Source organism: Oncorhynchus mykiss, chromosome 1 (assembly GCF_057628025.1).
Source record: "Oncorhynchus mykiss isolate SJ-2025 chromosome 1, ASM5762802v1, whole genome shotgun sequence".
NCBI lineage: Eukaryota > Metazoa > Chordata > Actinopteri > Salmoniformes > Salmonidae > Oncorhynchus > Oncorhynchus mykiss.
Window position 1 is genome coordinate 59,939,488 of NC_143022.1, and position 1,032,326 is coordinate 60,971,813.

Below are 1,032,326 nucleotides of genomic sequence, written 5' to 3' on the forward strand. Positions count from 1 at the left end.
GACACACAGACACACAGACACACAGACACACACACACACACACACACACACACACACACACACACAGGAAAGATGGAGTGACAAAGTGCGGTGCTTAAAGACACACAGAACCTGCATTGGCATTTCCATATTCTCAAGGCCGTGCCGAGTTCACCAAGATGCCCCGCTTGACCGTAGCTCGCTCTGAGTGCAGCGACCGTGAAAAAAGTAGGCCCAAAATGAAGCCCGGCCCTAAATTGAATTTGCTTTTGGGTGACAGTGGGAGAACCTTTGGGGTGAGAAGCACAATTTGACCTCAGGAACGTTCCTGAGATCCTCCCGATCTGTGCAAGCCTAACCTTGACTGTGTGGCATTAACCCTTAACCTCTCTGCGCACCGAACCCGTTAGCGGGATTAAATTCGACAACATACGGTGATCGCTACATAAATAGTCATATTAAACATTCATGAAAATACAAGTGTCTCACATGGTTCGAAAGCCTAGAATCTTGCTAATCCAACTGCATTGTCAGATTTAAAAATGATTCATTGTGAAAGAATACGCTGCGATTATCCGAGCACAGACCCCCATATCAAACTATTTATTCAACCAGCACTTGCGTAACAAAATCACAGATTGCATTGAAATAAATAGTTTACCCTTGAAGATCTTGCTCTGGTTGGAATCCCAAGGCTCATTGTTACACAATGAATGGTCTTTTGTTCGGTTAAATCCATTTTTTATAGCCTAACACGAAACATTTTGTGATCACTTATCTCGTTGAATTTCGTGTCATTCAATTTTCCACGTAACATCCAACGTAAAATAGACAGACTTTCCCTGACTTTATCCAGTCATGTTTGGTTTCCTTACAATCAACTGTTTGTTTGTAACACAACCAGTGTTAGTCTTGTATGTCTTCCATTTCCTAATAATTGCTCCCACAGTTGATTTCTTCAAACCAAGCTGCTTACCTATTGCAGATTCAGTCTTCCCAGCCTGGTGCAGGTCTACAATTTTGTTTCTGGTGTCCTTTGACAGCTCTTTGGTCTTGGCCATAGTGGAGTTTGGAGTGTGACTGTTTGAGGTTGTGGACAGGTGTCTTTTATAATGATAAAAGTTCAAACAGGTGCCATTAATACAGGTAACGAGTGGAGGACAGGGGAGCCTCTTAAAGAAGAAGTCACAGGTCTGTGAGAGCCAGAAATCTTGCTTGTTTGTAGGTGACCAAATACTTATTTTCCACCATAATTTGCAAATAAATAAATAAAAAATCCTACAATGTGATTTTCTTCTCATTTTGTCTGTCATAGTTGAAGTGTACCTATGATGGAAATTACAGGCCTCTCTCATATTTTTAGGTGGGAGAACTTGCACAATTGGTGGCTGACTAAATACTTTTTTCCCCCACTGTATATATATATATATCCATACATCTCAACCCAGCCAGCATGCTTCTCCAATAAGTCTACATTAGAGGGAGCATCAAGGAGCTTGCTGGCTACAGCACCACTGCACCAAGCCCTGTCTCTTCTGCTCCTGCCACAAGTGTTCATCTGCTCAAATATATTTGTGCAGGCATGGATGTGCCTATGGGCCAAAAGGGCACAGCATGGAGGCGTTGCTGTGTTATTTGCAAGATGAAGTCTCCCATCACATGCACCACATGCTCAGTGACCCTCTGTTTTACATCAGAAAGAGACTGCTATGGCATCTGGCATCAGCAGCAGAATATTGTCTAGAGTTTTGGCAAAGTTGGTGGGGTTATATGGCAAAGTGGGTGGGGGCTAGGGTCAGTATGTTATATCTGGAGTAGTTTTCCTGTCTTATCCGGTGTCTTGTGTGAATTTAAGTCTGCTCTCTCTTTCTCTCCTTCATTCTCTCGGAGGACCTGAGCCCTTGGACCATGCTTCAGGACTACCTGCCATGATGACTCCTTGCTGTCCCCAGTTCACCTGGCCTTGCAGATGTTCCAGTTTCAACTGTTCTGCCTGCGGCTATGGAACCCTAAACTGTTCATTTTTACTCTTGAGGTGCTGTCCTGTTGCACCCTCTACAACCACTGTGATCTCCACCTGGCACAGCCAGAAGAGGACTGGCCACCCCTCATAGCCTTGTTCCTCTCTAGGTTTCTTCCTAGGTTTTTGCCTTTCTAGGGAGTTTTTCCTAGCCACCGTGCTTCTACACCTGCATTGCTTGCTGTTTGGGGTTTTAGGCTGGGGCTATATAAATAGATTTGATTTCATAGAGGACTGAGGGTCTTCCAAATATTGAAAGTGTGCAAATAGTTATTGTATTGTATTGTTATTTTGTAAATGTATATTTTTTTTCTTCATTTTTTTAAATCAATAATAAAAAATAAAAAAATAAAAAAACATTTTTTTATCTCTTTTTTTTTGGGGGGGGGGGGTTGTGTTAGAATACCATTTTGGTATTTTGTATATAGTTATTTGTTTCAAAATGTATACCTTCACCAATTTGGCCACTTGGGTACATTTGGGCTACTTGTGTGGGACACCTGGGTGACTTCATGATAAATGTAGCACACTCATTTTAGAAGTTATCATTCTGAAACTTTGCACAAGTACTGTTGCCCGCTTATATTGGGAGCATAGGGAGGGATCATCCCCGACCCGTGCCCATCCCCCAGCCCCTTGTCATTTTGGATGTTTTTTAAAAAATCGTTAAAAAACAACAGTCCCACTAGGTTGATTCATGGCTTAACATAGTATAATATATCCTTTTCGCAGTATAAATGCCTTTTGGACATGGTTCACTGACTTTTGGGTTTGTAAACCGACTTCCATTGATCGTACATGGCAAATGGACATAACATCCTGATTTGGCACTTTCAAATCTTTCATATTGCATTTGGACATTTTATATGGCATTTGGCCAAAGAAAAAACATTTCTTTTGACTTTGACTTTTGATTTCCTATGAAATCATATTGCAAATGGACAAAACATATGCCTTATGCAGAAGTTTAAAAAAATATGATAATGAAATATGACTAAAGTATGTTGATACAGTTCTTATACATGTGTAATTGACACCAGAAAGCACTTTTTTAAGGGGGTAATACGTTTTTTTTTTTGTTTTTTTTTGTTGCTATTTGTAACTTTTGACCTTTGACTTCCTATGAAATCATATTGCAAATGGACAAAACATATGCCATATGCACAAGTAAAAAAATATATTAATTTTATGATAATACAATTTGACAAAAGTATATTCATACAGTTCTTACACATGTGTAATTGACCAAAAAAAACAGTCTAGAAAGCACTTTTTTAAGGGGGTGAAAATGTTTCAATTTTTCAAAATTTTACTCTTGGGTCATGACTTGTGTTACATTTGCAATGTGAAAAATCACGGTGGAGCGCACTCGCCATCTGTTGGATTTTTGCAGTGTTACACTTAGCATTTGCCATATGGCATTTGCAATCAACTTTGAATGAAACGACACCGAATTGAGTGGTATTGGACACCGTGTATATGTTTCGTACGGTGTCAATATGTTCCCATTCATTTTTGTACATTTCAGGGGGGTGTTCCCTTACTTTGATAGGAACGCACACATTTCCAAAGTTATTATTAGTAGTGAAGGCAAGTTGGAAAATGTGCCTGGGAGGAAAGAGTTTGTGCTTTGGCTCTTGTCAAAGAGAGAAGTTTGCCCTGCTCAGTAATGCCTCAAATGTAAATAGTCCGCAACAGTGTTACTTCTATGTGAATTAATGAGGAGGCGGAACACACCTCAAAAATAAAACTTGTTCGAAAATAATTTGAACTTGAACAATTATAACTTGTCCTATAGATAATTAGCAGGCAGCGTTTGAGGGCAGTGTGGGTTAACTCTCCTGTTGCATAACAATCATATTTTGGAACAGTGAGTGCAATCTGACATCACGCACATAAAAAAATCTCATGCTGGGGCGACCTTTAGAGATATTTGGAACTCACACGTTAAAATGTTAAAGGTGCCTTGTTTGTAGACTTTCATACTGTTTCTATATTGCAGAAAGGTCTAGGGGTCAAACTATATGCTTCACAGTACCCTAGCCAAAAGGTTTCGACTTGAAGTTTATTAATCCTTCCTTCAAGTAGAAAGGGTCATATTTCAATATGTTTTCACATCAGTGAACGAGAACGGAAATGGTTTGAAAATGTATCTTAATCCAGGGATGGAAGGTGTCGCTGTACTCCTAATTATCCTATTATCCCATCATGCTAGGCTCACTAATGCTCAAGCAGTCCATTGGATTCCATGAAAATATGATGTCTAACGTTGGGGTGAGTAGCTTTAACATTAGCTATCTAGCATGAGGATGAAAAGGGCAATTTAATAAAAAACTAGCAGGATTTAAATCATCTCGATTTGCTGCATGTAATGGTACAACCCAGGAGTCCGTAGCTCAAACACACAATGCCAAAAACTTGCTGGCCTCACAGTGGGACTGTAAAATCAAGAGCTGTCTGTCTGATGTGCTGAAGTCTTAGCGATTTTCTGAAAAGGATCTCTTAGGTCATTTTAGGAGAATAATCTGAGAGACCAGATGTGAGGAATAAATGTAGACATTCCTGGAAGTACCTGTATAATTCGAGGGACCAGGGCCCGTATTCCAAAAGCATCTCAGAGTAGGAGTGCTGATCTAGGATCAGGTCCACCCTGTCCATGTTCATTATGATCTAAAAGCTGACACTGATTCTAGACCAGCTCTCTTTATCTGAGAGGTACAGTGAATGCCCTCCTCAGTGATCCCCACAGTCTATGGCTGTTGTGGAGGAGACCATCGATCATGTTGTAATACTACGTACTGGTTTAATGGCAAAGTCATGTTTTTGCATGAAGTCACCTTAAGAAAACAGAACTTGAGAGAGACGGGCTGACCGAGTGAAAGGAGTCCTTGTGAAAGTCGCAGTTCATTTCATAGCAAACACTTTGCAGTTGAATGTTTTTCTTTTTCGCCGCCCTCGTAAAAACTCACACCTCAGCAATTAATCTGCTAGAGAGTAATGATTGTGGCAGTGTCCAGGGGCGATGTAGTGAATTGGGCTGAGTGGCCCAGTGATCCAACCAAGTGAAGCTGTGAGAAAGGCTCCTGCCACACTTCCAAGACACAGCCATCCTCAGACTGTTTACCCACAGAGGAGTGCCTCTCATGGCGAAGAGAGAAGGAGGAAACCCTGGTTAGGTCTTTGAAGCGACAAGTAACCTAGTGCTTAGAGTGTTGGGCCAGTAACCGAAAGGTTGCTGGATGGAATCCCTGACCTGACAAGGTAAAAATATGTTGTTCCACCCCTGAACAAGGCAGTTAACCCACTGTTCCCTGCTAGGCTGTGTTTCAGACATAAGGAAGTGGATGGCAGCAAATGTTCAACTTTTAAACTAGGACAAAACAGAGATGCTAGTTCTAGGTCCCAAGAACCATCTTGATGGTTGTGCTCTGGACCCTGATCTCTCTTTTGATGAACATATCAAGATTGTTTCAAGGACAGCTTATTGCTATCTACGTAACATTGAAAAAATTTAAACTTTCTGTCCAAAAATGATGCAGAAAAATGAATCCATGCTTTTGTCACCATTAGGACAAAAGCATGCAATGCTCTACTTTCCAGCTACCTGGATAAAGCAATACATAAACTTCAGTTAGTGCTAAAATTGTCTGCTAGAATCTTGACTAGAACCCCAAAAATGTATCATATTACTCCAGTGCTAGCCTCTCTGCACTGGCTTCCTGATAAGGCAAGGGCTGATTTCAAGGTTTTACTCCTAACCTACAAAGCATGACATACCTATCTTTCCGATCTGGTCCTGTACGGTCACAAGACACAGGCCTCCTTATTGTCCCTAGAATTTCTAAGCAAACAGCTGGAGGCAGGGCTTTCTCCTATAAAACGAAATATTTATGGAATGGTCTGCCTATCCACGTGAGAGACGGAGACTCAGTCTCAACCCTTAGGTCTTTATTGAAGACTCATCTCTTCAGTAGGTCCTATGATTGAGTGTAGTCTGGCCCAGAAGTGTGAAGGTTAACGGATATGCACTGGAGCAACGAACCGCCCTTGCTGTCTCTGCCTGGCTGGTTCCCCTCTCTCCACTGGGATTCTCTGCCTCAAACCCTATTACAGGGGCTGAGTCACTGGCTTACTGGTGCTCTTCCATGCCATCCCTAAGAGAGGTGCATCACTTGAATGGGTTGAGTCACTGATGTGATCTTCCTGTCCAGGTTGGTGTCCCCCCTTGGGTTGTGCCGTGGGGGAGATCTTCGTGGGCTATACTCGGCCTTGTCTCAGGATGTTAAGTTGGTGGTTGGAGATATCCCTCTAGTGGTGTGGGGGCTGTGCTTTGGCAAAGTGGGTGGGGTTATATCCTGCCTGTTTGGCCCTAGTTGGACGGGGCCACAGGGTATAGTCGGACAGGGCCACAGTGTCTCCCGACCCCTCCTGTCTCAGCCTCCAGTATTTATGTGGCAATAGTTTGTGTCGGGGGCTAGGGTCAGTCTGTTTTATCTGGAGTATTTCTCCGGTGTACTGTGTGAATTTAAGTATGCTCTCTCTAATTATTTCTTTCTCTTGGAGGACCTGAGCCCTAGGACCATGCTTCAGGACTACCTGGCCTGATGACTCCTTGCTGTCCCCAGTCCACCTGGTCATACTGCTGCTTCAGTTTCAACTGTTCTGTCTGCGGCTATGGAACCCTGACCTGTTCACCGGGTGTGCTACCTGTCCCAGACCTGCTGTTTCCAAGTCTCTAGAGACAGCAGGAGCAGTTGAGATACTCTGAATGATCATCTATGAAAAGCCAACTGACATTTACTCCTGAGGTGCTGACCTGTTGCACCCTCGACAACCACTGTGATTATTATTATTTGACCCTGCTATTCATCTATGAACATTTGAACATCTTGGCCATGTTCTGTTATAATCCCCACCCGGCACAGCCAGAAGAGGACTGGCCACTCCTCATAGCCTGGTTCTTCTCTAGGTTTCTTCCTAGGTTCTGCTTTTCTGGGGATTTTTTTCCTAGCCACCGTGCTTCTGCACCTACATTACTTGCTGTTTAAGGTTTTAGGCTGGGTTTCTGTACAGCACTTTGTGACATCAGCTGATGTAAGAAGGGCTTAATAAATACATTTGAGTGATTGATTGATTGATTGATTGATAGGCTGTCACTGTAAATAAGAATTTGTTCTTAACTGACTTGCTTATTTAAATAAAGGTTAAATAAAAAAATAAAAAAATAAGCCCTTGATGGGTTCTGGCAGTAGTTTACTGCCTGAGGGGCCTGTCAGTGGTCAAAGCCAAAACGCTTAGTCGTGTTGCTTGTTTTTCTCCACCACTCACTCTCTCTCCAACCATTTGGAATTAATAAAAAAATGTCCTGCATTGAGGTCCGCCTGTAAAAAGGTGTTTAGGTGGGTCTTGGCCCTGGGGAATACAAATTATACATGTGTCAACACTTTAACCTTGTATTGTATTGGGGTGGAATTTGAAATGTTGGCAGTGTTGTAGTGGTATAAATGGTGGTTTGGGTTGAGGGTAGTGGTTATTGGTTTGTGGAATAAGAAAAAGGGTAAAGACAGGATTAAGCTACCTCTACTCTAGAGATAAATATTTTCCTTAAATCTACCAAGTTTCAATACTGGGAATATTTCACATTTATGAGCGAGAGTCCGTAAAAATACCGTAAAAATTGGAAGTGACCAGTTAAAGCGTTTAAAACCAAAATATTGTCACTATGCCAGACTTCTCCCCAAATAAGAGGGGCACTGCGTCACCACTATGTAAAGATTTAAGAGCCAATTAAACTGATACAGTACACCAACAATCAATAGTTTTTGGTCAGTTAGAAATGTCCTCGATTTTGATAATGGGCCTCTGTATGCCTCTGTATGCCTATGTAGATATTACATTTAAAAAAATCTGCCATTTACAGCTACAATAGCCATTTACAACATTAACCATTCCTACCATGTATTTCCAATCAATTTGATGACAAAAAAATGTGCTTTTCTTTCAAAAACGAGGACATTTCTTAGTGACCCCAAACTTTTGAACGGTAGTGTTTGGCAAATTGAAATCCAAAATGGATGGTGTTAAGAGATAGATGGGAGGCATTGAATGGAGCTGAAGGGTGGGACTAATAACAAAATAACCAATGTAAGACATACAAGGTTTGTAAAATGTATATAGGCACTGTATTTTGGCTGGTCTAGTCGAAATTCACAATTTTAACATGGCGATCGTCACCTCCACATTATCTTGTCTCATGTAAATATTATTAGGTTGTATTTGAAATTAACCCTTTTAAACGTACGGACAGCAGTCATCGGAGACTCAGGTTGACTTCCGTCAACAGGCTTTTGTACTGGGCGAGAGAAGGGCTTGTTTCATAGTTCTCAACCAATGTCTGTTCACTTGGGCGTGGCCACTGAAGTGTTACTATGAAACAATTCTCTTATTTAGGAGGATAATGTTACATTTAATCTTTTCACAAATAGTTTCATACTTAAACATTTAAATTCCACAACAACTCCATGTGAATCTGATGTGAATGTGTAGACTTTCCATGATACAATTTATGTCGTCTTATCATCAGATATAATGTCCCACACAACAACTGATCTGACATCATATTCTTTAAGTACCAACGAACACTTTCAACCGGTTGAGAAAGGGAATTATTGTTCCATTCCACATCATTTTTGATGTTACCAGACATTCTCTGTGGTAACAAAGAGCTTTCCAAGAGTCCATTCTGTAGAGTGGAGAGAAATGGGGTAAAGGTATTTATGGAGGGGAGGGGAGGGGAGGGGAGGGGAGGGGGGGGTCATAAACAGTGGCTACTTTGAAGAATCTACATTTGTAAATATTGTAAAAACTGTTTTTTGTTTACTACATGATTTCATAAGTGTAAATCATTGTTTTGATGTCTTCACTATTATTCTACAATGTAGAAAATAGTCTAAATAAAGAAAAACCCTGATGAGCAGGTGTGTCCAAACTTTTGACCGGTACTGTACATTTGACATTTTAGTCATTTAGCAGACGCAATTAAGACACATTTAAAGATTTTTCACCTAGTGGCAAAGATTATTCACCTAGTGGTAAAATTGTGTTTTACTTCACCAGCAGAACCTCTATTGCACTATGAACCGCTGCTCATTGAAGCATATGATTGGTCTAGTTATGTAAGGGATCAAGGGGGTTGAATGTACATTTTAAAGAAGCGCACTCAAGATTAGAGTGGAGCTGATAGAGAGACCGTACAGTATTTTAAAAGAGCAGCACGGTTGCACTGTTTTATGTACAATGATGTCAACAAAATTCGGTTGCTGTTACTCCCATCCCTGCTGCAGAATACAGCCTTTTGACAGCATGTATTATAGCTGAATTAATCCACACTTGTTTTAGTCCCCTCGTTTGGTATTGGCATTGAGGCTGTGATGACGAAAAGGAAGCAGACAGACCTACAGTATGTTGTAGCAGGGAAGATTGGTAGGGTGACCTCACATATTGTGAACCCAAAAGTGTAAGTTCGATTCAAGAGGGGGAAAATACAGTTGAAGTTGGAAGTTTACATGCACCTTAGCAAAATACATTTAAACTTATTTTTCACAATTTCTGACATTTAATCCTAGTTAAAATTCCCTGTCTTAGGTTAGTTAGGTTAGTTAGGATCACTTTATTTTAAGAATGTGAAATGTCAGAATAATAGTAAAGAAAATGATTTCTTTCAGATTTTATTTCTATCATCACGTTCCCAGTGGGTCAGAAGTTTACATACAATCAATTAGTATTTGATAGCATTGCCTTTAAATGGTTTTAACTTGGGTCAAAATGTTCAGGTAGCCTTCCACAATAAATTGGGTGAATTCTGGCCAATTCCTCCTGACAGAGCTGGTGTAACTGAGTCAGGTTTGTAGGCTCCTTGCTCCCACATGCTTTTTCAGTTCTGCCCACACATTTTCTGCAGGATTGAGGTCAGGGCTTTGTGATGGCCACCCCAATACCTTGACTTTGTTGTCCTGAAGCCATATTGCCACAACTTTGGAAGTATGCTTGGGGTCATTGTTCATTTGGAAGATCCATTTGCGACAAAGCTTTAACTTCCTGACTGATGTCTTGAGATGTTGCTTCAATATATCCACATAATTTTCCTTCCTCATGCCGCCATCTATTTTGTGAAGTGCATCAGTCCCTCCTGCAGCAAAAAAAACACCACAACATGATGCTGCCACCCCAGTGCTTCATGGTTGGGATGGTGTCTTTGGCTTGCAAGCCTCCCCCTTTTTCCTCCAAACATAACGATGGTCATTATGGCCAAACAGTTATATTTTTGTTTCATCAGACCAGAGGACATTTCTCCAAAAAGTACAATCTTTGTCCCCATGTTCAGTTGAAAACCGTAGTCTGGCTTTTTAAGGTGGTTTTGGAGCATTTGCTTCTTCCTTGCTGGCCTTTCAGATTATGTCGATATAGGACTCGTTTTACTATTGATATAGATACTTTTGTACCTGTTTACTCCAGAATCTTCACAAGGTCCTTTGCTGTTGTTCTTGGATTGATTTGCACTTTTCGCATCAAAGTACATTCATCTCTAGGAGACAGAACGCATCTCTTTCCTGAGCAGGATGACAGCTACATGGTCACATGGTATTGTTTGTACAGATGGACGTGGTACCTTCAGGCATATGGAAATTGCTCCCAAGGATGAACCAGACTTGTGGAGGTCTACAATGTTTTTCTGGGGTCTTGGCTGATTTCTTTAGATTTTCCTATGATGTCAAGCAAAGAGGCACTGCGTTTGAAGGTAGGCCTTGATATACATCCACAGGTACACCTCCAATTGACTCAAATTATGTCAATTTGCCTATCAGAATTTTCTAAAGCCATGACATCATTTTCTGGAATTGTCCAAGCTGTTTAAAGGCACATTCAATTTAGTGTATGTATACTTCTGACCCACTGGAATAAGTGAAATAATCTGTCTGTAAACAATTGTTGGAAAAGGTACTTGCGTCATGCACAAAGTAGATGTCCTAACCGACTTCCCAAAACTATAGTTTGTTAACAAGAAATTTGTGGAGTGGTTGAAAAACGAGATTTAATGACTCGACTCCAACCTAAGTGTATGTAAACTTCCGACTTGAACTGTATAAAGACAAATTATTTGGTTAGGGTGTTGGGGAAGATTTATGTCATCTTGTTTTCAGGAGAGTTTATTTTCAATGTACTTGATTTAGTCATTGGAACAATTCGTATTCTTAACAATGGGCTAAAATATAAGGTCATTTCTGTGCTTGTCAGCAAGAACACTACTTATCACACATTTTATTTTTCCGATTCTTCCCAATTTTGCCTGTGTAATCACATATTTGAAATATTTTATGCCTTCTTGTGTCTTTGAAAATTAATAACATGAGGATATGTATTTTTGCAGCCATTCCTGGACAGTTTTGAATAAGTCATAGAAATAAGCATTGGATATTAAATGCTCCAGGCCTCAAATATTACAATGATAGTTTTTTGCAAAAGCCAGGCAGAAATGGTAGGGGGACTCACATCTCAGAAACACATCATATGTTGTCTATGTGGAGTAAGATGATGGAAAGGATGTTCAAGTAGTAGGCATAACCGACCTAAATAAACAAGTCATCTTCAATCTACTAATCTTCAAGTAGTAGACATTAACGACCTCTTTTCTCGGTATATATCAATGATGTCGCTCTTTCTGCGGGTGATTCTTCGCTCCACCATTCTGTATACATCTGGCCCTTCTTTGTACTCTGTGATAACCTCTTCTTTCAATTTCCACCTGAAGACATACCCAAATCTAACTGCCTGAACCAGAACCAAGGATATGCATATTATTGGTACCATTTGAAAGAAAACACTCTGAAGTTCGTGTAAATGTAAATTGAATGTAGGATAATATAACACAATAGATCTGGTTTAGATAATACAATGAAAAAAAAACAATTTTTGAAATATTTATTGTTGTATCATCATCTTTAAAATGAACAAGATAAAACAAACATTCAGATAGGATGATGGGGACAATTTAGGTGAAAGACATAAGAGGGCAACAGTACTTGTGCAAAGTTTCAGTATGATAACTTCCAAAATGAGTGTGCTACATGACATTTATCATGAAGTCACCCAGGTGTCCCACACAAGTAGCCCAAATGTAACCAAGTGGACAAATTGGTGAAGGTATACATTTTGAAACAAATAACTATATACAAAATACCAAAATGGTATTCTAACACACCCCCCCAAAATGTAGAGAAAAATAAATGGAAAAAAAAATATGAAGAAAAAAAATATATATATTTACAAAATAACATGGGTAACTATTTACACACTTTCAATATTTGGAAGACCCTCAGTCCTCTATCAAATCAAATGTATTTATATAGCCCTTCGTACCACAGCTAATATCTCAAAGTGCTGTACAGAAACCCAGCCTAAAACCCCAAACAGCAATGCAGATGTAGAAGCACGGTGGCTAGGAAAAACTCCCTAGAAAGGCCAAAACCTAGGAAGAAACCTAGAGAGGAACCAGGCTATGAGGGGTGGCCAGTCCTCTTCTGGCTGTGCCGGGTGGAGATTATAACAGAACATGGCCAAGATTTTCAAACGTTCATAGATGACCAGCAGGGTCAGACACTAATAATCACAGTGGTTGTCCACAAACAGTTTGTAGCCCTTCCCTAGCAGTTGAAAATCCAATATCTCCATTACAGAGTCGTAGCTCCCTTACCGGTAGCAAAACTGTTCTTCCCCCTCATAGACAAAAAAAATTGCATGTGTAGGCACACACAGAATCAGCCAACACAAACAGCTTGTAACCCCACTTGGTTGGTTTGTTTCTAATGTACTGTTTGAAGGCAATTCTGGCCTTTGAGGCTACCATCCTTTCATCTATTGACACATTCTGGGCTGGCTGAAAGTAGGTTTTTCAGGCCTCAACAATGAGTAGTAGAGAGGTTTTATTTTGCACAGTCTATCAAACGTTGCTGTGCCTCTCTTCTTGTCATTCGCTTCATCAACCTTTGGGTCACTGATGTGAAGCGCCTGTGAGATAACCAGAAACCTTTTGCAAGACAGTCATGGGGAAAGACAGTTGGTAGAGAGATGATGTTTACCAGTAGTCCCACAGGCTTTTCAGCTTCACCAGCCCCATGTAGATGACCAGTGAAAGGTAGCAGAAAAAGTCTGACATGGATATGGGCTTCCATGCTACCTTTTTGCCTGCTTGCTTCTTCTCCCCATACTTATTTGTTTTAGACACGGGCGAATTGACAACGGATTGGGTGAAAAACAGCCGAAAAAGCTGAAGGGGGCTGTAAGTTGCAGTCATGTTCACCTGAGGTCCTGGCTTCCTTTTCGGGCCTAAATGTTGGTTGAGGTGGCTCCACATCATCTTCTAGGACAGTGTGCCAACTCCCTTCTGTCCCTTCGTTAGCAGGTGGCACACTTTCCCTCCTCCTCTTCTTTGTCAGTGCCTTCACACCTCTAGATGGCCCGGGGGGTGTGGAGCCGGAGACAACAGGTGTCCGGCTGGATGAACCAGCTTCAGTGGGGGATGGACACCTTGGTACTGGGGGCTCCCATTCGGAGTCAGTGTCACTGTGAACGAAAATGTTCAGGTATAATAGTTTCACATATGAGCCCTGTATCAACAGGTATAATAAACCGATATATAGAGTACAGGGAACATAAAGTGCTGTTCCATTTCACTTTGGCCATTGTTGTGGGTCTGCCTCAAATAGGCTAATTCATGTGGGGGTGGGGTGGAGCGGCAGACACACGCATCTCGACCATGCTCCCTCTAATCCATAATATGTAGACTGAGAGGAGGAAGCATGGTCGCTGTGTTGCGATGTGTGGGTTTGCTGTTACATTCTACTCCATTCCATTTTTATATATATACGTATAAACACACACACAAACATAGGCTATGGGTCATTCACATACATACAAACATACCCCCACCCACAACGCATAGCCACTTTACACATTTCATTACATTTTTATATATTGCAAATAAAATGTTTAAAAAAAATCACAAATAATATTTTATATTATTAATTTCAAACAACGGCATAAGCATGAGAAGAACTTACCAGTCCAAAACTATGTCCTCTCCGTTCAAAAAATATGCTTCCATTTTGGAGTCATTGCTATGGTTGCTAGCTGAATCGTCTTCCAAAAGAAGATCTGTTTCACTATCACAATCTATAATTTTGTCTACATTCCTATATATAGTCTTAGATTTAGCTTTCCCTGACTTATTCGCCATGATGTTCGATATATAAACAGCTGAAGATGCGTGTTACCGAAAAAGTGTTGTGCGTCACAAGCTTGGCTCCTTCCAGTATGAATCTTCAATGGCAAATGACCATCTTTACGCAGGAGTTTACTACATGGGTTGGTCTTCCAACACATAAACATTACATATTGTTGTTTACCTCAGCTCATTGGCTATCTACCCAGATAGATTTCAAGACGATCAGTGGTCATTGGGTTAAAATACAGTCAATCAACGAAACAGCGGTCATATCATTGGTGCACAATGATGTCATTACTTGTTGTCTTCAAATCGGTTTCTTTCAGTCAATACGTACCGCGAAATAACCCGTCAAGTTTGGTTGTGTTACAAAACAAACAGTTGATTGCAATGAAACCAAACATGACTGGAAAAGTCACGTTTAGTGTGTGTATTTACTTCGAATGTGTCGTCGAAAATTGAATGAGACGGAATTCACGACACAAGCGGTTCACAAAATGTTTCATGTTAGGCTATAAAAATGGATTTTATCAAACAAAAGACCATTCATTGTGTAACAGTGAGCATTGGGATTGCAAACAGAGGAAGATTGTCAAAGGTAAACTATTTATTTTATTGAAATTTGTGATTTTGTTACCCCTGTGCTGGTTGAAATATTTTTTTTTATGTGGCTCTATCCTCAGATAATCGCATCGTATTCTTTCGCAGTAAATCCTTTTTTAAATCTGACAACGCAGTTGGATTAGCAAGATTATAGGCTTTCGAAACATGTGAGACACTTGTATTTTCATGAATGTTTAATATAACTATTTATGTAGCGAATTTAATCCCGCTAACGGGTTCGGTGCGCAGAGAGGTTAATAAGTGTTCCTTTTGTCTAGGTGTGAAAAGGGCAGTGTGGAGTGCAATTGAGATTGCGTCATCTGTGGATCTGTTGGGGTGGTATGTGAATTGGAGTGGGTTTAGGGTTTCCGGGATGAGGGTGAGTCATGACCAGCCTTTCAAAGCACTTCATGGCTGCCAACGTGAATGCTACGGGGCAGTAGTCATTTAGGAAGGTACATTTGCATTTTTGGGTACAGGGACTGTGGTGATCTGCTTGAAACATGTAGGTATTACAGACTCAGTCAGGGAGAGGTTCAAAATGTCAGTGAAGTCACTTGCCAGTTGGTCCGCGCATGCTCCTGATTACACGCCCTGGTAATCTGTCTGGCCCCATGGCCTTGTGAAGGTTGACCTTTTTGAAGGTAATGCTCACATCGGCTACGGAGAGCGTGATCACGCAGTCATCCGGAACAGCTGGTGCTCTCATTTGTGCTTCAGTGTTGCTTGCCTCAAAGAGAGCAAAAAAGGCATTTAGCTCTGCTGGTAGGCTTCCATCACTGGGAAGCTCATGGCTGGGTTTCCCTTTGTAGTCCTTAATAGTTTGCAAGCCCTGCCACATGCGACGAGCATCAGAGCCGGTGTAGTAGGATTCAATCGTAGTCCTGTACTGACACTTAGCCTGTTTGATGGTTTGTTTGAGGGCATAGCGGGATTTCTTGTAAGCATCCAGATCCAGTCCTCCTTGAAAGCGGCAGCTTCGGTGAGGAAGTTGCCATGGCTTCTGGTTGGGATATGTACGCACGGTTATCATCGATGTACTTATTGATGAAGCCTGTGACTGAGGTGGTAAACTCCTCAATATCATTGGATGAACAGAACATACTCCAGTCTTTGCTAGCAAAACAGTTCTATAGCATCTGACCACTTCTGTATTGAGCAAGTCACTGGTACTTCCTGCTTTAGTTTTTGCGTGTAAGCAGGAATATGGAGGATATAATTATGGTCAGATTTGCTAAATGGAGGGTGAGGGAGAGCTTTGTATGCATCTCTGTGTGTGGAGTAAAGGTAGTCTAGAGTTTTTTTCCTCTGGTTGCACATGTGACATGTTGGTAGAAATTTAACTTTGCCTGTATTAAAGTCCCCGGTCACTAGGAGCGCCGCAACTGAATGAGCATTTTCTTGTTTGCTTTTGGCCTTATACAGCTCGTTGATTATGGTCTTAGTGCCAGCATCGGTTTGTGGTGGTAAATAGATGGCTACAAATAATATCCATGATAACTCTCTTGGTAGAGAGTGTGGTCTACAGCTTATCATGAGGTACTCTACCTCAGACGAGCAATACCTCGAGACTTCTTTAATATTAGACATCGCATACTAGCTGTTACTGACAAATAACCCCTCGTCTTACCAGATGTAGCTGCTCTGTCCTGCCGATGCACTGAAAACACAGCCAGCTCTATATTATCTGTGTCGTCATGCAGCCACGTCTCAGTGAATCATAAGATATTACAGATTTAATGTCCCGTTGGTAGGATAGTCTCGACCGTGTTTTCCAGTGATTGTACGTTGGCCTGATGGTAGTGGCGATTTACTCATTCGCCTCCGAATCCTCACAAGGCACCCCAACCTTCTCCCTCTTTATCTCTTCCTTTTCTTCACGCGAATGATAGGGATTTGGGCTTGGTCTCATTCTCGTCGGACTCATTAATGAAAAAATCTTCATCCAGTTCGAGGTGAATAATTGCTGTTCTGATGTCCAAAGCTCTTCGGTCATAGCAGCAACTTTATGTACGAAATAAATTACAAACAACATGAAAAAACAAATGAAATAGCACAGTTGGTTAGAGCCCATAAAAGAGCAGCCATCCCCTCTGGCCCCATTATATTAAATGTCAGAAGTATGTCTAAGGTTTGGTGTTTGGTATTTTATTAGGATCCCCATTAGTTGTTGCAAAAGCAGTAGCAACTCTTCCTGGGGTCCACAAAAAATGAAACATAATACAGAATTGCATAATACGGAACATCATTAGACAAGAACAGCTCAAGGACAGAATGACATACATTTTTAAAAAGGCACACGTAGCCTACATATCAATGCATACACACAAACAGGTCAAATAGGGGAGAGGCGTTGTGCCGCTTTATCTGTTTTTTGAAACCAGTTTTGTTGTTTATTTGAGCAATATGAGATGGAAAGAAGTTCCATGCAATAAGGGCTCTACTGTATATAATACTGTATGTTTTCTTGAATTGTTCTGGATTTGGGAACTGTGAAAAGACCCCTGGTGGCATGTCTGGTGGGATAAGTGTGTGTGTCAGAGCTGTGTGTAAGTTGACAATGCAAACGATTGGGTATTTTCAAAACATTAATATTTCTTATAAAAAGAAGAAGTGATGCTGTCAGTCTCTCCTCAATTCTTAGCCAAGAGAGACTGTCATGCATAGTATTTATATTAGCCCTCTGATTACAATTAAGAGCAAAGCATGCCGCTCTGTTCTGGGCCAGCTGCAGCTTAACTAGGTATTTCCTTGCCACACAACTGGACAACAATCAAGATAAAACAAAACTAGAGCCTGCAGAACTTTTTGGAGTGTGGTGTCAAAAAAGCAGTTCCTCTCTTTATTACGGCTAGACCTCTCCCCATCTTTGCAAACATTGAATCTATATGTTTTGACCATCACAATTTATAATCTAAGGTAACGCCAAGTAATTTAGTCTCCTCAACTTGTTCAACAGCCACACAATTCATTACCAGATTCAGCTGCGGTTTAGCATATAAGGAATGATTTGAATCAAATACAATGCTCTTAGTTTTAGAGATGTTCAGGACCAGTTTATTACTACCCACCCATTCCAAAACAGACTGCAACTTTTTGTTAAGTGTTTCAGTGACTTCATTAGCTATTGCTGATGCGTATATGGTTGAATCATCAGCATACATGGACACACATGCTTTGTTCAATGCCAGTGGTGGGTCATTGGTAAAAATAGAAAAGAGTAGAGGGCCTAGAGAGCTGCCTTGAGTTCAATTAGATAGATAGCTCTGAATCCACGATATGGCAGAGGTTGAAAAGCTAAAGTTAAAGTTAAGTTTTTTCAACAACAGGTTATGGTCAATAATGTCAAAGGCTGCACTGAAATTTAACATTTCAACAGGTGTTGCTTTGCAACCTACACTAATAACCAGATGTCAATATTCCATGAAGAAACCTTATGTGACTTGCTTCAGCTCTTTGAAAGTATTTTCATGATAGTGGAAGCAGTTTAAAATGTTTTACTTAAGAGAAGCAGTGAAATATAGTACTTAGTTAAAATTACTATACAGTGCATTCGGAAATGATTAAGTCCCCTTCCCTTTTTACACATTTTGTTACGTTGTAGCCTTGTTCTAAAATAATCTACACATAATGAAAGTAAAATACAGGTTTTTAGAAATATCTGAAAATGTATTAAAAATTGAACTCTGAAATACCTTATTTACTTAAGTATTCAGACCCGTTACTGGGAGACTTGAAATTGAGCTCAAATGCATCATGTTTCCATTGATCATCCTTGAGATGATTCTACAACTTGATTTGGGTCCACCCATGGTAAATTCAATTGATTGGACATGATTTGGAAAGGTAAACAGCTGTCTATATAAGGACCCACAGTTGACAGTGCATGTCAGAGCAAATACCAAGTCATGAGGTCGAAGGAATTGTCCGTAGAGGTCCAAGTCAGGATTGTGTCGAGGCACGTATTTCTGCAGCATTGAACACAGTGGCCTCCATCATCCTTCCAGAAGGACAACCATCTCTGCAGTACTCCTCCAATCAGGCCTTTATGGTAGAGTTGCCAAATGGAAACCACTCCTCAGTGAAAAGCACATGACAACCCGCTTGGAGTTTGCCTAAAGGTACCTAAACGACTCTCAGACCTTGAGAAAGATTCGCTGGTCTGATGAAACCAAGATTGAACTCTTTGGCCTGAATGACAAGCATCACGTCTGGAGGAAACTTGGCACCCTCCCTACGGTGAAGCATGGTGGTGGCAGCATCACGCGTGGGGATGTTTTTCAGCAGCAGGGACTGGGAGACTAGTCAGAATCGAAAGAAAGATGAACCGAGCAAAGTACAGAGAATTCCTTGATGAAAATTTGCTCCAGAGTGCTCAGGACCTCAGACTGGAGTGAAAGGACAACCCTAAGCACACAGCCAAGACAATGCAGGAGTGGCTACAGGACAAGTCTCTGAAAGTCCTTGTGTGGCCCAGCCAGAGCCCAGACTTGAACCCAATCAAAAATCTCCGGAGAGACCTGAAAATAGCTGTGCACTGACACTCCCCATCCAACCTGACAAAGCTTGAGAGGATCTGCAGAGAATAATGGAAGAAACTGCAGGTGTGCCAAGCTTGTAGCGTCATACCAAGAAGACTTGAGGCTGTAATTGCTGCCAAATGTGCTCCAACAAAGTACTGAGTTAAGGCTCTGAATACTTATGTAAATTTAATATTTCAGTTGTTTTACATTTAATACTTTTGCAAAAATAAAAAAATAAACAGTTTTTGCTTTATCATTATGGGTTATTGTGTGTAGATTGATGAGGGGAAAAATTCTTTAATACATTTTAGAACAAGGCTGTAACATAACAAAATGTAGGAAAGTCAAAGGGTCCGCATACTTTACGAATGCACTGTGTATACAAAAGTATGTGGACCCTTCAAATGAGTGGTTTCAGCTATTTCAGCCACACTTGTTGTTGAACGGCATATCAAATCGAGCACACAGCCATGCAATTGCATTAGACAAACATTGGCAATAGAATGGCTGTAGAGCTCAATGACTATCAATGCGGCAACGTCATAGGATGCCACCTATCCAACATGTCAGTTCATCAAACTTCTGCCCTGCTAGAGCTGCTCCGGTGAACTGTAAATGTATAAGAGCAACAACAGCTCAGCCGCGAAGTGGTAGGTCACACAAGTTTACAGAGAGCTGAAGCGCGTACCGTGTAAAAATAGTCTGTCCTTGCTTGCAACACTCACTACCGAGTGCCAAACTGCCTCTGGAAGCAAAGTCAGCTCAATATCTGTTTGTCGGGAGTTCCATGAAATGGGTTTCCATGACTGAGTAGCCACACACAAGCCTAAGTCTCCATGCACAATGCCAAGCATAGGCTAGGGTGGTGTAAAGCTAGCCGCCATTGGATTATGGAGCATTAGAAAAGCGTTCTCTGGAGTGACGAATCACGCTTCACCATCTGGCAGTCCGACGGTTGAATCTGGGTTTGGCGGAAGCCAAGAGAACCGTACCTGCCCCAATGTATAGTGCTAACTGTAAAGTTTGGTGTAGGAGGAATAGTGGTCTGGGGCTGTTTTTCATGATTCGGGCTAGGCCCCTTAGATCCAGTGGAGGAAAAACTACAGCATACAATGACATTCTTGAAGATTTTGTGCTTCCAACTTTAAGGCAACAGTTTGGGGAAGACCCTTTCCTGTTTTAGCATGACAATGCCCCAGTGTACAAAGCGAGGTCCATGCAGAAATGGTTTGTTGAGATCAGTGTGGATCACTGGCCTGCACAGAGCCCTGACCTCAACCCCATTGAACACCTTTGGGATGATTTGGAATGCCGAGTGCCAACTGTGAGCAAGGCCTAATCGCCCAACATTAGTTCCCGACCTCAATAACGCTTTTGTGGCTGAATGGAAGCAAGTCCTCGCAGCAATGTTCCAACATCCAGTGGAAAGCATTCAGAGAAGAGTGGAGGCTGTTAAAGCAGCAAATGGGAGACCAACGTCATAATATTAATGCTCTGGATTTTGGAATGAGATGTTCGACGAGCAGGTGTCCACATACTTTCGGTCATGAAGTGTATATATCATATGGACGTTTTGCTGTTGAGATTAAACTCTTCTCCAATCCTTGTACTATCTGATATTCTGTGCACAGCAACATAAAAAAAAACATGTCACCAGCCAATCACATTTAGTCAAATGTAATCAAGATGCAGCCCTGTCCATTGTCCCGCATTTGTGAACAGTGTGGGGACATTACAAGAGATTGGTTCCCCAAAACACAAAATCTGTCCAGTTGTGTAGATAATTATACAATATTTATAGTAGGGTGCCAAAAACATTCCTCTAATGTTGCAATAATATTTACAGAAACATTTTTACCTGTTCTTTAAGATTCCCAAAACATTTAATTAGGTTATGGGAACAGTTTGGAGACAATATGTTTGTATTTGTTTTTATTATGGATCCCCATTAGCTGCTGCCAAGTCTTGCTCTTCATTGTAATCAGAGGACTGATATACAGTACCAGTCAAAAGTTTGGACACACCTACTCATTTTAGAGTTTTTCTTTATTTCTACTATTTTCTACACTGTAGAATAATAGTGAAGACATTAAACTATGAAATAACACATGGAATCATGTAGTAACCAAGAACGTGTTAAACAAATCAAAATATATGTTATATTTGACATTCTTAAAAGTATCCACCCTTTGCCTTGGAGACAGCTTTGCACACTTTTGGCATTATCTCAACCATCTTCATAAGGTGACCTTGAATGCATTTCAGTTAACAGGTGTGCCTTGTTAAAAACTAATTTGTGGAATTTCTAAGAACACCTCAAATAACCAAAGATAAAAGACTGTCCATCAGTACTTTAAGAAATGAAGGTCAGTCAATATGGAACATTTCAAGAACTTTTGAAGTTTCTTCAAGTGCAATCGCAAAAACCATCAAGCGCTATGATGAAACTGTCTCTCATGAGGAATGCCACAGGAAAATAAGATCCAGAGTTTCCTCCGCTGCAGAGCAATGTTCATTAGAGTTAACTGCACCTCAGATTGCAGCCCAAATAAATGCTTCACAGAGTTTAAGTAACAGACACATCTCAACATCCAGGGGAGACTGCGTGAAATCAGGCCATCATGGTCAAATTGCTACAAAGAAACCATGATTAAAGGACACCAATAAGAAGAAAAGACTTGCTTGAGCCAAGAAACACGAGCAATGGACATTAGACCGGTGGACATCTGTCCTTTGGTGTGATGAGTCCAAATTTGAGATTTTTGGTTCCAACCGCCATGTCTTTGTGAGACGCAGAGTAGGTGAAGGGATGATCTCCGCATGTGTCGTTCCCAACATGAAGCTTGGAGGAGGAGGTGTGATGGTGTGGGGGTGCTTTGCTGGTGATTTATTTAGAATTCAAGGCACACTTAACCAGCATGGCTACCACAGCATTCTGCAGCAATACGCCATCCCATCTGGTTTGCGGTTAATGGGACTATGTTTGTTTTTCGACAGGACAATGACCAAACACACCTCCAGGCTGTGAAAGGGCTATTTGACCAAGAACGAGAGTGATGGAGTGCTACATCAGATGACCTGGCCTCCACAACCACCCGACCTCAACCCAATTGAGGTGGTTTGGGATGAGTTGGACCGCAGAGTGAAGGAAAAGCATCCAACAATTGCTAATCATATGTGGGATCTCCTTCAAGACTGTTGGAAAAGCATTCCAGGTGAAGCTGGTTGAGAGAATGCCAAGACTGTGCAAAGCTGTCATCAAGGCAAAGGGTGGCTACATTGACAAATCTCAAATATAAAATGTACTTGTATTTGTTTAACACTTTTTTGGTTACTACATGATTCTATATGTGTTGTTCCATGGTTTTGATGTATTCCCTATTATTCTACAATGTAGAAAAACCATTGAATGAGTAGGTGTATCCAAAATTTGACTGGTACTGTAAATACTATGCATGCTAGGCTCTCTTGGCTAAGAGTTGAGGAGAAACTGACTGCATTGCTTCTTCTTTTATATGACACATTTAAAAAAATCCTTAATAGTTTCCATTGTCAACTTACACACAGCTCTGAAACACAAACTTACCCCACCAGACATGCCACCTGCCGTCTTTTCACAGTCCCCAAATCCAGAAAAAATTCAAGAAAGTTTACATTATTATATAGAGCCATTATTGCATATTTCTCACATGAACAGCAAACATGGTTTCAAAAAACAGATAAAGCAACACCTCACGACACAACGTCTCTCCCCTCTTTGACCTGGATAGTTTATGTGTGTGTCACGGACCAAGGCACAGCGTGATTTAAGTTCCACATATTTTCTTAAAGTGAAACTAAGAAAAACAATAAACATACAATGACCGTGAAGTCGTAGTGCTCAACACACTAACACAAAACAATATCCCACAAAGCAGGTGGGAGATAGGGCTTCCTAAATATGATCCCCAATTAGAGGCAACGATTACCAGCTGCCTCTAATTGGGAACCATACAAAACCACCAACATATAAATACACATACTAGAATACCCCCCTAGTCACACTCTGACCTAGAATCCAATGGCTCTCCATGGTCAGAGCGTGACAGTGTGTATTAATATGTAGGCTACATGTGCCTTTCTTTTTATTTATGTAGTTTTGTCCTTGAGCTGTTCTTGTTTATTAATCTCCTGCATTTTGTCATGTTTTATGTGGACAGCAGGAAGAGTAGCTGCTGCTTTTGCAGCTAATAAAATACCAGAAAAGGCAGCAGCTACTCTTCCTGCAGACCAGCAAAAATTAAGGCAGTAATATACAGTACCGTTCAAAAGTTTGGGGTCACTTAGAGATGTCCTTGTTTTTGAAAGAAAAGCACATTTTTTGTCCATTAAAATAACATCAAATTGATTATGCGCACAGCTGAAAACTGTTGTTCTGATTAAAGAAGGATTAAAACTGGACTTCTTTAGACTATTTGAGTATCTGGAGCATCAGCATTTGTGGGTTCTATTACAGGCTCAAAATAGCCAGAAACAAAGGCCTTTTTTTATGAAACTCGTCAGTCTATTCTGGTTTTGAGAAATTAAGGCTATTCCAAGCGAGAAATTGCCAAGAAACTGAAGATCTCGTACAACGCTGTGTAGTACTCCCTTCACATATCAGCGCAAATTGGCTCTAAACAGAATAGAAAGAGAAGTGCGAGGCTCCGGTGCACAACTGAGCAAGATGAGAAGTACATTAGAGTGTCTAGTTTGAGAAACAGATGCCTCACAAGTCCTCAACTGGCAGCTTCATTAAATACTTCCCTCAAAACACCAGTCTCAAAGTCAACAGTGGAGATGCTGGCCTTCTAGGCAGAGTTCCTCTGTCCATTGTCTGTGTTCTATTGCTCATCTTAATCTTTTCTTTTTATTGGCCAGTCTAAGATATGGCTTTTTCTTTACAACTCTGCCTAGAAGGCCAGCATCCTGGAGTCACCTCTTCACTGTTGACATTGAGACTGGTGTTTGCGGGTACAATTTAATGAAGCTGCCAATTGAGGACTTGTATGTCTAGTATGTGTCTGTTATGAGGCTATTATGGGAATGTTCTGCGTTTGTTGTTATAGGTGTCTTTGATGTTGGGTTGTGAAATGTCACTGGTTTTCCTGAAATCCCAGTTAGAGGTATCCCAGAATCAGGAGGGAATAAGTAGGAAATCCCGAATCCTCCAACCAGGATTTATTGAAAGTTCCTGGAATTTTGCAACCCCACTTGGATGACATCTTCATCAACATAAGCAGAATGTTTGAGTAATGTTTTCCTAGAACCACATAATTGCTGAACATTGGAACATCACCCTGTGACTTTATGAGAGTCTTGCGGGAATGTTTCCTGCTTAGTTGTTATGGGTGTTTTGGATGCTGTCATCCTCAACATTAGCAGAACATCCCTGTAATGTTTTCTCATAAGCAATTTCATTTAATCCAGGCATGATTGCTAATGTATGTTCAGGCAGTGGAATGTCTTCATGGATGCCAACAGAAGCCAGGGAAGTACCCAAAAAATACCAATTAAAAAACATACAATTGTTTATCTTTCATCATTCTGTGTTTCATCATTTTCATTCAAGAGGCTGAATGTATCTCACAGGAGAAAGCATCCGAGTGAGCAAAACAGCGCTCCTCTGTCTCTCTACGTGTAGGCCATTTATCTGATTCTGTCTGATCCAAACGAGTATGACATTGTTGCCGCCTGTAGCATTGAAGGCAAGGGAAACCGGGAAGCATCTGGTCTCCCTTGACAAACAAAGTATTCAAAAATGTACCAATCAGCGTTGAGCAAAACTGAGTGAGCTCAACTGTGAATGGTCCTGGCGCACCAAAAAAAAGTGTCAAGGGAAGCCAGCTTGGATTTGGCGCAACTTCTATCAAATGCCATTGAGAGCATACGTCATTGACAGAAAAAAATTGAATCTTGCATCTCATTGTGTTGTTGTCCTCCAGCGGCTAGCTAAAATTGGCCCGTTCCTAAATTAGCCATGGATGGAGATAGGGATTTGGGCTTGTGGTTTGACTTAATTCTCCATGCTGGTCAATGATTATAACGGCAATTCTGATCCAACCATTAATTCATACATTGTTTGTGCCCCTGGCCTGAGAAGATGTAAGTTCAATATGTTGCTAGATGTAGAAGGCTAAAGTTAACTAGCTAAACGTTTGTCACGTTCTGACCTTCATTTCCTTTGTTTTGTCTTTATTTAGTATGGTCAGGGCGTGAGTTGGGGTAGGCAGTCTATATGTGTTTTTCTATGTTGGGGTTTTGAGTTCAGCCTAGTATGGTTCTCAATCAGAGGCAGGTGTCATTAGTTGTCTCTGATTGAGAATCATACTTAAGTAGCCTGGGTTTCACTTTTTAGTTGTGGGTGTTTGTTTCCGTGTGAGTGTTTGTTGCCACATGGTACTGTTTCGTTTTCGTTCATGTTCACGTTTATTGTTTTGTATTTCACAGTGTTCAGTTTATGTCTTAAAATAAACGGTATGGACACCTACCACGGTGCGCATTGGTCCTCCGATCCTTCTCGCTACTCCTCCTCAGAAGAGGGGGAAGAATGCCGTTACAACTTTGCCCAAGAATGGAAGTTAGGCTAGCGAGCAAGCAATTTAGCCAGGTAGCTGAGTAGTGTTTTATAATTAAAGGGAATCACTTTACTCAAAGCAAACAAAAACACAATAATGGTTATTATTTCTTTATACTACATTAAGAGTTTTTGTTTTAGTGTATCATGGGGCCTAATGTGTGTAATCACCATATTGTGATTTCAAACCAGTATGGCTATAATACATTAGTCTTTTAAGTCATTTTACTGTAGTTCATGATCTATAAAACATCATATCAAGTTTGATAAACGCCTATGAGTTATTATGGATGTTTAAAGTCAATGTCATAACACATTATAAAGCATGTTTTAAAGCGTTATATGTATGGTCATCATAGAAAGTGTTATCGAGAATACAAAACAGAAAAAATATTACGGAGTTCATAGACAGAAGAGGTAAATACGAGGAGAAGTAAGTGGAATACAGAGGAAACCAGGTAGTTGTAGTAATAGTTTTTAGATCATGCAATATTTCCCATTATAAACTGGGTGATTCAAGCCCTGAATGCTAATTGACTGACAGCCATGGTATATCAGACACGACAAAACATATATTTTTTTATTGCTCTAATTACATTGGTAACCAGTTTATAATAGCAATAAGGCACCTCTGGGTTTTGTGGTATATACCACGGCTAAGGGTTGTGTCCAGGCACTCCGGGTTGCGTCGTACTAAGAATAGCCCTTAGCCATGGTATATTGGCCATATATCACACCTCCTCGGGCCTTTTATTTAATCGTACCCTTGTATGACTGATAGACACATGCAATGCAAATATGGGTCTAGCTTAAATGAAGTTCAGCTTATGAAGGCCTCATAAAGCCTTCATAATGCCTTCATAAGCACTACATAAATGTGTTAAAGCATCTAGAAAACCGTAAGTCATGCTTTATAAAGGGTTCATAAATGTGGCATAACTGTGTGACATAACCAATGTCAAATGTGACATAACCCACTATGTTAAATATGATATAAACATGTGCTTTATAAAGGGTGACATGTTGTACTGAAGGATGGCATACTCTTTAAGGTTATGGCATGTTAGTCACATTACACATAGGTTTAAAATCTAATTTTAAGATAAATTGTGGAAATGGGCAGGGTTTAGCCAGAATTATGACTTTTTGACTGTGTTAACTAGTGACGATGACAAAAACTTTACTCAGTAAGGTTACTCCTATAGAATTCTATAGGCACTCCCACTAAGGCCCACTTTGAATGGTTAATATCCCAGGCTTATATATGCTGTGTGTGCAATTGCCTGGGGATGACTTTACACCAAGAACCACTTAAGTTGATGAAAGCCTCCAACCTAAAGAAATGTTAAGTGTCAGCCTTCTGGAACCAAGTTACATGTTCCTCAGTACATTCACCCACTCCCCCACTGAAAGATTAGCCACAAAATGTTGGCACCATTGTAACAGGTTGTAATCACTCCCTTGTCTCCAGCATGAGAACAGAAGAGGAATACCTGGTGCGGTAGTCTCAGGTTGGACTACTCCAAATCATCTTGGTTCTGACACACACACATACAAACGGAAGCTATGCAGGTCCGTCAATCCATTTAAATACCTCTCACCCTATAGTAACCTGTGGATAATGAGAGAACCTTCCTAAATCAGCAAAACGTTAATAACCTATTTATTGACACATGATGTAGTGTCCTGTAATACTTAGTTCGAAGTGAGAAACCTTCAGTCATTCATAACACATCCATAAAGACTCTATATCGCATGACGCCGTACTTCATTTAAAGTCAGACCCCTCATTTTTAACACATACATAAATGCCTTGTATCATATGATGCTGTACTTACTATAAAGTCAGGCATATTTGGTGATTTATAACACACACAAAAAGGCTTAATGATATAAACACAAATGTGTTAATAACACTTAGGGAATTATCACTAACATGAATACATGAAGTTTCAAAAAGTCCAGAAATGCAATTACATTGAACAGCAGATTGTCCCTGAACTGGCAGAGGAAATGGTCTCTCCTCCTGCTGGAGATACTGCATGTTGGTTCCAACCTTAAAAGTAACAACAAAGAAAGTTAGCAGGTCTGTTAGGAAATGCCTTTGTCACACCATCTGGATAAGGGCATTTCTATGCTGCGCCAGAAACTCTAAATGGGAATTCATATTGTTATGTTCCTCTGTAATTTACAAATCTCATGATGTGACTATGAGACGTGGCTGTATGTAGGGGGATTTTTATTTAGCTGAGCCTGCTAGCTAGCAACATTATTTGAAATAATGATTGAGATAGCTACGGTATGTAATCCATCTCATCACTTAACTTCTACAAACTAATTTAAACGACAATAAATAAAGATTAACTTACTTGTTTTTTGCTGTCCAGCGGCAGCACAAGTGTGCCTTTAATTTGCAAACTCATCACATGATCAGCGTCTCGTCAGCAACATTAAAAAAGTACTTTAGGGTCACATAATTTCTGACATTTTTGAGAGAAAAAAAGTCCCCCACGGAATAGTAGAAAAGTGTCAATAACCATTCATGATAAATGACAAATAATTGTCTAAATAAAACAAAGATTCATATGTCTTCATGTTTAAGTGACATTTGCATAAATGTGGATTTGAAAACATGTTACAAGGTCAAATAAATGCCCCCAATGCAAATCACTATATATGGAATACATGTTAGCTTAGAGCAATAATTATTCTAGGTGCCGCAGTAAAAGTATTGTAGGGAATACTCAGTATGAATGTATATTGTATATGATGTTGTTTCATGGGGCTTTGAAGTGTTACTGGCCTTTTATTCCACCCATTCCATTGCCGGCCGAAACACATGACGTGTGCTTACTGCACTACAAAAAAACACTAACCAATTATGGCATGGCATGCTCATCCAAAAATCAAAGTTTTTTTTTTTTTTTACCAGACCTCAAAAGTTAGCCCCTGATGTTAAGCATTGCTGTGAACACAGAACATCAAAATATGGTCGTATTTCTATTAAACTGGGGTAAAGCAGAAAAAAAGGAGGGAAAATCAAAACCTGGAAAAACAAAACCAAGCAAATGGAATTTGGGAAAATTAGGCCATTTTTTTAAACTGATTTTAAAAAGCCCTAACAACTTTTCTACTTTGGGGGAAGTTTAGGTCAGGTCCAACTATTTTTTAAATTTTATTTTTTATTTTTATTGTACCCCTTTTTCTCCCCAATTTCGTGGTATCCAATAGTTTTAGTAGCTACTATCTTGTCTCATCGCTACAACTCCCGTATGGGCTCGGGAGAGACGAAGGTTGAAAGTCATGATTGAAAGTCACGGACCTCCGGGTCGCGGCCGGTTACGACAGAGCCTCGGCGCGAACCCAGAGTCTCTGATGGCACAGCTGGCGCTGCAGTACAGCGCCCTTAACCACTGTGCCACCCGGGAGGCCGGTCAGGTACAACTCTGACTATGCTGGCTTTTTCTGTGGCTTGACCAACAAGGCTTGCAATTTAGAAATTGTATTTGTATTTACAGATGGCATACAAGCTTGTTATAAAGGCACATGGAAGTTCACATGTTTGAGAAGGCAGATCTGTCAAAAAACACATTTTGATAAAAAAAAAAAATTTGAGGTTCAAACGGTTCACCTAGCTTCCTGAAATGGGTCACATTTGACATAGTGGATTATGTCACATCTGACATTGGTGGTTATGTCACACAGTTATGCCACATGAATAAACACTTTATAAAACAAGACATAGTTATAAATGACACTTGTAGTGTTTATGAACGCAATATGGAGGCTTTATTTAACCAGGCAAGTCAGTTAAGAACAAATTGTTATTTACAATGATGGCCTAGGAACAGTGGGTTAACTGCCTTGTTCAGGGGCAGAATAACAGATTTTTACCTTGTCAGATCGGGATTCGACCTAGCAATCTTTTGCTTACTAGGTAACCCAACGCTCTAACCACTATGTTACCTGCCGCCCTTTATGAAGCCTTTATAAGCAGCATGTCATTTAAAGCGGGACCCAAATGGGTCATAAAAGAGTTCTTTATTTCTAATAAACATGTATACATTTTGAACAAAATTAATTGTGTGATGATCCATGTTTAATAATACAAACTGCTGTACAGAGCTCAGTAAGTACATAAAAAAAATGCGGAGGGGCCTAAGTTAATGTTTTAGCCATGTAACAAACTATACATACATCTGTGTTAACATCAACAACAGTAAAACGTAACAATTCAAAGCGGACACAAAATGCAACATCACAAAACTTGTACAACTCCGAAAAGTATACTTTCTTTAGACACAAAAGACACATACACTGTATGTGTTAAATATTTTTTTGTAAAGACATTAAAAAAAACTACATCATTCACAGATTCAGCAGTCTGTTTAAATACCTAATTTCTACAAAGGGAATTTACATTTCTTAAAGTACAAAGTGCAAATACTATGGTTTCCATTGCCGATTGGCAGGAGCTCCAAAAGGGGAGGGGAAATCTCAGTTGTTGGCTTAGCCTTGCTTCTTTGAGGGATTCTGCGAAGAGGGAGAACCAAGCACTATAGCAAACTATTTCTGTGATACATATCTCACACATCTTTCTCCAAAGTTATTATAACCTGCTTTTCAAAGGCAGTGTTAGCACTGCTGGGATCTTATAAAAAGAGATCATACTGCACTGTAACAGAAAACTGTAATTTATACGGTAAATGTATATATGTATCAACAGTAAAATACTGTAGAAGCATTATACTGCATAATACTGTAAATGAAGGTGCAGTATTGGAAAATGTTGTGAGAGGTAAAATAATTGCTGTATTTCCAACCTACAGAATAGATTATTCTGCCATATTTTTGGAGCGCCAACATCTTTTTTTTTTTACCACCAGTTGGTGCATGGTATTGTTGTTTCTGACTCATTATCATATTTTTGTGTGTCTCTATATTAATTTTGTTGCATCCGTTTCTGAGACTGCTGTACCATTTTAACTGATGTGTGGTAGTCAACTATCAATCTAAAATGTATAGGATACAGATTGGAGTGGGAGCAAGTCTTAAACCTTTAAAGGTTGAGCATTTTGGCATGTTCTTTTGGTCTGCTTTTAACTGTAGTCACTGCCAGTTTGAAGCCTTAACTATGGCCTTTAAAAGTGCAAGTGATATAAAATACAAATATTAATAGATGCTGTAATGTGAAAACACTTTACCTAACAGCCAACCTGCTTGCACCAATCCGAGTAAAATACTGTAATATCCACCCCCATCTCCCATCAATTAATTTGATGATTTATACATTTTACATTATTGTACTGTGTGTCGTTGATCTGATATTCACAGTAACCTACTTGCCACTAGCTGCTTGTATGTTACGGTAAAATTTGCAAGAACCCCAAACTGGATGTTCAAATGCAAAAATATGTATAATTTATTAGGGCATCATACTGCCCAAAAAGTGCAAGGTGCAGAAAAATGCATAAATAAAAGGTTACAATTTCAAACCATTATCAGTGTCCTCAGTGTGCATTTCAGTATGCACCTTGCACTTTTAGGACATTATGATGTCCTAATAAATTATTTATATTGTTGCATTTGAACCTCCGGTTTCGATTATTCCAAAATCTCAACGGAGTACAGTCTCTATCTTTTTATTAATATAAAAAAATATTTAAACAATGCACCTGTTGGACTATTTGATATTAAGGACCTAAAAGAGGGCAGACGGGTTCCCATTATTTCACTGCTTGGATCTCAACTCTCCTTATTGTCACTCTGATATTTGCTGACCTTATAAGTGCAGCATATAATACTCACACAAGTAATTGCCAGGGTTTACTTACCAGTTTACTGGAGGATGTACCTTCACCTGGTTTGGTCCCTAGAGTAAAACAGTGTCACAATATAATCAGCCTTACATGATGAGAGCAGTGTAAAACTTTACCAGCAGTTTTCATTTATGAAATCACTTCATAGTCATTTTCGATTAATCGTTTAGCAGCTTATTACAACATTAGTATTCATGAGGTGTACCAATCCCATTTGTGTCAGGCAGCATTCCTGGTTGGGAATTCTCTGGGAATGAGAATTTGGTATCTCACCTTCTTCCTTGGTGACGCCCAGGCATCCCATCAGCTCCTGCAGGGACAGAGCCTTGTCATTGCTGATGTCACAGTACTCCACAAACTTCTTCACACACTTCTTGGGCTTGGACTTCTTGCGCAGGAAACGTTTGAAAGGTTTGATCTCCTTCTTGCCAATGTCGCCGCTGGAGTTTTTATCTAGCTGACTAAAGTACCAGTGGACCACTCTCTCCTCTAGTGTGTGACTTGGGTCTGGCTCCAACATCCTGTGGATCCATGATTGTTCGATTAATCAATCAATCAGGGAATTAATCTGTTAAAAGCCCACTCTGTGATATTTACATCAATTTAATATAATTTAAATTCATTATATTGTATGATATTAAAGAATATCACTCAGCTTCATAGCAAAAGAATATCACTCAGCTTTAAAGTGACTTGGCTGCCATTTTGTTTATTTTTCTAAATAAGGAACTATGAATAAATCAATCAGTGACATTCTAACCTGCCGGCAGACGCTGGATCTGTGACAGCATGCACCATGTCTGTTGACAGCGCGTCGAGAACACTCGTCAAAAATTCAGTTTTCTTTGCCCCGGGACACCCTGGAAAGGAAAACAAAGGTAGCTGAATAAGTGCATATGCACCTATTATGTGTTTTATTTACAAAAGAATTTCAACATCGGCGAGTAATGACACAGAACAATGACTTTCCATTCCATGTCATGCGATTCAATTTCTCAAAGGTGGTTGCCACCATAAAACCCCTTTGGGAAGGGAAGTAAAATAACTGAGACTGTAGTTTGAACATGAGTAGCACATAAAGATGACAGAGGGGGAAATAAAACCCAATGAGACTGTCACACAGTTTTCTTTTTAATCCCTTTCAATAAGTGTCAGAATTCCCCAATCATGGAGAAGGAAAATGTATCTGGAGGCTCCCAGAGCAAACCTATCACAGTTTTCACAACTGTGGGCTACAGACCAGGGGCCCTGGCCCCGTATCCCCCGACGCGACTAACCAACGCCTGGTGCCATTTCATAGGGCAAACTGTAGATATTATTGACTATAAGAATCTAAATATTCCCATCCTTTTGGTCTCTTTCTACAAAATTATCTGATAATATAATCAGGTAGCCTAGTGGTTAGAGCGTTGGACTTGTAACCGAAAGGTCGTTCTGCCCCTGAACAAGGCAGTTAACCCATTGTTCCTAGGCCGTCATTGAAAATAAGAATTTGTTCTTAACTGACTTGCCTAGTTAAAAAAGGTTAAATAAAACATGTGTTTGATGGACTGAGTATTTGAACTTTGAAAAAATAAATAATTTAAGAAATGCACAGCTGGTATGTGCCCTATATGTGTCACTGTGTAAATTGGAGTCTCGTCCACCATTGAAACAAGTTAACAATTACATCCAACAGACACCTCCACCTAACCTTAGCCAATCATCACATGCAGAACAGTCAGGAAAGAACCTCTCCAATATGTACGTACGTACATGAGGGGGCAACTGAAGCAAATTAACCTAATGATAGTAGTTGTGTGTTCGGCCATAATGTTTTAAGAATAAGGGGCCAACGTTGTTCTGGAAGAGCTGAATGCCATGGAGGCCCGAGAGATTCATGGACTCTTCCCCCAGGGGTTTTTAGGTTTTCTCACAGTCACCCCCCTCCATCCCCCTTTCCCCCAACCCAACTTGCCGCCTGCGGGAGGAAAAGGAGAACATTATCCAGGGTTTCTTCTCTTCTTATGACCCAGGCCTACGGGGCCATATTCTCCTGCACAGGAGATAATAGCATGCTTGGCCCATCTCAAACAGGTGGCGTCCAGCGCAGAGGTAAACACCCAGCACCCAGCCTCATTTCCTCCTTTCCCAGGTAAAGACACAAGAGAAAAGCAAAGGTGTATGAGCAGCGTAATAGAAGATTGACGACAGAGCAAAGCAAAGGTTTATCAGCAGCTGAACCGAGTGTTGACGACTCGACTGACTCTAACGTTTTAACCTCTTGAGTGTAGGGGGCAGTATTTTGATGTTTGGATGAAAAACGTACCCATATTAAACTGCCTATTTCTCAGGCCCAGAATCTAGAATATGCATATTATTGTCAGATTAGGATAGAAAACACTCTAAAGTTTCCAAAACTGTCAAAATATTGTCTGTGAGTAAAACAGAACTGATATTGCAGGCGAAAACCTGAGGAAAATCAAACCAGGAAGTGGCTTCTATTTTGAAAGCTATGTTCCATAGCCTGCCTTCGCTCCATTTAAACGGATGTCAACTATATTCCTTTTCCTACGGCTTCCCCATGGTGTGAACATTCTTTAGACATAGTTTCAGGCTTTTATTTTGGAAAATGAGAGTATGGCTGGGTATGGCTGGGTGCCAGCTGCGTTTTGTATGCGCAAAAGCATGGAGCATCCATTTTCTCTCTCTCTCTCTCTGAAGAAGCTACATTCCCGGTTGATATATTATCGATTATATATTGTAAAAACAACCTGAGGATTGATTTGTTTGACATGTTTTACATGTTTCCTCGATCATTACGGATACTATTTGAAATTTTCCTCTGCGATGTCGTGACTGCTCGAGCCTGTTGATTTCTGAACATAACGCGCCAACCAAATGGAGGTATTTTGGATATAAAAATAATCTTTATGGAACAAAAGGATCATTTATTGTGTAACTGGGAGTCTCATGAGTGCAAACATCCAAAGATCATCAAAGGTAAGCAATTTAATTTATTGCTTTTCTGACTTTCGTGAACAATCTACTTGGCTGCTAGCTGTTTGTAATGTTTTGCCTACTGAGAGAGATGTGCTTACATAAACGCTTGGTATGCTTTCGCCGAAAAGCTTTATTGAAATCTGATACGCCAGGTGGATTAACAACAAGCTAAACTGTGTTTTGCTATATTGCACTTGTGATTTCATGAAAATTAAATATTTTTAGTGAGTTAATTTGAATTTGGCACTCTGCAATTCAGCGGTGGTTGACGAAAATGATCCCGGTAACAGGATCAAGAATGAACTGTTTTTAGAGTGACTTGGCTGTTTCTGCTCTGAGACTTGCATTTACATTTGAGTTGGCCCTCAATGACCCAGAACCACTAAAATATCTAGACTCTAGATGCCTCTTCCCAATAGCTAAAGTGCCTTCAGAAAGTATTTAAACCCCTTAACTTCTTTGTGTGTTTCAACCTGAATTTGCCTATTTCTTATTCTATACAGGCTTTGTTCTTGTCACTTGGTCAATTAGGTTAATATTGTGGAGTAACTACAATGTTGTTGATCCATCCCCAGTTTTCTCCTATCACATCCATTAAACTCTGAAATTGTTTTATAGCCACCATTGGCCTCATTGTGAAATCGCTGAGGGGTTTCCTTCCTCTCCGGCAACTGAGTTAGAAAGGACGCCTGTTTCTTTGTAGTGACTGGGTGTGTTGATACACCATACAAAGCGTAATTAATAACTTCACCATGCTCAAAGGGAAAACCTCCCTGGTCTTTGTGGTTGAATCTGTGTTTGAAATTCACAGCTCGGCTGAGAGACCTTAAATATAATTTCATGTGTGGTAGAGAGATGAGGTAGTCATTCAAAAATTATGTTCATGCAACTTATTATGTGACTTGTTAATAAGCAAGTTTGTATTCCTGAATGTACAGATGAAGTCGGAAGTTTACATACACTTAGGTTGGTGTCATTAAAACTTGTTTTTCAACCATTCCACAAATTTCTTGTTAACAAACTAGGCCAATTGACATTTACATACACCTTCGCCAAATACATTTAAACTAAATTTTTCACAATTCCTGACATTTAATCCTAGTAAAAATGCCGTCTTAGGTCAGTTATGATCACCACTTTATTTTAAGAATGGGATATGTCAGAATAATAGTAGAAAGAATGATTTATTTCAACTTTTATTCCTTTCATCACATTCCCAGTGGGTCAGAAGTTTACATACACTCAATTAGTATATGGTAGCATTGACTTTAAATAGTTTAACCTCTACTGACTCCCCATCCCGCATGCGGGAGCGTAATCATCGCCTGACACTAATTAGCATAACGCAACGGACATAAATATCCCTAGAAAATATTCCTATTCTTGAGACACAGCTTAGCCTTTTGTAAATCACCCTGTCATCTCAGATTTTCAAAATATGCTTTACAGCCAAAGCTAGGCAAGCATTTGTGTAAGTTTATCGATAGCCTAGCATAGCATTTTGTCCAGCTAGCAGCAGGTAACTTGTCATGGAAATCAGAAAAGCAATCAAATTAAATTGTTTACCAGCAGTGAATGGGCTATCATTCACTGCTGACTTTGTTGCACTTTGATGCGCTTCGGATGTTTTCACTCACGAGGCTATCTAACGATAGCAAATGTTCCTTTTTTTCAAAAAATATTAGTTTTGTAGGCGAAATAGCTCCGTTTGTTATTCACGTTTGGCTGAGAAATCGCCCGGAAATTGCAGTCACGAAAACGGCAAAAACTATTCCAAATTACCTCCATAATATCGACAGAAACATGGCAAACGTTGTTTATAATCAATCCTCAAGGTGTTTTTCAAATATCTATTCGATGATATATCCATCGGGACAATTCGTTTTTCAGTAGGACCGATTAGAGTAATGGCTACCTCTGTATTCTACGCGAGAATCTCTCTGGGGGCATCAGGTGACCACTTGCGCAATGTACCACTTCCGCCTACGGCTATTCTTCAACATAAATGCGTAAAACTACGTCACAATGCTGTAGACACCTTGGGGAATATGTAGAAAGCATAACCTGGTTGATAGCCCATTCACTGCTCAATAGGAACTCATTGGAACGCAGCGCTTTCAAAACATGGGGCATTTACGGATTGGATTTTTCTCAGGCTTTCGCCTGCAACATCAGTTCTGTTAACCCAAAAATGAAAATACTGAATATTGGCCCATTCCTCCGGACAGAGGGGGTGTAACTGAGTCAGGTTTGTTGGCCTCCATGCTCACACACGCTTTTTCAGTTCTGCCTACACATTTTCTAAAGGATTGAGGTCAGGACTTTGTGTTGGCCACTCCAATACCTTGACTTTGTTGTCCTTAAGCCATTTTGCCACAACTTTGGAAGTATGCCTGGGGTCATTGTCCATTTGGAAGACTCATTTGCAACCAAGCTTTAACGTCCTGACTAATGTCTTGAGATGTTGCTTCAATATATCCACATAATTTCCGTGCCTCATGCCGCCATCTATTTTGTGAAGTGCACCAGTCCCTCCTGCAGCAAAGCACCCCCACAACATGATGCTGCCACCCACGTGCTTCGCGGTTGGGATGGTATTCTTCAGCTTGCAAGCCCCCCCTTTTTCCTCCAAACATAACAATGGTCATTATGGCCAAACAGTTCTATTTTTGTTTCTTCAGAAAACAGGACATTTCTCAAAATCTTTGTCCCCATGTGCAGTTGCAAACCGTAGTCTGGCTTTTTTATGGCGGTTTTGGAGCACTGGCTTCCTTGCTGAGTGGCCTTTCAGATTATGTCGATATAGGTCTCGTTTGACTGTGGATATAGATGTCTTTGTACCTGTTTCCTCCAGCATCTTCCCAAGGTCCGTTGCTGTTGTTCTGGGATTGATTTGCACTTCTCACACCAAAGTATGTTCGTCTCTAGGAATCAGAAAATGCTTCCTTCCTGAGCTGTATGACGGATGCGTGGTCCCATGGTGTTTATACTTGCTTACTATTGTCTGTACAGATGAATGTTGTACCTTCAGGCATTTGGAAATTGTTCCCTATGATGAACCAGACTTGTGAAGGTCAAAACATTAATTTTTTTGAGGTCTTGGCTGACTACTTTTGATTTTCCCATGATGTCAAGCAAAGAGGCACTGAGTTTGAAGGTAGGCCTTGAAATACATCCACAGGTACACCTCCAAATGACTAAAATGGTGTCAATTAGCCTATCAGAAGCTTCTAAAGCCATGATATAATTTTCTGGATTTTTCCAAGCTGTTTAAAGGCACATTCAACTTAGTGTATGTAAACTTCTGACCCACTGGAATTGTGATACAGTGAATAATCTGTATCACAATGTGAAAATAATCTGTCTGTAAACAATTGTTGGAAAAATGACTTGTGTCATGCACAAAGTAGATGTCTAACCGACTTGTCAAAACTATAGTTTGTTAACAAGAGATTTGTGAAGTGGTATAAAAACTAGTTTTATTGACTCCAACCTAAGTGTATGTAAACTTCCGACTTCAACTGTGTGTGGAATTTCAGTAGTCCTCCAGGATTTCAAATGTCCTTCCAGTTGATACAAATGTTAAGCGTTCCGGTAAGGATCCAGATCCAGCTAGACATTCCCTCTTGGCAGCAGACAGTGTGTGTAGGGGAATTCAGGACGCAAATGTTCTTGCTGTCATTCAAATGAAATTGAGTTTGGACATTTTCAAATCAGGCCCAGGCTGAAGCATTAAATGGTTGCAGCCGGAATCGGTTAATGATTATAATTACTTAATTCCAACCATAATTAGACGTCTATCCACGTTTCTCCAGATGTCAAAGGTTAAGGGTTACATTTTTTTTATAAAAAACGAGTGTCCACCACTGTGATCAAACACGCAACCTTCTGATCCAGAGTAATGGAATTCCGCAACCTTCGAACCATCAAACACGCAACCTTCTGATCCAGAGTCATGGGATTATACCCATCCACCATCCCTGTCCACAATGCCCTAGTAAAATCCAAGCTTACTTGATGGTAATAACGCTCACTAGTGGCCGGTTTCAAAATAATTTCCCGACATCCTCAGGGCATGGATAGACGTCCAATTTCGAAGTCACTATTGAGTGATCTGCCTGGTTAATTAATAAACCCACATGGGGCAAAGCCCTGTCAGCACTCAGTGCAGCAGCTACCAGGACCAGCCCCCATGGCATCCCTCAGTCCCTCTTACTGGCCAAACACCCCCATCCCTTCACACCTTTCAGCGCATGTTGTCCCTTTCTCCCTTTTCACCCCATAAACCTTTCAACACCAGAAGTTCAAGTGCAAATATGCTGCCGTGATGTGAAGGTAACATTTATAATTATCCTTCCCAGTTTTATACACTAACCGAGTTTACGGCCATTGAAGCAATAGCTCATAAAAAAACAAGCTGCAGCTTTTTCTTGACGCTCTGTCCTGACACATTTTACAACGAGAGACGAGAGTTATATAGAACAGGGTGCCATGATAGATGCTGTATGCATGTTTGTTTGTGTGACAGTGTGGCTGCAATCTCACACTGTAAATCTTTCCAAACGAGCCTCGCTATACAGTACTACTACTGTTTCTGAAGGATTTCATGTTCTGTGGTTGAGGTCTCTCTCATGGGATTCCCCACCCCATTGTCACCTACTCAAGCAAAGAGCACTTGGTTAACAACACATAACTTCATTAGTTTCTCTCCAGCTTGTAATAACCAATATTTCACAAATGCTCAACAGGCTCTAGCAGTGCCACAAAATTTAGCATTTTAACCAGATTAGTCAGCAACAGATCGGTCAGGTTGAAACAGGCTACATCAATAGCAGAGAGTGTTTTCAGTGTGCGATGATATTAACCCTGCACCTGTCCCTTTACAGGCCTCAAAATAATGTGTCCCAATGCCTCAATTTGGTGTTGTGTAGCAAAATTTGAAATTGTGTTTTTTACAGTGGATTAATGTAGAGACTCAGAGCTAGAAAATGGTGTGTCGTCATAAACTGCAGTTGAGGAACAATGAGAAAGTAATTCTTCTTTGATAGTTGATAAACTTGTAAACCCACTTTTGAGAAAATGGCCTTTGAATGTTTTTTGGACCGTGGGCTGCTCCACAATGGAGCTGTTCTGTTCAGTAAACTCCACTTGCTAACACAGCTCTGGCCTGGCACGGTGTTACATAAACAGCAGTAGAACGGTCGTGAAACAGTGGAAACTCTGTTCATGGCTCCTGCATGGCCTGAATTATTAACATGTTGACCCCCCCATCCCCTCTTGATCTGTTGTATACATTTAACCAAGATATTCTCACTCTCTCTCTGGCAAAAGAAAACACTTTGCGTCAAACAGTACAACTTTTTTATTTTATTAACCTTTAGTAACACAAGTAAATTGTTGAAATTCCCTAAAATAAGCAAAATTTCACACATTTATGGTCACATTTGATGTTTCAAAATGTTTTTTGAACAGATTTCGATAAATTTAAATCCATAGCCACGTGTTATAAACATTTGTCTGTTATTCATTAGGAGTTTAGCAGCAAAGCTGGTGAAACACTATTGTATTTGTTTCCGTTGATCATTAAGGGTTCAGCAGCGAAGCTGGTGAAACCCTACTCTATTTGTTGGCGTTCATTATTACGGGTTCAGCAGCAAAGCTGGTGAAACCCGATTGTTTTTTGGGGGGATTATTAGGAGTTCAGCAGTGAAGCTGGGATAAGAGTTGAGCTGATCTGTATGGCTCAGTTCGCTCTTGGATAGGAAAAATCATTAATATGAGATAATTTGATTATTGGGGCCGTTTTGTTTGAACAAGAGTCTTGAAGATGTGCATCCATAGATGTTATATACCAAATTTGGTATTTGTGGTTGTGGAGAAGAAGCCATTTTAAAGAGGTTAACATCATAAAATATTTTGCAAAATGTGCGTAATATGTGATCTGTTAAATTTTTTGTTGTGATATTGGACACGTGTGGTAAGGAGTACAGAAGTAGCCTCCTCCTAGGGAAACGTGTCCAATTTGTCCTGATGGTGGTGCAATGGGCCCACAGCTTGAACCCTGGCATTGCTGCTTGCAACTATATTTAGGGGTTCCATCTGCGAAGCTGGTGAAACACAATTTTATTTGTTGCCGTTGATTATTATTATTATTATGGGTTCAGCAGCAAAGCTGGTGAAACTCTATTGTATTTGTTCCAGTTCATTATTGTTATTATTTTTATGTCCCGTTTTCTGACATTTTGGTGAAAAATGTCAAAATCCTGTGAGATCAAAAGGCTCAAGACTGTGCAACTTAGCAATATGGTAAAGGCCCAAGGGCCACACTCTCTCCTGCAATACCATGACAATTGGCCATATGGTGGCACGATAACAAGCGATTGAAAATGCAAACTTTGAAAGGTCAGCCCACGTATGACCATGAGATGTAGTCCATATGTCCCTTTCCTCACATGGAACAAATTTGCCTCAAAATCCATAAAGTCCGCCATGATGGATTTTCCACCATTTAGAATTTTGTCAAAAACATTTCAAACGCTATTCCGCTGGCACCGAATTACCGATTGTCACAAAACCTGATAAATAGCATCTATGGACCAAGGTCTGTAAAGGCACTATCCAGGCTTGTATGTCAAACAACATGGCTGCAACTGACCAATAAACACTCAAGTGGGAGTGGTCTGTCACAAATTAATATAAATCAGTCACGGATATTTGTATTGTAACGAAACTTGGTACACGTGTTCCAAATAATGTGAAGCCTCAACTTATGCAATCACATTCATATAGACCGCACGGTGACGCTATAACAGGCACATGTTTATAGCTCTTGATTTGTTTGACTCAGAGTGATGTAATTTGGCACACATGCTCAAGGATATGAGTCTCAATAACCTGTCAAATATGGTTGAGTTTGGCAACGTTGTTGCGCTGTTGGTCAGGAAAAAACATTCATGCAAGCTTATTGGCTCATAGCGGACATATTGTTTCAGCTAGAGTTTTGGAAAATTGTGCAAATACCACATTTGGTTCTGATCAGTCCAGCGGTTCTGAGGAAGAAGATGTTTAAAGTAGTCAACATCATTAAAAATAGTAAAAAATACAGATGTAGGCACACAGACACACACAGTCCCTCATAAACATAAACACACACATACACACACACATTGGAATTTAATTGAAAAAGGGCAGGACTTATTCATTAAATCAACAAGCGCTATAAAGATTTGCAGTATTACACCTCATTGCTGTAGATTGCAAGATGGAAAAGGTATTAGATATACAGTACATGGTCATCGGAAGGCAAGACAGCAGGTTGAAAGTAGGGAGGTTTAAAGAGCTCAGGAAAAAGAAAGTTAGAGAGTTGTTGATCCTTGGGGTTAGATTTAGTGAATGATTTTATAATGGTCAAAATATGGCAAAAAGTATGTACATGAACTAATAACCTACATTCAATTTCTGGTTGTGTATTAATTGTGGCAACTTGTCCTGATTGGATATTTCTGCTACAGAGTGACATAAATGGATGCAGTTAAACTGAGTGAAACAGGGTCATTAACATGAGGCAGGAGGTTTCTAAAGCACAAACAAAAGAAAGTATGCTATTGGATCCATGGGAATTATTTGAGCCACTTGTGCATGTTAGGATGCTTAAAACGTGTTTGGCATTTGCCTATATCCACTCAAATTTTATCACAATGAGAAAAAGTTAGATATTTATATTTGTAAGTGTCTGTTATAGATAATTTAGTGAACATCTTCAACGGCCACATTCAATAAATTAAAGTGTTTTTCTAACAGTGTCACAGTAAAAACAGTGCTGACGCCTGCACAGTATGTTGCCCAGTGAAAGTTTATCAGACAACCGAAAATCTGACATTTGCATGGTGAGCAAAGTGGGTATCAAGGTAAGCATGTGAAAGTTGTGTCAGTTAACGTGTTTGTGTTCAAAGTAAGGATTTCAATCAAATGGGTTTGTTGGTATTTGTAGCAGTATTATCTCTGATGGTATGTAGCTAGCTAGCTACAATGAACAGGAGATGGATATCAAGCTAATGTTAGTTAGTAACAAAATAACAAATGATTGATTGGTGTTTTTGTAAGCAGTTTTATATCATTGAGAGGGTTGTTAGTGGATAGTGTCAGACTTCGATAGTAACGTTATCAACATTTCAATAGCCTGTCTGGCGGAAGCTTTGACAGTGCTACATTTCAGTAGCAATCTAGCCATTAGCCACTCCACATGACTCATGTTGTGTTCAGTTGAAAAAAGACGCTCTTCATAGAATGAATTAGTAATAGAGCTCGCCAGCTTGTTGCCCTAAAACCCGGGAAATGAGTTACCTCTGGTTCATTCAGCCGTTCCTATGGGTAAAATGAATGGGGGGAAAATAGGGTTAACATGTGCTTATGAGATCTTATACGTTTTGTTCTATGAGATAATATAGTCAGACTTTTATGAATTATGAAGCCTTTTTGTGCATTGTTGTTTTTTATTACCTAAAATAAAATAAAAATCCCAACATGATGTTAGCAGATGAAAATTATCACATAGAACAAAACATATCAGATCTCATAAGCCTGTGTTTACCACAGACCTTATTTTCAGCGCTTATCCAAAAACCTTTAAAAACTCCATTAATTTTCCCATAGGCTTTGCTCAAAACACCAATGGCAGATTTAGTGCCTACAAAAAGATGGCAACAAAGACACCATTACTATTGGTCTCCATTAGAATACTAGAATAGACATGAGGCTAAAAAGCTAATGGCAGGTAGCTAACGTGTTAGCCACCTAGCTAAGGCCTATAAGGGGGGAAGCTGGTAAAATGGTAAAACTGATCACAGATGCATTCTATCCACTGAATTCTCACTTTGTACAAATTGTCCCCATGTGGTTTGACTGCCTTCTCCTCAAAGTCAGTCAGTGACAGCGTCATGATTAACTTTTCAGGGCTCTCGATAAATGTATAAACGCTACCTTTTCCAACAATGACAGTGGTGGAAATGTGTTTTGAAAAGTTAGGTTACTTTTATGTTATCATATCATTGACTGTCTGATTTATGATTTACAGTTGAAGTCGGAAGTTTACATACACTTAGGTTGGAGTCATTAAAACTCGTTTTTCAACCACTCCACAGATTTCTTGTTCACAAACTATAGTTTTGGCAAGTTGGTTAGGACATCTATTTTGTACATGACACAGGTAACTTTTCCAACAATTGTTTACAGACAGATTATTTAACTTATAATTAACTGTATCACAATTCCAGTGGGTCAGAAGTTTACATACAATAAGTTGACTGTGCCTTTAAACAACTTGGAAAATTCTAGAAAATGATACCATGGCTTTAGAAGCATCTAATAGGCTAATTGACATCATTTGAGTCATTTGGAGGTGTACCTGTGGATATATTTCAAGGCCTACCTTCAAACTCAGTGCCTTGACATCATGGGAAAATCAGCCAAAATCTCAGAAAAAAAGTGGAGACCTCCACAAGTCTGGTTCATCCTTGGGAGCAATTTCCAAATGCCTGAAGGTACCACGTTCATCTGTACAAACAATAGTACGCAAGTATAAACACCATGGGACCACGCAGCCCTCATACCTCTCAGGAAGGAGGCGCTTTCTGTTTCCTAGAGATAAACGTACTTTGGTGCGAGAAGAGCAAATCAATCCCAGAACAACAGCAAAGGACATTGTGAAAATGCTGGAGGAATCAGATACAAAGATATCTATATCCACAGTAAAACGTGTCCTATATCGATATAAGCTGAAAGGCCGCTCAGCAAGGAAGAAGCCAGTGCTCCAAAACCGCCATAAAAAAGCCAGACTACGGTTTGCAACTGCACATGGGGACAAAGATTTTGAGAAATGTCCTCTTGTCTGATGAAACAAAAATAGAACTGTTTGGCCATAATGACCATCGTTATGTTTGGAGGAAAAAGGGGGAGGCTTGCAAGCCGAAGAACACCATCCCAACCTTGAGGCACAGGGGTGGCAGCATCATGTTGTGGGGGTGATTTGCTGCAGGAGGGACTGGTGTGCTTCACGAAATGGATGGCATCATGAGGCACGAAAATTATGTGGATATATACATCTCAAGACATCAGTAAGGAAGTTAAAGATTTGTTGCAAATGCATCTTCCAAATGGACAATGACCCCAGGCATACTTCCAAAGTTGTAGCAAATGGCTTAAGGACAACAAAGTCAAGGTATTGGAGTGGCCATCACAAAGTCCTGACCTCAATGCTTTAGAAAATCTGTAGGCAGAACTGAAAAAGCTTGTGCAAGCAAGGATCCCACAAACCTGACTCAGTTACACCAGCTCTGTCAGGAGGAATGGGCCAAAATTCACCTAACTTATTGTGGGAAGCTTGTGGAAGGCTACCTGAAAAGTTTGACCCAAGTTAAACAATTTAAAGGAAATTCTACCATATACTAATTGAGTGTATGTAAACTTCTGACCCACTGGGAATGTGATGAAAGAAATAAAAGCTGGAAGAAATCATTCTCTCTACTATTATTCTGACTTTTCCCAATCTTAAAATAAAGTGGTGATCCTAACTGACCTAAAATGGAATTCTTACTTGGATTAAATGTCAGGAATTGTGAAAAATGTAGTTTAAATGTATTTGGCGAAGGTGTATGTAAATGTCAATTGGCCTAGTTTGTTAACAAGAAATTTGTGGAATGGTTGAAAAGCAAGTTTTAATGACACCAACCTAAGTGTATGTAAACTTCCGACTTCATCTGTACATTCAGGAATACAAACGTGCTTATTAACAAGTCACATAATAAGTTGCATGAACACAATTTTTGAATGACTACCTCATCTCTCTACCACACATAAAATTATATTTAAGGTCTCTCAGCCGAGCTGTTTAAATGTATTTGGCAAAGGTGTATGTAAACTTCCAACTTCAACTGTACCTATCTGGTGGAATAGGTCAATTTTCAAATATTTAGATAGATAGACTTGTTGCTTCCACACTATATGAGCTTTTATCGTCTGTACAATTTGATTAATTCCAGTCATGAAAGTTAACAATGGTTTAGAAAGAGGCACTATGTTGCCAGCATGTTATAGCCACAATCATCTACCATCTAGTACTTGTCGGATAAGGATTCATTCTTCAGCAATGAGTAGACCTATTGAAAATTGGACAGTAAAGAATTGAGTAGGGTGGTTCATAGAAGGGAAGCATAACTAGTGACATTCCGGGTAATTGACCTATTCCTACCACACAGGGCTTGACATATTTATTTTGTTGCCAAATCACACAACCCTAACTGACACAATGTAACAATCTACGACATAATTACATGTTCGGTATTGGATAATATACTGTGAAATGTTTAGTGGACATTGGCTAACGTAATTGTCTCTCTTTTGTCTCTTTCATGTGTTCATCTGATTGGATTGGGAGTGTGAATTGCTATTGTGGTTGGTGCTTTTAGGTAAGTCACAATAAACCACACAGGATCTCTACTTTGGACAAATAGAACAAAAAAAGGTTTATGCTGCAGGATGACACACTGTGAAGTGCAGTCATGCACAGCAAAAAACATTGGTAGGACCTTTAAAAATAAGTTTGAAGTTTTTGCCTAATTCTGTTTTTTTGCCTAAACAATGCTTAAACAACATCAGGGGAATTCTTTTGAGACCTGGGAAAAAAAACAGTTCATATAAGGAAATCAGTCAACTGAAATAAATTCATTAGGCCCTAATCTATGCATTTCAAATTACTTAGAATACAGATATGCATCTGTTGGTCACAGATAACTGAAAAAAGGTAGGGCTGTGAATCAGAAAAACAGTCAGTATCTGGTGTGACCACCATTTGCCTCAAGCAACACGTCTCCTTCGCATAAAGTTGATCAGGCTGTTGATTGTGAAATGTTGTCCCAATCCTCTTCAATGGCTGTGCGAGGTTGCTGGATATTGGCGGGAACTGGAACACGCTGTCGTACACGTCGATACAGAGCATCCCAAACATCCTCAATGGGTGACATGTCTGATGAGTATGCAGGCCGTGGAAGAACTGGGACATTTTCAGCTTCCAGGAATCGTGTCCAGATTCTTGCAACATGGGGCCATGCATTATCATCCTGAAACATGAGGTGACGGCGGCGGATGAATGGCACGACAATGGGCATCAGGATCTCGTCACGGTATCTCTGCAATCAAATTGCCATTGATAAAACGCAATTGTGTTCGTTGTCTGTAGCATCCAATTTGACCTGAAGTTGAATCAGTGGGCCCACAGCTGAAGCCCGGAAATGCTAATTGCAGCTTTAATTAGGGGTTCAGCAGTAAAGCTGGTGAAACCCAATTGTATTTGTTCCAGTTCATTATTGTTATCATTATTAGGGGTAAAGGCCCATAGTCCACACTCTTTCATGCAATGGATGACAATTGAACAGAAGGTGGTGCTATAACGGGTGATTGAAATTGCAAACATTGAAAGGTCACGCCCCTCACCCCATATGAACTAGGTCCGCCATGATTGATTTAAATTTAGTTTTAAAAAATTAAAAAGTATTAAGAAATCTCCTCCGGAACCACTGGGCAGATCTGTATGAACCTTGACATATGGCATCTACACTGGGTGTACAAAACATTAAGAAAACCGTTCTAATATCCAAAAGTTACTTTGAATGCTTAGCAGGACAGGAAACTTGTATAATTCATGCACTTAAAGAAAAAATCCCTGCTCATCCCTACTGCATCTGATCTGGCGGACTCATTAAACGCAAATGCTTTGTTTGTAAATTATGTCTGAGTGTTAGAGTGTGCCCCTTGCTATCCGTAAATTTAAAAAACAAGAAGATTGCTCCGTCTGGTTTGCTTAATATAAAGAATTTGAAATTAGAATTTGAACTTTTGATACTTAAGTATATTAAGTATATAAGTATATAAGTATATTTTAGCAATTACATTTACTTTTCATACTTAAGTATATTTAAAACCAAATACTTTATTACTTTTACTCAAGTAGAATTTCACTTGGTGACTTTCACTTTCACTTTTAATTGAGTAATTTTCTATTAAGGTGTCTTTACTTTTACTCAAGTATGACAATTGGGCACTTTTATCACCACTGGTTACAGCCTTATTCTAATGGATTAAATCGTTTTTTTCCCTCATCAATCTACACACAATACCCCATAATGACAAAGCAAAATGTTATTTTTTTGCAAATGTATTATAAATAAAAAACTGAATTTTTACATTTACATAAATATTCAGATCCTTTGCTCAGTACTTTGTTGAAGCACATTTGGCAGCGATTACAGCCTCAAGACTGGACATTGACTCTATGTAAACTGGAAACTATATATCTGGCTGGAGGCTGCATTTATTGTAGCTGGGGATTTTAGCAAAGCAAATTTGAGAACAATGCTACCTAAATTTTATCAGCAAATTGATTGCACGACACGTAGGGCTAATGCATACAAAGTAGAGGTTAACCGATTATGATTTTTCAACGCCGATACCGATACCAATTATTGGAGGACCAAAAAAAGCTGATTAATCGGCCAATTTTTAAAATTGATTTGTAATAATGACAATTACAACAATACTGAATGAACACTTATTTTAACTTAATATAATACATATTATAAAATCAATTTAGCCTCAAATAAATAATTAAACATGTTCAATTTGGTTTATATAATGCAAAAACAAAGTGTTGGAGAAGAAAGTAAAAGTGCAATATGTGCTATGTAAGAAAGCTAACGTTTAAGTTCCTTGCTCAGAACATGAGAACATATGAAAGCTGGTGGTTCCTTTTAACATGAGTCTTCAATATTCCCAGATAAGAAGTTTAGGTTGTAGTTATTATAGGAATTATAGGACTATTTCTCTATATCCGATTTGTATTTCATATACCTTTGACTATTGGATGTTCTTATAGGCACTTTAGTATTGCCAGTGTAACAGTATAGCTCTCCCCTACCTGGGCTCGAACCAGGAACACATCGACAACAGCCACCCTCGAAGCATCGTTACCCATCGCTCCACAGAAGCCGCTGCCCTTGCAGAGCAAGGGGAACAACTACTCCAAGTCTCAGAGCGAGTGACGTTTGAAACGCATATTAGCACACACCCCGCTAACTAGCTAGCCATTTCACATCGGTTACACCAGCCTAATCTCGGGAGTTGATAGGCTTGAAGTCATAAACAGCTCAATGTTTGAAGCACAGCAAAGAACTGCTGGCAAAACGCGCAAAAGTACTGTTTGAATGAATGCTTACGAGCCTGCTGGTGCCTACCATCGATCAGTCAGACTGCTCTATCAAATATCAAATCATAGACTTAATTATAACATAATAACACACAGAAATACGAGCCTTAGGTCATTAATATGGTCAAATCGGGAAACTATCATTTCAAAAACAAAACGTTTATTATTTCAGTGAAGTACGGAACCGTTTGGTATTTCATCTAACGGGTGGCATCCCTAAGTCTAAATATTGCTGTTACATTGCACAACCTTCAATGTTATGTCATAATTACGTACAATTCTGGCAAATTAGTTTGCAATGAGCCAGGCGGCCCAAACTGTCGCATATACCCTGACTCTGCGTGCAATGAACGCAAGAGAAGTGACACAATTTCACCTGGTTAATATTGTCTGTTAACCTTTCTTTTAGCTAAATATGCAGGTGTAAAAATATGTACTTCTGTGTATTGATTTTAAGAAAGGCATTGATGTTTATGGCTAGGTTCACGTTGGAGTAACGACAGTCCTTTTCCGCGAATGTGCACCGCATCGATTATAAGCAATGCAGGACACGCTAGATAAACTAGTAATATCATCAACCATGTGTACTTATAACTAGTGATTAGATTGATTGATTGATTTTATAAGATAAGTTTAATGCTAGCTAGCAACTTACCTTGGCTGCTTACTGCATTTGCGTAACTCCTCGTGGAGTGCAATGAGAGGCAGGTGGTTAGAGCGTTGGACTAGTTAAGGTTGCAAGATTGAATCCCCAAGCTGACAAGGTAAAATCTGCCGTTCTACCCCTGAAAAAGGCAGTTAACCCACAGTTCCTAGGCCGTCATTGAAAATAGGAATGTGTTCTTAACTGACATGCCTCGTTAAATAAAGTTGTAAAAAAAATATATCGGCATCCAAAAATACATATTTCCGATTGCTATGGAAACTTGAAATCGGCCCTAATTAATCGGCCATTCCGTTTAATCGGTCGACCTCTAATACAAAGCCCTCCCCCGTCCTCCCTTCGGCAAATCCGACCACAAAACCATCTTGCTCATCCTGGCTAATAGGCAGACACTCAAACAGGATGTACCAGTGACGAGAACCATTCAACGCTGGTTTGACCAATTGGAAGCCAATCGGGAAGCCACGATCAGCCTCAGAGGACAATATTGACCTACAGTGGGGCAAAAAAGTATTTAGTCAGCCACCAATTGTGCAAGTTCTCCCACTTAAAAAGATGAGAGAGGCCTGTAATTTTTCATCATAGGTACACTTCAACTATGACAGACAAAATGAGGGAAAAAAATGTAGAAAATTACATTGTAGGATTTGTAATAAATGTATTTGCAAATTATGGTGGAAAATAAGTATTTGGTCACCTACAAACAAGCAAGATTTCTGGCTCTCACAGACCTGTAACTTTTCTTTAAGATGCTCCTCTGTCCTCCACTCGTTACCTGTATTAATGGCACCTGTTTGAACTTGTTATCAGTATAAAAGACACCTGTCCACAACCTCAAACAGTCACACTCCAAACTCCACTATGGCCAAGATCAAAGAGCTGTCAAAGGACACCAGAAACAAAATTGTAGACCTGCACCAGGCTGGGAAGACTGAATCTGCAATAGGTAAGCAGCTTGGTTTGAAGAAATCAACTGTGGGAGCAATTATTAGGAAATGGAAGACATACTGACACTGATAATCTCCCTCGATCTGGGGCTCCACGCAAGATCTCACCCCGTGGGGTCAAAATGATCACAAGAACGGTGAGCAAAAATCCCAGAACCACACAGGGGGACCTAGTGAATGACCTGCAGAGAGCTGGGACCAAAGTAACAAAGTCTACCATCAGTAACACACTACGCCGCCAGGGACTCAAATCCTGCAGTGCCAGACGTGTCCCCCTGCTTAAGCTAGTATATGTCCAGGCCCGTCTGAAGTTTGCTAGAGAGCATTTGGATGATCCAGAAGAAGATTGGGAGAATGTCATATGGTCAGATGAAACCAAAATATAACTTTTTGGTAAAAACTCAACTCGTCGTGTTTGGAGGACAAAGAATGCTGAGTTGCATCCAAAGAACACCATACCTACTGTGAAGCATGGGGGTGGAAACATCATGCTTTGGGGCTGTTTTTCTGCAAAGGGACCAGGACGACTGATCCGTGTAAAGGAAAGAATGGGGCCATGTATCATGAGATTTTGAGTGAAAACCTCCTTCCATCAGCAAGGGCATTGAAGATGAAACGTGGCTGGGTCTTTCAGCATGACAATGAGCCCAACACACCACCCGGGCAAGAAGGAGTGGCTTCGTAAGAAGCATTTCAAGTTCCTGGAGTGGCCTAGCCAGTCTCCAGATCTCAACCCCATAGAAAATCTATGGAGAGAGTTGAAAGTCCGTGTTGCCCAGCAACAGCCCTAAAACATCACTGCTCTAAAGGAGAACTGCATGGAGGAATGGGCCAAAATACCAGCAACAGTGTGTGAAAACCTTGTGAAGACTTATAGAAAACGTTTGACCTCTGTCATTGCCAACAAAGGTTATATAACAAAGTTTTGAGATAAACTTTTTTATTTTCCACCATAATTTGCAAATAAATTCATAAAAAAATCCTACAATGTGATTTTCTGGATTTTTTCCTCATTTTGTCTGTCATAGTTGAAGTGTACCTATGATGAAAATTACAGGCCTCTCTGACCATAGTTTGCTTTGTATGTTTCTATGTTTTGTTTGGTTAGGGTGTGATCTGAGTGGGCATTCTATGTTACATGTCTAGTTTGTCTATTTCTATGTTTGGCCTGATATGGTTCTCAATCAGAGGCAGGTGTTAGTCATCTGATTGGGAACCATATTTAGGTAGCCTGTTTGGTGTTGGGTTTTTAGGGTGATTGTTCCTGTCTCTGTGTTTGCACCAGATAGGGCTGGTTTGTTTTTCCACATTTCTTGTTTTGTTAGTCTGTTCATGTGTAGAGTCTTAATTAAAGAACCATGAATAGAAACCACGCTGCAGTTTGGTCATCCTCTCCTTCAAGTCAAGAAAACCGTTACACTCTCTCATATTTTTAAGTGGGAGAACTTGCACAATTGGTGGCTGACTAAATACTTTTTTGCCCCACTGTTTATGCTGACTTGGTGAGTGCGTTTATAAATAATTGCATTGGAGATGTCGTACCCACTGTGACCATTATAACCTACCCTAACCAGAAACCATGAATGGATGGCGCCATTCGCGTAAAACTGAAAGCGCGATCCACCGCATTTAACCATGGAAAGAGGTCTGAAGATATGGTTGAATATAAACAGTGTAGTTATTCGCTCCGCAAGGCAATCAAACAAGTGAAATGCCAATACCGGGACAAGGTAGAGTCGCAATTCAACAGTTTAGACACAAGACGTATGTGGCAGGGTCTACAGGAAATCACGGACTACTAAAACAAAAACAGCTATGTCATGCATACCAATGTCATGCTTCTAGACAAATTCAACACCTTCTTTGCCCGCTTTGAGGATAATACAGTGCCACCGTCGCGGATCGCTAACAAAGATGAAGGTAGGAAACAACATCTCCACTTCACTGACCTCAACACTGGGTGTGTGCTCAGCCCTCTCCTGTACTCCCTGTTCACCCATGACTGAGTGGCCATGCACGCCTCCAATTCAATAATCAAATATGCAGACGATACAACAGTAGTGGGCTTGATTACCAACATCGACGAGACAGCCTACCAGAAGGAGGTGAGGGCCCTCGTAGTGTGGTGTCAGGAAAACAACCTCTCACTCAACGTCAACAAAACAAAGGAGATGATCGTGGACTTCAGGAAACAGCAGAGGGAGCACCTCCCTATCCACACCAAAGGAACAGCAGTGAAGAAGATGGACAGTTTTAAGTTCCTGGCAAACTGACAAACTGACAAACTGACAAACTGAAATGGTCCACCCACACAGATAGTGTAGTGAAGAAGGTGCAACAGTGCCTCTTCCACCTCAGGAGGCTGAAGAAATTTGGCCTGTCACCGAAAACCCTGACAAACTTTTACAGATGCACAATCGAGAGCATCCTGTCGGGCTGTATCACAGCCTGGTATGACAACTACAACGCCCTCAACTGCAAGGCTCTCCAGATCCCACTTCCTGGATGGATTTTCCTCAGGTCTTCGCCTGCCATATCAGTTCTGTTATACTCACAGACAATATTTTAACAGTTTTGGAAACTTTAGAGTGTTTCCACATCTACCAATTATATGCATATCCTAGCTTCTGGGCCTGAGTAACAGGCAGTTTACTTTGGGCACGCTTCTCATCCAGATGTCGAAATACTGCCCCCAAGCCATAAGTTAAGCAAGTTTTTATTCCTGAATTTATTTATGCTTGCATAACAAAGGGGTTGAATACTTATTGACTCAACACTTTTCATTTTTATTTATTTGTAAATATTTCAAAACACATATTTCCATTTTGACATTACAGGGTATTGTGTGTAGACAAGTGACATTTTTTTTGGGGAAATTTTATCCGTTTTAAATTCAGGCTGTAACACAACAAAATGTGGAAAAAGACAAGGGGTGTGAATACTTTCTTAAGGCACTGTATATTTTAAAAATAGAGAAATCATGTTTTTGACTGCACTGGGTCTTTAAAACTGTAACATTTTCTTTAGTCCCCATGACAAAATGTGTAGAATTGCAGAAAATGAACTCTAAACTAAAATCTCCCCACCATTATGAGGGGGGCCAATAAAATGTTTGCCCGTGAGGTGGGGCGCCCACTAACCATATCTTCCTTAGGGCCCCCAAAATGCTAGAGCCGGCTCTGATTCCAAACAAAAGAACATGAAAAAATGTACTAAACTCGTAAATGATGGTTATGAAATAAACCAAAACTTGTTTCTCACAAGTGTAGCATGTTGTGAACTCTGTAAACAAAGTTTCCACTCAAAGAAGGAGAACGGTAAATTACTGTAGGCTAATTATTACATGCGTTAATTAACGAAAACAATCCAAGATGGCGTAGCAGTTAGGCGTCTTTGTCTTCGTCTTGTAGTGTCCCGTGTATATATATTTTTTCCTCGCATATATTTTGTATATGTTTTAAAAATATTTTTGTACCCTCAACTCCAACATACTCTCCTGCAACATGCCTCCCCAATGTGGTATGGATCTGCTGTTTTCTTTACTTTAGAACTGGAACCCCCAACAGAAGCTAGTCAGCTAACTAGCTACTAGCCACTGCTAGTCAGCTAACTAGCTACTAGCCACTGCTAGCGGTCATCAGCTAACCTTTAGCCCGGACAACTCCTGCCAGTCAGCGCAACGCGATTCAACCCAGAGCATACCGGACTCTGTACAGCGCGATTCAACCCATAGCATACCAGCGCAATTCAACCCAGAGCTCTGAACCTTTTCACCTGGATCATCGCAGCTAGCTAGCTGCTACCCGAGTGGCTACTCCTGGCTAATGTCTCTGCCCCGAAGTAAGAGCCAATTAGCCTGGAGCTAGCCTATGCTAGGCCCATCTCCCGGCTAGCTGAAGAGGTTACTCCTTGGGCTACAATAACAATACCTATTTTGCCAATTGGCCTGGACCCCTCTTACTGCCGATACGCAGCCCCGCCGATCCTTCCCGACTGGACTACCGATGTAAACCGCCTGAGGGGGTTTTCAACAAGCTCCTCCATCGCGACGTCCCCTGAATGCCCATCTGCTAGCCTGCTATCTGCTGCCTGCTAGCTGTCTAGAGCATATCGGACTGTCAGCTGAAGAGGTCCATCAGCCAATTTTCTTGGGCTACAATACCTATTTTGCCAATTGGCCTGGACCCTTTTACTACACGGAGCCCTGCTGGTCCATCACAACTGGTCTGACGACGTAACTGCCCGAGGGGGCTACAACTGACTCTTCCATCACGACGTCCCCCTAAGGACCTTCTGATAGCCTGCTAGCCCGGCCCTCTAGCTGTCTGAATTGCCGTGTCTCCAGCCCGCCTAGCTACTCACAAGACTCCATGATCACTCGGCTATGCATGCCTCTCCCTAATGTCAATATGCCTTGTCCATTGTTGTTTTGGTTATTGATTATTGTCTTATTTCACTGTAGAGCCTCCAGCCCTGCTCAATATGCCTTAGCTAACCCTTTTGTTCCACCTCCCACACATGCGGTGACCTCACCTGGTTTAAATGATGTCTCTAGAGACAATACCTCTCTCATCGTCACTCAATGCCTAGGTTTACCTCTACTGTATTCACATCCTACCATACCCTTGTCTGTACATTATGCCTTGAATCTATTCTTCTGTGCCGAGAAACCTGCTCATTTTACTCTCTGTTCCGAGCGCACAAGATGACCAGTTCTTATAGTCTTTAGCCATACCCTTATCCTACTCCTCCTCTGATCCACCTCTACGCAGACAACACCATTCTGTATACTTCTGGCCCTTCTTTGGACACTGTGTTAACAAATCTCCAGACGAGATTCAATGCCAATGACTTGTGGACAACTACAAATACCTAGGTGTCTGGTTAGACTGTAAACTCTCCTTGCAGACTCACATTAAGCATCTCCAATCCAAAATTAAATCTAGAATCAACTTCCTATTTCGCAATAAAGCATCCTTCACTCATGCTGCCAAACATAGCCAAAGTCAAGAATCGGTTTTACGAGGCTATGTCATTTACAAAATAGCCTCCAACACTCTACTCAGCAAATTGGATGCAGTCTATCACAGTGCCATCCGTTTTGTCACCAAAGCCGTTTTGTCAGCTACCCACATGTACGACGTGTATGCTCTCATTGGCTAGCCCTCACTTCATTTTGTTGCCAAACCCACTGGCTCCAGGTCATCTATAAGTTTTTGCTATGTAAAGCCCCGCCTTATCTCAGCTCACTGGTCACTATAGCAGCACCAACCAGCAGGTATATTTCACTGGTCATCCCCAAAGCCAATTCCTCATTTGGCCACCTTTCCTTCCAGTTCTCTATGGCCAATGACTGGAACAAATTGCAAAAATCACTGAAGCTGGAGACTCATATCTCCCTCACTAACTTTAAGCACCAGCTGTCAGAGCTGCTCACAGATCACTGCACCTGTACATAGCCCATCTGTAAATAGCCCATCCATCTACCTCATCCCCATACTGTTTTTTTTCTTCTCCTTTGCACCCCAGTATCTCTACTTGCACATTCACCTTCTGCACATCTATCACTCCAGTGTTTAATTGCTATATTGTAACTATTTTGCCACTATAGCCTATTTATTGCCTTACCCCCTTATCTTACCTCATTTGCACACACTGGATATAGACTTTTCTATTGTGTTATTGACTGTATGTTTGTTTATTCCATGTGTAACTCTGGGTTGGTGTTTGTGTCGCACTGCTATGCTTTATCTTGGCCAGGTCACCGTTGTAAATGAGAATGTGTTCTCAACTAGCCTACCTGATTAAATAAAGTTGAAATAAATAAAATGTAAAAACGTAACTAAATTATGGGGATTAATGGTACATTTACCAGGCCTACTTTTGACACGTAATGGAGAATTTACAAAAATAAACAATCAGAGGGCAAATAATTCACACAATGAAGGTGCAAGAATTAGAGGGAGACAGCTAAGCGCATTCTGGACTGCTGAGTGTATGCATTCTGGAGAGAGATTTGCCATATTTTAGCTACACACCCCTCCCATTCTTGTCTCAACATTTTAAATTATACTCAAGACACTATCTTCACACATATTTTAGATGCTTTTCACTGACAGCCGCAACTCAATACTCAGCTACAGTAGGTCTTTTGCCATGTGTGCTGCCAAATTGCCGATTGCAGGCTTCCCAAATAGGCATAGGCCTACATGATTGTGATTTTAAATATTCCACAGCTAATTTTTTAAATAAGCTAATGATTAAGTCATGCTCTCTGGTGAAATATTTTGAATAATTGTATTTCGACTGAAGTAATTATATAACTTTGGAAAAACATCAATTTACTTTAGGGCAAGCCAGCATCCGAACAGTGTGCTGTGCACCCGCCAACTATCCTTTCTAATTCACAAGTGGCTGAAATCAGAAATCTGTATGTAATGCCGAAATGCTCATATCTCCACCGTTACAATGGGAGTAGTTGTTCCAAAGGTGGGAAGGAAGGCGGCAAGCTTAGGGTTGCATATTAAGCTTGTAGAAACGCATTGGGCGTATTCTGGACACATTTTGGTGTGTGAGCCCTCTCACTTCGCCTCTACCTCTCTGCTGAAACTATCTCACCTGAGAAAGCAGAAAGCATCCGAGTGAGTGAAACAGAGCCCCTCTGTCTATATGTAGCCCATGTATCAGAGGCTGTCTGGTTTTGAGAATATTATATTTATTATTTTTTATTTGTTTCTGCCTGCTGCCTGGAGTGTGAATAAGAATGTAAGCTGTTTTCAAGGCAGACGTCTTTTAACACAGTTGTGAAAGCAGTGTCAATCGGCTTTCCTAAAAGCGCCTTATTAAACCAGATCAGTAGATTATGCCATTTTTCCTGCTTCATTGTAGACCTAAAGCTGCCCAACGCTAAACACACTACTGACCAAGATCCCTTGGTCTGAATCTTACACACTATTAAAATGGCTGTCATCCCATTAGAGGCTGGGTTTACAGATGAATTGAAGGGATAGTTCACCCAAATTCAAAACATTTCATATGTTTTTCCTTACCCTTTAAGCAGTCTTTAGACAAGAAGAGACAGCAATCCATGATTTGGTTTTGTTTACCTGGCTGCTCTCGTCAAATGCTAACTTTGGTTTTTAGACTAAAATGCTGAAGGTGACTGAAACTAAAGGTGACAAAACTAAAGCATAGATTTATCCAAAGACTACTTACAGAGTAAGGTAACCAATATGAAATTGGTGTAATTTCCTGTCAAGTATCAACAATATTTTCCTGTAGCCAACTCAACTTACTTTTGGTAGCAATTTCATATGGGAAACACTGAATATTTTCACCGCAGATACTTTAACTTCAATATAATCTGTACTGAATGGCATTCCTGTACTAAAAAACAACCAAGAGTCCCTCTTGGGATTTCCCCTGCCCACACCTATCTATCCCTGTCGTCCATCCATCTTCCACTAACTAACTATCCATGGTATCCCCCATACTTCCTGTCCTTCATTATCTTTCCCTCTCTCACACATACAGTTTCACTTCCATCCTCAACTGGCGATTCCTGTCACAGGCCTATTTCACATCTCTCCCTGTTAGTCCCTGATTACATATCTCACTAATTAGCATATGTCTCCTCTCTATCACACACAAACACACACACAATGTGAGGGGTTGTGGGAAATATCAAGCCAGCCTGCGTCAAGCATTTCATGGATAAACACTAATGATGTCAACAAAGACACACACAGGCACTGTGTTTCTGCCCCTTGTGTTGGGATCAGCAGACAGGGTAAACTGCTGTGAAACCAACATGGTCTCATTAGAATGTCAAAATAGTCATATCTAACCATTACGTTGTAATATGTCACCTAAACTGACATATTACTTATATTACTTACATGTTACTTATAGTAACCAGGTTTCCATCCAACCATTTCATGCGGATGCAAAAAAACAGCAATTTTGGCTGTGAAATTTCCCAAATGTTGACTAAACAGAATACTCTAGACAAGTTACGATAATTTTTTTGTTGGTTAAATAGAAAGTCATAATTGAGGTTGAAACGCATCATGTCGAATTAAACTTGGAGTCACGAGATGATATATTACGTTCTACCACAACCACAATGTGGAAAAGAATTTAAAGGCAGATGAAATAAGTTATGATGAACTTCATAATTTATTTCATAAGTTTATAACTTATGGTGGTTAAGTGCACAGTGATTAGCTTCATGCAAAATTACATCGGTAGAGTAAAATGGGATGGAAACATATTGAACTTCGTTTTTTTATTCGGTACACAGAAACTTTAAGCGCAAAAGTGCTTTCATGTGCACTACGTCATCACACAACTTTTTATCAGCGGGAAATCTGGTGGGATAATGCACATATAATTTCTTATGGACTTTAGAACATTTGCATGAAAATCTTTCGCCAATTGTATGGAAACCTAGCTAGTGATCATCTTTAAACCTTATAGTGACATTCATTATATTTTATTTAGAGTGACATTTTATTTACAGTGCCTTGCAAAAGTATTCAGACCTCTTGGATTTCTTCACATTTTGTTGTGTTTCAAAGTGAGATTCAAATGGTTTAATTGACATTTTTTGGTCAACAATTTACACAAAATAGGTCAAAGTGGATTTTTTTATTTTTATTACTAAAATGTAGTTGTTGCATAAGTATTCAGCCCCTTTTTGTTTAGGCAAGCCTAAATTAGTTCCAGAATAACATTTGGCTTAACGAATAACGTAATAAGCTGGACTCACTCTGTGTGAAATAATAGGGGATCATGTGATTTTCGAATGACTTACCCTTCCTCTGTTCCCCATAGATACAACATCTGTAAGGTCCCTCAGTCAAGTATTGAATTTCAAGCACAGATTCTAAAGCCTCATAAAGATTGGTAGATCGGTAAAGATAGCAAATCAGACACAGAATATATCTTTAAGCATGGCCAAGTTAATAATTTTGCTGTGGGTTGTTTGGGACCCATTTTCAATGTTTACTAAAATAAAAATTATACAATTCATAATTTTTTCAACCTGAGACTCATTGGCCTTGGCTCATTTTCTGTGAAGAACATGTAAAAGAAAATGTTTTTATTGAATGCACACTGTGCACCCCCCTACACATTTACATGACATATGTCGTGTTCGGGTCCACTGGTCCCGAGGGTAATAAAAGTGTGGAAAAGTGTGTGTGTGTAGGTGAAAACAAGTAAAAATTAAACAAAGGTTTGCTGTGTGCCTTCAGTCTGTCTTCCTCCTCTCTGGGCTTGCTGTTTCAACATAGCACCAAGAACCTGTCTGTCTCCCTGCCTGTCTGCCTGTCTCCAGCTTTTCACGCACTCTTTACCCTTTGTAGTGTGTGAACCTGCACAATGTTATTACAATACATGATTTGTATGACAATACATTACACTTTTTTACTTCGCACAAGCTGGGACTGCAACTCCTTAAGAGGAAGCTGACGATGGCAGGAACAGTACGAAAAAACAAGCCAGAGCTCCCACCTCAGCTGTTGAATACACGGAACAGGCCTATCAATTCCTCTAAGTTTGTGTTCATGGCTGACACGTCCCTAGTGTCCTACATGCCAAAGAAAGACAAAAATGTGGTACTCATGAGTACGCTCCATAGGAATGGGAGAATCTGTAGCTAGGAACATCAAAAGCCAGAAAAGGAGAGGTGGATAATTTAGACAAGCTGGTGACTGTCTACAGCTGTAAAATAACAACCCCACACTGGCCACTTGTGATATTCTTCAACATCTTGGACATCTCGGCATAAAATGCGTTTGTCATCTGGATGGCGTTGAACCCAGATTGGAACAGAGGGAAGCTCCAGAGGAGATAGCTCTTTCATAGTGGAGCTGGAAAAGGTATTGGTAAGACCTCAAATCCAGAGGTAACATATCCCAAGGACCCCAGATTGTGCAGCCATCGTGAGGGGGATTCAGGAGGAGGATGCTGGTGCCACATCCGCCCGACGCACAGAACCAACAACTTCAATACCAGAAGTAAGTGTGAGCGATGTTGTTGCATGTGTGTGTGTGTGTCTGACTCTCCTACCTTGGCCTGCTGTAACTATATATGTGAGTGAGTGAGATGTTAAAAAAAATTCCCGAACTAAGCAACAAGAAGTGTGTGGACCCATGAAGGACAGGGAGACACAGTACACATGCATCAAGTGCAAGAAATACGTTTGCAACACACACACATTAAAACTCTGTGGTGTGTAGACCAGCCTTCATTTGTATTCAATGGGTCTCATTTATCATTTCCATAAAATACCTTATGTAGAATGGGTCCTTCCGATTTGTTCAGTTCAAAGCAATAAACATTAATAGTGATGATAAATCTTGTTTAATTTATATTTGTTCAAGATAAACGTGATTTAATCCACACATGTCTGGATTTTGTTTTAAACTAATAGCACTTTTATTTATACATGTGATCTAGATGAGGTAAATAGCTAATATGAACCATGTATGTTGTCTATATTCCTCGTAATTGATATAAGCCAACATCTAAGTATTAAGTATTTTTATGTAAATTGTTACTGTTGTATTGTTTTAAAAACCCAATCATGTTGTGGGTCCATCAGACGCGCAAACATTGGGTGAATAACAAAAACATGAACTCCACACAAGGGTTAAATCACCCAGACACATCAAAGATACAGTCATCCTTCTGAACTGACCTGCAGGACAGGAATTCAACTGCTTAGGGTGTGTTACCATGAGGCAATTGGTGATTTTAAAACATTCAATGACTGTGATGGGAGAACTGAGGATGGATGAACAATATTGTAGTTACTCCACAATAATGACCTAAATGACAGAGTGAAAAGAAGAATACAAATATACAAAATTAAAATATTCCAAAACATGCATCTTGTATGCAACAAGGTACTAAATGAATACTGAAGAAACAAAAACACAGCAAAGGAATACATTTTTTGGCCTAATGCAAAGCCTTATGTTTGGAACAAATCCAACACAACACATCACTGAGTAATTGCCTCCTTATTTTCAAACATGGTGGTGCCTGCGTCATGGTATGGGTATCCTTGTTATCTGCAAATACTGGGGAGTTTTTCAGGATCAAAATAAATGGTATGAAGCTAAGCACAGGCAAAATCCTAGAGAAAAACCTGCTTCCGTCTGCTTTACACCAGAGACTGGGAGAGGAATTCACCTTTCAGTAGGACAATAAACTACAACACAAAGCCAAATCTACACTGGAGTTGCTTACCAAGAAGACAGTGAATGTTCCTGAGTTGCCAAATTACAGTCTTGACTTAAATCTGCTTGAAAATCTATGGCAAGACTTGACAATTGCTGTCTATCCATGATCCCCAACATATTGACAGAGCTTAAAGAATTTTGAAAATAATATTACATAATCCAGTTGTTCAAAGCTTATAGACACCCAAGAAGACTTTCAGCAGTAATCAATGCCAAATCTGTTTCTAACATCTATTGACTCAGGGAGCTGAATACTTACGCAACAACTATATTTTAGTTATTTAATTTCTATTAATCTTCTTACACTTTCACATAGTCTTTTCGTGTAGATTGTTAAACATTTAAACAATTGTATTTTTTTGTTATCTTATTTTCTAACACAATAAAATATCATATAGAATAAAATATATTAGTTATAGGTCACATAGCATAGAGACAAGTTGGTTAGGATTAAGATTCCACAATGTGTTCCGGAGAGGAAAGAGACCATGTAGACTTCATCTACCCAGACCCACCTTGAAGATGTCTGCTTCTGTAATGGTCCTTTGGTTTGGTGGGATGGGCTCTGGCGTTGCCGTCACACTTTGGTTGCTCATATCTGTGACACAATGTAAAGAACTATTAATGTTGTTCAGTTCACTCTTATGGTTAAATTAACAATGCTATAATTCATCCCCCATCTCCCCATGCAATCAAATGTCAGCAGTTTAAAGTCCCACTTAATCTAGAAATATTACTGTGGCTAAATACTTTCAGAGAGAGAGAGAGAGAGAGAGAGAGAGAGAGAGAGAGAGAGAGAGAGAGAGAGAGAGAGAGAGAGAGAGAGAGAGAGAGAGAGAGAGAGAGAGAGAGAGAGAGAGAGAGAGAGAGAGAGAGAGAGAGAGAGAGAGAGAGAGAGAGAGAGAGAGAGAGAGAGAGAGAGAGAGAGAGAGAGAGAGAGAGAGAGAGAGAGAGAGAGAGAGAGAGAGAGAGAGAGAGAGAGAGAGAGAGAGAGAGAGAGAGAGAGAGAGAGAGAGAGAGAGAGAGAGAGAGAGAGAGAGAGAGAGAGAGAGAGAGAGAGAGAGAGAGAGAGAGAGAGAGAGAGAGAGAGAGAGAGAGAGAGAGAAAGAATATTGTGTGTGAGATAGAGGGAAACAGAGAGCGTGGGACACAGGGATGTCTTTCATGCCCTCCCTTGGAAAACGCTAGAGAGCGAAGCCCCGATTGCCACTGCTGTGCCATGCGTCCTGGCCAAGAACAGACTAATGCGCTGTCTGGCGCCCTGCCTGGGGCCTTGTTAATCCGATACCTAGCTCTGCATCATTCCCCCCCGCTCATTATAACTGTACCCGCACGCATGTCCCTTCTTTGCCAGCCTCGCCGACCCCTGAACCCCACACTCAACCTCACCAACCGCTCAATCACACACACAGCAGTGCCCGTGATGGACCGCTTAGCTACTGGTGACTGGCACTCAGTTTAATGTGTGATTGGACTCTATAGGAAATGTGGATGTGAGGGCATTCTGTATGTACCTGCATGTACGTTGGTATGTAGTTGCATCTGTACACTTGGAAGCTTCAGGACGTACACTATACAAAGCAGGACACAAAGCAGGGTACCCAATAAGACGATATATCGATATCCTACTGTAATACAGGTTGAAAACTTCCATCTCCAGCCCCCAGTCAGGTGTATTGTAGCTGTACTGTCAAAGTGGGCAGTGCCAGTCTCTCACCTGGTGGAGGTGCCAGGAATGGGCCGCCCTGTGTCCACCAGCACACACCAGCAGTACCCAGTGGACGGGTGACACTGGACAGGTTTGTAGAGGCCCCCTTGGGCACAGTCGGGCACGAACACCGCCTCGTTCTTGTGCTGCCGTGCTTCCTCCTGGGCTGACTGCTGCTCCTGGTCACATGACGAGGCTGAGGGGTCAGGGGTAAGAGGATGAGCAGCGAGAACAGATCAGAACATCTCAAGTCAGCGCAGTGAAGATGGTCCACCTTGGTATATAGACACTCAAACACAGTACACCCGGAGAAGATTCATTTAACTTCTTATGGCTTGGGGGCAGTATTTCGACGTCTGGATGAGAAGCGTGCCCATAGTAAACTGCCTGTTACTCAGGCCCAGAAGCTAGTATATGCATATAATTGGTAGATGTGGATAGAAAACACTGTTAAAATAATGTCTGTGAGTATAACAGAACTGATATGGCAGCTGAAAACCTGAGGAAAATCCATCCCAGAAGTGGGATTTTGTTGATGTGGGTATTTTCAATTGAATACCTATAGAGTGTCTAATGGGTTAGGACCCAGATTGCAGTTCCTATGGCTTCCACTAGATGTCAACAGTCTTTAGACATTGTTTCAGACTTGTTTTCCCGGAAAATGAAAAACAGTGGACTGTAGAATCATGCAGTGCTGGTTTGCGCGCGTGACCGAGTGTGCCCCCCTCGTTGTTTTTCCTTTCTATTGAATACGCTATTGTCCGGTTAAAATGTTATCGATTATTTAGACAATTGACAAACTGAGGATTCATTCTAAACATCATTTGACATGTCTCTACGAACTTTACCGGTACTATTAGGATGTATTCGTCTGCATGTTTTGACCGCCTTTGAGTAATTCCTTTACTTGGTTGTAAAATGTTTGTATGCTTTTGTAAGCCTGGCGCTGTCCTCAGATAGTCACATGGTATGCATTCGCCGTAAAGCCTTTTTGAAATCTGACAAAGCGGCAAGAAGTTAATCTTTAAGCCGATGTGTAACACTTGTATTTTTTATGAATGTTTATTATGACTATTTCTGTATTTTGTATTTGGCGCTCTGCAGTTTCACCGGATGTTGTCGAGGTTGGTCGCTAGCGGAACGCCTGTGCCAGAAAGGTTAAACACACCATTGTTGTATTTAAGCCCTGACCCGATATAACTGACGTTTGGACTTGGTTTCTTTTCTTTTGACATACCTTCCCATCCCTATCCATATTCTGCATCAGACCCTAGACCCACACAGAGGATGAACCAGAAGGTAGCAGTTGTAAATAAAGTGTACATGCAGTATTTTGATTTGTATTGTTGTTATTTCTCACATTATTACATACTGCCAAAAATAACTTTTGGATATTAGATCAACGGTCACTCACCAGCATTTCAACCGGAAATCTGACTTTCTGAATTGGAACCTTTATTTGTACCATCCGAGGCATTTCCACTCATCCCAGGGGCTGCTGCAAGACGCCGGCGACGGAGAAGAGGAATAATGGAGTGGGCTTTTATTCCAACTCAGGAGGCGTGTATGCTATCCACCGCTTCCGAGTATATTACTTGCTGATGTTCAGTCTCTGGACAATAAAGTAGACGAGCTCAGGGCGAGGATCTTTTTCCAGAGAGGCATTAGGGACCATAACATACTCAGTTTCGTGGAATCATAGCTCTCAACGGATATACTACCCCCGTCCATACAGCCAGCTGGGTTCTCCATACATCGAGCGGACAGGAAGAAAGACGGAGGTGTATTTCATGATTAACTACTCATGGTGTGATTGTGATAAGATACAGGAACTCAAGTCCTTTTGTTCTCTCGATCTGGAATACCTCACAATCAAATGCCGACCACATTACCTCCTGAGATCATTATTTTTGGTCCTCGTCATGGCTGTGTATATTCCCCCTCAAGCCGACACCACAATGGCTCTCAAGGAACTACATTGGACTTTGTGCCAACTGGAAACTGCATATCTTGAGGTCGCATTTATTGTAGCTGGGAAATTTAATAAAGCATATCTGAAGAACCACTACCAAAGTATTTCCAACACATCGCCTGCCCTACTCGCTCAATAAAAATAATTTACCATTGCTACTCCCCCTTCCAGGGTGGCTACAAGGCCCTCCCCTGCCCTCCCTTCAGCAAATCAGATCACACCTCCATTGCGCCTCCTTTTCTATAGACAGAAACTTAAACAGTAAGTACTCGTGGTAACGTCGGTCTGACCAATCGGAATCTATGTTTCAAGATTGTTTTGATCACCCGGACTGGGATATGTTCCGGGTTGCCACTGAGATTGACATTGACGTATACACTGACTCGGTGGCTGAGATCATCAGGAAGTGCATAGAGGATGTTGTTCCCACTGTTAAGAAAGAACTTACCCAAAACCAAAAGGCGTGTTAACCCTTGCAAAGGCTGCAGGCCCAGACGGCATTCCTAACCGTGTCCTCAGAGCATGCGCAGACCTGCTGGCTGGACTGTTTATGGACATTTTCAATCTCTCCCTATCCCAGTCTGTTGACCTCACTTGCTTCAAGATGTCCACCATTCTTTTAGGGATGGGCATTTTACCTTTTTTGACTGTTCGAGTACTTGCATGCTTTTTTAGAGTACTCGATCTCTCAAATAAAATAAAATAAAAAGCTATCTTCAGAAAATTGCACATTTATCAATATGCCAACAGCGAGCAACAATGCCTAATTTATCATAACCATTACAGAAAACACATACTAATTGCTAAATTGACCCATATATATATATAGTCAGTCAATTTATAAAACAAGTGCCATTTAAGATGTATTTATTGAAAACTGTAAACTGGTTAACATTGTGGAACACAGTCTTCAAAAAGGTAGTAACCTCAGCAGTGTGGCGTTTACTTGTAGAAGCTTTCGCTGTGCAATGGAATAGCCTTGTTTTGTTAATTTTGCAGACAAGACCCCTTATTTCCCGAGCCCTGATCACAGTAAAGACACCTATTTTCTAGTAAAAAAACATGTAATATATCAAAATAAAATAGAACAGAATAGTGCAAAGCCATTCGTGTCTCGTGTCTGGAACAATTACTCTTAGAGTGATAATGTGAAATAGGCTCAATTTGGCAAGGGTTACAAACCAAAATCAAACGAAAGTCTTCCTTTTGATAAGCATATTGAGTTTCTTATGCCTGTTCCTTCTACATTGAACACTGCATGGGGATTAATTATGGCCAAGACATCAGTTTGGGGAGTAGGCCTAGGCTTAATGATTCTGATGAAAATACGCTCTTTGTCTTCATCAAACTAATATCTTTTTCCATATTTTCAGTGTGGAACCTGTCTATGTTTAGTCGGGTAATAGTTTGGGCTAACCAATTCTAAATGCCGCTAGCAGGTCGTAGGATCGTCACTAACATTAGTTAGTTAACACAAACACAAAGTCATAAACCCTGTTTATGCCTGTTTCTACAAGTTTGCTTCTTAAAAATCAGATTTTAAACCTAACCCTGACCTGAACCACACTGTTAGCCTTATGCCTAACCTTAAATTAAGACCAAAAAGCACGTTTTTTTTTCATGTATTTTTATGATATAGCCAATTTTGACTTTGTGAAAATTTTGACTAGTACCAGTACCCTAAACAACTAATGACAAATGTTCCAAATCTACAGTTCATTGTTGGAAACACATATATCCATACTTCAGTCAACCAGTCCATTTAGAATTTGTGATAAAATTGTCATCATTTGGCAAGGAATGTAGCTTGTGTTTCCCATCAGTTGGATACGTTTTTATAGGCTTTTATTTCTGTAGGCGTACAGGGAGCAGTCGGAACACAATTGAGTGAGTAGTGAGACATGGAGGGGAAAGGGAATTAAGTGAGCGGAACTGTGTGATGCTTGGCTTGGTTTATTTTGTTGTTGTGTCCCTGAAATGCACATGTACAAATGGAACACTAGAGTCAAAGCAAATTAACCTTGTCTTCAATACAAAATTTAGACCAAATAGTTTTACAGTATTAGAAAAAAAAATCTCTGGTTACAGATCGAGTTGAGGTCAGTTCGAGTACTCAAGTACTTACTCATGCCCTTCCCTACATTGTTCCTGTACCTAAGAAAGCACAGGCAACTAAACTAAATTACAAATCGACCCGTAGCACACACTTCTGTCATCATGAAGAGCTTTAAGAGGCTCGTTAAGGATATAAGGATCCACGCACACCTCCACCTTACCCAACAACCTAGACCCACTACAATTAGCAAAACACCCCAACAGATCCACGGATGATGCAATAACCATTGTACTGTACACTGCCCTATCCCATCAGGACAAGAGGAATACCTATGTAAGAATTATGTTCATTGACTACAGCTCAGCCTTCAACATCATAGTGTCCTCCAAGCTCATCACTAACCTTGGGGCCCTGGGTCGGAACCCCACCCTATGCTACTGGGTCCTGGACTTCCTGGCAGGTCGACACCGGGTGGAGGCTACAACACCTATGCTGATCCTCAACACGGGGGCCCCACAAGGGTGTGTGCTCAGCCCCCTCCTGTACTGCCTGTTCACCCATGGCTGCTTGGCCACGCACGTCTCCAACGCAATCATAAAGTCTGCAGACGACAACAGTGGTAAGCCTGATTACCAACAAGGATGAGACAGCCTAAAGGGAGGAGGTGAGGGCCCTGTCAGAGTGGTGCCAAGAAAATAACCTCTCCCTGAATATCAACAAAACAAAGGAGTTGAGCCTGGAATTTAGGAGACAGCAGAGGGAGCACACCCCCTCTACATCAACAAGGTCTCAGTGGATAGGGTGAAAAGCTTCAAGTTCCTCGGTGTGCACATCACTGACAACCTGAAATGGTCCATCCACACAGACAGTGCAGTGAAGAAGGCGCAACAGCGCCTCTTCAACCTCAGGAGGCTGAATAAATTTGTCTTGACACCTTAGGCCCTCACAAACTTCTACAAATGCACCATTGAGAGCATCCTGTCAGGCTGTATCACCACCTGGTACTGCAATTGCAGCATCCGGAATCAAAAGGCTCTCCAGACTCTGACATTGCTCATCTAATATGTCTTAATTTGGGCGATTTACGTGTATTGTTTTGTATTGTAAGGTATTACTGCACTCTTGGCGCTAGGAACACAAGCATTTTGCTTCACCTGCAAAATATGTGTATGTGACCAATACAATTTTATGTTATTTTTTTAAAGGAGAGGAAAATAAGCAATGGAGGAGGAGGAGGAGGATGAGTGTTCGGAGACAGTGTGTGCAGACTGCTTTATCAGCCCCCCACTGCACTGTTTACCGGCATTAAAGGGCTAATGACTGAACAGAGTTCCCTGTGCTCAAGTTAAGTAAATATTTACACACACACACACATTTTCCCAGAGAGAAAAATGCTACATCTACTGTATCTAAAGCAACTAGCTTTTATGTCTGCACATTTTTCCTTAAACATTCCCAAACACAGTAGTAGGGACATACTTTGGCTCCACCGAAGAAAGATATCTCTCCAAGAGTCCCACCAGAAATCAATCAGATCACTCCCTGTAGCAGAATTTTCCCTATGCCACACAGCTCTTCAGCAAAGCTTAAAAGCATTAAACTTCTATGCCAACACATTTTTTAAAGAGCTCCTGTGGGCCATTGGGGCTTTCAACACTTATTCTTTCTTTCCTCTACTTCTTCATTGTGGCTTCCCTCTGGGCACGGAATCAACAGTAAGATGATGCATATCCCCTTTGTCTTTGTTTGTTTTCATTTTACAAGAGCTTTAGCCACACAAAAGACCCTAAATACCTCCTTTGCTCTCTTAACTCTCTCTTCCTCTCTCTCTCTTTACTATTTTTCTCTCTGTGTGTCTCTCTTTTGATAATTTTTTAATAGATAGAAATCCAATACCCCACAAGGAGCACATGGGAGTTCATTGGGTAATCAAAACCATCAACACTGCGTTTGCAACGTTTTCATTGGTCGAAAATCAAGACTGAGTGATTCACACACACACACATGCATGCACATGCGCATACACACACACACGTATCATGACATAGACACCAAAAATAACATTGTTTCATACAGCAAGCAGTAATTTTCCCTAAATGAGTAGATGGGAATAAATAAAATGCAATTTTTCACCTTTATTTAACCTGGTAGGCTAGTTGAGAACAAGTTCTCATTTGCAATTGCGACCTGGCCAAGATAAAGCAAAGCAGTGTGACACAGAAAACAACACATAGTTACACATGGAGTAAACAATAAACAAGCCAATAACACAATAAACAAATCAATGACACAGTAGAAAAAAGAAAGTCTATATACAATGCGTGTTAGAGGATAGATTGAGCCAGGGGAATGGAGAGGATACTGCAATGTGCTGACAATTACAGGCACATGGCATAAAGAAAAAAGACAGGGACAGAGCTCTAAACCATCATCAATTGTGAATGCAGCATACTCATCCCATATACTAATATCATATAGATTGGTGTATCCCATTCAATACTCTCATAAAATACTTAATCATAATGAAAGTCTTTCTTCTACTAAGATATTCTCACAAAACTCTATTGCTATTTTTAAAATAAACTAAAGAGCAAGAGCTTCATCAATTCAGTTCACAATGCAATCTAAAAAACAATCATTGGATAGGTAGAAATGCCTCTTGAACTCACATTGTGTTCTGGTCCTGTTGTTCTGCCGGCTGCGGACCTGCTCTGTCCAGAGGGTGGGGTACTGAGAAATTATGTCTGAAAGAAGATTACAGAATTCAATCAAACACACATTATCCATCACGAGTAAAACATTTTTTTTACCTTTATTTAACTAGGCAAGTCAGTTATGAACCAATTCTTATTTTCAATGACAGCAGAACAACAGATTTTTACCTTGTAAGCTCAGGGAATTGATCTTGCAACCTTTCAATTACTAGTCCAACACTCTGACCACTACGCAACCTGCTGCGCCCAGTTCAGAAACTATCTTGACCCTTTTCGAAACCTGAAGAAATGTCCTTTCTTGTATTGTTGAGGTGAAAACAAGGTTACTAATTTATTTATTTTATCAAATCAAATTTGATTGGTTAGCAGATGTTAATGCGAGTGTAGCGAAATGCTTGTGCTTGTAGTTCCGACAGTGCAGTAATATCTAACAAGTAATCTAACAATTCCCCAACAACTACCTAGGCAAGGTGCTGTAGATGGTATAAAATACAGTATATACATGTGATATGAGTAATGTAAGATACGTACAGTATTAAAGTGGAATTATTTAAAGTGCCCAACCAATTCAGATTTGTTATTACTTGAAGGTGAGTAAGGAAGGACGCATTTCTGAACTAATCGAATAGGGCCCAAAAAGGAAGAAGAAGAGCTCACCTTCCTCGTCTGTCGGGGAATTCGGCTCCCCCACTAGGCCAGCTGACTCATCTGTGTTTAGAATGGAAAAGATTTGCAAGGAAACTACAATTGAGAGTGTACGCTAGATTTTTACAACACTAAATCAACCATTACAGATTTGCACATTGCCCGGCCAAGAGAGGTAGAGAGAGAGAGAGAGGCTAGAGGATTGAAAGAGTGAGAGGGGTGATAGAGGAGAAGAGATGCACTCAAGGTGTCAGTGGATGTACAGTACATATAGTGGTCATAGTTGGACATCAAGATTGCAGAGCTTCAATAATACTCATCATCATTAAAAAATGTTAGTGGCTATTCAAAGACACATAATACCCATATCTAACTTCAGACACCCACACCATCCCCTTTGATCAATGGAAAATGTAAGGGAAAGTTACAGATGTATACAGTACATCTCAAGCTAGGATGCAGCCCTACATACTGTACACTTATTGAGGACCTAACCCAAAGTTAATGAGAAGGGATGTGAACGTTGCTAAAGGCTGACACTACTCTGTGGTATACACTTCTCCATCCCTCTGTGGATCTGCATGTGGGGAATGCATGAGTTTGTGTGCGTGCATACGTTCATGTGCGTACGTGCATGTGTGTACCGCCAACTGAAGAACAGGAGAAAGGAGAGGAGAAGGCGTGCAAGGCCCAACCAGAGAAATATGCAACATCCAGGCGCACACATGTTCCAGATGAATCAATTAACAAGAGGGTTAGGGTTGGGCTTGGTGTTCATTTAGGCTCTGTTTGTTTGTTTGATTTTGAGTGGGGTGGAAGGGAGGTGGGAAGGGAGGACTGGGAAAGGGGGCTAGATGGGTTCTGGCTCGTTAGTGTAAAGCGCAGGTGTGGGTAACCTCACAGCAGGTCACAGAGGAGGGCTCAACCACTGTGGGGACTGACTGGGGACACAGGCTTATGGGAACTAGAGAGATTGAAGTATGTTCCATCGTATGTTCATTCATAAAGCTTTTGGGATTGAATTCACTTGAACCCTGTCAGCCTTCAGTTACAAATTAATTCAGAAATGCACAGGAAGTCATAGCACTACACAGGAAATGAGATTCTAAAAAGGAAGTCATATTTATGACTTGGATTTAACATAAACCTCTAATAAACATTATTTTGTAAGGTTTTTATGGCTGTAATTCCTTTTTTCATGTGCATTAGGAAAATCACATGCCTTTTGTTGTTACACAGCATTAGTTACTGTCAGTCTTCAGTGACCAATTTTTTCAGAATGTGTATGAAATATGTATGAATGCAGTCAAAAACTAGATTTGCTGTGTTTTATACTGAACAAAAATATAAACGCAACATGTAAAGTGCTTCATGAGCTGAAATAAAAGATCCTTGTAATTTTCCATATGCCCAAAAGGTGTATTTCTCTCACATTGTGCACAAATGTGTTTACATCCCTGTTAGTGAGCATTTCTCCTTTGCCAAGATAATCCATCCACCTGACAGGTGTGGGATATCAAGAAGCTGATTAAACAGAGTGATCATTACACAGGTGCACCTCGTGCAGGGGACAAGAAAAAGACACTCTAAAATGTGCAATTTTGTCACAAAACACAATGCCACGGATGTCTCAAGTTTGGAGGCAGAGTGCAATTGGCATGCTGACTGCAAGAATGTCCACCAAAGCTGTTGCCAGATGATTTAATATTAATTTCTCTACCATAAGCCACCTCCATTGTCATTTTAGAGAATTTGGCAGTATATCCAACTGGCCTCACAACCACAGACCACGTGTCAGGTGGTCGGTTTGCTGATGTCAATGTTGTGAACAGAGTGCCCCATGGTGGTGGTGGCTTTATGGTATGAGTAGGCATAAGCTACGGACAATGAACACAATTGCATTTTTTCAATTGCAATTTGAATGCACAGAGATAACATGATGAGATCCTGAGGGCCGTTGTCGTGCCATTCATCATATCACCTCATGTTTCAGCATGATAATTCACAACCCCAGGATCTGTACACAATTCCTGGAAGCTGAAAATCTCCCAGGAACAAATCTCTCACCAGACATGTCACCCATTGAGCATGTTTGGGATGCTCTGGATCGACGTGTATGACAGCGTGTTCTAGTTCCCGACAATATCCAGTAACATCGCACAGCCATTGAAGAGGAGTGGGACAACATTCCACAGGCCACAGTCAACAGCCTGATCAACACTGTGCGAAGGAGATGTGTTGTGCTGCATGATACAAATGGTGGTCACACCAGATACTGACTGGTTTTCTAATCCATGCCCCTACCTTTTATTAAAAGGTATATGTGACCAACATAGGGCCTAATTTATTTATTTCAATTGACTGATTTCCTTATTTGAACTGTAACTTAGTAAAATCTTAGAAATTGTTGCATTTTGCATTTATATTTTTGTTCAGTCTAGTTAATAGACCAATAAGAAAAAGAGATCCAAACCTCTCTGCAAATAGCTCGTTTTCCCCTCCCCAACGCCAGACAGTCCTAGCTAAGTTCTTGCTTGAGATATCGCTCTTTGTTAATAAGCTATTTCTGTTTCTTTTTACCTTTTTAATCTAAAACAATCACAGTGAGGTACTTAATTGTTACCCAGATGTTATTTGAGATAAAAAAAAAAAAAACAGCTGCATTGGACCTTTAAATTAAGTCCGCAAGTCCATTGATAAATGTGGACGGTGTTAATTATGGAAGATATCTGGTTCCAACTTTGATGTTTGTTTCTAATAACAGACAGTTGATGAGGCCGTCTAAGGAGGCGTAGATATCGATGGATCTCTTGCCGAATCAAAATATTGACGCAATCAAAGCTATTTTCAGTGTCGGGATACCACAAATCTATGGTTTATTCTGGTTTCAACCATCCTGTTTATCCAACCAAATCAAGCTGAACTATACTCTCTGTGTGCACCCTAAATGGGACCCTATTCCTTATGTAGTGCACTACTTTGACCAAAAGTAGTGCACTACATAGAGAAAATGGTACCATTTAGGATGCACTCTCTTTCTCTGGCCTCTGCATTTGCATTTTCTCTGACTCTAATAACAGCTGACCTACAGTATGGGTAATGACTTGGCTGGGCTCAAACAACATACATGCTCTAGGTTTAAGCTGTTAACTGAAAAGAGGTGCAGACATAAATGTCACACAGCAAAGAATATCACGACACCGCGTTCTGGAATCAATCGGAAACCTCCCCCCAATTAACAACATCCTTCACAGGATTCACAGGATTTCAAATCAGCATGCCCTTAAAATGAAACTCAGTTGTGAGGTAGAGAGAGAGAGAGAATCAGAGGATAAAGGAGGTAAAATGTTAGGGAGGACTGAGAAGATTCTTGTATCTGTTGTTTCTGAGGACACTGCTGCTGAAAGGAAATACAATTATTTGTGTTGGTGAGTTAAGTTGGTGAGTTCTGCCACTCTGAGGGCTCTTCAATATCTCTGTCTGGTTTCTGGTAAAGACAAGCAAAAAGGCAATGGGGTCTGATGCCCTTTTCACAATATTGTGCCGACCCCGAATCAAAGTTTAAAGGCTTGATATTTCTTTCCACATTGTCTTTTTCATTATGGTTCCAGCAACTATGGTGGAGGCGTAACCAGCCCAGCTCAGTACAGTTTGATTTGGCTTGACCTGGTTTGGCTCAGTAGTGTGAAAATCCCTTTAGTCTAGCTGTTGGGAGTAAACTTTATACAAGCCAAACACAGCCTCTCTTCTCTGGCCTAGTTACTGTGTAACAAGCTGTCTTTTATTCCAGCCCTGAGGCTGCTCTCTCGCACTCTTTCAATTGTCAAAATATTGGAAAGGCAAGCTATAACAGGTGACCATCCTGTATGATGTACATATATTACAGATTCAAATACACACAGGTGCATGCACACAAGCACACACATGCACTCACTCACACACTCCCTTAGGTACGGATGAATGCACACCCACTATAGACACACATAAAATATACCAAAAACAACAGTTTGATCATGTTATTGTCAAGGTACTAATGTACTAAGTACTTACCTGCTTTTCCGGGTTCTCTTGTGCTAGCTCTCTCATGTTTTGACCCTGAAAATGGAAAGCAGTTAGCTTTTCTTATTGGACAAGTCCAGGTAGTCACTCTCTGTTTCAGTCCGTTTTCTTCATTTGGTGCCTAATGAACATGACCCAAGAGTCCTAGTACATCAACCAGTGGCTCCTATATCCACCATGCTTTCAATCATTGGCTTCATACTGTGACACCAACATGGACTGCAAACCCACACCCTGAGATCTCTGTAGTTGCCTCACAACTGAAATCACACTGACTTCCAATTGAGCTCCAAAGAGGGAAAATATAGGGACATGTGGCATTGGTTATTTGATTGTTTGGCAGACTCTTTTATCCAGGAACGCTCACATTCCATACAGTTTAACTTTGTTGCTCAACTCCACTACAGGATTTTCTGCTGGGCCTATTTACACCATGTAGCCCATGAATTGAGCAACATCCTCGGACTCCTAGGTTGCGCCCTAAATGGCACATTATTCCCATTATGCTGAATAGCCCTTATGGACCCTGGTCAAAATAACTGTGCTCCATAGGGAATAGAGTGACATTTGGGATGCACACCTAACCCTCAAAGCCCAAGGTCTGCTGGATCCTGACTTTCCCATAGGGAAGGGCATACATGGTGGTCCACACAAATATGTCTCATAATCAAAAGAATGTCAAGTTGTTTCCCTACGTAAGTGGATTGAGCAAGCATTGTCACTCAGCTACATGCTGCTAAAGCTAAATTACAATACACATCATTACTGTAATATTTGGATGTGGTTCTCCACTGTCAGCAACTGATCAATCAACAACAACATTGCGACAACATTGTAACCAAAAAGTGCCCGAAAATTAACACATTAACACATACACAATTGTGCAAGTAAACACGTACACAGACATGCACACACACAGAATATACAGCTACTGTAACAACTAGATGGTTTCTAACAAAAAAAAATATTAAAAAGGACCCAGGTTGGGAGGAGTGTACCTACCTTGGCATCGGGGCTTCTTATTGGCCACGGCTGAGCCACTGATAGGACGGCCATTGGGTGTGACACACCAACAGTAGCCTGTGTAACTATGACACTGCACCTGTAACCAAAACAGCATGGCATAAGAGCTCAGCACAGGATAACATGTCACATAGACAAGATAACGCTGAAGGAAAAACTCCTTCACTAGAGACATTGGAGTATTTTAAAGTATAGTTATTTAAAGGGATACTTTGGGATTTTGGCAATGAGGCCCTTTATCTACTTCCCCAGTCAGTTGAACTTGTGAATAACATTTTTATGTCTCTACTTGCAGTTTGAAGGAAGTTGCTAACTAGTTAGCACAATTGCTAACTAATTTTAGTGCAGTGACTCGAAGTCTATGGTTATCTCATTGCGCCTTGCAGCATTTTCGCCTTGCAGCATAACATAAACCATTCCGTACAAATGTGAGCTACCGCGACATTCAAACGAGGCCGCAAAGAAAACTAATGGGACTGTAGCGACTGTGTTGACTTCAAAATCTGGGGTATGAACTATGTTTCTATTTAAGTGTTGATCGACATGGTAATGACTCTATAGTATTGGAGAAAAGTTGAAAAAACTGACCCTCCGTTACATCGTGCCGTTTCGTACAGCACGCATAAAGCTACTATTTCTGTCTTACAATCTCTCTCCACCAGGTGTAGCACTTCTCTCATCGTTTAAAAAAAAGAAATGGACAGTGACGGGGGCAAGGGGGGATACCTAGTCATATTTTGCGTCAGCACTGCCAGCGATCACGACTCGGTTTACTTCTGAAGATCACTTTAGCAACGTCCTAAAAACCTAATTCAAATTCAACACAAACCTTCAAATAGGTATGTAATCACACATTATATAAACTCTTTATAGTGTTGTATTTACATTTTAGAGGCGATAAGGTGATAAATTAGACAGATTGAGTGAAAAAAAGCAATTTTCCCTCACAACATCTCTCCTTCTCACTATTAGTTTCGCTTCCCCACCCTCCATTTTTAAAAAGACCCGACGGGGCTCATTGCCGTCTTGAATTATGCAGAAACGGGCAGCATTTAGGTCATGTCATTTATTTTGTTGGAAAGGGGAGAAAGTGTGCTTTACAATGGTATTGACATTACAGTTGATCTGGAAGTATTACGTTTTTGGGGCGCTAAAATACGGTCAATTGTACGGACCAAGGCGATGTACAAAAGTGAGTGAATTTACGTTAAATGTATACAAAGAAGATCTCCGCTAAACATAGAATCACATGGCTTACCAATCTCTCTGTGACCACTGATAACTTCATAGGGGTATCCTACGAAGCAATCTAGATCTACTTAGGGTTTTCTAAAGCTGATCAGCTTCAGTTAACTTCACATTCCAGCTCCGGCTTCATCCATACTACAACTGTGGATATTGCTCGTATAGTTACAAGCCTCTAGCAGGCTTGTAACTATGCATGCATGTCGCACATGCACGCCAAACTCTTCATTGAGACAATGATGAAAAATCAATCCATGGGCAAGTTATTTCATTGGTGCTCAACTATTGGTTCAGGCATTTCATTCAGGGTAAGTGGAGTTAACTGTGAGTTAGCCTGCCCCGCAGCAGGTTAGTCCTGAAGGGTTGTAGAAATGTACCTGGCTAAAAGGTGATACATTTTCGTATGACCGTTTATTGATACAAGCAAGCGATGTATAGAAAGAGGATTCAAGTGAAAACTGAGATGACTGCATTAAAATATAAACAGTAGGAAATAATATTGAAATACATTTCATGTTCAATCAATTGAGTTCCAGTGCTTGTAGGCTACTGTCTGTAAATTCATGATGTGTATCTTAACAGGTGCACAATAATGTGCCAAATCGGTGATTGAGTATTTTTATTGGGTATGCGTTAGAATAAGCCGCCTCAATATTTGCACCCGTAGGTGGTAATATCTCTCTAGGAGCTTATCCATCGTCAGTATTGTGAAATAATTATAATGTTAAGGTAAGATTTTAATGGATTTTAACTGACTTTCTTTTGATCCTATCGGTAACGACACATGCTCCATTTAACAGCCGTTCTCTCTGCATGGTGTTTTGGGAAACGCATGTTACATTGTCAGCCATTGTAGGGAAGGTGCATCGTTAAAACACTTGCAAGCCTAAGTTCCATCGCTATCAGGAAACCGGGCCCAGGTTCGTATATTTTGAATTGATTCATTCATTCGTCATTCAAATACTTCCATATTTAAGTGCTTTCTATCAGTATCACCTCGTGTAGTTAATTGTTTCAATTGTGTTTTAAATGAGCAGATTGGGTAGTTTTGCATGGCAGGTCACATTCCAGGTGTACCCAATTAGATAATTGCTCAAACCAGAGTATATTACAGGTATATTCAGTATGTTCTGAAAAGTGGGGTTCTTTTTTTTTTTACCGGCAATCTGGTTTGTTTTAGCTTGCTCAAACACTTTAAAAAAAGTTTTATTCTCAGTTTATTTTGAGGGGATGGCAAGCCTTGTCACGTATGGAGGCAGTGGTTGGATATTTACCCCTAGAGGTTTTGGGGGCTTTTTTGTAGAAGGCTTTAAACTGAGATGTTTTTGCAAGAGCAAGCAATGTCAAGGCCATCGTCTACCAGCACCAAGCCATAATTCAACAGGATGTGGGCGGGTGGCAACTGGTGTGTATCCTCTGGAGGACCAGCATGGAAGACCCGTGAGAACGGGAAGCGGTTCTGCTCCTGCTGAGGAGTACAGCCGTTACATTTTACATTTCAGTCATTCAGCAGACTCTCTTATCCAGAGCGAATTACAGGCGCAATTAGGGTTTAGTGCCTTGCTCAAGGGCATATCGACAGATTTTTCACCTAGTTGGCTTGGAGATTCAAACCAGTGAACTTTTGATTACTGGCCCACCACTCTTAAGGGCTACCTGCTGCCCTTAGTGCCTAGGCTGCAGTGTTCTTGGAGTGCGGTGGAGGCACTCCCGCAGTTGCCGATATACCAAAAGGGGAACTACAAGAGGACTCAGATAAAGTCAGGGGGCTGTCCTCTTGAGGCTAAATGGGGAACTGCAAAGAGATGTGTTTATTGGCTGTGTACTGGATGATTTCAAGGCCTTCAAAACTTAACTGTATTGGCAGCAGACTCCCTAGCTACATAGGCAGCCTGATAATTTGTCCAATTTTCTGATCTGATGGGTCGAAAGACCAATTAATGGCAACATATCAGCATTGGGCTGCCTGTGTACAGATTTAATTTGTGTTACTTTTCATTACAGCAATACTCTTTAAGATGCTCTTAAAACAAAACATTTCAGAAGTGAAGGAAAGGCTCCGGTACTAGAGCCCCTGTACTCTTAAAGTATGCAAGTTATTTAAGAGCAAGTGTGTTTGTTTTGTATTGATTCATTCAAATCCTTCCATATTTAGAACGGCTGAACAATAAAAGAAACGACTAGATAAATTAACTGTGGCATCGGTAGTAGTCATAAACATTGACTAACAACTGTAAGTGGTGGGATAAATTTGGTCACTAAATATTTTCCAAAACAAAGATTTTGTGAAAATTACGTTGCTGATTTCCTGGGATATTTGAGGGTTGGGTTTGGAATTCAATCATGCCCGCTAACTCAGGACAGCTGCCTTGCAGCACAAATGATAGGAGCATGCTGCACACTACCAATTGTAGCAGCAGAATCAACCAACAGCCTGTCAATTTCTTTACAGACAGCAGAACTACCAAATTGAGTAATTAGCGCACATAGCCTGGGGACTTGTTTGATTGACATGAGACAACTTTCAATAAGTATCACCTCATGCAGTTAATTGTTTGGTGAATTGTTTCAACTGTGTGTTAATTGAGATTGGTTAAGATTTGCATGGCAGGTCACACTCCAAGTGTACCTAAATAGTTAATTGCTCAACCCGAAGTGTAAAACAGGTATGTTCTTGAAACATGTGAGGTTGTTTTTAGAATCTTTGAACTGCTAATCCGTTTTGTTTTATATTGCTTTTTTCACAATAACTCAAGTTTTATTCTTAATTAATTTCTTAAGCCTTTAAGTGCACAAGGTGACTGACGGCTTGTCAAAAATACCAAATAATTCAAATCCAATCTACATTATCAGTGTTTCCCAAACCTGTCCTCGAGTGTCCCCAGTGATTCTACATATTTGATAAACTAACACACCTGATTAAGTTCTGGAATTTATAACCTAGCAGGTAAGCATGCTTTACCAGTAAGCAAAAGGTTGCTGGTTCAAATCCCTGAGCCGACTAGGTGGAAAAATATGTTGATGTTCCCTTGAGCAATGCACTAAACCCAAATTGCTCATGTAAGTCACTTTGGAAAAGAGTGTCTGCTAAATGACTAAAAAGTGAATGTTAAAATATATAAAACACTTGAAATGGCTGGGGGTACTCGAGGAGAGGATTGAGAAATGCTGATCTAGCTCCTATAATTGCACTCTATCTTACCTCACTGTATGTTCCGTCTGGGTTGCAGACAGGTACAAACACCTGAGGGAAGAGCTTCTTGGCCTGCTGTTCCGTGTACTTCTTCTCTGCCACACATCTGGATGTATCTGCAGCACAGACATCATAATCATCACACGTCCAATAATCCAACCAATCATATACTAAACTAAATAATAATCCAACTTATCATATAATAAACTAAATAATAATCCAACCAATCATATAATAAACAATATAATATCTCAACCAATCATATGTCTATAAAACACTGTTTATAAAAACAACTAGGCTGGAATTCAATCCAATCCATGCTTGACATAAGGTAAGGTAATTGACTTAAGGTAATTTCCGATTGAGCCCACATTTGCAGCGCTTACCATGAATGTGATACACACGAACATCGGGGAAAATGCCTTTAAAAGCATCATTGTTTGCTGTTCAGTGCACTGCGCTATGAATTGAATTGCAGCCCTACTGTCTGGGCAACAGATACCATAACAATCATTGCATGTCCAGCAAGAGCGGACACACTCAACCTCAACAAGAATCCAACTAGTCATATCTACATTTAGGCTTCAAATACTCTGTTAAAATCCACTAGTTGAAAAACTTGTGAGTTTTATGACATTCACTAAAAAGCCAAGACAATAAATATGGTTAAAAGACAGAGGGAGACGTTGAATCACATATTCATATTATGAAGAGAGGAAAGAGAAAGAAAGACTAAGACAGAGGGGAAATAATTAAATCTGTTTCGGAAGTGGCAGATTCTTGTGTGGCTGGGAATCGAACCAACATTGCCATCTATTAGTAGCAGACAGGCCTCTGCACCAGCCAGTCCAATGGCCAAGTGGTAAAGCCATTACGGGGCTGGACAGATCACTTTCCCTCTTTCTCCTGGAGTACATTCCAGTCTTGGCCTAGCTCAGAAAAGGGCTGATGCACGGGAAAAAAAATTCTGGAAGGTCGGAACGTTGGGATGTCCACCTCTTCCTTTCTCTCTAAACCCCACTCCATCTCTTCACACTCTAAACCCCACAGCATCCTCTCTCTCTCTCTCTCTCTCTCTCTCTTATCTCTCTCTCTCTCTCTCTCTATCTCTCTATCTCTCTCAACCCCATTCTCTAGACCCCACTCCATCTCTCTCATTCTCTTTCCCTCCCTCTCTTTAAACCCCACTCCAAAACAGTTTAGATTCTGGTCACTTCTTTTTTCTCTCCTGGCCTTTAAGGGTTCTTGGATGTAAAAATGGGTCCTATTTTTCTTCTCTTATGGTAATGGCCTCAGATCAGATTGCCCTGTCAGGAGCTATAGTGGATGGTGTGTTGATGCCACAGCTGACTATTACTATGTGTGACACATTACCCATAATGCAAACCTTGCTGGCTGGTTCGAATCAAGTGAAAACAATGACGCATGCTAAAACGTTTAAAAGTTGTCTCCAGTCTGGTGAGGAGGCTCTTTGTCGCTGGCTCTTTGTTGCTCGTCCATTAGAGGGAGGAGAGAAAGCGTGCTGGTTTATTTCAGCCTGAGTGTTTGTGTGTGTGTGTGCGCACCACTGTCACAGGCGTGGAAGAGGGGGCAAGGCAAGACAATGTTCCGGAGGGAGGGAAACAGGGACTTAAAGTTAGCTTCAGTGGAAAAAACCCAAACCTCTCGTCCTTCACTAGGGGGCTCCAACCAAATACCCGACGACTGGAAAAAATGACAGGACAGTTGAATCATCTGAGCTCTGCTTTGTGATAGAAAACAAATGTGGTGCCAGTCTCGCCTTACCCGCCATCCAAAATGCACAAACACAACTCTGTGCTTCCAATGCCGCCTAGTCTCTGCTGACCTCTGGGTTATTTCTGGTCCCGACTGGCCTGGGATTCAGTCTGGAAAAGTCACTTTGTGTGTCTTGCCCCAAGGAATGGATGGGGTTTTAGACTCCCCAGCATCTATGTTATTTTCTCATACAATAGGACTTTCATGGACCCTTGTCCCTTTCAGCCCTCCTAGCTGGAATCCTCCATTCTCTCTCCTGCCTTTCTTTGTTGGCCACATCCAGATGTCCCGCTCAAAGCAGTTGCCGTGGCAACCCAGCACAAGCATAAATGCGAAAAATTGTTACGTATTTTCTTTTTTTGCAGCAGGGCAGATTGGCCATCTGGCAATTCTGACAAATGCCAGATGGGCTGGACAATTATTTTTGGGGGTGGGTTTGTTGGAATTGACACCCCTAAAATATATTTTTTTATATTACATTTTTTTTTTTTAAATTCACATAAGCCTGTGATTTTTTTTTTTTTATTAAAATTTTTGCACAATTTCTTTGTTATACTAATCTATAATGAGCCTTTGGCTGCTTAGTGGGCAACGGCCGGTTCGGTTCTCTGACTGAGCTGAGGTCACGCAAACTCACATTCAAAGTCAAACGCGGCATCAGCAAAGAGATCTGCTCGGACTCTGTCATCAATTAGACAGCCAAGATCACGGATCATAAAACATTTTGAAAAGGTACCTACCTATAAATGCAGAAAGAGCACATTATACATTGTCAACTCACTCAAAACGTCCTGTTTTTTTGGGCGGCTAAAACCATGAATTGGTCAAACAGTAAAGTGCATTATCTTCATAATTTCTGTAATGAAAGTGCCAATTAGACTATAGTTGCTATATTTTACTGTCAAAATAGGACTCCAGAATTTCAAGATTTATTTTGTGTTCAATAGAGATGAATTGCCGCTGTGCTTGTTTCACTGGAGCCTGCTGCTGTGATGAGGGAGCCACTCTCTCGCTCCATGAGCTCGAGTGAAAAATTTGTTCTGGTCGTATAACATTTCAAAATGCAATTGCAGGAAAAACACAGCTTTGGATGCTTTGTCCCTGTCAGAGAGGAGGGTCTCCGCTTTCTGTAGGAATCATTTACATTTCTCAACTCTCAATATTCCACTCAATAGAATCTATTTTACAACCAAGATACATGATATGGCTTTGAGATTTGGAGTGCCGCACGGTCATAGGCATATATAGGTCTCATGGGTAATAGCCTACAGCTGTGTGTTTTTTTTTAGGACATTACATTTACTGGTGGATCATGAATTTTGCAATTCATGTGATATGTTACAAATCCAATCTGTGCAATATGTTATGAATTTGTTGTGCTTAAGATCCCAGAGTGCATATTTAACGTTGTTTGAGCTTTCACTTCCTCAGGTGTTGAACCCCAAATGTTAATATCCTGATATTAGTGTCATAAAGATGTACGTAATTCATCTCTATTGAACACAAAATAAATCTTGAAATTCTGGAGTCCTATTTTGACAGTAAAATATAGCAACTATAGTCTAATTGTCAACCCAAAATTAATGACAATCACCTTATTAGGTTGCACATCAAAATAAATTGAATCATGCATTCCTGCTTGGACGTGTTAGATTGAACAACTTATGTCTTGAATACATTAGTAGTCCATTTATTACACTTCCAAATAAAGCACTATTAATTATTTTATAAGATGATTACTCATGACTTGAGTCCGACAAAATCATGGGGCTGGTGCCACCAACTGTAGAAGATAGTGGCACCAGTAACACCAGGGGAAAATATTAGTCTGGAGCCCTGTAATAGTGATTAAAGATTAAGGTAGGTGTTGATTCAGGGGAACAGATAACAGCGCACTAATTTGCAATATAGCCTAAGTCGTTAGCTTGGCATTTATAACGTATACAGCTTAAGCAGACATTCAAAAAGAGGCACAATGTGACAGGATAGAAGATGCCAAGATAGATAGAGAGCACGACAGCGAGGCAAACAGGTAATAAGTGTGGGCAGGTGTGGATAATATGTCAGGGCCGGCTTTTTGTCCAAGTCCGCCCCTGCCCGCAATCCTCCCCTGTTACTTTCTAGTGAGTGCAGCAGAGGAGTAGGAGGTGCAGAATTGGGGGTGCTAGGATTCTATGGGGTCTTCTGACCACCACTCGCACAATGAGTGGGTCTGTGAGCTTGTTGGGTTCTGATTGCATTACGCTTTTCATCTCAAATCTGCCATCGGTCCCATATATGTCTATGCTAGCATGCATATATAATCTATATAATGAAAATGACCCCATTAACTCTTGTCAAGGCATTTCATTCAGACACCAGGCACATCATTTATTCTGTTCCATCAGACGGAGGATAAAAAAATCTGTTTCTAATCGATGGGGATGCTTCACCCATAGTTTGACACTGTGATTGGATAGAAAGGAAAGGAAATAATGTAAAAAGAAACATAAAGCAAAGGGGGAACAATGTTGCAGGATACACACCCTCCAACACATATACACATCTAATACAAATCATTCAAGAACTTCATCAACGCAATAAACTAGAATGTGTTCATTCTTCTACACGTCGACTGTCTACACTTTTACCTGCCAATTATCCTTTCATCATCCCTCAAGTTAGACTTATTATACCACAAAAAAACATAACACTTTTAAAACATTGATGGGGAGTTGGGAACTTGTCCTGTATAATGCATGACTAGTAGCTACACACAAACCTATAAGACCAAACCAGCGGAATTCACTTTACATTATACTCTCTATAGGCCTGCCTGTGTCAACTCCAGTTGTCATCCCAGTGCTCAAAGAATCAATTATGCTGAAATGAAGTTTCTGCTGTGACCCGGGGCTCATTTGCGAGGCTCCGCGGGGCTGAAGCGTGACTCATGGCCTGACCTTTGCATGGCCCTCGGATGACCTCCAGCTGGGGGTCTCGGCACTTGGCACGGAGGAACTCGCAGCGCGATGAGAAGGTCCTGCCGTCCGACGCGCACAGGGGCTTCCTGGGACCACCAGTACACTCCATGTTACACTCCTTATCCTGCTCCACCCGCAGAAACTGAGAGAGAAAGGAAAGAGAGGGAGGGAGAGGCAAGAGGGAGATATGGACAGAAAGGAAGATGAGAGTAAAGAGAAAAGGAGACAGAAAGACAGAGAGCAAGATAGAGTGGAGAAATGGACAGAAATGAGAGAGAAGTGTTAAACATGTTGAAAATCATTACACTGAATAATATCATTGACCTCTCTGAAAAAAACAGTTTAATCTTCTCAAGCAGCAGGTGTGATTTCAAAGGGATGCACAGTATGTAGCCTAAATACACGGTGTAATTGGGGCCTGTGTATAGGCATATGCCTTGCAGAACCATATTGTGAGACTCTTATGCCAACAAGGTACAGCTGTCCATTCATTGCCTAAACCAAATATCGTAATTGAAAGTTCCTTTTTAGCAGTCTTTTCTAGTCGTTACTGGTGGTAAAAAGAAAACAAGCATAACATCCTCTCATTGATATACAACCACACAGACACCCTGATGAAACCGTCTCTATCACAGGACTGAGGAGAAGCTGTCAGTCACAAGGAGTAGCCATGCCTTGTCTTGTTCCGGGGGTGAGGGGGTTGAGGGGGAGGGGAGCTGTATCAGACTTGAGTGACGCTTCCTGCTTGCCTTTTTTTCGTGCCAACACCTGTGCAGGAATTCACCTGAAATCCCTCCAGATTCCCGATGGATGTTTGACTGAAGCATGAAAAGAGAGCAACAAGGATGCAGCCTCCTGGCTGAACGCATCAGATCACCTGTGTCAATGCCACCATTGTGTCTGCCCACCGCAAACTGAAACCCCCTCGCTGGTCCACACAAAGGAGCAGGCAACAGGCTGTGACTGCTACAATGAATGGAAAGACACTGAATGAGAAAGTGGCTAAATAAAATAGAAGTCTTGAGGGTTTTGTGTGGATTGAACGGTGAAAACACACTGTTTTGTGCCCTCTCCTGTCTCCAGAACACACACAGGTGTTGTTTTCATTTCAATCCAATAGTAAATGCCTGTTTGTGGACTTAACTGTCCTCTCCTGACACTTGAATTCTATTGTATCTGAAGTCATGTAAATATTGGACCAATCAAAATAAACACAAACAGTTTTTTGTTTAAGTTGTCATTGTAGGTACGCACACATGCACATGCAGTATACACACTCCTGAACAGCCGTAACCTCCAACACCCACCCACCCACACACACACACCTACAAGTTACCCACAGCAAATAAATCCATTGTTAGCGATGAAATGACAGGGCAGCGGGCCTAGAAAGATGAAAAAGGAAACATCCTCCATATAGGTGGACGGGATGATCACTAATAAAATAAATTAGCTTTGTCTGACATGTAACAAATGAAGAGAGACTTGACGTGCCGAGGGTTTAGGGTTGTTAGCAGATGGGCCTCTAACAGTGCTCAGAAGAGGAGAGCTGGAGGGGCTGCACTGCACCTGGAAGAGCGCTAGCCTGGATCACGGCATCGCCCATGGCCGGGGGAGACAACCCCCTCTGTCATCTCTGATCATAAATCTCCCAGGGAGGAATCAGAAGAGAGAGGCCAGTTGAAACACATTGAGAAAGAGAGAGGAGCCACGAGGGAAGACTTGGATTAAATAAATACAAATATATTTTTTTACAAGCCCCTGTTTTTCTGTCTGTCTTGCTTTTCTTCCCTCGCTGCCTTTAAACTGATGCGTTGTCATTCTTTAAAAAAACATTGATCTGGAAAGCTAAAGGGAGTAGAGGAAATGAGACGGTGGAATAAAATGTTTGCACGTGCTACAGGGGCCCCACGTCTGTTTTCACAAACACACCCTGTGTCTGAGTCACGACTACAGTCTTTGCAGCCTTTCTTTCTTCCCTCCTCCTTCTCCCCTCTCTTACCCACTTGGGATACTATCTTCTGGATTGGGAGGTAAATGATTGTCAGTGAATCTTTTAAGCCCACTTCCTCTGTCTTGGTTTTCTTTTACTGATCTATGCAAAACATCCATGTGAATGTTCATCCAATTTATGAATATCATCTCGAGAAGAAAAGAGGAGGGCTTGTTGCCCATTTCTGAGTGTGTTGGGGGTCTATCCCTAACCCCCCTTCTCTTCCTCCATGTCTCTCATCTCTCAGTTTCTTGGATCGTCTGCACCACTGCTTCTGACTGACAGTCTCCCACAGTCTTGGGTCAGAGAACTCTCTCACCCCCTCCCTCCTTCCTTCCCCCCCTCCTCCCTCACTGTCTTCCCTTCCCATCGTACAGAAACAACATCTCCCATTAGGGCTTTCCCCTGCAGCTGTGACCTCCATGCACCCGGCCGCTCTCTTTCACAGCTCCCCGTCACATAAAGGGCAGGAGGCAAGAAAGACTGGGCAGAAAATGGTTTTCTTCAAGACCACAGCCGTGGCGGGCCAGGATCAGCTCTGACAATGATCAGTCTGTGTTTCCTCCAGACTTCAACCCAGACCCAGCCCACCACAGCAGGCTAGCAGCCCCAGAGCCCCACCACAGCCCAGAGTGCTACTGCTGCTGCCCACCTAGAGAACCAGACCAGATCATCATTTTCCACCACTGCCAGTGGGCCTGACACTCCCCTGACATATCACTCCAACCTCATGGCAACCATCACACACCATAACAGGGCCTGGGCCACAATGTGATGGATTGTCCACTGCATCCCCACTGGGCACAAATGTCAATTCCATGTCTATTCCACGTTGTTTAACTTTTTTTTTTATTATGTGGGAACAGTGTTGATTCAACCAATGTGTGCCCAGTGGGTCTGCTACAGCTAAGTGCATGTCTCTGCCCTCCGCTCTACTGTGACTTACGACTTCTTCATAGAAGGAGAAGAAGAGAATTCATGCAAGACAGACCACTTGTTGTGGCTTGAGTCCTTTTCATGTACCCTTTTGATGTGCCCATTTCTCTCTCTTTCTAGTCTCTGTGTCCTTTTTATGCTATTTTCTTAATCTCTGTTGGAAGAAGCTTTTTGCATCTGCTAAAATAATGCAATAGGAGGTTTGAAGATAACGAGGGGGGATTGAGAAAGGGAGTGGGTGTGAGAGAGAGGATTTTTCTTTTCTAGACCAACCAGCATACAAATCAAATCCTATTACCTCCCCTGGCTATGCAGCTTTTTGGGATTGAATGGAGTGGTCTGGAGGCGAAGCTCCAGCAGAGAGCACATTGTAGCCCAATGAGGGCCTTCTGGGCTGGGGTGCCCCCTCTTCTACTGCCCCGAGAGGCCCCTCACACCACGGCCCCGTACAGTCAATGGGGGCCCCAGCTGAGAGCCGTCACAAACGTGTTAAATCGCCTTGGCGGGGGTTTCCTGCACCACCACTTGGATGCAAAGGAGATCATTAGTTTCCAGAATGGTGGACAGGGAAGAAATTGACAGCTTTTTAACCAGGCTATTAACTCAATCAAAGGCAAAGGCGTTTAATTGCTGTGAAATATGTAAAAAATAAGAAGGGGAAAAAGAAAAGAGAAATCTGTGAAAGGCCGCTGGTAGTTTTTTATGTGAGGTTTTTTTTAAGTAAAGAAATGTTTGCAGGTGCTAAGTTTCGTGAATGACAAGGGGGCAATAGAGGCCATGTGTTAAGTTAAAGCATGATTTTTCTCTTTATAGGTTTGTGCCAGAGGCAGGCATTGTTCTACAAGTTCTTATCCGAACACAATTCTAGACAGGTCTAACACCTTTCACAGTACAATGACAAAAACATAACCTACCCAGGAATAACATAAGTGGCACATTGTTCAGCTGCCTAATAACATCAAGAGGGCATCGACAAATGTTTTAGGCAGAGAACATAACGTTATGACTATAACTATAGTTCTCTGAAGGAGGGAAACGAGGTACAATATACTATGGGGTGTCATACTCTCGCGACTTTGATTGAAGGATCTACAATCCTGCCTGACTAGGCCAATGATATCCGTGCCTTGCTGGAGGCCCTGCCCTCCACAGGTGATAAGCGTGAGGCTAGGATTCATTCTTTAAATGTTTTATACAGCTCTTCAAGGAGCCCAGGAATGGGCGACGCCGGGCCAAACAGGTGTTGTACCTCGTTTCCCTCCTTCAAGTAACAGTAGTTATAGTCATAACATTACGTTCCCTTTCAGTCATTCAACTCGGTACAACATACTATGGGGAAATATAATCATGCCCCAGGCCGACCCCAATGAATACTATAAATGAAACGTTCCTTGGCAGACCACCCACTCCTGACCCAGCCAGATGCGTCAGTCTGGGTATTGCACACAAGGTGCGCTGCTTATTGACTTTCCCCTGTCAAAGCCTTAAGGACACGGTGGGCTACACTGGGAGCAGTGACATCCAAGCAATAAAACCTCACAAAAATGTGTGGTGATACCCAACTCGCCGCAGCACAAATATCTCCTATAGTCAACCCTTTAAACAATGGGCAGTGTTGCTCTTCAGTAACAAAAAGGGGGCGGTGAGATGGGAAATAGCCCAAAGCTAAGGACCTGGGCCCGGTTGCATAAAACATCTTAAGTATTCCCTTAAGGGTTTACCTTGAGGAATAATTTGACCTTACCTAAGGGAATTGTTTAAGGGTGTTGCATAGAGCCCCTCAAACATTTTCCTTAGGTAAGTGGCATACTTAAGTGTTTTTACAGTAGTTTGAAGGCATGCATGGCAGAAAGAGGGTCTGGTTACCATGGATACGGCCTGATTCACTGACTAAACATCTCAAAGAAATCACATTTATCTTAGTAGACAAATTAATTAGAAGATAATAAAACACGTCTCTTTTTAGTTACTTTTTTCTCAACTATTACTTTCTAGCCAGCTAGCTAGCTAATATTAGCCTACCTCAATACAACTTGGATTTGGCTTGGAAACATAACATTTAAAAAGAAGGGAAATAATTAGTAGGAAAACCTTTTGTCATGATTGTGATGTCGCCAGATTGACTTTAGATGCAGTATAACTTTAGCCAGCTAACTAAGATTGAGGGGACCACTGTATTTTAGCTAGCTAACATTAGTATTGCTAGCTATTTTTGACAAATTTTTCTCGTAACAGAAATGGCAACATTTGTCACGACTGCTACCGAAGGTGGCTCCCCTTCCTGTTCGGGTGGCGTGTGACCGCGTTAAGGCCGTGCGTAATTGGCCGACTCCAACCACGGTGAAGGAAGTGCAGCGATTCTTAGGGTTTGCCAATTACTACCGGAGGTTTATCCGGGGTTTTGGCCAGGTAGCGGCCCCCATTACCTCACTGCTGAAGGCAGAGGCTGACAGAGCCTTCAATAGGTTGAAGGCGCTATTCACAGATGCCACCGTGTTGGTGCACCCAGCCCCCTCTTTAGCATTCATAGTGGAGGTGGACGTGTCGGAGGCTGGGGTGGGTGCCATGCTATCACAGCGCTCGGGTACGCCACCGAAACTCCGCCCCTGCGCTTTCTTTTCGAGGAAGCTCGGTCCGGCGGAGCGTAACTATGTGGGGGACCGGGACTTGTTAGCGGTGGTAAAGACCCTGAGGGTGTGGAGAAACTGGCTTGAGGGGGCTAGGCACCCTTTTCTCATCTGGACCGACCACCAGAATCTGGAGTATATCCGGGCAGCTAGGAGACTGAATCTGCGTCAGGCAAGGTGGGCCATGTTCTTCACCCGATTCAGGTTCACCCTGTCTTATAGACCAGGCTCCCTGAACACGAAGGTCGACGCGCTGTCTCGTCTCCATGACATGGAGGATCGGCCCACCGATCCTACTCCCATCCTTCCAGTGGCTGGTGGCACCAGTGGTATGGGAGGTGGACTCGGACATCAAGCGGGCATTACGGGTGGAACCTGCACCTCCTCAGTGTCCGACTGGTCGCAAGTACGTGCCGCTTGGTGTTCGCGATCAACTGATTCGGTGGGCTCACACCCTACCCTCTTCGGGTCATCCTGGTGTGGCGAGGACAGTGCGGGATCTTAGGGGGAAGTATTGGTGGCCCACCTTGTCTAGGGACGTTAGGTTCTGTGTCTCTTCCTGTTCGGTGTTCGCCCAGAGAGGATACTAGGCACCTTCCTAGAGGGAAGTACAGCCCCTCCCCGTTCCACAACGGCCATGGTCTCACTTGTCAGTGGATTTCCTGACCGATCTTCCCCTGTCTCAGGGGAACACTACGGTCCTGGTTGTTGTGGATCGGTTTTCTAAGTCCTGCCGTCTCCTCCCGTTGCCCGGTCTTCCTACAGCCCTACAGACTGCGGAGGCGCTATTTACCCACGTCTTCCGGCACTATGGTGTGATCGAGGTCCCCAGTTGACGTCTCGGGTATGGAGGGCGTTTATGGAGCGTCTGGGGGTCTCGGTCAGCCTGACCTCCGGTTATCACCCCGAGAGTAATGGGCAGGTGGAGAGAGTGAACCAGGAGGTGGATTGGTTTCTGCGGTCATATTGCCAGGACCGGCCAGGGAGTGGTCTAGGTACATCCCATGGGCGGAGTATGCCCAGAACTCACTCCGTCTTCTATGAACCTATCACCATTTCAGTGTGTGTTGGGCTACCAGCCGGTCCTGGCACCATGGCATCCGAGTCAGACCGAGGCTCCTGTGGTGGAGGAGTGGGTGCAGCGCTCCAAGGAGACCTGGAGAGCCGTCCAGGAATCCCTCAAACAAGCCAGTGGATGGCAGAAGAGGAGTGCTGACTGCCACCGCAGTGAGTACCGGGGGACAGGTTCTGGCTCTCGACCTGAAACCTACCCCTCTGCTTGCCCTGCCAGAAGCTGAGCCGCAGTGTGTGGGGCCCTTCAAAGTCCTGAGGAGGATAAACGAGGTGTGTTATAGATTCATGTGTCTCTCCTCAGGCCGGTGGTAGCTGGTCCCCTGCAGGAAGGTGAGGTGCCGGAGGTCCCTCCGCCCCCTCTGGACATCGAGGGGTCCCCGGCGTACAGGATACGTGCCATTCTGGACTTGAGATGCCGAGTGAGGGGCCTGCACGTCTTGGACCCGTCACTGTTGAGGGATTTCCATCGCCTCCACCCGGATCGCTCTGCGCCTCGCCCTCCGGGTCGCCCTCGGGGCCGACATCGGCGCACTGCGGGAGCCGCGCGTCAGGGGGTACTGTCGCGACTCCTACCGTGTGGCTCCCCTTCCTGTTCGGGTGGTGCTCTGCGGTCGTCGTCACCGGCCTACTAGATGGACTGTTTGAGTCCCCGTGTTTGGGGCATTTGGATTTTGTGCGCACTGTGTTTTGTGGGGTGGCTTATTAGTGCATCAAATAGCAGTCCCCTGAACTCTCTGCTTCCTGTGCCTGACTTCGCACCCACTACACCCAGATCGTTACAACATTGCCATCTCTCTAAAGGAAATTTGACGACAACACAATTTGGCAAAGTTTTTTTCTACTAATTATTTGCTTACTTTAGCAATGCCATCGTATTTCCATGCCACTCTAAGTTAGTGTAATTCAGACAAAACAGTCACATTAGCATCCGAGGTGCAACCTTTGTCTCTAGGGCACAAATAAATATTGAATGCAGCTATGGTGGTACTAGCTAACTCATGTCTGACTATAACAGTATACTAACTAGCAGCAACAAACTCAAACTAGCCCAGGGCCATAGCAAAACATGTCACAGTTGGTTGCATAATGTAACGTGTTTATCTAATACAATCTGGAGCCAGTCAGTCTACATCTGTAAAGCATAGAATTAGCTTCCAAATGAGATTACGTTATTTCTCAAGCTATGTTTATAACTGAGGGATGATGACAATTGTTGACCCTGTTTTCCTGTTAGACAAAGTGCACAGTTGGGTGTCAGATGGATCCCCTGGTCAGGAATACATGCCGGGACCTACCAGAAGGAGCAAAGGTGGGTATCATAGCATGTCCTGTAATGTGATTGCCATTGTTTCCAGAGTCTCCCTTGACTCCTACGAAAAGGACATGCCATCATCAGGCCTCTGACAGTGAGCCGAGTTACTACCCCGATGACACAGGCGACTTCATCAACAATGACAGGTGAGGTGTGTTATATAAAGAGTTGTATTCAAAAATACCCGTCTTGATAAAATCGTTGGCCAGTTACCCAGCCAAGCAGATACAACTGTACAGTAATTTTGGTTCTGAAGTATATTAGCAAAAAGCCTTGACCTTTCTTTATAACAAAATGCAATTTACCACTTGGCTGTCTAATATATCACCATGTCACAGTCCCTCCCAGTCAACAACACCTCATAAGATTGCCTGCTGCAGTTGATCGAGATATGTCCAGTTTGCAACCGAATATTCAGCATAGAAAATACCAACAAGGGAGCCCTCATCAATATCATGCAGACATGCCCTCGCTGTGAGAATTCCTATAAATTGAGCAGTCAATCAATCAATCAAATGTATTTTGTATTTTTTATTTGTTTTTTGTATTTTTTACATCAGCCGATGCCACAAAGTGAAGAAACCTAGAGAGAAACCATGCTTTGAGGGGTGACCAGTCCTCTTCTGGCTGTGCTGGGTGGAGATTATAACAGAACATGGCCAAGATGTTCAAACGTTCATAGATGATCAGCATGGTCAGATAACAATAATCACAGTGGTTGTAGAGGGTGCAACAGGACAGCACCTCAGGAGTAAATGTCAGTCATCCACATGTTGGCAAGTATCCGGCCAGTAACCTTCACCTGTCAGCGGCAACAGATTTTGGCAAGAGTGAAACCTCTCACTTCGCCTCTTACTCTCTGATCCATCTAAGCTGGGGAAAAATGGCGCAATAGTAAAAAAAATTGTAATTGTAGTTAATTACCATGTTTCTGCGCTGAACTAGGTTGAATATTTGCTCAATTTAAACTATGACTCCGTTCAACCCAGCATCCCAAATAGTACTTGATTTGATTTATTTTGTGATTTTTTTTTTTTTTTTTTTTTTGTGAATTTTGATTTCCTCTCTAGATTAACAGTGCACTGGTTAATCGCTCAGCACTACCGACCAGTATCTTTGATGAGTGGCCAGGAGCTGATCTACGCTGCTATGCCCATCAATGGGGCTCTGGCAAAGACCTCACCTCTGGCCTGCTCACCAATGGTCGTCAATGGGGAGAACAGAATTAGGTAGGTTTAGTCTGACAAGGCACTCAACACATCAACTCAACACATTCACAATGAGGTGATTACTAATAATACACTACAGCACAAATGTCCAGTAACAGTAACACTATTTTCATTCCATGTGTCGCTGATGAAATCTGCCTCAACTCTGCCTATTACTGCAGATGGACTGGAGATGCTTTTGCCAGACGGCAGCCTCAGTCGTTTGATGGGAAGACTATAGTTGGGTAGGTTTTATCTGACCTGTTCAATCTTTAACATAGTACTTGTTTGTGTGTCAGATACTCTATTTCCTATCCTAACTGCCATTGCTAATAATACACATACACTATGTGTGTGTATTCACAGAAACATGTATGGAGCCAGCACATGGAGACTTGAAAGATGAGGTGATGAAGTCCAGACTGACAGACAGGCTTGATACTGATGTCTCTGAATGGAGACCTGGCACTCGGCATAACATTTTTACTAGACACAACTTTTACTTGTATTGTCTTTTTTATTATTGAATTGAGTGGTATCAGTCAATATCGGGAGGGAGAAACCCTGTGTATTCTACACCAGGATCAGGGAACTCCTGTTGTATATGGGACACCACACAGGAAGGTATGACCACTCTGACATGTTTGCCAAGGTAGCCCCATTACCACCAGACAGAATGCTGTGAATGGCAATGAAAGATGAAAGGTGGACATTGTTATATTAGTAGAACACTGCTTCTACGGTTTTACGTAAAGGCTTGTTTATTATATATGGACCTGTTACTACATTTAAAAGTGATCAAAACACTTAGATTATCTACATAAATTCAGCAAATGCATTCTTCTCATATTACTCTGTAGGCTACTGATTTATTCCAAGCTATTGAACTCAACCTCAATGAAGTTAGTTTGTTGTGATTAAGTTGAGGGAAAAAGCTGCGGGCTGCTGACAGATGGATGTGTCTTGATGGTGGCAAAGGCACACCCAAGAAGCACCCACATCGAACCACACCCACAAGCCAACTCACATTTGGCTTCTGTCATGGCCACTAGCATTTCTTGAGGAGCAAGCTAAAAAATGAGGCCAAATCAGCGGGTGCAGTTCCCCTTTAAAGTTAAAGGAAACTTTAAGGGAAAAGATAAAGGGAAAATTAACTTAAGATGTTTTATACAACTGGGCTCATAGGCATGGACAACATCACCTTAGAGTCACCCGGGTCAAACTGAGTACAGGAAGTGTGTACAGATAAAGCATGGAGGTCCCCAACACGTTTAGCCGATGCAAAAAGCAATGAGCAAGGAAGTTCTTTAGAAGAGGATCTTCAGATCCACCGACTCCAGAGGCTCAAAGGGGAACACAGTGCCTCCAAAACCAGCGTCAAGTACCATGTGGGCGAAATAGGTTTAGAGACCCGTCTGATACGTCGTGCACCGTCCAGGAACCACACAACCAGGGGGTGGGCCCCCGGTGTGGCTCAATCAATTCCCACATGACACTCTAAGATAGTGGCCATGTACACATTTAAGGTAGAGAATGCCCGCCCCTGCTCAAAAAGCTCCTGTAGGAACATAAGGATGTCCCTCACAGAGCAATCAAAAGTAACCAGCCCTTTATCATGGCACCAGAGCTCAAACGATTGCCTCTTATACGCATACAGCCTTCTCGTGGAGGACGCCTTTGGGGATTGAACGGTAGCAATAACATTCAGAGGTAAACCTCTAGCCATCAAGGGCCAGGCACATAGGAACCGAATCTCCAGCCTTGCATGCCAAACCCATGCGCATGGGACAACAGGTCACTGCGCAACAGGAGTTGCCATGAGTCCCTGCCTAAAGGGCAAACGATCTCCTCGAACCAAGGCTGCCTGGACCAACGGGGAGACACAAGAATCAATGATAATCCCTTCCGGCGCACTCTCTCAAACATGGGCTGAATCAGAACCACTGGCGGAAACGCGTAAAGGAGGGTCCAAAGCCACTGGTGCACCAGAGCCTCCATTCCAAATGGGGCACTCGGGTCCCTCATCAAGAAAAGTAGACTACACTGCACGTTTTCTCGTGATGCGTAAAGATCTACATCGGCCCTGCCAAACCTCTCCCATATCTGGGCAAACACCCAGGGGTGAAGTCTCCACTCCTTGCGGAACAACACATGGTCCCTCAATATTGGCACGAAGGCCTTGGGAACAGTGGACGTGATGACGCCGTAGAAAATTGTAGCCTGTACCCCGATGTTCCTGTTCGCATGATCCACAGAAATATTGCACATGGGCGCTATTGATTGGAGCAGACAGTGAGCCTCCCGTCATACAGCTCTGAAAAAGCTAAATAAATTCCCAGGAATCAAACCAATCGCCTATAAAACCCATTACCTGTACCACTAAGCACCTAATAGGGACTAGTGAGCTACAGGCACGAATCAGCTATTAATCCCAGTAATGAGCCGCCTATGGGGGAGAGTGCCCCCTTGTGGACAGAGAGCGAATCTCCCAATTTATTACTCTCACCCTGGGAGATTGATATACCCTTTGAACCAGGTGAACACCATGGAACGGGGGGGGGAGTATCAGGGGGCTTTAAACACGGACAAGCTTCCAAACTAAGTTGTGTTTCCATGAGACTGTATAGCCTGGACAAAGCCTGGCCCCTTATGGACACAGGGGCTACGGCATTGGTTGACGTAGCACCCTGTTTGGCCGTAACCATACGTGGAGGCACTGATGTCACAGTAATGTTTTTGTCCAGGGGCTCACCAGTCACTCAGACCTGTGCTAAGGTCCCTCGCTCCGAGGATTACCCGAGCCAAGTGCTCGGAGGCTGCTTTCTCATCGGAGGTGCCCGCAAGCCCCACTTCCTCCACTCCCTCCAACTCCAGGAATTGGAAATAGGAATGTGATTGCCTTAATGCTGAGGGAAAGCTAGTAAACTTAATTTGCCAGAAGTTATGCACGCTAACCAACTTTAACCATGATGAGGCTTCTAGTCTAGCTAGCCTCTTTGACCGCAGCACAATCCGTTTAGAATAACCAAGAAACTGAACGCTAGCTACATATACTAAATAAGAGAGCTACCCAAGCAATTCCACCGTTAGGAAGCCGGAATAGATGACAGTAGCTAGCTCGCCTCTGCAAGTTAGCTAACCTGGCTAGCATGCTATGCAGCGCTTGTTAGCTAGCCTGATCTCAAAAATCTACTTAGGACCGAATCACCGAGGTGGGACCTTGAGCCTTCATCGAGACAAAACATACAAGACAACAAACGTATCTTTTAATTAATTTGTGCATGGTCGCAAACCCAAACTAGCTTGTTAGCCTTAGTTGTTTCGGACGCGTTAACCATCTTACTTACTGCTATAGCCAGGCCAAACTATTCAAAGAATAACTAATTGTTTGTGATTAGGAAACTTATGAGAACCATGCCAAATTCAACAAACAAAGTTCTTGATAGTATGCTCTACCACTAAGGGACAGTTAAGTTGACACAATGTAAGACAGTTTCGTGTTACAATTGTTTGTTTAGTAAAGTGAATCGTTCCGTTTCACACCGAGGTGAAGAACAGAATAATTGAAGGAATGAATTCGAGCCTCAAGCTTTATCACCTGTGGAAGGCGGGGCTTCCAGCAAGGTGCATATTTCGAGAGTGTGCGACTCCCCATAGTATTTGACCGAAGTTGACTAACTTAAAGGGAACTACAAACGTCTTCTGATTAATCAATTTCTCCTGAGGCAAAACATTAAAGCCACTCTGTCTCACCAGACCACAACCTAACACCACAACATTCCATGTTATATCTATTGTCTCACAAAGTTCTTTACATGTATTAACCATGTGAAGCATCTATGTAGGCCTTATAAAGGGTTTATGAAGGCTTAATTTAATGAATGAGTTATTGTTTGTGTGACCAAATATAGCCTAAATACAATATCAGTTATGTTTTCTAAGGGTCCTATTATGACGGTTCACCAATAAAGTGTAATTCTGAGACTCAGCCACCAACTTGAGTCCAGTAGATTATATATGCATACCAGGGAATGTTTTGTGTTGCAATAGTTTACTACATGGTAGAAGTTGTCTCATTGTTATAGTCATATCCCGAGCATGACCCTGCACCGTGCTCACACAGCAAATTTGAGTTCAGAATTTTAACAACCACAGTGTTAATTGTAATACTTTCTTAGTGTGTAAATGTAACTGACAGAAAGGTTGTTAAAATAATACTTTTCAAAGTGTTGAAAAACTAACACCCCAAGAGTGTTGGCGTGTATATGGGAGGCAAAGTCAGGTGCAAGAGAGCGGAGTATAATAAAAAGGCTCACTTTAATACCGGTTACCAAATGACAGCACATAACAAATACTAGTGTCAAAACACGGTCTAAAACAAAAGTGCAGCGCTTGACAATAACAATAAACAATCACTCACAAATACAACATGGGGAACAGAGGGTTAAATAATAAACAAGTAATTGTTTGAGTGAATCCAGGTGTGATAAGACAAAGACAGAACAAATGGAAAATGAAAAGTGGATCAGCGGTGGCTAGAAAGCCAGTGACGTCGACCGCCGAACACCGCCCGAACAAGGAGAGAGATCGACTTCGGCGGAAGTCACTTAGGCTACTGTTAGTGGATTGAGCACAGTGCACAACAATGGCTGTGAAAGTGGGATAAAATGCCTAATAATCAAAAACCTAAAACAATGTTAAATAATAAGATATGATCTCTGAAAGCTCATGCAAATAGTTACCAAATGTTTCTGTGGTAAGCAATGAATACCTGTGGAGTTACAGTATCTCATTCTGGGGTGTTGTTTTAACACTGTAGGGTGTAAAGGCCTATTTGTATATTTATTTCCCAGGGTTCCTTTCAAGTAAATTTTAGAGGTACTTGTAGTACACATTACATGTTTGCTAGTGACAGAAACATTATTGTTGCATTTCACAGCTTTCAGTCCTGCAACCTTCAGCAAGTGAGTGCCTAAGTGAATATTTTATCATAAAGATGTAATTATTTATGACAATATATTACTTTTTTTGACAATATCATACAGCCTAGTTTTACCCTAACACAGTGGTCTGAAACACTTGGTTTGCAGGCCACATCGGCAAGTCATATTAGGATATCCAACAATTGGAACTTGTAAGGGATAAATGAGACTACCTAAACCATCTACACTGGAACAACCATCTCAATAATGGATGCAATAAGTCCAACCACTTACAGATCGGATATGTTAAGAGAAATGTGTTATCTTTGGGTAGTATAAGAACAATTAATCAATCAATATGCATGCAGAAACATAGATATTAAAACAAACAATTATAAATAGCAACCTGCAGCAAGGGATACTGGGAAATATGATCATGAGGCCCCTTCCATGGTTTTTTTTCACTCTGACAGAGAAATTACCTCAACACAGTGGAGTAACAAAAACCCCACTTCATTTATTCACTGCAGGTGGCGTCAATTTCAATCCCACTGGTGTTCATTCCATTAGAATCAAAAGTCAGATATAATACTCGCAACACTTTTTACCTCAACGCTGAGATGTTAAAACAAACACACACACACACCAAACACTGCTCCATCCCTCTGCCTCCACAAGGACAGAGTGCACACATATATCAGTGTGTGTGTATGTGTTTGTGCACGGCTAGTCTCTGAGAACAGTTGATGACGGAAGTTTACATGCACCTTAGCCAAGTATATTTAAACTCAGTTTTCACAATTCCTGACATTTAATCCTAGTAATAATTCCCTGTCTTAGGTCAGTTAGGATCAGCACTTTATTTTAAGAATGTGAAATGTCACAATAATAGAAATGATAATTATTTCTTTCAGCTATTATATATTTCATTACATTCCCAGTGGGTCAGATGTTTACATACACTCAATTGGTATTTGGTAGAATTGCCTTTAAATTCTTTAACTTGGGTCAAACGTTTCCGGTAGCCTTCCACAAGCTTCCCACAATAAGTTGGGTGAATTTTGGCCCATCCTCCAGGCAGAGCTGGAGTAACTGATTCAGGTTTGTAGGCCTCCTTGCTCGCACATGTTTTTTCAGTTCTGCCCACAAATCATCTATAGGATTGATGTTAGGGCTTGTGATGACCACTCCAATACCTTGACTTTGTTGTCCTTAAGCCATTTTGCCACAACTTTGGAAGTATGCTTGGGGTCATTGTCCATTTGGAAGATCCATTTGCGACCAAGCTTTTACTTCCTGACTGATGTCTTGAGATGTTGCATCAATATATCCACATCATTTTCCTGCCTCATGATGCCATCTATTTTGTGAAGTGCACCAGTGCCTCCTGCAGCAAAGCACCCCCACAACATGATGCTGCCACCCCCGTGCTTCACAGTTGGGATGGTGTTCTTTGGCTTGCAAGCCTCCCCCTTTTCCTCCAAACAAAACAATGGTCATTATCGCCAAAAAGTTCTATTTTTGTTTCATCAGACCAGAGGACATTTCTCCAAAAAAGTACAATCTTTGTCCCCATGTGCAGTTGTAAACCATAGTCTGGCTTTTTTATGGCGGTTTTGGAGCAGTGGCTTCTTCCTTGCTGAGCGGCCTTTCAGGCTACGTCAATATAGAACTTGTTTTACTGTGAATATAGATACCTTTGTACCTGTTTACTCCAGCATTTTCACAAGGTCCTTTGCTGTTGTTCTGGGATTGATTTGCACTTTTCGCACCAAAGTACGTTCATCTCTAGGAGACAGAACACGGCTCTTTCCTGAGCAGTATGACGGCTGCGTTGTCCCATGGTGTTGTCCCATAGTTGCGTACTATTGTTTGTCCATATGAACATGGTACCTTCATGCTTTTATATTTGGTAGCACTTATGTGTTTTTCCTTTGCCTCCAACCCCTTTCGACGTGTGGAACGAATGTGGGTGGGGCTAGGTCTACATAAGGGTGCTAATTTTTTTTAAATCACAAAAGCTCTGACGAAAGCCGTGAGGCCAATAAGTAAGCTTATTAATATCAGTGATACTATCAAGAGCAGTGTACAGTTTCCTGTTTCCTTCATCTTGTTCAACTGTTGCCATGCACCTGCAAAAAAGATTGCTCAGATGTGCGAATGCCTAATTTTGTATGGTCCATCAATTTTGTGGTCCATCATTTTTTTTAGGTCTTGGCTGATTTCTTTTGATTTTCCTGTGATGTCAAGCAAAGAGGCACTGAGTTTGAAGGTAGGCCTTAAAATACATCCACAGGTACACCTCCAAATGACTCAAATGATGTCACTTAGCCTATCAGAAGCTTCTAAAGCCATGACAATATTTTCTGGAATTTTCCAAGCTGTTTAAAGACACAGTCATCATAGTGTATGTAAACTTCTGACCCACTGGAATTGTGATACAGTGAATTATAAGTGAAATAATCTGCCTATGAACAATTTTGAAAAAAGTACTTGTGTCATGCAGAAAGTAGATGTCCTAACCAACTTGCCAAGCTATAGTTGTTAACATGAAATTTGTGGAGTGGTTGAAAAATGAGTTTTAATGACTCCAACCTAAGTGTATGTAAACTTTTGACTTCAACTGTATATCACAGTGTGTGTGTGAGAATGCAGAGCGAGAGGTTCATCTGCACAATGCAATGCTTCCTCCCACATTCCAAAATGCCATGTGCAGGCAGAGGAGAGAGCTTCTCTGACCCCTCACCTCCAGGTTAACAACCCATGGCCATTTGTTTCCCATTGGATATTAAGGCATCCTCGCACAGCCCATAAATAGTGGCACTAAGGGCGGCGGCTGCCACATCAACCTCTAAATCACAGAGGCAAGACTCTGACACTGCGCATTCCTCTGCAGCCACTTCGGCCTCCAGTCTCTACAACTTTCTATTATTCTTACCTGAGCAGAAGTGAGCAGAGATGAGCACTGTGAGCACACTTGATTACGGTCGTAAAAAAAAACTCCATCCACCCAAAAATGTGCTCTTGCCTCTCTTTTCTTCATAAGCATGCAAGGGCTGATGGGTAATATGGAATGGGCACTGTAGTGTTGTTGGGTTTCCCCTGCTGGGTTATGATGCAATGAACATGTTAACATTACACTCTAAGAGGGGACAGCAATTAGGTTGTTTTTAGAGTTCACCAGAAGCCTTGTGTGCATGGTGCTTCAGACCATTAGTCAGATCTAGAGGGGGATGAACTGAGATTGGCCTGTGCTTCGCCTGTGGTAACAATGACAAGTGCTTTGTGAATGTAAATGCACTGGTAAGGCAGTCAAAGCAGAGAGGCATGGACCCCATCCCCAAAGAGTGCATTGTCATCAGTGCTGTTGGATGTAGTCATGTTTGCATATTTGGCTTCTAGCTTGCTGTCTGGGTGACTAGCACAACAAAACTGGAGAGGATCACTGGGCAGACCAGGCACTGGAGCAATGAGCAGGCTGCTAACAGGCACATCATCATCACAGAGACATGCCAGCAGAGATAATCACTCCACTCCTACCATCTGGAGCTGTCAGACCCTACAAACCCAGGGAGATGGCACCTAGAGATTCTATCAGGTCAGACAGAGTACATGCGCCCAGATGCCACTGCTTGGCAGAAAGAATGCACCCAGAGATTCTGTCAAGCCACTTAGCCAGACGGAATACATGCACACAAAAATTCCTCTTAGGTGTCTTTTTGAGGAGCAAAACGTTTGGTGGAAGGTACAATGCTGCGTACAGACCCCCAAGAACTCGCCGAGATACATTGAGTTTCCTTGTAGGCCTATGTGGCGAGGAAACTGTGAAGCAAGCTGTTTATGTGTCTTTTATTAAAGAATTTGAAACAATGTTGTGTCTGTTTGCTGCTTTTCATTCAATCAGGTAGCTAGCTGTTCCTTAGGCTGTAGCCTAAAATACATTTGTTCATATGGGCAGAATATTATATTTTGTAGCATAGGCTACCAAATGTATGACAATAAACAGTTCATGCAAAAATATTGGATCAGGTAAAAGGCAGGGCTAAGGTCGTTTCAATTTGAAGAAGACTCTTTGTCACATTGTGATTTTAGAGACACAAAGTAACAATAGCATCTATGATTAAAGTATGCAGCCCATCCTACGCAATTGGGCACAGTAGCCTAGACCTTGATGCTTTCTCTGTTAAATCTTCTAGACCCTGCTGTAAATCAATCTGACAATAGCAGATAATCAACATAAATGTAGGGGTATTGGATTGAATCCAACATTGATCGCAAAGGTCTTCATAGGTGCGGCGAACTAGACACATAAGTATTCTGGACATTCTTCCGAACACTGTTATGCCACACTTTGTCTGTTTTTGCACCCCATGCTATATCCCAACATCTGACTGTCATTCAGAAGAAAAAAACAATCTGGATGAGCTGATGATGGTTGACAATATCACTAGGCTTAACTAAACACCTGGATTCCAAATGAGCATCCAACAAGTAGTCCTATTGGCCTATGCATATTGAAGTACAACGCAAGTTGGTGACTCTGTCATTTTGGATTTGTATGCCCATGAAAACTGTAAAATATCAACATGAACATTTGATAAAATGGTGCTGCCATTTTTAGCGAACCATCTCATAGACTGAGCAATACTTTTGTCCCGCTGATGGCTCATAAGGGGTTTCTGTTGTATTCATGATGGATTAGAATTTTAAGCTTCAGAACATTCACACCTAGCCTAATGGTCAATCAGCTCACAATTGTCTGGATACTTTCCTACCTGTACAGTGTAGGTCAGTCACATTTCTGTCTCCTTTTCATATCTCAAAAATGCAACAGGTAGCCTATTGATACAGACTTTACATAGGCTATTGGTGACATCACTATAGCCTAATATTCCTCAAATCGATGTAAAGATTTGGTGTGCTGTTGACAAAAAGCGGTACAGAATCTCTAATAATTAGCCTATCCTAAAAAACGAATCATGATGTGCTGAATATGAATGATTCTGCACAGTGCCTTGCTAAATAAAGCCAATTATCATGTTTGAGTAGGCAATAGGCCTCATTTTCAAGAAAATATCATAGGCCTAGTTTTATTATATTGATAATTAGATTCTATGGAGCATACTGAAAGAAAATGAATTAATACAAGGTTAAAATACATTTTCTTTCAGTTTGTCTGTTCCTATATTGAATATGTGCATGTTTTTTTTCCAACTTATTTGCCCAACCCTGTTTTATTTATTCTATCTAAAAGGCAACGAATGCAGCACATGCGAAATACCACTATAATAAGGCTACAAGACTATGAGGCTGTTTTTAGCCTACATACTTTATATCATCCTTCAAACAGGTTTAAACGAGTTTCCCCGCCAAGCAACCAGCCAGCTATTCCCTAGCCAATGTGTTTACACTCGCAATGAGAACGCACAGGCGCGAAAGACGAAAGACTTCGCTGACAGGGAGTTCCACGAAGGAGCAGCGTTTGCACAAAAAATGCTTCGAAAAATGCAATTGTTACAGACAAAATTCACCCAAAGATTCAATAAGGTTAAACTGAAGTATTCTCTAAATTATTTCAGACCTTTGAAAGTCATAACGTTAAATTAGCTATAAGTGTTAGCAGTAATCTAGCTTTCACAATGGACTCTTATACCCAGATATTTTTCACTAAAACGAATTTTAGAATGATGGACTCATGTGGACAAGTCAATATTTGGTGTACCTCTAACATTCATAAAGCCTGAGAACACTGCTCTGGTAAAAATAATAATAATAATCAAAACCACCACCACACTGTGTTTTAATGTATATACAATATGCAATGTTCAGGTATTTAGCGTAATCAGACAACCAGCTAATCTTCTCTCCTATCAAAAATAACTATTTTTACAATGTAGTTTGTTCCTCCTTTGCTCAACTAAACATGTTATCTGTCTCATCTACATGATCTAACTCAATCTAACGAAACAAGGTAAGTTGATTGATTTCATCAATCCAATGCAAGTCAATAGTACCTAAACTAGAATTTTCCAAATCATGTCCAAGTCATCTACAAGTTACTTCATTGAGTTACACAGTCATTTTTGTCATACTTTAGGATGATGATTTGGATATGATTTGGCACGGAAATTAAGAGGGACCTATCATTTCAGTTTAAAAAGATTACATATAAATAAATATATATATATATTAACAGGCCTAAATAAAGAAATACAAAAATGAAAAAATATGGAAAATATCTAGTTCCAGATAAAACAACACTTAAATCAATAGGCTATGTTCATGGGTTCAAAAATATGCAAGTGGAGAATCCGAACCATATGTTATCCTTCGCGGCTCGTAAACTGGTGAAAAAACAGTATTTTCTTAATTGCCATCACATAAAGCCATTGCTCCAAGCGTGCATTTTGCGCGTAAGAAGGCTATATCCAAAATAAACCAATACACAAATATGACAAATGCTCGACTGCAAAAAGTCAGAGTATTCTGGCAAAAGTATACCTACCGTGAGAGCGGAAAACTTCTGAGCGTGCCCGGCGCAAAGGAGGCAGAGAAGGACCAAGAGCAGGCAGACGCGCATCCTGATGGTGGCTCTCAATGAAAATTACGCACGATCCAAAGTGATCCTCCAGCCTACTGTCTCGGCTTCAGCAAAACCAACTGTGTCCTAAGTATCCAAATACTTTTCTTGAGAAAATGCGCTCAATTCAATTACCAAGGTACTCCTTTCAATTGACTTTGTGAAGAAGTTGTGGGCAGACGTTTATTTTATCACACGTTTTTATCTCTGCCAATTCCGTTACTTCTGCAACCTTCTGATACTATCCTTATTTATCGCAGTGCGAAATGCCCCCTGTGTCCTGACCTTTTTCCCTCCCTCAGTGCTCTCTCTCTCTCTCTCTCACACACACACACTCTGTCTCTCTCTCGACTTTTCTCCACACCCCCTCCCTCTCCTCGTATGTGGACTAGATCCCTTATCGGATGCAGGCAGTTCCTTGACGGTAGGTAGGTAGCCTATACGTTTTGAAGTTATCTTTCTGCTGCTGGTAGCTAAAGGCAAACAAAGTTCTATTTTCTTTCTTTCTCCCTCTTTTTCTTTTTTTCCTCTAAACCACAACAGGGAATCCGTTTCTGTTTTGTCCTCTGCTGTGTTATGAGCCTCGCTCAGTAAAGAGAGGACCAGACTGCGTAAAGGCGTAGTGAGTATGGAGTAGCGACTAGCGCATGCGTATGAAAGGTAATGAAAGAGGACAGAACATATAGTGAGCCGCGTGTACAGTCTTGAACTCCCTCTCGAAAACTCAATCTCTCTCTCTTTCTCTCTCTTTCTCTCTAACGCACACGCAAAAGATAGGGATATGGATAGGTCCACATGTCGAAAGGAATGGAAAACCCCTTTGATGCTCTGTGGTCACCCGCATCATGAGCCCTCTGACACCTAAAATAAAAGATGGTCAGGCTGCCCAGCATGGTCTCAGAGCATTTGTATTATTCTGTATGTAAATCCGAGACACCCATTTAGTACATGTTATGAATTACAATTTGTATTAATGTTACGAATTTGCAAAACGTACAATATGTTACACATTTTCGAAATGTACAATATGTTACAGATTCGCAAAATGTATGATATATTACGAATATTGGCTAATGTTAGCTAGGCTAGGGGTTAGGCTGTGAAGGTTAGGGTTTAGATTAGGAGTTAGGTTAAAGGGTTAGGGTTAGCTATTAATTTGAGTGTCTCGGGTTTACACTATGTTACGTCTAGTCTATGAGACCAAGCTGGGCAGCCTTGTATGAGGAATATTGAACTATCATGCCAGATTCCATGGATGGAAGCTCACTGACAGTTTACCCAAACCGCAAACGGTCCAGTGGGCTGCAAAATTGGGTGTGTAATCTCACTAGCTGGGCTTAGAAGGCCAGTGTCCGAGGGCGTGCAAAAAAATGTCATATGGCAGTCAAATAATGTACTGTCGAGTACCTATAGTGTTGGCATTCGGCAAAAGACACATTTGCAAAGTTTTAACACTCAGTGCACAGTGTGCACCGATCATTTCGAATGGAATATTATGGCCAATAGGCTTGGCCTAACAGGCCTACGTAAGATTTGAGGCAAACTTTTTAAAATTATGCTAAGCAAAAATGTAATTTAATAGCCTAATACAAAAAAAACATAAAACATTGTCCATAAAATCTGAAACTGTGGGTTTTAAGGCCATTAAAGTACAGAGACTCAGGAGTGCTTTTGTGTTGACAGCAATGGAGGCTGGTGGGGGGAGCTATAGGAGGACGGGCCCATTGTAATGGCTGGAATGGAATAAAAGGAACTGTATCAAACACATAAAACATATGGAAACCACATTCCACTCTGTTCCATTTATTCCATTCCAGCCATTACAATGAGCCCGTCCTCCTATTGCTTCTCGCACCAGCCTCCACTTGTGGACAGGCCTGTCATAGAGTACAGGAAAGAGTCATGCAAATTAAAATTCCAGTTGAAACATCTACACCACTCACAATAAATAATAACAAAAAAGAGGTTATGGCCAAAGGGGTAATGTGTCTGCACATTACCCTATGTAACCCTATGTCTGCCCCTATGTCTAACCCTATGTCTGCATAGGTTACTAGTCACCGTGCAACAATGTCAACAATGTTACCCTGTCAGTGCACATTCAAAGCAATCATGCCACCTGGTGGCAAGTTAAGTAATTAAATCCACGGTACAACCTTGATTTTAAAGAGGACTTCCTGACCATTGCAACATGAGTTCAAATGTACATATACATTTTTTAACTAATATCTAATAATACGAATGTATACTATCAATACCTATACAAATGTAATGCACTTGAACTAGTAGCTGGGCAGAGAAGAGACTATGAATATGATGAGTCTCCTCTAGTCCAGTTAGCTACCATTCATTTGCCTCTTAGACAGCTCTGCCAGCGTTAACATGTCAAAATATGTTATGTAGCACTATATGGGATCACTCCAATATGGTATTCTTCCGTGCGGCAGGATACATTCCGAGTAAGGATTTCAAATTAGTCCCCTGTATCGGGTAGTGACCCCCTTAAATTGCTGCCTCCCCACTACTTCCATATTTTTCCTTTTCTCGGCTCATTCCGAGAGGATTTTCTTGGTAAGAGCTCTATATTAGAGTGTATAAGCGTAGAAGTATAGCCACAGCTATTCATTAGCTTGATGCAGCTAGCTAACCTCTCCATCTCGGTGCTCTGCTGTTCCCCCATTCGGTTTGACTTATGCCATCTTTTGGGGGTTTTGTCCTCGTTTTATTACTTTTTATTACTTTTGACAGTGTACAAAACTGGGCGATACTCGGTTTGTCCGACTAGTATTGTGGCGCAGAGGGTTTGTCTTAGTTGTCTGTGTGACTTGTCTATCCACCGGAACCCTCACGGTTTAAGCCTTCAGGAACCCTCATGGTTTAAGCCTTCAGGTTCGGGGACCATGCCTATCCCGCAAGATCGGGAGACTGTGTATGTTTCACTCTGGTGGACTTGCAGTTCTCCCCTGAGAGTAAGCTAGGTGTCGCGAGGCGCACCATTTTTTCATCTCACTCAGAGGGCGCAAGCCATCTTGCCTGGACTCTTGTGTGTTCCATGGTGAATGAGCTACGCAAAGTAGCTATCTAATGAGAGGTGACCATTGCAGGACTAAGTACTGCCAACCTGAACCCCCACATATATAGCAAGAAATAAGCTATAAACGTGTGATGTAGAATGCCCTGTCACTTCACGGTCAGGCAGTTCACACTAAATGTCTGTTCCTTCAGATTGTCTCATACTCTTAAACTGATCATTTAGGTCCATATTGTACAGTACTGCGCAGTGTTTACTATAAAAATTGTATATCACATGGTTGGCTTAATTGTTTTTCCAGAAGGAAAAGCTACAGCCATCTCCTCTCCTTCAAATAGGCTGATACTGTAGGACCCATTCTATACTATCATACAGTATTGCGCAGTGTATATATAGGCACAGTAACACACTGAGTCTACCAAACATGGGGAACACCCTACTAATATTTGTTGGGGCAAGGTGTTGAAAGTGTTCCACAGGGATGCTGGCCTATGTTGACTCCAATGCTTTCTACAGTTGTGTCAAGTTGGCTGGATGTCTTTTGGGTGGTGGACCATTCTTGATGAAACTGTTGAGAGTGAAAAACCCAGCAGAGTTGCAGTTCTTGACACAAACCGGTGCATCTGGCACCTACTACCATACACCGTTCAAAGGCACACATACACAATCCATGTCTCAATTGTCTGAAGGCTTAAAAATCCTTCTTTAACCTGTCTCCTCCCCTTCATCTACGCTGATTGAAGTGGATTTAATAAGTGACATCAATAAGGGATCGTAGCTTTCCTCTAGATTCACCTGGTCAGTCTGTCATTGAAAGAGCACGTTCTTAATATTTTGTATACCCAGTAAATTACACTGTTGGCTTAATTTTCCAGTATTGGGCTGAGTTTATGTTCACCATAGTGAGATTACAATGTTGTTTTTTCTCACAGTTGCTGGGTTGCAATAGTTTTCTCTTAAACTAGTTTACAGTACAGACAGTAACTATCATAGTTTCCCATGGAAACTCACCTCTCAGCTCTATTTCAGTGTGTAGCTGTGTGAACTGTAGATATGTTGCACTACTTTACAGTACAGACATGAACTATCCCTTAATTGGAAACTGACAGCACTATTACACAACATTTCTTTTTGCACAATGTGTAGCTGGGTTTACTATAGTTTTTAGTTATTTACGGTAGGCTACATACCAGTTTTCAGTGACTATCCTAGTTTTCCCTTGTAAACTCACCTTTCCTCTATTACACTACGGTCTTGCACAGTGTGTAGCTGGGGTTACTAGTTTTCTGTTGTATTTACAGTTAATACCGTAACTATCCTAGTTTCCCCTGGAAACTAACATTACAGCTCTATTGTAGTGAGGGTTTCAGTGTGTATCTGTATTTACTATAGTTATGTTGCACTACTTTGCAGTACAGACATTAACTATACTAGTTTCCATTGTAAACTCACATTCCAGCTGCATTTGCACTGCTGTTTTTCAAACAGTGGGTAGCTGGGTTGGTGCTCGATTAACTTTTTTCACATAATAACTAGATTACACTGCTGGTCTCACAGTGTTGCCATATTTTTCTGTTACACTTCTCTTCTTCCCACAGAGAGAAATGACCATTTCCAGAATGCCGTTTCACATTGAGATATGCAAGGTGTCCCTGCCCACAGGCAGAGGACTGTGTCTATGAAAGGTGGCACTCGGCAGTCATCCTGAAGTGCTTGCTGCCAGCATTGGCAGCTTCTCACAGGCCCAAAGGCCAAACTGAAAGAGGCAAGCGGAGTCCCCATGGGTACTAAACACAGTGATAGAAGGCAACAAACTCCAATTCCAATGCCGGCCACCGCTACAGTTCTGGCACCTGACTGGACTCTCACATTGCATGGTGAACACCTACTGCAGTATTTCGGTGAAACTGCCTCACCTGGACGATTGGATAGTCTGCCCCATCCAGGGAACAGGCCAAAACAGACATGACGACCCTCTTTAACCACATTCGAGTTCTGGGCCTCACCCTAAACGAGGTGAAGAGTCACCTGACCTCCTCACAGCATCTGATCTACCTCGGGGTGTCCATAGACTCGGCTCTCATGAGGGCACGTCTCCTCAGATGAGAGAAACAAAATTATATCCTAGCTCAACCGTTTCCTGCTCGGACGAGCCATGTCGGTGTTAGAGTGCCAACAGTTATTCAGCCTACTGATGGTGGCTTCACTGTTCAAATCCCACGGCCGGCACCCAAACCAACACATACACCATCAACTGTTGGTGATGGGTGCATGTTTGAAGACCCTATCGAAATGGCTATCTCGCTCCTTCCTGTTAAAGGGGGTGAGCCTGATCAGAGTCCACCTCAGAGAACTTGTGTGAGCTGATGCCTCTGGGTTGGGGTGCCGTGTTAAGAGGCAGGCGGCCAGCGTCCGCTGGAGCCTCCCATGGAATGGTCAACACATCAATGTGCAGGAGCTCGGGGGTATGCCTAGCTCTCCAACAGTTCCAGTCCTACCTGGTAGGACAGTGCCTGGTCCAATGGTTCGGGAGCTCTTGCTGTGGGCCTAGACCCGCTTATCATCGCTGCGAGCAGCACATATCCCAGAGGTCCTGAACAATGCAGTAGACATGCTTTTGAGAGACGGCCCACTGGAGGGGGACTAGATCTTTGGTCTAACAGCTTTGGGATAGGTTCGGGAGAGCACAGGTGGATCTGTTTACATCTCAGGAGAACACTCATTGCCCCAGATGGTTCTCAATGTTGGACCCTACAGGCCCTCTGGGTCTGGACTCCCTCGCTCACGATTGACCGGCAATGACACTTTACGCGTTCCCACAATTTCCCCTGATCACAGCTACGCTAGACTTGGTCGTCTTGATGGGCCACCAACTATTCAAGATAGCTCCATGCTGGCCGAGACCACCATGGTTCAGCATCCTGTTGCCCATCCTCTCGGGGACCCCATGGGAGCTGCCCCTAAGGCCCAACCTGCTCTTCCAGGCTTGGGGGACACTGTGGTATCCGGACCCGCACCGCCTCCAGCTTCGGGCTTGGCCTCTAGTGGACCAATCTAGACCTTCAGGACAATGTGGTGAACACGTTGTGGAGCGCCATGGCATCTTCCACAAATGCATCATGTCTACCTGGTGTGAGAGTCATACACAGGGGGCTGGTGGCATCTTAATTGGGGAGAATGGGCTGTGGTAATGACTGGAACGGAATCAATGAAATGGTATCAATACATCCATTTGCTTCGTTCCGGCCATTATTATGACCTGTTCTCCCCTCAGCAGCCTCCACTGGAGTCACATATGCAAAGTTTTACATTTTTACAGTTTAGACGCTATCTCAGCATGCCATGACAACAGCCAAGACGGACCCATGGGTGGCTACCCATTGCTCTCAAAATGTATGAAGGGAGTTCAACGTCTGTGTCCAGCAAAGGCTCGCTCGGTGCCTAGTTGGAACCTTGACGTGGTGCTGTCAGCTCTTGCTAAGCCGCTCTTGCTAAGCCACAAGCCCCTCAAGCCCCTAGAGTCGATGTCTTTGAAGCACTTATCCATGAAGCTGGGCATTCCTGTTGGCTATTACCTCCACTACGAGTGTGAGTGAACCTCATGCTTTTTCAGTGAGCACTGAATGTTTTTCACAATGGGTCCAGACAGGAGGAGTGTCACCCTCCATCTTAACCCCTAATTCTTGCTGAAGGTCCTGTCTGACAAACATGTGAATCGGGCCTTACATTTGTCTGTATATGCCCCTCCTGTGGATGGGGGTGAGCTGGTTGTTTTTTCCCAAGTGTTATGTGCCTGATGAGGTTCTTGGACACTTACATTACACAGACACAGGCAATACGACAGTCTGATCAGCTATTCATTTGCTATGGTGAGAGAGTTCTAGGATAAGTCTATTGATTCTCACATCGGCCTCTGCCGTCTGCTGTAGTGAGGCATTCTACTAGAGGAGTCGCTACATCATGGGCCCTGCCAGTTGGGCATCGTCTAGGACCTTTTCTAGGTACTATCAAGTAAATGGGGACCCTGCCGATTGAGGTCGGGACGGCTGTTCTGGGAGTTACCTGGTCGGAACACAGCAACTATGACTGCCCTAAACTCAGTCCTACGGGACTTTACTCCCTGTCTGGCCTAGTTCACTGATTCATCTGGTATTGTGATACCATATTGGAGTGATCCAATATAGTGCTACATAATGAAGGTTATGTATGTAAACACGGTTATGTGAGCTATTGGTTCACTCCAATCGTCTTTGTCAGTGATCCATGGCACCTCGAAAAAGGACACAGGGTGGAAGTAGTGCGGCGGTAGCTATTTATGGGGGGCAGCCGCAGCCTCAGCACTACTGAGGTGCATGGGACTAACCTGAAATCCTTACCGTATGTGTACATTAGTACGTGGTAAATTGCAACGTGCCACTCCGGCCACCAGAAGTGGCTTGCTTGTGGGTGTGCTGGCAGCATATAGCAGCGCGGTTCGATTGTGTGGCAAGAATTCAGCATAGCAAGTTTGTATGAAGGTCTGGTTATTAAATGGGTAAATAGTTCATCCATTCTCCATTTCATTCATTTATTCACATGTAAATAGTATTATTCTCTAAACCGCTCTGGTGACAAACAAACCTTGCTGCTCTGTTTCCAATTGTCCACATGGTTGAGAGAACCTTTCAAGTAAGTAAATTAATTTAACAAAAATGTACAAAAAATTGTGTATTATTAGCTAACTAGCTACAGTGCAGGCTAACTCAAATGAGCTGTCCTTGATGTGATCCTGTTGTTGTTACATGCTACACATGCAGATGTGTGTGCACATGCATCTATTTATCCAATGTTATCATGATTTGTTATAAGAGAAATCATATTGCCTACAGTTACCGTGTAGGGCACTGCAAGGTTGCGTGACCAGGGCCATCTGGGACTGCCTCCTGGGGGAATTCAGGTGTGTGAAGGCTACCTGTGTCCTGCATAACTTCATCAGGATGGACACGAGGACCAGGAGGGGATCTGCAGCTCGCCGCAGGATGCTAGAGGGGAGGTCTGCTGCTCTGCAGGATGTTTCAAGGATCGGGGCCGACAAAGCACGGGAGGCAATCTTTGTGCAGGAGATCTTCACCTACTACTTCTTCGAAGAGGGTGCTGTTCCCTGGCAACACCATAGACTACACTATGCACAACCAAAGACTCTTTTAAGAGCTATCCACATGAAAGTATTCTTCCATTTCCTTGCTATAACTGCAGTTATTCAATTCTTAGTTTCTCTGCCTTTGATTTCTACTTCTCAGGTGAGGTGTTGTTTGTAAAGGTGATGTCTGTACAAAAACAAAACAGACACTTTTAATTAAGAGTCACCCATAATGAAAAAAAAGGAACAATTAGACAACCTATAACGCACACCTACACTTGTGTATCAATCTGATTGATGGATTGTGTTGTGCAGTAAACATTCTCAGGTGTATAACTGTGGCTCCTTCCACCTTCAAAGAACAGGCAAGAGGACCAACCATTGAGAATAGTAAGACACTTCCTTATTTACAGTTGAAGTGAGAAGTTTACTTACACTTAGAACTAGTTTTTCAACCACTCCACACATTTCTTGTTAACAAACTATAGTTTGGCAAGTTGGTTAGGACATCTACTTTGTGCATGACACAAGTACTTTTTCCAACAATTGTTTACAGACAGATTACTTCACTTATAATTCACTGTATCACAATTCCAGTGGGTCAGAAGTTTACATTCACGAAGTTGACTGTGCCTTTAAACAGCTTGGAAAATTCCAGAACATTATGTCATGGCTTTAGAAGCTTCTGATAGGTTAATTTACATCATTTAAGTCATTTGGAGGTGTACCTGTTATGGTGAGTGAATGAGGACCCAAAAGCGAACTAACTTAAACAGAGCTTCTTTAATAACCAAACATAGGTAGGCTCAGATAGACCGGCAGATTCCGACAGGACAGGACAAGGTTACAGCAAACATGACGATAGTCTGGCTCAGGCATGAAACACAACAAACAAGAATCCGACAAGGACAGGAACAGAAACAGAGAGAGATATAGGGACCTAATCAGAGGGAAAAAGGGAACAGGTGGGAAACGGGGTGAATGGGTAGTTAGAGGAGACAAGGAACAGCTGGGGGAAAGCGGGGGAGAAAAGGTAACCTAACAACGACCAGCAGAGGGAGACAGGGTGAAGGGAAAGGACAGAGACAAGACACAACATGACAGTACCCCCCCACTCACCGAGCGCCTCCTGGCGCACTCGAGGAGGAAACCTGGCGGCAACGGAGGAAATCCTCGATCAGCGCACGGTCCAGCACGTCCCGAGAGGGAACCCAACTCCTCTCCTCAGGACCGTACCCCTCCCAATCTACGAGGTACTGGTGACCACGGCCCCGAGGACGCATGTCCAAAATTCTACGGACCCTGTAGATGGGTGCGCCCTCGACAAGGATGGGGGGGGGGGGGGGGAAGACGAGCGGGGGCGCGAAGGACGGGCTTGATGCAGGAGACATGGAAGACCGGGTGGACGCGACGAAGGTATCGCGGAAGAAGAAGTCGAACTGCGACAGGATTAATGACCCGAGAAATACGGAACGGACCAATGAACCGCGGGGTCAACTTGCGAGAAGCCGTCTTAAGGGGAAGGTTCTGAGTGGAGAGCCAAACTCTCTGACCGCGACAATATCTAGGACTCTTAGTTCTACGCTTATTAGCAGCCCTCACAGTCTGCGTCCTATAACGGCAAAGTGCAGACCTGACCCTCTTCCAGGTGCGCTCGCAACGTTGGACAAAAGCCTGAGCGGAGGGGACGCTGGACTCGGCGAACTGAGATGAGAACAGCGGAGGCTGGTACCCGAGGCTACTCTGAAAAGGAGATAGCCCGGTCGCAGACGAAGGAAGCGAGTTGTGGGCGTATTCTGCCCAGGGGAGCTGTTCTGACCAAGACGCAGGGTTACGAAAAGAAAGACTGCGTAAGATGCGACCAATAGTCTGATTGGCCCGTTCTGCTTGACCGTTAGACTGGGGGTGAAAGCCGGAAGAGAGACTGACGGAAGCCCCAATCAAACGGCAAAACTCCCTCCAAAATTGAGACGTGAATTGCGGACCTCTGTCCGAAACGACGTCTGACGGAAGGCCATGAATTCTGAAAACATTCTCGATGATGATTTGTGCCGTCTCTTTAGCAGAAGGAAGCTTAGCAAGGGGAATGAAATGAGCCGCCTTAGAGAACCTATCGACAACCGTAAGAATAACAGTCTTCCCCGCTGACGAAGGCAGTCCGGTGACAAAATCTAAGGCGATGTGAGACCACGGTCGAGAGGGAATAGGAAGCGGCCTGAGACGGCCGGCAGGAGGAGAGTTACCGGACTTAGTCTGCGCGCAGACCGAACAAGCAGCCACGAAACGACGCGTGTCATGCTCCCGGGTGGGCCACCAAAAACGCTGGCGAATGGAAGCAAGCGTACCCCGAACGCCAGGGTGGCCGGCTAACTTGGCAGAGTGAGCCCACTGAAGAACGGCCAGACGAGTAGGAACGGGAACTAAAAGAAGGTTCCTAGGACAAGCGCGCGGCGACGGAGTGTGAGTGAGCGCTTGTTTTACCTGCCTCTCAATTCCCCAGACAGTCAACCCGACAACACGCCCCTCAGGGAGAATCCCCTCGGGGTCAGTGGAGGCTACTGAAGAACTGAAGAGACGAGACAAAGCATCAGGCTTGGTGTTCTTAGAGCCCGGACGATAAGAAATCACGAACTCGAAACGAGCGAAAAACAGCGCCCAACGCGCCTGACGCGCATTAAGTCGTTTGGCAGAACGGATGTACTCAAGGTTCCTATGGTCAGTCCAAACGACAAAAGGAACGGTCGCCCCCTCCAACCACTGTCGCCATTCGCCTAGGGCTAACCGGATGGCGAGCAGTTCGCGGTTACCCACATCATAGTTACGTTCCGACGGCGACAGGCGATGAGAAAAATACGCGCATGGGTGGACCTTGTCGTCAGAGAGGGAGCGCTGAGAAAGGATGGCTCCCACGCCCACCTCTGACGCGTCAACCTCGACAACGAACTGTCTAGAGACGTCAGGTGTAACAAGGATAGGAGCGGATGTAAAACGATTCTTGAGGAGATCAAAAGCTCCCTGGGCGGAAACGGACCACTTAAAGCACGTCTTGACAGAAGTAAGGGCTGTGAGAGGAGCTGCCACCTGACCGAAATTACGGATGAAACGACGATAGAAGTTTGCGAAGCCGAGAAAGCGCTGCAGCTCGACGCGTGACTTAGGGACGGGCCAATCAATGACAGCTTGGACCTTAGCGGGATCCATCTTAATGCCTTCAGCGGAAATAACAGAACCGAGAAATGTGACGGAGGAGGCATGAAAAGTGCACTTCTCAGCCTTCACAAAAAGACAATTCTCTAAAAGGCGCTGGAGGACACGTCGAACGTGCTGAACATGAATCTGGAGTGACGGTGAAAAAATCAGGATATCGTCAAGGTAAACGAAAACACAGATGTTCAGCATGTCTCTCAGGACATCATTGACTAATGCCTGAAAGACAGCTGGAGCGTTAGCGAGGCCGAAAGGAAGAACCCGGTATTCAAAGTGCCCTAACGGAGTGTTAAACGCCGTCTTCCACTCGTCCCCCTCCCTGATGCGCACGAGATGGTAAGCGTTACGAAGGTCCAACTTAGTGAAAAACCTGGCTCCCTGCAGGATCTCGAAGGCTGAAGACATAAGAGGAAGCGGATAACGATTCTTCACTGTTATGTCATTCAGCCCTCGATAATCTATGCAGGGGCGCAGAGACCCGTCCTTCTTCTTGGAGAGGAGGAGGGGACTATGGTACCGGCGTCAAGAGCTACAGACAAATAATCTTCGAGAGCCTTACGTTCGGGAGCCGACAGAGAGTATAGTCTACCCCGGGGGGGGGGTGGTTCCCGGAAGGAGATCAATACTACAATCATACGACCGGTGTGGAGGAAGAGAGGTGGCCCTGGACCGACTGAACACCGTGCGCAGATCGTGATATTCCTCCGGCACCCGTCAAATCACCAGGCTCCTCCTGTGAAGAAGAGACAGAGGAAACAGGAGGGATAGCAGACATTAAACATTTCACATGACAAGAGACGTTCCAGGAGAGGATAGAATTACTAGACCAATTAATGGAAGGATTATGACAAACTAGCCAGGGATGGCCCAAAACAACAGGTGTAAAAGGTGAACGAAAAATTAAAAAAGAAATGGTTTCACTATGATTACCAGAAACAGTGAGGGTTAAAGGTAGCGTCTCACGCTGAATCCTGGGGAGAGGACTACCATCCAGGGCGAACAAGGCCGTGGGCTCCTTTAACTGTCTGAGAGGAATGTCATGTTCCCGAGCCCAGGTCTCGTCCATAAAACAGCCCTCCGCCCCAGAGTCTATTAAGGCACTGCAGGAAGCTGACGAACCGGTCCAGCGTAGATGGACCGACAAGGTAGTGCAGGATCTTGAAGGAGAGACAGGAGTAGTAGCGCTCACCAGTAGCCCTCCGCTTACTGACGAGCTCTGGCCTTTTACTGGACATGAAGTGACAAAATGACCAGCGGAACCGCAATAGAGACAGAGGCGGTTGGTGATTCTCCGTTCCCTCTCCTTAGTCGAGATGCGGATACCTCCCAGCTGCATGGGCTCAGCACCCGAGCCGGCAGAGGAAGATGGTAGTGATGCGGAGAGGGAGGCGACGGAGAGCGCGAGCTCCTTTCCACGAGCTCGGTGACGAAGATCAACCCGTCGCTCAATGCGAATAGCGAGTTCAATCAAGGAATCCACGCTGGAAGGAACCTCCCGGGAGAGAATCTCATCCTTTACCTCTGCGCGAAAACCCTCCAGAAGACGAGCGAGCAAGGCCGGCTCGTTCCAGCCACTGGAGACAGCAAGAGTGCGAAACTCAATAGAGTAGTCTGTTATGGATCGATTGCCTTGACATAGGGAAGACAGGGCCCTGGAAGCCTCCTCCCCAAAAACAGATCGATCAAAAACCCGTATCATCTCCTCCTTAAAGTCTTGATACTGGTTAGTACACTCAGCCCTTGCCTCCCAGATTGCCGTGCCCCACTCACGAGCCCGTCCAATAAGGAGAGATATGACGTAGGCGACACGAGCAGTGCTCCTGGAGTAAGTGTTGGGCTGGAGAGAAAACACAATATCACACTGGGTGAGGAACGAGCGGCATTCAGTGGGCTCCCCAGAGTAACACGGCGGGTTATTGATTCTGGGCTCCGGAGATTCGAAAGCCCTGGAAGTGGCCGGTGGATCGAGGCGGAGATGGTGAACCTGTTCTGTGAGGTTGGAGACTTGGGTGGCCAGGGTCTCAACGGCATGTCGAGCAGCAGACACTTCCTGCTCGTGTCTGCCTAGCATCGCTCCCTGGATCCCGACGGCTGAGTGGAGAGGATCCGAAGTCGCTGGGTCCATTCTTGGTCGGATTCTTCTGTTATGGTGAGTGAATGAGGACCCAAAAGCGAACTAACTTAAACAGAGCTTCTTTAATAACCAAACATAGGTAGGCTCAGATAGACCGGCAGATTCCGACAGGACAGGACAAGGTTACAGCAAACATGACGATAGTCTGGCTCAGGCATGAAACACAACAAACAAGAATCCGACAAGGACAGGAACAGAAACAGAGAGAGATATAGGGACCTAATCAGAGGGAAAAAGGGAACAGGTGGGAAACGGGGTGAATGGGTAGTTAGAGGAGACAAGGAACAGCTGGGGGAAAGCGGGGGAGAAAAGGTAACCTAACAACGACCAGCAGAGGGAGACAGGGTGAAGGGAAAGGACAGAGACAAGACACAACATGACAGTACCTGTGGATGTATTTTAAGGCCTACCTTCAAACCCAGTGTCTTTTTGCTTGACATCATGGGAAAATCAAAAGAAATCAGCCAAGACCTCTAAAAAAAATTGTAGACCTTCACGAGTCTGGTTCATCTTAGGGAGCAATTTCCAAATGCCTGAAGGTACCACGTCCATCTGTACAAACAATAGTACGCAAGTATAAACACCATCGGACCACACAGCCATCATAACGCTCAGGAAGGAGGCACGTTCTGTCTCCTAGAGATGAACGTCCTTTGGTGCGAAAAATGCAAATCAATCCCAGTACAACAGCAAAGGACCTTGTGAAGATGCTGGAGGAAACAGTTACAAATGTATCTATATCCACAGTAAAACGAGTCCTATATCGACATAACCTGAAAGGCTGCTCAGCAAGGAAGAAGCCACTGCTCCAAAACCACCATAAAAAAAGCCAGACTACAGTTTGCAACTGCACATGGGGACAAAGATCTTACTTTTGGAGAAATGTCCTCTGGTCTGATGAAACAAAAATAGAACTGTTCGGCCATAATGCCCATCGTTATGTTTGGAGGAAAAAGGGGGAGGCTTGCAAACCAAAGAACACCATCCCAACCGTGAAGCATGGGAGTGGAAGCATCATGTTGTGGGGGTATTTGATGCAGGAGGGAAAATGATGTGGATATATTGAAGCAACATCTCAAGACATCAGTCAGGATGTAAAGCTTGGTCTCAAATAGGTAGGCAGAACTGAAAAGGCGTGTGTGAGCAAGGAGGCCTACAAACCTGACTCAGTTACACCAGCTCTGTCAGGATGAATGGGACAAAATTCACCCAACTTATTGTGGGAAGCTTGTGGAAGGCTACCCGAAACATTTGACCCAAGTTAAACAATTGTTAAGGGAATTTTTATCAATAATGACTAATTATGTATACATTTCAATCAGGACTGACTAATCAGAATACTTTTATGTTACTGTATATGTATGAATTTTCTTTTTAATCCTAGTACTGAATATAATGTGTGTAAATATAATCAAGAATTAGAACAATGACTGTCTGTTCCTTGGTAGAAATGAATGAACTATATCGCCAGACTGGCTAGAATGCTTATCTACACAGGCGGGCCTTGGCTCTAGACGAGGTGGGAAGGCTTGAGAACTATACAGCCTTTCTACCAGTGTCAAGAAGAGACGGAACATTTAGAAAACTCTGACGTCATTTTCAGTTTATAATCTGTGGTAAAATGTATCATGAACAGTACTCATGAGAATAAACGCAGCTGGTTGATTTCAAAGGCTGGTCTCTGTCCATTTTATACAAATAAGGGTCTTACAAACTCTTATGAATTGACAGAGTGATGAATTTTAATTGGGTATTAAAACTGAGGAATTTAATTCCTGCAACAATTTAAAGGCAATGCTTTCAAATACTAATTGAGTGTATGTAAACTTCTGACCCAATGGGAATGTGATGAAAGACATAAAATCTGAAATAAATAAGTCTCTCTACTATTATTGTGACCTTTCACATTCTTAAAATAAAGTGCTGATCCTAACTGACCTAAGACTAGCAATTTTTAATAGGGTTAAATATCAGGAATTGTGATTTTGAATGTATATGGCAAAGGTGTATGTAAACTTGCGACTTCAACTGTATATATATATATATATATATATAAACTGTATAACACAGGGCTGTACCCAAACAAATAGTGAGGTGTATACTTCTAATAAATACACAGGACGAGACCCGTAATAACAAGTGCACACTAACACGGTAACACGCAATCCAATACAACAGAGCACAGGTACTCACAAGACCAATGGACAAGGAACAATAATCAACAAGGACAATGGGAAACAGAGGGCACATATATAGACATGAGTCACCGGGAATGGGAACCAGGTGTGTGTATTGAGACAAGACAGTCCGGGGTTGGTAGTAATGATCCAGTTCTGTGACGCATAGAAGGCCGGTGACGTAGACCTCTGGAGCCGGGGAACGGAATGAGCAGCAGTACAGGGGGAATCCGTGACAGAGTCTGACATTGTAATTTGTGTTGTTTAATGTTTTAGGTACTCCTGAGAAAACCAGCAAAACAGGCTGTCGTCTTTGTGATATAGTGGATGTCAAGAATCTAGCTAGCTAAAGCATTTACTGCAAATTGAATGTAAGAAAGTTTCATCATTCTCTGCTGATATTTGACATCCATTGCAGCTGAAGTTACATAGCTAGCTAACTATTTTATTGCTTATTGTGTAGTGGAGGATAAAAAATACCTGTATGCCTATGGATGTGTAGCTAGCTATAGTGCCTTACGAAAGTATTCGGCCCCCTTGAACTTTGCGACCTTTTACCACATTTCAGGCTTCAAACATAAAGATATAAAACTGTATTTTTTGTGAAGAATCAACAACAAGTGGGACACAATCATGAAGTGGAACGACATTTATTGGATATTTCAAACTTTTTTAACAAATCAAAAACTGAAAAATTGTCCGTGCAAAATTATTCAACCCCTTTACTTTCAGTGCAGTAAACTCTCTCCAGAAGTTCAGTGAGGATCTCTGAATGATCCAATGTTGACCTAAATGACTAATGATGATAAATACAATCCACCTGTGTGTAATCAAGTCTCCGTATAAATGCACCTGCACTGTGATAGTCTCAGAGGTCCGTTAAAAGCACAGAGAGCATCATGAAGAACAAGGAACACACCAGGCAGGTCCGAGATACTGTTGTGAAGTTTAAAGCCGGATTTGGATACAAAAAGATTTCCCAAGCTTTAAACATCCCAAGGAGCACTGTGCAAGCGATAATATTGAAATGGAAGGAGTATCAGACCACTGCAAATCTACCAAGACCTGGCCGTCCCTCTAAACTTTCAGCTCATACAAGGAGAAGACTGATCAGAGATGCAGCCAAGAGGCCCATGATCACTCTGGATGAATTGCAGAGATCTACAGCTGAGGTGGGATGACTCTGTCCATAGGACAACAATCAGTCGTATATTGCACAAATCTGGCCTTTATGGAAGAGTGGCAAGAAGAAAGCCATTTCTTAAAGATATCCATAAAAAGTGTCGTTTAAAGTTTGCCACAAGCCACCTGGGAGACACACCAAACATGTGGAAGAAGGTGCTCTGGTCAGATGAAACCAAAATTGAACTTTTTGGCAACAATGCAAAACGTTATGTTTGGCATAAAAGCAACACAGCTGAACACACCATCCCCACTGTCAAACATGGTGGTGGCAGCATCATGGTTTGGGCCTGCTTTTCTTCAGCAGGGACAGGGAAGATGGTTAAAATTGATGGGAAGATGGATGGAGCCAAATACAGGACCATTCTGGAAGAAAACCTGATGGAGTCTGCAAAAGACCTGAGACTGGGACGGAGATTTGTCTTCCAACAAGACAATGATCCAAAACATAAAGCAAAATCTACAATGGAATGGTTCAAAAATAAACATATCCAGGTGTTAGAATGGCCAAGTCAAAGTCCAGACCTGAATCCAATCGAGAATCTGTGGAAAGAACTGAAAACTGCTGTTCACAAATGCTCTCCATCCAACCTCACTGAGCTCGAGCTGTTTTGCAAGGAGGAATGGGAAAAGATTTCAGTCTCTCGATGTGCAAAACTGATAGAGACATACCCCAAGCGACTTACAGCTGTAATCGCAGCAAAAGGTGGCGCTACAAAGTATTAACTTAAGGGGGCTGAATAATTTTGCACGCCCAATTTTTCAGTTTTTGATTTGTTAAAAAAGTTTGAAATATCCAATAAATGTCGTTCCACTTCATGATTGTGTCCCACTTGTTGTTGATTCTTCACAAAAAAATATAGTTTTATATCTTTATGTTTGAAGCCTGAAATGTGGCAAAAGGTTGCAAAGTTCAAGGGGGCCGAATAATCGCAAGGCACTGTATGTAGTCGATCTTAAACATTTGGTGTACATATTACTTCAGAACCTAGCTGTGAACCTCAGCAATCATAGCCTGTTGTATAGATTTCAAAACAGTCTGAATGGCATTAATGACACCTATGGAATAAGTAGAATATAATACAACTTTATTGTGCAAAGGATGCAAGTAGTATATACATGTAGTTATTACCATTCACTGATCATGTACTCTATTTTGGCAAATAATGGTGCGGTTCAGGTATGAATGTCAGTGAGACATTATTTTTCAGCCATGTCCAATACCAGGTGTATCAAACTCCAGACTTTGAATGATGCTGTGTCAGCATGTATGTATTGCAATTATACTCCCCACAGTGTTTACCAATCCTGGTCCTGGGACAGCAATGGTTACACATTGTAACTAAGCAATAGACTAGAAACATGGTTTAACTAGCTAACTAGCTGCTGCTACTCTCTTTTTCATATATGCATAGTCACTTTAACTATACATTCATGTACATACTACCTCAATTGGGCCGACCAACCAGTGCTCCCGCACATTGGCTAACCGGGCTATCTGCATTGTGTCCCGCCATCCACCACCCGCCAACCCCTCGTTTACGCTACTGCTACTCTCTGTTCATGAGATATGAATAGTAACTTTAACCATATCTACATGTAGATACTATCTCAATCAGCCTGACTAACCGGTGTCTGTATGTAGCCTCACAACTTATATAGCCTCGCTACTGTATATACTCTGTCTTTTTACTGTTGTTTTATTTCTTCACTTGCCTATTGTTCACCTAATACATTTTTTGCACTATTGGTTAGAGCCTGTAAGCATTTCACTGTAAGGTCTACACTTGTTGTATTCGGCGCACGTGACACATAAACTTTGATTTGATTAATAAAGGCTGATTTGTAATTAATATATACAGAAACTCAATACAAAAAACAGTACACTACTCTTCCTATCTATCACGTAAATACTCTAAAACCAGTTCCTCTCAATATCTAATTTCCTACATCTGCAGTGATCTGAGGACACAGGATAGGTGTATTATTTCATCAAATAAGAGACTTAATTTCAACCAGTAGAGAATGTGAAATGCTTTATTTAAAGAAGTTCATTATCCAAGTGTTATAAATATGTAATACATGCATTACTAATATTACTTATATTATAAATACAAGTTCAATCTGTATTTCAATTCACATCTGGTGTGCATAAAAAAAACTGAGGAAGAAAGAGGTGAAGAGAGAGGTGTGAGAGTGTAAAAGGAGGAGGAGCAGGGGAGACAGCATATGATTAATGAATTACAGTGCTACTAAACTTAATATTATCTCAGTTCATCACCATTACAAAATAATGTCTCTAGTGGTGTCTCCTAAACAGCCTTGGGTCCCCAGTTGGCCAGAAGATTATCTTAAAAGCGGGTGAGGTGGCGATTCATTCAGGAGGTGAAATGCAAAACTGACCTTGGATCACTAACTCTGGGACTACTACATCTCTATCTGTATTTCAATGTAAAGCATCTCTTTAATAATACTTCCTGTAGACCCGAGCAAGTGACCTCTCACCTCTGATCATGCTGAAACTCTCTGGGATATGGGGCGGTATTTTCACATCCGTATGAAAAGCGTGCCCAAAGTAAACTGCCTGCTACTCAGGCCCAGAAGCTAAGATATGCATATCATTAGTAGATTTGGATAGATTTTAAAACTGTTTGAATAATGTCTGTGAGTATAACAGAACTCATATGGCAGGCAAAAACCTGAGAACAATCCAACCAGGAAGTGGGAAATCTGAGGTTTGTAGTTTTTCAAAGCTTGGCCTATCGAATACAGTGTCCATTGGGTCAAATTGCACTTCCTAAGGCTTCCACTAGATGTCAACCGTCTTTAGAAACTTGTTTGAGGCTTCTACTATAAAGGAGGGGGGAATGAGGGATCTTTGAGTCAGTGGTCTGGCAGAGTGTCACAGGCTGGTGACGCACGGTCACGAGAGAGTTAGGTCTCGTTCATGGCTTTTCTATAGACAATGGAATTCTCCGGTTGGAACATTATTGAACATTTATGATAAAAACATCCTAAAGATTGATTCTATACAACGTTTGATATGTTTCTACGAACAGTAATCAAACTTTTTGGAATTTTCGTCCGACCTTTCCGCTTGAAGTTGCTTGCGCGTTTCAAACGCCCTAGCAAAAGGAGGTATACGGACATAAATTATGAACTTTATCGAACCAATTAAACATTTATGGTGGAACTGGGATTCCTGAGAGTGCATTCTGATGAAGATCATCAAAGGTAAGTGAATATTTATAATGCCATTTCTGACTAATGTTGACTGCGCAACATGGCGGATATTTATTTTGGTTGATTTGGGCTCTGAGCTCCCTACTGAGATTATTGCATGCTATGCTTTTTCCGTAAAGTTTTTAAAAAATCTGACACAGCGGTTGCATTAAGGAGAAGTGTACCTAAAGTTCCATGCATAACCCTTGTATTTTCATCAACATTTATAATGAGGATTTCTGTAAATAGATGGGGCTCTCTGCAAAATCACTGCATATTTTGGAACTACTAAACTATTGAACATAACACGCCAATGTAAAATTTGATTTTTGGATATAAATATGCACTTTATTGAACAAAAAGTACATGTATTGTGTAACATGAAGTCCAATGAGTGTCATCTGATGAAGATCATCAAAGGTTAGTGATGCATTTTTATCTCTATTTATGCTTTTTGTGACTCTCTTTGGCTGGAAAAATGTCTGGGTTTTTCTGTGACTTGGTGGTGACCTAACATAATCGTTTGTGGAGCTTTTGCTGTAAAGCATTTTTGAAATCAGACACTGTGGCTGGATTAACGAGAATTATATCTTTAAAATGGTGCCTAATACTTGTATGTTTGAGAAATTTGATTTATGAGATTTCTATTTGGCGCCCTGCAATTTCAACCCCAGTCCCAGACAGGTTAAATTAAGGCCCGGTCCACTTCGCTTCTGCCACACATACCCCTATTTATCTTCCGCCGCACCGGGTTTGACATTCTCCCAGCTACCACTCCGACCTGGGGAAGACTGTACTCTCTGTCGGCTCCGGAGACCAAGGCTATTGAAACCTACATTAAGGACTCCCTAGCTGCAGGGTTCATCCATCCTTCTGCCTCCCACGCCAGCACAGGATCCTTCTTTGAGGAGAAGAAGGACAAAACCTTGCACCCGTGCATCGACTACCGGGGCCTCAACAACATCACAGTAAAGAACCGCTACCACTCATCTCCTCGGCCTTCGAGCCACTCCAGGGGACCAATTGTGTTCTCCAAGCTGGACCTATGGAACACCTACCACCTGGTGCGGATATGGGAAGGGGATGAGTCATCGGTCACTACCAGTATCTGGTCATGCCATTTGGCCTTACCACTACTGTGCTCCAGGCTCCGGTTAATGATGTTCTCTCGCGACATGTTGAACCGGTTTGTTTTCGTCTACCTCGACGACAGTTTGGCGCCTTAGAAAAAAACTTGTCTCCATTGACAGTCCACAGTCCGAAGGTAACCTGCCTAAATGATTACCACCTCATAGTACTCATGTCGGTAGTCATGAAGTGATTTGAAAGGAGGGTCATGAATCACATCAACACCATCATGCCGGAAACCGTAGACCACTCCAATTCGCATTCTGCCCCAACAGATCCACAGATGACGCAATCTCAATCGCACTCCACACTGCCCTTTCCCACCTGGACAAAAGGAACACCTATGTGAGAATGCTGTTCATTGACTACAGCTCAGCGTTCAACACCATAATTCCCACAAAGCTCATCACTAAGCTAAGAACCCTGGGACTAAACACCTCCCTCTGCAAATGGATCCTGGACTTCCTTACAGGCCACCCCCAGGTAATAACGGTAGGCAACAACACATCTGCCATGCTGATCATCAACACTGGGGCCCCTCAGGGGTTCTTAGTCCCCTCCTGTACTCCCTATTCACCCACGACTGCATGTCATTTAATTTTTATTACGTTAATTTATGACAGTATTTTATGGTGCTAGGAAGACGTTGGGTGACTTGGTGAGAGGTATCAGGAGCTTCAAGAGGCTTAATTCTGGCACTTATCACAACCCCCATCATTACTCACCAAATATGGAGTTTCACTGTGCAAATATCACCATTTACAGTGCCTTGCGAAAGTATTCACCCCTTGGCATTTTTCCTTTTTTGTTGCCTTACTACAACCTGGAATAAAAATGTTTTTTTTTTTGGGGGGGGGGGGGGGGGGGGGGGTTGTATCATTTGATTTACACAACATGCCTTTCCACTTTGAAGATGCAAAATATTTTTTATTGTGAAACAAACTGGCACGCCCTGACTGTAGATTGCTTTGTATGTTTCTATTTTTCGTTTGGTCAGGGTGTGATGTGGGTGGGTATTCTATGTTGTATGTCTAGGTGGGCACCGTGTTATGCCGTGAGGCATGCCGCGCAGGCATAGCCCGGTGCGCTACATCGCAGCTCCTCGTATCGGCCGGGCAAGAGTGGGCATTGAGCCAGGAGTAATGAAGCCGGCTCAGCGTATCTGGTCTCCAGTGCGTCTCCTCGGCCCGGGTTATATGGCACCAGCCCTACGCACGGTGTCCCCGGTTCGCCAGCACAGCCCAGTGGGGTCTGTTCCACCCCGCCGCACTTGCCGGGCTACAGGGAGTATCCAGCCAGGACAGGTTGTGCAGGCTCGGTGCTCAAGACATCCAGTGCGCCTCTACGGTCCGGTCCATCCGGTGGCTCTCCACACACCAGGCCTCCTGTGGCAGGTATTCTATGTAGGTATTCTATGTTGTGTTTCTATGTTTAGGCCTGGTATGGTTCCCAATCAGAGGCAGCTGGTTATCGTTGTCTCTGATTGAGAACCATACTTAGGCAGCCTGTTTTCCCACTATGGGTGTGGGTAGTTGTTTTCTGTTTCGTATCTGTACCAGACAGAACTGTTTTGGTTTCGTTTGTTCACGTTGTTGTTTTTGTGTTTTTCAGTGTTCGCCTTAGTCCTCACCTTCTTCTCTCGAATGCCGTTACGCAAACAAGAACTAAGACAAAATCAAATGAAAACAGAGCCACCTTTTTCTGCAATTACAGCTGCAAGTTGCTTGGGGTATGTCTCTATAAGCTTGGCACATCGAGCCACTGGGATTTTTGCCCATTCTTCAAACTGCTTCAGCTCCTTCAAGTTGGATGGGTTCCACTGGTGTACAGAAATATTTAAGTCATACCACAGATTCTCAATTGGATTGAGGTCTGGGCTTTGACTAGGCCATTCCAAGACATTTAAATGTTTCTCCTTAAACCACTCGAGTGTTTAAGTATGCTTAAGGTCATTGTCTTGCTGGAAGGTGAACCTCTGTCCTAGTCTCAAATCTCTGGAAGACTGAAACAGGTTTCCCTCAAGAATATCCCTGTATTTAGCACATCCCTTCATTTCTGACCAGTTTCCCAGTCCCTGCTAATGAAAATCATCCTCACAGCATGATGCTGCCACCACCATGCTTCACTGTGGGGATGGTGTTCTCGGGGTGATGAGAGGTGTTGGGTTTGCACCAGACATAACATTTTCCTTTATGGCCAAAAAGCTCAATTTTAGTCTCATCTGACCAGAATACCTTCTTCCATATGTTTGGAAATGTCTCCCATATGTCTCCCACATGCCTTTTGGCGAACACCAAATTTGTTTGCTTATTTTTTCTTTAAGCATGGATCTTTTTCTGGTCACTCTTCATTAAAGGCCAGCTCTGTGGAGTGTAAGGGTTAAAGTGGTCCTATGGACAGATCCTCCAATCTCTGCTGTGGAGCTTTGCGGCTCCTTCAGGGTTATCTTTAGTCTCTTTGTTGCCTCTCTGATTAATGCCCTCCTTGCCTGGTCCGTGAGTTTTGGTGGGCGGCCCTCTCTTGGCAGGTTTGTTGTGGTGCCATATTCTTTCCATCTTTTAATAATGGTGCCCCGTGGGATGTTCAAAGTTTCTGATATTTTTTTATAACTCAACCCTGATCTGTACTTCTCCAGAACTTTGTCCCTGACCTGTTTGGAGTGCTCTATGGTGCCGCTTGCTTGGTGGTGCCCTTGCATAGTGGTGTTGCAGACTCTGCGGCCTTTCAGAACAGGTGTATATATACTGAGATCATGTGACACTTAAATAAAGTCCCCGTGTGTGCAATCAAACTAATTATGTGACTTCTGGAGGTAATTGGTTGCACCAGATCTTTTTTAGAGACTTCAAAGCAAAGGGGGTGAATACATATGCACGCACCACTTTTCCATTTTTATTTTTATAAATTTTTGAAACAGGTTATTTTTTTCATTTCACTTCACCAATTTAGACTATTTTGTGTCTGTCCATTACATGAAATCCAAATAAAAATCTATTTAAATTACAGGTTGTAATGCAACAAAATAGGAAAAACACCCAGGGGGATGAATACTTTTGCAAGGCACTGTACTTTAGTCACACCAGCTACGTACTTCCAAAAAAGGTCTAAAAATAATCTACAAGTAACTGAAAAATGGCATTGTAATGTCACATAAAAACACTGAACTATTGCATTTGAAAATATTTCTATCAGCCACTTTGTCACGGATCCGGTTCCTATTTCCCCTGATTAGAATGCCCTCTGTTCCCCATTGCCCTTGTTGATTATTGTCCCATGTCCGTTGGTCTTGTGAGTACATGTGCTCTGTTGTATAGGCTTTTGTGCTACATGTTATTGTGCACTTGTTATTACGGGTCTCGTCCCATGTATTATTTAGAGGTTTACACCTTGCTCTTTTGTTTGGGTTACATCCCTGTGTTATATATATATATATATATATATATATATATATACTTGTTTATTTCGTGCTTCGTCCCTGATGTTTTCATGACGTATTTTATTTTGAGTGGAGAAATAAAACCTCAGATTACATATTCCTGCGTCTATCTCCTATCATTATACAGCGTGACACACTATTTAACATAATTCACTTGCCATGTGCAGAGTTCTTTGGGGAGTTGTTAGTGTATTCAATCATCTTAATACTTTAATATGATCAATCGATTCCAGCTCATCTGATGCTCATTTCATTCCGCCACAATCCCAGCATTCTGCTGTCTACTATTGGTCTGTGCTATCAGGGATTCTTGGGATGTGCCCACCCCACTGAAGTTGACATTTTAAATGGTTAAGGTAATGTTTATGGTTAAGGTTTCGGGTGGGGATATCCCAAGGATACAAGATAGTAGGCTGGAGGGAGAAGGAGGGGTCAGTGGATGGAGTAGGCAGGTGGGTGTTTGGAAGGGCAAAGTGGGATCAGTTTCAGGAGCTGAGTGAGCAGGTGATGGCAGTGGATAAAAGCGGGATGGGGATAGTATGAATAACTGGGTGAAAACAGCTTTAGTTGGGGCAGCTACTGAGGCTATACCTAAGAGTTCACAGAGGAGGAGGAAAGCAGTCCCATGGGGGAGTGTGGTGAGGAGTAGGAACATGGCATTTAGAGTATTGAAAAGTACGCATAACTTCCAACATCTGATTCAGTATAAGCAGGCCCAGGCCCTGGTGAAGAGAACTATCCGTCAGGCCAAGAGGTCATGTTGGCAACGGTTCTGTGATACAATTGGAAGGGCGACACCCGTGGGAGATCCTTTATCCAGTATGAGATCCTTTATCCAGTATGTAAGGGAGTTTAGTCCAACGGTAGCTATTCCTGTAAATCCACAATGGCTACTCCCGCCTCCAGTAGTTGATCTAGAAGTGTTGTAGAGACTACAGAAAGATAGGGAGGGTGTTGATCCATTTGATTTGTTTAATATATCTCTGGATAATGTGTATCAGGATTTTGTGGCCATTTACAGATGGTTCAAAAGATCCAATGACAGGACGTACTGGGTCAGCATTTGTAGTGGAGAAATGTGGGGTGGCAGTCAGGAAATGTATTACAGATCATCTATCTGTATATAAGGCTTTACTGTTTGCGTGGCAGTGGGTGGAGGAAGTCAAGCCAGACAGAGTAGGTAGTTATTTGCTCTGATGAATGTGCAGTGTTGATTAGTCTGCAGTCCTTTAGCTCATGTAGCAGACAATACCTGCTTTATGAGGTACTACAAACCCATTGCAGGATTAGACAGATGAGTATACAGATAAGATTTACTTGGGTCCCAGCCATGTGGGAGTGGAGGGCAACGAGGCAGTTAATGTACTGGCTAAACAAGCACTTAGTAGTGGGGATGTTGATGTTGTAGTTTCAATGAGCAAAAAGCCTGATATGGACTATGACGGGCAGAGATGGCAGGAGCAGTGGAATAGAGATACTAAGGGAAGGCATTTATTTTAAGTACAGAGGAAAGTCCTGGCAGGAGGGACAGAAGAGAGGATGCTATTTTTACAAGAATAAAGGTTGACACAGCCAGTTGAACAAAACATGAAATGTGACAGGAAAGCATCCTACAGGAAAGTGTGATTCTTGCCAGGAAACAGACTGTGGAGCATGTATTGCTACAGTGTGGGCAGTATCATAGGGAAGCGAGAGGCTGAGATCTAATATGAGGAAGAAGGGATGCAGGAAATTAATTTAAAGAGTCTATTGAGTAGAACTTCATTAGATATCGTCTCAAATACTTTGTTATCAGATCGGATTTTCTCACTGTCTCTGGCCCACACTCCAGTACAGTAGGTGGCGTTAATGCACCATAACATTGAATGCCAACCGCCGATAAACTCACCGAGCACTGACGCTTCGAAGACACCAACAGTGAATATTTTGGTTCACCAGAATTACATTCGTGTCAAATGAAACGCTGCGTTTGCCTTGCAGCATTGTGTTGCAGAAGCAGTTGCAGTGCATTCGGTGTGGTGCATACGAAGGATTTATCGAACGTATGCGTCAAACTGTATGCGTTGATGGCTTGACAGAAATAGCAGCAGAAGGTGCATTTTTGTTAAATACATATCCAGATGACGCTGCATACTATATGCGACAAACTGTTGGTGTGTTCGAAGCGTGACTGTTTACTATTTGCTCGAGCTACAAATCGATTTCCGGTTCCTTTCCAGCGCGGTTTTGTTAAGCACACATTTCTATATAGCAGCTGTTTTGTATGAGATTGAACATATCATAACATCATGTCATACCCAACCGATGAAACCGAAGAAGTACGTAGCTAGCTAACTGCTTATTTTATTTTCTCATAGTTTATCTTGGGATCATAGTGCGGTCCGACACATTGGAACGTAAACGCTAGATAGGTAACGTTAGCGATACATAGATAGCTAAGTTAGCTAGCTAGGCAGTTGATTTTATAACGTTTTATTCGGATACTCACGTACTTTTTGCCTTTCATGTGCGAAGTAGTGTTTATGAATTAACGTTACATAACTAACGTTAGCTTGCTATTTTAGATTAGACACTGGCTTCACCAATTAGGATTTGTACTGTTGATGACTGATTGCTAGCTAAAGAGGAAGGCCACAATACGTCATTTTGATCATCATTTACATACTTCTCCATCTCTCCACAGTATGACCCTTATTCCTACACAAATGACGATTATCTCCATACTGGTGAGTGTGTAGTGTCATCTAGATATTTGTCACAGTTAATTGTACCAAATTGTAGACACCATAAACATATAATCACGTCAATGATTATATTTCTATGGTAGACATTTCCTGCACACTATCCCACCATTACCACTTCAGTGCAAAACTATTCCTCAAGAATGCCAGTACCTCACCCATCCTCAATCTTCTTGCAGGTGACCCTAAAGCCGACCTGGCCTACGAGCGCCAGTATGAGCAGCAGACCTACCATGTCATCCCCGAGGTGATCAAAAACTTCCTTCAGTACTTCCACAAGACTATCTCGGACCTCATTGACCAGAAGGTGTACGAGCTGCAGGCCAACCGTGTGTCGAGCGAGAGCATCGAGCAGAAGATTTATGAAATCCAAGATGTCTACGAGAACAGGTACTCTCTCACACTCTTTTCTGTAGTTATATCTTAACATGAACCTCAAGTGTTTTAATGTTTTCATCTTACACATTCTCCTCTCTCCCCAGCTGGAACAAACTGACTGACCGCTTCTTCAAGACATCTCCTTGGCCAGAGGCTGAGGCCATCGCTTCCCTTGTCGGAAACGGTGAGTGTGTCAGTGTAGTACGGTGAGTGTGTCGGTGTACGGTGAGTGAATGAATTACTTGATTTGTTGTTTTTGCAACGGTGGGCAGAGAAACATGGACGTGGTAGGAGTTTAAACTGTAAACAGGATATCTAGTGTTTTTTTTTAGCCCTTTGCTTGTAGAGTGGCAACTGTGGTTCACAAACTAGTTTGCCTCCTCTGTTCTTGTTGTTGCTCTTCTCAATTTTTTTATATAATGAAGTGGGAAGAAAGCAGGTATAATCTTGTATTGTTAATAATTCAGATGCTGTGTTCCTGATCCTGTATAAGGAGTTATACTACAGACACATCTACGCCAAAGTCAGCGTGAGTATCTATCCATCCTGCCACAGAAGTATTGTTTAACCCCTATCGGCTTTAAAATGAAAATCTGACATCACCTGTCCTGGATGGATTCAAGCCAATGGAGTCATAATGCACAGATGATAATAATGTCAGTACTTAAATAATGCCATTTTGTATTTTTTTACCATCAGGGAGGACCCACTCTCGACCAAAGATTTGAGTCTTACTACAATTACTGCAACCTCTTCAACTACATTCTAAGTAAGTCTGAGCACTAAATATTTGTTGCCTTAATATATTTTCATATATGTTGCCTTTGGACTTTTTCAATGTCTCATTTAGCAGGTATATACTTTGTTGTATACAGATGCAGATGGACCTGCCCCCCTGGAGCTGCCCAACCAGTGGCTCTGGGACATTATTGATGAGTTCATTTATCAGGTAAATGAACATAGTTTGGTATGCCGCTTGTGCATTTTTGTTTTTCAGCTTCAAAATGTAATTTTCAGACCAAATTTATTCTTCATACTATATGGCATTCATTTGATACCCCTCTGTCTTCAAGGTGCTATGGCACGTGGACTATATTAGAATAAGAAACAAGTTCCCTCTTGTTCCCCTAACCAGTTCCAGTCATTCAGCCAGTATCGCTGCAAGACAGCCAAGAAGTCTGAGGAGGAGATTGAGTTCCTTAGGAACAACCCCAAGATCTGGAACGTTCATAGTGTTCTGAACGTACTCCACTCGCTGGTGGACAAAAGCAACATCAACCGCCAGCTGGAGGTCTATACCAGTGGAGGTAAAGAAAGAAGCTACAGCTGTAGATGCATTGGATCTATATTCATATGTTGCATATCGTTATAACGATATATAATTTGTTGTGAAATATTGTTATAACGATATGTTTTTGTATCAATATATTGTTAAATCGTTACAACAATATCATTAATACAGACAGAGCATTATCTTACACCACAGATTACCTTCAGATTCTTGTCAGTGATCATCACTGAATGGTTGAGGAAGTGCATGGTTAATTTGCGACAGCTCTTAAAAGGTTGCGTGTTGTGTTGCAGGCGATCCAGAGAGTGTGGCTGGGGAGTATGGCCGTCACTCCCTGTATAAGATGCTGGGATACTTCAGCCTGGTGGGGCTGCTGAGGCTGCACTCTCTGTTGGGGGACTACTACCAGGCCATCAAAGTCCTGGAGAATATCGAGCTCAACAAGAAGGTACACTTGCCACTGTAGTAGGACTGTCTGCATTTACAGTACTGCTGAATAGAGGTTGACCGATTCTGATTTTTGAACACCGATTCCAATTAGGACCAAAAAAAGCAGATACTGATTAATCGGACAATTTTTATATATATATTTATGTGTGTGTATATACAGTGGGGCAAAAAAGTATTTAGTCAGCCACCAATTGTATGTGTGTGTGTGTGTGTATGTATATATATATATGTATATATATATGTATATATATATATATATATATATACACACACACACACACACACACACACACACACACAGTGCCTTGCGAAAGTATTCGGCCCCCTTGAACTTTGCGACCTTTTGCCACATTTCAGGCTTCAAACATACAGTTTTATATCTTTATTTTTTTTGTGAAGAATCAACAACAAGTGGGACACAATCATGAAGTGGAACGACATTTATTGGATATTTCAAACTTTTTTAACAAATCAAAAACTGAAAAATTGGGCGTGCAAAATTATTATTATAAAATTATGTGTGTATAATATACACAATTTGTGTACATGAAATTCTTTTAAAAATGCAGTTTAAAAAAATCTACTTCTGTGTATTGATTTTAGGAAAGGCATTGATGTTCATGGTTTGGTCTATTTGTGCAACCATTGTGCTTTTTTCGCGAACGTGCTTTTGTTAAATCATCCCCCATTTTGAGAAGTAGGCTGTGATTCGATGATAAATTAACATGCACCGCATAGTAATATCATCAACCATGTGTAGTTATCTAGTGATTATGTGAAGATTGATAGTTTTTTATAAGATAAGTTTAATACTAGCTAGCAACTTACCATGGCTCCTTGCTGCACTCGTGTAACAGGTGGTCATCCTGCCACGCAGTTTCCTCATGGAATGCTATGTAATCGCAAAATATTATGATTATCGATTGTTATGAAAACTTGATATCGGCCCGATTAATCTGTCGACCTCTGCTGCTTAAGACTTGTATCTATCTCTACATCTATGCCCAAATGCCCACTGATATTTACAGACCTACAAATTAAGCAGTATGCCTTTTAACTGTTGAGACCCCTCTTATCTATATGTGTACTCCATTTAACGCTCAAACCCAGTCACCGTCCTTTATATTTCATCTCTCTTACAGAGTATGTACTCTCGTGTGCCCGAGTGCCAGATCACCACCTACTACTACGTGGGCTTTGCCTACCTGATGATGAGGAGGTACCAGGACGCCATCCGTGTGTTCGCAAACATTCTCCTCTACATCCAGAGGACCAGGAACATGTTCCAGAGGTCCACCTACAAATATGAGATGGTCAGTGGCCAGTGTTTCCCCTATATGCATTTAGTAGCGGCGCCTCTGTTAAATCGTGGCCGTCGAATCCCAAAAAACTATGTAATTATTAAAAATCCCAAAATAAATTGTAATGATAAAACGTTTTCAGTGGGAACTTAAATGACTAATAGCACAGATAAAGTATGTAGTAAAGATAATGGCGTAATATATTTTTAATAAGAAAGTTACCTAAATTTAAACTAGACAGTCAGGGGGAATCTAAAATGTAAGAAATTTCATGGCATGGGCCCCCATTGTTTTTGTTATAGTGAGTTACTCAGATGGCATAAAAAAATAATATGTAATATGCAATATAAGCATAAACAATGGCAAAATGTGTAGAAAATGTGCAGGAAATTATCTTTAAAGCAGTTAAATATTGTCTGTGGTCAAGAGGAAGGGCCACCGCTGCTGGAAAAAATTCTAGGGGAAACAATGTTCCCTCTAAGCTTCGTGTGCAACACCTTCAGGACTGCAGCGCAGAAGAAATGCCAGCCAGCGCAGAGATGTTAACTGCACATTTGTTGATATTTTTTGTTAGTTAGCGAGTTATTAGTCAAGTTGTTTTTTTTGCAATGATTGCTTTCAACAAGAGCTTAAAACCTGTACATCTTTAGCCAGTAAGTCAGGTAAAGAGCTTTCTTTTTGTTTTAAATGGGCAGTGTTTAATTTTGAGACAGTTTTAAATATGTAGCCCCCCCCCCCCCCCTCAAAACAATAAAAAAAAATCTGATTCTCTGTATAATAATAGTGTTTTGTGCATTATATACAATGCAATTTCCAGTCACCTATTAGACCCATGGTGTTAACAGACCATTTTCCATTTTCAAGTTCAAGCCCTACTTTAAAAAAAAATGTCCATGGAATCAAGTTTTTTTTCCTACTAATTTAAATGGTCCAAACAGTAACATTTTGTAATATGTTTTCATTGTAAACTGAAAATGACTAAAACTATATATAAATGATGTAGAAATGGTAATAATGGATATACAGTACCAGTCATGTTGACACATCTACTCATTTAAGGGTTTTTCTTTATTTTTACTATTTTCTACATTGTAGAATAATAGTGAAGACATCATAACTATTAAATAACACATGGAATCATGTAGTAAGCAAAAAAGTGTAAAACATCTATATATTTTATATTTGAGATTCTTCAAATAGTCACCCTTTTCCTTGATAACAACTTTGCACTCTAATGGCATTCTAGATAGTCAGGGGGAATTGAACATTCCAAAAACAATACATTTAGCAGTATAGATTTTATGTTTGAGCAAAATTTTACAGAATTAGCCATTGTAAAATGCATAGAATTGCAGGAAATTTACTAAAATGCAATAATTTCTCTACACTGCCAACATAGGGAGTCTGTAAAATGTTTGCTGAAATTCAGGCACGCCGATGGGCCGTCCGCGCCCCCTGCAATGCCCACCACCTAAGCCCCCTTTTTTTTTTTATCCAGAAAAAACCCTGTAATAGGCCTACATCGAACACCATAGGCTTCTGTAGACTCACAGAAATCAATATATATTTTAATATGAACATTTTATGGGATGCATTTGATCCATTGCTTTTACTGGTACGTCACTCTGATAGGCCTAATGAGCTCAAATAGCCTCAGTAGCTTACTTGGCCACTGTCTAAAACTGCAACCTGAAGTGGATACGGTCTAAACGCATGCAGGAAGTTGCACAGAATGCTCACAAAGTTCAAGTTTCCCCTCACAAGAGTTTACATTTGCTTAGTGCCCCCCTAAATTTGGGGGAACATTGGTCAGTGGGCCTAACCTGCAATAACTATGATAGCTCAATTACTGATTGACATCTCCCGCTTAGAGCTGGGTCATGTTCACAAGGGCACATAATGGAAGTTTTAAAATGATCACGACCCTGGTGATCGGTTGAGTCACTTCTTCCTGCTCCTCCAGATCAACAAGCAGAACGAGCAGATGCACGGGCTGCTGGCCATCGCCCTGACCATGTACCCCATGCGCATCGACGAGAGCATCCACACCCAGCTCAGGGAGAAGTACGGAGACAAGATGCTTCGCATGCAGAAGGGGTGAGCGAGAGAGAAAGACAGTCATAGGCCCAATCCCAAGTCAACACATGGAGATCTGACAGGATTTGATTGGTCTAAGTCAGTGGTTCCTAAACGTTGTGCACTAGTGTGCCTTGAGGAACTCTCAGGTGTGCGGCAAAACTTTTTACAGCCATGGGTGTGCCACGGTTAAAAGAAAAGTTGGGAACCACAGGTCTAAGCAATTTGGTGAATCTTCCACCATGCTTATCAGAGGGCAAGGTAGAGCTATTACAATATTGCTTACTCCTGTAAGGGTCTAGGGTTTGAATTTGGCCATAGTTGGTGTTTGAGACCTGACTGACATGACTGTGCCTCCCCCCAGAGACCTTCAGGTGTTTGAGGAGCTCTTCAGCTTCGCCTGTCCCAAGTTCCTGTCCCCGGTGGTGCCCAACTACGACAACGTGCATCCTAACTACCACAAGGAGCCCTTCCAGCAGCAGCTCAAGGTGTTCGCCGAGGAGGTGCAGCAACAGGCCCAGCTCTCCACCATCCGCAGGTAATGCACTATCTTTGTGAGAGTCGGATGCGCTGCTACACTCATATCTCTGTTAGGGGCCATGATGTTGATTAGGGTTGACTTCAGTTGGGTACACTGTAGAAAATCGAAAATGTGTGTCTTATTGGACAGATAAAATAAGATTAGCTTTAATGTCCTCAAAGGGAATTTGTATTGGAAATTCAAGTTCAGCACCTCCTTGTTTCACGACGTTTCTAAACGTTTCTCCCTACTGAACACGACCCAGCTCTCTAGCATTGCTCTCTAACATGCTTCCTTAGTTCCCTCCCTCTAAACTCTCCCTGCTCCATCTCTCTCCTGTCCAGTTTCCTGAAGCTCTACACCACCATGCCCGTGGCCAAGCTGGCAGGCTTCCTGGACATGACAGAGCAGGAATTCCGCATCCAGCTGCTGGTCTTCAAACACAAGATGAAGAACCTGGTATGGACCAGTGGCATCTCTGCCTTGGACGGAGAGTTTCAATCCGCCTCAGAGGTCGACTTCTACATTGACAAGGTGTGTGCACTGTGTGTGTGAGACAGAGCTTACTCTCGTCATTTTAGAGAATGTTTAATGAAGTAACTATTGAACTAACCTGTATTCCCTGTCTGTTATGTGCCTGCAGGACATGATCCACATCGCAGACACCAAGGTGGCCCGCCGCTATGGAGACTTCTTCATCAGACAGATCCACAAGTTTGAGGAGGTGAGAAATGCTACATTTTCAAATGACTTTAGGGCTGCATTTCCATGTAGCAACAGTCCTTGTTTTCCTGTTACTTTGCAGACATTTGCTTCTGTATTTCATTTTTTTTAAATAAACCTTCCCTATCAGAGAATAGAAAAGTTAATCTCCTTCATGCTATTGGATTTGGTTTAACTTAAGATACGTTTCTGCTTCTGTGTGTTATTCGCCATGCAGTTGAACAGAACGCTGAAGAAGATGGCTATGAGTGGAGCCAGCACCACTGCCACCACAACCACCCGGGCCACATGAGTCGGAACTATGAATTCCAGTGTGTGGCCTACCTGGATCCACCAAGAATGCTTTTTCTATGTAATTTGAAAACAAAAGATGAAGTGGTGTCCTGCTGGTGTTTTGTTCAGGTGCACATGTAGTCATTGTGGTCATTTTTATTAATGAACAGGTTGTACTGTGATTTTAGTACCTTTTACGAATAGTACAGTAGTTGATGATAAATCAGAACCACTAGATGGCAACATTTAGCTTCCAATGTCCAACATATATATTACTCTTTATCGTAAAAGTTACAGAACTTGAGTTTATGTTATTAGGTGAACTACTGAGATTAGATAATGTATAACAAATGTCAACTATAAAATGTCATCCAATATCATGAGCTGTGTATTGAAATTGTCAGCCTTCATGTATTTCCAGATACTAAATTATTCTACCGTTCTGTCGTTCGCGCTACATACTTTGGTCTGAGAGTGCCATCATTGAAGTTGTGTGTGGTGACGAGGGGCCTTGTACAAAACAAACCAATCAGGATCAAAGCAAATGACAAATTTTCAAACTGCCGCTTTACCCACGTGTTCTGGCTCTGGTCCAACCTATTGGTTTCTGGACGAATCGGATGCCCCTGAATGTGTTCGCATTCGGTGAAGGGTCAGGGAGGTATTCAGATCCACACATGTGGAGAAGAAACTAATGTCTGTGGGTGTAGTGTTTGGCCGGAGCAAGGAGTCTGGGTATCCAGGCAACTGTCAACATGATCAGCATAGTGTGTAGTTTTACAGTATAACTAGTTACCAGCTCCTCCTCAGTGCTCCAATAGTGAGCGGAATTGGCTACACACTCCTATCAACCCACTGACCCGGGGACGGAGGCAGTTGCATATTTTTTTTTTTTATCACAGATCATCCACAACAACATTTCTCAACACGTAACTCAGGGCTGGGTGACAATGACAAATGAAAATGTTCAAAATGGGAGTATAAAAATATATCATGCATAACACTCAGGTCGGGAAACGGTTGCTATTCAAAAGGAAACCCAACAAATGTCTCAAGTACAATGTAGTACACATATTTCAAACATCCATTTTGTCTACCCATTTTGGTAAGAGCATTTTTTTCTTCCAAAATATTTTTTCTATGGGTCATTTTTTATTATATATTTTTTAGCTTTTACAATAGAGCAAATCCTGCTCATTTTGACCATGAACTCACTCTGGTGGCAATATCAAAAAAAATTTGTGGGGCAGCATACCCTCTTTTTCATATATATATACTCCCACCCTTACCCCTTCTGGCAATCCAAGGGCTAGATTCAGTCCATAGGGCTGAAGATCCGGGGTATAGCGCGATTGAAATTTAAAAACCGAGTTCTCAGACTGCATTCACGGTAAACACTGCATATATCGGCTCAATCTTGCTATACCGCAGATCTTCAGTGCTATGGATAGAATTTTGCCTGAAAATAAGGCTTCCAGTTCCATACTGAGGCATTGTTCCACTCTTACTCAGTCCCAATTATTATTTTTATTGCCCATGTAACTTGAAGCGAGGAACTGTATTGATGCACTCGCTGTGGCTCTGTCTATCAGTGTACTCTTTGAGTAACAGTGAGTGTTCTCTTTTATTATTGGTTCGTCCAGTCCTAGAGCTGCTCTGCTGGGCCACTAGCCTGGCACGCAAAACAGATGTTACAGTGGTGAGCTCAGCGTTCAGTCTGGTTTAACCAGGCTACTTGGCCACCATAGCAGAGTGGGTTTATTTATTAATGTGTCTTGTGCTAATATCCAGACAAAGCCTCCTCTTCGTCTGTGCTCCTCAATGATGACATCATTAAACAAGTCCTTCTGTAGTCAAATATCATGATGGAGACCTATGTCTGTTGGTGTCCAGTTAGGTCTCCAAATTCAGGATACCCAAGACAACCCATTCATTGGGAGACAGAACAGAAGGGCACTGCAGTCCCCATATCCAGACCTCAAGTCCTTTCAATTCAATGAATGTCCTTATGTATCCCCTCTTCCCTTCCTCACCCAATGAGTGCTAATCTCTTACCTCTTTTACAGTAAATAAAAAAAATACATTTCTATGTCATGTTAACTATTTTTGACAGTCCATTTGTTGGCCGTTCGCTGGTCTGTGGCTTTTTTTTGTGAGAGTGTGTGCAACCTAGGACGTAACTCCAGAAGGACACTACCCCATCTTAGAATGACTGTAGGAGACCAAATGGTGTCCTGCAAGAGATGTCCCAGACAAGCTGGCCATAATACATTCTTTTTCACCATGTTTAATCTTAGTAGTCTTTCAATTTGGTCTGCTATTCTATGTTCCAGGTCTTCACTTGACACGTAATTTTTTATTTTACCTTTATTTAACTAGGCAAGTCAGTTAAGTTCAAATTCTAATTTACAATGCCGGTCTACTCCGGCACAAACCCGGACGACGCTGAGCCAATTGTGCACCGCCCTATGGGACTCCCAATCACGGCTGGTTGTGATACAGCCTGGATTCAAACCAGGATGTCTGTAGTGAAGCCTCTAGCACTGAGATGCAGTGCCTTAGACCACTGCGCCACTCAGGAGCCCCTAAGTCTTTGCATCTGGTCCACAATCAGACATTAAACCAAATTAATATCCATCTTTGAAGGGATCCCTCACACACGCCATCCATGGCTCACGAAGATCTTTACTGACATTTTAAGTTCCCAGACTGCACACACTCCACCTCCTCCAACCCCTGGCCCTCTACCCGCTTTCCCCAATCTCCCCTGGCTGTGTCCTGGTCACAGTGGTCAGTGTCTGACCCTCAGTTTTTGAGGAGAGGATAGGGGAGAAGGCAGGGGGACAGCAGTAGGACACTCCACTCAGTCGTGTCTCTTCTCAGACCAGCGAGGCCTCGGCTAGTCATAACTCTGTGATCTCCAGCGGGCTCTCGGTCAGCATGTCAGTATCCTTGTTACGGTGCAGCGGTGTGGACTTGGCTGACTCGGTACGGGTGTTGCGCTCGGCGTACAACCCGCCATCAATGATGTTCAGTGCCTCTGTGGAGCCTGCCAGGGCCCGCTGGTCGTCCTCGGGCAGGCTGTTGAGGTCAGAGGTTAGGAGTGTACCCGTGCTGCTGTGGACGCCGTCGGGCCCCCTCATCTCAACGGGGAGCTTGTGTCTGAAGCGCAGCGTGCCCCAGCTGTCACCCATGCCCACACGGTCATCCTCGTCATCATCCAGGTCACTCTGGATCAGCTGGGAGAGGAATGAAGGTACAGGCATGGAGGATAGGAATGGATTAGGGGATAGGAGAAAAATGTACAAAAGCAGTTAGCACCAATTGTCTCATCAAAAGTAAATACCATTAACATTCAGATGCAATATTGTGAAAAGGAGTGCAAGAGTCAGAAATTTGCCTGAAAGGAATTCTGAGGAGAAAAACAGCAGGTAGTTAACACTAGCAGTGAGTTGCAACATCCTATCGAGCAGTAAAGTGGGCTGGCAGTGGCCTACAGAAGTCATGCAAACAGAGTGACAAGCAGTGAGATGGGGACGCGCCAGTAGGGGAAACAGTAGTGAGAGCACGCCCTACAGCACGCCCTACAGTGGCGAGGAACAGGACAGCACACAGCAGCAGGATTGGACCTGCTTTTTCTCACATTCCACCTCTGTGACTGACGATTGGTCGCATTAGCTGGTCGACTTGGTGACCAGTTTGGCTGCAAATAGCTTTTTGAGCCTCAGGTAGTTGTCCAAAACCCCATTGAGCAGTGAGCTCAATCACAGTCACAGTCAATCAAAATCACATTTACCCATCCCAATATGTTTTGGATAGCTGCACAGAACCTAAAAAACAATGTTTTAATATTAGTCACCAACAGGAATACAGTGGGGCAAAAAGGTATTTAGTCAGCCACCAATTGTGCAAGTTCTCCCACTTAAAAAGTTGAGAGAGGCCTGTAAAAAATCCAGAAAATCACATTGTAGGATTTTTTATGAATTTATTTGCAAATTATGGTGGAAAATAAGTATTTGGTCAATAACAAAAGTTTATCTCAATACTTTGTTATATACCCTTTGTTGGCAATGACAGAGGTCAAATGTTTTCTGTAAGTCTTCACAAGGTTTTCACACACTGTTGCTGGTATTTTGGCCCATTCCTCCATGCAGATCTCCTCTAGAGCAGTGATGTTTTGGAGCTGTTGCTGGTCAACACGGACTTTCAACTCCCTCCAAAGATTTTCTATGGGGTTGAGATCTGGAGACTGGCTAGGCCACTCCAGGACCTTGAAATGTTTCTTACGAATCCACTCCTTCGTTGCCCGGGCGGTGTGTTTGGGATCATTGTCATGCTGAAAGACCCAGCCAGTTTCATCTTCAATGCCCTTGCTGATGGTAGGCTTTGTTACTTTGGTCATTCACTAGGTCCCCCCGTGTGGTTCTGGGATTTTTGCTCACCGTTCTTGTGATCATTTTGACCCCATGGGTGAGATCTTTCGTGGAGCCCCAGATCGAGGGAGATTATCAGTGGTCTTGTATGTCTTCCATTTCCTAATAATTGCTCCCACAGTTGATTTCTTCAAACCAAGCTGCTTACCTATTGCAGATTCAGACTTCACAGCCTGGTGCAGGTCTACAATTTTGTTTCTGGAGTCTTTTGACAGCTCTTTGGTCTTGGCCATAATGGAGTTTGGAGTGTGACTGTTTGAGGTTGTGGACAGGTGTCTTTTATACTGATAACAAGTTCAAACAGGTGCCATTAATACAGGTAACGAGTGGAGGACAGAGGAGCCTCTTAAAGAAGAAGTTACAGGTCTGTGAGAGCCAGAAATCTTGCTTGTTTGTAGGTGACCAAATACTTATTTTCCACCATAATTTGCAAATAAATAAATTAAAAATCCTACAATGTGATTTTCTGGATTTCTTTCTCTCATTTTGTCTGTCATAGTTGAAGTGTACCTATGATGAAAATTACAGGCCTCTCTCATCTTTTTAAGTGGGAGAACTTGCACAATTGGTGGCTGACTAAATACTTTTTTGCCCCACTGTATGTGGACTCTGCCACCAGATAGGACACATGTGTGTGTGTGTTCCTCACCTTAATGGGCCCCTCCCTCATGATCTGGCCCAGCTTGGCGACATTGTCGTACTCCTGGATGGCTGCCCTCAGGTAGCGGTCATCCTCAGGCTTGGCCTGGGGCTCGCGGCCAAACGTTCCCTGCAGGGTGTAATGCAAACACACACACACTTCAGTTAATGACTAACGCCTGTCTTCGAACATCACTGGGGATAAGAGAGACAAAAAGATCCAGAGCTGACTTTGGTCGGTATTCAATGAAATGCATACTGCACTGTCGAAAATGCGGCAATTTCCATGATGTTTGCGGAGATCGCATTCACGGTAAATGCAGCAGTCGGCTCAAGCATAAATTACCTTTAAAAGTAAAGTGCAGTGCGCTTGTCAACAATGTGCCTTTGATTGAATCCCAGATGGTGGTTTCATCTTCCCTATGGTGTTAGTAGCACAATACTGTAGCACAATCCTGTGTAGTGTGGTGTTCTGTGTGGCGTATAGTGGATATTCACAAGCCCCATGGTTGGACACAGTACTTACAGTGCCTTGCGAAAGTATTCGGCCCCCTTGAACTTTGCGACCTTTTGCCACATTTCAGGCTTCAAACATAAAGATATAAAACTGTATTTTTTTGTGAAGAATCAACAACAAGTGGGACACAATCATGAAGTGGAACGACATTTATTGGATATTTCAAACTTTTAACAAATCAAAAACAGAAAAATTGGGCGTGCAAAATTATTCAGCCCCTTTACTTTCAGTGCAGCAAACTCTCTCCAGAAGTTCAGTGAGGATCTCTGAATGATCCAATGTTGACCTAAATGATGATAAATACAATCCACCTGTGTGTAATCAAATCTCCGTATACAGTGCCTTGCGAAAGTATTCGGCCCCCTTGAACTTTGCGACCTTTTGCCACATTTCAGGCTTCAAACATAAAGATATAAAACTGTATTTTTTTGTGAAGAATCAACAACAAGTGGGACACAATCATGAAGTGGAACGACATTTATTGAATATTTCAAACTTTTTTAACAAATCAAAAACTGAAAAATTGGGCGTGCAAAATTATTCAGCCCCCTTAAAACCTGTTATGGATGATGCGAATTTTCGCAGCTTTTTGTTAAAAATTGCGCAACATTTCAAAGTCCTGCTACTCATGCCAGGAATATAGTATATGCATATGATAAGTATGTGTGGATAGAAAACACTCTGAAGTTTCTAAAACTGGTTAAATCGGGTCTATGGCTATAACAGAACGTGTTTAGGAGTAAAAATCCCTGGTAAAACTGTTTACCAAAAACAAAACAAAAATATTTGTCCGCCATTCAATGAATTGTTTAAGACGAGAGAAAATATATGCGAATCCCCTGTAAACGCCTACAGCTTCCACACGATGTCACCATTGCTATCAATATCTGAATTTCAGCTCATACAAGGAGAAGACTGATCAGAGATGCAGCCAAGAGGCCCATGATCACTCTGGATGAACTGCAGAGATCTACAGCTGAGGTGGGAGACTCTGTCCATAGGACAACAATCAGTCGTATATTGCCCAAATCTGGCCTTTATGGAAGAGTGGCAAGAAGAAAGCCATTTCTTAAAGATATCCATAAAAAGTGTTGTTTAAAGTTTGCCACAAGCCACCTGGGAGACACACCAAAATGTGGAAGAAGGTGCTCTGGTCAGATGAAACCAAAATTGAACTTTTTGGCAACAATGCAATGGCGTAAAAGCAACACAGCTCATCACCTTGAACACACCATCCCCACTGTCAAACATGGTGGTGGCAGCATCATGGTTTGGGCCTGCTTTTCTTCAGCAGGGATATGGAAGATGGTTAAAATTGATGGGAAGATGGATGGAGCCAAATACAGGACCATTCTGGAAGAAAACCTGATGGAGTCTGCAAAAGACCTGAGACTGGGACGGAGATTTGTCTTCCAACAAGACAATGATCCAAAACATAAAGCAAAATCTACAATGGAATGGTTCAAAAATAAACATATCCAGGTGTTAGAATGGCCAAGTCAAAGTCCAGACCTGAATCCAATCGAGAATCTGTGGAAAGAACTGAAAACTGCTGTTCACAAATGCTCTCCATCCAACCTCACTGAGCTCGAGCTGTTTTGCAAGGAGGAATGGGAAAAGATTTCAGTCTCTCGATGTGCAAAACTGATAGAGACATACCCCAAGCGACTTACAGCTGTAATCGCAGCAAAAGGTGGCGCTACAAAGTATTAACTTAAGGGGGCTGAATTATTTTGCACGCCCAATTTTTCAGTTTTTGATTTGTTAAAAAAGTTTGAAATATCCAATAAATGTTGTTCCACTTCATGATTGTGTCCCACTTGTTGTTGATTCTTCACAAAAAAATACAGTTTTATATCTTTATGCTTGAAGCCTGAAATGTGGAAAAAGGTTGCAAAGTTCAAGGGGGCCGAATACTTTCGCAAGGCACTGTATTAACAAAGATAACTCGCTGTACTCATAGAAATTCATAAAGTTGGATAAATTAATATAAACATAAATGGCTGTACTCATAGAAATAGATGAACATATGTAGATAGCTGTACTCACGTGAGTCCGAGCAGGGCTGTTCCACAGGTCAGTGATCTCACTGAGGTTCACTGGCAGGTCTTCTTCATTATCTGCCTGGGCAGCTAGCTCCAGGTTTCGACAGAACGGGTCCAGCCAAACAGGGTTGGCCCTGAGTGTCAACAACACAGGCTTAGCAACACAGTCTTAACCACACACAGCTAACACTTCACCAGTCTAATTAGATAATGTATACACAACTGTCAGACATTTAAGATCAGTACAACATGCATCTGTGAGCTTGCAAAAGGAATAAGCCGCCACAGACATATCAATGAAATAAGGGAAGTGCAACAAAGTAGGTTTTTAAATATTTTAAGGATTTCTAAAATATAATTCACACTGTAATATGGATTGTCTCACCCCTCAAATGAGTATATATTGGTGTTGGGCATATCCAGGATGTCCATTAGACCTTGGTTTCCTGAAAAACAGACAGGTGAACTCTCTCTCTCTCTCTCTCTCTCTCTCTCTCTCTCTCTATTCAAGGGGCTTTATTGGCATGGGAAACATGTGTTAACATTGCCAAAGCAAGTGAGGTAAGGTAATATACAAAAGTGAAATAAACAGTTAACATTACACATACAGAAGTGTATATATACAGTGTTGTAACAATGTACAAATGGTTAAAGTACACAAGGGAAAATAAATGAGCATAAATATTGGTTGTATTTACAATGGCGTTTGTTCTTCACTGGTTGCCCTTTTATTCTGGCAACAGGTCACAAATCTTGCTGCTGTGATGGCACACTGTGGAATTTCACCCAGTAGATATGGGAGTTTATCAAAATTGGGTTTGTTTTCGAATTCTTTGTGGATCTGTGTAATCTGAGGGAAATATGTGTCTGTAATATGGTCATACATTGGGCAGGAGGTTAGGAAGTGCATCTCAGTTTCCACCTCATTTTGTGGGCAGTGTGCACATAGCCTGTCTTCTCTTGAGAGCCATGTCTCCCTACGGCGGCCTTTCTCAATAGCAAGGCTATGCTCACTGAGTCTGTACATAGTCAAAGCTTTCCTTAAGTTTGGGTCAGTCACAGTGGTCAGGTATTCTGTCACTGTGTACTCTCTGTTTAATTAATTATTTCCAATGTGTCAAGTAATTATCTTTTTGTTTTCTCATGATTTGCTTGGGTCTAATTGTGCTGTTGTCCTGGGGCTCTGTGGGGTGTGTTTGTGAACAGAGCCCCAGGACCAGCTTGCTTAGGGGACTCTTCTCCAGGTTCATCTCTCTATAGGTGATGGCTTTGTTATGGAAGGTTTGGGAATCACTTCCTTTTAGGTGGTTGTAGAATTTAATGGCTCTTTTCTGGATAATTAGTGGGTATTGGCCTAATTCTGCTCTGCATGCATTATTTGGTGTTCTACGTTGTACACAGAGGATATTTTTGCACAATTCTGCATGCAGTCTCAATTTCTCACTCACTCACTCACTCACTCACTCACTCACTCACTCACTCACTCACTCACTCACTCACCTGTGGATCCTGCTACAATGGCTTTCAGCTTCCTCTTGTGTCTGTAGCACAGAACAACACACAAACAGGTGAGATGATTAACATGTTTACATAGCCAAGTCAAAGTAGTGTCTCCTATCATAGCCAGTGTGAAGTAACACCATTACAAATTCCATTGAAAGAAAAAGTAATTGACAATTGAGATGAACTGAAAGAACAATCACTACTTTGATACATAAGAGCATATTGTAAAATGGAGTGGTTTAGTATGAGTATGATTATTGGATTGTAGAAGTTAAATTGGATTGGTATAATATGTTTGACAATTACAGATCTTACACTGTGCGATAGTACCAGTTCGTAAAGATGAACAACATGGCTGCCAAGAAGAGCAACACAGCTAGGATAATGATGGCCATCTGTAGCGTTGTGAGGTCATCAGGTGCTCTCCTGCTGATGGCAGGCTGGACGTCCAGGATGTTGTAATTCCTGAACAGGTTCCTCAGCTGGTCCTTGTTCTCATCAATCATCTGAATCACCCTGTCAATCACAAGACCAGGGAAGGAGAGACAATGGGCTTAGCATAGAGAGGAGTAGACTTATACAGCATGATTTTAGTGTAGTAACAATGTAATGACATATAAATATAATTACTAGAAGGGACAAAGCCCCCTCAGACCACTGCAATTTGACCGGAAAATTCATGGCTACACTAAATATGGGGAATGTCCGTTCTATCAATTACATTTCTATAGGTAATAACATGATAATAAATTATACTGCCAGGCAGCAACTGACTTTTCCACGTCCAGGATGCGGTTGGTCTGCTTGTTGACCACATGTATGAGCACGTCTGTCTGGGCAAAATTCACTCTGCCTTTCTTGTCCACGTGGAACTGAGCAGAAACAGAGGAGGAGATGACAAAGGGGGATAGTGGGCACACACATTTCATATGTAATTTCATACACTGGCATGCATGCACACACACATCTGCACAGAGACACACACATCCTCTACATCCCCCAACCCCACCTACCTGCATATCGTCCGTGTTGACTATGGCTCTGGTGATGTTGGATAGCAGGCTGATAAACTCCTCCTGGAACTGTTGAACCCGCTCTGGTATCTCGTTGATGATGATCTTCACCCGCTGGTTGTCCCGCAGGATGTAGATGTCCACCATGGTGATGTCACTGTGGCCCGCCAGGTCCCGTGCCAATACCTCCACCATGAAGTAGCCCGGGTCGTAGGCCGTGAACAGGTCAAAGGTGCGGATGATCCCATCTGTCTCTCCTAAGGTTCAGGGCCAATTCCATTGTGATTCACAGTTATCAATCGGGTTGAGGCCCATTCCTTTTCAATTCAGTCAATTTACAGTCGTAAATTCATTATCTGAATTTATATTAAATTGATCCCAACCGTTGTTATAAAGGACTGGTAAGGAGACTTTGAAGGGAGAAAGATTTATTAACATGGTTAGGGCTAATTTAATTTCTGTCAATATGTTCACCTTAATTGAAATGGAATTGATCCCAACCTTAGTTATCAATGAGTAATAGTAGGGGGCAATTCTATTTCAATTCAATGAATTGCCTACATTTTTAATTGAAATGGAATTGATCCCAACATTGGTTATCAAGGATTAACAAGGGATACTACACAAACACAGATAATAGTAATGCTAGGCAGTAGGCAGTGGCTGACCTATGATGAAGACATTTCCTATGTCCTCAGAGTCATTGGACTGGAGTTTAATGTAGCGAATGGACAGGACATGGTACAACACCAGGCTGTTGTTCCCTATGTCGTTGTCTATGGCCTGTACCCGGATCAGATCTGAGCCCACCTTGGCATCAGCTGCCACACCTAAAAGGAGAGAGAGAGAGGGGAAGGGGGGGACACAAAGAGAGAGGATGAAAGAGAGAGAGAGAGAGAACTGGTTAGTGAGAGCAGCACAATATTATCAATTCACACACATGCACATAGAAACACAAACCCCCACCCCAGTTTTATGTACAGTACCTGCAGTGTACTCCAGCTTGGTGAAGCGCGGTGGCTGGTCGTTGATGTCCTCCAGGCAGATTCTGATCTCCTGCAGGGTGGGGTCTTGGCTGGGGTCAAGGGATCTACCCCGGGCTGACCTCTGATCCCTGGGTGGGACCCAATTCCTGTGGCTGGAGGCCTTGACGATGATGGAATATACTGAGATGTCCTCACGATCCAGATCTTTCTTCACCTTCAGTATGCCCCCTGGGTTCAGGCCAAAGTTCCCCTCAGTATCTCCCCCTAAAGGGCAGGGGTGGCAATCAGTGTTACATCCATTCATAGAAGGGACAGCAACAGGCAGAAGCCCAAAATGTATTTCATTATTCAGTATTAGTAATAATGGACTGATATTTCTATATGGTCCGGTATGGATGAATCAGTGTGTTTGTGTGCGTGTGTGTTGGTGTGCTTCTGTGCCTGTGTGTGTGTGTGTCTGTAGTGTTGTGTTGTCCTCTCCACAGACCTGCTATGAAGTAGTAGACTACAGCGTTTGAGCCTTCGTCTGCGTCCACAGCTCCTTTCACATTACCCACTACTGTCCCTGGAGTAGAGTGCTCTGCCACAGACAGAGTCTGGTACGGTAGGCTGCCTCGCTGAGAGCGAACCAGACATACAGGCATGCATGCACACACACGCACACAGATACATGAGCCAGACGTAAGACAAAATCGTCACACATGTGAAACCAACACATTAGCCCCGTTTATACCTGTGTCATGACGTTGGCCTCTTTGGGTATAGCAAGCCCATCCCCCTCTCCCTGCCTCCCCCTTTCCTCCTTCAACTAGGTTGCTGTGGTCAGAGAGACGTCGTAAATTCCTGAGAATCTCCTCATGGACACACAGTATAGAGAGAGTAGATTTTCATGGAGAACAAAGGAAATCCTTCGACCTCACAGAACTTGAGGTACGAACAAATTTCATGTTCCGGAGAAAGTATAAAAGATTGGTGAAGAATCCAGCGACGAACTGGTCCGTTTGTCACAACTTGGGGAAGCTCATGGGAGACGGTGTGGCCACATGACTTCTTAGTCGACCCCCACTTCCCCTTTTGTCTAACAAGCCGCCATGCCGGTTTAGCCCACTAGGGCACATTTTCCTATCATTTCATGTAACCACATTTACCCTGTTTGTTTATGCATTTCTGTGAATTACTTAGTTAGTAATAAATAAATGATTTAACAGAATTGATGTATGGATGACTCATAGTGAAGATAACCAACAATTTATGACGTTTGGAGTGAGACATAACGCTGTTTATATAGCCTCAGATATGAGGTTTACATCTAATTGTTGTATAAGATGAATGAGTGAGTATGATACGGTTTGTGTAAATGTGTAATATGATTTTGGACTGTTTAATGAAGAAAAATACAATTCCCTTTTGATTTGAACTAAATCAGAGAACCACCCCTGAGCCCAGTTAGGGTCAGGCTTACTGGGACAGCCCCTTTTCTGCCATTCTGAATAAAACCCAACTTTGAGAAATTATCAGCTTACCTCAATTACGAGATGGCTAAAGGTTGCAGACCATGTTTTTCTCCATTCAGAGGACAAAGGTTGTAGACCTTTGAGTGTAAATATTTTAACCATTCCACGTGGTTAAACTCTTAGACTATCGATACCGACAGAATAAGAACAAGTCTTTGATATTAATTACTAGTCTGCAGCTAGGAATTCGGTATCATTGAACGCGAAGAACGACAACCGCCGAAACAACCATTCTATAACGAATGTCACTCTGAACCACAACCGAGAGAGAAAGGGAGAGAGACGGACAATTCTACAAACTAAATGAACTTTTCACCAGCGATCAAGACGACACACTGAGCGTAAATATATATATTGATTACAATTGTTCCCGAATGAGTGAGCGTTCATGTGCAAAGGATTAGCATTTCAATTGTTATAATTATCACTCTGTAGTGACTTCTTAGTCGACCCCCACTTCCCCTTTTGTCTAACAAGCTGCCATGCCGGTTTAGCCCACTAGGGCACATTCTCCTATCATTTCATGTAACCACATTCACCTTGTTTGTTTGTTTGTTTATGCATTTATGTGAATTACTTAGTTAGTAATAAATAAATGATTTAACACAATTGATGTATGGATGACTCATACTGAAGACTGGGTTCGTGCAGATAACCAACAATTTACGACGTTTGGAATTAGACTAACGTGAGGTAAAGAAAATAATTCATTAATTCGAAGACTAATTGATCAGATAAAATATCTGAAAAGTTATTTTAGGAAATTATAACTTTGTAATCTGAATATTTTTCCTTGGTGCCCCGACTTCCTAGTTAATTAGTTACATGATTAATCAGTTGATCGCGTAATAACTAATTAGAGAGAATCTTTGATAAAAACTATCAGTCTTCAGTTAATGATAGTAAAGACACGACACCTGGTTCTAACATGCATCCTTTGTCCTGATCTTGTCCACATTCAGATTGTGCCCACATTTTCAGACAGGTGTAAACAATTAAAAGACGCATTGTGATCTGATTGTGACCAGATCTTCCTGACCACCTCCGGAGGTAGTAGGCACACACAATATCTTACAAGTGTAGATGGATCTGGACAGTGAAACCATTTACAGTGCTTTCAGAAAGTATTCATACCCCCTTGTCTTATTCCAAGGTTGTTGTGTTACAGCCTGAATTCAAAATGGATTAAATAGATAGAAATATCTCATTTACATAATTATTTACAATCCTGAGTCAATACTTTGTAGAAGCACCTTTGTTGCAATTACAGCTTCGGGTCTTTCTGGGTAAGTCTCTAAGAATTTTCCATACAAAGTGTTATGTTTGGGGCAATACAACACATTACGGAGTACCACTCTCCATATTTTCAAGCATAGTGATCATGTTATGGGTATGCTTGTAATCGTTAAGAACAGGGGAGATTTTCAATATAAAAATGTACGGAAAATCCTAGAGGAAAAACTGATTCAGTTTGCTTTCCAACATTTGCCCTTTATTCTTCAGAAAATTCTTCAAGCTCAGTGAAATTAGTTGTTGATCATTGCTAGACAACCATTTTCAGGTCTTGCCATAGTTTTTTCAAGCAGAAGTCAAAACTGTATCTCGGCCACTGAAGAACATTTGCTGGTTTCTTGGTAAGCAACCCCAGTGTAGATTTGGCCTTGTGTTTTAGAATTTTGTGCTGCTGAAAGGTGAATTAAATCTCCCAGTGTCTGGTGGAAAGCAGACTGAACCTGTTTTTCCTCTAGGATTTTACCTGTGCTTGAATTCATTTTTTATCATGAAAAACTCCCCTGTCCTTAACGATTACAATTAATGATTATCCTTAATGATTATCCATAACATGACCACTATGCTTGAAAATATGGAGAATGGTACTCAGTAATGTGTTGTATTGGATTTGCCCAAAACATAACACTTTGTATTCAGGAAAAAAGTTAATTGCTTTGACACATTATTTTTGCACTATTACTTTTTTGTTGCACACAGGATGCATGTTTTGGAATCTGTTTATTCTGTATATTTGGAATATGTTTGTTCTGTATAGGCTTCCTTCTTTTCACTCTGTCAATTAGGTTAGTGTTATGGAGTAACTACAATATTGTTACTCCACAACAACATTGCAGTTTGTTTTCTCATATCACAACCATTAAACGCTGTAACTGTTTTAAAGTCACCATCGGCCTCATGGTGAAATCCCTGAGCGGTTTACTTCCTCTCCAGCAACTCAGTTAGGAAGGACACCTGTATCTTTGTAGTGACTGGGTGTATTGATACACCATCCAAACTGTAATGAATAACTTCGTCATATTCAAAAGGATATTCAATGTCACTTTTTTTTTTACCCATCTACAGTACCAATAGGTGCCTCCCTGGTCTTTGTGGTTGATTGAATTTTTGAAATTCACTGCTCGATTGAGGGACCTTACAGATAATTGTATGTGTGGGGTAAAGAGATGAGGTAGTCATTCAAAAATCACGTTAAACACTATTATTTGCCACAGAGTAAGTCCATGCAACTTATGTAACTTGTTAAGCACATTTTTACTCCTGAAGTTATTTAGGTTTGCCACAACAAAGGGCTTGAATACTTATTGACTCAAGACATTTCAGCTTTTCATTTTTAATTAATTTGTAAAAATGTCAAAAAACGTCATTCCACTTTGACGTTATGGAGTATTGTGTGTAGGCCAGTGAAAACAAATCTCAATTTCATCAATTTTAAATTCAGGCTGTAACACAACAAAATGTGGAAAAAGTAAAGGGGTGTGAATATATTCTGAAGGTACTGTAAATCACCATAATCCCGTAGAATCTGGTCACAATGCAGACACAGTGGACAAATATGAGACACATTTTAATACCATGTGTAGACATATTTATGAAAATGTGGGCAAGATCAGGACAAAGGACCCAGGTGTAAATGAGGTTATATACAAACACAGTACACAAAATACTAAATAAAAAACAAATATGAAGGGAGAGATATCTAGAGATTTGAAAAGGTGGTTTGATCACACAAACATGCTTGGTACAGAAAGAATATTCTGCCGTTTAAAGTATCACTTAGTGGTAAGGTATAAACCCAGAGTTTGATTTATAGCTGAGGAGTCCAGGGCTATGTTTCATTGCAGGAAGATGAATGTGAATTAGGGGAGAGTGGAGGGAACATCTTCCTCGAATGAGACACGGCCAAGCTCTCTAACTCTCCTCCACTCACCGGGGGCTTGAAGAAGACAGGCTCGTTGTCATCGATGTCCAACAGCGCCACCTGTAGGGGCTGGGTTGTCTCATAAGGCACGGGCTGACCTAGGTCATAGGCCACAACAATCAGCTGAGGGACAGGACACCTTCCGTTAGTCAGACATAAACAATACACATACATACACACAAGCATGCATACACACACACGCACACATGTGCATGAGCGTGCGGACGCGAGCACACACACACACACACACACACACACACACACACACACACACACACACACACACACACACACACACACACACACACACACAAGTTGCATATCAGCTTGTTCATTCCTGTCTGGGCTGAATCCTAACCAGAAATCTGCCAGGCCTTTGCAAACTTTGCATTTTTTCCATTGACCTCAAGGTATGATTCAGGTTGTCACCAGCTACAAGTGCATATGTATGGTTAGAATTGGGCCCTAGGTCGTGTGTTGTCAGTCCACTCACGCTGTGCAGGGCCTGCTTCTCTCGGTCCAGTTTGACGGCGGTGGTGATAACTCCTGTAATAGTGTCAATGTGGAAGTTCTCCCAATCTCTGTTCCTAGCGCCTGTCTGGAGGAATGCATAGCGCACCTCTCCATTCACCCCCTCATCCCCATCTGTCGCAAACACCTCATACACCAGCAGGCCTGGGGCCTGCTCCTACAAGGGGGGGCAGAAATCATTGAGATTTGAGATATCCTGTTTGTATGCACTATAACTACAACTGCAGAGATTTTTACAGTAGCGCTGTGTAGTTGAGCAACAGCTTCATACATGCAAAAAATATATATAATCCGTTATTACATTTTTACTATACTACTAGGGACTTCTAACACCATACTGTAGTACCACCAACATGCACAAGCAAACATATACACACACCTCCATGATATGCATGATGGTGCCGTTGGTGGGCCTGACGAACATGGGCCTGTTGTCGTTGACATCTATGATGATGATGTGTAAGGTGGCGGTGCCCCAGAGGGGTGGTTTGCCCTGGTCTGTAGCCACCACCGTCAGGTTAAAGCACTCAAAGGACTGCAGCAGACGGAGAGAACGCACCAGGCCTGTGTCAGCGTCCAGAGAGAAGGCATCTGATATACCATAGAGAGAAAGAGAGAGAGAGATACAGGCTTTTGTTTTCAAATCATGAATCATACCTGATTCAACTAATCAATTGCCAATGAAGACCATAATAAGTTAAACCAGTTGTGTTAAAACTGGGCTGGAACAAAAGCCTCTTACAGTACCTATGATGATGTGTGTGTGTGTTTGTGTGGCTCCTACCTGCCCCTGGGCCCTGCAGGCTGTAGTACAGCAGACCGTTCTCCCCCTCATCCAGGTCATTGGCAGTCAGCGTGATCACAGATGTCCCACTGGGCTCGTTCTCAAACACACTGGTCTCAAAGACCTGATCTGAGAACCGTGGACGGAAGTCATTCACATCCAGAACGGTCACCAAGACCTGAGAGAGACAGACCAGGGACAGGAAAATATGATGTTGCCCTGTGTGGCTCAGTTGGTAAGAGTGTGGTGCTAGCAATACCAAGGTTATGGTTTCAATCCCCATAGGAATCATAATACACATATTACCAATGCAGAGATATACACAAAGCAGACAGTTTATTAGGTACACCCACCTAGTACTGGGTCGGACCCCCTTTGCCTCCAAAACACTCTGAATTCTTTGGGGGAAGGATTATACAAGGTGTGCCGTACAAACGTTGCTCAATTGGTATCAAGGTACTTAACATGTGCCAGGAAAACATTCCCCACACCCTTCCACCGCTGCCACCATCCTGTACCATTGACAACAGGCAGGATGGGTCCATGGTCTCATGTTGCTTACGCGAAAACCTGGCACCGACAATCATACTTCATTCAAAGTCGCTTAGGTCACTTGTTTTGACCATTCTAATGTTCAATCAAACAGTAACTGTTTGCCTGTGCCTGTCTGCCTGCTTTATATAGTAAGCCACGGCCACGTGACTCACTGTCTGTAGGAGTGAACCATTTTTGTGAACGGGGTCCTGTCCCTAATAAACTGGCCACAGAGTATTTTGAACATACATTTTCATTCACATTTTAGTCTTATCCAGAGTGATTACAGTCAGTGTATTCAACTATGTTTACTTGTGTTCTACTACAGTATGAATCCCACCTGAACAGATTTCTCCCGTCGGTTGTTGGGGCTGCCCCCAGGGTTGTCCCTAGCTATGGCCGTCAGGGTGTAGTGGTCTTTAGTCTCTCTGTCCAGTGGAGACAGAATGTAGATGTCACCCTGACAAGAGAGGGAGGAGGAAAAGGAGGAGGAGGAGAAAGAGGAGAAAGATGATTATAAAGTGTAATTATTAGGCAGTTTCGGGGAGAGAGTTTAGGCTTCAGACAACACATCTAATCCACAGCAGGAACTTCCATATTTGGGTTTGTCTTCAGTATTGGAATGCAGCCAGAGCAGGAACTCCTTCAGCTTCTTTGGCATCCAACGTTTAGGTGCATACACCGCCACCTACTGTACTGATGTGCCATTCACAGCCTACCTACATTCAATTATTTGATATGGTAATACAACATTTGGAAAAAGGAAAAGGAACATTGCCCTGCCAACTATTAGCCCTCACTAAAAAAAAAACAACCCCATTCCACTTTTTAACCCTATCTAGTCCTACTCCAGACTAATGGTCTGATAGGACATAACACTACCACTCAACACCTCCATAAGCTGTTTTGCCGTAAATCAATTCCAAGTGCTTCTCTGCAGCTGCCACCAAAACCTCTATTTTGTGTGACTTTTGATCCATTTCTGCAGTACAATTGACAAACATGGCTGTACAGTACCAGTCAAAAGTTTGGACACACCAACTAAATCAAGGGTTTTTCTTTATTTTTTTTATATTTTCTACAGTCGTGGCCAAAAGTTTTGAGAATGACACAAATATTAATAAAGTTTGCTGCTTCAGTGTCTTTAGAAATTTTGTCAGATGTTACTATGGAATACTGAAGTATAATTACAAGCATTTCATAAGTGTCAAAGGCTTTAATTGACAATTGCTGTACATGAAGTTGATGCAAAGAGTCAATATTTGCAGTGTTGACCCTTCTTTTTCAAGACCTCTGCAATCCGCCCTGGCATGCTGTCAATGAACTTCTGGGCCACATTCTGACTGATGGCAGCCCATTCTTGCATAATCAATGCTTGGAGTTTGTCAATTTGTGGGGTTTTGTTTGTCCACCCACCTCTTGAGGATTGACCACAAGTTCTCAATGGGATTAAGGTCTGGGGAGTTTCCTGGCGATGGACCCAACATATCGATGCTTTGCTCCCCGAGCCACTTAGTGCTCCATCATGCTGGAAAAGGCATTGTTCATCACCAAACTGTTCCTGGATGGTTGGGAGAAGTTGCTCTCGGAGGATGTGTTTGTACCATTATTTATTCATGGCTGTGTTCTTAGGCAAAATTGTACTTCTCAGCCACTCCCTTGGCTGAGAAGCAACCCCACACATGAATGGTCTCAGGATGCTTTACTTTTGGCATGACACAAGACTGATGGTAGCGATCACCTTGTCTTCTCCGGACAAGCTTTTTCCGGATGCCCCAAACAATTGGAAAGGGGATTCATCAGAGAAAATTACTTTACCCCAGTCCTCAGCAGTCCAATCCCTGTACCTTTTGCAGAATATCAGTCTGTTCCTGATGTTTTTCCTGGAGAAAAGTGGCTTCTTTGCTGATCTTCCTGACACTAGGCCATCCTCCAAAAGTCTTTGCCTCACTGTGCGTGCAGATGCACTCGCACCTGCCTGCTGCCATTCCCGAGCAAGCTCTGTACTGGTGGTGCCCCAATCCCACAGCTGAATGAACTTTAGGAGACAGTCCTGGCGCTTGCTGGACTTTCTTGGGCGCCCTTCTTCACAACAATTGAACCGCTCTCCTTGAAGTTCTTGGTGACCCAATAAATGGTTGATTTAGGTGCAATCTTACTGGCAGCAATATCCTTGCCTGTGAAGCCCTTTTTGTGCAAAGCAATGATGACGGCACGTGTTTCCTTGCAGGTAACCATGATTGACAGAGAAAGAACAATGATTCCAAGTACCACCCTACTTTTGAAGCTTCCAGTCTGTTATTCAAACTCAATCAGCATGACAGAGTGATCTCCAGCCTTGTCCTCGTGAACACTCACACCTGTGTTAAGGAGAGAATCACTGACATGATGTCAGCTTGTCCTTTTGTGGCAGGGCTGAAATGCAGTGGAAATGTTTTTGGGGATTCAGTTAATTTGCATGGCAAAGAGGGACTTTGTAATTAATTGCAATTCATCTGATCACTCTTCATAACATTCTGGAGTATATGCAAATTGCCATCATACAAACTGAGGCATCATACTTTGTGAAAATGTATATTTGTGTCCTTCTCAAAACATTTGGCCACAACTGTGCATTGTAGAATAATAGTGAAGACATAAAAACTGTGAAATAACACATACGGAATCATGCAATAACCAAAAAAGTGTTAAACAAATCAAATTATATTTTAAATTCTTCAAAGTAGCCAACCTTTGCCTTGATGTCAGCTTTCCACACATTTGGCATTATCTCAACCAGCTTCAGCTGGAATGCTTTTCCAACAGTCTTGAAGGAGTTTCCACATATGCTGAGCACTTGTTGGCTGCTTTTCCTTCACTCTGCGGTTCAACTCATCCCAAACCATCCCGTCCCCTCGAGTTCGTGCCATGGGGAAGATCTTTGTGGGCTACACTCGGCCTTGTCTCAGGATAGTAAGTTGGTGGTTGAAGATATCCCTCTAGCTGTGCTTTGGCAAAGTGGGTGGGGTTATATCCTGCCTGTTTGGCCCTGTCCGTGGGTATCGTTGGACGGGGCCACAGTGTCTTTCGACCCCTCCTGTCTCAGCCTCCAATATTTATGCTGCAATAGTTTGTGTTGGGGGGCTAGGGTCAGTCTGTTATATGTGGAGTATTTCTCTTGTCTTATCCAGTGTCCTGTGTGAATTTAAGTATGCTCTCTCTAATTATCTCTTTCTCTATCTTCACTCTCTCTCTTTATCTCGGAGGACCTGAGTCCTAGGACCATGCCTCAGGACTACCTGGCCTGATGACTCCTTGCTATCCCCAGTCCACCTGGTTGTGCTGCTGCTCCAGTTTTAACTGCTCTGCCTGTGGCTATGGAACCCTGACCTGTTCACCGGAAATGCTACCTTGTCCCAGACCTGCTGTTTTCAACTCTCTAGAGACAGCAGGTGCGGTAGAGATACCCTGAATGACCGGCTATGAAAAGCCAACTGACTCCTGAGGTGCTGACCTGTTGCACCCTCTACAACTACTGTGATTATTATTATTTGACCCTGCTGGTCATCTATGAACATTTGAACATCTTGGCCATGTTCTGTTATAATCTCCACCCGGCACAGCCAGAAGAGGACTGGCCACCCCTCATAGCCTGGCTCCACTCTAGGTTTCTTCCTAGGTTCCGGCTTTTCTAGGGAGTTTTTCTAGCCACCGTGATTCTACATCTGCATTGCTTGCTGTTTGGAGTTTTAGGCTGGGTTTCTGTACAGCACTTTGTGACATCAGCTGATGTAGGTAGGGCTTTATGAATATATTTGACTGAATTTGATTGATTGATGTTGAGATGTGTCTGTTACTTGAATTTGAGCACTTTCTGAGGCTGTTAACTCTAATGAACTTATCCCCTGCAGCAGAGGTAATTCTGGGTTTTTCTTTCCTGTGCTGGTCCTCATGAGAGCCAGTTTCATCATAGCAATTGATTGTTTTTGCGACTGCACTTGAAGAAAATTTCAAAGTTCTTGAAAATATCCGGATTGACTGACCTTCATGTCTTAAAATAATGATGGACTTTCATTTCTCTTTACTTATTTGAGGTGTTCTTGCCATAATATTGAATTGGTATTTTACCAAATAGGGCTATCTTCTGTATACCACCGCTAACTTGTCACAACACAACTGATTGGCTCAAATGTATTAAGAAGGAAATAAATTCCCCTATTTAGCATATTAAAAGGCACACGTGTTAATTGAAATGCATTCCAGATGACTACCTCTGGAAGCTTGACACCTAAAACACTGTAGGATTTTCAGAACAAAAGCCCCCACGGGATAACTGGCACTTCCTACCTTGACCTTATCTGGCAATGACTCAGCATGACAGACAATGTCTTCTCTGTTTCCCCACATTCTCCACCGGATCTATGTCTCACCAAACGGCAGCAGTCACAGACACCAGGAATCTTCCATTTGAACTGCTCCTCCTCAACACTGAATAACACCTCCATTATCACTCCTTTCAACGGCGCCCTGCTCCGGAGAGCAAAGCAAGTCACAATACTTGTCCCTAACCGCATAATCCGGAGCGCCCACTCCCTCTCGGCCGAGGAAACAATAATTCTTCACGAGTCGACTCCGAGTTACCTTCACCAACTCAAAATTCCCCAACCTCTTCTCCACCCAACCTGACACCACACATGGATCAGCCAGAATGCAAAGATCCATTCTGTCTACAAATCTCACTCCCACTGGGCCAGAATCATCCTCGGGGTGAGGCCTGAACTCGGCGGTCCTCACCGCAGGTACTTCATCCTTACTCTCGCCAGGTTTCATCTCTGAACTATTGGAGCACGTATCCCTCTTTTTGCACTTGATGCGAACCTACCACACTGCTTCCCTCTTCACTCAACATATCAGCATTCATCACTGCACCTGCCACCACAGTTAATCCATCCTCACTCTCGTCCCATTCAATTTCCTCCTCAAGCTCTCCAAAAGTTCTGTAAGAACCTCCACTCCCCCTCCTCCCTAGCCTTCTCAGCCACTATCACCCCTCCTCTGTCGCTGCTCCCGCAGTTCCAATCACCTTCTTGGCCACTATCACCCCTCCCTCCTCCTCCCTGCCTTTGTCATTTTGAGGTCAACCAACAACCTTTGTGCGAGTCTTAACACTAATTTGACCGACATCCCCAAACTGGGGAAATAAACCCACAGTTATGAAGGCAATATCAGAGCAAGATCATGCTAAAGATGGCCGTGACAGCACCAGCTCCAAAAGACAACCTGGCTAAAGACTTTGAGGATATTCACCGGCTCCTGGAAAAACTACCATAAGAGAAAAACGGCCATACCTCCCTCTCCCTTCTACGTTTCCCTGCTCTGGACAGTCCAGCACAACCTTGGTCCATTACCAGGGTCTTTCCCTGCGCTGGGTAGTCCGGCACAACCCCAGTTAAGGGGGGGTTCAGCACAACCTTTGTCCAAGACTGAGGACTGGGCATTCCTTATACTATATTCTCATCCCTTCTACTCCCTTCTGCTCTTTTCGCCTCTTCAATGCTAAACACACCACCTGCCACTCAATGTTCTCCACTGTAGTGCATGTCTACAAGCAAAACTTCAAAAAGATTAAGTGATTGACTTTGCACCTTGCCTGGACCAAACCTTTGACCTCCTGAACTTCCACCCTACACTCCACACCTCCGGTTCCCTTCTTGCAATCTGCTACATAGGCACAGATGGAAGCGAATTTCCAGCTTCCACTGCACAGCCATCACATGGCCTTCCTCACATGCAACTCACCATGCCGAGACAGAGCCTCCCGCTTCCACCATATGGACATCACATGGCCTTACCCACACGTGCCTTGCCACACAGAAACAGAACAGATCCTCCAGCTCCACCAGGCAGCCATCACACGACCATCCTCACATATGCGTCGCCCATCCCAGGACGGGTCTGAACCTCCTGCACGCTGTGACTCAACTCAGACCCGACCAGTGGCTACTTGTTGTCAGAACGCCTCTCTTTCCTGTATAATTCAACATGCTAGCAACTACAGCAAATGTTAGATAGCTATTGCATTTTTTAATAGCCTTTATTATGTCCAATACATTACCAAATGTAACTTTAAATTACACTGAACAAAAATGTAACATGTAAAGTGTTGGTCCCATGTTTCATGAGCTGAAATAAAAGATCCCAGAAATTTTCCAAATGCACAAAAAGCGAATTTCTCTCAAATGTTGTGCACACATTTGTTTCCATCCCTGTTAGTGAGCAATTCTCATTTGCCAAAACAATCCATCCACCTGACAGGTGTGACATATCAAGAAGCTGATTAAACAACAAAAGGCCACTAAAATGTGCAGTTTTGTCAAGTTTTGAAGGAGCATGCAATTGGCATGCTGACTGCAGGAATGTCCAACAGAGCTTTTTCCAGATAATTTAATTTTAATGTCTCTACCATAAGCCACCTCCAACGTAATTTTGGAGAATTTGGTAGTACCTCCAACCGGCCTCACAACCGCAGACCCTGTGTAACCACGACAGCCCAGGACCTCAACATCCGGCTTCTTCACCTGTGGGACCAGCCACCCGGACAGCTGATAAAACTGTGGGTTTGCACAACCGAAGGATTTCTGCACAAAATGTCAGAAACCATCTCAGGGAAGCTCATCTGCGTGCTCGTCGTACTCATCAGGGTCTTGGAATTCGGAATCGTACCCGACTTCAGTAGGCAAATGCTCACCTTCGATAGCCACTTGCACACTAGAGAATTGTGTTCTTCACGGATGAATCCTGGTTTCAACTGTACCGGGCAGATGGCAGACAGCGAGTATTTGGGAGAGCGGTTTGGTGGCGGTGGGGTTATGGTATTGGCAGGCATAAACTATGGACAACGAACACAATTACATTTTATCGATGGCAATTTGAATGCACAGAAATACCGTGACGAGATCCCGAGGCCCATTGTCTTGCCATTCATCTGTCGTCATTAAGTCATGTTTCAGCATGATAATGCACGTCCCCATGTTGCAAGGATCTGTACACAATTCCTGGAAACTGAAATTGTCCCAGTTCTTCCATGGCCTGCATACTCACCAGACATGTCACCCATTGAGCATGTTTCAGATGCTCTGGATCGTTGTGTACGACAGCGTGTTCCAGTTCCCGCCAATATCTAGCAACTTCGCACAGCCATTGAGAAGGAGTTAGACATCACGTATCAACAACTTTGAATACCTCTCCTCCTACATCCATTACCACACCCTTCAAATTTCCCCTTACGAGCCTCTGTTCATCACTGACAATGGCCACCCCATCGCCAGACACTAGTTTCAGGCACACCTGAAAACCACCATCTCCCACCCTGGTTACCCTGCTCACCTCTATTTCTTCCACTCCTTCCGGATCAGAGCTGCTACCACGGCAGCACTTAACGGCCGCCCCGCCGCCATCATCAAGCACCTCAGCCGTTGGTCATCCGAAACCTACAACACTTACATCCGCTCAAACCCAACACAGGTCTGATACTCCGAACAAAAGCTTGTCAGGCCCTGGGCCTAATCACAACAGGATTCCACCACTTTCCCCAATGACAAGACTAACCTCCACCGGCTGGCCGATGCACCAACAATCCAACCCCCAGACATTTTCAATCATGAAAGGTTCTCACGCCCACTTTCGAGCTCATTCAACAAGCAGAAGGATAAATTCCCTACTTACCCCTCCAGTTGGCTGGATGGTCCTTTTGGGGGGGTGGGGGGCAGCTCAACTGTGGGCCACTACCGGGGGCCCGCCAGCAGGAGGGACAGCACAACCTTGGTGTACAGCCGGGGGTTGACCCAGCACAACCACATTTCAAGACCGGGGCCTGACCCTGCTGGGAGGCCAGATACCAACCCCGATTCATGACCTGGGGCTGGCCTCCCTGATCAAAATCCACGGAAAAACCCTCATACCAAACTCCACCAACTACTACCCCTTCCGACCCACCGTCACTTGCGCATGTCATTTTCCAAATTTGCCCTAACGAAAAATGCCCCTTAGATATTCATTTAGAATCCTCCAATCCTCTAAATGTAATTATTGGTGGAGAGCCATATAGATTGCAGAATTGTTGGGAAGATATTTTCGATGGCACATGGTTTATGAATTGACACGCAATTTTCCGTTCCTCCTGAAAGCACTAACAGTGCATTCTCTCCGTCGCCCACACACACTTTAAACATGTGGATAATAAAGCATTTAAAGGCTGACATTGGTTGATTTTATTAAATCACTTGAGCTGACATGTTGCGGTTCATCTGATGAAGGTGCAGATGGCCTATTTATATGATGAATATGAAATTATTAAATATTAAAGCATTAGACCTCTCACTAAAGGCGTCAGTCATACAAAAGTTATACTTAAATCCAAACTGGTTTTGCAGCACGCAGATTCCAGATTGCCTTTGCTGATTGCTCATCATCTTCAACCATCAGCGAGTAGATGGCTTGAATAGTCTTGCTGGAAATGGAATACCATGGTAAATGCTGGATTTTTGATAATAATAATAAAATAAAAAGGGCCCATTTTCTCACCCCATGTTCAAGAATAATCTTTTCCCCTTTATTCAGATTACAACAGCTCAGTTTCAGTTACAACTGCTCACTTTCGGTTATGCTACCAAGTGGCTATGGTGGAAAACGCCCTTGTTCAGAAGCAAGCACCAGTTAGCCTTGAGCTAGCCTCGAGCTAGGCCCATCTCCCGGCTAGCAAACAAAGTACACCAACTACAATACCTCTCTTGCCAATTGGTCTGGACCCTTTGTTGACACGAAGCCCCGCCGATCCATCATGACTGGTATGCTGACGTAATTCGGCCTATGTGCTCTCAACCAACCTCTGCGTCGTGGATGTCAGTGAAGACCCTTCTGCTAGCCCGTCCCGCTAGCTTCCTGAACGCTGTGTCTCCAACTCGCCTAGCGTAGTAACGACCACTGAACGGCTCCCTGTTTCATCTATTGCTGCTCATTGGACCCTATGATCACTCGGCTACACAGCTGATGCCTGCTGGACTGCTCATTAACACAGTACTTCATTATGTTTTTCTGTCGGCCCCAGCCTCGAACGCAGGCCCTGTGTGTAGCTAACTGACCCTCTCTGCCCATTCATCGCCATTTACCCATTGTTGTTGGCTTAGCTGTTTACCCGTTGTTGTCTTAGCTCTCCCAATCAACACCTGTGATTGCTTTATGCCTCTCTCTAATGTCAATATGCCATGTATACTGTTGTTTAGGGTAGCTCTCATTGTTTTATTTTACTGCGGAGCCCCTAGTCCCGCTCAACATGCCTCAGATAGCTCCTTTGCCCCACCTCCCACACATTCGAAGACCGCACCTAGCTTAACTGGCGCCTCCAGAGATGCAACCTCTATCATCGTCACTCAATGCCTAGGCTTACCTCCACTGTACTCGCACCCTACCATATCCTTGTCTGTACATTACACCCTGAATCTATCCTACCACGGCCAGAAATCTGCTCCTTTCATTATCTGTTCCCAACGCACTAGACGACCAGATCTTATAGCCTTTAGCCGTACCCTCATCGATCGTGAGAGTTCGTATTGTTAGGTGACCAAAACTGGGATATGCTTAACACCCCGGCCGCCCTACAATCTAAGCTAGATGCCCTCAATCTCACACAAATATTCAAGGAACCTACCAGGTACAACCCCAAATCCGTGAACATGGGCACCCTCATGTACACCTCTGCTGTTTTCAACCAGGATCTCAGCAATCACTGCCTCATTGCCTGCGTCCGTTACGGGTCCGGGGTCAAACGACCACCCCTCATCACTGTCAAACGCTCCCTAAAACACTTCTGCGAGCAGGCCTTTCTAATCAACCTGGCCCAGGTGTCCTGGAAGGATATTAACCTCATCCTGTCAGCAGAGGTTGCCTGGTTGTTCTTTAAAAGTGCTTTCCTAAGCATGCCAATTTAAAAAAATGTAGAACTAAGAACAGATATAGCCCTTGGTTCAGTCCAGACTTGACTGCCCAGACTTGACTGCCCTTGGCCAGCACAAAAACATCATCTAGCATCGAATAGTCCCCGCGATATGCAACTTTTCAGGGAAGTCAAGAACCAATATACGCAGTCAGTTAGGAAAGCAAAGGCTAGCTTTTTCAAACAGAAAAAGGATACTGTAAAGTCCATGGAGAATAAGAGCACCTCATATCAGCTGCACACTGCACTGAGGCTAGGAAATTCTGTCACCACCGATAAATCCATGATAATCGAGAATTTCAATTAGCATTTCTCTACAGCTGGCCATGCTTTCCACCTGGCTACCCCAACCCCGGCCAACAGCTCTGCAACCCCCGCAACAACTGGCCCAAGCCCCGCCCCGCTTCTCCTTCACCCAAATCCAGACAGCTGATGTTCCGATAGAGCTGCAAAATCTGGATCCCTACAAATCAGCCTGGCTAGAAAATCTGGACACTCTCTTCCTAAAATTATCCGCCGCCATTGTTGCAAGCCGTATTACTAGTTCAACCTCTCTTTCGTATCATGTGAGATTCCTAAAGATTGGAAAGCGGCCACATTCATCCCCCTCTTCAAAGGGGAAGACACTCTAGACTCAAATTGTTACAGACCTTTATTCATCCTGCCCTGCCTTTCTAAAGTCTTCGAAAGCCAAGTGAACAAACAGATCACCGACCATCTCGAATCCCACCATACCTTCTCCACCAAGCAATCCGGTTTCTGAGCTGGTCACAGGTGCACCTCAGCCACACTCAAGTTCCTAAACGATATCATAACCGCCATCGATAAAAGACAGTACTATGCAGCGTTCTTCATCAACCTGGCCAAGGCTTTCGACTCTGTCAATCACCGTATTCTTATCGGCAGACTCAACAGCCTTGGTTTCTCTAATGACTGCCTCACCTGGTTCACCAACTACTTCTCAGATAGAGTTCAATGTGTCAAATTGGAGCGCCTGTGGTCCGGACCTCTGGCAGTCTCTATGGGGGTGCCACAGGGTTAAATCTCAGGCTGACTCTTTTCTCTGTATAAATCAATTATGTCACTCTTGCTGCGGGTGATTCTTTGATCCACCTCCACGCAGATGACATCATTCTGTATACATCTGGCACTTCTTTGGACACTGTGTTAACAAACCTCCAAACGAGCTTCAATGCCATACAACACTCGTTCTGTGGCCTCCAACTGCTCTTAAATGCCAGTAAAACTAAATGCATGCTCTTCAACCAATCGCTGCCCGCACCCGCCTGCCCAGCATCACTACTCTGGACGGTACTGACTTAGAATATGTAGACAACTATAAATATCCAGGTATCTGGCTAGACTGTAAACCCTCCTTCCAGACAAATCTAGAATCTGCTTCCTATTTTACAACAAAGCCTCCTTAACTCATGCTGCCAAACAACCTCGTAAAACTGACTATCCTACTGATCCTTGACATCGGCGATGTCATTTACAAAATAGCCTCCAACACTCTACACAGCAAATTGGATGCAGTCTATCACAGTGACATCCGTTTTGTCACCAAAGCCCCATTTACTACCCACCACTGCGACCTGTATGCTCTCGTTGGCTGGTCCTCACTACATATTCGTCGCCAAACCCACTGGCTCCAGGCCATCTACTAGTAAAGTGCCACCTTATCTCAGCTCACTGGTCACCATAGCAACACCCACCCGTAGCACACGCTCCAGCACATATATTTCACTGGTCATCCCCAAAGCCAACACCTACTTTGGCTGCCTTTCCTTCCAGTTCTCTGCTGCCAATGACTGGAATGAATTGCAAAAATCACTGAAGTTGGAGACTTACAGTATATCTCCCTCACTAACTAAGCATCAGCTGTCAGGCAGCTTACCGATCGCTGCAGCTGTACACAGCCCATCTGTAAATAGCCCAAAATCCCCATGTTTGTTTTGGTTTTTCTTCTCTTTTGCACACCAGTATTTCTACTTGCAAATCCTCATCTGCACATCTGTCACTCCAGTGTTAATTGCTAAATTGCAATTACTTCGCCACTATGGCCTTACTTACTTCATTTTCACACACCGTCTACAGATTTTTCTATTGTGTTATTTACTGTCCGTTTGTTATCCCAAGTGTAACTCTGTGTTGTTTGTGTCGCACTGCTTTGCTTTATATTGGCCAGGTCGCAGTTGTAAATGAGAACTTGTTCTCAACTGGCCTACCTGGTTAAATTAAGGGGAAATAATTTGTTTTTTTTTAAATACAATTGAAAACGAAATCATCTCAAAAAAGTTTGTTATTTTTTAAACAAGGTCTTGAAAATGAGATGGTGAACTCCGCAAACAAACAGTCAGAGAATGAGAATGGTAAATGACTGTAATTAATACATTCATTCAATACATTGGAGGGTTAGGACTGGAGCCACCAGAGGACTTGAAAATTAGCCATAGCTGAGAGGATCACCAAAACTAAAGGTATTTTGGTTTCAGTGCATTTTCTTAAAAACATTTTTAAATAGCCTATCAATGTGTAGGCATACTGTGTAATAAAATTGATAATTGTGTACTAAAAACGTGAATGTGTTTTTTCAGAGCATACAACCATGCAATTCAATGGCTCAGATACAAGACGTATATGGCAGAGTCCACAGGAAATCACGGATTACAAAAAGAAAAACAGCCACATTACAGACACCGACGTCTCGCTTCCAGACAAACTAAACACCTTTCTTTGCCCCCCCCCCCTCCCACACACTTCTTCTCCGTAGCCGACGTGAGTAAGATATTTAAACGTGTTAACCCCCAGGCTGCTGGCACAGACGTCATCCCTAGCCGCGTCCTCAGAGCATGTGCAGACCAGCTGGATGGTGTGTTTACGGACATATTCAATCCCTCCCTATCTCAGTCTGCTGTCCCCAAATGCTAAAAGATGGCCACCATTGTTCCTGTACCCAAGAAGGCAAAGATAACTGAACTAAATGACTATCGCCCTGTAGCACTCATTTCTGTCATCATGAAGTGCTTTGAGAGACTAGTCAAAGATCATATCACCTCCACCTTACCTGCCACCCTAGACCCACTTCAGTTTGCATACCGCCCCAACAGGTCCACAGACGATGCAATCGTCATCACACTGCACACAGACCTGTTCCATCTGTACTCATAATTGAGAGCATCCTTTCGGGCTGTATCACCACCTGGTACGGCAACTGCACCGCCCTCAACAGCAAGGCTCTCCAGAGGGTGGTGCGGTCTGCACAACGCATCACCGGGGGCAAACTACCTGCCCTCCAAGACACCTACAGCACCCATTGTCACAGGAAGACCAAAAAGATCATCAAGGACAACAACCACCCGAGCCACTGCCTGTTCACCCCACTACCATCCAGAAGGCGAGGTCAGTACAGGTGCATCAAAGCTGAAAAACAGCTTCTCTCTCAAGGCCATTAGACTGCTAAACAGCAATCACTAACTACATAGAGACTCATATCACTGGCCACTTAAATAAATGGATCACTGGTCACTTTAAACAATGCCACTTTAATAATGTTAACATATCTTTCATTACTCATCTCATACTGTATGTGTGTACTGTATCTTATACCATCTATTGCACCATGCCTATGCCACTCATCCATATGAGAAAATTGCAATATGTACATATTATTATTCCTCCCTTTAGATTTGTGTGTATTAGCTAGTTGTTGGGGAATTGTTAGATTATTTATTAGATATTACTGCACTGTCAGAACTAGAAGCACAAGCATTTCGCTACACTCGCATTAACATCTGCTAACCATGTGTATGTGACCAATAAAATTTTATTTTATTTGCCGACAACCATCTGTGAAGATCAGTGGACAAAGGGCTGGACAACAGGCCACACCAAAAAAAACGCATGGTTCCACAGAATACCAACTGGGATGGATTCCGGTGGCAAATGTGGCTTCTTCATTAACATCTGTATGCTTAATAAAATAATGATAAAATACTGTCGCCATCTTTGATCCAAGAGAACACACATGGTTTATGTTCTGAAAATAAATAACTATATATTGGTCATGTCTCCCGAGTGGTGCAGCGGTCTAAGGCACTGCATCTACGTGCAAGAGGCATCACTACAGTCCCTGGTTAGAATCCAGGCTGTATCACATCCAGCCGTGATTGGGAGTCCCATAGGGCGGTGCACATTTGGATCAGCATCATCTGGGTTTTGCCGGGGTAGGTCGTCATTGTAAATAAGAATTTGTTCTTTAACTGACTTGCCTAGTTAAATAAAGGTTAAATAAAAATATAAAAATATATATAATAAGTCTTACAAAGCCATTCCATAAGTCCACTCAAGTTTCTTCAACTGTCTTCTGACTGTGACTAGAGTGATGTTGATATTGTGCTGTGATGCCAAAATATTCCAGGCTGCATTTACAGATCGCCCATCATCTTCAACCATCAGTGAGTTGATGGTTTGAATAGTCTCGCTGGAAATTGTAATGAAAAGCACTATACAAAGTAAATGTGTTATTTATTATGGTCTGACATGTTGCAATTTTGTAATTCTACCTAAGAATAGTAAAGCCCCCTTTACTGGCTCAAATAGCCGACCAATCAGCCTGTTACCAACCCTTAGTACATTTTTGGAAAAAATAGTGTTTGACCAGATACAATGCTATTTCACAGAAAACTAATTGACAACAAACTTTCAGTATGCTTATAGAGAAGGACATTCAACAAGCACAGCACTTACACAAATGACTGATGATTGGCTTGAGAGACATTGATGATAAAAAGATTGTGGGGACTGTCTTGTTAGACTTAGTGCGGTCTTTGATATTATCGATCATAGTCTACTGCTGGCAAAACGTATGCGTTATGGCTTTACACCCCCTGCTACATTGTGTTACCTGTCTAACAGAACATAGAGGGTGTTCTTTAACGGAAGCCTCTCAAACATAATTCAGGAAGAAACAGGAATTCCCCAGGGCAGCTATCTAGGCCCATTACTTTAAAAAAATATTTACTAATGACATGCCACTGGCTTTGAGGAATGCCAGAGTGTCTATGTATGCGGATGACTCAACACTATACATGTCAGCTACTACAGTGACTGAAATAACTGCAACACTGCAACAAAGAATTGCAGTTAGTTTCAGAGTGGGTGGCAAGGAATAAGTTAGTCTAAATATTCTAAAACTAAAAGCATTGTATTTGGGACAAAGCATTCACTAAACCCTAAACCTCAACTAAATCTTGCAATAAATCATGTGGAAATTGAGCAAGTTGAGGTGACTAAACTGCTTGGAGTTACCCTGGATTGTAAACTGTCATGGTCAAAATATATTGATACAACAGTAACTAAGATGGGGAAAAGTATGTCCATGATAAGGCGCTGCTCTACCTTCTTGACAGCACGGTCAACAAGGCAGGTCCTACAGGCCATAGTTTTGTCGTACCTGGACTATAACAAAGTCTTAAAAATAACTATGAGTAGTGATGTTTAGTGAATTACAAGGATGGTACAAAAATCCTTGGTCAGGTGACACAAAAAAGGATTTAGGAAAATTGCAATTGGTTCAGAACAGGGCTGCATGGCTGGCCCTTGGATGTACACAGAGAGCTAATATTAATAATATGCATGTCAATCTCTCCTGGCTCAAAGTGGAGGAGAGATTGACTTCATTACTGCTTGTATTTACGAGAGGTATTGACATGTTGAATGCACCCATGCATACCCCACAAGACATGCCACAAGAGGTCTCTTCACAGTCCCCAAGTCCAGCGCAGACTATGGAAGGCTCACAGTACTAAATAGAGCCATGACTACATGGAACTCTATTCCACATCAAGTAACTCATGCAAGCAGTAAAATGTGATTTTAAAAACAGATAAAAAAACACCTTATGGAACAGCGGGGACTGTGAAGCAACACGAACACAGGCACAGACACATGCATACACACACACACGATAGCATGCACACTATACACACATGTACACATAGATTTTGTACTGTATATTTGTGGTAGTGGTGGAGTAGGGGCCTCAATGCACACAGTCTGTGAATGTATTGTAATGTTTTTAAAATTGTATAAACTGCCTTAATTTTGGTGGACCACAGGAAGAGTAGGGAACACATATATAACTATAGAAAATGGTTGCAGGTCAGAGGGCCATCTAACAAGTGCAGATCAGAGGGCCATCAAGCGAAACAGACCAATGAACCACGGGTAAACGGCGGGAGTATCTATGACTCTCCGCTTCTCCCTTCCCTTGGCACAAGCTCGGATGACCAGCTCCATCCCCCCTGACCAGCTCCAACTCCCCTTTCCCTGTTTGGCGCGGCCACATGGCGCACCCCCTTTTCCTGTTAGGCACGACTGCATGGCACACCCCCAATATCAAGGTGCATATGGGCCTATTTATATAATGAATATGAATTCAAGGGCAGAAATGATTAAATATTAAAGCATTAGATCTCTCACTAAAGGCGTCATGTCATACAAAAGCTATACTTAAATCCGAACTGGTTGGAGATTAAAAGAGTACATAGCCATAAAAGCTAGAAAATGACCAGCACGGTCAGATAATATGAACAGTGTTTATAGAGGGTGCAACCGGTCAGTACCTTAGGAGTAAATGCCAGTTGGCTTTTCATAGCCGAGCATTCAGAGGTCAAGACAGCAAGTGCATGTACGTGTGCGAGAAAGAGGATCGAAACATACACACTAACATGTGGAATATAGCAATACGAATGTCAGTTTAATATGCAGTGCAGATCACCTTCTATTACCCTTCTCAGAGTTTTAAGAATTGTGTGTGTTCAATTATTTGTGACATTGTGGCATTTAGACCATATTGAAGATGGAAGCAATAGAATTTGAAGCAATATCCTACCCGCGTGTGGTCAACCATTTCAGCACCTTTTCACGCTGCTCTGAGACAAGTATGGGGACTGGTCTTGATAAATCAATGAGCTTTTTATTTTCACCAAATCTCTGTTTGGGTATTGGTTAGACTACAATTAGGGTGTGGAAATGTTGGGATTATTTTGCTCTACTGGTCACATTGTACAGCTCCATATTTTCCCCGAGGGTTTTGTTTTTTGTTTTTCTTGGAATAGTAACATCATAATATTAATAAAATGTATTAAGCTACATTTTTTTAAATCAATCCCATATACTTTGTTCTTCCAAAATAGGTTTTAAATTCTCTAGTACAGCCAATATTAAAGACTGTCAAATGCTTCTCAAAGATGCCCTCTGGTGGTCAAACAAGCACTAACTAGCATTAATGGCAACAATGGCTGACACTTAAAACCTCACTGGGGATATGTGGGACGGTAGCGTCCCACCTCGCCAACAGCGAGGTGCTCCAAATTCAAAACGTAAAAAAATCTCATAATTAAAATTCCTCAAGCATACAAGTATTTTACACCATTTTAAAGATAACATTCTCGTTAATCCAGCCACAGTGTCTGATTTAAAAAATGCTTTACAGCAAAAGCACCACAAACGATTATGTTAGGTCACCACCAACTCACAGAAAAGCATCCATTTTTCCAGCCAAAGAGAGGAGTCACAAAAAGCACAAATAGAGATAAAATTAATCACTAACCTTTGATGATCTTCATCAGATGACACTCATAGGACTTCATGTTACACAATACATGTATGTTTTGTTCGATAAAGTGCATATTTATATTTAAAAAAATCTCATTTTACATTGGCGCGTTACGTTGAATGGTTCTAAAACATGCGGTGATTGTGTAGAGCCACATCTATTTACAGAAATACTCATCATAAATGTTGATGAAAATTCAAGTGTTATACATGAAATTAGATATATACTTCTCCTTAATCCAACCGCTGTGTTAGATTTCAAAAAAGCTTTACGGAAAAAGCAAACCATGCAATAATCTGAGTACAGCTTTCAGACAACAAAGCAGCCAAAAATATATCCTCCATTTTGGGTAGTCAACATTAGTCATAAATAGCATTATAAATATTTATTTACATTTGATGATCTTCATCAGAATGCACTTCCAGGAATCACAGTTCCACAATAAATGTTTGTTTTGTTCGATAATGTCCATCATTTCTGTCCAAATAGCTTCTTTTGTTAGGGCGTTTGGTAAACAAATCAAAAAGCGCGTTCAGGTCCAGCTGAACGTCGGACGAAAAGTTCAAAAAGTTCCGTTACAGCCCGTAGAAACTTGTCAAACTAAATATAGAATCAATCTTTAGGATGTTTTTATCATAAATCTTCAATAATGTTCCAACCGGAGAATTCCTATCTCTGTAGAAAAGCAATGGAAAGAGAGCTAACTCTCTCGTGACCGCGCCTCAGAGCCTGTGGCACTCTGCCAGACACCTGACTCATTCCTCTCTCATTCAGTCCCACTTCACAGTAGAAGCCTGAAACAACGTTCTAAAGACTGTTGACATCTAGCGGAAGCCTTAGGAAGTGCAACATAACCAATATCCCACTGTATCTACAATAGGGGCTGAGTTAAATAACTACAAGCCTCAGATTTCCCACTTCCTGGTTGGATTTTTCTCAGGTTTTCGCATGCCATATGAGTTCTGTTATACTCACAGACATCATTCAAACAGTTTTAGAGACTTCAGAGTGTTTTCATCCAAGCTACTCAATAAGAAGTTAAATAAGGTGCCATAGAATTCTGTGGCAGCCCGCAAGGTGTGCTGCAGTATGACACAACGTGTACAGGAAGAACCACTGTAGGATCAGCCTCCCCTCCCCCAGTCACAACCTTAAAGGGTAGGAAGCAGTTTTGAGTTTTTACTCACCAAAGGAACAACACAGTGTGGTCAAAGACTTAGTGACTTAGTTGTAGTCAAGATCTGGTTACCTGCAACTACAAACATAGTTCTATTTTGTTTTTTAAACATATTTGTTAACCTATTTCTAGATATCTTCTAAACTACCCACAATGCAATATTTCTCTACATCATATGGATAATCTACTCTGCGTTAGCGAGCTCAGGTTAGTTAGCCACTAGCCATGCAGATCGAGTGTTCGCAATGGTGAGCTACAATCCACTAATCACGAGGAGGTGTGATGAAAACAAGCAATCATATTCCTCACACAAGGGGTCCGCATGATCTCTGTGAAGTAGGCTAGAGTTTTTCAACCTTGGCTTAGTACTAGCAAGCTACAGTAGCTGACTGACTGCGCTGTTGTGATCCTCTCCATTTGCCTGGAGCCTTCCTCCAATCGCAGTCTTATTGTTGACTCTTCCCCTCTTCTCCTTTGGCCAATGCATCCTCTGGATTATTGCCTCCGGAATGTATCTACTTTGGATTTAACCTACTATATCCTAGCCACCGTGCTTCTACAACTGCATTGCTTGCTGTTTGGGGTTTTAGGCTGGGTTTCTGTACAGCACTTTGAGATATCAGCTGATGTACGAAGGGCTATATAAATACATTTGATTTGATTTGATTTGATATCGCTATTGGATATCAAGAGCCGAAATAAGAAAAAACATTTTCACTGCCCCAATAATTATGGAGGGCACTGTAACTAACTTTAGCTGGCTGGTTATCTGGCTAAGATAACTGCATATTTGATGGTTAGATGGTGTTATATATTTAAAGTAATAATAATAATCATTATAATTTATTACATTTCTATAGCGCTTTTCAAAGAATCTCAAAGCATTTCAAAATCAAAATACAAACAAGCAATGTACAGTGGGACAAAAAAGTATTTAGTCAGCCAAGTTCTCCCACTTAAAAAGATGAGAGAGGCCTGTAATTTTCATCATAGGTACACTTCAACTATGACAGACAAAATGAGAAAAAAAATCCTGAAAATCACATTGTAGGGTTTTTAATGAATCTATTTGCAAATTATGGTGGAAAATAAGTATTTGGTCAATAACAAAAGTTTATCTCAATACTTTGTTATATACCCTTTGTTGGCAATGACGGAGGACAAACGTTTTCTGTAAGTATTCACAAGGTTTTCACACACTGTTGCTGGTATTTTGGCCCATTCCTCCATGCAGATCTCCTCTAGAGCAGTGATGTTTTGGGGCTGTTGCTGGGCAACACGGACTTTCAACTCCCTCCAAAGATTTTCTATGGAGTTGAGATCTGGAGACTGGCTAGGCCACTCCAGGACCTTGAAATGCTTCTTACGAAGCCACTCCTTCGTTGCACAGGCAGTGTGTTTGGGATCATTGTCATGCTGAAAGACCCAGCCACGATTCATCTTCAATGCCCTTGCTGATGGAAGGAGGTTTTCACTCAAAATCTCACGATACATGGCCCCATTCATTCTTTCCTTTACACAGATCAGTTGTCCTGGTCCCTTTGCAGAAAAACAGCCCCAAAGCATGATGTTTCCAACCCCATGCTTCAAAGTAGGTATGGTGTTCTTTGGATGCAACTCAGCATTCTTTGTCCTCCAAACACGACGCGTTGAGTTTTTACCAAAAAGTTATATTTTGGTTTCATCAGACCATATGACATTCTCCCAATCTTCTTCTGGATCATCCAAATGCTCTCCAGCAAACTTCAGACGGGCCTGGACATGTAAGGGCTTAAGCAGGGGAACATGTCTGGCACCGCAGGATTTGAGTCCCTGGCGGCGTAGTGTGTTACTGATGGTAGGCTTTGTTACTTTGGTCCAGGCTCTCTGCAGGTCATTCACTAGGTCCCCCCGTATGGTTCTGGGATTTTTGCTCACCGTTCTTGTGATCATTTTGACCACACGTAGTGAGATCTTGCGTTGAGCCCCAGATCGAGAGAGATTATCAGTGGTCTTGTATGTCTTCCATTTCCTAATAATTGCTCCCACAGTTGATTTCTTCAAACCAAGCTGCTTACCTATTGCAGATTCAGTCTTCCCAGCCTGGTGTAGGTCTATAATTGTGTTTCTGGTGTCCTTTGACAGCTCTTTGGTCTTGGCCATAGTGGAGTTTGGAGTGTGACTGTTTGAGGTTGTGGACAGGTGTCTTTTATACTGATAACAAGTTCAAACAGGTGCCATTAATGGGTGGAGGACAGAGGAGGACAGAGGAGCCTCTTAAAGAAGAAGTTACAGGTCTGTGAGAGCCAGAATTCTTGCTTGTTTGTAGGTGACCAAATACTTATTTTCCACCATAATTTGCAAATAAATTCATAAAAAATCCTACAATGTGATTTTCTGGATTTTTTCCTCCTCATTTTGTCTGTCATAGTTGAAGTGCACCTATGATGAAAATTACAGGCCTCTCATCTTTTTTAAGTGGGAGAAATTGCACAATTGGTGGCTGACTAAATACTTTTTTTGCCCCACTGTATCATGACAGGCCAGTCAACAGAGGCCAAGTATTTGAAAGCTGCATCCTCCAAAGATGTAAAGGGACAGTTAATGGCTTGAGCTGAGAGAGCTGGTCAGACGATGGTAGATGATGGTGATGGAGTCTACTGATGATCTTCATATGGCAAGTCTAAGAACCAGCCTGACTTATAGCCACTGGACTTCTCCAATTCCACTCTGTGTAGCACCCACTTGGGTGATGTCTAAGCAGCTCTTGGCACCAGAAAGCTCACCACTAGGGCCAGTACGATACCAGTATCGCAAAAATGAAAACAGGAGGCAGACCAAACTATTTGGTCCTTTAAAAACCTGCTGTATGTAAAATATTATGTGCTATAGGTTAGGAAATAAATACATGTGACTCTGGATGACAACATAATGATTTTTGATTTCAATATTAGGGCTGTTTTCCCCAAAAAATTGAAATCAGCTTAATGTTTTGTTTTCTTGCCACAATACTAACGAGTATTGCAATACTGGTATCGTCCCAGCCCTTGTGCAAACGATTAGGTTTAATTTGAAGTTATACATTTTAATTCATTTCTGTTGGAGTTTACATTATAGGGCATAGGCTGGCTTGCCGGGTCCTCCATATAACGTAACACCCGCAAAAACATTTTCCGGCATGACTTCGGCATTCTCGGGATTCTGATCGGTTGTATGTAATAACTCTAAAAATAGAAAAGTGAGGTGTAACTTTGCATTGGGACTTTTGATGTGTATACTAATGCAAAACCATATGTTACATGTGGTTACATTTATACTACCTACTATTAGTGAAAATGAAAAATTGCACAAGATCAGTGTCTAAGGGCAACTACACCAGACTCCAATGAAATGCAGAAGACTGACAGGAGTCAAAGCAGCAGAGATCGAACATTTAGGCAGAAAAACTAACTCTTTGAAAAAAGTTAATCTCCCTTACAAGAATGTAATGTCTGTTTTATGTCATAATAATAATAATGTACATAATTGTGACACTGAAGTGATCAATGCATACTTATAAAACCTCTAGAATAAGGATGTTTCATTTTGCACTAGCTTGTACCCAAGGAGCTCTGAGGTAAAAGGGATAGTTCACTCATATGATGTAAAAGGAAGCATCATCATCACATTTTTTGCTCTGTGCTGAGAGTGCTCCATCTTAAAAAACATGAACATTTTGGGGGATTGTATTAACAGTGGACTAATGAACAACACACCAAAAGAGTAAAGTGATCCTTAAAAAGCCATTATTCCAACCGCAACCTTGGACTCGAGTCTCCTCCTTTACCTCTACAAAGTCACCTTGTATCTGAAAATGTCTTTCTTCTTAGGCTAGTAAGATGTTTCATTCCAGGTCCCATATTCCACTTTTAAGTGAGGCAACATACACTGGGTGTATAAAACATTAGGAACGCCTGCTCTTTCCATGACATAGACTGACCAGGTGAATCCAGGTGAAAGCTATCGTCCCTAATTGATGTCACCTGTTAAGACCACTTCAATAAGTGTGGATGAGGTGGAGGAGATGGATTTAAAGAAGGATTTGCAAGCCTCAAGAAAATTGAGACATGGGATTGTGTATGTGTGCCATTCAGAGGGTGAATGGGCAAGACAAAAGATTTAAGTGTCTTTGAACAGGGTATGGTAGTAGGTGCCAGGCGCACCAGTTTGCGTGTGTCAAGAACTGCCACGCTGCTGGGTTTCAATAGTTTCCCGTGTGCATCAAGAATGGTCCACCACCCAAAGGATATCCAGCCAACTTGACACAACTGTGGGAAACATTGGAGTCAAAATGGGTCAGCATCCCTGTGGAACACTTTCGACACCTTGTAGAGCCCATGCCCCAATGGATTGAAGCTGTTCTAAGGGAAAAGGGGGGTGCAACTCAATATTAGGAAGGTGTTTGTTCCTAATGTTTTGTATATTGAATGTAGATTAATCTGTTATTCTTCTTTGAAAGAGTACAAAATAGAGTGAAAACAAAAGAGAGGAGCGATTGCGTGTGTGTGTGTCTGTGTTTGTGTGCGTGTGTATGTATGTGTGTTTGTGCGTTAGTGCTTGGATTTGGCAGGTGCACACCGGTAGCTAGTACTAGCACATTGAATTTTCTACTGCTCGAGGACCATCAACCCCTACAGAATATTGGCTAAAAAGTTCCAGCTCCTAAATATAAACAGTACCAGCACCCAAAAATGAGTGCCTGCACCAATGTAAAAATAAGTCGACTTCAAGCACTGCAAAGTGTGTGTGTGTGTGTGTTTCTTCACGTGTTAAAACATGTTACAGAACTCACAGTGGAGGGAGTGATGCCAAACTTGCCCTCTCCGTCTACCAGGCCGTACTCGATGACAGAGAAGAGGCCCGAATCTGCGTCTGTGGCACTGACTGTCACTATGACCGTGCCCAAGTCAACATCCTCAAACACTGGCTTCTGCAAAGGGACAGCATGACACAACAACATCAGCATACACACAGACAAGCACAAACTCAGACCATCACAATAGAAATTATATCAATTGAGTACTACTAAAGGTGTCCGCATGCATCCCAACCAAAATAGTTTGTGCATATATAATGACATTTTTGTTCAATTTGGTCTTCTGCAAGTGTTTTTTCGGCTATTCGTGCACACACATTTTTTCTCGAGGCAAGCCGAAGTCGGTAGCCAACGTCTATGCCCCTTTGTTGGTGATTGGTCAACAGTAGGGGTTCTTCAATGAAGTGTCATTCAACAAGAAACAATTTGTTTTCATGCAACATTTTTTACTTGACAAATACTGCACCAAACATCTTAGATGTAAAATTGCGCGACTAAGATCTTCTTGGGAAAAACGTCAACATTTATGACAGATTTCTTGAGTTATCTTTTTTTTCAAGTGAATGTCTTTTAAGGTAGTATGTGAAAACACACGTTCAGTTCGCCTAGCCGAGTTCGGCTAGGTGCCAGCTGAACCGAAGTATGCTGACGCCTTAAGGGTGACGCCCTTTGCAATGCATGTTATGAACAGGTATTTTTGGTACCTGGTAAGAGGGTTGTGTAAAGATGGGCTTGTTATCATTGATGTCTACTATACGTAGGTAGACAGGAAGCTCAGCCACTCTGGGTGGACTGCCGTGGTCCTGAGCTCTCACTGTGAAGTTCAGCCACTGCACCTGCTCAAAGTCCACAGTCCGGTTGGCTACGATCTTACCTGCACAACAACACAATGATTACCAGCACACTTCTCATCATACATATACTAATTATAGGGGAGAATGGGTTGGTTGTCTCACAGGTTGGTTGTCACAGTGGTTATTACTCAAAATCCAGAAGGGGCTGTGTAATAATTTAATTTCAAGATAAAAATGTGTGTCCTCTATAGGAGAGTTCATCCATGTGTTCAATTCAGGACAGGATCTAAAAATATTGAGGTGAGAGGAATATTTGCAGTTTTCAAGGGTGAAATTAAATAATCATATGCTTGTTATTTCTTTAATAAATAGCTATATGATAGGAGTATCCATAAACAATTACTTTATTGAAAAGAGGAAAGGAAGAGCTTTATTTAAATGTGTATTTTTTCCCCATAGATCAAGTCATGTGGTTACTAGCATCTTAATTAGTATTGGGGGGTGTTTAGGGATGGTTGTCACATTCGCCCTGTTTCCACCGGCACTTAAATATAGGGCCAAATTCCAGCTGACTCTATCTATCTAATTCGCAAATTCGAGCCCTGTTAGGGTAAACTTGGGCCAGCGCAGCCCATTTTCACAACTGGTGCCAGTTCGATTAGAATTCGGCTGGTGATGCCATTACTACACTACTTTTCAAAAGTTTGGGGTCACTTAGAAATGTCCTTGTTTTTGAAAGAAAAGCACATTTTTTGTCCATTAAAATAACATCAAATTGATCAGAAATACAGTGTAAACATTGTTAATGTTGTAAATGACTATTGTAGCTGGAAACTGCATATCTGTTTATGGAATATCTACATAGGCATACAGAGGCCCATTATCAGCAACCATCACTCCTGTGATCCAATGGCATGTTGTGTTAGCTAATCCAATTTTATCATTTTAAAAGGCTAATTGATAATACCCGCAAAACACCAGTCTTAACGTCAACAGTGAAGAGGCGACTCCGGGATGTCCCTAGAATTTCTAAGCAAACAGCTGGAGGCAGGGCTTTCTCCCATAGAGCTCAATTTTTATGGAATGGTCTGCCTATCCATGTGAGAGATGCAGACTCGGTCTCGACCTTTAAATCATTACTGAAGACTCATCTATTCAGTAGGTCCTATGATTGAGTGTAGTCTGGCCCAGGGGTGAGAAGGTGAACGGCTAGGCACTGGAGCGACGAACCGCCTTTGATGTCTCTGCTTGGCCAGGTCTCCTCTCTCCACTGGGATTCTCTGCCTCTGACCCTGTTATGGGGGCTGAGTCACTGTGGTGAAGATTTTTGTGGGCTATGCGCAGCCTTATCGCAGGGTAGTATGTTGGTAGACTGTTGACATCCCTCTAGTGGTGTGGGGGCTATGCTTTGGCAAAGTGGGTGGGGTTTTATCCTGCCTGGTTGGCCCTGTCTGGGGGTATTGTCGGACAGGGCCACAGTGTCCCCCGACCCACCCCTGTTACAGTCTCCAGTATCTATGCTGCAATAGTCTATGTGCCGGGGGGGGGGGGGCTAGGGTCAGTCTGTTTTATCTGGTGTCCTGTGTGAATTTATGTATGCTCCCTCTAATTCTCTCTCCCTGCCCTCCCGGAGGACCTGAGCCCTAGGATCTTTCCTTAGGACTACTTGGCCTGATGACTCCTGGCTGTCCCCAGCCCACCTGGTCATGCTGCTGCACCAGTTTCAACTTTTCTGCCTGTGGCTAGGGAATCCTGACCTATTCACCGGACGTGGTACCTTGTCCTGGACCTGCTGTTTTTGACTCTCTACCGCACCGGCTGTCTCGACCTCTGAATGCTCAGCTATCAAAAGCCAAATGACATTTACTCCTGCTGTACTGACCTGTTGCACCTTCTACAACCACTTATTATTATTTGACCTTGCTGGTCATCTATGAACGTTTGAACATCTTGAAGAACAATCTGGCCTTAAATGGCCATGTACTCTTATAATCTCCACGCGGCACAGCCAGAAGAGGACTGGCCACCCCCCAGAGCCTGGTTCCTCTCTAGGTTTCTTCCTAGGTTCCAGCCATTCTAGGGAGTTTTCCCAGCCTGCTCTTTGGGGTATTAGGTTGGGTTTCTGTATAGCACTTTGTGACATCTGCTGATGTAAAAAGGGCTTTATAAATACATTTGAATGATTGAATGATATTCCATGAAAATATTACATTCCAATTAATATTTTTTTTTATGAATTAAACACAACTATTGAAATCCTTTTGCTCCTGAATGTAATTTGAAATACTGCTGGGATTTAAAATCTTGCATTATTCAAATCACATTCACTGCAATTGTACATAATGTATTGTATGGAAAAGGAACAACAAAGAAAGAACAAAGTAAATGAATGTGCAGGTGAGTTACATGTAAAAAGAGGGAATTGACATCAAATCTCCTTATAGTGCGGATGTTAATGTGCAACATAATTCTCCCCCATATTTCATTTAAATAATTAAAATAAGACAACAAAAAAAAAAGTCTAAATAAAATTGATTAAATGTATTTTAACGCACTTGTGTGAAACCCTATCCCATAATATCCCCGGGATGCCAGAGTAAAAAAAACAGCCCTTTTCTAAAATTTGTTTTTATTTCATTCAAATAACAAAAAAAGTGTAAACTGTAGCCATTTATTTCTCTGTGTGATTTGGGTGGGCATTCTATGTTATTTTTTCCATGTTTTTGTATTTCTTTGTTTTGGCCGGGTATGGTTCTCAATCAGGGACAGCTGTCTATCTATCTAAAACCTTAGGTAGGTTTTTCCCACATGGTTTTTGTGGGTAGTTATTTTCTGTTTAGTGTTTTGCACTTGACAGGACTTTGGTTATTTTCTTTGTTTTTTGTTATAGTGTTCAGTTTCAATAAAAAGCATGAACACATACCACACTGCGCTTTGGTCTGATTCCTCTTCTTCAGACGACGAATACCGTTACATATAGTTTATTTGCCTAAGAATGACCTTCATCCACATACAATTTTTTTTTTATTTCTACACATTTATTTTTGTAATGTTAGAGAGAAATACTGTTCAATAAATAAAGGCTTTCCTTTATTTCAAAATAAAGGCTTTACTTTTTCAAAAACATTGTATATTGGTTTATTTGTTGCTGAAAAACGAATGGCAAACACTGTGACAACCAACCCCATACTGTGTGACAACCAACCTCGGACAAAGTGTGTTTAATGGCTTATAACTCCGTGTTGGAATAAGATATGAGGATAACAAATGGTCCCCATTTCAACAGAATACCTTGGTTTTTCTCCTAACAGTGAAAATAAGATATACTGGTGCATTAGAAATACATTAATTTGTAAAAAGTGTGACAACTAACCCCGGTCTACAGTATGTGACCAATAAAATTGGATTAGAATTTGATTTGATGCCCTCAAAGCCGGTGTTTGGTGGATATATTGGCATGGGTGTCGTTAGGCCCGGGCAGGCACACTGTGCCAATATCCTCCAAACACAGGCTTTGAGCGCATTGTCACTTTTATACAATGGGTTACCAACATACTCAAATAATCATTGACATGTTTTCAATTAAAATCTTATTTTGATGAATTTATTCATAGTATTTCATCCTTCCAGATATAGTCCCAACACAAATCTAGGGTTGCTACCCAAGCTGACTGGTCATTCATTCTATCGGTTTGGTTGCCAATCCCAGTCCTTCAGTCTTTTTGTTCTGTATCTATGGAAGAGACACAGTTGTTCATTCTAAGTGTTCCATTGCCATACTGGCTGAATAACAGCAAAATAGCTGCATTTGTATTTATTTAAACTGTTTTATAAAGACATTTATTTGGGATACATCCATAACAATAAGCTAATGAGGTGCAATTTCGCCTGGCACAGGACATTTGCTCACTCGTCAGGACACTGTTGTTCAACAACACAGCTAACACAATCACTTCAAACTGAAGCTGGAAAGACTGCAAACTAGCTGCACTTCATTTGATTTGACCTTTTTTCAATTTATATTTCTTTGTATAGTATCCATAAAAATGATGATTCATGATTTCGACTGGCTGAGAAAAGCTGCCTGTCTGTCTCGTCCTGACTTCATTACTATGGGACAGCTGGTTATCGAATTTAAATATTGAAACAATGTCATAAAGGTTAAAGAGACAGACAGCAAGGTTTATACAAATGTCCACTGTTGAAACCTAAATGTTAGCCTAAAAGAAATGTGAGATAATATCTAGATGCTTTTCAGAGTAGAGATCAAGTTTATAAATTGCCTGGCTGGGCTGATGAGACAGTGGATTGCACAATCAGATGGAACAGAGTAAATAGGCATTTTTAACGTCATAGATTTGTGGACTAAAAACCGTCTGGAATGCAATTTTAACCAATCAGCAATCAGGATTAGACCCACCCATTGTATTGTATAATATGCTACATCTAAAAATGTCATAATTTTTGTCATGGCAAGTTGGTAGAATGTTTGCATTTAGAATGTTTTGTTGATTATTTGTAAATTAGCTTCAATACCCAGTGAATGAAGGAAGGAAACAAATTGAATAGCACGACAAATCTGGGTGCATTTCTGTGAATTTCAAATCTGCCATTGTTTGTTGGTTCAATGTAAAACTGATTTTACATGATACACAGTATCACATATCAGTGTTCCTTTTTCTGTAAAGTGTATTTTGAGAGGATTCTCTATCTATTGCTACATCTAGATCCATGTATTTAGAGAGTTGGGACATTGATGTTTCTGCATTATGATGCATTTACATGACACTACAACATTATATGGTAGCAATATTAGCAGAGCATTAACATTACATGGGGAAAATTTGAACAATCCTATGTAACTGAATGTCTACAATTAGAAGAATATTCTTAATTCTAAAAGTTGGAGTAACTGTCTAAACAATATCCATTAACCCTAAAAGCGCAAACGTAGTTCTAACCATTGAAGTACATGGTTTTAATTCCCGCAAATACGCATATATTTGAACATTCTCACACATTTAAAGTCAAATTTGAGGTTTAAAAATACAGCTTTATGCATGTTTTTCATGTTTTGAACAGTTATTTTGATGAATTTCATCCCTGGCAACTTGTCATGAAAATGTTTCTGTTATTTATTTAATGTGTTTCTGTGATACTGAGAAATTGTCGAATTAGCTAATCTGACATACCAGTAAGACCAAAAATGAAAGATGAGACTCTCAACTTTGTATATGGAGACTGGAAGCTAAATATGTATTCAAATAAATGTGTTTTTTTTTAGTTATAGTGGCTGTCAACCCCAAATCAGGGGTGGCACCATATCTCTATATTTTCAGGGTACATACAATGCCTTGCAAAAGTATTCATCCCCCTTGGCGTTTTTCCTATTTTGTTGCATTACAACCTGTAATTTAAATTGATTTTTATTTGGATTTCATGTAATGGACATACACATAAATTGGGGAGAACAAGTATTTGATACACTGCCAATTTTGCAGGGTTTTCCTACTTACAAAGCATGTAGAGGTCTGTAATTTTTATCATAGGTACACTTCAACTGTGAGAGACGGAATCTAAAACAAAAATCCAGAAACATTGTATGATTTTTAAGTAATTAATTTGCATTTTATTGCATGACAGAAGTATTTCATCACCTACCAACCAGTAAGAATTCCGGCTCTCACAGACCTGTTAGTTTTTCTTTAAGAAGCCCTCCTGTTCTCCACTCATTAAATGTATTAACTGCACCTGTTTGAACTCGTTACCTGTATAAAAGACACCTGTCCACACACTCAATCAAACAGACTCCAACCTCTCCACAATGGCCAAGACCAGAGAGCTGTGTAAGGACATCAGGGATTAAATTGTAGACCTGCACAAGGCTGGGATGGGCTACAGGACAATAGGCAAGCAGCTTGGTGAGAAGGCAACAACTGTTGGCGCAATTATTAGAAAATGGAAGAAGTTCAAGATGACGGTCAATCACCCTCGGTCTGGGGCTCCATGTATGATATCACCTCGTGGGGCATCAATGATGATGAGGAAGGTGAGGGATCAGCCCAGAACTACACGGCAGGACCTGGTCAATGACCTGAAGAGAACTGGAACCACAGTCTCAAAGAAAACCATTAGTAACACACTACGCCGTCATGGATTAAAATCCTGCAGCGCACGCAAGGTCCCCATGCTCAAGCCAGCGCCTGTCCAGGCCCGTCTGAAGTTTGCCAATGACCATCTGGATGATCCAGAGGAGGAATGGGAGAAGGTCATGTGGTCTGATGAGACAAAAATAGAGCTTTTTGGTCTAAACTTTTCTCGTCGTGTTTGGAGGAAGAAGAAGGATGAGTACAACCCCAAGAACACCACCCCAACCGTGAAGCATGGAGGTGGAAACATCATTCTTTGGGGAGGCTTTTCTGCAAAGGGGACAGGACGACTGCACCGTATTGAGGGGAGGATGGATGGGGCCATGTATCGCAAGATCTTGGCCAACAACCTCCTTCACTCAGAAAGAGCATTGAAGATGGGTCGTGGCTGGGTCTTCCAGCATGACAACGACCCGAAAAACACAGCCAGGGAAACTAAGGAGTGGCTCCGTAAGAAGCATCTCAAGGTCCTGGAGTGGCCTAGCCAGTCTCCAGACCTGAACCCAATAGAAAATCTTTGGGGGGAGCTGAAAGTCCGTATTGCCCAGTGACAGCCCCGAAACCTGAAGGATCTGGAGTGTGTGCAAACCTGGTCAAGAACTACAGGAAACGTATGATCTCTGTAATTGCAAACAAAGGTTTCTGTACCAAATATTAGGTTCTGCTTTTCTGATGTATCAAATACTTATGTCATGCAATAAAATGCAAATTAATTAGTTAAAAATCATACAATGTGATTTTCTGGATTTTTGTTTTAGATTCCGTCTCTCACAGTTGAATTTACCTATGATCAAAAATTACAGACCTCTACATGCTTTGTAAGTAGGAAAACCTGCAAAATCGGCAGTGTATCAAATACTTGTTCTCCCCACTGTAATAGTCCAAATTGGTGACGTGAAATGAAAGAAATAACTAAAAATAATAAAAATACAATAAAAATACAAAACGGAAAAGTGGTTAGTGCATATCTATTCACCCTCTTTGCTATGAAGCCCCTAAAAAAGATCTGGTGCAACCAATTACCTTGAGAAGTCACATAATTAGTTAAATATAGTCCACATGTGAGCAATCTAAGTGTCACATGATCTGTCACATGATCTCAGTATATATACATCTGTACATCTGTTCTGAAAGGACCCAGAGTCTGCAACACCACTAACCAAGGGGCACCACCAATCAAGCGGCACCATGAAGACCAAGGAGCTCTCCAAACAGGTCAGGGACAAAGTTGTGATTGTACACAGATCAGGGTTGGGTTATAATAAAATATCAGAAACTTTGAACATCCCATGGAGCACCATTAAATCCATTATAAAAAGAAAGAATATTGAAACCACAACAAACCTGCCAAGAGAGGGCCGACCAGGCAAGGAGGACAATAATCAGAGAGGCAACAAAGAGACCAGGGAAAACCCTGAAAGGGTCTGCAAAGCTTCACAGCGGAAATTGGAGTATCTGTCCATAGGACCACTTTAAGCCGTACACTCCACAGAGCTGGGCTTTATGGATGGGTGGGCAGAAAAAAAGCCATTGCTTAAAGAAAAGAATAAGCAAACATGTTTGGTGTTCACCAAAATGCATGTGGGAGACTCCACAAACATATCGAAGAAGGTACTCTGGTCAGATGAGACTAAAATTTAGCTTTTTGGCCATCAAGGAAAACGGTGCAAACCCAACACCTCTCATCACCACGAGAACACCATGCTGCTGGGATGTTTTTCATCGGCAGGAAATGAAGGAATGATGGATGGCGCTAAATAAATAAATTATTGAGGGAAACCTGTTTCAGTCTTCCAGAGATTTGAGACTGGGACAGAGGTTCACCTTCCAGCAGGACAATGACCTAAAGCATTCTGCTAAAGCAACACTCGAGTGGTTTAAGGGAAAACATTTCAATCTCTTGGAATGGCCTAGTCAAAGCCCAGACCTCAATCCATTTGAGAATCTGTGGTATGACTTAAAGATTGCTGTACACCAGCGGAACCCATTCAACTTGAAGGAGCTGGAGCATTTTGTTCTTGCAAAAATCCCAGTGGCTAGATGTGCCAAGCTTATTGAGACACACCCCAAGAGACTTGCAGCTGTAATTGCTGCAAAAGGTGGCTCTACAAAGTATTGATTTTGGAGGGGTGAATAGTTATGCACGCCCAAGTTCTGTTTTTTTGTTGTTGTTTTTTTTCACAATAAAAGTGGTAGGCATGTTGTGTTAATCAAATGATACAAACTCCCCAAAAATCAATGGGAAAAATGCCAAAGGGGGTGAATACTTTTTTTATTTTATTATTTTATTTTCATTTTCTGTACCAAATTTTGTTGAGTCAACATTTTCAGTTTACAGATTATACTTCACCACTAGCATATAAAAAGCGATGATATTGCATTTCTCCGTAATAACACAGAAATTATAGTAAATTGTTATGTTTTTTTGTCGGTAAAGTAGCTGCTTGACAAAGTCCTACAATTTCTGATGAATCAAAAAAATGGTCAGAATTGACCCCTGTTGACACTTTTAGGGTTAATTTTATCCTTTTCATTTGTCATGGCAATTCTGAATCATACAAATACAAAACTCCACCAAAAGCAAAGTTGGTGGAACGTTTGAATTTAGAATGTTTGGTTGAATGGAGCGACAGTGTTGATATCAACATTTTAAAAAACAACTTTAGTAGCATTTAGAATGTTATAATGTTTGGTTAATAGGTACCAATGCAGATTTGGAACTCAGTTTGGAGGCAACAACCCCAATACTTTAAAAAAAATGGGCTTCTACACACAATTTCACAAGTTCGTCCATACCATGGATGGTACAGGGACATCAGTATCAATATCAACAAATATCATCATCAATGCTAAGAATCAAATAATGTATTTAAAATGATAATGGCTGATTTAATTTTGTTTCATGTGCACTATGGCGGCTAAAAGCGGAATTGCAGTAACACATACCAGAAACACATTTAAAATAATAAAATGAGATACAAAATCAAAAAGTCTTGGCGTTACAGTGCATTCGGAAAGTAATCAGACCTATTGACTTTTTCCACATTTTGTTACGCTAACCTTATTCTAAAATGGATCAAATAAAATAAAATCTAATCTACACACAATACCCCATAATGACAAAACGAAAACAGGTTTTTAGAAATGTATTAAAAATCAAATAATTACATAAGTATTCAGACCCTTTGCTATGAGACTGGAAATTGAGCTCAGATGCATCCTGTTTCCACTGATCATCATTGAGATGTTTCTACAACTTGATTGGAGTCCACATGTTGTAAATTCAATTGATTGGACATGATTTTGAAAGGTACACAGTTTACAGTGCATGTCTGAGCAAAAACCAAGCCATGTCCGTGGAGCTCCGAGACAGGAATTGTCCGTGGAGCTCCGAGACAGGATTGTGTCGAGGCACAGATCTGGGAAAGGTACCAAAACATTTCTGCAGCATTGAAGGTCCCCAAGAAAACAATGACCTCCATCATTCTTAAATGGAAGAAGTTTGGAACAACCAAGACTCTTCCTAAAAGGAAAGGAAAATACCTGTCTATTTGTGGAAAAATCACCCTGATTAACTCCTTAGTTATATCACAGTTTACCTATTTGATTATGGTTTTGCCTACACCTAGTGACCTGCTTTTTAAATTATATGAACAAAAAATATTAAATTTTATTTGGAACGGCAAACCAGATAAAATTAAAAGGGCCTATTTATATAACGAATATGAATTTGGTGGGCAGAAATTATTAAATATTAAAGCATTAGACCTCTCACTAAAGGCATCAGTCATACAAAAGTTATACATAAATCCAAACGGGTTCTCTAGTCAATTGGTACGAATGTCTCATCCTATATTCAGGAAGGGCCTTTTCCCCTTTATTCAGATTACACCAGCTCACTTTCGGTTGTTTGAAAAGGAAAAATTCTCCAAAATATGTTTATTTTTTAAACAAGCCTTAGACAGTTGGTTGCAATTTCAGTTTAATCCACCTGAAAGGACGGAACAAATAGTACAACAAATATTGTGGTTAAATTCAAATATACTAATTGATTAAAAAAAACTGTATTTATCGAATACATTTTTAAAAAAGGTATACATTTAGTGAATGATATCATAAATAGGACTGGTGGAGTTATGTCACACATGCAGCTAACACAGACATATGGAAATATCTGCTCTACCCAAAATTACAACCAATTAATTGCAGCATTACCACAAAAATGGAAGAGGCAAGTAGAAGAGGAAAAAAGTAAGGAACTTGTATGTCGGCCCTGTATTAAAGAACATAAATGGTTAAAGAAAAGTGTGATAAATAAAAACATATACCAATTTAATTTAAGGACCAAAAAACTGACAGCTGTGCCATATAAATTGCAAAATAGTTGGGAAGAGATTTTCGATGTACCCATTCCATGGCACATGGTTTATGAATTGATACGCAAAACAACGACGGATTCAAAACTTCAAATTTTTCAATATAAATTCCTATACAAAATTCTTGCAACTAATAGAATGTTATATATATGGGGGATACAATCCTCCCAGCTCTGCAGATTCTGCTGTGAGGAGGCAGAGTCATTAGATCATTTATTTTGGTATTGTCCATATGTAGCTCATTTTTGGTCACAGGTCCAGGAATGGCTGAAGAATTGCAACATTTGCCTAGAACTAACACTACAGATAGGGTGGGTTGGGTGATTTGATTTGATTTGAAAAGCCATAGTCAATCAATCAATAATATAATAATTATTTTAGCAAAAATGTTTATTTTTAATTACAATCTGTAGAAGCTATGAGAATAGGAAGGTTCAATTATTTTGTGAAGCATCACAGCAAGGTTGAAAAATATACGGCAAGTAGAAATCCAAAATGGATGATGTTGAGAGACAGATGGGAGGGGTTGAGTGGAGCTGAAGGGTGGGACTAATAACAAGATAAACAATGTAGGGCATAAGGGATCTGTAGAATGTATATAGGTTCGGAGCTTTTGTGAAATAGCATAGTTACAAATAGAATTCAAACTGGATGGACATCAGAAATAGAGGAAGGACTAAGAACAAACAAGAGAGAACTATTGTTAAGTAGACTGTGTCTGTAGAGTGTGTATAAGATGTATGGATTGAAGGTAGAAGCAGAAGTGTTTATTAGTTTACTCCAATTGGGGGATAGGCGGAAGGGTTTGCGGGGAATAATAATAAAGGTATATTCTTTAAAAAAGTATGTATGTCTATATAGGTATGTGTATGTATATACAGTATATGCATGCATGTATGGATATATATATATTTACCCAAAAAAATATGGGGGATTGGAAATTATGCAGACAATTACATTGGAAGCAACATTCTTTACGCAATATTAAGCTGATCCACCCTCAAAAAAAAAAAAGACTCCAAAAAGATGCCAAACTGAGCAATCGGGGGATTAGGGCTTGGTCAGGGAGGAAACCAAGAACCCTATGACAGAGCTCCAGAAGTCCTCTGTGGAGATGGGAGAACCTTCCAGAAGGACAACTATCTCTGCAGCACTCCAACAATCAGACCTTAGAAAGGCAGAGTCGGATAGATATAGGTCTGTAGCAGTTTGGGTCAAGAGTGTCCCCCCCCCCTTTGAAGAGGGGGATGACCGCAGCTGCTTTCCAATCTTTGGGAATCTCAAAGAGAGGTTGAACAGGCTAGTAATAGGGGTTGCAACAATTTCGGCAGATCATTTTAGAAAGAAAGGGTCCAGATTGTCTAGCCCGGCTGATTTGTAGGCGTCCAGATTTTGCAGCTCTTTCAGAACATCAGCTGACTGGATTTTGGAGAAGGAGAAATTAGGAAGGCTTGGGTGAGTTGCTGTGGGGGGTGCAGCGATGTTGACCGGGGTAGGTGTAGCCAGGTGGAAAGCATGGCCAGCCGTAGAAAAATGCTTCTTGAAATTCTCAATTATAGTGGATTTATCGGGTTGACAGAGTTTCCTACCCTCAGTGCAGTGGGCAGCTGGGAGGAGGTGTTCTTATTCTCATGGACTTTACAGTGTCACAGAACTTTTTTGAGTTTGTGTAGCAGGAAGCAAATTTCTGCTTGAAAAAGCTAGCCTTGGCTTTTCTAACTGCTTGGTTTCTAGCTTCCCCGAAAAGTTGCATTATCACGGGGGCTGTTCGATGCTAATGCAGAACGCCATAGGATGTTTTTGTGTTGGTTAAGGGCAGTCAGATCTGGAGAGAATCAAGGGCTATATCTGTTCCTGGTTCTAAATTTCTTGAATGGGGCATGCTTATTTAAGATGTTGATGAAGGCATTTAAAAAAAAAAAACAGGTACCCTCTACTGACGGGATGAGGTCAATATCCTTCCAGGATACCAGGGCCAGGTCGATTAGAAAGGCCTGCCTGCTGAAGTGTTTCAGGGAGCGTTTGACAGTGATGAGTGGAGGTTGTTTGACCCATGTTTGACCCATTACGAATGCAGGCAATGAGGCAGTGATTAATGAGATCTTGGTTGAAAACAGCAAAGGTGTATTTAGAAAGCAAATTGGTTAGGATGATATCTATGAGGGTGCCCATGTTTACGGTTTTGGGGTGGTACCTGGTAGGTTCATTGATAATTTGTGTGAGATTGGGGGCATCAAGCTTAGATTGTAGGATGGCTGGGGTGTTAAGCATGTTCCAGTTTAGGTCGCCTAGCAGCACGAGCTCTGAAGATAGATGGGGGGCAATCAGTTCACATATGGTGTCCACAGCACAGCTCGGGGCAGAGGGTTGTCTATAGCAGGCAGCGACGTGAGAGACTTGTTTTTAGAGAGGTGGGTTTTTAAAAGTAGAAGTTCAAATTGTTTGGGTACAGACCTGCAGGCTATCTCTGTCGTAGATTGCAACACCGCCCCCTTTGGCCGTTCTATCTTGTCTGAAAATGTTGTAGTTAGGGATGGAGATTTCAGAGTTTTTGCTGGTCTTCCTAAGCCAGGATTCAGACACGGCTAGGACATCCGGGTTGGCAGAGTGTGCTAAAGCAGTGAATAAACAAACGTAGGGAGGAGGCTTCTAATGTTAACATGCATGAAACCAAGGCTATTGTGGTTACAGATGTCATCAAAAGAGAGCGCCGGAGGAATAGGAGTGGAGCAAGGCACTGCAGGGCCAGGATTCACCTCTACATCACATCATCCTCTTATCTACCAACATAGACAGGGCTCTAACTCCTCGAGCTGCACAATGAGATAGGGTGCAGGCCAGCTTAGTGGAGTCTGCCACTAGCACAGTCAGTGTAGTCAGCTCAGCTATCCCCATTGAGACAGTGTCTGTGCCTCGACCTAGGTTGAGCAAAATTAAACAATCTCACTAGGATAAAGACCTCCCCCATTCCTGCCATTATTGAAAGAGATCGTGATACCTCACATCTCAAAATAGGGCTACTTAATGTTAGATCCCTCACTTCAGTTATAATCAATTAACTAATCACTGATCATAATCGTGATGTGATTGGCCTGACTGAAACATGGCTTAAGCCTGATGAATTTACTGTGTTAAATGAGGCCTCACCTCCTGGTTACACTAGTGACCATATCCCCCGTGCATCCCGCAAAGGCGTAGGTGTTGCTAACATTTACGATTGCAAATTTCAATTTACAAAAAAATATGACGTTTTCGTCTTTTGAGCTTCTAGTTCTGAAATATATGCAGCCTACTCAATTACTTTTTATAGCTACTGTTTACAGGCCTCCTGGGCTATATACAGCGTTCCTCACTAAGTTCCATGAATTCCTATCGGAACTTGTAGTCATAGCAGATAATATTCACATTTTTGGTGATTTTAATATTCATATGGAAAAGTCCACAGATCCACTCCAAAAGGCTTTCGGAGCCATCATCGACTCAGTGTGTTTTGTCCAACATGTCTCTGGACCTACTCACTATCACAGTCATACTCTGGACCTAGTTTTGTCCCATGGAATACATGTTGTGGATCTTAATGTTTTTCCTCATAATCCTGGACTATCGGACCACCATTTTATTATGTTTGCAATTACAACAAATAATCTGTTCAGACCCTATTCCAACTAAACTACTGAAAGAGCTGCTTCCTGTGCTTGGCCCTCCATTGTTGAACATAATAAATGGCTCTCTATCCACCGGATGTGTACCAAACCTACTAAAAGTTGCAGTAATAAAGCCTCTCTTGAAAAAGCCAAATCTTGACCCAGAGAATATAAAAAACTAAATCGGCCTATATCGAATCTTCCACTCCTCTCAAAATTCTTAGAAAAAGCTGTTGAGCAGCAACTCACTGCCTTCCTGAAGACAAACAATGTATACGAAATGCTTCAGTCTGGTTTAAGACCCCATCATAGCACCGAGACTGCACTTGTGGAGGTGGTAAATGACCTTTTAATGGCGGCAGACGAGGCTCTACATCTGTCCTCGTGCTCCTAGACCTTAGCGCTGCTTTTGATACCATCGATCACCACATTCTTTTGGAGAGATTGGAAACCAAAATTGGTCTACATGGACAAGTTCTGGCCTGGTTTAGATCTTATCTGTCGGAAAGATATCAGTTTGTCTCTGTGAATGGTTTGTCCTCTGACAAATCAACTGTAAATTTCGGTGCTCCTCAAGGTTCCGTTTTGGGACCACTATTGTTTTCACTATATATTTTACCTCATGGGGATGTCATTTGAAAACATAATGTTAACTTTCACTGCTATGCGGATGGCACACAGCTGTACATTTCAATGAAACATGGTGAAGCCCCAAAATTGCCCTCGCTCGAAGCCTGTGTTTCAGACATAAGGAAGTGGATGGCTGCAAACTTTCTACTTTTATACTCGGACAAAACAGAGATGCTTGTTCTAGGTCCCAAGAAACAAAGAGATCTTCTGTTGAATCTGACAATTAATCTTGATGGTTGTACAGTCGTCTCAAATAAAACTGTGCAGGACCTCGGCATGACTCTGGACCATGATCTCTCTTTTGATGACCATATCAAGACTGTTTCAAGGACATATTTTTTCCATCTACGTAACATTGCAAAAATAAGAAACTTTCTGTTCAAGAATGATGCAGAAAAATTTATCCATGCTTTTGTTACTTCTAGGTTAGACTACTGCAATGCTCTACTTTCCGGCTACCCGAATGAAGCACTAAATAAACTTCAGTTAGTGCTAAATAAGGCTGCTAGAATCCTGACTAGAACCAAAACATTTGATCTAATTACTCCAGTGCTAGCCTCCCTACACTGGCTTCCTGTTAAGGCAAGGGCTGATTTCAAGGTTTTACTGCTAACCTACAAAGCATTACATGGGCTTGCTCCTACCTATCTTTCCGATTTGGTCCTGCCATACATACCTACACGTACACTACGGTCACAAGACGCAGACCTCCTAATTGTCTCTAGAATTTCTAAGCAAACAGCTGGAGGCAGGGCCCATGTGATAGACGCAGACTCAACCTTTAAGTCTTTACTGAAGACTCATCTCTTCAGTAGGTCATATGATTGAGTGTAGTCTGGCCCAGGACTGTGAAGGTGAACGGAAAGGCTATGGAGCAACGAACCGCCCTTGCTGTCTCTGCCTGGCCGGTTCCCCTCTCTTCACTGGGATTCTCTGCCTCTAACCCTATTACAGGGGCTGTGTCACTAGCTTACTGGTGCTCTTCCATGCTGTGCCTAGGAGGGGTGCGTCACTAGAGTGAATTGAGTCAATGACGTGATCTTCCTGTACCCCTTGGGTTGTGCCGTGGCGGAGATCTTTGTGAGCTATACTCGGCCTTGTCTCAGGATGGTGAGTTGGTGGTTGAAGATATCCCTCTAGTGGTGTGTGGGCTGTACTTTGGTAAAGTGGGTGGGGTTATATCCTGCCTGTTTGGCCCTGTCCGGGTGTATCATCGGATGGGGCCACAGTGTCTCCTGACCCCTCCTGTCTCAGCCTCCAGTATTTATGCTGCAGTAGTTTATTTGTCGGGGGGCTAGTGGTCTGTTATATCTGGAGTACTTCTCCTGTCTTATCCGGTGTCCTGAGTGAATTTAAGTATGCTCTCTCTAATTCTCTCTTTGTTTCTCTATCTCGGAGGACCTGAGCCCTAGGACCATGCCCAGGACTACCTGGCATGATGACTCCTTGCTGTCCCCAGTTCACCTGGCCGTGCTGCTGCTCCAGTTTCAACTATTCTGCCTTCGGCTATGGAACCCTGCTACCTGTCCCAGACCTGCTGTTTTCAACTCTCTAGAGACAGCAGGAGTGGTAGAGATACTCTTAATGATCGGCTATGAAAAGCCAACTGACATTTACTCCAGAGGTGCTGACTTGTTGCACCCTCAACAACTACTGTGATTATTATTATTTATGAACATTTGAACATCTTAGCCATGTTCTGTTATAATCTCTACCCGGCACAGCCAGAAGAGGACTGGCCACCCCTCATAGCCTGGTTCCTCTCTAGGTTTTGGCCTTTCTAGGGAGTTTTTCCTAGCCACCGTGCTTCTACACCTGCATGCTACTCAAGTGCATACAGATTACTTATTTTTTTCCCTGTTCCTAAGGGTGCATGATAATGGCCCATTCCAAACCAAAATAAATTTCACACATATATTATTTAGTATATGTAAAGGCAAGAATAATTTGAGAACTTGTGAGTGATGCCCAGCGTGTGCAGTCTAAGGCAAGAAACAGAGAATGCATTTTTTTCCAGTTTTTCAAATCATAGTCGCACGTAGCCTAGGCCATAGGCATATACAGTGCCTTGCGAAAGTATTCGGCCCCCTTGAACTTTGCGACCATTTGCCACATTTCAGGCTTCAAACATAAAGATATAAAACTGTATTTTTTTGTGAAGAATCAACAACAAGTGGGACACAATCATGAAGTGGAACGACATTTATTGGATATTTCAAACTTTTTTAACAAATCAAAAACTGAAAAATTGGGCGTGCAAAATTATTCAGCCCCCTTAAGTTAATACTTTGTAGCGCCACCTTTTGCTGCGATTACAGCTGTAAGTCGCTTGGGGTATGTCTCTATCAGTTTTGCACATCGAGAGACTGACATTTTTTCCCATTCCTCCTTGCAAAACAGCTCGAGCTCAGTGAGGTTGGATGGAGAGCATTTGTGAACAGCAGTTTTCAGTTCTTTCCACAAATTCTCGATTGGATTCAGGTCTGGACTTTGACTTGGCCATTCTAACACCTGGATATGTTTATTTTTGAACCATTCCATTGTAGATTTTGCTTTATGTTTTGGATCATTGTCTTGTTAAAAGACAAATCTCCATCCCAGTCTCAGGTCTTTTGCAGACTCCATCAGGTTTTCTTCCAGAATGGTCCTGTATTTGGCTCCATCCATCTTCCCATCAATTTTAACCATCTTCCCTGTCCCTGCTGAAGAAAAGCAGGCCCAAACCATGATGCTGCCACCACCATGTTTGACAGTGGGGATGGTGTGTTCAGGGTGATGAGCTGTATTGCTTTTACGCCAAACATAACGTTTTGCATTGTTGCCAAAAAGTTCAATTTTGGTTTCATCTGACCAGAGCACCTTCTTCCACATGTTTGGTGTGTCTCCCAGGTGGCTTGTGGCAAACTTTAAACGACACTTTTTATGGATATCTTTAAGAAATTGCTTTCTTCTTGCCACTCTTCCATAAAGGCCAGATTTGTGCAATATACGACTGATTGTTGTCCTATGGACAGAGTCTCCCACCTCAGCTGTAGATCTCTGCAGTTCATCCAGAGTGATCATGGGCCTCTTGGCTGCATCTCTGATCAGTCTTCTCCTTGTATGAGCTGAAAGTTTAGAGGGACGGCCAGGTCTTGGTAGATTTGCAGTGGTCTGATACTCCTTCCATTTCAATATTATCGCTTGCACAGTGCTCCTTGGGATGTTTAAAGCTTGGGAAATCTTTTTGTATCCAAATCCGGCTTTAAAGTTCTTCACAACAGTATCTCGGACCTGCCTGGTGTGTTCCTTGTTCTTCATGATGCTCTCTGCGCTTTTAACGGACTTCTGAGACAATCACAGTGCAGGTGCATTTATACGGAGACTTGATTACACACAGGCACATACACGCCTAGTTCTTATATAAGCCCCGTAATTGCGCAATCGCGTGTGAAAACAGACTTTTGACTGACCACTATTTAAAAGAGGATCCCAGCTTTCTCGTGCTGCTATTTTTATCCCTCAATTCTTAAAATGAAGCACATTATGAAGCTTTATAACCGGTGTATCATACCTGTCATATTAAAAATGTAACCTCAGGAAGCGCTTCCTCCATTCGCTATTCGAGACCAGGCAAGGGATGACGGTTTTTTTTGTAGGACATTCTAAATTAAAAATGATTCCACACATATATTAGTATACATCATTTAGAATAGTCTGATGGATGAGAATATTATCAAGTGCTTGACAAATTGTGAATGAGAGACTGATGAGGTATGTGCAGCATGATCAAGAAACAGAGCATGCTTTTCATGCAACTTTTTTCAGATCCTCATTAGTCGCATCATTGTCGTGGAATAATCAGAATTTGTTGGTAACATATGTAAGATGTTTTATATTCATCATGTGTTTGTAAGTTACTTCTCATCAGAATGGTATATTTTTGTATAATACTGTGGAGGGTTTGCAGTATCTGTTCTATGTCAAGACTAAGTTGTTTGGGCTAGAGAGAGGGGAGAGGTCAAGCGTGTATCTCTTGGCTCCACAATGTCTCTGTGATCTTGTCAAGATAGGATTGGTTGTATTTAGAGTTGGTTGTATCTAAATGACAATTTGATATATGCCTGTTGATATGGAGGATTGGTTTATGGTTCTGGGGTTTGAGTAAGGAGACAAAGCTGAAGTGTTTGAACTTTTGAACGTGTATGGCCCCCACCTCCAGTTTTATTGCCATTATGGTTGTTATCTGATGAAGCAGGAATGTCCGGGGTATTGGCTGTGGCATACGCATTATAAATAAATGTGTAGAACAAGGCATGCGATTTTTTAAAATAAAGCCCAGAATATTAAACATGAAAATATGTCTCCTAGGCCAATTCTCGGGGTGCTCTGCAGCTCATGTCATGAACCCAATGACAGAAGCTGTCAGGGATGAGGATGTTTTGCATGAGGCTCCAGAATGTTTTAAAGGAGTTTTGGGTACGAGTGAGGGACATACGTCTTACATATTCCAACCTGAGGAATGTACGGTTAAGATATTCACAGACAGCGGCCCCAAACCCCTTTATCGAGCAGAACCCGAGAGTTTTTCTCCAGCACTAAGGATGAGAGAATGGCTTAAAATAAGACTCGCGCTGTGTCAAATTGAACAGGCCCTGAGTGCTTCAAGTCTACCCGGATATGCGTTGGAAGAACTGGTCTGCGGACGAAGTGATCTGATGGCCCTAAGAATCGCTTCAATGGCGTATACCCCTGACTCCAGAGTGACAATTTTAGCATGTGAACAATTTGATAGTGCAAATGCGACGAAAACTGTCAGTTCATATGTATTTTCCAACCATGCAAGGATGTAAACTATTTTACAATAATGTTCAGTTTTAAATGGCGCGATTACCATATTTTCCGAACACTGATGAATAAGCTGGACAGTCTTTTCGAAAATCGTGAACAATTACGGCGATGGCCGAGGTTATCGTAGAGACATACCCAGGACCCACAAGGCCGAAGGCGGATCTTTCCCTGGAGTTAAAACGTCCGGAGCTTCGATAGAGCAGGCAAAGGACTATGCGATGGTGAATTGGAAACGGATAATGGTCAGGGCTAACCGGACCCTTTATCTGTAAGAAATAGTAACATTTTTTGAATTATAACGTGTGTTAAAATGTATGTACTAAATATTCTGAATTAAATCATTGGTTTTGAAAATGTATCTCACCCTTTAACGATAGGGGAAGCTGTCTTTTCTCTCACGCCAAGGTCTGTCGCAATGCAATGTAATGTCTGAAAAAAACATGTATTATTTTATAGTCTTTCCTACAATGGTATGTTATAAACATTACTGGTTATTAAAGTTTGTAATAATGTACAACTGCAGGCCTCCAAGGTTTTTACATAAAACATAAAACACATGTTTAAATATTAGTCAAATTTGTTAATTAATTCTAACATGTCTTAAAGGTTGTACGAAATATTTTGGAATTCAATAAAAGGAATTTAAAAACTGTATCTCACCCTTTAACGATGGGAAAATGTATTTTACATCATCACCCCGCTCTGTCGCGAAGGAAAAAGACACGGAAAATCAGGGTGCGTGTGACGGAGCAGCAGGAGTGTGTGTGCGTTTCAAAAACAAAAGGGGGTGTGTGTGTGTTCAACAGGGGACCCAAGCATTTTATCTGTAGAGAATCGTTTTTGAAACCAATGTTTGCACTATCATGCATACAGCATATCCAGATATCTGCCGACCGCCCGGGGTTAAACATTGATATCTCTAATCAGCGCCCGGTGCCCCCCACCCCTGTTGTAGACAGAATGTCTCGACATTCCCCCCCCCCCTATGTTGTTTGAATTCACCGCCTTTATTCTCTAAACCAAATATACAGGGGGGTTGCATACATGATATCTCCCGAAAAAATACCACACGTCCCTTTAAACTCATTCTGTACTTTCGCTAGTTAGGTACAGAACGTGGAGCATATATTTTAACACTGTTAGCACAGCTTTAGCGCAAACCCACAGGCCCGAATATTTAGCTGCCAGGACAGATTAAAAAATATATTCTGAATAAGTGAATCTCTCCTAATGGATATTTCTGAAGGCTACTGGACATAAGTGATTGGGAAGCGATCAATTTTAGGTGTAAGGCCAAATAATCACATACCCAAGAATGTTGATATATTAAAAAAACGAAAAGTGGGCACTCTGAAGACTTGATACTCTGAACGAATGGATATTTCTGGAGGTGAGTAAGTGAAAAATATATTTTAAGTTTTGTTTGAATATTATCGTGATATTATTGTAATATTAAACACGAGTTATTTGTGTATTTCAGGCCAAATGCCCATATAAGTTAAAGTGTATATATATCGTATAACTGTTAATATTATCTAACGTTTGTTAGGCTCCCCAACATTTACACAGCTTTTAAGAGGTTTAACGGATCTGGAACACAATGAGTTAGATTAGTTGAGTTAGATTCTCAGTCTCAAAACCCCGGCAGCCAATCGCCATCAGCATATTTTCGCGGTAAGTCCATATAATTAATCACATACCCAAGAATATTTATATATTAAAAAAACAAATAGTGTGTACTATTTTAACTATTTTAGCTATTTTTTTGTATTTACAGCCCACATACAGCCAAGAATGATAAAGGCTTCGTTATGGACAACTGACACATCGGGTGACTTGGATGCAATTCTCCCGTTCTGTACGAACGTTTTTTCAAACACACCGCGAACCCCGGGAACCTCTACCCCCTCACTACATATTCCAGACCCAAACAAGCAACGCAAAACTGTGGCCCAAGTGCATTGCTCAGAATCCACCCCTCCAGAAAAGTACTACTGGGCAGGGAACTTGCGGCTTCACGAGCCGGCGTTCCATGGACACGGTATGAGACCATTATACATTTGTTATTAGTTATACGTCTTTTATTAGTTATACTTCTTTTGATAGAATATGTTAAAACAAGGACAAATTATGTTTTTTCAGACTGCCAGGAGACCGGCCCTGCAGAATCGGGAACACTAGATGAAGAAAGTCACACCCCCCCGGTTTCTGCGATTTGTCAGAACAGCCAGCGCCAAAAAAGCCGAGGTATTTTAACTATGTATTGTTAATATATAATATTATACCTGAAATGTATTTGACATTTTATGTATCTAACATATTTTTATATTTAATAACCTATTTTGTATGTATTATTTTCTTTCAGACTCCTCCCCGGCGAAAAACGGCACAGAAGGCCACATACATCTAGAGCTGGGGGATTCCGGCTCATCGAAAATTCCCAATGAAACAACCAAAGCGGAGGATAGCCCTGTTTTTAATGACATTTCAGAGGCTGACGACCAGTTATTCTGTGATGCGGCCAACCTTCTTGACCCCGACAATGCTATGGCATCAACATCAGGATCTGAAATAGAACAAGCAATGTTTTTCACATTATTTTCCAGGGCTTTGAAATCGAGGAACGTTTTGCTATACAAACGACTGGGGATTTTAATTGAGAGACAGTACCGAGACGATATGTTATTCTGGCATAGAACAATTCCACGCATGTTAAACAGCAAACCGATTAAAAAACGCAAATACAGGCGCTAAAATCATATATGTAACACGTATCATTCCAGAAATACCCAAAAACGCACATCCTTAATTATTCAAATGGCAGAACCACAGGAACAAGTTGAGACAGTTGAAAGCCTCTTAGCACAGATACCGCCAGAACACCTAGAAATTATTAAACGTATGAACGAGTCAGGGAAGCCCGATGAAAACCTGTTATCACAGATTCACGAAGCCCTCATAACCTTAATTAATCAGATGAACGAGAGTCAGACATTTTCGGCACCCGCTACACCAACAGCGACATCTCAACCGTTAACGCCCATGTCCGTAGAGTCTGAAACGCCACGATGTTTTTGGGGAATTGGAAAATTGTCTAATAAATCTGGAGGGAGATGGTATTGATAGACGTGTCCGGTTGTGTACCGGAATAAATTCAACAATACAGAGATTCGACAGTTTTTCAATTTCCTATGGGCGAATCAGAATCTTGACTATGCTGTGTTTTACGTAATGATAATTGACACTCTGAATGATCTGTTAGACACGGCAAGAGATTATGGCGAAACACGGGATATTTTACAGTTGGAGATTTGTGGAGATAGCCTGCATAACACAGTATCTCTTATTTTACCCAATGGCGATGCAGATCTTGAACAATTTATCGCGCTGCTAGAACGCCTTGTTCAGTCAAATTTAGCCGTCATAGCAGATCGGACCCTCGAGCTTGTAGTGCAAATAATACGTCAACCCCAGGATGGTGATGGGCAGAGAAGGAAACTTGATAGCCTAATGCAGTCAGAAATCATAAGCAATAAAAGGGCCTACCTCATAAACGTTCACAATCCAGATAATAAGCTATGTTTTGCAATAGGCCTAACGCCTTTGAAAAGCAGAGACGCTCAAGTGGTTCAATCTGCCACACGAGTGTTATATTCAGCCCTTGGCTGAAGATGAACATTCAGAGAAATATGTGTTCTATGATTTTGAGACAAATCAGCAATCGGGGGATCATCTACCTATTTTTGTATCTACCATGACTTTCAAGGGGGAAAAGTGGTCGGCAGAAGGATCCAATTGTGCACTACTCTTTCTAAAACATTTTAGAAAGCCACAGTACAGAAACTTCACGTTTATAGCGCACAATGCTAGAGCCTACGACTCTTACCTTCTTCTGAACCTCTTGATACAGCAAGGCGTGGCACCCAGTGTCATAGCTCAAGGTAGTAAAATCTTGTGTTTTGTAGACCCAGCCTTCAACCCAGCCTTCAAACATTGACAGTTTAAGCTTCTTACCCATGCGATTGGCTCAAGTGCCAGAGGCCTTGGGTTTTGAAAACTCTGTGAAAGGCTGGTTCCCCCACTTCTTCACATCTGAGGAGAATCTACATTATGTCGTATCATATCCCAGCCCAGAAATGTACGGGTGTGATCAAAATGTCTCCCAAAGAGCGTGAGAGATTCATGACGTGGTACGAGACAGTAAGACATGGCACCTTTGATTTCCATAAAGAGATGGAATCATACTGTGACAATGATGTGGTTATACTTCGTGAAGGATGCCTCAGATTCAGAGAAGAGGTAATCAAAGATGCAGGCATTGACCCCTGAAGTTGTACAACTATTGCATCGGCATGCATGAAAACCTATCGTACACACTATCTGCCTACATCCTCTATAGCTATCCCCTCACCTGACAACTACCGACGCCAATTCAAGTCATACTCTAGTGGGTCCATTCAATGGTTGGAGTATATGGCCCAGGATAAAGACATTTTTATTCAACATGCTTTGAATCGGGGGGAGAAGGCGTTTGGCTCTTACCATGTAGATGGCTACACCCAGATTGACGGGGTTGAGACCGTGTACGAGTACAACGGTTGTTTCTTCCATGGTTGTAAATCTTGCTTTGTGCCCCAGGCCATGTGTGTCCTAACCCAAAAGACTTTTGGGGAAATGTACCAAGAGTTTCAAGACAAATTGGATTCTTTACAGGCTACTTACGGGCTAAAAGTGGAGGTTTTGTGGGAGCACGAATGGGCCGCCCTCAAAAAGTCTGATCCTCATGTTCAAGCCTTCCTTTCCAGCTATGACACCCCAGAACCCCTGGAACCCCGACAGGCCTTGTATGGCGGCCGCACCAATGCTTTGACCTTGCGGTATGTAGCGCAACCCGACGAGACAATAGGATATGTAGATTTTACATCCCTTTATCCTCATGTAATGAGTTCCTCATGCTATCCTATGGGGCATCCGGAAATTATTCATCGTGATTTTGACTTACCTCAAAACTATTTTGGTCTGATCAAAGCAACTGTCTACCCTCCTAGGGGTTTGTTTATACCAGTGTTGCCTTAAAGGGGCCCTCAAGGAGAACTTTTCTTTCCCCTTTGTCGCACCTGCAGTGAAAACAAACAACAAACCCCATGTGATCACTCAGATCAAGAAAGAGCCCTGACAGGGGTTTGGGTCACAGTTGAATTCTCTAAGGCTTTAGAGATGGGGTATCGTGTGGCCAAAATATTTGAAGTGTGGAACTTTTCCAAGAAATCAGACACACTTTTTAAAGAGTACATCAAGACCTTCTTGAGATGCAAGTAAATGGCTTCAGGCTATCCTGCATCGGTCACAGATCAAGAGAGCAAAGACAGGTACATTGAAGACTATCACAACAGAGAAGGCATACTTCTTGACCCTGACAGAATAGAGGTCAACAAAACCAAAACGAAATGTGTCGAAATTGTACTTAAATTTGCTTTGGGGCAAATTATCGCAGAGATGTAATATGCTAACAACGTCGATTATTAAAGACCCCGAAGAATTTTTTTTTCGGACCAATACGAAATTTCACATTTTTCATTCTTGAGTCAAGACATTGCCTTGGTGCAATGGCGACGTAACAAGAAGTGGGTTCTACACCCGGGTAATGTAAATGTGTTTCTTGCAGCATTTACCACGGCCTATGGCCGACTTGAACTGTACACGCTCATGGAGCAGCTTCAGAGGCGGGTTCTTTACCACGACACAGACTCTGTGGTCTATCTAAGCAAACAGGGGGATTGGAGCCCCCCACTCAGCAACTATCTGGGTGGCTTAACGAGTGAACTCGAAGAGGGTGACCATATCACAGAATGGTCCTCCTGTGGTCCCAAAAGCTATGCTTTTAGGACTAAAAAGAATCACATGGTGTTGAAAGCCAAAGGCGTGACTCAAAACTATGAAAATGCCCCGCGTGTAAACTTGGAATCAATTACATGCTTGGTCGAGGGGTTCCTAAATGACAGGAATAGTGACTTGGAGATTTTGAGCTCCTACAAAAAGATTGTTAGGGATAAAAAGGGCTTCCATCTGAGGAATGCCCCACTTACTAAAATATTCAGGGTAGTCTATGACAAGAGACTGCTTTTGCCTGACGGGACCACATTGCCCTTTGGCTACTGACTTATGCTACATGCCGCAGTGTGTCAGGCGTGACTCAAAACTATGAAAATGTAAAAAGTATTTTAGAGAATTCTGAACATGTGTTATCTCAAAAGCCTGATAATGTTGTGTGGTGTTAATCTTGTTATCAACCTCTGTATGATGAATTGTTGAAGACAATAAAAATCAAGTTTGTTGAAGGAATACCTGAATCCCTGTCTGATGATGAACTTTTACCTCCTCATAAAAACAATCTGCTGGTTTTGGACGATATGCTATTTGCAGGTAGCGAACATCCCGAAATTGCCCGAGCGTTTACCCAATATACTCATCATAGAAACCTGTCCGTGCTTTACTTGGTGCAGAATGTGTTTCACCAAGGTAAAAATAGCCGCACCATCAGTTTGAACGCCAATTACATGGTTTTGTTCAAAAATCCTAGAGACAAACTACAAATTAACACTCTAGCTCAGCAGATGTACCCGGGAAGGAAATCTTACTTCATGGAAAGCTACGAGGACGCTACCAAAGCGCCATTTTCTTATTTAAATCGTGGATTTAAAAGCAAATACTCCAGAACACCTGAGGCTACGAACAGGTTTGTTCCCGTGGGAGTGGCCGGCTGCGCACATTCCTAAAAAGTAACCGCTATGTCTCTGCGTTTAAAAAGAAACCTGCCCCTCTTGAGAAGCCTAGTTGGGGCTACATCTAATGAACGGAAGGCCATCTTGAGTCACTGTTCTTCAGATCTCATATTATCCCTATGTGAGATTGCTTTGAATCTTCTCAAAGGACGCATTCCACTCCCCCTGACCCAATTGAAAAAATTAAAGAGACAAAAGACCGCGATCAAACTCTTTGCCAATAAAAGGGTCAGTCTTCAAAAGAAAAGACATAGCATAGAACAGTCTGGCGGTTTTATTCTACCTTTACTAAGTATAGCCGTGCCCTTCATCACCAGCCTTATTGCTGCCAGACGTGGGGGTTGAACACAGAGGGTGATGGCCAATAAAATGTATCTGGTGCCACAACAAGAGTTGGATAGACTTAAAAAAGAAGTGCCTGGTCCTGAAAATATCAGACAAACAGCGGAAAATGATTTGGATACGGCCATGAAGGATATTTTGAATCAAAAAGGATTCAATTTTGAATCAAAAAGGAGCCCTATGATAAGGTCCAAAAATACACAAACCTCTTGCAAAGGTATTTGGCCTTGGTGAAACAAGGGGAGAGAGAGACCGGCCATTTACCTATTTCCCTACAGGACCCTTTAAAAGATGACGAGCCTAGCGAGAGCCAAGCCCCTGTAATGCCTGTACCTGTGAGCTTACCGTCTGAAGATCAAATGCCTGTTGAAGATAAAGTTATGCATGACTTGTTAACCCATGTTCCGGCATGTAACAGGAAAAATGTTAGATACATTATGAACAAGATAAAAGACTCAAATGGGGCCGCTACTTGGAACGACAAAAGAGAGTTTATCCTTCAGGGTTCTGTTGTCAAGGGTTCACATATGCTTGATTTGCTTAAAAGTACCACATCGGCCCACAAGGTTGCTGATGACAGAAGACCTCCAGGGTGGCTTCAGTTTCTTAAGGCCCTGGCCATCCTCAACATTCCCCTCTCGGGTGTACCCAACTATAAGCTTCGTCAACAGATTCACTCTTTAAAACAAAAACCTTCAACGAGATACAGCATCCCTAAAGATGCCCCAACAACCCCGCATCCCTATGAAATGAATGATAACCCATTTACCCCCCTGAACGCCTCCGGACCTTTCCCTAATCCCGATCTCTCTGGGTGGTTAGACTTTTGAATGAATTTTGAATGACTATGATTAAATTCAATACATTTTATTTGAAAAATTAAGTCATTTAACATTTTTGGCATTCTTGAAACACAAAACACAAATTCTTGATTACACGGTCTTAAAGGATACAAATTTGAACACTTTTGATATTTTCTAACATATTTTCTAACAAAACAAGCTACAACGTTATCATTACTTCTTAAATCATCCTTATAAAGAGACATGACATTTTCAAAAGAAACTCCCCGGGCTCTTTGGCATAGGTAGAATATACAGTGGCATGTAGTGGAAAGGTTATCTTGCACTTGTTTGATGTTGTAGTATATCTTTGAGCAGTTTTTGGTCAAAAATTCTTTAATAGATTTGGGGAAATGTGAAAAACCGGGGGGAAAGCCATAGGAATAAAAAAAAGTTGAGATTTTTCTTCCTCCTTCCTTGTCTAATGTCACAGCTAGCCAATGTTCACCCGGCATGTGTTTAGGATGGGTATTGACAATAAACATGGCAGGCCGCTCCGTCCATTTCTCCATAGGTAATTCATCACAAGCCAACACTCCACAAAATTGTTTTCCAATCAGTCGGCTCATGAGCCCTTCCAACTCTTGGGTATTCATGTCTTTGCTCAACGATCCTTAATAATAATCTACTAAAACCTGTCTTCGGCTATTCACTTCCAAGATTGAATCAGAGCATGCATAAACAATCATGCTAACGGTACAGGCTAAAGGTGTACGGAAACGCATTTCCAGCCTGAGGTTACCTTGGGACACCACCGAAAGATTTCCTGAGGTGTCATCATCAGGTGATAAATTGAAAGCATACATTGTGTAACCCTCTGCAAAATCATTTCTGTCAATAGGTAAAGAGAGATCTTTTAGATGCCTCCCGGTAGCCAGGAATAGATTGTAAAATTCTCACACAGATATGTTGTTATTAAATTGCGGTTGGAAAGCCTTAGCAGGGACCTGACGTCCGTCCTGACACAGAGCTACATACTCTGCATTGAAGTGTTGAAAATTAAATGGGTTTTTATTTAAGCTGCCCGTATTGGAGGCGTGATCAACCAAACCACGTATCGTGGTAAAGGGCCTAGAAATAGTTTTTCTTGACTGCAGATTCTGCTGCCCACAGGTATGCTAAAGGTTTTCATGGTAATTCTTTGGAGAGGGTAAAGGGCATTTCCTTTCATCAAAGCCTGTGAGTGACCCAGACAAACTGCCGGAGATACAGACACTTTTTTAATAAAAAGCGTGGCCCCCAACACTTTTAAACTAAAGTCCCCGTCCTGTGCAGACATTAGGCAAAACTTATCCTTGGCCCTGGTTAATTTTAGTCTTAAATCAACCGCATTTAAGAGTAAACGATCTTGAAAGAAAATGCCAGAGTGTATAGGGCCTAGCAGATTAAACTCTTGAGATTCGGCACAGTAGCGAGCGCGTGCCTTCAGTCCTTTGTTTGCACCGGTGGATGGGTCTGTCGATTCCATAGAGCCTCCTGCAGTATCCTTGCTAAACAGCCCGGCGCTGAATTGGGTCTTGAGAGTGTCTTCAGAGTAGTTGAGTAAACACTCCATGATGTCCCTGTATGGATATGTGGCACTGCTTTGACTGATTAGACGTTCCCCCAAAGTCACATCCACTTGGGAGAAGATGGTGGCCACTGGGTAATTAATGAGACTCACTTTGGCATCGTTTGCAATATTAGTACCATCTCTTTTGGTCACTTTTAGACGCAAATGCACCAATGTGTTGTTGAGGTCCAGATAGTTGTCACCGTGGCGGCCTGGTATGAAAAACTCTATGGGACCGTTGTCTGTAATGGCAGAGAGTGGGGCTATCTCCACATAACTGGACCTCTCTACTGAATGTTGGGTTAAGGGGGCCGTGAAAAGATCGAGCTCTGTCTTTATAGCTTCAGAGGACATGCGGTGTAAAAGAGCCATGGTGCTTGTTCTTTTAGAAAATACTTCCGAGTATTCTTTTTACCGTTTTTGGTCCAGACCTCCTCACTTTACCCCGTCTTTGACTAACTGAGTTTCTTTTAACCGTTAACCTACATTTTTTTAGGCGCAAGCCTGCGCCTTTTACCTGGAGGTCTCTTTTTTGGTCTTCGAGACAACATCATCAGCCCCGAGCCTTCTTGACGCTCGACATCTGGTGACGCCCTTCTGGTCATAGCATTGGCTACAACCTCACTTACTATATTTTTTGCTGCTGATTTTAAATGCGGCTTGGCTATGCTGAGGCCTCTCTTCATAAACGGTAAAACCATCCTAAAGAGGTTACGAAATATACCTCCTATCCCCGAACCATACATGGTTGGGGAACCATAATAGCCGGGTAACCCATTATCCTTGATCAACATAGTATGAGACATAATGGTTAGGGTCGACATGTCGGTGTTCCATAACCATTTTAATTTATTTTGTATCATGTATATAAAATATATAATACTAATATTATATATGTAGAGAGGTTTTGGTGGGTCTAAAGTGGATTTTTACAATCGTTTTACCATAAGTAAATTCAATGTTTTTGTTCTGATCCGTTTTAAGCTCAACAAGAATGTTTTCAATCTATTTCTTGCTTACAGGTACGTAGTGTGGCTTGTCGTAGGTGACAGTGACTATGTCCCCATCCTTTCCGTCTATATGTACCGTTCTCAGGAGTGGCACACAGCTGTCTCTGACCCTTTGATAGGATATGATGTCGGTATACACAAATATGTTGTAAAATCCTGCATGTATATCTGCGGGGAATGGGAATAATTTATCTTTCACATACGTCCATTTATTGGGACCCATCCCCAACATGTAGGCTAAATTACCGCCGGCCTTTATTCCCCAGGCAGCATCTCCTGAGATTTGTACACATTTATGTATAGGGTTGTACATCAGGAATATTTCCATATTGTTCAGTGACAGGCGTTCATTCAACTCGGAGACGATCCTGTCGACGGTTCTATAGAACCCTTTTTTAACCTTAATAAGTTTTGCAGGTTCCGATAACTTTTTGCAATAAAAATCACGGTCCTTATCTTTGATATTATACCAGCTATGGGGGTATGTAATTTCGCTGAGACCTACAGTACTTCCCAGGCCTCTGATAACTCTATAGGCTTTGGAAAATTGGTTGTATAATTCGAACTCTGATTATTACGATATATATGTGCGGACGCATTACTGTGGAGAGTCAGGTAGAAGCCGCTGTGTTCCATGATGCACTCCGGTGTACACGCGAATGATGAACAAACCATACAGATTTTTAAAGACTTGAAAAGAGTTTTCAGAAGAGACCTCGGAGGGTTTCATCCGTATACTCTTATGATAACTATTGTTATACCCCATTACTAAATCTTGAACTATATCGATATATCTATGCGTGTTGTGAGCTGTAAAATAGAGCCACATCCTCTCCTTCAGAGTTCTGTTAAAGCGTTCAACAACTGAAGCTTTCAAATCCGAGCCTGTAGCAAAATGTACTATATTGTGCTTCTTCATGAGTTTCTGAAAAGTATTATTAAAAAATTATTTTCCGCCATCAGTCTGCACTTTCTTGGGGGCTCCTCCTTCCTTCAAGATAGAGTCAAAGGCCCGGGTCACCTCTGCCCCACTTTTATTTTTTAAGACCCTGACAAAAGCTATTTTAGAGAAAATATCTATAACCGTTAGCATGTAGCTATTTCCATCATTTTTATCTGCAAGGGCCTGCATGTCACATAGATCAGCCTGAAATTGGGACAATGGTTGGGTAGAAAAAACTATATTTCTTGGAAATTGTTTTCTTACGGGTTTATGTAGAGTGTGCGCATCCTGCTCTGATAGCCACTCATTCACTTTAGCATCGCTTAACCGGCTACCTGTTTCTTCGGCTAAAGCTCTCTGTAAACGTTCCTTCCTTAAGACCCAGGGTTAGAGGGATTATAATAAATGTTTTTCAACATCTGCTCTGCCATCCTTCTTGCCTCTCTGAGGTACAATAACGTTAATGAGTCACTTTCAAATAACGACAGCATTTCATTTTAATTTTTGGGATTTTTATTTTCAAGAAAACATTATGTATTACGTATACAGACAATTCAGAATTCGTTGCAGGATACATGTCCCTGTTTTCTCAATGATCAAATCATGCAACACCCTGTATATTTGGTTTAGATTAACAGGCTTGTGTTGCTGATTTTTTAAAACACACACATCCACTATATAAGTAAATATACAACATATATGATACATGTTACAATTAAATGGTGTTTCAAACAAATAAAGTAAAATCTTAGACAAAGTTGTTTCTAGTTCTTCAGAATCATCCCCAAGACGGGATACCAATTGTGTCCATTGTAGACTCTCGCCCGCATGTCGTACATGATTCATGATTTTTTCCATTTTCAGCACACGCTCTACATTAGTCCAGGAATTGTGGGTTGTGTAGAACGATACATTGTTCAATTTATTTTCAATAATTTGATGCATAACATTTGTAAGTTCTTTCAAAAGAAAAAATTTATTTATTCATCGTATACCCATTGCTTTACATCTAAATAACAAAATGTCACTCGGTCTCTTGGGGTTTATTGAGCCAGAAAGTCATCACATCAGCCACCACAGCTTCCCTGTATTTGTTATAGTCCACCAGGGATTTCTTTGAGTTTCTCGTGGATGTAGATCGCCTCCTTCAGTTCATGTAGGAAAGCCTCGGTTACCCCTTAAACTCTGGGGATAGACGGCCACAAGGCCCATTGGCTCCAGGGCTCTGACCAGCGATGGTATAAACCTGCAGGACCAAAGTCTTTTCACCAGCGCCTCAAAATGGTTGAAGAAGTAGTATCTTGGGGGATCGTATAGGCATGGATGCCTGCGCTGGCTGGGGTGATTGATCTCACAACCGATGCATTTTTCTCGTATATATTCTCCAATCACCACGTCTAAAAGCGTGGCTACAGAGGCCTTGATGGTGTCCACAAAAATATTACTGACCACCCCATCAAACACTTCCTCAGGCTGTGTACATGTAGGGGGTGTCGCGTGTCTTGCCAGGGGGGAGTAGAATGTTGGGCTGCGAGGCATACAATCCTTAGGGTCAGGCCCCCATGACGTTTCGGAGTTCTGGTATGCGGTAGGAATATCCATAGGAATATCCATAGGAATATCCGTAAGTGCGGTAGGAATATCCAATATCCAATATCCGTAAGTGAAGAACTGTAGGTTTTAAGGACCCTCCTTTTATTGTTGAACCAGCCCTCGGGGTATCAGGGCGTGGTTAACGCAGCCGCATACTTAGTTTTCTTCGTGGGGTGACCCTTCTGACGATGTACCTTCTTGGGGCTCCTTTGAATCATAATCCTCGGGATTCGTATATATTATGCACTTCTTTAGCCGAACAATGCTCTGTCGCTGTTGGCTCTGTACAAACAGACATTTTCAATTCCACTAAATCCCAACTTTTAAAAGGAATAAGCATGCGCAACCTAAAATCCCTGACCAAGCCTCCATCACAAATGTTTTGGTTGCGGATTTCCTCGGTGCTGATATAGAACTCCACGCAGCCACATGGAAGTCCATTCTTTCTTTATATTTTCACCCTGTGAAATACTCTTCCTGAGGAGTCAGGGGTACCTTCCCAACGGGTCTCGTAGCCTGTGAACAAGCTATACCCCTTGGTGATAAGTCTCAGTTCGGGACACAAAACCTGGCAAAAAAACGTCCAGTCTTCAACCCCATAGTCCACTCCTAATGTCTGGTCGGTATATTCTTCTCCTTCGGCTACCGTATAGAGGTTCACTCTACAGGCCAAGTAATCAAACAGATACCCCCATTGCTGTCCATTAGACATCAGCACTTGATCGTTCAGCGCAGTTGCGGGCGGTATCTGGGTTCTATACACACTTAGAAACCGCTTTTTTGGACCATCGTATATATACTTTGCCCTTTCTCTATGTTTCAGCCGCGGTCCTACTTCCGTTGTTACAGTCATCACAGCTTTGCCACTGATCGCAAAATCCATGTTTAAAAATCTTGTTTACTGTTCTGGGATCGCACGCCTTGTTCTGGACATTTATTTATAATGCGTATGCCCCAGCCAATACCCCGGACATTCCTGCTTCATCAGATAACAACAATAAAACTGGGGGTGGGGGCCATACACGTTCAGGGGTATACGCCATTGAAGCGATTCTTAGGGCCATCAGATCACTTCGTCCGCAGACCAGTTCTTCCAACGCATATCCGGGTAGACTTGAAGCACTCAGGGCCTGTTCAATTTGACACAGCACGAGTCTTATTTTAAGCCATTCTCTCATCCTTAGTGCTGGAGAAAAACTCTCGGGTTCTGCTCGATAAAGGGGTTTGGGGCCGCTGTCTGTGAATATCTTAACCGTACATTCCTCAGGTTGGAATATGTAAGACGTATGTCCCTCACTCGTACCCAAAACTCCTTTAAAACATTCTGGAGCCTCACGCAAAACATCCTCCAGGCTTTTGTCATTGGGTTCATGACATGAGCTGCAGAGCACCCCGAGAATTGGCCTAGGAGACATATTTTTATATTCTGGGCTTTATTTTAAAAATCGCATGCCTTGTTCTGCACATTTATTTATAATGCGTATGCCACAGCCAATACCCCGGACATTCCTGCTTCATCAGATAACAACCATAAGGGCATTAAATCTGGGGGTTGTGGACCATACACGTTCAAAAGTTCAAACACTGACCCCCCCCCAGTTCAACCAGGTCCCTAGACATCAATCAGCATGACTACTTCAAAGGATGCAATATAGATATAAAATAACACACCCTCTAACACGTGACCACAGGAACAGGATGGCCTGGCCGGAGGCCCATATTTGGACATGTACACATCATCATGGACACAGGGTCATAAATCAAAACTTTGACCCGTGCCGTCTACTTTATTCTCTCTTGTAACCTATTTCAGAAGAATAGAATAGCATATTCTGAGTGGTCCTTATGTTAGGCCTTGATCTGGCTATGGCATATGGCTGTGGGCTACACTAGTTAATTTAGCAGGTAAGATTTGCCATTTCCGTGGCATTATTTTAAATTATTTTTTAGTAGAATAAAAAACATGAGCTGCCCCACACCCAGATAAATTAGTATTTACCAATGTGTTGGCATCACTGTGCTTTCTTCACAGGGATGCCGAAACATTGGCAAATACCCAATAAATGACTGGGAGTTTAAATGATTTTATAGTAACAACAATACAATTGAACATAGCTGAATAAAATAGAAAGGATATTTTTCCCAAACGTTTTCCAGAGGGAGTGCGCACATGCGTCTATCGTTTTGAGCGGTTAATAACGTGATCATTTGAAACAGGTCCTACTTTAAGCTTAATTTAGAATTATTTATGCAACTTTAGTTGTGATACACACCTGAAGCTATATGTTTTGATTTGTAATACATTCTAAGGCTGCATGATGCGACTAATGAGGATCTGAAAAAAGTTGCATGAAAAGCATGCTCTGTTTCTTGATCATGCTGCACATACTTCATCAGTCTCTCATTCACAATTTGTCAAGCACTTGATAATATTCTCATCCATCAGACTATTCTAAATGACATATATTAATATATGTGTGGAATCTTTTTAATTTAGAATGTCCTACAAAAAAAAAACGTCATCCCTTGCCTGGTCTCGAATAGCGAATGGAGGAAGCGCTTCCTGAGGTTACATTTTTAATATGACAGGTATGATACACCAGTTATAAAGCTTCATAATGTGCTTCATTTTAAGAATTGAGGGATACAAATAGCAGCACGAGAAAGCTGGGATCCTCTTTTAAATAGTGGTCAGTCAAAAGTCTGTTTTCACACGCGATTGCGCAATTACGGGGCTTTACAGTGCCTTGCGAAAGTATTCGGCCCCCTTGAACTTTGCGACCTTTTGCCACATTTCAGGCTTCAAACATAAAGATATAAAACTGTATTTTTTTGTGAAGAATCAACAACAAGTGGGACACAATCATGAAGTGGAATGACATTTATTGGATATTTCAAACTTTTAACAAATCAAAAACTGAAAAATTGGGCGTGCAAAATTATTCAGCCCCTTTACTTTCAGTGTAGCAAACTCTCTCCAGAAGTTCAGTGAGGATCTCTGAATGATCCAATGTTGACCTAAATGACTAATGATGATAAATACAATCCACCTGTGTGTAATCAAGTCTCCGTATAAATGCACCTGCACTGTGATAGTCTCAGAGGTCCGTTAAAAGCGCAGAGAGCATCATGAAGAACAAGGAACACACCAGGCAGGTCCGAGATACTGTTGTGAAGAAGTTTAAAGCCGAATTTGGATACAAAAAGATTTCCCAAGCTTTAAACATCCCAAGGAGCACTGTGCAAGCGATAATATTGAAATGGAAGGAGTATCAGACCACTGCAAATCTACCAAGACCTGGCCGTCCCTCTAAACTTTCGGAGATTTGTCTTCCAACAAGACAATGATCCAAAACATAAAGCAAAATCTACAATGGAATGGTTCAAAAATAAACATATCCAGGTGTTAGAATGGCCAAGTCAAAGTCCAGACCTGAAACCAATCGAGAATTTGTGGAAAGAACTGAAAACTGCTGTTCACAAATGCTCTCCATCCAACCTCACTGAGCTCGAGGTGTTTTGCAAGGAGGAATGGGAAAAAATGTCAGTCTCTCGATGTGCAAAACTGATAGAGACATACCCCAAGCGACTTACAGCTGTAATCGCAGCAAAAGGTGGCGCTACAAAGTATTAACTTAAGGGGGCTGAATAATTTTGCACGTCCAATTTTTCAGTTTTTGATTTGTTAAAAAAGTTTGAAATATCCAATAAATGTCGTTCCACTTCATGATTGTGTCCCACTTGTTGTTGATTCTTCACAAAAAAATACAGTTTTATATCTTTATGTTTGAAGCCTGAAATGTGGCAAAAGGTCGCAAAGTTCAAGGGGGCCGAATACTTTCGCAAGGCACTGTATATAAGAACTAGGCTCTGTATGCTATGAGCTCTCCAACCCTGTTCCATGGGTCCTACAGTAGGACTACAGGCTACACTTAGAGTTATTTGGCCACTTTAGTTGTGATACAAACCTTATCAAAACATATATGCCTATGTCCTAGGCTACGTGCGACTATGATTTGAAAAACTGGCAAAAAATGCATTCTCTGTTCCTTGCCTTAGACTGCACACGCTGGGCATCACTCACAAGTTCTCAAATTATTCTTGCCTTTACATATACTAAATAATATGTGTGAAATGTATTTTGGTTTGGAATGGGCCATTATCATGCACCCTTCGGAACAGGGAAAAAAATAAGTAATCTGTATGCACTTGAGTAGCATATGGAGGACGCTTCTCCTGCGGTTAATTTTCATGCCTGCCAGGTAGTCTACTCCAGTTGTAAAGCAGAGCAATGTGTTTGATATAATGTTTAAAAATAAATATAGTAGGCCAGGCCTAGCCTATAGAAAGCTTATGGGATCCTCTTTTTAATAGTGGCCATCAAAACACTGTTTTCTCACACAATTGCATAGCACAGCCTCTATAAATGTTGCGCAACATGTCTAGTTACTGTGGCAGTAATATGGTCACGGTGGAGTTTTACAAGAGAGTGAGGACGGAGTTTTAGGAGCAGTGTGGGAACTCTGGCAAACAGGGACTCTTTTCTGAAGAAATTCCGGGGTTGAATTGGCTGCAGAGATGGGCTTCCAGTGAAAATCTGATGTACTGTATATTGTAGAAGTAGTAGTACGATAAGAATAGATAAACTAATATCCAGGCTAGCAAATTGGTAGGTATAATTTGATAAGTGTATGTTATTGTCTATTTTATATCACAAAAAATATCTATATTTGAAAGAAAGAAAGGAAATAATCAGCCTTTTTTGAGTGAGATTTGAGTGTGTTGTTGAGTTCTGAGAATATGAAATATACTTATGTCACTGTGGGAATGTATGACATTTACATTATGCCAGGATATGTTATTGTTATTAAGGTTCTGTCTAGCAACAGAGATGCATTGGCTGTTCAGATGTGTAGGAGGAGCCTCAGGAGGAAGGGTTAAATATCAGTGCTTGTGTGAAATGTCATTGTCCTTGTCTAATGCAGCTGTATTGATCCTCTGGGAATAATTAAACTTTCATAGTGTCCGTTGAGTTTTTTACTCTGAGAATTAGAACCTAACCGTGTGCTACTTATAAGAAGATATTTGAAAATACTTTCCAATACACAGAAAATAATAAATATAATTAAATAATGTATGCATGTATTTGAACCCAGGTCTGGTGTGTGTGTGTTCACATCTGTGTATGCAAGTTTGGTGTGACTTTAGTTTGAATATACAGTAAGCTGTTGAAGACTACACAATGTGTGTGTGACTGTGTGTGTGTGTGTGTTGTACCAGTAGAGGGGTCCTCCAGTCTGAGGTAGTCCCCTCGGGGCAGGTGTAGCAGCTGGTAGATGACCTGTCCATTAGGGCCTTTGTCTGGGTCCACGGCTGACACCGACAGCAGAGTGGTGCCTGGCTGAGCCCCTTCCAGAATCTTCTCTGAGAAGTTGGCCACTCCAAAGGGTCTGAACCGCGGGGCATTGTCATTCACATCCAGCACGTTCACTGTCAGTCTCGCTGTCAATGGTTGAGAGGCAATTGAGAGGGTTAGTATTGTGAAGAGACAGAGAAAAGATTAGAGTCGATGTCCGAACCACCGTAGAAATCTAATTAGCATAATACTAATAAAAAAACATAAAAATCAGTCTGTTTAAGCTAGAGATTTTAGTTTTTTTGCATGGGCTGCATCTCAAGTGGCAGAGCTACAGCGGCTTTTTCCAGACTAGGAGACATCCCAAAAATCGGTCTTGTCACAGAAACGTCTGTGGCGTCCGAACGATTTGACAAACATACTAATATGAACCCTCTATGGAAAGATGACTCTCACAATAGTGTTCACTGTTTTGCTCTATGACTGAAGGTGGTAACGCCGATGTGCCAACTTCTGTCAGTAACTTCCAAATGGTTTGGGCTATACACTAACATGAAAGGTGAGACTCTCATGAACACATACAGTACATGTTGAATGTTTTGTCTACGATTCTAAAAAGCCTCACAAGACTCGTCTGAAAGTAACCCGGTACCAGTTTAAAATAAGTACTGTACATGTGACCCGATTCAGGAAACTAGGCGTATGTCGCAAGTCACTACTTCACAGGAGAGCCTTTTGAACATAAAAAAATATGTTTTATCAAAATGCATTTTTTGGCGTTCTCGAACATGTGAACTTTCATGTGCCTTAATATCAAACTTGTATGTCATCTGTAAATACGAATACAATTGTTAAATTATGAGCGTAGTTGGTTTAGCCACAGAGAAAGCCAGCAACCTTCCCACTAGCCATGGTTGGCTGAGATAATGAGTAGGCTGGACATGCGGAGAGATGAGTTTGGATTGGTCTGCGGTGTTGCATCTATTGTCTATAAAATGAGCTGCTCGTAATGTGTAGATAATCCTTTCAACTGCAGTTTTTTTTAAAGATATAACGTTACTATTGGAGAACTGCAAATATGTTGCTACTGCTCTCAATAACATTGCTGCCCTGAATTTATCAGGCGCTATCGACAAAGGTCAGTGGGAAAAAGTTCTGATGGACTACTTTCTGGACGACAATCGTGCCATGCAATGCTGATTCTCTCTCAATCTGAAAATAACACATTTTGAAATCAGTGGAACACAACGGGCCAAACAAGGTGTCTTATAAAAGGGGTTGCAGTCTGCCGTGAAGCATTCATCCATGTACACAGGTAAGAATCTAGCTACAGATTCAGATATTATACGTTTCTAATTTTGTCAGAAAGTTGTTTTCATTGCAAGCTAAAGCTAGCTGTTAACTAGCCACCTAGAGTTCGATGGCTGGCTTGCTGACTAACATTGAACCTAACATTATTTGGTTAACTTTAGCTTGCTATGACAATCGGTTTGTATTGCTAGTAAAGTTACTCTATAGATTGGGATTATAGCTAACGATAACATGACATGTCTAAACAAAAGACCCCAAGTTAAAGCTTGCTGTTAGCTAGCTAACATTAGCTGAGGTTAGGTGGCTGGCTTGCTAGCTAACATTAACTTATGTGTAGGAAGTGTGTATAACGTTAGTGATGTTTTCTCAGAATGCCATTTTGCATTGCTAGTTGTAGCCTAATGATAGCTAGTAAGCTAGCAATCATTGAACCTATTGGTTAACTTTAGTCAACCAACTATGACAATCCGTTTGTATTGCTAGTTAAAGCTTGCTGTTATCTAGCCAGATGACGTTATATGGCTGGCTAGCTACAGTATCTAACATTACCCGTATCAACTGTGTGCAGTGATGTTATCTCAGAATGCCATTTAGCATCTATTGTATAATAATGCTAAAATATTTGTATCTGGAATTTGTCTTTCAGCATCAATCAGTAGAACATGCCAGACTCTAATCCATCAGTCATACAGTCATCAAAAAGAGAGCTGGCCCAAGCAAGCAAAGGCAGCAGCGCAGTCATCAACTACATGCACTATTTCTTCACCAACTACGGAGTTGGGAAAACACGTGTGGAATTGTGAAAACTGCAGTGAAAACTGAATTGTGAAAACTGCAGTGGCCAAAACAAGAACAAGTTTGTGCTCTGGTATTTTGCCTGGACCTTCACTTCCTGATCACAGGCCAGATCATGATTGCTGGTGCTTCGGCCTCATCATGAAGCGCTTCAGAAAGACCAGAGTGAACACTTTGTCTGAGATTGATGGTGTTGTGAAGGACAGCACTGGGGTTAACATCCCACAGCTGGTTGGACTGAAGGATGATACGGTGCTGGGGGAAAGTTATGGCTTGGCAACAACACCTAACTTCGTAATTCAGGTTCCTGCCACAGATCAAGCAGTACCAGCACTTCAGGTAAAACATTATTTTCATTGTATGAGCTTATTCTTATCTAAACTTGGGAGGTGAATTGATGTTGTGGAGGGTTGTAATGTCTTTAGATTTTTGTTGTTGTTGTTTTTCCCTGTTTTACAACTTCAATGCTCTGGAGCCTGGTGTTGTCACCAAAGAGAGTTTGTCTGGACCAGGTTTCAGCTGCTGTGCAATGCTCTCATCCTTCCTCCCATAGATGGCCTGCCTGTAAAAGCACCACCGGGACTGGACACAGCTAAACAAACTATATTTTTGACAAGATCAGGGAGTTTTGCAACAAAGAGGCTATGGACATCACATGCCCTGCACCAAAGTCAAGGGCAGGACAGAAACAGGCTCTCCGAATATAGATTCCCTTGTTCATGCGTGGTTTGGACGGACCAGTCATCAGCACTATCTGCAGTGCCTCTATTCACATGACTCTCTCCTAACACTACGTTGTTGCTACTATTTTTCTTTTATCCTGCTGCTCAGCCACTTTACTTCTGATTGTATGCATATTACCTGATTTTATGCAAACTACCTTGTCTATCACTGATATCGTTATTGATATTTTTGTTGTACATAATGTATATTTGATTTATATTGACACTGTTTCTGAAATTGCTACTATGCAAGTAAACATTTGGCTGTACCGTTTACACCTTCCGCCCATAACTGTAAGGCTCTCCAGAGGGTAGTGAGGCCTGCGCAACGCATCACTGGGGGCAAACGACCTACCCTCCAGGACACCTACACCACCCGATGTCACAGGAAGGCCAAAAAGATCATAAAGGACAACAAGCACCCGAGCCACTGCCTGTTCACCCCGCTATCATCCAGAATGCAAGGTCAGTACAGGTGCATCAAAGCTGGGACCGAGAGACTGAAAAACAGCTTCTATCTCAAGGCCATCAGACTGTTAAACAGCCATCACTAACATTGCATGGCTGCTGCCAACATACTGACTCAAAGCCACTTCAATAATGGAAAGATTGATGTAATAAATGTATAACTAGCCACTTTAAACAATGCCACTTCATATAATGTTTACATACCCTACATTACTCATCTCATATGTATATACTGTACTCTATACCATCTACTGCATCTTGCCATCTTGATGTAATGTATCACTAGCTACTTTAATCAATGCCACTTTTATATGTTTACATACCCTACATTACTCATCTCATATGTATATACTGTACTCTATACCATCCACTGCATCTTGCCTATGCCGTTCTATACCATCACTCATTCGTGTATATATATTTTTACATTTTTTTATATATATATATTTTTTTATGTACAAATTCTTATTCATTCCTTTACACTTGTGTGTATAAGGTAGTTGTTGTGAAATTGTTAGGTTAGATTACTCGTTGGATATTACTGCATTGTCGGAACTAGAAGCACAAGCATTTTGCTACACTCGCATTAACATCTGCTAACCATGTGTATGTGACAAATCAAATTTGATTTGATTTAGAGACCATGCACTTAGCAAGACTTAGCAAAATATTGATATGTGTGGCCGTAACATGATTTTGTGACATACCACAACAATATCGTGTAACCGTATTAAGTGTCCACCACATAAATATATGGAGCATGCATTTGTTTATGTATAGTACAGTGCCTTGTAAAAGTATTCATCCCCCTTGGTGTTTTTCCTATTTTGTTGCATTACAACCTGTAACTTAAATGTATTTTTATTTGGATGTCATGTAATGGACATACACAACATAGTCCAAGTTTTGGAGAAGTACAGATCGGGGTTGAGTTATAAAAAAATATCCAAAGCTTTGATCATCCCACAGAGCACCATTATTTAAAAAAAGTAAAGAATATGGCACCATAACAAACACGCCAAGAGAGGGCGGGAACCCACCAAAAACTCACAGACCAGGCAAGGAGGGCATTTAAACAGAGAGGCAACGAAAACACTAAAGATAACCCTGAAGGAGTTGAAAAGCTCCACAGCGGAGATTGGAGTATCGGTCCACAGGACCACTTTAAGCCGTACACTCCACAGAGCTGGCATTTATGGAAGAGTGGCCAGAAAAAAGCCATGCCTAAAGAAAACATAAGCAAGCACATTTGGTGTTCATCAAAAGGCATGTTGGAGACTCCCCAAACATATGGAAGAAGGTATTCTGGTCAGATGAGACTAAAATTGAGCTTTTTGACCATAATGGAAAACGCTATGTCTGGCGCAAACCTAACACCTCGCATTACCCCGAGAACACCATCCCCACAGTGAAGCATGGTGGTGGCAGCATCATGCTGTGAGGATGTTTTTCATCGGCAGGGACTGGGAAACTGGTCAGAATTGAAGGAATGATGGATTGAGCTAAATACAGGTAAATTCTTGTGGGAATGACTCAATCCAACTGAGAATCTGTGGTATGACTTAAAGAGTGCTGTACACCAGCGGAACCCATCCAACCTGAAGGAGCTGGAGCAGTTTTGCTTTGAATAATGGGAAAAAAAACCCAGTGGTGCTGAAATGATTTATACTTTTACTCAAGTATGACAATGTAGTACTTTTTCCACCACTGGATGTGGCTGGGGGTTATAGGATTTATTTCCCATGACCCATCAATTTAGACAAGTGTGTCTGGGTAAGTGTCATCTAATATCTATAACATATTTTTATCTGGACACTTTCTGTTTACCTGGAATTGTTCCCCACTGTAGGCTACTACAACTTTTAGTTAATCTTTACTACACTACTCACTGTTTAGCACATGACCTCAAATGTGAATCCTTAAAGAGATGGGTGGGGCTGGCTTAATAGGGTGTGGACAATGCTGAAAGGGTGTAGACAAAGGAGAGCTCTCCAGTAGGTACCAAAACATTCAAAGGCCCTTTTCTCAAAAGTGAGTTTAAAAGTTTAATCAACTTTCAAAGCAGAATTACTTTCCCATTGTTCCTCAAAAATGCAATGTATGATATACCATTTGTTAGCTCTGAGTCTCTACTTATTATCCAACGTAAAAAAAAATCAAATTTCAGATTTTGCTACATAAGACCGATTTGAGCTGGTCAGTCACATATATGGAAATACTTTAGTACCAAAAAAGGGGTTAAACAAGGGTAAAAAAAAAAACAACACTCCTGAGCATGCTTAAATCTCTCAGATATAGGAACGATACTTCAAAACATACTTCTAATCTATCTGTTTTTCATGTATGTTTCTACGGGCTAATAGCATTAAGGCCCAATTTCAATGTTTCATCCATTTGTTTTTTACTTTATACCTAGAGGAGTCCTAAAATTAAAAATCAAATAGCTAAATGATTCTTGGTATGACTATGGCTGAGGCGGTCACAAAATGTTGTCAGCCGGTGATTGTCAAGCAAATAACTTTCGGTCTCACGGTAATTGACCGTTAATTGACGTAAACACATTTAGCATCTCCTGGCTTCCACACATAGCCTACAAGCCACTGATGCAGACCTTTGGAACATATTAACTCAGCAAAAAAATAAACGTCCCTGTCTTTAATAGATCATTCGTAAAAATCCAAATAACTTCACAGATCTTAATTCTAAAGGGTTTAAACACTGTTTCCCATTGTCATGATGTTGGCCTGTTGGGGGAGTTTTATGACCCCCATAAATACCTTTCCCCTTTTCTCTCTCTCTACTTTTTAGAGTTGACTCTTATAAAGCCTTTGTAACATAGAGAGTCTGGTAACATCAAAAGGTGGGAAACGGAACCATATTTCGGTAATCCAACCAGTTGAAAATATGAGTTGGTACTTAATGAATATGATCCCAGATCATTTGTTGTCTGAGACATACAGTTTGTCATCCTGTCCATTAGTAGTAATGTATATTGGAAAGTCTACACATTGTAGTTATCAGATTCACATGGAATTGTTGTGCAATTTAAATGTTTAAATATGAAACTATTTGTGAAAAGATTCAATGTAATTGTAGCTTCTAAAGGAGAGAATTGGTTGTCATAGAGTAAACTCTGCTCACTCAGAGGACCCTCCCAAGTGAACTATGAAACACGCCCTTCTCTTCACCACTATATAAACCCGTTGCCGAAAATTCTACTTTCTGTTCCGAGGACGTGAGGACGACGGTCCTACGTTAAAAGGGCTCAGATAATAACCTAACGAAATTAGCATCGTGTTCAATGTGAAGGTGACGATCGACACGCTGAAAGGATTAATTTTGACTATACCAGCCAGAATATAGCACAAGCTTAAAGTATGGCAACTTGACATGAACTTTGAACTCTTATTCACTCCAGAAGTGATACCTCCTAGCTGTTGAGTTAGCACCAGCCGCTGTAAACGTGGGCAAGGAAAGGACGGATGACGTATCCCGTCTAACACACACAACGATACTACAACGTATCCCGTTTCCCACCAGAGACATTCTTCAGAGGACAGGAGATCCATGCTGGACAACCCGGCCTTCCATCTACGACCAATCTACCGGAGCACAGCTCAGAGTAAATACTTATTGCATTTTCCTTTTTCAAATGGGCGGTTATTTAGAATTCATAAAATACTGTATTTACGATAGCATAGCTGCCTACGGCCCGATAGAGACACAACATATTTTTGTTCCTCAGTCTTCCCGCTCTTTCATTCAAAACCCAACCTCCTTTCTTTGTGTAACCAGTCGTCATATCTGTTCCGCCCGCTAGGGACGTTTTCCTTTATGACATAATTTGTAATCAATGTATGATCCATTCTGTGTAGATGTAAATCTGATAACAACAACAGCACGAGTTTACACCAGGAACGCACAATCCCTCCATCAGTGCTCAGACTGTCCGCAATAGGCTGAGAGAGGCTAGACTGAGGGCTTGTAGGCCTGTTGTAAGGCAGGTCCTCACCAGACATCACTGGCAAGAACGTCGCCTATGGGCACAAACCCACCGTCGCTGGACAAGACAGGACTGGCAAAAAGTGCTCTTCACTGACGAGTTGCGGTTTTGTCTCACCAGGGGTGATGGTCGGATTCGCGTTTATCGTCGAAAGAATAAGCGTTACACCGTACTCTGGAGTGGGATCGATTTGGAGGTGGAGGGTCCGTCATGGTCTGGGGCGTTGTGTCACAGCATCATCGGACTGAGCTTGTTGTCATTGCAGGCAATCTCAACGCTGTGCGTTACAGGGAAGACATATATGACCTCATGTGGTACCCTTCCTGCAGGCTAATCCTGACATGACCCTCCAGCATGACAATGACACCAGCCATACTGCTTGTTCTGTGCGTGATTTCCTGCAAGACAGGAATGTCAGGTCTGGGACCTGTTGGATCGGAGGATGAGGGCTAGGTCCATTCCCCCCAGAAATGTCCGGGAACTTGCAGGTGCCTTGGTGGAAGAGTGGGGTAACATCTTACAGCAAGAACTGGTAAATGTGGTGTAGGCCATGAGGAGGAGATGCACTGCAGTACTTAATGTAGCTGGTGGCCACACCAGAAACTGACTGTTACTTTTGATTTTGACCCCCACTTTGTTCAGGGACACATTATTCTATTGCTGTTGGTCACATGTCTGTGGAACTTTTTCAGTTTATGTCTCAGTTGTTGAATCTTGTTATGTTCATACAAATATTTACGCATGTTAAGGATGCTGAAAATAAACGCAGTTGACAGTGAGAGAATGTATCTTTTTTTGCTGAGTTTATATTTTAAAAAGTCTAATAAATCCATGTAATATAGCCAACACTTTCACAATGAATACATGTTTTATTTTAGACAGGTCTACAGAAACATGATATGAAGAAAATGTAGTCTATTTCAGAAGAACAGAATAGCAAACTGAGTTGTCCTTATGTTAGGTCATGATCTGGCTATGCCAAATGGCTGTGGGTTACACTAGTTCATTTAGCAGAGAAGATGTGCTTAGAATTCCGTGGCATTATTTTATAGTATGAATAATACAATCGAACAACGCTGAAAAAAATATAAGGTATATTTTCTCTAAACGATGAGGGAGTTCGCATATGCGGCTATTCTGTGTTGAGTAGATAACAAATAAATAAGAACTCCTATATGTTTAATTTAGTGTTATTAATGTAACTTTAGTTGTTCGACAAACATTGGGCTACATGTTTTATAATACATTGTAAGTCTGCATGAGCTCTGCTTTGTTTTTTTTGCGCAGGCTGTACACACTTTATCAGTCTCTCAATCACAACTTGACAAGCAATTGATAATGCCTAGAATTTCATGGCGGTATCCCCTTCGTGTGGCCTTAAAGCACACTAAAAAAATGTTTTACGCAAAATCAGAACTATTAGGATATTTCTTCCCATTATTAGCACAGCAATGCGCACAAGGAATTAGGCTAGAAGCTAAAATGTTCCATTAGCGGGAAAACTACATTTGCAACAATTATAAAGGTGAAATGTATCTTCCCCAAACTTGAAACGCAGCCGCTGGTTTTGTATGCCAGTTAGGCTCCACACTCCTTGTAAAGTGGATTAATGAGCTTAATTTTAAGAAGTTATTTGGCCACTTTAGTTGCGATATCAACCTTATCAAAACATATAGGCGTATGGAATCGGCTACATGAGGTGTGCGACTATGATTCATAAAAGGTCACGCAAAAAAGGCATTGTTTCTTGCCTTATGCTGGGCATCATTCACAAGTGATAATATATCATTCACAAGTGAAAAATTGTCACCCATCAGACTATTCTTGATTTAATCTTGTCTTTACATATACTAAATAATATGTGTGAAATTTGTTTTGATTTAGAATGTAACATTATCATGCAGATGTCTCGAAACAGGGGCATAGGAAAAAATACATGTCATATACAGTTGAAGTCGGAAGATCACATACACCTTTGACAAATACATTTAAACTCAGTTTTTCACAATTTCTGATATTTAATCCTAGTAAAACTTCCCTGTCTTATGTCAGTTAGGATCACCACTTTATTTTAAGAATGTGAAATGTCAGAATAATAGCAGAGAGAATAATTTATTTCAGATATTATTTCTTTCATCACATTCCCAGTGGGTCAGAAGTTTACATACACTCAATTAGTATTTGGTAGCATTGCCTTTAAATTGTTTAACTTGGGTCAAATGTTTTGTGTAGCCTTCCACAAGCTTCCCACAATAAGTTGGGTGAATTTTGGCCCATTCCTCCTGACAGAGCTGGTGTAACGCTTTTTCAGTTCTGACCACAAATCTTCTATAGGATTGAGGTCAGGGCTTTGTGATGGCCACTCCAATACCTTGACTTTGTTGTCCTTAAGCCATTTTGCCACAACTTTGGAAGTATACTTGGGGTAATTGTCCATTTGCAAGACCCATTTGCGACCAAGCTTTAACTTCCTGACTGATGTCTTGTGGTGTTGCTTCAATATATCCACATAATTGTTCTCCCTCATGATGTCATCTATTTTGTGAAGTGCACCAGTCCCTCCTGCAGAAAAGCACCCCCACAACATGATGCTGCACTCCCGTGCTTCACGGTTGGGATGGTGTTCTTTGGCTTGCAAGCCTCCCCCTTGTCCCTTCAAACAGTTCTATTTTTGTTTCATCTGTCCAGAGGACATTTCTCCAACAAGTACGATCTTTGTACCCATGCACAGTTGCAAACCGTAGTCTGTCTTTTTTATGGTAGTTTTGGAGCAGTGGCTTCTTCCTTGCTGAGCAGCCTTTCAGGTTATGTCGATATAGAACTCGTTTTACTGTGGATATAGATACTTTTGTACCTGTTTCCTCCAGCATCTTCACAAAGTCTGTTGCTGCTGTTTGTTTTAGATTCCGTCTCTCACAGTTGAATGATAAAAATTACAGACCTCTACATTCTTTGTAAGTTGGAAAACCTGCAAAACCGGCAGTGTATCAAATACTTGTTCTCCCCACTGTAGGTTGGATTGGCTGAAGGAAGCTGAGGGTTGGGAAGTGGAATTGGAGACAAGTGGGAGTGGAGTTGCTGGGCGGGGATAGAATGACAGTCAAAGATAAAAGTCAAAAAATAAAGTCAAAATAAAAAGTATGTTTGAATAACACCGAGGGGCAGTGTTGTACCAGCTAATGCCTGTTTGCCTGAGGATTATGCCGCACAGGTGTTTGTACACATGCATATACACAGACTCTCATTCAAGTGAGAGTCTTGGGGGTGGGGTCTCGGATAGTTGAGGGGCAGCTCTTGGGAAACTGAGGGGGGATCTTAGAGGGCTGGTGGCCTGGCGGTTGGGAGCTTGGTCTGGTGGCTGATGGGTCGCTGGTTCGGTGGCTGATGGGTCGCTGGTTCGGGTCCCCGTTTTTCACCTTGTGGGAGATCTGTCGACGTGCCCTTGAGCAGGGCGTTGACCCTGGTTGCTTCTGCAGATCGCTCTGGATGGGAGTCTGTTAGATGACTGAATGTGATGTAGATGGTGAGCGGCTTCACTGCAAGTAGATTGTATGTTTTATAGACGCATTGTATGATAAACCGAGAGCAAATGGCAGCCAAAGAGCTGAGCCACAGATCTCAGAGATATACTACAGAAAGTAACTTTGATTGTAAACTACATCAAACCACATACACTGTGCACACGCCTGTTTGCAAAGTTATCTGGAGATATGGAATCAGAGCATGATAATGTTCTATTTCACACCGAGGCTTGGTGGTTATCGCGGGTGAATGTTGGAAAGATTTTTCGCATTGAGAGAGGAACTGTTGTCAATCACAATGGATGTATAAAAAAACCAGCATCAAACCCACCCATCTCATCAGTGGTGGTGAGATAAAATACATTATGCCAGACTAATTTGCAATTGACTGTCATATCCCCACATTAAAAGTATGTGTAATACTGTTAGAATGTTTTTCAATTGACTGCCATAGCCCAAAATAAAGATGTTAACATTGGCTGTTAATTATATAATTGTTTTCACATGGTTGGGGTCACGAGACCAAAAAAGTTTGGGAAGCATTGCTTTCAACCTAATTTGAGAGGATTGTAGTGATTGTGGTTTGTGTGTATGCTTGTTTTTAGCATGAGCTGCACTAAATAATTTCCTAACAACTTCTGTTGGTTTAACAAAGTGCTGAATCTTGAGGGACATATAGGGCCACAAAACGGTGATAAAATAACAAACAAAAGTAGGGTGATTTTAGATGACGCCTCACCATTAGGTACGCTGACTGACATGTCGATGACATCACTGGCGTTGTCATGCACCGACACAAGGATCTCAAATGTGGCCACCAGCTCTCTGTTGAGTGGGTTATGCACAAACACAGCACCTGTGGGAACACACGCACATATACACACACACATACAGGTCACATATACACACAATTATGCACATGTACATACACACGCACAGGCAGACACACTCCCACACGCATGCACGCACATACACACACTTACTTGTACTGCATAAACATATTTACACAACATCCACAGAATCTGACAGGCAACTAAGTAAAGTACAATACTAAACATTATCTACTGTGTATGTTGATTACTAACCCGTGTGGAAATCGATGCCGAAAGACTCTTGCAGCCCATCTACAGGGTTATTCCCATCATCCTTGGCCTCCACAGAGATGATGTAATATTCCAGCCGGGGTCGTAGGTCATGATCTTCGGCGGCGAGCGTAGCCACCACCACGCCTGGCGGCGTAGACTCGTTTACATTGATAGTCGTCACGGGTTCAATGAAACGCGGTCGTGAGTCGTTGACATCATCCAGGATGACCGACAGGGTGGCAGTGCCCGACAAAGAGGGCGTGCCACGGTCTGTAGCCAAGATGACCAGGCGGTAGGAGCCTCGCTCCTCACGGTCGAGGATGGCGTTGCCCACCAGAATGGCGCCGGACAGGGAGTCAACTATGAAGCGGTCCTGCGCGCCACTTTCCAGCCGGTAGAGCAGCCAGGCGTTAGAGCCTGAATCAGCGTCACTAGCAGACAGCTGGGTCACCACCACACCTAAAACAGAGAGAGGAAACAGGACACAGGGGTAAGGATAGAACACAAGGGCCAGGTTTCCCAGACATAGATTAAGCCTAGTCCTGCACAAAAAATTATGTTTAATGGAGTAACTCCATTGAAATGTATTTTTTGTCCAGGACTAGGCTTAAAGGGGAAATTTGCCATTCAAAAAATAAAAAAGCTGTCACTCCGCCACTGTCTTGGTAAACAGCTCAGTTTTTCACAATTCCTGACATTTAATCCTGATACAAATTCCCTGTCTTAGGTCAGTTAGGATCACCACTTTATTTTAAGAATGTGAAACATCAGAATAATAGTAGAGAGAATGATTTATTTCAGATTTGATTTCTTTCATCACATTCCCAGTGGGTCAGAAGTTTACATACACTCAATTAACATTTGGTAGCACTGCCTTTAAAACCTGTTATGGATGATGCGAATTTTCGCAGCTTTTTGTTAAAAATCGCGCAACATTTCAAAGTCCTGCTACTCATGCCAGGAATATAGTATATGCATACAGTATATGCATATGCATGCAGTTTCTAAAACTGGTTAAATCGGGTCTGTGGCTATAACAGAACGTGTTTAGGAGTAAAAATCCCTGGTAAAACTGTTTACCAAAAACAAAAAAAATATATTTGTCCGCCATTCAATGAATTGTTTAAGACGAGAGAAAATATATGCGAACCCCCTGCACAGCTTCCACACGATGTCACCATTGCTATCAATATCAGAATCATTTATCCTTGGTTACAACACGAATAGACCCCTCCCTTCTTCTGGCGCACCACAGTATGTTGTGAAACTGAAAAAATGGACGATGTTTTCCAGACTTGCTGCTATCGAATACAGATCGCCCCGTGATCAATTTGATACATCATTAACGTTTATTAATACCTAAAGTTGGTTTAGAAACGTCGTTTGAAGTGATTTGTAAAAGTTTATAGGCGACTTTTGTCATTTTAATAAGTGACGTCTTGTAAATGGACTTTTTGCAGCATCAGACTGGCCTTCAGCAAATGACATTTTGGGTATACAATAACGGATTTAATCGGGAAAAAGACCCAATTGTGATGTTTATGGGACATATAGGAGTGCCAACAAAGAAGCTCGTCCAAGGTAATGAATGTTTTATATTTTATTTCTGCGTTTTGGGTAGCGCCGGCTACCGCAAAATCTGTTGTTTACGTGTCGTGCTGGTATTTTGGGGGGTGCATGCTATCAGATAATAGCTTCTCATGCTTTCGCCAAAAAGCATTTTACAAATCTGACTTGGTGGCTAGATTCACAACGAGTGTAGCTTTAATTCAGTACCTTGCATGTGTGTTTTAATGAAAGTTTGAGATTTAACGAGTACTAAGTCAAGTGCTATAGGTGGCGCTCTGAAATTTCCGCTGAGCGGTCCCTGTAGAGGGACCACCTCCATAAAAGGTTTTAAAGGCACAGTCAACTTAGTGTATGTAAACTTCTCACCCACTGGAATTGTGATACAGTGAATTATAAGTGAAATAATCTGTCTGTAAACAATTGTTGGAAAAATGACTTGTGGCATGCACAAAGTAGATGTCCTAACCGACGTGCCAAAACTATAGTTTGTTAACAATACATTTGTTGAATGGTTGAAAAACAAGATTTAATGACTCCAACCTAAGTGTATGTAAACTTCCGACTTCAACTGTATACACGCATGAATGCATGAATTGAGTCACACAGACATAAGACACAGACACACCCATCCACACCAACACACACTCACCAGTGGGGCTGTTCTCAGGAAGGTGCACAGTTAGGCTGGGGGGGTTGAAGACAGGAGGGTTGTCGTTCTGATCCAAGATTGTCACAGTGAGGGGTACACTGCTGTTGAGCCCCCACACATCCTCCCCCACCAGGAACAGCTCCACCCGAGGCTCCACAAACATCTCGCGGTCCAACAGCGCTGCCTGTCGCACACGCACCACACCTGCAAGGGGGAACAAGGGAGAGGTACAGGCAGTGGCTTCATTGGTGATGACTTCAAAGGTGTTCTAATTCATTGCATGTGTGTATTGTTGTGAGTGAGAGGTTGTGTATGTGTTTGAGTGTGCATGCATTAGAGAAGTGTGATTGAGTGATCAATATGTGTGTGTCTGTGTGTGTGTGTGACCTGTATCAGAGTCCACAGTGAAGAGGTCCTGTCTTGTTCCCAGCAGATGGTACCTGACCACAGCGTTGGGCCCAATGTCTTTGTCCTCAGCCAACACTGGTCCGTTCAACATTGACACAGCACTGCCTAAGAGAGGGAGAGACGGAGAAAGGAAGATGCGCGTGATGGCAGAAGGGGAGATGACAGTTAAATGCAAGAGTTGAAGAGGGAAAAGCAAGAAATATTGATGAAAGAGGGAAAGATTGAGATTGGGGAGAGAGTGGGAAGAGAGAGAAAAATTAGTGATAGAAACAGAGGAAAGCAGAGATAGGTAGTGGGTGCCAAGTTAGGGACAGAGGTAGCAGAGGAATTATACATTATCAATTGAAACAAACAGACACACAGACAGACATAAAAACACACCAGTGAGGTTGTTACCTGTGGGGGAGTTCTCAGTGATCTCAGCCCGGTAGCTGGTCTGTGTGAATATGGGCCTGTTGTCATTCTCATCCAAAACTGTGATCACCAGCAGTTCTGAGTCCTGGAGAGAGGAATGGATGGCGGGGGACGGTGACAGATTGGGTAGGGAGGGATGGGTGGATGGGGAAGGGAAAGAGGGAGGGGCAAAGAAGAAGGTGAGAAATGTTCTCAATAAAAAAGCAAATAGCTGTAATTTCATACTTTATTTGAAGGTTGAGAGTCATTGAATAATGCCATCAATGTAGAGCTGGGCAGTATGGAAAAAATCAATACTTGAAAATACAGAGGATACACAACATTGCATTCTTTCCACGTTTTTGCAACAAGAATGTTTAGCAATACTGCTGGACAACACAGCAAAGAAATTCACTTATTGGCCTAATCTAAAAACTACAGGTTTGGGTCAAATCCAATACAACACAGAGTGAAACCCGCTGTATTTTCAAGTATTGTCAAATCGAATCAAATTGTATTTGTCACATACACATGGTTAGCAGATGTGAATGCGAGTGTAGTGAAATGCTTGTACTTCTAGTTCCGACCATGCAGTAATATCTAACAAGTAATCTAACCTAACAATTTCACAAAAACTACCTTATACACACAAGTGTAAAGGAATGAAAAATAATATGTACATAAAAATATATGAATGAGTGATGGCAGAACGGCAAAGGTAAGATGCAGTAGATGGTATAGAGTACAGTATATACATATGAGAAATGTAGGGTATGTCATGACTGTCCTGACCAGGTCAAGTTACAGGAGACCACAACCCTACAGATTATCTCTCAACCCCAACAGAGGAGGAGAGATCTAGGGGTCTGAAGACGTGGGGGGTTTTATGACCCCTCACGCCCCTGGTAAATCTCAGGCCACAGACAAATTCCTTTGTTCTGTTACTATGGAGAACCAGCCTCAGAACATTAAACATGAAATAAAGGGACTTTGGAACAATGGTTTCCGTCAGCCACAATGGTGGTCATGACGATAGAAAGAATGTGAAAATATATGTCATTTTTGTTTTGTTATTAAAGGTTAATAGATGACGTTATTACAAAAACATTGTAATTGGAAACGTTTTCTTAGTATATGTTTGATGTTTATACATTATACGTTGTATGGAAAATATCCAAATCAAAGAGAATGTTTTGGGGAAGATGAAATGTTAAGTTAAAATTGGATTTGAATAAATTGCCTCATTAACTTGGTACACCGAGAGAATTGCCCTAAAGGCGGTTACGCCCACTTCTGACCCAAGGGTATAAAACCTGTGAGTATAGAATTTACAGGAAGACTACGTGACATTTTTTTACATTTTTAAAAAAATGTTTAAACCAGCTCATGGCAATGACTCCTTATATGGCTGTGGAGGAGCTAGGAGTCAGCTTACCTTTTCCACGTTTTCCCCAAGGTGTCTGCAGCATTGTGACGTATTTGTAGGCATATCATTGGAAGATTGACCATAAGAGACTACATTTACCAGGTGTCCTCCGTCGCAATTATTGCGTAATCTCCAGCTGCAGTATTTTTCCGTTTTCTTCTGATGAGAAGCCAGCTGCCACCACTGATAGATTATCAAATAGATATGTGAAAAACACCTTGAGGATTGATTCTAAACAACGTTTGCCATGTTTCTGTCGATATTATGGAGCTAATTTGGAAAAAAGTTTGGCGTTGTAAGTGACTGCATTTTCGTTTTTTTTTCTTAGCCAAACGTGATAAACAAAACGGAGCTATTTCTCTTACACAAATAATCTTTTTGGAAAAAATGAACATTTGCTATCTAACTGAGAGTCTCGTCATTGAAAACATCTGAAGTTCTTCAAAGGTAAATTATTTTATTTGAATGCTTTTCTTGTTTTTGTGAAAATGTTGCCTGCTGAATGCTAGGCTTAATACTATGCTAGGCTATCAATACTCTTACACAAATGCTTGTGTAGCTTTGGTTAAAGCATATTTTGAAAATCTGAGATGACAGTGTTGTTAACAAAAGGCTAAGCTTGTGTTTCAATATATTTATTTCATTTCATTTGCGAGTTTCATGAATAGGAAACGTTGCGTTATGGTAATGAGCTTGAGGCTATGATTACTCTCCCGGATACGGGATTACTCGACGCTAGAGGTTAAGAAGCAGTGCGGCTTGGTTGGGTTGTGTATCGGAGGACGCATAACTTTCAACCTTCGTCTCTCCCGAGCCCGTACGGGAGTTGTAGCGATGAGACAAGATAGTAGCTACTAAAAACAATTGGATACCACGAAATTGGGGAGAAAAAGGGCTAAAATAAAAAATAAATAAAAAATTTAAAAAAGAATAGCATAGCTGACAAATTCACCCAGATGTATATTTCTCGTGTACTTTCTTTTTCTCTCTCTTTTGAAATCCCCATTGTGGGTAACACGCGCCATTAGTATAACACATAGACAAAACACATTATAGGCTATTGAATAGCTTTTTAGTAAATAAATATTCAACTAAGATTGGTGTGGTACGAACTCATTGGTGAGACCCGGGTCCGTGCAGATTTACGGGCTATACGACGTTCAGAACGAGATATGTAGAGGCAACTGGTTAATTAGCGGCTGTTGTAAAATTGATATTCTGATAATCTTTGAGTTAATTTGGGAAATATAAACTCAATAAAAACTAGTTTTCCCATGGTGCCCCAGGTTAATGAGTTAATAATTGCTTGATTCAGTTAATCACGCAATTAGAAACTTTAATCATTCAATGAACAACAGTCGTCACATTAACTAACATACGACAGGTATGTAAACATTATATAAAGTGGCATTGTTTAAAGTGGCTAGTGATACATTTAATACCACAAGATGGCAAGATGCAGTAGATGGTATAGGGTACAGTATATACATATCAGATGAGTAATGTAGGGTGTGTAAACATATAAAGGGGAATTGTTTAAAGTGGCTAGTGATACATTTATTTCATACATTTTTCCATTATTAAAGTGGCTAGAGTTGAGTCAATATGTTGGCAGCAGCCACTCTTGTTTAACAGTCTGATGGCCTTGAGAAAAAGCTGTTTTTCTGTCTCTCGGTCCCCAATTTGATGCACCTGTACTGACCTCGCATTCTGGATGATAGCAGGGTGAACAGGCTCATGTGGTTGTTGTCCTGGATCTTTTTGGCCTTCCTGTGACATCGGGTGGTGTAGGTGTCCTGGAGGATAGGTAGTTTGCCCCCGGTGATGCGTTGTGCAGACCTCACTACCCTCTGGAGAGCCTTACAGTTGTGGGTGGAGCCGTTGCCGTACCAGGCGGTGATACAGCCCGACAGGATGCTCTCGATTGTGCATCTGTAAAAGTTTGTGAGTGTTTTGCGCCTTCTGTTCTGTTGCTGTTGCGCCTTCTTCACCACGCTGTCTGTGTGGGTGGACCATTTCAGTTTACCTGTGATGTGTACGCCCAGGAATGTAAAACTTTCCACCCTCTCCACTACTTTCCCGTCGATGTGGATAGGGGGCTGCTCCCTCTGCTGTTTCCTGATGTCCACGATCATCTCCTTTGTTTTGTTGACATTGAGTGTGAGGTTATTTTCCTGACACCTCACACCAAGGGCCCTTACCTCCTCCCTGTATGCCGTCTCGCCGTTGTTGGTAATCAAGCCTACCACTGTAGTGTCGTCTGCAAACTTGATGATTGAGTTGGAGGGGTGCATGGCCACGTAGTCATGGGTGAACAGGGAGTACAGGAGAGGGCTGAGAACGCACCCTTGTTGGGCCACAATGTTGAGGATCAGTGGGGTGGAGATGTTGTTACCTACCCTCACCACCTGGGGGCGGCCCGTCAGGAAGTCCAGGATGCAGTTGCACAGGGCCGGGCCGGGACCCAGGGTCTCGAGCTTGATGACGAGTTTGGAGGGTACTATGGCGTTAAATGCTGATCTCTAGTCGATGAACAGCATTCTTACATAGTTATTCCTCTTGTCCAGATGGGTTAGGGCAGTGTGCAGTGTGATTGCGATTGCGTTGTCTGTGGACCTATTGGGGAGGTAAGCAAATTGGAGTGGGTCTAGGGTGTCAGGTAGGGTGGAGGTGATATGGTCCTTGACTAGTCTCTCAAAGCACTTCATGATGATGGAAGTAGTCATTTAGCTCAGTTACCTTAGCTTTTTTGGGAACAGGAACAATGGTGTCCCTCTTGAAGCATGTGGAAACAGCAGACTGGGATAAAGATTGATTGAATATGTCCGTATACACACCAGCCAGCTGGTCTGCGCATGCTCTGAGGACGCAGCTGGGGATGCTGTCTGGGCCTGCAGCCTTGCGAGGGTTAACACATTTAAATGTTTTACTCACATTGGCTGCAGTGATGGAGAGCCCACAGGTTTTGGTAGCAGACCGTGTCAGTGGCACTGTATTGTCCTCAAAGCGAGGAAAGAAGTTGTTTAGTTTGTTTGGGAGCAAGACATCGTGGTTCGCGATGGGGCTGGATTTTCTTTTGTAGTCCGTGATTGACTGTAGACCCTGCCACATACCACTCGTGTCTGAGCCGTTGAGTTGTGACTCTACTTTGTCTCTATACTGACGCTTAGCTTGTTTGATTGCCTTGCAGAAGGAATAGCTACACTGTTTGTATTCGGTCAAGTTTCTGGTCACCATGCCATGATTAAAAGCAGTGGTTCGCGCTTTCAGTTTTGCGCGAATGCCGCCATCAATCCACGGTTTCTGGTTGGGGAATTTTTTAATAGACTCTGTGGGTACAACATCACCAATGCACTTGCAAATAAACTTGCTCACCGAATCAGCGTATTCATCAATGTTGTTTCTTCGACGCTATGCGGAACATATCCCAGCCCACGTGATCGAAGCAATCTTGAAGCGTGGAAACCGATTGGTCGGACCAGCGTTGAACAGACCTGAGCGGGAGCTTCCTGGTTTAGTTTCTATCTATAGGCTGGGAGCAACAAAATGGAGTCGTGGTCAGCTTTTCTGAAAGGAGGGCAGGGGAGGGCCTTATATGCGTCGCAGAAGTTAGAATAACAATGATCCAGGGTTTTGCCAGCTCGGGTCGAGCAATCGATATGCTGTTAAAATTTAGGGAGCCTTGTTTTCAGATTAGCCTTGTTAAAACCCCCATCTACAATAAATGCAGCCTCGTGTGGTTTCTAGTTTACATAGAGTCAAATGAAGTTCGTTCAGAGCTGTTGTGTCTGCTTGGGGGGGAATATACACGATTGTGATTGTGATCGAAGAGAATTATCTTGGTAGATAATGCGGTCGGCACACTCGCACTTCTTCTTACCAGACAGATGCTTGATTCTGTCGACGCGATGCGTGAAGAAACCAGGTGGCTGTGCCGACTCTGATAGCGTGTCTTGAGGGAGCCATGTTTCCGCGAAACAAATAACGTTGCAGTCTCTGATGTCTCTCTGGAAGGCAACCCTTGCTCGGATTTCATCTACCTTGTTGTTAAGAGACTGGACATTGGCGAGTAGTATGCTCGGGAGCGGTGCGCGATGTGCCCGTCTATGGAGCCTGACCAGAAGACCGCTCAGTCTGCCCCTTCTGCGGCATCGTTGTTTTGGGTCGCCGGCTGGGATCCGATCCATTGTCCTGGGTGGTGGGCCAAACAGAGGATCCGCTTCTGAAAAGTCGTATTCCTGGTCGGAATGTTGGTGAGTTGACGTTGCTCTTATATCCAATACTTCCTCCCAACTGTATGTAATAACACCTAAGATTTCCTGGGGTAACAATGTAAGAAATAACACATAAAAAAAAAAAAAATACTGCATAGTTTCCTAGGAACGCAAAGCGAGGCGGGCATCTCTTTTGGCGCCGGAAGATACCAGGTGGTATCATCAAGTCATGGGTATGCTTATCAACAGCAGAGACTAGGGAGTTTGTTAGGATCAAATTAAATAAGAAAAGACCAAAGCATAGGTAAATAATTACAGGAAAACCCTGGGATGTCAATGCCAAATAAGCACCAAAGTGGCTTTTCAATATGTATTGAGCGGTTCCTGAGTGGTCCAGTCTCAGTCCTGACTTAAGTATTCAGACCCCTTCACTTTTTCCAAAATGTTTTACGTTACAGCCTTATTCTGAAATTGATGAGGGAATAAAAAAACATCAATCACCACACAATACCCGATAATAACAAAGAAAAAACAGTTTTTTATTTGCTCTGTTTATCTTTCCCTCAATCCTGATTAGTCTCCCAGTCCCTGAAAATCATCCCAACAGCATGACGCTTGCACCACCATGCTTCACCGTAGGGATGGTATTGGCCAGGTGTTGAGCGGTGCCAGGCCAAAGAGTTCAATCTTGGGTTCATCAAACAAGAGAATCTTGTTTCTTATGGTCTGAGAGTCCTTTAGGTGCCTTTTGGCAAACTCCATGTGGGCTGACATGACTTTTACTGAGGAGTGGCTTCCGTCTAGTCTCTCTACCATAACGCCTGATTGGTGGAGTGCTACAGAGATGGTGGTCCTTCTGGAAGGTTCTCCCATCTCCACAGAGGAACTATGGAGCTCTGTCAGAGTGACCATCGGGTTCTTGGTCACCTTCCTGACACAGGCCCTTCTCTCCCGATTGCTCAGTTTGGCTGGGTGGCCAGCTCTAGGAAGAGTCTTGGTGGTTCCAAACTTCTTCCATTTAAGAATGATGGAGACCACTGTGTTCTTGGGGACCATCAATGCAGTTTTTGGTACCCTTCCCCAGATCTGTGCCTCGACACAATCCTGTCTCGGAGCTCTACGGACAATTCTTTTGACCTCATGGCTTCTTTTTTGCTCTGACATGCACTGTCAGGTGTGGGACTTTATATAGACAGGCGTGTGCCTTTCCAAATCATATCCAATCAATTGAATTTACCACAGGTGGAGTCCAAGTTGTAGAAACATCTCAAGGATGATCAATGGAAGCAGGATGCTCCTGATTTTTTTTATTTTAATACATTTGCAAAAAAAAAAAAAAACTGTTTTTGCTTTATGGGGTATTGTGTGTAGATTGATGAAGGGAGAAAATAATTTATTGATTTTAGAAAAAGTGGATAAAGCGAAGGGGTCTGAATACTTTCCAAATGCACTGTATATTTTGCTTGAAAATCTGAGACAGGGTTCGAATATAGCTGTCCATCAATGACCCTCAACCAAATGTTGTGCACTTGAGCACTTTCTACAAAAACAATGGTATGTTGCCATAAGAGTTGCAATTTGATAGAATCCTATTCAAAATGATTCACAGCTGGCAAAGGTGCTTCCACCAAGTATTAACTATGGGGTTAAAGACATACGCAATCAAGACATTTTACATTTTCACTTTGAAAATGTAGAATAGGTTATGTAGATCTGTAGGGAAAAAATCTAATTGAATCCGTTTTTATATTTAATTATAAAGACTGTGCAAGAGGTGTGTAGACTTTCACTCGGCATTGTAGATAATCAATGATAAGATCAGTGTACGAGTTTTGGTAGCTTACAGCTGAGGAAGCAGAGGCTTGACTTTGCCAGTAAATAGCGTATGGGCTGAGAGGGGATCATGTGTGTGTGTGTGTGGCAGTACCCGGCGAGCGATGCGGGAGTTTTCAGGGTTGTCTTTGACTGTAATGGCCAGTCTGTACTCCGCCACCCTCTCTCTGTCCAGAGGCCTGTTCACCTGCACCACCCCTGTCTGAGAGAGAGAGAGAGAGAGATGATAGAAATGACTCATCAATTACAACAGTATACCCTTCCCTTTTCAATTACTTTCTATCTATTTCTCGGTCTACATTTTTCTACCTCTCCTCTATCTGTTCTACCCCTTTACTCTCCGTAACCCTTCTCTCCATAACCCTTATTTTATCCAAATTGTTCCTTTTTCCCTCTATCCCTTTCCCAACCTTCTCACCCTCTCTCTCTCATTTTCTTCCCTCACACCGTCTGTCCCCCTCCATCCCCTCCTTCCCTCTCCCTCCATCCCCTCCTTCCCTCCCCCTCCAACCCCTCCTTCCCTCCCCCTCCAACCCCTCCTTCCCTCCCCCTCCAACCCCTCCTTCCCTCCCCCTCCAACCCCTCCTTCCCTCCCCCTTCATCCCCTCCTTTCCCTCCCTCTCACAGTGTCGTTGATGTAGAAGGCGCCGTAGCGGTTTCCAGCAGTGATGTTGTAGGTGAGTAGGGCGTTGCGTCCACTGTCTACATCCTGCGCTCTGACCCTGGCCACCGAGGTGTATACGGACGCCCCCTCGCTCACACTGGTGTTATGGGGCAGGTTGAGCAGCACGGGGTCATTGTCATTGATGTCCAGAACATGGACACCCACCACCACCTGGGAGATGAAGGAGACACAAGACAGGGTGGCACTTAGTCTTTCTGAGTGTGTGTGTGTGTGTGTATATATATATATATATATATATATATATATATATATGTGTGTGTGTGTGTGTGTGTGTGTGTGTGTGTGTGTGTGTGTGTGTGTGTGTGTGTGTGTGTGTGTGCGCGCGTACACGTATGGACACATGTGTTGAGTACATTGAAGTGTCTGAGCATGTTAGCAGGAAGCACCACAAAATCAGTGCATGTCTGTGCGAACACACCATGCTGCTGCGTGGTGGTTTGCCCAGGTCTTTTGCCATGACAGTGATGTTGTAGAAGGGTGTGGTCTCTCTGTCCAGCTCCACATCTCTCCTCACACGCAGCTCTCCCTCCACTGGGGATATCACAAACTCATCTGAGAGAGTAAGAGAGAGGAGAGAGAAACAGAAAGGGAGAGAGGAGGGCATGATTAGTTGGTTACTAGCTGTATACACTGCACACACAGACGGTAGTTCACTAGCATGCATGCACACACACACACACAATAACCCATCCCCTCCTCCACAAAGACACACACACATACACCCACCGCAACTATTGTCATTACATTTTCTCAACCAGTAACTGTTATGCAAATAAATAACCCAGTCAGTAACACCAGCAACTATCCAGGGCCTCATTTCCCAGAGCCTTCAGATTGTCATTAGAACCATTTTACAATGTATCTTTAGTAGCTAAGCTGTTTCCCAGAACCTTCGTTAGTAATGTGCCTCTTGAAAACCTTTGCACATTTAAAGCAGCCAAAGTGCATCGTTAGATTCTCAGTAGATATCAGCTAAACATAGAATCAAGATGTTTAGGCTAGGTATCTGTCTGACTGTGACCGCTGATAACTTTAGAACTAAGTTGACAGCAAATTGAAAGTTGCCAAAGTATTTGCAATTGTTACAAACAATTGAAAGATACCGAGATGACTGCATTAAAAGATAAATAGACTACATTGGCCTATATACTTCAATCATATTGAAATCATATTGAGTTCTATTTTGCCACTAGTCTACTGTCAAATCTTTGGCTCAATATGTTTCATGATGTCCTAGCCGTGTCTGAATCCTGGCTTAGGAAGGCCACCAAAAATCCTGAAATTTCCATCCCTAAATATAACATTTTCCGACAAGATAGAACTGCCAAAGGGGGGGAAGTTGCAATCTGCTGCCGAGATAGCCTGCTGAGTTCTGTCATACTATCCAGGTCTGTGCCGAAACAATTTGAGCTTATACTTCTAAAAATTCACCTTTCCAGAAATAAGTCTCTCACCGTTGCTGCTTGTTATAGACCATCTTCTGCAACCAGCTATGCCCTGTACACCATATGTGAATTGATTGCCCCCCATCTATCTTCAGAGCTCGTACTGTTAGGTGACCTAAACTGGGACAAGCTTAACACCCCGGCCGGCCTACAATCTAAGCTAGATGCCCTCAATCTCACACAAATGATCAATGAACCTACCAGGTACAACCCCAAATCCGTAAACACAGGCACCCTCATAGATATCATCCTGACACACCTGCCCTCTGCTGTCTTCAACCAGGATCTCAGCGATCACTGCCTCATTGGTCAAACGACCACCCCTCATCACTGTCAAACACTCCCTAAAACACTTCAGCAAGCAGGCCTTTCTAATCGATCTTGCCCGGGATTCCTGGAAGGATATTGACCTCATTCCGTCAGTAGAGGATGCCTGGTTAATCTTTAAAAGTGCTTTCCTCACCATCTTAAATAAGCATGCCCCATTAAAAAAATGTAGAACCAGGAACAGATATAGCACATGGTTCACTCCAGACTTGACTGTCCTTGACCAGCACAAAAAAATCCTGTGGTGTACTGCATTAGCACCGAATAGCCCCTGCGATATGTAACTTTTCAGGGAAGTTAAGAAAGCAAAGGGTAGCTTTTTCAAACAGAAATTTAAATCCTGTAACTCCCAAAAGTTCTGGGACACTGTAAAGTCCTTGGAGAATAAGAGCACCTCCTCCCAGCTGCCCACTGCGCTGAGGCTAGGAAACACTGTCACCATCGATAAATCAATGATAATTGAGCATCTCAAAAAACATTATTTAGACGGCGGGCCATGCTCTCCACCTGGCTACCCTTACCCTGGTCAACAGCCCTGCACCCCCCGCAGCAAACCAAGCCTCCCCCATTTCCCCTTCACCAAATCCAGATAGCTGATGTTCTGAAAGAGTTGCAAAATCTGGACCCCTACAAATCAGCTGGGCTAGACAATCTGGACCCTCTCTATCTAAAATTATCCGCCGCAATTCTTGCAACCCCTATTACTAGCCTGTTCAACCTCTATTTTGTATCGTCTGAGATCCCCAAAGATTGGAAAGCTGCCGTGGTCATCCCCCTCTTCAAAGGGGGAGACACTCTAGACCCAAATCGTTACAGACCTATATCTATTCTACCCTGCCTTTCTAAGGTCTTCGAAAGCCAAGTTAACAAACAGATCACCGACCATTTCGAATTCCACAGTACCTTCTCCGCTATGCAATCTGGTTTCAGAGCTGGTCACGGGTGCACCTCAGCCACGCTCAAGGTCCTAAACAATATCATAACTGCCATCGATAAAAAAACTCAACAGCTTTGGTTCCTCAAATGACTGCCTCGTGTGGATCACCAACTACTTCTCAGACAGGGTTCAGTGTGTCAAATCGGAGGGCCTGTTGTCTTGACCTCTGGCAGTGTCTATGGGGGTGCCACAGGGTTCAATTCTTGGACCGACTCTTTTCTCTGTATATATCAATGATGTCACTCTTGCTGCTGGTGAGTCTCTGATCCACCTCTACGCAGACGACCCCAATCTGTATACTTCTGGCCCTTCTTTGGACACTGTGTTAACTAACCTCCAGACAAGCTTCATTGCCATACACCTCTCATTCCGTGGCCTCCAACTGCCCTTAAATGCAAGTAAAACTAAACGCATGCTCTTCAACCGATTGCTGCCCGCACCTGACTTAGAATATGTGGACAACTACAAATACCTAGGTGTCTGGTTAGATTGTAAACTCTCCTTCCAGACTCACATTAAGCATCTCCAACCCAAAATTAAAGCCAGAATCGGCTTCCTATTTTGCAACAAAGCATCCTTCACTCATGCTGCCAAACATACCCTCGTAAAACTCACAATCCTACAGATCCTTGACTTCGGCGATGTAATTTACATAATAGCCTCCAACACTTATATTCGTTTTATATTCATCGCCAAACCCACTGGCTCCAGGTCATCTATAAGTCTTTTCTAGGTAAAGCCCGCCTTATCTCAGCTCACTGGTCACCATAGCAGCACACACCCGTAGCACACGCTCCAGCAGGTATATTTCACTGGTCACCCCCAAAGCCAATTCCTCAATTGGTCGCCTTTCCTTCCAGTTCTCTGCTGCCAATGACTGGAACAAATTGCAAAATTTACTGAAGCTGGATACTCATATCTCCATCACTAACTTTAAGCATCAGCTGTCAGAGCAGCTCACAGATCATTGCACCTGTACATAGTCCATCTGTAAATAGCCAATCCAACTACCTCATCCCCATATTGTTCATTATTTTTTCATTTTCATTAACCCTTCTTATTATGGTTGTCTGATAGTTGTAGTCCTTTCATTTGCTTTAGAAAATCATCTTCGTTACTGAAGTCAGCATACATACTTTCTGCGCCGACACTTTCCGGCACCGACAGAGATGGCCGCCTCGCTTCGCGTTCCTAGGAAACTATGCAGTTTTTTGTTTTTTTACGTGTTATTTCTTACATTAGTACCCCAGGTCATCTTAGGTTTCATTACATACAGTCGAGAAGAACTACTGAATATAAGATCAGCGTCAACTCACCATCAGTACGACCAAGAATATGTTTTTCGCGACGCGGACCCTGTGTTCTGCCTTACAAACAGGACAACGGAGTGGATCCTATGCAGCGACCCAAAAAAACGACTCCGAAAGAGAGGGAAACGAGGCGGTCTTCTGGTCAGACTCCGGAGACGGGCACACCGCGCACCACTCCCTAGCATTCTTCTTGCCAATGTCCAGTCTCTTGACAACAAGGTTGATGAAACCCGAGCAAGGGTAGCATTCCAGAGGGACATCAGAGACTGTAATGTCCTTTGCTTCACTGAAACATGGCTCACTGGAGAGACTCTATCCGAAGCGGTGCAGCCAACGGGTTTCTCCACGCATCGCGCTGACAGAAACAAACATCTTTCTGGTAAAAAGAGGGGCGGGGGCGTATGCCTCATGGCCAACGTGACATGGTGTGATGAAAGAAACATACAGGAACTCAAATCCTTCTGTTCACCTGATTTAGAATTCCTCACAATCAAATGTAGACCGCATTATCTACCAAGAGAATTCTCTTCGATTATAATCACAGCCGTATATTTCCCACCCCAAGCAGACACATCGATGGCTCTGAACGAACTTTATTTAACTCTCTGCAAACTGGAAACGATTTATCCGGAGGCTGCATTCATTGTAGCTGGGGATTTTAACAAGGCTAATCTGAAAACAAGACTCCCCAAATTTTATCAGCATATCGATTGCGCAACCAGGGGTGGAAAGACCTTGGATCATTGTTACTCTAACTTCCGCAACGCATATAAGGCCCTGCCCCGCCCCCCTTTCGGAAAAGCTGACCACGACTCCATTTTGTTGATCCCTGCCTACAGACAGAAACTAAAACAAGAGGCTCCCACGCTGAGGTCTGTCCAACGCTGGTCCGACCAAGCTGACTCCACACTCCAAGACTGCTTCCATCACGTGGACTGGGAGATGTTTCGTATTGCGTCAGATAACAACATTGACGAATACGCTGATTCGGTGTGCGAGTTCATTAGAACGTGCGTTGAAGATGTCGTTCCCATAGCAACGATTAAAACATTCCCTAACCAGAAACCGTGGATTGATGGCAGCATTCGTGTGAAACTGAAAGCGCGAACCACTGCTTTTAATCAGGGCAAGGTGTCTGGTAACATGACCGAATACAAACAGTGCAGCTATTCCCTCCGCAAGGCTATCAAACAAGCTAAGCGCCAGTACAGAGACAAAGTAGAATCTCAATTCAACGGCTCGGACACAAGAGGCATGTGGCAGGGTCTACAGTCAATCACGGACTACAGGAAGAAATCCAGCCCAGTCACGGACCAGGATGTCTTGCTCCCAGGCAGACTAAATAACTTTTTTGCCCGCTTTGAGGACAATACAGTGCCACTGACACGGCCTGCAACGAAAACATGCGGTCTCTCCTTCACTGCAGCCGAGGTGAGTAAGACATTTAAACGTGTTAACCCTCGCAAGGCTGCAGGCCCAGACGGCATCCCCAGCCGCGCCCTCAGAGCATGTGCAGACCAGCTGGCCGGTGTGTTTACGGACATATTCAATCAATCCCTATACCAGTCTGCTGTTCCCACATGCTTCAAGAGGGCCACCATTGTTCCTGTTCCCAAGAAAGCTAAGGTAACTGAGCTAAACGACTACCGCCCCGTAGCACTCACATCCGTCATCATGAAGTGCTTTGAGAGACTAGTCAAGGTCCATATCACCTCCACCCTACCTGACACCCTAGACCCACTCCAATTTGCTTACCGCCCAAATAGGTCCACAGACGATGCAATCTCAACCACACTGCACACTGCCCTAACCCATCTGGACAAGAGGAATACCTATGTGAGAATGCTGTTCATCGACTACAGCTCGGCATTCAACACCATAGTACCCTCCAAGCTCGTCATCAAGCTCGAGACCCTGGGTCTCGACCCCGCCCTGTGCAACTGGGTACTGGACTTCCTGACGGGCCGCCCCCAGGTGGTGAGGGTAGGCAACAACATCTCCTCCCCGCTGATCCTCAACACTGGGGCCCCACAATGGTGCGTTCTGAGCCCTCTCCTGTACTCCCTGTTCACCCACGACTGCGTGGCCACGCACGCCTCCAACTCAATCATCAAGTTTGCGGACGACACAACAGTGGTAGGCTTGATTACCAACAACGACGAGACGGCCTACAGGGAGGAGGTGAGGGCCCTCGGAGTGTGGTGTCAGGAAAATAACCTCACACTCAACGTCAACAAAACTAAGGAGATGATTGTGGACTTCAGGAAACAGCAGAGGGAACACCCCCCTATCCACATCGATGGAACAGTAGTGGAGAGGGTAGCAAGTTTTAAGTTCCTCGGCATACACATCACAGACAAACTGAATTGGTCCACTCACACAGACAGCATCGTGAAGAAGGCGCAGCAGCGCCTCTTCAACCTCAGGAGGCTGAAGAAATTCGGCTTGTCACCAAAAGCACTCACAAACTTCTACAGATGCACAATCGAGAGCATCCTGGCGGGCTGTATCACCGCCTGGTATGGCAACTGCACCGCCCTCAACCGTAAGGCTCTCCAGAGGGTAGTGAGGTCTGCACAACGCATCACCGGGGGCAAACTACCTGCCCTCCAGGACACCTACACCACCCGATGTCAAAGGAAGGCCATAAAGATCATCAAGGACATAAACCACCCGAGCCACTGCCTGTTCACCCCGCTATCATCCAGAAGGCGAGGTCAGTACAGGTGCATCAAAGCTGGGACCGAGAGACTGAAAAACAGCTTCTATCTCAAGGCCATCAGACTGTTAAACAGCCACCACTAACACTGAGTGGCTGCTGCCAACACACTGACACTGACTCAACTCCAGCCACTTTAATAATGGGAATTGATAGGAAATGATGTAAATATATCACTAGCCACTTTAAACAATGCTACCTTATATAATGTTACTTAGCCTACATTATTCATCTCATATGCATACGTATATACTGTACTCTATATCATCGACTGTATCCTTATGTAATACATGTATCACTAGCCACTTTAAACTATGCCACTTTGTTTACATACTCATCTCATTTGTACATACTGTACTCGATACCATCTACTGTATCTTGCCTATGCTGCTCTGTACCATCACTCATTCATATATCCTTATGTACATATTCTTTATCCCCTTACACTGTGTACAAGACAGTCGTTTTGGAATTGTTAGTTAGATTACTTGTTATTACTGCATTGTCGGAACTAGAAGCACAAGCATTTCGCTACACTCGCATTAACATCTGCTAACCATGTGTATGTGACAAATAAAATTTGATTTGATTTGATTTGCTGAAGACGACAAGCACTCTTTCACTATGTCTGAGTCGATAAAGGCCATCTTATGCCTAGCCAAGATCCATGCAATCTCAAATGCTGTCTCTGTCAGTTTCTCTGCAGAAGAGGTCGTTCTGTCCATCAGCGGTTGCTGTCCTTTCAGCAAAGCAGTAAGTTGTTGAATACCATTTTTTCGTAGACCCCTGCCAGGTGGAAATTTCTCTTTGTATGTGTAGTATTGAAATGCTGTTCTAAATTACCATTTTTAAAACCTGCGCACGTCTTCTTGCCAATTAAACAAAGTGGGTTTTGTGCCATGAAGTACAAAGAACAATTCTGTTCCATTTTTCTTGAAACATACGATTTATCTTTCAACAGCCGTACCTTTCTCTTTTTGCTAGCTTGTCCCTCATCTGTGTGCGAGGCTCTACTAATAGCTTCCTCATCCTCATTATTTGTAGTGGCAGTTTGCTCATTATTATGTTTTTGCTTGTGCTTGACTACGACAAATCGATACATTTTAAATGTTCCATTCGGCCAAGGATAGTGATGAATATTTACTTTGATGTGGCCCAAAATATGTTCAGTAGAGTGGACTAAACTGCTGCTTCTCTCAGCCCTCCACCTCTCGCCTCCATCGCTAGCCTACTTTCAAGTGAAGCAACTCGACTGCACATGTTGATGCAGCAGCTCAACATCTTATATAATGCCACATACTGGGTGAGTGAAATAGTGCAGTTTGTGTAATTTGAATCCTCAGAAATTATTGGACATTTTGCTGTATTTGGTAGTCTGTACCGCGAGCCGCCAATCAACGCAATCCGTGCAATGACTATGCCTGGCCTAGCCTCTAGAAAGCTGATGGGATCCTCCTATTTTTAAAAGAGGCCATCAAAATGATGTTTTCTTATACAATTGCATAGCATAACCTATTGAAATGTTGTGCAACATGGGCTTATAGGAACTCTTATTTCATTCCATGCATCAACCAGCTATGAGGAGCTGGCTCTCGCTGCGCAACAGGCGAACCTATTCCGCTAAAACTCTGAAAACCAGGGCTCTTATTAAGTGTTTGATTTGATTTTCGATTGTATTGACGTTAGAGTGGTTAGATGGTCATTATAAACCGGGTGGTTCAAGACCTGAATGCTGATTTGATGAAAGCCGTGGTAGATCAGACAGTACACCACGGGTATGGCCAAAAATGACTTTTTACTGTTCTAATTATGTTGATAACCAGTTTATAATACCAATAAGGCACCTCGGGTTTTGTGGTACATGGCCAATATACCAGGCACTCATAAGAACAGCCATTATCCCTGGTATATTGGCCATATACCACACGACCTCGTGCCTTATTGCTTGAATAGAGTGCTGAGTACCAGGCCGTTGGCAAGTTTGATAGGTTACTAATTACCATCAGGGGCATCAGAGCACAGTTTTGGAGAAGTCTACAGTTGTGGCCAAAAGTTTTGAGAATGACACAAATATTAATTTTCACAAAGTTTGCTGCTTCAGTGTCTTTAGATATTTTTGTCAGATGTTACTATGGAATACTGAAGTATAATTACAAGCATTTCATAAGTGTAAGGCTTTTATTGACAATTACATGAAGTTGATGCAAAGTCAACTTTTGCAGTGTTGAACCTTCTGTTTCAAATCCTTTGCAATCCACCCTGGCATGCTGTCAATTAATTTCTGGGCCACATCCTGATGGATGGCAGCCCATTCTTGCATAATCAATGCTTGGAGTTGGTCAGAATTTGTGGGTTTTTGTTTGTCTACCCGCCTCTTGAGGATTGACCACAAGTTCTCAATGGGATTAAGGTCTGGGAAGTTTCCTGGCCATGGACCCAAAATATCGATGTTTTGTTCCCCCAGCCACTTAGTTGTCACTTTTGCCTTATGGCAAGGTGCTCCATCATGCTGGGAAATGCATTGTTCGTCACCAAACTGTTCCTGGATGGTTGGGAGAAGTTGCTCTCGGAGGATGTGTTTGTACCATTATTTATTCATGGCTGTGTTCTTAGGCAAAATTGAGTGAGCCACTCCCTTGGATGAGAAGCAACCCCACACATGAATGGTCTAAGGATGCTTCACTGTAGGCATGACACAGGACTGATGGTAGCGATCACCTTGTCTCCTCCGGACAAGCTTTTTTCCGGATGCCCCAAACATTCAGAAAGGGGATTCATCAGAGAAAATGACTTTACCCCAGTCCTCAGCAGTCCAATCCCTGTACCTTTTTCAGAATATCAGTCTGTTCCTGATGTTTATCCCGGAGAGAAGTGGCTTATTTGCTGCCCTTCTTGACACCAGGCCATCCTCCAAAAGTCTTCGCCTCACTGTGCGTGCAGATGGACTCACACCTGCCTGCTGCCATTCCTGAGCAAGCTCTGCACTGATGGTGCCCCAATCCCGCAGCTGAATCAACTTTAGGGGACGGTCCTGGCGCTTGCTGGACTTTCTTGGGCGCCCGAAGCCGCCTTCACAACAATTGAACCGCTCTCCTTGAAGTTCTTGATGATCCGATAAATGGTTGATTTAGGTGCAATCTTACTGGCAGCAATATCCTTGCCTGTGAAGCCCTTTTTGTGCAAAGCAATGATGATGCACGTGTTTCCTTGCAGGTAACCATGTTTGACAGAGGAAGAACAATGATTCCAATCAGCATGACAGAGTGATCTCCAGCCTTGTCCTCGTCAACACTCACACCTGTGTTAACCTCTTTTGGGTAGGGGGCAGTATTTTGACATTCGGATGAAAAGTGTGCCCAAAGTAAACTGCCTGTTACTCAGGCCCAGAAGCTAGGATATGCATATAATTTAGATTTGGATAGAAAACACTCCAAAGTTTCTAAAACTGTTAAAATAATGTCTGTGAGTATAACAGAACTGATATGGCAGGTGAAACCCAGAGGACAAACTATCCCCCTCCAAAAAAATCAGCTTACCACTATATTCAATGGCTGTCACTTTAATTATAAGGCTAAATCCTCCCAGGTTGCAGTTCCTAGGGCTTCCACTAGATTCAACAGTCTTTAGAAAGAGTTTCAGGCATGTTTTCGGAAAAATGAGCCAGAAAATGTAGTTTTTCTAGGTGGCTCCCATTTTGGCTGTCGTGTTTCCAAGCGCATGGAATTTTTCTGCGGTAAAGACAATAACGATTCTCCGTCTTAAATTGTATTGTTTATTTATGTTTTAGGGTACCTATGTTTGATTATGAACGTTGTTTGACTTGTTTGGAAAAGTTTATTACTAAAGTTTAGGATTAATTTTGATGGAGGAAAACTGGGTGGATTATTGACAGAAGCGTGCCAGCTAAACTGAGTTTTTATGGATATAAAGAAGGACATTATGAAACAAAAGGACCATTTGTGATGTATTTGGGACCTTTTGGAGTGCCAACAGAAGAAGATCATCAAAGATAAGGCATTTATTATATCGCTATTTCTGATTTTCGTGGCTCACCTGCCTGGATGAAATATGTTTTTCATGCTTTTGTAAACAGGGCACTGTCCTCAGATAATCGCATGGTGTGCTTTCGCCATAAAGCCTTTTTGAAATCTGACACAGCAGCTGGATTAACAAGAAGTTAAGCTTTGTTTTGATGTAATACACTGTTTGATGTCAGCTGGTCCTTTTGTGGCAGGGCTGAAATGCAGTGGAAATGTTTTTGGGGGATTCAGTTAATTTGCATGGCAAAGAGGGACTTCGCAATTAATTGCAATTCATCTGATCACTCTTCATAACATTCTGGAGTATTTGCAAATTGCCATCATACAAACTGAGGCAGCAGACTTTGTGAAAATTAATATTTGTGTCATCTCAAAACTTTTGGCTACGACTATAGTTGCCACGACTCAAAGGTCACATGGAATTTGACTGTGGGTCATGACTCATGACTGCTGGTGTGGCGGTAATACGTCACGGTAACAGCCCTAACCCCAACCCACACACATCCTACTCACTCTGGGGGTCTCCGGCAGTGATGCTGTACTCCACTTTGCCGTTGAGTCCAGAGTCTTGGTCAGTGGCTTTGAGGGTCCAGACCCGGGGTCCCGGCTGGCCCTCTGTTATCTTAAAGGGCCCCTCATAGACCTTGGGGAAGGTGGGGGTCACATCGTTCACATCCAGGACATTCACCAACACCTTGAAAAGACCAGTGGAAACAACTTGTTCAGAGATCTGTATGGCCTATATGTATATTTACGTGATTAAAGGAATAGTTCACTTTTTGTAGAAAAAAATGTGGGTCATTAATTTTGATGAACAAAAACCCCTGCAAATATCACAGATTGCAACTTTAATATGATGTGTACAAACTACATTAAAAACAAGGCCTTAATAAACATGGTGTGTGTGTGTGTGTTTCTGTGTTCTGTCATTGTCATCACCGTAGTGCTGGATGTCAGGCGGAGGGCATGGATGGGACACTGGTCTGTTGCTGTGACGACAAGTGCGTAGTGTCCATTGCTGATCTCAAAGTCCAGCTCCTTCACTGCAACAATCTTTCCCTGGACACACACCCATGCACAAAAAGACAACTACTTTAACACTCAACGCTATTCAAAATATTGTACAGTCAGTGTGTTCACAAACTACACACAGTTCCAGACCTTGGATCAAATACTTACTGAAATATTTTAAATACTTACTTAGTTTTAGAAGTGGTGGGGACATAATAATATATATACAGTATATACAGTGCCAGTCAAAAGTTTGGACACACCTACTCATTCAAAGGTTTTTCTATATTTAAAAAAAAACTATTTTCTACATTGTAGAATAATAGTGAAGACATCAAAACTATGAAATTACACATGAAGTAATCTAAAAGTGTTAAACTAATCAAAATAGATTTAAGATTCTTCAAAGTAGCCACCCTTTGCCTTGTTGACAGCTTTGCACTCTTGGCATTCTCTCAACCAGCTTCACTTGGAATGCTTTTACAACAGTCTTGAAGGAGAGCCCACTTATGATGAGCACTTGTTGGCTGCTTTTACTTCACTCTGCGGTCCAACTCATCCCAAACAATCTCAATTCGGTTGAGGTCAGATGATTGTGGAAGCCAGGTAATCTGATGCAGCACTCCATCACTCTCCTTGGTTCAATAGCCCTTACATAGCCTGGAGGTGTGTTTTGGGTCATTGTCCTATTGAAAAACAAATGATAGTCCCAAAAATGCGCAAACCAGATGGGATGGCGTATCGCTGCAGAATGCTGTGGTGGCCATGCTGGTTAAGTGTGCCTTGAATTCTAAATAATTCCCCAACAGTGTTACCAGCAAAGCGACCCCACACCTCCTCATCAATGTTTCACCACACATCCATTCACGTGGCATCAATTCACCTACTCTGGGTCTCACAAAGACACAGCAGTTGGAACTAAACACTCTTCAGACCGACGGACAGATTTCCATCGGTCTAATGTCCATTGCTCGTGTTTCTTGGCCCAAGCAAGTCTCTTCTTATGATTGGTGTCCTTTAGTAGTGGTTTCTTTGCAGCAATTCAACCACGAAGGCTTGATTCACAGTCTCCTCTGAACAGTTGAGATGTGTCTGTTACTTGAACTCTGTGAAGCATTTACTTAGGCTGCAATTTCTGAGGCTGGTAACTCTAATAAACTTATCCTCTGCAGCCGAGGTAACTCTGGGTCTTCCTTTCCTGTGGCAATTCTCAGGAGAGCCAGTTTCACCATAGCGCTTGATGGTTGTTGTGACTGTACTTGAAGAAACTTTGAAAGTTCTTGAAATGTTCCGTATTGACTGACCTTCATGTCTTAAAGTAATGATGGACTGTCATTTCTCTTTGCTTATTTGAGCTGTTCTTGCCATAATATGAACTTGGTCTTTTACCAAAATAGGGCTATCTTCTGTATACAACACAACTGATTAGCTCAGAAGCATTAGCAAAATAAATTCAACAAATTAACTTTAAACTAGGCACATCTGTTAATTGAAATGCATTCCAGGTGACTAACTCATGAAGCTGGTTGAGAGAATGCCAAAAGTGTGCAAAGCTGTCATCAAGGCAAAGGGTGGTTACTTTGAAGAATCTCAAATTTAAAATATATTTTGTTTTGTTTAACACTTTTTGGGTTACTACATGATTCAATAGGTGTAATTTCATAGTTGTGATGTCTTCACTATTATTGTACAACGTAGAAAATAGTAAACATAAAGAAAAACCCTGGAATAAGTAGATGTGTCTAATCTTTTGACTGGTACTGTATATATTTTTTAAAATATATTTTCCTTTATTATTTTCTCCTAACCCTACAATCACTTCCATAATGGAGTAAATTAATCGCCAACAACAACAATTACAATAGTTATCTTTTGTTTGTATTTAGTCACATCTTTCAGCTCCACTTATCCCCTCCCATCTGTCTCTGAACACCATCAAGTTTTGATTTCTATTTGCCATATATTTTAAACTGTGCTGTGATGTTTCACAAAGTTTCTACATATTGTAAATTAAAAATATATATTTTTTGCTAAAAGTATTATTATTTAATTGATCGATTGACTATGACTTTTTAAATCACCCAGCAGTGCAATTTGCAGAGGGGGACATAATTTGGCAGGGGGTCTGGGGGCCCTCCATTTTGGGGGCATCTAAACAAAAGCACATTTCCTGCATTTCTACACAATTTATTATGACCCATGGCCCAACAACAAAAAGTACAGAGCATTCGGAAAGTATTCAGACCCCCCTTTTCCACATTTTGTTACGTAACATTCTAAAATTGATTAAATAAATATTTTTACTCATAAATCTACACACAATAACCCAAAATGACAAATCGTACATGTCTGAGCAAAAAACAAGCCATGAGGTCGAAGGAATTGTCCGTAGAGCTCCGAGAAAGGATTGTGTCCAGGCACTGATCTGGGGAAGGGTACCAGAAAATGTCTGTAGCAATGAAGGTCCCCAACAACACAGTGGCCTCCATCATTCTTAAATGGAAGAAGTCTGGAACCACCCAACCTCTTCCTAGAGCTGGCCACCCGGCCAAACTGAACAATCGGGGGAGAAGGGCCTTGGTCAGGGAGGTGACCAAGAACCCGATGGTCACACTGACAGAGCTCCAGAGTTCCTCTGTGGAGTTGGGAGGACCTTCCAGAAGTACAACCATCTCTACAGCACTCCACCAATCAGGCCTTTATGTTAGAGTGGCTAGACAGAAGCCACTCCTCAGTAAAAGGAACATGACAGCCCGCTTGGCACCTACAGGACACTCGGACCATGAGAAACAAGATTATTTGCTCTGATGAAACCAAGATTGAACTATTCAGCCAGAAACCCAAGCATCACGTCTGGAGGAAACATGGCACCATCCCTATGGCGAAGCATAGTGGTGGCAGCATCATGCTGTGGGAATGTTTTTCAGGGGCAGGGACTGGGAGACTAGTCAAGATCGCGGGAAAGATGAACGGCGCAAAGTACAGAGAGATCCTTGATGAAAACCTGCTCCAGTGCACTCATGACCTCAGACTATGGTGAAGGTTCAACTTCCAACAGGACAATGACCCGAAGCACACTGCCAAGACAATGCAGAAGTGGCTTCAGGACAAGTTTCTGAATGTCCTTGAGTGGCCCAGCCAGACTTGAACCTGATCAAGCATCTCTGGAGAGACCTAAAAATAGCTGTGCAGCGACTCTTCCCATCCAACCTGACAGAGATTGAGAGGATCTACAGAGATTGAGAGGATCTGCAGAGAAGAATGGGAGGAACTCCACAAATACAGGTGTGCCAAGCTTGTAGCGTCATACCCAAGAAGACTCAAGGCTGTATTCGCTGCTAAAGGTGCTTCAACGAAGTACTGAGTAAAGGGTCTGAATACTTATGTAAATCTTTTTTATTTTTAATACATTTTCTAAAATGTCTAAAATCCGTTTTTTGCATTTTCATAATGGGGTATTGTGTGTAGATTGATGAAGAAAAAACGATTTAATGAATTTTAGAATAAGGCTATAACGTAACACAATGTGGAAAAAGTCAAGGGGTCTGAATACTTTCCGAATGTTTAAGTGTTTGATAAGACTTTAACTAGATACAAGATCTTTCAATCATCAATATTGTGTTGGACCTTTAGAAAATAGTCTAACAAATGAACAACTCTTACAAATACAGTACAAAGAGAAACTTTGATTGTCTTTAAGACATGCTCTATATGCAAATTGGAAAATTATTGTAGCTTGGGATTTTGACAAAGCAAATTTGAGGACAAGGCTGCTGAAGATCAACATATCGACTGTACTACTCACGCTGCTAACTATCAACCACTGCTATTCAAACATCCAGAATGCTTACAAGGCCCTCCCCTGCCCTCCTTTCGGCAAATCTGACCACGACTCCATCTTGCTCTACCCTTCCTATAGGCAGACACTCAAACAGGAAGTACCCGTAATAAGAGCTATTCAACGCTGGTCTGACCAATCGGAATCCACACTTGAGGATTGTTTTGATCAAGTGGACTGGGATATGTTTTGAGTAGCTTGCGAAAAAAGGCTAGACGCATACATGGATACAGTGACTGAGTTCATAAGGAAGTGTATAGGAGATGTAGTAGCCACTGTGACTATTAAAACCTACCCTAACCAGAAACCGTGGATAGATTGTATCATTAACACAAAACTGAAAGAGCAAACCAACACATTTAACCATGGCAAGGTGGATAACGCTTTGAGGATAACACAGTGCTACCGACACGGCCCGCTACCAAGGACTGTGGGTACTCCTTCTCCGTGGCCGACGTGAGTAAAACATTCAAATGTGTTAACCCTCGCAAGGCTGCTGGCCCAGACGGCATCCCTAACCGCGCCCTCAGAGCATGCGCAGACCAGCTGACTGGTGTGTTTACGGGCATTTTCAATCTCTCCCTATCTCAGTCTGCTGTCCCCACATGCTTCAAGATGGCCACCATTGTTCCTGTACCCAAGAAGGCAAAGGTAAATTAATTTAATGACTATCGCCTCGTAGCACTCACCTCTGTCATCATGAAGTGCTTTGAGAGACTAGTCAAGGGTCATATAACCTCTACCTTACCTGCCACCCTAGACCCACTTCAAAATGCTTACCGACCCCAATAGATCCACAGACGATGCAATCACCATCACTCTGCACACTGCCCTATCCCATCTGGACAAGAGCAATACCCATGTAAGAATGCTGTTTATTGAATATAGCTTAGCACTCAACATCATAGAACCCTCCAAGCTCATCATTAAGCTCGAGGCCCTGGTCTGAACCTCGCCCTGTGCAACTGGGTCCTGGACTTCCTGACGGGTCGCCCCCAGGTGGTGAAGGTAGGAAACATCACCTCCACTCCACTGATCCTCAACATTGGGGCCCCACAAGGGTGCGTGCTCAGCCCCCTCCTGTACTCCCTGTTCACCCATGACTGCTCGGCCAAGCACACCTCCAACTTAAACATCAAGTTTGCAGATGAATAGTAGGCTTGATTACCAACGATGACGAGACAGCCTACAGGGAGGAGGTGAGGGCTCTGGGAGTGTGGTGCCTGGAAAACAACTTCTCACTCAACGTCAACAAAACAAAGGTGATGATCGGAAATGATCGGAAAAAGCACAGGGTGCACCCCCCTATGTACATCACCGCGACCGCAGTGGAGAAGGTGGAAAGCTTCAAGTTCCTTGGTGTACACATCACTGACAAACTGAAATGTACCACCCACACAGACAGTGTGGTGAAGAAGGGGCAAAGGAGCCTCTTCAACCTCAGGAGGCTAAAGAAATTTGCATGTCACCAAAAAACCCACAAACTTTTACAGATGCACAATTGAAAGCATCCTGTTGGGCTGCATCACCGCCTGGTACGGCAACTGCACCGCCCACAACAGAAAGGCTTGAGGGTGGTGCAATCTGCCCAACGCATTACCAGGGGCAAACTACCCGCCCTCCAGGACACCTGCAGCACCCGGTGTCAAGGGAAGGCCTAAAAGATAATCAAGGACATCAACCACCCGAGCCACTGTCTGTTCACCCCGCTATCATCCATAAGGCGAGGTCAGGACAGGTGCATCAAAGCTTGGACCGAGAGACAGAAAAACAGCTTCTATTTCAAGCCCATCAGACTGTTAAATAGACATCACTAGCACATTAGAGGCTGCTGCATATAGGCATAGAAATCATAGAAATGTATATGCCTATAGGCACTGGCCACTTTAAGGAATGGAACACTAGTCACTTAATAATGTTTACATATCTTGCATTACTCATCTCATATGTACAGTGGGGCAAAAAGTATTTAGTCAGCCACCAATTGTGCAAGTTCACCCACTTAAAAAGATGACCAGTAATTTTCATCATAGCTACACTTCAACTATGACAGACAAAATGAGGGAAAAAAATCCAGAAAATCACATTGTAGGATTTTTTATTAATTAATTTGCAAATTATGGTGGAAAATAAGTATTTGGTCACCTACAAACAAGCAAGAATTCTGGCTCTCACAGACCTGTAACTTCTTCTTTAAGAGGCTCCTCTGTCCTCCACGCTTTACCTGTATTAATGGCACCTGTTTGAACTTGTTATCAGTATAAAAGACACCTGTCCACAACCTCAAACAGTCACACTCCAAACTCCACTATGGCCAAGACCAAAGAGCTGTCAAAGGACAGCAGAAACAAAATTGTAGACCTGCACCAGGCTGGGAAGACTGAATCTGCAATAGGTAAGCAGCTTGGTTTGAAGAAATCAACTGTGGGAGCAATTATTAGGAAATGGAAGACATACAAACCACTGAAAATCTCCCTTGATCTGGGGCTCCACGCAAGATCTCACCCCGTGGGGTCAAAATGATCACAAGAACAGTGAGCAAAAATCCCAGAACCACACGGCGGGATCTAGTGAATGACCTGCAGAGAGCTTGGACCAAAGTAACAAAGCCTACCATCAGTAACACACTACGCTGCCAGGGACTCAAATCCTGCAGTGCCAGACGTGTCCCCCTGCTTAAGCCAGTACATGTCCAGGCCCGTCTGAAGTTTGCTAGAGAGCATTTGGATGATCCAGAAGAAAATTGGGAGAATGTCATATGGTCTGATGAAACCAAAATATAACTTTTTGGTAAAAACTCAACTCGTCGTGTTTGGAGGACAAAGAATGCTGAGTTGCATCCAAAGAACACCATACCTACTGTGAAGCATGGGGGTGGAAACATCATGCTTTGGGGCTGTTTTTCTGCAAAGGGACCAGGACGACTGATCCATGTAAAGGAAAGAATGAATGGTGCCATGTATCGTGAGATTTTGAGTGAAAACCTCCTTCCATCAGCAAGGGCATTGAAGATGAAACGTGGCTGGGTCTTTCAGCATGACAATGATCCCAAACACACCGCCCGGGCAACGAAGGAGTGGCTTCGTAAGAAGCATTTCAAGGTCCTGGAGTGGCCTAGCCAGTCTCCAGATCTCAACCCCATAGAAAATCTTTGGGGGAAGTTGAAAGTCCGTGTTGCCCAGCAACAGCCCTAAAACATCAACATTCCATGGAGGAATGGGCCACAATACCAGCAACAGTGTGTGAAAACCTTGTGAAGACTTACAGAAAACGTTTGACCTCTGTCATTGCCAACAAAGGGTATATAACAAAGTATTGAGATAAACATTTGTTATTGACCAAATACTTATTTTCCACCATAATTTGCAAATAAATTCATAAAAAATCCTACAATGTGATTTTCTGGATTTTTTTCTCTCATTTTGTCTGTTATAGTTGAAGTGTACCTATGATGAAAATTACAGGCCTCTCTCATATTTTTAAGTGGGAGAACTTGCACAATTGGTGGCTGACTAAATACTTTTTTGCCCCACTGTATATACTGTATTCTATACTATATCTTAGTCTGTTACGCTGTAGGAGCATATACCCACGTGCCATCTCCTCATTGGTTTTTAGGACCATATACCCACGTGGGTGATTAAGAGATGAACTGAGGTCCACACTCCGGTCTAGTTGGTGGTGGTAATATACCTTAAAGTTGGTTGCGACCGCCATATAAAGTCCAAAGAAGAAGAAGATGCCTGAAGGAGGAGAGATTACCTAAAACAAACTCAGTTTACCCTTTTATCTGTAGATTAATTGTCAGAGTAGAGGACCTTTTGCATTTCAGGTTAAATAAAAACACAATGTCATTTTAAATTAGCTAGCAACAGCAAGTTAGCTAGTTAAATTGCCATAAATGTTAGTTTATCGACCTGTCCCCAAATTACTATAGTTGGTTCAGAGTTCATTTGATATTTCAACCTGCGTGTCCTGATCGTGACTGGTGCACATGCACAGGCTGTCTGATCAGCATGTTAGGCTACTATGGTGAGCGAGCATTGCACCTTTGCATTTTCAATTAAGTATGGATTACCCATTTATTTGTCTCTGCCTGCAAATCGTCATCCTAAAAGGTAGGCTATATCCTATTGGAAAATGCAAAATGTAGTGTTGCTGTCATCATTCTTGCTGCCTGCAGTTCAGTAGCCATACCTGCGAGATCAGTTGCACGTGTGGTCTCAAATAAATAAAGTAGGCTATAGCCTATGTATACATGGGTTGAGAAGCACAGGACAGTTATCTTTCACAGGAAAAGTACTTCCTAAGTAGGCCTGTGATTAGGCTATAGTTTACTACATTGCCTGTAAATAGGCCTATATATTGATCACCCATATTTCTCCATCTCAAAATCTTCCCACTCCTAAAGGTAGTCTATAAAATAGCTCAAGAGAAAATGCAAGTCAATCCAACACTGCTCTCTTCAAACTACATCTAGCATATTGGCTGATAAAGCCCATTAATAAAATATAAGGGCCATGTGAAATTCTCTGGTAATTTAACCTATTTCTTAAGTTATTTTTGCGCGTTTGATATTGCCTATAGAGTGCAAAATTGCTGGGACCATGGCTGGCAATTGAGCTACATCACATCCGCCTAAAATAACATTGTGAGACTGCAGTTGAGTTTGGGACCAGTTCTTGCAGTATTGGGTGGGAGCGAGTGTGGGATGAAGAAAGCCATCCTGTACAGACCTCTACTGTACACCATGACAGTGAAGCATGTAACGTTAGATGTTTATTACTGTGTCAGTGTGAAAAGTAGGGAATTAGATCAGGGAACTGACAGATCAATAACGTTACATTGACATACTGACTAATACAACTCACATGGCACTGAAGAAACATCAGAATATCACTCTTCAATCATTTGGCCAATGATTTCCTTGTTTGATTCAGGTCTAGTTTGATTGAGGCGAAAATAACAGCTAATGTAAGCCAACTTTTTGCTAGCTCTCTATCTAACGGCACATCAACTGGTGAAAGCCTGCCAAGTTCATTTACTTCTGAAAAGTGACAAAACAAAGGCTACTAAACATGTCCAAACAAACAGCCTAAATCCAGTCGGATAAACACTTCAAACAGCCTAACCGACCGCTCGGAGGCGTCTGCATGGTCCTAAAGCACACCGTTGCCTAGCTTTGTATCACATTCCAATTATAAAACTGGGGTGGACAAAAATGCAATTTCAGAATTTGTGTAAAATATCTGTCCATATTCTTACGGTAATTTGATTGATGCAGAAGGTGATGGCCAGGTTGCCGTGGTCGATGGTGTATCGGAGGGTGCCGTTGAGGCCCTCGTCTGGGTCGATGGCGGTTACTGTGGCAATGGTGGCCCCCAAGGTGTCGGGGCCCTCGCTCAGCACCGTCACATACTCCTCCTCTGGAAACTCTGGCGCGTTGTCATTTTCATCCACTATATGCACGTAGATGGTGGTCGATGACTGGTGGGGAAACAAAAATTGGTGTAGAAAAAGCATGTTGAGGGCACATACATTACTGAGTGAAAAATAAACTCCAGCACACTAGTGATCTTGACACTCCACATGTTTGATAGATCTATATGGTCACAGGAAATATATAGATTTCCCTTTTACACATTTTCCATAACATACAGTGCCTTGCGAAAGTATTCGGCCCCCTTGAACTTTGCGACCTTTTGCCACATTTCAGGCTTCAAAAATAAAGATATAAAACTGTATTTTTTTGTGAAGAATCAACAACAAGTGGGACACAATCATGAAGTGGAACGACATTTATTGGATATTTCAAACTTTTTTAACAAATCAAAAACTGAAAAATTGGGCGTGCAAAATTATTCAGCCCCTTTACTTTCAGTGCAGAAAACTCTCTCCAGAAGTTCAGTGAGGATCTCTGAATGATCCAATGTTGACCTAAATGACTAATGATGATAAATACAAACCACCTGTGTGCAATCAAGTCTCCGTATAAATGCACCTGCACTGTGATAGTCTCAGAGGTCCGTCAAAAGCGCAGAGAGCATCATGAAGAACAAGGAACACACCAGGCAGGTCCGAGATACTGTTGTGAAGAAGTTTAAAGCCGGATTTGGATACAAAAAGATTTCCCAAGCTTTAAACATCCCAAGGAGCACTGTGCAAGCGATAATATTGAAATGGAAGGAGTATCAGACCACTGCAAATCTACCAAGACCTGGCCGTCCCTCTAAACTTTCAGCTCATACAAGGAGAAGACTGATCAGAGATGCAGCCAAGAGGCCCATGATCACTCTGGATGAACTGCAGAGATCTACAGCTGAGGTGGGAGACTCTGTCCATAGGACAACAATCAGTCGTATATTGCACAAATCTGGCCTTTATGGAAGAGTGGCAAGAAGAAAGCAATTTCTTAAAGATATCCATAAAAAGTGTCGTTTAAAGTTTGCCACAAGCCACCTGGGAGACACACCAAACATGTGGAAGAAGGTGCTCTGGTCAGATGAAACCAAAATGTAACTTTTTGGCAACAATGCAAAACGTTATGTTTGGCGTAAAAGCAACAAAGCTGAACACACCATCCCCACTGTCAAACATGGTGGTGGCAGCATCATGGTTTGGGCCTGCTTTTCTTCAGCAGGGACAGGGAAGATGGTTAAAATTGATGGGAAGATGGATGGAGCCAAATACAGGACCATTCTGGAAGAAAACCTGATGGAGTCTGCAAAAGACCTGAGACTGGGACGGAGATTTGTCTTCCAACAAGACAATGATCCAAAACATAAAGCAAAATCTACAATGGAATGGTTCAAAAATAAACATATCCAGGTGTTAGAATGGCCAAGTCAAAGTCCAGACCTGAATCCAATGGAGAATCTGTGGAAAGAACTGAAAACTGCTGTTCACAAATGCTCTCCATCCAACCTCACTGAGCTCGAGCTGTTTTGCAAGGAGGAATGGGGAAAAAATTCAGTCTCTCGATGTGCAAAACTGATAGAGACATACCCCAAGCGACTTACAGCTGTAATCGCAGCAAAAGGTGGCGCTACAAATTATTAACTTAAGGGGGCTGAATAATTTTGCACGCCCAATTTTTCCGTTTTTGATTTGTTAAATAAGTTTGAAATATCCAATAAATGTCGTTCAACTTCATGATTGTGTCCCACTTGTTGTTGATTCTTCACAAAAAAATACAGTTTTATATCTTTATGTTTGAAGCCTGAAATGTGGCAAAAGGTCGCAAAGTTCAAGGGGGCCGAATACTTTCGCAAGGCACTGTATACTGTAAAACAATGTTTTGGTCTGGGTAGATCTTCAACGAGGGCTTTTAAAAAAAATGGTATACCGTTTTCTCCATCAAATCAAATGTTATTTGTCACATACACATGTTTAGCAGATGTTATTGCGGGTGTAGAAAAATGCTTGTGTTTCTAGCTCCAACAGTGCAGTAATATCTAACAATTCACAACAATACACACTACCTAAAAGTAAAAGAATGGAATTAAGGAATATATAAATATTAGGATGGGCAATGTCACAGTGGCATAGACTAAAATACAGTAGAGTAGAATACAGTATATACATATGAGATGTGTAAAGCAAAAATATGTAAACATTAATAAAGTGACTAGTGTTCCATTAGTGGCCAGTGATTTCAAGTCTATGTATATGGGGCAGCAGCTTCTAAGGTGCAGGGTTACTTACGTAACTGAGTGGAAGCCGCATAGTGATGGTTATTTAACAGTCTGATGGCCTTGAGTAATACGCACCTGATAATACGATAGGTCCGAGTTATATATTTTTCTAATGAATGTAGGGCTTACATACACTGAGTTTACAAAACATTAGGGACACCTTCCTAATATTGCACCCCCTTTAGCCCTCAGAACAGCCTCAATTTGTCGGGGAATGGACTGTACAAGGTGTCGAAAGCGTTCCACAGGGATGCTGGCCCATGTTGACTCCAATGCTTCCCACGGTTGGGGCAAGTTGGCTCAATGTCCTTTGGGTGTTGGACCAGTTTTGATTCACACGGAAAACTGTTGAGTGTGAAAATAGTTTGTCTTGCCCATTTATCTTCTGAATGGCACACATACACAATTTACATTTACATGTATTTTTGTCATTTAGCAGACGCTCTTATACAGTGAGTTACAGTAGTGAGTGCCTACATTTTCATACTTTTTCTTGGTACTGTCTCAATTGTCTCGAGAATTTAAAATATTTTTTGAACATGTCTCCTCTCCTTCTAGTTTCAGTTTTGTTGTGAACAAAATGTAGGCCTATGTGTGTGGGGCTGTGGGCGTGCACAGGACTGCAGGCACAGATACAGACACATACATACATACACTTCACACAAACAGGAAATTAAGTAACAAAGAACAGAAGCCAAGGTCAAATACTGAAATTATACTTTGGATTAAATAATATATACAGTGGGGCAAAAAAGTATTTAGTCAGCCACCAATTGTGCAAGTTCTCCCACTTAAAAGATGAGAGAGGCCAGTAATTTTCATCATAGGTACACTTCAACTATGACAGACAAAATGAAAAAAAAATCCAGAAAATCACATTGTAGGATTTTTTATGAATTTATTTGCAAATTATGGTGGAAAATAAGTATTTGGTCACCTACAAACAAGCAAGATTTCTGGCTCTCACAGACCTGTAACTTCTTCTTTAAGAGGCTCCTCTGTCCTCCACTTGTTACCTGTATTAATGACACCTGTTTGAACTTGTTATCAGTATAGAAGACACCTGTCCACAACCTCAAATAGTCACACTCCAAACTCCACTATGGCCAAGACCAAAGAGCTGTCAAAGGACAGCAGAAACAAAATTGTAGACCTGCACCAGGCTGGGAAGACTGAATCTGCAATAGGTAAGCAGCTTGGTTTGAAGAAATCAACTGTGGGAGCAATTATTAGGAAATGGAAGACATACAAGACCACTGATAATCTTCCTCGATCTGGGCCTCCACGCAAGATCTCACCCCGTGGGGTCAAAATGATCACAAGAACCACATGGGGGACCTAGTGAATGACCTGCAGAGAGCTTGGATCAATGTAACAAAGCCTACCATCAGTAACACACTACGCCGCCAGGGACTCAAATCCTGCAGTGCCAGACGTGTCCCCCTGCTTAAGCCAGTACATGTCCAGGCCCGTCTGAAGTTTGCTAGAGAGCATTTGGATGATCCAGAAGAAGATTGGGAGAATGTCATATGGTCTGATGAAACCAAAATATAACTTTTTGGTAAAAACTCAACTCGTCGTGTTTGGAGGAGAATGCTGAGTTGGATCCAAAGAACACCATACCTACTGTGAAGCATGTGGGTGGAAACATCATGCTTTGGGGCTGTTTTTCTGCAAAGGGACCAGGACGACTGATCCGTGTAAAGGAAAGAATGAATGGGGCCATGTATCGTGAGATTTTGAGTGAAAACCTCCTTCCATCAGCAAAGGCATTGAAGATGAAACGTGGCTGGGTCTTTCAGCATGACAATGATCCCAAACACACCGCCCGGGCAACGAAGGAGTGGCTTCGTAAGAAGCATTTCAAGGTCCTGGAGTGGCCAGTCTCTAGATCTCAACCCCATAGAACATCTTTGGAGGGAGTTGAAAGTCCGTGTTGCCCAGCAACAGCCCCAAAACATCACTGCTCTAGAGGAGATCTGCATGGAGGAATGGGCCAAAATACCAGCAACAGTGTGTGAAAACCTTGTGAAGACCTACAGAAAACGTTTGACCTCTGTCATTGCCAACAAAGGGTATATAACAAAGTATTGAGACCAAATACTCATTTTCCACCATAATTTGCAAATAAATTCATTAAAACTACTACAATATGATTTTCTGGATTTTTTTTTCTCATTTTGTCTTTCATAGTTGAAGTGTACCTACAAAGAAAATTACAGGCCTCTCTCATCTTTTTAAGTGGGAGAACTTGCACAATTCGTGGCTGACTAAATACTTTTTTGTCCCACTGTATATCTATATATATATAAAATCAGTCAAACCATCTACTGTAATTACAATTAGGTGTCAAAATACACTTATGCAGTTGGTTTTGGAATGGAGGAACATTCAACAGCTAAAAGAGTGTGGGTAGGGGGAGGAGCGAGACAGAGAGAGAAGGTTGGTGGAGGAGCCAGCGCGCATGTGCGGTTTTAGTTGGAGTGCATTATTTTGCCAACAGTATATCCTCCTGCAAGACATCAAGTCACAAAAATTTGGTAGGACTACTTGTAACTTACTTTTACTAGTGACATTGTAGCATAAAGTGTCACGTGTCAAAGATTGTTATTCCAACGCAGTTAAAATAATTAACGTATCAGCAGAGCAAAAAAAATATGTTTGAAGGAAGATCAATATTAAAAAGTAGGCTACATAGGCGACAGAAGACAATAATGACGTGGGAATTATACAGCAGAGAAACTTTACGGATCCATTTGCTGCTGAGGTTTCTGCTCTATTTTCACCTGGCGACCGTGGTTGGAGGTAAGCAAAGCAATCCAATCTCTCCTGTGAGCTTGTTGCTCACACCCTGGGTGTGTGAGCTTGTTGCTACCCTGTGTCGTTGAAACTAAATAGCATACTCTCTTCTTTTAACTTTTACAAGATTTTGTAAATATTAAATGTTTTCAGGCAAAACTGACAGGGTTGCCAGGTCAAGCTAAAGTTTCTAACCCAATGACCAGTCAAACACTGCAAAAGCATTTTTTTCACAGCAAGAGAAGAATTGCCGTATTTATACAATAAAATGTTTTTCCATAAAGTTATCGAGCCAATTAAGAAGGAATATCATAGTAACTTGCAAAGATATTTGAAGCAAAATTCAGGTTCTCAAAATAATGAATCATATCAAATGTTATTTGATCACATACACATTTTTAGCACGTTATTGCGGGTGTAGCGAAATGCTTTAGTTCCCAGCTCCAACAGTGCTGTAGTGTCTAACAATTAAAAAATGATTGCAAGCTATGACATGACCTAATAAATGAATTTTAATATGTGTCAAGAGAAAATATAATTTGCCTTTATTAAACTTGCCAGATTATTTGTACAAGGGGGTATGGTATATGGCCAATATACCACGGCTAACGGCTGTTCTTATGCATGATGCAATGCGGAGTGCCTGGATACAGCCGTTAGCTGTGTTATATTGTCCATATACCGCAAACCCAGGGGATGCCTGAATGATATTAGAATCTGGTTACCAACGTAATTACAGCAGTAAAATGCAATGTTTGTCATACCTGTGGTATATGGTCGGATATACCACATCTTTCAGCCAATCAGCATTCAGGGCTTGAACCAGGTTTATAATTGTAAATAAATCCCCTTTTTGCATGTTCATAACTATAGATAAATCTGAAAGGAGAGTTTGAGTGCTGAAAGTTGGACAGAAGATCTTGAAATCTCTGAACATAAAAAAACTAATGTTAGGCTTTATTTCTGCTGTTATTATGTGCCAAATGTTCAGACTACAAATGGCCCATTTGCAAGATTGACACATTTCAATAGGCATAGGCTACAGACTAAAATCTGGGATGATTGTAATTCAATTTTGCCATGATTTGCTTAGATAAAGGTAGGTAGCCTATAGACCCTGATAGGCCTACATCTCATGTTAAATAGTCTACATTAGCCTAGACAAGAGGTAAATTGAGCGATTTTTTATATTTTTATTTTATTTTATTTCACCTTTATTGAACCAGGTAGACCAGTTGAGAACAAGTTCTCATTTCCAATTGAATAAACTAAACATGTCCATTAATGATTGCATAATAACACAAGGCTACAACAACAATAAACTAAAGTTATAGGCTATTTATTAAATTGGTTTGCCAGGTAGGCTACACAAGTGGCACAGATGGATTTGCAATGACTCCAGTGATTTTTTATTGTATCAAATGGTAACCTAGAATGGCATATACATTATAGGCTACTTGATAGCTAACAGAGGCAAATGTATCATTCTTCACATTTAGCCTAATGTCCGTTTCATTGAGGACTTTAACCCCATAAAAATAACCACGGGAGGGAGTTCCAAAACATGCATTTCTAATTTCCACTCGGGCAGCAAGCACTTCGCTTGATACCGTATTCTTAAGCAGTCGAAATTATACCAGTAGTGCACTCTAGTGCATTGTTTCCATTATTTATTGATGTGCATCAATTCTAGCGTATTAATATGTTTTATGTAAAATGGGTTAGAAATAGGTGTCTCCAAAATGTCAATAACCTACCTACAACTGGTAAAAAGTTATCAGTGATTTCGTGCTGCTCTCGCCTCTCGCTTACATGACTCAATAGCTGTACTGCTCTATCAACACACACCACAGGCTCTCCCCACAACTCACTCAGCAACAGCCTGCCTCACTGCCTGACAGTCAGCAGCAGGTCACAGTGAAATATATTTTTAAGAGAAATATCATGGCGGCCGCGGTGCAATTTAGAACTAGCCTCAAAACCTGCAACCCGCTACAAATACATTTTCACCCGCGACATCGTTTTCAAAGTACACACATTTTGCCGGAAAACCGCGAACATGGCAACACTCAACAAAATATGGTAGTTCCAATCTGAAATAGGCATACTGTGGCAGAAATGTCATAGGCTATCCATTAGGCCTTGGTCTACTGCTGATGTGTTGCATTACGTGCTATGGGACAAGTGAGATTGCCATTCACTTTCCAATCTCTAATCGAATGTAGGAATTGATAATGTAATTTACCAGTTATAGTTATTTACGTTTCTAGGCTACAATAGGCCTACTCTCAACATTCGCTACCTTTGTGCGTAAATGCGCGATATCCATCTCATGATCCGAGCGTTTGCCGCCATGCAGTCATTTTCCATCTTCTGTGAGATATGAATCATCTGCTGTTTAACTGTGGCGGCAGGTAGCCTTGTGATTAGAACGTTGGGCAAGTAACTGAAAAGTTGATCGATCGAATCCCCGAGCTGAAAAGGTACAAATCTTTCGTTCTGCCCCTGAACAAGGCAGTTAACCCACTGTTCCTAGGCCGTCATTGTAAATACGAGTTTGTTCTTAACTGCCTTGCCTAGTTAGTAAAAAAATGTCCAGTTTTGACCAAAATAAAGTTTTCCTCCAGGTAGTGGCAATGACAAAATGCCATCACCCTAGGCTAATTTAGCCTAAATCAAGATATGCCTATGTCAAAATTGTTGTGGGATGGGATTTTGTTGACAGTGTCTTGTACGTGTGGTGTTGGAAACATTACACAAAGTTTTAGCCTACCAAACGCGTTTGTTTTGAGTTCCACATTGAAGCCTCATGCCCCGTACACGTCATGACGTATATTATTATGTCGTAATAAGATACGTGGGAACTTGGAAAAAACTAAGTCAAATCATGGCGTCAGTGATCTTCAGGTCGTACAGTTGGAGCTCTAGAAAGAGTCCCCAGTTCCCGACTTGGAATTCCATGTTGGATGACCATTCAAAAGATTTTTCCCAATCTGATCCCCTTTTTATTCAGAGTTACCAGTTGTTTTGAAGTCACTGAAGTCAGATATTTCAGAGTTCCCAGTTGTTTTGAACGCATTGCCCTGTTAATGAACGGACAAGTGTAGTGTTTGTAACGCAGTATGGAGGGGAGCCTCTCTTGTCAAACAATCACATTTATTTTGGGAGATTTAAAAATATGGCCTTTTCATTCAAGACAGGAGAACTAGATTATTTTAGGTGATCATAAAACATGTTTGTTTAGTTACTTTATAGCAAAACAAGCTAACTCGCAGAGCAGCTAGCTAGAAGCTAGGCTAGGTTGTTGATACCACTGTAGCTAGCAACCTTCACCTATTCATTCTCTTCAAAAACAATACACTTAAATGGGAGGCTACAGTCATAATACAATTGTATTAGCAGCCAATGTGTATTATTTAATATTACTATTAAAATAGTACTTATTGGAATGGGTAATTGTTACATGTTGCTAGCTATCCCATAAAGCCATTATCCAAAACCACATTTTCATCTTCTGTGGTTTGGTCACTTCCTGTTCTTCAATGGACTCAAGCTGGACTGAAGATGCCCCAAAGTTTGGAACAATTGAAAGCATTTTTTGAATTGAAAGTACTTGTACTGCGCTCTTAACCTGGAAGCCAGCCACACCAATGTATCGGAGGAAACATTGCCCAGCTGGTGATCGGGGTAAGTTGCAGGCACCTGGCCCGCCACAAGGAGTCACTAGAGCGCAATGGGACAAGGGAATCCCGGCTGATCAAACCCTTCCCTAACCCGGATGACGCTTCCTATAAGTTTGTGATATTTTAATAGTATGTTTAAAAAATAATACACATCGGCTGTTAAGACAATTCTACTTTATGACTGTTGCCTCCCGTTTAAAGTTTATTGTCATGGTTGGACCCAAATTTCTTTAGCCAATCGTTTCGTTCTGAACAGAACCACTATTTTTTTCGTTCTGTTCAACACTTCCGACCAGCAAAATAATGTTCTGAACCGCTTCGAACCAAAAAAAAGGGGCCGGTTTATATCATTATTTTCTGTTACTTTTAACCTGTGAATCAAGTTTTTTACATTTAGCTCATTAAATGACTTCACCAATCAGTGTAGAAAGAGCAGGAAAGCTATTTGTTTACATGCGTCATGGACAGAAAAGTGTTGCCTATGGCACAAGATGGGACTGAAATTTTGCAGGTGGGACTGGGGAGAGAGGGTTGAGGAGGAGGTTTGAAGTGCTGGGTAACTTGTTATGACATGCATTATCTGAAAAAGGTCCACAGAATTATACCTAGTCGGAGCGACTTCCATGGAGGAACTTTGAATGTCCTTTTAGCTAGCTAGCTAACAAGCTTGAGCTAGCTAACGTTAGCTAACAAGTTTGTGTGTGCAGAGCGGCACAATAAATAAAAACATGTCTTACCTTTTTGTTGTTAATAAATCCAACGTGACAGAGTGAGGGCTTTTTTGCAAAGTGTAGGTGCTTTGTTGCATTTTTTTTGTGGGAGAAAAAATGCCTGGAACGTAAAATATTGTAATAATAAAATAAAACCATGTTCTCTTCCGGGAACAGTATTGATCATTTTAGTTATGTTTCTGTTCCTTGAAAAATGACATTTTCCGTTTTTTGGTTCTGTTCCCTGAACTGGTTTCAATCGCTTGATTGTAATGACGTTTGTTTTTGATGATAATTATTAGGTGGAGGTCGCTAGCTACAGTATAGATAGATAGCAGTTCTGTAAGATAACTTTCTAGGAAGTCAAGCTATCGAAACAAGTTAAGGAAAAAGTAAGTAAGCTAAATGTTTCTCCTATCTTGAATGAAAAGGTCATATTTTGCATGAATATGATGTATGGCGTAATGAAATGTGTCAAGATGTAAACGGTGCATGAGACAACATCTGGCACTGCTTAAGAGTTTGTTTAACCCCCTGCACCACTCCCCAGTCCATCTGGACAAGGCATGAAAAGCAGCTGCTGCACCCGTTAACTCACTTCAATTGGATAAGGGCTCCGATTTAGACCTCACAGGTTATCACTAGACGATTTGACCTGTGATTGCACAGATATTTGCTAATTTAGATCAACTCAAGTGATAAACCAACCAAAGGGATATTATAAACTGAGAGGATCGAGCCCTGAAGGCTGATTGGCTGAAAGCCGAGTAATATCAGACCGTATGACAAAACATTTATTTTTACTGCTCCAGTTATGCTGGTAACCAGTTTATAATTGCAATAAGGCACCTCGGGTGTTTGTGGTATATTGCCATTATAACACGGCTAAGGGCTATATCCATACACTCTGCATTGCGTTGTGCATATATGAACAGCCCTTGGCCATGGTATATTGGCCATATACCACCCCCCCCCCCCCTATTGCTTAATTATACACTATTTACTAAGACATAAAAGCCTTTGGTAAAGCCAACTGAGGCAAGCTCTCCAGTCTCCACTTTGCATATGTAGCCGCCCCAAAACTGCAGATGTTAAAGCTGTGTGACCCTGCAGATCACACACACACACACACACACACACACACACACACACACACACACAGAGAGAGAGAGAAATAGGAAGCACAGAAAAAAATAAACATTCACACTTCTGCTTTGAGAGTCTGTTTTAACGGATGTTTAAAAGCCTACAGCATTGTGCCTACAGCATTGTCTTGAACTGACTGAGCCAAAGGCTGTAAACTAAGGACACAGAACCCAACCCACTCCCTTGACCACAACCCTCTACTGCAGTGGTTGTCAACTGGTGTGCTGCAGCATATTGGTGTGCCTTGAGGAACTCTCAAGTGTGCCACAAAACCTTTTCTAATCTTTTAGATGTTTTGGAACACTCACTTATAAACCTGAGATGTGTGTGGAATGCACATAGATGTTTGAGTTGGGCGCACCAGTACCGCTCAGATAATACACTGAACAAAAATATAAAAGCATCATGTAAAGTGTTGGTCCCATGTTTCATTAACTGAAATAAAAGATCACACAAATGTTCCAATATACACAAAGAGCTTATTTCTCTCACATTTTGTGCACAAATGTGTTTACATCACTGTTAGTTATCATTTATCCTTTGCCAAGATAATACATCCACCTGGCAGGTGTGGCATATCAATAATTTGATGAAACAGCATGATCATTACACAGATGCACCTTGGCCTGGGGACAATAGAAGGCCACTCTAAAATGTGCCATTTTGTCACAAATTTTGAGGGAGCGTGGAATTGGCATGCTGAATGCAGGAATGTCCACCAGAGATGTTGCAGAGAATTTAATGTTAATTTCTCTTCCATAAGCCGCCTTAACCTCATTTTATAGAATTTGGCAGTACGTCCAACCGGCCTTACAACCGCAGACCACGTGTAGCCACACCAGCCCAGGACTTCCACATCCAGCTTCTTCACCTGCGGGATCGTCTGAGGGGGGAGGTAGGGAAATATGGAGTGTTGAGGAGTATTTCTGGCCTATGTCCTCCCAGGCCAACCCATGGCTGCGCCCCTGCCTAGTCATGTGAAATCCATAGATCAGGGCCTAATGAATGTATTTCAATTGACTGTAACTCAGTAAAATCGTTGCATGTTGCTTTTATATTTTCCTTCAATCTACATGAGTTAAACATGTATTGCAAATGTTTATCAGCACAGCATTATGACAGCATTTTCTAAACTGCAGAGGGGGTTCTTGCTATTATTTTGTAGATGGTTACATCTGTATCGTTGTTTCAAAACTGGTGCGCTCAGACTGTTACATTTGTATAATTTGAGGGGTGCACATCATGAGCAACGTCATCTGTATTGTCTCACTTCACCTGTGATAACTGTCAGCACATTGTGCTTATATAAATATATACAGTGCCTTCGGACAGTATTCAGACCCCTTGACTTTTTCCACATTTTGTTACATTACAGACTTATTCTAAAACTGATTAAATAGTTTTTTTCTCATCAACCTACACACAAACCTCAATGACAAAGCAAAAACAGTTTTTAAGAATAAAAATAAAAAACTGATATCAAATGTACAAGTATTCAGTCCCTTTATTCAGTACTTTGTTGAAGTACCTTTGGTAGTGAAGACAGCCTCGAGTCTTCTTTGGTATGACGCTACAAGCTTGTATTAAAATGGCGCTGGAAGAAATGGCAGCAGTTTTCACGGGTGCCTAACCAATTGTACTATTATGTAGGTTTTTTTTGCGTTATTTGTAACTTATTTTGTACATAATATTTCTGCCACCGTATTTTACGGAAAAAAAGAGCTTCTGGATATCAGGACAACAATAACTCACCTCAGATTAGACAAAGATTTTTTCTTCAACAAGCAGGACGCACAGGATGTACTTCGAACACCCGACAAGGCCAACATCCCCGTCATTGGCAAGAGAAAGGGACGCAGGTACAGAGGACACAGAGCGGGGTGCCTCATAAGGATCCGCAGACGGAGAGTGGGAAAGCTGCCGTTACCGTCAATATTGCTTGCCAATGTGCAATCATTGGACAATAAATTAGACGAGGTACGATCACGAATATCCTACCAACGGGACATCAGAAACTGTAACATCTTATTTTTCCACGGAATCGTGGCTGAATGATGACATGGATATGCAGCTAGCAGGATATACGTTGCATTGGCTAGATAGAACAGCACTCAGGTAAGACGAGGGGGGGTGGGCGGTCTGTGCATATTTGTAAACAACAGCTGGTGCCCAAAATCTAAGGAAGTCTCTAGATTTTGCTCGCCTGAAGTAGAGTATCTTATAATACTGTAGACCACACTATTTGCCAAGAGAGTTTTCATCCATACTTTTTGTGGCTGTTTATTTATCAACACAGACAGATGCTGCCACTAAGACTGCACTCAGTCAGCTGTATAAGGAAATAAGCAAACAGGAAACCGCTCACCTAGTGGCGACGCTCCTAGTGGCTGGGGATTTTAATGCAGGGAAACTTAAATCAGTTTTACCTTTCTATCAACATGTTACATACGCAACCAGGGAGAAAACAATTCTAGATCACCTGTACTCCACACACAGAGACGCATACAAAGCTCTCCCTCGCCCTTCATTGGTAAATCTGACCACAATTGTCTCCTCTTGATTCCTGCTCACAAGCAAAAATTGAAGCAGGAAGCCCCAGTGACTCGGTCTATAAAAAAGTGATCAAATGAAGCAGATGCTAAACTGCACATATATTTTCAGGTCTCTCCAGAGATGTTCGATCGAGTTCATGACTGGGCTCTGTCTGGGTCACTCAAGGACATTCAGAGACTTGTCCCGAAGCCACTCCTGCGTTGTCTTGGCTGTGTGCTTAGGGTCGTTGTCCTGTTGGAAGGTGAACCTTAGCGAGGTGAGATCCTCGCTCTGGAGCAGGTTTTCATCAAGGATCTCTCTGTAATTTGTTCTGTTTATCTTTGCCTCGATCGTCTCCCAGTCCCTGCCGCTGCAAAACATCCCCACAGCATGATGCTGCCTCCACCATGCTTCACCGTAAGGATGGTGCCAGGTTTCCTCCAGGCGTGATGCTTGACATTCAGGCCAAATAGTTAAATCTTGGTTTCATCAGACCAGAGAATCTTGTTTCTCATGGTCTGAGAGTCTTAAGGTGCCTTTTGGCAAATTCCAAGTGGGTTGTCATGTGTATTTTACTGAGGAGTGGCTTCCGTCTGGCCACTCCACCATAAAGGCCTGATTGGTGGAGTGCTGCAGAGATGGTTGTCCTCCTGGAAGGTTCTCCCATCTTCACAGAGGAACTCTACAGCTCTGTCAGAGTGACCATTGGGTTCTTGGTGACCTCCCTGACCAAGACACTTTTCCCCCGATTGCTCAGTTTGGCCGGGACGGCCCACTCCAGGAAGACTCTTGGTGGTTCCAAACTTCTTCCATTTAAGAAGGATGTAGGCCACTGCGTTCTTGGGGGCCATCAATGCTGCATAATTGTTTTGCTACCCTTCCCCAGATCTGTGCCTGGACACAATCCTGTCTCTGAGCTCTACGTACAATTCCTTCAACCTCATGGCTTGATTTTTGCTCTGACATGGACTGTCAACTGTGTGACCTTAAATAGACAGGTGTGAGCCTTTCCAAATCATGTCCAATCAAAATGTAGAAACATCTCAAGGATAAACATTGGAGACAGTGTGCACCTGAGCTCAATTTCAGGTCTCATAGCAAAGGGTCTGTTTTTGTTTTTAATACATTTCTAAAAACCTGCTTTTACTTTGTTATTAGGGGGTCTTGTGTGTAGATTGCTGAGGAAATTGTTTAATTTTATCCATTTTAGAATGAGGCTGTACCCTAACAACATTTGGAAAAAGTCAAAGGGTCTGAGTACTTTTCAAATGCACTCTATATCATAAGGAAGTTGTGATCTTAAATACTTCTCCAGTCGTTGCTGAGATCTAATATTCTGCGCAGCGCAAGACGAGATGTAGGCCAATGTCTTACATGCTGACTAGATCTGGCAAACGCCATCGCGCGCATGTTGATTTTGTCTATTCACACCAGACGCGATCAGGACACACAGGTTGAATTATCAAAATGTTCTCTGAACTAACTATATTAACCTAGAACATTCATGGATATTTAGCTAGCTAGCTCGCTGTTGCTAGCTAATTTGTCCTGGGATATAAACATTAGATGGTTATTTTACATGAAATGCACATCCTTTTTTCTGGATCTTTTGTAGAATTCTGACCCATTTTGAGTCAACCAAATTTGTGTGTTCTCTACTCCGACAATTATTCCACAGATAAAAAGGTAAACCTAGTTAGTTTCTTGTAATCTCTCCTTCAGTCTTCTTCTTCTGTGGACTTTATATGACGGTTGGCAACCAACTTTAAGGTGCATTACCACCACCAACTGGACTGGAGTGTGGACCTCAGTTTATATTTCAATCATCCATGTGAGTATATGGTCCTAAAACCGGTGAGGAGATGGGAGAGGTGGAACATGTGAGCAGTTTGTGTGAAATTATTGAATAACGTGTACGAGTACATTTATTTTGCAACAGTGTGGTCAGGATGTTAGCGCTATCGTCAATCAATCAAATTTCTCAAATCCTTTTGGCCTAAATTCCAGCTAAACTTGAAGAAGACAGTAGGCTTAATAAGGAAGCAATGCTAATGCCACCAGTCGTTCTGGTCTGAAGTATTTTTACTAGACTGACCGCCAAATTCTGTGCTATATGAACACACAAAACATCTTGAATGTCGACATTCTGGGCAGAGGTGCTAAGTACTGCGTCCAGTCTCGGTGGTCTGTTCAAGGCTCTATTGCTTTCATGAAGATAGCTGTTAACCTCCTGTTTCTCAGACAACCATCTGCTTGTTCATTGATCCCATTCTCTCTATCTCCAGAGGCAAATCATGAGATGGTTACTATGATTAGAGACACTTTCCTGGGTCACTTTGACATTAGGGCCTAAATGGGCCAGGCCTGGGTTTATTCCTTACTGAGCACAAATTGACCTATGCGTATGTCTGTTTAGGAAATCTACTTGAGGATGGTTTAATGGGCCTAGAAGCCTACATTTCTGACCCACTGTCCGGGACAGACAAGACCAGACCTGGGTTCCAAATACCAGCTATTCTGGATTTTGCCTGCCTGTTGCAATGGAACCAATAGAAAAGTCCAGACAGTGCAAACCTTGCCCACCTGACACTCCAGGCAGGCTAAAACAAACATCCAAGCATAAAATAGTGTTTAAACCCTCTAACAATATTGAGTCAGAGCAGAGCCACAGTGTCCTTCAGCCTGCCACCACCTAGACCTTGGGACCGCCACTCCTACTCAGTCACTTCTTTAACAGGCCCAAGGACACAACACTGACTAGCTGTGACTATAGCCCTGTTTTATACCTGGTTCTAACATGCCTCCTTTCTTCTGATCTTGTCCACATTCTGATTGTGCCCACAGACAGGTGTAGACCGAGGTTTCTCAAACTCGGTCCTGGGGCCCCCTGGGTGCACAATTAGTTTTTTGCCCTAGCACAACACAGCTGATTCAAATAATCTAAATTTGATGATGAGTTGGTTATTTGAATCAGCTGTGTAGTGCTAAAGCAAAAACCAAAACGTTTACCCGGGAAGGGACCCAGGACCGAGTTTGGGAACCATGGTGTAGACGAAGATGCATTGTGATCTGATTGTGATCAGATCTTCCGGACCACCTCTGGAGGTAGTCAGGCACACGTTGTATCTAGATATCTTACAAGTCTAGACAGATATGGAAAGTGAAATCAATTCAATCATCATTATGCCTCCTTCTAAAATCATTGACAAGCAGGTCGTTTAAACAATTTGGTGCTTTTTTGAGAAGTGTAACTTAGTCCCATAAAAACATTTGATTTCACCTAATTTGAACATTCTGGTAACAAAACATTTTCCCTTATCAAGTGGTTGAATAAAAAAAATATTATATTAAGTGCCAAATAAAATAACAGGGCTAACGAATTCATGTTAAATCAGCCCTAAATCCCCTTGTAACATGGGGAATGGAAGCGGCAATTGAATGCAAGCTTCACAAATTTATTTTAATTGTTAAAACAGGCTTGATGTTTTATGCTAGATCCTCTCACACAAAACACCAAAAAATGGCCAGAAACAGTAGATCCAGCTCACCTGCTTTTACACTGTGATTTGAATATTACATGTTCAGTGTTTCTCTTGAATTGTTGTATATATATATATATATTTTTTTTTAAAGGAATACTTTCACCATAGTTGGTTGACCTTAAAATGAGGGCCTGACGTGAATTAATCACTACACACATGAAAAAACATGATCATCTTATACTTATTGGTCTATTAACTCATTTACACCATGGAAGGCCAAAAATCCCTCCCACCAAAACAGGCTGAAATTTCATAAAGCCTTTTCAAACAGCTCTTACACTAAATGGGAATTCTCATAATTCAAACTCAGTGTGGAAATACAATGAGTATACAAAGCATTAGGAACAAATTCCAAATATTGAGTTGCACCCCTTTTGTCCACAGAACAGCCTCAATTCGTCGGGGCATGAACTCTACAAGGTGTCGAAAGCGTTCCACAGGGATGCTGGCCCATGTTGATTCCAGTGCTTGCCACAGTTGTGTCAAGTTGGCTGGATGTCTTTTGGGTGGTGGACCATTCATGATACATGGGAAATTGTTGAGTGTGAAACCTAGCAGCATTGCAGTTCTTGACACACTCAAACTGGTGCCCCATGGTACCTACTACCATACACTGTTCAAAGACACTTACATATTTTGTCTTGCCCATATTCACCTTCTGAATGGAACACATACACAATCCATGTCTCCTCCTCTTCATCGACACTGATTTTTGAAGTGTGTGTATATCTTGTTTCTCATGGTCTGGTCGTAAGATGTCTTCACTATTATTCTACAATGTATAAAATAGTAAAAACAAAAAAATGGAATGAATACGTGTGTCCAAACTTTTGACAGGTACTGTACATTGGAACTGTGTCCAACTGAAATATGCAAAAGCTCAACAGACACTCTCACAATTGGCATGCCTCTCTCTCTCTCTCTCTCTCTCTCTCTCTCTCTCAACTATCTTTCCTCTTTCTCTCCCACATGCACATGTGTCTCTCTCATCTAACAACTATTAACTATCTGGAGAAAATTTGTATAGACAGCAGACTAGAACAATCTCTGTCTGTACTTTCTAACCAGCAAAAGAATACCCAGAATAGAGGAAATGAAACAAGCTGACCTATAATATGCAAAAGCAGAATGTATCATAACAAGCCTCAGTGCGCAGTTTAAGGGGTTGTTTTTGTACTTGTAACTATAGTACTTTGTACAGTGCATTCGGAAGGTATTCAGATCCCTTGACTTTTCCACATTTTGTTAGGTTACAGCCTTATTCTAAAATGGATTAAATAGTTTTTTCCGCTCATAAATCTACACATGCTTCAAGAGGGCCACCATTGTTCCTGTTCCCAAGAAAGCTAAGGTAACTGAGCTAAACGACTACCGCCCCGTAGCACTCACTTCCGTCATCATGAAGTGCTTTGAGAGACTAGTCAAGGACCATATCACCTCCACCCTACCAGACACCCTAGACTCCAATTTGCTCCAATTTGCTTACCGCCCAAATAGGTCCACAGACGATGCAATCTCAACCACACTGCACACTGCCCTAAACCCATCTGGACAAGAGGAATACCTATGTGAGAATGCTGTTCATCGACTACAGCTCAGCATTTAACACCATTAGTACCCTCCAAACTCGTCATTAAGCTCGAGACCCTGGGTCTCGACCCCGCCCTGTGCAACTGGGTACTGGACTTCCTGACGGGCCGCCCCCAGGTGGTGAGGGTAGGTAACAACATCTCCACCCCGCTGATCCTCAACACTGGGGCCCCACAAGGGTAGCGTTCTGACCCCTCTCCTGTACTCCCTGTTCACCCACGACTGCGTGGCCACGCACGCCTCCAACTCAATCATCAAGTTTGCGGATGACACAACAGTGGTAGGCTTGATTACCAACAATGACGAGACGGCCTACAGGGTGGAGTTGAGGGCCTCGAAGTGTGGTGTCAGGAAAACTAAGGAGATGATTGTGGACTTCAGGAAACAGCAGAGGGAACACCCCCCTATCCACATCGATGGAACAGTAGTGGAGAGGGTAGTAAGTTTTAAGTTCCTCGGCGTACACATCACAGACACACTGAAATGGTCCACCCACACAGACAGCATCGTAAAGAAGGCACAGCAGCGCCTCTTCAACCTCAGGAGGCTGAAGAAATTTGGCTTGTCACCAAAAGCACTCACAAACTTCTACAGATGCACAATCGAGAGCATCCTGTCGGGCTGTATCACCGCCTGGTACGGCAACTGCTCCGCCCACAACCGTAAGGCTCTCCAGAGGGTAGTGAGGTCTGCACAATGCATCACCGGGGGCAAACTACCTGCCCTCCAGGACACCTACACCACCCGATGTCACAGGAAGGCCATAAAGATCATCAAGGACAACAACCACATGAGCCACTGCCTGTTCACCCCGCTATCATCCAGAAGGCGAGGTCAGTACAGGTGCATCAAAGCTGGGACCGAGAGATTGAAAAACAGCTTCTATCTCAAGGCCATCAGACTGTTAAACAGCCACCACTAACATTGAGTGGCTGCTGCCAACACACTGACTCAACTCCAGCCCTTTAATAATGGGAATTGATGTAAAATATATCACTAGCCACTTTAAACTATGCCACTTTGTTTACATACTCATCTCATATGTATATACTGTACTCGATACCATCTACTGCATCTTGCCTATGCCGTTCTGTACCATCACTCATTCATATATCTTTATGTACATATTCTTTATCCCTTTACACTTGTGTGTATAAGGTAGTAGTTTTGGAATTGTTAGTTAGATTACTCGTTGGTTATTACTGCATTGTCGGAACTAGAAGCACAAGCATTTCGCTACACTCGCATTAACATCTGCTAACCATGTGTATGTGACAAATACAATTTGATTTGATTTGATTTAAACACAATACCCATAATGACAAAGCAAAAATGTATTTAAAAAAAATACTGAAATATCACATTTACATAAGTATTCAGACGCTTTACTCAGTACTTTGTTGAAGGACCTTTGGTAGCGATTACAGCCTAGAGTTTTCTTGGGTATGATGCTACAAGCTTGGCACACCTGTATTTGGGGAGTTTCTCAGATTTTTCACTGCAGATCATCTCAAGCTCTGTCAGGTTGGATGGGGAGTGTTGCTACCGAGCTATTTTCAGGTCATTCCAGCAATGTTCGATCAGGTTCAAGTCCGGGCTCTGGCTGGGCCACTCAAGGACATTCAGAGACTTGTCCTGTATCACTCCTACGTTGTCTTAGTTATGTGCGTCGTTGTCCTGTTTGAAGGTGAACCTTTGCCCCAGTCTGAGGTCCTTAGTGCTCTGGAGCAGGTTTTCATCAAGGATCTCTCTGTACTTTGCTCCGTTCATCTTTGCCTCGATCCTGACTAGTCTCCCAGTACCTGCCGCTGCAAAACATCCACACAGCATGATGCTGCCACCACCATGCTTCACCATAGGGATGGTGCCAGGTTTCCTGCAGGCGTGACACTTGGCATTCAGGCCAAATAGTTCAATATTGGTTTCATTAGACCAGAGAATCTTGTTTCTCATGGTCTGATAGTCTTTAGGCGCCTTTTGTCAAACTCCAAGCGGGCTGTCATGTGCCTTTTACTGAGGAGTGGCTTCTGTCTGGCCACTACCATAAAGACCTGATTGATGTGCTGCAGAGATGGTTCCTGGAAGGTTCTCCCTCTTCCATCTTCACAGAGGAACTCTAGAGCTCTGTCAGAGTGACCATCAGTTTTTTAGTCACCTTCCTGACCAAGGCCCTTCTTCCCTGATTGCAAAGTTTGGCCAGGCAGCCAGCTTTAGGAAGAGTCTTGGTGGTTCCAAACTTCTTCTTTTTAAGAATGCCACTGTTTTCTTGGGGACCTTCAATGCTGCAGAAATGTTTGGGTACCCTTCCCCAGATCTGTGCCTTGACACAATTCTGTCTCGGAGCTCTACGGACAATTCCTTCGATCTCATGGCTTGGTTTTTGCTCTGACATGCATTGTCAACTGTGAGACCTTATATAGACAGGTCTGTGCCTTTCCAAACCATGTCCAATCAATTGAATTTACCACAGATAGACTCCAATCAAGTTGTAGAAATATCTAAAGGATGACCAATGGAAACAGGATGCACCTGAGCTGAATTTTTGAGTCTCACAGCAAGGGGTCTGAATACTTATGTAAATAAGGTATTTCAGTTTGAATTATATATTTTTTGGTGCAAAAATCTGTTTTAGCTTTGTGGGGTATTGTGTGTAAATTGCTGAGGAAATAAAGCTGTAATGTAACAAAATGTGGAAAAAGTCAAGGATACTTTCTGAAGGCACTGTTTCTTCCTGAAACAACTTCTATGATGATGTGACTACCCTTACCAAATGGGACGAAACAGGGAGGGACGTACCTGAAATAGTCCAATGTAAAACATTTAGTTGCTAAATGTTTTTATCTTTCACTAATGAATACACCCCGGTTCTTTGCTTAGCCAACTAGTGCCTAATTTGTCAGTTGAGAAGTGCTCCCACCAATAAGTGTCCACTCTGTCTCCTCTGCAGCCAATGGAGACGTGGCCCATCCTCACACCCGCCTGACTGTCAATGCCCCCCACCTTTCCTACATGTGCGAGGTGGGTGCCAATGTCACCCTGCTCTGTGCCCAGAAAGGTGCCAAGCTGCACCCCTCGGACCACCTGCATCAAAGCTGGCTTTTCACCCCCCACTCAGCTGAGCATTGCCATGACAAGGTGCACCCCCGCGAACACAATCACCGGGGCAACCATTCCAGTGCGGCGCTTCCTTGGGGGGTAAAGTACGGGGCAAGCGAAGAGTCTTTCTGGGTGCAACTACAGCTTGTGAACAATTCTGACCAAGGGCGTTACTGCTGCCTCTCCCTGGATATTAACAATGGCAAGGTGGTGCAGAGGACGCATAGCCACATCTTTCTCACTATCACACCTCGTAAGGCCATGTGTGTGTGTGTGTCACTGTGTGTGTGTGTGTGTGTGTGTGTGTGTGTGTGTGTGTGTGTGCGTGCGTGCGTGCGTGCGTGCGTGCGTGCGTGCGTGCGTGCGTGTGAGAGAGAGAGAGAGAAAGAGTGAGAGCGAAAATGTGTGTTTTGAGTTTTTGTGTGTGTTTGAATTCACGTCTGTCAATTGTTTAATATTTGTGTGTGTGTGTGCACGGTGCAACTACGAGTCAATTCTTATCATGACATTTAAAATGCTAAACTGTCTTGTATGTCTCCTCATCTCTCTGTAGGGAAAAGAGATGAGGCGAAATGCACTCTATTGGACATCAAGCCAGCAGAAGGTATACTTTATTCACATGGACAATTGTACCTGCCTCCAGCACAGGGATGGGCAACTCCAGTCCTTGGGCGCCGGAGTGGTGTCACACTTTTTCCCCATCCCTAGCAAGCAAAGCTGATTAAACTAATTGCATTCTAAACCTAAGGTCATGATTAGTTGATTATTGGAGTCACCTGCCTATACAAAAAAATGCTATATAGTGTGTAAATAAGTAATTAAGTAACTTGTGCAGGACGGAATGGCTCAAAAGGCAGGAGCCCATCTACTGTTTCTGTAGCGTGAGGCAGCTTGATGGACAAGTACACCCACTGGACAGGACGCTAGTGTATTGTATGGCCTTGCCCCCAATCCATTTCCTTAACGCTGAGTGCCAAGCAGAGATGCATCAGATCCTATTTTTATAGTATTTGGTATGACTCGGCCAGGGATTGGACTCACGACCTTCCATTCTCAGCGCAGACACTCTAACCACAAGGCCAATGAGTTGGTATAAATACTATAGTTGTCACTGTAATGTTTCTGCTGACTTTACTGTAGTATTCACTGTAGTGTTTTTGCGGACTAAAGATGGGTGTTTGGTATAAAGGGGCCAATCAGCATCCTCTCAGAAACAATGGGTGGGTTTAGGACAAAATCCGACATGTGCGTTGAATTAGGCTGTCCTCTGGTTGGTTGAAAGAGATCCAACCACAGATCAGTTAGTTTTAAATAATGCCCCTCATTACAGGCTCAAACTGTTTCAATGAGGAAGAAGTTTAGACTGACATAGAATGGAAATAGAATGGTGGACACGGCGATCAGGCTGGTTCCATCAGGCTAAGTAAAATGCTCTTTGAGGTTAATTTTGCCCCTGGTCTATTTACAGTATCCTCAGGGTCAGTGACTGCAGGCCTGGCCACAGCTGCTTGCATCATGGCTATTCTCTCTTTGCCCATCATCATGGTGTTAGTGTACAAGCAAAGACAATCCGCCCAGTCCAGCCAACGTGAGTAACAAAGACATACGCGTGCAACACACACAAACACACACACACACACACACACACACACACACACACACACACAGTTTAAACTCATTTCCTCTACACTAGCAAGTATGACATTAGGGAATAAACATGCATAGATTTAGCACACTGCTTTGTTGTCTGATAATGGGCCATTTCCCTTTCCCCCTCCCAGGTGCACACGAGCTGGTGAGAATGGACAGGTGAGTTGAGTTTTGCACAGCCCAGACGACAGCTATGGCTTCCCTCTGACATTAGGCTAAAACTAACCACATACATACTTCCATAACGCTGTTGATAACACAGATACAAAGTGGTAATCACACTGTTATGTACAGTATGTATGTATTCATGTATAGTCAACTCTTGATATAAGTATGCAATGTCTTGAGAACTTGTAAATGTGCACTCACCGACTCATACAACTGGAGGAATGTAAAAATAATGTACTTGAATTGGGACTGATGAAGTGCACTGCACAGAGGGAGTTTACACTTAATATAATACTGTATGTATCGGATAGCAGTTGTGTACTATACAATACTGTATATGTTTTCTGTATACATCTATCTGGTAGTTTCTTCCCTCTCCCCTGTGTGTGTCTCTCCTCAGTGAAGCTGCGGGCCATGAGAACCCAGTATTTCTGGGGGTCTCACCCCCAGGCCAGGCTAAGACCAGGACTGTGTCTCAAATCATGACCAGGCAGTCCTCAGAGACAGGCCGACACCTGCTACTGTCCGACCCTGGCACCCCCCTATCTCCTCCCGCACACGGAGTTGTCTTCTTCCCAGAACAGGGTAAGACACGTACACACAGGATATAACACACATACACGCACGAATGCATGGATGCTCATGCACACACACATGCAGACACGCGCTTTGGTACTATTTTCACAAGCAACACGTGTAACGCAGCCAGTCTTGCGTTCAAAAACATTTGTTGTACAGTGCATTCATTTTGTTTGTAGACTTCTTTCAACACAACCTTTGATCCAAAATACAATATTACTGTGAAATATAATGAGTCAATTGGTTTAATCAACAAAACACAACATCATGTTAGCTTCTCAATTGTGTTATTTTAACAATAAATTAATCCAATAATGAAAAAATTAAGATACATGCTTCAACATTTACGTTTGAATGTAGTATGCTACAGTTCTGTAAATTACAATGTTTACCCTGTATTCACATTAGGCAATACACTTGCTTTACCCACAAATTTGACTGAACATCTTTTCGATAATTTCTATCCCATGTGTCATCATTGAAGACATCTTTCAAATGAAAGAATGAAATAAACTATGTTTAGCAGGCACTACTAGTTTGCATCAAGCCTGTCTTGAGCATTTGGCCATATGTTCTCATCGAAATCGCAGGATATATCCACATTGTTCATGCACCTGGCGAAACACCTTTTGGCATGGCGAATCCAAGCATGACATACAGTACCAGTCAAAAGTTTGGACACACCTACTCATTCAAGGATTTTTATTTATTTGTACTATTTTCTACATTTGAGAATAATAGTGAAGACATCAAAACTATGAAATAACACATTTGTAATCATGTAGTAACCAAAAAAGTGTTAAACAAATGAAATTATATTTTAGATTCTTCAAAGTAGCCACCCTTTGCCTTGATAACAGCTTTGCACACTCCTGGCATTCTCTCAACCAGCTCACCTGGAATGCTTTTCCATAGGTATTGAAGGAATTCCCACATGTGCTGAGCAGTTGTGGGCTGCTTTTCCTTCACTCTGCGGTCCAACTCGGGGCTCCCGAGTGCTAAAGGTGTCACTACAGACCCTGGTTTGTTTCCAGGCTGTATCACAACTGGCCGTGATTGGGAGTCCCAATTGGCCCAGTGTCATCCGGGTTATGGTTTGGCCGTCATTGTAAATAAGAATTTGTTCTTAACTGACTTGCCTAGTTAAATAAGGGTTAAATAAATTAACCATCTCAATTGGGTTGAGGTTGGGTGATTGTGGAGCCCAGGTCATCTGGAGGCGTGTTGGGTCATTGTCCGATGGAAAAACAAATGATAGTCCCACTAAGCGCAAACCAGATGGGATGGCGTATCGCTGCAGAATGCTGTGGTAGCCATGCTGGTTAAGCGTGCCTTGAATTCTAAATAAATCACAGACAGTGTCAACAGCAAAGCACCATCACACCTCCTCCTCCATACTTCATGGTGGGCACCACACATACGGAGATCATCCGTTCACCTACTCTGCATCTCACAAAGACAGCAGTTTGAACCAAAAATCAAATTTGGACTCATCAGACCAAAGGACAGATTTCCACTGGTCTAATGTCCATTGCTCGTGTTTTTTGGCCCAACAAGTCTCTTATTATTATTGTGGTATTGACTGACCTTCATGTCTTAAAGTAATGATGGACTGTCATTTCTCTTCGCTTATTTGAGTTGTTCTTGACATAATATAAACTTGGTATTTTACCAAATAGGGCTATCTTCTGTATATCACCCCTACCTTGTCACAACACAACTGATTGGCTCAAAGGCATTCCACAAATTAACAAGGCACACCTGTTAATTGAAATGCATTCCAGGTGACCTCATGAAGCTGGTTGAATCTCATGAAGCTGGTTGAGAGAATTCCAAGAGTGTGCAAAGCTGTCAACAAGGCAAAGGGTGGCTACTTTGAAGAATCTCAAATATAACATATATTTTGATTTGTTTAACACTTTTTGGGTTACTACATGATTCCATATGTGTTATTTCATAGTCTTGATAGTCTTCACTATTATTCAACAATGTAGAAAACAGTACAAATATAGAATGGAATCAATAGGTGTGTCCAAACTTTTGACTGGTACTGTAGGTCTGTATTGAAATCATTGCATGCTTTATCCATGGCCCGAAGGAGGGTGGTACGCTCATGTGGATGGCAATCATACATTTTCTTCCTGTATTGTAATTGTGTATTGTACTTATGTATTGTAGTGGTCATGTACGTGGCTCAGTTCACATGAACGTGTCACTAGCAACACTGGAGTTTTGGGTTTGATTCCCACTGGGGTCACACACTAGTGTGGACTGTTGTCACTTTGGATAAAATTGTCTGTTACTTAAATGGAAAATATATGACCATATTACAGTACCGTTTACTGTATAGGGAATGTTTTGGAGTTTCTGGATTATTTGCGTGTTTGCATTGATATTGTATTACTGCACTCTAGGAGCTAGAAACACAAGCATTTTGCTGCACCTGCTGTAACATAAGCTAATCTATGTACGCAACCAATACACTTTGATTTGTTATATACCGTGCATCTCTGATCTTGTCAATATATTTAAGCCTTGAGAAAATTGAGACATGGATTGTGTATGTGTGCCATTCAGAGGGCAAATTGGTAAGACAAAATATTTTTATGCCTTTGAACAGGATATGGTAGTAGGTGCCAGGTGCACCGATTTGTGTCAAGAACTGCAACACCGCTGATTTTTTCACACTCAACAGTTTCCTGTGTGTATCAACAATGGTCCACCACCCAAAGGACATCCAGCCAACTTGACACAACGGTGTAAAGCATTGGCGTCAACATCAACCAGCATCCCTGTGGATGATATCTAAAGTAATGTGAGCATTGCCTTGTGAAAGACACTTACTTTAGATGAAGATGTATTGCAATGTGAAACAAGTATTTCTAGATGGAACACTTATTAACTTTGGTGAAAAAGTGACTGTATGATTTTGAGTTTTGAAACAAGAGTTTACCACAAACTTGTGAAAATTGCACCAAAAGCGAGAAAAAAAATGTAAATACACAAATGGCCACCTTCCACACGCATGCAAGTACATACACATAGCTGTTGACACAGAGAAGCAGACAGCCAAGTATTGATATTGCACAAGAGTTGACTGCTGTCATTTTAATTTCCACACAAACGCAACCAAAGTCTGACGTAATATAAGCTTACCATTGCTTTACACGCCTGTCACAGCACAGAGCATGAAACATCCAGCTTATGAAGGCTAAAACACACACACACACACACACACACACACAGCTGGCTTTAGTGTGACGTGACTAAGGAAACTGGTATGCACAAAAAGTCGAATCCAGTTTCACTCCCCATTCCCACTCCCCACTGGATAGAGCATGGCTGCACCACAACATTTACCTCCTCTGACTCTCTTAATGTCCAGACCTGGGTTAAAATACTATTCAAAATCTTTCAAATATTTTAAGTATTTGCTATAGCCTACTTGGAGTCCCAGATGAGCAGCATTCACAGTTTTGCAACTATTCTTCTGGTTCAATTGAGCCAGGCAAGTTCAATCATGCCCTTTATTCCTGGGGAACCTGTTCAGACGTTCACAGCATTCCGAGGTGGATTGCCCGGTTTCCTGGTAGCCAAGTCTTGGTGGAACAGAGAGGAGAGAGGGCCCGTCTTAGATAGAAAGGCTTGTTCAGCAGCTGATTCTCTAACGCATACATACACAGGCTCACTTCATGTTTTCTGCTTAAAAATAATAGCCCATGCTGACCTTCAACTCAGTGGAATTTTAGCATCAATAGTTTCCGCTTTCTTTTTCAGAGTTTCACAACACTGGTCTAGAACCTCTTTCTGGTTCTGCTTTTGACTGACACATCTTCTTCGTCCTATTCTATGAAATCCAGACTGTCTGTAGAATTGCTTGTGTCTTGTACAGAATGTGCAGTATTCTTTATCTATTTTGGGGGGACTGTGTTGGCAAAGTATTGAAACATTTATGTACAAAGATTTAGTTTCCTCATCAGTCACAAATGTTCCCTAAGCAAACCAATATTACAACAGACCAACTTACAGTATCTGATGCAGTAACTAACTTCCCTCTCTTGGTGTGTGTACAGTGAGCTCCAAAAGTATTGGGACAGTGACTAATTTTTGTTGTTATTTTGGCTCTGTACTCTAGCACTTTGAATTTGAAATTATACAATGACTAAGGTTAAAGTGCAGACTGTCAGCTTTAATGTGAGGGTATTTTCATCCATATAACTGTTTAGAAATTACAGCACTTTTTGTACATAGTCCCCCAATTTTAGGGGACCAAAAAGTATTGGGACAAATTCACTTATGTACTGTATATTAAAGTAGTCAAACGTTTAGTATTTGATGCCATAGTCCTAGCACGCAATGATTACATCAAGCCAGGCCTAGTCGCCCAACATCAGTGCCCGACCTCACTAAGGCTCTTGTAGATGAATGGAAGCAAATCCCCATGACAATGTTCCAACCATCTAGTGGAAGGCCTTCCCAGGAGAGTGTAGGCTTTATAGCAGCAAAGGGGGGACCAACTCCATATTAATGCCCATGATTTTGGAAATAGATGTTTGACGAGCAGGTGTCCACATACTTTTGGTCATGTAGTGTATCATACTACACCCAAAAATGCTAACCTTCCATGTTATTGTAATGGTGAGAGGTTAGCATGTCTTGGGGGTATGATATTTGTACACCTGTAACTTACTCACTCATCATTATCCATTCATGCAGGACTATACGTAAGCATGGTAGCATCCACATTAATGTAGACATGTTTATAAATATTATATTCTTATTTAGAATACAAGTGACTCCAAAATGACATCATTATTATTTACCATTAATTTCTATTGGGCACGAAATCTGAAACTCAACCAAAACAAACACCAAATGCACCCAACAAGTTTGTAGAGTCACAAGCTAGATGAATTCATTGCGTGCTAGGAATACTGAATGTTTGACTACTTACACAAGTCAATTTGTCCCAATACTTTTGGTCCCCTAAAATGGTGGGACTGTGTACAAAAAGTGTTGTACTTTCTAAATGGTTCACCCACTATGGGTGAAAATGTCCTCAAATTAAAGTGGTCAGTCTGTACTTTAACCTCATAGTCAATGTATCATTTCAAATCCAAAGTGCTGGAGTAGAGAGCCAAAAGAACCAAACATTTGTCACTGTCCCAATACTTTTGGAGCTCACTGCATGCGCGTGTGTTTTCTAGATCCCATCCTAGAGTCTCCTGATTTCCTGCATGTGTAGAGAGAAGCAGTCAATGGCTCCCTAACCCAGAAACACCTTGTGGTTAGTTATTCATCGTCACTCTGCCATGTCACCCTGAAGCCTGTCTCACAACCTTCTCTGCTGGGGGAGCTCTCTCTCTCTGTGTACCGCATCCTGGATGGATGGGAGAGGGAAGGAGGGGACAGTTTCTTCTAAAATAAATGTTCCACCTGCAACAACAACTGGAGGAGGCCAAAGAGGGGGGGGGGGGATTTGTTCTCGACACTTGTGTTGCAGTGGGGGCCCGCTAAGTATGTGACGCACCGTCTGACCACTGACGACAGCTCAAGGACCAGCAGGTGCTCCTGATCTGATGTCCCAGGACTGTACTGAGGAGGATGGGGGGAGTGTGGGTGCAGGGTGGGCGGTAGAGGATACAAAGCAACTCCTGTGGACTCTTGATGATATGCTCCTCACCATTTCCCTCACCATTTTCCCCCATATAGGGCCCGTTCCCCGGACACAGATTAAGCATCAATCTAGACAGAAAACAGTGTAAACTTTGGTTTAGACATTTGTTTTCCACTAATATTTGATAAACCTATTTTTCAGTGGCAATTGACGAGACTGACTAGACAGACCTAGAAAAAACGAACTGAACGAAAGTGATTTTTCAATACAGTTGACTAAAATGAGACACGACAACATCTACCTATCTCTGTAGTGGACAGGACAATCGTAGACTCTTTAGTGGACAGGACAATCGTTTTTGAACGTTTTTGAACAAATCTAGCACTTTTCAGTGATAAGCACAATTAATATTAGCAGGACAGATGTAGTTATTTTCAGCAGTGGGAAGGATGCACCACACCCGGCACACACAACCTCCATCAGCTGGTGAGCTGGGGGGGAGCAAGCGATGAGTGTGGACAGGCTTCGCTCCAGCTCCGTCTTCGATTAGACACATTGCGCAGGCAACTCTTCTTAATTTCCCGACATTGCGCAGGCAACTCTTCTTAATTTCCCGTAGCTAACCAGTCACCACTAGCATTCTAGTCAGCTACCCTTTGCCTGGTTAAGAAACACAAGCTGCTTTACAAAATGTAAAACAATAGCAGCATTGAGTTGAACAGTGCAACTACAGTCTAGCGATGTTCTTCTCTTCCTTGAGTAGAGAAAAGTAAGCTGTTTTTTGAATTTGTAGTCTTCGCGCAACCCTCCCACCTTCCCCACTGCCTTTCATAGGCAGGTTCTGTAGCCAAGTCTCCCTCTTTTCCTCAGACAAAACGCTTGATGCTAGCCCTTACTGTTCAAAAGATATGACCCAGCTCTATGTTGTTTCTTTTTATTGTGCATTGGCGGGTTGCATTTTATATTCATAAAGAATATTGTGGGCCGTGCTAAAAGTAGGCTACTTGCGGACCAGACCGTTAACCATTTGTTTAGACTACACCTTGTTCAGTCATGTTACCTCAATAGCTAGCTATAGCTAACAAACTGGGGCTCGTTCAGCAGTATGAAACTTTTTGGAATGTTCAGATAGAAATATGCTATGTAGAACAAACATGCCTCTGACATTTTTCTACTGAACGTGGCTCTGGTATTACCAGTAGCCCACTGTATATGCAAACATTCGGTGGCACAGAAAGAAAAGAAGAAAGGGATTGCAAAAAATTGATTGACTAAATTCTTCTTGCCACTACACCTATATCTGACTCGGTAAATAGAGTTAATGTGCACCCAGTGACTCGAGCACTGGGACTTTGTGTGTGTGTGTGTGTGTGTGTGTGTGTGTGTGTGTGTGTGTGTGTGTGTGTGTGTGTGATATCTATGCAATATGAATTATGTGAATAAAATGAAAGAGCATTTAGTTGACTAAAATGGCCCATTGTTTTCTTCATTTTGACAATAACTAGATTAAATCATTATTAAAAAAATGTTTTACTAAGACGTAATATTTTTGTCAAAATTACTAAGACTAGACTAAATCTAAAAAAGAGGGACACAATTAAATGGAGATTCTCCATTGAAAGTGCTTCTTAGTCCAACACCATTAGCTTTATCTGTGTCCTGGAAACTGGCCCATAGTGTTCTACTTCTTTCTATGATGATTCCCTCTTCCTATGGCTCTGATATGCATATTCAGCACATTTGCTTGTGCCAAAGTGATCAGGGTAGTAAGAGGTACCCATGTGCTGACAGTAGTCTTTTAAGGCCATTTCCAACCAGCCTTAAACAATTGTTTCTAAAAATGTGTTTCACTGAGCTGTTGTAACGAGACCAAAGCCCCACTTTTATTTATCTAAACGTCCCATTCTTGTGTTGTTCCTCTTTCCCCTTTTATATATTTCACTACCTAAAATACTGTGTTTCTGTAACCCCCCTCCATCCCTTCCCTTTCCTCGCTCTTATTCCTTCCCACACCCTTCTCTGCACGTAACAATGTCCAAATATTCAACCAGTACTAGAAACTGTCAAATAAATATTAGAGATATATTGCTATGCTGGATGGTCTGTTTTTGAAGAGAAGTGTCAATTTTGGCTAGTGGATGGATCTAGTAACCCAAACTCAACGAGCCAAATGCCTTCACTGCCAAGATGACCAACGTGTTTATTCCATGGTGTTCTTGTGTTTACTGTTTTGTGATATCCTTTGGCATATTTTGTGCTTATACTTGATTATTTGTTATCTTTATGTTTATCTATCTGTAAGTATACATAATCGAATACTACTGTAGATATTAGATAAGGGGTGTTCAGTGAATTGTAAAAAAAACCACCCTGAAATTAGTAGTGTGTGTGTGTGTGTGTGTGTGTGTGTGTGTGTGTGTGTGTGTGTGTGTGCGTGTGTGTGTGTGTGTGTGTGCGTGTGTGTGTAATAGCCAAACAGCAGCAGCTTTGGCAACACCATATGAAATAAAGCCTTTCCCAAAAATAATGAAATAAAATGCTGATGTAATTTTTTTCTATAATAAATCGGCGCTCTTAAACCTTTCTGTTTGTGTTTTCAGTCATTTATCACTGAGCATAATATACACTCACTGGCTGGCAGGTTTCCCAATGCTACAAGAACATGTTGTTCTAGTAGGCCAAGGAGGGACCTATTATTTATGGGTGATTTTACAGAATAGGTGTGTCGTGTCTGAACTACCATTAAATGTGAAGACTTATTTATATCAAATCAGTTCTCTAGGTCTAATTATTATGTGATTAAACTAATCATGTAAACATTAATTAACTAGGAAGTCGGGGCACCACGGAAAATGTTGAGATTACAAAGTTATACTTTTCCGAATATAACTCTTCAGATATTTTAATATCTGATCAATTGGTCTTCTATTATTGAATTATTAATTGCCTCATCAGTTCTCATTACTGGAAGTTGTAAACCATTGGATATTTGCACGAATCCTGGCCAAAATCATGAATCAGCGATATACAAATTGGCTTAATTATTCATTTACTAACAACTAAATAATCACACAGAATTACATAGCAAACAAACAGTAGATATTGGTTACTAATGATGATAGAAAAGTCCCTAGTGGGCTAAGCCGATATGACGGCTTGGTAGACAAAGGAAAGGGGTGGGGACTGAGAAAGAGCAGGAAAGACAGAATGGATCCACTATACACAGTGGATAATTATAATCATTGTATTGATAATCCTTTGCAATTATTCTCGAATGAGTGGCCATTCATGTGCAATGTATATATTTACGCCCATATTTCGTTGTTGTCTTCTCTGTTGGAATCCACTCGATCGTCATGTAGAGTTCATCAGAGTTTTTGGTTAACTTTCCCAGAAGTTACAATGACATTCGTGGTTGTACTTGGTTTGAATGGATAACTCAGAGTGCCATTCGGAAATGTTCTCATAGAATAGATGCTTCGGCGGTTGTCGGTATTCTCGTTCTAGACTTGCGTAATATCTAGCTGCAGACTATTCGTTTGAGATTTGCTCCTATTCTGTAGTGATCAATAGTCTCAGAGTTGAACCATTTCCAGCTGTGTAGCCAAAACTACAGCTGTATGGCCTCCGATGGCCTATAGAATTGTAGCCATTCCAAAGTGGGTACTCTGTCCCGGCATTCTCTGACTTCTTAACCATTCGAGATGTCCGGTTTACCGTGGGTCTCTTTGGTATGAAATTTACATTTTGTCACGGGTGGTTTTATACTCTGGAGTAGAAAAGGGCAGTTCCATGGCGCCGAAGTCATGTCTATGCTCACGTGGGCGTGGCCATTGATATGGTAACTTTATATGAAAACCCATACTCCCATTTAGAAGGTTAATATCACATTACGTCTTTTCACAAATAGTTACATGTTTAATCACATACGTTTCCAATATTTAGATGTAAACCTGACAGCACTTGAAGAGATACATTTATGTGTGTTTCCTGTCCTTCATGAGAGCACCAAATGAAAAACTCATCATAACGGTCCCTTAAGTGTCCACGGACCATTCCCACATTCTCAAAAGTAGAAATATTGTTTAGTTCTCCCATTTGGGGGATTATAAGTTTTGAACTAAGATAAGCGCTTTGTTCTGGTTGACTCTCTCAATACTGCATGGCAGTTTCTACCAGGTATTTATGACCTGTTGTAAAGTCATACAACTGTGGAGAGAGAGGCAGGGAGGGCTATGATCCTCCCCCCAGGGCATATCATGACAGGTGTAAATTGCTGTCCCACCCCCCAAAAAACAATTTTTAAAAACAGCTAAGTGTCACGTCCTGACCACAGAGAGCCTTTATTGTCTATGGTGGAGTAGGTCAGGGCGTGACTGGGGGTTAGTCTAGTTTATTATTTCTATGTGGGGTTCTAGTTTTGTTTTTCTATGTTGGTGATTTTGTATGATTCCCAATTAGATTGGTAATCGTTGTCTCTAATTGGGGATCATATTTAGGTAGACTGTTTGCCACCTGTGGTTTGTGGGATATTGTTCATGTGTTGTTGCATGTTAGCACTCCATGGTCGTCACGGTTCGTTTAGTCTTTATTGTTTTGTTGTGTGGTTCACTTATTTCTAATAAAAGATGTGGAACCAAGATCACGCTGCACGTTGGTCAGAGTATGCTTCCAACGATCGTGACATTAAGTCTCCAAACTTGGGACATTTTATTAACATCATATGTTCTAATTCAATCCAAGCCAATAACAAACACATTGTTAAATTAATATATTATAAAGCCATTGTTTATACAGCTATTTCTATTGAGGTGGCTGTCCCAAACCCTGCTTCCTAAACTTAATGTTTGAAAATAAAGAAATTCAGGATTTATGTTTAACACTATTACTTCAATGGAACATCTTGATTTGTTCTATTATTACATTGAACAATAGTGATCTAATTATTTGTTTAGTCTATTTTTAAACATCTTTCTCTGAAAAATGCTGTCCGCCCCCCCATGCTTTAAAATAATGAATGTGCCTTTAGCCAACAAATACCACAAGGTGATGGAATTGCATCCCCCTCCACTATGGCCACATGGTGAGTAGTCTGTCTGCAAACATTTAGGAGGAAATGTTTTATTGTATTAATGTGTTTTTTAAGAGGTTTTCTTGCCAAACATTAGGAACACCTTCCTAATATTAAGTTGCCCTTAGAACAGACTCAAATCGTCGTACATGGACTCTACAAGGTGTAGAAAGCATTCCACACTGATGCTGGCCAATTTTGACGCCAATGCTTCCCACAGATATCAAGTTGGCTGGATGTCCTTTGGGTGGTGGACCACTCTTGATACACACGGGAAACTGTTGAGCGTGAAAAATCCCAGCAGCGTTGCAGTTCTTGACACAAACCGGTGCGCCTGGCACCTACTACCCCGTTCAAAGGCACTTAAATATTTTGTTTTGCCCGTTCACCCTCTGAATGGCACTCACACAATACATGTCTCAATTGTCTTAAAGCTTGGAAATTATTTAACATGTCTTCTCCCTTCATGTACACTAACTGGAGTGGATTTAACAAGTGACATCAATAAGGGATCATAGCTTACATCCAGATTCACTTGATCAGTCTATCGTGGAAAGAGCAGGTGTGCTTAATGTTTTGTATACTCAATATATTTTGTATCAAGACTGCCCAAATGTGCCTAATTGGTTAATTAATACATTTTCAAGTTCATAACTGTGCACTCTCCTCAAACAATTGCATAATATTATTTCACTGTAATAGCAACTGTAAGTTGGACAATGCAGTTAGATTAACAAGAATTGAAGCTTTCTTCCAATACCAGATGTCTATGTCCTGGGAAATGTTCTTATTACTTACAACCTCATGCTAATCACATTAGCCTACGTTAGCTCAACCATCCCAATGGGAACCCACCGATCCTGTTGAAGTTAAGTCGTTTTTGGGGGTAACTGTACTTTAATATTCATATTTTTGACACTTTCTACTTTTACTCCACTACTTTCCTAAAGAAAAGAATATACTACTTTTTACTCCATACATTTTCCCTGACACCCAAATGTACTCGTTACATTTAGAATTCTTAGGAGGAGAGGAAAATGGTCCAATTCACACACTTATCAAGACATCTCTGGTCATCCCTAATGATGATCTGGTGGACTCACTAAACACATATGCTTCATTTGTAAATTATGTCTTAGTGTTGGAGTGTGCCTCTAGCTATCCTTAATTTAAAAAACAAAACAATGTCTGATTTGCTTAATATAAGGAATTTGACATTATTTATACTTTTACTTTTGATACTTAGGTATACTTAAAACCAAATCATTTTAGACATTTACTCAAGTAGTATTTACTGGGTGACTTTAACTTGAGACATTTTCTATTAAGGTATCATTACTTTTAATCAAGTATGACAATTGGGTACTTTTTCCACCAAGTGTGTCAATCATAGACTCTGTGAGACAGAGGCCACACATAGGCGACCACAAAGACCGATCACATGACATATAAGTCCCACAGTTGCACAAAAATAGAGGATGCACGTTCGCATGCATGCACACACTCAGACAAATCACATTGTGGTGAGGAATATGTGAAGAGCTCTTGCAAGGTTTCTAAACAGGAAGTAACAAGTCTCTTCTTCCTCTTTCAGTAAAATGGCACCACAGCCGTGGATTTCCTGTTATTGCACATCGTCGTGCACTTCCTGTGTATCACAGTGTACTTCTTGTCCTTATACCTCTGATCAGCCAACGCAGAACACATGGGATTAAACCATCAACCTGCTACTCATCATGGGGACACTTTAAATAATCAAAAAATTGATATAGCATACATGATGTCTTAATATGCACTATATACAGGTACATCCTTCACAAATCATCTATAAACTTATGCCATACTATATAAAGGCTTTATATTTATAGCTCCTTAAGTAAGGAGCATTGCCATGTGAACATTGTCTTCAAATGCGTTAGAAAGTCTTTCTCCATGTTCTGAGGCCTGAATAAATGATTTGCTAATATTAGTTTGATGTATTATTTCAAATATTTCCTTATTCAAAATGTTTTCCTTATTTTATACAGTTTCATCATATTCGTTCACTGAAACCACTTCAAAGGTAATGACTCATTCAAAATACCAGGAATAAGCCAGGCTTATCCTAGCCCATCTATATGGTGAAATGCTTGCAGTACTGAGGAACACCAACAGAGTGCAACATGTTTTCAACTGTTTCAACTGTGATTAACCTGACATGACTCTTCTCAACCTATAGCCAAGTCACAAGTTACACAGCTACTGTCCAGGAAAGTGTTTAACAAGGCACAATGTTGTGTAACGTTAAGATAAAATAAGCATGCCTATCTGACATGTAGACGGCTCTATTCATTATGTTTTGCAACATTTGCCTACTAAACGTGACCCTGGTAACACAGTGACCAAAACCCTGTCCAATTCAAATCATCCCTGTTCCCTTAGCTCTGTGTGTCAGCCCCCACCCCCTCCCACCCTTGACCTCTAACCCTCTCTGACTCACCGATAGTGGAGGTGTACCGTCGTCCTCCACCATCACGGTCAGCCGGTACTCCTGCTGGCGCTCACGGTCGGGTGGGCATGGTCGGGTTGTCATCTCACCTGTCATGCGGTCCATACGGAAGGTGAGGTCCTGGTTACCCGAGGTGATGTAGTAGAAGAGCATGGCGTTTGTCCCGATGTCATGGTCTGTGGCCACCACGCGCAGGACGGACGTACCACCCCCCACATTCTAACACACACACACAGATAGATGGACAATAACTTTTTCAGCATCATGTGCATAATACACTATCTTTTCTGTGTACTGTATATATTTCATAGCTTTTTGTTTTTGTTTTTAAAGCAGAGTGCAATTCCACCCGCCATTCATATTTTTGGGGGACTTGTATCCAGGCAGTACAGAATGAAATGGGGAGACAGGGTAGGGAGACAGAAAGCTTGAAAGGCTTTGGGTCAGTGTTGGGGAGTAGTTCCAATACATGTAATTCAACTAGTAATTTAACTTCATTTTGCAGTAGTTTGGTGGTAGTTTCACTAGAGTCAGACCGAAATGGAGTTGATTACTTTTTTAAAACACAGGCAAACATCCCTTTCAGATGTAATTTTTTTGGAAGCATCTATGACACAGAGGACACTTTAAAAGTTGAATTGATAGATGCGTGCGTGTGTGTTTGGGTGTGTGTATTATTCAGTATGTAATTGACTGATGTGTGTGTTTGTGTGCACGTGCATATGATTGTATAGGCTGACTGATGTGTGTGCGTGTCTCACTTCACTGATGCTGACGTTGTAGCCCCCCTGGCTCTCGATGATGGGTGTGTTGTCGTTGACGTCCAGGATGTTGACAATGAGAGAGAGGTCGCTGTAGTGGGGAGGCACACCGCTGTCCATGGCACGCACCTGTCATAACACACACATAAACTACATGATCAAAAGTATGTGGACACCTGCTCGTCAAACATCTCATTCCAAAATTATGGGCATTAATATGGAGTTGGTCCCCCATTTGCTGCTATAACAGCCTCCACTCTTCTGGGAAAGCTTTCCACTAGATGATGGAACAATGCTGGGGGGACTTGCTTCCATTCAGCCACAAGAGCATTAGTAAGGTCGAGAACTGATGTTGGGCAATTAGGCCTGGCTTGCAGCCCGAACCATGAAAAATAGCCCCAGACCATTACTCCTCCTCCTCCAAACTTTACAGTTGGCACTATGCATTGGGGTAGGTAGCATTATCCTGGTATCTGCCAAACACAGATTAGTCCGTCAGACTATATGGTGAAGCGTGATTCATCACTCCAGAGAACGTGTTTCCACTGCTCCAAAGTCCAACGGCGGCAAGCTTCACACAGCTCCAGCCGACGCTTGGCATTACGTATAGTGATGTTAGGCTTGTGTGCGGCTGCTCAGCCATGGAAACCCATTTCAAGAAGCTCCCAACAAATAGTTAATGTGCTGACGTTGCTTCCAGAGGCAGTTTGGAACTCAGTAGTGAGTGTTGCAAATGTGGACAGATGATTTCCGTTTCCATTTCACATTAAAGAGATGGAGAAAACACCTGTTTCCAGATTACATCTTCAAAATAAGGGCAACCGTGGCATGCCATCTGTGACAGGGAGACGCGTCCATCATGCATGATGATGTATATGTGTAAGATAGTCTAGCTAGCTACATTTTCAGATATTAAATGTTTCAAATTTTGACAGAAAGTGGTTTCATTTCATGCTAAAGTATACTGTTAGCTAGCTAGCTAATGTTAGGTGGCTGGCTCCTTAGCTAACGTTATGTGTATGACATTATTCGTATCCCAGAACTGTTTGCTTTGCTAATTAGAGCCTAATGTTAGCGAGCTAACGTTGAACCTGGTTGGTTAGCAACCAGCAGATTCGTACAGGGTAGTAATGACATGATTTGGCACAATGTTCATTGTTGTTTAACTAGCTGGCTGGCTCGTTAGCTAACGTTACATGTGTGATCTTACATGTTGTTCACCTAGCTACGTTTAATTTGTTACCGAGCTAGCTAGCTACATTTCTTAAGCTAAAGTGTACAACAACCGTTGAATATGGCCGGTGTCAGTAAACGCTTGCAAAAAAGCAAATTGTTGCCAGCAGCGCTGGTTAGGCTGTTTTCATGTTATCCAGAGGTAAACAAATCATCGGCCAGAGCGTCAAGTGTGCGCTCTGAATGCTCCGAGACCAATACGAGATGGGTGGGGCTAAAGCTTAAGAGGGTGTGAAGACGCTGAGTGGATGTAGACAAAGAAGAACTCTTCACTAGATGCCAAAATATTCAAAGGCCATTTTCTCAAAAGTGAGTTTACAAGTTTATCAACTTTCAAAGCAAAATTACTTTCCCCTGATCCTCAAAAATGCAATATATGATATATCATTTTGTTGCCTTGAGTCTGTAGTTTTATCCAATGTAAAAAACACAATTTCAAATTTTGCCACATAAGACCAAATCCAGGAGGTGAGTCACATATAGTGTGCGTGTACACACGTTCAATTACTCACACACATACGTGCTTAAGTAGGTGGGCATACATATGGGTCTACAGTACACTGCGGTATTCTTCTCCGGAGGAGAAGCCTGATATCTTATGAGTTCCAACCCAACTTTGCTACATAGTGACTTTTATCATATTTATCTTAACTTTTTTTGTACAGAAAGTTCACACCACTAAGCACTTCTGGACATCAGATTCGACAGTTACTAACCTCGATTTTGACTTCAAATACAACTTCAACTCTGACTCAGCTCTTCCACTGTTCATACTGGACCCTATTCCTTTTTTCCATGGGCTACCAAAACACTGAAGGCATAGACGCAGGAGATAAGGTGGAGTCCTGGTGAAATTGAGCCGAACAGCACTCTGTTCTATTGGCAAATGTCCAGTCACTCAACAATAAAATGGATGAGCTTCGTTCGAGAGTCTCCTATCCTAGAGCGTTGGACTAGTAACCGGAAGGTTGCAAGTTCAAACCCCCGAGCTGACAAGGTACAAATCTGTTGTTCTGCCCCTGAACAGGCAGTTAACCCACTGTTCCTAGGCCGTCATCGAAAATAAGAATTTGTTCTTAACTGACTTGCCTGGTTAAATAAAGGTAAAAATCAGAGACACTTGAAAAGCTGAAATATTATATTTCTTACTGAAACGTGGCTATGCACGCAGTACTTGGTGGATTCTCCATGCAGCGGCAGGATCGGATCGCAGCTTCTGGAAAGTCGAAAGGAGGTGGAGAGTGTTTTTTCATAAATAACAACTGGTGTGCTGCTTCAAGGGTAGCCTAGTGGTTAGAGTGTTGGACTAGTAACTGAAAGGTTGCAAGTTCAAATCCCCGAGCTGTCGTTCTGCCCCTGAACCCACTGTTCCTAGGCCGTCATTGAAAATAATATTTTTTTCTTAACTGACTTGCCTATTTAAAAAAATATTATAATAATAAAAAATAAATAATAAATAAAAAAGTGTAAAGGAAATCTCTAGCTTTTGTCACCTGATGTACTGTAGAATACCTCATTGTAAGCTGCAGACCCTTTTATCTACCAAGAGAGTTCTCATCTGTAATTATCACTGCTGTCTAGTGATAGAGGCAGCATTTCTGGTGGGTGATGACTTTAACGGGTTAGACTTAAAACCATCCTACCTCACTTCTACCAACACGTCTCCTGTGCCACTAGGGGAGCTAAAAGTCTAGACCACATTTATTCTACCCACAGAAATGCATATTAGGCCCTACCTCGTCCTCCCTTCGGCAAATCTGACCATGATTCCATTTTCATGCATCCTGTTCACATAGAAAAGCAGCTCAAACAGGAATTACCAATGATGTGCTCACTACAGAAGCAGATGCGAGGCTACAAGACTGTTTTGCTAGTACAGACTGGAATATGATCCGGGATTCATCCGATAGCATTGACGAGTATACAGTCATGGGCTTCATCAATAAGCACATGATGATGTTGTCCCCACAGTGACTAAGAACGTATCCAAACCAAAAACCATGGATTACAGGCAATATCCATGCTGGGCTAAAGGCTAGAGCTACCGCTTACAATGAACGGGCCAGGGACATGGACACATACAAGAAATCCCAATATGACCACTGACGAGACATCAAACATTCAAAAGGACAATATAGGAAGAAGGTGCAATCCTATTACAGCGCCTCCGACATTCATTGTTTGTGGCAAGGCTTGCAGACGGTAACGGATTACAAAGGGAAACCCAGCCATGAGTTGCCCAGCGATGCAGAAATCTCAAACTAGCTAAATGCCTTTTATGTTTGCTTCAAGGAATATAAGACGGTGCTTTGCGTGAAAGCCCCTGTTTTTCCAGATAACTGTGTGATGTCGCTCTTCGTGGCCTATATGAGCAAAACGTTTAACTTAAGGATTGGTGGGTCCCCTGAGGGACGGTTGAGCTAACGTAGGCTAATGCGATTAGCGTGAGGTTGTAAGTAACAAGAACATTTCCCAGGACATAGACATATCTGATATTGGCAGAAAGCTTACATTCTTGTTAATCTAACTGCACTGTCCAATTTACAGTAGCTATTACAGTGAAATAATATTATGCAATTGTTTGAGGAGAGTGCACAGTTATGAACTTGAAAATGTATTAATTAACCAATTAGGCACATTTGGGCAGTCTTGATACAAAATGTTGAACAGAAAGGCAATGGTTCATGGGATCAGTCTAACACATTGCATATGTGGCCAAATCTAAATTGCACCTGGGCTGGTATAATATATTATGGCCATTGCTCTTGCATTTCAAAGATGATGATACAAAAAATTAAAAACTGTTGTTTTTTTCTTTGTATTATCTTTTACCAGATCTAATGTGTTATATTCTCCTACTTTCCTTTCACAATTCCATAAACTTCAAAGTGTTTCCTTTCAAATGGTACCAGGAAAATGCATATTCTTGCTTCAGGGCCTGAGCTACAGGCAGTTCGATTTGGGTATGTCATTTCAAAAATTGAAAAAAAAGGGGCCAATCCTTTTAACAGGTTAAAAATCACAAGGCAAATGCTATACCAGGACGCGTTCTCAAAGCATGCGCAGACCAGCTGGCAAGTGGCTTCAAAGACATTTAAATCTCTCCTTGTCCCAGTCTGTAATCCTGACATGTTTCAAACTAATCACCATTGTCCCTGTTCCCAAGAGCTCAAAAGGTAACCAGCCTAAATACTATTGCCCTGAAGCACTCACATCTGTAATTATGAAGTGTTTTGAAAGGCTAGTCATGACACATCATCCCAGACACCCTAGACACGTTCCAATTCGCATACTACCCCAACAAATCCACAGATGATGCAATCTCAATTGCACTTCACACTGCCCTGTCCCACCTTGACAAGAGGGGAAATAACTAATCTGAGAAGGCTGTTCATAGACTACAGCTCAGAGTTCAACAACATAGTCCCCTCCAAGCTCATCACCAAGCTAGGTACCCTGGGACTGAACCCCTCCCTCTGCAACTGGATCCTGGACTTCCTGACGGGCCAGCCCCCGACGCATGACTCCAACACTATTATCAAGAATTCTGACATCACGACGGTGGTAGGCCTCATCACCAATGACGATGAGTCAGCCTATAGGGAGGAGGTCAGAGACTTAGCAGTGTGCCAGGACAACAATCTCTACCTCAATGTCATTAAGACAAAGAGCATGCCCCTATGCACATCGACAGGGCTGTTGTGGAGCGGGTAGAGAGGTTCAAGTTCCTTGGCGTCCACATCACTAAGGACTTAACATGGTCCACACCCGCACAGTCATCTAGAGGGCACGACAGCACCTCTTCTCCCTCAGGAGGATGAAAAGATTTGGTATGGGCCCTCAGATCCTCAAAATGTTCTACAGCTGCACCATCGAGAGCATCTTGACTGGCTGCATCACCGCTTGGTATGGCAAATGCACTGCCCTTGACCGCAAAGCTCTACAGAGGGACCGCCATCCAGGATCTCCATTTCAGGCAGTGTCAGAGGTAGTCTCTAAAAATTGCCATAGACTCCAGCCACCCAAGCCATTGACTGGTCACTCTGCTACCGTCTGGCAATCGGAGCATCGGCTCTCGGACCAACAGGCTCCTAGACAGCTTCTACCCAAAAGCCGTAAGACTGCTAAATAGCAAACCATGTATTTGATACCATTCCACCCATTCCGCTCCAGCCATTACCACAAGCCCGTTCTCCCCAATTAAGGTGCCACCAACCTCCCGTGATGTACATACAGTATCTGCCGCAAATATCGCATACCTACACATTGAACTGGTACTGGTACTCCCTGTCTGTAGCGCCATTCTTGTGTATTTTATTTTATTATTCTTGTTACTATATCATTTGCATTATTCCTTTTTATACTCTGCATTGTTGGGAAGTGTCCGTAAGCAAGCATTTCACGGTAAGGTTCTATTTGGCACATGTGACAAATAAAATGTTATTTGATGTGTACGCACATGAGGACACACCCATCGGCAAAACATACATTTTAAAATAACAATACTTAATTCCATAATGCTATACAGTGCATTCGAAAACTATAGACTTTTTCCACATTTTGTGACATTACAGCCTCATTCTAAAATTGAGTAAATACTTTTTTCCCCCTCATCAATCTGCACACAATACCCCAAAATAACAAAGCAAAAACGTGTTTTTAGACATTTTATCAAATTTATAAAAACTAAAATATATCTGTTCAATTCAATTTACATAAGTTTTCAGACCCTTTACTCAGTACTTTGAAGCACCATTGGCGGTGATTACAGCCTCAAGTCTACTTGGGGATGACGCTGGAAGCTTGGCACACCTGTATTTGGGGAGTTTCTCCTATTCTTCTCTGAAGATCCTGTCAAGCTCTGTCAGGTTGGATGGGAAGCATCGCTTCACACCTATTTTCAAGTCTATCCAGAGATCGGTTTCAGATCGGTTTCAGAGAATCGGTTTCAGATCAAGACTCTGGCTCGAGGACATTGAGAGACTTGTCCCGAAGCCACTCCTGTGTTGTCTTGGCTGTGTGCTTAGGATTGTTGTCCGGTTGGAAGGTGAACCTTTGCCCCAGTCTGACGTCCTGAGTGCTCTGGAGCAGGTTTTCATTAAGGATCTCTCTGTCCTTTGCTCCGTAAATTTTTCCCTCGATCCTGACTAGTCTCCCAGTCCCTGCCGCTGAAAAACATCCCCACAGCATGATGCTGCCATCACCATGCTTCACCGTGGGGATGGTGCCACGTTTCCTCCAGACGTGAAGCTTGGCATTCAGGCCAAAGCGTTAAATCTTGGTTTCATCAGACCAGAGTATCTTGTATCTCATAGTCTTATAGGTACCTTTTGGCAAACTCCAAGCGGGCTGTCATGTGCCTTTTACTGAGGAGTGGCTTCCGTCTGGCCACTCTACCCTAAAGGCCTGATTGGTGGAGTGCTGCAGAGATGGTTGTCCTTCTGGAAGGTCCTCCCAACTCCACAGAGGAACTCTGGAGTTCTGTCAGAGTGACTGTCACCTCCCTTACCAAGGTCTTTCTCTCCCGATTGCTCAGTCTGGCCGGGCGGCCAGCTCGGACCTTAAATAGACAGGTGTGTGCCTTTCCAAATCATTTCCAATCAATTTAATTTACCACAGGGGGTTCCAATTAAGTTGTAGAAACATCCAAAGGATGATCAATAGAAACATGATGCACCTGAGCTCAATTTTGAGTCTCATAGCAAAGGGTCTAAATACTTTTCTTTCTGTTTCTGTTTTAGTTATTTCATACATTTGCAAACATTTCAAAATAGCTGTTTTCGCTTCGCCATTATGGTGTATTGTGTGTAGATTGATGGGAGACTTAAAAAATGTGGAAAAAGTCAAGGGGTCTGAATACTTTCCCTATGCACTGTGTATACACTGTCAGAAATTATGGTAAGAAATTATGAAAGGGATTTCTGTTTTTTCACTATCATGGCATGAGGTTGTTCAATGACAGTCAGATGTTTTTTTTAAATATATCACTTAATGGTTTAATTTCAGAGAGACAGATAATCATGTTTTTTTGCAAAATGCTATATATCCGCCTCACTCTGAGAGAAATAATTATATTAAAAGAATGTAGTACAGTAATATGTTATCTGTATGTAAAACATTTAGACTTGACATTTTCGTCTTTTATTAGATGCTCTTATCAAGTAAGTGCATTCATCTTTGGATAGCTAGGTGAGACAACCACATATCACTGTCAAATATACAGTATACACACATTACATCCAGCCTAACAATGGATATATAGCATTTTGCAAAAAAACAAATTTTCTTACACACCTAAAATCTATGAATAAAAACAATCTGAGAACATTCATATTTTACTCACACGAAGCAATAATGTCTGATGAAAAAACACAAATGTGAAGAATTGGTGGATAAAGCGTTTTGGAAATAAACTCTTCATATGTTTGTGCTGTAAAATACTATTTAATTTCCATCCTATGTAGCTTGAGTGCAAATAATTTTCTTATCGTTGAGAAGCCTGAACATGTGCCAGTGTAACATTGAGGCCAGGGAAGCGTTTGGTAGGCACAAAATGGAAGAAAACAGACTAACATGAAGGGATGAAAAAACTTGTCAATAATCAACTGACTGGCTTTCTTGATGTCTACAGTATTCTCTCTGGTATGTAATCTGGTTTCCGCTCAGGTTATGGATGTCTCACTGCAACCTCAATGATGTCACCATTGCCCTTGATTCTAAGCAATGTTGTGCTGCTATTTTTATTGACTTGGCCAAGGCTTTTGATATGGTAGACCATTCCATTCTTATGGGCCGGCTAAGGAGTATTGGTGTCTCTGAGGGGTCTTTGGCCTGGTTTGCTAACTACCTCTCTCAAAGAGTGCAGTATATAAAGTCTGAAAATCTGCAGTCTCAACCACTGCCTGTCACCAAGGGAGTACCCCAAGGCTCAATCCTAAACCCAACTCTCTTCTCAATTTACATCAACAACATAGCTCAGGCAGTAGGAAGGTCTCTAATCCATTTAAATGCAGATGATCTACTACAAAGCTTTCTTAGTGACCAACAAGCTTTCTCTACCCCGAACCTTGTTCTGAACACAGATGACCATCCTACCCATGCTAGATTGTGGGGACATAATTTAAAGATCGGCAGGTAAGAGCGTTCACAAGCGGCTAGATGTTCTTTAGATTTGTCACCAATGCGCCGTATAGGACACATCACTGCACTCTATACTCCTCTGTAAACTGGTCATCTCTGTATACCCGTCGCAAGACCCACTGGTTGATGCTTATTTATTAAACTCTCTTAGGCCTCACTCAACCCCTATCTGAGATATCTACTGCAGCCCTCATCCTCCACATACAACACCAGTTCTGCCAGTTACATTTTGTTAAATGTCCCCAAAGCACACACATCCCTGGGTCGCTCCTCTTTTCAGTTCGTTGCAGCTAGCGACTGGAACGAGCTGCAACAAACATACAAACTGGACAGTTTATATCAATCTCTTCATCCAAAGACTCAATCATGGACACTCTTACTGACAGTTGGGGCTGCATTGAGTGATGTATTGCTGTCTCTACCTTCTTGGCCTTTGTGCAGCGCCCAATAATATTTGTGCCATGTTTTGTGCTGCTACCATGTTGTGATGCAACCATGTTGTTGTCATGTTGTGTTTGAACCATGCTGTGTTGTCATGTGTTGCTGCCTTGCTATGTGGTTGTCTTTAGGTCTCTCTTTATGTAGTGTTGTGTTGTCTCTATTGTTGTGATGTGTGTTTTGTCCAAAATCTACAGTTGAAGTCGGAAGTTTACGCACACCTTAGCCAAATACATTTAAACTCAGTTTTTCACAATTCCTGACATTTAATCCTAGTAAAAATTCCCTGTCTTAGGTCAGTTAGAATCACCACTTTATTGTAAGAATGTGAAATATAAGAATAATAGTAGAGAGAATTATTTATTTCAGCTTTTATTTCTTTCATCACATTCCCATTGGGTCAGAAGTTTACATACACTCAATTAGTATTTGGTAGCATTGCCTTTAAAATGTTTAACTTGGGTCAAACATTTCGAGTAGACTTCCACAAGCTTCCCACAATAAGTTGGGTGAATTTTGTCCCATTCCTCCTGACAGAGCTGGTGTAACTGACCTCCTTGAACGCACATGCGTTTTCAGTTCTTCCCACAAATCTTCAATGGGATTGAGGTCAAGGTTTTGATTGCCACAAACAGTTCCATTTTTGTTTCATCAGACCAGAGGACATTTCTCTGAAAAGTATGATCTTTGGCCCCATGTGCAGTTGCAAACCGTAGTCTGGCTTTTTTATGGCGGTTTTGGAGCAGTGGCTTATTCCTTGCTGAGCGGCCTTTCAGGTTATGTCGATATAGGTTATGTTGATATAGATACTTTTGTACCTTTCCTCTAGCATCTTCACAAGGTTGTTCTGGGATTGATTTGAACTTTTTGCACATTCATCTCTAGGAGACAGAACACGTCTCCTTCCTGAGCGGTATGACGGCTGCGTGATCCCATTGTGTTTATACTTGCGTCCTATTGTTTGTATAGATGAACGTGGTACCTTCAGGCGTTTGGAAATTGCTCCCAAGGATGAACCAGACTTGTGGAGGTCTACAAATGTTTTTCTGAGGTCTTGGCAGATTTTTTTTGTGATTTTCCCATGATTTGAAGTTAGGCCTTGAAATACATCCACAGGTAAACCTCCAATTGACTCAAATTATGTCAATTAGCCTATCAGAAGCTTCTAAAGCCATGCAATCATTTTCTGGAATTTTCTAAGCTGTTTAAAGGCACAGTCAACTTAGTGTATGTAAACTTCTGACCCACTGGAATTGTGATACAGTGAATTATGAGTGAAATAATCTGTTTGTAAACAATTGTTGGACAAATGACTTGTGTCATGCACAAAGTAGATGTCCTAACCGACTTGCCAAAATTATAGTTTGTTAACAAGAAATTTGTTGAGTGGTTGAAAAACAAGTTTTGACTCCAACCTAAGTGTATGTAAACTTCCGACTTCAACTGTATATATATATTTTTTATCCCCTTACCCACAGGAGGCCTTTTGCCTTTTGGTAGGCTGTCATTGTAAATTAGAATTAGTTCTGACTGACTTGCCTAGTTAAATAAAGGTTAAAATCAAATAAATAAATAAATAAAAATGGATATGACCCAGGTGTCTAACCTTGAGCAGGTAGCGGTCAACAGACTCTCGGTCCAGAGGGGAGTTGACGTAGATCTCTCCATTGGTGTGGTTCACTGTCCGGATCTCAAACACATCCTGCATGTTCCCTGCCACCAGACTGAAGTTCACCTGAGAGACAAAGAGCAGAAAATAGTTCAACAAGGCTTGCTTGAGCTCCCCCCCCCCCCATTTCCTAGGTCTTTTCTTTAAATATTCTGTGGAGGAGGGTTAACACACTGTTAGTTTAGCAGTACCCGCTGTTTTTTTTCTTAGTTAGGGAGGGAGAGGACAGAGTTTTTTTTACCGGGGTTTGAACGGTGCACGATGGCTTCACAGCCTAGCGCGGTCATGCTATGGAATGGGGTTCAGATGAGGATGGGTCTAGTCATGTCATGGATGGTGGTGTAGATGAGGCTGGGCCTTGTCAGGTTATGCTAATGGATGAGGAGAGTGTAGTGGGGAGAGGCAAGAGACTATGGGCGGTGGAAGAGGGTGTCAAGCATGAGAGGAAAAAGGGGGAGAATAAAGGAGGTGGGAGGGGAGAGGTTGGTCTGGTCAAAGGCCCTAAGGAACCTTCATCTGGTGAATGAAGTCGATTGGGGGCTCTGGTGGAAAGGGTCAAGTGTGCTGAGCCATAGAACAAATATTAGTGCACCGGGTTTGGCCGTAGAAATTTGCTCCTCAAAGGAGGTGTGTATGAGTAGACTGCTTGTAGTAAAAACAGCAATTAACAACGGTGGTTTTGTCCTTATAAATGTGTATGTGACTAACACAGGGAGAGAGATGGCGCATCTGTTTTGGTGTCTTAGACAGGAACTCTCACAGGTAGCGCCTGAGGAGAAGCTGGTGGTCGGCGGGGACTGGAACTGTATGATGGATTTTACGAAATCTAGAAATGGAGAGGAGCCTCATTCAGGCTCAGAGGGAGTGTTAAGGGACATAATTAAGCAGTTTGACCTAGTGGATGTTTGGAGAACTTGACATCCCAACACAAGACAGTATACATGGGTGAAGGTCTTTGGGGCTAGGGTAAGTGCAGCGCAACTCGATCAGTTGTACATCAGATCAATAGGCTGTTGGGCACTACCATTGGGGGAACTCGAGTGTAGTATCAGTGAAGTGGAGGTAGAGCTGGTTTGGGCAAGGCTAATTTTGCTGAATTACGTAGGGGCCTGGGCAGTTTTTTCCAGGTTAAAGCAAAGGGAGCACTTGTAAGAGCTAGGTTCTCCATGCTCAGGGACATTGCCCTTCTTCTATGTTTGGAAAGACAGAGTGGTGAAGCCAACGGTATGCATTGTCTGCGGCTGTCGGATGGGCGGGTGACCTCTGTGGTGGGGGAGATGCGGGAGCGGACTGTGGAGTTTTATACCCAGTTGTATATTGCAGAACTGTGAGATCCAATATGTGCTCAGGTTTTGTTTGCATAACTCCCTAAGCTCTCTCTGGCACAGAGGGATGAAATTGACATTCCCCTATTGTCCCATGTACTCGCAGAGGCCGCAACCCAGATGTCCCCCAGCCGTGCACCGGGGTCGATGGAATCCCAGTGGACTTCTTTTGCGTGTTGCGTGAGTGTGTTGGGGTAGGAGAGTTGCCGATGAGCTGCCGACCTGCGGCTGCGGGGGGAGGAGCGGTGGGAAAACCCTGGAAGTCCTGGCACAACAAACAGGACTAACATATCTTAGGCTGCTGGAGAGATTTCTGGGGGAGGTCAAGGAGGCACTGACTGTACCGGTAAGGGGGGTGTTTGATAGGCCAAATGGGGAGGGTCCACCAATGTTTCCACCACAGCAGGTGACGGCAGAGACTGGGGACTGGCAAGGGGGTATGGAGGACTCGCTGCACTTTAACACTCTGAGCCTGGGGAAGTTTGGGGGGGTGGGAGGTAAAGTCATCTACAACCTCTGCATTAAGGTGAGGAACATTTGGAGCCTGTCAGGAGTGAAGGTGGTGGTAGGGAGTATGGTAGGGGGTATGGTTGGTTTTAGATGGAGGAGGCTCTACAAACACCCAGTAAGAAAGAGGTCAGGGGACCTCCAGTGGAGGATTCTACATGGAGCCCTGGTCGATCCGGGAGTCAGACAGGGGAGTCCTTTCTGTGTCATGAGTGAAACTGTGTATTATGTGTTTTCTGTGTGCGCCAGGTTAATGCCATTAATGTCTCTTTTGGAATGTCTGTGTGAGAGGTTGGGGGTGGAGTTTACTGTTGGTATGTTTATAATGGGGTACAGGTATTCGAATAAGGAAAAGGCCAATATGTGTTGTTGAATTTTCTGTTTGCTCAGGCAAAGTTGCCTATTTGGCTAAGGAGGAACAGGATCACAGGTGGGATAACATACCCTTTACTATGATTTAATGGGATCTCTGTGCGCCTTACAGTGGAATTTGAGTTCTATAAAATTATCAAAAGTATGGCGATGTTTAAGGAGATACGGTGTGTCGGGGAGGCCGTCTACATAACTGGGGAAGATGGGTTAGATATACAGTTGTAGAAGTGGTGAGGTTTTGGTTATCATGATGAGTGATGTTGTTTTGTATCATGGGGTAGAGGGCAAGGTGAGTATGCAGAACAAAAAGTCAAAAGTCTCTCTCTCTCTCTAACCAGTGCATTATTCCCAGCATCTTTGTCGCGCCCCAGCACCACAGCCACTCTCTTCCCGATGGGCGTGTTCTCTGGAATCTCCACCGACGAATCAGATGTGATATCAAACTCGGGACTGTTGTCATTCTCATCCAGTATGGTGATTGACACCTGCCACATGCATAGACACAACCAATGAGAGACTGCCATTGACAAGGAGGATGGAATGCTACATACCTTTTGATTTTAATACGATTAGCACGGTATGCTATTTAAAAATTATTAAAGTACATTTGTGACACATGCGTACACACACGCACAAACTTAATTAAGCTTTTCATTAAAACTTTAAGGCAGTTCTCCAGACTGAAGACGGAAAGCAACACATACCTTCTGCAATTTCCCCATGAGATAGCAGTAACGAGGTGAAAACAAAGATTGTCATTAACTGACATTTTCTACAACAGAATAGATTAAACAAATTGTTACATGGTTCATTATTGAAAACAGGTGAGACCTGACAACGGGCAGAGATGGGCAAAGATACTTTCTTGTTAAAATGACAAAATACTCTAAAGACCAATGTATTAAAATGCAATTCAAAATACTTCTGAAAAGTGTTGTATCTAATCACAATATAATTATTTTAGGTATTTTGATATTTAATACAATATACATTTGCAAGTGCATGCCTTCACCACAACAACATTCTCAGTTAAGGTAACAATGTGATAGACTGTGATGTGGTAACAGACAGATATGTGGTTGTTTATCTACTTTAGTTGAATGCAACGACTGTAAGTCACTTTGGATAAGAGTGTCTGCTAAATTACCAAAATCTAAATGTTTATGTAAAAATGATTATTGGCCTTGTTTTGGGGGCAGAGCTCTTTAGAATAATGCCCAGCATGCTTTGTAAGTGTTAATATTTATATTAACATTCTGGTCATTTACCAGACACTCTTATCACACCATAGTGCCATCAGACTTGCAGTGTGAAAAGGGGCCACACAATTATTCATTTATTGTGTTCCTTTTTTTTGTTCTTACTTGTTTATTTAAATATTAGTAAATATTAGTAAATAGTAAATTAGTAAATTTCTTAAATCTATTTTCTTAAAAATGCATTGTAAGCATTTCACAGTGAACAACAGTGTTGTTTTTGGCACATGACAAATAGAATTGGATTTGATTTGAAAATTGTGAACCGCTTAAGAAAATGGAATGGAAAAGTACAGTATTTTAATATAATTTTTGTAAAAATGTAAAAATACTTAAAAGTAATTAAAATACCTATTTCAAATACATATAACAGATATACTGCCCATCTCTGACAACAGGGAATAAAAATTTACAAGCAAATAATGTCAAAACAAGAAGAAAGAAGAAAATAAAGAAAAAAATGAAAGATTGAAAGAAATAAGTGACTGCCGTACCACAGTGGAGTCTTTTTTTGGTCCCCCATCGTCAGCCACTACAGTCAGGGTGTAGATATCCCCCTTCTCTCTGTCCAGCAGCCCTGTGACTGTGATACGACCCTGCGGATGGACAGATAGATGGAGAGAGAAGGAAAAAGAGAGGGATAGAAGAAGTAAAACACATGAACAAACAACCTGATTTATCCTAGTTTGAAATATACAGTATAATCCTATTTTGAGCAGAGTACAGTATCCAGCAGGGATAGGGATCAATTCAATTTCAATTCAGTCAAATCAGGAACAATTATTTTCAATGGAAAATTGTAATCGGATTTGTAGTTATTTCCTGAATTTAAATGGACTAAGAGTGAAAAATGCTAATTATGGTGTTACACCCTATCCTGTCCACCGACTCACCGTGATACTGTCAATCTTGAAAAGGGTGAGGGCGGCTGGCGATGTGTCCGGGTCGAAGCGATACGACAGCTGGTTGAGGTTGTCCGCCGACTGCGCCTGTACCTGCACCACCTCCGTTCCAGTGGCGATGTTCTCTAGGAGTGACACCTCGTAGCCCGCCGAGAAGAACGCCACTGCCTCGTCCAGCTCATTAAGTAAGGTCACGTAGACCGTGCAGAAGCCACGGTGGAACGGCGGTGCCTGGTTAGTAGCCGACACGTTCATCAGGTAGCTGGTCTTGGTCTCGTAGTCTAGGTAGTCTACAGTGGTCACCAGGCCCGTGCTCACGTCCACATCGAACTTATGGTCGGACCCGGAGACGAGGGCATAGGCCACCGCCCCGCCATCACCTGGATGGAGTGGTGGGAAGACAGGGAGGAGGTGAGGGAGTTGCAGGGCAAGGTGTAAAGGGAAGGAGGTTTGGAGAAGGGATGCAAAACAAGTGAGAGAAGTGAACAAACAAAATGTTTTTTTTCTTTAAGGGCCAATGCAGATGTTTTTATCTCAATATGAAATCATTTCTGGGTAACAATTAAGTACATTACTGTGATTGTTTTTAATTAAAATGCTCAAAAAGTAACAAAAATGGCTTCTTAGCAAGAGCAATTTCTCAAGCAAGACTTTTGCTAGGGGTGTCTGGGAGTGGTCCGAGTGGAGAGGGCAAAACTGAAAACTAGCTGTTATCTTTCTTATTGGTTTATTAACTACTACTGATGTCACCAGGCAGGCCAAAACTCCATCTCACCCAGGCTAAAATTTCAGGAGGTCTTTTCAAACAACTCTTACACTAAAACTGAGTACATAGCCATGCATTGTTGCTACACACACCTATCTAAAATGTCCAACCACAATATAACCAAAAATCTATATTCTGCTCTAACAAAGAGACATTTCCAACTTTCCATGACATGTGGGCAGGATATGGCATAATTACGTCCTCAGAGGTGATGAAGACCAAAGTTGTAGTGTTTGGTGACTGTCAACATCACAGCAACAGTTCTCCCACACAGTGTTTGTGCAACACATTACAGGACGGGAAGTGAATAGAGGAAGCACACAAAGAATAGCAGAAGTAGAGGGTTAAAGGCCACTCAGATTAATGACGCTCAGCTAAATGCCAGTTTCAGACAGAACAATACAACTCAGCATAAAAGCTGTATGAGAGTCATATAACACCAATAACTATGGAGGCGGGGAGAGCCTTCTAACACCCCACTTCATTGGCTTACTGAGGGACACCCCTGTACCCCTGTACACTACCCATAATGCTCTGTACAGCATATTCCGTTTTATTTTAGTAAAGGTGTTCTGAAGCTGACACAATGGTGTCCTGTCTCTTTATCAATCAATACTAGTATGTACAGTGCCTTGCGAAAGTATTCGGCCCCCTTGAACTTTGCGACCTTTTGCCACATTTCAGGCTTCAAACATAAAGATATAAAACTGTATTTTTTTGTGAAGAATCAACAACAAGTGGGGCACAATCATGAAGTGGAACGACATTTATTGGATATTTCAAACTTTTTTAACAAATCAAAAACTGAAAAATTGGGCGTGCAAAATTATTCAGCCCCTTTACTTTCAGTGCAGCAAACTCTCTCCAGAAGTTCAGTGAGGATCTCTGAATGATCCAATGTTGACCTAAAGACTAATGATGATAAATACAATCCACCTGTGTGTAATCAAGTCTCCGTAATAAATGCACCTGCACTGTGATAGTCTCAGAGGTCCGTTAAAAGCGCAGAGAGCATCATGAAGAACAAGGAACACACCAGGCAGGTCCGAGATACTGTTGTGAAGAAGTTTAAAGCCGGATTTGGATACAAAAAGATTTCCCAAGCTTTAAACATCCCAAGGAGCACTGTGCAAGCGATAATATTGAAATGGAAGGAGTATCAGACCACTGCAAATCTACCAAGACCTGGCCGTCCCTCTAAACTTTCAGCTCATACAAGGAGAAGACTGATCAGAAATGCAGCCAAGAGGCCCATGATCACTCTGGATGAACTGCAGAGATCTACAGCTGAGGTGGGAGACTCTGTCCATAGGACAACAATCAGTCGTATATTGCACAAATCTGGCCTTTATGGAAGAGTGGCAAGAAGAAAGCCATTTCTTAAAGATATCCATAAAAAGTGTTGTTTAAAGTTTGCCACAAGCCACCTGGGAGACACACCAAACATGTGGAAGAAGGTGCTCTGGTCAGATGAAACCAAAATTGAACTTTTTGGCAACAATGCAAAACGTTATGTTTGGCGAAAAAGCAACACAGCTCATCACACTGAACACACCATCCCCACTGTCAAACATGGTGGTGGCAGCATCATGGTTTGGGCCTGCTTTTCTTCAGCAGGGACAGGGAAGATGGTTAAAATTGATGGGAAGATGGATGGAGCCAAATACAGGACCATTCTGGAAGAAAACCTGATGGAGTCTGCAGAAGACCTGAGACTGGGACAGAGATTTGTCTTCCAACAAGACAATGATCCAAAACATAAAGCAAAATCTACAATGGAATGGTTCAAAAATAAACATATCCAGGTGTTAGAATGGCCAAGTCAAAGTCCAGACCTGAATCCAATCGAGAATCTGTGGAAAGAACTGAAAACTGCTGTTCACAAATGCTCTCCATCCAACCTCACTGAGCTCGAGCTGTTTTGCAAGGAGGAATGGGAAAAAATGTCAGTCTCTTGATGTGCAAAACTGATAGAGACATACCCCAAGCGACTTACAGCTGTAATCACAGCAAAAGGTGGCGCTACAAAGTATTAACTTAAGGGGGCTGAATAATTTTGCACGCCCAATTTTTCAGTTTTTGATTTGTTAAAAAAGTTTGAAATATCCAATAAATGTCGTTACACTTCATGATTGTGTCCCACTTGTTGTTGATTCTTCACAAAAAAATACAGTTTTATATCTTTATGTTTGAAGCCTGAAATGTGGCAAAAGGTTGCAAAGTTCAAGGGGGCCGAATACTTTCGCAAGGCACTGTATATGTATGTACATTACACTGTATTTATTATCAATAATACCAGCTTGTACAGAGGGCTATGGGTACTGTAGTACATTATGTTACACCGCAACACCCACCGGTGTCGGGGTCTGTGGCTCGGACTACGATGACAGAGGTGCCAATGCCAGCGGTCTCCCTTAGGCCCAGGCGGTTGTACTGCTGTTGGGTGAACACTGGTGGCTCGTCGTTGGCGTCTTCCACATACACTATCACCTGTAGGGGGAAGACAGAGGGACTGAGAGTCAATGAAGTATAACTGGACAACTACTCACAAGTTTAAAGGTGCCCTTTGTGTTATACCCCAACAGCTCTCTCCCTTTTGCGCCATACTCTACTCCAGCCCTATACTCTAATATGTTCTGTCCCACACCCTCATCTCCCAATACACAACCCTCTCTCTCCTTTGTTATTTTCTGAATCCTGCCACATATCCTCTCCCTTTTCCTCCCTCATGTATGACCCCAACAGTCTCCTCTTCTATGTTCTGCCATATCGCCTTTTCCCCCCTCCTTCCCCATCCCCTCTTCCTCCCCTATCTCCTGCCTCACCCGTACAAAGCTTCTCATCCTGCCCTGGTCCCTATTTGTGGGCCTCCACCTCTAGCCCTGTCCCCTCTCCTCCCCATCCCTTTTCAATTCTCACCCGTATGGAGCTCCTCACCTCCAGCCCTGTCCCCTCCCTTCCTCTGTCCTCTACCCAGTCTCCCACTACCCTCCCCTGTATCCTCCTTCCATCCTCACTCGTACGGAGCTCCTCACCTGCCCTGTCCCCTCCCTTCCCCTCCTCTGTCCTCTACCCAGTCTCCCACTACCCTCCCCTGTATCCTCCTTCCATCCTCACTCGTACGGAGCTCCTCACCTGCCCTGTCCCCTCTCTTCCCCTCCTCTGTCCTCTACCCAGTCTCCCACTACCCTCCCCTGTATCCTCCTTCCATCCTCACTCGTACTGAGCTGCTCACCTGCCCTGTCCCCTCCCTTCCCCTCCTCTGTCCTCTACCCAGTCTCCCACTACCCTCCCCTGTATCCTCCTTCCATCCTCACTCGTACGGAGCTCATTATCCTACCCTGGTCACTGTTGTAGGCCTCCACCTCCAGCCCTGTCCTGTCTCCCGACCCTGTCTGTCACGTCCTGACCTTAGTTCCTTTTTTATGTCTCTGTTTTAGTTTGGTCAGGGCATGAGTTGGGGTGGGCATTCAATGTTTTTGTTCTATGTTTTGTATTTCTGCTTTTGGCCTGGTATGGTTCCCAATCAGAGGCAGCTGTCAATCGTTGTCTCTGAATGAGAACCATACTTAGGCAGCCTGGTTTCGCCCTTGAGTGGTGGGTAGTTGTTTTCTGTTTAGTGTATGTCACCTTACGTTATGTTATGCTGCCTTTTGTTTCGTTTCTTCGTTTTGTGTGTTCAGTCTAATAAATTAACATGGACACTTACCTTGCATATTGGTCCGATCCTTCCTACTCCTCCTCAGACGACGAAGAGATTCGTTACACTGTCTCCCCTCCTACTCTGTCCCTCTCTACCCTCCTACTCTACTTACCCGTACGGAGCTCCTCATCCTGCCTTGGTCTCTGTTGTAGGCCTCTACCTCTAGCACGTGGGAGCTGCTGCTCTCTCTGTCCAGAGCCCTCTGGCCCCGCGTCACGAGCCCCGAGAGCTCATTGATGCTAAACAGACTTTTACTGTTTCCTACACATGCAGACAGAGAGAGAGAGATAGGGAGACACACACATAGAGAGAGGGGGGGGGGGGGGGGGGGGGGGTGGCGGAGAAAGAGGCAGAGAGAGGGGGATGGGGTGGGGGGGAGAAAGGGGTGGAGAGGGGAAGGGGAGACAGACAGAGAGGGAGTGGTGTGAGAGAGAGAGAAATGGGAAGAGAGATGTTAGCTGCGGATTAAGAGTGATCGCGTGCAGGATGGTCATGAGGGTATTGGTATAGATTCAAATATTAATACTAGAATATTACCAACAGTAATTTGATACTGCATTTTGTAAATGTATCATTGAGCTTTCAAATGGCTAATACAGTATTAGCGTGCAGGGTTGTTGTTAACAGTCTTTTGTGTGTACTTGTTTTTGTGCGAGCAAGTGTGAAAAGTATCTCCACCTGGCGACTGGGAAGTTGTACTCACCAGAGAGGATCTTGTACAAAACCCTGCCGTTCTCGCCCTGGTCTGCATCTGTGGCCTGCACCTGCACACACAAACACAGAATAAAACTTAACACATATTTATAGCACAGCCATATGCAGCCATTATACTCATTTACAACCACAGCGACTTGAAACCACATGAATAGGCCTACATAGCTACATAAACATTTACACACTCGCACACAAACACATGCATGCCCACAGACACACACGCCGACATTCAAATGTACCTACAGTGGAGGGAAAAAAAAATCTGATCCCCTGCTGATTTTGTACGTTTGCCCACTGACAAAGACCTGATCAGTCTATAATTTTAATGGTAGATTTATTTGAACAGTGAGACACAGAATAACAACAAAAAAATCCAGAAAAACGCATGTCAAAAATGTTATAAATTTATTTCCATTGTAATGAGGGAAATAAGTATTTGACCCCCTCTCAACCAGAAAGATTTCTGGCTCCCAGGTGTATTTCATACAGGTAAAGAGCTGAGATTAGGAGCACACTCTTAAAGGGAGTGCTCCTAATCTCAGTTTGTTACCTGTATAAAAGACATCTGTCCACAGAAGCAATCAATCAATCAGATTCCAAACTCTCCACCATGGCCAAGACCAAAGAGCTCTCCAAGGATGTCAGGGACAAGATTGTAGAGAAGAGAGGGGCCCTGCTTCAGTCTCATTAGCTTTATAAAGAGACGTGGAGAGGAGAAGAGAAAGAGGAGGAGAGGGGTAACCAGGAGAAAAGAGAGTGGGGGGTCAGAATGTTGAGTGATAAATAGGATATTACACAGTGGAACGCAACACTTTGGCTATAAAAGTCGTGCAGAACATCCCAGTCCGTGTTAGCTAAGCTTAGATGTTGTGATTGTAAGTATTTGCAGTGTTAGTGCTCGTACACTGTGTTGGAAATTGAACCCATTGTTTTAGGCTCTCCCAGCTCTCTGTCCCCTCTTTCTTCCCTGTGCGTTCCCTAACACTCTCTCAAAGAAGCAGAGTAAGGGAGAAAAGTTGATACTGGAAGTGACTGAAGAAGTTAGAGAATATTCTAGTGTGTGTGTATATAAAATGTGTAAATGTGTTTATGAAGTATATGTTTGTTTGCTGAAGTGGTTACATGTGTTAGTTTGTTTATATGTGTTATGCCCAAATGTGTGTGTGTGTGTGTGTGTGTGTGTGTGTGTGTGTAAGTGCATACATCTAAGTATGGTGTCATAGTCAATGTGAGAGAGAGAGTGGATGTTGGACAGTGGAAGATGTCTGAACTCTCTGGAGTTTGTGGTTTGTTTGTGCGTGTTTGTCCTTTGTGGTGCTCACATCAGTTAGCCTACAGATGAAGAGAATAGAGAAATGTATAGGGAATTGGATAGTAATGGGTGGATGAAACACATGGAGAGACCACACAAAGAGAGAAAAACGGCATAAAACTGTGATACTATTTACTGATTGTTAACTAATCTTGAGGAAATTAACTGAACTGGATTATTTACGTATTGATTTGAGACCCACAGAGAGAGGATTTGTTGCAGTGTAGGGAGAATGGTGATCTCTTTCTCTCTGAGTATGAGTATTAAATTTGCTTTAGACTCTAACAGTACAAGAAGCAGAAAATAGCCACACTGGAGAGATAGAGGTAGAATAGTGTGAAAACTTGGTAGAGTAGTGTGTGTTACAGGTGGCAAGTGTGTGTCGGTATGTCTATACTGTAAGAGGGCTTCGATTCAATATATTGTGTCTGAGTGTGTGTGTGTGTGTGTGTGTGTTTGTGTGTATATGTGTGAGTGAGAAGGTAAAGACTAACGAGACGATGGATGCTCCAGTGACCTTTCCACACAGCTTCACTGTCATTTTGTCTTAAGAATAATTTAACGTCCCAATGTGTTTCTCCTTAAACTGATAAGGCAAGCTTTGTCCTCATCAAATTAAAGACTATGACACTTACAAATGCTATTGTGCAAGGGAGGGGGGCAGAAGGAATGAGGGGGGTATAGCGGGTGGGGGGGGTTGGGTATAATTGGGGGGGGGGGGGGTGCATTTTAAGAAACCCAATTTGTATTACATTGCAGAAACCCTGTCAAGCAGCGACTGTTGTGTAGTCATTAAAGTAATAGCTACCCAATCGGTGTGTGTGTGTGTGTGTGTGTGTGTGTGTGTGTGTGTGTGTGTGTGTGTGTGTGTGTGTGTGTGTGTGTGTGTGTGGTAAATGCACATTTGATTAGCTTGTAATAGCCAAACAGCTGAAGCTTTGGAAACACTGTGTGTGTGTTGCAACTCCTTCAGAGTATGATGGTAATAACCCCTACTAAAAAGGCCTAAATCAACTTGGTTTGGCTTGGCCAATAAGGCAAGACATTTCATATCAAGATACCTGCTGTGTGCCCGAGCACACACACACAGATGTCCACACACTTCTCAGCTAACCTCATTCTCATGCCTTTCCCTTCCAGAACTTGGCGAACACAACAAGAAACACCAACAGTGATCCAGCGGTCAACATCTACTTCACCTACTTCACAGAGCCACCACTACATTTCAACCTCTACAGCCTCCCCATCTCCCTCTTCCCCTCTCCTGTACTGCTGTGTAGCACTCAAATCTGTAATCATGAAGTGCTTTGAAAGGCTGGTTAACGGTACATATCAACTCCATCATCCCATACCCACTTCAATTTGCGCACCACCCCAACAGATACATAGATGACACAATCTCAATTGCACTCCACACTGCCCTCACCCACCTAAATAAGAGGAATACCTATGTGAGAATGCTTTTCATTGACTACAGATCAGCATTCAACGCCATAGTGCCCTCCAAGCTCGTCATCAAGCTTGGGACTGAACACCTCCCTCTGCACCTGGATCCTGGACTTCCTGACAGGCTGGCCCCAGGTGGTGAGGGTAGAAAACACCATCAAGTTGCTGATGATGCAATGGTTGTAGGCCTTGTCACTGGCAATGATGAGAAAGCCTACAGGGAGGAGGCCAGTAACCTGGCAGTGTGGTGCCAGATCAACAACCTTTCCCTCAATGTCAGGAAGACCAAGGAGCTGATCGCAGACTACAGGAAAAGGGGGGCGAGCATGCTGTAGTGGAGCGGGTCGAGACCTTCAAGTTCCTCAGTGTCTGAATTACTAAGGATTTCAAATGGTCCACACACACGCACACAGTCATGAAAAAAGCGCGGCAGTGCCTGTAGCTAGAACTTGTCAAATTCTGCCCTGGCTATGTAATGAAAGAAAAAAACCTATGCTATGCTGGGTATAACACTACATGACCAAAGTATCCAACACCATCCAACCATATCATCCAACATCTCATTCCAAAATCATGGGCATTCATTTGGAGTTGGTCCCTCTGCTACAGCAGCCTCCACTCTTCTAGATTTTGGAACATTGCTGCAGGGACTGGCTTCCATTCAGCCACAAGAGCAATAGTGAGGTCAGGCACTGATGTTGGGTGATTAGGCCTGGCTCACAGTTGGCATTCCAATTCATCCCAAAGGTGTTCGATAGGGTTGAGGTCAGGGCTTTGTGCAGGCCAGTCAGGTTCTTCCACACCGATCTCGACAAACCATTTCTGTATGGACCTCACTTTGTGCACAGGGGCATTGTCATGCTGAAACAGGTAAGCACCTTCCCCAAACTGTTGCCACAAATTTGGAAGCACAGAATCATCTAGAATTTCATTTTATGCTGTAGTGTTTAGATTTACCTTCACTGGAACTAAGGAGCCTAGCCCAAACCATGAAAAAAAGCCCCAGACAATTGTTCCTCCGCCACCAAACTTTACAGTTGGCACTATGCATTGGGGCAGGTAGCATTCTTCTGGCATCCACCAAACCTAGATTAGTCTGTCAGACTGCCACATCGGTCCTGTTCTGTGAGTTTGTGTGGATTACCACTTTGCAGCTGAGCCTTTGTTGCTCCTAGACGTTTCCACTTCACAATAACAGCACTTACAGTTGACCAGGGCAGCTCTAGCAGGGCAGACAATTTACGAACTGACTTGTTGGAAAGGTGGCATCCTATGACGGTGGCACGTTGAAAGTCACTGAGCTTTTCAGTAAGTCCATTGTACAAAATATAAATAGTATAGTACAGATACAAGCTAAGTCATACTTTAAAGTATTTGTACTTAAATACTTTACACCACTGTGTGTGTGTGTGTGTGTGTGTGTGTGTGGTGTGTGTGTGTGTGTGTGTGTGTGTGTGTGTGTGTGTATATATAGAAAGTCACCACTCCTTTCAAAATGTTCAACTTTTGTTGCCTTTCAGCCTGAAATGAAAACACATAAAATCAGATTTCTTCCCGGCTTTATTTACACACAGTATCCCACAATATCGAAGTGGGAAAAAAATCTAAAGAACTCTGAACATTCATTACAATTAAAACAGTAAAATACCCTATTTGGACAAGTGAACACCCCTTAAGAACCTTTTTCTTAAATTACAGTCATTACACTCTTTGAACATGTTTCTACTAACCTTGCACACCTAGACTGTGCAATATTTGCCCATTCTTCCTTGCAGAAGTGTTCAAGCTCAGTCAAATTGCATGGTGACTGCTCAAGGACTGGGCTCTGACTAGACCACTCAAGAACGTTCACCTTCTTGTACTTCAGCCACTGTACGGTTGCTTTGGCGGTGTGCTTTGGGTCATTGTCATGTTGAAACATGAACCATCTTCCCATTTTCAACTTCATGGCAGAGGGCTGCTGGTTCTCCTCAAAAATGTGTTGGTATTTTGCACTGTCAATTTTCCCTTCTATCCTGACAAGTGCTCCTGTCCCTGCTGAAGAGAAACACCCCCACAACAGGATGCTGCCACCGCCATGCTTTTTTACTGTAGGCATGGTGTTCTTTGGGTGGAAAGATGTATCGTTTTACGTTCAGACCAAAAAGTTCAATTTTGGTCTCATCTAACCACAGCACATTTTGCCACATGGCCTCGAAATCTACAAGGTACTTTTTAGCAAAGCTCAAACAAGACCAAATGTGGCTTTTTTTGAGGAGTGTTTTTTTTTCTTGCCACCCTCCCATAGAGTCCAGATTTGTGGAGCGCTTGTGATATTGTGGTCACATGCACTAGTCTTTACCATAAAGGCCTGAAGCTTCTTCAAAGTCACCATTGGCTTCTTGGTAGCCTCTCTGATCAGTCTCCTCCTTGCCCGGTCATCTAGTTTGGAGGGACGGCCTGATCTATGCAGGGTCTGGGTGGTGCCATACGCCTTCCACTTCTTAATAATGGTCTTAACTGTGCTCTGAGTGATAGACAAAGCCTTTGAAATAGTTTTATATCCCATCCCCTGACCTGTGCATTTCCACAACTTTTGATCCACCCGTAGTGGATTCTTTGCTTTGAATTGCACTACTAAGCATTGGAGTCCTCCATGAATAGCTGCTTTTATTCTGAACTAATCAAAGTCACTACAATTGATTACAGATGAAAGCCAATTAGTTTGATTTGTGATCTGGAAGGTGGTTAGATTTTCCTCAGCAAGTTTGCAATTGCAATTCTAAGGGGGGGTTTCACTTATCCAAATAGGGTATTTTACTGTGTTACTTTACTGTGTTACTTGTTTGTGTGTGTGCGTGCGTGTACAGATGTAGGATATTAATTTGAGCCAGTTTGCTACAGCAGGAGAATAGGAAATGGGAATTATTATGCAGATTATGATTCATGGACATTTTTGTATAGGTTTATACATTTACATTATTTTACATGACAAATTACAGAAGCCTTTTTAATCTTCAAATCAAATTGCATTGCAGGAAAGTTCTGATGCAACAGGGTGACTAAATTAAGAACATGCATCTATCTGTGTGTGTGTGTGTGTGTGTGTGTGTGTGTGTGTGTGTGTGTGTGTGTGTGTGTGTGTGTGTGTGTGTGTTTCAGCCTGCCTGGGTACCTGCAGGATGCTGGTTCCTATGGGGACATTCTCTAGTATGCTGGTCTCGTAGCTGTTCTGGAGGAAGATGGGTCTGTTGTCGTTCACATCCAGTACTTTTACAAACACTGTGGCTGTGCCTGTCCTCCTGCTGCCTGATGGACCATTGTCTGAGGGAGACACACATTCACACATTACAACACTGTGTGTATGTGTCTGTCAGTTTCTGAGAAACTGGGCCATTGGACTTATTTTTATGTTTTTTTATGACACAACTACATTTTTATTACATTTCAATAATTTCACAACTTACAATGCATTCATTGGTTGCATTTCAACAAAAGTAAGTCAAGATCTTTGCAAATAAAACCAACTGTATAATCTAATCATTAAAATCATACATTAGAAACCAATCCCTTCAATCCCTCCTGAGGTAATGACATGTGTACTCTCTTCTTCTCTCAATCCCTCTTCTTCTCTCCCCCTCTTCTTCTCCCCCCTCTCTCTCTTCCCCTCTCCACACCTAAATTAGTATATAAAACATTAAGAACACCTGCTCTTTCTATGACATAGACTGACCATGTGTATGCTATGGTCCCTTATTGATTTCACGTGTGAAATACACTTCTATCAGCGTAGATGAAGTGGATGAGATAGGTTAAAGAAGGATTTTCAAGCCTTGAGGGTGAATGGGCAAGACAAAATATTTAAGTGCCTTTGAACGGGGTATGGTAGTAGGTACCAGGCGCACCGGTTTGTGTCAAGAACTGCAACAGCTCAACAGTTTCCTGTGTGTATCAATAATGGCCCACCACCCAAATGACATCCAGCCAACTTGACACAACTGTGGGAAGCATTGGAGTCAATTTTAGGAAGGTGTTTCTAATGTTTCGTATACTCAGTGTATACACACAGTGAAGTGTCTGAACAATCGCATCAGCACACACAGAGACACCCCAGAACAACTCAGATGTACTTAAAAGTTTCAAGAAAAACAACAACAGGAAACCTCAAACCTTGGCTGCATCCCACAAATGGCAGCCTATTCCTTACAAAGTTCACACCATTGAACCAGAGCCCTATGGGCCCTGGTGAAAAGTAGTGCAGCACATAGGGAATAGTGTTGCATTTGGGATGCAGACCTTATTGTTCTCTCTTTGGTAAGATGATGAAAAGAAACTGAGACAACACTTTACATCACTGAAGACTTGCACGCATCCCTTCTCACTTCTCAATCTCAAAGATGTATAAAAGAATTGTAGCTTTGAACCAATTTATTTGAAGTTTGAAATCGTACGGAACATGTACACTGAAACAAGCCCAAAATTGAACAAATACAATTGGTCTAAATACACAGAGTAAAAAGAAAGATGAAGAAGAATAGTATAGGGCTAGGACTGAAAAATACTTTTATAGGGCTAGGACTCACCGATAGCCTCTATGACCAGTGTGTATGCAGCCTGTGTCTCTCTGTCCAGGGCAACCACAGTCCGGACCACACCATTTCTGAAGCCAACACTGAATTTACCATCCTGGTTACCACCTGCAGAACACAACACACAGATGGTGGAAAATTACATGTAAATCTCGGCTATTCACTTATACACATGAACTTATACTTATACACATGAATGAAAGCACGTCTGCATGCACACACACACTACACTCTTAGAAGAAAAGGTGCTAAGTAAAACCATGCAGGGTTCTTCGGTTTGTCCCAATAGGGGAACCCTTTTTTGTGCTGGGTAGAATCCTTTTTAGAGGTTTCTATCTAGAACCCTCTACAAACGGTTCTTCAAAGAACCCACTGTATATAGTTCTACCTTGAACCCTCTATGAAGGGTTCTATCAATAACCATTTTATAATCTAAAGGTTCTTCCTAGAACCCTCTATGAACAGTTCCACCAGCCTTAGTAGCCTTTAAAATTGTATGACTTATACATTACATATATGAGACCTTTCTTTGAGGGCCTAGTTATATGTTAACACAGGTGTGTTAGGAATCTCCTGGCTTACAGGCCACATCAGGCCTGCAAGTAACATTAAACTGGCTTGCAAAGTGATGTGTGGGAAATATTATATATGGTTATTGGTAAAACCCTTCTTGCCTTCCAAAGAATTATTCTTTCCTTCCAAAGAACCATCAATTAACCCTTTCTTCCAAAAACCCATTCTCAGAATGTAAAAGGTTATAAGATAGAACCCTTTGACTTACAAAGAACCCGTGTCTTCCAAAAAGGGTTCTTCTGATTAAAACAGCTCTTAGTAGAACCATATCCCTCCGCAAAGAACCCCTTGGGAACCCTTTTTTTCTAAGAGAGGTGTATTATGTGAGTTTCCTACTCCTTGTTTATGTGTGTACACTACATACACAAGGAGTAGGAAATTCACATAATACACCTCTACGTCTTGCCCAACCACTCTAGAAACACACACGTGTTGCCTAACCATTCACTCACACACTACACACACACACACACACTCGCAGATGCACACATTTGTGGCTGCCATTGCTTAAGTTTGACCTCTGACCTGTGATGAAGTAGCTGAGTTCAGCGTTGAGGCCGGAGTCGTTGTCGAAGCAGTTGAGGTGAGCCACCACATCGTCCCTGGGGACGCTCTCCTGCAGGGACACATTGTACACTTTGGGGAAGAACGTGGGGGTCTCGTCGTTGACATCTAGGACTGAGGGACATAGAGAGACAAGACAGCCAGACAGACAGAAAGACAAACAGACAGACAGACTGAGTTATCATGTTTTCATATTCATGAATCATGCTCAGTAGGCGTACAAGACAAGCAACACATTTAGTAGATTCTCATTAGTCTCTCAGTGCTTCTAAAAGATCTGCTTCAGACCAGAAGGTTATACTCTGAAAATCTCTGCAATATTTGAATCTATCTTTACATGGTGTAAAGTTTCATAGCTTCTGAAAGTAGGTTTAGTGTTCTAGGATCAGGTCCCCACTATCTTAATTATTATGTCCTGAAAGGCAAAACTGATCCTAGACGAGCAGTTCTACTCTGAGATGCTTTATGAATATGGGCCCTGACTATTGCATACCTGTGATGGTGAGGGTGCTGGTGGAGGTGCGCGGGTTCTGCCCTTGGTCGTATCCCACAATCCTCAGGTGGTACAGGCCAATCTGCTCACGGTCCAGCGTTGCTGTGGAGTACAGCACGCCCGTGGTGCTGTTGAGATAGAAGTCAAGGCGTGGCATGCCCACCTGCAGCGCCATGGTAACCATACCATTCTCCTCCTCATCAGGGTCATCCACCTGGATCTGAGGGAGGAGAGGAGAGAGGGATTGAGGGAAAGGAATGGAGAGGGAGAGAAAGAGACAGGATGAAGGGAGAGGACAGGGAGGGAGAGGAGAGGAGGAGAGAAAGAGGAGAGGAAGGGAGAGAGGAGAGGAAAGGGGAGTTGTTAGGGTGAGAGGGGAGAAGAATAAGAGGTGTGTGGATAGGAAACAGAGGGGAGATAGAGGGAGTGAGAGATGGAAGTGGTGTGGTGAGCAGAAGTGAGAGAATGACATGACAGACAGATACAGAAACAAAGGAAATCTTAATTTAGCCTTCACACACACACACACGCTGTCATGATATCTGATTAATCTGCCACACATGCATGCATTGATGACATATCATGGAATGATAAATCTGATGATATCTTGTAATGGCGGGCTAACCTTGAACACAGAGGATCCACTAGGCAGGCCTTCTGGCACCTCGGCCACAAAGGGCAGGTTAAGGAAGGTGGGGTCGTTGTCATTCAGGTCCAGCAGGTTGACGTACACCGTGGTGCTGAATGAGGAACGCAGCGGAGGTCTGCCAACTGAAAGAGACGCCAGAGGAACAAACACAGCATTTACAAGAGCACAAAACACCAATAACAGTTTCACCATCAATATTAAAGTAGCAAGAACATTTTGTTGAAACAGTGTTATTGCTGAGACTCACATATAAACTGCCACTGTAATTTAGATACTGATGCTATAGGCTGACAGATTTACACACTCTTCAGCCTCAGACAGACACACATACACACAAATACATGAATAGACAGACTGACGTCTCAGTCACAGCTAGCCAGCCAAACAGACAGACAAATAGACACGTAGATCGACCGACCGACTGACCAAACGATTGACCAAAAAACAGAGTTCTGGCCTAGGTTGGGACTCACTGTCAACAGCAGACACGATGATGGTCCTCATGAGCAGTGTGTCTTTGGGGTTGGAGCTCTCTCTGTCCAGCACAACCCCGCTGGTCCTGATCTTCCCTGTGCTGCTATTGATGGTGTAGAAGGGGTTCTCTGGGCTGATGCTGTACACCACTGTCCCATTGTCCCCATCGTCTGGGTCTATCGCTAGCACCTGGGGGGATTTATGAGGGGGGTGAGGGGAAGGGGAAGTGGGGAGAGGAGGGAGTGGAGAAGAGGTGGGGGTTGGGGGTGAGGAGAGGAAGGAAGGAGGAGGCAGGGCGAGGAGGGGGTAATGAGTGAGAAGAGATAGGAAGAGAGAAGAGAGCATAAGAAATAAGGAGTTAGGGGAGAGAGGAGGAATGAGTCTTAGGGGGCTTTCACACCAAAATGGTTTGGTACGGTTTTTCTGAACTCTAGTGCGTTTTCCCCCTTATTTCGGTTAGTTTGGACTGATGTGAACAATATATCCGCACTCAGGAGCACACTAAACAAGGCACCGTGGTTTGCCCAAAAACGATGGTCTCACTGTGGTGCGTTACGCTGCCGGAGAGAACCCAGTACAGACGAAACACAGAGTTGAAAATTATTATTGATTGTTTGACTGCAAGCGTGTGATGAAATGCACGCAGCATCATAACTTGAGATCTCTGAAACATTCTGTGAGTAGCAGCACATTGATGAGTGCATTCGATGCAGATTAGGAAAAGGCAGAGGTGTATGTTTCATGATTAACTCATGGTGTGATTGTGGTAACGTACAAGAACTCAGGCCCTTTTGTTCACCCAACTTAGAATAACTCAATCACATACCTCCCGAGAGAATTCTCTTTGGTCATTGTCACAGCAGTGTATATCCCCCCCTCAAGCATTAGAAAACCATTTTGCAATTATCTTAGTAAAGCTGAAAACTGTTGTGCTGATTGAAGAAGCAATAAAACTGGCCTTCTTTAGACTAGTTGAGTATCTGGAGCATCAGCATTTGTGGGTTCGATTACAGGCTCAAAATGTCCAGAAACAAAGGACTTTATTCTGATACTCGTCAGTCTATTCTTGTTCTGAGAAATGAGGGCTATTCCATGCAAGAAATTGCCAAGAAACTGAAGATCTCGTACAACGCTGTGTAGTAGTCCCTTCACAGATCAGCGCAAACTGGCACTAAACAGAATAGAAAGAGGATTGGGAGGCCCCAGGTGCACAACTGAGAAACAGACACCTCACAAGTCCTCAACTGTCAGCTTCATTAAATAGTACCCGCAAAACACCAGTCTAAACTTCAACAGTGAAGAGGCGACTCCCGGGATGCTGGCCTTCTGGTAAAGAGACTACTTGCTGGCTCTAAAGTCAGCACACTGCTGTGACACACCACAGCCCACCCCACTGAAAGTGTGTGAAGATAACACACCCAGACAAACCTGTAAACTAGGGAAGTTTGAGGAACTGTTTCCAGGCCGAGATGGCCTAGTTATGTTATGTTCAGTTCATACTGCCTCAGGGACTTTGTTGAGAATACCTATTCCAGTTAATACACAGCTTAGAGATTTAGATGAACACAGTTGTTCATCGGGGGAGGATGTTGTAACATTAATAATGGGTTACAGAGTTAATGTTTACAGCTAATTCACTAAGCTGTATCTAAATATTTTTTTTAGAGTACCAGTCAAGTTTGGACACACCTACCTACACATTCAAGGATTTTTGTAATTTTTAATATTTTCTACATTGTCGAATAATAGTGAAGACATCAAAACTATGAAATAACACATATGGAATCATGTGTTAACCAAAAAATTGTTTAACAAATCTAAATCTATTTTAGATTTTAGATTCTTCAAAGCAGCCACCCTTTGCCTTGATGATAACTTTGTCATCAAAGTCTGTCATTCTCTGGATTTATGGTGCTGTCAAGACAACTGGGAACTATGGAAAAAAAATTGCTCCGACTGGGAAAATACTTTTTAACGTCATCCAACTCTGAATTCCAAGTTGGGAACTCTGGTGTCTTTCTAGAGCTCCTACCTGAAGATTACTGACATTATGATTCACCTTGTTTTTCAGAGTTCATAGTTTTCTTGAAAGCACCATAAATCCAGAGAATGCCACATTTTGATGACAAAGTTTGATGACAAAATTTGCCCACAAGAAGAACCGCAGTGCCACTTTCCTGTTCAAGTGAGCACAGCACTTGCTCACTGTTCAAGTGAGCACAGCACAACAAGACTCCAAAAATGCGTTGTATGTTGCTGCATAAATGATGTAATATGCTAGGGAAATATGTATACTGTAGCTAAAAAAGTAATACAAAGTGTGTGTTGTGTAGAAAGCTGTTAGTAGCCTATGTCATTTGGTCCCTTTCCCCCTCATAGAGTAACTTAGCCTACTGTTCTGAATTGGTAATGCACATGTAGCCTATAACCTGTTTTAGAGAAATGTAATCATCGAATATTGTAAGTGCTTCATTGTCTGCTTATATACCCCCTTTATTTATCCTACGGTTCTGACTTGGTGTACAGGGAGAATACTGTGAGAATGGCCCATGTTCTGAATTCTGTCACTGTACATTTCAAAAGTTCTGAACAAATAGCTATATTGACTACGTCCGTCCTTACTCACTCATTAATGTCTTAATCAAAATTACGGATTGCCTCTTATCCGCTCGTCTTTTTATTTTATTTTTATGTCACCTTTATTTAACCAAGTAGGCCAGTTCTCATTCACAACTGCGACTTGGCCAAGATAAAGCAAAGCAGTGTGACACAAACAACACAGACTTACACATGGATTAAACAAACATACAGTCAATAACACAACAGAAAGTATATATACAGTGTGTGCAAATGAGGTGAGATAAAAGAGGTAAAGGCAATAAATAGGCCATAGTGGCGAAATAATTACAACTTAGCAATTAAACACTGGAGTGATAGATGTGCATAAGATGAATGTGCAAGTAGAGATACTGGGATACAAAGGAGAGAAGAAAAACAGTATGGGGATGAGGTAGGTGGATGGGCTGTTTACAGATGGGCTATGTACAGGTGCAGTGATCTGTGAGCTGCTCTGACAGCTGGTGCTTAAAGTTAGAGAGGGAGTCTCCAGCTTCATTGATTTTGCAATTCGTTCCAGTCATTGGCAGCAGAGAACTGGAAGGAAAGGCGGCCAAATGAGGAATTGGCTTTGGGGGTGACCAGTGAAATATACCTGCTGGAAAGCCTGCTACGGGTGGGTGCTGCTATGGTGACCAGTGAGCTGAGGTAAGGTGGGGCTTTATCTAGCAAAGACTTATAGATGACCTGGAGCCAGTGGGTTTGGTGACGAATAAGAAGCGAGGGCCAGCCAACGAGAACATACAGGTCGCAGTGGTCGTTAGTACATGGGGCTTTGGTGACAAAACAGACTGCACTGTGATAGACTGCATCCAATTTGCTGAGTAGAGCCAAAGTCAAGGATCGGTAGGATAGTCAGTTTTACGAGGGTATGTTTGGCAGAATGAGTGAAGGATGCTTTGTTGCGAAAAAAGGAATCCGATTCTAGATTACATTTTGGATTGGAGATGCTTAATGTGAGTCTGGAAGGAGAGTTTACAGTCTCACCAGACAACTAGGTATTTGTAATTGTCCACATAGTCGAAGTCAGAAAAGTCCAGAGTAGTGACGGTGGACGGGTGGGCAGGTGCGGGCAGCGATCGGTTGAAAAGCATGCATTTAGTTTTACTTGCATTTAAGAGCAGTTGGAGGCCACGGAAGGAGAGGTGTTTGGCATTGAAGCTCGTCTGGAGTTAGTTAAGTGTCCAAAGAAGGGACAGAAGTACACAGAATGGTGTCGTCTGCATAGAGGTGGATCAGAAAATCACCAGCAGCTAGAGCGACATCATTGATGTATACAGAGAAAAGAGTCGGCCCAATAATTGAACCCTGTGGCACCTGTATAGAGACTGCCAGAGGTCCGGACAACAGGCGCTCCGATTTGATACACTTTACTCTGTCTGAGAAGTAGTTGGTGAACCAGGCAAGGAAACCAGATTGCATAGCGGAAATGGTACGGTGGGATTCGAAATGTTCGATGATCTGTTTGTTAACTTGGCTTTCAAAGACCATAGGTTAGGATAGATATAGGTCTGTAACAATTTGTGTCTAGAGTGTCTCCCCCCTTTGAAGTGGGGGATGACAGCGGCAGTTTTCCAATCTTTGGGGATCTCAGATGATACGAAAGAGAGGTTAAACAGGCTAGTAATAGGGGTTGCAACAATTGTGGCGGATCATTTTAGAAAGAGAGGGTCCAGATTGTCTAGCCCGGCTGATTTGTAGGTGTCCAGATTGTGCAGCTCTTTCAGAACATTGGCTGACTGGATTGCTAAGGGGGGTGCGGGGCTGTTGACCAGGGTAGGGGTAGCCAGGTGGAAAGCATGGCCAGCCGTAGAATAATGCGTATTGAAATTCTCAATTATCGTGGATTTATCGGTGGTGATAGTGTTTCCGGAGTGAACCAAGGGCTATATCTGTTCCTGGTTCTACATTGCTTTTTAATGGGGTATGCTTATTTAAGATGGTGAGTAAAGCACTTTTAAAGAATAACCAGGCATCCTCTGCTGACGAAATGAGGTCAATATCCAATATCCGATACCCGGGCCAGGTCGATTAGAAAGGCCTGCTCGCTGAAGTGTTTTAGGGAGCATTTGACATTGATGAGGGGTGGTCGTTTGACCACAGACCCGTTACGGATGCAGGCAATGAGGCAGTGATTGCTGAGATCCTGGTTGAAGACAGGAGAGGTGTATTTGGAGGGCAGGTTGGTTAGGCTGATATCTATGAGGGTGCCCGTGTTTATGGATTTGGGGTTGTAGCTGGTAGGTTCATTGATAATTTGTGTGAGATTAAGGGCATCTAGTTTAGATTGTAGGATGGCCGCGGTGTTAAGCATGTCCCAGTTTAGGTGACCTAACAGTGCGAGCTCTGACAATAGATGGTGTCACATATGGTGTCCAGGGCACAGCTGGTGAAAGAAGGTGGTCTATAGCAAGCGGCAACGGTGAGAGACTTGTTTCTGGAAAGGTGGATTTTTAGAAGTATAAGCTCAAATTGTTTGGGCACAGACCTGGATAGTATGACATAACTATGCAGCCTATCTCTGCAGTAGATTGCAACTCGGCCCCCTTTGGCAGTTCTATCTTGTCGGAAAATGGTATAGTTAGGGATGGAGATTTCTGGGTTTTTGTTAGCCTTCCTAAGCCAGGATTCATGGCTACGACATCTGGGTTGGCAGAGTGTGCTAAAGCAGTGTATAAAACAAACTTAGGGAGGAGGCTTCTACTATTAACATGCATGAAACCAAGGCTTTTACAGTTACAGATGTCAACAAATGAGAGCACCTGGATTAACCTCTACATCCTCAGAGGAACAGAGGAGGAGTAGGATAAGGGTATGACTAAAGGCAATAAGAACTGGTCGTCTAGTGCGTTCGGAACAGAGAGTAAAATGAGTAGGTTTCTGGGCATGGAAGAATAGATTCAAGGCATAATGTACAGACAAGGGTAGGGTGTGAATACAGTGGAGGTAAACCTAAGCATTGAGTGACGATGAGAGAGGTATTGCCTCTAGAGACACCATTTAAACCAGGTGAGGTCACCGCATGTGTGGGTGGAACAAAAGGGTTAGCTAAGGCATATTGTACAGGGCTGGAGGCTCTACAGTGAAATAAGACAATAATCACTAACCAAAACAGCAATGGACAAGTCATATTGACATTAGGGAGAGGCATGCGTAGCCGTGTGATCATGGGGTCTAGTGAGTAGCTAGGCGAGCTGGAGACACAGCGATTCAGACAGCTAGCGGGATGGGGTTGCAGGCTAGCAGAAGGGCCTTGGAGGGACGTCACGACGGAAGAGTCAGTTGTAGCCCCCTCGCAGATCTGTTGTGACAGATAGCTAGTTAGCTGGCTAGCTTCTGTTGGGGTTCCGGTTCTAAAGTAAAGAAAATAGCAGATCCATACCACATTGGGCGGGTTGCAGGACAGCATGTTGGAGTTGAGGTTTAAAAAATACATGCAACGAAAATGCGAAGAAAAATGATACATTCACGGGACAAGACAAGACGAAGACAAAGACACCTGACTGCTACGCCATCTTGGATTTAAACTTTTTAAAAAGGCAGTAAATTAGGCTGAATAATCTGTTTCGCTGCCAGAGAAGGCTCCGCTGATAGCCAGGTGTAGCAGTGGTAAGGGTTCACTCCATGGTGCTGAGAAGAAAGCTCTGCTGTAGGGACGCTTCATGTAGGCCTAACAGTTTGTGGGCACCGTTTGTCACCGTTATAGTGTAATTAATGTATTATTTAGTGTTGTGTAGTGGCTTTGCTGGCATGCATAATGTATTATATATACTTTTTTGCTTCACAAAGATTTACATGCTAATATCGCCAATGCGTACATATTATTTTGAATTCATGTCTCAATGAAAATTCAACTTCACCTTCAGATTAATTCCTTATTGGCCCTAGGCCATTCTGCTTGCGTGATTAGTTTTCCTTGAAACAGCACCACCATTCATTCATCCAAACAAAACCATATTATTATTATACACTGCAGATTTGCTCAGCTTACATTTACAGTGAGGCAGTGCTGTATCATGAATACAGTCCCAGGTGATTTGTACAGAAACATGATGATATTCTTATGAAGGCTCAGTGATAATTCAGATGGATCTATTAGCAGGCATAGTCCACCTGTGACGGCCAATAAAGTACGGCTTGGAACACCGCACGTCCAAACAGCCTTTAGAAAACCAATTACCTTTAAAAAAAAAGGTTTAAACAACGGCTCATAGAAAGGCAGAGACTGTGAGGGAACACACAAACACACGCACACTTGTATTTTCTGTATCATTTTTTAGTTGTATTGTTTGTATATCATTTTATTTTGGTGACTGTCCTTATCTATCAGCGTATCAGACCCTGGGAAGAGTAGCTGCTGCTTCTGTTGAAGTTAATGGGGATCAAAATAAACAGGTAAATGGGTTGACTTGTCCTCCGCTATCATGTCGGGTCGAACAATGCCATTTACCTGTGACTCACATGAGGTTGGTGGAACCTTAATTAGGGAGGACGGGCTCATGGTATTGGCTGGAGTGGGATAGTTGCAATGGTATCAAATACAGCAAACGCATGGTTTACATGTGTTTGCTTTTAAATTCGCTCCGTTTCAGCCATTATTATGAGCCGTCCTCGACTCAGCAGCTTCCACTGCTGTTACTATTCACAAAATCCATCATGGGGGAAGTTAGGTACTGTGGTAAATGTATTCCTTTTATGGAAATGTATGCATGTTTAAATCATGATATAGTTCATAAACAAGTTACGTAAATGTAAGACCTTTTTAAAGTTGTTCTAGTGAAGATTTGTTCAACTCTTACCCTACGAGGTCTGAAGCCTGCTGTCTTTCTGTTAATTGCACCCTGGAAATTAATACACAAATAAAATGTTTTAAGTGAATTATTAGCTTTTGTCTAAAGAAGAAAAAAAGTTAAATAGACCTGTTAAATAGAAGGCTTTTCAGCATAAGCAGCTAATAATTTTAGATATCAGTATGACAAATAATGTTGTTTTTGAATTAGGTAAGTAACCTCAGTAGAGATTAGATTACCTACTGTGTGTGTGTGTGTGGTTTAGAAAACCATCTGACTGTAGATGTGCTGAATGTAAATGAGTGTCTTGGGTGGCCGGCTGGATGGAGTGTGTGTGTGTGTGTGTGTGTTTGTTTATGTTGTAGGCTCTAACCTTTGCCCAGGGTACTGCAAACAAATTCACCGGCTCACTGGGCTCTGCAGGTGTCGCCCCATTGCCATGGTAACACACAGCGGGCAGGGGCACACATCAACCCAATTATGGGACTGTATGGCACAGGAGAGGTGGCCTTATTGACCTTTGATCAGAGGGGGGGAGAAGAGAGATGGGGAGCACCGTCTCCATCGATGAATGTCTAAATCACTGTTTCTCTCGCTCTCTGCGTGTGTAACTGTATTCACTGCATCAGTCGATGCTCCTCAAGTGCATCCAAAATGCAATGGAAAAGTGGCAAATTTAAAGTACATATGGAGGAAGTGAAGAGAGGGAGAAATACAAAAAATCTGTGTTCCAACACCACTTGTTCTCTCCTCTCTTCATCTCTCTTCCTCTCTTGTTTCTCAATGATGGCTGAAGTGCTCAAATCAAAGATACACATGGAGGGAGAGAGGGAGATCATGAGAGAAACACATTTCAGTGTGTCCACCACCAGTAGATCTCATCACTCTATTTCTTCCCAGTTCCACCATGGATGGAGAGAAGAGAGAGAAAAGCAGAAAGACAAAAACATTTTGGTGCCAACCCCCACTCTTTTTCTTTCAATTCTCTACTTCTCTCCATTCCTCTCGTTTCTTCCTCTTCAGCCCAGCAGCAGAGTAATTTGCAATGCGTTTGACTGCAGTCTACATTTTAATTAGCGATTGGACCCCCTTAATTGCACTAACCGGTGCCTTGTTAATTAATGGACAATTAAGAGTTCATTAGTAACATGTTGCCAAAGACACCAATGAGGAAGGAAGGGATAATAATATCAAAATGTTCACTTAATATGACTTAAACTGTGACTTGGAGTAGTTGGCCAAAAATAAAAGTTTGGTCTGGTGGCCTGGGGTGGTCTAGCTGATTGCTTTCAACCACTCCCCCGGAACTTATTATTCTAAACTTTTTCGGCTGGTGCTAAGGGGGTGCAATTGTCAAACGTATGTTAGTTTGCAATTTTGCCATTTTTTCTTTTATTTATTTTTATTTCACCTTTATTTAACCAGGTAGGCCAGTTGAGAACAAGTTCTCATTTACAACTGCGACCTGTCCAAGATAAAGCATAGCAGTGTGAACAGACAACAACAAACACATGGAATAAACAATAAACAAGTCAATAACACAGTAGAAAAAATTTTAAAAAAGAGTCTATAAACATTGTGTTCAAAAGGCATGAGGGAGGTAGGCGAATAATTACAATTTAGCAGATTAACACTGGAGTGATAAATGATCAGATGGTCATGTGCAGGTAGAGATACTGGTGAGCAAAAGAGCAGAAAAGTAAATAAATAAAAACAGTATGGGGATGAGGTAGGTAAAATGGGTGGGCTATTTACCGATGGACTATGTATAGCTGCAGCGATTGGTTAGCTGCCATGTAAACTAGAGCTGTGGCATTTTCATCCACTTGCGTCAGGTTTGGCAATTTTCCTATCTAACATCAGCTTGCTTGCGCTGAGGTGGGAAGGGTGGAAATATTTTAGGTGTGTCCTTATAAACAAGTGCAAAAATGTCAATTTCATGCCATGCAAATGCTAAGATTTAAGACAAACGAAAAGCAGGTCTTAACGGTAATGCGGTTGGTAATGGTATGGATTTTGAGAGTGGAAGCGCAGCCTATCCAGCTGAGACGCACAGTGCCCATATTTTATTTATTTTTTCTTTATTTAACCTTTTTAACTAGGCAAGTAAGTTAACCTTTTAAGGTATTCACTTTTGGATAAATAGCGTGCCCAATTTCAACTTCCTGCTACTCATGCCAGGAATATATGATATGCATATTATTAGTAGATGTGAATAGAAAACACTGAAGTTTCTAAAGCTGAACTTACATAGCAGGCAAAACCCAGAGGACTAACTGTTCAGAATTATATATATTTTTTTTTGCCAAGGGATATTTGATAGGAACCATTTTTCAGTTCCTACCAATTCCACCGGATGTCACCAGTCTTTGGAATTTGGTTGAGGTTATTCATTTGTGCAACGAAGAAGAAGCACATCCTGGAACAACGTTACACTATTGAGAGTTGCGCAAGACGTAAAAAGGAGCATGGTTTGTTTACTTGCTATATTGAATACAGATTGCCCCGTCTACAATTTGATAGATTATTAACGTTTAAAAATACCTAAAGTTGTATTACAAACGTAGTTTGAAATATTTTGGCAAAGTTTATAGGCAACTTTTGAAATGTTTTGTAGTGACGTTGTGTTTTTGTAAGCTGTTTTTTTTCTGGATCAAACACGCCAAATAAATGTTTATGTGACATATTGGAGTGTCAACAAAAGAAGCTCGTCAAAGGTAATGCATGTTTTATATTTTATTTCTGCGTTTTGTGTAGCGCCTGCAGGTTTGAAATATGCTACCCTCTTTATTGACATTGTGCTATCATTAGATAATAGCTTCTTAATGCTTTCGCCGAAAAGCTTTTAAAATCTGACATGTTGGCTGGATAACGAGTGTAGCTTTAATTGAGTATCTTACATGTGTGATTTAATGAATGTTTGATTTTATATCATTATTTGAATTTGCCGCGCTGCATTTTCCCAGTTTTTTATCCAAGTGGGACGCACTTACAATGACTGCCTTGTTCCGGGGCAGAAAGACAGATTTCTACCTTACCATATGCTCATGGATTAACTTCTTATGACTGCAGGGGCATGGTGGCTTGGATGAAAGGTGCCCAGAGGTGCCCAGAGTAAACAGCCTGCTCCCCAGTCCCAGTTGCTAATATATGCATATTATTATTAGTATTGGATAGAAAACACTCTGACGTTTCTAAAACTGTTTGAATGATGTCTGTGAGTATAACATAACTCATATGGCAGGCAAAAACCTGAGAAGAAATCCAAACAGGAAGTGGGAAATCTGAGGTTGGTCGATTTTCAACCCATTGAATACACAGTGGGATATTGGTTATGTTGCACTTCCTAAGGCTTCCACTAGATGTCAACCGTCTTTAGACACTTGTTTGTGGATTCTACTGTGAAGTGGGGGCTCATAAAGGCTGTTTGAGCCAGGTGTCTGGCAGAGTGCCACATGCTCTGAGGCGCGGTCACGAGGAAGTTAGCTCTTGTTCCATTGCTTTTCTACAGACATAGGAATTCTCCGGTTAGAACATTATTGACGTTTTATGTTAAAACATCCTAAAGATTGATTCCATACATCGTTTGACATGTTTCTAAAGACAGTAACGGAACTTTTTGACATTTCGTCTCCAACTAGGGAACGCGCTTCATGACTTTGGATTTGTTTACCAAACATGCTAACAAAAGTAGCTCTTTGGAAATAAATGATGGACATTATCGAACTAAATCAACCATTTAATGTGGAACTGGCATTCCTGGGAGTGCATTCTGATGAAGATCATCAAAGGTAAGTGAATATTTATAATGCTATTTCTGACTTCTGTTGACTACACAATATAGTGGATATCTTTTTGGCTGATTTGTTGTCTGAAAGCTGTACTCAGATTATTGCATGGTTTGCTTTTTCCGTAAAGTTTTTTTGAAATCTGACACAGCGGTTGCATTAAGGAGAAGTGTATCTATATTTCCATGTCTAACAATTGTATTTTCATTGACATTTATAATGAGTATTTCTGCAAAAATCACTGGATGTTTTTGGAACTAGTGAACATAACACACCAATGTTTACTGAGATTTTTTATATAAATATGCACTTTATCGAACAAAACATATATGTATTGTGTAACATGAAGTCCAATGAGTGTCATCTGATGAAGATCATCAAAGGTTAGTGATTCATTTATCTCTATTTGTTCTTTTTGTGATTCCTCTCTTTGGCTGGAAAAATGGCTGAATTTTTCTGTGACTTGGCGGTGACCTAACATAATCGTTTGTGGTGCTTTTGCTGTAAAGCCTATTTGAAATCGGACACTTTGGTGGGATTAACAACAAGAGTACCTTTAAAATGGTATAAGATACATGTATGTTTGAGGAATTTTAATTATGAGATTTCTGTTGTTTGAATTTGGCGCTCTGCACTTTCACTGGCTGTTGTCATATCAATCCCATTAACGGGATTGCAGCCCTAAGAAGTTTTTGAGAGAGGACTGCTTTTGAGGCCGGTAAAACCTCGTATTCAGAACCACTTTCCATTAAGTTTAATTTGATTTAAAAAAAGCATAGCCTCCTCTCCCCTCAATGATGCTGTTTTTTTATGTCCTGCCCAATGCATTCGCAAACTACTAGTAGCCAAGCCTATCCATAAAAGCTTTGGCTCGCGAGACTGCTTTGAAATAAATCTTAATCACCAAAGCTTTATTAAAAGATTACGTTTGGGTGTAGCAAACGGTGGGCCGACGCCCTTTATATTTGTGTAGGCTATTGTACATTATTTTAGCCAGTTGACGTTATTATTTTGGACTTGCATAAAACCCCCTCCATACATTTTGTACATGTGCCCATCATGAAACGCGAGTTGAGATTACACCGTTGACCCACGTATTCAGAAACATTTATTTTACTGTAACTGTTGCTTGATTTCCATTCCACACAATGAAAAACCAAGCCATTATCCTGCTATAACAAAGTCTGGTTCAACAGTAGTGTATCGTTGGGTGTGTTTTTATTATCTTGACCTTGCAGCCAAGGGGCCTATCCATAAAAAAGGTGTATAAAGTGATTCTTCCTTTAAAAGTTGCGTCATACTGCAGCACAGCTTGCGAGTTGCCGCAAAATTCTGTGGCACGTTATTTCAGTGTCAGCCATTGTTACCATTAATGGTAGTTAGTGCTTGTTTGCCAGAGGGGATCTTTGAGAAGCTAAGTTATTGAAAGTCAAAGGGAGCATTGAATAGAACAGGCTATATGGGGTTGATTTTTAGAAATGTAGCTTAATTAATTTGATGAATATTTTTTCTATTCCATGAAAAAACTAAAATGCATTTCTTACTGTAGCACATGTACTGTAGGCCTAAGGCTTTCCGTTACGAAAATATGGCACTGTACAATGTGTTTCTATTCCAAGGAAATAATTTGTTACTGTAGCTGTTTTAGCGTAACTTACTTATTGGCATAAAGGCCTACTTAATTCAATCAATTTAGCCGTGATTGTAAAAGCAATCAAGGCTCCTTTTGTTATTTAGTTTTCACATGCTGTGTGATGACATGCACAAATTAGTGATTGATTGAATGATGTACTGTATATTTAAATGCTTCTCAAAGATGCCATCTGGTGGTCAAACTAGCACTAACTAGCATTAATGGCAACATTGGCTAACACTTAAATAACGTGACAGAATTCTACGGCAGCCCGCAAGCTGCAGTACGACGCTATCTTTAAAGGAAGAACCACTGTACCACCCCACTATCAGATTAGGCAATATATGTTTTTTTTGTCCCCCCACTTTTATCTGAAATCACCATCATTTACTAATTAACTTGTCATTTTTTTGCAGATAATAAGTGTTTGAGATAGTAATGTCAAAATCTATCTTTAAAAATAATTTTTGATATACAGCACAATTTTGGCTTTCACCCGGTCTCAAAATCGAATGGTTTTGACCATTTTGAAGTTTTTTTTTCAGTGAGCATCTCTTCTCTTCCTGCTTCGGCCTTGCAGTGCGGCTCGCAAAAGTGATCCCTATCCACTTTACCCTGAATTTAAAAAAATGACCATGATTGTTTAAAGCAAAACTACCAAAAATATTGCTGATGGTAAACCCGAACAATCAAAATAAAATCGGATGTAGGCTAAGCACCGATCAGCAGTTATAGCCATATGAGAGTTGTGCCTCCAGTAGTTTACTTTTATTCTGGTAAAACACAATTTTCAACAGCGTATTTCATAACAATAACCTAGCAATTTACATTGGTTGTCACTCCACTAATAAAGCCTAATATTGAGCAAGCCATTTTGCAAGCATTTGAATGCTGATGGTGCCACGCAGATATCACTTAGAAATTAGTGATACCAGTGAATGAGGGGTGGGTTAATGTCCAGTTCATTCATTTTGGCTAGTAGAAGGTAATGTTTATAGGGAGTTAAAGGCAGAGGAAAAATCTATAAAGAATGCTCTGCTGTAGGTTTTTGGTTGGTCAAGGTGTTTCAGGATCAGGTGTGTGAGGGCAATCTAGTCTCAGAGCATTTCATACTATTCTGTAAGTAAATCTGGGACACTCCATTTAGTACGGTGTGATACTGTCACACCCTGATCTGTTTCACCTGTCTTTGTGATTGTCTCCACCCCACCTCCAGGCGTCGCCCATCTTCCCCATTATCCCCTGTATATTTATACCTGTGTTCTCTGATGGTCTGTTTCCAGTTCGTCAAGTCAAAACAGCATTTTCTTTGTCTCAGCTCCTGCTTTTCAGTCTCTCCCTTTCTCCCTCCCTGGTTTTGACCCTTGCCTGTGTTTGACTCTAAGCCCGCTTGCCTGACCACTCTGCCTGCCCCTGACCCTGAGCCCGCCTGCCGTCCTGTACCTTTGCCCAACTACTCTGGTTATCGACTCCTGCCTGCCTTGACCTGTCGTTTGCCTGCCCTGTTGCTGTAATAAACATTGTTACTTTGACACAGTCTGCATCTGGGTCTCACCTTCAAACCTGATGGATACAGTATGTTACATATCGTATGTTAAGTATTAATTTGTGGATGTCCATCACCCCTTTTGAATGATATGTTACGAATTACAATTTGTAGTATAGGTTCCGTATATCCAAAATGTATTATATGTTACAAATTCTAGCTAGGTGCCTAGGTGGCTAACATTAGCTAGCTGGCTAGGGTTAGGGGTTAAGTTTAGGAGTTAGGTTAAGGTTAGGGGAAGGGTTACCTAAAATGCTTACGGTTAGGGGAACGGTGAACTAACATGCTAAGTAGTTGCAAAATAGATTTTTTAAATGAGTTAAAAAGATGCTAATTAGCTAAAATGTTTGATTTAGCTAGATTGGTACAATGGTAATAATCCCAAAAGTGCCAAATGCGATCACCCATTGAGCTAAAGCAAGCTTACCCCCTACAATGTAAAGAAAATATCAAGTTATGGTTGATCAAATCAATATTTCCTTCTGTGTGACGCATCGGTCTAAGGCACTGCATCTCAGTGCTAGAGGCGTCACTACAGCCACCCTGGTTCGAATCCAGGCTGTATCACAACTGACTGTGATTGGGAGTCCCATAGGGCGTTCGCACAATTGGCCCAGCATCGTCCGGGTTTGGGCGGTATAGGCCGTCATTGTAAATAAGAACAAATTATTTTGCCAAGTTGAATCCCCTCTACCAGAACTCTGCCTTGGAAGGCTTCCACAGCCTCATTCTTAGGTTTACGCCCAATATTGTGTTTTTTCCAACTTTGGAATCCTGTGTAGGTATATTACGTCACAAAAGTTAGTTTTTCATCATCTGTAATGCGCAATGACTAATTTTTCATAAACAAACCCTTATCATTTTAGGCTGTACCTGGCAGCCATACATATTAATGAGAACACCAACTGCAGCCAGGCATCCACCATTTGTCTGGTGCCCGCATCGCAGTCATTGTTGTTTTCATTACTAATAATAACTTTGGAAATGTGTGCGTTTTTATCAATGTAAGTGCCTTATTTCGTTATAATAGTTTCTGTATGTCGTGGTATGTAATTTCTACTGTAGCTCACTGTATGTATGGAGCATAACATTTGTGTATATTCCTTATAACCACGAACACGCGAGGTAACGTTACTCATTTCATAACTTTTATGGTGCTATATTGAATTGTGCTTACAGTGCCTTGCGAAAGTATTCGGCCCCCTTGAACTTTGCGACCTTTTGCCACATTTCAGGCTTCAAACATAAAGATATAAAACTGTATTTTTTTGTGAAGAATCAACAACAAGTGGGACACAATCATGAAGTGGAACGACATTTATTGGATATTTCAAACTTTTTTAACAAATCAAAAACTGAAGTTAATACTTTGTAGCGCCACCTTTTGCTGAGATTACAGCTGTAAGTCGCTTGGGGTATGTCTCTATCAGTTTTGCACATCGAGAGACTGAAATTTTTTCCCATTCCTCCTTGCAAAACAGCTCGAGCTCAGTGAGGTTGGATGGAGAGCATTTGTGAACAGCAGTTTTCAGTTCTTTCCACAGATTCTCGATTGGATTCAGGTCTGGACTTTGACTTGGCCATTCTAACACCTGGATATGTTTATTTTTGAACCATTCCATTGTAGATTTTGCTTTATGTTTTGGATCATTGTCTTGTTGGAAGACAAATCTCCGTCCCAGTCTCAGGTCTTTTGCAGACTCCATCAGGTTCTTCCAGAATGGTCCTGTATTTGGCTCCATCCATCTTCCCATCAATTTTAACCATCTTCCCTGTCCCTGCTGAAGAAAAGCAGGCCCAAACCATGATGCTGCCACCACCATGTTTGACAGTGGGGATGGTGTGTTCAGCTGTGTTGCTTTTACGCCAAACATAACGTTTTGCATTGTTGCCAAAAAGTTCAATTTTGGTTTCATCTGACCAGAGCACCTTCTTCCACATGTTTGGTGTGTCTCCCAGGTGGCTTGTGGCAAACTTTAAACAACACTTTTTATGGATATCTTTAAGAAATGGCTTTCTTCTTGCCACTCTTCCATAAAGGCCAGATTTGTGCAATATACGACTGATTGTTGTCCTATGGACAGAGTCTCCCACCTCAGCTGTAGATCTCTGCAGTTCATCCAGAGTGATCATGGGCCTCTTGGCTGCATCTCTGATCAGTCTTCTCCTTGTATGAGCTGAAAGTTTAGAGGGACGGCCAGGTCTTGGCAGATTTGCAGTGGTCTGATACTCCTTCCATTTCAATATTATCGCTTGCACAGTGCTCCTTGGGATGTTTAAAGCTTGGGAAATATTTTTGTATCCAAATCCGGCTTTAAACTTCTTCACAACAGTATCTCGGACCTGCCTGGTGTGTTCCTTGTTCTTCATGATGCTCTCTGCGCTTTTAACGGACCTCTGAGACTATCACAGTGCAGGTGCATTTATACGGAGACTTGATTACACACAGGTGGATTGTATTTATCATCATTAGTCATTTAGGTCAACATTGGATCCTTCAGAGATCCTCACTGAACTTCTGGAGAGAGTTTGCTGCACTGAAAGTAAAGGGGCTGAATAATTTTGCACGCCCAATTTTTCAGTTTTTGATTTGTTAAAAAAGTTTGAAATATCCAATAAATGTTGTTCCACTTCATGATTGTGTCCCACTTGTTGTTGATTCTTCACAAAAAAATACAGTTTTATATCTTTATGTTTGAAGCCTGAAATGTGGCAAAAGGTCGCAAAGTTCAAGGGGGCCGAATACTTTCGCAAGGCACTGTATGTAGCTAGCTACATTCTTCTATTAGCTCTATAAAACAATGCTAATTGCATCAGATAAGTATTAGCTTGTGTTGTATTTTGAAGCCACCCTGGCCTTAGAATGCTGCACCACTTGGGAGTCATAAGGCACGGGATCTCAATGCAATATATTATTTTTATAGCAGTGTTATGTTACTTCTTTGTAATATTGTTTTATTGCTATATCTTGATATTGTATTCTAATGACTAATAATTCCTCTTTATTCTGTACTTTCAGAATACACACATACAAAAAGTATTTGCCAATATCATAACTGGACCTGGACATCTTTGGAGCTGAAGATTGAGGCCAGCTTTTAACAGTTTTACTGGATGAAAACATAGCAAGAAAACACAGACAACTATTACATATTGGCCTATTTTATTGCAGTATTGGTGGTGGTTGGTTGAACAACAACAAACTTGTTTTACTAGAGGGGAAAAAACCTGAATATGCATAAACTGTATTTCATGTTCATGCAGTGACTGAACATCAACTGCATTTCCACCCTCCACCTCTAAAGGCATAGTATCATGGCAGGTCACCTGTCAGGTCAGTCAGTCAGTAATTGCTGCACGTGTTCAATAGTGCTTGAGCATATGATACACCCCAAAGCATGGTAAAACACAGAGGTGTGTCACAAGCTACACACATCTATTTTGTCAACTTCCTCTGCCTCCTCCTCCTGGTGCCAGGCAGGCAGACTTTGCTGAGCCTCCGTGTGCGACTACCTTGAGAAGGACTTTGAGGGAAATTGCCGTGCAGTGAGGCGTAGGGGATTGTCTGCAGCAGGACGGCCCCCAGTGGATGGGCGCCGAGGGGTGTGGTGCTCCTCCAGCAGCTCTCTCATGAGGTTCTCTCTATACTTTTGGTAGGTAATTACTTTACCAATGAGGGAGTGGGGAGGATGAGGGAAAGGAGAGGATGATGAGGCAGTGGGTAGGTGGGTGAGATATTGTCACAATAATTGCATAATGGAGCTGTACGTCCAATTACAAAAAATAACTTGTTCAGTAATCATCTCACCTGTTAGTTGGTGGTGAATTCTGGCCATTGAGGACAGCAATGTCGATCAGATGGAAAAAATATCTTCTTATACCACTTGGTAGTTTTCCGAGTGCATTCCACAAAGCTGTTCATCATGTCCACCTTATCCACTGCCCCCATTTTGAGGTTATAGTCAAACACAGTCTGGTGTGATCTTTCTCTCTCCCGTCAGGTGGTCCACCTTCCCTGTGACCGACCTGTATGTAAAGTGGAGAGGACATGGACGTCTCGTTTGTCATGCCACTTTACTGCCAGCTGTTGACCATTCGCCTTGAACTTCACCTCCCCTCTCTGCATCTTCCTGCTTCCAAATGCCGACATCCCCTTCCTGTTTGACCTGACTGTGCCACAGGCCCCTGTGCTGTTGGAGAGCAGATGCTGGAAGAGTGTGGGACTGCTGTACCAATTGTCCACATACAAAGTGTGTCCCTTGCCGAGATGAGGAGCCAGCATGGTCATCACCACAGACCTGGACACACCAAGCCCCTCATAATGTTGGATGAGAGTGGTGGACCCTGTGTAAACTATAATGTCCTGCACAAATCCTGTCTTCACGTCACACATGACAAAGAACTTGACCTCTTTTGGAGGGTATATATTGACAGAACGCCAGCCTACCTTTCCATAACATCAGGGATTCATCAATGCATAGGTCCTTGTATGGCACAAAGACCCAACCAAATGCTGATGTCAGGCTGGTAAGAAAATGTCTTATTTTGTTTAAAGGGTCATTTAGGTTGGCAGTAGCATTGTTGACGAAATGCAGGCATCGCATGCAGAACTAGGAAGCGATCTTGGGAAAAGAGGGTGGCAAAGAAGGGAGTTGCAAACATAGGATCTGTGCTCCAGTATTCTCTTTGGGAGTTCTTTTTTACTATTCCCATGAGGAATGTCACCAATTGCACTAATTGTGGTTGTCACACATTTAGCGAGTTTCCTCTCTCTTCTCGTGTAGCTCCAAGGCATAGCGATTGGTCTCTTCTACTATGTCTCCCATCACTTGTCAGAAACAACTTGAAGCACTCTGCCTCAGATGGAAAAAGCAAGGGGCTTTGCACTCCAGACTGGGACTCATCAAAGCAAACAGCAAGGCCAAGAGGGGTGAAATGACTGGCAGCCTTCCAGCTACCACAGAACTCCTGTACTTCATCCATTATCGGTCTGCCTCCATCACCACCAGCATCTTCAAAGGGACCGGGGACTTCATCAGTGGACAAGGGGTCCTCAGATTCAGGGTTCTCAATGGCCACAAGGTTGGGGGGCAGCTCCTCACTGTCACTGTCAGAATTCCGATTCTTGCATAGATTGTAATGGACACGTGTGTAAAACACTTTTTTGAAGTTTGTACTGATTATGATGAGCTTAGCTAATTCCAGCTATGTGTAGAGCCAAGTTTGATGACATACAATGCATTCTGGGTTTTCACGTAATCGTTTGTCAGACCAAGGATGTTATAAAAAAAATGAGGTCAGGTAAGGTTCACTCATTTTACGAGAACTTCCGGAAGGGAATGGTGTGATGTGAACGATGGTAGACGACACACCCCCTTTAACATGCATACTATAAACAGACCAAACTCATCTTGTTCTCTCTTATCTTTGGTTTCTGTGAAAAAACAAACATGGCAATGCGAAGAAACTACCCATCGGATTACTTTCGATTTCTAGAAAGTGTTTTACTCAATTATTTCAATCAATGGTGAGGTCACCCGTGATGTGATTAATTATAAATAATAATTGCTATTAGTTAATTCAAATTGTAGTTTCTGTCAGCCGAGAGTTATAAAAATATGACTGCTTGTGATACCTCAATCTTTCCTCAGTTAGCGCGAGGACAAATGAGGCCTACATTTTTTCGGTTTGGATGATTGTGTTTTACTGTATCTACTTCTGTGAATGTCTGAACATTGCATCCAAAAATAAACTGCTCACATTCTGGACATAATTGCAAAAATTGCTGAAGCTGGAGACTTATATTTCCCTTACTAACTTTAAACATCAGCTATCTGAGCAGCTAACTGATCGCTGCAGCTGTACATAGCCCATCTGTACATAGCTCACCCAATCTACCTACCTCATCCCCATATTGTTTTTATTTACTTTTCTGCTCTTTGCACACCAGTATTTCTACATCACCATCTGCTCATCTATCTCTCCATTGTTAATTTGCTAAATTGTAATTACTTCGCTACTATGGCTTATTTATTGCCTTACCTCCTCACGCCATTTGCACACACTGTATATAGACTTTTCTTTCCTATTGTGTTATTGACTGTACGCTTGTTTATTCCATGTGTAACTCTGTTTTGTTGTTTGTTTCACACGGCTTTGCTTTATCTTGGTCAGGTCGCAGTTGTAAATGAGAACGTGTTCTCAACTAGCCTACCTGGTTAAATAAAGGTGAAAAAAAAGAAAAAAAAATTGTAAGGACTGTTTGTGCAAAATGTTTCTGAAAAAAAACGTGCCCAGCTCAAATGCTGGACGTTTTTTCTAACCACACCGCTTTGATCTTATGCTACAGGGACGACTGTAGAATGATCACACCTGTGTGTTGGCACGTATGAAAAGGTTAATAGCGTACAAATATTATGGGTGATGTTTTGGTCATTCAAAGACTATTTTAATTTGGGAAATAGGATAATTGTGCGGAACCTTTAACCATTTAAACCGGGACCATGAGTATCAGTCAATCGTTACAACTCATTACTGTAGCCTATGCTATTTAATAAACTATAGTATCAATCAACAATGGACTAGAACAAGAATATTCCGTGACCCCAGCCGTATTGGAGTTGTTGACAACGCAAAGACCATCAATAACCTACAGAACTTGAGACAAACGCATGCAGTATTAAGCCATGGAACGTGTTGATTGAAAACCAAGCCCCTTTGCCACCGACAGCTATTGTGCTCATAATTCCTGCAGTGAAAATAGCAAAAATATTTCTGATACACCCTCTGACCTATAGCGCTACCGCCAGTGATAAGATTTACCATTGTGTCAGGTTTGTTAAAATAGAGCCCTCTGAGTTGATTTGCACTGTGGGAAATGTATTGTATATTTTCTGTCAGAGTACAGTGGGTTAGGTCTAAATATGCTGAAATTAAGTCTGTCTGTCAGCAGAATCCACCTTACCTGTAGAAGTGTCTCTAAATCCCTGAACTGTAATCCATTTAGTATGTTTCCTCAGGCTACACATTGTACAGCACAGTAAATTTATTTCCACCGAAATACCCCGGAGTCATATCTGATCTAAGGGAGAAGCATTCAAATGCATTTCAAGTTCCTAGTCCCTTTCAGTTTAGTTTTTATTTAATAAAAAAAATATATTTAACCTTTATTTAACTTCTTGGATATAGGGGGCGCTATTTTAATTTTTGGATGAAAAACGTTCCCGTTTTAAACAAGATATTTTGTCACGAAAAGATGCTCGACTATGCATATAATTGACAGCTTTGGAAAGAAAACTCTGACATTTCCAGAACTGCAAAGATAGTCTGTGAGTGCAACAGAACTGATGTTACAGGCGAAACCCAGATAAAAATCCAATCAGGAAGTGCCGCATTTTTTTAAACCGCCTCATGCCAATGACTCCTTATACGGCTGTGAATGGGCCACGAATGAGCTTAGGCTTTCTGTCGCTTCCCCAAGGTGTCTACAGCATTGTGACTTATTTGTAGGCATTTCATTGGAAGATTGACCATAAGAGACTACATCCTCTGTTGCAATTATTGCGTAATCTCCAGCTGCAGTATTTTTCCGTTCGCTTCTGATGAGAAACCAACTGTCACCACTGATATATTATCGAATAGATATGTGAAAAACACCTTGAGGATTGATTCTAAACAACGTTTGCCATGTTTCTGTCGATATTATGGAGCTAATTTGGAAAAAAGTTTGGCGTTGTAGTGACTGCATTTTCCGGTCTTTTTCTTAGCCAAACGTGATGAACAAAACGGAGCTATTTCGCCAACACAAATAATATTTTGGGAAAAAATGAGCATTTGCTATCTAAGTGAGAGTCTCGTCATTGAAATCAACCGAAGTTCTTCAAAGGTAAAGGACTTTATTTGAATGCTTTTCTTGTTTTTGTGAAAATGTTGCCTGCTGAATGCTAGGTAAATGCTATGCTAGGCTATCAATACTCTTACACAAATGCTTGTGTAGCTTTGGTTGAAAAGCATATTTTGAAAATCTGAGATGACAGTGTTGTTAACAAAAGGCTAAGCTTGTGTTTCAATATATTTATTTCATTTGCGATTTTCATGAATAGAAAAAGTTGCGTTATGCTAATGCGTTATAGTTGAAGTATTTGTCGATTTTTCAGCCAAGCAGGATGAACAAATGACGTTTTTCGCCTACAAAAATATTATTTTGGGAAAAAAGGAACTTTTGCTATCTAACTGGGAGTCTTCTGAGTGAAAGCATCTGAAGTTCTTCAAAGGTAAATTATTTAATTTGGTTGCTTTTCTTATTTTTGTGAAAATGTTGCCTGCTGCCAACACAGCCTAGCATAGCATTATGCCATGCTAAACTTACACAAATGCTTGTCTAGCGTTGGCTGTAACGCATATTTTGAAAATCTGAGATGACAGTGTTGTTAACAAAAAGCTAAGCTTGTGTTTGAATATATTTATTTAATTTCATTTGCGATTTTCATGAATAGGAAACGTTGCGTTATGGTATATGCGCTTGAGGCTATGATTACGCTCCCGGATACGGGATTGCTCGTCGCTAGAGGTTAACTAGGCAAGTCAGAACAGGAAAAATAATATCCACAAAAAAGTCAGTGATCTGTCTGTCTTATCTACAAGCCAAAGCGTATCTTTGGGGGTCAGGGCATCAAAGGTCAAGGAAGGCTGAACTCACAGAGATTACATCAGTGTCCATGGGGCTCATCTCCACCACGTTGGCATGGTAGGGCTCATCTCGCCACATAGGGGCATTGTCGTTGATGTCCAGGACGGTGATGTTCACCTGGAGGGAGGAGAAGAAAGGGTTGATGAATGTTCTGATTTCAGTTGAAGGCATAGAGATAGAAGAGAGAGAGAAAGTGAAAAGAAGCATCTAAATCAGGCCTAGGCAAAATCAGGCCTATGCGGCCCGCAACCGGATTCAATACGGCCCACGGAATCATGCTCAGATCACATAACGAATTTGCGATAGTAAAGTTTTGAAAAAACATATTTGTTATTCAAATTAAAAGTCCAATGAATACTCGCCTTTGTGTAACGATTTAACTCCCACCGCTTGTGGGAGATTTATTTTGAAGGCACGTATAAATAACAACTGCACGAGGACAGACAGAGACTGACAGGCTGACACACACGTCACAGTTACAAATTGTCGCTCGCTAGAAATTGCAAAAAAATTTGTTTCAAAGATTTCAATGAAAAGGAAAGTAGACATTGAACGTAGGGTGTTCCAGCAAGAGTGGACAATAAAATATTTATTTATTGTGGCATCAGGAAGCGCTGTGTGCTTAGTGTGCAAAGAGAGCGTCGCTGTCTTGAGAGACTACCACTTGTCCTGACACTTCCAGACGAAGCATGCAGAGAAATATAGGAATATGTCTTCGAAGCAGAGTGCATCGAAGGAGTTGCTTTCTCAGTTGCAAAAGCAGCAAGGACTTTTCACAAAACTGCATTCAGCAAATGACAGAATTGCGAGAGCTAGCTATATACTGTCCCACAAAATTGCTAAACATAGCAAGCCATTTGCTGAGGGGGCGAATTCATTGAATAATGTTTAATTGACTCTGCAGGAATACTAGGCTCCGACAAGAAAGAGCTGTTTGAAAATGTTTCCCTGTCAAGACGAACAGTGACACGGCATATGGAACAACAGTTGAAAGACAAGGTAAAATATTTCACCTCTTTCTCCTTGGCCCTGGGATGAGAGCTGATGCACGTGACACGGCACAGTTGTTGTTATTCTTATGAGGTGTAACCCCAGATTTTGAAATTACAAAGGAGCTTGCTTCAGTGCAGTCAATGAAGAGCACAACCACAGGGATGTCACGGCAGATTTCCTCCTCTTCCTCTGAAGAGGTGAAACAAGGATCGGACCAATACGCTCCAGACTGAAGGGGCAGCTCCGGACTGAAGGGCGGCCCCGGACTGGCTGGCCGCTCTGGCGGATCCTGGCTGGCTGGCGGCTCTGGCGGATCCTGGCGAATCCTGGCAGACTGGCGGCTCCTTGCAGACTGGACAGGTGGGAGACTCTAGCAGCTCTGGACAGGCGGGAGACTCTAGCAGCTCTGGACAGGCGGGAGACTCTAACAGCTCTGGACAGGCGGGAGACTCTAGCAGCTCTGGACAGGCGGGAGACTCTAGCAGCTCTGGACAGACGAGGCGCACTGTAGGCCTAGTACCGGCGCTGGTGGTACTGGGCCTAAGACACACACCTCAGGGCGAGTGCGGGGAGGAGGAACAGGGAGTACTGGGCTCTGTACACGCACAGGAAGCCTGGTGCGGGGAGCTGCCACCGGAGGGCTGGTGCGTGGAGGTGGCACTGGATAGACCGGACCGTGCAAGCGCACTGGAGCTCTTGAGCACCGAACCTGCCCAACCTTACCTGGTGGTCGCTCCCAGTCGCCCTGCCAGTGCGGCGAGGTGGAATAGCCCGCACTGGGCTGTGCAGGCGAACCCGGGGACACCATGCGTAAGGCTGGTGCCATGTACGCCGGCACAAGGAGATGCACTGGAGACCAGATGCGTAGAGCCGGCTTCATAGCACTTGGCTCGATGCCCACTCTAGCCTGGCCGATACGAGGAGCTGGTATGTACCGCACTGGGCTATGCACCCGCACTGGGGACACCGTGCGCCCCACAGCATAACACGGTGCCTGCCCGGTCTCTCTCGCCCTCTGGTAAGCACAAGAAAGGAAAAAACGTTGGCCTTTTGAAAAGGATACAAGATCAAGTAGCTGAGGTGAACCCAGATCAGAAAATGATTTTCCTGCTTTGCATTATTCATCAGGAGGTGCTCTGTAAATGTGTTCTGAAAATGAGCAATGTTGTGGATACGGTCACTAAAGTGGTAAACTTCATAAGAGCAAACTCTTTAAACCACAGGCAGGTTATCTCACTGTTGGAAGAGACAGAGTCAGGTCATGCAGAATTCCCCTACCACTCAAACGTGAGATGGCTGAGTTTGGGGAAGGTGCTTAAAAGGGTGTGGGGCCTGAAGTTTTTGAAAATGAAAGGAAAATATATGGATTTCCCTCAACTGCAAGATAAAGAATGGTTGGTTTATTTTGCCTTCACCGTGGACATCATGGCCCTCATGAATGAACTGAATTTCAAACTACAAGGGAAGGGCCTTTTTGCACATCAGATGTACAGCCTTGTCAAAGCCTTCAAGGGAAAATTACTCCTCCTGACCCACCAAGTAGAAGCCAACAATCTCACCCACCTTCTGACACTACGAGTCTGTTCCCTATCAGATGACCAGCGGGAGGAGTATACATCGCGGCTGCGTGCTTTGAGCTGTGAGTTATCTCGTCGGTTTGAGGTTTTCAAAGTGTTGAAAAATGACATGCTTTGGGTTTCCTCTCCTTTCTCCTTCAATGTGGATAACGCTCCCACTGACCTGCAACTTGAGCTTATCGATCTTCAGTCTGATGGAGTGATTGGAGAACTATTCAAAACAATATCACTGACGAGGTTCTACAGTGCCTTGCGAAAGTATTTGGCCCCCTTGAACTTTGCGACCTTTTGCCACATTTCAGGCTTCAAACATAAAGATGTAAAAATTTATTTTTTTGTGAAGAATCAACAACAAGTGGGACACAATCATGAAGTGGAACGACATTTATTGGTTATTTCAAACTTTTTTAACAAATCAAAAACTGAAAAATTGGGCGTGCAAAATTATTCAGCCCCTTTACTTTCAGTGCAGCAAACTCTCTCCAGAAGTTCAGTGAGGATCTCTGAATGATCCAATGTTGACCTAAATGACTAATGATGATAAATACAATCCACCTGTGTGTAATCAAGTCTCCATATAAATGCACCTGCACTGTGATAGTCTCAGAGGTCCGTTAAAAGCGCAGAGAGCATCATGAAGAACAAGGAACACACCAGGCAGGTCCGAGATACTGTTGTGAAGAAGTTTAAAGCCGGATTTGGATACAAAAAGATTTCCCAAGCTTTAAACATCCCAAGGAGCACTGTGCAAGCGATAATATTGAAATGGAAGGAGTATCAGACCACTGAAAATCTACCAAGACCTGGCCGTCCCTCTAAACTTTCAGCTCATACAAGGAGAAGACTGATCAGAGATGCAGCCAAGAGGCCCATGATCACTCTGGATGAACTGCAGAGATCTACAGCTGAGGTGGGAGACTCTGTCCATAGGACAACAATCAGTCGTATATTGCACAAATCTGGCCTTTATGGAAGAGTGGCAAGAAGAAAGCCATTTCTTAAAGATATCCATAAAAAGTGTTGTTTAAAGTTTGCCACAAGCCACCTGGGAGACACACCAAACATGTGGAAGAAGGTGCTCTGGTCAGATGAAACCAAAATTGAACTTTTTGGCAACAATGCAAAACGTTATGTTTGGCGTAAAAGCAACACAGCTGAACACACCATCCCCACTGTCAAACATGGTGGTGGCAGCATCATGGTTTGGGCCTGCTTTTCTTCAGCAGGGACAGGGAAGATGGTTAAAATTGATGGGAAGATGGATGGAGCCAAATACAGGACCATTCTGGAAGAAAACCTGATGGAGTCTGCAAAAGACCTGAGACTGGGATGGAGATTTGCCTTCCAACAAGACAATGATCCAAAACATAAAGCAAAATCTACAATGGAATGGTTCAAAAATAAACATATCCAGGTGTTAGAATGGCCAAGTCAAAGTCCAGACCTGAATCCAATCGAGAATCTGTGGAAAGAACTGAAAACTGCTGTTCACAAATGCTCTCCATCCAACCTCACTGAGCTCGAGCTGTTTTGCAAGGAGGAATGGGAAAAAATGTCAGTCTCTCGATGTGCAAAACTGATAGAGACATACCCCAAGCGACTTACAGCTGCAAAGGTGGCGCTACAAAGTATTAACTTAAGGGGGCTGAATAATTTTGCACACCCAATTTTTCAGTTTTTGATTTGTTAAAAAAGTTTGAAATATTCAATAAATGTCGTTCCACTTCATGATTGTGTCCCACTTGTTGTTGATTCTTCACAAAAAAATACAGTTTTATATCTTTATGTTTGAAGCCTGAAATGTGGCAAAAGGTCGCAAAGTTCAAGAGGGGCCGAATACTTTCGCAAGGCACTGTATGCATCTCTCGATGAACAAAACTTTACAAAGATTAGGAGTCATGTTCAGAAGATGTGTGTACTGTTTGGGTCAACCTATGTAAGTGAACAGACATTTTAAGTGATGAAATAGTCAAGGCAAAGATCATCTCTTACTGACTCACCTCTCAGCAATCCTGCGCATAGCGACGAGAAACTATACTTGACTTCACTGCTCTAGTCCTTCACTGCCCATCAGATGCTTCACTCCTCACACTGATTGAGTAGTTTAAATGTAGTGTTGAGCTCTCTCTCGTTCTTGTGTTTTTGTGCATACCCGTTCACAAGAATTCTGTCCGTGGTGCAAATGCACAGTGTACGTTTCCCTCTGTGTAGTTCATTGCATGTTTAATAATGAAACTACCTACCAAAAGGAGAACATGGATGTGGCTTATTTCTGTGCATGTTAAACAAGTAAAATAAGTAGCATATCTGGATGTGATTTACAGTAGATATATCTGTCAACATAGTCATACACATGATGTATAATCCTGTAATATGATTCTGGCCCGCGATAACAAAAATATATTCTAATGTGGCCCTCCATAGAAAATAATTGCCTAGGTCTGATCTAAATGCTTGAGAACAATAAGAAACATGAAGAGGTATGAAAATGACGATGGGTTACCGTGGCAATGCCAGTTTTTTGCAGTGGCCCCACCCCTCCATCCACTGCTCTGACAATAAGGATATACTCCGACTTCAGCTCTCTGTCCAGTAAGGCTGTAGTGGTGATCTCTCCTGAAACACACACACAGTAATATATAGGTCAAACACACATCTAACACTACACAAGCATGTACAAAAACACACTTGCTTTCTTGCATTTACGCATGCTCATACACATGCAGGTCCACACACACAAACACACACACACACAGACACCCACACACATTGGGGCAGACATAGTGATTTGGAGGCCCCAGGCAGAGGCCACTCTGAGGTCCCGTCCCAGAGCCTTTTGGGGCCCTTAGCGAGATTTGGAATGCAGGTCAGGACCCCAAACAGCGAGAGGGGGGCCGCTGGAGGTGCCGTTCGTGCCCGGACGGTAATTCAGCCATGATTACTTCAAGGTTTAGGGTAGCTGGCTAGACAAACTCATCCAGCACTCTATAAAATGTTAGCTGACATGACTAATTGAGTGACAGTCAATGACTGACATAACAAGAGGAAAACCGCTGATGCACCACAACATTTTTAAATTGCAACCTTCCTTGTGTATTCTACGATTCTAATGCCCAACAGTAAGTTGACACCCCGACCCCTTCCCAGAAAAATTCAATCACGAGGCCCTCTGATGATTTGAGGCCCCAGGCAATTGCCTTAGTTGCCTAATGTTAAGTCTGCCACTGCACACACACCTGAGCGAGTGTTGAGGCGGAACTGGGAGGAGCCCTGTAGGGAGTAAATGAGGGAGGCCTGCCCAAACTCTCGGGATGCATCCAGATCAGTGGCATTCACAAACACAACTGTCGCCCCTGAGGAAGAGAGACGGATGAGGAGTGAGTAAAAGAGAGGGGAAGAGAGAAGAAGGGATATCAAGGGGGATGGGGAGAGAAATTAAGGGATATGAGGAGTGAAAGAGAGAAGGGGGAACAAGAATGGGGGATCTCAGTGAGAAAGGGGGAGAGAAAGGGGTGGTAATTCAGAGTGAAAGAGAGAGAGGGAGACAAAGTAGTGAGAAAGAGAGAAACACAGAAAAAGAACAACAGAACACAGACAGCCAGTGGAAAGAGAAGAAGATAATAATTCTAAAAACGGAATTTTCTATCCCCCCTTTCCACTGAAGGATAGTGGCAGTGAGTGGGTTTATAGATTAGGGGATTATCAACTTGTTTGGCATTGTGGTCCTAGCCTGGCAGAGCCATGGTCAATAATACCCAGGGAAGGGGATGAGAGGCTGGGAGAGGCTGAGTCCAGAGGCCTGGTGTTAGCTAGCTAAATTAGTCCCATGATCCAGCCTCACAGTCCACCAGCCCCACTTTGCTTTCAAATCAGCCCTCCAGTGTATATGTGTGTGTGTGTGTGTGTGTGTGTGTGTGTGTGTGTGGGGGGGGGGGGGGGGGGGGGGGCAGTGTGTGAGTGTGTGTGTGTGTGTCTGAACTATTTGCCAAGCTCCGCAGCAGCTTTGATGGACGAGGGGGTAGTCAAATATCTAATTTCCTCCAGCGATTGGAAACAAATCTATTGTCTGGGATGAAAGAGTCCACTGAATACATTCATGAGAATGAATAAGCATAATCGGCTATTCTGCTCTGTATAGCGATAGTCATTTAACTGCACTGGCTCGCTAAGCACTTAAAAATACTATACAAATCTACACAAAAAGACGAGACAAGTTAAGAAAAAGAAAAAGAAATGTAAAAAATGGACAAATAAAAAACGGACACAAAGCAAAGAAAGGAATATAATTGAAAGAGCTAATGTTTAAGAAACTCAAGGTAAAGGGTAAGAAGTGATAGGTTGTGACTTGGTCATTGAATTACTGTATTATTATTTTAAAAGGCAATTGTAATGATCTATGTCAAAGCTTTTTGAATTGAACAGAGGGAATTCATAGTCACCCAGTCTCAGCCATTGACCTCATTGTAACACCAGGGACGTGTCTGAAAACATGACTAGCTGTCAAATCCTTGCTTCCTCTGTCCTTGTTTCCTCCACTCCAGGCCTTTCTCCCAAAGTGCATTGGAGGATGGAGGAAGCAGGATTTTTTGACAGCTAGTAAGGTTTTTAGACACAACCCAGCTGTCGTCGACTCCAACCGTAGATATACAATTATTTATGTAATAAAGTTGTTCTATTTCTATGACTACAACGCACCTGCAATGATGTCCTCAGGGATCTTGGCAATGTAGGATGGCTTGCTGAACTTTGGTGGGTTGTCATTTTCATCCTAAGGTGAGAATGTGAGCAGAGAAAATAGACTAAGTCTTCACAATCACATGAACAGTAAATAGACCTTACTTAAACAATAAATAAACACATCGTGATATGTAGCATGTTTCTTTGAGTGTAAATGTATGGGAAGCATGACAGTCTCTTGCTTAGTAGTAGTATAATGTTGTTGATATATTTATAGCCCGTTTTCAAGGGGTCTGTAGGGATAATAATGGAATAGTAAGTTTGTCCAACAATGGATATTAAGGCTGTGACATTTCTCTGTTTCATTATTATGGTTCTGATTACCAACATATCGTACCAGCAGGGTTTTAGACATCCAGCGTACAGTGTGTGTGTGTGTGTGTGTGTGTGTGTGTGTGTGTGTGTGTGTGTGTGTGTGTGTGTGTAGGTACAGTTGAAGTCGGAAGTTTACATACACCTTAGCCAAATACATTTAAACTCAGTTTTCACAATTCCTGACATTTAATCCTAGTAAAAAATCCCTGTTTTAGGTCAGTTAGGATCACCACTTTATTTTAAGAATGTGAAATGTCAGAATAAAAGGAGAGAATATGATTCATTTTAGTTTTTAATTCTTTCATCACATTCCCAGTGGGTCAGAAGTTTACATACACTCAATTAGTATTTAGTAGCATTGTCTTTAAATTGTTTAATAGCCTTCCACAAGATTCCCACAATACGTTGGGTGAATTTTGGCCCATTCCTCCTGACAGAGCTGGTGTAACTGACCTCCTTGTTCGCACATGCTTTTTCAGTTCTGCCTAATTTTTTAAAAATATATGATTGAGGTCAGGGCTTTGTGATGGCCACTCCAAAACCTTGACCTTGTTGTCCTTAAGCCATTTTGCCACAACTTTGGAAGTATGCTTGGGGTTATTGTTCATTTGGAAGACCCATTTGCGACCAAGCTTTAACCTGACTGATGTCTTGGTGCATGTACACTTCTGACCCACTAAAATTGTGATACAGTGAATTATAAATGAAATAATCTGTCTGTAAACAATTGTTGGAAAAATGACTTGTGTCATGCTCAAAGTAGATGTCCTAACCGTCTTGCCAAAACTATAGTTTGGCAATTGGGCAAGCTATTTATCCAAAAGTGAAAATTCTGCCCCCTAGCTTCAAGAGGTTAACCTTTTGAAGAGGTTAACCTTTTGGATAAATAGCGTGCCCAATTTCAACGTCCTGCTACTCATGCCAATAATATAAGTTATGCATATTATTCATGGATTTGGATAGAAAACACTCTGAAGTTTCTAAAACTGTTTGAATCATGTCTGTGAGTATAACAAAACTTATGTAGCAGGCAAAACCCTGAGGACTAACTGTTCAGAAACATTTTTTCCCCCCTCCCTGTTCCCTGTATTGTCTTTGCCATGGGATATTTCATAGGAACCTATTTCCAGTTCCTACCGCTTCCACTGGATGTCGCCAGTCTTTGGAATTTGGTTGAGGTTATTCCTTTGTGCAATGAAGAAGTAGGCCAACTCGGAACTGGGGACACTTTTGTGAGTTGCGCAAGACGTGAAAAGCAGCGCTGGTTTGTTTTCTTTCCTGTATTGAATACAGATTGCCCCGTCTACAATTTGATCGATTATTAACGTTTAAAAATACCTAACGTTGTATTACAAAAGTAGTTTGAAATATTTTGGCAAAGTTTATAGGCAACTTTTGAAATATTTTGTAGTGACGTTGCGTTTTTGTAAGCTGTTTTTTTCTGCATCAAACGTGCTTTATAAATGGACATGTTTCTCTATGTAAGGATGTACTGAGAATGTTAAACCTTTTAAGGATCGTACCCTTTTCTTCCATTTTCACCTAAAACATCATACCCAAATCTAACTGCCAGTAGCTCAGGACCTGAAGCAATGATAAGCACATTCTTGAAAGACTTTGAAATTTGTGGAAATGTGAAATTTATGTAGGAGAATATAACACATTAGATCTGGTAAAAGATAATACAAACCAAAAAACATGTTTTTTTAATTTTTTTAAATGCAAGATGAAGGCCATACTTTCAGAAATGAGTCTAGGTGTAAGTTAGATTTTCGCCAAAAGATGGCAGCAGTGTGCGGGCAAAGTTTCAGACTCATCCAGTGAAGAATTACATTTCTGCACAACATTTTGTATCAAGTCTGCCAGGAGTTTGCCCAAATGTGCTGAATTGCCCAATTGAAACATTTTCAAGTACATAACTATAGAGAACATAAAAAATGCTATGGTAAAAAATATAAGTTTACACGCTACCAGGGATATCATACATGATGGATCATTAGCTTATCCACTAACTTTCACACATGGCCAGGCGGGGTGGGTGTGGAGCCAGAGACAGCAGAGGGGTCAAACTGTAGATCCAAGTTCCTACATTTGAACATAAAAATAGATCTATGTCGGCTCTGCCTATCATTGTGAATCAGAATTCACCAAGTGGTGGATTGGTCACCCACTAATAGGGAACGTGAGCTGGGTTTAGACCATCGTGAGACAACATAGTTTTACCCTGGGACCCTCAGGTTGACAAATCAGAGCAAGATTACTGAATGTAATGTCACCTACCTTCAGAGGTGAATATATCAAACCAGTTGCCGTGATAAGTTTTTTTGTTGTTGTGCACTCTCCTCAAGCAATAGCATGACATTTTTTTTTCACTGCAATAGCTACTGTTGATTGGACACTGCAGTTAGATTAACAATAATTTAACCTTTCTGCCCATATACGACATGTCTATGTACTGGGAAGTTGGCTGTTGTATACAATGTCATTCTAGTCACATTAGCGCACGTTAGCAACAACCGTCCCGTTTAGGGACACCCATCCCATAGAGTTTAAAAATGGTAAATTCAAGTAACTTCCTGAATTGACTAACTTCCATTCGAATTGAACCCAATCCTGGTACATGAGTTTTGGATGAAACTATTAGAAAGCATAAAGGGGGGTGATGTACTGACAAACAGCTCCACGGTGACAGAGACACTGCTGTTGAGGGCTGGGTTCCCCCCGTCTTTGGCCATCACAGTCAGGTAGATCAGTCCTTCAGGGACCATCTCGTAGTCCAGTGGGCTGTTCACAATGATCACTGAGGAGAGGAGAGGGGAGGAGAGACAAGAGAGGGAGAGCTTGGCGAGAGAAGAGTGCTGAGGACGTGTGTGATGCTAAGGACTGTAGAGCCAGCAGGGTTTACAGCAGGAGTATGACATAACACAGCAACTTTATATTCTAGTTAGGCCTACATACAAAATATGTACAGTACTTAGTGTAAAAATTGCTAATAATGTCAATAGCCAAAAATCACAATGAATGTGTATTATGTTAAGACAATAAGTTCCTTTGTATCATGTAAAGCCTTACTCAAAGGTTTTGAGGTTACTCAAAAGAAGCATCATTTCAATATGTTTGTGCATGTGTGTGTGTTTATTTGTGTGTATGCTGACCTGCGTAGCCCTCCACCATGATAATTCTGAAGTAACTACGGAATACAGATGCTGATGTGATGGTGTAGGTCAGGAAGTTGTTAGGGGGAGAGTCTTCATCTGTAGCCTGAGAAAGAAAGAGAGTGATTAGTTATAACTTTTCATTTTATTTTATTACAATGTGTATAACTCAAGTGCAGTTGCAACATTGAAGCCTTTGCAATATTTACTCAATGTTTATCATGCCAATAAAGCAATTTGTATATGAATTTGACTGAGCGAGAAGGGGGGGGGGGGGGGGGGGGTTAGGAAGGGAGAGAGAGTGACTGACTTAGTGAGTGAGTGAGTCGGAGATAATATCTCTCGGAAGACCTGAGCTCTAGGACCATGCCTCAGGACTACCTGGCATGATGACTCCTTTCTGTCCCCAGTCCACCTGGCCGTGCTGCTGCTCCAGTTTCAACTGTTCTGCCTGCGGCTATGGAACCCTGACCTGTTCACCAGACGTTCTACCTGTCTCAGACCTGCTGTTTTCAACTCTCTAGAGACAGCAGGAGCGGTAGAGAAACTCTCAATGATTGGCTATGAAAAGCCAACTGACATTTACTCCTGAGGTGCTGACTTGTTGCACCCTCGACAACTACTGTGATTATTATTATTTGACCATGCTGGTCATTTATGAACATTTGAACATCTTGGCCATGTTCTGTTATAATCTCCACCCGGCACAGCCAGAAGAGGACACCCGGCCACCCCTCATAGCCTGGTTCCTCTCTAGGTTTATTCCTAGGTTTTAGCCTTTCTAGGGAGTTTTTCCTAGCCTCCGTGCTTCTACACTTGCATTGCTTGCTGTTTGGGGTTTTTAGACTGGGTTTCTGTACAGCACTTTGATATATCAGCTGATGTAAGAAGGGCTATATAAATACATTTGATTTGATAATGTGATTTCACATGGATGAGACAGACAGTGAGTATGAGTATGGATGCCCAGATGCTACAGTACAGTGTTACAGTGTTGGAACCTGTGGATAAGACATCAGGCTGTGAGCCAGTCAGTGTGTAATTGGACAGATTAGAACCAACGCCCAGTGTTAATATTGGGTGAACACAGCAAACAGGGAACAGACAGAAGAGTGTGTGTGTGTGTGTGTGTGTGTGTGTGTGTCCAATTCTAGGTTAATCGACACAACAATAACAGAACTACATCTGACATACATCTGATAAAGCATTAATCATGAGGCAGTGAGAGTCATTGGAGATTCCTAGGGAATCAATATGGGTTGGACATGTTGACAAATGCTGACTTGGGAACATGTGCAAAAATGGTATGATTATGTACAGATTTTATTGGTAACTTCTCTCACTGGAAAGTGCTACACTTGTCTCTCTCAATTTAATTCAATTTTCTCTCTATATCTCTTTCTCTAACATGATCACCTTCGCTTTCCTCTCTCGCTCTCTCTTTCTATCTCTCTTCAAATACTTTATGATAAGGCATTCACTCTCCAACCAACTGAGAAGAGAGAAAGATAAACAAAGAGAAGGGAAAGAGGGAAGAAGATGGGTAAAAGAAGAAAGGTAGAGGAAAGGAGAGGCGGAAGCGTGGAAAAAGAGACTGGAAGGCATGAGATGTGGGAGGCAAAGGCAAAGCACTGTTGTAGAGAGAAAGAGACAGGGAGAGACAGTTCCCCCTTCCCCATAATTTCTCTCCCTCCGTTCCTTTCTCTTTTGGCTTCACACTACCCCTTCTTCTCTCGCTCTCTGTCTCTTTTTCCAGGGTGCGTTCTCATAGCATGTGCAGAACAGCTGGCAGGCATATTCACGGTCATTTTCAACCTCTCTTTTGCCCAGTATATAATCTCCACTTATGTGTCTTTTTGTCAAGCAAAACTTTTTGTGGAAGGTACTGCGCAGACCCCCTAGCTATACTTGTGCACATGACAGTAAAACTTGATACTCTTACTCTTTCGCTCCACTTTACCTTCCTCTTTTGGCTGCACAGTACCCCTCTCTCTCTCTCTCATATTTCCTCCCTCCTTCTCTCCCTCCCTCCTTCCCTTCTTCTTTTGGCTCCAGTGTTTTCAGAGGCTTGGGAGTCCGGTCCTTGGCAAAACCAGAATTGCTGACACACTTTATGCTTGCTGGTTTCCCTTTTTCTCTTAGGCATTGTCACGTTCTGACCTTTTCTTTCCTTTGTTTTGTATTTATTTAGTATGGTCAGGGCGTGAGTTGGGTGGGCAGTCTATGTTTGATTTTCTATGATTTGGGATTTCTATGTTTCGGCCTAGTATGGTTCTCAATCAGAGGCGGGTGTCATTAGTTGTCTCTGATTGAGAATCATACTTAGGTAGCCTGGGTTGCACTGTTTGTTTGTGGGTGATTGTCTATGTTGATTGCTTGTTTCAGCGCAGTTTGCATTAGCGTCACGGTTGTTCGTTCGTTTATTGTCTTTGTATAGGGTTTCAGTGTTCAGTGTTTTCTGTATTAAAATAAATGATGAACACATACCACGCCGCATTTTGGTCCTCTGATCCATTTCGCCTCTCCTCTTCAGATGAAGAGGAGGACGCCCGTGACAGAATCACCCACCAACCAAGGACCAAGCGGCGTGGTAAAAGACAGCGACGACAGCAGCAGCAGCAGCAACAACAGCGGCCGGTATCACAGGACTCCTGGACATGGGAGGAGATACTGAACGGAGAGGGACCCTGGGCACAGGCTGGGGAATATCGCCGCCCCAAAGCAGAGCTGAGCGGCGGCGATATGAGGAGGCAGCACGGCAGTGCGACAGGTACGAGAGACAGCCCCCAAATTTTTTTTTGGGGGGGGCACATGAGGTGTGGAGCTAAGCCAGGTAGCAGACCTGAGCTCACTCCTCGTGCTTATTATAAGCAGCGCGTTACTGGTCAGGCACCGTGTTATGCGGTTAAGCGCACGGTGTCGCCAGTACGTGTCCATAGCCCGGTGCGCTATAGGACAGCCCCCCGAGAGTGTCATGTGAGTGCGGGCATCGAGCCAGGGCGTATGGTGCCTGCTCAGCGGGTCTGGTCGCCGGTACGCAGTTTTGGTCCAGGGTATCCTGCGCCGGCTCTGCGTGCTGTGTCTCCGGGGCGCTGGGAGGGTGCAGTGCGTCCTCTGCCTGCGCTCCGCTTGTGCCGGGCAAATGTGGGAATAGAGCTTAAGGGAGACGTGCGTGTAGTAAGCACTAGATCTCCCGTGCTTACCCACAGCTCGGTTCAACCTGTGCCTGCACTCTGGAGGGTCCGGGCTAAAGTAGTTGTCCAGCCTGGGGAAGTGGTGCCAAGGTTGTGCACCAGAGCTCCAGTGCTCCCCCACAGCCCGGTCCTTCAGGTGCCTCCTCCTAACACCAAGCCTCCTGAAGGTCTCCCCAGCCTGGTGGTTCTTGTGGCAGCCCCACGCACCAGGCTGTCTCTCTGTCTCCTCCCTGCAGGTGGTCCTGTCTGTCCGGCGCTGCTGCCGGAGTCTCCCGCCTGTCCGGCGCTGCTGCCGGAGTCTCCCGCCTGTCCGGCGCTGCTGCCGGAGTCTCCCGCCTGTCCGGCGCTGCTGCCGGAGTCTCCCGCCTGTCCGGCGCTGCTGCCGGAGTCTGAGGCGCCAGAGCCCCTCTGTCCCGAGCAGCCGCCCCTCTGTCCCGAGCTGCCCCTCTGTCCATTGAGAAGAGTTGCCATGGTTAGGAAGCCACGGAGGCGGACAATGAGGCAGACTAAGACAATGGCGAAGTGGGGTCCGCGTCCCGCGCCAGAGCCGCCACTGCGGACAGACGCCGGGGGGGGGGGGGGTGTACTGTCACGTTTTATTTCCTTCGTTTTGTATTTATTTAGCATGGTCAGGGCGTGAGTTGGGTGGGCAGTCTATGTTTGATTTTCTATGATTTGGGATTTCTATGTTTCGGCCTAGTATGGTTCTCAATCAGAGGCAGGTGTCATTAGTTGTCTCTGATTGAGAATAATACTTAGGTAGCCTGGGCTGCAACGTTTGTTTGTGGGTGATTGTCTATGTTGATTGCTTGTTTCAGCGCAGTTTGCATTAGCTTCACGGTTGTTAGTTCGTTTATTGTTTTTGTATAGGGTTTCAGTGTTTTCTGTATTAAAATAAATGATGAACACATACCACGCCGCATTTTGGTCCTCCGATCCATCTCTCCTCTCCTCTTCAGATGAGGACGCCCGTGACAGGCATCCTATTAATAACCAGTGTGTTTAAGGTTAGCTCTGTCTAATCAAACACAGCAAGTCGAGCGTTCAGTTCCCGATCACACACACACACCCACACACGCATGGACACACGCAAGCACGCACACACATGGCAAATAAAGCATGGCAGGAGACCCGGTGACATGCCGAGCAGTATAGAGCCAAGTCAGGATCAAATGGCCAATAATTGGCTTTGTATGCATCCAAAATGGCACCCTATCCCCTATATAGTGCACTCCTTTTGACAAGGGTCAAATGGAGTACACAAATAGGGAATATGGTGCCATTTGGGAAGCAAGCTTTCTCTCCAGGGGGGTTAAGAGGAAACGCAGAGCCATCAGTTACTATTACTCCCCCTGACCTCTGACCTAACTGGAAACCTGACTAATGGGGGCTGTAGAGAGATGGCGGTACAGGAAGACAGAGTGGATAGCAGAGAGGGTGATGCAGACAGAGGTGTGTAACACACACAGTGACACACGTTTGTGTGGCTATTGCTCGCCTGAGGTATAGTATCTCATAAGCTGTAGACCACACTATCTACCTAGTGAGTTTTCATCTGTATTTTTCATAGCTGTTCACATACCACCACAGTCAGAGGCTGGCACTAAGACAGCATTGAATGAGCTGTATTCCACCATAAGCAAACAATAAAATGCTCACCCAGAGGTGGGGCTCCTAGTAGCTGGGGAATTTAAAGCAGGGAAACTTAAATCCGTTTTACCAAATTTCTCTGGACCACCTATACTCCACACACAGATGCATACCAACTCTCCTTCACCCTCCATTTGGCAAATCTGACTATAGTTCTATCCTCCTGATTCCTGCTTACAAGCAAAAATGACAGCAGGAAGCACCAGTGACTAGATCAATAAAAAAGTGGTCAGATGAAGCAGATGCTAAGCTACAGGACTGTTTTGCTAGCAAAGACTGGAATATGTTCCGGGATACCTCCGATGGCATTGAGGAGTACACCACATCAGTCATTGGCTTCATAAATAAGTGTATCGATGACGTCATCCCCATTGTGACCGTATGTACATTCCCCAACCAGAAGCCATGGATTATAGGCAGCATCCGTAAGGAGTTAATGGCTAGACCTGCCGCTATCAAAGAGCAGGACTCTTTCCTGGAAGCTTATAAGAAATCCCGCTATGCCCTCTGATGAACCATCAAACAGGCAAAGCATCAATACAGGACTAAGATGGAATCATACTACACCGGATCTGACGCTCGTCAGATGTGGCAGGGCTTGCAAACCATTACTGACTACAAAGGGAAGCACAGCCCAAGCTGCCCAAGTGACACAAGTCAACCAGATGAGCTAAACTACTTCTATGCTTGTTTCGAGGCAAATAACACTGAAACATGTATGAGAGCACCAGATGTTCTGGAAGACTGTGTGATCAAGGTCTCCGTAGCCGATGTGAGTAAGACCTTTAACCTCTCTGGGATATGTGGGATGCAGAGCGCCAAATTCAAATAAATTACTATAAAAATCTAACTTTCATGAAATCACACATGCAAGATAGCAAATTAAAGCTATAGTTGTTGTGAATCAAGCCAACATGTCAGATTACAAAAAGGCTTTTCGGCGAAACATAGAGAGAGAAGCATATTTCAACCCTGCAGGCGCGACACAAAAAGCAGAAATAAAAATATAATTCATGCCTTACCTTTGATGAGCTTATTTTGTTGGCACTCCAATATTTACCATAAACATCACAATTGGTCCTTTTGTTCGATTAATTTCGTCGATATATATCCAAAATGTCAATTTATTTGGCGTGTTTGATCCAGAAAAACCTGTAAACTTACCTGTAAACTTTGCCAAAACATTTCAAACTACTTTTGTAATACAACTTTAGGTATTTTTTTAATGTAAATAATTGATAAAATTGAAGACGGGATGATCTGTGTTTACAACAGGAGGAAAACAAACTGTAGCATGCTTTCAGGTCACGCGCCTCTATCTAACAGTACACTTCAAGTTACCCTCATTCAAGATGGCCGTACTTCTTCATTACACAAAGGAAAAATCTCAACCAATTTCTAAAGACTGGTGACATCCAGTGGAAGCGGTAGGAACTGCAAAGAAGGTCCCTTAGAAATCTGGATTCCCAATGAAACCCATTGAAAAGAGAGTGACTTCAAAAAAAAAAAATCTGAATGGTGTGTCCTCTGTGTTTCGCCTGCTAAATAATAATAAATAAACTTATACTCACAGACATGATTCAAACAGTTTTAGAAACTTCAGAGTGTTTTCTATTCAAATCTACTAATAATATATTATCTTCTGGGGATGGGTAGGCAGTTGAATTTGGGCACGCATTTCATCTGGACGTGAAAATACTGCCCCCTGTCACCAAGAAGTTAAACAGGTCAACATTCACAAGGCCGCAGTGCCAGACGGATTACCAGACGTGTACTGCGAGCATGCGCTGAACAACTGGCAAGTGTCTTCACTGACATTTTCAACCTCTCCCTGTCTGAGTATATTATACCAACATGTTTTAAGCAGACCACCATAATTCCTGTGCCCAAGAACACTAAGGTAACTGGCCTAAATGACTAACGTCTGTAGCCATGAAGTTCTTTGAAAGGCTGGCCATGGCTCACATCAACACCATTATCCCAGAAGCCCTAGACCGAATCCAAATTGCACATCGCCCCAACAGATCCACAGATGATGCAATCTCTATTGCACTCCACACTGCCCTTTCCCACCTGGACAAAAGGAGAATGCTATTCATTGACTACAGCTCAGCAGTCAACACAATAGTGCCCTTAAAGTTCATCACTAAGCTAAGGACCCTGGGACTAAACACATCGCACTGCAACTGGATCCTGGGCTTCCTGACAGGTCGCGCCCAGGTGGTAAGGGTAGGTAACAACGCATCCGCCACGCTGATCTTCAACACAGGGGCCCCTCAGGCGTGTGTGCTCAGTCCCCTCCTGTACTCCCTTTTCACTCATGACTGAACGGACTCCAACACCTTCGTTGAATTTGCCGACAACACAGTGGTAGGCCTGATCACCGATGATGAAAATACAGTCTTTAGGGAGGATGTCAGAGACCTGGCCGTGTGGTGCCAGGACAACAACCTATCCCTCAACATGATCAAGACAAATGAGATGATTGTGGATGACATGAAAAAGAGGACCGAGCATAGCCCCATTCTCATTGAAGGGGCTGCAGTGGAGCAGGTTGAGAGCTTCAAGTTCCTTGGTGTCCACATCACCAACAAACTAACATAGTCCAAGCATGCCAAGACTGTCGTGAAGAGGGCACGACGACACCTATTCCCCCTCAGGAGACTGAAAAGATTTGGCATGGGTCCTCAGATCCTCAAAACGTTCTGCAGCTGCACCATCGAGAGCATCCTGACTGGTTGCATCACTGCCTGGTATGGCAACTGCTCAGCCTCCGACCGCAAGGCACTACAGAGGGTAGTGCGAACGGCCCAGTGCATCACTGGGGCCAAGCTTCCAGGACCTCTATACCAGGCAGTGTCAGAGGATGGGTCTAAAAATTGTCAAAGACTCCAGCCACCCTAGTCATAGACTGTTCTCTCTCTTACCGCACGGCAAGCGGTAAGTCTAGGTCGAAGAGTCTTCTAAACAGCTTCTACCCATAAGCCATAAGACTCCTGAACATCTAATCAAATGGCTACCCAGAGTATTTGGATTGCTCCCCCCTCCCCCTCTTTACACCGCTGCTCCTCTCTGATGTGGTCATCTATGCATAGTCACTTCAATAACACTACCTACATGTACATACTACCTCAACTAACCGGTGCCCCCGTACATTGGCTCTGTACCCCCCTGTATATAGTCTCACTATTGTTGTTTTACTGCTGCTCTTTCATTACTTGTTACTTTTATCTCTTATTCTTGTCCTTATTTTTTGAAATTGCGTTGTTGGTTGGGGGCTCATAAGAAAGCATTTCACTGTAAGGTCCACCACTGTTGTATTCAGCGCATGTGACTAATACAATTGGATTTGATGTGTACATGCACACATGCACACGTGCAGGCAGCCACCCATGCACACACACACACACACCAATACAAACACAAAGACAAACACACATGCACACAGACACAGACCACTTAAACTGTAAGTAAAATTGAAGAGGGCAATCAGCATGGGTGAAAGATTAAGAAAGAATTGACATCAAAGTCAACTTGATATGGAGCTCAAGAGGTATCCTTTGGTATCACAACCTAAACCTCATCCCATCATGAAGTGCTTTGAAATGCTGGTTATGGCACACATCAACTCCATCATCCCAGACACACTGGACCCATTCCAATTTGCATACCGCCCCAACAGATCCATAGACAACGTTCTACACTGCCCTCACCCACCTAGATAAGAAGCATACCTACGTGAGAATGATGTTCATTGTCTACAGCTCAGCTTTCAACACCATAGTCCCCTCCTAGGTTGTCACCAAGCCTGGGACCCTGGGACTGAAAACCTCCCTCTGCAACTGGATCCTGGACTTCCTGATAGGCCGACCCCAGGTGGTGAGGGTAGGCAACATCACCTCCGCCACACTGACCCTCAACACAGGGGGTGTGCTTAGTCCCTTCCTGTACTCCCTGTTCACCAATGACTACATGGCCAGGCATGACGCCAACACCATCATCAAGTTTGCTGACGACACGACAGTGGGAGGCCTGATCACTGGCGATGATGAGACAGCCTAAAGGGAGGAGGTCAGTGACCTGGAAGTGTGGTGCCAGGACAACAACCTCTCCCTAAGAGGGAGTAGGTAAGACCAACAAGATGATTGTGGACTACAGGAAATGGGGGGGTGAGCATGCCCTCATCCACAACGACGGGGCTGCATTGGAGTGGGTCAACAGCTTCTAGTTCCTCGGTGTCCAAATCACTAAGGACTTAAATTAGTCCACACACAAGCAACGCTCTTCTGCCCTGGTGTGTGTGCGTATTTGTGTCTGTCTGTCTGTCTGTCTATGTGTGTGTGTGTGTGTGTGTGTTTGTATGTGTGTGTGTTCTAACTTACCCTGACTCGGGCCACCTGCTGTGTGGTCTGTTCATTCTCTCTCAGCGAACCCATGTAGACCTCCTTCTGAAAGAGTGGTGTGTTGTCGTTGACATCCAGCACATTGACCCTCAGCCTGCCCGTGGTCTCTTCTCCACCCCCATCCCGGGCCAGCACGGTCAGGGTGAACCGACGCATCAGCTCGTAGTCCAGATTTCCCCTCAGGCTCACCCATCCCGTCTCAGCGTCCAACAAAAACCTGGGTGAGGGGCATGTGACAGGACAATAAGAAACTCCATCACTCAACAGATGAGACTTATTTCATTAGAATACTTTTTAATCATGCATATTGATTGAGAAAAGGTGGGACAGTTAATTTATATGGTGTCTTAGTCAGTGTATTTAGGTGTGTCTTACTGGTCAGGCTCGTCACTGAAGTAGTACCGCACGGCCCCAAATGTGCCAAAGTCACCGTCTATGGCCTGAGGAGAGGGGAGAAAATTTAATTATTTAATGTTTGTATGTGTGTATGTAGATTGTAGCGAGAGGAAAGGGGCAAGGTACCAGCAGTCTTTGGGTGACAGTGACACTCTACAGTACACCATTTAAAAACCCTAGGCTGAATCCAAAATGGCACCCTATACCCTATATAGTGCACTACTTTTGGCCAGAGCCTTATATGGCAAAGTGGAGCGCTATAAATGGAATGGGGTGCCATTTGACTGAGGTATTGTATTCCCTTAAAACAAGTTGAAGAACAATAAATAAAGTGCAAATCACATTCTGGTGAAGCAGCTGTGAATGCAATAAAATACATAAAACATCAGAATAAAAACAGCATGGTTTAGTTTGGTCATCCTTCCCTGACTGATATCTGTATTCTTTAAAGCTACAGTCTCGAGGCTGTAAACGCGCCAAAGGTGCTTCAACAAAGTACTGATTAAGGGTTTGAATACTTATTTAAATGTGATATTTGCAAAAATGTCTAAAAACCTGTTTTGCCTTGAAATTATGGGGTATTGTGTGTAGATTGATGAGGGGAAAAAACGGTGCAGTTGCCGTACCAGACTGTGATACAGCCTGACAGCATGCTCTCGATTGTGCATCTGTATAAGTTTGTCAGAGTTTTGGGTTAGAAGCCAATTTCTTCATTCTCCTGAGGTTGAAGAGACTCTGTTGCACCTTCTTCACCACACTGTCTGTGTGGGTGGACCATTTCAGTTTGTCTGTGATGTGTTTGCAGAGGAAAATATAACGTTCCACCTTCTCCACTGTCCCTTCGATGTGGATAGTGGGTGCTCCCTCTGCTGTTTTCTGAAGTCCATGATGATCTCCTTTAATTTGTTGATGTTGACTGAGAGGTTGTTTTCCTGACACCACACTCTGTGTGCCCTCACCTCCTCCCTGTAGGCTGTCTCATCGTTGTTGGTAATCAAGCCCACTACTGTTGTGTCATCTGCAAACTTGATGATTGAGTTGGAGGCATGCGTGGCCACGCCGTCGTGGGTGAACAGGGAGTACAGGAGGGGGCTGAGCACGCACACTTGTGGGGCCCCAGGGTTGAGGATCAGCGAAGTGGAGATGTTGTTTCCTACCTTCACCACCTGGGGACGGCCCAGGACCCAATTGCACAGGGCCTCCAGCTTGATGATGAGCTTGGAGTCTACTATGGTGTGCTATGGGGGTGAGCTGTAGTCAATGAACAGCATTCTTACATTATTTTTGTCCAGATGGGATAGGGCAGTGTGCAGTAAAATGGTGATTGCCTTGTCTGCGGAACTGTTGGGGCGGTATGCAAACTGATGTGGGTCTAGTGTGGCCGGTATGGTGGAGGTGATATGATCCTTGACTAGTCTCTCAAATGATTTCATGACGACAGAAGTGAGTGCTACCGGGCGGTAGTAATTTAGTTCAGTTATATTTGCCTTCTTGGGCACAGGAACATTGGCAGCCAGGGGCGGAAGGTAGCCTAGAGGTTAGAGCGTTGGGTCAGTAACCGAAAGGTTGCTGGATTGAATCCTCAAGCTGACAAGGTAAAAATGTGTCGTTCTGCCCCTGAACAAGGCAGTTAACCCACTGTTCCCTGGTAGGCTGTCATTGTAAATAAGAATTTGTACTTAACTGACTTACCTAGTCAAATAAATGTTCAATAAAATTTTTTTATATAATAATCTTGAAGCATGTGGGGACTGGGATAGGGAGCAATTGAATATGTCTGTAAACTGGTCTACGTATGCTCTAAAGACGCGGCTTGCGATGCAGTCTGGGCCAGCAGCCTTATGGTTGTTAACACATTTAAATGTTTTACTCACGGCGGCCATGGAGAAGGGGGGGGAACTGAGTCCTTGTTAGCGGGCCACGCTGATGGCACTGTATTTTCAAAGTGGGAAATGAAGGTGTTTAGTTTGTCTAGAAGCGTGACGTCGGTGTCCGTGATGTGGCTGGTTTTCTTTTTGTAGTTCATGATTTCCTGTAGACCATGCCACATACTGTATGTCTTGTGTCTGAGCTGTTGAATTGCGACTCCACCTTGTCCCTGTTCCGGCATTCTGCTTGTTTGATTGCCTTTCTGAGGGAATAACTACACTGTTTATGTTCAGTCATATTCCTAGACCTCTTTTCATAGTTAAATGCGGTGGTTTGCGCATTCAGTTTCAATGCCACCATCCATCCACGGTTTCTGGTTAGGGTAGGTTTTATTAGTCACAGTGGGTAGAACATGTCCAACGCACTTTTTTATAAACTCCCTCACAGAGTCAGCATATAGGTCGATGTTGTTCTCTGAGGCTAATCAGAACATTTTGCAGTCCGCGTGATCGAAACAATCGTAAAGTGTGGCTTCCGGTTGGTCAGAACAGCGTTGAATGGTTCTCGTCACTGGTACATCCCGTTTGAGTTTCTGCCTATATAACGGTAGGAGCAAGATGGCTTCGTGGTTGGATTTGCCAAAAGGAGGGTGGAGGAGGGCTTTGTATGCATCGCGGAAGTTAGAGTAGCAGTGCTCGAGTGTATTACCCCTGCGCGTAGTGTAATCAATATGCTGATAAAATTTGGGTAGCCTTTTTCTCAAATCTTTTTTGTTAACTTCTTGAGTGTAGGGGGCAGGATTTTCATTTTTGGCAAAATAAAACATACCCATTTGAAACTGCCTATTTCTCAGGCCCAGAAAGTAGAATATGCATATAATTGTCAGATTATGATAGAAAACACTCTAAAGTTTCCAAAACTGTCAAAATATTGTCTGTGAGTATAACAGAACTGATATTGCAGGCGAAATGAGGAATGAGGAAAATCCAACTAGGAAGTGCTGTTTTTCCTGAAAGCTCTCTGTTCCATTGGATGCCTTGCCTATATTTAAAGGGATATCAACCAGATTCCATTTCCTATGGCTTCCTCAAGGTTACAACAGTCTTTAGACATAGTTTCAGGCTAAAAATGAGCGAGAAAGATAACATTGCGTCAGTGGATAGCTGGGTGTTCGCAGAGTTTTACTTGCGCAACAGAGTGGGGCAGCCATTGTCTCTCCCTCTCCTATTGAAAAATATTTGTAATATTTTGTCTACTGAGAGAGATGTTCTTACATAAACGCTTTCGCCGAAAAGATGTATTGAAATCTGACACGGCAGGTGGATTAACAACAAGCTAAGCTATGTTTTCCTATATTGCACTTGTGATTTCATGAAAATTACATATTTTTAGTAATTGAATTTGAATTTGGCCCGCTAGCGGGTGTTGAGGAAAATGATCCCGCTAACGTGATGGGTGCATCAAGAAGTTAAAATCCCCAGCTACAGTAAATGCAGACTAAGGATAAATGGTTTCGAGTTAACATAGAGTCCAGTAAAGTTTCTTGAGGTGGAATGTACACAGCTGTGACTATAACTGACGAGATGGCCAGCATTTGATTGTAAGGAATTCTACGTCAGGTTAGGAGGAGAACTTGAGTTCCTGTATGTTGTTATGATTATGATTACACCATGAGTCGTTAATCATGAAGCACACACCCCAGCCCTTCCTCTTCCCAGAGAGGTGTTTATCTCTGTCGGCGCGATGCATGAAGAAGCAGATTCCGACAACATATCCCGAGAGAGCCATGTTTCCGTGAAACAGAGAATGTTACAATAGCTGATGTCTCTCTGGTCGTATACTCGGGAGCGGTGGGCAATGTGCACGACTACGGAGCCTGACCAGGAGGCCACTCTGTCTGCCCCTTCTGCGGCGCCATTGTTTTGGGTCGGCTACTGGGATTAGATCCATTGTCCTGGGTGGTGGTCCGAACAGAGGATCCGGTTCTGGAAAGTCATTTTTCTGGTCGTAATGTTAGTAATTTGAAGTTGCTCTTATATCCAATAGTTCTTCCTGGCTGTAAGTAATAAGACTTAAGATTTCCTGGGATAACAATGTAACAAGAAACGCATAAAAAAACAAAATACTGCATAGTCTCCTAAGAACTCGAAGCGAGGCGACCAATTCTGTCAGCGTCATCTTGCATTTTAAGTATCTATTAGGTATCTCACTGTAATAGATTTTCATAACAATGGGTAAAAGCAGCTTTTAGTAAAAAACTATATCTCAAGCAAGAATCTTGCTACGAATGTCTGGGAGTGGTCTGAGTTGGCAGGGGAAAACTAAAACCTAGCATAGAGGTTTGGAACTCTCCTTTTTATTTGTCTATTAACCAATTAACCTTATTTAAACCCGCCCATGCAAACCTGCTGATTAGAAGGTCTTGTGCATATTGTACTTTCAAGGAGCAACTATCAAGAAATAAAACAGATTTTTTTTTTATCACACTTTCACAGTGCTAGTTTCATCAGCTGTTGTACAATATGATATAAAACACGGGAAAAACATAATTCTGACTGCACTGGGCCTTGAAATAACCACTGAACAGGTTCTCAGATGCCAGATATGAAATGATTCACAGCTGTGATTGCTGCCAAACGTCTTCCCATCAAACTACTGTCATGGCCGCCGAGGCACTGTCCCTGTCGTAGTGAGCTCATCCAATTTAGACCAGTGGCTTTGACCTCACAAGTCATGAAAACCTTTTGAGGGGGTTTTAATACCCTCATTAAGAATTGAGGTGGTAGCCTACCTGGACCATTCCCAAGTTTCCTACCACCAGAAAAACTTTGAGTCGAAGATACTCCGCTCTCTCTCTTCCACAGAGTACAATGAGTGTACAAAATATTAGGAACACCTGCTCTTTCCATGACATAGACTGACCAGGTGAATCCAGGTGAAAGCTACGATTCCTTATTGATGTCACTTTTTAAATCCAATTGAAACAGGGTAGTTGAAGTGGAGAAGACAGGTTAAAGAAGGGTTTTTAAGCCTTGATACAGTTGAGACATGGATTGTGTATGTGTGACATTCAGATGGTGAATGATCAAGACAAAATATTAATGTGCCTTTGAACGGGATGTGGTAGTAGGTGCCAGGCGCACCGGTTTCAGTCTGTCAAAAACTGCAATGTTGTTGAGTTTTCCACACTCAACAGTTTCCCATGTGTATCAAGAAGTGTCCACCACCCATACGACATCCAGCCAACTTGACACAACTGTCGGAAGCATTGGAGTCAACACGAGCCAGCATCCTGTGGAATGCTTTCGACACCTTGTAGAGTCGATAAACTGACAAATTTATGCTGTTCTGAGGGAAAAAGTTTGAAGCCTGGATGTGCGGTGAGAACAATGTTCTATGACTTCTCCAGTGCATTCAATACCATACAACCCCACCTGTTGGCCTAAAAACTAAAGGACATTCATATAAACCCAAACACAATCAAATGGACTGTGTACTACCTGACCAATAGACCACAGTTCGTAAGCCTGAACCAGGCAGTATCAGATCGAATATGAACAACTACAGGGGTGCCGCAGTGGACGGTCCAGTCACTTTTCCTGTTTAGCATTTACACAAATTACATAACAAACAATAATGCACTGAGCAACTTATAGAAATTCTGGGATGACCATGCTATAATAAGCTGTGTCATGAGAGGAGACGATGCTCATCACAGGGAAACAAGAGTCCTTGAGGGAATTCTGTGAGCCCAACTATCCGGACCTGAATGTACTGAAGACCAAGGAGCTAGTGGTAGATTTTAGGAAAAAGAAAGATGTTTTTAATCCCATTTTTATTAATGGTGAAAATATTGGTACTGTTGACTCTTACAAGTACTGGGTGGTAATACTGAACAACAAACTGAACTGGAAGGAAATTGTAAAAAAAAAGAAAAAAAAAGCCCAATCAATACTGTACTTTTTAAGGAAGCTTAGATATTTTAATGTCTGCAACAAAAAAGTTCTACAGCAAATAAAATCAAATAAAATGTTATTTTTCACATGCTTCGTAAACAACAGGTGTAGACTAAAAGTGAAATGCTTACTTATACGCCCTTCCCAACAATGCAGAGAGAGAAAAAATTACTAATAGAAAAATAATAACAATAGGAATAAATACACAATGACTAATAAATACACAATACACAGTAACTTGGCAACATACACAGGGTACCAGTACCAAGTCATTGTGCAGAGTTACGAGGTAATTGAGGTAGATATGTACATATAGGTAGGGATGAAATGACTTTTTAACAGGATAGACAATAAACATTACCAACAGCGTATGTGATGAGTCAAAAGAGTTAGTGCAAAAAGGGTCAATGCAGATAGTTAAATACTTAACCAATAGCTACCTGGACTAACTATTTAGCAGTTCTATGCCTTGGTAAAAGTTGTTAAGAGTCCTGTTGGTTCCAGACTTTGTTTTTAGCAAACGTAATGATGATGTTGGATGTAATTACGTGTTTGTTATTGTTATGTGTCTTACTCTACCAAGTTTAAACTCTGGGGTGTGAAGACCTATGCAATCAATACATCTTCCTTTTTTAATTTTACACACACAGCTTGAGAGTGAAGTTCTCTCTCTCTTGCGCGTGCGCTCTTGTCGGCATGCATGCTGGGAGTGAGTCGGATGCTGGGAGTGGGAGTTTTACTATTGGGTTTAGGTGTTTTCAGTGTGTGTATATACACTGTATACAGTTGAAGTCCGAAGTTTACATACACCGTAGCCAAATACATTTAAACTCAGTTTTTCACAATTCCTGACATTTAATCCTAGTAAAAATTCCCTGGCTTAAGTCTGTTAGGATCACCACTTTATTTTAAGAATGTGAAATGTCAGAATAATAGTAGAGAGAATGATTTATTTCAGCTTTGATTTATTTCATCACATTCCCACTGGGTCAGAAGTTTGCATACACTCAATTAGTATTTGGTAGCATTGCTTTAAATTGTTTAACCTGGGTCAAACATTTCAGGTAGCCTTCCACAAGCTTCCCACAAAAAGTTGGGTTAATTTTGGCCCATTCCTCCAGACAGAGCTGGTGTAACTGAGTCAGGTTTGTAGGCCTCCTTGCTCACACACGCTTTTTCAGTTCTGCCCACACATTTTCTATAGGTATGAGGTCATGGCTTTGTGATGGCCACTCCAATACCTTGACTTTGTTGTCCTTAAGGAATTAAGGAATTATTATGCTTGGGGTCATTGTCCATTTGGAAGACACATTTGCAACCAAGCTTTAACTTCCTGACTGATGTCTTGAGATGTTGCTTCAATATATCCACATAATTTTCTTTCCTCATGAGGCCTTCTATTTTGTGAAATGCACCAGTCCCTCCTGTAGCAAAACACCCCCACAACATGATGCTGCCACCCCCATGCTTCACGGTTGGAAAGGTGTTCTTCGGCTTGCTAGCCATCCCCTTTTTCCTCCAAACATAACGATGGTCATTTTGGTCAATCAGTTCTATTTTTGTTTCATCAGACCAGAGGACATTTCTCCAAAAAGTACGATCTTTGTCCCCATGTGCATTTGGAAACCGTAGTCTGGCTTTTTTATGGTGGTTTTGGAGCTGTGGCTTCTTTCTTTCTAAGTGGTATTTCAGGTTAGGTTGATATAGGACTCGTTTTACTGTGGATATAGATAATTTGTACCTGTTTACTCCAGCATCTTCACAAGGTCCTTTGCTGTTGTTCTGGGATTGATTTGCACTTTTCACACGAAAGTACATTCATCTCTAGGAGACAGAACGCTTCTCCTTCGTGAGCGGTATGATGTCTGCGTTGTCCTATGGTGTTTATACTTGTGTACTATTGTTTATACAGATGGTACCTTCAGGCATTTGGAAATTGCTCCCAAGGATGAACCAGACTTGTGGAGGTCTACAATTGTGACTTGTGGAGGTCTTGGCTGATTTCTTTTGGTTATCCCATGATGTCAAGCAAAGAGGCAGTGAGTTTGAAGGTAAGCCTTGAAATACATCCACAGGTAAACCTCCAATTGACTCAAATTATGTCAATTAGCCTATCAGAAGCTTCTAAAGCCATGACATCCTTTTCTGGAATTTTCCAAGCTGTTTAAAAGCACAGTCAACTTAGTATATGTAAACTTCTGACCCACTGGAATTGTGATACAGTGACTTATACGTGAAATAATCTGCATGTGAACAATTGCTGGAATAATTACTTGTGTCATGCACAAAGTCGATTTCCTAATCGACTTGCCAAAAACTATAGTTTGTTAACAAGAAATGTGTGGAGTGAGGTTGAAAAATGAGTTTTAATGACTCCAACCTAAGTGTATGTAAACTTCCGACTTCAACTGTATATATATATATATATATATATTGATCAGTTTAGTTCTAAGGTTTTATTTGTTTCACTGTCACTAAGCACTTATAGGGGTGTTGTGATAGTTGAGGTTTTTTTCTCTCGAGGGCTGTAGGGCTGGTTGCAATGGCCACTTGCGGAGGGTTGGGGTTTGAAAAACTTAGTCGGGTGCATGGAGTATAGATTCCTGCTGTGGCAGGGTGTTCGGTGGAAGACTTTAGCTTAGCATTTGGAGCTATCATTGGGTATGACAGCATAAAATCAGCCTCAAGGATGAATACCCCTGTAGTGATATTCTTAGATTATACTGTAAAGGTGAATACAATAGTTAAGAGTGGTGTTGTATTGCGGGATACACAGACGTCAGTATTTCCTCTTATGAATCCGACAAAGAAAGTTGTACTTTCCAACGTGCGACCATTTGTTGGAGATGAAATGTTGGAGCGAGAGTTCTAATCATGGTCAACTTGTATCTACAATAAAAAGGTTATTTTTGGATGCAAATCTCCTTTGTTGAAACATGTTGTGTCTCATAGGAGACAAGTGCACATGAAAATGAAGAAGGATACTGACTGAATTGAATTTAGTGTCAGGTTTGAAGTTTGACAGATTTGATTATGTGTTCCACACTTCTACTGAATCAATTAAATGCTTTGGCTGCAGGAGAAAGTGGCATTTGGTACGCTATTGTCCCGAGAACGAGCGCGCAGAGCCTGGTAGCAGCGCTAGGGCTGGTGCAGGAAATGCACCACCACAAAGGGATGAACATGCTAAGGGGAAGGGGAAGGGAGAAGGTGGGCAGCAGTGGTTGAAAAAGTAGGAAAGGAGAGCAGTGTGGAGATGGGGGCAATTGTGGTGGATCAGAGAATAGAGGGAGGGGAAACAGCCAGTGAGACTGCAACTGGGGTCACTGAGTTGGTGCTGGAAAATGTAATTGGAGTTCAAGAGGAGATTGAAACAATGGAAAATGAAGCAGCTGTTTTCAAAGTACCGAGGATTAAGAGGAAGAATTTAAAGGGTGATGAAGGTTCTAATTCTAAGAGAAAGGTAGAGATTGATGAATCAGTTGAGGATTAACCGGTTGTAGAGTTTTCCTCTGAGGTGGAGAGCGAGAGAGTCATTTGACACATCACAACAAAATAGCGAGAGAAATGGGGTGGAAGGGAGGTATGGGATTGAGAAGGTACGTCAATTTCTGAAATTGACAAAAGGGAAGAAATATATGCAGGATTATAATGTAACAATTTTTTTTCCTGAAAGTGATTTGTTTGTTGAAAAGGTTCTGAGAGGTTTGACAAGCCCTTAAATCGCTAGACTCAAGAAAGTTGTCACGAGAGTGACAAGTGATTTCAATTCTAAAGGAAATGAAAGAGTTCAGCCTTAACTCTGTAAAGATGTGTTTTTGTTCTGTCTCTTCCTCTGTATTTTTTTCCAGCCAGAGCAGTTTTAAGATTTCTTTAAAAAAGTGCTGTGGTGTATGAATTAATGAAGGGAAAGGGAAGTAGCAAAAGTTTTGACCAAAAAACTCATAATATTAACAATTAAGTTATGTGGCAACAGGAGTTTGTGTGTGTGGGCGGGGGGGGGGGGGGGGGGGGGGGGGGCAGTGTTGTGTAGTCATAAAAGCTCAAAAGGTGGGTGATGTGGATATCCTGTTCTCAAAAGGGTTTTTGCCTTCGTCATATGAGATTGAACAGATAGTTGAGGGGAAGTTATTAAAAGTTAGATCGAGGTATGAAAACATAACTGTGTGTTTAATAAATGTATATGCCCCAGTGGTGGCAGTTGAGAGGGTATGTTTTTTAGAGACTTATCAAATACCATTGAGAAATGTAACACAGAGGATGATGTATTTCTTGCTGGGAATTTTAAATGCACAGTCAGTGATTTAGATTGAAACCACAAAGAACCTCATATAGCCTCAAATACTTTTTTTTAAACACCTCAATGTAACACATGAACTGTGTTATATTTGGCGGAGCTAACATGGAGGCACGAGACAGTACACATGGTCCCATGTGAGAGAAAACACCATCTCTCTGGCCAGGTTTTATTGTTTTGAGCATCAATCTCAGGTCTGTAAATCAAGTATGATAACCCCAGTGAGATTTTCTGATCATTCTTTAACAACAGAGGTGGAGTTCACTAACGCTGTAAAACCCGAAAGCGCATACTGGCATTTTAATATAACTTTATTGAGTGATGTTCACTTCAGGACATGTTTTAGTTTTTTCTGGAAGAGGTGGAGGTCTCAAAAGGCCTGTTTTGTATCGCTTCAACAGTGGTGGGATATAGGGAAAATCCAGATTCAACAATTCTGTTATCAGTACACAATGAATGTCACCAGAGACAACACCAGATCAATGAAAGAGTTAAAGTCTGAAATAGTGTAACTCCTGACGTTGGTTGAGATCACAGGCGATTGAGGCCATACTCAGCCCCTCAAGAAAAAAAAGCCACATTGGCAGACCTGCTGGGTACCAGAGCACAGGGGGAATTGGTGTGAAGTAAGTTTCAGGGAATCTCTGATGCCTCCTCCAAAGAAAATGTGGTTTAGAGAAAAGGAATGGACAAAGAATAATTATTCATTGCCTCAAATTAGCTGCTGGACAAGAGCTCACTAGCCCTACTGAAATTAGAAAGAGGGCAGTAGAGTTCTATGCTGAGCTCTACAAGTGTGAGTACAAAGAGGATAAAACAGTGACACAGCAGTTCCTTGATGGGCTCCCACAGGTGGCTGCAGAAGCTCAGGTTGAGCTAGAGCAACTATTGTCTTTGAAGGAGCTGTATTAAAATGCATGGAAAATGGAAGGGCACCAGGCATTGATGGGGTTCCTGTTGTTGTAGCATTGACTATCATTAAATGTGAAGACTGTTAATTTATCAAACCAATTCTCTATCTGCAATTGAATTACGAGATTTAACTAATCATGTCACTTTAATTAACTAGGAAGTCGGGGCACCACGGAAAAATGTTTAAAGAGTTTCTATTTCCCTAATATAACTCTTCAGATATTTTCATATCTTACCGATTACAGTCACTTATTAATGTATTATTACCTCATCAGTCATATTCTGAATTTCGGAAATCATTGGATATCTGCATGCATAGATCATAAATCAGCGATATACACATTGACTTAATTATTTATTTACTAACTAACTTAATCAACCACAGAATTACATAAACACACACACAGTAGGTCATACATTGGTTACTAACATGATACAAATGTAAGTCCCTAGTGGACGAAACTGATATGACGGCTTGGTAGATAAAGGAAAGGGGTGGGGACAGTTCAAGAGGGGATACTCAGAGTGGACCCACTGTAATACAGTTCATAACTACAGCCATGTAAATGTTAATACTATGAAAATAAATATCAATTTACACACTAGTGTGTCTTTTGTTGTCACTCTCTGATCGCTGGTCCGTCTGCTGGATAATAGTTAATCAGAGAGTCTTTGGTTGCGTTCCCCAGAAGTTCCAAGGTATTTTGTGGTTGTAGTTGTTAAAATGGTTACTTCAGAGTACCATTCAGAAATGTTCTTAGATCGGTTGCGTTTAGGATATTCCTCCTATTCATCTCTCAGCCTATGCTGATAATGTAGTTATTTTAGTGAAAAAATTAAGTACAGGTGGATAGTTTGAGTCTCATGGTTAAGCGGTTTAGGGGAATATCCTCTGAAAAGGTAAATTGGGAAAGAAATTGTGATTTAGAGATTGGAAAATGGTCTGGAGGGATCATGGTGTAAGGGAGGTTTTAACCTCTTTGGTATGGGGGCAGTATTTTCAGGTCCGGATGAAAAGCTTTCCCAAAGTAAACTGCCTGTTTTTCAGGCCCAGATGCTAGGATATGCATATAATTGGTATATTTAGATAGAAAACACTCTAAAGTTTCTAAAACTGTTACAATGATGTCTGTGTGTATAACAGAACTGATATGGCAGACAAAACCCTGAGGACAAACCATCCCAAACATTTTTGTTTCAGCTTACCACTGTTCTCAATGGCTTGAACTTTAAATATAAGCCCAAGTCCTCCAAAATTGCAGTTCCCGGGGCTTCCACTAGATGTCAACAGTCAGAAAGAGCTTCAGGCTGGATTTGAGAAAAATTACCCGGAAATTGTAGTTTTTCTAGGTGGCTCCCATTTTGGCTTAAGTGGAGTGTGGAGGAAAATGCGTTCTTTGTTGTTTATCTCTGGTAAAGACAATGATGATTCTCTGTCTTAAATTGGATCGTTTATTTGCGTATTAGGATACCTAAGGATTGATTATAAACGTTGTTAGACTTGTTTGGAAAAGTTTATTAGTAACGTTTGGGATTAATTTTGTATGCATTTCGATGAAGGGAACTGAGTGGATTATTGACTGATGCGCGCCAGCTAAACTGAGTTTTAAAAAAGGACATTATCGAACAAAAGAACCATTTGTGATATTTATGGGACATTTTGGAGTGCCAACAGAAGAAGATCTTCAAAGGTAAGGCATGAATTGAAATATGGGTGTAAATATGATTGTCATGTGTTTGTTTGATGGGGTGCTGTCCTCAGATAATCGCATGATATGCTTTCGCCGTAAAGCCTTTTTGAAATCTGATTTGATTTTGACATATTGCATGTGTATTTTCAAGAATGTTAAATATGTACAATTCTGTAGTATGAATTGTGGGCCCTGCACTTTCACTGGATGTTGGTCAGGTGGGACGGTAGCGTCCCATCTAGCCTAGAGAGGTAAGGATCTTGGATTGCACATATGGGATGAGTGGACAATGGAACATTTTTAATGGGGTGTTTGAAATGGTGGAAGGGGGTCTGAGGAGATGGTGTTGGTTATTTCGTATGTCATACTATTATTGTTAACCCTTGTATTATGTTGCGGGTCAATTTGACCCATTTCAATGTTTGAGTTATCTCAAACACTCTCTTTTTCTCCTTAAATTAAAGGACTTTTCCTCATTTAGGGTTGTCTGGAATGTCTGCATAGATTTTGTAAACAAACATTATGTTGTGGGTCATTTTGACCTGGAGGCTTTCATGTGTATAGTAGTGGCAGTAATAAAACCTCCCTTGAAAAAGCCAAACCTTGACCCAGAAAATCTAAAAAACTATCGGCCTATATCGAATCTCCCATTCCTCTCAAAGATGTTCGAAAAATCTGTTGCACGGCAACTCACTGCCACCCTGAAGACTAGCAATGTATACGAAACACTTCAGTCTGGTTATAGACCCCATCATAGCACTGAGACTGCACTTGTGAAAGTGGTAAATTACCTTTTAAATGGCGTCAGACCGAGGCTCTGCATCTGTTCTCGTGCTCCTAGACCTTATAGTGCTCCTTTTGATACCATTGATCACCACATTCTTTTGGAGAGATTGGAAATCCAAATTGGTCTACATGGACAAGTTCAGGCCTGGTTTAGATCTCATCTGTCGGAAAGATGTCAGTATGTCTCTGTAGACGGTTTGTCCTCTGACAAATCAACTGTAAATTTCAGGGTTCCTCAAGGCTCCGTTTTAGGACCACTATTGTTTGCACTATATATTCACCTCTTGGCGATGTCATTTGGAAACAATGGTAAATTTCACTGCTATGCGGACGACACACAGATGTACATTTCAATGAAACATGGTGAAGCCCCAACATTGCCCTCCCTGGAAGCCTGTGTTTCAGACATCAGGAAGTGGATGGCGGAAAATATTCTACTTTTAAACTCAGACAAAACAGAGATGCTAGTTCTAGGTCCCAAGAAACATAGAGATCTTCTGTTGAATCTGACATTTAATCTTAATGGTTGTACAGTCATCTCAAGTAAAACTGTGAAGGACCTCAGCATTACTCTGGACCCTGATCTCTCTTTTGGCAAACATATCAAGACTGTTTCAAGGACAGATTTTTTCCATCTACGTAACATTGCAAAATTAGCAACCTTCTGTCCAAAAATGATGCAGAAAAATGTATCCATGTTTTTGTCACTTATAGGTTAGACTATTGCAATGCTCTACTTTCTGGCTACCCGGATAAAACACTAAATAAACTTCAGTTAGTACTGAACACGGCTGCTAGAATCTTGACTAGAACCAAATAATTTAACGATATTACTCCAGTGCTAGCCCGTCTACACTGGCTTCCTGTTAAGGATAGGGTTTTACTGCTAACCTACTAAGCATTACATGGGCTTGCTCCTACCTATCTTTCCGATTTGGTCCTGCCGTACATACCTACACGTACACTACGGTCACAAGACGCAGGCCTGCTTATTGTCACTAGAATTTCTTAGCAAACAGCTGGAGGCAGGGCTTTCTCCTACAGAGCTCAATTTTTATTAAATGGTCTGCCTATCCATGTGAGAGACGCAGACTCGGTCTGGACCTTTAAGTCTTTATTGAAGACACATCTCTTCAGTAGGTCCCATTATTGAGTGTAGTCTGGCCCAGGAGTGTGAAGGTGAACAGAAAGGCACTGGAGCAATGAACCGCCCATGCTGTCTCTGCCTGACCGGTTCCCCTCTCTCACCTGGGATTCTCTGCCTCAAACCCTATTACAGGGGCTGAGTCACTGGCTTACTGGTGCTCTTCCATGCCGTCCCTAGGAGGGGTGCGCCACTTGAGTGGGTTGAATCACTGACGTGATCTTCCTGTCCGGGTTGGCACCCCCCGTGGGGAGTCCTTGTCCTTGTCGGTCTTATCTCAGGATAATAAGTTGGTGGTTGAAGATATCCCTCTAGTGGTGTGGGGTCTGTGCTTTGGCAAAGTGGGTGGGGTTATATCCTGCCTATTTGGCTCTGTCCGGGGGTATCGTCGGACGGGGCCACAGAGTCTCGCGACCCCTCCTCTCTCAGCCTTCAGTATTTATGCTGCAATTGTTTATGTGTCGGGGGGCTAGGGTCAGTCTGTTATTTCTGGAGTCTCCCTCCCTCCCTCCCTCCGGACATGAGCCCTAGGACCATGCCTCAGGACTACCTGGCCTGATGACTCCTTGCTGTCCCCAGTCCACCTGGTCGTGCTGCTGCTCAAGTTTTAACTGTTTTGCCTGCGGCTATGGAACCCTGATCTGTTCACCGGACGTGCAACCTTGCTGACCTGTTGCTCCCTCTACAACCACTGTGATTATGGTTATTTGTCCCTGCTGGTCATCTATGAACATTTGAACATCTTGTCCATGTTCTGTTATAATCTCCACCCGGCACAGGTGGGTTCCCTCTCTAGGTTTCTTCCTAGGTTCCGGCCTTTCCATGGAGTTTTTCCAAGACTCCATGCTTCTACACCTGCATTGCTTGCTGTTTTGGGATTTTGGCTGGGATTCTGTACAGCACCTTGTGACATCAGCTGAAGAAAGAAGGGCTTCATAAAAACATTTGATTGATCGATTGATATTTGCACAGGTCCAAAAAAAAACTGGTTTCTTTGATGTATTTTGTTTTGACTGGTTCTGGTTGCACTTTTATAATTATATTTGTGTGAAAAGGAGCTTTCCCAAGCTTCTCCTTCTCAGTGCTAGAGCAGCAGATCTGACACAGACACTCAAAAATGAGCTCCAAACAGAAAATGCTTGTTTGGGAGAAAGGATGTAACGGTTCTCCTGTGGTGAAGTAGAGGCGGACCAAAACGCAGCGTGGTTTCTTTGATTCATGCTTAATAACAAAAAAGATAAACACGAACACTACAAAACAATAAATGTGGAAAAACCAAAACACAGAGTACAAAACACAGAGACAGGAACAATCACCCACAAACACAGTGAAACCCAGGCTACCTAAATATGGTTCCGAATCAGAGACAATGACTAACACCTGCCTCTGATTGAGAACCATATCAGGCCAAACATAGAACTAGACAAACTAGACATGTAACATAGAATGCCCACTCAGATCACACCCTGACCAACCAAAACATAAAAACATACAAAGCAAACTATGGTCAGGGTGTGACAAAGGAAAGATGTTTAACAAATAGCTCTTAAAAATCTAGAGTTTTTTTAAAATCAAATGATCTTGGATTTCTTCTTTCTGAAAGGTCTAAGAACACAAACAAAAGTTTTGGCTGTTTTTACTTACTTCTGTCTTGAGTGTGTTTAAAAACTGTGCGGGTCAATCTGATTGATGAAGAATGGATGAAGAAAAATGTCAGCAAGCACAAGGGTTAATAATGTGGATGCCTCTGCACTGTGGCATTGGTTGTCATGTTTAGCGCTACCATCTGGCCTTCTGGTTAAGATACAGGCGATTATTGTAGATTTATTTTGGGATAAATATCATTGGGTTCCACAAAGTGTTTTGTATTTGTCAAAAGAGGAGGGGGGGGGGGGCTGTGTGTGTAAGGTACATCTTGCTAGGATGGCTGCTGCTTTCCGGTTTCAGTTTATTCAAAGGTTGCATTATGGACTGGAAAATGTGGTTTGGAGAGGGGTGACAGGTCTTGTATGACAGCAGGTCGGGGGATTAGGTGTAAAGAAGGCTTTATTTTGTGTTGCTAGTAGCCAGATAGTAGCCAGTACCTCCGATTTACAGAGGCCTTCTTAGGGTTTGGAGCATAACGAAGGTGTCCAGACTCACTCGAGTGGAGTCAGTGCTAACTCTATAGCCACTCCTATCTGTCATATTTTTAATCTGAGCCTAGAGGTAAGTCTTTGTCCTCAGGTCTGGAGGGAGCCAAAGTAATTCAGCTACCCATGACTGGTAAAGCAGCCTTTACTGCTTCTAACAGACCTATACTCAACAAAAAAGTAAACTTCCTCTCACTGTCAACTGCGTTTATTTTCAGCAAACTATTTGTAAATATTTGTATGAACATAACAAGATTCAACAACTGAGACATAAACAGAACAAGTTCCAAAGACATTTGACTAACAGAAATGGAATAATGTTTCCCTGAACAAAGGGGGGTCAAAATCAAAAGTTACAGTCAGTATCTGGTGTGGCCACCAGCTGCATTAAGTACTGCAGTGCATCTCCTCCTCACGGACTGCACAAGATTTGTCAGTTCTTCCACCAAGGCGCCTGCAAGTTCCCAGACATTTCTGGGGGGAATGGCCCTAGCCCTCACCCTCCAATCCAACAGGTCTCAGACGTGCTCAATGGGATTGAGATCCGGGCTCTTTGCGGGACATGGTAGAACACTGACATTCCTATCTTGCAGGAAATCATTCACAGAACGAGCAGTATGGCTGGTGGCATTGTCATGCTGGAGGGTCAGGAAGGGTACCACATGAGGGAGGAGGATGTCTTCCCTGTAACGCACATGCTGTGACATATCACCTCAAACCATGACGGTCCCTCCACCTCCAAATCGATCCCGCTCCAGAGTACAGGCCTCTGTGTAACGCTCATTCCTTCGACGATAAACGCGAATCAGACCCTGGTGAGACAAAACCTGCTGAAAAGCACTTTTTGCCAGTCCTGTCTGGTTCAGCGACGGTGGGTTTGTGCCAATAAGCAACGTTGTTGCTGGTGATGTCTGGTGAGGACCTGCCTTAAAACAGCCTACAAGCCCTCAGTCTAGCTTCTCTCAGCCTATTGCGGACAGTCTGAGCACTGATGGATTGATTGTGTGTTCCTGGTGTAACTCGGGCAGTTATTGTTGCCATCCTGTACCTGTCCCACAGGTGAGAGGTTCGGATGTACCAATCCTGTGCAGGTGTTGTGACACGTGGTCTGCCACTGCAAGGACGATCAGCTGTCCATCCTGTCTCCCTGTAGTGCTGTCTTAGGCATCTCATAGTACGGGCATTGCATTTTATTGCCCTGGCCACATCTGCAGTCTCCATGCTTCCTTGCAGCATGCCTAAGGCATGTTCACGCAGATTAGCAGGGACCCTTACCCTTCTTTTGGTGTTTTTCAGAGTCAGTAGAAAGGCCTCTTTAGTGTCCTAAGTTTTCATAACCGTGACCTTATTTGGTCTGTAATCTGTTAGTGTCTTAACGACCATTCCACAGGTGCATATTCATTAATTGTTTACGGTTCATTGAACAAGCATGGGAAACGTGTTTAAACCATTTACAATGAAGATCTGTGAAGTAATTTGGACTGTTTCAAATTATCTTTGAAAGTCAGGGTCCTGAAAAAGGGATGTGTTTGACCAAATACAATGCTATTTCTCTGTAAACAAATTGACAATGGACTTTCAGCATGCTTACAGACAAGGGCACTCAACATGTTCTGCACTGACACAAATGACTGATGAGTGTTTGAAAGAAATTGACAATAAGAACATTGTGGGAGCTGTACTGTTAGATTTCAGTGGAGCCTTTGATATTATTGAAAAAAAGTATATGTTATGGCTTTTCAACCTCTGCCATTTCGTGGATTCAGAGCTATTTATCTAATATAACTCAATAGCATTTTATTTAATGGAAGCTTCTCTAATGTCAAACATATAACGTGTGGTATACCACAGGGCAGCACTCTAGGCTCTCTACACTTTTCTATTTTTACCATTGACCTGCCACTGTCATTAAACAAAGCATGTGTCCATGTATGCTGATGATTCAGCCCTATACGCATCAGCAACCATGGCTAATGAAGTCACTGAAACCCTTAACAAAGAGTTGCAGTCTGTTTTGGAATGGGTGGCCAGTAATAAACTGGTCCTGAACATCTCTAAAACTAAGAGCACTGTATTTGGTACAAATCATTCCTTAAGTTCTAGACCTCAGCTGAATCTGGTAATGAATGTTGGCTGTTGAACAAGTTGAGGAGACTAAATGACTTGGCATTACCTTAGATTGTAAACTGTCATAGTCAAGAAATATAGATTCAACAGTTGTAAAGATGTGGAGAGATTTGGCCGTCATAAAGAGATGCTCTGCTTTTTTGATACGACAATCCAAAATACAAGTTCTGCAGGCTCTAGTTTTGTCTAATCTTGATTATTGTCCAGTCGTGTGGTCCAGTGCTGCAAGGAAAGACCTAGTGAAGCTGCAGCTGGCACAGAACAGAGTGGCACGTTCTACTCTCATTGTAATCAGAGGGCTGATATAAATACTATGCATGCCAGTCTCTCTTGGCTAAGTGTTGAGGAGAGACTGACTGCATCACTTCTTCTTTATATGAGAAACAACGTGTTGAAAATCCCAAATTGTTTGCATAGTCAATTTACACACAGCTCCGACACATACACTTATCCCACCAGACATGCCACCAGGTGTCTTTTTCACAGTCCCCAAATCCAGAACACATTCAAGAAAGCGTACAGTATTATATAGAGCCCTTATTGCATGAAACTCTGTTCCATCTCATATTGCTCAAATAATCAGCAAACCTTTAAAAAAACAGATAAAGCAACACCTCACAACACCTCTCCCCTATTTGACCTAGATAGTTTGTGTGTACGCATTGATATGTAGGCTACATGTGCCTTTAAAAAATGCATGTAGTCCTGTCCTTGAGCTGTTCTTGTCTATTGATGTTCTGTATTATGTCGTTCTGTATTATATTTCATATTTTGTGTGGACCCCAGGAAGGAGTAGCTGCTGCTTTTGCAAAAGCTCATGTGGATCCTAATAAAATACAAAAAAGTGTGTTGTCTGCTGGAGTAACCTTTGGTGTATGGGGCTAGACTGGATTGTACAACTGCAGCTGTTCCACATTTCTCCAAGATTCTGGTGAAGGGCAAAATCATCACCCTAAAACAATTAATGGCCATGGCTGGGCCCACCTTAATGGATGGAGGACGGGTGGAGTCAGAAGGAAAGACGCTATTCATGGATTTGAGAGGGTTGAAAGAGGCGTGTTTGGATGAGGTGAATGGGAAAGACTTATATAGGGGGTGTGTCAAGGTTTTGAATAAAGATCAATAGAAAAGACACTCCTTGGAGGATATAAACTGGGCATTGGTGACAAGGTAAATGGAGAGCATTGTACAAGCCACCATTACAAAAGGGCACTGGTGACATGCAATGGAGGGTTTTGCATGGCATCATTGCAGTTAATGCTTTAGTATCTGTTATTAACTCAGATGTTGGAGATGGATGTCCTTTTTGTAACATAAGATAGCACATTTTCACTGTTTTATGGAGTGTGAGAGGATAAAGCTTCTCTTTGAAGTCTTTGTTTACAGCTGTAGGGGAAATTTTAAATGACACTGTTTATTTTGGGGTTTCAATATAGTAAGCAACTGAAAAGAAAATGTCAACTGTTAAATTTGATTTTGGGACAAGCTAACATGTCAATTTTTTTGAGTAGGAAACATAACATGGACATGGGATATGGGCAGGATGTAAGATGTGTTTTTAAAGGATTAGTCAAAGCGAGAATAAAAGTGGATTTTGAGTTCTTCTCAGCTGTAAAAAATCTCCCATTGTTTGAGAAAAAGTGGGCTTTTGAAGAAGCGCTTTGTTTTGTGGAGGAGGGGAAACAATTTGTTTGTTGATGAAATGAGTTATATAATATATACATATGCTTTTTTATTTTATTTTATTTATTTTGGAATTACAAATTTGTATTATATTTCTGAAAAGGCACAGTGTGCCAATGTGTCAATAATTAAGTATAAAATAAAGGTTTTATAAAAACTCAAAACTCTCTCGCTCTATCTCTCTGTATCTCTCTCTCCCTCCCGCTCTCACCATCTCTCCCTTCTCCATAGTAATGTGGCCTGGTTGGGCTGATGGATCATGGCTGGAGAGGCTTTTGTAATGTAGTTCCAGTTGAGTGGCTGTATAGTCTGTTTAGAGGGCCATACCAGTGTGTGTCTCCACCCTGCTCTGTCAAGCCTGCTGTTAGCCACCGGCAACGTCCCAAATGGCACCCTATTACCTATATAGTGCATGACGAAAGCCCTATGGGCCCTGTTCAAAAAGTAGTGCACTATACATGATATAGAGTGTCATTTGTGACTCAGCCACTGTGATTCAATGATGCCCCAATGGTGACCTCATCATGGAGACCTGGCTGTGTGGGGAAGGGAACCTGGACATGTGTTTGTGAGGTGTGTGTGTGTGCGTGCGCCTGTGTGTGCGTTCGTGTGTTCCTTTTACTCATTTCCACACAGATGGCATAACGGCTGGTGCTATCAGTGCTTAAAAAATAACAACTTTTCAAAATCACACCTTGCTGTTTAGCCAAGGCCTATAATTTCACCATGATGCTCTTAAAAATCAGCATCATGGACAGTAGATCAATGTGTCTCTATAATGCCCAAATGACCCTTCCTTTGTTGTCATGCACACTCAGAGCATATCAAACTTCAACTTTAGATGTTTAGAAAGGGGGGGAAGAAGAGATGGAGGGAAAGAAGGAGAGAGCGAGAGAGAGAGAGCGAGAGAGAGAGAGAGAGAAAGAGAGAGAGAGAGGGGGTGTGAGAGAGAGAGAGGGTGTGAGAGAGAGAGAGCGATAGATAAAGGTGTTTGTGATCTTTCATCTGTCCCATCTCTCTGACCCTATCGGTTGGTGTCACTCAAACGCTTACGTCTCTCTCACTCTCTCCCTCTCTCTTCCTTTTTCATATTCCTCCTCCTCCCTCCTTCCTTCTTTATCTCTCACTTCCTCTTCCTTTCATATCTTCTCCTCACTTTCCATCCCAACTCTGCCCCTCCCTCAATCTCTTCCCACCTTCACCCTTTCCTTATCTCTGTCTGCACACGCTTTCCCTTTGAAGTCTTCCCTCCCTCCTTTCCTCCTTTCCTCATTCCCTCTCTCCCGAGATGAGTGACAGGCCCATAAGTATTCCAATGATAGCACTGGGGGGTGTTAGCGTGACAGGCGTCGCCGCGCTGACAGGGGCTGCACTCTGCTAGAGAGTTAATACTGCAGCCTCGGCGCTGAGGCCTAGTCTCGCCTTGACGACAAAGAGAGAGAGAGAGAAATAATCAATAGCTATTCTTCCCTCCCTCCATCACTCCTTCCCTACTCTTTCCTTCACTCCCTCTTTTTCTTTTCTTTACCCCCCCCCCCTTTTTTTCCCTCTCATTCACTCAATCAACTCACTCTCCATGCCAAACAATCACCTGACAAGCGCAGGCGCAGTTACTTTGCCAAGAGCAATTAACTTTAGACACAGTCCCAAAGACGATTGAGGGGGAAATTAGTTTGTTAAGGGGTGGGAAGGAGATGGCATCTCAGAATGTGGCCTGGTGGGTTTGACTATAGATTATAGGAGGCTGTGCTGGTGTTTTTGAGTAGTGTCAAGGCCATATAGCATAGCATAATATACTCTTGCTTAAGTAAGGGAAACTGTGAGGAAAGTCAAAGTTATGTGAGACATGAGTCCATACAACCAGATATCGTACACAATGCTAGTCCCACGAGGTTGCGCTTTCTGATGTAAGACATTGTACAGACAGATATTGTATCCATACACCACTAATTAGAGACCCACAAAACCACATGAAATGAATACAGTGCAAACAGAGGCCCCTCTCTCCAAGTGAGCGTGGGTACACACAGGACCGAATGAGTACAACGTTAAAAGTCTCCCCAACACAGAGCAGGGAAGTAAGGTTGCGTCCCAAATGGCATCTTATTGCATATATAGTCGACTACTTTTGACCAGCGCACTCTGGGTCCTGGTCAAAAGTAGTGCTCTATGAAGGGAATAGGATGCCATTTGGGACCTAATCTAAGAGTATTAAAATCAGCGACACAGCATCTTGACCAAATCCAAACTAAGCTCTTTAGGAGTGGCTGCGCAGAGAGCCTAGTGCAGCTTCTGATTGCCAATATAAACTCTGTGAGCCTCATAGTCCTCAGGCAGTAACTACAAAAGAGAAATTAGTTCTCAGTTGACCAGTCCGGTTAAATTATGTGTTCCTTCCCATCTGAGTCAGCAAACAGGCATATATGCAAAGAGTGTGTGGGGTTGAGTGTGTTTGTGTGCGTGTGCGTGTGTGTGTGAGCTGCATACATCTAAGTGATTGTGTTTGCACTTTACCTCCACACAAATCCACCTATGTGCTTAGTTGATCCACCCCTCAAAGATTCAAACATCTTAAGCCAGACCCACCAACAGAATCTCCAGTCACCATTCCTCTAACTCTAAAGTCTGCACTCCAACCAATGACACAAAATCCTCCTTCCTTTGTGTAGGTAGGTTTCCAAACATTTGGGAGTGAAAGCTTCCACTCAGTGATGACAGAGAGGTAGATAGGAACACAGATTATAAGGCCGTACCATCTCAGGTCAGAGGAGGGGTGATGCAGCGCCAAGCTTTTGTATCTTAACAATTTAAATTGACCGGCTCCTAAAATTGCTTTTCTGACATGGCTCTGAGGAAAGGGAGGCGTGGAAAGGGAAACCAATTACGGTCTGTCAGGCCTGCTATCAAGCAGACACGACCCTCAGTCCAAACACAGACAACCCCCTCTCTCCTCCTTCCGCAACACAGCTAAACACCTCCACACACACAGCAACACACACAAACACATACACACACCATCACATCAGCAATATGGTGTCAATAGCTTCACAAACACACCAATACAAACATACACATGCATGGGAGCACACAAAAAAACACACACTGTACAGACATAAAAGGGTGTCATGCACCGCAAAAGTCTGAGGGCACATAGCTTGGCCCCCAATCCTGAAGTTGGAGAATTTTGCAAACACCTAAAATAGCTTTTACTTGCCATCTAAAGACATAATCATTATGCTTAATTTTATTAAAAAAAATCTGTTTTATTTTCTGCAATTCTAAGCATACCTTTCCTTAGCTATGCATAGTCACTTCGCCCCCACCTACATGTACAGATTACCTCAACTAGCCTGTACCCCTCCCTGCACACTGATTCAGTACCTGTGCCCCCTGTATATAGCCTCCTTATTGTTATTCTTATTGTGTTACTTTTTATTATGACTTTTTATTTGAGCCTTCTTGGTGAAGATGTTATTCTTCTTGAACTGGTTAAGGGCTTGTAACGTCAGCATTTCTCGGTAATGTCTACACTTGTTGTATTTGGCGCATGTGGCAAATAAAGTTTGATTTGATTTTTGATCATTTTTTATCCAAATTGTCAGACACCGGAGGCTTGTCATTGTTGATAGACAACAATAATTTTCTCACTTTACGGAATTCAAAATTACAATGCTTGCCTTTCATAATTTGGTCAGATATACTTGGATGTGTAGTGTAAGCATTTGTTGCTGGCATGTCATGCATATGTTCGCAAATCTTGAAAATGAAAAAAATAAACATTCAAGTAGTTGGTAATATCAATGGGTTTTGTGATGAATGAGCTATCCTTTTCTTTTACCTTTATTTAACTAGGCAAGTGAGTTAAGAACAAATTCTTATTTTAAAGGACTGCCTAGGAACAGTGGGTTAACTGCCTTATTCAGGGGCAGAACAACAGATCTTGACCTTGTCAGCTCGGGGATTCGATCTTGCAACCTTTACGGTTACTAGTCCAATGCTCTAACCACTAGGCTACCTGCTGCCCCAATGGAGTTGAGCTTGCATTTTTGCCCAAAATGTAATTTAGGTGCTCCAAAGCTTTTTTATTATCATTCTTTACATAATTTATCTTTGTTTCATAGTGCAGTTTCTTGACTGAGCAAGGACGTCTGCGATCTTGTCATCCCATCCACAGTTGATTCTACAAAGATCCTGAACAATCTTCTTTGGCTTCAGCGCTAATGTGGCTATAAATCCCATAGTGCCATTGATGGAGTTTGCCATAGACAGTATTGCTCTTCTGGTGGTTGCTGCTTCATAACAGTCTTGAAGAAAGTGTCAATTCGACATTCCACTGAACTCTGAGAGCTCATTCCACTTAGAGGTCTTCTCGGTCAATGTCGAACTCATTCACTTCCTTGGCCTTCTCTTCATCAGGAATTGAAGCCAGATCGGAATTACTGTTGCTCATGCCCTTTGTGAGTTTGAATAAACCGGTAGCACACACAGTTCTTAGTTTCCTAAGTCAGGGAAATGGCTTGCATCTCATTGGTTACAGACCTAAGACAGTCATCCACATAAACGTACTTACCGATAGTATTCAGGACGTCCTCACTGAAATCATCCTCATTGTCATCAGCAGTTTCTTTGAGGGTGCATTTCGCACAGCTGGGTGAGGAGACTGCACCAAATAGATGGGCTACCATCCTGAACTCTACCAGTGGTTGCCCAATGTCACTGTAGAGCCACCACAAGAAGCGCAGGAAGTCAACATTGTGTTCTGGAACCTTGACTTAGTAGAACATACATTCGATATCCACCATTAATGCCACTGGTTTGTGATGGAATCTCAGTTTGACCCCCAGCAAAGTACTCGTAAGGTCGGGAACTTGCAGTATCTCAATGTTGAGTGAAGAGCCTTGGAATCATAATCGTGGTGGGGTACCACACTCTTCCCTCATTCCTGTGCAGCTGATCATGTGGCACCCTCCTGGCATGCCTTTTATCCAGGATGTCACTCATGAACCCTTTGTAATCAACAAAGAATGCCTTGTCTCTCCGAAATCTCTTAATGAGGTTCATTGCTCGCTGCGCCGCCATTTTTTGGTTGCTTTGCAGGTTTACGTCCTCTTTGCGAAATGACAGTCGAAGTTGAAAGTGGCCATCTTTCTGTGTTACTGAGAAAATGTCTTCTGCAGAACATTCAGGTTTTTCGTCGTAGTCTCGCTCTGAGAAGTCTTGATTTTACTGTTTTACAAGAAGCTATTCAAGGTTAGCAATTGAGATCCTGTTAAAGGTCATGCATTGTCAATCCTGTTCATCAATGGGTGAGCTACTGCTCAGTTGACCATTAATGTAGGTCTAAACCCTTAGATTACAATATCTACTAAACTGACACATGGAATTATTTTAAGAAGGTCATGCAATGGATCATTTAGCCATTTGATTTAGAATTTTAGGACCCCTGTAGGTAAAAATATAAAATATAAATATTTGATGAAACGTTGAATTTGTCCTTGAATCAACTGTGTAGTGCTAGGGAAAAAAATGAAATGTGCACCCAGGGCAGGACCAAGGACTGAATGTGGGAAACCCTGCAATAGCCCATAGAAACGCATTGGATAACACATTTGTACATGGCAAAACAGATTCAAAAAATGTATCACAATGAATAAGGTTTTGAAGTGTTTGTCCTAAATATGAAAGAAAACTCAGGGGTAAAAAAAATCATAATTTTAGACCCATGTTGTGACATTATTCATCACGCCCACTTTTCGTGACCCCCACCACCCCCACTTTTGCAATTTTTGGGTTACCTTCTGAAGCTTGTGTGCATCGTAGAGCAGAACATTTTCATGTTCATAATAGTTGCCCCTTTCGATATTGGTGACATAGTAGTTTTTTAGCTGCAACGGTTCGATCGGTCCAACGGTTCGGTCTGGATAGTCAGTTTTGTGAGATGACCTCTTCGTAATGAGGACGTCCACTACAGGGTTCTGACAGCTGCCGTAAAGCTTGTGGATGTTGAAGAGCCAAATAACTGTAGTGTTTTTGAAAGTCTCATCTGTTGATGGTGATGACTTATTAGGATGTAGCTGAAATGATTTTGGATTAATAGACAATTTCATTACTATTTTCCTGTCCGTATCCATGTGCAGAAAATGATCGCTTTCGCAAAGCCCCATATTATGGAATAGGTATATACTACAGTATATCGTCGGAAAGAGGGGAGCTGCAGCACTACAAGAAATGATAAGTCTCTACCATAAACACAAATTCAATATTCAAAATGACATAAATTGACTCTAGCCACCCATCCAAGATGAGGTTTGACCATATAGGGCTCATTATGTCGCTATTAATGATATTCCATGGTTCCTTTGCTTTGGGGACATTGACCCAGATCAACATTCCGACATCCGCTTCAATAGTGGTCAGATGAACATCCTTCAGATATAGCCACTTCCTCTTGACTGGGTATATTATCCTTGCCAACTGGTATTGAGCTCTGGGTAAACACTTCTGGCAACGCTGAACTCTCAAGGCTGCTCACCTCCAGTCCATCCAGATTTGTAAGTGCTTTGCATATCAGGTTTCAGGTATGACCCAGATGTTCTGCCCCCTCCAGACAGTGCCTCCACTCCTCCAATGCCATCTTCACCACGAGAAGCTCACGATTCCCCACATCGTAGTTCTTCTCTGTGGCGTGGAGTCAGTGGGAGAAGAAGGCTCAGGGATGTAACTTGAGGTCCAGGTTAGACCACTGGGACAGGACAGCCCCCACTCCGAAATCCGAAGCATTGGCCACCACCATGAGCTGGCGGGACGGGTCAGGATGAACCAAGATGGGAGCTGTGGTGAAGCGGTGTTTGAGATCCCGGAACGCCCGGTCAGCAGCTAGGGACCACCTGAACGGAACCTTTGGAGAGGTGAGTGCAGACAGGGGAGAAGCAAGGGTGCTGTAGCCACGGATAAAGCGGTAAAAGTGGTAAAAGCGATAAAAGTTGGTGAATCCCAGGAAACGTTGCAGCTGTACTCTGGACATAGTGGGGATATCCAGCTCGGAAGCCAGGGTAGCGTCCATAAAGCTCTCATCGGCCCCAGAGTCGATGAGTACCTGAAGAGATTGACTGGCTCCACCACAGCAACATGGCATGAAAATGGATGCGAGTAAGGGGAGAGGAAATGTTATCCATATGGCCCACCAGAGTACTCGCTCCTACCGGTGAGCTTGGTCTTTTAGTGGACAGGTAGAGACAAAATGACCAGTAGTCCCGCAATACAGGTACCTCTTAGTATGAAGCCTGTATAGCCGTTTAGCTGGAGACAGCCTAGCTCTGCCTAGTTGCATGGGCTCGGGAAGAGGGGAATCATCAGTCTTCGGAGGCTCTCGGGGGAACTCATCCTTTACTTCCTTCGATGCTCTGTGTAGGAACATGTCGAACAGCGCTTCTGTGTTCCAAGCACTTTCAGCTGCCAACGTGCGGAAATCCACCACGTACTCTGCCACGCTACGGGAGTCTTGACGTAGCTGGAATAGCTTGCGAGCTGCCTCTCTCCTGGACAACAGAGAATCAAACACCTTCAGAACCTCCTCCACAAACTCCTCCAGACTGAGGCAGACGGTGGATTGTTGCTCCCACACAACTGTGTCCCAGGCTAGTGCCCTCCCAGACATCAGCGTTATGATGTATGCTATCCTCGAGCGGTCTGAGGAGAACAAAGAAGGCTGCAGCTCGAAAATGAGGGAGCACTGTTAGAGAAAAGCCCAGCAGGTTCCGGAATCTCCAGCATAGCGCTCTTGCGGAGGTACGCAGGGTTCTCGGGACACTGGGGTAGACCCACCGCCCAGTTGGGAATCCGCGGAATTGCTCCAGCAAGGTCAGTAATCAGAGAGGGTGAAAAAAGGTTCAGAACGGCAGGCAGTCTCAGGGTCAGGGCAGACAGGGGTCAATAATCCAGTGAGGTGGGGCTAGGTATAGAACAGCAGGCAGGCTCAAGGTCAGGGCAGGCAGAACGGTCAAAACCGAGAAGGACTAGCAAAACAGGAGCAAGAACAGACAGGAGCAGGGGAACAAACACTGCTAGGTGTCACAAAACAAAACTAACTGGCAACAGACAAACAGAGAACACAGGTATAAATACACCGGGGATAATGGAGAAGATGGGTGACACCTGGAGGGGGGTGAAGACAAGCTCAAAGAAAGGTGAAATAGATCAGGGTTTCTCTTGACCCATTGTCTTGAGTAGATCTTGCTTCTGGTATCTAGCTGCTCTATTAACTTCTTGGTACAAAAGGTTGCAGAACTATATATAGGAATGCATACGTTTGAGTATAGGAATTCCTATAGGAGTATAGGAGTATAGGAATGCATACGTTTGAATTATTTTGTGGTGCTGACCCCAGTATATCCCCAAGCCTGAGAAGGAACCGTGGTTCTGGCAACAGAAGTATCCTAACTCTTAGCTGCTGCACTGCCTGCTTTCTCTGACAAGATTGACAAGTAATACGCTTTTTACACATTTTACTCAATTGTCCCTTAGTTTGACATACGTAACAAATTCCTTTCCCCCTCAGGAATTAAATAATCTCCTTATGGGGTTTCAGTACCATCTTGCAGTAGGATTCCACATAATGGTCTATAGCACAGGAACAGCACTGCTGTAACTGTGGTAGCAAAACTGCAGATTTTGCCTCTGGACATGATGCTTGGGCTCACTCACCCTAGTCTGAGGAACACTCATATTGGGTGTAGGGTCTTGAATATTTCCAAAAATAGGGTCCAGTGCCACTCTGGCAAGTCAACCAGCTCTTTGACCTCTTTGTTCGAGATGGTCACATGCAGTGGACCTCCATTTGTCTCGAAGCTTACATGGCAGCTTGGAGATTACTGATATCATATTTGAGTGGTTGTCTCTTACATGTACTGGATAGCTTGCATAGTGTTGCAGCAACAATGAGCAGGTCTGCATTGCTGCCCCATCTTCAGGTTTGATAACAGCCCAACCTAGGGCCTTCATCCTAGGGCCTTCTTCATCACCAAAATGTTACTTCAGCAGCCGCTTTGCGTCATTGTATCTTCTTCTTGGGTCCATATGCTGGCAGCTACATACCAGGTCTCTTGGTTGGCCAGTGGTGAATTGCTTCAGATAACATAGCCTGTATAAGCTGTTTTGGACTCAATCCCATGTTCGACAGCAGTGATGAGTAACTGGTACTGCAATGGAATTGCTCCAAACACAGGGATATCTCTGGCAGGTAGTAAAGACATTTTTTATTTTATTTACAATGACAGCCTACCTCGGACAAACCCTCCCCTAACCTGAATGATGCTGTGCCAATTGCGCGGCACCCTATGGGACTCCCGATCACGGCCGATTGTGATACAGCCTGGGATCAAACCAGGGTCTGTTGTGACGCATCTAGCCCTTTCGCACTGATATGCAGTGAGCACTGAGATGCAGTGCCTTAGACCGCTGCGCCACTCGGGAGCCCAAGAATATCCCTTTGCATTTAATTTAGCCTCAGAACACTGATCAATACATTCTGAATGGCATTGCCATTTTCAATCAACATTGTTGTCCAATGCTGCTCCCAGCTGAATGTCACCTTTTGCAGGAACATTGCTGTGATGAGATGTGGTAGGGTTAGGGTTACAGTTAAGTTTGCAGCATGATGTTAGATAGAGGAGCAGAGGAACATGGATCTTAGAGAGGGAAATCTGTCTTATTGAGGCAAAACAGTCTTAGTGAGGGAAACCATTTTGAGAGAAAATCTGAGGGAAAATCTGAGGCAAAGAAAGGTTAAAATACTGAAATGAAGAGAAGAGGTAAAATAAACGTTCTCAATGTCAACTGCATTTATTTTCAGCAAACTTAATATATGTAAATATTTGCATGAACATAACAAGATTCAACAACCGAGACATAAACTGAACAAGTTCCAAAGACATGTGACTAACAGAAATTGAACAATAAAATCAAAAGTAACAGTCTGTATCTGGTGTGGCCACCAGCTGCATTAAGTACTGCAGTGCATCTCCTCCAAATGGAATGCACAAGATTTGCCAGTTCTTGCTGTAAGATGTTACCCCACTCTTCCACCAAGGCGCCTGCAAGTTCCCGGACATTTCTGGGGGGAATGGCCCTAGCCCTCACACTCCAATCCAATAGGTCCCAGACGTGCTTAATGTGATTGAGATCCAGGCTCTTCGCTGGCCACGGCAGAACACTGACATTCTTGTCTTGCAGGAAATCACGTACAGAAGGAGCAGTATGGCTGGCGGCATTGTCATGCTGGAGGGTTACGTTAGGATGAGCCTGCAGGAAGGGTACCACATGAGGGAGGAGGATGTCTTCCCTGTAACGCACAGCATTGAGAATTCCTGCAATGACAACAAGCTCAGTCCGATGATGCTGTGACACACTGCCCCAGACCATGACGGACCCTCCACCTCCAAACTGATCCCACTCCAGAGTACAGGCCTCAGTGTAACGCTCATTCCTTCGACGACAAACGCGAATCACACCATCACCCCCGGTGAGACGAAACCTGCTATTCGTCAGTGAAGAGCACTTTTTGCCGGTCCTGTCTGGTCCAGCGACGGTGGGTTTGTGCCCATAGGCGAAGTTGTTGCCAATGATGTCTGGTGAGGACCTGCCTTACAACATGCCTACATTCTAAGCACTGATGGAGGGATTGTGCGTTCCTGGTGTATCTCAGGCAGTTGTTGTTTCCATCCTGTACCTGTCCCACAGGTGTGAGGTTCGGATGTACCAATCCTGTGCAGGTGTTGTTACAGGTGGACTGCCACTGCGAGGACGGTCAGCTGTCCGTCCTGTCTCCCTGTAATGCTGTTTTAGGAGTCTCACAGTACAGACATAGCAATTTATTGCTCTGGCTACATCTGCAGTCCTCATGCCTCCTTGCAGCATGCCTAAGGCATGTTCACGCTCAAGGCTGGGATGGGCTACAGGACAATAGGCAAGCAGCTTGGTGAGAAGGCAACAACTGTTGGCGCAATTATTAGAAAATGGAAGAAGCTCAAGATGACGGTCAATCTCCCTCGGTCTGGGGCTCCATGCAAGATCTCACCTTGTGGGGCATCAATGATCATGAGGAAGGTGAGGGATCAGCCCCCAGAACTACACGGAAGGTCCTGGTCAATGACCTGAAGAGAGCTGGGACCACAGTCTCAAAGAAAACCATTAGTAACACACTACGCAGTCATGGATTAAAATCCTGCAGCGCACGCAAGGTCCCCCTGCTCATGCCAGCGCATGTCCAGGCCCGTCTGAAGTTTGCCAATGACCATCTGGATGGTTCAGAGGAGGAATGGGAGAAAGTCATGTGGTCTGATGAGACAAAAATATAGCTTTTTGGTCTAAACTCCACTCGCCGTGTTTGGAGGAAGAAGAAGGATGAGTACAACCCCAAGAACACCACCCCAACCGTGAAGCATGGAGGTGGAAACATTATTCTTTGCAGATGCTTTTCTGCAAAGGGGACAGGACGACTGCACCGTATTGAGGGGAGGATGGATGGGGCCATGTATCTTGAGATCTTGGCCAACAACCTCCTTCCCTCAGTAAGAGCATTGAAGATGGGTCGTGGCTGGGTCTTCCAGCATGACAATGACCTGAAACACACAGCCAAGGCAACTAAGGAGTGGCTCCGTAAAAAGCATCTTAGGGTCCTGGAGTGGCCTAGCCAGTCTCCAGACCTGAACCCAATAGAAAGTCTTTGGAGGGAGCTGAATGTCCGTATTGCCTAGCGACTGCCCCGAAACCTGAAGGATCTGGAGAAGGTCTGTATGGAGGAGTGGGCCAAAATCCCTGCTGCAGTGTGTGCAAACCTGGTCAAGAACTACAGGAAACATATGATCTCTGTAAAGGCAAACAAAGGTTTCTGTACCAAATATTAAGTTCTGCTTTTCTGGTGTATCAAATACTTATGTCATGCAATAAAATGCAAATTAATTACTTAAAAATCAAACAATCTGATTTTCTGGATTTTTGTTTTAGATTCCGTCTCTCACAGTTGAAGTGTACCTATGCTAAAAATTACAGACCTCTACATGCTTTGTAAGTAGGAAACACTGCCAATTGTGCAGGTTATCAAATACTTGTTCTCCCTACTGTATATTGTATTTCAGCTCTCAGTATGATCAACCAATCTGTCTTGTTGGACGTGGAACTCATCCAAAAAAATTACAATTCCTGAGCATCAACCATTGAACAATGAAAACATAGTTACACACTTTTATATCAATGCTCTCTTATTAAATCTATATGAAATAGCTAGGTAGCTAACTCACTACACACATTATAACAGTGATTTAATAACTTACAGTTGTGAGGAAATTAAAACAAAACAGTGGCTACCTCCTGTGGACATAATGTGCAATGACTTGCAGCAGAACAGCTGCTTCATGCAAACTCATAATAATGTTAGCTAGCTACCTTTTGTTTGAATCATTTAGCATTGTGTATGCAGCACTAGGTAGCTGATTGGTTAGCAACATCGTTTCGTGTGACTTGCTCAGCTAGCTAATGTATGTTGGACAAATTTAAGCCAGCATTTGTGCACATTCTCAAACTTCAGAAATACTGTTAATTGAATCACACAACTCCTTAGCTAGATTTGAAATTGTGCAACGAAGACTTCATCACCAAAAAAATATCAACGTTATTTATTGTTTTAGCTTAGATTAATGCAACATGTTTTGAGCATGAAATGGAGTTCATTAAGTAATGTCACAATATATTCAAGCCTGACCACTTTCAAGCTAAATCAAATCAAATTAAATTATATTGGTCACATACACGTGTTTAGCAGATGTTATTGTGGGTGTAGCGAAATGCTTGCTATCCCATTACTTTTAGCAAGATATGAGACAGATCAGTGCAGGGGGAATCGGCTCGCTATCTGACGTAAGACAATGAGAGGATCTAAGTGAGGGAAATCTGTCTTAGTGAGGGAAATCTTTCTTAGTGAAGGAAATTTGTCTCAGTGAGGGAAATCTGTCTTAAAACAAGATACGCCTGGCATCATTGTGCCAATGATATTGTGAAACTGGCTCCTGTGCTGGAAGATGGCATGTTAAGAGAGGGATGCAGAGTCAGTAAGGTGGCCATGCCTGAAGAGGTGAAGCACCCAGTTAAACTGTCAAAGGATCAACATGTATCGAAACTCATCCTACAGCATATTCACAAGCAGCTGTGACATGCTGGAAGGAACCACAAGCTATCTACAATTCTAAATGTGTATTGGATCATGAGTGCCAACTCTGGCTGCAGAAGAAAACCTCTGTCACCGTCACCAAGTGAAGGTTAGAAAACTGAAGTTGGCAAATTAGCCACAAGAAAGGACTGTTCCTGAGCTACCTCCTTTCACAAATGCGGGGGTTGACTGTTTTGGGCCAGTTGAAGTCAAGGGAGGGCACACGCAGTATGGTCAAGAGAAATAGTGTTATTTTCACTTGCATCGAAAGCAGAGCAATGCACCTTGAAGTGGCTTATTCATTGGACACTGATGCCTGTATTAATGTTGTGCAAAGATTAATGTGTCGACGAGGTCAAGTGTCTCAAATAAGGTCAGATAATGGCACGAATTTCATTGGAGCTGAACGAGAGCTCAGAGAAGTATTGGACACTCGGGACCACAGCATGATACAGAGTGCTTCACATCTCCTTCTGGTTCGCATCATGGTGTGGGAGCATCCCATTTGTCTAGTGAGAAAAGTGCTCTAATCTATTCTACAACAACCAGCTGTGGATGATGAGGTCTTCCATACCATTTTGTGTGTAGTCAAGGCAATTTTGAATGACTGTTTCTGGACTGTTTCAAGACATCTCTACAAGTGATCTCTACAACAGGAGAAGATGGAGAGAAGATCATTACTTCGCTAATCTATTCTGGAAAGAATTGGTGAAGGCGTATCTACCATTGTTACAAGAAAGAAGTGGAAGTTTTTATTTTCCGTGGGAGACCTAGTCATCATCATGGATCCTACTATTCCAAGAGGGTCATGGCTGATGGGAAAGGTATTGGAAACCTACCCTGACAACAGTGTCTGGTATGTGAGACTGAAAACCAAAACAGGAGAACTGGACAGACCTGTTACCAATATCTGTCTACTCCAAGAGGGTAGAGAGGGACTTGTGAAGAAATCTGACCCACAGAAGATTGAAGATTCACATTCACATTTTACTTCATTGGCTCCTTCCGTTATGTTTTGGGTAATTGTTGGTTGGTGTGTTTTAGGGGTGTTGGATAAAATTTGGGTATATCTTGTATATAACCAACTGGCTCAAATCAGTCTTATGTAGCAAAATGTTGAATTTTTTACATTGGATTAAAGTAGAGACTCAGAGCTACAAAATGGTATATCATACACTACAGTTGAGTATCATTGGGAAAGTAATTTTGCTTTCAAAGTTGATAAACTTGTAAACTCACCTTTGAGGAAATCACCTTTCAATGTTTAGGTACTACTATTGGAGAGCTCATCTTTGTCTACACCCATTCAACACTGTTCACACCCTCTTAAGCTTTAGCCCCACCCATATCTTTAAGGGTTGATCCGAATGTACTAACAACAGCAGTCAAGCACCAAAGTTAACTTGCTAGCTAGTTCCTGACATCTAAGTGAGAAAGAACAGCTCACTGAACATTACTCGCCCTAGCAGAGCTGGTTAGGCTGTTATGTTATCCAGAGCGTTGATGACTGCAACTGTGCTGTCAGATCTTCGTTCGTAAATTCAGAGCTCACACCGGACGCTCTGGTCGATGATTAGGGTTGATCCGAACGTTTTGACTTCACAATGGTAGCAAAGCACCCAAGTTTAACTGGCTAACATTGGCTAGCTTGCTAGCTACTTCCAGACACATAATGAGAGAACACCCCACTCTGACCATTTTACTTGCCCTAGCAGAGCTGGTTAGGCTGTTTTCATGTTATCCAGAGCACTGGTGACTAACTGTGCTGCTAGCAACAGCTTAAATATGCTTTTTTGCTGACGTTTACAGACACTGGCCTTATTCAACCAGTATTGAGCATTCACAACTTCCTCAGTTATTCTGCGCTCTCTGGCACATCAGACGAGAGTGCTCTGAAATCGAAGTAGATGGCCAGACTGAATTTGCATAGTGGAATATTTTTCTAAGATAATGAACCTTAATCCCAACTCATGACATTACTAATCTACATGAATCTGCAGGTACAGTAGCTAACCAACCAGGTTCAACATTAGCTAGCTAAAATTAGGCTATAGCTAAACAAATGCCTCTGAGATACGAATAATAATGTCATACACGTAACGTTAGCGAGCCAGCAAGCTAACGTTAGCTAGCTAGCTAGGTAAACAATGAACCATAATCACAACTCATGACGTTACTACCCTGCATGAAACTGCAGGTAGCTAACCAAACGGGTTCAATGTTAACTAGCTAACATTAGAATATAGCTAGCCAAGCAAATGGCTCTTTCTGTCAAAATTAGAAATGTGTAATATCTGAAAATGTAGCTAGCTAGACTATTTTACCCATGTACATCATTCATAGTTGGACGCGTCTCCTGTCAGATGCCATGGTTGCCCTTAGTTTGAAAATGTAATCCGGAGACAGGTGTTTTCTCATACTCAAATTCCACTGACTTCAAAACTTTTTAAACCCTCATGCAGTTTTAATACACCATACTTTAAAAAAAGCAGCTTTAGACAGGATTACTTAGACATACTGACCAGCTCAAATAGACAGAAGTGTGCTATGTGGTAGACTGATCCCGACTCGTCTCTTGGGATGTCCAGCCCACTCATTATCTCAGCCAATCATGGCTAGGGAAGGTGGCTGACTTTTTCTTTGGCTAAGCCAACTAGGTTTGTAATTTAACAATTTGATTCGTATCTACGGATGGCATACATATTATGTAACCTTTGTTCGGTTGTAGTGTGTAATAGTCTGTTTTTCTCTTTATTGTGTCCCTGTCAGTGGAAACTGTCAAATGCATGGTGTTCATGACACAAACATTCTTTCTTGCCTTGCATTGGTAAAGTGTGAGTGTTGTGTTGTAATTTTTCAGGACTATTGTGGAGTGCAGCTGCTGTGCATGTGCCTTGTTTTGCGCAGAGGGAGGGAGCTCCCATCTCTCTTTGACGACCATGTTGTTTTCTTTGACCAGGTTGTTTTCTTTGCATCGTTTTCTTCCCCTCGCTCATAAACTCGCCCATTCTTACACTTTCTCCCCCATCACACTTTACTACATTTATTTAAGCTTATGATATATGTATCACATTAGTTTCAATATAGTTTAGGTTAGTTTTGAGGCCATTATCAAGGTAATTATCAACTGGGCATGGCACATTTAACTGTAGGGAGAAAGAGGGGGAAAAGCATTCAGAAAATTACATGCACTCCTAAAAAACTGGTTATAACTCCAGTTATTTTCATGATATTAAGATTCTAACAATGACAGTGTGCTTATTTGATATAGGCTTATTTAGGAAAGGTCAACGATGAGGGGGATTTGTTTTGTGTCATTATGATGCTCTTCTATCTTTCTAGTGTTAAAGGATTAGGGCCAGTATTCACAAAGCGTATCAGAATAGGTGTGCTGATCCTAGATTGGCTATGGAGCGATGTCTACACAAAAGGATGAAAAATTATAATATCACAAACTCTCTGACGAAGGGCTGTGAGTGTCACACCCTGATCTGTTTCACCTGTCCTTGTGATTGTCCTCACCCCCTCCAGGTGTCACTTATTTTCCCCGGTGTATTTATCCCTGTGTTTCCTGTCTCTCTGTGCCAGTGTGTCTTGTCAAGTCAACCAGTGTGTTTTTCCCGTGCTCCTGCTTTTTCTAATCTTATTCTCTTTTGCTAGTCCTCACGGTTTTTACCCTTGCCTGCTCTGACTCTGAACCTGCCTGCCGGACCTTTCTGGCTGCCCTGACCTCGAGCCTGCCTGCAACTCTGTACCTCCTGGACTCTGACCCGGTTTTGATTTTTTTGCCTCATTCTCTTGCCTACCCTTGGATTATATTAAACATCAGGGACTCGAACCATCTGCCTCCAGTGTCTGCATCTGGGTCTCGCATTGTACCCTTATAGTGAGGACAATAAATATGCTTAAATAAAAATGTGGTAAGCGATACTGGCAAGTGCAGTGCGCAAGTTATTTTATTTTAAGTCATGTCAGATCTTATATTTCCCAATCACATACAACAAGACTTCAAATGTGAGAGTGATTATCCTACTTCTAAAGAAGGAAGGGTAAAAGACTGAAGGAATCTCCATTCCATAGGAGTGAGAAGAAAATGGCCATTGTGAATAAATATTTACCAAGCACCCACCACACACACTCTTTTTCTCACACACATTGACAGAACCCCAAATCCATTAGTGTTACAACGGCTAAAGGAAAGTGAGAGACTGAAAATACGATTGGAGGCTATGAATAAGAAATGAAAGAATACAAACACACCCAAGGAGGGGAGAAAACAAAGAGCAATTTTACTGATATGAGGAGATCCCGGAGTCTAAACTCTCCAGGGTGAGAAAGAGTGTGATGGAGAGAGAGACCTGGACAGAGAGTAAATCCAAATAAATATTTATAATGATAAGTAACACTGCAGCTGATAAATATGAAACAGTCTGTGGTCTGGGCTGCTCTCCGTTTGTGTGCTTGTGTGTGTGCTTATGTTTGTGTGTGAGTCCGTGTCAGAGAGAGAGAGTTTGTGCGTGCGTGTGCATTTTTGTGCGCGTGTGTGGGAAGACGGGACATTGAGTAATCATTTAATAAGGCTTGTATGTATATAAACCATTATCAGTTGAATCAAAAATATTAAGCTCAACAAAGCATTTCAATTACATTTCTGGTGCTCATTTGGCACTGTTTGAAACCACTGGGAAAATTACCTTAACATACTTATAATTATTTATACTTATGCAAATTTAAATATGCATATCTACTTTGCCCTACCTCCCCATTAAGACGCACCTCACATACTAAACTCTGGAATGCACAACACCCTGGCCATCACAAGCATGGCCATAAAATGTAGGGCAATAATTATGTTAATTGAATGAATGAACAAATGTTTATTTTATATACCTTTATTTGACCGGGTAGGCTAGTTGAGAACAAGTTCTCATTTTCAACTGCGACCTGGCCAAGATAAAGCATAGCAGTGTGAACAGACATCAACACAGAGTTGACTAACTGACCTACTGACTCATAAAAACAAATCAACGGGCAAACAAACGGACAAACAAACTAATGAACAAACAAACAAACGGAACAACAGACGGACGGATGGACAGATGGGCTGACTGGCTGGCTGACAGACTAACTCACTAACTAACTAACATAAGCCTTCAAGTACTGTCATACTGACTTACAGCTGACTCACACAGGTTGAGTGCTGGATCATGTTCATGAGGCACAAAACAGAAGAAAATAGTCCGAAACAGAGAGGTACTATCTGAACTAGTCCAATATGAAATAATTATTTTTGTTTTCCATCACAAGCAGTTTTAAACATTTTACTTTATGTGCCCCAATGAACACGACCCTGAGCTCTCCAGTGAGCTGGAGGAGTTAGAGTGTCTGTCCAGGCGTGTGGTGCTGAAATGGCATTTGCCTGCCATCTGGTGCAGTTCACACCCTGTCTGTGACTTAGTTCACTGAGTTCTTGGTGTGGCAATGACTGCCTAAAAAGTCTGTTCACATTTAACATTGGCACTCTGAAGTGCTAAGAGGATTTATACAGTATGTACTGTCAGTCCCATTTTATCACATTGAATATCCCTTATAGCAACTGTGGCTGATTGATAATAGAATTTCAGAATGTTTTTTAATGATGATACAATTTATATACACAACTTTTGGTGTACTGTAAAATTGCTTATCTTTACTCAGAATATTTAGAAGAATAATGTGTCTTCCTATTAATCTAAGGAATTAGTAAGGCATCATTAATACATTTCCGTGCACACACAGGATAGAAAGATGTCATACATTCGTTTGATCAGGGCTGAGCATATCCAACAAATAGCAATATCCTCCCCATATTAAATAGGTATCTGTAATCGTTAGTTCATAACTATGAACGGAAACAGAGCGCAGAGCCACATACACATACCAACATGCACATTAACTCATTGAAATTACTTCACTGGCATTTATTCACACATAGCACACAAGTACACGCAAAAGCACAAGAAGGGACACATGCGCATGCACACAGACAAACACTTTCATGAATATACACATGCACACATTCACTTGCACACAGACACACACACTTGTGAGGTGTGTGTGATGACTGTCTGTCAGGCTCTAGCGTGATAATTCTCTGCTCTGTCCGTGTGCTGACCTTGAGGGATGGTGGTGAGGGATGAGGCAGTATGACACAGGACTGTGTGTGTGTTTGTGGGTGTGTCAGCCATAAAGCCAACCCGGCTCTAACATGTATTTATGGACAGAGGCTGGAGGAGTGGGGAAACATCTGTTTAGTCAGAGGAGATGGTCGGTCACTCAATGAGTGTGTTTGTGTGTGTCTGTGTTCACAGAGGACAGCAGCTGTTGACCGCATAGAGTGAAGTACACAACTGTGGTACTAGAATAGTGGAAAGGTCTAGTGGTTGGCTTTCAAATTATGTACCCCCAAACTAGAGTGCACTCCTCCTCCTCTGACCGACCATCTCCTCTGGCATGGACACACTGACAAACACGCCTACACACACACACCAAGTCATGACATGCAGTATAGTGTGTATACAGACGTTCTGACACTAGTGAGTGGTGTCATGACTGACCTGTGAGGTTCCCGCAGATGGGGAGAGGTATAGAGGGATTGATTGGGGGGGGGGGGGGGGGGGGTTATGACAACTCATGCCCATTGTAAATCTTAAGAATCCTTGGTCCTGTTAATGTTTGGGACTGGAATGTCTTTGTGTGGGCCTTATGGAGAATCTACCTCAGAACTGTAACATGCAATAAATGGCCTTTGGGACAATATATTTCATCAGCCAAAATGGTGGTAACAATGATCGATGGAATATGACAATGAATGTTGTTTTTGTTATTTTATTGAAAGATAAATGACGAAGTTATAACGAAAACATTTAACTTACTCTTCAAGTTAATGTTTTCGTTATAACGTCGTCATTTATCTTTCAATAAAATAACAAAAACAACATTCATTTTCATAATATGTACATGATGTTTACATACTGTGCATTGTGTAGAGAATATCCAGATCAAAGAGAATGTTTTTGTAAAGATGAACTGTGAATTTAGTTGTTACTCTGAAACTAGATCAGAGTAAAATCCTGATACCTTTCCTTTGTAACGAGCTACGCCCCACAGGGAACCCAGAGAGCATGCCATAAAGAATTTACATCCAGACTAAGTTGACCGCCTGCTGCAGCCAAGGTCTACGGATAGTTGTGATTCCAAACGCAACACAAGGAAAAGGACAAAGGAACCTCTTAACAATCAAGGCTACAGTAGATTACTGTATCTTAGAAGGCGAATTCAAGAAGAACCAACTGGTTATTCTCTTTCAGTCATCGGTTATCTACACGGCCTTCCTGCCCAAGCTGGGAGCATCGATATGGCTGATTATCCTCCTCAGAAGTCCACTCTCACAGAATAAGTGCAAGATAACAGACTACCAAGAGAAAGGACACTGACATTGTGTGGACAATCAGAGACATACATCCGGTGATGAAGGAAACGCGGCCATCTAAGATCGTTGCCTAAATCTCCTAAGCGGAACTCGGTCCATGAAGACATACCCAACGCAGATTTTCAGCAAGTAAATACATTCATTATAATTCTGACCAATTAGAGCGGCAGTTTGGGTAGGTGTTAAACTAAACTAAACATAGTTTACAAATGTGCTTTTCTCTTGTGCACTCTCCTCTCTCTAAATCCACATCTTGTGTAACATGTGTCATATTGTGTTGGTCCGCTAGGGACCTGTTTTGCCATTGTATGAAGTTATAACCAATAACCTAGACTGTTTTGTTTATGTTTATCTTATATTATCCTTTAGCTCGTTAGTAAATAAATAATCAACTCAATCGGTGTGATACGGAATGATTTAGTGAGACCCGGGTTTGTGTAGATTTACGAATTATGCGACGTTCAGAATGAGACTGAAATGAATGAATTAATTAGCAACTGGAAATTAGTTAATTAGCGACTGCTATGAAATCGATATTCTGATATTCTTTGAGTTAATTTGGGAAACAGTAACTCAAACAAACTTTTCCCATGGTGCCCCAGGTTACTGAGTTAATTATGAACACAGTTAATTATTCAATGAATAGCAGTCGTCACATTAATGATACAATGTCTCAACAGTGGTGGTGAGCTTGGAAGTGCTGAAGTGCTGTGTGTGAAATAACAGCAAAAATAATTGGGCTTTACTGGCTAGACACTACAGTACAACAGCTTCAGAAAGAGAGGGATGAGAGAGAAAGAGGGAGAGGGAGAGGAAACAGGAAGGGGAGTAAGAATGGGGAGGATGATAAGAGACTTAGTGAAATAGCAGCTAGAGCAGACAGGACAGAGCGAAAGACATACAGTAACACTTTATAATAACATTCATGAATGAACCTATACAAATGCTTGTGAATGTCTTTATGCTTTACAAATAATTATACATGATTTAAATGCTTATGGAATGGATAGCTTAAAATGTTTAGAAATGCTTGTTAATAAATGTTTATACATGTTTACAAATAAATGTGTTAATAGTTTATACATGTTTATTGATGCTTATTCATGATAGTTATTATAGAATGTTACCAGACATACTGTACTGAGGTTACATGGAAGCATGAGAGATTAGTCAGGAAAGCAGTGTGCAGCAGTGTGTCCGGCCTGAGTGTTTTTGTGTGTCCTCGATGTGTGTGTGAGTGTTTGTGTCCGATGTCTGACTTGCTTTGTGTGTGTGTGTGTGTGTGTGTGTGTGTGTGTGTGTGTGTGTGTGTGTGTGTGTGTGTGTGTGTGTGTGTGTGTGCGCCTGCTCACAGCGAACGTCATCAAGAAGACTTATTGGGTATTAGATTGCCCGGGTGTGTCGCGATTTCAATTTCACGAGCGCATAGTCTATAAACAGTATGGATTTCTACCGTATGCTTTTTGCGCTTCTTGTATCTACTGGAGCAGGTTAGAGTCTAAGTGTGTGTGTGTGTAAGTCTGAGAGTACTGTCATCGTAATTAATGGTAATACAGTTATTGTGGGAACTATGTGCAGATAACCGGCAGTGCTTCCCAAATGGCACTCTATTCCCTATTTCGTGCACTACCTTTGACTATGGTCAAACTGCTAGGTCAGATTATATAGATGATAGTGACCTCTGGTCTTGGTATGGATTAAACGTAGAGAGTAATAAAGGCAGGGTGGTACTAGGAGACACACACATGCACACATGCCTGCCCACACACACATGCTCACTCCCACACACAGGAAGAGTAACACACACACACGCGTACGCACGCACACACACACACACACACACACACACACACACACACACACACACACACACACACACACACACACACACACACACACACACACACACACACACACACACACACACACACACACCGAGGATGAGTGTCAGTGAGGGTCATTCACCTGGAGGCCATCTCTGATCCTGATGAGAATGTTTTGATTGTTTCAACATGTTGAGGATTTTGGTTGGCCACTCTGTGTTAATATCAGATTTACATGGTTTTAGGTAGCTACAGTATACCATACAGCAATTGGTACATGCAGCAAACGAGACAGTGCAATGCCCTTTGATGTTCTTGAACCGGGGTCTCCCAGCTAACTACTGCTCCAACAGGGTAAACCATACTTCGGGGAGATTGTAACGAGCTTACCTAGGCAAGGGGTGTTACAGCACAACATACACCATACCACAGCATGCTACAGTGTAATCCAGTGACAAGCTGTGTGTGTGTTACAGTGTGTTATAGCATGTTGCAGTGATAACCTTACCTGGATGCGTAGCAGGGAGGTGCCTCTGGGAGTGTTCTCAGGCAGACTGATGTTGTACAGAGGTTTACTGAAGATGGGCCGGTTGTCATTCTCATTGATCAGGTCAATGTAGATACGAGCAAAACCCACATGGTCTGACATGGACTCATTGGCAAATAGCTGAAAGAGAGAGGGGAGAGACTCTAATACTTAATAGAAGGTCAAAAAGTTAAAATGCTCTGTTGCCACCTTCACTTTATAGCGGTTGCTGTGAATTTGACAATAACTTACAGGCAGCCAGCGGCAAGTAAGTTACTGTATTTCATATTGAACTACACCTACAATAATCAAAACAAAACCCATCAGCTAATTTTGTAGAGTTGTTTGGCATATGTATGTGTGTTAAAACACTTAGGCTCTGGTCATTCTGGTGGTTTATAGGAATCAAAACGTCTGGACTGCATTTGATTGGAAAATATTTGTTGAAAATGCATGTTCTCCGTTCACAAGCTGCACTGTCCATCAGTCTCTTTATTCACAATTTGACAATTCATAGTATTGTCACCCATCAGACAATTACCAATTCCATCTTGCCAAATGCATCTATTATTATACACTACATGACAAAGTCTGGACACCTGCTCGTCTAACATCTCATTCCAAAATCATGGGCATTAATATGGAGTTGGTCCAGCCTTTGCTGTTATAACAGCATCCTCTATTCTGGGAAGGCCTTCCACTAGATGTTGGAACATTGCTGCAGAAACTTGCTTCTATTCAGCCATGAGCATTAGTGAGGTCTGGCACCAATGTCGGGCGATTAGGGCTGGTTCGCAGTGTGCACTCCAATTCATCCCAAAGGTGTTCAATGGGGTTGATGTCAGGGCTCTGTGCAGGCCAGTCAAGTTCTTCCACACCGATCTCGACAAATAATTTCTGCATGGACCTCGCTTTAGTACGTGTTTTACCTAATGTGACTATATACCGTTACTGTCTTTATAGCGCTACCATGCTTTGGTTCTCAGGATGTGTGGACCTAAACATAAACTTACAGTTGCAGTTCAAATCACTGAAAAAACACTATGGGTCAGTTTCCAGGAACAAAGATGAATTCTATATATTTTCTAAAAAGCATGCCATATGGAGAATGTCAATTGAAAGTGTGTTTTAGTCCAGGAGTAGGCATACTAAATTGACTGATGAGTGTGAAAAATCCAGCAGCGTTGCAGTTCTTGACACACTCAACCAGTGTGCCTGGCACCTACTACCATACCCCGTTCAATGGCACTTAAACCTTTTGTCTTTCCCATTCACCCTCTAAATGGCACACATACACAATCCATGTCTCAACTGTCTCAAGGCTTAAAAATCCTTCTTTCACCTGTCTCCTCCACTTCATATACACTGATTGAAGTGGATTTAACAGGTGACATCAATAAGAGATTATAGCTGTCACCTGGATAGTCTATGTCAAAGAAAGAGCAAGTGTTCCAAATGTTTTGTACATAATTAATTAATTTAAAAGTAAAAAAATGGATGTACCAATCGCTCCTTAAATCTGGGTCCTAGAAACCTGCTCATAGTGTCTTTGCTCACTGTGCTCCATACGTTAGATGACTTGCTCTTGTTAAAGTACATTTTACTGATAGTGTGTTTGTAACGGAAATAAGAACGTGCCGTAAACAAGTTTTTGTGTGGGTGTGTGTTTGTGTGCATGCGTTTGTGTGTTCGTTAGTGTGTATGTGTGTGTGTGTGTGTGTGTGTGTGTGTGTGTGTGTGTGTGTGTGTGTGTGTGTGTGTGTGTGTGTGTGTGTGTGTGTGCGTGCAGATTGAACTCACAGAGAAGCTGTAGGCGCGAATATTCTCATAGTCCAGAGGCACGGCCACCCTCATCCTGATGTCAGCCCGGCCCTGCACCGCCGTGGGGGAGATGGTGAAGTGATCCGAGTTGTTCCCCGTTAGGAACACCTGAAACATACTATTCACTCCCTAGAGGAGAGGGTGGAGGGATAGAGAGAGGGAGGGATAGGGGTCACAAGGGCGAGAGAGTTAGATATTGGTTAAATATTCAAATGGATGATAATAAAAGCTGCAGTATGAGATGTGGGACTGCATTAAGGACTATGGATTAAAATTTGCTCTTTTGCTACTCCGGCATATTTACATTGAAGTGAAAACTGTTGATTAAAGTGAACTGCTGTCCTGTTTGCTGTCCTGGTGATGACTCACAAGCACATGCCATTAGATATCTAAATCATAAAATTATTAAAATGGTACTATGGCAACAACATATGTAGCAAAAAGGAATTACTATTTGTTAATCAATAAAGATCCAGATACTTAGCAGTATCATACATTCAGCATATGTACTTTTACAGATACACACACTAGCATTTACTCTTACACACCAGTGTTGTGTTCGAGACCATCTAAAGCAAGACCGATTCAAGACCAAGACAGGAGCAAATCGAGTCAACGTCAAGACCAAGACCAAAGGGGGGGGGGGGGGGTGAGACCGAGTCAAGAACAAGTCCAGAAAAACGTGAGTCCAATTCAAGACCATGGTCTTTCCAATGACAATAACCAGTGGTGGAGTGGTGCCAGGAAAAGTGGGTATATTCTAATTTTGCCAAAAGTTTCCAAATGCAACGGCACCATGTGTAAAAAAAAATCCTATGTTTTCCTATAGTTTATAATGCATGTATGTGTTTCTGAGAGTCTTAGCTTTCAGGAATGGGGTAATAATAGCTAATAGCTCCAACCGTACAAACGCTAGAGTCAAATTTGTAGGAAGTAACCAGAAACCTCTCAGTTTTTCCCAAACGCCAATAGTGGACATCGAAGGTTACTCATGTAACTGAGCTTCTATGAACTAAGACGCACATATTTTTTTCGTTAAATCCACCACGCAGTTAATCGGCTTAGGCCCTATTTTTCTCACCCCTGGTGTACACACTGCTAGCATGTACAAGACAAAACCTTAATTACTGGAGTGTGAGAGTCAGAAAATGTCTGACTTTATTTTGACTGAGCACAAACCTCTTCAAAACATTGAGAAATGGGGAGCTCGATTGATGCCAAGCACACGCATGCATTCACCAATTATTGGCTCCATCCATGCACATTTATCTTCTTATTATCTCTACATTTCATTCCTCTATCCTCTCTCATCCCTCCCTCTATATATCTCAGTATGTACACCCACCCCTCTACCTGTAATCTATCTCTTTTCTCTCTTATCTCTGTCTTTGAGATGCAGGGTCAGAGGTTAGATCGTATCTCAGAGCGGCTGCTCTAACTTCCCCTGACTGGAAACCACCAGCCACCACACACACAAATACACCACCACCCTACCCACACAACACAAACCACTGAGAGCATGTGGCATGGTTATGAACTGTGTCTCACCACCCGCAGCCAATTATAAAGACCCCTTTTCTATTTCTGTGGGAATCCATTTGCCAGCGAAATGGCTCATGACGACAGCGGGAGAATGATTGATCCGCAGAGAGAACATTTTTCGGAGTTCAATAAACATTTAACCTGGAGGGTTCTCTTTTTTGCAGAAAAAGACAAGAAGAGAGAACAAACAACGGAGGGAAAAAAATCATCCCCTGAAAAAATAAACAAGTGAAGATTAGAACCCACTAAATAGACCCAAACATCCGTCTGACAACTGTCGGCAGGCAACGGGTTGCGCTCCATATTGCACCCTATTCAGTACATAGTGCACTACTTTTGACCAGAGCCCTATTGGAGTTCATAATCTCGTATCCTCATCTGAATCGTCCTCTCTTTATCTCTCCCACATAAAAGTCACTCCACCGTATTGCTTAACATTATGTAAATTGTAATTGGGCGTTTGAGTACAGAATAGAGCAAATCTCCATGCCCACAAAGCTGCCACTGCTACAGCTGCCGTCACTTCTACTAAAGTGATGATTACAACGCCAATGGCAGCTCATTGAAGCCATGCGTTTAAATCAGAATTGTATGTGTATGTGTGTGTGTGTGAGGTATGTTTGCGGACCGTCTGACTGTGTGTGCGTACGTGTGTGTGTGTGTGTTTGATGAAATCAGAATGACACAATGAGAGGATAAGGTGTGCTGTCGAGGAAATGAGGATGTTTAAGGAGCCATGTTGACAAGCATGACTATCTAAATCGCTCCGGCTACACTTAGGCTGGGATTCACTCAGATCACGCTTGTAGACAATGCAGCTTTTAAAGGCAATGTTACCATGTTCGCGGAGATCACATTCAAGGTAAAAGCTTCAATGTCAAGCGCACAATAGCGAGGTTTCAGATTTAATCCTGGTCTTTTGCTCTTAGTCATGTTGGTTTAGTGTGCGTACACATGATCCAGTGACATCATTTTTGTTGTCGTAGTCAGAGATTAAGAGAAAACAAAGGCTGGCGTAACATGAAGAACATGCAACATGCCACTATTGTGTTATTTACAACTGTTTTATATTTGATCAAATACAAATAAAACGTATCAAACACAAACTCATAAAGCTCACTTTTTACATGTTGACTTTCACCATTTCACACCATTATTGGCTCCTTCAAGATGAGTGTCACATTATTCACAGTATCCCTTAGCTCAAATCCCTCCTTTAGCACAACCAAATATTTTATTTTACCAAGGTATTCACTTTATAGGGAATAGAGGGCCATTTAGGGCTCAGACAGTGGATCGATGGTGGAGGGCATTATGTTTGGCGGTTAAAATGGCCCTATGTTTTTGTTTTGTTTTTCATCTCGCAGAGAACCATTGTGGCTGATGACTGGCTATTTAAAAAAAAATTCAATATGCAGGGATGTCACTTCAAACTGCCCGTAATTGCCCATCCATTTGCCTCTCTCTCTTTATCTCAGAAGCTCTCATACCAAGGTCCTGTCAGATGTGGCTGTCACAAAGTTTAGTGACGAGTTTTGAGCGGAAAGTTTTAGATTCAAACAGAGAAGAGTGATGAAGAAAGAGCTCTGTAACTACCACTTGTGTCACCCACTAGTAAAAATGGAACATCTCTGACACTCTCCCTCTCGACGTGTGGGTTAGCAGTGCATCTAGTAATGCATCTGTCAATGTCAACTCTGCCTTGTAATTGTGACAAGTGGAGGCTGGCAGTGGGAGAAATATTTATGAATACAGAACTTTAATTTGCATGTTGTTGATATTGTTCCATTAATTCAATTCCAGACATTACAATGAGCCAATCCTCAACATTCTACCTTTCATCAGTCTCTACTGGTTTTTACGATTCAGATCTTTTTTGTTGTGTTGAGCATATGTATCAGTGCATACCTTTTTATGTGCAGGTGTTTGTACATGCATTCATGTGTATGTGTGTTATTGTGGAGTGAGGTAGTGTCTTTGTTGTTGTGTTAACCTGTGTATGCTGTGTGTGTGTGTTAATCTAGGGTTGCACCCCAAATGGCACCCTAGTCCCTACATAGTGAACTACACGGTAATTCTTTGTTGTTGTTTCAACGTATTATTTCCAGTCAAAAAGTTGTGCAGCATATTTCAAGCAATACAAACTTTAAATGTGAAGTTATACTAACTCACACCAAATTTACTTTGACTAATACAATACAGTTAACTTCACCATTTGTCAGTTTAACTTACACTTCCTAGTTAAATCAATAGCAACATAGTTATGTCAACTTTAAATGTAGAGCTATCCTAATTAACACCAACTTTGAATAACTTACTATGTATAATTTAATTCATTTATGTTTAAATAGTGATAACTACACCTCCATTTTAAATGTAATATAACTTACTATCAGGTTAAGTAGATAATAGTAAATATAGACAAGTGATGGGACGTTTGATACCAGAGAGCCGATGCAGTTTTCAAAGCACAGCTGATCCGACAAAATGTACCAATGCTCATTTCAAGGTTAGATTAACATGTGATCAATGATATCTTCGTTTAATCACATGCTTTTTTGAAACGTGTTTCAAAATGCGAGATCCCACTGATTTCACCATTATGCCAGTGCTTTCTTCGATGGTGAGTTTCTTTTAGAAAGCAATAATTAGTTGTATTTTTTGGCAGCACATACAGTTGAAGTCGGAAGTTTACATACACTTAGGTTGAAGTCATTAAAACACTTTTTCACCCACTCAACAAATTTCTTGTTAACAAACTATAGTTTTGGCAAGTCAATTAGGACATTGACTTTGTGCATGACACAAGTAATTTTTCCAACAATTGTTTACAGACAGATTATTTCACTTATAATTCACTGTGTCACAATTCCAGTGGGTCAGAAGTTTATATATAATAAGATGACTGTGCCTTTAAACAGCTTGGGAAATGCCAGAAGATTATGTCATGGCTTTAGAAGCTTCTGATAGGCTAATTGGCATCATTTGAGTGAATTGGAGGCATACCTGTGGATGTATTTCAAGGCCTACCTTCAAACTCAGTGCCTCCCTGCTTGGCATCGTGGGAAAATCAAAAGAAATCAGCCACGACCTCAGAAAAAAAATGTAGACCTCCACACGTCTGGTTCATCCTTGGGAGCAATTTCCAAACACCTGAAGGTACCATGTTCATCTGTACAAACAATAGTACGCAAGTATAAACACCATGGGACCACACAGCCATCATACCACTCAGGAAGGAGACAAGTTCTGTCTCCTGATATTAATGTACTTTCGTGCAAAAAGTGCAAATCAATCCCAGAACAACAGCAAAGGTCCTTGTGAAAATGCTGGAGGGAACAGGTAGAAAAGTGTCTATATCCACAGTAAAACGAGTCCTATAACGACACAACCTAAAGGCCGCTCAGCAAGGAAGAAGCCACTGCTCCAAAACCGCCATAAAAAAGACAGACTACGGTTTGCAACTGCACATGGGGATCGTACTTTTTGGAGAAATGTCCAAGGAGGCCTGAAAACCTGACTCAGTTAGAACAACTCTGTCAGGAGAAATGGGCCAAAATTCACCCAACTTATTGTGGGAAGCTTGTGGAAGTCTAATCGAAATGTTTGACCACTCATGCCCTTTGCACGACTCCAACACCATCATTAAGTTTGCTGACGACACAACAGTGGTAGGCCTGATCACTGACAACGACGAGACAGCCTATAGGGAGGAGGTCAGAGACCTGGCCGGGTGGTGCAAGAATAACAACCTAACCCCCAACGTAACCAAGACTAAGGAGATGATTGTGGACTACAGGAAAAGGAGCACCGAGCATGTCCCCATTCTCATCGACGGGGCTGTAGTGGAGCAGGTTGAGAGCTTCAAATTCCTTGGTGTCCTCATCAACAACAAACTAGATTGGTCCGAACACACCAAGACAGTCGTGAAGAGGACAAAGCCTATTCCCCCTCAGGAAACTAAAAGGATTTGGCATGGGTCCTGAGATTCTCAAAAGGTTCTACAGCTGCAACATTGAGAGCATCCTGACCGGTTGCTTCACTGCCCGGCACGGCAATTGCTCGGCCTCCGACCGCAAGGCACTTCAGAGAGTAGTGTGCACGGTACATCACTGGGGAAAAGCTGCCTGCCATCCAGGACCTCTACACCAGGCGGTGTCAGAGGAAGACCCTACAAATTGTCAAAGACCCCAGCCACCCCAGTCATAGACTGTTCTCTCTACTACAGCATGGCAAGCTGTACCGGAGTGCCAAGTCTAGGACAAAAAGGCTTCTTTTTGGGGGTAAAAACTTCCTTCAGTTTTTACTCCCAAACCATAAGACTCCTGAACAGGTAACCCAGACTATATGCATTGTGTGCCCCCCCAACCCCTCTTCTATGCTGCTACTACTCTCTGTTTATCTTATATGCATAGTCACTTTAACTCTACATCCATGTACATACTACGGAAATGGCCAGACCAACCAGTGCTCCCTCACATTGGCTAACCGGGTTATCTGCATTGTGTCACACAACCCGCCAACCCCTCTTTTTACACTTCTGCTACTCTCTATTCATCATACATGCATAGTCATTTAACGATACCTACTTGTACATACTACCTCAATAAGCCTGACTAAAAGGTGTCTGAATAATAGCCTTGCTACTCTTTTTTCAAATGTCATTTTACCGTGGTTTTATTTCTTTACTTAAACACACACACACACACCATTTTTTTTGGCACCATTGGTTAGAGCCTGTAAGTAAGCATTTCACTGTAAGGTCTTACACCTGTTTTATTTGGAACGTGACAAATACACTTTGATTTGATTTGAAGTGTGTCTGGGATAGCGTCATCTAATATTTATAAAATATTTTTATCTGGAACTTTCTGTTCTCCTGGAATTTGTCCTTATTGTAGGCTACTACTTTTACCACTTTTAGTCTTCATTTTTACTACTATGTTTAGTACATGATCTCACACATGAATCCTTGAAGAATTGGGTGGGGCTGGCTTAAGAGGGTGTGAACCATGCTGAATGGGTGTAGACAAAGGAGAGCTCTCCAATAGGTACCAAAACATTCAAAGGCCCTTTTCTCAAAAGTGAGTTTACAAGTTTATCAACTTTCAAATCAGAATTACTTTCTCATTGTTCCTCAAAAATGTGGTGTTTGATATACCATGTTGTAGCTCTGAGTCTCTACTTTTATCCAATGTAAAAAAACAAATCACTTCAAATCACGCTTTATAAGACCGATTTGAGCCGGTAGGTCAAAATGTGTTTACGTTCCTGTCATTGAGCATTTCTGCTTTGCCAAGATAACCCATCAACCTGACTAGTGTGCACTGTGTTAAAAGCTCTGAGGAATTAACACTTTTTCGACACAATTTGGTGAAAGCCCCAAAGGCTTCAGAAAGCATAATTTTCCCAACACTAATATATACATTATCTTAACAGGGAACATCATGCTCCCATTCGTCTCTTACTCATGTGGGAGCTTTTTTTGTCAGTCTCAGAACCTTAAAAGGGTGCTTTAATGGCTTCTTCACCTGTGGGATCGTCTGAAAGGGGGTGGGGGGTCTTTTGTGGAGAAAAACTCCTTCTGATTGGCTGGGCCTGGCTCCCCATGGCTGCACCCCTGCCCAGTCATGTGAAATCCATAGATATGGTTCTAGTTATTTCAACTGACTGATGTCTTTATATGAACTGTAACTCAGTAAAATCGTTGAAATTATTGCATGTTGCGTTTATATTTTTGTTCAGTAAACATAGCACCATTTGTGTGTACTGGCCCCGGTCAAAAGTAATGCACTATATAGGGACTTTGGTGCCATTAGGTACTCATCACTAGTGATGGACAGATAGGGAGTGTAGTTAAGCTGGGGGTTGAATAGGGATGACCCAGGTGGGCCTGCATTCTGATTCATTCTCCGCTGTAGATCTGGTTGAAATCCATCTACTGTAGCTATGTAGCTGTCCGCCTTGAGCCTACCCAGCTTACCTAGAGGCACCATTTGGGGCGGCAGAGTAGCCTAGTGGTTAGAGTGTTGGATTAGTAACCGAAAGGTTGGCAGATCGAATCCCCGAGCTGACAAGGTGCAAATCTGTCGTTCTGACCCTGAACAGGTAGTTAACCCACTGTTCCTAGGCCGTCATTGTAAATAAGAATTTGATATTAACTGACTTGCCTAGATAAAAAAAAATAGAGAGAAGAATGGAAATAAACCTAAAGGCATCTATTATGGAGAATTCACAGGGGCACAGCTTGTATTGATAAAGGCATGATTTTGCCTGGGAGGAATTGAGGAGAGTCGGATGGCAACATTCTTTTTTTTTTTTAAATGCCATGCACGTGTGTTATTTTTTGTAAATTTCCTCTGCCAACTTCTGCACATGCGCACACAAACGCACACAAACGCACACACATGTGCACACATGCGCGCACACACACACACACACACACACACACACACACACACACACACACACACACACACACACACACACACACACACACACACACACACACACACACACACACACACACATATGCTCTGACGCTCTGACAGCCTCTGGGGGCAGAGGGTTGAATAGGGGATAGGGCGCAGTCTGAGAGCAGCACCCCTCTTATCCTCTACCAGGTGTGCCCGTCACCACCTGGTGGAGGAGCTCCTAGCACTCCTATCCATCGCCATGCTGACAAGACAAACACACTCCATGACATGAATAAACAAACTTGCTGCTAAGCCACTATTTCTCCACCAGACACATACTCTGTCTCTCTGCATCTCTCTCACTCTCTCTCTCTGTCTTTCTATCTCTCCCGCAGCCTCGCTCTCTCTATCCTCACCCCTTTCTCTCTCTCTCTCTTCTTCTCTCCCTCCACCTCTCACTCTGACTATCTCAGCTTCCCTCTGTCTGTATGACTGCCCTATTCACTTAACTTCCTGCCAGTACTCCATTAGTTATGCTAGTTTCTCTACACCTTCTTCACTCTTTCCCAACCTCTCTACCTCCCTCTTCTGCTCCTTCTCTCCCTCCTTCTCGTTCTCTCTCCACTTGACTTGCAGTTATCTATCAAATTTCATCCTGGCGGCTGTGGTGCTGGAATCAATCAGAGTTGACTAGCTTTCGGCTTATCTCAACCTGTGGTGATTGATTTTCCTCGTTAGGTATAATTTGATGCTCTATCCCATATCTTCCAAAGCAAATTAAATTGTAGTCTAGTCAAATGGGGCTCCTAGTCTTGGGCTGCTGTGAGTGATCGAGCAAGTGTGTGTGTAAGAAGATTGTCTGTGTGTCTGTTTATGAGCGCATGTGTATGTGTGTCTGTGTGTCAGCGCGGTGGGATGTTAGATAGAGCTAATGGGAAGTGGCGGACACATGATGGAAAACTAAAGAGGATGCTGTTGAACAGGGCTGCTTTCCCACTGGGCTGACACACTCACTCAGCACAGCACAATGTCTCCTCTGCAACTACTCACTACTGCTAAAATACACTACATCTGAATCTATACTGCTGTACTGAGCCAACGCAACATCTAGGATTGCAAGATTCCATTAAAGTTCCCAAGATTCTCAGTTTTTCCAGATATCCCGGTTGGAGGATTCCGGATTTCCTGCTTATTCTGTCCTGATCCCAGGAACTTTCAACCGTGTCAAACAAAGTGTTACCGCTTATTACCGTTTGTTACCTTTTGTTACCATATATATTGTTACAGGCATGCATGCGTGGTGATGGTAACCCACCTCATCCTTGTCTTCAGCCTGTATGAAGAGAGGCAGGGCGAAGCCCACCTGGGCCAGCTCGGTGATGTGCACACGGTACTCAGAGCTGTTGAACTTGGGCGCGTTGTCATTCTTGTCAATCAGCAGGATGGTGAAGGTGGTCATCACCGAGGCATCTGACGGTGTACGGTCATCGTTCAACTCTGTGCCCTGAGGGAAGAATGGAGGGGAGAAACGGGGGAGAGAGAGAGAGAGAGAGAGAGAAAGAGAGAGAGAGCGGAGAGAGAGACACAGGGGGAGTATCGGAGGAGGACGGGCAGGGAAGACAGGCAAATAAGTGCAAGTGCAATTCATTTCCAGTGTGAACAAGATAGCGAATGAGAAAGTGAGAGAGGTGTCATATTGGAGCTAAAATTGTTCTGGTGGAGTGAAAGCAGTAAGCACTCAATAGATGCGTCCAAATGGCACCCTATTTCCTACACTGGGCTTCCGATTGGTACAGTGGTGTCCCTACAGACACCCTGGTTTGATTCCAGGCTCTATCACAACCGGTCGTGATTGGGAGTCCCATAGCGTCGTCCGGGTTTGGCCAGTGTAGGCAGTCATTATAAATAAGAATTTGTTCTTAAAAAGATTGGACTTTTTTTTTTTTTTGCCTACAATTACATACCCAAATCTAACTGCATGTAGCTCAGGACCTGAAGCAAGGATATGCATATTCTTGATACCGTTTGAAAGGAAACACTTTGAAGTTTGTGTAAGTGTGAAATTAATGTAGGATAATGTAACCCATTAGATCTGATAAAAGATAGTACAAACAAAAACGCATGCTTATTTTATTATTACATTTTTTCATCATCTTTGAAATGCAAGAGAAAGGCCATAATGTATTATTGCAGTTTAGGTGCAATTTAGATGTGTGTGCAAAGTTTCCGATTGATCCAGTGAAGCATTTCAATACTGGACAATATTTTGTATCAAGTCTGCCCAAATGTGCCAAATTGGTCAAATGATACATAAAGAACATACAAAAATGATATGGCAATACATAATTTAAGTTTACACACTACCAGGAATGTTATACATGATGGATCATTAGCTTATACACTATCTTTCACACATCTAGATGGCCGGACGGGGTGTGTGCGGAGCCAGACACAGCAGGGGTTAACTGACTTGCCTAGTTAAATAAAGGTTAAATTAAAATGTATAAATAGTGTACTACTTTTGACCAGGGCCCATAAGACTTTATAGGGGTAGGGTTCCATTTGGGATGTAACCAATCTCCTTCAGGTATTTACAGCTGTACCTTTATTGGATCGGGGGGGCAGAGTGACTCAAAGCAATCATAGAAAGCATCTCTAAGTGGGGGCGCGAAGAGTTCACTGTAGATACACATCACACACACAATGAGATTTAAGAGAAAATAGTCCCATTACTCTCTCCCTCTCTTTTTTTGCTCTCTTTCTTTTGCTCTCTCTGTCGATAATGGGAGGAGCGGGGAGATGAAAAGAGGTGAGAGTAGGGAAATAGAAAAGGGTTTTGTCTTTTATTGTAAAAGTGACAGAGCGATGTCACAGGCAATTGGAAAGGTTCGGACAAAAGTGGTGCATTGTGGGTAATCAGGGTTTTGTGTCGTTTAGAGGCATGTACATCCTCTTCCAAGAAATATAAATAGTGACACAAGCAATAAATACACAGTAAATAACGAATAACAATAACGAGTGAAAATAACATGGCTATATACAGGGAGTACCAGTACCAAGTCGATGTGTAGGGGTACGAGTTAATTGAGGTAGTTATGTATATATACTGTAGGTAGGGGTAAAGTGACGAGGCAAAATGATAGATAAGAGGCAGTAGCAGCATTTTATGTGGTGACTGTGAAAGTGTGTGTGTGTGTGTGGCATCAGTATGCATGTGTGCTCTGTGTGTGTGTGTGTGTGTGTGTGTGTGTGTGTGTGTGTGTGTGTGTGTGTGTCTGAGATGTGGTGTCAGTGTACGTGTGTGTGGGTAGAGTCCAGTATGTGTGCATAGAGTCATTGCAGGAGAGGTAGTACAACGAAGGGTCAATGCAAGTAGTCCAGGTAGTCATTTGATGAGCTATTTAGCGGTCTAATTTAGCAGTCTTATGGCTTGGGAGTGGGTCGTGTTGGTTTCAGACTTGGTGCACTGGTATCGCTTGCCTTGGCTGGCTGGAGTCTTTGACACTTTTTTGGGCCTTATTCTGACACCGCCTGATATAGAGGTCCTGTATGGCAAGAAGCTCGGCCCCAGTGATGTAGTGGGCCATACTCACCACCCTCTGTAGGTGTCTTGCAGTTGCTTTGCGAAGAAATAATGCAGCCGGCCAAGATGCTCTCAATGGTGCAGCTGTAGAACTTTTTGTGGATCTGAGGGCCCATGCCAAATCTTTTTAGCCTCCTGAGGGGTAAGAGGCATTGTCGTGCCCTCTTCACAACTGTTTGTGAATCATGTTAATACCTTAGTGATGTGGACACCGAGGGGTTTGAATCTCTCGACCCACTTCAGTACACTCTTAGAAAAAAAGGTGCTGTCCAAAATCTTAAAGGTTTCTTTGGCTGTCCCCATAGGAGAACCCTTTGCAGAACCCTTTTTTGGTTGCAAGTACAACCCTTTTGATTCCCTTTGGAGCTCCATGTACTGTAAAACCCTTTCTACAGAGGGTTAACGTGGAATCCAAAAGCATTCTGTTATGGAAAATGTATACTTGTGCTTTTCTATTTAGCAATTTTTATGTTCTACATTTGTGCTTTTTTATAAACCAATTTCTGTGTTCATGCAAGTGACTGACTGAACAAATCCTCGCTAACAGTACCTGCAATTTGGCAGTACGCCCAAACCTTGTTTTGAGAACAAAAAATATCTCAGTTTCAAGGTCTCAGCTTAGAAAGAAGAAGCCTAGTGAGGTATTGGTCTGTCACATGTTATTAACCAGTATTAGTCTGTCACCTGATTGAAACAATACGGTAATGATGAATTAATTATGCTAAATCATGCAAATATAACTCATCTGTGTATAGCCACATATAAGACAACTGCTTGGACTACCCCAGCAGAGCTTCTGACAGATGTTCACTATGGTGCATTACGTTTGTTGCAACCTCTCCAGCATGCTGATAATAAACATTGATTCATTTAAGATCGACTTTGAGTATCCCTAGTGGTAATTTCTATGACACGGTGTAGAATTTCCACGACGGTTCTACCTGGAACTTAAAAGGGTTTGCCTATGTGGACAGCTGGAAAACCCTTTGTTCACTCTTTTTTTCTAAGAATGTACAGCCTCATTGACATGGATGAGGGCGTGCTCACCCCACCGTTTTCTGTAGTCCACGATCAGCTCCTTTGACTTGTTGACATTAAGGGAGAGGTTGTTGTCCTGGCGCCACACACACCACACACACACACATCTTCCCTATAGGCTTCCTCATTTTCGTCTATGATCAGTTTGTCATGACTCTCTCTACTGGGTGAGGATCAAAGGTGCCAGATCATCTAGTTCAATGGCTGACAGATAGCCAAACTCTCTCCTGGGGGAGTAGGCCCGGTTTATGACTTAACAACCAGATCGTAAATACCTTGCAGAAACTCTGCCTTTGGCTCTGCAGTACTGAGAATGGGATGTCTGAGTGTTACACAGAGAGACTACGTGAGACCACGTGAGCACAGACTTTATGCCGGCATGATGGAACGCCCCCCCCTTTCAACCAGAGTTGAAAGGACTCGTAACGAAATGTACATTATACCAAAACGTGCCGGGTTGCTGCCTTCATAGCTGTACCCTGAATAATCAACCATTGAGACCAGTCAACGTGCAGTTCGAGCTGAATATGTTACCTATGGTTAATTAAATCTCTACAGATGGAGGGGTGGCTACACGTCCGACAAAGGGTTTTAACCTACAAGACCATAAAATGGTAAGACCCTCTGAAACTCTTCACAAGTGAAGAAGATTGTCACAAGTTTAGAGAGGAGTAGGCAGGAGGCAGTCACAGGTTCTGAACTACTGAGTTCATTAAAGCACTATATAGCAGCAGGTTCAGCAGCTGGTGGAAGGCTGGTGACGCCGAACGCCTGAGCTGCACAGGAGGGGGAAAAGGCTTCCAGCAGGGCAGGCGGAGGGGCAGATCCTTTGTAGAAAGCCAGACCCTGTCACTGGGGTGAAAGACCGAGGCCACACTGTGGTGACGATTGGCCTGCGCCTTCTGCCGGAGGACGACATGCTGGAGACGGGTGTGCGCTGTGTTCCATAACTCCTTGGCACACTTGATTGACCATTTGATTGGGGACGGTACCCGGAAGTGAGGCTGACCGTGACCCCCAGTTGTTCCATGAAGGCCTTCCAGACACGCGAGGTGAACTGAGGACCAACGGTCAGACACGATGTCCTCCGGGATCCCGTATTGCCGGAATACGTGAAAGAAGAGAGCCACCGCGGTCTGCATGGCCGTAGGGAGACCGGGCAGAGGAATCAAACTACATGCTTTTGAAAACCAGTCCACAACGACCAGGATGGGGGTGTGCCCCTCCGAGGGGGGAAGGTCTGAGACAAAGTCCATGGAGAGATGGGACCAGGGTTAATGTGGTACTGGCAGCGGGTGGAGTTTGCCAAAGGGGAGTTGTATTGGTGTCTTGATCTGTGCGCAGGGGGAGCAGGAAGAGACGTTAACCCGGACATCCTAAGCCAAGATATTCCACCAGTACTTGGCGGAGAGACAGTCGATAGTACGGGCTATACCCGGGTGCAGCAACACAGGTGCTGTGTGTGCCCAGGCGAGGAGATGGTCCTGCACATCAGAGGGCACGTAGGTACGCCCCTCGGGGCAGTGGGCAGGGCTCGACGGTTGTCCGCATCCACATTCCACACTACAGGAGCCGCAATGCGGGACAGGGGAATAATGGGTGTCACTTTCTCCCTCCAATCCTCAGTGTCATTCACCCGGATAACGCATCGGCCTTGATGTTCTTAGATGCCGTCCGGTAGGAGAGGGTGAAGTCAAACCTGGCGAACAATAGGCCCCACCTGGCCTTGACGCAGGTTCGGCCTCTTGGCTGCTCGTAAATACTCTAGGTTCCAGTGGTCCATCCAAACAAGGAATGGGTGTTGAGCACCCTCCAGCCAGTGCTGTTTTCAGCGCCTTCTTGATGGCCAGCAACTCACTATCCCCCATGTCGTAGTTCCGCTCCGCGGGAGACCGCTTTGGTGAGTAGAAGGTGCATGGATGGAGTTTAGGCAGAGATGCAGTGCTTTGGGAGAGAACAGCCCCTACTCCAACATCGGAGGCGTCCACCTCCACGATGAAGGGCAGAGATTGGTCAGGATGAGCCAGAACAGGTGCGTTCGTAAAATGTTCCTTGATCGCACGGAAGGCTTCGTTGGCCTACTAATTCAGGGAGCTGAGAGGGGCCACCATTGTGCTGAAACCCTTAATGAAGCACCTGAAATGGTTGGCAAAACCAAGGAAGTGCTGCACCGCCTTGAGGTTGGATGGAACAGGCCACGACCATGGTCTGGACTTTCCACGGAGGTGGCACAGATAGACACAGAGAGACACCTCCCCTGACACTCCTGCGACCAACCCAACAACCTCCTCTCTGTCCACAACATCCTGGGGTTATGCAACTGTAACCAGAGAAAACCTAAAACTACGGGGTATGCAGAAGAGTCTAAGATGAGTTAAGTGATGCATTCATGGTGGTTGTGAACTGTGAGGGAAATGGGAATCGTAGTCTGGCACCAATCCTTTTTCTAGGGGATGGTTGTCTAGGGAATGGACTGGGATAGGGGGTTGTAAAGGGACTAGAGGAAGGAGTAATGACAAGGCCACCGACGGGTCTAGGAAATTGCCAGCAGAACCTGAGTCCTTTAGGGCAGGACTCAGTGGGGGCTAGGATAGTCTGGGAAGGTGACCAGAAGGAGGACAAGCTGGGTGGACAGAGAGGAGCAAGGCACGTCCACACCTACCTGGGAGGGTGCAGGAGCGACGGCCTGTCGCTTCCTTCTCCTTCTGGGACAGGTGTTCCAGGGGTGGTCCAACTCCCCGCAGTAGGAGCAGAGACCCTGTTGACGACGGCATTGACGTTCCTCTTGGGGAAGTTGCGTTGTGCCCACCTCCATGGGCTCAGTCTCACTGGAGGTTCCTGGGAGAGACCCGAACCCCCAGGATGGGCGACGACATGCACACAGGAGATTATCCAGGCCCATGGCAATGAGCTGGTCCAGCATGAGGTCTTCATCGCTACAGGCTAGCCCGGTCTGGACGGACGCCTGTAGACTGCTGCGTTTAACCATCAAAAGGACCTGGTCGTTCCAGCCAGTGGAGGCAGCCACCATCCGGAAATCCAGAGCATACTCAGACGTTGTCCTGGAAACCCTGGCGTAGATGAAGGAGGTGCTCACCTCACTCTCAGCCCTCTGTAGGGTGGTCAAACACTGCAAGGAAGAGTTGGGTGAAGTGCTCATAGGACTGCACTACTGGACCGTCCCTCTCCCACACGGCGTGCACCCACTCTAGAGCCCGGCCTGTCAGCACCTAGATCACCAAGGACACCTTGTCCTTCTCAGAGGCCATCCCGGCATGATTGGCAAGGTGGAGGTCACAAAGCAGGAGAAACCCCCTACAATGAGCTGGGGTGCTGTCAAATCACTCCGGGAGGGGCAGGTGGATGTTGCTGATCAGACTGGGTGATGTAGATGGTGGTGTGGAAGCTGGAACGACCGTGGCGAGCTGGAAAGGTGGTGGTGTAGCCTGAAGCTGGCATACGGTCCGGAGCACCTCATCCATGGCAATCCTGAGGTGCTCCAGGTACGAGTTGTGGAATAGGAGCTTCTCCTTATAGTGGAGAGGTCGGGATGTCCTGCTGCTTCCTGTTCCCGCAGCTTTTGAACTACTGAGTTTATTAAGCGGGACAAAACCCAAAGTGCTAAATAATAAAATACTCAGGAAATAATAGGAGAGATTCCTCTCGGAAAAAAAAGCTAAATTTACAATGACCGACAAAGAAAATGACAGAGGGAGTATATATACAGTTATAGAGTGGGGATTGGAACCAGGTGGGATGAGACAAGTCCGGGGTTGATGAGTGAAGGGCATTTGCCAGCAGCAGGTTCGGCAACAGCTAGAAGGCCGGGGACGCCGAACGCCTGAGCTGGACAGGAGCGGGAGCCAAAGCGAAGGCTGGTGTGACAAAGATGAAGACAACTGTTCACAGTCTACAGCTGTTTAAGTACTGGTAGTCTAGGAAACTCAACTGAAGACAAGAGGGGATGAACATTTCCCTCTCACCACAGTGTGGTGCATCTTACGTATCCATTCTAACGACCACTCCAGAACAAAAGAAGCCTACTGTCACGCCCTGGTCGAAGTATTTTGTGTTTATCTTCATTTATTTGGTCAGGCCAGGGTGTGGCATGGGTTTTTGTATGTGGTGTGTTGGTATTGGGATTGTAGCTTAGTGGGGTGTTCTAGTTAAGTCTATGGCTGTCTGAAGTGGTTCTCAATCAGAGGCAGGTGTTTATCGTTGTCTCTGATTGGGAACCATATTTAGGCAGCCATATTCTTTGAGTGTTTCGTGGGTGATTGTCCTTAGTGTCCCTGTTCCTGTCTGTGTTAGTTTGCACCAGTTTAGGCTGTTTCGGTTTTCACATGACGTTTATTGTTTTTGTACAGTTCGTGTTTCATCATTGTTAAATAAACATGGATCGCAATAGCCACGCTGCATTTTGGTCCGACTCTACTTCACCCAAAGAAAGCCGTTACACCTACAACTACAAAGGACATTGTGACCTCTGGTGGACAAACCAGAGTGTTACATCCCTCGAACTACTCGTCATAGACGGACAAGTGGTTTCAACAGAGAGACGACAGAAAGACATCTAAGCATAAATAAACGTTGCATTTCTAAATCTGAATGGGCGGTTGTTAAGCTGCTAAATATCCATATTTACGGTGAGCGTGTTTTCCCAATGTATGTACAATAATTCCACTCACTTTGTCTCTCCCGCTCTATCTTTCCCCACACCATTTCCATTGTGTAACAAGCCATCATATCGGGTTAGTTCACAAGGGACTGTTTCATTGCATTATGTTAGTAATCAATAATCTGTAGTGTGTGTGTTTTTGTATTTCTGTGTGATTATTTAGTTAGTTATTGAATAGCTATTTTGAAGCTATTTTGTGTATCGCTGAATCATCACTTAGGCTAGGGTTCGTGCAGATTTACGAGGTCAATGATGTTCAGAATGAGACTGATGAGGTAATAATAATTGACTATCTATAGATGTTAATATAAATTGAAAGAGTTTAATTCGGGAGAGAGTAACTTGTTAAATACGTTATCCCATGGTGTCAGAAGTTATTAATGAGTTAATTGTTACATATTAATTTAATCATGTAATAATAAACATAGTTCATTGATTTGATAAAATAACACTAATCTCATTAATGATAGTCACGTTACGACAAGTTCTATCACAGTCAGCAAACTTGATGATGGTGTTGGAGTCGTGCGTGGCCACGCAGTCATGGTTGAACAGGGAGTACAGGAGGGGACTAAGCACACACCACTGAGGGGTCGCCATGTTGAGGGTCAGCCTGGCGGATGTGTTGTTGCCTACCCTCATCCCTGGGGGGCGGCCCATCAGGATGTCCAGGATCCATTTGCAGAAGGAGGTGTTCAGCCCCAGGGTCTTGAGCTTGGTGATGAGCTTGGAGCGGACTATGGTGTTGAATGCTGAGCTCCACACACTCAAAACTGATTGTATCCCAAATGGCACCCTATTCCTTATTGTGCCCTATGGGCCCTGGTCAAAAGTAAGGCACTATAATGAGAATAGGGTGCCCTTTTGGACGCAACCACTATCTAAGCTGGTCTAAAATTGAAAAAATAGTTATATTACTACAGTACTCAGAATCAATAAAGACACCAAAGAAGAGGGAAGGAAAATCTCCATATTATACATTTTCAAAAATACATTTTTATTTTGGTCTATGAATTTTCTCCTAGTTTGCTGAAATGGTTGATTTCAATCAAGAATAACGACTGAGGTGGGAGGGGTATATTTTTAAATAAAGATGTGATGGAATTCCCTGTTTGCATTATTATACTAATGCTCTTAGAAAAATGGTTAAAAACTGTTCGCTGTTTCTACCTGGAACAATGTAAAGGGTACTTCTACAGGAATAACCAAAAATCCCTCCAACTCTTCCCCCTCTCCCGTTGCCACACTAAAATTAATTTCATGCCCCCTCTCTCAAACTGTGGGAACCATTTGGTGAGGAGAGGAGGAGGGGAAGCATAGAAGTGTAAGTAAGGAGATGAAGAGGCCAGGGGTGAGAAGGAAAGACTCCCACTATGACAGAATGTACCAAATTGAGAGAGAAAGAGCGGGAGAGTGAGAGAGACTTCTCACGGCTCAGTGAAGGGATATTCGGAATCTACATCTGGCTCAGAAAGACAAAGATGAAGAGGGAGAGAGAAGGAGCAAGTAATCTCCAAAGCATTGGCCTGGCAGGACTCCATCAACATTAAGAACATCTTCCATTCCTTTATCCTCCCAGGTTGCTCCCAAGGAAGTCTAACCGTTCTCTAAATATGAGGATCTCAGCAGGACCCTGTCATAATAAGCCTTAGGGCGGAGTGTGGAAATGCACACCTGGAAGATTATACCTCACATCCCAATGCCTTGAATTAAGTACTGATGATGTATTCTATACTGTACCAGCATACATGATATCGTAATTCAAAATTTGCGTACTGTATGTGACTGGGAAGGTTTACATCTAAAGAAAATGTAGAGTGGTGGTGTAGCTATATGTTCAGTTTAGGTCTCTCTCTCATCAGTCCCAGGCCTAAACACAAACAGACAGACCTTGACGGTGAAAGTGAATCCGGGTGAGTAGAGGGGGTTCTCTCTGTCCAGCTGTCCATTTACCGTCAGAGAGCCACTGATGTAGTCCAGAGCAAAGATACTGTTGGTATTGCCTGGAGGGATGAGAGAATAGGGGGAGAGAGGGAAAGGATGGAAGAGAGGGGGGTATTAGAGGTTGAGAGAGGGGAGGAGAGAAAGAGAGAGAGAGAGCGAGAGAGAGAGAGAGAGAGAGAGAGAGTAGAGAGACATGAGAGAAGAGATGAGGGAGAGAGGAAAGGGAGAGAGATTCAGTGATCCTCATCTCTCCGAGTAAGGTCTGTAGCGGTCATGAGATTTTGTCAGCCAGTGATTGTCATTGAAATAACTGCTGGTCTCATGGTAATTGACTATTAATTAACATCAACACATTCAGCATCTCCGTCTTCTACGCATAGCCTACAAGCCACTGATGCGGACCTTTGGAACATCTACATATTAAAAAGTAAAAAAATCCATTTAATATAGCTTACACATTTCAAACTCAATTATAGACCTCAAAGCTAGTTCTGTCACGTTCTGACCTTTATTTCCTTTGTTTTATATTTATTTAGTATGGTCAGGGCGTGAGTTGGGTGGGCAGTCTATGTTTGTTTTTCTATGTTTTGGGGTATTTCTATGTTTCGGCCTAGTATGGTTCTCAATCAGAGGCAGGTGTCATTAGTTGTCTCTGATTGAGAATCATACTTAGGTAGCCTGGGTTTCACTGTGTGTTTGTGGGTGATTGTTCCTGTCTCTGTGTTTTGCACCAGATAGGGCTGTTTTAGGTTTTCGCACGTTTGTTATTTTGTTAGTTTATTCATGTACAGTTTCGTTATTAAAGTACAATGAATAACAACCATGCTGCTTTTTGGTCCGCCTCTACTTCACAACAAGAGAACCGTTACAAGATCTGCAGAATTTTTTCATTGTTCCCCTCTAGTAAGGGACGGATCTAGACCTGTGACACCAGGTGTGTGCAATTAATGATCAGGTAGAACATAAAACCAGCAGGCTCCGGACTTCGGAAAGAGCTGAGTACCTTAGGCCTACACCGTCACAATAAATCCATGATTTATTTTAGACAAGTCTAAAGAAACCTTATGATTATGAATAAAATGTAGCCTACATCAGAAAATAAGAATAGCATATTTTGAGTCTTCCTTACGTTAGGCCCTGATCTGGCTATGCCATTTGGCTGTGGGCTACATTAGTTCATTTAGCAGGCAAGATTTGCTTATAGTTCCAATGGCATTATTGAATAGTAAGAACAATTATATTGAACATAGCTGAGTAAAATAGAAAGGATATTTTTCCCCAAACTATTTGAGGGAGTACGCATATGTGTTTACCAAAGAAACAGGTCCTCCTATATGCTTAATTTAGAGTTATTTATGCAACTTTAGTTGTGATACAAACATTAGGCTATATGTTTACATTTATAATACATTCTAAGGAGGCACAATGCAACAAAAAAAAAATGATTTGAAAAAGTTGCATGCTCTGTTTCTAGCGCAGGCTGCACACATTTCATCAGTCTCTCATTCACAATTTGACAAGCACTTGTGTCACACCCTAATCTATTTCACCTTTCTTTGTGCTTGTCTCCACCCCCCTCCATGTGTCTCCCACCTTCCCCATTATCCCCAGTGTATATTTATACCTGTGTTCTCTGTTTGTCTGTTGCCAGTTCATTTTGTTCATCAAGCCTACCAGCATTTTTCTCCTTCCTGTCTGTCTCTAGTTTTTACTAGTTTTTGACCATTCTGCCTGCCCTAACCCTGAGCCTGCCTGCCGTTCTGTACCTTGTCAGATCACACTGGATTATTGACATCTGCCTGCCCTGACCCTGAGACAGCCTGCCGTTTCTGTATTTTTTGGACTCCGATCTGTATTCCCGACTTCTGCCTGTCCTTGACCTGTTGTTCTAGTAAAAAACTTTTGTTACTTCAACATTGTCTGCATCTGGGTCTTCCCTAAAACGGGATCATACGAACTGACCATGACTGACCCAGTAGATTCGGACAAGCTCCGCAACGCCATCTCCTCACAAGGAGCCACCAATGAAAGGCACGAGGAGTTGCTTCATGGCCTCGTGGAAGGGTTCCAGACCATGGCCGAATGCCATGACCGAGCGTTGAACACATTGCTGGACCAATTCCATGGGTTGTCTGTTAGGCAGCCTCCCACGACGGTAACCTCACAGCCCCTCAGTAACCTGGATGTTAGCAAGGCTGCCTCTCCAGCAACCCTGGTTTCCTGGGAACCCTGCTTACCTCCCCCCTGAACGCTTAAATGGACATTTGGGCACCATTCAGTGTTTCTCGCTCAGAGTTCCCTCATCATCAAGCTGCAGCCCTCCTCCTTCCCCTCGGACCGCTCTGAGATAGTGTACCGCATCATGATAATGTCCGGGAGGGCTCTCGCCTAGGCTACGGAAGTATGGGAACAACAGTATGTTTCAGTCTGGAGGAGTTTGTGGTGGAGGTAAAGTTATCGATGCTCCATTGTCCTGGAGAGAGGCTGCCCAGAAGTTACTCCAGCTTCGGCGAGTCTCCCGCAGTGTGGCAGACTATGTAGTGGATTTCTGCACATTGGCAGCTGACAGTGACTGGAACCCGGAAACGCTGTTCGACATGTTCCTGAGTTTTAGGGGAAGTAAAGAATGAGCTTACAACCCGGGAACTTCTGACGGATCTCGACTCGCTAATTGCCTTGACCATTCGGATTGATGGGCGACTACAGGAACGAAGGAAGGAGATGAGATTCGATTTCACTCGCCCGCCCAAGGATTTCAACTTGCCTCTGAGGAATCCCGGAAGTCCTTGACGGCTCCGTTGCTGAGAAAACTCAAGGCTACACGAGTTTCCCCGAAGTCTGCCGATTCACCTAGTTGCAAATGCAACTAGGCAGAGCTAGGCTGTCTCCAACCAAACAGGATTCACACTAAGAGTTGCCTGTATTTCGTCTCTACCTGTCCAAAAAATACCAGGCTCACTGGTAGGAGCGAGTACTCTGATCAGCCATATGGAGAACTTTTCCTATCCCCTTACTCGCACCCATTTTCATGCTATTTTTCTCTGGGAACCAATCGGAATCTCTCCGGGTAATCATCGTCTCTGGGGCCGATGAGAGCTTTATGGACGCTACCCTGGCGTCTGAGCTGGGCATTGCCACTCAGCCCCTCACCATTCCCATGGACGTTAGAGTGCTGGACGGGCGCTCTATAGGCCAGGTCACCCACAATACCACCCCCATCAACCTACGTCTGTCAGAGAACAACAGCGAGACGATCCAATTCCTGCTCATTAAGTCTCTTCAGGTTCCCATGGTATTGGGATTCTCTTGTCTACAGTGGCACAATCCTTGTTGACTGGTCTGCTGATGCCATCATAGGCTGGAGCCCGTTCTGCACACGCTCATTGCCTGGGGGCTCGGAATTTGCCTCGGACTTCTCCGCCATTCCCGCTGTCATGTCTTTGGCATCATTAAAGTGAAGACTGTTATTTTATCAAATCAATTCTCTGTAATTACAGTGCCTTGCGAAAGTATTCGGCCCCCTTGAACTTTGCGACCTTTTGCCACATTTCAGGCTTCAAACATAAAGATATAAAACTGTATTTTTTTGTGAAGAATCAACAAGTGGGACACAATCATGAAGTGGAACGACATTTATTGGATATTTCAAACTTTTTTAACAAATCAAAAACTGAAAAATTGGGCGTGCAAAATTATTCAGCCCCTTTACTTTCAGTGCAGCAAACTCTCTCCAGAAGTTCAGTGAGGATCTCTGAATGATCCAATGTTGACCTAAATGACTAATGATGATAAATACAATCCACCTGTGTGTAATCAAGTCTCCATATAAATGCACCTGCACTGTGATAGTCTCAGAGGTCCGTTAAAAGTGCAAAGAGCATCATGAAGAACAAGAAACACACCAGGCAGGTCCAATATACTGTTGTGAAGAAGTTTATAGCCGGATTTGGTAACAAAAAGATTTCCCAAGCTTTAAACCTCCCAAGGAGCACTGTGCAAGCGATAATATTGAAATGGAAGGAGTATCAGACCACTGCAAATCTACCAAGACCTGGCCGTCCCTCTAAACTTTCAGCTCATACAAGGAGAAGACTGATCAGAGATGCAGCCAAGAGGCCCATGATCACTCTGGATGAACTGCAGAGATCTACAGCTGAGGTGGGAGACTCTGTCCATAGGACAACAATCAGTTGTATATTGCACAAATCTGGCCTTTATGGAAGAGTGGCAAGAAGAAAGCCATTTCTTAAAGATATCCATAAAAAGTGTTGTTTAAAGTTTGCCACAAGCCACCTGGGAGACACACCAAACATGTGGAAGAAGGTGCTCTGGTCAGATGAAACCAAAATTGAACTTTTTGGCAACAATGCAAAACGTTATGTTTGGCGTAAAAGCAACACAGCTCATCACCCTGAACACACCATTTCCACTGTCAAACATGGTGGTGGCAGCATCATGGTTTGGGCCTGCTTTTCTTCAGCAGGGACAGGGAAGATGGTTAAAATTGATGGGAAGATGGATGGAGCCAAATACAGGACCATTCTGGAAGAAAACCTGATGGAGTCTGCAAAAGACTTGAGACTGGGACGGAGATTTGTCTTCCAACAAGACAATGATCCAAAACATAAAGCAAAATCTACAATGGAATGGTTCAAAAATAAACATATCCAGGTGTTAGAATGACCAAGTCAAAGTCCAGACCTGAATCCAATCGAGAATCTGTGGAAAGAACTGAAAACTGCTGTTCACAAATGCTCTCCATCCAACCTCACTGAGCTCGAGCTGTTTTGCAAGGAGGAATGGGAAAATGTTTCAGTCTCTCGATGTGCAAAACTGATAGAGACATACCCCAAGCGACTTACAGCTGTAATCACAGCAAAAGGTGGCGCTACATGTATTAACTTAAGGGGGCTGAATAATTTTGCACGCCCAATTTTTCAGTTTTTGATTTGTTAAAAAAGTTTGAAATATCCAATAAATGTCGTTCCACTTCATGATTGTGTCCCACTTGTTGTTGATTCTTCACAAAAAAATACAGTTTAATATCTTTATGTTTGAAGCCTGAAATGTGGCAAAAGGTCGCAAAGTTCAAGGGGGCCGAATACTTTCGCAAGGCACTGTATTATTAGGTGATTCAACTAATCATGTAAATGTAATTAACTAGGAATTCAGGGCTCCAAGGAAAATCTTCAGGTTACAAAGTTAGAATTTTCCTAATATAACTCTTCAGATATTTTAATTCCTGATCAATTCGTATTCTTATTAATTAGTTGTTCTTTAACTCAAGTTAGTCTCATTCCAAATGTCATAAATTGTTGGTTATCTGCACCTTCTCAGCCTTTACTATGAATCATCCATACACCAATTGTCTTAATCATTTATTTACTAACTAACTAAATAATCACAGAAACACATAAACACACAAACAGTAGATATGGCTACAAGGAAATGATAGGGGAGGTTCCCTAGTGGGCTAAGCCGATATGACAGCTTGGTGGACAAAGGGAAGTGGGTGTGGACTGAAAAGGGCGGGAAAGACGACAAAAGGAGTCACTACACAGTTGCTAATTATATTAATTGAAATGCTAATCCTTTGCAGATGAACGCTCATTCTTTTGGGAATAATTGCAATAAATTTATATGTACACCTAGTGTGTCGTCGTGATCTCTGTTGGAATCGTCAGTCTGCGGAGAGTCCGTTCATCAGAGCATCTCTCTCTCTCTGCTTAGGTGGTTAGAATGGATACTTCAGAGTACCATTCTGAAATGTTCTCATAGAAATAGATATTTTGGCAGTTTACGGTCATCGCGTCCCAGGTTGACATAATTTTTCGCTGCAGACTAGTAATTATTATCTATGATTTGTTCTTATTCGGTAAGGATCGATTGTCTCAGAGTTTAACCATTTCCAGCCGCGTAGCCAATGCTCCACGTGGTATGGTTAGGAATTCAACAACCATTACTTATACAGAGGTTTTTGTGGTCTAAACTCAACATGTGCCGCCTCGGTGTCCATCGAGGTGCCGCCTCGGTGTACGCTCGGTCTGTAGAGGATTTCCTCAGGAGGGGGTTGTATTCGTAACAGTAGAAAAGTGCTGTTCCATGACGCCAGATGATGTCTGTGTTCACGGGGGCTGGCCAATGACTTAGTTAGGGCTAGGGTCCTTCTTTCAGAATTTCCACCTGACTGACGTGCCCAAAGTAAACTGTCTGTTACCCAAGCCCAGAAGCCAGGATATGCATATAATTAGTATCATTGGATAGAAAACACTGTAAAAAAAAGTCTGTAGAAATGTTAAAATAATGTATGAGACTATAACACAATTGATATGGTAGCCAAAAGTCCAAAGAAAAACAAACTGGATTTAATTTTTTTGAGATCCCATGCTCTTTCAATGGAAAGCTATGAGTCCTATGCAATTCCAGCTCCCAGATTGCAATTCCTATGGCTTCCACTAGATGTCACAGTCTTTGTTCAAGGTTTCAGGCTTGTTTCTGCCAAAATGAGGAAGAATTTTGAGTTTTGGTACCGGGAGTCACATTTGGAAATCAGTTTGTGGCCGAGAGACAAAGAAAACGCTCACTTGCTAATTTTACTTTCCTATTGAACATATTTCTTTCCAAATGAAATATTATAGTTTATTTTCATTTTAGGGTGCCTGAGGATTACATAGAAACATAGTTTGACTTGTTTGAACAAAGTTTAGCGATAGCTTTTTGGCTTCCTTTGTCTGCGTGTTGAACGAGTGGATTACTGAAATCGATGGCGCCAACTACACAGACTTTGTGGGATGTAAAGAAGGATTTTATCTAACAAAACGACCATGCATGTTGTAGCTGGGACCCTTGGCATTGCAAACAGAGGAAGATATTCAAAAAGGAAGTGATTATTTAATCGCTATTTGCGAATTTATGAAGCCTGTGCTGGTTGAAAAATATGTTGATGTGAGGCGTCGCCCTCAAACTATCGCATGGTATGCTTTCGCTGTAAAGCCTATTGTAAATTGGACAATGCAGTTAGAGTAACAATAATTTAAGCTTTTAACCGATATGATACTTGTATGTTCATACATGTTTAATATTACAATTATTTATATCAATTGCGCACCCTCCAATTTCACCGGATGTTTTCACATTGAAGCTTTAACCTCTTTATCCTACCCCCTCCTTTTTCGAACATTCTGTTAAAAATTGCGCAACATTTCAGCGTCCTGCTACTCATGCCAGGAATATAGTATATGCATATGATTAGTATGTGTGGATAGAAAACACTCTGAAGTTTCGGCTGTGACTATAACAGAGCAGGTGTTTCATCGAAAAGCGCAAGAAAAACTGGTCACTGAAATCTGAAAAAAGTATCCATGCGCCCCTTTCATGGAGTATTTAAAGGAAACCAAATTTAATATGGAGACGGATGCAATTCCTACAGCTTCCACACGATGTCGCCAAAAACGTAATTTTCATTGACAAAAATCCTTTGAGACATTACCAATAGATCCGTGATTCCATCCAGCCTACCTCAATCGATTTTGGAAGATTGAAAAATGGACACTGTTTTCTTGTGTAGCTGCTATTGAATACAGATCGCCCAGTAATCAATTTGATCGCTTATTAACGTTTGCAAATACCTAAAGTTGGGTTATAAAAGTAGGTTGAAGTGTTTTGTCAAAGAATATAGGCAACTTATATAATTTTTAAACATGACGTTGCATGTTGGAAGAGAGCTTTTTTCGTGAAGCAGACAGGCTATACAAATGGATATTTTGGGCATTCATGGACGGATTTAATCGGGAAAAATACAAATTTGTGATGTTTATGGGACATATAGGAGTGCCAACAAAGAATATCATCAAAGGTAATGAATGTTTTATATTTTATTTCTGCGTTTTTGTGTAGCGCCGGCTACGCTAATTCTTTTGTTTACGTCGCCTTCAGGCATTTTGGGGTGTTGCAGGCTATCAGATAATAGCTTCTCATGATTTCGCCGAAAAGCATTTTAAAAATCTGACTTGTTGGCTAGATTCACAACGAGTGTAGCTTTAATTCAATACCCTGCATGTGTATTTTAATGAACGTTTGAGTTTTAACGAGTACATTTAGCATTTAGCGTAGCGCATTTGCATTTCCAGGTGCCTACTTGAGACGCCTGCGTCTCAAGTAGGAGCAAGAAGTCATCACCTTACATCATTTCACAAATAGTTTCATCTTTACTCATTCATTTTATACAAGAATTAGATGCAAACCCCATAATTGAGAAATGTACATATTCAGAGATATAGTTATGTGTGTTTTCTGTCCTCTCTGAGGTCACCAAATGAAACACACTCGTCATAACCATCCCTTAAGTGTCCACGGACCATTCCCACCTTCTCTCAAGTGGACATTTTGTATCAAATCATCATTTTAGGGATTTAGGGGTTCGCCATGTGAAATCCTTTGTTCTCTCTATGTGGCTCTTTCTGCATGCCCACTTCGCTTCCACCGCACCGACCCTATGACTGCGGGATTGACCTTCTCCAAGGCACCATTCCACCCCGGGGAGGACTGTATTCTCTATCGGGTCCAGAAACCAAGGCTATTGAGATCCCACCGGCACAGAGTTATTTTTTGTGGAGAAGAAGAAGGACAAAACCCTGTGCATCGACTACCGGATCCTCAACAACATCACGGTGAAGGACCGCTACCCACTACCACTCATCTCATCGGCCTTTGAGCTGCTCCAGGGGGCTATAGTGTTCTCCAAGCCTGAGCTACGGAACGCCTACCACCTGGTGCGGATACGGGAAGGGGATGAGTTGAGACTGTCTTCAACACGGATAGGGGTCACAATGAGTATCTGGTCATGCCATTTGGCCTGACCATTCTTCAGCTGTGTTCCAGGCTTTGTTTAATGATGTTCCCTGCGACATGTTGAACAAGTTCGTCTTCGTCTATCTTGACGACATCCTTGTCTTCTCCTGCTCTGCCCAAGAACATTTCCCACAGATTCTCAAACGCCTCCTGGAGAACCAGCTTTTTGTGAAAGCAGAGAAGTGTGAATTCCATTACTCCACCATCCACTTCCTGGGTTATATCATCACTGCAGGGAGTGTATAGATGGATCCTGGGAAGGTGAGAGCGGTGATGGATTGGCCCCAGCCTACGTTTCCTGGGATTCGCCAACTTTTATAATCACTTTATCCGGGGTTACAGCACCCTGGCTTCCCCCCTGTCTGCACTCACCTCTTCCAATGTTCCGTTCACATGGTCCCCAGCTGCTGACCGAGCATTCCGGGATCTCAAACACCCGTTTCACCACAGCTCACATCTTGGTTCATCCTGACCTGTCCCGCCAGTTTGTAGTGGAGGCCGATGCTTCGGATGTTGGAGTGGGGGCTGTCCTGTCCCAGCGGTCTGCCCTGGACCTCAAGATACATCCCTGCGCCTTCTTCTCCCATCACCTCAACTCCACGGAGAGGAACTACACAGTAGGGAATTGTGAGCTTCCCACTCCCGAGGAGTGGAGGCAATGGCTGGAGGGGGCAGAACATTCGTTCGTTCTGTGGGCCGACTACAAGAACCTGGATCTGGATATCTCCACACCGCCAAGCTTCTCAATTCCAGGCAAGCTAGGTGGTCCTTGCTTTTCACCTGGTTCAACTTCTCCCTCTCATACCAACCGGGATCCAGGAATTTCAAGCCGGGTGCGCTGTCACACCGCTATATCCTTCCCGGACTGGCAACGGAACTCAGCTGGGGAATAGGGAAGCAGGTTCGTGAGGTACAGCATTCCCAACCGAGCCTCAGGGGAGCCCAGATAACCGGATGTTTGTTCCTGATGCGGTCCACTCCACTGTCCTGGAGCCGGCTCACTCCTCCAAGCTTGCCTGCTACCTAGACTCCTGTCGGACCTTGGCCTTTGTGCAACAGCGCTTTTGGTGAACTACCATGTTTCCTGATGTCTCCGCGTTAGTTGCCGCATGCATGATCAGTGCGCAGAATAAGACTCCTCGGCAAGCTCCGCCTGGTCTCTTCAACCTCTGCCTGTCCCTCACCATCCCTGGTCTCACATATCCCTAGACTTCGTCACGGGTCTCCCCCCGTCTGATGGCAACACCACCATCCTGGCAGTAGTGGACCGCTTTTCCAAAACTGCCTACTTCATTCCTCTCCCCAAGCTACTCTCTGCCAAAGTGATGGCCCAGCTCATGGTGCAGCACGTACTCCGGATCCACAGACTCCCAGTGGACCTGGTCTCTGACCAGGGCCCTTAGTTCTCAACCCAGTTATTTTCGGTGTTCTGCACACTCATTGGGTCGTCGGCCCGAAAGTCCTCCGGGTTCAACACCCAAATCCAATGGCCAGTCAGAGTGAGCCAACCAAGACCTGGAGACGACTCTTTGCTGCCTGGTCTCCATCAACCCCACCACCTGGAGCCAGCAACTGGTGTGGGTCGAATACACCCGCAACCCCCTTCCTTGCTCTGCCACGGGTCTCCCGCTCTTTGGTAATCAGCTCCCGCTCTTCCTCGAGTAGGAGGAAGAGGACGGCATACCTTCAGCCCAGATGTTTGTCCGCCGCTGTCGTCGTATCTGGAAGAGAGTCCGGTCGGCCCTTCTCAAGACCACTTCCAGGTATCAACGACAAGCGGACCGCCACCGGACCCTGGCTTTCTGGAATCTGCCCCTTTGGAAGCAGGTTTGTGAGGCCCAGTGTCCCCCGCCCCAAAACAATCCACCACCTGCACTCGAATAGCGAATGGATATTACATGCAGTTGCTCTTTTAATATGCCAGGTAGGCTACACCATTCGTAAAGCGGTTGAATGTGCTTAATTGTTAAGGATATGCTAACTGTGGATAACAGTCATTCAAGTTCAGCATAGCTAGCTAGCAATACGATTCACATTTCTTGCTAGCTAACCAAATGACACATGCATCTCTAGCTGTAACCACTGAAAAAAGATATGAGGGGAAAATGTCAGTCACTCCCCAACTCCTCCAATGACATTACATCCTCCCAGCAGCTAGCTAGCTAGCTAATGTTATGCTTGGTGTTTTTAGCTTGCTAAATACATAGCTAGCTACACAAATAGATAAGCTAGACCAGAGATGTCAAATTCAATCAGCGCATGGGCCAAGTTAAATAAACACAACAAATTCTCGAGCCAGACATAGCCTTATTGTTTTTACAAAAAAAACTTGCAACCACGACCCAAACTGGCCATTGTTTTATGAGTTTTATTAGGCTTTTTATAATGTCCAATTATGTACATAAGTTTGAAGTCGGAAGTTTACATACACTTAGGTTGGAGTCATTCATCTCTAGCGACGAGCAATCCCGTATCCGGGAGCGTAATCATAGCCTCAAGCTCATTACCATAACGCAACGTTTCCTATTCATGAAAGTCGCAAATGAAATGAAATAAATATATTGAAACACAAGCTTAGCCTTTTGTTAACAACACTGTCATCTCAGATTTTCAAAATATGCTTTTCAACCAAAGCTACATAAGCATTTGTGTAAGAGTATTGATAGCCTAGCATAGCATTAAGCCTAGCATTCAGCAGGCAACATTTTCACAAAAACAAGAAAAGCGTTCAAATAAAATAATTTACCTTTGAAGAACTTTGGATGTTTTCAATGACGAGCCTCTTAGTTATATAGCAAATGTTCATTTTTTCCAAAAATATTATTTGTGTAGACGAAATAGCTCCGTTTTGTTCATCACGTTTAGCTAAGAAAAAGACCGGAAATTAATTTTTTCCAAATTAGCTCCATAATATCGACAGAAACATGGCAAACATTGTTTAGAATCAATCCTCAAGGTGTTTTTCACATATCTATTCGATAATCTATCAGTGGTGGCAGTTGGCTTCTCATCAGAAGCAAACGGAAAAATACTGCAGCTGGAGATTACGCAATAATTGCAACGGAGGACACCAAGCGACCACCTGGTAGATGTAGTCTCTTATGGTCAATCTTCCAATGATATGCCTACAAATACGTCACAATGCTGTAGACACCTTGGGGAAAACGTGGAAAACGTAAGCTGACTCCTAGCTCCTTCACAGCCATATAAGGAGTCATTGGCATGAGGTGGTTTCAAAAAATGCGGCACTTCCTGATTGGATTTTTATCTGGGTTTCTGTAACATCAGTTCTGTGGCACTCACAGACAATATCTTTGCAGTTTTGGAAACGTCAGTGTTTTCTTTCCAAAGCTGTCAATTATATGCATAGTCGAGCATCTTTTCGTGACAAAATATCTTGTTTAAAATTGGAACGTTTTTCATCCCAAAATTAAAAGAGCGCCCCCTATATCGAAGAGGTTAATACTCTTATTTCAACCACTCCACACATTTCAGGTTAAAACCTCTTTGGGATAGGGGGAAGCATTTTCACTTTTGGATAAATAGCGTTCCCAATTTCAACTTCCTGCTACTCATGCCAAGAATATAAGATATGGATATTATTAGTAGATTTGGAAAGAAAACACTCTGAGTTTCTAAAACAGTTTGAATCATGCCTGTGAGTATAACAGCACTTATGTAGCAGGCAAAACCCTGAGGACTAACCATTCAGAAAAAAAAAATGTTTGAGGTCACTGTCTATTCAATGAGTTTCGATTGGGGAACTGGATTTCTCAGGCAGTGTTTTCAGTTCCTACCGCTCCCACTGGATGTCACCAGTCTTTGTAAAATGGTTGAGGTTATTCCTTTGTGAAATGAAGTAGTACGGCCATCTTGAAACAGTGTAACACTGTTGAGAGTTGTGCAAGACTAGAAAAGTACCGTCAGTTTGTTGTTGTCCTGTATTGAAAACAGATAGACCCATCTTCAATTTGATCGATTATTAACGTTTAAAAATACCTAAAGTTGTATTACAAAAGTAGTTTGAAATGTTTTGGCAAAGTTTACAGGTAACTTTTGAAATATTTTGTAGTGACGTTACGAAAATTGGAAGCTGTATTTTTCTGGATCAAACGCGCCAAATAAATGGACATTTTGGATATATATGGACGGAATTAATCGAACAAAAGAACCATTTGTGATGTTTATGGGACATTTTGGAGTGCCAACAAAAGAAGCTCGTCAAAGGTAAGGCATGATTTATATTGTATTTCTACGTTTTGTGTAGCTCCTGCAGGCTTGAACTATTATTTCTCTCTTTGTTTACTGCTGTGCCATCATCAGATAATAGCTTCTTATGCTTTCGCCGAAAAGCCTTTTTGAAATCTGACATGTTGTCTGGATTCACCAACGAGTGTAGCTTTAAATCGGTATCTTACATGTGTGATTTAATGAAAGTTTTCATTTTATAGTATTTTATTTGAATCTGGCGCTCTGCATTTGCGTCCCCCCTATCCGAGATGTTTTAACAAACTATAGTTTTGTCAAGTTGGTTAGTACATCTACTTTGTGCATGACAGAAGTCATTTTTCCAACAATTGTTTACAGACAGATTATTTCACTTATAATTCACTGTATCACAATTCCAGTGGGTCAGAAGTTTACACACACTAAGTTAACTGTGCCTTTAAAACTTATTATGGCTTAGATCCCGCTAACGGGATCGATATGACAACAGCCAGTGAAAGTCCAAATTCGAAACAACAGAAATCTCATAATGAAAATTGCTCTAACAAACAAGTATTTTACACGATTTTAAAGATAAACTTGTTGTTAATCCCACCAAAGTGTCCGATTTCAAAAAGGCTTTACGATGAAAGCACACCAAACGATTATGTGAGGTCTGCACCTAGTCAAAACACAGGCATTTTTCCAGCCAAATAGAGGAGTCACAAAAAGCAGAAATAGAGATAAAATTAATCACTAACCTTTGATGATCTTCATCAGATGACACTCATAGGACTTCATGTTACACAATACATGTATGTTTTGTTTGAGAAAGTTCATAACGCGCCAATGTAACCCAAAAATCTCAGGTTACATTGGCGCGTTAAGTTCAGTAATGTTTTGCTTCGAAAACATGCAGTGATTTTGCAGAGAGCCACATCAATTTACAGAAATACTCATCATAAATGTTGATGAAAATACAAGTGTTATGCATGGAACTTTAGATCAAACTCTCCTTAATGCAGCCGCTGTATCAGATTTCAAAAAACGTTTACTGAAAAAGCACACCATGCAATAATCTGAGTATAGCGCTTAGACAACAAAACAAGCTATACAGATATCCACCATGTTGTGGAGTCAACAGAAGTCAGAAATAGCATTATAAATATTCACTTACCTTTGATGATCTTCATCAGAATGCACTCCCAGGAATCCCAGTTGCACAATAAATGTTTGATTTGTTCAATAGTGTCCATCATTTATGTCCAAATACCTCCTTTAAGTTTAGTACACATTTAGTACACAATCTAAACTCGCGGGCAAGTCCAGGCGAAAGTTCAGACGAAAAGTCATATTACAGTTCGTAGAAACATGTCAAATTAAATATAGAATCAATCTTTAGAATGTTTTTATCATAAATCTTCAATAATGTTTCATCCGGAGAATTCCTTTGTCTATAGAAATGCAATGGAACAGAGCAAACTCTCACGTGAGCATGCGTGATCAGCTCGTGGCACTCTGCCAGACCCCTGACTCAATCAGCTCTCATTCCCCCCTCATTCACAGTAGAAGAATCAAACAAGTTTCTAAAGACTGTTGACATGTAGTGGAAGCCATAGGACGTGGAATTTGACCATGTAAACACTACATATTTGTTAGGCAATGACTTGAAAAACTACAAACCTCAGATTTTCCACTTCCTGGTTGGATTTTATCTCTGTTTTTTTACCTGCCATATGAGTTCTGCTATACTCACAGACATCATTCAAACTGTTTTAGAAATATCAGAGTGTTTTAATATAATATGCATATATTAGCAACTGGGCCTGAGTAGCAGGCAGTTTACTCTGGGCACCTTATCCATCCAAGATACTCAATACTGCCCCCAGCCATAAGAAGTTTTAAACAGCTTGGGAAATTCCAGAAAATTATGTAATGGCTTTAGAAGCTTCTGATAGGCTAAATGACAAAATTTGAGTCAATTGAAGGTGTACCTGTGGATGTATTTCAAGGCCTACCTTCAAACTCAGTGCATCTTTGCTTGAAATCATGGGAAAATCTAAAGAAATCAGCCAAGACCTCAGAAAAATAATTGTAGTCTGGTTCATCCTTGGGAGCAATTTCCAAATGCCTGAAGGTACCACGATCATCTGTACAAACAATAGTACGCAAGTATAAACACCACGGGACCACACAGCTGTCATACCGCTTAGGAAGGAGACGTGTTCTGTCTCCTAGAGAACGTACTTATGTGTGAAAAGTGCAAATCAATCCCAGAACAACTTCAAAGGACCTTGTGAAGATGCTGGAGGAATCAGGTAGAAAAGTATCGGCCTTAAAGGCCGCTCAGCAAGGAAGGAGCCACTTCTCCAAAACTGCCATAAAAAAAAGCCAGACTATGGTTTGCAAATGCACATGGGGACAAAGATTTAGAGAAATGTCCTCTGCTCTGATGAAACAAAAATAGAACTGTTTGGCCATAATGACCATCGTTATGTTTGGCGGCAAAAGGGGGAGGATTGCAAGCCAAAGAACACGATCCCAATTGTGAAGCATGGGGTTGGCAGCATCATGTTGTGGGGGTGCTTTGCTACAGGAGGGACTGGTGCACTTCACAAAATAGATGGCATCATGAGACTGGAAAATTATGTGGATATATTGAAGCAACATCTCAAGACAACAGTCTAGGAAGTTAAAGCTTGGTCGCAAATGGGTCTTCCAAATGGACAATGACACCAAGCATACTTGGGGCAAAATGGCTTCAGGACAACAAAGTCAAGGTATTGGAGTGGCAATCACAAAGCCCTGACCTCAATCCTATAGAAGATGTTTTGGCAGAACTGAAAAAGCATGTGTGAGCAAGGAGGCCTACAAACCTTACTCAGTTACACCAGGAGAAATGGGCCAAAATTCACCCAACTTGTTCTGGGAAGCTTGTGGAAGGCTACCTGAAATGTTTGACCCAAGTTAAACAATTTAAAGTCAATGCTACCAAATTCCAATTGAGTTTATGTAAACTTCAGACCCACTAGGAATGTGATAAAATAAATCAAATCTGAAATAAATCATTCTCTCTACTAGTATTCTGGCATTTCACATTCTTAAAATAAAGTGGTGATCCTAACTGACCTAAGACAGGGAATTGTTACTAGGATTAAATATGAGGAATTGCGAAAAACTGAGTTTAAATGTATTTGGCTAAGGTGTATGTAAACTTCTGACTTCAACTGATGCTGTATATCTAATTTTGACATATTACAACAAATGAAGAGATAAATCATATTTGTCTATCCTTTGCTGCTGTGCTTGCAGATATGCGTAAAATGCTGCAACCCTAATCAAAAAAGTATTTAACTCCAAATAACAAAAACATAAGTAGAGGTTTGTTGCAACATTTCAACTTCAAAGATAAAAAAAAAAAAATTGCACTGCATGGATCAATGGTGCGGTTGAATACAGCATTGCTGTCTGGTAAACTCAAAATGTATTGTAGCTGAGTAGCTAGTCTAGGCTACTGCTCAAATGTTGTCGTAATAGGTCTACATGTTTCTCCTTTGCATGATGTTCATAAAGGAGATGGCTCTGTTGACTGTTGACTCATTTATGATCGCTTGTGTCCTATCCAGCCTGCAGGCTTTGTGTTTGCGCTAGTCCATTAGCAACGTTACGACTGACTTGTGATCATTGCCCATGCTAGTTTGATTGTATTGACTTTCCAGCCTTAGTTACAGTCATAAAGGTGAGAGGTTAGCATGTCTTGGGGGTATACAATTTTTGGGCTATAAAATCTGCACAACTGGACAGTTTTTGGGGGTTTTGGGAACATATCTTTTCTGATGTCCCCACAATGTTCCCACCAGACTATTCCCAAAACCTAATTAAACATTTAAAGAACAGACAAATGTTTTCATGGAACATTCTTGCAACATCAGGCAGATGTTTTATACAAACATTGTATAATCATCAGCACGACTGGACAGTATTTGTGTTATGAGAACATTTGCCGCAACCTGTTTTGCAATTTTGGTTTGCTGGGAAAACATTACTGGTACATTGTATTATTACATTACTTTGGAAACCTAATGAGAACTTTTGGGGAATGTTCTGTGGTGGTTATTACAGATATTTCTGTGAATGTTAGGAGAACATTTCAAAGATATTTAATTAAAAAATGTTTTTGAAAATGTTATTATCCTAAATGTTATCCTAATATCAGGTAAAACCCAAACTACAATATTAGGGAAATCTTAGCTAATATTCTAGGAATGTTCCTGGTTTGCTGGGGAGAAAAGGCAGTCTGCGAGAAGGAGGAGGAGGAGGTATGCCCTGTGGGTAATTAAGCTGGATTGAGGGCAAGAGGTGGAGAGAGAAGCGGGAGAGGAGGGAGAGAGGGACTGGGACTGCTAGAGTCGATAGTCAGTCACCCTACTCAAAATGAAGTCACAGCAGAGAACGAGCGTGTGTGCTGGGGGTGGGGGAGTAAACAGAGATTAGTGGTGGGCACCAATATCGATATTTCAGGGTAGGGGTTGGGGTTAGCAAGTGGCCATCTCTCTTGGTGGAAGGCAGATTAGCTGGGTGTGCAGCACCGTGTAGAGAGGGTTTTGACTTTGACGGCCTCAGGTTTCGCAGATGCCTTTCTCCGCGGCTCCGCAGCCTGCAAAGGTTGGCCAAAGAGACAGATTGAAATTATACAGATTGCCTCCTGGGTCTCATTAAGAAAAATATATTTATATTCTAATTGCTGTTGTGACAAAAAGAGTGCTCCTCTTCTCCCATTCGCAATGACATTGAGATTGGACCTCTGGAGGGGAAAGAGGCAGTGTCACATGTAGGCAGGCAGGCAGGCACATGCACACACAATTGCAGACAGGCACGTATGCAGGCGGACAGACAGGCACTCACACATACACACAGAATGCTGCTCGTTCACAAGCGCACAAACAGACACAGACACACACATCCCGCTAAAATCATGTTTACACACACCTGATGTATTCCAACTCCCAATTACACACTTACTTTCTATTTGCATGTGGAATGGAAAGTGTGTGTGTGTGTGTGTATATCAATGTGTGTCAGAGTGTGTGGGCTGTGGAGCAAAGTGATAGGGATTGATACTATGAAGCGCTCACATTACCAACTGTAGTGGACTGGAAAATAAGAAATTCATTGTTTCTCAAGAAGCATGCTACACACACACACACACACACACACACACACACACACACATACATTTGTTTTACTATTCTTGTGGGGACTAAACAATTGATTCCCATTCAAAATCCTATTTACCGAACCCCATACCCTAAATCTTAATTTAGGGTTTTGTGGGGGCCCAATTAGGTGAGCCAGCGGGGCCACCTACACAAATAAGTTCAAGAAGAAATTATGTATTTATTTGCCCTGTCTTGTTTTGTCTGTAGTTTTTAAAATTGTATTTATTTATTTCATTTCTTATATTAAGTACTTTAAAGTAGAACTTTGTTTTTCAGTCCTTAATCGCTTTATCCCCTGGTGTGATTTTTCAATATTTACTATATTATTTACTTATTCAATTATTTATCTATTCATTTATTGATCCAGCTTTATTCTTTATTGCTGTTATTTGTTCTACTTGTTTACACTCACCACTTAATCAACCCTCGTCTTCCTCTCTTGAACTGTCGCAGGTGACCCCTATGAGCTCTCCGCCTCCATTGATGCCTCAGGCAAACAACCGCCCCATGTTCCCCCACCCTCTCCATACCAGACTGACTTGCCATATACATATGCAGACCGAGCAGGAAGTTACAATAGGCCCGTGCAAACCAAGGTTTAATACCAGCACAAACAGAAATCCTCTTAAACCTAACTGCTAACTTTAAACCTAACCCTAATTGTAACCCTAACCCTAATTGTAACCCTAACCTTAAACCTTATTCCAAGTCTAAAATAGCCTTTTTCCTTGTCCGCAATTTCCTTGTTTTACTATCCTTGTGAGAACTTCTGGTCTCCACAAGGATGGTAAAACCAATCACACACGCGCTGGTGTGTACATTTCCCGTTTTCACATGCAAATAGGAAAGTTAGTGTGTGATTACTTGTAGTGGAATTGTTGGAATACAACAGTGATCTTGTTGCCGATTACCAATACTACAGCCTTGGCTGGGTCTCATGTTAAATCACTATTTGGATAGAACTTGCATAGGAGTTAATAGGTAGGATTGCGATACTGTAACATATCCATATAGTAGGCTATGTTACTGTTACATATAGTAAGCAAGTCTCATTGACTTGATATGTGCTGTAGACCAGCAAGGCAGCATTCACTGCTGAGAGAAGAGCTATTGAAATTCTCAACATCTGTTTGCTAAGAGCAACATCTGTTTGCTAAGAGTGCATTGAATCACAAAAGTGGAGAACATACTGTACACGTGTAATTATTTTGGGGGGGGGGTTGTGCTTTGAGAACTGGAAACAGACATATCTGGTGAGTTCAATCAAGTGTGTGGCAAGGTGATGACAATAACACTATTTTGCGTCCCAAATCACACCCTATTCCCTATTTAGTGCACCACTTTGTCACACACAAAAAAGTTGAGCACTATGGAATCTTGTGTGATTCAGGGCGTAGCCAATGACTCTCACAGCAGTGAGCTTTGGAGGACAGCATGCAGCGAGAGTTCTCACATTTTAATTACTATGACTAAGCCAAGGAGAGATCTTTTCAAAATGTTTTAACAAGGTTCTGACAAGGGATGTGGCGGTCAAGCAAATAACTGTCGGTCTCACGGTAAGTGACCGTTAATTAACATAAATATATTTAGTATCTCCTGGCTTCCAAACATAGCCTACGAGCCATTGATGCAGACCTTTGGAGCATCTACATTTTAAAAAGTTTAATCGATTCAGGTAATATAGTCTACACCTTCACAATAAATCCATTATTTATGATATGAAGAAAATGTAATATATTTCAGAAGAACAGAATAGCATACTCTTGAGTTGTCCTGATCTGGCTATGCAAATTGGATTTGGACTACACTAGTTCATTTAGCAGAAAATATTTGCTTAGAATTCTGTGGCATTATCTGGTCTTTCTCACAGGCTACAAGTGAAGACAGACACATCAGGGATGCAACTGCGCACGTCCTTATCTAGGTGCATATGGAAGATATTGGAAGAATTGTCCACATTTACTTTTTTTCAGCCAACAAGATGAGTAGGCCTAAAAAACTGCAAAAACATAGCCTACATGAATGTCAATACTCTCCCCCGTAAGTACAAAAGTCAACCTGTTCTATTCTGTGCAAGAAATACATATTCCAAACATTTGTGGGATGCGATAGATCCTAAATTAATACAACCACTAGCATCAAAAAACCTTTTTACGCAATGTGGCTGACGCAACAGATCAGAACGTTTAGCTTAACTAAACTATTAGGCTATTCTTCACATTATAAGCGCAGCAATGAGCACATGACAGTAGGCTATAAGCAGAAATGTTCCATTAGCAGGAAAACATCATTATCAAAAATGACTGCAAATGCGATTATGCATGTTATGCCTTGATTATAAAGGTGCATTTTTATAGTAAAAATGATCTTCCCCAAACTTGAAACTGCTTGTGTATGCCAGTTAGGCTGTACACCCCTTGTAAAGTGGATTAATGTGCATAATTTTAAGAATATGTTTGGCCGCTTTAGGTGATACAAACCTTATCAAAACATATAGATCTATGGGCTAGGCTACTATGATGAGTCGGTATCTTTCAAATGTATTTTAGAAAGTTAGTGGAAAAAAATAGCGAGAGAAATAAATAATCAAGATGAACCAGTAATAACAATGTGGATAAGGAAGGAGATAAGTGGAGAGCAGTGTCCCAAGTGGCACCCTAATTCCTTATATAGGGCACTACTTTTGACCAGGGAAGAGGGGCCATTTGGGATGTACGCTGGTAGTGTGTTAACAACACAAGTTACAGTCACATCTGTCTGTTTGCTAGCCAAGATTACTCAACTGGAATGTTTTCCCTTTCCTCCCTACCTTGATCCATTTGGCTGACCCCTTTCATGAAATCTTGAGAAAGTTTTTTTTTAAAGTTATCGTGGAATAGTATCTCAAACCTAATTTCTCTGTTCTACATTTCAACTTCTATTTCGGTCTTTGATTCTTGCAGTCGTTTTACTTTCTCTGAGTGTAGGATTCCAGCTTTGAAAGGAGCATGTTGTAGTGGATTGTAAGACTTTGAAACAACATATGTCTGGATTTCAAACAGATTTCTCCTTTGTTTTTCAAGCTTCTGCTGAATTAAATAAAATATGAATAAGTAACACACACTCACAGTATTGATAGGCATCTGCATTGATGATAGTGTGTGCATTGGTGACAGTCCCAAGACATTGTATTTATTATGTAGTGTGTATATGACCTTCTAACAGACAGACTAACTGATAAGTATGGGTCCTCTATTACTGTTACATAATATGTATAATATCTGTATAGCTACTATATTATATAGAGATGTTGATTATTTATTATTTTATTCATAGTTGAATGGAATCATAACAGGGCTTAGATGTATCTGTGTACCAAATGGCACTCTATGGGCCCTGGCTAAAAGAAGTGCACTAATAGGAAATAGGGTGCCCTTTGGGATGGACCCCCAGTGAACTACACATCCTCTCCTCAGAGAGATTACAGGAAGCACCCAGTCTGAGCGCCGTTAGCCCCAAAGTGGCTAACTGAAAAACTTACAGAAATCCCCCGGGCAGACTTCAGAGCTCCCTATAAAATAAGCAGGTATTAGCCTTAGCCAATGCTACAGCTTGTAGCTGATACAGAGTTACAGACCCAAGCCTGAAGAAAAGGGAATCAGAGTATCTAGCCACACTGAGGGATAGAGATTTGTGTGGAGATGAGAGGAGGATGGTGGGAAGTAATCGCCTTTTCTTGCTTATCTGTGCGTCCAGGCGGGAAATGTTGTGGCTGTACCTGGCTGACCTGTGTTCTGGGGCAGTTGTACGACAAGGCCAGCAGCCCCCCCCCACCAATCTACCATTGTCTGTCTCCAACAAACATGCATACAAACACACACACACACACACACACACAAAAACACACACGCACACACACTCATGCACACATACGCATCCACACACACTCTGAGGGGGGACAGGCTGGCTGTTTGGGCGACAGGCCAGATGGGAGGAGGTGAAAGGTTCAGTTCCACCCCTCAGTCTCCGGTCACTGGGTCACACACCTGCTTGCCTTTGGCTACAGATGCTATATGCAAAGACACATTTGCGTTTTATCAGCCTCTAGCCTTGGACAAACTTATTCATACAGTAAAAGAAAATGGGATCGTGTTTTAAACAGCATTTTAAAATCATAATGCATACTCAAACCCTTAACTCCTACTACTCTAGTTGGAATGTTGAGAGAGACGCTTAAGATGTGGATTAGTTCTGTCAGTGTGTGTGCACGAGAGAGATATAGTAAGAGACAGGTTGAGTTTTTGCCTGTGGTGCTCAATACTGTACAAACAAGCGCAGCTGAACATTTGTCCATATTTTTTCATGGCTCCATAAGATTACTCCACCTACAGCCACAGAAGTTGAGACAGCTGAGTGTGTGGGGCTGGCTGCATGGGCCTCATCTGGGCATTCAGACTGGCAAGACTGGCAGTCCCGGAGGTCATCACTGTGATGTACTGTGCATCCCCCTGACCAAGCCTGTTTGATCATAGATGTATGTCTGTGTGTCTGTCATGCATGTCTGTCTGTCTGTCTTTCTGGGTATGGGACATAGGCTTTGAGGGACAAGAGGGGCCAGGGGGGACTGATTCCAGGATTAGGGGCTGGGGTAATGTGTGCTGTACTTTGCATAAGAATCAGGGTGAAAGTTCTGGCACCTAAATATAAACAGTATCAAACTAAATCACGGTGTATTGGTAGTGTACACAGATTTGCAGATGTTATCGCAGGTGCAGCAAAATGCATGTGTTTCTAGCTCCAACAGTACAGTAATATCAAGCAATACAATAATAAAAAACAATACACACAATGTGTTGATCCAGCTTCAAATTTCCTGATATTTACTAGAAATAAGTCTATCATATAATGTTAAGCAATTTAACAACCTGTATAGCAGTTTATCCAATTCCAAGAGATGCTTATTTTCTACCTTTCATTTGAACGTTCGCAGTCTTCCTAAAAATCATGATCACCTTGTTCATTATCTGTCTACTCTGTCATGAATTTTCCATTGTTGCCCGTTCAGAAACATGGCTGACCGAAGAGACAACCATGCTTTATGACATGTCTCCTTATAACGCTGTTCACCACTGTAGAACATTAAGAGTGGGAGGAGTGTCCATTTTTGTACATAAACATTTAAAATTCTTTGTAACAGAGGACCTCGCACTTACATCAGATAACCTTGATGTTTAATCTCTTTTCAAATAAGTTCCCACCTGTTAATTTTTTGGTAGTAAAAAAGTGGTAATTGAGGAGTACACCACGTCAGTCACTGGCTTTATCAATAGGTGCATCAAGGGGGTCGTCCCCACAGTGACTGTACGTACATACCCAAACCTGAAGCCATGGATTAAATTCGCACTGAGCTAAAGGGTAGAGCTCTCACTTTCAAGGAGCGGGACTCATACCTGGAAGCTTATAAGAAATCCCGCTATGCCCTCCGACGAACCATCAAACAGGCGAAGCTTCAATACAGGACTAAGATCAAATCGTACTACACCGGCTCCAACTCTCGTCGAATGTGGCAGGGTTTGCGAAACATTACAGACTTGGTTGTTGTCCTTGCACCACATGGTCAGGTCTCTGACCTCCTCCCTATAGGCTTTGTCATCGTTGTCAGTGATCAGGCCTACCACTGTTGTGGTTTTATGGCGGTTTTGTAGCAGTGGCTTCTTCCTTGCTGAGCGGCCTTTCAGGTTATGTCGATATAGATACTTTTGTACATGTTTCCTCCAGCATCTTCACAAGGTCCTTTGCTGTAGTTCTGGGATTTGCACATTTCACACCAAAGTAGGTTCATCTCTAGGAGACAGAATGCCTCTCCTTCCTGAGCAGTATGATCCCATGGTGGTCCCATGGTGTTTATACTTGCGTACTATTGTTTGTACAGGTGAACGTGGTACCTTCAGGCATTTGGATATTGATCCCAAGGATGAACCAGACTTGTGGAGGTCTACAATTTTTTTCTAAGGTCTTGGCTGATTTCCCCATGATTTCAAGCAAAGAGGCAGTTTAACCGTTTGCGTGTAGGGGGCAGTATTTTCGTTTTTGGCCATTTGAAACTGCCTATTTCTCAGCCCCAGAAACTGGAATATGCATATAATTGTCAGATTAGGATAGAAAATACTCTAAAGTTTCCAAAACTCTAAATAATATTGTCTGTGAGTTTAACAGAACTGATATTGCAGTCGAAACCCTGAGGAAAATCCAATCAGGAGGTGCCTCTTATTTTGAAACATCTCTGTTCCTATGCATGCCTATCCGCCACTTAAAGTGATATCAACCAGATTCCTTTTTCTATGGCTTCCCTAAGGTTTCAACAGTCTTTAGACATAGTTTCAGGCTTTTATTTAGAAAAATGAGGGGCTCTCAGAGTGAGTTTTGCGCTACAGAGTCAAGCGGCCATTGTTTCTCCCGGTGTTATTGAAGAACCTACACACCCGGTGGATATATTATCGAATATATATTTTAAAAACTACCGGAGGAATGATTATAAAAAACTTTGACATGTTTCTGTGGACATTATGGAGACTATTTGGAATTTCCGTCTGCGTTGTCGTGACCTCTCTTTCCTGTGGACTTCTGAACATAACGTGACAAACAAATGGAGGTATTTTGGGTATAAAAATTATCTTTATGGAACAAAAGGAACATTTGCCGTGTAACTGGGAGTCTCGTGAGTGAAAACATCCGAAGATCATCAAAGGTAATCGGTTAATTTGATTGCTTTTTTGATTTTCGTGACCAAGCTTCCTGATGCTAAGTGTACACAATGCTATGCTAGGCTATCGATAAAATTACACAAACGCTTGGATTGCTTTCGCTGTAAAGCATCATTTCAAAATCTGAGACGACAGGTGGATTAACAAAAGGCTAAACTGTGCTTTGCAATATTGCACTTGTAATTTCATGAATATGAATATTTTTTGTAATATTATTTGACTGTTGCGCTATGCTATTCAGCGGTTGCTGACGAAAATGATCCTGCGACAGGGATGGGTAGCGTCAAGAAGTTAACACAACGAGCACGTTAGATCGGATCAATTCTGTATAGTCGGTGGCCATCGTTGGTCACTACCTTTTACCCTGTCTAGGACTAATAAAAATACACATATATTAGCATGTGGGACAGATGCAGTTCACTCTGGGCACGCTATTCATCCAAAAGTGAAAATGCTGCCCCATATCCCAAAAAGGTTGTGTTGCATTATGAGGAAAACAATTGTTGACTGCGTGAACTTTACAGAACATATTTGATCAAAGGTCATGCATGGAGAATAAGAGCACCTCCTCCCAGCTGCCCACTGCTCTTAGGCTAGGAAACACTGTCACCACCGATAAATCCACTATAATTGAGAATTATACCCGGGCAGTTGACCGTACCCCGGTCAACTGCCCGGCAACCTCCACAGCAACCCGCCAAAGCCCCGACCTTTTCTCCATCAACCAAATCCAGATAGCTGAGGTTCTGAAAGAGCTGCAAAATCTGGAACCCTACAAATCAGCCGGGCTAGACAATCTGGACCCTCTCTTTCTAAAATGATCTGCCGAAATTGTTGCAACCCCTATTACTAGCCTTTTCAACCTCTCTTTCGTATCATCTGAGATTCCCAAAGATTGGAAAGCTGGCGCGGTCATCCCCCTCTTCACAGGGGGAGACACTAGACCCAAACTGCTACAGACCTATATCTATCCTACCCTGTCTTTCTAAGGTCTTCGAAAGCCAAGTCAACAAACAGGTTACCGACCATTTCGAATCACACTGTACCTTCTCCGCTATGCAATCTGGTTTCAGAGCTGGTCATGGGTGCACCTCAGCCACGGTCAAGGCCTTAAACGACACCATAACCGCCATCGATAAGAGACATTACAGTGCAGCCGTATACATCGACCTGTTGACCTGGCTAAGGCTTTCAACTCTGTCAATCACCACATTCGTATTGGCAGACTCAACAGCCTTGGTTTCTCAAATGATTGCCTGGCCCGGTTTACCAACTACTTCTCTGATAGAGTTCAGTGTGTCAAATTGGAGGGCCTATTGTCCGGACCTCATACAGTCTCTATGGGGGTGCCATAGGGTTCAATCCTCAGGAGGACTCTCTTCTCTGTATACATCAATGATGTTGCTCTTGCTGCTGGTGATTCTCTGATACACCTCTACGCAGACGACACCATTCTGTATACTTCTTGCCCCTCTTTGGACACTGTGTTAACTAACCTCCAGACAAGCTTCAATGCCATACAACTCTCCTTCTGTGGCCTCCAACAGCTCTTAAAAGTAGGTAAAACGAAATGCATGCTATTCATCCGATCACTGCCTACACCTGCTCCAAATACCTAGGTGTCTGGTTAGACTGTAAACTCTCCTTCCAGACTCACATTAAGCATCTCCAATCCAAAATTAAATCTGGAATTGGCTTCCTATATCGCAACAAAGCATCCTCCACTCATGCTGCCAAACATACCCTCGTAAAACTGACCATCCTACCGATCCTCGACTTCGGTGATGTCATCTATAAAATAGCCTCCAACACTCTACTCAACAAACTGGATGCAGTCTATCACAGTGTCATCCGTTTTGTCACCAAAGCCCCATACACTACCCACCATTGCGACCTGTACGCTCTCGTTGGTTGGCCCTCGCTTCATACTCGCCGCCAAACCCACTGGCTACAGGTTACAGGTTATCTACAAGTCTCTGCTAGGTAAAGCCCCACCTTATCTCAGCTCACTGGTCACCATAGCAGCATCCACTCGTAGCACGCACTCCAGCAGGTATATCTCACTGGTCACCCCCAAAGCCAATTCCTCCTTTGGTCGCCTTTCCTTCCAGCTCTCTGCTGCCAATGACTGGAACGAACTGCAAAAATCTCTGAAGCTGGAGACTCATATCTCTCTCACTAGCTTTAAGCACCAGCTGTCACAGCAGATCACTGCACCTGTACATAGCCCATCTGTAAACAGCCCATCTATCTACCTACCTCATCCCCATACTGTATTTATGTATTTATCTTGCTCCTTTACACGCCAGTATCTCTACTTGCACATTCCTCTTCTGCACATCTACCATTCCAGTGTTTTAATTGCTATATTGTAATTACTTCGCCACCACGGCCTATTTATTGCCTTAACCTGTTTGGGGTAGGGGGCAGCATTTTCACTTTTGGATAAATAGTGTGCCCAAACTGTCCTGCCGCCTACTCTGTCCCAGATCCTAATATATGCATATTATTATTAGTATTGGATAGAAAACACTCTGAAGTTTCTAAAACTGTTTGAATCATGTCTGTGAGTATAACATAACTTATTTAGCAGGCGAAATCCCAAGGACAAACCATTCAGATATTTTTTTTTAAGTTACTGTCTTTTTAATGTTTTCATGGGGAATCCAGAATTCTAATAGACTTTCCTGCAGTTCCTACCGCTTCTACTGGATGTCGAAATTGGTTGAGGTTTTTCCTTTGTGTAACGAAGAAGTACCATAGCTCGGAACGAACGTCACTTCATGTGAACCTTTTGATAGAGGCGCGTAAACCAGAAAAAGTAGCGTCAGTTTGTTTTGCTCCTGTATTGAACGCAGATCACCCCGTCTTCAATTTGATTGACTATATACGTTTCGAAATACCTAAAGTTGTATTACAAAAGTAGTTTGAAATGTTTTGGCAAAGTTTACAGGTAACTTTTGAGATATTTTGTAGCAACCTTGCGTAACAGTGTTTTTCTGGATCAAACGCGCCAAATATATTGACATTTTGGATATATATCGATGGATATATATCGATGTTTATGGGACATATAGGAGTGCCAATAAAAGAAGCTCGGCAAAGGTAAGGCATGATTTATATTTTATTTATGCGTTTTGTGTCACGCCTGCAGAGTTGAAAAATGCTACTCTCTCATTGTTTACGGTTGTGCTATCATCAGATAATAGCATCTTATGCTTTCGCCGAAAAGCCTTTTGAAATCTGACATGTTGGCTGGATTCACAACGAGTGTAGCTTTAATTTGCTATCTTGCATGTGTAATTTAATGAAAGTTTGATTTTTATAGAAATGTATTTGAATTTGGCGCTCTGCATTTTCCCTGGCTATTGGCCATGTGGAACGCAAGCGTCCCGCCTACCCCAGAGAGGTTAACTCTCTTATATCTTACCTCATTTGCACTCACTGTATATAGACTTTTTGTTTTCTTTTGTTCTACTGTATTATTGACTATGTTTTGTTTATTCCATGTGTAACTCTGCGTTGTTGTATGTGTCGAATTGCTATGCTTTATCCTTCCCAGGTCGCAGTTGCAAATGAGAACTTGTTCTCAACTAGCCTACCTGGTTAAATAAAGGTGAATTTTTTAATTTTTTAAATGCAGTTTTTGATGAAGTCTCCTTCAAGTCGCTGCAGTTATCACCTGCATTGTGGGAGGCACTATTTGTTAACCAATCATTAGGGTGTTTTTGGTTGGCCCAAGTGAACATGACCAAAGATGTGATTGAAACAGGAACCAACTTTGCTGCGATTCTGAAGCAACAGGGGATACAAATTAAAGTGATATTTGAGACCTCACTCTAACCAATTAATTGTACACACGTTATGTGTTTAGTTTGCGTGTGCGTGATATGGGTGGTTTCGAGAAACGTATTTAGACATTTATAGAGAACTTTTATTAACAATAGCAGCAATTTTGACACTTGCATGTTGATCTGAGCCTTGCTGTTTGAAAACCACCACAGTCATCTGTCGCAGATGCACATTCCCGACATCAATCGCCGACTTTCATCTACAGTGAGCTTTTTTACCCTTACTGCTCGAACACACCCAACCTCTTTCTTAGCCCACCCCCCCAAAAACACACCCATGCACACACGCACACACACCCATCAACAACAGATCCAGAGCTCATAGAGCGTCACAATCTACTGTATGCATCAAATCCCAGATTACCCCTCTGATGGAGAGAGAGAGAGGGAGAGGGAGGATATCCTGATCCAGGTCTCCAGATCATTAACACAAATCATCTCTGCAATTAAAACCTTGTTTATCTTAATTACTGAACTAATGAGACGAGTCCCACAGGACTAAGTCACACCCTCTGAGGACACTCGAGGATATGAGACGAAGAAGTCTTACAAAAGCACACAGGCGTACACACACACACTTATGCGCATGCAAGCACACGAACATGTGGAAATACGCACACAAATATACACACACACCCACACACCAAATTGCATCATCCTCCCACCTCCCCGCCTCATCCTCCTACCTCATTATCCGGGCGCTGCATCATCATCCTTCACTATCCGTGATCTATTTAACTGATAGTGACTTGATCAAGCCTACAGGCTCCAGCTCCATAAGGGCTTAGTACAGCACTATAATTTACGATTTCCCTCTACCACAGGGACCAGACACACTATCTAATTCATGACTTTTTAATACTGTAAAACATATGACAGCATCCCTGCTGTAAATTTACAATAATATTATCCTTCAAATCTAAATGTAAAAAAAATAATGCATTTGTACATAAAATACATTTATTCAAATTGGTAGCAACATTAACAACAAATGAACAACATTAATTGACAATAGAAGTAACAACCGTTAATTAACACATATGTAACCAAATAAGAGCATCCTTACAACACTAATTTAAAAACTATATTGTGTGCCTCTGTGTGGGATGTGGGTGAGAGACAAAGAGAGATGGAAGTGGAGTTAAAATTAGGATTGGGTACAATCCTAGATCCATGATCAGTGGCAACTCTATTCGAGGCAAGGGGATTTAAAGGTGGTGAAACACACAACATGACAGTTTGGGTAGGAGAGCATCCAAGAGAGAGAAGTCCACGCAGCATAAGGTGTTCCTCATGGGGCTCAGAAACAATCCTCCTCAGTTCTGGGTCACCGCTTCTCACCCCTAGGACAAGAATAAAAAATATATATAATAGTAGCCAGAAAGCACCAGGGCTGTTACTCTGTAGGTAAAAAGACAAGTGACATATTAAGTGTGTGTGTGTGTACCTACCTCACTAGAGGTCTTCAATTAAACTCAGTGAGCTGTTGGAAGAATTGGGCAACGTAGGGGTTGAGAACAGCTAGTTTCCTCTGGGCCACCTTGTCATGCATTTTGTCCAATCTTCAGGGTTCATTGTCTTGGGTTGATTTGAACCAGGTATCTGTACCACCATATATCCAATATAGTTTATAAAATCAATTGAGGCATTGAACAAACACAAATAAGACAGCTAGATATACCTATTTCAAACCCTAGCTAACTAATAAAACATTGCTATAGCCTACACAATACCACAGATTATTTTACCAGACTCACATCATTTTCTTTTTTTTCTGTGCCACCAAACATTTGCATACTACTAGTAAAGTGAACAGGTTTAGCTAATACGGTAACATTATGGAACAATGTTGTTGAGAGGTCATACGGACACGGACGTATGTCGCGCAGCTGAGAGCTGAGTGCACCAAATCACACAGCCTTTGTCACAGTGTTGTGACAACTAAAGAGGACACTATCTGGGTGTTGTTGCCGTTCATGCTCTCCCCATTGAGTAGACTGTATCACGGGGACACCTAGATGGCTAACAATATTTGGCTGTTTTCGTAAATTCACTCTGTCTATCTACTACGATTTCAGAGCACTCTCGTCTGAGTGTGCCAGATCGCAAAATAACGGAGGAATTTATGAACGTGCAACTCCTGTTGAATATGAGTACTGTAAGAAAACATCGGCAAAAAAATGGTTTGCATACAAGTGAGCTCAATTCTCTGCATGACTTTCCATCTATTCCTCTCTATATTTCTATTAATTTACTGTACGATATGTATCCTCAGTTTTTTCTCATTAGTTGAATATCGTTGTAGTATGTGTCCTGCTGTAAACTAGCGACACTGATCTGCTCTTACTTTTGTAATATATAGTTGACGAAAGTGCCTTCTCTGCATTATACCGTCCTCTCTTATCCATATGAAATACAGTTTAGCAATCTCCTGCGGACTCCTTTTGTTGATCATTTTCACATTTCAGATATGCCTAATTTGGGTGGCTACTGGTTATACGTCTAAAGATAATCAGCAGTAACATACCTCTACCGTCAATATTAAGAGATGAAGATGTAACATATTCTGGCAGATTTTTTACAATATTTGTGCGTAAGAACAGAGCTACCACAGGCAGACTTGCCCTCCAAAGTGATGGCGGGGGCAGAAAGAACACGCTTTCCATCTGACTCTGCAACCTCCGCTACAAGTAGGCCATATGATTTTGATTGCTCTGGACTCCAGAGAAGTAACACGACATATCCCTAGTTGATATTGACTTAAGTTCAGCTCCAAATGCAGGTGTAAAACGCAGTTGATTTCTGTAGCCTATCTTGCGTTTTGAAAAAGCATAATTGTTTATGAGTGTAATGATGGGCATCATTTATTGCATGTGGACATGTGCATAAGTTGCTAGTTTAAAATAATTTTGCAAAATACTTTACTCATCAGATTGTGCTGCTTTCTCCTGTTCTAGTAGGCCTAATAATTTCACAACGAGTCTGCAGAACAAAACACCTCTCTCCCTCTCTCTTCTTCCCCCTCCATTGTGGTATAAAAGGTTAAAGAACTGGACCCAGCCAACAAACCCCACATGACTCGGTTTTAGTCATACAACAACAAAACATAAAGTAGTTCTCTTAGCCTATCAGCACAATACAGACTGGTGGAAATGATCCTCATCCTTTCCTTACGACCTTTCATATTCAGCTGCAGTACATACTGTACAGTACATGGAAGGGAGTTGAAGAAAGTTCTGTTTGAAGTGTCTGTATTTTGTGGGAAACAAAGAGATGGAGCACATCACAGAGGACGTCCCCAACATGCACGCACACAGACAAACAAACACCTTCACTGCCCCAACTCCTGTATGTTGGTTTACAGGACATTATGTTTCTGTCTGTTTAACTGTAGTGAGGTATTGTAACAGAACTTGTGGGGTTTAAAACAGAGTTAAACAGGGAGGTATAAACATTTGTCTCCCCCAAAATTGTTATTTGCAGTGTCCGTTGCAAAATGTTTTGCTACAGTGTCCAACTGAACACAACCCAGGTGGAGGAGACATGGTAGCCAAACTCCCTGATGGACACTATGATCTTGATTGATCATATTTAGACGTATTTATATTTATATATTTAATGTTCTGCACGGTTGCACTGAACAGAGCTTGATAGTTTATAGACTATTCTATTATTATATTGCATTATTATATGAAAGCATTGATTGTTATGTGTTTGGATTAGCCTTGTGTAGTATTCTGTAATATCATCATCATCATAGTGATTGATTTTGAGTGTCTGTGCGTATGTGTGTGATGGGGATTGATTGATTGACAGACCTGAGATGATGGTGTAGCCAATGCCCCTCGGTCTCCCCAGATCCTGGTCAATGGCTTTTATCTTGCGCACCTCATAGCCCTGTGGACACACACACACACAAACACATAGGCATTCAGACAGGCATGAACACATACATACACGCACACAAACACACAGTAGAAAGATGTTTAGAACACGGTCACACCGAGAAACTCAGTACGCATACGAACACATAGACACCCCCCCCCCCCCCCCTCCGCTAATTAAACATGTATAGCCAATATCCCTGAGCCATTACGCACTTAGAAAACAAGAAAATGTCTGCTGCCACAAAGTAACTAACATCATCACAAAGCACAAATGGACTGGCCTTATTTCTCTCCTGTTGTTTCAAAACTCTACAGCTGAGCAGATAAGGCTGCAAGTCATGAAAAAAAATGGAGAGAACGATAAAGAGAGAGGGTTCAGAAAAAAAGCGATTTGAAAAGTCTTTGATCCGCGGAGCTTTCTCTGCCTCCGCGCCTCAATCAGACACGGTGGCGGTACTTAAAAGTCTCTCTTTCTCTCCATCCCTCTCTCTCCCTTTCCCTCTCTCTCGCTACCTCTTCCAAGCTGACCAGAGAACACCCCCTCCCTCTCTTGTCTCCATCCCTCTCTCCTTTACTATCTACCTCCCATTGATTCCACAAAATGTGTCTGAGGCGTGTTTATGCTCCACTTCTGCCAAAGCATCTCCTGTCATTGACCAATTACAGCAGAATCAATTACAGCTCTTTTAGAGGTGAGCGATCACTACCAGAGAGACAGAGAGAGAGGCAGGGAGAGAGAGGGAGAGGGGAGAGAGGAAGATGGGGGGGGAGACAGTGAGAGAGACTGTGAGAGGAAAGTGAGCGAGAGAGAGAAAGAGGGAGGGAGAGCTGAAGTAATATGAGCAATATTCTCCTGCTGTCCACACAATATGTTCAATCAACCAGCATTTAAACTCCCCTCACCCTCCTCCCCTCTCTCTCTATTACTCACTCCCTTTCAGCTCAAACATATTCCCCCTCTCCTCTCTGTCTTCATCCCTTATCCCTGTACAATACTACCTTCCCTCCTCCCCCTCCCAAAATATACTCCCACTTCTACCATTTCAGCTCAGTGGTTTGACAGCCAAATTGTGTTTGTCCCAGAAAGGGTTTAAATGTCATTTCTGACAACACAAATCCAAAACAACAGCCACAAACTCGGGCCCTATGCTGTTCTTTGACAAAGCCTTTACTCTCTCAACCCGTCATCAAAGTTTTGTACAGATGGCAGGTTGATTAGCGGAAACAGAGAGACAGAAAGAGATGGAAGGAGAGAGAGAGAGACAGGGAGGGATGGAGAAAACGCGAAAGAGAGGGATGGAGGGAGCAGGAGAAAGAGGGAGAGAGAAAGAAAGAGAGAACACGAGAGAGAAGGAGAGAGAAAGAAAGGGATAGCATTTGAGAAATGACCTACAACAGGGCTACATGTTTAATATCCTTTTACGTGTAAATACAGTATCAGCGGCCTTGAGGACAGTTGACACCCACTCAGGCAATCTAGCCCCGCAGCTTATCACAGCCAAACACTAGTGTGGTTTATTGGGAGGGTTCAATGCATTGAGATGAGCATGTTCAAGATGAATGGCTGACAAGTAAGTCTGAACCTTCGGTAAATCTTCTGTCTAGAAGAAGTCGTTTTTTTTCTTAAGTCTAAAACTGTTATTTTCCTTGGTACAGTGTAGGCTAATGTTAGCACAGTGTATTGCTAGCAGAGGCAAGTGCATAGTTGAGCTAGCTAAGAGAGAGAGTTAGCATTGTCATGGACTGCAGAAAAGGATATGACACAGACTTTGGAGGGGGAAAACAATGTGATTAAAAAGGGAGGAGTAAAGGAAGAGGAAAGGAAAGGCCATTTATTCAGCTGTGAAGACGAACTTTGGAATAAAAAATTGCTAAGTGAGCAAACTTGAAGATGAAATGCCAGTGAGTGACGTGAATGAAGATCAAGTGATTGACGAAAATATTGCTGCGGCAGAACATAACGTTGCCGTGGTTGAGGACAATTTAGAGAGTGAGAATCCGGCGCTAATTGAAAAACGTAAAATGTCTTTAATTGTTGAAAATATTGGACAGTTTGATGAAAGTATTGAGGAGTAGAGCTCATATACAGAATGATTAGAATATTTTGCTCTTGCAAATGACATTGATGAGGGCACAATTGTGCCTACATTTCATTGTGTAATGTAATGCTACGCAGCCTGCTACAGCCAGACAGGTCAGATAAGACATACGGGGATATTGTGGAAATACTGAAAGGACACTTTTCACCAAAACCACTAGTTATTGATGAAAGGTTTAGGTTCGACAGAAGAAATCAGGAAGAGGGAAAATCAGTGACAATGTTTTGTTTGCTGCTGCATTAAGTAAACTGTCAGAGCACTGTGAGTTTAATGACGTTTTAAATGACACCATTAGAGACAGACTAGTATGTGGCGATTTAAGTCAGTGTGTCCATGGAACTAGCTGCTAAAGAGGCTCAGCAGTTGAGTTCATCAGGACGAGCCTGTGGTAAAAAGGGTCACATCGAACGAGCCTGCCTACATTTTTTTGTGTGTAATGTGGCCAAATACATTGCATTTACTATACACCCTTCTACAGTCAGACAGGTGTAATAAGTAATAAGATGTAATCAGATGTAGACATTACTGAGGTCACAGTTAAATGGACAACCTGAAAAGCTGCCACTCTACGTAATAAAAGGAGACTATCTATCACTACTGGGACATTCGTGGCTAGAGAAAATCACACTGGACTGGCCTTCAATGGGTAGAATGGCACTTGGAGACACAGGCCTGCCTGCAATCTTAAATAAACATGGAGAAGTCTTTAATGGAGAGCTAGGTATCATGAAATAGAATATAGTGAAGCTTAGCATTATACCAGATAGCAAACCAAAGTTTCTGAAATAACTTATGCTATCACACAAAAAGTTTAGTCAAGAACAAAGTACTGGAGCCGGTCAGCGTGAGTGAATGGGCGACACCCATCGCACCACAGTGGGACGCTAGCGTCCCATTTCGACAACATCCTTCAGGCTTCAGGATTCTGTAAGGACCGACGCTGGAGAAGAGAAGCAGGTACAGGAAGTAGAACATTTAACATGGAACAGACATCAAACAGGACAAAGAGAGCATCAAAATTGGGTGTGCAAAGACAAACAAACATTAATCCTGAAGCAGGGAACAGAGCTTGGGAACAGACAGATATAGGGGAGGTAATGACACAGGTGATTGAGTCCAATAATCGCAGATGTGCATGACAGGGGAAGGCAGGTGTGCGTACTGCTGGTGGCAGGAGTGCATAATACTGGGGAGCCTTGCGCCTTTGAGCACCAGGGAGGGGCAGCAGGAGTAGGCGTGACAACAAGACTCTGTCCATGGTCAAGGCTATCTTGTATGCCCCCAGCTCCTCAGAACGTGAGCCAACTATGTTCTTTTCTGGAGATATTGAATTACTACCAATGTTTAATTCAGAGTTTAGCAATGAAGCTGAAGTACTCCATTGAGTTTGTACTCTGAAAATTAGAACCTAACAGTTGGTGCTGCGAGCAGGGTTTACCACAATTTGTAGTCAAACCAGAGAGTCCAGATCAGTGGAGCAGGAGCTGGCAACAAACAAGGTAGGCACAGTTCCTACACCTGTTTCCACTCATTTTGACATCTTGGGGAGATGAGAATCATATGCTGAACAATTATAGGATACGGACCAAGAAAACCTGAGTTTATTCAGTAGGCCCATCGTGTAATGACCGCTCGGAAATATCTGGTGTGGGGTAGGTTCCATAAGGATAGGTCTCGAGTGAAGGTTTTCCTCTACGAGATCCAGGTAAAAATCTGGTGTAGGGTAGGTTCCATAAGGATAGGTCCCAACTGAAGCTTTTCCTCTGTGAGATCCAGGTAAAAATCAGGTGTAGGGTAGGTTCCATAAGGATAGGTCCTGAGTGGAGGTTTTCCTCTGCGAGATCCATGAGTGACAATACAGTATAGGGTAGGTTCCACTGGGAAAAAAGTCCCAGCTGCAGTAACAGTGAGTTTTAGGAAGACGAGAGTTCTAGAAGCTAGTGAGTAAAAACAAATATAAAAAAAAAATATTCAAACACTGTTTGAGTTACGTATAGTAGCAGTAGCAATATGGAGAGAGGTTGGTTTAGGTCCTATGGGGAGGGGGAACCATGAAAGATTATGTGGAAATAGGAAGACAAGTGTGAATAATTTAGATAATGTAGGTTATCAACAACAGCAATATTTGAGGCACAATACTGGAATAAGACATTAAGTAATCCATATTCTCCAGTAATTTGCAGAAGCCATAGTATTGATTCCAATACAAGGTATTAAGTGCCATGACCAATTAATATGCACAAATACCATAACTATTATCCGGGCGAGTGGGTAGCGATATCTTGGAAAATAGTTAATAGAGGTGTGTATTATATATGGGAGTGAAGAAATCTAAAATACCCTTGACAGCATTTTGAGAGGTTTGGGAATAATAACTATTTATATGGCGACAGACAGCCCCGATTCTCCAAGCAGAGCTAGAAGATTTTAATAAAGCCATGGAGGCGCTGAAAGAAGCGCACGAGCATTACACCAATTCGGCTCGAATATGGGAAATTAGTAGAGGAACTCAGCTGCAAAAAGACAGGGTATGGGAGTGAATTGATAGAATTTGTACTTCGGCTTTGATGGCAGGTTTGAAACCTGTGAACAAAACGGCAATTGCGGGGGTTGTGGATGAAATAGAGCAAGATGTTGTGAGAGTGGAACGTACGAGAGGTTAATACGGCCACAGTGAAAGTCACTAACAGTGGTTTCAATGGCCAAGGTAAGACAATGAAACAGCAAAAAAACATCAACGCTTAGGGAGATAGCTCCCTGTTTAGATGTGGAACTATCGGACATTGGAAGAATAAGTGTGGGGTGGTACTGGAACTTGCTGCATTCGGAGGAAATGATGTTATACAAGCCATGTCAAATGAGCTGCGACACATCCTCTTGAGGGCAACGAGCGAACATTTTACATTGCAGTGCATGGCTTTGTTTTGATCAATAGTGGTTCATAGAGTTTGCAGCTTCTTTTTGAAGGAAGACGTATGAGATCACGTCTTACACAACTTTTTAATAGATGCCGGGGATCAAATATCGTGGATTCCTGATGAGAAATTGGCAAAAATTGCCAAAGGAAAATATATTTTGGGTTAAAGAATCTAGGCGAAATGCCAGGGGGATAGATTCTAAAGAGGTAACAAATTAAAATGATCTGGTCAAACACTCCTAGTAACTCATCTCATGAGACATTTTATGTAGTATTATTCTGAAATAGATTTCTAGAATGAACGAAAGGGTGGAGGGGTCACGAGGAATTAGCATAGGGGTTACCAAACCTAAAATGAACTCTAATTTGTTAGTTCATAAACATTGTGGTGTCGTGGTTATGGAGAATAGTACATGCTAAATAAAATATACATAAATTATGGGGTGGATTAAAACAAACATTTAATTATTGGAGTAAGGACAGTGGATTTACCATTATCATGTTTGGTTTATAATTAATACTTGTGGAATGCCGATTAAAATGTAGCATAGTGAATGCTAATGAAATGTACACTTTCTTTTTTCCAGAAATGGGGGTTTCATTATCTCTCGTTGGAATGTCCCTGGAGACTGTGGTCTTGTGGAGAGCAGTAAGTGATATTCGGCAGTTTTAAGTATGAAAGTATCTGGATTAGACCATAAACAGGGTTCCCAGATAAGTAAGACCTGATCATGTGTGTTTTTGATCTACGGTTTACCACACACACCAGCACCCAACACAACTTACTAGTTATGAATATGCGTTAGTGATGTTGATATTGAGGGATTTATTTAGTGGGGGTCTTTTCAGTTTGGTTTAAATTGGGTATGCAGAAGGATGGACCTGTTTGAAATGTTTAAAGGGTTTCTGAAGGACAGGGAAAGAACAGGGGAAGAAAATGGAGAGGAAATATTTAATGGTGTCGAATGCCCTGTGAACCTGTATTTCTGGAGTTATCAACAGTTGTAACTCTTAAGTTAATTGGTTATTTGAATTTGTTTATTTTTGATTTAACATGTTGTTTATGAATCATGATGTGAATAATGTGTTCGATGGGAAAATGACCAGTTCCCTGGGGTCCTGGTCCTTGGGTAAATATACAAAAGTATTTTGTTCATTCTGCATATAGAAGGAAAAATATATGTTAAAAAGGGATTACAGTTCGTCCAAAAGGATTGTGAAATGTGTATTGCTGATTTCATTTTTGTCTTTGTTTCAATACAAATTTCACCAGATTGGGTCTACTGGAGTGTGAGATTCCCCGGTGGGTTAGGGCGCTAACTTCTAGATCTGGTAACTCTTCCGAGAGGTCGCCAGTAAAATACGGGTGTAGGAACAAAATTTGAAAGTGGATTCAACAGTAACAGTATGTTGTTATGCTCTTTGATGTTTGTCGTAGAGATAATGTTATTAAGAAAATTGGGAATGTAATAATTGGTCATATAGTCATTGCTTGTATGGATTTCCTGAAACAGAAATTAATTGAACTAAACTGTTGTTCTGATCTTTCCTCTCTTGAGGTTATCATGGAAGGTGATGTCTGATCATGTCTTAATGCATGGTATGAATAATTTGATCACAAACAGTGTGTGTGAACCTCAAAACCCTCCCTAACAGGCTGAAGAAAGAGCAACAAAGGTGTCCAATGTGACAGTGACTTTTAAACACTCCAATCTGAGTCCAAACCAAACCTCGGTATGGGCAGCAGGAGTGTTGAGACCGCACATGTGGAGTGAGCATGGAGAGATATAACATTCAAATTTCTCTCATGTTCCTGGGGGTGCTGGTGGGAGAAACGGACCAGACAGAATGGCTTGGTAGCGGATCAGGTGAAAGTACATCGGAAAAACGGATGTATCTATTTGGAAGAATTTGGACTAAGAATGCATCACTAGGCCACTCGCGGGACAAAGGGGGACTGTAATGAGAAGATAATCATCAATAATCATCCATAATGATGTGTGCTAGGTTGACAAGCTTGAATTTGAGTCATAGACGCAAAGTAAAGCACGGTCATTCTAAATTTGGGTTGGATAATTTATAAAATGTTTTAGTTATGATTTGGATACAGCGAAAGAGAGTTGCTTTCAAAATGGAGGGGTGGGGGAACTGCTCAAATTTATTCGGCCTAGGGAGGCTATACAAACCTTATCTTTAAGTGTCATCCGACAGGGAGGTTATTAGTGAACCCACTGGATGATAGCTTGGGTAAACCAGGAATTTTTATTTTTTTACTTTTGTCTTAGCATGTCGTCAGAATTTTAATGGTAAATCACATCAATACATATAGATTACTGGATGATAAAGACCAGCATCACATGGGCATAGAAAGTAACGGATGGTTCTGTCCCCAGTCTTAGTCACATCAAGGGGGGTGTGAAATTATTAAATGTGTACTTTCTCTTTCTTCTTTAAGTGGGATGGAATGTGATCGGGGTGATAGAGTGGTATCATTCCCAGAGACTATGTATATTGTTAGGAGATAGCTCGTAGGAGATGGAGAACTGTGCACAATATAGGGACTGTTATGACATTAGATTGAACGTTACACATACCCAGATCATGGTGAAAGTAGCAGAGATAGTGTTAGCATTTCAGACACTATTGTCAACTTTCAAGAAACTTGTGACTCAGAGTATTGTTAGGTTGGATATTCTTCCAACTTCATTAATCTCTTCCCCATTCATAACAGCCGGCGAACACTTGACAGATTACATGCAGTAGTTATTCTCACGGCAGTCGCTGTAGGGACAGTAATTGAAGGAGGCTATAGTCATGGGCCATGTTAGTAGAAGCAGGGGTTACTTTAGTAGCATTGTTGGGATATCCCAAAATATTCAAATGTCACAAATGAGTGATTTGGCCATAAAGGGGGAGTCTGTGTTGTCAGGAAATGACCCACGCGTTGCAGTGTGTATATCCTCAGGTGAAAGCAGCATGTGAGGAGCAAGAGATAACTGAGGGCACGGGCTGAATTCTTGAGATTGAGTGTACATCAAGATGCACCAGGCGGGGGTGTTGGGACAGCGTTCGTCTGGTCACACAATACTCCTTACAGCACATGCAGCGTTAAAGATTGTCATGCCTCTCCTCTGTGGGTTCACGGTTCTCACGGGAAGTGAGGTTCGGCTGAATAATGGGTGAGCTTGAAGACGCCATGACAGAGGAAGCGGAGCTAAAGAGAGAGAGAAAGACAAGATTCCACTGTAGCCATACAGATGGGTTGAGTCTGGGAGTTAAACACCATAGTTGAGTTCGTTTAGCTGCTTTATTGGTTAATGCAGCATGGCAGTGGTGCACTTGGTGGCAGCGGTGTGGGGAATGTTTTCCTGGCACACGTTAGGTCCCTTGATACCAATTGAGCAATGTTTCCATGCCCTGAATTCAGGCTGTTCTGGAAGCAGGGGGGTCTGACACCACAGTAGATTAGTTAGTTTACCTAGTAAACATTTTCATACTGCTCCCCCGTGGGAATCGAAACCCACAGCCCTGGTTTTGCAAGCGCCATGTTCTACCAACTGAGCTACACAGGATCTTTCAAACCAGCGGCCCTTATTTTGCTTCCCTGCCCTGCCTCTCACTACATTGATGTCAGAAGTGGGGTGGTGGCTGTGGGGCCATTGAAACGTGCAGCCCGAGATGTGCTAGAGGACTGAGTAGTCAAAGCATGGCGATGTGCCTTCCCATTCGCAGTGTAGCAATCCACAATATATGAGCCACACTACTACTTCCACCAAGTCAGTTACCCTATTGGTGTGATGTGTATGTGGTTTTCTTTTCACTCCAGCGACCCAGGTTTGCTTCCCTGCCCTACTGTTCGCTACAATATCATGAATTTATATGTAAAAAAAATGATGTAGCAACTCCAGATACCCCTTTTAATGAGAGGCCAGTTTTTTTGTGACATGCGGGTTTTTGTGATATACCATGCTGCGGCACTGCAGCTGGATGCGTTTCTAAAAATATTTTGTGTTTATTTCAGCAAATGGTATTATTCTCTTGGACATTTTAGGCATCTAACAGGAACCACAGCTGTCACTGAAATGTGGTAGTTTAATCATAATATAATTATTACTCTTCATATGTTCGAAGGAAATGTGTGTAAATGTAACCTGTGTCCAGCTTTGCTTCCTCCACTGTCCCTGCCCCCCTACTGGGCAAAAACCAGTGGTCCCCTGATCGCAAATACATGTGACCACCCGCCTGAAAAACAAACAAGGGGTGCATTCAGCAGGATGGAACTTTTTTGTTTGATTACAAGACAGACAGACAGACAGTATGATAGATAAATTGAATGTTATTATTCTTATATTAAATTCTCATTATATAACCATAAATCATTTAAATTCAATAAAAAATCAATTCAACTCCCACTGACTGCTGAGACTGACTACTCCTGCTGATAACTTTTATTGACACTTTTGTCAGTCTCAGCTGGGAAACATGGTTTCCGTGAGTGGGGGGTGGGGGTGGTGGGATAGAGACACATTGGCTGGGTGGGGTTAGGGGAATGGGATGGGAGGTTGGACAGCGGAGATAGGATAAATTCTCTATGTAATCTATTTCACTTTTGAATTCAGAAGTTATGCTGGATGATTTAGCACGCTGCTCAGCTAGCTAAGTAACTAGATAGCTATCTAACTAATGTTTGCTAGCACCTCTGTCCATTTATTTCAATAAATAGACTTCACGGCTGTCTACATCCCTCCAAACCCATTGTAGTTGTATTCACTGCATGTGACAAATAACATTTGATACAATTTGATTTGAATTCTGACAATTATTCAACTCTGCACTGAGGCTAGGGAACACGGTCACCACCGATTATCCATGATTATCGAAAACTTCAACAAGCATTTCTCAACGGCTGGCCATGCCTACCCCCTGGCTACTCCAACCTTGGCCAACAGCTCCGCCCCCCAGCAGCTACTCGCCCAAGCCTCTCCAAGTTCTCCTTTACCCAAATCCAGAGAGCAGATGTTCTGAAAGAACTGCAAAACCTGGACCCGTACAAATCAGCTGGGCTTGACAATCTGGACCCTCTATTTCTGAAACTATCCGCCACCATTGTCGCAACCCCTATTACCAGCCTGTTCAACCTCTCTTTCATATCGTCTGAGATCCCCAAGGATTGGAAAGCTGCCGCAGTCATCCCCCTCTTCAAAGGGGGAGACACCCTGGACCCAAACTGTTACAGACCTATATCCATCCTGCCCTGCCTATCTAAGGTATTTGAAAGCCAAGTCAACAAACAGGTCACTGACCATCTCGAATCCCACCGTACCTTCTCCGCTGTGCAATCTGGTTTCGAGCCGGTCACGGGTGCATCTCAGCCACGCTCAAGGTACTAAACGATATCATAACCGCCATCGATAAAAGACTGCACTGTGCAGCCGTCTTCATCGACCTGGCCAAGGCTTTCGACTCTGTCAATCACCATATTCTCAGACTCAGTAGCCTCGGTTTTTCGAATGACTTCCTTGCCTGGTTCTCCAACTACTTTGCAGACAGAGTTCAGTGTGTCAAATCGGACGGCATGCTGTCCGGTCCTCTGGCAGTCTCTATGAGGGTGCCACAGGGTTCAATTCTCAGGCAAACTCTTTTCTCTGTATATATCAATGATGTTGCTCTTGCTGCGGGCGATTCCCTGATTCACCTCTACGCAGACGACACCATTCTGTATACTTCCGGCCCTTCCTTGGACACTGTGCTATCTAACCTCCAAACGAGCTTCAACGCCATACAACACTCATTCCGTGGCCTCCAACTGCTCTTAAACGCTAGTAAAACCAAATGCATGCTTTTCAACCGTTCGCTGCCTGCACCCGCCCGACTAGCATCACCACCCTGGAGGGTTCCAGCTCCAGGGTGCCTGCACCCGCCCGACTAGCATCACCACCCTGGAGGGTTCCGACCTAGAATATGTGGACATCTATAAGTACCTAGGTGTCTGGCTAGACTGTAAACTCTCCTTCCAGACTCATATCAAACATCTCCAATCTAAAATCAAATCTAGAGTCGGCTTTCTATTCCACAACAAAGCCTCCTTCACTCACGCCGCTAAACTTACCCTAGTAAAACTGACTATCCTCGACTTCGGCGATGTCATCTACTCTACTCAGCAAAATGGATGCAGTTTATCACAGTGTCATCCGTTTTGTTACTAAAGCACCTTATACACCACTGCACCACTGCGACCTGCATGCTCTAGTCGGCTGGCCCTCGCTACATATTCGTCGCCAGACCCACTGGCTCCAGGTCATCTACAAGTCCATGCTAGGTAAAGCTCCGCCTTATCTCAGTTCACTGGTCACGATGGCAACACCCACCCGTAGCACGTGCTCCAGCAGGAGTATCTCACTGATCATCCCTAAAGCCAACACCTCATTTGGCCGCCTTTCGTTCCAGTTCTCTGCTGCCTGTGACTGGAACGAATTGCAAAAATCGCTGAATTTGGAGACTTTTATCTCCCTCACCAACTTCAAACATCTGCTATCTGAGCAGCTAACCGATTGCTGCAGCTGTACATAGTCTATCGGTAAATAGCCCACCCAATTTACCTACCTCATCCCCATACTGTTTATATTTGTTTACTTTTCTGCTCTTTTGCACAACAGTATCTCTACCTGTACATGACCATCTGATAATTTATCACTCCATTGTTAACCTGCAAAATTGTAATTATTCGCCTACCTCCTCATGCCTTTTGCACACAATGTATATAGACTCTCTTTTTTTTCTACTGTGTTATTGACTTGTTAATTGTTTACTCCATGTGTAACTCTGTGTTGTCTGTTCACACTGCTATGCTTTATCTTGGCCAGGTCGCAGTTGTAAATGAGAACTTGTTCTCAACTAGCCTACCTGGTTAAATAAAGGTGAAATAAAATAAAATAAAAACTCTTACTGAGATTGACTTAAATCATACTGACACTGACTCAACTCCTGCAGACTCAAATCCTACTGAGATTGACTCAACTCCTACTGACAATGACTCAACTCCTACTGAGAATGACTTAAGTCCTATGGACAATGATGCAATTCTTACTGAGACTGAGAGCGTCCTAATATGGACACCATACACAAGGTCAGGTCAGTCACAGGTGACTTTCAAACATGTAACTACAAAACATTGCTTACATACTGGAACAAGAAAACATGTATTAACATCAGTAATTACACATGTGAAATAACATTCAGCAAGTGGATGTGTAATCACACATTCCTTGCTCCAACTGTGTAATAACTGATAGCACTACAACCTTATTACCATGTAATTACATAGTAACACCTATGTAACTACTATGTTGTTACGGCAGAGGACGTTATCTGGAGACGGCACACAGATCACCTACTGTTGAGTAAACCAACACTGACAGAACCAACAGTTTTATTTTATTTGAGTGGGCCAAAACTGTTACTGGGTGACACCCTGACCCAGAAGTCATCACCTAGGGGCTCATGGTCCCCTTCCAGGACTGTTGTTCATAATGGGGACACAGAAAGTAGGAGGGGAGTAGATGATGTATTGGAGTTGTGCCGCAGAGCATCATGGGGGTTCTATATGTTGAGATGAGCACATTCTAGATAATTGGTTGAACTGATTCCTGTCCACCTTCTCATCATTATTGAATTGTTATAAAGACAAGGTTATGAAACGCACAAGACATAACAACTAGCAAACTGAAAATGACAGATGCCAGTTAGAATATGATGTTAGGGCAGGACTGTGTGTGTGTAAGCACATTGCATGTACAGCATAGTGGATGTCTGTCTGTGTTTCAGTGGCGCTGTAGCTAAGTGCTTTTGTTATCCAGTTCATCACATCACTATCAGGCCACAGAGAGACAAGTGTGGTTGGATGGCTGTGTGTGTGTGTGCGTGTGTATGTATGTATATGTATCTGTGTGTGTGTGTGTGTGTGTGTGTGTGTGTGTGTGTGTGTGTGTGTGTGTGTGTGTGTGTGTGTGAGAGAGAGAGAGAGAGCTACTGAGTGTGCAGGATTTTGTTCCAACTTTATTCTAACAAGCCTGATTCTACTAATCAGCTACTCCTCAGGACCTACATTAGCTGAATCAGGTGTGTTAGTGTAGGGCTAGAGCAAAAGCCAAACTCATCCAGTAGCTCTCCATGAAGATAAGATACTCTGTGAGCCCCACGTTCCCTCTGTCCCCCTTCTCCCTTCCTTCTCTTTCTCCCCTCCCTCTCTTCTTCCCTTCTCCCTCTCGCCTCTTTCCTCCACCTTCTTTCTCCCTCTCTCTTTCTCTCCCCCTGACCTTCGCTGTGACAGTTGATGAATCGAAGAGTCTGGGAGACACCAGGCTTCGCCTCCGTCACACCCCGTTAATGTGCATGCAAATGTAGCACTTGACATTTCACTACTGCACCTCATAGAGGGTACTAGGAGAGGGATGGAGTTGTGTGGTGTGGGGAGGGGACAAAGAGAGGGACAGAGGGGTAGGGAGTGAGGGAGAGGGAGGGAGGACAGGAAGGGGGCCGGGGGTGGGCAGTGCATTTAGTGATGGGACAGAGCAAGGGAGTATTAAAGGGGGATAGAGAGAGGGTGGATAGTGAGAGGGATAGGATAGGGCAGTTAGAGATAGGGAGAGAGGGAGGGGATGGAATGATGGAGGGGGGAGGAATAGAGGGTCAGATAGAGGGACAGACGGGGTAGTGCAGTTAGAGGGGACAGAGAGAGGGAGGAATTCAGGGAGCGTACAGAGAGATGGGACATAGAGAGGGGACAGAGAGAACAAGAGGGGACAGAGAGAGGGAGGGAATAAGAGGGCATGAGATAGGGGACTGAGAGGGGGCAGATAGAAGGAGTGAGGGAGGGAACGAGAGAGGGACAGAGAGAGGGGACAGAGAGGGGAAGAGGGGGACAGAATGAGGGGGTGAGGGAACATAGGAGGGAGGAAGACAGAGAGAGGACAAAGAGGGAGATGGAGAAGAGAAAGGTACAGGGGAGAGCATTTAGAGAAGGTACAGAGGGAGGAAGGTAGTGAAGGAGGGGACAGAGAGAGAGGGAGAGGGATCGAGTAAGAGAGGGTAAGAGAGAAGGACTGGGTAGTGCAGTTAGAGAGGGAAAAGAGGGAGGCAGTGAGAAATGTCATGTACTAGTGAACAACCATTAACATGAACCAGAAAACAGACACCATTTAGTAAAACTCTAAGCATCATGAGCACAGTCAAGATGGATACACTCTCTCTCTCTCACACACACACACACACACACACACACACACACACACACACACACACACACACACACACACACACACACACACACGCGAGGGGAGTGAGAGGGAGTACTGTAACCGAGGGGACAGAGAGAGGGAATGAGAGAGGAGACACGCACTGCCCCCCCCTTTCTAGCCCGGCAGTCTGGGCATATGGGGTGGTGACACGGTGAGTAAATTTGTGTCTCGGATCTCCTGTGGGTCTCAGAGATAAATCCTGGCCTGGATGACCTTTGATAGAGGCCTCACAATGGAGGAAGCACAATGTAAATCTAACGCTGCAATTGCGTTCACCCCTTACCTAATGCATCTGTGGGGACCTGGGGGAGAGAGGGAGGGAGGGAGGGACAGAGGGAGAGAGAGAGATGAAAATAAAGAGAGCGAGAGAGAGTGAGCGAGAGAGACGGAAATAAAGAGAGCGAGAGAGTGAGAGACAGAGAGAGTGAGAGAGAAAAAGAGAGATTGGTCTCCCAAATTGACTCAGAGTCTAACCTCAGTCTCCTGCTAACAATCTCACTGATGATAAGAGGAAAAAGAGAGGCAAAGGAGATGGTTAAGTAAAGTAAAGGGGACACTTTTAAATGTGCCTTTAGAGGCCAACAATTCAAAACTAATCTTCAAACAAAAGCAATTTAGGTCAAAAGAGTTCATATTAACAAATGAAACAGAGGGAATAACAGTATAGATAGGTAGCAATAAAAACTGTACCAAAGAGTCACAGAATAAGTTAGAGGAAAAACAAAAATAACTTATTCAAGAAAGATAGAGTAATATATTATAAAAATGAAGCAAACTGTATGGAATATTGGGAAAAATTCATTTTTCCATGTTTGTATCTTCAACATACAAATGCTTTCAAAAATTATCCACCAAACAATATTTTTAAAGAGGAAGCAAAGTACTTTAACAGGATCGGTGTCCCGTCCACAGGATGGTTGAGCTAACGTAGGCTAATGCGATTAGCATGAGGTTTTTAAGTTACAAGAAAAAATCTTAATCTAACTGCACTGTCCAATTGGCAGTCTTCGTGGGTATGACACTTAAGCTTGGCTCACCTATATTTTGGGAGTTTCTCCCAGTCTACTCTGCAGATCCTCTCAAGCTCTGTCAGGTTGGACAGGGAGCATCGCTGCACAGCTATTTTCAGGTTTCTCCAGAGATGTTAGATCGGGTTCAAGACCGGCCTCTGGCTGGGCCACTCAAGGACATTCAGAGACTTGTCCTGAAGCCATTCCTGCGCTGTCTTGGTTGTGTGCATAGAGTCGTTGTCCTGTTGGAAGTGAACCTTCGCCCCAGTCTGAGGTCCTGAGCGCTCTGGAGCAAGTTTTCATCGAGGATCTCTCTGCACTTTGCTCTGTTCATCTTTCCCTCTATCCTGACTATTCTCCCAGTCCATACCACTGAAAAACATGATGTTGCCACCACATGCTTCACCGTAGGGATGGTGCCAGTTTTCCTCCAGACTTGACACTTGGCATTAAGGCCAAATAGTTCACTCTTGGTTTTATCAGACCAGATAATCTTATTTTTCATGGTCTGAGAGTCTTTTAAGTCCCTTTTGGAAAACTCCAAGCGAGATGTCATGTGCTTTTTACAGAGGAGTGGTTTCCATCTGGCCACTCTACCATAAAAGCCTGATTGGTAGAGTGCTGCAGAAAGGAACAAAGGAACTCTGGAGCTCTGTCAGAGTGAACATCAGGTTCTTGGTCACCTCCCTGACTAAGGCCTTCTCCCCCGATTGCTCAGTTTGGCAGAGCAACCAGTCCTAGGAAGAGTCTTGGTCTTCCCAAACTTCTTCTATTTAAGAATGATGGACATGTGTGTGCATTTCCAAATCATGTCCAATCAATTGAATTTACCACAGGTAGACTCCAATCAAATAATTTAAAAAAACTGCAAAAATCTGTAAAAACCTGTTTCCTCTTTGTCATTATGCTGTATTGTGTGTAGATAATGGGGTACTGTTTAATCAATTTTAGAATAAAGCTGTATTGTAACAAAATGAGGAAAAGGTAAAGGGGTCTGAAAACTTTCTGAAAGCACTGTATCTGTGTATTATGGCCATCGAAATGTTAGCTATTAAAATCAGATCCAACAATAATATCAAGGGGCTAGAAATCCAGGGCTTCAAAACAAATGTGTCATTGTATGCTGATGATACATGTTCTCATTTAAATCCACAATTTGGATCATAGAGGATCTAGATACATTTTCTATCCTCTCTGGATTACAAAAAAGCATGATAAGGTACGTGTTGGTGCATTAAAAAATGATTGTGTAGTTTACCAATAAAATTGTCTGGCAGTGAAGTGGACATACTCGGTACTCATATCCCGAAATAAATAAATTATATCACTAGTACATTTTAATAGAAAGTTAGCAAAAAATAGATAAGATCTTGCTACCATGGGAAGGAAAATACCTGTCTATTTGTGGAAAAATCACCCTGATTAACTCTTAAGTCATATCCCAGTTTACCGACTTGCTTATGGTCTTGCCTACACCTAACAACTTGTTTTTAAATGATACGAGCAAAAAATATTACATTTTATTTGGAATGGCAAGCCAGACAAAATTAAACAGGCCTATTTATGTAATTAATATGAATTCGGAGGGCATAAATTATTAAATATTAAAGCATTAGACCTCTCACTAAAGTCATACAAAGCTATTCCTAAATAGGAACTGGTTCTCTATCAGATTAGTAAGAATGGCTCACCCCGTGTTCAAGAATGGCCTTTTTCCCTTTATTCAGATTACAACCTCTCACTTTTGGGTATTGAAAAACGAAATAAAATCTCTGAAATATCGCTATTTTTAAAACAAGCCATAGAAAGTTGGTTGCAATTACAATTTAATCCACCAGAAATTACAGTACACATATTACAACAAATATTATGGTTAAACTCAAATATAGTCATTGATATATACTAATTATGTTAATTATTTATACTAATTATTATCAAATATACTCATTATTTTTGGATAAAAATGTTTAACAGTATAATCTTTTAAATTATATCATAAATCGGACTGATGGTGTTATGTCACACATGCAGCTAACAAAAATATATGGAAATGTCTGCTCTGTCTAAAATTACAACCAAAAATGGAAGAGGAAAAAGGAAGGGGGAGAAAGTGAGGAACTTGTCTGTCACCCCTGCATTAAAGACTAAAATTGGCTAAAGAAAATTGTAATAGCTCTGTCTAAAATTACAACCAAAAATGGAAGAGGAAAAAGGAAGGGGGAGAAAGTGAGGAACTTGTCTGTCACCCCTGCATTAAAGACTAAAATTGGCTAAAGAAAATTGTAATAAATAAAAAAGTATACCAGTTTATTTAAGGACCAAAAAATGGACAGATGTGCCATATAGATTGCAAATAGCTGGTTTTCAAGGCACATGGTTTATGAACTGATAAACAAGATGACGCTGGATTCAAAACTCAGAGACAGAATCCTTAGATTATTTATTTTGATACTGTCCCTATGTAGCTTGTTTTTGGTCGCAGGAATGGCTGAAGAATTGTTACATTTACCTGGAGTTAACTCTGCAAAAGCCCTGCTGTGTAATCTGAAATGTCATGGTCAATCAATCAATAACATAATACTCATAGCAAAAAATCTTTAATTTACAATCTGAAGAAACTATGAGAATAGAAAGTTTCAAAACTTTTGTGAAACATCACAGCCCTGTTGAAAAATATATGGCAACTAGAAATCAAAACTGGATGGTGTTCAGAGACAGGGGGAGGTGAGACAGAGTGTCACTGACCGGCATGGAGGAGTCCTCTGTGTTGGTGCCTTAGGGCAGGTAAGGAGAAAAGGTGGGGGAGGAGATGGAGAAGTAGAGAAAGGGGGGGAATGAGAGGAGGAGTATTACTGACCAGTGGGGCGTCCTCCTCTATGTTAGTGCTGTAGGGCAGGTTGGTGAAGATGGGGTCCATGTCCTGGACATCAGTGATGGTGATTGCCAAGTTAGACAGACTGGATAGAGGCCGCTTCTTATCCTGGTCCTGATGGAGAGAGCAGAAAAACACAAGCATGGTCACACCTTGGTCATGTTCACTTGGAAGAAAACAGACTGAAACAGGGAGGGATTACCTGGACTTGCTCCTTTTCATTTTTAAAACATTATGCTACACTGTGCCCTACTGAACACTATCCTGCCTTGTTACTTTATTTAAAAAAAACAGTGTGTGTAAGCTTATCTGTACTTTGTGTGTTCCCTCACCGTGGCATTGACAGTGAGCTGGTAGGCCGAGGTGGTCTCGTAGTCCAGGGCCCTGGTGACAGTGACCGTACCACGGGCTCCATCGATGGAGAAAAAGGGAGAAGGGGGCTGGAAGGAGAAGAGCACACTTCCCCCTGTGCCTTGGTCTGGGTCTGTGGCATTTACCTGGTACACTGAGGTGCCCACTGGAGTGTTCTGGAACCCAGGGAGAGACAGGCACACAGATTGGCATAAAGTCATAGTTCTGTAGTATGAAGGGATTTTCAAAAGATAGATGGAGGACTCTTTGTAGAAAATCTGAATTGAGACAGATTACTGTTCTGCAGATTTAATGATTAATTGGCCACATTTGCAGCCAAGCACCAACTCAACTATGTCCTTTTTCTTCTCAACTAATTAACAAGATCTGACCAATGAGAATTAAGCAAAGTAGTAACTGGGGAAATAATGAAATACGATTACCATTCACAACAACTGATTCTTCACATTTTAGAACTACACAGAAGTGTCTTGGAAAATAACAGAGCCCAGTATGATAAATAAAATATATGTTATTTAACATTTATTTAACTAGGCAAGTCAGTTAAGAACAAATTCGTATTTAGTATGACGGCCTACACCGTCCAAACCCAGACGACACTGGGCCACCCTATGGGACTCCCAATAATGTCCAGTTGTGATACAGCCTGGAATTGAACCAGGATGTCTGTAGTGACGCCTCAAGCACTGAGATGTAATATCTTAGACCGCTGCACCACTCAGGAGCCCCAAAATTATAATGTTTTAAAGCTCAACAGTGATCTAATGTCAAGATGAGTCCATGTCTCACACAATTCAGTGTGTAGACCCAAGACTCATTTCCTCAATTCCAAATGATGGGAGAGATCAGCACCATAAATTAGATGTTGCCAATCTTTCCCATTCATTAGGGGTTGAGAGGGGGGAGCTCCCTTGTCGATGCAAAGGAGATGGTCAGTCTATAACTTGGGTGGCTGGAGACTTTGACAATGTTTTCCTCTGACACCGTCTGGTATAGAGGTCCTGGATGGCAAGTAGCTAGGCCACAGCGATGTACTGGGCTGAATGCACTCCCCTCTGTAGCAAATTGAGGTCAGATGCCAAGCCAAGCGGTGATGCAGCCAGTCAAGATGCTTTCAATGGCGCAGCTGTATAACTTTGAGGATCTGAGGGCCCATGATGAATCTGAGGGAGAAGAGGCAATGTCGTGTCCTCTTCATGACTGCATTGGTGTGAGTGGACCATGATAATTCCTAAGTGATGTGGACACTGAGGAAGCTCTCAACCTGCTCCACTACAGCCTCATCGATGTGGATGGGGTTGTCCTCGGCCTTCCATTTCCTATAGTCCATGATCAGCTCCTTTGTCGTGCTGACGTTGAGGCCAGGTCTCTGACCTCCTCCCTATAGGCTTTATCATTGTCCATACTATTTACTCTCTTGGTAAATATTATGGTCTACAGCTTATCATGAGGTATTCTAACTCAGGCGAGTAGAAACTTGACTTCCTTAATATTAAAGATTGCACTGAAACGGCTGTTTGAAGAAGAGGACCAAGGTGCAGCGTGGTACATGTTCATGATTTTTAATAAAACTGAACACTAGAACAAAAAATAACAAAGCGGAACAAACGAAACAGTTCTGTCTGGTGCCGACACACAAAACAGAAAATAACTACCCACAAAACACAGGTGGGAAAAGGCTACCTAAGTATGGTTCTCAATCAGAGACAACGATGGACAGCTGCCTCTGATTGAGAACCACACCCGACCAAACACACAGAAATAGAAAACATAGAGCACAAAACATAGAATGCCCACCCCAACTCATACCCTGACCAAACCAAAATAGAGACATAAAAGGATCTCTAAGGTCAGGGCATGACTCCGGCCGCAAAAAAACCTATAGGGGAGGGTCTGGATGGGCATCTATCCGAGGTGGCGGCTCTGGTGTGGGATTATAAGGCTTGGCCCACTTAGCTGGCGCCTCTGGAGCGGGGACCCTCGCCGCCGACCCCGGACTGGGGACCCTTGCAGCGGGCCCCGGACAGGAGGGCGACTCTGGCAGCCCCGGACAGGAGGGCGACTCTTGGCAGCCCCGGACAGGAGGGCGACTCTTGGCAGCCCCGGGCAGGAGGGCGACTCTTGGCAGCCCCGGACAGGAGGGCGACTCTTGGCAGCCCCGGACAGGAGGGCGACTCTTGGCAGCCCCGGACAGGAGGGCGACTCTTGGCAGCCCCGGACAGGAGGGCGACTCTTGGTAGCCCCGGACAGGACTCACCAGGCTGGAGAATGCCCAGTCTAACCTGGCATGTGCCGGGAGCTGGAACAGGCCGCACTGGGTTCTCCTGGCAAACTGGGGAAACCGTGCTTAGAGCCGGCGCAGGATATCCTGACCCGAGGAGATGCACAGGAGGTCTGGAGAGCAGTGCTGGCACAATCCGTCCTGGCTCGATCCTCACCCTAGCCCGGCAGATGCGGGGAGCTGGGATGTAGCGCACCGGGCTAAGAATGCGTACTGGAGACACCGTGCGCTCCACCACAAAACACGGTGCCTGACCAGTACGTCGCCTGCCACGGTAAGCATGGGGAGTTGGCTCATGTCTCCAACCGGGGGGTCGTAAGCCAAATGTAAAGTGACACTGGCAGGAAAGTGTGGTCTGCTGCAACAGTCTGTCTGCTGCACCTCTCACGGAACAAAGGAGAGGGTGTGTGGTGTGTGTGAGTGCTCCTCAGCCCCTATCAGTCGTACTACAGGGATATGCTGGGAGGCCAAGGGCCATTGCCCAGGGAACACAACAGCATAGCACAGGTAATATAAGCTGACTAGCTCCCCATGTCTACATCCCCTGACATCATACTGCCTATCACTCTATCTTACCCTCCATGTCTCTTTCTCTTAGATTTTCTCTCTTTTTCCTACACCTACAACCTCGCTCTCTCTCTAACTCCTACATCCCTCCCTCCTGTCCTCTTGCAGAAAGACAGGCATGCATCAGCAGGTCTGTCTCACTGGATTAAGGTGCCTGCCACCCAGAGAGAGGGATGGAGAGAGATATATGGAGAGAGAGAGAGAGAGAGAGAGAGAAAGGGAGAGAGAGAGAAAGAAAGAGAATAAGAATGGTGGTAGTGGGGGGGGGGGGGGTATCATCGGGCATCGAATCAATCATGTGATTTAGTAAAGCCACCCTCCATACAAGGATAATCATAAAACACCTTCACAAAGCAAATACAACAACAAATCGTCATATCTTACAGATCCCTTTACACATCAACAGATTTTATAACTAGTCAGATAGCAACATAGACTGCCTCAAGCCTCTTTTTCACCTCTTTTATCACGTAATTTACTTGACCTTCACATATGGGCAGGCATAAGGTCAAGGGCAGGTATTTCGTTGCAAAGGTGTGTCCTGCTTATACCAAAGATTTTTATAACTAACCCAAGATAGACCATTGCCTGTTGTCTCCAATGGGAGCAAATCAATCATAGTGGGCAGAACAAGCAATGAGGTGGGCAAAGCCAAGCACGAGCTCGTGAGATCCTATTGGAGTGTTCTACATTTATTTGCATATTTCCGTTAGGGAACGGCTACTCTATAAAGTGCCCGTTTGCAATAACTGAATTTGCCATTGCACTCCTAAACAACAGCACTTTTTAAAACTTTAGCAAAGGGCAAAGTCCACAAAATGCAGGCCCCTATGTTTCTTACAGATTATAGTTTAGGAAACAAAAAAATGTATGGAGATTTCAGCCAAATTCATCTCATTCCATCTTCTCCCACTGCCGGCCACTGGGCTTCTTCTCAACACCATATTTGGTAGTGAGTGAAACGCCAACCGGATGCTTCATATTTATACATCCTGTGAAATATCTGGCTCATTGTTCTATCTGCGCTTCAACTAGTTTTGTCAACAGCAAACACACATCACCGGAGGAACAATGGGCTACAAAGTCTCTGCCAGCAAGAGCCGCTTTGTGTCTGATGACATTCTCGAGGAAGATTCACTTCCCTTGGAAGATCTTGAGAGTGAATTCCAACAGATCCAAGCATATATGCTCGAGCCATTGGCTTCTAGCGACAAAAAAGATTTCAGTTAAGAAAACTAAGTTCAACCACCCTTGACCCGCAAAGTGTTTGAACAGTATGTAACGTCAGGGTTGGGGAGTAACGGATTACATGTAAAGGATTACAAAAAAATGTTAACTGTAATCCGTTACATTACCAGCAAAAATATTGTAATCAGATTAGAGATACTTTTGAAAAACTAGATGATTACTTCGAGGAATACTTTTAAATTCAGAAAGGATGTTTGCGAAAAAAAGTATTTGACACTTCTCTGTTTTCTCAATGACATTCAAATCAGCATTGGAAAAAGGTGCAAGTTTAAGTTTGTTCCACCTGAGTGAGTCTGACCACAAGTCAGAGACCACTATGATGGCACACCAAATGTGTTTGATGGATTGCAGGATAAGAGCAGGAATAGGCTTTTGTAGGCTACAGTCCAAGCTACAGTGCCTTGCGAAAGTATTCGGCCCCCTTGAACTTTGCGACCTTTTGCCACATTTCAGGCTTCAAACATAAAGATATACAACTGTATTTTTTTGTGAAGAATCAACAACAAGTGGGACACAATCATGAAGTGGAACGACATTTATTGGATATTTCAAACTTTTTTAACAAATCAAAAACTGAAAAATTGGGCATGCAAAATTATTCAGCCCCTTTACTTTCAGTGCAGCAAACTCTCTCCAGACGTTCAGTGAGGATCTCTGAATGATCCAGTGTTGACCTAAATGACTAATGATGATAAATACAATCCACCTGTGTGTAATCAAGTCTCCGTATAAATGCACCTGCACTGTGATAGTCTCAGAGGTCCGTTAAAAGCGCAGAGAGCATCATGAAGAACAAGGAACACACCAGGCAGGTCCGAGATACTGTTGTGAAGAAGTTTAAAGCCGGATTTGGATACAAAAATATTTCCCAAGCTTTAAACATCCCAAGGAGCACTTTGCAAGCGATAATATTGAAATGGAAGGAGTATCAGACCACTGCAAATCAACCAAGACCTGGCCGTCCCTGTAAACTTTCAGCTCATACAAGGAGAAGACTGATCAGAGATGCAGCCAAGAGGCCCATGATCACTCTGGATGAACTGCAGAGATCTACAGCTGAGGTGGGAGACTCTGTTCATAGGACAACAATCAATCGTAAATTGCACAAATCTGGCCTTTATGGAAGAAAGCAATTTCTTAAAGATATCCATAAAAAGTGTTGTTTAAAGTTTGCCACAAGCCACCTGGGAGACACACCAAACATATGGAAGAAGGTGCTCTGGTCAGATGAAACCAAAATTGAACTTTTTGGCAACAATGCAAAACGTTATGTTTGGCGTAAAAGCAACACAGCTGAACACACCATCCCCACTGTCAAACATGGCGGTGGCAGCATCATGGTTTGGGCCTGCTTTTCTTCAGCAGGGACAGGGAAGATGGTTAAAATTGATGGGAAGATGGATGGAGCCAAATACAGGACCATTCTGGAAGAAAACCTGATGGAGTCTGCAAAAGACATGAGACTGGGATGGAGATTTGTATTCCAACAAGACAATGATCCAAAACATAAAGCAAAATCTACAATGGAATGGTTCAAAAATAAACATATCCAGGTGTTAGAATGGCCAAGTCAAAGTCCAGACCTGAATCCAATCGAGAATCTGGAAAGAACTGAAAATTGCTGTTCACAAATGCTCTCCATCCAACCTCACTGAGCTCGAACTGTTTTGCAAGGAGGAATGGGAAAAAAATTCAGTCTCTCGATGTGCAAAACTGATAGAGACATACCCCAAGCGACTTACAGCTGTAATCGCAGCAAAAGGTGGCGCTACAAAGTATTAATTTAAGGGGGCTGAATAATTTTGCACGCCCAATTTTTCAGTTTTTGATTTGTTAAAAAAGTTTGAAATATCCAATAAATGTTGTTCCACTTCATGATTGTGTCCCACTTGTTGTTGATTCTTCACAAAAAAATACAGTTTTATATCTTTATGTTTGAAGCCTGAAATGTGGCAAAAGGTCGCAAAGTTCAAGGGGGCCGAATACTTTCGCAAGGCACTGTATATAATTTAATCGTATTGTTAAATGTAGTAGAAAGTGATTGGTTAGAAGAAGCCTACACAACAAATCCATAAAGTAAAATGTAACATCCATATATGGTCAGCTATGTAAAATTTAACATTGATTTATCCTGCAATAGATTCAATTGGTGACATACATTTTTGTCTTCTTCTAATGCCTCTTAAGGAGAAAGTAATCTAAAAGTAACAGAATGTAATCAGATTACGTTGTTGAGTTTGGGTAATCCAAAAGTTATGTTACCGATTACAACTAGTAACTGTAATGGATTACATTTAGAAAGTAACCGACCCAACCCTGTGTAATGTTATAGCTAGCTAATATTAACTTGCTATATGTATCTCCAGCTGGCACGACACTGAAAGTTCTGACAAAGCCTGTATATAATTGTTAGCTGTAAACATAAACCGGAGCCTTAACCATTTGTTTATGGCACTTATTTTCCCAAAAAATTGAAAAAGCTGTTGCGCAGCACCCATCATAGCACTGATACTGTACTCGTGAAGGTGGTAAATTACCTTTAATGGCGTCAGACCAAGTCTCTGCATCTGTCCTCGTGCACCTTGACCTTAGTGCTGCTTTTGATACCATCGATCACCACATTATTTTCGAGGGAATGGAAACGCAAATTGGTCTGGTTAAGATCTTATTTGTTGGAAAGATATCAGTTTGTCTCTGTGGATGGTTTGACCTTTACTCTGGACCCTGATCTCTCGTTTGACAAACATATCAAGAAAATTTCAAGGACAGCTTTTTTCCATCTTCGTAACGTTGCAAAAATCTGAAACTTTCAGTCCAAAAATGATGCAGAAAAATTCATACATGTTTTTGTCACTTCTAGAATAGACTACTGCAACGCTCTACTTTCCAGCTACCCGGATAAAGCACTAAATCAGTTTTATCAAATTTTTACCAGCATGTCACATGTCCAACCAGGGGAAAACAAATTCTAGAACACCTTTACTCCACACACAGAGATGCACATAAAGCCCTCCATTTGGCAAATCTGAACATAATTATATCCTCCTGATTCCTGCTTACAAGCAAAAACTAAAGCAGGAAGCATTGAGGAATACACCACCTCAGTCATCGGCTTCATCAATAAGTGCATCGATGACAACGTCCCCACAGTGACTGTACGCACATATCCTAACCAGAAGCCATGGATTACAGGCAACATCCGCATCGCTAAAGGCTAGAGCTGCCACTTTCAAGGAGTGGGAGACTAATCTGGACGCTTATAAGAAATCCTGCTATGCCCTCCGACGAACCATAAAACAAGCAAAGTGTCAACACAGGATTAAGATTGAATCCTACTACACCGGCTCTGACGCTTGTTGGATGTGGCAGGGCTTGAAAACTATTACTGAGGGAAACCCAGACGTGAGCTTCCCTGTGATGCGAGCCTACCAGACGAGCTAAATGCCTTTTATGCTTGCTTCAAGGCAAGCAACACTGAAGCATGCATGAGTGCACCAGCTATTCTGGATGACTGCGTGATAATGCTCTCGGTAGCCGATGTGAACAAAACCTTTAAACAGGTCAACATTCACAAAGCCGCTGGGCCAGATGGATTACCAGGATGTGTACTCAAAGCATGCACGGACCAATTGTCAAGTGTCTTCACTGACATTTTCAACCTCTCCCTGACCGATTCTGAAATACCTACATGTTTCAAGCAGACCACCATAGTTCCTGTGCCCAAGGAAGTGAAGGTAACCTGCCTAAATGATTACCGCCCCGTGGCACTCATGTTGGTAGCCATGAAGTGCTTTGAAAGCATTCTTCCGGACACCCTAGACCCACTCCAATTCTCATACCATCCCAACAGATCCACAGATGACGCAATCTCAATCGCACTCCACACTGCCCTTTCTCACCTGGACAAAAGGAACACCTATGTGAGAATGCTGTTCAGCTACAGCTCAGCGTTTACCACCATACTGCCCACGAAGCTCATCACTAAGCTAAGGACACTAAAGACTGGGACTAAACACCTCCCTCTGCAACTGAATCCTGCACTTCCTGACGGGCCAGCTCCAGGTGGTAAGAGTAGGCAACAATATGTTTGCCATGCAGATCCTTAACACTGGGGCCCCACAGGGGTGTGTACTGAGTCCCCTCCTGTACTCCCTCTTCACCCACAACTGCGTGGCCGAACACGACTCCAACACCATCATTAAGTTTGCTGACGACACAACAGTGGTATGCTTGATCACCGACAACGATGAGACAGACTTTAGAGAGGAGGTCAGAGAACTGGCAGTGTGGTGCCTGGACAACAACCTCTCACTCAATGTGAGCAAGACAAAGGAGCTGATCGTGGACTACATTAAAAGGTGGGCCGAACAGGCCCCCATTAACATGTACGGGGCTGTAGTGGAGAAGGGTCGAGAGTTTCAAGTTCCCTGGTGTCAACATCACCAACGATCTATCATGGTCAAAACATACCAAGACAGTCGTGAAACGGGCACGACAGGACCTTTTCCCCCTCGGAAGACTGAAAAGATTTGGCATGGGTCCCCAGATACTGAAAAGGTTCTACAGCTGCACCATCAAGAGCATCCAGACCGGTTGCATCACTGCCTGGTATGGCAACTGCTCGGCATCTGACTGTATGGTTCTACAGAGGGTAGTTTGAACGGCCTAGTACATCACTGGGGGCAAGCTTCCTGCCATCCAGGACCTATATAATAAGTTGGTGTCAGAGGAAAGCCCATAAAATTGACAGTGACTCCAGTCACTCTTTTCTCTGCTACCTCATGGCAAGCGATACCGGAACGCCAAGTCTAGGACCAAAAGGCTCCTCAACAACTTCTACACCATTAGACAAATCATACAAATCGCCACCTGACAATATACACTGCTGCTAATATACACTCTCGCTGTTTGTTTGTTACCTGTGCATAGTCACTTCGCCCCCACCAACATGTACAGATTACCTCAACTAGCCTGTACCCCTGCACACTGACTTGGTACCGGTGCCCCCTGTTTATAGCCTCGTTAATGTTATTCTTATTGTGTTACTTTTTATTATTACTTCTTATTTTAGCCTACTTGGTAAATGTTTTCTTCTTCAACTGCACTGTTGGTTAAGCATTTCACTGTAAAGTCTACACTTTTTGTATTTTCTGCATGTGGCAAATAAAGTTTGATTTGATTTGAAATAAACCTCAGTTAGTGCTAAACACAGCTGCTAGAATCTTAACTAGAAACAAAAAATTGGATCATATAAATCCAGTGCTAGCCTCTCTATACTGGCTTCCTGTTAAGGCAAGGGCTGATTTCACAGATTTTACTGCTAACCTACAAAGCATTACATGGGCTTGCTCCTACCTATCTTTCCGATTTGATCCTGCCGTACATACCTTACACGTACACTATGGTCACAAGACGTAGGCCTCCTTACTGTCCCTAGAATATCTAAGCAAACAGCTGGAGGCAGGGCTTTCTCCTATAGAGCTCCATTTTTATGGAATGGTCTGCCTATCCATGTGAGAGACGGAGGCTCAGTCTCAACCTTTACGTCTTTATTGAAGACTCATCTGTTCAGTAGGTCCTATGATTGAGTGTAGTCTGGCCCAGCGGTACGAAGGTGAACGGAAAAGCAATGGAGCAACAAACCGCTCTTGCTGTCTCTGCCTGGCCAGTTCCCCTCTCTCCACTGGGATTATCTGCCTCAAACCGTATTACAGGGGCTGAATCAGTGGCTTGCTGGTGCTCTTCCACTGACGTGATCTTCCTGTCCGGGTTGGTGCCCCCCTCGGGATCGTGCCATGGAGGAGATCTTTGGTTGAACATATCCCTCTAGTAGCGTGGGGGCTGTGCTTTGGCAAAGTGGATGGGGTTATATCCTGCCTGTTTGGCCCTGTCCGGGGGTATTGTCGGACAGGGACACAGTGTCTCCCAACCGCTCCTGTCTCAGCCTCCATTATTTATGCTGCAATAGTTTATTTGTCGAGGGGCTAGGGTCAGCCTGTAAAATCTGGAGTATTTCTCCTCTCTCATCCGTGTGAATGTCTCGTCCTTTGTGAATTTAAGTATGCTCCCTCTAATTCTCTCTCTTTCTCTCTCTTTCTCTTTCTCTCTTCTTTCAGAGGACCTGAGCCCTAGGACCATGCCTTAGGACTACCTGGTCCGATGACTCCTTGCTGTCCCCAGTCCACCTGGTCAGGCTGCTGCTCCAGTTTCAACTGTTCTGCCTGCGGCTATGGAACCCTGACCTGTTCACAGGATGTGCTACCTTGTCCCGGATCTGCTGTTTTGGACTTTCTCTGTACTGCACCTGCTGTCTTTAACTCTTTTACTCCTGAGGTGATGTCCTGTTGCACCGTCTTCAACCATTGTGATTATTATTATCTGACCCTGTTGTTCAACTATGAATGTTTGAACATCTTTGCCATATTCTGTTATAATCTCCACCCGGCACAGCCAGAAGAGGACTGGCCACCGCTCAGAGTCTGGTTCTTCTCTAGGTTTCTTCCTAGGTTCTGGCCTTTCTAGGTAGTTTTTCCTAGCCACCATGCTTCTACATCTGCATTAGTTGCTGTTTGGGGTTTTAGGATGGGTTTCTGTACAGCACTTTGTGACATCGACTGATATAAAAGGTCTTAAAACCTCTTATGGATCCCTTCACGCGCCAATCCCTTATGCGGGATCGATTTGACAACATCCAGTGAAATGACAGAGGGCCAAATTCAAACTACAGGAATAACAATATTCAACATTCACAAAATTATATGTGTAATACATTAAAATAATGCTTAACTTCTTTTTAATTCAGCCGCTGTGTCAGATTTCAAAAAGGCTCTATGGTGAAAGCAGACCATGCGATTATCTCAGGACAGCGCCTCGCATACAAACACGTGAAAATAATTATTCAACCAGGCAGGTGCGACACAAAAGTCAGAAATAGCCATATTATAAATGCCTTACCTTTGAAGATCTTCTTCTTTTTGCAATCCCAAATGTCTCATTGAAACAATGAATGGTCGTTTTGTTTGATAAATCCCTTCTTTATATCCCCAAAATGTCCATTTATTTGGCGTGTTTGATTCAGAAATACACCGGTTCCAACTCGCCCAACATGACTACAAAGTATCTAATAAGTTACCTGTAAACTTGGTCCAAACATTTAATTCCTAATCCAAATTCGGGTATCCTAAAATGTAAATAATCAATAAAATTGAAGACGGAATAAACTGTTTCTAATGCCGGATAAAAACAACAACCAGTTCACGTGCACCAAAACAGTAGAGTCCACCTGGATTGACACTTACAATGAATAGCACCACATCTTCATTTCTCAAAAGAAAAACGTTGAACAATTTCTAAAGACTGTTGACATCTAGTGGAAGCCATAGGAACTGCAACCAGGTTCCTCAAAAATAGGGCTTCCCATAGAAACAATTGGGAAATCCTATGACCTCAATTTATTTTCCCCTGGATGGTTTGTCCTCGGGGTTTCACCTGCCAAATCAGTTCTGTTATACCCACAGACATTATTTTAACAGTTTTCGAAACTTTAGAGTGTATTCTATTCAAATCTATCAATTTTATTAACGTATCCTAGCTTTTGGGCCTGAGTAACAGGCAGTTTACTTTGGGCACGCTTTTCATCTGGACGTCAAAATACTGCCCCCTAGTCTTAAGAAGTTTTAATGAATAAATTTGACTGATAGTTGCTAGATAATGACAACATAGCCATCAGTCTAAATCTGCCGATTATGACTGTGGTTTGATATGAGCTTCTTAGCTAGCTAGCTAAGTGTATTTCCAAGCCACTGTTTATAATAAATGATATTACTTAATTAGTTGCTGTGATCTGCTACTTGATAATATTTGTGTTCTTGTGGTGGCCACTGCTAAATCATGCCAGCTGAGGAAAACACCTGCTCTAGAAATGTGCCTCAGGTAGGTTTAAGTAGCTTGACTAGGACTGATTAGTGTCAGTGACCATGTGTTATGTGTTGCCTATAGGTTACCTATGGGTTACCTAGCTATACATGTACCATAGTCCCTCACCGTCTCAAAGTTTTGTGAGCACATCAATCTTATTTGTGAGATCTGTGGAAAAACATTAAGAACACCTGCTTTTTCCATGACAGACTGACCAGGTAAATCCAGGTAAAAACTATGATCCCTTATTGATGTAAGTTCATGTTAGTTTAGATGAAGGGGAGAACACCTTTCAAGCCTTGAGACAATTGAGACATGGATTGTGTACGTGTGCCATTCAGAGGATGAATGGGCAAGACAAAACATTTAAGTGCCTTTGAAAAGGGTATGGTATGAGGTCCCAGGCGCAACGGTTTGAGTGTGTCAAGAACTGCAACACTGCTGGGTTTTTCACGCTCAACAGTTTCCCATGTGTATCAAGAATGGGCATGACTGAAAAAGTTTGGGAAGCACTGATATACAATATAGCATTTGATTAGCACAAATACAGATGGGCAACCCCATGCTTCAGCCTACTTATTTATATCCACTATGCTGCAGGTGATACTACATATTGCTAAATAACACACCAGTCTGATAATATGGACAAATATGCTGTTAGGTACATTTTTGAAAGGCAAAAGTATATTTTAGAGTCAGCATCCTTTTATTTAATTCATTTGGAGTAGAAAAGTCACCAGAATTGACTTTCCCACAGTCGTTCTACAAAACAATTCTCTCAGCGGGCATAACAAGCGTGGTGAAGGGTACACAAATAATGGGTTATGACATTGCATTTAGATAAAGCAGGGGTTCGGTGGTGACTTTCTGAATGGTTAGAGCTAGAGCAACAGTTTAAAGTAATACAGAAATGGTTGGTATTCATATTTTGACCAAATTACCAGGAACGTTTTGGATGTATTTTCCCTGTAAAATTCACCAGAAACAACCATTTCTCAGCTGTTTCTTGTAAACAAATATCCTGGGGGGGGATGCCCCTAGACACCCATAGAAGGGTGATGAACCCATTGACCCTGATCCCCCCCCCCATCAAAACAAGTAAAATAGTACATTGCTAAAACTGTGGTACACTTAACGCCAAGCCCCCACAGTGCCAGTTTGGAACTATACTGGCATGATTCACGTGTCGCAATTGATTTTTCGTGATCTTTAGGTTGTTCACGAAAAATGGGGGCTTTTGAGTCGCACAGTATGGCAGGGTCAACAACATCCGATTTACTTTCATTGCGAACGCCAGGCAACACCAAATGAGCCCGACCAAAAGACTAGCATGGCCTATTTTTTGGTCGTCGCTCTGTACTTTTCTTGCTGTTTGAAATCCGCTATGACAGAGATTCCACACAATCATTGTCTGAGTCTAATAGAAACACGGCATACTGGCCTGTGCTGTTTGCTACCGACAGAACGTTACAATAAGGTCTTTGAATGACCATTAGGTAACGTCCCTGTTTGGCTCTGACAGAACGTTCTCCTCAGGACATTAAACAACCCTGCCTGGATGTTCCTTACAGGTACTTATTTGCTCATGGCAGGATGTTGTGTCATGGTCCCCAAGAAGCGTTTGTCTAGTTCCCCATACGTTCTGATGACATCATCAATGTTTTTAGGATGTTCTCAGGACATTCAGTGTACCAGTCCTCAGGACATCACATGGTGGTCACATTGGAACTTTCTCTAGGGAACTTTTATCTAGTTCAATGTAAATTAGTTCCCTGTTTTTATTTGATTTAATCTTGATGGCCATTGGTGTCCATTTCAGGACTCCTTTAACCTGTTAGATCTCTAGGGGCGCTATTTCATTTTTGGATAAAAAACGTTCCCGTTTTAAGCGCGATATTTTGTCACGAAAAGATGCTCGACTATGCATATTCTTGACAGTTTTGGAAAGAAAACACTCTGAAGTTTCAGAATCTGCAAAGATTTTGTCTGTAAGTGCCCCAGAACTCATTCTACAGGCGAAACCAAGATGATGCATCAACCAGGAAATTAGCAGAATTTCTGAAGCTCTGTTTTCCATTGTCTCCTTATATGGCTGTGATTGCGCAAGGAATGAGCCTACACTTTCTGTCGTTCGCCCAAGGTCTTAGCAGCATTGTGACGTATTTGTAGGCATATCATTGGAAGATTGACCATAAGAGACTACATTTTCCAAGTGTCCGCCTGGTGTCCTGCGTGGAATTCGGTGCGCAATTGCCAGCTGCTTGTACTTTTCCATTTGATATAGGGGAGAAACCATGTGTCCAAGAACGATGTATCAATGAAGAGATATGTGAAAAACACCTTGATGATTGATTCTAAACAACGTTTGCCATGTTTTCAGTCGATATTATGGAGTTAATTTGGAAAAAAAATTGCGTTTTGAGGACTGAATTTTTGGGGTTTTTTGGTAGCCAAATGTGATGTATAAAACGGAGCTATTTCTAATACACAAAGAATCTTTTTGGAAAAACTGAGCATCTGCTATCTAACTGAGAGTATCCTCATTGAAAACATCCGAAGTTCTTCAAAGGTAAATGATTTTATTTGAAGGCTTTTATGTTTTTGTTGAAATGTTGCGTGCTGGATGCTAACGCTAATGCTAACGCTAAATGCTATGCTAGCTAGCTACTTTTACACCAATTATTGTTTTCCTATGGTTGAGAAGCATATTTTGAAAATCTGAGATGACAGTGTTGTTTACAAAAGGCTAAGCTTGCGAGATGGCATATTTATTTCATTTCATTTGCGATTTTCATGAATAGTTAACGTTGCGTTATGGTAATGAGCTTGAGGCTGTAGTCACGATACCGGATCCGGGTTTGGGAGATCAGAGAGGTTAAGACGTTCTATGGACATTTATTTGACCAGTCATCAGGACGTTGCGTTATGGTTCTCACTGAACGTTCTGATGGGAACCTTTGTCTAGTTCACTGTAAATTACCAGGACATCATTGAGGAGTTTTTTTCAGAATTTTCTCAGGACATTCATTTTTACTAGTCATTATGTTGTTGTGCGATGGTCCTAATGTTCTCTGGGGAACTTTTGTTTAGTTCCATGTAAGGTACCAGGATGTGATTAGGGACCATGTCAGGACTTTTTCAACACATTCTCAGAACATTAGTTTTTTCAGTTGTTAAAACATTGTGTAATCACACAATGTCCTAACAACTGTCCCAGGTCTCCCAAATCTTTAAAGTGGTGAAATGGGATGGATGTTTAAAGTGGGACGCTGTTCAGCTAAAATGGAATGTATATTAAAAAAAGAGTTGAGAACAACTTTTAGAGGTCAGAAACATGATAAATCTGATGGTTGATAGGTACTTAGCACAGTAGGAGGCCATTCTTTCACTTGCTTAAACAAAATACTTACCTGCTGTGTACCGACCTGGTTATGACAAACCTGCCGTTTCTACTTGTAGAATCTCAATGCTCGGCAGTGGCCAACAACTTTGAGCCAATCAGAGAGCACGGACCCTCACGCTGGGGAGCTGACAGGAGTGACAAGAAAAATATAAAAACTAGGACACCTTTACCCGTGTAATCCACCCACTTTTCATCAGAATTGTTCTAACTAAAATAATTACGTTTTTCAGAGAAAGTCTTTACATATTTTACATCTAGGTAAGGAGTTTTGTACTTGAAGAAACATTTTTTCGTTAAGGAAATGTTCACTTAGCTATCTACAGCAGGCACAAGACAAACAAGCTACTTCCACCTTGTGGTCTGAAGTATTTAATCGGTGGATAAACTGGGCTATGTGAACAACAAAAAGTTAACTGACGACTCTCTGGGTAGAGTTGCTAAGTACCTACCGGCATTCATATTTCTCAGTGTGTCTGTCACTTAGATGTTGGGAATATAGAATAAATCAGTCATTGACAAGGACATGGTGTTGGAGGAGGATGTTTGTAATGCTGCTTAACAAAAGGTTGTGAGTTCAAATCCCAGGTGAGGACATGTTTAAGAATAATTACTACATAAATGATCATATACAATGCAGTCTAATGTCATGTATGCAAAATTAAAACACTGTCATGACTCTCCTGTGAGGATCCAAAGATCAGGTTTCCAATGGATCAACTTCAACCAGAACCCTCTCACCCGCAGAAGGGATTGATGTGTTTTTTTTTGACAGTTCACAACCGGTCGTAAATTGTATGCAGCGGAGAGTTAGTATTGGTGTTGAAATGTGTTGGGGAATAATCAGAATTGGTTGGTAACATGGGTAAGATGTTTTATATTCATCATATGCTTATGAGTTATTTCTCATAAGAATGTATTTTGTTGTACTATAGTGGTGGCCATTGGCAGTTATCTGTTCTATGTCAAGACTAAGTTGCATGGGCCGCAGAGAGGGGAGAGGTCAAGGTGTCATCAATGTGTAAACATATATTTTGCTCCACTGTGTCTGTGTGCCAGTCACTCCCTACTTTTCCCATGGGGGAGAGGAGGATGGCAGTGTCTGGAATCATTATATGCGCTCCGTGAGCTTGTCCAGGATTGGTTTTATTTAGAGTTGGTTGTATCTAAATGACAATTTGATATATGCCTGTTGATATGGAGGATTGGTTTATGGTTCTGGGTTTAAGTAAGGAGACAAAGCTGAATGATTTATTATGTCTATGCTGACTATGTGTGTTCTTTGCTATTAAAGGAACTCAGCTGCAATGTGTAGGGGGCTCTCAGAGAATTCATTGATAGACACTGAATTGCCTGAGAGTCACAGGGTTGTGATAGAGCTCATATAATTAAAGATGGACTTTGATAACTAACTCTGACTTGTGTTGTGGTTTGCTCCCATGATTTGGCAAATAGAGGACATTTCCACGACAAATGTTTTTTGTCTCCAGATGACTTTTCCCACCCAAAAACTTTAACGTCCAAAAACTGAACACTGGAACAAGTATTCATGGGGAATGATGAGAGATGGTGTAGGAAAATAAATGTCTATTTTGTAATGTCATAAATTGTATAAAAATGGTATAACAAAAATATTGTACCTTGAAAAGTATACAAACTGTATATAGAAGGTTTTCATCCTTTATGTTGTGTAGGAAATATGAAAATGATTAGAGTATTTTTGTTAACTTCTTAAGGTATAGGGGGCAGCATTTTCACTTTTGGATAAATAGCACAATTTCAACTTCCTGATACTCATGCCAGGAATATAAGATATGCATATTATTAGTAGATTTGGATAGAAAACACTGTGAAGTTTCTAAAACTGTTTGAATCATGTCTGTGAGTATAATATAACTTGTGTAGCAGGCAAAACCCAGCGGATTAACCATTCAGATTTTTTATTTTTTGGTCTCTGTCTGTTCACGGTGTTCTCATTGGCAAATTATATTTCTTAGGAACCTGTTTTCAGTTCCTACCACTTCCACTGGTTGTCACCAGTCTTTGGAATTTGGTTGAGGTTATTCATTTGTGCAACAAAGAAGTAGGCCATCTAGGAACTGGGTAACTGTTGAGAGTGTGCAAGACGTGAAAAGTAGCGTTGGTTTGTTGTCTTCCTGTATTGAACACAAATAGACCCGTCTACAACTTGATCGATTATTAACGTTTAAAAATACCTAAAGTTGTATCACAACAGTAGTTTGAAATATTTTGGCAAAGTTTATAGGCAACTTTTGAAATATTTTGTAGTGACGTTAAGTTTTTTGGAAGCAGTTTTTTTCTGGATCAAACACGTCAAATAAATGGACATTTGGATATACAGTGGGGCAAAAAATATTTATTCAGCAACCAATTGTGCATGTTCTCCCACTTAAAAAGATGAGAGAGGCCTGTACCCTTTGTTGGCAATGACAGAGGTCAAAGTTTTTTGTAAGTCTTCACAAGGTTTTCACACACCGTTGCTGGTATTTTGGCCCATTCCTCCATGCAGATGTCCTCTAGAGCAGTGATGTTTTGGGGCTGTTGCTGGGCAACACGGACTTTCAACTCCCTCCAAAAATGTTCTGTGGGGTTGAGATCTCGAGACTGGCTACACACATGGCCCCCTTCATTCTTTCCGTTACACGGATCAGTCGTCCTGGTCCCTTTGCAGCCCCAAAGCATGATGTTTCCACCCCCATGCTTCACACACACAGTAGGTATGGTGTTCTTTGGATGCAACTCAGCATTCCTTGTCCTCCAAACACGACGAGTTGAGTTTTTACCAAAAAGTTATATTTTGGTTTCATCTGACCATATGACATTCTCCCAATCTTCTTCTGGATCATCCAAATGCTCTCTAGCAAACTTCAGACGGGCCTGGACATGTACTGGCTTAAGCAGGGGGACACGTCTGGCACTGCAGGATTTGAGTCCCTGGCAGCGTAGTGTTTTACTGATGGTAGGCTTTGTTAATTTGGTCCCAGCTCTCTGCAGGTCATTCACTAAGTCCCCCCCGTGTGGGGATTTTTGCTCACCGTTCTTGTGATCATTTTGACCCCACGGCGTGAGATCTTGCATGGAGCCCCAGATCGAGGGAGATTATCAGTGGTCTTGTATGTCTTCCATTTCCTAATAATTGCTCCCACAGTTGATTTCTTCAAACCAAGCTGCTTACCTATTGCAGATTCAGTCTTCCCAGCCTGGTGCAGGTCTACAATTTTGTTTCTGGTGTCCTTTGACAGCTCTTTGGTCTTGGCCAAGTTTGGAGTGTGTTTGGAGTGTGACTATTTGAGGTTGTGGACAGGTGTATTTTATACTGATAACAAGTTCAAACAGGTGCCATTAACCTCTTGAACCTCTGGGGGCAGTATTTAATTTTTGGATGAAAAACGTTCCCGTTTTAAACAAGATATTCTGTCATGAAAAGATGCTCGACTATGCATATGATTGACATCTTTGGAAAGAAAACACTCTGACGTTTACAAAACTGCAAAGATATTGTCTGTGAGTGCCACAGAACTAATGCTACAGGCGAAACCAAGATGACATTTCATACAGGAAGTGAGCCAGATTTTGAATGCGCTGTGTTCCAATGTCTCCTTATATGGCTGTGAATGCGCAAGGAATGAGCCTACACTTTCTGTCGTTTCCCCAAGGTGTTTGCAGCATTGTGACGTATTTGTAGGCATATCATTGGAAAATTGACCATAAGAGACTACATTTACCAGGTGTCCGCTTGGTGTCCTCCGTCGAAACTATTGCGTAATCTCCAGGTGCGTGCATTTTTCAATTTGGTTCAGAGGAGAAACCAAACTGCCTCGAGTGATTTATCATCGAATAGATATGTGAAAACACCTTGAGGATTGATTCTAAACAACGTTTGCCATGTTTCTGTCGATATTATGGAGTTCATTTTGAAAAAAGTTTGGCGTTGTAATGACTGAATTTTCGTTTTTTTTTTCTCAGCCAAACGTGATGAACAAAACGGAGCGATATGCTATCTAACTGAGAATCTCCTCATTGAAAACATCCGAAGTTCTTCAAAGGTAAATTATTTTATTTGAATGCTTTTCTTGTTTTTGTGAAAATGTTGCCTGCTGAATGCTAGGCTTAATGCTATGCTAGCTATCAATACTCTTACACTTACGCATTCAAACACGCTTGTGTAGCTATGGTTGAAAAGCATTTTTTGAAAATCTGAGATGACTAAGCTTGTGAGCTAATATATTTATTTAATTTCATTTGTGATTTTCATGAATAGTTAACGTTGCGTTATGGTAATGAGCTTGAGGCTATAATTACGCTCCCGGATACAGGTTTGCTCGTCGCAACAGGTTAATACAGGTAACGAGTGGAGGACAGAAGAGCCTCTTAAAGAAGAAGTTACAGGTCTGTGAGAGCCAGAAATCTTGCTTGTTTGTAGGTGACCAAATACTTATTTTCCACCATAATTTGCAAATAAATTCATTAAAAAATGTTTTTCTCATTTTGTCTGTCATAATTGAAGTGTACCTATGATGAAAATTACAGGCCTCTCTCATCTTTTTAAGTGGGAGAACTTGCACAATTGGTGGCTGACAAATATTTTTTTTTGCCTCACTGTATATGGACGGATTTAATCGAACAAAAGGACCAATTGTGATGTTTATGGGACATATTGGATTGCCAACAAAAGAAGCTCGTCAAAGGTAATGCATGTTTTATATTTTATTCCTGCATTTTGTGTAGCGCCTGCAGGGTTGAAATATGCTACCCTCTATTGGGCTATCATCAAATGAAATTATGTAAATATATCACTAGCCACTTTAAACAATGCTACCTTATATTTTTTATTTATTTTTTTATTTCACCTTTATTTAACCAGGTAGGCAAGTTGAGAACAAGTTCTCATTTGCAACTGCGACCTGGCCAAGATAAGGCATAGCAGTGTGAACAGACAACACATAGTTACACATGGAGTAAACAATTAACAAGTCAATAACACAGTAGAAAAAAGGGGAGTCTATATATACATTGTGTGCAAAAGGCATGAGAAGGTAGGCAAATAATTACAATTATGCAGATTAACACTGGAGTGATAAATGATCAGATGGTTATGTACAGGTAGAGATATTGGTGTGCAAAAGAGCAGAAAAATAAATAAATAAAAACAGTATGGGGATGAGGTAGGTGAAAATGGGTGGGCTATTTACCAATAGACTATGTACAGCTGCAGCGATCGGTTAGCTGCTCAGATAGCAGATGTTTGAAGTTGGTGAGGGAGATAAAAGTCTCCAACTTCAGCGATTTTTGCAATTCGTTCCAGTCACAGGCAGCAGAGAACTGGAACGAAAGGCGGCCAAATGAGGTGTTGGCTTTAGGGATGATCAGTGAGATACACCTGCTGGAGCGCGTGCTACGGATGGGTGTTGCCATCGTAACCAGTGAACTGAGATAAGGCGGAGCTTTACCTAGCATGGACTTGTAGATGACCTGGAGCCAGTGGGTCTGGCGACGAATATGTAGCGAGGGCCAGCCGACTAGAGCATACAAGTCGCAGTGGTGGGTGGTATAAGGTGCTTTAGTGACAAAACGGATGGCACTGTGATAAACTGCATCCAGTTTGCTGAGTAGAGTGTTGGAAGCAATTTTGTAGATGACATCGCCGAAGTCGAGGATCGGTAGGATAGTCAGTTTTACTAGGGTAAGTTTGGCGGCGTGAGTGAAGGAGGCTTTGTTGCGGAATAGAAAGCAGACTCTTGATTTGATTTTCGATTGGAGATGTTTGATATGGGTCTGGAAGGAGAGTTTAGAGTCTAGCCAGACACCTAGGTACTTATAGATGTCCACATATTCAAGGTCGGAACCATCCAGGGTGGTGATGCTGGTCAGGCGTGCGGGTGCAGGCAGCGAACGGTTGAAAAGCATGCATTTGGTTTTACTAGCGTTTAAGAGCAGTTGGAGGCCACGGAAGGAGTGCTGTATGGCATTGAAGCTCGTTTGGAGGTTAGATAGCATAGTGTCCAAGGACGGGCCGGAAGTATATAGAATGGTGTCGTCTGCGTAGAGGTGGATCAGGGAATCGCCCGCAGCATGAGAAACATCATTGATATATACAGAGAAAAGAGTCGGCCCGAGAATTGAACCCTGTGGCACCCCCATAGAGACTGCCAGAGGACCGGACAGCATGCCCTCCGATTTGACACACTGAACTCTGTCTGCAAAGTAATTGGTGAACCAGGCAAGGCAGTCATCCGAAAAACCGAGGCTACTGAGTCTGCCGATAAGAATACGGTGATTGACAGAGTCGAAAGCTTTGGCAAGGTCTATGAAGACGGCTGCACAGTACTGTCTTTTATCGATGGCGGTTATGATATCGTTTAGTACCTTGAGCGTGGCTGAGGTACACCCGTGACCGGCTCGGAAACCAGATTGCACAGCGGAGAAGGTACGGTGGGATTCAAGATGGTCAGTGACCTGTTTGTTGACTTGGCTTTCGAAGACCTTAGATAGGCAGGGCAGGATGGATATAGGTCTGTAACAGTTTGGGTCCAGGGTGTCGCCCCCTTTGAAGAGGGGGATGACTGCGGCAGCTTTCCAATCCTTGGGGATCTCAGACGATATGAAAGAGAGGTTGAACAGGCTGGTAATAGGGGTTGCGACAATGGCGGCGGATAGTTTCAGGAATAGAGGGTCCAGATTGTCAAGCCCAGCTGATTTGTACGGGTCCAGGTTTTGCAGCTCTTTCAGAACATCTGCTATCTGGATTTGGGTAAAGGAGAACCTGGAGAGGCTTGGGCGAGTAGCTGCGGGGGGGCTGGGGGGGGGAGCTGTTGGCCGAGGTTGGAGTAGCCAGGCGGAAGGCATGGCCAGCCGTTGAGAAATGCTTGTTGAAGTTTTCGATAATCATGGATTTATCGGTGGTGACCGTGTTACCTAGCCTCAGTGCAGTGGGCAGCTGGGAGGAGGTGCTCTTGTTCTCCATGGACTTCACAGTGTCCCAGAACTTTTTGGAGTTGGAGCTACAGGATGCAAACTTCTGCCTAAAGATGTTGGCTTTAGCTTTCCTGACTGACTGTGTGTATTGGTTCCTGACTTCCCTGAACAGTTGCATATCGCGGGGACTATTCGATGTTAGTGCAGTCCGCCACAGGATGTTTTTGTGCTGGTCGAGGGCAGTCAGGTCTGGAGTGAACCAGGGGCTATATCTGTTCTTAGTTCTGCATTTTTTGAACGTAGCATGCTTATCTAAAATGGTGAGGAAGTTACTTTTAAAGAAAGACCAGGTATCCTCAACTGACGGGATGAGGTCAATGTCCTTCCAGGATACCCGGGCCAGGTCGATTAGAAAGGCCTGCTCACAGAAGTGTTTTAGGGAGCGTTTGACAGTGATGAGGGGTGGTCGTTTGACTGCGGCTCCGTAGCGGATACAGGCAATGAGGCAGTGATCGCTGAGATCCTGGTTGTAGACAGCGGAGGTGTATTTGGAGGGCCAGTTGGTCAGGATGACGTCAATGAGGGTGCCCTTGTTTACAGAGTTAGGGTTGTACCTGGTGGGTTCCTTGATGATTTGAGTGAGATTGAGGGCATCTAGCTTAGATTGTAGGACTGCCGGGGTGTTAAGCATATCCCAGTTTAGGTCACCTAACAGAACAAACTCTGAAGCTAGATGGGGGGCAATCAATTCACAAATGGTGTCCAGGGCACAGCTGGGAGCTGAGGGGGGTCGGTAGCAGGCGGCAACAGTGAGAGACTTATTTCTGGAGAGAGTAATTTTCAAAATTAGTAGTTCGAACTGTTTGGGTATGGACCTGGAAAGTATGACATTACTTTGCAGGCTATCTCTGCAGTAGACTGCAACTCCTCCCCCTTTGGCAGTTCTATCTTGACGGAAGATGTTATAGTTGGGTATGGAAATCTCAGAATTTTTGGTGGCCTTCCTGAGCCAGGATTCAGACACGGCAAGGACATCAGGGTTAGCAGAGTGTGCTAGAGCAGTGAGTAAGACACACTTAGGGAGGAGGCTTCTGATGTTGACATGCATGAAACCAAGGCTTTTTCGATCACAGAAGTCAACAAATGAGGGTGCCTGGGGACATGCAGGGCCTGGGTTTACCTCCACATCACCCGCGGAACGGAGAAGGAGTAGTATGAGGGTGCGGCTGAAGGCTATCAAAACTGGTCGCCTAGGGCGTTGGGGACAGAGAATAAGAGGAGCAGGTTTCTGGGCATGGTAGAATATATTCAGGGCAAACAGGGGTATGGTGGGGTGCGGGTACAGCGGAGGTAAGCCCAGGCACTGGGTGATGATGAGAGAGGTTGTATCTCTGGACATGCTGGTTGTAATGGGTGAGGTCACCGCATGTGTGGGGGGTGGGACAAAGGAGGTATCAGGGGTATAAAGAGTGGAACTAGGGGCTCCATTGTAAACTAAAACAATGATAACTAACCTGCACAACAGTATACAAGGCATATTGACATTTGAGAGAGACATACAGCAAGGCATACAGTAATCACAGGTGTTGAATTGGGAGAGCTAGCTAAAACAGTAGGTGAGACAACAACAGCTAATCAGCTAGCACAACAACAGCAGGTAGAATGGCGATTGATTAGGCAGAGAGGGTCGGATTAACTACACACAGAGCCTAAGTGCGGCTGGGGCCGACAGATAATACATAAACAAGCAGAATGGATTACCGTGATTAATGGACAGTCCAGCATGCATCAGCTATGTAGCCAAGTGATCAGTGTCCAAGGGGCAGCGGTGGATGGGGCAGGGAAGCTGGACTGGCGAGTGTTATCCAGGTTAGAAAACTAACAATGACTAAATAGCTTGTAGCCAGTTAGCTGGTTAGCTTCTGGAGGTTATTGAGTGTGTTCTAAAAATGTAAAGATAATAGCGGTTCCGTATCACATTGGGTGAGGCAGGTTACCGGAAGGTATAAACAAATTAAAAATCGAAAAGGGATAGAAAGTAAATATGGGTTCAGTGAGTGTTTGGGACGCGGCGATTCAGACGGTTAGCAGGCCTGTGCTAACAAGCTAACAGGTAGTAGACGGTGCTAAACACGGTAGCAGTTAGCGGACCGGGCTAAACAAGCTAGCAGTTAGCAGGCCGAATTTGCAAGCAAGGAGATAGCAAGGGCTAGAGAGTTAGCCTTTGGGGACGTCGCGATGGGGGGAGTCTGTTTATTCCTCTTCATGCGGTGACATCGATGGACCGGTCGTGGGTCTGGATATTGTAGCCCAGGAGCTCAAAATGTTCCGTTTGCGATGGGAATCCGGGGATGAAAAATAAAAATAAAATAATAAATAGGTCCGTTATGCTCTGGTTAGAGTCGCGTTGTTCGAACTGGCGAGAGCTTTCCGAGCTAAAGGTTAGCTGATGACCGGTTAGCTGAAGACCGCTAGCAATGTTTTGCTGAAGCTGGTAGTTAGTTGGCTAGTTGGCTAGCTTCAGTTGAGGGGTTCCAGATCCGAAGTAAATATAAATACTTTAGGAAAAATAGCTACGTTGGGTGAGGCGGGTTGCAGGAGAGTATTTAGAAGAAGTTGAGGTTCAGCAAAAAGTTTTAAAGATATGTGAAGAAAAAAAATATATAATGTTAGTTACCCTACATTATTAATCTCATATGCATACGTATATACTGTACTCTATATCATCGACTGCATCCTTATGTAATACATGTATCACTAGCCACTTTAACTATGCCACTTTGTTTACATACTCACCTCATGTATATACTGTACTCGATACCATCTACTGTATCCTGCCTATGCTGCTCTGTACCATCACTCATTCATATATCCTTATGTACTTAACTTCTTATGGTATAGTTGCGTCCCACTTGGGCAAAAGCCAGGGAAAATGCAGTGCGGCAAATAAAAAAAAATGATATAAAAATCCAACTTTCATTAAATCACACATGTAAGATACTCAATTAAAGCTACACTCGTTGTGAATCCAGCCAACATGTCAGATGTTAATAAGGCTTTTCGGCGAAAGCATAAGAAGCTATTAAATCAAATCAAATCAAATTGTATTTGTCACATACACATGGTTAGCAGATGTTAATGCTAGTGTAGTGAAATGCTTGTGCTTCTAGTTCCGACAATGCAGTAATAACCAACAAGTAATCTAACTAACAATTCCAAAACTACTGTCTTATACACAGTGTAAGGGGATAAAGAATTAAGATAGGATTGTGATTTTAGTTTCTAACGAGATCATTCTTCTGATGATACTTTGCGCCAGTAAGTAGCCATAGTTAGTAGCCGTGCATAGAGGCTTGAATGAGAAATTGACATCAGAGAAGAAGAATAAGGAGAAGAAGGATATTGTGACCTCTGGTGGACAATCAGAGCCTTACAAGTGAGCTGAGTGAAGACACAGCCAAAAAAACCTTTCAAGAAGACTTGGTTTCAATAGATGACGAACGACGGCATTCAAACACGTAAATACATTTATGACTTCTTACTCCAGATGGGCAGTGGATCATATGCAAAGTAAATCATTACTGTGAGCATAGTTTCCAAAAGTCCAAAAGTGTTCTCTTTGTCTCTCGCTCGCTCTCTCTCTCTACCACTCCCTCTCTCTACCACTCCCTCTCTACCACAGTCTCCGTTCAGATTATGAGACTGAAATGAGGTAATGATTAATAAGTGACAGTTATCGATATATAAGTTATATATCTTCTAGATTTTAATTAGGGAGATGGTAACTCATTTAAACAACTTATTCTGTGGTGCCCCAAATCCTAATTAATTGTTAATTGTTACATGATTAATTGAATCGAGTAGCAATTAAACATAGTTAGTGGATTAAATAAATTACAGTCATCAGATTAATGTAGGTAAAATCAAGACAAGACTGTATTTGGAAAGAATGTTCAATCATGGTTGTTTGTGATACAGCCTGGAATCGAACCAAGGCGCCTGTAGTGACACCTTCAGCACTGAGATGGAGTTCCTTAGACCACTGCGCCAATCAATGGGCTCTGTAACAGTAATAAGGGGTGATGTGTAATGAAACAAGGGTGGGCGTGGCCAGATAGGCAGGTAAACAGATTTTGGGGGGGGGGACAACATTCCCTTACGACCATCAGACAACGTCCTGATCACTGGAACACTGAATGTCCTGAGAACATCTTGAAAAAGTCCTGACCTGGTCCTCACTGATGTCCCCGGAACTAGACAAAAGTCTCCTAGAGAAAGCTTAATTGTGACCATCACACTATCTCTTGATGACTGGTAAAAAAATGCCTTGTGAACATCATAAATCGCCTGGAACAAACCAGGAACAAACCAGGAACTAGAAGGAAAAAAAATCCAGGGTACCATGACACAACGCACCGAGAACCTCCTGGAAATGTACTTTGGGGTGTCCCTGGAACAAACAGCAAACTAGACAAAACCTCCAGGAGACACAACATCCTGACGACTAGGCAACCATTTTGAGACGCTCCGAGGACGTCCTAACAACATAATACAATTTTTTTTGTAGGGTACTACGAGAGTCTATCCACTATCTGAGACATTGTTTGTCCACTGGTTGGCTTGTGTTGGAATCTTACAATGGGGGAACAATGGTTTCTCCATCAGAGCATTGATTGGCTCTCGGTGCCGCCGATTAGTCAAAGGGAGAAACTGTGCGCAAAGAGCAGTGCAGTGAATCCTTCTGCTTTTATTATCCCGTGAGTCTGTACAATCACTTATCCATAAAGATACCAGACAATGACTGCTCAATCCCCCCTGTTCATGTAGCCTTATTCGTTGTGATCTAAAGTACTACACTGATTCTAGATTAGCAATCCTACTCTGAGACACTTGATATGGCTCAAGACCTCTAAACTGTCCAGCACAATCAGCTTGTTGAATAATAATATCAGTCAACTTTTTATAGACGGACGGTTCGGTTATTGGGTCAATCTTCCATAATCATCGAATTAGTGTAGAAAGTAGGGATCGTTTGCCCGGTTTTGAAATAAATTGGCTATTTTTGTTCGGGAGCGACATGTTAAAAAGGTGAAAGGTAGCAGAAGATAAAAGGGATGGAAAAAGAGGGATGAAGGGGAGCGAGATGGAGAGACGCAGACAGAGTTTTATCTTACTTGAAGAGGCACTGCTGAAATCACCCTCCTCTCCTGAGAGGAGACACTTAGAGAGAGAGAAAGAGAGAGGGGTTAGGGAGAGAAAGAGAGAGAGAAAGCGAGATGGGGAGGAGATAGAGAGTGGGAGGGAGAAGGTGACAGAGTGGAAAAGAGAGGAAGATAGGAGAGAAAAATGAGAAACAGAGAGGTGAAAGGAGGAAGAGAGAGGGAGAGTGAGAGATCTGACAAAGAAATGAGGGCACAGAGAGAGAGAGAGAGAGGTTGGCCTGTGTTTTATTAATCTTACAATGGGGATCAATGGCCTCTCCATCAGAGCATTGATAGGCTCTCGGTGCCACCGATTAGGAGTCAATGGGGGCAACAGGGCGCAAAGAGCAGCGCACTAAATTCTTCTGCTTTCATTAGCCCATGAATGTGTCCAACCACTTATCGATAAAGACACCACACAATGACTGCTCAATCCCTGTTCATGTAGCCTTATTCCTTGTGATCTAAAATACAAAACTGATTCTAGATTGACACTTTTACAACACACTCCATCATGGAAATATCACAAAATAACTTTAACCGGTCAAAAAAAAGAAAACAGATTAATCTACAGACATGGACGATTTACTTACCGTTGAAGTAGAGGTAAGTGCTCTGGCTGGAATCTATGCAACACTGGAAAAGTTGTGTGAGGAGATGGCAAAGCAAAGCTTTTTGCCCGGGGAGTTTGGAGTTTAGCCAGAGTGAAATTCTCACAATCCAAGCCGAGAACAAGGCACTCACAGCCAAGGTAAAAATCCATGATTTCAACATGGATTGTCTACTCTGGGAAAACAAGGTGATGAAGGAGACGCTACTAAGACATACAAAGTCGTGGCATCACAATTTGTCAGGGTTTCCTGAGGACGCTTTCAAAAATCCAGAGGGCGCGATCAGAGAATTCATGCAATCCGCCTTGAAACGTCCTATAGAGACTGTAAACAAGGTAGCTTTCCACTGAGTACACAGACTTGGGGCTTGGAACGACAAGACCAAGGGTCCCCGACCGATCATCGCAAAATTTGAACACTACCAACAAAAAGAGCTAATCAAAAGCGGGGGGAGGGAGCTTAAAGGGACCAAATTCGGTCTCAATGACCAATTTCCAAGGGAGATAAACGAACGTCGAAAGAGACTGTATCCAGTACAAAGACAACAAATGGTTGGCGTGCCTTTCTCGTTGTGTACAAACTCTTTATAGATGGACAGCAATTCCAAGACAGCTCCATAACACCATGAATGTACTAAATTCTACAGGGACTTCAGGTTACGAAAAAAAGAAAGTATGGGAACTGTAAAAATATCTGAAAAGTACAAAGTGGATGTGAACACACAAGGACTCAATTACATGCTTGCTTACACATATGGAATTATACATGCACACACACCTGATCATGCCCTCTTCTCTCACTCTCTTTCTCTCTTTTCTCTTCTCTCTCTATTGTTGAGAATTTTTTTTATAAATTAATGTTTCTTGTTTGTCTATATTTTTGTATGTATTTGTCTACAAGTTTATATATGTTAACAACAAGCAAGGGGAAGATATCAGAATAGGGGCATTGGGGAATAATTACATATTGTACAGAATACAAGCCGTCTCTAGAGAAATGCACGGTCTCTTTCATGATCATGTGAAATGTCAATTAGTATGGGAATGCTGGGATGTGTTTTCAATGATGTTAAAGGTAATTATGATGCAACTATGACGGTGATACGATATGGATTACAATTATCATCTGTCATTGCCAACAAGGGGGTAAATAAAAAAGTATTGAGATAAACTTTTGTTATTGACCAAATACTCATTTTCCACCATAATTTGCAAATAAATTCATAAAAAATCCTACAATGTGATTTTCTGGATTTTTTTTCTCATTTTGTCTGTCATAGTTGAAGTGTACCTATGATGAAAATTACAGGCCTCTCTCATCTTTTTAAGTGGGAGAACTTGCACAATTGGTGGCTGACTAAATACTTTTTTGCCCCACTGTATATGGTTCAAATCAGGATGATCCATACTTCTTCGAAAACATTTATAGAAATGTATTGAACTTACAAGCAACAAATGATCATATCATAGTGGTAGGAGACTGTAACACAGTGTTAAGTACCTCACTGGACTGTAAAGGTAGTCACTCTACAAACTATCATCACTGTGCCCTTAAGGAAATTACAAATTTTGTGGATATTTGAGAATAAAAAACCCCGACCTAGTGAGTATACAAAGAGGAGACTTAATCAAGCTAGTCGTCTTTACTACTTTCTTGTCTCTTTCTCTCTTGCATCAAAGGTAAAACAAGTTTTAATAGAAGACCAAATTTGATCGGATCATCATCTAATTGGCATTCACATAACTCATAGATTTTCCACACGAACGGGGATGTTTGAAATTTAATCAACGTTTACTCGAGGACAACTTATTTTTAACTAAGACAAAAACATCTATAACTGAATCTTTCCTGTATAATATAGGTTCAGCAAATCCCCTTGTTGTTTGGGATAACTTTAAATGTACCTTCAGAGGTCATTCAATCCAATATTCATCAATAATAAAAAAGCAGTTTCTGGCTAAAGAGACAAGACTAACAAGGGAAATCCATGAACTAATAGTACAGGTAGATAGCAATAAAAACGATACGACAGAGATACAAAATAAGTTAGAGGAAAAACAAAAAGAACTTGAGGAACTTATTCAAGAACAGCAAACTGGGTTGAATATGGAGAAAAATGCACAAAATTCTTCCTGAATCTCCAATACAGGAACGCTAGAAAAAATAATTTGCCGAAACTCGTTACTGAGGACGGAGTCTATGATTCTATGATTCTCCAAATTATATTTTAAAATAGGAAGCTAATTATTTTAGGCAGATGTTCTCTTTTCCGCCCCATCCTCTCCCACTGAATGAAGATTATGTTAAGGAATTCTTTCCAAATAATATAAAAAATAGAAATTTAACAAATGTACAGAAAGATTAGTGTGAAGGCCAAATTACAGAGGAATAACTTTTTGAGGCTATTAAATCCTTTCAGTCTGGATAATCCCTACGGCTTGATGGCATACCAGTAGAGGTATATCAAGCATTTTTTGATATACTAAAAACTCCATTGTTAGATTGTTTCAACTACTCCTACAGAAATGGTAGTCTGTCAGGTACTCAACAGGAAGGTCTGATTTCTGTATTATTAAAACAAGACCCAGATGGCAAAAATAAAGACCCAGTCTATCTAAAAAACTGGAGGCCCCTTACACCTCAATTTTGTGATGCAAAAATACTAGCGAAATGCATAGCACTAGAATTAAAAAGGTTTTACCAAGTACTGTTCATCCGGATCAGACAGGTTTTTACATGGACAATACATTGAAGATAATATACGACAACTACTAGAAAAAATAGACCATCATGAAACATCTAAGAAGCAAGGCCTGATAATTATAGTGGAATTTGAAAAGGCATTTGATAAAGTAAGTCTGGATTTTATTTTAAAAATGCTTGTATTTTTTCAATTTCGGTGATTCTCTTAGAAAATGGGTAAAAAATAATGTGTAGCAACCCCAGGTGTAAAATAGTAAATAACGGCTACTTCTCAGAGTTTTGAATTGTCAAGAGGAGTTAAGCAAGGGTGTCAGCTGTCACCATATCTATTCGTTATGGCCATCGAAATGCTAGCTATTAAAATCAGATCCAAAAACGACATTATAGGAGTAGAAATCCAAGGATTAAAAACAAAGATGTCCATGTATGCCGATGACTCAAGTTTTAAACTAAGTCCGCAAGCTAGATCCCTGCAATGTCTCATTGTAGATATGGATAACATTTCTGTACTCTCTGGACTAAAACCTAATTACGATAAGTGTACAATATTACGTATTGGATCTTTAAAAAATCATACTTTTACATTACCCTGCAGTTTACCTATAACATGGGCTGATGGTGAAGTAGACATACTTGGTATTCATATCACCAAATATATAAATAAGCTCTCCACAATGAATTGCAATAGTAAACTTGTAAAAATAGACAAGATCCTGCAACCACCTGTCTATTTATGTTCAAATGGCCCTGATTAACTCCTTAGTCAAATCTCAGTTCACTCACTTACTTATGGAGCTGCCTACTCCTGATGATTCGTTTTTCAAATCATATGAAAAAATATTTTGCTTTATCTGGGACGCTAAAACAGACAAAATAAAGCGTGCCTATCTATATAATTAATATGAATTGGGTGGGATAAGATTATTAAATATAAAAGGACTAAACCTCTCTCTAAAAGCTTCACTTATTCAAACGTTTTACTTGAACCCTAAATGGTTCTCAAGTAGATTCCTAAGAAAAGCTCATCAATTGTTTCAAAATGGCCTTTTTCAAACAAGCATTGCAGAGCTGGATACAATTTCAATTTCATCCCCCTGAAAAGACAGAACAAATATTACAACACATATTATGGCTGAACTGAGGAGGAGGTAGAGAACTGGTCTGTCTGCCCAATATAAAGGATCACAACTGGCAGAGGAATAAAAATAGCATATAGGAAAGTAAACCAGTTTCATTTGAGGACCAGGATGTTGACAACTGTGCCATACAGATTGAAAATAGTTGGGAATAGATTTCTGATGTACCGATTCCATGGTACAAGGTGTATGAGTTGATATATAGTACCTGTTTGGCCCTGTCCGGGGGTATCGTCGGATGGGGCCACAGTGTCTCCCGACTTCTCCTGTCTCAGCCTCCAGTATTTATGCTGCAGTAGTTTATGTGTCGGGGGGCTAGGGTCAGTCTGTTATATCTGGAGTATTTCTCCTGTCTTATCCAGTGTGCTGTGTGAATTTAAGTATGCTCTCTAATTCTTTCTTTCTCTCTCTATCTCCGAGGACCTGAGCCCTAGGACCATGCCTTAGGACTACCTGACCTGATGACTCCTTGCTGTCCCCAGTCCACCCGGCCATGCTGCTGCTCCAGTTTCAACTGTTCTGCCTGTGGCTATGGAACCCTGACCTGTTCACCGGATCTGCTACCTTGTCCCAGACCTGCTGTTTTCAACTCTCTAGAGACAGCAGGAGAGATACTCTAAATGATTGGCTATGAAAAGCCAACTGACATTTACTGCTGAGGTGCTGACCTGTTGCACCCTCTACAACCACTGTGATTATTATTATTTGACCATGCTGGTCATCTATAAACGTTCGAACATCTTGCTCATGTTCTGTTATAATCTCCACAGCCAGAAGAGGACTGCCCACCCCTCATAGCCTGGTTCCTCTCTAGATGTCTTCCTAGGTTCTGGCCTTTCTAGGGAGTTTTTCGTAGCCACCGTGCTTCTACACCTGCATTGCTTGCTGTTTGGGGTTTTAGGCTGGGTTTCTGTACAGCACTTTGTGACATCAGCTGATGTAAGAAGGGCTTTAAAAATACATTTGATTGATTGGTATATATAACATCGCAAGATTCAAGACTTCGTGCTTTTCAGCTAAAATTATTATTTAGAATTCTTGCCACCAACAAAATGTTGAATATTTGGGGCATAAAATCATTGAAAATCTGAAAATGTTGTTGTGAGGAAACAAAATCAACAGACCATTTATTTTGGCATTGCCCTCAAGTAGCCTGTTTCTGGTCTCAGGTTCAGGAACGGCTGAAAATGCATAGCGTTGATCTAAAATTGACCCTAGAAGTAGTACTGTTAGGATATCTGGAGAGACCAGGTCAGTCAATTACTAATATACTAATACTCTTAGTAAAAGTATTTATCTTAAACTTGCAATCTGTGGATTCTATTCGTTTAGAAATATTTAAATTGTACATTAAACATCACAGCATAGTTGAAAGATATATGTTGCGTAGAAATCCGAAGTGGATGGCCAGCAGAGATAGATGGGATGGGCTGAGGGAAACTGAGGGTTGGGATGTGGAATTGGATACAAGTGGAAGTGGAGTTGCTGTGCGGAAGATAGAATGATGGTCAAAGATAAAAGTAAAAAATTAAGTCAAAATAAAACATACGTTTGAATGACACTGAGGGGCAGTGTTTTTACAGCTAATGCCGGTTTGCCTGAGGCTGATGCCGTGCAGGTGTTTGTCCACATGCATATACACACACTCTCATACAAATAAACGCATACAAGAACACACACAGACATGTAATAGTGCCAGACATGCACTCAAACATATACAGTTGGCATTGCTGTTATGATTTTAGTTGTCCTGGATGTCCTTTGTTTTTATTTTTTGCATTGTTGTTTGCTGTTTTCTTCTGTCTTTGTCTTTTTACTCTTTGGTTCATTCCCTTGATTGTTGGTGCATTGGGGGGTTCTTGGGGGTGGGTTCTCGAATGGTTATTATTATTTTTCTTGGGGGGGGGGCTGTGGGAGGGTTCTCGAATGGTTGAGATACAGCTATTGGGGAACTGTGTGTGTGTGTGTGTGTGGGGGGGGGGGGGGGGGGGGGGGGGGGGGGGCGGTCTTGGAGAGTGCGGGTTCACGTTTTTTGGCCTGGTGGGAGATCTGTCAACGTGCCCTTGAGCAGGGCATTGACCCTGGATGTTTCTGTGTCGCTCTGAAAGGGAGTCTGTTGGATGACTGCTATGGTGGAGTTGTTGAGCGGCTTCACTGCAAGTGTATTAAAAAAAAAAATCCTACTCTGAGATGCTTGATATGGCTCCAGACCTCTAAACTGTCTAGCACAATCTGCTAGTTGAATCATACTGTCAGACAACTTTTTTTTTTAAACGGACGATTTGGCTATTGTGTCAATCTTCCATAATCATCAAATTAGTGTAGTGAGTAGTGATCGTTTGCCTGGTTTTGAAATAAATTGAGAGTGACATTTTATAAGGGAGAAAGATAGCAGAGAAAAAAGGGGATGGATAGAGAGGGATGAAGGGGAGAGTGATGGAGATACGCAGACGGAGTCTTGTCTTATTTCTTGTCTTATTTGGAGAGGCACCACAGGAATCACACTCCACTCCTGAAAGGAGACACTTAGAGAGAGAAAGAGAGAAAGAAAGAGAGAGAGAGGGGTTAGGGAGATAAAGAGAGAGAGAGGGGGGTTAGGGAGAGAAAGAGAGAGTGAGAGGGAGAGAAAGAGAGAGAGAGCAAGAGAGAGTGAGAGAGAGAGGGAGAGAGTAAAAGCGAACAGAGAAATGAAGAGGAGGGGGGAGCGGGTTGAATGTTGATTGAGAGAAGAGCAATATGAGCAATGAGCACACACCAAAGGAGCGATCCCTGCCTCTAATAGCCATGATAAATCCAGAATGCAGAAGGGACTCTCCCTTCTCTTTCAACTGGCCTGGCTGCTGTATGATGTATAATAGGGCTCTCTCCCCTCAGCCTTCAACTCTCCTCCAGTTTCCCCTTCTCTCCCCAAGGGGCCTCCTAGGAGCTGAACTCCCTGCTCTTCTGTGGAGCTGGGGCCGGGTGAAGCAGCACAGCAGGGGAGCATAGGGGAGTTCTGAAGGGGCTCTGGGGTCACCCAGGCCACATCTTAGAACTGGAGAAACCAGCCTCTCTGGATCCTTAACCACTAAGAGAAGCAAGCCTCTCTCCCTAGCTTCAACCTTAGTCCTTAGTCCTTCTAGATCTGGAAGTGTGAGACTACTTTTTCCCCAAACACTTATAAAGAGGAGAATTCTAGCTTCATGTCTTCATTCTAACCCAGGGAGGGTGGTGGAGTGTCCATTGGGAGTGGGAGCAAAGTCTGACTGAAGAACTTTGGTATTTGTCTTTATGATTTACATATTAATTTGCACATCTCTGTAATTAGGTTAAGGATTTCAGCAGCATGAATAGCCTGTGCAAAAGTGTGTGGGGATTGTTGTGATCAAGATAATACTGGGACTTCCTTTATTTTCAAGCAAAGTAATACAGTGTAGTCCTCTGGACCCAGTTTTCAAAACTTTTTTGATCAGATTTTGACAATCAGATTGGATTAAATGTTAGAATTGTGTTATTCAAATCAGAAAAAATGTATTCTGATCCTCCTGATTGATATGTTCTAATACGTTCTATTACGTTTTATACAATTTTTACATAAGTATTTAGACCCTTTATAAGACTCGGAATTCAGGTACAGTGCATCCTATTTCTATTTATCACCTTTGAGATGTTACTACAACTTTATTGGAGTCCACCTGTGGTAAATTCAATTGATTGGATATGCTTTGGAAAGGTCTAAACAGTCCTACAGTTGACAGTGCATGTCAGAGTAAAAACCAAGTAATGAGGTCAAATTATCCGTAGAGCTCCAAGACAAGATTGTGTTGAGGCATGGATCTGAGGAAGGGTGTATGCATGTATGCAGCATTGAAAATCCCCAAGAACACAGTGTCCTCCATCATTTTTAAAAGGAAGAAGTTTATAACCACCAAGACTCTTCTTAGAGCTGGCCGTCCCGGCCAAACTGAGCAATCGGTGGACAAGGGCCTTGGTCAGGGAGGGGACCAAGAACCAGATGGTCACACTGAAAGAGCTCCAGAGTACCTCTGTGGAGATGGGAGAACCTTCCAGAAGGACAATCTTCTTGGCAGCCCTCCACCAATTAGGCCTTCATGGAAGAGTGGCCAGACGGAAGCCACTCCTCATTAAAAGGCACATGACAGCCTGCTTGGAGCTTGCCAAAACACACCTAAAGGACTCTCAGACCATGAGAAACAAGATTCTCTGGTCTGATGAAACCAAGATTGAACTTTTTGGCCTGAATGTCAAGCGTCACGTCTAGAGGAAAACTGGCACCATCCCTATGGTAAAGCATGTGGTGGCAGCATCGTGCTGTGGGGATGTTTTTCAGCGGCAGAGGCTGGGAGACTAGTCAGGCCCGAGGGAAAGATGAACGGAGAATTGTGTAGAGAGATCCTTGATGAAAACCTGCTCTCAGGACCTCAGACTGGGCCGAAGGGGATCAACTTCCATCAGGACAATCACCTTAAGCACACAACCAAGATGATGCTGGAGGGGTTTCAGGACAAGTCTCTGAATGTCCTTAAGTTTTTTGAATTGTGCTGTTCTAAAAATTGTTCTAAAAACCTGTTTTTACTTTGTCATTATGGTGTATTGTATGTTTTTATTGATGAATAAAAAAAAGTATTTAATCAATCTTAGAATAAGGTTGTAATGTAACAAAATGTGGAAAAAGTCAACGGGTCTGAATACTTTCCGAATGCACTGTACATAAAAAGTGCTTTATTAAAAAACTTATTTTAAAGAATAACATTGTAAGCCAGCTACATCGTAAGTAAGCTATTCTCCAAGAGCACTCACAGACAATTAGACACAGCATTTCCTTCCGTTTATGAAAAACGAAATGTCTGATATTCAAAGTATACAGATCACTGAACACACATCAAGTTGCAGTCCCCCGCTCATTTGACGTAATGTTCTTTCATGCATGTGCAGAATGTTAAAAAGTTGTCATTTCTGGGGGCGGTGTCTGGACACGGGGTGTAAAAAGGGACTAAAGGGGCTGAATGTCCCATGGGGCCGGGGTGTCCCATGGGGCACAGGCACAGAGGTACAGAGGTCCAACTGCTCGCACATAATGGAACCATGATTACACCTATGTTATCGAAGGGGGCTCACCTCTCACCTCATCCTGTTCTCATGCTTTCCGCTGCTCTCCACTTTTCTAGCCAGCGGGGCTGTGATTGTGCCAGTTCCCTCACACTCCTTCTTTCATTCTCAAACTCCCTCATTCCCTCTATTTCAGAGTACAATTTGTCTCACTACTCAAGTTATTATTGGGATTGAAAATGGCTGGAGCCTTCATTGTTAACTGAGAGGTTAACTTCTGTATGCAACAAGGATTCAAATCTGTATGCATTGTTTCTTAATCCAAAAATAGACTCGTTAAGGCTGTTAGAGCTAATTGGTCACTGTTGAGGTACTAGTTGTACTAGGTTATACAAGGTTATAAGTGGTTACAAGCAGTGGTGTAGTGTTATTGTTTTTACAACAATCATTTCTCAATCAACGTTTGTACTGACAGATGTAGCCTGTTGAATATCATTATAGAATATGTATAAAATATCCAACGTCTGCCTATGCACACACATAATGTCTTAAGAAAATGTTCTATTTTTAATACCCTCAAACACCAATCCATACCTATTTAAAAATAACCATCATCACTATCATGAATGATAATTCTTAAAAATGTTCCTGTGAAATGTCCAAACTACAAAACTGCATCTGCATGCCAATCATTTGATCTCAATCAGTTTCATGGTAATCTGCATTTAGCTATTCTTTAATTACTGTTTTGTGAGTGAATTAGAGCAGAGGGTGTAAGGATCAGACTCTTTTTTTAAACATTTTGCCTAAAATGTCATACTCAAATCTAACTGCCTGTAGCTCAGGACCTGAAGCAAGGATATGCATATTCTTGATACCAGTTGAAAGGAAACACTTTGAAGTTTGTGGAAATGTGAAATTAATGTAGGAGAATATAAAACTAGATCTGGTAAAAGTGAATACAAAGATTAAAACATGAATATTTGTTTTCATCCCGTCATGTTTGAAATGCAAGAGAAAGGCCAAAATGTAATATTCCAGGTTAGGCACAATTTAGATTTTGGCCATTTTGTCAGCAGTGTATGTGCTAAGTTTTAGACTGATTCAATGAACCATTGCATTTCTGTTCAAAATTTTGTATCAACACTGCCCAAATGTGCCTAATTGTTTCATTAACACATTTTCAAGTTCATAACTGTGCACTCTCCTCAAACAACAGCATAGTATTATTTCACTGTAATAGCAACTGTAAATTGGACAGTGCAGTTAGATTGACAAGAATTTAAGCTTTCTGCCCATATCAGATTTGTCTATGTCCTGGAACATTTTCTTGTTACGTACAACCTTATGCTAATCACATTAGCCTACGTGACACCGATCCCGTAGAGGTTAACAAACTATTAGCCTTTCTTGTATTTTATTTCAATCATAGGACAGGTTATATCCTGCCTAATTGTGCGCGCTGTTGAATTTTGGCTACATTAGAAAATAAATGTGACTATTCATATTCATTCTAAAAGCTCATAAGAAATGACTGAGGAGGTTTTATTTGGTGCAACAGTAACATAGGCCTACTACTATGCTATATGCTATTATATTAGGTTAGTTTATGTAAAATACAAATTAATCATTCGGCCTATGTGATCTTGCAAGACAGGCTACACTCGGGCAGGGCAAGTTTATTAAATGTGTTTTGCGCCAAGCCCACAACAAACAGAGAGTTTTCTGTCTGTGGCTGTTCTTTTTAAGTCGGATTTAGCCCGCTCAAAGTGAGTGCAGAGCACGTTGGACCAAGAAAGCGCTTGCCTCCCAGCGTGTTCCCAATACTACTTTAGCTACTTGTTGCTGCACTTCGGCAACACACTCAGCAAGTTGGTTACATCTAGGCTGCTATACATATTATTTAGTTTATATTGTCTTTCATGGAAAATTTGGGGTAATTAAATATAATTTATTTACAATTTATCAGAATACATTTTCCAGAAATAATTTGACCATGTTCTTGTATTCTCAAATTGAAAAAAGTGAGGGAGCACCACTCCTCCACGCTGTGACAGAACTACAACCCTGGTTACACTAGTTAATAAGAGATGATGTACTGTATTGGCAGATGAGATACAGGTACAGTACTGATTAGGAAGATATACTGTAAGAGTTTCACCCTCCAGTGTCTGCCTGAGATCCTGAAACAGATGCAGCTACCCCAGGAACCCTTCCATTTACAATGCTGTATATTAACCCTGGATTGCACTTTCTATGTTTTGGTCATGGAGAGGCTTTGACGACACTGGTCGGCCATATTGGCACCCCTCAGAAAATAGGAATGAATGAAATTCTACAGTATTTCATTTAAATGTTTCAAGGACAAAATTACATTAATTTAAGAATTTTGTTGTTGTAGTGGGGACAGTAACATTAGTACTTCCAAAAAAGTATACTTTAAATGCTTTTATATATTACATTTTATACGCTTAGCTCACATAATATAATTTAAAAGTATGCATTAAGGTGTCTGTAATAGAATAACCATGCCAAAAACAAATGTAGACGACTATCACGCCCTGACCTTAGATTGCTTTGTATGTTTCTATTTTTTGTTTGGTCAGGGTGTGATGTGGGTGGTCATTCTATGTTTATATGTCTAGGTTTTGTATTTCTATGTTTTGGCCGGGTATGGTTCTCAATCAGGGACAGCTGTTGTTCATTGTCACTGATTGAGAACCATACTTAGGTAGCCTGTTTTCCCACTGTTAGTTGTGGGTGGTTATTTTCTGTTTAGTGTTGGTTGCACCTTGCAGAACTGTTTCGGCTATTCTTTTGTTGTTTTGTATTTGAGTGTTCAGTTCAGTATATTAAAGATGAACACGTACCCCGCATTTTGGTCTGACGATTCCTCTTCTTCTTCCGATGAATGCCGTGACAACGTCAGTAAATTCCTTTCTATAGCTTCCAAAATATATTTTACACAACGTTGGGTGAGTGCCAACATGTGTTGTGTTGGATTTAAAACATCGCCCCCTGTCTGCCATCTAGTGCATGTATAAATCATTGTCCATTAATCACTGAAGCGAGACAATCAGACATGTTTTACCTCTGAAATGAGCTGATCAATAATTCAGCATGTTATTGAAATATGTCTAAATGTCCATTATCCGCAGGGCTCCAACTATAAATTTAGAAATTGCTCAGAAATTACTTCTCCGTATGGAGGTTGAATGAAGTTGGAGTGTGTGTGTGTGTGTGTTGCAGAAAAGGAACAGAAATGAAAGAGTAAATTAAATATAAACATGGAAGATTATTCATGCACTTTTTGTCTGTTTGATTTATCTGCTGCTCCCGTTGGTCAACCTCTATTAGAAGGTCAGGGGACCAGTGGCTGTCTGAGACACAGGTTCAGATTTGAGGCTGCAGATACACACAGGTTCAGATTTGAGGTTGCAGATACACGTGTGTGTGTGTGTGTGTGTGTGTGTGTGTGTGTGTGTGTGTGTGTGTGTGTCGGGTAAAACAGACACATACAGTATCTGCAAACTCAAATCTGAACCTGTGTCTCAGACAGCCACTGGTTCCCGACCTTCTAATAGAGGTTGACCAAACGGGAGCAGCAGATAAATCAAATAGACAAAAAGTGCAGGAAAGAAGAGAGAGAAGAAGGGTGGAAGCAGGAGAATGAGAGAGAGAAAAGAAAAGGGAGCAAGCGGGCCATTCACATTCACACTACAGCTAAATTTCCTGGGATCCAATTTTAAATCATTTCCCATTTTATATTTAATTTTCTCTTTACTTTTTGCTCCTTTTCCTCCTCCCTCTCCTCCCTCCACTCTCTCCTTGTGTCTTGGAGATGATGGCCAGAGTGAGGGGAGGAGAGACGCGAGAGAATGAGAAAGAGAGGGATGTTAAATGAAGTGAAAGAGGGTTCCACCCCATCTTTAGGAGACTAATGGAAGCTAGCCCACAATTGTCAGCTAAAGAGAAAAAAAAAGAGATAGGAGGGGTTTTCAGGCTTCCAAATATTTCTTAGTCTTAGACTATTTATTAGCCTTTGCTCAGAGTAGTCTAGAACTGTAGTATTGGGCATTTAGGAAATGCATAACATTGCACATCAATCGATCGATGGGTTGACTGGTCAGTTGGACAGTTTGCATGTTAGTATAGTGCTACTTCTTCCCTCGAGCCTCCAATAAATAAATGACATCCGCTAGGCTGTCTTTTCATTGTTTCCTCTCCTTGGCTAGTGAGCCAGGCAGCTTACCCTTATTTTTTGCACCTAAAAATGTCCACTCTCAGTGAAAGATATGTAAATTATACATAATAATTTGCAAATGTATGCCTGCATACAAACACAAACACTCACTTGCACACATACATATTCCACCTCAGATGACACTCTCTTTTTATTCCCCTCTTCTTTCTCCATCTCCCCTTGTCCGTGCTCTCTGGCCAGGCTGAGCGATGGGCGATTTTCTAGAGAGGCACTCAGCCGAGGAAAATGATTCCACACCGACTGACAGCAAGGGGAGCCACTCTTGAAAGACAAGGACATCTGTGGTGTGTTTGTGTGTGTGTTTGTGTGTGTGTACACGTATGCTCGTACACTTATTCTCATTTGCATATGTGTGCTTGTGTGTGTGCGTGCATGCATAATCGTGTGCGTGCACAGAGGCATGTTTTTATGCGTGTATGCTAGAGTGTGTGTGTGTATGTACGAAGTACATCAGCCTATCTGTGAGGTGGGTTTCTATCAGCAGAGAGGGAGAAACAGACTGCATGTTTATCTCCTCATCAGCCTCCTCCCACCTCCTGCCTGTCTCGTCCTCCTCATGGCTGGCTGCCTTCTAAGAGCCTCTCCTGTTTATTTAAGTGTAAAGGTAATCAAGTCCAGTCGCTCTTTAGGGAATGGGAAAGAGAGAAAAAGACAGGCCTGTGGCTCAGGGTTGATCCCACAGGAAGAGGACAAGGACGGGCCAGCCAAATGCCCCTGCTGCTGTTTAAACGTATGACTCTTATTCTGTGTCAGAGACTCTGAGGAGAGGGGGCTCGAGAGTGGAGACGGAGGTTATTGTTACAGACAAGGAGAGATGGAGAAATCAAAGGCAAAGACTGATGTTTGCTCATACATAGATAATGCTGTGGCAACGTTATTGCCAATGTCTGGGGAACGTTTGGTTTCATCAGGATAGTGTATGGATAATCAGGAGCTTATATTTCAATTCTAGGTTCCGTTTAAATACATTCTCACATATCACAGATTGCAACTTCAATATGATGTGCGTACAAACTACATAAAAACAATGCCTTGATAAAAATGATGTGTATAAAGAGTGATTCTCATGTAGTGTGTAGGTGTGTGTGTGTGTGTGTCTGTGTTCTGTCATTGTCATCACTGTAGTGCTGGATGTCAGGCGGAGAGCTTTTCAGGATAAAAAAAAATATAGAATGGAGCTAAGCGCAGACAAAATCCTATAGGAAAACCTGGTTCAGTCTGCCTTCCACCAAACACTGAGAGAAGAATTCACCTTTCAGCAGGACAATGACCTAAAACACAAGGCGAAATCTACATGGGACTTGCTCACCAAGAAGACAGTGAATGTTCCTTAGTAGCTGAGATAAAGTTTTGACTTAAATCTTCTTGAACATCTACGGCAAGACCTGAAAATGGTTGACTAGTGATGATCAACAACCAATTTGACAGAAGTTGAAGAATTTTGAACAGAATATTGGGCAAATGTTGCACAATCGAGGTGTGGACACCTCTTACAGACTTACTCAGAAAGACAATGGTTGGCAAAGGTGAAGCACTACAGTATGTTGGTTAGCAACTGGGGTGAGAGAAGAGTGATTTTCATTTTTCTTTCATTCTCTTTACTCTCTTTTTATCCCCTCACTCTTTCTCTCTCTCTCATATTGCTCTTCCCCCCTCTCTCTCCTATATCTATTTTGTTCCCCACTTCTATTCTTCAGAAGAAGTCATTTTTTAAATAGAATTAAATGCAAATGAGAGCCGAGCTAATTATCATATAAACGTCCGTTGCCTAGGGGGCTAGACACTCCGGCTTAATTTATTTATTTAAAAAAAAAAATCCCCTGCTCTCTACAAAACAGAGACTTTAATCAGTCCAACACTTTGGTCTTATAAAGACATAAGGGAATCAGGGACACTTCGAGAGGGAGTGTTTGTGTGTGAGAAAGAGTAAGAGGGAGAGAAACAGTAAGAGATGTGTGTATGAAGTGAAGGGAAATAAGTGTGAGTGTATGTACAGTACCAGTCAAAAGTTTGGACACACCTACTCTACTCACTCCAGGGTTTTTATTTATTTTGACTATTTTCTACATTGTATAATAATAGTGAAAACATAAAAACTATGAAATAACACATATGGAATCATGTAGGAACCAAAAAAGTGTTAAACAAATCCAAATATATTTTATATTTGAGATTCTTCAAAGTAGCCACCCTTTGCCTTGATGAAAGCTTTGCACACTCTTGGCATTCTCTCAACCAGCTTCATGAGGTAGCCACCTGGAATGCATTTCAATTAACTTCTTATGGCTGCAGGGGCAGTATTGAGTAGCTTGGATGAAAGATGCCCAGAGTAAATGGCCTGCTCCTCTGTCTCAGTTGCTAATATATGCATATTATTAGTAGTATTGGATAGAAAACACTCTGAAGTTTCTAAAAATGTTTGAATGATGTCTGTGAGAATAACATAACTCCAATGGCAGGCAAAAACCTGAGAAGAAATCCAAACAGGAAGTGAGAAATCTGAGGTTGGTTGATTTTCAAACCAGGCCCTATTGAATTCACATTGGGATATGGATGAAGTTGGGCTTCCACTAGATGTCAACCGTCTTTAGAAACTTGAATGAGGCTTCTACTGTGCTGTGGGCCTAAATAAGAGCTGAATGAGTCAGGTTACTGGCAGAGAGCCATTTCCTGGTCACGCGCATTCCACATGATATCGACCTGCTGGAACTTTATTGAAGATGTATTATAACAACACCCTAAAGATGAATTCTATTCTTAGTTTGAAATGTTTATTTGACCTGTAATATATCTTTTTGACGTTTTTGTCCGACGTTCGGCTGAACCTGAACGAGCGTTTGGATATGTGTACCTAACGTGCTAACAAAAGTTGTTACTTGGACAAAAACATATTATCGAACATATCAAGCATTTATCGTGGAACTAGGATTCCTGGGAGTACATTCTGATGAAGATCATCAAAGGTAAGGGAATATTTATAATGTGATTTCTGGTTTCTGTTGACTCCAACATGTCGGAAAATTGTATTTATTTTCTGAGCACCGTCTCAGATTATTGCATGGTTTGCTTTTTCCGTTAAAAAAAAAAAAAAAAAAAAATCTGACACAGCGGTTGTATTAAGGAGAGGTATAGCTATAATTCCATGTGTACAGCTTGTATTATCATCTACATTTATGGTGAGCATTTCTGTTGAATCGATGTGGCTATGCAAAATCACTGGATGTTTTTGGAACTAGTGAGCATAACGCACCAATGTAAACTCAGATTTCTTGATATAAATATGAACTTTATCAAACAAAACATACTTGTATTGTGTAACATTAAGTCCTATGGGTGTCATCTGATGAAGATCATCAAAGGTTAGTGATTCATTTTATCTCTATTTGTGCTTTTTGTGACTCCTCTCTTTGGCTGGAAAAATGGCTGTGTTTTTCTGTGGCTTGGTGGTGACCTAACATAATCGTTTGTGGTGCTTCCTATTTGAAATCGGACACTGTGGTGGGATTAACAACAAGATTACCTTTAAAATGGTATAAGATACTGTACATGTATGTTTGGGGAATTTTAATTATGAGATTTCTGTTGTTTTGAATTTGGCGCCCTGCACTTTCACTGTCTGTTGTCATATCATCCCGTTAATGGGATTGCAGTCCTAATAAGTTTTAACCGGTGTGTTTTGTTAAAAGTTAATTTGTGGAATTTCTTTCCTTCTTAATGCGTTTGAGCCATTCAGTTGAGTTGTGACAAGGTATGGGTGGTATACAGAATATTTCCCTATTTGGTAAAAGACCAAATCCATATTGTATTATGGCAAGAACAGCTCATATAAGCAAAGAGAAACGACAGTCCATCGTTACATAAAGGTCCGTCAAACCAGAAAATGTCAAGAACTTTGAAAGTTTCTTCAAGCGCAGTCGCAAAAACTTTCAAGCGCTATGATGAAACTGGCTCTCATGAGGACTACCACAGTAAGGGAATACCCCCCTGAATTAGGTATGGAAAGGAAGACCCGGAGTTACCTTTGCTGCAGAGGATACGTTCATTAGAGTTACCAGCCGAAGGAACTGCAGCCCAAATAAATGCTTCACAGATTTCAAGTAACACACAAATCTCAACATCAACTGTTCAGAGGAGACTGCATGAATCAAGCTTTTATGGGCTGTGTAAGGGCTATTTGACCAAGAAGGAGAGTGATGGAGTGCTGCATCAGATGATCTGACATCCACAATCACCTAACCTAAACCCAATTGAGATGAAAAGCAGCCAAGAAGTTCTCAGTATAAGTGGGAACTCCTTCAAGACTGTTGGAAAAGCATACCAGGGGAACCTCATTGAGAGAATGCCAAGAGTGTGCAAAGAGTTGAACAGGCTGTTGATTGTGGCCTGTGGAATGTTGTCCCACTCCCCTTCAATGACTTTGTGAAATTGCTGGATATTGGCAGGAATTGGAACAGACTGTCGTACACGTCAATCCAGAGCATCCCAATAATGCTCAGTTGGTGACATGTCTGGTGAGTATGCAGGCCATGGAAAAACTGGGACATTTTCAGCTTCCAGGAATTGTTTACAGATCTTTGCACCATGGGGCCATGCATTAACATGCCGACACATTAGGTGATGGCGACGGATGAATGGCATGACAATGGGCCTCAGGATCTCGTCATGCACTCAAAATGCCAAAAAATAGAATGCAATTGTGTTCGTTGTCCGTAGCTTATACCATAACCCCGCCGGGATCATGGGGCACTCTATTCATAACGTTGACATCAGCAAACCCTGTCTCCCAACGCCATACACGCTGTCTGAGATCTGCCCAGTGCAGTTGATTAATCTGTGAAGAGCACACTTCTCCAGCTTGCCAGTGGTCATCGAAGGTAAGCATTTGCCCACTGAAGTCAGTGAAGACACCCAACTGAAGTCAGATCAAGACCCTGGTGAGGACAATGAACAAGCAGGTGAGCTATCCCGAGACGGTTTATGACAGTTTGTGCAGAAATTATTTGGTTGTGCAAATGATCCTGCAGGTGTGAGGCCGATTAGACGTACTGCCAAATTCTCTAAAACAACGTTGTTTATGGTAAAGAAATGAACATTACATTCTCTGGCAACAGCGCTGGTGGACATTCTGGCAGTCAGCATGCCAATTGCACCCTACTTCAAAACTTTGTTGTGTGATAAAACTGCACATTTTAGAGTGGCCTTTTTATTGTCCCCAGCACAAGGTGCACCTGTGTAATGATAATGCTGTTTAATCAGCTTCTTGATATGCCACACCTGTCAGGTGGATAGATTATCTTGGCAAAGGAGCAATGCTCACTAACAGGGATGTAAACAAATCTGAGCACAACATTTGAAAACAATATGCTTTTTGAGCACATGGAAAATGTTTGCTTTTAAATGTTTGTTCAGTATATACTCAATCTCAATCACAGACAGATATGTATGAAAAAAATGTGCACTCCTTGTCACTCTTGAGTAGTTTTCTTAACAAGGGAAAGATGTTCTTATATCCAATAACCTAAACTTAATGGTGCCAATTTGGGAGAGTGGAGGAGAAAGGAGGAGAAAGTAATAGTTCTTAAACTTCCCCTTGACTTTTTCCACATGTTGTTACATTACAGCCTAGTTCTAAAATGGATTAAAATGTTTTTTTTTTCATCATCAATCTATACACAATATCCAATAATGAGAAAGCAAAAACATTTTTTAAAACTAAAATAAAAAAAACAGAAATATCATATTTACATAAGTATTCAGACCCTTTACTCAGTACCTTGTTGAAGCACTATTGGCAGCCTTGAGTCTTTTTTTAGAATGACACTACAAGCTTGGCAAACCTGTATTTGGGAGTTCTCCCATTCTTCTTTGCAGATTCTCTCAAGCTCTGTCAGGTTAACCGGGGAGTTTTGCTGTACAGCTATTCTCAGGTCTCTCCAGATATTTTTGATCAGGTTCAAGTCCGGGCTCTTGCTGGGCCACTCAAGGACATTCAAAAATTTGTCCCGAAGCCGCATCTTCGTTGTCTTCGCTGTGTGCTTAGCATCATTGTCCTGTTGGAAGGTGAACCTTTTCCCCTTCCAGAGGTCCTGACAGCTCTGGAGAAGGTTTTCATCAAGGATCTCTGTACTTTGCTCTGTTCATCTTTCCCTCAATCCTGACTAGTCTCTAAGTCCCTGCCACTGAAAAACATCCCCACAGCATGATGCTGCCACCACCATGCTTCACCGGAGGCATTGTGCCAGGTTTCCTCCGGACGTGACACTTGGCATTCAGGCAAAGTTTTCAATCTTGGTTTCATCAGACCAGAGAATCTTGTTTCTCATGGTCTGAGAGTCCTTTAGGTGCCTTTTGAAAAATTCCAAGTGGGCTGTCATATGCTTTTTACCGAGGAGTGGCTTCGGGCTGCCACTCTACCATAAAGTCCTGATTGGTGGAGTGCTATAGAGATGGTTGTCCTTCTGGAAGGTTCGTCCATCTCCATAGAGAAACTCTGGAGCTCTGTCACAGCGACCATTGGGTTCTTGGTGACCTCAGTGATCAAGCCCTTTCTCCCTGATTACTCAGTTTGGCAAGGCGGTCAGCTCTAGGAAGAGTCTTGGTGGTTCCAAACTTCTTCCATTTAAGAATGAGGGAGGCTACTGTGTTCTTGGGGATCTTCAACACTGCAGAAACGTTTTGATACACTTCCCTAGATCTGTGCCTGTGGGACCTTCTATACACAGGTGTGTGCCTTCCAAATCATGTCCAATCAATTGAATTCACCACAAGTAGACACAAGGACGAGCAATGGAATCAGGATGTAGCTGAGCTCAATTTCATAGGGAATCTCATAGCAAAGGGTGTGAGTGCTTATGTAAATAAGGTATTAAAAAAAAAAACATTTGCAAAAAAAACAACAACATGTTTTCACTTTGTCATTATAGGGTATTGTGTGTAGATTGATGAGGAACTGTTTTTATTTAATCAATTTTAGAATAAAATATGTAACAAAATGTGGAAAAAGGGAAAGGGTCTGTATACTTTCCGAATGCACTGTATGAAGAAGCCAGACAACATAGTTTAAATTAAGTCTCTGAAATCAATATATTAATATATCCCCAAGCAACCCAGAGAAAGTGAGCGGTTCATTACAGTATATACAACAGCAAAACAATCTGTGGGTAAAGTGACGCTGCGACTTGAACCCAACAAGCCATGGCTTCCCTTAGAGGAAAAGACAAAGTATCACTTGGAGACGCAAATGAGAGCAACAAACAGCTAAATGACATCCAGGAAAACATAGCTAAAATGCTCTCAATGCTCACCAAAATAAACAACATTTTGCAATCTATCGTGTCAGATACACATATACAGGGTGGGCACGTGAACAAACAGGATAACGTGGACCAGCAAGAAAACAGAATGAGACAAAACAACATGAGAATATTGTCCATACTGGAAGATGAGGAAAAGGAAACATTTCCATCTAAGGGATCAAGTTGATGTTGGAGGAGCTTGGCGTGGATGTATCACCAGAGGATCTGGAGCGATGACTTTGGATTTGCGTGAAACAGAAGAACGCTAAATACCCTCGCATGGTAATCTTTAAGCTGTGGAACTATCAGACCAAAGTCAACATTCTGAAGGAACAAGGGGGGAAAGGAGATCAAAATTCATGGCCACTCCGTTCACTTCAACCAGAACCTGTGGATGGCTTTCCCATAGAATTTGATTAAACAGATTAGGCTTCAGTGTAGCCTACAGTTGTTTTTGAATGCCACAGAGAAAAAAGTGCAGATTTGTTTAATCCAAAACTCACATGTGAAGAATATTAACAAATAACTTTCTGAAGAAGTTACGGGTGGCATGGGAATGACTGTGTCTATCACGTTGTGCAGCCAGTTAGCCATGCAGAAACAGTCATTACTAAAGGTTTTGCCATAAAACATTCCAAAGTAGGTTTACCTGGCAGAATGATATCATGATGATTTGTATCAATCGGATGGTCAGTTGTTTTGAAAACCCTGCTAACGTGCATGCCATACAGAAACCATACCCTCCAAATTATATATTTTTAAAATCAGCCCTCAATAGTGGTTTCCTGGTGTGGTTTAAGCCTTGTTGTGGACAATTTTGTTCTTTTAAAAAGTGTGATTTTGGAAAATATCTGAAACCATTGAAAAACAAAACTGATCAAGTTTTTTGTTGTGGCTTCTGGTGTAATTATAGCGATACATGTATTGGCTGGTTTAAATTCTGAGTGGCTGGTAGATTCCTTCATGTACTTGCAACAGTGGCAGGTGGACAAAAAAGTTTGTTTTAAGTCCTGTTCATAATATAGTTAATTCCAAAACCACTCGCGGGCATTTGTTTAAACCTTGTTCCGTCATGTTACCTAATTAACAACCTTGTTACTTTACCAGTATATACAAACATTTGGGGGCACAGAAAGAAAGGAAATGGGATAGCCTTTTTGAGGAGATCAATGAATGAATGACTGATGTCTTGCATGTCGTCACCAAAGATTATCTATTATTTTGACAGGATAGTCGAGTGACCGCTCTATCAATGGAAATACATGTCATATAAGATGGAAGGCAGGTGGGAGGAGGCAATGAGAGGGTAGATATGCATGTGCCACATGCATCCACTTACAGTATATCAGTACATTTGTAACAACCTAAGCCTCATGTAATTCGACACTTTCTCATAGACCTCCTTACAATAAGCAAATGTCTGTACAGGATTAAATATGAATTTCTGGGGCACGACATGTGCTTCAAAATAATGAATATCGGCCCAATAATTCCAATAATACAAATAAATCTCTTCTGATGCACTAGAATGTTGTGTGCTCCTATATTTTTTTTTAATTGGGAGCACCTGTGCTACCAATTAACATTTTTAAGTCAGAGGCCTGGTCAGAGACAGATTTACTGGAATTACACACTCACTGGAATTAAAATGTTGTGTCAGTATTAGTTCAGTAAAATTCATCAAAGGTTGATCATTAAGCTATGGACAACTTGTGTGTTGTTTCTATGTTAGCCTACGAATGGTTAGGCCTATATGCTATCTGTCTCTCTCTCGCCCTTCAAACTTTCCATGTCAACTCATTTGACAGGCTACATTGTATTCGCATTATCCCATGCCTATAGGTTTTCATAGCCAATTGTGATGAGACTGTGGTGTTATCAGTTTTGCAGAGCACTTGGCCACTGTCCTGATATTATCACTCCCATTGTCACTCCCGCCGCAGGGATGCAAAAAACAGCTGGTGTGGTGATAAGCCCACAGATGGTTTGTTGACAACTGTAGCATTTTAGAGTAGCCTAACCCAGCTATAGACAGAAGTCACTTTACACTAACTGTATTTTTGGGAGGTCACCATTCAAGCAGAGCAGACCATGTATAGGCTATTACATGCCATTGGAGTAGCCTATACTCATCCATTTTCATACAAGATGGCACCGACAGAGAGGGCTGCCTCACTTTTAGTCCTCAGAAAACTTTGCAGTATTTTGTTTTTTTAATGTATTATTTCTTACATTGTTAGCCCAGAAAATCTTAAGTGTTATTACATACAGCCGGGAAGAACTATTGGAAATCAGAGCGACGTCAACTTACCAGCAATTTGATCAGGAATATGAATTTCCCGAAGCGGATCCGTTGTCCGAACCACCCAGGGCATTTGAACTGATTCCAGAGGCTTACCCAAAACAACGCCGCCGGAGAAGAGGTAGACGGAGCGGTCTTCTGGTCAAACTTCGGAGGTACGCACACCACCCACCGCTTCCAAGTATATTACTCGCTAATGTCCAGTCTCTAGATAACAAGTTAGACGAAATTAGGGAAAGGGTTACTTTCCAGAGAGACATCCGGGATTGTAACATACTCTGTTTTACGGAAACATGGCTCTCTCGGGATATGCTGTCGGAGTCGTTACAGCCACCTGGATTCTTTGTGCATTGCGCCGACAGGAATAAACATCTCTCCAGGAATGAGAAGTGCGGGGGTGTATGTTCCATGATTAACGACTCATGGTGTAATTGTAACAACATACAGGAACTCAAGTCCTTTTGTTCCCCCTACCTAGAATTCCTCACAATCAAATGCAGACCGTATTATCTCCCAAGAGAATTATCCTCGGTTGTTGTCACAGCCGTGTATATCCCTCCTCAAGCTGACACCACGATGGCCCTGAAGGAACTTCACTGGACTTTATGCAAACTGGAAAGCATATATCCCGAGGATGCATTTATTGTAGCTGGGGATTTTAACAAGGCTACCTAAACAAGGCTACCTAAATTCCATCAGCATATTGACTGCAGCACTCACGCTGGAAAAACACTGGATCACTGCTACTCGAACTTCCGCAATGTATACAAGGCCCTCCCCCGCCCTCCTTTCGGCAAATCTGACAACAACTCCATTTTGCGCCTCCCTTCCTATAGGCAGAAACTCAAACAGGATGTACCCGTGCTAAGGACTATTCAACGCTGGTCTGACCAAACAGAATCCACTCATCAACATTGTTTTGATCACGCAGACTGGGATATGTTCCCAGTAGCCTCAAATAATAAAATGGATGTATACGCTGATTCGATGAGAGTGTTTTTAAGGAAGTGTATAGGAGATGTGGTACCCACTGTGACTATTAAAGCCTACCCCAACCAGAAACTGTTGATAGATGGCAGCATTCACGCAAAACTGAAAGCACTAAGCATCGCATTTAACCATGGAAAGGTGACTGGGAATGTGTCTGAATACAAACAGTGTAGTTATTCACTCCCCAAGGCAATCAAACAAGCGAAATGTCAGTGGAGTCGCAATTCAATAGCTCAGACACGAGACGTACGTGCTAGGGTGCTAGTGGCCCGCTACCAAGGACTGTTTCAACTGTTTTGCACAGCCAGAAGAGGACTGGTCACCCCTCATAGCCTGGTTCCTCTCTAGGTTTCTTCCTAGGTTCTGGCCTTTCTAGGGAGTTTTTCCTAGCCACTGTGCTTCTACACCTGCATTGCTTGCTGTTTGGGGTTTTAGGCTGGGTTTCTGTATAGCACTTTGAGATATCAGCTGATGTAAGAAGGGCTTTATAAATACATTTGATTTGGATTTGATTTAGAGAATGATTTCAACCAAGTACAATGCCAGCCATTCTGAAACTAACAGCAGCTCTTTGTTAAGTGTTGCAGTCATTTCAGTTGCTGTAGTAGCATGCTGAAAATCTGTTTTCAATATGTTTACTGTAAAATAGCATTGTATCTGGTCAACACCATTTTTTCGAAAAGTTTATTAATGGTGGGCAACAGGTAGATTGGTTGAAAGGGGCTTTACTATTCTAAGGTAGCATAATGACTTTTGCTTCTCTCCAGGCCTGAGGGCACACGCCTACTCTACTCTAGTAGGCTTAAATTGAAGATATGGCAAATAGAAGTGGCAATATCATCCCCTACTATACTCAGTACTTTTCCATCCAAGTTGTCAGACCCCGGTGTCGTGTCATTGTTGCTCGACAACCATCATCTTTTCACCTCTTCCACACTCACTTTACGGAATTCAAAATTTGTCTTTCAAAATTTGGTCAGATATACTTGGATGTGTAGTGTCAGCGTTTGTTGCTAGCATGTCATGCCTAAATTTGCTAATCTTCCCAATGAAAAAATCATTAAAATAGTTGGCAATATAAGTGGGTTTTGTAATGAATGATTTAATGAATGATCAGATTCATCTGATTCAATGAATGATGGAGCGGAGCTTGCATTTTTGCCCAAAATATTATTTAAGGTGCTCCAAATAATTTTACTATCATTATATAATTTATCTTTGTTTCATAGGGTAGTTACTTATTTTTTTAAATTCAGTTTAGTCACATGATTTCTCAGTTTGCAGTACGTTTGCCAGTCAGTTGTGCAGCCAGACTTATTTTACAATTTATTTAGCCTCATCCCTCTCAACCATTCAATTTTTTAATTCCTCATCAATCCACAGGGATGTAACAGTTTTACATGCATTTTCTTATTGTGACTCTTGTTGGATGCATTTGCTGTTTGTTTTGGTTATGTTTCAGATTATTTTGTGCCCAATATAAATTAATGGTAAATAATGTATTGTGCCATTTTGGAGTCTTTTCTTGTAAATAAGAATATAATATGTTTCTAAACACTTCTTCAATCATGTGAATGCTGCCGTTATTACATATAATCCTGAATGAACTGTGAATAATGATGAGTGAAATAGGTAGATGCAAAATAATCACCCCCCCCCCAAAAAATGATAACCTCCCGTGTTATTGTAATGGTGAGAGATTAGCATGTCTTGGGGATATGATATTTGTGCGTCTAACTTTCTCACTCATCATTCACAATTAAGTCAGAACTATCCATAATCATGGCAACTTCCACATTAATGTAGAAGTGTTTAGAAACCTATTGAATTTTTATGCTGGAGTACAGAGCCAAAACAACCAAAAATGGGTCACTGTCCCAATACTTTTGGAGCTCCCTGTCCTAATCCCTTTGGAGCTCACTGTACTGATTGGATAAAACATTAGGAACAAATGCTCTTTCAATGACATAGACTGACTGACCAGGTGAATCCAGGTGAAAGCTATAATCCCTTATTGATGTCACCTGTTACATCCACTTCAATCAGTGTAGATGAAGGGGAGGAGACAGGTTAAATAAATATAGTTAAGCCTTGAGACAATTGAGACATGGATTATATACAGTGGGGAGAACAAGTATTTGATACACTGCCGATTTTTCAGGTTTTCCTACTTACAAAGCATGTAGAGGTCTGCAATTTTTATCATAGGTACACTTCAACTGTGAGAGACGGAATCTAAAACAAGAATCCAGAAATCATATTGTATGATTTTTAAGTAATTAATTTGCATTTTATTGCGTGACATAAGTATTTGATACATCCGAAAAGCAGAATTTAATATTTGGTACAGAAACCTTTGTTTGGAGTTACAGAGATCACACGTTTCCTGTAGTTCTTGACCAGGTTTGCACACACTGCAGCACAAATACTTATGTCATGCAAAAAAAAGCAAATTAATTACTTAAAAATCATACAATATGATTTTCTGGATTTTTGTTTTAGATTCCGTCTCTCACAGTTGAATCAAATCAAATCAAATTTTATTTGTCACATACACATGGTTAGCAGATGTTAATGCAAGTGTAGCGAAATGCTTGTGCTTCTAGTTCTGACAATGCAGTAATAACCAACAAGTAATCTAACTAGCAATTCCAAAACTACTGTCTTGTACACAGTGTGAGGGGATAAAGAATATGTACATAAGGATATATGAATGAGTGATGGTACAGAGCAGCATAGGCAGATACAGTAGATTGTATCGAGTACAGTATATACATATGAGATGAGTATGTAAACAAAGTGGCATAGTTAAAGTGGCTAGTGATACATGTATTACATAAGGATACAGTCGATGATATAGAGTACCTATGATAACAATTACAGACCTCTACATGCTTTGTAAGTAGGAAAACCTAAAAAATTGGCAGTGTATCAAATACTTGTTCTCCCCACTATACAGTATATAATCCATGTCTCAATTGTCTCAAGGCTTAACTATAATTATGGTGTGCCATTCAGAGGGTGGGCAAGACTAAACATTTAAGTGCCTTTGAACGAGAAATGATAGTAGGTGCCAGGCGCAACGGTTTGAGTGTGTAAAGAACTGCAATGCTGCTGGGTTTTTCATGCTCAACAGTTTCCCGTGTGTATCAAGAATGGTCCAACACCCACGGCAGGCCAGTGGTCTAAAAAACGCGCCATTGATGAAAGAGGACAAAGGAGGCTGACAAATTGTGCAGAGTAACAGACGGGCTACAGTTAGTCAACTGACATTCAAGTACAACATTGGTGCTCAAAGACCCATAAAAGAATGCACAACTCATTATACCTTGACACGAATGGGGTATGGCAGCCAACGACCTTACAGAGTTCCACTTCTTTCAGCAAAAAACAAGGAACTGCAGTTGCAGTGAGCTAAGGAATGAAAACACTGGACATTGGAGAATTGGAAAAACATTGCCTGTTCTGATGAATCCCAGTTCCTGCTGTTTCACACTGATGGGAGGACTAGTGTTTGGAGAAAACCACATGAGTACATGCATCCATCATGCCACGTGTCAACATTGCAGGCTGGTGGTGTTGTGATGGTGTGGGGTGTGTTTTCATGGCACATATTGGGCCACTTGATAAAAGTCGAGCAACATTTGAATGCCACAGGACATCTGAACATCATTGCCAATCAGGTGCATAACTTCATGGCAGCAGTGTATCCATCTGATTTTTTTCTGCAGGACAATGCCCCATGCCACAAGGCTAAGATTGTCCAGGAATGGTTCCATGAACATGAAATTGAATTAAGCTTACTGCAGTGGCCCGCCCAGTCACCAGAACTCAATCCAATTGAGCTTCTGTGAAATGAGATGGAACTAGCGATTCGGAGTAGAGATCCATTACCAGCCAACTTGACACAACTGTGAGAAGCATTTAAGTCAACATGGGCCAGCATCCCTGTGGAACACTTTTGAAACCTTGTATAGTCCATGCCCCGACGAATTGAAGCTGTTCTGAGGGCAAAAAGGCGTGCAACTCAATATTATATCAGATGTTTTTATCCAGTCTTATTCTTTCTAAAACTGCCTAAGTCAGAGGTTTTGACTCACCCTCATGATACATTCCATAGCTATAGCATGTTTCATATTATCTTAAAATATTATACTGTCAAAGCAATATTCCAAACCAAAATTACATTTTCACAGATTGATGAAAGTTATCTAGGCTATTATGAAATGGACATTTCTTAAATCTGTTACTGGAACAGTATTGATATCTGCAATAAGAGGATAAGCCATTGCACTGCAATAAAGATACCATTAGTATAGTCCTAGGAAATAATTAAACAATGAAAACAGTGGTTTTTTAAATAATTGTAAAAATATATTTATTAATTAAAGAGGCCGGGGGGTCCTCTGGGGCATTATTCTTCTGTTCTTTTCAATGAAGCCCCAAGCTCAGGACAATCAGATCTTGTGGTTGTCAGGGTCCGACTCCACATGGCTCAACAAGTTGTCCTGACCAACCTCCCAGTGCTCCCTTTCCTCAGGAGTGAGGTACCTCAACCACCTGATATGGGCCTGTAAAAAATAACAATTAAAAATACAAATTTTAAGTAATATGCGCAACTAAACGTAACACAAGCAGAATTCTAAACCTCTTGTCACAGCTTATCCTCCAGTAAGTGCTAATACCTGTCCATATGTCGTTTTCAAAAACAGCTCATGTAGAACAGATTGTGCTCATCACACCTAAATCACACAAATAAATGTCAAGCCCTAACCGCTGCACAACTGTGAAATCATATGCCAGTTGTCTACTACGAGAACTAGACCAAACCAGGCTGAACTAGAGGGTCCTTTTTGAGAGTCCTAGAGGGTCCTTTTGATATAGCTGAAAAAATCCTGTTGGTTCCTAGAACCAAGAATGCTGTTGTAATGGTAATTAAAGTGGAACCAGGAATTTCACAGGTTGGCCTGGTTCACTCTCATAGTGGAGAACCGTCATAAGAGTATTTTAATTGGTGTGATTGAGTATGCTAGTGTTGGAGCGAAAACCTACCAGAGTATAGAACTACATACAGAAACAACCCATAATCCCTTCTCCCTAGATGCTTGTGTAGTTCTGACATATTCCATACATATTAGGCAATATGGTTGTTGCTCCAGCTTGCCCCCGACAGGCTAGATGGGACCTTCACCATATTGCTTACACCTACTGTATGCAGACCTTCAAAAAGTCCCTAGGGGTTAGGAGCTAAGGGTTGTTTCTGGATGGGGTCAGGGACATCCAGGAGGAGGGTTGAACAGGCCTGGTATAAGCAATATTGTAATAGCTCTACTTTGTCCTCGGTGATGGGACAAGTGGAAGATTCACCATCTTTCTTTTATCAAATCCTCGTAGATTTACACAAGAGTGAAAGGTGAGAGGGTTGGGTTCTAGGTGGCCTAGATTGCAGTACTCAAAATGTGTGGACAGACATTTTAAGCTTGGTCCTTTATATAACATAGCAATCTGGTGGCAGACTGCACAGTAAATGATGCAGCATGCAATCATTTGCACGCAGCGAGACTGCAATGCAGGTCACCTGGAATAGCACATTAGTTGGTAATTTAAGATTCATGACAAGGCTAACCTGACATTGACGGCGACGACTCCTTTTTACCCTTTCTCTCCTCCTAGTCCTTTAGCTGTTCTCCATTAGGCCGATTCTGAAGGCCTCCCTCTCTGTCCACTATCGTTTACTGGTTGCCTCTTAAGGGAAAAACATAGAGATGAAAATTACAATTAAGTAATGTGTGGTTATTGTCATAACAAAGAACATTCCCAATAAGGACAGAAAAAATATACATTCATTCACTCTTACAATACAGATTTGACAATGAAAAAACATCTCAAATTGATTTGAACAAGACTAGGAAGCTAATGATGAAAGGTGGATGAAAACTGTGACATTCAAGATGAGTTTAGTTAGATGTTATATGAGGTTAAACAGAGGACAAACATCAAAAAAGTTACAACTCACCTTCCAGTTCCTTGTCGGCCCATGCCTCCTGGAATTTGGCCCTCAGCTGGGTTAACAGGACTTTGTTCACCACTATATTGTGTGCACCGTTTTTACTGTGGATATTATGAAAATACATTTTGTAAATATGTATTTCAGACACTATGTTCAGACACTGAAATCCAACTCCATGACCGTATCAGACCTGGGATCACTTACTTTGAGCAGTCGATTGAGCCAGTCTGGAGTGTTGGGGTGGGCAGGGCTTGCACTTGTGGAACTATTCCATTAAGCCAGGCAAGCACAATCATGCACAGCTACAGTATTTCAAATCATTCTTATCCAAGTGAGTCTGATAATAGTGGCTAAATTTCATTCATACATTCGATACGTCACAACAACACCACCTTGCTCAACCCAGTTACACCTTACCTTACATCAAAGGTTTCAACTTAGGCCTCTGATGGTTTGAGTAAAAAACTAACTCAATATATTTTAAAATGACTAAAACCAAATTGAAACTGTGTAGAAAAGATAATGGACTTATATTTATACAGTTTCTTGACTGTCCAGCTCGCTAATTATCACTAGACAGTCAGGGAGCATTGAATATTCCCAAAACCATGGTTTGAGGACAATTCTTTGCAGATTTTGAGGGCAAGGAAATAGAACACATTTTCGGTGCGGCCCTCTGGACCTCGTTAAAGAGCGAATGCGGCCCCTGGGTTAAAATGAGTTTGACACCCCATGGTTCCATACCCTGAAAGTGTAAAACACCATGCTTGTCCCTAAGTGGGTTTAGTGTGATGGTATTAGGCCTACTAATTGGTGTGATGTATCGAAATGACTAAAGAATGGGTGTCTAACCCTCCTCTCACCTTTCATCACCTTTATACTTCTCCCCAACATTTGTGCAAGTCCTTGTTTGTGAATGACAAGAGAACTGCACAGACATTTTATTGTCTGAGTAGGAGTAATATAAGAAGAATATTTCATAGACACTAATATTAAGACACATAAAGAGTGATGTTGGCTAGGTTGTTACCAATAACTCATCCCATGTCCTCCATCTTCCTCCTGACCTCTAAACTGAGGGCCCAGGGCCGGGAACTGGCTATGATATGGCTCTCTGCTCCCCCACAGCACTTTTGAGCTCTCACACACTCTTTTTGCAGGTCCTGCAAGCTCTGGGTGTTTGTGGTCTGCTGCTCCTGAACTTGCCTGTGTAGGTCCACAACAACATTATAAAGATGATCTTGGGACGGGTCTTCTTCATATTTCTGACTGGACTCATATCTTTGGCTGGGGCGGTTGAGGGAATGGTGCACTAACTGATAAAAATGAATCTGATAGGCAAACTATCTTTCACAACAGCAATAACTAGTTGGAATGAAATCAAAAACACCTATACAATCTATATTACAAAAGTATGTGGACACCCCTTCAAATTAGTGGATTCTACTATTTCAGCAACACCCATTGCTGACAGGCGTATAAAATCGAACACAGCCATAAAATCACCATAGACAAACATTGGTAGTAGATTGGCCTTATTGAAGAGCTCAGTGACTATAAACATGGCACCGTCATAGGATGGTCAGTTGTCAAATTTCTGCCTTGCTAGAGCTGCCCCGTTCAACTGTACAGTCGTGGCCAAAAGTTTTGAGAACGACACAAATATACATTTTCACAAAGTCTGCTGCCTCAGTTTGCATGATGGCAATTTGCATATACTCCAGAATATTATGAAGAGTGATCAGATGAATTACAATGAATTACAAAGTCCCTCTTTGCCATGCAAATGAACCGGAATCCCCCCCCCCAAAATGTCCACTGCATTTCAGCCCTGCCACAAAAAAGGACCAGCAAACATCATGTCAGTGATTCTCTCATTAACACAGGTGTGAGTGTTGACAAGGCTGAAGATCACTCTGTCATGCTGATTGAGTTCGGAAAACAGACTGGAAGCTTGAAAAGGAGGGTGGTGCTTGGAATCATTGTTCTTCCTCTGTCAACCACGGTTACCTGCAAGGAAACACGTGCCGTCATCATTGCTTTGCACAAAAAGGGCTTCACAGGCAAGGATATTGCTGCCAGTAAGATTGCACCTAAATCAACCATTCAAATAAACCATTCAAGAACTTCAAGGAGAGGGTTTCAATTGTTGTGAAGAAGGCTTCAGGGCACCCAAGAAAGTCCAGCAAGCGATCGGGGCACCACCAGCATGGTACCAACACATCCTCCGAGAGCAACTTCTCACAACCATCCAGGAGCAGTTTGTTGACGAACAATGCCTTTTCCAGCATGATGGAGCGCCTTGCCATAAGGCAAAAGTGATAACCAAGTGGCTTGGGGAACAAAACATCAATATTTTGGGTCCATGGCCAGGAAACTCCCCAGACCTTAATCCCATTGAGAACTTGTGGTCAATCCTGAAAAGGCGGGTGGACCACCAAAAACCCACAAATTCTGACAAACTCCAAGCATTGATTATGCAAGAATGGGCTGCCATCAGTCAGTGGCCCGGAAGTTAATTGACAGCATGCCAGGGCGGATTGCAGAGGTATTGGAAGAGAAGGGTCAACACTGCAAATAGTGACTCTTTGCATCAACATCACGTAATTGTCAATAAAAGCCTTTGACACTTATGAAATGCTTGCAATTATACTTCAGTATTCCATTAGTAACAGCTAACAAAAATGTCTAAAGACACTGAAGCAGCAAACTTTGTGGAAATTAGTATTTGTGTCATTCTCAAAACTTTTGGCCACGACTAATTGCTGTTATTGTGAAATGGAAACGACTAGAAGCAACAACAGCTCAGCCGCGAAGTGGTAGGCCATACATGCTCACAGAATGGGTCCGCCGAGTGCTGAAGTGCGTAACAATCGTCTGTCAACGATTGCAACTCTCACTACCAAGTTCCAAACTGCCTATAGAAGCAATGATAGTCCTCTTCAGCTAACAGTCCGATATGCTCTAGACAGCTAGCGGGCCGTGGCTAGCAGGCTAGCGGATGGGCCTTCAGGGGACGTTGCAACGGAGGAGCCTGTTGAAACCTCTCGGGCGGATTACGTCGGAAGACCAGTCGTGATGGAATCGGCGGGGCTCCGTGTTGGCAGTAAAAGGGGTCCAGGCCAATTGGCAAAATATGTACTGTAGCCCAAGGTGTGGCTGATGGACCTCTTCAGCAAGCTGGGAGATGGGCCTAGCACGAGGCTAGCTGTGATGATCCAGGTGAAAAGGTTCAGAGCTTGAGGTAGGACACCGGAGATGTGGAGAAGAAGCAGGTATGCTCTGGGTTGAATCGCCATGCAGACTGGCAGGAGTTGACCGGGCTAAGGTTAGCTGATGACCGCTAGCAGTGCCTAACTGACTACTAGCTATTAGCTAGTTAGCTGGCTAGCTGCTGTTGGGGGTTCTGGTTCTAAAGTATAGAAAATAGCAGATCCATACCACATTGGGTGAGGAAAAGGAAAGTATGTTGAAAGTGAAGTTAAAAATAAAAATATATATTTAACAAATATACACGAAGGAAAAAAAATATAAATACACGACAAGACAACGACAAAGACGTCTGAACTGCTACGCCATCTACAGCCACCATCTACAACCTCGCTCGGTGAGAGAATCAGTAATGAAAGAGAAAACTTTTGCCTTGCTTATGTCAACTAGGTTTCCTATGCACTCATTCTATCGATATATGACATTATTATGGTGAGACTTCATTTAGTATTCCAGAGCAACAAGTAGGCTAATGACAGAAGAGAAGCTGCATGTATCTAAATATAAACAAGATGACAAACAAATAGTCCATCAAATGTCAGAAATTATAAGCAGAAAAATATATAAAAATAGCAATAAATAGAGCCAGCAACCTCATAAGCTTTACCACATTCAAATTACTCACAAACAAGGTAGAAACACTGCAACTAGTATTCTGTTGTTCAAATTGAACAATTGAATTAGATCATTGGATTGATAAAAGTTACATAATGTACACCCTGACCTTGCAGTAAATTTTGTTTGCCACTATAAGCGCAGCAGCAGGGCTATACGCGTTGCAGCGCAGTTGATGGATACCTTAGATACAGTGGATTGATGTACAGTATGTTGCATATATTACTATTGTAATGCATAATTGCCAAAGTTGCCAGCAGTACCATGTATGAGGATGACACACTTCTTTTGAGCCTAAAATCAAGAAAGTCCTATCAAAATTACAGGAGTAGACCCTCCTGCAGTTGAGAGGCTTACAGTATTATAATAGCCTATAGATGACATTTTAGCTCTAGGTAATTTTTTTAAGATGCAGGCGTCACGCAGACGTCAATCAGGCATTTGTATCACGACATGTTAGTTAGCTGTTGCTCCTCCTGAATATTGGCCTGAATCACTCTTCATTCAAACACAGACAAACAGATAGATGGGCTCGACAATTTTATTATTGAGTGGGCTGGTCGAAATTGACACACACATTTTTTTTGTCTGTTATACTAATCAGTGGGAAACGGCTGGCCCCCCTACAAAGTTGGGAGGTCACGCAAACTCACATTCAAAGTCAAAAGCGGCATCAGCAAAGAGACCTGCTTTAACTCTGTCATCACTCTGTTATCAGTTAGACAGCCAAGATCATCGTAAAAAATGGAAAGGGTGGCTATAAATGTACAAAGAGCCCATTCTACATTGCTACCTCACTCAAAACTTCCTATCTAAAACCATGAATTAGGCCAAACAGTAAAGTGCATTATCCTCATCCTCAAGTGTCTGCCCTGTGCCTGTGCCCTTGCTGGGGCCTGTTGCTGTGATGAGCGAGCCACTCTCCTCTCTGCCCATGCGCACGATCTAATCGTGTAACATTTCATAATGCAATTGCAGGAAAAACAGAGCTTTGGAACCTTCGTCCCATTGTCACTGTAGAAGACAGTAGGAATAATTTAGAATTTTTCATGTCTCAATATTCAACTTAATAGCAACTATTTTACAACCAAGATATTTGATATGGCTTTGAGATAAGCGTGGATACATGGATACAACTGCTACGATTTTTTAGCACATACATTCACTGTTAGATGAGCATATGGCTACTAGCAGTGGGTATTATATTTAGAGTTAGTGTTTTGAGTTTCAACTTCCTTAGGTGTTGAAACACAAATTAATTAGCCTATGCTATTAGTTAGTCCACATAATGATGTATGTAATTTATCTCTATTGAACAAAAATGTTAATTGGGAAATTCTGGATGCCTATTTAGTGACTATAATCTAATTGTCAACCCAAAATTCAGGACAATCACTGGATTATGTTGCATAGAAAAATATATTGAATAATGTATTCCTGCTTGGACGTGTTTGTCACACCCTGACCATAGTTTGCTTTGTATGTTTCTATGTTTTGTTTGGTCAGGGTGTGATCTGAGTGGGCATTCTATGTTGTGTGTCTAGTTTGTCTGTTTCTGTGTTTAGCCTGATATGGTTCTCAATCAGAGGCAGGTGTTAGTCATTGACTCTGATTGGGAACCATATTTAGGTAGCCTGTTTGGTGTTGGGTTTTGTGGGTGATTGTTCCACATGGGACTGTTTCGGGTTTACACGTTTGTTGTTTTTGTAGTTTATGCATGTATAGTTTTCTTACTAAAAACAAACATGAATTTCACCCACGCTGCATTTTGGTCCTCCTCTCCTTTGACGGAAGATTCCTGTTACAGTGTTAGATGAAACAACTTATTTATTGAATACCTCAGTAGTCTATTTATTATACTTCTTATTAATAAAGCACTATGTTGGACAAATCATGGGCTGGTGCCACCACCTGTAAACACCAGGGGAAAATGTTAGTCTTGAGCCCTGTAATAGTAATTAACACTTAGGGCTCTATTTTCAGCTGGTGCTAAGGAGCCACAAGTGCGAAACGCATGTTTGTTTGCAATTTTGTCATGTAAAAACTATCGCACTGTATTTTCCAGCCCTAATGCTATGTTCGACAATTTACCTGTTTGGTTTTCAAACACCTAAAGAGTTTGTCAGCAGATGTGTTTTTTTGTTGTTACATTTAAAAAAAGGAGAAATTGAACATTTAAAGAGGAGCTGGGTTGGATACCTATGCTGCCACCTACTGCAGTAACAGTATATACCAGCATATGGACCAAGATAGCAATTTTCTAATGTTGAATTGTATATCCTACCAGAGGCAATTATGGCGTTTTTAGATATCAGTTCAAATCCAGACAGGAACTACAGTACCATCATTGTTGAGCGGGTGGGGGACAGCAGTAAGGTGAGCGCCGTCTGATAGTTTTACTAGGACTGCGGTAGATTGAAGTGCATTACCCCTTAGCGGTCATACACATGACCATAAATGAATAGTGAATCACATCATTTGAATAAAAAATTGCAGGTTAAAAGTTGAGAAAATGTTTAGATTTGTCACATTGACATATACAAAAACTGACGATTCGCATTTGCTCAAAGCTGAAAGCGCGAACCACCACATTAAACCTGGGCAAGGTGACTGGGAATATGGCTGAATGCAAACAGTGTCGTTATTCCCTCGGTAAGGCAATAAAACAGTTAAAATGTCAGTATAGAGACAAAGCGGAGTCACAATTCAACGGCTCAGACACGAGACGTATGTGGCAGGGTCTACAGACAATCACGGGCTACACAGGGAAAACCAGCCATGTCGTGGAAACCGACACTTTGCTCTTGGACAAGCCAAACACCTTCTTCGCAAGCTTTGAGGATAACAAAGTGCCACCGACATGGCCCCCTCCCAAGGATTTTGGGCTGTCAATCTCTGTGACCGACTTGAGTAAGACGTTTAAGCTTGTTAACCCTCACAAGGCTGCCGGCCCAGACGGCATCTCTAGCCGTGTCCTCAGAGCATGGGCACCCTCATAGATATCATCCTGACCAACTTGCCCTCTAAATACACCTCTTCTGTTTTCAACCAGGATCTCAGCAATCACTGCCTCATTGCCTGCGTCAGTTATGGGTCCGAGGTCAAACGACCAACCCTCATCACTGTCAAACGCTCCCTAAAACACTTCTGCGAGCAGGCTTTTCTAATCGACCTAGAAGGATATTGACCTGGAAGGATCCTGGAAGGATATTGACCTCATCCAATCGGTAGAGGATGCCTGGTTGTTCTTCAAAAGTGCCTTCCTCACCATCTTAAATAAGCATGCCCCATTTAAACATTTTTTAAACTAAGAACAGATATAGCCCTTGGTTCACTCCAGACTTGACTGCTCTTGACCAGCACAAAAACATCCTGTGGCACACTGCAGTAGCTTCAAATACTCCCCGCGAAATGCAACTTTTCAAGGAAGTCAGGAACCAATATACACAGTCAGTTAGGAAAGCAAAGGCTAGCTTTTCAAGCAGAAATGTGCATCCTGTAGCACTAATTCAAAAAAGTTTTGGGACACTAAAGTCCACAGAGAACAAGAGCACCTCCTCGCAGCTGCCCACTACACTGAGGCAGGGAAACACTTTCACCACTAATACATCCACGGTAATCGAGAATTTCAACAAGCATTTCTCTACGGCTGGCCATGCTTTCCACCTGGCTACCCCAACCCCGGCCAACAGCTCTGCACCCCCTGCAGCAAATTGCCCAAGCCCCTCCCCGCTTCTCCTTCACGCAAATCCAGACAGCTGATGTCCTGAAAGAATCTGGATCCCTACAAATCAGCTGGGCTAGACAATCTGCACCCTCTCTTTCTAAAATGATCTGCCGCCATTGTCGCAATCCCCTTTACTAGTCTGTCCGAAACGATATCATAACCACCATCGATAAAAAACAGTACTGTGCAGCCGTCTTCATCAACCTGGCCAAGGTTTTTGAATCTGTCAATCACCACATTCTTATCGGCAGACTCAACAGCCTTGGTTTCTCTAATGACTGCCTCACCTGGTTCACCAACTACTTCTCAGATAGAGTTCAGTGTGTCAAATCGGAGGGCCTGTTGTCCGGACCTCTGGCAGTCTCTATGGAAGTGCCACAGGGTTCAATTCTCGGGCCGACTCTTTTCTCTGTATATATCAATGATGTCGCTCTTGCTGCGGGTGATTCTTTGATCCACCTCTACACAGTCAACACCATTCTGTATACATCTGTCCCTTCTTTGGACACTGTCTTAACAAACCTCCAAACAAGCTTCAATACCATACAACACTCCTTCCGTGGCCTCCAACTGCTCTTGAAAGCTAGTAAAACTAAATGTATGCTCTTCAACCGATCACTGCTCACACCCGCCCGTCCGCCTAGCATCACTACTCTGGACGGTTCTGACTTAGAATATGTGGACAGCTACAAATACCTAGGTGTCTGGCTAGACTGTAAACTCTCTTTACAGACTCACATTATTAAGCATCTCCAATCTAAAATTAAATCTAGAATCAGCTTCCTATTTCGCAACAAAGCCTCCATCACTCAAGCTGGCAAACATACCCTCGTAAAACTGACTATCCTTAACTTCAGCGATGTCATATACAATATAGCCTCCAACACTCTACTCAGCAAATTGGATACAGTCTATCACAGTGCCATCCGTTTTGTCAACAAAGCACTATATACTACCCATCCCCATATACCACCCATCATTGCGAACTGTATGCTCTCGTTGGCTGGTCCTCGCTACATATTTGTTGCCAATCCCAGGTCATCTATAAGTACTTGCTAGGTAAAGGCCTGCCTTATCTCAGCTCACTTGTCACCATAGCAACACCCACCCGTAGCACATGCTCCAGCAGGTATATTTCACTGGTCATCCCCAAAGCCAACACCTACTTTGGCCACCTTTCCTTCCAGTTGCCAATGACTGGAACAAATTGCAAAAATCACTGAAGTTGGAGACTTATATCTTCCTCACTAACTTCAAGCACCGGCTGTCAGCGCAGCTTACCGATCGCTGCAGCTGTACACAGCCCATCTGTAAATAGCCCATCTAACCAACTACCTATCTCATCCCCGTATTTGTTTTTTTCTGCTCTTTTGCACACCAGTATTTCTACTTGCACTTCCTCATCTGCACATCTATCACTCCAGTGTTAATTTCTAAACTGTAATTACTTCGCCACTATGGCCTAGTTATTGCCTTACCTCCTTACTTCATTTGCACACACTGTATACAGATTTTCCATTGTGTTATTGACGTTACGTTTGTTTATCCAATGTGTAATTCTGTGTTGTTGTTTTTGTCGCACTGCTTTGCTTTATCTTGGCCAGGTGGCAGTTGTAAATGAGAACTTTGGTTAAATAAATGGTGAAATAAAAAAAGAAAAATGGAAAAAAAGGAGAGGTGAGTACTTGTGCATCAAAGCTGGGACCGAGAAACAGCTTCTATCTCAAGGCCATCAGACTGATAAATTCCCTATGTACATAGACACAGAATCACTGGTCACTTAAATAATGAACACTAGTCACTTTAATAATGTTTACATACCGCTTTATTCATTTCATATGGATATACTGTATTGTACTGTATTCCACTCCAACATTGGTCATCACAATATGTATATATTTCTTAATTCCATTCTTTTACTTTTAGATTTGTGTGTATTGTTGCTAGATACTACTGCACTGTTGGAGCTAGGAACACAAGCATTTCGCTACACCCGCAATACCATCTGCTAAATATTTGTTTGTGACCCCTAGTATATGGTTATTGCCGTGCTCGCAATAACAGGGCCAAATTATTGTCCCAGTCCGCCCCTGCTCTCTCACACACACACACAACCCCACATATACACACTCCTGATGCCTGTCTCCTGTGTGATGGTGTGTGCTGTGACTCTCAGAGCCTGTTATTTCCCATGCATTATTCTATCGCTTGGAGAGGTTCACAGGTCATTCCTCAGAGGAGCATGTTTGTGTTCACCATTCCTGTCGACCGACCGACCGACAGACCGACAGACCGACAGACAGACAGACAGACGTACAGTACAGTACAGTACAGTACATCACTGCACAACAGCCATGGGACTCATGACAGAATGTCTCTTCGGACAGAGACACACACATTCACACTGGCAGTACACACACACAGACACACAACCAGCTTGCTATCTGGGCTCCTCATCATTCTAGAGAATGACCTGCCATGGGATTCATGTCAGAATGTATCTTCAGACAGATACACACACATGCACACACAAGAAGACGCAAGGAGACACACAGGCCCATGCAGGCTCACACACACACACACACACACACACACACAGAAGCGAAGCTAGAGTGTGATCTGCTAAGTGCTAATAGAGTTACAACAGTGTAGGAATTATAACCTACACAAATTAACCTGCACAAATGTCCCTGAGATCCATGTCAGTAGAAATCCCTAATGACATTTACAGTCACTCTGAATAAGAGTGTTATTTAAATTACTAAAATGTAATGTAGAAAGCAATATGAGGGTTTTTGCTTGGGCTAGAATAAAAAATAATAAAATTAAGTATATTTTTGTATCTCAGCCTCCTTGGTTTTTCCTTTTCATGGTTTGAGTGCGAGTACCTTTTGAACTATACATATATTTGTTTCTCTCATGCACCGGCCACCAAATGTAACTTCAGTGTGCGTGTGTGTGCATGCATGCGCCTGTGTGTCTCCTTGTGTGTCTCTATGTGTGTGATTTAGCACCTTTTAGCACTTTCACCTCTTTGTATTATTTTAAGCATGGATTAAATGAATAAACGTTTTGCATCTTAACATCCTTGGCTTTTCCTTTTCATTATTTAATTCCAGTATCTTTTAAACTCTACATAAAATATCAAAATGTATGTGTATAGCAATATGAACATTTTAAAAAGCGGCTATAAGGAAATGCAGTGGAGAGACATAGTTAGAAATAGGAAAGTAAGATTGGTATGAGAGGTTGAGAGAGACAGAAAGATGATCATATTAAGTGGTTACTATATGAGAAAACAGAGTGAAAGAAACAGCGGATAGTGAGTGCTCCAGATAGTGAGTGCGCCAAATCTAGGACCAAGAGGCTCCTCAACAGCTTCTACCCCCAAGCCATAAGACTGCTGAACAATTAATACAATCGCCACCGAACAATTTACATTGACCCCCCCCTCCCTTTTGTACACTGCTGCTACTTGCTGTTCATTGTCTAAGCATAGTCACTTCACCCCCACCTACAAGTACAAATTACCTCAACTAACCTGTACCACAGCACACTGACTAGGTACCGGTGCCCCCTGTATATAACCTCGTTATTGTTATTCTTATTGTGTTACTTTTTTATTATTACTTTTTATTTTAGTCTACTTGGTAAATATTTTCTCAACTCTTCTCGAACTGCACTGTTGGTTAATTAAGGGCTTGTAAGTAAGCATTTCACAGTAAAGGGGGTAGTCGTTGTGTCTGAGCCCCCTTGCGACACAGACACTCAGTTTGCAATCAATTCATGTAGCTCTGCAGTAGACACATGGAAAGAAGGAAAGAAAGAAAGAAAGAAAACGAGAGAGTTGGCGAAGGAGATAGATGAGGAGAGAGAGAGATGGGGAGAGAGAGGGGGATGGATGAAGATGGAGCGGGGGAAGACAAGAGGGGAACAGTAGAGTTAGAGTATAATGTTTTGTATGAGAGCCACTATTGAGCTATGATCAACAGCATCAGTCACTCTCTAGCAGCCTTTACAGTCCTCGTCTTTCAGTGCTCTCTCTCTTTCCCAATCTAACCTGTTCCCTCCATCCTTCTATTTCTCTCTCTGTTCCCTCCATTTCATTAGAGGGGCAGACAGGAGAAGCAGCTAGTAGATCTAGATGTTCTGTGCTATAGTGACAATGTCAAATTAAATTAATAAAATCAAACTGACGGGCAGTGACAAAGTGATATAAACACATAAGAATACCTGTCTCTCTCTTTGTTTCTCTCTAGCCTTTTGGGGGTACTAAGCAAAAACAATTCAGCACCCTGGATTTGCTCTGGTTAGTGGTGAAACTGCTGAAATGTTTTCTGTTTTTTTTTTGTGTGCAAATGTTAAACGTCTAAATGTGGCTAAAGGTGTATCACATTCACCAGGGAAAGCTTCACACGCTTGACACAATCGGAGCGCTGGAGCACTTTTCCCATGCAAAAAAATTAAGTGAAATCCAAGAACGACGAAAGAGCCTTAGCAATGTATTTCATGTTATTTTTAACAAAACATTTGTAAAGAGTCTGGTAGACATTCTAGTCGGAAACCATCAGTGGCAGTCCTGTGTATGTTTGGTGCTTGAAAGATGAGAAGATCACGTGAGATGCATTAGGCCATCTGTGTTAGGTAGATATCTCCTCAATATGTTATCATTACAGCAAAACAACTACCAACTCAGTGGCATTGGGGTTAGAGTGTCCGCCCTGAGATTGGAAGGTTAGGAGTTTGATCCCGGCCGAATCATACCAAAGACTGTAAAAATGGGACCCAATGAATCTCTGCTTGGCACTCAGCATTAAGGAGATAGATTGGGGGTGTACTTGTACATCAAGTTTCCTCATGCTACAGAAACAAGAGATAGGCTCATGCAGGTAAAGGTAAAGTAACTACGCATAGATAATAAAGAGAGAGTAGCAGCAGCATGTGTGTGTGTGTGTGTGTGTGTGTGTGTGTGTGTGTGTGTGTTGGAGTTTCAGTGTAGTATGTGTGAGTATGTGGTTAGAGTCCAGTGAATGTACATATAGTCTGTGGAAGAGAGTCAGTGCAAAAATATATTTTAAATAATCAAATAAAATAAGGGCGTCAATGCAAAGAGTCCTGGTAGCCATTTGATTAACTGTTCATCAGTCTTACGGCTTGGGGGTAGAAGCTGTTAAGGAGCCTTTTGGTTCCAGACTTGGAGCTCCGGTACTGCTTGCCATGCGGTAGCAGAGAGAACAGTATATGACTTGGGTGGCTGGAGTCTTTGACAATTTTTAGGGCCTTCCTAAACCATTTGGTATAGAGGTCCTGGATGGTAGGAAGCTTGGCCACAGTGATGTACTAGGACGCACGCACTACCCTCTGTAGCGCCTTGTGGTCGGATGCCGAGCAATTGCCATACCAAGCGGTGATGCAACCAGTCAGGATGCTCTCAATGGTGCAGCTGTAAAACTTTTTGAGGATCTGAGGTACCTTCCAAATCTTTTCAGCCTCCTGAAGGGGAACAGGTTTTTGTCGTGCCCTCTTCACAATTGTCTTGGTGTGTTTGGACCGTGATAGGTCCTAGGTGATGTGGACACCAAAGAACTTGAAGCTCTGGACCCGCTCCACTACAGCCCCTTCGATGTGAATGGGGATGTGCTCGGCCCTCATTTTGCTGTAGTCCACGATCACGCAGTCGTGGGTGAACAGGGAGTACAGGAGGGGCCCCCATGTTTAGGGGTCAGCGTGGAGGATGTGTTGTTGCCTACAAGCCTTGCAAACCATTACAGGCTACAAAGAGAAGCACAGACGAGAGCTCCCCAGTGACACAAGCCTACCAGACAAGCTAAACTACTTCAGTGCTTGCTTCAAGGCAAATAACAGTGAAACATGCATGAGAGCACCAGCTGTTCCGGACGACTCTGTGATCACGCTCTACGCAGAGGATGTGAGTAAAAACTTTAAACAGGTCAACATTCACAAGGCCGCTGGGCCAGATGGATTACCAGGACGTGTACTGCAAGCATAAACTGACCAACTGGCAATTGTCTTCACTGACATTTTCAACCTCTCCCTGTCCGAATCTGTAATACCAACATGTTTCAAGCAGATCACTATAGTCCCTGTGCCCAAGAACACTAAGGAATCCTGCCTAAATGACTACGACCCTTAGCACTCACGTCTGTAGCCATGAAATGCTTTGAAAGGCATGACTCACATCAACACCATTATCCCGGAAACCCTATAGACCCACTCCAATTTGCATACTGCCCTAACAGATCCACAGATGATGCAAACTCTATTGCACTCCACACTGCCCTTCCCCACCTGGACAAAAGGAATGCTATTAATTGCTACAGCTCAGCATTCAACACCATAGTGCACTCAAAGCTTATCAATAAGCTAAGAACCTGGGACCAAACACCTCCCTCTGCAACTGGATCCTGGACTTCCTGATGGGCCACCCCCAGGTGGTAAGGGTAGGTAATACTCAACACAGGGGTCCCTCAGGGGTGCGTGCTTAATCCCTTCCTGTACTTCCTGTTCACTCATGACTGCACGGCCAGGCACGACTCCAACACCATCATTAAGTTTGCCAATGACACAACAGTGGTAGGCCTGATCAGCGACAATGACGAGAAAATTTATAGGGAGCAGGTCAGAGGCCTGGCCATGTGGTGCCAGGACAACAACCTCTCCCTCAACGTGATCAAGACAAAGGAGAGGATTGTGGACTACAGGAAAAGGAGGACCGAGCACACACCCATTCTCATCGACGGGGCTGTAGTGGAGCAGGTTGAGAGCTTCATGTTCCTTGGTGTCCACATTACCAACAAACTAACATGGTCCAAGCATACCAAGACAGTCATGAAGAGGGTACGACAAAACCTATTCTCCCTCAGGAGACTGAAAATATTTGGTATGGGTTCTCAGATCCTCAAAAGGTTCTACAGCTGCACCATCGAGAGCATCCTGACTGGTTGCATCACTGCCTGTTATGGCAACTGCTCGGCCTCCAACCGTAAGGCACTACAGAGGGTAGTACATCACTGGGGCCAAGCTTCCTGCCATCCAGGAACTTTATACCAGGTGGTGTCAGAGGAAGGCCCTAAAAATGTTCAAAGACTCCAGCCACCCTATTCATAGATTGTTCTCTCTGCTACCACACAGCAAGCAGTATCGGAGCGCCAAGTCTAGGTCCAAGAGGCTTCTCAACAACTAATCAAATGGCAACCCAGACTATTTGCATTGCCCCCCCCCCCTCCCTTTACACCGCTGCAACTCTCTGTTATTATCTATGCATAGTAACTTTAATAACTCTACCACCATGCACATATTACCTCAATTACCTCGACTAACCGGTGCCCCTGCACATTGACGTTGTACCTTTATTTCCTGAATGTAGTTTCACTATTGTTATTTTACTGCTGCTCTTTAACTACTTGTTACTTTTATTTCTTATTCTCGTTAGTATTTTTTTTAACTGCATTGTTGGTTAGAGGCTTGTAAGTAAGCATTTCCCTGTAAGGGAAAACACCTGTTGTATTTGGCGCATGTGACTAATAACATTTTATTTGATGTGTGGGGGGGCTGTGCTTTGGCAAAGTGGGTAGGGTTATATCCTGCCTGTTCAGCCTCCAGTATCTATGCTGCAGTAGTTTATGTGTCGAGGGGCTAGGGTCAGTCTGTTATATCTGGGAGTATTTCTCCTTATCCAGTGTCCTGTGTGAATTTAAGTATGCCCTCTCTAATTCTCTTTATTTCTTTCTTTCTCTCTCGGAGGACCTGAGCCCTAGGACCATGCCTCAGGACTACCTGGTCTGATGACTCCTTGCTGTCCCCAGTCCACCTGGCCATGCTGCTGCTGGTCATCTATGAACATTTGAAAATCTTGGCCATGTTCTGTTATAATCTCCACCCGGCACAGCCAGAAGAGGACTGGCCACCCCTCATAGCCTGGTTCCTCTCTAGGTTTCTTCCTAGGTTCTGGCCTTTCTAGGGAGTTTTTCCTAGCCACCGTGCATTGCTTGCTGTTTGGGGTTTTAGGCTGGGTTTCTGTACAGCACTTTGAGATATCAGCTGATGAAAGAAGGGCTTTATAAATACATTTGATTTGATTTGTATGGCTGTGGACAATTGTGTTTTTTAACCCCAAATAGGATGACGCAGAAAAGACACAGCCACTTAGCAGCTGATTGATTGGAATGACAACATCTGGGGACATTTGCAGCAAACATTTGTCAACGTTTGGATTTATAATTGAGTGAATAATCATCAGTTCCTCGCTTTAATTGGACAAAGTGGTTGTTTAGTGTTTGTCACGTCTAATGCAAGTTTGTCACGTATAATAATGATGGAGATTATGATGGTGGCGGCAATATGGCACAGATGGAGAACGGCGACAACTTAGGTGTTCCAAACTGTCGTTGCTATATTATGAAACTTTCATGTGTTTTTTAAAAACTTTTTTTGCATAGAAGTTCATACTATTGTCACATTGATCTGGTACTGGTACTCCCTGTAAATAGCTCAATTATTATGTATATTATTCCTCTTATGTTGCTATTTTTCTTTTTATTATGTTTTAACTGCATCGTTGGTAAGGGCTCTTAAGCAAGCATTTCACAGTAAAGTCTACACCCATTGTATTCGGCGCATGTGAAAAATACAATTTGATTTGAGTTGTGTGTGTGTGGAGACTGATAATGGATGGGTGGGAGGTTGCTATGACGTGAAAATGTTGGCACAAACTAAATTAAACTGAACAGTAGTAGTGACAATAGAGGGAGTTACACAGCCCTGATTACATTCACCAACACCAGCGAAAAGTATGTTTCTTAGTCCACGTAATTCCCACTCTTCCCTACAGTGAAGTAAGTAGGTCATGGTCCGTGTCCAAAATCTGTCTTGCCTACTACTTACTAAAGCTACATACTGTGTACCAGTCATACTAAATACTACTTAAAATGTACTGTTTAGTATAAATGTATGAAGTAAATAACAAATATCGACATAAATAGGCTCACCCATACTGAGAACGCATAATCTAATGTGCAATTGCCTTGTTTCCGCCATTCATTCATTTTTGTACAGCCCGTCCACTAATCTGATTATCAGCTGTTGTCAAACAAATATGGGTCTGAAAATACACTTTTCTTCCTCAATTGTGTGCTGCGAATTCTACTAGAGGAAAAGCTGAAATTAGTATGACATCCTGGAATTTAAAGTATACTACTATTTTAGAAATTTCACAAATTATAAAACTTTCCATTTTCGCATACCCAATCAGAATTCTATTTAGGACGCAAGTACTGGTATTGTAGGACGTAAGGGTGAATCACACCTCGAGAAATTCAGCATTCACTGTGATCAAGACCAGAGAGAGTGAGGCTATGGAAATTGGGAACTCAATGAAAAACTCTGATGAAGGCTAAGGGCTAAAACAAGTTGGTTTTATCAATAAAAAAGTGTGCCATCCAAGAGTTTCCTCTTCACTTCAATTGGGAACCCACGGTAAGCACCACACATTCAGTAGCTAAGGATGGTGACAGAGGAATTATGAAAAAAATGGTAGGCTGATAGAGAAAAGAAAGAAAAAACTGTACATCCAGAATACCAGAAATGGTGGGAAAGACAGTACAGTATTTCTCTTTAGTTTTCAGTTCGCTCTCCACTTCCACTTTTGTACCACCCATTGTGAAACTGATGTGGTTTGCTGTAGGGTAAATGTAAAATGCCTGCAAAATATTATCTCTTATTTTTTTTTCTCTTTAGACTTGAATAACAGAACAATATTCTAATCTGTCAAAGATCGTAAAGACAGTGCAGGGGAAGGAAGAAGACGCACACACGCCCGCAGGCACGCAAGCACACACACAACACAGAGAGAGAGAAAACTATCCGCACCGTCAAAGAGATTGACAAGTTGCACAATGGCTTTCCATGTTAGCCAAACCTTGTCAGAATTCAAAATTATGTATGTGAGTTTGAGAGAGAAGGAGAGCACGAGAGAGAGAAACTGACAGACAGAGAAAGAGAGAGAGAGAGGACACGAGGGAGCAAAAGAGAGAAAAAGGGGGAAGCCGAGGTGGACTTGAAAGAAACAGAGAGACAGAGAGACGAATGACAGGTTGATTTATTCAAAGAGTGAGGAGTGGGGTGAATCAAACTTTAATGGCTTTGGGAGTGCAATATGTTTCTCTCTCCCTTCAATCTTTCCTCTCTCTCACTGAATCTCTCCCTTGCCATCCCCTCTCTCTCCAACAAGCTCCCACAATCTCACTGCGGAATCAAACATCCAAACCCTTCTCCATAAACGTCCACATGGTTAAATTAAGGTTTGGGATTTAAAAAAATGTAAACGAGCGCCTGGCACTGGGATTGAAGATGAGTCCCTCGGAGCTGGAGCTCGCGGCTTACGCCCAACTGCCCTCCCTGTCCACAAAGCCCTTGCAAAACCCAAGATTACTTGATGGTAATAGCGCTCACCTTTGTCCCTAGTGGTCAGTTTTGAAGTCATCTCCTGACGACCTGACTACCTAGACGGACGTCAAATTTTGCAGTGGATCTTGAGATGACTTCTCTCATCGACAGAGGAGTTTCCATACCCACACAACACATGCACACGCCATTGCCACACCTAAATCAAGGTGCTCTTCATGCTCAGTGGAATAAAGTAAACGGTGGAGATAAAGGGAGTGAGAAGGTGATTTACCTTCACGACTGGCAGCATACACACACACACACTTCTGAGTCTATACTTTACCTTCACGACTGGCAGCATACGTGATGGACAGACACAAACACAGTTTGGACAACCCCCTGGACTGGAAACGATGTACGAGCAGTAAACCATTACTATAGTGCAACGATGGTAGGCTTTTACATAATTCACTCAAAAAGCCATTTTCGCCTGAAAGGACTACTTAGGGACTGACTGAAATGAACACAGAAACAGTCACGGATGCACACAAATAACAATACACACACGTGCACAAAAGCATGCATGCACATATGTCCACAAGTACATACGCGCACACACTCACACACAACACATTGAGAGTCAAAATGGAAGGTTGAAGCTTATTCTATGTTTGTGTGTATTCCGTAGGAGGCAAGTTTAGCCATGGACATAAACATGGACATAAACAGACCAAATGTTGCCGTAAATGAGACAGTAATTTATAGACTGCTAATTGGCAAGTAAGTTACTGTATTTCATATTGCAGTACAGTGTAATCTAAATACAGTATCAAAACAAGTACTGTGTAATGACACACAGTACAATAGTGTAAAACTGACTGTATTATACTGCAAAAAAGTAAATGCAACTGTAATCGTAATGAAGGAATTCATAAAATTCATTCAGGGGAGATGGAGTATTTTACATAATTTTACGGGATTGGGGATTGGTACAAGCAGGTTGGCTGGTAATGTGTTTACAGATTACAGCATATCAATTAATATTTAGTGTTTTATGTGACTTGCACTTCTAGAGTTCTTAAAAGCCCAATGTAGGCCTCCCGGGTTTTTTATTTTATTTTACCTTTATTTAACCAGGCAAGTCAGTTAAGAACAAATTCTTATTTTCAATGACGGCCTGGGAACAGTGGGTTAACTGCCTGTTCAAGGGCAGAACGACAGATTTGTACCTTGTCAGCTCGGGGGTTTGAACTCGCAACCTTCCGGTTACTAGTCCAACGCTCTAACCACTAGGCTACCCTGCCGGGTGGCGCAGTGGTCTAGGGCACTGCACCGCAGCGCTAGCTGTGCCACCAGAGACCCTGGGTTTGCGCCCAGGCTCTGTCGTAGCCGCGACTGGGAGGTCCGTGGGGCGATGCACAATTGGCCTAGCGTAATCTGGGTTAGGGAGGGTTTGGCAGGTAGGGATATCCTTGTCTCATCGCGCACCAGCAACTCCTGTGGCGGGCTAACCAAGGTAGCCAGGTGCACGGTGCTTCCTCTGACACATTGGTGCGGCTGGCTTCCGGGTTGGATGCGCGCTGTGTTAAGAAGGTTGGGTTGTGTTTCGACCTTTGTCTCTCCCGAGCCCGTATGGAAAATGTATATTATGCCCTTTTAGTGTAATAGCTGTTTGAAAACACCACTTGAAATGTCCGCCTGTTTTGGTGGCAGGAAGTTTTGGCTTTCCATGGTGACATCCCCATGCAGTAAATTAGTTAACAGACCAATAAGAAAGAGAGTTCCAAAACTCTCTGACAATAACAGCTCATTTTAAGTTTTCAAACCACTCCCAGACAGTCATAGCAAAATTATTGCTTGAGAAATGTATCATTGACATTTTAATTGTAAACCATCACATTACGGTACTTAACTGTTACCCAGAAATGATTTGATATTCAGATAAAAATGGCTCCATTGGACAAAGGATTCCAAACTGGCAGCGACGACAGGGCAAAACAGACCAAAAGGACATGGCAAAATGCTCAACCAATAAAGGTTCAAGACTTGCTGCCACTCCAATCTGTCCACTATACATTTTAAATTGATGGGGCACTATAACCACATATGAGTTAAATTGGTACATCCTTCTCACTAACATGTAGCACTGTACTGTAATGGAATACAGTACCGTATCTTTGCAGCATCAAAAACCTTTTGACCACAAGATTTTTGACACGCACGAGCACATATTTGTGATCATTGTTGAGTGGTCCCTGCAGCTACCATTGCAAATATGTGATTGTAACAGTAGCAAGAGAAAGTCTACATGTGATGCCACAAACATGTCTAAATAGCAATGTTGTCTGAAAAGCATCTAAACTATGTTTTGTCCTAATGGGAAAGAAAGGTCTTGAATACTTTATTCCTAATTCATTTGTGGGGGTTTTTCAAGTCCATGTGGGGGTAGAAATGGAGGAAGGTATCATGGGGGGATATGATGGAGGGCATTACTATGATGGGAAATGTATCAAATGTATCAATAAATGGGGGACAAACACATGAATAACAATAAAATAACATGAATAACAATAAAACCCCTGGGTCTGCGCTGGCAACCCTGAGTAACCATAGTTAGAATATAACTCAGTCGTTCAACTTTTTTCATTCAACTTTTTCACCCCGGACGCTTTATCTGGACGTGGTTCTACAGGACCTTCACCAGCCGAAGCGAAGTAGTAACATTACGCCTTCTAATTGCAGTCGCTGTACTCATAATATACAGGAGGATGATCGCCTTATGATGAGGATAGCCGTGCTGCAAGCCCAGCTTCAGACGCAATCGTTAGGCAAGGGTACTTTAAGTGTAGGAAAGGATGTAACAGCTTCTGTGCCACCAATAAGTACAGAGGGTACAATATATCCCCTAGCACAGTCCCTGCACCCAGACAATTTTCTCATGGCTTCTGAAGGGAAATGCTGTAGGAATGCTCAACCGGTGTCGCTCATTCAGCCGACAGAAACTTTCAACCGGTTCTCCCCATTAAGCAACGAGTCGGAGTCAGAGGCTGAGCCATCTCTGGTCTCTCCTCCCTACTCGTTACGGGGTCTGAGACGCCGAAGCCTCCCACAGTTAGCTCTGACAAATTGAAAACCCTAGTCATTGGCGACTCCATTACCCGCAGTATTAGACTTAAAAAGAAGCATCCAGCGATCACACACTGTTTACCAGGGGGCAGGGTTACTGACGTTAAGGCTAATCTGAAGACGGTGCTGGCTATGGCTAAAACTGGCGAGTGTAGAGAGTATAGGGATATTGTTATCCACGTCGGCACCAATGAGGTTAGGATGAAACAGTCAGAGGTCACCAAGCGCAACATAGCTTCAGCGTGTAAATCAGCTAGCAAGATGTGTCGGCATCGAGTCTCTGGCCCCCTCCCAGTTAGTGGGAGTGATGAGCTCTACAGCAGAGTCTCACAACTCAATAGCTGGATGAAAACGGTTTTCTGCCCCTCCCAATACATAGAATTTGTAGATAATTGGCCCTCTTTCTGGGACTCACCCACAAACAGGACCAAGCCTGGCCTGCTGAGGAGTGACGGACTCCATCCTAGCTGGAGGGGTGTTCTCATCTTATCTATGAACATAGACATGGCTCTAACTCCTCTAGCTCCAAAATGAGATAGGGTGCAAGGCCAGGCAGCAGGCTGTTAGCCTGCCACTAGCACAGTCAGTGTAGTCAGCTCAGCTATCCCCATTGCGACCGATTCTGTGCCTAGATGTAGGTTGGGCAAAACTAAACATGGCAGTGTTCGCCTTAGCAATCTTACTGGAATAAAGAACTCCTCCATTCCCGTCATTATTGAAAGAGATTGTGAAATCTCTCATCTCAAAATAGGGCTACGTAATGTTAGATCCCTCACTCCCAAAGCATTCATAGTCAATTAACTAATCTCTGATCACAATCTTGATGTGATTGGCCTGATTGAATCATGATGAATTTACTGTGTAAAATGAGGCCCCTCCTCCTGGTTACACTACTCACCATATCCCCCGCACATCCCGCTAACATTTACGATAGCAAATTTCAATTTACAAAAAAAAATGACTGCGTTTTCACCTTTTGAGCTTCTAGTCATGAATTCTATGCAGCCTACTCAATCACTTTTCATAGCTACTGTTTACAGGCCAAATACAGCGTTCCTCACTGAGTTCCCTAAATTCCTATCGGACCTTGTAGTCATGGCAGATAATATTCACATTTTTGGTGACTTTAATATTCACATGGAAAAGTCCACAGACCAACTCCAAAACGCTTTCGGGGCCATCATTGACTCAGCGGGTTTTGTCCAACATGTCTCCGGACCTACTCACTGCCACAGTCATGTAATATGTAAGAATATGTAATATGATCATACCCCGCCCTCACTATAATATCAAATACACCAGATTTAGCACTTTAGGTTTCCCACCCTGTCTCACACACGCAACCCCTCAGACAGGCTAATACCAAAGCTCTTAATAATATTATATTTTATATAGATGATAATAATAATTATATACAGTAATTATCAATAGTACTATAGATACTCGCTGCCACTACTATAGGAATAGATTGTGTGGTAAAAACTTACCGTGTTAAAGAGCCCTATATAAAGACAATGTGGTCTTGATACAGTGAGGGGCGCAAAGAATAGTCCCAATTGGTATTAGATCAGTGGTTCTTAACCTGGGTTCGATCGAACCCCAGGGGTTCAGTGAGTCAGTCTCAGGGGTTCGGCGGAGGTCAAGACACACATCTGACTCATAAGATTCGTGATGACACGCCCCGCTTGGCCATCATAGGCTGCAGGTGATCACGCTACATCGCTTGGCCTATCTGTGCTGCAGGGAATTTGGTGCACTCAGTAGTCGACTTGTGACTGTCGTGATGGTACGTCTTGTGATTTCTTTCTTAATATTTTAATCCCTTCATACTTACTATGTCGAGCAAAATAAGAATGTGGTCGGACGAATATGTACAATATGGATTCACATGTATAACGGAATGTGATGGGAGTCAGCGTCCTAACTGCATGATTTGCAATGCCAAGTTGAGCAATTCTAGTCTAGCACTGGCAAAACTAAGAGAACACTTCCTTAAGCTGCATGAGATGGAAAATACAAGAACACAACGCTCGCTGAATTCAAGGTGAAGAGAGTCAGATTTGATGAAAAGGCTACTCTGCCTGTTCTCGGCTTTGTACCCATCAACAAACCGATCCTCACAGCATCGTACGAAGTTGCTTACCTGATCGCAAAGCAGGGCAAACCACACACCATTGGTGAAACACTCATAAAACCATCTGTGTTGAAGATGGCAAAAATCATGCTGGGAAAAGAGGCTGAAGTTAAGTTATCCCAAATTCCTCTTTCAAATGACACCATCAGCGACTGAATAGAGGACATGGGCAAAGACATCTTGGCTCAAGTAGCTGCAGATCTGATTTCAAGCCCGGCAAAATTCAGCCTTCAACTCGACGAGACCACAGACGTTTCCAATCTAATCCAGCTTGCTGTATTCGTGCGCTATGTGAAAGACGACGTGATAAAGGAATATTTTTTATTTTGTAAGCCTCTTACAACAACAACTAAGGCAGCCGATGTGAAGAAACTTGTGGATGACTTCTTCAAAGACAACAATCTTTTGTGGGATATGGTTTCTGCAGTTTGTTCGGACGGAGCTCCAGTCATGCTGGGAAGAAAGTCTGGTTTTGGTGTGCTAGTGAAAGCCGATGCACCACACATCATTGTTACGCATTGTATTCTGCACAGGCATGCGTTGGCAACAAAAACCTTGCCTCCAAAACTGGCAGAAGTATTAAAAATTGTAGTGGAATGCGTGAACTATGTGCAAACTAGTGCTCTGAGGCACCGCATCTTCAGTGAGCTGTGTAAAGAAATGGGCTCTGAATTCGAGGTACTTCTGTACCATTCTAATGTTCGGTGGTTATCCCGGGGACAGGTGCTGAATCGTGTTTTTGCCGCGCGTGTGGAATTAGCCCTGTTTTTGCAAGAGCACCAACATTGTCATGCAGATTGAACTCATAATTTTTGAAGCATTCTCATTTTAGCGTACATGGCTGATATCGTCGCAGCTCTCAATCATCTCAATCAAAAGATGCAGGGCGGTGGAGTCAACATCATCGAAGCGGAGGAAAACCTGAAGGCTTTTCAAAAAAAGCTACCGTTATGGAAACGATGAACAGAGAACGATAACTTCGCAAACTTTCCCCTGCTGGACGACTGTGTAAGTAAGATCGAAGATGTATCTGGAAACGGAGACATTTCTGTACCCGTGGAATTGAAGCAAGCAATTGCCACGCACTTAGATGAGCTTGCAAAATCTCTCGACGAATACTTCCCTACAATAGAGTCATATCCAGCATAGGTGAGACAGCCGTTCACATTTAGTGTTGAGACAACAGATGTCAATGATGAATACCTCGATGAAATCATTGAAATTCAGCAGAGCCAGGTTCAACAGCAACTCTTCAGAACAACAACGCTTTCAACGTTTTGGTGTCAACAAATGGTAACGTACCCTGTTATTGCTAAGAAAGCTCTAGAGATTTTCATACCGTTTGTTACAACATATCTTTGTGAGCAATCCTTTTCAAGGATGCTGGACATAAAAACGAAGAAAAGGAACAGACTTTGTTGCGAAAATGAGAGTGGCACTTGCCAAGGTGAAGCCGCGCATTTCTGAACTGGTCTCTGAAAGGCACCAGCAGAAGTCAGACTGATTTGCAGTAAATATTCATTATTATGTTTTTGTTTTTGTGTGAAAATCATGTTTTGATGATTTTGTTCTTTGAACACAGTGATGTTGATGCACGGTTCATTTTGTGCACCAGTAAAATATATACCTATGTTTTGAATTTGAAAAAATCATATTTTATTTTTCCAAATAAGAAAGGTTCGGTGAATGCGCACATGAAACTGGTGGGGTTCAGTACCTCCAACAAGGTTAAGAACCACTGTATTAGATAGAACGTTGCGGCCCTGCCTGCCTGTAGGGAAAACAACCTGTGGTGATCTACTTTACCCTTTTGGCTTAGCAAAAAAGCTACATTTTTCAAACGCAATTTTCTTGTTGTCTGCTTGTTTTCGGCAATTACAAAACTACATTTAAGAAATGTCTAAAGTTATTACTTTTCAACATTGCCTGCTCCCGAGCACTCTCACAACTTAGAAAAAATATAATATTGACCATAGAGCTTCCCTCATTCCACTTTTCATGACGGTGCTAGCAGCCACATACGTGAGTGAGCGCTAGCTAGCTATCAACCGGTCTGGAACATTAAGCTAGCTAAGACCAACAACACAAACAAACATACTATACAGCTACAAGTAGTGAGTGGAGATACAAACAGATTATACTAAAACAAATTAAATGTCTTACCTGAGATTAAATGTTTTCCATAAACAGAGCTACGTGTAGCCTACATGGACATTTCCCACTCTCCGAATAGCCTGAAGCCACAGGGCTCTTCTGGCAGGCTCTATTTCTTTACGTGGGAGCATTGTGAACTGTAGGTCGGGATTTCTGACCTGGTAACATCTTCATTGAACAACTCAGCAGCTATTCGGCATTTTTTGTTATTTCTGTACAACATAAAATGCACAAAGAAGTTGGCTCTTTTGCAATGGGGTCAATGGGAAAGAATGTTGATTTTCCCCAATTTGTGGCCGTGGTCGAGCGGAATTCCTTCTTATGACGTGAATATTGACTCAGGGTATAGTGGGAAAATGCAACAATCAAATTCTAGAAAAGCAGCATAGAATTCTCGAAACTTGTGCAAAAATATCTCACACTGTAAGGGACGTAATAAATATTTAGAACATAAGGCTAGTAGGTGCATGTGATTGTCTTTTCTGACGCGTTAACATATTTTGAGGCATGCCTTATAAGAGAGAATATTTGTTTCACCTGTGAGTGAGATTGCTGTACCAATTTATCTCATATGTAGTTAAAGTACCCCATCATTTCAAATGTATATAGGACAGATTGAAGTGGGAGCAAGTCTTTAACCTTAAATGTGGAGTATTTTACTATGTCCTTTTGCTCTGTTTTTCCCTGTTTGGAAGCCTTTGTTAAGGCCTATAAGTGCAACTGATATAAAACACAAAATATTCATTAATATGCTGTAATGTGCAAACACTTTACCAAGTAGCCAACCTGCTTGCACTAATCCTTACAGTACAATACACCCCTCAATTAATTAAAATAATCCATTCATTCCGATTACAATAGCATTTACTATTTTACAGTATTGTACTGTGTGTCATTCACATGAGGTTGGTGGCACATTAATTGGGTAGGATGGGATCATGGTAATGGCTGGAGTGGAATAGGTGGAATGGTATCAAATACATCCAACACATATTTTCCATGTGTTTGATGCCATTCCATTTCCTCTGTTCCAGCCATTATTATGAGTCGTTCTCCCCTCAGCAGCCTCCACTGGTGTCATTACCGAGGACTTGCTTTGATACCGTATTTATATTACAATTGGTGTACTGTAATATGAAATACAGAATGTTAGATGTCACTGAGATGCCTGTAAATGGATGTCAAATTTACGGCAACCCCTTTACAGTGAACGCATAAGATGAAATAGGTATTACACCAGGGGAGGCTCTTATTGAAAGAAGGGGAGGACCATCCTACTCAGGTTTTTTTTAAACTACACTAAATATATTCTCATGTCAACAAATACCTGACATTTAAACCTGTTAATCCTCTCAAGGCTGCCGGCCCAGACGGCATCCCTAGCTGCATCCTCAGACCATGCGCAGACCAGCCGGCTGGAGTGCTTACGGATATATTCAATATCTCTCTATAGCAGTCTGCTGTCCCCACTTGCTTCAAGATGTCCACCATTGTTCCTGTACCCAAGAAAGCAAAGGTAACTGAACGAAATGACTATCGTCTGTCATCATGAAGTGCTTACCTGACACACTAGACCCACTTCAATTTGCATACCGCCCCAAAAGATCCACAGACGATAAAATCGCCATCGCACTGCACACTGCCCTATCCCATCTGGGCAAGAGGAATACCTATGTAAGAATGCTGTTCATTGACTACAGCTCAGCCTTCAACACCACCGTAACCTCCAAGCTCATCATTAAGCTCGGGCCCTGGGTCTGAAATCCGCCCTGTGCAACTGGGTCCTGGACTTCCTGACGGGCCGCCCCCAGGTGATGAAGGTAGGAAACAACACCCCCACTTCGCTGATCCTCAACACAGGGGAGCCACAAGGGTGTGTGCTCAGCCCCCTCCTATACTCACTGTTCACCAGTGACTGCATTGGCATGCATTCCTCCAACTCAGTCATCAAGTTGGCAGATGACACAACAGTTGTAGGCCCGATTATCAACAATGACGAGACAGCCTACAGAGAGGAGGTGAGGGCCCTGGCGGAGTGGTGCCAGGAAAATAACCTCTCTCTCAATGTTAACAAAATAAAGGAGGTGATCGTGGACTTCAGGAAACAGCAGAGAAAAGAGCACGCCCCTGTCCACATCGACTGGACCGCAGTGGAGAAGTTGAAAAGCCTCAGAGTACACATCACAGATGATTTGCAATGGTCCACCTACATAAGCATTGCGATGAAGATGGCGCAACAGCGTCTCTTCAACCTCAGGAGGCTGAAGAAATTAGGCTTGTCCCTTAAAACCCTCACAAACTTTTATAGATGCACAATTGAGAGCATCCTGTCGGGCTGTATCACCGCCTGGTACGATAACTGCACTGTCCGCAACCGCAGGGCTCTCCAGAGGGTGGTGCGGTCTGGCCAATGCCTCACCGGAGGCACACTGCAAGCCCTCCAGAACACCTACAGCACCTGATGTCACAGGAAGGCCAAAAAGATCATCAAGGACGTCAACCACCCTTGCCATGGCCTGTTCACCCTGGGGCCGAGAGAATGAAAACCAATTTCTATCTCAAGGCCATCAGACTGTTAAATAGCCATCACTAGCCATTAAATAGCCATTAAATAGCCATCACTAGTCGGCTACCACCCAGCTACTCAACCCTGCACCTTAGAGGCTACTGCCCTATATAAATAGATATAGAATCACTGGTAACTTTAATAATGGAACATTAGTCACTTTAATAATGTTTACATACTGCTTTACTCATTTAATATGTATATACTATATTCCATTCTACTGTATTTTAGTCAATGCAACTCCGACATTGCTCGTCCTAATATGTATATTTCTTTATTCCATTCTTTTACATTAGATTTGAGTGTATTGTTGTGCATTGTTAGATATTACTGCACAGGTATTTCGCTACACCCCAATAATTTCTACTAAACACATGTATGTGACCAATAATATTTGATTTGGTTAAAAAACAACTGTTTTGCATTGGTCTACAATAGTTTTAACAGCACCCTCTAGGGTAGCATCATGGTGTAGCCACATCATCACTCCCGACAGACACAAGCAAAAAGTATTTACATAAATGTTGCAGCAGCTCGGCTACACCTAAACATTAGCAATCAGTCTGATCAACTGTAGGCTTCTAAGAACAGCAGTTGCATACAGCCTATGTGCCCTGTCCATACACAATGGTATCATTTTGTATTTATAGTCCATTTGGTTGTATCAGGTGAAAATGTGGATGTGATCAAATGTGGCTTATATTTCAACTCAGGCTGGCTAGGCTGCCAATAACTTTTCAATATATTTTAAACTGGAATTAATCAATCAACACAATATTGATGACATAGGCTGTGAGTTAATTATTAATTAGGCATTTTGCTTTGCATAGGCCTACACGATGCAAACATGCATAAAGAAACCTCAGCCCTGTGAGTTCTATTGTCCATCAGTTTTAGTCTCTGTGTCTGTGTAGAGGAAACTCCCCCTGTTAGTCTAGTTTAAATATAACTCATATGAACAAGCTGCTGCAGTTTGACAGGGTTTTCATCCTCCCCAGGGCCAGGAGTTTTTCCAGGAGTTTTGTAAAACCATGTGACCTGATTAGAAAAACTGGTCCCATCATGGCCTATAAAAAATAATTTTACAACTGATTAATCACTGTCATACCCTATAGGGTCCAGAGTTTTACCAGGTTAGGTTTCCAGGTAAGGAAAAACTCTGGGCCCAAGGAAAAAAACCTGTGGTGCCACCAGTCTGCTCACAGTCATGTATCGGCAGGTGTGTGGACGATCAGGGCTTTATTCAGGAATATTGGACAACTTTGATGTGTCAAGTGAGCGAGATGCACAGTCTGTGTTTGACTTTGTGAATTCTGAGATTTCTGAGTTTAACTTCATAGAGAAACTTTTTGCCCAAACCACCTATGATGGCGCTGCTGTAATGGAATGTATCTGCTATTTGTACTTAAAGCTAAGTCCCTTCCAGCTCCCAGTTTTAGGGGCGATGACCACTCAACTCCAATAACAGTGTCAACTCTCTCCTGACATGAACTGAAGCCATGTCTCATATCATGTGCCCTCTTATCCACTTGAACATTGAATGTTTCCTCTCCAAGCACTGTGAGCAACCCTATCAATTTTCCCTCATTACCATATGTAGAGTCAGTCACATACACAAACACAATCACATTATTACAGATCAATGTGGTTTTAATCCTTGCTTGGACTAACTAATTCTTAGTTCTTTTTTTTGGTTGTCTTCCAATTCAAATCCTGTCCTGCCCTGTTATATCATAGACTGCTTTCCATTCAACCTCCTCCCTTCTCTCTCATCTATTATTCCTTCTCTCTCTCTCTCTCTCTCACACTCATAAATTCTTACTTCTCTCCCTCTCGCTCATCTATTCTTCCTTCTCTCTCTATCTATCTCTCTCTTTCCCTTGTTGAATTGCAGGAAATGAACTTTAATAACATTTTTGCCCGCAACAACAATAAGAAATATTAAAAGATAAGACATACTAAAAGACCATGTGCATGTGACCAATACAATTTGATTTGATTTGATGTCAAGTCCTCGGTGATGTAGAGGAATTTAAAACTGCTGACACTCTCTACTGGGGGGGTGCGTGTTTATGCTATGGTAGATGCAGAGGGAGTGTTTGATTTTATGACAACTACAGTACAAACAGCCATTTTCTTTTTGCCAACAGTAATGAGGAGAGTTTACAAATTCAAAAATTAATAGGATTGTTTCATAATGTCTTAGTTTATAAGTCAGATAAAATGCAAATAATGGCTCTAATATGACCAAGGTGATATGGGTACAATAACCTCTGGCAGGATAATATGATACGAGTCACAGAGGCATACATGATTAGGTCTTGAAGTTATGTTTTCACAATAATAAACATTTGACAAAGTTAAGAGAAAAGGGGACTAGATCAGATAAATCTGTCTACTTTATAGTGACACAGGGCACATCAAGAGTGCAAGTCCTCTGTTGTTCTGCACAATAGAACAACAAGCTTTAAATATCTAATTCACAGGCATAATGAACGTGTGTGTGTGCATGCGTGCGTACGTCTATATGTCTGCCTGCCTGCCTCTCTGCCAACCACTCTCCATTCCCCAGCCCAACCCTCCAGTACTGTCCTGCCATTGTTTGATCTCTTGTGATGTGATTTCAACATCAATGTAACATCAGTTCACATGAATGCTGTGGCAGTCAGTACAGTATCACCAGATAGAATCTGCACAGTTATGATGACCTGACCACTCTCAAGCTTCGATCCTGTTTGACTTTCTATGGTCTGTAATTGTTCCAGGAACAGTTGTCTCCCATAGACATAGAATGATTAAAACGTACATTCCCATTCAAGTCAACGTTCCGTGATTACGTTTACTGTAAATTCTGGTGGCCATATTGAGTGTACCCATATTGTAGTCATTCTATTTCTATTGTGTAGCCCAGCTAAAACAGAGACTGGTCTATAATGCAGTCAATGGGAGAGCTCGCTCATCAGCTCTGTGAGAGGGACACTAAGATAGAGTTGATAGCAAATACAGAAATACCTGAGCTGAGCAGGGATTTGCCTTCACCTGCTGCCTGACAGAATGGAGAGAGGAGAGAAAACAGATAAGCTCACATTTAGTTATCTAGCTGTGAAAAAAACCCAGATAGCTTAAAGTTTCCTATCTAGCAGTGCTTGTCTGTCTGCCTGTTTGCCAATATATTCGATCCATCTGTATAGCGCACTAGAATCATAGTAAGTAGAATCATATAGGGTTCTTCGGTTTGTCCCACTCGTGACTCAGAACAATTATATTGAGAGTCGAAAACGTTGTTGAAAACAAATATTAGTTTTACTAACCAAGGAGCTTGTTGTGTTGCGAATGTGTTGTGTTGCGAATTACATTTGGCTATGTGAGCAGTGAGGCAGACATAGCCTAGGCCTAGGCTACCATGCAGTCACGGAGTGAGAGTGTAGCCGGGAACTGTCCATTACTAGGCTATTTGTGTGGTGTTGAAACATTCCTAATTTGTCCACCTGCAAAGCTCATGTTTCCTTCCGTCACGCAACAATACATTGTCAAGTTTATTTTCCCTGACTCCTAGCTCACACAAAAAATGACTAACTTAACAAGAGAAATAAAAAGAAAGGTTGAGATGGTGAAATATACCATTGTGGAAACAGGTGCCGCGTGAGTGAAATCCTCGTGAATTGTGGAGTCATTGTGGACAAGGAGTACAACAACCCGATTGATAGACACACAGCCTGCAAAAGTGCAAGCATGTATTTGTTTATGATAATTCAGTTACTTATCAGTCAATTATTACATTAATTCAGACTTTTGTTTGTTTAAACCATATACAGGCCATATAAAGTTTAAACCTGTGTGGCTGATAATAGTTTGAGTAGCCAATTTCATACTAAATAAATACATGTAGGCTATGTTTGCAGCCTATAGCCTATTGATTCTGGCAATTGTTTATTTAAGTTTAAATGATACTGATTATCTAAACAATATTGCATTTCATGGTGCGTTTTGTTATCAGCCATATGTTTTCATTAGGTAAGAAGAAGGCTAATTAGAAGGCTCTTTTTCAAAGCGAATAGAGTTCTCAATGTGCTGCATCTTATTGTGTAAATAAGAAGGTAGGCCTATTGTTCTTAATTCATGGCATGGTTTTCTTTTATCCAAATATTGAATAGACACGCAGACAAACTCATGCAGGGAATAGCAATAGCTTAATAGCCTACTCCTCTGGAGTCATAAAAACAATGAATAAATGAATGTTATTTGGTGGGCCACGGATCGGCTCTCTGAAAAATGATATCTGGTGTCTGGTTGAGGAGAAAAATCTGTCGTGATGGGGCTTGGAATTGACGTGTCCGGCACAAAGCGGCTGCGGCTAAAAATAACGGACCCGTGCAGGACTCCAATTTGAGGGCCTAGTTATACCCTAACACAGTGATGTTAGGAAACTCCTGCTTTACAGGCCACATCAGGCCTGTGAAGCATTTTATGCTGGTTTTCAAAGTGATATGTAATTCCTATTGGAATTTTACCAGTGTGAGAATATCCAACAATTGGAACTTTCAATCACCCAGAACCTACATTCAGAATGATGAGACTTCCTAAACCATCTGAACTGGAACAACCATCTCAGTAATGGGCGCAATAAGTCCAACTGCTGACAGATTGGAATTGTTAAAAAAAAGTTATTTATCTTTGTATAGCAAAAAAAAAGATCAATCAATCAATGCAAAAACAAAGACTTCTGAAAATCAACCTGCAATAGAGCAAGATGGGAAATATAATGGGCATGGTTTTGAGTGTTTTACTCGCACAAAGTAAAAATGACACAACCAGACTCAACTCTGGCTATTAACACCAACGCGGGTTATTTTACACCACTAAGCGTTAAAGCTGCAATATATAACTTTTTGGGCGACCCTGTCACGGTCTTCTTCCTCCTCTGACGAGGAGTAGTAGGAAGGATCGGAGGACCAATGCGCAGAGTGGTAAGTGTTCATGATACTTTTAATAGAACACAGAAAAATACAAAATAACGTGAAAAAACAAAACAGTTCCACACAGACACAAAAAATTATCACCCACAAAGCAAGGGTAAAAACAGGCTGCCTAAGTATGGTTCTCAATCAGGGACAATGATTGACAGCTGCCTCTGATTGAGAACCATACCAGGCCAAACACAGAAATACCAACTCATAGAAAAACAAACATAGACAGCCCACCCAACTCACGCCCTGACCATACTAAAACAAAGACATAACAAAATAACTAAGGTCAGAGCGTGACAGACCCAACCAAATTCACATAGAAATGTGAGTTATAGATCTGTCATTGAAAGAAAGTTTAAGAAGCTGCATTTTTGTTCTATGTGTGGTATGTCTATGCTTCCGGTTCTTAATTTTCATTTTTGCATCTTTCACTTTCGGTTTTGTACACCAGCTTCAACCAGCTGAAAATTCTAATATTTGTGGTCATGGAAAGGATAGCGGTTTAGATAGTACAATAAATATTTAAACTATACTTGCTTGTTTTGTCACATAAACTGAAATTAAGCGACCTATTAGAATTTTAGCATTTGAATTTAGAGCTATTTCTGCATAGTGTACCTTTAAGTTAAGTAAGTTAACTTCTTAATCAATACTAGAAAGTTACACACAAAAAATCAACACTAGTTAAAACTGGCCAATTTGCTGTGTACCATTGTCACGCCCTGACCTTGGATATCCTTTTTATGTCTCTACTTTGGTTTGGTCAGGGCGTGAGTTGGGGTGGGCAGTTCTATGTTTTGTGTTTCTATGATTTTCTATCTCTATGTTTTGACCGGGTATGGTTCTCAATCAGGGACAGCTGTCTATCGTTGTCTCCGATTGGGAATCATACTTAGGTACCCTTTTTCCCACCTGTGTTTGTGGGAAGTTGACTTTCCTTATGGCACTTAGCATTAAGCGTCACGGTTTTGTTCTGTTCGGTGTCTTTTCTTAATTAAAGAACATGTACGCGCTACACCTTGGTCCGCTCCTTTCATCAGCTGTGACAACCATGCAATACACTGCTGGTTCACTGCCTTCTAATATACTACTCTCTGCTTAATATCACATGAAATCATGGCAATGATATGAACTATGTCAGTATGGTACAATTACTAAGAGAATACCATGCGAAAATATTCCCATATACTGTAGGTACAGTTTAAAACATTCTCACACCTATTGTTTTAAAATGATCAGATTACTCAAACTATTGATGCTGAGGATTCAACACTGAGGTAAACACTAATAATCAGGCACTATTTAAAATAAGAAATATATATATAATTAAAAAATATATTCAGATTCAGAAGGGTTCTTTGTAGAACCCTTCTTGCCTTCCAAATAATCATCAAAGAAACCTTTCTTCCAAAAACGTTTATTAGGTTTTTAAAGGTTCTAGGTAAAATGGTTCTTGGTAGAACCCTATCCCTCTGCGAAGAACCCTTTTGGAGCACTTTTTTTCTAAGAGTGTGCATTTTAGGGCCAGACATGGCTGTACTATCTCCCTCGGCATCGCTGTTGGCTTATCTGTGTTCAATATTCTACTACACCGCCTGTCTACTGGAGGATAAAAAACAATTGATGAATGGATGAGTTATTAAGGTGTAGATAAAGGAGAGAGAGAGTGACAGTACAGAAAAGGTATAGATTTGTGTGTGTTCGTGCGTGCTCTCTCTGTATGTACGGTATATGTCATGAACGGGAGAGAGTGGAATACAAAGAAAGAAAGAGGGGTATTTGGGGAAAGAAAAAAGAAGAGAGAAAGAGAGCAGGAGAAATAGTGTGTTTGTGTCATTGGGGTAGGAAACAGCTGGGGAGAGCAACAGGACACAAAACACACTTGGCGAGTCTCAAAGTCATTAGTGATGGCATTTGATGATGGCGACGTTTCAATGACACAGAGACTAACTCGCAGTGGGAGAGGGTTTAGGGGTCAGGGAGCATGGGACGAGAGGCTGGGGGGTGGGGAATCGGAACTCCTTGGGGTGACTGGTTTTTATTAAACACTGAGTTTAATACACAAAGACACATACACACGCACAAAAGCACAAACACACACACAAACACACACACACACACATATAGACAGACACACAGACCGACCCACAGACAGACACACACACACAGAGAGACAAACCGACCCACAGACACAGACAGACAAACAGACAGACACACCGACCCATAGACAGACCCACAGACAGACACACACACGCACACAGACAGACAGACAGACTACATTTAAAATACTTTGAGGTGTGTTATACTAGCTCTAGATCAAGAATCATAGGGCTGAATGCCAGTAAATGTATTATCACCTTTCTTGAGCTCATACCAAAAAGTTTACAGATCAGGATACACCTTACTCTAAAATGTGAAGAAAAAAGAAAACATTTCCCTTACTCAACATGCAGGACCCCTGCACCATCACCATCACCATCATTCTATCACATGGGGAATCTGTTGGTTTAGTCAAACATTGTGTTTGGGTGATAGTCTCTGGGTGCATCCCAAATGGCACCAAATACCCTATATAGTGCACAAGTTTTCACCTGAGCCGTATGGAAGGACCCTATGGGCTCTAGTCAAATGTAGTAGACTATATGCGGAATAGGGAGCCATTTGAGATGCAGCCATTATCTCTTTGTCTCCACAATGTCTGGTTGCTGTAAATCTGCCCAGCTCATTAGCACTGACAGAGGGAATGCTAGCAGCCCACCTGCTACCCTTCACCCTCTTTATAGCACCACAAATTAAACTCACAATTACACATGCAGGCACACACAGACGCACACACACACGCACACACACACACACACTCCTAGTCTCTCCACCTCCTCAATTACACACACTCCTCTCCTCTACACGTGCTCAATTACACACACACGCCACTCGTCTACATACTAGCCCTCCCTGTCCTCAGATCATATTGAGCCAGTGTAACAGCTTAATCTGTTCACTGTGCTAACTGGGATGTAGTTCCTTTCAATATCTTCATCCACCTTGTTGCTTTCTCTATCAAGAGCTCGTACATCATCACTTTTCTTCATCCTTTATTCATATTGTCATGTCATTTAGCTGTTTCCCTTTTCTCTCTCTCTGTATTCCTGTTTGATCTCACTTTCCCACTCCCTCTCTTCCATCTCTTTCCCACTCCTTACATTGTTATTGTTTCTCTCCGTCTGTCTCTCACACATAACACATTTCTGTCTATCTTTTTCACTCCCTGTCTCCCATCTCTTTCCACTCCTTTCCATGTTACTTTTCCTATCTCTGTCTCTGTCCCTCCCCCTGTCTATTTTTCTCTGCAGTCAATTTCAGGAACTAGTTTGTTGTCTCAGAGTTGTTAATTAAAGCCGTAATCTGTGATTGACTGGTTACTGTGGCATGTCCGGTGAGTGACAGGTTGATGGAGTGATGTTGCAAAGTTTGCTTTGCCCGTGGTCACCAGAGGTCACAGACGGAGACCATAAAAATGCGGGGGACAAAAAGTTGTCGGAGGCGGAAGATGATGAGAGGGAGGAAGGAAAGAAGGGACGGAGTGGAGGAAACAGGATAGGACAGGGAACGGATTGAGTCACAACACCCTCACTGCCTTATCTTCTCCTCGTTTCTCCCATGACTTAGAAACGAGGAGAAGATAAGGCAGTGAGGGTGTTGTGACTCAATCTGTTCCCTGTTCTATAAGTAGTGATACTTTAGTAAACAGGCATTTACCATGGTTTATCTTGAAATAACAGCATTTCAGAAACACGATTTCAGCCAATTCAACCTGACTGGTCTTTTGAATTATCAAAATAAAACTATGCTGTATTTACAGGAATGATAACATCCCTGCCCTACAGGTCTATATCTATTTTAATGTGTAATTGCATAGGGTTAAAGTTTAAATGAACAGTTGACATTGGCAGCTCTTAGTAACTGGAACCCTGAGAGAACCATGATATATGCTGATATAACTGTAACAAAACCCTGATAGAACCATCAGACAACCCAGAGAGAACCCTGGTAGAACCCTGAGAGAACCCTTCACTCCACTCATAGGAGGAGGTAAACAGGCCAGGCTAAACAGTCTCCTATTTCTCTGAATTTATTTGCTGGACTTTATGGATTGAAGAGGAGAAAAATCCCAGTGGCTTTGAAGATTTGGAGAGGACTGGGGGTAGGCTATGCACTCAATATAAACACAACACAATATATGTGTGTGCGCGCTGAGATAGATTTTAGCCTCTGTTTGAAGTTCCACACTCCAACACTTTACTCCACTCTGGCAATTACTTAATATCAAGGATTAGATTGGGGAGAGGGCAAAGAAGAGGGATAGAGGGAGAAAGAGAGAGAGAGAGAGAGAGAGGGGGAAGAGAGCAACTGAAAATGGGAGAGGAAGGGAGGGATAGAAAGAGAGGAGGGAGATAAAAAAAAGGTGGAAGAGAGTTAGTGGAGGTAGTAGACAGAGAGAGAAAGACAAGCTGTAGGGTAGAGATTTAGGACAGCACTCCACATGGAGAGTTGTTCTGTTTGCAAGGCAAGTTGACTTTCTCCAAATATGAGAAAGACGATGATTCCCAAACCAGTTCTTTGTCTACATCTTCTGACCATTAAAATTGAATGTTGTTTAAACATTCTGAGAACAAATACAAACTGTTCTGACTGTTCTAGGAATATTTGTTTTTAAGTTGCAGTTTGAGAATGTTTTACTCGAGTTCCTTTAAATATGTCCTGGTTGGTTTTATTAACACTCTGAGAACGGAAATTATAAGTTATTTGAAGGTAATTAAATAACATTCTGAGAACATTCTCTAAATGTTGTGAACATTTTCTTATGGTTATTATTGAACGTTTTCTTAACCCTCTAAGAATGAAATCCAAAGGTGTTTGTACGTTTTTGAATAAGACTTTTCATAACACTGCGAGCTTAATTTGGGTTAGATTTGTTTTACTACAAACACAGAGAGGACACATAAATTAATGCAAACACATTTGTTTATTGTGTTACGGCATCAATGAGTTTCAAACCTATGATCTTCTGTTCGCTATCCATGGCATTAGTCCACTGTGCCATCATGTTTTTTACACATACCAGCTCTTCTTTTTAGCCTATTCAAACAGACCCCAATTCAAAGGAAACAAAGCGATTGTGGCTGTGACCACGGATGGTGGCTGTTTAAATCTCTGCTGTTTGTTGCTGTTTCCATCGGCCTTGTGAGCTGTGCTGGTTTGGTTTGCGTGGAGTACCAGCGTTAGCCTACGTTGTTACCATCATGGCTCCCAAAGTTAAAGAAGGTGGAAGTAATGGAGAGGACAGTGTTTCACTATCAGAGGTGCGTGATCTTTAAAATCAACAAAAACATGTCTAAAAGCAATTGTTACAGCAACAGGAAAAGAGCTTCAAGAGCTTTGTCCAAATACTGGTGGACTCAACAAACAAAATAATGGATGATCTGACCAGAGAGGTCCAATACCTTAAGAACAGTTTGCAGTTCTTCCAGGGAGAGGTGGCGTCCTGAAAGAGACTTGCAGCAAGATGACAATAAACAATTCCACACAAAATTGGCACTGTCTGTGAATCATTATCACATATGACTGGGAAAACAGGCTATCTAGAAGGACAATGAATGAGGAATAACATTGTTGTGGATGGTATACGAGAGTCTCCACATGAGACCTGGACAAAGGATAAAGTGAGAAAAACGATCACCGAAAAGCTGCAGATGGATCAAAGGAACATTGAGGTGGGGCGTGCCCAAAGGTTGCAAAAACCTGTAACCAGCCCAGGTGCCAGACCCATGTCGATAGTGGTCAAGTTACTAAGGTTCAAAGATGGCTGTTCTGGAGAGAGCCAAGAACTTGAGAGGAACCAACATCTTCCTCAACGAGGAGTTCTCTGAAGCTGTGTGCCAGAGGCGGAAATAACTTATCCGAGCTATTAAGCTGCCAGAGAATGTGGGGACATCGCTTACATCTGCCACAACAAGCTCATTGTTCACCCTCCCTCCCAAAAGACTGGGAGGAGCGAGAGAGCCAAGCTTCCGGCACAGTAGCTTCAGCCCAATATCACAAACACACACCAACAGGTGTCCTATTTTTTTTGTCTCCACATTATGCCTATCTCAGATAAGCTACCCAGGGAAGGGCTAAGAATAGCCCATATTAGTATATGTTGCCTTAGAAATAAGGTTCATGAAATTAACATTGGTGGCATGGAATAACATTGAGGGGTAGATCAGCTTTAATATTGCAGATAGATTGTAGCTCCATATATATATATATATATATATATATATATATATATATATATATATATATATAGTACCAGTCAAAAGTTTAGACACACCTACTCATTCAATTCTTTATTTTTACTATTTTCTACATTGTAGAATAATAGTGAAGACATCAAAGCTATGAAATAACACATGGAATTATGTTGTAACCAAAAAAAGTGTTTAACAAATATATATATTTTATATTTGAGATTCTTCAAAGTAGACACCCTTTGCCTTTGCTTATTTGAGCTGTTCTTGCCATACCATGGATTGGTATTTTACCAAATCTTCTGCATACCACCCCTACATTGTCACAACACAACTGATTGGCTCCAACACATTAAGAAGGAAAGAAATCTCACAATTTAACTTTTATCAAGGCACACCTGTTATTTGAAATGCATTCCAGGTAACTATCTCATGATGCTGGTTGAGAGAATGCCAATGACCCGCCACTATGTTCAACAGCAGGGAAAACCCCATAATTGATATTTTTCCAAATTGAAATTTGATGACTTTTCCTAGCGTGACACCAACAAAAACTGAAACACCACCAGGGTACAACGATTGTCTTAAGGTCAGCTTTGACCCGGAGTTATAAAATCATTTACACTCCACAAAAAACACAAAGACACACACACACACACACACACACACACACACAATGAGATATTGAGATTATGTGTGCTACTGATTGAACTCAGCCAGCAGCTCCTGAAAAATGAAGATCACCATGGTTGGCACAGTTAGAAAGAACAAGCCTGAGCTCCCCCCTGCACTCCTCGCAACAAGGTGGAGAGATGACTTCTCATCAAAGTTTGCCTTCACCCCCACCACCACTCTAGTTTCTTACCTCCCAAAGATAAACAAGAATTTGGTCCTCCTGAGAACACTGCACAAAACAGCTGATATCAGTGATCGTGAGGACAGGAAGCCAGCATCATCCTGGACTACAACCACAACAAAGGAGGCATGGACAACCTGGACAAGGTGATTGGAGCTTGCAGATGCAGGATGATGACTGCCCGCTGGCCCCTGGTCATCTTCCATAACATCATTGATGTGTCTTCATACAATACCTTTGTGATATTGAACAAGATCAACCCTGCCTGGATGCCTGATAAGCGGAACAAGAGGACAGTGTTCCTGGAGCGGCTGGGACAGGCACTTGTAACCCCACACATTCAAAGAAGGGAGCGCATCCCCCACACAGCAGCCTCTGCAGCTCGTGAAAGCTGTTCAGGGGGCTGAATCGTGTCCTGATCCACCTGAGGCTGTAGTTGAGGCAGGCAAGAGGAGGAGATACCAATTCTGCCCCGCAAAGACTGTCAAACAAATACTATCTGCTGCACATGTGAGAAATACATCTGCAAAGTCCATGTACACACATTTTCATACTGTCCTACATGTGCTAATTAGAGTTGATTGATTTATGTTCTTCACGTTTTTGTTTTGTATCTATTATCTTATTTTATTCATATTTATTGCTGTTGGTACACCTTGTGGGTGGGAGCAATGATTCAAAAATGGGAGAATACTATAATTTTGAAGTTGAAACCTTCATTGTACAATATATAAGAATATATCACTATGTTGCCAAAAAAAACAAGACTGTTATTGTTTCCCTTTAATAAAATACATTCAAAACAACTTTCTGCACATTTCTGCTACTTTCTTAGGCTATGCAAGTGCTATCTCTTGCAAAAAAATATATATTTACACCTATGCAGTACCTTTAGCAATAATAATAATTAACCTCTCTTTAGTAAAGAAAACAATTATGACAGGTGTGTTCTACTAGAAACGAGTGGTGTCCACTGATTAAATGTCTTTCTGCACTGTGAAGAGGGAAAAAACAGATATTACAACGTTTGTGATGAATGGCAGGTTGTTTCTTCATGCAAAATAGCTTTGGGGTTAAAATTCAATTAAGCTCCTTTATTTTAGGGGTTTAATGAAGGCGGGTCATTTTTTACCCTTAGGACAAAGGGAGAATACAGAATGTTAGGACTACACAAGGGTTAAATGAAACTGGTATTAATTTTTATTTGTTACAATTTTCTTTAACCAATTAGGGTCTTCAATGAAGGGCCAACAGAAAAATGCCCTACTTTTTACCTTCCACTTGCCTCTTCCATTTTTGCAGTAATGCTGGAATTAGTTAGTTGTAATTGTGGGTAGAGCAGACATTTCCAAATATTTTGATAGCTGCATGTGAGATAACTCCACTAGTCCTATTTATGATTTAATTTAGAAAGATTATAGCATGTTTTTATTTTTATTTATTTTTTATATCTATTTTTTTTTCTATTAGTATATTTGAATTTAAAAACAATATTAGTTGTATTATTTTTGGTGGATTAAATTGAAATTGCAACCAACTTTCTATGTTTAATTTTTTTTAATTTAATAGTGATATTTGGGAGATTATTTCCTTTTGAAATAACCGAAAGTGCAACGTTGTAATCTGAATAAAAGGAAAAAGGCCATTCTTGAACATGGGGTGAGACATTCTTATTAATTTGCTAGAGAAGCAGTTCAGATTTAAGTTAAACTTTTGTATGACTGAAGCTTTTAGTGAGAAGTCTAATGTTTAATATTTAAGAATTTCTGCCCCCAGAAATTCATGGTCATTGTATAAATAGGCCTGCTTAATTTTGTCTGGCTTGCCATTCCAAATAAAATGGAATACTTTTTTCTCATACATTTTAAATAACTGTTTGCTAGGTGTAGGTAAGACCATAAGCAAATTGGTAAGCTGGGATATGACTAAAAAGTTAATCGGGTGATTTTTGCTAACATTCTATAAAAATTTATCGGCGTGAGATAATTTATGTATTGTGTAATATGTATATTGAGTATGTCCAAATCACCATCAGACAATTGTAAACTACACGGTAATGTAAAAGTTTTCTTTTTTAGTGATCCAATATGATCCAATATCCAGAGAGGTTAGAAAAAGTATCTAGATACTCTATGATTGTAGATTTAAAATAAAACATGAATCATCAGTGTACAATGACACCTTTGTTTTTAAGCCCTGGATTTCTAACCGTTTGAAATTATCGTTGGATCTGTATTTCAATAGCTAACATTTCAATACATAGTGGACAACCTTGTTTTACTCCTCTTGACAACTTAAACCCTTTTGAGAAGTAGCCATTATTTACTATTTTACACCTAAGGTTATTATCCATCACGTTAACCCATTTTATAAGAGATTGTCCAAAATTGAAATGTTCCAGGCATTTATAAATAAACTTCAGTCGTACTTTATCAAAAAATATTAATTCTATGCACTATACATTTTGCTAGAATGTTTAAGAGTGTAAGGGGTGTGTAAGGGGCATCCAATTTTTTCAATGGACTGGATCTTTATGTACACCACTTGTATCCTGTTTCAGTAATAATGAAATCAGACCTTCTTGATGAGTTTCCGGTAATCTACCATTTAAATAGGAGTGGTTAAAACATATATCAAACAAGTGTGTTAATGGGATCTTTAACAAATACAGATAAACTGTCAATCTCTGAAACTCAATTAGATAATTCCTTTGAGGATACAGCAGTAACAATCCAGGGATATAATGTCTAAAGAAAATACACAAATGCCCATTGGGGAGGTGTTGCTGTATATGTTCAGAGCCATATCACTGTAATGCTTAGAGAAGATCATATGTCAAATGTTGTTGAAGTGTGGTTGCAAGTTCACCTGCCTCATCTAAAGCCTCTTCTTTTGGGGTGCTACAATAGGCTAACAGTCAGTATTTTAATAAAATGTGTGCAAAGCTTGATAGTGTGTGTGTGTGATGTTAACAGAGAGGTCTATTTTCTGGGTGACCTGAACATTGACTGGTTAGCAACTAGCTGTCCTCTCAAGAGGAAGCTTCTAACTGTGACGAATGGCTATAACATGACCCACGTTATCACTCAACCAACTACAGTGCATACCGATAGTGTTGGATATGTGACATCCACTTGTATTGATCATATCTTCACTAATGCTACAGAGCTTTGCTCCGAAGAATCATCAGTTCCCAATGGCTGTAGTGACCATAACATTGTGGTAATAACAGGGAAAGCCAAAGTATCAACGGCAGGTCCTAAAGTAAATGATAAAAGATCATACAAAATGTTTTCTCATGATTCTTTTGTTGAGGATGTAGAAAATGCATGTTGGTCTGATGTGTATGAGGACCTGAACCCAGATGCACCTCTGAGAGTGTTTATAAAATGATTCATGTCAATTGTTGACAAGCATGAACCTGTTATGAAATTAACTGTGAAAACTGTTAGAGCCTCCTGGATTGATGATGAATTAAAAATAAATTATACAAAAGTGGAGGCAAACAAGTCAGGCTGCTCAGCTAATCGGTTGACATACTGTATATTTAGAAAGGTTGTGAATAAACTTAACAAAAATAACAAGAAATTACATTGCCAAACCAAGATAAATGACATAAAACACAATTAAAAAATACTTTGGAGTACGTTAAATGGTATCATGGGCAGAAAACCCAATTCATTTCCATCAAGATGATGAGTGGGAAAACTATTTTTATAACGTACTGTGATACAAATTCCAGATTTTACACATAGTCAAATAACATACAGTTCACATATCCATACACACCACGCAAGACATGCCATCAGGGGTCTCATCACAGTCCCCAAGTCAAAAACAAATTCATGGCAACAGAGCCATGATCACATGGAACTCCCTTCCATCTCCAATTACACAAGAAAACATCAAAATTATCTTTAAAAAATGTATAAAACATCTCATGGCACAATAGGGATTTTGAAGTGACATACACACAAACACGAACACACAGACACACTATCACACTACAACACACACATACTGTACATGACTGTAGCCTACCTCTGCGATGTGTACTGTGTACAGCTGGCCATGGAAAGTTGGGGAGTTGTCATTCACGTCTCCTATCTGGATATTTACTGTGTCTTTGACCACCTGCGAAGGCACAAGAGGTACTGATTTGTTATTGCACAAACACACACAGGCAAGGAGAAATACAGACACACACTCTCCCTCACCCTCCATTTGGTAAATCCGACCACAACTCTATCCTACTTATTCCTGCTTACACGGGCCTACCAGACGAGGTTAATCAATTCTATGCTCGCTTTGAGGCAAGCAACACTGAGGCATGCATGAGAGCATGAGCTGTTCCGGATGACTGTGTGATCACGCTCTCCGTAGCCGACGTGAGTAAGACCTTTAAAAAGGTCAACATATACAAGGCTGCGGGGCAAGACGGATTTACAGGACGTGTGCTCCGGGCATGTGTGCTGACCAACTGGCAGGTGTCTTCACTGACATGTTAAACATGTCCTTGACTGAGTCTGTAATACCAACATGTTTCAAGCAGACCACCATAGTCCCTGTGCCCAAGAACACAAAGGCAACCTGCCTAAATGACTACAGACCCGTAGCACTCATGTCCGTAACCATGAAGTGCTTTGAAAGGTTGGCTCACTTCAACACCATTATCCCAGAAACCCTAGACCCACTCCAATTTGCATACCGCCCAAACAGATCCAAAAATATTGCAATCTCTATTGCAATCCACAATGCCCTTTCCCACCTGGACAAAAGGAACTCTTATGGGAGAATGCTATCCATTGACTACAGCTCAGCCTTCAACACCATAGTACACTCAAAGCTCATCACAAAGCTAAGGATCCTGCGACTAAACACCTCCCTCTGCAACTGGATCCTGGACTTCCTGATGGGCCGCCCCCAGGTGGTGAGGGTAGATAGCAACACATCTGCCACGCTGATCCTCAACACTGGAGCACCACAGGGGTGCATGCTCAGTCCCCTCCTGTACTCCCTGTTCACCCACGACCGCATGGCCAGGCATGACTCCAACCCCATCATTAAGTTTGCCGACGACACAACAGTGGTAGGCCTGATCACCGACAACGATGAGACAGCCTATAGGGAGGTCAGATACCTGGCTGTGTGGTGCCAGAATAACGACCTATCCCTCAACGTAACCAAGACTAAGGAGATGATGGAGGACCGAGCATGCCCCCATTCTCATCGACGGGGCTGTAGTGGAGCACGTTGAGAGCTTCAAGTTCCTTGGTGTCCACATCAACAACAAACTGGAATGGTCCAAACACACCAAGCCAGTCGTGAAGAGGGCACGACAAAGCCTATTTCCCCTCAGAAAACTAAAAAGATTTGGCATGGGTCCTGAGCTCCTCATAAGGTTCTACAGCTGCAACATCGAGAGCATCCTGACTGGTTGCATCACTGCCTGGTATGGCAATTGCTCAGCCTCCGACCGCAAGGCACTACAGAGGGTAGTGCGTACGGCCCAGTACATCACTGGGGCTAAGCTGCCTGCCATCCAGGACCTCTACACCAGGCGGTGTCAGAGGAAGGCTCTAAAAGTTCTCAAAGACCCCAGCCACCCCAGTCATAGACTGATCTCTCTAATACCGCATGGCAAGCGGTACCAGAGTGCCAAATCTAGGACAAAAAGGCTTCTCAACAGTTTTTACCCCCAAGCCACAAGATTCCTGAACAGGTAATCAAATGGCTACCCAGACTATTTGCATTGTGTGCCCCTCCAACCCCTCGTTTTACGCTGCTGCTACTCTCTGCTTATCATATATGCATAGTCACTTTAACTATACATTCATGTACATACTACCTCAATTGGGCCGACCAACCAGTGCTACCGCACATTGGCTAACCGGGCTATCTGCATTGTGTTCCGCCACCTACCACCCGCCAACCCCTCTTTTACTCTACTGCTACTATCTGTTCATCATTTATGCATAGTCACTTTAACCATATCTACATGTACATACTACCTCAATCAGCCTGACAACCGGTGTCTGTATGTAGCTAGTTCTATAGCCTCGCTACTGTATATAGCCTGTCTTTTTACTGTTGTTTTATTTCTTTACCTACCTATTGTTCACCTAATACCTTTTTTGCACTATTGGTTAGAGTCTGTAAGCATTTCACTGTAAGTTGAGAACTTGTTCTTGTAACATCAATGATCAAATCAAATCAAAGTTAATTTGTCAAGTGCGCTAAATACAACAGGTGTACAAATGAACTTTGATTTGATTTGATCATTGTTGTTAATGCTTCTTTATTTCACCTTTATTTAACCAGGTGGGCAAGTTGAGAACAAGTTATCATTTACAATTGCGACCTGGCCAAGATAAAGCAAAGCAGTTCGACACATACAACACAGAGTTACACATGGAGTAAAACAAACATACAGTCAATAATACAGTAGAAAAATAAGTCTATATACAATGTGATACAGTATAGCAAGTAAAATACTCGAATGGTAGATTTGAGGTGGAAAAAAGTGCAAAGTAGAGATAAAAATAATGGGGTGCATGTAAATAAATAAATAAATACAGTAGGGGGAGAGGTAGTTGTTTGGGCTAAATTATAGATGGGCTATGTGCAGGTGCAGTAATCTGTGAGCTGCTCTCACAGCTGGTGCTTAAAGCTAGTGAGGGAGATAAGTGTTTCCAGTTTCAGAGATTGTTGTAGTTCGTTCCAGTCATTGGCAGCAGAGAACTGGAAGGGGAGGCGGCCAAAGGAAGTATTGGTTTTGGGGGTGACCAGAGAGATATACCTGCTGGAGTGCATGATCCCACCTGCTATGGTGACCAGCGAGCTGAGATAAGAGGGGACTTTACCTAGCAGGGTCTTGTAGATGACATGGAGCCAGTGTGCTTGGTGACAAGTATGAAGCGAATGCCATCGTACAAGGCGCATTGATGGGCAGAATATGGGGCTTTGGTGACAAAACGGATGGCACTGTGATAGACTGCATCCAATTTATTGAGTAGGGTATTGGAGACTATTTTGTAAATGACATCGCCGAAGTCGAGGATCGGTAGGATGGTCAGTTTTACAAGGGTGTGTTTGGCAGCATGAGTGAAGGATGCTTTGTTGCGAAATAGGAAGCCAATTCTATATTTAACTTTGGATTGGAGATGTTTGATATGAGTCTGGAAGGAGAGTTTACAGTCTAACCAGACACCTAGGTATTTGTAGTTGTCCACATATTCTAAGTCAGAACCGTCCAGAGTAGTGATGTTGGACGGGCGGGCAGGTGCAGGCAGCGATCGGTTGAAGAGCATGCATTTAGTTTTACTTGTATTTAAGAGCAATTGGAGGCCACGGAAGGAGAGTTGTATGGCATTGAAGCTCGCCTGGAGGGTTGTTAATTAACACAGTGTACAAAGAAGGGCCAGAAGTATACAGAATGGTGTCGTCTGCGTAGAGGTGGATCAGGGACTCACCAGCAGCAAGAACGACATCATTGATGTATACAGAGAAGAGAGTCAGTCCAATAATTGAACCCTGTGGGACCCCCATAGAGACTGCCAGAGGCCCGGACAACAGGCCCGCCGATTTGACACACTGAACTCTATCAGAGTCGGTGAACCAGGCGAGGCAATCATTTGAGAAACCAAGGCTACCGAGTCTGCCGATGAGGATGTGGTGATTGACAGAGTCGAAAGCCTTGGCCAGGTCAATGAATACAGCTGCACAGTATTGTTTCTTATCGATGGCGGTTAAGATATCATTTAGGTCCTTGAGCGTGGTTGAGGTGCACCCATGACCAGCTCTGAAACCAGATTGCATAGCGGAGAAGGTATGGTGGGATTCGAAATGGTCGGTAATCTGTTTGTTGACTTGGCTTTAGAAGACCTTAGAAAGGCAGGGTAGGATAGATATAGGTCTGTAGCAGTTTGGGTCAAGAGTGTACCACCCTTTGAAGAGGTGGATGACCACAGCTGTTTTCCAATCTTTGGGAATCTCAGACAACACGAAAGAGAGGTTGAACAGGCTAGTAATAGGGGTTTCAACAATTTTGGCAGATCATTTTAGAAAGGGTCCAGATTGTCTAGTCCGGCTGATTTCTAGGGGTCCAGATTTTGCAGCTCTTTCAGAACGTCAGCTGACTGGATTTGGGAGAAGGAGACATGGGAAAGGCTTGGGCGAGTTGCTGTGGGGGGTGCAGTGCTATTGACCAGGTTAGGGGTAGCCAGGTGGAAAGCATGGCCAGCCGTAGAAAAATGCTTATTGATATTTTCAATTATAGTGGATTTATCGGTGGTGACAGTGTTTCCAATCCTCAGTGCAGTGGGCAGCTGGGAGGAGGTGTTCTTATTCTCCATGGACTTTACAGTGTCCCAGAACTTTTTTGAGTTTGTGTTGCAGGATGCAAATTTCTGCTTGAAAAAGCTAGCCTTGCCTTTTCTAACTGCCTGTGTATATTGGTTTCTAGCTTCCCTGAAAAGTTGCATATCACGGGGGCTGTTCGATGCTAATGCAGAACGCCATAGGATGTTTTTGTGTTGGTTAAGGGCAGTCAGGTCTGGAGAGAACCAAGGGCTATATCTGCTCCTGGTTCTACATTTCTTGAATGGGGCATGCTTATTGAATGGGGAAATTTAAAAAATAATAACCAGGCATCCTGTACTGACGGAATGAGATCAATATCCTTCCAGGATACCCGGGCCAGGTCAAATAGAAAGGCCTGCTCGCTGAAGTGTTTCAGGGAGCGTTTGACAGTGTTGAGTGGGGGTCGTTTGACCGCTGACGCATTACGGATGCAGGCAATGAGGCAGTGATCGCTGAGATCTTGGTTGAAAACAGCAGAGGTGTATTTAGAGGGCAAGTTGGTTAGGATGATATCTATATGAGGGTGCCCGTGTTTACGGCTTTGGGGTGGTACCTGGTAGGTTCATTGATAATTTGTGTGAGATTGAGGGCATCAAGCTTAGATTGTAGGATGGCTGGGTGTTAAGCATGTTCCAGTTTAGGTGACCTAGCAGCACGAGCTCTGAAGATAGATGGGAGGCAATCAGTTCACAAATGGTGCAAATGGTGCTTGATGTTAATCTGCTAGTTAGCTACCTCGACACATTTTTTACTGATTGTGATTTATCTTCAATGCTCTTAAATAATAACTTCATAATATAGCCTAATACTCATAATCTTCTAACTCATGATATATGGCTAGCTGGACAGTGGCTTGTGTGGATTCTTTAGAATATGGTGCTTATAAGGAGTCTAGACTACCTGTGTTCAGTGCTTATTTTGTAAATCATGAGTGGTGAGTGGAAAGGGGGAGTGACCTGTGGAGCTTTTAGGTACCGGAACACAAGAGGTTCTATAAAACCTTTATAATAAAGGATCGCATGTATATCATCGCTGTGGCATAGAGAAGTAGAGTAGCGGTGCTTACAGAAGTTGCACACATTTTTTTATATCCTAGTGTCCCTGAAAAAATGTGTCCTTTTATGAACACATTTCATGCGATCTATATCATTTTACATGACTGGAGACTTTGGCAGAATATTTTTAAATACTGCACAGATGATCAAAATGACAGGCTACTTTGACACTGACAAAATGAGAATCCGAGAACATTAAAAATGCCCATGTCTTGAATCCATCAATAGCCTAGGCTTAAGTGTGTGGAGACACACCTATTGACAATATGAGAAGGAAAGCACTAAAAAATCTTTCTAGTTCACTGACTCACCCAATGATGTGCAGCTCACTCGCCGGCTCGTGCGAAAAGCCTCTCTCAATAGGCCTGTTTGGAAGTTGCTAAAATATTTTTGCAGCCGATAGCAGAAAGATTAGTCTTCACTTTTCAGCAGGAACCATTTGCTTTCCAACCTGTGTTATCCCGCGAATGTATTTTAAATATTGTGAAAGGCCTGTTTTGTCTGCATGCTGTTCACTGACAGATTTCCCAACTGCAGGCTATGCCTTGTTATTAGGCTACACACAGTACACAGACAGGCAATTTTTTAAAAGAAGATATTGATCCTCTGTGACTAAATTATAGGCCCACTCATGGTGTAGTAAGCTATTCTGAAAAATGTAATTTATTTCTGAAAAAACAGCAGTAATTATATAACTTGCACATTTATATCAATTTATCAGGGTTTCTGCAGCACCTCCAGCACCCTTCTCTCGGCTATGATTCTATAAGTAAATACATTATAAAGTGCTGCTGTGCAGGCAAACATACCAAATATTGATGATGATGTAGGTGTTATCTAGTGTTAATCAAATGTTATGCTGCTGTGGCAGCACTGTTGGTATTTAAACTAGGAAGCTTGCTACACACACTCAACCGGGGACCGGATTTGCGCATGCAATTCATACAGGGCAAACTGGGAAAATGGCATAACCTGGTGCATGTGAGCTGTGGACCCAGCAGACCAATGGATGGGGTAGGGGTGGGCGAACTTGATGATGTCATGACGAGTTGGGGACAGTTGGTTCAGAACAACAACAACAAAAACTGTATACAATAAAATATATATATATACCACCACCCAAAAGAGCACCTGGCAAGAGGGAGGGCAAAGGGACAGGTGCTCGGGCACAGGTAGACCCCCTATCTGTGCACGTAACAAGTGTACTGTCTTTACCATGACCTATACGGTTGTGTAGGTTGAAATGTCAGTGTGCTTTAGCATTAGAATGTTACGTGTGAGAAAGGTGTCAGAGTAAATAACTGCAAGGAGAGTTAGTCAGGAGTTGTATATACAGTGTGTGAGCTGCATGACAGACAGGATGTGATACATCATGTCACAGCGTTGATCATAGTGCAGGTTTGACTCTTACCCCTTGGCTGTCACTCACAGAGAACTCCACCTGCATCTCCGACTTGGTCTGGAAGAGATGGAGAGAGAGACAAGTCAGCATAACCCTACATAGAGTATGTGAGGGAAGGTGGGAGGGAGGCTGTGTGTTTGTTTGTGTGTCAAGGTTATTGTATTTTTGTGTTTTTATATTGTCTTATATTTTTTTATTTGAAATTCAGTTAAGTTTTAGATAATTTTCAGACCAGATTTGCTAGTTTTTATTCAGCTTAAGATATTATTTTAAAGTATTTATATTTCGTTTTTATATTATTTAGTTTCAGTTTTAGGGATGTCACTTTTTGCTACTGGAGGGCAGCAATATACAATACATACTTTTATTGGTCACTTACACATGGTTAGCAGATGTTAATGTGAGTGTAATGAAATGCTTGTGCCTCTAGATCAGACTGTTTATTTTAATTTATTTTTATTTCACCTTTATTTAACCAGGTAGGCTAGTTGAGAACAAGTTCTCATTTGCAACTGCGACCTGGCCAAGATAAAGCATAGCAGTGTGAACAGACAACACAGAGTTACACATGGAGTAAACAATTAACAAGTCAATAACACAGTAGAAAAAAAAAGAGAGTCTGTATACATTGTGTGCAAAAGGCATGAGGAGGTAGGCGAATATTTACAATTTTGCAGATTAACACTGGAGTGATAAATTATCAGATGGTCATGTGAAGGTAGATATACTGGTGTGCATAAGAGCAGAAAAGTAAATAAATATAAACAGTATGGGGATGAGGTAGGTGAATTGGGTGGGCTATTTACCGGTAGACTACGTACAGCTGCAGCGATCGGTTAGCTGCTCAGATAGCAGATGTATGAAGTTGGTGAGGGAGATAAAAGTCTCCAACTTCAGCGATTTTTGCAATTCGTTCCAGTCACAGATAGCAGAGAACAGCAATGAAATGCGGCCAAATGAGGTGTTGGCTTTAGGGATGATCAGTGAGATACACCTGCTGGAGTGCATGCTACGGGTGGGTGTTGCTCTCGTGACCAGTGAACTGAGATAAGGCGGAGCTTTACCTAGCATGGACTTGTAGATGACCTGGAGCCAGTGGGTCTGGCGACGAATATGTAGCGAGGGCCAGCCGACTAGAGCATACAGGTTGCAGTGGTGGGTGGTATAAGGTGCTTTAGTAACAAAACGGATGGCACTGTGATAAACTGCATCCAGTTTGCTGAGTAGAGTATTGGAAGCCATGTTGTAGATGACATCGCCAAAGTCGAGGATCGGTAGGATAGTCAGTTTTACTAGGGTAAGTTTGGCGGCGTGAGTGAAGGAGGCTTTGTTGCGGAATAGAAAGCCGACTCTAGATTTGATTTTAGATTGGAGATGTTTGACATGAGTCTGGAAGGAGAGTTTACAGTCTAGCCAGACACCTAGGTACTTATAGATGTCCACATATTCTAGGTCGGAACCATCCAGGGTGGTGATGCTAGTCGGGCGTGCGGGTGCAGGCAGCAAACGGTTGAAAAGCATGCATTTGGTTTTACTAGCGTTTAAGAGCAGTTGGAGGCCACGGAAGGAGTGTTGTATGGCATTGAAGCTCGTTTGGAGGTTAGACAGCACAGTGTCCAAGGACGGGGCGGAAGTATACAGAATGATGTTGTCTGCGTAGAGGTGGATCAGGGAATCGCCCGTAGCAAGAGCAACATCATTGATATATGCAGAGAAAAGAGTCGGCCCGAGAATTGAACCCTGTGGCACCCCCATAGAGACTGCCAGAGGACCGGACAGCATGTCCTCCGATTTGACACACTGAACTCTGTCTGCAAAGTAGTTGGTGAACCAGGCAAGGCAGTCATTAGAAAAACCTAGGCTACTGAGTCTGCCGATAGGAATATGGTGATTGACAGAGTCGAAAGCCTTAGCAAGGTTGATGAAGACGGCTGCACAGTACTGTCTTTTATCGATGGCGGTTATGATATCAATTAGTACCTTGAGCGTGGCTGAGGTGCACCCGTAACAAGTAATCAAAAAATTTCACAACAACTACCTTACCAACTACTACAAGTTTAAAGGAATGAATAAGAATATGTACTTATAAATATATGGATGAGCGATGGCCGAATGGCATTGGCAAGTTTGTGAGTGTTTTTGGTGACAAGCCAAATTTCTTCAGCCTCCTGTTGTTGAAGAGGCGTTGTTGCGCCTTCTTCACCACGCTGTCTGTGTGGACCATTTCAGTTTGTCCGTGATTTGTATGCCCAGGAACTTAAAACTTTCCACCTTCTCCACTACTGTCCAGTCGATAGGGGGGTGCTCCCTCTGCTGTTTCCTGAAGTCCACGATCATCTCCTTTGTTTTGTTGACGTTGAGTGTGAGGTTATTTTCCTGACACCACACTCTGAGGGCCCATCTCGTCATTGTTGGTAATCAAGCCTACCACTGCAAACTTGATGATTGAGTTGGAGGTGTGCATGGCCACACAGTCATTGGTGAACAGGGAGTCAGGAGAGGGCTGAGAACGCACCTTTGTGGGGCCCCAGTGTTGAGGATCAGCGGGGTGGAGATGTTGTTTCCTACCCTCACCACCTGGGGGCGGTCTGTCAGAATGTCCAGGACCCAGTGGCACAGGGTGGGGTCGAGACCCAGGTGATATGAACCTTGACTAGTCTCTCAAAGCACTTCATGATGACGGAAGTGAGTTGTATGGGGCGATAGTTGTTTAGCTCAGTTACCTTAGCTTTCTTGGGAAAATGAACAATGGTGGCCCTCTTGAAGCCTGTGGGAACTGCAGACTGGGATAGGAATTGATTGAATATGTCCGTATAACACACCAGCCAGCTGGTCTGCACATGCTCTGAGGACGCGGTTAGTGATGCTGTCTGTGCCGGCAGCCTTGCGAGAGTTAACATGTTTAACCTCTTGGATTTAGGGGGCGCTATTTGAATTTTTGGATGAAAAATAGCTTGACTATGCATATAATTGACAGCTTTGGACAGCTTATCAAATATATATGTTAAAAACACCTTGAGGATGGATCCTAAACAATGTTTGCCGTGTTTCTGTCGATATTATGGAGAACATTTTGAAAAAAAATTGGCGTTATAGTTGCAGCATTTTCCGGTCGATTTCTCAGCCAAGCATGATGAAGAAACGGGAGCTATTTCGCCTACAAAAATAAACTTTTTGGAAAAAAGGAGCATTTGCTATCTAACTGGGAGTCTCCTGAGTGAAAGCATCCGAAGTTCTTCAAAGGTAAATGATTTAATTTGGTTGCTTTTCTTATTTCCGTGAAAATGTTGCCTGCTGCCAGCAGAGCTAGCATAGCATTATGCCATGATTAACTTACACAAATGCTTGTCTAGCGTTGGCTGTAACGCATATTTTGAAAATCTGAGATGACAGTGTTGTTAACAAAAGGCTAAGCTTGTGTCTGAATATATTTATTTCATTTCATTTGCGATTTTCATGAATAGGAAAAGTTTCTAGGCGTATTTATGTCCGCTGAGTTATGCTAATGCATTTGAGGCTATGATTACGCTCCCGGATACGGGATTGCTCGTCGCAAGAGGTTAAATGTTTTACTCACGTTGGCTGCGGAGAAGGAGAGTCCGCAGGTTTTGGTAGCGGGCTGTGTCAGTGGCACTGTATTGTCCTCAAAGCGAGCAAAGTAGTTGTTTAGTTTTTCTGGGTGCAAGACATCGGTGTCTGCGAATGGGCTGGTTTTCTTTTTGTAATCTGTGATTGACTGTACACCCTGTCACATACTGTACATCTCGTGTCTCAGCCGCTGAATTACGACTCTACTTTGTCTCTATACTGACGATCAGCTTGTTTGATTGCCTTGCGGAGGGAATAGCTACAGTGTTTGTATTCGGTCATGTTTCCGTTCGCCTTGCCATGATTAAAAGCAGTGGTCTGCGCTTTCAGTTTTGCGCAAATTCTGCCATCAATTCACGGTTTCTGGTTGGGGAAGGTTTTAATAGTCACCATTGGTACATCATCACTGATGCACTTGCTAATAAACTCGCTCACCGAATCAGCGTATACATCAATGTTGTTGTCCGATGCTATCCGGAACATATCAAATCAAATCAAATGTTTATTTGTCACATACACATGGTTAGCAGATGTTAATGCGAGTGTAGCGAAATGCTTGTGCTTCTAGTTCCGACAATGCAGTAATAACCAACAAGTAATCTAACTAACAATTCCAAAACTACTGTCTTATACACAGTGTAAGGGGATGAAGAATATGTACATAAGGATATATGAATGAGTGATGGTACAGAGCAGCATAGGCAAGATACAGTAGATGATATCGAGTACAGTATATACATATGAGATGAGTATGTAAACAAAGTGGCATAGTTAAAGTGGCTAGTGATACATGTGTTACATAAGGATGCAGTCGATGATATAGAGGACAGTATATACGTATGCATGTGAGATGAATAATGTAGGGTAAGTAACATTATATAAGGTAGCATTGTTTAAAGTGGCTAGTGATATATTTACATAATTTCCTATCAATTCCCATTATTAAAGTGGCTGGAGTTGAGTCAGTGTCATTGTCAGTGTGTTGGCAGCAGCCACTCAATGTTAGTGGTGGCTGTTTAACAGTCTGATGGCCTTGAGATAGAAGCTGTTTTTCAGTCTCTCGGTCCCAGCTTTGATGCACCTGTACTGACCTCGCCTTCTGGATGATAGCGGGGTGAACAGGCAGTGGCTCGGGTGGTTGATGTCCTTGATGATCTTTATGGCCTTCCTGTAACATCGGGTGGTGTAGGTGTCCTGGAGGGCAGGTAGTTTGCCCCCGGTGATGCGTTGTGCAGACCTCACTACCCTCTGGAGAGCCTTACGGTTGAGGGCGGAGCAGTTGCCGTACCAGGCGGTGATACAGCCCGACAGGATGCTCTCGATTGTGCATCTGTAGAAGTTTGTGAGTGCTTTTGGTGACAAGCCGAATTTCTTCAGCCTCCTGAGGTTGAAGAGGCGCTGCTGTGCCTTCTTCACGATGCTGTCTGTGTGAGTGGACCAATTCAGTTTGTCTGTGATGTGTATGCCGAGGAACTTAAAACTTGCTACCCTCTCCACTACTGTTCCATCGATGTGGATACGGGGGTGTTCCCTCTGCTGTTTCCTGAAGTCCACAATCATCTCCTTAGTTTTGTTGACGTTGAGTGTGAGGTTATTTTCCTGACACCACACTCCGAGGGCCCTCACCTCCTCCCTGTAGGCGTCTCGTCGTTGTTGGTAATCAAGCCTACCACTGTTGTGTCGTCCGCAAACTTGATGATTGAGTTGGAGGCGTGCGTGGCCACGCAGTCGTGGGTGAACAGGGAGTACAGGAGAGGGCTCAGAACGCACCCTTGTGGGGCCCCAGTGTTGAGGATCAGCGGGGAGGAGATGTTGTTGCCTACCCTCACCACCTGGGGGCGGCTCGTCAGGAAGTCCAGTACCCAGTTGCACAGGGCGGGGTCGAGACCCAGGGTCTCGAGCTTGATGACGAGCTTGGAGGGTACTATGGTGTTGAATGCCGAGCTGTAGTCGATGAACAGCATTCTCACATAGGTATTCCTCTTGTCCAGATGGGTTAGGGCATTGTGCAGTGTGGTTGAGATTGCATCGTCTGTGGACCTATTTGGGCGGTAAGCAAATTGGAGTGGGTCTAGGGTGTCAGGTAGGGTGGAGGTGATATGGTCCTTGACTAGTCTCTCAAAGCACTTCATGATGACGGATGTGAGTGCTACGGGGCGGTAGTCGTTTAGCTCAGTTACCTTAGCTTTCTTGGGAACAGGAACAATGGTGGCCCTCTTGAAGCATGTGGGAACAGCAGACTGGTATAGGGATTGATTGAATATGTCCGTAACCACACCGGCCAGCTGGTCTGCGCATGCTCTGAGGGGGCAGCTGGGGATGCCGTCTGGGCCTGCAGCCTTGCGAGGGTTAACACGTTTAAATGTTTTACTCACCTCGGCTGCAGTGAAGGAGAGACCGCATGTTTTCGTTGCAGGCCGTGTGATCAGACCACGTGATCGAAGCAATCTTGAGAGTGGAATCAGATTTGTCGGACCAGCTTTGGACAGACCTGAGCACGGGCGTATCCTGTTTTAGTTTCTGTCTATAGGCTGTGAGAAACTAAATGGAGTCATGGTCAGATTTGCCGAAAGGAGGGCGAGGGAGGGCTTTGTATGCGCCGTGGAAGTTAGAGTATCAATGATCCAGAATTGTGCCAGCCCGGGTAGCACATTCGATATGCTGATAAAATTTAGGGAGCCTTGTTTTCAGATTAGCCTTGATAAAATCCCCAGCTACAGTAAATGCAGCCTCAGGATATGTGGTTTCCAGTTTACATAGAGTCCAATGACGTTCTTTCAAGGTATCTGCTTGGGGGGGGATATACACGGCTGTGATTATAATCGAAGAGAATTCTCTTGGTAGATAATGCGGTCGGCATTTGATTGTCAGGAATTCTAGGTCAGCTGAACAAACGGACTTGAGTTCCTGTTTGTTGTTATGATCACACCACGACTCGTTAATCATAAGGCATACACTCCCGCACTTCTTCTTACCAGAGTGATGTTTGCTTTTGTCAACGCGATACGTGAAGAAACCGGGTCGCGGGTCATGTCATAGGTCAGGTTAGGTTTAAATTATAAATTAAATCCCAAAATGACTTGATTTAAAAGGAATGGAGTGGCTGCGTATCTGACTTTTCTCTGACCTTGTTTTCTCCGTACTAATGATCCCGAAGCTTCTGCACATGTGCGGAAAGAAACATGTGGTGAAAAGTCGGATCCGCAGTCACGGCCTAAAAGGAATAGCCCATGTTTACACCAATCCAATGCTTATTAACTTTAGTAGTACATGTACGAAGAATGAAGTTAACTACCTAGACAGTTGTTTCCCTGTTAGGTAGTGATTACTTGTAATAGTGATGCACAAGCTAGATCTATTTGAGACATATAAAAGATGGGCCTATTTGAAACACCGCCAGATACTGTAGCTTGAAATCCCCCCAAAAGTTTTAAAACCCCATTGAATAACCCACTCGATTTTTGCCCACAGTTAACAAAGCTAACTAAAACTGAACATTCATGATGTTTTTTATTTTATTTGAGTTAGTTTTGGAGTCAAAGATAATTGTTTCAGAATAGTTTGTTTTTAAAACATATTTGTTAATTATTTTATTTCAGTTTACTAAATCGTTTTTTTCATAATCAGTTTTAATTTTAGTTTAATATAATAACCTTTGTGTGTGAGCTTGTGCATTCATGCATGTGAATACAGTTTATTTAATTGAAATGTGATGATGTGTTTGTAAAGATTTTCTAAAACCCCATTCTTGCCAAATTCCATACAAATACACTTATTTCTCTTTCTCTTTTATTTGTGTCTTCTTCCAAGTTGTTCTTGGTCTTATTTTTTAAATTAATTTAACCTTTATTTAACTAGGCAAGTCAGTTAAGCACAAATTCTTATTTGCAATGACAGCCTATCCCAGTTAAACCCAGACGGCGCTGGGCCAATTGTGCACCGCCCTATAGGTCTGCCAATCACAGCCGGATGTGATGAAGCCTGGATTTGAACCAGTGCAATGAACCTCTTGCACTGAGATGCAGTGTCTTAGACCACTGTGCCACTCGGGAGCACTGTTACTTTCATCATTACACTCTTCCTAAGCCTTTCTAAATCTCACTTCTCTCTGTTCCATCCCTCCTTTTCTGACATTCTTGCTCTTCTCATTAATGTGTGTGTGTGTGTGTGTGAATACCTGCATGTGTACATGCAAGTGCCTGTGTGTGTGTGTGTGTGTGTGTGTGTGTGTGTGTGTGTGTGTCTTCTAACCTCGCGGTCCAGGGGCTGTCGTAGCCACACCACTCCTGTGTCTCTCGCCACGGCAAAGTACCTCATGGCCTCCTCTCCCACGACACCAAAGATGAGTGGCTCCTGTTCTGGGTCCAGAGCCTCTAGCTGGGTCACTGATGTGCCTGACATACACAGGGGGAAACATTGGTCGAAGGTCAGTCAAAGGAAGACATTTTTTTTGGTCCAAAATGGCACCATATTCCCAATTTGGCACCCTATTCCCCACTAAATAGTGAATAGGTTGCCATTTCGGCCATTGGTGGAAAAAGTAACTAATTGTTATACTTGAGTAAAAGGAAAGATACCTTAATAGAGAATGACTCAAGTAAAAGTGAAAGCAACCCAGTAAAATACTACTTGAGTAAAAGTGTAAGGATCGACGATGGTAGACGAGAAGCAGGTACAGGAAGTGAACATCTAATTATCAACGGACACATAACGACATGAATGCTGACACAGGGAACAAACGAGGGAGCAGACAGTTATACAGTGCCTTGCAAAAGTATTCATCCCCCTTGGTGTTTTTCCTATTTTGTTGCATTACAACCTGTAAGTTAAATTTATTTCATTTGGATTTATAAAATAGTCCAAATTGGTGTAGTGAAAGTAAAAAAAAAAATTGTTATCAAAATTTTAAATAAATAAATAAAACGGAACAGTAGTGCATGCATATGTATTCACCCCCTTTGCTATGAAGCCCCTAAAAAATATCTGGTGTAATCAATTCACATAATTAGTCACATAATTATGCACACAGGTGGACTTTATTAAGTGTCACATGATCCCAGTATATATACACCTGTTCTGAAAGGCCGCAGATTCTGCAACACCACTATGCAAGGCACACCACTATGCAAGGCGCACCACCAAGCAAGCGGCACCATGAAGACAAAGGAGCTCTCCAATCAGGCCAGGAACACATTTTTGGAGAAGTACAGATCAGGGTTGAGTTATAAAAAAATATTAGAAACTTTGAACATCATACGGAGCAACATCAAATCCATTATTACAAAATTTAAAGAATATGGCACCACAACAAACCTGCCAAGAGAGGGCCGCCCATCAAAACTCATGGACCAGGAAAGGAGGGCATTAATCAGAGAGGCAACAAAGAGTCTAAAGATAAACCTGAAGGAGCTGTGTGTGAAGATTGGAGTATCTGTCCATAGGGCCACTTTAAGCCGTACACTCCACAGAGCTGGCCTTTACGCAAGAGTGGCCAGAAAAAGCCATGATTAATAAAAAAATAAGCAAACACATTTGGTGTTTGCCAAAAGGCAAGTGGGAGACTCCCCAAACATATGGAAGAAGCTATTCTGGTCAGATGAGATTAAAATGTAGCTTTTTGGCCATAAAGGAAAACGTTATGTCTGGCGCAAACCCAGCACCTCTCATCGCCCCGAGAACACCACCCCCCAGTGAAGCATGGTGGTGGCAGCATCATGCTGTGAGGATGATTTTCATCGGCAGGGACTGGGAAACTGGTCAGAATTGAAGGAATGATGGATTGCGCTAAATACAGGGAAATTCCAGAGATTTGAGACTAGGACAGAGGTTCACCTTCCAACAGGACCATGAACCTAAGCATACTGCTAAAGTAACACTCGAGTGGTGTAAGGGGAAACATTTAAATGTCTTTGAATGTCTTTGAATTGAGAATCTGTGGTATGACTTAAAGATTGCTGTACACCAGCGGAACCCATCCAACTTGAAGGAGCTGGAGCAGTTCTGCCTTGAAGAATGGAAAAAAATCCCAGTGGCTCGATGTGCCAAGCTTATCGAGACACCTCAATAGACTTGCAGCAAATGGTGGTGGTGGGGGGGGGGGGGGGGGGGGGGGGGGGGGTGAATAGTTATGCACGCTCAAGTTTTTTGTCTTATTTCTTGTTTGTTTCACAATAAAAAATATTTTGCATCTTCAAAGAGGTAGGATAATTAATCTTAATTTTAAAAGTATCTCTGCTATGAAATGTCTTAGAGGATTTCTCTTAACGAGTATCTCTGCTAATTTATATGATTAATTAATTTATATAATTAAAAAGTGGAATACAATGTACAGTAACTTTAAGGATAAACGTTTAAAGGTATCTCTGCTATGAAATGTCTTAGGGGATTTCTCTTAACAAGTATCTCTGCTAATTTATATAATTAAAAAGTGGAATACAATGTACAGTAACTAAGGATAAACGTTTAAAAGTATCTCTGCTATGACATGTTTTAGGGGATTTCTCTTAACAAGTATCTCTGCTAATTTATATAATTAATTAATATAATTAATTTATATAATTAAAAAGTGGAATACAATGTACAGTAACTTTAAGGATAAACGTTTAAAAGTATCTCTGCTATGAAATGTCTTCTCTTAACGAGTGGTGATACAAACCCCTCCAAAATCTATTTTAATTCCAGGTTGTAAGGCAACAAAATAGGAAAAATGCCAAGTGGGGTGAATACTTTCGCAAGCCACTGTAGATGAGGCAATCAACAAAAGGGAAGGAGTGCAGGTGTGGCCAATGAGCGCTACTGCGCATAGTGATGGTGACAGGTGTGCGCAATGAAGGGTAGCCTGGCGCCCTCGAGTGCCAGAGAGGGGGTGTGGGAAAAAGTATGACAGTACCCCCCACCAAGCCCACCGAGGCAAGAAGACCTCGAGACAGCTAAGGCGTGGAAGCACGACGAGCTAGCTGAGGCACCCCTGGTTCCATCGGCGACGGCACCCCGACCCGATGTCACCAACCAAAAATCAAAACCCTTCTTGATGCTTAGTATAGAGGTGTCAGCATTCTGTACGGATTGATGCTGGTAGACAAGAAGCAGGTACAGGGAGTGAAAATGTATTTATCAACGAACACATAATGGCATTAATGCTGACACAGGGAACAAACGGGGGAGTCGATAGTTATAGACGGGGCAATCAACAAAGGGAAGGAGTCCAGGTGAGTCCAATTAGCGCTGCTGTGTGTAATGATTTTGACAGGTTTGTGTAATGAAGGGTGCATGGAGTCCTCGAGTGCCAGAGTGGGAGCAGGAGTGACAAAAAGTCTAAAGGAATGTGGTTATAAATATACTTAAGTATCAAAAGTTAATGTAATTGCTAAAATATACTTAAATGTGGCTTACTTAAGTATTGAAAGTAAAAGTAGAAGTATAAATTATTTAAAATTCCTTATATTAAGCAAACCAGGCGGAAAAATATTCATGTTATTTTAATGTATGGATAGCCAGTGGCACACAACAAAACTCAGATATAATTTACAAATGAAACATGTGTGTTTAGTGAGTCCGCCAGATCAGAGGCAGTAGGATGACCAGGGATGTTCTCTTGATAAGTGTGTGAATTGGACCATTTCTGTCCTACTAAGCATTCAAAATGTAACGAGTACTTTTGGGTGTCAGAGAAAATGTATGGAGTAAAAAGTACATCATTTTATTTTGGAATGTAGTGAAGTAAAAGTTGTAAAAAAAAAAGTATAGTATAAAAAGTATAAATAGTAAAGCAAACTACACATGAACAACTACTTAAGTAGTACTTTAAAGTATTTTTACTTAAGTACTTTACACCGCTGAATTTTGTACGCAATGTTACCATATCAAGAAACAAAAAAGGCAGTAAAGCTGTATTACTTTTTCTATACCAGTACAATAACGTTCATGAAAATACTGTTTTAATTTAATTTAATTTAACCTTTATTTAACTAGGCAAGTAATTTATGAACAAATTCTCATTTACAAAGATGGCCTATCGGGACAGGACAGGGACAGGGGCCTGGGATTAAACTAATAAATACAATATAGGACAAAACACACATCACAACAAGAGAGACACAACACTACATAAAGAGAGACCTAAGACAACAACAACATAACAAGGTAGCAACACAACATGACAGCAACATGGTAGCAACACAACATGGTAGCAGCACAAAAACATGGTACAAACATTATTGGGCAAAGTCAACAGCACAAAGATCAAGATGGTAGAGACAACAATACATCATACAAAGCAGCCACAACTGTCAGTAAGAATGTCCATGATTGAATCTTTGAATGAAGAGATTGAGATAAAAAAGTCCAGTTTGAGTGTTTGTTGCAGCTCGTTCCAGTCGATGGCTGCAGCGAACTGATCGAGGAGCGACCCAGGGATGTGTGTGCTTTGGGGACCTTTAACAGAATGTGACTGGCAGAACGGGTGTTGTATGTGGAGGATGAGGGCTGCAGTAGATATCTCAGATGGGGGAGCGAGGCCTAAGAGGGTTTTATAAAGAAGCATCAAACAGTGGGTCTTGCGACGGGTATACAGAGATGACCAGTTTACAGAGGAGTATAGAGTGCAGTGATGTGTCCTATGAGAAGCATTGGTGGCAAATCTGATGGCCGAACGGTAAAGAACATCTAGCTGCTCGAGAACACCCTTACCTGCCGATCTACACATTATGTCTCCGTAATCTAGCATGGGTAGGATGGTCATCTGAATCAGGGTTAGTTTGGCAGCTGGGGTGAAAGTGGAGCGATTACGATAGAGGAAACCAAGTCTAGATTTAGCTTTAGCCTGCGGCTTTGATATGTGCTGAGAAAAGGACAGTGCACCTTCTCGCCATACTCCCAAGTACTTGTATGCGGTGACTACCCCAAGCTCTAAACCCTCAGAGGTAGTAATAACACCTGTGGGAAGAGGGGCATTCTTCCTACCAAGCGACATGACCTTTGTTTTGGAGGTGTTCAGAAAAAGGTTAAGGGTAGAGAAAGCTTCTTGGACACAAAGAAAGCTTTGTTGTAGAGCACTTAGCACACAATCCAGGGAGGGGCCAGCAGAGTATAAGACTGTATCATCTGCATATACATGGATAAGAGAGCTTCCTACTGCCTGAGCTATGTTGTTGATGTAAATTGAGAAGAGCGAGGGACCTAGGATTGAGCCTTGGGCTACTCCCTTGGTGACAGGCAGTGGCTGAGACAGCAGATTTTCTGACTTTATACACTGCACTCTTTGAGAGAGGTGGTTAGCAAACCAGGCCAAAGACCCCTCAGAGACACCAATGCTCCTGGAATGGTCTACCATATCAAAAGCTTTGGCCAATTCAATAAAAATAGCAACACAATTGTCACACCCTGACCATAGTTTGCTTTGTATGTTTCTATGTTTTGTTTGGTCAGGGTGTGATCTGAGTGGGCATTCTATGTTGTGTGTCTAGTTTTTCTGTTTCTGTGTTTGGCCTGATATGGTTCCCAATCAGAGGCAGGTGTTAGTCATTGTCTCTGATTGGGAACCATATTTAGGTAGCCTATTTGGTGTTGGGGTTTGTGGGTGATTGTTCCTGTCTTTGTGTTTGTTACACCAGATAGGGCTGTTTTCGGTTTTTCACGTGTTCTTGTTTTTTTGTATATTGTTCTATTTTCATCTTTATTAAAGATGTATCACAATAACCACGCGGTGTTTTGGTCCACCTCTCCTTCAACAGAAGAATCCCGTTACAACAATATTGCTTAGAATCACCTTTAAGATTGCAGTGACACATCCATAACCTGAGCGGAAACCAGATTGCATACCCAAAATAATACTATAGACATAAAGTAAGCCAGTCAGTTGATTATTGACAAGTTTTTCCAACACTTTTGATAAAGGCAAAATAGAAATATGCCTATAACAGTTTAAATAAAATATGAACTGTGGCTGCCTTCCAAGCAATGGGAACCTCCCCAGAAAGGAGAGACACTTATTGGCTCTTCCTACTGTACACTGATTTCTCTAATATAACAAATCAAAAACAATCAATACACATCTCCAAACTTTTGTTCAATTATGAGGAGAGGTTTGAAAAAGGCTTTATTAAAGCAAACACACACACACACACACATTAGACAACTTTTCCAAGTCCTGGACTTTCAAACTGGCATATAGGGAGGAAAAATGTAAATATTTACACACAGCACACAGACAGCATGCCCACATAGCCGCATAGAGAGAACACATACACAAATAAAACAAACACATTTACTCACACACACACAGTGAGGTTAGGAGGGTAGAGTGATTTTAATTGGAGAGCTGCAGCAGTTCAGAGGCTTCATTCATCACAGACCAGAGTCTCTCTCTCTCTCTCTCTCACTCTCTCTCTCACTCTCACTCTCACTCTCACTCTCACTCTCACGCATCCCGAGGACCAGCCAGGATGGCTAATCAAACCCAGGGGTGGAGCAGTGACAGGTTGGCTAATCCAACATGCTGGACATGTGTCAGGGTGGATCCAGGGTAGGCATGGGCCTCGGGGTGTGTGTGCGTGCATGCATGAGTGTGAGGGAGTGTGTGTGTGTGGGGGGCATCTAATCAGGGTGAGGGGCGGGGTGGGGGGATAGGGGCTCATTATGGTACAGTTAAACTGAAGTGGAGATAGGGAGCCACTGAGGGAGAGATAGGGTCTGGTAGAGTTACCCACACGGAGAACATGAAGGGCCATTAAGAGGATTTATTAACGTGGTGCTGTGTAGTGTATTAACCAGCATTGCACACACACTCACACACATGCACACACAGGCAGGCAAACACACACACAGGCAGGCACACACACACAGACACACATACACATGACCCTCCACACACACTAATATGCAGTATTATCTCCATACCTTCCTACCTCTCTTCCTCTCTCTCCACCACTGCAGGTAGTCCATTAGAGATAGTACTTTAGAGATAAAACTAAATCAAGCCACTTCCAGGACCTGACTGCTTAACACAAAGACCAATTAGGCCCCACAATCACACACCCCTCTCTTTTTATTAATACACCCCATTTTCCTCATGAAAGGGAGGCAAAATTACTAATTAATATAACGATTTATGAACCCCTCTCATTGTGTCTAATGAGATTTATGCAAATTCCTCTGCTTTCAATATGATTTATAATTTGGTCAAAGAGGGTTGAAATTAAGCATTTTACTGCACATTCATCAATAATAACGACCTAACTCACCCTATCCCGCTCTCTCTCTCTCTCTTCCATTGAAAAATAAATGTCCACTGCATGTGGGAAAACATGGTTATGTCCCAGCATATGAGTGAAGAGTAACAAATGGTGCCTTCATACCAGGACCCTGTCTCTACTAGCCACGGTAATGTGGAAGATTAACTCCTACCAAAGGAAAGAGCGTGTGATTGAGTGTAGAACATTAAGTGTAATGGGTTCTTTGCTGTGAGTATAAGTGAGAGTGTGCATGAGTAGGAGGCCTCGTGTGCTTGTTTAGGCTAAACTATGTATGCATTGTTTTAAGAATGTATTACTGCACATGCAGGGGTGTACATGTGTGTTGACATGTGTGTCTTGAGTGATGTGTGTGTGTGTGTGTGTGCGCGCGCTATTTTTGCATGCCTATGTGTATGTGCATTCTTGTGTCAACTTGTGCACGTTTGTGTGCCTGTGTGTATGTGTTCGCAAGTGTGTGGTGCAGTGAGGGCAACCTGTTGGTGCTTATCTGTAACAGTGAGGCACCCAGCCCTTTCCCTGACAAATTATGCTATTTAGCAGCAAGTGATGCCAGTATTACTGTTATGAATGATGCAGTGCACATTAACAGTTCCCCTCCTCCATCTCTCGAGTCCTGCTACTCGGACAAGAGCAATGGGCTCGGGAATCATCCCTCTCTCTCTTTCTCTCCCTCTCCCTCTCTCTCTCTCGTCTATCTCCCTGCCCTCTGCAACAATCTGACACTTTCTATGGAGAGACCAAACCAGGCCAAACTGAGGTGAGCAGAGTGAGATCATACAAGGCCAACCAGGGTAGAAACAGACAGGGTTAAAGAAGACATGATTGGGCCATAGAGAGAGCATCCTCATTTTCAAATGCCTGACCCGAACCAAACTGAGCTGGCTCTGAGAATTTATTTTCCCATTGTCCTTTTCAGCACAATTCTAGCAACTATGGTAACCAGGCTAGTACAGCTTGCTTTGGCTAAGTTTGGCTTAGTAGTGCAAAAATGGTATAAGTGAGAAGGCACCAATAACAATGATTACCAATTTTACTTCAAATTCTGACGTTTATATATATTTCTCCAAACATTTAATTTCGAGGTTGTGCCAAACGTCACATTTTAAGTGTTTTATACACCCTGGATTGGTCCTCCTGCTCCGCATCGTTCTGTTTCTCCAAACGTCAAATTTCGAAGCAGTTCCAAACGCCGAATTTTAAATTAAGGGATAAGCTTTTAAATAGGGTTAAAACATTAGGTTTAGACATTATTCCGAATGGTTAAGTTCACGGATAGGGATAGGGTTAAAACCACCAAAACTGGATGTCCTTAGGACATAGACAGACGTCCAATTTCAAATTCAATCTTGAGCAATTTGGAAGGGGGAGAGGCCATGAGGGAGCTGTGTGCCTAAATACAGGATGTCGCCTCTAGGGGCAACGGTGAGCACTAGTAACATCAAGTAAACTTGGGTTTTGATAGGGCATTGTGGACGGGGGTGGTGAATAGGCTTAATTCATGAGCTGCAGGTCATGGGTTCAATCCCAGTGATAGGCACTTGTTTTTGCAACTTAGGTGTTAGGTTTGGAGAATGTTAGATTTGGAGAAACTTTGAAATTTGACATTGGAGAAATGTGGAAAACGTGTGAGACTGTAAGAGCTTGTTATAATTGACCGAGTGTGTTTGCATGCGTGCTAGTGTGCATGCATTCAGACATACTTATGCACATGCATGCGTACTTGTGTTGGATGTGCGTGCAAAATGTGTGTGTGTTTGTGTGTGCCTTTAAAGCGGATGCACTTCACAGTAAATCACATGTGTTTATAATTGGCTATGTGTCATATTCGGAGGACAGGGCTGTTACTCAACAAAGGGCCATAATGTGTGTGTTTCCTCTCTGTGTTAACGCATGCACCTCTAACTCTGCTACTAATGCCTTTTCATTCATTCAATACAACTATACATATTGTACTAAAACAATGTCAAAAATAATATTCGTCCTCGTAAATGTATCCGTAAATTGACACTTGATAGTCGGATAGGCTGATACTCAAAATCGTGTTTAAATATGGCTAAATAGATGTTGGCAAAATACCTCCTGCACGTTCTCACTGCAAAACTGCAGATTAAGAGCAACGTACAGAGGGGTATATATGCGTCTCAATTTGCAGCGGGCAGCCAATTTTGCTGTGCATCAACCTTTCATCTTTGACATTTTTTTTTACCTTGCTCCACTTTATAGATATATAATGCACATTGATAGCAAACGTCCTCGCCAAATGTCCTTCTATCACTCCAAGATGGCGTAGCAGCAGGATGTGTGTCTTTGTCATTGTCTTATCCCGTGTCTTATCCCGCACAAATAGCCAGTCTCTTCATATATATCTTCATCTCACTTTCTATATACGAACTAAATTAACTTTCCTGCAACCCGCCTCACCCAATGTGGTATTGATCTGCTATTTTTATTCCTTATAACTGGAACTTCCATCAGGAGCTAGCTAACTAGAATACTAGTCTTTGTTAGCCACGGCTAGCGATCTTCACGTCATGTTAACATCAGAAGCCTCCTCCCTAAGTGTGTTTTATTCACTGCTTTAGCATACTCCGCCAACCCTGATGTCCTAGCTGTGTCTGTATCCAGGTTTAGGAAGGGCACCTGGAAATTCAGAAATGTCCATCCCAACTACAACATTTTCCGCCAAGATAGAACTGCCAAAGGGGGTGGAGTTGCAATCTACTGCAGAAATAGCCTGCAGAGTTCTGTCATACTATCCAGGTCTGTGCCAAAACAGTGTGAGCTTCTGTTTTTAAAAATCCACCTTTCCAGAAATAAGTTTCTCACTGTTGCCGCTTGTTATAGACCCCCCTCAGCACCCAGCTGTGCCCTGGACACCATATGTGAATTAATTGCTCCCCATTTATCTTCAGTTTGTTCTGTCAGGCGCCCTGAATTGGGATATGAATAACACCCCGGCTGTCCTACAATCTAAAATAGATGCCCTCAATCTCACACAAATTATCAAGGAACCTATCAGGCACAACCCTAAATCCGTAACAATGGGCACCCTCATAGATGTGATCTTGACCATCTTGCCCTCTAAATACACCTCTGCTGTATTCAACCAGGATTTCAGCAATCACTGCCTCATGGCCTGTGTCTGTAATGGGTCCGCGGTCAAACGATCACCCCTCATCACTGTCAAACGCTCCCTAAAACACGGGTATCCTGGAAGGATATTTACCTCATTCCGTCAGTAGAGGATGCCTGGTTAATCTTTAAAAGTGCTTTCCCCACCATCTTAAATAAGCATGCCACATTCAAAAAATTGAGAACTAAGAACAGATACAGCCCTTGGTTCACTCCAGACTTGACTGCCCTTGACCAGCAAAAAACATCCTGTGGCATACTGCATTAGCATCGAATAGCCCCCGCGATATGCAACTTTTCAGGGAAGTTGGGAACCAATATACACATGCAGTTAGGAAAGCAAAGCCTAGCTTTTTCAAACAGAAATGTACATCCTGTAGCACAAAAAGTTATGGGACTCTGTAAAGTAAATGGAGAATAAGAGCACCTCCTCCCAGCTGCCCACTGCACTGAGGATAGGAAAACTGTCAACACGATAAATCTACTATAATCGAGAATTTCAATAAGCACTTTTCTAAGGCTGGCCATGCTTTTCACCTGGTCACCCCTACCCCGGTCAACAGCTCTGCACCCCCCACAGCAACTTGCTGAAGCCTTCCCCATTTCTCCTTCACCCAAATCCAGATAGTTGATGTTCTGAAAGAGCTGCAAAATATGGACCCAAATCAGCTGGGCTAGACAATCTGGACCCTCTCTTTTTAAAATAATCCACAGCAATTGCTGCAACCCCTATTACTAGCCTAATCAACCACTCTTTCATCTGAGATCCCTAAAGATTGAAAAGCTGCCGCGGTCATCCCCCTCTTCAAAAGCGGAGACACTCTAAACCCAAACTGTTACAGACCTACAGTTAAAGTCAGATGTTTGCATATACTTAGTTTGGAGTCATTAAATCTTGTTTTTCAACCACTCCACAAATTTCTTGTTAACAAACTATAGTTTGGCATACGTTTAGGACATCTACATTGTGCATGACACAAGTAATTTTTCCAATAATTGTTTACAGACAGATTTTTTAAACTTATAAGTCACTGTTCCACAATTCCAGTGGGTCAGAAGTTTACATACACTAAGTTGACTGTACCTTTAAACAGCTTGGAACATTCCAGAAAATGATGTCATGGCTTTAGAAGCTTCTGATAGGCTAATTGATCTCATTTGAGTCAATTGGAGGTGTACCTGTGGATGTATTTCAAGGCCTACTCAGTACCACTTTGCTTGGCATCATGGGAAAATCTAAAGAAATTAGCAAAGTCCTCAGAAATACAATTGTAGACCTCCAAAAGTCTGGTTCACCCCTGGGAGACAATTCCAAACGCCTGAAGGTACCACGTTCATCAGTACAAACAATAGTACGCAAGTATAAACAACAAGGGACCACGCAGCCGTCATACCGCTCAGGAAGGAGATCTGTCTCCTAGAGATGAACATACTTTGGTACGAAAAGTGCAAATCAATCCCAGACAACACAAGGACCTTGTGAATATGATGGAGGAAACAGGTACAAAAGTGTCTATATCCACAGTAAAACGAGTCCTATATCGACATAACCCGAAAGGCCGCACAGCAAGGAAGAAGCCACTGCTCCAAAACAACCAAAAGCCAGACTACGGTTTGCAACTGCACATCGGGACAAAGATTGTAATTTTTGGAGAAATGTCCTCTGGTCTGATGAAACAAAAAGAGAACTGTTTGGCCATAATGACCATTGTTTTGTTTGGCGGAAAAAGGGGGAAGCTTGCAGTTGAAATCGGAAGTTTACATATACTTAGGTTGGAGTCATTAAAACTCGTCCCCAACTTAATGTGGGAAGCTTGTGGAAGGCTACCCAAAACTTTTGACCCAAGTTAAACAATTTAAATGTAATGCTACCAAATACTAATTGAGTGTATGTAAACTTCTGACCCACTGGGAATGTGATGAAATAAATAAAATCTGAAAGAAATCACTATCTCTACTATTATTCTGACATTTCACATTCTTAAAATAAAGTGGTGATCCTAACTGACCTAAGGGAACTTTTACTTTTAAATGTCAGGAATTAAGAAACTGATTTTAAATATATTTGGCTAAGATGTATGTAGACTTCCGACTTCAACTGTATATCTAAAGTCTTCGAAAGGCAAGTTAAACAGATCACCAACCATTTCGAATCCCACCGTACCTTCTCCACTATGCAATCTGGTTTCTGAGCTTGTCATGGGTGCACCTCATCCACACTCAAGGTCCTAAACAATATCATAACCGCCATCGATAAAAGACAATACTGTGCAGCCGTCTTTATCGACCCGGCAAAGGCTTTCGACTCTGTCAATCACTGCATTCTTATTGGCAGACTCAACAGCCTTGGTTACACAAATGACTGCCTCACCTGGTTCACCAAACACTTCTCAGACAGAGTTCAGTGTGTCAATTCGGAGGGCCTGTTGACCGGACCTCTGGCAGTGACTATGGGTTTGCTACAGGGTTCAATTCTCGGGCCGACTCTTTTCTCTGTGTATATCAACTATGTCGCTCTTGCTGCTAGTGATTATCTGATCCACCTCTACGCAGACGACACCATTTGGTATACATCTGGCCCTTCTTTGGACACTGTTAAAATAACTCCAGACGAGCCTCAATGCCATGCAACTCTCCTTCCGTGGCCTCCAACTGCTCTTAAATGCAAGTAAAACTAAATGCATGCTCTTCAACCGATCGCTGCCCGCACCCACCCGCCCGTCCATCTAGCATCACAACCCTGGACAGTTCTGACTTATGCGGACTTAGAATATGCGGACAACTACAAATACCTACGTGTCTGGTTAGACTGTAAACTCTCATTCCAGACTCACATTAAGCATCTCCAATCCAAAATTAAATCTAGAATTGGCTTCCTATTTCGCAACAAAGCATCCTTCACTCATGCTGCCAAACATACCCTCCTAAAACTGACTATCCTACCGATCCTTGACTTCGGCGATATCATTTACAAAATAGCCTCACTCTACTGAGCAAATTGGATGCAGTCTATCACAGTGCCATCCATTTTATCACCAAAGCCCCATATACTACCGACCATTGCGACCTGTATGCTCTCGTTGGGTGGCCCTCGCTTCATATTCATCACCAAACCCACTGGCTCAAGGTCACCTATAAGTCTTTGCTAGGTAAAGCCCCACCTTATCTCAGCTCACTTTTCACAATAGCAGCACCCACCCGTAGCAAGCGCTCCAGCAGGTATATTTCACTGGTCATCCCCAAAGCCAACTCCTAGTTTGGTCGCCTTTCCTTCCAGTTCTCTGCTGCCAATGACTGGAACGAATTGCAAAAATCACTGAAGCTGTAGTCTTATATTGCCCTCACTAACTTTAAGCATCAGCTGTCAGAGCAGCTTACCGATCATTGCACCTGTAAACAGCCCATCTGTAAATAACCCACCCAACTACCTCATCCCCATATTGTTATTTCTTGTTTTGCTCCTTTGCACCCCAGTATCTCTTCTTGCACATTCATCTTCTGCACATCTATCACTCCAGTGTTAATTGCTAAATTGTAATTGTTTCGCCACTATGACCTATTTATTGCCTTACCTCCCTAATTGTACATGTGCACACACTGTATATAGATATTTCTATTGTGTTACTATATCCAACTATATCCAAGATGGAGTAGCAGTGAAGATGTGTTTGTTTTGTCCTCTCGTGTACTTTAGTATTTTTTCGTATTTTTTGTATATATATATATATATATATATATTTCAATTTATTTTCAATCTCTTCTCGATTTTTTATTCGGTTATACCTTCCGGTAACCTGCCTCACCCAATGTGATACGGAATCGCTATTATTTTCAACTTTAGAAGAATCTCCAGAAGCTAACCAGCTAATTAGCTACAAGCTATTTAGTCATTGTTAGCCACTGCTAGCGGCTTTTACCTTCTGCACAGATACCAGCCCTGTTTTTAGCCTGGATAATACTCGCCTGTATACCAATATCGGACTGTCTCTCCACAACAACGTTATAGACCCCCCTCAGCTCCCAGCTGTGCCCTGGACACCATTTGTGAATTGATTGCCCCACATCTAGCTTCAGAGTTTGTTTTGTCGTGTGACCTAAACTGGGATATGCTTAACACCCCAGCAGTCCTACAATCTAAGCTAGATGCCCTCAATCTCACACAAATCATCAATGAACCCACCAGGTAAAACCTTAAATCTGTAAGCAAGGGCACCCTCCTGACCAACTGGCCTTCCAAATACACCTCCGCTGTCTTCAATCAGGATCTCAGAGATCACTTCCTCATTGCCTGTATCCGCTAAGGGTCCGCAGTCAAACGACCACCCCTAATCACTGTCAAACGCTCCCTAAAACACTTCTGCGAGCAGGCCTTTCTAATCGACCTGGCCCGGGTATCCTGGAAGTTGAGGATGCTTGGTCATTCTTTAAAAGTAACTTCCTCACCATCTTAGATAAGCATACTCTGTTTAAAAAATGCAGAACTAAGAACAGATATAGCCCCTGGTTGACTCTAAGTAGCCTCGGTTTTTCTAATGACTTCCTTGCCTGGTTCTCCAACTACTTTGCAGACAGAGTTCAGTGTGTCAAATCGGAGGGCATGTTGTCCGGTCCTCTGGCAGTCTCTATGAGGGTGCCACAGGGTTCAATTCTCAGGCAGACTCTTTTCTCTGTATATATCAATGATGTTGCTCTTGCTGCGGGCGATTCCCTGATCCACCTCTACGCAGACGACACCATTATGTATACTTCTGGCCCTTCCTTGGACACTGTGCAATCTAACTGCCAAACAAGCTTCAATGCCATACAACACTCCTTCCGTGGCCTCCAACTGCTCTTAAACGCTAGTAAAACCAAATGCATGCTTTTCAACCGTTCGCTGCCTGCACCCGCACGCCCGACTAGCATCACCACCCTGGATGGTTCCGACCTAGGATATGTGGACATCTATAAGTACCTAGGTGTCTGGCTAGACTGTAAACTCTCCTTCCAGACTCATATCAAACATCTCCAATCCAAAATCAAATCTAGAATCTGCTTTCTATTTCGCAACAAAGCCTCCTTCACTCACGCCGCCAAACTTACCCTAGTAAAACTGACTATCCTACCGATCCTCGACTTTGGCGATGTCATCTACAACATGGCTTCCCAATACTCTACTCAGCAAACTGGATGCAGTTTATCACAGTGCCATCCGCTTTGTTACTAAAGCGCCTTATACCACCCACCACTGCGACCTGTATGCTCTAGTCGGCTGGCCCTCGCTACATATTCGTCGCCAGACCCACTGGCTCCAGGTCATCTACAAGTCCATGCTAGGTAAAGCTCCGTCTTATCTCAGTTCACTGGTCACGATGGCAACACCCACCCGTAGCACGCACTCCAGCAGGTGTATCTCACTGATCATCCCTAAAGCCAACACCTCATTTGGCCGCCTTTCCTTCCAGTTCTCTGCTGTCTGTGACTGGAACGAATTGCAAAAATTGCTGAAGTTGGAAACTTTTATCTCCCTCACCAACTTTAAACATCTGCTATCTGATCGCTGCAGCTGTACATAGTCCATCGGTAAATAGCCCACCCAATATACCTACCTCATCCCTATACTGTTTTTATTTATTTACTTTTCTGCTCTTTTGCACACCAGTGTCTATACCTGCACATGACCATCTGATCATTTATCACTCCAGTGTTAATCTGCTAAATTGTAATTATTTGCCTACCTCCTCATGCCTTTTGCACACAATGTATATAGACTATTTTTTTTAATAATAAAACAAAAATTATACTGTGTTATTGACTTGTTTATTGTTTACTCCATGTGTAACTCTGTGTTGCTGTCTGTTCACACTGCTATGCTTTATCTTGGCCAGGTCGCCGTTGTAAATGAGAACGTGTTCTCAACTAGCCTACCTGGTTAAATAAAGGTGAAATAAAAAATAAACTGACTATGTTTTTTTTATCCCATGTGTAACTCTGTGTTGTTTGCATCGTACTGCTTTTCTTTATCTTGGCTAGGTCGCATTTGTAAATGAGAACTTGTTCTCTACTAGCCTACCTGGTTAAATAAAGGTGAAATATTTTTTTTATTTTTTTTTAATGTGATTTAGCAGGCAGCAGCAATCTAACTAATCAGACCGAAAACATGCAAGAAAAAGTGATCGGATGAAATTATGAAGCGAGCTTCACTCCAATCAGAGCAGCAGGATCAACATACGGCCCACCACTAATCAAGTTCTTCCACATCGATCTAAACAAACCATTTCTACGGGGGCATTGTCATGCTGAAACAGGAAAGGGCCTTCCCCAAACTGTTGTCACAAAGTTGGAAGCACAGAGTCATCTAAAATGTCATTATAAGCTGTAGTGTAAATATATCCCTTCACCAGCTCTAGGAAGAGTCTTGGTGGTTTAAAACATCTTTCATTTAAGAATGATGGAGGCCACTGTGTTTTTGGGGTCCTTCAATGCTGCAGATATGTTTTTATAACCTTCCCCAGATCTGTGCCTTGACACAATCCTGTCTCATAGCTCCAAGGATCATCAATTAAACAGGATGCACCTGAGCTCAATTTCGAGTCTCATAGCAAAGGGTCTGATTAATTACAGTGCCTTGCGAAAGTATTCGGCCCCCTTGAACTTTGCGACCTTTTGCCACATTTCAGGCTTCAAACATAAAGATATAAAACTGTATTTTTTTGTGAAGAATCAACAACAAGTGGGACACAATCATGAAGTGGAACGACATTTATTGGATATTTCAAACTTTTTTAACAAATCAAAAACTGACAAATTGGGCACGCAAAATTATTCAGCCCCCTTAAGTAAAAAATTTGTAGCGCCACCTTTTGCTGCGATTACAACTGTAAGTCGCTTGGGGTATGCCTCTATCAGTTTTGCACATCGAGAGACTGACATTTTTTCCCATTCCTCCTTGCAAAGCAGCTCGAGCTCAGTGAGGTTGGATGGAGAGCATTTGTGAACAGCAGTTTTCAGTTCTTTCCACAGATTCTCGATTGGATTCAGGTCTGGACTTTGACTTGGCCATTCTAACACCTGGATATGTTTATTTTTGAACCATTCCATTGTAGATTTTTCTTTATGTTTTGGATCATTGTCTTGTTGGAAGACAAATCTCCGTCCCAGTCTCAGGTCTTTTGCAGACTCCATCAGGTTTTCTTCCAGAATGGTCCTGTATTTGGCTCCATCCATCTTCCCATCAATTTTAACCACTTCACTGTCCCTGCTGAAGAAAAGCAGGCCCAAACCATGATGCTGCCACCACCATGTTTGACAGTGGGGATGGTGTGTTCAGGGTGATGAGCTGTGTTGCTTTTACGCCAAACATAACGTCTTGCATTGTTGCCAAAAAGTTCAATTTTGGTTTCATCTGACCAGAGCACCTTCTTCCACATGTTTGGTGTGTCTCCCAGGTGGCTTGTGGCAAACTTTAAACAACACTTTTTATGGATATCTTTAAGAAATGGCTTTCTTCTTGCCAATCTTCCATAAAGGCCAGATTTGGGCAATATACGACTGATTGTTGTCCTATGGACAGAGTCTCCCACCTCAGCTGTAGATCTCTGCAGTTCATCCAGAGTGATCATGGGCCTCTTGGCTGCATCTCTGATCAGTCTTCTCCTTGTATGAGCTGAAAGTTTAGAGGGACGGCCAGGTCTTGGTAGATTTGCAGTGGTCTAATACTCCTTCCATTTCAATATTATCGCTTGCACAGTGCTCCTTGGGATGTTTAAAGCTTGGGAAATCTTTTTGTATCCAAATCCGGCTTTAAACTTCTTCACAACAGTATCTCGGACCTGCCTGGTGTGTTCCTTGTTCTTCATGATGCTCTCTGCGCTTTTAACGGACCTCTGAGACTATCACAGTGCAGGTGCATTTATACGGAGACTTGATTACACACAAGTGGATTGTATTTATCATCATTAGTCATTTAGGTCAACATTGGATCATTCAGAGATACTCACTGAACTTCTGGAGAGAGTTTGCTGCACTGAAAGTAAAGGGGCTGAATAATTTTGCACGCCCAATTTGTCAGTTTTTGATTTGTTAAAAAAGTTTGAAATATCCAATAAATGTCGTTCCACTTCATGATTGTGTCCCACTTGTTGTTGATTCTTCACAAAAAAATACCGTTTTATATCTTTATGTTTGAAGCCTGAAATGTGGCAAAAGGTCGCAAAGTTCAAGGGGGCCGAATACTTTCGCAAGGCACTGTATGTAAATAAGGTATTTCAGTTTTTTTTATTTATACATTTGCACAAAAAAAGTATGTACTTTACTTTATGTAAAGTACCAGTCGAAAGTTTGGACACCTACTCATTCAAGGGTTTTTCTTTATTTCTACTATTTTCTACATTGTAGAATAATAGTGAAGACATCAAAACTATGAAATAACACATATGTAGTCACCACAAAATGTAACCAAAATGTATTTTAGATTTTAGATTCTTCAAAGTAGCCACCCTTTGTCTTGATGACAGCTTTGCACGCTCTTAGTATATCTTCTTTCATCTGTATTGCCATGTTTTGAAACTGAACATATGTATGTCTAATAAGATCAACATAAATCTGTCTGGCTTAACACAAACTGCGTATGGGCGAGAGACAGTAAGTCAACATTGGATTCTGGAAGCAGGAGATGCATCATGAAAGCCACATTTGGGTAAGAAATGTATCATCCATCAACTAATAGTTTGGTAACACCTGAAATGTGTTTGTACAGCTGTTGTAAGTGAAGTTAATGTCCCTACTCCTAATATTGACCTGACATCATTCTTTATTGGATGCATGATGATAGGCTATCATCTCCGACAACAGCTCACTAGCTAACTAGTTAACCAGTCGGCTACCCATTTCAAACATAACTATGATGGCGCCGACCAATAGGACAGCTCTGTTTCTAGCTCCTAAGCAACTTTGCAGTATTTTGCTTTTTTGTGTGTTATTTCTTACATTATTATCCCAGGAAATTTGTTGTGTTATTAGATACAGCTGGAAATAACTTTTGGATGTCACAATGGAGGTAACTCACCAGCATTACAACTGAGAATACAACTTTCCCGAATTTGAATCTTTGTTCGTTAATTTAACTGATTCCGGAGGATGATCCAAAACACCGCCAGCGGAGAAGAGTTATTCGGAGTGTACTTCTAGTCCGACTTAGGTTGTGCACACACCATCCACCACTTCCGAGCATATTATTCGATAATGTTCAGTCTCTGGAAAATGAGGTAGATGAGTTTAGGGCAAGAATCTCCTTCCAGAGAGACATCAGGGATTGTAACATACTCTGTTTCACGGAAATATGGCTCTCTCGGGATATACTGTCTTTGTCCATAGAGCCAGCTGGGTTCTCAGGATGTCACGCAGACAGGAATATAGAAGTCTCCGTGAAGAAGAAAGGCGGGGGTGTATGTTTCATGATTAACCACTCATGGTGTGATTGTGATAACATACAGAAACTCAAGTCCTTTTGTTCACCCGACCTAGAATACTTCACAATCAAATGCTGACCGATAATTATCTCCGGTTAAAGTTATAGCTGTGTATATTCCCCATCAAGCCAATACCATGACGGCCCTCAAAGGACTTCACTGGACTTTATGCAAACTGGAAACAACATATCCTCAGGCTGCATTTGTTATGGGGATTTTAACAAAGGAAATTTGAGGAATACGCTACCGAAGTTCTACCAACACATTGACTGTATCACTCGCTCTGAGAAAACATTGGATTACACCTACTCAGCTTTTCGAAATGCTTACAAGGCCCTACCCTGCCCTTCCTTCGGCAAATCTGATCACGATTCCATTTGGCTCCTCCCTTCCTATAGGCAGAAACTGAAACAGGAAGTACTCCTGCTAAGGACCATTCAATACTGATCTGACCAATCGGAATCCACGCATAAAGATTATTTTGATCACACAGACTGGGATATGTTCTGGGAAGTCTCTGAGAATAACATTGACGAATACACGGATACGTTGAACGAGTTTATCAGGAAGTGTATCGGAGATGTTGTACCCACTGTGAAAATTAAAACTTACCCTAACCAGAAACTGTGGATAGATGGCAGAATTTCCGCAAAACCACGGCATTAAACCATGACAAAGTGACTGGGAATATGGCAGAATACAAACAGTGTAGTTATTCCCTTCATAAGGAAATCAAACAGGCAACATGTCAGTATAGAGACAAAGTGGAGTTGCAATTCAACAGCTCAGACACAATGTGGCAGGGTCTACAGACAATCATGGACTACAAAGGGAAAACCAGCCAGGTCGCGGACACCGACATCTTGCTTCCGGGCGAGTTAAATACCATAATTTCACTGACGCAGCCCGCTACCAAGGACTGCGGGCTCTCCTGCTCAGTGGCCAACTTGAGTAAGATATTTAACTGTGTTAACCTTCGTAAGGCTGCCGGCCCAGACGGCATCCCTAGCCGCATCCTCAGAGTATTTGCAGACCAGCTGGCTGGAGTGTTTACGGACATAAACAATCTCTCCCTATCCCAGTCTGCTGGCCCCACCTGCTTCAAGATGTCCACCATTGTTCCTGTACCCAAGAAAGTCTATCGCCCTGTAGCACTCACTTCTGTCATCATAAAGTGCTTTGAGAGGCTAGTTAACCTTTTGTGTGTAGGGGTCAGTATTTTATTTTTTGGAACTGCCTATTTCTCAGCCCCAGAAATTAGAATATGCATATAATTGTCAGATTAGGATAGAAAACACTCTAAAGTTTCCAAAACTGTTAAAATATTGTCTGTGAGTATAACAGAACTGATATTGCAGGCGAAAACCTGAGGAAAATCCAATCAGGAAGTGCCTCTTATTTTGAAACCTATCTGTTCCTATGCATGCCTATCCTCCATTTAAAGGGATATCAACCATATTCCTTTTTCTATGGCTTCCCTAAGGTGTCAACAGTCTTTAGACATAGTTTCAGGCTTTTACTTTGAAAAATGAGCGTGAAAGATCACATTGCGTAAGTGGATAGGTGGGGGCTCTCAGAGTGAGTTTTGCGCTACAGACTAAAGCAGCCATTGTTTCTCCCGGTGTTACTGAAAAACCTACACACCAGGTTGATATATTATCGAATATATATTTTAAAAAACAACTTGAGGATTGATTATAAAAAACATTTGACATGTTTCTGTGGACATTATGGATATTATTTTGTGGATTCCTGTGGATTCCTGAACATAACGCGACAAACAAACTGAGATATTTTGGGTATAAAAATTATCTTTATGGAACGAAAGGAACATTTGTTGTGTAACTGGGAGTCTCGTGAGTGAAAACATCCGAAGATCATCAAAGGTAAACGATTAATTTGATTGCTTTTCTGATTTTCGTGACCTAGCTACTTAATGCTTAGTGTACATAATGGGTTATGCTATGCTATCGATAAACTTACACACATGCTTGGATTACTTTCGCTGTAAAGCATAATTTCAAAATCTGAGACGACAGGTGGATTATCAAAAGGCTAAACTGTGTTTTGCAATATTGCACTTGTGATTTCATGAATATTAATATTTTTTAGTAATATTATTTGACTGTGGCACTATGCTATTCAGCGGTTGCTGACGAAAATGGTCCCGCTAACGGTATGGGTAATGTCAAGAAGTTAACTGAGATTTTTGGATATAAATATGAACTTTATCGAACAACACATACATGTATTGTGTAACATGAAGTCCTATGAGTGCCATCTGATGAAGATCATCAAAGGTTAGTGATTCATTTTATCTCTATTTCTGATTTTTGTGACTCCTCTCTTTGGCTGGAAAATGGCTGTATGTTTTTTGTGACTAGGCTCTAACCTAACAATCATATGGTGTGCTTTCGCTGTAAAGCCTTTTTCAAATCGGACATGATGGGTAGATTAACAAGAAGTGAAGCTTTAATTTGGTGTATTGCACTTGTGAATGTATGAAAGTTAAATATTTCTAAAACATATTTTTGAATTTCGCGCTCTGCCTTTTCAGCGGATGTTATCGAGGGGTAAGAATTTAAAAAATAGTAAAAATATTTACTAATTAAACAAAAGTAAAATATAAAAAGTAAAAAAAGTAGGGGGTACCGGTATCGATACCGAGTCAATGTACAGGGGTACTGGTTAGTCGAGGTAATTTGTACATGTAGGTAGGGGTGAAGTGACTATGCATAGATAATAACGCAAATAGTCTGGGTGGCAATTTGATTAATTGTTCAGCAGTCTTATGGCTTGGGGGTAGAAGCTGTTAATAAGGAGCATTTTGGACCTAGACTTGGCACTCCGGTACCGTTTGAAGTGCGGTAGCAGAGAGAACAGTCTATGACTTGGGTGAATTGACCATTTTTTGGGGCCTTCCTCTGACACCTCCTAGTATATATGTCCTGGATGGCAGGAAGCTTGGCCCCATTGATGTACTGGGCTGTATGCACTACCCTCTGTAGTGCCTTATGGTCGGATGCTGAGCAGTTGCCATACCAGGTGGTGATGCAACCGGTTAGGATGCAATCGATGATGCAGCTGTAGAACTTTCTGAGGATCTGGGGAACCATGTGTTTGTTTTTGTAGGTGATGTGGACACCAAGGAACTTGAAACTCTCGACCCGCTCCACTACAACCCCGTCGATGTGAATTGGGTCGTGTTCGGCACTCCTTTTCCTGTAGTCCACGATCATCTCCTTTGTCTTGTTCACGTTGAGCGAGAGGTTGTTGTGGATGGTATAGGAATTAAAGTGGGTCTAGAGTTTCCGGGAGAATGGTGTTAATGTGAGCCATGACCAGCCATTCAAAGCACTTCATAAATGTCTTGAGATAAAGACCATTTTTGGACAAATAAAGAAGTTCAGGCTTCAGTACATGGATGTTGACTTTGGAAACAAATAAATTAAATTGTTTCTTTATCCATGTTGTTTGTACGCTGTGATTGAATACACACTCCAATACAATAGATGGCGGCATTTCGAGAAGTGGACTTCAATTGTTGTGTATCCACCTCCCAGAGGAAGCGGGCGCTTCAAGTCACGCGGCTCGGGGCTCAACCTGTTGTGTGCTTTGCTATCCAGAGCAGAGTGCCGCTAAAAGGGGTGATCAGTGGGGTAGCTCATATGAAAAGGAATATTCCTTTGTGACACCCTCCGTTTCGTGAGACATAGACACTGTGGCAATGGCGAGACTGAGAACACCCTGTCTGTCTTGTTGAGCTTTGACACAGTTTCTTCGTGATAAGGTCAGGTTAGGTTATATTTGCTATTCTGTGAGGACCTACGTTCCGAACCCACTTCGGTGCTTTAGTAGGTACCAAGGATTCGGACATGTTACAGCAGTGTGTAGAAGGGAGATCCCACAATGTGAGTAACATGCAGGAGGGCAAAGTCAGAGGGAGTGTACAGTTGGGCTAGAGAAAGCACTGTGTGTCAACTGTGGGGGTGCCCATGCACCTGGGGATCCGAAGAGCCCTGTGAGAGAGAGATACGTTGAGATTGCCAGAGTTCGAGTGGGGCAGAAAGTGTCCTATAAAGAAAATATTGTGTTTAATAAAATCAACAACAACCTTCTCTAATATTCAAACGGAAGGAAGTGGTCATAATTCATTGTTCTCTGTGATTTGAGTGTCACTGTTGACAACTTTGTGGAATTTCTTAGAGGTAATTTCAAAAAGTGCCAATTAGATAATGCTATTAAAGAAACTCCCTGTTTTGCAAGAAAACTAGCGAATCGATCGTGGCACCATCTGGTCACCATTTAGGGAATGGAGCTCTCAGCTAAGGTCCCAATGTCATACAGGCTTGACAGAGAAAAGAGGGGAAAAATTCACTTGAACATGCATTGGCCAATCAAAACCTATTGTCGCATCTACAGTGAGGGGAAAAAAGTATTTGACCCCTGCTGATTTTGTACGTTTGCCCACTGACAAATACATTTTAATGGTAGGTTTATTTGAACAGTGGGAGACAGAATTACAAAAAAAACAAAAAAAACGCATGTCAAAAATGTTATAAATTGATTTGCATTTTAATGAGGGAAATAATTATTTGAACCCTCTGCAAAACATGACTTAGTACTTGGTGGCAAAACATTTGTTAGCCACCAGCTTTGCACACATCTCAGGAAGGATTTTGTCCCACTCCTCTTTGCAGATCTTCTCCAAGTCATTAAGGTTGAGGCTGACATTGGCAACTCGAACCTTCAGCTCTCTCCACAGATTTTCTATGTGATTAAGGTCTGGAGACTGGCTAGGCCACTCCAGGACCTTAATGTGCTTCTTCTTGAGCCACTCCTTTGTTGCCACGGCCATGTGTTTTGGGTCATTGTCATGCTGGAATACCCATCCACGAGCCATTTTCAATGCCCTGGCTGAGGGAAGGAGGTTCTCAACCAAGTTCTCAACCTCCTCCTCTTCCAAACACGGCAAGTTGAGTTGATGCCATTTTGGTCTCATTTGACCACAACACTTTCACCGAGTTGTCCTCTGAATCATTCAGATGTTCATTGGCAAACTACAGACAGGCATGTATATGTGCTTTCTTGAGCAGGGGGACCTTGCGGGCGCTGCAGGATTTCACTCCTTCACGGCGTAGTGTGTTACACAATTGTTTTCTTGGTGACTATTGTCCCAGCTGCCTTGAGATCATTGACAAGATCCTCCTGTGTCATTCTGGGCTGATTCCTCACCGTTCTCATGATCATTGCAACTCCACGAGGTGAGATCTTGCATGGAGCCCCAGGCCGAGGGAGATTGACAGTTCTTTTGTGTTTCTTCCATTTGCGAATAATTGCACCAACTGTTGTCACCTTCTCACCAAGCTGCTTGGCGATGGTCTTGTAGCCCATTCCAGCCTTGTGTAGGTCTACAATCTTGTCCCTGACATCCTTGGAGAGCTCTTTGGTCTTGGCCATGGTGGAGAGTTTGGAATCTGATTGATTGATTGCTTCTGTGGACAGGTGTCTTTTATACAGGTAACAAACTGAGATTAGGAGCACTCCCTTTAAGAGTGTGCTCCTAATCTCAGCTCGTTACCGGTATAAAAGACACCTGAGAGCCAGAAATCTTTCTGATTGAAAGGGGTCAAATACTTTTTTCCCTCATTAAAATGCAAATCAATTTATAACATTTTTGACATGCGTTTTTCTGGATTTTGTTGTTGTTATTCTGTCTCTCACTGTTAAAATAAACCTACCATTAAAATTATAGACTGATAATTTCTTTGTCAGTGGGCAAACGTACAAAATCAGCAGGGGATCAAATACTTTTTCCCCTCACTGTATAATGTTGGAAGTATTTCATTTATGTGGCAATGTGAAACGTAACTAAAATACATGTATTTTTATTTTTATGAGTGAATATGATTTTAAAAGAAACAATAGTTTTTTCATAGTACTTGGTACTACATCTTTATTCAATAGGTCAAAGGCTATGGGTCAGTCAAACAAATTTTGGGTCATCCCTGAATCCTAATAGCAGTATACAGCCCCACAGCCCCAGCTGATTCATTTGGACCCAGTCATCTGAATTGCCTTTTTAAAGTAATGTATGAGTAAGATTCAGGAGGGAGACTGAATTAACATTTTCAGGTTTAGTCTTTAACGGACCCCTGAAGACTCAACATTGGCTATCTCCTCCAAACCCCAACCTCATCCCCAGCGCAATAAATAACACTGTTTGTCCTCCTTCAGAAATTCTATAAAATTTTGTTGAAAATAGTTATTCTCTATCACTATTTCACCCTGGGGTTGTGTATATGTTTATACCATACCTACCTACAACCACACATCACCTCAGGTGAACCAATCAGACGGAAATGGACCTGGCTAGATCATTACCTGGAATGGCAAACAATCAATTGTGGTGGGCGGATACAGCCGCCTTGTTGTCAATTTACATACAAAGAGTGTCTTGTTTTTGTTTGTGTGTGTTCAGGAGGCATTTCTAATGGTGTGGCATCAATGGAGATAGCAGAATATTTATTTCCTGTGGGAGGTTTAAAGGCCCATTGAAACAGACAGGAAAAATCTGTCCCCAGGGAGGTCAATTAGAAGAGAGGGAGTTAAAGCAGCCATTCTACAAAAGGACCTATGGCACAAATTATTGTGTTGGGTGCCATTTATGTATACACTGTAAACACAAACGGACACATACACACACAAGCAAGCTTACAGTCACACTCACGCACACACAAACACACACAAAATCAATGTAACTTCCCTTTGTTTGCTCAATTTATTTCCTGCAAAGTGATAGGGTTACCACTGTGGGTAATTATCTTACATTATGCATGCCCCTCTTTCTCTCCATTTCAGTTTCTTTCCTTCTTGCCTTCTTTCTTTCTTTCTCCATGCTCTTCTGTTGTTTTTTCATCAAACAGTCTCTTCCTTCTCCCTACCTCCTCCCTTTGTATTTTCCTCACCTCTCCTCCTCTCTCCATTCCATCCCCCCATCTCTCCTCCTGTGTGTGTGTGTGTGTGTGTGTGTGTGTGTGTGTGTGTGTGTGTGTGCGCCTGCCTGCCTGCCTGCCAGCCTGCATGTATGCGAGTATCTGCTTGTGTGCCTGCCTATACCTACCATTCAGCCTCAAATCAAATCAATCAAATCAAATTGTATTGGTCACATACACGTGTTTAGCAGATGTTATTGCTGGTGTAGCGAAATACTTGTGCTTCTAGCTCTGACCCAATACACATAAATCTAATAAGGGAATGGAATTAAGAATCTAAAAATATGTGGACGAGCAATGTCAGAGCGGCATAGAATAAGATACAGTAGAATAGAATAGGATAAGGTAATACAAGATATGTAGACATTATTAAAGTGACTAGCGTTCCATTTATTAAAGTGGCCAGTGATTTCAAGTCTATTTATATATGCAGCAGCCTCTATGTGCTAGTGATGGCTATTTAACAGTCTGATGGCCTTGAAATAGAAGCTGTTTTTCAGTCTCTCGGTCCCAGCTTTGATGCACCTGTACTGACCTTGCCTTTTGGATGTTAGCGGTGAACAGGCAGAGGCTCGGGTGGTTGTTGTCCTTGATGATCTTTTTGGCCTTCCTGTGACATCCTGTGTGTGCTTGCACGTATGTGTATACAGGACATTAATAACAGTGCTGGTAAGTGAGCCGAAGACGGATAGCGCTGTGCATCAAGCTCTAATTGACTCCTGTGTTTCAACAACACACACCATGATAGTCCTTGGGAGAGTGTGGATTAATCTAGCAGATTTATGGCTAAATCTGTCACAGACAAGAGAAATGCATCCTCTGCCTTTCTCTCACCCGTCTCAGTCTCCTGGAGAAATACACACCCAAAGTCACACAAAGTAGACCGTACAGACAGCACACAAGTTATACCCCCACACAAACACAGCATACTCACTTACGTATGGACACTCACTCCATTTACACATAGGAGAAATACACACTCCTAGCCACACCCTAGACCATAAACACACAGCACATAAGTAACAGGCCTGTCACCTCACGCTAGCACAACAAACACTCACTCACATACGAACACATACACTTTTCATTATAATTTGTATGGTGAAAAAAACACATTGACACAAATTTTCACCCATACACACTAGAGGTCGATTTCAAGTTTTCAGAACAATCGGTAATCTGCATTTTTGGACACTGATCATGGCAATTACATTGCACTCCACGAGTAGACTGCGTGGCAGGCTGACCTGTTATGCGAGTGCAGCAAGGTAAGGTGCTAGCTAGAATTAAACATATATTATAAAAAGCAATCAATCTTAACATAATCACTAATTAACTACACATGGTTGATGATATTACTAGCTTATCTAGCTTGTACTGTGTTGCATATAATCGATGCGGTGTAGGCAGCAGCAGGTTCATAAGCATTCATTCAAACTGCACTTTCCTGCGTTTGCCATCAGCTCTTTGCAATGCTTCAAGCATTGAGCTGTTTATGACTTCAAGCCTATCAACTCCCGAGATTAGGCTGGCAATACTAAAGTACCTATTAGAACATCCAATAGTCAAAGGTATATGAAATACAAATGGTATAGAGAGAAATAGTCCTATTATAACTACAACTTAAAACTTCTTACCTGGGAATATTGAAGACTCATGTTAAAAGGAACCACCAGCTTTCATATGTTCTCATGTTCTGAGCAAGGAACTGAAACGTTAGCTTTTTTACATGGCACATATTGCACTTTTACTTTCTTCTCCAACACTTTGTTTTATTTATTATTTAAACCAAATTGAACATGTTTCACTATTTATTTGAGACTAAATATATTTTATTGATGGATTAAGTTAAAATAAAAGTGTTCATTATTCATTCAGTATTGTTGTAATTGTCATTATTATAAATAAATATATATATATATATAAAGTGGCCAATTAATCGGTATCGGCTTTTTGTTGGTCCTCCAATAATCGGTATTGGTATCGGTGTTGAAAAATCATAATCGGCCGACCTCTAATACACACACTCGTAGGTGCACGTAGACAAAGACAGACACACACAAGGACAAAACACACATTCACTGACATACGAACACACACTTTTCATGGGCATTCATATGGTGCCGAAAAAAGGTTTGCATGCACACACACACCCGTAGGTGCACATCGACAAAGAGAGACACACACAAGTGTGGACACGAACTCAGCAAAAAAATAAACATCCTCTCACTGTCAACTGCGTTGATTTTCAGCAATCAAAACATGTGTAAATATTTATATGAACATAAGATTCAACTACTGAGACATAAACTGAACAAGATCCACAGACATGTGACTAACAGAAATTGAATAATGTGTCCCTGAATAAAGGGGAGGTCAAAATCAAAACTAACAGTCAATGCGGCTGATGGCCACACCAGACACTAAGTGATGCAGTGCATCTCCTCCTCATGGACTGCACCAGATTTGCCAATTCTTGCTCTGAGATGTTACCCCACTCTTCCACCAAGGCACCTGCAAGTTCCTGGACATTTCTGGGGGGAATGGCCCTAGCCCTCATCCTCCGATCCAACAGGTCCCAGACGTGCTCAATGGGATTTCCGGGCTCTTCGCTGGCCATGGCAGAACACTGACATTCTTGTCTTGCAGGAAATCACGCACAGAACGAGCAGTATGGCTGGTGGCATTGTCATGCTACAGGGTCATGTCAGGATGAGCCTGCAGGAAGGGTGAAGGGAGAGGGAGAAGGATGCCTTCCCTGTAATGCACAGCGCTGAGATTGCCTGCAATGACAACAAGCTCAGTCCGATGATGCTGTGACACACCGCCCCAGACCATGACAGTCCCTCCACCTCCAAATCGATCCCGCTCCAGAGTACAGGCCTCGGTGTAACGCTCAATCCTTCGACGATAAACGCAAATCCGACTATCACCCCTGGTGAAACAAAAACATGACTCGTCAGTGAAGAGCACCTTTTGCCAGTCCTGCCTGGTCCAGCGACGGTGGGTTTGCTCCATTAGGCGATGTTGCCGGTGATGTCTGGTGAGGACCTGCCTTACAACAGGCCTACAAGCCCTCAGTCCAGCCTTTCTCAGCCTATTGCAGACAGTCTGAGCACTGATGGAGGGATTGTGCATTCCTGGTGTAACTCAGGCAGTTGTTGTTGCCGTCCTGTACCTGTTCCGCAGGTGTGATGTTCGGATGTACCAATCCTCTGCAGGTGTTGTTACACGTGGTCTGCCATTGCGAGGACAATCCGCTGTCCGTCCTGTCTCCCTGTAGCGCTGTCTTAGGTGTCTCACAGTACGGACATTGCAATTTATTGCCCTGGCCACATCTGCAGTCCTCATGCCTCCTTGCAGCATGCCTAAGGCATGTTGACGCAGATGAGCAGGGACACTGGGCATCTTTCTTTTGGTGTTTTTCAGAGTTAGTGGAAAGGCCTCTTTATAGTGTCCTAAGTTTTCATAACTGTGACCTTAATTGCCTACCGTCTGTCAGCTGTTAGTGTCTTAACGACCGTTCCACAGGTGCATGTTCATTAATTTTGTACGGTTCATTGAACAAGCATTGGAAACAGTGTTTAAACCCTTTACATGAAGATCTGTGAAGTTATTTGGATTTTTATGAATTATCTCTGAAAGACAGGGTCCTGAAAAAGGGACGTTCTTTTTTTGATGGGTTTATATAAACACTGCCTTAAGGTTGTCTGCTGTAAATGATAAGTGCCTTAGCACATCTATTTTCTATCACATGCATAGAAATAATCTAGTCAATCTAGTACTTCCTCTTCTATGTGTTCAGGGGTGAGCAGAGGACACAGGGGATTGAATGACAGTAGAATGGTTTGGTTTCTAATCTGCCCGAATGGGATGACAACCGCTCAGTGACGATGTGACTAACCAATCACATCTCTTCTTACCGCCCCCTGTGAACATACACTGGCTTTGTGTTAAAACGTTACAAGCTGTCCAACCCTAGCTTACACTGTCCTTGTTTCCTAAATTCTTCACCTCCTCAGAGCTAATTGGATGTCCGGGGCAGTGTTGAGGTCAATCCCATTTAAATTCGATCAATTCAGGAAGCAGACTGAAAAAAATATATCATAGAGAAGCATTCCTGAATTGACTGAATTTAAATGGAATTGACCCTAACCCTGGTCAGGGGGAGGGACCTTGGATTCTCTCCTAAAATGTGCTTTTAAATGGAGGTTAGAAATAGGAGGAAACAAGGACGGCGGCTTACAGCTTACTTACTTATTTGTAATTTTCTATTTCTCGTGTGTTTTTGTTCTACTTTACTATTTACTTTAATATTTTTTTACTACTGATATTGATTACTGCATTGTTGGGAAATAGCTTGCAAGAAAGACATTTCTCTGTACATCTACGCGTGACAATAAAACGTAAAACTTTCCAAATTTGACGGATTGTAAAGTTTTCAGACACAGCCAGAGAGGACAAAGATAGATATTCTTAGGCCTTGTGTACTTGCCGGAGCATCCAACTAAGACACACAGTCCCATCAAGACCACTCCTTGGATAAGACAGCTTCCTCCAACCAATAAATTAAGCTCTGCTTTCTCGCTTTTCGTTTCCTTTTCATCACGTTTCACTGTCTCACCATGGACAGACAGACAGGGGTAGATGGTAGAGTGTGTGTGTGTGTCTGTGACAGTGTTTGTCGGGTGTCAATGTGTGTGTGTCAGTGTGTGTGTTGGAGGGGGATCTAAAAGAGCAGTGGTAGGAGTAGGGCTGTGGCAAGTAACTGTCATACAAATGACTGCCGGTGTCATAGTAATTGATCTTTAATGAACATAAACATGTTTGGCATTTCCAGGCCTCCACACATACAAGCCACTGATTTGCACCTATGGAACATCTACATTTAAAAAATTATCATAAATCTATTATTTATTTTAGGCAGGTTTAAAGAAACATTATGATATGAATATTTTTTTGTTGTTGAGAAGAACAGAATAGCATGTTCTGAGTCAGCCTGTTGGCTATGTTATCTGGCTATGTCCGATGCCAATGCCAGCTTAGGCTGTAGGCTAGTTCATTTAGCAGACAAGATATGCTTAGAAATCCCATTACATTTTTTGATATTATATGATTTTATTGTAAGAATAATATAATTGAACATGGCTGAATAAAATAAAATGATATTTTTCCCATTTCCGAGCGAGTGCGCATATGAATATGTTATGTTGAGCCTAAAAGTGATCATTTGAAACAGGTCCTATATGCTAGATTTAGAGAATGACACAGAAGGAGATGGCTGCTGATTTACGATCCCATAACCAATTGTGCTATTGTGTATGTTTCTTTGCGTTATTTGTAACTTATTTTGTACATGATGTTTCCGCCACCATGTCTTATGACCGAAAAGAGCTTCTAGATATCAGGACAGCGATGAATCACCCCATACTGGAGGAATACTTTTCTTCAACGAGGCGGACGCAGGAAAAAGAGACAGAGGTATTGAGGACGAAGGTCCGGGTGACTTGTAAGGATCTGTCGCTGTGAAGGTAATCTACCTTTACCATCGGTCCTATTAGCCAATGTACAATCAATCGATAATCAAATAGACAAACTATGATCACATATATCCTACCAATGGGACAAAAAATTTTTATATCTTATGTTTCACCGAGTCATGGCTGAACGACGACATGAATAACATACAGCTGGCGGGTTTGAAACTTTTTCGGCAGGATAGAACAGTGGCCTCTGGTAAGACAAGTGGTGAGGGTCTATGTATATTTGTAAACAACAGCTGGTGCACATAATCTCAGGAAGTCTCAAGGTTTTGCTCGCCTGAGGTAGAGTATCTCATGATAAGCTATAGACCACACTATTTGCCAAGAGAGGTTTCATCTGTATTTTTCGCAGCTGTCTATATACCACCACAAACCAATGCCGGCACTAAGACCGCACCCAATGAGCTGTATGCAGCCATAAGCAAGCAGGAAACGCTCATCCAGTAGCAGAGCTCCTAGTGGCCGGGGACTTTAATGCAGGAAAACTCAAAACCGTTTTACCTAATTTCTACCAGCATATTAAATGTGCACCCAGAGGGAAAAAAAACTCTAGACCACCTTTACTCCACACACAGAGACGCGTGCAAAACTCTCTCTCGCCCTCCATTTGGCAAATATGACCATACTTTTATTCTCATGAATCCTGCTTACAAGCTAAAATTAAAGCAGGAAGCACCAGTGACTCGGTCAATAAGAAAGTGGTCAGATGAAGCAGTTACAGGCCTGTTTTGCTTGCACAGACTGGAATAAGTTCCGGGATTCTTCCGATGGCATTGAGGACTACACCACGTCAGTCACTGGCTTCATCAATAAGTGCATCGATGACGTCGTCCCCACAGTGACCTTACAAACATGCCCCAACCAGGATCCATGGATTACAGGCAACATGGCAACATTACAGGCAACTGAGCTAAATTGTAGAGCTGCCGCTTTCAAGGAGCAGGACTCTAACCCGGAAGCTTATAAGAAATCCAACTATAGACATCTTTACAAATTAATAAAAAATGTTAATTTAAATTAACCAGTGAACCATTAAACCCCTTTGTTATGGCAAGCCTAAATCAGTTCAGGATTGGTGTCCCCCCACAGGACGGTTGAGCTAACGTAGGCTAATGTGATTAGCATGAGGTTGTAAGTAACAATAACATTTCCCAGGACATAGACATGTCTTATATGGGCAGAAAGATTACACTTTTTTTTTTAAAGTCTGTCCAATTTACAGTAACTATTACAGTGAAAGAATACCATGCTATTGTTTGAGGAGAGTGCACAGCTATGAACTTGAACATGTATTAGTAAACCAATTAGGCACATTTAGGAAGTCAACATTGCACATACACTGCTGCCATCTAGTGGCCAAAATCGAAATAAATTGCTCCTAGATTCCTAAGGCATATATTGACCTTTCTCTTGTATTTCAAAGATGATGAAAAAAATATGAAGTTTTTTCTTTGTATTATCTTTTACCAGATATAATGTGTTATATTCTCCTACATTAATTTCACATTTTCACAAACTTCAAAGCATTTCCTTTCAAATGGTATCAAGCATATCCTTGCTTCAGGTCCTGAGCTACAGGCAGTTAGATTTTTGTGTCATTTTAGGTGAAAATAAAAAAAAAAGGGTCCTGAATAAAAAAGCGTTATGCTTGGGGAAAATCCAACACAACACATCACAAAATACCACTCATCATTCACCCACAAACTAGGGAATTTTTAAGATAAAAATTAATGGAATAGCGTTAAGCAGAGGCAAAATCTTGGAGGAAAACCTGGTTCAAAAGTTTGGGGTCACTTAGAAATGTCCTTGTTTTTGAAAGAAAAGCACATTTTTTTGTCCATTAAAATAACATCAAATTGATCAGAAATACAGTGTAGACATTGTTAATGTTGTAAATGACTATTGTAGCTGGAAACGGCAGATTTTTTTAATGGAATATCTACATAGGTATACAGAGGCCCATTATCAGCAACCATCACTCCTGTGTTCCAATGGCAACTTGTGTTAGCTAATCCATGTTTATCATTTTTAAAGGCTAATTGATAATTAGAAAACCCTTTTGGAATTATGTTAGCACAGCTGAAAAATGTTGTCCTGATTAAAGAAGCAAAAAAATGTCCTTCTTTAGACTAGTTAAGCATCTGGAGCATCAGCATTTGTGTGTTTGACTACAGGCTCAAAATGGACGGAAACAAAGACCTTTCTTCTGAAACTCATCAGTCTATTTTGTTCTGAGAAATTAAGGCTATTCCATGCGAGAAATTGTCAAGAAACTGAAGATCTCGTACAACGCGGTGTACACAGAACAGTGCAAACTGGCTCTAGCCAGAATAGAAAGAGGAGGCCCCGGTGCACAACTGAGCAAAAGGACAAATACATTAAAGTGTCTAGTTTGAAAAACAAATGACTCACAAGTCCTAAACTGGCAGCTACATTAAATAGTACCCGCAAAACACCGGTCTCAACGTCAACAGTGAAGAGGTGACTCCGGGATGCTGGCCTTCTAGCCAGTAGGGCATATTTGGTTAGATGTATAGTATAACATGAAATGGAGCTGAATTCGTCTATGATCTTCAAAGCATCTGCGAGCGATTGAGATACATTGTCTCGATAAAGTAAGATATCGTCAACACATAATGAGATGACATGATCTGTAGAATTGAGAGATATTGGTGTAATTTCTTTCGATTGTCGAATTGCTTAGGCCAGTGGCTGCATAGTAGAGGTGAAATGGGATCATCTTGCCTGCTAGTTCTAGTTATTCTGAATGGAACAGAGCAGGTATTTCCTTACTATGGTTGAGGGAGTGGCATAGTATTTAAATCATATTAATGCAATTGGAGTCCCATATGTTTACAAAACTGACCAAAGATATGACCATTCTGGTCTATCTAAAGCTGTTTCTGCATCAAGAAATAGAACTGCCTATTAATTATCAAAATCAAATACAAATAGGCCTACGTTCTATCCCAGGCTCATGGATAGAACGTTTGGAGCATAGCATAAGGTAACCAGTGCATCCAGTATGCAGGTAGCCTAGAGGTTAAGAGCATTGGGCCAGTAACTGAAATGTTGCTGGTTTGAATTCCTAAGCCGGTAAGGAGAAAAAATCTGCCATTCTGTCCTTGAACATGGCAGTTAACCCACAACAACTGCTTCCTGGATGCCGATGACAAGAAAGTTGAATAAGGCAGCCCACCATACATCTCTGATTCAGAGGGGTTGGATTCAATGAGGAAGACACATTTCGGTTGAATGCATTCAGCTGTGCCACTGAAGTGGTATCCCTCCTACCCTTTTCCGTTAATAATACAGTCCACACTCAAAGGTGATTACTAGAGGTTCTTTAATTTTGGAGTATAGGCTAGACCAATTATGTAGCCTACAAAAGTGTGTTTCTGCTATGCATAAAATGGGGTTGGTTTTTCTGCACAATCATTGTTTTAATTCACCAAAAGGCACATGGGAGACTCCCCAAACATATGGAAGAAGGTACTCTTGTCAGATGAGACTAAAATGTAGCTTTTTGGCCATCAAGAAAAATGCTATGTCTGGCACAAACCCAACACCTCTCATCATCATCCCAAGAACATCATCCCCACAGTGAAGCATGGTGGTGGCAGCATCATGCTGTGAGGATGTTTTTCATCAGCAGGGACAGGGAAACTGGTCAGAATTTAAGAAATGATGGATGATGCTAAATACAGGGACATTCTTGAGGGAAACCTGTTTCAGTCTTTCTTCCAGCAGGACAATGACCCTAAGCATACTGCTAAACTAACACTCGAGTAGTTTAAGGGGAAACATTTACATGTCTTGGAATGGCCAAGTCAAAGCCCAGACCTGAATGCAATTGAGAATCTGTGGTATGACTTAAAGATTGCAGTTTTGCCTTGAAGAATGGGCAGAAATCCCAGTGGCTAGATGTGCCAATATTATAGAGACATACCCCAAGAGACTTGCAGCTGTAATTGCTGCAAAAGGTGTCTCTACAAAGTATTGACTTTGGGGGGGGAAATAGTCATGCACACTCAAGTTCTGTTTTTTTGTCTTCTTGCTTCTTGTTTGTTTCACAATGAACAACATTTTGCATCTTCAAAGTGGCATGCATGTTGTGTAAATCAAACGATACAAACCCCCCAAAAAATCCATTTTAATTCCAGGTTGTAAGGCAACAAAATAGGAAAAATGCCAAGGGGGTGAATACTTTCGCAAGCAACTGTAAGTGTTTGATGTGATTTTTATTGCATTTGCATTGCTGTCAGAGTGATTAGAGGGACAATAGAGCACTGAGTACCAGGCCATTAGCGACCTGACGGTCGTTAACGAGTTGGGTTCCACAAACACATCAGCACCATTCATGTACAGCATAGTAGGAGATTAATGTGACTCAATGGTCACATGGAATTTGACTGCGGTCATGACTCATGACTGCTGGAGTGACGGTAATATGGTCACCACAACAGCCCTAGATAGGAGTGGACAGGTGGCTCCACGCTATTCAGAACTCTGGAGTGGCAGCTGATCTAAGCTGTCACAGAAACAAAACCGACTGGCTACACATTCAGACCCCGTCCACCCGTCCACACGACAACGTGTCCGTCAGGGCTGGGTTGGAGCAGGGCTGACCCCACCCCCATACCCACTTCTTTCTTTCTTTCTTTCTTTCTGTCTCCGTTTTCTCACTCCCCTTCTCTCTCTGTCATTCCACCTCATACCATCACTTTCTTTAAAATGTTTTCTCTCTTTTCTTCTCTCAATCTCATACTCACCTCTCTCTCTGTCCAACCCCTTTTTTTCTCTCTCTGCTGGCCCTGTGTTGACCTCGTAAGGGCCAGCCATTACCTGAGTCAGACTAAATCACAGCAGGGTAATGGAACATGCCACCTCCACACACACACACACATACACACACTTTCCTTGCCCTTTTCCCTCTCTCCTCTACACTATTAGGAAATAGGGTTCCAAAAGGGCTCTTCGGCTGTCCCCATAGCAGAACCCTTTTTGGTTCCAGGTAGAACCTCTTTGGATTTCATGTAGAGCCGTCATTGTAAAATTTAGCCTAGTTAAATAAAGGTTAAATTAAAAAAAGTTGACGTCACTGATATCTCTTCCCATGTATGTAATAACACTTACGATTTTCTGGGCTAGCAATTTAAGAAATAACAAAAAAAAACGAAATACTGCATAGTTTCCTGAGGACTAGAAGTGAGGTGACCTTCTATGTCTGCGCCATCTTGCTCCTCTACTATGGGGGCAGCCGAATAATCATTTTAGGTTTCAAATAGCACCTTTTTTCTAAGAGTGTAAGGTAGCTTTAACATAGTTATCATGTTAAAGCCCTTACACAGCCTGGAGGTGTGTTTTGGGTCATTGTCCTGTTGAAAGACAAATGATAGTCCCCACTAAACGCAAACCAGATGGGATGCTGTATTGCTGCAGAATGCTGTGGTAGCCATGCTGGTTAAGTGTGCCATACATTCTAAATAAATCACTGACAGTGTCACCAGCAAAGCACTCCCACACCATCTCCATGCTTCACGGTGAGAACCACACACGCAGAGATCATTAGTTCACCTACTCTGCGTCTCACAAAGACACAGCGGTTGGAACCAAAAATCTCAAATTTGGACTCATCAGACCGGTCTAATGTCCATTGCTTGATTTACGCAGTCTCCTCTGAACAGTTGATGTTTAGATGTGTCAGTTACTTGAACTCTGTCAAGCATTTATTTGGGCTGCAATCTGAAGTGTAGTTAACTCTAATGAACTTATCCTCTGCAGCAGTGACGGTCCTGTGACGGTCCTCATTAGAGGGTGTTTCATCATTGCGATTAATGGTTTTTGTGATTACACAAAAGTTCTTGAATCTTTCTGTATTGACTGACCTTCATGTCTTAAAGTAATGATGGACTGTCATTTCTATTTTTTTATTTGAGCTGTTCTTGCCATAATATGGACTGGGTCTTTTACCAAATAGGGCTATCTTCTGTATACCAACCCTACCTTGTCACAACACAACTTATTGGCACAAACGCATTAAGAAGGAAAGAAATTACACAAATGAACTTCTAACAAGGCACACCTGTTAATTGAAATGCATTCCAGGTGAATCCCAAGAATATGCAAAGCTGTCATCAAGGCAAATGGTGGCTACTTTTAAGAATCTCAAATATAAAATATATTTTGATTTGATATACACTTTTTTGGTTACTACATGATTCCATATGTGTTATTTAATGGTTTTGATTTCTTCACTATTATTCTACAATGTAGAAAATAGTAAAAGTGTGTCTAAACTTTTGACTGATACTGTAAATCCAAAGATAGTATAGGAGAGCTCCAGACAAACGTTTCCCCTGGGGGCACTTGCGCCACTCACATTTTCAGTTTGTGCACTAGCCCATGATTTTGGTCGTAATAGAACATTTTTGCAATAATGTTATGAAGCATGTTTTCAAACCCCTTGACTTTTTAAACATTTTGTTATGTTAAAGCCTTATTCTTAAATTGATTAAACATTATTTTCCTCATCAATCTACAGACAATACCCCATAATGACAAAGCATTAACAGGTTTTTAGAAATGTTTGCAAATGTATGAAATAAATTAAAAACTGATGTAAATCACATTTACATAAGTATTCAAACCCTTTACTCAGTACTTTTTTGAAGGACCATTATTTGGGGAGTTTCTCCCATTGTTCTAGTCAGATCCTCTCAAGCTCTGTCAGGTTGGATGGGGAACATTGCTGCACAGCTTTTTTCAGGTCTCTCCAGAGATGTTCGATCGGCTTCAAGTCCGGGCTCTGGCTGGGCCACTCAAGGAAATGTGGAGACTTGTTTCCAAAACCACTCCTTCGGTGTCTTGGCTGTGTGCTTAGGGCCGTTGTCCTGTTAGAAGGTGAACCTTTGCCCCAGTCTGAGGTCCTGAGTGCTCTGGAGCAGGTGTTCATCAAGGATCTCTCTGTACTTTGCTCCATTTATCTTTCCTTCGATCCTGACTAGTCTTCCAGTCCCTTCCGCTGAAAAACATCCACACAGCATAATGCTGCCACCACCATGCTTCACTGTAGGGGTAGGGATAGTGCCAGGTTTCCTCTAGGCATGACACTTGGCAGCCAAATAATTAAATCTTGGTTTCATCATACCAGATAATATTGTTTCTCATGGTCTGAGAGTCCTTTAGGTGCCTTTAACTGAGGAGTGGCTTCCGTCTGGCCACTCCACCATAAAGGCTAGATTGAGTGCCGCAGAGATGGTTGTCTTTCTGGAAGGTTTTCCCATCTCTACAGAGGAATTGTGGAGGTCTGTCAGAGTGACCATGGGGTTATTGGTCACCTCCCTGACCATGGCCCCTTTCCCTTGATTGCTCAGTTTGGCTTGGCAGCCAGCTCTAGGAAGAGTATTGGTGGTTCCAAACCTCTTCCATTTAATAATGAAGGAGGTCACTGTGTTCTTGGCGACCTTCAATGCTGCAGGACGTTTATGGCACCCTTCCCCAGATCTGTGCCTCGACACAATTCTTTCACAGAGCTCTACGATCAATTCCTTCGACCTCATGGCTTGGTTTTTGCTCTGACGTGCACTGTCAAATGTGGGACCTTCATGTCCAATCAATTGAATTTACCACATCTGGACTCCAATCCAGTTGTAGAAGCATCTCAAGGATGATTAATGGAAACAGGATGCACCTGAGCTCAATTTCGAGTCTTATAGCAAAGGGTCTGAATAGTTATGTAAATAAGGTATTTCTGTTTTTTGTAATGGGGTATTGTGTGTAGATTGATGAGGGGAAAAATAATTTAATACATTTTAGAATTAGGCTGTAACGTAATAGAACTTGGAAAAAGTCAAGGGGTCTGAATACTTTCCGAATGCACTGTAAGTTGTTTCATCTAACATTTCCAAACAGGAATGCATGATTAACATATTTTGATGTGAAACACCTAAACCAGTGATTGGCATCAATTTTGGGTTGGCAATTAGGCTATTGTTACTATACTGTCAAAATAGGGCTCCAGAAATGCTGATTTATTTTGTTATATAGAGATATTTTTGTGTTCAAATCATGGGGCTAATCACCATCTGAAGAAGTGGAAACTCAAAACTGATTAGCTAGATTGCTAAATAAAATGTTCTGCTAGTTAGCCGTGTAATTGAGAAATCGAACCGTTTTTAATATCTTTAAACATTTTTGCAGCATACTACCCAATGATGTCGTCTCTTGAATAAAATATGCACACTGCCTTGTGATCCATAGCCTAGGCTGTATCAAAGATACTTTGGTTCAAACAGTACTTAAATGCTGAATATTTTTTGACCTCGCAATTGCAATTTGAAATGTTCGCCAATCAGAATGCATTTTTCTCTTCCTCTCCTTCTCTCCATCTAGGCTACTGAGAGTGCACAGGGAGAAACAGGGGCAGAGCAAACACTTTAAAGCAGGAATTAGGATATTAATGCACTTTGGGCTGTTGTTTGACCAAATCATGGTAAAGGCAAAAATAGAAAGATTTGAGTGAAGTGACCAGCTAGGATTTGCAGCTCGCACCGATGCGAACACATCCAAGCTGGGAGTGTAGGCTAATTTCCACCTCTCTAGTGTAGGCTGACTAACCTACGGTACCAGCTCACGTTTGTTGCCTATGTTTTAGGCCTAGTGTTTATTGGACACATGTAAATAGCTTTATTTGATAGCATAATTTGAGTGTCAGTTTAAGAGTTGTGGAAAACAGGGCAGCGGGTCATGAGATATGCCTCTGAAGATAGTCCATGGCGGGCCCGTATGTACAATAACGGGGTGGGCAAACTTTGGCTCGAGGGCCACATCAGGATTTTGAAATTCAACGGAGGACCGCATTTTTTGGGGGACCAATTATTTGCTGAAATCAAATTTGCGGGGGCCTCCCAAGTGGCACAGGGGTCTAACACACTGAGTCTCAGTGTTTGAGGCATCACTAGAGACCCGTATTCAATCCGAGGCTGTGTCACAGCTGGCCGTGGCTGGGAGACCCATGAGGCGGCGCACAATTGGCCCAGCGTCGTCCGGGTTAGGAGACGGTTTTTGCAGGCCGAGATTTCCTTATCACATCGCGCTCTAGCGACTCCTGCGGCACGGTTGCCAGGTGTTTCCTCCGACACATTGGTGCGGCCGGCTTCAGGGTTAACCGGCATTGTGTCAAGAAGCAGTGCGGCTTGGCTGGGTCGTGTTTCGGAGGATGCATGGCTCTCGACCTTCGCCTCTCGTGAGTCCGTACGGGAGTTGCAGCGATGGGACAAGACTGTAACTACCAATTGGATACCATGAAATTGGGGAGAAAAATTGTAAAAAAATAAATATATTAATATTATATATTTTGTTTTTAATGTCTCGTGGGTCCGGATTGAAGTGCCTGGCAGGCTGGGCTTTGCCCCCCGCTTGGACAATAAGCACAGTTGATACTGTACCTTCTAATCTACAGTGCCTTCAGAGAGTATTCACATCCCTTGATCTTTTCCACATTTTGTTGTTTTACAGCCTGAATTTAAAATGGATTGAATTTAGATTATTTGGTCACTGGCCTACACACAATAATACCCCATAATGTCAAAGTGGAATTAAGGTTTTCAACAGTTTTACAAATTGAGTCAAGTTTTCAACCAATTTGTTATGGCAAGCCAAAAATAAGTTCAGGAGTAAATATTTGCTTAACAAGTCACATAATAAGTTGCATGGACTCACTCTGTTTGCAATAATAGTGTTTACCATGATTTGTGAATGACTACATCTCTGTAGCCCACACATACAATTATCTGTAAGGTCCCTCAGTAAAGTAGTTAATTTCAAAAACGGATTCAACTACAAAGTCCAAGGAGCATGGTGAAGTTATTAATTACCCACTGGATTGTGTATCAATACACCCAGTCACTTCAAAGATACAGGCGTGTTTCCTAACGCAGTTGCCGGAAAGGAAGGAAACCGCTCAGGGATTTCACTATGAGGCCAACGGTGACTTTACGGTGAGTTTAATGGCTTTGATAGGAGAAAACTGAGGATGGATCAACAACATTGAGGTTACTTCACAAAACTAACCTATTTGACAAAGTGAAAAAAAGGAAGCTTGTACAGAATAAAAGTAATACTGCAAAAAATGTGGCAAAGCAACTGACTTCTTGTCCTGAATACAAAGTGTTATGTTTGGAGCAAAACCAATACAACACATTACTGAGTACAACTCTCCAGATTTTCAAGCATAGTGGTGCTGCATCATGTTATGGGTATGCTTGTAATCGATAAGGACTGGGGAGTTTTTCAGGATAAAACCTTTATGGAAGGGAGCTAACCCTTTGAATAAGTCAATGGGTGTGAATACTTTCTGAAGGCACTGTATACTGTCGATTGCTGCATGTTGCACAAATTATTATAACTATTGTGATACATAATTTTCATGGTAATTTGAAATGTCCAGTAAATGAGCATGGTTAATGTAGTTATTCAACAAATGCACAATTGGCTTATAAATGCTTACATCAAATACATCATGACAGCACAATCTCCTGTGGCAACGGTGCCACAGGAGATTATGTCAAGTTGGCTGGATGGCCTTTGGGTGGTGGAACATTCTTGATACACACAGGAAACAGTCTCTTCCCCTTCATCTACAATGATTGAAGTGGACATAACAAGTGACATCAATAAGTGCAGGCCAGTCAAGTTCTTCCACACTGATCTTAACATACTATTTCTGTATGGACCTCGCTTTGTGCATGGGGGCATTGTCATGCTGAAACAGGAAAGGGCCTTCCCCAAACTTTTGCCACAAAATTGGAAGCATAGTATCATCTAGAATGTCATTGTATGCTGTAGCGTTAAGATGTCCCTTCACTGGAACTAAGGGGCCTAGCCTCAACCATTAAAAACAGCCCTAGACCATTATTCCTCCTCCACCAAACTTTACAGTTCACATGAAGCGTGATCCATAATTCGAGGGAACATGTTTTAACTGTTCCAGAGTCCAATGGCTGATGCTTGGCATTGCGCATGGTGATCTTAGGCTTGTGTGAGGCTGCTCTGCCATGGAAAACCATTTCATGAAGCTCCCAAACAAACAGTTATTGTGTTGATGTTGCTTCCAAAGGAAGTTTGGAACTCGGTAGTGAGTGTTGCAACCAAGGACAGAAGATTTTTACGTGCTATGCGCTTCAGGACTTGGAAATCCCAATCTGTGAGATTGTGTGGCCGGCCTACCACTCCTAGACGTTTCCACTTCACAATAAGAGCCCTTACATTTGACCGGGTTAGCTCTAGCGGGGCATAATTACTTTTCATTAGCTGTAAGGGGGCGCCCTCGAGGCCCAGCAGTTCTAGTGTTAACCGCTGGGCTACCTGCTCCTGCTGCTACTACTACTGCTACTACTACTACTACTACTACTGCTACTACTACTACTACTGCTGCTGCTGCTACTACTACTACTACTACTACTACTACTACTACTACTACTACTACTACTACTACTACTACTACTACTACAACAACAACCACACTTGAGAATTTTATTGCGGGGCAATAGTCATGCTAGCATGGTTCAGACTGGCTGGGTCCAGTTCACTCGGCTCAACATAGGCATGCTTGACCAGGCCAGTCCACTCACGGAAAAGAATGGAGAGCTGGACATTATCTATGTAGACAGACGGACAATGACATATCTAGCTTCCCCGGCACTCTCCCTTTCCTTTCTTTTTCTCTCTCCTTTTTTCAAACATTGCTGCTTGCTGAAGCATCACGTCCATCTGTTGCCATCACTCCCCCTCTCCCTCCTCTCCGTCAGTCTCTCCCTCCATCTCTCTGTATGTCCATCAGTTCCACTTCCAGTTTTATTCTATTATTCTCCAGTCTCCTCTCTTTCTCTACAGTTCTACTCTTTCTGCACATTTTCTCACCCTGAACCATGCACACACATACTCACACCCATGTGTGCGCGCACACACACACACACACACACACACACACACACACACACACACACACACACACACAACTGTCTTGTTGAGGTGCTGTTATCACTGACTGCCCTCAGTGACCAGAGAGAGAGAGACAAAGAGGGAGAGAAAGAGATAGGAGAGATAAAGTCGAGAGAGAGAGAGAGGGAGAGGGGAGAGAGAGAGTCGAGAGAAAGAGAGAATGACAAATAGAGATGGATGAAGAATGTTAGGCTGGCTCTAGTGGTCACTCTCTGAGGAGAGGAGCTGATGCTGCCAGAAGATTTGCTCAACAGTTGACCAGCCGATGACTGTAATGCAGACAAGTCGGAGTAAGGCTATGGTCGGCAGGTGTCCGTGTGTGTTTACATGCATGCTGCAATAGGATTGTGACTGCTCAATGTCTGCTGAACATTTGGGCATGTAACTGAACAAATGTACATTCTCAAAATGATTCAACATACAATTGTAAGGCAACCAGCTGCAAAAGGATTGTGAGCTTGCTCCACATTTGGGCATATACTGTAGCTGAACCAACATACATTCTCAAGTTGAATTGTATGTACAGTTAACTTTGAATTTATAGGTGAGTGAGCAAAGAATTCAACTTGAGAACTTATTCTACCTTATTTGCACATTTCCCATTGTGCCTTGGCTTTCGAGTGAATTGTAGTTACCACCCATGACTGTATTTGTTAGCGACAGAAACTTTGTTTTTGCATTCAATAGTTTTCAGTCCAAACTTGGTGAGCTGTAGGCTATATTGACAGTCTATATTGACAGTAGACAATTTGATTTAAACTAGCATTGTGAACAAAGTGGTGTAGGTGGGCGGCAGCGGAGTGAGGAAACAAGGAAACTGCCATTGGGCCTAGAAAAACCCCGAGAAAAGAAACTCAACTCCCAGTCATATACAATCATTATACTAATTTAAAGCAGTAGTTCTGTTTAGTCACCTAGATTATAATTTCAGCACCATTGTCATTGGTGCAGCGCCATCACGCTATGGATAGTGTTTTTTCTAACCTGATACAAACTTGTCTTGATGTGACTTAGTCATAAGACTGGGTTTACAGCTAAGAGACGTTTGGGTGCAACCACAGGATGTGAAATCCCGTGGGTTTACGATCTACAGAAAGTCACATGTATGGAACCTTGCAGAAAGGAGTACAATATAGTGTTTGTTGTTATGAATGCAGTTAGATGGTTGAGCCATCGGGCTGTCAAACTCATGCTATCTTAAAGACTGCAACTAATTACCTTTCACACACTATCTGCTAACACATATACAGAAAGGGGTTGTATTTTCTCTATAAAAGCAGAGACCCGGCTATGTTTGTTAAGCTTTCAACTCTGAACCATTCTTGGTGATGTTGATTGGGTAATTTTTGCAAATCTTATAATAAAGCTGTTGTTGGAAGAATCTACAGTCTATCTCTTCTTCTAGAATATCCATGACAGACTCCTCTAGATAAATCAAATTGTGTCAGTTCTTTGTTTTCACTGAACCTATATTTGAATATTTGGTAAAAATTAGGCTGGGGAAATGTTCGCTAAGTTGAGGTAAGTGTTAATATTAATATTTTTTTTACAGTGTTCTCATATATGTGACCCAATTCAGGAAACTAGGTGTATGTCGCCAGAGATGGTCACCTCGCTTCAGGTCGTTGGGCAACTATGCAGTAATTTGTTTTTTTTAATGTATTATTTCTTACATTGTTAGCCCAGAAAATCTCAAGTGTTATTATATACAGCCGGAAAGAACTACTGGATATAAAAGTGACATCAATTTACCAACATCATGACCAGGAATACAACTTTCCCGAAGTGGATCCATTGTTTAGACCTCCACCCTGGACATGGGATCTTATCTCAGAGGCCGACCCAAAACTACGAGGTCGACGCAGGAGAGGCAGACGGAGCGGACTACTGGTCAGACTTAGAAGGCGAGCACACCATCCACTGCTTCCGAGCATGTTACTTGCCAATGTCCAATCTCTAGACAACAAGGTGGATGAAATTAGGGCACAAGTTGCTATCCAGAGAGACATCAGTGATTGTAACATTCTCTGTTTCACAGAAACATGGCTCACTTCGGATATGTTGTCAGTCAGTACAGCCACCCCGTTTCTTAACGCATCGCACCGACAGAAACAAACATCTCTCTGGAAAGAAGAAAGCCGGGGGTGTATGCCTTATGATTAACGACTCATGTTGTAATCATAACAACATACAGGAACTCAAGTCCTTTTATTCACCTCAAAATAAAATTCCTTCCAATCAAATGCCGACCACATTATCTACCAAGATAATTCTCTTTGATTATAATCACAGTCAGGTACCCCCACGCCCCTCCCACCCCTCTAAGCAGATACCTTGACGGCCCTGAAATAACTTCACTGGACTCTATGTTAACTGGAAACCATATATCCTGAGGCTGCATTTATTGTAGCTGGGGATTTTAACAAAGCTAACCAGAGAACAAGGCTTCCTAAATTCTATCAGCACTTTGAATGCGTGACACGAGCTGGTCGCATTCTGGACCATTGCTACTCTAACTTCCGAGATGCATACAAAGCCCTCCTGCATACAAAGCCCATTTTGTTGCTCCCAGCCTGTAGACAGAAACTAAAACAGGAAACGCCCGTCAGGTCTATCCAACGCTAGTCTGACCAATTGGATTCTGCGCTTCAAGATTGCTTCACTTGGACTGGGATATGTTCCAGGTAGACTTGGTAGACTTGGAACATTGATGTATACGTTGACTTGGTGAGCGAGTTTATTAGCACATCCATCAGTGATGTGGTACCCACTGTGACTATTAAAACCTTCCCTAATGTGAATCTGTGTATTGATGAACCACCGCGTTTAATCATGGCAAGGCGACAGGAAACATGACCGAATAGAAACAGTGTAGCTATCCCCTCCGCAAGGCAATCAAACTGTACTGAAGGCCTGCATCTGATGGTCAGTTTGAGGGGAGGGAACAGCAATGAGGCTGCTCACCCGACTCACTGTCCCTCCTCTCTCCCTCAGCTGAGAAAACCGCTGCCCTCACCTGCCCGACTAGCATCACCACCCTGGACGGTTCCGACCTAGAATATGTGGACAACTATAACTACCTAGGTTCCTGGCTAGACTGTAAACTCTCCTTCCAGACTCATATTTAACATCTCCAATCCAAAATCAAATCTAGAATCGGCTTTCTATTTTGCAACAAATCCTCCTTCACTCACGCTGCCAAACTTACCCTAGAAAAACTGACCATCCTACTGATCCACGACTTCGGCGATGTCATTTACAAAATAGCTTCCAACACTCTACTCAGCAAACTGGATGCAGTCTATCACAGTGCCATCCGTTTTGTCCTCGTCCTCGTCAACACTCATTCCTGTGTTAACGAGAGAATCACTGACATGATGTCAGCGGGTCTTTTTGTTGCAGGGCTGAAATGCAGTGAAATGTTTTTTGGGGATTCAGTTCATTTGCATGGCAAAGAGGGACTTTGCAATTAATTGCAATTCATCTGATCACTCTTCATAACATTCTGGAGTATATGCAAATTGCTATCATACAAACTGAGGCAGCAGCCTTTGTGAAAATCTATATTTGTGTCTTTCACAAAACTTTTGGCAATGACTGTAGGTCCAAAAAGCTTCTTAACAGCTTCTACCCCCAAGCCATAATACTCCCGAACAGCTAATCAAATAGCTTTTCTGCTGCTGCTACTATCTGTTAATTATCTATACCCCCGAGCTGACAAGGTACAAATCTGTCGTTCTGCCCCTGAACAGGCAGTTAACCCACTGTTCCTAGGCCGTCATTGAAAATAAGAATTTGTTCTTAACTGACTTGCCTGGTAAAATAAAAAAATAAAAATTACCTTGACTAACCGATGACCCCACACATTGATTGACTCTGTACCAGTACCCCATGTATACAGCCTCACTACTGTTATTTTAGAGCGGCTCTTTAATAATTTGTTACTCTTATTTCTCACTTATAACACTTATTTTTCTTAAAACTGCATTGTTGGTTAAGAGCTTGTAAGTAAGCATTTAACTGTAAGGTCTACTACACCTGTTGTATTCGGCGTATGTGACAAATAACATTTGAGACTTGAAATTGAGCTCAGGTGCATCCTGAATCCATTGATCATCCTTGAGACTGGATTGGAGTCCACCTGCGGTAAATTCAATTGATTGGACATTATTTTGAAAGGCACACATGTCTAAATAAGGCCCTACAGTTGAAAGTGTATGTCAGAGCAAAAACAAAGCCATAAGTTCAAATTTATTTTCGTAGCGCTCCAAGACAGGATTGTGTCGAGGCACAGATATGGGAAAGGGTAGCATTGAAGGTCTGTTAGGAATATTATGAATAATGACTAAACAATATCTACATTTTAAATCGAACTAATGAAACTTATACTCTGTTTTATTTTATCTGATTAAACAATATCAATTCATAAGGAAGGGATTGTGGAGCATGAAACAGGGGGTAATTAAATAAAATAAATACCATTCCAGCCAGGTAGGAGGGGACTGGAATTGTGGGTTTTTAAGTAAGCAGTTTGTCCGTGATGTGTATGCCGAGGAACTTAAAACTTTCCAACTTCTCCACTACTGTCCAGTCGATGTGGATAGGGGGGTGCTCCCTCTGCTGTTTCCTGAAGTCCACGATCATCTCCTTTGTTTTGTTGAGTGTGAGGATATTTTCCTGACACCACACTTCGAGGGCCCTCACCTCCTCCCTGTCTCATCGTTGTTGGTAATCAAGCCTACCACTGTAGTATCGTCTGCAAACTTGATGATTGAGTTGGAGGTGTGCATGGCCACACAGTCATCATGGGTGAACAGGGAGTACAGGAGAGGGCTGAGAACACACCCTTGTGGGGCCCATGTGTTGAGGATCAGCGGGGTGGAGATGTTGTTTCCTACCCTCACCACCTGGGGGCGACCCGTCAGAAAGTCCAGGACCCAGTTGAACAGGACGGGGTCGAGACCCATGGTCTCAAGCTTAATAACGAGTTTGGAGGGTACTATGGTGTTAAATGCTGAGCTGTAATAGACGAACAGCATTCTTACATAGGTATTCCTCTTGTCTAGATGGGTTAGGGCAGTGATATGATCCTTGACTAATCTCTCAAAGCACTTCATTCTACGGGGCGATAGTCGTTTAGCTCAGTTAGATTTATTGGGAACAGGAACAATGGTGGCCCTCTTGAAGCATTGTGCCCTCTTCATGACTGCGCTATTGTGCCCTCTTCATGACTGTGCGGGTTTGTGTGGGCCATGTTAATTAAGTCCTTAGTGATGTGGAAGCCGCACTCCCTCCTCTCTGTCTGTCTCTTCTCTCTACCTCAAGGCTCTCCAACCCTGTTCCTGGAGCGCTACCATCCTGTAGGTTTTCGCTAATCTAGCTCACCTGATTCTAATAATGAACTGGTTAATAAACAGAATCAAGTTAAATACAACAGGGGTTGTAGTGAAAAACCTACAGGATGGTAGCTCTCCAGGAACAGGGTTGGAGATCCATGCTCTTCCTCCTCTTTATCCCCTATCTGTTTCTTCTCTCTCCATCCCCATTCTTTCATCCCCTCAACCTTCTCACTCCCTCTGAAACTGTCTGTGTCTGTCTGCCGGTCTGCCTGCCCTTGTCTGTCTATCTGTCTGTCTGTCTGTACGTACAACAGTCTCTGGGCTACTTGAACCCGGAAAGCCATGATCATAGAAGAAATGTCCACCAGGCCTTGCCCACCCATGTGCAGTGGCAGGTACAGGGATGCAGCTTTAATCAAATGTTGTCCGGACCAGAAGAAATTGACAAGGGTCCTCTGAAGCTCTTGTATCAGGACCCCTGTGGCTGTAAAATCATTTGTCTGTGCCACAGGCTAGGTTATTGGCTACCAGCACACTTCCCTTATAAGACAGCTGGGGTTGCACCCATTTCCACCTAGACAATCTGGCACACACCTTCTCCACTACACCCTCCCAGTTATTTTTTTTTGAAAGACATCGGAAGCTAGAAATAACTCCAAAGTTTTCATCCTATCTCTGACCCACTGAATCCCCTTGGTAACCGTGGAGCAGACCCTGTCTGAAGCTGACCTGCCCACGGCAATTCACTCTTTTCCCAATTGACTCTAGCTGAGGAGTCCCCATCATACACATTTAGAGCGTTTGAGAGAACCTTAACATCCGCACCCCCTGTAATGAAAACTGTAATCTGCATACGCATACAGTGCATATGCATACAGTGCTATTGTGGGACTTGGCACAGAGAAACCAGTAAGCCTCGCTCTTAAAAAATAATGCATTGGTTTGATTGCCAGACAATATAACTGTCCTGAAATTGGGGCAGTTCAAACCACCCACTACCTTCACCATATATGACGCCCCAGCATACAGTAAACTCATCTAAGACAAAAAAAACATCCCCAATCGCAAAGACTTTCATTGTTTTGCAACAAGTACTGGTGGTCCACACGGTCAAAAGCCTACTCCTGATCGAAAGAAAGCAAACCCACATTCACATCAGACAGTTTACAAACATCTAAAACATCTCTTATTAGAAAGAAGTTATCAACACTAGAGCAGTCAGGTACACAATAAGACGAGTGGACCAACAGCCCCAGATATACTTTCAACCTGTTTGAGAAACACTTAGATATCATTTTATATTCTGCACACAGCAATACAACAGGTCGCCAGTTTTTTAAAAGAGCCAAATCCCCCTTTTTGGCAACAATGAAAGCACAGCATGTTGACAGGATACAGGAAGAGAACCCTCATGAAAAGATTCACACACCACTTCATAAATAACCCCCGCAATACACCCCCAAAAGTGCTTATAGAAATCAGCTGGTAAACCGTCGATGCCAGGGGCTTGGCCTGATGAGAGCTGCATAACTGCAGTGAACAGCTCCTGCAGAGTAATGTCAAAGTCCAAACCAGCTCTCTGCTCAGGGCCCAATTGAGGAAGTCCATGTAACAACTGCTCAGCACACAGAGGATCACAATCATCCGCCTTGTAGAGGGCAGAGTAGAAATCCACGGCATGTTGGCGCATCTCACCGTCATCCGTGGTCACCTTCCCATCAGGGAGACGAAGGCAGACCATCTGTTTGCATGGCAATGTCGACTGCCCTAGGTTTAAAAAAAACACTCGGAGCATCCATATCCTTGAAGGTAGCAAAGTGAGACCTAATCAAGGTACCCTTCACTCTCATCTAAAAACAATGTCAGTTCATGTCTCTTCAATTCAATAGACTTTATGTCCTGTTCAATGTCTCTGGTAGTCTCTTTCATGTCAATACCAGACAGAGCAGTATACTGTGACAAAACAAACGTATTTGAGCCTTCCAAATCTACAACCATTGTCTCAAGGACTCAAAATTCCATTTAATAGCTCTCCATTTTTCCCAAAACAACAAAAACATTTCACAAAACATGGCATCACGTAAATAACTTAACATTAAAATACCAATAAGGTGGACACGTGAATATCATCAGTAACAATATGATGATCATAAAAACCCACAGGAGTAATGTCACACCTTACAACACTATTACAGTAGTGCTCAGATACATACAACCTGTTTAACATTGCTGCACTAACACGACCTTCATGAACTTTTAGCCATGTGTACTGCCTAACTTTTGCATTTCTTACCCTCCACACATCAGAAAGCTCAAACTTAGTTAATAGACCAGACAGACAAGTAGCTGACCGCAGGTGAGATTCTTCAGCAGTACGATTAACAGAAAAATACACTGTACAGTTCCAGTCCCCCCCTAAAACCTTACACCTCTTTTGGTAACACTGTGTTAAGGTTTCCTTTATTTGATCAAATACAGCAATACACGCTGTACCCTAATTAGGAGCATAAACATAAAAAAAGAAAAAAAAGAACCCATAACATCCGCCTTGACCAATAAAGCCTGACTTGACAATCTCTGTTGTAGATACCACAGTCACCCCTAAGCCGGATGAAAACAAGATTGCCTCCCCAGCACTGAAATGAGTACCGTGACTGAGTATGTGTTACCCCTCCCACCACATACCCCAGTCAACCTTATTAGTCTCATCACTATGTATCTCCGGTAGAAAAACTACATTAAGCACTTTTTGTTTCATTACTTCTAATATCCAAGCCCTCTTATTCCTGTTCCTTCACCAATAATATTGAGAGAACCTCCCCTTAGTACCTCCTTGTAGAAAGGAACAATAGAAGAAATCACAGAGAAAAAAGCCCTCTATGACGTATGATAATCATCATTGTTTAAATGTTATCTTAACCTTACCACAATTAACACATTTCCTCAAGCGGAAGCTTTCTTCACACTCAACTGGTCTAACCCCACCATCTTCGGTAACACCACAACTGACCTCACAAACTTATCAAGATCAAAAAAAATCTGCCAATTTAACAGATTTCCCAAAAGTCTGGTCCAGGAACCCATTTACCTCATCTAGAGGTTTCAGTCATCGCCAGCTGCTATCATGTAAACAGACATATCAGAAATGTCCATATCCTTCTCCTGATCCTCCTCAAATGAGGCCACAGACCCCTGACTCCCCTCTACCACATCCCTCTCAACACTCCCCACTTGCACCCCATCACTTGTACCGGGCATCTCCTCCACTGCCAGGGAGACTAGCCCCACCTGAACCCCATCACTCCTAATGGACATCTCCTCCACTACCTCCACCTGAACCCCCTCCTGTATCACTCGTACTGGGCATCTCCTCACCAATCTGGGGAAATGGCTATTTTTCTGCTGCACATCAGATGCTATGTTCCCCTCTGGTACAAGCTGCAACTCAGTACCATCAACAAAAACAAATTGTTCCTAAGCAACAGGTACTATTGGCCACCTCTCCCTACATCAGTGGGCCCAGGCGTTATGAGGACCACCTACATCCCGACCTCCGCCTTCTCCCTTTTCAGGCAAGCATGCCACTCATGGCAAATATCCCCACACTCAAAACACTGTTGACTATCTGTACGAGCATAAGGCATATACAATCTGTTGTCATACTCAACTTTAAATGATAACTCCAAAGTCTGCTCCGGTGAGTCCAAACACGTAAACAGCTGTTGCCGAAATGCCATAGAGTTTCAGAGTGCTTGCCTGTTTCAGAGTGCTTGCAACCCAGCGGGACAATATTAATTGAACTTGCAAACTTCCCAAACCGCAATAAGGCTTGCTCCAATAGCTCATTGGGAATAAAAGGCAGTACATTGGAAAATCATACCCTTGTTGAGGGAGAAAAAAGTGGCTTAACTTGAAAAGACATGCTTTTAAGAAGTATGCCATACTCAACCATCCGATCGACAATATGCGCTTCTTTAAGAAAGAAAACCACCGCTTTATCCACCCGCGTCGCATAAGAAACATCTTCACAGCCTACCTTCTCTCCTACGGCGACCAGAAATTCCTACACAGTGATAGTAGCTTCAGTAACACATCTGAAGCCGTGCCGAGTGACAGAGACGGCGTCCCCATGTGGGTTGCCATCCCCACAAAAACCAGGGCAATTCCAACAAGAAATGCAAAATACATCATTCTACCGCAGAACAAAAACCTTAATCATTCTTAGAACAAGGAAAAACACCAAGAAAAAGTGGGAAAAAAAGAAACATGCAATTTCCATTGTGCACCAACACTCCCAGCATACAGAGAGAGAGAGAGGGAGAAAGAGAGAGAGAGAGGGAGAAAGAGAGAGAGAGAGAGGCGGGAAGAAAAGAGAGATAGGGGACAAGAGAAAAAAAAAGAGAAAAGAAAGTGGAATAGCATAAGGAAGAGAGAGGTTAGAAAAATAACGGACAAGAGAGAAAAAGATAGCATACACCTTTAGAAATTGTTTTTCCAAAAGGGTTCTTTGCAGAGGGATAGGGTTCTACCAAGAACCATTTTCTTCAGAAGAAACCTTTTTGGAAGACGAGGGTTCTTTGTACAGCAAAGGGTCCAACCTTTGTCATCCTAATAACCACTTTTTGAAGAAAGGGGTCTTTGATGATTAGTTGGAAGGCCCTTCTGAATCTGAGTAGCTTTATTATTGTATTATTTTTATTTATTTTAAATAGTGTCTCAGCATTAGTGTTTAGGTGTGAGAATGTTTTAAACTGTACCTTCAGTATATGGGAATATTTGTACACAGCAAATTGACCAGTTATAACTAGAGTTGATCCAGGATTTAAATTAACTCTGTAAAGTGGTACATTAACACTATGTGGTGTAAAATAACATGTGTTGGTGTTGATAACCCTGACAAATCCTGAAAACCATACCCATCATTATCATATTTCCCAGCATCCTCTATAGCAAGGTTGATTTTTAGAATTGTTTGTTTCAATATGTGTTTTTACATGTATATTGATTGATATTATGCTACACGAAGATAAATAACATACCTTTTCTGAACTAGTCAAATCTGTTAGTAGCTATTTCACCTGTTACTAAGATGGTTGTTCCAGTTTAGATGGTTTAGGTAGTCTTGTTTTATCAATCTTCCTTACATTGGCAGTCATTCTAAATGCAGGTTGCAGGTGATTATCTGTCTGGATTCCAATAGGAATTATGCATCCCTTTGCAAGCCAGCTTAATGTGACTTGCAGGCCAATTGTGGCCTGTAAACCAGCAGTTTCCGAAAAACCCTACGTTAGGGTATAACTAGATATTAAAAGAAAGGCCTTAAGATATATGTAATGTATTGTCAAAAAGAGTTACATTTTAAAAGCTAATAAGGCTGGTGGAACTGTTAATAAAGGGTTCTAGGAAGAACCCTCTACAGGGGGTTCTATGAAGGAAGCTACATAAGAGGGTTATAGGTAGAAACTTCTGCAAAGAGTTATACCTAGCACCAAAAAGGGTTCCCCTAGTATGGGGACATACTGAAGAACCCTATATGGTTCTACTAGGCACCTTTTTTTCTAAGAGTGTAAGTATTACTTTAATTGGAGAGAGAGTGCAAATGCGTGAACACAAGATAGGGAGATTGATAGATAGGAGAAAAAGGAAGGATATGTCTCTTTCTCTCTGAGGAGTCACAGGAATGTAGGTACAGACACACATCTTGTCAATTAATTATACAGTATCTGTCAATAGTGTGCTGTCCTTTACGAGAACAAATGTCAGCTTTCAAACCAAGAACACAATAACCTGTCTTCATTCAGCACACCTGTCTAAAACAACTAATGCTGATCTTACACACGGTGACTTCCGAATATAACTTACACACGCGTAAGCCACAGCTTCCAGTCAGCACACATATGGTTAGACATCAAGATATATTTCCCTGCACGCACTCTGGTTGACACAGAGACCATAGGAGGTTGATGGCATATTAATTGGAGAGGATCGGCTTGTGTTAATGGTTGGAGCGGAATAGGTGGAATGGTATCAGATAAATCCAACACATGGTTTTCATGTGTTTGATGCCATTCCACTTTCTTAGTTCCAGGCATTATTATGAGCTGTCCTCCCCTCAGCAGCCTACTGTGACACACACACAAGGAGAGACAGACAAATGCAAATACTGTCACTGTCCCTCACATACTCATACACATAGCTTAACAATAATTAACCAACAATTATACACATCTACATTAGCAGACACATACAAACACACAAACAACGACATATACACACACACAGATCAAAATTCACAAAGAAACAGACACCAGGTGAAAGACATACAAATAAAACAAGACCAAAAGATTAACACATACACATTAGCAGACTGACACACACACAAACAGACTAACAAACTCCCAAGAAGGGTTCCTCCTAGCAGACAGTGGAGCAGAGAGTAGCAGGTTGGTGATGTGAAACATCAATTTCTAGGTTAGCTGCTCTCTGTGGCTCAGGCAGGTATCAGGCGTGACCCACCTGGGCCTGATAAGCAGCTGCAGGAGGCTGATCTGCCCCACACCCAGTAAGCTGCTCCATTTCCCCCCAACAACACACAACATAGCCGCCCAGCATACACACACACACACAAACAGCCACACACCCACAAACTTACAACATGAGAATGCACACCTTTCCCAAAACCAATGCCATCTAAATATATTAACCATGCACATCCAACTATAGTAAAACAAAGAGACCACATTAAACAGTGGTGGGTGTGTTTGTGTGTGTGTGCACATGTGAGCATGCGTGCTTGCTCGCATGTGTGTAAGAGGCATGTTTGTGAGAGTGCTCCTTCATGTTCCCTCTAGCGGTCAGGTATAGTTTACATGGAGTCACCGTCTCACTGTCACCTGTCAGCGGAGTCCTGGGTACCACGGCAACTCTCAACTGGTACCTGGCCAGACTCCTCTAGACACTTCCATTAACTTCTACAGCGGAAATCACTCTTCCAGACGTAAAGCCTTCCTACTGTCTCAAAATGTACACTACATGACCAAAAGAATGTGGAAACCTACTCGTCGAACATCTTTTTTCAAAATCATGGGCATTAATATGGCGTTTGTTCCCCCTTTGCCGCTATAACAGCCTCCACTCTTCCGGGAAGGCTTTCCACTAGATGTTGGAACATTGCTGCAGGACTTGCTTCCATTCAGCCACAAGAGCATTAATGAGGTTGGGCACTGATGTGGCTCATCCCAAAGGGGTTCGATGGGGTTGAGGTCAGGGCTCTGTGCAGGCCAGTCAAGTTCTTTCACACAGATCTCAACAAACCATTTCTTTATGCACCTCACTTTGTGCACGGGGGCATTGTCATGCTGAATCAGGAAAGGGCCTTCCCCAAACTGTTCCCACAAAGTTGGAAGCACAGAATCATCTAAAATGCCATGTTATGCTGTAGTGTAAATATATGCCTTCACTGGAACTAAGGAGCCTAGCCCAAACCATGAAAAACTGTCCCAAACCGCTATTCCTACTCCACCAAACTTTACAGTTGGCACTATGGATTCGGGCAGGTAGCGTTCTCCTGGCATCTGCCAAACCCAGATTTGTCCATCGGACTGCCAGATGGTGAAGCGTGATTCAACACTCCAGAAAACGTGTTTCCATGTTCTCTGCAGTGATTTATTGGAAAGGTGGGATCCTATGACGGTGCCACATTGAAAGTCACTGAGGTCTTCAGTAAGGCCATTCTACTGACAATGTTTGTCTATGGAGATTGCATGGCTGTGTGCTCGACTGTATACCCCTGTCAGCAACATGTGTGACTGAAATAGCCAAATCCACTAATTTGAAGGGGTGTCCACATACAGTACCAGTCTGATGTTTGGACACACCTACTCATTTAAGGGTTTTTCTTCATTTTACTATTTTCTACATTGTATAATAGTGAAGACACCAAAACAATGAAAGAACACAAATGGAATCATGTAGGAACCATTTTTTTTTTAAACAAATCAAAATATATTTTATATTTGAAATTCTTCAAATAGCCACCCTTTGCCTTGATGACAGCTTTTCACACTCTTGGAATTATCTCAACCAGCTTCACCTGGAATGCTTTTCCAACAGTCTTGAAGGAGTTATCACATATGATGAGCACTTTTTGGCTGCTTTTCCTTCACTTTGTGGTTGACTCACCCCAAACCATCTCAATTTGGTTGAGGTCAGAGGATTTTGGAGGCCAGGTCATCTGATGCAGCACTCCATCACTCTCCTTCTTGGTAAAATAGCCCTTACATAGCCTGGAGTTGTGTTGAGTCATTGTCCTATTGAAAAACAAATGATAGTTCCACTAAGCCAAAACCAGATGAGATGGCGTATCACTGCAGATTGCTGTGGTAGCCATGCTGGTTAAGTGTTATTTGAATTATAAATAAATTAGTGTCACCAGCAAATCACCCCCACACCATCCTCCTCCATGCTTTACGGTGGGAAATACACATGCGGAGATCATCCGTTCACCCACACCGCGTCTCACAAAGACACGACTCCAGACCAAATTACACATTTCTACCAGTCTTATGTCCATTGCTTGTGTTCCTTGGCCAAAGCAAGTCTTTTCATCTTATTTGTGTCCTTTAGTTGTGGTTTCTTTGCAGCATATCGACCATGAAGGCCTGATTCACAAAGTCTCCTCTGAACAGCTGATGTTGAGATGTGTCTGTTACTTGAACTCTGTGAAGCATTTATTTGGGATGCAATTTCTGAGGCTGGTAACTCTAATGAACTTATCCTCTGCAGCAGAGGTAACTCTGGGTCTTCCTTTCCTGTGGCGGTCCTCATGAGAGCCAGTTTCATCATAGCGCTGGATGGTTTTTGCAACTGCACTTGAAGAAACTTTCAAAATTATTGAAATGTTCCGCATTGACTGACCTTCACGTCTTAAAGTAATGATGGACTGTTGTTTCTCTTTGCTTATTTGAGCTGTTCTTGCCATAATATGGACTTGGTCTTTTACCAAATATCTTCTGTATACCAACCCTACCCTGTCACAACACAACTTATTGGCTCAAACGCATTAAGAAGGAAATAAATTCCACAAATTAACTTCTAACAAGGCACACCTGTTAATTGAAATGCATTCCAGGTGACTACCTCATGAAGCTGGTTGAGAGAATGCCAAAAGTGTGCACAAGCAAGGGGTGTCTTTTTGAAATATAATATATTTTGATTTGTTTTTCACTTTTCTGGTTACCATATGTGTGATTTCATAGATTGATGTCTTCACTATTATTCTACATGTGGAAAATAGTACAAATAAAGAAAAACCCTTGAATGAGTAGGTGTTCTAAAACTTTTGACTGGTAGTGTATATAGGGTAACACATTGTCACGTGGCTGAGTGTAATTGTGTATGATAGTATACCACAGAACCATACCATGATGGATGGTATGTTTGCAGACGTCATTGAACCGTAGAAAACATCATTTCCAGAGAGGGAAGTGAATGGGGAGAGCAAGAGAGCGAGAGAGCGAGAGAGAGAAGGGATTATTAGATTAAAACAAAATAAAAGTCCCTTGTGCTAGTCACTTGGTATTATTGGGTAGCGATGGGGAGAGGAGACATTAAGGCTGAGAGCTGAACAACACTAGAGGGAGAGGTAAGAAGGCTTGGAGGGCTGCAATCCAAATGGCACCATACTGTATACCCTATCTAGTGTACTCCTTTTGACGAAGGCCCATAAGGCTCTGGTCAAAAGTAGTGGCAAAATATGGAGAAGGGTGGCATTTTGGACCGAGAAGTAAGAAGATCAGCATTGTCCCTGTATAAAATCTGCAGGAGATTCAAAGAAAGGCATAAATGTATAGAGAACGAAGAGGTTGGTCATATAGAAAAAGTGATGGGTTGAGAGATTGATATTTCTGAAAATGCAGGATGATATGCCTGCTCTGCACCAGCCAGGATTTGTAGTGCACACACACAGCTTGCCAAACAGCCATAGAGGATGCAGCACATTATGATTTAGCCCAAATAAACAAGGGGTCCAGGAGCCTAGAAACACACCTCTGCCTGGCACTGCTACAGTACATTAACACTCAGACAATGACAAATACAGGCACAGTTTGCCGCTGTGGGTGGGACAGACGGACAGACAGAGAGACAGACAGACAGAGAGACAGACAGAGAAAGAGAAAGAGAAAGAGAGGGAGACAGACAGAGAGACAGACAGAGAGAAAGAGAGAGAGGGAGACAGACAGACAGACAGAGAGAAAGAGAAAGAGAAAGAGAGGGAGACAGACAGACAGACAGACAGACAAAGAGAAAGAGAGGGAGACAGACAGACAGACAGACAGACAGACAAAGAGAAAGAGAAAGAGAGGGAGACAGACAGACAGACAGACAGACAGACAAAGAGAAAGAGGGGGGAGACAGACAGACAGACAGACAGACAGACAGACAGACAGACAGACAAAGAGAAAGAGAAAGAGGGGGGAGACAGACAGACAGACAGACAGACAAAGAGAAAGAGAAAGAGAGGGAGACAGACAGACAGACAGACAGACAGACAAAGAGAAAGAGAAAGAGAGGGAGACAGACAGACAGACAGACAAAGAGAAAGAGAAAGAGAAAGAGAGGGAGACAGACAGACAGACAGACAGACAAAGAGAAAGAGAAAGAGAGGGAGACAGACAGACAGACAGAAAGACAGACAAAGAGAAAGAGAAAGAGAGGGAGACAGACAGACAGACAGACAGACAAAGAGAAAGAGGGGGGAGACAGACAGACAGACAGACAGACAGACAAAGAGAAAGAGAAAGAGGGGGGAGACAGACAGACAGACAGACAGACAGACAGACAAAGAGAAAGAGAAAGAGAGGGAGACAGACAGACAGACAGACAAAGAGAAAGAGAAAGAGAGGGAGACAGACAGACAGACAGACAGACAGACAAAGAGAAAGAGAAAGAGAGGGAGACAGACAGACAGACAAAGAGAAAGAGACAGAGAGGGAGACAGACAGACAGACAGACAGACAGACAGACAGACAGACAGACAGACAGACAGACAGACAGAGAAAGAGGGGGAGACAGACAGACAGACAGAGAAAGAGAAAGAGGGGGGAGACAGACAGACAGACAGACAGACAGACAGACAGACAGACAGACAGACAGAGAAAGAGAAAGAGGGGGGAGATGTCTCTCCCTCACAGGAGTTGGGTGTGAGGGGGCTGTAGGTGGTGAGAGGGTTTGCCATTAATTTTTTATAATTTCTTTCTTTATAAAAATTATTGCCTGCATGATTTAGGTTCAAGTGATTTATTTAGTGGTTTACAGCCTACATTTTCAGGTGAGGAAGTTGCTTGGGTTGCATTTGTTTGGTGGGGGTGTGGATGATGTCTCAGGTGGAGAAGCCGTCCCGGTTTCAGGTGTGTGCCTGAGGCAAATGTGATATTGTTGGAATGAATAAAGTATTGGTTGGGTTTGTGAAAGAGAATTGCCTTGTCAACCAGGTGGTATTCTTAATGATGTGTTTTTACAAAACATTACACTTTTCTCCCCAGTTATGAGGGTTACTGCCGCGTCTGGCTCCAGATCTGAGAGCGAGCCGGGGGGTTCGGAGCAGCTCCAGCCTCTGCCCCAGGTCCAGACTCAACCCCCAACATCGGAATCGCAAGATTCATTATTTTCTAGAGGAATTAATTTGGTAAACAGACTATCATGCAGGGTTTTGTTCCTGATGTAGAGAAGTTTATTAGGACAGTCAATCACATTAAAACATCAGTGGGCTTGGATAAAGTTAGAGCCATGTTGCATTATTAAGAAAAGGAAAAGGTCCAGGAAAGAAAGTGGCAGAAAAGAAGAGTAAAGTTGGTAACACTTTACTTGACACCCAGCGTCATAACAGCTGACATAACCCCTCATTACTGTCAAACGCTCCCTAAAACACTTCTGCGAGCAGGCCTTTCTAATCGACCTGGCCCGGGTATCCTGGAAGGATATTGACCTCATCCCGTCAGTTGAGGATGCCTGATCATTCTTTAAAAGTAACTTCTTCAGCATCTTAGATAAGCATGCTCCGTTCAAAAAATGCAGAACTAAGAACAGATATAGCCCTTGGTTCACTCCAGACCTGACTGCCCTCGACCAGCACAAAAACATCCTGTGGCGGACTGCAATAGCATCGAATAGTCCCCGCGATATGCAACTGTTCAGGGAAGTCAGGAACCAATACACGCAGTCAGTCAGGAAAGCAAAGGCCAGCTTTTTCAAGCAGACATTTGCATCCTGTAGCTCCAAAAAGTTCTGGGACACTGTAAAGTCCATGGAGAACAAGAGCACCTCCTCCCAGCTGCCCACTGCACTCAGGCTAGGTAACACGGTCACCACCGATAAATCCATGATAATCGAAAACTCTGCCTATCTAAGGTCTTCGAAAGCCAAGTCAACAAATAGATCACTGACCATCTCGAATCCCACCGTACCTTCTCCGCTGTGCAATCTGGTATCCGAGCCGGTCACGGGTGCACCTCAGCCACGCTCAAGGTACTAAACGATATCATAACCGCCATCGATAAAATACAGTACTGTGCAGCCGTCTTCATCGACCTGGCCAAGGCTTTCGACTCTGTCAATCACCATATTCTTATCGGCAGAATCAGTAGCCTCGGTTTTTCTAATGACTGCCTTGCCTGGTTCACCAACTACTTTGCAGACAGAGTTCAGTGTGTCAGATTGGAGGGCATGTTGTCCGGTTCTCTGGCAGTCTCTATGGGGGTGCCGTGCCACAGGGTTCAATTCTCGGGCCGACTCTTTTCTCTGTATATATATATATCAATGTTGTTGCTCTTGCTGCGGGCTGATCCACCTGATCCCTGATCCACCTCTATGCAGACGACACCATTCTGTATACTTCTGGCCCTTCCTTGGACACTGTGCTATCTAACCTCCAATCGAGCTTCAATGCCATACAACACTCCTTCCGTGGCCTCCAACTGCTCTTAAACGCTAGTAAAACCAAATGCATGCTTTTCAACCGTTCGCTGCCTGCACCCGCACGCCCGACTAGCATCACCACACTGGATGGTTCCGACCTAGAATATGTGGACAACTATAACTACCTAGGCTTCTGGCTAGACTGTAAACTCTCCTTCCAGACTCATATCAAACATCTCCAATCTAAAATCAAATCTAGAGTCGGCTTTCTATTCCACAACAGAGCCTCCTTCACTCACGCCGCCAAACTTACCCTAGTAAAACTGACTATCCTACCGATCCTCGACTTTGGCGATGTCATCTACGAAATAGCTTCCAATACTCTACACAGCAAACTAGATGCAGTTTATCACAGTGCCATCCATTTTGTTACTAAAGCACCTTATACCACCCACCACTGCGACCTGTATGCTCTAGTCGGCTGGCCCTCGCTACATATTCGTCGCCAGACCCACTGGCTCCAGGTCATCTACAAGTCCATGCTAGGTAAAGCTCCGCCTTATCTCAGTTCACTGGTCACGATGGCAACACCCACCCGTAGCACGCGCTCCAGCAGGTGTATCTCACTGACCATCCCTAAAGCCAACACCTCATTTGGCCGCCTTTCCTTCCAGTTCTCTGCTGCCTGTAACTGGAACGAATTGCAAAAATCCCTGAAGTTGGAGACTTTTATCTCCCTCACCAACTTTAAACATCTGCTATCTGAGCAGCTAACCGATCGCTGCAGCTGTACATAGTCCATCGGTAAATAGCCCAACCAATTTACCTACCTCATCCCCATACTGTTTTTATTCATTTACTTTTCTGCTCTTTTGCACACCAGTATCTCTACCTGCACATGACCATCTGATCATTTAATCACTCCAGTGTTAATCTGCAAAATTGTAATTATTCACCTACCTCCTCATGCCTTTTGCACACAATGTATATAGACTCTTTTTTCCTTTTTTTCCCTACTGTGTTATTGACTTGTTTATTGTTTACTCCATGTGCAACTCTGTGTCTGTTCACACTGCTATGCTTTATCTTGGCCAGGTCGCAGTTGCAAATGAGAACTTGTTCTCAACTAGCCTACCTGGTTAAATAAAGGTGAAATAAAAAAATATATAAAATAAAAATAACTTGAAGAGACACACACAGGCACAGACACAAATACACATGATAAGACACACACTCTACACATGGATGTTGTATTTTAAATATGTGGTGGTGGAGTGGTAGAAAAGGAAACACACTGAATGTGTTGCGTAAGGTGTAATGTCATGTTGTATTTTAAACTGTATGTAACTGTCTGATGTTGCTGGACCCCAGGAAGAGGGGCCTTGGCAGCAAATAATGTGGAGCCATAATAAATACAAATACAAATATAGGGAAGAGCACTCAATGTGTACTCACTCTTGACTGATGATTGGCAAAAAAATGCATAAGAAGACGATAGTTGGAGCTTTATTGTTAGATGTCAAATCAAATTGTATTTGTCACATGCGACGAATACAACTTACAGTGAAATGCTTACTTACAAGCCCTTAACCAACAATGCAGTTAAGAAAAATACCTAAAAAAATAATGAATAAAAGTAACAAATAATTAAGAGCAGCAGTAAAATAACAATAGCGAGGCTATTATACAGGGGGTACAGGTACAGAGTCAATGTGGGGGGCCATGGTTAATCAAGGTAATTGAGGTAATATATACACGTATGTAGAGTTATTAAAGTGACTATGCATAGATAATAACAGAGTAGCAGCATCATAAAAGAGGCGGGAAATGCAAATAGTTTGGGTAACCATTTCATTAGAAGTTAAATAGCCTTATGGCTTGGGGGTAGAAGCTGTTTTGAAGCCTCTTGGATCTACACTTGGCGCTTCGGTACCGCTTGCCGTGCGTTAGCAGAGAGAACAGTCTATGACTAGGGTGGCTGGAGTCTTTGACCATTTTTAGGGCCTTCTTCTGACAACGGCTGGTATAGAGGTCCTGGATGGCAGGAAGCTTGGCCCCAGTGATGTACTGGGCTGTACGCACTACCCTCTGTAGTGCCTTGCGGTCGGAGGCCGAGCAGTTGCCATACCAGGCAGTGATGCAACCAGTCAAGATGCTCTCGATGATAGAGCTGTAGAACCTTTTGCGAATCTGAAGACCCTTGCCAAATCTTTTCAGTCTCCCGAGGGGGAATAGGTTTTGTCATTTCCTCATCACGACTGTCTTGGTGTGCTTGGACCATGTTAGTTTGTTGGTGATGTGGACACCAAGGAACTTGAAGCTTTCAACTTGCTCCACTACAGCCCCGTTGATGAGAATGGGGGCGTGCTCGGTCCTCCTTTTCCTGTAGTCCACAATCATCTCCTTGATCATGAGAGGTTATTGTCTTGGCACCACACGGCCAGGTCTCTGACCCCCTCTCTATATGCTGTCTCGTCGTTGTTTGTGATCAGGCCTACCACTGTTTTGTCATAGGCAAACTTAATGACGGTGTTGGAGTTAAGCCTGGCCGTGCAGTCATGAACAGGGGACTGAGCTCACACCCCTGAGGGGCCCCCATGTTGAGGATCAGTGTGGCGGATGTGTTGTTACCTACCCTTACCACCTGGGGGCGGCCCGTCAGGAAGTCCAGGATCCAGTTGCAGAGGGAGGTGTTTAGTCCCAGGGTCCTTAGCTTAGTGATACGTTTTGAGGGCACTATGGTGTTGAACTCCCTTTCTAAGGAGTTTGCCTAGCCACTGTACTTCTACATTTGCATTGCTTGCTGTTTGGGGTTTTAGGCTGAGTTTCTGTATAGTACTTTGTGACATCTGCTGATGTAATATGTGACTTATTTCCTACAGTGCAATATATTTTTTTCATTTATTTCAATACTTATTTTTTTGAAGGGGGTTCAAGAATACACATTATATTTTTTACTTATGTCTTGGCTTATCTTGTACACTTCTTTTTTATATTTTTTTATTTAATTAGAGACATATTTTATACAATCAGCAAAAATATAAACGCAACATAGAACAATTTCAAAGATTTTAGTGAGTTACAGTTCATATAAGGAAATGCGTCAATTGAAATAAATAAATGAGGTCCTAATCTATGGATTTCACATGACTAGGAAAACAGACATGTATCTGTTAGTCACAGATAAAAAAGTATGTGGGCACCCCTTCAAATTATTGTATTTGGCGATTTCAGCCACACCCATTGCTGAATGGTGTAAAAACCGAGTACACAGCCATGCAATATCCACAGCAAACATTGGCAGTGTAATGGCCTTACTGAAGAGCACAGTGAATTTTAATGTGGCACCATCATTTGGATGGATGCCACCTTTCCAACAAGTCAGTTTGTCAAATTTCTGCCCTGCTAAAGCTGCCTCGGTCAACTGTAAGTGCTGTTACTGTGAAATTGAAATGTCTAGGAGCAACAACGGCTCAGCCGCAAAGTGGTAGGCCAAACAAACTCATAGAATGGGACCACCGAGTGCTGAACTGCGTAGCGCCTAAATATTGTCTATCCTCGGTTGGAAGCCACGTCTGCACAAAATGTTTTTGTCAGGAGCTCCATAAAATGGCTTTCCATGGCGGAGCAGCAACACAGTCTAAGATCACCATGCGCAATGCCAAGTGTCGGCTTGAGTGGTGTAAAGCTTGCCGCCATTGGACTCTGGAGCGATGAATCACACTTGACCATCTGGCAGGTTTGGCAGATGCAAGGAAAACGCTACCTGCCCCAATGCATAGTGGTGGAAGAGAAATAATGATCTGGGGCTGTTTTATGGTTTAGGCTAGGCCCCTTAGTTCCAGTGAAGGGAATCTTAGTGCTACAACATACAACGACATTCTAGATGATTCTGTGCATCCAACTTTGTGGAAACAGTTTGGGGGAGGCCCTTCCCTATTTCAGCATGACAATGCCTCCATGCACAAAGCGAGGTCCATAGAGAAATGGTTTGTCAAGATTGGAGTGGAAGAACTTGACTGGCCTACACAGAGCTCTGACCTCAACCCCATCAAACACCTTTGGGATGAATTGGAATGCTGACTGTGAGCCAAGCGTAATCGCACAGCATCAGTGCCCATCAGTATCTGGTGTGATCAGCGATTCACATCTCCTTCGTATAGAGTTGATCAGGCTGTTGTTGCCTGTGGAATGTTGTCACAATCCTCTTCAATGGCTGTGCGAAGATGCTGGATATTGGCGAGAACTGGATCACGAGCCGTACATTTCGATCAAGAACATCCCAAACATCCTCAATAAGTGACATGTCATGGTTGTCCACGAGAATCCAAACAGGTCAGATCAGGTACGCAATGAATATCTTCAATCAGACACCCTAGAGTGGGGAGGAAAGAACTAGGGGGAGTTAACCTCTCTGGGATATTCGGGACGGTAGCGTCCCACCCCGCCAACAGCCAGTGAAAGTGCAGGGCACCAAATTCAAAACAACAAAAATCTCATAATTAAGTATTTTACATCATTTTAAAGATAACAATCTCATTAATCCAGCCACAGGGTCTGATTTCAAAAAAGCATTACAGCGAAAGCACCACAAACGATTATGTTAGGTCAAGTCACAGAAAAAAGTCACAGAAAAACACAGCCATTTTTCCAGCCAAAGAGAGTCACAAAAAGCAGAAATATAGATAAAATGAATCACTAACCTTTGATGATCTTAATCAGATGACACTTATAGGACTTCATGTTACACAATACGTGTATGTTTTGTTCGATAAAGTTCATATTTATATCCAAAAATATCATTTTACATTAGCGTGTTATGTTCATTAGTTCCAAAACATGAGGTGATTTTGCAGAGAGCCACATCAATATACAGAAATACACAACTATTATACATGTAACTTTAGATACACTTCTCCTTAAGAGAGGGATGTCATTTGAGAAAGTTAACTTATTTTGGCTAACGGAAAGTATTTTGACGTCTGGATAACAAGCATGCATATAATTGGTAGATTTGGATAGAAAACACTCTGACATTTCTAAAACTGTTAAAATAAAATCTGTGAGTATAACAGAACTGATATGGCAGGCGAAAACCAGAAGAAAATCCATCCATTTTATGTGAGTGGTTTCCCATTGAAAGCCTATTGACTATTTAAGTGGTTAGGGCCCCGATTGCAGTTCCTATGGCTTCCACTAGATGTCAACAGTCTTTAGGCTTGTTTTCTGAAAAACGACGAAGAAAAACACCTTTTGGTCGGGGGTCTATGGAATCATGCAGTACTGGTTTGTGCACGTGACTGTGTGCGCACCTTTCGTTCTTTTTCCCTTCTGTTGAATACGCTATTGTTCGGTTGAAATATTATCGATTATTTAGATAATTGACACCCTGAGGATTAGTTATAAACATCGTTGGACATGTTTCAACAAACTTTACCGGTACTATTAGCATGTATTCGTCTGCATGTTTTGACTGCCTTTGAGCCAGTGGATTACTGAACAAAATGCGCCAACAAAACAGTTTTTGAGATATTTTTGAGATATAAAGAAGGACTTTATCGATCAAAATGACCATTTGTTATGTAGCTGGGACCCTTGTGATTGCAACCAGATGAAGATCTTCAAAGGTAAGTGATTTATTTTAGACTTTCGTGACTCCTCTGCTTGGTTGGAACATGTTTGAATGCTTTTGTAAGCGGGGCGCTGTCCTCAGATAATTGTATGATATGCTTTTGCCGTAAAGCCTTTTTGAAATCTGACAAAGCGGCTGGATTAACGTTTTTGGGAGAGGGGGCAGTATTTTCACTTTTGGATGAATAGCGTGCCTAGAGTGGACTACCTCCTACTCTGTCCCAGATGCTAATATATGCATATTATTATTAGTATTGGATAGAAAACACTGAAGTTTCTAAAACTGTTTGAATGATGTCTGTGAGTGTAATAGAACTCATATGGCAGGCGAAAACCTGAGAAAAATCCAACCAGGAAGTGGGATATCTGAGGTTTGTAGTTTTTCAAAGCTTGGCCTACCGAATACACAGTGTCTATGGAGTCAAATTGCACTTCCTACGGATTCCACTAGATGTCAACCGTCTTTAGAAACTGGTTTGAGGATTCTACTATAAAGGAGGGGCTCATGAGTCAGTGGTCTGGCAGAGTGTCTCAGGCTCGTGACGCGCGCTCCCGATAGAGTTACCTTTTCTTCAGAAAATAATTCTCCGGTTGGAACATTATTGATGATTTATGTTAAAAACATCCTAAAGATTGATTATATTCATCGATTGACTTGTTTCTAAGACCTGTAACGGAACTTTTCGAGTTTTTGTCTGGACGAAGTGCTCGCTCCTCATGAAGATGGATTACTGGGCTGAACACGCTAACAACAAGTGGCTATTTGGACATAAATTATGGACTTTATGGAACTTTATTGAACAAATCAGTCATTTATTGTCGAACTGGGATTCCTGGGAGTGCCTTCTGATGAAGATCATCAAAGGTAAGTCAATATTTAGTGTTATTTCTAACATCTGTTGACTCCAAACTGGCAGATATTTCTCTGGCTGGATTGGGCTCTGAGCGCCGTTCTCAGATTATGCTTTTTCCGTAAAGTTTTTTTGAAATCTGACACAGCGGTTGCATTAAGGAGAATTCTATCTTTAATTCTGTGAATAACACTTGCATCTTTTATCAATGTTTATTACTGACTATTTCTGCAAAATCACCAGATGTTTTGGAATCAAAACATTACTGCACGTAACGCACCAATGTAAAATGAGATTTGTGGATACAAATATGCACATTATCGAACAAAACATACATGTATTGTGTAACCTGATGTCCTATGAGTGTCATCTGATGAAGATCAAAGGTTAGTGATTAATTGTATCTATATTTCTGCTTTTTGTGACTCCTATCTTTGCCTGGAAAAATGGCTGTGTTTTTTTTTGACTTGGCTATGACCTAACATAATCATATATTGTGCTTTCGATGTAAAGCATTTTTGAAATCAGACACGATGGTTAGATTAACAAGATGTTTGTCACGACTTCCGCCGAAGTTGGCTCCCCTGCCTGTTCGGGCATCGCTCGGCGGTCGTCGTCACCGGCCTTCCAACCTGCCACCAATCACTTTTTCATTGTCTGTTTGTTTTGTCTTATTAGTTTCACCTGTGTCCTGTTGTATGTGCTTAATGGGCTCCCTTATTTAAAGTACATGTACTTGTGCACAGTGAGTAGTCACCGCCCCTTGAGTGAGGTCAGAGAGCGAGTCAGCCTGCCGGAACCGCCCCTTCCCTGCAAACTGTATAAGTGATGGGTTAAGGAAAGTCAAGTTCTGTTCAGGACTGCACACGTCACCGGATACCGGACAACTACAAAGGAGTACAACAGCAGAAGACTTGCTGGAACCATTTTGGACAATCAGAGCCTTACATGCGTGCAGCGAAAATGCCCAACCCCCTTTCCACGGCTGCCCTGTCCACCGAGAGATCCCCAGCGAACCCAGACATTAAACACATTCATGATTTCTTACTCAAAGCGAGTGGCGATTCGTGTGCAAAGTATATGGTTACTGTATGTGAAAGTAGTTTCTGAATGTACCAATGCTAAGTGTCTCTGTCCCTCTCTCTCTCTTCTTAATAACAAGCAGCCATGTTGTTGTCATTCCGCCAGGGGGACATGTTTTCAGCATATTATGTCTTGAGTCAATAACCCATGCAAAGTGTTGTCCTGTGTTTATCCTGTTTTCCCATTTCATTAGCTAGTAAATAAATAATTAAACCAATATGTGTAGTACTGAATCATAAGCAAGGCTTGGGTTTTTTCAGATCCAAAGAGGTAACTGTTCAGAATGATGTGATACGAGGTTATGATTAATAAGTTGACTGTCTATAGATGTGATAGACCTTTTAGAGTTTAATTAGGGAGATGGTAACTCTTTAAAGAACCGCTCTCATGGTGCCCAATATCCTAATGAGTTAATTGTAATTGTTACCTGATTAATTAACAATTACATATAGATAAATTACAGTCTTCAAATGAATGTTAAAGTCACGACAGCACCTGGTATTGTTCTCTGCGCTCCAGCAATTCCTGTTCAAGCACTACCCCAGTACTGACTGCTAATCGGCTCCCAGCCCATCTCCCGCACTGAGTTGCAGTGCAGAACTAGAAACAATATCCATGCAGGACCTGGGAAGCTCTATCCTGGGCCCACCTCCAAGACCTACTCCACTGGCTTTCTTCTCACCGGTGCCAAACAGCAGCAGTAGTAGTAGCAGGGGTGTGAGAAGGAGGGAGAATAGAACTGCAGACTCAGTCCTTGACACATTTTTATTTTATATTTTACCTTTATTTTAACTAGGCAAGTCAGAACAAATTCTTATTTTCAATGACGGCCTAGGAACAGTGGGTTAACTGCCTGTTCAGGGGCAGAACGACAGATTTGTTGTACCTTGTCAGCTCGGGGGTTTGAACTTCCAACCTTCCAGAAGGTGATGGGGCGGCAGGGTAGCCTAGTGGTTAGAGCGTTGGACTACCCTGCCGCCCCATCACTTGCAAAGGCAGTGCAAATGATTGAAGACATATCTCAAGACCTGGAGAACATCCTGCACTTAGGAACGGGAAAAGCTGGTGGCTCTCTTCTGTTGTCCATTTTCCTCCTCTCCTCACCATGCACACTGTTCTCCAGACACTCCTAATTTCCCCAATCTTCTCATCCTCTCCACAGGGTCCTGGCACCTACAGCTGATTTCATGGATGAACTCTTGCCAAAACTCTGGGAGGAATGAGTTTGTGTATGACTTCAAGAAGAGGACATGGACCGAAAGATTGGGACCCCAGTGAAATGAACAACTCATCTGAGTAGTCAGACACTAGACACTTTCATTTTATTCCATAGACACTTTGGTTATTTACATGTCTGTTCATAAGCTACTTTTACTATTGTTCCAAAATATTTATATCGCTCATAAATATTTGTATCTACAACTGACACTTTATATTTGACCCTTTTGTTGATTACATGTCTGTACATAGCAGACACTGTTGTACTATTATTTAGAAATATTTATATTCAGAAATATTTGTAACTATACTCCAACACTGACATTTTATTCCATAGACACTTGTTTACATCTCTGTTCTCAGAGACACTTTTGTATTGTGGTTTACCTTCAGAAGCAAGAATAAAGCTCTGTTGGCATTCCTTAATCTCAATACAAGGTGTTTCAATGCATTCTATTTGAACAATGCATTCTATTTGAACAACAAGTGCTGACAATGTACAGAAGAGATGTGTGCCACAGATTGTACAGGCTTGCTTCTACTTGTGGTGTAGTTCAATCTAATCTAAATGACGGCACACTGAGACGTCCAGGAATCAGGTTTAATTTTATTAACAAGATTAAAACTCTACTGGTTCACAGCGTACACAAAGAACTGTGCGTCCATCAAGAATCCTCATCCTTGCAGCAATGTTGCCGAATGCATTCTCTGACTCTCAGACAAAGAGTGGTGGTAGTTCCAGGTATGCCCAGGGTATTGAGATGGACACCTGTGAATGAGAGGTAACGAGGATGTTGTGTATATGTTATGTTTTTGTTTACCAAATATATTTTTGGTAAACAGTTACTGTTTCTTACTGTTCTATAACTCATTTTTGTGATTTTGTCAACGCAATTTATTGTTTTGATAGAAATGTTACTTCTTTGTAATATTGTTTTATTGATACAGTTGAAGTCGGAAGTTTACATACACTTAGGTTGGAGTCATTAAAACTTATTTTTCAACCAATCCACAAATGTCTTGTTAAAAAACTATAGTTTTGGAAGTCAGTTAGGACATCTACTTTATGGATGACACAAGTAATTATTCCAACAATTGTTTACAGACAGATTATTTCACTTAAAATGCACTGTATCACAATTTGAGTGGGTCAGAAGTTTACATACACTAAGTTGACTGTGCCTTTATACAGCTTGGAAAATTCCAGAAAATTATGTCATCGCTTTAGAATCTTCTGATAAGCTAATTGACATAATTTGAGTGAATTGGAGGTGTACTTGTGGATGTATTTCAAGGCCTACCTTCAAATTCAGTGGCTCTTTGCTTGACATCATGGGAAAATCAAAAGAAATCAGCCAAGACCTCAGAAAAACAATTGTAGACCTCCACAAGTCTGGTTCATCCTTGGGAGCAATTTCCAAACGCCTGAAGGTACCACGTTCATCTGTACAAATAATAGTATGCAAGTATAAACACCATGGGACCACACAGCCGTCATAGCGCTCAGGAAGGAGACACATTCTGTCTCCTAGAGATTAACTTTCTTTGGTGTGAAAAGTGCAAATCAATCCCAGAACAACAGCAAATGACCGTGTGAAGATGCTGGAGGAAACAGGTACAAAAGTATCTATATCCACAGTAAAACGAGTCCCATATCAACATAAGCTGAAAGGCCGCTCAGCAAGGAAGAAGCCACTGCTCCAAAACCACCATAAAAAAGCCAGTCTACGGTTTGCAACTGCACATGGGGACAAAGATCATACTTTTTGGAGAAATGTCCTCTGGTCTGATGAAACAAAAATGTAACTGTTTGGCCATAATGACCGTTTGGAGAAAAAGGGGGAGGCTTGCAATCCAAAGAACACCATCCCAACCGTGAAGAACGGGGGTGGCAACATCATGTTGTGGGGGTGCTTTGTTGCAGTAGGGAATGGTGCACTTCACAAAATAGATGACATCATGAGACTGGAAAAGTATGTGGATATATTGAAGCAACTTCTCAAGAAATCAGTCAGGAAGTTAAAGCTTGGTCACAAATGGGTCTTCCAAATGGACAATGACCCCAAGCATACTTCCAAAGTTGTGGAAAAATGTCTTAAGGACATAAAGTCAAGGTATTGGAGAGGCCATCACCGAGCACTGACTCAATTCTATAGAAAATGTGTAGGCAGAACTGAAAAAGCGTGTGCTAGCAAGGAGGAATGGGCCAACATTCACCCAACTTATTGTGGGAAGCTTTTGGAAGGCTACCCAAAACATGTGATCCAATTTAAACAATTTAAAGGCAATGCTACCAAATACTAATTGAGTGTGTAATCTTCTGACCCACTGGGAATGTGATGAAATAAATAAAAGCTGAAATAAATCACTCTACTATTATTCTGACATTTTACATTCTTAAAATAAAGTGGTGATCCTAACTGACCAGAGAGGGAATATTTACTACGATTAAATGTCAGGAATTGTGAAAAACTGAGTTTAAATGTATTTGGTTAAGGTGTATGTAAACTTCCGACTTTAACTGTGTCCTGATATCGTATTCTAATTATTAATAATTTCTCTTCATTCTGTACTTTCAGAAACCAAACACAAACAGTACTAAACATTATTTGCCAATATCATAGCTGGGCATCTTTTGGGCTGAAGATTGAGGCCAGTTTTTGTATGCTAGTGTACACTCCTTAACAGTTTTAATTGATGAAAACACAGCAAGAGAACATATCATTTGCCTATATGTAATAGTTGTATATTTGATTGAGAAATTGGTGGTGGTTGAACAACAACAACAACTTGTTTCAGAGGAAAAAAACTGCAAGCCTAAATAGTTACGAATATGCATAACACATTTTATATTCATGCAGTGATTGAACAACTGCCTTTCCACCCCCCACCTCTCAAGGCATAGTATCATGGCAGATCACCGGTCAAGTCACCTGTCAAGTCAGTCAGTAATTGCTGCAGATGTGCTCGATAGTGCTAGAGCATATGGTACTCCCCAAAGCATGGTGAAACACATAGAAATGTGTCACAAGCTAAACACATGTACTTTGTCAACCTCCTCTGCTTCCTTCTCCTGGTTCCAGACAGGCAGATTTTGCAGTGCCTCTGTGTCCGATTACCATGAGCAGCTGTTTGAGGGACATCGCAGGGAAAATGCCGTGCAGTGAGGCGTAGGGGATTGTCTGCAGCAGGACGGCCCCCAGTGGATGGGTGCCGAGGGGTGTGGTGCTCCTCCAGCAGCTCTCTCAAAAGGTTTTCTCTGTACATTTGGTAGGTCATTACTTTACCTATGTGGGAGAGGGAGTGGGGAGGATGAGGGAACAATCGGGAAACGTAGGCTTGTATACAATCGCCCAACCTAAACACACAACCATATACACCCACCCATCCACCCCCACACCCTCTTGGTGTGTGGTTACAGTAGGCTAAGGTATGTCAATGGTTTTAGGAACACCAGTAACATCAGTCAGGATTTAGGCTACTAACTGCCTAGCCAGTTGTTGCTCAATCTTGGGTGTAATGATCACGTTCCCGCACTGACTGACTGTGTGGAGGCTCATTGATTTAAGCCTACATGCTACACTAGCAAAGTTATAAATTATAACTATATTTGCCAAGACGTACCATTCTTTGTGCAGCTTCAAATTTCGAACAAAGTTGGAAGTTGTTGCGCCTCTGTCTGTTATTTTCTTCCCGCATGTTTTGCAAGTTGCATTCAGTTTTTTGTTGATACAGCGTAGCCTTTATATCCGAATATAATAATTTTGGTTATCATCTTTCCAAGGGCTTTATCTGAATTCACCCGCCGACATTCCTCTGCACTGCCATGCACAACTTTTTCTCAGCTGGCACAATTTGATTGGCTGCTGTCCGATTCAAACTGTAATCTGTTTAAATGAAGAGTTGCTGCGCTGCACACTTCTTTTAATATCATCCTTTTCTATATTTGGGCTTGGGGAGGGTATCGAGTCAAAAGGCTCAACTCCAAGTTAAGTCACGAGTCATTGGTGTTAAAGTCAAAGTCGAGTTGCAAGTCATCATATTTGTGACTAGAGTCCACACCTCTGGATATTGTCACTATATAATTGCACAATGGTCCAATTACAAAAAAATAGCTTGTTCAGTAATCATCTCACATGTTAGTTGGCGGTGAATTATGTGGCCATTTAGGGCAGCAGTGTCTATCAGATGGAAAAATATATTCTTAAATAGCTTGATCGTTTTCTGAGCGCATTCCACAAAGATGTTTATCATGTCCGCCTTATCCACTGGCCCCATTTTGAGGTTATAGTCAAGCACACAGTCTGGTTTGAACGTTCTATCTCCTGTCAGATGGTCCACCTTCCCTGTGGCCGACATGGTTGTTGTATGGACAGAGGAGAGGACATGAACGTATCGTTGGTCATGCCACTTTACTGCCAGCTGTTGACCATTCTCCTTGAACTCCAACTCCCTTCTCTGCATCTTCCTACATCCAAATGTCGGCATCCCCTTCCTGTTAGACCTGACTGTGGCACAGACCCCTGTGCTGTTGGAGAGCAGATGCTGGAAGAGTGTGGGACTGCTGTACCAATTGTCCACATACAAAGTGTGTCCCTTGCCGAGATGAGGAGCCAGCATGGTCATCACCGTGGACCCAGACACCCCAAGCCACTCATAATGTTGGATGTCAGCGGTGGACCCTGTGTAAACTATAATGTCCTGCACAAATCCTGTCTTCACGTCACACATATGTAACTTGACCCCAAACCTGTGTTTTTGGTGGGAATATATTGATGGAACGCCAGCCTACAATTCCATAACATCAGGGACGCATCAATGCATAGGTCCTTGTATGGCACAAATACCCAACCAAATGCTGATGTCAGGCTGGTAAGAACATTTCTTATTTTGTGTAACGGGTCCTTTAGGTTATCAGTAGCAAGGCATCACAACATAACAAGGAAGCAGTCTTGGGAAATGAGGGTGGCAAAGAAGGGAGTTCTTAAGAGTATTCTCTTAGGGAGTTCTTCTTTACTAATCCCAAGAGAAGGACTGTCACCAGGAAGGTATACATTTCAGCAAATGTGGTTGTCACCCATTTAGCGAGTTTCCCCTTCCCTCCTGGCTCTCTCTTCTCCTGTAGCTCAAAGGCATAGCTCTCTCTTTTCCTGTAGCTCCTATCCTGTAGCTCCAAGGCATTAGTCTCTTTACTATCTTTCTCACCAGTTCCTCTGTCAGAAACAGCTTAAGCACTCTGCCTCAGAGGGAAATGGCAAGGGGCTTTGCACTCCAGACTGGGACTGGTCAAAGCAAAGAGCAGGGCCAGGATGGGTGAAATGGCTACCACAGAACTCCTGTACTTCATACACCGTCGGTCTGCCTCCATCACCACCCAACATCTTCAAAGTGACCTGAGACTTCGTCAGTGGACAAGGGGCTCGATGGCTACAAGGTTGGGGTGCATTAAGTATTTATTGTTAATTATTTATTTATTTACTGTTTTATTCACATCTTTTCTGGTGACAAATCATGCACTGATTCTTCCATGGATTGTAATGGACACATACAGTGGGGCAAAAAAGTATTTAGTCAGCCACCAATTGTGCAAGTTCTCCCACTTAAAAAGATGAGAGAGACATGTAATTTTCATCATAGGTACACTTCAACTATGACAGACAAAATGAGAAAAAGAAATCCAGAAAATCACATTTTAGGATTTTTAATGAATTTATTTGCAAATTATGGTGGAAAATAAGTATTTGGTCAATAACAAAAGTTTCTCAATACTTTGTTATATACCCTTTGTTGGCAATGACAGAGGTCAAACGTTTTCTGTAAGTCTTCACAAGGTTTTCACACACTGTTGCTGGTATTTTGGCCAATTCCTACATGCAGATCTCCTCTAGAGCAGTGATGTTTTGGGGCTGTTGCTGGGCAACATGGACTTTCAACTCCCTCCAAAGATTTTCTATGGGGTTGAGATCTGGAGACTGGCTAGGCCACTCCAGGACCTTGAAATGCTTCTTACGAAGCCACTCCTTCGTTGCCCGGGCGGTGTGTTTGGGATCATTGTCATGCTGAAAAGACCCAGCCACGTTTAATCTTCAATGCCCTTGCTGATGGTAGGCTTTGTTACTTTGGTCCCAGCTCTCTGCAGGTCATTCACTAGGTCCTCCGTCTGGTTCTGGGATTTTTGCTCACCGTTTTGACCATACGGGTTGAGATCTTGCGTGGCGCCCCAGATCGAGGGAGATTATCAGTGGTCTATTATGTCTTCCATTTCCTAATAATTGCTCCCACAGTTGATTTATTCAAACCAAGCTGCTTACCTATTGCAGATTCAGTCTTCCCAGCCCAGTGCAGGTCTACAATTTTGTTTCTGGTGTCCTCTGGCAGCTCTTTGATCTTGGCCATAGTGGAGTTTTGAGTGTGACTGTTTGAGGTTGTGGACAGGTGTCTTTTATACTGATAACAAGTTACGAGTGGAGGACAGAGGAGCCTCTTAAAGAAGAAGTTACAGGTCTGTGAGAGCCAGAAGTCTTGCTTGTTTGTAGGTGACCAAATACTTATTTTCCACCATAATTTGCAAATAAATTCATAAAATATTATACAATGTGATTTTCTGGATTTTTTTTCTCATTTTGTCTGTCATAGTTGAAGTGTACATATGATTAAAAATTACATTCCTCTCTCATCTTTTTAAGTGGGAGAACTTGCACAATTGGTGGCTGACTAAATACTTTTTTGCCCCACTGTATTAAGTTACTAATAGACACATTTTACTTTTTTTGAAGGTGGTACTGCTTATGATGAGCTAAGCGTATTCCAGCTATGTGTGGAGCCATGTTGGTAGACATACAATGCATTCTGGGTTTCATGTAAACTTCTGTCGGACCAAAGATGATATAACAAAACAAGGTGAGGGAGGGTTCAAATTTTTTTTTGTAAACTTCCAGAACTGATTGATGGGATGTGAATGATGGAAGACAACACATCCCCTTCAACATGCATACTGCAAACAGACCAAACTCATCTGGTCTCCTCTTATCTTTGGTTGATGTGAAAAAAAAAACATGGAAACGCAGACAAACTACCCATCGTTGGATTACTTTCCATATCTAGACAGTGTTTTACTCAATTATTTCAATCAATGGTGAACCCACCCATGATGTGACTGATGATAAATAGTAATTGCAATTAGTTAATTCACATTGTAGTTTCTGTCAGCCGAGAGTTATCTAAATATGACAGCTTGTGTTACGTCAATCTTTCCTTTAGCGCTACGACAAATATAGCCTACAATTTCCACTTTGGATGATTTTGTTATGCTGGAGCTACTTATGTGAATGTCTGAACATTGCATTCAAACATAAACTGCTCACATTCTGGACATAACTTAGTAAGGACCGTGTTTGTGCAAAATGTTTCTGTGAAAAACAGCTTGGCCAGCTCAAATGCTGACTGTTGCGTCAATCGAAACTGGACATGCTAAAAAAGCGTTCTAATCACACTGGCAAGGACCACTGTAAAATGATCACAGCTGTTTGTTGCTCTGTGTGAAAATGTTAAGGATTCACATGTGAGGCCATGTACTAAGCAATCAAAGATTTTAAGGCTGGTTTATACTACGGGTGTGTTCGTATATTGAATTTTGTTTAACAATTTTTTGGTTACTACATGATTCCATGTGTTATTTCATAGTTTTGTATGTCTTCACTGTTATTCTACAATGTAGAAATTGGTAAAAATAAAGACAAATCCTTGAATTAGTAGGTGTGTCCAAACTTTTGACTGGTACTGTATGTCTTTCTGTCTGTTCGTCTACAAAACATTAGGAACACCTTTTTGATCTCAGAACAGCCTCAATCCGTGAGGGCATGGACTCTACTAGGTGTCGAAAGTGTTCCACAGGGATGGTGGCCCATGTTGACTCCAATGCTTCCCACAGTTGTGTCAAGTTGGCTGGATGTCCTTTGGGTGGTGGACCATTCTTGATACACACAGGAAACTGTTGAGGGTGAAAAACTTAGCAGTGTTGCAGTTCTTGACACGCCTGGCACCTATTACCATACCTCATTCAAAGGGACGTAAATATTCTGTCTTACCCATTCACCCTCTGAATGGCATACCTACACAATATCTCAATTGTCTCAAAGCTTAAAAGTCCTTCTTTAACCTGTCTCCTCCTCTTCATTTACACTGATTGAAGTGGATTTAACAAATTACATCAATAAGGGACCATAGCTTTCACCTGGATTCATCTGGTCAGTCTCTGTCATGAAAAGAGCAGGTGTTCTTAATGTTAAGTACACTTAGTAATGTTAAGTACACTGTCTGTCTGTCTGTCCATCCGTCTGTCCCTTTCACCAATTTACCCATTGCAGCTTTATCACCAACTGTTTTGCATTGAATGCTATCATGCATATCTATGCGTCAATATCCTGTCTTTGGAGGTGGAAGAGAGAAGTGGAGGTGAGAGAGAGAGTAGCGAGAGAGATGAGGGGAGGGAGGGAGAGAGAAAAGGAAGGGAAAATTAATGATGGAGGAGGGAGGGTGAGATGGAAGGGGGAGAGGGGGGAGAGAAAAAGAGGGATAGGGTGAAAGAGGGAGGAGGATAGAGAGGAGAGAGGGTAGAGAGTCAGCAGACAGACAATCTATGCATCAATATGCTGTCTGTGGAGGTGGGAGAGAGAGAGCGATGAGAGAAGGATAGAGGGAAAGGAGGGAAAGAACATGTATGGGTGAGGAGGGAGAGAAGGGGGAGAGTGAGGGGGAGAAAGAGCGAGAGAGGAGAGGGTGAAGGAGGGATAGAGAGGAGGGAGTGAAGAGAGAGCTAAGACTATCTATGCATCATAATCCTGTTTGTGCAGTTGGGAAAGAGGAGAGAGAGGGTGAGGCAGAGAGAGGAGGGACGGGAGAGAGAAAAGGAGGGGAGATGGAGAGAGCGAGAGAGAGAGAAAGAGTTGGAGGAGGTGAAAGAAGGGGGAGGGAGAGAGAGAGGGAGGCAATCCAAGGGATAAAGGAGCACTGCACTACAGCACTGCACCAGCCACCATTGTTCTGCAACCCTCCTCTGACCACAAACTAAACAAAGAAATACACAGACCATAGGGTAGTCCTTCAGATGTATTGACTATGACTTGTCTAATTCTGGCTTACTGGCTGGTAGAAAACAATAAGGTCGGCTGGATCATTGATGATAGATAAACAAATTAATAAATAAAAAAAATAAATAATGAGAAGGTCGTGAGGTCCCTGGCAATTACCAGACCTAGTGCAAAGTAGAGCCTCTTAAGTGTGTGTGTGTGTGTGTGTGTGTGATAGAGAGAGTGAGAGAGAGATAAAGAGAGCTCTTCATTGAGACATCCTTACTAACTTAAAACACCACTGTACACCCCCTCCGCCATGAAACCTCCCCCACCCTACTTGAAAAGCAAAGTTAACTCCCCCCTGCATTTTGTTCTGTGTATAGCAGTTGGTCATTGAGTGGCCCTTGCCTCACACATACAGAGCCAGGTGAGGCCCCTACTCCATCCTGGTAATGGCCTGGCGAATCAACAGAGAAAAGGAGAACAGGAGAGACCAGGCTACTCCTCAACCCTGATGTACAATAAAGCACCTACATTGCCTTCACAAAATATTTACGCCACTCAACTTTTCCACATTTTGTTGTGTTACAAATTGTGATTAATCTACAATTAATGATCTACACATTTTTTTTAGACGAATTAGATAAGTATTCAACCACTTGAGTCAAAACATGTTAGAATCACCTTTGGCAGCTATTACAGCTATGAGTCTTTTGGGGTAAGTCTCTAAGAGCTTTGCATATCTGTAGTGTATAATATTTGTCCAAAAAATTGTTTTAACTCTTCAACTTTAACTTATTATGTGACTTATTAAGCACATTTTTACTCATTAACATATTTAGGCTTGTCATAACAAAAGGATTGAATACTTACTGAATCAAAACATTTCAGTTTACATTCTGTAAAAAAAATTAAAATACTTTGACATTGTGGGTATTGCGTGTAGATCAATGGCACAAAATCTCAATTTAATCCATTTTAAATTCAGGCTGTAACAAAAAAAAGGGGTGTGAATACTTTCTGAAGTTACTGTAAACGCACAAGACATATCACACACACACACACAATCAGTGGCTGTCAGTGACGTTCATGATCAGGGAGGACAATTATTATTTTTTATTAGCATGGCCTTATTTCTATTACAGAATGTTGATGGACTGTTATTCATATTCCATTGATAGGTTTAGGCTCCTACATGATACTCAAATTTTCCCTACACCAATCATGAGGTTGCTACTACCTAGCCTATGAATGAAAGTTTACAACGTAGGTGCACACAGGCCAAGAGAAATGTTGAGATGACAGACAGTGGACAGACAGTGAAATATTCAATACCGCCTCGTACACTCTTGCCTGCATCTAGCTTATCTAGGGTGTAACTATTAGTCCAACAGTTGCAACCAATAGTTTATATTGGACAAATTCAGATATTTTTATCCCTGTTTCGTTTGCTTTCATTGAAGAAACGTTTTCAACAGAACCGGCGGAATGAATACACCCCTAATCACGCATAAACACAGTTCACTTTCATAGCAGCCACATTGTATTCCTTCTCGCCTCTTTGCACTCTCCCCCTCTTATCTTTTCCCATTGTTTGTGGAATTCAATGAACAACACATCAGTAACACAAGTAACATCCTAGTCAACATAGCTAATAGAACTAATGTGTTCGTAAACACGCTACAATTATGCAGTTAGACCGTCGGGCCCCGGTTGCAATAAATTAATAAAACCAAAAGCTTACCTTGGAAGAGTTCCAGTGTTGTGTTGGATAGTCAACTAGCTAACAAAACATAGCATCCCTCTGTTGGGGCCGGGTGTTTGAGTAACTAAACTAGCCAGCTGCATTTGCTAGCAAAGTCAGTGAAACTGAAAAAAAACGATTCATTCTCTTTCTCGCTTCTTCATTTTTTAATAAATTAATTTGTTTAAAACTGCTCAACTATTGTCTTTCTCTCTCCTTGAGTCAACTACTCACCACAGTGCTAGCTAGCTGTAGCTTATGCTTTCAGTACTAGATTCATTTTCTGATCCTTTGATTGGGTGGACAACTTGTCAGTTCTTGCTGTAAGAGCTCTGATCGGATGGAGGACAACCTCCGGGAGTTGGCATAATTACTGTGCAAGTCTATGGAAGGGGGGTGAGAAACCAAGAGCCTCCTAGGTTTTGTATTGAAGTCAATGTACCAAGAGGAGGACGGAAGCCAGCTGTCCTCTGGCTACACCTTGGTGCTACCCTACAGAGTGCTGTTGAGGCTACTGTAGACCTTCATTGCAAAAGAATGTGTTTTAATCAATTATTTGTTAACGTGAATATATTTAGTATAGTTTTATCTAAAAAGGATAACTTTTTCAATGTTTTACCATTTTTATGAAATTCACTGAGGAGGATGGTTCTCCCTTTCCTCCTCTGAGGAGCCTCCACTGGCACACATGCACGCACACGCGCACACACACACTACTACCCACTACCCCCCCCCACCCACACACACATAGTGGTCAGAGAGAGGGATAAGTGCAAAAGTGTCATCAGTAATGAGAAGCAGGCATTGGTAGTCAGCAGGGGTGGAGGAACTGAGTACACACAAACATTATCAATGCGTTTAGGGGGAGGGTTTAATAAGTTGCTCCCGGGGGCAACATACTGCTCTTTAATTATTATTGAATTAGTAAAGCAGGGGAGCTAATTAAAACTGCCGGGTATTTAGTGAGGCAGCAAGTGGGAGACAGAGAGCAAGACAGGGACAACTTGTTAATATCGGAGGGAGAAAGAGAGAGGGAGGGAGAGAGAGGGAAAAAAGACTGTTAAACTACCTTCTGCTATCCTCTTTTTGTGAAAATGTTACGTAATGCCATAGCTCTTAAGCTTACTACAATGTCCAAATGAACACTAGAACCACTAAAGCACTCATTGTGACTGCGCATGTTTTAGAAAAAAAAAGTATTACTCTGCCATGTTTTAAGTTATGCCCCGTTACTTCCTAGACTTTTCCTAAATAAGTCTATATAACACACTGCCATTGTTAGAATCTTAATATCACAAACAGAACCATTGCACCTCCTAGGGCCTGTTCCACTCGTTCTCCCAACAGTAGTATGTGCCGTGCCCATTTGATAATCACACAGATAATTGCCTTGAAATTGAACCTAAACTATACCGAAACTAATTTCACATATATAACAGATTAAATAAATTAAGTAAAGTATGCTCCCGTGTGGCACAGCGGTCAAAGGCACTGCATCTCAGAGCAAGAGGCATCACTACAGTCCCTGGTTCCTCTCCAGGCTGTATCACAACTGGCCATGATTGGGAGTCCCATAGGGCGGTGCACAATTGGCCCAGTGTCGTCCGGGATTGGCAATCATTGAAATAAGAATTTGTTCTTAACTGACTTGCCTAGTTAAATAAACAATGATAGGGGAGAAAGGGTGAGTTGATGAGCGATGGTAAACGAACAATGCATAATTACGTAATAACCAATTGTGAGTGAAGAACAGGGCGGACAATTCTATTGTATTGGTATTTTCTAATTATAATCTCAAAATGGTATGTACTCTATATCAGTCCACCAAATCCAAGCAGTCTTATCAGTATACTCTGCCTTGTATACTGTTGTTCAGGTTAGTTATCATTGTTTTAGTTTACAATGGAGCCCCTAGTTCCACTCTTCATACACTTGATATCTCCTTTGTCCCACCTCCCACACATGCGGGGACCTCACCCATTACAACCAGCATGTCCAGTGATACAACCTCTCTCATCATCACCCAGTGCCTGGGCTTACCTGCGCTGTACCCGCACCCCACCATACCCCTGTCTGCGCATTATGCCCTGAATATATTCTACCATGCCCAGAGATCTGCTCCTTTTATTCTCTGTCCCCAAAGCTCTAGGCGACCAGTTTTGATAGCCTTTAGCCGCACCCTCATTCTACTCCTCCTCTGTTCCGCGGGTGATGTGGAGGTAAACCCAGGCCCTGCATGTCCCCAGGCACCCTCATTTGTTGACTTCTGTGATCGAAAAAGCCTTGGTTTCATGCATGTCAACATCAGAAGCCTCCTCCCTAAGTTTGTTTTACTCACTGCTTTAGCACACTCTGCTAACCCTGATGTCCTTGCCGTGTCTGAATCCTGGCTCAGGAAGGCCACCAAAAATTCTGAGATTTCCATACCCAACTATAACATTTTCCGTCAAGATAGAACTGCCAAAGGGGGAGGAGTTGCAGTCTACTGCAGAGATAGCCTGCAAGTAATGTCATACTTTCCAGGTCCATACCCAAACAGTTCGAACTACTAATTTTGAAAACAGTCTCTCACTGTTGCCGCCTGCCACCGACCCCCCTCAGCTCCCAGCTGTGCCCTGGACACCATTTGTGAATTGATCGCCCCCCATCTAGCTTCAGAGTTTGTTCTGTTAGGTGACCTAAACTGGGATATGCTTAACACCCCGGCAGTCCTACAATCTAAGCTAGATGCACTCAATCTCACACAAATCATCAAGGAACCCACCAGGTACAACCCTAAATCTGTAAACAAGGGCACCCTCATAGACGTCATCCTGACAAACTGGCCCTCCAAATACACCTCCGCTGTCTTCAACCAGGATCTCAGCGATCACTGCCTCATTGCCTGTATCCGCTATGGAGCCGCAGTCAAACGACCACCCCTCATCACTGTCAAACGCTCCCTAAAACACTTCTGCGAGCAGGCCTTTCTAATCGACCTGGCCCGGGTATCCTGGAAGGACATTGACCTCATCCCGTCAGTTGAGGATGCCTGGTCATTCTTTAAAAGTAACCTCCTCACCATTTTAGATAAGCATGCTCCATTAAAAAAATGCAGAACTAAGAACAGATATAGCCCTTGGTTCACTCCAGACCTGACTGCCCTCGACCAGCACAAAAACATCCTGTGGCGGACTGCAATAGCATTGAATAGTCCCCGCGATATGCAACTGTTCAGGGAAGTCAGGAACCAATACACGCAGTCAGTCAGGAAAGCTAAGGCCAGCTTCTTCAGGCAGAAGTTTGCATCCTGTATCTCCAACTCCAAAAAGTTCTGGGACACTGAAGTCCATGGAGAACAAGAGCACCTCCTCCCAGCTGCCCACTGCACTGAGGCTAGGTAACACGGTCACCACCGATAAATCCATGATTATCGAAAACTTCAACAAGCATTTCTCAACGGCTGGCCATGCCTTCCGCCTGGCTACTCCAACCTCGGCCAACAGCTCCCCCCCCCCGCAGCTACTCGCTCAAGCCTCTCCAGGTTCTCCTTTACCCAAATCCAGATAACAGATGTTCTGAAAGAGCTGCAAAACCTGGACCCGTACAAATCAGCTGGGCTTGACAATCTGGACCCTCTATTTCTGAAACTATCCGCCGCCATTGTCGCAACCCCTATTACCAGCCTGTTCAACCTCTCTTTCATATCGTCTGAGATCCCCAAGGATTGGAAAGCAGCCGCAGTCATCCCCCTCTTCAAAGGGAGACACCCTGGACCCAAACTGTTACAGACATATATCCATCCTGCCCTGCCTATCTAAGGTATTTGAAAGCCAAGTCAACAAACAGGTCACTGACCATCTCGAATCCCACCGTACCTTCTCCGCTGTGCAATCTGGTTTCCAAAGCCGGTCACGGGTGCACCTCAGCCACGCTCAAGGTACTAAACGATATCATAACCGCCATCGATAAAAGACAGTACTGTGCAGCTGTCTTCATCGACCTTGCCAAGGCTTTCGACTCTGTCAATCACCATATTCTTATCGGCAGACTCAGTAGCCTCGGTTTTTCGGATGACTGCCTTGTTCACCAATTACTTTGCAGACAGAGTTCAGTGTGTCAAATCGGAGGGCATGCTGTCCGGTCCTCTGGCAGTCTCTATGGGGGTGCCACAGGGTTCAATCCTCGGGCCGGCTCTTTTCTCTGTATATATCAATGATGTTGCTCTTGCTGCGGGCGATTCCCCAATCCACCTCTACGCAGACGACACCATTCTATATACTTCCGGCCCGTCCTTGGACACTGTGCTATCTAATCTCCAAACGAGCTTCAATGCCATACAACACTCCTTCCGTGGCCTCCAACTGCTCTTAAACGCTAGTAAAACCAAATGCATGCTTTTCAACCGTTCGCTGCCTGCACCCGCACGCCTGACCAGCATCACCACCCTGGATGGTTCCGACCTAGGTGTCTAGCTAGACTGTAAACTCTACTTCCAGGCTCATATCAAACATCTCCAATCGAAAATCAAATCAAGAGTCGGCTTTCTATTCCGCAACAAAGCCTCCTTCACTCACGCCGCCAAACTTACCCTAGTAAAACTGACTATCCTACCGATCCTCGACTTCGGCGATGTCATCTACAAAATTGCTTCCAACACTCTACTCAGCAAACTGGATGCAGTTTATCACAGTGCCATCCGTTTTGTCACTAAAGCACCTTGTACCACCCACCACTGCGACTTGTATGCTCTAGTCGGCTGGCCCTCGCTACATATTCGTCGTCAGACCCACTGGCTCCAGGTCATCTACAAGTCCATGCTAGGTAAAGCTCCGCCTTATCTCAGTTCACTGGTCACGATGGCAACCCCCATCCGTAGCACGCGCTCCAGCAGGTGTATCTCACTGATCATCCCTAAAGCCAACACCTCATTTGGCCGCCTTTCGTTCCAGTTCTCTGCTGCCTGTGACTGGAACGAATTGCAAAAATCGCTGAAGTTGGAGACTTTTATCTCCCTCACCAACTTCAAACATCTGCTATCTGAGCAGCTAACCGAGCGCTGCAGCTGTACATAGTCTATCGGTAAACAGCCCACCTATTTTTACCTACCTTGTACCGTTTTTATTTATTTACTTTTCTGCTCTTTTGCACACCAATATCTCTACCTGTACATGACCATCTGATCATTTATCACTCCAGTGTTGTTAATCTGCAAAATTGTAATTATTCGCCTACCTCCTCATGCCTTTTGCACACAATGTATATAGACTCTCTCTTTTTTTCCTTCTACTGTGTCATTGACTTGTTAATTGTTTACTCCATGTGTAACTCTGTGTTGTCTGTTCACACTGCTATGCTTTATCTTGGCCAGGTCGCAGTTGCAAATGAGAACTTGTTCTCAACTAGCCTACCTGGTTAAATAAAGGTGAAATGAAAAAAATTAAAACTTGGAGTACACAGTGAGAGCCTGCATAATTTACAAAGGGCAAGAAGGCCAAGATGAATGCACATGCTGTGTTAGCGCTGCTACAAGATCTGAATGAAAATTACTTAGATGGTGGGGATGAAATGAATCATGACATCTCATGATTATTCTTCTGAAGACTAAGCGCAAACAAGTCAAAACAGTGCAACAGGCTGAGGCCACAGGCTGAGGCCACAGGGAGCAAGGAGACAATGCGTGGGATCTGTCTGTTTCTAGCTATGCCAGGCGTTCACTTTAATGCTGTATGTCCGTGGAGCATTCGGTGGAAAGAGAGTGTATATGGAGAGCTTCAGGTCAAACCTTTCTTCGGAGAAACCATGTAACGAGATCGCTTCAGATAGAACATGCCTTACCTCTGTTTTGATGACAAAGAAACAGACAAATTCGCCATGGTATCTGTCTTTTATAAATGGACTATTTTTAACTGCTGTAATAATCAACACATATTCATTATAATGTCAATATTGCTTTTTTATTTATCCAGCACACATGGCGCTTATAATTATGTTTTGGCTACTGATGTTTTCATCGTTTGACCGTGCATCTTGCCGACTGTGCATCTTGGTTGTTGGGGTATTTTTTCTCTTTTATTGTTATAAAAAATAAGTTGTTACGGTGTTCCAACACATGCTTTCTGTTTTATAGTTTTTACAAAGGCACTCCACGAATAAAATTGATCAAACACTTGAGTTTTGTTGGAGCCTTTAGGAAGAACATTCAAACTATTCCTTGGTCTTTGTGAAATTGTGCAGGTAATACAATTCAATTTGCACAACATGAGTTAATGAACCTGTAAGTGAATGCAACGATTTTAAATTGCACTGATTGAAGAAGAAACACAACTAGACAGCTTGTCTCCATTTAGGTAGCTTTTCTGTAGTAAACTATATTATAAAAACGGGGTAGGAATCCAGCTCCTGCATCAGCATCTTGAACCCTGATGCTGCTAAGAAGTGAACTTCCAACTTCACACTTACTGTTCGATTCCATGCACTGTCAGTAAGCTGACTTCCAAGACCTCCCCTATTTAAGTATTTGCTGAAAATATCTACTTTAAAATACATGTTATGTATTTAATATATTATGCACATTTAGTGTGGGAAATGCATTTTACAAATTAAATATGATGATGATGATTATTGTGTTTGAATTTCACGTTTTAAATGATAAACCATTATCTTCATGTTCAGTAACGTGATTACCTTTTTTACTTGGTGTTTTAGTTGCTGAAAGAGTAAAAAAAAGCTAGGTAATTAATGTCTTGACTGCAAGGCCCTTTTCAAAGTAAAAACAAATGTTGTTGAAAACACACAGACAAGAAAAATACATGTGGATTTAGACTCAAGCGTTGTGAGGCCAGTGTTTAAAAATCAAATCAAACTTTATTGGTCGCATACACATATTTAGCAAATGTTATTGTAGGTGTAGCAAAAATGTAGAGGCCAAAAATAATATTTTTGGAAAAAAGGAACATTGGCTATCTAACTGGGAGTCTCGTGAGTGAAAACATCCGAAGCTCATCAAAGGTAAACAATATAATTTGATTGCTTTTCTGATTTCCGTGACCAAGTTACCTGCTGCTAGCTGGACAAAATGCTATGCTATCGATAAACTTACACAAATGCTTGTCTAGCTTTGGCTGTAAAGCATATTTTGAAAATCTGAGATGACAGGGTGATTAACAAAAGGCTAAGCTGTGTCTCAATATATTTCACTTGTGATTTTCATGAATAGGAATATTTTCTAGGAATATTTATGTCGTTGTGTTATGCTAATTAGTGTCAGTCGATGATTATGCTCCCGCATGCGGGATTGGGAGTCACTAGTTTTACTGTACATACGGTGTGAGAATCCTAACTCTTTGCTTCCTAACTAGTCCCATTGCAAAGTATGCATGGTGATATAATTGCTTGGTCACCTCACCAAATATTTATTTTTATTGAGTGTGTTACCTGTGATGGACCTATTATAAATGATTTCTAAACATAAATAAATTACATAAGACATGAAAAGTAAATCAGAAATCCGTTTGTTAGGTATGCTGTTAGTGTAAAGCAACACTTTTTGCCAGTCTAAAGCAGTACTTACAACATTTTGTGTGAGATCTGTCTTGTAGCATGTAGAGGGGCGTAGCCACCAAGCGAGCAGCTGACCATGGGCTGCTCATTAATTAAGGGACACTCTGTTACTAATTGGGGGGGAAAGAGTTTCTGCTCTAGTCCAGCCTTTTAAAAGTACTCTATATATTTCTATATCATCAGGTTATAGTATCTAAACTGTTATTGTAGAGTTGTGTATTTTGCTAAGTGTTTATTGGCTTAGTTTGACAAAGTGCTTTCTATTAGTGTTTCTGGTCTCCGCCAGGTGACAGGAAAATGCTCAGGTGTTGAGCTTTATGGGAGTTGCGGGGATTAGTTAGGGTTCTTGTGAGCCCTAGGGGCTAGTCAGACGGATAGTCAATCTTTATATTAATTTGACTCTTTTATTTTTTAATTTAAGCCTGGTCCAGCATCTTGTTGGATGATTTGTATATTTTGCAAATATCTGCACCTGCTCCAAGAGCCTTAAAATATGAACCATTCACTGGATCTTCTGCTTCCTGCCACTCCTTGCTCACCAACACCAGCCAGACGGCTCAAACCATCCATGGCAAGTAAGGGGCCTACCATCCACTATAACAGGATAGTGTAATGACTGACAACCAAGCTAGTACTGTATAGTCAAAACTACTTTATTAGCTAGCCTGTTGTCAACATGACATTAACTACGGAGGACACCGAGGATCAACCTTGAACACATTGTATATAAAGTACCGGTCAAAAGTTTGGACACCTACTCATCACAGATTTTTCTTTATTTTCTACATTGTATAACAAGAGTGAAGACATCAAAACTATTAAATAACACATATGGAATCATGCAGTAACTAAAAAAGTGTTAAAAAAATCAAAATATATTACATTTTTTAGATTCTTCAAAGTAGCCACCCTTTGCCTTGACAGCTTTGCACACTCTTGGCATTCTTTCATCCAGGTTCACCTGGAATGCTTTTCCAACAGTCTTGAAGGAGTTCCCACATATGCTGAGCACTTGTTGGCTGCTTTTCCTTCACTCTGTGGTCTAGGTCTAACTCATCCCAAGCCATCGAAATTGGGTTGAGGTCAGGTGATTGTAGAGGCCAGGTCACCTGATGCAGCACTCCATCACTCTCCTTCTTGGTCAAACAGCCCTTACACAGGCCGGAGGTGTGTTTTGGGTCAATTGTCCTGTTGAAAAACAAATGATAGTCCCACTAAGAGCAAACCAGATGGGAGGGTGTATCGCTGCAGAAAGCCATCCTGGTTGTGTGCCTTGAATTCTAAATAAATCACCGAAGGTGTCACCAGCAAGGACCCCCACACCATCACACCTCCTCCTCCTTGCTTCATGGTGGGAACCACACATACAGAGATCATCCGTTCAACTACTCTGCATCTCACAAAGACATGGCGGTTGGAAACAAAAATCTCAAATTTGTACTCATCAGACCAAAGGACAGATTTCCACTGGTCTAAAGTCCATTGCTCGTGTTTCTTGGCCCAAACAAGTCTCCTATTATTATTGGTGTCCTTTAGTAGTGGTTTCTTTGCAGCAATTCGACCATGAAGGCCTGATTTCATGCAGTCTCCTCTAAACAGTTGATGTTGCAATGTGTCCGTTACTTGAACTCTGTGAGGCATTTATTTGGGCTGCAATCTGAGGTGCTGTTAACTCTGCGGCAAAGATAACTCTGGGTCATGAGAGCCAGTTTCATCATTGTGCTTGATGGTTTTTGCGACTGCACTTGAAGAAACCTGAGTTGCAGCGATGGAAAAAGACAATCGGATATGATGCAAAGGCGGTAAAAAATTGTGCATGGGTATCATTTCTATGTATATAATGTAGAATAGTCATATTTAAAATGACTAAAATGGGTAATTTTGTATACATATATTTAAAATTGCATCGGGCCGCTTCTGGGGGAATTCTGGTACTTTTGACCGTCTTTTTGAGTGGGTGAATATAAGTTGTAATCTCATTGATCAACATCTCAACTAAATAATTCCCAATTATCCACGTTGAAATTACGTGTTGTGCCCAGTAGAAACGTCCCTGAAATAAGAAACCCTTCAGTAAAATATTTATATTCATCAAACAACCTAGACTTCAGTGTATAGCCAAACACCAAGACAACCTGTGAACACCATCGCTGTACTGTATGTGTCAAGCAACCCCCATGTTTAGACCAGACCCCTTCTGGTGAAAAGGGAGGAGAGGGAGACGCTGAAGCCTCAGATCAAATATCCATGTATTGGTCAGATGTTGATGTTCCTTCATAAATACACATGGGCACCCTCTGGCTGGGGCTGACTAGGGCTAGAGGCTCCAGGGCCCGGTGGTGGAGGCAGCCCAGCTACTGATCCTCTGCCCAGGGGGAGAGGGAAGTGAAGGGATGGAAAGGTAGGTAGGGGCAATACACAAAGGGAAAAGCTGCTTCTGTACATCACTCTCACACACACATCTGAAAATCATGATCTGCCCCTATGTGTGCGTCAGTTTGAGTCAGGCCCCCACAGGGCCACGGGATAAGGTGTCTGCTGACACATAGTGGCCCCGTCCTCACCTGGCCCAAAGCATTCCCCACATTGTTACGTCATCTTCAAGACACACGGCAACCAGCACGGTCACTTAAATAGACCAATCAGGGCTGTTGTGTAAACTTGATCACCAAAGATCAAGTAATGCAGTCCCTTCTACAGTCGGTATATCTATTGAGTCCTGTGTGGCGGAGTTGGTCAAGTATGGCACTTGCAATGCTAGGTTAATGGGTTCAAATACCATTGGAGCCACCAGTAAAACAAATGTATGCACACATGTCGCTTTGAACAAATGTGTCTGCTAAATGGCATATATTATTAGGCAACTTGTGTGTCTGAGACTGTATGCAGTAAAACCTCAGTTTACCCTCCAATGCCATTAGAGAGTAGTAAGGTCCTCCTACCCTTCAGTCCGTTATGCCCTCAACTCATCACATGTGCGCACACACACACACACACAACTCCCCCTTCCACACTCTCTTCCTACAGTTTGACAGGCCTGTCTGTGTAGCTCAGTGGCATCATTGTGGATGTACTAGAGGCCCTCCAGGACGAGGACATCTGCTGAGCTAATAAACAATAATCTTGACAAATAGTCACTGTCCAATCACTCAGCCCGCCCTCATAATCACCCCACTGAACAAGCCATCACAGGGCCCATGACAGGGGCCATCATGGACCACACTGGGACATGACTGACTGCCCCCTGCACCAATGGTGGTGGGTGTTGGGCAGGAGCCAGCCGGCTGCCTGCAGAGAGGACACTGTGATTCATGACCAGACGGCACAGTGGGGAGAGACGGGTTAGTGGTTAGGGAAATGAGCTGCTCACACAGAGTGCAGAGTACACCAAGTACACACACATACACACACAATTTCATCCCATCCTAACTCAAACTGCAGAAAAAAGTTTGTGAACACTCCCAAAACTCAGATTAAGAGTGCACAAGGGCAGGAGAGGGATAGTAGAGGGTATATGTGATATAAAAAACAACCTATATGAAGTGACAGACTCTATAGACCTATATGTTTTTAATTCAAAGCCCCTGAGAGCCCTGGCTAGGTGATGAAAAGCCAGGCATCTTCAAATTGCTCCGTCAATCACTTCAACCACCAAAAATGAAAAAAAGGAATAAAAGATCATCATTAAATGCATCCTAAATGGCTTACTATAAAGTGCACTACTTTTGACCAGAGCCCTATGAGCTTACTATATGGGCCCTGGTCAAAGTAGTGCAGTATAGGGAATAGGGTGCCATTTCGTATACAGATATTGACTTGAGATACCATTGGCTCCTTACTGCCATTTTATACAGTGCCTATCAGAACTACACACCCACTTGAATTTCTTAACATTTTATTGTGTTACAAAGTGGGATTAAAATGCATTTCATTTTCGTCAACGATTTACACAATACTCTGATGTCAAAGTGGAAGAAAAATGCAAAAAAAATATTAAGATTAATGAGAAATATAGCACTAATATAACTTGATAAGTATTCACCGCCTGAGTCAAACAAATTAGAAACACCTTTGGCAGCGATTATAGGTTAAGACTAAGAGCTTTGCACACCTGGATTGTGAAACATTTGCCCAGTATTATTTTCAAAATTCTTCAAGCTATGTGAAGGTGTTGGGGATCATGGCTTGAGGAGGAATGTTCAAGTCCTGCCATAGATATTTAAATAGTGGCGCAGCCAAGCCGACAAGGAGGCACAGCACCACTCTTATTTGCTCTTACACTATAAATGGGCACTTACAATTTTGCAGTATTTCCCTGGGACTCTTGGGATAAATATGAATTATTCCCGGTATTAAAAGTTCCCCCAAAATATGAATCCCTAATGAATACTTACGATACCCACTGTACTCCAACACTTGTAGCACTTGTGTTGACATATCAACAGCATGTATGTTGGGAAGTTTAAACCAATATTGATAAACATAGTGTATTTTATCCAAAGCCACGTTACATTACTTACCGGGAGCTTTGATCTCCTTCTGTATTTTATCATTTCTATTGACAGAACAGTTAGAGGTACAGATTGGGAGACAGGTAATGGAGATGGACACAGAAATTAAGGGTACAGACCGTCTCAAACCCCCCGTCACCAGGGAGCAGGTGTGGTCCACATTACAGAATAGTTAACATTGACGCTGACATTTCAGTATACACTGAGTGTACAAAACATTAAGATCACATTTATAATATTGAGTTGCAGCCCCCTCTTTTGCCCTCAGAACAGCCTCAATTCGTTTGGGCATGTACTCTACAAGGTGTATAAAGCGTTTCATAGGGATGATGGCCCATGTTGTACTGCAATGCTTCCCAAATTTTTGTGAAGTTGGCTGGTGGACCATTGTTGATACACACAGAAACCTGTTGAGCCTGACAACAAACCGGTGCACCTACTACCATACCCCGTTCAAAGGCACAAATAATTTGTCTTGCCCATTCACCCTCTGTCACGTTCTGACCTTAGTTCCTTTGTTTTTGTCTTTGTTTTAGTATGGTCAGGGCGTGAGTTAGGGTGGGCAGTCTGTGTTTGTTTTTCTATGTTGGTTTTTGAGTTCGGCCTAGTATGGTTCTCAATCAGAGGCAGCTGTCAATTGTTGTCCCTGATTGAGAATCAAACTTAGGTAGCCTGGGTTTCAGTTTTGAGTTGGGTGGGTGTTTGTTTCGGTGTGAGTGTTTGGGCCACACGGTACTGTTTTGTTTTGTTCACATCGTTTATTGTTTTGTTCCAGTGTTCAGTTTGTTTATTAAAAAGACATGAACACTTACCACGCTGCACCTTGGTCCTCCGTTCTATTTCCAGACGACATCCGTTACAGAAACACCCACCACAAAAGGACCAAGCAGCGTGGTAACGGGCAGCAGCAGCGATCGCAGGACTCCTGGACTTGGGAGGAGATTCTGGACGGCAAGGGACCATGGGCACAGGCTGGAGAATATCGCTGCCCCAAGGCTGAGCTGGAGGCAGCGAAAGCCGAGCGGCGGTGGTATGAGGAGGCAGCACGGTGGCGCGGCTGGAAGCCTTAGAGGCAGCCCCAAAAATGTATTGGGGGGCGGCACACGGGGAGTGTGGCGAAGGCAGGTAGGAGACCAGCGCCACCTTCCCGTGCTTACCGGAGAGAGAGAGAGGGACCCGGCAGGCACTGTGTTATGCCGTGAGGCGCACGGTGTCCCCGGTGCGTGTGCATAGCCCGGTGCGGTACATCCCAGCGCCTCGTATCGGCCGGGCTTGAGTGGGCATCGAGCCAGGTGCCATGAAGCCGGCTCAGCGCATCTGGTCTCCAGTGCGTCTCCTTGGGCCGGTGTACATGGCACCAGCCTTATGCATGGTGTCCCCGGTTCGCCTGGCTCTCCGTAGCCAGGCCAGTGCGGCGAGGTAGAATAGACGCACGGCGAGGGTAGCCGCTCTAAAGAGGCCACTGAAGCGGGCTAAGAGGCGCAAAAAAAACTATGGTGAAGTGGGGTCCACGTCCCGCGGACAGATGCCCACCCAGACCCTCCCCTATAGGTTCAGATTTTGCGGCCGGAGTCCGCGCCTTTGGGGGGGGGGGGGGGGGTACTGTCACATTCTGACCTTAGTTCCTTTGTTTTTGTCTTTGTTTTAGTATGGTCAGGGCGTGAGTTGGGGTGGGCAGTCTGTTGGTTTTTGAGTTTGGCTTAGTATGGATCTCAATCTGAGGCAGCTGTCAATTGTTGTCCCTGATTGAGAATCATACTTAGGTAGCCTGGGTTTCAGTTTTGGGTTGTGGGTGTTTGTCTTCCGTGTCAGTGTTTGTCGCCACACGGGACTGTTTCGTTCATTTCACGTTTATTGTTTTGTATTTCGTAGTGTTCAGTTTATGTTTTAAAATCAACATTATGGACACTTACCACGCTGCGTTTTGGTCCTCCGAACCTTCTCGCTTCTCCTCCTCAGAAGAGGAGGACGAGGTTCGTTACACCCTCCGAATGGCATACATACACAATCCATGTCTTGAGGATTGTGACATTGGCATTGACATTCTGGAGAACATTTAAACAGCGAGGAGACTGAACCCTCGCCAGGCAAGGTGGGCCATGTTTTTCACCCTCTCCTACAGACCAGGTTCCCAGAACATTAAGGCAGACGCACTGTCCCGGATGTATGACACAGAGGAGTGGTCCGCAGATCCTACTCACATTATTCCAGCTTCTTGCCTGGTGGCACCAGTGGTGTGGGAGGTGGATGCGGACATCGAACGGGCGTCACGTTCAGAGCCCACTCCTACCCAGTGTCCGGTTGGGCGTAAGTATGTTCCGTTCGATGTCTGCGATCGTTTGATCTGTTGGGCCCACACTTCACCCTCCTCTGGTCATCCTGGCATCGGCCGGACAGTGCGCTGTCTTGCTGGGAAGTAATGGTGGCCCACGTTAGCCAAGGACGTGAGGGTTTATGTGTCCTCCTGTTCGTTGTGCGCATAGTGCAAGGCACCTAGACACCTGCCCAGAGGGAAATTACAACCCCTTCCCGTTCCACAATGACCATGGTCACACCTCTCAGTGGATTTCCTGACGGATCTTCCACCCTCGCGGGGTAACACGATCCTAGTCGTTGCGGATCGGTTTTCTAAGTCCTGCCGTCTCCTTCCTTTGCCCAATCTCCCTACGGGCCTACAGACTGCGGAGGCCCTATTCACCCACGTATTCCGGCACTACGGGTTGCCTGAGGATATAGTTTCTGATTGGGGTCCTCAATTCACGTCTAAAGTCTGGAGGGTGTTTATGGAGCGCCTGGGGATCTCGGTCAGCCTTACCTCAGGTTTTCACCCCGAAAGCAACAGGCAGGTAGAAAGAGTCAACCAGGAGGTGGGTAGGTTTCTGCGGTCCTATTGCCAGGACTGGCCGGGGGAGTGGGCAGTGTTTCTCCCCTGGGCAGAGATGGCTCAAAACTCCCTCCGCCACTCCTCCACTAACCTGTCAACTTTTCAGTGTGTGCTAGGTTACCAGTCTGGCACCATGGCATCAGAGCCAGATCGAGGCTCCTGCAGTGAATGAATGGTTTCGGCACTCGGAGGAGACATGGGACGCTACCCATGTGCTTCTGCAAAGGGCCATCAGGCGGCAGAAGATGAGTGCCGACCGCCACCGCAGTGAGGCCCCGGTGTAAGCACCGGGGGATCGGGTCTGGCTCTCGACCCGAAACCTGCCCCTTCACCTGCCCTGCCGGAAGCTGGGTCCACGGTTTGTGGGGCTATTCAAAGTCCTGAGGACACTGAACGAGGGCTGCTATAAGTTACAGCTCCCCCTGATTACCGTATAAACCCTTCGCTGCATGCATCGCTCCTCAGGCCGGTGGTGGCTGGTCCACTCCAGCAGTCTGAGGTGCGGGAGGTTCCTCCGCCCCCTATGGACATCGAGGGGGCCCCGGCGTGTACAGTGCGAGCCATCATGGACTCAAGACGTCGGGCAAGAGGCCTTCAGTACCTCGTGGAGTGGGAGGGGTACGGCCCGGAGGAGAGACGCTGGGTACCGGTGGGGGACATCCTGGAACCATCGTTACTCCAGGAATTTCACCGACTCCATCCGGATCGTCCCCCGGGTCGTCCCCGAGGCCGGTGTCAGAGCGCTGCTGGAGCCGCGCGTCAAGGGGGGGGGGGGGGGTATACTGTCACGACTTCCACCGAAGTTGTTCCCTCTCCTTGTTCGGGCGGCGTTCGGCGGTCGACGTCAAGGGCTTTCTAGCTGCCACCGATCCATGTTTCATTTTTCCTTTTGTTTTGTCTGTTTACACTCCCGGTTCCCATCTCATAATTATGTTCCTTATTTAACCCTCTGGTTTCCCTTTCTGTTTGTGCGTGATTGTCTTTCGTGTGTTGGACTTCTATCCTGTTTTGTCCTTGTTTGATAACGGGATTTTGGTTACGTTCTTGGATTGAGTAAATAGTGTTTTTTTTAACTCTTACCTGTGTCCTGCGCCTGACTCCTTCGCTATCTTCTAGATAGAATATAACTAGCAATGTATCAGAGTCTAATGTTAGCTAGCTTACTAGCTTAAGCTCCAAGCCGAGGACAGACCTGTGCTGGCAGTGCCAGAGGAACAAATCTGCCAGAAGCTGTTAAGTCAGCCAAGCTGAAGAAGCAAAAGCAGCATCACTTTCTTGTTCAGAGTGAGCGGTCAGTCTCCAAGAAGATGGTTGCTGACTGCAAGAGCACCTGTCAATACTTGCAGTTGTCTCTGGGGGCCCTCCTGAACCAGCAAGCAAAGACATCAGGATGCATTACAGCTTAGATTTTTCTCAACAAGTAAGCAACACTTCCTCCTTTATACCGATTAAGGAGATAGCTGGATGTATAGATATACAATAAAATATATGGGAGGCAGGCAAATATCTTTCACTGAGCTGTGTAAAGACAGATTGACAGGGGTGAGAATTAATTGTAATTTATCTTAATGTTATTTTGTTGTTTGCAGGTGCAAACAGGTGCATCCTTCTGAACCTATGCAGCCAGGTTCCATCTACTTTTTAATTAACTCCTCGCAAGTGTGACTTGTTTGGCGTCTGCTGTGAAGGAATACCACAAGTCAACTACTTGATTGATGAAGGCATGTCATCCAGCAAAGGCAGCAGCGTAGTCATCAACTACATGCACCATTTCTTCAACTACGGAGTTGGGGAAACACCTGTGGACCTGAATTGTGATAACTGCAGACAAGAACAAGTTTGTGCTCTGGTATTGTGCCTGTCACAGTACCAGAGCACAAGTATCTTTACTCAGGTATGACAATTTAGTAATTTTTCCAGCACTGGATGTGGTTACGGCATTTATTTCATATGACCCATCAATTTAGACAAGTGTGTCTGGTAAGCGTCATCTAATATTTATAAAATACTTTTATCTGAACACTTTCTGTTAACCTGGAATTTTTCCTTGTTGTAGGCTACTACCACTTTTAGTCTTAATCACTGTTTAGCACATGACCTCACATGTGAATCCTTAAAGAGATTGGTGGGGCTGGCTTAAGAGGGTGTGAACAATGTTGAATGGGGTTAGACAAAGGAGAACTCTCCAGTAGGTACCACAACTTTCAAAGGCCCTTTTCTCAAAAGTGAGTTTACAAGATTATCAACTTTCAAAGCAGGATTACTTTCCCCTTGTTCCTCAAAAATGCAGTGTGTGATATACCATTTTGTAGCTCCGAGTCTCTACTTTTTACACATGTAAAAAAAAAAAAACATTTCAAATGTTGCAATGTAAAACTGAATCCAGGTGGTCAGTTACAAATGGAATCATGTAGCATCCAAAAATCTGTTAAACAAATCAAACTACATTTTAGATTCTTCAAAGTAGCCACCCTTTGCCTTGATGACAGCTTTGTACACTCTTGGCATTCTCCTACATGATTCCATGTGTGTTATTTCATAGTTTTGATGTCTTCACTTTGATTCTACAATGTAGAACATAGTAAAAATAAAGAAAAACCCTTGAATGAGTAGGTGTGTCCAAACTTTTGACTGGTACTGTAAGTGAATTTGTCCGAATACTGTAATTTCGAAAAGGTTCACCAAACATGGATGAAAATACCCTCAAATTAAAGCAACCTAAAAATGTAACTTTTGGAGCTCACTGTATCCATTTTTTTCCTGAAAACTTGTGTTTGTCGTATGTCACATGTACTTATCTATTAAATAAACTGTTGTATCAATCTAATCCACAATTTCGCACTCCCAGCCAAATTGGAGTTTATGACAACACAAACACTGCCAATATCTTACAGAACTTGAGCCAAACACATGCAGTATTAAGCCATGGAACACCTTGATTGGACAGTGAGTGGCCAAACCCCTTGTCACATCTACAACACAGTAGGCTAACGTTACCTTGATAGGCCTAATTGAAGTCCCTGTTTTTTGACTGTCGAATTTGTATAGCCCTTTATAATCATCAATCTTGGTGGGGCAAAAAAAAGGAAAAAAAAAAGTGGGATGCATGCCAGCAAAGCCCCAACATAACAAAACACTAAACAATACATTATTTGCACTATAAACGGTACCCACAAACGGTTAGAGTCTACAAAAAGCTGTCCCAACAACAGATTCTCGACAGCAGTCCCAACACCTTACTACTCCTACACCTGGCCATCAGCAGAACCTTGTCTGGCAGCGAAACAGTTCACAAAAAAACAGCTGATATGGCCGACTTGCTTTAACAAATGTGGCTTCTACTGACAATTGAGATGTACAAATATGGCATAAGGGGACGACAAGCGGATAAGAGGCAATCCGTAATATCGGTTAAGACATTAATGAGCGAGCTAGGGTTGACATAGTCAATATAACTATTTGTTTAGCACTTTTGAAATGTACAGCAACAGAATTCAGAACATGGGCCGTTCTTACAGTATTCTCCCTGTACACCAAGTCTACATGTTCACCATCAAGTCAGATAAGTAGGCGAAATTAAGAGGGGAAAAATAGACCAAATGATTAGGGTGAGGCACATGGACTACAAACAGCTTACTACACAACATACACTTGGTATTACTTTCTTAGCTACAGTATACATATCTCCCTGGCATATTACAGCATTTATGCAGCAGCATAGAATACATTTTTGGACTCACCTTACTGTACTGTGCTCACTTGAATGGGAAGGCAATGTGGCGGTCCTTCGTGGGCAAATCTTGTCATCAAACTTTGTCATCAAAATCTGGTATTCTCTGCATTTATGGTGCTTTAAAACTTCTCTAGGATAGGGGGCAGCATTCAGAATTTTGGATGAAAAGCATGACCAAATCCAACTGCCTGCTACTCATCCCCAGAAGATAAGAAATGAATATTATTAGTAGATTTGGATAGAAAACACTCAGAAGTTTCTAAAACGGTTTGAATCATGTCTGTGAGTATAACATAACTTATTTGGCAGGCGAAACCCAGAGGACAAACAATTCAGATTTTAGTTTGTTTGAGGTCACACTCTTTTCAATGGGTTTTCATTGGGAATTTCTAAGGCGCCTTCTTGCAGTTCCTACAGCTTCCACTGGATGTCAACAGTCTTTAGAAATTGGTAGAGGTTTTTTCTTTGTGTAATGAAGAAGTAACACTGTTCAAAACGAGGCTAGAGTGAAGAGGACTCTTTGTTAGAGGCGAGTGACCTGAAAGCTAGCTACAGTTTGTTTTCCTCCTGTATTGAACACAGATCATCCAGTCTTCAATTTTATACATGATTTACGTTCAAAAATACCTAAAGTTGTATTACAAAAGTAGTTTGAATTGCTTTGGCAAAGTTTACAGGTAACTTTTGAGATATTTTGTAGTCACGTTGCGCAAGTTGGAACCGGCCAAACAAATAGACATTTTGGATATGTATCAACGGAATTAATCGATGTTGTGATGTTTATGGGACATATTGGAGTGCCAACAAAAGAAGCTGGTCAAAGGAAAGGCACGAATTATATCTTTATTTCTGCGTTTTGTGTCGCGCCTGGAGGGTTGAAATAAGCTTGTCAGTGTTTGTTTACTATGGTGCTATACTCAGATAATAGCATCGTTTGCTTTCGCCGAAAAGCCTTTTGAAATCTGACACGTTGGCTGGATTCACAACAAGTGTAGCTTTAATTTGGTATCTTGCATGTGTGATTTCATGAAATTTTGATTTTTAAAGTAATTTATTTGAATTTGGCGCTCTGCATTTTCACTGGCTTTTGGCCAGGTGGGCCCACATATCCCAGAGAGGGTTACAGACAACTGGGAACTCTGAAAAAAACAAGGTTGAATCATGATTACATCAATGATCTTTAGGTTGCAGCTCTAGAAAGAGGCCCGAGTTCCCGATTTAACATTCCGAGTTAGATCACCGTTCAAAACAAGTTTTTTTTTCCCGAGTTCCCAGTTGTCTTGAACTCACTGAAGTCAGATTTAACAGTTTGGAGTTAACAGTTGTTTTGAGCGCAGCACAAATCATGTTTCACTGACAGCAAGGCCAATGTTGAATGTCTTTTAAGCTTGGAAAAGATACCCTTAAACCCAGACTTGGACACCCACTCCACTGAATAGCAGGCAAGTAATTGCTTTGCATCACTTGCAGTTAGCCACTGATTCCTTCCAATCCACTCATTGTTGAATTTGCGATATCCAAATGGTTGTGTAATGTTTATGTCCAATCCCGACGAGCACAGATATGTTTTATATATAATTTATCTTCATATGACAAGAACTAAAAAAGGATTTCCCAGTCGATTGTCGAATTAATTCAAGATGATGACTGCTAGGTAATATTTTGAAAGTGTGATGTTGACATGATCAGTCCAATCAAAGCTACTGCTGATATAAAGTCATTTGATGTCATTTTCTCTGTGGTTAATGACCTTGAGCCATCTTGGATGGACACTTCCAATGTAACTCTTTGGCAGCACCCAAGGGGCATTAATTTTCAAGATCTACCCTTAGACTTGGCTGGGATGTAGTGTCCCCATAAGTGACAGAAAACTGAGCCAATCACGGCGCAACTAGAGAACATTACCAACCCCTACGCTCCATATTTTCTTCTGGCTACCCCACCACCATAGAAAGAACTGAGCTAGCCTGAAACACCTGCATTTTGGAGCTGCCTTACACAAGAAAGCAAAAAACAGACCATGTTTGTATGCGACTTTATTAACTCCATGATTTCTTTCTGCCCGATCCCAGAAGAATGTGATTGGCGTGTTGGCTATTTGCCGTGCGTACAGTTAGGCATTAAGGTTTATGCACTAATGCCAGGAAGCCTACAATTAAGTAAGAAAAACCCCAATGTGGACTATAGATTGCACAAGAATGACACATTAATGGATTTTTTAAGGTAACGTTTTCTCTTTATTCTACCCGCCTGCCACCCACCCGCCCTTCATCAACACAATATTTAACTTATCGGGGTAGGGGGCAGTATTCGGAAGTTTGGATGAATGAGGTGCCCAAAGTAAACTGCCTGTTACTCAGGCCCAGTAGCTAGGATATGCATATTGGTAGTATTGGATAGAAAATACTCAAAAGTTTCTACAACTGTTAAAATAACATATGTGAGTATAACAGAACTGATATGGCAGGAGAAAACCCCAGGACAAACCATCCAAAAAAAATCAATGTTGAAAACAATTTCAGCCTACCACTGTTTCCAATGGCTGTCATGTTTAATATGAGGTGAAAACCTCTGATTGCACTTCCTAGGGCTTTCACTAGATGTCAACAGTCTTTAGAAAGAGTTTCAGGCTAGTTTTTGGAAAAATTTGCTAGAATTTGTAGTTTTTCTAAGTGGCTCCCATTTTGGCTGTAGTGTTTTCATATGCGTGGATGAGAGCACGTTTTGTTGTTTATCTCCGGTAAAGGCAATAACGATTCTCCGTATTAAATTTGATCATTTATTTACGTATTAGGGTACCTGAAGTTTGATTATAAATGTTGTTTGAAGAAGTTTATTGGTAACGTTTGGGATTCATTTTGTATACATTTTGAAGGAGGGAAACCGGTGGATTATTGAATGAAGCGTGCCAGATGAACTGTGTTTTTGGGGACATAAAGAAGGACTTTATTGAACAAAAGGACCATTTGTGGGACCTTTTGGAGTGCCATGGGACCTTTTGGAGTGCCAACAGAAGAAGGTCGTCAAAGGTAAGGCATTTATTTTATCACTATTTCTGACTTTTGTGGCGCACCTGCCTGGATGAAAAATGTTTTTAATGCTGTTCTGTGCGGGGCGCTGTCCTCAGATAATCGCATGGTGTGCTTTTGCCGTAAAGCCTGGAATAACAAGAAGTTAAGCTTAATTTTGATGTATGACACTTGTATTTTCACGTTAAATATGACTATTTCTGTCATTTGAATTTCGCGCTCTGCAATTTCACCAGATGTTGGCCAGGTGGGACGCTACTGTCCCACCTGCCTGTAAGAAGTTAATCTGCTCATCACTAGTACACACACTTCAAGTTTTCAGCCTGTGAGTCTCTTCTCTGGCACTAGAGTCCATCAGGCAACAAAAACTGTCAGTGGTCCAGTAGTTAGCAAAAGTACTAACCATAATCCCAACTCATAATGTTACTACCCTGCATGAATCTGCTGGTAGCTAACCAACGAGGTTCAATGTTACTAGCTAGCTAACATTCTGCTATAGCTAGCAATGCAAATGGCTCTGAGATACAAATAATATTACTACACAGATCATACACGTAACGTTAGCTAGCTAGATAAACCAGTATGCTTTAACTTGAAATGAAAATGACTTTCTGACAATTTGAAACGTGTCATATCTGAAAATGTAGCTAGCTAGACTATCTTGGATGGACGCTTCTCCCTCTCTGTCAGGGATGCCATGGTTGCCATAGTTTGAAGATGTAATCCGGAGACAGGTGTTTTATACAGCAGCCTTCAGTGTGTTCTCATTTTGACACTGTCTGCATATTTGCAATCAAATGGCATAATTTTTTCCATCTCCTCAGCTATCATACTCTTAGCTATCATATTCCATTGTGCACTCCACTGATTTTAAATCTCGGTCCTCCAGAAAGTGGAGAACAACACCCTTGCAGTTCTACTACGTGGTATCTTTAAAAAAAAGCAGCATTAGGAAGGATTACCTACACATACTACACAGCTCATGTTATAGACAGAAGCGTGCTACATGGCAAAACAATCCAAACTCCTCTCTCAGTATGTCCAGCCCAACCATTATCTCATTATTTAACAATTCTATTTATATTTACAGATGGCATTCAAGTTTGTTAATAAGGCACTTGAAAGTTAACTTGTTCCAGAAGGTTCAAATGGCTCTCCAATGAAGTAGTGACACGTGACATACACCTAGTTTCCTGAAATGAGTCACATATAGGCATGTACTGTATATAGGCTAGACAAATTATGCTCCCGTTATTTCTCTCTTTTAAAGAGGACAAGGAGCTTCATGGCTTGACAGAGGCAGAAGATGGGAGTATCACTAGTCCAGAAATAGTGGCTGGATCATAGATCCGAGAGGTCTGGGATAATGCCTGAACCCTTTGCGCCGACTCATTCCAGGGTATGTGCTGCAGTGCAGACATTTTCTTCACTGACTAGTGAGCAACAGAAAAACATACTGAAAGTGGCCCGGAGTTGGGGTTAACGCATAGGGGTGTTTGGCCTCTGTGTGGTCGCTCGTGGTTCGGAAAGATGACGGTTTCTACGTGGAAGAAGACGTGGGAAGCCACGTCTCACACAACTTCCTAGTAGACACCGGCACTGAAATATCACTGATTAATTTCGATGAAAAATTGGCAAAATTTACAACAGGAAAAATCATTATCTTCAGCGGAGTAACAGGGACAGAATCAAAAGCTATTCAACTACCCATGCCATTGACAATAGGTCCAATTTCAGTTGTCAGCAGGGGAGAATGTTACAATATACACGGACTCTCAAGATTTTGAGACTCTCTAGTCACAAAGGGGCATGCTAACGGTGACAGGAACACCAATCAAATATGGACATGACGTAAAGGCAATACAAGAAGTGTGTCTATTACCCAGTAAATATGCTATGGTAAAATGTGAAGCTCACACCAATCGTACTGATAAAGATAACAGTAGGAAATCGCCAAGCAGCCGGAGTGGCGGCACGATCTAAAATAGAAGATGCTACCGAACCGCATGTAGATTGTATTAATACAGTGCCTTGCGAAAGTATTCGGCCCCCTTGAACTTTGCGACCTTTTGCCACATTTCAGGCTTCAAACATAAAGATATAAAACTGTATTTTTTTGTGAAGAATCAACAACAAGTGGGACACAATCATGAAGTGGAACGACATTTATTGGATATTTCAAACCTTTTTAACAAATCAAAAACTTAAAAATTGGGCGTGCTAAATTATTCAGCCCCTTTACTTTCAGTCCAGCAAACTCTCTCCAGAAGTTCAGTGAGGATCTCTGAATGATCCAATGTTGACCTAAATGACTAATGATGATAAATACAATCCACCTGTGTGTAATCAAGTCTCCGTATAAATGCACCTGCCCTGTGATAGTCTCAGAGGTCCGTTAAAAGCGCAGAGAGCATCATGAAGAACAAGGAACACACCAGGCAGGTCCGAGATACTGTTGTGAATAAGTTTAAAGCCGGATTTGGATACAAAAAGATTTCCCAAGCTTTAAACATCCCAAGGAGCACTGTGCAAGCGATAATATTGAAATGGAATGAGTAGACCGCAATTTCACTGTGCAAGCGATAATATTGAAATGGAAGGAGTATCAGACCACTGCAAATCTACCAAGACCTGGCCGTCCCTCTAAACTTTCAGCTCATACAAGGAGAAGACTGATCAGAGATGCAGCCAAGAGGCCCATGATCACTCTGGATGAACTGCAGAGATCTACTGCTGAGGTGGGAGACTCTGTCCATAGGACAACAGTCGTATATTGCACAAATCTGGCCTTTATGGAAGAGTGGCAAGAAGAAAGCCATTTCTTAAAGATATTCATAAAAAGTGTTGTTTAAAGTTTGCCACAAGCCACCTGGGAGACACACCAAACATGTGGAAGAAGGTGCTCTGGTCAGATGAAACCAAAATTGAACTTTTTGGCAACAATGCAAAACGTTATGTTTGGCGTAAAAGCAACACAGCTGAACACACCATCCCCACTGTCAAACATGGTGGTGGCAGCATCATGGTTTGGGCCTGCTTTTCTTCAGCAGGGACAGGGAAGATGGATAAAATTGATGGGAAGATGGATGGAGCCAAATACAGGACCATTCTGGAAGAAAACCTGATGGAGTCTGCAAAAGACATGAGACTGGGATGGAGATTTGTATTCCAACAAGACAATGATCCAAAACAAAGCAAAATATACAACGGAATGGTTCAAAAATAAACATATCCAAGGTGTTCGAATGGCCAAGTCAAAGTCCAGACCTGAATCCAATTGAATCTGTGGAAAGAACTGAAAACTGCTGTTCACAAAGCTCTCCATCCAACCTCACTGAGCTCGAGCTGTTTTGCAAGGAGGAATGGGAAAAGATTTCAGTCTCTCGATGTGCAAAACTGATAGAGACATACCCCAAGCGACTTACAGCTGTAATCGCAGCAAAAGGTGGCGCTACAAAGTATTAACTTAAGGGGGCTGAATAATTTTGCACGCCCAATTTTTCAGTTTTTGATTTGTTAAAAAAGTTTGAAATATCGTTCCACTTCATGATTGTGTCCAACTTGTTGTTGATTCTTCACAAAAAAATACAGTTTTATATCTTTATGTTTGAAGCCTGAAATGTGGCAAAAGGTCGCAAAGTTCAAGGGGGCCGAATACTTTCGCAAGGCACTGTACTAAAGCTGGGATTCTCAGTTTGAGAGACCGACCTACCAATCAGCAGTGAACATGTACACTCAGTTCAAGACCACATGTTGGCGGCGGGGAGTGTTGGGCCAGGACAGGTTTAAACAATGTGTTGTGTGTGCACCCACCGTGCCTCCTAAGGGAGGTGATTCCACGATGGGTAAATCAATGTGAAATGACCCATGCCTTGCAATGTGTGTACTACAGTTAAAAGTAGCACAAAAGGAACGGACCCCAGGAGATGACCGCGAGCACAGGCTGAGTCAGAGGGAACAAGTGTACATCAAGTTCTACCAAGCCAGAGTGTTCGGACAACGCTGGTCCAGGCCCCACACTGTACTCCTCACCGCAACCTCTCCTCAGTGGGTCCATACTTCTCATGTGAAACGGGATTCGGATAGCTAAGCTGGAAGAAGTGCTCCTAGCAGAGGTGCTGGAGAAAAGGAGTCTGGAGAGTAGGAGTTATGTTAAGAAAAGTGTTGTCATAACAGCATCCATCGGTGTACTCACAACTGTATTCCTAGCACTAGCATTAGTGATCTATGGGAACAAAGATAATGACAACATTTCAATGCCAGTACAATGAATAGGTGAGCGGACAGATGAGAGGGTGAATTAGGTGAGAAGTGATGTTAATGTCACAGGGGCAGAGCAAATCATTAATCACCAAGGGCATGTTGTGTCGGTTGTTGAGGGAGATAACCAAACCTGAAATCTGAGGGTGAGTTGTGCCTCGGGGGAGAAATTGTGTTGCAGGAAGGGATCTGGAGAGAACAGAACGGCACTTCGTCTGATGAACACAATGAGATTGTCAATCCTGCCTGTGCCAACACCGCCCCTGTGTGGAAGAAACTACACTCTCGAAACCATATCCTTTCACGTCCTCCCAGAGGGAGGGGTGTAGGAACCCCACCTTAGTCACAGAAGTTCAGCTATCTGAGAGTAGTTCAGGGCTGAGTAGAGTTGATTAAAATAATGTTTGTTCACCAAATGCCGATATTGTATCAAGTTAAAGATAGAAAGCGACAGACTCTCTTGGGGGGAAATCTTCTCACACCTGCGCTGGGATAATGTGACTCTAAGATGTTAACCAAGCAATATGCTAACAAAAGTACAATTGACCAATATGAGAGAGGAACACAATACTGGCATTTCGGTACAGACGGTTATTCAATGTAAATGGAACAGCATAGAAGCAGATAAACAATTTTATGGGGTGTGTCGTGACGTGACTATCGTTAATGAGATCATTAACTGTTATTTTTAATCAAATCAATTAACTATGTAACAATTAACTCATTGTGGGTCACCACAGGAAAACATATTTAACGAGTTACTATCTCCCGAAATAAACTCTTATAAGATATATTCATATCTATAGACAAGTCACTTAATGCATTATTAATGTATTATTACCGCATCAGTCTCATTCTGAACAATCTGCACAAACCCTAGCCTAAGTGATGATTCAGCGATACACAAATTGGCTTAATTATTTATTTACTAAGTAACTAAATAAATAATCACACAGAAATACATAAACACACACACAGTATAGATTATTGATTACTAACCTCAGGCAATGAAAACAGTTGCTAGTGGACTAACCCGATATGACGGTTTGTTACACCATGGAAAGGGGGTGGGGGAAAGAAAGAGAAGGAGAGACAGAGTGGGCTTATTGTACATACATGTGCTCATGGGAATATGAATACTTTGCACGTGAACGACCGCTCATTCAAAAATAACTGCAATGTATATATTTACGTGTGGATGTATTTGTCGTCTCTCTGTTGAACTCGATCCGTCTATGGGAAGTGGTTTGATGTTAAGTCTCTGGTTGTTTAAGTCTCTGGTTGTCCACCAGAGGTCACAATGTCCTTAGTTGTAGTAGGCTACTTTGTCCCTAGAATGGATACTTCAGACGTTCCAATGGTTGTTTAAGAGATCTTCCATGCGTCTTTGGTCGAGTTTCCTAGACTACCTGTACTTAAACAGCTGCAGACTGAATGTTCCGGTGTTGTCTTTAGCTCTTCACTCGTCAAGCGTTTCAGAGGGTCTTACCATTTTCTGGTCTTGCAGTTTTAACCTCTCTGGGATATGTGGGACGGTACCACCTGGCCAAAAGCCATTGAAAATGCAGAGCGCCAAATTCAAATAAATTCCTATAAAAATCTAACTAAAGCTACACGTGTTGTGAAACAAGCTAACATGTCAGATTTCAAAAAGGCTTTTCGGCAAAAGCAAACGATGCTATTATCTGAGGATAGCACCTCCATAAACAAAAGAGAGAAAACATATTTCAACCCTGCAGGCGCGACACAAAACACAGAAATAAAAATATAAATCATGCCCTACCTTCGACGAGCTTCTTATGTTGGCACTCCAATATGTCCCATAAAGATCACAAACTGTCCTTTTTTTTTTATTAATTCCGTCCATATATATCCAAAATGTCAATTTATTTGGCGCGTTTGATCCAGAAAAACACCAGTTCCAAAATATCTCAAAAGTTACCTGTAAACTTTGCCAAAACATTTCAAACTACATTTGTAATACAACTTTAGGTATTTTTTAAAGTAACTAATCAATAAAATTAAATACGGGATGATCTGTGTTCAATACAGGAAGAAAACAAATTGACGCTAGCTTTCTGGTCACGCGCCTCTCACAAACAGTACACATGAAGTACACATCGTTTTGAACAGGGCTACTTCTTCATTACACAAAGGAAAAACCTCAACCAGTACACATCGTTTTGAACAGGGCTACTTCTTCATTACACAAAGGAAAAACCTCAACCAATTTCTAAAGACTGGTGACATCCAGTGGAAGTGGTAGGAACTGCAAGCAAGTCCCTTTGAAATCCGGATTCCCAATGAAACCCCATTGAAAAGAGTGTGACCTCAAAAAAAAATCTGAATCCTTTGTCCTCAGGGTTTCGCCTGCTACATAAGTTCTGATATACTCACAGACATGATAAAACACTTTTAGAAACTTCAGTGTTTTCTATCCAAATCTACTAATAATATGCATATCTTATCTTCTGGGGATGAGTGGCAGGCAGTTGAATTTGGGCATGATTTTCATCCAAAATTCCAAATGCTGCCCCCTATCCTAGAGAAGTTAACCATCTCCAGCCGTGTAGCCACCGCTCCACTCTGTCTGGTCTGTAGAGATTTAACCATTTGTAATGTATTAAGCTCACGCTGGATGTAGACTGCTCTCAATGGTTGATTATTCAGGGTAAAGCTAGGACCACTTTACACACCGGCAGCAAACCGGCATGTTTTGGTCTCATGTAAATTTCGTTAAGAGTCTGTGCTCACGTGGGCGTGGTTACTGACTTGGAAAAAGTTTATATAAAAAATAATTATCTAATTTAGAAGGCTAAAATCACATTTTATCTTCACAAAATTATTCTTATTCTTAATTATTTATTTTATACAACATCTAGATGCAAATCTGATCTATACATTGTGAAAGCTCTTAAAGTTATAATGTTATTTAGTTATACCATCCTTAATGATATCACAAAATAATAAACTTTTGACAGGATTATTGTTTGGATCCCCACCAACCATTCCAAATGATTCAATTTCAAAACTTATGTTCCAATGTTAAATTTTTTAGCTTACATTTTTAAGATAACACTCAGACATTCCATTCTCAATACTGCAAAGGGAACGTTTCTGCCAGGTATTTACAATCCTGTCGTTAAATCATAAAACCAGGCCAACTTCTCCAGGATCTGTCAGCCATTGGCCTAGCTGATCCGGCACCTTTGATCCTCACCAAGGAGAGACAGTCATGGCAGGTGTTAGAATCAGACACGGGTGAACAGGTGTTAACAGCACCTTCCAACCATTGTAGAGTGTTCACCAAGGCACAGGCGGTAAATGACACATATATAAGGGAAGTGAATGTCACTCAAATTGAATTCATTATGAGTTTTGACTAGCAGTGTGAATAAATTCACCATGTCAATGATGGTGACTGGAGTTGTGGTGTAAAAGGGGTAGCCAAATCTGTTAGGGAAGCAGTAGTAACCACGTGGTAATGGACTAAGGCACAAATTATGTGGATAATTGAGAATGCAGCTTGGGAAATTTTTGCCATTTTTGGGATTTTGATGTTTGACTATGCCATCAAAACTCTAATGTTAAAGCACATTAATAAGTTTGGCTTGCCGGACGCTACAGTTCAAAATTAACTTCTTTCAAGTCTCATAGTCTGAATCTGACACCAGAGGATGAGGATAAAGGAGAGGGAGCGAATGAGTTGTCTCTGATGATCTTAGGCCAATGGTGGAAGTCTAGGGGAACGTGTGAGGGAAACCAAAAGGGTCCTATTTTCATGGAGCCCAGCAGAAGATCTAACATCCAAATCGCATAGAACAGATCGGATGGATGGTCCTTGCCCCAATTACATTTTCATCAAGGGTGGTGTGAAATTATTAACATGTATTTTCTTTCTCTTCTCTGCTCAAATCATTATGTTTTACAGATGGTGTGGTACATCACTTTTCCAGAGGGAGGACTGTTAAAATACTATTTGACTTGAGCCCGTTTTAATGTGTTTATAATTGTATAATTAGCCTAGCAGCAGTAATTATCATGTTATGGATTTCTTGAAATGATCTATGTGCTTCTAGTTTGAGTTTCCTTTGGTGTCCGGCTGGATTTATACCAGAACCGAAAAATAAAATAAAATCTATAAAAAAAAGAGACAAAACAAATATGAGGCAGAGAGAGCAATCATTCGATCTCCACCGCTGATGTGCTCACCTGTACCAACCAAGTGATCATGACAGTACTTGCTAATCCAAGAGCTTTCACAACATCAAACATATATCTGCTGTTTACTTAATTCACTCAACTTGACATCATCATCATCCATTCAGAGCTCAACGATGTGACCGAATCCGTATTATCAACCAACATAGCTACCGTTTCTTCTAAAGTGAAAAGTTGTGGCCGTGTTGGCGCCACCATTTTGGATCATTTTAAATAAATGACAACATACCCTGTTTATGGTTTCTGGTTGATGACAACAGCCTTGCGAATATGACAACAGCTTGTTAGCAAGTACATTATTCATTATTGACATATATTGTTAGAAAAACAAGGCCACTCACGGCCGCTATAGAAATTTAAAGGACAGCCATCGAGGCCGCTATGGGTCCTACTGGGTTAACTTCTTATGGCTACTCGACAACATTCCGCTGAAAAAGTATCGCACGAAATTCAAAAATATTTTTTTGAAATATGTAACTTTCATACATTAACAAGTGCAATACACCAAATGAAAGATACACTTGTTAATCTACCCACCGTGTCCCATTTCAAAAATACTTTACAGCAAAGCACAATATATGATTATGTTAGGTCAGAGCCTAGTCACAAAAACACACACAGCCATTTTCCAACCAAAGAGAGGAGTCACAAAAAGCAGAAATAGAGAGAAAATGAATCACTAACCTTTGATGATCTTCATCAGATGACACTCATAGGACTTCATATTTGCTTCCAAAACATCCAGTGATTTTGCAGAGAGCAACATCAATTTACAGAAATACTCATCATAAACTTTAATATAAGATACAAGTGTTATTCACAGAATTAGAGATATACTTCTACTTAATGCAACCGCTGTGTGAGATTTCAAAAACACTTTACAGAAAAAGCAAACCATGCAATAATCTGAGTACGGCGCTCAGACACCAAATCAAGCAATACAGATATCTGCCATGTTGGAGTGAACAGAAGTCAGAATTAACATTATCAATATTCACTTACCTTCGATGATCTTCATCAGAATGCTCTCCCAGGAATCCCAGTTCCACAATGAATGTTTGATTTGTTTGATAAAGTTAATCTTTATGTCCAAATACCTCCTTTTTGTTTGCGCGTTTAGCCCAGTAATCCCAATGCGCGATCACTTAGTTCAGACGAAAAGTCAAAAAGTTCCGTTACAGTCCGTAGAAACATGTCAAACGAAGTATAGAATCAATCTTTAGGATGTTTTTATCATAAATCTTCAATAATGTTCCAACCGGAGAATTCCTTTGTCTTCAGAAATGCAATGGAACTCAAGCGAACTATCACGTAAATGCGCATGGTCAACTCGTGGCAATCTGGCAGACCATTGACTCAAAGAGCCCTCATTCCCCCCTCCTTCACAATAGAAGCATCAACAAGGTTCTAAAGACGGCTGACATCTAGTGGAAGCCTTAGGAAGTGCAATTTGACCCCATAGACACTGTATATTCAATAGGCCAAGAGTTGAAAAACTACAAACCTCAGATTTCCCACTTCCTGGTTGGATTTTTCTCAGGTTTTCGCCTGCCATATGAGTTCTGTTATACTCACAGACATCTTTCAAACAGTTTTCTATCCAATACTGCTAATAATATGCATATTTTAGCAACTGCGACTGAGTAGCAAGTAGTTTACTCTGGGTATGCTTTTCATCCAAACGTGAAAATGTGCTTTTCATCCAAACGTGAAAACGGAAGACTCCATTTGATAGTGAAGTGGTTCCTACAACCTTTGAGTCAACTATGCATTAGCATCCAGGACTAGAAGGCTATTCTGATTCTGAACTACAAAACATCTCTATTTATCATCTGATACCCCTCACTTCATATGCGTTCTTCCGGTCTTTGTCACACATTTTCCTTCCTTTTCTTTCTCTAATGCAGAGTAATTCACACCTGAACCAGTGACTCTTTAATGTTTTATATCTCTCTGATCTTCCATATCTCTCTAAATCACAAATGAAGACTGGATGGTCTGCTGAATTCCACCACAACTTGGGACGTTGACATACAATGTGGACAGTAAATGACAACATATAGTCACACACACACTGAAAGACTCACCAACTGGTGTGTTCTCATAGATGAGAAGGTATGAGTGGAAAAAGTAGTTCTGGAAGCGTGGAGGCTGGTTGGAGGCTATGGAAGAGGAGAGAAAGAGAGGAGGAAAGTGGGATTAAGTTAGGCACTACAGGCTCTTATAATATCCCTATAAAGGTGTGAGAAATGTAAATGAAAAAATGTTTCAGTGCCTGGAGGCATAGGCATACACTGCAGGTATACATATGTGTGTATGTGTGAGTGTGTGTGTTCATCTATGATGTGAATTACTCCTACCTATGTGCAGTTTACATGAAAGCATACTGGAGTGTGCCATCACATACAGTATTTCAGAGACACTGCATGTTAAGCTGTGCCTGTGTCCATACTGATTTATCAGTATGAAAAGGGAGATGTTCATATCACCACCAACCCACACTACTACTGGAGTAATATACAGGTATATGTATTCCTTGACTTATTCCAAATTTTCTTGTGTGACAGCCTGAATTCAAAATCTTTTTTTTTTGGTCAACCATCTGCACACAATGACAAAGTGAAAACATGTTTTTAGAAATGTTTGCAAATGTATTGAAAATGAAATACGGAAATATCTAATATAAATAAGTATTCACAACCCTGAATCAATACCTTGTAGAAACACCTTTGGCAGCAATTACAGCTGTGAGTCTTTCTGGCTAAGTCTCTAAGAGCTTTCCACATGTGGGTTGTGCAACATGTGCCCATTATTATAAAAAAAAAATATTCAAGCTCTATCAAATTAGTTGTTGATCATTGCTAGACAACCATTTTTCATGGTCTTCTTGGTGAGCAACTCCAGTGTAGATGTTGCCCCAGTCCTTAACAATTGCAAGCATACCCATAACATGATGCAGCCACCACTATGATTGAATATATGGAGAGTGTTACTCAGTAATGTCTTTTATTGGAGTTGACCCAAACATAATACTTTGTATTCAGTACAAAAAGCTAATTGCTATGCCAATTTTCTTTTCAGTATTACTTTAGCACCCTTGGGGCGGCAGGGTAGCCTAGTGGTTAGAGCGTTGGACTAGTAACCGGAAGGTTGCAAGTTCAAACCCCCAAGCTGACAAGGTACAAATCTGTCATTCTGCCCCTGAACAGACAGTTAACCCACTGTTCCTAGGCCATCATTGAAAATAAGAATTTGTTCTTAACTGACTTGCCTAGTTAAATAAAGGTAAAATAAAATTGTTGCAAACAGGATGCATGTTTTGGAATAAAAACCTGACATTTTAAAACTACCTCATCTCTGTATACCACCTATACAATTATCTGTAAGGTCCTTCAGTCGAGCAATGAATTTCAAACACAGATTACACAACAAAGACCAGGGAGGTTTTCCAATGCCTCGCAAAAAGTGCACCTATTGGTAGATGGGTAAAAAAAATTGAAATTGAATACCCCTTTGAGCATGGTGAAGTTATTAATCATACTTTGTAATTAATAAATACACCCAGTCACTAAAAAGATACAGGCGTCCTTCCTAACTCAGTTGCCAAAGAGGAAGGAAACTGCTCAAGGATTTCAACATGAGGCCAATGGTGACGTTAAACCAGTTACAGAGTTTAATGGCTGTGATCGGAGAAAACTGAGGATGAATCAACAATAGGATGAACCGATCGGCTCACACATGCATACCTGCATGCTGTCACTGAGCCTCAATTAGATAGGATATGTCACAAATGGCACGCTACTACTATTATAATGCACTACAAAGGGAATAGGGTGCCATTTGGGATCCACTCCTAGGCTATGGCCACCACAATGGAAAGATTACACAAAAGGGAGTACTGTAAATGGGGGGCTGCTACTGTGCTCTCCAGGACCTCCTGATTCCTTTATTTTATTATTTCAAGGGGGCCAAATCAGAGAGGGAGCAGAAATTGTCCGGGTCACTGGGCTAATTGGCTGGTCTGGAGAAAGAAAGAGGTGGGGGGGTAAAGAGAAATAGGGGGGACGGAGAAGCAGAGTGTGAGAGAGAAGGGTTAGGGGATAAAGGGGGAGAGAGAGAGAGAGAGAAGTGAAGATGGAGAGGGAGGGAAAAGTAAGAGAGAAATAATAATAGAGAGATGGAAAACAGGGTGAGAGAAGTGGAGTGAGATATAGAGGAGGGAGGAGGGGTGGCAGAATGGTGCCGGAGAGGATGGTTGCCGTTTGATGGGCTCCTAACCAATTGTGCTATTTTGTGTGTGTTTTTTTGTTTCTAACTTATTTTGTACATAATGTTTCTGCCACTGTCCAAAAATAGCTTATGGATATTAGAACAGTGATTACTCAACTCAAACTGGATTAAAACATTTTCTTTAACGAGTCAGACGCGAAGGACTTACTGCTGCTACCGGACCAGGCACAAATACTTGTCATTTGCATGAAGAGGAGACGCCGATAGAGGGGGGAAGCAGATCCGGGTGCCTTGTGAGAATTTGTCGGAAAGTGGGTAACCCGCCTCTACCATCCGTCCTATTAGCCAATGTGCAATCATTGGACAATACACTGGATGAGCTCTGTTTGAGACTATCCTAACAACGGGACATTAAAAACTGTAATATCTTATGCTTCACAGAGTCATGGCTGAACGAGGACAAAGATATACAGTTGGCTAGGTTTTCTGTGCATCGGCAGAACAAAACAGCTACCTCTGGTAAGACGAGCGGTAGTGGTCTGTGTCTATTTGTCAATAACAGCTGGTGTGCGAAATCTTATATTACAGTGGTCTCGAGGATTTGCTCACCTGAGGTAGAGTAGCTAATGATAAGCTCTAGACCACACGATTTACCAAGAGAGTTTTCATCTATATTCCTTGTAGCTGTCTATTTACCAACACAAACTGATGCTGGCACTAAGATTGCACTCAACAAGTTGTATAAGGACATAAGCAAATAAGAAAATGCTCATCTAAAGGTGGTGCTCATAGTGGCCGTGGACTTTAATGCAGGAAAACTTACATCCGTTTACCTAATTTATACCAGCATGTCACATGTGCAACCAGAGGAAAAAAACTCTTGATCACCTTTACTCCACACACAGAGACGCGTACAAAGCTCTCCCTCGTTCTCCATTTGGCAAATCGGACTATATTTATATCGTCCGGATTCCTGCTTATAAGCTAAAACTAAAGCAGGAAGTACCAGTGACTCGCATAATACGGAAGTGGTCAGATGACGCAGATGCTAAACTACAGGATTGTTTTGCTAGCATAGACTGGAATATGTTCCGGGATTTGTATTTTAACATTTTTTATTTCACCTTTACGTAACCAGGTAGGCTAGTTAAGAACAACTTCTCATTTCCAACTGCGACCTGGCCAAGATAAAGCAAAGCAGTGCGACAAAAAAACAACACAAAGTTACATATAGACAAATGTACAGTCAATAACACAATAGAAAATTTTTTTTTAAATATATGTACAGTGTGTGCAAATGTAGAAGAGTAGGGAGGTAGACAATAAATAGCCCATAGAAGCAAAATAATTACAATTTAGCATTAACACTGGAGTGATAGCTGTGCAGATGATGATGTGCAAGTAGAGATACTGGGGTGCAAAAGCGCAAGAGAGTAATTAATAATATGGGGATGAGGTAGGTAGGTGTGATGTTTACAGATTGTCTGTGTACAGGTACAGTGATCGGTAAGCTGCTCTGACAGCTGATGCTTAATGTTAGAGAGGGGGATATAAGACTCCAGCTTCAGTGATTTTTGCAATTCGTTCCAGTCATTGGCAGCAGAGAACTGGAAGGAAAGGCGGCCAAATGTAGTGTTGGCTTTGGGGATGACCAGTGAAATATACCTGCCGGAGCACGTGCTACGGGTGGGTGTTGCTATGGTAACCAGTGAGCTGAGAGAAGGCAGGGCTTTACCTAGCAAAGACTTATAGATGACCTGGAGGCAGTGGGTTTGTCAACGAATATGTAGTGAGGGCTATCCAATGAGAGCATACAGGTCGCGGTGGTCGGTAGTATATGGGGCTTTGGTGACAAAATTGATGGCACTGTGATAGACTGCATCCAATTTGCTGAGTAGAGTGTTGTGGGCTATTTTGTAAATGACATCGCCGAAGTAAAGGATCGGTAGGATAGTCAGTTACGAGGGTATGTTCGGCAGCATGAGTGAAGGAGACTTTGTTGCAAAATAGGAAGCTGTGAGTCTGGAAGGAGAGTTTACAGTCTAACCAGACACCTAGGTATTTGTAGTTGTCCACATATTCTAGGTCAGAAACATCCAGAGTAGTGATGCCAGTCGGGGGGAGGGTGTGGGCAGCAATCGTTTGAAGAGCATGCACATAGTTCCACTAGCATTTAAAAGCAGTTGAAGGCCACGGAAGGAGTGTTGTATGGCGTTTAAGCTCGTTTGGAGGTTTGTTAACACAGTGTCCAAAGAAGGGCCAGATGTATACAGAATGGTGTCGTCTGCGTAGAGGTGGATCAGAGAATCACCAGCAGCAAGAGCGACATCATTGATGTATACAGAGAAAAGAGTCGTGGCACCCCCTGTGGCACCCCCATAGAGACTGTCAGAGGTCCAGACAACAGCCCCTCCGATTTGACACACTGAACTCTATCTGAGAAGTAGTTGATGAACCAGGCGAGGCAGTCATTTGAGAAGCCAAGGCTATTGAGTCTGCCAATAAGAATGCAGTGATTGACAGAGTCAAAAGCCTTGGCCAGGTTGATGAAGACGGCTGCACGGTACTGTCTTTTATCGTTTGCGGTTATGATATCGTTTAGGACCTTGAGCATGGCTGAGGTGCACCCATGACCAGCTCGGAAACCAGATTACATCAGATTCATCCAATGGCATTGAGGAATATACCTCATCAGTCCCCGACTTCATCAATAAGTGCATCGATGACGTTGTCCCCACAGTGACCATACATACCCCAACCAGAAACCATGGATTACAGGCAACATCCTTACTGAGCTAAAGGGTAGAGCTGCTGCTTTCAAGAAGTGGGACTCTAACCTGGACACTCATGAGAAATCCCGCTATGCCCTCCGACAAACCATCAAACAGGCAAAACATCAATACAAAAAAATATCAACCTCTCCTTCTATCCCTCCCTCAAGCTCTCCCCTCTCACAGAAATGGAAACATTCCCTTAAATTAAGAATTATTTTTTACCATTGCTTTACCTTATCCTGTCTCTGAACTAGTTTCATTTGTGGCTTGATGATGTGGCAGGTGGCAGCATAGTAGGCTCAGCTTGTCCCATGAATTAATTATAAAAATTGAGGATTAGCTGATATCTGCGAAACAAAGATTCTGGATAATATAGAGAACCATGAACTATTTATTGATCAGCATTTTGATATGCTCGAAAAGGATTCAGATACATCAAACCAAATGAGATAAGACCTTTCCTCAAGCTCTGGGAGCGAAATTGAAGGGAAGCTGCCGTCAAAAATTCTAAATATAACATTTGAGGGGGATTACAGTAATTGAATGGATTACAGTAATAAAATGATGGAAGAAATATGAGCGGAAAATAAGATATTGAAATACACCATGGACTCCCTAAAAGAGAGACACTACAGTATGATAATAAAACAATGAAAGCCGAAATACTTGATCCAAAGTGCAGAAGTATGAAAAATAATATGGTTATAATGGGAATAAAGGAGGATGAAAACGTAATCTCAAGATGACGAACGAACAGGTGGATACAATTGATTTTCAAATGGCTTACCATTTTGGTGCAGAGGGAAGGCCCCGTCCGATCGTAGCTATGCTAACTCACTACAAAATGAAAATTGCCTTGTTACAATGGGGTAGAGAACTGAAGAATGACCCGTTCTTTAATGAACACCCCGTTCTCTATTCCCCATGAAATAGTGCAGAGACGACACGACGTGCCCTGTACCCTACTTTCAAAAGACTCCGAACTGAGAAGCAGAATGTTCGTCTAACGGTCGATAAATTGTACATAAACAACCAAATGTTCAAGGACTCGAAGATTCCACTGTGGCTGTGAGCGATAGCTACCTCCTGCTGAAGTAGTCCCCGATACACATTTGCACCGCATTACACAGAACAATTATGGATTCATTGTTGTTTTTTTGCATGACTGACTTTAAAAAAAAACATTTATGCAGTATGGAACCGTGGACTATATGGACTTAAAATAAGGTTGGATTATTGGTAATGCAAAATGATGAACTTATGCATTTTTTATTTTGGCAATATGGAACTTTGGACGATATGGACTTAAAATCCGGTTTTGATTTAGCGGAAAGGCGAAGATAGGTACTGACCTTTTATCTTTTTGATTGTTTATTTATTTAATTTGAAGATTGCACAGTAGTACATTAGACATACCATTTTTATTTTTGTATATGATATGGCCTAATTGTAGAGGTTGGGTAAATTATAACTTAAAAGCTGTTATATAGTGTGGCCTCCAGATGGGAATTGGAATGTTTAGCTTTTAAGATAAAATGTAATAAATATGAATAGATCTAATGTATGGCTAGGATAAAGGATTATAGAATCCTGCCTAGGTTCTCTATTGGAGTAGCCCTATACGTTTCTAAAATAATTGGTGTCATCATCATTTTACATTTAAAAAATACATCTCAATATCAAAAATGTAAAGGACATATTATTGTTCCGATACACACCGGCAAATGGATTGTTGGCAATATGGTTGCCGGCGTAATTAGAGCAGTAAAAATGGGTGCTTTGTCGTGCCCGTGGTGTACGGTCTGATGTACCACGCCTCTCGGCCGGTCAGCATTCAGCATTCAGGGCTCGAATTTATCATTCTATATAAGCTATTTACGAAATCTTTTATACTCTTGATCCAAATGATATAGGCCTAGGTGTAAAACAGCCGAGATGATAGAGCAACGAACCTGGAATAAAAACTAACTGTGTGTGGGTGGGTGAGGAGAGAGTTGGTTTTACAGTTTTACTGCATGTATTCTTGGCTATTGTGCCATGGCTGTGTCAGGGTCGATTGTAAGTTAAACTTAGGTATTCCTTCATGGGTAGTGTGATGCTAAAGACTTATTTTTTTACAGGCAGTCGTTAGTGGATGTTAGAATTTATGTTCCTTTTTCCTTCTATCCTCCGGATAAAAACTGGATATAATGAGGACTACATGAAATATGTCTTGCATGTAATGGATATAAAGAACTGTTCTTGCAATATATATATATTTTTTTAATTGAAAAAATGAAGAGAAAACTACAAATATATATATTTTTAGTTCTCTTCATTTTTTCATTTTTTTTTAAACAATTGGATCCAATGAACTGAGCAGGCTGGCCTGACATGCTAAGACTTTCTAATATTGTACTGTTACTATTTCTCTTCATTTTTACCACCTTTCCAGAAATAAGTCTCTCACTGTTGCAGCTTGTTATAGATCCCCCTCAGCTGTGCTCTGGACACCATATGTGAATTAATTTCCCCCCCATCTATCTTCAGAGTTTGTACTGTCAGGTGACCTAAACTGGGATATGAATAACACTAAGGCAATCCTACAATCGAAGCTAGATGCCTCAATCTCACACAATTCATCAAGGAACCTACCAGATACAACCCTAAATCCGTAAAACACAGCACCCTCATAAAGATCATCTTGACTAACCTGCCCTCTAAATAAACCTTTGCTGTCTTCAACCAGGATCTCAGCCTCATTGCCTGTGTCCGTAAAAGGTCAGCGGAAAAACGACCACCCCTCATCACTGTCAAACGCTCCCTCAAACACTAAAGCTTTCTATTCAACCTGGCCCGGGTATCCTGGAAGGATATTGACCTCATTATGTCAGTAGAGGATGCCTGGTTATTCTTTAAAAAGTGCTTTCCTCACCATCTTAAATAAGCATGACCCGTTAACAAATGTACAACTAAGAACAGATATAGCCCTTGGTTCACTCCAGACTTGACTAGCACAAAAACATCCTGTGGCATACTGCATTAGCATCGAATAGCCCCCGTGATATGTACATTTTCAGGAATGTTAGGAAAGCGAAGGCTAGCTTTTTCGAACAGAAATTTGCATCCTGTAGCACAAACTCAAAAAAGTTCTGGGACACTGTAAAGCACCTCCTCCCAGCTGCCCACTGCACTGAGGCTAGGAAACAATAAGCATTTTTCTACGGCTGGCCATGCTTTCCACCTGGCTACCCCTATCCCGGTCAACAGCTCTGCACCCCCCACAGCAACTTGCCCAAGCCTCCCCATTTCTCCTTCATCCAAATCCAGATAGCTGATGTTCTGAAAGATCTGCAAAATCTGGACCGCTACAAATCAGCTGGGCTAGACAATCTGGACCCTCTTTCTAAAAGTATCTGCCGCAATTGTTGCAATCCCTATTACTAGCCTGTTCAACCTCTCGTATCATCTGAGATACCTAAAGATTTGAAAGCTGCCGCGGTCTTCCCCCTCTTCAAAGGAGACACTCTAGACTCAAACTGTTACAGACCTTTATCTATCTATTCGAAAGCCAAGTTAACAAAAAGATCACTGAAGATCACTTCATTTCGAATCCCACCGAACCTTCTCCACTCTGCAATCTGGTTTCCGAGCTGGTCATGGGTGCACCTCAGCCACACTCAAGGTCCTAAACGATATCGTAACCACCATTGATAAAATACAATACTGTGCAGCCGTATTCATTGACCTGGCCAAGGCTTTCAACTCTGTCAATCACCATATTCTTCTCAGCAGACTCAACAGCCTTGGTTTCTCAAATGACTGCCTCGCCTGGTTCACCAACTACTTCTCAGACAGAGTTCAGTGTGTCAAATCGGAGGGACTGTTGTCTGGACCTCTGGAAGTCTCTATGGGGGTGCCAAAGGGTTAAATTCTCAGGCCAACATCAATGATGTCGCTCTTGCTGCTGGTGATTCTCTGATCCACCTGTCACGTTCTGACCATAGTTCTTTTGTTTTTTCTTTGTTTAGTGTAGGTCAGTATTTGAGCTGAGTAGGCATTCTATGTTGTGTGTCTAGTTTTCCCGTTTCTATGTTTGGCCTGATATGGTTCTCAATCAGAGGCAGGTGTTAGTCAATTGTCTCTGATTGGGAACCATATTTAGGTAGCCTGTTTTGTGTTGGGTTTTTGTGGGTAGTTGTCTTCTGTCTTCGTGTGTCTGCACCAGACAGCGCTTTGGTCCTCTCCTTCATCCACAGAAGAAAGCCGTTACAGAACCACCCACCAAAAAAGGACCAAGCAGCGTGGTAACAGGCAGCAGGAGCAGCGCAAGAAGGAGGAATGGAAATGGGAGGACGAGTTGGACGGAAAAGGACCCTGGACAGAGCCAGGGGAATATCACCGCCCCAAAGCAGAGTTGGAGGCAGCGAAAGCAGAGAGGCGGCATTTACGAGGAGCTGGCGCGGCAGCGTGGCTGGAAGCCCGAGAGGCAGCCCCAAAAATGTATTGGGGGTGCACAGGGAGAGTGTGGCAGAGTCAAGAGTCAGACCTGAGACAACTCCCCCTGTTTTCTGTAAGAGGCCAAGGAGGAAACCAGAGCCGGTCAGGGCGGTAATGGAGCAGTCGGCGAAGTTGAGGGTTGAGTCTGAGACTGTCGAGGAGTTGTTGGACAGATTGGAGGAGAGTGAGGAGAGAGAGCTGTTGGTTTGGCGCAGTATGCACGTCACTCGTCCTGAGGTGCGTGCTAGTCGTCTGGTGAAGACTGTGCCAGCCTCACGCACCAGGACTGTCCTCCTGTGCCAGCTCAGCGCTACAGTACTCCTAGCAGTGCTAACCGTGGCGGGCGTTGTACTGGTCAGGCACCTTGTTATGCGGTGGAACGCACGGTGTCCCCAGTACGCATGCTTAGCCCGGTGCGCTACATCCCAGCTCCCCATGTCTGCCGGGCTAGGGTGAAGATCCAGCCAGGGCGGATGGTGCCAGCCCTGCTATCAAGATCTCCAGTACGCCTTCACGGTCCGGTCCATCCAGTGCCACCTCCACGCACCAGCCCTCCGGTGGTAGCCCCCCGCACCAGGCTGTCTCTCTGTCCTTTGGCTACAGAGTCTCCATGCCTGTCCAGAGCTGCTAGAGTCTCCCGCCTGTCCATGGTTGCTAGAGTCTCCCAACTGTCCTGAGCCGCCAGAGCCACCAGTCTGTCATGAGCCGCCAGAGCCGCCAGTCAGCATGGAGCCGCCAGTCAGCATGGAGCTGCCCTGGCCGCCAGTCAGCATGGAGCCGCCAGAGCCGCCAGTCTGCATGGAGCCGCCAGAGCTGCCAGTCTGCATGGAGCCGCCGGAGCCGCCAGTCAGCCAGGAGCCGCCGGAGCCGCCAGTCAGCCAGGAGCTGCCGGAGCCGTCAGTCAGCCAGGAGCTGCCGGAGCCGTCAGCCAGCCAGGAGCTGCCAGAGCCGTCAGCCAGCCAGGAGCTGCCAGAGCCGTCAACCAGCCAGGAGCTGCCAGAGCCATCAACCAGCCTGAGCTACCCCTCAGTCCTGAGCTGCCCCTCAGTCCGGAGGAATTTGTTAAGTCCAGAGGCGTCCCTCAGTCCTGTGGGCCTATTCATTAGGGTTCCCAGGTCAGGGTCGGCGGCAAGGGTCGCCGTTCCTAGGAGGACACTAAAGCGGACTAAGACTATGGTGGAGTGGGGTCCACGTCCTGCGCCAGAGCCGCCACCGCGGACAGATGCCAACCCAGACCATCCCCTATAGGTTCAGGTTTTGCGGCCGGAGTCCGCACCTTGAGGTGCGGATACTTATTTTCCACCATAATTTGCAAATAAATAAATAAAAAATCCTACAATGTGATTTTCTGGATTTTTTTCTTCTCATTTTGTCTGTCATAGTTGAAGTCTACCTATGATAAAAAGATGAGAGAGGCCTGTAATTTAAGTGGGAGAACTTGCACAATTGGTGGCTGACTAAATACTTTTTTGCCCCACTGTATGTTTAGAAATACCTAAAGTTGTATAACAAAAGTAGTTTGAAATGTTTTGGCAAAGTTTACAGGTCACTTTTGACATATTTTGTAGTAAGTTGGAAGCTGTGTTTTTCTGGATCAAACGTGCCAAATAAATTGACATTTTGGATATATATCGACGGAAATAATCGAACAGAAGGACCATTTGTGATGTTTATGGGACATATAGGAGTGCCAATAAAAGAAGCTTGGCAAAGGTAAGGCATGATTTATATTTTATTTCTGCGTTTTGTCACGCCTGCATAGTTGAAAAATGCTACTTTCGCCGAAAAGCCTTTTTGAAATCTGACATATTGGCTGGATTAACAACGAGTGTAGCTTTAATTTGCTATCTTGCATGTGTAATTTAATGAAAGTTAGATTTTTATAGAAATGTATTTGAATTTGGCGCCCTGCATTTTCCCTGGCTATTGGTCATGTGGGACGCAAGTGTCCTGCCTACCCCAGACAGGTTAATATATGTTGCCTTAGAAATAAGGTTAATGAAATCAATAACTTGCTAACATCAGATAACATTCATATATTAGCCATTTCTGAGAATCACAATAGTATTATTATTTTGATGATACAGCATTAGCAATACAAGTATATAGCATTGGCGTTAAATAGTTTAACTTGGGTCAAACGTTTCGGGTAGCCTTCCACAAGCTTCCCACAATAAGTTGGGTGAATTTTGGCCCATTCCTCCAGACAGAGATGGTGTAACTGAGTCAGGATTGTAGGCCTCCTTGCTCGCACACGCTATTTCAGTTCTGCCCACACGTTTTCTTTAGGATTGAGGTCAGGTCTTTGTGATGGCCACTTCAATACCTTGACTTTATTGTCCTTAAGCCATTTTGCCGCAACTTTGGAAGTGTGCTTGGGGTCATTGTACATTCGGGAAGACCAATTTGCGACCAAGCTTTAACTTCCTTACTGATGTCTTAAGATGTTGCTTCAATATATCCACATAATTTTCCTACCTCATGTTGCCATCTATTTTGTGAAGTGCAAGCCTACCCCTTTTCCCTCCAAGCATAACAATGGTCATTATGGCCAAACAGTTCTATTTTTGTTTCATCAGACCAGAGGACATTTCTCCAAAAAGTACAATCTTTGTCCCCATGTGCAGTTGCAAACCGTAGTCTGTCTTTTTTATGGCAGTTTTGGAACAGTTGCTTCTTCCTTGTTGAGCGCCCTTTCAGGTTATGTTGATATAGGACTCGTTTTACTGTGGATATAGATACTTGTTTTTATTTAATACATTTTAGTATAAGGCTGTAACATAACAAAATGTAGAAAAAGTCAAGGGGTTTGAATACTTTCCGAAGGCACTGTATATGTATTGACCATGACAGTTTACAATCTAAGGTAATGTCAAGTAATTTTGTCTCAATCATGCTAATCATGCATGGCAAACTATTTTAGTGTTAATACTGTTTTAATAAATGTGATTAGCTATAATCATAATCCTTTTTGGTACACATTTATGTTTTAGATTACTTCATAAGAAATGGTGTATAGGTGTTAGCACTAGTACTTTCCATTTGCCCAGCAGACTATTGTTGAGTTAGTGTAAAGCATTTTGAGTCAGCTTTATTTTCTTATTCATGTAAGAGATTAAAGCTAAGAGCTATATTAATGTTTATATGAAAGGTACACATGGTATATATTGTGTGATCCTGTTTGTTTAGGTTTTTTGAATGTTATAATGTAATACCACATTTAAGTACCTTAAAGTGTTTATTGATATGCACAGTCACTCACATTTGATTCCATCTCATAGTGGTTTATAAGTCAGTATTTGTGAATTGGGTTGTGTTTTTCTGTGGATTCATGTTTATTCTATTTATATTGAACTATGCACATTGAAATGTGAGCTACCATCAGATTAAAATAGAGTTGGGTGCAGCCTAGTAAACTATAGGCGGGATATATGGCCAATATCTAAGTATATTGTAATGTTGATGTTTTGAATTCATATTGAGCTCATTGTACAAATTTCATATTAATATTTACTCAAGGTGATTCTTTTTTTTGTAAGAATTTGCATTTACCAAATACAAAGCCGGCATTCTTTTCCTAAATTATTCAGTTGTGCAGTTTGCATTTCTCCCTACTGCTCTAGTAGCGAATCTAACTGGTCCAATAGAGTTTAAGCTTAAAGTAGCCCATAGTGTTAAGCAGTTGTTACACACACAACTGTTTTATATAATGTTCCACAGTTGACAGTGCATGTCAGAGCAGAAACCAAGCCAGGTGTCAAATCAAATCAACATTTATTTGTCATGTGCGCCGAAACAACAGGTATAGATAGACCTTACAGTGAAATGGTTACTGATCAACAGGGCAATTTTTAAGTAGAAACTAGGTATTAGGAGAACAATAGATAAAGAAATAAAAACAACAGTTGAAAGACAGTGAAAATAACAGTAGCGAGGCTAAATACAGGCATCCGTTACTCGGACTAATTGAGGCAGTATGTACATGTTGGTATAGTTAAAGTGACTATGCATATATGGCAGCGTAAAAGAGGGGTTGGCGGATGGGCGGTGGCGGGACACAATGCAGATTGGCTACCTGTACTATCTGCATTATGTCCTGCCACCCCCCAACCGCCAACCCCTCTTTTACGCTGCTTTTACTCTCTGTTTATCATATATGCATAGTCAACTATAATTTAACTATGTACTATGTACATACTGTTGCTACCTACCCACACCACCTGGGGGCGGCCCGTCAGGAAGTCCAGGAACCAGTTGCAAAGGGAGGTGTTTAGTCCCAGGATCCTTAGCTTAGTGATGAGGTTTGAGGGCACTATTGTGTTGAACGCTGAGCTGTAGTCAATGAATAGCATTCAAACATAGGTGTACCTTTTGTCCAGGTGGGAAAGGGAAGTGTGGAGTGCAATAGAGATTGCATCAACTGTGGATCTGTTTGGGCGGTATGCAAATTGGAGTGGGTCTAGGGTTTCTGGGATAATGGTGTTAATGTGAGCCATTACCAGCCTTTCAAAGCACTTCATGGCTAAGGACGTGAGTGCTACGGGTCTGTAGTCATTTAGGCAGGTTGCCTTTGTGTTCTTGTGCACAGGGACTATGGTGGTCTGCTTGAAGCATGTTGGTTTTACAGACTCAGTCAGGGACATGTTAAAAATGTCAGTGAAGACACCTGCCAGTTGGTCAGCACATGCCCGGAGCACACATCCTGGTAATCCGTCTGGCCCTGCGGCCTTATGAATGTTGACCTGTTTAAAAGGTCTTACTCACGTCGGCTATGGAGAGCGTGATCACACAGTTGTCTGAAACAGCTCATGCTCTCATGCATGCCTCAGTATTGCTTGCCTCGAAGCGAGCATAGAAGTGATTTAGCCCGTCTGGTAGGCTCGTGTCACTGGGCAGCTCTCGGCTGGGATTCCCTTTGTAGTCTGTAAAGGTTTGTAGGCCCTGCCACATAAGACTAGAATTGGAACCGGTGTAGTACAATTCAATCTTAGTCCTGTATTTGCGCTTTGCCTTTTTGATGGTTCATTGGAGGGCATAGCAGGATTTCTTATAAGCTTCTGGGTTAGAGTCCCACACCTTGAAAGTGGCAGCTCTACCCTTTAGCTCAGTGTGAATGTTGGCTGTAATCCATGGCTTCTGGTTGGGGTATGTACGTAAAGTCACTGTGGGGATGACGTCCTTGATGCACTTATTGGTAAAGCCAGTGACTGATGTGGTGTACTCCTCAATGCCATCGGAATATATTCAAGTTTGTGCTAGCAAAACAGTCCTTTAGTTTAGCATCTGATTCATTTGACCACTTTTTTAGGAAGTCTCTAGATTTTGTGCACCAGATGTTGTTTACAAATATGCACAGACTGCCCCCCCTCGTCTTACCTGTGTGCTGTTCTATCTAGCCAGTGCAGCATATATCCCACAAGCTGAATATCCATGTCGTCATTTAGCCACTATACGGTGAAACATGAGAGGTTAAAGTTTTTGATGTCCCGTTGGTAGGATATTCGTGATCGTACCTAGTCTAATTTACTGTCCAATGAGGCAGGTTTCCCACTCGCCGTCGGTAGGTCCTTAAGAGGCACCCCGCTCTGTGTCCTCTGTACCTGCCTCTCTTTCTCTTGCCAATGACAGGGATTTTGGCCTTGTCGGGTGTCTGAAGTACATCCTGTGCGTCCTGCTTGTTGAAGAAAAAATATTTGTCTAGGTTGATGATCTCTGTCCTGATATCACACCCTGATCTGTTTCACCGGTCTTTGTGCTTGCCTCCACCCCCCTCCAGGTGTCGCACATCTTTACCATTATCCCCAGTGTACCTGTGCTCTCTGTGGTCTGTTGCCAGTTCGTTTTGATTGTCAAGCCTACCAGTGTTTCTCCCCTTGCTCATGTCTGTTTCTAGTTCCTGGTTTTGACCATTCTGCTTGCCATTCTGTACCTAGTCACATCCCACTAGATTATTGATCTCTGCCTGCCCTGACCCTGAGACTGCCTGCTGTTCAGTTTTTGTACTCTGATCTGGAGCTGACCTGTCAATTTGCCGGCCCACTGTTCCCAGTAATAAACTTTTGTTATTTCGACACTGTCTGCATCTGGGTCTTCCCTAAAACGTGATACCATGAGGTCAAAGGAATTGTCTGTAGAGCTCCAAGACAGGCTTGTGTCGAAAATGAAGGGTACCAAAACATTTCTGCCTTATTGAAGGTCCCCAAGAACACAGTGGCCTCCATCATTCTTAAATGGAAGCCGTTTGGAAACACCAAGACTCTCACTAGAGCTGGCTGCACGGCCAAACTGAGCAATCGGTGGGAAGGGCCTTGGTCAGGGAGGTGACCAAGAACCCGATGGACACTCTGACAGAGCTCCAGAGTTCCTCTATGGAGATAGAAGAACCTTACAGAAGGACAATCATCTCTGCAGCACTCCACCTGTCAGGCCTATGGTAGAGAGGCCAGACGGAAGCCAATCCTCAGTAAAAAAAGGCACATGACCGCCCATTTGGAGTTTGCCTAAAGGCATCTAAAGACTCATGGTCTGATGAAACCAAGATTGAATTATTTGGCCTTAATGCCAAGCGACTAGGCTGTAATCACTCCCAAAGGTGCTTCAACAAACGACTGAGTGTTTTCCAAAAACCTGTTTTTGTTTTGTCATTAAGGGGTTTGTTTGTAGAATGATGATTGAAAGAAAAAAAACATTTGATACATTTTAGAATAAGGCTGTAACGTAACAAAATGTGGAAAAAGTCAAGGGGTCTGAATACTTTCCGATTGCACTGTAGATTCACTGGTTGTAAAGATGGGGAGAGGTCTGTCCGAAATAAAGATACGCTCTGCTTTTTTGACACTGCACTCCAAAAAGCAAGTTCTGCAGGCTCTAGTTTTGTCTTATCTTGATTATTGACCAGTCGTGTGGTCGAGTTTTGCAAGGAAAGACTGACTGTAGTTAAGCTGCAGCTGGCCCAGAACAGAGTGGCACGTCTTGCTCTTCATTGTAATCAGAGGGCTGATATAAATACTATGCATGCCAGTCTCTCTTGGCTAAGAGCTAAGGAGAGACTGGCTGCATCACTTATTTTTTATAAGAAACATTAATGTGCTGAAAATCCCACATTTTTGGCATAGTCAACTTAAAGACAGCTCTGACACACAAACTTACGGCACCAGGCATGCCACCAGGGGTCTTTTCACAGTCCCCAAATCCAGAACAAATTCAAGAAAGCGTACAGTATTATATAGAGCCATTATTGGATGAAACTCCTTTCCATCTCATATTGCTCAAATAAACAGCAAACCTGCTTTCAAAAAACATAGAAAGCAACACCTCACGGCACAACAACTCTCCCCTATTTGACCTAGATAGTTTGTGTGTATGTATTGATATGTAGGCTACGTGTGCCTTTAAAAATGTATGTCATTCTGTCCTTGAGCTATTCTTGTCTATTAATATTCTGTATTATGTCATGTTTTGTGTGGACCCCAGGAAGAGTAGCTGCTGCTTTTGCAACAGCTATTGGGGATCCTAAATAGATACCAAAAGACCAAATACTGTATATACCCTCGCTATTGTTATTTTATTGTGTTACTTTTATTTTTTTAACTTTCATTTATTTAGTAAATATTTTCTTAACTTATTTGTCTTAAAACGACATTGATGGTTAAGGGCTTGTAAGTAAGCATTGAATTCAGCACAAATGACAAATAAAATGTGATTTGAATCCAGAGAGTGTAAGCCCTTTATAAACTCATTGGGATTGATCTAAAGAGGTCGTGGCATTCACATAATAACTTTCCCCTGCAGCATCAGCAGTGGGTGTGATTGGACGTGTCTCCTGCCTGTCACAGCAATGCTGTCACAACCAGTTTACACGGCATCGTAATTCACAACACACTCAAACACACACACACACACACACACACACACACACACACACACACACACACACACACACACACACACACACACACACACACACACGCACGCACACACACACACATGAATCAAACAGACAAATTGTGCCACATCGATCATCAGGTGTAGATGAAGAAAGCTTGACTAGAGAGACAAGAAGTGATAAGGGGGAGAATAATAGAAATGTAAAACAAAGAAAACATTTATACAAAGGGTAAAAAATAGGGTTTCAGAGAAGAGAGAGCAAGAATAAAAGGGTAGAAAAGAGGGAGGAGAAAAGAGAGAATAAGGAGCGGCGTGTGATGGATGGAAGGAAAGTAAGTAGTGGGGACTCACCTTCGCAAAACGTGTGGAGGATGAAGAAGAATAGGAGGAGCTTGGCCACAGTCATCCTGCCACCAAAACCCACACTCCACAACATCGCTTGCTCCTGCTCCGCACTGCAACAAACACACATATAGGAAATACTCAGCATGTCTGTGTGTGTGCCTCAGAGAGTAAACAAAGTAAGGTTTTATGAGAAGGAGCAAGTGTTCAGAACATTTAGAAGCAGGGCGGTTTTTCAAAACATTTAAAGGGAAATTTCACACTGGGGGAATCAGGGCTTGTTTTCATAATGTCTGAATCGTTTCTAGGACAGTGAGATGTGGCAGACCAGGAAGGTAGGTCAGGGATTCGCTGAATGATACACGCTGTGACGACTACCAGTGTATTGATGGTTTGGGGGGAGTCTGTGTTACACTGATTGCATTATACGTTTTTTGTGGGTGTAGATATGGTTGTCCTTGTTCAATAGAGCCATTGGACGTCTTTCAGCAATATTCCTATCGGCAGATTCTCTGCTAAATATACAAGCAGAAACATTTCTTCCAGTCTCTGAAAGACTACAACTTGTGTTGGGTGGTGCTTCATGCTCTGGCCCCCGTCCCTCCCCAAGGCGGGCTTTTTTGAAAAGGAGGCGGACACTAACAACAATCCTTTGGGGGAAACTGTCCAGATGCAACGGCTTCAAGTGATTCCTCTCATGAACACGGATTTGACAATGGAGCTACATGGTGACATTCAACAATAGTTGTTTTAACTGCAATATAGCGAAGAAGATTCGAAATGAAAGCGTTGGATTTAGCTAACTTTAGAAGCTCAGCTACAGCCGATATCAGAACCAAGAGGTCACATATACAAATACGGTGCCTAGCTAAGTAAGTTATTTATTCAGCAAGGCACATAGCTAACTTTAGTTCATCTACTGAAACCCATAGTGTGCATTTCTGGCTAACATACTACTTGTTAGTGTAAAGGAGTGCGTAACTGGCTGCAGGGAAGTCAGGTGCAGGAGAGCAGAAATGGGTAGCAAACGGAGCCCTTTATTGAGGCTAACAAAAGGTACTAAGAAAACTAAACCCACACGGGTTACAATAACCAGCCGCAAACCAGCCTGGAGTACACATACATTTACATATAACAATTCCACACACAGACATGGGGGGAAACAGAGGGAAAACAAGACAAAACAAATAGAAAATGAAAGGTGGATCGGCGATGGCTAGAAGACCGCCGAACGCTGCCCGAACAAGGAGAGGGACCGACCTCGGCGGAAGTCTTGACAGTTAGAGTGAGGGGAAATCCGATTATTTTTCTGTTTGCTAATTTAGCTAACTAGGTAGCTGGTTAACTAAGTTAGCTAGCTAAACAACTACCAGTAGCCATATCTATGACTAAAACTATAAGAGATCTTTAGTATCTCGATTGTAAAACCTCTTCTCTTTTTAGTCGTAAATATGGCTAGCTGCTAAACAGCAAGCAACAATGTTACAACCAGCCACCTAAAGGTAGGTTTACCAGCAAACGTTAGCACGACTGGAGTTGGCTAGCTAGTTAGCCTGGTGCCTGCTAACTTGTATTTGTAACGTGTGAGCAAACGTGTAATGTTAGCAACTGTAAATAATTTTACTAGCTAGCTATGTAACATAATTGACGATGGTTGACATTGGTTATGAATGTGAATGCATTTCAATCTCACAAAATTATAGGCATAACGCAAGACAGGATTCCAAAAAGATGTAAATAACAATTATGGCATTTCCAGAAAGCTAGCTAGCCAAGTTTACTAGCAAACAGTAATGAGGAACAATCATAAATGTCACGACTTCCGCCGAAGTTGGTGCCTCTCCTTGTTCGGGCAGCGTTCGGCGGTCGTCGTCACCGGCTTTCTAGCTGCCACCGATCCACATTTCTTTTTCCATTTGTTATGTCTTGATTGTACACTTGGTTCCCATTACGCTATTATTATTTCCCTATTTAACCATCTGTTTCTCATTATGTTTTATGCGTGATTGTTCCTGTTTTGTGTTAGTCTTGTGTGTTAGGGTTTGTTATCCCGACATGGATTTATTTTACTGTATATTTTTCCCGAGTAAAGTACGTTATCTTTACTCAGTTCTGTTTCCTGCGCTTGACTCCGTCCTCACCTATACACCACTGACAATAAAACAATTTATTTGGTAAATCTCTAAAACTGAAGCTGGTTTTACTATAAACATATTTGCCTCAGCATGCCTGATAGACATTGCTGTCATTAGATACTGCCGTGTGGTGCCTGGACTTCTTCTTGGAATGGATTCTAGATTAAAGAAACGTAATTATTTTGCCTGCGTGTGTCATGGTATCCCATGAACTGTATCCCTCTGCTGGAATTCAAGCAGATGACTCATGAGGAGCTGAATGGCACTCCTTCCACAGCTTTACAAGTATCACCTGAACTTACTGTATGTTTCTTGAGAATTGCAATTTCATTATGACCACCTCTCCCATCATCTGCTGATTACCAGTTCTCTTGGCTACAGATTTTTACACCAGATAATGTGATTTAACCAAAGATTTTGGAATCCAATACTGGAAGTTACAGGATAGGTACAGTTTGGTGTAGCACAGAGAATTTTTGCGATGTCGTCTTCTTCCATGATTCTAAGAAACAGGAGTCTGATAAAATATCTGTGTCCAGTTGCGCGGGGTCAGTTTGAATTTAGAAAATGCTCCATTGTTAAAATAAATATTTGTTTCTCCATAAAGTAATCCAACAATAAGTGCACCAGCATTGTGTCTATTTCAAATATTCTCACTCATTGCCCGAGACTATGACATGTAGCACTTTGGGGTGGACACCCAGCTGACTCGATCAAGTTCCTTGGGTATATCACATTATCTGGTATAACAATCTGTAGCTGCCATTCTCTGCACTTGTGTGTCTATGCCTGAGACACACTGAACTTTACTACACTGTTCTTCCAATTTTCTTTGGATATGTTAACATTCTTGTTGAATACCCAGTTCTCTTAAGTAAGCATGAAATAGTGTACAAATAAACAAACATTATTTGGATATCTGAATGTCTAGCATCTGTTTGATGCAACAGAGCCATGTACAGCTTATACAACAAATATTTGGGGAATCCATCAGGGCAGACAAATTTCAAAGATTGATACAAAATATCCATATTTATTTTATGTTGGTTCGACATCAGGGCTCTCCAACCCTGTTCCTGGAGAGCTAACGTAGATTTTCACTCCAACCCTAATCTAGCACAGCTGATTCTTAGAATTAGCTGGTTGATAAACTGAACCAGGTTAGTTACAATTGGGGTTGGAGCGAAAACCTACAGGAGGGTAGCTCTCCAGAAACAGGGTTGGAGACCTCAGGCCTACACGGTCTTATGCTGAGTCACACTGGCTGCATTGACACAGGCAGACCAATTTTGATATTTTTTCCACTAATTGGTCTTAATCAAATCAGATTTTTCAGAACTAAACACAGCCATAGTTCTTTATCTGGCTTCGGTACACTAGCAATGGTGTTTGGCATGGTGGGCTGGGGAAGCTGAGACTCTTGTGCTTATGGCAATTGGCATGACGACAAACAGAGAAGTTATGAGAACATTGTGTGTTGGTCGTTCGAAGTACACAACGCTGCCTTTGTTCAAGTTTGTGGGCACTCCCCTTCTACCTAGGAGGCACACCCCTTCTACCTAGGTTCACTATGAGCAGACTAAAACACAGGGAGTCGAAACTTGCCAATACTACCAGTGAAATGAACATGTGCTAGTTCTAGCTTACGGTTTGGATAATTGTGATGTTTATGATAAAAATGTAATGTTGTTAATAGTAATGACTATATCCCGTGGCAAAGCCAGGGTGAAATTCCCCTTTAATCCAGATGGTCCTGTGTTCTAATTCCTTTTCCCCCCATTAAATTTTGGCCCCCCTCAGTTTTAGAAAGACACAAAGACATTGGGGGAATCTCAATTAGATTTCCTTGATTCCTCACCTCCGTCCTCTTGTCGCCTCCTTCTGACAAAGGTCAAGAGTAGAAAAAACATGGAAAGAAATATGCTTGTATGGAAATTACATTACCTGAGATGGAATCGCAAAATACATGTGTAAAGTGGTAAAAATAAAATTTAGCTAGTTGTGCCATACATTTTATAGATAAAATTAAGTAGCGTATCATTTCTAAATGTGTGCATGCTTTTCTCCGCACTCAAGGACAGGCGCAAACTCCTACGTTCACCTTATAACAAATTGACTCTCTCCTACATATGGTCGACCACTTCTATTTTTCCGGGTCACAGAGAGGAAGGCGGAGAAGTCAAGGAGAGGACGGACTTGTGTCCAATTGAGAAAAGGCAAATATTTCTACCAAATGTCATGGGATCATATAACAATCTTTGCTGAAGCATATGATGTGATATGTTAGAGATTTGCTTCCATTCTGTCTTAAATCTATATCCAAAAATGAGGAGTAGAATTTGAACACAAACATTTGCTAACTCATGAGTTTTTTCCATTCAATGTTTTTCTCTGCTGTTTAGTCCTTGGGAGCTCCTCGCGTGTCTGTGTCGAAGTTCGGTACTTGTTGGAGTTCTGTGCAGTCGCGGACACGTTGCCTTCTTTTTCTGTGAAGGTTTATGGCAGACTAGAATTTAAAAGGTGTACTGACCCCACCTACAGGATGGGGTAGTGAACGAGAAAGGTGTGTGGGGGGAAAACAACATCACACAAAATAACAAAAAAATAGACCAATCAAAACCAATCCTTCTCCTTCAGTCACAGTCCAATCAAAATCAACTCCCTACAGAGACTCAGGTGCCTGTGAGGGCGATACAGTAATTGACAGGATTCCTTGCAAGACCTCTGCTGTGAAGTCCCAAAAAGCATTCAGGCTCACAATGATGCTAATTTTCTCAAATTCTTTCTCCATTTGTACTGTGCAGTTTATGACCATCGCAAAAATGTATACAAAGTCCACCTTTTTCACATGCAATATGTCAGGATCACTCAGTTGGCGAGAAACATTCACTGATGACTACTAACGGGGAGTGGGGTTAGTGAAGCCAAAGGGGTAAGTTGAGCAACCTGTTTCTAGGAAACCACACACAAAATTAATAATTTGACCAAATATTTAGGAAGAGGTCATCATTTTATGAAGTCTGAGAAGGAAGAAACCACATTAAAAAAGTGGTAAGCAAGTAAGGTAAAAAATATATATATTTTAACTATGTCAAATTAATTTGTGTTAAGGGTTAAAGGATTTCTTGCAAAAGCATTCACCCCCTTGGCATTTTTCCTATTTTGTTGCAATACAACCTGTAATTTAAATTGGTTTTTATTTGGATTTTATGGAATGGACATACACAAAATAGTCCAAATTGGTGAAGTGTAATGAAAAAAAAGAACTAAAAAACAGAAAATTGGGGCATGTATATGTATTCAACCCCTTTGCTATGAAGCCCCTAAATAAGTTCTGATGCAACCAATTACCTTCAGAAGTCACATAATTAGTTAAATAAAGTCCACCTGTGTGCAATCTAAGTGTCACATGATCAGTCACATGATCTCAGTATATATACACACCAGTTCTGAATGGCCCCAGAGTCTGCAACACCACTAAGAAAAGGGCACCATCAAGCAAGTGGCACCATAAAGACCAAATAGTTCTCCAAACAGGTCAGGGACAAAGTTGTGGAGAAGTACAGATAAGGGTTGGGCTATAAAAAAATATCAAAAACTTTGAACATCCCACGGCACACCACTAAATCCATTATCAAAAAATGTAAAGAATATGGCACCACAACAAACCTGCCAAGAGAGGGCAGCCCACCAAAACTCACAGACCAGGCAAGGAGGTCATTAATCAGAGAGGCAACAAAGAGACCAAAGATAACCCTGAAGGAGCTGCAAAGCTCCACTGCGGAGATTGGAGTATCTGTTCATAGGACCACTTTAAGCCGTACACTCCACAGAGCTGGGCTTTACGGAAGAGTGGCCAGAAAAAAGCCATTGCTTAAAGAAAAAAATAAGCAAACCCATTTGGTGTTTGCCAAAAGGCATGTGGGAGACTCCCCAAACATATGGAAGAAGGTACTCTGGTTAGATGAGACTAAATTTGAGGAGCTCAAGGCGCTGGAGCAGTTTTGCCTTGAAGAATGGGCAAAAGTCCCAGTGGTCAGATGTGCCAAGCATATAGAGACATACCCCAAGAGACTTGCTGCTGTAATTGCTGCAAAAGGTGTCTCTACAAAATATTGGCTTTGGGAGGGGTGAACAGATATGCACGCTCAAGTTCTGTTTGTTTTGTCTTATTTTTTGTTTGTTTCACAAAAAATATTTAGCATCTTCAAAGTGGTAGGCATGTTGGGTAAATCAAATGATACAAACCCCCCAAAAATCTGTTTTAATTCCAGGTTGTAAGGCAACAAAATAGAAAAAATGCCAAGGAGGGTGAATACTTTCACAAGCCACTGTATCTAATGGAAAAGTACATAATTTTAAGATTGTTCTATACATCAGTTGGGGTCTCCATAAATGTCAATATGAGGTCCTAAACCTAACATGAAACTGCATCCTTGTAGCTGTGTGGGCTAATATAGTCAAAATGTTTGCCTTGTGGTAAGTTGAGCCTGGCCATGGGATAAGCTAAGCCAATGGTTGAGCCAATGGCAAGTTTAGCAAATTGAAGTGTTTTCTTCCCAGGCGTAATGCAAAGCATTATTGCTGAGATATGAGGTAACAATGTTAAAGTGGAGTGTTTGTTAGTTGTTAAAATATGCTTAAAATAATTAAAAGACAAAAAGTGATTATAATGAATTGTGTTTAAAAAATAAAAAGATAGACGTTACATTTCATTCAGAACAGACGTGTAGGCGGCTTAACTTGAGGATAGGGGGCAGTATTTTCACTTTGGATGAATTGCGTGCCCATAGTGAACTGCATCCTACTCTGTCCTAGATTGCTAATATATGCATATTATTATTACTATTGGATAAAAAAAACACTGACGTTCCTAAAACTGTTTGAATTATGTCTGTGAGTATAACAGAACTCATAGGGCAGGCAATCTTCCAAACAAGAAGTTAAATTCTGAATGTGGGTCAACTTTGACGTCATCATCCCTTCCTTTCCCAACAAGATATGGATCTGGTAGCACTTCCTACGCCTTTCACTAGATGTCCTCATTCAGTAGAACGTGGAATGGAGCTTTTGGTGTGAACTTTGACCGAATGGGAGGGGAAATAGTCACGGTCTTGGCAGAATGCAATTTCCCTGTGGCGCATTTCTCTGTGGGTGCCACCGTCGTTCCATTTGGCTGCAGCTGAAAACGTATGATCCGGTTGGAACGTTATTGGATATATATGAAAATAACATCCTGAAGATTGATTCTCTACTTAGTTTGACCAGTTTATTCGACCTGGAATATATGTTTTTGAAGTTTGTGCGAGTTGTCCTGGACCAGCGTCCGCTTTTGCGCACGTGAGCTAATAGTGCTAGCAAATGCAGCTAATTGGACACTAGTATTGGACATTATGGAACAAAACAACGATTTATTGTGGAACTAGGACTCCTTGCATTGCATTCTGATGAAAGATCAAAAGGTAAGGGAATATTTATGATGTAATTTCGTATTTCTGTTGACTCCAACATGGCGGAGAAATACTTTTACGTCTGAGCGCTGTCTCAGATTATTGCATGGTAGGCTTTTTTCGTAACGTTTAAAAAAAATCTGACACAGCGGTTGCATTAAGAACCAGTGTATCTTTAATTATATGTAGAACATGTATCTTTAGTCAAAGTTTATGAGTATTTCTGTCATCTGGCGTAGCTTTCTATAATTCCTCTGGATATTTTGGAGGCATTTCTGAACATGGCGTCAATGTAAACCAAGATTTGTGGATATAAATATGCATATTATCGAACAAAACATAAATGTATTGTGTAACATGTCATATGAGTGTCATCTGATGAAGATTGTCAAAAGGTTAGTGATTCATTTTATCTCTAATCCTGCTTTTGTGACTATTTTTGGCTGGAAAAATGGCTGCGTTTTTCCTTTGATTTGGTGATGGTCTAACATATGTTGTGTTTTCGCTGTAAAACATTTTTTTTTTTTAAATCGGACATGATGGGTAGATGAACAAGATGTTTATCTTTAATTTGCTGTATTGGACTTAAAATGTGTGACAGTTAAATATTTAAAAATAATATTTTTGAATACCCTGCACCACCTTTTCAGCTGAATGGGGGGGGGTGGAGTTCCCCTCGGGGATCGTCTTGCCATAACAGGTTTTAACTTACCCTGTCCTGCAGCTCAACTTACTATCTATCTATCTATGTATGTATTATATATATAAATATATATATTAATATATTATATATATAATTTATATATATATATATATATTATATTAATATATATATAATATTTATATCATACATACATACATACATACATAGTAAGTTGAGCTGCAGGACAGGGTAAGTTAAAACCTGTTATGGCAATTATATATATATATATATATATATATATATATACACATATACACACACACACACACACACACATACACGTTATGTACAGTGCATTCATAAAGTATTCAGACCCTTTGACTTCATCCACGTTCTGTTACATTGCAGCCTTATTCAAAAATTTATCAAATACATTTTTTCCTCATCAATGTACACTCAATACCCCGTAATGACAATGGGAAAACAGGTTTTTAGAAAGTTTTGCAAATGTATTAAAATTTCAAAACCGAAATACCTTATTTACATCAGTACTCAGACTCTTTGCTCGACATTTGAAATTGAGCTCCGGTGCATCCTGTTTACATTGAGATGTTTCTACAACTTAATTGGAGGCAACCAATCATTTTCAATTGATTGGACATTATTTTGAAATGGTACACACCAGTGTATCTAAGGTCCTGAAGTTGACAGAGCATGTCAGACCAAAAATCAAGCCATGAGGTCAAAGGAGTTGTCTGTAGAGCTCCGAGACAAGGTTATGTCAAGGCACAGATCTGGGAAAATGTACCAAAAAATGTCTGCAGCATTGAAGGTCCCCAAGAACTCAGTTGCCTCCATCATTCTTAAAATGTAAGAAGTTTGGAACCACCAAGACTCTTCCTAGAGCTGGCCGCCAGGCCAAACTGAGTAATCGGGGTAGAAGGGCCATGGTCAGGGAGGTGAGCAAGAACCCGATGGTCACTCTGACAGAGCTCCAGAGTTCCTCTGGGGAGATGGGAGAACCTTCCAGAAGGACGGCCATCTCTGCAGCACTCCACAAATCAGTCCTTAATGGAAGAGTGGTCAGACGGAAGCCACCCCTCAGTAAAAGGAAAATGACATCCCGCGTGGAGTTTGTCAAAAAGCACCTAAAGGACTTTGACCATGAGAAACAAGATTCTCTGGTTTGATGAAACCAAGACTAATCTATTTGGCCTGAATGCCAAGCGTCACGTCTGGAGGAAACCTGGCACCATCCCTTCGGTGAAGCAAAGTGATAGCAGCATGATGCTGTGGGGATGTTTTTCAGCAGTAGGGACTGGGAGACTAGTCAGGATCAAGTGAAAGATGACTGGAGCAAATACGGAGAGATCGTTGATGAAAACCTGCTCCAGAGCACTCAGGACCTCAGACTGGGGTGAAGGTTCACCTTCCAACAGGACAATGTCCCTAAGCACACAGACAAGACAGTACAGGAGTGGCTTCGGTACAAGTCTCTGAATGTCTTTGAGTAGCCCAGCCAGAGCCAGGAATTGAACCCGATCCAACATCTCTGAAGAGACCTAGTGCAGTGATGATTCCCATCCAACCTGACAGAGCATGAGAGGATCTGCAGAAAATAATTGGTGGAAACTCCCCAAATACAGGTGTGCCAGGTTTGTAGCATCATACTCTAGGCTATAATCACTGCCAAAGGTGCTTCAACAAAGTACTGAGTAAAGGGTCTGAATACTTATGTAAATGTGATCTGTTTTTTATTTTTAATAAATGTGCAAATTATTCTAAAAAGCTGTTTTTGCATCGTCATTATGTGGTATTGTGTGTAGACTGAGGGGAACAAACAATCTCATCAATTTAAGAATAAGGCTGTAACACAACAAAATGTGGAAAGTCACATGGTCTGAATAGTTTCCGAATACACAGTATAGATGTAGATAACTTTGTTAGAAAGATTACTATATTTCCCTTAACAGAGTGTAAAAAACATCTCAACTTATCCCACTCTCCCCTACCCTTTTTTTCTTCAAAGTCACTTGTTACTTCAACTCTTGTCACTGCCTCCAGATGAGACAGTGGACACCCCTTATTCCTGCCACCTGTCTCCTTCACCTTGTAATTCTCACTGATGCCACATTATCCAATGCATCCATTACTTTTATTGAGACCTCCCAGGTAACTCCATCAGTCCAAAACCCCCACTCCGACTAAAAACGAGGCAGAACTAAGCTCAGATTCCACCACAACTTTAGTTCTCTTGTTTCCTTTCATGGTCGCCACTGTAAACCACTCATTCTCACTGTCATCTTCACCCGATGCGCCATTCGTTTCTTAGTGAAAAAGACAGGTTTGCCTGCTCCAAGGCATTTACGTTTCATTGAATAGCTTTAGAAATGTGTAATTATTTAATGTTGTCGATTGTAAATTAAAACAACTTCTGCACCTGAATGCCTCCTGTGTAGCGGAGGAAAGTAGCACTCGTGATGAAGTAGTCCTGCCTGCGACTTCAAAATCAAGATTACCCTCGGCCCAGGGAGAATTTCCTCTTGGCCTGATGGTTAAGACGTTGGTTTCCCAAGTTGGAGACCAGGGTTCGGATCCCATCTGTGAAACCTAAAACATTCCTGCCCTTATAAATTTACAGCCATCTTTGAGGAATTGTGTGGATCCTGGAGTTTTAAGTGAGTGTGTAAGATGATGTAAATTAAACTATGTTATTAGGCGGAGGGGAAGCGATGCCATGTTGTCTATGCTTAGCTAGATATACAGTGCCTTGCGAAAGTATTCGGCCCCCTTGAACTTTGCGACCTTTTGCCACATTTCAGGCTTCAAACATAAAGATATAAAACTGTATTTTTTTTGTGAAGAATCAACAAGTGGGACACAATCATGAAGTGGAATGACATTTATTGGATATTTCAAACTTTTTTAACAAATCAAAAACTGAAAAATTGGGCGTGCAAAATTATTCAGCCCCTTTACTTTCAGTGCAGCAAACTCTCTCCAGAAGTTCATTGAGGATCTCTGAATGATCCAATGTTGACCTAAATGACTAATGATGATAAATACAATCCACCTGTGTGTAATCAAGTCTCCGTATAAATGCACCTGCACTGTGATAGTCTCAGAGGTCCGTTAAAAGCTCAGAGAGCATCATGAAGAACAAGGAACACACCAGGCAGGTCCGAGATACTGTTGTGAAGAAGTTTAAAGCCGGATTTGGATACAAAAAGATTTCCCAAGCTTTTAACATCCCAATGAGCACTGTGCAAGCGATAATATTGAAATGGAAGGAGTATCAGACCACTGCAAATCTACCAAAACCTGGCCGTCCCTCTAAACTTTCAGCTCATACAAGGAGAAGACTGATCAGAGATGCAGCCAAGAGGCCCATGATCACTCTGGATGAACTGCAGAGATCTACAGCTGAGGTGGGAGACTCTGTCCATAGGACAACAATCAGTCGTATATTGCACAAATCTGGCCTTTATGGAAGAATGGCAAGAAGAAAGCCATTTCTTAAAGATATCCATAAAAAGTGTCGTTTAAAGTTTGCCACAAGCCACCTGGGAGACACACCAAACATGTGGAAGAAGGTGCTCTGGTCAGATGAAACCAAAATTGAACTTTTTGGCAACAATGTAAAACGTTATGTTTGGCATAAAAGCAACACAGCTCATCACCCTGAACACACCATACCCACTGTCAAATATGGTGGTGGCAGCATCATGGTTTGGGCCTGCTTTTCTTCAGCAGGGACAGGGAAGATGGTTAAAATTGATGGGAAGATGGATGGAGCCAAATACAGGACCATTCTGGAAGAAAACCTGATGGAGTCTGCAAAAGACCTGAGACTGGGACGGAGATTTGTCTTCCAACAAGACAATGATCCAAAACATAAAGCAAAATCTACAATGGAATAATGGTTCAAAAATAAACATATCCAGGTGTTAGAATGGCCAAGTCAAAGTCCAGACCTGAATCCAATCGAGAATCTGTGGAAAGAACTGAAAACTGCTGTTCACAAATGCTCTCCATCCAACCTCACTGAGCTCGAGCTGTTTTGCAAGGAGGAATGGGAAAAGATTTCAGTCTCTCGATGTGCAAAACTGATAGAGACATACCCCAAGCGACTTACAGCTGTAATCGCAGCAAAAGGTGGCGCTACAAAGTATTAACTTAAGGGGGCTGAATAATTTTGCACGCCCAATTTTTCAGTTTTTGATTTGTTTAAAAAAGTTTGAAATATCCAATAAATGTCGTTCCACTTCATGATTGTGTCCCACTTGTTGTTGATTCTTCACAAAAAAATACAGTTTTATATCTTTATGTTTGAAGCCTGAAATGTGGCAAAAGGTCGCAAAGTTCAAGGGGGGCGAATACTTTCGCAAGGCACTGTATGTGCGAAAACATCCTGGCAACTAGCAGATGGGGAATTTAACAGGAACTGCTCACTTACACATACTTTTTAAATGCCCCATAATAAGGCTATCTACATGTTAATGGTATCAGGAAACTCAGTGTCTGAAAACAAATGAAAAAGAAAGGGAAGTGTAAATGATATTTAGAGAGCTCATCTGCCAGCACAGTGTCACTAAGGCAACTGTAAGGTTGAAATTAATGATGCAAAATAACACTTAATATGAAGAGGGCTTAATTAAGCTACTTGCTAATTGCAGTTTTTGTTTACTGGTATTTACTGTTAATGTCACGGAGTCGAGTGTCAAGTCTAGTGTTGGTGCCACAAGGGAAGATAACTCAACACTTACATTCTATCCGCATCTTACCTCGACTGGGGTTTGTTCATTAGTGCACACTGTAGCAGTCCATAGCAAAACATAGCAACCAAAATGAGAGTTTAACAGACATGTTCTGGTAGATCCCTCCCTGTTTGCTTGGTTTCGTTTGGTTTTTAGTGGATACACCCATGATATACTGAGAGATGTCACACTGTCTCACTACCTCTGTATTTCACTTCTTATCCTTCAATTCCCATTAGCTAAGATGCCCATTTATAGTAAACATGGCAAGTTCAAGGCAAAATAAAAAGGTGCTATTTTGCAGTGACCAGTGGGCAAAAAATAACTGATTTCAGCTGGTCCTCTCCTAAAATCTATAGCTACAGTGCATTTGGAAAGTATTCAAACACCTTTTCCACATTTTGTTACATCCCTGTTCTAAAATGGATTCAATTAAATGTTTTCTACATCAATCTACACACAATAGCCCATAATGACAAAGTGAAAATGGGTTTTAAATAAAATGTTGATAATTTATACAAAAACAGAAATACCTTATTTATATAAGTATTCAGACCCTTTGCTGTGAGACTGGAAATTGTTTCTATTGATCATCCTTGATGTTTCTACAACTTGATTGGAGTCCACCTGTGGTAAATTCAATGGACATGATTTGGAAAGGCACACACACCTGTCTACTGTATATAAGGTCCAACAGTTGAAAGCGCATGTCAGAGCAAAAACCAAGCAATGAGGTCGAAGGAATTGTCCGTAGAGCTCAGAGACGCGATTGTGTCGACATAGATCTGGGAAAGGTACCAAAAAATGTCTTCAGCATTGAAGGTCCCCAAGAACACAGTGGCCTCCATCATTCTTAAATGGAAGAAGTTTAGAACCAGCAAGACTCTTTCTAGAGCTGGCCGTTCGGGCAGTAACTGAGCAATCGGGGGAGAAGGGCATTGGTCAGGGGAGGTGACCATTAACCCGACGGTGACTGTGACAGAGCTCCAGAGTTCCTCTGTGAAGATGGGAGAACATTCAAAAAGGACAACCATCTCTGCAGCACTCCAAAAATCAGGCCTTTATGGTAGTGTGGCCAGACGGAAGCCACTCCTCAGTGAAAGGTACATGACCGCCCGATTGGAGTTTGTCAAAAGGCACCTAAAGAACTTTCTGACCATGAGAAACAAAATACTCTGGTCTAATGAAACCAAGATTGAACTCTTTGGCCTGAATGCCAAGCGTCACATCTGAAGGAAACCTGGCACCATCTCTATGGTGAAGCATGGTGGTGGCAGCACCATGCTGTGGGGAGAGTGCCAAAAGGCACATAAAGGAAACTCCAAGCGGCATGTCTGGTGCCTTTTACTGAGGACGGGCTTCCTTCTGGCCACTCGAAGTTCATCTTAGAAGTCGCGTTAACGCAGAGTTCTGTGTTTTTCACACAGGAAGATAAAATATAAAAACGCATAAATATCTTCCTGAGTTTTGTAAACGCAGATGTAAAATGCTTCTTATTGTAATTTTATTCTTATTGAATTCACAAACGGGCATTCAATCAGCAGACAGCGCTCTGACTTTGGTGTAGGTACTTTTCTTCAGTCCTTTTCTTGGTGTAGCCAGCCTACTTCTCCCGTAAAATGCAAGATTAAAACTTCATTCATTGCATTTCTCTGGGCTATAATAGTAAAGCCCAAATTAAACAATTTTTTTTTTTTTGGGGGGGGGGGTCCTAAAATTAAAAATCAAATAACTAAATTATCCATAGTATGAACATCTTAACAATGACATATGTCAGCTCAGCTTAGCATCGTTTTTGCAAGAAATGCCTTGCTTTTCCATTGTAAGCTAATTTTCTTGTGTGGCTGCCAACCAAATAACGTTGCACTTCTGTGAAGGTATATAGTTGCTCATCCCTGATAACTACTGAAGCAAAAAAAAAAAAAAAAAAAAAAAACTTTACTTCAATATAAAATGCAATACCTGGACTAACCTGCTTTCTCCCATTGGACTATTTACAAACAAACATGTGACTGGCTCAACTGTTCTGGGGATCTATGGTAAACTTCGTAATGTAAAATAATGTGACCGGTGAAATGAAGAACGCAATCTCCTTTATCTCCTAATGTATTGCACAAATTGACTGCAGGTACCAGTTCTCTCTCTGTCTCTCTCTCTCTGTGTGTGTGAATAAACAGCCCAAAATTCTGTATAAAATAAACATGCAGTTCCCAGCCATTCAGTCTCTGGTGTGCTGTTTGAGATATGGCGGGCGGTGGAATCAATTCAGCCAAAGAAAAATATAAATATGTACAGGTGAGGCAGAAGGAGAGGGGAAAGGTTGAGAAGAGAATAGCAGCGGTGTATCTGTTTCCTGTAGCACTCTCTATACCTGTTTCCCTCCCTCTTCCCCATCCTTTCCCTGCTGAGCCCTGGAGGCCCTGATCTCCCCCTTCTCTCCCTCAACCTCCCCCTATTCCCGGTTGGGCCCTGGAGACCCTAGAGACCTGTAGCAGGAGAGATTATGTCCACTCAGTGCCTGCACAGAGAGCCTCAGTATCATGATACCAAAAATGTGTGTGTTTGTGGTTCTGTTTTCTATAATCGACTCCTTCAGCAGTAGTTATCAGTTCGACATAAACCCCGAGGCAGTATTAGCTAGTATTAGCTGCAAATCCTGGAGCAAGGATAAACTGATCCAATCTAGTCAAATACATATCAATGCTATAACTCAGTGGAAGTAAATAGTGAGACTCATGAGTCCTGTATTTTGATATTCTCCTGGAGTTGTGTTAATACGCTACAGGAAGAGAAGAGCTTCATCCAAAATGGCACTTTATTCCCTATTTAGTGCACTGTGACTGACCGGCTTGATTCGGTTTTACATAGCATAATTTGGAATTGTTTTTTACATTGGATAAAAGAGACTCAGAGAGGAAAAAAAGGTATATCATAGACTGCAGTTGAGGAACAATGTGAAAGTATTCTGCTTTTAAAGTTGATAAACTAGTAACCCCACATTTGAGAAAATGACCATTGAAAGTTTTGGTACTCCTACTGGAGAGTCTACTGTCACACCCTGATCTGTTTCCCCTGTCCTTGTGATTGTGTCGCCCATCTTCCCCATTATCCCGTGTTTATATACCCGTGTTCTCAGTTTGTCAAGTCAACCAGCATTTTGTTTATCAACTCCTGCTTTTTTTTTTTTTTTTTTTTTTTTTTTTTTTTTTTTTTTTTTTGTTTGACCCTTGCCTGTCCTGACTCCGAGCCCGCCTGCCTGACCACTCTGCCTGCCCCTGACCCTGAGCCTGCCTACCGACCGGTACCTTTGCACCCCGCTGGATTTTTGACCTGTGTTTACCCTGACCCTGCCTGCCATCTGGTACTGTTGCCTTACCTCTGGTTTACTTACCCCTGCCTGCCTTGACCTGTCTATTGCCTGCCCCTACTGGATCATTAAACTATTGTTTATTCGGAGTGGTCTGCATCTGGGTCTTCCCTTCATACCTGATAGTCTAGTCATTCAGCATAGTTCACACCCTCTTAAGCCTTAAGACATGGGTGGGGCTAAGGATTCCCATGTGAGGCCACGTGTTAAACAGAGTGAGTAAGGTAAGGTAAACAACCAAAGATTAAGACAAAGTGATGAAAGTAGTAGCGAAACTACACTATCTAGTCCTTGGCCTATATCCTAATCTTTGTTGCAGGTCATGTTGTTCTTAACATTACTGTCTCTGATTTTATTTGATATAGAGTGTGTTGACCAAAGTTAATTTGTCACATGCTTAGGATACAGAAGGTGTAAACGGTACAGCGGCGCAGTGGTCTAAGGCACTGTATCTCAGTGCAAGAGGCATCACTACAGTCCATGGTTCGATTCCAGGCTGTATCACATCCGGCCGTGATTGGTAGTCCCATAGGGTGGCGCACAATTGGCCCCGCTTTGGCCGGGGTAGGACGTCATTGTAAATAAGAATTTGTTCTTAACTGACTTGCCTAGTTAAATAAAGATTAAATAAAAATGGTTATTTGCATAGTAGCAATATCAAAAACAGAAAATGTCAAGATAAATATGGTATAATTAGATGATTCTGACCCAGACACACTTGTCTAAATTGATGGGTCATGTGAAATAAATGCTATAACCACCACCCAGCCACATCTAAGTGGATAGGTCACTATTGTCTACACATGTTCATGAAATACAACAGCTGACTGTAATCATCCCCTGACCCACCTGGCTAACTTGATGGGTCATATAATAATCTAGTGAAGTGGAGTCTTTTGTTCAGACATGTAACTAGCTAGCTAAACAATGAACCTAATGCTGCTTTCAAGACAACTGGGAACTTGGATAAATGACATCAGTGATCTTAATGTCAGAAAGTAGGTGCTCTAGAAACAATTCAGAGTTGGATGACCGTTAAAAATATTTTTATACCAGCCAGAGCTCACAGCTGTCTTGAAAGCACTGAAATTGGAAGTCGGAGATTTCCAAGTTCCCACTTGTTTTGAATGCGGCAGCAATCCCAACCCATACTGATTGTCATCGCTAGCCACCATGCATGAATCTGCAGATGGCTAAAGCTAACCAACTGGGTTCAATGTTTGCTAGCTAATTAACATTAGGCTATAACCAGCAATACAAATTGTTTTCTGAGATACGAATAACATTACATGTAACGTTAGCTAGTGTTAGCTAGCTGGCTCGCTAGCTAACTAATCATACAATTTAACTTGCAATGAAAACAACTTTATGACAAAAAACGAAACATAAATATCAGAAAATGTAGCCCTTAGTTTGAAGATGGAATCCGGAGACACGTGTTTTATACAGCAGTCTTCTGTGTTCTCTTTTCGACTCCCTCCTCATTTTTGCAATCAAATGTCAGAATTTCTCCACTAGCTATCATACTCTGCTTCCACCAGGCATTCCACAGATTTTTAAAACTCGGTCAACTTTTTCCGTGAGAACAATGCTGTTGATTGACGTTTCTTCCCCATCACTGTCATCAGAAGATTCCACAATATCTGGTGCAATGAAAATGTTACCTAAATCAGGGATTTCCTCATCGTCTGATTCATTTTCAGAGTCCGAGAGAGTTAGCATGGCACGATCGTCCTCAAGAAAGTGGAGACACTTTTGCAGTTCAAAATATCTTCCAAAAAAGTTGTGGTAGAAAGGATGATCTCTACACATACTACACAGCTCATGTTACAGATAGAAGCATGCTACAAGGCAGACCAATCCGAACTCATCTCTTGGCATGCCCAGCCCATCCATTATCTCAGACAATCATGGTTAGCGGGAAAGTTCTTGTCTTTTTCTGTGGCTAAAGCAACTAGTCTTGTAATTTAACCATTTTTATTTGCATTTTCAGGTGGCATACAAATGTGTTATTAAGGCACATGAACATTCACGTTCCAGAAAGCATTTCTGGCAAAAAAAAAAGCGCATTTTGATTAAAAAAATTATATTTACATTCAAATGCCTCTCCTGTAAAGTAGTGATGTGGGACATACACCTCATTTCCTGACACGAGTCACAAATGGTGTCATTTGGGATGCGGCCATGTTTTAGAGCAGGAATAATATCAACAATATCAATTACAGGGGCTGAGTCACTGGCTTACTGGTGCGCTTTCATGCCGTCCTAAGGAGGGGTGCGTTACTTGAGTGGGTTGAGTCACTGATGTGATCTTCTTGTCCGGGGTGGCACACCCCTCATAGCCTGGTTCCTCTCTAGGTTTTGGCCTTTCTGGCGAGTTTTTCCTAGCCACCGTGCTTCTACACCTGCATTGAGTGCTGTTTGGGGTTTTAGGCTGGGTTTATGTACAGCACTTTGAGATATCAGCTGATGTACGAAGGGCTATATAAATAAATTTGAACACACACCCTGTCCGAGACCAATGTTTATTATTACTTAAAATCTGTCATGCCCTGACCTTAGTTATCTTTGGTTAGGTCAGGGTGTGACAAGGGTGGTTTGTTAGTTTTTGTATTGTCTAGGGGTTTTTGTAAGTCTAGGTGTTTATATGTCTGTGGTTGCCTAGATTGAGAACCAATCAGAGGCAGCTGTTTATCGTTCTCTGATTGGGGACCATATTCCTTGGGTCGTTTGTGGGTTCTTATTCTATGTTTAGTTGCCTGTCTTCAGTAGCTATATTAGCTTCACGGTTCATTTTGATAGTTGGTTCAGTGTTCTTTCTTTTATTAAAGAAGAATGTATGCTTACCATGCTGCGCCTTGGTCTCCTCCATACGACGGACGTGACAAATTGATTGGGTTTATTGAGTTAATGAATGTGGCCACATCCCAAATGGTACCCTATTTCCTATATAGTGCACTACTTTTAACCAGGGCCCATAAGCCTAGTCAAAAGTAATGCATTATGTTGGGCTATGGTCAAAAGTAGTGCACAATGTAGGGAATAGGTTGCCATTTGGGATGTAAACCATGTGGTCAATGGGCCCTGGATTAAGCAGCAATTTAAACCACAGTTATAAGGTTCACATGTGGATACGAACAATGAGCCAAATTGCTCACTTTGGCAAAACACACACTCGCACGCACACACACAGGCACATACTGGCATACTGTGCGCGCACAAACACAGAATGACTGACAGGCAAATAGTGGCAGGAGCACACACACACACACACACAATAACACACACCTCTGCCACCACAGTCTCGTCACTAATCCCACTCCCAAACGCTAAGGACATCTCTGAGATGACAGATGGATGAGTGGAGATGATGGATACTGGCTGAGACAGACACACTGGGTGTCAGAGGGGTGAACTTAGATCAACGCTTCAGCAGTTTCATTGGGAGACACCGGCCACTCTGCCTTGTACTTTGCCTTTTCCGCAGGGCTGATGTGAGAAGAGCATAGAACTTTGGCTGTGACTGACTGGTTCAATAAGTGTACAGTTTGCGTCTATGGTTCTTTGGCTGAGTTTTTAACAAAGGTTTGTAGCACTAAGATCAACTTACATCCATTGCCAAAAATGAACTTAAGATGATCTTAGTGCTTCAAAGTTTTTGGGAAACACACCCCTGTATGATAAAGGTTTGGTTCTACATGGAACAGACCGAATTAGGTAAAATATAGAGTCATTTGGTCTCTCTCTCTAAAAGAGTTTCTCTCAAACTCACTTGACTGTTGAAGACCAAGTTCCATATTACTCATACTCTGAGTGCAAAGCATTTTCACTCTGGAAGTGTAAGTTAAGCCATTATAAAGTCCACTGTAACACACGGAGCACATTGCCAAATGGCTCATATTCACTACTACCTAGCCCTTTACAGTCACAGCCTCTGTCATCACGTATACAGGTTTAAAATGGCAGATTTGGTCGTTGATAAGCAACTAAATTGAAACGCATTGTCTGTACAGTAACATACTATATATGTCAGATCTCAGGCTCTCTGCCTTACAACATTGTATGGGTTTCATGACAGCCGTTTTAAACGTGTGTACCACTTGCAACAAAAAGATGACACCATAGCTCCTGCTAATAGGGCTATATTTGCAATTTTTTTGTAGACTGATTGAGGGGAATGCTGTACATTGAGAGGACTCGATGTGTTGTGAAAGATGGGATGTTGAAGATTGTAATAAATACCGCTTTGATGTCATAGAAGCAAATCACACACATCACAGTCCAAATGTGCCTTCAGTATCAACATTTATCATTGCTGTACTTGATGTACAGTTAAAAGGATGATATGCTTCATACCCTGGATTGTACTGAACAGAATGAGCCTGTGTGTCGTATTGTGAAGAAAATGTTCCACGGAACACGGACGTGAACGTTTTTCAGCGGTAGGGACTGGGAGACTAGTTATGAACGAGGGAAAGATGAACAAAGTACAGAGAGATCCTTGATAAAAACCTGCTCCAGAGTGCTCAGGACATCAAACTGGGGCAAAGGTTCACCTTCCAACAGGACAACGACCCTAAGCACACAGACAATGCAGGAGTGGCTTCGGGACAAGTCTCTCAATTTCCTTGAGTGGCCGATCGAAAATCTCTGGAGAGACCTGAAAATAGATGTACAGTAACACTCCCAATCCAGCTTGAGAGGATCTGCAGAGAAGAATGGGAGAAACTCTAAAAATACAGGTGTGCCAAACTTGTATCGTCATACCCAAGAAGACTCAGGCTGTAATCGCTGCCAATGGTGCTTCAACAAAGTACTGAGTAAAGGGTGTGATTAGAACACTTATTTAGAACGTCCAATTACAATTGACACAACATTCAGTGTTTGAGCAGGCCACACTGTTCTTTTCACAGAAACATTTTACAAACAGTCTTTACAACATTTTGTCTAGTTTAGTTTATTTTTGGGTGCACTGTTCAGACATCCACAGAAGAAGCTACAGCATAACAGAATTCTCATCCAAACCAGAATACGTAGGCTACATTAGTTGTAGAGCTAACTGAGGAAAGAGTGACCTAACACAAGCGTTCATGTTTAGTTAACTCTTGGCTGACAGAAACCATAATATGAATTAGCTAATATCAATTACTATTAACAAAATCAGTACATCACAGGTGGTGTACAAGATGAGTTGGGTCTGTTTGCAATATGCATGTTGAAGGGGGTGTGTTGTCTACCATCATTCACTTCCATTATTCCTTCACCTCGATTTGTTATAACATCTTTGGTCAGGCAGACATTTACATGACACCCAGAATGCATCAAGGCCATCATACTGTTGAAAGAGCCATCACTAGCACATTAGAGGCTGCTGCCTATATACATAGACTTGAAATCACTGGAACACCAGTAACTTTAATAATGTTTACATATCTTGCATTATTGATCTCATATGTGTATATACTGTATTCCACTGCATTTTAGCCAGATACATTTAAACGCAGTTCACAATTCCTGACAATTAATCTGAGGAAAAAGTTCCTGTTTTAGGTCAGTTAGGATCACCACTTTATTTTAAGATTGTGAAATGTCAGAATAATAGTAGAGAGAGTTATTTATTTCAGATTTTATTTCTTTCATCACATTCCCAGTGGGTCAGAAGTTTACATACACTCAATTAGGATGTGGTAGCATTGCCTTTAAATTGTTTAACTTGGGTCAAATGTTTCGGGTAGCCTCCCACAAGCTTCCCACAATAAGTTGGGTACATTTTGGCCCATTCCTCCTGACAGAGCTGGTGTAACTGAGTCAGGAATGTAGGCCTCTTTGCTCACACACGCTTTTTCAGTTCTGCCCACAAATTTGGAATTGAGGTCAGTGCTTTGTGATGGCCATTCCAATACCTTGAATTGTTGTCCTTAAGCCATTTTGCCACAACTTTGGAAGTATGCTTGGGGTCATTGTCCATTTGGAAGACCCATTTGCGACCAGGCTTTAACTGATGTCTTGAGATGTTGCTTCAATATATCCACATAATTTTCCCTTCCTCATGTAGCCATCTATTTTGTGAAGTGCACCAGACCCTCCTGCAGCAAAGCACCCCCACAACATGATGCTGCCACCCCCGTGCTTCACGGTTGGGATGGTGTGCTTTGGTTTGCAAGCCTCCCCCTTTTTCCTCCAAACATAATGATGGTCATTATGGCCAAACAGTTCTGTTTGTTTCATCAGACCAGAGGACATTTCTCCAAAAAGTACAATCTTTGTCCCCATGCGCAGTTACAAACCATAGTCTTGCTTTTTTATGGCGGTATTGGCAGTGGCTTCTTCCTTGCTGAGCGGCCTTTCAGGTTTTCAACAAAGGACTCGTTTTACTGTGGATATAGATACTTTTGTACCTGTTTCCTCCAGCATCTTCACAAGGTCCTTTGCTGCTGTTCTGGGGGCGATTTGCACTTTTAGCACTAAAGTACGTTCATCTCTAGGAGACAGAACGCGTCTCCTTCCTGAGTGGTATGATGGCTGTGTGGTCCCATGGTGTATATATTTGTGTATTGTTTGTACAGATGAACTTGGTACCTTCAGGAGTTTTGCAAAATGTTCCCAAGGATGAACCAGACTTTTTTACTGAGGTGTTGGCTGATTCCTTTTGATTTTCCCATGATGTCAAGCAGAGGCACCGAGTTTGAAGGTAGGCCTTGAAATACATCCAAATGTACACCTACAATTGACTCAAATGATGTCAATTAGCCTATCATCAATTTCTGGAATTTTCCAAGCTGTTTAAAGGCACAGTCAACTTAGTGCATGTTAACTTCTGACCCACTGGAATTGTGATAAGAGAAATAATCTGTCTAAAGAATTAAAATTACTTGTCATGCACAAAGTAGATGTCCTAACCGACTTGCCGTTATCTACGAACTATAGTTCGTTATCAAGAAATTTGTGGAGTGTTTGAAAAATGAGTTTTATGACTCCAACCTAAGTGTATGGGTTAGGGTTAGCAGCGTAAAATAGGGGTTGCCGGGAACACAATGCAAATAGTACAGGTAGCCATTTGATAACCTGTTCAGGAGTCTTATGGCTTGGGGGTAAAAGCTTTTGAGAAGCCTTTGTCCTAGACTTGGCACTCCGGTACCGCTTGCCATGCGGTAGTAGAGAGAACAGTCTCTGACTGGGGTGGCTGGGATCTTTGACTATTTTTAGGGCCTTCCTCTGACACCGCCTGGTGTAGAGGTCCTGGGTGGAAGGCAGCTTAGCCCCAGTGATGTACTCGGCCATACAAACTACCCTCTGTAGTGCCTTGCAGTCGGAGGCCGAGCAATTGCCGTACCAGGCAGTGATGTTGCAGCTGAGGAACTTTGAGAATCTCAGGACCCATGCCAAATCTTTTTAGTTAGAATAGGCATTGTTGTGCCCTCTTCATGACTGTATTGGTGTGTTTGGATCATTCTATTGTGTTGGTGATGTGGACAACAAGGAACTTGAAGCTGTCAATCTGCTAGACTACACCCCCGTCGATGAGAATGTCCTCCTTTTCCCGCAGTCCACAATCATCTCCTTAGTCTTGGTAATTTTGAGGGATAGGTTGTTATTCTGGCACCACCCGGCCAAGTCTCTGACCTCCTCCCTATAGGCTGTCTCGTTGTTGTCGGTGATCAGGCCTACAACTGTTGTGTCGTCTGAAAACTTAATGATGGTGTTGGAGTCGTGCCTGGCCATGCAGTCGTGGGTGAACAGGGAATACAGGAGGGGACTGAGCACGCACCCCTGGGGGGTTCCAGTGTTGAGGATCAGCATGGCAGATGTGTTGCTACCTACCCTCAGCACCTGGGGGTGGCTTGTTAGGAAGTCCAGTATCCAGTTGCTGAGGGAGGTGTTTAGTCACAGGATCCTTAGCTTAGTGATGAGCTTTGAGGAAACTATGGTGTTGAACACTGAGCTGAAGTCAATGAATAGCATTCTCATATAATTGTTCCTTTGTTCAAGTGAGAAAGGGCAGTGTGGAGTGCAAAGGAGATTGCATCATTTGTGGATCTGTTGTGGCGGTATGCAAATTGTAGGGGGTCTAAGGTTTCTGGGATAAAGGTGTTGATGTGAGCCATTACCAGCCTTTCAAAGCACTTCACGGCTATGGATGTGAGTGCTACGGGTCTGTAGTCATTTAGGCAGGTTGCCTTTGTGTTCTTGGGCACAGGGACTATGGTGGTTTGCTTGAAACATGTTGGTATTACAGACTCAGTCAAGGACATGTTGAAAATGTCAGTGAAGATACCTGCCAGTTGGTCAGCAATTGCCCGGAACACACATCCTGGTAATCCGTCTGGCCCCGCAGCCTTGTGTATGTTGACCTGTTGAAAGGTCTTACTCACGTTGGCTACGGAGAGCGTGATCACACAACACACAGTTGTCTGGAACAGCTCATGCTCTCATGCATGCCTCAGTGTTGCTCGTCTCGAAGTGAGCAAAGAAGTGATTTAGCTCGTCTGTAGGCTCGTGTCATTGGGCAGCTCCGGGATGTGCATCCCTTTTGTAGTCTGTAATAGTTTGCAAGCCCTGCCACATGACAAGCGTCGAAGCCGGTGTAGTATGATTCAATCTTAACCCTGTATTGACGCTTTGCCTGTTTGATGGGTAGTCACAGGGTATAGCAGGATTTCTAGTAAGTTTCCGGGTTAGAGTCCCACACCTTGAAAGCAGCAGCTCTGCCCTTTTAGCTCAGTGCAAATGTTGTCTGTAATCCATGGCTTCTGGTTGGGTACATACAGTCACTGTGGGGACGACGTCCTCGATGCACTTATTGATAAAGCCAGTGACTGATGTGGTGTACTCTTCAATGCCATCGGGAGAATCCTGGAACAGTCCAGTAGTTTAGCATCTGCTTCTTCTGACCACTTTTTTATAGACAGTCACTGGTGCTTCCTGCTTTAATTTTTGCCTGTAAGCAGGAATCAGGAAGATAGAGTTGTGGTCGGATTTACCAAATGGAAGGCGAGGGAGAGCTTTGTACGCGTCTCTGTGTGTGGAGTACAGGTGATCTAGAATTGTTTTCCCTCTGGATGCACATTTAACATGTTGATAGACATTTGGTAGAACTGATTTAAGTTTCTCTACAACTTCTCTGGCCACTAGGAGCGCCACCTCTGGGTGAGTGGTTTCCTGTTTGCTTATTTTCTTATACAGTTGACTGAGTGCGGTCTTAGTGCCAGCATCTGTCTGTGGTGGTAAATAAACAGCCACGAAAAGTATAGCTGAAAACTCTAGGCAAGTAGATGCTTAATGTGCGTCTGGAAGGAGACTTTACAGTCTAACCAGACACCTAGGTATTTGTTATTGTCCAGATATTCTAAGTCAGAACCGTCCAGAGTAGTGATGCTGGACGGGCGGGCAGGTGCGGGCGAAGAGCATGCATTTAGTTTTACTTACATTTAAGAGCAGTTGGAGGCCATGGAAGGAGAGTTGTATGGCATTGAAGCTCGTCTGGAGGTTAGTTAACAGTGTCCAAAGAAGGGCCAGAAGTATACAGAATGGTGTGGTCTGCGTAGAGGTGGAGCAGAGAATCACCAGCAGTAAGAGCGACATCATTGATGTATACAGAGAAAAGAGTCGGCCCGAGAATTAAACCATGTGGCACCCCCATAGAGAATGCCAGAGGTCCGGACAACAGGCCCTCCAATTTGACACACTGAACTCTATCAGAGAAGTAGTTAGTGAACCAGGCGAGGCAGTCATTTGAGAAACCAAGACTGTTGAATCTGCCGATAAGAATGTGGTGATTGACAGTCAAAAGCCTTGGTCAGGTCGATGAATAAGGCTGCAAAGTATTGTCCTTTATTAATGGCGGTTATGATATCGTTTAGGACCTTGAGCATGGCTGAAGTGCACCCATGACCAGCTCAGAAACCAGATTGCAGAGCGGAGAAGGTACGGTGGGATTCGAAATGGTCAGTGATCTGTTTGTTAACTTGGCTTTCAAAGACCTTAGAAAGGCAGGGTAGGATAGATAAAGGTCTGTAGCAGTTTGGGTCTAGAGTGTCTCCCCCTTTGAAGAAGGGGCTGACTGCGGAATCTCAGACAATAGGAAAGAGGTTGATCAGGCTAGTAATAGGGGTTGCGACAATTGAGGCAGATCATTTCAGAAAGAGGGTCCAGATTGTCTAGCCCAGATGATTTGTAGGGGTCCAGATTTTGCAGCTCTTTCAGAACACCAGCTATCTGGATTTGGGTGAAGGAGAAATGGGGGAGATTTAGGCAAGTTGTTGAGGGGGGTGCAGGGCTGTTGACCAGGGTAGTAGGGGTAGCCAGGTGGAAAGCATGCTTATTGAAATTCTCAATTATTGTGGATTTATCGGTGGTGACAGTGTTTCCTAGCCTCAATGCAGTGGGCAGCTGGGAGGAGGTGCTCTCATTCTCCATGGACTATATAGTGTCTCAGAACGTTTTGGAGTTTGTGCTACAGGATGCAAATTTCTGTTTGAAAAAGCTCATCTTTGCTTTCCTAACTGCCTGTTTATATTTGTTCCTAACTTCCCTGAAAAGTTGCAAAAGAAATAAAAGCTGAAATAAATCACTTTACTATTATTCTGACATTTCACATTTTTAAAATAAAGTGGTGATCTCTAGTCTGTTGGATGAGAGCCCCATCCAACAGACTAGGGAATTTGTACTAGGATTAAATGTCAGGAATTGTGAAAAACTAAGTTTGAATGTAAACTTCTGACTTCAACTGTATAAAAGCAAACCCTTGGGATAGGGGGCAGCATTTTCACTTTTGGATAAATAGCGTGCCCAATTTCAACTTCCTGCTACTCATGCCATGAATGTAAGATATGCATATGATTAGTAGATTTGGATAGAAAACACACTGAAGTTTATAAAACTGTTTGAATCATGTCTGAGTATAACATAATTTATGTAGCAGGCAAAACCCCGAGGACTAACGATTCAGAATTATTTATTTTTGAGGTCACTGTCTGCTCAATGGGCTCTCATGGGGAAACAATATTTCTTAGGCACTTGTTTGTAGTTCATACCGCTTCTACTGGATGTCACCAGTCTTTGGAATTTGGTTGAGGTTATTCCTTTGTGCAATTAAGAAGTAAGGCCATCCTGGAAAAGGGTAACGCTGTTGAGAGTTGGCTAAGACTTGAAAAGTAGTGTTAGTTTCCTCTCGTCCTCTATTGAAAACAGATAGACCCGTCTTCAATTTGATTGATTATTAACGTTTAAAAATACCTAAAGTTGTATTACAAAAGTATTTTGAAATGTTTTGGCTAAGTTTACATGTAACTTTTGAGATATTTTTTAGTGACTTTGCGCAAATTGGAAGCTGTTTTTTTCTGGATCAAACGTGCCAAATAAATTGACATTTTGGATATATATTGACGGAATTAATCGAACAAAAGGACCATTTGTGATGGTTATGGGACATATTGGAGTGCCCACAAAAGAAGCTCGTCAAAGGTAAGGCATGTTTTATATTTTTATTTCTGCGTTTTGTGTAGCGCCTGCAGGGTTGAAATATGCTACTCTTAGTTTACTGCTGTGCTATCATCAGATAATAGCTTCTTATGCTTTCGCCGAAAAGCCTTTTTGAAATCTGACATGTTGGCTGGATTCACAACGAGTGTAACTTTAATTTAATTTTTTGTATGGTCAGGGCGTGAGTTGTGTGGTTTGTCTATGTTGTGTTTTGAGTTTGGCCTGGTATGGTTCTCAGAGGCAGGTGTCATTAGTTGTCTCTGAATGAGAATCATACTTAGGTAGCCTTTTTCCACCTGTGTTACGTGGGTGTTTATTTTCTGTCTAGTGTGTTTTGTCACCTTACAGAACTGTTTCAGTTTTGTTTCTTTCTCTTTGTTATTTTGTTTAGTGTTCTGAGTTTAAATAAATATCATCGTGAACACATAGCACGCTGCTCTTTGGTCCTCCGATCCTTCTTACTACTCCTCCTCAGAAGAGGAGGATGAGAAATGTTACACTGGCAATTTGGCTAATGACCAGAGTCCATTAGAATTGCTTTCCCCACAACAGAAACATTTATTGCTATTTAATCACGGGAAAACGACTTTTGGGATCTTGTCTCGGTTATCTCTCTGTAATTTGTGATTAAGGCCAAAAAACAAATGTAAAGTGAAGCGTAATAATATCTGGGCCCTCTGGGTCGATTCCAGAAAGAGCCCCATTCAACAAACGAACAGGGAACTATATCTCTTTGACTCCCTCCCGGCCCATAGCACTCGATATAATTGATTACATGGCAATTGTGTCTGACTTCCTCACTGACAACCCTTCTTGGAGCCAGCGCCAGCCAGGGCCCCAGTTGCAGTCTGGAGCTGCCTGAGCAGATCTGTGGATTATCACGGCAATCAATTAGAGATGTATACATCTCTCCCCAGATCACCATGAAAAAGCCATTGGACATTAGCGGAGTGATCAGAGAGTGATCAGGGGACATTCGGCTCTGTCAGGGATGGAGGGAGGGACAACGCTGCTCTGATGAGCTGAGCCATCCCTCTAGTCTCACTCCAGTGACACTGTTTAGAAAGGCTGTTGCCCGACTCAACATTCCTGAGTATAGTATGACAACAGTGGGATGACGTGACAGCATGTGGAGAGTACTGTAGGTACAATAGTCCACACAGGAATAATGGTATGTGCGTGTGTGTGGTTTTATAGTGCTATGCTGAAACTATGCACATTGTACACTCTGGGCTGGAAATTGCTGTCGATGTTTGTTCACTCATGTAATTTAGAATGACACATTTGTAAACACACATTACAAGGTGTGAAACCCTTTTCCACAGCACAGTGCAACACTGTGTATGATATAGATACTTTCTCATGTTCATGTGGCGAAGTGAAATATTTCCAATCAACTTTGAGAGATTGTTTAGTATCACATACATGATTTGAGCTAAGGAACAGAGGAGCAGAGGAAGCGGGATGCTGCTATCCTGGTCCCAGGTCTGTTTGTATTTTATAAGTTATGGACGTGACAATTATATCAAATACAAACAGCTCTGGTACCAGGTGAGGCTGCTGCAGGAACAGTAACAAACATGTTCCTCTGCTTCTTTTCAGTGTTACTGGACTAGCGCCTCATCTCAGAGGAGATCGAGAGGTGGGGTACAGGACAGATGCCAGGAAAACTCTCCTCTCCCCCAGTTGCTCCCTGAGATTAACCAGATTTCTAGTGAAATAATGTACCTGATCCATTAAAAATCTCACAACAGGCCTTATGGAAACTGCAAATGTATCTGTTAAATGTCACAATTTCAAAAATAAATCAAATTCGCTAGACAAGGGCGGATAATTATTTGGTCGGTGAAATAGACTATGCCACAATTGTGGTGGAAACACTTTTATGAGCAAATATTGATATAAAAACCCTAATGTCGTAGTAAACTTGGAGTCACGCAATATGTTATGTTGTACTACCACCACGACATGGAAAACATGGAGTTTATAGGCAGATGGAATAAGTTATGATGAACTTTATAACTTATGGTGGTTAAGTGCACAGTGATGAAATGAAAATATCGAGGGTAAGCCATTATTTTAAGGATGCCGTTAACATGATCGGTGCTTGGCTGCCAATTATCGAATAAAAAGTATTGCTTTTAATCATATCTCAAATGCAATGGAAACACATTGAACTCTTTTTATTCAGGTCATGAAAACTTAAGCACAAAAGTGCTTTTAAATGGACTACAACATCATAAACAGCTTTTTATCCACAAATGTCAGCTTGATGGAAACACCTCTGGTGTGAAAATGTGCATAGTTTAAATTGGAGGGAAACTTAGCTTGTGAAAACAATGCTATTCTCATTTACTGATGTCCGACTGTTAATTTGTTTTTTTGAGAGTAAATCTTGAAAGAGGAATAGTGATGCATTTCTTTCCTGGTGCTTGTTCTCTAAAAGGCTTGGATCAATAAGCTGTCAGTCCATAGAAAGGCTTTAGACTAAAGAGTGACTCATATACATGCATACATACTAATGCTTGTCTACCATTTTAACATAAAATAAACTGTCTTCTTTTTGTCAATCGAAAGGCACATGATATCAATTAACACATAAAGCCTAGAAAGGAAAAATGTAGACCTACACAACATGGTTCATATTGACATATACGAAACATCAGTATTGATGTCATTATTAGGCCCTCTTCTCTCCATAACCCTCTATTTTACTTCAATGTAAACTCCAAATTAACACATCAACACCCATACGGTACATAAAAAACAGCACTTTTTAGCCCCACAGGCTACAGTCCCAATGCATATGGAAAATAAGTATGTGTAAATAAATGTTTGAATGGCACCATATGCAATATTTGTGACCAGGGCCTGACACGCTATTCCCAATACTTGTTTAAATGCATCCCAAATGGCATCATATTCCCTATATAGTGCACTAAATATGGTGCCATTTGGGACGCATCGTAGGTCTCCATCCCTTTCTCCCACTTGGCCATTATCTGCTAGAATGCGCTTGGAGAAGCTATCCTGACCAAGGACTGTGTATATCAGACAACTTAAACACAGCTGTCAGAGGGCACCAGATAGCCTGCAGAGACTCATTCATCTATTTGTTTGTATCCCCTGTATACCTGGTCAAAAGCAGTGTACTACATAGGAAATAAGGGGCCATTGGGAACACAACCTTTCTGTTAGGTCCTCCCTGGTCTAGTTGAGCAAGAGCATATCGCTGTGTAGTCTGCAGTCTCACAGTCAACAGATCAAAACATCCCATTTAGTGTCTGCTTTGAACCATATATATAGGCTACACCTGACCTTTGGCTCCTAATCTACAAACCCAAGCAGGCACACAACTACAAACCCAAGCAGGCACACAATTGTGCATATGAAAACCATAACTGGCAAACAGATCGGTAGAAATGGTAAGACAAATTGTAGCCTATTACCGGCAAATTCAGGAGAGTAACGGCAGAATCTCCAAAAGCCAGCAGGAGCGGGCTCAGGTTTAAGGTTTTTTTCTTCTTGTTATATTGATCTCTGGATCCCTCTTGAGTCATTTGTGTCTTTCATAAAACAGCGTGCTTAACGCATCAGACAAGCTCAACAAATAGTTTATTTTATTAAAACAGTGTGTCGATATATGGAAAAATACATGTATAAAAATGTCGACCAATTAATTGGTCAAAAGAACAGAAGACTTTTGATGAACCAAGATTTTTCTTAGTTGGGGACAGCCCTAATGCACACACATTCTCTCTCTGATATGGTATTGGAACTGACCCTGTATATAAGCTTCTTACTTTCTAGTGTTCTGGTGTTTTTGTACTACATTGATTACTGCATTGTTGGGTTTGGAGATTACAAGAAAGGCATTTCACTGTACTTGTGCACCTGACATTAAAACTTTAAACTCTTTCCTCTCCTCACCTAAAGTCAGGAAGAAAATTACAATTACAATTCACTAATCGAAAAAAAGGGCATTTATTTTCAATAACTTCTCAATAAAACTGAAAAGTAGAAGCTATTTTTGAACATGCGGACTGGAATATGTTCTGGGTAGCCTCAGACAATAACATTGATGTATACGCTGATTCGGTGAGTGAGTTTATAAGAAGTGCATAGGAGATGTTGTACCAATTGTGACTATTAAAACCTACCCTAACCAGAAACCGTGGATAGATAGAGGCATTCGCGCAAAACTGAAAGTGCGAACCACCGCATTTAACCATGGCAAGTTAACTGGGAATATGATTAAGTACAAACATTCCAGTTATGCCTTTCGTAAGGCAAGCAAACAGGCAAAACACAAAAACGTTAGTACAAAGACAAAGTTGAGTCGCAATTCAACGTCTAACACATGAGACTTAAGTGGCAGCAACTCCAGACAATCACGGATTATAAAGGAAAACCCAGCCACGTCGCGGACACCAACGTCTTGCTCCCGGACAAGCTATTCACCTTCTTCGCCCACTTCGATGAAAACCACCGCTCCCGTGGACTGTGAGCTCTCGTTCTCAGTGGCCGGCGTGAGTAAGATATTTACGCGTGTTAACCCTCACAAGGCTGCCGACCCAGATGGCATCCCTAACCGTGTCCTGAGAGCATGCGCAGACCAGCTGGCTGGAGAATTTAAGGACACATTCAATCTCTCCCTATCCCAGTCTTCTGTACCCACTTGTTCAATATGTCCGCCATTTGTTCCTGTACTCAAGAAAGCAAAGGTAACTGAACTAAATAACTATCGCCCGATTGCACTCACTTCTGAGTGTGTGCTTCTGATCAAGTGCTTTGAGAGGCTAGATAAGGATCATATCACTTCCACCTTACCCGACCCCCTTGACCCACTGCAATTTGCATACCGCCCTAATAGATCCACGGGTGACAACCGCCATCGCACTGCCCTATCCCCTCTGGACAAGGCAAATACTTATGTAAGAATGTTGTTCATTGACTACAGCTCAGCCTTCAACACCATAGTACCAGCCAAGCTCATCATTAAACTTGGAGCCCTGAGTCTGAACCCCGCCCTGTGCAACTGGGTCCTAAACTTCTGACGGGCCGCAGTGGAGAAGTTCCTTTGCATGCACATTACTGACAATCTTATATGGTCCACTCACACAGGCAGTGTGGTGAAGAAGGTGCAACATGGACTTTTCAACCTCAGGAGGCTGAAGAAATCAGTCCCTCACAAACCTTGACAGACAACTGCACAGTGCTCTCCAGGGGACGGTGCGGTCTGCCCAACGTATCACCAGGGGCACATTGTCTGCCCTCCAGGACATCTACAGCACCTGGCCAAGAAGATTAAAGACCTCAGCCACCGGAGCCACGGCCTGCTCACCCTGCCACCATCCAGTAGGCAAAGAACATCATCAAGGACCTCCCCCCACTTGAGCCACAGCCTGTTCACCCTGCTACTATCCAGAAGGTGGGGTCAGAACAGGTGCATCAAAGCTGGGACCGAGACAATGAAAAACAGCTTTTATTGCAAGGCCATCAGACTGTTAAGTAGTCATCTCAAGCCAGACTACACCCTGCCCTGAACTAGTACCCTGCCCTGAACTTTAGTCACTGTCACAAGCCGGCTACCAACCGGTTACGCTACCATACACCTTAGAGGCTGCTGCCATCTGTACATAGTTATGGAAAACTGGTCACTTTAATAATGCTTACATAATGTTTTACCGGCTTCATATGAATATACTGTATTCTAGTCAAGGCCTTTCCAATTTAACTATTGCTGTACATACACTGTTCAAATAAACAAAATATTATATCCATATACTGTCCATAATGTCTATACATCCCATCATATACCGTGCATTCAGAATGTATTCAGACCCCTTGACTTTTTCCCCATTTTGTTAAGTTACAGCCTTATTCTAAAATGCTCCTCATCAATCTACACACAATACCCCATAATGACAAAGCAAAAACTGTTTGTTTTATTTTTGCTCATTTATATAAAAAATATATATAAAAAAACAGGGGGAATCACATTTACATAAGTAGTATTCAGACCCTTTTTCACTACTTTGTTTAACCACTGTTGGCAGCGTTTGAAGCCTAGAGTCTTCTTGGGTATGATGTTAAAAGCTTGGCACCCTTCTTCTCTGCAGACCCTCTCAAGCTCAGTCAGGTTGGATGGGGAGCGTTGCTGCACAGCTATCTTCAGGTCTCTCCAGAGATGTTCGATCGGCTTCAAATCTGGGCTCTGGCTGGGCCAATCTAGGACATTCAGATACTTAGCCAAGACAACATAGGAGTGGCTTCGGGATATGTGCTTAGTGTCATTGTCCTGTTGGAGGGTGAACCTTCACCCCAGTTGAGGTCCTGAGCGCTCTGGAGCAGGTATTCATCAAGGATCTTTCTGTACTTTTCTCCCTTTATCTTTGCATCGATCCTGACTAGTCTCCCAGTCCCTGCCACTGAAAAACATCCCCACAGCATGTTGTTGCCACCACCATGCTTCCCCGTAGGGATGGTGCCAGGTTTCCTCCTGACGTGACACTTGGCAAACATGCCAAAAAGTTCAACCTTCATTTAGGTGCCTTTTGGAAAACTCCAAGCAGGCTGTCATGTGCCTTTTACTGAGGAGTGGCGTCTGTCTGGCCACTACCATGAAGGCCTAATTTGTGGAGTGCTGCAGAGATGGTTGTACTTTTGGAAGGTTATCCCATCTCCACAGAGGAACTCTGGAGCTGTGACAGGGTCACCATCGGGATCTTGGTCACCTCCCTGTCCAAGGCCATTCTTCCCCGATTGATAACTTTGGCCGGGCGTCCAGCTCTAGGAAGAGTCTTGGTGGTTTCAAACTTCTTCCATTTAAGAATCATGGAGGCCACTGTGTTCACAGGTACAGTTGAAGTCAGACATGTACATACAGTTAGGATGGAGTCATTAAAACTAGTTTTTAAACGACTCCACAAATTGTTAACAAACTATAGTTTTGGTTTGTTATCACAATTCCAGTGGGTCGGAAGTTCACATACACAATGTTGACTGTGCCTTTAAACAGCTTGCAAAATTCCAGATTAAATTATGTCATGGCTTTAGAAGCTTCTGATAGGCTAATTGACATCATTTGAGTTGGCGGTGTACCAGTGGATGTATTTCAAGGTCTACCTTCAAACTCAGAGCCTCTGCTTGACATCATGGGAAAATCAAAAGAAATCAGCCAAGACCTCAGAAAAAAAATTGTAGACCTCCACAAGTCTGGTTCATCCTTGGGAGCAATTTCCAAATGCCTGAAGGTACCACGTTCATCTGTACAAACAATAGTGAGCAAGTATAAACACCATGAAACCACACAGCCGTCATACCGTTCAGGAAGGAGACGCGTTCTGTCTCCTAGAGATTTACGTACTTTGGTGCGAAAAGTGCAAATCAATTCCATAACAACAGCAAAGGAACTTGTGAAGATGCTGGAAACAGGTAGAAAAGTATCTATACACAGTAAAACGAGTCCTATATCGACATAACCTGAAAGGCCGCACAGCAAGGAAGAAGCTACTGCTCCGAAACCGCCAGAAACACTGCCATCCGTTTTGTCACCAAAGCCCCATACACTACGCACCATTGCAAACTGTACGCTCTCGTTGGTTGGCCCTCACTTCATACTCGTCGCCAAATCCACTGGCTACAGGTTATGTACAAGTCTCTGCTAGCCTTATCTCCGCTCACTGGTCACCATAGCAGCACGCGCTCCAGCAGATATATCTCACTGGTCACCCCCAAAGCCAATTCCTACTTTAGTCGTCTTTCCTTCCAGTTCTCTGCTGCCCATGACTGGAACGAATTGCAAAAATCTCTGAAGCTGGAGACTCACATCTCCCTCACTAGCTTTAAGCACCCCACTAATCTACTGACGGAACGCAAGAGGTGGCTAATAACAGACCTCATCCTATGCTAGCTTGCTACCGATGGCCTGGCTCGGCTCTAAATCGCTCTAAATCGCTGTGACCCCCAACCAACCTCTCTACTCACTGGAGCCTTTTAATCACTCGACTAAGCATGCCTCTCCTTAATGTCAATATGCCTTGTCCATTGCTGTTCTGGTTAGTGTTTATTGGCTTATTTCACTGTAGAGCCTCTAGTCCTGCTCACTATACCTTATCCAACCTATTAGTTCCACCACCCACACATGCAATGACATCTCCTAGTTTCAATTATGTTTCTAGAGACATTATCTCTCTCATCATCACTCAATACCTAGGTTTACCTCCACTGTATTCACATCCTACCATACCTTTGTCTGTACATTATACCTTGATGCTATTTTATCGCCCCCAGAAACCTCCTTTTACTCTCTGTTCCAGACGTTCTAGACGACCAATTCTTATTGCTTTTAGCCGTACCCTTATTCTACTCCTCCTCTGTTCCTCTGGCGATGTAGAGGTGAATCCAGGCCCTGCAGTGCCTAGCTCCACTCCTATTCCCCAGGCGCTCTCTTTTGACGACTTCTGTAACCGTAATAGCCTTGGTTTCATGCATGTTAACATTAGAAGCCTCCTCCCTAAGTTTGTTCTATTCACTTCTTTAGCACACTCTGCCAACCCGGATGTTCTAGCTGTGTCTGAATCCTGGCTTAGGAAGACCACCAAAAATTGTGAAATTTTTATCCCAAACTACATTTTCAGACAAGATAGAACTGTCAAAGGGGGCGGTGTTGCAATCTACTGCAAAGATAGCCTGCAGAGTTCTGTCCTACCCAAACAATTTGAACTTCTACTTTTAAAAATCAACCTCTCTAAAAACAAGTCTCTCACCGTTGCCGCCTGCTATAGACCACCCTCTGCCCCAGCTGTGCTCTGGACACCATATGTGAACTGATTGCCTCCCATCTATCTTCAGAGCTCGTGCTGCTAGGCGACCTAAACTGGAACATGCTTAACACCCCAGCCATCCTACAATCTAAACTTGATGCCCTCAATCTCACACAAATTATCAATGAACCTACCAGGTACCTCCCCAAAGCCTTAAACACGGGCACCTTCATAGATATCATCCTAACCAACTTGCCCTCTAAATACACCTCTGCTGTCTTCAACCAAGATCTCAGCGATCACTGCCTCATTGCCTGCATGCGTAATGGGTCAGCGGTCAAAGGACCTCCACTCATCACTGTCAAACGCTCCCTGAAACACTTCAGCGAGCAGGCCTTTCTATCTGTAAAGTCCGTGGAGAATAAGAACACCCCCTCCCAGCTGCCCACTGCACTGAAGATAGTGTTTCCTGTCACCACTGATAAATCCACCATAACTGAGAATTTCAATAAGCATTTTTCTATGGCTGGCCATGCTTTCCACCTGGCTACTCCTACCCTGGTCAACAGCACTGCACCCCCCACAGCAACTCGCCCAAGCCTTCCCCATTTCTCCTTCTCCCAAATCCGTTCAGCTGATGTTCTGAAAGAGCTGCAAAATCTGGACCCCTACAAATCAGCCGGGCTAGACAATCTGGACCCTTTCTTTCTAAAATTCTGCCTAAATTGTTGCCACCCCTATTACTAGCCTGTTCAACCTCTCTTTCGTGTCGTCTGAGATTCCCAACGATTGGAAAGCAGCTGCGGTCATCCCCCTCTTCAAAGGGGGGGACACTCTTGACCCAAACTGCTACAGACCTATATCTATCCTACCCTGCCTTTCTAAGGTCTTCGAAAGCCAAGTCAACAAACAGATTACCGACCATTTCGAATCTCACCATACCTTCTCTGCTATGCAATCTGGTTTCAGAGCTGGTCATGGGTGCACCTCAGCCACGCTCAAGGTCCTAAACGATATCTTAACCGCCATCGATAAGAAACATTACTGTGCAGCCGTATTCATTGATCTGGCCAAGGCTTTCGACTCTGTCAATCACCACATCCTCATTGGCAGACTCGACAGCCTTGGTTTCTCAAATGATTGCCTCGCCTGGTTCACCAACTACTTCTCTGATAGAATTCAGTGTGTCAAATCGGAGGGTCTGCTGTCCGGACCTCTGGCAGTCTCTGGGGGTGCCACAAGGTTCAATTCTTGGACAGACTCTCTTCTCTGTATACATCAATGAGGTCGCTCTTGCTGCTGGTGAGTCCCTGATCCACCTCTACGCAGACGACACCATTCTGTATACTTCTGGCCCTTCTTTGGACACTGTACAACCCTCCAGGCAAGCTTCAATGCCATACAACTCTCCTTCCGTGGCCTCCAATTGCTCTTAAATTCAAGTAAAACTAAATGCATGCTCTTCAACCGATCGCTGCCGGCACCTGCCCGCCTGTCCAACATCACTACTCTGGACGGCTCTGACTTAGACTACGTGGACTACAAATACCTGGGTGTCTGGTTAGACTGTAAACTCTCCTTCCAGACCCATATCAAACATCTCCAATCCGAAGTTAAATCTAGAATCGGCTTCCTATTTCGCAACAAAGCATCCTTCACTCATGCTGCCAAACATACCCTTGTAAAACTGACCAGCCTACCAGTCCTCGACTTTGGCGATGTCATTTACAAAATCGCCTCCAATACCCTACTCAACAAATTGGATGCAGTCTATCACAGTGCAATCCGTTTTGTCACCAAAGCCCCATATACTACCCACCATTGCGACCTGTACGCTCTCGTTGGCTGGCCCTCGCTTCATACTCGTCGCCAAACCCACTGGCTCCATGTCATCTACAAGACCCTGCTAGGTAAAGTCCCCCCTTATCTCAGCTCGCTGGTCACCATAGAATCTCCCGCCTGTAGCACACACTCCAGCAGGTATATCTCTCTAGTCACCCCCAAAACCAATTATTTATTTGGCCGCCTCTCCTTCCAGTTCTCTGCTGCCAATGACTGGAACGAACTACAAAAATCTCTGAAACTGGAAACACTTATCTCCATCACTAGCTTTAAGCACCAACTGTCAGAGCAGCTCACAGATTACTGCACCTGCACATAGCCCATCTATAATTTAGCCCAAACAACTACCTCTTTCCCTACTGTATTTTATTTATTTATTTTGCTCCTTTGCACCCCATTATTTTTATTTCTACTTTTCATATTCTTCCATTGCAAATCTACCATTCCAGTGTTTTACTTGCTATATTGTATTTACTTTGCCACCATGGCCTTTTTTGCCTTTACCTCCCTTATCTCACCTCATTTGCTCACATCGTATATAGACTTGTTTATACTGTATTATTGACTGTATGTTTGTTTTACTCCATGTGTAACTCTGTGTTGTTGTATGTGTTGAACTGCTTTGCTTTATCTTGGCCAGGTCGCAATTGTAAATGAGAACTTGTTCTCAACTTGCCTACCTGGTTAAATAAAGGTGAAATAAAACATATTTTTTTAAATACTGGTATTTATTTATTTAGCTCCTTTGCACCCCAGTATCTCTACCTGCACATTCATCTTCTGCCGATCTACCATTCCAGTGTTTAATTGCTATATTGTAATTACTTCGCCACCATGGCCTATTTATTTCCTTAACTTACCTCATTTGCACTCACTGTATATAGACTTTGTTTTCTTTTGTTCTACTGTATTATTGACTGTATGTTTTGTTTATTCCATGTGTAACTGTGTTGTTGTATGTGTCGAATTGCTGCGCTTTATCTTGGCCAGATCGCAGTTGCAAATGAGAAGTTGTTCTCAACTAGCCTATCTGGTTAAATAAAGGTTAAATAAAAAAGCCAGACTACAGTTTGCAACTGCACTTTTTGGAGAAATGTCCTCTGGTCTGATGAAACAAAAATAGAACTGTTTGGCCATCGTTATGTTTGGAGGAAAATGGACGAGTCTTGCAAGCCAAAGAACACAATCCCAACCGTGAAGCACGGGGGTGGTAGCATCATGTTGTGGGGTGCTTTGCTGCAGGAGGGTCTGGTGCACTTCACAGAATAGATAGCTTCATAAGGGGGGGAAATTATCTGAATATATTGAAGCAACATCTCAAGACATCAGCCAGGAAGTTAAAATCTCTGAACCACCCATACCGGATCCGGGATAATTGTCATCAGCAACGCTGAATAGCATAGCGCCACAGTCAAATAATATTACTAGAAAATATTCATGAAATCACAAGTGCAATATTGCAAAACACAGTTTAGCCTTTTGTAAATCCACCTGTCGTCTCAGATTTTGAAATGATGCTTTACAGCGAAAGCAATACAAGCGTTTGTGTAAGTTTATCGATCGCTCAACAAAACAATAAGTACACTTAGCATCAGGTAACTTGGTCACGAAAATAAGAAAAGCAATCAAATGAATTGTTTACCTTTGATGATCTTCGGATGTTTTCACTCACGAGACTCCCAGTTAGACAACAAAATGTTCCTTTCGTGCCATAAAGTTAGTTTTTATATCCAAATACCTCCGTCAGTTTGATGCGTTATGCCCAGGAATCCACAAGAAAGGGCGTTCACGACAACGCAGACAAAAATTCAAAAATTATATTAATGTCCACAGAAACATGTCAAACGTTTTTTATAATCAATGTCAGGGTGTTTTTCAAATATCTATTCGATAATATATCAACCGGGACAGTTGGCTTTTGAGCACAACTCACTCTGAGAGCCCCCACCTATCCATCGTTCACGCTCATTCTTCAAAATAAAAGCCTGAAACTATGTCTGAAGACTGTTGACACCTTGAGGAAGTGATAGGAAAAGGAATCCTGTTGATATCCCTTTAAATGGAGCAATGGGAGGCTATGGAACATGGAGTTTTCAAAATAGAAGCCACTTCCTGGTTTGATTTTTGCAATATCAGTTCTGTTATACTCACAGACAGTATTTTGACAGTTTTGGAAACTTTAGTGTTTTCTATCCCAATCTGTTAATTATATGCATATTCTAGCATCTGGTTCTGAGAAATAGGCTGTTTACTTTGGGAACGTTATTTTTCCAAACATAAAAATAGTGCCCCATAGCTTCAAGAAGTTAAAGCTTGGTCGCAAATGGGTCTTTCAAATGGATAATGACCCCAAGCATACTTCCAAAGTTAGAGCAAAATGGCTTAAGAACAACAATTCAAGGTATTGGAGTGGCCATCACAAAGACCTGACCTCAATCCTATAGAAAATTGTGTGGGCAGAACTAAAAAAGCGTGTGCGAGCAAGGAGGCCTTTACAAGGAGGAGGCCCTGAATCAGTTACACCAACTGTCTGGAGGAATGGGCCAAAATTATTGTGGGAAGCTTGTGGAAGGCTACCAAAAATGTTTGACCCAAGTTAAACAATTTAAAGGCAATGTTACCAATTACTAATTGCGTGTATGTAAACTTCTAACCCACTGGGAATGTGATGAAAGAAATAAAAGCTGAAATCATTCTATCATTATTCTGACATTTCACATTATTAAAATAAATAACACCCGCAATAACATCTGCTAAATATTTGTATGCGACCAATAACATTTTATTTGATTTAAAGAAATGACTTGACATAGATGATTACTTCTAGAGAGTTTGATGTGAATGCTTTCAACCTGCTTCTATCTGAAGGCACATTGATCTACGATGTGTTCCCTCTATAGTGCACTACTTTTAAAAATTATGGGTTTCATTTGGGATGCAACCCCATACTCCACTATCCTGTCTAGGTATTCCATAAGGAGAGAGAGAGAGAGAGAGAGAGAGAGAGAGAGATTTAAACTTGCCTTCTTTTTATGCCACTCTCTCGTTCTTCCTTTTTCCCCCCCTGCTATACAGTAAACTCCACCCTGCTCCCTCCCCTATTACTCTTTGGACACTATATCTGTATCTCACTGTATCTGCAAGCCATTGCTACTATGTCCCTCATATTGTGTTTCATTTGAGCCTGTCGCTCACAGAGACTGTCAGATATGGCCCCCTTCATTTCAAATGGTATTTTTCCTCCCCCTCTCGTATTTTGAGTGGATTCAGCAAGAGTGACAGACACTCCGAGAGAGAGCGACTGTATCAGAGGTTTGCCGTTCCCACAGTGCAGAAAAACAGGAGCGGTCTACGATACACAACAAGCTAATGTTTCTTTCTCCAGCACTCATTTCTAAGATAAGGAGAAAACAAATGAGTAGCAGCACTTCAAATTATATTGAGTCACTGGACAGATAATTTTGTGGAGTGTGTGCGCGTGTAAATGAATCACAAATGGTCTTGGAGATGGTTCTACACTGGCCAACTACAGAATTGAAGCTTGTGACCCCCGAAAGCAGAGGGCTGTTACAGGCCGTGAGTTCAGTGCAATATCATTCAAGACATTGGCCCAGCAATACAGAAGTACATACAGCAACATAGAAGTTGATACAGAGAAAGAAGAGACCCTGCATGAAATCCCTCTTGGATGACTGAAGTTGAATACAGTGGTTTAACGCCTGTCTTGGTGATATTGTTCTATTCTGTAACTTGGCAATTCTGCCACACCTGTCACTCAGCATTATGATAATACACCCAGCGATACAGTATAGAGGGAGTGAGGGTATGCGTTGCTTACACCAAACTACTTTCATAATGATATCACTAGATAGCACCAGGACCACATGGCCCTCTGCAACCCTGGAGTCAGCTCATCCGACAACGTTCCGCAATAGTGGAGCTGAACCAGATTACAGATACTTTTGAAAAACTAGATGACACCTTTCTTTTTTCTCAATGACAGCATTGAAAAAAAGTGCAAGTTTATTCTGCCTGGGCGATACCTGTCACACCCTTACCATAGAGAGTTTTTTATTCTCTAGGTAGGGGTGTGACTAGGGTGGGTCATCTAGGTGATTATATTTACAGTGGGGCAAAAAAGTATTTAGTCAGCCACCAATTGTGCAAATTCTCCCACTTGAAAAGATGAGAGGCCTGTAATTTTCATCATAGGTACACTTCAACTATGACAGACAAAATGAGAAAAAAAAATCCAGAAAATCACATTGTAGGATTTTTAATGAATTTATTAGCAAATTATGGTGGAAAATAAGTATTTGGTCAATAACAAAAGTTTATCTCAATACTTTGTTATATACCCTTTGTTGGCAATGACTGTAAGTCTTCACAAGGTTTTCACACACTGTTGCTGGTATTTTGGCCCATTCCTCCATGCAGATCTCCTCTAGAGCAGTGATGTTTTGGGGCTGTTGCTGGGCAACACAGACTTTCAACTCCCTCCAAAGATTTTCTATGGGGTTGAGATCTGGAGACTGGCTAGGCCACTCCAGGACCTTGAAATGTTTCATACAAAGCCACTCCTTCGTTAACCGGGCGGTGTGTTTGGGATCATTGTCATGCTGAAAGACCCAGCCACGTTTCATCTTCAATTCCCTTGCTGATGGAAGGAGGTTTTCACTCAAAATCTCACGATACATGGCCCCATTCATTCTTTCCTTTACACGGATCCGTCGTCCTGGTCCCTTTGCAGAAAAACATGATGTTTCCACCCCCATGCTTCACCGTAGGTATGGTGTTCTTTGGATGCAACTCAGCATTCTTTGTCCTCCAAACACAACGAGTTGAGTTTTTACCAAAAAGTTATATTTTGGTTTCATCTGACCATATGACATTCTCCCAATCTTCTGGATCATCCAAATGCTCTCTAGCAAACTTCAGACGGGCCTGGACATGTACTGGCTTAAGCAGGGGGACACGTCTGGCACTGCAGGATTTGAGTCCCTGGCGGCGTAGTGTGTTACTGTTGGTAGGCTTTGTTACTTTGGTCCCAGCTCTCTGCAGGTCATTCACTAGGTCCCCCCGTGTGGTTCTGGGATTTTTGCTCACAGTTCTTGTGATCATTTTGACCCCACGGGTTGAGATTTTGCATGGAGCCCCAGATTGAGGGAGATTATCAGTGGTCTTGTATGTCTTCCATTTCCTAATAATTGCTCCCACAGTTGATTTCTTCAAACCAAGCTGCTTACCTATTGCAGATTCAGTCTTCCCAGCCTGGTGCAGGTCTACAATTTTGTTTCTGGTGTCCTTTGACAGCTCTTTGGTCTTGGCCATAGTGGAGTTTGGAGTGTGACTGTTTGAGGTTGTGGACAGGTGTCTTTTATACTGATAACAAGTTCAAACAGTTGCCATTAATACAGGTAACGAGTGGAGGACAGAGGAGCCTCTCTTGAAACTCTGGTGGCGGTAATTCATTTTTGGATAAAAAACGTTCCCGTTTTAAATGGGATATTTTGTCACGACAAGATGCTAGACTGTGCATATAATTGACAGCTTTGGATAGAAAACACTCTAACGTTTCCAAAACTGCAAAGATATGTTCTGTGAGTATAACAGAACTGATGTTACAGGCGAAACCCAGATAAAAATCCAATCAGGAAGTGCCCCATACCAATAACTTCTTATATGGCTGTGAATGGGCTACGAATGAGCTTACGCTTTCTACGTATTCCCCAAGGTATCTACAGCATTGTGACGTATTTTTACGCATTTATGTTGAAGAATAGCCGTAAGGGACTACATTGAGCAAGTGGTCACATGATGGCTCCCGCAGAAAATCTTGCGTAAAGTACAGCCATTATTCCAATCGCTTCTAATGAGAAACCAATTGTCCCGGTGGATATATTATCGAATAGATATGTGAAAAACACCTGGAGGATTGATTCTAAACAACGTTTGCCATGTTTCTGTCGATATTATGGAGCTAATTTGGAAAAAAGTTTGGTGTTGAAGTGACCACATTTTCCGGTCGATTTCTCAGCCAAACGTGAAGAACAAACGGAGCTATTTCGCCTACAAAAATCATATTTTTGGAAAAAAGGAACATTTGCTATCTAACCGGGAATCTCATGAGTGAAAACATCCGAAGTCCTTCCGAGGTAAATGACTTAATTTGATTGCTTTTCTTATTTTCGTGAAAATGTTGCCTGCTGCTAGCAGGGCATAATGCTATGCTAGACTATGATAAACTTACACAAATGCTTGTCTAGCTTTGGCTGTAAAGCATATTTTGAAAATCTGAGATGACAGGGTGAAAGGCTAATATATTTCATTGGTGATTTTCATGAATAGGAATACTTTCTAGGGATATTTATGCCCGATGCGTTATGCAAATTAGTGTCAGGCGATGATTACGCTCCCGCATGCGGGATGGGGAGTTAGTAGAGGTTAAAGAAGTTACAGGTCTGTGAGAGCCAGAAATCTTGCTTGTTTGTAGGTGACCAAATACTTATTTTCCACCATCATTTGCAAATAAATTCATTAAAAATCCTACAATGTGATTTTCTGGATTTTGTCTGTCATTGTTGAAGTGTACCTATGATGAAAATTACAGGCCTCTCTCATCTTTTTAAGTGGGAGAACTTGCACAATTGGTGGCTGACTAAATACTTTTTTGCCCCACTGTATAACGTGATTTGACATCATTGTATCTGTGGCCAATGACCTTGAGCCATGCATAAATACTGGTGTATATAGTAAATTACGTTATACCGCCCAGCCCTAGTTTGTATGCGGCTTTATTAACTCAATTATATATATATATATATATATATATATATATATTATATATATATATATATATTTATATATATATATATATATATATATATATATATATATATATATATATATATTTATATATATATATATATATTTATATATATATTATATATATATATTTATATTTATATATATATATATATATATATATATATATATATATATATATATATATATATATATATATATATATTTTTTACATTGTTTGCAAACTGATGTAACACATTAATGCGAAAATAACATGCAAAACTGGCAAGCCCAAAATAGTTGTATTTATGTATATTTTTTTGCTAAAATGTGGGGCTCAAAACACCCACCTGCCCTGAATGACTGGTCGCCACTGCCACACACCAATACATGGATTTAACAGTCAAACGACCACTTAAAAAGCAGCCAATCGTTGTCACTTTTGATATCCTATGCTGCGTCGTGATGCGTTTAACAGAAAAGTGTCCCGTTCCCTTTTCCATGATGGAAGCCTCCCGAAATCAACAGTTAACCTTCCACAATATAGATATAAGCCTTCTACAAGTTCTCATCTAACTAACCATGTATAGGTTATTCAAAGTTTCCATGTGGCCTTTGAATAGTGTTAGTTTAAACAGCGCTACACGTTTGCCCCGTTCTATTGATTTTATCGAGATATCGATTAAAGTGATTAACAAAAAGTGTTGCGTTGCACTTACCACCTTGGCGACCCACTTAAATCAAAGTGCAACACTTCAAAATGTTGAGCTGTACAAATTGTCCTCAGGCCAGTGATGTACACATTATTCCCAGATTCCGTGTGGTTTTTGAGCTGTGTTTAATAGTTTTAACTGGAAGTGCAACCTCATCTCCCCCCTCTCGCAACTGATTTCAAGGTCATATCAATATGAGTGATTGACAAATAAGTGTTGCGTTTCTCTTTCCTTTTTGGCGACCTCCAAATCAAAATGCATCACTCTAAAATATAACTGTCTTCTTCAGGTTGTTCTCCAACCAGTGATGTAAAAAAACATATACCCAGTTTCCATGTGGATTTTAAGTTGTGTTGGTTTCAACAGGACGTACAACCTGATTTCCCCCTAATCGATATTAGTTATGTATTGCCACTTGTCAAAACAGGGTTTTTGGAACGTGTGCAATTTATAAGGTGCTCGTAAAAAATATATATATATATAAACACTATTGTTGCACATGTATGTGTATATTACATGTTTTCAATATCACGAACAGTTTCTGCATATTGGTTATTGATTTGGACACCTTAAACTGTGTTTTGACATTGGGCTATTTCGCAAAATGTCTTGTCAACAGGAAACAGCGACAGCATGCATCATTTTCAACTTAAGTTTTAGGAATATAAATTGAACTTTCAGCATTCATTTCCAATGGTATTTCTGAATGAGTCCAAACATGTGCTGCGATTGATTGATTTTGATGAGATACCAGAAATCACCAAAACGGGTTTGCCCTGCCTACTAGCAAGCAAGTCCAGAAATAAGCAGCCCAAAAACGTGCCTATAGGCTACCCTCTATCAATTGGTTAGGTGACACAGTACACAAAAACCATCAAAGTATCAGTTATTCAATTAATTGTGCTCATTGCTCTATAGTGCGATTGCTTTAACGCAACCAAATTTAGGTAATTATCACATCTTCATCATCTAATCTTACCTGCCTTGTCCTTGTCCGTAGGGGCTAAGTGCCTTGAGATTCGATCCACGGTCCTGCTGTGATGCGTTACGAAGTAAACGCTATAGGTAGGCTACTTATTTACGCTCCACTCTCTCCCTCTCTCTCTCTCTTCTTCTCTCCCTCTCACAACACTTGCTCCACCTCCAGTCGAAAATGTCACGTCTTGGCTCTGGCTCTCCACTTCAACTTCACCTCAGCATAGGCTACAGAAAATTCCGACACGCGCTGCCCTGTTCGGTGCGCACTTACTATTTTCCTGCACCAACTCCCGTTTTGCTTCTTCCTGTGTTGTAGCATTTTATAAACTGCTGGTTTGAGCCCTGAATGCTAATTGGCTGAAAGCCGTGGTATGCCAGACCATATACAGAACTATGATTTTTTTTTAAACTGTTTTAATTACATTGGTAACAAGTTTATAATAGCAATAAGGCATCTTGGGTAATTGTCGTGTGTATATGGCCAATATACCACGGCTAATGGCTGTATCCAGGCACTCTGTCTAGTTATGGATAAGAACAGCCTATGGGCTCTTGCTTAAAAAGAACATGTAACTGGATTACTTGAATTACATAAAACAGGTAACCAATAGGCCTATACTTATATTGGTCATATACTACAAATCCCAGAGTTGCCTTATTGCTATTATAATGTAAATAAAACAGTAAAAAAAAAATGTTTTTGTCATACCTGTGGTATACAGTCTGATATACCACGGCTTCCAGCCAATCAGCAGTCAGGGCTAGAAAAAAAACCCAGTTTATAATTGCTTACTTATAATCTAAATAAACAAATACATAATTGAGGTAATTAGCCAGACTGGAGCTCGTTTCAACAATGCTCAAGCTTGAAAGGCTTGTTTCCTGTGTGCAGCTTCTCATGCACTCTGACCCCATTCAAGTGGCCAAATTCTCTGCCACAGTGTGAGCAACAATCGGGTTTCTCTCCTGAGTGTGTGCGCTGGTGTATCCTGAAGTATTGTACTGTTTTGAAGCTCTTTTTGCATTGTGTGCAGTGGTTTGGCTAGTGCTCTTTGAGATTCTGGACAAAACTGAAGCTCTTCCCACACAGAGTGCACACAAACGGCTGATCCCATGAGTCTCTTTTTGTGGTCTGTCAATGCCCTCTTCTGGACAAAACTTTTATCACACTGAGAAGCTGCAAGCCCTCTTGCCAGTCTTCTTTCAACAGTCGGTGCAGCTTTGTTAACCTTACTCCCGAGTGTACCAGTTTATGGTTGTAAACGCTTTTCCCACATTGGTTACAACAAGTCTAATTTTCCTTTTTCTTTTTGTTGTCTGGTTGGTGAGATGAGCTTATGTTGACTGTGGTGCTGTGGGTTTCCTCACACTTTAATTCCTCACACTTTAATGTTGCCGTTTTGGTTCTTCTTCCTATCCTGACTTTTAGGATTTGCAGTCAGAACTATGGTTATCCTTTTAACTTGTTTCCAACTTGATGGGGGATATCCTCAGATGTCTGACCACTTACACTATATACAGTGCGTTCGGAAAGTTCAGACCTCTTGATACATTACAGCCTTATTTTAAAATGGAAAAAATGTTTTTTTTTTCCCTCTTCAACTATGCACAATAATCCATAATGACAAACCAAAAACAGCCTTGAGTCTTAGGTGTGACGCTACAAGCTTGGTACACCTGTATTTGGGGAGTTTCTCCTCTGTAGATCCTCTCAAGCTCTGTCAGGTTGGATGGGGAGCGTCACTGCACAGCTATATTCAGGTCTCTCCAGACATGTTTGATTGGGTTCAACTCCGGGCTGTGGCTGGGAAACTCAAGGACATTCAGAGACTTGTCTCAAAGCCACTCTTGCTCTGTCTTGGCTGTGTGATTAGGGTCGTTGTCCTGTTGGAAGGTGAACCTTCACCCCAGTCTGAGGTCCTGAGTGCTCTGGAGCAGGTTTTCATCAAGGATCTCTCTGTACTTTGCTCAGTTCATCTTTCCCTCAATCCTGACAAGTTTCCCAGTCCCTGCCACTGAAATACATCCCCACAGCATGATGCTGCCACCACCATGCTTCACCATAGGGATGGTGCCAGGTTTCCTCCAGACATGACACTTGGCATTCAAGCCAAAGAGTTCAATCTTGGTTTCATCAGACCAGTGCCTTTTGGAAAACTCCAAGCAGGCTGTCATGTGCTTTTTATTGAGGAGTGGCTTCCGTCTGGCCACTTTACCATGAAGGCCTGATTGGTGGAGTGCTGTAGAGATGGTTGTCCTTCTGGAAGGCTCTCCCATCTCCACTGAGGAACTCTAGAGTTCTGTCAGAGTGATCATCAAGTTCCTGGTCACCTCCCCGTACAAGGCCATTCTCTCCCGATTGTTCATTTTGGCCAGGCAGCCAGCTCTAGTAAGAGTATTGGTGTTTCCAAACTTCTTCCATTTAAGAATGATGGAGGCCACTGAGTTCTTGGGGACCTTCAATGTCGCAAAAAAAATTTGGTACCCTTCCCCAGATCTGTGCCTCGAACACAATCCTGTCTCGGAGCTCTACAAACAATTATTTTGACCTCACAGCTTGGTTTTTGTTCTGACATGCACTGTAAATTGTGGGAACTCATATAGACAGGTGTGTGCCTTTCCTAATCATGTAAAATACATTAAATTTACCACAGGTAGATTCCAATCAAGTTGTAGAAATATCTCAAGGATTATTAATGGAAACAGGATGCACCTGAGCTCAGTTTCGAGTCTCATAGCAAAGGGTCTGAATAATTATGTAAATGAGGTATCTGTTTTTATTTGGAATACATTTGCAAACATTTCTAAAAGCCTGTGTTCACTTTGTCATTATTGGGTATTGGGTGTAGATTGCTGAGGATTTGTTTAATTTAATCCATTTTAGAATAAGGCTGTAACGTATCAAAATGTGCAAAAAGTAAAGCGGTCTGAATACTTTCTGATGGCACTGTACATATGAAATTGGTAAAACAGTATGTACATATTATTTAAGTGACCAGTGTTCCATGTTTATATAAATAGGGCAGCATCCTCTAAGGTGCAGGGTTGAGTAACCGGGTGGTAGTTGGCTATTGAAAGTGACTAAGTTCAGGGCAAGGTACTGCTCTTTGAAGAGGTAGAGTTTCAGACATTTTCAGAAGATGGGCAATGACTCTGCTGAATATGCGCTGACAACATGTGACCACAAGTCTTCACACTCCCGTGAGAAGTCTGTTGGTCAGCTAGCTGCTGTGGACCCAAATCGGGATCACTTTTCATACAAACAGGAAGGTACTTTGGTTCTTTTGATTCACTGGAGGTATTATCTGGGTCCAGATTTGAGTGTGAGTCAGAATAGTTGCCATGAAGATGCTGGTCCACTAGGACACATACTGTAGTTCTGATCATTTTTTTATTCATCTGAGCCCAAAACTGGAAATGTCACACCTTACGTAGTCAGGGTTGCTGAGATGGCTGTGTGCCACCAGAATGTTTTTTTGCATGTACTCCAGATTATTTATCCTCATGGTGCTTCCAATGAACAAACCACAGGTCACAGCTGCCTCCCATCTGAAAACACACAACAGTCCAATGTCACAAACCAGTCATAATTGAGAAAAGTTTCATCAAAGTAATATAGTATGTAGATACAAAGACACTGGTGCCTGTGACACATTACTCTATGCTTAGAAATAAAAGTTTAGCCCCGCACCACATTTAAGAGTATCTGCAGTCTTTGCATGCAGCCATACTACTTTGTATCCACTGGAGCACTGCACCAATGTTGTTTGTTCTGCTGTGTGTGGTTGATGTCAATATATTTCTTTCATTAGTCAACTGTTAATACAGTCCCAAAATGTATCGCATGTCAGCAGTTAAGGTTTAAGATATGATATATCTAAATTATGCATTTTACATCATTATGATGATGTGGCAAATTACACTTTGCTTCTTGCAAGTCCAATATCTTGACAACTTGACTACTGACATACAAAACAACAAGCCAAATGCCTCATGAGAATACGTAAGAATCAATGTCTAAAGCTAACGAAATAGTACCACTTTACTCCAACGCTGATCTGCTCACTCGCGAGCAATAACATCAAAGCTGGATAACAACCCAAAACAACTTTTAAGGCTCGAGAGGTTTATTGACAAATACTTCTAATGCTTTGAACGCCAAAACATGTCGGAGGATCATCCGAACACCCAGCATGGTAAACATGGACAACCAAGCGCAAAAAGAAAACGGGAATCCTCAACAGACACAGATGCCTGGACACACTAGGAGCTGCCTTACTGTGGCCATGTTGGACACTTTGTCTCCACTTGTTCCCTGCATCCAGCAAAAGAGGTGGCTTGGCAGTAGTGGGGGATATACAGTGGCTAGCAAAAGTATTCACCCCCTTGGCATTTTTCCTATTTTGTTGCCTTACAACCTGGAGATAAAATGTATAATTTGATTTACACAACATGCCTACCACTTTGAAGATGCAAAATATTTTGTCTTGTGAAACAAACAAGAAACAAGACCAGAACTTTAGCGTGCATAACTATTCACCCCCCCAAAGTCAATACTTTGTAGAGCCACCTTTTGCAGCAATCACAGCTGCAAGTCTATTGGAGTATAGTCTCTATAAGTACTAGCCGATCCAGAGCTCCTGTGCTACCACCGAAGTATACTCCTGGGCTACAATATCCGGACCCCTTCTTCAGCCGGTATGGGGCATGGAAACCCGCAGATCCCCTATGACTGGAATACCGACATAATCTGCCCGAGGACTCCCAATAGGCCCGACGCCTGCTGAAGGCTCATTATGCTAACCAGCTAGGCCTGATAGCTACCTAGAGCTACTTGGAACCCTACTAATTCCACAACTGGTCTATCAACGTCACCGCACGAAGAGGCAAAAACAGACTTACTTTCTAGCCCCTGCGATCTGCTTGCTTGCTAACCCAGTCGGCTAACTGCTAGCCCTTGCTTGCTTGCTAACCCGGTCTGCTAACTGTTAGCTTGTTTAGCCCCGGCCTACTAAGTGTTAGCTTGTTAGCATCGGCCTGCTAATGTAACAGTATAACTTTAGACCGTCCCCTCGCCCATACCCGGGCGCGAACCAGGGACCCTCTGCACACATCAACAACAGTCACCCACGAAGCATCGTTACCCATCGCTCCACAAAAGCAGCAGCCCTTGCAGAGCAAGTGCAACAACTACTTCAAGGTCTCAGAGCAAGTGACGTCACCAATTGAAAAGCTATTTAGCGCGCACCACCGCTAACTAGCTAGCCGTTTAGAGGTTCCATGGTTCACACCCGGGTATGGGTGAGGGGACGGTCTAAAGTTATACTGTTACATTGATGCTGTTGACCCGGATCACTGGTTGCTGCGGAAAAGGAGGAGGTCAAAAGGGGGGTGAGTATAACGGATGTGAAACGGCTAGCTAGTTAGCAGTGGTGCGCGTTAAATACTGTTTCAATCGGTGACGTCACTTGCTCTGAGACCTTGAAGTAGTGGTTCCCCTTGCTCTGCAAGGGCCGTGGCTTTTGTGGAGCGATGGGTAACGATGCTTCGAGGGTGACTGTTGTTGATGTGTGCAGAGGGTCCCTGGTTCGCGCCCGGGTATGGGAGAGGGGACAGTCTAAAGTTATACTGTTACACTAATTGTCTGAATCGCTGTGTCCCCAGCCAGCCCAACCACTCACTGGACCCATATGTTCACTTGGCTACGCATGCATATCAATATGCCTTGTCCTTTACTGTCCTGGTTAGTGATTACTGTCTAATTCCGCTGTAGAGCCTCTAGCCCTGCTGAATATGCCTTAACCTCTCTGATCTCCCAAACCCGGATCCGGTATCGTGACTACAGCCTCAAGCTCATTACCATAACGCAACGTTAACTATTCATGAAAATCGCAAATGAAATTAAATAAATATGCTAGCTCTCAAGCTTAGCCTTTTGTTAACAACACTGTCATCTCAGATTTTCAAAATATGCTTCTCAACCATTGCAAAACAAGCATTTGTGTAACAGTATTGATGGCTAACGTAGCATTTAGCATTAGCATTCAGCTGGCAACATTTACACAAAAAAACAGAAAAGCATTCAAATAAAATCATTTACCTTTGAAGAACTTCAGATGTTTTCAATGAGGAGACTCTCAGATAGCAAATGTTCAGTTTTTCCTGAAAGATTATTTGTTTAGGACAAATCGCTCCGTTTTCTGCGTCACGTTTAGCTATGAAAAAACCCCTGTATCCAGGATTGTGTAAATCTATCAGCAAGCTCATTAGCATAACACAACGTTAACTATTCATGAAAATCGCAAATGAAATGAAATAAATATGCCATCTCTCAAGCTTAGCCTTTTGTAAACAACACTGTCATCTCAGATTTTCAAAATATGCTTCTCAACCATAGGAAAACAATCATTTGTGTAAAAGTAGCTAGCTAGCGTTAGCATTTAGCGTTGGCATTAGCGTTAGCATCCAGCACGCAACATTAACAAAAACATAAAAGCCTTCAAATAAAATAATTTACCTTTGAAGAACTTCTGATGTTTTCAATGAGGATACTCTCAGTTAGATAGCAGATGCTCAGTTTTTCCAAAAAGATTCCTTGTGTATTAGAAATAGCTCCGTTTTATACATCACATTTGGCTACCAAAAAAAATCCGAAAATTCAGTCCTCAAAACGCGAACTTTTTTCCAAATTAACTCCATAATATCGACTGAAAACATGGCAAACGTTGTTTAGAATCAATCATCAAGGTGTTTTTCACATATCTCTTCATTGATACATCGTTCTTGGACACATGGTTTCTCCCCTATATCAAATGGAAAAGTACGAGCAGCTGGCAATTGCGCACCGAATTCCACGCAGGACACCAGGCGGACACTTGGAAAATGTAGTCTCTTATGGTCAATCTTCCAATGATATGCCTACAAATACGTCACAATGCTGCTAAGACCTTGGGCGAACGACAGAAAGTGTAGGCTCATTCCTTGCGCAATCACAGCCATATAAGGAGACAATGGAAAACAGAGCTTCAGAAATTCTACTAATTCCTGGTTGATCCATCATCTTGGTTTCGCCTGTAGAATGAGTTCTGGGGCACTTACAGACAAAATCTTTGCAGATTCTGAAACTTCAGAGTGTTTTCTTTCCAAAACTGTCAAGAATATGCATAGTCGAGCATCTTTTCGTGACAAAATATCGCGCTTAAAACGGGAACGTTTTTTATCCAAAAATGAAATAGCGCCCCTAGAGATCTAACAGGTTAACCAACCATGTTATTCCACCTCCTACATATGCGATGACATCACCTGGTTTAAACATCTCTAGAGACTATATCTCTCTCTTCATTACTCAATGCCTAGGTTTACCTCCAATGTACTCAAATCCTACCTTACCTTTGTCTATACACTATGCCTTGAATCTATGCTACCGTGCCCAGAAACCTGCTCCTTTTACTCTCTGTTCTAAACGTGCTAGACGGATTGTTCGTATTTTCTTTAGCCATACCCTTATCCTACTTCTCCTCTGTTCCTCTGGTGATGTGGAGGTTAATCCAGGTCCTGCAGTGCCTAGCTCCACTCCCACCCCACAGGTGCTCTCATTTGTTGACTTCTGTAAACGTAAAAGCCTTGGTTTCATGCATGTTAACATTAGAAGCTTACTCACTGCTTTAGCACACTCTGCCAACCCCAGATGTCTTAGCCGTGTCTGAATCCTGGCTGAGGAAAACCACCAAAAACCTTTAAATTTCCATTCCTAACTATAACGTTTTCCGCCAAGATAGAACTGCCAAAGGGGGCGGTGTTGCAATCGACTGCAGAGTTCTGTATTACTATCTAAGTCTGTACCCAAACAATTTGAGCTTCTACTTCTAAAAATTCACCTTTCCAGAAACAAGTCTCTCACTGTTGCCGCTTGCTATGGACCTCCCTCTGCCCCCAGCTGTGCCCTCAATACCATATGTGAATTGATTGCCCCCCATCTATCTTCTGAGCTCGTGCTACTAGGTGAGACCTAAACTGGGACATGCTTAACACCCCGGCCATCCTACAAACTAAGCTTGATGCCCTCAATCTCACAGAAATTATCAATGAACCTACCATGTTCAACCCCAAATCAGTAAACACGAGCACCCTCAATAGATGTCATCCTAACTAACTCGCCCTCCAAATACACCTCTGCTGTTTTCAATCAAGATCTCAGCGATAACTGCCTCATTGCCTGCATCCGTAATGGGTATGCAACCAAACGACCACCCCTCAGCACTGTCAAACGCTCGCTGAAACATTTCTCCGAGCAGGCTTTTCTAATCGACCTGGCCGGGGTATCCTGGAATGACATTGACCTCATCCCATCAGTAGATGATGCCTGGCTATTCTTTAAAAGTGCCTTCCTCACCATCTTAAATAAGCATGCCCCTCTCAAAAAAAATTGAACTAGGAATAGATATAGTCCTTGGTTCACTCCAGACCTGTCTGCCCATGACCAGCACAAAAACATCCTATGGCGTTCTGCATTAACATCGAATAGCCCCTGTGATATGCAACTTTTCAGGGAAGTTAGGAACAAATATACACAGGCAGTTAGAAAAGCTAAGGCAAGCTTTTTCAAACTGAAATTTGCATCGTGTACTACTAACTCAAAAAAGTTTTGGGACACTGTAAAGTCCATGGAGATTAAGAGCACCTCATCCCAGCTGCCCACAGCTCTGAGGCTAGGAAACATTGTCACCACCGATAAATCCACTATAATTGAGAATTTCAATAAACATTTCTCTATGGCTGGCCATGCATTCCACTTGGCTACCCCTACCCCGGTCAACTGCCCGGCAGCCTCCACAGCAACCCACCAAAGCCCCCACCATTTCTCCTTTACCCAAATCCAGATAGCTGATGTTCTGAAAGAGCTGCAAAATCTGGACCCCTACAAATCAGCCGGGCTAGACAATCTGGACCCTCTCTTTCTAAAAGTATCTGCCGAAATTGTTGCAACCCCCTTTACTAGCCTGTTCAACCTCTCTTTCGTATCGTCTGAGATTCCCAAAGATTGGAAAGCTGCCGCGGTCATCCCCTTCTTCAAAGGGGGTGATACTCTAGACCCAAACTGCTACAGACCTATATCTTATCCTACACTGTCTTTCTAAGGTCTTCAAAAGCCAAGTTAACAAACAGATTACTGACCATTTCGAAACCCACCATACCTTCTCCGCTATGCAATCTGGTTTCAGAGCTGGTCATGGGTGCACCTCAGCCACGCTCAAGGTTCTAAACGACATCATAACCGCCATCGATAAGAGACATTACTGTGCAGCCATATTCATCGACCTGGCCAAGGCTTTCGACTCTGTCAATTACAACATTCTTATTGACAGCCTTGGTTTCTCAAATGATTGCCTCGCCTGGTTTACCAACTACTTCTCCAATAGAGTTCAGTGTGTCAATTCGGAGGGACTGTTGGCCGGTCCTCTGACAGTCTCTATGGGTGTGCCACAGGGTTCAATTCTCTGGCCGACTCTCTTTTCTGTATACATCAATGATGTTGCTCTTGCTGCTGGTGATTCTCTGATCCACCTCTACGCAGATAACACCATTCTGTATACTTCTGGCCCCTCCTTGGACACTGTGTTAACTAACCTCCAGACGAGCTTCAATGCCATACAACTCTCCTTCCGTGGCCTCCAACTGCTCTTAAACACAAGTAAAACTAAATGCATGCTTTTCAATCGATTGCTGCCCTCACCTGCTCGTCCGTCCAGCATCACTACTCTGGACGGCTCTGACTTAGAATACGTGGACAACTACAAATACCTGGGTGTCTGATTAGACTGTAAACTCTCCTTCCAGACTCACATTAAGCATCTCCAATTCAAAATTAAATCTAGAATCCGCTTCCTATATCGCAACAAAGCATCCTTCACTCATGCTGCCAAACATACCCTCGTAAAACTGACCATCCTACCGATCCTCGACTTCGGTGATGTCATCTATAAAATAGCCTCCAACACTCTACTCAACAAACTGGATGCAGTCTATCACAGTGCCATCCGTTTTGTCACCAAAGCCCCATACACTACCCACCATTGCAACCTGTACGCTCTCGTTGGTTGGCTCTCGCTTCATACTCGTCACCAAATCCACTGGCTTCAGGTTATCTACAAGTCTCTGCTCTCTGACCAGCTCACTGGTCACCATAGCAGCACCCACTCGTAGCACGAGCTCCAGCAGATATATCTCACTGGTCACCCCCAAAGCCAATTCCTACTTTGGTCATCTTTCCTTCTAGTTCCCTGCTGCCCATGGCTGGAACAAATTGCAAAAATCTCTGAAGCTCACATCTCCCTCACTAGCTTTAAGCACCAGCTGTCAGAGCAGCTTACAGATCACTGCACATGTACATTGTCCATCTGTAAACAGCCCATCTATCTACCTACCTCATCCCCATACTGGTATTTATTTATTTTGCTCCTTTGCACCCCAGTATCTCTACCTGCACATTCATCTTCTGCCATTCTACCATTCCAGTGTTTAATTGCTATATTGTAATTACTTCGCCACCATGGCCTATTTATTTCCTTAACTTACCTCATTTGCACTCACTGTATATAGATTTTTTTTTTGTTCTACTCTATTATTGACTGTATGTTTTGTTTATTCCATGTGTAACTGTGTTGTTGTATGTGTCGAATTGCTACGCTTTATCTTGGCCAGGTCGCAGTTGCTAATGAGAACTTGTTCTCAACTAGCCTACCTGGTTAAGTAAAGGTGAAATATTATTATTTTTTTTTTAAATAAGCTTGACACATCAAGCCACTGGGATTGTTGCCCATTCTTCAAGGCAAAACTGCTCCAGCTCCTTCAAGTTGGATGGGTTCTGCTGGTCAACAGCAATCTTTAATTCATACCACAGAACAGATACCACCATTGTTCCTGTTCCCAAGAAAGCTAAGGTAACTGAGCTAAACGACTACCGCCCCGTAGCACTCACTTCCGTCATCATGAAGTGCTTTGAGAGACTAGTCAAGGACCATATCACCTCCACCCTACCTGACACCCTAGACCCACTCCAATTTGCTTACCGCCCAAGTAGGTCCACAGACGATGCAATCTCAACCACACTGCACACCGCCCTAACCCATCTGGACAAGAGGAATACCTATGTGAGAATGCTGTTCATTGACTACAGCTCGGCATTCAACACCATAGTACCCTCCAAGCTCGTCATCAAGCTCGAGACCCTGGGTCTCGACCCCGCCCTGTGCAACTGGGTACTGGACTTCCTGATGGGCCGCCCCCAGGTGGTGAGGGTAGGCAACAACATCTCCTCCCCGCTGATCCTCAACACTGGGGCCCCACAAGGGTGCGTTCTGAGCCCTCTCCTGTACTCCCTGTTCACCCACGACTGCGTGGCCACGCACGCCTCCAACTCAATCATCAAGTTTGCGGACGACACAACAGTGGTAGGCTTGATTACCAACAACGACGAGACGGCCTACAGGGAGGAGGTGAGGGCCCTCGGAGTGTGGTGTCAGGAAAATAACCTCACACTCAACGTCAACAAAACTAAGGAGATGATTGTGGACTTCAGGAAACAGCAGAGGGAACACCCCCCTATCCACATCGATGGAACAGTAGTGGAGAGGGTAGCAAGTTTTAAGTTCCTCGGCATACACATCACAGACAAACTGAATTGGTCCACTCACACAGACAGCATTGTGAAGAAGGCGCAGCAGCGCCTCTTCAACCTCAGGAGGCTGAAGAAATTCGGCTTGTCACCAAAAGCACTCACAAACTTCTACAGATGCACAATCGAGAGCATCCTGGCGGGCTGTATCACCGCCTGGTACGGCAACTGCTCCGCCCTCAACCGTAAGGCTCTCCAGAGGGTGGTGAGGTCTGCACAACGCATCACCAGGGGCAAACTACCTGCCCTCCAGGACACCTACACCACCCGATGTCACAGGAAGGCCATAAAGATCATCAAGGACATCAACCACCCGAGCCACTGCCTGTTCACCCCGCTATCATCCAGAAGGCGAGGTCAGTACAGGTGCATCAAAGCTGGGACCGAGAGACTGAAAAACAGCTTCTATCTCAAGGCCATCAGACTGTTAAACAGCCACCACTAACATTGAGTGGCTGCTGCCAACACACTGACACTGACTCAACTCCAGCCACTTTAATAATGGGAATTGATGGGAAATGATGTAAATATATCACTAGCCACTTTAAACAATGCTACCTTATATAATGTTACTTACCCTACATTATTCATCTCATATGCATACGTATATACTGTACTCTATATCATCGACTGTATCCTTATGTAATACATGTATCACTAGCCACTTTAACTATGCCACTTTGTTTACATACTCATCTCATATGTATATACTGTACTCGATACCATCTACTGTATCTTGCCTATGCTGCTCTGTACCATCACTCATTCATATATCCTTATGTACATATTCTTTATCCCCTTACACTGTGTACAAGACAGTAGTTTTGGAATTGTTAGTTAGATTACTTGTTGGTTATTACTGCATTGTCGGAACTAGAAGCACAAGCATTTTGCTACACTCGCATTAACATCTGCTAACCATGTGTATGTGACAAATAAAATTTGATTTGATTTGATTTGATTTGAGATTCTAAATTGGATTGAGGTCTGGGCTTTAACTAGGCCATTCCAAGACGTTTAAATGTTTCCCCTTAAACCACTCGAGTGTTGCTTTAGTAGTATGCTTAGGGTCATTTTCCTGCTGGAAGGTGAACCTCCATCCCAGTCTCAAATCTCTGGAAGACTGAAACCGGTTTCCCTCAAGAATTTCCCTGTATTTAGCACCATCCTTCAAAACCTGACCAGTTTCCCAGTCCCTGCCGTTGAAAAACATCGGTGATTTCGGGGTAATGAGAGGTGTTGGGTTTGCGCCAGACATTGTGTTTTCCTTGATGGTCTAAAAGCTACATTTTAGTCTCATCTGACCAGAGTACCTTCTTCCATATGTTTGGGTAGTCTCCTACATGTGTTTGCTTATTTTTCCATTAAGCATGGCTTTTTTCAGGCCACTCTTCCGTAAAGGCCAGCTCTGTGGAGTGTACGGCTTAATGTGGTCCTATGGACAGATACTCCAATCTCTGCTGTGGAGCTTTGCAGCTTCTTCAGGTTCATCTTTCGTTTCTTTGTTGCCTCTCTTATTAATGCCCTCCTTGCCTGTTCCGTGAGTTTTGGTGGGTGGTCCTCTCTTGACAGGTTTGTTGTGGTGCCATATTCTTTCAATTTTTTTAATAATGGATTTAAATAATGGTGCTCCGTAGGGATGTTCAAAGTTTCAGATATTTTTATAACTCAACCCTGATCTGTACTTCTCCAAAACTTTGTCCCTGACCTGTTTGGAGATCTCATTGGTTTTCATGGTGGTGCCCATTGCATAGTGGTGTTGCAGACTCTGGGGCCTTTCAGAGCAGGTGTAAATATACTGAGATCATGTGGACTTTATCTAACTAATTATGTGACTTATGAAGGTAATTGGTTGCACCAGATCTTTTTTAGGGGGTGAATACTTATGCACGCACCACTTTTCCGTTAAGTTATTTTTTTAAAGCTATTTTTTTATTTCACTTCACCAATGTGGACTATTTTGTTTCATGTCCATTACATGAAATCCAAATAAAAATCGATCGAAAACACTCTGAAGTTTCTAAAACTGTTTGAATCATGTCTGTGAGTATAACAGAACTTATTTAGCAGGCAAAACCCAGAGGACAAACCATTCAGATTTTTAGGTCACTCTCTTTTCAATGGGGTTTCATTAGGAATCCAGATTTCTAAGGGACGTTCTCGCAGTTCCTACCGCTTCCACTGGATGTCAGTCTTTAGAAATTGGTTGAGCTTTTTTCTTTGTGTAATGAAGAAGTAGCCCTGTTCAGAACGAGGGTCACTTCAAGTGTACTGTTAGAGGCACGTGACCATAAAGCTAGCTACAATTTGTTTTCCTCCTGTATTGAACACAGATCATCCTGTCTTCAATATTATTGATTATTTACGTTATTAAATAACTAACGTTTTATTACAAAAGTAGTTTGAAATGTTTTGGCATGGTTTACAGGTAACTTTTGAGATATTTTGTAGTCATGTTGCTTAAGTTTGAATTGGTGTTTTTCTGGATCAAACGCGCCAAATAAATGGACATATATCGACGGAATTAATCGAACAAAAGGACCATTTGTGATGTTTTATTATAAGGTGAAATCCTCCCAGATTGCAGTTCCTAGGGCTTCCACTTGATGTCAACAGTCTTTAGAAAGAGAAAGAGAAGAAAGAGTTTCAGGCTGGTTTTTGGAAAAATGAGCCAGATAGTGGTCCTAAAACGGAACCTTGAGGAACACCGAAATTTACAGTTGATTTGTCAGAGGACAAACCATTCACAGAGACAAACTGATATCTTTCCGACAGATAAGATCTAAACCAGGCCAGAACTTGTCCGTGTAGACCAATATGGGTTTCCAATCTCTCCAAAAGAATGTGGTGATCGATGGTATCAAAAGCAGCACTAAGGTCTAGGAGCACGAGGACAGATGCAGAGCCTCGGTCCGATGCCATTAAAATGTCATTTGCCACCTTCACAAGTGCCGTCTCAGTGCTATGATGGGGTCTAAAACCAGACTGAAGCATTTCGTATACATTGTTTGTCTTCAGGAAGGCAGTGAGTTGCTGCGCAACAGCCTTTTCTAAACATTTTGAGAGGAATGGAAGATTCGATATAGGCCGATAGTTTTTTATATTTTCTGGGTCAAGGTTTGGCTTTTTCAAGAGAGGTTTTATTACTGCCACTTTTAGTGAGTTTGGTACACATCCGGTGGATAGAGAGACGTTTATTATGTTCAACATAGGAGGGCCAAGCACAGGAAGCAGCTCTTTCAGTAGTTTAGTTGGAATAGGGTCCCATGTGCAGCTTGAAGGTTTAGAGGCCATGATTATTTTCATCATTGTGTCAAGAGATATAGTACTAAAACACTTGAGCGTCTCTCTTGATCCTAGGTCCTGGCAGAGTTGTGCAGACTCAGGACAACTGAGCTTTGAAGGAATACGCAGATTTAAAGAGGAGTCCGTAATTTGCTTTCTAATAATCATAATCTTTTCCTCAAAGAAGTTCATGGATGTATCACTGCTAAAGTGAAAGTCATCCTCTCTTGGGGAATGCTGCTTTTTAGTTAGCTTTGCGACAGTATCAAAAAGGAATTTCGGATTGTTCTTATTTTCCTCAATTAAGTTAGAAAAATAGGATGATCGAGCAGCAGTAAGGGCTCTTCGGTACTGCACAGTACTGTCTTTCCAAGCTAGTCGGAAGACTTCCAGTTTGGTGTGGCGCCATTTCCGTTCCAATTTTCTGGAAGCTTGCTTCAGAGCTCGGGTATTTTCTGTGCACCAGGGAGCTAGTTTCTTATGAGAAATGTTTTTAATTTTTAGGGGTGCAACTGCATCTAGGGTATTGCGCAAGGTTAAATTGAGTTCCTCAGTTAGGTGGTTAACTGATTTTTGTCCTCTGGCGTCCTTGGGTAGACAGAGGGAATCTGGAAGGACATCAAGGAATCTTTGTGTTGTCTGTGAATTTATAGCACGACTTTTGATGTTCCTTGGTTGGGGTCTGAGCAGATTATTTGTTGCAATTGCAAACGTAATAACATGGTGGTCCGATAGTCCAGGATTATGAGGAAATGATTAAGATCCACAACATTTATTCCATGGGACAAAACTAGGTCCAGCGTATGACTGTGACAGTGAGTGGGTCCAGAGACATGTTGTTGGACAAAACCCACTGAGTCGATGATGGCTCCGAAAGCCTTTTGGAGTGGGTCTGTGGACTTTTCCATATGAATATGAAAGTCACCAAAGATTAGAATATTATCTGCTATGACTACAAGGTCCGATAGGAATTCAGGGAACTCAGTATAAAATCTGGCACACAGCCATGCAATCTCAATAAACAAACAATGGAACTAGAATGGCCTAACTGAAGACCTCTGTGACCTTCAACATGGCACCGTCATATGATGCTATGATGCTATCAGTTCGTCAAATTTCTGCTGCAGGTGCTGTTATTGTAAAGTGGAAGTTTCTAAGAGGAACAATGGCTCAGCCATGAAGTGGTAGGCCACACAAGCTCACAGAACATGACCTGAAGTGCTGAAGCGATTAGCGCGTAAAAATAATCCGTCCTAGGTTGCAACACACATTACCGAGTTCCAAACGGCCTCTAGATGTAACTTCATCACAAGAACTGTTCATCAGGAGCTTCATGAAATTGGTTTCCATAGCCAAGCAGCCACACCCAAGATAAGTTATGCTCTCCGCCATTGGACTCTGGAGCAGTGGAAACATGTTCTCTAGAGTGATGAATCACGTTTCAACTTCTGGCAATCCGTTTGAAGCATCAGGGTTTAGCAGATGCCAGGAGAACGCTACTTGCCCCAATGCACAGTGCCAACTGTCAAGTTTGGTGGATAAGGAATAATTGTCTGGGGCTGTTTTTCATGATTCGGACTAGGCTCCAGTGAAGGGAAATGTTAATGCTACACTATACAATTTTTTAAAAATTATTTTACCTTTATTTAACTAGGCAAGTCATTTAACTTCTTATGGCTGGGGGGGCAGTATTGAGTAGCTTGGATGAATAAGTTGCCCAAAGTAAACGGCCTGGTCCTCAGTCTCAGTTGCTAATGTATGCATATTATTATTAGTATTGGATAGAAAAAACTCTAAAAATATTGTCTGTGAGTATAACAGAACTGATATTGCAGGCGAAACCCTGAGGAAAATCAAACCAGGAAGTGGCTTCTATTTTGAAAACTCAATGTTCCATAGCCTGCCTTTGCTCCATTTAAAGGGATATCAACCAGATTCCCTTTCCTATCGCTTCCTCAAGGTGTTTCATAGTTTCAGGCTTTTATTTTATGACCGGGTGACAGCAGCGTTTTGTAGGCACAACCTGAGGATTGATTATAAAAACGTTTGACATGTGGAAAAAACTGATTTTGTCTGCGTTGTCGTGAGCGCTCTTTCCTGTGGATGTCTGAACATAGGTATTTTTCATAAATAATATTTATGGAACAAAAGGAACATTTATTGTGTAACTGGGAGTCTTGTGAGTGAAAACATCCGAAGATCAAAGGTAAACGATTAATTTGATTGCATTTCTGACTTTCGTGACCAAGCTACTTTGATGCTAGGTGTTCATAATGTTTTGTCGAGCAATCGATAAACTTACACAAATGCTTGGATTGCTTTTGCTGTAAAGCATATTTTAAAATCTGACACAACAGGTGGATTAACAAAAGGCTAAACTGTGTTTTGCTATATTGCACTTGTGATTTCATGACTATAAATATTTTTTTTATTATTATTTGAATGTGGAGCTATGCAATTCAGCTGTTGTTGATGAACGTTAACTGGATTGCAGCCATAAGATGTTAGGAACACATTCTTATTTTCATTGATGGCCTACGGACAGTGGTTTAACTGCCTTGTTCAGGGGCAGAACAACATATTTTTTCCTTGTCAGCTCGGGAATTTGATCTTGCAACCTTTTGGTTACTAGTCCAACGCTCTAACCCCTAGCCTACATGCCACCCCAATGACACTATAGATGATTCTGTGCATTCAACTAGGCGGCAACAGTTTGTTGAAGGCCCTTTTCTGTATCAGCATGACAATGCACCCGTACACAAAGTGCTATGGAATAGACCTGTGTTAGAGCTCTGCTCAATTTTGAAACAAATTCATATTTATCTTAATTTATTTCAACCTATAACTGTTAAGGGAATTTTTATCAACGATGACTAATTATGTATACATTTCAATCAGGACTGACTAGTCCAAATGCGATTATGTATTGTACATATATGAATTTTCTCTCTTGCTCCCGTTCCCAATTGTATATAATATAGTCAGGAGTTTAGTAACAATGACGGTCTGTTCCTTTGTACAAATGAATGAACTATCCCCAGACTGTCTAGAATGCTGATTTACAATTACTGACTTTGGCCTCATTTGAGGAGTGAAGGCTCGAGAACTATAGGGCCTCTCTACTAGTGTCATGAAGAGATAGAACATTTAGAAAACGCTGACGTCATTTTCAGTTTATAACCTGTGGAAAAATGTGTAAGTACCAGTACTCTCTTGAATTAAACGCTGTTACCTGACTTTTAAGACCGGGGCTCTGTCCATTCTTATAAAAATATTGGGTCTTATAATCCCTTTAGAATGCATTGACAGAGTAATGAATTCTGATTGGGAAATAATACAGAGGAATTTAGAATTCCACTAACAATAACTTACAACATGAGAAAAGGATAAAAAAAAGGGGGGGCACTAATAAACAAGATCATTTGGATAAGACAGAAAATATCCCATGTCTGCATCGCCAACCGACAAGGAATTAGCTGAAGATGCTAGCTCCAAAGAGGTCCCCACAGAACCTGCTTCAAGTGACTGATATAAACTCTAAGCAAAACATATCTTCAAGAGTATTGGGACTTGGTCTAAAACTGTGAAGGGAACCAAGGGCAGGATGCATGAGGTCGAGCAGACGACAATTGATCACGAGGCCAGGCTAGAGGATATTGAGAAACATCACAACATAAAAATATGACAATAAAACTCTGAAATGCTCGAAATGCTCGAATCACATTCAAGACGCACAAACATCCGAATATATGGGATCCAGGAGGACACTGAGAAAACCAACGGAATTTGTATCAGAGCTGATACCGGCACTGCTGTGGTGTGATCTTCAAAACGCCCATCCTGATCATCCGCACACACAGATCACAGGCAAAGAAGCCGGCCAAGCTTGCGCAACCAAACCTGCACTATCCCCAGAATGGGGATCTCATCGTCAAGCTGGCTAGTCAAAAGTTCCCCCTAACCTTTTTGGGATAGGGGGCAGCATTTTCACTTTTGGATGAATAGCTTGCCCAGAGTGAACTGCCTCCTACTCAGTCCCAGATGCTAATTATTAGTATTGGACAGAAAACAATCTGAAGTTTCTAAAACTGTTTGAATGATGTCTGTGAGTATTACAGAACTCACATGGCAGGTGAAATCCTGAGGAGAAATCATAACAGGAAGTGAGAAATCTGAGCTTGGTATGTATTCACCACAGTTTCCAATGAAATCCCCTTGAGATATTAATGATGTTGCACTTCCTAGGGGTTCCACTAGATGTCAACCATCCATAGAAATTTGAATGAGACTTCTACTGTGTTGTGGGACTGAATGAGAGCAGGTGACTGGCAGTCAGCCATTTTCTGATAACGCGCATTCCTTATGGTATCCACTTGCGTTCCATTGCTCATCAAGACACAAGGAATACTCCGATTGGAACTTTATTGAAGCTATATGTTAAAAACATCCTAATGATTGATTCTGTACTTAGTTTGAAATATTTCTTCGACCTGTAATATAACTTTTTGAAGTTTTTGTCCAATGTAACACTGACCAGAATACCAAACACACTAAATAAAGGAGGTATTTGGACATAAATAACGGACATTATCGAACAAAACAAACATTTATTGTGGACCTGGGATTCCTGGAGTGCTTTCTGATGAAGATCATCAAAGGTAAGGGAATATTTATCATGTCATTTCTTGTTTATGTTGACGCCAAAATGGTGGCTATTGTGACTATTTCTTCTGAGCGCTGTCTCAGATTATTGCATGGTTTGCTTATTCCGTAATGTTTTTTTGAAATCAGACACAGAGGTTGCATTAAGGCGAGGTATATCTATAATTCCATGCGTATAACTTGTATTATCATCTACATTTATGATGAGTATTTCTGTTGAATGATGTGGCTATGCAAAATCACTGGATGTTTTTGGAACTAGGGAATGTAACGCGCCAATGTAAACTCATATTTTGATAAATATGAACTTTATCAAAACATACATGTATTGTGTAACATGAAGTCCTATGAGTGTCATCTGATGAAGATCATCAAAGGTTAGTGATTAATTGTATCTCTATTTGTGCTTTTTGTGACTGCTATCGTTGGCTGGAAAAAATTGCTGTGTTTATTGTTGTTTGGTGGTGACCTAACATAATCGTTTGCTTTTGCTGTAAAGCATAATTGAAATCGGACACTGTTTTAGAATTAACAACAAGATAACCTTTAAAATGATATAAAATACATGTATGTTTGAGGAATTTTAATTATGAGATTTTTGATGTTTTGAATTTGGCGCCCTGCATTTTCACTGGCTGTTATCATATTGATCCCGTTATCGGGATTGCAGCCATTTAAGCAATACATTGACAGGCTAAAAAACACCTAAAAAAGATTGTACTCTTTCACCTTTTCTCAAGTACCAACAAACGGGTGAGATCATTCTACAGTGGTACCCGCAGTGTACGCTCAAACCGGTGTGACGCTAATTTAGAACATCCAGTTTTGATTGACCACACTGTTTTCTCACAGAAACATTTTGTGATCAGTTTATTTTTGGAGGCAATGTTCAGACATTGCCATAACACATTCATCCAAACCGGAACATGTAGACTATATTTTTCCTAACTAACTGAGTAAAGATCGAGGTAACACAAGTGGTCATATTTAGATAACTCTCGACTGACATGAACTACAATATGAATTAGCTAATAGCAATTACTATTTATAATTAATCACATCATGGGTGAACTCACCATTGATCTAAATAGTTGAGTAAAACACAAATCATAAGTAATCCGACGATGGGTAGTTTGTGCACGCCGGCATGTTTGTTTTTCACGTCAACCAAAGATGATAAGAGGAGACAAGATGAGTTTGGTCTGTTTGCAGTATGCATGTTGAAGGGGGTGTGTCATCTACCACCGTTCACATCCCATCATTCACTTCCAGGAGTTTACTCGAAACATTTTGTGAACCCTGCATCATATTTTGTTTTAACATATTTGGTCCGACAGACGTTTATTTAAAACCCAGAATGCATTGTACGTCAACAAACGTGGCTCCACACATAGCTGGAATTACCTTAGCTCATGATAAGCAGTGCAATCCTCAAAAAAAAGTATTTTACACACGTAATGTATCCATTACAATCTATGCAAGAATCAGAATGCATGATTCGTCACCAGAACTTGAAAACGTGAATAAAAAAGTAAATAAATAAATCATTACCACACAAAATATTTTCTGATAGTTATTTATTGGTACAAGTGGCTCATGCTGGTAGTCAATCACGTAACCTCTGACTCCCAATCTGAGCCTGTCAGTGTTGTTGTTTATGTATGTAGACAGTGGGCTAAGCTGTAGCATTAGCAGTGTCTTTCAAAAGGAGAGAACACACAAATGCGGAAATTTGGGAGATTTTTATCAATTCTGACAATGAGTCTGAGTATGAAAGTGACAGTGACAATGAGGAGCTGAACCCCAACCTTGTAGCCTTTGAGAACCCTGAATCTGAGGACCCCTTGTCCACTGACAAAGTCCCAAGTCCCTTTGAAGATGCAGGTTGTGATGGAGGCAGACAGACAGTGTATGAAGTAGAGGAGGTCTGTGGTAGCTGTAATAGACAAAAATGAATGGGAACATATTGGCACCGTACGAAACATATACACGATGTCCAATACCACTCAAAGCTTATGGCAAATGCCAAGTGTCACACAGCAAAAATCAAATAGATGGCGAGCACGCTCCACAGTATATTTTCATATTGCAAATGTACATCAAGTCAAGACCCAAGGGTCAAATTTAGAAGGAAAAAAAAAATGAATCACCCTCTAAAAAAGTGCTTTCTGGACCGTTTTCAAAATTATTTTGATTTCTTTTGCCAATTATACATGTATAATAACTGTATGAACATACTTTTGTCATATTTTGTCATATTTTTTTACTTGTCCATAAGGCATATGTTTTGTCCAATTGCAATATGATTGCATAGGACGTCAAATGTCGAAGTCAAAAGTCAGTGAACCATGGCCAAATGCCATAAGAAATGCAATACGACAGTATTGAAAGTGCCAAATCAGGCCCCGGTGCACAGTCCACCGCCGTCGGCGAATTTTAAAAACATTTGCGGACGTCTAGTAAGGGACTGTACATTTGCAACATGGAGATTCTCATCAATCATACAGCAAATGCCAAAAAGTGCTCTTCATGTTTATTACATTGTTAGCCCAGGAAACCTTAAGTGTTATTACATTCAACCGGGAAGAACTATTGGATATCAGAGAGACGTAAAGCACAACCAGGATTAAGACGTTCCCAAGCGGATCCTTTGTCTGCACCTCCCAGGGCCGACCCAACCTCCCAGAAGCCGACCCAAAACAATGCCTCCGGAGGAGATGTTGCCGGAGCGGGCTTCTAGTGAGGCTGTCCCCACATGCTTCAATATGGCCACTATTGTTCCTGTTCCCAAGAAAGCTAAGGTAACTGAACTAAAGACTAACGCTCACTTATGTCATCTTGAAGTATTTTGAGAGACTAGTCAAGGATCATATCACTTCCACCCTACCTGTCACCCTAGACCCACTTCAGTTTGCTTAGAGCCTCAATAGGTCCACAGCCGATGCAATCGCTATCACACTGTACACTGCCCTATACCATCTGGACAAGACGAATACCTACGTAAGAATGCAGTTCATTGACTTCAGCTCAGCATTCAACACCATTGTACCCTCCAAACTCATCATTAAGCTTGAGACCCCGGGTTTCGACCCTGCCCTCAGCAACTGGGTCCTGAACTTCCTGATAGGCCAGGTGGTAAAGGTAGGAAACAACATCTCCACTCTGCTGATCCTCAACACTTGGGCCCCACAATGGTGCGTTCTCAGCCCCCTCCTGTACTCCCTGTTCACCCACGACTGCGTGGCCATGCAAGACTCCAACTCAATCATCAAGTTTGCAGACGAAACAGTGGTAGGCTTGATTACCAACAACGACGAGACAGCCTACAGGGAGGAGGTGAGGGCACTCGGCGTGTGGTGTCAGGAAAATAACCTCTCACTTAATGTCAACAAAACAAAAGAGATGATCATGAACTTCAGTTAACAGCAAAGGGAGCACCCCCCTATCCAAATTGACTGGACAGCAATGTTAAGGTTCGTTCCTACTTCGTCCTTGTCAATCATTGGTTCATTGGTGAAATTAGCATTATGACAATATCTTTAATTAAATCATTCAAAAACCTTTTAATGCAATTGCAGACACAAGTTGACAATCAGGAACATAGCACACATGTTTCTGGGTAAGTTCTGTATCAAACAAAAGTTCTCAAGTTGTTTTATGAAACCGAAGTCCCGCCTTAGTGATGTCACTGACTACGTCATTACCTTTTCACTCCTGAGACCAAAATCTTGCATCCATAGCTATTCAAACATAGAGTTTCAGTGTTATCTAAAAGCTCAGCAATTAATGTCCACTCCCCAAAGTTGATTTATTGTGGAATTGTCTGACTAGTCTCTTATCTCCCACATTTCTAAGAGGGTCTGCTTTATAAGAAAGAGAGAGAAAGAGCAAACAACTGTGGAACAATTCTAAAACCATATAATGAATATATATATATTGTTAATCTGTAGTCTAGGGCCCTATAAATGTAAGGAGGGAGGGGTCTTATAACCCCTCCCCTTCTATTAATAAAACATAAGCATAATCAATTATTTTAATACATCAACATACTTTTTATGACCCCTAGGTGAACCCAACAATAAGGTGGAAAGTTTTAAGTAAAAGCTGATAAAAATGCGTTTTGTGTACTGTTTTTAGAGATGCAACTAACAACAATTTTGATATTCAATGTCAATTAATTATTTGATTACTGAATTTGTTTGAATTTTAAAAAGCCTTTTCTGCTGAATGACTATAGGCTAAATGTTTTCAGAGCATTACTGTGCAGATAGTAACAACAGACAAACTCAAACTCAGTTTTTTTTGTAACAACTTCCATTAAAGTGTATTTCAACATGAGACAGGAGCAGTGTCAGCTCAAGACGATTTGGGACCCTAACTGAGATTTCATTTCAGTGCCCCTCCTATAGAAGTTGATACTTCCCTGGGACACTCAAGTCTTCTCATATCACTAACATTTGTCTTACCTCTCATTAATTGAAGGTCTGCAACAAAGCCCTGAGAAGGTTCAAGAGGAGGAAGGGTTTCCAAATTGGGTCAAGTTCACTTTGGCAAAGTGGGTGGGGTTATATCCTTCCTGTTTGGCCCTGTCCGGGGGTGTCCTCGGATGGGGCCACAGTGTCTCCTGACCCCTCCTGTTTCAGCCTCCAGTATTTATGCTGCAGTAGTTTATGTGTCGGGGGGCTAGGGTCAGTTTGTTATATCTGGAGTACTTCTCCTGTCCTATTCTGTGTCCTGCGTGAATTTAAGTGTGCTCTCTCTAATTCTCTCTTTCTCTCTCGGAGGACCTGAGCCCTAGGACCATGCCTCAGGACTACCTGACATGATGACTCCTTGCTGTCCCCAGTCCACCTGGCCGTGCTGCTGCTCCAGTTTCAACTGTTCTGCCTTATTATTATTGGGCCATGCTGGTCATTTATGAACATTTGAACATCTTGGCCATGTTCTGTTATAATCTCCACCCGGCACAGCCAGAAGAGGACTGGCCACCCCACATAGCCTGGTTCCTCTCTAGGTTTCTTCCTAGGTTTTGGCCTTTCTAGGGAGTTTTCCCTAGCCACCGTGCTTCTACACCTGCATTGCTTGCTGTTTGGGGTTTTAGGCTGGGTTTCTGTAGAGCACTTTGAGATATCAGCTGATGTACGAAGGGCTATATAAATAAATTGGATTTGATTTGGTGATATATTAATCCAAGTTCTCGCACAATAGAAAGATATAGCATTATCCATTTTTGATGTAGTAACATTCAATATCTGGGCTTGGGAACTGAGAGATAATTTGTTGATATATTTAACTTATGGTAATCAGCTGCCTTTTTAAGTACTCCTCAGTAGATATACTCATATGGATAAAAAAATAGAGGGCTTGCCCATTTTATATACTGAATAATTTGATAAATATATATCTGTACTCTTGGACACAAGTTATGTTTCCTAGGATCATGTTTCGGGTCTTTCAACATCATACAGTTTCACCCATCAGACCTTAGCTTGTGTCATAAGTGCCATTAAGCTAGTTCCCATGGATTTACTGATCTCTCGCCATTTCAAGGCACGACTAACCACTGGCCAATTCCCTGTCACAAAATAACAATATGCACTTGTTCCTATCTTTCAGTACAATCGTGGAAGGATGGGGCCAATGTGGAGAAGACAGGGTTGTGTGTTTGGTATGATGGAGGTCAAACAAAACAGAAGAAACACATTCTTAAATGTGGTGGAAAACCGTTCACAGGCAAACTTAATCCCTATCATCAGACAACATGTGCGAAGAGGTTCCACCATTCTGAGTGACTACTGTAGAGCGTATGTCGGGTCTCTGAATAGGCTGGGTTACATTCACCAGACAGTCAACCACAAACAATTTTGTGGGACGTCACACATAACACATTGAAAGAGTGTGAGAGACAATATAAGGGCAGGTCTGGAGGCTAAGGGGCAATTGGACCCCAACAAAAAGTTTAAAGAAGCATCTCCATTTTATTGAGTGGATCTCTCAACTCTTCAAAGACTTCCAATTAGTATATCAGCTGTAAGATTTTCACTCTTAGCATGCACCCCCTAGAGCAGGCCTGGGCAATTATTTTCCATGGCGGGCCACATGAGAATATATTTTTTGCCATCGCGGGCCAGAGCCATATTACAGGATTATACATCATGTGTATGACTGTTGACCCATATATCTACTGTAAATCACGTCCAGATATGCTACTTATTTTACTTTTTTAACATGCACAGAAATAAACCACATCCATGTTCTCCTTTTGATAGGTCATTTCATTATTAAAAATGCAATGAACTACATGGTGGGAAAAGTATGCTGTGCATTCAGCACCACAGACAGAATTTTTGTTAACGGGTATGCACAAAAACACAAGAAAGAGAGAGCTCAACATTACATTGAAACAACTCAATCAGTGTGAGGAGTGAAGTCTCTGACGGGCATTGACGTCAGGTATAGTTTCTGACGTTGCTATGTGCAGGGTTGCTGAGAGGTGAGAATCAGTAAGAGATGATCTGTGTTGTATTTCATCACTAAAAATGTCTGTTCACATACATAGGTTGACCCAAACAGTACAAACACCTTCCGAGAATGACTCATAATCTTTGGAAAGTTTTGTTCATCGAGAGATGCATAGATCCTCATCAGTGACATTGTTTTGAATAGTTCTCCAATCACTGCCTCATACTGAAGATCGATAAGCTCAAGTTGCAGGTCAGTGGGAGCATTATCCACATTCAAGGTGAAAGGAGAAGAAACCAACAGCATGTCATTTTCCTATACTTTGAAATCCACAAAATGACGAGAAAACTCACCTTTCAAAGCACGCAGCAGCGATGCATACTTCTTTTGCTAGTCATCTGATAGGGAACAGACTAGTAATGTCGGAAGTTGTGTGAGATTGTTGGCTTCTACTTGGCTGTTCAGGAGGAGTAATTTTCCCTTGAAGGTTTTGACAAGGTTGTACATGTGATCTGCAAAAAGACCCTTCCCTTGTAGTTTGGAATTCAGTTCTTTCATGAGGGCCATGATGTCCACGGTGAAGGCAAAATCAATCAACCATTCTTTATCTTGCAGTTGAGGGAAATCCACATATTTTCCTTTCATTTGCAAAAACAATCTCTGACTCCCAAGTCCCACAGCCTTTTAAGCACCTTCCCAAAAAATCAGCAATCTCATGATTGTGTGGTAGGGGAGATCTGCCACACCCTGATCTCTTTCACCTGTCTTTGTGCTTGTCTCCACCTCCCTCCAGCTGTCGCCAATCTTCCCCATTATGCCCAGTGTATTTATACCTGTGTTCTCTGTTTGTCTGTTGCCAGTTCGTTTTGTTTGGTGAAACCTACCAGAGTTTTTCTCCTGTCTGTTCTAGTTCATGTTTTCTAGTTTTTCCCGGTTTTGACCATTCTGCCTACACTGACCCTGAGCCTGCCTGCCGTTCTGTATCTTGTCACATTACACAATTACTTGGTGTCCACATCACAAACAAAACTAGCATGGTCCAAACACACCAACACAGTCTTGAAGAAGGCACAACAACGCCTTTCCCCCCTCAGGAGACTGAAAAGATTTGGCATGGGTCCTCAGATCCTCAAAAGGTTCTGTAGCTGCACCATCTAGAGCATCCTCAGTGGTTGCAACAATGCCTGGTATGGCAACTGCTCAGTCAACGGCCGCAAGGCACTACAGAAGGTAGTGCGTACGGCCCAGTACCTCACTGGGGCCAAGCTTCCTGCCATCCTGGATCTCTATACCAGGCGGTATCAGTGGAAGGCCCTAAATATTTCCAAAGGCTCAAGCTACCCTAATCGCAGACTGTTCTCTCTGCTACCGCACGGCAAGTGGTACTGGCACCAAGTCTAGGTCCAAAAGGCTTCTTAACAGCTTCCACCCCCAAGACTCTTGAACAGCTAATCAAATGGCTACCCAGACTATACACATTGCCCCCCCTCCTCCATTTTTATGCTGCTGCTGCTCTCTGTTTATAATCTATGCATAGTCACTGTACCTCTTCCTACATGTACATATTACCTCAATTATCTCGACTAACCTGTGCCCCCGCACATTGACTCTGTACCGGTACCCTCTGTATATAGCCTCATTACTGTTATTTTATTGTTGCTCTTTAATTGTTAGTTTTTTTTTCTATTGTTTTACTTCCGTTTATTTTAATAAATACTTTCTTAATGGTTGTTTTCCTTAAAACTACATTGTTGGTTAAGGGCTTGTAAGTAAGCATTTCACTGAAAGGTCTACACCTGCTGTATTCGGCGCATGTGACAAATACAATGTGATTTTGATTTGCAATGAACATTGTCTGACTCAACTTTCCCAAAAAAATTCAACTTTCTTTGCCGGCATTCTGGACTTGTTTAAAGATTTTTTTTAAATTGGCTTGGGTGTCTTGCATCCTGAGATGTTCTGTGACTTTCTCCAAAACAATGTTACTGGATTACCGATAGCAGTAAGCAACTCTGCATCCAGGTAACCTAACTTACAGAAGGGGTGGGGTTATGGCCAATGACGTAATGCCTTCCAATTGGTCTGAGGGTGGCAATTTGAGAACGCAAAGAAAGTTAAAAATTACTATTTTGCTCAAAACATATTTATACTTGCAATATCGCTTTTTAAAAGGAAACGTAAAATAATATCTGAAATCCATCTTTAAATGGTTGAGCATATTGCCATGTGCTTTTGGTCTGTTTTGCCCTGCAGTCGTTGCCAGTTTGGAAGCCTTTGTTAACATCTAGAAGTGCAAGTGATTTAAAACACCAAATGTTAATTGATCTGCTGTATTGGCCAGAGATCTAGTGTTGATTTTAAAATGTACAATTTTTTGTGTTGATTCAAGAGGTGAATTAACTCTATAAGAGTGGAAATAACACTCAGTGGTGTAAAAAAAACAGGGTTTGTGATTGAGTGTGAGATTGGGATTGTGTCAGTTTTATTCTGTGGAGAGTAAAACATTCCCATCAAAACCATGGCCATCATTATCATATTTCCCAGCATGCTCAACTGCAACTACATTTTTTAGGATTGTTTTTATTGTCTGTGTTTTTGCATGTACATTGATTGATTGATTAAACTAATCCAATCAGTTAGTTAGATTTATTGCACCTGTTACTGAAACGATTTTTCCATTTTAAATGGTTTAAGTAGTCTCCTTCTAACAATTTTCCTAACCTTGACAGTCTTTGCCGGAAGAGACCTCGCAACCCCTCAGATCCTATATCTGCTCTGTTTCTTCCTAAGTTAATGCTTTTCTAGGGAGTTTTTCCTAGCCACTGAGCGTCTGCATTTCTTGCACTTTTGGATTTTAGGTTAGGTTTCTGTATAAGCACTTTGTGACAACTGCTGATGTGAAAAGGGCTTTATAAATACATTAAATTGATTGATTCTGAATAGAAGTTCAAAATGCTGGATGTCCTAACCAGCATAATGTGACTTGCAGGCCTTGATGTTTTTTGTAAACCAGGAGGTTCCTAATAGTGATGGGGATACTAAGCTTCCTGAAGCATTTAGCATTTCCAGCCAATTGTGTCGAAAATAGGTTTATTACTCGAGGCTTTGATCGACAGTGTACACTAGTGGCACCTGTTGGTCAAAATAATTTTAGATAATGTCGCACCGACAAAGTGTAACAAAATTGTGGACCTTCAAAGACACTGGCCCAGTGTTACATGCAACACTGTCATTGTTGATTCAACAGTTGATTATTTGCTGTGCATTACCTAGCAATCCTTTGTAATTACAGTAAAATACTGAATACAAACCCCTTAATGAAATTCATTTATTCATCATGGCTACGGTAGCATTTACTTTTTTACACATAATATAGTCAATTTTATGATATTGTACGCTGTTTCATTACACAGTACTTGATTTTATTGTGTATTTAGATTACAGAAGGTGGACTGCAATATGAAATACAGTATGCCTAACTTAATTGCCACTGAGCTGCCTGTAAGCTACTGTCAAATTCACGGCAACCCCTTTACAGTGCACATAGCCTACCAACAATTTACATATTATTTTTTGTCTGTAAGCTTCTTGATTGTATCTGGTAGACGGGGCAATGAAAAGGAGACAACTCCCCATAATCCGCTCAGCATCATATGTCCCCTCTCCCTTTTTTCCTCTCTCTCTCTCCTCTTAGAGTCTCCATATTTTCAGGAGTCTCCCATAGCTGCGTGTCCACCGTTCTCTCCCGTTTCTCACCTAATTGGCTAATTGATGGAACGGACGAATGAGACATTCATGCAATAAAGGTGGAGCATTTATCAATTGAGGTGCAGTAGGGAGAATTCTCCCCAAAACCTCCGACGGTGGAGCTACAGTGGCGAAGAAAGGAGGCGGCAGGGAGGGAATATTCCATTTCAGCTGACCAAGTCGCGACAGATGTGCACGACGTGTGGATACGCAAACTGCTTCCTATAGTGCCTGACAATGAATAAGCCCTTGTTGAAAGGTGGATTATTTTATGAAGTGAGCACAGAGAATTGACTGCCCCTGCTTGTCAATTAAACCACACGGATTGTCTCAAGATTCATAAATATGTCGCTCCCAGACCGGAGGAAAAACATAAGAGCTCTGGTGATGGAGACTGGCATACGAGTTCTGCTTTTTGGAGTTTTTGTGTAAGTACACCAGTGTTGGCATTTGTTATAGTGCCATATTATTACATATTATTACATGCCATCAGTTATCCTCTGTAAGAGACATTATACGTCACGTCAACTCTCATTTTGGTAATCAAGTACAGTATGTATCCCTCCTCAAGAAATTTGCCTATTGAGTAGTCGCTACACGCCGTATGCCATCACTGCCCTCATTCCTAAGTTAAAATAGCTGAGGATACAATAGCTATCTTTCAGTTCCACTTGAATGATCCATCATGTTATGAATTCATGACTCTGTCAGATAGGCAGGACCACTACACTGTAAAACATTTCCTGTAGTTTTAACAGAAAATTACTGTCAGCAAAGTAGCAAGTAAGTTAAAGTAAATGTACTGTAAATATAAAAAACAAAGTTACTGTGTTTTATAAATTTGTAGTCAATTGCTCGCTGCAAAGTAGCCTGTAAATTACTGTAACACCTATAATTTACAGTGGTTACCCAAAATTACAGGAATTAGTTGTAACACTAAGAATTTAAACAGAATCTTTGTTTAAGAGAACTACAGTGAAAATATCAGTTTAATGTACTGTATATTACCATTCAAATGCGGAGAGTGTGGACGCAAATGTGAAAGGAATAGACCAAACATTAGCTATTCAAGTCAACAACAAAGACAGCCTTTCACTATCAACTTATTCATGAAGAAACAAAAACATTGTCTAGAGGACCTAGTCTCGACGATAAGATCCAACTGAGTTTGTTTGACTTCCTCCTAAAATAGTAAAATAGGATGTTGGCCTTTTCAAAGAAACACCATAGAGCCTCCTCAAACATTCAATCATAACATAGGGCATTGACATCATCCATTCCAAAACACAGATGCAATGGTTGCCTCACTCTTGAGTACCCCTGTGTGTGTAAAGAAGAAAATAGCAAAGACAGGATATTTCCCAAATTAATTGTTTATTTAATATTTGTATGTACAGTGGGGCAAAAAAGTATTTAGTCAGCCACCAATTGTGCAAGTTCTCCCACTTAAAAAGATGAGAGAGGCCTGTAATATTCATCATAGGTACACTTCAACTATGACAGACAAAATTATAATTTTTTTTCTCCAGAAAATCACATTGTAGGATTTTTTATTTATTTATTTGCAAATTATGGTGGCAAATAAGTATTTGGTCAATAACAAAAGTTTCTCAATACTTTGTTATATACCCTTTGTTGGCAATGACAGAGGTCAAACATTTTCTGTAAGTCTTCACAAGGTTTTCACACCCTGTTGCTGGTATTTTGGCCCATTCCTCCATGCAGATCTCCTCTAGAGTAGTGATGTTTTGGGGCTGTTGCTGGGCAACACGGACTTTCAAGTCCCTCCAAAGATTTCCTATGGGGTTGAGATCTGGAGACTGGCTAGGCCACTCCAGGACCTTGAAATGCTTCTTACGAAGCCACACCTTCGTTGCCCGGGCTGTGTGTTTGGGATCATTGTAATGCTGAGAGACCCAGACACGTTTCATCTTCAATGCCCTTGCTGATGGAAGGAGGTTTTCACTCAAAATCTCACGATACATGGCCCCATTCATTCTTTCCTTTACACGGATCAGTCGTCCTGGTCCCTTTGCAGAAAAACAGCCCCAAAGCATGATGTTTCCACCCCCATGCTTCACAGTAGGTATGGTGTTCTTTGGATGCAACTCAGCATTCTTTGTCCTCCAAACACGACAAGTTGAGTTTTTACCAAAAAATTATATTTTGGTTTCATCTGACCATATGACATTCTCCCAATCTTCTTCTGGATCATCCAAATGCTCTCTAGCAAACTTCGGACGGGCCTGAACATGTACTGGCTTAAGCAGGGGTACACATCTGGCACTGCAGGATTTGAGTCCCTGGCGGCGTAGTGTGTTACTGATGGTAGGCTTCCTGATGGTCCCAGCTCTCTGCAGGTCATTCACTAGGTCCCCCCGTATGGTTCTGGGATTTTTGCTCACCGTTCTTGTGATCATTTTGACCCCACGGGGTGAGATCTTGCGTGGAGCCCCAGATCGAGGGAGATTATCAGTGGTCTTGTATGTCTTCCATTTCCTAATAATTGCTCCCACAGTTGATTTCTTCAAACCAAGCTGCTTACCTATTGCAGATTGAATCTTCCGAGCCTGGTGCAGGTCTACAATTTTGTTTCTGGTGTCCTTTGACAGCTCTTTGGTCTTGGCCATAGTGGAGTTTGGAGTGTGACTGTTTGAGGTTGTGGACGGGTGTATTTTATACTGATAACAAGTTCAAACAGGTGCCATTAATACAGGTAACGAGTGGAGGACAGAGGAGCCTCTTAAAGAAGAAGTTACAGGCCTGTGAGAGCCAGAAATCTTGCTTGTTTGTTATTGACCAAATACTTATTTTCCACCATCATTTGCAAATAAATTCAATAAAAATCCTACAATGTGATTTTCTGGATTTTTTTTCTCATTTTGTCTGTCATAGATGAAGTGTACCTATGATGAAAATTACAGGCCTCTCTCATCTTTTTAAGTAAGTCTTTTTTTAAGTAAGTATTTTTAAGTAAGAACTTGCACAATTGGTGGCTGACTAAATACTTTTTTGCCCCACTGTAGCAACAACATTTACATGAGAGACATGTGAACACTAGGGGGATTATGACCTTCGGATGTTTAAAGGGCCAACTACAGAATTATTTACATGAGCCTAGTGATAACCGAGCAATTGATTAATTAACCACTGGAAGTTTTAAATATAATTGACAAGATTTTTCCAAGATGGCGTGGCAGTAAGTCGTCCTGTCGTGTCGTGTCCCTTGTATATATCGTTTCTTTTTCGTTTTTTTACATATTTTTCTTCGCATATCTCTTTAAAAACATTTTGCTAAACCTAAGCTTCCAATACTCTCCTGCAACCCGCCTCACCCAATGTAGCTATTTTTCCTAAAGTATTTATATTTACTTCGGAACCGGAACCCCTCAACTGAAGCTAGCCAGCTAACCACCAGCTATGCTAGCAGTCATCAACTAACCTTTAGCTCGGAAAGCTCTCGCCAGTTCGAACAACGCGACTCTAACCAGAGCATAACGGACCTATTTATTTTTCATCCCCGGATTCATTCCCGGATTCCCACCGCAAACGGAACATTTTTCAGCTGGATCTTCACAACTAGCTATCTAGCTAAACCGCAACCCCGGATGATTACTCCTGGCTAGCGTTTCCACCCACTTAGCTTGAAGCTAGCCCGGCCAGCGCACCTGTGCTACCACCGTAGCATACTCCTGGGCTACAATACCCGGGCCCACGACCGGTCTATCGATGTCACCGCATGAAGAGGAATAAACAGACTCACCCCATCGCGACGTCCCCCAAAGGATAACTCTCTAGCCCTCGCTATCTCCCTGCTTGCTAATTCGGCCTGCTAACTGCTATCTGGTCCAGCTCCGGTCCGCTAACTGCTACCTTGTTTAGCCCGGGCCTACAAACTGTTAGCTTGTTAGCACAGGCCTGCTAACCGTCTGAATCGCCGCGTCCCAAACACTCACTGGATCAATATTTACTTTCTATCTCTTTTTGATTTTTAACTTGTTTATACCTTCCGGAAACCTGCCTCACCCAATGTGATACGGAATCGCTATTATTTTTAATTTTTAGTACACACTCAAGAACCCCCAGAAGCTAACCAGCTAACTAGCTACAAGCTATTTAGTCATTGTTAGTTTTTTTAACCTGGATAACACTCGCCAGTCCAGCTTCCCTGCCCATCCACCGCTGCCCCCTGGACACTGATCTCTTGGCTACATAGCTGATGCACGCTGGACTGTCCATTAATCACGGTACTCCATTCTGCTTGTTTGTTTTATCTGTTGGCCCCGTTGCCTAGTCAACGCCATTTTACCTGCTGTTGTTGTGCTAGCTGATTAGCTGTTGTCTCACCTACTGTTTTAGCTAGCTTTCCCAACTCAACACCTGTGATTACTGTATGCCTCGCTGTATGTCTCTCTCAAATGTCAATATGCCTTGTATACTGTTGTTCAGGTTAGTTATCATTGTTTTAGTTCACAATGGAGCCCCTAGTTCCACTCTTCATACCCCTGATAACTCCTTTGTCCCACCTCCCACACATGCGGTGACCTCACCCATTACAACCAGCATGTCCAGAGATACAACCTCTCTCATCATCACCCAGTGCCTGGGCTTACCTCCGCTGTACCCGCACCCCACCATACCCCTGTCTGCGTATTATGCCCTGAATATATTCTACCATGCCCAGAAACCTGCTCCTCTTATTCTCTGTCCCCAACGCTCTAGGCGACCAGTTTTGATAGCCTTTAGCCGCACCCTCATACTACTCCTTCTCTGTTCCGCGGGTGATGTGGAGGTAAACCCAGGCCCTGCATGTCCCCAGGCACCCTCATTTGTTGACTGCTGTGATCGAAAAAGCCTTGGTTTCATGCATGTCAACATCAGAAGCCTCCTCCCTAAGTTTGTTTTACTCACTGCTTTAGCACACTCTGCTAACCCTGATGTCCTTGCTGTGTCTGAATCCTGGCTCAGGAAGGCCACCAAAATTTCAGAGATTTCCATACCCAACTATAACATCTTCCGTCAAGATAGAACTGCCAAAGGGGGAGGAGTTGCAGTCTACTGCAGAGATAGCCTGCAAAGTAATGTCATACTTTCCAGGTTCATACCCAAACAGTTCGAACTACTAATTTTGAAAATTACTCTCTCCAGAAATAAGTCTCTCACTGTTGCCGCCTGCTACCGACCCCCCTCAGCTCCCAGCTGTGCCCTGGACACCATTTGTGAATTGATCGCCCCCCATCTAGCTTCAGAGTTTGTTCTGTTAGGTGACCTAAACTGGGATATGCTTAACACCCCGCCAGTCCTACAATCTAAGCTAGATGCACTCAATCTCACACAAATCATCAAGGAACCCACCAGGTACAACCCTAACTCTGTAAACAAGGGCACCCTCATAGACGTCATCCTGACCAACTGAACCTCCAAATACACCTCAGCTGTCTTCAACCAGGATCTCAGCGATCACTGCCTCATTGCCTGTATCCGCTACGGAGCCGCAGTCAAACGACCACCCCTCATCACTGTCAAACGCTCCCTAAAACACTTCTGTGAGCAGGCCTTTCTAATTGACCTGGCCCGGGTATCCTGGAAGGACATTGACCTCATCCCGTCAGTTGAGGATGCCTGGTCATTCTTTAAAAGTAACCTCCTCACCATTTTAGATAAGCATGCTCCGTTCAAAAAATGCAGAACTAAGAACAGATACAGCCCTTGGTTCACCCCAGACCTGACTGCCCTCGACCAGCACAAAAACATCCTGTGGCGGACTGCAATAGCATCGAATAGTCCCCGTGATATGCAACTGTTCAGGGAAGCCCGGAACCAATACACGCAGTCAGTCAGGAAAGCTAAGGCCAGCTTCTTCAGGCAGAAGTTTGCATCCTGTAGCTCCAACTCCAAAAAGTTCTGGGACACTGTGAAGTCCATGGAGAACAAGAGCACCTCCTCCCAGCTGCCCACTGCACTGAGGCTAGGTAACACGGTCACCACCGATAAATCCATGATTATCGAAAACTTCAATAAGCATTTCTCAACGGCTGGCCATGCCTTCCGCCTGGCTACTTCAAGCTCGGCCAACAGCCCCGCCCCCCCCCCCCGCTGCTCCTCGCCCAAGCCTCTCCAGGTTCTCCTTTACCCAAATCCAGATAGCAGATGTTCTGAAAGAGCTGCAAAACCTGGACCCGTACAAATCAGCTGGGCTTGACAATCTGGACCCTCTATTTCTGAAACTATCCGCCACCATTGTCGCAACCCCCTCGTCTGAGATCCCCAAGGATTGGAAAGCTGCCGCAGTCATCCCCCTTTTCAAAGGGGGAGACACCCTGGACCCAAACTGTTACAGACCTATATCCATCCTGCCCTGCCTATCTAAGGTCTTCGAAAGCCAAGTCAACAAACAGGTCACTGACCATCTCGAATCCCACTGTACCTTCTCCGCTGTGCAATCTGGTTTCCGAGCCGGTCACGGGTGCACCACACTCAAGGTACTAAACGATATCATAACCGCCATCGATAAAAGACAGTACTGTGCAGCCGTCTTCAGCGACCTTGCCAAGGCTTTCGACTCTGTCAATCACCATATTCTTATCGGCAGACTCAGTAGCCTCGGTTTTTCGGATGACTGCCTTGCCTGGTTCACCAATTACTTTGCAGACAGAGTTCAGTGTGTCAAATCGGAGGGCATGTCCGGTCCTCTGGCAGTCTCTATGGGGGTGCCACAGGGTTCAATTCTCGGACCGACTCTTTTCTCTGTATACATCAATGATGTTGCTCTTGCTGCGGGCGATTCCCTGATCCACCTCTACACAGACGACACCATTCTATATACTTTCGGCCCGTCATTGGACACTGTGCTATCTAACCTCCAAACAAGCTTCAATGCCATACAACACTCCTTCCGTGGCCTCCAACTGCTCTTAAACGCTAGTAAAACCAAATGCATGCTTTTCAACCGATCACTGCCTGCACCCGCATGCCCGACTAGCATCACCACCCTGGATGGTTCCGACCTAGAATATGTGGACATCTATAAGTACCAAGGTGTCTGGCTAGACTGCAAACTCTCCTTCCAGACTCATATCAAACATCTCCAATCGAAAATCAAATCAAGAGTCGGCTTTCTGTTCCGCAACAAAGCCTCCTTCACTCACGCCGCCAAGCTTACCCTAGTAAAACTGACTATCCTACCGATCCTCGACTTCGGCGATGTCATCTACAAAATGGCTTCCAACACTCTACTCAGCAAACTGGATGCAGTCTATCACAGTGCCATCCGTTTTGTCACTAAAGCACCTTATACCACCCACCACTGCGACTTGTATGCTCTAGTCGGCTGGCCCTCGCTACATATTCGTCGCCAGACCCACTGGCTCCAGGTCATCTACAAGTCCATGCTAGGTAAAGCTCCGCCTTATCTCAGCTCACTGGTCACGATGGCAACCCCCATCCATAGCACGCGCTCCAGCAGGTGTATCTCACTGATCATCCCTAAAGCCAACACCTCATTTGGCCGCCTTTCGTTCCAGTACTCTGCTGCCTGTGACTGGAACGAATTGCAAAAATCGCTGAAGTTGGAGACTTTTATCTCCCTCACCAACTTCAAACATCAGCTATCTGAGCAGCTAACCGATCGCTGCAGCTGTACATAGTCTATTGGTAAATAGCCCACCCATTTTCACCTACCTCATCCCCATACTGTTTTTATTTATTTACTTTTCTGCTCTTTTGCACACCAATATCTCTACCTGTACATGACCATCTGATCATTTATCACTCCAGTGTTAATCTGCAAAATTGTAATTATTCGCCTACCTCCTCATGCCTTTTGCACACATTGTATATAGACTCCCCCTTTGTTTTCTACTGTGTTATTGACTTGTTAATTGTTTACTCCATGTGTAACTCTGTGTTGTCTGCTCACACTGCTATGCTTTATCTTGGCCAGGTCGCAGTTGCAAATTAGAACTTGTTCTCAACTAGCCTACCTGGTTAAATAAAGGTGAAATAAAAAAAACAATAAAAAAAATGTAATAATTAAAACAACAAAACTAAATCAAACTCAAGTTCAGAACTATTGCCATTTTGAGTGAACTTTTGAGATGGCAACCCTGTGGAAGTCCTTCGTCCAAAGCTTTTTGTATGCATGCACTGAAACAATCAGAAAACAAAACTAAATTAGGAAACTGAAAACAATTACTCAAATTCTATATTTGCATCTTAAAAGGTAGAAATTGAATTACGCCTACTTTGAAAATTCATATAATATTTCCCAAATGAATTATTGTTACTCTACAAAATGCTGGGTTAAAAATAATATCGGGCTAACACAGCATTGGGTTATTTCAACCCAGCGGGTTTGGATTATGCTTTTAATCCAGCGCTTTGGGTTGAGTGCTTGACCCAACTGCTGGGTAAATTATACGGTATTGCTGGGTTAAAACAAACACAGTGTGTTGAGTTGTGACATAAACACACCACATTGGGGTGAGGGATTGATCCAGCAGCTGGGTCCTTTTTTTAGTCATCCTGTTTTCAATTTTGCTTGCATATTTTTGCTTCTCTACCATCCAACGCCCTCCTTTCCTACACACACAATCAAAATACAATATTGCATTTCAAATAATTAATTTATGTTGCCTGCATTTCAGATGAGTTCAGATAGTTTGCCAAGTAGCACCTTCTGTCTATAATATGAGCTGCACGGTATGTGTATATAATCCTTCCTACTGCAGCTTTTTCAAGATATCACGGAGACCTTCAAAAGTGTTTCTCTGGATTACATCGTCAAACTAAATGCAACCATGGCATCCGTGACAGAGAGGGAGAAAGATCTGATGATTCTTAAAGCATTGCACACCGTCAGTGTGAACCAGAGTGACTTGGTACAATGGGCCAAGCAAGCTTTACAAACAAAATGGAAATGACACAGGACGTCTTATTTAATGAAAGGCTTGCAGTCTGCTGTGAAGCGATCATCCATGTATACAGGTAAGAGTCTAACAATCAGTTTGTATTGCTAGTACTCTATGTCTTGGGATTACAGTTCATTGTTTAGCTAGCTAGCTACTGTAGCTACATGTCTTCACAAAAGACTCCAAGTTAGTGTAATGTTAGCTAGCTAGCTAAAATTAGCTGGCTGGCTCATTAGCTAGCGGTACGTGTACGATCTGTGTAGTAATATTAATCATTTCTCAGAAATGCATTTGTATTGCTAGTTATAGCCTAGTGTTAGCTAGATAACTAACATTGAACCTGGTTGGGTGGCTTTAGCTAACTATGAAAATTGGTTTGTATTGCTAGTACTCTATGGGTTGGGATTATGGTTCACTGTTTAGCTAGCTAACTAGCTAAATGTCTAAACAAAAGACTCCACTTCGAAATATGATTACATGACCCATCAAGTTAGCCAGGTGTGTATGGCGGTGATTACGGCCATCTATTGTATTAGGAATTTGTCTTTCAGCATCAGTAGAACACGCCTGATTCTCCTCCAGTCATACAAGGAGAATGGCCTAATGCCTCCCATCAAAAAGAGAGCTGCCCCAAGCATGCACAGGTTACACCTGAAGCATGAGGACTTGCAGCGAGTAGTGAACTTTATCAACAACTATGCAAAAGATAATGCAATAGTATTACAAGGACGCCACCTAGGACACAAACACTTTGGTGGAAAGCTGCTGCCATGTCATGTGACAAAAGCAGCCGTGTGGCATCTCTACAAGGAATAGATGACAACATATCTTTAGATTTTTAAAATTGACCTCCAACATGATTGCCACTACTTTTATTGATCTCGCATTATTTGTGTATTTTTCAGAGGTACGTGTAGCATCATACCCAAGAGGATTTGAGGCTGTAATCTCTGCCAAAAATGCTTCAACAAAGTACTGAGTAAAGCTCTGAATACTTATGTAAATGTGACATTTCAGTATATTTTTAATTGTTAATAAATTTCATTTACAAAGAACAGTTTTTGCGTGTAGATTGATGAGGAAAAATAACAATTTAATCCATTTTAGAATATGGCTGTAATGTAACAAATTGTGAAAAAAGTCAAGGGGTCTGAATACTTTCTGAATGCACTGTAACTACCTAGTCTGTCACCATTATCACTGTAATCTTTATTGATATTGTTCTTGTACATACTGTATATTATTTTATTACTTCTCTACTGGTATTGACACTTTCTATTTTTGATATTGCAAATATGCAAGTAACCATTTCATTGTAACGTTTACACCTTCTGTAGAGACCCATTCACTTAGCAAGATGTGGCTGGGGATTATAGCACTTCTTTCACATAAACCATCAATTTAGACAAGTGTGTCTGGGTAAGCATCATCTAATATTTTTGATATTGCTACTACGCAAATATGCAAGAAACCATTCCACTGTACTGTTTACACCTTCTGTAACCAAATAAACTTGGAATTTTCTTGATATAGTTTGTGTTTACCAGAGACAGTAATGTGAAGAACAACATGACCTGCAGCTAAATCAGATTAGGATATAGGCCAAGAAATATAGTGTGTATTTTTACCTGGAGTTTTTCCTTATTGTAGGGAAGTAATTTTACAATTTTTTATCTTGAAATCTTTGGTTGTTTACTACACTTCTCACTCTGGTTAGCACAGGGCCTCCCACGTGAGGTGGGGCTAAGGTTTAAGAGGGTGTGAACGATGCTGAATGGGTGTAGACAAAGAAGAGCTCTCCAGTAGGTGTTTATCAACTTTCAAAGCAGAATTACTTTCCCATTGCTCCTCAACTGCAGTTTATGATATACCATTTTGTAGCTCTGAGTCTCTACTTTTATCTAATGTAAAAACACAATTTCGAGTTTTGCTACATAAGATCGAATTGAAATGATGATGAACTTCACAGGATGGTGAATGTGCAAGGTGATGAGCTTGATGCTCCTTTCCAATAAATCATGAGGGTCTTATTCTGGTGACATGATGATCAATGCTTAGCTGGGTTTGAAAGATACAAATAATATCGCTCTTATCCATCATAATCTCATAATGTAGATAGCCTACACCTACTGTATGTGTGAGATGTTGGCTAGAGCTCATGTGCCAAGACCAAAGTGGGCCCATTTGCTATATAATGCATTCGTTTGTGACAAAACCATCAGTAGAGTTGAAAATGTGATGGAAACCAATTCATTGTGTTGTTGTTTTGTATTAGGAACATGAGAATTTAATAGCAAAAGTAATTTTTATGTTCATCACGCATCTTCTTTTATCTGCAAAAACTCTGGTGGGAAAATGTGCATATTGTTTTATGCAGATTTTAGAATATTTGCATGAAAATCTGTCTCAAATTGGATGGAAACCTACCTAATGTCTTGGAGTGTGCAATTATGCGTAACAGATTTTCGAATGATGTGCCTTTCATTCAAGGTTTACAAAATGCCATCATCTAATTTCCCCATCAATCTCCCAATGCCTATCCACTATTTAAACTTACAGCTAAAAGTCAATGAAGGACTTTTTGGTTTCATTGACGCTAGGTCGAAATGTCTTCCTAGACTGGTGTTGGGAGGACTACTGGCAGAAGTCTTAAAGTGATGTCACATTGTGTATCTGAAGAAAATATTGTTTAGTGAATAACTTGATGGTTACTTTTTATTTAACAAACAGAAACATACATCGACAAAAACTATAGACACTATAGACAACTATCCACAAACATTGATGACGTCACCCTAGCTCAGATGTTCCAACCATATCCACATCAAATGCTGTTTCTAATGCTTGTGAGACTACCCAATATGACTTCAAAATGTGTTGTTGTAGACAGACAAACAACTAAATTTCCTTTGCAGTTAATCACTAGTCCCCCTGACTTCCGTCTGGAATGGCTCTTTGATGTTGTCGACACAATGTGTCGGTAATAAAGGGGGCTGTGCTTTCGCTGGTTGGCTCTCATCTGTGTCTTTCTCCCTCAAACACCCACAGCAAACGCCCACAGTCAAACACAGCCCCTGAGCACCACCATTCTCTCTGGTCCACTGAGTCCTCTGTATCACGGTCTCCTTCATGTACTACACAACCTGGTTTGCCAGAGCTGATGTTGTTCAGCCACTTGGTCATCTGGGCTGCCCTTTCACATTTGACTCTGATGTGAACATAAAGTATACAATGAATTACAAATTCCTTTCCTCAATCAGTTTTCAAAATACACAACATATCTTTCAACATTCACCTGGCAAGACCCGGCTACTGCTCAAGCTTGGTGTGTCACATGGTTCGTCCACAGTCCTATGTATTTTCAGTATGTGCGTTTCCCAAGGACCTCTACTAGTGTATAAAAAAGGTTGCTTTTATGTTCTTCTTTAACTGCAAGCTATAGAAAATTTGCCCAAAAGCAATAGCCTTTCCTGGTCCATATCTTCCACTGCAATAGAGAGGGTAAAAGGGAGTACCTAATCAGTTGCACAACTGAATGTATTAAACCAAAATGTGTCTTCAGCATTTAACCCAACCCCTCTGAATCAGAGAGGTGCAGGAGGCTGACTTAATAGACATCCACGGAACCCAGGGAGCAGTTGTTGTTGGGGGCTAGCTAAACTGTTTTGGCAACATCAAATTTAATTTAATTAAGCATCTGCTATCTGGCAATGTGATTGTAACTTTGCAAGCTCAAAATAGCTTTGTTAGCTAACGTAAACTAACTAACTACTGCAGAGGCTGACATGACTGTGTTCTATTTAGAGTCCATAAACATCTGCAGAGGTAGTAACATCAAGATCAGCACAAGGAACTAGTGTAAGTCACTGTATAAAATCGTACTAAAATCTTCTATATCTTTCCATGTCATAGTTGGTGTGTTTACAAGTAGTCTACAACTTCAATATAGTACAGTGCCTTGCGAAAGTATTCGGCCCCCTTGAACTTTGCGACCTTTTGCCACATTTCAGGCTTCAAACATAAAGATATAAAACTGTGTTTTTTTGTGAAGAATCAACAACAAGTGGGACACAATCATGAAGTGGAACGACATTTATTGGATATTTCAAACTTTTTTAACAAATCAAAAACTGAAAATTTGGCCGTGCAAAATTATTCAGCTCCTTTACTTTCAGTGCAGCAAACTCTCTCCAGAAGTTCAGTGAGGATCTCTGAATGATCCAATGTTGACCTAAATGACTAATGATGATAAATACAATCCACCTGTGTGTAATCAAGTCTCCGTATAAATGCACCTGCACTGTGATAGTCTCAGAGGTCCGTTAAAAGCGCAGAGAGCATCATGAAGAACAAGGAACACACCAGGCAGGTCCGAGATACTGTTGTGAAGAAGTTTAAAGCCGGATTTGGATACAAAAATATTTCCCAAGCTTTAAACATCCCAAGGAGCACTGTGCAAGCGATAATATTGAAATGGAAGGAGTATCAGACCACTGCAAATCTACCAAGACCTGGCCGTCCCTCTAAACCTTCAGCTCATACAAGGAGAAGACTGATCAGAGATGCAGCCAAGAGGCCCATGATCACTCTGGATGAACTGCTGAGATCTACAGCTGAGGTGGGAGACTCTGTCCATAGGACAACAATCAGTCGTATATTGCACAAATCTGGCCTTTATGGAAGAGTGGCAAGAAGAAAGCCATTTCTTAAAGATATCCATAAAAAGTGTTGTTTAAAGTTTGCCACAAGCCACCTGGGAGACACACCAAACATGTGGAAGAAGGTGCTCTGGTCAGATGAAACCAAAATTGAACTTTTTGGCAACAATGCAAAACGTTATGTTTGGCATAAAAGCAACACAGCTGAACACACCATCCCCACTGTCAAACATGGTGGTGGCAGCATCATGGTTTGGGCCTGCTTTTCTTCAGCAGGGACAGGGAAGATGGTTAAAATTGATGGGAAGATGGATGGAGCCAAATACAGGACCATTCTGGAAGAAAACCTGATGGAGTCTGCAAAAGACCTGAGACTGGGACGGAGATTTGTCTTCCAACAAGACAATGATCCAAAACATAAAGCAAAATCTACAATGGAATGGAATGGTTCAAAAATAAACATATCCAGGTGTTAGAATGGCCAAGTCAAAGTCCAACCCTCTTGAGAAAACAAAATCCCAATACACTAAACTGTCTATAAGTGCTCCTCAAACTTTACACAACCATGCAGTCAGTTCTTTGGCATGGGGGAGAGGGGCTGTAGTATACTATTTTAGTCTATTCACTCTATTGTTGGCAGTTCTTGTCTACTCAACAGCACAACTGTAGGTGTTCATACACAGCATTATACTACTAGACAGTCTACAAGTCAAGTCCCTCTCAATCTTTTCACATCTTCGCTAACAGTTCATCTAAATGCCCCATTATTGACTCTGAGTGTAACAAGTCACATACCAGTCTACTTTTTTGTTTACAGATGAACATCATTTATGGTATGGTTTCACATCCTCATGATCAGTCGTCTTGTTATAGCATCTTTGGTCTGACAGATGTTTACGTGACACCCAGAATACATTGAATGATGACAATGACAACAAGAATGGCTGCACATAGCTGGCAAATATCTTAGCATTAGCTTATCATAATCAGTAGAACCTTCAAAAAAGTATGCAAGAATTGGAATGAACGATTTGTCAACAGTACTTGAAAATGTGAATAAAACAGTAAATAAAAAAATTATTACCACAAAAACTATTTTCTGATAGTGATTTATTGATACAAGTGGCACATGCTGGCAGCCAATCACATCACCCCTGGCACTCACTTGGATCCATTCAGTGTTATTTTTTATGCTAGTGGGCTAAGCTGTAGCATTATGTCTTTCAAAAGGAGACAACTCACAAATGCGAAAATTCAAGAGATTGTAAATTCTGTCAATGAGTTTGAGTATGAACGTGAGGAATCCGTTTCTGATAGTGACAGTGAGAAGCTTCCCCTCAACCTTGTGGCCATTGAGAACCCTGAATCTGATTACCCCTTGCCCACCGACGAAGTCCCAAGTCCCTCTGAAGATGCTTGTGGTTATGGAGGCAGACCAACAGTAGGTGAAGTACGAGAGGTCTACAGTAGCTGGAAGGCCACCAGCCATTTCACCACTCCTGGGCCTGCTGTTGGCTTTGATGAGTCCTAGTCTGGAGTGCAAAGCCCTTTGCCATCAACCTCTGAGGCAGAGTGCTTCAAGCTGCTTCTGACAGAGAAGGCAGTGAGAGACATGGCGGAGGACACCAATCGCTATGCCTTGGAGCTACAGGAGTAGAGAGAACCAGGAGTGAGGTGACAACAACAATTAGTAAACAATTAGTGAAATGTATACCTTCCTTGTGACAGTCCTTCTCATGGGAATAGTTTAAAAGAACTCCCTAAAGTGAATACATGAGCAGGATTCTATGTTTGCAACTCCCAATCTTTGCCACTTTTCCCAAGGCCGCTTTCTAGTCCTGGTGAGATGCATGCACTTCGTCAACCATCATTGGATGATTTTTTGTATGCAAATGAACTCAAGCTTATGGACAATGTCAAATGTGGTATAGCGAAGCACCTGAGTGAGTTGGGTACACAATTACACAGGTACTTTCCCGAAACGGATGACAATAACAACTGGATTCGTTATCCCTTTCATGCCTTGCCTCCAATCCACTTACTGATATCTGAACATGAGAGCCTCAAGGAAATTGCAGAAGGCGCCTCTGTGAAAATTGAATTTAATCAGAAGCCGCTGCCAGATTTCTGGATTGGGCTGCGCTCAGAGTATGCTGACTTGGCAAATTGCGCTGTTAAGACACTGATGCACTTTGCAACCACGTGCCCATATGAGAGTGGATCACACTCATTCTAATGTTTAATAAATGTATTGTATATTGTGTGTGTGGCAGGCTTACAGTGATGGCAAAAAACAACATTTGAGAGTGCGCTGACCCTGGTGCTAGAGAGGGTGCGCTGCTGGAATGTTTGAAAGGATATGAGATTATAAAAGTTGGGAACCACTGATCTAATCAAATGTTTACCCAGACTGTTTGCATTGCCCCCACCCTCTTTTACGCTGCTGCTACTCTCTGTTATCTATGCATACCTACATGTATATATTGCCTCGACTAACCGGTGCCCCGGCACATTGACTCTGTATCGGTACACCCTGTATATTGCCTCGCTATTGTTATTTTACTGCTGCTCTTTTTATTATTTGTTACTTTTATTTTTCTTCAGGTATTTTTATTAAAACTTCATTGTTGGTTAAGGGTTTATAAGTAAGCATTTCACTGTTATATTCGGCGCATGTTACAAATAACATTTGTTTTGATTTGACAGGAATGCTTATGGGGAGGTGTTGCTGTATATGTTCAGAGGCATATCACTGTAATGCTTAGAGAATATCTTATGTGTAACGATCTGGGTGTCGTGGGTGTGAAGTCAGGCGCAGGAAACAGAGAGTTCAAGGTAGTGCTCTTTAATGCACACACGGCGAACATAGGCCACCCCACGAAACACTGGGCGCTAAAACACAAATGCCCCAAACACGGGGACTAAAACAGTCCAGCAAAAACCCACGAACAGGAACAAACACGTTCTACTCCAACATACACAAATGTTACACAAACAATCCCGCACAAAGAAACAGGCGGGACGGCTGACAAATAAAGCCCAACTAATCACCACAATGCATAACAGGTGTAACCAATAAACAGACAAGGAGGGAGAGGAAAGAATCAGTGGCAGCTAGTAGGCCGGCGACTACGAGCGCCACCCTAACGGGAAGAGGAGCCACCTTCAGTAGGAGTCGTGACATTATGTCAAGTGTTATTGAAGTGTTGTGGTTGCAGGTTCACTGGCACATCTAAAGCCTTTTCTTTTGGGATGTTGCTATTGGCCACCAAGTGCAAACAGTCAGTATCTAAATAATGTGTGAAATGCTTGACAATGTACTTGATATAGTTTACTTTCCTGTGTACCTGAATATTTACTTGTTTTCATCAAGCTGTCCACTCAAGAGGAAGCTTCTCACTGTAACCAGTGTTATTAATCAACCTACCAAAGTGTTTGTAAACACTCAGGAACAAGATCTTTCACATGTATCGATCACATTTTTGCTAATACTGTATAACTTTGTACAAAACCATCAGTAGAGTTGAAAATGTGATGGAAACCAATTCATTGTGTTGTTGTTTTGTATTAGGAACATGAGAATTTAATAGCAAAAGTAATTTTTATGTTCATCACGCATCTTCTTTTATCTGCAAAAACTCTGGTGGGAAAATGTGCATATTGTTTTATGCAGATTTTAGAATATTTGCATGAAAATCTGTCTCAAATTGGATGGAAACCTACCTAATGTCTTGGAGTGTGCAATTATGCGTAACAGATTTTCGAATGATGTGCCTTTCATTCAAGGTTTACAAAATGCCATCATCTAATTTCCCCATCAATCTCCCAATGCCTATCCACTATTTAAACTTACAGCTAAAAGTCAATGAAGGACTTTTTGGTTTCATTGACGCTAGGTCGAAATGTCTTCCTAGACTGGTGTTGGGAGGACTACTGGCAGAAGTCTTAAAGTGATGTCACATTGTGTATCTGAAGAAAATATTGTTTAGTGAATAACTTGATGGTTACTTTTTATTTAACAAACAGAAACATACATCGACAAAAACTATAGACACTATAGACAACTATCCACAAACATTGATGACGTCACCCTAGCTCAGATGTTCCAACCATATCCACATCAAATGCTGTTTCTAATGCTTGTGAGACTACCCAATATGACTTCAAAATGTGTTGTTGTAGACAGACAAACAACTAAATTTCCTTTGCAGTTAATCACTAGTCCCCCTGACTTCCGTCTGGAATGGCTCTTTGATGTTGTCGACACAATGTGTCGGTAATAAAGGGGGCTGTGCTTTCGCTGGTTGGCTCTCATCTGTGTCTTTCTCCCTCAAACACCCACAGCAAACGCCCACAGTCAAACACAGCCCCTGAGCACCACCATTCTCTCTGGTCCACTGAGTCCTCTGTATCACGGTCTCCTTCATGTACTACACAACCTGGTTTGCCAGAGCTGATGTTGTTCAGCCACTTGGTCATCTGGGCTGCCCTTTCACATTTGACTCTGATGTGAACATAAAGTATACAATGAATTACAAATTCCTTTCCTCAATCAGTTTTCAAAATACACAACATATCTTTCAACATTCACCTGGCAAGACCCGGCTACTGCTCAAGCTTGGTGTGTCACATGGTTCGTCCACAGTCCTATGTATTTTCAGTATGTGCGTTTCCCAAGGACCTCTACTAGTGTATAAAAAAGGTTGCTTTTATGTTCTTCTTTAACTGCAAGCTATAGAAAATTTGCCCAAAAGCAATAGCCTTTCCTGGTCCATATCTTCCACTGCAATAGAGAGGGTAAAAGGGAGTACCTAATCAGTTGCACAACTGAATGTATTAAACCAAAATGTGTCTTCAGCATTTAACCCAACCCCTCTGAATCAGAGAGGTGCAGGAGGCTGACTTAATAGACATCCACGGAACCCAGGGAGCAGTTGTTGTTGGGGGCTAGCTAAACTGTTTTGGCAACATCAAATTTAATTTAATTAAGCATCTGCTATCTGGCAATGTGATTGTAACTTTGCAAGCTCAAAATAGCTTTGTTAGCTAACGTAAACTAACTAACTACTGCAGAGGCTGACATGACTGTGTTCTATTTAGAGTCCATAAACATCTGCAGAGGTAGTAACATCAAGATCAGCACAAGGAACTAGTGTAAGTCACTGTATAAAATCGTACTGAAATCTTCTATATCTTTCCATGTCATAGTTGGTGTGTTTACAAGTAGTCTACAACTTCAATATAGTACAGTGCCTTGCGAAAGTATTCGGCCCCCTTGAACTTTGCGACCTTTTGCCACATTTCAGGCTTCAAACATAAAGATATAAAACTGTGTTTTTTTGTGAAGAATCAACAACAAGTGGGACACAATCATGAAGTGGAACGACATTTATTGGATATTTCAAACTTTTTTAACAAATCAAAAACTGAAAATTTGGCCGTGCAAAATTATTCAGCTCCTTTACTTTCAGTGCAGCAAACTCTCTCCAGAAGTTCAGTGAGGATCTCTGAATGATCCAATGTTGACCTAAATGACTAATGATGATAAATACAATCCACCTGTGTGTAATCAAGTCTCCGTATAAATGCACCTGCACTGTGATAGTCTCAGAGGTCCGTTAAAAGCGCAGAGAGCATCATGAAGAACAAGGAACACACCAGGCAGGTCCGAGATACTGTTGTGAAGAAGTTTAAAGCCGGATTTGGATACAAAAATATTTCCCAAGCTTTAAACATCCCAAGGAGCACTGTGCAAGCGATAATATTGAAATGGAAGGAGTATCAGACCACTGCAAATCTACCAAGACCTGGCCGTCCCTCTAAACCTTCAGCTCATACAAGGAGAAGACTGATCAGAGATGCAGCCAAGAGGCCCATGATCACTCTGGATGAACTGCTGAGATCTACAGCTGAGGTGGGAGACTCTGTCCATAGGACAACAATCAGTCGTATATTGCACAAATCTGGCCTTTATGGAAGAGTGGCAAGAAGAAAGCCATTTCTTAAAGATATCCATAAAAAGTGTTGTTTAAAGTTTGCCACAAGCCACCTGGGAGACACACCAAACATGTGGAAGAAGGTGCTCTGGTCAGATGAAACCAAAATTGAACTTTTTGGCAACAATGCAAAACGTTATGTTTGGCATAAAAGCAACACAGCTGAACACACCATCCCCACTGTCAAACATGGTGGTGGCAGCATCATGGTTTGGGCCTGCTTTTCTTCAGCAGGGACAGGGAAGATGGTTAAAATTGATGGGAAGATGGATGGAGCCAAATACAGGACCATTCTGGAAGAAAACCTGATGGAGTCTGCAAAAGACCTGAGACTGGGACGGAGATTTGTCTTCCAACAAGACAATGATCCAAAACATAAAGCAAAATCTACAATGGAATGGAATGGTTCAAAAATAAACATATCCAGGTGTTAGAATGGCCAAGTCAAAGTCCAACCCTCTTGAGAAAACAAAATCCCAATACACTAAACTGTCTATAAGTGCTCCTCAAACTTTACACAACCATGCAGTCAGTTCTTTGGCATGGGGGAGAGGGGCTGTAGTATACTATTTTAGTCTATTCACTCTATTGTTGGCAGTTCTTGTCTACTCAACAGCACAACTGTAGGTGTTCATACACAGCATTATACTACTAGACAGTCTACAAGTCAAGTCCCTCTCAATCTTTTCACATCTTCGCTAACAGTTCATCTAAATGCCCCATTATTGACTCTGAGTGTAACAAGTCACATACCAGTCTACTTTTTTGTTTACAGATGAACATCATTTATGGTATGGTTTCACATCCTCATGATCAGTCGTCTTGTTATAGCATCTTTGGTCTGACAGATGTTTACGTGACACCCAGAATACATTGAATGATGACAATGACAACAAGAATGGCTGCACATAGCTGGCAAATATCTTAGCATTAGCTTATCATAATCAGTAGAACCTTCAAAAAAGTATGCAAGAATTGGAATGAACGATTTGTCAACAGTACTTGAAAATGTGAATAAAACAGTAAATAAAAAAATTATTACCACAAAAACTATTTTCTGATAGTGATTTATTGATACAAGTGGCACATGCTGGCAGCCAATCACATCACCCCTGGCACTCACTTGGATCCATTCAGTGTTATTTTTTATGCTAGTGGGCTAAGCTGTAGCATTATGTCTTTCAAAAGGAGACAACTCACAAATGCGAAAATTCAAGAGATTGTAAATTCTGTCAATGAGTTTGAGTATGAACGTGAGGAATCCGTTTCTGATAGTGACAGTGAGAAGCTTCCCCTCAACCTTGTGGCCATTGAGAACCCTGAATCTGATTACCCCTTGCCCACCGACGAAGTCCCAAGTCCCTCTGAAGATGCTTGTGGTTATGGAGGCAGACCAACAGTAGGTGAAGTACGAGAGGTCTACAGTAGCTGGAAGGCCACCAGCCATTTCACCACTCCTGGGCCTGCTGTTGGCTTTGATGAGTCCTAGTCTGGAGTGCAAAGCCCTTTGCCATCAACCTCTGAGGCAGAGTGCTTCAAGCTGCTTCTGACAGAGAAGGCAGTGAGAGACATGGCGGAGGACACCAATCGCTATGCCTTGGAGCTACAGGAGTAGAGAGAACCAGGAGTGAGGTGACAACAACAATTAGTAAACAATTAGTGAAATGTATACCTTCCTTGTGACAGTCCTTCTCATGGGAATAGTTTAAAAGAACTCCCTAAAGTGAATACATGAGCAGGATTCTATGTTTGCAACTCCCAATCTTTGCCACTTTTCCCAAGGCCGCTTTCTAGTCCTGATGAGATGCATGCACTTCGTCAACCATCATTGGATGATTTTTTGTATGCAAATGAACTCAAGCTTATGGACAATGTCAAATGTGGTATAGCGAAGCACCTGAGTGAGTTGGGTACACAATTACACAGGTACTTTCCCGAAACGGATGACAATAACAACTGGATTCGTTATCCCTTTCATGCCTTGCCTCCAATCCACTTACTGATATCTGAACATGAGAGCCTCAAGGAAATTGCAGAAGGCGCCTCTGTGAAAATTGAATTTAATCAGAAGCCGCTGCCAGATTTCTGGATTGGGCTGCGCTCAGAGTATGCTGACTTGGCAAATTGCGCTGTTAAGACACTGATGCACTTTGCAACCACGTGCCCATATGAGAGTGGATCACACTCATTCTAATGTTTAATAAATGTATTGTATATTGTGTGTGTGGCAGGCTTACAGTGATGGCAAAAAACAACATTTGAGAGTGCGCTGACCCTGGTGCTAGAGAGGGTGCGCTGCTGGAATGTTTGAAAGGATATGAGATTATAAAAGTTGGGAACCACTGATCTAATCAAATGTTTACCCAGACTGTTTGCATTGCCCCCACCCTCTTTTACGCTGCTGCTACTCTCTGTTATCTATGCATACCTACATGTATATATTGCCTCGACTAACCGGTGCCCCGGCACATTGACTCTGTATCGGTACACCCTGTATATTGCCTCGCTATTGTTATTTTACTGCTGCTCTTTTTATTATTTGTTACTTTTATTTTTCTTCAGGTATTTTTATTAAAACTTCATTGTTGGTTAAGGGTTTATAAGTAAGCATTTCACTGTTATATTCGGCGCATGTTACAAATAACATTTGTTTTGATTTGACAGGAATGCTTATGGGGAGGTGTTGCTGTATATGTTCAGAGGCATATCACTGTAATGCTTAGAGAATATCTTATGTGTAACGATCTGGGTGTCGTGGGTGTGAAGTCAGGCGCAGGAAACAGAGAGTTCAAGGTAGTGCTCTTTAATGCACACACGGCGAACATAGGCCACCCCACGAAACACTGGGCGCTAAAACACAAATGCCCCAAACACGGGGACTAAAACAGTCCAGCAAAAACCCACGAACAGGAACAAACACGTTCTACTCCAACATACACAAATGTTACACAAACAATCCCGCACAAAGAAACAGGCGGGACGGCTGACAAATAAAGCCCAACTAATCACCACAATGCATAACAGGTGTAACCAATAAACAGACAAGGAGGGAGAGGAAAGAATCAGTGGCAGCTAGTAGGCCGGCGACTACGAGCGCCACCCGAACGGGAAGAGGAGCCACCTTCAGTAGGAGTCGTGACATTATGTCAAGTGTTATTGAAGTGTTGTGGTTGCAGGTTCACTGGCACATCTAAAGCCTTTTCTTTTGGGATGTTGCTATTGGCCACCAAGTGCAAACAGTCAGTATCTAAATAATGTGTGAAATGCTTGACAATGTACTTGATATAGTTTACTTTCCTGTGTACCTGAATATTTACTTGTTTTCATCAAGCTGTCCACTCAAGAGGAAGCTTCTCACTGTAACCAGTGTTATTAATCAACCTACCAAAGTGTTTGTAAACACTCAGGAACAAGATCTTTCACATGTATCGATCACATTTTTGCTAATACTGTATAACTTTGTTCTAAAGCTCTATCCTTACCCATTGGATGCAGTGACCACAGTATCGTGGCTTATTCACCAGGAAAGCCAAAGTTCCAAAAGCTGGGCCTAAAATATTGTATAAGAGATCATGCAAGATTTACCTGTGACTCTTATGTGGATATTTTTTGGTCTGATGTGATTAATAAGAAGCATGCAGACGCTGCACTTGATGAATTTATGACATTGCTTCTTCCAATTATTGATAAACATGCACCTGTTAGAACTGTTAAGGCTCCATGGATTGATGAGTAATTTAAAAAATGTATGATGGAAAGAGATGGAGTAAAAGGAGTGGCTAAAAGTCTGGCTGCACATCTGACTGGCTGACTTGTGCAAATTGAGACATTTTGTGACTAAACTCAACTATGAAGCCTAGATCAATGATATAAAGTATGATGGGAAAAACATTGGAGTACTTTAATTGAAATTATGGAGAGAAAGACATTCAACTCCATCTTTCATCTAATCAGATGGCTTATTCATCACATTTTATGTTGGCAATTCTTTTAATGATTACTTCATTGGCAAGTTGGGCAAAATTAGGCAGGAAATGCCAACAATGAACAGTAAACCATCATACTCATGCATAAAAAATTGAATAATGAAAGAAAACTATTGTAAGTTTGAATTGTGTAAGGTTAGTGTGGGAGAGAGGGAAGATAATTGGTATCGATCAATAATGACAAACGTCCTGGCACACAATTCTTAAAACTCTGAGAGGGGTAATAGGACGTGATCTACACTGCATAATAAACTGACATTCATATTGCTATATTCCACTCGTTACGGTGTTTTTCGATCCTCTCTCTCCTACTCTCTCGCACACCCACTTCCTGTCTTGATCTCTGAATGCTTGGCAATGAAAAGCCAACAAGCATTTACAGATAAGGTGCAGACCGGTTGCACCCTCTGTAACCACTGTTTATATTATTTGACCCTGCTGTTCATCTATGATTGTTTGAACAGCTTGAAAAATGATCTAGCCTTAATGGCCATGTACTCTTATCTCCAACCAGTTCAGATTTAAGTAGAACCTTTGTATCACTGGCGCCTTCAGTGAGAGGTCTAATGCTTTAATGCCAATGTCACTTAACCTCTCTAGGGTATGTGGGACGCTAGCGTACCACCTGGCCAACATCCAGTGAGATTGCAGAGCGCGCCAAATTCAAATACAGAAATATTCATTATAAAAATTCAGAAAAGATACAACTATTTTACATAGGTTTAAAGATGAACTTCTTGGGAATCCAACCACGGTGTCAGATTTCAAAAATGCATTACGGCGAAAGCATACCTTACAATTATTTGAGAACATAGCCCAGCAGACAAACAATTACAAACTGTAACCAGCCAAGTAGAAGAGTTACACAAGTAAGAATTAGAGATAAAATTAATCACTTACTTTTGATGATCTTCATATGTTTGCACTCAGAAGACATTCATTTATTCAATAAATGTTTCTTTTGTTCGATAAAGTCTCTCTATATATCCAAAAACCTCAGTTTTGTTCGCGCTGTTTCTTCAGGAATCCACAGGCTCAAACGCAGTCAACAGGCAGACAAAAAAATCCAAATTGTATCCGTAAAGTTCATAAAAACATGTCAAACGATGTTTATATTCAATCCTTGGGTTGTTTTTAGCCTAAATAATCGATAATATTTCAACTGGACATTAACGTCATCAATATAAAAGGTAAACAAGAAAGGCAGTCTCTCGGTCGTGCGCATGAAAAAGCTCTGACATGGCAGGGTCCACTCATTCAGACTGCTCTTACTCCCTCATTTTTTCAGAATACAAGCCTGAGACAATGTCTAAAGACTTGTCATCTAGTCGAAGGCAAAGGAACTGCAATTTGAGTCCTAAGTCAATGGATACTGTAATGGCATTGAATAGAGAAAAAAAATCCTACTTCCTGAATGGATTTCTCTCAGGTTTTCGTCTGCTGAATATGTTCTGTTATACTCACAGACATTATTTTAACAGTTTTGGAAACTTTCTGTGAGTGTTTTCTATCCAAATCCTATCTTCTGGGCCTGAGTAGAAGGCAGTTTAATTTGGACATACTTTTCATCCAAAATTCCAAATGCTGCCCCCTACCCTAGAGAAGTTAAATATGAACAAATATGAATCATTGTTAATGTTTAGTCCATCAGAGTCTAAGTCGGGGTTGGGGTGGCATACCAAGGAAAATTTTGCTATTTGATTAAAAATTTTAAGACCCAAACGGTTCGGATTGGCTGTACCGACTTCAGACACGTGTACAAGTCTTAGAGCAAAATGGAGAACACCATCGTATTCGTGAGAGTCTCGTCTTTCCATTCGGACGCTACAGACAATTTGTGAGAAGACCGATTTTCGGAATGTCTCATGGTCTGACAAACATGCTCTAGCTCGGTCACCATTCACCACAGATGCAGAAGTGTGACATAGGCAGATGTGGTAGATTGAGACTAGGATTTAATATTTTCCCTGTATTTTACAAATGTTGTATTCTGAGAATTAATTTATTGTCTCCCAGGAAACCCGGTTTTCCCGCCAAAACCGGAAGTGTCGTTGAAAAGCATTTGTAAGTAAGGAATCAAGTACAGCTGGTAAGTTTAATAACGATGAACATGAAGACATACAAAACAAGAGAAGCGTACTGGCCATGAAATTCAAAACGGGAAGTAATCAAGGTACATTGAAGTCCAGGTGTGTATAACGATGGGGAGCAGGTGTGCGTAATGATGGTTGTTGCCAGGTGTGCATAATCTGGGCTGCCGGGATTGGTTGTTAGTAGACTGGCGATGTCGAGCGCCAGAGCAGGAGAGCCAGTGTAGTCGTGACAGTACCCCAATCCTGACATGTGGCTCCAGCCACAGGACGCTGCCGGCCAGGGGGGGCGGCCCCGAGGGAGAGGAGCGGGCTGGTGCGGATGGCAAGTTGGAAATCCCAGATGATGTTGATATCCAGAGATGTCGTCCACTGAGACCCAACAGCTCTCCTCTGGACTATACCACTCCCAGTCCACCAGGTACTGGAGTCCAGAAGGATGGCATAGGCAGGGATCCCATCAATGTCCAGGGGAGGTGATGGGTGTCGCTGGGGATGGCAATCAGCCAGGGGACAAGGAACCACCGGGCTGAGGAGGGAAAAGAGGGTGAGGTCCGGTAGTAAGTGCAGAGCTGTAATCTATAGGTTACCTTTCTGATCCTCCGGAGGACCTTGAATGGCCCCGAAAACCAGGGGCTCAGCATATTACAGGGCAGGAGGAGCGGGAATTTCCTGTTGGAGACGCGATAACCAGGAATGGAACACGGGAGATTCCCTGTGGTGGTGGTCTGCCTCCTCCTTCTGGCAGCAAACGTGGCCCAGGAGTCTCACGTGGGCATCGTTCCAAACATCATCTGCGAGCCGGAACCACTCATCCACCACAGGACCTTCGGTCTGACTCGGGATTCATGGAGCCAGGGCTGGCTGATCTCTCAGGACACAGTGGAAAGGGGTCAGCCTGGTGGAGGAGTGACGTAGTGAATTCTGGGCGTTCTCTGCCCAGGGAAGAAACCGGGCCCACTTCCCTGCCGTTCCTCCTGAGGAACCTTCCCAGCTCTTGGTTCATCCTCGCCACCTACCAGTTGAAATGAGGCCGGTACCAAGAAGTGAGGCTGACCATGATCCCCAGCTTCTCCATGAAGGCTTTCTATACCCGTGACCTGAATTGGGGGCCACAGAGAGGCACAGAAGGGGAAGGAGTTTCCCTGCTGGAGCAAGCTGGGGTGATTTGGTTTGGGCACATATGGAGCAGGAGTTGACAAAGCGGGCGAAGTCCTGCACCAAGGGGTCCATCAGTACTTAGTGGAGATGGATTGAATAGTGCGGCTGATACATGGGTGTCCAGCAGCAAGGGATGTGTGCTCTCCAGAGGGCTTTGATGGACTTTGAACCTGGGGGGTATGACCGGGGGAAGTTTAATCTAGAACCTCTCCTTGAGCAGAGAGCTGAGAGGAGATTAAGTTCTTAATGAAGTGGCGATTGAGGTTGGCAAATCGCAATAAAAGTTGTAGTCCCTTTTTGGTGGTTGGGACTGGCCATGAACTGACTCCCTCAACCTTCCTTTCGTTATAACCACTCCCTGCGGACTGATCTGGTATCCCAAGGAGGAGACAGCGGCCTGATAGAACTGGCACTTCTCCCCTTTGACATACAGGTGGTTCTCCAGGAGGCGTCCCAGGACTACCCGGACGTGGGTGATGTGATCTTCCAAGGTTGCGGAGTAGATCAGGATGTTGTCGATATACACGACCAACTAACGCACACACATTTTCCGGAACAACTCATACATGAATGCCTGGAACACCCAACAGAGCATTGGCAGTTTTCCATTCATCCTCCTTCCGGATGCCTATCAAGTTGTAGGCACTCCACAAATCAAGTATAGGAAGAAAAAAAAGGGCCCCGCGGAGCTGTTCGATGGTGGCCGGTGCCAACGGGAGAGATAAGCGTTACTTGGTGGTGATGGAATTGAGACCTCTGTAGTCGATGCATGGACATCGACCTCCATCCATCTTGGCCATGAAGAAGAAGCCTGCCAACGCAGGGGAGGTGGGTGGGTGGATGAAACCCTGTTGGAGAGCCTCCTGGATGTATTCCTCCATAGCCTTGGTTTCAGCTACCTGAGTCTGCTAGCAGGTCCGGGATTTTTATTTTATTTTATTTTTATTTCACCTTTATTTAACCAGGAAGGCTAGTTGAGAACAATTTCTCATTTGCAACTGCTACCTGGCCAAGATAAAGCGCAGCAATTCAACACATACAACAACACAGAGTTACACATGGAATAAACAAAACATACAGTCAATAATACAGTAGAACAAAAGAAAACAAAAAGTCTATATACAGTGAGTGCAAATGAGGTAAGTTAAGGAAATAAATAGGCCATGGTGGCGAAGTAATTACAATATAGCAATTAAACACTGGAATGGTAGATTGGCAGAAGATGAATGTGCAGGTAGTGATACTGGGGTGCAAAGGAGCAAAATAAATGAATAAATAAATACCAGTATGGGGATGAGGTAGGTAGATAGATGGGCTGTTTACAGATGGGCTATGTACAGGTGCAGTGATCTGTAAGCTGCTCTGACAGCTGGTTCTTAAAGCTAGTGAGGGAGATGTGAGTCTCCAGCTTCGGAGATTTTTGCAATTCGTTCCAGTCATGGGCAGCAGAGAACTGGAAGGAAAGACGACCAAAAGAGGAATTGGCTTTGGGGGTGACCAGTGAGATATACCTGCTGGAGCGCATGCTACGAGTGGGTGCTGCTATGGTGACCAGTGAGCTGAGATAAGGCGTGGCTTTACCTAGCAGAGACTTGTAGATAACCTGTAGCCAGTGGGTTTGGCGAAGAGTATGAAGCGAGGGCCAACCAACGAGAGCGTACAGGTTGCAATGCTGGGTAGTGTATGGGGCTTTGGTGACAAAACGGATGGCACTGTGATAGACTGCATCCAGTTTGTTGAGTAGAGTGTTGGAGGCTATTTTATAGATGACATCACCGAAGTCGAGGATCGGTAGGATGGTCAGTTTTACAAGGGTATGTTTGGCAGCATGAGTGAAGGATGCTTTGTTGCGATATAGGAAGCGGATTCTAGATTTAATTTTGAATTGGAGATGCTTAATGTGAGTCTGGAAGGAGAGTTTACAGTCTAATCAGACACCCAGGTATTTGTAGTTGTCCACGTATTGTCCACGTAAGTCAGAGCCGTCCATAGTAGTGATGCTGGACGGACGAGCAGGTGAGGGCAGCAATCGATTGAAAAGCATGCATTTAGTTTTACTTGCGTTTAAGTGCAGCCACGGAAGGAGAGTTGTATGGCATTGAAGCTCGTCTGGAGGTTAGTTAACACAGTGTCCAAGGAGGGGCCAGAAGTATACAGAATGGTGTTATCTGCGTAGAGGTGGATCAGAGAATCACCAGCAGCAAGAGCAACATCATTGATGTATACAGAAAAGAGAGTCGGCCAGAGAATTGAACCCTGTGGCACACCCATAGAGACTGTCAGAGGTCCGGACAACAGGCCCTCCGATTTGACACACTGAACTCTATCAGAGAAGTAGTTGGTAAACCAGGCGAGGCAATCATTTGAGAAACCAAGGCTGTCGAGTCTGCCAATAAGAATGTTGTGATTGACAGAGTGGAAAGCCTTGGCCAGGTCGATGAATACGGCTGCACAGTAATCTCTCTTATTGATGGCGGTTATGATGTCGTTTAGAACCTTGAGCGTGGCTGAGGTGCACCCATGACCAGCTCTGAAACCAGATTGCATAGTGGAGAAGGTATGGTGGGATTCGAAATGGTCAGTAATCTGTTTGTTAACCTCTAGCATCAAGCAATCCGGTCTCCGGGAGCGTAATCATAGCCTCAAGCTCATTACTATAACGCAACGTTAACTATTCATGAAAATCGCAAATGAAATGAAAGAAATATATTCACTCACAAGCTTAGCCTTTTGTTAACAACACTGTCATCTCAGATTTTTAAAATATGCTTTTCAACCATAGCTACACAAGCATTTGTGTAAGAGTATTGATAGCCTAGCATAGCATTAAGCCTAGCATTCAGCAGGCAACATTTTCACAAAAACAAGAAAAGCATTCAAATAAAATCATTTACCTTTGAAGAACTTTGGATGTTTTCAATGAGGAGACTCTCAGTTAGATAGCAAATGTTCATTTTTTCCAAAAATATTATTTGTGTAGGAGAAATCGTTCCATTTTGTTCATCATGTTTGGCTACGAAAAAACCCCGAAAATTCAGTCACTACAACGCCAAACTTTTTTCCAAATTAACTCCATAATATCGACAGAAACATGGCAAACGTTGTTTAGAATCAATCTTCAAGGTGTTTTTCACATATCTATTTGATGATAAATCATTCGTGGCAGTTGGGTTTCTCCTCAGTAGTAAATGGAAAAGTACTGCAGCTGGAGATTACGCAATAATTGCGACGGAGGACACCAAGCGACCACCTGGTAAATATAGTGTCTTATGGTCAATCTTCTAATGATATGCCTACAAATACGTCACAATGCTGCAGACACCTTGGGGAATCGACAGAAAATCTAAGCTCATTCGTGGCCCATTCACAGCCATATAAGGAGTCATTGGAACACAGCGCCTTCAAAAGCTGGGGCACTTCCTGTTTGAAATTTCATATTGGTTTCGCCTGTAGCATCAGTTCTGTGGCACTCACAGACAATATCTTTGCACGTCAGAGTGTTTTCTTTCCAAAGCTGTCAATTATATGCATAGTCGAGCATCTTTTCGTGACAAAATATCTTGTTTAAAACGGGAACGTTTTTCATCCAAAAATTAAAATAGCGCCCCCTATATCCAAGAAGTTAACTTGGCTTTCGAAAACCTTAGAAAGACGGTGTAGGATAGATATAGGTCTGTAGCAGTTTGGGTCTAGAGTGTCACCCCCTTTGAAGAGGGGGATGACTGCGGCAGCTTTCCAATCTTTGGGAATCTCAGACGATACGAAAGAGAGGTTGAACAGGCTAGTAATAGGGGTTGCAACAATTTCGGCAGATAATTTTAGAAAGAGAGTGTCCAGATTGTCTAGCCCGGCTGATTTGTAGGGGTCCAGATTTTGCAGCTCTTTCAGAATATCGGCTATCTGGATTTGGGTAAAGGAGAAATGGTGGGGGCTTTGGCGGGTTGCTGTGGAGGGTGCCGGGCAGTTGACCGGGTAGGGGTAGCCATGTGGAAAGCATGGCCAGCCGTAGAGAAATGCTTATTGAAATTCTCAATGGTGACAGTGTTTCCTAGCCTCAGAGCAGTGGGCAGCTGGGAGGAGGTGCTCTTAATCGCCATGGACTTTACAGTGTCCCAGAACTTTTTTGAGTTAATACTACACGATGCAAATTTCTGTTTGAAAAAGCTTGCCTTAGCTTTTCTAACTGTCTGTGTATATTTGTTCCTAACTTCCCTGAAAAGTTGCATATCACGGGGGCTATTCGATGCTAATGCAGATCGCCACAGGATGTTTTTGTGCTGGTCAAGGGCAGACAGGTTTGGCGTGAACCAAGGCCTATATCTATTCCTAGTTCTAAATGTTTTGAGAGGGGCATGCTTATATAAGTTGGTGAGGAAGGCACTTTTAAAGAATAGCCTGGCATCATCTACTGACTGGATGAGGTCAATGTCATTCCAGGATACCCCGGCCAGGTCGATTAGAAAGGCCTGCTCGCAGAAGTGTTTCGGGAGCGTTTGACACTGATGAGGGGTGGTCGTTTGGTCGCAGACCCATTACGGATGCAGGCAATGAGGCAGTGATCGCTGAGATCTTGATTAAAAACAGCAGAGGTGTATTTGGAGGGCGAATTAGTTAGGATTACATCTATGAGGGTACCCATGTTTACTGATTTTGGGTTGCACCTGGTAGGTTCATTGATAATTTGTGTGAGATTGAGGGCATCAAGCTTAGTTTGTAGGATGGCCGGGTTGTTAAACATGTCCCAGTTTAGGTCACCTAGTAGCACGAGCTCAGAAGATAGATGGGGGGCAATCAGTTCACATATAGTATCGAGGGCACAGCTGGGGGCAGAGGGAGGTCTATAGCAAGCGGCAACAGTGAGAGACTTGTATCTGGAAAGGTGAATTTTTAGAAGTAGAAGCTCAAATTGTTTGGGTACAGACTTAAAAAGTAATACAGAACTCTGCAGGCTATCTTTGCAGTAGATTGCAACACCGCCCCCTTTGGCGGAGATAGAACGTTTTTGGTGGTTTTCCTAAGCCAAGTTTCTTAGGGAGTAGGCTTCTAATGTTAACATGCATGAAACCAATGCTTTTACATTTACAGAAGTCAACAAATGAGAGCACCTGGGGGGTGGGAGTGGAGCTAGTCACTGTAGGACTTGGATTAACCTCCACATCACCAGAGGAACAGAGGAGAAGTAGGATAAGGGTACGGCTAAAGACTATACGAACTGGTGGTCTAGCACGTTCAGAACAGAGAGTAAAAGGAGCAGGTTTCTGGGCACGATAGCATAGATTCAAGGCATAGTGTACAGACAAAGGTAAGGTAGGATGTGCGTAAATTGAAGGTAAACCTAGGCATTGAGTAATGAAGAGATATAGTCTCTAGAGATGTTTAAACTTCTTATGGAGGTGGTCCCTGCACAGGGATAGCTCAGCGGAAATTTCAGAGCGCCACCTATAGTACTATAGTAAAGTACTCGATAAAGCTCAAACTTTCATAAAAATACACATGCAAGGTACTGAATTAAAGCTACACTCGTTGTGAATCTAGCCACCAAGTCAGATTTGTAAAATGCTTTTCGGCGAAAGCATGAGAAGCTATTATCTGATTTACAAGACGCAACGTCACTTTTTAAAATTACAAAAGTCGCCTATAAACTTTTACAAATCACTTCAAATGACTTTTCTAAACCAACTTTAGGTATTAATAAACGTTAATGATGTATCAAATTGATCACGGGGCGATCTGTAATCGATAGCAGCAAGTCTGGAAATCATCGTCCATTTTTTCAGTTTCACAACATCCTGTGATGCGCTGCAAGAAAGGAGGGGTCTATTCGTGTTGTAACCAAGGATAAATGATTCTGATATTGATAGCAATGGTGACACCGTGTGGAAGCTGTATGCATTTACAGGGGGTTCGCATATATTTTCAAACAATTCATTGAATGGCGGACGAATATTTTTGTTTTGTTTTTGGTAAACAGTTTTACCAGGGATTTTTACTCCTAAACACGTTCTGTTATAGCCACAGACCCGATTTAACCAGTTTTAGAAACTTCAGAGTGTTTTCTATCCACACATACTTATCATATGCATATACTATATTCCTGGCATGAGTAGCAGGACTTTGAAATGTTGCGCGATTTTTAACAAAAAGCTGCGAAAATTCGCATCATCCATAACAGGTTTTAAACCAGGTGATGTCATCGCATATGTAGGAGGTGGAACAACATGGTTGGTTAAGACATATTGAGCAGGGCTAGAGGCTCTACAGTGAAATACGATAGTAATCACTAACCAGGACAGTAATGGACAAGGCATATTGATATTAGAGAGAGGCATGCATAGCTAAGTTAACATATGGGTCCAGTGAGTGGTTGGGCTGGCTGGGAACACGGCGATTCAGGCAGTTAGTAGGCCGGAGCTAAACAAGCTAGCAGCTAGCAGGCCGGGTTAGCAAGTAAGCAGTTAGCATGGGCTAGCAGTTAGGAGACCGGGCAGGCAAGCTAGCAGTTAGCAGACCAGGGCCCGGGATGTCGGCCTGGAGGGCCGACGACCAGGGCCCGGGATGTCGGCCTGGAGGGCAACCACTAGACTCTCAACCGAAGTGGAGCACAGGATAAGGGAAGCAGGACTTCCGACATCTGGGTTCCCAGACAATGACCTCCATCCTCGACCAGGAGATGGTGGGGTTGTGACTTTGGAGCCACCAGTGCCTCAATGATGAGGAAGGAAAGGCGTTCTTGGTGCAGGGATCCCATGTTGATGGTGAGTGGTGCTGTGATGTGTGTGATTATCCCGGATCCCAGTGGTCGACTATACAGTGCTTGAACCGGAAACCATTGAAGCTTGTGCCATTCCGGACCACAATAGGGACACCGTCTCTGATGCGGTGGGGTTTGGGGACCATGCCTCCATTGTTTCTGGCTGTGTTTCAGGATGGCCAAAGTAGGAGGGCAAGAGCCGAAGCTCCCGAAGAAGGTTATCTAGATGGATGGCCATTGCGATGAGTGCGTCCAAGGAGAGGTTGGCATCTCAATACGCCAGTTCCCATCTGGACCCCTTTGAGCAGTCCTCTTCTGAATTAGATGCTGCCACGGATGCGCTGGATAAACTGGATGCTTCCATGGACCGGAAGGTGAGGGCATACTCTGCAGTGGTCTGGGCACCCTGCTGGAGTTGGAGTAGGCACTCACCTCCCTCTCTACCCTCTGGTGGATGATCGAAGACAGCCCTGAACAGAGACATGAACCTCTCAAAGGAACCCAGCTCCTCCTGTCCTCTCTCCCAGATGGCCGTGGCCCACTCCATTGCCTGTTCGTTCAGCAAGGAAATGACCGTGGAAACCTTGGACCTCCCTTCTGAATGGGAATCAGAGAGGGAGCACTGGAGTAGGAAGCCGCAGGCATTCAGATGGAGTCCCGTCGTGATTGTCCGGGAGGCATCGCTGACCCAGGCGGACTGCTGCAGGGAGTAAGGAATCAAGTGCAGTTGCTGTGTTTAATAACGAAGAACATGAAGGAATACAAAACAAGAGAAGCATGCTGGGCATGAAAAACAAAACCAATACTGCCTGAATACTGAGGCTACTGAGGGCTAAATAAAGGGGATGTAATCAAGATATGGAGCAAAGAGGTACTAAAGCAGAACAGAACGTACGATTCTGGTGCATCACATGCGGCCTACAAAGTTACAAGTATAGGCTAGCGAATTACATTTGATATAATATGTCTTATTTGAATAATTGGTAGTCTGACGCATATATTTTTATACAACGGGTGCTGTCTTTCCAGCTTCAATTTGAAGTAATTGTGTTGTTTGCTAGCTCCTCTGAACAACAGTGTACTGATGAGTGAGCACATTTTCTATGCCAGGCGAAATCTTGCCTCATAAGCTCATTCTTATGGATGTATCCAAATAAATGTCACTAGAAAACAACTTAAACAAATGCAAATGCCCTATCCATAGATGCAGAACAAAAAGACCGAACGACTGGGTCACGTCTCTGGCAACCAAACCGATAGAACAAACAACCAGCCGGCTTGGGTAGCAACACTAGATTTGTGTCGGGACGATATCTTGTGGATGGATGAAATGTTATGAATAAATTCATAAAAATAAAGTTTTGAATTAAAATATGTCAATCATTATTTTAATATGTTGGTAACCCGTCTGGGGCTCAAAAGCAGCTGTGCCAATATATCCGCCAAACACTGGCTTCTCTGGCATTATCACTTGAATATATACCTTCCATAAAATTTCCCCAAATGTTATTTGCCTACCTCCTCATTCTCTCTTTATTTTTGCTTAATTCCTTCCTCGCTTTCAAACAGTTAAATAAAATAACTTTTATTGTCCTTATCTTCATCATTCTAATGACATTCTTGAATAATATAGGAATAGAATTAAGATGCAGTAAGCTTATGGTTCTCGATAAATAATGCTATAGCCTACGGCCGTTGTGCGTTCGCTCTTTTTTCAAACTGCTGTATTGAACGTTCAGCAAAAAAGAGCTTGCGTCCTACTAAAAGAAATGCTACAAAAATCATGTCCAGGAAGCTATTCTACCTAATCCTGCATGTTATTCAGATTTCCGCAGGGCACGGATATTGACCTTAGGGAGCTAATTAGGAAAATCTTTTTGATATATCATGAATGGTTATTGACACTGTTCTACTATACGTGGGCACTTTTATTTTGACAATTTATATAATATATATATAATGAAATACCCTGACCTGGAAGTACTTTTTTTAGTGTTCCTGACCAGACAGAGTTCACAAATCAAATGCCTACTTGTGCTGCCACTGGACAGAAAAAAACTAATAAATTATCCTTTATTTATTGTAAATTAAATTAGTTTGTAGTAGAGTTAGATTATCTACTGGGTTTTGTTTCACAGAAATTGCTAGCTAGCTGAAATTTTGCTAGCACAATCTATATACCAACTTTTTTAAAGATCTGAACATGTTTAAGATCTGAAAGGAGGGAAAATGCTGTAAAAAGACTCACTCTCCAGTCTCTGTTCACTTGCATTGGATTTGCTTATACCGCATGTACTCGAGGGATGTAAAGTGTGTTTGAAAGTGAGTGTGTGTGGATTTCTTTAGATATTGTTTTCACATATATACAGTTTATTGTTCCGAACAACCTATATCCCGAAAATGATTAAGATCTGATAATTTGTAGTGGCTTGCGAAAGTATTCACCCCACTTGGCATTTTTCCAATTTTGTTGCCTTACAACCTGTAAATAAAATATATTTTGGGGGGTTTGTATAATTTGATTTACACAACATGCCTACCACTTTGATGATGCAAAATATATTTTATTGTGAAACAAACAAGAATAAGACAAAAAAACGGAATACTTGAGCGTGCATAACTATTCAACCCTCCAAAGTCAATACTTTGTAGAGCCACCTTTTTCAGCAATTACAGCTGCAAGTCTCTTGGGGTATGTCTCTATACACTTGGCACATCAAGCCACTTTGATTGTTGCCCATTGCTCAAGGCAAAACTGCTCCACCTCCTTCAAGCTGGATGGGTTCCCTAATCTTTAAGTCACACCACAGATTCTCAATTGGATTGAGGTCTGGGCTTTGACTAGGCCATTCCAAGACATGTAAATGTTTCACTTTACCAGTGTTGCTTTAGCAGTATGCTTAGGGTAATTGTCCTGCTGGAATGTGAACCTCCATCCCAGTCTCAAATCTCTTGAAGACTGAAACAGGTTTCCCTCAAGAATTTGCCTGTTTTTAGCTCCATCCATTGTTCCTTCAATTCGGACCAGTTTCCCAGTCGCTGCAGATGAAAAACATTATCACGGCAAGATGCTGCCACCACCATGCTTCACTGTGGGGATGGTGTTCTCAGGGTGATGAGAGGTGTTGGGTTTGTGCCAGACATAGCATTTTCCTTGATGTCCAAAAAACTCACATTTAGTCTCATCTAACCAGTGTACCTTCTTCCATATGTTTGGGGAGTCTCCCACATGCCTTTTGGCGAACACCAAATGGGGATTTGCTTATTTTTTTCTTTAAGCAATGGCTTTTTTTCTGGACACTCTTCCGTAAAGACCAGCTCTGTGGAGTGTACGGCTTAAAGTGGTCCTATGGACAGATACTCCAATCTCCACTGTGGAGCTTTGCAGCTCCTTCAGGGTTATCTTTGGTCTCTTTATTGCCTCTGATTAATGCCCTCGTCTGGTCCATGTGTTTTTGGTGGGCGGTCCTCTCTTGGCAGGTTTGTTGTGGTGCCATATTCTTTAATTTTTTTAATAATGAATTTGATGGTGCTCCGTGGGATATTCAATGTTTTGGATTTTTTTTATAGCCCAACCATGATCTGTACTTCTCCACAACTTTGTCCCTGACCTATTTGGAGAGCTCCTTTGCTTATTGGTGTTGCAGTCTCTGTGGCCTTTCAGAACTGGTGTATGTATACTGAGATCATGTGACAGATCATTTGACACTTAAATAAAGTCCACCTGTGTGCAATCTAATTACTTGGGTGACTTCTGAAGGTAATTGGTTGCACCAGATCTTATTTAGGGGTTTCATAGCAAATGGGGTGAATACATATGCACGCACCACTTTTCCGTTTAATTTATTTTCTGAAACAAGTCTTTTTTTCATTTCACTTCACCAATATGGACTATTCTGTGTATTTCCATTACATGAAATCCATATAAAAATCAATTTAATTTACAGGTTGTATTGCAAAAAAAATGAAAAATACTTTTGTTCAATCTCATATGACCAAAGACTAAATATAGTACAATGTCAAAAACTCATATGCTAGAAAAATGCTTGGCCAGTAAAAAACAAGTACTCAGAGAACAAGTGTACTAAAGGAAATTATACATTTCTGTTATGGACATTTATAGTGCCTTGCAAAAGTATTCACCCCCTTGGCATTTTTCCTATTTTTTGCATTACAACCTGTAATTTAAATGGTCGATTGGCAAGTATTATGTAGATGTGTATCATAAATGTTCACTTAAAATATACTATGGAGTTTCAAGTAGGCAGTATGAGGGTCTGAGACATGATTCGAACCTGGCACACACAGAAAAAATGCTGGGTTGTTTGGATGACCCAACTTCTGGGTTGCTGACAATGAGGGAGTTAGATTAATCTCGCCTGGGCACCCGTGTAGGTCTTTTGCATCGGCTTAAAGTTGGTGTCCAGGTGTCCCGCTCTGTATGACGGCAATTTGGCTCAAAACATATTAAGCATGTGTTTTAATTTGTAGGATGTTATGTTTTCCTTGCAAAAGTGATTGCTTTTGATAAAAACACCATCTGCCTTCCAACCAATTTTTTTTGAATTTTTTTTTATGCTAAAGTGATGTAAGTTTATGGACAATGCAACATTCTGCCTTGTTGACAACCTGACCGAGCAGCGCAGATTACAGCTCGATTTGAGGGCGCATCTCCCTCCCCGCTTTCACCTGACGACGTCACCGGCCTTTTCCCGGTTCAGCCTTTACCAGTGTAAAATAACTCACTCAATGGATCACACAGTTGGGTTGTTGATGCTGGATTATTGAGATATGACCAAGTGGGTCAGATCAGTAGACTGGAGGCGTGGCTTAGTAGGGGCATGGGTTTTAGATAGTTCCTTTTGGCCACCCGAAAGAGTAAATGTCATTCCTGTTCATCTGTTCTGCTGTATTGTTATTACCTGTTATGGTGGGACACTAAAACTTTTGTAGCTTTAACAAGTCTTACACAACTGTATGAGCCTCTTAATAAGAGACTATAAACACCCATGTTGGTGTTTCCACTTTCTTATTACAAATCATTTGTAAAGTGTTCAGACCCCTTGACATTATCCATATTTTGTGACATGACAGCCTTATTGTAATTTGGATACAAAAACATTCTGCGGTCAATCTAAACGTAGTGCCCCATAACGACAAAGTAAAAACAGGTATTTATACATTTTATACAGAAATATTATATTTACATAAGTATTTAGACCCTTTACTCAGTACTTTGTTGAAGCCCCTTTGGCAGCGATTTCAGCCTCAAGTCTTCTTGGGTATGACGCTACAAGGTTGGCACACCTGTATTTGGGGAGATTCCCATATTCTTCTTTGCAGATCCTCTCAAGCTCTGTCAGGATGGATGAAGTGTCGCTGCACAGCTATTTTCATGTCTCTCCAGCAATGGGTTCAAGTCTGGCCTCTGGCTGGGCCACTCAAGGACATTCAGAGACTTGTCCCGAATCCATTCCTGCATTGTCTTGGCTGTGTGCTTAGGGTCATTGTCCTGTTGGAACGTGACCCTTCACCACAGTCTGAGGTCCTGAGCACTCTGGAGCAGGTTTTCATCAAGGATCTCTCAGTACTTTGCTCCATTCATCTTTCCCTTAATCTTGACTAGTCTCCCAGTCCCTGCCGCTGAAAAACATCCCTACAGCATGATGCTGCCACCACCATGCTTCACAGTAGGGATGGTGCCAGGTTTCCTCCAGACATGATGCTTGGCATTGAGGCCAAAGAGTTCAATATTGTTTCCGTCAGACCAGAGAATCTTGTTTCTCATGGTCAGAGTCCTTTAGGTGTCGTTTGGCAAACTCCAAGTGGCTGTCACATGCCTTTTACTGAGGCGTGGCTTCCATCTGACCACTAACATAAAGGCCTTTTTGGTGGAGTGCTGCAGAGATGGTTGTCCTTCTTAAAAGGATCTCCCATCTACACAGAGGAACTCTGCAGCTCTGTCAGTGTGACAATCGGGTTCTTGATCACCTTCCTGACCAAGGCCCTTTACCCCCGATAGATCAGTTTTACCGGGCGGCCAGCTCTAGGAAGAGTCTTGGTGGTTCCAAACTTCTTCCATTTAAGAATGTTCTTGGACATTCAATGCTGCAGAAATGTTTTGGTACCCTTCCCCAAATCTGTACCTCAACACAATCCTGTCTTGGAGTTCTAAGAACAATTCCTTCAACCTCATAGCTTGGTTTTTGCTCTGACATGCACGGTCAACTGTGGGACATTTTATAGACAAGTGTGTGCCTTTCCAAATCATGTCCAATCAATTGAATTTACCACAGATGGACTCCAATCAAGTTTTAGAAACATGTCAAGGGTGATCAATGGTTACAGGATGCACCTGAGCTCAATTTCGAGTCTCATAGCAAAGGGTCTGAATACTTGTGTAAAACATTTAAAAAAAAATCAAAACCTGTTTTCGCCTTGACATTATGGGGTATTTTGTGTAGATTGATAGCAAAAAATATTTACTTTTGGAATAGGGCTGTCATGTAAGAAATGTGGAAAGTCAAGGGGTCTGAATACTTTCCGAATGTACTGTATATGTAAATACTAATGAATACACGCTCATATTATTATTGTGGGGCTTGCAAAGCAAAAGCCTCCATTTAATCTTAGACATAATTTGTGGGGCAAGCGAAGCATAATCCCCTATTTAAATCGTTAACATACTTGTTATTCTTTATCACTCTACACCTCATACACAGTTAAAGCTAGAAACACCAAAAATGTGTGGACTGAACTGAGTTGCTTGTATTCAAATGTTTGATACTTTATTAAGAAAATATGTTTTTTTTCTTTCTTTTTATCAATCTTCATTCACTTTCCTCAATATTCTAAAGCCCTCCATTTTGACATAATCACTTCCAACATTCACTGTAAACAATGTATATTTTGACACAAATCAGCTACTTTAACCACTTTGCCAACAACTTAGACAAAAGCAGAAAAATCTGAAAAGAATAACAGAATTATCTGGTATCGATCAATCTGTTTACACCTGTTTAAGTAATCGTATAAATGTTGACCACTTCCCCAAAAATTGACAAAAGTTACAGGGTATGACATCTACTTCTCTGCTATTCAAAAAAAATCAGAAAATAAATATCTTCTAAAAATAAAAAGTTGTTTGTCGGAGTTTAGAGTGACAAAAAGTAGGTAGCTAACGTCAGCTAACAGCTCTGTCTCATAATTGAGCAGTCCAAACAGAGCTGTTGCTATGGATACTCAGACACATTTGGCAGCTTTGGGAAGAATTATGAAGATGGAGAGAGTGACCCCAATTACCAACCACACAACAACTGGCTAAAACCACACAACTATTGAACACAACTACAACCACACAACTAATGACCACAACTCCTGACCAAAACTGCTGACAACTACGGACCACAGCACGTCTGATCATACAACTACTGACCATAAATCATGAGCACCACTTCTGAGCACAACTACTGACCATAAGCACATACGTCCTAAACACAACTGATGACATCCACAAAAACTGACCACACAAATACTGAGCACAACCACACAACTATTGACCAAAACTAATGACCACAACCTCAACCACTGACCACAACACTACTAACCACACAAGTACTGACCAAAACACCACAACTATTGAAACACGCAACTGACAACAATCACACAACTACTGACCACAATTATTAACCAAACTGACACCACAACTCTTGACTATCAATCATGAGCACAACTTCTGAGCACAACTACTGACCATAAGCACATATGTCCTAAACACAGCTGATGACCACAATTACTGACTATAACCACACAACTACTGACCATCTAATTACCACAAACACAACTACAGTACTAACCACAAATACTGACCACAACTACTGACCATAACTACAAAACGATTGACCACACAACTACAGACCAAAACTAATGACCACAATTACTGAGCACAACCTCACAACTACTGACCGCACAAGTACTGACCACAACTACTACTGACCACAGCTGATGACCATAACTACTGACCACAACCACACAACTATTGATCCCATAAATAGTGAACCAAAACCATACAACTACTGACAACACCCAAACATCTACTGATAACACATTTAATGACGATAGCTACGGCCCACAACTACTGACCACCACAGCTAACCACAAATAGGGACCACAGCACAACTACAGACCAGAACTACTGACCAAAACCACAACAATTGACCACATAAATAATGAACCACACAACTACTAGACAACCACACAACTACTAACCACAACTCCTGACCACAATTCATGAGCACAACCACATAACTGACTACAACGATTCACTACAACCACACAAATACTGACCACAACTACTAACCACAAAAATATTGACCTCACAACTACTGAAACACACAACTGCTGAACACAACCACTGAACAAATGAATTACTACTGACCACACATAACTAATGACCAAACTACTGACAACTACCGACCACAATCACACAACAGACGACAACCACACTGAACACCACAACTACTGACAACAACCACAACTTTTGACCATACAAATACTGAACCACATAACTACTGATTACAACACAACTATAGACCACAACCACACAACTGCTGACCACAACATCACAACTACAGACCACAACTCCTGACCAACATTCATGAGCACAACTCCTGGGCACAACTTCTGACCACAACCACATAAGTACTGACCACAACTACAAAACTATTTATCATCACCACACAACTATTGACCACATTACAGTACAAGTCAAAAGTTTGGACACTTCTACTCATTCAAGGGTTTTTCTTTATTTTTACAATTTTAACCAAAAAAGTGTTAAACATGTCAAAATATATTTTATATTTGAGATTCTTCACAGTAGCCACCCTTTGCCTTGATGACAGGTTTGCACACTCTTGGCATACTCTCAACCAGCTTTATTTCAAGTAACAGGTGTGCCTTGTTAATAGTGAATTTGTGGATTTCCTTTCCTTCTAAATGCGCTTCAGCCAAATCAGTTGTGTTGTGACAAGGTAGTGGTGGTTTACAGAAGATAGCCCTATTTGATAAAAGAACATGGCCATGGTATGGCAAGAACAGCTCAAAAAGCAAAGAAAAATGACAGTCCATCATTACTTTAGGACATGAAGGCCAGTCAATACGGAAAATGTTAAGGACTTTGAAAGTTTCTTCATGGGCAGTCGCAAAAACCATCAATTGCTATGAGGAAATTAGCTCTCATGAGGACCGCCACAGGAAAGGAAGACCCAGAGTTACCTCTGCTGCAGAGGATAAGTTCATTAGAGTTACCAGCCTCAGAAATTGCAGCCAAAATAAATGCTTCAGTTCAAGTAACAGACGCATCTCAACATTAACTGTTCAGAGGAGACTGCGTGAATCAGGCCTTCATGGTCAAATTGCTTCAAAGAACCCACTACTAAAAAGACACCAATAAGAAGAAAATACTTGCTTTGGCCAAGAAACAAGCAATGGACATTAGACCGGTGGAAATCTGTCCTTTGGTTTGATAAGTCCAAATTTGAGATTTTTGGTTCCAATCGCCATGTCTTTGTGAGACGTAGAGTAGGTGAACGGATTCTCTGCATGTGTGGTTCCCACATGCGGAGGAGATGTGATAGTGTGGGAGTGCTTTTATGGTGATTTATTTAGAAATCAAGGCACTTAACCAGCATGGCTACCACAGGATTCTGCACCAATACACTGTCCCATCTGGTTTGCACTTAGTGGGACTATCATGTGTATTTCAACAGGACAATGACAGAACATGGCCAAGATGTTCAAATGTTCATAGGTGACCAGCAGGGTAAAATAATAATAATCACAATGGTTGTCGAGGGTGCAACAGGTCAGCACCTCAGGAGTAAATGTCAGTTGGCTTTTCATAGCCGATCATTCAGCGTATCTCTACTGCTCCTGCTGTCTCTAGAGAGTTGAAAACAGCAGGTCTGGGACAGGTAGCACGTCCGGTGAACAGGTCAGGGTTCCATAGTCGCAGGCAGAACAGTTGAAAATGGAGCATCAGCACGGCCGGGTGGACTGGGGACAGCAAGGAGTCATCAGGCCAGGTAGTCCTGAGGCATGGTCCTAGGGCTCAGGTCCTCCGAGAAAGAAAGAGAAAGAGAGCGAAAGAGAATTAGAGAGAACATTCTTATATTCACACAGGACACCAGATAAGACAGGAGAAATACTCCAGATATAAGACTGACCCTAGCCCCCCGACACAAACTACTGCAGTATAAATACTTGAGGCTGAGAGGGGTCGGGAGACACTTTGGCCCCGTCCGACGGTACCCCCGGACAGGGCCAAACAGGCAGGATATAACCCCACCCACTTTGCCAAAGCACAGCACCCACACCACTAGAGGGATATTCCCAACCACCAACTTACCAACCGGCGCCAACCCGGATAGAAAGAGCAAGTCAGTGACTCAACCCACTCAAGTGACGCACAGTTTTGATGTCTCACTATTATTCTACAATGTAGAACATTTTACAAATAAAGAAAAACCTTTGCATGAGTCGGTGTCCAAACTTTTGATTGGTACTGAGCGCATACATACTGTACATATGGTGTGATAGAGTAGAAATTACAACAAAATATATACAGAAAATAAGTAACTTACTTTGATAGGAAGACACATGTCCAAAGTTATAATTTATAAGGAAAACATCAATAAAGGCCTTTCAGACATCAGCCAGAAAATGTGCCAGGGGGAAAAAGAGATATGTATCATACTTGATGTGGGGAAACACTGGGGAAGTGTGTGGGCTCTGTCGTGGTAATTTCCTGTATTACTAAATGAGGAGAGTTATAAACCACACACAAGTCAGAGTTATATTTTAAACTTCATCTTTTGATAATATGAGCTTCACCATAGCCCTGTGTGTCATGTTGTCTTGTCTCTGTCCTTTCCCTTCACCCTGTCTCCCTCTGCTGGTCGTGTTAGGTTACCTTTTCTCCCCCGCTTTCCCCCAGCTGTCCCTTGTCTCCTCTAACTACCCATTCACCCCGTTCCCCACCTGTTCCCTTTTTCCCTCTGATTAGGTCCCAATATCTCTCTCTGTTTCTGCTCCTGTCCTTGTCGGATTCTTGTTTGTTTGTGTCATTCATGCCTGAACCAGACTGTCGTCATGTTTGCTGTAACCTTGTCCTGTCCTGTCGGAATCTGCCGGTCCATCTGAGCCTACCTATGTTTGGTAATTAAAGAAGCTCTGTTTAAGTTGATTCGCTTTTGGGTCCTCATTCACGCACCGTAACAGAAGAATCCGACCAAGAATGGACCCAGCGACTTCGGATCCTCTCCACTCAGCCGTCGAGATCCAGGGAGCGATGCTAGGCAGACACAAGCAGGAATTGTCTGCTGCTCGACATGCCGTTGAGACCCTGGCCACCCAAGTCTCCAACCTCACAGAACAGGTTCACCATCTCCGCCTCGATCCACCGGCCACTTCCAGGGCTTTCGAATCTCCGGAGCCCAGAATCAATAACCCGCCGTGTTACTCTGGGGAGCCCACTGAATGCCGCTCGTTCCTCACCCAGTGTGATATTGTGTTTTCTCTCCAGCCCAACACTTACTCCAGGAGCACTGCTCGTGTCGCCTACGTCATATCTCTCCTTATTGGACGGGCTCGTGAGTGGGGCACGGCAATCTGGGAGGCAAGGGCTGAGTGTACTAACCAGTATCAAGACTTTAAGGAGGAGATGATACGGGTTTTTGATCGATCTGTTTTTGGGGAGGAGGCTTCCAGGGCCCTGTCTTCCCTATGTCAAGGCAATCGATCCATAACAGACTACTCTATTGAGTTTCGCACTCTTGCTGTCTCCAGTGGCTGGAACGAGCCGGCCTTGCTCGCTCGTCTTCTGGAGGGTTTCCGCGCAGAGGTAAAGGATGAGATTCTCTCCCGGGAGGTTCCTTCCAGCGTGGATTCCTTGATTGAACTCGCTATTCGCATTGAGCGACGGGTTGATCTTCGTCACCGAGCTCGTGGAAAGGAGCTCGCGCTCTCCGTCGCCTCCCTCTCCGCATCACTACCATCTTCCTCTGCCGGCTCGGGTGCTGAGTCCATGCAGCTGGGAGGTATCCGCATCTCGACTGAGGAGAGGGAACGGAGAATCACCAACCGCCTCTGTCTCTATTGCGGTTCCGCTGGTCATTTTGTCACTTCATGTCCAGTAAAAGGCCAGAGCTCGTCAGTAAGCGGAGGGCTACTGGTGAGCGCTACTACTCCTGTCTCTCCTTCAAGATCCTGCACTACCTTGTCGGTCCATCTACGCTGGACCGGTTCGTCAGCTTCCTGCAGTGCCTTAATAGACTCTGGGGCGGAGGGCTGTTTTATGGACGAGACCTGGGCTCGGGAACATGACATTCCTCTCAGACAGTTAAAGGAGCCCACGGCCTTGTTCGCCCTGGATGGTAGTCCTCTCCCCAGGATTCAGCGTGAGACGCTACCTTTAACCCTCACTGTTTCTGGTAATCATAGTGAAACCATTTCTTTTTTAATTTTTCGTTCACCTTTTACACCTGTTGTTTTGGGCCATCCCTGGCTAGTTTGTCATAATCCTTCCATTAATTGGTCTAGTAATTCTATCCTCTCCTGGAACGTCTCTTGTCATGTGAAATGTTTAATGTCTGCTATCCCTCCTGTTTCCTCTGTCTCTTCTTCACAGGAGGAGCCTGGTGATTTGACAGGGGTGCCGGAGGAATATCACGATCTGCGCACGGTGTTCAGTCGGTCCAGGGCCACCTCTCTTCCTCCACACCGGTCGTATGATTGTAGTATTGATCTCCTTCCGGGAACCACCCCCCCCCGGGGTAGACTATACTCTCTGTCGGCTCCCGAACGTAAGGCTCTCGAAGATTATTTGTCTGTAGCTCTTGACGCCGGTACCATAGTCCCCTCCTCCTCTCCCGCCGGAGCGGGGTTTTTTTTTGTCAAGAAGAAGGACGGGTCTCTGCGCCCCTGCATAGATTATCGAGGGCTGAATGACATAACAGTGAAGAATCGTTATCCGCTTCCTCTTATGTCTTCAGCCTTCGAGATCCTGCAGGGAGCCAGGTTTTTCACTAAGTTGGACCTTCGTAACGCTTACCATCTCGTGCGCATCAGGGAGGGGGACGAGTGGAAGACGGCGTTTAACACTCCGTTAGGGCACTTTGAATACCGGGTTCTTCCTTTCGGCCTCGCTAACGCTCCAGCTGTCTTTCAGGCATTAGTCAATGATGTCCTGAGAGACATGCTGAACATCTTTGTTTTCGTTTACCTTGACGATATCCTGATTTTTTCACCGTCACTCCAGATTCATGTTCAGCACGTTCGACGTGTCCTCCAGCGCCTTTTAGAGAATTGTCTTTTTGTGAAGGCTGAGAAGTGCACTTTTCATGCCTCCTCCGTCACATTTCTCGGTTCTGTTATTTCCGCTGAAGGCATTAAGATGGATCCCGCTAAGGTCCAAGCTGTCATTGATTGGCCCGTCCCTAAGTCACGCGTCGAGCTGCAGCGCTTTCTCGGCTTCGCGAACTTCTATCGTCGTTTCATCCGTAATTTCGGTCAGGTGGCAGCTCCTCTCACAGCCCTTACTTCTGTCAAGACGTGCTTTAAGTGGTCCGTTTCCGCCCAGGGAGCTTTTGATCTCCTCAAGAATCGTTTTACATCCGCTCCTATCCTTGTTACACCTGACGTCTCTAGACAGTTCGTTGTCGAGGTTGACGCGTCAGAGGTGGGAGTGGGAGCCATCCTTTCTCAGCGCTCCCTCTCTGACGACAAGGTCCACCCATGCGCGTATTTTTCTCATCGCCTGTCGCCGTCGGAACGTAACTATGATGTGGGTAACCGCGAACTGCTCGCCATCCGGTTAGCCCTAGGCGAATGGCGACAGTGGTTGGAGGGGGCGACCGTTCCTTTTGTCGTTTGGACTGACCATAGGAACCTTGAGTACATCCGTTCTGCCAAACGACTTAATGCGCGTCAGGCGCGTTGGGCGCTGTTTTTCGCTCGTTTCGAGTTCGTGATTTCTTATCGTCCGGGCTCTAAGAACACCAAGCCTGATGCTTTGTCTCGTCTCTTCAGTTCTTCAGTAGCCTCCACTGACCCCGAGGGGATTCTCCCTGAGGGGCGTGTTGTCGGGTTGACTGTCTGGGGAATTGAGAGGCAGGTAAAGCAAGCACTCACTCAAACTCCGTCGCCGCGCGCTTGTCCTAGGAACCTTCTTTTCGTTCCCGTTCCTACTCGTCTGGCCGTTCTTCAGTGGGCTCACTCTGCCAAGTTAGCCGGCCACCCTGGCGTTCGGGGTACGCTTGCTTCCATTCGCCAGCGTTTCTGGTGGCCCACCCGGGAGCATGACACGCGTCGTTTCGTGGCTGCTTGTTCGGTCTGCGCGCAGACTAAGTCCGGTAACTCTCCTCCTGCCGGCCGTCTCAGGCCGCTTCCTATTCCCTCTCGACCGTGGTCTCACATCGCCTTAGATTTTGTCACCGGACTGCCTTCGTCAGCGGGGAAGACTGTTATTCTTACGGTTGTCGATAGGTTCTCTAAGGCGGCTCATTTCATTCCCCTTGCTAAGCTTCCTTCTGCTAAAGAGACGGCACAAATCATCATCGAGAATGTTTTCAGAATTCATGGCCTTCCGTCAGACGTCGTTTCGGACAGAGGTCCGCAATTCACGTCTCAATTTTGGAGGGAGTTTTGCCGTTTGATTGGGGCTTCCGTCAGTCTCTCTTCCGGCTTTCACCCCCAGTCTAACGGTCAAGCAGAACGGGCCAATCAGACTATTGGTCGCATCTTACGCAGTCTTTCTTTTCGCAACCCTGCGTCTTGGTCAGAACAGCTCCCCTGGGCAGAATACGCCCACAACTCGCTTCCTTCGTCTGCGACCGGGCTATCTCCTTTTCAGAGTAGCCTCGGGTACCAGCCTCCGTTGTTCTCATCTCAGTTCGCCGAGTCCAGCGTCCCCTCCGCTCAGGCTTTTGTCCAACGTTGCGAGCGCACCTGGAAGAGGGTCAGGTCTGCACTTTGCCGTTATAGGGCGCAGACTGTGAGAGCTGCTAATAAGCGTAGAACTAAGAGCCCTAGATATTGTCGCGGTCAGAGAGTTTGGCTCTCCACTCAGAACCTTCCCCTTAAGACGGCTTCTCGCAAGTTGACCCCGCGGTTCATTGGTCCATTCCGTATCTCTCAGGTCATTAATCCTGTCGCAGTGCGACTTCTTCTTCCGCGATATCTTCGTCGCGTCCACCCGGTCTTCCATGTCTCCTGTGTTAAGCCCGTTCTTCGCGCCCCCGCTCGTCTTCCCCCCCCCCCCCATCCTTGTCGAGGGCGCACCTATCTACAGGGTCCGTAAAATCTTGGACATGCGTCCTCGGGGCCGTGGTCATCAGTACCTAGTTGACTGGGAGGGGTACGGTCCTGAGGAGAGGAGTTGGGTTCCCTCTCGGGACGTGCTGGACCGTGCGCTGATTGATGATTTCCTCCGTTGCCGCCAGGTTTCCTCCTCGAGTGCGCCAGGAGGCGCTCGGTGAGTGGGGGGGTACTGTCATGTTGTCTTGTCTCTGTCCTTTCCCTTCACCCTGTCTCCCTCTGCTGGTCGTGTTAGGTTACCTTTTCTCCCCCGCTTTCCCCCAGCTGTCCCTTGTCTCCTCTAACTACCCATTCACCCCGTTCCCCACCTGTTCCCTTTTTCCCTCTGATTAGGTCCCAATATCTCTCTCTGTTTCTGCTCCTGTCCTTGTCGGATTCTTGTTTGTTTGTGTCATTCATGCCTGAACCAGACTGTCGTCATGTTTGCTGTAACCTTGTCCTGTCCTGTCGGAATCTGCCGGTCCATCTGAGCCTACCTATGTTTGGTAATTAAAGAAGCTCTGTTTAAGTTGATTCGCTTTTGGGTCCTCATTCACGCACCGTAACACTGTGACTCTCAGATCAATTCAGTGTCTATAAATGAATTCTGAGAGGGATTACAAAAGAATACTTCACCTTTTATAGCCAAGATACACCCCTCTGAATTCACAATGACGAACCACAGATCTTAGGAACTTCACAAAGGGCCTTTTGCTTAAAAAAGGAGTATCCCATAGCCAGATAGCATTAGCTATAAATTATCGTTCAGTTTGGTCTCTAATACAAGGTTCTACTTCTCGTTCTTGGTACTTCATGTTACCAAAACATTACCTCATTCAATGGCATATATCAATTGTCAATACTAGATACTCCCATCTCAAATACAACCCACCCCTGGACAAGCTCCCTGAGGGGAGTGAGCCTCTAGGTCATATACTATGAAAGATAAGTTTCAACATCAGAGGGGACATACAATTGTTCCAGACACTGCCATACTCCTCTCCCCAATGGGAAAAGGAGGCAATGACTGGAGTACAGACATAGTGGAGCCCTTCACATGGTTTCACAGATATTCTCACTTTCTGATATTCTGCCTATTACCAGATATGTAAAAGACAAGCCTGACCTCTCCCCTCTTTGGGCCCCAAGTGACTTTTGCCTAGAGAAGAGAGAGGAAAATGCAACTGCCAACAGTATAGTCCAAAAGAAGACATTCTAAATTACAAGAATAAAGTAAATAAAACATCTTATTTATCTATGTTACCTAACTAATTCTGATTCAGCTACGACAGCTCTCGTCGAATAGAAACATTTGTTCCTCGCAATAAGGCCTCAAACAAATTGTCCACAACAGTGAAATGTTACTTTTTATGTGAATTAATAAGGAGGCAGAACACACCTCTATTCAAAGTATTGTTAGAAAATTAAACTAGTTATAAAATATTTTGAAATTGACAAGTTGAAACATAGATAACAGGCAGCGTGCATTGGTTTGAGGCCAGAGTGGTTTAATTTTCCTTTTGCGCAACAATCACATTTTGGAACAGTGAGTGCCTTTTGACATCAAGTACACAAAAATGCACACTGGGGCGACCGTTAGAGATATTTGGAAAGGTTAAGCTAAACGTTCTGATCTATTGCAATAGCCTCAATGCTTTTTAAATGTTTGTTGCTAGTGGTTGTATTAATTTGGGATCTATCGCATCCCACAACTGTCCCAGACTATATTTGGAATATTTATTTATTTCACAGAAGGAAAAGTTGACCAATAGAATAGGTCAACTTTTGTAGAATGACATAGGCTAGTGCTTTCGCTGTTGGCAGATCGGATGTACCTACTTCAGATGAGTCCCAAGATGCTTGTGGGGGTCGTAGAGCAAAACTGAGAACACCATCGTGTTCATGAGAGTAAACTTTCCATATAGGGGTCATAATAGTTAGCCAAACTGTCCTTACGCTAGAGACAATTTTGTGAAAAGATAGATTTTTGGGATGTCTCATGGTCTCACAAACAACGCTCTAGCTCTGTCACCTTTTGCCGCAAATGCGAAAGTGCGACATCTGCGGATGCGGTGGATTGAGATTCATCCAATTCAAAAGAGAACAGATATCTCAAACTGTCAGATTTGTATGGGGATTTTTGTATTATGCTATTTCGATTTACGCCAGTGCGGGGACATCAGCTCTAGGTTAATGTACCTGGCTGGCTGAATAGATCCAGTGTCGTCGAGTAATTACAGAACGTGATAGATCTTGAATTCCCTTCTCCCAGAGTCCCCGGCATCTTCCCAGAGAGCTGAGTAGTATGAGGATGCCAATTTCTATCCCGACTCTCTCCCACTTGCCCATCTTGGGACAGTAATTATTTAGGGGAGCCACTGCAAGTCTGGGCAGTGCCAAAGTGTCAGACTCAGATTTCCCTCCTCTCCCCAGAGAGTGACAGGTATGGTGCTGAGAATTCTGGGCACGTAGGCACCTGGCTGACTGTCGCTTCATATCACACTGTTGCCTGACTGAGTATGTGAGTGAGTGAGTGTGTGAGAGAATAAAAACAAAACAAAAAAAGACCAGATGACAACTGGTTTGATGCAAATTGTAAAATTATAAGGAAAACACTATCCAACCAAAACCACAGTCCCAAATAATGGTGAATTATGGCTTCATTACTGCGAGACTTACTCTAAAAACATACACTCAGAACCAAAAAAAGCACAGTACAACAGCAAGCAGCTGACACTAATTGCAGAGTCAATAAACACGGACAACGTCTGGCAAATTGGAAAAAAAAAACGAAATCAAAACAGGAGGAATTAGCGATACAAAGTGGTGAAATATGGACAACCCATTTTAAAACCATCTACAACACCGTTCAAATTGACACAATCGCAGAATGCCAAATTCATGAGAAGTTGAATGGATTAGAAAAAGCTATAAAACGACAATCAAAATCCGTTGGACTCCTCAATTACTGCCCAGGAGCTCTAAGAAACTTCAGGCCCTCAAATAAAAAATAAAAAAAACATGCGGACCTGATGGCATCCTAAGTGAGATGCTCAAACTCACTTGTGCAAAATTTCAATTGGCTATATTAAAACTGTTTAATTTGATCTTGAGTGTAGGTTATTTACGAGACATCTGGAATCAAGGACTCATAATCCCCACTTTAAGAACGGACACAAATTTGACCCCAACAATTACAGGGGCATGTGAGTGAACAGTAACCTGGGGAAGGTTTTCTGTGGTATTATACATGTATGCGTTCTAAACTTCCTTAATAAGCAAAATGTCTTGAGTAAAAGCCAAATTGGATTTATACCAAAACATCACACGACTGTTCATGTACACCCTTCACACCCTGATAGATACACATGTCCACCAAAATATACGCTTGCTTTATCGACTTCCAAAAGCAGTTGATTCTATTTGGCATACAGGACTGTTCTACAAATTTATTGAAAGTGGTGTAGGGGGTAAAACATGAAATTAAATCAATGTATACTGGCAATACGTCCAGTATTAAAATTGTCAAGAAAATAACATAATTCTTTAACCAGGGGCGGGGCCTTTGCCAGGGTTGCAATCTGAGCCCTTTACTCTTCAATATTTACATCAACGAATTGGACACTATTCTAGAAAAATCCTCAGTCCCTGGTGTTAGTCTCCACAACAATTTTCTGTCACCCACAGCACATGGCCTACAGCAAAGCCTGGACCTGCTAGAGCAGTACTGCCAGACCTGGGCCCTGTCAATAAACCCCAAAAAATACTAAAGTAATGATTTTCCAGAGAAGATCCAGATCTCAGGGAATTAGACAAAAGTTCTCAATTGGTACAAAATATAGTACTGCACACACTACAATTACTTAGGTTTAAAAATAAGCTCAACTGGACACCTTAATGAGGCAGTGAATGAACACAGAGAGAGAGAAACCACGCAGAACATTCTACAACATTAAAAACAAATTCAAATTGAAATACCTAATAAAATGTGGCTAAAACTAATTGAATTTGTCATTGAACCAATAGCACTTTATGGCAGTGAGGTGTGGGGTCCACTTGCAAAACAAGATTTAATCAAATGGGACAAACACCCCATTGAAACTCTGCATGCAGAGTTCTGTCAGATTCTCCTACATGTCCAGAGGAAAACTACAAAAAATGCATGCAGGGCAGAATTTGGCCAATATCCACTAATAATATATATATATTTTTTAAAGCAATTACGTTTTGGAAACATCTAAAATACAGTGACCCCGTCTCATATCATTACCGTGCCCTGCAATGCCAAGAGCTGAGCAAAGAAAAGAGTCCCCTCATCCAGCTGGTCCTGGGGCTGAGTTCACAAACTTGTCCTGAGGCTTCAGTGTGTTCATAGAACAAGAACACCCAATTAATCAGAATAAACCAAATTACAGTCAAAACAAAACTACACTGCTCAAAAAAATAAAGGGAACACTTAAACAACACAATGTAACTCCAAGTCAATCACACTTCTGTGAAATCAAACTGTCAACTTAGGAAGCAACACTGATTGACAATAAATTTCACATGCTGTTGTGCAAATGGAATAGACAACAGGTGGAAATTATAGGCAATTAGCAAGACACCCCCAATAAAGGAGTGGTTCTGCAGGTGGTGACCAGACCACTTCTCAGTTCCTATGCTTCCTGGCTGATGTTTTGGTCACTTTTGAATGCTGGCGGTGCTTTCACTCTAGTGGTAGCATGGGACGGAGTCTACAACCCACACAAGTGGCTCAGGTATTGCAGCTCATCCAGGATGGCACATCAATGCGAGCTGTGGCAAGAAGGTTTGCTGTGTCTGTCAGCGTAGTGTCCAGAGCATGGAGGCGATACCAGGAGACAGGCCAGTACAGGAGACGTGGAGGAGGCCGTAGGAGGGCAACAACCCAGCAGCAGGACCGCTACCTCCGCCTTTGTGCAAGGAGGAGCAAGAGGAGCACTGCCAGAGCCCTGCAAAATGACCTCCAGCAGGCCACAAATGTGCATGTGTCTGCTCAAACGGTCAGAAACAGACTCCATGAAGGTGGTATGAGGGCCAATGTCCACAGCTGGGGGTTGTGCTTACAGCCCAACACCGTGCAGGACGTTTGGCATTTGCCAGAGAACACCAAGATTGGCAAATTCACCACTGGCGCCCTGTGCTCTTCACAGATGAAAGCAGGTTCACACTGAGCACATGTGACAGACGTGACAGTCTGAAGACGCCATGGAGAACGTTCTGCTGCCTGCAACATCCTCCAGCATGACCGGTTTGGCAGTGGGTCAGTCATGGTGTGGGGTGGCATTTCTTTGGGGGGCCGCACAGCCCTCCATGTGCTCGCCAGAGGTAGCCTGACTGTCATTAGGTACCGAGATGAGATCCTCAGACCCCTTGTGAGACCATATGCTGGTGCGGTTGGCCCTGGGTTCCTCCTAATGCAAGACAATGCTTGACCTCATGTGGCTGTAGTGTGTCAATAGTTCCTGCAAGAGGAAGGCATTGATGCTGTGGACTGGCCCGCCCGTTCCCCAGACCTGAATCCAATTCAGCACATCCGGGACATCTTGTCTCGCTCCATCCACCAACGCCACGTTTCACCACAGACTGTCCAGGAGTTGGCGGATGCTTTTGTCCAGGTCTGGGAGGAGATCCCTCAGGAGACCATCCACCACCTCATCGGGAGCATGCCCAGGCGTTGTAGGGACGTCATACAGGCACGTGGAGGCCACACCCACTACTGAGCCTCATTTTGACTTACATCAAAGCTGGATCAGCCTGTAGTGTGGTTTTCCACTTTAATTTTGAGTGTGACTCCAAATCCAGACCTCCATGGATTGATAAATTTGATTTCCATTGACCATTTTTGTGTGATTTTGTTGGCAGCACATTCAACTATGTAAAGAAAAAAGTATTTAATAAGAATATTTCATTCATTCAGATCTAGGATGTGTTATTTTAGTGTTCCCTTTATTTTTTTGAGCAGTGTACAGTGCTTATTGGGAAGCACAAAGCAAAATGCAGTGCTTTCTGGCCCTAAATCGACAGTACACCGTGGCTAACTATTTGACCATGGTTACTGATCAAAACCTTGCTCCCTGTAGAGGAAAGGCTGTGCAACCACTGCACAACAGCAGAATCTGAGACGGAGCTGCATTTCCTGACAAAATATGAAAAGTATAAAACAATTAGAGTGTCATTTCCACAAATTTGAAACCCGTAGTCAAGGTTTCAATGACCTTTCTGATGAGAGTAAGCTACCCATCCTGTTGGGGAGGACACAGCTGTGGGTTGTCAGCACACTACATTGCTGCCTGCCATAAGTTGAGGGACAGTGTCTGACAGATCAATCAATCTGCACATGTCCTCTACTGTATGGTTATTTTGACCCTTGTTTATTGTTGTTACTGTTGTCCCATTGACAATTTTGATTATTATTATTTTCATATTGTAAATATCCGAACTAAGCTTTGGCAATATGTACATTGTTACGTCATGCCAATAAAGCAAATTGATTTCAATTGAGAGAGAGAGAGAGAGACAGATTAGACATTCATGTTAAACTATGCAAGCGCATATTTAAGTGTGTTAATAGATGCATCATTACAATGACAGCTAAGCGAAAGAAACCTGGCCATCTTTATCAGCGTTCAGGTCCTGAAAGATGCCTGTATAAGGGCTGGATTACTTGACAGAGAGAACTTGTTGCGAAGGGGAATGCCTCGTGATACATCAGAGAGAGTGTATTTTGTTACAAAATACAGCACTGAAGCAGATAACATTAAAATAATCATTAAAAATGATTGGGGAATCATCCAAAGTGATACGCTACTACACCAAGTCTTTCCTGTCCCACCAGTCATAAGCTTGTCCTACCCTAAATTACAAATTAGTGCACAGTTATCTTCCGGGTGACTCTCAAAAAACTTGGCTTGACCACAAACCCAAGGGCTCCTTTAAATGTAACCATTGCAGTAATATTGCACAGAAGAAGTATTTTGTTGAGACAGCTTCCAAAATGGAGTATTACGTCAAGCATTTCATTAACTGAAAACCACTCATGTCATCTATTGATTGGAATGTCCACAGTGCAAGATGTTCTACATTGGACGGACAAAGAGACGCCTTCAAGACCGCTTATACCCTTTAAACATTTGTCAAAGTATCTCTCTTTCTCATACAGGCATTGCAGAGCTGACTAAAATTTTCAATTTCATCCCCCTGAAAAGACATTACAACAAATATTATGGCTGTACTCAAATGTGCTGGTTGATAAAATACCTGTAATGTTTGAAAAGGGTATTTTGTTCTTAAATTATATTGTAAATTGGCATGGTAGAGTTGTGTCCTTCATGGAGTTATCAGAATTCCACGGGAAGGTCTGCTCAATCCAAGAGTACAACCAATTGATTACAGAATTTCGCCAGAAATGGAAGAGTCAGGTGGCTGGATGAGGTAGGGAACTGGTCTGTCTGCCCATTAATCACGGTACTCCATTCTGTTTGTTTATGTTTTTATCTGTCGGCCCCAGCCGCACTCAGGCTCTGTGTGTAGTTAATCCGACCCTCTCTGCCTAGTCAACGCCATTTTACCTGCTGTTGTTGTGCTAGCTGATTAGCTGTTGTTGTCTCACCTACTGTTTTAGCTAGCTCTCCCAATCAACACCTGCGATTACTGTATGCCTCGCTGTATGTCTCTCTCAAATGTCAATATGCCTTATATACTGTTATTCAGGTTAGTTCTCATTGTTTTAGTTTACAATGAAGCCCCTAGTTCCACTCTTCATACCCCTGATACATCCTTTGTCCCACCTCCCACATATGCGGTGACCTCACCCATTACAACCATGTCCAGAGATACAACCTCTCTTATTATCACCCAGTGCCTGGGCTTACCTCCGCTGTACCCACACCCCACCATACCCCTGCCTGCGCATTATGCCCTGAATATATTCTACCATACCCAGAAATCTGCTCCTTTTATTCTTTGTCCCCAACGCTCTAGGCGACCAGTTTTGATAGCCTTTAGCCGCACCCTCATACTACTCCTTCTCTGTTCCGCGGGTGATGTGGAGGTAAACCCAGGCCCTGCATGTCCCCAGGCACCCTCATTTGTTGACTTCTGTGATCGAAAAAGCCTTGGTTTCATGCATGTCAACATCAGAAGCCTCCTCCCTAAGTTTGTTTTACTCACTGCTTTAGCACACTCTGCTAACCCTGATGTCCTTGCAGTGTCTGAATCCTGGCTCAGGAAGGCCACCAAAAATTCTGAGATTTCCATACCAAACTATAACATTTTCCGTCAAGATAGAACTGCCAAATGGGGAGGAGTTGCAGTCTACTGCAGAGATAGCCTGCAGAGTAATGTCATACTTTCCAGGTCCATACCCAAACAGTTCGAACTGCTAATTTTAAAAATTACTCTCTCCAGAAATAAGTCTCTCACTGTTGCCACCTGCTACCGACCCCCCTCAGCTCCCAGCTGTGCCCTGGACACCATTTGTGAATTGATCGCCCCCCATCTAGCTTCAGAGTTTGTTCTGTTAGGTGACCTAAACTGGGATGTGCTTAACACACCGGCCGTCCTACAGTCTAAACTAGATGCCCTCAATCTCACACAAATTATCAAGGAACCCACCAGGTACAACCATAAATCTGTAAACACCCTAATAGATATTATCCTGACCAACTTGTCCTCCAACTACACCTCTGCTGTTTTCAATCAGGATCTCAGTGATCACTGCCTCATTGCCTGCATCTGTTATGGGTCAGCGGTCAAATGACCCCCACTCATCACTGTCAAACGCTCCCTAAATCACTTCTGCGAGCAGGCCTTTCTATTCGACCTGGCCCGGGTATCCTGGAAGGATATTGACCTCATCCCGTCAGTAGAGGATGCCTGGTTGTTATTGAGAAGCAATTCCCTCACCATCTTAATTATTGATACTAGACATCCCACATGCGGGAGCGTAACCATAGCCTCAAACTAATTAGCAAGACGCAGCGGACATGAATCTTCCCAGAAAATGTTCCTATTCATGAAAATCACAAATGAAATATATTGAGACACAGCTTAGCCTTTTGTTAATCACACTGTCATCTCAGATTTAAAAAAATATGCTTTACAGCCAACGCTATTTGTGTAAGTTTATCATGGCATAATGCTATGCTAGGCTCTGCTACCAGCAGGCAACATTTTCACAAAAATAAGAAAAGCAATCAAATGAAATCATTTACCTTTATGCCAAGCATACCCTCGTAAAACTGACTATCCTACCGATCCTCGACTTCGCCGATGTAATTTACAAAATTTGCTTCCAACACTCTACTCAGCAAACTGGATGCAGGCTATCACAGTGCATCCATTTTGTCACCAAAGCCCAGTATACCACCCACCACTTCGACCTGTATGCTCTCGTTGGCTGGCCCTCGCTACATATTTGTCACCAGTCCCATTGGCTCCAGGTCATCTGTAAGTCTTTGCTAGGTAAAGCTCAGCCTTATCTTAGCCCACTAGTCACCAATACAACACCCACCCATAGCAAGCGCTCCAGCAGGTATATCTCACTGGTCATCCTCAAAGCCAACACTTCCTTTCGCCGCCTTTCCTTCCAGTTCTCTGCTGCCAATGACTGGAACAAATTGCAGAAATCGCTGAAGTTGAAGACTTATATCTCCCTCACTAACTTTTAAGCATCAGCTATCTGAGCAGCTTACCGATCGCTGCAGCTGTACACAGCCCATCTATAGATAGCCCATCCAACTACCTACCTCATACCCATATTGTTTTTATTTACTTTTTTTGCTCTTTTGCACACCAGTATTTTTACTTGCATATCATCATCTGCACATCTATCACTCAAGTATTTAATTGCTAAATTGTAATTACTTTGCTTCTATTGGCCTATTATTGCCTTACCACCTTACTACATTTGCCTACACTGTATATAGATTTTCTATTGTGTTTTTGACTGTACTTTATCCCATGTGTAACTCTGTGTTGTTGTTTTCTGTCCCACTGCTTTGCTTTATTTTGGCCAGGTCGCAGTTGTAAATGAGAACTTGTTCTCAACTGGCCTACCTGGTTAAACAAACAAGAAAATTGTGCCATCTGGTTCACTTAAATAAAGGTGAAATAAATAACAAATAAATAAAACTCTACTTTCACTCAAGTATGACAATAAAGATACCTTAATAGAAAATTAGTCAGTATAAGTGAAAGTCACCCAGAAAATGCTACTTGAATAAAAGGTTTTAAATATGTCTAAAGTAAATGTAATTTTTTAAATATACTTAAGCATCAAAAGTAAAAGTATAAATAATTTACAATTCCTTAAAACTTGTTGAATCTATGGGGGCGCTATTTCATTATTGGATAAAAAAACGTGCCCGTTTTAAGCGCAATATTTTGTCACGAAAAGATGCTCGACTATGCATATAATTGACAGCCTTGGAAAGAAAACAGTCTAACGTTTCCAAAACTGCAAAGATATTATCTGTGAGTGCCACAGAACTCATGCTACAGGCGAAACCAAGATGAAACTTCAAACAGGAAATGAGCAGAATTTCTGAAGCTCTGTTTTCCAATGTCTCCTTATATGGCTGTGAATGCACCAGGAACGAGCCTGCGCTTTCTGTCGTTTCTTCAAGATGTCTGCAGCATTGTGACGTATTTGTAGGCATATCATTGGAAGATTGGCCATAAGAGATTACATTTTCCAGGGGTCCGCCCGGTGTCCTTTGTCTAAATTGGTGCGTAATCTTCACTTGCGGGCATTTTCTCCTGGGATTCAGGACAGAAAGCACACTTCCACGAACGATATATCATAGAAGAGATATGTGAAATACACCTTGAGGATTGGTTCTAAACAACGTTTGCCATGTTTCAGTCGATATTATGGAGTTAATTTGGAAAAAAGTTTTGATGACTGGATTTTAGTTTTTTTTTGGTAGCCAAACGTGACGCACCAAACGGAGCGATTTCTCCTAAACAAATAATCTTTCAGGAAAAACTGAACATTTGCTATCTAACAGAGTCTCCTCATTGAAAACATCTGAAGTTCTTCAAAGGTAAATGATTTTATTTGAATGCTTTTCTGTTTTTTGTGAAAATGTTGCCTGCTGAATGCTAACGCTAATGCTAACGCTAAATGCTACGCTAGCTAGCTACTGTTACACAAATTATTGTTTTCCTATGGTTGAGAAGCATATTTTGAAAATCTGAGATGACAGTGTTGTTAACAAAAGGCTAAGCTTGAGAGCTAGCATATTTATTTCATTTCATTTGCGATTTTCATGAATAGTTAACGTTGCGTTATGGTAATGAGCTTGAGGCTGTATTCATGATCCCGGATCCGGGATGGCTAGACGCTAGAGGTTAATTTACGGTATAGCCAGGGGCATAGTTCAACACTTAGACATAATTTACAAACCAAGCATTTGTCTTAAGTGAGTCCGCCAGATCAGAGACAGTATTGAAGACCAGGAATGTTTTCTTGATAAGAACGTGAATTGGACCATTTTCCTGTCGTGCTAAACATTTAAAATGTAACACGTACTTTTGGGTGTAAAGGAAAATGTATGGAGTAAAAGGTTGATTATTTTCTTTAGGAATGTAGTGAAGTAAAAGTATTTTTACTTAAGTACTTTACACCACTGTGTGTGTACATGTATAACCATTCAGACAAGCGGGGGTTCGGTATGTGAGTGTGTTCCAGGAGAAACTCATTAAGGCAGAGTGGGAGTAGAAAGCCCAGTAGAGAGGTCTATTTACCCTGTAGTCTGTAGTTAAGGACTGAGGGGGTGGACACAGCATAGGAGGGTTTATACGGCTTGACTGGCACTATTCTAAAGGCCTAGCTGAGCTCGGGTAGCCAAACCGAACGAGTGTGCTTGCATACTCACTTAAAAGACCTTCACGAGAAAAAAGAGACAAAAGTACTGTTTGTCCATTTTGAGATGCCATAGCCAGTATAGGCTTCTTCAAAATAGTCAGAATTAATAAATTATAACTCAAGAAATCTGTGGTTCATTTTTAAGTTATTGCCGAGGAGATTGTAGTCGCGCAATTTTGCATCTGACTATGATGTTTGGTCAGTATTTCTCAAGTGAAAAAAATTCCATGATTTGCATCATGAGTCATCTCTCATTGAATGACACTTCAACGAAGAATCCCTACTGTTGAACAACTGCCGACAAGGGTGTTCTCCGTTTTGCTCTATGACCCCCTCAAGTGTCACAGTACTCATCTGAAGGTAACCCGGTACAGGTAAAAAATAAATGAATGCAAGTATGGAGGTATTTTTTTACCAACAAAAACAATTGGTTAAATAGAGTGGCTTGCGAAAGTATTCACCCCCTTGGCATGTTTCCTATTTTGTTGCCCTACAACCTGGAATTAAAATTGATTTTGGGGGGGGGGTTTGTATCATTTGATTTACACAACACGCCTACCACTTTGAAGGTACAAAATATTTTTTATTGTTCAACAAACAGGTAATAAGACAACAACAAAAAAGAACTTGAGCATGCATAACTATTCACCCCCCCCCAAAGTCAATACTATATAGAGCCACCCTTTGCAGAAAATACAGCTGCAAGTCTCTTGGGGTATGTCTCTTGGGGCGGCAGGGTAGCCTAGTGGTTAGAGCGTTGGACTAGTAACTGGAAGGTTGCGAGTTCAAACCCCCGAGCTGACAAGGTCGTTGGTTGTTCTGCCCCTGAACAGGCAGTTAACCTGTTCCCAGGCCGTCATTGAAAATAAGAATTTGTTCTTAACTGACTTGCCTGGTTAAATAAAGGTAAATTAAATATAAGCTTGGCACATCGAGCCACTAGGATTTTTGCTCATTCTTCAAGACAAAACTGCTCCAGCTCCTTCAAGTTGGATGGGTTCTGCTGGTGTACAGCAGTCTTTAAGTCATAACACAGATTCTTAATTGGATTGAGGTCTGGGCTTTGACTAGGCCATTCCAAGACATTTACATGTTTCCCTTAAACCACTCGAGTGTTGCTTTAGCAGTATGCTTAGGGTCATTGTCCTGCTGGAAGGTGAACCTCCATCCTTGTCTCAATCTCTTGAAGACTGAAACAGGTTTCCCTCAAGAATTTCCCTGTATTTAGCGCCATTCATCATTCTTTCAATTCTGAAAAGTTTCCCTGACCCTGCCAACTGGGAAACTGCCACCACTATGATGCTGCCACCACCATGCTTCACTGTGGGGATGGTGTTCTGGAGGTGATGAGAGGTGTTGAGTTTGTGCCAGACATAGTATTTTCCTTTATGGCCAAAAAGCTACATTTTAGTCTCATCTGACCAGAATACCTTTTAGTCATCTGTTTGGGGAGTCTTTGGCGAACACCAAATGTGTTATTTTTTTTCTTTAAGCATAGCTTTTTTCTGGCCACTCTTCCATAAAGGCCAGCTCTGTGGGGTGTGCAGCTTTAAGTGGTCCTATGGACAGATACTCCAATCTCCGCTGTGGAGCTTTGCAGCTCCTTCAGGGTTATCTTTAGTCTCTTTGTCTCTTTAATAATGGATTTAATGGTGCTCTGTGAGATGTTCAAAGTTTTGGATATTTTTTTATAACTCAAACTTGATCTGTACTTCAACAAAACTTTGTCCTTGACCTGTTTGGAGAGCTCCTTGGTCTTCATGGTGGCGCTTGCTAGGTGTACCCTCTTGCATAGTGGTGTTGCAGACTCTGGAGCCTTTCAGAACAGGTGTATATATACACTGAGATCATGTGACAGTTAAATATAGTCCACCTGTGTGCAATCTACCTACTTATGTGACTTCTGAAGTTAATTGTTTGCACCAGATCTCTTTTAGGGGCTTCATAGCAAAGGGATTGAACACACCACTTTTCCAATTTTTTTAGAATGTTTAGAAATAAGTCCTTTTTTTCATTTTACTTCACCAATTTTGACTATTTTGTGTATGTCCATTACATGAAATAGAAATACATTTAAATTACAGGTTGTAATGCAACATAATAGGAAAAACACCAAGGGGGATGAACACTTTTGCAAGGCACTGTATATGTCCAAAATACAAAAATATTTACTCAGCTTTCTTAAATTTCAGGACAGACACTTCAAAACCTTATTCTTTATGATACATTTTTTGACTGTCTGTTTAGCCATTTGTGAATGTGTTACTCAATGCGTTTCTATGAACTAGTGTAGTAAAGTCAATATTTCATCAAAATGTTCTAATATTCAAAATCAAATAGCTAAACAATAATATGTTAGCTTAGTAGAACCCCCCCCCCCCCCCCTTAAAGGCTTAGACTTTTAGAGATTTGAACAGTTACCCTCTCTGCGCACTGAACCTGGTAGCGGGCTGAAATTCCACAACATAAATAGTCATGTTAAACATTCATGAAAATACAAGTGTCTCACATGTATCAAAAGCCTAGAATCTTGCTAATCCAACTGCGTTGTCAGATTTAAAAAAGGATTTACTGCTAAAGAATACGATGCGATTATCTGAGGATAGAGCCCCATAAAAAAATACTATTTCAACCAGCACCGGCTAACAAAATCACAAACTGCATTAAAATAAATTGTTTACCTTTGATGATCTTCGTCTGTTTGCAATCCCAATGCTCATTGTTACACAATGAATGATCTTTTCTTTGATCAAATCTGTTTTTATAGCCTTACACGAAACATTTTGTCTCATTCCATTTTCGACGACACATTTGAGGGTAAATACCCACACAAAACGTGACTTTTCCAGTCATGTTTGGTTTCATTGCAATCAACTGGTTTGTTTGTAACACACCCAAACCTGATGGGCCATTTCACTGGACGTATTGACTGATAGAAACCGATTTGAAGACAACAAGTAATGACATCACTGTGCACCAATGATATGACCACTGTTTCGTTGATTGACTGTATTTTAACCCAATGACCACTGATCGTCTTGAAATCTAGCTGGGTAGATAGCCAATGAGCTGAGGTAAACGGCAATACGCAATGGTTATGTATTGGAAGACCAACCCATGTAGTAAACTCCGCCGTAAAGAGAGTCATTCGCTTTTATATTGGTAGGAGCTACGTATATTACGCACAGCATTGTTTTGTAAATGCACAGATTCAGAAGTTTATATCTTAATCAGTATGGCGACTAAGTCAGGGAAAGCTAAATCGAAGTCTAGATTTTTTTCACCTTTATTTAACCAGGTAGGCTAGTTGAGAACAAGTTCTCATTTACAACTGCGACCTGGCCAAGATAAAGCATAGCAGTGTGAACAGACAACACAGAGTTACACATGGAGTAAACAAGTCAATAACGCAGTAGAAAAAAATGAAAAAAAGAGAGTCTATATACATTGTGTGCAAAAGGCATGAGGAGGTAGCCAAATAATTACAATTTTGCAGATTAACACGAGTTATAAATGATCAGATGGTCATGTACAGGTAGAGATACTGGTGTGCAAAAGAGCAGAAAAGTAAATAAATATAAACAGTATGTGGATGAGGTAGGTCAATTGGGTGGGCTATTTACCGATAGACTATGCACAGCTGCAGCGATCGGTTAGCTGCTCAGATAGCAGATGTTTGAAGTTGATGAGGGAGATAAAAGTCTCAGGTGTAAACACAATTTTAGAGGAAATTGATCGGAAAAGTGAGACAGAGATTGTTGTAGGACAATTCATTTACCGATTCCCAAGTGGAGGAATATTTTTTGAATGGAGAGAACATGTTTTGGACTGGTAAATTCTTCTTATGCTAATGCGCTTGTTTGAAATTAATAATATAACATATTATTTGTGATTTTTTTAAATTTTAGAAGCAATATATTAAAATGTAATGTAATGAAATGTGAGATGCGTGTGTCTGCCGCCCCACCCCAACCCACATGAAATAGCCTATTTGAGGCTGAATATGCATATCCTTGGTTCTGTGCCTGAGCTACAGTCAGTTAGATTTGGGTATGTCTTCAGGCAGAAATTGAAAAAAGTAGGGTGGTAGCTGTAAGAAGTTAAAAGTGTAAAAACGTGTTAAGTCCAGTAGCAAATATCGAATCCTCTTCAAAGTTCTATACATACAATGTTGGAGCGCCAGTTTGCTGTCTAACGTATCAAAGAACTAAAAACATGGTATTACCGTAAAGAGATTGTGTGGTCCTGTAGAGCATGGGGCTTGCAAAGCCAGGATTGTGGGTTTGAGTCCAGCTGGGGGCCACCCATATGAAAATGAATGTTTTGTGAATGACTGAGAGCTAATGTGCATATGTGTGTCTGCCTCAGATTCACAGAGTTCCTGGAGCCCTTTGAGAGAGTAATCCAACCAGAGGAGCTATGGCTCTACAAAAACCCCTTGGTGGAGTCAGACCACATCCCTAAGAGGGTCATGTTCGTAAGTGACACACACACAGACAGATAGGAGCACACACATGCACACACCATCATCATCACCATCATCCTCATCCCACTCATTCTATTACCTCTCACAAATTAGACTCAAATGAACGAATTCAGATGGTCTGTGAACTGAAGAAATTAGTCATTCAGGATAATCAATATCTTGTAATACGTCAAATTCTCTATTGGCATATGTTCTAAGCATTCATCAAAAGATATGAAAAGTGCACCACAGAGCCATATTGATCAATCGTCCTTAAAGAAATTTCTTGCAAGTCTCTATGGAAAGAATAGGGGCAGTGGAGGTCCATGGAGGACATTGCCAATCAATTTTCACAAACATAACAAAATCTCCAGGACACCTTTTTCAGTTGGAAACATATAAAACACAAGCAAATCAACTACTGTAAATCTAAACCCTGAAAAACTTCTAAATGCTGATTGCCATGCAGAGACGCATCGGGTCCCATTTTTACAGTCTTTGTTATGACCTGACACCAGGGATTGCACTCCAAACCTTCCAATCTCAGGCAGACCATAAGGCCACTGAGTTGGCTCTTTCATGTGTTAGTGCTGTCTTATTGTTGAGGGATATGTTGTACTGTAAGGCCAAAAGTTTTGAGAATGACACAAATACTAATTTCCACAAGTTTGCTGCTTCAGTGTCTTTAGATATTTTTGTCAGATGTTACTATGGAATACTAAAGTATAATTACAAGCATTTCATAAGTGTCAAATGATTTTATTGACAATTACATGAAGTTGATGCAAAGAGTCAATATTTGCAGTGTTGATCCTTCTTCTTCAAGACAATCTGCAATCCGCCCTGGCATGCTGCCAATTAACTTCTGGGCCAAACGCTGACTGATGGCAGCCCATTCTTGCATAATCAATGATTGGAGTTTGTCAGAATTTGTGGGTTTTTGTTTTTCCACCCGCCTCTTCAGGATTGACCAAAAGTTATCAATGGGATTAAGGTCTGTGGAATTTCCTGGCCATGGACCCAAAATATTGATGTTTTGTTCCCCGAGCCACTTAGTTATCACCTTTGCCTTATGGCAAGGTGCTCCATCATGCAGGAAAAGGCATTGTTCATCACCAAACTGTTCCTGGATGTTTGGGAGAAGTTGCTCTTGGAGGATGTGTTGGTACCATTCTTTATTCATGGCTGTGTTCTTAGGCAAAATTGTGAGTGAGCCCACTCCCTTGGCTGAGAAGCAACCCCACACATGAATGGTCTCAGGATGCTTTACTGTTGGCATGACACGGGACTGATGGTAGCTCTCACCTTATCTTCTCCGGACAAGCTTTTTTCCGGATGCCCCAAACAATCGGAAAGGGGATTCATCAGAGAAAATGACTTTACCCAGTCCTCAGCAGTCCAATCACTGTACCTTTTGCAGAATTTCAGTCTGTCCCTGATGTTTATTCCTGGAGATAAGTGGCTTCTTTGCTGCCCTTCTTGACACCAGGCCATCCTCAAAGTCTTCACCTCACTGTGTGTGCAAATTCACTCACACTTGCCTGCTGCCATTCCTGAGCAAGCTCTGTACTGGTGATGCCACAATCAACTTTAGGAGACGGTCCTGGCACGTGTTGGACTTTCTTGGGCGCCCTGAATCCTTCTTCACAGCAATTGAGCCTCTCTCCTTGAAGATCTTGATGATCCGATAAATGGTTGATTTAGGTGCAATCTTACTGGCAGCAATATCCTTGCTTGTGAAGCCCTTTTTGTGCAAAGCAATGATGACGGCACGTGTTTCCTTGCAGGTAACCATGATTGACAGAGAAAGAACAATGATTCCAAGCACCAACCTCCTTTTGAAGCTTCAAGTTTGTTATTTGAACTCAATCAATATGACAGAGTTACAGTGCCTTGCGAAAGTATTCGGCCCCCTTGAACTTTGCGACCTTTTGCCACCTTTCAGGCTTCAAACATAAAGATATAAAACAACAAGTGGGACACAATCATGAAGTGGAATGACATTTATTGGATATTTCAAACTTTTTTAACAAATCAAAAACTTAAAAATTGGGCGTGCAAAATTATTCAGCCCCTTTACTTTCAGTGCAGCAAACTCTCTCCAGAAGTTCAGTGAGGATCTCTGAATGATCCAATGTTGACCTAAATGACTAATGATGATAAATACAATCCACCTGTGTGTAATCAAGTCTCCGTATAAATGCACCTGCACTGTGATAGTCTCAGAGGTCCGTTAAAAGCGCAAAGAGCATCATGAAGAACAAGGAACACACCAGGCAGGTCCGAGATACTGTTGTGAAGAAGTTTAAAGCCGGATTTGGATACAAAAAGATTTCCCAAGCTTTAAACATCCCAAGGAGCACTGTGCAAGCGATAATATTGAAATGGAAGGAGTATCAGACCACTGCAAATCTACCAAGACCTGGCCGTCCCTCTAAACTTTCAGCTCATACAAGGAGAAGACTGATCAGAGATGCAGCCAAGAGGCCCATGATCACTCTGGATGAACTGCAGAGATCTACAGCTGAGGTGGAAGACTCTGTCCATAGGACAACAATATTGCACAAATCTGGCCTTTATGGAAGAGTGGCAAGAAGAAAGACATTTCTTAAAGATATCCATAAAAAGTGTCGTTTAAAGTTTGCCACAAGCCACCTGGGAGACACACCAAACATGTGGAAGAAGGTGCTCTGGTCAGATGAAACCAAAATGTAACTTTTTGGCAACAATGCAAAACGTTATGTTTGGCGTAAAAGCAACACAGCTGAACACACCATCCCCACTGTCAAAATGGTGGTGGCAGCATCATGGTTTGGGCCTGCTTTTCTTCAGCAGGGACAGGGAAGATGGTTAAAATTGATGGGAAGATGGATGGAGCCAAATACAGGACCATTCTGGAAGAAAACCTGATGGAGTCTGCAAAAGACCTGAGACTGGGACGGAGATTTGTCTTCCAACAAGACAATGATCCAAAACATAAAGCAAAATCTACAATGGAATGGTTCAAAAATAAACATATCCAGGTGTTAGAATGGCCAAGTCAAAGTCCAGACCTGAATCCAATCGAGAATCTGTGGAAAGAACTGAAAACTGCTGTTCACAAATGCTCTCCATCCAACCTCACTGAGCTCGAGCTGTTTTGCAAGGAGGAATGGGAAAAAAATTCAGTCTCTCGATGTGCAAAACTGATAGAGACATACCCCAAGCGACTTACAGCTGTAATCGCAGCAAAAGGTGGCGCTACAAAGTATTAACTTAAGGGGGCTGAATAATTTTGCACGCCCAATTTTTCAGTTTTTGATTTGTTAAAAAAGTTTGAAATATCCAATAAATGTTGTTCCACTTCATGATTGTGTCCCACTTGTTGTTGATTCTTCACAAAAAATAGTTTTATATCTTTATGTTTGAAGCCTGAAATGTGGCAAAAGGTCACAAAGTTCAAGGGGGCCGAATACTTTCGCAAGGCACTGTATCTCCATCCTTGTCCTCTTCAACACTCACACCTGTGTTACCTAGAGAATCACTGACATGATGTCAGCTGGTCCTTTTGTGGCAGGGCTGAAATGCAGTGGAAATGTTTTTGGGGATTCAGTTTATTTGCATGGCAAAGAGGGACTTTGCAATTAATTGCAATTCATCTGATCATTCTTCATAACATTCTGGAGTTTATGTAAATTGCCATCATACATACTGAGGCAGCAGACTCAAAACTCAAAACATTCTCAAAACCTTTGGTCACAACTGTGTAGAATAATAGTGAAGACATCAGATAATAAAGATAATAGTGAAGACATCAACACTATGAAATAACACATGGAGTCATGTAGTAGCCAAAAAAGTGTTATTATTAGATTAAACAAATTATTAGATTAGATTATTCAAAGTAGCCAGCCGTTGCCTTGAGGACAGCTTTGCACAATCTGGGCATTCTCTCAACCAGCTTCATCTGGAATGCTTTCGCAACAGTCTTGAAGGAGTGCTGCTTTTACTTTACTCTGCGGTCCAACTCATCCCAAACCATCTCATTTGGGTTGAGATCGGGTGATTGTGGAGGCAAGGTCATCGGATGCAGCACTCCATCATTCTTCTTCTTGGTCAAATAGCCATTACACAGCCTGGAGGTGTGTTGGGTCATTGTCCTGTTGAGAAACTAATGATAGTCCCACTTAACACAAACCAGATGGAATGGCGTATCGCTGCAGAATGCTGTGATAGCCATGCTGGTTAAGTGTGCCTTTAATTCTAAATAAATCACAGACTGTCACCAGCAAAGCACCCCCACACCATCATACCTCCTCTTCCATGCTTCACAGTGGGAACCACACATGCGGAGATCATCCTTTCATCTACTCTGAATTTCACAAAGACACGGTTGAAACCAAACATCTCTAATTTGGACTCATCAGACCAAAGGACAGATTTCCACTGGTCTTAATGTCCATTGATTGTGTTTGTTGACCCAAGAAAGTCTATTCTTCTTATTGGTGTCCTTTAGTAGTGGTTTCTTTGCAGTATTTTGACCATGAAGGCCTGAGTCACGCTGTCTCCTCTGAACAGTTGATGTTGAGATGTGTCTGCTACTTGAACTCTTTGAAGCATTTATTTGGGCTGCAATTTCTGAGGCTGGTAACTCTAATGAACTTATCCTCTGCAGCAGAGGTAACTCTGGGTCTTCCTTTCCTGTGGCAGTCCTCATGAGAGACCTTCATGTCTTAAAGTAATGATGGACTGTCGTTTCTCTTTGCTTATTTGAGCTGTTCTTGCCATAGTATTGACTTGGTCATTTACCAAATAGGGATATATTCTGTATTCTACCAATACCTTGTCAAAACACAACTACGTTGCTCCAACACATTAAGAAATTAAGCAATTCCACAAATGTTAAAAACAAGGCACAGCTGTTAATTGAAATGAATTCAAGGTGACTACCTCATGAAGCTGGTTGAGAGAATGCCAAGAGTGTGCAATGCTGCCCTCAAGCCATTGTAGAATAATAGTGAAGACATCAAAACTATGAAATAACACATATGGAATCATGTAGTAACCAAAAAAGTGTTAAACCAAATCAAAATATATTTTATATTTGAAATTCTTCAAAGTAGCCACCCTTTGGCTTGAGGGCAGCATTGCAGATGCAGTGAATTGAGACGCAGACCATGCCAAAAATCAAACCTCTCTAGATTTAACTTGCATATTTTGATGGGGATTTTTTTATTATGTTACTTAGATTTATACATGGGTGCCTTAATAGACTCTTAAAACCTGTTGAAGCCAGGGGTTCCCCTCAGGGAACGCCCCCCGTTCAGCTGAAACGGTGCGCAGGGGAATGCAAAAATATTCTTAGAAATATTTAACCTCCACACATTAACAAGTCCAATACCTCAAATTAAAGATAAACACCTTGTTCATCTACCCAGCATGTCAGATTTTTTTAATGTTTTACGGCGAAAACACAGCACATATTTATATTAGACCACCACCGAAACAAAGACAAGAGGCAGCCATTTTGTCCCAGAAAATATAAAATTATAAAAGCAGGATTAAAAAATAAATCTTTTGAAAATCTTCATCAGATGACAGTCATATGACATGTTACACAGTACATTTATGTTTTGTTCGATAATATGCATTTTATATCCATAAATCACGGTTTACATTGACGCCATGTTCATAAAATTATCAAAAATGTCCGGAGAAATTATAGAAAGCTACGCCAGATAACAGAAATACTCATCATAAAGTTTGACTAAAGATACGTGTTCTACATATAGTTAGAAAGATACACTGGTTCTTAATGCAACCGCTGTGTAACATTTTTTTTTAATGTTACAGAATTAGTTGACTTTGCAATAACCTGAGACGGCGCTCAGACGTAACAATATTTATCCGCTATGTTGGAGTCAACAGAAAAAAAAAATTACAACATACATATTCCCTTACCTTTGATGGTCTTCGATCAGAATGTAGTGGAAGGAGTCATACTTACCCAATACATTGTTTTGTTTCATAATGTTCAATTCTAGTATCCATGTAGTAGCATATGCTACCACTTTCAGCTCAAATGCCCAAAAAATGACTTCTGGTCCAGAATAATTGCGCATCAAAACTTCCAAATTACATATTACAGGTCGACAAAACTGGTCAAACTAAGGGCAGAATCAAGCTTCAGGATGTTATAAATGTACAAAACGAATGGCATTCCAACCGGACAATCCTAGTTAATCTGGGGCTGATTGGAACAAAGGAAGCTCTCTGTCCTAAGCGCGCCTTCACGCACGTGAAAATTCTCGCGACACCTACAGTTTTTCCCCCCACTGGGTCAAAGTTCACAGCATTTGCACCATTTAACACTCTACTGAATGTGGACATCTAGTGGAAGACATAGGAAGTGTTTCCAGATCCATAACTGGTTGGGAAAGGAGGGGGCGATGACGTCAAAGTTGCCCCAACTTTCAGGATTCTAGTTTGGAAGATTGCCTGCCCTGTGAGTTCTGTTATACTCACAGACATAATTCAAACGGGTTTAGAAGCTTCAGAGTGTTTTCTATACAATAATAATAATAATAATATGCATATATTAGCAATTTAGGACAGATTTTTATGCAGTTTACTATGGGCACGCAATTCATCCAAAGAGGAAATACCGCCCCCTATCCTGAACAAGTTTTAAGGATAACCTGTTGTTTCATATGAACAAACTTGTCCATTTTATCTCCCATTGGCACAAAATACTAGGCTACTTGCCTGCTTGCAGTGCAATACACCCACCACTAGAAACTGTGTGTATGCATGGTCTAAAATTTATGTACATTCTTACATCAAGTTACATTTTTATAAATGACAACTTTGCATTACAACTTGCATGTTTTGGGATATATTTTATGCACACGCATGGTTTACAAATGTGACCCATTTCAGGAATCTAGGAGTGTGTATCGGGTCATTACTTCACAGAGCCGTTTGAACAGAGCCGTTTGAACTTCTTTTTTTTTTGTCATGACGTTACTACCCTGCATGAATCTGCAGCGAGGCAGCTAACGTTAACTAGCTAACAGTACACTTTAACTTGAAATGTAACCACTTTCTGTCGAAATTAGAGACGTGTAATATCTGAAAATGTAGCTAGCTAGACTATCTTACCTGTATACATCATCGATGGAAAAGTGTTTTCTCCATCTCCTTAGCTATCATTCTTGAATTCCACTGATTTCAAAACGTGGTCCTCCAGAAAGTGGAGAGCATACACATAATGTTAGCTAGCAAGCCTGCCACACTTCAACTTGACAGTAGGCTTATGCAGTTTAATAGTAATAGTTGGCATTATGGTTAATTGTTTAGCTAGTTAGCTAGCTGCATGTCTTAACAACAAACTCTACTATGCAAATATCCATTTAAATAGAATGTCACTGCAACAACTGTTGACAGACATACTAGCTGGTAAATTTGCTCTGGTTATCTACTGCAATTTCAGACCACAGGTAAGATAGTCTAGCTGGCTACATTTTCAGATATTACACATTTCAAATTTTGACAGAAAGTGAACTGTTAGCTAGCTAGCTAACGTTATCTGGCTGGCTCGCTATCTAATGTTACGTGTATGATCTTATTATTCGTATCTCAGGCCCATTTGCTTTACTAGTTATAGCCTAATGTTAGCTAGTTAACATTAAACCTGGTTGGTTAGCTACCTGCAGATTCATGCAGGGTAGCAATGTCATGAGTTAGGATTATGGTTCAATGGTTCACCTAGATAGCTACATGTCTCAACAAAAGACTCTCGTCAGAGTGTGCAGGAGCACAGAATAATTGATGAATTTACAAAACGCTCAACACCCGTTGAATAAGGCCGGTGTCAGTAAACGTTGGCAAAAAAAGCGTAATTAAATTGCAGATAACATGAAAACAGCCTAACCAGCTCTACTTTGGCAAGTAAAATGGTCAGAGCGGGGTGTTCTCTCATTATGGAAGTAGCTAGCAAGCTAGCCAATGTTAGCCATTTAGCTTTGGTGCTTGACTGACGTTGTGAGGTCAGAATGCACGGATCAACCCTACTCCTCAGCCAGCGCGTCCAGTGTGTGCTTGAACGCTCCGAGAGAAAAATGCTCTGAATTTACGAATGGACAATCTGACACCACAGTTGCAGTCACCAACGCTCTGGATAACATAACAGCCTAACCAGCTCTGCGATGGCGAGTAATGTTCAGTGAGCTGTTCTCTCATTTGTGTGTGGAAGTGGCTAACAAGTTAGCCTGGTTGCCTGCTTTTTTCCCTTTGTATTATTATTATGAACAAAACAAAACACAAAAACAGAAATATACAAAACAAGAGTACATAAACATATTACATATCAAGATACATTTAATTTGTCAAAAAGATTTATGGTAGGTATAGTTTTTACACTTAATATTTCAATTCTATCTTAAACAATGTGAAGAGAGGTTTGTTCTCCGCCCACTTTAGTTTAAATCAAGGTCCGTATAATTTGGATCAAAATAAAACATAATATCAGAGTCTTTGAAATTAACATTAATAGTAGCTAATTTTAAAATGAAATCTTACTCACTCCAAAATCTTCCGACATAAGAACAGTACCAAAATACATGATCATGAGTCTCTGGGTCACAACCACAAAATACACATTTGTTATCAATAGCGCTTTTTTTCTTTTTTTTAAGGGGTGAATCAGCCTAATATTGCGGAAATATTGTTGCATCCATCAATGTAATTGTCTGCATAATTTTCAATCCCCCATATCTTTTTTGGGGTAAATATATACATACACGTATGCATACTGTGGCAGACCAGGGGGTTTGGTCAAGACATTTACCCAGATCAGACACGAACAGAGAAGGATTAGCTCAGTTTCAAGGGTGTTTATTTAAATAATTGATCAAAAACAAAAGGATAGGTCTCCCCCATGAGACCCTCTCCGGGATACCGACTTTCGGGGTTCCGGGTCTGGCTGTATCCTGTTGGGCACAAAACTGAACTCCCTCTTGTTACCTCTGCAACCATCAACAATAACACGGGAGTCCTTTCTTCCCCCCACCCCATGTGTACTACACTTCTGGCAGATTTATGGGCCTTGCACAACTGGTGAGCAATCCGCCCTTGATTACTCACCAGCTCCCAATCAGCCCCAATTAGTTCTGTCTGGAGAGCCCGTCGAGACCTGACACGTCCAGCAGATGGAGACATCACCTCGTGATGTATACTCCATCTGTTACCAGGCCTCGACGAGTCTCCCCCTGGTGGCTGTCCTGCTGTACGCCACAATACATATACTCATATATATATATATACACACACATATACATACCTATATAGATATACATACTTTTTTTAGAATATACCTTTATTATTCCCCGCCAACCCTACCGCCCTTCCCCCAATTTGGAGTAAACTAATAAACATTAACACTACCTTCAGTTTATACATCTTATACACATTTTACAGACACAATCTACTTTACAATAGCTATAATTTGTTTGTTTTTAGTCCTTCCTCTACTTCCAACATTTCTGAACCTATATACATTTTACAGATCCCGTATGTTTTACATTGGTTATCTTGTTATTAGTCCCACCCTTCAGCTCCATTCAACCTATCTATCTCTCAACACCATCCATTTTGGATTTCTATTTGCCATATATTTTTCGACTGTGCTGTGATGCATCACAAAAGTACTGAACCTTTCTATTTTCATAGCTTCTGGAGATTGTAAATGCTAAAATAATTATTATATTATTGATTGATTGATTGACTATGGCTTTTCAAATCACCCAGAAATTGCTATCTGCAGCATTAGTTTTAGGCAAATTCTTCAGCCATTCCTGGACCTGTGACCAAAAACGAGCTACATGCGGACAATAGCAAAATAAATGATCTAATGACTGCCTCCTCACAGCAAAATCTGCAGAACTGGGAAGATTGTATCCCACATCCTGTCAAGGATGCTGCGAATTTTCGCAGCTTTTTGTAAAAAATCGCGCAACATTTCAAAGTCCTGCTACTCATGCCAGGAATATAGTATATGCATATGATAAGTATGTGTGTATAGAAAACACTCTGAAGTCTCTAAAACTGGTACAATCGTGTCTGTGGCTATAACAGAGCGTGTTTAGGAGTAAAAATCCCAGGGAAACCTGTTCACCAAAAACACAAAAAAAAAATTCATCCGCCAGTCTTTGAATTGTCTAAGGCGAAAGAAAATAGATCCGGTTCCGTTTACAAGGCTACAGCTTCCACACGATGTCGCCAATACTGGCATTTCTTTGCACATTTATCCTTGGTGGGATGACGTATAGGCACTTCCTGTCTTGGGGTGCACCCAGGAAATTATGAAAGTAAAAAAAATGGACGATGATTTCAAGACTTGCTTCTATCGAATACAGATCGCCCCGTGATCAATTTGATCGATTATTAACGTTTATTAATACCTAACGTTGGTTTACAAAAGTCGTTTGAAGTGATTTGTAAAAGTTTATAGGCAACTTTGTTAATTTTAAAAGTGACGTTGCGTCGTGTAAAGCTGCATTTTCCTTGGATCAGACGGCCTTTATAGATGGACTTTTTTGGCATACTTTGACGGATTTAATCGGGAAAAAGACCCAATTGTGATGTTTATGGGACATATAGTAGTGCCAACAGAGAAGCTCGTCAAAGGTAATGAATGTTTTATATTTTATTTCTGCGTTTTGTGTAGCGCCGGCTACCGCAAAATCTGTTGTTTAGGTGACGTTTTGGTATTTTGGGGGGGTGCATGCTATCAGATAATAGCTTCTCATGCTTTCGCCGCAAAGCTTTTTACAAATCTGACTTGGTGGCTAGATTCACAACGAGTGTAGCTTTAATTCAGTACCTTGCATGTGTGTTTTAATGAAAGTTTGAGATTTATCGAGTACTATACTATAGTACTATAGGTGGCGCTCTGAAATTTCCGCTGAGGTGTTCCTGTGCAGGAACCACGTCGGTAAGAAGATATAACATTCTATTGGTTGCAAGAATTTTGAATAGTTTTGAAGTTTTGAATCCGGCGTTGTTTTGCGTATCAATTCATAAACAATGTGCCATGGAATGGGTACCTCGGAAATCTATTCCCAACTATTTTGCAATTTATATGGCACAGCAGTCAGTTTTTTGGTCCCTAAATGAAAGTGGTATATGTTTTTATTTATCACCCTTTTCTTTAACCATTTATGTTCTTTAGTACAGGGCCAACATTACAAGTTCCATACTTTTTTCCCCTTCTACATGCCTCTTTCATTTTTGTGGTAATGCTGCAATTAGTTGGGTAGGGCATTTTGGGTAGAGCAGACATTTCTATATGTCTGTGTTAGCTGCATGTGTGACATAACTCCACCAGTCCTATTTATGATATCATTCACTAAAATTAGACCTTTTAAAAAAAATTCTTCATGAAAATGTTTTTTTTAATCAATTAGTACATTTGAGTTGAACGACAATATTTGTTGTAATATTTGTGCTGTCTTTTCGGGTGGATTAAAATTGAAATTGCAACTAACTTTCTAAGGCTTCTTTGAAAAAATAATGATATTTTGGAGATTATTTCCTTTTCAAACACCTGAAAGTAAGCAGGTGTAATCTGAATAAAGGGAAAAAGGCCATTCTTGAACATAGGATGAGACATTCCTACCAATTTACTAGAGAACCAGTTTGGATTTAATTATAACTTTTGTATGACTTATGCTTTAATGAGAGGTCTAATGCCTTAATATTTAATCATTTCTGTCCTACGAATTCATATGTGTTACATAAATAGGCACTTTTAATTCTGCAATGCCAAATAAAATGTTAGGGTGCACTATTTTTATCAAATCAAATCAAAATCAAATGAAATTTATATATATATAGCCCTTCGTACATCAGCTGATAAATCTCAAAGTGCTGTACAGAAACCCAGCCTAAAACCCCAAACAGCAAGCAATGCAGGTGTAGAGGCACGGTGGCTAGGAAAAACTCCCTAGAAAGGCCAAAACCTAGGAAGAAACCTAGAGAGGAACCAGGCTATGTGGGGTGGCCAGTCCTCTTCTGGCTGTGCCGGGTGGAGATTATAACAGAACATGGCCAAGATGTTCAAATGTTCATAAATGACCAGCATAGTCGAATAATAATAAGGCAGAACAGTTGAAACTGGAGCAGCAGCACGGCCAGGTGGACTGGGGACAGCAAGGAGTCATCATGTCAGGTAGTCCTGGGGCATGGTCCTAGGGCTCAGGTCAGTTGAAACTGGAGCAGCAGCACGGCCAGGTGGACTGGGGACAGCAAGGAGTCATCATGTCAGGTAGTCCTGGGGCATGGTCCTAGGGCTCAGGTCCTCCGAGAGAGAGAAAGAAAGAGAGAAGGAGAGAATTAGAGAACGCACACTTAGATTCATACAGGACACACAGGACACCGATTATTACAAACTGACCCTAGCCCCCCGACACATAAACGACTGCATTATAAATACTGGAGGCTGAGACAGGAGGGGTCAGGAGACACTGTGGCCCCATCCAGAGGACACCCCCGGACAGGGCCAAACAGGAAGGATATAACCCCACCCACTTTGCCAAAGCACAGGCCCCACACCACTAGAGGGATATCTTCAACCACCAACTTACCATCCAGAGACAAGGCTGAGTATAGCCCACAAAGATCTCCGCCACGGCACAACCCAAGGGGGGGCGCCAACCCAGACAGGATGACCACATCAGTGAATCAACCCACTCAGGTGATGCACCCCTTCCAGGGACGGTATGATAGAGCCCCAGTAAGCCAGTGACTCAGCCCCTGTAATAGGGTTAGAGGCAGAGAATCCCAGTGGAAAGAGGGGAACCAGCCAGGCAGAGACAGCAAGGGCGGTTCGTTGCTCCAGAGCCTTTCCGTTCACCTTCCCACTCCTGGGCCAGACTACACTCAATCATATGACCCACTGAAGAGATGAGTCTTCAGTAAAGACTTAAAGGTTGACACCGAGTTTGCGTCTCTGACATGGGTAGGCAGACCGTTCCATAAAAATTGAGCTCTATAGGAGAAAGACCTGCCTCCAGCTGTTTGCTTAGAAATTCTAGGGACAATTAGGAGGCCTGCGTCTTGTGACCGTAGCGTACGTGTAGGTATGTACGGCAGGACCAAATCAGAGAGATAGGTAGGAGCAAGCCCATGTAATGCTTTGTAGGTTAGCAGTAAAACCTTGAAATCAGCCCATGCTTTGACAGGAAGCCAGTGTAGGGAGGCTAGCACTGGAGTAATATGATCAAATTTTTTGGTTCTAGTCAGGGTTCTAGCAGCCGTATTTAGCACTAACTGAAGTTTATTTAGTGCTTTATCCGGGTAGCTGGAAAGTAGAGCATTGCAGTAGTCTAACCTAGAAGTGACAAAAGCATGGATTAATTTTTCTGCATCATTTTTGGACAGAAAGTTTCTGATTTTTGCAATGTTACGTAGATGGAAAAAAGCTGTCCTTGAAATGGTCTTGATATGTTCTTCAAAAGAGAGATCAGGGTCCAGAGTAACGCCGAGGTCCTTCACAGTTTTATTTGAGACGACTGTACAACCATTAAGATTAATTGTCAGATTCAACAGAATATCTCTTTGTTTCTTGGGACCTAGAACAAGCATCTCTGTTTTGTCCGAGTTTAAAAGTAGAAAGTTTGCAGCCATCCACTTCCTTATGTCTGAAACACATGCTTCTAGTGAGGGCAATTTTGGGGCTTCACCATGTTTCATTGAAATGTACAGCAGTGTGTTATCCGCATAGCAGTGAAAGTTAACATTATGTTTTCGAATGACATCCCCAAGAGGTAAAATATATAGTGAAAACAATAGTGGTCCTAAAACGGAACCTTGAGGAACACCGACATTTACAGTTGATTTGTCAGAGGACAAACCATTCACAGAGACAAACTGATATCTTTCCGACAGATAAGATCTAAACCAGGCCAGAACTTGTCTGTGTAGACCAATATGGGTTTCCAATCTCTCCAAAAGAATGTGGTGATCGATGGTATCAAAAGCAGCACTAAGGTCTAGGAGCACGAGGACAGATGCAGAGCCTCGGTCTGATGCCATTAAAAGGTAATTTACCACCTTCACAAGTGCAGTCTCAGTGCTATGATGGGGTCTAAAACCAGACTGAAGCATTTCGTATACATTGTTTGTCTTCAGGAAGGCAGTGAGTTGCTGCGCAACAGCCTTTTCTAACATTTTTGAGAGGAATGGAAGATTCGATATAGGCCAATAGTTTTTTATATTTTCTTGGTCAAGGTTTGGCTTTTTCAAGAGAGGCTTTATTACTGCCACTTTTAGTGAGTTTGGTACACATCCGGTGGATAGAGAGCCGTTTATTATGTTCAACATAGGAGGGCCATGCACAGGAAGCAGCTCTTTCAGTAGTTTAGTTGAATAGGGTCCAGTATGCAGCTTGAAGGTTTAGAGGCCATTATTATTTTCATCATTGTGTCAAGAGATATAGTACTAAAACACTTGAGCGTCTCTCTCTCTTGATCCTAGGTCCTGGCAGAGTTGTGCAGACTCAGGACAACTGAGCTTTGAAGGAATACGCAGATTTAAAGAGGAGTCCGTAATTTGCTTTCTAATAATCATGATCTTTTCCTCAAAGAAGTTCATGAATTTATCACTGCTAAAGTGAAAGCCATCCTCTCTTGGGGAATGCTGCTTTTTAGTTAGCAGTATCAAAAAGGAATTTCGGATTGTTCTTATTTTCCTCAATTAAGTTAGAAAAGTATGGATGATCGAGCAGCAGTAAGGGCTCTTCGGTACTGCACGGTACTGTCTTTCCAAGCTAGTCGGAAGACTTCCAGTTTGGTGTGGCGCCATTTCCGTTCCAATTTTATGGAAGCTTGCTTCAGAGCTCGGGTATTTTCTGTGTACCAGGGAGCTAGTTTCTTATGAGAAATGTTTTTAGTTTTTAGGGGTGCAACTGCATCTAGGGTATTGCGCAAGGTTAAATTGAGTTCCTCAGTTAGGTGGTTAACTGATTTTTGTCCTCTGGCGTCCTTGGGTAGACAGAGGGAATCTGGAAGGACATCAAGGAATCTTTGTGTAGTCTGTGAATTTATGTTTGGAAAAATAACGCTCCCAAAGTAAACTGCCTATTTTTCAGGACCAGATGCGAGAATATGCATATCATTGACAGATTAGGATAGAAAACACTCCAAAGTTTCCAAAACGGTGAAGATATTGTCTGTGAGTATAACAGAACTGATATTGCAGGCCTGAGGAAAATCCAATCAGGAAGTGCCTCTTATTTTGAAACCCTTCTGTTCCTATGCATGCCTATCCTCCATCTAAAGGGATATCAACCAGATTTTTCTATGGCTTCCCTAAGGTGTCAACAGTCTTTAGACATAGTTTCAGGCTTTTATTTAGAAAAATGAGTGTGAAAGATCACATTGCGTAAGTCGATAGGTGGGGGCTCTCAGAGTGAGTTTTTGCGCTACAGAGTAAAGCAGCCATTATTCCACCCTTTGTTATTGAAAAACCTACACACTCGGTTGATATATTATCGAATATATTTTAAAAACTACCTGAGGAATGATTATAAAAAACGTTTGACATGTTTCTGTGAACATGATGAAGACTATTTGGAATTTCCGTCTGCGTTGTCGTGACCGCTCTTTCCTGTGGATTTCTGAACATAACGCGACAAACAAACGGAGGTATTTTGGGTATAAAAATCATCTTTATGTAAGAAAAGGAACATTTCTTGTGTAACTGGGAGTCTCGTGAGTGAAAACATCCGAAGATCATCAAAGGTAAACGGTTAATATGATTGCTTTTCTGATTTTCGTGACCAAGCTTCCTGATGCTAAGTGTACATAATGCTATGCTAGGCTATCAATAAACTTGCACAAACGCTTGGATTGCATTCGCTGTAAAGCATAATTTCAAAATCTGAGACGACAGGTGGATTAACAAAAGGCTAAAATGTGTTTTGCAATATTGCACTTGTGATTTCATGAATATGAATATTTTTTTGTAATATTATTTGACTTGTTGCGCTATACTATTCAGCGGTTGCTGACGAAAATGATTCCGTGACAGGGATGGGTAGCGTCAAGAAGTTTAAGAAGCAGGTCACTGTGTAGGCAAAACTGTAAGCTAATAGGTCAACTGTGATATGACTAAAAAGTTAATCAGGGTGATTCTTCCACAAATATACAGTTATTTTCCTTTCCTTGGTAGCAAGATCTTGTCTATTTTTGCTAACTTTCTATAAACATTTATTGAGTGAGATAATTTCTTTCCTTTGGGATTTGTATACCGAGTATGTCCACATCTCTGTCAGACCATTTAATTGGTAAACTACACGGTAAAGTAACATTTGCATTTTTTTAAGGATCCAATACGTATTATGGCACAATTATCATAATTTGGTTTTATCCAGAGCGGGTAGCAAAAGGATCTAGATCCTCTATGAAGCCATGGAGAGATTCTAATTGTGGTTTTAAAAGGAAACATCAGTCATCAGCATACAATGCCACCTTAGTATTTAAGCCACAGATTTCTAATCCCTTAATATTATTGTTTGATCTAATTTTAACTTCTAACATTTCGATGGAATTAATAAATAGATATGCCAAATAATGGACAACCTTGTTTTACTCCTCTAGATAGTTTAAAACTTTCTGAGATGTAGGCATTATTTACTATTTTACACCTAGGGTTACTATACATAACTTTAACCCATTTTATAAGAGATTCCCCAAAATTGAAATATTCTAGGCATTTAGATATAAACTCCAGTCGTACTTTATCAAAAGCCTTTTCAGAAACAGCAATGAAAACCAGTGTCACGCCCTGGTCTTAGTATTTTGTGTTTTCTTTATTATTTTGGTCAGGCCAGGGTGTGACATGGGTTAATTATGTGGTGTGTTTTGTCTTGGTTTTTTTTGTAGGTATTGGGATTGTGGTATAGTGGGGTTATCTAGGAAAGTCTATGGTTGCCTGAAGTGGTTCTCAATCAGTGGCAGGTGTTTATCGTTGTCTCTGATTGGGAACCATATTTAGGCAGCCATATTCTTTGAATGTTTCGTGGGTGATTGTTCCTGTCTTTGTTTGCACCAGATAGGCTGTTTAGGGTTTCACGGTTCTTGTTTTGGTCGTGTTTATTAAACATGCATCAAAATTACCCTGCTGCATTTTGGTCCTCCTCTCCTTCACCGCAAAAAAAACATAACAACCAAGCCTGGAGGCCCTGATATTTCATAGTATTCTATTGTTTCCAGTACTTGTCTTATATTATCTCCAGTGTATCACCCACGTAAAAAAACTATTTTTATTAGGATGAATAATATCTGACAATTATTTTTTAATTCTTTGTGGCAAGCATTTTTCTAGGATTTTTGCATCACAACACTGAAGTGTAAGAGGTCTCCCATTTTTTTAAATGGACTGCATCTTTATATACCACTTGCGTTCTGTTCCAGTAATAATGATATCAGACCTTCTTGTTGCGTGTCTGATAATCTCCTATATTTATATAGGATTGGTTAAAACACGCTAATAACGCTCCTCTGAGTATATACATTGTTTTGTATACTTCCACTGGTATGCCAGCCAGCCCTGGAGTTTTCCCAGCCTTAAAGGCTTTAATTGCATCAAGAAGTTCCTCCTCTGTAATTTGGCCTTCACATGAGTCTGTACAGATGTTAATTTTACATTATTATTAGGAAAATGTTTCCCCATATTCCATTCCGTTCGCTTTAATTTTGATAATATATTACACTGGATCTTTCTTGAATAAGTTCCTCCATTTCTTTTTGTTTTTCCTCTAACTTATTCTGTGCCTCTATGGTAGAGTTTTTATTTGCTATCTAACTGTACTGTTAGTCCTTCAATTTCCTTTCATAATATCGACTCTTTTGATCTAAATTTATTTTGTTTTATTGATGAGTGCTGAATTGGCCTCTAAAGGCACACTTAAAAGTGTCCCATACAATAAGGGGATCTGCTGTACCTATGTTATGTCTGAAAAAGTCAGTTATACATTCTTCTGTCCTAGTTCTAAACAATATATAATTTAGTCGGCTTTGATTAAATTTCCAATATCTCCCATGTGGAAATTCTGTAAGAGTAATATATATGCCAATTATGTGATGATCCGACCGCATTCTGTCCCCTATCAACACATTTTAAACTTTTGGTGCGAGAGAATGGCATAAGACAGTAGTCAAGACGACTAACTTGATTAAGCTTCCGCCATGTATATCTCAGGGTATTTAAGTCTCCATATATCCACTAATTCCAATATATCCGTGACATTCGTGATTTCCTTAAGTACCTGAGGGTGATAGTTTGTAGTGTGATTTCCTTTCTGGTCCATAGAGGTATTTAAGGCCGTATTGAAATCTCCCACCATAATAATAGAGTCTAGTGTTGTCTGTAGAGTTGATAGATTCTTATATATATTTTCAAAGAAGCTTGGATTATCATTATTTGGACCGTATATTTTAATTAGCCATATATTGTCCAATAACATATTTAAAATAATCCATCTACCTTGATGATCTGTTTGGACAATTTGTACATTTGGATCAAAATTACTGTTAATTAAAACCATCAGGGGTGAATTTTCTTTGCCCATGGGAGAAATATATTTTGCCTCCCCAGTCCTTTTTCCACAAAACTTAATCTAAAATTGTTGAATGAGTTTCCTGTAAACAATAGACATTATATTCCTTCTCTTTTAGCCAGGTAAATACTGATAGTATTTTCTTATTATCCGCTAAGCCATTACAATTGTAACTGGCTATACTTATTTCACCACTTACCATAATGAGACACAACTTTCAATTCTATTTATCAAAATATATGTTTGTAAACGTACCATTAAAAAGTAACATGATGATTGATTGCATTTTTAGCTGTACCATGATATTTGCATTGCTACTAAGTAAACCTCCAATTGGTCCCCCACTATTCCACCCGCTAAAATCCTCCTCATCCACCCGCTAAAATCCTCCTCATACGACCCCCCGTATCCCATAGCCCTGAAAAGACTGGGCTCCATCCTTCGAAAAGAGCACACAGTGCCATTTACAGAACGGAAGTAGATCAACCGCCAAATGCATTTCCATCGCCCTCACCTCGATTTGTATTACATATAGCCATCTATATATTTAAAAAATCCTGTTTCTTATTTTCCATAATTAGCTATTAATATTTGTAGAAATGTAGGCAATTTATGCAAATGATTTGACCTCTCACCAGTCTCGTCTTTACCAAAATTACATTATTGCAAGCAATTATTATATTAGCAAACAATTATTGTGAATCATCCTATATTGTCCCTAACATATTTTACTCCTTCGCAACAGTTGTGGGACACGCACATACACCCACACACTCATACACACTCAACCCTTTCCCCCCACACAACCATAGGCTCACATTCTCAACAGTTGCACCATCCCAGAGCTCAACTCAAGAAAGGTCTTGATTTACAAATGCATATACAGTTGCAGCTGTATGAGAAGGCCTGTAAAACTGTGCAACAAAAAAATGGGCAGAAATGGAAAGATTTTATTAACCATTTTCACGTCCTAGATGATGGAGGTCAAATGTACACCTTTTCCCTGAAACACCCACATAGCTATTTTGAATCTGTGTATAATAAAGGTCTTTACAGGGACGCTTGACTGCTGTTGTTAGGACAGAACGCTCAGATCAACACTTAAAGAGATGGGTGGGGAAAAAGCTTAAGAACGATGCTGAATGGGTGTAGACAACGAAGGACTCTCCAGTAGTAGGTACCAAAACATTCAAAGGCAATTTTCTCAATAAATTACTTTCCCATTGTTCCTCAACTGGAGTGTGTGATTATACCATTATGTACCTCTGAGTCTCTACTTTTATCCAATGTAAAAAAAAACACAATTTCAAATTTTGCTACATTTGACCGATTTGAGCTGTTTGGTCACAATTGTTGATTGATCATTTTCATTTTTCAGATAGGCCTAGTTTGGGTGTCTAAAGATAAGCAGCTGTAACATCGCAATAACTTCAATATTGTGGGATGAAGATGTAACATATTCTGGCAAATGTATATTTGTGAGGAAGAGCAGGGCTACCCAGCTGGCAAGGAATTTTAGCAACCAGGAAATGTGGAGCGATTTCTGCATAGTGCATCTTTAATTGTTTGCAAACCTGTGGCCTTCTGCCTCAAGCACTTCAGTTTCAATGTTAAATAAAAGAAAAATGCTACAATTAATATTTTTTTCAACGTGAGACTCATTAGCCTTGGCTCATTTTCTGTGAAGAACATGTAAAATAACACATTTTCATTGAGTGCACACTGTGCAACCCCCCAGACATTTATATTACTTATGTGGTGTTCGTGTCCACTGGACCCAAGAGTAATAAAAGTGTGGAAAAGTGGGTAGGTGAAAACAAGTAAAAATAAAGAAAAAAAGGTTTGCTGTGTGCCTTCATTCTGTCTCCCTCCTCCCTGGGCCTTCTGTTTCAACATAGCACCAATAATCTGTCTGTTTCCCTGCCTGTCTGCCTCGCACTCTTTACACTTTGTAGTGTGTGAAACTACACAACGTCTTGTGGGAACCTGCAAAATGTTATTACAATACATTATTTCGATACATTGTAAAAAAAAATCTGGATATTCCCACATTCTACCCCAGTCAGGTGCAAATTGAGAGAGGGACATAAAAATAAATAGCTTTTCATGTATAGCTCCTTACCAAAGTCAATTAGTATGGCAAAAATAATGTCTGCTCAGAAGACCTTAGAAATAGTATTTGTAGAGAGAGAAGCTAGTGTGGATGGAGCTCTTCCACTTTGGATATTAACACTTTTCCGAATATGAGGATCATGTCTCTGTCAATTCGAAATCTGACAGAGTTGGAAGAAGATTGACCCTCAGCTAGCCCTAGGACCAGCCTGCCAGGAACCAGCTAAATAGCAGTCTGCAGGAGGAGAAATAAAGATGTCATATTTTTTTTATGTAAGGGTCTTCTTGCCCAAGGAATTAGCCATCCCGCATGGCTGCCAAAGTGATAAGGATGCAACCAGGACCAACGCGGATGGCGGTTGCAGGACATAAAGTCCCAGACACCATCCAGGAAATTATTCTGGAATGCACTAATTTGGAGGGAAGGCGTGCTTTTGGAGAGAGATCGAAGGAGATGGACCAAACTAATATACATGCATACTTTGGGGATCTTATCCTTGCTGGTGTTTTCAGATATAATTGGGAATCCACAGAATCCCTGTGGGATGCAGAAACTGGCAGAACACTTTTTTTGAAACAATGTCTCTTGAAAACTTTCACATTATTTCCATCTGCTTCGATAATCGAGACACCAAACCCGTTCGGCGGCAGAAAGACTAGCTAGCTGCAATCAGGTCAGTGTGGTGGGTGGACCACATTGGGTGGACCACATTCCCCTGTTTTACAACCCTGGGCCCAAAGTTACTGTTGATGAGCAGCTTATGCCATTTAGGGGCTGCTGCCTCTTCAGGCAGTACATACCGTCTAAACCTGCAAAGTTTGGAATCAAGATCTGGGCTGCCTGTGATTCTGCTTCATCATATGCTGGAACATGCAAGTGTATATGGGGAAGCCAGATCGAGGAGCCCCAGAGAAGATCCAAGGGATGGACGTGACACAGGGACTCTGGGGCCACAACATCACGTGATAACTGTTTTACTTTGCACAAGCTGGGACGGGAGCTCCTCAAGAGGAAGCTGACAATGGTAGGAACAGCTGTTGAATACACGGAACAGGCCAATCAATTCCTCTAAGTTCGCGTTCACAGCCGACATGTCCCTAGTGTCCTACGTGCCAAAGAAAGGCAAAAATGTGGTACTCATGAGTACGCTACATAGGGATGGGAGAATCTGTGGCCTGGAACATCAAAAAACAGAAATTATAATGGATTGCAATGCCACAAAAGGAGGGGTGGACAATTTAGACAAGCTGTTGACTGGCTACAGCTGCAAAAGAAGAACCCTACGCTGGCCTCTTGTGAAATTCATCAACATCTTGGACATCTCGGCATACAACGTGTTTGTTATCTGGATGGCGTTGAATCAGATTGGAACAGAGGGAAGCTCAAGAGGAGATGGCTTTCTCCAGGAGCTGGACAAGGCATTGGTAAGACCTCAAATCCAGAGGAGGCAACATATCCCATGGACCCCAGCTTCTGCACCATCATGAGGAGGATTCAGGAGGAGGATGCTGGTGCCCCATCCACCCGACCCACAGAAACAACAACTCCAATACCGCAAGTAAGTGTGAGTGATGATGTTGCATGTGTGTGTTTCTGACTCTCCTACCTTGGCCTGCTGTAACTATATATGTTGGTGAGTGATGCTGCTGGCAGATGTAGGTAAAAGTTCTGAACTAAGTGTTTTCATCATTCTAGCCGGTAGCAACAAGAAGAAGCGCTGATAGGTGTGTGGACCAATGAAGGACTCTTCCATAATTAAACATAATTATTTCATTAGAGGTTCTCTTTTTAGAGCCAGAAATGTCAATGATATCCATCTTCCGGACTCTTCCTTTCATACAAGAAGAACTCAATTTAATGATACTCATGTTTGTAATCATTAGACCCACATTCCTGTTTTCTCTCTCTTCCTGAAAGTTAGTTAGAAATCTCCCTTTAACCTCTCTGGGATCGTTCGGGACGCTAGCGTCCCACCTCGCCAACAGCCAGTGAAAATGCAGGGCACCAAATTCAAAACAACAGAAATCTCATAATTAATATTCCTCAACCATACAAGTATTTTACATAATTTTAAAGATACACTTCTCGTTAATCCAACCACAGTGTCCGATTTCAAAAAGGCTTTTCGGCGAAAGCAGAACATATTATGTTAGGTCAGCAACTAGTCACAGAAAGCATTCAGCCATTTTCCAACCAAAGAGAGATGTCACAAAAAGCAGAAATATAAACTAACCTTTGACGATCTTCATCAGATGACACTCCCAGGACTTAATGTTACACAATATATGTATGTTTTGTTTCGATCAAGTTCATATTTATATCCAAAAACCTCAGTTTACATTGGCGCCATGTTCAGAAATGCCTCCAAAACATCCGTAGAAATTGCAGAGAGCCACATCAAATAACAGAAATACTCATCATAAACTTTGATGAAAGATACATGTTTTACATAGAATTAAAAATAAACTTGTTTTTAATGCAACCGCTGTGTCAGATTTCAAAAAAGCTTTACGGCTAAAGCACAATATTCAATAATCTAAGAACAGTGTTCAGCCACAAAGCAAGTCATACAGTTACCCGCCAAATTGTGGAGTCAACAAAAGTCATAAAAAGCATTACAAATCTTCACTTACCTTTGCTGAACTTCGTCGGAATGCACTCCCAGGACTCCCACAAGAAATGTTAATTTTGTTCGATTACTTCCATATTTATGTCCAAATACCTCCGTTTTGTTTCTGCGTTTAGTTCACTATTCCAAAGGCACAATGCGCGAGCGCAAAATCCAGACAAAAAGTCAAAAGAGTTCCATTACAGTTTGTAGAAACATGTCAAACAATGTTTACAATCAATTGTTGGGGTCTTTTTTATAATAAATCTTCAATAATATTCCAACCAGAAAATAGCGTATTCATTACAGAGGAAAAGGAAGGAATGACGCACCCGCGTGTCCGCGCGGTAAATAAGTGATTGGCCTCAGCCTAGTCCACTTGTTGAAACAGCTCTTATGTGACACCCTTTCACAATAGAAGCCTCAAACAACTTTCTAAAAACTGTTGACATCTGCTGGAAGCCTTGGGAAGTGCAATCTGGCCCCATAGACACAGCATATTGGAAAGGCAATCACTTAAATTAAACTACAAACCTCAGATTTCCCACTTCCTGGTTGGATTTGTCTCAGGTTTTCGCATACCATTTGAGTTCTGTTATACTCACAGACATCATTCAAACCGTTTTAGAAACTCCAGAGTGTGTTCTATCTGCAGCACAGCTTGTGGGGTGCCGCAGAATTCTATGGCACATTATTTAAGTGTCAGCCATTGTTGACAATTTCTTGTGACTCTCAAACCCGGATCCGGGAGCGTAATCATCGCCTGACACTAATTAGTATAACGTAACGGACATAAATCTTCCTAGAAAATCTTCCTATTCATGAAAATCACAAGTGAAATATATTGGAACACAGCTTAGCCTTTTGATAATCACCCTGTCATCTCAGATTTTCAAATATGCTTTACAGCCAATGCTAGACAAGCATTTGTGTAAGTTTATCATAGACTAGCATAGCATTATGCCTTGCTAGCAGCAGGCAACCTTGTCACGGAAATCAGAAAAGCAATCAAATTAAATTGTTTACCTTTGATGAACTTCGGATGTTTTCACTCACGAGACTCCCAGGTAGATAGCCAAAGTTCATTTTTTCCCAAAAGATTATTTTTGTAGGCGAAATAGCTCCGTTTGTTCTTCACGTTTGGCTGAGAAGTCGCCCGGTAATTGCGGTCACCACAACGCCGAAAAATATTCCAAATTAGCTCCATAATATCGACAGAAACATGGCAAACGTTGTTTATAATCAATCCTCAAGGTGTTTTTCTAATATCTATTCGATAATATATCCGTTGGGACAATTAGTTTTTCAGTAGGACCGATTGGAGTAATGGCTACCTCTGTATTTTATGCGAGAATCTCTCTCGGAGCCACCATGTGACCACTTACGCAATGTGGCCGCCTACGGCTATTCTTCAACAGAAATGCGTAAAACTACGTCACATGCTGTAGACACCTTGGGGAATACGTAGAAAGCGTAAGCTCGTTGATGGCACATTCACAGCTGAATAGGGACTCATTGGAACGCAACGCTTTCAAAACCTGGGGCACTTCCGGATTGGATTTTTCTCAGGCTTTCGCCTGCAACATCAGTTCTGTTGTACTCACAGACAATATCTTTACAGTTTTGTAAACGTTAGAGTGTTTTCTATCCAAAGCTGTCAATTACATGCATATTCTAGCATCTTGTGCTGACAAAATATCACGTTTAAAACGGGAACGTTTTTTTCTCCAAAAATGAAAATACTGCCCCTAGTACCAACAGGGTTTAAAAACAAGCTAAACTGTGTTTTGCTATATTGCACTTGTGATTTCATGAAAATGTAATATTTTTAGTAATTTAATTTGAATTGGGCACTCTGAAATTCAGTGGATGTTGACAAAAATGTGCGCCAAGGAGTTAATGGAGGTGTTTTCAGTCTGAGAGAGTCTCTCTTCTCTGAAACTAGAGTCCTGCATCAGGCATAAAAAAAACTGTTGGTGGTCCTGGAGCATTCAAAGCATGCAGAAGATAGATGCCGCCTCTTAATGATTTCCGAGAGCCGATCTGTTATTATTAACCCTGCATTAAAATTACATACAATTTTGAATCAAGCATATAATGTACAGTATTTTTTCATTAACATCTTTGTTTTTGTTAATAAAATAATTATAAAAATACTCTTTCAAAATGCAGATGTTTATTTTACTACTGTACATTTCAGCTACATAATCCCAATATAATAGTATTTTTGTAATGTCTCTAGCAGATTTTCCTTTCCTCCTGAAAGCACTAATCTGATCACTTAAATGAATAGAGATCCTGGTCATGCTACAGTATGTTGTTACAGGATAATCAAGGTGAGGACAATCGGCAATCAGCTGCATACTTATGGCCCATTGTAACCTGGAGTCACACCTTTCCAGTACTCCTCAACCCTCACAAATCTCCACCCTTATTAATAACTTCTATAGGGTAGGGGGCAGCATTTGGAATTTTGGATGAAAAGCGTGCCCATATTAAACTACCTTCTACTCAGGCCCAGAAGATAGGATATGCATATAATTGGTTGATTTGGATAGAAAACACTAAAGTTTCCAAAACTGTTAAAATAGTGTCTGTGAGTATAACAGAACTTATTTGGCAGACGAAAACCTGAGAAAAATCTATTCAGGAAGTGAGATTTTTTTCTTGTTGGTGTTGTAGTTTTCTATTCAATGCCATTACAGTATCCATTGACTTAGGACTCACTAGATGTCAACAGTCGTTAGAAATTGTTTCAGGCTTGTATTCTGAAAAGAAAACACTCTGACGTTTCCAAAACTGCAAAGATATTGTCTGTGAGTGCCACAGAACTGATGTTACAGACGAAACCCAGATAAAAATCCAACCAGGAAGTGCCGCATTTTTTTGAAACCGCCTCATGCCAATGACTCCTTATATGGCTGTGAATGAGCTACGAATGAGCTTACGTTTTCCACATATTCCCAAAAGGTGTCTACGGCATTGTGACGTCTTTTTAGGCATTTCCATTGAAGAATGGCTGTAAGGGACCATATATAGCATGTGGTCACATGGTGTCTCCCACAGAAAATCTTGCGTAAAATACTGAGGTAGCCATTTTTCCAATCGCTTCTTATGAGAAACCAATTGCCTCGACGGATATATTATCGAATATATATGTTAAAAACACCTTGAGGATGGATCCTAAACAACGTTTGCCGTGTTTCTGTCGATATTATGGAGCAAATTTTGAAATAAGTTTGGCGTAATAGTTGTAGCATTTTCCGGTCGTTTTCTCAGCCAAGCATGATGAAGAAACGGGAGCTATTTCGCCTACAAAAAAAATATTTTTGGAAAAAAGGAACATTTGCTATCTAACTGGGAGTCTCCTGAGTGAAAGCATCTGAAGTTCTTCAAAGGTAAATGATTTAATTTGGTTGCTTTTCTTATTTTCGTGAAAATGTTGCCTGCTGCCAGCAGAGCCTAGCATAGCATTATGCCATGATAAACTTACACAAATGCTTGAGATGACAGGGTGATTAACAAAAGGCTAAGCTGTGTTTCACTATATTTCACTTGTGATTTCATGAATATGAATATTTTCTAGTAAGATATTTTGTCCGTTGTGTTATGCTAATTAGTGTAGTTGATGACAATTCTCCCGGATCCGCGAGGGGTAGTTCTAAGAAGTTAATCCACCTGGCGTGTCAGATTTCAAGAAAGCTTTACTGTCACGAACCTCGCCGAGGATGGTGCCTCTTCCTGTTCGGGCGGTGCTCGGCGGTCGTCGTCGCCGGCCTATTAGCTGCCATCGATTCCCTTTCCGTTTGTTTTGGGTTATTGGTTAATTGGGTACACCTGTTTTGTATTAGGATTTGTTTGTAGGGTATTTAGGGGCACTAGGCCCGCTGGGTATTTGTGCGGGCTTGTTTTTGTTACTCTGTGTTTTGATGGTGTGATTTTTTCCTGTATTTATTCTCTGGACTGTTTAGTCCTGTTGTTTTTGACTGGCAACTTATTGTACGCCCTGTGTGTTGGCGTGACTGTTTTTGTTGCGCTGGGGAATAAATGTGAAGAAACGACTGAACCCTGCTCTCTGCGCCTGATTCCAACCACCACACCTAGTAGATCGTAACAGAAGCCCGCACCTTCGAAATGGAGTCAGCAGGAGCAGCGACCACTCCTCTCCCCACTATGGAGGAGCGCGTTCATCACCACACAGCTGTCCTCCATCGGATTGGTACCGCGATGGACCAGATGATGGAGAGGATGGAACGATGGGAGAGGAGTGGTCTCCCGACGTCTACCCCAGCTCCCCCACTGCCGACACCACCTACTCCACCTACGTCGTCCTCTGGGTCCGGCGCACTACGTCTCTCCCCCCCGAGGGAGTACGATGGAGCGGCTGCTGGGTGCCGGGGATTTTTGCTCCAGCTGGAGCTCTACCTGGCTACCGTGCGTCCGGCTCCCTCGGGTGAGGAGAGTGTGAGCCTCCTCGTCTCCTGTTTAACGGGCAGGGCCCTGGATTGGGCTAACGCAGTCTGGAACAGTCCAGACTCGGCTCGGGACAACTACCTGGAGTTCACCCGCCGTTTCCGAGCAGTGTTCGATCATCCACCAGAGGGTAAAGCGGCGGGTGAGCGACTGTTCCACCTCAGACAGGAGACGAGGAGCGCGCAGGACTTCGCGTTGGAGTTTAGGACCCTAGCTGCTGGTGCTGGGTGGAATGACAGGGCCCTGATGGACCATTACCGGTGTAGTCTCCGGGAGGACGTCCGCCGGGAGCTGGCTTGCAGGGACACAACTCTCTCCCTGGATGAACTAATAGACATGTCTATTCGATTGGACAACCTGCTAGCTGCCCGCGGGCGTTCAGAAGGGGTCCTGTTAATTCCACCTTCCAGCTCTCCCACTCCCACTCCGATGGAGTTGGGAGGAGCTGCATCTAGGGGGATCAGAGGGGGCTCCTCCTGCTCCTATTGTGGACGGAGAGGACACACTTCGGACCGGTGTTGGAGGAGTCCTTCTGGGAGTCGAGATGGTCGGCAGAACGCTCCTCGGCCACCCCAGGTGAGTAAGCACCAAACTCACCCAGAGCTCCCTGTTGGTCACATGTTTTTGTTAATTTTTTTCCCTGCTTTTTTCCCCTCTCTTCAGCATAAGGCGCTAGTCGATTCAGGCGCAGCTGTGAGTTTTATGGATCGTGGACTCGCCCGTAAATTGGGTATTCCGTTAGTGCAGATAGACCCACCTGTCCCCGTGCACTCCTTAGATAGCCGACCGCTAGGGTCAGGGCTGGTCAGGGAGGCCACGATTCCGCTGGACATGGTAACGCAGGGGAATCATAGGGAGAGGATCAGTTTCTACCTTATTGATTCACCTGGGTTTCCGGTGGTGTTGGGGGTTCCCTGGCTGGCTATTCACAATCCCCTTATTTCCTGGAAACAGGGGGCTCTTAAGGGGTGGTCAGACGAGTGTTCAGAGAGGTGTATAGGAGTTTCCATCGGTGCCACGACGGTGGAGAGTCCAGACCAGGTTTCCACCGTGCGCATTCCCCCAGAATATGCCGATTTGGCTATCGCTTTTAGTAAGAAGAAGGCGACCAAATTACCACCCCATCGACGGTGGGATTGCGTGATAAACCTCCTGGAGAACGCTGCACTTCCCCGGAGTCATGTGTACCCACTGTCACAGGAGGAGACGCTGGCTATGGAAACATATGTCACGGAAGCTCTGAGACAGGGGTACATTCGGCCCTCCATGTCACCCGTCTCCTCGAGTTTTTTTTTTGTGAGGAAAAAGGAGGGAGGTCTGCGTCCGTGCATTGATTATCGAGGTCTCAATTCGATCACAGTGGGTTTTAGTTATCCGCTACCTCTCATCGCTACGGCGGTGGAATCATTCCACGGAGCGCGTTTCTTCACAAAACTGGACCTCAGGAGCGCGTATAATCTGGTGCGTATTCGGGGAGGAGACGAGTGGAAAACAGCGTTTAGTACCACATCAGGCCACTATGAGTACCTCGTCATGCCGTATGGGTTGAAAAATGCTCCAGCCGTCTTTCAATCCTTTGTAGATGAGATTCTCAGGGACTTGCACGGGCAGGGTGTGGTAGTCTATATTGATGACATCTTGATTTATTCTGCCACACGCGCCGCGCATGTTTCCCTGGTGCGCAAGGTGCTTGGGCGACTGCTGGAGCATGACCTATACGTCAAGGCTGAGAAATGTGTGTTCTCCAAACCAGCCGTTTCCTTCTTGGGTTATCGCATTTCCAGCTCGGGGATGATGATGGAGTGTGACCGCGTTAACGCCGTGCGTAATTGGCCGACTCCGACCACGGTAAAGGAGGTGCAGCGGTTTTTAGGGTTTGCCAATTACTACCGGAGGTTTATCCGGGGTTTTGGCCAAGTAGCGGCGCCCATTACCTCACTGCTGAGGGGGGGGCCGGTGCGTTTGCAGTGGTCAGCAGAGGCTGATGGAGCCTTCAACCAGTTGAAGGCACTGTTCACTGGGGCTCCCGTGTTGGCGCATCCGGACCCTTCGTTAGCATTCATATTAGAGGTGGATGCGTCCGAGGCTGGGGTTGGAGCCGTGCTGTCTCAGCGTTCGGGCACGCCACCGAAGCTCCGTCCCTGCGCTTTCTTTTCTAAGAAGCTGGGTCCGGCAGAGCAGAACTATGATGTGGGGGACCGGGAGTTACTAGCTATGGTAAAGGCCCTGAAGGTGTGGAGACACTGGCTAGAGGGGGCTAAACACCCTTTTCTCATCTGGACTGATCACCGTAATCTGGAGTATATTCGAGCAGCGAGGAGACTGAATCCGCGTCAGGCTAGGTGGGCCATGTTCTTTACACGTTTTAGATTTACGATCTCTTACAGACCAGGTTCCCTCAACACTAAGGCCGACGCGCTGTCCCGTCTCTATGACACCGAGGACCGGTCTATCGAACCCACTCCCATCCTCCCAGCTTCTCGGCTGGTGGCCCCAGTGGTATGGGAGGTGGACGCGGACATCGAGCGGGCGTTGAGGGTTGAACCTGCGCCTGCACAGTGTCCGACTGGTAGAAGTTACGTACCGCTTGGTGTCCGTGATAAGTTGATTCGGTGGGCTCACACACTACCGTCTGCGGGTCATCCGGGGATCGATAGGACAGTGCGGGGTCTTAGAGGGAAATACTGGTGGCCCACCTTAGCTAGGGATGTGAGGCTCTATGTATCTTCCTGTTCGGTATGCGCCCAGAGTAAGGCTCCTAGGCACCTTCCTAGAGGGAAGTTACAGCCCCTCCCGGTTCCACAACGGCCATGGTCCCATCTCTCGGTAGATTTCCTTACTGATCTTCCCCCATCTCAGGGGAACACTACCGTTTTGGTCGTTGTGGATCGGTTCTCTAAGTCCTGCCGTCTCCTCCCATTGCCTGGTCTCCCTACGGCCCTACAGACTGCAGAGGCTCTTTTTACCCACGTCTTCCGGCACTATGGGGTTCCAGAGGATATCGTCTCCGATCGGGGTCCCCAGTTCACATCTCGGGTTTGGAAGGCGTTTATGGAGCGTCTGGGGATCTCGGTCAGCCTTACCTCTGGTTATCACCCCGAAAGTAATGGGCAGGTGGAGAGAGTAAACCAGGAAGTGGGCAGGTTTCTGAGGTCGTATTGCCAGGACCGGCCAGGAGAATGGGCGAGGTACGTCCCGTGGGCAGAGTTAGCCCAGAATTCTCTTCGGCATTCGTCCACGAATATGTCGCCATTCGAATGTGTACTGGGCTACCAGCCGGTCCTGGCTCCATGGCATCAGAGTCAGACCGAGGCTCCTGCGGTGGAGGAGTGGGTACAGCGCTCTAGAGAGACCTGGCGGGCAGTCCAGGATTCTCTCAGGCAGGCCAGTGAACGGCAGAAGAGAGACGCTGACCGCCACCGCAGTGAGGCCCCGGTGTTCGCACCAGGGGACAGGGTCTGGCTCTCGACCCGAAACCTGCCCCTCCGCCTGCCCTGCCGGAAGCTGGGGCAGCAGTGTGTGGGGCCATTTAAAGTCCTGAGGAGGATAAACGAGGTGTGTTATAGATTGCAACTTCCCTCTTATTATCGTATTAACCCCTCGTTTCATGTGTCTCTCCTCAGGCCGGTGGTAGCTGGTCCCCTACAAGACGGTGAGGTACCGGAGGTCCCTCCACCCCCTCTGGACATCGAGGGGTCCCCGGCGTACACAGTACGAGCTATTCTGGACTCGAGACGCCGGGTGAGGGGCCTGCAGTACCTCGTGGACTGGGAGGGGTACGGTCCGGAGGAGAGGTGCTGGGTACCGGGGAGGGACATTTTAGATCCTTCCCTCTTGAGGGATTTCCATCGCCTCCACCCGGATCGCCCTGCGCCTCGTCCTCCGGGTCGTCCTCGAGGCCGGGGTCGGCGCGCTGCAGGGGCCGCGCGTCAGGGGGGGGGTACTGTCACGAACCTCGCCGAGGATGGTGCCTCTTCCTGTTCGGGCGGTGCTCGGCGGTCGTCGTCGCCGGCCTATTAGCTGCCATCGATTCCCTTTCCGTTTGTTTTGGGTTATTGGTTAATTGGGTACACCTGTTTTGTATTAGGATTTGTTTGTAGGGTATTTAGGGGCACTAGGCCCGCTGGGTATTTGTGCGGGCTTGTTTTTGTTACTCTGTGTTTTGATGGTGTGATTTTTTCCTGTATTTATTCTCCGGACTGTTTAGTCCTGTTGTTTTTGACTGGCAACTTATTTTACGCCCTGTGTGTTGGCGTGACTGTTTTTGTTGCGCTGGGGAATAAATGTGAAGAAACGACTGAACCCTGCTCTCTGCGCCTGATTCCAACCACCACACCTAGTAGATCGTAACATTTACAGTAAAAGATCCAAGCGTTTATGTTAGGACATCTCTCTCAGCAGACAAAACATTACAAACAGCTAGCAGCAAAGAAAAGCAATAAAATGGATCACTTACCTTTGATGATCTGCGGATGTTTGCACTCACGAGACTCCCAGCTGCACAATAAATGTTCCTTTTGTTCGATAGAGATTATTTTTATATCCAAAATCCACAGGCTAGAGCGGTCACGACGGGGCAGACGAATATTCCAAATAGTATCCATAAAGTTCGTAGAAACATGTCAAACGTTTTTTATAATCAATCCTCAGGTTGTTTTTACAATAAATAATCGATAATATTTCAACCGGACTAGCGTTTTCAATAGGAAAGAGAGAGAAAATGTCTGCTCCAAGCTGTTGCACATGCAAAACTCTGCTGGCACCCAGCCATCCACTGACGCGATGTGATCTTTCTCGCTCATTTTTCAGAATAAAAGCCTGAAACTATGTCTAAAGACTGTTCACACCATGTGGAAGCCATAGAGAAAGGAATCTGGTTGATAACACTTTAAATGGAGGGAAGGTATGCAATGGAACAGATAGGTTTCAGGAAAAACAGAACTTCCTGGCTGGATTTTCCTCAGGTTTTCGCCGACAATATTTTGACAGTTTTGGAAACTTTTGAGTGTTTTCTATCCTAATCTGCCAATTGTATCCATATTCTAGATTCTGGGCCTGAGAAATAGGCAGTTTCATTTGGGTACGTTTTTATTCCAAACATCAAAATACTGCCCCCTACACTCAAGAGGTTAACACCTCCATCGATAGATCAGCGTTCTAACTCCCCCTTGTGATAGTTTGGTGCAATGACAGAATGCTATCATCTACCACTAACGGTCGCAGCATAAGATCAAAACTTTCAAAGGAAGAACCACTGTAGTCTAGCTCTCCCCTCACTTGAGAATATCGATCACCTCCAGTTCATGGCTTCAGCCAATCAAACTGACCCCATGCACCCCACACTGACCCCATGCACTTATCATGCATCCTGTGATTGGTCAGATGCTCCTAGCAGTCTAGTTAATCTAGTCCTTTGCATGCTCCCTCAAACGTATACGTTTTAGCGCGGTCCTGAACCATGTTTTCTGGTCTGAGAACGTGAGTGGACATGTAGCCATGGGATGTGTAAACAAAGTAAGTTGTTGTCGATGTTGTTGTCATTGCAATATGTGCAGAGTAGCATTATTCTATGTAGTTCTCATTCCTGTTATTACTTAGTTAGTACTACTGATATTGTCTGCAATTATTAGTCACTGTTTACTACTTCCTATTTCCTATAGATTTAAATACAGTCCTTGCTCTTGAATGTTGGTGTGCAATAGCCTACTATGTGCTATATACAGTCCTAGCCATTATTCTTACTGTCCTATTGCCATGCTAGTCATTAATCTGGTATTACTATGTAATACATGGTAATTATTAGGTCAATATTAGATACAATCCTTGTATCCCATATCCCATTCTATCGTACTGCATATTTCCATTCAGGCCAATGTATTTTTCTCCTGTATAGCACATTCATTCTACAGTATCTCTGTTTCTGTCCGTTACAGAACCATCCCCATGCTCTTCTCCAGTGTGTATAAATAAAGTTCCTGTGTGTGTTAATTCTTTGGCTGCTCCCATCTAACTGTGTGTCACAGGTCAGCAAATACGCAGAGTGATAGCGGCTTACTGCTGTCCTCTGATACACATAGAAGAAGGTTAACACCATAACGTCTGTGTAACTTCCTCCCCTGCCTTCTATAAAAACAGAGGAAAATTATATAAAAAAACTAAAAAGGAACTCTCTCCAAAAAATATTTTTATTGTGATGACAAAATAACATATTTGTATTGACAAAGCAACAATACGCAAACTTTGCTTCTCCATCTATCGCTTTTGTGCTTCGCACAGACAGGGCTGTGCCTATCCTGTATCTAATCCATAGTTATCCTTCATCCCAGAAGTTAAAGTGCCCTACTCAGTCTTACCTCTCATAGACCCGCTATGATCTCCTGGGTGAGGTTATAATTGCCAGAAAGCGATAGTGATTTTGAAACAGATTGCTTAACTGATACAATAAATTTGAATTTAAAGACTTAAATTATCAAATTATCGCTATCTCAAGGGAAATTCGATGTGCTGTGAACATCAATGTGCTGCACTTCTTATGAATCAAGTGTTTGCATCCACTGCAGATTTTGAAGGAAAAACAGGATTATTGAATTGGGGCCAAAAGTAATTAACACTTTTTGAAGCAGAAATAATAACCTGGTGTCTGTGAATGCCCAAGTCTCCTATGGAGTGACAGCCACTGAACAGAACACAATGCAGAATGCTCCATTTAGTGCAAGAGATTCCAGAGCACAATAAAGAACCTTATCGGTGGCAGCTCAGTTTGCACTATTTTGACTAAAACTTTTAACGGTAGATGCCACACTGCACACTCCCAGTGGAAGGAAAAGTAATTTTGTGTCAAGCCAGGAAAATCGCTCTAGTGGACCTCTTTGGGAAACGATTAAGAGTTCCTGTAATCGGCAACAATGTCAGTTATACTGTACGTAAGTGTGTTGTTTGTCTTTAGATTGTGTTTCTTCTTGTTTTCGTCACAGGCAATTTCTTTTCTCACTCCTTTGGCTGTGATATTCGTGGTGAAGATCATTCGGCGGACAGATAAGACAGAAATCAAGGAAGCATGTCTAGGTATGTATGTTTTGAACCCTTAAATTGTCTCATCATTTTATTTGAACTGTTATCATTATTTACATCCTGCAGACATGCTGTGAGTATGATTAAATATGTGGTTGTAATGCAGGCCATACCACATCTCACATCCTGTAGGAGGAATAGTAGTTGGTAAGGTAACATCTAATGAGGATGCGTATAAGCAACTTTAATAAGGTTAATTACATAATCCTCCTTTCGTTCTTCATAGTCACCATTATCCTGAATCTGTGTTTTATTATGACAATTTTTGGTCACACTATAAACAAACTACAACTTATAAAGGCTTTATATAGCATACATAAAGTCATCAGAAGCATGACATTTAAGATTCACACATCATCTATAAGCGTATGTCATACTATGTATAAATGGTGGATAAAGTGTGACAACAGTGATGTTTTCTAATGCGGACTTGATGTGAAAGAAATATGGTAGGGTTGTGATGGCTGGTCTAATGTGTGGGAATGAAATCAGTGAGTTGATATGTCCATATTAAGTGCATATTATGTATTTTTGCATTACTGAGGCATAGAAATTGTGGGGGGGTGCTAAACAATGGTAATCCTATGGATCATTAAGCTATTTGATTTGGAATTTTAGGAACCCTTTAGATACCACTCAAATAAATATGGGGCGGCAGGTAGCCTAGTGGTTAGAGCGTTGGACTAGTAACCGAAAGGTGGCAAGATCAAATCCCCAAACTGACAAGGTAAAAATCTGTTCTTCTGCCCCTGATCAAGGAAGCTAACCCACTGTTCCTGGGCCGTCATTGTAAATAAGAATTTGTTTTGACTTGCTGAGTTAAATAAAGGTCAAATTTAAAAAATTATTTGATAAAATATAGATTTTTGCTTTTACTATTAAAGCCCATGTAAATACATTGAATAACACATTCATAAATGCATAAAGGACAGTCAAAAAATGAATAAGAAACAAGGTTTTGAAGTTTCTGTCCTAAATCAAGGAGACATATGTACAGTATATATATGTATACTCATGTATATGTTTTTACAAATATTTAAACCCTTTTTTTGGGTAGGCCCAAACTACCTTCATACAGTACTTCCATTTGTTTTTAAAAACGGTACCGGTTACTTTCAGACGAGTCTTGTACCGGTTACTTTCAGACTTGTGAGGGTCGTAGAGCAAAATGGAGAACGCATCAGGTAACACTTTACATCAGGTGCACATTAATTAATACGTAACTAAAGTAATAAATGTACTCATAACACATGTAAACGTTTTAGAACACCTACTCATTCAACGGTTTTTCTTTCTTTTTACTATTTTCTACATTGTAGAATAATTAGTGAAGACATCAAAACTATGAAATAACACATGGAATCATATAGTAACCAAAAAAGTGTAAAAAATATTTTAGATTTGAGATTCTTCAAATAGCCACCGTTTGCTCTGATGACAGCTTTGCACACTCTTCGCATTCTCTCAACCAGCTTTTCCAACAGTCGTGACGGGGGTCCAACAAATACTGAGCACTTGTTGTCTGCTTTTCCTTAAGTCTGCAGTCCAACTCATTCCAAACCATCTCAATTTGGTTGAGGTTGGGGGATTGTGGAGAGCCGGTCATCTGATGCAGCACTCCATCACTCTCCTTCTTGGTCAAATAGTCCTTACACATGTGAGCGCGCCTTTCGTTAATTTTCCTTTATATTGACAACGCTATTGTCCGGTTGAAATATTATTGATTATTTAGACAAAAAACAACCTGAGGATTGATTATCAACATCGTTTGACATGTTTCTATGAACTTTACTGGTACTATTTGGATTTTTCATGTGCCTGTTGAGCCAATGGATTACTGAACAAAATGCGCCAACCAAACTAGGGTTTTTGGACATAAAGAGGGACTTTATCGAACAAAACAAAAATGTATTGTGCAACATGGAGTCTTGTGAGTGCAACCATAAGAAGATCAAAGGTAAGTGATTAATTCTATTGCTATTTCTGACTTCCGTGACTAATCTACTTGGTTGGAAAATGTTTGTATGGTTTTGTGTGCTGGGCGCTGTCCTCAGATAATCACATGGTGTGCTTTCGCTGTAAAGCCTTTTTGAAACCTGACACAGCGGCTGGATTAACAAATTAAGCTTTATTTTGATGTATTACACGTGTGATTTTATGAAAGTTAAATATTTATAATAATTTAAATTTTGCGCTCTGCAATTTCACCGGATGTTGTCGGTGTCCCGCTAGCAGTACGCTTTTCCCAAACAGGTTTTTACATGGCAAGTCAGTTAAAAACAAATTCTTATTCTCAATGACGGCCAAGGAACAGTGGGAGGAACTGGAGGAAGTGCCTTGTTCAGGAGCAGAACAACATATTTTTTACCTTGTCAGCTCGGGGATTCAATCCTGCAACCTTTCGGTTACTAGTCTAACGCTCTAACCACTAGGCTACCTAAAAGCAAATTATTACTTACAATGATGGCCAACCAGAAGGAAAAAGGCCTCCTGCGGGGACGGGGGGGCTGGGATTAAAAATAAAAAAGTGTTTTAAAGGTCAAATGTAGATTGTCCCTCATTTTTCTACTGTATCTGGACCTTGTTTCAGAACTCTACCCATAATGCACTATTTTATGACAGGAGGGTAACTCAAGCAACAAAAGAATAAGGCTAACTTATGCTAGCTCAAAGTTTACCATCTAACGCCACTTTGCCGGCTAGCCTGTGACGGAGTGAACTAGCTGCACCAAACTGATTTTAGTAAATGAACAGGAATATGTGTTAGCATAAACAGTATAGGTATTATATTTACAGTTGAAGTCGGAAGTTTACATACACTCTTAGGTTGGAGTCATTAAAACTATTTTTTTCAACCACTCCACAAATGTCTTGTAAATAACACACTATAGTTTTGGCAAGTCAGTTTGGACATCTACTTTGTGCATGCCACAAGTCATTTTTCCAACAATTGTTTGTATCACAATTCCAGTGATACAAACAATTCCAGTGGTCAGAGGTTTAAATACACAACTTGACTGTGTGCCTCTAATCAGCTTGGGAAATTCCAGAAAATTATGTCACGGCTTTAGAAGCTTCTGATAGGCTAATTGACATCATTTGAGTGAATTGGAGGTGTAACTGTGGATGTATTTCAAGGCCTTCCTTCAAACTCAGTGCCTCTTTGCTTGACATTATTGGAAAATCAAAAGAAATCAGCCAACTCAGAAAAAAAAATGGTTGAACTCCACAAGTATGGTTCATCCTTGGGAGCAATTTCCAAATGCCTGAAGGTACCACGTTCATCTGTACAAACAATAGTACGCAAGTATAAAGTAAGTATATATTTAGTTTTAGACAGTGTTTTAGCACTAGAATGTGTTATGTGCTGTCATTTGTTAACCGGTATTAAAGTGTGCCTGTTTATTATACTCCGCTCTCCTGCACTTGACTTCGCCTCCCATATACACGCCTTACAGAATCATTCACCTGAAGGATGGAGTCAGCAGGAGCAGACGCATTTCAGTGGAGGAGCGTTCAGCAGCATGCGACCAAGTTGCAACGTCTGGGCACAGCCATGGATCACATGCTGCAGACAATGGATCGTTGGGAGAGAGGAGGAGGTTTTTCAGCGCCACCACCAGCCCCACTACAACAGGTCCCACTGTCCACCCCTCTTTCACCTGGTCCCAGCGGGATTCGACTTGCGCTCCCGAGGGAGTATGATGGGACGGAGCGCGCAGGATTTTGCCCAGAACTTCCAGACCATGGCCGCCAGCGCGGGATGGAACGACAGGGCCCTGATCGATCACTACAGGTGCAGTCTGCCCCGTGTATTGACTATCGAGGGAATCAATAAGATCACTGTGAGGTACAGCTACCCGCTGCCTCTCATCGCCAGTGCGATCGAGTCAATGCACGGAGCACACTTCTTCACAAAATTGGATCTCAGGAGTGCTTACAACCTGGTGCATATCCGGGAGGGGGACGAGTGGAAGACGGCATTTAGTACCCCCTCAGGGCACTATGAGTACCTCATCATGCCGTATGGGTTGATGAATGCTCCATCAGTCTTCCAGACCTTTGTTGACAAGTTTTTCCGGGACCTGCACGGGCAGGGTGTAGTGGTGTATATCGACGACATTCTGATATGCTCCGCTACACGCGCCGAGCATGTGTCCCTGGTGCGCAGGGTGCTTGGTCGACTGTTGGAGCATGACCTGTACGCCAAGGCTGAGAAATGTCTGTTCTTCCAACAGTCTGTCACCTTCTTATATTACCGCATTTCCACGTCAGGGTGGAGAGTGACCGCATTTCAACTGTGCTTAATTGGCCGACTCCCACCACGGTAAAGGAAGTGCAGCGGTTCTGGGGATTGCCATCTACTACCATAGGTTTATCCGGGATTTTGGTCAGGTAGCAGCTCCCATTACCTTACTGCTGAAGGGGAGACCGGTGCGGCTGCAGTGGTCGGCTGAGGGGGACAGGGCTTTTGGTCACCTGAGGGCTCTGTTTACCTCAGCTCCCGTGCTGGCTCATCTGGATCCCTTTTTGCCGTTCATAGTGGAGGTGGACGCGTCCGAGGCTGGGATAGGAGCCGTGCTCTCTCAGCGCTCGGGCACGCCACCAAAGCTCCGCCCCTGTGCTTTCTTTTTGAAGAAGCTCAGCCCGGCGGAGTGAAACTATGATGTGGGGGACCAGGAGCTGTTGGCTTTTGTCAAGGCTCTGAAGGCGTGGAGGCATTGGCTTGAGGGGGTTAAACACCCTTTTCTCATCTGGACTGACCACCGCAATTTGGAGTACATCCGGGCGGCGAGGAGACTGAACCCTTGCCAGGCAAGGTGGGCTATGTTCTTTACCCGTTTTTTTTTCACTTTATCCTACAGACCAGGTTCCCAGAACGCTAAGGCAGACACACTGTTCCGGATGTATGACACAGAGGAGCGGTCCATGTATCACACTCCCATACTTCCTGCCTCTTGCCTGGTAGTACCGGTGGTGTGGGAGCTGGACGCGGACATCGAGCATGCGTTGCAACATAGCAACTACATAGTAATTGCATGAGTATTCCATGATGTGTTTCACTTTACATTAAGTTGCTTGCTCCTGTGTAGAAACATTGTAGCTACGAGACTTTTCTTTAACAACCTTGTAATAACTGAAATGTTAATATATCCTGTGAAATATGTAATTGTATTGAAAGTATATTGTAATTACACGTAGGTGCTGTAACAACAGTTATTCTACTTTGAAGTGTATTTTCCCAATGTAATAAAAAGGTTTACCCTACTGTGTTTCACTTTACTTGAAGCTGCTTGCTCATGACTACCTACATTAACATTATAAATTATATTATTTTGAACAACATTTCACTTACAATACCCCTTTGAAGCCAGATAAATAAACCCTTAAATCCCTTTTCAAAGGCAGGTACATAGTATTTACAAAGGTTATAGCATTTTGTGTTTCACTTTAAATTAGGTTGCTTGCTCATGGGTAGGTACGTTATAGTTACATGCATATCCATTGTAAATATATCGTTCTTACATTTAATTCAGTACATCCTTTAAGAGGTGATGTCCCATCCTTTCAGGATGATGTCATGAGGTAGGGATAAATAAATGTAATTAGTGGAGTTGTAACGATGTACGCTGAAAGTCGGGAAGCAAGTTCGTGAGTGAATACGTTTTATAAATAAAAGAGCAACACAAGAACCACAAACAGCGCACCGACATAGAACAGGAACAACGACGACTGGGGTTAGAAGCCAAAGGGAGTGACATATAAAGGGCAGGTAATCAAGGAGGTGATGGAGACCAGGTGAATGTCATTATGCGCCTAACGATGGTGACAGGTTGTCGCCCTAACGAGCAGCCTGGTGACCTAGAGGACGGAGAGGAAGCGTGACAGGAGTAGGGTGGTGCTAATCTTATTTCATATCATTTTGAAATTAGTGAGTGTAGTGTTAGATGGTAGGGTATTTATTTAGTACATTTTTATTTTACAACCAAAGTACAAGGGAGTTTTACTCCAGTCTAGTAGGTGGCGGTAATGCAACAAATTGGATGCCAACCGCCGTTAAACCTCATAGAAGAAGAAGGTTTGAGTTTGTTGTGATGGACTACTTTCTGAAGGATGATGCTGAGTCTCTCTGACTGAAAATGAATCTGTCTGCAGTGAAACTTTCATCCATGTAAACAGGTAAGAATCTAACATTGAACCTGTTTGGTTAACTTTAGCTAGCTATGACAATCGGTTTGTTTTGCTAGTTAAAGCTTGCTGTAACTATGGCTGATGTGCTAACGTTACTCTATGGATTGGAATTTTAGTCAAATGTTTTGCTATCTAGCTATTGTTAACGTTACATGTCTAAACAAAATACCCCAAGTTAAAGCTTGCTGTTAGCTAGCTAATGTTAGCGGAGGTTAGATGGCTGGCTTGCTAGCTAACAGTGAACCTTGTTTTGTTAACTTTAGCTAGCTATGACAATCAGTTTGTATTGCTAGTTAACTGAATTAATTTGTGTTATTTCATAGTTGATATGTCTTCACTATTATTCTACAATGTAGAACATAGTAATAATAAAGAAAAACCCTCGAATGAGTAGGTGTGTCCAAACTTTCGACTGGTACTTGCTTAATTAATTTGATTAATATTATGGTGTTTATATTCCAGTAAAATCTAAAAACCCTCTGGGTTTCCATAAGGATGGAACGGAAAATATGGCGTTGTACAATGTGACGGTCGGGAGTACTGTACTGGGCTATTTAGCTAAAGAATCGTTGTGCCGTGCGGGCACGTGGGAGACCAGGGTTCAAATCCCCAATGGGGAAGAAGTAGGCTGTCCTTGTAAATAAGAATTGGTTCTTAACTGACTTGCCTAGTTAAATAAAGGTTACACTAAGGGCATAATATTTCTACACGCTTATTTTCTAATTCTAGTATAACTAATACCCAAATGGAGACTCAGTGAAAATAAACATCTCATTGATTTATCAAGACCAGACCCCATACTTCTCTCAGAGCAGCCCGAAATGGTGCAAACATTTTTGAAGGCTATTTCTTAAAATAATATTGATTCTAACTTCAATATGCTCTTTAAATAAATAAGACCTACACCACTTTTAACAGCACATTTCTCAACACTAGTGAGACTCATGTCGCCTACGGTAGGCCTACAGCATATCGAAAAATATGCATATGCTACAGAATATCGCTGAAGCTGGAGACTTATATTTCCCCCACTAACTTTAAACATCAGCTATCCAAGCAGCGAACCAATCGCTGCAGCTGTACATAGCCCATCTGTAAATAGCCCATCCAATCTACCGACCTCATCCCCATGTTGTTTTTATTTGCTTTTCTGCTCTTTTGCACACCAGTATTTCTACTTGCACCTCATCATCTGCACATCTACAACTCCAGTGTTAATTTGCTAAATTGTAATTACTTGCTACTATGGCCTATTTATTGCCTTACCTCCTCACGCCATTTGCACACACTGTATATAGACTTTCTTTTTTTTCTATTGTGTTTTTGACTGTACGCTTGTTTATTCCACGTGTAACTCTGTGTTGTTGTTTGTGCCGCACTGCTTTGCTTTATCTTGGACAGGTCGCAGTTGTAATTGAGAACTTGTTTTCAACTAGCCTGCCTGGTTAAATAAAGGTGAAATAAAATAAATAAATGAAAATCGAAAAATATGACATGACTCTCCGCCAATAAGTACATGAAGAGGATTGGAGGATATTTCTGTAATTCAGTGATATTTATTCCCAAAGTAATTCATTATGGATCCATAACTAAATAAACATTGGCATTTTGAAAAAGTATTTTTACCATTATTTTATTCATGAAGCATGCTGTTATTAGTTACATTGTTTTAGTCTGAACATGTAGACTGGCACTAAAAACAGAATAGCGGGAATGTTTCCCTAGTCAGTGCCATTATTAGTGCAATGACCCTTAAAGTGCTGTCAGTGTGTCCGGGTGGGGGTCCCCTCCCACCTCCTCTCTTCCCCTCCCACCTCCTCTCTTCCCCTCCCACCTCCTCTCTTCCCCACGGGCTAGGTCGGTCTTCCGTGTGCGGCTCTGCGGCCCATCCCGTGTCCCCTTCCCTCATACCTTGAACCTCACGCACTTTCAGTAGATACAGCTGGAGAACTGCAAGGCAATCCCAGGGTGCGCCACTCGGGAGCCATGAAAAATATGACCAATATATATTGTTCTGCTAATAACAGGGTTAATAATATATCTGTGAGAATATCTAATGGGGATTTATAATTTATAATAATAAATTATTATTAATAATAACCGCTCTGTTTAAAAAAAAATATTAAATGAATGTTTAAAAATATTTTGTTTTCAAATAACGTAAAGTGAGCAAGAAAAAGGCCATTCTTGAACTTGGGGTGAATCATTCTTATTAATTTGTTAATAAAGTCAGTTTGTTAGAATTATTTTGTTCTGTTTTTAAAGGGAGAGAAACCAAAAGCCTATCGGCGCCTCATGGGTCTCCCAGTCACGGCCAGCACGTGTATTGAACCAGCATCTGTAGCAACGCAGTTTGCACTGCGATGCAGCGTCTTAGACGGTGATGTGGAATTCATAAGAATCCCATAAGTGCTAAAAATAACCCACATTAATACATGAAATCAATAAATTGCTAATAACAGATTACATTCATATTCTAGCTCTGAAACTCACTTAGATAATACTTTTGATACAGCAGTAGCAATACAATGTTATAACATTTACAGAAAAATGTAAATGCCAATGGTGGTGCTGTTTATATTCAGAGCCACATTCCTGTAAAGATAAGAGAGGATCTCATGTTATAAACTGTTGAAGTAATATGGCTACAGGTTCATCTGCCTTACCTGAAGCTCATTCTGGTGGGAAGCTGCTATAGACCACCAAGTGCTAACAGTGTTTATCTGGATAAAATGCTTCATAATGTGTGTGATAAACAAAGAGGTATATTTTCTGGGTGATTAACCTGTCTAGGACAGACATTCCGCTAACAGAACCCCCCCCCCCCCCAACATTCCGCTGAAAAGGCAGCGCGGGAAATTCAAAAATAAGTTTTTTAAATATTTAACTTTCACACATTAACAAGTCCAATACAGCAAATGAAAGATAAACATCTTGTTCATCTACCCATCGTGTCTGATTTTTAAAAATATTTTACTGCGAAAACACAACATACATGTTAGATCACCATCAAATCCAAAAAAACACACAGCCATTGTTCCCAGCCAAAGATAGTGACAAAAGCAAAATTAGAGATAAAATGAATCACTAACCTTTGATAATCTTCATCAGATGACACTCATAGGACATCATGTTACACAATACATTTGTTTTGTTCGATAATATGCATATTTATATCCACAAATCTCGGTTTACATTGACGCCATGTTCAGAAATGCCTCCAAAATATCTGGAGTAACAGATAACAGAAATACTCATCATAAACTTTGACAAAAGATACATGTTTTACATATAATTAAAGATACACTTGTTCTTAATGCAACCGCTGTGTCAGATTTTTTTTAAACGTTACGAAAAAAGCATACCTTGCAATAATTTAAAACAGCGCTAAGACGTAACAATATTTCTCCGCCATGTTGTAGTCAACAGAAATACGAAATTACGTCATAAATATTCCATTACCTTTGATGATCTTTCATCAGAATGCAGTGCAGGGAGTCCTAGTTCCACAATAAATCATTGTTTTGTTCCATAATGTCCATTACTAGTGTCCAATTAGCTGATTTTGCTAGCACGGTTAGTTCAATCAGCCTGTAGCCAACCCTTGGAAAAACATTTTTTTTTTTTTTTAAACTGTTTGACCAGATACAATAAAATTATTGACAACATACTTTCAGCACACATTTAACTTTTTTAAGGCTCGGGAGCAGTATTAGGAAGTTTGGATGACTGAGGTGCCCAAAGTAAACTGCCTGTTACTCAGGATATGCATATGCATGATAGTATTGGATAACAAACACTCTAAAGTTTATAAAACTATTCAAATAATGTCTGTGAGTATAACAGAACTGATTTGGCAGGCGAAACCAAGAGGACAATCCATCAGGATTTTTTGTTGTTGTTGTCATTGGACTTTTCAATGATTTTCTATGGGAAAGTCTAATAATTAGGACCCTGATTGCAGTTCCTATGGCTTCCACTAGATGTCAACAGTCTTTAGAAATTGTTTCATGCTTGTTTTTTGAAAAATGAAGAAGTATTCGTATTCATTCGAAGTATCCCTCAGAAGGACTCTAGTCTTTTGGCACGGGTGAATGAGTGCGCGCTCGTCATTCTTTTTCTCCGGTAATTGAACACAGTATATTCCGTCTTAAATTGTATCAATTATTTACCTATTAGGTTACCTGAGGTTGGATTAGAAAAGTTCTTTGAATTGTTTGGACGAAGTTTACAGGTAACTTTTTAGATTCCTTTGTAGTCATGTTGGGCGAGTTGGAACAGGTGGATTTCTGAATCAAACGCGCCAAATAAACAGACATTTTTGGGATTTAAAGAAGGACTTTATCAAACAAAACGACCATTCTTTTTCTAACTGGGACCCTTTGCTTTGCAAAAAGAAGATCTCCAAAGGTAAGTTATTTATTTTATCTCTATTTTTGAGTTTTGTGAAACCTGTGCAGGTTAGGAATTCATGTTAATGCAGGAAGTGGGTGAGGCGCTGTCCTCAGACGATCAAATGCTATGCTTTTGCCGTAAAGCCTATTGTAAATCAGACAAAGCGGTTCGATTACCAAGATTCTAAGCTAAAGAATGGTGTAATACACTTGTATTTTTCTGAATGTTTAATATTACTACTTTAAGTAATCGGTCTTCATGGAGGCGTGACCATTTCCTCCATGACAAAAACTGAAAAAGTTCCGTTACAGGTCGTAGAAACAAGTCAACATGTCTGCAACCAATCTTGAGGATGTTTTTAACATATATCATCAATAAGGTTCCAACCGGAGAATTTCATTGTCTGAATAAAAGCATTGGAACGGGAGCTAAATCTCTCGGGAGCGCGCATCATGAGACTGAGGCGCTCTGCCAGATCACTCACTAAAAGAGGTCTCATGAGCCCCTCCTTTATAGTACAATCTTAAAACTAGGATCTAAAGACGGTGACATCTAGTGGAAGCCCTGGGAAGTGCATGCACATCCATAACTATCAGGGATTTAAATAGGCACTGTTTTGGAATTCAACTTCCCACTTCCTGTTTGGATTTCTTCTCAGGTTTTTGCCTGCCATATGAGTTGTGTTATGCTCACAGACATCATTCAAACAGTTTTAGAAACATCAGAGTGTTTTCTATCCAATACTAGTAATAACAAGGGCGGTATTGAGCTACTCAATACCGCCCCTGCAGCCATAGAAGTTAACCAATAACAACATATTTATTTTTACACAAGAGGTTCTCGGCATTGCAACCTGGCCTTCACTTATCGCCTTGGATTTGAGACAGTGTCACAGTGCATTATGGAGACCTGTGAGTCCATAGAGAGGAGGATGCTGGCAACCTATCTGCCACGACCCACTGAAGAAATCTTTAGACAAACTGCTCGTTTGACAGAAAACATATTCTGATCACCATACTACCAAACTTTTTAATAAAGGAACCATCTCCGTGCTTCTACTCACCCTTGTGGATGCCAAATATTGCTTCACAGTTATTCAAATGGTGGATTTTGGAAGAAAACAGCAATGGTGGGGTCTATGCCAACTCCCCACTTGGAAGGGGAATGGTGGCAAAAACTCTACAGGTTCCCCAAGACGCCTTTCTGCCTGGGGGTGAAGAGTTGGGAAATATACCATACACAATGGTGGTGATGCTGTCTTCCCACTAAAGCCCTACCTGATGAAGCCATAGGCCGGGCACAACATCAGTTACGAGAAAGAAATCTTCAACTTTCATCTCTGTCAAGCTAGAATGACAGAGGTGAAGGCATTCTGGATCCTTGCAGCCAGATGCAGGATCCTCTACATGAAGAGCAACCTACTGCCAAGCAAGTAATACCCTAATGGTTTTAACGTGCATCCCTCATAAAGCCTTGTGATGTGGAGATGTGGCAACAGCAGAGTGGGGCTGGGAAGAGGCAAGGTATGAGAGGTATAGCCATTATGGACAACAGAGAAGGTCAGGAGGCAGGTTCTCTAAGGGAAAAGTTTACCAAGTATTTCACCTCTGTGGCAGGCAGAATTGACTTCCAGGACAGAATAGTTGTAGCTAGGCCAGTGTTTCTCAAACTCGGTCCTCTGGACCCCAAAGTGTGCACATTTTGGGTTCTGCCCTAGCACTACACAGTTGATTCAAATAATCAACTAATCTTTAAGCTTTGATTTAATTGATTATTTGAATCAGCTGTATAGTGCAAGGGAAAAAACAAAAACTTGCACCCTTTGGGGTCCCAAGAACCGAGTTTGGGAAATGCTGAGCTGGGTCTACTTAGAGGCACTGTGTGATTGTGTGTGTGTGGTTAAAAAAGCTTTCTACCTGATTGTTAATTAAAATGTGACAGTATGTTCACCTTCGACAACATTTTCATTTGTTTTGTGTCGTCAGTCTACACTTTACCACCATTCCCCCATTATTTCACCAATTAACAAAAAATACTAGTAATTTGCCCCCGAAACCATCTCTCACATAACTCTTGGCTACGGAGGATTTCTGTATCAAAAAGAACATAGAAGATGCCATTCAAATTAAGCTAGCCAGCTAGCTAGCTAGTTTTATACTGGGGGATAAACATTGGGTTGTTATACTTTACCTGAAATGCGCATGGTCTTTGCAATCTCTCCTTAGATTCATAGAATTTGAAATCTGGGTCATATAAAAGCATGTACTTCTCTACTTCCAAGATAAATCTCTCCTCATCCATCATTCAAGCACCCACGTTGGCTTTTGTTTACAGGAAGTACAGGAAGTATGACCATTATGGAGAACCAATGAGGTGATGGGGACTTGCAGAAAGCTGCAGCGTGTCAAGCGAATGTGAACGTGTATATTTATTTTGCAACACTCGCGTAACCAACGCGGCCGGTTTGGTCCGCATGTAAGTGATGTCAGTCCAACGTCATTCCAACACTGACGAAAGCTGGGAAATATGATAATGAGCGTGTGTTTTGAGTGTTTTAAACAATCTCACTCAAATCTGGTTATTAACACCAACACTGGGGATATTTTACACCATTGCATGCTAATTTAACTCTTACCTATTGTAAATCTACCTTCTGAATCAAGACTGCAACTCTAGAAATGTTATACTTAAAAATCAACAGTAGGCTGTGTAGCCAAATGCCAAGGCTCATCATTAGCTAGGTCGTGGCCTCTTGGGCTAATCTGTAGGTGTAAGGGATTTCCTCCTCTTCGGAGGCGAAAAGGATCGGAGGACCAATATGCGGGGTGGTAAGTGTCCATGGTTCTTTTAATACGAAATAGTACGCATGAACAACTGAATACAAAAAAAATAAACGTGGAATGAACGAAACCCAAAACAGTACTGTGTGGTGAAAAACACAGACACGGAAACAAACACACAGTGAAACCCAGGCTACCTAAGTATGATTCTCAATCAGAGACAACTAATGACACCTGCCTCTGATTGAGAACCATACTAGGCCGAAACATAGAAATCCCCAAATCATAGAAAAACAAACAGACTGCCCACCCCAACTCACGCCCTGACTATACTAAATAATGACAAAACAAAGGAAATAAAGGTCAGAACGTGACAGTAGGCCATGCAGTGTTAGTGTTTAACAAGAAGTTTCTTTCATTTGCTGTATTGGACTTGTTCATGTGTGAAAGTTACATATTTCAAAAAAATATTTTTGAATTTCGCCTTTTCAGCGGAATGTTGTGGAGGGGTTCCGCTAGCAAACGCCTGCGCTAGAAAGGTTAATACTTAGATGTTGACTTATATCATTTACAAGCAATATAGAAAGCATACATGTTTAAATATTTGTGATCTGCTGGATCACATGTATCAATAAAAGCGCAATTCGTTTTTTTAAAATAAAATTAGATTTTTTTTTACAAAAAACTATTAGCGCAATTATAATCATGACATGGGTGGGATAAATCATGTTTATCTTGAACAAAAAGGTTTTCATCACTATTGATGTTTATTGTTTTGAATTGAACAAATTGGACGGACACATTTTACACACAGTATTTTATTGAAATGATTAATGATCCCAATTGAACACAAATTAAGGCCGGTCTACACACCACATGAGGGTTAGTTTTACTGTGTGTTGCAAATGTATTTTTGCACTTGATGCATATGTACTGTGTCTTCCTGTCCTTGGGTCCACACACATCGCTACGCTTCTTCTTGTTGCTACCGGCTGCAATCTAGAATGATGAAAACACAGTTCAGGAATTTTACTAACATCGCACTCACTCATTCACATATATAGTTACAACAGGCCAAGGTAGGAGAGTAAGACACACACACACTCAACAACATCACTCACACAAACTTCCGGTATTGGAGTTGTTGGTTCTGTGGGTCGGGCGGATGGGGCACCAGCTTTCTCCTCCTGAATCCTCCTCACGATGGCTGCTGAAGCTGGGATCCTTGGGATATGTTGGCTCCTCTGGATTTGAGGTATTACCAATGCCTTGCCCAGCTCCTCGAGAAAGAGCCATCTCCTCTTGAGCTTCTGTTTCAATCTGGGTTCAACGCCATCCAGATGACAAACCCGAGGTACGCCGAGATGTCCAAGATGTTAAAGAAAATCACAAGCGGCCACCGTGCGTTCTTCTTTTGCAGCTGTAGCCAGTCATCAGCGTGTCTAAATTGTCCATCCCTCCTTTTGTGACATTGTAATCTATTATGATTTCAGTTTCTTGTTGTTCCTGGCCACAGATTCTCCCATCGCTATGCAGCGTACTCATTAACACCACATTTTTGCCTGTCCCGTATATACTTACAAGTCCACCCACTTGTTCCACACTGACCTGATATCAGCTAGATTGTCTCTCTGCTGCCGAGCTGGTCTGGTGTCTCGGTTATCGAAGCGGATAATCCTTGAAATAATGGGATAGTATTCCAGAGACATTGTTGCATGAAAAAAAAAGTTATGACTGTTTGTGCGTCCCACAGGGATTCTGTGGATTCCCCAGTGGATCTGAAAACACCAGCATGGATAAGAACCCAAAAGTATGCATGTAAATTACTTTGGTCCATCTCTCTCCAAAAACACTCCTTCCCTTCAAATTAGTGCATTCCAGAATGATTTTCTGGATGGTGTCCAGGATGAACAGTTCAGAAGAATACTTTATGTCCTGCAGATGAGTAACTACCATCTGCGTCGGCCCTGGTTGCATCCTTATCACATTGGCAGCCATGCGGCTGGTTCATTCCTTGGGCAAGTAATTCATTTTCACAATTTTTTGACATCCATATTTCTCCTCCTGCAGGCTGCTGATGAGCTGGTTGATGAAGGGCTGGTCCTGGGGCTGGCTGCTGACGGGTTGGTCCTGGGGCTGGCTGAATGTCAATCTCATCCTCTTTTTCCAACTCACTGTCAGATTTTGACCTGACAGAGACATGATCCTCATATTCAGAAAATTCTTCTTCTTCCAAAGTAGAAGACACTCCTTCCACGATAGCTTCTGTCTCTGCAAATACTATTTATAAGGCCCTCTGAGCAGAGATTATTTTTGCCACACTGATTGATTGTGGTAAGGAGCCACAGATGCAAAGCTATTTACTGCTTTTAGTGTCCCTCCCCCAATTTCACCTGGCTGAGCTAGAGTGTGGAAAAATACACATTTTTCTTTACAATGTATCGAAATAATGTATTGTAATAACATTGTGCAGGTTCCCACAACACATTGTGTAAAGATAGCAAGGCGACAGGCAGGGAGACAGACAGGTTCTTGATGCTATGTTGAAACAGCAGGCCCAGGGAGGCACACAGCAAACCTTTTTGTTTAATTTTACTTGTTTTCACCGACACACACACACTTTTCCACACTTTATTACCCTCGGTAATATAAATGTGTAGGCGGGTCCACAGTGTGCACTCAATTACAATGTTCTAGAAAATGTAATCATTATCATAAATAAATGTAACAAATTGGCATTATTATTACTACCGGTTCTAGTATTAAGGTGTACTGCAGTTCTGCATGTGGTTTGTCCAAGTGGTGTTGCCGTACCCCAGCATAAGCTGTTGCTTGACTACTGTGGGTAGGTACAATCAATGTCAAGCACTGTACTGCCTGTTTCAAAACTTTCAAATGTATTAAAAAGTGGAAAACTAGAATGTAATTTGAGTGTTACGTAGGCTATATCACTGTCGATTGTGATAGTTTTAATGTCAATGTCTGTACGTCAATACGTAATTTTGCCCTGGAACTGTAAATGTGGAAATAAATCATATTTTGCTATAAAGGGTCAGCAATTACATATAACAATGCATAGATTTCTGTGTATATGACTATGGTTATGGTTGAACTTTATTAATTTCTGATCTCTGCCATTACATACAATGAAAGAAGAAAAGGTACAAAATAAAAAACTGAGCAATGTAATACAATTCACTATTAGACATTATTGTAATAAATAAATAAATAAATAAAGTTCATCCCAATTTATTTTAGAATGGCAGGAAGTTCGATTTCAAATGCTGAAATTTCTCTGGAGGGAGCCTCCCGGCAGATTGGGTCCCCCCCAATGTTGACTCCATGGCTATGGCCTTGTTCCCAGTACCTTTCTGATGCATTTGCTTCTTATACCTCGAGGTGTACTAACATAGAGAAAATAATAGTAATTCCATGGACTATCAAGCTATCTTAAAACATTTTATGTGTAGTAGATATCATCAAGAAAATGTTTTAATATATGTCTTGCTCTGATGCCAGGCATTATTAGCATTTGTGGCTATCAATAACAGCTAATGCAGAGGATTAAGAGAGCTAACATCATAGAACGTTAAGATAATATACTTTGGAGGTTGGTAGAGCTTAAGTATTAAGTATAAAGACAAATTATTTATCAGGTTAGGAGAATTAGGTTAAGGTTAGGAAAAATATTAGGGGAGGGGTTAGCTAAAATGCTACCGTGTTTCACGCGTCTCGAAAAACGCAGCCTTTGAGTTGCTAGATGGTCATATTATACAGTGTATTATTTTTTATACAGGGCAATATTTTGTTGACCCTAATCAATCTACAAACAATAACCATAATGACAAAGCAAAAACTGTTTTTTAAAAATATTTTTGCAAAAAAAACAACAACTGAAAAATCACATTTATATACAGAACCAGTCAAAAGTTTGGACACACCTACTCATTCAAGTGTTTTCCTTTATTTTTATTCCGGTAACACAAGGGTTGGCGGTCTGTCTATTTGTAAATAGTAAACAGCTGGTGCACAAAATGTAATATTAAGGAAGTCTCTAGGTTTTGCTCGCCTGAGGTAGAGTATCTCATGATAAACTGTAGACCACACTATTCACCAAGAGAGTTTATCTATATTTTTCGTAGCTGTCTATTTACCACCACAAAAAGATGCTGACACTAAGACTGCACTCAACGAGCTGTATAAGGCCATAAGTAAACAAGAAAATGCTCATCCAGAGGCGGCGCTCCTATTGGCCTGGGACTTAAATGCAGGGAAACTTAAATCCGTTAAACCTAATTTCTACCAGCATGTTACATTTGCATCCAGAAGGAAAACTCTAGACACAGAGACGCTTACAATGAAAGCTTACATCCGTCACCCTCACAAGCAAAAACTAAAGCAGGAAGTACCAGTGACTCACTCAAAAAGGTAGTGGTCAGATGATGCAGATGCTAAGCTACAGGACTGTTTTGATAGCAAAGACTAGAATATCTTCTTAGATTCTTCCGATGGCAATGAGGAGAACATCACATCCATCATCGGCTTCATCAACCAGAAGTCATGGATTACAGGCAACATCCGCACTGAGCTAAATGGTAGAGCTGCTGCTTTCAAGGAGCGGGACTCTAACCTGGGCGCATATAAGATATCCTGCTATGCCCTCCAACGAACCATCAAAAAGGCAGAGTCAATACAGGACTAATTTTGAATCGTACTACACCAGCTCCGACGCCCGTCAGATGTGGCAGATGCGAGCTGTCCAGTGACACGAGCCTACCAGACGAGCTAAATAACTTCTATGCTCGCTTCGAGGCAAGCAGCACTGAATCATACATGAGAACATCTGCTGTTCCGGACGACTGTGTGATCACGCTCTCTGTAGCCGATGCGAGTAAGACCTTTAAACAAGTCAACATTCACAAGGCCGCAGGGCCAGATGGATTACCAGGACACCGAGCATGCGCTGACCAACTGGTAAGTGTTATCACTGACATTTTCAATCTGTCCATGACCGAGTCTGTAATACCAACGTGTTTCAAGCAGACCACCATAGTCCCTGTGCCCAAGAAAACCATGGTAACCTGCTTAAATGACTACCGACTTGTAGCACTGTGACCAGCCTTTCAAAGTGCTTTGAACGGCTGGTCATGGCTCACACCATTATCCCAGGAACCCTAGACCCACTCCTAAATGCATACCGCCCCAACAGATCCTGTTGTGGAAGAATCAGAATTTGTTGGTAACATATGTTAGATGTTTTATATTCATCAATTGTTTGTAAATTACTTCTCATCAAGAATGTTATTTTTGTATAATACTGTGGCAGGGTTGCAGTATCTGTTCTATGTCAAGACTAAGTTGCATGGGCCGCAGAGAGGGGAGAGGTCAAAGTATCATCATGTGTAAACATATCTCTTGGATCCACAATGTCTGTGTGCCAGTCAGTGTGTCTCTGTGATCTTGTCAAGATAGGATTGGTTGTACAGTGCCTTGCGAAAGTATTCGGCCCCCTTGAACTTTGCGACCTTTTGCCACATTTCATGCTTCAAACATAAAGATATAAAACTGTATTTTTTTGTGAAGAATCAACAACAAGTGGGACACAATCATGAAGTGGAACGACATTTATTGGATATTTCAAACTTTTTTAACAAATCAAAAACTGAAAAATTGGGCGTGCAAAATTATTCAGCCCCTTTACTTTCAGTGCAGCAAACACTCTCCAGAAGTTCAGTGAGGATCTCTGAATGATCCAATGTTGACCTAAATGACTAATGATGATAAATACAATCCACCTGTGTGTAATCAAGTCTCCGTATAAATGCACCTGCACTGTGATAATCTCAGAGGTCCGTTAAAAGCGCAGAGAGCATCATGAAGAACAAGGAACACACCAGGCAGGTCCGAGATACTGTTGTGAAGAAGTTTAAAGCCGGATTTGGATACAAAAAGATTTCCCAAGCTTTAAACATCCCAAGGAGCACTGTGCAAGCGATAATATTGAAATGGAAGGAGTATCAGACCACTGCAAATCTACCAAGACCTAGCCGTCCCTCTAAACTTTCAGCTCATACAAGGAGAAGACTGATCAGAGATGCAGGGAAGAGGCCCATGATCACTCTGGATGAACTGCAGAGATCTACAGCTGAGGTGGGAGACTCTGTCCATAGGACAACAATCAGTTGTATATTGCACAAATCTGGCCTTTATGGAAGAGTGGCAAGAAGAAAGCCATTTCTTAAAGATATCCATAAAAAGTGTTGTTTAAAGTTTGCCACAAGCCACCTGGGAGACACACCAAACATGTGGAAGAAGGTGCTCTGGTCAGATGAAACCAAAATTGAACTTTTTGGCAACAATGCAAGACGTTATGTTTGGCGTAAAAGCAACACAGCTGAACACACCATCCCCACTGTCAAACATGGTGGTGGCAGCATCATGGTTTGGGCCTGCTTTTCTTCAGCAGGGACAGGGAAGATGGTTAAAATTGATGGGAAGATGGATGGAGCCAAATACAGGACCATTCTGGAAGAAAACCTGATGGAGTCTGCAAAAGACCTGAGACTGGGACGAAGATTTGTCTTCCAACAAGACAATGATCCAAAACATAAAGCAAAATCTACAATGGAATGGTTCAAAAATAAACATATCCAGGTGTTAGAATGGCCAAGTCAAAGTCCAGACCTGAATCCAATCGAGAATCTGTGGAAAGAACTGAAAACTGCTGTTCACAAATGCTCTCCATCCAACCTCACTGAGCTCGAGCTGTTTTGCAAGGAGGAATGGGAAAACATTTCAGTCTCTCGATGTGCAAAACTGATAGAGACATACCCCAAGCGACTTACAGCTGTAATCGCAGCAAAAGGTGACGCTACAAAGTATTAACTTAAGGGGGCTGAATAATTTTGCACGCCCAATTTTTCAGTTTTTGATTTGTTAAAAAAGTTTGAAATATCCAATAAATGTCGTTCCACTTCATGATTGTGTCCCACTTGTTGTTGATTCTTCACAAAAAAAATACAGTTTTATATCTTTATGTTTGAAGCCTGAAATGTGGCAAAAGGTCGCAAAGTTCAAGGGGGCCGAATACTTTCGCAAGGCACTGTATTTAGAGTTGGTTGTATCTAAATTACAATTTGATATATGCCTGTTGATATGGAGGGTTGGTTTATGGTTCTGGGGTTTGAGAAAGGAGACAAAGCTGAACGATGAATTATGCCGATGCTGTCTTATCCTGTGTGTCTTTGCTATGAAGGACCTAATTTGAAATGTGGAAGGGGCTCTCAGAGAATTCATTTATAGACACTGAATTGCCTGAGAGTCACAGGATTGTTATAGAGCTGATATAATTAAAGATGGACTTTGATAACTAACTGACTTGTGTGTGGTTTGCGCTCATGATTTGGTAAATAGAGGAAATTTCCACAACAATCCACAGATGATGCAGTCTCAAATGGACCCCACACTGGCCTTTCCCACCTGGACAAAAGGAACACCTACGTTAGAATGCTTTTCATTGACTACAGCTCAGCGTTCAACACCATAGTCCCCTCAAAGCTCATCACTAAGCTAAGGACCATGGGACTAAACTCCTCCTTCTCCAACTGGATCCTGGACTTCCTGACGGGCTGCCCCCAGGTGGTAAGGGAAGGTAACACATCTGCCACGCTGATCCTCAACACAGAAGCCCCTCAGGGGTGCATGCTCAGTCCCTCCTGTACTCCCTGTTTACCCTTGACTGCATGGCCAATGCACGACTCCAATACCATCATCAAGTTTGCAGATGACACAACAGTTGTAGGCCTGATCACCAACAGCGATGAGACAGCGTATAGGGAGGAGGTCAGAGACCTAGTAGTGTGTTACCAGGACAACAACCTCTCACTCAACGTGATCAAGACAAAAGAGATGATTGTGCTTTACAGGAAAAGGAGGACTGAGCACGCCCCCATTCTCATCGACGAGGCCGTAGTGGAATAGGTCCACATCACCAACAAACTATCATGGTCCAAGCACACCAAGACAGTCGTGAAGAGGGCACGACAAAACCTATTCCCCTCAGGTGACTGAAAATATTTGGCAAGGGTCCTCAGATCCTCAAAAAGTTCTACAACTGCACCACTAAGAGCATCCCAACCCGGTTGCATCACCACCTGGTATGGCAACTGGTCGGCCTATGACCGCAAGGTACTACGAGGGTAGCGCATACGGCTCAGTACGTCACTGGGGCCAAGCTTCCTGCCATCCAGGACCTCTATACCAGGCAGTGTCAGAGGACGGCCCAAAAAATTGCCAAAGAATCCAACCACCCTAGTCGTAGACAGCTCTCTCTGCTACCGCACGGCAAGCGGTACCCGAGCGCCAAGTCTAGGTCCAAAAGTGTTCTTAACACTAGGTCCACAGCCATAAGACTCCTGAACAGCTATTCAAATGGATACCCGGACTATTTGCATTGTCCCCACCCCACCCCGCCTTTTTGCGCAGCTGCTACTCTGTTTATTATCTATGCATAGTCACTTTACACATTACCTCAACTACCTCGACTAACCAGTGCCCCCGCACATTAACTCTGAACCGGGACCCCCTATATAGAGACTCGCTACTATTATTTTATTGTTGTTCCTTAATTATTTGTTACTTTTCCATTTTTCTTATTTTTTCTTTTTCTCTTTGTTTAACTTCTGTTGATTTTAGTAAATACTTTATTCACACTTTTTTTCTTAAACTGCATTGTTTAATGGATTGTAAAGTAAGCATTTTACGGTATTCGTGACAAATACAATTTTATTTGATTTAATTTTGATTCCATATGTGTTATTTCATAGTTTTGATGTCGTCACTCTACAATGTAGAAAATAGTAAAAATTAAAGAAAAACCCTTGAATGAGTAGGTGGGTCCAAACTTTTGACATACTGTAAGTACTCAGACATTTTACTCAGTATTTGTTGAAGCGCCGTTGGCAGCGATTACAGCCTAAAGTCTTCTTGGATTTGACGATACAAGATTGGCACACCTGTATTTGGGAAGTTTCTCCCATAGTTCTCAAGCTCTGTCGGGTTGGATGGGAGTGTCGCTGCACAGCTATTTTCAGGTCTCTCCAGAGATGTTTTATGGATCGGTTTCAAGTCTGGGCTCTGGCTGGGCCACTCAAGGACATTCAGAGACTCCTGAAGCAACTCCTGTGTTGTCTTGTCTGTGTGCTTAGGGTCGTTGTCCTGTTGGAAGGTGAACCTTCGCCCAAGTCTGAGGTCTTGAGCGCTCTAGAACAGGTTTCATCAAGGATCTTTCTATACTTTGCTCCATTCAGCTTTCACTCAATCCTGAATCCTGAAAAACATCCCCACAGCATGATGCTGCCAACACCATGCTTCACAATAGGGATGGTGCCAGGTTTCCTCCAGATGTGACACTTTGCAGTCAGGCCAAAGAGTTCAATCTCGCTTTGATCAGACCAGAGAATCTTGTTTCTCATGGTCTGAGTCCTTTAGGTGCATTTCCGTGAACTCCAAACAGGCCGTCATGTGCCTTTTACTGTGGCTTTCATTTGGCCAATCTACCATAAAGCCCTGATTGGTGGATTTCTGCAGAAATGGTTGTCCTTCTGAAAAGTCCCCCATCTCCACAGAGGAACTCTGGAGCTATGTCATAGTGAACATCGGGTTCTTGGTCACATCCCTGACCAAGGCCCTTCTCTCCCGATTGCTCAGTTTAGCTTGGCGGACAGCTCTTGGAAGAGTCTTGATGGTTCCAAACTTCTTTAATTTAAGAATAATGGAGGCCACTGTATTCTTGAGAACCTTCAATGCTACAGAAACGTTTTGGTACCCTTCCCAAGATCTGTGCCTCAACACAATTCTGTCTTGGAGCGCTACAGGCAATTCCTTCGACCTCATGGCTTGGTTTTTGCTCTGACATAGACCTTATATAGACAGGCATGTGCCTTTCTAAATCATGTCCAATCAATTGAAATTATCACAGGTGGACTCCAATCAAGTTGTGGAAACATCTCAAGGATGATCAATGGAAACAGGATGCACCTGAGCTCAATTTCGAGTCTCATAGCAAAGGTTCTGAATACTTATGTAAATGTCATATTTCAGTTTTTTATTTGTAATGAACTTGCAAACATTTCTAAAAAACTGTTTTTGTTGTTCTCATTATGGGGAATTGTGTGTAGATTGACGAGGATATTTTTTATTTAATTGATTTTTAGAAAAGGTTGTTGCATAACAAAATGTGGGAAAAGTCAAGGGGTCTGAATACTTTTCGAATGCACTGTATGTTCACCCATACTCGCCGACCAACCTCCCTACTATTGTATTTGCCTTGAAGTCCCAGTGCAGTCCAAAATGTCAACTATGACAGACAAAATGAAAAAAAAATCCAGAAAATCACATTGTAGGATTTTTTATGAATTTATTTGAAAATTATGGTCGAAAATAAGTATTTGGTCAATAACAAAAGTTTCTCAATACTTTGTTATATACCCTTTATTGGCAATGACAGATGTCAAACGTTTTCTGTAAGTCTTCACAAGGTTTTCACACACTGTTGCTGGTATTTTGGCCCATTCCTCCATGCAGATCTCCTCTAGAGCAGTGATATTTTGGGGCTGTTGCTGGGCAACACGGACTTTCAACTCCCTCCAAAGATTTTCTATGGGGTTGAGATCTGGTGACTGGCTAGGCCACTCAAGGACCTTGAAATGCTTCTTATGAAGCCACTCCTTCGTTGCCCAGGCAGTGTGTTTGGGATCATTGTCATGCTGAAAGACCCAGCCACGTTTCATCTTCAATGCCCTTGCTGATGGAAGGAGGTTTTCACTCAAAATCTCACGATACATGGCCCCATTCATTCTTTCCTTTACACGGATCAGTCATCCTGGTCCCTTTGCAGAAAAACAGCCACAAAGCATGATGTTTGCACCCCCATGCTTAACAGTAGGTACGGTGTTCTTCGGATGCAACTCGGCATTCTTTGTCCTCCAAACACGACGAGTTGAGTTTTTACCAAAAAGTTATATTTTGGTTTCATCTGACCACATGACATTCTCCCAATCTTCTTCTGGATCATCCAAATGCTCTCTAGCAAACTTCAGACGGGCCTGGACATGTACTGGCTTAAGCAGGGGGACACATCTGGCACTGCAGGTTTTGAGTCCCTGGCGGCGTAGTGTGTTACTGATGGTAGGCTTTGTTACTTTGGTCCCAGCTCTCTGCAGGTCATTCACTAGGTCCCCCCGTGTGGTTCTGGGATTTTTGCTCACCGTTCTTGTGATCATTTTGACCGCACGGGGTGAGATCTTGCGTGGAGCCCCAGATCGAGGGAGATTATCAGTGGTCTTTTATGTCTTCCATCTCCCACAGTTGATTTATTCAAACGAAGCTGCTTACCTATTGCAGATGCAGTCTTCCCAGCCTGGTGCAGGTCTACAATTTTGTTTCTGGTGTCCTTTGACAGCTCTTTAGTCTTGGCCATAGTGGAGTTTGGAGTGTGACTGTTTGAGGTTGTGGACAGGTGTCTTTTATACTGATAACAAGTTCAAACAGGTGCCATTAATACAGGTAACGAGTGGAGGACAGAGGAGTCTGTTAAAAAAGAAGTTACAGGTCTGTGAAAGACAGAAATCTTGCTTGTTTGTAGGTGACCAAATACTTATTTTCCACCATAATTTGCTAATAAATTCATAAAAAATCCTGCAATGTGATTTTCTGGATTTTTTTCCTAATTTTGTCTGTCATAGTTGAAGTGTACCTATAATGAAAATTACAGGCCTCTCTCATCTTTTTCAGTGGGAGAACTTGCACAATGGTGGCTGACTAAATACTTTTTTGCCCCACTGTATATACTGTATTTCTACACTATGAGGTTGGAATAGTACAATAAAATTGTGAAAATGATAATGCCCTTTTAATGTAAGAGCTGTTTGAATGAAATTTCAGCCAGATTGGTGGGGTAGAGTTTGTGCCTGCCTGCTGACATCACCATGTGGTAAATTAGTTAATAGACTATAAGTAAGAGTTCCAAACTTGTCTGCCAATAAAAGCTAGTTTTGAGTTTTCCCCTGCCCACTCGGACTACACCCCTACAATCTTAGCAAACCTATTTCTTGAGAAATGAGTCTTTGCTAAGAAGATATTTTTGCTTCTTTTTACAATTTTAATTGAAAACAATCACAGCCAGAGATCAAATCATCTGCACTAGATCTTTAAGTAACCAGACCATTACTCCATTCATTACACGTCATACTAAATGAAGGGATACATATTCTACATTGGTTTAATGGGGCAAAGCTGCCCATGGCCTCTGGAAAGTACCACCAAACATGTTTTACAAAATAGATACATGATGTACCCATTTAGTGTGATTGCCTTTTGCCGATTGCCTATTTCCTTTTGAATATATTATCTTCGGTCTACGTTGCATAGGGAGATGGAGTGTGCATAGATAATCCTTTATCTCGGGATCGTGGGACTTTAGCAATGGTAATGACCTTATTTTCACAGCAAATTTGTCTCACCAGGCATTGATTTTCCATCGCAGTGAGAGAGCAGTTTGAGAGAAACAGAAACAGGGTAGCGACAGAGAGACTAACCTACACAAAACGTGGTGCAATTACCTATCATAGCATTTTGATGAGGCCTCGCTTTCATTCTTTCACTTTGTGTCCCCGCAGTTTTTGATTTGTTAAAAAAGTTTGAAATATCCAATAAATGTCGTTCCACTTCATGATTGTGTCCCACTTGTTGTTGATTCTTCACAAAAAAAATACAGTTTTATATCTTTATGTTTGAAGCCTGAAATGTGGCAAAAGGTCGCAAAGTTCAAGGGGGCCGAATACTTTCGCAAGGCACTGTATTTAGAGTTGGTTGTATCTAAATTACAATTTGATATATGCCTGTTGATATGGAGGGTTGGTTTATGGTTCTGGGGTTTGAGAAAGGAGACAAAGCTGAACGATGAATTATGCCGATGCTGTCTTATCCTGTGTGTCTTTGCTATGAAGGACCTAATTTGAAATGTGGAAGGGGCTCTCAGAGAATTCATTTATAGACACTGAATTGCCTGAGAGTCACAGGATTGTTATAGAGCTGATATAATTAAAGATGGACTTTGATAACTAACTGACTTGTGTGTGGTTTGCGCTCATGATTTGGTAAATAGAGGAAATTTCCACAACAATCCACAGATGATGCAGTCTCAAATGGACCCCACACTGGCCTTTCCCACCTGGACAAAAGGAACACCTACGTTAGAATGCTTTTCATTGACTACAGCTCAGCGTTCAACACCATAGTCCCCTCAAAGCTCATCACTAAGCTAAGGACCATGGGACTAAACTCCTCCTTCTCCAACTGGATCCTGGACTTCCTGACGGGCTGCCCCCAGGTGGTAAGGGAAGGTAACACATCTGCCACGCTGATCCTCAACACAGAAGCCCCTCAGGGGTGCATGCTCAGTCCCTCCTGTACTCCCTGTTTACCCTTGACTGCATGGCCAATGCACGACTCCAATACCATCATCAAGTTTGCAGATGACACAACAGTTGTAGGCCTGATCACCAACAGCGATGAGACAGCGTATAGGGAGGAGGTCAGAGACCTAGTAGTGTGTTACCAGGACAACAACCTCTCACTCAACGTGATCAAGACAAAAGAGATGATTGTGCTTTACAGGAAAAGGAGGACTGAGCACGCCCCCATTCTCATCGACGAGGCCGTAGTGGAATAGGTCCACATCACCAACAAACTATCATGGTCCAAGCACACCAAGACAGTCGTGAAGAGGGCACGACAAAACCTATTCCCCTCAGGTGACTGAAAATATTTGGCAAGGGTCCTCAGATCCTCAAAAAGTTCTACAACTGCACCACTAAGAGCATCCCAACCCGGTTGCATCACCACCTGGTATGGCAACTGGTCGGCCTATGACCGCAAGGTACTACGAGGGTAGCGCATACGGCTCAGTACGTCACTGGGGCCAAGCTTCCTGCCATCCAGGACCTCTATACCAGGCAGTGTCAGAGGACGGCCCAAAAAATTGCCAAAGAATCCAACCACCCTAGTCGTAGACAGCTCTCTCTGCTACCGCACGGCAAGCGGTACCCGAGCGCCAAGTCTAGGTCCAAAAGTGTTCTTAACACTAGGTCCACAGCCATAAGACTCCTGAACAGCTATTCAAATGGATACCCGGACTATTTGCATTGTCCCCACCCCACCCCGCCTTTTTGCGCAGCTGCTACTCTGTTTATTATCTATGCATAGTCACTTTACACATTACCTCAACTACCTCGACTAACCAGTGCCCCCGCACATTAACTCTGAACCGGGACCCCCTATATAGAGACTCGCTACTATTATTTTATTGTTGTTCCTTAATTATTTGTTACTTTTCCATTTTTCTTATTTTTTCTTTTTCTCTTTGTTTAACTTCTGTTGATTTTAGTAAATACTTTATTCACACTTTTTTTCTTAAACTGCATTGTTTAATGGATTGTAAAGTAAGCATTTTACGGTATTCGTGACAAATACAATTTTATTTGATTTAATTTTGATTCCATATGTGTTATTTCATAGTTTTGATGTCGTCACTCTACAATGTAGAAAATAGTAAAAATTAAAGAAAAACCCTTGAATGAGTAGGTGGGTCCAAACTTTTGACATACTGTAAGTACTCAGACATTTTACTCAGTATTTGTTGAAGCGCCGTTGGCAGCGATTACAGCCTAAAGTCTTCTTGGATTTGACGATACAAGATTGGCACACCTGTATTTGGGAAGTTTCTCCCATAGTTCTCAAGCTCTGTCGGGTTGGATGGGAGTGTCGCTGCACAGCTATTTTCAGGTCTCTCCAGAGATGTTTTATGGATCGGTTTCAAGTCTGGGCTCTGGCTGGGCCACTCAAGGACATTCAGAGACTCCTGAAGCAACTCCTGTGTTGTCTTGTCTGTGTGCTTAGGGTCGTTGTCCTGTTGGAAGGTGAACCTTCGCCCAAGTCTGAGGTCTTGAGCGCTCTAGAACAGGTTTCATCAAGGATCTTTCTATACTTTGCTCCATTCAGCTTTCACTCAATCCTGAATCCTGAAAAACATCCCCACAGCATGATGCTGCCAACACCATGCTTCACAATAGGGATGGTGCCAGGTTTCCTCCAGATGTGACACTTTGCAGTCAGGCCAAAGAGTTCAATCTCGCTTTGATCAGACCAGAGAATCTTGTTTCTCATGGTCTGAGTCCTTTAGGTGCATTTCCGTGAACTCCAAACAGGCCGTCATGTGCCTTTTACTGTGGCTTTCATTTGGCCAATCTACCATAAAGCCCTGATTGGTGGATTTCTGCAGAAATGGTTGTCCTTCTGAAAAGTCCCCCATCTCCACAGAGGAACTCTGGAGCTATGTCATAGTGAACATCGGGTTCTTGGTCACATCCCTGACCAAGGCCCTTCTCTCCCGATTGCTCAGTTTAGCTTGGCGGACAGCTCTTGGAAGAGTCTTGATGGTTCCAAACTTCTTTAATTTAAGAATAATGGAGGCCACTGTATTCTTGAGAACCTTCAATGCTACAGAAACGTTTTGGTACCCTTCCCAAGATCTGTGCCTCAACACAATTCTGTCTTGGAGCGCTACAGGCAATTCCTTCGACCTCATGGCTTGGTTTTTGCTCTGACATAGACCTTATATAGACAGGCATGTGCCTTTCTAAATCATGTCCAATCAATTGAAATTATCACAGGTGGACTCCAATCAAGTTGTGGAAACATCTCAAGGATGATCAATGGAAACAGGATGCACCTGAGCTCAATTTCGAGTCTCATAGCAAAGGTTCTGAATACTTATGTAAATGTCATATTTCAGTTTTTTATTTGTAATGAACTTGCAAACATTTCTAAAAAACTGTTTTTGTTGTTCTCATTATGGGGAATTGTGTGTAGATTGACGAGGATATTTTTTATTTAATTGATTTTTAGAAAAGGTTGTTGCATAACAAAATGTGGGAAAAGTCAAGGGGTCTGAATACTTTTCGAATGCACTGTATGTTCACCCATACTCGCCGACCAACCTCCCTACTATTGTATTTGCCTTGAAGTCCCAGTGCAGTCCAAAATGTCAACTATGACAGACAAAATGAAAAAAAAATCCAGAAAATCACATTGTAGGATTTTTTATGAATTTATTTGAAAATTATGGTCGAAAATAAGTATTTGGTCAATAACAAAAGTTTCTCAATACTTTGTTATATACCCTTTATTGGCAATGACAGATGTCAAACGTTTTCTGTAAGTCTTCACAAGGTTTTCACACACTGTTGCTGGTATTTTGGCCCATTCCTCCATGCAGATCTCCTCTAGAGCAGTGATATTTTGGGGCTGTTGCTGGGCAACACGGACTTTCAACTCCCTCCAAAGATTTTCTATGGGGTTGAGATCTGGTGACTGGCTAGGCCACTCAAGGACCTTGAAATGCTTCTTATGAAGCCACTCCTTCGTTGCCCAGGCAGTGTGTTTGGGATCATTGTCATGCTGAAAGACCCAGCCACGTTTCATCTTCAATGCCCTTGCTGATGGAAGGAGGTTTTCACTCAAAATCTCACGATACATGGCCCCATTCATTCTTTCCTTTACACGGATCAGTCATCCTGGTCCCTTTGCAGAAAAACAGCCACAAAGCATGATGTTTGCACCCCCATGCTTAACAGTAGGTACGGTGTTCTTCGGATGCAACTCGGCATTCTTTGTCCTCCAAACACGACGAGTTGAGTTTTTACCAAAAAGTTATATTTTGGTTTCATCTGACCACATGACATTCTCCCAATCTTCTTCTGGATCATCCAAATGCTCTCTAGCAAACTTCAGACGGGCCTGGACATGTACTGGCTTAAGCAGGGGGACACATCTGGCACTGCAGGTTTTGAGTCCCTGGCGGCGTAGTGTGTTACTGATGGTAGGCTTTGTTACTTTGGTCCCAGCTCTCTGCAGGTCATTCACTAGGTCCCCCCGTGTGGTTCTGGGATTTTTGCTCACCGTTCTTGTGATCATTTTGACCGCACGGGGTGAGATCTTGCGTGGAGCCCCAGATCGAGGGAGATTATCAGTGGTCTTTTATGTCTTCCATCTCCCACAGTTGATTTATTCAAACGAAGCTGCTTACCTATTGCAGATGCAGTCTTCCCAGCCTGGTGCAGGTCTACAATTTTGTTTCTGGTGTCCTTTGACAGCTCTTTAGTCTTGGCCATAGTGGAGTTTGGAGTGTGACTGTTTGAGGTTGTGGACAGGTGTCTTTTATACTGATAACAAGTTCAAACAGGTGCCATTAATACAGGTAACGAGTGGAGGACAGAGGAGTCTGTTAAAAAAGAAGTTACAGGTCTGTGAAAGACAGAAATCTTGCTTGTTTGTAGGTGACCAAATACTTATTTTCCACCATAATTTGCTAATAAATTCATAAAAAATCCTGCAATGTGATTTTCTGGATTTTTTTCCTAATTTTGTCTGTCATAGTTGAAGTGTACCTATAATGAAAATTACAGGCCTCTCTCATCTTTTTCAGTGGGAGAACTTGCACAATGGTGGCTGACTAAATACTTTTTTGCCCCACTGTATATACTGTATTTCTACACTATGAGGTTGGAATAGTACAATAAAATTGTGAAAATGATAATGCCCTTTTAATGTAAGAGCTGTTTGAATGAAATTTCAGCCAGATTGGTGGGGTAGAGTTTGTGCCTGCCTGCTGACATCACCATGTGGTAAATTAGTTAATAGACTATAAGTAAGAGTTCCAAACTTGTCTGCCAATAAAAGCTAGTTTTGAGTTTTCCCCTGCCCACTCGGACTACACCCCTACAATCTTAGCAAACCTATTTCTTGAGAAATGAGTCTTTGCTAAGAAGATATTTTTGCTTCTTTTTACAATTTTAATTGAAAACAATCACAGCCAGAGATCAAATCATCTGCACTAGATCTTTAAGTAACCAGACCATTACTCCATTCATTACACGTCATACTAAATGAAGGGATACATATTCTACATTGGTTTAATGGGGCAAAGCTGCCCATGGCCTCTGGAAAGTACCACCAAACATGTTTTACAAAATAGATACATGATGTACCCATTTAGTGTGATTGCCTTTTGCCGATTGCCTATTTCCTTTTGAATATATTATCTTCGGTCTACGTTGCATAGGGAGATGGAGTGTGCATAGATAATCCTTTATCTCGGGATCGTGGGACTTTAGCAATGGTAATGACCTTATTTTCACAGCAAATTTGTCTCACCAGGCATTGATTTTCCATCGCAGTGAGAGAGCAGTTTGAGAGAAACAGAAACAGGGTAGCGACAGAGAGACTAACCTACACAAAACGTGGTGCAATTACCTATCATAGCATTTTGATGAGGCCTCGCTTTCATTCTTTCACTTTGTGTCCCCGGAGAGAGGGGATGGGAGACAGAAAAGGAGCACGTTGTAATTAATGCTCATATTTTTGCCTCAGTTTACAAGGTAATTGAATTGGTCCAATGGATCACATCTAATTTCTACTCCCTCTGCTAGGCTGCACGAAGCTCGCCCAAATTAACAAGCTGTTTAATAACGACTCAGCCTTCGTCTCCACAACCCAAAGAGAGATACATTTCATCGGCTGCACAGGGGACCATCGGTTATCAATCATGTCTATTTTACTCTTCACAGATGTTGAATTGTGCAAAACCAGATGGAATTCCTTCCGTGACAATTTTGTAAGGCATCTACAGAAGACCCAACCCAGCATTTCTGGGGGAACATATTATTGTTCCTGATACCTTACATCCAGCCAAGAAGGTAAGTTATACTATACACTGAGCATACAAAACATGAGGAAAACCTGCTCTTTTCATGACATAGACTGACCAGGTGAAAGCTATGATCCCTTATCGATGTCACTTGTTAAATTGTCTTCAATCCGTGTAGATGTAGATGAAAAATGTTTAAGCCTTGAGACAAATGAGACATGGATTGTGTGTATGTGCCATCCAGAGGGTGAATGGGAAAGACAAACAGGGTATGGTGTAGGTGTCGGGGGCACCGTTTTGAGAATCAACATTTTACGATGTGTATCAAGAATGTTCCACTACCCAAACGACATCCAGCCAATTTGACACAACTGTGGGAAGCAGTAAAGTCCATGCCCTGACGAATTGAGGCTGTTCTGAGGGAAAAGGGGGTGCAATCAACATTAGGAAGGTGTTCCTAATGTTTTGTTTAGTCACTGTACATTTTAATTGATTGCACTTAATTCCGAACTTCAAGGTCTGCAGTATTGCTGGCCTTATTTTCTACCTGCTAAGTAACTACTTGATTGACTACTAATTATGAATTAGTGATTATATAGGGCCTTATTAGAGAGGAATGATGAAAACCAGCAGTGCTACTGATTTTCTGTCCCAAATTTGAGAAATATAATTAATTGAGCCTGAGCTGTTTCAGAAGTTTTACTTAAACACATTTGACTTTCATTTACACTGTATGTTTACCTATTTTCAGCTCAAAAGGCATCCTCAGTCTTGAAAATGCTGATTCACAACCTGTGGAGCCTGATGGCACTGAGGATGATGTGGGGTCCCTGAGCCATGCCCTGTGCTTCAGACGCCTGAACAGCAGTCAAGACCAACCAATACAGACACAGCTCAAGACTGGCAGCCAAGTAAAAGATAAGGTCAACCATCAAGATGTGGATTAAAACCTGCTTGCGTTTGAGGATGAGGTTGAGGCGTTTGTGCACAGCCTTGTGCCACAGCTAAAGAAAATAGGAGAAACAGGTGAAGTCTGAAAGTGCAACTACTATCATTGATTGTAAACTGGGATGACCAGCAGGCAACACCTCTGTCACCACCACAATGGCTCTTCAGTGCGCCACATGGAAGACATGGACTACAGCCTATGATGTATGGCCAGCCGAGGCATCAATACTCCTACTCACCAGGACCTACAGTTGAAGTCGGAAGTTTACATAGACTTAGGTTGGAGTCATTAAAACTTGTTTTTCAAGCACTCCTCAAATTTCTTGTTAACAAACTATAGTTTTGGCAAGTCCGTTAGGACATCTACTTTGTGCATGACACAAGTCATTTTTCCAACAATTGTTTACAGACAGATTATTTCACTTATAGTTCACTGTATCACAATTCCAGGGAGAAGTTTACATACACTACGCTGACTGTGCCTTTAAACAGCTTGGAAAGGTCCAGAAAATGATGTCATGGCTTTGGAAGCTTCTGATAGGCTAATTAACATACTTTGAGTCAATTGGCAGTGTACCTGTGGATGTATTTCAAGGCCTACCTTCAAACTCAGTGCCTCTTTGCTTGACATAATGGGAAAATAAAAATAAAAACTCAGCCAAGACCTCAGAAAAAACATGTAGTATGGGTTCATCCTTGGGAGCAATTTCCAAAAACAAAGAAAAAGGTACCACGTTCATCTGAACAAACAATAGTACGCAAGTATAAACACCATGGGACCGCACAGCTGTCATACCGCTCAGGAAGGAGACGCATTCTGTCTTGTAGAGATGAATGTACTTTGGTGCGAAAAGTGCAAATCAATCCCAGAACAAGGACCTTGTGAAGATTCTGGAGGAAACAGGTACAAAAGTATCTATATCCACAGTAAAACGAGTCCTATATCGACATAACCTGAAAGGCCGCTCAGCAAGGAAGAAGCCACTGCTCCAAAACTGCCATAGAAAAGCCAGACTATGGTTTGCAACTGCACATGGGGACAAAGATTGTACTTTTTGGAGAAATGTCCTCTGGTCTGATGAAACAAAAATAGAACTGTTTGGCCATAATGACCATTGTTATGTTTGGAGGAGAAAGGGGCCGGCTTGCAAGCCGAAGAACACCATCCCAACCGTGAAGCACGGGGCTGGCAGCATCATGTTGTGGGGTGTTTGCTGCAGAAGGGACTGGTGCTCTTCACAAAATAGATGGCATCATGAGACTGGAAAATTATGTGGATATATTGAAGCAACATCTCAAGACATCAGTCAGGAAGTTAAAGCTTGATCCAAATGGTTCTTCCAAATGAACAATGACCCCAAGCATACTTCCAAAGTTTTGGCAAAATGGCTTAAGGACAGCAATGTCAAGGTATTGGAGTGACCATCACAAAGCCCTGACCTCAATCCTATAGAGAATTTGTGGGCAGAACTGAAAAAGTGTGTGCGAGCAAGGAGGCCTTTACAACCCTGACTCAGTTACACCAGCTCTGTCAGGAGGAATGGGCCAAAAGTCACCCAACTTATTGTGGGAAGCTTGTGGAAGGCTACCCTAAATGTTTGACCTCAGTTAAACAATTGAAAGGCAATGCTACCAAATACTAATTGAGTGTATATAAAATTCTGACCCACTGGGAATGTGATGAAATAAATAAAAGCTGAAATAAATTATTCTCTCTACTGTTATTCTGACATTTCACATTCTTAAAATAAAGTGGTGATCCTAACTGACCTAAAACAGGGAATTTTTACTTGGATTAAATGTCAGGAATTGTGAAAAACTGAGTTTAAATGTATTTGGCTAAGGTGTATGTAAACTTCCGACTTCAACTGTAGGTCTCCAACACAACTGGGATTACCAGCAGGCAACACCACTGCCACCACCACGGCCAGCAATTACACCGCACGGAAGAGGTGGACCACAGCCAATCATGTACGATGAGCCCAAGGATCAATACTCACCAGAACCTAGGTTTCCAGCACATAGCTGGGATGAAGGTTTCAGTACATTCTCTCTAGAGAGCTGAGACAGACTCAGAGTTACATCGATAATCCCCTCTTAAAAGGAAGATCCCATTCCTGCATATATGTAGGCCTATGTTGTTTTAGAAGGCCCTGTGAAAGTTTTAAAGTGAAACCAACTTTTTATGAATGCACTTTTTTTTGTTGTTGCAGTTATATTTGCAGCTTGTATTTAACTTTATTTTAACTGTTTTTTTTTACTATTTAGTGGATATTATAATTGGGGGGACATGCCATTCTTTTTACAAGCCTTGCTGTTCATCTCACCAACAACTGGTGCATCGTGCCTTGCTGTAGCTGTTCGTGTCACCTACAACAGGTGCACCATGCCTTGACATGGCTGTTCATGTCACCTTGAATATTTATATATTAAAGACTTAACAAAGAACAATGTGTCTTACTTACCTTGAGTATAATGAGAAGACACTCCAGCACATGGTGATGTTGCTGCTCCCTAGATGCAATGGAAAATAGGCCTACATCTGTGGAGCATCATGATCACCAGTGTGCTGGAGTTTCTTTACACTGTAGTATACTGCTTTTCTCCATGCACCTGCTAACACAATACAACCTTTTCCAATAATTGACCTTAGAGTTACAGTTAGTCTTTGCTTTGGCTCTATTGAGGGTCCTGTAGTTGGTCGTCTGCTTGGTGAGGTCTGGGCCAACAAAAGACAGAAGTCTCCATATCTTCTTCACTCATCTGGAAGTATTGGTGATGTCGAGCACCATGAAGTAGTAGTTCCTGGACAAGGTGATAATATTGCCCATGCTCCCTTATCACATTTACGGGATGCACCAATAACAACCTCCTCCGTGTCTGCACCTTATTAATTTAATACAAAGACGACCAACTTCTGTCTTAGCAGGTGGCATCTGTTTAGAAAAGCACGCATAAAATATTGTTTATTTTTAAATTGTGATCGAATGAGTATTATCTTTTTTTCCTTGACTTTTGTTCAGGAAATGCATAATTTATGACTCATAACAGAGTAGTTTGGTTGTAAGGTGAAAGACGCTGGCTATTTCTAGTAATCAGTTACAGCCTGTCGTCATGTATACTAAAGGCATATGGGAGTCTGTGAGAGGCGAATGCCTAGATGTGTAAAGCTGATAGTCTACAATTTGTATTTCATAAATTATACTCCTGTCCTGGCAATAATATCACTATTCTACAATATGATATAAGGTACTTACCCATGTTACCACTGCTCAATCGCAGTGAAATCAGAAGAATCAGAATCATTTTCAACATGGCCACTGAAAATGCCGGCAAGAAAAGGAGTCTTATCACATCGTCATGCCACCAAAGTAATACAGAATAATTACTTCAGAGTTTGTTTTCATATTTCAACCTGCGCATCCAGATCGCATCTGGTAGGGATAGACAAACTCAACATGTGTACGATGTCGCACATGGATGCACATGCGGAGACGGATGGCCAGCATGTTAGGCACTCACTTGGTGGATGCAACAGGACTGAAAGAGAAGAAATGCAACAACCCAGGGCTGGCGCCAGAACTAATCAATGGACACATTTTTTTCACGGGACCTCCTATGTGTGCTTGCCTGTACACAATGTTTTTTAATGGGTGTTATAGTAAGTTGGCTCCTGAGTTTCAAGTTTGGGGAAGCTTACAATTTATCCAAACATTTCTACCTACCTGCGTGTGGAACAGTTTGATTAAAATAATAACATTTTCCTTTCTCAAAATCAATGTCATGAGGTTAATCATAAAAATATGAATAAAAAAAAATATTACATTTTCCAAATTCAACTAATGCGAGAGCACGAGCCTCGGACACATATGGACAAATTGATACACCGTGATCCATTGTTGCTAAAGAAATGAGCGCATGGAACTCAAAGATAGCCTAAAGGCCAACGCAGCAGTAGGTTTATAACATTAATTGCTAACTAAGTAGAATACATAGGCCTAAAGCTGACAGATAAAAACAGTAGAACATATCCTGATGAAAATTCAGGTTCTTTCAATCGCATTATTCTCTCTACTCTGCTTGTCTGCCTTCCGTTCTATTTGTCTTGAGCTATCACTAGTGAAGCGTAACATTATATCAACTAGCCAATTCCCGGGCCCTCAGAGTTTCCTGCCAGTGAGCTCGGGACAGACAGCTGTTTTAATGTTCCCACTGGACATACAGGATCATCAGATCATGATAAACAGACATCGTTGACTTACATGCTGACCACACCTCTCCTGTGCGCTCGTGTTGCAAAATAAATATCCACATGCATGTTATTCAATCATTACAACCTCACTGTTCATGCGTCAATGAGCGTCTGCATAGGCAGGCTCTAAAAATAGAACTTGGTTCTATTTGTGACGCTTGACGCGCTGCAAGTCCCACCTCTCTGCAAGTCCCGCCTCTCCAATCTACTCATTGGTTTGTAGGAGCATATACCCACGTGGGTGATTGAAAGATGAACTGACGTCCACACCCAGTCCAGTTGGTAGTGGTAATGCACCCTAAAGTTGGTTGACAACTGTCATTTAAAGTCCAAAGAAGAAGAAGCCTGAAGGCGGAGAGATTGCTAAAAACATACTCGGTTTACCCTTTTGATTGTCGGAATAGAGGACCTTGTACATTTCAGGTAAAATAACAACCCCATGTTTTAATCCCGGGACAAATTAGCTAGCTAGCTAGCTAAATTGCCATACATGTTTAATGATTTTCGATCTGTCCTCAAATTAATATAGTTGGTTCGGAGCTCGTTTTGATATTTCAAAATGTGTGTCCTGATTGCGTAAGGTATGGGTGGACAAAAACCAACATGTGCACGATGGCAGTCTGGTCAGCATGTTACTGTGTGAGGTGAATATTTTTTTATTGCGAAGCTCAACTGATGAGCTGTGAACGTGGTGAGTTAAGAAAATAAGAAATCAATTATATGCATATTGTATTCTCTGGTCCTGAAAAATAGCACGTTTACTTTGGGAACGTTATTTTTCTAAAAATAAAAAAAATGACCCCTAGATTCAACAGGTTAAGAAAATAAGAAATCAGACATCCCAAATTGGCACTTTCTTACATTTTTTTTCCTACAATGCATGCTCAGGCACGTGTGCTCCCTCAACATTATCAGTGTCATGGTCTTCCTCTTCATCTGAAGAGGAGAGGCGAGAAGGATCGGAGGACCAAAATGCGGCTTGGTATGTGTTCATGATGAATATTTAATTAAAGAAAGTACTGAACACTGAATACAAAAACAATAAAAAACCAATAACGACCGTGAAGCTATAAATGAGACCTGTGCTGACACAAGCAACTAACATAGACATTCACCCACAAACAAACAGTGCAACCCAGGCTACCTAAGTATGATTCTCAATCAGAGACAACTAATGACACCTGCCTCTGATTGTGAACCATACTAGGCCGAAACATAGAAATCTCAAAATCATGGAAAAACAAACATAGACTGCCCACCCCAACTCACGCCCTGACCATACTAAATAATGACAAAAACAACAGAAATAAAGGTCAGAACGTGACAATCAGGACAGAGAAACCAGACATATGCTCATTGTTCACATTGAGCACTATAAACAAAAGACGCCTCCCCCCCAAAAAGATGGTTATGAAATTAACCAAAACGTACTTCTCAAAACAACAACAACAATCTGTATTTTCCCACACTCTACCCCAGCCAGGTGCAAATTGGGGGAGGGACAAAACAAATAAATATCTTTGCATGTGTGGCTCCTTACCACAATCAATCAGTATGGCAAAAAATGATCTCTATTCAGAAGGCCTTAGAAATAAAGCTAGTGTGGAAGGAACATCTTCCACTTTGGAAGATGAAGAATTTTCCGAATATGAGGATCATGTCTCTGTCAATTCGAAGTCTGACAGTGAGTTGGACAAAGAGGATGAGATTGACCCTCAGTCAGCCCCAGAACCAGCCTGTCAGCAGCCAGCCCCAGGACCAGCCTGTCAGCAACCAGCTCATCAGCAGTCTGCAGGAAGAAAAATATGAATGTCAAAAAATTGTGAAATTGAATGGTCTTCTTGGCCAAGGAATGAGCCACCCTGCATGGCTGCCAATGTGATGCAACCAAGGCCAACGCAGATGGCATTTACTCATGTGCAGAACATAAAGCCTTCTTTTGAACTGTTCATCCCAGACACCATCCAGAAAATCATTCTGGACTGCACTAATTTAGAGGGAAGACATGTTTTTGGAGAGAGATGGAAGGAGATGGACCAAACTCATTTACATGCATACTTTTGGATTCTTATCCTTGCTGGTGTTTTCAGATCCAATCCTTGTGGGATGCAGACTGGCAGAGAACTTTTCTGTGCAACAATGTTTTTGGAAAACTTCAACATTATTTCCAGGATGTACCACTTCGATAACTGAGACCCCAGACCAGCTCGGCGGCAGAGATACAAGCTAGCGTCTATAAAGTCACTGTGGGACAAGTGGGTGGACAGCCTTCCCCTGTTTTACAACCCTGGGCCCAAAATTACTGTTGATGAGCAGCTTATGCCATTTAGGGGCCGCTGCCACTTCAGGCAGTACATACCGTCTAAACCCGCAAAATATGGAATCAAGATCTGGGCTGCCTGTGATGCTGCTTTATCATATGTGTGGAACTTGCAAGTGTATACAAGGAAGCCAGATGGTGGAGCCCCTGAAAAGAACCAAGGGATGCTGGTTGTCCTGGACATGACACAGGGACTCCGTTGCAACAACATCACATGCGATAGCTTTTTTACTTCGCACAAGCTGGGACGGGAGCTCCTCAAGAGGAAGCTGACGATGGTAGGGAAAAAGAAACCAGAGCTCCCACCTCAGCTGTTGAATACACAGAACATGCCAATCAATTCTACTAAGGTTGTGTTCGCGGCCAACACCTCCCTAGTGTCCTACTTGCCTAACAAAGCCAAAAATGTGGTACTCATGAGTATGCTGCATAGGAATGGGAGAATCTGTGGCCAGGAACATCAAAAACCAGAAATCAGAATGGATTACAATGCCACAAAAGGAGGAATGGACAATTTAGACAAGCTGGTGACTGTCTACAGTTGCAAAGGAAGAACCCTAAAGTAGCCACTGGTGATATTCTTCAACATCTTGGACATCTGTGCGTACAACGCGTTTTTCATCTGGATGGCGTTGCACCAAGATTAAACAGAGGGAAGCTCCAGAGGAGCTTCTCGAGGAGCTGGGCAAGACCTCAAATCCAGAGAAGATAAAATATTCAAAGGATCCCAGCTTCTGCAGCCATCATAAGGAGGATTCAGGAGGAGGATGTTGGTACCCCATCCACCCGACCCACGGAACCAACAACTCCAATACCGGAAGTAAGTGTGAGTGATGTTGTTGCATGTGTGTGTGTGTGTCTGACTCTCCTAACTTGGCCTGCTGTAACTATATATGTGAGTGAGTGAGTGAGTGAGTGAGTGAGTGAGTGAGTGAGTGAGATGTAAGTAAAATTCCTGAACTAAGTGTTTTCATCATTCTATGCTACTTCATCATATGCGTGGAATATTCCATGCATAGATTGCAGCCGGTAGCAACAAGAAGAAGCACTGCGATGTGTGTGGACCCAGGAAGGACACGAAGACACAGGACACATGCAGCAAGTGCAAGAAATACATTTGCAACACACAGACAGTAAAACTCATTCCCTCTTGTGGTGTGTAGACCGGCCCTAATATGTGTGCAATGTGGCTATTTATCATTTCCATAAAATACTGCATGTAAAATTTGTCATCCAATTTGTTCAGTTCAAAGCTATAAACATTAATACTGATGAAAACCTTGTTGAGTTTAGATTTGTTCAAGATTAACATGATTTAGTCCACCCATATCTTCATTATAATAGATTTATGTTTTCAAAATTCACATTGTATCCAAAAAACAAATAGCGCTTTTATTGATGAATCAAATCAAATTTTATTTGTCACATACACGTGGTTAGCAGATGTTAATGCGTGTGTAGCGAAATGCTTGTCTTTCTAGTTCCGACCATGCAGCAATATCTAACAAGTCATCTAACCTAACAATTTCACAACAACTACCTTATACACACAAGTGTAAAAGAATGAATAAGAATATGTACATAAATATATACGAATGAGTGACGGCCGAACGGTATAGGCAAGATGCAGTAGATGGTATAGAGTACAGTATACATATATGAGATAAGTAATGTAGGGTATGTAAACATTATATAATGTGGCATTGTTTAAAGTGGCTAGTGATACATTTATTACGTACATTTTTCCATTATTAAAGTGGCTAGAGATTTGAGTCAGTGTGTTGGCAGCAGCCCCTCAATGTTAGTGATGGCTGTTTAACAGTCTGATGGCCTTGAGATAGAAGCTGATTTTCAGTCTCTCTGTCCCCGCTTTGTTGCACCTGTACTGACCTCGCCTTCTGGATGATAGCGTGGTGAACAGGCAGTGGCTCGGGTGATTGTTGTCCTCGATGACCTTTTTGGCCTTCCTGTGACATCCGGTGGTGTAGGTGTCCTGGAGGGCAGGTAGTTTGCATTGTGCAGACCTCACTACCCTCAAGAGCCTTGCGGTTGTTGGCGGAGCAATTGCCGTACCAGGTGGTGATACAGCCCGACAGAATGCTCTCGATTGTGCATCTGTAAAGGTTTGTGAGTGTTTTTGGTGACAAGCCAAATTTCTTCAGTCTCCTGAGGTTGAAGAGGCGCTGCTGCGCCTTCTTCACCACGCTGTCTGTGTGGGTGGACCATTTCAGTTTGTCCGTGATGTGTATGCCGAGGAACTTAAAACTTCCCACCTTCTCCATTACTGTCCCGTCGATGTGGATAGGGGGCTGCTCCCTCTGCTGTTTCCTGAAGTCCACGGTCATCTCCTTTGTTTTGTTGACATTGAGTGTGAGGTTATTTTCCTGACACCACACTCCGAGGGCCCTCACCTCCTCCCTGTAGGCTGCCTCGTCGTTGTTGGTAATCAAGCCTACCACTGTAGTGTCGTCCGCAAACTTGATGATTGAGTTGGAGGTGAGCATGGCCACGCAGTCATGGGTGAACAGGGAGTACAGGAGAGGGCTGAGAATGCACCCTTGTGGGGCCCCAGTATTGAGGATCAGTGGGGTGGAGATGTTACCTACCCTCACCACCTGGGGGCGGCCCGTCAGGAAAGCAAATTGGAGTGGGTCTAGGGTGTCAGGTAGGATGGAGGTGATATGATCCTTTACTAGTCTCTCAAAGCACTTCATGATGACGGAAGTGAGTGCTACGGGCGGTAGTAAATTTAGCTCAGTTGCCTTAGTTTTCTTGGGAGCAGGAACAATGGTGGCCCTCTTGAAGCATTTGGGAACAGCAGACTGGGATAAGGATTGATTGAATATGTCCGTAAACACACAAGCCAGCTGGTCTGCGCATGCTCCGAGGACGCAGCTGGGGATGCTGTCTAGGCCTGCTGCCTTGCGAGGGTTAACACGTTTAAATGTTTTACTCACGTTGGCTGCAGTGAAGGAGAGCCCGCAGGTTTTGGTAGCGGGCCGTGTCAGTGGCACTGTATTGTCCTCAAAGTGAGCAAAGAAGTTGTTTAATTTGTCTGGGAGCCAGACATCGTGGTATGCGACGGGGTTGGTTTTTCTTTTGTAGTCCATGATTGACTGTAGACCCTGCCACATACCTCTTGTGTCTGAGCCGTTGAATTCCGACTCTACTCTATACTGACGCTTAGCTTGTTTGATTGCCTTGCGGAGGGAATAGCTAAACTGTTTGTATTTCCGGTCACCTTGCCCTGATTAAAAGCAGTGGTTCGCGCTTTCAGTTTTGCGCTAATGCTGCCATCAATCCACTGTTTCTGGTTGGGAAATGTTCTAATAGATGCTGTGGGTATAACATCACCGATGCACTTGCTAATAAACTCGCTCACCGAATCAGCGTATTCATCAATGTTGTTGTTCAAAGCTATGAGGAACATTTCCCAGTCCACATGATGGAAGCAATCTTGAAGCGTGGAATCCGATTGGTCGGACCAGCGTTGGACAGACCTGAGCACGGATGCTTCCTGTTTTAGTTTCTGTCTATAGGCTGGGAGTAACAAAATGGAGTCGTGGTCAGCTTTTCCGACAGATGGGTGGGGGAGGGCTTTATATGCATCGTGGAAGTTAGAATAACAACGATCCAGGGTTTTGCCAGCCCGGGTCGCGCAATCGATATGCTGATAAAATTTAGGGAGCCTTGTTTTCAGATTAGCCTTGGTAAAATCCACAGCTACAATAAAGACTGCCTCGGGATATGTGATTTCCAGTTTACATAGAGTCAAATGAAGTTCTTTCTAGGCCGCCGTGGGAGGGAATACACACGACTGTGATTATGATCGAAGAAAATTATCTTGGTAGATAATGCGGTCGGCATTTGATTGTAAGGAATTCTAGGTCAGGTGAACAAAAGTACTTGAGTTCCTGTATGTTGTTATGATGACGCCTCGTCTCGTTAATCATAAGGCATACACCCCCGCCCTTCTTCTTACCAGAGAGATGCTTGTTTCTGTTGGCGCGATGTGTGAAGAAACCAGGTGGCTGTACCGTCTCCGGTAGCGTGTCTCGAGTGAGCCATGTTTCCGGTAAACAAAGAACACTACAGTCTCTGATGTCTCTCTGGAAGGCAACCCTTGCTTGGATTTCGTTTACCTTGTTGTCAAGAGACTGGACATTGGCGAGTAGTATGCTCGGGAGCGGTGCCCGATGTGCCTGTCCACGGAGCCTGACCAGAGGACCGCTTCATCTGCCCGTTCTGCGGCGCCGTTGTTTTGGATCACCGACTGGGATCCGATCCATTGTCCTGGGTGGTGGACCAAACAAAGGATCTGCTTCGGGAAAGTCTTATTCCTGGTCGTAATGTTGGTAAGGTAACGTTGCTCTTATATCCAATAGTTCCTCCCAACTGTATGTAATAAAACCTAAGATTTCCTGGGGTAACAATGTAAGAAATAACTCATAAAAAAACAAAATACTGCATAGTTTACCAGGAACGTGAAGCGACGTGGCCATCTCTGTAGGCGCCGGAAGTATGATCTAATAGAGGTAAATGGCAAATATTAACCATATATGCTATCAATATTGCTTGTAATTGATATAAGTCAACATCTAAGTATTTTTATGTAAATTGCTATGGCTGTATCAGACCCGCAAACATTGGGTGAATAAGAAAAACACGAATGCCACACAATGGTTAATAGATGCATTAACAGAAATGTATGCAACCAAAAGACTGGATTAACGGTACATTTCCTAGGCCTACTGGTGACATATGTAATGGGGAATTTATCAAAATAAACTATCAAAGGGCAAACAATTCACACAATGAAACAATGAATGGGCAAGAATTGACGGGAGACAGCTGAGATCATTCTGGAGAACTGAGTGCATGCATTCTGGAGAGAAAAAACGGTCAGATCTTCGCCACACACCCCTCCCATTTCTTCTTGTCTCAACATTTTTAATTATACTCAAGACACATTATCTTCACACATATCTTAGATACTTTTCACTGACAGCCGCAACTCAGTATTCAGCTAGGCCTATTGCCACATGTTGCCCAAATTTTTCACTTCCCAAATAGGCCTACACACTTGTGATTTGAAACAATCCATAGGTTGTTGTTTTTTTAAAGCTAATGATCCGCTTTGGCTAAGTGATACTATGTGGTGAAGTATTTCAAATTATTTTATTTAGACAGGAGTAATTATATAATTTTGTCAGAACATCAATTTACTTTAGGGGAAGCCAGCATCCGAACGATGCACTGTGCAACAGCCAACTTTATTTTCCAATTCGCAAGTGGCTGAAACGAGAGATCTGAATAATGACAAGATGCTCATGTCTCTGCTTCAACATTGGGAGTCATTTTCCCAAAGGTGGGAATACAGGCAACAAGTTAAGGTCTGCATAATTTATGGCCATAGAAACGTATTGGACTTATTCTGGACAGATTGTGGTGAGAGTAAGCCCTCTCGTTTCGCCTCTTCCTTTCTGCTGATGAAACAGTGCCCGTCTGTCTTACAATATGTAGCACATGTATCTGATGCTGTAGAGACAGAATTAGTATGACATGCCATACTGTTTTTGTCCAGACAAAATCAGATACATGGTCTACACATACTGAAACAGAGGGGCGCTGTTTTGTGTCTTTCTGTCAGCAGAGATGGGCAGTATTTCTGTTACGTGTATTTGAAATATATGTTTAAATTACATCTGAGCTTTTTGTATGTTTTATTAGACTGGGCTGTACTACACTCCAATGTATTTTGTAACATGATACTTTTCAAAATACTTGTCTATACCATTTCATTTTAGCTGTTCACATTTATGTGGCCCCCTACATTGGAATCAAAAGCCTGACGTGATAAGAGTGCCTGCAAAATGAACTAAATATAAATGTAGATGTAAAAACTAACAATTGCAAAGCATGCTGAGTATTACTCTAATGAGCTCTGCCCAGAAACAAGGCCAATGACAATACCCAGCGTGCTTTGCAGTTGTTCCTTTTTACATTTACATAAATGTTTTGGTCATTTAGCAGATGCACTTGTCCAGACTGACAATGCGTTCAGCAAAGATAGGTAACGGGTAAAAAACATATCTTAGTGAGTAAGAAGTTTCCGTTTGGCCGGCTACTTTCAAATTAGATTTTGTGTTTTTACAATACATGTATTGTAATGAAATGTAAGATTTTGCACAAGTTTCTTATATTTTACTTTGATACATTGGTATTTCGGGTATTTTATAATGTATGCCCATTCCTGTCTCAGTTAAATGTATTCCAAATCTCTGTTACATAAATTGACCATTATTCCAATATTTTATTTGGATGTGCAATGAAGTAGGGCAGCCATGAAGACAGCCTTGCTACAATCATGTCGCTGTCACTAACAAACATAGTCATGGCTGGTAACTATACAATTCACTCAAAAGGCACATAAATGACTGTAACACTGCAGGTGTTCATTTGTTAACACTGAAAAAGGGTAGCAGCATAAGTGCTTAGCAAAGTGTTAACTCGGAAAAGTGTGGACCTATATAGTCTCTGGAAAATTGTTACAATCACCACTGGAGAATTTTCTGTGTACTGTAGAATACAGTGCTAGATTAAATGTGTTAAACCTCTTAGGGATAGGGGGCAGTATTCGGAAATTTGGATGAATGAAGTGCCCAAAGTAAACTCCCTGTTACTCAGGCTCAGAAGCTAGGATATGCATATAATTATTGTAGTATTGGATAGTAAAAACTCTAAAGTTTCCAAAACTGTTAAAAGGATGTCTGTGAGTATAACGTACAGTGCCTTGTGAAAGTATTTGGCGCCCTTGAACTTTTCGACCTTTTGCCACATTTCAGGCTTCAAACATAAAGATATAAAACTGTATTTTTTTGTGAAGAATCAACAACAAGTGGGACACAATCATGAAGTGGAACGAGATTTATTGGATATTTCAAACTTTTTTAACAAATCAAAAACTGAAAAATTGGGCGTGCAAAATTATTCAGCCCCCTTAAGTTAATACTTTGTAGCGCCACCTTTTGCTGCGATTACAGCTGTAAGTCGCTTGGGGTATGTCTCTATCAGTTTTGCACATCGAGAGACTGAATTTTTTTCCCATTCCTCCTTGCAAAACAGCTCGAGCTCAGTGAGGTTGGATGGAGAGCATTTGTGAACAGCAGTTTTCAGTTCTTTCCACAGATTCTCGATTGGATTCAGGTCTGGACTTTGACTTGGCCATTCTAACACCTGGATATGTTTATTTTTGAACCATTCCATTGTAGATTTTGCTTTATGTTTTGGATCATTGTCTTGTTGGAAGACAAATCTCCGTCCCAGTCTCAGGTCTTTTGCAGACTCCATCAGGTTTTCTTCCAAAATGGTCCTATATTTGGCTCCATCCATCTTCCCATCAATTTTAACCATCTTCCCTGTCCCTGCTGAAGAAAAGCAGGCCCAAACCATGATGCTGCCACCACCATGTTTGACAGTGGGGATGGTGTGTTCAAGGTGATGCGCTGTGTTGCTTTTACGCCAAACATAACGTTTTGCATTGTTGCCAAAAAGTTCAATTTTGGTTTCATCTGACCAGAGCACCTTCTTCCACATGTTTGGTGTGTCTCCCAGGTGGCTTGTGCCAAACTTTAAACAACACTTTTTATGGATATCTTTAAGAAATGTCTTTCTTCTTGCCACTCTTCCAAAGGCCAGATTTGTGCAATATACGACTGATTGTTGTCCTATGGACAGAGTCTCCCACCTCAGCTGTAGATCTCTGCAGTTCATCTAGAGTGATCATGGGCCTCTTGGCTGCATCTCTGATCAGTCTTCTCCTTGTATGAGCTGAAAGTTTAGAGGGACGGCCAGGTCTTGGTAGATTTGCAGTGGTCTGATACTCCTTCCATTTCAATATTATCGCTTGCACAGTGCTCCTTGAGATGTTTAAAGCTTGGGAAATCTTTTTGTATCCAAATCCGGCTTTAAACTTCTTCACAACAGTATCTCGGACCTGCCTGGTGTGTTCCTTGTTCTTCATGATGCTCTCTGCGCTTTTGACGGACCTCAGAGACTATCACAGTGCAGGTGCATTTATACAGAGACTTGATTACACACAGGTGGATTGTATTTATCATCATTAGTCAAGTTATTAGGTCAACATTGGATCATTCAGAGATCCTCACTGAACTTCTGGAGAGAGTTTGCTGCACTGAAAGTAAAGGGGCTGAATAATTTTGCACGCCCAATTTTTCAGTTTTTGATTTGTTAAAAAAGTTTGAAATATCCAATAAATGTCGTTCCACTTCATGATTGTGTCCCACTTGTTGTTGATTCTTCATAAAAAAATACAGTTTTATATCTTTATGTTTGAAGCCTCAAATGTGGCAAAAGGTCGCAAAGTTCAAGGGGGCCGAATACTTTCGCAAGGCACTGTAACTTATACAGCAGGCGAAAATCCGAGGAGAATCCATCCGTAATTTTTGTTTTTGGAGGTGACTCCATTTAAATGGCCTGTCTATGGGGAAATCAAAGGAATACCTCCCAGATTGCAGTTCCTAGGGCTACCAGCAGATGTCAACAGTCTTTAGAAAGAGTTTCAAGCTTGTTTTCTGAAAAATTAGCTAGATTTTGTAGTTTTTCTAAGTGGCTCCAATTTTGGCTGTACTGTTGCGCACATCGGTGAGGGCGCGCACTCCTCCTAATTTATGTCCATGAACATACTATTCTCCGTCTTAAATTGTATTATTTATTTACATGTTAGGGTACCTGAAGATTGATTGGACAAAGTTTATTTGTAACTTTCGGGATTAATTTGTATGCATTTTGAACGAGGGAAACAAAATGACCATTTCTTATGTAACTGGGACCTTTGTGATTCCAAACAGAGGAAGTTCTTCGAAGGTAAGTGATTTATTTTATCGCTAATTTTGACATTCTCTGCTTGTTTGGAAAATGTTTGTAATGCTTTTTTATGTGCGACGCTGTCTTCAGATAATCACATGATGTGCTTTCGCCGTTAAGCCTTTTTGAAATCTGACAAAGCGGCTGGATTAACAAGAAGTTAAGACACTTGTATTTTCATGAATGTTTAGTTTTACCAATTTTGTATTTTGAATTTCACTCTCTGCAATTTCACTGGATGTTGGCCAGGTGTGCCGCTAGCGTCCCACCTAGCCCAAATAGGTTTTAAAGATACACTATTAATGCTATACCTGCACAGAAAATTGGCCAGTGTTTTTTTAATTTTTTTTTATTATTTATTGAATATTCAAAACATACAATATACTTGCAGTGAAGCCGCTTAACAACATCATACCAGTTATCCAACAGATTCCCATTCAGAGCGACACAAAGAAGCATCCAGGGTCAATGCCCTGCTCAATGCCCTGTTGACCGATCTACCACCAGGCCAAAAAACGTGAACCCGAACCCTCCAAGATCCCCCCCACAGTTCCCCAATAGCTGCCTCTCAACCACTCGAGACCCCTCCCACAGTCCCCCCCAGGAAGAAAAATAAAAAATACAATTAATTCCATTCCCCACCCCCAAGAACCCCTCAATGCACCAACAACCAAGACAATGAACTAAAGAGAAAAAAGGAAAAGACAGAAGAAAACAGCAAACAAGAATGTAAAATTAAAAAACAATAAAAAATAAATTTAAAACAAAGAACATCAAGGACAACTAAAATCATAACAGCAATGCCAACTGTATATGTGTATGTGCATTCTGGCACTATTACATGTATGTGTGTATTGTATGTGTTTATTTGAATGAGAGTGTGTGTATATGCATGTGTACAAACACCAGCACGGCACCAGCATCAGGCAAATCAATATTAGTTGTAAAAAACACTGCCACTTAGTGTCATTCAAATGTACTTTTTATTATGTTTTATTTAGACTTTTTTTTACTCTTCTCTTTGACCATCATTCTATCTCTCACACAGCAGCTCCTCTCCCACTTTTCTCCAATTCCACATCCCAACCCTCAGTTTCCCTCAGCCCATCCCATATATCTCTGCTGGCCACCCACTTCGAGTTTCTACGAAATACATATCTTTCAACTATGCTGTGATGTTTAAAGTGCAATTTCAATCTATATAATCAAATAGAATACACAGATTGACAGTTGAAGATAAATAATTTTACTAAGAGTATTAGTATATTAGTAATTGACTGACCCGGTCTCTCCAGATCTCCTAACAGTACTATTTCTAGGGTCAATTTTAGATCAATGCTGTGCATTTTCAGCCATTCCTGAACCTGAGACCGGAAAACAGGCTACCTGAGGGCAAAACCAAAATAATGGTCTATTGATTCTGTGTCCTCACATAAAAATCTGCAGCGCTTCGATGATTTTACGTCCCAAATATTCAACATTTTGTTGGTGGCAAGTATTCTATATAATAATTTTTGCTGAAAAGCACGAAGTCTTGAATCTTGCGTACCACGGAATCAGTACATCAAAAATCTCTTCCCAAATATTTTGCAATCTGTATGGCACAGTTGTCAACATCCTGGTACTCAAATGAAACTGGTATACTTAACTATTTATGCTATTTTTATTCCAACCTGGGGTTGCTATACATTATTTTACCTATTTTATAAGAGAATTACCGCAATTGAAAAAATCCAGGCATTTATAAACAAAATTCAGTCTTACTTTATCTACTGCCTTTTCTAAATCCGCTATAAATACCATTCCTGGCTTCTTATATGTTTCATGATGTTCTATTATTTCTAGTAGTTGTCGTATATCTCCAATGTATCGTCCATGTAAAAAACCTGTCTGATCAGGATGAACAATATCTGGTAAAAACCCTTTTAATTCTGAGTGCTATGCATTTTGCTAAATGTCGTTAAATGTCAAGAACTTGAAGTTTCTTCAAGTGCAGTCGCAAAAACGACCAAGCGCTATGACGAAACTGGGTCTCATAAGGACTGCTACAGGAAAGGAAAACCCAGAGTTGCCTCTGCTGCAGAGGATAAGTCCATTAGTGTTACGTGCACCTCAGATTGCAGCCCAAATAAATGCTGCACTGATTTCAAGTAACAGACACATCTCAACATCAACTTCTCAGAGGAGACTGCGTGAATCAGGCCTTCATGGTCGAATTGCTGCAAAGAAACCCCTACTAAAGGACACCAATAATAAGAAGAGACTTGCTTGGGCCAAAAAACATGAGCAATGGAAATCTGTCCTTTGGTCTGATCAGTCCAAATTTGAGATTTTTGGATCCAACCATCGTGTCTTTGTGGGAAGCAGAGTAGGTGACCGGATGATCTCCGGATGTGTGGTTCCCACCATTAAGCATGGTGGAGGAGGTGTGATGGTGTGGGGTGGGGGTGCTTTATTGGTGACACTGTCAGTGATTTATTTAGAATTCAAGTTACTGTCGTGACTTTGCTTTCATTATTAATCTGATTACTTTTATTTATCGAATCAACTAACTATGTTTAATTGTTACCGATTAAATTAATCATGTAACAATCAACTCATTAGCAATTTGGGGCACCACGAGAGAAGTTGTTAATATGGATCACACCCTTCTTTTCAATTTCTGCCTGTAGCCCAGGACCTGAAGCAAGGAAATGCATATTCTTGATATTATTTGAAACGAAACACTTTGAAATTTGTACAAATGTGAAATGAATGTAGGAGAACATAACACAATAGATCTGGTAAACGGTAAAACAAACAAAAAAACATATGTTTTCTATTTTTATTTGTGTTGCATCACCTTTGACATGAAGAAGAAAAGCCATACATTCAGATAGGATGATGTCCACAAGAGGGCAACAGCGTATGTGCAAAGTTTCAGACTGATAACTTCAAGAATGAGCGAGCTTCATGAAATTTAGTTTGAAGTCACCAAGGTGTCCCTCACGAGTTGCCTAAATGTAGTGGCCTCCAAGTGGCCAAATTGGTAAATTGATACATTTTCAAGAACATAACTAGAGAACATACAAAAATCCTATGCTAATAAAAAATACGTTTACACACTCCCAGTAATGTCATACATGATGGATCATTAGCTTCCCTACAAAAAAGGAACAAACAGGAGACACGACAAGAATGCTGATCCAATGTCTCCAAACACAGAAGTTAAATATTTAAGATAAGAGCCAAGTTGGCAGCTAACATTGATCTAATGTCATAAGGTAACACACCACAAACAAAGTGAAAAAATTTACATGTATATATATAAAGTTGAAGCGTGGCTTCTGATTGGTCGACCAGCGTTGAATGGTTCTTGTCACTGGTACATACTGTTTGAGTGTCTGCCTATAAGACGGAACAAACAAGATGGCATGGTCGGATTTGCCGCAGGGAGGGTGCAGGAGGGCTTTTTATGCATCGCGGAAGTTGGAGTAGCAGTGGTCGAGAGTATTTGCCCTGCATGTCATGCAATCAATATGCTGGTAGAATTTAGGTAGCCTTGTTCTCAAATTTGCTTTGTTAAAATCCCCAGCTACAATAAATGCAGCCTCCAGATACATAGTGTCCAGTTTACATACAGTTGAAGTTGGAAGTTTACATACACCTTAGCCAAATACATTTAAACTCTGTTTTTCACAATTCCTGACATTTAATCCGCGGAAAAGTCCCTGTCTTAGGTCAGTTAGGATCACCACTTTATTTTAATAATGTTAAATGTCAGAATAATAGTTGAGAGAATGATTTATTTCAGCTTGTATTTCTTTCATCACATTCCCAGTGGGTCAGAATTTTACATACACGCAATTAGTATTTGGTAGCATTGCCTTTAAATTGTTTAACTTGGGTCAAATGTTTTGGGTAGCCTTCCACAAGTTTCCCACAATAAGATGGGTAAATTTGGGCCCATTCCTCCTGACAGAGCTGGTGTAACTGAGTCAGGGTTGTAAGGCCTCCTTGCTCACACACGCTTTTTAAGTTCTGCCCACAAATGTTCTATAGGATTGAGGTCGTCAAGGCTTTGTGAAGGCCACTCCAATACCCTGACTTTGTTGTCCTTAAGGCATTTTGCCAGAACCTTTCAGGTTAGGTTGATATAGGACTCGTTTTACTGTGGATATAGACACTTTTGTACCTGTTTCCTCCAGCATCTTCAGAAGCTCCTTTGCTGTTGTTCTGGGATTGATTTTCACTTTTCGAACCAAAGTACGTTCATCTCTAGGAGACAGAACGCGTCTCCTTCCTGAGTGGTATAACTGCTGGTATAACTGGTATAACTGTGTTTATACTTGCATACTATTTTGTACAGATAAATGTGGTACCTTCAGGCATTTGGAAAATGCTCACAAGCATGAACCTACAATATTTTTTCTGAGGTCTTGGCTGATTTCTTTTGATTTTCCCATGATGTCAAGCAAGAGGCATTGAGGGTAGGCCTTGAAATATATCCACAGGTACAGCTCCAATTGACTCAAATTATGTCAATTAGCTTATCAGAAGCTTCTAAAGCCATGACATAATTTTCTGGAATTTTCAAGCAGTTTAAAGGCTCAGTCAATTTAGTGTATGTAAACCTCTGACCCACTGGAATTGTAATACAGTGAATTGTAAGTGAAATAATCTGTCTGTAAACAATTGTTGGAAAAATTACTTGTGTCATGCAGAAAGTAGATGTCCTAACCGACTTGCCAAAACTATAGTTTGTTAATAAGACATTTGTGGAGTGGTTGAAAAACAAGTTTTAATGAATCCAACCTGAGTGTATGTAAACTTTCGACTTCAACTGTAATTACTCTATTAGTTTGCTATCCTTCCAGTCACCTCTGCTATCTCCAGGACCCAGAATCCTGGGGCAGCAGGTAGCCTAGTGGTTAGAGCGTTGGACTAGTAACTGGAAGGTTGCAAAATTGAATCCCTGAGCAGACAAGGTAAAAAGGTCGTTCTGCCCCTGAACAAGGCAGTTAACCCCCTGTTCCTAGGCTGTCATTGAAAATAAGAATTTGTTTTATTCTAGTTAAATAAAGGTTAAAAAAACATATCCCTTTAATGTTCAGTTTTATTACTACATCAAATGCAGAATAACTGGATCCAGAATCTCTACCAGAGTTGCAAAGAAAACAGTACAATGGATCTCAAAAATGGATCTCAGATATCATTCATCTGTAATAGATACATGCGTGCCCTCTGACTCAGGTTTATTGTTGAGGTTGTAAGTGCTGTGTCACCCCCGGTTGATCAATCATTTTGCTGTGTTGTGTTTTACTCTGTGTCTCTGTAAAACTTGTTTCCGTCTCTGGTTCTTTCTATGTCCTGTAGCTGTCTCACTGGCTCTAGCCTTGAATGGAGTCTTCACAAACACTATCAAGTTGATCGTTGGCAGGTAAATACGTCATTGCAGTACACCAACTAGACTCAAAAACTGCTTGGGCAAGGTTGAATTATTTATCAATGAGTACCTTATTTAAATTGGCATTCACCATTCAGTTATGTGGTGTGGCACTTAATTTTATTTATTTAATTTTTATTTAACCGTTATTTAACTATGCAAGTCAGTTATGAACAAATTCTTCTTTACAATGACTGCCTATGGGACTCCCAATCACGTCTGGTTGTGATTTAAATAATTAACTAAATGCCTTGACATGTACTTAAAGTTAACTTTAGGTGACATAACTTTAGCGATTGATTGAAATGTCTACTTCCTTTTCTCTGCAGACCCAGGCCAGACTACTTCCAGCGTTGTTTCCCAGATGGACAGGTGAATGTTAAGATGCTGTGCACCGGAGAACCATACCTGGTGTCAGAGGGACGCAAGAGTTTCCCAAGCAGCCACTCTTCTTGTGAGTGTCAGTCAGTCAGCAGCCACAACACTGTCGATCAGTATGTTTTAGGGATCAGTTTTCATATGTTCCCAGAATTATACAATTCACTTTTGAACAGTGGTTTCTTTAATGTGTTAGTGTTATCTTACTGGTGTTAGGTTCTAAACAAACAGGCGACTAGTAAAAAGCTCATACCAATGTTATTCACCCACTGTGTCAAACAGCTGCAAAGACAAAAAACATGATTACACAAGCACATATATTTATACCCTCCTACTAGAAGGAGTCAATTCTTTGCAAATCTAGACAGCCAATACATCTCTGCTGCTAGACAGGAACTTAATTGGTTCCCCTCACTGGTGTAGTCATGGCCCTGCCTCATGCTAGAACCAATATGGGAATGGAAGTATATGTGTGTGTAATAGGACTTCTCACTTCACCTGACTTGACCTCGGGACAAATTCCTCACTCCTCCCTAATCCACGGCTGTCCTACCTTATCAGTGACTGAAACCAGACTGTTGCCTTTTGTCTCTCTCCGTAAGAGTCATGGTATGTAACAATAACATGTTTGACAGAATCTAAGCTTTCTGTAACTTTTTCTTAGAAAAACATATTTGGTGATCAAAAACATTTGAATGTTTGTGGGACATTATCAGCCTAATATTAACTCAAACCCTAACCAGGGTTTTCTCAGAACCAATTTATTTGAATCCAACGATGATTTGCTGAATAATGTTTAGGGGAACGTTATTGAAAACATCATGTCATAACGGCACACTATAGCTTTATGAGCGCATTGTGGGAATATTCCCTGCTTCTTGTTATGGGTGATTTAACTTCTTATGGCTGCAATCCCGTTAACGGGAGCGATATGACAACGGCCAGTGAAAGTGCAGTGCGCCAATTTCAAAATATCAAAAATCTCATAATTAAAATTCCTCAAACATACATGTATCTCATACCATTTTAAAGCTAATCTTGTTGTTAATCTTACCACAGTGTCCAATTTCAAATATGCTTTACAGCAAAAGCACCACAAACGATTATGTTAGGTCACCACATAGCCAGAGAAAAACAGCCATTTTTCCAGCCAAAGATTTTCCAGCCAGAGTCACAAAAACCACAAATAGAGATACAATTAATCACTAACCTTTGATCATCTTCATCAGATGACACTCATAGGACTTCATGTTACACGATACATGTATGTTTTGTTTGATATAAAGTTCATATTTATCCAAATATAAGTTTACATTGGCGCGTTACATTTACTAGTTCCATAAACATCCAGTGATTTTGCATAGCCACATCATTCAACAGAAATACTCATCATAAATGTAGATGATAATACAAGTTATACACATGGAATTTTAGATATACCTCTCCTTAATGCAACCGTCAGATTTTAAAAAAACTTTACGGAAAGAGAAACCCATGCAATAATCTGAGACGGCGCTCAGAAGTAAAAGTCACAATAGCCGCAATGATAGCGTCAACATAAACAAGAAGTTACATGATAAATACTCCCTTACCTTTGATGATCTACATCAGAAAGCACCCCAGGAATCCCAGGTCCACAATAAATGTTTGTTTTGTTCGATAATGTCCGTTATTTATGTCCAAATACCTTCTTTTGTTAGCGTGTTTGGTATACATATCCAAACGCTCATTCTGGTCAGCGTTACATCGGACAAAAACTTCAAAAAGTTATATTACAGGTCGAAGAAACATTTCAAACTAAGTACAGAATCAATCATTAGGATGTTTTTAATGTATAGCTTCAATAAAGTTCCAACCGGAGTATTCCTTTGTGTCTTCATGAGCAATGGAACGCAAGTGGATACCATGAGGAATAAGCGTGATCAGAAAATGGCTCACTGCCAGACACCTGATAGATTCTGCTCTCATTCACTCCCACAACACCGTAGAAGTCCCATTCAAATTCCTATTGATGGTTGACATCTAGTGGAACCCCTAGGCAGTGCTATCTCAATAGGATTTCATTGGGGACTCTGGTGAATACATACAGAGCTCAGATTTCTCACTTCCTGTTTTGATTTCTCCTCAGGATTTTGCCTGCCATATGAGTTCTGTTATACTCACAGACATCATTCAAACAGTTTTAGAAACTTTTGTTTTCTATCCAATACTACTAATAACATGCATATATTAGCAACTGAGACTGAGGAGCAGGCCGTTTACTTTGGGCAACTTATTCATCCAAGCTACTCAATACTGCCCCCCAGCCCTAAGAAGTTTTTAATTAACATCATCAACATTAGCAGAACATTCCTATAATGTTTTCTCAGAACCATTTCTATTGCTCTCACATTTTGTTGGGACAGAAAATTCTGAAAACTTTACTGATAATTTGTGTGATTACATTACCTGAAAAGCTAATGATAACGATTGGGGAATGTTCTGTGTTGGTTGTGACAGATGTTCTGGACAACATTTTAGTGAACGTTAGGAAAACATTTAAGAACGTTCTTTGAATGTTTTTGGGGTGTTCATTATCCTAATTTTAGATATAACCCTAACTAGAACTTAATGGGAATCTTAGCTAATGTTTTAGGAATGTTCCCGGTTTGCTAGGATCACATAATGAGTAGATATTTGGGACGCAAGAGGATTTTTAGATCAGTGATTCTGTGCAATCCGACTAATGGAGTCAATCTCAAACTTTGCTCTGTCAGTAGGCTACATATCATAATGTCACAAGGACACATTTCATTACACCTCAAGGCTGTATTACAGTAATCAAAACAAAATGGAAGGGTTTTTCCTTCCATGTATCGAATCATCCTATGGATGCCTCGAGACAGGATCAATGTCAATTTTGGGTACATCCCAAATGGCCCCCTATTCCCTACATAGTGCACTACCTTTGACCTTAGGTCTATGGGCCCTGGTTAAAGGTAGTGCACTATAAAGGAAATAGGGTGTCATTTGGGACACCGCTTATGACTCAGTCAACATCAGTCTCACAGTGATAATGTGAGTGTTGTTTCTATTGCGGAGGCACTCATGGTACTGTATTTAGTAATTACTCTGAGCAGTACTGAAGATATACGGAGTTGTTATTCAAATTGAGTTTTGAGTACTTGATTTGGCTACTGAGTTCTTATTAGATTTGCCGATCCTGGCCTGGACTGAACCTACAAAGAGTCGTCCTCATTTGGCTGCGTTGCTTATGTGTGTATTAGGTGTAGATTACTGAGCTAAAGGGTAGAGCTGCTGCTTTCAAGGAGCGGGACTAACCCGGAAGCTTATAAGAAATCCCGCTATTCCCTCCGACGAACCATCAAACAGGAAAAGTGTTTGGACTAAGATCTAATCGTACTACACCGGCTCTGTCGCTCATTGGATGTGGCAGGGGTTACAAACCATTACAGACTGCAGTGGGAAGCACAACTGAAAGCTGCCCAGTGACACGAGCCTACCAGACGAGCTAAACTACTTCTATGCTCGCTTCGAGGCAAATAACACTGAAACATGCATGAGCGCACCAGCTGTTCTGGAAGACTGTGTGATCTCGCTCTCCACAGCCGATGTGAGAAAGTAAGACCTTTAAACAGGTCAACATTCACAAGGCCGGAGGGCCAGACAGATAATCAGGACTTGTATTGCAAGCATGCGCTGACCAACTGGCAAGTGTCTTCACTGACATTTTCAACCTCTCCCTGTCTAAGTTTGTAATACCAACATGTTTTAAGCAGACCACCATAGTCTCTTAGCCCATGAACACGAAGGTAACCTGCCTAAACGACTACACCCGTAGCACTCACGTCTGTAGCCATGAAGTACCTTGAAAGGCTGGTCATTGCTCACATCAACTCCATCATCTCAGAAACTTTAGGCCCACTCCAATTTGCATACCGCCCCAACAGATCCACAGATGATGCAATCTCCATTGCACTCCACACTGCCCTCAGCCGCCTGGACAAACGTAATACCTATGTAAGAATGCTATTCATTGACTACAGCTCAGCATTCTACACCATAGTCCCCTCCAAACTCATCACCAAGCTCAGGACCCTGGGACTTAACACCTCCCTCTGCATCTGGATCCTGGACTTCCTGACGGGCTGCCCTCAGTCGGTGAGGTTAGGCAACAACACATCTGCCACATTGACCATCAACACGGGGGGTCCTCAGGGGTTTATGCTTAGTCACTTCCTGTACTCCCTGTTCACCAATGACTGCGTAGTCGTGCACGACTCCAACATCATCATCAGGTTTCATGATGAAAGAACGTTGGTAGGAGGAAGCCTATAGGCAGGAGGCCAGAGACCTGGCAGTGTGGTGCCAGGACAACAACCTCTCCCTCAATGTCAGCAAGACAAACGAGCTGATCGAAGGGGCGAACACGCCTCCCTTCCACATTGATGGGGTTGTAGTGGAGCAGCCCCTTAGGTGGCTGAAAATATTTGGTATGGGCTCTCAAAAAGGTCTACAGCTACACAATTGAGGGCATATTGACTGGCTGCATCACCGCCTGGTACGGCAAATGTAAGGCACCGGCCGTCTAGGCGTTTAGAGGGTGGTGAGAACGCTCACTGCCATCCAGGACCTCCATATCAGGCGGTGTCAGAGGAAGGCCAACAAAGACTCCAGCCACCCAAGCCACAGACTGATTTCCCTGCTACGCAAGCGGTACAAGTGCACCAAGTCTAGAACCAACAGGAACCTCAACAGCCTCTACCCCCAAGCCATAAGACTGCTAAGCAAAACTGCTAAATAGCTAATCAAAGAGCTACCCGGACAACCTGCACTAACACTCTTGCACTGACTCTATATACACACACTGGACTCTGCACACACACACAAACATACTTACACTGACACCCCAACATACACATACACACACCCAACATAATCCCACACACATAACATGCGTACACATGCAAATCAAATCAAATCAAATGTATTTATATAGCCCTTCGTACATCAGCTGATATCTCAAAGTGCTCTACAGAAACCCAGCCTAAAACCCCAAACAGCAAGCAATGCAGGTGTAGAAGCACGGTGGCTAGGAAAAACTCCCTAGAAAGGCCAAAACCTAGGAAGAAACCTAGAGAGGAACCAGGCTATGTGGGGTGGCCAGTCCTCTTCTGGCTGTGCCGGGTGGAGATTATAACAAAACATGGTCAAGATGTTCAAATGTTCATAAATGACCAGCATGGTCGAATAATAATAAGGCAGAATAGTTGAAACTGGAGCAGCAGCACAGTCAGGTGGACTGGGGACAGCAAGGAGTCATCATGTCAGGTATTCCTGGGGCATGGTCCTAGGGCTCAGGTCCTCCGAGAGAGAGAAAGAAAGAGAGAATTAGAGAGAGCATATGTGGGATGGCCAGTCCTCTTCTGGCTGTGCCGGGTGGAGATTATAACAGAACATGGCCAAGATGTTCAAATGTTCATAAATGACCAGCATGGTCGAATAATAATAAGGCAGAACAATTGAAACTGGAGCAGCAGCACAGCCAGGTGGACTGGGGACAGCAAGGAGTCATCATGTCAGGTAGTCCTGGGGCATGGTCCTAGGGCTCAGGTCCTCCGAGAGAGAGAAAGAGAGAAGGAGAGAATTAGAGAACGCACACTTAGATTCACACAGGACACCGAATAGGACAGGAGAAGTACTCCAGATATACCAAACTGACCCTAGCCCCCCAACACATAAACTACTGCAGCATAAATACTGGAGGCTGAGACAGGAGGGGTCAGGAGACACTGTGGCCCATTCCGAGGACACCCCCGGACAATATGCACAATATGATCATAACAATCAATCAATCAATCAAATGTATTTATAAAGCCCTTTTTACATCAGCCGATGTCACAAAGTGCTGTACACAAACCCAGCCTAAAACCCCAAACAGCAAGCAATGCAGATGTAGAAGCATGGTGGCTAGGAAAAACTCCCTAGTTTGGCCAGAACCTAGGAAGAACACTAGAGTAGAACCAGGCTCTCTGAGGGGTGGCCAGTCCTCTTCTGGCTGTGCTGGGTGGAGATTATAACAGAACATGGCCAAAATGTTCATAGATGACCAGCTAAGATAATAATAATCAGATAATAATAATCACAGTGGTTGTAGAGGGTGCAACAGCTCAACACCTCAGGACTAAATGTCAGTTGGCTTTCATAACTGATCATTCAGAGATAGAGACAGCATGTGAGGTAGAGAGAGAGTCCAAAACAGCAGGTCTGGGATAACACTGTCCTGACCCATAGATTTACACCTGTTATGACATAGGGCTGTTACGGTGACCGTATTTCCGCCACACCGGCGGTCACAAGTCGTGATGGAAGTGAAATTCCATGTGACTGTTTAGTCATGGTAATTAGACTTCTCCAAGCTCTGATGCTGCTGATTGTCATTAATAGCCTACAAAACTTGCTAACTGCCTGGTACTCCATGCTCTATTGTCTTTCTAATCACTCAAAAATCAAATCAAACACTTCATGAGAGCCCATGAGCTCATGTTGCACAACATTTCTACAGGCTATGCAATTCCATGTGAAAACAGAATCAAATCAAATCAAATTTTATTGGTCACATACACATGGTTAGCAGATGTTTATGCGAGTGTAGCGAAATGCTTGTGCTTCTAGTTCTGACCATGCAGTAATATCTAACAAGTAATCTAAAAACAACAACTACCAACAACTACCTTATTCACAACAACTGAATAAGAATATGTACATATAAATATATGGATGAGCGATGGTCGAACGGCATAGGCAACATGCAGTAGATGGTATAGAGTACAGTATATACATATGAGATGAGTAATGTAGGGTATTTAAACATTATATAAAGTGGCATTGTTTAAAGTGACAAGTGATACATTTATTACATCCAATTTTTTATTATTAAGTGGCTAGAGATTTGAGTCAGCATGTTGGCAGCAGCCACTCAATTTTAGTGATGGCTGTTTAACAGTCTGATGGCCTTGAGATAGAAGCTGTTTTTCAGTCTCTCGGTCCCAGCTTTGATGCACCTGTACTGACCTCACCTTCTGGATGATAGCGGGGTGAACAGGCAGTGGCTCGGGTGGTTGTTGTCCTTGATGATCTTTTTGGCCTTAATGCGACATCTGGTGGTGTAGGTGTCCTGGAGGGCAGGTAGTTTGCCCCCGGGGATGTGTTGTGCAGACCTCACTACCCTCTCGAGAGCCTTACAGTTGTGGGCGGAGCAGTTGCCGTACCAGGCGGTGATACAGTCTGACAGGATTCTCTCGATTGTGCATCTGTCAAAGTGTTTTGTGAGTGTTTTTGGTGACAAGCCAAATTTCTTCAGCCTGCTGAGGTTGAAGAGGAGCTTTTGCGCCTTCTTCACCAAGCTGTCTGTGTGGGTGGACCATTTCAGTTTGTCTGTGATGTGTACGTCGAGTTACATAAAACTTCCCACCTTCTCCACTACTATCCCGTTGATGTGGATAGGGGGTGATCATTCTGCTGTTTCCTGAAGTCCACGATCAGAATGATGGCCTCTATTAAAAAGAGGAGGATCCCATCAGCTTTGTCATGTACTGTCATGTTGTGTCTTGTCTCTGTCCTTTCCCTTCACCCTGTCTCCCTCTGCTGGTCGTTGTTAGGTTACCTTTTCTCCCCCTCTTTCCCCCAGCTGTGCCTTGTCTCCTCCTAACCACCTCGTCACCCCTTTTCCCACCTGTTCCCTTTTTCCCTCTGATTAGGTCCCTATATCTCTCTCTGTTTCTGCTCCTGTCCTTGTCGGATTCTTGTTTGTTGTGTTTCATGCCTGAACCAGACTGTCGTCATGTTTGCTGTAACCTTGTCTTGTCCTGTCGGAATCTGCCGGTCCGTCTGAGCCTACCTATGTTTGGTAATTAAAGAAGCTCTGTTTAAGTTAATTCGCTTTTGGGTCCTCATTCACGCACCGTAACAGAAGAATCCGACCAAGAATGGACCCAGCGACTTCGGATCCTCTCCACTCAGCCGTCGGGATCCAGGGAGCGATGCGAGGCAGACACGAGCAGGAATTGTCTGCTGCTCGACATGCCGTTGAGACCCTGGCCACCCAAGTCTCCAACCTCACAGAACAGGTTCACCATCTCCGCCTCGATCCACCGGCCACTTCCAGGGCTTTCGAATCTCCGGAGCCCAGAATCAATAACCCGCCGTGTTACTCTGGGGAGCCCACTGAATGCCGCTCGTTCCTCACCCAGTGTGATATTGTGTTTTCTCTCCAGCCCTACACTTTCTCCAGGAGCACTGCTCGTGTCGCCTACGTCATATCTCTCCTTATTGGACGGGCTCGTGAGTGGGGCACGGCAATCTGGGAGGCAAGGGCTGAGTGTACTAACCAGTATCAGGACTTTAAGGAGGAGATGATACGGGTTTTTGATCGATCTGTTTTTGGGGAGGAGGCTTCCAGGGCCCTGTCTTCCCTATGTCAAGGTAATCGATCCATAACAGACTACTCTATTGAGTTTCGCACTCTTGCTGCCTCCAGTGGCTGGAACGAGCCGGCTTTGCTCGCTCGTTTTCTGGAGGGTCTCCGCGCAGAGGTAAAGGATGAGATTCTCTCCCGGGAGGTTCCTTCCAGCGTGGATTCCTTGATTGAACTCGCTATTCGCATTGAGCGACGGGTTGATCTTCGTCACCGAGCTCGTGGAAAGGAGCTCGCGTTCTCCGTTGCCCCCCTCTCCGCATCACTACCATCTTCCTCTGCCGGCTCGGGTGCTGAGCCCATGCAGCTGGGAGGTATCCGCATCTCGACTAAGGAGAGGGAACGGAGAATCACCAACCGCCTCTGTCTCTATTGCGGTTCCGCTGGTCATTTTGTCACTTCATGTCCAGTAAAAGGCCAGAGCTCATCAGTAAGCGGAGGGCTACTGGTGAGCGCTACTACTCCTGTCTCTCCTTCAAGATCCTGCACTACCTTGTCGGTCCATCTACGCTGGACCGGTTCGTCAGCTTCCTGCAGTGCCTTAATAGACTCTGGGGCGGAGGGCTGTTTTATGGACGAGACCTGGGCTCGGGAACATGACATTCCTCTCAGACAGTTAAAGGAGCCCACGGCCTTGTTCGCCCTGGATGGTAGTCCTCTCCCCAGGATTCAGCGTGAGACGCTACCTTTAACCCTCACTGTTTCTGGTAATCATAGTGAAACCATTTCTTTTTTAATTTTTCGTTCACCTTTTACACCTGTTGTTTTGGGCCATCCCTGGCTAGTTTGTCATAATCCTTCCATTAATTGGTCTAGTAATTCTATCCTCTCCTGGAACGTCTCTTGTCATGTGAAATGTTTAATGTCTGCTATCCCTCCTGTTTCCTCTGTCTCTTCTTCACAGGAGGAGCCTGGTGATTTGACAGGGGTGCCGGAGGAATATCACGATCTGCGCACGGTGTTCAGTCGGTCCAGGGCCACCTCTCTTCCTCCACACCGGTCGTATGATTGTAGTATTGATCTCCTTCCGGGAACCACCCCCCCCCGGGGTAGACTATACTCTCTGTCGGCTCCCGAACGTAAGGCTCTCGAAGATTATTTGTCTGTAGCTCTTGCCGCCGGTACCATAGTCCCCTCCTCCTCTCCCGCCGGAGCGGGGTTTTTTTTTGTTAAGAAGAAGGACGGGTCCCTGCGCCCCTGCATAGATTATCGAGGGCTGAATGACATAACAGTGAAGAATCGTTATCCGCTTCCTCTTATGTCTTCAGCCTTCGAGATCCTGCAGGGAGCCAGGTTTTTCACTAAGTTGGACCTTCGTAACGCTTACCATCTCGTGCGCATCAGGGAGGGGGACGAGTGGAAGACGGCGTTTAACACTCCGTTAGGGCACTTTGAATACCGGGTTCTTCCTTTCGGCCTCGCTAACGCTCCAGCTGTCTTTCAGGCATTAGTCAATGATGTCCTGAGAGACATGCTGAACATCTTTGTTTTCGTTTACCTTGACGATATCCTGATTTTTTCACCGTCACTCCAGATTCATGTTCAGCACGTTCGACGTGTCCTCCAGCGCCTTTTAGAGAATTGTCTTTTTGTGAAGGCTGAGAAGTGCACTTTTCATGCCTCCTCCGTCACATTTCTCGGTTCTGTTATTTCCGCTGAAGGCATTAAGATGGATCCCGCTAAGGTCCAAGCTGTCATTGATTGGCCCGTCCCTAAGTCACGCGTCGAGCTGCAGCGCTTTCTCGGCTTCGCGAACTTCTATCGTCGTTTCATCCGTAATTTCGGTCAGGTGGCAGCTCCTCTCACAGCCCTTACTTCTGTCAAGACGTGCTTTAAGTGGTCCGTTTCCGCCCAGGGAGCTTTTGATCTCCTCAAGAATCGTTTTACATCCGCTCCTATCCTTGTTACACCTGACGTCTCTAGACAGTTCGTTGTCGAGGTTGACGCGTCAGAGGTGGGCGTGGGAGCCATTCTTTCTCAGCGCTCCCTCTCTGACGACAAGGTCCACCCATGCGCGTATTTTTCTCATCGCCTGTCGCCGTCGGAACGTAACTATGATGTGGGTAACCGCGAACTGCTCGCCATCCGGTTAGCCCTAGGCGAATGGCGACAGTGGTTGGAGGGGGCGACCGTTCCTTTTGTCGTTTGGACTGACCATAGGAACCTTGAGTACATCCGTTCTGCCAAACGACTTAATGCGCGTCAGGCGCGTTGGGCGCTGTTTTTCGCTCGTTTCGAGTTCGTGATTTCTTATCGTCCGGGCTCTAAGAACACCAAGCCTGATGCTTTGTCTCGTCTCTTCAGTTCTTCAGTAGCCTCCACTGACCCCGAGGGGATTCTCCCTGAGGGGCGTGTTGTCGGGTTGACTGTCTGGGGAATTGAGAGGCAGGTAAAGCAAGCGCTCACTCACACTCCGTCGCCGCGCGCTTGTCCTAGGAACCTTCTTTTCGTTCCCGTTCCTACTCGTCTGGCCATTCTTCAGTGGGCTCACTCTGCCAAGTTAGCCGGCCACCCTGGCGTTCGGGGTACGCTTGCTTCCATTCGCCAGCGTTTTTGGTGGCCCACCCGGGAGCATGACACGCGTCGTTTCGTGGCTGCTTGTTCGGTCTGCGCGCAGACTAAGTCCGGTAACTCTCCTCCTGCCGGCCGTCTCAGGCCGCTTCCTATTCCTTCTCGACCGTGGTCTCACATCGCCTTAGATTTTGTCACCGGACTGCCTTCGTCAGCGGGGAAGACTGTTATTCTTACGGTTGTCGATAGGTTCTCTAAGGCGGCTCATTTCATTCCCCTTGCTAAGCTTCCTTCTGCTAAAGAGACGGCACAAATCATCATCGAGAATGTTTTCAGAATTCATGGCCTTCCGTCAGACGTCGTTTCGGACAGAGGTCCGCAATTCACGTCTCAATTTTGGAGGGAGTTTTGCCGTTTGATTGGGGCTTCCGTCAGTCTCTCTTCCGGCTTTCACCCCCAGTCTAACGGTCAAGCAGAACGGGCCAATCAGACTATTGGTCGCATCTTACGCAGTCTTTCTTTTCGCAACCCTGCGTCTTGGTCAGAACAGCTCCCCTGGGCAGAATACGCCCACAACTCGCTTCCTTCGTCTGCGACCGGGCTATCTCCTTTTCAGAGTAGCCTCGGGTACCAGCCTCCGCTGTTCTCATCTCAGTTCGCCGAGTCCAGCGTCCCCTCCGCTCAGGCTTTTGTCCAACGTTGCGAGCGCACCTGGAAGAGGGTCAGGTCTGCACTTTGCCGTTATAGGACGCAGACTGTGAGGGCTGCTAATAAGCGTAGAACTAAGAGTCCTAGATATTGTCGCGGTCAGAGAGTTTGGCTCTCCACTCAGAACCTTCCCCTTAAGACGGCTTCTCGCAAGTTGACCCCGCGGTTCATTGGTCCGTTCCGTATTTCTCGGGTCATTAATCCTGTCGCAGTTCGATTTCTTCTTCCGCGATACCTTCGTCGCGTCCACCCGGTCTTCCATGTCTCCTGCATCAAGCCCGTCCTTCGCGCCCCCGCTCGTCTTCCCCCCCCCCCCCCCATCCTTGTCGAGGGCGCACCCATCTACAGGGTCCGTAGAATTTTGGACATGCGTCCTCGGGGCCGTGGTCACCAGTACCTCGTAGATTGGGAGGGGTACGGTCCTGAGGAGAGGAGTTGGGTTCCCTCTCGGGACGTGCTGGACCGTGCGCTGATCGAGGATTTCCTCCGTTGCCGCCAGGTTTCCTCCTCGAGTGCGCCAGGAGGCGCTCGGTGAGTGGGGGGGTACTGTCATGTACTGTCATGTTGTGTCTTGTCTCTGTCCTTTCCCTTCACCCTGTCTCCCTCTGCTGGTCGTTGTTAGGTTACCTTTTCTCCCCCTCTTTCCCCCAGCTGTGCCTTGTCTCCTCCTAACCACCTCGTCACCCCTTTTCCCACCTGTTCCCTTTTTCCCTCTGATTAGGTCCCTATATCTCTCTCTGTTTCTGCTCCTGTCCTTGTCGGATTCTTGTTTGTTGTGTTTCATGCCTGAACCAGACTGTCGTCATGTTTGCTGTAACCTTGTCTTGTCCTGTCGGAATCTGCCGGTCCGTCTGAGCCTACCTATGTTTGGTAATTAAAGAAGCTCTGTTTAAGTTAATTCGCTTTTGGGTCCTCATTCACGCACCGTAACAAGCTTTCTATAGGCTTTGCCTACTATATTTATTTCTCAACCTTCCTAATCTTAAGCACATTGCTACCCTTTAAAACAGGAGTATAGCCTACCTGGCTGGTATGAAAATTAAACACGGTTAAAGTATTTTTACATGTATTTTCTTTGCGGTTCCCCTGTTTCGATACAGGTGCATGATAATGGTCCATTCTAAATCAAAATACATTTCACACATGTATTGTTTAGTATATGTAAAGACAAGATTTTATCAGAAATAGTGTAATGGGTGAGAATATGAGCCTATCACTTGTGAATTATATATTATCTCTTGTGAATGAATCCCAGTTTAAGGCAAACTGTGCATGCTTTTTCTTTGCGACTTTTTCAAATCTAGTTTCACACCTCATGAATCCTAGCCCATGGGCCTATATGTTTTGATAAACGTTGTATCACGACTAAAGTGGCCAAATAACATCTTAAAATGAAACATATTAATCTGTTTTACAATGGGTGTAGAGCCAAGTTTGGGGAAGATCAATTTCACCATAAAAATGCACCTTTATCATAAACACATTACATGCATAATCACATTTGTGGTCGCTTTTGAGAATGGTGGTTTCCTGCTTATGGAACATTCTCGCTTATAGCGCATTGCTGCGCTTATAATGTAAAGAAATAGCATTATAGTTTATCAACATTTTAAGCTAAATGTTCTCATCTGTTACATTAGCCTAATTGTTTATAACATTTTTTTTCAGCGAGTGGTTGTATTAATTTGGGATCTATCGCATCCCGCAACTGTCCCAGATTATGTTTGGAATATTTATTTCTCATACGGAATAGAATAGGTCAACTTTTGTACTATGAGGATAATAGATTGACAAAGGCTCGTGCTGTTTCTGTTCATAAGGCCTACTGAGCTTGTTGGTTGACGAAAAGTAAATGTATACAGTTCTTCCAATATGTTCAATATGCACCTTGGAATTGGATAAAAACACGGCAGTTGTGTACCCATTGTGTCTGTCATCACTTGTAGCCTGTGAGAAAAAAACCCGATCATGAGACTGAGAGCCATGTGAGTGAGAGGTGTTTAGGCAGGCAACTGGGAGAAGTTATATATTCAGCCTCAGGTCATAACAGCCACTGGCCGTGAAAGGCATGGAGGGGGGGGGAGGGTTATGGCCATACAAAGGGGATGCATCTGAGAAATTTGAGGCATTACCAAGTGCTTGAATGCGAGACTGAGGAAGTGTGTACAACCTGCACAAAAAAACTAAGCAGAGCTCATGTCTTTCATGCAACTTTTTTCAAATCATAATTAGAGTCTCATTAAGCAGCATTAGAATGTATTAAAAATCAAAACATATAGCCCAACATTTGTATCACAACAAAATTAAGTATATTAACACAGCATAAAAAGAAACGTCCTCTCACTGTCAACTTCAGCAAACTTACCATGCGTAAATATTTTTATGAACATAACAAGGTTCAACAACTGAGACATAAAATTAATAAGTTCCACAGACATGTGAATAACAGAAATTGAATAATGTGTCCCTGAACAAAGGGGGAATCAAAAGTAAGTCAGTATCTGGTGTGGCCTCCAGGTGCATTAAGTACTGCAGTGCATCTCCTCCTCGTGGACTGCACCAGATTTGCCAGTTCTTGCTGTGAGATGTTACCCCACTCTTCCACCAAGGCACCTGCAAGTTCCCAGACATTTCTGGGGGGGAATAGCCCTAGCCCTCACCCTCCGATCCAACAGGTCCCAGACGTGCTCAATGGGATTGAGATTCGGGCTCTTCGCTGGCCATGGCAGAACACTGACATTCCTGTCTTGCAGGAAATCACAAAAAGAACGAGCAGTATGGATGGGGGCATTGTCATGCTGGGGGGTCATGTCAGGATGAGCCTGCAGGAAGGGTATCACATGAGGGATGAGGATGTCTTCCCTGTAACGCACAGCATTGAGATTGCCTGCAATGACAACAAGCTCAGTCCGATGATACTGTGACACCCCGCCCCAGACCATGACGGACCCTCCATCTCCAAATCGATCCCGCTCCAGAGTACAGGCCTCGGTGTACCGCTCATTCCTTCGACGATAAATGCGAATCCAACCATCACCCCTGGTGAGACAAAAACGCCACTCGTCAGTGAAGAGCACTTTTTGCCAGTCCTATCTGGTCCAGCGACGGTGGGTTTGTGCCATTAGGCTATGTTGTTGCCGGTGATGTCTGGTGAGGACCTGCCTTACAACAGGCCTACAAACTGTCATTCCAGCCTCTCTTAGCCTATTGCGGACAGTCTGAGCAGTGATGGAGGGATTGTGCGTTCCTGGTGTAACTCAGGCAGTTGTTGTTGCCATCCTGTAACTGTCCCGAAGGTGTAATTTTTGGATGTGCCGATCCTGTGTAGGTGTTGTTACACGTGGTCTGCCACTGTGAGGACGATCAGCTGTCCATTCTGTCTCTCTGTAGCGCAGTCTTAGGCGTCTCACAGTATGGACATTGCAATTTATTGCCCTGACCACATCTGCTGTCCTCATGACTCCTTGCAGCATGCCTAAGGCACGTTCACGCAGATTAGCAGGGCATCTTACGTTTGGTGTTTTTCAGAGTCAGTCGAAAGGCCTCTTTAGTGTCCTAAGTTTTCATAACTGTGACCTTAATTGCCTACCGTCTGTAAGCTGTTAGTGTCTTAATGACCGTTCCACAGGTGCATGTTCATTAATTTTTATGGTTCATTGAACATTGGAAACAGCATTGGAAACCCTTTGCAATGAACATCTGTGAAGTTATTTGGATTTTTCTGAATTACCTTTGAAAGACAGGGTCCTGAAAAAGGGACGTTTCTTTTTTGCTAGGTTATGACTGATTCAATTATTTTTCGCCAGATCCTAATTGGTGTATTTTATGTTCCTTTTGATGGCATAGAAGTGCCTTGTCTCTCACATCGTTCACAGCTTTTTGGAAGTTACCTTATGTTTAGGCTGAGGTATGTATCGTTTTTTGTGTGCTCTAGGGCAATGGTATCTAGATTACATTTGTATTTGTGGTCCTGGCAACTTTTTTGGAACACCAGTATTTTTGTCTTGCTCAGATTTACTGTCAGCGCCCAGGTCTGACAGAATCTGTGCAACAGATCTAGGTGCTGCTGTAGGCCCTCCTTGGTTGAGGACAGTAGCACCAGATCATCAGCAAATAGTAGACATTTGACTTTCTACTAGGGTGAGACCAGGTGGTGTAGACTGTTCTTTTGCTCTCGCCAATTCGCTGATATAGATGTTGAAGAGGGCGGGGCTTATGCTACATCCCTGTCTCACCCCACGGCCCTGTGGATAGAAAGGTGTTTTTTTGTCAATTTTAACCACACACTTGTTGTTTGTTTAAATGGATTTTATAGTGTTTTTCCCACAACACAACTTTCCATCAATTTGTGCAGCAGACCCTCATGCCAAATTGAGTCAAAAGCTTTTTTGAAATCAACAAAGCATGAGAAGACTGCATTTGTTTTGGTGTGTATGTTTGTCAGTTAGGGTGTGCAGGGTGGATATGTGGTCTGTCAGTCTTTGATTCCAAATATTGGGGAAGATGCCAGAGCTAAGGATGGTGTTAAAGAGTTCAAGTTTTGCCAATTGGAATTTGTTGTCTGTATATTTCATCATTTCATTTAGGATACCATCAACACTACATGCCTTTTTGGGGTTGGAGGTTTGTATTTTGTCCGGTAGTTCATTCTATGTAATTGGAGAATCAAGTGGGTTCTGGTAGTCTTTAATACTTAATTCTAAGATTGGTACTTGATCATGAATATGTTTTTGCTGTTTGTTCTCTCTCTTTTTTGCATGCACTCCCCATCTACCTCTCCCTCTCTCCCCCAATCCCTCAGTTGCATTCTCTGGCTTGGGCTTCACCTCCTTCTACCTGGCTGGGAAGCTGCATTGCTTCACGGACCAGGGCCGCGGGCGCAGCTGGCGTCTGTGTGCCATGTTGCTGCCCCTCTACAGTGCTGTGATGATTGCCCTGTCCCGCACCTGCGACTACAAACACCACTGGCAAGGTATGTCACAGTCACACCGCATCCAAATTAACCAGCAGATATGCCATTTAGGTCCAGGAGTTTTTTTTCTGACCATGTGACTTTAACTATCCCCATTTCCCTGGTTTTCAACTAATTCAGGAATCTTCCAATAGGATTTCTGGAAAACCAGGGAATTGCATCCCTATCATCACAATGTACACAGAAGATATAAAAAGCTCAAATCAACATGAATGTACTTAAAATTGTAGGCTTACATAAGATTACTAGAATACACATAAACTCGGTTTCTAAGGCCCTGAGTTTTTCCTGGTATATACAGTATCAGTCCAACATTTGAACACACCTACTCATTCAACATTCTTTCTTTCTTTTTACTATTTTCTACATTGAAATAACAGAAATGGAATTATGTAATAACCAAAAAAGTGTTTCAGATTTTAGATTCTTCAAAGTGGGTTGACGTCAGATGATGATGGAGGCTAGGTCATCTGATAGAGTTCAGTGTGTCAAATCGGAGGGCCTGTTGTCCGGACCTCTGGCAGTCTCTATGGGGGTGCCACAGGGTTCAATTCTCGGGCCGACTCTCTTCTCTGTATACATCAATGATGTCGATCTTGCTGCTGGTGATTCTTTGATCCACCTCTAAGCAGACGACACCATTCTGTATACCTCTGGCCCTTTCTTTGGACACTGTGGTAACTAACCTCCAGATGAGCTTCAATGCCATACAACTTTCCTATCGTTGCCTCCAATTGCTCTTAAATGCAAGTGAAACTAAATGCATGCTTTTCAACCGTTCGCTGCCCGCACCTGCCCGCCCGTCCTGCATCACTACTCTGGACGGTTCTAACTTAGAATATGTGGGCAACTACAAATACCTAGGTGTCTGGTTAGACTGTAAACTCTCCTTCCAGACTCACATTAAACATCTCCAGCCCTAAATTAAATCTAGAATTGGCTTCCTATTTCGCAACAAAGCATCCTTCACTCATGATGCCAAACATACCCTCGTAAAACTAACCATCCTACCGATCCTCGACTTTGGCGATGTCATTTACAAAATAGCCTCCAACACTCTACTCAACAAACTGGATGCAGTCTATCACAGTGCCATCCGTTTTGTTACCAAAGCCCCATATACTACCCACCACTGCGACCTGTTTGCTCTCGTTGGCTGGCCCTTGCTTCATAGAAAGCCGATTCTAGATTTAATTTTGGATTGGAGATGCTTAATACATGTCTGGAAGGAGGGTTTACAGCCTAGCCAGACACCTAGGTATTTGTAGTTGTCCACATATTCTTATTCAGAACCGTCCAGAGTAGTGATGTTAGTCGGGTGGGCGAGTGCGGGCAGTGATCTGTTGAAGAGCATGCATTTAGTTTAACTAGCGTTTAAGAGCAATTGGAGGCCACGGAAGGTGTGTTGTATGGCATTGAAGCTCATTTGGAGGATTGTTAACACAGTGTCCAAAGAAGGGCCAAATGTATACAGAATGGTGTCGTCTGCGTAGAGGTGAATCAAGGAATCACCCGCAGCAAGACCGACATCATTGATATATACAGTTGATGTTGAACAGTTGATGTGTCTGTTACTTGAACCCTGTGAATAATTTATTTGGGCTACAATTTCTGAGGTTGGTAACTAATAAACTTATCCTCTGCAGCAAAGGTAACTCTGGGTCTTCCATTCCTGTGGCAGTCCTCATGAGAGCCAGTTTCATCATAGCGCTTGATGTTTTTTTTGACTGCACCAAAAGAAACTCTGAAAGTTCTTGACATTTTCCGTATTGATTGACCTTCATGTCTAAAAGTTATGATGGACCGTAATTTCTCTTTACTTATTTGAGATTTTCTTTCCATAATATGGACTTGGTATTTGACCAAATAGGCCTATCTTCTGTTTACCACCCCTACCTTGTCAAAACACAACTGATTGGCTCAAACGCATTAACAAGGCACACCTGTTAATTGAAATGCATTCCAGGTGACTACCTCATGAGCTGGTTGAGAGAATGCCAAGTGTGTGCAAAGCGGTCATCAAGGCAAAGGGTCACTACATTTATGAATCTATAATCTAAAATATATTTAGATTTGTTTAACACTTTTTTGATTACTACATGATTCCATATGTGTTATTTCAAAGTTTTGATGTCTTCAATATTATTCTAAAATGTAGAAAATAGTAAAAATAAAGAAAAACCCTGGAATGAGTAGGTATCCAAACTGTTGGCTGGTAATGTACTTTTACATAATTTAGACCTATGCCAGCACTCAAGGCCCCAGGTCTGTCAGGATACATACAGACTATCTGTCAGCCTGTGTAGGTTTAGTTAGGAACCAAAACCCTATCTATAAATCATTATGCCCACATGAATAAATTATATCGTTTACTATAGTAAACTGTGATATACTATACTTCACATGGTTGTATCCATCGATCATGTGTAGAACTTATTATAGAATGTTGTAGTATACTGTAGAACACTATAGTAAATACTACACTATTATCTGCAAAAAGCACTGTAGTAAATGCTATAGTAATGTCCTCAAAAACACAACAGTCTGCAAAAACACTACACTTTTTAAACTATAGTAACTATATATTATATCGTAATTTGTGCCACCCATAACTGAGAAACCTACATACCAAGTATAGACCATATGCAGTATTACATTGTATATGTTATAGAAAAGAGCAAAAGGGCTGAATTATCTGTTCAGACCCCAGTCTGACTTACAGGTTAGGGTAAGTTTGCTATTTTAGTATGGCTCTAGTTGGTTTCTTGAAGGAGAAATCCTCCAATTTTATGTCAAAGATAATAAGTCAAAAGCACTATAGTAAATACTACACTGATGTTTAAAAAACACTACAGTAAATACAGTTTACTACAGTCTGCAAAAACACTACAGTAAAAACTACAGTATAGTACAGTCCACAAAAACACGACAGTATATATTAGTTTCCGTTCACTACAGTATTTATGCTATAGTTACATAAATAGTACAGTAAACTACAGTATACTACAGTGAATACTACAAGAAAGTCTGCAAAAACTCTACAATGAATACGATAGTATTTATACTATAGTATACTATCTTATTTTTTTATGTGGGTGGTTTATCAAATGCTGTCTTGTTAAGATTACTCTACTAAGCCACTTTATGTAACAGCAAGTGTATCATCACCACAGAGGCAACACTGATGTCAATATATGAACCACAGTCATCAAGTAATCAACCAGGAGATAGGAACAGAACCAGGGTGTAGCAGTGTAACTCATGTGGATAAGATGTAGACCGCAGGGCACCGAGTCTCCAGGTCTAAAAGGGAAACATGTCTCTCTCTCTTTCACACACTCACACAAACATTCACACACAAACCCTGCCAGACACACACACAGGGGTAATTAGAGGTTTCTATAAGGAAGAAGGTGATAAGTGTGTGAATCTCAAAACATTGGCTATGACAGTGAGGTAACACATTTTCTATAGTGTCTTAACTGCCGTCTGTTCCTCAATCCCCACCAACATGGACAGTAATGTCCAGAAAGAGAGGGATGGAGAGAGATACAGAAAGAAAGCACACAGCATTGAGTAATTATTTCCTGATAGAGAGTGAGAGAAATAACCAGAGGGGAGAAAGAGAGAGAGATTTGATGTCCAGTGATAAAGTGACAGCAGAAATTAGGCGTTAGGCGACATTGCTGTCAGACACCACTAATTACTTTTAGAGGGATTGCATATGAAAAGAAACTAGAGTTTACTATAGAATACTACAGTATATACTATAGAATTATGTAGTAAACTGTAGTATACCGTAGAATTCTATACTATACACTGTAGTATTTATCGATCATGTGTAGTACTTACTATAAAATGTTGTAGTACGCTGTAGAATACAATAGAAAATATCTGTCTGCAAAAACACAAAAAAAAATGTATTATAGTAAATACGAAACTATTTAATTTGCATATACCCTGCCCATTCCCCTCCCCCATAGCCCCATTTGTGCCACCTATAATTTAGAAACCTACATGACAAGTATTGATTATATATTGCCTTCCCTACAGGTTATAGAAAAGAGTACAAGTGATTAACTATTTGTTAAGTCCTTCCTAAAGTGGCCTTTTAGTATTTTTCCAGTAGGTTTTCTCAAGGAGAAAGCCTCCATTTTATGTCAAAGATAGTAAATACTAAAGTAATTTCTGCAAGAATAATAATACAGTATACTACAGTCTGCAAAAAACTACAGTAAATACTGCAGCATATTAGTCCAGAAATACTACAGTATAATACAATCTGCCAAAACACTACATTAATGCAGAACTGACAGCGTTATTGCAACATTAAAACTTATTCAAATCGGTTCATATACTGTACACCGCCAGGAAGAATATTACACATATTTTATGTACATTTTCTAAAGCAGGAAATAAGAAGGAAGCAGCAGTGGTTTGGATCATTAAACTTGAGGGGCCCAATCTCCTATTACCCTGCTCTGTGAACAGCGCTGCGTGGGTAACATCATGCACTCTTCCCCATTAAGGGATGATGTAGCCCCCTGGGTCCTTTGTAAATGTCTGGGTTCAGCTCCAGCATTGAGGAAGGGACCCGTACTGAAGCATCAACACCATCAACATTTAAATGACTCTGTACATATTGTGATGCATTTCAAATCACCAGCTCAGTGACAGAGCCTCCACATCATTAGTTTGTAGTATCCCTACTTTTAGAATAGTCTTCCATCTCAACCATATACAGTAGTTAAACTTTGCCATCAACAGGAGAAACTACTGGCTCTGTCCCAATCCGCACTAGCATAAACTAGTTGAAATTAATAATTGGACATGCCTTCTTAAGTGGGATGCTACAATGGACATTGGAATGTGGACAATCTATTTTCCAGCACAATTTATGGTGTTGGTGTTAACTTAATTTTCTACAGTTGGATAGATAAATAATTGTTTCCAAAATCTTTTTGAGTCTAGTTCAGCCAGTCTAACTAATGCATTAGTTGTTCATTCTCTCTACAACATTACAATGTATTTGTTTGTGAACAATTGTTTTTATTGGATCACAAATCACATTACAATTTAGCACTTATTTTCAAACATTGATCATGACTAGGGAATAATTTTTGTTCTCAGCTATGGTGACAAAGTGACAGACGGTCTGTCCAAGCCAGGGACATGTTGAGACTCAGCCAGGCCCAGTAGTGACATCAGCCCAAAGCTCACCCGATCTTAACCCAAAGTTCAAAAGAGCAACTGATAAAACTAAATTAGCTGACATTTCCAATATAAACATAATTAATTAAGTAAATCATCAATGATTCATCCACTGTATAAATAACTAAGTACCCACATTTATTTCCTACTGTAGATTTCTGAGATCTGAAGTGCAATCTAGCAATACTTGTCTTATGTCCTGTGTGACTCATTTGGTAGGAGTGTGGCACTAACTGTTGTGGATATCACTCACATAGACATACAAGAAATGTATGCACTCACTATACTGTAACATGCTTTTGGAAAAACCCTCGCCTACGCTAAGTCGCATATGTACATTATTAATGTATTATTGTTATTCCCCAGATGCCTTTGTTGGAGGGGTGATCGGCCTGCTCTTTGCCTACATCTGCTACCGGCAGCACTACCCCCCGTTCCTGCACATGGACTGCCATCTACCTTACGCCAGTCTGGCCAAAGCCCCCCACCTCGTCTCTGCCCATGGCGATCCCCTGGTCCTGCCCACCGAGAACACCACCAGCATGCCTCTGAAGGGGCTGACAGTGGGGCCTGTATGACTCCTGCCCACCCCTACACCCAGACCTGGCCCCTAGCCTCACACCCACCCACCCAAGGAACATCTAACCCCCTCTCACTCACACAGACTGAGATGTGGACAATATATGTACCCCCTCTCCCACTCACAACCTTTCTCCCAGCCTCTCGCCTTCCTCCATCCTCACTCTTTGTTTGTTCTACCTGCCTGAATCAGGAGCATTTCATTGGTCTACATTTAGAGAGGCTTTGTATGTGTAGGAATATAGGACAACACTGCTGGAGCAAAAAGGCAATACAAAAGTGAAAAAAGGAAATTAAGAGCCAGTTGTGTGAAATCAACATAAAACGGACATACAGTGTCTTCGGAAAGTATTCAGACCACTTGAAGTTTTAGAAATGTTGTTACATTACAGCCTTAATCTAACATGGATTTAAAAAAGTAATTCCTCAGCAACCTACACACAATAACCCATAATAACAAAGCAAAAAAATCAACAAAAATACCTTATTTACATAAGTATTCAGACCCTTTGCTGTGAGACTAGTAATAGAACTCAGGTGCATCCTGTTTCCATTGATCATCCTTGAGATATTTCTACAACTTGATTGGAGTCCACGTGTGGTACATTCAATTGATTGGACATGATTTGGAAAGTCACACACCTGTCCATAGGTCGAAGGAATTGTCCGTAGAACTCCAAAACAGGATTGTTTCGAGACACAGAGCTGGACAAGTGTGCCAAAATATTTCTGCAGAATGGAAAGTCCCCAAGAACACAGTGTCCTCCATCATTCTTAAATGGAAGAAGTTTGAGACCACCAAGACTCTTCCTAGAGCTCGCCACCTGGCCAAACTGAGCAATCGGGGGAGAAGGGCCTTGGTCAGGGAGGTGACCAAGAACCTGATGGTCACTCTGACAGAGCTCCAGAGTTCCTCTGTGGAGATGGGAGAACCTTCCAGAAGGACAACCATCTCTGCAGCACTCCACCAATTAGGCCTTTATGTACAGTGGCCAGACGAAGCCACTCCTCAGTAAAAGGCACATGACAGCCCGCTTGGAGTTTGCCTAAAGGCACCTGAAGACTCTCAGACCATTAAACTCTTTGGCCTGAATGCCAAGTGTCACGTCTGGCCGAAACCTGGCACCATCCCTACTGTAAAGCATGGTGGTGGCAGCATCATGCTGTGGGGATGTTTGTCAGCGGCAGGGACTGTGAGTCTAGTCAGGATCGAGGCAAAAATGAATGCAGCAAAGTACAGAGAGATCCTTGATGAAAACCTGCTCCAGAACTCTCAGGACCTCAGACTGGGGCAACTGTTAACCTTCCAACAGGACAATGACCTTAAGCACACAGCCAAGACAATGTCCTTGAGTGGCCCAGCCAGAGCCCGGACTTGAACCCGATCTAACAATTCTGGAGTGACCTGAAAATAGCTCTGCAGCAACGCTCCCCATTTAACCAGACAGCACTTGAGAAGATCTGCAGAGAATAATAGGAGAAACTCCCCAAATACAGGTGTGCCAAGCTTGTAGTGTCATACCCAAGAAGACTGAAGGCTGTAACCGCTGCCAAAGGTGCTTCAACAAAGTACTGAGTAAAGGGTCTGAATACTGAATACAGTTATTTCTATTTTATACATTTGCAAAAAAAAATACAACCTGTTTTTGCTTTGTCATTATGGGGTATTGTGTGTAGATTGATGAGGAGGAGGATACCTTTTAGAATAAGGCTCTCGATTCTGAATACTTTACGAATGCACTGTAAATGTTACCAGTGGGTTGATAAAAGGTTATGGTGCAACGAGGATGCTCATTATAAGTTGTTGGTCTACAATTTCTTCACTGTTCTCATCAGTAGAATGAAGTTAGCTGGTATGGCAGCTGGTATTAATTTGATGTGGAGTTGGATGGAAAGCAGAGCAGCTGGTGATAATCCCAATCAATTGTCACAGCAATAGAGAGCAATAGAAATAGCTTATTTTTGTAATCACTAACGGAGGCCAAGGCTCGTTGGCCTTAACCTATTGGGTAAGGAATGGAGTTTGAGGGATTTTGGATTCATGCAAAAAATAAGGTCTGTGGTAAACACAGGTTTAGGAGATTTTATACGATTGTTGTATGAGATAATCTCATCAGCTAACATAATGTTTTGTGAATTCTGAAGCATTTATGTAATCAAAATAAGTAAAGCTCTAACGATGTGTTGATATGTAAAACATTTTTAACTAGACCTCAGGTCGCATGCCTTTGACATCCAGCTAACAGGATTAGCTTAATTTATCAGACAGACCCAAAGTCTCCTTTGTGCAACATTGCTTTCTCGCTAAATTGATATGGTTGCAGCCTGGCGCAAAACAATACATCATCCTTGCTTTTCGTTCGAGCTGATAAGCAAAACGCTAACTAACTTTTGGTGGAATGTAGAGTATACTAGTTTGCGTGGTCGGTGCATTGACATGAAACACTTTGCGACTAATGTTGTCGTTCCATTTCTCCAACAGTTAGCGACTCGTTAGCAACTGACTTATTTTGAGCACATAAAGGCTTCAGAATTCATAAAGTTCATGTTAACTGACTGGCATTATCTCATAGAACAAAACATATAAGATCTCTTAAGCCTGTGTTAACCTCAGAAATTATTTTTGGTGTATATCCCAAAACCCCATTAATTTCCCTCATAGGAATGCCAAATTAACCAGAGGTAAAAAAAAATGCTAACTAATTTCAAATTTTTAGGACGACAAGCTGAAGAGCTAGATGTCACAGCTAGATGTCACAGCCCCCCAATTTGATTAATGAGCTACAGTATCTAATCAGTGGTCGAAAAAGTAACCAATCGTCATACTTGAGTAAAAGTAAAGAGACCGTTAATAGAAAATGACTCAAGTAAAAGTGAAGGTCACCCAGTAAAATTCCACTTTAGTAAAAGTCTAAATGTATTTGATTTTAAATATGCTTAAGTATCAAAAGTAAATGTAATTAAAAAATAATACTTAAGTACCAAAAGTAAAGTATAAATAATTTAAAATTCCTTACATTAAGCAAACCAGTTTTTTATGTATTTACAGATAGCCAGGTGCACACTCTAACACTCAGACAATTTACAGACCAAGCATGTGCTTTGAGTCAGCCAGATCAGAGGCAATAGGGTTGACCAGGGACGTTCTCTTGATAAGTGCGTGAATTGGACCATTTTCCTGTCCCTCTAAGGATTCAAAATGTAAAGAGTACTTTTGTGTGTCAGGGAAAATGTATGGAGTAAAAAGTACATTAATTTCTTTAGGAATTAGAAATTAAAAATAATAAAGTAAAGTACAGATACCACAAAAAACTACTTAAGTAGTACTTTAAAGTATTTTACTTAAGTACTTTACACCCCTGATCTAACCGCTTTGGCAGTGAGGGAATTCAGACTACAAAATCTGATAGCTTTGAGAGCACACATGACCAAATGAATGGTCACTAATGTTCTCCAAACTGTATTTTTATTATTATTCTATTAGCCTCTGCCTTGGTCTTAGACCCACAGAGGTTGCTATTGCATTATTACCTTCTCTCCTGTTCCTGCTTCTCCATGTCAACATAAGGATAAATATAGCAACAATACATACATGGAGAGAAGCACTGTTCGATGACAGAACAATCTTCTACCTAGTCCTGTGTTTATTTCTCTTTTCCCAATCCCTCTCATTCTTTCTATCCGTTTCTCTCCATCCAGTTTCTCTTTTTCCTCAAATGTTTCTCATTGCATCTTTCTCATCCCTCCATGACAATTCTCTATCGCTTCTATTTATTTTCCTCTCTCTTTCTCTCTCTCTCCCTTTTTCTCTTCTCCCTTCACTTTCTCTTTCGATTTCTCTTACTTTTTCCTTATCTACCACCCCCTCTCTACCTCCTCCATCTCCTCCCGCTCCCTTTCTCACACTCTCCCTCGCTAAGTAATCTCTCCCTCTCTCCCTCTTGCCATGACGTGGGCTGACTGGGTATTTAACGTTTCCTGCCTGCACTGAGGTAGATTTGAATACAGATTCAAGTTCAACGAGGGCAATTGATAGCGGGCAGGTGGAATTGTTATGGTAGAAGAGCGTTGTGCCAGGCACAAACTATAATCTGATACTGCATTAATCCTCATTATGTTCGGTTAGGCAGCACTGCTAGTGATGACATTAGGGTCAAATTAAAACTAAGCAGCCACAAAGACAGCCCAAGCATTGCAAATAGGTTTTAGTCAACATTGGCCTCACAAAATAAATAGAAAATCTGCACATGACTCTTTACTGGGTTTTGAACTATGCCAAGCCCAATTTGAGTTCCAATTTACAGGGAAATACAAAGGATGGTTATTTTCCAGCAACTGAGAGTGTTCTGTGATGTAAGCAACTGGAAGTTATTTAGTGAGATAGCATATTCCTCCTTGTTAGTCATCAAACTGATTTGCATAGCCCCACCAAGCAGATGTAGTTCAGACTAAGATGAATTGGCATGTTTTCCATAGTGCTGAAGCATTGTTGTAACATTATATGGATGGGCTGAGCTGAGCTTCGGCATTTTACTTAAAACCTCTAAAGGATCCAACCCATTTTTTTCAATGTTCGCCAAAAATGACATACCCAAATCTAACTGCCTGTAGCTCAGGACCTGAAGTAAGGATATGCATATTCTTGATTCCATTTAAAAGGAAACACTTTGAAGTTTGTGGAAATGTGCATTTTTTTGTAGAAGAATATAACACATTAGATCTGGTAAAAGATAATACAAACAAAAAAACATGCATTTTATTTTTTTTTTTTTTCATCATCTTTGAAATGCAAGAGAAGGGCCATACATTCAGATTGTAATTTAGATTTTGGCCACCAGATGGCACCAGTTTGAATGCAAAGTTTCAGACTGATACTGTGAAGAATTACATTACGACACAATATTTTGTTTCAAGTCTGCCAGGAGTTTGCCCAAATGTCCCGAATTGGTCAATTGATACATTTTCAAGTACATAACTATAACTATAGAGAACATAGAAAAATGCTTTGCATCACTACTCTGGACGGTTCTGACTTTTGTGGACAACTATAAATACCTAGGTGTCTGGCTAGACTGCAAACTCTCATTCCAGACTCATACTAAGCATTAAAAATAGAAACAGCAGGGGATCAAACTGTAGGACCCAGTTCCTACATTTGAAAATAAAAAATAGATTTTATCAAACAAAACTATGCTACATTTTTATCTCTGGGGCCCTCAGGATGACAAATCAGAGCAGAATGCTGAATGTAAGCACATTATTTACCTTCAGATGTGAATGTATCAAACCAGTTGGCATGATAAAGGTGTTTTGTTGTTGTGCACTCTCCTCAAACAATAGCATGGTCTTTTTTTCACTGTAATAGCTACTGTAAATTGTACACTGCAGTTAGATTAACAAGACTTTAAGCTTTCTGCCCATATAAGACATGTCTATGTCCAGGAAAGTTGGCTGCTGTATACAACGTCATTCTAGTCACATTAGCACACATTATCAACAACCATCCCGGTTTAGGGACACCAATCCCGTAGAGGTTATTAACCTTTTCCTGAAGTGGACTAAATCAGGGTCACACAGAGTGTTTCTTGGTAGTCTTAAGCAAATCTACTTTGAAACAAAAGTTTACACCTCACACACATGGTTATGGGCTTACAAAAAAGGAGACACCTGTACTATCTCAGGTCTAGAGTTGAAATGTATTCCATTTTTAGCGTGTATCCCAATATTACACTTTTTATACATCAAAGAAGACTGAAATATAACAGAACTGTTTGAGATAGAAAAACAGGATTTTCTGCACTTTAAAAAAGGCCACTTGGTCATTTGACTGGTTGAAAGGGCTACCTGCTTTCTGCCCCATCCAGCACTACTAACCAAAATGCAGAATGAGGGACACCAATGCTGCACCTTAGTCCACCCAAAAAGGAAAACAAAGGACTATGTCTCTTACTGCAGTCCCATACCAGTCTAACTCTGTCCTGCAATGATTGAGTGGTTTGTTCTTTGTTAATCTGAAACTTCATAAAATAGAGCTGAGTTATTTTACATCTTGGCTTTGAGAGCAAGATAAGAATCACAGTCATGATCAACAATCTGACACACTCGGTATAAGTGTGTGTGTGTGTGTGTGTGTGTGTGTGCGTGCGTGCGTGCGCATCATAATTCTGTGATGTTGCCGGGAGCGTTGCCATGACATGTCAGAAAACTATTGGGAGTGTTTAAGTGATGTATTGACCTATGGATTGCCTATTGGAGGCACAAAGTACTGGAACCTGATCATTTTTATTTTATTTTATTGGTTGTTTTCCTCATGTAAAAAGAAAATGTGTGGCAAAAAAGTATTTATGTGTCTTGAAAATATATATCAAGTGGGAAAAAAGTTGATAATTAAAAGTGATTGTGGATAAATATTTTAAAAAACAAAATTGCTGTTCATGAGAGTACAATCATGTTTTGCTTCATTTTATCAACAACATTTTACTTCAACAACATCAATTCCTTCTAATCTGCATTTTGTAAATTGAAAAGGCAACCAGACCAATGTTGAATAGCCATCCTTAAAGTAAAGTATCATTATTGACAATGGCATGACAGCACCATTTGTGAAAAGACACTATTGCATATGGATAAGCATGTTGGGCCTGGAGAGCAAAATGTGTTTTTCTGTTTATATACTTTAGGTGCAACAATGAGCTGGATCCTGATGTGTGCTTTGTTCGTTGACAATTGGGACTCTACAGATCTTTCATTTGTGACTAAGGAAACCTTTTCTTTAACAACATCAACTAGTAGCCATTTTGGGAACACTACATAAACTTTGAGGATGTTAAAAGAAACTACATTTGGAGTGATTTTATGATATACATTATTACAACATTCTATTATACTATATTATGTTATATAATATGCAACTGAACAATTGTATACTGCATGTCCACATTTGAAATAGAATATGTCCTTAGTTCTAACCTGGTTGGATATGTTCATTTTTTTTCCCCAACAGGACTCAGTGTCAGGTGAAAATGTAGAACTGAAGGAGACTTGTGTGTGTTACTCTCTGTTCTCAGTGAAGGTGTGTGTTGTGTTGTTCTACATCAGTACAGCTGCACTCCTGTTTGTGGTGTTTCAATAAACATCAGCATATGCTTATTAATATGGTATCTTTGATTTTGTGTTCACATGTCAAGACAAAATGTAGGTATTTTGCAGTGTGTTATGGACTGGGTGTGAGTATACTGTGTTAGAAGTATCTGTGTAAGTGGCATTAACAGTTTATGAGTGAGGCAGGGCAGGTCAATTCCATCTACAGTATATTTGTCACATCCTGACCTTAGTTCCTTTTTTATGTCTCTATTTTGGTTTGGTCAGGGCGTGAGTTGGGGTGGGGTGGGCATTCTATGTGTTTTTTCTATGTTTTCTATTTCTATGTGTTTGGCCTGGTATGGTTCCCAATCAGAGGCAGCTGTCAATCAGCTGTCTCTGATTGAGAACCATACTTAGGTAACCTTTTCCCACCTGTGTTTTGTGGGTAATTATTTTTCCATGTGTGTTTGTGTGCACCTCGGTTGAGTCACATTCGTTGCTGTTTACCTGTTTGTTTTTTGTTTATTTCGGTTTCACTTTTTAATTTTATTTTTTTATTTCACCTTTATTTAACCAGGTAGGCAAGTTGAGAACAAGTTCTCATTTACAATTGCGACCTGGCCAAGATAAAGCAAAGCAGTTCGACACACACAACAACACAGAGTTACACATGGAGTAAAACAAACATACAGTCAATAATACAGTATAAACAAGTCTATATACGATGTGAGCAAATGAGGTGAGAAGGGAGGTAAAGGCAAAAAGCCATGGTGGCAAAGTAAATACAATATAGCAAGTAAAACACTGGAATGGTAGATTTGCAGTGGAAGAATGTGCAAAGTAGAAATAAAAAATAATGGGGTGCAAAGGAGCAAAATAAATAAATAAAATAAATACAGTAGGGAAAGAGGTAGTTGTTTGGGCTAAATTATAGGTGAGCTATGTACAGGTGCAGTAATCTGTGAGCTGCTCTGACAGTTGGTGCATAAAGCTAGTGAGGGAGATAAGTGTTTCCAGTTTCAGAGATTTTTGTAGTTCGTTCCAGTCATTGGCAGCAGAGAACTGGAAGGAGAGGCGGCCAAAGAAAGAATTGGTTTTGGGGGTGACTAGAGAGATATACCTGCTGGAGCGCGTGCTACAGGTGGGTGATGCTATGGTGAGGAGCGAGCTTAGATAAGGGGGGACTTTACCTAGCAGGGTCTTGTAGATGACATGGAGCCAGTGGGTTTGGCGATGAGTATGAAGCGAGGGCCAGTATGAAGCGAGAGCGTACAGGTCGCAATGGTGGGTAGTATATAGGGCTTTGGTGACAAAACGGATTGTACTGTGATAGACTGCATCCAATTTGTTGAGTAGGGTATTGGAGACTATTTTGTAAATGACATCGCCGAAGTCGAGGATTGGTAGGATGGTCAGTTTTGCAAGGGCATGTTTGGCAGCATGAGTGAAGGATACTTTGTTGCGAAATAGGAAGCCAAGTCTAGATTTAACTTTGGATTGGAGATGTTTGATGTGGGTCTGGAAGGAGAGTTTACAGTCTAACCAGACACCTAGGTATTTGTAGTTGTCCACGTATTCTAAGTCAGAGCCGTCCAGAGTAGTGATGTTGGACAGGCGGGCAGGTGCAGGCAGCGATCGGTTGAAGAGCATGCATTTAGTTTTACGTGTATTTAAGAGCAATTGGAGGCCAGGGAAGGAGAGTTGTACGGCATTGAAGCTTGCCTGGAGGGTTGTTAACAGTCTCCAAAGAAGGGCCAGAAGTATACAGAATGGTGTGGTCTGCGTAGAGGTGGATCAGAGACTCACCAGCAGCAAGAGCGACATCATTGATGTATACAGAGAAGAGAGTCGGTCCAAGAATTGAACCCTGTGGCACCCCCATAGAGACCGCCAGAGGTCCGGACTGCAGACCCTCCGATTTGACACACTGAATTCTATCAGAGAAGTAGTTGGTGAAATCAGGCGAGGCAATCATTTGAGAAACCAAGGCTGTCGAGTCTGCCAATGAGGATGTGGTGATTGACAAAGTCAAAAGCCTTGGCCAGATCAATGAATACGGCTGCACAGTAATGTTTCTTATCGATGGCGGTTAAGATATTGCTTAGGACCTTGAGCGTGGCTGAGGTGCACCCATGACCAGCTCTGAAACCAGATTGCATAGCAGAGAAGGTATGGTGAGATTCGAAATGGTCGGTAATCTGTTTGTTGACTTGGCTTTCAAAGATCTTAGAAAGGCAGGGTATGATAGATATAGGTCTGTAGCAGTTTGGGTCAAGAGTGTGCCCCCCTATGAAGAGGGGGATGACCGCAGCTGCTTTCCAATCTTTGGGAATCTCAGACGACACGAAAGAGAGGTTGAACAGGCTAGTAATAGGGGTGGCAACAATTTCGGCAGATCATTTTAGAAAGAAAGGATCCAGATTGTCTAGCCCGGCTGATTTGTAGGGGTCCAGATTTTGCAGCTCTTTCAGAACATCAGCTGACTGGATTTGGGAGAAGGAGAAATGGGGAAGGCTTGGGCAAGTTGCTGTGGGGGGTGCAGTGCTGTTGACCGAGGTTGGAGTAGCCAGGAGGATGGCATGGCCAGCCGTTGAGAAATCTTGTTGAAGTTTTCGATAATCATGGATTTGTCAGTGGTGACTGTGTTACCTAGCCTCAGTGCAGTGGGCAGCTGGGAGGAGGTGCTCTTGTTCTCCATGGACTTTACAGTGTCCCAGAACTTTTTGGAGTTAGAGCTACAGGATGCAAATTTCTGCCTGAAGAAGCTGGCCTTTGCTTCGGGCAGCTGGGAGGAGGTGCTCTTGTTCTCCATGGACTTTACAGTGTCCCAGAACTTTTTGGAGTTAGAGCTACAGGATGCAAATTTTCTTTTTTTTTTGAACGGAGCATGCTTATCTAAAATTGTGAGGAAGTTACTTTTAAAGAATGACCAGGCATCCTCAACTGACAGGATGAGGTCAATATCCTTCCAGGATACCCGGGCCAAGTCGATTAGAAAGGCCTGCTCACAGAAGTGTTTTAGGGAGCGTTAGACAGTGATGAGGGGTGATCGTTTGACTGCGGATCCGTAGCGGATACAGGCAATGAGGCAGTGATCGCTGAGATCCTGGTTTAAGATAGCGGAGGTGTATTTGGAGGGCCAGTTGGTCAGGATGACGTCTATGAGTGTGCCCTTGTTTACAGATTTAGGGTTGTACCTGGTGGGTTCCTTGATGATTTGTGTAAGATTGAGGGCATCTAGCTTAGATTGTAGGAAAGCCGGGGTGTTAAGTATATTCCAGTTTAGGTCACCTAACATAAACTCTGAAGCTAGATGGGGGGGCGATCAATTCACAAATGGTGTCCAGGGCACAGCTGGGAGCTGAGGGGGGTCGGTAGCAGGCGGCAACAGTGAGAGACTTATTTCTGGAGAGAGTAATTTTTTTAATTAGTAGTTCGAACTGTTTGGGTATGGACCTGGAAAGTATGACATTACTTTGCAGGCTAACTCCTCCCCCTTTGGCAGTTCTATCTTGACGGAAAATATTATAGTTGGGTATGGAAATCTCAGAATATTTGGTGGCCTTCCTGAGCCAGGATTCAGATACGGCAAGGACATCAAGGTTAGCAGAGTGTGCTAAAGCAGTGACTAAAACAAACTTAGGTAGGAGGCTTCTGATGTTGACATGCATGAAACCAAGGCTTTTTCGATCACAGAAGTCGACAAATGAGGGTGCCTGGGGACATGCAGGGCCTGGGTTTACCTCCACATCACCCGCGGAACAGAGAAGGAGTAGTATGAGGGTGCGGCTAAAGGCTATCAAAACTGGTCGCCTAGAGCGTTGGGGACAAATAATAAAAGGAGCAGATTTCTGGGCATGGTAGAATATATTCAGGGCATAATGCGCAGACAGGGGTATGGTGGGGTGCGGGTACAGAGGAGGTAAGCCCAGGCACTGGGTGATGATAAGAGAGGTTGTATCTCTGGACATGCTGGTTGTAATGGGTGAGGTCACCGCATGTGTGGGAGGTGGGACAAAGGAGGTATCAGGGGTATGAAGAGTGGAACTAGGGGCTTCATTGTAAACTAAAACAATGAGAACTAACCTGAATAACAGTATATAAGGCATATTGACATTTGAGAGAGACATACAGCGAGGCATACAGTAATCACAGGTGTTGATTGGGAGAGCTAGCTAAAACAGTAGGTGAGACAACAACAGCTAATCAGCTAGCACAACAACAGCAGGTAAAATGGCGTTGACTAGGCAGAGAGGGTTGGATTAACTACACACAGAGCCTGAGTGCGATTGGGGCCAACAGATAAAAACATAAACAAACAGAATGGAGTACCGTGATTAATGGACAGTCCAGCAGGCATCAGCTATGTAGCCAAGTTATCACAGTGTCCAGGGTAGATGGGACAGGGAATCTAGACTGGCGAGTATTATCCAAGCAGATAGCAAGGTATAGAAAGTTAGCCTTTGGGGGACGTCGCGATGGGGTTAAGTCTGTTTATGCCTCTTCATGCGGTGACATCGATAGACCGGTCGTGGGTCCGGATATTGTAGCCCAGGAGTATGCTTCGGTGGTAGCACAGGAGCTCTGGCCGGGCTAGCTTCAAGCTAAGTGGATGGAAACGCTAGCCAGGAGTAGTCATCCGGGGTTGCGGTTAGCTAGTTAGCTAGTTGTGAAGATCCAGATGAAAATGTTCCGTTTGCGGTGGGAATCCGGGGATAAAAATAATAGGTCCGTTATGCTCTGGTTAGAGTCCCGTTGTTCGAACTGGCGAGAGCTTTCTGAGCTAAAGGTTAGCTGATGACCGCTAGCAATGGTTTGCTGACTGATAGCTGGTAGTTAGCTGGCTAGCTTCAGTTGAGGAATTCCGGATCCGAAGTAAATAAAAATACTTTAGAAAAAAAAAGCAGATCCACGCTACATTGGGTGAGGCGGGTTGCAGGAGAGTATTTAGATGTTGAGGTTTAGCAAAATGTTTTAAAAGATAGGCGAAGAAAAATATGTTAAAAAAAACGATATATACAAGGGACACGACACGACAAGACGTCTGACTGCTACGCCATCTTGGATCACATAAGCGTGAAACTGGCTATCATGAGGACCGCCACTGGAAAGGAAGACCCAGAGTTGCCTCTGCTCCAGAGGATAAGTTAATTAGTTACCAACCTCAAACTCTAAAACACCTTTATTCCACAAACAGAGACGCGTACAAAGCTCTCCCTCGCCCTCCATTTGGCAAATCTGACCATAATTCTATCCTCCTGATTCCTGCTTAGAAGCCAAAACAAAAGCAGGAAGCACCACTGACTCAGTCAATAAGAAAGTGGTCAGATGAAGCAGATGCTAAGCTATAGGACTGTTTTGCTAGCACAGACTGGAATATGTTCTGAGAGAACACCACATAAGTCACTGGCTTCATCAATAAGTGCATTGATGACTTTGTATCCACAGTGACCCTACGTACATACCCCAACCAGAAGCCATGGTTTACAGGCAACATCCGCACTGAGCTAAAGGGTAGAGCTGCTGCTTCAAGGAGCAGGATTCTTACCCGGAAGCTTATAAGAAATCCCCGCCGACAAACCATCAAACAGACAAAGCATCAATACAGGACTAAGATCGAATCGTACTACACCGGCTGCGACGCTTGTCGGATATGTCAGGGCTTGCAAAATATTACAGACTACAAAGTGAAATACAGTCATGAGCTGCCAATTGCCACGAGCCTACCAGACGAGCTAAATCACTTCTATGCTCGCGTCGAGGCAAGTAACACTAAACATGCATGAGAGCATCAGCTGTTCCGGACGACTGTGTGATCACACTCTCCATAACCAATGTTTGTAAGACCTTCAAGCAGGTCAATATTCACAAGGCCACAGGGCCAGACAGATTACCAGGACGTGTACTCCGGGCATGCGCTGACCAACTGGAAAGTGTCTTCACTGACATTTTAAACCTGAGTCTGTAATACCAACATGTTTCAAGCAGACCACCCTATTCTCTGTGCCCAATAACACTAAGGTAACCTGCCTAAATGACTACCGACCCATAGCACTCACGTCTGTAGCCATGAAGTGCTTTGAAAGGCTTGTCATGGCTCACATCAACACCATTATCCTGGAAACCCTAGACCCATTCCAATTTGCATACCGTCCCAACTATTGCACTAAATACTGCCCTTTCCCACGCCTATGTGAGAATGCTATTCATTGACTACAGCTCAGCGTTAAACACCATAGTGCCCTTAAAGCTCATCACTAAGCTAAGGACCCTGGGACTAAACACCTCCCTCTGCAACTGGATCCTGGACTTCCTGATGGGCCGCCCCCAGGTGGTAAGGGTAGGTAACAACACATCCGCCACACTGACCCTTAACACGGGGGCCCCTTTAGGGATGCATGCCCAGTCCCCTCCTGTACTCCCTATTCACTCATTACTGCACGGCCAGGCACAACTCCAACACCATCATTAAGTTTGCCGATGACACAACAGTGGTAGGCCTGATCACCAACAATGACAAGACAGCATATAGTTACGGAGGTCAGAGACCTGGCCGTGTGGTGCCAGGACAACAACCTATCCCTCAACCTGGTCAAGACTAAGGAGATGATTGTGGACTACAGGAAAAGGAGGACCGAGCATGCCCCCATTCTCACCGACGGGGCTGTAGTGGAGCAGGTTGAGAGTTTCAAGTTCCTTGGTGTCCACATCACCAACAAACTAACATGGTCCAGCACACCAAGACAGTTGTGAAGAGGGCACGACAAAAGATATTCCCCTCGGGTGACTCAAAAGATTTGGCAAGGGTCCTCAGATCCTCAAAAGGTTCTACAGCTGCACCATCGAGATCATCCTGACTGTTTGCATCACTGCCTGCTATGGCAACCGCTTGGCCTCCAACCGCAAGACGCCACAGAGGGTAATGCGTGCGGCCCAGTTCATCACTGGGGCCAAGCTTCCTGCCATCCAGGACCTCTATACCAGGCGGTGTCAGAGGAAGGCCCTAAAAATTGTCAAAAACCCCAGCCACCTTAGTCATAGACTGTTCTCTCTGTTTCCGCACGGAAAGCGGCACCAGAGCGCCAAGTCTAGATCTAAGAGGCTTCTAAACAGCTTCAACCCCCAAGCCATAAGACTCCTGAACATCTAATCAAATGTTTACCATTTGCGCTGCTGCTACTATCTGTTGTTATCTATGCATAAGTCACTTTAAAACTCTACCTACGTGTACACTACTGTTCAAAATTTTAGAACACCAGGTCATTCAAAGGTTTTAATATATTTTTACAATTTTCTACATTGTAGATTAATAGTGAAGACATCAAAACTATGAAATATCACTTATGGAGTCAGGTAGTCACCAAAAAAGTGTTAAACAAATCAAAATATGTTTGGTAAAGAAACCTTTGTTTGCAATTACAGAGATCATACGTTTCCTGTAGTTCTTGACCAGGTTTGCACAGACTGCAGCAGGGATTGTGGCCCACTCCTCCATACAAACCTTCTCCAGCTCCTTCAGGTTTCGGGGCTGTCGCTTGGCAATACGGACGTTCTGCTCCCTTCAAAGATGTTCTATTGGGTTCAGGTCTGGAGACTGGCTAGGCCACTCCAGGACCTTGAGATGCTTCTTACGGAGCCACTCTTTAGTTGCCCTGGCTGTGTGTTTCGGGTCGTTGTCATGCTGGAAGACCCAGTCACGACCCATCTTCAATGCTCTTACTGAGGGAAGGAGGTTGTTGGCCAAGATTTTGCGATACATGTCCCCATCCATCCTCCCCTCAATACGGTGCAGTCGTCCTGTCCCCTTTGCAGAAAAGCATCCCCAAAGAATGATGTTTCCACCTCCATGCTTCACGTTTGGGATGGTGTTCTTGGGGTTGTACTCATCCTTCTTCTTCCGCCAAACACGGCGAGTGGAGTTTAGACCAAAAAGCATTTTTTTTTGTCTCATCAGACCACATCACCTCCCATTCCTCCTCTGGATCATCCAGATGATAATTGGCAAACTTCAGACGGGCCTGGACATGCGCTGGCTTGAGCAGGGGGCCCTTGCGTGCGCTGCAGGATTTTAATCCATGACGGCGTAGTGTGTTACTAATGGTTTTCTTTGAGACTGTGGTCCCAGCTCTCTTCAGGTCATTGACCAGGTCCTGCCGTGTAGTTCTGGGCTGATCCCTCACCTTCCTCATGATCATTGATGCCCCAAAAGGTGAGATCTTGCATGGAGCCCCAGACCGAGGGTGATTGACCGTCAACTTGAACTTCTTCCATTTTCTACTAATTGCACCACCAGTTGTTGCCTTCTCACCAAGCTGCTTGCCTATTGTCCTGTAGCCCATCCCAGCCTTGTGCAGGTCTACCATTTTATCCTTGATGTCCTTACACAGCTCTCTGGTCTTGGTCATTGTGGAGAGGTTGGAGTCTGTTTGATTGAGTGTGTGGACAGGTGTCTTTTATACAGGTAACGAGTTCAAACAGGTGCAGTTAATACAGGTAATGAGTGGAGAACAGGGGGGCTTCTTAAAGAAAAACTAACAGGTCTGTGAGAGCGGAATTCTTACTGGTTGGTAGGTGATCAAATACTTATGTCATGCAATAAAATGCAAATGAATTACTTAAATCATACAATGTGATTTTCTGGATTTTTGTTTTAGATTCCGTCTCTCACAGTTGAAGTGTACCTATGATAAAAAATTACAGACCTCTACATGCTTTGTAAGTAGGAAAATACTTCTCCCCACTGTAAATTTTGATTTGTTCAGCACTTTTTTGGTTACTACCTGATTCCATGTGTTATTTCATAGTTTGGATGTCTTCACTATTATTCTACAATGTAAAAAATAGTACAAATAAAGAAAAACCCTTGAATTAGTCGGTGTTCTAAAACTTTTGACCGGTATTGTACATGTTACCTCAATTACCTCTAGTAACAAGTGCCCCACACTGTAACACCTTTCTTCTATCTCCTCCTCGGACGAGGAGGTGTAGCAAGGATCGGACCAAAATGCAGCGTGGCTATTGCAATCCATGTTTATTTAATAATAAAGAAACACAAACTTTACAAAAACAATAAACATAATGTGAAAACCGAAACAGCCTAAACTGGTGCAAACTGACACTAAGGACAATCACCCACGAAACACCCAAAGAATATCGCTGCCTAAATATGGTTCCCAATCAGAGACAACGATAAACACCTGCCTCTGATTGAGAACCACTTCAGACAGCCATAGACTTCACTAGAACACCCCACCCACTAAGCTACAAACCCAACACACCACATACAAAAACCTATGCCACACCCTGGCCTGACCAAATAAAATGAAAATAAACACAAAATACTTTGACCAGGGCGTGACACACACATTGACTCTGTACACCCTGTACACCCTGTATATAGCCTCGCTATTGTAATTTTACTGCTGCTCTTTAATTATTTTTTAGTTTTATTTATCATTTTTATTTTTCTGAAAACTGCATTGTTGCTTAAGGGCTTATTTCACGCATTTCACTGTCAGGTTGTATTTGGTGCATGTGACAAATAAAATGTTGATTTTATTTGATTTAAGTGGTGATAATAGTTTCAATGTTTTTTAAAGTAGATAGGGAGCACAGAAAATAGGCAGAAGAAGAATAATAACATTGGGCATTTAGAATAACAAGAGTGTTCTTGCTACTGTGGAAACGTCAACTACATCAATGGACATTAAGATAAAGGCACTTGAGAAACAGGTGCGCGAAATGGCTGAGCACATTGATTACTTGGATAACCGAGGATGCAGATGTAATACCTGTGTGGTGGAACTCCCGGAAAATACAAAAGGGACACGTTCAGTTAAATTCTTAGAGAAATGGATTACTGGCTACTAATAAATGGATACTAAGCCTGGTCACGTGAATGTCCTGCTTTGGGGCAATTTATTTGGTTTCCATTTGTCAATATTTCAGTTTTTTTACGGGGTGGGGTAGTTATCCCTTGCCCAACCCCTAACATGGAGGACCATGGACTGCTTTGTCTGCTTCCTACCCTTTGACCTGGTTGACTTGGTTTCACCTGCCAGGATTATAAATCCTCTCCGGCTTAGCTCTCAGGGTCATTGGCGCACGTAAGCCTCTCCACAGTGGCAAGGTGACAGTCCAGGAGAGGGGCAATTAGGTTTATCTTATTAAATGAAGTGTGCTGGAGCTCAAATATAAGGACCACTTAATGGTTAAACATTATTAAAGGATTTATGTTGCAATCCTAAACCTTCAACTTTAGTTATGTTATCATAATACACTTATCGGCCTTGGATATGTACTTTGTCGTGACAGAAGCTCTGAATATAAAACTATTCTCCTGCTCAACTTTCTCTACGGTTGTGTTGCCGGCACCAGACTGATTTCTGCCTCCCCTTTGTGCTACAGTTTAATGTATTCATTCTATTATTTTAAAAAGCATTACAATAGCCTTTCTGCATAACACAAAAACAGTCATGAAGTAAAAAAATGACCTCGCATGCATAACGGAGAGGAGAGGGTGCATTTTTAGAAGCTCCTCCAACTCTGGACATACCTGCACAACTTTCTGCAAATATGGCCAGTATTTGCATGCAACATCACAGCATAAATAGCCCATTGTGCCAGCAGAAGACAGCTCCTTCTGCAAGTACATTGCATAAGCATAAAGTGCATTTGGAAAGTATTAAGACCCCTTGACTTTTCCCAGATTTTTCTACATTACAATCTTATTCTGAAATTGATTAAATAGTTTTTTTGATTTGTTTTTTCTCATAAAAAAAATGGAAATATCACATTTACAAAAGTATTCAGACCCTTTACTCAGTACTTTGTTGAAGCACCTATGGCAGCAATTACAGTCTTGAGTCGTATTGGGTATGACGCTGCAAGCTTGAAACAACTGTATTTTGGGAGTTTCTCTCATTCTTCTCTGCAGATCCTCTCAATCTCTGTCAGGTTGTCAGAGCACAGCTATTTTCAGGTTTCTCCAGAGATGTTCGATCGGGTTCAAGTCTGAGCTCTGGCTGGGCCACTCAAGGACATTCAGAGACTTGTCCTGAAGCCACTCCTGCGTTGTCTTGGCTGTGTGCTTAGGAATGTTGGCCTGTTGAAAGGTGAACCTTCACCCCAGTCTGAGGTCCTGAGGGCTCTGGAGCAGGTTTTCACCAAGGGTCTCTCTGCATTTGGCTCCGTTCATCTTTCCCTCGATCCTGACTAGTCCTACAGTCCCTGCCGCTGACAAACATCCCCACAGCATGATGCTGCCACCACCATGCTTCACCGTAGGGATAGTGCCAGGTTTCCTCCGATGTGGCACCTGGCATTCAGGTCAAAGAGTTCAATCTTAGTTTCATCAGACCAGAGAATCTTGTTTCTCCTGGTCTGAGAGTCCTTTAGGTGTCTTTAGGCAAACTCCAAAGGGGCTGTCATGTGCCTTTTACTGAGGAGTGGTCTGGCCTCTCTACCATAAAGGCCTGATTGTGGAGTGCTGCAGAGATGGTTGTCCTTCTGGAAGGTTCTCCCATCGCCAAAGACAAACTGGAGCTCTGTCAAAGTGACCATCGGGTTCTTGGTCACCTCCCTGACCAAGGCCCTTCTCCCCCTGATTATTCAGTTTATCTGGGCGGTCAACTCTAGGAAGAGTCATGATGGAAGCGGGGGACAAAATGGCGCTGTAGAGAAAACACTGTTTCAGAGAGCTCCCGTGGCATTCGTTAATCTCTCTCTATATACATTTCTTCGCTTGAAAAAAGTAGAATTTGCTAAATAAGTTACCCTACAATAAGTCTTGAGGGCTATTTCTCAAAAGTTTTCGACAACATGCCCAACAGAACTACTAAGAACTTGACCTAAATAACCACCCCTGTAGATGTGCAGGATGAGCGAAGCTAACTAACACCATTGCAGATCCAGGCACAATGGACCTGGTGATTCAAAAGATGACTGATAACATTACTAAAGTGATCGATGTCAAGATAGGAATGGTCTTGGAAGGAATAGCAGGCCCTTCAGCTGAACTACAGAAGGTTGTCAAGTGTGTTGTTGAGGCGGAAGGAAGAATTTCTACTGTGGAAACTTCAACTACATCAATGGACACTAAGATAAAGGCACTTGAGAAACAGGTGCGCAAAATGGCGGAGCATAATGATGACTTGGATAACCCAGGACGCAGATGTAATATACTGTAAGTGTAGTGGGACTGCCATAAAATGCTGAAGGGACACGTTCAGTTAAATTCTTAGAGGAATGGATTACTGGCTACCTACAAATGGATACTAAGGCTGGTCGTGTGAAGCTGGATAGAGCCCATCGCTCTCAAACATCGACACCCGATCCCAACCAGCGCCTACGGCCAGTGGTTATAAAGTTACACAACTTCACCGACAAGCAGCGAGTCATGGATGCAGCCAGACGCATCAGATCTGACGGTATTCAACGCCAAGATCCAAGGGTCTCATTCTTCAATGATTACTCCACAGCGGTTGTATGAAGAAAAGTGTTTGATGAGGTGAAGGCTCGACTCAAGAGAATGAAGATGGACTACGCACTGCTATACCCGGTAACATCAGTAACATTTGGATTTATATTATTTTTCTTGCTACTGTAACTGCCACCATAGCTCAGACTGAGATCTGTGTGAATCTATATCGGTGCCCCAGCTTGGTCTTAGGTGGAAAAGCCTCAGACTTCTTTTATTTATTTTCATTTTCATATGTATAAATGACAAGGCTATAGAATGGTTATGCAGACTTAAAAGTCTATATTGGAGAGTTGAAATCCCCTTCATGTTAGCTAGCGGGAAAGCCCCCTTTTGGAACATTACATGTTTATTTTTCAGGTGTAGTACAGTTTGGGTTCAGGGTTCATATAGTTAGTTTAGGCTCGGTGAGAATGGAGAGAGTTCAACACATGGGGAGAGTTCAACACATGGGGAGAGTTCAACACGTGGGAAAAGGTACTACCCTACCTTTACAGTAGGATTCAGTATGCATATTGGTTAGTCAAAGTGCAATGACAGGTAACAGAATACATTTATGTACATTGAACATTAGAGGGAGCCATAACCCCATTAAAAGTTTTTTTTTTTTTTTTAAAGCAAATATTGATATTGCTCTGAAGCAAAAACTGATTTGGATGATAAGGAGCATCTGAAATTGCAACAAGAGGGGTTTGGTCCAGTGTTTTTCTCATCATTTACATCCAGAAGTAGAGGTGTGGCAATTCTTGTGAAAAAGAACCTACCACTTAAGGTACATTTAGTTGTTTTGTTATAATTAAAGGTACTTTAAAGGGCAGGAAATGTCCATGATAAATATTTACTTCCCCCCAGCCCACCCCCTGATTTCCTCACTAAGATATTTCTAGACTTCTCAGAATTAAACTCAGACACTGCAGTGGTTGGAGGAGGTTTTAATTGTTTGTTGAACCCCCTTATTGACAAGTTCCCCAGCGGCATAGCTTCACCCTCTCCTCAAGCTAGGTCGCTTAAAGCTATTTGTGATGATCTGGGGTATGCTGTTATCTGGAGAACCTTTCATCCCTCCAACAGAGAGTTCACCTTTTTCTCTGCACCTCATGGATGTCAGACTAGAATAGATGACTTTTTTTATGCCCAGGATGTCTTTGCAGTCTGTTTTATTTGCTAATATTGGAAGCATAGTCATATCTGATCGAGCTGAGGTGATCCTGGACATAAAACTCATAGGGGCACCCTATCCATCAAGACATTGGAGATTGAATACAACCATTTTTAAAGACCATACATTTACATGATATTCTATTACAGAGTTTAAAGCATTTTTCACTATTAACTCTCAATCAACAGATAACCCCTCGCTCCTTTGAGAAAACGTTTAAAGCGTACGCCAGGGGTCTGATTATGTCATACTCAGTCACTAAGAGGCAGGAAAAACATGAAAAGCAAAAAACATTAGAGGGTGAATTGACAACTAAAGAGAAGGAAAACATTAATATTCCCACTCCTGCCCTATTAAAGGAAATATCAGTCCTTAGATCAACATTAAACTGTCTCCTAACACAGGACGCTGAAAAGAAAATGAGTTTTGTCAGGCAAAAGCTATATGAACATGGCGATAAACCAGGAAAATATTTGGCGTACCTAGGTAAAAAAAAGTGATCAGACTCCCAGTCAATTGCTACTATTACTGATTCTGATGGCAACCATATATATGAAAATAAATGGATAAATTAGTTATTTAAGAAATGTTATGCAAATCTTTATGCCTCAGAACTGACAAATGATGCACCCAAACTAATGGAAGACTAATTTTCTAAGATTAAGCTCCCAACTATTTCCAAAGAACAGAGGTCTCTCCTTGATGCCCTTCTTATGGAAAGGGAATAGGGGGATACCTAGTCAGCTTTACAACTGAATGCATTCAACTGAAATGTGTCTTCTGCATTTAACCCAGCCCCTCTGAATCAGAGAGGTGCAGGGGGCTGCCTTAAATCGACATCTACGTCTTCAGCACCCGTGGAACAGTGGGTTAACTGCCTTGCTCAGGGGCAGATAGACAGATTTTTACCTTGGCAGCTCAAGGATTTGATCTAGCAACCTTTTGGTTACTGGCCCAACGCTCTAACCACCAGGCTACTACAAAGGAAGAGATAATTGTTGCAATTGAGAAACTGCAAAATGGTAGGGCCCCAGGACCAGATGGGTTTTGTAGTGGAGTCGAATGGCCTGATCCTTGAGCCATTGCTTGATATGTTTAACCCTTCATTTTCAAATGACCACCTTCCTCAAACGCTGAGGGAAGCTTACATATCACTTATTCTCAAAAAGGCAAAATGCACGTGTCTTATTCCTCATATACAGTGCCTTGCGAAAGTATTCGGCCCCCTTGAACTTTGCGACCTTTTGCCACATTTCAGGCTTCAAACATAAAGATATAAAACTGTATTTTTTTGTGAAGAATCAACAACAAGTGGGACACAATCATGAAGTGGAACAACATTTATTGGATATTTCAAACTTTTTTAACAAATTAAAAACTGAAAAATTGGGCGTGCAAAATTATTCAGCCCCTTTACTTTCAGTGCAGCAAACTCTCTCCAGAAGTTCAGTGAGGATCTCTGAATGATCCAATGTTGACCTAAATGACTAATGATGATAAATACAATCCACCTGTGTGTAATCAAGTCTCCGTATAAATGCACCTGCACTGTGATAGTCTCAGAGGTCCGTTAAAAGCGCAGAGAGCATCATGAAGAACAAGGAACACACCAGGCAGGTCCGAGATACTGTTGTGAAGAAGTTTAAAGCCGGATTTGGATACAAAAATATTTCCCAAGCTTTAAACATCCCAAGGAGCACTGTGCAAGCGATAATATTGAAATGGAAGGAGTATCAGACCACTGCAAATCTACCAAGACCTGGCCGTCCCTCTAAACTTTCAGCTCATACAAGGAGAAGACTGATCAGAGATGCAGCCAAGAGGCCCATGATCACTCTGGATGAACTGCAGAGATCTACAGCTGAGGTGGGAGACTCTGTCCATAGGACAACAATCAGTCGTATATTGCACAAATCTGGCCTTTATGGAAGAGTGGCAAGAAGAAAGACATTTCTTAAAGATATCCATAAAAAGTGTTGTTTAAAGTTTGCCACAAGCCACCTGGGAGACACACCAAACATGTGGAAGAAGGTGCTCTGGTCAGATGAAACCAAAATTGAACTTTTTGGCAACAATGCAAAACGTTATGTTTGGCGTAAAAGCAACACAGCTGAACACACCATCCCCACTGTCAAACATGGTGGTGGCAGCATCATGGTTTGGGCCTGCTTTTCTTCAGCAGGGACAGGGAAGATGGTTAAAATTGATGGGAAGATGGATGGAGCCAAATACAGGACCATTCTTGTGCAAGCTTTTTCGGAAAAGCTGACCACGACTCCATTTTGTTGATCCCTGCCTACAGACAGAAACTAAAACAAGAGGCTCCCACGCTGAGGTCTGTCCAACGCTGGTCCGACCAAGCTGACTCCACACTCCAAGACTGCTTCCATCACGTGGACTGGGACATGTTTCGTATTGCGTCAGATAACAATATTGACGAATACGCTGATTCGGTGTGCGAGTTCATTAGAACGTGCGTTGAAGATGTCGTTCCCATAGCAACGATTAAAACATTCCCTAACCAGAAACCGTGGATTGATGGCAGCATTTGCGTGAAACTGAAAGCGCGAACCACTGCTTTTAATCAGGGCAAGGTGACTGGTAACATGACCGATTACAAACAGTGCAGCTATTCCCTCCGCAAGGCTATCAAACAAGCTAAGCGTCAGTACAGAGACAAAGTAGAATCTCAATTCAACGGCTCAGACACAAGAGGCATGTGGCAGGGTCTACAGTCAATCACGGACTACAAGAAGAAATCCAGCCCAGTCACGGACCAGGATGTCCTGCTCCCAGGCAGACTAAATAACTTTTTTGCCCGCTTTGAGGACAATACAGTGCCACTGACACGGCCTGCAACGAAAACATGCGGACTCTCCTTCACTGCAGCCGAGGTGAGTAAAGACATTTAAACGTGTTAACCCTCGCAAGGCTGCAGGCCCAGACGGCATCCCCAGCCGCGCCCTCAGAGCATGCGCAGACCAGCTGGCTGGTGTGTTTACGGACATATTCAATCAATCCCTATACCAGTCTGCTGTTCCCACATGCTTCAAGAGGGCCACCATTGTTCCTGTTCCCAAGAAAGCTAAGGTAACTGAGCTAAACGACTACGGCCCCGTAGCACTCACTTCCGTCATCATGAAGTGCTTTGAGAGACTAGTCAAGGACCATATCACCTCCACCCTACCCGACACCCTAGACCCACTCTAATTTGCTTACCGCCCAAATAGGTCCACAGACGATGCAATCTCAACCACACTGCACACTGCCCTAACCCATCTGGACAAGAGGAATACCTAAGTGAGAATGCTGTTCATCGACTACAGCTCGGCATTCAACACCATAGTACCCTCCAAGCTCGTCATCAAGCTCGAGACCCTGGGTCTCGACCCCGCCCTGTGCAACTGGGTACTGGACTTCCTGACGGGCCGCCCCCAGGTGGTGAGGGTAGGCAACAACATCTCCACCCCGCTGATCCTCAACACTGGGGCCCCACAAGGGTGCGTTCTGAGCCCTCTCCTGTACTCCCTGTTCACCCACGACTGCGTGGCCACGCACGCCGCCAACTCAATCATCAAGTTTGCGGATGACACAACAGTGGTAGGCTTGATTACCAACAACGACGAGACGGCCTACAGGGAGGAGGTGAGGGCCCTCGGAGTGTGGTGTCAGGAAAATAACCTCACACTCAACGTCAACAAAACTAAGGAGATGATTGTGGACTTCAGGAAACAGCAGAGGGAACACCCCCCTATCCACATCGATGGAACAGTAGTGGAGAGGGTAGCAAGTTTTAAGTTCCTCGGCATACACATCACAGACAAACTGAATTGGTCCACTCACACAGACAGCATCGTGAAGAAGGCACAGCAGCGCCTCTTCAACTTCAGGAGGCTGAAGAAATTTGGTTTGTCACCAAAAGCACTCACAAACTTCTACAGATGCACAATCGAGAGCATCCTGGCGGGCTGTATCACCGCCTGGTACGGCAACTGCTCCGCCCACAACCGTAAGGCTCTCCAGAGGGTATTGAGGTCTGCACAACGCATCACCGGGGGCAAACTACCTGCCCTCCAGGACACCTACACCACCCGATGTTACAGGAAGGCCATAAAGATCATCAAGGACATCAACCACCCGAGCCACTGCCTGTTCACCCCGCTATCATCCAGAAGGCGAGGTCAGTACAGGTGCATCAAAGCTGGGACCGAGAGACTGAAAAACAGCTTCTATCTCAAGGCCATCAGACTGTTAAACAGCCACCACTAACATTGAGTGGTTGCTGCCAACACACTGACACTGACACAACTCCAGCCACTTTAATAATGGGAATTGATGGGAAATGATGTAAATATATCACTAGCCACTTCAAACAATGCTACCTTATATAATGTTACTTACCCTACATTATTCATCTCATGTGCATACGTATATACTGTACTCTATATCATCGACTGCATCCTTATGTAATACATGTATCACTAGCCACTTTAACTATGCCACTTTGTTTACATACTCACCTCATGTATATACTGTACTCGATACCATCTACTGTATCCTGCCTATGCTGCTCTGTACCATCACTCATTCATATCCTTATGTACATATTCTTTATCCCCTTACACTGTGTATAAGACAGTAGTTTTGGAATTGTTAGTTAGATTACTTGTTGGTTATTACTGCATTGTCGGAACTAGAAGCACAAGCATTTCGCTACACTCGCATTAACATCTGCTAACCATGTGTATGTGACAAATAAAATGTGATTTGATTTGATTTGATTCTGGAAGAAAACCTGATGGAGTCTGCAAAAGACCTGAGACTGGGATGGAGATTTGTCTTCCAACAAGACAATGATCCAAAACATAAAGCAAAATCTACAATGGAATGGTTCAAAAATAAACATATCCAGGTGTTAGAATGGCCAAGTCCAGACCTGAATCCAATCGAGAATCTGTGGAAAGAACTGAAAACTGCTGTTCACAAATGCTCTCCATCCAACCTCACTGAGCTCGAGCTGTTTTGCAAGGAGGAATGGAAAGAAATGTCAGTCTCTCGATGTGCAAAACCGATAGAGACATACCCCAAGCGACTTACAGCTGTAATCGCAGCAAAAGGTGGCGCTACAAAGTATTAACTTAAGGGGGCTGAATAATTTTGCAAGCCCAATTTTTCAGTTTTTGATTTGTTAAAAAAGTTTGAAATATCCAATAAATGTCCTTCCACTTCATGATTGTGTCCCACTTGTTGTTGATTCTTCACAAAAAATACAGTTTTATATCTTTATGTTTGAAGCCTGAAATGTGGCAAAAGGTCGCAAAGTTCAAGGGGGCCGAATATTTTCGCAAGGCACTGTATACCTGTTGCTCTTCTGAACGTGGATAGAAAATAGCTTTCTAAAATCCTAGCCACTCGAATAGAGGACTTATTGCCACTAATTGTGAAAGGGAACCATACTGGCTTCGTTAAGTGCCATAAATCATGTAATAATGTCAGGCGGCTTCTTAATATTATTCAAGCCTACCAACGTAGTGCTGTGCATGGCCTTGCGCTCTCCCTAGATGCTGAAAAACAGTTGACTGTGTGAAGTGGTCCTACCTGTTCTTTGCTCTAACTCCATTTGGTCTAGGTGACAACTTTATAAAATGGGTAAAGGTTTTATATGATGATCCTCAGGCTGCTGTCCTTACTAATGGGCTGAAGTCAAATAGCTTCTCCACACACAGAGGTAACAGACAGGGCTGTATTTTGTCCCCTCTCCTATTTGCGCTGGCTATGGAACCATTGGCCGATGCCATCAGAGTAATGCCTGCCATACAGGGTCTGCTCATTGATGACGTTCATCATAAAATAAGCTTGCATGCTGATGATGTTTTGAAATTCATCTCTACCCCGAGACTTCAATAACATCTTTTTAAATTATTGAATTATTCTGTGAATTCTCAGGCTACACGATTAATTTAACTAAATCAGAGGCTATGCCACTTGGCAGTCTTCACTCTGTACCTACTACCTCTCCCCCTTTCCTTTTAAATGGTCTCCCTTAGGTTTTACACGTCAGGGTATATTCGTAACTCCTAAATTCCAGCAAATGTACAAAGCTAATTTTGTTCCCTTATTTGATACATTAAGACAGGATCTGGAGTGCGGGAACTCTCTTCCGATTTCATGGTTGGGTAGAATATCCCTCTTGAAAATGAACATTTTACCTAGACTACTTTACTCAATCCAAATGATCCCAGTCTTACTTTCCAATAAGGTAATAACATATTTAAATGGCTGGTTATGGAGTAAACGCAAGCCAAGACATTAGATGGCAATATTGCAGCTGCCAGGTTCTATTGGGGGCTTGGATCTGCCCAATATCAGGTTTTATCAGTGGTGTGCCCACTTCTGTTATATTTCTGACTGGATCACAAATGAAGACTTGTATTTTGTTAGACATCGAGACTTCTTTAAAAAAAAAAAACATTGCAGGATCTTTTATTTTTCAGAAGCTTTAAGTCTGTAAAGATCACTGCAATAATCCCATTACACTTAACACACTTGAAGCAAATTTTTTGAGAAGGTCCAAACTAACCTCTGCTTTTTCCCCGATTCTTAACAATACAGACGTTGCACCAGGATTGCTGAATGCTGGCTTTAGCATTTGGCTTAATAAGGGCATAGACAGACTAAATTATTTGCTCACTGACCAATATTTTACTGTCATTTGAGGAGATGGTTGAGAAATATTGACTCCCAAAGCACGACTTTTTCCACTTTCTACAAGTAAGACATCATATTTTGAAGAGCACCACCTTGATTGGCAACCCTGATGTGTCTGTCATTGAAATAATGCTTTTCTTCTCACAAAGGAAAATGTCCTGTATGTTTATTTTATGATTCTTTGAGGTCATTTTCTACTGTTGACACACAGAGGGTCAAGTGAGTGTGGGAGAAAGAATTGTCTGTTACTGTTGATGAGGAGATGTGGGAGGACATTTGGAGAAATGAGAAACAACATATCTATCTGTAATCGTACTAGAGCAATCCAATGAAGAATAATACACAGGAAACTAGGCGTATGTCACATTTTTTTTGTCAGAAATGCCTTCTTGAACATGTGAACTTACATGTGCCTTAATAACAAACGTGTATGACATCTGTAAATACAAATACAATTGTTAAATGACGAGCCTAGTTGGTTGAGCCACAGAAAAAGACAGCAAGCCATGTTTTGCTGAGGTGGGCTGATTGGGCTGGACATGCCGAGAGATGAGTTTGGGATTGGTCTGCCATGTAGCACGTTTTGTCTATTTGAGCTGGTCAGTATGTGTATGGTAATCCTGTCTAACGTAGCTGTTTGTATGTATTGTATTGCGTATTAAAACTTAACAAAAGACTCCAGTATGCAAGTATTCGTTTCAATAGAACGCCACTCCAACAACTGTTTCAGAGCACTCTCGTCTGAGTGTGCCAGAGCTCAGAAGAACTGATTAATTTGGTGAATTAATGTTGTGCAATGTCTTCTTTCTTTTTTTAAATTTCCTTTTTTATAGCTTCGACGGTCTGGAGCCTGATGTTGTTGTTTCCAAGAAGCATTCGGACTCAGTCGGGACCAGGTTTCAGGTGCTGCGCAACGCTAACATCCTTCCTCCCATAGATGGTCTGCCTGTACATGCACCACCTGGACTGGACACAGCTAGACAAACTTATGTTTTTGAGAAGATCAGGGAGTTTTGCGACAAAGAGGCTATGGACATCACATGCCCTGCACCAAAGTCAAGGGCAGGACAGAAACAGGCTCAATGAGTTTACAAGTTTATCAACTTTCATTGTTCCTCAAAAATGCACTGTGTGATATACAATTTTGTAGCTTTGAGTCTCTACTTTTATTCAATGTGAAAAACACAATATCAAATTTTGCTAAATAAATCACAGACATGCTTTTAGCCCCTCCTCCTCTCCGCGGTGTCCTAAATGTAAAACTGATACAGGCACCATAACACATGGTTTATGGTCATGTTCCGAACTATAAAGATACTGGTCTAATGTTCTTCAAGAAAATGAAAAAATCCTGGCGGTTGACCTAGAATTGGACCCAGTTCTTTGCTGTTAGGTCTGTGGGTAAGAGGAGGCTTTACAACGTCCTTACCCTCGCAGCGAGGAAAAACATTCTCTGACATTGGATTAATGACAAGGTCCCTTCTATTAAGGATTGGCATAAAATACTATTTGAATGGGTGACATTGGAATATCTGATATGTACTGTACATTACATTCTAAAACAGATCAGTTCTACAAAGTGTGGGAACCTTATTTAAATTACCTAGAACCTGATTTATCAACTTTTTTTCACCTTTTCATTTCACCTTTATTTAACCAGGTAGGCAAGTTGAGAACAAGTTCTCATTATTGCGACCTGGCCAAGATAAAGCAAAGCAGTTCGACACACACAACAACACAGAGTTACACATGGAGTAAAACAAACATACAGTCAATAATACAATAGAAAAATTTGTCTATATACAATGTGAGCAAGTGAGGTGAGATAAGGGAGGTAAAGGCAAAAAAAGGCCATGGTGGCAAAGTAAATACAATATAGCAAGTAAAACACTGAAATGTTTGATTTACAGTGGAAGAATGTGCAAAGTAGAGATAGAAATAATGGGGTGCAAAGAAGCAAAATAAATAAATACAGTAGGGAAAGAGGTAGTTGTTTGGGCTAAATTATACGTAGATGGGCTATGTACAGGTGCAGTAATCTGCGAGCTGCTCTGACAGCTGGTGCTTAAAGCTAGTGAGGGAGATAAGTGTTTCCAGTTTCAGAGATTTTTGTAGTTCGTTCCAGTCATTGGCAGCAGAGAACTGGAAGGAGAGGCGGCCAAAGTAAGAATTGATTTTGGGGGTGACCAGAGAGATATACCTGCTGGAGCGCATGCTACAGGTGGGTGCGGCTATGGTGACCAGTGAGCTTAGATAAGGGGGGACTTTACCTAGCAGCGTCTTGTAGATGACCTAGATTACCAATTCTAGATTTAACTTTGGATTGGAGATGTTTGATGTGAGTCTGGAAGGAGAGTTTACAGTCTAACCAGACACCTAGGTATTTGTAGTTGTCCACGTCTTCTAAGTCAGAGCCGTCCAGAGTAGTGATGTTGGACAGGCGGGCAGGTGCAGGCAGCAATCGGTTGAAGAGCATGCATTTAGATTTACTTGTATTCAAGAGCAATTGGAGGCCACGGAAGGAGAGTTGTATGGCATTGAAGCTCGCCTGGAGGGTTGTTAACACATTATCCAAAGAAGGGCCAAAAGGATACAGAATGGTGTCGTCTGCGTAAAGGTGGATCAGAGACTCACCAGCAGCAAGAGCGGTTATGCTGCAAGGATTTACTTAGAATGGTGGTTGTTTACTTGTCTCAAGATTACAAATCAAAATAAAATGTTATTTGTCACATACATGTTATTTAGCAGATGTTTTTGCGGGTGTAGCAAAATGCCTGTGTTTCTAGCTAAGTAATATCTAACAACTTCACAACAATACACACAAATCTAAAATAAAGGAATGGAATTAAGAAAATATAAATATTTGGGCGAGCAGTGTCCGAGCGGCCTACACTAAGATACAGTAGAATAGGATAGAATGCAGTATATACAGTTGAAGTCGACTCTTTTTTCAACCACTCCACAAATTTATTGTTAACAAACTATAGTTTTGGCAAGTCGGTTAGGATATACACAAGTAATTTTTACAACAATTGTTTACAGACAGATTATTTCACTTATAACTGACTGTATCACAATTCCAGTGGGTCAGAAGTTTACATACACTAAGTTGACTGTGCCTTTAAACAGCTTGGAAAATTCCAGAAAATGATGTCATGGGCTTAGAAGCTTCTGAAAGGCTAATTGACATAATTTGAGTCAAATGGAGGTGTACCTGTGGATGTATTTCAAGGCCTACATTCAAACTATATTGTAGAACTCCACAAGTCTGGTTCATCCTTGGGAGCAATTTCCAAATGCCTGAAGGTACCACGTTCATCTGTACAAACAATAGTACGCAAGTATAAAACCATGGGACCACGCAGCAGTCATACCGCTCAGGAAGGAGACTCTTTCTGTCTCCTAGAGATTAACGTACTTTGGTGCGAACAGAGCAAATCAATCCCAAAACAACAGCAAAGGACCTTGTACAGATGCTGGAGGAAACAGGTACAAAAGTATCTGTATCCACAGTAAAACGAGTCATATATCGACATAACCATTCAAAGGCCGCCCAGCAAGGAAGAAGCCACTGCTCCAAAGCCGCCAATAAAAAAGCCAGACTTCGGTTTGCAACTGCACATGGGGACAAATATCATACTTTTTGGAGAAATGTCCTCTGGTTTGATGAAACAAAAATAGAACTGTTTGGCCATGATGGCCCTCGTTATGTTTGGAGGAAAAGAGGGGGGGGGGGGGGGGGGCTTGCAAGCCGAAGAACACCATCCCAACCGTGAAGCACAGGGGTGGCAGCATCATGTTGTGGGGGTGCTTTGCTGCAGGAGGGACTGGTGCACTTCAGAAAATAGATGGCATCATGAGGCAGGAAAAGTATGTGGATGAATTGAAGCAACATCTCAAGACGTCAGTCAGGAAGTTAAAGCTTGGTCGCAAATGGGTCTTCCAAATGGACAATGAACCCAAGCATACATCCAAAGTTGTTGCATAATGGCTTAAGGACAACAAAGTCAAGGTATTGGAGTGGCCATCACAAAGCCCTGACCTCAATCCTATAGAAAATGTGTGGGCAGAACTGAAAAAGCATGTGCGAGCAAGGAGGCCTACAAACCTGACTCAGTTACACCAGCTCTGTCAGGAGGAATGGGCCAAAATCCACCCAAATTGTGGGAAGCTTTTGGAAGGATACCCAAAATGTTTGACCCAAGTTAAACAATTTAAAGGCAATGCTACCAATACTAATTGAGTGTTTGTAAACTTCTGACGCAATGGAAATGTGAATGAATGATGAAAGACATAAAGGCTGAAATAAATCATTCTCTCTGACATTTCACATTCTTAAAATAAAGTTGTGATCCTAACGGACCTAAGACAGGGAATTGCTACTGGGATTAAATGTCAGGAATTGTGAAAAACTGAGTTTAAATGTATTTGGCTAAGGTGTCTGTAAACTTCCGACTTCAACTGTACATATATGAGATGAGTAATGCAAAATATGCAAACATTATTAAAGTGGCCAGTGATTTCCAGTCTATGTATATAGGCATCAGACTCTCATTTGCTAGTGATGACTATTTAACAGTCTAGTGGCCTTGAAATAGATGCTGTTTTTCAGTCTCTTGAGCCCAGCTTTGATGCACCTGTACTGACCTTGCCTACTGGATTTTAGCGGGGTGAACAGGCAGTGGCTTGGGTGGTTGCTGTCCTTGATGATATTTTTGGCCTTCTTGTGACATCGGGTGCTGTAGCTGTCCTGGAGGGAAGGTAGTTTGCCCCCGGTGATGCATTGGGCAGACTGCACCACCTTCTGGCCATCCCTGTGGTTGCGGCTGTTGCTGTTCCAGTACCAGGCATTGATACATTCTGACAGGAAGGTCTCAATTGTGCATCTGTAAAAGATTGTGAAGTTTTTAGTTGCCAAGCCAAATTTCTTCAGCTTCCTGAGGTTGAAGAGGTTATGTTGCGCCTACTTTACCACACTGTCTGTGTGAGTGGACCATTTCAGTTTGTCAGTGAAGTGTATGCCGAGGAACATGAAGCTTTCTATCGTCTCCACTGCCGTCCCGTCGATGTGGACAGGGGGGTGGTCCCTCTTCTGTTTCCCGAAGTCCACGATCAACTCTTTTGTTTTGTTGACGTTGGGTGAAGGTTATTTTCCTGGCAACACACTCCCAGGGCCCTCACCTCCTCCCTGTAGGCTCTCTCATCATTGTTGGTAATCAGTGAAGTGGAGGTGTTGTTTCCTACCTTCACCACCTGGGGGAGGCCCGTCAGGAAGTCCAGGACCCAGTTGCACAGGGCGGGGTTCAGCACCAGGGCCTCGAGCTTAATGATGAGCTTGGAGGGTACTATGGTGTTGAATGCTGAGCTATGGTCAATGAACAGCATTCTTTCATAGGTATTCCTCTTGTCCAGATGGAATATGGGCAGTGTCAGATAAGGCAGACGTGATATGATCCTTAACTAGTCTCTCAAAGCACTTCATGATGACAGAAGTGCTACGGATAAATGTCATTTAGTTCAGTTACCTTTGCTTTCCTGGGTACAGGAACAATGGTGAACATCTTGAAGCATGTGGGGACCGCAGACTGGGACAGGGAGAAATTTAGTATATCCATAAACACTCCAGCCAGCTGGTGTGCGCATGCTCTTCGGAAGCAGCTGTAGATGCCGTCTGGGCTGGCAGCGTTGTGAAGGTAAACACGCTTAAATGTCTTTCTCATGTCGGTCACATAGAAGGAGAGCCTACAGTTCTTGTTAGCGGACCACGTCGGTGGCACTGTGTTATCATTAAAGCAGGCAAAGAAGGTGTTTAGCTTGTCCGGAAGCAAGATGTCGGTGTCTGCAATGTGGCTGGTTTTCCCTTTGTTTTCCGTGAATGTTTGTAGACCCTGCCACATACGCCTCTTGTCTGAGCCGTTGAATTGTGACTCCACTTGGTCTCTATACTGTCGTTTTGCCTGTTTTATCGCCTTACGAAGGGAATAACTACACTGCTTGTATTCGGCCATATTCCCAGCCATCTTGCCATGGTTAAATACGATGGTTTGTGCTTTCAGTTATGTGCAAATACTGCCATCTACAGTATCCGCGGTTTCTGGTTTGGGTAGGTCTTAATAGTCAAAGTGGGTACAATCTCCAATACACTTCCTGATAATCCGTCCCAGTCTCAGGTCTTTTGCAGACTCCATCAGGTTTTCTTCCAGAATGGTCCTGTATTTGGCTCCCTCCATCTTCCCATCAATTTTAACCATCTTCCCTGTCCCTGCTGAAGAAAAGCAGGCCCAAACCATGATGCTGCCACCACCATGTTTGACAGTGGGGATGGTGTGGTCAGCTGTGTTGCTTTTACGCCAAACATAACGTTTTGCATTGTTGCCAAAAAGTTCAATTTTGGTTTCATCTGACCAGAGCACCTTCTTCCACATGTTTGGTGTGTCTCCCAGGTGGCTTGTGGCAAACTTTAAACGACACTTTTTATGGATATCTTTAAGAAATGGCTTTCTTCTTGCCACTCTTCCATAAAGGCCAGATTTGTGCAATATACGACTGATTGTTGTCCTATGGACAGAGTCTCCCACCTCAGCTGTAGATCTCTGCAGTTCATCCAGAGTGATCATGGGCCTCTTGGCTGCATCTCTGATCAGTCTTCAGAGATCCTCACTGAACTTCTGGAGAGAGTTTGCTGCACTGAAAGTAAAGGGGCTGAATAATTTTGCACGCCCAATTTTTCAGTTTTTGATTTGTTAAAAAAGTTTGAAATATCCAATAAATGTCGTTCCACTTCATGATTGTGTCCCACTTGTTGTTGATTCTTCAAAAAAAAATACAGTTTTATATCTTTATGTTTGAAGCCTGAAATGTGGCAAAAGGTCGCAAAGTTCAAGGGGGCCGAATACTTTCGCAAGGCACTGTATACTCGGAAGCGGTGGGTGGTGTGCACTTCTCCTGAGTCGGAATAGAAGTCCACTCCGAATACCTCTCCTCCGCCGACAATGTTTTGGGTCAGCCTCTGGAATCAATTCAATTTCCCTGGGACGTATGAACAAAGGATCCGATTACGGAAAGTCGTATTCCTGGTCGTAATTCTGGTAATGCTGGTGAGTTACCGCTGCTCTGATATCCAAAAGTTATTCCGAGCTGTATGTAAAAACACCAAAAAATGTCTGGGCTAATAATGTAAGCACGGCAGCCCTATCTATAAGCGTCATTCTCAATGTGTGGTAACTGTACGTTCCATGTGTTGGACCTAATTCCTTTATTTAAACTGAGCTTTTGGGTTTAATTTCTGTCAGTTTTTTTTGTTTCTTTGTTATTCTTACTTTATCTTTGTTACTAAATTGTGAAATTCCAATAAAAATACTTTTAGACTGTGTTCTTGTGGACCTTCAATGCTGCAGAAACGTTTTGGTACCCTTCTCCAGATCTGTGCCTCAACATAATCTCGGAGCTGTAAGGACAATTCCTTCTACCTCATGTCTTGGTTTTTGCTCTGACATGCACTGTCAACTGTGGAACATTATATAGACAGGTGTGTTTCTTTCCAAATCATGTCCAATCATTTGAATTTGCCACAAGTAGAAACATCTCAAGGATGATCAATGGAAACAGGATGCACCTGAGGTCAATTTCGAAGTCCCATAGCAAATGGTCTGAATACTTACGTAAATACGTTTTTTCTTTTTTTTTATATACATATATACATTTGCATGTCTAAAAACCTGTTTTTGCTTCATCAGTTTGGGGTAGTGTGTGTAGATTGCTGAGGGAAAAAAATTATTTAATCAATTTCAGAATAAGGCTGTAACGTAACAAAATGTGGTAAAATGGAAAGGGTCTGTATATGCACTGTATATCTCGCCTGTACACATGTTGAGGGCCTTGAGGAGCATCCTAAACTGCTATCTCAAGGCCCTCCTCATCTACTTTAGCAGATGACTTTCCTGACGTCTCTTTGGCCGCTGCCCACTCTGACGTGCCACACACTCCATTGTCTGGCGTCTACAACATGAAAATCACGGTGAAGTGCAGAGATTAATTTAAAGGAAACAAGTTTTAAACTGGGTGACATTAAACCTGCCGGGGCGGAAGGGTAGCTTAGTGGTTAGAGCGGTGGACTAGCAACCAGATGGTTGCAAGTTCAAATCCCAAGCTGACAAGGTACAAATCTGTCGTTCTGCCCCTGAACAGGCAGTTAACCCACCGTTTCTAGGCAGTCATTGAAATTAAGAATCTGTTCTTAACTGACTTGCCTAGTTAAATAAAGGTCAAATTTAAAATATATATATTATAGAAACTTTGAGAATAATTACATGATTGGTCTTTGTGTGGACATGTTTGACAAAGGATGACATCATCTTTCACAAGGAAGACACCGTCGTAGAATCCCTTCTCAACACTAAATAGATTGCAAGATTACGTCACAAAATTATAGATCAAACTAAACCACTAAGAGTGGCAAGTAACCTAGAGGTTAGGAAGGTCTGTTGCTGATTCAAATCCCAGACATCTGACTGTGTTGCTCCAACTTTTCTGTGTGTGTCTCGGAAGGTTTTGGATAAAGCAAAAAGACAAATTAATGTCCCACAATTTTTCTTCATGGAAAACAACCTTTTCAATTAATATTCTTCTAAAAAGAAGACCAACTGCATCTCCAAAATATTCTTCATAACAAAAAGAAGATCAGCATGCACTTTAAGAAGGTATAAATATAGCCTGAATAAAACATCAACACATAAGAAGGTAGTACAAACCCTGAGGCTTTATGGAAGCGGTATTGCTTGTGATTCCCATTCTCTGATATAGCCTGCATCTCCTGTGAGCAGGCAGGATAATGGAGGAGATCGCTTCCACAAAGCTTGTCTATTTCAAACCGCCCATACGTCCACTCGAGTAATGGCTTCTGGAATGTGTTGCCCCATATCTTTCCACTTTAATAAAATGCAAATCATACAGAGGTATAATTAAGGGACACTTTTTATATTAGGGACAAATATTAACCACATATTAACCACTAAGTTCAGAGCAGGAAGGGACAGGTTGTAGTGCCCTGAGTCAATAGTAATTATTAGGAAGTAATTAATTACATTCTTTAAAAACATGTGAATATAAGTAAAGACCTTAAAAACCACATACTTACCATTTATTCCAATCAGGATGACCTGCTTGCCACTAGTCAATGTAAGTGGGGCAACCACACAGCTGTGGTACAACCATAGGAAAAAGACAAACTAGAATCCAAAACGTGACACCAAAAAAATCACAGATAAATTGTTCTATATATTTGGACTATAAATACTGATGCATTGAAAATTGTGCAGCATGTCTAAAAAGGTGGTATTGCAGGAGGTGCTATCAGATTTAATATGAAACACCTAAACAATAAACACACATGTAATACAGGAATCTTCTCTGTCCCGCATGTGACATAGCCACCCATAGCACCAAGGTTTTACACAACAGGTAGTCTCTGTTTGACAGAGTTTGACATAAAACAGTCTCTGTTTTATCGCTCCTTGTCTCCAACCACCGTAATTCATCAGGATGATGAGGGGTCCCTTACCTTCCAGGAACAATCTCTGTCTTACAGGCATTAACTTTTAGGTTGCATGTATTGCAAATAGATTTTTTAAATTGTTATATTACTCACCAAATAAGAGGAACCACAGCTAATGTACATTAAAACCACATAGGTAGGCACATGTCATTTAATGGCATATATATCTGATAAAATGACATACACTAATATCATAATTTTATGACAGAATATGTCATAGTGAATTCACATCTCTTCACCCTTTAAGTTGTGTTGATGAAGAAATATAACACAATTTGTATTTAATAGTTTCCAGTACCAGTACCCATGCTCCTGCATCTATCCCCACAAGATACAGGTACAGTATGCTAGAATGCCAAACAAATGCCATGCCGACCTTAAAATAATTATACAGCCAAGCTATTATTTTCATGAATTCTGTCATGTTTTTGTATTTTATTTTATCTCCACAAGTCTCCCTGATGCAGGAGCCGATGGGGAGTTTCGCACAGTCAGATTGTCATGTAACCCAAAGGTGACTTGGGCAGGCCTTGTGTGCACAAAAGTGGGGGGAAAAGAGAGAGTCAATGGTAGACAGCATGCTCTCTACTGAAGATACTGTTTTGGGCCAGTGTCAGTATTGCAACAGTGAGGATATGAGAGGCTTAGGTTACAGTCAATCGGTCTGAGGAGTTAAATGTTTTATAGCACCACTTTGTATTTAATCCTACATTGAAATGAAAGCCAATGACACAGCTAAACTTGATCAGTATATTGCAACTGCATTTAGTACTAGTTAGACACTTCCTAACAAGGTAGTCATGCTGTCTGACAAGTTGAAATACACTAGCCTTGATGATGCCCTTACTCTCTTGAGGTTGTTGTCTGTAGTGGGATTTCCTTATGGTCAAGCTACCTGACTTCAAGCCTACCTCAGGTCAATACCCCCTCCTGCCATTTGCTACTCTGATGAGCAGAAGAAGCATAGTGTATGAGTCTCAAACGCATGTCGTGTTAAGGCGTGAGGCATTTGTGATAAAGAAGCACAGGTTGTGTTTTCTGAACCGAGGGAGTAGTGTAATGATCTTAGCTTTGATAAGTCTGTTAAGAAATCTCCCAAGGGAGATCTCGCTCTTGGCATCTCCCTTGGGGTTCCTTTAGGTAAAGGTTTCCCAAACCTCAAAAAGGCCCCCTCCAGACGTTTCATATTTTTGTTTTAACCCTTAACTGACACACATGCTTCAATTAGTCAACTAATCATCAAGCCTTTGATTAATTAAAT

At 42.2% G+C, this 1,032,326-nt stretch overlaps 5 protein-coding genes, 3 long non-coding RNA genes and 1 pseudogene across 20 annotated transcripts; 6 read left to right on the forward strand and 3 right to left on the reverse strand.

The window, feature by feature from the left end:
* Nucleotides 1-29,766: 29,766 nt before the first annotated feature.
* smoc2 (SPARC related modular calcium binding 2) lies at nt 29,767-106,678 on the reverse strand. Of its 4 annotated transcripts, none has more exons than XM_021605723.3 (14): nt 105,847-106,678; nt 85,249-85,411; nt 80,543-80,649; nt 76,075-76,174; nt 75,064-75,108; nt 71,026-71,076; nt 70,324-70,398; nt 63,636-63,822; nt 63,433-63,489; nt 62,434-62,516; nt 32,580-32,679; nt 32,093-32,340; nt 31,835-31,872; nt 29,767-30,533 (listed from the first exon to the last, which is right to left on the reverse strand). In XM_021605723.3, exons 1-14 carry the CDS (start codon nt 105,919-105,921, stop codon nt 30,510-30,512), a joined length of 1,353 nt encoding a protein of 450 aa, XP_021461398.1. In that variant the 5' UTR covers nt 105,922-106,678; the 3' UTR covers nt 29,767-30,509. The 4 variants fall into 4 exon arrangements, with proteins under 4 accessions (XP_021461398.1, XP_021461391.1, XP_021461410.1 ...); XM_021605716.3 differs by having other exon boundaries at nt 71,026-71,109; XM_021605735.3 differs by lacking the exon at nt 63,433-63,489.
* Nucleotides 106,679-132,247: 25,569 nt separating this feature from the next.
* On the forward strand, nt 132,248-140,690 carry eif3l (eukaryotic translation initiation factor 3 subunit L). The gene is made up of 15 exons (XM_021605747.3): nt 132,248-132,875; nt 133,241-133,283; nt 133,478-133,688; nt 133,781-133,860; nt 134,144-134,205; nt 134,376-134,445; nt 134,552-134,625; nt 134,812-134,983; nt 135,261-135,415; nt 136,560-136,730; nt 138,682-138,815; nt 139,159-139,332; nt 139,659-139,848; nt 139,958-140,038; nt 140,255-140,690. Exons 1-15 carry the CDS (start codon nt 132,846-132,848, stop codon nt 140,327-140,329), a joined length of 1,722 nt encoding a protein of 573 aa, XP_021461422.1. The 5' UTR covers nt 132,248-132,845; the 3' UTR covers nt 140,330-140,690.
* A 492-nt stretch (nt 140,691-141,182) lies between these two features.
* On the reverse strand, nt 141,183-787,658 carry cdh23 (cadherin-related 23). The gene is made up of 66 exons (XM_090235114.1): nt 787,331-787,658; nt 740,401-740,504; nt 722,767-722,841; nt 608,525-608,667; nt 600,695-600,742; nt 593,909-594,001; nt 491,809-492,003; nt 491,462-491,590; nt 473,214-473,292; nt 440,473-440,585; nt 430,599-430,787; nt 421,305-421,454; nt 419,487-419,645; nt 375,866-375,930; nt 375,470-375,707; nt 366,244-366,349; nt 365,761-365,888; nt 362,732-362,804; nt 361,273-361,389; nt 360,540-360,652; nt 355,476-355,583; nt 332,404-332,593; nt 331,907-332,052; nt 331,282-331,501; nt 330,750-330,902; nt 329,646-329,759; nt 328,238-328,386; nt 322,315-322,375; nt 321,724-321,872; nt 320,263-320,398; nt 317,134-317,522; nt 316,735-316,836; nt 315,320-315,469; nt 312,718-312,846; nt 302,301-302,429; nt 301,531-301,758; nt 264,440-264,661; nt 255,265-255,384; nt 254,839-255,019; nt 243,966-244,099; nt 243,488-243,697; nt 242,957-243,064; nt 235,393-235,495; nt 234,976-235,101; nt 234,589-234,792; nt 232,371-232,829; nt 232,025-232,141; nt 220,387-220,611; nt 182,327-182,496; nt 181,599-181,736; nt 158,361-158,480; nt 157,487-157,664; nt 157,082-157,293; nt 156,665-156,859; nt 156,181-156,294; nt 151,934-152,063; nt 151,447-151,710; nt 151,129-151,290; nt 150,461-150,717; nt 150,222-150,319; nt 149,763-149,963; nt 149,445-149,485; nt 148,330-148,390; nt 147,949-148,078; nt 145,393-145,512; nt 141,183-143,549 (listed from the first exon to the last, which is right to left on the reverse strand). Exons 2-66 carry the CDS (start codon nt 740,483-740,485, stop codon nt 143,214-143,216), a joined length of 9,987 nt encoding a protein of 3,328 aa, XP_090091240.1. The 5' UTR covers nt 740,486-740,504; nt 787,331-787,658; the 3' UTR covers nt 141,183-143,213.
* On the forward strand, nt 233,622-296,563 carry vsir (V-set immunoregulatory receptor). Of its 8 annotated transcripts, XR_016496102.1 has the most exons (9): nt 269,297-269,673; nt 275,992-276,101; nt 285,818-286,219; nt 286,520-286,570; nt 287,435-287,554; nt 287,748-287,775; nt 288,185-288,369; nt 290,984-291,178; nt 293,571-296,563. XR_016496102.1 is itself a non-coding variant. In XM_090235101.1 (8 exons), the coding sequence occupies exons 3-8, from the start codon at nt 285,880-285,882 to the stop codon at nt 293,606-293,608; spliced, it is 762 nt and encodes a 253-aa protein (XP_090091227.1). In that variant the 5' UTR covers nt 269,297-269,673; nt 275,992-276,101; nt 285,818-285,879; the 3' UTR covers nt 293,609-296,563. The 8 variants fall into 8 exon arrangements, 4 of the variants coding, with proteins under 4 accessions (XP_090091221.1, XP_021461437.1, XP_090091227.1 ...); XR_016496100.1 differs by lacking the exons at nt 269,297-269,673; nt 275,992-276,101 and adding an exon at nt 233,667-233,951; XR_016496099.1 differs by lacking the exon at nt 275,992-276,101 and having other exon boundaries at nt 269,201-269,673.
* On the forward strand, nt 277,027-281,044 carry LOC149985592 (uncharacterized). The gene is made up of 2 exons (XR_016496131.1): nt 277,027-280,598; nt 280,771-281,044. It is a non-coding gene; the product is annotated as an uncharacterized LOC149985592 (long non-coding RNA).
* Nucleotides 356,442-360,078, forward strand: LOC149985593 (general transcription factor II-I repeat domain-containing protein 2A-like). The gene is made up of 3 exons (XM_090182419.1): nt 356,442-356,465; nt 357,483-358,098; nt 360,044-360,078. The coding sequence occupies exons 1-3, from the start codon at nt 356,442-356,444 to the stop codon at nt 360,076-360,078; spliced, it is 675 nt and encodes a 224-aa protein (XP_090038545.1).
* Nucleotides 388,472-511,759, forward strand: LOC149985594 (uncharacterized). 3 transcript variants are annotated; one of them, XR_016496127.1, is made up of 3 exons: nt 388,472-388,611; nt 511,249-511,328; nt 511,599-511,759. It is a non-coding gene; the product is annotated as an uncharacterized LOC149985594 (long non-coding RNA). The 3 variants fall into 3 exon arrangements; XR_016496126.1 differs by lacking the exons at nt 511,249-511,328; nt 511,599-511,759 and adding exons at nt 478,886-478,947; nt 502,061-502,194 and having other exon boundaries at nt 388,481-388,611; XR_016496128.1 differs by lacking the exon at nt 388,472-388,611 and adding an exon at nt 502,147-502,277.
* Nucleotides 787,659-790,701: 3,043 nt separating the features above from the next.
* Nucleotides 790,702-793,980, reverse strand: LOC149985595 (uncharacterized). The gene is made up of 3 exons (XR_016496134.1): nt 793,847-793,980; nt 793,430-793,491; nt 790,702-790,878 (listed from the first exon to the last, which is right to left on the reverse strand). It is a non-coding gene; the product is annotated as an uncharacterized LOC149985595 (long non-coding RNA).
* Nucleotides 793,981-992,395: 198,415 nt separating this feature from the next.
* On the forward strand, nt 992,396-992,446 carry LOC149985596 (U7 small nuclear RNA; annotated as a pseudogene).
* The last annotated feature ends 39,880 nt before the right edge of the window (nt 992,447-1,032,326 follow it).

What these genes read in the sequence shown, in the direction of transcription:
- smoc2 (XM_021605716.3), bottom strand. Translation starts at nt 105,921, where the DNA reads ATGCGCGTCTGCCTGCTCTTGGTCCTTCTCTGCCTCCTTTGCGCCGGG. An exon ending in ACATACCAACGTACATGCAG is followed by an intron (nt 62,517 to 63,432) that starts GTACATACAGAA and finishes ATTGTGTCACAG; the next exon opens with ATATGAGCAACCAAAGTGTG. An exon ending in CAGAAGCAGACATCTTCAAG is followed by an intron (nt 32,680 to 62,433) that starts GTGGGTCTGGGT and finishes TTTCCTTTCCAG; the next exon opens with GGTGTCCCGGGGCAAAGAAA.
- eif3l (XM_021605747.3), top strand. Translation starts at nt 132,846, where the DNA reads ATGTCATACCCAACCGATGAAACCGAAGAA. An exon ending in TGACGATTATCTCCATACTG is followed by an intron (nt 133,284 to 133,477) that starts GTGAGTGTGTAG and finishes ATCTTCTTGCAG; the next exon opens with GTGACCCTAAAGCCGACCTG. An exon ending in TCGACTTCTACATTGACAAG is followed by an intron (nt 139,849 to 139,957) that starts GTGTGTGCACTG and finishes ATGTGCCTGCAG; the next exon opens with GACATGATCCACATCGCAGA.
- vsir (XM_021605762.3), top strand. Translation starts at nt 269,526, where the DNA reads ATGTTTGAAGGAAGATCAATATTAAAAAGTAGGCTACATAGGCGACAG. An exon ending in CTTTCTCACTATCACACCTC is followed by an intron (nt 286,220 to 286,519) that starts GTAAGGCCATGT and finishes ATCTCTCTGTAG; the next exon opens with GGAAAAGAGATGAGGCGAAA. An exon ending in TGTCTTCTTCCCAGAACAGG is followed by an intron (nt 288,370 to 293,570) that starts GTAAGACACGTA and finishes TGTGTTTTCTAG; the next exon opens with ATCCCATCCTAGAGTCTCCT.
- LOC149985593 (XM_090182419.1), top strand. Translation starts at nt 356,442, where the DNA reads ATGGAACAACAGTTGAAAGACAAG. An exon ending in AACAACAGTTGAAAGACAAG is followed by an intron (nt 356,466 to 357,482) that starts GTAAAATATTTC and finishes CCCTCTGGTAAG; the next exon opens with CACAAGAAAGGAAAAAACGT. An exon ending in GCGGCTGCGTGCTTTGAGCT is followed by an intron (nt 358,099 to 360,043) that starts GTGAGTTATCTC and finishes CTCACCTCTCAG; the next exon opens with CAATCCTGCGCATAGCGACG.
- cdh23 (XM_090235114.1), bottom strand. Translation starts at nt 740,485, where the DNA reads ATGTTGTGGAGTGTGGGTTTTGGTGGCAGGATGACTGTGGCCAAGCTC. An exon ending in GACAGCCCCTGGACCGCGAG is followed by an intron (nt 600,743 to 608,524) that starts GTTAGAAGACAC and finishes CATCTCTTCCAG; the next exon opens with ACCAAGTCGGAGATGCAGGT. An exon ending in ATGCTGGGAATAATGCACTG is followed by an intron (nt 312,847 to 315,319) that starts GTTAGAGAGAGA and finishes TTTGTCTCTCAG; the next exon opens with GTGAACTTCAGTCTGGTGGC.